At 46.1% G+C, this 1,142,262-nt stretch overlaps 29 protein-coding genes, 6 long non-coding RNA genes and 1 pseudogene across 68 annotated transcripts in view; 16 read left to right on the forward strand and 20 right to left on the reverse strand.

The window, feature by feature from the left end:
- LOC309701494 overlaps window positions 1-7,840 on the reverse strand; it is an 8,549-nt gene extending 709 nt beyond the window's left edge. The window contains exons 1-4 of one of the 3 annotated variants that reach the window (XR_014275010.1): window positions 7,553-7,840; window positions 2,997-3,028; window positions 2,674-2,750; window positions 1-1,483 (exon numbers count right to left, since the gene is read on the reverse strand). The exon at window positions 1-1,483 is cut by the window's left edge and continues 709 nt beyond it. This is a non-coding gene — a long non-coding RNA (uncharacterized lncRNA). Of the gene's footprint in view, window positions 1,484-2,454; window positions 2,751-2,996; window positions 3,029-7,552 lie in introns of those variants that run through there. The other 2 variants (XR_014275012.1, XR_014275011.1) reach the window with 2 other exon arrangements.
- A 21,269-nt stretch (window positions 7,841-29,109) lies between these two features.
- On the reverse strand, window positions 29,110-33,052 carry LOC309703025 (proline-, glutamic acid- and leucine-rich protein 1-like; the record flags this gene model as incomplete). The annotated part of the gene is made up of 5 exons (XM_082527732.1): window positions 32,878-33,052; window positions 32,729-32,784; window positions 31,605-31,738; window positions 31,241-31,333; window positions 29,110-29,158 (listed from the first exon to the last, which is right to left on the reverse strand). Exons 1-5 carry the CDS (start codon window positions 32,957-32,959, stop codon window positions 29,110-29,112), a joined length of 414 nt encoding a protein of 137 aa, XP_082383858.1. The 5' UTR covers window positions 32,960-33,052.
- Window positions 33,053-40,728: 7,676 nt separating this feature from the next.
- On the reverse strand, window positions 40,729-46,795 carry LOC309700739 (P2Y purinoceptor 3-like). Its single transcript, XM_082524519.1, has 2 exons — window positions 46,524-46,795; window positions 40,729-42,964 (listed from the first exon to the last, which is right to left on the reverse strand). Exon 2 carries the CDS (start codon window positions 42,849-42,851, stop codon window positions 41,442-41,444), a length of 1,410 nt encoding a protein of 469 aa, XP_082380645.1. The 5' UTR covers window positions 42,852-42,964; window positions 46,524-46,795; the 3' UTR covers window positions 40,729-41,441.
- Window positions 46,796-54,004: 7,209 nt separating this feature from the next.
- LOC309700870 (schwannomin-interacting protein 1) lies at window positions 54,005-61,484 on the reverse strand. The gene is made up of 7 exons (XM_082524761.1): window positions 60,931-61,484; window positions 59,288-59,545; window positions 58,913-59,037; window positions 57,704-57,815; window positions 57,426-57,551; window positions 55,156-55,273; window positions 54,005-55,055 (listed from the first exon to the last, which is right to left on the reverse strand). The coding sequence occupies exons 2-7, from the start codon at window positions 59,543-59,545 to the stop codon at window positions 54,955-54,957; spliced, it is 840 nt and encodes a 279-aa protein (XP_082380887.1). The 5' UTR covers window positions 60,931-61,484; the 3' UTR covers window positions 54,005-54,954.
- A 2,812-nt stretch (window positions 61,485-64,296) lies between these two features.
- On the forward strand, window positions 64,297-66,719 carry LOC309701655. The gene is made up of 2 exons (XR_014275206.1): window positions 64,297-64,942; window positions 66,459-66,719. It is a non-coding gene; the product is annotated as an uncharacterized lncRNA (long non-coding RNA).
- Window positions 66,716-96,292, reverse strand: ache (acetylcholinesterase (Yt blood group)). The gene is made up of 9 exons (XM_082524397.1): window positions 96,087-96,292; window positions 79,925-80,451; window positions 79,461-79,684; window positions 79,101-79,361; window positions 76,942-77,164; window positions 76,538-76,780; window positions 75,917-76,109; window positions 74,846-75,015; window positions 66,716-69,791 (listed from the first exon to the last, which is right to left on the reverse strand). Exons 2-9 carry the CDS (start codon window positions 80,409-80,411, stop codon window positions 69,670-69,672), a joined length of 1,923 nt encoding a protein of 640 aa, XP_082380523.1. The 5' UTR covers window positions 80,412-80,451; window positions 96,087-96,292; the 3' UTR covers window positions 66,716-69,669.
- Window positions 96,293-129,470: 33,178 nt separating this feature from the next.
- Window positions 129,471-172,487, reverse strand: ehbp1l1a (EH domain binding protein 1-like 1a). The gene is made up of 25 exons (XM_082524059.1): window positions 172,181-172,487; window positions 164,426-164,483; window positions 164,022-164,117; window positions 163,887-163,940; window positions 162,626-162,804; window positions 162,152-162,297; window positions 158,735-158,803; window positions 157,590-157,835; window positions 157,000-157,062; window positions 153,565-153,780; window positions 153,304-153,447; window positions 153,013-153,186; window positions 152,835-152,894; window positions 152,648-152,753; window positions 141,684-141,834; window positions 137,398-137,564; window positions 135,685-135,733; window positions 135,074-135,586; window positions 134,947-134,974; window positions 134,799-134,842; window positions 134,576-134,687; window positions 134,375-134,474; window positions 132,083-132,156; window positions 131,021-131,135; window positions 129,471-130,462 (listed from the first exon to the last, which is right to left on the reverse strand). Exons 1-25 carry the CDS (start codon window positions 172,282-172,284, stop codon window positions 130,369-130,371), a joined length of 3,162 nt encoding a protein of 1,053 aa, XP_082380185.1. The 5' UTR covers window positions 172,285-172,487; the 3' UTR covers window positions 129,471-130,368.
- An 11,199-nt stretch (window positions 172,488-183,686) lies between these two features.
- On the reverse strand, window positions 183,687-190,021 carry taf6l (TAF6-like RNA polymerase II, p300/CBP-associated factor (PCAF)-associated factor). Of its 3 annotated transcripts, none has more exons than XM_082524415.1 (12): window positions 189,709-190,021; window positions 189,063-189,229; window positions 188,886-188,972; window positions 188,652-188,802; window positions 188,487-188,537; window positions 188,226-188,320; window positions 188,083-188,157; window positions 187,589-187,809; window positions 187,178-187,310; window positions 186,806-186,934; window positions 185,568-186,055; window positions 183,687-185,475 (listed from the first exon to the last, which is right to left on the reverse strand). In XM_082524415.1, exons 2-12 carry the CDS (start codon window positions 189,207-189,209, stop codon window positions 185,142-185,144), a joined length of 1,911 nt encoding a protein of 636 aa, XP_082380541.1. In that variant the 5' UTR covers window positions 189,210-189,229; window positions 189,709-190,021; the 3' UTR covers window positions 183,687-185,141. The 3 variants fall into 3 exon arrangements, with proteins under 3 accessions (XP_082380541.1, XP_082380540.1, XP_082380542.1); XM_082524414.1 differs by having other exon boundaries at window positions 185,559-186,055; XM_082524416.1 differs by lacking the exon at window positions 188,083-188,157 and having other exon boundaries at window positions 185,559-186,055.
- Window positions 190,022-190,427: 406 nt separating this feature from the next.
- On the reverse strand, window positions 190,428-264,801 carry cth1 (cysteine three histidine 1). 2 transcript variants are annotated; one of them, XM_082524660.1, is made up of 3 exons: window positions 264,798-264,801; window positions 192,705-192,800; window positions 190,428-191,589 (listed from the first exon to the last, which is right to left on the reverse strand). In XM_082524660.1, the coding sequence occupies exons 2-3, from the start codon at window positions 192,711-192,713 to the stop codon at window positions 190,711-190,713; spliced, it is 888 nt and encodes a 295-aa protein (XP_082380786.1). In that variant the 5' UTR covers window positions 192,714-192,800; window positions 264,798-264,801; the 3' UTR covers window positions 190,428-190,710. The 2 variants fall into 2 exon arrangements, with proteins under 2 accessions (XP_082380786.1, XP_082380785.1); XM_082524659.1 differs by lacking the exon at window positions 264,798-264,801 and having other exon boundaries at window positions 192,705-192,900.
- Window positions 195,946-228,320, reverse strand: mta2 (metastasis associated 1 family, member 2). The gene is made up of 18 exons (XM_082524335.1): window positions 227,905-228,320; window positions 217,426-217,493; window positions 214,912-215,005; window positions 209,052-209,169; window positions 208,210-208,273; window positions 207,970-208,087; window positions 207,766-207,868; window positions 206,682-206,781; window positions 204,679-204,867; window positions 204,462-204,536; window positions 204,305-204,363; window positions 203,241-203,341; window positions 202,856-202,995; window positions 201,616-201,844; window positions 201,384-201,473; window positions 199,069-199,187; window positions 198,627-198,769; window positions 195,946-198,380 (listed from the first exon to the last, which is right to left on the reverse strand). The coding sequence occupies exons 1-18, from the start codon at window positions 227,930-227,932 to the stop codon at window positions 198,227-198,229; spliced, it is 1,992 nt and encodes a 663-aa protein (XP_082380461.1). The 5' UTR covers window positions 227,933-228,320; the 3' UTR covers window positions 195,946-198,226.
- On the reverse strand, window positions 228,807-262,569 carry eml3 (EMAP like 3). Of its 2 annotated transcripts, XM_082524144.1 has the most exons (24): window positions 262,429-262,569; window positions 252,432-252,608; window positions 252,189-252,303; window positions 251,511-252,020; window positions 249,690-249,800; window positions 249,473-249,501; window positions 246,035-246,070; window positions 245,504-245,624; window positions 245,143-245,292; window positions 243,729-243,798; window positions 243,434-243,544; window positions 242,990-243,085; window positions 241,640-241,774; window positions 241,251-241,389; window positions 237,991-238,142; window positions 237,762-237,887; window positions 236,140-236,271; window positions 235,957-236,024; window positions 232,320-232,408; window positions 232,021-232,118; window positions 230,423-230,510; window positions 230,234-230,332; window positions 230,001-230,131; window positions 228,807-229,780 (listed from the first exon to the last, which is right to left on the reverse strand). In XM_082524144.1, exons 1-24 carry the CDS (start codon window positions 262,451-262,453, stop codon window positions 229,574-229,576), a joined length of 3,015 nt encoding a protein of 1,004 aa, XP_082380270.1. In that variant the 5' UTR covers window positions 262,454-262,569; the 3' UTR covers window positions 228,807-229,573. The 2 variants fall into 2 exon arrangements, with proteins under 2 accessions (XP_082380270.1, XP_082380271.1); XM_082524145.1 differs by lacking the exon at window positions 251,511-252,020 and having other exon boundaries at window positions 262,429-262,566.
- Window positions 264,008-267,284, forward strand: ecsit (ECSIT signaling integrator). The gene is made up of 8 exons (XM_082524542.1): window positions 264,008-264,112; window positions 264,248-264,493; window positions 264,658-265,057; window positions 265,135-265,358; window positions 265,749-265,806; window positions 265,927-266,075; window positions 266,542-266,647; window positions 266,733-267,284. The coding sequence occupies exons 2-8, from the start codon at window positions 264,335-264,337 to the stop codon at window positions 267,017-267,019; spliced, it is 1,383 nt and encodes a 460-aa protein (XP_082380668.1). The 5' UTR covers window positions 264,008-264,112; window positions 264,248-264,334; the 3' UTR covers window positions 267,020-267,284.
- A 682-nt stretch (window positions 267,285-267,966) lies between these two features.
- LOC309700505 (uncharacterized protein) lies at window positions 267,967-278,275 on the reverse strand. 3 transcript variants are annotated; one of them, XM_082524074.1, is made up of 8 exons: window positions 278,150-278,275; window positions 273,572-276,900; window positions 272,617-272,787; window positions 272,140-272,370; window positions 270,635-270,684; window positions 270,498-270,553; window positions 270,117-270,419; window positions 267,967-269,823 (listed from the first exon to the last, which is right to left on the reverse strand). In XM_082524074.1, exons 2-8 carry the CDS (start codon window positions 276,743-276,745, stop codon window positions 269,807-269,809), a joined length of 4,002 nt encoding a protein of 1,333 aa, XP_082380200.1. In that variant the 5' UTR covers window positions 276,746-276,900; window positions 278,150-278,275; the 3' UTR covers window positions 267,967-269,806. The 3 variants fall into 3 exon arrangements, with proteins under 3 accessions (XP_082380200.1, XP_082380198.1, XP_082380199.1); XM_082524072.1 differs by having other exon boundaries at window positions 272,140-272,787; XM_082524073.1 differs by lacking the exon at window positions 278,150-278,275 and adding an exon at window positions 277,531-278,131 and having other exon boundaries at window positions 272,140-272,787.
- Window positions 278,276-279,100: 825 nt separating this feature from the next.
- Window positions 279,101-294,045, forward strand: zfta (zinc finger translocation associated). 3 transcript variants are annotated; one of them, XM_082524366.1, is made up of 5 exons: window positions 279,101-279,711; window positions 283,374-283,883; window positions 284,691-285,050; window positions 289,043-289,501; window positions 291,276-294,045. In XM_082524366.1, the coding sequence occupies exons 1-5, from the start codon at window positions 279,588-279,590 to the stop codon at window positions 291,761-291,763; spliced, it is 1,941 nt and encodes a 646-aa protein (XP_082380492.1). In that variant the 5' UTR covers window positions 279,101-279,587; the 3' UTR covers window positions 291,764-294,045. The 3 variants fall into 3 exon arrangements, with proteins under 3 accessions (XP_082380492.1, XP_082380490.1, XP_082380491.1); XM_082524364.1 differs by having other exon boundaries at window positions 279,106-279,711; window positions 283,371-283,883; XM_082524365.1 differs by having other exon boundaries at window positions 279,116-279,711; window positions 283,371-283,883; window positions 284,694-285,050.
- Window positions 294,046-299,932: 5,887 nt separating this feature from the next.
- Window positions 299,933-326,755, reverse strand: rtn3 (reticulon 3). Of its 2 annotated transcripts, XM_082525102.1 has the most exons (8): window positions 326,429-326,755; window positions 319,355-319,402; window positions 306,130-306,337; window positions 305,305-305,443; window positions 304,036-304,105; window positions 303,835-303,881; window positions 302,476-302,534; window positions 299,933-302,390 (listed from the first exon to the last, which is right to left on the reverse strand). In XM_082525102.1, the coding sequence occupies exons 1-8, from the start codon at window positions 326,517-326,519 to the stop codon at window positions 302,342-302,344; spliced, it is 711 nt and encodes a 236-aa protein (XP_082381228.1). In that variant the 5' UTR covers window positions 326,520-326,755; the 3' UTR covers window positions 299,933-302,341. The 2 variants fall into 2 exon arrangements, with proteins under 2 accessions (XP_082381228.1, XP_082381229.1); XM_082525103.1 differs by lacking the exon at window positions 319,355-319,402 and having other exon boundaries at window positions 326,429-326,753.
- A 671-nt stretch (window positions 326,756-327,426) lies between these two features.
- On the forward strand, window positions 327,427-338,682 carry men1 (multiple endocrine neoplasia I). 3 transcript variants are annotated; one of them, XM_082524444.1, is made up of 10 exons: window positions 327,427-327,665; window positions 328,974-329,455; window positions 329,528-329,736; window positions 332,770-332,898; window positions 333,511-333,551; window positions 334,209-334,296; window positions 335,854-335,990; window positions 336,713-336,857; window positions 337,201-337,374; window positions 337,457-338,682. In XM_082524444.1, exons 2-10 carry the CDS (start codon window positions 329,020-329,022, stop codon window positions 337,982-337,984), a joined length of 1,887 nt encoding a protein of 628 aa, XP_082380570.1. In that variant the 5' UTR covers window positions 327,427-327,665; window positions 328,974-329,019; the 3' UTR covers window positions 337,985-338,682. The 3 variants fall into 3 exon arrangements, with proteins under 3 accessions (XP_082380570.1, XP_082380569.1, XP_082380568.1); XM_082524443.1 differs by having other exon boundaries at window positions 327,428-327,613; window positions 328,966-329,455; XM_082524442.1 differs by having other exon boundaries at window positions 327,429-327,665; window positions 328,966-329,455.
- A 560-nt stretch (window positions 338,683-339,242) lies between these two features.
- map4k2 (mitogen-activated protein kinase kinase kinase kinase 2) lies at window positions 339,243-386,116 on the forward strand. 2 transcript variants are annotated; one of them, XM_082524245.1, is made up of 32 exons: window positions 339,243-339,818; window positions 354,517-354,574; window positions 355,348-355,438; window positions 355,755-355,819; window positions 356,506-356,561; window positions 357,462-357,509; window positions 357,599-357,641; window positions 357,735-357,807; window positions 358,611-358,742; window positions 358,865-358,927; window positions 359,035-359,116; window positions 360,381-360,497; window positions 361,587-361,665; window positions 364,492-364,550; window positions 364,646-364,692; window positions 367,172-367,210; window positions 367,861-367,894; window positions 369,580-369,730; window positions 373,614-373,783; window positions 373,956-373,997; window positions 374,459-374,543; window positions 375,012-375,091; window positions 378,762-378,822; window positions 378,902-379,025; window positions 379,185-379,243; window positions 379,328-379,431; window positions 380,975-381,152; window positions 381,241-381,312; window positions 381,388-381,474; window positions 381,557-381,627; window positions 381,731-381,786; window positions 384,592-386,116. In XM_082524245.1, the coding sequence occupies exons 1-32, from the start codon at window positions 339,726-339,728 to the stop codon at window positions 384,677-384,679; spliced, it is 2,607 nt and encodes an 868-aa protein (XP_082380371.1). In that variant the 5' UTR covers window positions 339,243-339,725; the 3' UTR covers window positions 384,680-386,116. The 2 variants fall into 2 exon arrangements, with proteins under 2 accessions (XP_082380371.1, XP_082380372.1); XM_082524246.1 differs by lacking the exon at window positions 367,172-367,210.
- A 3,522-nt stretch (window positions 386,117-389,638) lies between these two features.
- Window positions 389,639-523,070, reverse strand: LOC309700575 (NACHT, LRR and PYD domains-containing protein 3-like). 2 transcript variants are annotated; one of them, XM_082524195.1, is made up of 10 exons: window positions 522,964-523,070; window positions 406,071-406,206; window positions 403,214-403,292; window positions 402,589-402,817; window positions 400,647-402,447; window positions 398,043-398,219; window positions 395,714-395,890; window positions 393,381-393,557; window positions 390,837-391,010; window positions 389,639-390,161 (listed from the first exon to the last, which is right to left on the reverse strand). In XM_082524195.1, the coding sequence occupies exons 2-10, from the start codon at window positions 406,178-406,180 to the stop codon at window positions 390,149-390,151; spliced, it is 2,937 nt and encodes a 978-aa protein (XP_082380321.1). In that variant the 5' UTR covers window positions 406,181-406,206; window positions 522,964-523,070; the 3' UTR covers window positions 389,639-390,148. The 2 variants fall into 2 exon arrangements, with proteins under 2 accessions (XP_082380321.1, XP_082380322.1); XM_082524196.1 differs by lacking the exon at window positions 522,964-523,070 and adding an exon at window positions 409,840-409,935.
- On the forward strand, window positions 416,994-419,895 carry LOC309701565. The gene is made up of 3 exons (XR_014275119.1): window positions 416,994-418,004; window positions 418,692-419,151; window positions 419,835-419,895. It is a non-coding gene; the product is annotated as an uncharacterized lncRNA (long non-coding RNA).
- On the forward strand, window positions 421,182-474,236 carry LOC309701573. Its single transcript, XR_014275130.1, has 2 exons — window positions 421,182-425,491; window positions 472,710-474,236. It is a non-coding gene; the product is annotated as an uncharacterized lncRNA (long non-coding RNA).
- Window positions 430,295-435,922, reverse strand: LOC309701248 (uncharacterized protein). Of its 6 annotated transcripts, none has more exons than XR_014274929.1 (6): window positions 435,605-435,922; window positions 433,386-433,466; window positions 433,095-433,225; window positions 432,963-433,012; window positions 431,037-432,733; window positions 430,295-430,945 (listed from the first exon to the last, which is right to left on the reverse strand). XR_014274929.1 is itself a non-coding variant. In XM_082525342.1 (4 exons), exons 1-3 carry the CDS (start codon window positions 435,812-435,814, stop codon window positions 433,115-433,117), a joined length of 402 nt encoding a protein of 133 aa, XP_082381468.1. In that variant the 5' UTR covers window positions 435,815-435,922; the 3' UTR covers window positions 432,746-433,002; window positions 433,095-433,114. The 6 variants fall into 6 exon arrangements, 1 of the variants encoding a protein (XP_082381468.1); XR_014274930.1 differs by having other exon boundaries at window positions 431,037-432,770; XR_014274931.1 differs by having other exon boundaries at window positions 431,037-431,737; window positions 432,679-432,733; window positions 432,963-433,225.
- Window positions 477,950-492,782, reverse strand: LOC309700588 (NACHT, LRR and PYD domains-containing protein 3-like; annotated as a pseudogene). Its single transcript, XR_014280779.1, has 8 exons — window positions 491,319-492,782; window positions 490,691-490,919; window positions 488,749-490,549; window positions 486,147-486,320; window positions 483,807-483,983; window positions 481,474-481,650; window positions 479,144-479,317; window positions 477,950-478,468 (listed from the first exon to the last, which is right to left on the reverse strand). The product of XR_014280779.1 is annotated as an NACHT, LRR and PYD domains-containing protein 3-like (transcript).
- A 512-nt stretch (window positions 523,071-523,582) lies between the features above and the next one.
- On the reverse strand, window positions 523,583-744,572 carry LOC309700619 (protein NLRC3-like). 3 transcript variants are annotated; one of them, XM_082524284.1, is made up of 6 exons: window positions 744,148-744,572; window positions 742,240-744,031; window positions 740,561-740,737; window positions 738,640-738,816; window positions 524,804-524,974; window positions 523,583-524,128 (listed from the first exon to the last, which is right to left on the reverse strand). In XM_082524284.1, exons 2-6 carry the CDS (start codon window positions 743,829-743,831, stop codon window positions 524,116-524,118), a joined length of 2,130 nt encoding a protein of 709 aa, XP_082380410.1. In that variant the 5' UTR covers window positions 743,832-744,031; window positions 744,148-744,572; the 3' UTR covers window positions 523,583-524,115. The 3 variants fall into 3 exon arrangements, with proteins under 3 accessions (XP_082380410.1, XP_082380412.1, XP_082380411.1); XM_082524286.1 differs by lacking the exon at window positions 738,640-738,816 and having other exon boundaries at window positions 744,148-744,571; XM_082524285.1 differs by lacking the exons at window positions 523,583-524,128; window positions 524,804-524,974 and adding an exon at window positions 737,397-738,495.
- On the forward strand, window positions 609,145-611,517 carry LOC309698105 (uncharacterized protein; the record flags this gene model as incomplete). The annotated part of the gene is made up of 2 exons (XM_082520399.1): window positions 609,145-609,324; window positions 609,406-611,517. The coding sequence occupies exon 2, from the start codon at window positions 610,384-610,386 to the stop codon at window positions 611,515-611,517; it is 1,134 nt and encodes a 377-aa protein (XP_082376525.1). The 5' UTR covers window positions 609,145-609,324; window positions 609,406-610,383.
- LOC309701410 lies at window positions 613,551-616,764 on the forward strand. Its single transcript, XR_014274975.1, has 2 exons — window positions 613,551-616,150; window positions 616,234-616,764. It is a non-coding gene; the product is annotated as an uncharacterized lncRNA (long non-coding RNA).
- LOC309701393 lies at window positions 695,181-698,039 on the forward strand. Of its 3 annotated transcripts, none has more exons than XR_014274968.1 (5): window positions 695,181-695,227; window positions 695,664-695,699; window positions 696,076-696,223; window positions 696,585-696,672; window positions 697,255-698,039. It is a non-coding gene; the product is annotated as an uncharacterized lncRNA (long non-coding RNA). The 3 variants fall into 3 exon arrangements; XR_014274969.1 differs by having other exon boundaries at window positions 695,183-695,227; window positions 695,636-695,699; XR_014274970.1 differs by lacking the exon at window positions 695,181-695,227 and having other exon boundaries at window positions 695,240-695,699.
- A 7,663-nt stretch (window positions 744,573-752,235) lies between the features above and the next one.
- Window positions 752,236-756,262, forward strand: LOC309703284 (RNA-binding protein 4.1-like). The gene is made up of 4 exons (XM_082528044.1): window positions 752,236-752,347; window positions 753,359-753,787; window positions 754,139-754,875; window positions 755,040-756,262. Exons 2-3 carry the CDS (start codon window positions 753,376-753,378, stop codon window positions 754,867-754,869), a joined length of 1,143 nt encoding a protein of 380 aa, XP_082384170.1. The 5' UTR covers window positions 752,236-752,347; window positions 753,359-753,375; the 3' UTR covers window positions 754,870-754,875; window positions 755,040-756,262.
- A 502-nt stretch (window positions 756,263-756,764) lies between these two features.
- sf1 (splicing factor 1) lies at window positions 756,765-775,793 on the forward strand. Of its 7 annotated transcripts, XM_082528043.1 has the most exons (13): window positions 756,787-757,364; window positions 758,359-758,782; window positions 763,965-764,096; window positions 765,587-765,662; window positions 768,986-769,138; window positions 771,488-771,577; window positions 771,676-771,859; window positions 771,979-772,094; window positions 772,262-772,369; window positions 772,456-772,648; window positions 772,723-772,954; window positions 774,173-774,337; window positions 774,736-775,793. In XM_082528043.1, exons 2-13 carry the CDS (start codon window positions 758,377-758,379, stop codon window positions 775,065-775,067), a joined length of 2,187 nt encoding a protein of 728 aa, XP_082384169.1. In that variant the 5' UTR covers window positions 756,787-757,364; window positions 758,359-758,376; the 3' UTR covers window positions 775,068-775,793. The 7 variants fall into 7 exon arrangements, with proteins under 7 accessions (XP_082384166.1, XP_082384168.1, XP_082384169.1 ...); XM_082528038.1 differs by lacking the exons at window positions 756,787-757,364; window positions 758,359-758,782 and adding an exon at window positions 762,740-762,829; XM_082528037.1 differs by lacking the exons at window positions 756,787-757,364; window positions 758,359-758,782 and adding an exon at window positions 763,054-763,463.
- Window positions 775,794-776,797: 1,004 nt separating this feature from the next.
- Window positions 776,798-789,342, forward strand: LOC309703290 (glycogen phosphorylase, muscle form-like). The gene is made up of 20 exons (XM_082528060.1): window positions 776,798-777,186; window positions 779,135-779,236; window positions 779,768-779,846; window positions 779,922-780,025; window positions 780,477-780,608; window positions 781,889-782,000; window positions 782,084-782,166; window positions 783,191-783,334; window positions 783,447-783,539; window positions 783,948-784,094; window positions 784,253-784,416; window positions 784,499-784,613; window positions 784,685-784,786; window positions 784,864-785,011; window positions 785,102-785,160; window positions 785,650-785,791; window positions 785,955-786,162; window positions 787,669-787,803; window positions 787,983-788,049; window positions 788,136-789,342. The coding sequence occupies exons 1-20, from the start codon at window positions 776,944-776,946 to the stop codon at window positions 788,283-788,285; spliced, it is 2,529 nt and encodes an 842-aa protein (XP_082384186.1). The 5' UTR covers window positions 776,798-776,943; the 3' UTR covers window positions 788,286-789,342.
- Window positions 789,343-792,521: 3,179 nt separating this feature from the next.
- Window positions 792,522-796,097, forward strand: LOC309703026 (protein C-ets-2-like; the record flags this gene model as incomplete). Its single annotated transcript, XM_082527733.1, has 7 exons — window positions 792,522-792,585; window positions 793,216-793,335; window positions 793,408-793,611; window positions 794,072-794,266; window positions 795,179-795,403; window positions 795,487-795,605; window positions 795,885-796,097. 7 exons carry the CDS (start codon window positions 792,522-792,524, stop codon window positions 796,095-796,097), a joined length of 1,140 nt encoding a protein of 379 aa, XP_082383859.1.
- A 6,520-nt stretch (window positions 796,098-802,617) lies between these two features.
- LOC309703408 (bolA-like protein 2) lies at window positions 802,618-806,286 on the reverse strand. The gene is made up of 4 exons (XM_082528193.1): window positions 806,191-806,286; window positions 805,927-805,991; window positions 803,809-803,906; window positions 802,618-802,827 (listed from the first exon to the last, which is right to left on the reverse strand). Exons 2-4 carry the CDS (start codon window positions 805,987-805,989, stop codon window positions 802,728-802,730), a joined length of 261 nt encoding a protein of 86 aa, XP_082384319.1. The 5' UTR covers window positions 805,990-805,991; window positions 806,191-806,286; the 3' UTR covers window positions 802,618-802,727.
- A 76-nt stretch (window positions 806,287-806,362) lies between these two features.
- slx1b (SLX1 homolog B, structure-specific endonuclease subunit) lies at window positions 806,363-812,448 on the forward strand. Of its 3 annotated transcripts, none has more exons than XM_082528189.1 (7): window positions 806,363-806,477; window positions 806,624-806,687; window positions 806,846-807,011; window positions 807,093-807,144; window positions 808,370-808,690; window positions 809,530-809,745; window positions 811,666-812,448. In XM_082528189.1, the coding sequence occupies exons 1-7, from the start codon at window positions 806,430-806,432 to the stop codon at window positions 811,693-811,695; spliced, it is 897 nt and encodes a 298-aa protein (XP_082384315.1). In that variant the 5' UTR covers window positions 806,363-806,429; the 3' UTR covers window positions 811,696-812,448. The 3 variants fall into 3 exon arrangements, with proteins under 3 accessions (XP_082384315.1, XP_082384317.1, XP_082384316.1); XM_082528191.1 differs by having other exon boundaries at window positions 806,939-807,011; XM_082528190.1 differs by having other exon boundaries at window positions 806,397-806,687; window positions 806,821-807,011.
- A 173-nt stretch (window positions 812,449-812,621) lies between these two features.
- LOC309703407 (membrane-spanning 4-domains subfamily A member 4A-like) lies at window positions 812,622-818,300 on the reverse strand. Its single transcript, XM_082528192.1, has 7 exons — window positions 818,169-818,300; window positions 817,194-817,315; window positions 816,877-816,984; window positions 816,088-816,141; window positions 815,480-815,623; window positions 814,012-814,134; window positions 812,622-813,214 (listed from the first exon to the last, which is right to left on the reverse strand). Exons 1-7 carry the CDS (start codon window positions 818,173-818,175, stop codon window positions 813,176-813,178), a joined length of 597 nt encoding a protein of 198 aa, XP_082384318.1. The 5' UTR covers window positions 818,176-818,300; the 3' UTR covers window positions 812,622-813,175.
- A 1,224-nt stretch (window positions 818,301-819,524) lies between these two features.
- On the reverse strand, window positions 819,525-826,787 carry LOC309702888 (lysosome-associated membrane glycoprotein 1-like). Its single transcript, XM_082527523.1, has 6 exons — window positions 826,653-826,787; window positions 825,171-825,712; window positions 824,579-824,692; window positions 822,850-822,919; window positions 822,393-822,560; window positions 819,525-821,304 (listed from the first exon to the last, which is right to left on the reverse strand). Exons 1-6 carry the CDS (start codon window positions 826,699-826,701, stop codon window positions 821,165-821,167), a joined length of 1,083 nt encoding a protein of 360 aa, XP_082383649.1. The 5' UTR covers window positions 826,702-826,787; the 3' UTR covers window positions 819,525-821,164.
- Window positions 826,788-832,273: 5,486 nt separating this feature from the next.
- Window positions 832,274-838,106, forward strand: ing2 (inhibitor of growth family, member 2). The gene is made up of 2 exons (XM_082524748.1): window positions 832,274-832,581; window positions 836,922-838,106. The coding sequence occupies exons 1-2, from the start codon at window positions 832,437-832,439 to the stop codon at window positions 837,617-837,619; spliced, it is 843 nt and encodes a 280-aa protein (XP_082380874.1). The 5' UTR covers window positions 832,274-832,436; the 3' UTR covers window positions 837,620-838,106.
- A 542-nt stretch (window positions 838,107-838,648) lies between these two features.
- On the reverse strand, window positions 838,649-850,712 carry rwdd (RWD domain containing 4). The gene is made up of 7 exons (XM_082525236.1): window positions 850,531-850,712; window positions 849,922-850,002; window positions 849,607-849,716; window positions 848,458-848,608; window positions 844,140-844,248; window positions 839,433-839,610; window positions 838,649-839,346 (listed from the first exon to the last, which is right to left on the reverse strand). The coding sequence occupies exons 1-6, from the start codon at window positions 850,552-850,554 to the stop codon at window positions 839,546-839,548; spliced, it is 540 nt and encodes a 179-aa protein (XP_082381362.1). The 5' UTR covers window positions 850,555-850,712; the 3' UTR covers window positions 838,649-839,346; window positions 839,433-839,545.
- Between the last annotated feature and the right edge of the window lie 291,550 nt (window positions 850,713-1,142,262).

Genomic DNA, 1,142,262 nt, shown 5'->3' on the forward strand with positions numbered 1-1,142,262 from the left:
ATTTTCATCAGTATCATTTTGCATGAAAGTGCTTGAGCTTTGAAGTGCAGCGAAGCATAGCTGCGTAAATGGTAAATGGCCTGTATTTATATAGCGCTTTACTAGTCCCTAAGGACCCCAAAGCGCTTTACATATCCAGTCATCCACCCATTCACGCACACATTCACACACTGGTGATGGCAAGCTACATTGTAGCCACAGCCACCCTGGGGCGCACTGACAGAGGCGAGGCTGCCGGACACTGGCGCCACCGGGCCCTCTGACCACCACCAGTAGGCAACGGGTGAAGTGTCTTGCCCAAGGACACAACAACCGAGACTGTCCAAGCCGGGGCTCGAACCGGCAACCTTCCGATTACAAGGCGAACTCCCAACTCTTGAGCCACGATCGCCCGTAAACACGTTGGCTTAAAAGAAACAGATGTTTGGGGGATGATGCAATAGCTGCGAATTTGAATGTGCTTGTGCATCTTTTCCATTCTGTTTAGTTCCCAAAGAAATGTTTTTGTCTAAATAGAAGAAAACATTATTTTAGTTTTCATCTGCCAGCCTCCAAGTGCACCCCAACACATTAAGACACTAAGAAAAGTGATGCTAATTCTCTCCTGAAGAGGGAAAAGTAAATTGCAAAAGGATGATTTAAAGAAATATCCCTTGAGCTAAAAGCTGTGAAGGTGCTGACGGTGGATGTGATTGACGGCATCAAGGACATTTATAGGAACACAGTGACCAGCAGTGTGATATCCTTCATACACCATCTCTGTGTGCTCACATAAGTGGAAATCATGACACATTCATTTGCGTTTTGTAAAGATTCATCAGCGCTGTAGACACTCAAACCTGGCTCAGATTTTATTATTGTGCTTGGAACAAAGCCATCGCGACCTTAAAGAACTTTAGCATGCATGTAGTTTAAGGTGAGACAAGATTTGAACCTTTTCTTTCGGTCTAAAATAAGTTTCAGTAGACATTTTAGTTTTCAAATGCTGACCTTTTATTAATGTGTAACAGTCATAATCGACCCACAGACCGTTATGTTCGTCCACTGGGAAGTTTTAGACACATTAAACTGCAGTGCTGCTTATTTCTAACAAAATAAATGATAATCACAGCAATGTAGTGATGTGTGTCTGACAGAAGCAGCACATAACATACTGGTAATGCAGTGAAAAATACCAGTAATGATGTGCTGCTACGGCCAGATGCACTGAATGTGACCAACACTCACACGTACTCACAAACATGCATTTCTGGAAAAACAAGTAAAGAATAAATCCAAGCACTACAGGTAACGCAGCATATTTTCAGCATGCAGTGATCTGCCTCCCACATACTGATCTGAAATATAAAGACCAGAGATTTCAATGCAAACACCTCTCAGGTTGTTTGTGACAGCAGCTTTGGATGGATCAGTGATCTCTGGAGGGACGAGCACATATTTGAAATGAGTGATTCCACAGACTGGCAGGCTTTGACACGAGTACCTATCGAAAACAAGAAAATCAGCAACAAAATATAAACAAATGCAACATGCAGGCACTCCTGGTCAGCTGTGCGTTTGTTCCTAAGTTTCTTAAATAATTATTCATAAACAGAAATTTGTTTTATATGATGTGGATAAAACACATTGTTCTCTTATTTTAATAAAAACCTTTAGAAAGAGAACTGTGGCTGGAGTCTAATCGCTGATTGTTCCACACAAACACTAACATAAAATCAACATCGTTATGAGTGAAAAACCTAAAAAAAGTTTGTTTTAAATAGAACGTGTCTAAGCTGTCGACCCTAAATAAGGAAATTATCTAAATCATTCGTCCTCATTTTCTAACCTCATTATGTTCTCTATAAGTAGGAAATGCTGTTTTCAACTCACTGGTGCAATTAGTTTGTTGTCAGGAGACAAAAGGATTTCAGCTTGAAACAGAATTAAATGTGAGTTTGTGCTCACTACTGCTGCTCACTATTCATGTCAGTGCAATTCTTTTCACAGATCTCGACAGAAAAATAAACCAGTGATACTCAGATAATGACATGCATCCAGCTGCTATCAGACAACAGGAAAGCGACTCATGCATTCATTCACCCACATGTGGTTCATAGCTTTAAGACAAGTAACAGAAATTATTGCAATCAAAGTCTAAGCTGGAGGAAAATGGACTAGGAGCAGTGTGATGCTGAGGATCCCAGGGCTCACGGTGGCAGCACATGATGATTTGAAGCGATTCAGCACATCTGCAAAACATGATGTGCTGCTAGAGCGCACCCTGGACACACCGAGTCCATGACTCAGGCTGGTGCATGTCCACGGGGGCGGGAGGGCAAAGACAAAACTGAAATGTATGTGACCTTTCTCTGAAGAAGACGGCCACGTACAATAATGTTGAATTTTTGATTCCGTTCATCTGTACGGTTTTCTTTTAAAAACAGAGAAAATGGAGGAAGTGGAGAAAAAGAGGAAGCAGATGGGGGAGGGGAGGGGGACGACGACATATAGCTCAGATATTTTTGAAGAAAGATAACATTAAAGAATGTTTCACCACAAGTATTTAATGATAAAATAATCCACACATTTTATTTTCTGATGATTTCCACCTGAAACATACTACAAAAAATAAAATAAAATCAAAGATTATTTAAGCAACTGAAATAAAATAAAAAGTATGACTGTACTTACCCCGACTATATCCTTAAAGGCAAACCACAAACAGCACACAGCAGTGGGGAACGTTGAGTCGTAACAAGCTACCTACTCTAATGTAAACAAAGATAGAAAATGAAAAACGACATTTACATGCAGCTTTTAGAAGAAGTCTTTCACCAAAAAGAAACACAATATAAACATCCGCCAGATGTCTGAGTTTTCAAGATACATCAAGTTCAAAAAGCTGAAAGTAAAAAAAGAAAGTGATTTATTAAAATACTTGCATCCCAATTTTAATGAATCTCCACTGAACCAAATGTGTATTTTTATACCAAAAGTGTAAAACAGCATCTTACCTGCAGCCCTGCAGAGGGTCACGCTTTAAACACTGCAATCAGAGCAGATCAGTTAGTGCAATTGTCTAAGAAGTCATGTCTTGTTGATGCAGCCCCTAGGAACTAATCCAGACTCATGCCACACAGTATTATTGAAGGTACAGCAGCTCTGGTCCAGCCCAGAGGTTCTCTTACAATTTTCCCGTCATCTAATTCGTGAATGTTGGCTGCAGTTCAGTATTTCATGTGTCAGAGGAAAGAAGAAAACAAGGCAGGGTTGCTTTTTAAGGATAAGTGAGACTGAAGTAGTCATCTTAACCTGCTTGGATTTTATTTATTTAAATGCATTTCCAACTACAGATATATCGACAGAATATCAGTGATGAAAAATCAGTTTTTGTTTATGGTTTGGTTTATAAAATACCTGCAAATATCCTTCACATGTGATCAACAGTTACTTAAAGGATTTTCTGTTGATTGATATATTTCACTTTACATGTGGATCCTTACATTGGAGCCAGTATTCTGTCATTTTAATGTGAAACTGAGAGTTAGTTGACTGATTCGTCAGTATAAAGAAAAAACAGACTTGAACTGGACAGGGCGGGGCCAGCACTGAACCTGATGCACCACACTTGACAGGATACACTTAAGATTTATACTTCCATAAAACTCGGCTGTAAACAGGAAACATACGCATGCATATCTGTCTGCAAAAAAATCCTCTTAAAGGGCCAAGAAGTTTTTATTTAAAACAAACAGTTTTAAATGTAAAATGTTTGGTGCTGATGCTTAACCTCCAAGGCTGCTCAAATGAAGCCTTATAAAGGCATGTGGTCACAAAGGGTCAGAAAAGGTAACTACAGATAACTACGTCCCAAACATCCACTCTCACTCACAGAAGAATCAAAGTGTGATGGAGGGAATAAAAGGCAAAGTGTTGGAAAGCTCCTGTCTATGGCCTGCTGCTCCTGCAGTCACAGCACCACAGGCCATTTTACATTCTTCAGAGGAAAAAAAAGATTCACTTACCATTTGCTGCTGAGATGTTAACCTGATGATGGAGGAGCTAACTAGCTTAACTACTGACTAAGAACACTGAAAGTAAACTCACACCTTCTTCTGCCTGTTTGTGTGGATACATTGTCACAATCCACAGACCAACAATCAGAACTAGTCCTCAAAAATAACATAAAACAGGAACAACAGAGGCACACACAGACACACAGGATGACTAGATTTGTCAAATAAAAGTAAAAACCAAGGAGAGTCCCAACAGCAGCTCTACACAAACACCCATCAGAGGGATAGAGCTAGCCTACTACAGTGACAGAGAGAGCTGAAAAAAGGCCTGTTTGGGGTTTCTGGTTGCTCCTGCTTCTGTTCGTAGTAAAAGGGGGTGTCCGGGGAGGAAGGGGGTTGGTCAGGTTTTGGTCCCAGTCCCAAAAATACCCCCTCCCCCCCAAAAAAACAGACAAACAAACAAACACAAACAAACAAACAACCAACAACTTCGTGTCCCCTCATCCTTCCTTGCTGGCCTTTCACCTTTTAGCTATGTGTATGTGCATGTCCCAGTCCTTCTCAGTGCTGCCTCGCTGAGCCCTAGCTACGCACACTGAGACAGTGAGAAGACTCAGTAGGCATAAAAACCTACAGGGCTGCAGCCTTTTTCCCTAGCAGTCACTTTCTACAATACAAATCGACATTTTCGGGGGCGGCGAAAAATCTAAAGAAAATATGTGGACGCTCCCCAGTGTGTGTGTGAGACAGGTGTAAAGCGCGGGGTCTGTCGGAGCTCCCGTTTGCACGTAAAAAATTTATTTGTGCGAGGCAAAGGGGCTGCTGCGCAGCGCGGCGCATTGAGCCTGTACGCCTGGCAAGCTGCTCCACTGTCAGACTGAAAGAAAGCCTGAGAAGACAGGGAGGGAGGAGAGGGAGGAATATAAAATGAAGAATAGTGTGGCTCTGAGAGGAAGCTCTTTATGCATTCACACACAGTTTGAGGAGCCTACTTTATAGGCTAATGTTGCGAAATAAAAAACAGAAACCACAGCAAACACACGAGTGGGGTAAGTACAGTGAGCCACCAGCTTCTCTGTGCTGCGACACACAAAGGAAGCCGAGTACAGAAACACACACATGGACTAGTATTAATGCACAAATGTAATCGCACTGAGAGCTACACTCGGTGTTTGCCTGACTCTATTTTCTCATGTTCTCATATGGCCGTGACATGGCAGTCGACAGGAAGGAGGAAGACTCACACTGCTGAAAGTGCTGCTCTCAAACTACACTGTTTTACAAGGAGGTGGCCCTGCCTACCTCTCTTTCTGTTCTACGCACTTTTACACACACAGAAAAATAAAACATGGGCACATTAAGAAAAAGGCCCGGCGCTAACTTGAAATAAATCCTAGACCAGGCTCTAATGGAGCAGCTCCTCCAGCATTACTCGGTGTAACAGTGGGTGTCACAGTTAAGCTCCAGGGATGCCCCAAATTACAAAGTATGCTCGTTTTCCATTCACATGAAGCAGTCTTACTCTAATCACTTACAGGTGATGATAATGGCTAACACCACACCATCAGTCCAGGAGAAGAATTCAAATTGGCTAAGCCACACGAGGTTTCTTCACGTCTATGTCAGTCGAATTTTAATAGAATAATCCCGAAATGATCTTAATCCATTTCCTAACATTTCTGCAGGCTGAGGCCCTCGATGTGTTTGTGGTAAAGACAAAAAAGAAGAGTTTAAAGATTTGTTTACTCGGTTCTGCTGTGCAAGTCTGGATATGACACATTGGAAAATATTTCCACATCAATTCACATCTTGAAGTTTAAAGTTCTGTTGTTCCTGGAATTATGTTTTTTTTTCTTTTACAATTTTTATATTGCATGTGTGAATATTTGACCTGCTGCACAACAGCTGAAGATCTTTATGGATCAGATAAAATATCTGATGCTATAAGGAATGGTGAAAAATATCCACAGCTGCAGTATTAAACTTTATTTAAATTTACCTTATGGATTTAAATCAGTGTAAATATAAAATAATACAGTAAAGAAATTTTAGCTTTTCAATTTGGGCCACTTCACTTTGTGATGGTTCGGACTGAACATATTCAGTGAACACAGCTCTAATGAATATAATAAAAGAATTATAATTATTTCCAGAATTTCTCTAAATGTTGCTGATACATTTTTGAATGTGATGCATTGAATTAATTGTTTCAGTCGACAGGAAACAAAATTCTGTCATTACAGTCTTCTTAAACAAAAAAGATTCAACTTCGGTTTTAAAGGTGTCACTTGTTGCTACTTTAATTTAATACTTTGTATTTTTGATGTTTTATGGATTAAAAGTACTGAGTTGTTGAAACAAAGTAATATTTAGAACAAAGTGATGCCAACTATTCTGCAAAAATATTCTCCTTTTTGTGAGCAGCAGTTTCTGTCAGAATAAGCAAACACTATCTCCTTGGTGAGGCACAGCCATCGTGACCTTTTCTTTATAAGTCACCAAACAAGATTTAATCTAAAAAAAGTGAAGACATTAGAAATGTTACTTCACTCTCAGATGATGGTGTGCAGCACATACACAACCAGGGTCTTACCTAAAAACGTTGAACAGTAAGAGGGAGACTTTTTAATGTCAGGGTCCGTTTCTCGGTCATTCTGGGGGAGAGTCCAGCGGTCTGTGTGGGAGCTCCGCTTTTTACCTCGTTTTTCTATCAGTTTGTAAACGACACGCTTAAAAAGAAAAAAACTTTCCCTATAGTTTGCCTAGAAATCATCTATTTGTCATGTTGCCTAAAGCTTTGTATTAACACATTTATGAAAATTAGTTTCATTGTTCTAAAAACCGACTAATACATAATCAGAGCTGACTGATCTTTGAGTAAAGTCGAAGTCAAAGGCAGCCGCACATATTTCGATAACTGCCCGTATTAAAGTGCGCAGTCCTCGCTGTGATGAGAGGATGACAGGCTGCGCAGGTGAGAAACTGCTGAGTCACTGCGTTTTCCGAGCCTGGACTTTCTCACTGTTTCCTCTGTTTAACGGGGCGTTTTGACTTAAGTATAGTTTATTTATTTGTTTGTTTATTGTGCTTGAAGGCGAGATTAGCGTCGTATTTAGACACAGTGTGCAGCCGAGTGGGCTGGCGTGGTTGCTGGGGAGGAGGCTGTGACTAGGGGAGTGTCCCCTTCCTCTACTTTTCCACTTATCACTTAAACTCTTTTGTAAAGAAATATAAGTTCTGCACTGTTAACAATAAGCTATATTTGAACATTTGCTAAGATACTATATTATGATTGCTTTGTCTCCGTGCAGAAATGGACGCGCACAGTGTCTGACACAGTGCAGTCACGCAGCCTTTTGTTTCAAGCCGCACTTTACTTTGTCTGCTAAGCGTCCCTCGCACAAAGCCTTTACTTACAGCACATCCACGCTTACAAAGCAGCTACCGGCCATAACACGTAAACACTTTTAAGTTACTTACCTACAAATGAAAATAAAAAGATAAAGACTAAATACTTTATTAGTCAAAATTGGGGCGGAAAAAGAAACTCTTACCTTCGGAAGAAAAAGAATATCCAAAGGAGAAATAATGTTAAGATAATCCTGGTTTTACGCTAAAAAGCGAAATAGTGCGTAAATGTATTTGAAGACGGGCTCTCATTCTGTCTCAGTGGAGGATTTGAAAGTGGCGCCAACGGCAGTTGTTCCTCTGCTACCCACGCAGCCGTCACACACACAAAAAATAAATAGAAATTTAAACGTGCAAGTAGCAATATTTCATTCATACCAAAATGTGCCTGCCGACCACCGCAACCCACTCGTGTCCACAGTTTTGAATAATATACATTCTGCGATTTTTATTTATTTTTTATGTTAAATTAAAATAACCGTCAGAGGCTTTTTGAGCCGCGGTGCAAGACGGGAGATTTCTGTTGTGTTTTGAATTTCGAACTGACCGGAGCAGCTGACGTGCTGGCTCAGTGGCTCCCCCTACAGCCACTGTGCGTGCACTCATTCGTCACGACTTGATGATATGAAATTTATTCAGTTGCTCCGAGATTTTGCGGTGTCTTTTCTGTTTTGTTTTTTGATCTTTAACGATCAAAATGACTTTGATTTTGTTGTGGTATTTTCTAAACATGTATGAATAGGGGAGACCGGGGATAGTTGTAACATTTTTGACATTTCTGTCTGTAAATTGGAGCTCTTTTAAGGTAGTGGATTCGAAATGTAATGCAAAGTATTTACATGTCTCTGCTATTAAATAGTGCAGCTATTTTCTCTGCAGCACAATTACCCATTGCATGGTATGGTCTCAAACACAAAGAGTGAAATGTTACAATTAACCCCATAGTCTGGGTTAGTTGTAACATATCCTGGGGTAAAATGTAACACAATGAAATAAGGGTACTAACAAAATATTAACATGTAATCTTTGTTTATTCAACACATGCCTGTACTTAGAGCCATTTATGTAGCTGTGTGTGTGTGACAGAATGCAGAAATCTAACTTTTGAACATATTCCAACCCCCCAAAAAAGACAAATTATGGAATTTTCTGCAAATGAATATTTCATTAATTTTGGTTGGTCTTCCTTGAGTTTGGCCTCATTGGCTCAGTGGGCATTATAACCTACAACTCTTGCACCAATTTTGAACATAACAATGAAGCTGAAAAAATGTAGTTGTTCACCAGCATCGCAATTCCATTACTTTTTATCATGGCTTACCTTGGTGTGGTTTGCAAAGTGCTTCAGAAAGATGAGGAAATCTGTTTCTTGCACCCATCCTGACTTATTTCCACTACCAGTGCTTCCTACTGGTCCATCTCTGACACAGAGGTCTGCATAATGTATGTGTGGGAACACAAACAGTGGAGGAATTGTGTTGCCAATGGCATTAACCACATATACAAATGTGACCAGTGAACCTCTCTCTGCTGATGTCGTTGCCCCAACTTGTTTAATATAAGTTAAAGTAATAGTGTGGTAAGTTGTAACATCTGCATTATTGTTACAACTAACCCAGACTGTTGCTGTTACAACTGACCCAGACTCCTATAGCCATGAACTAGCTTACATTACAGCCAACGGCTAAAACATTAGCACTAAAGACCTATCAGAATCAGAATCAGAATCAGAATACTTTATTGATCCCTGGGGGAAATTATTTACACAGAATATATCCCCATAGACATACAAATAACATAATTCAAGTTTGATGAGTTTAACTGCAAAGCAGATAATGCTATTAGAAATTGAAATAAAGTAGAAAAACTTACTTTTTGGCATACAAATGACTTTTTTTCGTGTTAAATTGTCTGTGTTTGACGAAATGTGCTGATTTTTCACATGTGATAGCAGAACTGAGTTGGGCATGCACAGGATGAGTCACATCATTTGAAACTTAGCCCTGATTGGAGAAATTGGAAGTGTTACAACTGACCCACGTTACAACTATCCCCGGTCTCCCCTACTTGTGTGGAGCCCCCCCCTCCTGTATCAATGAGGTAGATGGCTTAGAAATGAAGTTTATTATATATTTTTATATATTTATATGGACATAAACTCTACAGTATAACATTCTTCAAAATTCTTTTGAAATGGCACTTCAAAAAAGAAAGAAAACCTTCATTAGGCACCATAAAAGTAAAGCCATTGACTTATGTTTTCATCAGTTTGGGATTCAGTTCAGCTCATATTGCTTCTGCACCTCTTTCCACAACACATTTCAAATAACAGTGGTCCTTCTTAATCAATCTCAGTAGAAAAATGAAAGAAATCATCTGCATTTGTTTACAGTGCATCTGAACAGAAACTCAACATTTCAGTGTGTAGTTAAAACAGCAAACATACCTTCAAATAATAAGGTTACTAAAAATCTATGTGCTTTCACATTTCAGTTTCGTCAAGTGCACTGAAGCGACTTTCAAGTCGGCGATTATGGTCCAGGAAAACCAGAGCCGTCAAGTTCCTGCTTGATGTGCTGCTCATAAAAGCTGCTCAGCATAAGCAGAATTAGGATCTGCCTCCTTGCAGCACAAAGCTAGTTTGCTCATCACAGCAACCCACTCCTGTACACCATGCCCAAAGGCATCAAGGTCCACAGTCCCACTCACAGATGCTTGGAGTGCTGCTGGTCCTAGGCTGCTGAAGTAGCTGCTCATCTCCTGAAGGTACTGAAGAGAAGCCAGGGGTGGTGTTGGTGAAGCTGTCAACCATTTATTATGTATCTGGTCAGCTTGACTTTAGATTTCTGCTCCTACTCAACACACTTCTTCACAAAGCTGTTTGTTGGCAGCCAGGTTTATCTGCAAGTCATCAAGGTAATCAAGGACATTTGTTGCCACAGGATATCTGCTCTGGAAAACATCCAACATTTGCAACATCACTTTGAATTTGTCTGCAAATTCACCTAGGGAGTTTTTTCACTTTATGAGTCATTCCACGACAAAAATTGGACTTGGATATTTTTACATTTTTACCAAAATGTACTATTTATATGTATATCCCACATCATTAAGGACATATTTAACTATCAGAAAAATGCATTTTCCCATCTCAGGCATTAGTTTTCTTTTATTATTGATCATATTTTCAAGATGTGGTGACTGTAATTCTTCAACCCCGTTATAGACACTTTGGAGGCTCTCTGAATATTATCATAAAATGTATTTCTAAAGAAATCAATATGTTTACATTAATCAGATGTCCCCCATACTAATTCAATAATTTTAAATAGAAAAATGACATAAAATCACACATTTTTACTCTCTTAAATCCTGAAATGTAACTAATGAGTGAAAGCAATCTTGTCATTTTTCATCAAAAACAGAAATCAGCAAACATTAAATTATTTCCTCAACATTTTAAGAAAATAATATATGAAAATGTAGGTGTGACGGGGTTGAGACTAGCATAACAGGGTTGAAGAGACAAATACAGCTTTACACATAAACAGTTGTTTACTCTCAAATTCAATGTACAGGACTTTCCATTAGCATTATATCTCACTTTGTAACCACGGGAAGGACACCAGATACAACCTGCAGTAGAATTACGTTTTATTACAGTTTTTTCTGAATGCTTAAACCCTAACTGTGATTCTTATAGCACAACCACTCACTGAGTTTGCAAAACTAAAAGCACAAACACTGCTTTGCACTCAGTTTGCCATTTTGTAACACACACTTTGCAAACCTGTAGCTACAATCCACTGCACAGCACTCTTTTTGCAGAACTGTAAACACAACTCACTGCTTTACACTCAATTTCCAAATGATCAACGCACTCCTAGCAAAACTATACACATTTACGGCCATTATTTACACTATTTTGCCAACTGTCTGGCACACTGTCACATGTGAAAACTTTTTTAGATAATTAGTTCACTTTGCAATCAGCCTAAGCACTATAATACAGGTAAGCTCTGTGTGTGGAGTACAATTAGGGTTGCCAACTCCCTGAAAAATAAATAAGGGACACCTCGTGGCCAGGGCCGGGCGACCCAATTGTCTTCACCCTTCCCAGTGTGGTGAATTTTCTAGCTCTTTTTTTGTGTGTGAAATTATTTTTTTAACCATTTGACTTGAATTTGATTTAAGTAGATGTGTATTCTTTGTGATATGAACACATGTGAAACAAATGATCATTTAGCCATTTATTTTTAGCTCAAAATGACAACATTAACACAATAAAACAGGTCTCTTTCTTAAACAGAAGCCTGTCATGCTTAACTTTTGAGAATATAAGTAAATCTTTCTTTAAAAGAACTCTGTCCTGCTTAACTTAAAATAATAGAAAACAATAGAAAGAAAAACATTCTTGTAACAGTGCACATTTAGTGCATTTAGTACAATTGGCTTCAGCTGAGGTATTATTTCAGCTTTTCTAATGCTAATCAGCTGCTCCTGTTTGTAAACCCGCTTGTTCCCATGATTACGCATCTTAACTCATCATCATTATTCATCTATGTATTACTTTTATGTATTAGTCATCTATTTGTTGTAATCATCCATCCTTGCAGTTGTTTATTACACAAAATAAATTATATTATCACACTTCTGGCCACATAGCGCTGATATTCACTGCACATGCCCATATTAACTTTTTCCAGCCAGGTGTTTTCCTTTTCCCATTCTTCCCTTTCTCTGAGGGGAACAAACATTGCTGCTCTAATGCTGGGCTTACACTGTGCAGTTTTAGGCCCATTTTGAGCCGATTTTTTGAGTGATCGGACCGATTTTGGCCTTCATTGTGCGTCGTGTAGTATACGTGGGGTAACGAGAAGTGATTAACACCTCACGACCAGCTCCCGATCATCAATCGCTCGTGAGGGTCTCACCACAGCCGCTCACACTGCTCGCGCGCAAACACGTAAACGTTGGTGAAAAAGACGGCGCAGCACGGCTGTGCAGCGTGTGATCTGGACACAAGCGATGGAGGCACAACTTGTAGAACTTTGGAAAGCTCATCCGAGCCTTTTCGATGTGGCATCACAAAATTATCACGACCACAACAACCGTGAAAATAGTTGGATTTACATTGCTGCTCAGTCACAGCTGCCCGATCAATGTTTTTCATTAGCAATTTAGCAAAGTTGATGGTGGTGGTGTGTCTGTGTGAGTGAAAGACAGAGAGAGAGAGCGACAGATTTTCTGTTATAACCTTCGTGTTATGGAGGCACAGTGTGAGCACTCAGGTCGCATCAGAGCATCGGGCGGTATAGTGTGAGACCTGCATCGTGACCTACCAACTGCGAGTCAATCGTGCAGTTTGAGCAGGAGCTGAATAACGTGACTGAAAAAAATTGCACAGTGTCTGCTCAGCTTTAGGTGTACTGTCGTCCGAGACTTGCACCGCAGTGTCTGCGTTTGTTTCCCTGTTGGCCATGCTTCTTGTTGTGGTCATTTGTTGTCTTCCGGTATTTTCTCTGTAAGCGACCTTTCCTCGACCAATGAGATGAGTGGTAATCTGAATTGTCATACTCGTAAGTGTGCTGTCAGCTCATTGGTCACAAAGCAGGAGAGGGGCTGGGAATTATGTTTTCAAACAAAGCGTTAATTCCATTAAAAGTTATAGACCACTTTTGATTCTCACTGTATTACGGGACAAAGTGCGTCCCTTATTAGCTCAATACGGGACGTGTACTTTTGTTTCGAAATACGGGACGATTCCGTATTTTAAGGGACGGTTGGCAACCCTAAGTACAATGGAGGGAGCAGGAAGAGTGAGAACAGATGGGTTTGGCTGTCGAGGGGCGCTTTTTTGAACTGCAGGTCCTTGAAGGGTAATACAGTTTGAAGCTGGAGGATCTCTATCCCCTAACTTTCAGCAGATGTTGAAAGAATAAAGTTGTGGTATATCAGTGGTTAGAAATACCATTATTACTTTAGGATTAGTTTAACACAACGTCAGGGCTGTGAGTCACAGTCCGCAGCATAAAGGTCCTTTCACATCAGATGCAGCATGTGCTGCTAATGCTAACTGCTAACTAAAAGCCAAGGATCCAGAATTTGTTGCTGGCTGCTGAGCTCTGTGGGTTTTTGCAGCAGCTCTACCTGATGCACCTGCTCCTTGTCGTTTCTATCTCCGACTTTGTCCTCTACAAGAGTTTCTGGGTTTTTTGCTGGTTCTTCAAATGTTCAATAAAAACATGTATGCTAATTCATAACGAAGGAAAGCTTTGTAAGTATCCCCACTAGTGAAGACTGTCCTTTCCACAACACTGCCCCCCCGCCGGAGGTTCGCAGCGCTGTTGAAAAGGTTCAGGAGGTCCCTGTATTAAGCATGTAAACCTGTGACACAAAAATCACAAAACTCAGACCACCACAGACTGTTTTCCTTCGTGGAGATGAAGGAAAACGCTGGGCTGGCATGTAAAAGGGCATTTATTCCCTTCAAGGACCTGCAGTTCAAAAAAGCACCCCTCCGACAGCCAAACCCACCTGTTCTCTGATTGGATAGTTAAATTTGTGATTGACATGACATTGGCCAATCAGATGAAAGGAAGAAAAATGGGGTCAAAATTCGTACTTGTAACTTGAAACTTGAGTGCAGACTTTCTCACAGATTTTTTGGCTAAGTCCACACACGAATCTTTTTTACGCACACACAAATTCTTTTTACACATACAAAAAAACTGATTTACAAGTACAAAATATTTATGACCACAGTTTGAGCCCATAACCTTGTGCCCAGAGAAAGCAAAAGCCAGATGTGTTTTTTATTCATACCATCAGTGACTACAAACACGCACATTACCAACTCCGGAAGACGATCAAAGCAGCCAAACGTGAGTACAGGGACAGGGTGGAGCAACAGTTTGACAACCCTCGGAGTATGTGGCAGGGACTAAACATGATCGCAGACTTTAGAGGGAAAACCAGCACACCGCAGACCACGGCCTCTCTGTGTGAGGATCTAAACGTATTCTACGCTAGATTCGACACAGCGAACACCATGAGACCGGACAGTGTGCGCACCGCGGATGACGTCAGTGCGCACACTGTGTCTGAGGAGGATGCTTCAGGAAGGTGAACGCACGCAAAGCTACTGGTCCGGACGGGATTCCCGGCCGCATCCTCAAGTCATGCGCGGCTCAGCTGGCTGGAGTATTCACGCACATCTTCAACCTTTCCCTCTCTCTGTCTGTAGTCCCAGCCTGCTTCAAAATGGCCACCATCGTCCCTGTACCCAAATCCTCCACCATCTCCTCATTGAACGACTGGCGACCTGTAGCCCTGACCCCCATCGTGAGCAAATGCTTCGAGAAGCTGGTCAGGGACTTCATCTGCTCTGCACTACCCGACTCACTGGACCCTCTACAGTTTGCATACCGCCACAACAGGTCCACTGATGATGCCATAGCCCTGACACTACACACTGCCCTGTCACACCTGGAGAAGAGAGACACGTATGTGAGGATGCTGTTTGTAGATTACAGCTCAGCATTCAATACCATCGTTCCCTCGAAGCTGGACAGGAAACTGCAGGATCTAGGACTGAGCAGCTCCCTCTGCAGCTGGATCCTTAGCTTCCTGTCTGACAGACGCCAGGTGGTCAGACTGGGCAGCATCACCTCATCCCCCATCACACTGAACACTGGTGCTCCACAGGGGTGTGTGCTGAGCCCTCTCCTGTACTCACTCTACACCTACGACTGCACAGCCACTAACAGCTCCAACATCATTGTGAAGTTTGCGGACGACACTACAGTGGTGGGTCTTATCACCAACAGTGATGAGACAGCTTACAGGGAGGAGGTCAGCGCCCTGACCCACTGGTGTCAAGACAACCATCTCACACTCAACGTCGCAAAGACAAAGGAGTTGATAGTGGACTTCCGGAGGTGCAGAGAAGTACACACCCCCATCACCATCAGCGGCGCTGCTGTGGAGAGAGTGAGCAGCTTCCGGTTCCTTGGTGTACATCTGGCTGAGGATCTCACGTGGTCAGTACACACAAACAAAACAGTGAAGAAGGCGCAGCAGCGCCTCTTCTTTCTCAGGAGACTGAAAAGATTCGGCATGAGCCCCCGCATCCTCAGGACCTTCTATCACTGTGCCATTGAGAGCATCCTCACTGGATGCATCACCACCTGGTATGGCAACAGCACCGCCTACAACTGCAAAGCTCTCCAGCGAGTAGTGCGGTGCTCTGAACGGATAATTGGAGGTGAGCTTCCCTCCCTCCAAGACATCTACAGGAAGCGGTGCCTGAGGAAAGCGGGGAGGATCATCAAGGACTCCAGTCACCCCAGCCATAAACTGTTCAGACTGCTTCCATCAGGAAGGAGGTTCTGCAGCATCCGGTCCCGTACCAGCAGACTGAGAGACAGCTTCTTCCACCAGGCCATCAGACTGCTGAACACGTCATAGACACCTCAGCTTCACTACTGGAACTTTAACATTATGCACTCCATACTGTACAGTAATGCCACTGTTTTGCACATGTCTCAACTCTGTATATTTTTATATATTTTATTTATTGTTTACTCTATTTAATTTGTAAAATATGTGTACACACACACACACACACACACACACACACACACACACACACGTAGAAAAATATTTAGTATACACATCCAGAAATGCATATACTATTATATATTGTACATATATTTATTAGTTTCAGATGTAGCCATTCTTGTATTTTGCTTGTTTACATTATTGTATTTTGCACAACTCTGTTGCTTGTGAAGCTCGCACACAAGAATTTCACTCACATGTACTGTAAGTACCTGCACATGTGATGTGACAATAAAAGTGATTTGATTTGTTTAGTTGGTGCATTGTGTGCTTATTAATATGATGGCTTGTGTTAACTGTTGGATACGAAAATACCATTTTTACAAAGGTGTGGAGAGTTAAGCAAGGGTTATTCGCTTTTACAGGGAAACTACAATGTTTTGCTGATTGGGTGAAGAGTTTTCTTATTTGTGTGTAGAGTTTTGCAAAAATAGCCAATAGTTACAAAAAATGTGCTCAAGCCATCAGAAAAAACTATAATCTAAAGTAAAAACAACCACAACAGCATATTTACAACTAACAAACATTGCAAAGTGAATTGCTCAAATGTAACATAATGTGTGTGTGCGCGCGCGTGCGTGTGAGTGTGGGTGTGTGTGTCTAGGCATAAGTGCTGATGAGGTGCTAAAAGTCACCTCATCCTTGCTCCGGTAACAATTAAACTTGTTGAACTGGTTGAACTAATAACAATAATAATCAGTTAACGATTTCAGTGTGTCTGTCTGTATCAGCGCCTGTGTCTGTGTCAGAGTGTTTTTGCATGTGTGTGCCTGCATCAGTGTGTGTGTCTGTATATATGCATGAATGTGCCGTTTGTTTCATGAATTCATCTTGTGAGTCAGTTCCACACCTCTTTCAAGACTTCCACATGGCGCCTTGTCACAGCCTGTGTGGGTGGAATGAGTTCAAACAAATCATCAAACAGGTACCAGAGGATATGATCCTGATGCAGCCAGAAGAATCGGTTTGACCCAACACGATGCATGCATTTGACCTGGACTTGTGTTGTTTGTATGTTTAGAATGATGCCTGGATACAAATCATCGTCATATCTGAGAATACACCATTTACCAATCAGCTCTGGACTTTCCCACTGGATTTCTTTTCCTGGATCCCCCCCACTGCCTGTCTGTGACACAGCCGGTTCTATCTTCTGGCCAAAAATGAAACACTGGGTGTTGAAGCACTTGCCGTTAAACTGCTTCTGTGTTGTGCACATGCAGCTTACATCACAAACCATCAGTTCTCCTGGAGCTACAGTAACGACCTGGTGAATTCTCACGGTTCCAGGAACAGCTGATATCTGCTTCGGCATTTTCTCCATAGCTTCCTCAACATCTTCACTTTTCACAAAGAACAGTTTCACACTTGTGTTTGTTTCAGACAAGGCCCTGAATAACTCTTCTGCATCTGGGATGTCATGGCCCTTTGCTACCATCATGTCAGCTGCTCTTTTTAAGGCTCCCCCGACACCATCTGGTGCTCCTTTTACATGACTAGCCTCGAAAAAATTCCAAGAACCAGCCTTGAATCCTCTTATGTCCAGTTCTGTAGTGAAAAGGTAGAAGTTTCCTCGTTGTTTGTATTGCGTACAGGGTCCGCCGCTTAAAAAGTGCAGCACAGACACTTGTGGATGTTGCCCTTGAAGGTAATCTAGCACAGGATTTAGGTGCTGCCATATTGCTGGAGGGCCTTTATGTCTACTGGGGGAGATGGTGCTAAAGCACACAGGCTCTGAGAGCCCACCAACATACAACACACCAGTATGAACGGTGGCCTGCTGATGTGAAGCCCCAAAGTGGACCACCTGAGCTTGAGAACTGTATTTACAGCTGTAGTTTTCTGAGAAGTCAACATGTATCAAAGCCTCCTCCCCTGACATGTTGTTCTTCAGCTCACGGCAGAAGGCATACTGCTGGACTGTGCGCGCTAAGCATTTATCAGAGCCGTGGTTGAATGAACATACGCGCTCCCTCAGACGTGACTACAGACGCGCTGAAAGGAGATGGAAAAAGGACAGATTGTATGTTTCTCTACAGATTTTAAGGACTTTCTGTCCTTCTGCTCACCAAGAAGCTGTAAAAACTGCAAAGACACAGTTTGTCTCAAACTTAGTGTCAATAAACAGTCACAGGCCTCAGGTACTTTTTAACGTTCTTAATCACTTTCTTAGTTTATGTGATAATTCTGGAGTCACTTCTTCACCAAGTATGTGTGATGATTTTTTAGCATTTTTTAATGACAAGATCCTATCAATTAGGATTGATAGGATCTTGTCTCGTTGTCTGCTGCCTCAGATCAGAGTCCTTCTCCTGTGTGCTCAGTTGTCTTAGAGCAGTTTGATCCTGTCTCCCTTAAGGACTTGACCGCGGTAGTTAGTAACCTAAGATCATCACACTGCCCCTCTGATTGTCTCCCCCCGAGCTTGCTTAAAAGCACTTTTAATACTGTTGGGCCTTTTATCCTGAGATTAATTGATACGTCCCTTGCTACAGGCTGCGTCCCATCATGCTTTAAACAAGCTGTAGTTCAGCCTCTTCTTAAAAAACAAAACCTGGACCCAACTGTTCTGTCCAACTACAGGCCTATCTCAAAGCTTCCTTTTCTATCTAAAGTCTTGGAGAAAGTGGTCTACCTACAGTTGCAGGCACACCTTAATTTTAATATGATCTCTGAAAAATTTCAATCTGGTTTTAAATCACTACATAGCACTGAGACGGCACTTTTAAGGATTTTTAACGATATTCTTTTCACTCTGGACTCTGGCAGCCCTGCTGCCCTTTTATTGTTGGACTTGTCAGCAGCTTTTGACACGGTCGACCATGACATCCTGTTATCACGGCTAGAATTTCATGCTGGCCTAAAAGGATCTGCACTACAGTGGTTTCGTTCCTATTTGTCAGAAAGGTTTTTTTATGTCAATATGGCCACCCACAACTCCAAAATAGCCCCTCTTAAATACGGTGTACCTCAAGGCTCTATTTTGGGTCCTGCCCTGTTCGCACTCTATTTGTTGCCATTGGGCTCCATCTTCTCGCGGTACAGCATTTCATTTCATTGTTTTGCTGATGATTTGCAGATTTATCTACCTTTAAAAGCAGGGTCAGACCATCCGCAGCTCTTATTACGCTGCCTGGATGATGTCAAACAGTGGTTGTCATTAAATTTTTTAAAGCTAAATGAAAATAAAACTGAGGTTGTCATTTTTGGCAACTTTAATCATATCGACAGCACTCTGGGCACCGTTTCCTCGTATTGTAAAACACATGTAAAAAACCTCGGTGTCTACATTGATGGTTCTTTTAAATTGAATAAGCAGGTGAGTGCAGTAGTTCAGTCCTGTTTTTTTCAGTTAAGACAGCTAGCCAAGGTAAAGCCATACCTTCCGGCTAACGTCTTTGAGCGTGTTATTCACCTTTTTCTTACTTGCAGATTGGACTACTGCAATTCATTGTATTATGGTCTAGATCAGGCCTCCATCCATCGTCTTCAGATGGTTCAAAATGCTGCTGCTCGCCTGCTAACTGGTACCAAACAGAGAGAGCATATAACCCCAGTTTTAGCTTCTTTACACTGGCTTCCTGTCTCCTACAGGATCCAATTTAAACTTTTACTTTTTGTTTTTAAGTCACTTAATGCCCGAGCCCCTCCTTACCTGTCTGAGCTCCTCTCTGCCTATATGCTCCAGGAAAAACCACGAGGTCTAGCTTAAAACTAATGCTGTCCATCCCACGGACTAACCTCAAATCCCGTGGTGATAGATCCTTCTCTGTGGCAGGTCCCAGACTTTGGAATAGTCTCCCCTTAAATATTAGATCTGCACAAACACTTGAGCAATTTAAATCTTTACTAAAGACACATTTCTATGCCCTGGCTTTTAACACACTATGACCCAAGCATTTTGGTCTTATTTGAATTAGTTTAGTTATTGTTTTAATTCTTTTACTGTCCTTTTATTGTTTTTTATTGTTATTATTGTATTACATTGTTGCTTTTTAATACCATTTTTATATTGTTAAGCACTTTCTGCAGCATCGGCTGTTTGAAATGTGCTATATAAATAAATTTGACCTTGACCTTGCTGCGTGATAATAAAGTGATGCATTTAAATTTCCTTACAAAGCTGCGGAGGAGCTCAGTGAGGTCCTTTTGTGTGCCCTCCACAGACTTCCTGACTGTCACCTTGACAGTTGCCTTTTCTCCCTTTTTGTGTATCTCCTTCTCCTCTATTACCCACTGGGTCAGTGGTGTGTTTGCGGTGCTGTTGTATGCGGTTGTCGTGTGGACAGTTTTGTCCTTGCAATGGACACACTCTCCATACATGCAACTCTTGCTGGATGAGTTGCAGCAAACCTTCTCTATCAGTTCTTCAATGTTGGCAGTCTCAAGCTTCACTGCCAGGAAGCTGAGATTTTCATGCAACTTACACATGCATGTGTCACGTTCAGAGAGTGTTGGATTCACAACCCAAAAGGGGCGAAGATGACAGAAAAGGGAATAGGATATCATCTGGTCTGGGTTTTCCGCCAAAAACCTTCTGTGGATATTTTCCATCGTGTCCATCAGGAACCTCTTCTGCATTTTTAATTTGTCCTTTGTGAGTGTTTGTTTGGTTCCTGTGGTCATTCTACTCGCGTCATTCTTGAGATTGAACGCCTTGATTCTTCTTTTTAAGTCTTCAGTGAACCTGCTGGTCCTGTTTCTTTCAAAATGAAGACTGTCATGATGTCTGAAACTCTTGTTTGAAAATCCGAGGGAGTCACTTGCACAAACTTTTGCAACCTGTAATTTTTTTATAATTCTCCCTGTCGTGACTTCGGCAGTCAGCTGCCTTTCTCTGTTCTTAGTGGCTTTTTTGTATTTATTCCTAATATCTTCAATCAGTGATTCATGGAAAAGTAAGGTTTTTTTTTAATTTGTGGGTTAACGGGGCAATTTGAAGTGAATCGTGTTATTTTCGACTGTGGTGAATCCAAAGATTTCTTTGAACGTTGGCACCTTTTTTGTATTTTTCTTTGCTTTTCCTTTCTTTTTCAAGTTTCTCCTGGAGTTCCACTATTTGCCTCTTGAGCTTATTTTTTTCAGCTCTGTACTTTTTCCGAGCCACCAGACGTTGCCCACAAAGCAAAGCAATTAAAGTTGATTTGTGTGTGGAAAGTTAAAGCCTTTTTCCTCCTGCCCTCCCTGTTTCTAAAAGGACATTTTCACTGTAACACTGTTAACTACCCATTGCCTTAACCTAAGCTGCTCTCCACATTTGTCTTTTCTTACGCTGTTCTCTTTTACTCAGTTCATTAATTGCTTTCTTCTTCCCTGCCTCTTCATTCTTTCTCCATCTCTCAGCTCACTCTGCAGGTTTCTCTCCCTTCTTTCAGGATCAGCTTTAAGGCGTTCCCGATACTTCCTTTGCCTTTCTGCTGCTGTTGTTGGTGCCATCTTACTCGCATTCTTAACATGGAACATAAATCACATTCAGCATGCATGCAGTATAAGAATGTTGATTGAATATAATAATAATTAATTTAAATAATTGGATAACTTAACAACCAAGGTATTAAAATCTCAACCCCGTTACAATCAAAAACATAACAGGGTTGAGATTTTTGCACAAACTGGCCACTGCTCAATGTAGTGAGCACCAGACAGAGAGCACATGGCATGCATGAAATTCAAAATCACCATATATTCATGAACTAAAAAAACCATTTTCATTTTTTCATGTGACGGTGTTGAGTCACTGAGTTTGACGACCACAATATCACAAGATAAATGACTAAAAGAAAAGAAAAGATGGGAGCAACTTGCCTGTCTCTGTGGTGCTGTTGTCCAAAAGACTTCAGTGATGTCACTTCCTGATGTATTTGGAGTTCTGGATCACACCATTGTAAGTGTGGCTCAATTTTAAATACCATCTCTCTTTACTCTTAAATTTAACAAATATGTTTTTTATATTTATCAAACTAAAAAAATTAACATGTTGTCATGGTCCTGGGTGGTTAGACCCAACGTTTTGTGTTTCATTTTGGTGTCCCCTTGTGTTTTGTGTTAATTCCTATGTAACCTGGTGTAATTTCTGTGTCGCTCTGCCCAACAGCGTCTTTCTGCCCTTCATCCCGTGTTTGTATGGTTCCAGGTTTGTTCTTTAGTTGTTCACAGTTTATGTTTTAGTTTTGTTCATTGTCGTTCACTGTAAATAAACTCACTCGCATCACTGCCACTGACTGCAACTTGGGTCCTCCTTTCTTTCTTTTCGTTTTTGCCTGTCCCGTCTTTTGCCATCAGAATTGTTGTCTGAAGGCCAAGAAAGATGCCAAGCAGATTTACTTTACCAAGTGGATCATCATGGCGTCGCCATATTGGTCCATTTGATTGACCTTTATTATAATTATGTATTTATTTTATTTTCAGTTGTTACAGGCGGAACAGACAGAGGGGAGAAGAGATAGTGAGAAAAGGGGGAAGAAAAAACAACAAAAAACAAAACAAACCCAAAGCCCCGCATCTGGCAAGTTGATCATATTATTGCTTTGTAATATGTCCGGATTGTTCCAGGTGAACGTTTGCATGGGATTAATGAAGACTGTTAATTTTAGAAACTCCCACCATGCTGTCAGAGAAGAGCTGATGTTGACGCTTTTGAAGCATTCATATCATTTGATGTTTGAGCTGATAAGTGTATATATGACATTTCTAGATTATTACATAGTGCTGTTCTACATGTATCCAGGGTTCATCTAAGAAGGTGTGTTTTAACCATCTAGAGATGAACTGAAGCCTGTTGGCTAAAAAGTAGTGATTAAAGTTTGCCTTGGTCCTTTGTAATGTTTTTAAGCTGATACGCGGGGGTTTATCTTTCCAAAGGAATTTAGAAATATATCAGTTTAGAGATCTGCACCAATCTTGTGATGGCTTACTTGGGATCACTGAAAATAAATAGTTTATTTTGGCAAGACCATCATTTTTATAACAGCAACCCTTCCCATGAGTGATATGGGAGAGATTTCTAGCCAGATCGCCTTCTACTGTCTTTAAAAGTGGGATGTGGTTTCATTTAGTTAGATCTGCAAGCAAACCATCTGGACCTGGAGTAAAACCATCTGGACCTGGAGTAAAAACATCTGGACCTGGAGTAAAACCATCTGGCCCCTCCTTCACCACAGGACTGCTGCCCCAGCCGTGACACATGACACAGTCTGATTTAATGTTTTACAATTTTTAAAGTGTTTGTTTTTTTATCTGAAGAGTATGTAAACATCTGGTTTCAACTGTATATTTGATGATGTTGGTGTTTGGCTTGATTGTTAGCACAAAGAGGGAGAGAGAGGGAGAGAGAGGAGCAGTGAGGGAGAGAGAGGAGAGCCATCCATTGGATTCGATGCTGGCGTGATCACAGTGTACACGTGGTCCAAGGACTGCTTGGGCGTGTGGGTTTTCTCAGTCACATAAACAAGTAGTGGGAACATTGCAGTTTAGATAACTGTGCCCGGAAATGCCAGGGATTTGGAGCTGTAGGAGCAAAACACATCTGGACATTATTGTAGCACTTTTCATCTTAACACACGGATACACACCTACACACACAGACAGGGAACATTAAGGCCTTTGGAATGCAAAAAATTTCAACACAATTTAATTTTATTTATACCTCATATAATCCCAACAACAGTCACTTCAGTCTGTTGCTGCATACAGACTCTACAATAATAAAAAGACGTTACTGGTAAAGAGCCTCCTGTGAGATGAGTGATTTATGTTGGCCTTTACATAGGAAGTAAGGAAAAGTATGAACATCTCATCTCATTATTTATTTTTGTATTCTTCTTACTTTATTATTATAGCAGTAGGAATAATAATAAGGGAAGGATTCTGGATCAGTACCATGATGGAAACGTCTGCTCACAGTATATACAGTATTCTGAAGAAGGTCTAAAATGTCACTGTTGTACGTGTGTGTGTTTTATGTATATAGATTTTTAAAAATTACTACTCATGATATAACACAGTCCAGACATGCCTCGTAAAGATGCTTCTATAACATTTTCTGTCATCACTTTATTGTGGATTAGGTGCAAGAGTTTTTAAGTGTGGACAATTAAATATTAGATTAATGCAACAGCAAATTGCGCCTTGTTCTCAGATGGACAGCAAGTGGAGAGCTGTAGCTCAGATGAGGAGATGGAAGGAGGAAGAGAAGCAAAGACTGATTCACAGGCAGAGTCAAGTTTATTTCTCACACTTTTTTGTTGCCTTATGCTGTCATCAATCTTTGCATTTTTTTATTATCTCGTAGCACTTGTTTAATCAGCTACCATCTCTCCGCTTTAATGTCTGCAGTCTCAGATCAACATAGCCTGGCTCTCCTGCACTATCTGCAGCCTGCAGAGCTCCTTTTATTTGCTCTCTCTCTCTACACTCATTTATTCTCTCAGTCTTTCTGCATGAGACGAGCACTTTTCTGCTTCTGTGGTCAGTATATTTAAAAATAGTGAGACTCACTCCCTCATACCACAGGAAGGATGTTCAACATCATCACACTCTAGATCTTGTTTTAACATATGACATAGAAACTGAACATTTAACAGTGTTTCCTGAAAACCCTCTGCTGTCTGATCATTTCCTGATAACTTTTACATTTACAATAATTGATTACACAGCAGTGGAGAGTAGACCTTTTCACAGTAGATGTCTTTCTGAGAATATAATCCACCCACTGGTATCATCTTCAATGCCCTGTACCAACACAGAGCAGCAAAAATCATAGAAATATGGTATCTAACCAGATTCTTACTCTGGATGGCATTACCTTGGCCTCCAGTAACGCTGTGAGGAACCATAGAGTCATTTTTGACCAGGACATGTCCTTCAACACACATATTAAACAAATATGTAAGACTACTTTCTTCCATTTGTGCAACATCTCTAAAGTTAGAAATATCCTGTCTCAGAGTGACGCTGAAAAGCTAGTTCATGCATTTATTACTTCCAGGCTGGACGACTGTAATTCATTATTATCAGGATGTCCAAAAAACTCACTGAAAAGCCTTCAGTTAATCCAAAATGCTGCAGCAATTCATGTATATATTGCATATAAGGCCACTGCAGCATTCATTGGCTTCCTGTTAAATCCAGAATTCAAAATCCTGCTCCTCACATACAAGGTCTTAAATAATCAGGCCCCATCTTATCTTAATGACCTTGTAGTACCATATCACCCTATTAGAGCACTTCGCTCTCACACTGCAGGCCTACTTGTTGTATAGAGTCCTGATGTACACTGATCCTTCAGGGAACAACTGGACACAAACACTGACAGCAAAATGTGCAATGAAGCAATCAAAGTAACTGATAACTATTTTTTTCACCACTTGTACACAGTTGCTGAAATGAACACAATATGGTAACTTTCCATTAAATCTTCCAGTTTTAGTAACAGTGTAAGCTGTCGACAAAGCTTTCACAGCTGTTTCCAGTTGCTGAAGGCGATTCTTGGGTATTGAGGGTGTAGTATCTACTGCAGACAATCTAAATAGTTGATATCATGCTGCTAAATATTTGAAGCTGTTGGCAGACGCTGAAAAAGGAGCTGCTGCAGAATATTTTAATCATCTCCAAACAGCTGCGAGGAAAACATCCATCTGTCTTGTTCTGGGGTTTTTCCTCACACTTTGCTAAGTTCAGCATTGTGAAGTTGCAGTTGTGTCAGTTTGTGATTTCCAAAGAAGACAACAGTTCACTGAGGTAACAGCAGCAGCCTGATCACACATCAGGGACGTCGTTAGGATCTTGAAGCATCAGCCCAGCCCCGAAGTCTTTCACACTTTCAGTTACAGCAATTTTTAGAAATTATTTATTAGAATGTTTTAGTGAAATTAAAATAAAACATCAGACACTGTGTGCTTCCTAAAGGTTGAAGGCAGATGTGTTGGAATAATAAGAATAAGAAACATACTGAAAATGAAAAAAGACAAAGAAATCAGTGAAAACTGGAGTTTTTCAACTTTGTTACTTTTTTTTAAAACAGCAGAAGAACAAAGTTGATGTGAACTTTTACGTCTTGCATGTTGATTTTGACCCAGGTGTTATCCACATATCTGTGCCTGTGACTTAGTGCTCTCACTATGAAGGAGCCAAGAGCCCTACTTCCACTCCGTCCATGGCCCTCGTTGTATTTAAAACATGTTGAGGCAGCGGCCTATCAGTGTGCAAGTATCACTGGAGCTGGTTCAGTTTCCTGACAGTCTCCACTGCTGCAGCTGTACACAAGTGAGACCGCATCAAAGGAGGCTGCGGTTTCAATAACTGATTCATCCCTGGAGTATGGAGCTTTTTGAGGCTTGAATGAATTCTTAGTCAATGTTATGTGGCCAAGTAAATAAACCAGATTCCTCAGGAAATTATCGGGTGAAAGGTCTAAACTGAAGAGTGAGAGAAAAAGCAGCCAAAGGAAAAAGATTAAAAAAGAAAAGAAAAGTTTGACTCCTTGGAAAATGGAAAGAAACGAGGCGAGGCTCACTACTTTTACACTGTATTTGAACTTTTCATCAAACTGCATTAAACAAAGAAACTAATTATTATTGAAATAACAATATCTAAGCAGTCATCAAGGGTCACTACTGGTTTGCCTTCTACAGGCTAATATTTACATCAAGCTTTCTCTTTATTCCTATTGGACGTCTGTCACGTCCTCTTTAGTTTTGTTCTTTATTTTTTCTGTTGCGTTTTCAGAGTCTGCCACTGCTGTCGAGTCTCCTGCTTGAACAGCTTCGAGCGGTTCGTCCTCACAGCTGGGCAGCTGGTTATCGCTCGCGCTGGCGTCCTCTGCAGGCTCAGCTGCTGATTCCTGCTGATACAGACAGAAAGCTTCAGTTTCCTTGTAATACTCTCTTTATTTATCATATATAGGAGAAAAACACATTTCTAACAGAGACTGTGTAGTAATACTTCATGTGCATTTGTACAAATATATGACTGAGCTGCTGAGATAATCTGGAGCTCAGACTGTGACGATCACATTAGAAAATCAGGCTTTTTGTGAGAAATTCATGTATATTTTGCATATAAGGCCACTGCAGCATAATCAGGGTCACCTGATCCAGCCCCAGCTGTTTACTTTATGAAGGGAAAGTTTGATCTTACCAGTAGAGGGCGTCTGTCTTTCTACTCTGACCTACTTTCTCAACAGGACACTGCTGAAAGCAACAACTTTGTTTCCATGAAGCGTGTCATGGATATCAGTGGCCTTGATTACACTGATAAACCTTTTTATTCTTCATGCTGCACCACCTGCTGTTGCTCTTCATGACATCATTTCCTGTCTCCATTTTTTCCCTCTTTCCTTAAATCTGCTGGTCCTGTGAAAGGCAAAAACACTGCTCAGCAGACCATTTAACACTTTATTTCACATTTATATAGCCCGACTATTTCACATTATTTCTAGAAGGGAGATGCGTCCTGCATGACACACTGCCGCGGATCTCAAAATGGTGGTGTAACAGTTTTATTACAGAAGCTCTCTCATTCTAGTCTAAACAACAGTGTCTCAGTAACTTTCCACTAGAGATGGTCCCCTCTTATCTACTTTTTCTCAGGCAAGTGTGATCAAAATTGTTAAACACACAAATAAAGTCACAAAAATGATCCCAGGAAAAACTGTGTCATGTTAAACATGAAATTCCCCCTTTTTTGACACACTTCCATGTGTCAATTCATCGGAACTAGTAAATTAAAAGAAAACATTCGTAACATCATCTTTCACAAAACATCAGAAATTCTCCTCTCGAGTGTCGTTGCTCCAGCTCTGCTACCCTGTGTTAAATCAATTTAGTTATCATCCTAAACCTGTTGAACTCCTGGCTCCGCCCAGAGCCTGCATCCGCAGAACTGCCTGCAAACAAAACCCGTGTGTTAACATGAACTTCACATTTGCAACTCTGTTTTTCCCCCACTGTCCTTCCCTCACTGATCACAGCAGGGGATTTATGTCCTGATTCAGCCATGAGTCCAGCTCAGCTGATTCATCACTGAGCCCCAACGTCACTGGCATCTGATAGTGCAGCACTGCATCTTCTTCCCTTAGTGTCACTGTTTTTCAATCTGTTAATTAGAGTCCTTTAACATGAAATAGACCTTGTCCACAACAAGTCAATACAGCTGTGATTGTGGCCAATTATGAATCAGTTACCAGTCAATGATAAAATAATAGTTTTATTTTCTGCATGCTTCAGTCAACCACTCACCCAGAGGAAAATTCCTTCTCCTCATTTGTCTGTCATCCTTCCATGCCCTGGTAACTGGCCCATCCAGAGCTGTATCATTTTGAAATGTACATACAACAAGCCAGACCACACCTTGGTCACACCAACCCTTTTTCCACCCTGAGGATGTCCAACTGACGATAGCGCCATTTTTGCCGAAGATGACACCGAGGCGACTCACTTCCACATCGTATGGCCTCAAGATTAACGCCGAGAAGACCAAAGTCCTGACCACCAACAGCTCACCAGCGATCGTCCACCTCGACGGTGTGCAGATCAAACAAGTCCAACAATTTAAATATCTGGGGTCCCTCGTCGAGGAGAAGAAAGTGGCATCATCAGTGGAGATACGCTCCAGAAGTGGGCAGGCGGCGGCAGCGTTCACTTCCCTGCGCTGGTGCATTTGGAAGAAGAACAACATCTCATTGGCGACAAAGATCCGCCTTTACCGAACCCTGATCATTCTACTTTAAATGCGTTGCCTTAGATGCGTTCTCTGCGTTTCCCTTCGCGACCGTCATTCGAATGACACCATCCTCACCAGCTGCGGCAGCCAACCGACGATCGGCGACCTAATCCAGCGCCGCCAACTCCGTTGGTTTGGCCACATTTGTCGAATGGACCAGAGCCGCTACCCCATGGCCTACTCTGGTTGACCCGCCCCACCGATTGGAGGGTGCATCGAAATGCACCAAAAAAGACATGGATGAAACAAATCCAGGATGATTTGAAGGCCCTTCGACTTGACCTCGAGCAGGCAAGAACCATCGCCTTAGATCGAAAAGCATGGAAGATAATCGTTGGTCAAGCAAGAGAACCTGCGGCACCTACAGCAGCGTACTGGTTGCGTGGCCGACCACCGCCGCTGGTCGCCCACTAAAGGACAAGAAGAAGAAGAGAAGTGGATGTCCAACGCCATCCTAGTCTGAACTGTCAAATGTGCCATTTCATGACTGGGTTTGCGTCTTTTCTCTGCAGGGTGTCACAGGTGTTGCATTCCCTCACAGTTTTCCGCATCTCTTCCATGTGTGGGTGCAACGTACAGGCCTTCCATGTTCTTCTGAGTCTGTTTCTGCTCTCATGTGAAGGACCATGTGGTTGTTTTAACGATAGTTGACCAGGTTTTGTTAGGGCAACTTGATCTCTCACCACGTACTTTCCAGCGTCCACTATTCTGTGTTGTTTATTTCTCCATCTCACTGATCTTGTAGGCTCCTGCCTTTTGTTTTAATGTCATCTTCTGTCAAATGATGGTAATGACTCCCCTGTTAGAGCATTCATTTGTCAGGTCTGATGAGTCTGTATAGATGTGTTACTCCTTCCTCCTCCTGAAAGTTGTATTGCCTTTGGTGAGAGTCAGAATTTAATCTAAGGCAGATTGTGTGCTCTAATTCACCATCTGGATGTTTGTAGGCTCAGTTTGTAGATCTGATGTCCGTCACTGCCCTGCACAGTGTTAATGCAGAGTTATCAAGGTCAGCATTCTTTTGCTCGGCCTCACTTTTCATCCGGGTTTAATGGGCGTCACGTCACTGGGAATTTCCCCCGTGTTGTGAAACTGGCCTTTGGTTTAGCACCCTCCGTCTCCGTCTGTGTGAGATCGCTTTCCTGCAGCACCGTTGACATTTTCAGGTTATTGTTGTGGGTCCAGCTGCCGGGCCCTGTGTCAGCCTTCTCTCCTCCCTTGTTATTTTTTAAAAAAAAGAATATAACCAACTCATACCTCACCAAGTTCACAGGACAACGGAAATGCATAATTTAAATATTACCAAAATAGAATTTTCTTCATACAGTAATCACTTGTGTTGCTCAATCAGCAGAAAACATCTCATAATCCTAACCACTAAATTTATTGTTTCATCACTGGTTGGTCATTCCAGTCTCTTGCTTTGTGAAAGTTAAGCTGTTGTCCTGCAGCCCGGAGAGGTTGTTTGTCAGCAGTGGATAAACTCAGCATTTAGTGTGTGTTAAGTTTCCCTGCTTTAATATTGCTGAAAAGAATTGACGTGTTCATAAGCGCAAGCTGATTTTATTGCATGTGTGGGTTAGTAGGCAGTTCAATGTCTGCGTATGCCGTGGAGCTGTGGATTCAAATTTCTCTACAAAAAGCATTTGATGTCTCTCTGTTTGAGTGTGTGTGTATGTCCTGTCTTTTTATTGCGATAGTCTGGACACTTTCTCAACCTCCACAAGTCCATCAGCCGTACCTTTCAACTCAATTTTAATGCACTTTAGTCTTCAGGGAGAGATTGACCGTCCTCGAAGCTTCTACGTGAAGGTGGAGATGTGAAATTTTCAGCCAAACGTGGCCTCTTTGTGGTTCCAATTATGTTAATCTATCATTTTACTCTGGCCGATGTGCTTGTGGAGGACCAGGTCCGTGGTCACCTGTATTAAAAGATTTATTTAATATCATTTCATCCCTAATTATTTGACACTCTGCTTCTCTAATTTTAAACACATTTCCCCTTGTTGCTAATTTAAATAATCCTGTGCCTTCTTTCCCAATTCCTCCTGTTCTGCTGTAGTTTTTTACCCCTGTTGTTTTGCTCTCTGTTTTAGACACTTTCCCCTGCGGTCACACAGACTGCCTCTCCCAGCTCCTCCACCTCACTCAGCTCCTCCCCTCTGAGTCGGGCTGCCTGCCCCTCCTTCTTCTGTCAGTCTGCTTCACTCTGCTCTGGGAGACACTTCTCCCTCACACTCAACACACCATACAGAGCACGTGTCTCGCTCTGCAAAACCCAAACACACGGTTTTAGATGCAAATTCAGCTTTGTCAACCCCAAATTTAAACCCAAACAGTCTAGAGGGACTATAGCCTGCGAACATAACCCAGGATCTAGATTATCAACCGAACGAACGCGGCCCCATTGCCATAAAGACTATCGAACGAATTATACACACAAGCTAAAAACACTGTATACTCGGGAATCCCACTTGGGCCCACACGCATACCTGTCGGTGCGCCCGTTACTGAGGATTGACACAGCACAGGTCAGAGGTGGGGGCCAACAGGGTGAGGGGACCAGGACCAGGGCCAGCAATAACCTTCAAATTCATACAAGTGAAACAGCTCCTTCAGTCCAACACGAAGCTAAAGTGAACTTTTGCATCTACAGAACATAGACCAGTTCGGGGCCCACAGTGGTGCTGGTGCTAGGGTGGTGTCAGACTGGGTCCAGTCTGAATAAAGCACTGTGTGGACATTCCTTCAGTCAACAGTGGAACATTTAAACTCAACCTGAACAAAAAGCAGGAGGAGCACCGTAACACTATTGAAACACTAATGTGTGGCTCATCGCTAACATGAAGATCGTACCTGTACAGTTCTCGTCGAGTCAGAGCACTGCTGTACTGCCCACTCGCGCTCCCTGCAGATTCACATGCATTGCTGCTGCAAGACTGCTGCTGCTGCAGGCGCACACACAGTGGCAGAACCACCTCATGGAGCCGCTTGAAGGAATCGACAGGACACAACAGTGTAATCGTTCGTTATTAAAAACAATAAAATGAAGAGTCTCTCCTGCAATACACCAAAAATGCTAAATGATGGAAAAAACAAACAAAAGCATTTTACTTTACAGCTGCAGATCATCACAAGATGGGAAACGTGTCTTACTACATCATAACTTGTAATCAGTATCCCATTTTAACCCTACGCCACAACCTGACGTGGACCTGCTGAGACATGTAACTACACGTCGACGCTAACCACACCACTTACAGTTACAGCCGAGTAATATTACACTGAAACTGATGCAATTGGATAATAATGGTCCACAAACTGAAGCTAATGATGTGGGAACTGCAGGGTAACAAGAATGCAATAATGTGCTAATTCCTATGTTATTACTACTCTATTACCTGCGCTAGGTTCTGTGTAATAAGCAGGAAAACGGCCTGTTTCTATTTAATAACACATTAATAACCATGTTAATCTTTTAAAACAAACTGCTAGTCAAGTAAAATGATCATGCATAATGTTAATAATTAGTTTAAAACAATAACACACATGAATCCATTAAACTGTACACTGAAAAATTCAGTTTTAAAAGAAGAACAAGGTTTAAACAGATGATGTTCGGCAGCACTTTGAGCAACAATTTCACAGATATGGGCGTTCTCTATTTAAAAAAGTAAACATGCATCACTATAATTTGTGTATAAAGTTACATAATTTCTTTTCTGGCTACAAGAACATATTAGAACATGTTGGGATATTTCATGTGGATCATTAGAAATGCACTGTGGGTGGAGGAAATCGTTGCTTAAAGAACTGCAAACATCACGTCTGCTTAAACACGGATCTTCTTCCAAAGCGGGCGGCTCGGTGCCACTCGCTGCAGCAGAGGCTGATCTGTGGATGGTTGGAGACGCCTGTAGAAAGTGTCTCCCTCTGCTGGGCACTCTTTTGTTACTTATGTTACTTTAAATCACATTTACCTTGTGAATGTCGTCCTTCAGTAGCGTCCCACTGGTCTGTATGATCTGTCTCAGTGCTACAAGGATGACAAAGGTCAGTCTGGTATCAGAATATCATACGTAGTATACCAGTAAACTCCCAATAACATTAAACTTGGTTTGCATCTCACCCCTGACAGCTGCAAGGCAGGTATCTTGATTGGCTAGATGGTCTCCTTTCCTCTGCAGCGATGGCCCGACTGTATCTGCCATCACCAAATGCTTCGTCCTACGAGGGCCGGGCTTTCCTCCAGGAACAACATCAGCCGATAGTCCTGCTCGGAGCTGGAAACAGGACACCCCATGCACAGGAGCAGGAACAGAAGAAAGCTCAGCACATCCCAACAAACCACTGGTTCCCTTTAGCTTCATAAAGTCAGAGCTTAAAGTAAATTTTTTAGATTTAGTGCTCATGACTAATCTCTTAGTTGAAAAAAAGAATTGACTTATACACGAGTCTCAGATATCAAGTTAGATTTGATATAATCCAGAAGTGAATTCAAAATCCTGCTCCTCACATGCAAGGTCTTAAATAATCAGGCCCCATCTTATCTTAATGACCTTGTAGTACCATATCACCCTATTAGAGCACTTCACTCTCGCTCTGCAGGCCTACTTGTTGTTCCTAGAGTATTTAAAAGTAGAATGGGAGGCAGAGCCTTCAGTTTTCAGGCCAAAATAAAGTGAAGAAAGCTCCTTCCCACATGGATCCAACCTTTTATTCGGTCATTACAAAATATTTGTGAGTCCAAGTTACAGTTCAGTCTCAGAACTTCACTGGTTTCATCCATTTCTGCAGAAAATATCAACATAATATCCTTATTTTATTGACATAAAAACCTTTATGATTGTTGGAGATAGACTGAGGTTCATGTCTGACCCACTTAATCAAAATACTTTTCTTGCCAGCATTTGTGTGAATGACTTCTTTGTGTTGTATTAAAGAGTCAGGAACATTTCAAAGCAAACAAAGTAGTGGATCTGCTGGCACTGTTTACTCATTATCAGAATCAGAAAGACTTTATTTATACCCAAGGGGCAATTAAGATGCAACAGAGCAGCAGGACATTGAAGATAAGGACAGGGCATAAACAGGCAATGAGAGTGATTGTTTTACTGATGTTTGCACAAACTGTTCTTCAGAAAGTCAGAATGATTCCCACAAACAATGGAGCCTTCTTCCAACTGTAGTCTAACATTTAGGACAGTTTGGTTTTATCCTTACTGTAAATATATGGTGAAATATAAAGATTATGCAGTATGTTATATTGTAACTCTTTATATCTATTACATATTGAGATTCTGAAGGGCAGCAGCAACATTTTGTCCCAAACATCATTCAAGTTTATCCAAGTTCAAACTACATATGTCAGAATAAAACTTTGTCACAAAGTGTTTGTGCTTTCTGTGGTTCAGAGAAAAACCTTTCCAGCAGACTGTTTCTGGTGGAAATGTCCTCATGAGCCAGCTTTCAGAAGAACATTATTTGTAGGTATTTATAGAAATCATTACTTGAAAGGTGATGTTGAGACTTCAGGGTGTTTTAAAGCTTCCGTTATCAAAAAGATTATATATTCTTTTTATGCCTGCTCTTTGCCAACTTGTAAAGTTTGATCCTACACTTTGCAATGACAGTTCTGGGTCATCTAATGTTACAAGAATATTAACTGAGCTACTTTCAGACATTGTCCTTAGTTTGCCCCATGCTCATAACACATTTTTATTCAGGAAACTGCCTTTAACAGGAGGTGGTGTTTCCCTATGAAATTTATTGAGGGAAAGGGTTTTCACAGCACTGCATCCACCTCTCACCCAGGAGGAGAGAGTTCAGGCCTGAATAACCAACATGTCTAAATTTGGTAGGCCCCACCCACTCTTAACCTTTGGCAGTTGTAGAGTCACTAGACTAAAAGGTTCATTGACTAAAAGGAAGAGCAGTGTTCTTATTTTCATGGCTATTAGTGTAATGTTTGCACCAGCAGTTTTAATTCTTCCATGACTTGCAAGTCATTACATTGTGCTTTGGAAGCAACTTGGAAACAAGTTGAGGAAGTAAAGATTTCCCTGACTGAAGTGCTGAAACAATCTCGTCCACTTATATGGGAGATTCTAAAATAGTAACTTGATTCTCTGGTATCTGTGGAAAAGTTTTTTTATTTCTTAAATAAATTAACTTTTCCATAGATATCATAGTGGATGACTATTCTCATCCACTATGGCTGGAATAAAGGATTTTACCAGAGCATTCCTTGATAGCTGTGCTAATAGGCAGTTGGGTTTATTTGTCAGATATATACAAATATATAATCAGTCTGGAACACTGACAGATGTGGCGGACAATGTAATGTGTGCTGCTGTTCAAGGGGATTATGTTGCCTACATACAGCCAAGAGATCAAACTCCTTTGTTGTATTTAAAAGCGCATTAACATGTTTGGACTGAGCTACCTGTGATGGATACCTATCCAATATAGGGCATAATAAACAGTTGAAATCACCCCTGAGAATTGTATTGGTACAGTCCACATCAGCAAGTTGACAAAATAAGGATGCATAAAATTCTACCGGTTTTAGAACAATTCAATTATTCCAGTTATTTATTACAATTCCAGTCGTTCAAGTCCAATGAATAGTTGAAATGGTACAAAGGTAAGTGGTGAACTGACAGAGGCTAAAAAAAGGTAAGGTTATCCAAAACTGAAAAATAATGTACATTTCAGAATTATATAAAAAGGCCGTTTTCAAGGATGTTACGGCCCCCTCTGCTAGGGGACAGGGTGTCACGATCCTGGAGGGTCTGAGGAGTCTGTTCAGCCCACACCTGCTCCACCACCAGCAGCTTCCACATATCCTCCCTGGTGAATTTCATGTGTCGGTCCACTGAGTTAATGTGATCCGTGAATTGAGATTTCCTGAGATTTGATTTTCACCCAGGTGCCATCCACATACCTGAACCAATGACTTGCTGTTGTTCCAGGGTAGGATAGCAAGTAAGTAAGTAAAATTTATTTATTTCGCACTTTTCATAGACAAAAATCACAAAGTCCTTCACAATAAAACCAGAAATATAACTAAAATAATATACAATATTATAAACCAAAGGAAAAAGTTAATTAAAAGCTCATATGTAGAGAAATGTCTTTCTGCTTTTTAAAGGAGTCAATGGAGTTGACACAGCGTAAAGACAACAGAAGAGAGTTCCACAGCCTTGGTGCCTGAAAAGTCCGATCCCCACCAACTGTAACTTCTGTCCTAAAGACCTAAGTGCTGGGGAAGCAGCATGAGGTTTCAACTGGTCAAAGATATACTGGGGACTTTCGCCATGTAGACATCCAAAAGTTTAAACTCACATTTTAAAATTAAACTTAAAGTTTACTGGCAACCAATGAAGAGAAGCCAAAACTATTTTTACGCCCTCTTTTCCACTTCTTCCATGTACAAATTGGCCACGATGGGTGAAACTGGGGAGCCCATGTTTCTGCCTGTAGTACTGACCCTTGTATGTGAAGTAGGTGGAATTAAGACACAATTCAAGCACACTTCAGTTACACACTCCTGTCAGAGCACTTAGATCTGCTACCCAATTTCTTCTGGAGCAACCTCGTTCTCGGCTGACGCGACCGTGCGTTTGTGTAGCTGCTCCAGTCTTATGGAACAATCCTTCTGTTGCTATCCAGGCATCTGACTCTATGCCATTGTGTAAATCACGGTTAAAGACTTATTTATTTGATCTTGCTTTTCCACCTAGATAATATCTGCTGTGTGCTGATACATTTTTATCCTTTATGCTTTGTTAACTACTTTTATGTATTATGATTGTCATGGTTTTATAATTGATAAATGCCAGGTCCTTTCTCTTTCCCTTTTCCCTCCCATCTCCATCTCCTTATTTTGTCAAGCACCTTGGTATACCCTTGGTTTGTTAGTGTGCTTTATAAATAAAGTTCATTATTACTATTACCACCTGGAGACTCTGTTGTCCTGCTGGGAGACTTCAATGCTCACGTGGGTAACGACAGCGAGACCTGGAGGGGCATGATTGGGAGGAACGGCCTCCCTGATCTGAACCCGAGCGGTGCTTTGTTATTGGACTTCTGTGCTAACCGCCATAACGAACACCCTGTTCGAACATAAGAGTGTCCATAAGTGCACGTGGCACCAGGACGCTCTAGGCCGTAGGTCGATGATCGATTTTGTAATCGTATCAGCAGACCTGTGACCATATGTTCTGGACACTCGGGTAAAGAGAGGGACTGAGCTGTCAACTGATCACCACCTGGTGGTGAGTTGGATCAGGTGGCGGGGGAGGACGCTGGACAGACCTGGTGCACCTAAACGCGTAGTGAGGGTGTGCTGGGAACGTCTAGCAGAGGCTCCAGTCCGCGAGATCTTCAACGCACACCTCCGGCAGAGCTTCAACAGCATTCCGAGGGAGACTGGGGACATTGAGTCCGAATGGACCATGTTCAGCGTCTCCATTGCCGAAGCTGCTGCATTGAGCTGCGGCCGCAAGGTGGTTGGTGCCTGCCGTGGTGGTAATCCCCGAACCAAATGGTGGACACCAGAGGTGAAGGGAGCCACCAGGCTGAAGAAGGAGTCCTATCGGGCTTGGTTAGCCTGTGGGACTCCGGAGGCAGCCGACAGGTATCGACAGGCCAAGCGGAATGCGGCTCGGGCAGTGGCTGAAGCAAAAACTCGGGTGTGGGAGGAGTTCGGAGAGGCCATGGAAAAAGACTTTCGGACTGCCTCGAAGAGATTCTGGCAAACCGTCAGACGTCTCAGGAGGGGAAAGCGGTGCTCTACCTGCACTGTGTATAGTGCTGGCGGAGCGCTGCTGACGTCGACTGAGAAAATTGTCAGGCGGTGGAAGGAATACTTCGAGGACCTCCTTAATCCCACTGACACGTCTTCCGAGGAGGAAGCAGAGTCTGGGGATGAGGGGAATGACCCGCCAATTTCCGGGGGCGAGGTCACTGAGGCAGTTAAACAACTCCTTGGTGGCAGAGCCCCTGGTGTTGATGAGGTCCGCCCCGAGTTCCTGAAGGCTATGGACGTTGTAGGGCTGTCCTGGTTGACACGCCTCTGCAATGTTGCGTGGAGATCAGGGGCAGTACCTGTGGACTGGCAGACCGGGGTGGTGGTCCCCATCTTTAAGAAGGGGGACCGGAGGGTGTGTTCCAACTACAGGGGGATCACACTCCTCAGCCTCCCTGGGAAAGTCTATGCCAGGGTGCTGGAAAGGAGAGTTCGTCCATTAGTCGAACCTCGGATAAAGGAGGAACAATGCGGTTTTCGTCCTGGTCGCGGAACACTGGACCAGCTCTTTATCCTCTCCAGGATACTTGAGGGTGCATGGGAGTTTGCCCAACCAGTCTACATGTGTTTTGTGGACTTGGAGAAGGCATTCGACCGTGTCCCTCGGGGTGTCCTGTGGGAGGTGTTGCGGGAATATGGGGTGTCTGGCCCATTGCTACGGGCCATTCGATCCCTATACAACCGTTGCAAGAGCTTGGTTCGCATTGCCGGCAATAAGTCGGACTCGTTCCCGGTGGGTGATGGGCTCCGCCAGGGCTGCCCTTTGTCTCCGGTTCTGTTCATAATTTTTATGGACAGAATTTCTAGGCGCAGCCAAGTGGCGGAGGGCTTTCGCTTTGGTGGCCTCAGAATCTCATCTCTGATTTTTGCAGATGATGTGGTTCTGTTGGCTTCATCGGGTGAGGGCCTCCAGCTCGCACTGGAACGGTTCGCAGCCGAGTGTGAAGCAGCGGGAATGAGGATCAGCACCTCCAAATCTGAGGCCATGGTTCTCAGCCGGAAAAGGGTGGAGTGCCCACTCCGGGTCGGGGATGAATTCCTGCCCCAAGTGGAGGAGTTCAAGTATCTCGGGGTCTTGTTCGCGAGTGATGGGAGAAGGGAGCCGGAGATCGACAGACGGATTGGGGCTGCAGCTGCAGTAATGCGGACGCTGCACCGGTCCGTCGTGGTGAAGAGGGAGCTCAGTGTAAAAGCGAAGCTCTCAATTTACCGGTCGATCTACGTCCCTACGCTCACCTATGGCCACGAGCTGTGGGTAGTGACCGAAAGAACGTGATCGCTGATACAAGCGGCAGAAATGAGCTTCCTCCGAAGGGTGGCTGGCCTCTCCCTTAGAGATAGGGTGAGAAGTTCGGCCATCCGGGAGGGGCTCAGAGTAGAGCAGCTGCTGCTCCACATCGAAAGGAGCCAGCTGAGGTGGTTCGGGCATCTGACAAGGATGCCCCCTGGGCGCCTCCTGGGTGAGGTGTTCCAGGCATGTCCCACCGGGAGGAGGCCCCGGGGCAGACCCAGGACACGCTGGAGAGATTATATCTCTCGGCTGGCCTGGGAACGCCTTGGTATTCCCCTGGATAAGCTGGAGGAGGTGGCTGGGGAGAGAGAGGTCTGGGCCTCTTTGCTTAGGCTGCTGCCCCCGCGACCCGGCCCCGGATAAAGCGGATGAAGATGGATGGATGGATATTACTATTATTATTATTTGGTCGATGCTGAGAGTGGTCCTGTTGCTGAGGTTGGACTATCTCCAACACTTCAATGGATGCAAGTGAAGAGAGATGTAACATCGTACGAGACCATGGTTTCATCTGCCTCCATAATGACATCTCTCACCTTCTCGACAAAATCCAGGGTGTTCAGGATGTGGTGTTCAGAGCTGCCCACCAGCAGGTTGAGGATCGAAGCCAAAAACTTTGACTTACAATGCTGTGATTGCAGCCATTCCCCAACTCTCTGTGATTGGTACTCATGGCCATTGATCAGTGGTTGTTAATCAATGGTCGTGACAATTTGCATATTGATGATGAAGGAAAGGACCTCACAGCCCATCGTTCATTCAGTTGTGCTAGTTTCAGTCATTGTGCAAATGTACTGTTGATAAGATTGGGGAAACCTGCTGAGACTGAAGAAGTCACCTGGATGAGTGACGAAACGTTTCTCCCACTGAAAACGTCCAGATGAACTGAATCAGCTTTTGGGATTTACTTACTTGGATGAGTGAGCATGCGTCAAGACAGACAAATCATTGGTTGTGATGGAAATTATATTAAAGTGTTTAAGTAAAATACTTTTGCTAAATGTCTTAATTTTGTGAATGAAAAAAATTTATAATAAAAAACATCAAGTAGTTACAAAGGCTTCTTTTCACACTTAAAACAAACAAACTGAACTTTCAGCCAATCACCTTACTTGAGACTGGCTGTCTTCAGAATTGGCTTCCCTTTACTGTGATTCTGTGCTGGCTAGCATGTGTTGTGCAGACAACAATAAACAAATATTTACTGGGAACCTATGCTATATGCAGGCTGCAATAAACTTTGCCAAAGGCCACATTTGTTATGGAAGCCTTGAGAATGAAACATGCGACCTTAGACAGATATCAAAGGAGTAGCTTCTCAGGCATCACCCATTAATTCTATCCACAGGCCACCAAATTTAAGTCAAATTTAATTTTTCAATTTTCAGTGGGATCATTTCCTTTGTAGACTTACATATACAAACACGTTTACAGACTGGTACAAATATTTCAACAGCTAATTTCCCCTTAGTGACAATTGTGCATGAGGAAACATTTTTAAAGAACTCACCTGTATATATCATATTAGTATTACACATACTGGATCATTTATTTCATTCTCCATAAATTTAAAACACGCAGCTTCTTATTTCAGCTTGTTGGAATCGTGGACTGAAGCCTTAAACTGTGACATCCTGTTGCAAAATCATTACGTGTAGGGATGCAAGTGGTTTGCTGGTTTTGTAACTAAAGGTGTAGCTTCATTCCCTGTACAGAGCAGCAACCTTATGTAATACTGATGTGACACACCATGGTTTAACAAACATTTAATGCTTGATTGTATCATGTATCTGCAAGAAGAAACCATGAGACTAAGAATATCGTACATTATTTTATTTTACATGAAGAGATTAAAATATTATAAATGCAATGGCTATACATTTACATTTTTAACGTGCAGAATTAAAGTTTATAACTATTGTGTAAACGTTACATCGACAGTAGCAATAAATAAGCATTCTGACAGGATTCAGCCAACAGTAGTTGATGAAGTATTCCCTTGGGGGAAGTTACAAAACATCCTCTGCTTGCTTTCACAAATCTTGCCGTTGGTACTTCGATCTTTTATGTACAGTCTGTGATATTGGCTTTCGATTTCACTGAGTCTAAAAATGGTGACATTTGTTTGTTTCCCTTGTATATATGCGTGGATATTTATAGTTGTTAATTTCAGTCTTCTGTGTTCTCTGATTCCAATTGTCAGGATATGGTGGACATCTGGTGTTTACTGGTGTCTGGTAGGAGGATGTTGCCAGTAGGTCTTCTGGAGTTGAAGGTTTGGCCCAGGGAATCAAGACTTCTCCCGGTATGTATTGCAGATGTTGAATTTGATTGGGATCCAGGGAGCTTAGCAGCTGGTGACAGTGTCTTTACTGGTTTGGCATGTTCCTTGAGTAAATTTCGTAGTATTGCAATGCATATTGTCCAGCTAGGTAAAACCAATGTCAGTGAGTCCCTATACCAAGATGTGGATAGTGGATCCCAAAATGAGATTTACATAAATGATTAACATGAAGCAGGACTGATTCACTTGTTACTAATGTGTTGCTTATTGGTGTCTATAAATAACATCCAGCAGTGCATCTGAAGTTCATTCAGCTACATATTTAACTTTTGCTCTGTTCATATATAATGGACTTTGACATGCTTTATTCTCTTTTTTGTCAATACGGTCTTCTGTTTCTCTGTCCACTTCACCCTCTCCTTTTCCCATCACTCTTAGTGGCAACTGTAGCATAGCATGCTGCTGGGTAGGGGTGTTTACTGCTTGGCAGCAGTGAGCTCCTCCTTTATCTTTAGTCAGAAAGTAAAGAAGGGCATTGAGCCATGCATTGAACGATGCTAAAGGTCTGGTAATCTTATAGCACATAGAGACTGCTGTCATGGTGTGACAGGGAACTCCCTTGGTCACTTTCAGCAAAAGAAAGATGGTTCTGGTAACATGAAAGGGGAAGAAACACAGAGCAAATAGCAGGGTGATAGTGATAATAGTTTTGATAGATTTACGCCTTCGACTGGCATATGGGGAGTGCGCACCAAGTGAAATGGAAATCCCTTCATCTCGTCCCGCCATCTTCTGCAATCCATTGCTTCGTCTTCTTCCCGTTCTAACAACTGCTGAGGCTTTCCCATCTCTTTTCTCCATGCATTCATCCATTGGATTTCTGCACAGTGAGGGCTGAGAATGCAGTGTCCTAAATATGGTCAGAACTACGTGAGAGTAACAGTAAGCGATTATGGAAAATGGCACAAAAAAGCCCAGCAAATGGAGCGTAATGCCATAGGGTACATAATCAGGAAACTCCTTATCGATGGCATCATCCCAGCAGTTCTGGTACTCTTCAATTATCCCTTCCAATTTACCATAGCCCACATTACCATTTTCTGGTGATATGCTATTACTCGGGTTGTCAGTACTTACATTGCTTCCAAACCCTGTTAATCTTGTCACATGACCAGTCTGAGCAAAACGGAAGATGGGGCAAGTCAAAGCAAATACTATTATCCAAACAAGGACACAAGTGCACTTGACGGCCTTCTTGGTCTCCAGCGTTATCACTTTCATTGGATGGCAAATACCAAGGTATCTGTGCACAGAGATACAAGTGAGGAAGAAGATAGAGCAATAGAGGTTAAAGTAGAAGAGAAAACGAACCACACGGCACATGAAGTCCCCAAAAACCCAGCGGTCACGCATTATGTAACTTCCTACAAGAAATGGCAGCGACAGGCCGTACATAAAGTCTGTAGAGGCCAGGTTAACCATGTATATTAAAGAAGCATTCCAGCGTTTGGTCCGACGGAAAGAACGGTAGAGGATGACAGAGTTAAGAGAGATGCTAAAGATGAATGTGAAGGAATAACAAATGGGAAGGAAGATGTACTTGTACGACTCGTCTATGCTGCAAGACTGAGTTGGTGAGGATGGGGAGGAAGAGTTGAGGATATCGTGGAACGTATCCACATTGATATCTGAAGGAACCTCATGTCTTGATGACATCGTGAGAGCAAAAGTTATTTTGATATGAGAGAGAAGGATTCAGCATGTATGTTTGGACTTCTGGCAGGTTTCTCCTCTATCATCCTTGGTCCTGTCCATGTATGAGTGTTTACCTAGAAATAAACAAAGACAGCAGTCATTTATCGGAATTTTATTTCATCAGATTTTCTCTTATCTTAGTATTGAAAGTTTTGATCAAGTAGTGTTCCTGGTTCTGTGGGCATCTGCTATGATTTCAAAGGTACATTAAAACTTTTTCACAGTATTTTATGGAGTTCTGTTAAAAAACAAAGGACATTCCATTATTCAGTAGCTTGTAAACCATGCCTTTGTCAGTTCTTCAGATGGTTTCACACAGTCTTCTTAACATTTGTGCTTCAGTTCATTGAGATTCATGGACAGCTTCTTGTCATACTTACATGTTTCAGATCATTAAATTTTAATATTACTGTATTTTCTGCACTATAAGGCGCACTTAAAATCCTTTAATTTTCTCAAAAATCAACAGTGCCTCTTATAATCCGGTGTGCCTTAAGTATGAATTCTGGTTGTGCTTACTGACCTCGAACTGATTTTTATTTGGTAGGCTCAAAAATCTGTCAAAAAATGTTGGTTAGGGACAAATGCAATCGCATGGCAGGATGCTGTAAACCAAACTTCAGTCAGGACAACAACTGAGATAATCCATCCACAATACGAGGTTTGTCATTAATGTACTGCAACAACATGGGAATAGAGCAGCTGCCAGAGAATTCAGCATTAATGAATCAATGATACGGAAGCAAGAAGAATGAGTTGAGTAAAGTCTGACTGTTTTGTTTCGCTTAGTCCACCTTATAATCCTGTGCACCTTATGGTCTGAAAAATATAGTAAATGCAACCTGTCTGACGAAATTTGGACTGGTACCTGTGACACCGTAAACGCAGGTCCATGAAAATATTGTCTGACATTAAACTGGTCTGTGGTGCAAAAAAGGTTGGGGACCGCTGTCTTACAAGGTGATCAGCAACACCAGAGCACCATAAGAGACCACTCTCTCCCCTTTCCTGTTCACCCTTAACACCGTAGACTCCGTCCACTGCAGGGATCTGCCACCTTCCAAGGCTTTTTCTCTGCGGTGGTTGGATGTATTGCTAGGGGTAATGCGATGGAGTACCAGGTTGTGGTGGACTCCTTTGTCGTGTGGTGCAAGAAGAATCATCCGTAGATCAATGTGACAAAGACCAAGGAAACAATTGCAGACTTTAAGGGGACCAGGAAAACAATGACCACTGTGTCAATTCAGGGAGTCAATGTGGACATAGAATATGAAGCTAGAGACACTAGCAACTACAGTCAATTGTTACTAATCAATGTTACTGTCAATTGTCTTTCAGGGGCCAGAGTTAGCAACATTAAGGGAAATTTAAAACTGCTGGCTAAGGGTAAACATAGAATTAATAATAAACTGGTGTGTAACTTTGCCAAAACACTGTCGTTTTTGCTGGTTTGCTTGCCAATTGGACCAGGAGTGACATGTTTAGCTGCATGTTCTCCTTAAATTTCTGGCTGTCAGAGTGGTGTCCAAAAAATGATGTGGGCTTCAAGATTCAATCGTCCTGTTATTCCCCCAGAACCACATCCCCTTAGAGACTGTCTCAGCTCCCAGACAAAAAACAAACCAAAAATCACAAAAAAACTAATTTAACACAAAAAAACTACAAAGAAAGAACAATATAGCACCCACATCTCCACATAGAATAAAGCAGTGAAATTAACTGAACATTAATTCATAATTGATCAACAAATCGATCTACTCTGCCTGACAGAAACCTGGTAACAGCAGGATGTCAGTTTAAATGAATGAACACCCCCGAGTTATACTAACTGTCAGAATCCATGAAGGGGGTGCACCAGTCTTTCACACCAGCTTATTAATCAACCAAAGACAGAGTTTTGAATCTTTTGAAAGCCTGATGCTTAGCCTCGTCCACTCTAACTGGAAAACTCAAAAACCAGTTTTATTTCTTGTTATCACTGGTTAGCACAGATTAGAGAGAAATGATACAAATCCACACAATTTTTAATCTATAACATAGATTTGTTTTTTTCTGCTAATTAAACTTTTAGTAACTTTCGTCCCCTAAGGATGGAGACACTGTGTTTGTAAAAGGATCTGCTCCCATCAGAAACAGAAACGTTTTCTCATACGCTGTTTGCTCAGAACAACTTTGCATCAGCTTACAATGAAACCATGCCTGCAATCTAAATCTGTCACCTGTCTATAGCTAAAAGCATAAAACTCCTTTAAAAAATGTTTTCTTATCTTATCTTATTATTATATTGAGGGCAATATAATAAAGAGCTACTGCTTTCCAACCCCACCCCTCCCATTAACTGTTCACTGGGGCCTCTGCACAATCTGTTTGTCCCCCTGTTGTATGCTGCTCATTCGCAGTGCTTGTTTGCCTTCCTGTGTACAAGGGTATGTTGCTGATTCAGATCCTTCTCACTCCATTAACTCAGCAATAAGTAACCACACTTTCCCTACGTGTCTTTATGCATCCCTCTGTACATTGGTCTCTCTCACTCCACTGATTACATATTACCCATTCCTGTCATCACAATCCCTGAGTAATTTCATGTCATGCAGTCAGCAACAGCATCAGCAAAGTCAACAGTTTCTAACTAAACAGGGTTCACTCAGGCAACATTGTAGTTTCTTCACTGAAAGAGTCACATCAGGTGTACCTCTGCATATTAGTTTGTTATAGAGTTCCAGTAAACTAAAGGAATATGTTTGTTTCGAGTTAAAATGACCATCTGCATCTAAACTAATGTTCAGTAAGAAAACGTTTTTGTATCAAACACCGAAAAGGGGAATAAATATATCTTGAAAGTGTGACGATAGGTTCAATATTTGAAGCATTAGTTTCAAGGCCATAAATGTGTCGTGGTGTTTCTGGTGGCGCCTTACTTTTAATGTGTCTCAGATCTGTAGCTTTCTCAGATATATGACATTTTCAAAAATATAAAAGTGCACAAAGCCAGCCTAACACAAGAAAATGTGTATCCACTGACAAATGAAAAACATTTTCATGAGTCTTTCACAATTATACAATACAAAGATATGTGCCAGAAATACATGTTTCCTGCAAATCACAAAGATTGTATATTGCAGCTATTCCTTTTGCAAAGCATGTTGCAACACCCCATAAACTTTTGGTGCTTCTTTATTTACTTTTATGTTAGCTCCCTTACGTTTTTCAGAACTATGAAGAACAGTTTGCAGACACCTGAACTGTTCTGTCTAATCATAGTAGCATGATAGAACACGATATGCTAACACATTTTCATGCTGTATGGGTGTTGATTGAATCCAATCTTTACATTGAGTATCAGGAAAAAATTAGATATAAAAAGTAGCTTCTGGAAAAGCCTAAAACTCTCAAACCGTTTGCCTCTGAACTCATATTGAGTTCCAGAGTGAGGCATGCAGTTACATAAGGCTAACTAAGAAAATGTGTTTTTGAATGGATGTTTAAAAAGATATTACTGCTTTGGAAAATGTTCTGGAACAAAAATAACAATTCTCCCGTGTCTGGAGGTTCATTAGTTGTTGTGTAAATGCAACAGCATCGAACTCATAAATACCTGCATCACTACAATCTGCTGTAAGACAAAGAGCTTACCCCTGCCAGCGATGACTCTTACTCCATATGGCTTCTATTCTGTTGCCCATCAGAATAGCTGAGAAACTGCAGAAACATCCAAAAGGCTATGACTGCAGTGCAGCTGTGATTGACACCACGACTGCAACCTTTCCCTGTATTTCAACAACAAGTGAACATTAGCTGCAATCAGTCATCAGCAGAGCGGCTTGGTTGATCTGTGACCCTGACGATTGGCCCTGAGCAGTCAGAGCAGTTTCTATGGTAATCCAGTCCCTCCCTCTGTCCCTCATTGTGTGTCATCCAATTCTTCTCCCCACTTCACCTGTGTGTGTGTGTGTGTGTGTGTGTGTGTGTGTGTGCGTGTGTGTGTGTGTCTGTGTGTGTTCCTCACTACTTTTTAAACAACTACCCTGAAAACAAATCAAGTTACGACACGTCCATTTAAGTTTAAAGCTTTTTATGAATAACCTCTGTACACTTAAAGATTCCTGGGTTTGATTCCCAAACTCCCTTTTGTTTTACAGAAAACTCACCAATCATCTTAAGTTCATGAGTTGTCTTTTTATAAAGACAACTCATGAACACTCTACGCTCAACCCCAAAACAAAAATGCCTCATTGAAAGAAAGGCAACAGTAACTCAACAAAGTTCTACAGTGTAAAGGTTTACACATTCTCCTGACAGGAATCCCTATTTGATCCCTGGAAAAGAGGCAAATCCCTTTGGGCCCAGAAAAGTATCTGCACTACTTGATGTGTGAATACAAAACACGTTCTCACTCCCAAAGCGTAATATTTTACAATAGGTGACAAATCGTCAACATATTATGCTTCCGGGCACCCAACACGTCCCTGACGAGATCGAAAAAATAAGGAAACACGAGAACCGTTTAGAATCAATCTACACATGTTCGTTCATTTTCCTCAAAGTTACTTTGGAAAAGACTATTTAACGTCATTAAAGTGCTGGTTAAGGTTAGACAGTGACTCCTGAGATTAGGGACAAAACAGGTTTTAATTTTCTAAAATATATTTTTTGATTTTTCAAAAACATATTTACTTATAATTGTTACACAAAGTTTTGGCTGTCTCACCATGTTTTGGTCTCCCAGGTGTAACATTTTTTAATAATTTATGTTTTTGCTGGAGCAGTGCAAGGTTTTTGTCAACACCGTCAGACACAAAGAAATGCAGAAATATATATTTTAAATTAAGTTGTTTCAGCTATTCTGACTATTAGCAGCTTCTCTATTCTTCTCTGGTCTATTGTTTATGCACATTTATGCACATGAATTAGTTATATACATATATGTGTGCAGTGTTGGGGAGTAACGGAATACATGTACCGCCTCTACGTATTTAAAATACAAAATATGAGTAACTGTATTCCGTTACAGTTACAGTTTAAAAAGGTGGTATTCAGAATACAGTTACTTTGTTGAAATAAATGGATTACACGGCGGTACTTTCCTGTTTCATTTTGTCGCGGGTCAGGACTGTTTGGGTTTTGTTTGACAGCTACGTTCTGTTGTTCCAGGCAGCAGCGTTACGGTTGCCATGGTTACAGGGCGACGCTCTCGCTCTCTCTCTCTGCGACTGTGTGTTTCCTGGGTGAGAGAGCGCCTTTTCGTTGTTGTTGTGCTAAGCTAACAGGCAGAATGCTACAAGCATAGCTCTAAAGAATGTAGCATCATGGGTAGTGTAGTCCGTGTTGCAGGGAGAATGGACTGCCATACACGTTATGTGTCTGTGAGCGCGAGGAGGGAGAAAAAGGGGAGTGGAAAGGTACGAGTTGTCATCGAGGAAAAACGGGAGCTGGAAGCATGTAAATATAATAATAACCACTGCAGCCAAGAAGAGTGCCTGACAAGCCCAGTTGTGAGTAAGCTATTAAGACTCGACTGTACACCGTGTTCCTGTTTTCCTCTGAAAACAATAAGTTCCGTTGGAGCAGTCTTTCAACGCCTCTCTCTGTCTCTGGCAAGAAAAGTTGACCCACACAACAAAGTAAAGCTATTTTTCGGCTACGAGCCGACAGGGACCCCGCCGTATCAGTCAGAGGTCCCTTTACTACAGTTCGGAGTCGCGGACCTTCAGTAATAGTAATAAATCACACAGCAATAGTACATTCACGTTGTTGTAAAAAGCATGATAATATATTAAGTATTCCAAAGTATTCAGAATACGTTACTCTCATTGAGTAACGTAACGGAATACGTTACAGAATACATTTTAGGGCATGTATTCTGTATTCTGTAATGGAATACATTTTAAAAGTAACCTTCCCAACACTGTATGTGTGTGTGTGTGTGTGTGTGTGTGTGTGTGTGTGTGTGTGTGTGTGTGTGTGTGTTATACACTGGTTCACCAAAATCATCACCAAAGTAACCACCAATGAGTCGTCTCCTTATGTCACTGCTTCAGGACCTGATTATAAAGCACTGAATCAGGTCCTGAAGCAGTGACATACAGGATGACGCTTTGGACGTCATTAGTCACGTGACTCTGGCCAGCCGACCTCAGCCTCGACACAGTGTTTCTGAAGCACTGTCTTTATGACACTTTAGCTCCACAGACCATCACTACAGTTAACATCAGATGTCCCACCAGTGGGCTGCATTGATTGTGTTACATTTTAGTGGCCGTCAGTGTTGGTGAATAAGCACGCGGCTGGTCTGCACCTCATCTCTGCCTCAATTCTCCTATTTTCAACACAATTGTACTGTATAAAGTGTTGTCAGGAGTAGGACCTTCATTACACTACATCCCCAAATTATCATAACTGGCCAGTAAAACCAGTTTTGATCATCATATGATGAACAGAAATCAGTAACTGTTTTAAAACAAGGTTTTAGAACAGTTTTAGTTTGTTTTACGTTGCTTTTCTTGAGTATTTGTAATTGACAAGCAAAGAAGAACATTGTCTTCCACACCTACACCTATGTGAGACTTGGTTGTTGGCTGGTTATCCTCCGTCAGTGCAGGCACAAGCATGGGTAAAGGCATAATCAACACTTACATTCTAGGTTGGTCAATAGAGAAAGTGAGAGAAATAAACATCAAAATGGGTATAACTTTATTTTGTAGTTGTAAAGTTAATTCTGACCTTCTGCATAAATGTTTAGATGGAGCACCTCTCCATCTAAACAGCCTGATTCATCTCTGCTATCACCAAGACACATATAGGAAATCTTTTGTCCCATAATGTTTAATGCAAAAACACACTTATTCATACACAAATCTAGACGGTTCTACCACGGGGTAGGACTCTTCCTTTCTACACCGTGGTAGAAGAATGGATTATGTGAAGAGTTGTGTTGGTGTTTTTAGAGCATGTGCTCCACAAATTGGAGGTGAGGAGAGCAACCTGGTTACAGGGAGATGAACGTGTTAGCTTAAACGAATCAACACTGCCAGTCACTGACAGTTAGTCACAATAACTGTCAGAGGTCTGAAAGCACAAACTGAGGAACAGGAGCAGTAATCTTTCACTCCAGCTTATTAACCAACCATCCTTTGAGTCATTTTAGTCCATGACTCAACCAAAGACCTACACAGAGCTTTTTTTGCAGTTCATTTCCTGAGGACAAAGCTGTCAGTGTGTACACACATAAAATATTTGCACCTCGAAAATGTTTTATCTACTTGGTGTGTAAAGGGCTTTACTCTTGTCTTGTCCATTTGAAGCAAAGGTCCGGCACAGACAGGGTTTTGAAAGAGAAAATGGCCAGATTTGTGAAGCTGAACGTAATAACTGGTGTGGAATCATCAGTATTTATTTAGGTTTGGATAGTTGCATTTGTAAAGTAGTTATACATGTGGTCAGCACATTCCTGCAAGCCCTCAAAGGTTATACACAAATCATTGTGCACATTTGTAAGTCTTTGTTTATGCTTGTGGATCATATTATATGCATTTGCAACACTTTTGAGGCAGATTTCTCTCCATATTCAACTCCCCCGGTTTTTCTGCTCAGTCAGTGAATTCAGCTCTAGTTTGTCAAAAACCCACTAACTGTGACAAACTCTAAACATTGATTATGAAAGATTCTACAGTCATTGGTCGCATCAGTCAGGATTTGGCCCAGAAGTTGATTGACAGCACACAAGGGGGAATTGCAGAGGTCTTGAAAAAGACGGCCAACAGTGCTGACCCCCTGTTTCAATCCAGGGGGTCAGTGTTGACATTGTGGAGGACTATAAATACCTTGGAGTACACATTGACAATAAACTGGACTGGGCTAAAAACACCACAGCACTTTACAGAAAGGGCCAGAGTCGTCTCTATTTTTTGAGGCGACTGAGGTCCTTCAACATCTGCCAGAAAATTCTCAGGATTTTCTACGAGTCTGTTGTGGCCAGTGCGATCCTCTATGCTGTTGCATGCTGGGGGAGCAGGCTGAGGGTCGCAGACGCCAACAGACTCGATAAACTGATTCGCAAGGCCAGCAATGTTGTGGGGATGGAGCTGGACTCCCTCAAGGTGGTGTCGGAGAGGTGGATGCTGTCCAAGACAAAGACAATGTTGGATAACACCTCCCACCCACTCCATGACATGCTGGTCAGTCACAGGAGCACGTTCAGTGAGAGACTGAGATTACCGAAAAGCACCACTGAACCTGTGGCCATCTCCATCTCCCTGTACAACTCATCCATGTTTACTGCTACACCCTTCTTGCACATGTTCTTTTTCAGCTATTTATTAATAAGTGACTTTTATGTACATATATGCCTGTATATATTGTGCTATTCTTAGTGTATTATCTGTCTCTGTTAATGTTTGTTTATAATGGAGCACTGTAACGACAAATAATTTCCCCCAGGGATCAATAAAGTATTCTGACTCTGATTAGATGTGCCTTCTCGAAGAGAGGGACCTTGTAGGCACGGCAACATTTCAATCCATGACAGCTTAGTGTGTTGCCAGTTCTTGGTGACTATGGCGCCAACTGCTTTAGATCATTAAACTCCTCCCATGTTGCTTTGGGCTGATCCACCACCTTTCTCATGATCATGCTCACCCCATGAGGCAACGTCTTGCACTGAGCAGCAGACCCAGGGCGGCTGATGGTCCTTTCGTATTCTTTCAGGCCTCATCAGAGGAAGAGAGACAGTTTCCTTGTGCTGCTTTGCCCACCAGAGAGAAGTTGATCTTTGGGAGCTTCATTTCTGGGCTCCTTTCGGTCAGACTTGTCGGGGTTGGATTGATCTCCGTGCCCACTTGTGTTTACCACCTAGGCGGTCATCTGAAAGCGTGGAAACCCGTGCAGCTTACACCATCGTCCGTACTCTGTTCCAGGCTCCTCTACACCTGTGCTGGTGGGACGCAACGTTTAAATGATGATAATGATAAAAAGCAGTGCTCCACTGAGACCGCTCTCTTGAAGGTCTAATGATCTAATGATCTAATTTTTTGGCTAGTGCATCTGGCTCTGCCTTGGTTTTCTTCCTGTTTATAGGGCCTCTCCTAGAACAGACAGGTTTTCCTCCAACATTGCCTTCATAAGTGGGAACGGGGTTCCACACGGTTCAGTTTTAGGTCCACCACTATTTTCTTTCTACATGGCTGCTTTATCTGGCATTATTCAATCTTTCAGTGACATTTCTTATCATCTCTATGATAATGTCGTTTAAGCCTCATCAGCTGGATAGGTTGTCCACCCTAGTCCACTGCTTAACTGGTGCTACTGATTGGCTCTCTGGCATTTACCTTGTTTTAAACACCAAAAAGACTGAGGCCGTGATCATAGCTCCTCCTGAACTCGATTCTAAAATCAGTCAGGTTTTTGCGTCTTTCTGTCCTGCTGCCAAGTCAAACATTTGAAATCTTGGTGTAATATCTGATTCTTCTCTGGGCCTCGACTTGCGTGTAAAATCTTTGTCTTGTTCCTGTTTCTTTTATTTAAGGAACATTTTCTGAACTGCGACATATGGTCTCCTTAGCTGAACTGGAAAAAAATGTTCATACGTTTGTGTCATTGCGTTTAGGTTGTAATGCCCTGTTTACCAGCTTGGGCAAATAGTCTTTTTCTCGCCAAGCTATACAAAACGCTGTGGCCAGACTATTAACAAGGTCTAGCAATCGAGCTCACATTACTCCTATTTTATATTCATTATATTGGCTCCCAATAGAGTTTGAAAGTTCTTGTCTTAGCATACAGAGCGCTAAATGGCCAGGCCCCAGATTATTTATCCAAGCTTCTTACAAAATATTCTGTTCACAGGCTCAGTTTGTCGGTTGTTCCCTGAACACGACTAAATCCTAAAATCCACAGAGCCTTCCAGTCTGTGGGACAGCCCACCACCACAACTACATTTGGTTGGCTCTGTGGATTCTTTTAAAAAGCGGTTAAAAACTTTTCTATTCAAACAGGCTTTGTGTTAAGAATTTGTTTCATTTTAAAACTAAAACTTTTTAAACTGTTAATTTTTGTGTTTTATTTAATCATTCGTATTGTCTGTTTTGGCACCTAATGTTCTCGATTATTTTAGCCTTTTGTGTAGAGCTCTTTGTGACTGCCTGTGAAAAGTGCTTTATAAACAACCTACAGTTGTCACCATTCCAGCTGTTGAGCCTTCGTCTTGTCCACAGCAGAGAGGTTGGAATGGAAGAAATGGATTCTGTGCACAGGTTTGGAAACTAAGGAGACCAACTGCAATAAACTTTATTTTATAATTACTAATTTTATTTCTTGGCCATTATAAATGCCCACACTGATGGTACATAGCTATATAAAAATAGCTAATATTGGTCGATAACATCAACCAGAAGATTGAAACCAGATTCTGTGACTTCAAAAAAAGCTTCCCAAGTGTTAACGTCTTCAACACTACACTATCTGTCCTGCTGAGGAAACGACAGGCTTTAATCCACAGCTCATAATTTGCAAAACTCAGTACAAATCAGCAGAATGGATACTGACTGTGAAAAGCATCACAGTGGACTGGAGGAGCTTTGGACCTCCTTTTCCACTTAAAGCAATCTCAAAAACTCAGAATGAAACAAACGCTCGTGTTGCTGACCGTGGTAACAATTATTCTAGTTAGTTTTAATTTTTCCAGGTTTTGATGTGCTTTGTTTAAACTTTAAAAAATCATTTATTTATTTAAAGATGGCATTGCACTCCAAGAGAACATTTCAATAACAGTGGTCTCCATTCAACACCTGGTATATTGTAAGACACTGATGGTTTACAAATAAAATGTGTACTGTTCATATTTACATTCAACTTTTAAAAAGTTTGCTGTTTTTAAACTTGATATCAACAGCTCATCAGGAATGAGATGAAATACTTTCACTGTGACCAAAAACACGAACAAAAAATAGTAAATTACAATTTACAGGTTAGTCAAGTCAACAAGTTAACTCATTCACTGCCAGCCATTGGCAGTGAATGAGTTAAACCCATTGACTCATTCACTGCAATTGACGGCTATAGACGTCAATGGCAGTGAATGAGTTAAAAGTGTCAAAATTTAGATTAATACTAAAGATATCGTTTTGTTGTACAAAAGAGCACATTTCATTTATTAACCAACATCAATTAAAAAGTGTAGACAGAAAAGCATGAATAAGACTTTATGCCAGGATCAAAAGACTATATCGAAACAGAGCAAAGAACAGATGTTAATGAGCTTTTCCATATTGGTCCCTTTTGCACTGCAGAGTTAAGAGTTTTGAAGTTTCACTCGCCAGGTGGATATTTTACACAGGACTGCTGGAAGGCTTCTTACTACTGTGTTAAGGACCGTCTCACTATTATGCAGAAATGACTGTCTCTACTGTATCTGTGGGAGAAATGATGTGAAGTACAAGTAGGATTCTCAAGTTAATAAATGAAGATAATGGAAACAATCTGGTGCTAAAACTATTGTTTTTAATAAAAACAGCCCCTCTTTTGAAATGTGCATGACCCTGCTCATCATTTAGCCTGTACAGACACTGACCTGGGTTCAGTGCTTGCAGCTTGAAGGCGGATGATCTAAGAGCGCTTTCCAGAGAGACGGGAATTCCAGTAACACTCGTGAAACCTTTCACCTTTCCACGTGGATCACAATCATTTCCACAAACAGACAAAGCCAAACCTGGATGTCATATTTCCCTCTCATGCTTCTACCTTTGAGGTTTTGACCTTACACCCGTCCTGTAATGTAGCGGGTGTAAGGCACAGGTTTTTACTGACATGCAGTTCTCTGCTGGTTTTCGCTTCATATGTAAATCATCAGCTGATGGACGTCTTTAGCAGGTCAAAGTTTCCCTTACACACCTAAAAACACAGAACATTAAAAAAGTCCCAGTATTTATAGAGACCAACACTTCACAGTGAGTGACCAGTCCGGCCAACAGCAGCAGGGAATGTCTCAGATGTCGTGGAGAACTTTGTGGCGTTACCCTAATAATGTTTAAGTCTCATAACCACTCCTCCCAGCTGCTCACATGTGGACGTGATGTCACAGTGACGTTAGATCCTGTACCTCCAGCAGCATGGCGTCCTGCTCCGTCCTCAGCTGGTCTCGGACCTGGAGGCGACCCACCAGCTCTGAGCTCAGATCTAACACGGATGAAAAGTTAACCATTAAAATTCACTCTTCAATGCATCAGAGAAAACGGCGCTTTTATTTTTAAACGACGGGGCTAAGGTTATATAGTACCTTGTATAGCCTGGCTGAGAGACGCACAGAGAGCATTCAGCTCCTTGATAGTGAAGCCCTGCAGATCGCTGTGCTCCAAATGTCTCCTCTGGTTTACAGGATCACTCCGCGCTGTGCTCTGAGGAGAGTTTACACATCTTTTAATGAAACAAATCATGATTAACAGCCAAACAAAGAAACACAAAAATATTACTGCACATATTCACGACCTCGTCCCCCCCACAGACAGACAACATTTCAAAATCTGACAAGAAAATCAGTGTCGACTTCCCTAAACAGAGATGAAATGCCACACATCTGCCACAGTGTTATAACAGGTACAAGCAGACACGCGACCCTTGAACATAAGTTTAACATCTGTATTTAATTATATTTTATTTATATGGTGCCAAATCACAATAAAAGTTGCCTTAATGCACTTTACATTGTAAGGTGAAGACCCTAAATCAGCACAGAGAAAACAGAAGTCCTCCTGTGAGCAAGCGCTTTGGTGACAGTGGGAGGGAAACACCTCCGTCACACCCAGGCTCAGGGAGGGCGCCATCTGCTGGGAGGAGGAAGAAGACGGGGCCGTTCCTTTCATTTTGTTCCCAACAAATGGGAAAATTGACCGGGCAAATCCGATTGAAGTGCTGCACTGTACTTAGGGCCATAAAATGAAAACTGTCATCCAAAAACCCACAAATGTTGGAAGGTTTCCTTAGCAAAACACAGAGTGACCCTCTACTCTTTAGTCCATATGTGCCACATGTCTGTATGTGGCCATGGGCCCGCCCTCCGCTGGAGCCTCCACTGAAGATCCACACTGCATTTCTCTGTGGGATGTTTGCACAAGAACCTGGTGCAAGAGCACCAGACCACCTCACCTCTCGAAAAACAGAGTCTCTTGGTTTTGTTGAGAACTTTCATGCTTACAGGATGTAAGGATTTGTTATCGCTGATGTTTTAAAAGACAGAATTATTTCTTCCTCCTCCTCCTGTGGAAAATCAGCGCAAACTACTGGCTGAGACCCTCCAGCTGATGCTCACTAACAGAAACCAGGAAGAGCAGCCCCCACGTGCTCCACCAGAATGACACCCATCGACCTGAGGATGGCAGCAGATTTCTACTGCCCTCCCAGTCACAACCCTGTCAGCTTTGGCAGCCCAGATGTTGCTAATACTGCTCAAGCTGGTAGAACCAAGCAGTTTTAGTCCATAACTGTGGATTGTGTATGTGGAGCTCAACATCATCAGAAGAAAACTTAGCATTGATACAGTCATCAATAAAGCTCCTGCTCCTGATACAGACTTGGGGAAAAGACGCTGAGCTGCAACATACATTCAAAGAGACCAACTTATGGTCAATGAAAACAACTTCGATTGTGTCCAGATGGTGAAGGGAAACTCCATAAGTGACGGCCAATTTAATAGCACAAGTTATGAAGTTAAGATCCGAGGTGCACAGAGAAATGAGCAGACTGTGGGACTGTGGGACTGACGCTGCCATGTCTCAGAGATGAACATAATATCAGGCTTCTCTGCTCAGAACAATCATGTAAGATTTAAGACTTGTTGGCAGTTTGGTGAGGCCCACGGGGACAGGTGCAGAGGGGCCTGGAGTCCCGACTTTGGGCTACGCTGCACAGCAAATCCTACCATGATGAGCCGTGGCTTTCCACGCTTTCACATGACTGCCCAAGGTGGCAAACACAAGTGGGCATGGAGATCAATCCAGCCCCACAAGTCTCAGGCGAACCTGACCGGCGGCACACCAGGAGTGAAGCTCCCAAAGATCCTCTTCCTCTCTCAGAGGCTGACGAAGCAGCGCAAGAAAACCAGCGCTCTTCCCGCACTTCCACCGATGAGGCCTCCGAATCAAAAACGAGATGACCGGCAAGAGGGGAAGTAGCACCCGGAAGTATACCGGGAGCTGCGCTCCAGCGCCGTTGGAAAAACAACCTCAATACGTTGACTGAAAATTATCCATAGCAGATTTAATCACCAATAATGCACAAAACAGCCGAAGGGAGATGATGCCGGACAAAACTGTAGCAAAAACACTTGCACAACACGGAAACACACAAACACACAAACACAGGTGAGAGATAAAAGCGTCCCAACCACAACCTCCATGCACTCACTCCTTAAAGCAGCTGTTGCTGTAATCTGGCATCATATCAATGTTTACACTCCCAGCATGCAGTGCAGGGAGCAGAGGACAGATTCCTATAACTCGAACTCGGTTATATGATAACATAGTTTGTTCCACCTTTGAATATTTGTCTCACCAAAGACTTGTGGTCCGTCCTTAGTCGGTCTCGCAGGTTCTTCAGAGTGTTCCTGAAGCCTCTCGACTTTTGTTTCTCTGGTTTGCTTGAAGGCTGAGGATCCTTGTGAATCTGAACACTTCCTCTCTTCAGCAGAAAACAGACGGCAAATCTGAGCACACTTATGAAATGAGGCCATGTGACAGCGCTGCTACTTCAGCTCTGCATCACATTTTGCAACTACATATTAACTGTAAGTAATTTGGAACAATCTGCTGTGTTGTACATGAAGTGGTTACCCATGAGCTGCTTTCTTTCTTTCTAACATCTCCTTTCTTCTCCTCTTCCTCCTCCTCTTCACTTTCACTGTTGTTGATGAAGCAGAGCTGGAGATTCATCCGTGTCTGCAGGCTGAGGGTTAGACACCAGTCAGTGGACCATCATGACCACATATCCAATCTCACATCACAGCTGGTTGCTTAGCATCTAGCTAGCAGCACAAAAGAGGAGCGAACATAAAAGGAGTAATATTTTTAAAGTGTGGGGTGATTGCATATGCAACATTTCTATCAGCTCAACAAAAGTCATCAACACACAACCTGTGTGTGCAGTTTGTGTGTTGATGAGCTGAGACAGAAGAAAAAGCCGACTTCACTCAGAGATGAGAAAGATAAAGACGGGACAGGAACAGCTGACTGCTCAGTGGGATTTGATAAACTGCACATTTAACGCTTGTTCTCATGTTTTCAAATAATAATTTCATTGTACATGTACAGTGACAATAGAAGCTATTCTATTCTGTTTTATTCTAAACCACATGTTGTGTTTGTGACATTATTTGTTTCATGCTGCAAATCAAACTGAAGCAGACTAACTGTGTCATTTAAAAACTGCATGAAATCCTCTGCAGGCTAGTTTGCTGTAGTGTGATGGACGTGTGTGATTGGTGCACAGTGGCCCTCGAGTATAAAGGCAGCATGAACAGTGCGCTGTCAGTGTGGAGGATGGAAGAGCAACTCATGAAACATCTGCTCACATCTGGCTGAATTCACATGCATAAATCTGCAAAGAGCAGCAGGTCAGCTGATCAGAACCTGTACATTAAGAAAATCTGTTGGAGCTCACGTTAGAAATTACTGTGAGCGGTGCTTCGTTTCCCCACATGAGCCATCAAAGCTCATTTTAGGGAGTTCCCCACTTGCCGAATCCCACTTTAACCTGCCCTGTACTCACGTTCCTGCTTAGAGGTAAAGTCTCCCTCTCCAACGTGACCAAACGAAAACAAAGCTTAACTTTTGTTGTTAATAAATTCCTTCATTTTGTCAGATCATGCAGTATGAGGAAAGCATGGTTGCAGCTCATACTGCACCAGAATCTCCACCCAAAAGACTTTGACTGTGTGCAAACTGGAACTTGCAACAGATGCGAGCAGACTGCAGCGACCGCACACTGAGAGACAAACACGGTGTTAACAGACATCCAGTAAGAAATAAGAGGCGCGCCTGTACCGAGAGGTCAGTGCCAGCACGTGACTATTGCAGGCGTCGTCGCCGTCCTCCCAGCTCTCCGTTCTCCTCCCTCGCTCCTCTTTCCAGCTGACTGGGGCTCCTCCTTGCTCCAGAGAAAGGCCAGTCTGACAAGCACAGCAGCCACATGTTAAAACCATTTCAACAAACCGCGTTACATCGGTAAATATCACTGAACAGTTCTGATCAGCCTACAGGTGAAACTCTTGAGATAAGTGCTTTCTATCTTACATTCACGCTCACGTGGATTCAGAGATGGGCGTCTCTATGTATCCCATCATCGCTCACACCTCTGCAATTGTCAAAGTCAACGTGTACACAAACACCATCTTTCAGCAAGACAACAACATCTCTGACCTTTAACCTCTTCTCCTTCTTCTCTTCTTCCTGCTTCTCAAGCTCGGCAATGCGCAGGCTCAGGGCCTCCCAGTGCATGATGGGAAGGCCCAGATTGTCCTCGCCGTAGCGTTCCTGCCAGACCAGTGCTGCCCCCACCAAGTCTTCCCCATCTTCCTCGACCTTGTCTTTGTCGTCGTCACACTTGCCGTAATCATCTGCTTCGTTGCTCTCCTTCTCATCCCGATGTTGTCTCAGTCGTTCCTTCTCTCCCTCCATCTGGACAGCAGGGAAGCACTGGGTTAAAATGCTCGCAGCTTTACATCAGACCGCCTGCTTCAATCACATCCTGATGAATGAAATATTCATGTTGACAATCTTCACTGGGATAAAACAAATCTTTACTGGGATAGAGATCGTTTTATCCCAGTGAACATTGCATGTAGTCACAATTATAAAACTCGGCCTCTACCATAGTTTGCCTTTTGTGGTGTCTCTTTCTGACCCAACCAGCCAATCACATGGCCAACCACAACCAGATGGCCCCTCCCCTTCCTGAGCCTCGTCCTGCCAGAAGTGTCTTCCTGTTAAAAGGCAGTTTTTCCTTCTTACTGTCACCAAGTGCTTGTTCATAGATCATCTGATTGTTAGATCATAGGCTGTACAATGAGGCACTTAGGAAGGCCTGTCATTAACAGTCTGCAATCAACAGACAACTTCATGAAAGGAAGTACAGAAGCTTCATAACAAGGTGGAACCCACTGGTTACGCTGAAGGATGGGAAGCCTGAGGAACGCCACAACGTGCCCAGTTCTGGAAAAGATTATTGTAAGTGGACAGAGGAGGCGAAAATGAACGTGCACCAGAATGTTGGGAGCACATTGGTGTAGCTCAGACTGAGCAGGCAAACAGCTACAAGGCTCAGTGCAGCAGCCTGAGGCCCTTTGCTGGCGTCTTCTTCTCGCTCTCTCCTTCCGGTCACCTCTTCTCTGTATTAGCTAATAAACAACAGGAAGATGCAGTGTTTGGTTCCATCTACGAGCTCTCTTCTTAAGCAGTATCTGACTGCAGAGGACTAAAGAAAAACTAACATTAAAATCATCTTCATTTGTCCGGGATTACAAAACAGCTATAATTCCTACATTATTAGTGAAATACTTTTTAAACCCTTTGAATTCAATCACACATCGATCGTTTGATTTCAGATCTACGGTGTTGTGAACAGAAACAAGTTTAAAATAAACGTATCATTGCCAAATATGAATCGAGCTAATTGTATAACCGGTATGAGCAGTTAAATATTCAAAGATCGGGACTTTTTAAAAAAAGGAAAACGTGAGCAACAGAAACAGGACGTTTTGTGATGAGCACCGAAACACTCAGGGTGCAGCCACGGTTTCATCCGGAAAACAAGACAACATGTCACATGTGGAAGAAGTTTGTTTAAATAGATTAAATAAACAGCAGTAATGTGAGGTACTGTACTGCTGAATTACAGCAGCAGGGCCTGACTCTGTCCTCATGTTTAACTCGCTGGAGGAACTTCCACAGCCTAGCTTGAAGCTTCGGCCCTTCCTCTGAAACTTTTCCCCCGCGTGGATTCAAAGTTTGGAGGAAACATCAGACCAGTTCACCGTGTCAGGCCCACTGCGATTCCAACTCACCACTTTTTCGAAATAAAGGCGGCTCTGCTGCTTTCACGGACGGAGAAGTTCTTCAGAGATTTGCCACATAGCTCAGCTCCGTCCTCGGCTCCTCCTAGTCATCTTCCCTCTCTTTCCATTAGGAGCTTCGTCCCTCTGCCTTTTCACCGAGAACTCCTCGTTGTGTCCACAGACGCTTCCTCCTCCTCACTCAGCTGATGTTATTAACTTCTGGTTTATTTCATGCCATATACCCACTTTCTCCCGGTCCAAACCCACGAACAAAGGAATCCCTTGAGAAACTTTCCTGCAGAGGTCCACTTTGGAATTAGGGGTTTACTTCCTGTCGATGCCTTCAAAATAAGTGTGCACACAGCCAAAGGTGGGAGGAGGAGACAAGCTGAGGATTCCAACAAAGCTACAGCTGGCGCTGTGAGCGGGCGATAAAACCACGGTTTCTTATTTTTCCTTCTAAAATATCTTTGTAGAATCAAAGGAGCTTGCAAAGAAAAGCGTCTGGACTTCTTTAAGTTGCTTGAAGACGTTTCACCTCTCATCCCAGAAGCTTCTTCAGTTCTAAGGTCACGTGGTGGAGAGTCCCAGATTTTAAGCTCTATGGGAGTGTCCCTAAGAGGGTCATGGGTGTGGGTCCCAATCAGCCAGGGTTTCGGGTGAGCTCATTGTGAAACCTGGCCCCACCTTATCATGCGATTTCTGCGATTTTTAACTGCTGTAAACCCTGGCTGCCACATTCTGTCTGGCAACTCCCAGGGCTCATCACAGGTGAAGGAAACGAAGATTAGACAAAATCAAGAATAAGAAATGAATTGGTGTAAATACATAGATAAACTAAATGTGCGTGCTTACAAATAGAACAAATGTATCCAAACCAATCAATAAACTTACTGCAAACTAAAGTGTGTTATTTAAATCAAAAATAACGAATACATAAGAGTTACTGACTTTTAGAGTGTGGCCATGGCTTTGGCCATCACAGTAACACAGAGACACACAAGTATTCACATCCACACCTAGGGCCAATTTAGAACTGCCAGGTAACCTAATCTCCATTCATGTCTTTGGACTGTAGGAGGAAGCCAGAGTGCTCAAGAGAAAACCCTCGCAAGATGGGGGAGAACATGCAAGCTCCATAGAAGGCCCCAGTCAGCTAATGGATTTGTACTCGGGACCCTCTTGATGCATGTTCAATCATCCAGGTAAGCAAATCCACAAAAGCTGATTCTGTTCATCTGGATGTTTTCAGTGGGAGAAACGTCTCAGGACCTTCTTGCTGTGGTGCTTGGGACAGTGCCAAGCACCACAATCAGTTACTGCTAACATTTCGGTAGCCCTTGATTAATTCCATTGAATCGTAAGAATAGCTTCTTCTGTGTGAAAACTAAACGTGGATCCTGTGTTTTGCAGGAAGGTGAATAATAGGCCATTTTATTATGGGCTCTGACAGTGGACTCATCTGTGCTAGTCCTCAGCACTGTTGACTTAGTATTTTATTACAGAGATTAGGCCATACCTATGAATTAAAGGTTGGTTGCTGCAGTGGTTTAAATCATATCTACCTGATGGAGACCAATTTGTTAATGGAAACACACTCAGGTTAATTATGGTGTTCCACAGCATAATGAACAGGCAATGTGAAGGCATAGCATACATGTTCATTAATGTGAAAGCTCCATACCACATAGCAGTTATTTAAACTGCATTAAGGTCTTAAAGACATGAAAACCTGGATGAGCTCTAATTTTGTGCTTCTAAATTCAGATCAAACTGAGGTTATTGTACTGGGCCCTAAAAATCTTGCAAATATAATATCTAACCACACGTGTGTTTCCAGCCATCCAGGTCATGGTGGTCTAAGGAGCTTGGAAATAAAAGCGTCTGGACTTCTTTAAGGTCTGTGAAGACATTTCACCTCTCATCCAAGAAGCTTCTTCAGTTCTTCGAGCAATTGGTGGAGAGTCCCAGATTTAAGCCCTATGGGAGTGTCCCTAAGAGGGTCATGGACCCCCTGTTGATCCTCTGTTTGTTTTTTGTTTTGTTCCCCTCCCTTAGCCTGGTTCTGCCACATGATTCTTCATGTTACAATCGAGTTTTGCTTTTCTCCAAGTGCTTGCTCATCAGGGGTTGTTAGGTTGTTGGTGTTGTCTCTGGATCATTGTTGGCCTCACAATATGAAGCACATTGGATGGACTGCTGTTGTGATTTGGTGCTGTAAAAATTAGATGGCCATTAGAGAACACCAAGGCCTTCCCAGGCCAGCCGAGATATAATCTCTCCAGCGTGTCCTGACAATGGGTGAGAGTAGGGATAAACATCGACTGGTAAATATAGAGTTTCGCTTTTACGCTCAGCTCTTTGTTCACCACGATAGACCGGTAGAGCATCCATATCGCTGCATCCGCATCACCAATCCGTCTGTCAATCTCCTGGTCCCTCCTCCCATTACTCGTGAATATGACCCTGAGATACTTGAACTGATCACTCCTCTCAGAGTCTTTGTCTCTAAGGTGTAGCTCATTGTTCCTCACTTGTTGCCTCAATAAGTTACAGGAAACATCGATAAAATGGTTACTGATACTTAATTCTTACGTAGCAGTGTGAGCAATGCATCACCTGCTGCCTCTGTGCCAGAACTTGTGTGGAGCGCACTTTATGATATCAGCAGCGAACAGATAAGGAGCAATAACAACATATTTTTGTCCTCCTTTTGCTCCTCCTCCAGATGGTGGCTCCCAAGGCAGCTATTAATCAGATAGATTAACAGTAGTTTTAGTGGCTTATTGACAACTAAAACTACTGTTAATCTATCTGAATATGACCTAAATTTACCATTTAGGTCATATTTGTAAATATTGTTTTTCTTATTCAGTCTTTTTTTTCCCCTCCGTTACATATGAGCTGCTATTATACTATCCTGCTATACTACAGCGTAGTATTTGATCACATGGAACCTTTAAAAACAGCAGAAGGTAAGTTTCCTCATATTTGAGGCTGATTTATGTGAATTATTTTGGTTTAAGAAAGTAAGACACCGGGTTTGCTGCCCTCTGCTGGTGCTGCCGACATCAAAGAACCGAAAGAAAATTACTGGATTATTTTCAGTGCTCTCTAAGATTTTGGCATCAGATTTCCCTGAACATTCCTGCTCGCTTTAAATGCGTGAGTGAATGAATAATTCAGGATGCATAGAAACATTCTGCTGTTCATCACAAACTCAATCAAACAACACATTTGTTATTTCGGTCTTATTTGGATGAATCTACTTTATTATTTAGAAAAGTCGACTCCTGTGTTTTTGTCACAATTTCACAGCATCTCATGTTTACAAACTGTCATTTTGACATTAATATTAATCCAGCAGACCCACCGAGGCAGTTAATCCACGTCCTGATTGGACACAGTGGAACTCCATCTTCCATATTTCCACTCCAGAAAGCTTTGACGTTTTTGTTAGTCATTATTGTCTGTGTGCCAGTTTTACCAAACTTTATTAGTTCTCATTTGGTTCAGTCCCACACGGTTTAAAGTGATAATTCAAAACTAATTTCTTGTTCAAAGGATTAAACAGCATCACAGAAATGTTTGCCTTATCCTGTGCTGCTCGATGATAAACCAGGAGGCTCAACTACTCACAAGGTTCAGAGTGAGTCAGTATTAAACTATTAGGGGTGCAACGATATTCGTATCGATATTGAACCGTTCGATACAGTGCTTTCGGTTCGGTACGCATATGTATCGAACAATACAACATTTGTAATTTATTTTATCAATTTTCCTTCTGACGATGCTGTCTGTGTTGAGCGCTCAGTGAATCTGTGTTCGACTACTCCGCCTAGGCTGCACTGTCGAGCGCAGATCCACTGAGCGCTCAACACAGACAGCATAGTCAGAAGGAAGAGCGCAGGGCAAGCTAGCGAGACAGAAGTTAAGCTCTCCTTGCAACAGGCAAATTGAACCTCATTCAGATCTGGCGTTTGGAATTATTTTGGTTTTCATGTGACGTATGACCCTGAAGGTAAGCGAGTCATGGACTAAAGTAAAACAGTATGTTGGATGTGCCATGCAATGCTCAATTACATTGGTGTGAACTAGTGTGTTAGCGCAGTTAGCTCGTTAACGTGTTGGCCGTCTAGCCCCATGCACGGAGCGATCGGCGGTAGCTCGTTAACGGAGATTTGCCGTGTTGTGGCGTTAAGGTCATTTCAACGAGATTAACCTGAAAGCACTAGTGGGAACACAACGAATATGACTGCACATTTACGCCGACATCATCCTAGTGCAAAGACAAGTGGAAGCAGACAAAAAAAAGCAAGCATGCTACTAACTTTAGCCGAGTCATTTAGACAGCTGTTAGCACATGATTCTCCTTATGCTGCTGAGAATATAGCCCAGAAGAAGCGGATAGTATAGCTTTTATTTTGGAAAGAGACATTTCTCTGTAATAAACTCTCTTTTCCAAAGATGAGTGATTCCTCAATCAGCTACAGGGCTCGCAATATCGCTAGCCCGACGTCCTGGAGCTAGCGATTTTTTTCAGTCGGGCTACCAAAATCTTTCTCTTCCCTGCCCGTCAGGCTATTGTAGGAAGGAAAAATATATGTCAATGCTTTTGCATTCTTTCAGAAATGTAGCTGGGTAATTATGTCATTGGCATCGGTGAGCCACTGTCAATATGTGACATATTGAAGTCGCGTTTGAATTTGCGCTTGTTTTTTTGCTTTCACTTTGCAATCGTGCGAACTGTGTATAGAGAGCGACAGCACTGATCTGTGAGTGATGATAATTTGTGCACCAATTCCTCTGACATCGTCTTATTAATCGTTAGCTCACTATGCAAACATGACAAGTGAAATCTCCCGCAGCAAGCTTAAACATGTGAGAGGTTGATCGCGCAGAGAATCGCTGAGCTTATGTGAGTGAGCGTGTAAAAGCATTTCAGTTCTGCTGAGCCAAATAAGACAGGTCAGGGTGAAGAAGTGACAGCCAAAGAAAAGCTTACCGCAAAACGGAGAAGTTATGACAAATCAGACTATAAGGCAAAAAGAAAGTGCAGCTTTATGGTTTCATGGACAAAAGAATTTCTGTGGCTGCAATATGACGAGCTAAATAACCAGGGCGGCACATAAGTGGTCCGCAGGTGCGCATTCGCTGTCAAAATAAAAAACACGCACAAGGGTTAGGGTTAAATTTAAAAACTGTACTTTTGAGTTAAAATATATATTTATAATTTTAATAAATGACAAATTAAAAATGCATGAACATTTTTTTGTATCGAAAAAATATCGAACCGTGACACCAAAGTATCGAACCGAACCGAACCGTGAATTTTGTGTATCGTTGCACCCCTATAAACTATATGTTCATATATTTCAGCAGATGACAGAGTAGCTGTGAAACGTTTGCACACATCGTCAATCATTTGCAACAATGTATTTGCATTCACACATTCATTATTAACTTTGTGTGAATGACTTCAAGACTGTGATGTCTTTATTGTCACAACAACTGATGGATTTTATTCTCATTTCTAGGCGACAGTACTATTCAAATACTGTTGGAGCAGCAAGGCTGGCTCAGTGTTTTGCATCACCTAAACTATTAAAAGTTGAGAGATAATCAAACGACTGAAATGTTTAGTAGTTGTGTTCTGCACGGTCTTATTCTGAAGTGTGTCTGTTTCAGTGCTGCAGACTAAAAATCTTCACACGGGACACTTTTTATAGTCCAGACGGAGACTAAAACTTGTGTGTCTGTCGGTACATGCTGAGATTCAATAAAAAACTTGAGATCGACAGCAGGCTCCCTTTATTTCTGTTGCTATAGCTTAATAAAGTCAGCGTTCGTCATACACAGAGACATACTGGGAAGCTACAGAAGCCTTCAACACTTACAGTACCAGTGACTGAAACAAACAACGATGAGGCAGAGGACTGAAAAGGAGTCAAACAAACAGTTTATACAAGAAAATAGTCATCGGCACTCATATTAAGTTCATACTTTGAATAAATATTGCTTTTAAAATGACTCTGCCCCTCATCGTTGCTGTTTTATCACGTTTTATTTTCACTGCGTTAAATATCAAATATATTCCTTTACTGATGCATTTCTGTTATTGCTAACATCAAACGTACCTTACATGAGATACTGGATAATAGGCTTGTTGAAAGTACAAATTTCACAGAATATAACAGTCAGAGTTTGGTAGGATACACTGCAGATGATGGGCTTCTGGACATGCACAAGGACTCGATAGAAGTGGCTTAAGCAGGATCTCTCTGTCCGAGAGGAGCTGGAGGGAGGAGGTGTCAGTCACATGGCCTTTCAAACATGCACTCTTTACTGGTATTTTACACATGTACAATACTTTTTTTTGTCATATTTAGTTCTTTTTAAAGCTAGACTACACGACTGAGCCACAAATAGGAGCTTTACATGCCAACGGGGACACTGTGCTGGGGCAGCCAACAGCTAATCAGAGCGTCGCTTCAGCTCCCTCACAATACTCAAATGGAAATGTAAGAAAGGCTGACAGAAGTACAGTGATAACACACATACATACACAGTGATATGGGTGGTAGTGACTCATAACTCAGGCAGAGTTGCCCCAAAGTCTTGTACGATTATACTTTTAATGTAGAATATAATAGATTTGAATGCAAATATTACTTTAATAAATATTCACAAGTTATTTAGTGTGCAGAAAATATGGATGAATAACAACCTGCCAGGTGACCGAGCTCGTATCACAGGTCTTGTGTAAACAAGACAACTGGATGTAAAGTGAATCATTTACTGCTAAACTAATAATAACTCATGAGGCAACATATCTTAACAAAGATAAGGGGAACAAACGGTATCTGGATCCTACGCAAACAAGGTTGTAATCTGACTAAACTGTCTTGATTCTTCAGTATAACATGCTCACAACACGGGGAACGATGCAGGCTCCGACTTCTTTCATAAGATATGCAAATATAAGATTATCGTCATTAAGTAAGAGTAAGAGGCGGCTTGGGTCACCGAAGCACCCAGAAATGGGAAAATTGTGAGCATCAAGTTAAAGGTTAAAAGTCTTTTTCTTGATTTTCTTTCAAATGCAGGTGAATGCTGCCACACATGAGTGTTTGCAACCAAATCACAGGATCGAACATGCAAACGTCTTTTTATGGCCCTGGATGTAACAAAATGCACATCTGAGTTTTCAAATGATCAGTGCATATCTGTATTACTTTTGTGACATAGGAGTGCATTTCTCTGTCTTGTCATTTTCCCATCACTTCTCCACCTCTGCATTCAGCAGGTCCTGTTGGCTAGCAGGCCAGAGGCTGAGCCAGTACTCTGCCACATTATCCTGCAGCTGAGTGAATTACTCTACCTCCATTAGACTAACAACAAAGCAGGAGCACCAAGGAAGGGGGAAGGGAGAGGGAGCAGTGATGTAACAGAGCCGACAAGGAAGGAGGGACAGATACGGCAGATGATGAATAAGGAATAACTAAAAGGAGGGAGTGAAAGGAAACAAACGAGGAATGGAAAAGGCCTAACATAAAAGTGAGAAACAGGAAGGGAGAGGCGGGAATAATGGATAAAGGAAAAGAGTAAGAAAGAAATGAGGGTGGGTGGAGGTTTATTAGAGATGAAGATGACAACTAGAGTGGAGAGGACAATAAAAGGGAAGGAAGATGGAGAGGCAGAAAGCAGAGAGAGGGACTGGATGAAGGGTTGTTGTGGTGGAAGACAAACAGGAGTGACAGAAAAAAGGAGGAAAAGAAAGATCGAGCTTACTGTCTCACACATGAGTGGCACACGGGACCCCTGTGAAGGACACTGGGTGGCCACGCACACATGCACAATTCAGTGCAGTTGTGCAGAAGAATCGACCCTCACAGGAAGGCTGAACATTTAGAAGAATTGAGCACCGACGCGCTTCAACAGACAGGCGATGCTCAAGAGGACCCATAAACATCAACGGGACTCGTTTCTGTTTCCATTCAACTGTGAAACTGAGTGAACTTGTAATATAATGCGAGTTAGGCACCAGTCAGTTGGTCTGGATGTAATATACTATCTACATCTCACATCAAACTAGAATACAGCAGTTTTAACATTGAGTAAAATGTGAGGAATCAGATATTTTCACACACAGCAACAGTTAGATAAATGCAAAATAGTATATGGCTTACCACAGGAGAAACACACAAACAAAGCAAGACCAGTACAGGTAATGGGAGTAGTGGTTGTAACAGTATTAATAAAAATAACTAAATAAATAAAAGAGAAACAAAACAGTGATGAGACCAAAAATACAACTGATATGTTGGAAAGAAGAAATCCCCAGAAAGCAAAAAAAGTGACGAGATGACCACAGAGATGAGTGAGGTTACAGTAAATCCATAGTGGAGCAGTGTGACGGGTCAGTTAAGTTATCTGAGTCAAACTGGGCGGTTTCTGAGACGCACACATAGTTACGCACACACATTCGAGGTAATGACGCATCTTTACTTCTCCAATGACAAGTTTTACTCCACAGCCCTTAAGTTCCACAGACACACATACACAAATAAAAAAACAAAACAATAAATATTATAAATAATATAAATAAATGACAACAGTGCCTCTGCTTGTGTATGCTGTGAACCAAAAGAACCACAAAAAGATGTCAGCCTTCACTCAGGAACTATGGAGGAAAACAGCCACGGCTCGCTCGCCGCTCTTCTCTCCGTCGTCTCCTCGCTGAGGCGCTCAGAGGTCAGTGCAGCGCTCCTGCTTGCTGTAGTGGTCAAACTGACTCTTCCAGTGCATCATGTAGGAAGACCAGCGGTGAAACTCCACCTTCCACTGACGTTCTGCCTCATCTATGTTGTCTGAGAGAAGAAACAGAGACAGAACAGCAAAAACGGTTAGCAGTTGAGCTTGAAGTAGGGCTGCCACGATTTGTCGACTAGTCACGATTCGTTGATAGTTTTAATAGTCGATCCGTCGTTTGAAGCTTTGTAAGATCCCAAAAGACGCAGGAATAAGTAGAAGGATTTAAGAGTGTAATAACGGACTGAAACAGAAGATGGCAGCACTGCATGTACAAGGATGCCAGCTGCCGTTAAACCCCGAAGAAGAAGAAGCAGCAGTGACCGGTATCGGAGCTGTGTCCAAATTCAGGAACCGCATTTGTAGCCCAATTACGTTTCAGTGACACGAGAAAGGCTGTGCAAATTCAAAAACTCCTCCAAATGGGTCTGACGAATGCGTCCTTCATTTCCCCAGATTTGAAGGATGGGTCGGGTGAATCCTTCGTGGCCAACCTATCCCATCTTCCAAACCTAATGCGCACCTTGTTCTTTGCCTTTTTTTTTTAATTAGCTAAAGCCAATTGCAGTTTCCAACAATGGTGGCAGCTAGTTAGTTTTAATATTACTCTTATTACTCTTTCTGGGTCACAAAATAAACTTTTAAGATATTTTCAGGCGAGAATGTAGCTGTGTAAACTTCAAATATCTGCTCAGTTTATCAAGACACCACATATTTGGAAAAGTTCGGCGATGTTTTCGGAGACGTTACCCACCAGCTCGATAACTAGAGGGTTCAAGGCTCACTAGAGCCGGTGAGAACACCGGACTCCCGGCACATCGTTTTCAGACCCCCGCGGTCTTTCGCCACTCAGGTTAAACATGATATACAAGTCACTTAGATAACTTATGATCAGTGTTGGGACTAACGCGTTATTAAGTAACGCGTTACAGTAACTACGTTATTATTGTGGTAACGAGCACAGTAACTAGTTATTATGCCAAAACCGGGAATGCGTTACTCGTTACTGGGATTTAGATAGGCTCGTTATTCGTTACTTCGTGTGGTGGCTATCGCGGAGCGTCCACAGATTCAATAACATTAGCAAGTGGTGGAAGCCAGCAGGTGGATGAAGGAAAAGGGAGGCAAGAGGAGAGACCCGAAGCGGCCGCCGGTCCGAGTATCAGGTGAACTGAACTTCAGGTAAGAAGTTATGACCTGCAGTCTCTCTGGGTCAGATATAAACCAAGTTTAGGTGGAGTTTATTTTCGTTATGCTGACTTTTTCGTTCGTTAGCTAGCATGACGGAGTTTCTATACAGCTGGGTGGTGCTATGAAGTTAATGATGTTGAACTTTATTTTGTTCATAAGGTTAATTACTGCCAACCGTCCTGTAAAAAAACGGAATCGTCTGGTATTCAGAGAAAATATTACGCGTTTCTTATTGAGGTGAAAAGAAACACAGTTTGTCCCGGACTTCAGCTACAATGAAAAAGGCACAAAGCTGGAGTTACTCTGTGTCTTTGCTGCACAGTTGCCTCTTCTTCTCTCATCCTCTCACCCTCCCTCTCCTGTTTGTACTTCAGTCATGAAACTGATCAGTGATCAGCTGATCGGCTCTCTTGTTTGTTTATCGCCCACTTTGCGCCAGAAAGAGGAAACCAGCGGATGTCGCGCTAAACAACAGCAGCATGTTTGATCAGCTGTTGTTAGAATTTATTTAATATTACTTTCTAGTATCAGCTGATGTTTGCTGGAGCCACAGCTGTAAAGCTGCTGGTCATGATGTCGGTTTGGATATGTGGTGAGAGGGAAACATGAAGATGAAACCAGGAGATGTCCTTACTGGATCATCAGAGCTGAACAGGTGATGGAGAAACAGGTTTACCTTTTAGGTGACATGAATGAGTTGAAGGGAAGTTATGAACTGTTTCTGAGAGACAAATAACACCAGGATCCTTTTCTAAGCAGCTGACAGCTGGTAACTGTGCAGGGGCGGGTCTAGCAAAGTGTTGCCAGGGGTCCATGTAGGGCATTAAAAGGGAGAGGTGGGCACAAGGAAATACTTTTCTTTCTTATTCTCATTTAAAATGTCTCACTTTTAAAAAAATAATTATCTGAGTCTTACAACAAACGATTGATAGATTAATGCATATATACCATCAGAACAGTGTACATCACTGTCACAACAGTGTTTGTTTTCATTCAAAGGCTTTAAGATTTTTCCTATAATGGTGGGCCGGTCTCTAGTCAAAATGCCCGGGACAATTTTTTTGTCCCAGTCCAGCTCTGTATGCAGCTCATCTGCAGTCTGGTGTTACCTACATCTTCCTATTCAGAAGGCAGAATTTCCAAGTTCTGAGTACAATCAAAGCACCACGACTGCAGTTTTTGTGTTGGATGTAAAAAGCGAGGATAGAATGGCTAGGATACAATCAGGCATGGGATTTCTCTCGTGGAAATGTGCACATTATTTTTTCCTTTCTATTGGTAGGTGGCACAGTGCACTGTGGCAAGTAAGCAAGCTAGAAGACTGGCAGAAAACATATCAAATGCTTAAAATGAGAACATGAGTAACATTTTAGAAAGAAAAAATACAGTCATTTTAAATTTGATGACAGCAATGCATCTTGAAGTTGGGACAGGACCAAGTTTAAAGAGTTTATTTGCTCTAAATGCTGTACATACCTTTTAGCATTGATAAAAAGGTCTGTGTAACATACCAAATCCATGCTAAACAAACCAGATACCTCCTTAGGTCAAGAGATGCAGGATCCATGTTTTCCTAAACGAATTTGAAATTTTGATTCATCTGACCACAGTTCTCCATGTTCCCCCAGACCATATTGGATTAGTTTTTCTATGGCAGAGGTTTAACCTGCATATGTGGATGGTATGGTAAACTCCTTTTACATACTGTGATTTCTGGATAAATATCAGAATCATGTCTGTTTTTTTTAATGCAGTGCTGCCTGATCAGTATCCAAGATTGATTTTCACGTTGTCCCTCGTGCACAGAGATTTCTCCCATGATCTTTTAAGGACATACAGTAATATACTGTAAGTAATAAGACATCCAAATCTTTGCAATTTTACATTGAGGACTATTAAGTAGACACTCTTCCACAATCTGTAGATGCAGCTTTCTGCAGACTGGCGAAGCTCCATTTCACTGTCACGTGACAGAAAAAGCTTGGAGAACACTGCCCGTCTTTACTTCTGAGAAATTCCGCCTGCCTTTTAATATCCAGTCATGTTACTGTGCTGGTGCCAGTTAACCTAATTAGTTGCAAAATGATCTTCAAGCTGTTCTATTTTTAGAAGCTCTTGCTTTCTAAGCCTTTAGAGTTAGTGTTTCCAACTTTTGATATGTATTGCTGCAATCAACTTCAAACAGAGCTAATGTTTTTCACAAAATAGAAAGTGTCTCTTTTTACTGTTTAGCAGCTTGAATCCTGTACCAGACATCAATGGGAGAGCTTTCCCCTCCCAAAAGTCCAGCAACTGCTCTCCTCAGAGTGTCGTTCAATACAGAGGGAATGAACTGGTCCGTAAATAGCACTTTTTACTCTACTTGAGCCGTCAAAGTGCTTTAAACCACCAACTTTACTACCTTCTCAGCCACAGCCACCCCAATAGTTGATGCTACACAATGGTAAATGTGGTCCTCTCCCACTTTGTTATGATGTGTTGTATTATCATCAATTTGAAAACTGCTTTATTGTCTACTCTTCAGTTTGATAGAGTTTCTGTTTTCTATTGTGAATGACTAGGGGTTATGAGATTTTCATGTCGCTCCATTCTTCTCTTAAATTTACATTTTACACAATGTCCCAAATTTTCAAAACTTGGGGTTACATATAAAGATATGATGAAATAATTTCATGGTCTGAAATCAACACCACGAACAGTTTTCAAGGGGGGAGTCAACCATCTGACACCAATCAGGAGGAGCTGCATTTATTTAAGAAAAACAAAACAACGAACTGACACAAGCTGCTACATCCCACATAGCAAAATTGGTATTTCACGGATCTCGCCCACATACTGCAAAGAATGATACAGGTACACATTAGGCTGACCACCAGTGTGTCTGCAACTGGCCCATGGCTGCACACAACTTACACATGACCCACATACTGCAAAGAATGACGGCCCTTTGGTGGCCCAGATCTGGTTTGCCAGAGGTGGCCCCCACATGGGCCAGTTGCAGACACACTGGTGGTCCTGTGCTGGCCCAGAACAGTTTCAGCTCTGGCCCCAGATGTCAGCCTAATGTGTACCTTAATCAAGCCATGTAATAACAACATGTGCCGGAACATAATAGTGCAAAAGTAACATGACGAAACTCTGTTGAGACAGTGAATGGCCTGATTCTTATATAGCACTTTTCTACTCTCCCGGATTACTCAAAGTGCTCTATACAACATGCCACATTCACCCAATCACACACTTTCTCTGAACCGAGCGCTTCCTAACTGCATTCATTCACACTCTTGACATGCCGACTGGAGGAGCCAGGGGTCGAACCACTAACCTTCCAATCAGTAGGTGACCTGCTCTACTTCCTGAGCTACAGCCACCCGGTGGTGACCATGAGTAAACCATCACTAGGTTTTGGATAAAGTGTAAACTCACAAACCTGTCAAACCTGCAATTGAAACGTTGGCTACCATAGCAGTATAGTATTGCAACAAGGCATTTGGGTCCTCTAACTAAAATAGGAAAATAGGAACATGAATAGTGCCATCACTGCCAGACCTGGCCTACATCTGGTTGACATACACCCTGCTATGACACCAGTCAGTCAGAAGTGCCAGCTTGATGCCGGATCCGGGCCAGACCTGTTTTTTATGAGCATGCCATCACATAAACAGTGCCATCTACGCCAGGCCTGGCCCATATCTGGATGACATACCACTTACCGTGCCAGAAGTCAGCCAGCAGTGCCGGCTTGACACCAGATCCGGGCCAGACCTGCCTGCTATGTGGGAAAGCTCCACTTTAGTTTAAAATAATTCTTGTATCATGCATCCAGTGAGAAGTGTCATAATTTTAAGTGGAACATAAGTGAAGACCTGCATTCAGTACAGATTTCAAGTGTAGAGATGAAGTAATATTTAATAGTATTTACCAGTAATATTGAGAAGGCGTGGCAGGAAGCGATTCCAGAATGCGCACATCTGGTTTCGCAAACCTTTGTGAATCTTGAGTGATTCGGTGTTGAGGCCAACGTGTTTTTGCTCGCTGACGGTAAACACAGGCCAGCGTTTCCCTCTATCTCCCTGCACGTCATTGGGATTTCTGATACAGACAGAACAAGAAAGGATATTACAATTACAACTAAATCAAACGAAAAAGCAGTAAAATGATCTCCAAACTAACTGTTAGATTCACAACAATTCTGCTTGCAGTCGATGTCGGTACTCGTAGTACATCACTACTTCATGTTCCATTGCAGCATGGCGCAGAACAAAGCCATTTTGCTCAATGAGAAACATATTCAGATAATCATATCTGAGTTGTTTCAAGCTCAAACATGTAGGTGCTCACTAAGGATCACTAAATTTTATTTCATTTCATTTCATTTTTGTCTGTATTATTGTAGGGTCTACCTTACAATATAAAGCGCCTTGAGGCGACTGTTGTTGTGATTTGGCGCTGTATAAATAAAACTGAATTGAATTGAATACAGGAAATGTCTGACAGTGTTTCTTGCTGCAGTCATTCCACCAAGTACTGAATTGTCTTCCAAGCTGATTAAATACTGATCACTCACTAAAATGCACATGAATTTGTAACTGTTACAGAATGTTTTGTTTTTGCTGACAGTTTATGCTACTATTAAAATAAATTGTAGCTTTCTCAATTCTTTGTAACTGGATACAATTTCAAAAGGAGATCAAATAATTTAATTTCCCCCACTGTGTACCTCACAGTGTTAACATTTACTTATTAAAGCCTTTCCTTTAAGCCAAGTAGCATGAGGGTTAACTGTCAGGAGAAGCTCTCTGTGCCTCCAAATTCATGTCAAGACTCATTAACCTGCAGTCTCACAGGAATTAAAGGGCTGCTTACTCATACAGCTTTTCCTGCATTATTTATTTTGACTGAAAAACATGGCTGCTGAGGTGCATTTGCATAAAAAAGACTGGACGTGGACATAGACCCTGATTCCATAGGTAGTTTTTTTTTGTGGCCTCACCCAGTCCGAGCAAAGTTGGCCCAATATTTCATCATACGTCGGCTTAGCTTCTCCTCATCTCGGGTGTAGTTGAGTCTCTTCACCAGTGGCAGCCCGAAAACAAATTCAATCTCATAGCCATGGATCACCCCCATCCATTCTGGCCAGGCCAGATTGGATGCCCGGTGATCGAAAAGGTAAAGATACATCCCTCCTTAAGAAATAAATGGTGGAAGAAAATGCATGAAAATTACAATTATAAATAATTAATCATCATTATTATTTCATTTTTACTCAGAAACTACAGATATGTTTTAATCTTTTACAAGGACAGTTAAAAAATAAATCATTTTTCCAACTAGAATATTTTACTGATCTATCATCAGAGTATCAACAGTTTCGCTTACATGACAAATGCAGATTAAATTGTTGTAAAGTTGTCCTGCACATTATAGCATATTTTAAACAGCTATCATCTGCATTAAAAAGTGAAAACATGAAATTTAACGCACAGTTTAATTTAAGTATCGTACCAAATTGTTCTATCAACAGAAAGCAGGTCATTCAAACAGTAGCGTGTCTGGGTATGGGATATATATACTTCTAGATCTGTCAGACCACACTGGTACTCGGGTATCCTACCTTGTGAGTTTCCACTGTTCACCCCACCAAAGTTGATGCCACCCACATTAGCCTTGAGGGCATTGTGTTGTGCATAAGAGCGAGCGAAGTGGGCCAGCGGACAGATGACGTTGTGGTCACCGACAATGTCATCCATGGCATCACGGTTTTTTATCTCATTATTCTCATCCATCCAGTCGGTGTACTGCAGCACCACTGCTTCCAGGCCGATATCATTAGCATGAGGTACGCTCAGCCTAACACCTGGAAGAGTGACACTGAAGTTTTTAACAAGATAGAAGTAAAACTGTGCCGTAATAACCTGAAGCAGAATTAACTTGAATGTTTTGGATGGATTTATACAATTCTCTCTGCTCAGTTACATATATCCATCCAAAAAACAAACATGATTTTGGAGAACTTACTTTCCAGGAAGTCCTCTCTGGAGATCAGACTGTCGTTGTCCTTGCTGAAGCCTGGTGCTCCATACAGCAGGAAGTAGGAGCCTTCATTCTGATTAACGCCGAGGAGAATCTGCGTGTCTTTAAAGTTCCCTGAGTTGAGCATGGCCTCAGGAGTGTCGGGCAGAAACTCGCCATCCACAACAGGCACAAATGAAAATCGGAACAGAGCGGACCATGGCAGAACCTGCATGGATTACAAACCCACATGGGACTGTGAAATAACGCAACATTGAACACCAAGAAGTGCTACTTTCTACTCCAGAACCAAGCTACTCCTTTTGTGACTTTTACATACTGGTACTGGGGCTGCAACGATTCGTCAACATGACGTCGTCGATTATAAAGATTTGGCAACGGGGAGATTTAAAAAAATGTGGAAGCATGTAACAGCAAACAAAGTTAAATGCAGACTGTGCAAAGCAGAGCTTTCCTTCCATGACAGCACTGATGCAGTGCACGAGCATTTAAAACGCTGGCACGCTGGAGCTGCGATGTCCAAATGGGTCAGTTTTATGAAGTTAGTGGGTTGTCTGTGAAGGTTCTCAGTCATCCAGGTCATCGTAGTCAAAGGAGCTTGCAAAGAAAAGCGTCTGGACTTCTTTAAGTTGCTTGAAGACGTTTCACCTCTCATCCGAGAAGCTTCTTCAGTTCTGAGGTCAAATGGTGGAGAGTCCCAGATATAAACCTAGTGGGAGAATCCCCCCACAGAGGGACAAGCAACTTAAAGAAGTCCAGACGCTTTTCTTTGCAAGCTCCTTTGACAAGTTAGTGGGTTGCATTGACATGTTGTTTATATGAATGTTTTTACAGTAATGTTTACATTAGCTGTCGGAAACTTCTCAGGATGAAACGTGATAGTAAATCTTTAAATCTCACACTTTAATATTGCAGTAAACCTCTTCCACCTAATGAGAAACTATGATCTATAACCAAATATGTGATGAGCAACGGTCTTTTCTAAATCTGTTTTGTTGGTAAATGATCGTGATGAACGTGTTCAGAGTAATTGTGGATTCATGAACTGAATCATCTGTAAACTTTGTTAACCCTGTCAGACCCAACCCGTCAAAAAATAGCCAGAAAATTCAGATTTTTTTGAACTGAGATGTTTATTAACCCTTAAAACAAAATCCACAATATTTTTTTTTGCTATATCGTGTTGTGTATGACATATTTTTATTATATATTTTTTGTATCGCATTCGATACATTGGGCATTTTTGGCAACAATGTTAATTTTAGACAAAAAATAGTTTTGTCCACAACATTTTGAAATTATGGGAAGTACTGATCATGTTGATGTGACAGAGGTCTCAGAAACTTATAGCATTACAGGGTTAACCTGTTATTTTGGACTAGAAAGCAAATTAGTTTCCTATTTGCACATTATTTTGTATTTAAATACTAATAGCACTTTAATTTGTGCAACCAATATTTTTATTTATATGATTTTTATTTTGACAGTCCTATTGAGTCCTTTTAAAAATACATTTGATTATTTTCAAATTCATGTGTTTCATTATTTTAATTTTCTGTGGAACGAGACAGCAGAGTGGGCAGATTTGAGCAGGTGAGGACTGAAGACTAGAACAGGTTTGCCCACAGCACTGTGAGAGTTGTTGAAATAATCGCTGGCTAACTGACTAATGGAAGGAAAATTGGCAGATTGTTCAACTACCAACATAATCTTCAGTTGCAGCCCTGACTGATACAGGTACATACTGGCATGGTCCCTCTGTCCTCGTTAGTCTGACCTCCCATTTCGGTCTTCAGTTACTGAAACACGGCTCCTTATATCCGTGTTTGTGCAACTTGGCTTTGAATGAGAAAAACTTACTAACTACATGCCCTTGGTTGGAGAAGCCCGTGCTGGAGAGCAGTGGGCTGTTTTGTGTTCTTAGGAGCACTCTCCTGAACTGTTTGAGAGAGTCTTGCGTTTGAGTCCGGTCTGATTTTGATCCTTAACAACATATTGTGCACTTAGTAGGAACCACAGGTAATAAACCATGTCATTGCATCACAGAGCCAGTGGTTTGAATTTAAAGAACATCAAACTGAAAATAAGTCTCTCGTCCACGTTGCAAACAACACGATAAGTCAAGCAGAATTTGTGTAAATTACCTGCCACTCATGATCGATAAGTTGCTGTGGACTTTTACTGCGCAGACAGTCTATTATCTCGGTGTCATTGCCTCCGTTGCAACCGACGAACTTTGCCAGCTGTGTAGCACGTCTGCGGGCTTCAGCGGGACTCACTGAGGCCCAGGGGCAGTTGGGGACCCCGCTCTGGAGGATGGCTCTAGTGAAAGTGGGTCGGCTGTCTGGAGACAACAGGTGGAATCCTACTGAAGCTCCGCCAGCACTCTCGCCAAAGATCGTAACCTGTTTCACAGAGAGAACAAACAGAAAACTAAATCAAAACAGGCTCATAATTATTCTAGCATAACAGAGGCTAGGCAAATAAAGCAATAAGAAACACACCTGTTTAGGGTTTCCACCAAAGAAATGGATGTTGTCTTGTACCCACTGCAGCGCCATCCTCTGGTCAAGGAGGCCGACATTGCCAGGAGCCTCGGAGGAGCCATGCAGAGCCAGGAAGCCGAAAGCACCGATCCGGTAGTTCATCGAAACCACAATGACTGTCTCGCTGTGAGCTAGGTAACGACCATCATACACATCCAGAGAAGAAGATCCACTGTAGAAGCCTGGAAACGTGGAATATCACAGCATTAACCTACAATATTAGAGCGTACTACAACAATTCATCACTGTTATTCAAGACGTTTAATGATTAGAATTCCAGCGTAATATCCTCAGTCCTTCTACATAAAAAATAATCTGACAGACGAGGAATTTTCTAATGTAATATATCAGGAACGGCTAACCCAGTGCTCCAATGACAATTGGAGTGATATTCCCAGTATGGTTTGTGAATTCTTAAGTACCTCCACCATAGATCCACACCATGACAGTGAGGTTGTGAGGTCTGGGCGAGGAGGGCACCCAGACATTGAGGTAGAGGCAGTCCTCATTCATGTCTCTGTTAGGATTCCACATCTCACTGCCCTGGAAGCCTGGGAATGCTGTGTCCACATACTGATAGCACGCGTTGGGGTATTCCTTGGCCTCGATCACTCCAGTCCACGGACGTTTGGGTTCTGGAGGACGGAAACGGCGGTTCCCCAGTGGGGGCTCAGCAAAGGGGATGCCCAGAAAAGCAGTTATGTAGCTCTGATCCGGCACCAGCTGGCGGATGCCTCGAACTCGACCGGTACGTGTCTGAACAACCAGGTCTCCCTCGTTCTGGGAGAAGCAGAATGGGATGATGAAAGCCAGGAGGAAGATCGAGGAGAAGAGAAGAACCACAGTGGGCTGCATCTTTGTATGCGAATATGGTCTGTGTATCTGAAGCAGATGTCGTGACTCTTTCATCAGACAAGGATGGCAGGGTATGCTCTGTGTACGCTCAGATCTACAGAGAAGACAGAGAGAGAGTAATGTGATTACAGTACAGGCGAGGACGGAGAACAGGCAGAATCAGGGAGGGAGAGATGAGACGAGAAAAGACAGAAGTATGAAAGTTTCACCAGTGTGGATTTAAGATTGGATAGGACAGACAACCCCGAACAGCCAATAGAATCATATGCAATAAAATAAATAATCATCTCAAGGGTGGATTGAATGCTCTATCTTTAGCAACTAGTGAATCTATGTGAGACTTTCTCAGTGCGTGTGCACGTCCTGGTGTAGTTTATCAGTGTGCAGCATGGCCAGCGTCGACGTGACCTGCTGCGGTTTCTGAGAAAAGACTTATTAAATATTCAACACCGAGACAACAGCAGTCTGACAGAGTCCGAGCTTCACCAGCATAAACAGCTTTTTGTTCTGTTACTGCAGATTAAAAAGCTAATCATTCAAATCTGCTTATGTTTAATAGAGACTAACATTTGCAGGATAAATATGTCTAGGTGGTGAATATCAATTTACTAAGAAGAGTATATCATGTTTTTGGTGAAGGACTGAATGTAATTACACTTAGTTGGTAGCAAACATTAAAATATTTCACAGCTCTAGGATAAGAAGACCTGTAACTGTAATGATGCTGCTTGGGTTTGGTGGGTTTCTGTGCTAATAGGTCGACTAACAGACACAGTTTATTTCAATAAAGAGTAGTCCACATTAGTATGTGAAAAACAAGATGCAGTCATTCAAATCAAGTGTCAGGGAAGTGAGGAGTGACTCGCTTTTGACATGAGGGGGAACTCTTTCACCTCCCCGGATACAGCTGACACACAACAGAATCATAATAAGAATGCAATAAAATAAGATATTTAGGCTACGTCCACACGTGCATTTCAAATGTTAATAACTAAAGACAGAAGCTTGGCTGTTGTGTAGACTCGCAACTTAATAATGAACAAAATGCATACAGCATACATACATTTAATTTTTTACAAATTCAATTTATTCAAAATCGACATTGGGATTTGAGTTGTGAGAGCGTCTGTGTTGAATGTAGAAGCCACGTGCGCCTCTGCCTTTCTAAATGGAGGGACAGTAACTGTGTGTGTGTCAGTGTTTAAAAACTGCAGACAGATTAACAGCAACAGTATTTTGTCTCTGTCCACCATTGTAGAAATTAATCTCATGTAAACAATAACGTGAGCACAGCGTGAGGTCAAAAACGGTGCACGCCTTTGACATTGCGCGACTAAATCTCAGTTTTCCTCGTCCACACGTAAACGCAAAAACTAAGTTTTAAAAATCTCCATTTTCAGTGACCCAAGACGCCGTTTACGTGTGGACGAAAAGATCAAACATAGAAAAATCTGTGTTTTCAAAAATACCCGTGTGCGTGTGGACGTAGCCTTAGAAACAGCTGTTTTATTACAAACTAGTCCACCACCTCTCACTATATGATCTCAGCATATATGTGAATATATGTTGGAACAAAACTTCATTTTCATGTGTCACATTCAACATGTGTCACTTGTACGTGACTTAATGGTCACCAAAATCTGGATTACCAGTAAATGCTGAATGAAAATTTTGAAAAAGCACTACAGGTCTGGCAGAATCCAGAGATTTCAACCATATGAACTTATTTTCTTTTTAACAAGTTTTTATTTATATAGCACTAAATCACAACAAAGGTTTACTCAAGGTGCTAAATGGAACAAAATAAAATATTTAATAATGATAAGTTTATTTGTACACTTAATAAAACCTGCAAACCCTGGACCTGCAAGGAGTGTCATAATAAAGTTAAACATTCACACTCCAATGGGTGTGTCAGAGAGCAACATGAGGTTACGATCATCTCCCAGGATATTCGGCACGCAGACTGGATTGAAACACCAACCTTTCGGGTAGTCGGTGGCCTGCTCTACCACCTGAGGTACAGCCGCTTAATAGCTGGATTAAGCACAGGCATATAAGTGAGTCTCTCCTGAAAGGAGGCTCATGCACCTCAAATTGCTCAAGTCATGACAGAGAGAATCTTTAGCACTGTTATCAGGAACTGGGAACATCATCTCAAAGATAAGAGCAAGCCTCACTCCAGAGCATGTCCAGTGCAATCGTGAGTTCATGACCTGCGAACTCCAGGAAGCTCTGATAAGTCTGCCCAATAATAAGGTCCAGATGGATTTCCAACATAATTCTACAAAGAATTCTGGACGATTCTGGCACCAGTACTCCACAGACCATTGCAGGAAATCAAGGAAAACAGCAGACTACCATCAAATATGAATTCTGCCAACATTAGTCTCCTGCTAAAACCAGCAAACACCCTGTGTTTCCCACGAATGTTGACCATAAAATAATCTGCAAAGCTCTCTCAGAGAGATTAGAGAAGATAACCCCCCTCTTAACTCATCCTGACCAACTGGTTTCATTAAAGGTAGGCCCTCATCAACAAATACACGTAGATTAATTTAATAGACTACTCATCCAGTAAAAAACACAATATTGTCTCTAAATGCAGAAAAAACTCTTTGATAAACTGGTTAAAAATATTAAATAATCCCCCAACAGCTTGTTTCAGAACAAATGACCAAACATCCTCCAGCTTCAGTCTCCAGAGGGCACCAGGCAGCGATGCCCGCTCGCCCCTCACTGTCTGCAGCTTTCATCAAACCAGTAGCAGATGGTCTTGCCAAGAATCAATTATTTATTTTCAATGATGTAAACCATCACCAGACCGGTTAGATCTCTGGAAAGATCTAAACATTCCAGGGTCCACTCGTCTTCTATGTTCAAGACACTCCTAAATACAATTCAAAGTGTTACACAGGTTACTCAAAAGCTAAACTAGCGACAATATTTCCAAACATTGACCCATCGTGTGTTAGATGTAAACAGACTCCAGCTACGTCCCTTCATATGTTTTGGTCCTGTCTGAAAATTGCTCTTTTCTGGTCATCATGTTTTGAAGTCATCTCTAAAGCCTGTGCCTATAACATCTCGCCTTGGTGGCAATTTTTGGTTGTTTCTCTGGTATAGCGACTTCTGTTTCTGGTCATTGCCTTTTTGTCATTATTAGCGAGACGCCTGATTTTATTTAAAAGCCTACTACTGCTCCATCACATCACCACTGGATAAGGGATGTTATGCAAAATGTCAAGCTGAAAAATCAGATGTACTCTCCACGGATCCATCAGCAAATTCCACACAACATGGGAGCCTCTGTTAACATACGACAACAATCCACCTGGTCTGGAACGGGAACCTTGAATGTTTCTGTCTGTCCTTGAACAGGCCTGTAAAAACTGAGAGGTGCACCCCTGTTTTCTTTTCTCTCTTCTTGTCTTGGTGTTATCTGTCTTTATGATTTGTGGGGATGTGGCTATCTGTAAAATAATACGAATGTTCTGTATGATAATTGGAAAAATACAAGTAAAGTGTTTAAAAGATGTTAAAATTTATCGCTATATGCTGTATTAATAAATCACAGAAAAACTGAAGAGATTATTTGCTGTGAAACCCAAAGATACATTTAATCAGTTTCATCATTTGAAATGCAAATACAAATTGGAAATTTCAAGCAATTAAATACAAATTTAGCAAACAATGACTACATGACACAATAACTATGCACTCTAAACACACTAATCTAAAGACTCACTATTAAAATCACCGTTATTGATTTTGAAGCCACTCCCACAACGTCCCCTTTTTTTCCAGAGCCACCAAATGTTCCCATATAATCTTGTGATTGGCTACTGAGGTGCTTTTTTCCACTGATACGAGAGTGAAGTCATAGTTTCTTCTACTCTGTCCTTAAAAAATATTTTTATGGTTTCTTCCTGCATTGAATGTGACTTCAACACAAATTAGAAAATGGTAGTTTGACTTAAATGAGTAAGTGATATGTGTATCCATCAACTCTAGAGGGTCAACAATGTTATTTTTACTGTAGATTATACAATCTTTTTTTACATTTTTATTCTTTATTGTAGGACAGTAAGTCCTCCTGCAGGATCACGGCTAAAGTCTGTGTTTTCAAACTTACACGTGTTCCTCGTGTCTTTCCAGCTCAGTCACACCAAGTTTCCACTGTGATGGAGGGAAAGTTATTTTCTGTCTCCACACAGACATTTGAAGACCCTCATAGCTAAGCCACAAAGGCTGAGACAGGTGTTTGGTCACACGGCCACTATAAAAAGGCATCAAAGTAAAACCCTAGTAAATGCCACACCGTCTCATGGATTAGTGGGGCTCTGGGTTTATACTAGAAATGCATCTCCTCACAGCTAGAAACTTTAAACATTTGTGAAAATAACATACAGGAGATTGTGGAATTAGAAAGAGGATTTGGGTTTCTAAAGGTCAGAGAACATTAAGTTTAATAAACTCAAAGACTTTTTATTTTGCTTCATATTGCAAAAATGGAAACCTGGCAACCTCTACCGTTCACCCGGGTCAGTTCACCTGGTGCCAAATGACTTGAGCTAACCTAGAGCTTGACATTAAATTTAGCTAGTTTGTCGTATTAATGTTTAATTATTATAAAATTGTGTCAACAGATCGTGTACGGTAACAGTTTCAACAAATGCTTTCATTTAAAGTGCTAACAGTGATACAATGGTAGCATTTTGAGCCCAGGCCTCATTTTTTGGTGGTTTCTGTGTAACTGATGCAGTCCTGCACCTTTTACTGCAGGTGACAAGTGAACGGTGACAATGCAAAAATACATTCTTTATACTGAGGAAGAGTGCTCAGAAATAGTATTCATGCACTCAATTACCGCCCCACTACTCCTCCTGTGTGACAGTTATCCTCTATTCCTTACAGTCTAAGTTTCTGTCTCCAGCCTGACTGGTGTGTCAACTGTGTCCAGCCACTGCAGCACAATTATTCATTTCAATTTTATACATAAAACACCAAAATCACAACAACAGTCACCTCAGGGCACTTTATACTGCAAGGTAAAGGCCCAATAATAATGCAGAGAGAACCCCAACAATCAGTCGATCCCCTCTGAGCAAGAACTTAGTGAGGAGGAAGAAAAGCTCTGAGAAACCAGACCAGACTGCCGTGACCGGTCTGGGGTGAAGGGAGGAAGACAGAACGAAAGACGCAGCGTGGAAGACAGAAAGAGATCAATAATAACTAATGAATAAATGCAGAATGGTGTATAAACACATAGTGAGTGAATAAGAAACACTAGTGCACAGTCCTCTGCAGCCTGGACCTATTGCAGCATCACTAAGGGAGGATTCAGGGTCACCTGATCCAACCCAACTATAGCTTTAGCAAAAAGGGAAGTGTTAAGTATGAAAGTAGAGAGGATGGATGTCTCTCGAATCCCGACTGGCAGCTGGTTTCTGCAGAAGAGACTCTGAAAGCTCTGCCTCCCGTTTTACTTTTTAAAACCCAGGAGCCACAAGTAAGACAAGTCTGACAGCAAAGTGCTCTAATGGGGTTATGCGATACTGTGAGTTTTACTAAAGTAAACATAAAACGTGTCAGGGTCACAAGGTTGCGTGTGTTAAGTCAAATTTATTCATATAGCACATTGACCAAGGTGCTGTACATTTAAGATAATCAACAGAGACAAAAACATAGGAAGACATGGCAAAAGTTAGGAAACAAGAATCATAAAATTAGAAGATTTGAGTGAGAAATAAGACCAATACAAGCAGTACCAACTGATTGTGATTTAAAAGCCAAAGAATAAAAGTGGGTTTGTAGACGGGTTTGAAAGTGTTGGGGAGGTCCTGATGTGAAGGAGCAGTCACAGCAAAGGCTCGGTCTCCTCTGAGCTTTGGTCCGCAGACCTCAGTGATCTTGCAGGAGCGTACCAATTCAACAGATCAGAAAGGTACGAGGGTGCTAACCCGTGCAACGCCTCAAAAACAAATAATAAAATCTTAAAATTAATTCAAAAACTAACTGGCAGCCAGTGTAAGGATGCCAGTATGGGAGATATGTGGTCTCACCTCCCAGTTAGTAACTGTGCTGCAGCGTTTTGGACCAGCTACAGTCGGCTAACTGATGACAGGCTAACACCAGAGTAAAGACTATTACAGAGAGTCGAGGAGAGATGAAATGAAGGCATGAACAGCTCTGTCAAAGTCTCTGAAACAGAGAAATGGCTTCACTTTAGCAAGAAGATGAAAGAAACTGGACTTGATTACAGCATTGATCTGTTTATCAAACATTAGAGTCAAAAATCCCTCCTGGGTTCCTCTTAACATCCTCCAAACAATCTAGCAAACCCTTCAGACGACTCACAGATCTACAAATATTTCAGGTGTAAAAAAATCACCTAACATGAGAGGCTGAATGTTGTGTTTAAAGATAGCAGAAAACTGCAAGAAATCACATTTAAACAGTGTTGGGCAAGTTACTTTGAATTCTAGTTACTAGTTACTTCTTCAAAAAAAGTAACTGAGTTAGTAACTGAGTTACAAGAGTCTAAAAGTAATTAATTACTTGAAAAGTAATTAATTACTTAAAAAGTAACTATTGCGTTACTTTAAAAAAACGTTTAACCCTCTGGGGTCCAGGTTGTAACTGGCCATTTTTAACTACTTTTGATGTTTCCTCCACATTTCGCCGTTAAAAATGATTTACTTTGTCTTGTTTGGTATCATCCTTTTCAGCACAACCTCACGTGTCTGAATTTACAGTCATGTTTTCATTTTGACAAACTGTATTAACACAATTGATCTAAAATCAGACAGAAAACATAAAATCCAAGTAGAAAAAGTTCTATTTTTACTGTAACAACCACAAACATGTTTATTGAATCATATTTCATAACTTTAAATGCAAATATAAATTGTCAATTTTAAAACCACATGCACAAGTTTTGCAAACAACAAAGTTATTTGCATCCATTTACCTTTTACCTTGATTTTTTTAAATAACCATTTCAAACTATTTATAGAACAATCATCTGTTCTTCAATGAGATGCCACAAATTATTTGTGCCACTGCAAAAAAATAATTTCTGTCCACTATAAAGGAAACATCACAGCCTGAGACCTGCAGGTCTGACAGCAGCAGGTGTATCACTGCTGTTTCTACCTGGAGACAGCAGTCGCCTCATTGTTCTGACACACAACACAAAACTGTTTGTTGAAAATCTGTAACGCGACCGGACCGCATTTTATTGTTAGTAACTGTAACGCCGTTGTAACAATAGAAATAGTAATTAGTTAGATTACTCGTCACTGAAAAAGGTAACGCCGTTACCTGTAACGCCGTTATTCCCATCACTGCGTTTAAATTGTATTTTAGGCACCACGCTACAAGCAGACGGTTACAAAAAGAATGTCATTTGTTTCCATTTCTTTAATTGTATCTATGAAAATGATTGATGATAACAGTTCAACAGGCATACAATATTAAAATTAACACAAAATTTGTGGTTTTCAGAGAACTATTAGCTGGAAACATCTCAGCATGCTGTGCAGTATAGAAATGTCCTGACTCCAGCTCTATACCCAGTATGTCGGCTTCAGTGTTCATTGCTTCCTGTAGTTTAACACAGACACAATAGTTTCCTCTAGAATTTGGATGCTAACTAGTAATCGCTGTTTTGTGTCGCTCCTATCACGTACAGAACTTTGGAGTTGTAAGTTTCTTCATCCATTTTCTTAATTATTCGTTCTACTCAGGTTTGTGCAGCTGTCACTGGACAAAACATGGGGCACACCTTGGACTGGTTGCCAGTCCACCACAGGGTAACACATACAGAATGACCAGTTTAGAATCAGAAGATCAAATTAAGGTCTTTGAATTGTGGTGGGACGATGGAGTACTAACCCAATCAAGTAACAACTGCGACACAGTGCACACCGTGGACCATCTACCTCCACAACCACATCTGGTTTGTCCACAGATCACAAGGTCTGTAGTACAATTCCTAGCTCCTCCTTTCTACATCCTGAAGCCCAGGTTTTGTCCTACACATCCATCCCACTGTGAGTGTGCATGTGTCAATATTAGATACAAAAAATGAATATGTGCGTGGTCATGTGACTATGATGTGTAGTGCAAAGTGCTTTGAGCGCAGCTCAGTTACTTCCTTTTGTTCCACTGTGGAATTTCAGGAGGACTGAACAATACAGTGAGCTGGGATGATTTTACACCGAAACAGATCAAATATCAATTCTGCAATTATACTCGCTGAAATATCGCTCCACCACATCAGCACCTTGAAATTATTTGTGAAGACCAGGGACGGAAAAAACAAAGATAAAAAAGTGATGGTGGAAAGATTGGTTCCAGTGGGGTGAAGAAGGGTAGAGAAACACAGTGAGAGTGGGGCCAGGCCATGGGCGGGGAGAACGTGTGTCACCTCTCAAATTAGACCGAGGAATTTGTGCATAAGGTTGACAGAAGGATTGGTTTCACTGGGGGTGGGTTCAAGTTATGGCTCATGACTCTCAGGATAAAACACTGGAGGAGGAACCTAATATCAATTAAAATCAATAAATAAATCAGCCCTGATATGATTGAGGAATGCTGAAAATAATTAAATCAATTTATGAAAAAAATATAATCAGACTGAAGAGTCTCCAGTGCACAGATGGAGGACGAGGAGAAAAGATGATAAAAATGAGAAAACAAGCGATTACTCAACCAGTACACTTAGTTATACAGCTCGTGGTGATTGTGCATGTTCATCCTTAGTGTGGTCAGACCAGCGACCAGTCCAGGGTGCAACATCTGTGCTCGACTTATTTTATTTAAAAAGTGATACAAGTATGTCACCAGGTCAGCTCAGAGGAGTTGCAGGGCACTGATTTTTAATCAAATGCCTGTTCCTCGTGTGTACGTCCATCATTTGGTGTTATTTAAGCCACACTTACATGATTGTTGTCCCCACATTTCTACCACCACAGAAACAGGTGCACTGACTTTCCACTTACAATGGTGCATGTATAGAAATGCTCCTATGTGCAACTGTTAGTCATGGCTGTGGCTATTCATAGTGAGTGCACCACTGTTTAAACGCGTAAACACAATCTCATAAGTGTCTTTGCTGTATGAAATCTGACACTTTACTAGTTAGTCAAAGATAATATTCATTTTGCTCTATCGAAGCATATTAGCAACTGTAAACAGGATCTAGATGTTCTGTGGTACATGTGTGGCACTGCAGGGGTGTCACAATACCAGAAATCCAAACTCAGTGCAAACACCCAGTGGCGGTCCTAGCCTGTTTGGCGCCCCGGGCAAACACTCCCTCTGGCACCCCCCCCCCCCCCACACACACACACACACACACACACAAAACACATCAAGGATTATACATTAACATAAAACTGTTGTCGGAACCATACTGAATTTCGCCAGAGACACACACACACACACACACATATGAAAAGAGAGAGAGTATGCATTGTATGCAAAGAGCTACCAAACAGCCATCATAATTCGTCATACAATGAGAACAGGACAAATCAACAACTGACAATGACTAATTAATATTAAAATCTGTAACATAATATTTGGAGTTTAGTCTGTTACTGTTACTATTTTTACCATTTATTTTTGGAGCAACTGTAACCCACATAATTTCCTTAGGGATTAATAAAGTATTCTGATTCTGATAGTTTCAGGATGACCTGCCATTATCCAATGACACATCTGCTTACCTGCATCTTTTGCTCGTTTCTCCTCCTCTTCTTTTCTCTTTTTTCTAAACTGAGGACCTGATGGCTTTGAACTTTTCTTGTCCATCTTCCATTGGTTTTAATTTTGCACTCCAGTATGAACACCCATCCCCCAACTCAGGGATCACCACAACATAACCTAATAGACCAACACCTTAGTTCACAGATTCACTTAGTCTAAGGTGTATTTCTGGTAGGGCTGCTCGATTATGGCAAAAATGATAATCACGATTATTTTTCACTGAAATTGAGATCACGATTATTTGACGATATTTATTTAACCCTTTAAGACCTACTATAGAACCAAGTCCACCAGAGCTTATATTATTTTATTTATTTTTTTACATGTTGTAGTGCCATTTGTGGGAGCATTTCAAGTTGCTATACATCAATACAACTGTTATAGCCCATATTTTAATAATATGTATGCATTAAGTCCATAGTAATTACATAAATTGCAAAAAAGTGCAATAAACTACAAAAAAAATAGAAAATCGCTTTTGTTTTGTTTACATATATTTCTACTTGGAGAAATTTAAGAGGTTTATCCCTCAAAACTTTAAATACAATAAAGTTGCAAAAAATAGTTTACAACAACAGGAAATTTATTTTGAGTGTCTTCATAGTTTTATTTTGGAGATACAGCAATTTTTATATACTGCAGGAAAAACAAAAAACAATCCTATGCTGCAAATTTGCAAAGAAAACAGCAGGTGCATCATTTCACTGTGGGAAGTGTTACGAACAGCTGATAGGAACGGCAAAGCGTGTTTCTGGAATATTATGTTTTTGTTCCTGCAAGCGCTTTTTATGCAATTTTTGCAAAGCTATATGTGGAAGGAAACCGTGACCGAGGACAAGCTGATGGCATAAGATGTAAGTACAACTCCTCCGGTTTCATATGCAAAACAAATTATTGCGCTAGCTTACACGGTTCAGGTTCTACAGGGATTTAAAAATAGTTACGCAAAACGGAGCGTGCTGCTCTGACCGGCTTTAAAGGGTTAACAATGACTTTAAAAAATAATATAAAATAGTGTGCAACACCACTGAAGTTTTTTTTTTTTTTTTTAAACTCTCTTTTCAACCAACGGCAGTCACTCTCCAAATAACTTCTGCTTAGCTTTCCGAGCTTCCCTCGGGTCCTCTTAATCAGCGGTCTCCAACCTTTTTTGCCCCACGGACGGTTTATGCCCGACAATATTTTCACGGACCGGCCTTTAAGGTGTCGCGGATAAATGAGGGAGGGGCTAATAATCGGCTCAGTCATTTTTAATGATCGTTGAAAGCCCAGATCGTAATCGTGATTAAAATTCGATTAATTGAGCAGCCCTAATTTCTGGGATTTCACACAACCCAGGATTCAAATCATGAATACATAATTTACAACATTATGAATGAAATGTGCTCTACTTGGAAGCAGCCGGCCCCTCCCCTTTCGACGGGTTGTGTGTGAGACTTTAAATCATCAAACTGTAAATTATACATTTTAAATTGTTATTGATCCTTTACCACGAGTCCTAAAGTGTATATTTATCTTCTTACTCTTCTTATATTTATTGTTTGTTTACTTGCACTGCTGTAACTGGAGCCTCGTCGTCTCTCTATATACTGGACTGTAGCGGAGATGACAATAAAGTTTACTTTGACTTCGGCAGCGAGCAGTCGCACCGAGGGCTCTCGCGCTCACTTTTCTCGTATAGAATTTCGAAAAAACATAGGTGCAAATTATAAGTCTGTATCACGTCTGGTGTTTTCGTGTTTGTTGTTTTGTTTTTATTTTGTTTTATTTGGCGAGTTGGTTATTAGACGCTGCTCCAGCCGGTCAGAGAATCCCCCGCCGCCCCGCCCTCTCCTCCCTGTGCCGCAAGCAGCAGGCGCACCTCGCAAACGGAGGGCGCCCTTACTCCCAGCAAATGGGCGATAGAAAACCGATCGGTGCCTCTGCCATTCCCAATATGCGCTGCCTGATGTCGGGGCAGCATGAGTATGAGCAATTTTTTTTTGCTGATGCCTGTGATGCTGCCCCGCACCACGATGCCACCCCAGGCAACCGCCCATGTCGCCCGTATCAAAAACCGCTACTGCAAATCCCCAGGAAAACACTCAATGGTTGATACCATTTTCTGTAGCACAGGGGGGAAATTTGACCCCATCCCACAACAACAGAAGTAACGGCAAAGAAGTGACACCTCGGAAAATATCAGTGCGTTATTGTAAAAACAGAAAAGTTCAAGTTGCCTCAACCTGCCCCCCCGTTCACTCTGCTCCACCTCAAGCTGCAGCTCTTCAGCCTACAACTGTCGCCTGCTCCAGATTTCACTCTGTATTTGCTCTGATTAGCTCTCCACACTCTGTTCAGCTCAGCTGCAGCCTCCCCTCTGCTCTGCACAGCTAATGCTCATATGCATGGCAGCTAGGTTAACATTTTTGATAATAGTTTAATATTTCAGTTGAAATGAGAGTTTTACTGAGCTCTGAGTTTAAGTGTTAAGCATGTTAACTACATCAGCTGTCAGGGGGGAGGAGCTCTCTGTCTGCAGCAGTTGTGTGTGAAGTTGTGTGTCAGCTGCAGGAGGCAATGATGAGGCTGTTGGCACTGACACTGTCGCAGGGCTGAACTGAGAGAAGCATCCAAAAATGAAATGACTGTGCAACATCTGTAGGGTCCATGTATCACATGATGCTACCAGTAGTGACACCAACCCTAGCCAACCCCCTCTGCTGCTTAACAGACCAGATCAATAACCCAGCAGTCTGATTGGCCTGATGCTACAGTATGATAACAAATAGTTGTTTTTTCACACATAGAGCAGTTATTAAGATCTATATTACGAATCTTTATACTTTTGCATATATCATAACCATTTAATCGTTTGTGTTTCTCTTCCGTGTCATCTTAAACGTTCACTGCCTGCATGTAACGTAAGGGTCGCCAAAATCTGCATCGTGACACAATTTTGTTCACATGACCACAAAATACAGAGAGAAGGTTCTGAAAAAGCCCTGCAGGCCTGGCAGAAATCGCCTGCTAGTTACATACAAAAATATGACTCTTTATGTCCTAATGTTGTGGTTTTTATGATTAAAAGACATCCCTGCTCCCGAAGATGGCTGCACAGTATCTATCACAGCGTCGTCCCCTCCCACAGGAAGCTGCATTTTCCTGTCTCCACACTCGGCACACACACGCAGGCTGTACGGGTTACTGGCAAACCCGGTTTTTAATATGTTAACAATAAACAGTAGCGCTTCAAGATAAATGCTACAATGAGAACATAACCCTTCTGCTTAAAAAATAAATATGATATCAAAATACTTCACCAGATGAATATTTATTAAGTGACAGCTATAGGCCTTTTTTGTTCCACAGATAAATGACTTCAAAGAGATTTACGAAAACAAAGCAAGTCACAATGTACAAAAAATACACAGTATTAGCTCTGATAATAAGTCTAAAAAGGGGTAAAATCATAAAAGTATTATTTTTATTAAATTAAATTACACAAAAGACAAGAATTAGTATTTAACATAGTGCACAAGCATCGTCTGTTGAATACAAAAACTGGAACAACTGGAAATAACGTACTAATAATTATATATTAATAGTTTTATAATAATTCATACATTCAAAATTTAATGATGAGCAAACAAAAGGAAACTAGCAACACGGCTGCACAGCCTGATGCTCCACGAACAAAAGCATGCTCTAAAGTTCAGCTTTGTTTCTACCCCAAAAGTGGGGATAGTGACACTCCACTCAAGTCACCCACTCAAATGAAATATAAATCCACTTGCATTAAATAACTGTCTTTCACAGCAGTGTTTATCTTTCTCACAGCTACCAGAGATAAAGAAATCTTCAGTTTGGTTTAAGCAAGAGTGCAGCCTGAGTACAGTGTAGGTGCTGGGACACGAGCTAGAAACTCACCTTATTATTACCTGTAAAGATTTCTAACTTGAGTGCAAAATAACAGGCTGGAATAATAGGAACAAATTAAAGTGAAAATAATCGTCTTGAATCCTCTATGCTCGCCAAAGCAGCAAAGCAGCAGAGCAACCAGAGTTTGGATCCAGAAATGTGCAGAGCCAGAATCACTTACAGATATTAACTTGTGTGATAAAACTGCACGCACATGCAAGTTTTATTAAATGAACACATTCAGTAAAACCTGCAGCGCTGATTAAACTTTGGCAATCATCCCACTGACATTGTATAAGGACTGAGTGCTGTCTGCTGCCAAAATAGCTTTTACTGTTATGACTTGGAAAAGAAATACATTCAAGCTACCGAGACCTGCAGATACAGAGAGGCAGGAGAAAATGGTTGCTTTGTTTTTAACTGCAGATATCATTCATTAAGGCAGGACTGGCTTGGTTTCAGGCTTTAGTGCTCTCGCTTCTCTTCCACTTTCAATGTGCTGCCGGCACATGTTACCAATCTGAATTATGGATCTATAGATTTTTGCTTAAAGCTGAAAGAAATTCAACTTGTGGAAGCTTCAGTGCATTAGTGCAGGATCAGCCTATCACATCATGTTTATCCAAATCCTCCAGCACGGCCGTTAGCCAAGCAAATCACATTATGCAGAGATCCTGAAAAAGTCATGTAGCCTCTTATAATTTAGCATCACATTGTAAGGAGAAAATGATAACAGGGGGAGTAAATAATCAGCTTCTTATATGAACACAATTTCTAGCAGGCAGCTAGCTTGACTAATTTTACCTCCTAATCGAAACTTCTCATGACTGATTATGGCAATAATATGACGGTCAGTCTGGGCCTCTGTTGGTCACAAGATCAACATATGTCCCTGTTTAGTTTCTGCCATCATACCACAACCAGTTTTGAATGGGGAGAAACAGCCTTGAAATCTGAAGAAAAACACGAATTTGTTACTGTCAGCATGACTTATAAACTCTTTGGATGTGCATGAAACACCCTGGAAAGAAACTTTAAAACAGTGCATGATTTTTAAACTTAGCCAAGTATTTTAATGCTTAAACCTAAATGAGAACTTACTGTACTTAAATCTAAACAAGTTCTTTTTAGTGTGTATTAATAATAATCCATTTAAAAACGTACTAATAGTGTATTACAGAATAATATATGTGAAATGTAAACATCTGTCACATGTATGACCGGAACTGTGGTCTCTGTAGTTGTTCATCAGATAACGGATTAATCTGTGCCCATAAATGCAAATCAACAGATCAGAAGTCGTGACTATTTTCTGAAGCGCACGGAGCCTGTGTTTGACCAGTGCTGCTGTTTCAGCCACTGCTTTGACCACATACGAATCTAATGCTGTCAAATACATTTGCTAAAAGGGAATAAAATTATCAAGCAACAACACTGCCACTGGTTCAAATGTTGTACTGTTAGAAAGGTGTACATTTAATGCAAAGAAAAAGAAGCATTTTGTATCAGCAATTTTCTAAAAACACCATCATACCTGCACAGACGCACCTTTACAGACACGGTTCTGCAAACCAAACAAAGTTACAGTAGAATTTTACTAAAATCTCTTACATATTTGCCACAATATGAGCCCGGATGGTATCCTGCCATGTTTCCCGAGCTCTGTAGTTCTGCTTACAGACACGGGAGCCTTAAAGTGCCAGTATGTAACACTGAGTTTGGCCTGGCGCTCTGCCCGTGCCGGAGAACCGCATCTACAGCGCACAGTCTAACCCGGTACCGGTGTTGTGGAGCAAAAAGAAAAAAGGAAAGGCCTGTAACCATGACCACCTTTGATGTAGCAACGATTAAACGGAATAACGTCAGTCGTGCAACACAAATACTGGTGACTTATTGCTCGAGTTTGAGAGCAGCTTCCTCGGTGTCAGAAATCAAAGACGCACACAGAGCGCAGAAATGCTTCATTGTTATGGTTTTAATATAGCGCTGCCTCTTCGTGTCAGCTGTCAAGTGGCTCGCTGAATAATAATAGCTTCAGTTTTTCGGTCTTACCCGCCTATTCCTTCGAAGAGAACCCGAGGCGACGACTTGGTGCCTGCTTTCTTTCGTTCCTTGCTCTGCCTGGGCAGCGATAATTACCCCGAAGAAAAGCAGAGGCTGTGAAAATGTCGATAGTAGCGCATTAAAGCAGCGGCGAGTTTACGGACACACTCGGTCGGTTAGACCGTAAAGCACTGACAGTAGGGGGAGACTGCTCCTAATAAATACCGCTTGTAAACATGGAGCTGACAGTTACTCTCGCGAGAGCACCTGTAGTGCTTTAAACTACTCCCCGATGAAAAAAACCACATATGGTGCCAAATTAGACACGTCTAAAATAAAGTGTCTGTGCAGAGACCAAAGAACTCGTGGCTACATATCGTACACCATGCATCAAGCTGCAGATTCATGTAAATACTATTTCCTTTTATTTTCGTTAGGTTTTGTTACTCTTTCTGCCTTCACATCACTAAAAACTCAGCAAGGTTGGTTGGCTGCTTGTTTTAGGAAGGACCACCCAGCTTCTGTTTACATGGCGAATGATAAAAGCAGAAAATGATATATACCGTGAACTGAATTTTGTAAATATACACTCAGTTATGCATACCTGTGAAATCTAATGAAATGCAGTGTGAGAGCTCTACCACATATTCTACTGTCACCCACCACATGTTTTTGCCACGTTATAGAAGAAAGATTGAGGCACCTACTGTGGCAGACACGAGGCAACTGAAAAAGCCAGTCATAGTTTGTGTTTTGTCTTTGTCTGTCTATCTACATTCCTGCTTACTGTCCCCAAATGCTTCTTCATATTGATGATCCTTGGCAGTCTGATTGTCTAACATCCGTCAACTATCGATCGATTACATTGATCCCTTTTCTGCCACTGATCCATATTGTGAGGGCAGCGGTCTACGTCGAGACCCAGAGGCCTTCCTTTCTGGGGACGCCACCCTAAAGCTGGTTCTATGGTCGAGCACAGAGAGCACGGTCGTCTGCCTGCAGCGAGCGCTGTTCTCAGAGGGAGGCAGTGTTACAACCGGTCTGTGGCCACTCTTGCTTGTGCTGTTGTCGCTCTGTCAGCCGGCCACAAAGGAGAGCAAAACTATAACACTTGAATTTGAATTTAACCTTATTGTGATCATAAATACATGAAATGTAACGAGAGTAGGTGCCTTCCTTATGGTGATAGTCATTCACACAATACACCATTGCATGTGGCATATAACACTATTGCATGAAAACACACATGTGTGGCATTATTGTACATAATATCAACTATTATATATGGTGCTAGGTGGTGAGTAATGCCCTGATGGCTCTCAGATAGAAACTGTTCTCCAGCCTGGAACAAACTATGATGGGATGTGAGGAATCTTTTAAAATGTGGAGTTCACCAGCTGATGGTCTCCTGGGTATCTTTATTGTAGATGCTCCGCAGTCCTCTTCTTGTAGTCCCTCTTAGCCTTTTAGTGCCTCTCTTTAGGTTGGTCCATGCCATGCTGTAGAGGGCCTTGACACCAGACTTGATGTTCCTCTCTTGAAGCAGCTGCTGGACCTTCCTAGTCTTGGTTGGGAAAGACTGGGATGTGTTTCATCACAGTAACAGTCGGTGCAGGTCTTGAAATAGCATGCAAAGCGTTCAAGTGAAACCAGTGGTAAAAAGTGAAAAAGTGACCGTGCAACCACTCTTTGTGATTTTCATACTGTAGTTTTTTTATCATTGAAGTTTTTTTGTTCCCAGTGAACATTATATTGGAGGACTGCATGGAAGAACATCTTGGATGGGTGAAAACCTCTCTCCGCCTCGGTCCAACCAAAAAGTCTACACAGACGGACACATTTGTGGGACCATAAATTTAACCTCATTCCCAACAGCCAGTCTTGGCAGGATGGGACTGGACTGTTTGCCAGTCTACACGACGCTACACTCTCTCTACCCTGGAGATGCTAGAGAAACACTACACGAGGGCCTATATCTTACAATAGCAGCTTGAAGCAACCGTTGTTGTGAAGTGGTGCACTATAATTAACATGTGAGGAGTTTATACTGTCAGACTATGTCTGTCCCCAAAACTTAAAAGCATGTAGTAGAGTAAAATGTAACAAAAGTGGTATAAATAGTATATAATAGTAATGTCATTTTAAATTCTATGTTTATTAATGAGGTCAGAGTAGGTGGTTCACATTTCACAAACAGAGAGGCCGTCTGTCTCGTTGTAAGTTCATGTTTACATTTGAGCCTATAATACTTAAAAGAATGTTTTACAACCAGACACTCGTCTCAGACGGCATTAACTCTGACTTTAGCTCTCCTGTCACAGATGTTCTGTAACTTGCACACAAAGTTGAGGAATATATTGTCTGGTATGTGTTTCCGTGTGTGTTTGTTCAACTCGGCATCAGACACATTTCCACTTTTCCACAAATTTGCAAAAAAATTAACAAACACATAATAATTGAGCAGTAGGATACTCGTAGGTTTTCCTTTATTTTACATAGAAAATATTTAAACACAGTAGTAATTACATCTATTCAATTCAATTCAATTTTATTTATATAGCGCCAAATCACAACAAAAGTCGCCTCAAGGCGTTCCATAGATACAGAGAAAAACCCAACAATCATATGACCCCCTATGAGCAAGCACTTTTAACAGGAAGAAACCTCTGGCAGAACCAGGCTCAGGGAGGGGCGGGGCCATCTGCTGCGACCGGTTGGGGTGAGAGAAGGAAGACAGGACAAAAGACATGCTGTGGAAGAGAGACAGAGATTAATAACAGATATGATTCAATGCAGAGAGGTCTGTTAACACATAGTGAATGAGAAAGGTGACTGGAAAGGAAAAACTCAATGCATCAGACATCTGAATGGTCTTTGTACATTAATCATTAGTTGCATTGTTTATGATAAAATGAAAAACAGACCTCCAGCCAACATACAAAGAAGCCCACTGTGTGCTTTGCCTCCCACAGTCCCCAGACATGCATCTTAGGTTTAATTATTCTGGTAGGTTGTGGTCTAAAGCGCTTTGAGTGAGACTAGAAAAAAGTTATACAAATGCAAGTACATTGTATTGTTCACAACTTGCCAGTTTAACTTAGTTCTAATGAAGTGGTTGGATAGTTTTTTAAAACACAACCAGCTGTTCTATTTTTACATTAAGTACATATTCACATCACAGTGAAGATCCTTTGCAAAGCCAGCCATCCAGTGCATGCACACTGTTATAATAATAACATTGTTAACTCCATAAAACTACCGTGTCTTCTAAATATGTATCAATACTTCAAAAGGTAGCTCACAGAACCACAATGTCAGTCCATGTTCATTGTTTGCACACAGTCAAGGACAGACCAACATTCCTCTAATTCTAAGCGTGACTTCTGCTGCAGCTGTGGGATGTTTGTCAGGAAAGTTGTCTTCTATAAAAGTCAGCTGTTGCCTCTTTACAGTTTTTCTATTCGTGCAACAAACCCCCTGATAAAATCAGGAGGTTGAAAGTTTCTGCGTACGTATATTTACCATGAAAAAAATGGTTGTTTGCTCTGTCAAACAGATCTAAGCAGCCCTGTGGCTTTGCATTAACATCAAGGAGTCTAATACTAATATCTGCAGCTGTATTAACGTAATTCAATACTAAACAGTTTACGGATGCAGTGGCTTGTTCGCAGGCAGAGTATAAAACTAATAACAGTTGGCTGTTAGAGGCCCTGCTGCTCTGGGTTGGATCTTATTTATGGTTTTGTTGCTATACTGTCAACAAACACCTTCACATGAGCCCCTCAGCTGCCATCTTTCAAACCTTCACTATGTAATGTTTAAAATAATTCGACACTTGAACAAAGCTGTGCGGCTGCATGGCAGGGTTGGAATGAGTGACCTATAATGAAGATATAACAAGCCTAATCTAAATTAAGCAAATTTATTATTTTATAAATGCTAAATGGAGGTTCTTATATCGCACGTGACAAAACTTGCCTGATTCACACAAGCGCCTTCTATCTAACTTAGACGAGGAGCAGACGAGGACTGAACCATCGACCTTCTAATTACTAAGTGACCTGCTCTACCGCCTGAGCTTTAGCCAAACCGTGTCAGGTGTGTTCATTTATTTCTTACAATCAATTCCCTACATGCGGCGGGTGTGGTTTGTGGCTCAGTTGCAGGGGAGGGGAGGGGTGGAGCAATCATCTCACCATGGCGCCCCTATAAAAGATGTGCTGGGACCTCAAGTGTGTGTGTGCTACAAAGAGGGCAGCTGTGTGCAACTGTAAACGCTGTTGGTGTGTCATTTCCACACTACACTTTTTAATGTTGGGTTTAATTTATGAATAATTTAAAACAAATAGAAGTTACATAGCTGAAAATCCATCCATGCATTTTCTTACATTTACCTGGGGCCTGACCTGGGGCCTGGTCACAGCGGCAGCAGCCTAGGCAGAGAATCCCAGACCTCCCTCTCCCCAGCCACCTCCATCAGGCTGTTCCATGAGTTCATCTGAGCGGGTCAGTACCCTCGAGTTTTGGACAACCTGGAGATGAGCCAGCCCTTTCTTGTTTTAAACAAGTAAACAGACAAATGAAAAAAGAAGGTTCTTACTCCATTTTAAGTCAAGGAAGCTTCGTCAAAAGTAACATCTAAATTTCTAAGGCTACGCTTCTGCAAGAGACCCGAATCACCCAGGTGGTGTTTAATGTCAGACATTGCTCTGCCCGGTGCAATAATCAAAGTTTCAGTTTTGTCTCGGTTTAGCTGTAAATAGCTGTTGTTCAACCATTGCCTAATATTTGTTAAGCAGTCAAAATGCAGAGTTTGTGAACTTCAGAAGCCTTAAATGAGCAGTATAGCTAAATATCTTTAGCAAAAAGAAGAAATATCAATAAACTGCTGTATTATCTGGCCTAAAGGAAGAATGTATATTAAAAACAGAATAGGTCCCAGCACGGAGCCTCGAGGAACTCCATATAGCAGCTCTGTACATTCAGACATGATCTGCTTTGCATACACACTAAAACTCCTGACATTATGTAGGATGGAAACCACAGAAGAACAGAGCCAGACGTGCCAACCAGATCGCTCGGTTTGTTTATCAGGACGACGATTAACTGTGTCAAAGGCTGAGGAGAGGTCTAACCTAAGACCAGTACGTATTCTCCAGAATCTGCTGACTTCATAATATCACTGGTAACTTTAAGTAGTGATGTTTCAGTGGAATGCATTTCAAGAAAACCAGATTGGAAATAGTCATAGATGTTATGTTTATAAGTTGGCTGCAACGTGAGCAGCAACTGGCTTCTCGAAGTCTTTTCATAAAAGGGAGTTTATAAGTATATAATTTGGTAGTAATGTTGGATCCAAGCAGTGTTGGGCAAGTTACTTTGAAAAAGTAATTAATTATAGTTACTAGTTACTAAAGTAACTGAGTTAGTAACTGAGTTACACGATTCTAAATTACTTGAAAAGTAACTATTGCGTTACTTTAACCCTCTGGGGTCCAGGGTAGAATTGGCCATTTTTAACCACTTTTGATGTTTCCTCCACATTTCACCGTTAAAAGCTATTTCCTTTGCCTTGTTTGGTATCATCCTTTTCAGCACAGCCTCACATGTCTGAATTTACAGTCATGTTTTCATTTTGACATACTGTATTAACACAATTGATCTAAAATCAGACAAAAAACATAAAATCCAAGTAGAAAAAGTTATATTTTTTACTGTAACAACCACAAACATGTTTAATGATCATATTTCATAACTTTAAATGCAAATATAAATGTCAATTTTAAAATCCTATGCACAAGTTTTACAAACAACAAAGTTATTTGCATCCATTTACCTTTTACCTTGTTTTTTTAAATAACCATTTCAAACTATTTACAGAACAATCAGCTGTTCTTCAATAAGATGCCACAAATTATTTGTGCCACTGCAAAAAAATAATTTCTGTCCACTATAAAGGAAACATCACAGCCTGATACCTGCAGGTCTGACAGCAGCAGGTGTATCACTGCTGTTTCTACCTGGAGACAGCAGTCGCCTCATTGTTCTGACACACAACACAAAACTATCCACAACACTACACACTAACTACACAAGACGACACATTAACTACACACTCCAAACACAATCTCTCACATCTCAAAATTCACTCTCTTTCTTTTTCTGCTGTCTCTCTCTCTCGCCCAGATTACTTACAACTTATATATAAGCTGCGGTGAGCTGAACACAGCTTCAACCCTCTGTTGAAAAATAGTAACGGACCGCATTTTCTTGTTAGTTACGGTAACAGCGTTTCAACAATAGTAGTAGTAATTAGTTAGATAACTCGTTACTGAAAAAGGTAAAGCCGTTACCTGTAACCCATGGTTGGGTTTTTTTTGAGCCTTGGTTTCACAATGGCATGTTTTAAAAAGCTGGGGAACCCCGCAGTCTGAAGAGAAACAGTAAAAAGGTTCACAACCCAAGGACCAACAGTATCAAAACGCTGGTAAAAAGCTTGGTGGGGAGGATATATGAGGGGCATGAAGACGACTTCATTTTATCTATGAGGGTTGTCATATTATCAAATTTCACAGGTGTAAAAGTAGACCAGGAGTGCTACACTGGGAGAACATGAAAGCTTTGGGGGAGATCGACAAAATTGATCGACCTGTTCCCAAATCAATCTTGGGTGTCGTGGCACCACAGGCACTTATGGATACCCATTCAGGTTCAGATCCGGCAGGCGGTTCCTCCCGATCATGCGCTTCCAGGTCTCGCTGTTGTTGCCCACATGAGCATTAAAGTCTCGCAGTAGGCCACAGAGTCTCCAGTTGAAGCACCCTCGAGCACTCCATCCAAGGAATCTAGGAAGGCCAGGTACTCTGCACTCAGGACCATTCCCCAAACCTAAGGCGCAAGGAACAAAAATCTCTAGTCCACAAGGAAAAACTACGAGGTACAGGCCACAAGCCAAGGGGATGCCAAGATATTCAGCCCAGTTCACTACCTCTCACGGAGGGCAACTCCAGACTGGAACAGAGTCCAAGCCATGCATTGAGGTGATCCTGACTATATTTAGCCTCCTTCCCCACCAGAGAGGTGACATTAAATTTCCCAGAATTTGTAGCTGGGAATCGATCTGCCAGGGTCTACACCCTTTGCTGCTATCCAGAACACACTGCAACCTCCTCTGATGCACTTCTTGTGGGTGGTGGGCCTACAAGAAGGAAGGCCCATGGCTCCTTTTTTGGGCTGTGCCCAGCCAGACCGCATGGGTAAGGCTCACACACTATGCACTCTCCCTCCAGCACCCTCCCAGGCCTGGTTCAGTAACCCTGTCCCAGCCATTTTGAACTGTTCTCTTCTTTTTATAGTGATAAGGTTCTTCTAAATCACTCTTTGTGCCGTTCAACAACAGATCTTCTGGGATCCCTGGCACACACAAACCCCTTCACCATGATAAGGTAGCCCCTTTGGATCTTGCCCAACATACAAAGGGGCTTCAATTCACAGAGAGGCCTGTATTTTCATAACTGAAAATAATCAACTTACTGTATTTTGCGCACTATAATGCACACTTAAAATCCTTTAACTTTCTCGAAAATCGACAGAGTGCCTTCTGTATGAATTCTGGTTGTGCTTACTGACCTCGAATCGATTTTATGTGGTACACGGCGCTCAAAAATCTGTCAAAAAATGTTTTAGTACGACTTTGGTAAGCTATGAAGCCGCACCGCCTGATGGATTGTTGGAGCATTATGGCTACTGTAGTCAGGAGCCTCGCAGAGTCATCTGGGTCCTAAACTCCGTCAACTTAAGGGTCCCAAAGTCAAACTAACACTGCAACATCACTGAGAGTTACAAACTGTCTTTCATCTTTAAATAAATGATCTGCATTGCTGCTTTACCAGGTGTAACAATTAAGTTTAACATCCAGGCATCCATGAAAACAGAATTTATTAAATTTAACGGAGTTAGCAGTTAGCAGGAAGTTAGCTCGCTAGTTTCCACCTTGTGGTAAGACTTGACTTAAGTGGCTAAAGAAGTGCAGGAGACAGATGCTGTCCAGTGTAGCGAGTGGTTTATTCACTATTTTGTGACCAAACAATATTTACAAAAAAAAGAAACTCAACTCCATAGTTAACTCAGTACAAATAAACATAACATAAGGTCACACTGTACCCAGCCACACCAACCTGGCCCTTTCTTCCCTGAACACCTGCATTCATCTGTTTAAATAGTCCATTCACCCCTGGACTACTCCATTCAGTAGGTAAGATGAACATTATCATACTCAAACCTATACTGCTACTCTTCACTAGCAATAAAATCTCTACAGTGTAATCAATACATATTTCACCAATAAATCCATTTCTGTATAAACACAGTCTAAAATCAGCTTTATTAAATTACAAAGATTCTCCCCGTTCTTCACCTGGTCTATCCTGTGACCTCAGATTAACCAGGAAGCTATAAATACAGGAAGTGAAACTATATTTCCTCCTTTTGTTCCTGGAACACAGGTAAGTAAGGTGAGTTCAAACTAAACCAGTTAACAGTTGAATTAAATAACGTGTTAACTTAACAAACTTGTCAGAATTGATTTAAACAAAGATGTTATGTTACATAATCTGTAAAAGTGCAAAACATAAACACGATATAGTAGATGTTTGCCTATTGCAGACTACATATGAGATATGGCTAAATCAAAACAAGCATGTTAACTAAGCGTTACATCCCCACGACGTATGTGTTCTCACCCATTTTGCCACACACCTAAACATGATGTAGCATGTTCTGACTGAGAGGTTTCTGCAAAATTCAAACGTACAGCTCTGCTGTCACTTCCAACATAAACGAAGACAGGAAACTAAACAGCAGTGACTTCTGTAGGGTTACTGAAGTTGGACTAGCTGGTATATAATGATGTGCTATGATCACTAGCTACACGCTATGTTAGCATAGCATAAACACAGTGAAGCTGGAGGATGAACTCCCAATGGTTAGGGACAATACAGGCTTTAAACCTCACTAAATCCTAGCCACTGATGAAATATTGCAATATTTTCACATGTTTATAATAATGTAAAAAAAAACTAACATTTTGTTCTTTCTTCTTCTATTTATCTTTATATTTATAAAACAAAATTATTCTGGGGATATTAATGATGGGTTCTTTATTGAGTTTGAGGTTCAGCAAGCAGAAAACAGTTATTTGGATAGTTTTGAAGGCGACTGACTGCAAAGAGCACTAGAATGTCTGTCTTTAGCTTAAACTACATGAAAAACAATACATTATTTACATCAGGCCTTCTATCTGAGCTTCAACAGTCATAATTCTGATGCTTTTGGTCAGAAATGTTTGTGTATCGCTGCAGTCGCTTGCAGAAAGGAGAGCAGCGAGAAGGAAATGAGAAGAGTGAGAAAGCAATAGAGGAGAGAAGGCACGGTGGCAAAGACATTTTAATCAACTTGAGTGCCTCGAATTTGACCTGCCTCACCTTTTTCCTCCCCACATGATGCATCTCTCTCTCACACGCATACACACATGCACACAGACATTAACGAACATCTACTCATATACACACAAACATACCCCTCATGTGGACATGTAAGGCATGTCCTTTAAAAGTCTCTGTCCTGGATGTAACTGCTTCTCTGAACACAAGGCAGCTCAAAAATTATTGACCTCCACCTTCTAATTTCTCGTTATTACGTTACAAATAATCGTGTCCCTGAGTTGAGCCGTCACTGTCAAATCTTTGGACCCATTTGCATCATAGCCTTGTTTTTTCTCCTTTTGTCTACAGATGATGTCATATGCAGCCAGAGACTCATAAATATCTGCACCCTGTCTGATCGCCCATAGCTGCTTTTTTAAATATCAATATGTCTGACTCCAAATAAAATTACTCATCAGATTTGTGCCATATGTGTTTTTCCTGTGTGAGTATAATTGATTTGCTGAAAAAAATACAATACAACGTATAGATATGCACCATCGACCACACAGATGGATCCGCGACTCACACAACACGCTAGAATTTGATGGATTGATCTAATTCTGTGCTTCTGTTCCTCTTCATCTCCATCCTCTCCCTCACTCTCTCAATTACAGTGTCTGCCTCAGCACAGTGGCTCTCAGAGAATTAAGGAGACACTGCAGCACAACTGGTTGTAAATTACATAATCAATATGGTTTGATCTAAAGTGCAGACAGTGTTCACTACCATCCTACTACTGCATGCAAGAGTTTATCCGCTTGCTAAACAACCTAAGCATACATTTATTATTTGAGTGTATTTGTCTGCCTCTAACCTATCAGAGTGACTGGTTATGAAAAACATGAAGAGTCAGAGCTACAGTTTCTGTGTAGCAGGTGTTATGCTGTGCTGTTTACCTTGAAAAAGCTGTATTGACAAAGATGCTGTAGCAGCCACTTCCCAGCTGCTGACAGCTGGAGTTCATAAATCAAATCCTTATAATCCTTTTCATCTTTACGGACCTTATGCCCAAAGATTTGTAGTTTTGGTCTTGTCTTCACAGAGCATATTGTTCCAGACATCTTGTGTTTGCACAGATAAAATTTTGCAAACCTAAGCCTTTTATAGAGAATTTGTTTTCTCCTGAAAACCTTTTCAAACCTGGCATAACTGTTCAAATTGTTTAGAAATAGCAAAATATCCTCCACAGATTGATGGACAACAATAGTTTATTCTCTAAGATCACTGCTGATCTCCATTGTGTGGCATTGTGTCACCACACAAATATGCACAAAAACTTGGACTGACATTTAAATAGTTGCTCACACCAGTACTGCATTTCATTATCAGCAGCTGAATGCCACTTCTGCTTTTAATTACTATGGAAGGAGTAAGGGTGTAGTTGGTTCTTCAGCTTTTGTGATTATGCTGTTGACATGTAGTATTGTATGGGGAAGAAACAGACATGGGAACATAGCCAACTGGGGAGACAGACAGGAAACACAGAAAACAGACATATAAATAATAAACGAAGATGAAGACGAGGGAGACTAGAAATTAAATGAGGAATGTAAGAGAGGAACAGTAACAAACCTAAATACAAGAACTTAGAAGCTTAGCAGGAAATAACTAAAAGATCTGGAAAAAAAAATGAAACTAGAAACCTAAACAATGCCAGAAAAAGCCTAAGAAACTGAAACACTGGGTCATAATTGTGCACTGCTGGCACGTCTCTGCCCACAAAAAAAAATCTAACCTGAATTGAAATTAAAATGAAAACTTTAACAATTCTGTTTGGCAGTGTTAGTCAGTCAGTGACTGGCTGCTCCTGTATGGGATCAGAACGATGCCACCTTATCCCGTACTCCAGCCAATAATGCGATTCACATTCGTATATACGCAGCTAATCAACGTGGTTGACAGGCTATGACAGCGTCCTTATGTGCTGACACCGGTGTTTTAGCGAGCAAAGCGGCGTGGCTGCTGTGGAGTGAAGCCACGTTAAATCCAGTGTATTATGGATCATGCCACCAAAACAAAACAAATTATTCTTTACACTATATGCTTATAGAGGTTTTACACTGAACGAGACACAAAAGCATAGAATCATCACTTTGTTGTGATAGAGGGTTTGTGTGTGCCAGTTATCCCAAGAGCTTTGTTGTCAGGGGTCTTTGGGCCCTTGGTAGGGTCTCAAGGCAAATCGATGCTGGGTGGGGGCGGGCTAACGTACAGCGATTCAGATGGTCTGTCACCTCTCAGGTAGAGACGGACCCTGAGGTTAGATATACACTGTGTGCACAATTATTAGGCAAGTGAGTATTTTGGCCATACCAAAATTGCAAAATTATGCTTATTTTGCAACTTCAAGCTGTATAAACTTTGGGTGCCTTTTGGATTTAAGCATGTTGGATGAAGTGTATTTGCGTAATGGTGTGCATAATTTTTAGACAGCTTCTCTTTCTTGGGCAAAATGGGCCAAAAAGGAGATTTAAAGGACTCTGAAAATTGTAAAAGGTCTTTCAGAGGGATGCAGCACCCTTGAAATTGATATTAGGGCGTGACCACAGAACCATCAAACCTTTTCTTGGAAATAGCAAACAGAGTCGCAAGAAACATATTGAGAGAAAAAGATGCAAATTAACTGCCAAAGATTTGAGAAGAATCAAACATGAAGCTGCCAGGAACCCATTATCCTACACTGCTGCCATATTTCAGAACTGCAACCTACCCGGAGTGTCCAGAAGTACAAGGTGTTCAGTGCTTAGAGACATGGCCAAGGTAAGGAAGGCTGACATGGAAAGAGACTGCGGTCTGCCTTGAAGGGATTCTGGCCAACCTTCAGCTGACTCAGGAAGGGGAAACTGGTGCTCTGCTCACGCGATGCAGTTGCAGTTGATGACTTCAGCTGAGGATATAGTTTGGTAGATGAGATCCACCATAAGTTTATTAAGACTCTGAATGTTGTAGGGCTGTCCCGGTCTTCATCCTCATTATACTGAATGTGAAGAAGAAACATTCAGTGCATCATGAGAGTCTCTCTCTGTGCACATATTTGTGTATTCCAAAGATGGCGGTGTCTTCTGGCTGTGGTTAGCGTTCTTGACACACCTGCAGGCCAACCCCTACCAACCACCTGACCTAACTATCCATATTTCCTTGGACGGTGTCACCTCCACACTCCCAAGGTAACTCCACCATACTCTCCATTATCTGTTAAAAAATTTTTGGCCTTTTTTTCAACTTCATTAGACACAGTGTGGAGAGGGCAGAAAGCGGCAGCAGAGAGAGAGGGGAAGACATGCGGCAAAGGGTTCGAACCCCGGCTGGCCGCTTTCAGCCGTATGGGATGTGGTCGCCCACTCAACGCACTGAGCTAAGCCCACCATGCTCCCCATTATTGATTGAATTTCTAAAGCTGTGCATTTTGTACCCCTCCCTAAGTTGCCCTCAGTTCTATAGTGTTTCTTCTGGTTTCGACTAACAGAGTAATGGACAGACTGAGCGAGGCAGTCACAGGCACTAACCACTCTGCCTGATATCCTAGGGATACTTTGAAAAGCGAGAGACTAGTAGCAGATGAGGTGAGTGAATTGTGTTTGCACTCTTCCCATGGGAGCTGCGAGGACGAGGTACAACTAGAGCACAAGGAAAAACAGGGTAAGTATTAACAAGATTAGACCAGGCCCCCTCATCCCGTAACCAGTCCATGTTCGCCGCATTCCCTTGCCAAGTTGTTAACACGTTGTACACGTTGTTACGATTAATGATTCCTCTGTGTCTCGGCTCAAGCCAAATAAAGTTTGTTAAAAGCTCCGCACTGGATTTCTGCACTTGGGTTCAGTTTTGGTGCCTTCAGCCCCTCTTTGACACTTTGTTTTTATATTTTCACTCTACTTCAGGATATCAGCCACTCCTGTTTCTAGCCCCAAAGTGTGAAGATGTTAAACAGCATCTGCAACTCTTGCTGACAACCATTTACTAGTTATAGACCGGACCAATTGTTTCCACGTTTCAGTGGCTATTTTGAGGGTGACTGTCACTAAAACTTCCACTGTCCATCTCAAACATCACTCTATCCTTTGCATCATCTTTTCTCACGCCAACCTTCTGTATATCCTCCTACATCAAAGAATCTTTGTTATCCTGCATGGCAGCTCCATTTTCTGCATCTTTTGCCTAATATCCAATGGGTATTCATATTCTGCCAAGCTTCCCCAGAATATAAACACCCATCTATCTTCCATTCTCCCAGTTGAACATTGTTCACTCTCGTCGTCTGTCTTTCAGTCTCAGTGCTGTGACAAAGTCAAAGTCCCAAATATTGTTTAGTGCCAGTTTTGTGATCCATCAGTGATGTCTCTAGTTTCTTTATTTTAAAAAGTGGATTGAAAACAGAAGAGTCCAGGCCTAAAGAACCTAGAATGATGGTACAGATGGTGCTGATTGATTGTTTTTTGCAGGTCTGATTTCATGTGGCCAGTTTCCACAGCATGTAGGAACAGGCAGCAGCATCTCTGGTACTGTGGGATTCTCAGGGTTGGACTGCTGCAGATGTGAACACCGCTCTGTGGAAAATCCTGCTTCCAGTATTACTAAAACCAGTGAGATAATCTATGTCACTGAAACAATTTGTAATGGTACCGGGCAATGTTCCCTCTAATTTTTCATGTGTCTGAGCGAACACACAAACTCCCTGAGCGGTCCCTTGGACCACTGTGAGCAACAGCAGACGTGTGCACTGTGGTCACAGCAGCATCGAATGCATCCAAGTTACATGGTTTATTAAAATAATCAAATTACAGCGTTTACATTTATGTTAGACTACTTTTTTCCCTCTTTATTTATAGAGCTTTTACATGTAATTTGACATATCAGGCCCAATAAAGCAAGTACCAACCGATACAAAGACATATCTCAATAAAGATTAGGCCATCACACATCTGTGAGAACTTGTTAACATTTCCTCTGAGTCTGAATTTTATTTTCTCCATTTTTAAAAAGAACATAACATGTTCCAGCCAACGTGATCGGGCTGGAGGGTGAGGAGCTTTCCAAGACAGCAAAATTCGACGCCGTGCCAGCAGTGAAGTGAAAGCGATAACATCCAGCTGCTTACGACTAAGGTTTAGGGTGGCGTCTTCAGAAACACCAAAAATGGCAACTAGTGGGCATGGTTTGAGTGTAACGCTCAGAACATGAGAGAGCATTTCAAAATAAAATGTTCATCATCATTGAAGTGTCGGGCAGGCAAAAAACATGTGAGTTAAATCACAGAGGGAGGTGTTGCATCTGTTGCACCGCTCAGGAATGCTGGGATATATTTTAGATAGTCTGGGTCTTGAGAAGTGTAATCTGTATACCGTCTTAAACTGAATAAGGGAGAGTCTTGCACATGAGGCTGAGGTATGAATTTTGTCAATTACTTCCCAGTAACCTTCCCCAAACTTAAGACCCAGTTCCTGTTCCCAACTTGAAGCAATTTTTTTGGTTGAGTAATTGCCAAATGCCATAATTAAAATTTGTGATATTAGAGCCTTACTGTGAGGCTTCAGCTGGAATAAGTCTTCTCACCAAGGCTTGAGAGGCTGACTTGGAAACTCTGGCAAGATAGAAGATGCACAGTGTCTTATTTGAAAGTAGCAGAACAAATGATACGAGGGCAAATCATACAGAGAACATAGGTCACTAAAGCTGGAAAAATGTTATCTTTGAAAAAGTCATAAAAACATTTGATACCTTTTCTTACCCATATACAGAAGGAGGAGTCCACCAGGGACGGGGGGAAGAGGTGGTTTTTGCAGACTGGGGTCAGAGCAGAAGCAGAGACTGAATTGAAGTGACGCTGGAATTGATACCATATTTTTAGAGAGCCAATTAAAACAGGGAAACAGGAAGGGATGAAAATAATAGTGCTGGGAGTGAGGAAGAGAAACATGATTGAGCCTCAAGGCAACACCAAGAAGCCTGAGGATCATTCAGCCAATAGGTATACTTCTGAATGTTGGCTGCCCAATAATAAAACATCAAGTTGGGCAGAGCAAGACCCCCACTGAGCTTACCCTGTTGTAGTGAGGTCATACTAATCCTGGGGGTCTTATTTGCCCATATAAATGATGAAATCATTCGATTCACAGATTTGAAAAAGGACTTAGGGTTAAACAATGGGATACACTGAAAAAGGTAGAGGAATTTAGGTAGAATATTCATTTTTATAATATTAATCCTGCCAAGCAGTGATACAGGAAGGTTTGCCCACCTTTGAAAAGCCAACCTTACACAGGTCAGCAAAGGGTTAAAATTTGCTGTTCGCAAAGCTTTATATGAACTGGTAATATGCACTCCTAGATATCTAAAACCTGAAGAAGCTAAATGGAAATTAAAATCTGTCTGTCTAAGCTCTTGTGCAGCTGGGTTTATAGGAAAACATTCACTTTTTGTATATTAATCTTGTACCCAGAGAAAGAGCCAAAATTTAGAAGTATTTTCAGCATAGAGGATAAATGAATTGTTGGATTTGTAACATATAGTAATAAGTCATCTGCATACAGAGCAACCCTATGATCCGTACCACCACGAATAACCCCTTGAAACAGAGGCGAGGTTCTGAGAGTCACAGAGAGAGGCTCTATTGCTAAAGTGAAAAGTAAAGCTGAGAGTGGGCAACCTTGAAATGTACCACGTCATAGAGTAAAATACTCAGAATTCACAGTATTAGTACAAACAGATGCCAGTGGTGTAGTATATAAAAGATGAATCCAAGATATAAAACTGTCACCAAAACCAAATTTCCTCAAGACCGCAAAAAGATACTCCCATTCCACTCGATCGAATGCTTTTTCAGCATCCAATGAGATCACCACCTCAGGAACGGTGCTATGATTTTTGGAGTATATTATATTAAGAAGGGACCGTATATTAAAAAAGGAATGTCTTCCTTTAATAAAGCCTGTCTGTTCGTCGGATATAATAGAAGAGAGAACTCTTTCCAAACGGGTTGCTAGCAGTTTGGATAAGTTTTAAAGTCTACATTAAGAAGGCTTATTGGTCGATAGGAGCCACAACAGGTAGGATCCTTTCCTTCTTTATGCAGTAATGAGACAGAAGCCTGTCTTAGTGTCTGAGGGAGAGAGCCTTGTTTCAATGACTCCTCAAAAACCGACATATGTTAGACTACTTTTAATTAACTGCTTCGGCCCACTTACAATGAAAATTAAAAAACAATCTTGTTCGTGACCTGTGTAGTATGTTAACACTATTGGAAGTAAAAATAACTTGAACTTCAGTAAAGCTCTGACTTGTATTATGAGTCTGAGTCTGTGGTCTGCGAGAGAGTCTGTAACTCTGTCTGCAAAATACAGTAAATAATGACCAATGTTGGGCAATTAATTACATAGTTACTTCTTCAAAAAAGTTACTGAGTTATGCAAATAACAAAGTTTTTTGCAGCTGTTTACCTAAAAATGCAGCCAAGGCGTTTTTAAATAAACATTTCAAACTATTTACAGAACAATCAGCTGTTCTGCATCAAATCTGATGCCACACAAATTATTTGTGTCACTCCAAAAAATAATTTCTGTCCACTATGAGATAAAGGAGAACAACAGCCTGATACCTGCAGGCCTGACAACAGGAGATGTATCACTGCTGTAACACCTGTAACATTCAGCAGTCGCCTCATTGTTCTGACACACACAACAACACTATTGACTACACTACACACTAACTACACAAGATTTGCGCTAAACGTCGCAAATCTCTCACATCTCAAAACACCGCCGTCACTCCTAAAACTTCCCCCGTTTCTTAACAACTAGATGCCACGTTGCCATATCATTTTTTGATTGGTCGACATGGTACATTTTTCCACCAATAGAAAAGGGTGGTGGGGGGGGGGGGGGGGGGGTGTTTTTGCTCACAGGCTTTCGAGAGTTTTTCTTATAAAACGCCGTTTTTACCGTTTCTTCCCGCAGTAAATATAAACAACCAGTATTCAGGAAGAAAACCAAACATTGCAGATATTTTTATCATAACTGTGGTTTCACGTGGCCGATCAACACAATTTAAAAACTGGTATAAAGTCCACACTTTTTCCGTCAATTGTTCCGTCTGTCCTGCTCACATCTCCAATGGTTGTACACGTTGTCATTAAGGGGAAGTTCCAGCATCCTGCAGCGCGATGCAAAACCCTCTGGTATGCACCTGGTTGGTCAGGGCGTCATCCTACAGCAGGATAATGACCCAAAACATCAGGCCAAGCTGTGCCAAACTACCTCAGGAAACAAGGACAAGACGTGGAGTGTCCAGCACAGTCTCCAGTCTCCATCGAGCTGGTTTGGGATGAACTGGTGAAAGCAAAGCAACCTGGTCCACATTTATGGGAACTTCTGCAGCAGATATGGGAGAATATTTGATTTCTATTGTAGAAAGAAGCCACGACTGTGTTCAGTTTCTTGCACTTGTGTCAGTGTTGATGGTGTACTTGCACATAAACCACTACACTGGACACTGATGTGTCCCTCCATACCTGCCCCCCACTAGTCAGCCAGTGTTGTCCACCTAAGTGGACATGTAAAAAACTCTTTCAAAAGTATGTTTAGAAAATGAAGTTTAAAAATCGTTCTTTCATGCCTAAAGATCAGTGTTGGGGAGTAACGGAATACATGTACCGCCGTTACGTATTTAAAATACAAAATATAAGTAACTGTATTCCGTTACAGTTACAGTTTAAAAAGGTGGTATTCAGAATACAGTTACTTTGTTGAAATAAATGGATTACACTGCGGTACTTTCCTGTTTCATTTTGTCGCGGGTCAGGACTGTTTGGGTTTTGTTTGACAGCTACGTTCTGTTGTTCCAGGCAGCAGCGTTACGGTTGCCATGGTTACAGGGCGACGCTCTCTCTCTCTCTCTCTGCGACTGTGTGTTTCCTGGGTGAGAGAGCGCATTTTCGTTGTTGTTGTGCTAAGCTAACAGGCAGAATGCTACAAGCATAGCTCTAAAGAATGTAGCATCATGGGCAGAATGGACTGCCATACACGTTATGGGTCTGTGAGCGCGAGGAGGGAGAAAAAGGGGAGTGGAAAGGTACGAGTTGTCATCGAGCAGAAACGGGAGCAGGAAGCATGTAAATATAATAATAACCACTTCAGCCAAGAAGAGAGCCTGACGAGCCCAGTTGTAAGTAAGCTATTAAGACTCGACTGTACACCGTGTTCCTGTTTTCCTCCGAAAACAATAAGTTCCGTTGGAGCAGTCTTTCAACGCCTCTCTCTGTCTCTGGCAAGAAAAGTTGACCCACACAACAAAGTAAAGCTATTTTTCGGCTACGAGCCAACAGGGACCCCGCCGTATTAGTCAGAGGTCCCTTTACTACAGTTCGGAGCCGCGGACCTTCAGTAATAGTAATAAATCACACAGCAATAGTACATTCACGTTGTTGTAAAAAGCATGATAATATATTAAGTAATCCAAAGTATTCAGAATACGTTACTGTCATTGAGTAACGTAACGGAATACGTTACAGAATACATTTTGGGGCATGTATTCTGTATTCTGGCTGTGGTTAGCGTTCTTGACACACCTGCAGGCCAACCCCTACCAACCACCTGACCTAACTATCCATATTTCCTTGGACGGTGTCACCTCCACACTCCCAAGGTAACTCCACCATACTCTCCATTATCTGTTAAAAAATTTTTGGCCTTTTTTTCAACTTCATTAGACACAGTGTGGAGAGGGCAGAAAGCGGCAGCAGAGAGAGAGGGGAAGACATGCGGCAAAGGGTTCGAACCCCGGCTGGCCGCTTTCAGCCGTATGGGATGTGGTCGCCCACTCAACGCACTGAGCTAAGCCCACCATGCTCCCCATTATTGATTGAATTTCTAAAGCTGTGCATTTTGTACCCCTCCCTAAGTTGCCCTCAGTTCTATAGTGTTTCTTCTGGTTTCGACTAACAGAGTAATGGACAGACTGAGCGAGGCAGTCACAGGCACTAACCACTCTGCCTGATATCCTAGGGATACTTTGAAAAGCGAGAGACTAGTAGCAGATGAGGTGAGTGAATTGTGTTTGCACTCTTCCCATGGGAGCTGCGAGGACGAGGTACAACTAGAGCACAAGGAAAAACAGGGTAAGTATTAACAAGATTAGACCAGGCCCCCTCATCCCGTAACCAGTCCATGTTCGCCGCATTCCCTTGCCAAGTTGTTAACACGTTGTACACGTTGTTACGATTAATGATTCCTCTGTGTCTCGGCTCAAGCCAAATAAAGTTTGTTAAAAGCTCCGCACTGGATTTCTGCACTTGGGTTCAGTTTTGGTGCCTTGAGCCCCTCTTTGACACTTTGTTTTTATATTTTCACTCTACTTCAGGATATCAGCCACTCCTGTTTCTAGCCCCAAAGTGTGAAGATGTTAAACAGCATCTGCAACTCTTGCTGACAACCATTTACTAGTTATAGACCGGACCAATTGTTTCCACGTTTCAGTGGCTATTTTGAGGGTGACTGTCACTAAAACTTCCACTGTCCATCTCAAACATCACTCTATCCTTTGCATCATCTTTTCTCACACCAACCTTCTGTATATCCTCCTACATCAAAGAATCTTTGTTATCTTGCATGGCAGCTCCATTTTCTGCACCTTTTGCCTAATATCCAATGGGTATTCATATTCTGCCAAGCTTCCCCAGAATATAAACACCCATCTATCTTCCATTCTCCCAGTTGAACATTGTTCACTCTCGTCGTCTGTCTTTCAGTCTCAGTGCTGTGACAAAGTCAAAGTCCCAAATATTGTTTAGTGCCAGTTTTGTGATCCATCAGTGATGTCTCTAGTTTCTTTATTTTAAAAAGTGGATTGAAAACAGAAGAGTCCAGGCCTAAAGAACCTAGAATGATGGTACAGATGGTGCTGATTGATTGTTTTTTGCAGGTCTGATTTCATGTGGCCAGTTTCCACAGCATGTAGGAACAGGCAGCAGCATCTCTGGTACTGTGGGATTCTCAGGGTTGGACTGCTGCAGATGTGAACACCGCTCTGTGGAAAATCCTGCTTCCAGTATTACTAAAACCAGTGAGATAATCTATGTCACTGAAACAATTTGTAATGGTACCGGGCAATGTTCCCTCTAATTTTTCATGTGTCTGAGCGAACACACAAACTCCCTGAGCGGTCCCTTGGACCACTGTGAGCAACAGCAGACGTGTGCACTGTGGTCACAGCAGCATCGAATGCATCCAAGTTACATGGTTTATTAAAATAATCAAATTACAGCGTTTACATTTATGTTAGACTACTTTTTTCCCTCTTTATTTATAGAGCTTTTACATGTAATTTGACATATCAGGCCCAATAAAGCAAGTACCAACCGATACAAAGACATATCTCAATAAAGATTAGGCCATCACACATCTGTGAGAACTTGTTAACATTTCCTCTGAGTCTGAATTTTATTTTCTCCATTTTTAAAAAGAACATAACATGTTCCAGCCAACGTGATCGGGCTGGAGGGTGAGGAGCTTTCCAAGACAGCAAAATTCGACGCCGTGCCAGCAGTGAAGTGAAAGCGATAACATCCAGCTGCTTACGACTAAGGTTTAGGGTGGCGTCTTCAGAAACACCAAAAATGGCAACTAGTGGGCATGGTTTGAGTGTAACGCTCAGAACATGAGAGAGCATTTCAAAATAAAATGTTCATCATCATTGAAGTGTCGGGCAGGCAAAAAACATGTGAGTTAAATCACAGAGGGAGGTGTTGCATCTGTTGCACCGCTCAGGAATGCTGGGATATATTTTAGATAGTCTGGGTCTTGAGAAGTGTAATCTGTATACCGTCTTAAACTGAATAAGGGAGAGTCTTGCACATGAGGCTGAGGTATGAATTTTGTCAATTACTTCCCAGTAACCTTCCCCAAACTTAAGACCCAGTTCCTGTTCCCAACTTGAAGCAATTTTTTTGGTTGAGTAATTGCCAAATGCCATAATTAAAATTTGTGATATTAGAGCCTTACTGTGAGGCTTCAGCTGGAATAAGTCTTCTCACCAAGGCTTGAGAGGCTGACTTGGAAACTCTGGCAAGATAGAAGATGCACAGTGTCTTATTTGAAAGTAGCAGAACAAATGATACGAGGGCAAATCATACAGAGAACATAGGTCACTAAAGCTGGAAAAATGTTATCTTTGAAAAAGTCATAAAAACATTTGATACCTTTTCTTACCCATATACAGAAGGAGGAGTCCACCAGGGACGGGGGGAAGAGGTGGTTTTTGCAGACTGGGGTCAGAGCAGAAGCAGAGACTGAATTGAAGTGACGCTGGAATTGATACCATATTTTTAGAGAGCCAATTAAAACAGGGAAACAGGAAGGGATGAAAATAATAGTGCTGGGAGTGAGGAAGAGAAACATGATTGAGCCTCAAGGCAACACCAAGAAGCCTGAGGATCATTCAGCCAATAGGTATACTTCTGAATGTTGGCTGCCCAATAATAAAACATCAAGTTGGGCAGAGCAAGACCCCCACTGAGCTTACCCTGTTGTAGTGAGGTCATACTAATCCTGGGGGTCTTATTTGCCCATATAAATGATGAAATCATTCGATTCACAGATTTGAAAAAGGACTTAGGGTTAAACAATGGGATACACTGAAAAAGGTAGAGGAATTTAGGTAGAATATTCATTTTTATAATATTAATCCTGCCAAGCAGTGATACAGGAAGGTTTGCCCACCTTTGAAAAGCCAACCTTACACAGGTCAGCAAAGGGTTAAAATTTGCTGTTCGCAAAGCTTTATATGAACTGGTAATATGCACTCCTAGATATCTAAAACCTGAAGAAGCTAAATGGAAATTAAAATCTGTCTGTCTAAGCTCTTGTGCAGCTGGGTTTATAGGAAAACATTCACTTTTTGTATATTAATCTTGTACCCAGAGAAAGAGCCAAAATTTAGAAGTATTTTCAGCATAGAGGATAAATGAATTGTTGGATTTGTAACATATAGTAATAAGTCATCTGCATACAGAGCAACCCTATGATCCGTACCACCACGAATAACCCCTTGAAACAGAGGCGAGGTTCTGAGAGTCACAGAGAGAGGCTCTATTGCTAAAGTGAAAAGTAAAGCTGAGAGTGGGCAACCTTGAAATGTACCACGTCATAGAGTAAAATACTCAGAATTCACAGTATTAGTACAAACAGATGCCAGTGGTGTAGTATATAAAAGATGAATCCAAGATATAAAACTGTCACCAAAACCAAATTTCCTCAAGACCGCAAAAAGATACTCCCATTCCACTCGATCGAATGCTTTTTCAGCATCCAATGAGATCACCACCTCAGGAACGGTGCTATGATTTTTGGAGTATATTATATTAAGAAGGGACCGTATATTAAAAAAGGAATGTCTTCCTTTAATAAAGCCTGTCTGTTCGTCGGATATAATAGAAGAGAGAACTCTTTCCAAACGGGTTGCTAGCAGTTTGGATAAGTTTTAAAGTCTACATTAAGAAGGCTTATTGGTTGATAGGAGCCACAACAGGTAGGATCCTTTCCTTCTTTATGCAGTAATGAGACAGAAGCCTGTCTTAGTGTCTGAGGGAGAGAGCCTTGTTTCAATGACTCCTCAAAAACCGACATATGTTAGACTACTTTTAATTAACTGCTTCGGCCCACTTACAATGAAAATTAAAAAACAATCTTGTTCGTGACCTGTGTAGTATGTTAACACTATTGGAAGTAAAAATAACTTGAACTTCAGTAAAGCTCTGACTTGTATTATGAGTCTGAGTCTGTGGTCTGCGAGAGAGTCTGTAACTCTGTCTGCAAAATACAGTAAATAATGACCAATGTTGGGCAATTAATTACATAGTTACTTCTTCAAAAAAGTTACTGAGTTATGCAAATAACAAAGTTTTTTGCAGCTGTTTACCTAAAAATGCAGCCAAGGCGTTTTTAAATAAACATTTCAAACTATTTACAGAACAATCAGCTGTTCTGCATCAAATCTGATGCCACACAAATTATTTGTGTCACTCCAAAAAATAATTTCTGTCCACTATGAGATAAAGGAGAACAACAGCCTGATACCTGCAGGCCTGACAACAGGAGATGTATCACTGCTGTAACACCTGTAACATTCAGCAGTCGCCTCATTGTTCTGACACACACAACAACACTATTGACTACACTACACACTAACTACACAAGATTTGAGCTAAACGTCGCAAATCTCTCACATCTCAAAACACCGCCGTCACTCCTAAAACTTCCCCCGTTTCTTAACAACTAGATGCCACGTTGCCATATCATTTTTTGATTGGTCGACATGGTACATTTTTCCACCAATAGAAAAGGGTGGTGGGGGGGTGTTTTTGCTCACAGGCTTTCGAGAGTTTTTCTTATAAAACGCCGTTTTTACCGTTTCTTCCCGCAGTAAATATAAACAACCAGTATTCAGGAAGAAAACCAAACATTGCAGATATTTTTATCATAACTGTGGTTTCACGTGGCCGATCAACACAATTTAAAAACTGGTATAAAGTCCACACTTTTTCCGTCAATTGTTCCGTCTGTCCTGCGCACATCTCCAATGGTTGTACACGTTGTCATTAAGGGGAAGTTCCAGCATCCTGCAGCGTGATGCAAAACCCTCTGGTATGCACCTGGTTGGTCAGGGCGTCATCCTACAGCAGGATAATGACCCAAAACATCAGGCCAAGCTGTGCCAAACTACCTCAGGAAACAAGGACAAGACGTGGAGTGTCCAGCACAGTCTCCAGTCTCCATCGAGCTGGTTTGGGATGAACTGGTGAAAGCAAAGCAACCTGGTCCACATTTATGGGAACTTCTGCAGCAGATATGGGAGAATATTTGATTTCTATTGTAGAAAGAAGCCACGACTGTGTTCAGTTTCTTGCACTTGTGTCAGTGTTGATGGTGTACTTGCACATAAACCACTACACTGGACACTGATGTGTCCCTCCATACCTGCCCCCCACTAGTCAGCCAGTGTTGTCCACCTAAGTGGACATGTAAAAAACTCTTTCAAAAGTATGTTTAGAAAATGAAGTTTAAAAATCGTTCTTTCATGCCTAAAGATCAGTGTTGGGGAGTAACGGAATACATGTACCGCCGTTACGTATTTAAAATACAAAATATAAGTAACTGTATTCCGTTACAGTTACAGTTTAAAAAGGTGGTATTCAGAATACAGTTACTTTGTTGAAATAAATGGATTACACTGCGGTACTTTCCTGTTTCATTTTGTCGCGGGTCAGGACTGTTTGGGTTTTGTTTGACAGCTACGTTCTGTTGCTCCAGGCGGCAGCGTTACGGTTGCCATGGTTACAGGGCGACGCTCTCTCTCTCTCTCTCTGCGACTGTGTGTTTCCTGGGTGAGAGAGCGCCTTTTCGTTGTTGTTGTGCTAAGCTAACAGGCAGAATGCTACAAGCATAGCTCTAAAGAATGTAGCATCATGGGCAGAATGGACTGCCATACACGTTATGGGTCTGTGAGCGCGAGGAGGGAGAAAAAGGGGAGTGGAAAGGTACGAGTTGTCATCGAGCAGAAACGGGAGCAGGAAGCATGTAAATATAATAATAACCACTTCAGCCAAGAAGAGAGCCTGACGAGCCCAGTTGTAAGTAAGCTATTAAGACTCGACTGTACACCGTGTTCCTGTTTTCCTCCGAAAACAATAAGTTCCGTTGGAGCAGCCTTTCAACGCCTCTCTCTGTCTCTGGCAAGAAAAGTTGACCCACACAACAAAGTAAAGCTATTTTTCGGCTACGAGCCAACAGGGACCCCGCCGTATTAGTCAGAGGTCCCTTTACTACAGTTCGGAGTCGCGGACCTTCAGTAATAGTAATAAATCACACAGCAATAGTACATTCACGTTGTTGTAAAAAGCACGATAATATATTAAGTATTCCAAAGTATTCAGAATACGTTACTGTCATTGAGTAACGTAACGGAATACGTTACAGAATACATTTTGGGGCATGTATTCTGTATTCTGTAATGGAATACATTTTAAAAGTAACCTTCCCAACACTGCTAAAGATGAATAAAAATACTTAAGGAAAAATCCTGATTGAGGTTGTCATAATTCATGCATGAAAAGGTTAATGTATACAAGGTAACAGGTTTACAGATGAGATACAGAAAGCCAAGTGGCCATGGAAAGGTCTGCAATAAGCAGGCAGTGAAACAGCTTTCTCAGGCTAATCTTTAATGGTGTTGAGCCGGCCATGTGCTGCTGATCCAGACCTATTATCTAATTGCAACTGCAGCAACACTGACTGGGCATAACGCATCAATCTTCCCGTTCCCGCTCTCCCCTCTCTCCTTTCCTCTCATATCTGCTGTGTAAGAACAAAACTGTGCACATAACCTTTGTGCACATCATATTTGTTATTTCCTTCTTTCTCTGTTCTGTTCTCTTTATTTTTCTGCAAAATCTTTTTATCTGTGCCTGTCACAGTTTATTACATCTGAAAATAAACCTCGGCAGGCACAAGGATATGTATGTATGCATGATCTAAAATGGCATTTCTGCTTTTTAATCACAAGATATTTGATCTATCTATATTAACTGCTATTTTTAAGTTAAATAATAAGTCCTTTAACTGACATTGCTGTGTGAAGTGCTGCATATTTACCTGAAAGGTACGATACAATATAAAATAGAGCAAAATATGATGTAATGTCTTATTTAGCCACGGTTTAAGCAGTAAAACTGAAATCATCATTCTGGAGGTCAAAGTATAGTCCAGAATTTTTTAGTCTTTAGTCTATAACAAGACAACAGCGACCCCCAGAGACTCCACACAGTATACACTGTAGATTTGTTCAACTAAGTGCATTCACACAAGGGTGTGGACCCATGTTAGAAAACTGTCCGTAGGATTCTTATGGTCAGATTTTTTTAACATGTTGCACCAGCACAAACAGGGTTGTGCCATAAAAACGTTAAAAATAAAAACATAAAATAAAATAGTATGTGTATTTACAAAGTGCTGATTAAACGTAAGGTATGACTTGAAACTGTGACCGGGAATAAACGGACATGGAGACGTGACTGACTGTGGAGACAAAAAAGAGGAAACACAGAGAGATGAACATGGAAACAGGTAGCAAGAAAACAGAGAGACAAACGCATTAACTCGACAAGACAGAGAAAGCACACGGACTGGGAAGATCGGAGCTAAACAACCATGGGGACAAGACACAGAGGTGGGACTAGCAACATACCGGACATGAAAGGGAATTATGTAATCAGGAACCAAGAACTGGAAATAACTGGACTATAAATGATGAAAAGACATTATTAAGAAGTACAAACTAATCCAGTTAGTATTAGTTTAGGGAGGCCTTACATTCCTTAATTCCAAAAGAAAGAATCACAAAAGCAAAACGAAACTCAAAATACTGGAACAAAGATGAGTGCTTCCAAAGACAACACATAATCAGACATTCATTCCAACACACACACACACACATGCAAATAGTTGCAAACTATGTCCAAAAGTGAAGGAAAAGGATTAAATTCAGGAAACACTAATGTTTAAAAATAACTACAATCTTGTTGTTAACATCCTTTGACTGTCGTGGCGTTTATGTTTTGGACTGTTCTGTGTTTGGGTGTAGTACGCTAAGCTGAGTTATACTCTTTGATTGATGCATGGTTGGTTTTGTTAGTGTTTTCTTTTCATCATTTAGTTTCTGTTTCAGTTCTTAGTTTTTCTGTCGACATGTTTAGAGAGTGTTTCTGTTGCCTTCAGTTCTTTGTGATTATATTGTCCCTCCCTCGTTGTCTTGTCTCTGTGTCCTCATTCCCCCAGTCATCGTATCAAATCACGTGTCCTATCACGTCTCTTGTTTCCTGTTTTATTTTGATAGTCCTGTGTTAGTGTATTAAGTTTTGCTTAATGACTGCTAAACAAAGTGGATGACTAATGAGTTTGGTTTGATGAACTTGACTTGCATTCAACACAACCTGTCAATCTCAACATGAATAATCACTTACACACACAATAAAAACAATAGCATTACATGAAAGGAAAAATGGGTCCAAATAATGGAAAATAATAAACAAAACACCCCCACAGGGGATTCGACTCTCTGGTGTCATCTCACACCTGTAAGTGTGAGTCCAGCAATAAAGTCTCTCCTTTATTGTGCAAGGGAGCAATGAAGTGCAAAGTCCTACCACTTAAGCAGATTTTGTAAAGACCTAAGCTCAAAACCAATCATCTCAACAAATCCAGAATTCCAGTGGAACAAGTAATCAGATTGCATGGTGTCCGAGTGGAAATAGTGTTTGTCCCCGATTTACTTCTCAGGTGTGGAAGGCTTTCTGCACCGCTCTTGCAGCTAAGCCCTGCCTCAGCTCAGGTTATCAACCAACGGTCAGACAGAACACCTTCATCAGGAACTGGAGGCCACCCTCCGCTGCATCACCGCGCACAACCCGGCAACTTGGTCCACCTATCCTATGAGTATGCTTATAACTCACTCACCTCCTCTGCTACAGACCTGAAGCCTCCTCAGTATCAACTCTCATTGTTTTCAGAACATGAGGTTGAGCTCACAGTACCATCTGTCAAGCACCACCTCCAAGTCTGGAGATGCTGCTTCAGTCCGTCACATCTCTACGCCAATCATCAAAGGGCTCCAGCGCCCACCTACTCTCCTAGACACAAGGCTGGGCTCACTGCTGAGGACATTCCACTCAGGGCAACTTCTCGCAAGCTGTTGCCACACTACATTGGACATTTCGAAGTGGACAGAATCATCAGCCCTTCAGCGGTTAAGCCAGTGCTTCTGTTTTTCCACAGGGTCGGGGACTCGACCTCTGGGTGGAGTCCAAATCATCACACCTGTCATCCTCACCTGTTTGTGATCCAGTTGGCAGTTTTAAGACCAGCGTACACAACTATTCTTCGCCAGTTCGTCCGCTATCCCACATCTGTGATACTGTAGGCCATTCATGCTTTCATGATTCATCCTAATCTTGTTAATACTTACCCTGTTTTTCCTTGTGCTCTAGTCATACCTCGTCCTCGCAGCTCCCGTGGGAAGAGTACAAACACAATTCACTCACCTCATCTGCTACTAGTCTCTCGTCTTATATCCCTAGGATATCAGCCGCCTCTTTTCCCTGAGGTAGAAGCTGACGTCACAGTTCCATCTGTCCAACATCACCTTTGATGTAGTTGATGCATTTGGGCCCAGACTCAGGAAGCTCTACTCAGAACCGTTCATTGGCAGCGCCACTATTTGGATCGCCTCCAAATGGCCGCTCCCAGATATGAACCTGGACAAAAGGAATGGCTAACAGCTAAGGACATCCCTCTGAAGGCCCTCTCCTCTAAGTTCAGTCTCCATTTTACTGACCCTTCAGTAGTCAGACTCAATCTTCCAGCATCCATGCACATTCACCACATGTTCCATGTCTCCCAGGTCAAGTTAGTCCACAACAATCCATTCCTCGAGGGCAAGCTTGATTGGCAGCTTAATGTCTGACATCATGCTTGTGCTGGGGAGAGACAACAAGAAAAACCACACAGGAATGGTTCCAAACATCCAACATGTACAGTCCTCACTCTCTCGCAGTCAGGCTCAGGCTCACCACACCAGGCATAGAAGTAGAGGAACCTGTTCACAGGGCACAGAGGGCCACAAATCCACAGCAGCAGAGCAAAAACACCCAGCATAACAGGAGCCAAGATTACAACCATTCAGTTCCAGCAAACACTGATCCTTCAGCCACTACCTTAAGTAGTGACCTCCACTAACCCGCGATGAGCACTGCCCATGAACACACACAAAGGAGGAGAGAGAAAAACTAGCATGCGACAAAGCCAGAGATGACTGAGGGACCATGACAGGGCTGAACTTAAACATGCTTACTTAACTCTACATTATAATTATCTAGATCTTTATCGTGTATTATTTTTCCTTATGCTTTGTGCAATTGCAGTCATATACATTGTGCTACAGTGCTGTGTAGGTGTTCGGGGATTTCTACTCCATAAATTAAGACAAGATCGACTGTGGGATTAAAACAATGAGGCAGCTTATTTGCATTCTGACACTTTAAAGTAGCCCAATAATGAACTAAATGCACTGTTTCATCATCTACATTGATCAGAATGTTTTATTCATTCCAGAGGAAATTATTCAAATTTGAAAGTTATATAAGTGAATGTAAAAGTCACCCAGTGGAATTGAACTGGACACTAAATCTGATGAAAAATCTGAGTAATAACATGAAGCTCTTAATAAGATATTTGAAGTTTATACATCTACATTCTCACTTGAAAATATCTCAAAAGTTTATTTTGTGTCACAGAAAGATTATTAAATAAATGCATTTGAGCATATTTTAGAAGTAATCGCTTCACTTTTGGACGTGGGACAGAGTCATTGTGTCTGACGACTCTGTTTGAAACAGGTTGGTTCACATTCTGATGGCTTCAGTTTCAGGCTGCACTTCCTCTTCACAGTCATCTCGTTAGCCAGGGTTCCCAACTGCCTTGGAGGACCTGCTGAGTGACAGCTTACTGGGTTAAGCTGCTGTCCCTGCAGCAGTTACAGGGTCCTGGCTACTGGCCATACTGGTTTATTTTCAAGAGTTCACAGTCTAACTCCAGTTCACTGAGCCTGGCCTCCAAAGCTACAAAAAGGCCACATTTATTACAAGTAACATTAGATTTAAAGAGCATTGTTTTTATCGTTTTGTGTTTTACAATCAGTGAGTTTACAGAGCAGGATTCTTTGTTTTGAGGTTTTAGTGTTTGAAAATGTTTCATTTTAGTTGAGTTTTTATTAGTTTCGGGGGGGGGGGGGCATCCTAACATGTATGTTTGCCTCTTCAAAGCGTGAAATGCATACTCATGCAGAAGTTGCAGTAACAGCAGGGGGAGATATTGTTTAAGTCAACATGAAAATAATCAGAGGAAAGAGTTTAAACACACATTATTTACGCTTTTAGGGAAAAAAAATCTTTGAATGAATCCTTAAACAAACAGAAAGCCAGGGAAGGGAGCCGAGGACGGGACAAATGTACTCGTGTTTGCGAGTTAAAAGACAAGCTGCAGCATCTTGGACAAACAGTAAGGGGATCTTTTCAAAGGTCAAAACAGAGCACATTGCAGTAGTCCAGAGGTACTGTGACAGAAGCATAAATGAAATGTTCAAAGTTTGAAGGTGGATTTGTGCTTGGATAAAAGTCTCAAATGATAAAAAGTAGCTTTGATGATGGATTTTATCTGCGTATCAAGAATAAATCACAGTTTGACACCAAGATTAGTCAGTGTTGGTTTAGCACATGGCTGCAGGGGATCCAGGTCGCAGCACACACACCACTGAACACGATGACTTCAGTATAACTTTCACTGAAATTTTAAAAATATAAAATGCCATTCAGGCTTTGATATCAAACAATTATAAAAAGTTCATGGTGAACTGGACTTTATGCCGAAGCAGAGCGTAAAGTGATTCACGAGCCAGCTGTCCCATGCAGAGTGCATGAGTTTCACATGCGGGTCATATCACACATAAGTGTAACAAACTAATGAGGGCTGGAGCATATCCCAGTTGCCACAGGGCAAGAGATGGAGTTCACCCTGGACAGGTCACCAATCTATCGCAGGGCTAACACATCGAAACAGACAACCATTCACATTCACACCTGGGCAAATCAGAATCCCCAGTTAACTTAACCCCGCTAACTGCAGCCTTTCGACTGTGGAGCGAACCCACACAGAGCGAACATGTAAAGTCCACACAGACTGGAACCCAGGACATCGCTGCTGTGCGGCAGCAGTGAGAACCACTGCGTTTCCCCTGTGTTGTATTTATGTCTCCTTATTCATTTCAGTTTTATTCAAATCACAACAGCAGTCACCTCGAGGTGGGGTTGGACGATATGAGGAAAATCTAATATAACAATATTTTTTTGACTATATCACACGATATGTGATATGTTTAAATAACCTCCTAAAACTAATGTTGTTTTCAGCCATATAGTGCTTAACTGGTACACTCATTCAAATAGACCACTCAGTGTTTATTTTCTACTTTAAATACCAAAAATCTGAATTGAAATGTTTTATTTTAACCATTTTTAACCATCAGTTGCAGACAGAGGTTTATTGCAAATGCCTGTACTGTCACACTAAGTCTCTTTCTGTAGTCAACACTGGACCTTTACCAAACAAAAATGGACATTAAGCAATAATTCACAACACAAAATAAAACCATTTTAAATAAAAAGGTGCTCTTTTGTGCTAATAACATATCAAATTTGTAAAATAAAAAATGTGATGAACAAAAATTATAGAAACAAAGCAGGGCTCTGGCATTTGTAGTCGGTGAGGGCCACTTCAGGACAAATGGTAAAAGGCTCCCATAAATACACTTGTGGAAAGAAGATTGGAGGATGTTATAGAAGTAAAGGGCGAGCTGACATTATATTAAACCCTATGGATTAAGAATGGGATGCTACTATGTGCCAAGGTTTTTGAGAGTGTGTCGAGTCATTTGAAGTCGTGCTGGTTCAGGAAGTGTTTCCAGTGCTGTTGGATTTAACTTCCTCTCACATTTCTGTCAAATCTGACCGATTTACAACTTAAAACACTCATAAATATTGTGTTTTACATCTGATTACCTCAAGGCCTTACAACATCCTCCACACTATGCACTTGAACATATAAAAGTGATGAGCACCACCTTTGAACTGAATTTTGAGTGTTTTAATCAACCTTGTTCCATCTGTGTCGTTCCCAGTCAAAAGTGAAATGAATGAGTGACGTCTTTCTTGATTTATTATGTTCACAAGATTATCAAGTTATCAGATTCCCAAACTTTGGGGTCCACACCACTTTCCCGGTGGGGTGACCCTTCAGCCTTCAGCTCCTGAAGCAGCTGAGGGGTAAAAAGGGAAAGTCACCACCATCATCATCATCATCATCTTTATTTATAAAGCACTTTAAAACAACCACAGCTGAGGTAAAGTCCTGTACATTCTCCCTCGCCCTTCATGTTTCATGTCTGCGTGCCTTGTTTCCTGTTTTATTTTGAAGAGGTCTGGTGTCCTGTTCAGTGTGTTTAGTTTCACTTCCCCTGTGGTGTTATAATCAGCTGTTTCCCCATGTGTTTCCACTTCCGCTGATCACTTCCTGTGTGTTTCCATTCATTCCTCGCCCGTCTGTTTTCCTGCCTTGTGTCCATGCCATGTTTCCAGGGTTTTGAATTCATGCCAGGCCTTCATGTCAGGTTTCTATGTTCTTGTTTCTTTTCCATGATTTTTTATGTTTAGCCTCAGTTCACCCAGTTTAGGTTTAGTTTTGCCAGCCTTAATAAACGGCTCGTTTTCTGTTACGTCAGGTTTTGTCTCTCTGCACTTGGGTCCACCTCCTCACTCCACACAGTCAGCGTCTCAGCCAAACTGTGACAGTGAGTGTCTGATGAAATTAAAAATAACTTTCATAAACACTTTGATAATGACATGTACACAAAGGTATGTCATTTAGGATTGATATATCTCATTATTACATATGAATTTCTATTATTATCATATTAAAACTTGGGTTGTCTTTGTAGTCGGTGCAAACAGTGTATCTACAGCTTTGGGTTCCTCAGGTTATCTGTAAAATGGCCCCAAAACAGTCCTAATGTTTGTATGTGAAACAGCAGGTCACTCTATGGTGATGAAGATGACTCATGCTGCATGTTATTGTTCAGTGAGGTTTTACACTGTAATCATACAACTATACATGTATCCACGTACAATTATTTGATATTCTGAAAACCACCCTTGTTGTTTTGAACAAACAAGTCTTTATAAAATCCTCAGCAGTGTTTTACTTCTTGTTGCTAAAGCAACAAGAAGAAGAAGAAAGTGACAACAAAGTAACAAAAGCAGTTTTGTGTCAGGAAGGTTTATTGACGTTGAATTTCTATGGAAGAATGGCAAATATAATCCCACAGTTTAAAACACATTCAAAATTGCATAAAATGTGTATTTAAGCTTTTAGTATTTTCCCGTCTTTACAAATATTTTAAATGTAACAGGTGTTAATAAAACTTTATAAAAGGCACTGCTTTTGGCGAGATGTAAGCTGTAGTACACACGAATGATGAACAGAGAACTGCAAACACAAGATAAAACCTCTGAGACACTTAAATACAAACTTTGATTTGACACGCTGAGCAGCGGGAGAGTGACATCATTCACATTTCAACAGGGCGACTCGCTGTTTCAGTTACATTTGTGTGAAGGCTACTCAGCTCCAATCAGTAGCACCTACATTTGTGAAATTCTCACCTTGACTTTTCTTGTGTTTTTTTTTGTTCAAAGCTGTTGAAAATCACACGTTACACCAAATTCAGCTTGAAACCATTAACTTTAAACAAAACGGACCCACACGGATGCTTTTTGTAATGTTGCAAGGCTGTTGGCTTTGTGCTGCTGGAGCTTCTAGGATCTATAGATCATCCATAGTCTAAGCCAGCTATTCTAGGCTTTCCAACCATTTCCACACTCAAACCCACTTTGCATCATTACAAACAGTTCATGAGGTTTAACTAGTGCATATATCAGGTAACAAAAGGGTTCCTAGTGGCACATGTTGAGACATTAAAAATGCAAAGCAGACCAAAACTTCCACTCAAGCCAAACTTTAATGTGAATTCTGAATCTTCTCAGATTCAGTGTGAATGTGCACTTACTGCTGACCTAAAACCACATCATTCATTCTGATAGCAGGTGACAGAGGAGAGAAAACTGCCTTGGCCCAACATTTGGAAGTTTGCGGTGGTCACTGCATCACACACTTCTCTTTCTGTTGTTTAGCATACTTCCTCCTGCGCTGCTCCAGGCCACGCTCCAGACGCTCATCCTCCTCCACAGCTCTGAGGACCAGAGGAGAGATGGTTACAAGCTGCCTGCACATGCTTTTGTGTTGGGAAAACTGTGGATGTCCATTTTTCTTTAAAAGTGTCTTTCAGTTATTTAGGGTAGTGACTGTGAAGGGAAGGCTGCTGCTGGACAGACCGACAGAGAAGGGGATGAGTGAGGTGACGGCAGCTCGAGAGGAAGAGCAGGTCATCTTCTAACTGGAAGGTTGTGCTTGTATGAACGTATATGAATGGCTGAGACCTTATAAGGCACTCTGACCCAGGTCATTTACCATTTACAACCAGAAGGTGAGGTCAGGTAAACAGGAGTAAATTCCTCATCAGAAACTAGTAAATCTGTTCAAAAACTACTGATGTTATCACCGACTTATTGCTGAGTCAAGAGGTTCAATAAAAATGCAAAAAAGATGGACGTAGAGTTTGAAAGCTGAATATGAAACCGTGATTTGCCTCCAGGCTCGTTGTGTTGTTTCATACAGGCTAATGAAATCCCTTTTTAGTTGAATCTGAAAGTCTAGGAATAGTTTATCATGTGTGTATCGTGAGTCTCACCCTCTCTCCTTGGCATCTATACTGTGGACCAGTTCATCCCTCTGGTTCACCAGTGACACCAGCTCCTGAAGCAGCAGCTGCTCTCTGTGTTTATGGGCCTGAGTCTTCTGCCACTCTGCAGCACACAGACACAGAGGTGGGACAGAGAACAGTTTAGGGAGGAAACGAGCTGTAACGAGCTGCTTCTTACTTTTTTTCTGTATAGATGTGGAACTTACTGTTACAAAGTAAGTTCCACATATCAGGATATCAAGTGGCAACGTTCATACAAAGTCAAGTCAAAAAGGAAATCTGACGTCGAGTTTCACGCTGAATTTAGTGGCTGTCAACTGTGCTTGATAAGACCTGCCAAATGAAAGGCTGACGCTCTGTGCAGGGACGTCACTACACAGGTAATATTTCTAGTGACACAGACACTGAGTGACTCCTGGCTTGGTGTGGAGTGAGAGGTTGAGTGATTAGAGGGTTGTGGCCACTCTGCTGTTGTCGACTCTGCAGCTCTGTTTTGAAAACATGTGCAGTGGAAAACACGTGACGAGTACTGAACTCTCTGAATGCTTCTTCTTTTTTACCAACTGGATTTTCTTGTTGTGCAAATTCTATTTAATTTGTCTCTATTTGTCGAAAAAGTGAGGGAGCTAGTGTCAAAGGTCACAGGAAGCTGTTTGAAGTGAAACATCTTCTGTTTGCACAGCCAAAGTTACTGAGGAAATTCATGTGAATGAGTTTGATGTGATTTAAAATGAAAGCTTTTGTGTCACGGTTTTGTTGAGGTGGGCTGTGAAACATTTCCTCCTGCCAAGTGAGGATGGAAAGGAAAAGTTTACTGACAGGCTAAGTCGGTGGTTCAGCCTGTATGTAGTTATACTGCATGTATTTTGTATTTCGGCTGCCACTACATGTACGCAGTGCACCAAATAGCAGCTGATCTCTCAGTAGAGATTTGCTTTCAAACAGAGGGTGTCAGTTCCCATTTCTTAGCTCTGCTGACACATCTCAGGAGCTAAACTAACCCTAATCAAGGTTTTAACTCCACTATGGGAACATGAAACAGTTTAATACCGTCAATTGCCATCATGTCCCTCAGCTCCTTGTTTAACAGCTCAAATCTTCGTTCCAAGTCTTGTTCTTCAAGCCTGTTAATCAGAACAGATGGAAATGATTTATGACACACAACATTTGTGTTTCATTTAACTTTGTCTTAGGTGGGAACCCCCAGCCAACATGTGAACCAAGATCCTTGCTATAAAGTGTTATGACAGAGTTGACAACTCCACCATCTGCTAATAGAGGTAAAATACCAAAATCCAAGGTGTGTGTGTGTGTGTGTGTGTGTGTGTGTGTGTGTGTGTGTGTGTGTGTGTGTGTGTGTGTGTGTGTGTGTGTGTGTGTGCGTGCGTGTGAATGGGTGAAGGTAGCATGTAGTAAAAAGCACTTTGAGTACTCAGAGTAGAAACGTGCTATAAGAGTATCACTCAATTTACCAAATACACCAATACGACCACCTGCCTAATAATGACGTTCCCGTCGAGACGTGGACTCCACTGCAGCCCTGCAGATGTCCTGTGGTCTCTGCCACCAAGATGTTAGCAACAGATCCTTAAAGTCCTGCTGGGCCTCTGTGGATCTGACTTATTTACTTTCTAATATTTTACACACCAACAGGAGTCATGATGAAGAGATAATCACCTCACCTATCAGTGGTCATAATGTTATGTCTGATTGGTGTACATGAAGCAAGTCAGCAACTTTGTGCTGAGATATACAGTACTATGCAAAAGTCTTGAACCACCCCTTACTCCTTTAAGACTGTCCTGTCATGTCAAAGTGGTTCTTGGGACACTGGCTGCTTTTTCACTTATGTTCAGTTCTGAGCTTGGACCTGACCATTTTCACAGGACTCTTCATTGTAAGGTAAAAACAGACCTACAAAAAATATATTCCTCATATACAATATATCTTAAAGTCACGTCCTTGAGAAAAAGGAAAGATCCCCGTCCGCTGACCCATCAACTGGTTACCAAAGCCTCGTGATAAATGGTGTCAGTGGAAGGCCATGGAGAAACCATTCTTAAGGAAGGAAAACAGGAAGAAAAGGCTGGCATGTGCCAAAATTACACAAGAACTCTCTGACATAGTTTAGGGCTGCATTCAGTAAGTGCTGTCTTAGAGCTCGTCAGAGTGAATGGAATTATTAACACAGATCCACCCTCTGGTAAATGGACTGATTCTTATACAGCACTCTTCTACTCTGCCAGAGTACTCAAAGCACTTCATATAACACGCCACATTCATCTTCTTCTATGATTTTAAGTGCTCACTAACTAACATTCACACACATTCATCAGAGAGCAACTTAGGGTTAACTCATTCACTGCCATTGACGTCTATAGCCGTCAATTGCAGTGAATGAGTCAATGGGTTTAACTCATTCACTGCCAATGGCTGGCAGTGAATGAGTTAATATCTTGCCCAATGACATTTGGCCTGCAGACTGGGATTGATCCACCATCTACCTCGTGAGCTACAGCTGCCTATCTGGAAAGCATCTGTCTGACAGCAGCTTCATTAAACAGTAACCCCAAACACACTGCGAGTGCATTAAAAGCATACCTGATAGAAAAACCACACTATCAGGTATGGTTTGGCCTACGCAGAGCTTGGACCTTACTATTATAGAAGCAGTGTGGGATAAGAGAAGAGAACAGATACAACCGAAGAAGAATGTCCTACGTACTAATCCTGAAGATTACATGAAACATTGTGTAGGAGAGTTCAAGCTGTGTTGTAGAATGAAGGTGGTTATACTAAATATTGACTTTCAAGCTTGTTCAATTTGTACAAACTCAGGTTTTTTTGCCTTAAACGCCGTAATTTCATGTATTGTCTGTGAAGGTTCTCAGTCATCCAGGTCATCGTAGTCAAAGGAGCTTGCAAAGAAAACTGGAAAACACTAACATCATGTGGTCTGTTTAGTTGCTATTCTGGAGTTTTCTCAACAACATGGCTACGGTGTGGTGAATGATTATGAATGAACTTTAAAGTTCTCACAGATTAGTACTATTGACTCCTGGTTGTCTGCACCGTCCTGTTATTTTAGGGGAAGTTACAGAGCAGGTCACCTACTAATCAGATAAGTTGGTCGTTTGAACCCTGGCTGCTTCGGCCAGGCACGTCAAATATCCTTGGGCAATATACTAACACATCAAGTATATACATATTTGTAACCTGTCTCTGTGCTGCTAAATGAGCCAAGAGGAGAGATTTTTGTCTTAATGTCAGTGATATACTGGTATTCTACAGTTTCCTCTGCACAATGTGTGCAGTGTGTGTGTGTGTGTGTGTGTGTCTTACAGTAGCTGTAGATGGTCCTGCCTCCGGATTAAAGCATTTTTCTTGTTAACCAATGTGAACCATTCCTGAATCAACCGCTCCTCCTCCTCCTTGTCACTGCCTGTGGGGTAAAACCATCATTAATGTCCCGTCTTGGTTATCGTCTTCTTTGTTCTCTTTCTTAGATTAGAACATGGTGGGCAGGTAGAGCGGGTATTTTACCTGTTTCCAGCAACTGTCTGAGTTTCCTCTCCACCACACCTGCTCTGTTATCAACGTGATTTTGTTCTGCTTCCAAGGCTTCCATTTGATTCAGCACGTACTCGCTCGGGTCCTAGATACAACAATAATTACTCACTCTGCAGACGATGAGAGGAGAACAAAAGATTCTCCACAGACTTCCTGACGCACTTTACAAATTACAGTTAAACAGCTGCTTGCTCACCTGGCCCTCTGGTCTTCTGTCCTTTAACGCAGCATCCATTCTCTCTGCATGAAAAAAATGTAAAAATGAGCCACCAATCATTCATCATTATGTCCAAGTTCTGTTGTTGTTGTGTTTTTGCTTTTAGTTTAAGTCAAAGAGAACTAACCAGTTTCTGACTTCCTTTGGGCTTCAGCCTGCAGAGACAAACAACATCCACACACAATGTAGATAAGACAAAGAATGACATTTCAAAGGAATAAACAACTCAGGGGAGGCAACATGAGGTAACATACCGCTGATATGTCTCCTTCTTCGACTGACCCGCTCCTGCGCTGTGACCTACGCTTCTTAACCAGGTCAGCATCTCTGACATGAGAGAAACTAGACTTGAACAGAAAATGAGTCCGTGGTGGCGCCACCGGAGACTGAGCTGCACTCACCCCAGCAACCTGCGAGCGTTTGGTTCTGGGAGGCGGCACCACGTCCCTGCTGGCTTTACTGTCCTTCTCTGCAGTGCTTACACTCCTATTAGTCTCAAGACTTATACCCTCCTCCTGGAGCCTCTGGGCGCAGTAGCGAACAGTTGCCTCGGGGTCGTCTTGGGCTTCCCGGTCCCCTGCCACAGCATAACTGGACTCACTGGTGTCTTTGTCTATGTGAAGCACACTGAGCTCCTGGCCAGTGAAATATGTGCGGATCTGGTTAAGGTAGGTCATGACAATGAGGCGGTCAGGCACTGCAAGCATGACCATGTCTGAAGGCTCCATCAACCTTGAAATTCCAAGTTCAGCAAAGCCATTAAAAGCCTGCAACATGTTCAAATACAAGGACATTATAAGGACTTCCCAAATATTAAGTAATCAGTACTTGTAATTTCATGAGAATATAGGAAACTGTTAACCACCTTTTTGTTGTTTTGCTTGATGTCATATGGATCCAACATTTCAAAATTACTAGAAAAAGACAAAACAGGGCAACATACCACATTTATATCTTTTAAGTTTTCATTGAACCTTTAATTAACCAGTATATGCACTGACAAAGATTATTTTTCAAGGAAACCTCGCCAAGAAAGCAAACCAAAAACTATAAAATCCTGTGCAATGTGTAAAACTAATTTAAAATCAAGCATAAAACGACACGTTAAGACTGAGCAAGCAGTAAGTACAACTAAACAGATAATAAAAAGCTACTCTGTATTGTGTTGGCACATGGGATCCTTAAATTTAGTTAAATCTGTTTCATATAGACTACTAGTATTTTTTTTTCACAGTGTTGTGCAAATAGAAGGCGTGAGTGGACAAGGGATGTGGAATGCTAACATGCAAATAATCCCAGAGGAAGAGGTTGCATGAACGTCACAACGGACCTATGGAATCTTGGACACCCAACATCTAGACCAACATCAAAACAACTATTAGTTCAATGTACCAACATTCGAAAGAAGATCACGGGGAGATATCATCATCCCCGCCATCTGAGATTGGGTACCAAGCTCAACAGGTGCGTGAGTGCGAGAGCAGCTGATCTGAGAGATAAGATCGTGGCTAAACTGGAAACCCTCCGTGCCAGATTACCAAGACTATGTAAAGTACCCTCTGATGGACTAGCAGAAGGTGTGAATGCAGCTTTATGGACAATCCCTACTGCGGCCATCACTGAAACCAGCCAGCTGATCTACACCACGGCAGCAGTGATAATTGAGATGCTTGGGTATAAGACACACAGCAACAAGGAGCAGTACCCTCCATGGAGAAGGAAACTAGAGGTCAAGATCAAGGCAGCATGGAGGGAAGTTGGGCAACTATCGGAGATGGGGTGTCTAAGAAGTACAGCAAGCTATTCACACCTGAGGCCTTAGAAACTACCAAGCAAAAACTAATAGCCTTGGCCAGCTGTTTGAAGAGATATACCAGAGAGACAGAATCCAGGAGAATAAACCAGATGTTCTCAGTGAAACCATCCAAGGTGTTCTCTCAGTGGCAGGAGAACAATTTGAGAACAGCTCCACCAAGCCTGGAGACAAATACTCGAAGAGCATATGGGAGAAGGATGCAACCCATAACAACAATGCTCAGTGACTAGATGAGCTAAGAGCAGACCATAGCAACCTCCACGAAAAGAGTCCAGTAACTATCACAGTGGCAGGCATTCAAGAAAGAGTAAAGGAAAAGCAAAGATGCCCCTGACACAATCCAGCACATAACAGCAGGGAGCAAGATGCTAGCAGGCAGGGAATACATGGAACGCCATAACCAAGTGGTCGGAATAGGATACAGGAACATCAGAGCCTGAGGTCCTGAGGTCAAAATGGGACATGCCCATCAGGGCGGTTGAGAATGACCAAGCTTAGATCCAGTAGGACTTCAACATACAGACGGACAAACTGGTGATGGCTAACCAACCAATATAGAATTGGCTGACTACATAACAATCAAAGCACTACATTTTTACATATACAATTAGCATTAAAAGACACAGAGAGGTAGCTAAACATTTGGCCAGTGAGCACCTGGAAAGCTGCACACAATAGCTGTCATTGCTTATAGTCAAGCTAAAAATTAAACTAGCAGTCCACAGTCTATCCAGTAAGGGTGATAGGGCAACTGTTTCTTACATCTTTTCTGGGTGGAAGTGGTGTAAGATGGCACAAAACGCGAGGCCGTTCCTCCAGGAAGTGCTGAAATTGGTAATCTTCACTCCCTTGTGATTCTTTGTGATCTCCTGACACCATTCCAGTAAGGACTGACTTGACGTAACTAAGGTCGGACTTCCCGGTGGATTCTAGAAAACACATTAAGATTATTTTGAAATTATAGTGACACAACTTTTGACATAAAGTGGAGAATTACACATTTTTAATTGAATAGGTTTAATGTGCATTAAACGTTAAGGAGTTTAAAGCTTTTTCAGACACATCCCCCGTTTTTAGGGGTCACATTTATTTAACAACAGTCAGAACCTGTTTTATAGACATGCCGAGGCTACTGTGTCATTAATTAATTAAGTAATTAATTTATTTGGGATTTTCTCCAGTATACAAATTGCCAAAAGTATTTGCTCATCTGTCTCCACATGCATATCACCATAACACCCCATTCTTAATTCATAGGTTCTAATAAGATGTCAGCCCACCCCTTGCAGTTATGACAGCTTCACTTCTTTTGGGCAACCTGGCAACCAACAAACCCAGAGCACATCTCCACTTCACTCTAGAGTCCAGTGGTGCCATGTTTTACACCACAGCATCAAATGGTTTGCATTGCACCTGGTGAGGTAAGGCAAGGATGCAGCGCTCACCCATTGAAACCTATCTCATGACGCTCCCTACGCACTGTTCTTAAGCTAATCTGGAGGCCGCATGAAGTTTGGACGTCTGCTGTGATTGACCTCTGTGCAGTATGCACGTCATTCTCAATCACTTTCACTATGTTATAATATCACCAACAGTCGACTGTGGAATGTTTAGTTGTGAGGAAATGTCATGACTGGACTTGCTGCATGGGTGGCATCCTGTCACACAGCCATGCTGTGATTCACTGAGCTCCTCAGAGTGGCCCATTCTTTCACATATGTCGGTCGAAGCTGTCTGCATGCCTAGGTGCTTGATTACCTGTGGCCAAGGAACACCTGAATTCAATGATTTTAATAGATGAGTCAATATTTGTAGCAATATAAATCACTCTTTTGTTTCTTTAATAGTCTATATCAGGGCAATTGGATTACAAAGATCGTTAGGCCAGATTTTCAAAACAAGGAATTTGTACCAGCCAGTAAGCAGCAAGTTATTATAAATTTCAAACAAACACAATGTTTTGACAAACAAGTAATGTTCTCTCAATGTTTCTCTTTTAAATCTGGTCATAACTCACACGGAAATAAGCATTTTGATCATACCTGACTCAAGTGGAAGTAATACAAACTATTAGTGGTATTTTCCTTTCAAAATAAAATAAATGTTTTGATGACATCAGACCCAGCACATCTTAAAGAGTACTTAACAGAAGTAAAAAAGAGCTATCAATTCTATCAAAGCTATCAGTGCACAAACCCATAGCAGTAACACATAAATACAACATCTACAGCTACACACTGAGGGAACAGGTTTTTTTCTAAATCTACACCTGTGACTGGGCGTGGCTTGTTAGACAAGCCACATTATGTTGATATATAGGATACAGTTACTTTGAAATTCCTAATGGGAGACGTGACAGAAAGCAAATTTTGACTCATAAGCTGAGTCAGTGCAAACCAAAGGAAATGATGAAGAGCACCGTCAGTCAGAGAGCAACGAGAGCTGATTTTTACAGAGTTCATGTGTGAAAAACTCGAGTCACAGCTGGAACTTTCTTAACATCAGGGAACTGGTTTGTGTCAACATCAATCCAAAACTTTATTGGTCCGTTAGCGTGACGCTCTTGTGGAATGGCTCGTCTAGGTAGGGTTAAACTGACGGTTCTCATTCTCAATCTTCTGCTTTTGGGTTGACAAACAAATGTTGCATCACAGACTACTTGTGTCACTTGTAGAAATACGTTTAAAACAACACACTGCATTGTGGGTAGAATATTGCACTAAGCTGCAGCAAGTTCTGTTGGAATTACTGAAGGCTTTGAAAACATGTTTTTCTCTGTTTTACTCTGTTTCTGGCAGGACCATGGGCACTTGGAGGTTGCTACTAAGCCACCATTTGAATAGGTTGGGTGTACATACAGCCCAACTCATAGTTGGCTAAAGGTCTTTTAGCTTGGTTGATGGTTTATAACCATCAACAAGCTTCTGGCATAATTCTAACTGAATATTTGGCCACTCTTCTTGTCAGTTAATTTGGTCAGCTTCCTGGCACAGACAGAGCTTTTAAAGTCAACAACTTTTCAGTAGGGTTGAAGTCAGGGGCCAGGGATAACTCAGTAGGTAGCGTGTTCACCCCCATGATCAGAAGATCAGGGGGTCAAATCCTTTGAATGGCTATCCTGAGGTACTCTTGAGCAAGGCAGCGTCCCTACACACTGCTCCCTGATTGGTAGATTCACCCTGTCCACTGCTTCACTGAGTGAATGGGTTAAATGCAGATGACTAAACAATTTCCTACGGGACAACATCTTAAAATTAGTTTGCTTTTTCTATCCCAAAACTGGTTTTGACACATGATTGAGATCACTATTGGAACACCCAGTTGTGTGCAAGTGCTACCTATGTACGTGCTGAATTGAGGTAAAGTTGAAGAATTTGAAGGTAGTCCTCCTCCTTAATGTTTACATCCATTTTGTGGAGTGTACCAGTCCCACTGGCAGCAAAACAGTGCTCTTCGGTTAAAAAGCCTCACCTTTAAGCCTCCAAATATATTTCTTATCATTTTGTCCAAGAAGCTCATTCATAACCTCGTCTCACTGTTAAAAAGGGCCTGAAGTTTAGTGGTTCCTTGGTTATTACTGAGCATCTTAACAAGTTTCCTCCCATCTAAGGGTGACAGTTTAGGTCTTCTTCCAGACCTTGACAAAGTGGTATAACTTGTACTAATGTACAGTTATTTGAACTAATAATCTTGGAATCTGCCGTAATTTGGAAAAGGCTCCAAGAGACTCTCCCACATTGAATCTGCAGTTCCTCCTCCTTAGATTCACTAAGTTCCTTCGACTTGGTGAACTGAGTACTGAATATTTTTGTCCATCTGTTTCCTGCACAGGGCAGCACAGTGGTGCAGTGGTTAGCACTATTGCCTCACAGCAAGAAGGTTCAATTTCATGACTTTCTGTGTGGACTCTCTATGTTCTCACTGTGTCTGTGTAGGTTCTCTCCAGCTTCCTCCCACAGTCCAAAGTCACCCAGTTAGTGGGGTTAGGTTAATTGCTGATCAACCACAGGTGTGAGCGGTTCTTTGTCTCAATGTGTTACCCCTGTGACAGACTGGCAGCCTGTCGCATCGGGACCCCGGGACAATATATTGGATAAGCAGAAGAGAATAGGCCTCTGTATTACCTGAGCCAATGCCAGTGACACAATGTGCATTGACCACTGCAGAACCGGAGTACCAAAGGTATCCTCAGTTATCAACCTTGCCCTTGATAGCCTGTGGTAGACCCCTTTATTTTATCCATAACGAGCTGCTTAATCCTCTGGTAAATCTAGTCGTTTAACCTTTAGAGTTTAGAGTCATAATATTTTCACCTCCATGCTTAACTGTGGGATGATGTTCTTTGGGTTATACACAGCATTTCTCTTCTGTCAAACACAGCTGGTCAAGTTGATCCCATGGAGCTCCAGACCAAGACAAATTGATGGTCATTTTATATTTCTTCCATTTTTGAATAACCACACAAACAGTTGTCACCTCATCGCTAAGCTGCAGCACTACAATCTTGTCCTTGACATTTTTTGGCAGCTCTTTGGACTTGTCTATCGTTGTGGCGAGGTTGGAGTGGAAGAAAGTGATTCTGTGGACAGGTGTCCTTTATACACGCGATAAGCTGGGATGTGTCTGTAATAGATGTATTGACTGATTGCAATCTTGATTGTGACCTGCCAGCCAACTGTGGGAGTCACAATTCTAGCTGGGGGTCAAATACTTATTTATTTCAATGGCATAAATAAGGATTTATGCTTTGGTTGGTGTTCTGTCTCTCTCCATTAGAAACAAATCATAAAAATTTGAGAATGATTATTTCAAATGAGCAACATTTAAAATTCAGCACAGGACCAAATAATTATTTCCACTACCTCATGACTGGCTCGACTACTGGTTGTAGTTTAGTCAAAGGTGCACACCTTCAAACCCAGCAAGAGGCCTTTTGTAAATTTCAAAAGAATTCAGCTAAAATTTCTTTACTCCAAGAAATATATTACACCCAGTTATTTGATCAACTGTTCATATACAAATATACAGGTGAATAAGCTTAAACGTACCTCCTGAGATGGAGATGTTGTTGGTTTCCTGTCCTGCTTAAGGGCAACAACTTGTGACTTGCTGTCATCTAAGGAAGAACAACTCAAACGCTTCTTATTCCGAGGCATCGGTACAGGCTGACCTGATAATTCTTCTCTTGTTTCCCTTTGCCTGGAAATACACACAAATACAAAGCAAATTATAAAAATGTAAGCATCTTTATTCTAAAAGAAATGATCTATTAGTTGCTGATACGTTTCCAGACCATGTTGCTAATTTAAAATCATTTTTGAGTTTAGTTTCATTTTTTTAAGGGATGCAAACTTTAATGTAAAAAGAGAAAGAAAAATATATACACATCCAAGTTAAAATTTTCCCCCTCACACATCGTAATGCGTATTGACTAATCTTACCTGAACTCTGAACAACCTGCAGTGACAGACACAAAGCCAAAGTCCAACTCTTCATCTTTCTTTTCCTTTTTTAGTTCAATTTCCATTTGTTCACTATCTTTATTATCGTCTAGATGCAGCCAGTCATCCTGAGAAGCAACAGTACTTGCAAGGTGCCTATCGGTCTTTGCTTCCTGGACTGTCTCCATTACATACTGTTCAGTTACTGCCTCTACAGCCTTCTCACAGGGATCTGTAAAAACGTGTTTGTCTGTAAAAGTCCAGCCTTCAGTGGTCTCACCGAAAGCGTGCTCTGTATCCTCTCCACCTGACTGACTAAACTCTTCTTGCATTGCTGCTAGAACTTCCTTTTCCAATTGTAATGTATTGTCATATTCTTGATGAATTGTGACAAAACTTAATTCAGATATCGTACTTGAATCCAGTGATGGTGGGCCTTCCTTTGATTCCTTGTTACTGACAGCTGAACTATCTGAGATTTCAGTGTCGTCTGGGAAAAAATCACTAAGACGTTTCTTTACTCTTGGTTTCGGCACTGGCAAACGTGAGAGTTTTACTGGAGATTCTGAAGAATTATTATCCTCTGCTTGAACATTTTCCTCATTGGTTAATCTGCTTTTCCTTAAGTGTACACCAGCCACTACTTCTGGTTGGTAAACTGGGGAAAGAAGAGGAAGGTCTTTATTATGTTCCACCTCTGACAGTTCTTTAGCTGTTGAAGAAATTTGGGAAGGGCTACCATGCCTTGCTGACTGTGCCTGTTCTCCATTATCAGCTTTAGAGGCTCTTTCTGTAGCTGAAAGGTCACCAGAGAAGGTGCCACTGGAATGGATATTCGTACAAGGCTTTGGGATAGAATAAGCTGTTTCTGTTAGGCTTTCAGTTTCTGCAGTGACTGGTGCATCCTCTGACTTTTGAGGAGTTTTAATATTAAGTGCATCAATAGATGCGTCACAAGTTATTGCTGGTTGACTTAGTTCTTGCCTATCACCAACTGCTGCTTTATCAAAGTGGACTGGTTTATCAGAATTCGTAACTGTGACATTTAAATTCTGTGGTGTAATTCCCTTGTCACTCTCAATTGAAGGAAGATGTATCTCCTTAATGAGTGAAATAGTGCCAGTTTTCTCACAAAGCTCTGGTTTTGGGATGATATCGTGAGTTCTTTTGAGTGGGCTTGGGTAGGTAGCAGGTTGTGTAGATATTACTTCCGCATTAGCATCCTTGTTTAATGACTCCACTGGGACAACTTCAGGAAGGCACTTGACAGATACACCATTAAATTTGGGTTTGTGGTCTCGGGTTAAACTATCTTTCTTTCTAAGAGGACGTTTAGGAACTGTGTTTTCACTGTCACACTCGTTCTGTGGCGGGTCTTGAACTTTTCTTCTTTTTGGCTTCTTCCCTCGCTGCGGTACTGAACTGTCACCTTGTGGTCCATCTGAACTAACGTTATGATCACGTGAGGCTTCTTCCAAGGCAACATCCAACATTACTTCTCTATCTTTAGTGGCATCTGTCAGTGTCTCGTTTGATGTGGGCTTCTGGGAGGTAGCATTATTTTCTTCCATGCTTATTTGTTCAGGGCTTAAGAAAAACAAAGGACAAACTTCAGAATCATCTGTTCTTAACTTTGTCACATATTTCTACTGTGCATGCAACCGCCTATTAAGACAAAACCAAATCCTGATACACAACAAGTCATTAGAACAAAGCGGCACATCCAGGAAACAAAGGTTAACCTTAACAAAGCGACCAATATTGCAGTTCCATACTCCAGTGTCAGTACTGGCTGACTTTACCATCACAAGCATCCTGAGCAGTAAGCACTCATAAGCCAAATAATAGAGATGTTATCATCAAAAATGTACACACCATGCAACCAGCACTCACCCTTTTTCCAGCTGACAAGAAGACAACACCACTCTAACCTCATCCTGTTCTACCTCAGTCTGCTGCCTTGGAAGTAAACCTTCAGTGCACATTGGTGTTTGAACAGCGACCTTCCCTGTGAGTAATCTTTCCTCTGTATCCTCCGTAGCATGGCCGATAGAAGCCTCACACCTGTCCTCGATGGGAATGGTGCAATTTGTAAAGACTTGAAAAAACTCATCCGAAGGGGTCATTGTTGCATCCAAAGAAGAGAGAGGCTTGGGTTGGTGATCAGCTTCAGCTAACCCAGAGTTCGATGGCCCCAAGATTGATGCTACAGTTTTGTAACTGAGAAATGAATTCATATATGAGTGAATGAAAACTAGAACTATGTATAATTTGTCTCCTCTATCAGCATGTAGCTCATTACAGAAGCCAGTAAATATTGGCGATGTGTTCCCATGCAAATGCAGCCTAGTAAAGTTTTCACTTCACTTAAAACTACACATTTGAAAATTAAGGGAGTTTAATATTGTGGTGGGATGTTTTCTGTGGCTTGAGTTCAGGAGAGGGGTGGTGGAGTGGGTTCAGGGGTCAGTGCCAGGGGAGGCTGGTTAACCTGGACCTGGAGCGGAGGTGGAGTCAGAGTCACAACGTCACCTGTGCATGTTGGCACAGTGTCAAATAAAGTGAAAACTGCATCAGAAGCACAAGCAGTGTGCGGCATGTCGGGACTACGACAAAACGGAGTATGTTACGGTGGCGCCCAAGTTCCCGACATGCTGTGTACCCATGACCCGTGCAGCCATGGAGATGCTGGCTCAAATGGTAGCTGAGCGAGCAGGACAGGTGCTCTACACCATCGGCCCTCCGACGCCCTCCCCCAGTCCAAGAGCGACGTACAAGGCTGCAGTAAGGTGCTAACGGAGTACACAATGGGCTATGGTGGATTCGAGCTGCAAGCAGACCCTGGTTCACCAAACCTTGTGTTGACCGGGGGCATTGTTGGAAGCAGAGTGGGTGGAATTTAAGAGTGTGGATATCCCTTAATATCCCATAGTGCTGGTGAATTAAATGCACCGACTTAAGGCTGTGGTTAGCTCCCGACTTTCACACCCTGGGACCAGATTTGACTGGATTTAGAAAGCTAATGGGTGTCTGTAGGGGTGACATGTCAGTTTAATTCCATGGAATTGTATTTATATAGTGCCAAATCACAACAACAGTTGCCTCAAGGCACAACATGCGGACTCTAGCGACATGGAAACAACAGGGCCTTCAGTGGAGAACCCGCCGGTTCCAGTGATTCGCTCCATGGAATATTTTCCACTAGAGCATTCTCATAAAGATACTACACTCAGCTTTGACCGAGTGATGAATGGTTTTCTCTGGGTGCCACTTTAGCTCACTGGGATAAGCATGCGGCCATATGCCGTACAGCTGAAAGCAGCTGGCCCTGATTCTGACCCGTGGCCTTTTGCTACATATCTTCCCCTCTCTCTGCTTTCAATTGATACATTAACTGTATCTATTGAATAAAGCCAAAAAAGTGGTCTGCCTAGTGCATCCTCCACAGAATGTCTTCTGGTGAACCAGCCTGATTAATCTGTTAAGGCCAGCGTCTACCACCCTGAGAATGACAAGCTGGTGGAGTCGCTGAACAAGACAAGTCAACGAAGTCAAGACAAGGATGAGAGTAACTGGTATCACTGGCTAGACTCCACCGAGTTTTCTCCCTTTTAGTTGCTGTTTGGCAGAAACCCACAGGGAGTGTTGGACCTGATTAAAGAAAAATGGGATGAAGGTCTCACCCAGGGAAAAATAAAATTCAATACATCCTGGACCTGAGAGCAAGGCTTTAGTCCAGTTTCCACAGGAGAATCGCCCCCCTGCCCAGTAACATCAGCAGTGGCTGTACAATAGAGGGACTAGGCTAAGACATTTTGTATTGCTCCCTTCATCAAGCTCACAATTACTCACCAAGTGGCAAGGACCCTCGGTGGTCACACGGGGAGTGGTTGATATTGACTATGAAGTGGTGCGGTCAGACAGGGGTGAAGCCACACAAATATACCACCTCAACCTCCTAAAAGAATGGAGAGAGGCTGATACTGCTTCTCTGGTGAGCTCGGTTAAGGATCGAGATGAGTTGGAGCCCAGCGTACCAAATTCAACCATTGCCCCAGCTTACCCCATGTCCCAGGTCGACAAACTCCTAGACCAGTTGGGCACTGCTTGCTTTTTCACAATGCTGGATTTAGCCAAAGGCTACTGGCACATTCGCTTGTCTCCAGAGTCTACAGAAAGAAACTGCCTTCTTCTCTTCATATAGATTGTACCAATTTATTACAAGGGCTGGGGGCTTTTAGTCCCAGCAGGTGAGCGGGGTTGACCAACGTGGACGAGGCTGACTAAAAGAGCCAGCCTGTGGATGTTGGCACATAAAGATAAAGTGAAAACTGCACCGTGAGCACAAACAGTGTCACAAGTCTAGAATGACCTGGACACTGAAATATCAGACTCTGTCTAGGATTATTAATAAGCAACCCATGCTTTATGCAGTTGGTTTCAGTTTGAACACTTACCCTTTGTGGAAAACACCCACAATAGCACCCACTAATCCAGAGATATCTTTTTCCTTTTCTGATAGAGAGGATTCTCCTTTTTTTTCTGTTATTGTTCCTTCAGCTTCCAATAGTTCCCAACCTAAGATTCCCACCAGCTCAGATCTTTCCAATGGTTTCTTCACTCTTAGGTCTTCCTCTGCTGTCCTCTCTATTTCAGATTTTCTGAGGACCCGAATATAAAGGATTTTAAAGCCTGGCTGTTAAAACTTAATTAGCACTAAAATTATAATATCATGAAATTCAACGTCATATTTGTTGTCAGTTTACCATGCAATCTAAATTTGCTGGCCGAAGCAGTGCATGTTAGGCAAACACTAAATGCAAAAAACGCAAGAGCATCAGGCACGTCCACTTACCTATTATCTACATTAAGTTCTATGTTTTGCTTGGCACCAATTTTAAGTTTCTCTTCTGTTTAAAAGAAAAATCAAATGGATTAAAATGTATGGCAAAGAAAGATAACTCCGAGCTTTATATTAACATTACAAATGTCTCACCATATGAAAGTTCTGTGCTTGGACTGCTACCAGGTACAAAAGAAACACCAGGATTTCCTGTGTCTTTGAGATATGACTCTGCATGAGGTAATTCTTGCAAGGTTTGCTTCTTAGTTGCAGGTGGCACAGGCATTGTTTTTGCAGTTGGATTCAATTGCAAAATACTGGGGAACCCAGGAGTTTGAGTGAGTTTTGGACACGATGGAGCCATTGCTACCATGTTCTTAACTTCATCTTGCTTATGGTCTTGTTTTGCAGGAAACTCTCCAATGCTAATTCTTTTATTGCGTAGGTTTTTAAACAAGATCTTGTTGAATGTTGCCACGGTTTGTATGTTCATAGATTCAGCACTATGCCTTCTGGCTGATGGAAAACCTGGGATGCATGAAACACATGGAGCAGAAGAGTTTAGGCTGACCATATTTGGTGATTTGTTTGTAATTTGAGCAGACGGAAAACCGGATGCTCTGGCTTTTTTGGGGCAAGACCCCACTTGTGCTATCATGTTTACGTTGAAGCAATCCGACTTGACCTGTTGAGTAAGTACCACAAACATTTCTGCCATTTTCTTCTGAGGTCTTGACAAAATAGATTTTGTTTCACTTAGCCAACCTGTGCTTGGTACTGGAGTCATGGATGCAAATCCCTTGATACATGAAGCACTGGCACAGTAAGGTACAAAACTTATTCTGGATTTATTCTTGGAATTGTAATGGGGCGCAGACTGGAATCCAGGGATTCTGGAGTTTTCTGGGCAAGCTGGCGCCATTAAATGCATAATCTCTGCATTTTGATTTGGAACATCTTTAAGAAAAACTGTCTCCTTTGGATTTTTATGCATAGATCCATAAGTATATGGATCTAAAAGCCACTGGGATTTTAAGCCCACTTTGAGTGAGGCAAACCCTGGCAAACTTGATACTTGCGGGCAAGCGGGTAGGAGAGTTAGGATATTGTATTTAGTGACAGTAGGAAAGCCTGGAATCAATGATGATCTTGTACACGATGGAACTAAAGGAAGCATGTGGCTTGGTTTGTCTATGATCACTGGTGAGCAGATTATGCTAAGATGAGTATTCCTTTGTGGTCTGTGCATCAGTAAATCCGTTTCAGATGGCCATCCCACGTTCAGATGTGATTCAATCGATGAAAATCCAGGTACAGCAGAAATTACTGGACACAAAGGAAGGAGGTTGACCATATTCAGGCCATGAATTTTGGGACATGGAACAGATGGGAAACCAGGAATACTTGAAACTTTGGGACAAGTTGGTAGAAGGAAAACCATTAATTTCATTACTCTCTCATTACTTGTCATTTTGCTCTCTCTGTCCATCTGCTTGTCTTTCATTCTTGGTTCAAACAGTGGTTCCTTGCTTATTATCCAGTCTTTTGAATCATAATATGATGGAAATCCGGCTATTTGTGACAGTTTGGGGCATGAGCATGAAAGACTGACCATATCTGTCATATCTGCAACATTATACAATCTGGGATTTGGCACAGAGGGAAACCCAAAGATGCACGAATTCCTTGAGCAACTTTGTGCAAGAGAAACGATTCCATTCATGTTTTTAGGTATTTTATCGAGCTCCATTACTAACACGAGCTCCCTTTCAGACGGCTTCTTCCACAATGGTTGATGAATGGTGTTCCAGTTTTTGCTGTCAGCTTGTAATGATGGAAAACCAGCTATACTGGAGACAGTGGGGGAAGATGGAAGGAGACTGAGCATTCTAGACTTATTACAGATTACTGTCGGTGCAAAAACAGATGGAAATCCTGGGACAGAAGCTTCTTTTGGACAAATCGAGGCAAAGGTTGACATTACCTTCATTTCACCATGGTCAAGGCTATATTCAGTCATTATGAGGTTGAGTTTCGCTTGTTTTACTGCTAAAGGTCTAAAATCTGTTATCCAGTTTTTGCTGAAAGGATTCTCCAATAATGAGGGAATGCCTTCAATTAGAGAGATTTTTGGACAAGAACCTAAAATGCTGTTTTTAGCCAATCCACACTTTACTATAGTAGATTGTGGAATCACGGTCATGTCTGTTATTGAGGAATGCTCTGGACATGTTGGCGTCAAAACTCCCGGTTCTTGAATTCCATCCTTCTCTCTTAGTAACACTTCTCTTTCAGTCATGGCACTAAATTCTTCTTGCGACATCTTTGATCTGCTATCAATAACAGATTCTGAGCCAGGTATGCTGCATACATCTGGACCAAAGTGATTTGTATAACTGTATTGAGACACAGATGGGAATCCTGGATTTCTAGCCTTCCTGGGGCAAGAGCGTGCCAGTGAAACCATTTCCTTCTTTTCACTTTCATTCTTCTCTAATGAAGATGGTGGTAATATTCGCTGTATTTGAGATTGTTTCTTCCAGATTAGCTTTCGATCAACACGCCACTGTTTTTCATAATCTGGTGGCATTTTGGATGGCATGCCAGCAATGTTTGTCAACCTGGAACAGGTCCCCAAAAAATTAACCTGTTTATAGCCCGTTTCAGGCGCCACACAACTTTGCACACATTGTGCACTAGGCTGGCAAACATTTTTATCTACTTCTAGATATACGTCTCCTTCTGGGTGAAGAGCAAGTTCTGTGGTTGCAACTTCAAAATCTTTTGATGACTTTTTCCAAGTAGATTCATTGTGCACAAGGGATTCAGATGTTTGTTCAGAAGTAGTAGGAAATCCAAATGTGCTGCTGATGGTTGGGCCAGGCAACAGTATCCCAGCTTTTCTATTTGTCTCCATCTGCGTGTCAGCCATTTCTTTCATCATCTCACTGTCTTTCTGTGGTGCTTTTCTAATTTCCTCTGTAGTCACCTTTGGTAGCTCTTCCCACAGAATGATCCTGTCTGCAGGATAACTTTCTGTAGTCATTTTTGGTAGCTCTTCCCATTGAATGGTGCTACTATTTGGAGGTTTTTGTAGTTGCTGTTCAGCGTTATTTACTTGGGTTTGGGATAGTGGTTTTGCAGCACCAATCGAACATGTTGACTGCAGTAAAACCACGTTTTCATCACTAAAGAAAAGGTAAATACAAAGTCACAGTCAATACTCTACAGTCAAGGAGGAGGATGCCACAATAATATAATAAATATATTAAATCATTTTATTAAAGATCAATGCAATTCAAGTTCATAATCTTCATAATAATACAGTGAAACTCTGGTACAGGGTTACGGTCACTGTGAAGTAGATATAAATCTTTTAAAATCATTTTAAAATCATTTTTTTTAAATAACACGCTCAAATAAAGCACTGTTACTACTCTTTGTTCCTTTAATAACTTCATAATGTCATGCATGGTATTCGACAAATGCATTTCACAACAAACAGTCCAGTACTAAGACACCACACTCAAGAACTGCACCCCACAAACAAAGCACCAAGTCACAACATTTTGCTGATGATGATTCCACAGCGACTGTGCAACTTTTTTTTTTCCATTTCTTCTGACTTTGTTGCAATGCATAGTCTTTGATTACTTTTTTATTTGCTTTATATTCAGTGCTTTTAGCTGCAACCAGTGTTGCTCAGTAACATCACTATTGCTGGAATAGTGACAATAACAACAACTGAAGCTCATCTCATAAAAAGAGCATAATTAATGGCATCCAGAGCAGAGGTCAGGTATCACGCTCACATACACTTACCTGCTCTCACTGTTTCACTGTTCCTAGCATACCAGTAATACCATAATCTGACGTAATGGCAACCAGTGACTCTGAAAGTGACTTCAGTGATCTCAGCTCCTTTGGCAACACTCTCTCTCCTTTGTAACTTTAACTTACTTTATATTTTTAGCAACCACAAAAAAGTTCAAAACTACACAACTGATGCAAACTACAAATAAGAATTCTGCCAGCTGGTGTTTAGCTGTAACAATGTATCACATCACTGCATCACAATGCAAAGCAAGGGACTAGCAATCACAAATAGTGGCCTGTCAGGAATTGAGTGGCACATTTTACAAATCACATTTCTAAAAGCAGAATCAAAAAGCAGAAGTTTCAAAAATTTCACCCAGAAACATCAAACAGGGAACTCAAACACTGTTTTTAAAGCAACCGCTTCATCTTCTTAACATGGAGTCTAAAATCAGATCTAAAATCTGATTGGTCTGGCCTTTTCTCATAACTTTCCAACCCTGTTCAGTTGAGATGATGATTGGTTGACTTGAATTTCAGCAGCCTTGATGGGAAAGGTTCATGACTTCTTATGCAGCTTGATTAGAGACAATATATCAGGCGTAACTCGACTTGACAGAAGCCTTACTAAAGAAATGTTCTTTCAGTGGATGTTGTTGACTGTTTCCTTGAGGTGGATGTAGCTGCTCTGAGGTAGAGCAGGTCATCTACTAAGGTTAAGGAAGGTTAGTGGTTTGATCCCAGGCTGCTCCAGTCTGCACGCCAAACATCTTTGGGCAAGATACAAACTCCAAGTTGCTCTCCGATGCGTCCATCTTTCCAAAGCATGCCACGCATTCTGTGAATTTTTTCGGGACTGAAATAGCATGGGGTGGTTTTATATATTGTAATAAAAAATTGCATTTTTGCAATTAGTGCAAACTCAAAAAAAATTTATTGCACTAATTTTTGCAATTAGTGCAATTTATTTTCTTGATCTCGAGGCTGTTTTGTTCATTCTTTCTTGTAGACCGCGTTGTTGCTCAGTAAATACATGTTCTTCTTACAATTATGACACTATTATCATTTATTAAAAGCAACACTTCCTGAGTCACATTAAACATTATGTAATAATAAATAAATACTTTTTTTCTATTCCCCACCAGAATCATCTTCCTGTGTAACTCTTTACAGTTCAGGTGCTATTTTTAAATCACTTAAAGTGAGTCCTGTTTTACCTCCTCTTGTAAAGTTGAATACTTGCAGAAAATAAACTAAATGTGTGTTTTTTTGGTGCAAGATTTCCCGTTGACGATCGCTGCTCATGTGAGTCTCTGAGCTTTCAGCAGGTTATTTGATGAATACATCGTTCCCAGGCCAAAAAAGGAAAATCTCAGTTGCACGGTGAGACCACGAGCATGATCGTTGTTTATTTCAAAATTCACTGGTTTGTTTCCTAAATTTGTCTCACGTGGACAACAGTGAAACTGTTGCATAGCATGCCAGCATGTAATTTTGTTACACTGAAAAATTGGGGATTTGTTGGTCACACAAACACAATCTTTGCACACCTCACTACTCAGATTTGTTTCACTGTGACTTTGTTAAAAAATGAAAATCCAATCAAAAGTTCTGACAAAGCACAAATGGAGAGAACATAACTTCCAGACAATGTCGTTACACAGCAGCTTCAAATAAAGTGGCTCAGAATTACATGAGAATATAACCTTAAAGAGGAAAAACAGTGTTTTTCATTTTTATAGGCCAATTAAACAAGGATAACTACACCTCATGAAGTACTCTCGAAACTAGTTTGATAGAACCATAAGCAAAAATGTTGTGATATGGGAACGTGGATTATTGTTAGACGATCGTGAAAACACAGCAAATGTTCAGAAGTGCCAAACTCAAGCAGCCTGCAGGAACAACTTACCCTGCTGATGCTTTGGCAGCGTCGAGTCCACACGCTGTATCTCTTTTCCTCTCTGAAGCTCTGACCTTCTCTGACCTTTGGCTGGCTGGGCCTCCAGGGTTAGAGGCTAATAACATACAGTTCAGAGAGTTAGCCATGCAGTCCGTACTGTAGGCCTTACCCCACTGAATGCTGACTTGATGCTTACCTGTGGGTGCTGTGCACTGGTTATCCTCTTCATTCAGGGTGCTCAGCTGTCTTTTGAACTCTAATAAGAAGGAAAAGCAAAGATACGATTTTACAAATCAAGCTAAAAAACGAGGTTCGTGTGCCATCACGCTAGCATAGCAGCTACACTCTTTTCTGTGCTGAACCTAACCATGTACCTGCATCATGTTCACAGACTGAAAGAGAAGGAAACACATGAGCAGAGGAAAGATGTAGAGAAGGTGAGGCGGTCTCTAATGCAGATGTGACCTGAGGTTTCCAAAAAGAAACATATCCAGACCCTCCGCTGGGTTTCTCATCTAAAGGCTGAGCAGTGGGCAGAGAAGATGAAGCTGACAGGAAAGAAAACAAGAAGGGAAAAACAGAGACGAATGAAAGAGAAGTACAGCAAGCAGCCTCTGATCAACATGGCAGAGTACTGGTCTGGGTTTAAAGTAGAGCAGAATTACATGGCATCTCTAGTCTCTGCTTTTTCTGCAGAAGTGCAGCTTGTCCAGGATCACTGACAAAGGGATGCAGAGACGTAGGAGAGTGGGCCAGCTGTGCTAGAGGGACCTGAGATTTAGGAGGCCTCCATTCAGTCTGCCAGGAAGCTGGAAAACAAAGGGGAAAACATGGGAGGACAGAGTAAGGAAAAACCAAAGGTAAAGGTCAAGTAAAGGGTGTGGAAAATATCTGCTTGGTCTACACTTTAATCTCTGTCCCTTTACCTGACTCTGGGGAAAACGGTAGACTTGTAGGTTTGATATGGGCAGACCCCATATCAGACTCTAGCAGAGGTGGGGCAAGCTTTTCAGAGGTGGAGCAGGCTTTGAGAGCAGGACGTGGCGGAGGTATAGGGAAAGAGCTGAGTAGAGCTGAGGATGATGATGAGGAAACAGAGGAAAAAGAAGGACCACTCTGCTCTCTACGTGCACTAGTACAGGCTGAGAAAAGACAAGAAAAGAAAAGAAAAGAAAAGAAGAGAAGAGAAAAGAAAAGAAAAGTTATCGCTGCATTATTGTGATAATCAAGACAGCAAACTTTTCACATGTGAAAATATACAAGGGAAGCTTACCTGTGCATGCAGAGTACTACATATAACATCGGCTGCATGACACACTACTTTGTGTAAAACACTACATTTGGCAGCAGTTTGACAACTTTCCAAGGATACATTTAGTTTTAGTATTTAACATATGAAAGTATTTATTCTGCAGTTATTTTCAAAGCTATGACATCAGAGCTCTGTCAGTGCTTAATGTAATGGTCTGTTCTCAAAATAGATTCAGATCAGTAAGTCTCATTCTCAATATGAAAACTATACTTCTAATGATGGGTCCACACAGGAAGTGACCAGCAGTGACGTGGGGCCAGAGGCCACTGAGACAGGAACAGCCTGTGAAGCAGTGGGTCAACTTTAACACTTTAACCACCTACCAACATGCTCGGCTTCCCTCTATCACATCTCAAGGCCAAACTGGTTTCATCATAGGAAGACATGGATTCTTTGTTTGGAATATTGTGCAAAGAGAAACTGCTGAGATCTATCCTGATTTAAATCCCATGTGTAGGCTGGACGGAGATATTTAAAACACTTTTCAGGTTTTTGGGACTCCTGCCCGTCCCGTCTGCCCAACAGATTGATTTTCCCAAGTGGACCACCACAGCTTTTGCTATAATGGTCCACTTGACTGGCATAGTTTGTTCAATTTTTATTATTTAGATTTTATTACAAACAGAACGTACAGGACTGGGGGGCCAGGAAAGAGAAAGACGAGGGGGAAAGAAAAGAAACTGAAAATCTGCTCGATCACCTGCTGAGAAAAAGAAACAGCACAGCAGGGAAACCACAGCACCAACCAACATGAGCATCAGTTACAGTGAGCAATAAATATCCAGTGTTACTGAGCAGCATACAGAGCTAATAATGCATGATATGTTTAGACCACGATAGTGTGTGTGTGTGTGTGTGTGTGTGTGTGTGTGTGTATGTGTGTGTGTGTGTGTGTGTGTGTGAGCTTGTATTCTGCTTGTATTACCACTTGTCCCTTAACCGAATTGATAACTTATTTCCTTGTTAATTTACAGTTAGCCATAATGCTTTAATTTATACATTGCTGGTGTAACTTTGTTTGACACACTATCCTGGGTTTGTTTGTGGTAGCAGCAGTTACATCTATTACATCCATGCATATGTTTTAAAGCAAACACTACTAGCCATCAGGTCATTTGAATTTTCTTCTGTTCACAGGCAAATGTCCGGTAAATTATGTTTCTTCATATTGCTTTGGTTATAATTACCATGTTTGTACATGTATTCAGGTCCTATATTTAAGACGGGTATATGGGAAGGGCCGCCAAGTATTTCCTGTTTATACCCACATAGCAAAGTTGGTATGGCCCTGATCTGGCCCACACAATGTGCTTACACATGGCCCACATGCCGCAAAGAATGACGGCCCTTTGGTGGCCCAGATCTGGTTTGCCAGAGGTGGCCCACACATGGGCCAGCACAAGGCCAGTTGCAGACACACTGCTGGCTCAGATGTCAGCCTAATGTGTACCTTAATCAAGCCATGTAATAACAACATGTGCCGGAACATAATAGTGCAAAAGTAACATAACTCTGTTCTTTTATAGCGCTTTTTTGCTCTCCCAGATTACTCAAAGTGCTCTATGCCACATTCACCCACTTTCTCTAAACTGAGTGCTTCCTAACTGCATTCATTCACATTCACACTCTTGACATGCCGACTGGAGGAGCCAGGGATTGAACCACCAACCTTCCGATCAGTAGCTGACCTGCTCTTCCTCCTGAGCTACAGCCACCCGGTGGTGACCATGAGTAAACCGTCACTAGGTTTTGGATAAAGTGTAAACTAACAAACCTGTCAAACCTGCATTTGAAACGTTGGCTACCATAGCAGTATAGTATTGCAACAAGGCATTTGGGTCCTCTAACTAAAATAGGAAAACAGGAACATGAATAGTGCCATCATTGCCAGACCTGGCCTACATCTGGTTGACATACACCCTGCCATGACACCAGTCAGTCAGAAGTGCCAGCTTGATGCCGGATCCGGGCCAGACCTGTTTTCTATGAGCATGCAATCACATAGACAGTGCCATCTATGCCAGGCCTGGCCCATATCTGGATGACATACGTCTTATCATGCCAGAGGTCAGCCAGCAGTGCCGGCTTGATACCAGCTCCGGGCCAGACCTGCTTGCTATGTGGGTATAGGGTCATGAGGTCATTAATTGCATCACTGGGTGTAACCAAATGAAGTTTTTTTTCATTTTGTATTGATTATTTTCTTTAAAGTAGCCTTTTGAGTTGTACTTCATGCAGTGTTTTACTTTTCAAACCATTTAGCTGAGTAAATGAGTTTGTCAATTTCATGCATAATCTTATTCCTGTTCTTTGTTTAGAATTGTATTGTTTGGTCCGACCTATTTGTTTCGATGGTAGAGACTAACGAGGTTCAGGTGTGGATAAAATCCTGTATAAAGCAAGTGGGATTTTTTCCTACCAGGTTGATTGTTTTATGGAGATGCCAGAAATAAAGTATATTTAAAAGAAGCTTAAATAGTCTGCTGATGCTGTTTACTTATCACCTTCCTTGCTGCTTACGTTATGCTACTTCACAGTGTCTAATAATGGGCGTGGGGAGCTAGAGGGCACGGGAACTCAGTCCTGAGTTAAACCTTTCTCAATTCCAAGACAAGAAGCAACTGCCAAGATAGCCAGGATAGCATTGGCTGGCTAGGACAGCACATCCATGAAATGGTTACCCAGGCAACCTAAGACAGGAACATCAGCTGAACACCAACTAAGCAACAAAGCAAAGTATCACTTCCTGTGTGGACCCACCTTTAGTTTACCTGTTGCTATCAGATTTTATTTCCTTCATACATTTTATGGTATGTTTGCTTAAATGGATGTTTTACCCTGAAGTGCAGCATTACCCTAAATAAATAAATACCAGTTTACATGATGCATCTACTCTAATGTCAATACGAACAGAGCAGAACGGGATTCCTTGCAAACAGCTTTGTTTTTTCCAAAACAAAGCTGTTTGCAAGGAATTTGAGGATTGAGGGAGATAGAAAGATGGATCAGAGGGTAAAGGGGAATTTTGAAGAAATTAAAGAGAGGAAACCTTGGGCCTTCAAGGCTTCAGTTGAAGAGGAGCCAAAATGGAAGCTTTGGGGCCTTTGAGGAGCTGAAATGTCCACGAGACGCCAGCAGAACATGTCCAGGAAGCGCCAGAATCAGAAGAGAAAGGGAGCAGTGTGAAGATAAAAGACAAATAACGAGAGCAAGTGAAAATATGCAGACTGTTAACTACGCTACAACCAGAAGACAGGATTCACAGCATTTATGAAAATGCACATGAGAGGTGAAGGAGAGAGTGCAGGCAGTGGAGATGAGTTTGATGGCAGGAGTAACCTACAGCCTCACCTCAGTTGTTGCAGCATTAGCTATAATAATGACTTCTAGCATTATAATAGGATATAATGAGAAAGAAATATCAACAGTGAGCTGCAGTTTTATCCTAACTTTACTAAGAATAGGTGTAAATCCATGAACATACACTCCTTTAACAGAAAGTGCTTCAGCTCTGCAACTGGTGCAACAGATGCATTGATGCATTAAATCAAATGCAGATAATCCCTTTAAAAATGGGCTCTCAGGGTCAAAGAGAAGAAAGGGAAGCACACAAAACTAGTAACATCTGTTGACGAGTACCTGATCCAACAGTGTGCTGGAAGATTTTGGGGAGTACAGGAAGGTGAGAGTGTGCAAAGGCTGGCAACGAGTAGGCATCGGGAGAGGGCCGAGCTTGCTGGGTAGTGCTCGGTGGTTGTGCGTGGGTTTGCAATGAGAAAGATGGAACAGATGGATCAGGGACTGGCAGTGACCGTAGAGGATAAGATGGTGCTGAAAAGGTGGAAGAAATGCCAGAAGACCTTTTCCTATCAGTCTCTGAGGTCACTGAGTGAAAGATATGACATGCACAGGGATAAGGGAGAAGATGGAAAATAAAGAAATGAAATAAAGGTCAGCAGGAAACAGGAAACAAGCAGAAATGTAAAAACATAATGACATGTGTACTCCCAAACTCCCAAACTGGCTCTAATAAATAAAAAGGTCAGGTTGGACACTGATTTTAACCCATTAAATCAGTTTTAGGCCAAACCTTTAGGTCAAATTAATGTAACTCTTGTTCCAGGGGCACAATCGAAAAATTGCAATGGTTTATAAAAGCACCAACTCTGTGCTTTTCAGTGATATTAGGGTCAGTATGGTCCTCCCAGGCAAGGCGCCACATCCAGATCTTGTCAAATAACACAGAAAACAACAAAAACAAAACAAATTTTTAAAAAAACACAATAAAAAGAACCAAAATGCCTTTAAAATGTCTGTTTTCTGCAGAGCTCCATCACACTGACTCTCTCTTCTTTCAACCAAACTTTAATGCAACACCATGCCTGGCATTACCGTAATTACTCTAATAAAACTGAAAAGCACAAATCGCTGCTTTTAGGAAGCTTTGGAATTTTTTCATTTGAGCAAATGTTTCAGGAGTTACAGATGTTTAAAAAAAAACATTGGAAAATGCACGGCAACAGGTTAGGCTTTAGATCAGGGTGTCAAACTCCAGTCCTCGAGGGATGTTGCAGCAGTGACACATGAAAAGGTTTCAGGACACCGGCCCTCGAGGCCTGGAGTTTGACACCCTGGTTTAGAGGGTTAAAGTAAAGTCGCAGATGCATATATGAAAGTGGGTTTTTGTGTTATTTTTAAGAAAACATATGTGAGTGTGGAAAGTGGAAGAGAGGAACTGAAAGGAGGAAGAGAAATGATAATAAATTCACAGAAGTGAGAATTACCTGTGGGGCCTAATTCAACTACAGGCCTCCAGGCCAGATCATGAACTCTTTCAGTGGGGGAAGCAGAGGCTTTTGTATGAAGAAAGAAAACAGCAGGCAGAGTGATTAAAAGAATGGAAAGCACATTTTATATAGGAAACCAAAAAGGAAGCAGCAACAGTTAAGGAATATAAGTTCAAAGAGAAACAGAATAGAGAGAAGGGGCATAATTTCCTCCCTCCAACATGAGTCTAAGCTAAAAACAGTTTCTAAAATGCTTCGTTCATGTGGCATTGATTCCATATCTACCAGAAACAGAACAAATCTGTTTGGAAGTGCCATGAAAAACATATGAGCCCTTTTCAAGATTTCTTAGTTTTTTCATATTTGTTGTTACAAATCAAGAAAATTTTAATATCAGACAAAGATAAGGAGAATAAATACAAAATACAGTGCAACACAATAAAGTTACGATTTCATTATTGGAACAAAGCCATCCAAACCTACCTGGCCTTCTGTTAAAAAGTAATTGCTGCCTTTATTAAATCATGAATTAACTGACTCCAAACCTAATAACTGCTCGTGCCACCCTTGGCAGCAAGAACTACAATCAAGTGTTTGCAATAACTGGCAACAAGTCTTTCACATCGCTGTGGAGGAATTCTGGCTCTCTTCCTTGCAGAGTTCAGACTTTTAGCAGATTGTTTTTTTAGTCATTCAGAGGTGGACTTGCTGGTGTGTTTTTCAGATCATAGTCCTGCTGCATTATTCGAGTATGCTTGACTTTCCTGCCCTGAACTGGAGATTATTTGATTTTCTGGATTCATGGTTCCATCAATCATAGTAGTCTCTGCTGGTACAGAAGCTTGAAAGCAGCTCCAGACCATCCCAGTACCACCTCCATTTCTGACTGTTGGTATCATGTTCTTTTTATTAAATATAACACTATATTTAGAGTTTTAGTAGTCAAACCTTCCAAAAAGTTAATCTTTTGTCTCATCAGGTCAGAGAATATTTTCTTAAAAGTCTTGGAGGTCATTCAAGTAGTTTTTTGGCTAATGTGAGACGAGTCGTTGAGGTCTTTGGGGTCAGAAGTGGTTTTTGCCTTGGAACTCTCTCATGGGCTGAGGCAGGTGAGGCCTGCAGTTTTTTAGATGCTGTTCTGGATTCTGTTAAGGCCACCTGAATGAGTCATGATGGTGCACTTAGATCAATGTTGTTGTTATAGGCCGGCCACTCCAAAGAAGGATCGCCTCTGTTGGTTGGCTAGATTCCCAAACCCTTAGAAATGGCTTTGAAACCCTTTCCAGACTGATAGAAGTCAATGACTACGTTGCTCAGCTGTTCTCCAGTTTCTTTCAGTCATGGCATGAAGTCCATTTTTTTCTGGTCAGCATCACTTTGTCACGCAGGTTCTAGTCAAGTGATTTCTTGATTCCTAGGTCTGGCAGTAATAAGGCCTGAGTGTCACGATATCTTACAGCATCCTGCCATGACACTGCGGGGCGACCGTGGCTCAGGGGGTTGGGACGCGTATCTGTAACCGGAAGGTCGCCGATTCGATCCCCGGGCTCTCTGTCCTGGTCGTTGCGTCCTTGGACAAGACACTTTTCCCTACCGCCTACTGGTGTTGGCCAGAGGGGCCGATGGCGCAATATGGCAGCCTCGCTTCTGTCAGTCTGCCCCAGGGCAGCTGTGGCTACAACCGTAGTTTGCCTCCACCAGCGTGTGAATGTGAGAGTGAATGAATAGTGGCATTGTAAACCGCTTTGGGTGCCTTGAAAAGCGCTATATAAATCCAATCCATTATTATTATTTGTCTCTAACCATCGGGAACCCTCATGTTAACTTTTATCGAGTGGAAAAAAGTTAGCATTCATTCTCCAGCTTCGCTGTGTTTATGTTATGGTAGCATAGCTGTGTCGCTAGCGATCACGTAGCACATCATTATATACCAGCTAGCCCAACTTCAGTAACCCTGCAAACGTCACTGCTGTTTAGTTTTCTGTCTTCATTCATGTTGGAAGTGATAGCAGAGCTGTACGTTTGAATTTTGTCAAAAATCTCTCAGTCAGAACATGCTATATCATGTTTAGGTGAAAGCTAGCGAGCTAACTTCCTGCTAGCTTCTAACTCTGTTAAATGTAACTAATCCTGTTTTTATGGATGCCTGGGTGTTAAAATTAATTGTTACACCTGGTAAAGCAGCAATGCTGATCATTTTATTAAAGATGAAAGATTTTAGACAGTTTTTAACTCTCAGTGATGTGGCTGTGTTCGTTTGACTTTGGGACCTGAAGCGGACAGAGTTTAGGACCCAGATTACTCCACGAGGCTCCTGACTACGGTGGCCGTAATGCTCCGACAATCCATCAAGCGGTGCGGCTTCATAGCTTACCAAAGTCGTACTAAAACATTTTTTGACAGATTTTTGAGCGCCGTGTACCACATAAAATCGATTTGAGGTCAGTAAGCACAACCAGAATTCATACATAAGGCGCACTGTTGATTTTTGAGAAAATTAAAGGATTTTAAGTGTGCATTATAGTGCGGAAAATGTGGTATACAGAAGAAAAGAATATATCGCGATATATATCGTTACCGCACGTGCTTCAAATTATACCACGATATGGATTTTAGGCCATATCGCCCAGCCTCAAATGGGAGTAACTACTTGTTCACACCAGGCAGGTAGATCTCCTTAGTTTTTAATAAATGATTCATCATTTAAAAGCTGAATTTTATATTTATTCAGGTCATCTTTGTCTAATCCCAAAAAGTTCATTCTGGTTATCTGGACGTCGCGTTTTCAGTGGGAGAAACATTTCGTCACTCAAACATGCAAAGCACCCAGAAGAAATCAGGAAGGGGACAAATACTTGTTCATGGCACTGTATGTATTAATTCTGGTATTGTCTTTTTAGGTACATATTTGCACTTTAAATCCAATATTTCTAGCTGCAAATTTTAAAACCTAAAAAGCGCAGGCATGCATTGACTCTTGTAGCAGAAAATATTACACAAACAAAAATCACTTGTAGAACTATCTAAGACTACCTCAGGTATTTATCCTGATTCATCAGACCAGACCACCCTATTTCATTGTCTCATCATCTAGTTCTGATGCTGTCAGGCCTTTTAGGTACTTCTGCTGGTGAACATGTACCAGCACTCTGACCAGTACATATCCATGCAGTCCCATATGCAGCAAACACAGAACCTGAACTTTTGGAGATGATATAACTGTTATCTAGCCATCATATCTGGGCCTCATCATTACATTTACTATCTGTAGGCACCTACTAAATGTGTGACACAGGTAAACCACAAGACATCGTTTATCTTCCAGGCTTTGCTTTTACCTAAAAGTTGAGTATTTTGTCTTCTGTCATTTTTAGCCTGGTTGAATCAGTGCACAGGTATCCTCACAAATCTTACCTGTAACATAAGTAACTTGTCCTGTTCCAAAGTTTGACCTTCTCTCTTCGCTGACTTCATCGTCGCTGTCATTAAAGTCATCCAGATTACCAATATCATTCTGTTTTATGCTCATAAGACTGGCCAAACTCTGCATGTCCTCATCTCTGTGATAAAACAAAGAAATCAGCAGACATCACTACCTTTATCCAGCTCCACTAATATTTTCACATACCTAACAGAAAGTTTTAGATTCAATGCAAAGCTGCTGATGTCACACTGGATGTTACACAAACTGCTGATCTGAGCGTGCTGTGCTCAAATGTCCAGATACAAATTTAACCCAACAGATTTTTATAGACCACATACGGCCATAATCCACCCAGTAAAACCTCAACAACTTGGACATTACGTTGGAAATCTGCAGAGAAAAGTAATCCTCACTGCTCCTGGAACGTCATAAAAAATAATAAATAAAAATGCTTCTTGACTTACGTGGCCTTGCCTTCCCTGAGAAAGATGCACGACAGGTTGAGCTTCAGTGTGGCTTCCACCACTTTCACAGAGAGTGGTTTGAGCGTCAGTGTTAAATCGTACTGAGCTGGTGTGGCGCTTGCATACTTCTTCATATTGACATCAGCTGATGCCAGCACTTTTTTACATCCTTTTGTCTCCTGATTTAAAAAAATAGAGTTCAAGTTTGAATGCACACACATTCATTAATCCCAAAGATAATTAGTCACCACTCAACAACAACACAACTCAAGGTCTAACCACAGTATGGCATAACATAACATTGCCCCCGCCATCTTTTTACTCAAAATATTTTTATTGAGTGATCAATACTAACAAACCCTTTCCTTACAAACCCCACAGAAGTTAGCTGCAACACCACTGAGCTTCACGTTCCCATTAACACAGACACACATCAGACCTCGATGGAATAAGCAAGTCAGTTAGTCAGCAGGAACATCCTGAAGGTTAGGATAAGGTTAGAGAAGTTTGTCAGAAAAAGACCCCAGATTTGATCAAATGTGCCCTTTTGGTTCTGGATGGAGCAGTGGATCTTTTCAAGACTGAGACACAACATGAGATCAGCCAATGATCGTGGGAGGGCGGGGCAGCAGCCTTCCACCTCAACAACATGGCACGCCTAGCCAGGAGGGAACCAAAAGACCGCAGCCGACGTTTTGCCCAGTAATATACTGATCATCCTCACAAAAATTTGCCAAGGCAGGGTAAGTCCAAAACGTGGGTTAGTTTGGCATCATCAGACCTGCACCTGTTACAGCGAGGGTCTAAGATAGGATAGATTGTAGCTAATTTGGATTTAGATAAGTGGGCCCTGTGGTACTTTGAATTGCAGTAGGGAGTAGCACAGAGCAACGTGGAGTTTACCAAAGGAATGAATCCCAGACGACATCTGACATAGATATGTCCAACTCCCTCTGCCCCACCATCTTTGATAAGGGATTCGATGTGCTTTGGATCCTAAGCTGTTCTGGTTCTACTTCGTACTTTTCTTGTCCCATCAGTTCGGTACTAGTTAGTCACATAATCATCTTGCTATTGCTACTCAGTATGGCTGGATATGGTGAGAAAATCTTCTAATTTAGTTTGTTGTTCTTCCATTTTGGTCCCGTGTCGTTACCACAGAACACCTCTATGTCCTATTAGCCAGGTAGCCAAGTTTCAGGCCCCAAGTGTTTATGATCATACCACAATATGAAAGCTAGCACAAACAGATCAGACTTACATTCTCAATAACAAAAGTCCATTCTTTGTCTTCAAACTCCTCTGCAGTCGGTTCCTGTCAGAGCATAAATAATTAGCTGAATGACTAAATGACATATTCCCCATCTATAATCCATATAATTAATCAGCTCCATACCTTGAAGAGTGTGACCGTGATATCTAAACTCTCTGGAACCTGCCAAACCACCAAGCCTCTGTAGGGGTTCTGGATTCCTGGCTGCCAGCTGTGCAGCTGACAGAACAGAAACAGGAAGCATCAAGAAAAGGCTGCAAATCACTAAAGAGGATTATATCAGTCCAAAATGGAAAATGTGGTACGTTTTAATTGCTATGCAAATTGGATGTGCAGCCTTCATGTATTAGGTCAAAATATTTAGTAATGACTAATCCCAGTGTAAAAACTACTCCATCTGTCAGATGCTCACGTAGAAACACTGGTTTTATATTATGACAAGTCAAATTTTGTTCTTAAGTAGCGCTGGCACAACTAGCTCCTTTCGGTGCTTTGTAAAGACGCTCGTTTGTTTCTCCTTTTATTACCTTTGTGCTGTGACGTCTGCTCCTTCTGATCCACACCACTCTCAGTTTGTCCGGTTGCCTGAATAACAGCAAAGCGTATATTGTATTTTACTGTATTTTACTGTATTTTACTGTGTCTGGCAGCATACAATGAGTATATTACAGCAACAACTAAAATCCTTTTTCAACACAGACACTGTCTTACACACAGATAAACAAGTTAACCAGTTTCTGAATGAAAGTTTGACTTTCACTTCAGCCAGGCTGTAGATTTTCTTCTCCAGCTTCATGTTGGTAACAAGTCCCAGGCTGTATGTGAAATCTATTTTTTACAATAGACACTGACTCTGTTGTGAGCAGAAACACTGACATGTTTTGCCTGTTTCATTGCAATCTGTGTGGCAATGATGATGGCACCCACGATTTGGTCAGACCTTGTGTAAAACACACAAGGACACACACACACACACACATACATGCCAAACACACAGAGGACAAAGACAAAAGGGTAACCTAAATGGACAAGAAACTGAAACATACAAGCGCAATCCCAAAAGTAAGGACTCCCGCATCGACCGAAATGGGGATAGAAAGATAAACAGGTCGTGCCCGTGTCATAGCTGCTCACCAGCGCCGCCGCACAATCTTTCAAATGTTCTTTCAACTTTGGGAACAGGTGAAGTCCAGACTGTAGGGTGGATGGGTGATGACGTTTCAACCAAAGTTTTGCAACAGAGCGACAGTTTAACGGGCGACGTGTGGATGCGCGGTGTTGTGGAGAATGCTTACGCTCTTGCTCAGCATTTGTCTTCTCCAGTTCAGAAATGCCCTTCTGAGTTTTTCCAGTGTTTCACAGTGCCAGCCATCAAAGTCAACCAACAAAACCCCCTTTCAGTCCCAAAACACAGCTGAGCACTGTGCGTAAGCATCGTCCACGACACCACACGTCCACACGTCCACACGTCGCCTGTCAAACTGTCACTCTGTTGCAAAGCTTTGGTTGAAACTTCATCATCCACCCTACAGTCCAGACTTCATCTGTTCCCAAAGTTGAAAGAACATTTGTTCAGAAGGCGATTCTACAGCATCGGCGATGAGCAGCTATAACATGGGCATTGTAAAACTACCAGGCTGATGCTCAGTGGACTGAGGCATAGTTGCATTATCACAAACAGGCATGGTGCAGGAGAGAGTGTCTCCTTTGAGTGGACTGGTTCTTATACAGCACTTTAACACAACCTGTAGACTCGATCATTCGCAAAAGCACTTTTTTCTACGCTGTTTCCAATCTAACATTCAGTGGATGCATCGAAGAGTAACATGGAGTTAGTATCTTTCCTGAGGATTTGGCATGCAGACTGGAGCACCATCCAACCATCAACCTAGTTAGTAAGTGACCACCTGAGCTACATCCCTCAACCCTCAGTGAGCGACTAAGCCCGTAAACTCATCAGAAAAGAGTTTACAAGGTCAAGGTTCAGGGCAGCTTTCCCATAGACATCTATGGGTTACGGTCAGGTAGGTTTGGTATACTTAAACAGGATGTTTTCAGGTTTAAGGCACCTTCATGTTCCTTTCAGTTTTCAGGCTGAAGCTGAGCCCATTGTTTCTACAGCCTGGGGTAAGACACATGCATGGGTGTGGGCGAATCATTTAAGCTTGCCATAAATGACATTTCTGTGGCATCACAATCATTGTACAAGTCTATCAGAAGAATGTTTTAAATATGGATCAGCTAGGCTGTATGCTCCTCAAACTGTGAAGCCTCCTCTAATATGGTTACACTGTAACACTGTGCATTTTAAAATGAGGTCGTTATACATCATTCCTGGTACCTGTGAATGTTTTCTTTCAGGCGCTTTTGTCTCTACAAACCACTGAGTTACTCACCACCACAGGCCTGTACATTTATAGGTCAGCACAGAAACATGTCTGTTATAAATAGTGCAGCAGGTGTTGCGCTAAGCTCTGTGAAGCGTGTTGTCCATGTCTGTTCTCTGTCCGTTGCTTTCATTCTCACTCATCGCTCACAGTCTCTTACCAAAAGCAGCTGGTTAGTTGATCATTTGGGCAAGTGTTCAACAGTTTTCTGCTTTACTCACTGTATTTGTTTTTGATTTAGAGCAATTTGGTTAAGCTTTATGACAACTTGACAACTTGTAGTTCTGGGAATCTTTTCTATTAGTTATGATCAAAATAGTTTTCATCAAAGCCAAATCAGTCCAGTTTTGGGTGTTTACATGATGAATCTGCCTATAAAAAACATTTATTGAGATCATTTTAGTCGGAGGTCAAACTGAAGCATGTTGTTAACTCTTGTTGCAAATTAGACAGTGTGACTGGGTGGTAGACGACCTCGGGGTCACATCTGGCCCTTTAGTTGTCTGCGTGCATATCTGCATGTTCAATGTCCTACTGTCGTTGTCTGGTTCTCACTGTACATGTCACTTCCTGTCTTACTTTGAAGGTGCCTCGTCTCATGCGTCTGATTGGCCCCAGCTGTGTTTCCCCCCGTTTCTCGTTCCCTCATTATCCTTGTATACTTCAGCCCTTCGTTTCACTCTGTCCGTTGTCGCGACCTCCTTCATTTCCCTGCTGTGTGTTCTGCCTGCCTGATTAGTTCAGGCGTCGTCCCAGTTTACTTAGTTTTATATTTCACAGCTGTGTCTTCTAAAATAAAGGCCTGTCTGTGAGTCTGCAGTGGGATCCTGTCCTGCCTGCTTCACACAGCAATTCATGACCCTGACATCAACAAATACACAGATTCTCCTTCAGCCCCCTTTCACTGGTCTGAATTGGCCCGATGTTTTCAGAAAGAAATACAGACGTATGTAAACCGTCTGCTTACTACATTACTCACTCCTTCACTGAGTGTCCTCGATCTGAGCTGCTAATCTGCATTAATCCTGGTATAAAACTGGTTACTATTGACATGAACTGGCTGCATCTTTGTCCTACAGACATGACCAAACATTTTAGCAGTGACACAAAGTTTGTTTCTTATGCACTTTGCTGCTTCAGTTTTTGTTTCAAATAACAAGAAGAAGAAGAAGAAGAAGAAGAAGAAGAAGAAGAAGAAGAAGAAGAAGAAGAAGAAGAAGAAGAAGAAGAAATGTACAATTATAGATCATAAGTTTCAAAAACTTTTTGCTGGGAAAGAAATAAAAGTTTAGTTTTAGTCGTGGTGTCAAAATCTTTGTCACCGTTTTAGCTTTGACATTTAACTTATTTCAGTGTTAAACTTTTGTGTGTGGTTTTATTGTTCCGGTGAATATCGGCTTTGATCTAATTGTCTTGGGATGAAATCCAGAAAAGAAAATCCTATGGGACAAAATAAGGGATGCTTAAAACCACCTCGGGCACTCTGACCTCAGAGATTCCTTCAGAGCCCAAAAAGAAAGGACGTGATTACATGATAATTACCTTTTACAGTGTGCTGTCATTAGATTTCCAGTAACACTGCCTTAACAGACACCACTGACCCCAGTACAGAGCATGCAAAATGTGACAAATCTCTCTAAACTACCACAAAGCACAAACAGTGTGAAAGGAAGGCCGGCCAAAATACAAGCCAGGGCCAGAAGACTGAAAACACATGTTGACTGAACAATGACTAACGCCAGTGGAATTAAAGGAACTCCTACATGCCGAACCTAAAACAGCAGCTCTAAAGCTAAGCACAATATCCTCTGTATACATAAACTGGAAATGGCCAAGAGGAACATGTTTCAAGCTTGTCCTGAACACTGAAAACCAGACTAATCATCCAATCTGTTCACGAGAAGAGAAATGCCGAGCAAATACCAAGATTTTAGATGTTTTCTGGAAGAGGCCAATGGGGACTGATGGTTCATCCATGAAGATGTCTCTGGCTCGTAGAGTCAGTTATAGATCTACCTCCTAAAGAATTTTCTTCACTTTGCAAAATATTGTAGTTTTTCTTAAAGAATTTGGCAATCATCATCCTAATCATGTACTCCTTTATACTCCTTTATTCTCATACTCAAGTTCAACATCTGGGATCAGGTCCAAATATCTGATCTGATTAATCTGTCGTGGAATAATGAGAGAAAAAAAGGTCCTTATCTTGCCAAAACAAAACTTTTAGTGACTGGGCCAGTCGGCTTTTTGGGTTCATTTAAGGCCCCGTCTCTCACTGGTAGACTCATTTAATAATTCTGTTATTTAGATTTGTGCACCATTACATGCTGATGTTTCACAATCACAACAACAGTGGTCAGTTATATTGTAAGGTAAAGACCCTCCACCCTATAAGAATAGTCAGATGACACTAAATAGTAACAGTGGGAAGGAAACAAACTCCCTTTTAACAGGAAGAACCCTTCAGCAGCATCAGGCTCAGGGAGGGACAGCTACCAGCTAACAGCCAGGACTCGCTGGAGGTGAAAGGAGGGAGACAGGACAAAAGCAAGCCAGCCCTTGCAGCCTGCGTCTATTGCAGTGTAACTAAGGGAGGATCCAGGGTCACCTGGTCCAGCCCTAACTATATGCTTTAGCAAAAAGGAAAGTTTGAAGCCTAATCTTGAAAGTAGAGATAGTGTCTGTCTCCCGAATCCAAACTGGAAGCTGGTTCCACAGAAAAGGGGCCTGAAAACTGAAGGCTCTCCCTCCCATTCTACTTTTAAATACTCTAGGAACAACAAGTAAGCCTGCAGAGCGAGAGCGAAGTGCTCTAATAGGGTGATATGGTACTACAAGGTCATTAAGATAAGATGGGGCCTGATTATTTAAGACCTTGTGTGTGAGGAGCAGGATTTTGAATTCTGGATTTAACAGGAAGCCAATGAAGGGAAGCCAAAACAGGAGAAATATGCTCTCTCTTTCTAGTCCCTGTCAGGACTCTTGCTGCAGCATTTTGGATTAACTGAAGGCTTTTCAGTGAGTTTTAAGCCTTTAAAAAAAAAATTAAGGACAAACGGCCATAATTCATATTTGTTTTTGCTTAATTCTTAATTGCCAATATATATAATCAGTGTGTGGGTGTGACACCAAGGAGCCACTAATCTGAGAGAATGTCTGACTTTATAAATGTATGATTAAATAAAAGAAAATGTATTGAGTATTCAGTTTTAAAGAAAAACAGCAAAAGAAAGTATTCCTGTAACTGGATTAAAAGGGATTATGCTAAAAGATGTTCATGTAAGAATAAGATCATGACAGAGAGGTTGTATAAACTAATGGAACATAAGGAGAAATATGCGACTGAATGTTCATATACAATGAAACTTTCTATGGTAAGAATAACATGGAAAAAAAGAAACTGTAATGAAGTGATTTTAACTTTTAAAGTTAGTTTTAAATCATGTATGATGACAACTCAGACAGACAGGGAGAGGATGATGAGGTACGGGTGGACAGTGATTCCACAGGTGAGACCAGACGTTATCTTAGACGATGTGACGTAAAAAGGGGGAGAAAGGAGGAGCAGGTATAAAAGCTTTGTGCAGAATAGATAAGAAGAGCAGTTCAGAGGATTGGACCTAAGATGTTCACAGCTGGAAGCTCCTCCTCATGCCTGGGTGTGCCCATCTCTCCAACCTCCTTCTTCACAAGGATCCGAACAAGCTCAGCATTAGCTTACAATGGGTTCATTAGACACATGTAACCGAGGTGATTTGATTAATATTTTCTGATTAGTATTATTTGGTTCTGCTTTTGTTTTGCTCCTATTATATTGCTTTAATAAAATATCCTTTGTTAAATGGTTTTAATTGTGGGCCTTTACAAAGGGACTGGTAAAGTATTCCTCTACATCACCATGAATGACTCTTACAGGTTAATCCAGCCCTCCTCAGTCTTCCAGGACGCTAAATTTAACCCAGTTAGTTACCAAGTGCACCAATCTAGAGGGGAGCTGCAGTAACAAACGGGGCTGCTGGCAGCTGGGCCTGTACTGGCTCTGTCACAGGAAGAAGGGTAGGCATTCAGGGCTTTTCAGGCAGTTAGTACTGGGCTAATCCCCACACCCAGTAGCTCCATCTAAGCACTGCTTACTGGGTAAGACTCACAGCACCAGAGATTGGGGTTGGTTTTTCCCTCTACAAATAAAACAAGCTTTTTTACACTGACTCTTTGGAGATGTTTTGAGCTAAAGGATGATTGGAGATCGACCTGCAATTAGTTAAGACAGCTGAGGCTGAGGCTGTTTGAGTAACGCTGCCATCATAGGCCTGTGGTTCGTAGGTGATGATTGAGACAGATTAATCATATTTTAAAATTGAAGCACTAATTTATGGTAGGACATATTATAGCAGTCTTGAAGTAATTGGTTTTAATAGACACATGATGATTGCTGAGGTTAATGCAGTAGGATCAGTCAGATAAAGACTAAATAAATATAAATAGTATTGAAAGTAGCTGAACATATTATATATCTGTGGTCAGTTATTTTTTCTCTAATTGTTAAAATGTTATTAGTAAAGAAATTAGTGAATTCAATACTTTCTTCAATTAATGATGAGGAGTGAGATGTCACAGCTTTACTGAGGGCTTTTAAATAGAGCAACAAACTATCTTTCCTGGGAAAATGAAGGTATTCTAAATTAGTGAGATACCACTTCATCTCAAGGTGCATGTTTGAGAGTTATACCATGGAGTCCACTTCTGATTTGAGGCTTTCTTTCACAGAGGGGCCACAGTACCCAACAATCACATGACCCCCTATGAGCAAGCACAACAATGGGAAGGAAAAACTCCCTTTTAACAGGAAGAAACCTCCAGCAGAACCAGGCTCAGGGAGCACAGTACTCTCTGCAATGAGGAATTATGTTACAGCACCTTCCAAAAGATACTGTAATGAAATCTATTCCCCAGCTGTCTTTATTGTAAATGTAAATTTTGTTAAGTAATAAATAGACAAAACTCTTAAATGTGCACTTTCTGTGCCACATGTCAGAGCTCCAGAGTGTGATTAAAGTGGTGGCTGATTTCTTATACAGCCCAGCCTCACAAAATGTGACCAGTTAGTGTAAAGTCAGCTGGTGGTGGCCCAGCACTCACCCAGAATCACATTATGAGCCACAAAAACACAAGTGTTTGAATCTGGTTGAAGCGCTACTTTACCGGAACAACTGTTTGCCTTCATAAAAAGGTTTCCTCGTGTTTTTAACTCCTCCCAACAGTTATTGCAGACCTGGGCCTGCCACAGATTTCTTATAAGAGGGGAAGTTTTTATCCATGACCTCAGTGTCCAGAAGTCTACTTTCAGCCAATGATGACGGCGTAGATGCTTCATCCTTCCACCAGCACACGTGACACCAGCAGTGACACTAAACTGCACCACCACTCACTCCCACAGCCACGACAGTTTTTTGGCTTGACCCGTTGCCATGGTTATTAGGATGCCGCATGGTAACAATTACAGTTCTCTTATCAAGAAAACAAACACGGAAGTAATGGGGCGGGCTCTCTCTGCAGCAAAACAAAGCATTTAGCATTATTTTTTCTGAACATTAAAACCTGAGGTATTGTGCCGACGACCTGTAATTACACGGAGTAATTGTATTAAGTCTGTCAATAAGACGTTAATGCGCAGTGATAAATACGCCGGCTCGTGTAAACTGAGTGTGGATGATACACTTAGTTTCACAGGCTTTACTCGCCGAAATGAGAAGTTCACACGCCTGACCGGAGTTTGGCATCACTCTCTCTGTCAGCCTCTTTAACGCTCAGAGAGCACACCACGGAGCAGTGCCGGGGTGCGCAACAAATCCACAGTTATCAAATACTGACAAATATAAGAATTATATCACTCACCATTTATTTGTACATTCTATGATCAGCTCTTGAAACGAAGCCGCAAACTGGAATTTCGACGCCTTCTTTCCTACCCGCTGGAGCCGTTTCCAAACCGAAGTCATGCTCGACCCTGTCACACACGCTGAAGTTAAATTACACGGAGGGCAGGCGTGTCCCCTCTTCCGTGTTCCTTCACCGGGGAGTGGATGGGAGACTCCACCTGCCTCGATGACAGATCCTCACCAGTGCTCGATCCGTAGACACGGTACAAAACAAATACTCCGGTCACATATCGTGAAGTTAACGCGGACAAACCGGAACCCATCGTCACTGGGACTTTCAAAATAAAATCAGATGTCTCTTCCAACTTCCACCCATCAACAAAGGAGGAAGTTTACAGTTTAAATCTCATCGTGAGCATTTAAAACAAAGGTTTTAACAAAAATAATGATACATTTTCCACTAGAATGCTTATATTTTGGCACAAATACATAAATAAATAAGAGGAAGTCAAAGGAGAGCGTCACAGGGCGAGCAGCCAAAGCACACAGAAGAGCCCCACCCAGTGTTTACACTGTGGTTTCACTGCTAATCACACTGCCAGTAAAAGTTTGGACACACCTTTTTATTTAATGTTTTTTCTTTATTTTCATGAATGTTTACGCTGTAGATTCTCACTGAAGGCATCAAAACTATGAATAAACACATGAAATTCTGTAGTAAACAAGAAAAGTGTGAAATAACTCAGGACATGTTTGATATTTCAGATTCTTCCAAACAGCCTTTGCTTTGAGTCCTGCTTTGCTCACTCTTGGCGTTCTCTCCATGAGCTTCATGAGGTCGTCTCCTGAAACGGTTTCCAACAGTCTTGAAGGAGTTCCCAGAGATGCTGAGCACTTGTTGGTCCTTTGCCTTCACTCTGAGCTCCATCTCAACCCAAACCATCTCCACTGGGTTTAGGTCAGGTGACTGTGGAGGCCAGACCATCTGGTCAGCACTCCATCACTCTCCTTCTTGGTCAAACAGCCCTGACACAGCCTGGAGGTGTGTTTGGAAAACAAATGATGGTCCAACTAAACACAAACTGGATGGGATGCATGTGTTATTTAATGAAAGCTGTTCTCTAACCTATTAAACTTCCTGTTTCACTACAGTTATAACTATGGGTGCCTTGACATAGCTCAGATTAATTTAACACGTCACACATGCAGTGGCTTCATATCCTGGAGGATAATCTGATAATAATAACATTGTTGCTGTTGTTCAGATGTTTTAGCAAGGAGTAAATGTGAAGCACAAACTAACTGGCAGGAAACCTTTCCCTCTGTCATGAGCCCCCCTCAGCTGGGGGGACTTTTCCACTTTAGGTGTCAGTCTATTTATAATCTGTTGCTAGCACATGAAGGATGTAATGCAGCTTCTGAGGCACACACAGGCATTAGCCTTTTATATTTGTTACATGCAGAGTCTAAAGAATGATGACATTGGGAAATTATTTTTTTTAAAAACATTTGAGAGCTAAAAGTAACCTATTTTATCATTTGTAAAAACATTTAAAGAAGAACTTCGACTAGGGGATTTTCACCTTTTATTACGTTTATGCCAATGTATGTATCATGACTTCCTTTTTTCCAAATCCAGCAGACCCAAATCACTATACTGGCAGAGTAATGCCCAACTTTAGTGGCAATCAGGGATTGGACCAGTAAGGCCTCCAGCGACCTCAGATAGGATGAGGAGCTTGGTCATTTAGGAGAGTCTCAGACTAGAGCCACTGCTCTTCCATCCATCCATCCATCCATCCATCCTTTTCCACTTATCCTTATGTTCCACAACAAAAAAAAATATCTGGTCAGGTTAGATGTTTTGGGCATGTGTAACTGGGAGGAGACACTAGACCCAGGACCCGTTGGGCAGATATTTTGCCCACCTTATAAATGTCTCAGGGTCCCACCAGAAGAGCTGGAAAACATGGCTGCAGAGAGGGATGTCTGAGAATCTCTGCCTAGACCACTGTTCCCACAATCTGGACAAGGGTAAGCGAAAGAAAATAGATTACTGTGTGGATATCAAATGCTCCAGTGGTCTGTAGAGTGGCTTTTTACTGCTTTTTACTGTAAACAGAACAATTATAACCCCAAAGCTTTAAGATCAGGGAAAAGCTGACTGCACAGTTTGAGTTGACACAGTTGACCGTGGTATCCATTTAACCCATCTTGATAATAGGTTGGTTTCTAAATGTGCTCTTATCTAGATCCAAACATGTAACACGTTACAGAGAGGAACGTGTTACATGTGAATAGTCTTAGTTTGGACTTTTGTTTTGGAGTTGCATGAGGAAACTGGCTGGGAGCCCTGCTTTTCTCACTACATGTAGATATTATCAGACAGTACAATGATCATTCTTTTCCACACCCACAGTACACAGCTGTACCACAGGAGTTTTAAAACACGTCACCCTCCATGTCCCAGGTCAAACAGAGCAGTATGTTTTCTTAATCTGATGAACTGAACACAAACGTCTACACCATAAAGCTTTGTAGAGGTAAATTATAGAAACACTATACAAATATATGCGGATAATATTTAAAAATGCTCTTCTGCCTAAAGTGTGTTACAGTAATGAATACGAAATGAACAGTGAGTCACTATAATCCATCTGCATGTGTTGTTTTACAGAGGCTTGGTGCTCTGCTGCTTACCAGCAGGAAAGCAGGAGAATAATAAGTCTGTCATTGCTGTTTACAGTGAATTTATATTTGCATTTACAGTTTTGAGGAATGTATCTTTGACATTTCTGTAACTAGAAAAATGAGTAAAAAAACAAAAAACAAAAACGATTTTCAATTTCTTTGTCTTTTTTTGCACATTTTAGCAATGTATGTAGTTACTATGGACTTAATACATACATATTATTAAAATGTGGGATATAATGTTTGTATTTTTTTGCATAGCAAATTGAAATGCTCCCAAAATATGGCACTACAGCATGTAAAAATGTAAAGAGGGTTGTTTTTGTATTTCGTGTAAGGTACCGATCAATGTTAAAAAATAATAATAACGATAATAATAATTTTTTAAAAATGCAAAATTCTATAAGAAATAGATTGATTCATTTTTTAAAGAATGTTATATTTTTAGGGTTGGCAAGATTAGTAAAATTAAAGTAGAGGGCACTGCAGGCGGTCTTTCTCCTCAAGCTCGAGTCCCCTACCAGAGACGAGGAGCTTGAGGGTCCTGCGCAGTATCTTTGCTGTTCCTAGGACTGAGCTCTTCTGGACAGAGGTGTTGCTCCTGGGATCTCCTGGAGCCCTGTGCCCAGCTTGAAGGTCACTGCACCAACTGTTCTGATTGCCACTAGTACCACTGTTGCCTTCACCATCCAAAGAAAGAAAGAAAATTTATTTTTTCTCTTTTTTTTTTAATGGAAATGTCCCTCACCTGATCTCAGAGCATGTTTTTCATTTTCTGAAAACATAACTGAACGCAGGGAGACCCAAGAGCAAGCACCAACTGATGAAGGCTGAAGCAAACATCTGGCAAAACATCAGAGGGGAGGAATTACAGCATTTGCTGATGTCCATGATATTTACAGTCTTTGACAGCGAGGAATTTTCATGCAAGTATTACATGAATAGTTTGCCCATTTACCTTTGATCCCCTGATGTGGCCTGCTTCAGAGGAACATTGCTGTAATTCCTGAACACTTAATGTAACAATGATGTAACAATTTAAATCTTTGTCATCAGAGCTAAACATTCTCTTCGAACACATCTTGATTGTTTAAAGTTAAAATAAAGGAAGTGTGTCATTGTGAACCTAACTGTAGCTGCTATTTTTCCAATGCTTTGGTGAACCTACAGAAACTGTCAGTGCTCTGGTACAACCACATACAGAATCATTCACCACAGCCTGGTGATTGTGATGGTTTCCATAAACCATTTCAGTATTATTTGTATTGTTTTGAAATTCTACTGTTCAATAAGAGCTCACTAAAAAACATCCAAGAATTCAAGCTCAAAATGATCATAACATATACTTGGAAACTTGTAGTAAGGTCAAAGCAATCAGATCCCTGCTGCACTCCTGCCTGTGACCTTTGTAACTGTAGCCTGGCTAAGCCAGACACCTGTGAGCTGTCTGTCAGAAGCACGCACTGAAATATTACCGTTACAAAACATCGAACTGTCCTCGCTGCCATGATGCAGTAGTTTACATTTCAGTCTCAGTTACATAGACTCTAGACAGCACAATATGTTACAGAAAGATAAAACTGAAAATCCTGCTCTTTAGCTCCTACATTCTCTACTGAGTACATCCTGGAAATGTGGGACAAGCAGAGGAAGGAATCCAAGCATTCAAGTTGGAAGCAGGAAACCAAAAAATATTAAAGATTTTAAAAACTATTAAGACTCTAAAGTGAATGGGAGCTGCAGGATTGTCTGTACTTGACATGCTGTCTCTGAGGATCCTAAATCGGGAACAACAGTTGGCTGTGGTATTTAATCCTGTGCTTGACCATCAGTCATCTGTGCGTCTCACAGCCGCAGCACAGCTCAACACTGATCTCATGACTGCAGGGAAATGACAAAGGAGGCTCTCAGCAGCGAGTCAGCTGAACTCAGTTTCACCTTCAAATGTTTCCATGAGTCTTTTTGTCTAGTAACAAAAACAACTCTAAGTGTATCATGTTAACATATTTATTCTACACTGTCTCATGCTGACAGATCCAGATTTTATATTTAGTTTTCCAGTGACTGAGTGAGTGGCCTCTTCTTTATGTGGGCAGCAAAAAACACCTATTGTGTTTCAATGTTAGGGTAAAGAGATGTGTTGAGGTTCAGGATGTGTTAGGTATGGAAACGGTAAGCTGCAGTGCTGTTTAAGATGACAGTCTCCAGCAAATTAATGTAGAGTCATGGATGCACAGCTGGGTATGAGCGTGTGTTCCTGAGGGGAGGTGAGAGCAGACCAGCTTGGTACCAGCTCAATTTCAAGTCTACAAATACGTCCATAGCAGGAGGACACAACAGCCCTCTGTTCCAACTCCAAGAAAACCAGCCTGCACCTTTCAGCTGCTTCATTAAAGGCACATTCATCCAAAATGTAAACAAGTCTTCAAACTAAACAGTTATATGTTCTTTCACCAACAAAATGTATACACAACCAAACACTGGGGTTTGTGTCCTCTGTTTATGTTGAAGCTACCAATATGTTAACCTCCTCCTGAACAAACGGGGACAACGCCAGCATTCCCCTTACTGGTTATAGAAACTACCAGTGGGGTTATCAACATTCTGTTTCCCAAATGTTCCAAAGAAGAAAATCCACTGGATCACCATGTTGTTCCTCATTACAGTCATTTATGATAACATACTTGTCATAAAGATGTGGTAACACTACAAATTATCATGTATGAAAAGAATTTAGAAGGAAATGTCTATTTTAGAATAAAACACAAAACCCATGTGTCAGAGTGTGGTTTGTGGCACGAGTGCAGAGGAGGGATGGGACAGCGGGTTGAGGGGGCAGGGCAAGGCTGGTAACCCTCATCCAATCATGTCTGTGAAGATTCTCAGTCATCCAGGTCATGGTAATCTAAGCAGCTTGGAAAGAAAAGTGTCTGGACTTTTCTTGAAGACGTTTCACCTGAGAACCTTCTTCAGTTCTCAGAGCAACTGGTGGACAGTCCCAGATTTTTAAGCCCTACTGGGAGTGTCCCTAAAGAGTTGACCCACTATTGATCATCTGCCTAATCACATGAGCCAAAGTGTGAAAACAGGTGTGGGTCACCATCAGCTGAGGTAAACCGTTGTAAGAACTTGCCCCAGCCTATCATGTGACTTACTGAGATCAAATGACCCAGGATGTGAGAGGGCGTTAAGGCGTCTGAGGATGGATCTCAAAACTGGGTTATAGCTGGCAGACAGTTGGTATTGTAGGAAACCCCCTCTGTGGCTTACAACCATATTAGAACCGGGGGCTGATAGTGACACACACTATCAGCAAAGGGTCAGGGTTTAAAAGTCTGCCAAAGGGGTACAGGTGTGATTATGGGGACGGTGGAAATGAAATACGTGGATAAAGCATTTACACTGAAGGCTGCGTTAGCTCCGGCGCATCCCTGAGTCTGGGAGCTGATTGGCCCGGGTTCAGTAGGTTAATGGGGCTGTGTGTGCGGGTGTGTTCACAACTGGCAGGGACATGTAATGTTTGTGTTGCGCTCAGCTTGACACCCACATACGGGAAGACCACACCCAGCTGTTGATGCCAGAAGCTGCAAAAAAAAAAAGAAGCTGAGATGATTATCCAGGTGGCTCATTTGAACCCCGTGCCAGGTCATATAGGATATGACAAAACTCTGGAGTGAAGGGGGGAAGGGTGCAGTCCACGAGGACTGTGGGGTCAACGGCTGCTAGACCGTCCCACCATATCAATGTACTGCACGCCGTCTTCCTGGCGCTTTGGCACTTTCTGCCTCGACTGCAGGGGTTCCACGTGATTCGTCTCCTCGGTCAGATTATCAGGACGGACAGCATGGTTGCGGCGGTCTATGTGGTCGAACAAATCTGCCACGGCTTCAGGTGGGCAGAGGTCAACCTCTTTGCCTCCATGGAGTCAACACACTGCCTCCTGTTTTTCTCCTTAAAGGACACGACCCTCCCCTAGGGTGGGATGCCCCAGGTATGCCTTCCCTCCTTTCTCCCTCCTCCCCTCGGTCGTCCACCAGGTCCAGACCGAGGAGGCAAGGCTGGTCCTGGTGGCCCCTCATGCCCTCAGTGATCCCGCACCCCCTGTTTGAGGGATCTTCTGTCCCGGGGGAGCAGGTCACTGCTTCATCCCTTTCCTGGGGACGTGCGGCTGACAGCCTGGCCCCTGAGAGGGAGAGGCTATATTCTCCCCCTTCTACTTAAAATGGCATCTTATATCCATAAGATATAGTCCACCTGCTTGCATTTTCCCCCACTGCAGACAGGTTATGCTGATTCAATGATCCTCCCTCTTCTTAAGAGCTTGAAAAGAAAGCATTTTTAAGTTTTTGAAGACATTTCACCATCCAAGCTTTTTCAGTTCCAAAACCAAATAATGAAGAGTCCTAAGCATCTACACTCTGTAGGCTGTCTCTTATGAGGTGGTTGTCACATAGTGCTTCAAATGTGCTCCCCAATCATGTTGATAGAAATTAGCCAGGATTATTACTTGATTCCTCATGGCCTGTTGACTTTTGCGAATTCCCATCTCATGGCCCATACTCACTAACTTTCAAATATTAATTGATTATGAATTACATCATAATCAAAGTGGTGAGGTGATATAATGTGTGTCACCTCACCACAATGTGTGTATGGTGCATTTCATTACTGCTGGGTGCAGGAAATTACAGGCTTCACCTTCCACCCATCTATCCGTCCATCATCTTCCACTTGTCCCCTTCACTATCACGGGGGAGCCTATCCTAGCTGCTATGGGTCGACCTCTGACAGCCGTCCATTGTCACCAGTCTATGACGGGGCTATCACAGAGAGACAGACAACCATTGACGCTATAGCCATTAGTAGTAGTACAAGACGTGGTTTACACATTTGCCTAAGAAGTGAAAGATCACTGCCTTGCTCTGAAGAGGAGCCAAATCCCTTTGGGGTTGTGTCGGGAAGAGCCTCTGATGTAAACAACAGTCAAATCAAACATGTATGACTAAGTGAGAAGCTAAAAGTAGCTTCTTTATCGTTACTCATCATGTTGTTAGAAAGGAATTTCCCAAATAAGTGTATTTCTCTTCTTTCCTTGTAGTACTACAATTAATTAATGCTTCAATCTTAAATATGACAAGGTTGATAATAGGGTCATAGTAATCAAACCATTACTTAAAAAGCCATCCTTGAAAGAGTTAAACAGCTAACAGATCATCTGCAGAGGAATGGTTTATTTGAAGAGTTTCAGTCAGGTTTCAGAGCTCATCACAGCACAGAAACAGCTTTAGTGAAGGTTACAAATGATCTTCTTATGGCCTCTGACAGTGGACTCATCTCTGTGCTTGTCCTGCTAGACCTCAGTGTTCGATACTGTCGACTGTAATAGGTGTTAATGTAAGTGGACTAGTTCTTCTATAACATTTTTCTACTGTATTTGAGCACTGTCAGAAGGTGGGAAACTCAGAAAAGTCCCACTTCTGTACCAAAAGCAGACTACTCCCACACACACTAAAGAGAGGAGAGATGGAGCGACAAGAGGAGAGAGAGAAAGCAGCAAATCAACCTGAGAGGGCCGAGGCACCGTGACAAACTCGAGGATATTTTGGCATGCAGACCGCACATCAGAGATAAAACCACCAACCGCCCAGTTAACAGACAAGTTCAACAATTGTGCTGCAGTGATTTCAATGGACTCCAGTTTGTTCATGGAAATGGGAGTTTTCTAATTATGGAGTTACAAATCTGTAGTTTTATTAAATAATACTGCTTCAACAAAGTATTCAGCTAACTCTGTAAATACATATGCACGTTATATTTTTGTTTTTTATTTTTTATTTGTTCATCAAGAGATTATGCAAACTTACATACATTGTATTGTATGCATCTTACATGACATATTTTCTCAAACATTTCTTCCCCAATCATTTTAACTTTTTCTTGTTAAACAAAAGACAAATTAAAATACAAAAAAAACATCATACCAACACAAGAACAGAAAACTGAGAAAAGAAAGAAAAAAAGAAGAAAAAGTGAGTAAAAAAAATAAAGTAAAACTCAAATAATAATAGTAATAAATTAAAAATTAAACACTATATAAATAAAATAAATTAAAAAAAGAAAAAAAAGGGGGGGTGCTTAAATCCTATGCCTACCTTTAAAAAAAGTAAATTTCAAATTCTTTTCAGTCCAGTCGGTGGGTAAATTGCATTGTTCTAAGGAAAAGATTTGAGATATTCCACTTGCAGATAATTTTTACAGAACTACCTTTCACTTTGAGTGAGATCTTCTCCACCCTCAGAAATGTCCGGACAGTATTAAGCCATTGCGATGCAGATGGAGGCGTGGGAGATTTCCAAAGGAGTAAAATACAGCGTCTAGCAAGAAGGGAACAAAAAGCCAAGATCTGTTTGCAGCGGAGTCATATTTGGAACTCCAAATATGGCAATTAGAGGATCTTCAAGGATCTGAATTCCAAAAAACCCTGAAAGTACAGAAAATAATTCACTTCAAAATTTGTTCAGACTTGGACAGAAGAACAACACATGGCTTAGATTGCAAGGAGAGGTCACATTTATAACTAAAGGAAAAAGTTTAGATAAACGGACTCTGTCTATTACTTTAAAGTACAAGCTGTAGCACACGGTGTACTTGAGCGCATGATGACATTCACCTTATCCCAGCATGATTCAAACAGTTCAACACCTAATTCACGCTCCCAGGCGGTTCTGATTTTACCTGAAGTCAGATTCGGTCACCATAAGCGTTTGATGTATATTTGATATAGCTGATTTTTGATTGGGCCTAACAAGCAGAAGGTCAACCCATGGAGGATCAGCAGGGAGAACTGGGAAATTTGGAAACAGTGATGAGACACAGTGTCTAATTTGCAAATAGAGAAACCAGTGAGAAGGAGGTAGGTCACATTTTGAGCTCTGAGAAACTCAGAAGGACATCATCTTTGTAAAGGGCTCTCATGGTCTTTGTGCCTCTTTTGTGCCAAATCAAATAGGCAGCGTTAGTAGTGCCAGGGGAAAATAGAGGATTCCTTAACAATGGTAACCTGGTAGACGGCGATATGAATTTAAAATGCGACCTGAACTGAAACCAGATCTAAAGTGTAGAGAGCACCGCAGGATTTGAAGCAACAGAAGATGTTTTAATGATGAAGAGATAAGGGAGGCAGGAGAAAAGTATGGAGAAATTGATTGAATCTCAAGTTTACACCAAATCAGGTTGGGTGAATTTAGCCAGTAGGCCAGCTTATGAATATGTGAAGACCAGTAGTACATTAAAACATTTGGTAGGGAAAGACCCCCATCAGAGGTAAACTGTTGCAATAAAGAGAGCCTCAGTCTAGGGGCCCTTACAGTCCACAAAAAAGGTTTTTATTTTTAATCACTCTACAAGAGCTTTAAACTGTCTTCACTTTGTCACTGTGGGATATTGTTTGTGGAATTTTGAGGTGAAAAATTAATTTATTCCATTTTGGAACAAGGATGTAACATGTGGAACAAGTGACACGAACAAGTTCACTGTAATAACTATTTGATCCCTGCTGAATTTGCAATTTTCCTCAAACAGGAGCTCTAAAAAAGAAATAAATAGTATTTAGTTATTGTGGTAGTTTCATTTTAATGGTAAGAAAATTAATTTTAACCAAAAATCTGGAAAATAAAAAACACATTGTATAAAGGTTGATTTGTATGTGTGGCGGGGTGTAGGGGAGTGGAGCAGGGAGCTCGGGGGCAATGCTAAGGAAGGTCAGCTGACACAGCTGATACTGACTGCAGGGTGAAGATGATGATGGTGCTGGATCAGCCCAAAACTACACAGCAGGGGTTTGTTAGTGATTCTGTTAAAGGCAGTCAGAACCATAGTCACCACCACTGCTAACACACTATGTCCTGTACATGCAGGCGCTGCTTCAGTTTGCCAGGAAACATCTAAATAATCCAGAGAAGCGAGAAAGCAAAGTTTAGCGCTTTGGCATCAACTCAACAGAAATGCTGCACGTGACCCAAAGAACAGCATCCCAACAGTCAAGCATTCAGGGGGGAAGCATTGGTGCTGTTTTCAAGGATACAAGATAAGTTCACCGAGAGACCAGTGGGTGGCGCTATTTATCGTGAAACCTTGGATGAGGATCAGAAACTTTATTATTCCCTAAGGAAATGATGTGGTTGCAGTTGCTCCAAGACAACAAGAACAGCAACAGACTGAAATAAAAGAAATAGTCAAATATATTACAAAGTTAAAATATAACAGAAACTCAAATATATGCTAATAGCTCAATTATAAATATCCAGAATATTACAGAGATTAAATGTGTATGATTGACATTTCCCTCTGAATGTGTAAAGCGTGTAACTCTTGCACTGCGTACCGTTGATTAGATGGAGGATTGATGTGAACTCCAACCTCCTTGCCTCAGCCACAACACTGAAGATGCGTCTCTCTTTTTTTTGCACAGTGGAGCGTATCAGGTCACATTTCACTGCATGTTATATCTGTATAACCATGCACGTGACAAATAAAGAATCCTGAGTCCAGCATGACCACCAAGCACATGAAGGTCAGTCAAGTGGCAGCCAGGAACCTACAGGACAGAGTCTCTGTGAAGAGGAGTGGGCCAGAAGCTCTCCTGAGACGTGTGCAGGCCTGCTGACCAACTAAGGAGAAGTTTGTATTCATTTATGTTTATTTGAAGATCAAAACCACATTTAACACTAGGACATGAAACTCAATACTTTCTTGTAATGTGTTTTTCTGGATGTGTGGTTCATATTCTGTCACTCAGAGGCTGTTCATTCATGAGTGAGCAGACTCACAAATTCAGCAGGGGGGTCATTTATATACTTTCTATATAAACAGTAGAGTTACATCAGTTCTGGTGCATCACAGCTATAAAAACGGTGCTTGGTTATCCTTGGTTGGAATAATGACACAATGGTCAGCACTGTTGCTTCGTAGCTTAAGCCTTGCATGTTCTTCCTGCGTCTGCACGGCTTCTCTCCGGGTACTTCGGCTTCTCCAAAAGTACAAAGCAAAATAAAATATAACCTAAATAATAATAAACAAACATTTAAAGTTAAATTCAAACAGATTGCACTTAATGAATGATTAAATAACAAAATGCCTTCTATATCGTTCTGATGTTGTGCCAAAGTCGGCCAAACGAGTCTGTTTGAAAATGTGAGTACAAAGTACAGATATTACAGATTTTTAACTCCTCCTACCCCGAGCGGGCGCCCACGGGGAAAACAACATATCAGACACACCTGCTCTCCTTCATTCTACTTGATGCTGTTTCTTCATAGAAAAGCAAAAAGAAAAAGTAGTATCTGTTCAGAGGGTAGCATGTAGCATCATAGCTAATACACCAGTAGTGATCTACTGTGGGAGGCAGCACAGATGTGACCTCTGACCTGTCTCCTAACATCAGCAACAAGTAAATATTTATTCAGTCTATGAAAAACAGTCATTAACAACATATCCCATCTTGCTCCAACATTGTCCTCAGCAGGTATTCACTGATATTATGAGTTTAATCGACACTAGCACAAGCTAAACAAGAGTTTCAGGAAAACATCAAACAGTGGAAAAAACTAAATGATGGAAAAACGTGTCAACTTGAAAGATTTATTTAGGGAAGATCACAGCTCCCTCTCTGCTCCACACACATCGCAGGATTTTGTCCATTCTCCAATGAAAGTGCAGCAGACACGTCGGCGCTGTGATCCAAACGTGCTGGTCCTGACATGCATGCAGCACATCCAGCTGTTGCTTTTTACAGGGACCAAAACTGACTTTGAGTAAACAAATAGATTTGTTACAAGAATAACAGATTAATTAAAAAATGAAGCAGTAATGAAATATTGGCAGAATGATCATTTGGCGACTGCAGTAAAGATTTCCCACCAGCATGAGTGAGCTGAGGCTAAACAGGCCCGGCAGTAACTGTGGAGACGTGCAAGGCAGCAGAGGCCCAACAAGCTGTCACGTGTTACATTTCATGCTCTTATTCCCAGATGCTGACAGTCAGATATTGACTAGCTGTTTAATTAGCATGTTTAGAATCTCTTTGGGCCTCATCTGTATGTTCATACATGTGAGTGGCAGCTTAGCCCTGTGTTGCCTCTTTACTGGCAACATCCCCTAAAAACTCCAGCAGCTTAATCAGAGCAACGTGTGCCTGGAAGAGTCTGCAGCAGTCAGACTAATGTTAGCTCATACAGTCTGTGACACACACACACACGCACACGCACACACACACACACACACACACACTATAGAGGCAGGTGAAGGGAGTAATGTGAACATGTCCAGCGACGTACAGGTTTGCCCACCCTGCCGATGACGGGCAGTTTGTGTGCATAGGTACGTGGTGGAACAGCAGAAACAGGCGGAGTTGTTGCAAACATTGTCTGGAAAGGGCGGCGGCCTTGACAACGCTGGCCCATTTGCCGCCCACCAATAAGAAAGGAAAATGCAGGAGGTGTGGTCTGAGGTGAGGTGAAGCGAGCTTTGGGGAACACTTCACGAGACAGACCAGCTGAACGTTGGCGTGAACATGATGAGGAGGATTTGGAGCGCTGCATAGACGAGGCACGAGGCACAGCCCTGGGTAGACACACAAAAATAAATCAGCACAAACACACACACAGACACACAAAGGTAGATAGGTGCTCCTCTGGTTGCTTTACCTAACTGACCCTGTGCCTGAAAGACTCGGCGGAGGTGGATCGGTGCGCGGACTCCCGTCCTGCCTGGGGCTGATGTTGAGGTTGGCGGTGAGCTGTGGCATCTTCCGGGTGGTGTCGAGGTTGGAGGCGGGGCCGGGAGGTTCCTTCCTGGAGTTACTAAGCTGGGATGGAGTGCAGGGCGAGTGGGTGCCAAATCCTGGTCCTGTGCTAAAGCGGACAGCCAGGCTGTCGCCGAAGAAGGAGTAAAGCTCACAGTACATGGCGGGGAGAGGGACGGGGGTCCACTCCTCCCAGTGACAGCCGGCCCCACCCACCTGGAGGTGGCTGGCAATTCCAAGGGCAGCTTCTGACAGAGGCTCTGGAGGTGGGCTGAGTCCCGGAGAGTTCACCCTGTAGCTCGCAGCTCCCACCACAGAACCCGGATGAGCACCGGACTGTCCCTCTGCTGACTGCGACAGAGACAGCGCCTTCATCTTTAGCAGGCGCTCCACTGCCACCTGCAGGACAAAGAGAGGAAGTGGCGACGTAGGTGGGACAAGATGAACTCAAATTATGATTTAATTCGTTTTTAATCACAAGCATCATTAGGCATAATGTCAAGATTGAGCTCATCTGTTAGTTATCCTCAGCACAAATTTGGGGCTCAACATCTTCATTAAATCAGCATTAACCACACACTGCTTTGAAGTTCTTGAAGCATATAGAACAATCCCTGATCCAGGGCCAGTTAACCTGACCTGCATGTGTGTGGACTGTGGGAGGAAGCTGCAGAGAAGACTCAGCTACAGAGGAAACTGCACGCACAACGAGCCAAGCTGAGGTTTAAACCAGGAAGCTTCCTGCTGTGAGGCAACATTGCTAACCACTCAATTTATATTTGACAATAATTCGTTATTTTATGGCTCCCAGAACTAAGTTAGTATATTGTCACAAGCCGTTTTATTAGGTACACCTTGCTAGCACCAGGTTGGCCCCACTTTTGCCTTAATTCTCCATAACAGAGATTCAAAAGGGTGCTGGAGATGTGGCACATGTGGCAACTGCAGCTCACAGCAACATCAGAACGAGCACAAAGAGGAACAGCTGGAGCAGATGTGGAAGTTGACTCCAGTGGACCTTCAGACCAACCAATCAAGCTTAACCTCATTCTGTTTTTAAAGTAATTTTCTACACTTAAATACTTCATTAAGTTGACTAATGACAGTCTATCAGTGTCTGAAATCACCCAAAGCAGCAGCAGTACTGACCAGGATGGCTCCGTAGACCTTGTGTCCGTCAGCTTTCACCTGGGCGTTGGACACAGAGTAATCATCTAACACAGCCTGGAGGTTGGCCCAGTACGCAGGAAGGTGTGGAAAGAGGACGCGCTCGACAGCCTGCCAGCAGAAACCGGTGAACACAGAGAGAGGAGCATTCAGGACACAGGAGGGTAGCAGTGGAGCACTCAACAGCAATAAAAACAGTAATGACATGCAGGTTTGCAAATATTTCACAGCTAAATAATCAAGATGTGAGACTTTTCATTTAGGGAATGATTTGTTTGAAAATATCGACTGAATATGGGCCCAATCTAATCTATAACTGTCAAATATTTACTAATGTAGAAGCTGTGGCCATACCTTCCATCCCAAAGCATGAAGGCCCACAACAGCTCCATAGTGGGAGCACAGTGGTCTCACTGGGTCAGACAGAACCTTCTGGAGCGACAGCACGATCTGGTGGTAGAGACCACTTACCAGATCACCATGAGTCCTGCAGAAGAAACACCAGAAAGAAGAGCGACTGTTGGATTTCCATTTTTAACGCAAACGCCGAGTGAATGTTAATGTTGCCCTTAGCAACAGCCTGCTAACATTAGTCAGACTGGTAACATTGTAGCAACACAGGTTCTTTGTGAAATGATGCTGCATATTTACTGTAAAACAGGCTAACACTACAGTAGTTTTGTATTCTCAACACTGATGTTAAATCCTGACTGGCTAACAATTTTAGTCCAAGCTTGCCTAAGCATCCACGGAAAATCTGCTCACCAAAAGATGTGGCTGAGGAGCAGGGCAGCGTAGTCCCTGAGAGTCCAGTGGTCGTTGAGTGGGTTGATGGAGGCTGCCAGTGGCTCTAGGATGCAGTACATGACACTGGAGACCAGGCTGCGTACATACGAGCCCAGGTACAGGTAGGGATTCTGGACCAGGCTCTTCACCATGTGCATTAGTCTGTTAAGCTGCTCCAGGTCGTGGCTTACCGACTTTACCTGGACGACAAACCGAATCCATGATCAGCTGAAACACCGGTCAACAGGTTCAGGAAATCTACATCCTAACTGACGACATAATCAGAACCTTCGACGCCGTTCAAGCCGAGGACACGTAGGTTACCGTGTAGAGTTAAAAGCGCTTCCAGTTATGAGATAGGTCTGATTCATGTGTCATGCTACGATATTTTCTCTTACTAAACACACCAAGCATTCCTAACAAAACTGGTGATGAGAATCATAAATGCTGATTTGTGTAACCCTAAAACTTACTCCACTGATGACATAAACAAAGTACGGAAGCAGGGCTGCAATCTTGGAGTTAGACTGGAGGTCCAGCAGAGCCACCTGAAACACACACGAGCGTCGTTTAGCCTGTTCACAACAAAAAGTCTGCTCTGTCTGTAGCAGCTCACCTTCATGAGATGCGGGTCCTCTCCTAAGATGGCCCTTGTGATCTGCTGGTAGTACTTCAGTAAGTCATCTGACAGAGACTGTACTGCTGTAGGAACTGGGACAGTTTAACACAGACAAACACTGAGATTTTCTAACAGGATAACAATGATGCTCTCAGTGAAAGGTGGAGCTCAGTTTTTAGAGTATTAGCTACTTTATTCTATCTACAGGTCCAAGTACAACAACTGTGGGTTAGGTTATGCCTGCTGTGTGCGTCTCACCTGTACCCTGAGGCTCCAGGTTACCTTTACCATCCAGGTATGACACATTGACTGCAGGCAAACATGAAACATCATTAGTAAACTCATCACGTGAATATGGATATGACAGAGCATAGAGAACACTACAGGATGAGCCTGCGTGTGGAACGTAGCAGCGTAGCGTACCTCGCACCATGGTCTCAGCACAGCCTTTGGGGATGTTGGTAGCCAGCGCCAGCTCGACCAGATTGACGTCCCGATCCTCAACAAAGAAGAGCTCGCCTTCTTTCACTGAACGGAAAGGCAGCGCATCCTGGGCTCCATAGCCGCAGATGGCCTGGTAAAGAACAGAGACAGAAACATGAAGGAGTTCCCTCACATCAGACCTGAGGCAGATCGGATATGGAAATTACACGCTACCTCCACGTTGCTCCAGCGCAGAGCTCTGTTGAAGTCCTCCACCGTCAGCTTCCTCCTCTTGGCGTGTCTCATAAACTGAGAGCTGCTCTGTTGGGGACAGCAAAACATTACCACGTACACCTAACACGAACTTCTCCCAAAGTCAGAACATTATCTATGCATCCAGGCATCACTGACCTGCGTGGCCTCCCTGAGTCGGTAACACACGTCCTCGGCCAGCAGAGCCGCCACATCATCACCGAGCTCCACACCTGCGCCCTCCGCCATCAGTCTGACAGACTCCCGGGAAACCTCGGCGAACCGGCGCTCCTCCCGGTCCGCCATGTTCACCGAAATCACTCAAACTAGCAAGAAAGATCACGTTACGCTCATGCCTTCTCTGCATCTCACAGCAAAACATCGCGTTTGGCGGTAAAGCTTAACGGAACTTCATGCGTCCTCGGGTACACACTACAGGGTTAGCTAAAACATACGTGTGTCTATAAACGTCTTCACTGTGGACCGTCACGTATTGGGGACCTTTTTCAGCTGTGGCCCGTGGTTTCTCCGAACCACCGCACTCATTCAGCATGCTAACAAAGTCAACTCTGGTTTTATTCAGTTAGCTGGAAGAAACCACCGCACTTTGAAAGAAACCACGATAACAAACCTATTACAATACAGTAACGAATGAAATGACCGTTGTGTCTTTATAAAACTGTCGCATCAAATACAGCTAAATACAGCTACAGTTAGCTAAAATACATGATGCTAAAAGCTAGCATCAGAAGGACAGAAAATACAACACCAGGCCTTCCCAGTATCATGCAACGTTAGACTTTACCTTCTAAACTGGAACAAAGGGGGACTGGAGGTCTTTAGCGCCTGAAATAAAGTTCACACCAGGGTAGCTGTCCGATACACTAGCAGCTCCATAACATCAAGCTAGCAATCATGACCAAGACATCCGCTGTACCCTTCAAAATAAGACAGCGAGGTCCAGTTTATTTTCTCACAATATCGTCCTGACGAAACACCTCAGAGGTGCAATTTAACTAAAGCCTAAAAAGATTTAGCTCTATGCTTACAGCCTCGAGCTACCTTTACCCTCCCAGGTCTACCTGTGGACGCTCTGTAGCAGGAGGTTAAGGCCAGTGATTGGCTGCCGAGTATCAGTAGACGGGATTGGTTGGTTGAAGGTCGTGTCTCTTTAAAATACTTTTTAGACGTCCTATACGGAGGTCTAGTATAAACATTTCACCATCGCCTCCACATTAACTAACCCGGACGTACACCAGCCAGAGCTGATCATAGGCCAACTTTCAGTTTGAGCCCAAGACTCTTGTCTTTGGTCCCATGAGCATGGTCCCAGCCAGCCATCCCATTCTTTATTGGAAGGAAGCTTCAGAGTTTTAAGACAGTTTCAGGAGCCTCTTGTTTCAGCAGCAGCTGATTAAGACTGACAAATGCCAGCCTCGCTTGTGCTTGAAAAGGCAGCTACTGGACTTCTGTCAGTCACCCCACAACTTTAATCCAGCCCAGCCAAACACACAAACACAGCAGTTAGTAAAAAAAGCAACATGGTTTATTTACAGTGCTTTGGGCAGACATATAGCCATGTACAATTAAAAATATTACACATATAGCTGCACCTGTAAGATTCTCTTTCCAGAGCTACTCCAGACTGATCCATGACTGAATAGTCATGTTTGCCAAGGCCTGCTTGGGCCTTCTGAAACAAGCTCAAGTCAACTGGGACATATATACAAAAAAAAAAAAACCCTTGGGGTAAAGTGGGGGGAATTACATATTAAAAAAAGAAAAAAAGAAAGTGTTCAGCAGCAGTTTAGAGCCTCCTGTTGGCCCAGATATCCTGGGCCTTCGTGCTCTCCAGCTTCTGCAGGTGGAGGGCCAGTGGCAGGAGCAGATCATTTAAGTGCTGACTGGAGAAGGTGAAAGCATTGTGCGCTGGTGCTTCTGGGGTGGTGGGTGGAGGAGATGACGAGGCTGAAGAGTCTGATGCAGAAGGCAAACGTGACGCGCATGTGGACAGCAACCCATTGTGTTGACTGGAGGTTTTTATCCTGTTAGGGAGGCCGTGCTGGAAGTGACAGCGGGTTCCGTACAGGCAGAAGCCAAAGGTGCTGAAGGTGTGGCACAGAGCTCCCCGAGGTTTCCACCCCTTGGGCTTTTGCACAAATGCGGTCTTTTCACCAACACTGGCCAAATCGTGACGGCCGTCTTCATCTTTACCCTCCACATGCAGGAAGTTACAGCGGGTTCCAAAGGGACAAATCCCAAAGGCACGGAAGGTGCGGCACGGGACGTTCCTGCGACGACGGAGGGTGGGGCGTTGCTCTGTGGGACTGTGGACAAACAGGCAACGGTTGCCATAGTAGCAGTAGCCATCTGTGTGGTAGCTGCGACACAACTCGGTCTTGTACTTTGGATGGTGTGAGGGAACGTGGAGTTCGTGGAGGCCGTGGGCAAACTGGCAGCGCTCAGCATACTTGCAGAAACCATCATCTGAGTAAGTGGTGCAGAGCTCCGTCTTGTAGCGGGTTGAGCAGACCCAGGGGATTGGAGGTGGTGAGGACTCCGTCACAGGGAGCAGGGCTTCGGCCAACGATACGGCGCTTCCACCACAGTCACCGTCAGATTCCTCCACAGACTGCATGCTGTCCAGTAGCTCAGGTGAAGGCAGAAACAAGTCTTTGCTACTGGTCTGTAAAGAAAGAAGTCAGCGTTTTAAACATGTATCGAGTTCTGCCTGGTCTTTCTGATATTTTTCAATGTATAGCACCAAATCACAAGAGTCACCTCAAGGTGCTTGATATTGGAAAGCAATTTCAACGTCTGCTTAAAATGATGGCATTTAATGTCTAAAAACAGATTGTATAGATATAAATATAGACTATACACAATGTACCGGGTTCTCCACTGAAATGACAGCAGTTTAAGTACAAATGACAAATCTCATCAGGACATGGTCAGCATACATGAAGTCTTTCAAAAGTGACCGCAGGACACAGACCAGAGGAACTGAATAACTAGCTTTGATAGGGAGCCAGTCAGCTCTTCAACTTTGCTATTCCACTTTAAAAAAGAAAAACACACTTCCACTCACATAATTACAACCAGATGGACAGTAAACTCAAACGTAGCAGATACAAACCAGAGAACTTTTCTTTAGGACAGCCAACTGAGCGTAACTCACATTTGTTTTGCAATCTAAGCAGAGTCATGCTTTAAAACTGGCTGCACACGCTGGACCCCATGTGTCAAAGAGACGAGGGGTACTTCCTAAAGTCTGACCTGCATAGACTGATCCTCACCGTCCTCAGCCAGGCTGGTTACCACGATTGCTGCAAAAGCACACTGAGCTAAATAAGCTCACAGTAACTTTGTGGCAGTGTGGAATTGTCTGAATTCATGTAACTTACAGTTTAAGTCTATCAGCAGGATTCAGCTAAGGAGGCACAATTGTTGTTACTTTTATATATTAAAAAAAACAAACTCAGATCTGTGGCTAAGTTAGTCCTACCAGCAGGACCCCAGTACAAGAAAAGCAACCAGGGTCATGGACCAGCACGCACTGCAACCACTTGTTTGAAAAATCAAACTAGTTTCACAGAACCAACTATTCTCACCATGGGATAAAAAGCGCACTCTGATATAAAAGCTCTGCTGGTTCACAGGCCTTCAGGAATAACCGTAGACCCCCGATCCTGATAACTACACACATGCTACAATTACCCACTTCTTGAAGTGGGTAATTGAAGCATGTGTGTAGGACAAGGAGCAGCTACATGTGGAGGCGCCAAAAGGTGCTGCGGTTACCTTAAACATGGCTGCAAATGCAGAGCTGCGTGTAAGGCTGTGGGGGGTGAGAAACTGCGTCTGACGAACAGAAACCAATGAAACCTGCACCGTCAAGGCCACGAGCCTCCACGCGCCTGCTATCCCTGGGTCACGAGCACCGGAGCACGCGCTGCGCGGCTGTCATTTAAACCTCCGCTCAGCGTCCCGCCTCTCAGCACAAACGCTGCTCAGGTGCGCTCGGCTCTACGTCACAATGACGTCTGCAGGGAGCGCTTTGCTGTGGGCCGGTTGGTAACCGTGGATTAAGTAGGGGTGACACCCCTGATTTACATCATACAACATTTTGCGTTCATGCAGCAACAACGAAACAGGAAGTAGTTTTTATTCCACCAGTGTGATGTTCAGACTTCAGCTGTGCATTTGATGCTAAAAACTTTAATTACATCAGCAGGTTATTGCAGGAAATGAAAATGCAGTTACAGTTAAGCTTTCTGCTCCACTTTGTTATGTTGCTGTTTTCAGCTATGGTCCATTACTGTGGATTAATGATGGTCCTCTGTATCTTTGCTAAAGGAGCAATAAAGGAAGCATTAAAGCGCCTTTCCTTAATATTTGGAGTATTGGAACACTCTTATTATAGACGCCACACAAGTCCTTCTGGGTCACGTCTCTCAGTTAGGAACCTTTCTACAGGTTATTGGAACACAGCCCTGCTCCTAAAGACCAGAGCCTGATCTCTGCTACAGGTCTGAACATTAAAGCCATCTGAAGGTCAGTGTACAAAGTCTTTCCACTCAGAGTCTAAGCACCTTTGGACATTTCCTTGGGCACTGACACATTCTCTCATGTTTCTGGTGAAACTAGTGAAATATTTCATGCGGCTGAGCTGATCTGAGTGAAAACACTGCAGAAAATCTAAAACTCTGGTTTATGTGATGGTTCTGGTGTCTGCTGCAGGTTTTCCTGCTCCGTGCCCTCCAACCAAGGCTCTCATTATTTCCCTGTGATGCTGAAATCCAATACTTGAAAACAGTCAAAGTTGTGCAGGCTTCTAGTACGTCACAGAAACCTGTCTCCTCCAGGAATCCTCTGATGACACGCCCATTACTGGAAGTATGGAGATGGGAAGAGAAAAGGAGTACAGAGGACTGATTGATCACTGAGGTGGTGTGAGGTGAACCACCTGCAGCTGACTGTGGCCAAAACAAAGGAGCTGGTGGTGGACTTTGGCAGAAACAGATCCCTGTCTGCATTGGTGGGATTGATGTCGAAATAGTCACGTCCAGAAGTATCTGGGAGTTCATCTGGATCACAAGCTGGAGTGGTCTGCCAACAAAAAGGGCCTGAGCCAGCTTTACTCTCGATGAAGGCTCAGATCCTTCAGTGTCTGCAGCAGGCTGCTTCTAGCAAGTTGTTGCAAGCAACATCGTCTTTACTGTGGCGTTCTGGGGTGCAGGCATCAAAAATATTTCCACACGTCCATTCAGATATACTATTTGTAGTTTAATGTCGAAATTTCGACTTTAATCTCAAAATTGACACAATTCTTTTTCTTAATTTGGCCCTAAGTGCTCTCCCAAAAGCCACCAGTTTTTTGGGAAAAGCTGGAACGTGTGGAAAGTAAATGATCAGAGTGATTTAGTGGTCATTAAAATGTCCATAATATGCAAATTGATGATGATTCATCTCATAAATCATGACATACTGCTTCATATCACCAGTTTCCCGCCCTCTCAGATCCTCATCTGCTATTCATCTTACTGTTCCTGACGTCTTCTCCCTGTGGGGAACAGAGCCTTCAGTGCCTCTGCTCCTGGGCTCTGGAACTCTTCCTCCAGCCATAAGAAAGCTGATTTTATCTGTTGTCAAGTTCTGTTCTGCAATTTTAACTTATTTTATGACTATTGCTCATTTTATTAATTTTGTTCTTTGTAAGGTGACCTTGGGTTCTTGAAAAGCACCCTCAAAAAATGTATTATAATTATTTATAGGTTAAATGAATGTGTTTTGCAGTATTGCATTGTTTAGCAGAAATAACCCATCTCTGCTATCAGTGCTGAATCTTTGCTTCAGCTCACATGTACAGAACTCTGTCTTCTACTCTGCATTGGCCTGTTTAAAGGTCCCACTGAAGTTCAGCTTTCGCGCTTTCTTATATCAACTTCAGGCTTGTTTGTAACAATGGTGCGGAAATCATAGCAGAACAGAAGAGACTGCAACCTTCCCAGCCCCCGAGGCAGTGAGAACACCTGAGTCGCGTCGTTTCTACCATCAGGTTCCAGGCAATCTGCTTTTTCCTTAACCAAAGAAAAAAATTCTGTGATCACCACTTCAGTTTTCTTTCAGGGTGTTTGGGATGTTGCTAAGCTGGCCCGTGGCTTCGTTCTCTGTAAGAGCAAAAAGACTTTAACTACCAAAGCTGTCGGCCTTTCTCGGAGAGGTTGGCGCTGGCTATCGCATTAACATCTCTTTAATCTGTTGCATTTATTACTAAAGAGCAAAGGAACATGCCTCACCTGGCCATGAAGCTGCTTGTCAGTGAGCGAATTACTTTTGAGCCAGTGCTGCCGATCAAGGGGTCACTGTGGAAACCCTCGTTCTCAACTGATCACATTCACAAGGTTTCGAGAAAACCTACTGAGCGAGCTCAGAACCCCATCAGCGATTAAAGCTGAAAGTCTGCACTTCAGTCACAAGCTGTTTCATTTAAACCCGTCTGTGGTGATATACAGAAGGGAAATTACAAAAATGTGCAATGATCAGAAATCTATGGTCCTGATGAAGAAATGACTGAAGTCATTGCTAAAACTGACACTTTATATTCAAATGGCACCTTTGAGGTTTTTATTTACAGTGGTGTGAAAATGTGTTTGCCCTGATTTCCTATTTTTCGTATGTTTGTCACATTTTTGCTTGGACCAGTTTGCAGTCAGTCATGACCTCCAGGACGTCACAGAGAAGCAGAAGCAAGAACACACAGCGGGGTCCTGTCAGACTAAACTGGATAAAAAGAAACGTGACAACAGTGTAGGTCAGAATGTGGTCGGCCGCTGTGTCTGTAAGCTCCCAATGTGGCGTGTGGGACAGGACTCGATGCTCTTTACATGTCGATGTATAAAAATGGAGAAATGCTTGAAACATTTCCAAGAGGAGGCCTTTGCTGTGTACCAAGAGGATGAAACCATAATCAGGCCGACAGTGTGAAAAGCTCCAGCTGTTTGATGTGAGGCAGCAGATGTGAAAGATGTCTGACCACGAAGAAAAAAAAAATCTTTATTTTTTTTCTTATCAAGATACATTAAAGGATACAGAGACATCGGAATAAAAAACACTTGAGAAAAAGTTTCACTTGTGGCATGTTTGTCTCTCCATCATTAAAAAAATCCACACCCTGTCCCTTTTGAAGGTCAGTCCTGGTTAAAAGAAGCAGTCCACCCACCCGATGAAGAAGAGATGCTTCACACGTACAGTAGCCTGTTAGCGCAGTCTCCTCATTAACAGAGTTACACACCTCAGATGTACAAAATTAAAAACAAACAAACCAAAACTAAAAGTTTTCAATATTCCACTTCTGCAGTTTTCTTTACACACATTAGCATTTGCTACAAACTTGACAATTCAATTTCTTTTTTGAGAGGAAATATTACAAAGCTCACATCGGGACCAAATCTGCTTAAAAAAGTCATCACTGCCGCGGACGCAGAGGAATCGTAAGGATCCAACAGCTCGGTTTCAGCACTCTCCCTCCGATAAAGGTACAAAGAGAGGGAGGAAAAGAAAAACCACAAACAGCAGAAGAGTCCTCCGCACAGTCCTCACATCCCGTCAGAACCAAAACATCAGCACATGTACAGAACAGGATGAAGGCTGCATGAAGACAAAAGGGTCAAAGGTCAAGGTGTGTTTCCCATTTGACTCCACTCCTAGAGCCCCGTGTTTTTGCATACATTTTCTGCTTGATTCGACCCACATTTATGAACTGACCACTAACATCAGGAACACTGTCCTGTTCCTTCAGACTGTCTCGCTGCCTGTTCTCCTGCACATTATGGCTTCGTTTTGGACTTCTGCAGAAATCCCACACATGATCTCAAAGCCAAATTCATGATAACTGAGTTGTGAGTAAGCAGCCTCTGTTGTCGGCTGCACCTCTCCTACTGTATGTACTAACAATTTACAGTAAGCAAAGCACAGAGTGGCTGTTGGAATAAAAACCTATTTCAAAGAAACCTGATTGGCTGCTGCCCAGAGTAGTGATTTACCATTTCCTCTGTACAGACGCACTGAGTGAGGGGAAGAAACTAAACCAAAAACAACTGCAGACAAAGTCTTCAGTGTTTTCAGTTAGTGCTTTCAATCAGCTCAAACTCTTATTTTGATACAGAGGGTTCAATAATGGATGGAGCTCCAGAAGAAGGAAACAGGTTTGTATGAGGCTCCGATTCTGCGTCTTTGTAAAGTCTAGGTCAGACCCTGTGACATTTACACACCGTTCCAGTGGGTGGACAGGTGTGCACACCTGCATCTCTGAGGTTTGTTCCTAAAATGAGAGAACTGAACGTAAAGTCAAGTGTGTTGAACGTTTCCAGGCCTGAATGACAGACTGCAGCCATGGAAAGAGTTACAACACGCAGCAGACTAACACCACATTTCCCTCCATCACCACAGCCCACCCGATGATTCTGCTCTGCTAGGATGGAGGAAAGGAGGCTCGAGAGGAATCCTGAAACCGAGGCAAACTCTGGGCCTGCTCAAGCTGTCCTACAGTCCTGTAAGGGTGTCGCCCCTTCAGTGATGCATATATTTACACAAAGATAAGAGACGGGAAAGTCAAACAATGTCTGCTTTATCACCATTGCTTCAGGAAGAAAAATATATGAATTTAAATGACACATTTAAAAGCAGGGCAAGTGTGAGTGTGAGGGCTCCATCACGCTGGCTGCTGCTCTACAACAAACTGATGTGACATCTGCTGGTACGAGATGCTGCTCTGCTGTCACTTCAGCCAGTCGTGCCTCTCAGCATTTGTGCCATTGCTGCTGTGTGTTGGATTTTAACACTATTTTAATGACCAGAGCACAGCAGCTCAGAGCCTCCGAGTGCACAGAACAGACTGGAAACTTTAAAAAAGGATCTGCTTCTGGTTTTGAGTTCTCCTCCGATAGTGGCGACGCCTACCACTCAGGACAACACTGCACTCTAAGTTCTGGTATAAATGGTACGGAGCCGAGGCAGGGTTACCATTGGCGACCAATTCAGCATGTATACTGGAGCCCTGAGGGTTTAATGTGTGCTTACTGAATAGGTGTGTGTGTGTGTGTGTGTGTGTGAGAGAGAGACAGAGAGAGAAACACATTAACTTATGGGAAGTAAAAGAGGACTAAAAGGAACATGACACTGAAAATGGGGGAGGAAAAAAAAAATAAAAAGACTACTGTATGCTGTACTGTGCTGCCTATAAGTGATGGCTTAAACACAGCCCCTCCCACTGCCCACCCCACCCCCATGTCCTGTTAAAAGACCACCCTCAGCCCTCATTTTCAGTCCTCCAGGACGATGGGCTCGCTGGTGTTGGAGGGGACGAGGGGCATGGCTAGGGAGCGTGGCGGCGGCGGCAGTTTGATCCGGACCAGGAGGTGAGGTTTCCTTGCTGCCCGGCGCATCTCAGACTGGGTGAGATGTTTCCTCAGAGCCCTGGTTCACAGAGACCAGTGATAAGAACACACATCCACTCTGACACAATAATGCTTCAATTAGCAAAAAGGTTGCTAACACTGTGTGTAGCAAGGTGTGTGTGTACCCAAGTCACTCTGATGACACCCGTCTGTGTGTGATCCTGCTGACTGTGCATGTCTGTGTGCTAAAGACTGCTGGCTTTAGTTAAGTTGGGGCATTGATGATCTACTGTGGTAAATCAGGAAGTGCTGTGCTGCCATGTACCTGGTGTCCTTTGTGGCAACAAACACCACAGGGTTGGGAGCTTCTCCCTGGCTCACTTTCTGCCGCTTGATGACAGACTGAGAGGTGGTTCTCATACCTGAAGTATATGGCCTCCCATTGGCTGGGTATGGCACTCCTGCAGCCTGTGAACCAATGAAGAAAACAACAATTGATCAGACTGCAGTGCAAAAAGGAAACACGAGAGTAAAACATGCTGGCTTTCCACCACTTTTTGGATTTAATGATGCACTACTATACTACAAGCTGCCCAGCAGGCCCCAACATAACATGCAAGAAATTAGCAGCCATTAGTTCTGTGAGGAGTGAAATTACATGCACACTCTGAGGAAAAGAATGAAAACAGGCAGCAGATGAGTGTGTTGTAGCAGTTACAAAAGGAGCATATTTTCTTAAATATAAGCTATGTGAGAAGAACACTGACGCTTTCAAAGCTTCTCTTCCCCAGCAGGCTCTGGCCCACTCGAGGCTGGTTGGCCTGGTTCCTGTTGATGGGTGTCGGGGGTCCTCTGGTTGCCTTCAGTTTCAGAGGAGCAGAGATGGCTGCGAAGACAATTCAGAGAAGACAAAAGCAGCAGGGCAAGTTTATCTCTTTAGCATCTTTCAAAAACAAGGCCAACAAACAGTGTTTCTAAGACACTCAAGGCTTGACGAGAGAAAAAAGGCTGATAAGATTTAGTGACTTACTCTGTCAATAAATATCCTGAAACACATCGTCTCATAATCACCATTTAACAATATAAACCTCAGGCTACAGTCCCACACAGCAACACAAATCCATATCCTTAAGAAGACACACGTGATGCTTGTCTTAGCAGTAAGGTATGGACAACGCCGACAACGCACAAATGAAGACACTTTAAAGCGATCGTCACGGTGATTCTACTGCTGCAGCCAGACGGCTCATCAGTTTGGTACCTGCTGAAGTTCAGGGTCTGACTGCTGATCTGGGGTCTGCATTCACTCAGCTTTAGCGTTACTCTGGGTTGTTGGCTAGCCTAGTGTTAGCATGGTGTCGGTGCAGGTGCTTGCAAAGAGCTGAAGGTGTTAGCAGCATAATAGAGCTGTTTCTACTAGAGCAGGGCGATATGGCCAAAAATATTTATCACGATATATATTTGAAAATTTGCGATAACGATATAACCGACGATATAATTGATGTGAGACAAAATACAACTCCACAACATTACTAGCGCAAAAAGACAACCTTCCATTTATTTTCACTTAAACAAGAAGCTGGTTTTTATGTACATTAAAGCTTTATAAAAATGTAACAGTGCAAATGCAAATTCCTTGCTGAAAGTTTAACCAAAAGGCATTTCCAGTAGAAATGGGCTGACATATCCTGAGCATAACCATGTATAATATCCACTGAAGTTAAAAAGAGGTGCTTTGCAACATTAAACTGCAGTGTGCAGTACGCATTTTTCGCACCATAAGGTGCACGGGATTATAAGGCACATTAAGCGAAACAAAGCAGTCAGATAAATCAAACTTTATTAAACTCATTCTTCTTGCTTCCTCCACTTCTGTACCATTGATTCATTAATGTTGAATTCTCTGGCAGCTGCTCTATTCCCATGTTGTTGCAGTATATTAATGACTAACCTCGTATTGTGGATGGATTATCTCAGTTGTTCTCCTGACTGAAGTTTGGTCCGTTTACAGCATCCTGCCATGCGATTGCATTTGTCTCTAACCATGAAGAACCTTCACGTTAACTTTTATAAGTGGAAAAGTGTTAGTGTTCGTCCTCCAGCTTCACTGTTTATGTTATGCTAACATAGCTGTGTTGCTAGCGATCACGTAGCACATCATTATATACCAGCTAGCCCAACTTCAGTAACCCTACAAACGTCACTGCTGTTTAGTTTCCTGTCTTCATTTATGTTGGAAGTGATAGCAGAGCTGTACGTTTGATTTTTTTCAGAAATCTCTCAGTCAGAACATGCTATATCATGCTTAGGTAACTAGCGAAACTAGCGAGCTAACTTCCGCTAGCTTCCTGCTAACTTCTAACTCAGTTAAATGTAATAACTTTTGTTTTCATGGATGCCTGGAAGTTAAACTTTATAGTTACACCTGGTAAAGCAGCAATGCTGATCGTTTTATTAAAGATGAAAGAATTTAGACAGTTTTTAACGCTCAGTGATGCTGCAGTGTTGTTTGACCTGATGTATACGGAGTTTAGGACCCAGATTACTCCCAGATTTAAGAGCATCTTAGTCCGACAAATATGACAATAACGACGGCCGCTTGCATGTTCTGCAAAAAAATGTGCTTTGTTGTGTATCTGACGGACAAACACCAAACCAGTTCCACATCACTGAAGTTGCACCATTTTTACAAACCAATTCTGGTTCATCTGTTTCACTCAACAATCGGCCATGTGCGTATGAAAACAAAGGCACTGCGCATGCGCGTTTTACTCCCATTCTATCGCGATATTTCATTTTCCTATCGTTGCCTAACATTATACCGGTATTACCGTGAACGGTATAATATGGCCCAGCCCTAGTTTCTACTTTACTACTGTGCTCTCGTCCTTTTGTGCTATAAAAATTAAAGTAGTCCAAATCACACAAACTGAACTCAGCTGATTGGCTGAAGGCACACTAACCTACATGTGGCATCACAGGCAGTAGAGGACTTTAATAATTACATGTGGTATAATCTAAAGGAAGCATTAACTTGGAACAGCTTCATATTCAGTGCGCTGGTCACATTCTGCGTTCTTACCCAAATCCTTCACTATGGTGGCCAGTGACTGTCGAGGCACCAGCTTGCTCTTCACTGGAGTTTTTGTGGCTTTGGGCAGCCTGATCATACCTGAGGAAATAAAAAAATAAACTCTGTTGAACTCATTTAAGGAGGTTTGAAAACATCACTGAAGGACAAAGCTGTCAAACTTGCTGCTTTGTTAGTAGGTTCAAATGAGCTTAGAAGAAAGAGGGGGTGAGTGTGCACATACACTCAGCCTTGACAGCGTTGGCGTTGATGGAGGCGTAGGGGCGTCGAGCAGCACGTCGAGGCTGCAGAATGTCTTCGCACACCCGCCGAGCAATGCGGGTGAGCTTGGTGGTCTGCAGGATGAATGTCTGGCGGTTCTTGGCCAGCAGCTTGGCTCGACCCTCGTTGCGGGTGAACGGTGACATTCCCTGTACCTCCTGGCGTGTCATGTGACCACGAGGGCCTGACTCCTGGACGGACAGAAAGAACAGATTTAGTCTTAAGGAGGTGCAAGACAGCCCGAAACATTCCAAGTCTGCTGATTAGCTCATGTGGATTTCTTTACTGCTTTTCATTCAAACTAGGGCTGCCACAAACGATTATTTTGATAGTCGACTAGTCACCGATTATTTTTGCGATTAGTCGACTAATCAGATCATCATCCATTGGACGTAAAAGTACAGCTTATTGCACCAGCAGCATCTGCTCTTATATAACTATCATTAGCTTACAGCTTTAAGCTTTTAAGGTGCTAACTAAAAATAAAGACAAGATGATAGTTTATTAAATTTTAATGAAATTTGCAGATTGTTTCGGTGGAGTTTAATAAACTCAGCCAATTTACTCAGGAACAAATAAAATACTGAAAAAAGCCAAACAATAACATTTTTAAGTTATCTAAGTGACTTGTATATGTTTAACCTGAGTAGGGCGGTGGGTTTGAAAACGATCTGCCGGGAGTCCGGTGCTCTCATGGCCCCCGGCTAGCTATCGAGCTAGTGGGTAACAGACGCCTCCAAAAACGTCGGAGCGCTTTTGAAAATATGTGGTGTCCTGATAAACTGAGCAGATATTTGAGGTTTGCACAGCTACATTCTCGCCTGAAAATATGTTAAACGTTTATTTTGTGACCCAGAAAGAATAATAAGAGTAATATTAAAACTAACTAGCTGCCGCCATTGTTGACAACTGCGCTGGGCCGTGCTATGAATTCTGGGACAGTTTCTTCTTCTTCGGGGTTTAACGGCAGCTGGCATCCTTGTACATGCAGTGCTGCCATCTTCTGTTTCAGTCCGTTATTACACTCTTAAATCCTGCTACTTATTCCTGCTTTTGGGATCTTACAAAGCTTCAAATGACGCGTCGACTATTAAATCAGTCGTCGACGATTTTGATAGTCGACGTAATCGTGACTAGTCGACTAATCGTGGCAGCCCTAATTCAAACACATTTCTAAAGAAAGAGCCGATGGGGAGACTTACAGAGCCAGCTCTAGCAGCACCCTCAAGCTGTGTGGGAGTCTTCAGACCTCCGTACTTCTTCCAGTAAATCCAACAGGAGGCGCACAGTCTGCACTGCATATTTGGGGGACCCCAGGCGTACCACTGAGGAGACTGAGCCGCTGGGTTGGAGACAAACGATTTAGTGAGTTAGCACCTGTATCTGTCAGGTCCAGGTGCCTCGATGAACACCTGCCAGTAATACATGGGTCTTCTGTGATCGCCGGTAATCAGAACAAGTTGGTGGCATAAGAAAGAAAGACTGTATTTACATCTATTTTAATGTGTCCGTGTGGACAGTCAACACTCCCACTGCAAACGAGTGTGGTTCAGACTTTATCTAAACCCAGCCTGTGTGCACACTTACTGTGGCAGCTCTCACAGCTGAGTCCCTTCTGAAAGCCTGCCGCTCCGTTCATCCCAGGCTTGCTGCTGGGCACCATGATCTGGTTGGGGTTGGGTTTGGTACTGGTGAAGGAGGACAGAGTTATTCAACAATTAGTGAAGCATGTTCCATCATGTGGTTCAGTTCTCCTACATACAGAAAGGTGCTGGTTTACTGCCTCACATCATAATACCTCATGGCTTATTTGTTAGAATGCTTCTGCGTTAAACACAGTTTTTAGTTGTTTGGCTTTTGTTACATTTGTAACTTGTATTTATTTTAAGCTGTGCTACTATAATATCTTTATTCATTAATCCAAAAGTGACATTTTAATCTAATTAAATCTATGGTAAGACTTTAATGACTGTGGCTTAAATAGCTAATGACAATCACAAATCCAGCATCATATTTCCCAACATCTACCAGAAAGGACAATGATAAAGTCTTTACTGTTTGAACAGTGTTTTCATTCCTTTATTCAATCAACACTTTGCTGGGGCTCCTTAAACATCTGCCCAACTGATTGTAGCATAAATGGACCGATTAGCGTGATCCGTGGCCAGCAGACTGACGGACCACTGTTCTCTACACGAGCTCTCTATTCCCACGCCTAGCTGCAGCCACTTTGCTGAGCATGTCTGTGGTAGCTCTTGATACTCTGACAACAGTCCCAGTCCTCCCCTTGTGAAGCTTGCAGACTCAGCCGGGGTTCAAAGCGATCCAAGGCGGTCTGAAGGTGTAACGCCAACAGACTGCATGCCATTGGCTGCTGAGTGGCATCAATGACTCCTGAGAGCATCTTTTTCACAAAAATAAATCAACGCCATGGTTGAAACCCGGCGACACAAAAACAGAACGCTGCGGTCACAGAGTCTGACAACAATCACCTCGACGTCCTCCTTTGTTGTGACGCTGGTGTTGTATACAAATGGTGTCATGTGACCTCTGGCTGCGTTGCGATAACAACCCAAAGCACATTAGGTGGTCCCCAATAGTAATGGTAAACTTGTAAACTAGTAAACTTGATAGCTGTCATCAATACTCACTAGGTAGGGATGTACACCTGCTTCAGCTTGCTGTCTGCTTCTGCTGCTTTCAGTCGTTTCTGAGAGAAGACGTGGAGAGAGCGGGAGATTTTTGTTGAAAACAAAACGTCTGAAAGTGTTTGCTGATGCCGTTAAACACAACATGCTGTCGACAAACCTGCTGGATGTAACGGTCAGTAGTCTTCCACATGTAGTAGAACTGGACCACACTAGCTAGGGATTTCCAGGGCAGCTGAGGGAGAGAAGGGAAACATCTGCTGATCCCAGGACTCAGAGTGCAGCTTAAACTTCCTCTTCAGCACTGAATATCTGTATCACTACTGTTCAAATGCCCACGTGAATAATGTGAGAGAAAAACACTGAGGAGAGCTTACAAAGTCCTGGCGGATGTCATTGAAGTCTTTGCCGTATTTCTCCAGCGCCTCCTCAAACAGCATGGCCTCAGAGGCGCTCCACTCCTCCATCTCATCGCGGCAGAGCACCGGACCTCCCTGAGGAACCAAGGTGGACATGGCTTTGGCCAGGTCATAGTTGTTCTTCTGCAGTGTGTCCATAGCATGGAACTAAAGGCAGAGACAGGGAGTAAGACGACTGACCAAAGTTTTCCATCGCACACAAACAATACAGAACCCTGCAAGTCAGCTGTTGTGCACTAGGGCTGCCACAAACGATTATTTTGATAGTCGACTAGTCACCGATTATTTTTGCGATTAGTCGACTAATCAGATCATCATCCATTGGACGTAAAACTACAGCTTATTGCACCAGCAGCATCTGCTCATATAACTATCATTAGCTTACAGCTTTAAGTGTTTAAGGTCTGTGCTAACTAAAAATAAAGACAAGATGATAGTTTATTAAATTTTAATGAAATTTGCAGATTGTTTCGGTGAAGTTTAATAAACTCCTTGCTATCTAAAATATAACAGGACACTGGAGTATATTCTCCAGCATCTCACACTTCTGATAATCAGCTGTCTGCTTGACGTTTATTCAGCTGTGTAAAAACTATAACTTTAATCTTAGCCAAACTGATTTACTCAGGAACAAATAAAATACTAAAAAAAAAAAAAGTCAAACAACAACATTTTAAGTTATCTAAGTGACTCATATATATTTAACCTGAGTAGCGAAAGACGGCGGTGGGTTTGAAAACGATTTGCGGGGAGTCCGGTGTTCTCACGGCGCTAGTGAGCCTAGCCCCCGGCTAGCTATCGAGCTAGTGGGTAACAGACGTCTCCGAAAACGTCGGAGCGCTTTTGAAATATGTGGTGTCCTGATAAACTGAGCAGATATTTGAGGTTTACACAGCTACATTCTCGGCTGAAAATATGTTAAACGTTTATTTTGTGACCCAGAAAGAATAATAAGAGTAATATTAAAACTAACTAGCTACCGCCATTGTTGGAAACTGAGCTGGGCCGCGCTATGAATTCTGGGACACAGCTGCTTCTTCTTCTTCTTCTTCTTCTTCAGGGTTTAACGGTAGCTGACATCCTTGTACATGCAATGCTGCCATCTTCTGTTTCAGTCCGTTATTACACTCTTAAATCCTGCTACTTATTCCTGCGTCTTTTGTGATCTTACAAAGCTTCAAACGACGCGTCGACTATTAAATCAGTCGTCGACGATTTTGATAGTCGACGTAATCGTGACTAGTCGACAAATCGTGGCAGCCCTATTGTGCACAAATCCCCTTTGTGACACACAAAGCAGGGCTGGGCGTCATAAAACCATTATCACCCAAAGTATGACCCAATGCAGACTAAAAAGCTCGTTACACGAGTCTCAACAGATAATCGTGGAAACAACACGTACACAGAGTGTCATATTTAAACGTCTCAAATCAAGAAAATGGATTTTTAAAAGCGATATCCGCTGTCCGCTTGTCAGTTTTTCCACGTAACACTTCACAATCAAGCTCAAGGTCCTGTTGAGACTTTTCAAAATAAACTGAATCACATGAAAGAGTTTATTGAGCAGAAGCAAAACAAGAGACGTCAGGTGCTAAAAAACAAACCTTAGACTCAAACTTTGAAAGATGGTGTCCGTTACAACTTATGTCTAAAATGTCTCGTTTCATGCATCGGTTAAAACACTCGACTCCAGCTACGTGACGCCCAGGTGGAAACACTTCACGCAAGTTGAGCTGCCTGAGATTCACAGAATTTACAGAAAATGTTACATTTTTGTGATTTATATCGTTGTCAGGACGACAGATGTCTTATATATGAGATTTTGGTCATATCGCACAGCCCTGCTATGAACTAAAAATTCACCCATAGCACTGCCCCGTCATTGCTCATTATTTCCTGTGTTAGTGCAGGTGGAGTATGATAGCAACCTTTAAAGGCTTTGGTTAGTGTTCATGTCTCACCAGTGTGATGTCTCTGGATGCTGCAGCTGCACTCATGTGGAGGCTGGGCTGGCGGATGGAGCTGCTGCAGTCCAGGGCCCGAGCAAACGTACCCACAGCCCTGAAACAAACACACCACTGACTGCTCAGTAAAAACCAGGAAACATTCAGTGTTAACCATTTGAGGCCCTGTGTGACCTGACTGGTAGCTTCAGTTAGATTTGCCTTTAAAGGCAAGCTTTACATACTCCACTGTAGCATGACACTATGTACCGTGACAACACGCATCATATTTACACTGTTTGATAAAAACTAATGTGATGTCAAAGTGGGCATGAAATACTGCATGTATAAAGGCTAATTTACAGCACTGAGCGTAACTCTGTCTGTGCAGCTGGATTTAAGAAATCAGTGCTTAAAGTTTAATGTTTTAGTACAGTTTAGAGCGTGACATCACCAGGTTGGTTATTTGTTGCTCACAGACTTGGACTATGTTAGCTAACTAATAACAGAACCACTAACTCGGTGACTAACATAACTGTTTCTTACCCAAGCACGATTGGAAATCCTAGCATCCTAATATAAAAGAGATTATTTTATTATATAAAATACCGCTGATCGTATCAGCTGATCGTATCAGCTGATCGCACCACTCGGTACATCCAGCCACACGAGGAAAAATCTCTTTCTGACTCCACCTGTCACCTGACTCACAGCCTCGCCTCCACACTGTTCTCATTTACAACGTGCAGCTAGCCAAACAACAAAGAATCACTCAGACAGTGAAAGTGGACAGTATCTGCTCTGTTTCTTAACATAAAACTCACTGTTACATCCAGCGACAGCACAAACGTGAAGTCCCCTCGTTTCCCTGAGTTTGGCGGTCGGTTCTGTCACTGGCGAGCTAATATAAACTAATTCAGTCTAATAATAATGATAAAGTCTATTGGCCACAACCAGCCAACCAACCTGAAGATGCCACGTTCTGTACTGACACAAGATGGTGCTAAACATGATCTAAAAACTGGCGAATTTAGAAGTTGCCATGGAAACAAGCTGTAGCAACGACGATGTAGTCGGGTGGCAGATGGCAGGCGAGCGTTACCTCGCTACCACCAGGAACTGGTCGATCTGAGGATCTTTGAGCTGGTTGTTGGGATCCCACACCTTGGTCTCCAGCTTCTCTTGGACCCGGGTGTCTGATTCACCTGAGACGGGGACAAATGGCTTGAACTACTAATACACCAACACCTCCTCAAAATAAATAATGTAAATGTATTAAAACAACTTGAACACGCTTGCTGCTCACCCTCAGCTAGCTTATCAGGGATCTCTGCCTGGTATTTGGAGCCCACCCGAATCTCGCCTTGATCTGCTAGCAGGGTCTTCTGGACAGGGTCGAATACGAGTGAGTAGAAGAAACAGTCCTGGACAGAACAGAGCAAAGGTTAGAGCCACTTCACAGTGCCACTCTCTTTGCAATATGAAATATCGAAGCGAACAATTAAGTATCAAAGTAATGTGACAAATAAACAGATGGCATGTTTACCTCTTTCTCCAGGTACCCGGCTAAGACATCTGTTTCGTTGAGAAGGGTCACGTTACATTTTCCCCTGAGGAGAGCACAGAGAGGATGTCAAAGACACAAATGCATCTTCTCAGTAAGTAAAACAAGAAGGAAAAATCTGGTTTGATGACATCCCTGCCGCATTCAGTCCCCAAAAAAGGGGATTAAAAAAAAAAAAAGTAGTGTCAAGCCTTTTTTGTGCTCATTTTTTTTGCTGCTTGAAATCATTTTTGACTTTAACAAGGTGCAACATATGAATAACACGCATCCATTCATCGCCTGTCTGGATCAAGGTTTCAGGGCAGAAGTCTAAGCAGAGACACAGAGGTGTTCCCAAACCAGCCAAGAGGTGTGATCCTGGTGTCCTGGGCCCAGTCCAGGGCCTCCTCTCAGTAGCACATGGCTGAAACACCTCAGGGGTCACAGTAAGCGGATAGCTCAACTGTCTGTTTTGATGTAAGAGAGTACAGCATTGCTCTGGAGTCCTTGACACCAATAACCACGCTCAAACTGTCTTTCTCTACGATCACTGTAATCTTTAGCAAACTAGGTAACAATACAAACTAGAACTGATGGGCAAATGTTTAGAAGCAAATTCAGTCGTCAAGTTTAGGACTTCATTGACTACAGAGGAAAGAATAAGTGATGGCAGGAGCGGTGATGTATGGTGCTGTGCAGGGACAGATTTGATCACCCCTTCAATGGGTGAGAATGGTTACAGCCAGGACCATTTCTCAACAGATCAGTCCCAAATGCACATGGCTGTTGTCAGAGCTGTAACTAAACTGCAGGTGTGTGATAAGGCTCTGCTGGTAGTCACTTACCGTATGTGAGTGGCAGGTAGAGATTCAAACTGTCGAGACAGGAAGAGTTCTCTGTGTTTGAGCTGGTGTTTCTGCTGTTCAGACAGTTGTGGCTGCTTTGACTCCTCCTCAAACTCTCCTAGACACAGAAAGAACTCAGAATTAGCAAGAGTCACTGTTAGGAACTGAAGACGCGAACCTCTGAGTTTACAGCTATAACATAACTTGTAACGTTTGAATGTGGACACAGCAGGCAGAGAAAAATGGGTGAAACTTCATGCAGTGACTGAGATCACAAGACAAATCAAGTAAACCCTCCAGCAGAGACTGGTTTTACTGCAGCAAACACTGGAGATGCTTTGCTACACAATCCTGTGACTGAAGACACCTTTGGTATATCCAAAAATGACCTCCCATCTCCTTTGCTACTCACTCGTCCTGACCTTGATGGAAAACATCATGAGGTGAAGGAAAGCTGTGTAGGAGGATTGATAAGGACGCAGGGAAAGCGAAGCACTAACCTGGGAATCTGACCACAGTCACACTTGCAGATTCACTCCTCTCAGAGCTCCTCCACAAAGCTGCCATTTTCTCATCTATCCCCATGTGGCTTCAAGTGTACGTGTGTCATGTATTCATGCTGAAAATAAGTCGATTATATAGCTTAGAGTTGATAACTCAGATGAGTTTCTGTGAGATTTGTACTCATGTTCAAACCTTAAGGTTCATTAAAACCTGGCAAATAACATCTCCAAACTCCAAAAGCTGTATTGTTGTGTTCAGAAAAAGTTAGCGTTTAAAAAAAGAAAAGAAACACTTTTAGTGTTTTGAAATCAGTGAAGGTGGGTAATAGCCAAGGATTTATTCCTGCACCCATTTAAGTGGAAGAAGAAGAAAGAAATGAAACTAAGCCTTGTAGGAAAAAATCTAATAGTTTTGAAAAGTGAGTCCTCAAGTTAACTTTAATGGTCCAAATGGCAGAAAAATGTTACTACTATTAACATGTGAGTAACTGCAGTACCATTAAGAGCAGTTAGCAGGCCCACAGCTGTTAGAAAATAGGCAAAGCAGTCCAAAGATGGTTGCAGTGACATAAAAGCAAACAGATAACAGCAGCTATTTATTTCAGTCTGTGTACATTGAACTGCTGCACAGAGGGAGAGAAACTGCACATGCAACCACTGGACTGGTTCTTGTGTTTTTACTACATGCCTCATTCACTCATTCATACAAACACTCCCGAGGTATCGAGGCCTGTAGTGTGAGCGAAGCCAAGTCTGAATGAAGTGCAGAGCAACAGTCCAACCACAGTAACTGAATAACAAAGACTGCGAGATGCTGCTTTAGATATTCAAAGAAAAAAAATTGCACACTAATTTTTTAATGACAAAAAAATCAAGAATTAAAAAAGTAGATTTTCCAGTGATTAAAACTAAAGCAGCAGTCAGCACAGAGCAGTGCAGGTTGACACTGGTTAGTATTGTTGTAAATATTATTAGTGGACTTGCTGTAAAGCAATCTGATTATCTGACACTAGCAGAGCCATGAGACACTTTTCAGACACAGAGAGATGTGAAAAAACGAAGCCACACGTGTGAGTGTGTTTCGCCACTAGATTGCGCATTCTGAATTTCAGGCGGTCAAGTGATTTGCTGTAAGAAGGAGGGGAGGGACTACTTCACTCCCATCTCTGTGGACCCCGCCCCTGCACTGAACCACAGGAAACCCTGCCAGTGAGGGCACAGGAGAGAAAGAGAGGGATGGTACCTTAAGCCACACCCCTTTTCTGTTAACCTCTCAACCCCCCCCCCTTCACCGGTCCGGCTAGTCCCTGCCAGACAAAGTAGGAAACCCTGTGTGCCAAACCGAAAGCGCCCATCCCCCTCCACAACATGTATCCCCAACTCCACACACACACACAAAAGAAGACACAGCACACACAGAAGGAGCGACGGGCACATTTCTAGAGAAAAACACATACTTTGTTAGAAACGCACTGTCCCCGATCTGACAAAGACTCCAGATGCATCACAATTAACTCACTGGTTGCTGTGGCCCTGTGGACAGATCAAGGGCCTTTTGTTCTGCATAAAGAACTTGAGTATAAAGAAGGAGGAAGAGGAGGGAGCAGCAATGAAACAAGCGAGTCCAATAAACAAGGTTTGGTCCTAACGAGCAGCAGTACAGAACGTGCACTTCTTCAGCACTAAGAGGCCTAGAAGCGACCAACCCAGACCTAAACAGAGTAGAACAGGACTACTTATACCCACAAAGGTCAACGATGGATCACTGTGTGCCTCCGTCATACTTCAGTGCACCAACAATCTTGATAAGTCAGTTAAGCAGTGACATTAGGAACACTGTAACTACCCTGTAACGAGACGTATTTGAACTCCAAATGCTAGTTAGTTTCACCTGCCGAGCAAAACTGGATACATTTGGAAATTAAGCTATTTTATGACATGAGTAAAAAAAACCAAAAAAAAAAAACCAAACAAAGACTGGCCTGAAAACATTTTCCCTATTAGACGCACTGTTTTATGTTCAATGACAAAACAACAACGTGTTTGTTAGAATCCTGCAGTAGCCACTTTATCCTTTTGCACGAGGCAGTCAAAGCAAGTAAGAATACAGCGCTTTATAATTTTACACGATCCACAGCTGGTGTGGAGCACCCACAATATGGTTGCATACGTACAGCGACAATAAAAGGCTATTATATTCTATTTAAAGACTGTGCAGCTTATCATGGCCCAGGCTGAGAGTTCGAGGGCTGGGGACAGTCTGGATTTGACTTGGCCAAACTTGTGTGTAATGGGTCTATTGTGCTCTTGCATTACTTTACTGATCCATGTAGCTATTTGCATTGAAGCATTACAAATACACACGATTTGATCCACAAGTGTGATACACCACAGTCAATTCATGTTCTAATTTTTTTCCAACTAAAAGCATTCACTTTTTTGTGGCACACTGGGAAAAATTCCCTTCTCACAGCAAACCTGCCAGACACACTCATTCATTATCACTGAAGAAGTCAGGCTGTTGTTACAGTGTGAAGCTCTGAGTGCTCCAGAATTCATTCTTAATTTTATTATTATCGTCTTCTCTTGCAAATATTTTCCCCCCTTCTGCCAATTATACATGAGCAATGACCTGATCCATCCAGCATCAGCTCATTGCTTCTTTACTACCTCACACATCATGGCTGCAGTGTACTGGTGGCTAACTAGAGAGCTAACATAGCACAGTGGAAGCTAACAGCCATTAAAAAGCTCAACAATGACTCATTTTCTCTGTAATTATGTTCAGTGCAAGACTTGTTGGGAAGTCTTTATTATATTACAGTAACATAATATGTTGTGGTCAAATCTTTGTGTGTGTGTGTGACACTTACATGCTTTGCTGACGAAGACTAATGCAATTAGGTGAAAACATCGTGGTTCTTATCATGTACTACTTACTAATGAACAAAGTTTAACATTAGCAGCGACTTGGAATCTATAGAATCTGCAAATTATCCTATAAAAAGCTCTCTCTTAATTCATGCAAAAATCAGTCTGGATTTAAACCGCATTCTCTGAACGTCATGAATGTGTCCTTAGAACCGTTACCACAGCAGGCCGTCGTTTAGTCAGTCACCTTCAACTGTTTTCTGGCACACTAGAAATTAAATTCATCACATTTCAGATGCCAAACATGAGCTTTTAGTACTACATAATTCAAATCAAAAGAGCATGTTTCGGGAGCCGTTTTAGCTCAGCGGTTTCAACCTTTTTTGCGCCACGGATCGGTTTATGTCCGACAGTATTTTCACGGACTGGCCTTTAAGTTGTCACGGATAAATACAACAAAATAAAACCGGTATCAAGATTTATTTATAACACATGGGAAAAGACCCAGAGAAACAGAGTTAGCGATAAAAAAAACCAACCAACCAAACAAAAAAAAACAAAAAACGCTAAAAACCCTACACACACACATATATACATGTAGTTTTGGCATCTAGCACAATAATACATAAATGCAAATATTAAATATTATAGATAGATGTAGACCGGCATGGCTATTTAATAATGATCAGCTGGGGATGTTCAGCTCGTGTGCTACATCTCCTAAATCCACCACGTATGGGAAACAGACTGCTCAGCCTCCTTTAAAGAGCAGCCATACCTTTAAAGAGGACACATGAATGCTGCCAGCAGACACACTGATGGCACACATTATGGACAAATGTTACAAGTGCCAACATATGACCATTAAAAAGAAAAACCAAACAAACAAAAACAACCAAACAGCATGTGTGTGTGTGTGTGTGTGTGTGTGTGTGTGTGTGTGTGTGTGTGCGCGCGCTGATGGACAGAGAGGGGGAGAACTATCAATGCATCCGTGTGGGCGTGTCTTTGTCTGCAGAACTGCAGCCTGAGGAGTAAGGAGGTAGAGCTGGTGTTGGGGAGGGGCTAATGACTGAGTGATCAGTCTCCAGCAGTGTGCATGCCATTACCAACAACTCACTGCTTCAACCCTCTAATAACACACAGAACAGACACTGGGCTCATAGGGTGGAACCGGCTGGTTATGGCACTCCATGTATGCCCTGCCTGCTCGCATCTTAGACCGTGCTGTTATGTGCTGGATTGTTTCAGTCTTTGCACAGCCTGCACCCGGGGTCTTGCCTGGTGTGACAGACCCCAGCCTCTATGGATCTTGTGCTCAGAGCTTGTTCCTGTGCTGCCATGACTAGCGCCTCTGTGCTGTCTTTCAGTCCAGCCACTGGTAGGATTTCTCAATGTCAGCCACTAATAGCTTATCAGGTGTTATAGTGAATGATTGCAGTAACTGAATCAGTTACAGTGTCTGCAGTGTCTGCAAGCTCCTAGCTTGTGGAGTTAGAAGCATGTGATGGTGTGGAGCGGTATCTCCCTCACTGGAAAAAAAAACAAGGCTTGTTATCATTGGAGGCAATCAAGATATCAAGACTGTGGTAATCCCATTACACCACAGTCTGGGACTGAACTCCAAGATGATAACTTGCCATCAACGAAAGGAGTTTATCAGAGACCACATTCAGAATTTGGGAATAGAGTGGATGGAATTGGCAGCCTGCAGTTCTGACCCTCAATCCCACTGAACACTGTGGGAGCTGCTTGGGCCAAACTGACTCAAGAGAACGTGCACAGTGTGTTTGTGTGAGTCCCACCAGTTAGTTAAGTCCAGCGTGTAGCTGCCAGCAGTTTTTGGGCTAATTTCAGTACAAATGTAAGTGCATTTCATACATTTATTTTATAATAGTAATAATTATTATTTATATTTACATGTATATATATGTACACATTTACATTTATATAGAACTTTTTGAGACCCTCAAAGCACTTTACAGTTCCACTATTCATTCACTCTCACATTCACACACTGGTGGAGGCAGCTACGGTTGTAGCCACAGCTGTCCTGGGGCAGACTGACAGAAGCCAGGCTGCCATATCGCACCATCGGCCCCTCTGGCCATCACCAGTAGGCGGTAGGTGAAGTGTCTTGCCCAAGGACACACCGACCAAGACAGACAGAGCTGGGAATTGAACCGGCGACCTTCCGGCAACCATGGCCGACCGTGGTTCAGGGGGTTGGGAATCAAAGCCTTTACTGGTTCATTTTAAACTGTGTAAACATTTAATAAATAAATAATTAATTAGAGTAAAAATTCTGAAACACCATTTTTCATTCATGAAAACTTGCCCCCTTTCATTTTTCAATGTCAGAGCTGAAGTAGTGCTTTGGGGTTGCAGTGTGAAGTTTATTAAAAGAGTGGAGCCACATCATAGCTGCTCTCAGACTGGAGAAGATGAGCACTGGGAGGAGCTCTGGCTCACTGGTTGCTACTCACTTGCGTTGCTGTCAGCTAGAGTGTTGAGGTTGCCCGAGATGTCTCGCCTCCTGAACAGACACACCACTTTTGCCTCCACATTTCCATTGGCTGTCTGCAAGTGAAGAATCAGTAATTACAAATTAGAACCAGAATGATGCACTAGAGTAATTCCCTCCTACTCATCAAAATCATCTAAAAACTGAAACTTTGTACCTTCCTCCTCCTTTGATTAAAGCCACTGGTGGCTTATTTAGCCTTGATAACGACCAGATTCTAAGTTATTATCTATAAATCATGACAAGTCTGTCGTGATTACACTGTACTCAAAGTAAATACTCGAAAAAAGGAAAACAACAACAACAACAACAAAAGCTGGTTCTGAAAGTCAGGAGATGAGTTGGACACAAGCATACAGTTCATCACCAGTAGACAAATCACTGGCTTGTTTTCTTTGGACTTACAAACCAAAGTGTGTGTGTGGCCTCTGTTGTGTCATGTAGCTGTGTGCGCTTTTCCTCTGGTGGGTATGCTGGATTTCGTTATTGGTGCTACATATAAGGAAAGGACACCTATGGAACATCTCATTGCTAACTGCTGTGCAGCATGGTGGTGCTCCGTTCTCAAACATCTTTCACACAGCTCAGGTTTTTACTTTTTGGAACATCTTTGCAAAGCCAGTACTGGAGCTACATTGGCTTTCACAGATCCTTCTGATGCAAGAACATAATAAGTCTACAGATTACTGATTACTGTGTACTCAAGTTTTTTTGTGGTTTTGTGCGTCAAAGCAATGAGGTGACTACTGAATGTCAGATACTGGCCAAAAAGCCAAAGGCAGACTGCAAATGTGAAGCCGTCTCTAGGTAGAAAACAGGAGAAGGTATACAGCTCCTGCGTGATTCGCTCCTCTGGCTTGTGTGAGACAGGAAGCATTTTTGGGAGAGGCACAAATACACCGTGTTGCATCTTGTTGTTACTGCTGATTTTTAAATAGTTTGCATTGTTTATGTAAGTAGTGATAAAAAGTTGTGTATAAAACTTTGCTTTCAAAATTTGTACACAAGTTGTTGAAAGTCACAGTTTATGTTTGCATTTTAAGTTATGAAATGGATTCGTTAAATACGATTGTGGTCTTCACAGTACAAAAATGAAGGTTTCCAATCAGGTTTTATGTTTTTTAAGACAAAATGTAAAAATTTCAGTCATTTAATAGGAGCCAGAGTAGAGTCGCTACTCCTCCACATCAAAAGGTGCCAGTTGAGGTGTTCAGGCATCTAATTAGGATGCATCCTGGCATCCTTGGGATTGTCATGCTGAAAAATGTGTCCGTTGCCAATCAGATGCTTTACAGATGGTAATGTATGATGGCTCAAAATCTGATGCTTGGTGTGGTTTTGGGGACCAGGCCGGGGTCATTTTGCTTACAAACCTTATGTTGCGTTCCAGTACCCCAAGACCGGGCCGTAACAGACATCTAGCAACATTAATCAACTCGAGATATTCTCCATGGATTAATCAATCACAGTGCTGCCCTCCACTTTGCAGCCTGTGCGTGGGCAAACCTGCCAGTGTTGCGAGCAGATTTTCACGTGACATCACATGTCACACGTTTGTAGCCTGTCAACCAGCCGTGCACTGCTCAGTTGGGATGAAACTGAGTGAACCATCGTGTCAGTTTTTACCACCATTGTAATGATACTGCAGTAAGTTTGTGGGGGAAAAAACACAAACAAACACTAAAGTCTTGGTTTCCAGTTAACTTTTTCTACTCCCACAGTTAGGTCCATAAATATATGGACAGAGACAACTTTGCTTAATTTTGCTTCTGTACATCACCACAATGAATTTTGAATGAAACGACAGTTGAAGTGCAGACTGTCAGCTGTAATTCGATGGGTTGAACAAAAACACTAAAAACCTTTTTAGTCCCTTCATTTCAGTGGCTCAAAACTAACTGGACATATTAAATAAGTGAAAATAAAATGTTCATTTAAACACTTGGTTGAAAACCGTTTGCCGGCACCGACAGCCTGAAGTCTTGATCTCATGGACATCACCACATGCTGGGTTCTCCTCCTTTTTAATGCGCTGCCAGGCCTTTACAGCTGCTGTTTGTTTGTGGGCCTTTCTGTCTGCATTTTAGTCTTCAATAACAATACTCCAGCAGCTTCCTGTGCCTTAATGGCGGCTATAAATAAAACTACCGGTAAGTACAAGACGAGGTTATGGCACTGAGCAAAGCGACCATTGTGGTGGGTTACTGGGGGCTTAACCCGTCAGTCACTCTGTTCAACAATCAGCACTCGGGCTGATGCAGTCCTCCTGGTGCTCAGCACAACACTAACAATGCAATCAACTAGTCTCATTTTTCCCCCTCATTTAAATGAAATTAGTCACCAGAACATCCTGGTAACCACTTTGAATAGGAAGAATATTCTATAGTTTTGGTGCATTACAGAAGGTAAACAGGTTACAGTACACACAGCTGTTTGAGAGAAATATAAAACTGAAAAAAACAAAAAGCCAACCTACCTTATTGAGCTCTTCTATTCTCCGGATCAGGTAAGGGTTGCTGGAGGAGTTCTCAAAGTACACATAATCTGAAACAAAGAGTAGAGAATCAGCTTACAATGGATTACATGTCAGCCCACGTCCCTGTACTCATCAAGTAAAGAACTATAACAATATACTTTACAGCAGCGTAAACTTTTAAAAGTACTGACTGATTTTTATGTCACATGTTTATGCAGCAATACAAATGTTTTAATATTGAAGAACATTAAAACATTACTGTTGGCCACATGTCGGCAAAGTTATCTGACATTAGTGATGTTTGTACTTCATGTGCTTCAGGTTCTACTTGATGGCAAAGCCTTTACTTTAAAATATACGCCGTTCAACAGTTGACTTTAATCTTACAGATAATGTGACAATATTCTGAATAATTAAAGTCAGGAATATATCCACAAACACAACAAGCTGTGAAGGCAGCCTGCTTTGCAGTCCTGAACATCACGGCACAAGCACGATCCACTGCACTGTTAATGTTAGCTATGTTGTATTGCTGCCTCTGTTCGGTGGTGTCGAGCCGAGCTGACGGTTCACTCGTCAAGCTGAAAGAAAGATGCTTTAAGCAAACGAGTCAAACATGTGTCCACTGTACCATCTGGAACTCTTCTTGTTTAGCACTCGTAATAACACAAACACTAAATCCTCCTTCTCTTGTGCTGTTTTGTAGCAGTGTGTACACCTGAGACTGTCACCTGTCTGTCCGTCTTGCACACCAGCACCAGCTGGCTGGCATTGCTATATTAATACTGCAAATGTCACTTTTATATCACATAAAAACACAGATATCACTGTGGGCCAAAGGGCAACTCTAGTGTAATTCCAAAACCTTCGACTTCACTTCACCCAAACTGTCCACCTATGATTTCTAGCTGCCCACCCCTAACACAGCAGGGCAACTCCTGCCAGTAAGTCACAACTGAATAAACTTGTGAGTTCATGCAACTAACAGTTGTGTGGATGTATTGAAATAGATTTAGTGGTAATGAATGGTGTCATCGGTAGACGTACGCAGGCCTTTAAGTACATATAACACTTCATGTAAACATATGTAGCTTGTGAAATAGAATAAAGAACTTCTAAGAATACATGTTGGTTATGACTTGCCCCACTGAAGAGTACACACAGGACATGGAGGTAGTTTCCTAAAGGGCGAAGCAGCGGCAAAAACACGTGTGGCTCAAGCTCCAGGAAATATGTGCAGCTTTGTTTGTGAACCATCTCATGAACAATCACCACTTTCTTTATTCAATGCAAAATTGTTGGGTTCCAGTATTGTTCTGCCATTAAAGATAAAATAATGACCTTTTTCCATTATAAATGCTCTCAGTGCTAATCTTGATTATTAGCTTGAGTGAATTTTAGGAGTGCCAATAAAACTCGCTTGGTTGAGCAGGGGGCCGTTATACTGAGCAGCAAATGCTCACAGCTTTTTGAGAAACAAGCTACAAACTGACATTTTACCCAACAACATTTTGTAATTGAGAAGCAATTTTACGTCCTGATAGTATAATGTTGTTTCCAATTAGAAGCAAATAATATTAATACTCCTCAAAATCTTAAGTTTCATTGGAGGGACCAAAACTACTTTGGTCTAACACAGCTCAAATATTTCACAAGCATGCTGCACACAGAAATGTGTGACAGTGTCAAGCCTCTGTGTTTCTAGTTCAGTCATAAGCTCTTCATAGTCTATTATGCAAACCACAAGTAACCCTTCTTACAGTGAGCGCTTCATTTTAGACTTCAGCTGGGTGGCTACAGCACTGAAATCAATGAGGCTCTGGCAGGAACAGATCAACTGAAATACAGTTTTGTAAAGCAGGATTGTAGCTGCTGGTTTTATAATACTAGGTCAGACTCTGGCTCTGATGTTGGTCATGTCTATGTTTAAGAGGCATCTGGAAACCCCATCTAAAAAGGTCAAGTGGTCAGCCAGGACTAGCCAGCAGTCTGCAGTGTAACCAACATTCAAACCATATATCCTATTAACATTGCTTAAATCACTGACACCAATTCAGACAAGAAGGAAACCGAACAAAGTCAGGAGAAAGCAGCTCTGTCAGCAGCTCTTCAGTCCCTGCAGTTCAAACCAGCAGAGTCACAGACGAGTCTTCACTATACGACCAGGCTGATAACAACTACATTAACTTCTGCAGCAGAAAATAAAACCAGCATCAACACTTAAAACACCAAGTGAAGCCTGTGCCAGTGAAGTGGCACGACTGCACTACAGATAACGTATTACACAACTTCCACAAGTCGACTGAGGAGTAACTGAAAGTAGGATGTCACCGTAACTGATACAATACAATACAGTTTAATGTCAAAATTCTCAGAATGCGAGATAACGATCCTGGCTTCTTTTTTTTACCACAGTGACTATAGGCAGTGGATGTACTGAGCACGCAAATGTTCTGGAACTGACAGTGGCAGCATACGTGTGCTACTCTATCCTTAAATGCTAAAGAAGGGCTGCTGCAGTAGGTCTGCACTGACTTAAATAAAGACAGTAATCCTGAAATACACGCTACATTTTCATGAGACAGCCGTCTTTGCTGCTGTTGTGACTGTAGCCTATGCTCCACAGGCTACAGTGTTTGGTGAAAGGTAGGTGAATGCTTACGTTAACATCATGTAATTAACATTATGGTATGGTAGTTAGTAGGGTACTTGGCAACCAGGCTGTCCTGTCAACAAAACATCCACATTTTAAATACTGCCATACCTCAGGGATTTAAAATGACTTTTTGATTAAAATGTCTTACGTTAGGGATGTTGCTACCAACTGATTCCCTAATTGACTAAACAAGTGGGAAAAAGAAGACGAACCAACTATTATAGCACTCAGAAATCAAGTTAAATTTGAGAACTGTTTAATAATCACATTCTTCAGTAATGAATCACACCGCTTAAATGTGCATCACTTCGCATCGTGCATTATGAACATTACACATTATCCTCCGAACAACCAAACAGAAAAACATTAAAAAAAAACATGTTATATATGATATGAAAACATGTTACTACAAAAGATCTTAACATACTAATAAAATATCATAAACAGCATCTGAAAAACTAATAAACTGTTACTGAAAAGTGTGTGAACCACAGCTCACTCCTTTCGATGTGGAGAAGCAGCAACTGAACTCCTAGCCCCGACTGAATGACTGAACTCCTCACCCTAGCGCTAAGAAGAAGCCCAGTGAGATGATGTTCCCAGCTGCTGAGAACAATGCTAAATATTCTCTCTGTCATGACTCTGCCATCACGGAAAGAACTTACAACAATAATGGGCAGAGAAATGTATTTATGCCATCTCTGTCATAAATTTTCATATTAATTTACTGAGGTCAGAAGAGTCCCAGATGGAGCTCTTTGATTTTTGCAGGGTTTCTCTGAACACTGGCGGTCTGACCCTGGGGTCATTGCACGAGTTTATTCACTAAATGTATGAGTCCCACAGTGTTAGATCCACTTCAGAGACAGTTTCAAGAGTTGTTTTACGGCCTTGACCAGAGTAAATGGACGTGGACAAATATTGACAGCTTAGGTAAACAGCAGACTGAGAGTCTACACTCACTACAGATGAACGATGGTGAGAGTTGTTAGTCCTACAGCGGCCAACGTTTCTAGGACTTTGCACTGGAGTTGAGAAGGCTAAGAAAACAGAATTTACAGACGTTGAGCGGTGACATTTTGTTTAACATAACACTGTTGCAAGGTTGAGTTTATGCACCAATTTACAAAAACAGGGGAATAAACTGACTACATATTAAGCAATATTGACTATGGGCTCAGAATAGCAGCACAACCTGAGCAACACGAGCTTTACAAATAACAGATTTTTAATCATTTAGCATTCATCATACCACTAACGACAGGCACAGTGTTTCACTGTATCTTTTGATGTGATTATTAACAGCAGTGTTGCTTTTCATCAAACTCCATCTGGTCCTCCCACAAGCAGGGACAGAGACCCCCGGGACGATATCAGTGGGTTTCTGATGAAACGTCAAAAGCAGAGATGGGGAAGAAAGGACTGCGACAGGGAGAGGATTTCTTGCTCTACTTAGCTCAATGGTGGGAAGCTCGAAAAGAGAGACATCATCTCCTTGTTCACAGCGAGAAAAAAAAAATACCACCAAATTACATAACACTGGGTCAGACAGCAAAAGGGGATAAGCGCTCATGTGCTCAACATGACGGATTCTAGATCTAGAGACAAAATGTCAGCAGGGGTTATTTTTTCATACTAAAGCCGTCCATCACTTCCTACTGCCCAGTTTGAGGGGAGACGATGCTCTTACACTGAGGCAGTGATCACCCAGGTAAGATATGCTCAAATTTAAAGTTCATTTCAGTCTCAGCTCAATGTACCATTTTACCTCAAACGCACTGCAGTCAAAGGAGAGCTGGTTCTGTGTTCGGGTAATATGTAAACGCGTGGGCAGAGGATCTAAATTAAAGTGATGTGTGTTGAGGCAGCCATGAGCGTATACTGTGGACATTTGCAGCTGGAGTGGTGCTGATTGTCAGGTGCTTGAGGGTGAATAAGGAGGAGGAAGCCCTTTGACTAATCTCTGGGGAAGATAATGATCTTATGCAGGCTGAACACTGTGTGCTTCAGGAGGACTGGTGATGTAGGAACCAGCACCGGCCTGCTCTTACCAAAAAATGATTCAGAAATATGAACTTGATGGAAACAAAATTGTAACTGATGTACATATCATAAAATGCATTTGTTTCTGCGTTACATACCAAAGAGTTTAAAGTATGTCACAGTGCAGGATACTTGAAAAGGCCCCAGAATGAGTTTAAGCCAACTGTGAAGTCAGCATTATCCTGTTGCCTCAGCAAAATTTCTACTGATTACTGCAGAAAATAAGCTTCGTGCAAAACGACCTTTTTAGCAAGAAAAAAGAGATAATGCAACTTTTAGTGATGTGCTTCATTAAGCATTAAAGTAAATGCTGAAAGAGGCATACACAAAACACTTTAAAATTTACATAAAGAGGCTGATGTTTGCTGCACAGCAGCAGTGGCGCTAATGTTTGGGCTACTGCAGCTATACCAGTGTGAACGAGCTCAAAGACCAAATGACAACAGAAAATGTTGATGAAAACTTCTGCTGAAGAAACTGTGTGGATAGTTTGTCTGTTTCCAGTCTGACAGAGCAGCAGAAGAGCATATGCTGCAAACTGCAGCCCACCCCCTGGCTACAAGGATTTTCTCTGAGCAAGCTCTTTCCCAGCTACAGAGTGTGCCGACACAGAACAGGTGTTTAACACTTCACTGCCACATCAGCTCCATATATGAACCTCACTGCCCTGTGTGCATGTGCCGTACAGCTTTTGAGAATGTACTATTTGTATTAATGTCTACATTATTCATTTAAAGCTGACCAAATTATTTAATTTTCCATTTGGTTTGTTTTCTATTGTAACACTTGAACACACTTTATAATAACCTTAGTAAGATACTTCCATATTTGCTACCCTTTCCTGGTTTCCTGGTATGCCTAATAATTCCCTGACAACCTCCCTCTGTAGAAGCCACCGTTCTAATACCAATGAACTACTTTCCATTTAAGATAAACAATTTGGACTTCTTCTTTTTTTTTAATAAAAATTGCTGAATTTTAGCATTTACGTTCAAATACGGGGAAGAGACGCACGGTGAGGCAGGAGCAAGCTGAGCCTCACCTTGGATTTCCCAATCCCTCACAACCTGTTCCCTGTAACGCAATGAGAGCGAATCAATGTCTCTCTGTCGCCAATCAGATGCTTCAAACACTTTCAATATATGCAGGCTAAAATGAAAGAGAAGCTGCCCGAGGCCATGTTTACCCACAGGTACGCACACAAGCTGAACCTGGTGCTGTTGCAGAGTGCGTGCCCGTGTCACATGCACTTTATTAAACCAGCAGAGGGACGTTTCAGTAGCGGATGGTGGATGATCAAGTGCCGTTTACCCAGACCATAAATCTGCACCAAAACTGACCTGCACGCATCATTGCATTTTATTATGGAAAATCCTGACCGCTGGAATAATGACACGCTGATGATGGCAGCAGGATACGATCAGTTTCTCCTCCTGGGATGTGAGTGCGTTTTCAATGGAACTGACGCGTTTTTCAGAGTGATGCAAAACGAGGTGCTCTCACGCACGTGCACGACACCGCTGCTGCTCTCGAGCGCAGGAGGCTGGCGTCTGATAGTTTCTATGACTGATTTGAGTAGAAATGTGGTGCACTTGGCCTGACAGGAAGTGGAAACAGAGTCAGACAGGTGATCAGAGATGAACAGAGACAAGCGCTCCGTTTAATTTTGGACAACAGTGATCAAATGAAGGCCAGGTTTGATCATTTCCTTGGTTTGGTCGATTGCGCAAAATTGGGTGAAATATCATATCTTGATAAGGTGAACCTACAGAGCCTGTCAAAATGCGCCAAGCTGTTGGACTTTGTGAGACTTGAGGCGGATCTCATCGGACTGTATAGCTCACAAACAATGAGAAATGAATGTAAATCTCCTAGACGGCTTCTCAACTTTTTAGCCCACAAGGATCTCATTCAGCTGTTCCTGAGGCAACACAGTTGCTTCAGCTGGTCATTCTCAGCACTGAAAAGAAATAAGACGTACAGTTGGGGCAGGACTGTTCCTCCCTGGCAGTGATCTCCACTGAGGTGGACTTTTAAAGTTGAAACAAGACGAGGAGGACTTCTACAAAAGGAACGAACATTTTTGTCAGGAAGGATCAGCGCAGGGACTCCATTTATAAAAATATGACCACAATAACTTTGTTTTTTAATATTTGTCACATGGGGTACAGTTAGTATGTGTAAAGAATGCTGATATGAGATATGAAACATAACCCATTAACTGCTGCCGATGAAATGGGAGAGAGGACTGGCTCAATTCAAGGCAGCAGCAGCAGCTGGTGGTGGTGGAAGAAAACTAAATGAATGTTAAAAAAAAAAAGAAATTCATGTTACGAAATGCTACTGCCAACAAGTCTGAAGCAACACTGACAACCGTTTCATAAAATAAAAATAACATCAAATGGCCATAAGAGCAGCAGTTGCGTGGCAGGACAGTGGTAACTGCCTCAGACAACTGGAGTGGAAGCAGGAAGTTGCCCATACGAGCTGCCGGTGCCACGAATTGAGCCAGCCCTTGCTGTCAAATGATGAATAATCTATTCTGTTGGGTTCATATATTTCTAAATCTGATTCTGATGAAGGCAGTGCCTCACCAGCCCTGAACCTCACTGCACATCATCTCTCCTTCAAGCTCGGGTCCTCTTACAGAGCCCTGGGAGTTTGAGGGTCCTGCGCAGTGTCTACGCTGTTCCTAGGACTGCACTCTTCTGGACAGAGATCTCAGATGTTGTTCCTGGGATCTGCTGGAGCCACTCGCCTAGCTGCGGGGTCACTGCACTGAGTGCTACAATTACCACTGGGACCACTGTTTTCTTGTCTCATCCTGGACTGTGGTACTGACACTCATTAGTCCCCGACCTCCTTCCTTTCGCTTGGCAGTCTCAGAGTGCTGGACTTGGAGTGAAACCCTCCATGCATGGTCAGGAGATTCCTCATCTTGACGTCAGTGGCTTCTATCTCCTCCTTTAGCCAGCTTATTATCCCAGCAGGGTACCTGATCACAGGCAGGGTGTAGGAGTTGATAGCACAGATCTTGTTTTTACCGTTTAGCTGACTCCTCAGGACTTTCCTGACCCTCTGCAGGTATTTGGTGGTTACAGCTTTCCTAGCGACCTCTTCATGGTTCCAATTTGCCAGTGGGATCTCCAGGTACTTGTAGCTGTCCTCTATGTCTGCAATGTTGCCTTCTTATAGTTTGATTCCCTCAGGTCTGACTACCTTCCCTCTCTTTGCTATCATCCCACCTCACTTCTCCAGTCTGAATGACTGGAGACGCAACGACCTTATTCACTGTTCATGAATCCATGTCCTTCAGCCACATGCTGAGGAAAGCAAAGTTCTGACATACAAAAAGCTGAAGTGAAACAAAAACAATGAAAAGTGTCACTGCAACCACCGTTAGTGCTTTTATTACTCCATTCTCCCGTTTCCTGTAAACTTTGCTCCCTTCTCTATTCCACTTGTCACCATTCAGTAATTCCAATCCAGATTGTGTATGTGAACAGATACACGTGGGACCATAAAACCAGCGTAATACAGAGACAGACAACCATTCACAGCTACGGCCAGTTTAGAATCACCGAGTGGGTAACTCATGCCTGAAGAGAACCCACACACAAAGGCCCCAGCTGGCTCGATCAATTCACCAGATGCAAAATATTATAAAGCCTCAGTGACATGAAAAACTGAACTTTGTAGTTTTTAAATACAACTGTACAGGTGTTTATTTTTACCCTATAATTGATTTAAAATACACATAATGATGCATTTAATAGTCTTTGCTAATGAAAAATCCTGTTCCTGGGTTTATGGCTCATTGATGCAGCACTATGTGGCATCACACTATGGCCTTTATTTCCCTGCACAAACTTGATCTAGCAAGGTGGCTGGGACAGGTCCAGCAGCTCTTCCAACCCCTCTACAGTCCAACCACAAAGTGATGGAAGCACATTTCTCAATGTGTAAGATACTTAACTTAATCTTAATCTTGAACTTAAACTTAATCTTTGTTCACAATATTTACCACTGAATTTTCTGACAATTTTCCATATAACCCTTTATCAATAATTCTCTTTAGCTAATGCATGACTAGTGCCAAGCTTTGTCTTCTGATGCTTTATCTCTTCTATAAATTCCAATAATTAGCTCCAAACAATAGGTTTCTCTAGGAACCCACCTTACAAAATGACTACAATTTCCTAGCTGATGTTTCTAAATTGACTGTCCTTCCACATAGCGCTATGTTGCTCTCAACAAAAATGAAACCCTGCACACCTCTGCACAAATAGTAGCTACAATAGCAGGGATCCTAAAGCCGAAACGTCAAGTGTTTTAGCAGCAACATACGTGGATCCATGAAACTGCACTGCTGAGGTCAGTCATACACACAGAGCACGGAGTGCGGGTTAGTGATAAGAAGTTAATGGGGGGGAAAACAAAAAACACTTTAACTGTTCAAGCATTAAGCGCAGAAATATGCAGCATGTTTTGCAGAGCATAGTTTAATCGCTATGACCTAAATACCCCACACACTCGTGAGACTGCGATTAGCCTTCCCCCCCACTCAAGATTTTCAGGGAACCCGTAGCTAGCACCGTCTCCGAGGCTTAGCACTGAAAAGGTTGCACAATCAATACTGAAGCCCAGAATCAACTGTCCTGATGATCCGACTGGAAAACTAACAGTAGAGAACAGCAGCTTGCTTTGTATGAACCATAGTTTAGTTTCTTTTCTGACGCCTGCAAAGCAACCTCCAATGAACTGCATCTTATAAATGCCTGCCTGCCACTGGTGTCGCGGGGGGCTGCGAAAGATGATATTAATGACTAATTACCTGATTAATACCACCGACATACCAGTTTCCTTTGCAGCCATGTAGCACTGATGAAACATTTTTAACAAACGAGAACTTAACGAGTTATTACCACTCAACTTGGTACAAATTCAGTCGTTCACTTGCAGGTGTTCCAATATAACTGTTCACAGTCTGTAAACTAAATTCTTAACACAATTTTAACTGAGCTCGGATAGCACCGCTACTACGCCAAGCTAACAGGACTTAGCAGCCAGAATTAGCACATCTAGTGATATGGCGGAGGCGATAATGAAATTAACCTACCAGCCTGACACAGCTAGCAGAGCGGTGTTAGCAAGCCATCACAGACGTCACCAAATTTAGCTAGATGCTTACTTCTCAACCGCCAGCAGCTAATGCTAACTAGCATTGTGTTCATTTTGAGGACGTTATCAAATCTATAGACTACACGTCAGAGAATTGGACAATTTACTGTTATTTCGCTTATCCATAACCAACACATATGTTTGGATCTCCTGGATCCAGCTGGCTGGATGGATTTGTATAAATACAAACTTTCAGAACCGGTTCATGCTGTGCGACGGCCGCCCTGTGGTACGGTACTATGATGGCGTGAACTAACTGGGATATAACACAGATCTGTTCTAAAAGTTGAACTTTAAAACAAATATACACTGATCAATGTATGGTATTATTACAGTCCGAACACAGAAGCAGCTATACTTGGCTACAGCTGTGTGGAAACCAAATCAATGTGAAGTTATTTACGTCTGTCTGTAAGCTAAGTCATACTACATTGTTTCGGCAGATCTGACTGTCTTGATGAAAGCCCGGAGTCGCGCAGCGTACGCTAGCGTTAGCTAGCTGCTAACAGCAGAGACAGCTAGCGGCTAGTTAGCCAGCTCCCAGTAGAAGCGAACAATCACGTTGAAGGGGTGTCTTAAAAATGTAAACCATTCCTTACCTCCCACTCGGTACATGTTGGCCGCCATTCTCTCGTAACCTTTATCAGAAGCAGTCCCAGGGTATTCCCCGCTTGGGTAGAAACAGGTCGATGGGAGTCTATTTTATTCCTTCATTTATCGTCAACACCCCCGCCGCGAAACAAAGCCGGCTCTGGGTACAACAAGAGAGCAGTGGCGGGTAAAAAGTTGAAAGTTTCCGTTGGCGACGCTCCGGCAATTATCTCCAAAAATAGAAGTTTTTATTTTCTCTCTCTGGCGACCTTCCTCTCCTCTTCTTCACTCACTTATTCACATACAGCTAGCCTGTCTCTTACTCCACTCTTCCTCCCATCCTCCGCTCCCAGCTTCATCCTCCTCTTCTTCACCTCCGCTCAGTTCAGCGCGCGCGCGCACACACACACACACACACACACACACACACACACAGCCCCCCCTCCCTCCCTCGTGTACAAATCGTCAACTTCGGATTTTGTCGACAATCACCGACGTCTCACAGTCAACTTGTTCACCGGCGCTGGTTTAGTGACACGGACGGCCTGTTTATGAAAAGTACGACATGCTAAACTTACTTTACTGCTTGTAGCTTACAAAGTGTCTCAAGATGCTTACCGGAAACAAACGCTTATTTACAAGATGTACACACAAACACAGGCTTTAATATCGCAAATTCAGAGAATATACAGACGAGTCAGTGTAATGATGGCAGCAAATATGCCCCAAATAGGTCAAATTCTGAACGGACGGAAGCTGTTAAAAATGAGATACAAGTATAAAAAACAGTTTAAAAATAGAGTGAAAAAGCACTAATGTATGTGTTTTTCTTGTACGGGCTGCTGGTAGTGCAATAGATGGCAGTGTTGGAGAGCATATCAGTTTACTGAAGTATCACACCTAAAGGCAGTTAATGATTCAATTCATTTTATTCAATTAATTTTATATTTTCCACCTTAAACCATGTACCTTTAACTGCCTCCCAACAGGAGGGCACCGCAGACTTTACTGCCGTCTTCAGTGAAAACACATTTGCTGAGACTTCAGTCCTAGGTGTTCTCACCTGAGACCTGTTATTTAGGAAAGCACTCACAGGTTCTGGAGTGGCACTGCCCACTAGTGACACTTCACACACAACACACCTCAGAGTCTTCTCTCATTTATTTGGAGCTGAGCTGATACGACATCACAGTATTGCCGACGTACATTTAAATACATAAAAAACTGCACTAAAGTAATCATTTTCAAGTGTACTGATCTACTGTTAGACAAATGAATGAATACGAGATGCTGAGTTGATTTTAATGGGACAGGCCTGTCACAGTCTAAGCATATAAAAAGTTGAGATGTTAACCAAACCTTGTTTAAAACATGTATAAAATCACGTGCACGGGCAGTGCAGCACTGTTCTGCACCAGCAAACAAGAACGGTTCTCACCACATACACAACAGAATGACAAGGATTCTGTCTTATGGGAAACATCACACACACTGTCCAGTTTCACAAGGATTTAAAGCATAACATTAACATGGATGTTCCTCCCGAAGAGGATGTTCTGCCTGAAACTAGCAGCAGTGTCAGTCCAGAGGACAGAACGAGCCCATAACTCACTTCGATGCCTCTGCGGCTGTAAGAAAACAGCCCGCTTTCCCTCACTCTTACAAGCAGCCGTCTCCTTAGCTGGTTGCAGGTTCTGGAGAGCTGGTAGAGGTGGATGAGGCCGAGGCCAGTCTTTCACGGCTGTTACCCACCCCCCCTCCAATCACCTTCCACTGAAGGATGCAAGTGTCCTTCCCGCCAATGGAGAGCAGGTGAGAGTCACTGTGAGTGAAGCAGACGTTGGTGACGTGGCTGCCGTGGCCCTCGTACATGTGGCTCGGTGCCTGAAGAGAAAAGAAGCAGGTCCACTTCGGATCAGAGCAGAGGAAGGCCCATCATATCCCACTTACTCCTCCCCCCTCATTGTCTTTCCAGAGTAGGATAAACACCTTTCTACAAGATTCCTACTGTTAATGCTGAATCTGAATGTCCCACAACTCTAGTGACTCTTAAAGCTGGCTGACTTTTACCATTTGATTCTTATTTAAATAAGAAAATAGTTACCTTGAGTTTAGGACAGGGGTACTGGAACAGATGAACCTTACAGAAATCATCAGCCACAGCCACCATCTTCTCGTTGTGAGAGCGACACAGCGCGTTGATGTCTGTGCCGTCAGAGCCTTCCAGCCACACACCTGAACACCACAGTACCACACTCATCAGTCTGATTGCATAAAAGAACCCCATGAAGTTAATGCAATACTAAAGGAGGATAACAGCATTTTGGAGTTTCTCACCCATCACATGGAAGCCTAGCACACAGGTATAAGAGGCCCATTCTCTGTCTTTGCTCTCAAAGCGGTTCCTAAGCAGCTTACATCCTGCTGCTATGTCCCCTGTTAAAACACAGAGTCACTAAGCTGAAGAATGTACTGCATGGCATTCCTATAACAGCACTGAAAGCACAGTGCTGGATGTTCACTTACAGTAAAGGATCTCATAGTCGCCTGAATTTGACATGATGTACTTCCCATCTTTGGACCAGTCCAGGTGAGTGATGAAGCTGGAGTGGCCCTGATCCAACAGATAAGCAGACAGAGTGTCACTCACATTAGCTAAAGAAAGCAAGCTTTTATTGTGCATTTCCTTCACCATCAGAAAACTCCATAATAATTAATCTCCGTGTTTGCAAGCTCCATACCACACATTGCATATGAAAGATTTCCAGGTCATTAAAAGTGAAGTTAATGTTCAAGTGCATTTAAACGGCATTCTTTCTAATAGCTAGCATGAGTATAATAATAACAAATTACAATAGTCCAGCCTAAAAGTAACAAATACATGAACTATTCTTAACAGATGTCAGATAGCATACTGCTAAGATTTTCAGGGCCGAGTACAATAACCTCAGTTTGATCTGAATTTACAAGCAGAAAGTTAAAGACAAAGACCTGCATAGCCTCTAAGACATTCCTGCAGTTTAATCATTGGTGTGTGTTATCTGGCTTCATGGACAGATAGAGCTGGGTGTCATCTGCATAGCAGTGAAAATGTATGCTATGTCTTCTAATGATGCTGCCTAAGGGAAGCATGTATAATGTAAACAGAATTGGTCCTAGCACTGAACCCTGTGGAACTCCATAATTAACCTCAGTGTGTGAAGAGGACTCTCCATTTACATGCACAAACTGGAGTCTATTAGATAGATATGATACAAACAATTACAAGAGGCGTGTAAGACTGCGACTCTGCTTCCTGGTCCCATCTCTGCATAGTCACATTTTGGGGGGTTTAAAAAATTTGTCCAGATTTCTAGAAATGAGAGCTGCTCCATCCAAAGTGGACGTCGTCTCTCCTAACAAGACCAGGTTTTCCTGGAAAGCTTCCCAATTATCTATAAAGCCCACGTCGTTTTTTGGACAGCCACTAATTTAAGCATGGGGCTAAACACGTCACTCCTGGTCCGATTGGGGAGGGGACCAGAGAAAACTACAGCGTCCGACATTGCTTTGGCAAAGTTACACACCCATTTAATATTAATGTTAGTGACCTCTGACTGATGTAACCGGGGACCTTTACTGCCAACATGAACTATAATTTTATGGGATTTGCCCTTTCAGCCAGCAGTTTCACTACAGGGGCCGGTGCCTTTAGTTTCACATGTCTTATAAATGAATCGCTGATAACCAGACTCTGTTTCTCGGTGGGTGTATGGCCGAGTGGGGAAAAACCATTAGAGACATGGACAGGTTTGTAGTGTCATCAATAAAAGAACCTGAACAGGATCACATTCAGGGGTAGGTTAGCTAACAGGAAGTTAGCTGTTCTGACTGGAGAAGTACATCACTGCACCAACCCTCAGCAGCAAGATTAATGCTTGAGAGTTAACAAAGGTAACGGTCATTCTACGGACCAGTGTGATGTGTAATAATATGTGGACGACAATGAAACTCTGTACACAAAATTTATTGACAAGAAGGAAACTACAGCACCAGAGCAGGCTCATATTGGATGGAGATGTGCTGCGCTGTTAACCAAGAAGAAAAAACCCAAGTGAAATAAAATAATTTAAAGTTTAACTCACGTTACATTTTCCAAAGCGGGTGTAACGCCTGCCACTCTCTGTCACACTGTAGATGTAAATGAAGTTGTCATGTGATCCTACAGCTAGGAAGCTGCCATCTGAAAAACAGACTCACAGAGTCAAAGAGGATCCCCACTGTGAAACTTTGCTACATCCCACCCTGTGAACAACAGTTTTAAGCTTTAACTCAAAGTTTGCTGCATGTTTTTTGTGTGAAGAAGGTCCACATGGTTGGATGTGAGCACCACCCTAATCTGTCACATCTACAGTTAATATAGGAGGAGGAGTTACTGACTGACCTGGTGAATATCTCATGACAGACAGCTGCTCATTCCCATCAGTGGATTCAGAAACGACCTCCCTGGTCAGCAGGTCAAGGACCATCCACCTGTCGGTGTTACAGGGGGTGGAGGAGGAGACAGGTGGAGAGTCAGAGAAAAGAACAGACTGGAATGCTCATGGCTAAATTCTCCATCTTTTCTTCTTCTTTTGCTGTACAGGAAGCCACAGATCAATTCTTTCTTTTAGTTTGTAGCAAAAGTTTCGTTATGTGTTGTTTGTGCCTTTATATTTCTGCGGGTTTGTCGTATGATTAATAAAGAAGTGTATCCATACTGATGCAGTCCCGATCAAAGGTTTAAGATCACTTGAAAAATGGTTAAAAAAAACAAACATATTTTGCACAGTTGGATCTTAACAAGTTCCCATGTCGAGCTTCAACATGCAACAAGAAGAAATGGGAGTGAGACAACACACTTTGGTGAGCATGTAGTTTATTAAAAACAACATTAAATTGAAACAGGCTGTTTTACAGTTTAGTTTAAGACCACACCTACAAAAATACCTGTAAAGCCCCCAAAACACAAATCAGAGTTCCAAACGTGAACTCAGGAACGTTTCTCTGAGTGGTGAAGACGGCCGCACGAAGCGATCTACTGTCTGGGACTGTCGTTCATTTTTGGAAACTTCCCTTACTATCCATCCCCAAAGGTTCTCAACTGGACTTAGATCAGAGCACATGCAGGACGGTCCAAAAGAGTGATGTTATTCTCCTGGAAGAGGTCCCTTGTCCTTCATGGCGTTGTGTACTGTAGCGCTGTCCTGTTCAAACACCCAGTTGTTACCACCCGTTACCACCCCACTCAGTAATGAGGACGCTCTCTGCAACATCTGGACAGAGCCAGGAGCTGTTTGACGCCCCTGCACCTCCTGAAGCTCCGTTGTTCCACTGAAGGAAAAAGCACCTTAGACCATTATGGCGCCCCCTCCACTGTGGCGCGTAGATAGCATCTCAGTCGGGATCTGCTTGTCATGCTGGTAACGTTGGAAACCATCAGGACCATCAAGGTTACATTTTTGTTCTCATCAGAGAATTCTTCCACCTTTCAATGTCCCATGCTTGGTGCTCTCCTGCAAAGTCCAAACAGTCGCTGTGGCGTCTGATGGTTACGGGCTGCAGTCGGCACCAGTAACGCCCTTAATTTGGGTCGAGGATCGTCCAGTGTTTTGGTGAACAGCCAACTGGATCCTCTGGCTCAGTGCTGGTGACGTTTCTTGGGGTCTTCCATTTGACTTTTTTCTTCCATTACCCTCAGGATCATTTAAGAAATTCCACCTATCTGTGTCCGGCCTCAGCAGTGATGGCGCTCTGCTTATGCAGTTCAACAACCCGACTACGTTCAAAACACGAACGTCTTTTTGCCTTTGCCATCAGAACATCCTGACAGTGTGACAGAAAATGAGAATGAATCCACACTTCTGCACAGATTTGGCCTTTTAAAGGCACGTGGTCCTAAACCTTTGATCAGCTGTAAAACAACCTGTCTCACTTTAAGCGCTGTTTTCAGTAAACTGCACGCTCAGCAAAATGATTACCTATTAATCCATATCCTCAATAACTTACTAACCATTTTCAACATTGCTGTACAATCACTCCACACACTGGGCACCACAACATTAAAGAGCCACAGAGTGTTGATGGGTCACAGTCCAGCTGTCCGGCTGTAGAGTCGATGAAGACCGGGCTTCTTTGACGGTGCTTTGAGGGGAGTCGTTGGATTGTCATGAAGCATAACGAGGAAATCAAGTTTATGGTTTATGAAATGTTGTTTCAAACTGATTTTCTCTGTCGAAGATGTGTTTTAGATCGACTGCAGTATTGGTGATAAACAAATGCTTTCAAGTCCAGTTTGGTATCCAGAATTGGAAAAATGTATTCCATCTCTTTTTTTAAATGTTTTTCTTGATAACAAAGACAGATCCAGTCAACTAAAATGATCTGATGCTGATTTGTTTCCAGCAACTGGGTTCAGCCATGTGCAGCCTCCCCTCACTGCCATGTGTCATGATCAACAGTATGCAAAACAGCAATCACCCAGCTTTATACCAGCTGCTTTGGTAGTGACAATCAACAACTGTGCAGCTTCACGAAACTTTTAGCATGCTTTATGGTCATCATTCGCCAGTATACGCCTTGCTTTCACAGTCATAATCAATACAGGTGGTGGAACTCTTTATGTTAATAGAGGCTACCAACGACTTCTGCCCTGTACCAAACACAAAGACACCAAGCTTCTCTCCTTACTTTTGTTTTTTGGTCATTTTGCCTCTGTAGACCAATCATTGGATATTACATGAAACAATCAAGATGTGACTGAATTGCAAACTGCCAGGTGAGCTTGTTCCCATTATTTCAAATTAAATGGATAAAGATGTGGAGTTGGATCCAAGACTTAAACTGTGATAGAGGCACTCTCAGTGTCAGGCCCCAAAACACAAATGGTAAATGGCCTGTATTTGTATAGCGCTTTTACTAGTCCCCCCTAGGGACCCCCAAGTGCTTTACACACCCAGTCATCCACCCATTCACACACACATTCACACACTAGTGGAGGCAAGCTACAGTAGCCACAGCTGCCCTGAGGCAGACTGACAGAAACGAGGCTGCCATATCGCACCATCGGCCAGGTGAAGTGTCTCGCCCAAGGACACAACGACCGAGACTGTCCGAGCCGGGGCTCAAACCGGCAACCTTCCGATTACAAGACGAACACCCAACTCTTGAGCCACGATCGCCCCACACACAAGTTGATCAAAGAAAACCCCTTTATAACACTGAAGAATGCAGGTGTATTACTGTCAAAATCTACAATCAAGAGATGCTTTTATGATCTGAAATACAGAGTTTACAACAAGGTGCAACCCACTGGTTGAACCTAAGAACACCAAGACCAGAGTAGATTTTCCCAGACAACATCTAAAAGAGTCGACGCAGCTCTGGAACAAAACTGTTTGGACAGATGAATCCAAAATAAAGTTGTGACAGAATAAAAAATCATCCAGGCGAGTAAATCCCAAACGGTTGATTCTGTTCATCTGGATGTTTTCACTGGGAGAAACGTTTCATCATCATCCAGGTGACTTCTTCAGTCTCAGCTGACTGCAGGTTTCCAATCTTATAAACAGGACATTTGCACAATGACTGAAACCAGCACCACTGAAGGAACAATGGGCTGGGAGGTCAATTGTCATGACCGTTGATCAGTGGCCGTGAGTCCCATTCACAGAGAGTTGGGGAATGGCTGCAATCACAGCATGTAAGATGGTGACAGACGTACCCTTAGAGTTAAAGACAAAGAAACTTGTTTCTTCAACAGTCAATCACCTGATGTAACCCAACAAAACAGGCTTTTTATTTAATGAAGAGCAACAAACGGCAGTAATACTTCTGTTAATAAACCCCCTAAATTAAAGCTGGAAGTCTGCATTTCAATCACATCTTCACTGTTTTGATTTTAAATCCATTGTGGTGAAAATTCTCCAAAAAGTTTCAATATCTAAAGCTTGTGGGTGTAAGAGTACACTGAAATGTTTGCTGAGTTTATTTGATTTTTCAGCGTTTAGCTCAGATATACAACTGCTGCTGCTTTGACTTACCGTCCTGTACTGAGGCCGACTGACACCACCGATCCATTGGGGCAAAAACCAGCACACAGGCCGTACTCCTGCCAGAGACACAGGAAAGAATTCAGAATTATGGAGTAAACTTCCCTGTAAAAGATCTCGAATAGAAATGAACAAAGCACTCAAAGAATGAAGGTTGGAACTCAGGAATCTCACCTCGAGGGTGATGCACCAGTCCAGCTTGTGTTCCTCGGTGTTCCACAAACACACCTGCCTGTCATGGCCACAGGTGAGGAAGATGTTCTGGGAGGGGTGAGTGGCCAGCCCCCACATCTCATCTACATGGCCCTGTGAAACACACACAGACACACAAAGGAATACAAATGAAAGCAATAAGTGGTGTTGCAGTTTAACAGCATATTTGAGAGTAATTTTAAAATTCCATTATTTATCTAATAATGAATTTTAATCCATTATTAGAGGCCAGAAGAGGACTCGAATAATGGATTAGAGGCCTACTAGGTACAATACTACTAACACAGTAAAACTGTTTCTCAGCATTATTGACGGGTCTTTGCCCTACCTTACAATATAAAGTGCCTTGAGGTAACTGTTGTTGTGATTTGGCGCACTATATTAAAAATACATAAATATAAATGCCCTAAAACATTTAAATGTCTGACCTCTGAGAGCAGTTTCTAGGTACAGACCTGATATCTGATGCACAGCTTCTCATATACACGACAATAGCTGAACGTGCACACACATTAATGCTTGAACATGGTTTCACATATATACACATATATCTTCTGAAAGGACACAGACATGTCTTTAATTTTTTCAGTGTGTTTAAAATTGTGAAACTTCCGTCATCTGAATGCTCGACACGTGTGAGGTGAAGCAGAAGCAGTAACAGATGTTGGGTTAGCTTCAACATTGATCAGCTGTCATACATGCCCTGGCTATGGGGAGAGGTGAGGGCTGGTTAAATGCAGGGAGAAGTAGATGAACCACGATGTCCCAGGAGCCTGACATCAAGAGCCAGAGAGGTAGAAGAGCACCAGCTGCTAGCGTTATGGGCAATTGTGGCCAATGCCCCAAAATAAGCCAATTCAATAACCCAGAAGGCGCTCGTCTCTCCACTTCACCCTTCACATGGAAAGCAGCAGCAAAGGCCTGGGCCAACAGCCACTTCAGCTCAGGGACTGTCATAAAACTGCATTTGCTGCAGTGAAGTGGTGTCTGTGACACCATTACAGAGCTGCAGCAGTTTTCAGTTAACCAGCTTTTCACAACAATTCAGCCCAGGCAGTCAGTAACTGATGCTCATCAGCACTGCTGAGAATACAAACAAAGAAGAAGAAGAGTTATCTGCGCTTCCATCCAAGCAAAGCTGAAGTAAAAAGACATCAAACAATATCAGTTTGATATTAGACACCGCAGCTCCTTGGTTAAAACTAACCAACTAGTAACCAAGGTCGCTTTTCAGAATAAAACGATACTAAAGTGAGATTACATGTGACCCAACACCTGACCAATCTATGTGTCGTATGTCTGCTGCTGTGTTACAGTGCTGCAGACAGGCTGCTCTGCAGGACAAACCTCTAATGACGTCATTTTCCTAACTATTCCGATTGCTTAACTGTGCATCAGGTGATAGTAGCAAATACATCCAGTCTGTGAAAGACTTGGAAGATGCTTATATTAAATGTTTAAGCTGTCTATAAATCATATATCAGACAAAAGTATAAAATGCACGTTTTATCTTTTGGTACTAAAATTCTCAGCAAGCATCTACAGACCTGACAGCACTGATGCCTGTGAGGTCGTTAGCTTACCTGCACTATGGCCACAAAGCCGTCTGAGAAGGTTCCTCTGAGGATGGCATTTCGAGTCGTACCAACTAACAGTTCCTCTTCGTCCATGGCTGCGATAGTGCGGACCGCCCCGAACTTTTCTGGAATCTGAACAAATGCCTTAATGAGTCTCTCCACCAGCTGTGACACACACACACACACACACACACACACACACACACACACACACACACACACAGCTGTAGTTCACCTCACACTCTCTTTCAGGTGCCAAATCAGCGCTCCAGCGGATTATTTTACGGTCCTTCCCTCCTCCACTGAGCAGGCCTCCGCCCTGTAGAGTGCACAGGGTGAACACGCTGCCTTCGTGTGCTTTGGTCTGTCGCATGATCTGGTAGGTTTCTGTGGGAAGTCACGACACCAAAAATTCATTTAACCTGTAAAATCTGGTGTGAAAAGTGTTTGCCCCCTTCCTGATCTCCCATTTTTTGTATGTTTGTCACACTTAAAAGTTTCAGATCATCAAACACACTTAAATATTAGACAAACGTAACAGAAGTTTCATTGTCGTGATGTTTGGGAGCCATCGTATGAAAAAAATGAGGTTCTTCATAGAGCATGGCAGAGGGAGGTGGTGTTTTATGAAGAGTTTCGTGGACCACGACTGTCCTTCTGTGGTCCTCAGGAGACGCAACGAATACAGGGAGGCAAAGATACTTTGAGAAACCGCATCAAGTTTCAAACCCCCGATCCTGCGGGTTTTTTTCTGACTACGGCACTCGCCTATACAAGGCGAAGCAACAAGAGATGTGGTGACTGCCTGTCACTGTGCTCAAACCTACAGCACCCCAGAACATGAAGTGATCCAGTTGCTGTCCGCTTGGCGCACGGCACGCAGACACCGAGAGAGGGGCTCGTCACGCCGGAGCGGCATCCGCTTCAGGTGTTCAGGAGAGACAGTGACGCCTGAAGATCTGGGATTGTTTTACAAATCTGATATTTGGGTAAGAGTGGCTATATTCTTCTCATGGTTATGGAGAGTAATTAACGTGGTTTCTTCCTTTTCTCTTCATAATAATCATTTTTTACAACTCTGAGTTGAGACGTCAGACAGAAACATGTTAGTGTGGGGACATTTATTGAGGCTCTCCCTCAGCAAGGAGGGGGGATGTGCCCCTGTTGGGACCTGGTCAACACAAGGTCATGCTTCAGAGGTATCGCCACAGATTAACCTGTGACCTGTCCGATCACACTCCTGTTTTTGTACAATACATATAAGAGACGATCCCTGAAACCGTCTCCACTCTGGAGACTTAATACGGCGCCTTAAACAACCCTCAGTTTATGGTTCTGATGAAAAACATTATGAAGCTAGCCCAAAGCAGAGAAAGCAGAAGAGCAGATAGAGTATACAAAATTAAAAAGGACCCAGATGTGGAACTGTTGTGTATAAAGAAGGAATTACAAAAATCATTCCAGAAGTTTTATAAAAACTTGTACACACTCCCAAAAGCCCATTCATGATCAACTGAAGGCTTTTCAGGGAGTTTTTTGGACTTCCTGATAATAATGAATTACAGTCGTCCAGCCTGGAAGTAATAAATGCATGAACTAGTTTTTCAGCGTCACTCTGAGACAGGATATTTCTAACTTTAGAGATGTTGGACAAATGGAAGAAAGCAGTCTTACATATTTGTTTAATATGTGCGTTGAAGGACATGTCCTGGTCAAAAATTACTCCAAGGTTCCTCACAGCGTTACTGGAGGCCACGGTAATGCCATCCAGAGTAAGAATCTGCTTAGATACCATATTTCTAGGCTTTTCAGGGCCGAGTACAATAACCTCAGTTTGATCTGAATTAAGAAGCAGAAAGTTAGCGGCCATCCAGGTCTTTATGTCTTTAAGACATTCCTGCAGTTTAACTAATTGGTGTGTGTTATCTGGCTTCATGGACAGATAGAGCTGGGTGTCATCTGCATAGCAGTGAAAATTTATGCTGTCTTCTAATGATGCTGCCTAAGGGAAGCATGTATAATGTAAACAGAATTGGTCCTAGCACTGAACCCTGTGGAACTCCATAATTAACCTCAGTGTGTGAAGAGGACTCTCCATTTACATGCACAAACTGGAGTCTATTAGATAGGTATGATACAAACCACTGCAGCACAGTACCTGTAATACCTACAGCATGTTCTAATCGCTCTAATAGGATATTATGGTCGACAGTATTTATAACTTTTTCCAGACAGATCTCAATTCCTTTGTTTTTCATTTGTTCCTGAATGTGGATCGCAGCGTGATGTCTGGATTTTGTTTGGCAGGTCCTATTTAACTGATTTCTTGGTTGTGAACAGCTGGAATCAGGCTGATGTGTGGCTAGAGAGACTGAACTTTGCTTTCCAAACATTAAGTTATAAAAGGAGGGGTGCAATCTCTGTTCACACAGGGTCAATTAGGTTTTTTTCTACCTGATAAAAACAGCTTCATTTATAAACTCCACTTTGTGTTGACTTGTGTTATCTTTGCCTAATATTTACATTCGTTTGATTATCTGAAACATTTAAGTGGCACAATCATACAAAAATATAGGAAATCAGGAAGGAGGCACTTTTCACACCACTATACTTTATCATTTAAATCTCTGAGTTCTTAAAGCTTCTGATTAGCTAACAAATCATTTCAGTCACACGATTCCAGATGTAAGCCAACATCTCAACTTGTCACCCCTTACTCGCCAAAACTAGGAACAATTTCCAAACACCACATTTACATGTTCAAACAAAACTCCAACTATCGCCTAATCTTTAAACCCTTTTTATTTCAGAGATTTAGTATAAGGGGTTTTTCTTCAGCACCAAGTGTTCCAGTCTGGTTTCAAAGCATTTCACAGAACAGAATCTTTAGGGAGTTTTAAATAATATTTTATTATCTACTGACTCTGGGGATTCTATTATTTTAATGCTTTTTGATCTTACAGCAGCCTTTGACACAGTCGACCAAAGTATTCTTATTTGTCACCCCGAGCACTGTGTGGGGATGAGAGGCGCGGCGCTTCAGATCACACGTGTCCGAGGATCTTTTCAGTTTTCAGGCCCCTCTTCTGTGGAACCAGCTTCCAGTTTGGATTCAGCAGACAGACACTATCTCTACTTTCAAGATTAGGCTTCAAACTTTCCTTTTCGCTGAAGCATATAGACCCTACGTTTGATGTGCAGCACTTTGGTGAACTTTGTAGTTTTAAATGTGCAGTATAAATAAAAGCTTCACCTGTGACTAATTTGGCTTGGGAGACCAAACCAATTATCCCTGACAATACAGCTCATGGAGTCACTCAGGTGTGTAAAACCGCCCACTGGATCATCACTTCTTCATCTTTCTGCCAAGTTTCTATTTATTTTATTTGAAATCTCGTTTGTTGCCAGAACATGTGAGAGCGACGTGTCTCCACAGAGATGATATTTATACTGACATTTTATTCTCTAGGCTTTGAACTGACACACAGCACCAACCTTTGGCTCCTTTCCCGAGAGTTTTGATATCTGCAGCAGATTTTCCCCAAGTCATGATGTTCCCCTCAGAGTCTCCGGTGAGAACATCTCCAGTCAGGCTGAACACAAAGCACTGGATGAACTTGGGCTTCTTGTATTTCTGAAAATAATAAACAATTATTTGATCTTTTATATTAACTGTGCTAATAACTGATCGTTTACATGTTTCCATCCATTTTTTTGAGATGTTGAATTTTCAGTTCTCTTTGCTGAGCTTCTTCCTCTTTTGGCCTCTACAGAAAGATGCTGCTAACTCCATTTTCCACTGCTTCCTTGCACTAGCGCACGTTAAGTGAGTTTAAAAAGACAGAAATGTCAGTCAGGTCGAACACGACTGAAGTTAATCTTACTCCAAAGATGCCTTGCTTTTTCGTGAGCTGTCCTCCACTCAGCGTCCAAAAGTAGACGTGGGATTTTCCACAGGTGATGATGTTGGTGCTGTCCCGAGGGTTAAACTCTACAGCAAACACGGCCTCGTTGGTAGTCTGAACACACAACAGCATCAGAAGGGTTAGTGCTGTTACATCAGTCGTACTTCAGCTCCACTCAAAGTAATTTAAGGCTCTTGAATCAGATACATAAACAACAACTTTGGGCTGTGAAAGAAAAGAAAGATTTATTTTGCTTGAATCTTTTTTCTCTTAATCTTGAAAGTGAGCAGGTGACCAGCGCGACACACTTGAAGTCCCATTAACAAATGCTCATGAGCTGCTACTGGAGCCCTGCTGTCAGACTGATGGACGTGGAACAACAAGCTGGCAGTCCTCTACTTTCCCAAGATGCTTTGTTGCCCAGTCCGTGAACAGCAGATAAGTGAGAAGTTCTGAATCAACTCAGGATCCAGCTCAGAGCTATACTGTAGCACTGTAAACACTGGTAATGTCGCCAGCAAAATGTTGCACGTTGTTGTGAAACTGTCACACGGTTGTGTGGTACTGCCTTCACTTGTGTTTCATGCATAGAGCAAACTACCACATTAAGTATTTTAAAGAATATAAACAGAGTTTTGCATTTTGGGCCACATAAACCGACTTTCTGACCACTTGTGAATCCTATGTTGACACGGTGTTTTCAGCCCATGCATGCAGCCTGCTACGTGCCACAGAAGATCCTGGGAGCTCTTAAACGAGCCCATTCAATTCTTCTCCTGAGGTGACAAACAAGTTCAAACACCATCCTATGCAGTATTTGCATGTATGAAACATTTACACTGCTGCCATGACAGACGTGCTGAAACTGGTCCCGGGGAAGATGAGGCATTTTGGGATTAAAGCCCGTAACAGCAGAGGGGAGACGTGGCTGCCAACGCCCCGCCCCCCACAATCTCCAGAGAAAAAGGACCTACAGTACCCGAGTACCTGTCACTGCGTTACAGGATGAAGCGCTGATGATTTCAAGAGACACTTTCATACCATCAAACACATATTTATAAATATTACACAAAGATAACAAAATCTGTCTACACCTACATAAATAATTGCCCCCTTCACTTAATAACTACAATCAAGTGTTTGCAACAACTGCCAGTGAGTCTTTTCATCAATTTGTCTTTAATGTACGACACTCAAACGAAATAACCTGCTGTTATTCTAACATCTGAGTGCCGTCAAAGATTAACATCAGTATGTCTACTGAATAGATTCGGTGGTTAAAGCAATAACAAACTCATTAGGACCTGACGTTGACCGTCTTCCCGTTACCTTGATCTCTGCATGCTTGGTGCCCTTCGTGCAATCCCACAGTGACAGCATGTGGTCATTAGAGTCATCAATGACACACAGAAATGATCCAGCGTCCTAAAACACACCACCAGAAAAAAGAAAGCAGAATTACATAATGTCTTTACGTCAGTTTTATTTACACAGCAACAAATAACAACAGTCGCCTCAAGGTGCTTTATACTGTAAAGTAGAACCTACAAAAATGCATACAGAGAAAAACCCAACAATCATATGACCCCCTGTGAGCAGCACTTTGGCGACAGTGGGAAGGAAACACTCCCTTTTAACAGGAAGAAACCTCCGACAGACCCAGGCTCAGGGAGGGGCGGGGCCAAAATCATGCTGAATCTAAGGCAAATAAATCTACTTGCTCTTGTTAAAGTGAATGGAAACACATGAAGTTCCAGGATGCAATCAACTCACAGCAAATGAAAATGCCACTGATCCCACTCCCCTCTGGAAGGTCCCCGGTCCGATCTGCTGCAGGGTGACCAGCGTGGTGGAGTCCCAAATATAAACACACAGCTGCAGAGGCTGCCGCAGACACAGAAACATCACTTACTCGTTTGTTGCCACTCGCTGCAAAGTTAACCAAGCTGTACTGAATGTTTCCGCACATCTCAATTCCTGATATCATTTAAAAGTTCGATCATCTTTTAACTTGTGACGCTCAAACTATGGATGCAAGCTGTGTTATTTTAAGGGCAGCAATAGTCACCTTGCCATCTTTATCCACCCCTGCTGTCTGGCCAGATGCCACTCGCACTTTGTCAGGATGGAGTGTGAGACTGCAGAGAAAGACATTTTCTGTGTAAAGCTTTTGCAAGTTTGCTGCACAGAAACATGAGGGTGGTGGGTTGCATCCATCATGGCAAAATGACAAACATGTGCTTACGGTCAAATAAACAGTGCCGTCTGTGTTTGGTCACAGAGGTTTATTTGGCTGCAGCACGATGAGAATGACTCAAAGGTTAAATGCTGTCTTTTTGGCACAAATAGCATCCAGTGAACAACTTTAGCCTGTCTATACTCTGTTTTTGAAGAGAAGCTCTCCTGATATTTAGACTGTAATATTGATATTTTAACCTTGTCAAGAAACAGACATTTGCAGCTGTGTAGAGTTGTAATGGTAAATAGCTGATACAATCTTCAAATATGATGCATGGATGCACAATTTGAACATGGACTTTGTGGCAAAAGACAAATGAAACATTTTTGTCACATGGACCTACATGATACTCGCAGACCCTTCAGCTACTGTTTCTGCCAGCTGGTCTCTGCTTCACATGCTACCATACTTGTTTCCCATTTTAACTTGGCTCTTAAAAGAAATCTCAAAATCACATATTTTGGTGCAGTGGTGCAGTGCCATGCAGTAGCACGCCAGCACGCTTATCCCCTCCAAAATCTGCAGTGCAAATACTTTGACTCAAGTGATAATCCAAGGAATGGAGTTGAGTTCAGAAGCAGGTTAAAGCAGACAGTAGCTTCCCTCTTGTTCCCGATACACACGAGTGTTTTTCTGTTACCAGGTCACACAGACCTCTGTCCACAAATATCTGCAATCAGTCTAGTCTCACACTAATCAAAACAGTTCCTTCCTTGCACCGCTTTCAATAGATACTGACCACCGTAGACCAGGAGTACTTCATAAAAGCTGAGCTCAGTTTCACTAGTTGCACCCAGGCTGATAACAACAGACCTGCTGAATTAAGAAACCATCTGTCTAACAGAGTGAAACAGGTCTTAAAAATCTATTTTTGTTAACACTGTTTATTTTACTTCTTTTAAAGGTGAAAGAATGAGATCACGGATGCAAACAGCTGGATTTAGCTTCCTCCGGGCCTCTCCGTTACCACAGGGCAAAGAATTCAGTCATTAGAGAGAAGCTCAGACTAGAGCTGCTGAATAGGTTTTTAATTAGTTAAATACTCATTTAAAAACTACATTTTGGACTTACTTTGACTAATAGTAAAATTTCTTTCCCATTTTAAGATATTTAAGCGTGACAAATATACAAAACACAGAAATCAGGAAGGGGGCAAATACTTTATGTAGCTAATCAGTCAGCTGAACTGCCAAGTTCGATTTCAACATGTGGATGATTTATTCATTAGCTTCATTCCACTAACCAGCGGACGCAGTCTGTGTGTTTACGATAGTGCCGTTGTGTGCGGTTGTTGATGTGATAAAGCACAATCACACAGGCAATGAAGTACACTGCCTCGCCCGTCGGGAGGAAATACAGATTAGCTCGACCGTCCCGTCCACGGTAACCATAGCTAGCAGAACAGCGTTAAGGTAACAACAAGATACAAGAAAGAAACAAATCACACACAAAACTGTGTTGCTGAACCTTGCTTTAGTTCGAGCAGGCCAGCTATAACCATTGCACCCAGACCAGTATAGACCATACGAGGCATTAGTCCTGGTAAAACCAGCAGCGTCTGAATGTAACAACCCTCGCAAATACGTGGCATTGTGGAAGGATACACCCAGTCCAGCTCCAGTCTCTCAGAGGGAGGTTCCATCTTCAGCTCGTCGTAGTTCTGGATGTTGGAGGGGATGTACATGGTAATGGGTCGGCCTCGGATAAACATTTTGATTGACTGTCCTGAAAAACAAACAATGGGTTTGTGTCACAGATTCATCACCAAACTGTTCTTAATCACAGAAAACTCACGTGGGACCCGTAGTGGGCTCGCCCATAAAGAAATGTGATGTTTGCACAACCAAGTGGGGCCTGTGTGAGATATCTGTGGGCTTCCTCTGTCTACACAGCCCTGCAGAGAAAATTCACCCAAAAGTCGTCAACGGTCTGCTTCCTCAAGTGAGCGAGAGTGAGTCACAGTTCCAAACTTCTTGGGTTACTTTTTTAGAATAATTTGATTTTTAAAAATCTAGCTCTCAGTTGCCAACTGGCAGCAGCAGCAAGAATGGGAGTGAGACACTCCTGGAAAAGCAGCCTGTCCACCTCCCCATGAAAGACGATGAAGACATAAAGCTGCATAAGAGCAGGTTTACCTTGGCTGTAGGTTCCTCTTCTGGAGCCAGGGGATCCTGTGTGTAAATGAGAAAAAATAAAGGTTAGCCAGACGAACAAATAGATCCCCTGTGCATTAAATCACAGCTGACCTACAGCTTTATAGCCTACTATAGCTTTAGACATTTCAGAGGGTTAAATCTTCCGTTAACATCAGTTACACCCACAAACTTTAGAATCCACGCCGAATCATGTTTTCTTGGCCGGTTTCTATGGGACTCAAAGTAAAGTAAAACATTAAGGATGAGCTTAACGACATGTGAATGTTGAGACCGACTAACTTTCCGTCTGACTGACCAGAAAACGCTAGAACAGTTTGGAGTGCCGGCAGCTATACAACAGTTCCTGTGTAAGTGCATGACGGTGGAGCCACAGTTTTGTTTGGTAACATCACACTGTAGCAAGGTTTTTATTGAAAATATCTACAGCTTTCATCTTCTCTAAAATAAATCCAGTTTCCTTGGCTGTGTGGGGCTTGGTCTTGCTGAAATGACCACCCTGGTCTCATCTTCATCATCCTGGTAGCTGGCAGCAGCTTGGTTTTCTTTTTAAATCAAGAATGTCTCTGTACATTTTTCCATTGTTCCTTCCTTCAATGAAGCGTGCCAGTGTTGTATGCTGAAAAACAGACCCACACCATGATGTTCCCGCCTCCAAACTTTACTGTTGGTATGGTGATTCTGGAGTCATCTCACTGCAGTAGTCTTCCTCTGCTTGCCCAAAACTACTATGTCCAGTTCCACATAATCTTAGCTCAGTAATTCTCGGATCCCATTTTGACCTCGGGAATTCCAGGCCATACTCGGCATGAAATACATTCCTGTATTCTTGTATAATACTATGGCGTTCCAGTATGCGCTGCCTGCTCGCATCTTACACCCTGCTGTTAGGTGCTGGATTGTCTCATCTTTGCACAGCCTGCACCCGGGGTCTTACCTGCTGTGACAGACCCCAGCCTCTATGGATCCTGTGCTCGGAGCTTGTTCCTGTGCTGCCATGATTAGTGCCTCTGTGCTGTCTTTCAGTCCAGCTTTGTCCAGCCACTGGCAGGCTTCTCAGTAACAGACACTTTTTCTATCTGCAATGTAATTTCTGATTTTCTTTCTCAGATTTCTGCTGCCAGTTGTATTCACCAAACACAGCATCCGTTGTGTTCCTGATGTGCGGATCTTTCCATCAGTTTCATCCTGGATAATGGTTTTCACATTCAGTAGTCCTCGACCTCCAACCTTGTGCTTAGTGTACAGTCTCATGATGCTGGACTGAAACTCTACATGCACGGTAAGGAATTTCCTCATCTTTATTATCCAATCAGAGTATCCGATGACAGGCAGGGCGTAGGCATTTATTGCCTAAATCTTGTTCTTCCAATTCAGTTGAGGACTTGGGTTACTCTGTATGTATTTGGTGGATGCGGCTTTCCTAGCGGCCTCTTCATGGTTCCCACTTGCCCGTGGGATTCACAGGTACTTGAGGCTGTCCTTGATGTTTACACCGTTTCCTTCTGGTAGTGTAATCGCCTCAGTTCTCACTACCTTCCCTCGCTTTCTTACCATCCAGCTACACTTCTCCAGTTTGCATGAGATTCCACTGCTGTAGAATAAAGTGGTGTGGATCAGTGAGCCGATGTCTTGCTCACTCATGGCATTCATGTAGAGGAAGTGGATAATGTCATAGTCGGTATCTGAAACCAGTCTTGTTAATGACCTCACTGAGGCGGTTCAGACCTGTGCAGAACAACAGTGGGACACAGCATCTCCTTGACGATTCCTTCCCTTGATGGGGACTCAGGCTTAAAGTTGGCCTCTAGTATTTTTCGCCATATTCCCATCAAATTTTAGATGAAAGCACGTGTTGATCTTGTGGAGTTCTAGTTATTCCAGGATCCATGTGTAAGGTATAGTATGCACAACTAGCCGTCGCTGTTGTCAGTAATATAAGTTCTAGTCATTTAACCTGTTAAAATTTTAATTGTTGCCCAGTGCCGGTAAATTATCGTGTCATAGATGTTATGCACCCATCTGCCACCAGATGGAGCATTGTTGGTGAGAAATGGCATCAATTTGTTAATGTAAACCTTTTCGTTAAAAAAGGGTCGATGTGCGCGATAGAAAAAAAACAAAAATAAAAAACACCAATGAGGCAGAGGCTCTGAGGAAGCGATGCCACACTATTTGGAGACAGTTTTTTATGTCATCTCACTGATTGGATTACTTTATCTTGATTTCTTAACATAAAAGTCATTGTTTTATGTTTTATGTTGGACGGCACAAAAGTGACCCGCTTTGAATTTTAGTTTAGGTCCCCTTGTTTACTCCTGAGTTATTGGTTCTAGTTAGCTAACGTAACCTTGACTGCAACCAACCAACCAAACAAGCCGATGACATCATATCCTGTACTGGCACAAGAAGACACCTGGCATGTATTGAAAAAAATTGAAATTGTAATATAAAAGCCATAAAGGGTAATAGAACTATAAAATGATAAACCCAAAAACAAACAAACTCTGACGGATATAGTGCTGTGGAAACGATCCTGAGAGTTTGAGAAAGCCCTACTCGAGACAGAACAAAGCACAACGTTTTTCATATCATCTAAAGCAGGAGTGTCCAACTCCAGGCCTGGAGGGCCGGTGTCCTGCAGGTTTTAGATGTGTCCTTGATCCAGCACAGTTGATTTAAACGGTAAATGACCTCCTCAACATGTCTTGAAGTTCTCCAGAGGCCTGGTAATGAACTAATCATGTGATTCAGATGTGTTGACTCAGGGTGAGGTCTAAAACCTGCAGGACAGCGGCCCTCGAGGCCTGGAGTTGGACGTCCTGATCTAAAGTCTCAAATTTATGAAATGCATTCTTGCATTTGACTACGTCAAGAACTGTCAGAGTTTTATATTAACAAGTATGTGATGTGGTCCAAGTAAATTACACAGGTTTAAAAGTGGTCCATCCTTCAAAAGCCCCCCCTCCCCCAACGCAGCTATTCATGTAAGGGGCTATAATAGATATAAACTAGTGGCTGAGCCTGATTGGTGAAGGGAATGAAGCCTAAACCACCAGAACCAGACTGAAGGCCAATGCTCATAAAAGCTATGCAAAACAAGAGTGTGGTTGGTTGGGAAATCCACTCATTTTTACACAAATGACTACATGTGTGAACCAACGGGGTTTCTGTGTCACAAGTACAGAAGCACAGCACAGCTCAGGCCTGCCAACACTGGAGCCAGGCCAGACCATCATGTTGGAAAAGTACCTAAATTAAACACAACAACATGCAACGATGATCGTAGAAGCTGTTTTTGAATTCAGCAAAGTGCGTTTCAGTGAAACGGTGGTGGGCTGACTCCTGATTGAACCCTGGGGCCTGTATGGAGTTTGGCTCAGAGGCCTCTGTTGATGAAGATGCTGTCAATGACCTCACCTGCACTGGCGATAAGCTCTTTAGCTCGGCTGCGGAGAGAAAAATCAAGACATTAGAAGCCATTTCACAGACTGTTGCTTCACAATCGCATTATGTGTATTTATGAGTGTTTCACAGGGTGACTTCCAACAAGTGTCCCTTTAATGCGAGGCTGCTGCAGCCGTGGGACAAAGCGAGCGGTGTGGTGACATCTGTGAGTGATGGCAGGATGGCTCACTTCTCCAGGCTTGGGGAGCGGGCGAGGAGGTTTGCTGAAGATGCTGCCTTCTTGTCTAGACGTTTCCTCTGCCTTTCAGGGTTCCCTAGTTTCTCGCTGTTTCTACGAACCCTAAAGCGTCACAGAAACACCGAGTCAGCTTTAACAGACTCAAGACAGTTTAATGCACCTATCCCTCTGCATGCGAAGCACCCACAAATCCCCGCTGCACCTACATTCTCCATCAAAGGATAAATAACTTTTGCCAAGCCCCGCCTACTACACCTGTCACTGTGCCAATTGTGTGAAAGACCTCCTTATAGGTGTAAAAACAGTGCTACTGAAAATTTATGCTAACTTCAGAGACAAACGTGCTTTTTGCCATTGATCTGCAAATTATTTGAACTCTGATTCTGGACATTCTGGAAACAATCAGTCAGAACTAGTAGAAGCTCTGTAGCTTCACAAAAACAATATTTGTGTGTGGATTTAAAATTTTTTAAACCTACAAGGAACAATTTGTTGCCTAAACAGACACTTTGAAAACAGGTCGGCTTGTGTTTGCTTTGAGCTCTACAACACAAACACATCATAAAATACAAACTGAAAGTATCCAGTGTTACGTTTAAATAGTTTTGTAAGCACAATAGTAACATTTAATATTGAGATTAAAACACACACACACACACACACACAATGTTAAGGCCATGCAAACAATCACACAAGAGGAAGAAGCTGACCTGATGAAACAGTTTGACTAATTTATTCGATTAGATGAAATTTATTTGTAGTAATGTCATCTGAGTTTGAAATCTCAGCAACATACCAAATTTCTCAAAATGTAACCAGAAACAAAATCATTTAAAATTTGAAATTTGAAAATATAATTACTCTTTATACTGTATTCTAAAGGTTTAATGCCGTTTGGACAGCTTGCAGGGGATTGCAATGGTGAAAATAGCTTCTGAGTTCATATTGAAAGTCTTAATGTGTCTAAAGCAGTGAATACTAATTTGTGCTAGTTTGATCCTGGAGGCCCACATGAGCTTTTGTCAGAGGCAAAAGTCAAACTGATGTTCTGGGAAACCCTTTCAAAGGAATAACAAGGAGGGAGGGCAAAACACAGAGCACATGCACAAGTAAACAAAGTAAACCAAAGCAGTAAACAAAAGCAGAGCCCTGCCCTGTGGTCCCCACCTATTAGTAAGGTAGTCCTTTATGGAAGACATGCTTTGCTGTAAGAGAATATGTTTTAATCACAAAGATATTAGGAGCGATTACAAGCTTAATTATAGTGAAACATTGTTGAAACAGTTTGGGCAAATCTGCAAAACCCAGTTGAAAAAAAACAGATCCTTACTGGCGCCGTGTCACATACAGAATCATGACACTGAGTCATTTTGAGGCGCTCTGCAGCTACGCAGCAGGAGTATACACCGTGCAGCTTGCAGACATGCCTTTTGTTTACTTCTCATTCTATTTTCCAGTGGATTCAAATCTCTGGGTGCTTTGAAGCTTAATATGGATATATGAGTTAGACTTTAGCTTTGTGTTTCTCCAGTTCAAACACACTGAAAAGAAAGCACGTGTGGACTTTAGTGACCGAGACAGCAGAACAGGACACCCGGGTGGTGACATATTCTAACGCAGCATGACACACCCTGCAAACCTGAGGATGTCTGGTTCATAAAGCGGGCTGCAGCACAACTGGGGTTTGCAGAGCCAGAATCTGGAAAGTCAGTGTTAGTGTTGATTCGTTCTTAAAAGTCATGCAATCAATCAACGATTAAGGAAAGATGATTGAGGTTGTAAAGAACGCGGCAATGAGGCAGGACCACGCACAGAGCCTTCTCTCTTTCGTGGATGGGAGACAGCGGTCCAGAGCGGCAGCTGAGGTTCTGGTCTGAAGATTTGAATGAGGCCGAGGCTGAGCCTGGATCCTCCGGAGAGCAGCTGCCATCCAGGAGGTCCTCCCTCTGGAGGCCTCTGATGGTGGTGGGCTGAATGGGCTCTTCAACTGATGATGCCCATGTTAGGTCCTTTTCCTGCTCCCCTCTTCCTCCTCCTTCATCTTCTTCTGGCTCCTCATCCTCCTCTTCCATACCAGGGACACGGTGGAGTTTGGCCCGGTTTCCCTCAGATACAGAAGGACCTTCCACGAGTGCATCTTCCAATTGCAGGCTCTGGACTCGTCCGTGGAGAGGGACCCTGTCCTGGGCCGAGTCCTGGCCTGACGGGGTCGACTCTGTCTGGGTCGACTTGTCCACTGTTGCTGGAACGGTTTGGATGTCCGTGGATGCCGAGCTTCCTCTTTGGCTGTTTGCATTGGTCACAGTGGTGTCTGACAGTTGGCTGGAGAGTTCAAAGGTTGAGAACAACACAAAGCAGTCATACAGGCAGTTCACACAGACATATGAGCACAACGACAGTTTGAATAGACAAGCGTGTTGTCTAATACAACACAACGACCCCTCGTCGTTCGTCCTGAGCGTTTAAGCCCTTGGCTGGAAGGTGTAGTACCTCGTAGCAGGGTGCCGGATCCCATCGCTGGCTGAGCTGGAGGACAACTTTCTGCTGCTGCTGGAACAATCTGAGCAGCATGCTTGGCTTAGCAGCCGTGCAGCACTCGGGTTCACTGAGTAGATCAAAGTGGATTATTAGTTTCTTCTGCGTGTGCAGCTGCACTCTGCAAGTCTAATCACTTTTATATGAACGGAGACGGACGAGCCACACTAGTTTCAGTTTTCAGTTAACATCACCCACCTGCTATGACCTGCTGCTTCAGTAACTGTAGGACCTGATCGTGGATGCGGAGCCTGCGCAGGGCGTCAGCCAGAGAGGATTTCAGGAGTGTGATCTCGTCCTCCTGTGCCTGCAGACGCACCTCCATCATGGATGCCCGGTCTGGAAATTCAGCACTGCTGTCAGCAGACACATCATCTACAAAGGAAGCAGCAGGACGAGGGTTAGAGAAGAGCTGCACTACCAAATAATCTCAGCCTGTCGCTTGTTCTTCCATGGCTTCAACATCAGGTAACACTTAGCGCTACAATGTAGTTATTTTCTTTACAACAGGTTTATCTCATCAGAGGTAGGGCTTTGCACCAATCTGGACCCACGTCTGAATCCAGGAATCTTTGGAAAAATTCGTTATGATTGTGAGACAGAGCAGAATGTAACATTTAGTATCACATGTTCCTGAATGTCAAAAGAAATAAAAGCTCTTTGCCTGCAGAGCCTGTTGCTGCGATGCTGGGATTGAGCCCATGTGACACTCAAGTTTAGCATATTCTTCAGAAATGCTTTTCTCAGTTTATGCTCTCAGCCGATAGTCTGCCTTTACTTTTAGGTGAGAGACTCCGGTGACAGGCTTTCTACATACTTTCCACCGTTAACATCTTTCACTCTCAGATGAACACACCGGGAGTAATTCAGGGTTCAGGATACTGCTCGAGGATAATCTGGCATACAAACTGGAGCTGTCAGGGATCCAACCACCTGCCTTCCTTTTGGCAACTTATCTTTGTGAAGATTACAACATCGCTGTGAGGACATTTTTCTGGTACTGCTGTCTGAAGGTAAAGATGTGGTTTTAAGGTTTCGGTGGTTGGGTTTAAAGGCCTGTGAATGTGCAATGGCAAGCATAGCTTGTCCAGTGAAATTAAAAAATAGACATCAGTTAAACCTCTCATAAAACATCTCTCATCACAGGAAGCATCCTGTCATAAATAGGAGGTCCTCCCTCTCTAATAAGAGGCAAACTCTTTCTGGACAATGTTTTTAAAGTATTGTGAAGCGATTTTAGCAGAGGGTAGCAGTCAAGCTCTAAACCATGAACGTGGCTACGAAGAGTAGAAGAGTCACAGCTGACATAGAAAAATGCTCGCTCTCAGTAGGCTGCACAGCACTGAGGCTTTTCTCTTTTCACTGTATGAGAAAGCTGAGATGTAAAAATATAGCCTGATCGCTCCAGAGGTTTCAGTAAGTAACATGTGTTTATACAGCACTTTTCACAGACAACAAATCACAATGCAGTTCTAAATAAATCAACCCTGGTCTAAATACAAGCTTTTTGAAATAAAAAGGTCTTTAGCTGCTTTTTGAAGGGCTTCACTGAGTCCAGACACCGTAAAATAGTAAGTGGACTGGTTCTTATATAACGCTTTTCTACTCTTCTGACTAGGGCTGGGCCATATTATACCGTTCACGGTAATACCGGTATAATGTTAGGCAACGATAGGAAAATGAAATATCGCGATAGAATGGGAGTAAAACGCGCATGCGCAGTGCCTTTGTTTTCATACGCACATGGCCGATTGTTGAGTGAAACAGATGAACCAGAATTGGTTTGTAAAAATGGTGCAACTTCAGTGATGTGGAACTGGTTTGGTGTTTGTCCGTCAGATACACAACAAAGCACATTTCTTTGCAGAACATGCAAGCGGCCGTCGTTATTGTCATATTTGTCGGACTAAGATGCTCTTAAATCTGGGAGTAATCTGGGTCCTAAACTCTGTATGCTTCAGGTCAAACAACACTGCAGCATCACTGAGAGTTAAAAACTGTCTAAATTCTTTCATCTTTAATAAAACGATCAGCATTGCTGCTTTACCAGGTGTAACTATAAAGTTTAACTTCCAGGCATCCATGAAAACAAAAGTTATTACATTTAACGGAGTTAGAAGTTAGCAGGAAGCTAGCGGAAGTTAGCTCGCTAGTTTCGCTAGTTACCTAAGCATGATATTGCATGTTCTGACGGAGAGATTTCTGAAAAAAATCAAACGTACAGCTCTGCTATCACTTCCAACATAAATGAAGACAGGAAACTAAACAGCAGTGACGTTTGTAGGGTTACTGAAGTTGGGCTAGCTGGTATATAATGATGTGCTACGTGATCGCTAGCGACACAGCTATGTTAGCATAACATAAACAGTGAAGCTGGAGGACGAACACTAACACTTTTCCACTTATAAAAGTTAACGTGAAGGTTCTTCATGGTTAGAGACAAATGCAATCGCATGGCAGGATGCTGTAAACGGACCAAACTTCAGTCAGGAGAACAACTGAGATAATCCATCCACAATACGAGGTTAGTCATTAATATACTGCAGCAACATGGGAATAGAGCAGCTGCCAGAGAATTCAACATTAATGAATCAATGGTACAGAAGTGGAGGAAGCAAGAAGAATGAGTTTAATAAAGTTTGATTTATCTGACTGCTTTGTTTCGCTTAATGTGCCTTATAATCCTGTGGACCTTATGGTCCGAAAAATGCGTACTGCACATTGCAGTTTAATGTTGCAAAGCACCTCTTTTTAACTTCAGTGGATATTATACATGGTTATGCTCAGGATATGTCAGCCCATTTCTACTGGAAATGCCTTTTGGTTAAACTTTCAGCAAGGAGTTTGCATTTGCACTGTTACATTTTTATAAAGCTTTAATGTACATAAAAACCAGCTTCTTGTTTAAGTGAAAATAAATGGAAGGTTGTCTTTTTGCGCTAGTAATGTTGTGGAGTTGTATTTTGTCTCGCATCAATTATATCGTCGGTTATATCGTTATCGCAAATTTTCAAATATATATCGTGATAAATATTTTTGGCCATATCGCCCTGCTCTACTTCTGACCACTCAAAGCGCTTCACCCATTTCGTTTGCTGTCACTCTTACTCAGTCTCGACCACGCTCGGGGGCGTCTACCATTTTGACCTCAGGACTTCCAGGCCATACTCGGCACAGAGGATTCTGTACACCATGCCGGCCCCTTGGTTATAGCGGTCCATGCATGCCCTGCCTGCTAGCATCTGCAGGTCTAGATTAAACTAACTAGTCTAGTTTTTAGATTCAGCGGATGTAGATTAAAAGCAAGCGCTTGGTCACAGCAGAGCGCCGGTGCCACTCTGAATGATGAATTTCAGCTCTGCGTGACCGCCGGTCTGATGAAATGTTGTATTTCAAAACAAGAAGGTGCTGGGTTCAAATCAATGAGCCCGATGGGTCCTTTCTTTTCTTTCTGTGTGGCTCCCACCGTCCAAAGACAAGCATGAAACCAACCTTAAACCAGTCTGTACAAACAAATTCTTCACCGCTGAAAAATCGAAAGCACACACGGTGTTTTTATACCAGTGCTTCCTTAAAGCGATTGCAAATGAGACACTAGTGCTGCCTATAATGCTAGACATGTCGATCCTATCTGGGGGGAAATTGCTAGTTGGATTTCTGGTGAGACCATGACTTGCAGTTTGGTGGTGCCACACCCACTGTGGCTTCTTCCCAGGATCTGTTTTTGGCAGTGGGATCCTGTACTCAGTAGGCTGGTTTTATAGATGGGGTGTTTTATTGAGTGGTTTTACTGGTTGCGGAAGTAAAGTGTGGAGGTTAAAAGAATTTCTGAAAAGCTAAACTAAACAAAACTAAAAGTGAAAACATTCTAAACTCTTTAAACTTTGTGCTATTTCTGTGCATGTTTGGACGGCCACAGAGTGTGACAGCCATTAATATACAGTCTCTATATATGACTCACCATCCACAGTCGTTTCACTGTCTGCCATCTTTTTTTTGTTATAAATGTAAGAAGTTATAGGCAGATTTTTGATGTCATTACTACAGATTTAAATTATTGGTGAGAGCACATGAGACCACACGTCCTTGTGAGAGGCAAACATCAGCACTGCTTTACTCAAAGCAAAGCCCCCAAAACAAAACACGACAATCGAAGGGACAATCGTGATCTGAACCAGTCAGGAGGCTGGACTGACAGGATAAAACAGAATAATCAGTGCTCCTATTGGTCATCACAGAAAATCTCACAACGTACAACTGCATCAGAAAACAGATACAAGCCTTGCTACTGTAGAGGTCTCACCACAACATAATTACACATCTGCATAAATGATCGTACTCCACTTCCACTCTGGTTTTCTTCTTTTCATTTTTCCCATGGAAGCCAAGACGGGATGACTCATAGCTGTTTGGCAGCAGCACAGGGGAAGCTGGAATTTGATCCACATTAGATTCGTGTAGCTATACTGGAATTCTGGTTACTATTCACAGTCCGTCTGTCGTAGCGTGGAAGTGCAAAAGCAGGTTATGTCACCACTTTTGGAATTTCTTTTATCTCTGCGTGGACTTCTCAGTTTCTGAGTTATGGCTGGAGATGTCCACTGAGTAATCTGAATGTGCGTTATGTGAACAAAAACTTTTTTCCACATGCCACACATTTCAGGGCTGAATATCATTATTATATCAAGGTGAGGATATTTGCTGACATCTCGTTACTGCTCAACATGTGCCAGCAGACAGAACGACTGACAGGAAATGACACGGCAATGCTGGACAAAAGCCTTTTTCACGTGTCTCTTCATACACGTCACAGGGTTTCTCAACATGGGAACGTTTGGGAACAGAGCCCAGTGACACAGTAGTTACTGGACGTGATAGCAGCTCTAGTCCAGCAGCAGCGTTCAGTAGGAGCAAAAGAGGAGGATGTGAACCCTGCTTGGCAGGTTCTAATTAACCTATGATTCAGGTTTCGAGAGAAAAAGAAGGGAATCAATTTAAGAAAAGAAAAATAGTTGGTGAAACACACCACGAGCCTCTTTCAGCCGTATCCACCACTGTTAGAAAAGAGAGAATTTGCTCCACTGATGACGTCTTTCGTAAAAGGCTCAGGGTCATTTAAGGACCCAGCAACTATAATTAGCCACTAAAGCTCTGGTTTTACTTTTATCTACATGAAACATGTTACTATAAATCTAGATTACTGCTCTTCTCCAGACGTTGCTTTAGTCCTTAATAAGCCCATAAACATCTTAGCTGCTTATCTGCATGCATGTGCTTAAAGTTAAAAAGAGTACGTGCGTCCTGCATCCGTTTGACTAACACATATTCTCACAGCGCCCGCCCACTCTTTCTACCTGTCACCCAAGGATGCTGCATCATGACCTCAGCCACCTACAGACACACAGCGCTCAGTCTGTAGTTCTCTACTTTGATTTAGATGCTTTGCCGCTGCTCAACATCCTGTACGCCCCTGCACAAGTGCCGAGGTCCCATCTGAGAAGTGAAACAGAGAGCTGCACCATCTGTGAGAAACACTCCCCCCACCCCACCACCACCACGCTGCACACATGTGACTGACTGCACAGCTCGTGTGGCTGCAAACGGCTCACCAGGACTGCACATGAGACGAGCTGACCTCCTTTACAGTCCTTCACTTTGACTCTCACTCCTGTGTTTATCTCCAGGGAGCATCTCAAAAACACACCCGATGACGCCGTGATGCAGTGGTTAGCGCTGTCACGTCACAGAAACAAGGTTGTGGGTTTGATTCTGTAGGCTGGTGCCTTTGTGTGGCATTTGCATGTTCGCCCTGCACCTGAATGAGTACTCTCTACTCTGCTGCGGTTGTAGTAAGAGAATTTATGAAAGGACTAGAATTAAAACTAACCGATTGTAGCCTTCACACAAAACTGTGCCTCGTGCACACAATGCACCGAAACGACAGGCGCTTCTACACTGCAGCTGGAAGCCAACAAGCTGGTGGAAAAAAAGGTGGCATACAAGGGGAAGTTGATGCTGCAGGCAGATACGTTCACAGGTGGGGGTGTGAGAACACGTTTTCAAGGAATAGTTTCCAGCACTGAGTGCACAGAAGACAAAGGAGGGCAAAAATATTTATATTTCACCTAAATATTTCTCCGAGCCTCCCGTCACTGAGACGGCGACACTCCGTTTGGTTCAGGGACATGAAACAAGCGGTTGAGACGGCATTTAGATGATCCTGGAGCATGACGTGTAGACGACTCTCAGTTCCCCATGTGGTCCTTAGTGAAACTGAGCCTGACACCCCCGTTTCATTTCATTTCATTTTTACTTTTTATTTGTCATGAACCACAAACGAGAGCGCGGATCTCAGCAGATACGAGACACCTCGTACCAAATTTAGCTCCTAGTAAAAGAAACTAATACAAACAATATCCAAGTTAAAAGTACAAAGCTCATATAAAATCGGGAAAGTCTCCCAGCACATACACATTATACAGTCTTTATGCACGCCTGCACATCCAGTTCAGTAACACTGTGCCACCATTAAACGGTATAAGCACAGCATAAAGATCCAAAGGACGATGATTTAACAGGAGACAACTCATGGTGGTTTGATTACTGTTGCATGGGTGGATTCATTGGTTTACACTGTGCAGGGGCCCCAAAACCAGTTAAGCCAGCCTTGCTATCTTAAAGGATAAAACCATGGAAAAAGTAATTGTCAAAAAGCCAGAGGAGATGATGCAGCTCACAACACGCTGCCACAATCTTAACCGTCAGGCCTCAGACGCAAATACAGTGCAAGTCCGTGCTCGCTCTACATACAGATAACAACACTGTAAGCCACTGACGGCCATGGAGCATAAATCTCTGCCACATGATGATCTCACTGAGTGAGACTGACTGATTTATTATCAGCACTGCTTTAACTGCACAGACTGAAGTTTGAGCCGCTTTGGTTTCCTTCTGATTTACAGGTGCGATCAAAACAAGGCGCCAGTGAAAACACTCTGATTCCCCCGACTTCAATCTTTAAACTGACCAGACAGGATTCAGCATTCACTCAATGCTACAGACACATTTCAGTGTCTGTTAGAAAGCAGTGAGCTTTAACTTCCAGCCCTGAGACAGAAGAAAGAGTGTTTACCTCCAGGCTCCAGCAGAACAGCACGTGCGTTCTTCTGAAAAGAAGCACTATTACGACATTCTGGGAAAAACACTGAAAAAGCTGCCATTTGCTGATGCAACTTCCTGCTGATCTCTGCACAACTGCAACACGTCCCAAATCCTCACAGTACTCCTAGACAGCTGTTCGAGCCAAAACCACAACACGCTGAAATGATGAATCCACTCTGGTTCCACTAATTGAGCCCTTACCGTATATACACCAAATATAACTCCTGTTCTCAGGGTGTTTACAGCAGCAAGCTGACTAAGTGCTAAGTGCTGTATGAATAGACTCGATTCTGCGGCTCTAATTCTAAACCTCTCTATTAAAGCACGTGTCTAAGTGCTGCAGTATAAACAGTATTTGGGTTTAACAGTAACTGGTGTTAGTCCTCTGACGGCTCTTATAATGCTTGTTTGAGTGTGAAGGTGTGTATTTCTTGTCTTATGCACTACAGCAATGTGACCACATTCACATCTTCCAGCTGTTTAACTTCCAGCTGTGTAAGTGGGGTATGCACACATTTTTACAGTAATCCGTAAGCAGTAATTCAATTTCTCTTCTCAAGTTATACAAATACAAATCAGACAGAAGAAGGCATGCCTCTTCAGACGCTTGAAACACTGAGTGATGTCACTTCCTGTAGGAAAAGTTGCTATTCCAGCATTAGCAGCAGCTGCTTTTACACCAAAGCAAACCATGACAAAGAAACACAGCTCATCACAGATGGAGTCTGTAAAAGAGAGGCTGACAATTACCACAACAGAGCACGAAGCGTTTCACTGATACTGTCCTCATCTATAGTGAAGAGCTTAGCACTTTATGCACTTTAGCTCCTTTAAGTGTGCGACTGTACATGGTCTGTGTGGGTCAGAAAGAAGTGTTAGTCAGTCGGGGTTAATGGTACGACGCCGCACCTTTACTAGGATAACTGCAAATGTAAGCAAGGTAACGCTGCGTTACGTCCGGACATAAATCCCACATTCACTGAATTTCTATACAGTTCTTCTGATCTGGTCTATTTGACCCTGTTAGCATAAGCTGTGACCTTTTATGGAAGTTCAGACTAGTCAGGAGAATGTGAAAACTAGTAAACTTTACCTCCTGAGCCGTAAACTACAGACTTCAGCACATCTGTCCTTTGAAACAAAGGTCTTCCATTCCTTACTCTGAGCTGGGGAGTTTCTTGTAACGTCTAAAGTTATGCAGTTACTTAAGAGAGCGTGATACTTCACTGGTTGCATTGTGCTCACACACACAGCATGCATGTGTCTAAGTTCATTCAGTGATTCAGTAAACGCAGTTTGAAAATCTGAGGAGTTTTTCATGCTTTTCCACATTTCTGCACAGATTGAACTTGTGCAGTTATCATTACTGATACAAGTCATGGACACAACAATTACAAAACACAAGACTGGTGTTATGAACCAGCAGAAAGGCAGTAAGATAGCAGGCTTACTTTGTATTTTCAATATGGATATATTATCTTACTTTATTTTTAACATCTAACAAATGGTATCAGTATTAAAACTGAGGGCAGTATCTTTAAAGTCTTGTTTTGCTAAGTCTCAAATAGCCATTAACAGAAGTAAACTGTTGGAAAAGCAGTAAAGCCTCTTTGTGTGGCACTGGAATCTGCACACACTGCACATTTGCTCGCTCTTCCCTAAAACATTACTATGACTAGTTTGCAAAGATATCAGCCAGTCCTTTAACCCGATGTCAGATGTGCTTCAACTTTAAGGCTGGCATACAGTCCACCACACTGGGCTGTATTCAGTGGAGGAAATATTGTGTATCAGTATCTGCATGTTACTGCTAAACACAGCAGTTATTTGATCCCTACAAACTCATATTACGTAAGCCGGCCAGCTGACACCGAGGCACAAGCAACTCTCCAGAGCTCCAGCACACCTCATGCAGCTTTCCGAGGCAGGTAACGTGTCACCATCTTCGTTTATGAAACATAATTACCAACGTAACGCAGGTCTTCATTAAGAGAAATGGCTGTGTGTTGAAGCTTCCTGCAGCACTGAGTCACAGCTGCCTTGCTCAAGCTTCCCCATGTGATATTAATATATTTGCTGTTCCCCAGCGCTTTGGCGGCCCACCAGCTTTCAAGAAGCCAGAGTATGTAAGATAGGCTTGGGTGTGGATGTTTGTATACACATGTGAATCAAAAGCAGTACTGGGCAGCTATCAAAGTTCCAGTTTCAGCATAATAGTAAGTATTGTGGGGACAGACAGGGTGGAGCTTTTTCACCCAACCCACAGTGACTTGGAGAGAAGGATGTTCAGCTGGTGCTTCGTCTAATATATGGATGAACTGTTGTGCATGGACACAGGCTGCTGCGGTCTTCGCTCTGCCGGTGGTCTCAATGTTGATGCTCAAACTACCCACGCGTGACAACATGGAATCAGCAGCACACAACTCAGTTTGCGACACAAAGTGGTTGCAGGCACGCCTCCAGGGTGTCCTGATCACTCGGGCCAGACTTGAGGAAACTATTTGAATGCCACAGAAATAATGTAAACGACGTGCAGCCGTCCCACGCACCTACACAGTCACAGCGCTGCTGTAACGTCCTGTTTCTCCATCGACGTTTGAGACTACTGTCTGTCTGCGCTAACGTGTGACTGAACAAAACATGGAGAAATGTTGAAAAGCCCAGAATTAAGCAGCAAAAATCCTTTGAAAGTCAGAGCGGATGTTCCGCCGACCATCCGCTTGCAATAAAAGACAGCAAAGAATGCGGCGACGAGCGCTGCCAAGAAAAACTGCATCTAAGTGCTCAGTTACGAAGTTTTGGTGTGACTGAAAGCCTCCGAACAAAGCTCGAGGTTTAACGCGTTTGTTAAACTGTGTAAAGCGTGTGTGGTGCGGTGTATGCTAGTTTTGTCCAAAGATTGCCATCTTTGAAGCTGTTTGACAGCGTTCCTTTGAGAGCGATGCGATTATCTGATCCGAGCACGGACAGTGAAGTTTCCACGGCTAATGCTGTCAGTAAAAACACAAAGGACCACTGTCGCTGCTGCACTCACCCAGACTGTTGGTAGAGGAATCCATAATCCCAGGTTTAGACGGCGGCTCCTGTTTTTAGAGGAGCAGCGTGCACTAAGGTGTGTTTTCCATGCTGACAGAGGAGAATCACAGCCCACACTCTGGAGACTTGAGTCGATGACAGGTCTAAGAATACCGGAAACGCGGAATTTTCCGCAACATAAAGCGCAATAGTTTATTAAACGCACGGGTGCGTGGGTGAGTGTGTGTGTGTGTGTGAGGGGGGAGTAATTATAAGGAAATCAAGCTTAAATATAAAATATAGTTCGAAATTACTTTATATAAAATGAAAAACTAAAAACAATCACACCACAGACTGAAAACCGCTTCCGGAAGTGTAGCCCCTCGTTATAGCTAGCTTGACACTATTGGCGGGAAGGCACCGGGTACGGGTAAAAGTGCTGCCAGATATTCGCCTCAGTCAGACTGCGTCAGGAAGGAGGATTTCAGTGTCCGTAAACCAGAACATCTCACGGAACTCTTAAAGCAGCTTCTTACGGCTGCACCTCTGCAGCCTGGCAGCTACAGGACGAGCATTTGTTTCCATCTCGTGGCGGCGGTGCGCACTACAAGCCCTGAAACCTGTGCCAGAAAGTGACTGCCTGCATTCAAACTGCTATAAATAACTTGTTGGCCTATAAGAAATGAAACGTATATCAAATGCATCCCTCACGAACGATATCCAGTCATCCTGACCACGCACAATATTCCTGTCACAAGGTAGAAGCTGCAATTAGTTTTTGGTAAAGTGACTTTTATATATCCTTTATTGACCCAGTATGAAAGTCTAATTGACGTTAAAAAATGTCATTTTTAGAGTGATCTGACGTCATAAAGATACCTGCAAGACAGGTAATTTATTTATTTTATATAGAACACCTTAAAGGTAAAGACATCACACATTAAAACACGCACACACACACACGGAAACACTGGAAGTGGCAACAGAAAGGATGGTGCCAGAAACGTCACCGGGGATCTTTTTAAATCTTATTTTAAGGGTAAGACCTTTTAGTTTTGATTTTGTTTGTTTGTTGTTGTTGTTTTGCTTATATTGCATTTGACCAGCGATTCTATAAATGCAACGTTATGTCACTGTGACTGTATTTGAATTTTAGTGTTGCATTATTGTCAGCCAACATAAGCTCGACGATGGCTGCAAAGTGGCGACCCTTGCCTTAAGAAGTGTCTCTTGTTGACTTGTAAAAGCCTCTACAACTTTTTTTATTTCACCATTCATTAACCGCACAGAGAAGGCATCGTTTAAATATGTTAAAGTTTACAGTTAAGAGAACAGTATTATTAAAGTTCTTCATGGCTGGCACAAGTGTCCTCTTTGTTGGAAATCAAAATATGGTCACCGTAAATTATACTGCACGACAAAGGAAAAAAAATAGTTAGCTTTCTCTTTTCTCAACTTTTGTTTAATAGTTTGAAGAATCATAGCTACAGCGCGAAGAATGGCATTGATTTAGAAATCATTTTCCTGCATTTTAATGGAGAATATTTACTGCGCTTATTTGCGGTTTTACGGAACTATCATTTCTGTCACTGTTTCTATTGTTTGGGGGAAGCAAACGCGTGTCGGACCGGAATGCTGTACTGGCCTTTGAACATGGTAGCGTCCATTGACAGCGCCTTCTTGTCCGATTGTCGGCATTAAAGGTCAGTATTAACATGGTTATACATGTTGGGGTGATAATAATAACTATCATTACTACAACGTTTGAGCAGTTGACGAACTAAACTTCACAAAAATGTGAAATGTAAAGTTTGATCGTTCTGTACAAATATTCACAGCTGGATGAGGTACACCGAAGAGTGAACGTGTGAGCTTCACGTCCGTGTGCACTTCTGTTCTCTGACACTCGCCGTGATGGCTCGACTATGAAGGGCAGCCGCTGCCTGCATCAGCTCAAGTCTCTGCGGCTGCTCAGCCACGCAGGGAGGCGGCTGCCTGCTGCTGCTGCTGCTGGAGACAACGGCGCTCTATTCCGGTTACACTCCTCGAGTCTGCTCGGCGGCTCGCAGTGCCCACAGCGCGAGGTGAGCTTTAGCAGCGACCAGACTTAAGCTCATATACAGCACTGATATAATCGCAGCGAAAGGCAGCTGGCAGTCGACTCTTTGTTTGGTGTTAATCAATAACTAATCAGATCATATGAATGAATCTTTTATATGCGTTCATAACAAAAACATGTTGCTTTTAGGTGTTGAGGCATTTCCACAGCAGCCCAGCGCGCACCAAGAGTCAGCCTGCACGGTTCGTTCAGGAAGAGGACAAGACGAGGGACAAGTCTCTGGTCGCCCACGATGATCTGTTTGAGCAGGTCGCCAAAGAAACCAAAACCAAGGCCACGTTTAACAAAGTGATAGACGTCTACACCAAGAGAGACATAAGGCGTCGAGGTCATGTGGAGTTCATCTATGCTGCTCTGAAGAAGATGCCAGAATTCGGGGTGGAGAAAGACCTCACTGTCTACAACAAGCTGCTGGATGTTTTTCCTAAAGAGGTATTCGTGCCGCAAAACTTTATCCAGAGAATGTTCAACCACTATCCCCGTCAGCAGGAGTGTGGAGTGCAGCTCCTGGAGCAGATGGAGAATTATGGTGGGTGGTAGTTGTTGAGAATCTTGAGGTGTTCTGTACACTGTTTTTGTGTCTAAGTGTCAGTGTCTGTGCTTCAGGTATCATGCCCAACACTGAGACCAAAGTGCTGCTGGTCCAGATCTTTGGAGAAAAGACCCACCCTATGAGAAAGTACCAGCGTATCATGTACTGGTTCCCCAAGTTCATGCACGCAAACCCCTTTCCTATTCCCAAGCAACTCCCTGAAGACCCAGTAGACCTGGCACGCTTCAGCCTCACACGCATGGCAAACGACTGGGATGCAAAAGTGACCGTCTACCAGGTATATGCATGGATTAGCCTAGCTTAGCATGAAGACTGGAAACAAGGGGAACAGCTAGCCTGGCTTTGTTCTTTAAAAGAATAACAAAAGTAACTCTAAAATCTTTAAAGCTAATACGCTGAATGTTTCAGACCCGAGTCTGGAAACCCCTTTTCCACAGCTGTCAACCACAGACTCGTGTTCCACATTTCTTAAGCTTTTAAACTGAGCTTATAGAAAGTGGAGAAAAAACTCCACATGATTGCGAGTACAAGTTTTTGTGTTACAGTCATTTAGTTTCTCAGGTCTAACTAAGACAAACTTGTGTGTAAAAATCGTTTGATTGACTTTGTGTTTTGTCATCAGATGTAAATCTTGTATTTACCAAACTGTGTGTGCTCTCCTCACAAGCTGCCCTGCACAGACATCACAGACAGCGGTGCTGAAGTCACACTTCCACATATAGTAGGTATGGATGACTTGAAACTACATTCTGTGTCTTAGTCAGAAATATATTGTTAAAAATACTAATAATGGCATCATTTCCATATTTGTTGTTTGTTTTCTTTCTTTCCTGTGTTTGCACCAGGCATCCAGAGCCCCAGCCAGATGGAAGCGCTCGCTAAGCACAACCCGTGCAGGCCCGTGTTCGTGGAGGGCCCGTTCCCTCTGTGGATGAGGAAGACGTGTGTTTACTACTACGTCCTCAGAGCCGACCCTGCCCCACCTGAAGAGAAGGTGGGCAAACATTACTGTTAACCATTACAAATAATAAGTGCTGTGTGATGATCATATAACAGAGTGTTTGAATTCTAATGATTGTGGCTTATAGCTCAGGAAAGTCACAAAACCAGAATCTCAGATTATAGAATATTTCCTAAGATCCATTAAAAACAGGATTTCTAGTACAGAAATGTCCAGCTTGGTGTGTTCATTAATACACTCAGATGTTAGGAATGCAGCCGTTGCAGCTGCTTTCCTGTAGACATCTGTGCATGCTGGTGTTGGGGGAACTGACACCACCCTCACTCCACTCCCTGTGAAGCTCTCCCAGCTTCTTCAGCTGGCTGTCATTTGCAAACAGCCGGCATTTTCTGCAGTGACCGTCTGTGTGTTCCCCTCGTTGTAGACTCTGTATAATGAATGTAGAATATGTGAAACTTTGTGAATTAAATTACAAACAAATCCTCCTCCCTCCCCTCAGATAGAAGAGCCGTATGACCCAGAGAGGTGTTTCATGTATCCTCTGCAGCTAGACCTGGATTTGGACCGCGACCTGGGGGACGATGAGAGCTTCGATGTGGAAGACTGTAAGATATGGCATCACTGCTGTTGACCACAACCCCTCACTTCCAGGGTGTAACATAGATGATGTGTGTCTGTGTGTCTATCCAGTGGATGACGGTCCAGTCTTTGCCATGTGCATGACCAGTCAGGGGGACCAGGCTACCCTCAATCAGTGGATCTCTGGCCTCCAACAGAGTAACCCCATCCTAGGTCAGATCCCCACGCTGTTCCGACTGGGCGCTGGACCCCGGGAGCTGCAAGGGGTGGGCGACACCGACTCGGTCAGTGGAACCTGGTTTTCTTCACACGCCCATAAAGAAGAAGCAGACCCTGGGGAAGACGCCGAGGCTGTAGTGGAAGAGGAGCCCAGGAGAAGTCAGGGTGTGAAGCAGTGAACAGGAAAAAAGTTTCCTCCTGACTCCCTCCGAACCAGCCGGGAGGCTTTTGTAAATTCTTTTTAGCATATTTAATAAAGCCGTACAAAATAATTACAAACGTATTTATTCAGTCACAAATGTCTCACACCTTTAAAATACAGCAGACTATCTACGGAAGTACTAAGTCTGTATGTGTTCAAATGAAGTCATTGTAGCTGTGGAAATAAACAACGATGAAGTCGAGTTGTTAAAGTAACACAATAAATGTTGACTTCCATTTACAGTTGGACTCTGTTTAACTGTTTTTCACTGCCATTGAAGCTCGACTTGATTTTGGTGAACTTGGTTTTTGCTCCAATGACAACAGCTCGCCGCGCAGACTTCAGTGAGCTCACGCTGTCAGGAGTGTTTGGCTTTACAGTTGTTGTGAAGTTGGAGTTGAGGTCAGACTGTGGAGAAAACAGACTGGCCTCATCGTCTGTGGTCTTTCAGCTGTGGAGTGTCTGGTAGAGTTTCACTAAAACAGTTTTTGGTTGTAGTTTTGTTAATTAGCAAAATGTGTTTGTGAAACTGTTATTGCATCTCTTAGTAAAACAAGCTCCTGATGAGGTGCATCATCATGCTCTACATCCAACTGACACTGTTTCTACTTTGTTTTAGAGCTCCATTGCCTTACTGCAGTGCATTGGCAAGCTTGAGTTTGCACTGCACACACAAAATTCACCCACAGCTGCCCATCACAGACCCAGGCTGGAGCCACAGTGCACACTTCGGGTGTAAGCTGCCCTACTGGTGCAAGTGCAGCTTCAGTGGATTCAATAAAAACGATACGGTCAATGTGCAAAGCAGGAATTTCTGTGCTTATTAATGTGAAATTCTTAATATTTCTGATCATAATACCACACAAGTGACACAACTGCACTGGAGAAAACCGAGTTTAACAAAAAAGACAAAGGATTCGAATGAACAGTAGAAAAAGTTTATTACTGAAAAGGCATTTAAACATTCCCTTTTTAAACTGGCAGACAATCGCGTCTGATTTTCATGAGTGATCTGATCACCACAAGCTCTTTCCACTGCGTTGTGGCTGCACAGACAGTATTCACCTCAGCTTTGTGCTCAAATACAAGAATATTTCAGTGTTGTAGTCTTCATGAAAACCATAGAAAAATCATTGAAAAGCATTCCAGAGCACTTCATCCATTTACTACTTAAGTAGGAAAGCCTTGGATTGATAACATTCACAAATGAAATTCTTTTCTAACACGGAGCTTTCTACAGATATGAATAATGCATGATCAACGATCACTTGCGTAAGAGGAGATTCAATAAATAACAAGGCTGCTCCAAATATTGTGGAACGGCACAGAAAAAGTCACATTTGGCATGTCATATATTAGTCTATTTACAGTGCTGCAGGAGATTTTCGCAGAGGTGACAAACTGTCCCTAAGAAAGTTGTCTCGGTACAAAAAGTTGCCCCCGGAGGAACACGTAAGGATGTGATGCAGTAGCAAATTGCAGCTCAGTTCCAGATGCCCCATTCAGTGCTTGAGAAACTATCAAGGCTCTAGAGCAGACTAACCTGAATACAAGCCTGCAGGAAAATCTGCACACTAGCAGATTGTCAGCTTCCAAATAGTAGAAAATGTTGTGCTGATGCTGTTTTTCTACAGCTGACTGATCCCAGGGTTAAATATTAACGTATTGTATAATTAACTATAAATGTCACATTGACAAAAGCCATGGATTGTATCCCACGGCTGCTATCAGTGAACAGGTAGTGTGTCTCTGCACAACTGCAGTGACCCAGTCCTCCAATACAAACGTATTCAGCAAGTGTTCCTCAGTCCGGTGCATTCAGCCCCAGTTTGTGCTCTCAGCAGCTCAGCCAGCAGGTTGCGCCTTTTACTTTCCAGGAGTTTTCAGGAACTTTAAACAATCAATAATATTCTTTAGATTTGGTGCTAAAACACTTCCCACTGTGGAATTCACAGCCTGGACACTGGTGCTAATTTCATGACTGAGCTGAGCTTCTTCTGAGCTACTCATTCTTTTACCCCCATACCACCTATTATCCCGTTTTTCCTTGGAATACCTAAAGTGTTTTCCCAGAATGCTGAAATGTTCACCCCTGCAGAAAATCCACCAAGGCAGAGCAGAGAGGAATGTACAAACTGGCCATGAGTATGCTCCAGCTGGAAAACACAGGTTATATTTTATTATGGCGCCCACAGAGGTCATGTGATCAAAGAAGATATTTGTGCAAGTCTGTGATTGGATCAATAAATTAAGACCAAAAAGCTCAGTGGCCTAATAAACTGATATATCCAGAATGCCATTAGCTTAGCCTTCCCGGAGTGAAGATTTCCCAAATGTAGTAATGTTTCACTCCAACACATTATAGAGAAGTGCAATGATTCCCTCTGAGCAGCAAGAGTGGGGAGGAAGAGCTCCTTTTGAACAGGAGGAAACTTCTGGGAGAAGAAGGAGCAACCGTTTGCTGCAGCTGATTGGTGGATGAGAGAAAAAAGGAGCACAAAAAACAAACACAACAGGAGAAGGACTGACAGCAAATCTCGGATGAAGCAGCTTCAGTATAAAAATGTCCTCACTGCCTTTGATAAACATACACAACCCTGGTAGGAAATGAGGTAAAGCTGCTTTAGGGCCTTCTTTTCCAAGGTGTCTTCCTGCAGAGGTAAACACACTGATAAGAAATAAAATACACGAGAGAAAGGGGGTGGGGTTTGTTTCTCCTGGTCCATGGTCTTCAGCTGCCTCCTGCAGCCGTCTCTTCAGCTCTTCAGTTCTTGTGTGGTTCTGCAAAAGAAGTCAGACAGCGTTGTTATCTGCAGAGAAATGGCTTAGCCTTTGATTGAATTGTTTCACACTGATCGGTGCAGTCAGGCGAGTTTGCACCATCATTGTATATAACTGCTGAGCCAGTGTTGCTACCATTACATTATATGAATATATGAGCCGATTAAAGGATAAACCTCATTGGGGATCAGTCGTACAGATGAGGCTAACAGATGCTCTTCTGCAGCTACTTTTAACTCTGCTGTGTTGCAAAGTCAGGTGACTTAACTACGTGATCCGAGCTCATACTGTACCTGCCACAGGTCTGCTGTGCTGCTGCAGCTGGCTGCTGAAGAAGCGTTCCCGCCGCGACACCTGCTCATCCCAGGCCTCCCGTATTTGCTCTTTCTCGCCGGGCTCCAAGGTTAGGGTGTGCGGGTGGGCCTCGTCAATGTGGGCCTTCACTCCCTCTAGGCTGTGGGAATATTGCAGTTCCCCACACACCATGCACACCAGCAGCTGGTTGAGTGGGTCATAGTCCATGAGGTAGCGGCTCCTCCAGACAGCATCGGAAACAGAATCGTCCTCACTTTCAGCGAACAGCAGCTCTGACTCATCTGAGAAGGCAGAGTTTGTTTTTGGCTACTTTCACCATTTTATGTGCATTCGTTCAAGTTCACAGTGACATACTTTACCTTCGATTGGGGCTGTGTAATCCGAGTATGTGAAGGATGCCGAGTCCACTGAAGAGCTGTGAAGGGAGATTTTTGTGTGTTATCCTGAATGCTGATGATGCTCGCTTTCTTTTGATATCAGCAAAGAAATCTCTCACCTCATTAGATGTTCTGACTCCTCAGAAGAGTTCACCCACTGACCAGGTTCCTAAAGATATTAGACAAAGAGTGAAAAACTAAAGCACAGGCCACGTGCAGTGTTTTTACGTGCTTTCATGAGCTCCCTGAAACAAGGTGAACCTAGACACAAGTCAGACTGGAGAGATGCTTAAACAGAGGTCCTGTAGTTTTGTCACTTTGACATTATTTTGTGTATTTTGTAGTTTCTTTCTGGTGCTTTTGTGTCTTTTAGGTCACCTGATTTACTTACAAACAAAGGCTTTGGCAAAGAACAGGGGCACGAGTGCACCATTTAGTAATCTGTTCCTTTTCTACTGGAGTACTAAAGTACTCCTCTGTTTCTGTATCACTGAGAGATCAGTCCTGGGAATGAGGGTATCAGCCTTGTGACAGAAAACCTGCGTTAGTGTCTGACCGATTTTTTTAAGCCTTATTTATGTGGGGAACATACTTGTTGTTGCTGAAAGGACCCGCTTCAATTTTTAAATTAATTAATTATAAGTGTGAGAATTTTAAAATCTACTGGGAACCAACGTAAAGAGAAAGATACTGGTGGTGGACAGTGGTACCCCTCACTCTCCTGGTAGATACAACTATGATACGAATTTCAAAATCCAATGTGACTTCAGAAGATTTTCAGAAAACTTGACCTCTGATGTCTGACGGTGAGGTTGAGGTCATGAGATTTGAACTCATTGAAGGGTTTTAGCAGACACACCTATCAAATCAATTTGAAAGTTCTATGTCGTTTTGTTCTCGAGGCTGTGAGCTTGCTTGCTAGAGCCTGCTACGAGTCTGACTGCAGCATTTTGTAATTGTTTGGAGGCATGACAAAGATGATTTGTCTAAACTGGTAAAAGGGCATCACAACATGTGCAACGACACTAACACAAGAACAATTTGCTCTAGTTCAAAGAACGAGGCTCGCATTTTAGAAATGTTCCTTAAAAGAAAGTAAAAGGAACGTGAGGTACACTTTATATGTGAGTCAAAGTTCAGCGAGGAATCAAATACTTCACCGAGATTACGAACGCTGGTCTTTGAAGACGAACAAAAGAAATCAATCACGTGACTGAATGTTAAATGTATTTCAAGTGGAGCTGTAATCATGGCCTCAGTCACTAATCCGGGATAAACAGCCAACCAGGGTGGGCAGCCTATTTGGCTGGTGAGGCTTAAAAGATGGCATAAAAAGGATAAGAAATGCCAAAAAAAGACAGAATGATAAAAGGGAAACATCAGTGGACCCAGGATTGAACCTTGTGGAACCCCTCGAGTTAATCAAGCAGTGTAAGAGGAGAACTAGCACACGCTAACCAAGAAAGTCCTTCCAGATAAATAAGAAGAAAACCAGAAATGCCAGCTAAACCTTGAGCCTATTAAGTATAATATAAATGTCAGTAGTATGTAATATGAATACAATAATCATTACATGCCAGTAAGCTAAAAAAACAAGCTGTTTATGTAACTGTGCAACTCTCACCTCTGTCTGTAGACCCAGGGGAGGCAGCCTAGTCTTCCAGCTGTTGAAGCTTTGGGTGATTCCCTTCTCCCGAACTGCCTTCCTGGCTCTCTGCTCCTTCTTTTTTATCCTCCAGTACTCCCGCTTCCTCCTCAGAAAGTCCTGCTCACTTTCCCCTGGGATGGGCTTTGGAGGAACCATGGTGCTCACTGGTGCCAGCTGGATGGAGGATTGTTTCTTGTGTGGGGGACTCTGAAGGTGAGCAGAGGGGATTTTTAACGGACTTTGACCAAGGGGTTCAATGAGGTGCATGTCAGTACTGGACAGTGGTTTGTCTGGTGGCTTCGCAGCGGTGAGGGCGGGAGCTGAGTCTACATCAGTGCTTCTAGATGCTTGTGAAAGCTGTAGAGATTCAGAAACTCCTGCACAGCTGGATACAGCATGTGAAGGCCCAAGTTTGACGCTGCTGTACTCATTGCTGGTGATAGGCAGTCTGACCTGGAGCGTGCACGCTGACTGTTGAGCATTAGATGTTGTTTGGCTAACAACCAGAACGGTGGGGATGCTGGTCACTGAGTCCAGAGGAGAGACAGGTGGTTTGGGCTGCAGGGCTCGTTTTGCTGGAGGACTCGCCCCTTTAAGACTGTTGATAATAACGAGCCCCGGGGTCTGAAAGAAGAAAATATGACATGAACAAACGGCTTTTCAGAAACTGAGGCAGAGTTTGCTCCTAGCTTTAATGGGCCCCCTTCAGATGAACTCCACTTTGTTTTTCCTGTTCAAATACCATATGCCTGAGAATTGCAGCGATTCAAGCTTCAGCTGGACTGAGTCAAGTCTGAACTGAGTCGACTGCAGAAACCACTTTTATATACATAGAGAAATTTAGGTATGTGAAAAATGCACTCTTTACATGGAGGGCCCCTCTTTTACATAGACACTATGTGCACATGCTGCTAAATACTCAATAGCTTTCATTCATTTAAGTGATGCTTGGGTTTTCTGCCCATTGCACGAGCTAAATACAAAGTTAGGCTGCACTAGTCGGAAATGGTTCATCTGGTAGCACGCGGCAGATTTCAGTGGCCTTAGTCAAGCTTGTCACCTTTGCAATCATCAAATGGAACTCTGTATGCAGATAAAAGGAGGAAGAAAATCAAATGCAGTCTTCTTTACTTTGAGTGTTGAATTTCTGCCACGCTCAGGTCCTGAACACAACACGAAAATCTAGGCTTCAAAAGGTAGAAATGCTACATGGGTCAGAGCTAGCACTCATTTTTCAAAAACAGTCACATGTGAAGATGAATCTGATGATGATGCACAGCTGACATCAGGGGCAACCAGCGGGACACAACATACTATCAAATATGATCAATATTAGCTATTAGCTACACACCAAAGCACTGAAACTTCACCTCTTGCAGAAAAAGAGCTCGAGTGCTGCTCGTGTTACCTGAATGCTTCTGGGGAAGAGCCCGCTGCTGCACTCCCCCTCGCCGTCTTTCTGCCTGGCCTTTAACTTGGCCCTCTGCTGCCTCTTCATCAGCTTCCAGTACTCCCTCTTCCTCTGCAAGCTGGTCAAGCCGCTCTGCTCCGTCACCACGCTGTTGTACCTCCACTTTGATTCGGGGCAGATGTTCTGCTCTTGTGCCTGATGCTGTTCCTGCTGTGGTTGCAGGTTATCCAGCGTCACGGCTGTGATGTGATGCAGCTTTGGTGGCTCTGGAGAGCAGCAGGTTTTATAGCCGGCTTTTTTAGCGCAAAGTCTCTGGGTTCTGCGTGGTGCTTCCATGGAGGTGTTTACTATGTAGTTCAAAGGGGTCTGGGATGAGTGCTCACTGGTATGATGCACACCTAGCTCACTGGAAGCAGGAAGAGGTGGAACTGTCTCACTCACCTGCGATGGGTTCTTGAGTTGAGGGCTTTGTAAACTGGCCTTTGCAGAGACCTTGCTGTCTAGCTCCCAGCTTTTTATCTGCAGAGTGAGGTCAGCAGCAATAGGAGCCGTGTCATCCCTTTCAAAGGACAGCTGAGATAAATTTGGCTTCATGTCTTGCTGTGAAACCTCTTCTATCGTCTCCATTTTAATAGAGTTCTGCTCACTTTTACATTCTGTCACTGTGCTAAGAGATTCTTCCAGGAGCTTCTTCATGGAGGCCACAGCTAGCAGAGTGGCAGTTTGGCTGTCTGCGCTCAGACATGGGTCAGACTCCAGCTGGGGTGCTGGAGGTGGGGAAATAGGGGGTTTGATATCTGGACAGATGGCTTGTTCTGGTGGAGAATTGAGGTCAGCTGCTGGCATGGAGTCACTCTCCTGTTTCATTTCATTTGCACGAGGCAGAAAAAGCACGCTGTTGTTGGAAAGAGGAGGTGCAGTTGCTGTAGTGTCGGTGAGATTTCTAATCTGAGGCACAGTGATCAGCGTCCCCTGCTTCTGAGGCTTCCTCCTTTGTGAGGCTGCACCGGCCCTAGCATGTAAAACACCCTGTCTCAGTCGGACAGCTCGAGCTGCTCTCTGCTCACGCTTCTTTATCCTCCAGTACTCCCTCTTCTTTGCCATCCTCTCCTCCTCCGTCAGCCCCGCATCCAGAGACAGGGCTGACAGCGACGGCGCTCTGCTCGAGATGGTCATTTTCATAACACAACTGCTAACGTTTGAACCTGCTGAATTTTGAGGGCTCTGTGGATGAGTAAGTGTGAGCTGACCCACAGTTTGGATAGCTGATGAGTGCAAATTAGGAACGGTTGTGCTTTTGAGGTGAGTCTGGGGTCTAACTGCGAGCAGTCGCGGCAGTTTGTTGGCTAGCTGTCCAGGAGCAGAGACTTTCACCTGAGCTGAGCAAAGAGGAGGGGGAGCCGGGTTTATCCTGATGGGAGCAACACTTCTCAGTTTAGCGTCAGGCTGACGCTGTTGTTGTGCCAAAGGAGTGTTTGTAGAAACTACACAAAGCTCTACTTGGCTTTTGTCTTCTGCTATGCTGTGACATGCAGAACTGTGAGGGATGTTAGCAGTCAGCGTCCCGTCCTCTTTGATGAATCCTCCGATGGTCTCTGGGCTGTGAGTGAGGGCACTTCCGGTTGACTGCGCCAGCACTCTAGTCTTCCTCATCTCCTCGAGGATCTTCTGGTAACGTTTCACCCTCCTCATCAAAGAATCTCTCTCTTTCAACCGAACCTTTACCTCCATGGACAGCTTAGCTCGCTGTTCGCGCTTTTTGATCCGCCAGTACTCTCTCCGTTTAGCTATTATCTGCTCGGGCGTGTCGTCGGGGTTGATTTTGGGCATATTTCTGGTACCAAAAGCTGAGGGCAGCATTGGGGATTTACACCGTAGACTTCTGTGGTTCATTAAGTTTCTCTGTGCTTCGATGAACCTTTGTCTAGGTGTTTTATATCTCGCGATACCCCGGGTAACACCGCCAAGATGACCATAACTTGGAACCTTTCCCTGAGAGTCTACTGGTTTTTTCACAGATGGAACATCAGATGTTTGCAGAGCAGTTACAACTACAGTTGCTGTCCCACTTTGCAGTTTATTGTTTTCACTTTTGGCTGATGTAAGTGATGTTTTGACCCGTGTATGACACTGCTTCTGGCTTGCTCCTCTCAAAAGTGACTCTGATGGAAGAACTATGCTTCCCACGTGTCTGGTTTTTGGCGCCGTTAGCCTCTGAAACGTCATCTCTGCACCCTGTGTCCTCTCTCTGGCTTTAGCTAACCTAGCTGCAAGCTTTGCTCGCTGCTCTCGCTTTTTGATCCGCCACTGTTCCCGACGCTTGGCTGCTCTTTCCTCGTCGGACTCCAGAGAAGCTCGTGCATTGCCAACACCTTTAGCCCTCTGTGTGGTGACCAAGGCACGCTTTGTTCCACTCTGAGGTGTTGAGATGGCTCTTTTGCTCTCTGCTTTAGTGGAAGTGGGGCCGCATGGAGAGGACACCAGAACGAGACCTGTGGGTAAGACTTTGGGCTGAGTGGGTAATACAACCGGTGCCTTATGTTGGTTTCTGGGGACTGATGCACCCTGCATAGACACACGTGGCTGAGGTGCTGTTTTACTGGAGCTGCCATTGGTTATTCTGGTCACTCTGACTGGAGGCACTGAGGATACGGTGTTCAGCTGAGTTCCACTGGACACGGGTGAGGACACGGGTGAGGACACGGTTGCGTCCCTTGCTGTCTGACGTTTACCTGCGGCTGCGTTGCCGCTGGCTGATTTGGCAGAGATAGAACACGACGCTGGCAACTGAGGCAGACGCTTGTTGAGCTTTACTGTCTGGAGCCACTTCTCCTTTTGGCTGTCAGTGGTTTCACGTGACCCCTCCCCCAGAGCATTTCCGTGCTTTGACACAGAATTGTATAAATTATCATTACTCTGCAGAGGAGGTGACGAAGCACCTGATGACTGGGCCAGAGTGGAAGCCTCTTCTGCTGGGGCATTTAGCTGCTTCCCTCCCTGGCTGCTGCTGCTGTGTTTGTGCCTTTCCCTCTCCTCTGACACACGGGCCCGCTGCTCTCGCTTCTTGTTTCTCCAGTACTCTCGCTTTAGGGCGAGCGTGGCATCATCATACTCCGAGGCCGGCCGGTAACGGTGGGACGTTGAGCCACCTTTACCTTTTGCAGTTGGCATCCTGTTGCCAGGCTAGACAGCCCATCGGTTCTCATCCAACAGCAGTGATTGGCCTTGGTAGCCCCTCAGTCCAGGATCCTAACTGTCATTATCAGCATCATCGTGTTTCTGAGCACCTCTTATGCTCTCCGACATCACATTGGTGTGCAGATATCCTGAGGAACAGAAAACAGTCTTTGCATTAAAATGTGATGAAAATAAGCTAAAGACTAGTTAATACTTTGTAATAAACATTAAGCAACAGCAAAACGAACACAAGTTGAAGTCACTTGGATGAGTGACGAAACGTTTCCGATGAACAGAATGAAGACCTTTATGGGATTTCCTTACCTGGATGATCGAGCATGCATCAAGACAATATTTTTCCACTTTTTAAAACACAATGTGTAGCACCTACTGTTGCTCTACATTTCAAACTGAGGTTTGCAATTGCCGTTTTAAAGAGTATATAAGCAGGCAGGTGCGGTGGCCATAGTTAGGTTTGGAAATAACTCCCGGAAACAGCAGTGCTGCACACTGAGGTCCTGCTTCAGGATCTCTGCTCGTAGCAGTGATTGGAGCCATGGGAATTACAACATGCTCACTGATCAGTAATGCAACAACAAGCACAACAACATTAACAAGTGCTGTATATAAAACACAATAATCCCCTTCAATTGCACAAAGTAATGATAATATTAGCGAGGATTGAAGAGTCAAATAGTTATTTACAAAAATGTAACAATTTATACGTTTTATTTCCACCAAATAAGTTCAACCAAAGTCATTTTATCTGTTTAACTCACATGTGTGTGCCTCATGATGAAATGAAAGTACACGGAGTAAGGTGGTCTCAGTGGAGCACTGACGTACTCTAAGATCTGTAGCACTCACTCCAGCAGGATTTCGTGCACCAGTCAGGAGACAATAAATACGTGCACGACGCCCACCTCATCTGTCACAACATCTGTGCAGAATCCCGCGTGAAACGCGAGTTTCAGTGTAAGATTGAGAGATAACTATGAAATAAATGAAATTGTCGTCGTGTGTGGGAGTGCTTCGGCTCCAGAAAGCAGGAAGAAAACAGCGAGTCGCTGTCCCTTTAAAGCTGTCTCTCTCTATCACAAAGTCTATCTGCCATTTTTCTTTATTCTCAGTGTGTTTCAGTCAAACGCCACCAGGCCACTCAGCCGAACAACCTACAGCAAAACACGCAGGGCGGCCGTGGAAAAGCGGTCGCACTAGAGCGGAAATGGTGCCTGGATCGTTGTGTCTCTCAGCGGCACAATGGACAACATTTTCCTGCTCTGGTCCTCGCGGACTGGCGCCTGTCTGCGCGTGAAAGCCGCGAGGACAGGCGCAGATTCGAGCCGCAAAGCCGCGCGCCCGGAAGCACGAGCGACAGAAAACATGCACGTCCGTTACCTTTTAGCGGCACTTAACTTTCCGGGACACTTTGGGGGCGGTTTTGCACAGATATTCTGCCAGGACACTGCAGCTACTTTCCGCCAGTCGTGCTCAGGCTGCCTTGACAACGCTGAAAAGTACCAGGATGTGGGATGCTCGCTGTGTGTGTGTGTGTGTGTGTCTGTGTACATAGAGACAGTAGTGTGCAACGCCCCCTCCTTTCCACGCCACATCCATTCACTGGGTCGCATTAAAAGGATTTTACAAACCTGTCACGAGTCCCCCTGTCTGTCTGTCTGTCTGTTCCAAAGAGAGCCGAGTGGTGCCGGGACACGGAGGCCCCGCACAGCTGTTCCCTACTGGAATAGCTGCACAAAGGTCCATTGATTTATTGTCTTTTTCTACACATGACCCGAATTCATGTGCACACGCTTCAAGCAGGGATCCACTTTTCTACACAACGACCAAATGAGCATGAGGGAGGGGCTGACGGACAAACAACGTTAGGGCGCTGGGGGCCACGGCCCGGTTCCTTTAACGTGGATCCGGTTTGAAAAAACTACATTGACGTCACAGCAAGACTATAGCTAGGGACTGGATACATGAATTAAACGTGTGTAAATCTTTGCGATCCAAAGGTGTGAGTTCAGTAGCTGAAACATTCTTCATTTTAATAGCATTAACATGAGTTTAAGACTGTTTACGACTGAGGCCATCAAAGTTAGTGTATCAGAGGTTTCAGTCCGACTATGTCAACTCAGACAAGTTTACTAATCGAGAAGGAAGTCATGAACACATGTGCGTTTCGGTCTCTGCGCCGCTGAACATCTGCACAGATGTGTGTGACACATGAAAACAGCGCGTGCTGCCCCGGTACAAAGCAGGAGCTGCTGAGGGGCCCCGACTCACCGCCTCGTGGTTAACCGGCGCTCTGCCTTCATGTCGCGGCTGTGGGACAGCAGCAGCAGCAGCAGCAGCAGCTTACCGGTATTAGCGCCTGCTGCTCCCTCTGCCCCCCCGGGGTGGGTGTGCATCGTCGTAGCTGCTACTGTCTCTTTAAATTTACCCAGGAGCCCCTTAAGGAGCCCCAGGGGCCCCTAGTCCGGCTCCCCACCCTGAAGACAAGCAAGAGCCTAAAAATTCATGAGTAGAGGCCTGAGCCGAGGCGCCTCCACCGACCACCGCGGAGCAGCGGCCCTTTTCGCCGGTGGATTTATGATTGTGTGCTTGCATGAAAAGTTAACTTGGCTCCCGTGCGGGGCGCGTGGGGGGACCGCGGAGAGCACGGGCTCCTCGGCGGTGGGCTCGTTATAGAGCGCCTGGCAGATGCGTGTCGAACGCTGCGGAGCGGCGAGAACGTGTTGTTGTTGTCAGAGTGACATGCCCCACGACGGCGACACGACCCACTGAACGAAGCACCGCCAACCACGACTAAAGCGAGAGCAGCGATCCAGTGATGGAAGAGAAAGGAGCGGGGCAGGGGCAGCCCGTGAAGCTCCGCTGTGCCTATCAGCCGGAGCTGCTCTCATTAATGACAAGCGGGCAGGAGGAAACCACGCAGGAGGAGAGCGAGTTAGTAGGTAAAGAGCAAAAAAACACATCTAGTGTTAATTTTCTTGTTTTTGTTCCAACGCTAAGTGGGTCTGCGTGGCTGTCAGATATACAGCCATTATCAGGCAGCCAGTTAATCCGTGTCAGGGACAAAGCCATGGAGCAGCATGGCCCCTCCGTCTCTGTGGCTCCTATAAACAAAGGCTCAACTGCACGCAGGCAGCCAGGCGAAGCGCACACTGCTGACACCTAGTGGACAGCGGAGGTACATGCCGTCTCAGACCTGTCATCGAGCGGAATAAACGCTGATCAGATAAAAAGGCAGGGTTATCCTTTCACGTGAGGTGCGAGCTGACCGCAGGAATGTCCGTAAGCGAGTTGTGCTTGATTACCAAATGACAGCAGCGTGACTTTCTCTGGAAGTTTAAAGCTCAAGCTGTGAGGAACTGAAAGGCTAGCCTGAAAGACATGCCTACCAATGTTAGACCTAACAGTTCAGTCACATGATATCTCTGCTGCTTTCTCTCATGTACTCGTTTGGGTTTTTGTAAAAATTGGATAATTTAAACACACTATTTAAATGTTACCCATCCTCAGTGAGATAGAAATAGACCTGTGTGGACAGCCTTTACCTTCATAACTTCATATAATTGGGAACTAGAGTGTTTTGCTCCAAGCCTGCTGATGTTCAGGTGTATATAGTTTTTATTGGTCTCTGTCAGCTACAGGGATTTGTTTTTGAGTGAGCCAGTGCAACGCATGGAGTCAGACTACTGATTATTTGTTGGACGTGTGTAGAGCTGGGCGATATGAGATTTTTTCATATCACGATATGTTTTTTTCATTTCAGGCGATAACGATATCTATCATGATATAAGCCAAATAACTATATTTGTAAGATTTAAATGTGCCGTTGCTCACAAGTAAAATGTGAAATAATCAGCAGCTTGTTTTTATTTAAATATTTATTTCCCATAATAAGTTCAACAGGGTAGATGTACTTAAGGAACATGAGACCTTTTCAGATAAATAAAGGCAAATATTGCAAACTACACAAAAGGCAGCCGCTAAAGCGTTTAAGTTTCAAAATAGAACAAACGAAACAGACTAAATTGTCAATTCCACTTAGAAACAAAATATTAATTCTAAAAATAAATCTTAGTTTGTTTTACAGAAGAACAGACAAAACTGACTAACTTTTGTCAATATCAAATAAACTGAGAACTAAAAGGAAATTCTCAATCTCTCCTTGTTGTATAGCTGAGCTTTTCAAACAGTTTTAACAGTTACTTTAGTCTGACAAAAGCGAATGACGAATTAGCGCTTCCAGTCAGAGACTGAGGCTACGTCCACACGTACACGGGTATTTTTGAAGACGGAGATTTTCTGTTTCCGTTTTAAAAAATAATCCCGTCCACACATAAAAGCAGAAATGAAGGAAAACGCTGCTATGAACATGCCAAAGCAGCAGGTGGCGCTAGATTCCTAACCGTGCAGAAATGTTGGCCAATCAGAAGTCTAGAAGCCTCGGTGGGAAAAAGTAAACAAAGCTGGGGCATAGAAGCAGAACCGAGTCGTGTGTATGTGTAAGCATTTAAACACTGCAGAGAGTAGAATTAACAGTAACAGTATTGTAGAAATTCATTTCACCGAAACAATAACGTGGCGCACAGTGTGACGCATGCACCGGTTTATTGTATTTCCAGACTTGCTTTCGGCACATTTACAGTGCACGCTACTCTGTTTTTTGTCAGACTTGAAATAGCCGAAATATCTTCACACTACAGAACTTCTTTGGCTCTTCCGTTCGACAATCTCTCCGGCGTTGCAACCATCATCTGTTTTCTCTTCGGTCACGCTCGGTTGATTTTTCTAGTCGGCACACTCATTTCCTCCATTACGCGCTGGCTGCTTCCCAAACAAACACACGTGCGGCTTGGCACTTGTGCTGTACGTAACAAGTCACGCGACGTGACGCTGCGGCTGTGATTGGTTCGGCTCTGCGCTACTTAATTTGGATTGGCTGACCTTTTTTTTTTTTTTTTTTTTTTGAGGACAAGAGCGGCGAGGTCTATCGCGATAGCTTAATTTCTCTATCGAGTAAAAGTTATATCGCGATACATATCGTTATCGTTCTATCGCCCAGCTCTAGACGTGTGATTATTATTGAGTGTGCAGTCTGAAAGAGAGACTGCAAAGTCGTGCTATGGGAGAACGTAACTAGGCAGCATCATATGCTAGTCTATAGGGTGACTTTAAGGTTTATTTATTTATATAGCACATTTTAAAACAACAGGGTTGATCAAAGTGCTTAACAATCGGCAAAAATCCAGTGAGACACTAAAAGGCAATGCAAGGGAAAAAATGAAGAGGAGGAAGCCAGTGAACGTAGAGCCAAGGATTGAATGGTGGGAGGTGAAGAAGTCTAAAAGAAGATTTTTGACCAGATGATTTAACACAATCTTGGAGAATGAGAGGATGATGCCTGAGGACTGAGACGGCTGGTGTTGTGAGTTGGTGCTATATTAGTTGACTTGAGGAATAGAGAAGTGTGCTCCTCAATTTAATTTTGAATATAAATGAAAATTGAAATTAAATTTAGCAGCAGCTTCAACAATTTGATGGGGTATTCACTCTGACGGGCAGGCGGGCCATGTAGACACCCAAGTTTGTGCGTGCAGTAACTCAAGAACAAAGTGGTGTGGGAGCTTCAAATTGATGCCATGGGTATCAGATAGGTGGCCTCACGATGCTTTGGTACACAGGAGCTGTACACACTGTAAGATGCTCAGGTAGCTGCAGAACAAGCACAAGTGATCAGCCCCCCCCCCCCCCCCCCCCCCCCCCGCACTGACAGCTGGTGTGAAGTCTTTTTGCTGCGCTGCTGTGTTTGGTTTGTTCTTCACATTATGGGGAAACATCTCCACTTTGATCTTATCTGACTAATCAACATTATTTCAGAAGTCTTGGTTTGTTCAGATGCAGCTTTACAAACCCAATGGCACCATGTTCTTTATGCAAGAAGAGCCTCTCTCCTGCTAACTGAGGCCCGAAGGGCTGCATGATCTGAACCTGAGCTGAATTTACTGGGACATCCTGCAAAGATTGTAGCATTGTGTTAACACACACCTGAATCAGCAGCCTGCCAAACACTTCTGCTTTTACAGATGATGCTCATCTGTAAACTGAACTGTATTTTTCATGCGTTAGCCACTTGCGGCCCACATCACCCCTACTTCTACATGGACGTGAAGAAATCGAAGGCAATTTGGCCCTCGAAGTGACTTTTTTGTTAGGGAGGATTTGTTTGTTGCTAAGTGCAATGTTCAAATACGTTCTTTAAAAAGCAAAAACTGATTTAATATGAAGGCCACATGAGCAGAGAGCATGTCGGATTGGCTGATGTGTCACTTTGATTTTGTTAAATACGAACAAAATTGCGTTTATGTCAAGTTTTGTCTTGTTATACAATATTTTAAATTTCAAAAAACAAACAAAACACGACATTTTTTGAAATATTTGTGGGTGTTTTCTTGTTTTGTGCTTGTTTTGTGGCCTCACATGAGATGACAGTGGCAGCAGTGGCCCACAGCTTAAGTCTGAGATCTCTGCTTTAGCAACATGAAGACACTGCTTCAGTTTGAAACCTGCTGCTCTGATCTGTACTCTGTCTTGTTCTTGTCTGAAGAAGACGGTCTTGCCAATGGCCATGGAGAGGTGGAATCAGAGAGCGGTGTGGTCACGCCTGTCAGGTCACCAAGCACCAGCTACTGGAGCATCACAGAGAGCCCAGATCACCCCCTCCTCCTCTCCCTGGCCCCGGGGCCCTCTGGAGCCAAACCCAGGGTGCAGAGAGCCTCGCGTCCAGGCCTGAGCCGGATTCCAGGCCGTGACCACCGCCGGTACTACCACGAGTACTGGCGCAGCGAGTACCTGATGGACTTTGACCCCCAGAGGCACGGCATGATCTGCATGGTGTGCGGTAGTTCATTGGCCACTCTGAAGCTCAGCACTATCAAGAGGCACATCAGACAGAAGCACCCAGACTCCCTGCTGTGGAGCGCTGCTGACAAAGAGGTGATCCGCTCGGGGTGGGAGAGCCACCTGAGTTTGGGGGGAGGGCAGAAGTTATACAGCCCTGCTTCGGCACCCTCACTCCAGGGCGAAGAGGACACTAGGCACTCAGGTCACCAGACTGGAGGTGGGTTGGTTTAAGTAGACGATTTTCTCACACTCAGTATGAACTCATACTGTGAGGAGGAACCGATGATGTAATGTTTGATTGGATTGGACTGTTTGAAGGTAGTCCATGTTGCTTATTTAATATTACAGAGAGGTAGCACTCTTTCTTGCCTGACAAAAATAACATGAATAATCACTCACACACACCAGTGAAAATGGAGCTGCTATCCCATAATGCTTGGAAAAGCAAACAGGAGAAGCTGAAGCACTGAGCCTGTGACGTGCATGGTGGACAAAGTGAAAGCTGGGATCAAGCACTTCATACAGCATGCAGTTTTCACCCACTCGCTCAAGCACTTTTTCTACATTAGTGCCTTTTATCTCACACTCACACACATTCACACACAACTCTGGGTTAGTGCCAAAGCATATTTGGCATGGAGACCAGGGATGGAACGACCGACCTTCTGATTAGCAGATGACCTCCTCCACCTCCTGAGCTGCAGCCGCCCCGTGTGCTCACAGTAGGTGGCAGAAAAGTGCAGATTGTGGCAGATATTACTTTATGTAAAAACAATGGATTTAACATTGTGATGATAGGGAAGTTTCCCAAATGTAAAACTCTCCCAGATTCAGAAAAAGAGTTTAAAAAACAAACAAACAAAAAGGCAATTTGAAGACATCTATAATAACCATGGTGTAATCACATAAATTGGAATGAAGATGTAAACACCTGACGTTACCTGTCTGCTGGAAGCAAAGCTAGTACAGAGCCATAAAGCTAAAAAGTTGATTTGTCGTCATGCTGTTTTGTCTCTACTATAAGCAGAAACTGCAGACCCTGTGACAGCCCAGGAGCAAACGCAGCAGCCCATCAGCCTGACTCCCTGCTCTGTGGAGGGTGAAGCCCCGCAGCCTAAAGAAGAGGAGCAGTACCTGCCCGAGCCGTCAGCGCAGATCTTGGAACGCTATCTGAACGACTCGCTGCATGCCTGGTTCCGTCAGGAGTTCTTGATGGAGTACGAGTCTCATGCCGGTCGGCTGCTGTGCATGGTGTGTGGAGCGGTGCTGCCCTCGCTTCACCTGGACCACATAAAGAGCCACCTGCTGGACACCCACCCTAACTCACTGGTGTACAGCTCTGAGGAGAAACACTGCATCCTTCAGGCCTGGACTCAGACTCACGGTAAGAAGTGCGACACCTCACACGCCCACCAGCAAAACGCAGTGTTGGTATTAAGGAAATGGTTTGTGCAAGTGAAACCAGTAGGAGGTACTGTAGCCACAGATTAACATAAGATCGTAATGTCACCCTGTGGTCCTTTTACACGTTCATCATCTTCTCTTTTCCGTCTCTGTGCTGTGATGTGTTCATGGTTCACATCCATAAAGCTGTGGTCACAGTTTGGATCCAGTGTGTCTGTTAGCTAAGTGTACAGTGTTCACTGTATTTAGCAGTGGATAAACCCTGTAATGTGTTTGGCTCTCAGAGCGTGTGAATCAGCAATACCCCAGCTCAGTTCATCTTCAGACTCCACAGCACTGACATTAGAAAGACAGGTCGGGAGGGTAAGATGACTCATTCTTTAGTGTTGGTGGAGAGAGATGGACACAAACTGGAAATTTGAAATTTTATATGTAATTTTCAGATTCAAGCCTAACTTGTTTGAGTCAGATGGTTGCGCTGGTGCAGAGCAGGCTGGGATCGTCATGGTCAGTAAAAGGTTACCAGAGATTATCATGGTGGTTGGATTCAAACACCAGGTTCCACCTTTCATAAGGTCCTATACTGTCTAAGACAGGGGTGTCCAACTCCTGGCCTCGGGGGCCGGTGTCCTGCAGGTTTTATGTGTGTCCTTGATTAAACACAGATGATTTAAATGGCTAAATGACCTCCTCAACATGTCTTGAAGTTCTCCAGAGGCCTGATAATGAACCAATCATGTGATTCGGGTGTGTTTGACCCAGGGTGAGATCTAAAAGCTGCAGGACACTCGAGGCCTGGAGTTGGACACCCCTGATCTAGGAGCTCAAAATCAGTCATGATAGCTTTGCTGACATCCACAGAGACCACGAATGTCCGAGTCAGCCTGAACACAACTGGGATCAGCAACAGAAACGATTGTTTGATGAATATTCTCAAACCAGATCTTCCTTCCAAATTCACCTTTGACCCCTGTCAGTAGTCTGCGGTGATCATTGAACAGAAGTTCGATGAGACAGTGACAAAGACAAAAGGCCAACATGTTAGACATGATTTAGTCTGGCACCATCTACACTTTTATGTAGACATTTATGTAACTTAACCTGACACACCTGTTACCTGCTGAACTCTTTACTGTGATGGAGGCTGTGCCAGGTCAGATTAACAACAGCTGCTGTCAGAGTTTTGATGAGAGGTTAACAGGAACCGGAGTCTGTTTGTTGCTTCAGTCGTTCTCACAGAGCAGCTGGATGTGTGAGAGTGAATGGATGTTTCTCTACAGTGAGAGAGATGCATTTAAATGTGCAGGAGGAAGAGCAGCAGTGACTTCATCAGTTACTTCTCACAGCAGCATCAGTATGGACACTTTAACCTGTCACATGTCACACTACTATCAAGAAACTAAACAATTTAAACTGAAACAGGAATAACTCCCATCAAAACTAATGATAAAAGTGCAGCGATGGTGCTGATGGAGGCCAGAGTCAGAGACCCAGCTCTCCACCTTTTCTGGCCTTATATCTATCTCATGCACAACAACGACACATCGGACGTGACCTCTCTAAAGATGATGGCACGATATGTCACTTGATTTCTCACAGACCGTGACACTGTGTGGCTCTCTGTCCTTCCTCTCTGAATGAAGCTGTGGGGATGTGACCTACACTAATTTTTCCAGTTATTGCAATTCAAGTCATTCAGGTCCAGTGAACAGCTTGAAATGGTACAAAGTGTTGAACTGCCAGAGGTTAAAAAAGGTAACGTTACCAAAACCAGTAAAATAATGTACATTTCAGACTGGTACAAAAAGGCCTTTTTCAGGGACAACATGGGCTAACAGTTTAAAGCTGCTCTGCAGCAGTGCAGAAGCTGCTTTCAAGCATAACAGTGGTTATAGTGAGCAAGTCTCAGCTTGAACTGTGAAGAGAAGACTTCGAGCTGCAGGTAGAACGCCAGACGTCAGAATAAGACAAAGAGGTATTATGGACTAAATAATCAAAGCTTGAAATCTTCGGTTCGTCACGCAGGAGCTTTGTACACTGTCGAGTGGGTGAAAGCTCCACAGTGTGTGGCATCAACTGTCAAACATGCCAGAACTACCTTAGGAACAAAGAACAAGAAAAAAAAAAAAGAAAGAGTAGTTGTCAAACAGCTAACAGATCATCTGCAGAGGAATGGTTTATTTGAAGAGTTTCAGTCAGCTTTCAGAGCTCATCACAGCACAGAAACAGCTTTAGTGAAAGTTACAAATGATCTTCTTATGGCCTCTGACAGTGGACTCATCTCTGTGCTTGTCCTGCTAGACCTCAGTGCAGCGTTCGATACTGTTGACCATAATATCCTATTAGAGCGATTAGAACATGCTGTAGGTATTACAGGTACTGCACTGCAGTGGTTTGTATCATATCTATCTAAATATATCTATCTGTGCATGTAAATGGAGAGTCCTCTTCACACACTGAGGTTAATTATGGAGTTCCACAGGGTTCAGTGCTAGGACCAATTCTGTTTACATTATACATGCTTCCCTTAGGCAGCATCATTAGAAGACATAGCATACATTTTCACTGCTATGCAGATGACACCCAGCTCTATCTGTCCATGAAGCCAGATAACACACACCAATTAGTTAAACTGCAGGAATGTCTTAAAGACATAAAGACCTGGATGGCCGCTAACTTTCTGCTTCTTAATTCAGATCAAACTGAGGTTATTGTACTCGGCCCTGAAAATCTTAGAAATATGGTATCTAACCAGATTCTTACTCTGGATGGCATTACCTTGGCCTCCAGTAACGCTGTGAGGAACCTTGGAGTCATTTTTGACCAGGACATGTCCTTCAACGCACATATTAAACAAATATGTAAGACTGCTTTCTTCCATTTGCGCAACATCTCTAAAATTAGAAATATCCTGTCTCAGAGTGACGCTGAAAAACTAGTTCATGCATTTATTACTTCCAGGCTGGACGACTGTAATTCATTATTATCAGGATGTCCAAAAAACTCACTGAAAAGCCTTCAGCTGATCCAAAATGCTGCAGCAAGAGTGCTGACAGGGACTAGAAAGAGAGAGCAGATTTCTCCTGTTTTGGCTTCCCTTCATTGGCTTCCTGTTAAATCCAGAATTCAAAATCCTGCTCCTCACATACAAGGTCTTAAATAATCAGGCCCCATCTTATCTTAATGACCTTGTAGTACCATATCACCCTATTAGAGCGCTCCGCTCTCGCTCTGCAGGCTTACTTGTTGTTCCTAGAGTATTTAAAAGTAGAATGGGAGGCAGAGCCTTCAGTTTTCAGGCCCCTCTTCTGTGGAACCAGCTTCCAGTTTGGATTCAGGAGACAGACACTATCTCTACTTTTAAGATTAGGCTTCAAACTTTCCTTTTTGCTAAAGCATATAGTTAGGGCTGGACCAGGTGACCCTGAATCCTCCCTTAGTTATGCTGCAATAGACGTAGGCTAGTAAAAAAAAAAAAAAGGAACAAAGAACAAGATGGTGAGCTTGAAAACACAGCACAGCCTCCAGACTTAAACCCCATCGAGCTGGTTTGGGATGAACTGGACAGAAGAGTGAAAGCAAAGCAGCCTACATGGTCCACATTTATGGGAACTTCTGCTACAGATATGGGAGAAGATTTGATTTCTGTTGTAGACAGAAGCCACGACTGTGTTCAGCTGTTTTACCGGCAAAAGGAGGGAACTTTGATGAGTCAAAGGTTTAGAAAACATTTTGGTCTGTAAGATGATTCAATGATTTCTTTTTTAACTCCAATTACTTATTTGTGCTATGCTTTGATTTCAGTGCAATGAGACATTAAACTGCACAATTTGCTATTAAAAAAACTGGAAAATTGGGTTGTTCTGAATGTCTGAATGACTCACAGCTATCATTTGAACACTGATGTAGCCACAGTGGGACTGAAACAAACGGATTAATATTAGAAATGTTGTATGTTTCTGTGCCCTGTAGCAGAAGAAGTGGAGCACTCAAACAAATCAGAGACCAACACCAAAGATGGCGCTGTGGGACTCTTCTCTGAGGACGTGGAAACCATCCAGATCAACACTGACGTGTACACGGAGGGCGACGGCACTTTCACTCAGGACACTTGTCTTATTGGTGAGGACGGCGGTGTCGGAGTTCCCCAGCAGGGTCTGCAGCCCTTCCGGCAGCCTAAGAAGAGGAGGCTACACGGGGGCGACCCGTGGCGGCTGCGTCTGGACTATCTGGTGGCCTACGGGCCTCAAGGCCACGGCATGTTCTGTATGGTGTGTTCTCAGGTCCTGCATGAAACCAAGGTTAGCAGCTTCCGCCGCCACATCCAGGAATGTCACCCGGAGACCACAACCCTGAGCCGACAGGAAAGGGAAGCCATGGCTGCAGCCTGGACCAAAGATTACCCCAGTGAAGGCATGCAGATCCAAGATGGTGAGAAGCTTTCAGCACTGATACACATCTCTGTAAAGCTGTAAACTTGTTAGTAGTAGTTTTCAACAATATTAGGCCTTTTTAGAAAGTTTGGTGGTTTTGTACTTTTCATGTTTTATAAGTCAGCTTTGTCAGCTGCTGCTGACATCCACAGTCAGTGGAACACAACACATTCCCACTCACAGAGGCTCTAAAGCACCTGACTGCTGTGTTAAGAGTTGTTTGTGTTTGGCTGGTCTTTTTAGCATCCTCACTTAGCCTGAGAAAACAGACATTTGTACATATACCGTATTTTCCGCACTATAAGGCGCACTTTAAGCGCACTCCTTTAATTTTCTCAAATATCGACAGTGCGCCTTACGTATGAATTCTGGGTGTGCTTACTGACCTCGAACCGATTTTATGTGGTACACGGTGCTCAAAAATCTGTCAAAAATGTTTTAGTGCGACTTTGCTAGTCAGGAGCCTCTTGGAGTAATCTGGGTCCTAAACTCCGTCCGCTTCAGGTCCCAAAGTCAAACGAACACTGCAGCATCACTGAGAGTTAAAAACTGTCTAAATTTTTTCATCTTTAATAAAATGATCAGCGTTGCTGCTTTACCAGGTGTATCAATTAAGTTTAACATCCAGGCATCCATGAAAACACAATTTATTAAATGTAACGGAGTTCATTTAATAAATTCAGAAATCTCTCAGTTCTGACTGAGAGATTTCTGAAAGAATTAAAACGTACAGCTCTGCTATCACCTCCAACATAAATGAAGACAGAAAACTAAACAGCAGTGATGTTTGCAGGGTTACTGAAGTTGGGCTAGCTGGTATATAATGATGTGCTACGTGATCACCAGCGACACAGCTATGCTACCATAAGATAAACACAGTGAAGCTGGAGGATGAACGCTAACACTTTTCCACTCGATAAAAGTTAACGTGAGGTTAGGGACAAATGCAATCGCATGGCAGGATGCTGTAAACGCACCAAACTTCAGCAGGAGAACAACTGAGATAATCCATCCACAATACGAGGTTAGTCATTATTATACTGCAACAACATGGGAATAGAGCAGCTGCCAGAGAATTCAGCATTAATGAATCAATGATATGAAAGCAAGAAGAATGAGTTGAGTAAAGTTTGACTTATCTAACTGTTTTGTTTCGCTTAGTGTGCCTTATAATCTGGTGCGCTTTATAATCCGAAAAATACGTAAATCTCAGCATTTGCAATTCTCTATAGAGTCCAGCCGAAACTGACATTTCACAGCTGATACAGTCAGTAAAAGATTCCACAAGAATGGTAGTGTAGCGAGTAAGTTAGCTAATGTAGCAGATAAATCTGTTAAACAACGGAAGCTTTGTCAGGAACATTGTTCTGTTTGGGTTTTATTGAAAAATGAAGATGATAGTTTGCTTGCTTATTAACTATTTCTAACCTTACTGACCACTCAAAGCACTTTAGACTACAAGTCACAGTTTAACCATACATTCATTCAGTTTAAAGTGTACAAATTAATCTGATTCACATGCAGGCACAGGGAGAACTTATGGGGTCCTGGCTCGGTCAAATCAGGTGGGAGTGCTAATCGCATAGCGTGTATTAACATAGCTTGTTTGCAACTTACCGTGAAGACGCCACTTGAGTCAGCACTGTGGGTGGTTAGAAAGGCTGGAAAAGTGCTATCAGGTGCAACAAGCAAAGACACTAGCGTGTGACTTGATTTTGTGGTGGAACTAGGCAAGAATCTGGCATCCCCTCCCCCTTATTTTTTTCCCACAGAAATCAACCCCAGTGAAGTTGATGTCCTCAGTACCGCAGGAGAGACAAATGAAGACGCCTCCCCTGATGTCAAAATACCCAGCAAACTGGTGATAAAGGAGGAAGCTGTGGGCGAAGCCAAGGGCAAATCAAAGGATAGCAGCGCTGCAAACACACCCCGTCATGGTCATTACCCCGGCAAGGACCAGAGGAGGAACTACCAGGTGCGCTGGCGGACGGATTACTTGATGGATTACGACTGTAGGAGGCACGGGCTGATCTGCATGGTGTGTGGAGCCACTCTGGCCACACTGAAGGTCAGCACTATTAAAAGGCATGTTCAGCAGGTCCACCCTCACTCGCTGTATTTCAGCGCAGTGGAAAAGCAGCAGGCCCTGCAGAGCTACAACCAGACTGCCCTGCATTTCATCCATTCTGATGACTGCTTTTCACCCCGGGACCACGGACATACTGAGCTGGCCCCCACTTCAGCACACTTGGACACTTAAGAAGGGCTTCTGTCTGTTGCTCCTTACATGACTTCAGAAACAGCCCTCCTTGTTCTCTTGAAGGGAAATTCAGGTATTTGTAATTTGTAAAAGACTGCAATTTCCCTTTAAGTCGGCATCTGGGAGTACTGCTGTGGCTAAAGGACAATAACGGGTGCCACATGGGAATTGACAACAATACAAATATCGCGCAGCCTAAAACAAAATCAAAGTGCAGCCTCTCATTTGAAACTAAAGCTTTTTTGCACATCGCCTGTTTTACCTGAGGACCTCACAAGATTTGGGGAAATTATTGCTTTAGATGTACAAAATGTATGTTTTGCTTATGTATTTATTTCCTAGCTTTGTATCTGTTGGTACTTTAAATATAAATCAACATGAACCCAAGTGGGTGGTCCTCTGGCGCAATCGGATAATATCTCTGAATCTGCGGACACAAACTGTAGAGTAACGCTAAGATACTTTTAAAAAGTAATTTATAGAAAAATGAGATGGGGCTCATGCTATCGGTCCAGTAGGGTTGCCAACCGTCCCTTAAAATACGGAATCGTCCCGTATTTCGAAACAAAAGTACACGTCCCGTATTGAGCTAATAAGGGACGCACTTTGTCCCGTAATACAGTGAGAATCAAAAGTAGTCTATAACTTTTAATGGAATTAACGCTTTGTTTGAAAACATAATTCCCAGCCCCTCTCCTGCTTTGTGACCAATGAGCTGACACCACACTTATGACAATTCGAGTATGACAATTCAGATTACCGCTCATCTCATTGGTCGAGGAAAGGTCGCTTACGGAGAAAATACCGGAAGACAACAGATGACCACAACAAGAAGCATGGCCAACAGGGAAACAAACGCCGACACGGCGGTGCAAGTCTCGGACGACAGTACACCTAAAGCTGGGCAGACACTGTGCGATTTTTTTCAGTCACGTTATTCAGCTCCTGCTCAAACTGCACGATTGACTCGCAGGGTTAGAAGTTGGTAGGTCACGATGCAGGGTCTCACACTATACCGCCCGATGCTCTGATGCGACCTGAGTGCTCACACTGTGCCTCCATAACACGAAGGTTATAACAGAAAATCTGTCGCGCTCTCTCTCTCTCCGTCTTTCACTCACACAGACACACCACTACCATCAACTTTGCTAAATTGCTAATGAAAAACATGATCAGGCAGCTGTGATTGAGCAGCAGTGTAAATCCAACTATTTTCACGGTTGTTGTGGTCGTGATAATTTTGTGAGGCCACATCGAAAAGGCTCGGATGAGCTTTCCAAAGTTCTACAAGTTGTGCCTCCATCGCTTGTGTCCAGATCACACGCTGCACAGCCGTGCTGCTCCATCTTTTACACCAACGTTTACGTGTTTGCGCGCGAGCAGTGTGAGCGGCTGTGATGAGACCCTCACGAGCGATTGATGATCGGGAGCTGGTCGTGAGGTGTTAATCACTTCTCGTTACCCCACGTATACTACACGACGCAGGCCAAAATCGGTCAAAAATCGGCTCAAAATGGGCCTAAAACCGCACAGTGTGAGCCAAGCATTAGAGCAGCAATGTTTGTTCCCCTCAGAGAAAGGGAAGAATGGGAAAAGGAAAACACCTGGCTGGAAAAAGTTAATATGGGCATGTGCAATGAATATCAGCGCTATGTGGCCAGAAGTGTGATAATATAATTTATTTTGTGTAATAAACAACTGCAAGGATAGATGATTACAACAAATAGATGACTAATACATAAAAGTAATACATAGATGAATAATGATGATGAGTTAAGATGCGTAATCATGGGAACAAGCGGGTTTACAAACAGGAGCAGCTGATTAGCATTAGAAAAGCTGAAATAATATTTCAACTGAAGCCAATTGTACTAAATGCACTAAATGTGCACTGTTACAAGAATATTTTTCTTTCTATTGTTTTCTATTATTTTAAGTTAAGCAGGACAGAGTTCTTTTAAAGAAAGATTTACTTATATTCTCAAAAGTTAAGCATGACAGGCTTCTGTTTAAGAAGGAGACCTGTTTTATTGTGTTAATGTTGTCATTTTGAGCTAAAAATAAATGGCTAAATGATCATTTGTTTCACATGTGTTCATATCACAAAGAATACACATCTACTTAAATCAAATTCAAGTCAAAGGGTTAAAAAAATAATTTCACACACAAAAAAAGAGCTAGAAAATTCACCACACTGGGAAGGGTGAAGACAACTGGGTCGCCCGGCCCTGGCCACGAGGTGTCCCTTATTTATTTTTCAGGGAGTTGGCAACCCTACGGTCCAGTCACATTCACTGCTAATGTGGCTAACATTGAACATAGATGGATCTTCTTTTTGTTGGGGGGGACATTCGCTTTTCACATCCCAAGAATTGATGCAGTGTTCTCTTTGGCAGCCAACAACAAAACATTTCTGCTTTGCTTCTAGCTAGCTGCTAGCAGCTAGCTGCATGTGAATTTATTCTGCTCCTTAGCCTTTTTGGGCGTACCAAACTAGCTGCTAATGTGCTAATAAGCCTGTTTTGTTCAAAGTAGATGGGGTCCCCAGGTACAGGCGCATACAGAGCAGCATTTATGATGGCGACATTTAACAGCCAAGCCTACTAGTTATGTTTATGTCAGAATCATATCAATGCATGGACTTAATATTTTGTGAAGTTTGACCAAGGCAAGATATTAGCCGTGTTGCACCTGCAGCTTTCAGCTGCAACTGCTCCTCTGGAGAATAAAGTGCCCCACAAAAGAACTGAAAGTAATGGGACAGTTATGTCTTTGATAACCTTTTGCCTAATTATTTAGCTTGCTAACTGGCAGGTAGCAGTTTCCTACCAGCTAACGTAGCGGCACTGTTACGTTTGATGTTCTGATTCCTGTCCTCCAAAAAGGAAAGCTTTACTGAACGCTGAATGCTTTGATCTTAGTGTAAACACAACAAAGATTTCCAGTGTAAACATCCCAAAATGGCAACAAACTCCTCAAATTCCACTTTGAGGTCACCAGGGCCACCCTCTTCCTGGGCTAGCTAGCACGCAGACAGAATTAGCAGTTCATGTTGTGCGTCTCATGCGGGCTGGTTCAGGAAAAACAGAAGTAACTTTCTGGTCTGAATCAATGTAAATGTGGAAGATTTAAACACGGATACTCGTTCACAGCAGACATGTTTGGTTTGTCAGAGGAGGAAAAGGTCAGGCAAGCTCGGAGAGGACTTCTAGTACCGATGCCCTATTTTGCATTTCTAAAGAAAGGCATTCAGTTATGCAATAAAATATAATAACTTATCGATCCTACGCTTGATCTCGCCACAAAGTTTCATGATGCTCGGAAGTGCTCGCTAACAGACAAAAGGGGTGAGCAAGTTGCTGACTGAGTGAGTGGAAATGAGCCATTGGTTTCCCTGCTGCAAGTCAAAATGTTTGTTCCTTTGATACCCAACGAGTATCTGGACTTTAGCACTTATGGCACAGTGAACTCCTGGAAATGTGGCATTGTGGGGGCCTGAGTCTTCTCTCGGGAAGTAAGAAACAGAGTGCTCAGTGAGGCGAACAAGAAAACGGAGTCAAATTTAAGACAACTCAGCACTTTGTCCCCTAAAATGTACTAAACCCCAAATGTCCTTGTGTGCATCCAATAGAATTAAACTATGTTTGGTGTTATTGCTGAAGACAATGAATGGCAGCGTGCAGTCACTGGGTTCACATCACTCCAGTCTATTTAATCTCTTGTTTACAGAGGAGGAAGAGGAGGCCCTCTTCTCACTTATCCTCAGCATTTGGCATCAACATCAGCCTGAATCGTTTTGTTAGCTAAAAGCTGTACAAAAATATGTAAATATGAATGATTATTTCTTTATATGAGCACTTTGATGCAGCCTGGTTTCTACAGTCTCTGTTTGTAATTATATCCAGTTTTTCTACCTTATTCCAAACAGCGTCATTTTTCAACACTTGGAGCGAAGCTCGTTGAACTTCTGCCTTCACTTTGAATCCCTCGCTTCAGCTCTGGTACCGCTTCATATTTTTCGTTCACTGTACAAAGTTTATGCAACGAAGAAAACTGAAGATTAATTATTTGGAAAAGAAAAGTCTGCCATAACCAGTTCTTCACCTGGAAATTGTACCTCAGGGATTTTGTTTTCATCGACAGCCCTTTCACATAATCGTTCTCACCTTGTAGGCTGTCGATGTACTGATGGAAGAGTCAGGATTGGTTGTACAGGTGGGAGAAATATGAGAACCTGGGCCACTGAAAACAGAAGTCTAAAAATGTTACTTTTTTATTGTATTTTTAAGAAGTTGTGCTTTCACAAAAAGTTGGATTTTAAGGGGGAAAAGTCATGTTTTAAGAAAAAGTCACATTAGAATGTCATAGAATTTTACAATTGTGAGCAAAGAGCATATATGATCAGTTTATTAGGTACACTCTGCTAGTGCTGGGTTGCACTCTTACATCATCCAGCCGCTGCAAACAGTCTTCAGAGATTTGCACGGTTTGCAGATTCGACTGCTGCCCCACAGTGGACGCTGTGGAGTGAACTCAAGAAAGCAGTCTGAGGTGATTTGAGCTTTGTGGCACGGTGTGATAACCTGCACCATCAGAAGACGATTAAACCAGGTCAGCAGCAGTACCCAGGAAGGCTGTGGTGTGTAAACGATGCTCAGTTGGTACTTAGGGAAGAGAACACCCACACTTTAACACCGGCACACAGAGCCTGGACCACTGCTGCAGGCCACGGCGGGTCCATGTGTTGAAATTCGGACACTATCATCTGAATATTGTAGTAGAAATGACTCATCAGGGTGTTTTGGCAAACTTCTGTCGTCCGGTTTTGGTGAGTCCGAGTGAACTGTAGCCTGCTGTACTTGCTGAGCAGCCCCTGGTCTAGTCTGCTGCTGCTGCTGCTAACGTGTCCTGTGTTTTCTCCTTTTTCAGACCGTTCTCTGTAAACGTAGACACGGTCGTGGAGGAAAAAGTCTTATGATTGGCTGTAAATGAGCAGTCAAACAGGTGTACCAAATGAAGTGGTCAGCGAGTGTATGTTTATTCTGACATATTCTACACCTAAAGCAGAGAATATGACTTCATTCTCAAAAACAACTTGTGAAACCATGACGATATTCTGCGTTTCCCCTTTACACGCTGCAGCGTCTGTGGTCAGCGGCTCCATTCCTGACTCACTTTCTACAAATGATTTCATTCGTTTGCATTAGAGCAGGTCTAACCATGGCTCTAATAACGTTTTGACACAGCACTTATATTTTAAAATGAGGTGAGTTGCAGTGAAACTCATTTAAGTGAGACATGATGCACTTGATTGGATGTGTGTTTACTGTGTTTGTGGGGGGAGGAGCTCCTCCTCCTTTATGTTCTCATCACCTTTCATCTGTAAATGATCAACATATGCATTCTCTCCTCTGTGGTCTTTGAATAAATACTCATTACCACGAGTCTGTCTGTGGGGTGTCTGTACTACTCTATATCTGTGCACAGTTAAGCTCAAATAACGGACACTTGAAATGTGGTTTGAAACACCAGAAGCATCAAAAATGAGCTGAAAGAGTCCAGCTTTGGACCAGCACACAAGTTCCCTCACAATCAGCTCATTGTTTGTATAATAGTTTTAGATTTAATGAAGGCGTGAAGCATTTCACCATCATATTATTATTAATACTGTCCAACGTACAAGCATGCACGACATCTGGTGTTTTTTAATCAGATTACATTTTCCTCTGGGATGAATAAAGTATTCTGATTCTCAAATCATTGTTTCCAGTTTTTCTCGTAACCTTGGCCGTTCAACAGCTCAATTCAGGGCTGAAAAACACATTTAATCTCAACCAAATCAAATTTACACCTTGTACCTCTGTTTCTTTTCTTTATTAGGATGTGTTATGATTGAAACCTCTCCCACTAATTATAGTTTTGAATATTGAATCATACAAACAGGAGACACGGTCAGTCATTTGAAAGTTATCAGAGTTGTGAATATTAACGTTTAGTAAATAATCTCCTGTGTGGTCATGAAGAGTTCAATGAATGTATAAAGTAAAACATATTCAGTATAAGTACCGTGTTGTTCTTTTGGTCGCTGCTCAAAACCCGTGAGCACAGGTCAGGGTCGGGACGTCGCTCGAGAGCTTCCACTCAACTGCCCATCTCCAGTTCCGCTTTGTCATAAACCAAACCCAGATGTTTATGTCCTACAATAAATATAAATATACTGATATTTTAATGATTTTAATCATTTCAAACACAGTGGGAAGTAAGTATATCATTAGGATTGTCTAAATCAGGGCTCTCAAACTCGTGGCCCGGGGTCCACTTGTGGCCCACGTCACCCCCTGCTTGCACATTGACCTGAAGAAATCGAATGCAATTTGTCTCTGAAGTAGAGCTGGGCGATAGAACGATAACGATATGTATCGCGATATAACTTTTACTCGATAGAGAAATTAAGCTATCGCGATAGACCTCGCCGCTCTTGTCCTCAAAAAAAAAAAAAAAAAAAAAAGGTCAGCCAATCCAAATTAAGTAGCGCAGAGCCGAACCAATCACAGCCGCAGCGTCACGTCGCGTGACTTGTTACGTACAGCACAAGTGCCAAGCTGCACGTGTGTTTGTTTGGGAAGCAGCCAGCGGGTAATGGAGCCAGCGCGTAATGGAGGAAATGAGTGTGCCGACTAGAAAAATCAACCGAGCGTGACCGAAGAGAAAACAGATGATGGTTCCAACGCCGGAGAGATTGTCGAACGGAAGAGCCAAAGAAGTTCCGTAGTGTGAAGGTATTTCGGCTATTTCAAGTCTGACAAAAAACAGAGTAGCGTGCACTGTAAATTGTGCTGAAAGCAAGTCTGGAAATACAATAAACTGGTGCATGCGTCACACTGTGCGCCACGTTATTGTTTCGGTGAAATGAATTTCTACAATACTGTTAATTCTACTCTCTGCAGTGTTTAAATGCTTACATATACACAGTTACTGTTCGTCCACACATACGACTCACTCCAACGACCTGTTGTTGTGATTTGACTCTATGTAAATGCAAATCAGTCAAACGTGTCTGTGAACTCTGACAAAGCATTTCTGTCCTACAGGGGGAGTCTTTTTTTCCTGTATACTGATCTGGATCATAAGCTGTAGATTCAGATTGAACCCACCTGTACACCTGTGCTGTTCACTGAGTTTAAGGCACTGAAGCATGACACTAGAGCCAGACTGATGCCAGGATTGAATTTTACAGTAGTGGGTCTCGGACAAGTTCAAATCTCAGGTTGAGGTCAGAGTTCAAATTTTCTAAAAATCTTGCGAACACGATAACTTCAGAAGGAAATCAGAGTATTTTCAAATTCATCCCACAGATGCATCTACCAGCTGCCAGTATTGTATTATATGCAAACGCAGCACATCGTTTCCTTTACGAAAAGCTGCTGACTTGCATTTCTTTGGGTCGTACGGTTACATTGTAACCTTGGTTCTCTGAGTGAGAACCATATGACAGAGAACGTCACTTTCCTTCGGAGAATATTTGTCTTCAATAAACTCCACTTGTTCCAACTGTTTGCCTCCACACAGGAGCTGATTTTCAAACGTTTCATTCAAGTTTTACAACTATGTGGCTGTTATTCGGTTATGCAATAGCTGGAAGGGGGATGTTCAATATGTGTGTAACTATCAACACTTCATGGTTGTAGCGTGGGGCCCGGTCTAAAATTAGAAACTATAATCCTCTCCTCACCCAAACACCATGCAGGCTCTCATGTCCAGTCTTATTACTTTAGGGCCTCACATTAAATGAGCTGTGGCCTCCTTTAGTGTTCAAGTCGTACAAAACAAACTCAAAATGCGACATAAGTGTCACTGAACTAACACAGCCGATCCCTCAGCATGTTTGTGCTCATGTTGCCTTCATATTAAATCAGTTTTTGTTTTTTAAAGAACTTATTTGAACATTGCATTCAAACAAATCCTCCGTAACAAAAAAGTCACTTCGAGGGTCAAACTGCATTAGATGATGCAAGTGGGGGTGACGTGGGCCGCGAGTTTGAGACCCCTGATTTAGACATTTTATCAGGTTACATTTGAGTCCTCCTCACTCCCACAGTGGGGGCTGCTGGGAAAATGGTTAGTTTCTTTAAAGCCAGACAAAAGTGAAGAGACCTCCAAAAAGCCACAGACCTTTCAGGTGTTTTTATTCATTTCACTTTGACATCAGTACAGAGACACATATGCTTTTTGTCCTTCCCTCCACACCAGCCTTCCCAAAGCTTCACAAACTGGAACCAAAGTCAGCCAATACAGAACAGCTGATGTTAGTGAACAACACCTACATATCAGTAAAGCAGAAAGCCATTGACAAAAAACCAAAAAAATCAAAGTCAGACACACTCTGGTCAGATCGTGAGTCGAACGTAACACTCAAAAGGTGTTGTGCATCTGGAAGCTAGTTCTCTTTGTTTCATAGCAATACTGGTGGGACGACTGACAGCCTGAGGTCAGCTGGGTGAATATTAAAGGGTCAGGATGAGCTTTCCAGAGAAGTTAAATAAAAACGGGGGAATCAAAGATGCTGACAAAATAAAAGTTACAAATGTTTCCTTAAAAAGTAGCAACGGCTTCATTTTCATTAATAAGCAGATGTGAAATAGAACTAAAACATTTCGTTTTAATGTAGAAATCTAACATCTAATAAATCTAATCTGAATGACAAGACAACTTTAAAATAAGTTTCAATATGCAACGTCTTCACATTCAAATGTAGAAAGAGGGTGCATAACAACAGTATCTATGTGAGATCTAAAGTGTGATTAGCTCAAACACATGCCGTGCCCTCTGCACCCGGAGCAGCTGGACACAGGCCGGCCGGCCCGGGTCAGCAGCACGAGGGCAGCTGACCCGGGCCGGCCGGCAGGCTAACAGGGAGTTACACTTGTGGATGTCTCGCTCGCCCACAGTGCGAACAAGACACCGGCACATGCAGAAGGAGTCAACACACAGAGGACATGCATGGGGAGCGGTGAGCACACGAGGCAGGGGCGGCCTCTCGCCGCCGGCCGTTGGGTACGTTCAGGAGATGAGCAGACTTGCACGACGAAGCAACACTAACACACACTATGTCTCATTTCCATCCACATATTCATCCCTTAAATTAATACGGAGATTAAGCAGTAGTGCCGACACAGGAGATCAAAAACACCATAACAACAATCACGAGTATTCATATTAAACCAAAGTCAGGATCAAGAATATGATACAGCCTATAGAAAGACTCCAGCTTACACCTGCGCTTCACGGCAGTCAAAGAAAAACAAGATGACACACAGAGCTCTGTAGTAACCCGCCCCATCTCCTCCAGCAACACTACATTCAAAACGCACTCGCCTGTTTGTACAAACCCACACCTATGCTCTAAACTCGGAGAAGATGCATCGCACGAGTGAGATTTCCCAAACAATATTAATAAGACCTTTTTAAAATGCACCAAAGCTAAAGCAACTCTGTTTAATAGACATTTAATAAAGTCGAGTTACAAACTAAAACACATGACAATGCTGGAAGATTCAAACATTTGACACTTTGTCATTTTGAAACTCAACAAAACAATCGTCTGCAAAGTTAGCCGGGACGTTAGAGTTAAGGGTTGTGGCACAGCTCCGAGTGTGTGCTGCTTAACCTAGTTCATAATCAGGGATTCATGTCTCGGGAGGCTTCTGACAGACCTCCACGTTAAACTTATGAAGCTCAAAAACACTTAACATAACTCTTACATTGCTACTGTCAAGCTAGTAGGGAGATCAAGCAGCTAATGTATAATTAATACCAATAGCAGTAATAAGTGAGAAGAAGAATCAAAATTTACAAGTGAACGTGAGAACTCAACACTCTGGAGTACGGGACTTTCCTTTAGAACGCGAGGCTAACGTGCTCGAACACAGAAACCTACATCTGATCAGAAGGTGAACTAGACCAAATTATCACAGCTGGCTCAGAGTTCCCATCCTTTTTATTTCAACCTGCTCATGAAAAAATAAAGTTCAGTGCATTTCAGAAACTACTTACATAGACAAGTGTCTGTACGGTGAATGGAAACTTGTTACCACCCAAAAGGATGCCGACTTTTTACTTGGAGACAACGTTGCCATCTACCTTCAGGCAAACATGCGGCTCAAGTACAGACATTTGCTATTTTGTGACATCAGCTGCCATCGTACACCCTCTGCTCGCTGCACGAGACAAAACCAGGTCATAGATTCAGTCTAGTTCACTCGATCCCGTCTCCGTCCCCCCGCGGCACGTCCACAGCCAGGCGGGGTACGTCGTGCCGTTACGCCACTTCCTCGCTTGCTATGTGCTTCCTGTCTGCACAGGCACAGTTCTCCTCTAATGCTTGCAAGTTAAGCTGCACAGTAGTTGATTATTGAGTAGCTCAGAGATTTTCTATCTAGGAAGTTTCAGTGTAGTAGGGTGCTGATGGTGGACGGTGTGGGGAGGAGGAGTTAGACCGGGGAGTCGGATAAGGGAGGGAAGATATGGTGATGGACATGAAGATGATGGGGACGTGGTGCTTGGTTTGGGGCTGGGGGATCATTCAGTTTTGCTGCGCTTCACAGCTCCTGGGAGTTTCTCTTGTAGCCTGCGGGAGAGAAAGCACCACAGGAGTGAAATCCAACAACCTGGACACTGAACGAAGACGAAAGACACGTTTCTGCAACACTTACTTGGCAATAGTAGTGTTGACTTGAGTACGTGCCAGGTCGATATACTGATCAATCTGAGTCTGGAACAACAAATGAGAGCAGATGTTACCACCTCAGAGGAAGACAAAGTAAGGAAAACCCTTTGGAGCGCATCGAGCTTCTCTGTGTGCAGTCGTCGTCCACGTTTTCAAAAACTCTTTACTAAAAACAAAACGGAATCAAATTCATTGCATCAAATAACCTGCTGCAGTCACCCAGTGTAAAGTGCAGTCAGTCTCCTGTTAGTGGGGTAACTGGTCAATCTAAATGGGTCTGTCTCTGTGTGTTAGCCCTGCGTCTCGTGGGACAGGCTCCAGCCCCCCTGCAACCCTCAAAAAACGGATAGAGAATGGCTGGAGTCTGGGGTCGGGCGACTGGACGAATGTATCGACTATCGCCGACAGGCTGAGCCCATCGCCGATCGTTTTTACAAGGGTGATTTATTTATTTCCTTATTTGCTCATGAGTAAGTTTGCTAATAATGGAGCTAATAGAAGCAGTCAGCAGAAAAAATAAAAAAATCTCTCATCTGCGAGCACATGCCCCTCCTCAGAGTGCGCCCAAATGCTCGTCGATGGAGCTGCAGAAGCTGCTGGTAGCCTAGCATGCTCAGGTTTACCTCTATGATCTGGTTTAAAGCCAAAGAAATCCCAAATTGGTGACTTTTTATTTCTTTTAGTGCCGTCAGCGTTAACGCGCCGTCATCACGACTAACGCGATTAAAGATTAACCATCTGGAGCGCAGACTGAGTCTAAATCCCTGAAATTTCGGCAGTTTGTCCAAAGTTTGTTCGTTCTGCGCTCCAGATGTGTCGAACGCGTGAACATTTTAATCGGGTTAATCGTTAACGCTGACAGCCCGAATGTTTCGGGAAATTAGTTCGTCCGTGTTTGGACTTTTTCTGTGTTGTAAACGCCCAAATCAGTCCATGCACGATTACATGGCTCCGCCCATCACAAAGTCTGCGCATGCGTGGATATGTCACCTGTTGGACTGACGAGTGTCGGTTGGAAAATTGTTACCTATCGCCCGACCCTAATGGGCTCTCCTTTTACACATAACAGTCATTTCAGGAAAGAACAGTGGATGACAAAGACATTCAGGGACCGTGTCACTGACAGCAACCACACTGGTTAATTTTAAACTATTGTGAGCCATAAACTGGGACCAGTACAGATGATGGTGCCTGCCATTCCTGGCAGTCCGTGACTACAATCCCCTCAGTGAGCCAATGACTTCATGTTGTCAGGGCCTCAAAGCCTTCAGTGTGTGATGAGACTGCACTCACTGCTGACGGCCATGTTTACACCGCTGAGCTGATCAGGAAGCCTGAGACTCACCTTGTTCTTCTCGTAGACGGGAGGCACCGTGAAGAGCAGGACGTCGGCTGGAGAACAGAGAGAAACACGTTAGCCGACAGCAGATCCTGCAGAGCAAGTGCAAAGCTTGGAGTCGCTCTTTGACCCCAGAGCAACACAACCACCTGACCGACATGAGAACGCAGCACGGCGTGCATGAACAGTGAGCGGTTCAAAGCTTACCCAGGATGAGGATGGTGATTCCATTAAAGACGGCGCCTACGTAGGTCAGCAGCCACATGACCACAGCCAGCTGCGAGAAAAACAAAGAGCAACTCAGAGAGCTCAAGATCAACAACAAGCAGCGCTTACACACGAATGACATCTGCTCAGTGTGACGCCACTCATCCTCCTTAAATCCTTAGTCGTGTAGGGAGCGCTTGATTTGCGTTCTCCTGGCTGAGTGTTCGTTTTCAAACTGTTTAATTGTGTTTATTTAACAGTGGAAAAACCAAAGTCATGGCCGAGATTAAAAGCTGATTAATTGTGCAGTCCTGACACAAACGAGCAGATGCTGTTTCCTCCCTAAAGAACAGCGTCGCTGTCGTTGGGGATGGGTTTTGATTAAAATCGATTTTAGCTTGAATCACGTGATATCGATTCATTGAAATCCTGAATCGATTTTTTAATTTACATTTATTTTGCCCCAAATGCCAGAATCTCAGGTAAAGCTCACGAAATTTCAACAACCACCAAACAGCTGAAACAGGAAATGAGAGCAGGTACACGGACTCTGACGTAAACACAAAGAGCCGACCCGTCAGACACAATATGTACTGATAGTGGCAAAATGTCCCCGATTCAAATCGAAATCGATTCTAGAAATCAGTGACGATACGCAGCCCAAGTCCAAACAAGCACTCTTACTCTGACAGCTGCTCTCTGTGGAGGCATTCTAGCTTGATATTGAATTTCCAACATTTAAAGAGCTCGGAAAAAAGGCGACTGGACTTCTTTGAGCTTCTTGAAGACGTCTCACGTCTCATCCTGGAGTTCAGAATCGCCACCACGTTACCTCCAAGTCAGAGTCTTCTCCAAACTAATCAACGTGCCTTTGTGCAGATTTAAAATACGATCTGCCCCACACATAATTCAGGTTCATCTGGTGACCGAGCTCTGATCAATAAAACAATCAAATCACAGCCGTTAGTAAATCATTTTTAGGAATTCCCAGTCAGGAAATCAGAGGACCGGATGGATCTAGAGGCAGATCTGTCTGCGCTTCCCTGCAGCTGGATAAGGACTACTGATGTGGGACACAGTCATAACACGGTCATAAATCCTGGGGTTATTCTGAGGATGGAGATGCGATCCAACCGTGACCTGGTTTGAAGTTAACATTGCACCAACAAAGCAAAGGCTGCAGCAGGCGAGCAGGGAGAGATCGGGGCTGGTGCTGCGCGACAGGAAGAGGAAACCGCCACCGACTGACACAAGCTCAGAGCTGCTCACCTTTAGGGAGTCCACAAGGTCTTCAACCAAGAAAAGGTGGCTCATCTGCTTCAGAGCTCGGTTGATGTAGGTCAGACTTGCATCCACGTGTTTGCGGAAAGACTCTGGAGCGATGCTGACATCCTTATCTATCAGTGCTCTGTGGAGGGACGGAGGAAAAGAGGCTGAGCACAAAGGATAAAACCAGTCGCACTAAAACACTCACATAAAATAAAACAAAGACAAATAAAAAAAACAAAAACACGCCTTTCTAATATTTAAATGCAACATATTCCAGAGTTTGGGAGCCACAACTGAAAAAGCTTGTTCTCTAAGTTTCAGGCTAGTTTGTGGGACAACCAAAAGCAGCTGGTCGGCTGATCCAAGGACCTGCGAGGAACGTAAGGACGAAATTCCTCAGAAAGGTGTGGAGGAGAACGACCGACTTCTAACATGAACAAAATATAAATCAGCACAATTGATTTGATTTCACCAAACGAAACATTTTCAGCAGCCCGCACTTACACCAGCCAATCAGAAAGCACCTACAGCTTCACCGACTTTCTATCCAAGATAAAGGTGGGAATCAGATTCCACATGACAGCAGATCATCACAATAATCCCCTTTGATAGGACTGGGTTAGGTAGGGCAGTATTACATCATCATATATTGAAATGTATCACTTCTTTTAAACTGTGATTTATGTCTTCAAGGTTCAACTTTATTCAGTAAAACAGATAAAACAACGTTTTTGCTGTCCAGCACACCAACCCTGCCTGACTGGGTCATGGTGGCAGCAGTTAACTGTGACAAGCAGAGAAATCTCCCATCTGCGGCCGTCTTACTTGAACGGGTGCCCCTCATTGGACTTCTGCACAGCCTGGACCACAGACTTGTAGATGCGGAAGGTGATGGTGACGCAGAGCAGAGCCAGCAGCAGGTAGGAGACCACGCTGATGATGCTGAAGGCTGCGAGCGACAGCAGCATCAGCAAGGACAGGCCGAACGCCACGCCCGACTTCTTGGGGTCTCGCCAGTGAATCAGATCCTTAGCTGCAGAGAGAAGACGGGACTAATGTGAACATTTCCAAACATACATTTGACTCCAGCCCTAAACTCCTGCAAACTCCTGCAGCTTTAATCCACCTTTAACCCTTCTAAGCCTACAGGCGTCTCCGCAGTCCCATTCACATATCTATTTTTAAATCCCGGTAGATTTGCAACCAAATAAGCGAGAGCAATATTTTTGTTCTTTGCATGAGAAAACGGACGAGTTACACTTATATTTCCTGAATTCAACCAGGTGGTGGCTTCCTTCCACTAATGCCTTTGCAAAACTTGTGTAAAAAAACAAACAACAAAAACATAATCCAGAAACACGTTTGCTGATCTGTCAGCTATTCATAGCGCTTCCATGTTGGAATAAACGCCATCGCATCGTCAGCAGGAGCTATCGCATGTCCGCCATTATCTGCAAAAACCGTTTTTCCCTCCTGCAGGGCCTTTCACTGGTGCTACTGGTGCTACTGGAAGTCGTTCCTGGGACACTTGGATCTTAAGCTGCACTGTTGGAAATGGTTGATTTTCATGCATAAGCTGTTTTTTTGCAAATTGTGCTCAATAAGATCCATTTTCATTTTTGCTGGAGTTTATAAAAATGAGTCTGATACCAAAAAATCTGCAGAGGTTTGAGCCTGAAACTGTTTCACACTGTAAAACTGATTTTTGCTGAAGGCGTAATAACAAATAAAAGTACTGATACGGGAGCCATAGGATCAATTTGAAACTCCCACGCGGCCTCATTTTCGAGTTATCGCATTCACAAACGTGGGCGTCAACACCGCCCGACCGCTGCAGTTTTCACAACTGTATTGTATTGGTCCATTTATAGCAGTAGGAGTGTTGTTTCAGGGACCAAAGGTAACACGGCCTCTGTTACAGGACATAAACATAAAAACATGCCAGCTGCCACAGAGAGACAACAGGAGGGTGGTCTGGTAAACACAGGTCAGATGATTCAGGCATGAAGTCAGAGCTGCTCTGGTTCTCTTTGTAGACGAGTCAGTTATCTACAAAGAGACGGTCGTTTTCAGGCACTCGCAGCACATCAGCTGTGACTGGCTGATTTCAGGGGAAATGAAGCCATTTTCCTTCAAGAACACATTCTGTGAGTGGGATCAGATAAAACCTGAGTGTTCACCATCAGTCTCCTCGGGCATCTGCAGCCCACAGTAACTGAATAACTTCGGACACACGTTTCATGTTTGTATGCACGTGCAGACGTAACAGCCGCAGTTACATAACGGCGGGATGGGTTGGCACACTGGAAACTGACTTCCTTACAGTGTATTGGGAAAAAAGGGGGCAGTTAAAAAAGCCTTCTGCGGTGCAGAAACCACATGGGCTTATGCCACGGGGACAGTTCAAGCCTCAGTGCTCCAGCAGCTTTAATTGGAGCAACTGTTATATAGGCCTCTCTCACTCGCTCACACAAGCAGTGAAAAGCAGCTACACATCGTTTTGTTTTAAACAGGACACCAACTAGACACTTGCAACAGCGGCGTTACCCTCAGCCAACTAGCAGACTCGCCCAGGGTATCACGTTCAACATCCTACGTCACCGCTCTTGAGTTCATGAGATTTTCAGAAAGCTTGACCTCTGACGTTCAAGTCGAGGACAATGAGACCCAAAGATGTCAGACTTTTAGTAGATGCACCTATCTGAAGCCGAGTCGCTATAACCTGTGGCAGCTGACATGCAGAGCTGCAGCCATCACCTCACATTATATGGACAATAGACTGGAGTGGGGATGGAGCAGCACGCTGGAGATGCTGGGACGCTTGTTGGAGCAACAAGCAGCGATCTCTGCAGCTCTGCTCTCACCTGAAGTGAGGAGAAGTGATCTCTATACTCTTACAGAGGCTGATGGAGAACATACAACAAAAGCTCTGAAGCCACTGCAGGCAGCCAGCTGCTTTGCACTACAGCATTTGAATATGAATGCCGAACATTTCCTTCCAGTAGCAACAGAAATATGTCAACTTCTCTGGTTTGAGTTTGATATTATTTTGTAAATAAATGCATTCTTAAATAGGATTTTTCATCTTTCAACAGCAAGAGACTGATGGTGACAGAGCTGAGGAAACTGCCTGTCCCTTGGTCCCGATGAAATGCATGATGCATCTCCAATTAAGAGGTCAAATGACTGCATTAATGGTTCTCCTTGGGCCAGCCTTCTCACCACAACATCACAGCATCACAGGAAACGCCAACTCAGCAGGCAAAGGAAGAAGTCAACAGTTGCAACCGAGTTAAGGCTGTTTCATTGATCTGGAGGAGCGACCATGCAGGGAGTGTCCTCCTTTGGCTCGCCGAGCAAAGCAGCATCTCTGCATCCCTGGTGAGGCTGTTCGATATAACGATATATGGATATGAAAACTTCTATCGTTTCATTTTACGCTATCATTTGTTTCATGGTGTTGCAAAATAAACTGTTTACTGCAATATTTTTCATGGTTCTGATGGTCACTGTAGTGTACTTTAATTTCTTAAAGTTCTTTCTCTTATACTTAAGATATCAGGACAGACAAGCGCCTGTTTATTTTCCACATAAACCTTTCACAATAGAGCTGAAGATCCTGTTGAGATTTTTCAAAATAAGAGATTCACAGGATTTACAGAAAATGTAAATGTTTGTGATATATATCGTTGTCATGACGATAAATGTCTTCTATCAGGATATGAGATTTTGGTCATATCGCAGAGCCCTAATCTCTGGGACCAGTTTAATTCTGAACCATTTTTTCCCAGCTACTGGTGACATTGTTACTGGGAACTGCCTGAATCCACAACATGTAGACCAGCTTCTCTTCTCGCAGAGAAATCCCCCGTCTCTTCACCCCTGCCCTCACTCACAGGAGTTTGTTGCACCAACAAAGATACAACGGGCAAAAAAAGACACGTAGATATATATAAATAGATAAGTTTCTTCAAATGCAGTCAGATTATCTTCCATTAGCCCCTGAACTGCCCACTCGTCTATGTTGCAGTTAGGTTGTTTTTGGTATATGCAGAGGTGTGACATGACACTATAGATTCAATATGAATCTTGTGATATTCATTCAATACTTCAATGGGAACATGAGCATATAAACCTGCCTCAGCTAACAAACAATCACCAGTCTCATCGCCCATCGACAACTTTATTGTCGTGCACGACAGAAAACACCAGCACAATTGTGAACAACTGCTCAGAGTGTCGAACGCAGTAAACCAACGCTCACACAAGGCGTCCCATCATAACAAAGACACTGTATAATTCATGGAGTGCCTTCACCTTCAGTAAGACTAAACAGCACGTCAGGACAATGAGGATGCTGGGCGTCAGCGATTATATTACTCTTACTGATTTAAGCAACTCTGCCTCAAATGCATCTTTAATAACATCCACATGAGTTCAAACACACACGTTGCTTTTGGCATTTAACACTTAATTTTCATTCTAAATAAGTTGAGTAAGAAAAAAAGCGAGGAACACCTTTGCTCTACTTCTCAGCAACATTCAGACACAAGCTTCAAATTTCGTTGGAAAGTTTGCTGGAACAGATGAATCCATTTAAAGAGGAAACAAAGTGAAATGGGTTCATTTCCATCTAAGATAAGATAAAACTTTATTAATCCCTCGGGTGGGTTCCTCTGGGAAATTCGGTAATCAGCTTGTAACTAAACGGTTTATGCTCATCTTTTTTATGTACATTAGTGTTAGGCACGTTAAAAAGGATCTATATCCATGTACAGAAGATATTTTGGGTTTGCATGAGGATCAGGGCAGCAGCTATCGATTATTTTAGTGATGGATTAATCTATTAATTATTCCATTGATTGACGTAATCTGATAAGAAATACTCTTGCCTTATTAATGAGCAATAATAAATATTTAAAAGAGAAAAAATAAAGGTCTGCGAATTGGTTTCCAAAATTCCCATCAGCATGACATCAGATACACACACTGACACAAACCCAGCCAAGAATATCCCACTTAATAACCTCGCAGAGCAGCACTAAAATAGCACAAGCTCGTGGGGGGAGGGGGCGGCAAAACAGAGCTTCATTTCAAAGCTCATTAATAATACAGTTAGCAAACATTTACAAAAATGTCCACTGAGAGCAGAGAGCGAGGCTCATAGCAGCTTTAAAGTCACACTAAAGTTTCTTTACGTGTGTGGCTGCACACTCTACTGGGTTTCTAATTTCAAGAACACCAGCACAGACACAGCAGTGTGTGTGTGTGTGTGTGCGCACATATAATATCTTCCCATCTGGTGACCACCTCATGAACAGTACAGACTGTCTGTCAAAATCAGGCCAAAGCTTATTTTAAGTAGCTCAAACTCCAGTGACTCTGTAAACAAACTGAATTCTACAACAGAGCTCGAGCCTGTAAGTGGTTTGGAACGACAACGACAACACAACCCCCCCAAAAACAAAAAATCCAGCTAAAAACGTAAAAATATAAAAAAATGATTTTTCCCCTTCAAAGTTTGTTAGGACAAAAAGAAGATAACAGACGAACATGCTTGTACTCAGTATGGATTGATGAGTGTCGAGTGTTAACGAGTGCCTGGACACTGTGCTAACAATCAGATATGCAGCTAGCCATTTTAAGTGGAGGCAGTTTTTAGCAGCGTTGATTGTTGATATGATTGTTGGGTTTTTCTCTGTATGTATTATTGTAGGGTCTACCTTACGATATAAAGCACCTTCAGACGACTGCTGCTGTGATTTGCTGCTGTATAAATAAAACTGACTTGATTACACTTCTCAGTAATTCTTAGATGCCACTGAACTCTGACAACCAACTCAGCTCAAGTAAAGGATGGCTTGGCTCTAAACACCAACTACTCCTTTCACTCCAAGCACAATCATGTAGACAGAAATTTCATTCAGCTGCAAAATCCACTGTTATGTTGAACATGATATCAGTGGCTTGCTAAGTTTAAACCCCCCCAACACTGTCTGTATTGCTTTTGAGGTTTTTCACTTACAAAAAAGAAAAAAACAAACAAATCTCAGCCTTTTTATCTTAGACTGTGCAGTGTGTCACGTCCTGTGACATGTAGCTGTCACTTATCACCCAGAATCAAGCATAAATAACTTAGATCATGCTTACTCTTTTTCTCCTCGCTGTAAGTGAGAAGTAAGAAGCTAAGCATGATCTGTTTTTTTTTTTTAGTTATTTATGTTCTCTTAATATAAATCTTTGCTTCTTGGTGATAAGTTTCAGCTACGTGTCACAGGACATGACACACTGCACAGTCCAAGATAAGAAGGCTGAGAGGGCCAAAAAGCTGACGATAAACAACAACAGGAATCCTTTTGCTACACAGGCAGTTATAAGTTGCTCCAGCTAAGGAGCGTGCGTGAGGTTAGCAGGCTTGCTGCCCAGAAGAAAGAGATGTTACCTGATAAGTGGGTTAGTATTGCTGTCAAGACATGCTCAGCAAGATGATAGGCCTCGGCCACCAATTCATCGATAGCTTCTACCTCTTTGGAATATTTGCTGTCATAAGCACGGACGTGCTGGGAACATGGAGGATTAGTTACTGATGCTAAGGAAGACTGCTGTACAGATGCAGCGCTGAGGTCAGTTTGGTCTCGGGCTGAAGCCTTGGTATGGGTTTTCACCGCCTCCTCCTCCTGACTGCTGCAAAGCTCTTTGAGAGCACTGATAGTTAGTTGTTCTTGTTCAAGATCCAGCACCACGGTTGGCGGTAACTGGGAAGGATGCAAACTGGTTTTGTTGAGCTCGCTCTTTCCGTGAACACCTTGATGCACGCTGTCGGGATATTCTTCATCTTGCCTCGATTTGAGACATTCCCGCATGAATTCCACAAAACTGTCTGTACGTTCGGAGATGGAGCTCTCATTCTGTGCACCATCTGCAACAACGTCATTGCTCATTTTCTGATTGGACTCTTGCTCGCTGAAGCTCCTTTGTGCCTCGCTTTGGAAAGAGGAGTAAGGATTTGGGGGGTATTCTTGTAGAGATGGCTGATCAGCTTGCTCTGGGGAAGCTTCATCTTTCAGTGAAGCGATATCACCCAAACTTCGCCTGTCCTCGGTAACATCGGTTTGTGCAGAGCATGCATTCGGCGTATCAGGGTCAGTTGGGGAAGGATCAGAAAGAAACCGCTCCTTAGCATTGCTCAGCTCTTTATGGTCAATGTCGTACAAGGGAGAAGATGCATCATAATCATAATCAAATGATTGTCTGTCATATATATCATCCTGCATAAAGGTGGTTTTAGAAAGAGGAACAGTCTCTATGAAAGTCTCTTTTGTGGGCATATTACCCTTCTCATACAATTTGGGCAGTGTGTGCTCCTGAGCTTCGTCTGACCACTCATCATCATTGTCTGGAAAGTCCACTTCTGCATTTGTGAGTGTGAACTGGGAAGGTTCTTCATTCATTTTACTTGGAGGAATCTGTGATTCATCAGCTTGTGCTTGGGAGATGCCCGATGCAGTGTCCCTTGGAGCAGGGGGTTTGGGTAGGGTCTCCGACTTGGCTGCAGATTCCCGATTGTCTATTTCTGGAGAAGTTGCAACGATGTTGCGTTTGGGCGAGTACTCGGCATCAGAATCCACAGGTGAGGATGGAGGCGAGTAGCCTTCCATGAACTCAGTTTCCAGGGGACGCGTTTTGGGTAGTTCGGTTTTAGTGTCTTCAGGTTGTGAATGTGAGGTTTCTGGGCTCTCGCTGGCTGGGGGATTTTCAATTTCATAATCCACATCTTCCGCTTCAGGTTCCATTTCCATCTCCTCCTCACTGTAATTTGGTTCATCCGTCTCAATAACATTGATTGTTGGAACCTGCATTAATTTCCTCTCCGACCTTGGTGGAGGAGTCTCCTTTTCTGCAGGGGGAACATTCGAAGATGCAGGTGTAGCGGTGGGATCTTTCGAAAGTTGTGGCTCAAAAGATGGATGGGGGGCAGAAGCAGGAGCACCCGCCTCGTCTTCAATAACAGTGTCATCCGACTCTCCTGAGCTGTCTGCTTCACTTGGCTCTGGGGGCTCTGGATCGCGGGTCAGGGAGGCCTTCTCTTCATCTGAAGCATTCTGCTTTGCCTCTGGACATGGAGTGCCAAAGCCTGCAGGAGGTGATGCAATCACTGAGTCAAGATTTGAAGGAGGCTGGTCATCCGATTTGTCCTGCTGATCCCACATGTACGCTGTTGGCAAAAAGTTAAAATCAAACTCTTCCTCAACGTTTGGTTGCTTCTTTGCATTATCAAAGTCATCTTTCACTGAGGGAGCTTCCACGGGAGAATCCATAAAAGCATCAGGGACACTCGTAAAGGAAGTAGGTATAACAACCCGAGTCCCCTTGTCCTTGGATTCAACACTGTTGGTGCCTTCAGTTAAATCTACAGAAGTTAAGTCTGGTACAGGTGGCAAATGAGCCTTCATCCACTCTTCTGTTTCTTCAAACTCGTTTACTTGTCTCAAATCTCCAAGAACTTCAAAGGGGGATCCTGGTGATTCCTGCTCAGAAGAACCTCCCATTTTCTGAATAGTTGGTGTAATTTTTTCATTTGGAGACATCCGATTCTCAATAGGGGATTTTGAGCTGTCAGTAGGAGACTTCTCATGGTGGCGGTCCCTGAAAAGAGAGAAACCTCCATCGCTTCTAAAATCAGATTGCTGCTTCTTGGCAGCGAGAGCCTCCAGGGCCTTTATTCGCTCAGAAACAGGGGATGTCTTTATTGGTGAATCCGGCGGTGCGTCCGGTGGTCCTGCTTCACCTCCATAATTACCAAGGGAAAATGAACCAGGTTTGGAAGGAAAGCGAAGAGATGTCGCTACACCTTCGCAGGACTTGTCAGATCCCAAAACCACTCTTTTGTCTGGAATGTCGTGTATGGGGAATGACAGCCAAGAGAGGAAAAAGGAGGTGAGGTCATAAACGTCACACACTAAACACACGTGCAGTTTAATATCGTTCAGCAAGGCCTTAATGCGACAGCTTAAGCATTCATGCACTGCATCATGGAAATGAATGGCATATTGATACTATGGATGATATCCAAGCTTTTCCATGCTGCTCATAAGTTTAACGAGTACTTAGTATGGAAATGGAATTATCAGCATGATCAAAAAAGGCAACAGAAGAAAATAAAAATGTTACCAGTACATCATGTGTGGACAGGGTGATGATGCATGTTCACTGCAGTGTGTATAACAAATGTGACTTGTTTCACACTTGCAGACTTTAGCACAATTTCTTTTTGAACAATATACATTTGCTTGTGCACCTTGAAAACGCTGATTTGGTAGCAGTTCCACTGAGATATAATCTGCTAAAGATATTCATTGTTGCCATTTCCAAACCCCTGATTTCATCTCAATTAATCTGTGGTTGTGTCCAAGGGTATACAAGAGATTTCTCCCGCCATTTACAACTGAAACCCCCCTCTGATTTCTCTCAGACACACACACACACACACACACACACACACACACACACACACACACACACACACACACACACACACACACACACACAATATAATTTTTTTTGCTAATACTAGCCACTCCATACGACGCAACAGTGACTAACGTTACCTTTACTTAGAGCGCAGAATTAAAAAGCTAAAGTAACAGGGGATGAACACAACCATTTCCAAAACCAGGCATAACAATACGCCTAGCTAACAAGCTATATAGCACTTACCTTTCAAAAAAACAAAACAAAACTGCATTCTTTCAAAAACAACAAGTGAGTTCACCTCAAACAGTCAAGCACTGGAACTAAGAAGAAGCAATCAAACCACTACTCAAAGCTGTTTGTCCCTACTATGGAAACTCAGGAAACTAGGAACATGGCAGCATTAATATTTGTGTAGGAATTTGGGGCAAAAAAACCAAAAAAACTTAAATGAGGCAAAGCTGGTTTAAAATTCAGATTTGTTCAGCTTCTTTACCTCTTATGTGGATGAACACTGTTAAACAATGGGCTAACCTCTCTCAAGGTGGTGTCGGAGAGGCGGATGCTGTCCAAGATAAAGACAATGTTGGATAACACCTCCCACCCACTCCATGACATGTTGGTCAGTCACAGGAGCTCGTTCAGTGAGAGACTGAGATTACCGAAAAGCACCACTGAACGACACAGGAAATCATTCCTGCCTGTGGCCATCTCCCTGTACAACGCATCCACTTAACACACTGTTTGCTGCTACAACTACACATGTTTCTTTTCCAAATATTTATTTATAAGTGACTTATGTATGTATGTATGTATGTATGTATGTATGTATGTATATATATGTATATATTGTACTATTCTTAGTTAGCGTATTGTCTGTCTTGTCTTAATGTTGGTTTAAAATGGAGCACTGTAACAAAAAATAATTTCCCCCAGGGATCAATAAAGTATTCTGATTCTGATTCTGAAATATTAATTGTTTGACAGAGGTACAGGTGGCGCAAGTCAATAGAAGAAGAAGAACCCCAAACAAACTAGGGCTGTTCGATATAACGACATATATCGGATGACGATATGAAAACATTTATCGTTTATTTCGTGGTGTCGCAAAATAAACTGTTTACGACAATATTTTTTCATCGTTTTGATGGTCACTGTAGGATTTTTTTAAAGTTCTCGCTTTCTCTTATATTTAATATAACCACACTGCGGACGGACAAGCCCCTGTTTTTACGTGTTGTCGTTAGCAATAATGACGGTAAAACCATCACGTGACTCTGCCGTCCGCTTGTTTATTTTCCACATAAACCTTTCACAATAAAGCTGAAGATCCTGTTGAGATTTTTCAAAATAAACCGAATCACGTGAAATAGTATGCAGAGTGTTTACGGAGAAGCTAAAAAGAGCCGCCAGGTGCAAAAAAATAAACCTTAGAGTCAAACGTTAGAACAGGCTTTTCCTCGCAGCACGTCGTGTATAAATACTCAAAGACAATTGCGGCCATTTCAACTTGTGTAACACTCGACTCCAGGCACACGACGCTCAGCTGGAAACACTTTACCCAAGTTAAGTTGCCCAAGATTCACCGAATTTACAGAAAATGTAAATTTTTTGTGATATATATCGTTGTCGGGACGATTAATGTCTTATATTGGGATTTTGGTCATATCGCACAGCCCTAACACAAACAAAAACACACTACCAGTAAACACTGGTTACATCCCTTAACCCAGGCTCTGAGTACAGAACCAACTCTGAACCAGGAAAGACGTCCTGTGTCTGACTCATATCCAAGACGTGCAGGCCAGCAACAGAAACACTTTACACTGGCAGCCCAATTACTAATACTCATCACTAAAGGTGAATAAAGTTAAACAGTGAACTTATAGGAAAAGTTCAGAACAGACTTTTATAATGAATTCAAGCCTTCATTACAACTTTTAATACAAATTTCATTAAAAAAAGCAAGAAGATAAAAACAGTCATAATTGCCTTTTAGTTGTCGAGTTATTTTCTACATAATTAACACTGGCTCGTCGTTAGCTCGCGATTATGTAACGTGCTTATACAAATATGTGAAGAGTTAGATAATACTGTTGCCCTTGAGCAGTAAATTGGGCCACTGAAGCACTTTCTATTCTCTTGGAGTGTTGAAGGCTCTCTCACTGCGGCTGCAGTAACCCTGTGCCCTCGGCAATCCTCCAGGCTACAAAGATGAGTCAATTTCAGTCCCCATGGTGACAAGTACCTGGCACATATTTTAAGAAATGAACATCAGCCCAGTATAACCAGTGCACAGCAACATCCAAATTCTCATGACCAAGGCTTTACTTTGTAATTTGACATTGATCAGTCTTTTCAATTTACTCCAAACTTACATTTTCTTCTACTTTTTGGGGAGCTGTCAGCACCCCTCCCTCCCTGCTCTCTGTATAAGAGTTTTCCAGCCATACTCAGCTGACTGCTCCACTGTGTCTTTGGTAGAGCTGCCACCTCCCCTGCACCACAATACAATGCTTTGTTCAAACCAGGCCACATGAATGCACTTTCCATCTTTCCAACAACGTTACGGAAGCTTTGGACTTGTAAACAAATCCCAAAACACATATTAGTGCTCGGGTTCCTTGTTAGGACGTTCGTGCTTCGATTCAAAGGTAGCTTTAAGAACTTGTTTAGTTACAACTGTCACCATATTTGCATATTAATAATCCCCATGTGCCATCGTGTGGCATCTTACAAATGGGGAATGAGTAGCCTTCTGCTTCGTGCAATCTGCTGTTACACTAATGGAGAGTTGAGTGGAGCTGTTGTGTAGCCACAGAATGGAAAATCATGGAGACTATGAACTGGCCCAGAGTGACTCCATATTTTCATTTGGTTGCAGCGCTGTGTCTGAATATCTGTGAGCTCCAGTGGGTGACCCCACACCTGTCTGCTGGTGGACCTTGCCACTGTGCTAGTGCACCTGAGCTTTCACTCACAGGTGTTTCTTTTAGGTTGGCAGTCTGATGGTCTATGTTAGCATCATTATAGTCTGTGTATGAGCTCACTACAGTATAAATTATTTACATTTTCACTCATTTTTCATTACATTTGCCTTATTAGAGACGATATAAAAAACCTGGTTTTCTAAATGTCTTTCATCTACTTAACACGCTCTTATTCAACTATATTCTCACTGATCCCTCAAATACTTGTTGCCATTTACAACAACAGAGGTGCCACATAAATAGTCTTCCAGGACTCAGCTGTTATTTGTGGCAGCTGATAAAACAGCAAAAAGACCCAAGACTGAGTTTTACTCCTGTTTATGCTTACTGAACTTGTACTTGGATTTGGGTCCAAAATTGATTAAAATTCTGCAAAAACAGCTAAAAAGTGTGAAGTTTGTATCTTTGCTGAGAAGCCAGTGAGTCCGAGTGCAGATTCCACAGGGTGTGGTCATAGTCGGTCAAACCTCAGGGCGGCTGCTTGTGTGTTGTATTGGTGCAGCTCATGTTATCACTCACGCTACCCCTTATCTAGGCTTGTCTAACAAACAAGTAAAGAATGCTGGCGGTGATAGAAACAACAGTTCAAAAAGAATCAGAAAGCGAAGAAGCTAAATTGGGGGGTTAAGGAAAAATGTACCTACTTGTTTTGCATAAGCAATGATGTGAGACATGCACAAAGCCTATAGAGCCGTAAGTAGGTAGTGGGATGGAGGGTGAATGAGCTACAGGCAATGGCAGACCCAGGCCACTGGGCGGTCGATGATATCTCCAGTGCCACTCATCCTCCAGTACACAATAGCTTCTAGGACTGAAACTGGGAAGGGGAATTCAGATACTAGGGCAGCAGGAAGGTAGAATCATTCCCCTGAGACACCAACCTCATCCTTTTTTAGATTTCTGGTCCTTTATGCACAATGTGAACTTGAACTTCTCTGCCTTCCTAAAATAAGGTGGCAATCTCGGGATTATCTTGAACCTACAGTGAGCGATGCTGACCTAAATAATGCCTGCTAGCAGGCAGCAAAGACTGAGATGGATCACACTGCTAGCAGCTGCAGACAGAGGCTTTTATGAGCAACACTCTTAGTGTACAATTCTGGGCAAGAAGAAGCAGCAGTGAGTTCTCACATGGCCCAAGGAAGGCTTTGAGAGTGCCAGTGACTCGTGGCAAGAGACGTTATTTTAACTCTACAGTATGACTATGTGAACAAGAGCTGTTGCGGCTCAGATTATGGCAATGGATAGGTGTGTCTAAGGAGCCTGAAAAGAAAATCAATCAATCAGTCAATAGTCCTTGAAAACAAGGGGAGCTTTGCTGACTGGTCAGCTTAGAATAACTGCAGCAGCCTAAAGGAATGCTGAAAACAGACTGAGGTCTGCAGGAGGGGCGGGGTAAGAGCAGGTTAGGGCCACAGCCACCTATGCTGTTTCTTTGCAGGCGAGCTGTTTTTACTGGGCTCTTATTTGGCAGGAGAGGGGCACTAGAAAGAGGCATGAGGCAGAACTGCACAGCAGCAGGGCAGCAAGAAAGTACAGGGCAGAGGGAGAGAGAGCAGGCGAGCAATCGAAGAGAACCATACACTTGCCTTGAGGAGACTGAATGAGAGATACAGGCGAAGAGGAAAGAAAGGAATCTGAAAAAATAAAGAGGACAGAAGAATAATCATCGTAGAAGAAGACAAACATCTCCATCCACCGTCCTCACTCAAAAGAAAAGTTAACTTATCCAGCCTTAACAACTCTACACATGTACTACTTCACATAAGGACCAGAACAAACCAGTGCTTACAGGTGGCCATCGTTTCATTCAAACTTACAAAAACTTTAACACATGCACTTATATTTGCTACGCAGGAAAAAAATCAAGACAATGTACTCAACAAGCAGACAAAAGCACTCGAAGAGACAGAAGCTTCACACACAAACATTTAATTTACACAGTCATTGCTCCACAGCTCTGTCCAGTACCCATCTCCACATACTTTGGACTGCAGCTTGGTTTGGGCTACAACCTAAACAGCACACGTTCCATTTCTACTTCACCGATACAAACAAAGGTAACATAACCAACGCTGTGGGAGTGTTAGCCATTCTTCTGAACTGTAGATGGTCCATCGGTCAGAAACTGGTCTTTATGGTGTGAATTCAGTTTTTGTTGCATTTACGCCACAACATTTACTTTGTGGTTGGACGATTCTATCAGTCATTGGTACGATAGAACGATTGGATTATTCGTACCCCTGGTACACAAAGGGAGCTCCACATAAGATTTCCAATCAAGTGTGTAAAAACTAGACTAGCTTGGACAGCGCTCCATCTGCAACAACCTCCAACAAGACCAGAATGTAAAGCGGGCCTGCACTAAGCTTTGCATGTGACTAAATGCCACCAACCAGCTTACAGAATCTACCTAAAGTAAAAATGCTGTGGTCCACTCGCTCTTAGTCAACCCCAACTTCATATCTTCCACTGTGAACTAGGGGTGGGGGAAAAAATCGATACTGTGTAGTATCGTGATATTTTGTTTGCTAATAATGTATTGATACAGGGACAGCAGAAATCGATATTTTGTTACAAAAAAGGTTTTTGTGCTCTGACTTCAGAGCACGTTGATCCTTTTTCTGAGCAAGAATCCTGACATTCCTTCACTGTCCAAATGTGTTTAACTTTTTTATGGCAGCAATAAACATGACAGTTTACTTATTTTAATTTAAGACATGTTTTATTTTAATTCAGTTTAAAACTTTTTTATTTAATGTAAATTTATATTTTGTTTTAATTTACTTTCAAATTCTTCAGTTGCTGAAGGGGCTGCATATTTTTCATAAATTGCATAGTTCAGAATAGCTATAATTGTACCAGATGGTTGCATTCAGTTAAGTTGGACTAGACTGTAATACAAACCGTTCAGTTTGTCAACAATAAAACTGACTGAAATCAGAGAAAGACTGAGTGCGAGACTTTGATATTAGATTAAATGAATATTGATAAAGTTTACCTTTATGTACAGAATCTGAATATTGCAAAATATTTTAAGAAATTGCAATAATATCGTATCGTGCGTTAAGTATCGTGATAATATCGTATCGTGGGATATATGGTGATTCCCACCTCTACTGTGAACGCTGCCTTTCACGGTAAAGTGGAAGCCAATAGGAGCTCATGCTTCACTCTTCCTTGTCATCAATCAAAATTGGACGACTACTTGAATTGTGGGAAAGGAACTTTCGCTGCGTAAAGATGAGGTGTGGCGTTTGCTTTTGTTTCAGCTCAACTGAAGGTGGTACAGGTGGGGCAGGTTAGGGTTGGTGTGGTGCAACATTCCTTCTCTCAGATTCATATTACTGTTACCCTTTCAAAACACCACACCTCTGGTCTTTAACGAGACTGCAAGAACTAAATGGTAAGTGGACTGGTTCTTACATAGTGCTTTTCTACTCTACCTGAGCACTCAGTGCCTTTTCTAATACTCAAACATTCATACCAATGGTTGCATTGACAGGAGAGGAGCCTGGGGTTAGTATGTTGCCCGAGGATATTTGGCATGCAGACTGGGAACAGCCAGGGATCGAACCGCCAACCTTAAAAGTGCTGCAGGCACTCCAAGCCAAGCTAAATCCATATGAACCACTGATGCAAGTTTATGTTTTTCAATAGCTTCATTCATATCTGCTTGCATACAACAAATCAACACCTACAAATCTGCACATACATCAGGTCACAAATTGTGAGATGCGTAAAAATGAGGGGTTTTCTTTGAAAAAGTGTGGAAATACAACAAGAACAACACTTTACATATGAAAGAGGATGGCAGGAACAAGAGACCGTGTTGCCTTTTACCTGAAACAGCTGCTTGTTTACCGTTTTTGTCCCCCTGCATAAACGTTAGCTGAGAAATCCAGTTAAAAGGTGAAAAACAAACTACGAGCTAAAGGAGGCCATACAGCTCAGAGCTAAGGTGAACTCCAGAGTTAGAGATAATTCTCTGTGGATCTGTAGCCACAAATGACTCCTTAAAATAGAAAGTAGTCATTAGTGCAGCTTTAACCAATGTCTTATTGCAGAAATCATGGATCTGGAACAGAGTGCCTATACGACGAGGCTCCATGCAATCACAATAAGCATCCAGATACCACAGACCGGCATGGGAAAAAATGGACTCTAGCTTCTTAGTTTAGGGCCTGAATGGAAGTGAAGGGAGGCTCTACTGCCATGCCTGCAATTCCTGCTCGAGCTATCTTGTACTGTCCACCCCTGAGGGCTATCTGATTGCCTCTGTGACCCTCAGCAGGGACTGGAGAGAGGAGGGTCAGCTTGGCAAAGAAGGAAGAGAGCCAGCGAGGGGGATGGGGGCTGAAAGAACTCACTGTTCTTTCAAGCTTCGATTGTGTGCTTCACTTTTAACTGCTCAGTGGTGAACCGTTCTCACAAGAAATCATAAACAAAGTCATATAGAAGGTTCTGGCTGTAGGTAGCGCATCACTAACTGCTGGATACTGTCAACTGCAGTAGCTGCAGTCTGCATTAGAGCAAAGCAGAGAAGGGAAAACAGACTGATGGGGGTTAAACATTCACTACTAACGAATGTTTGTTTGTGCACATGATGCAATATGAAGAATGCACACAGTAGAGGATTTTAACCATCAAATTATGAGCTGATGATTATGAGCGCTGCATAAATTCACCACAAACTGCAGCGATACTCTGATGGATTCCAAAGCCAACTCGTCCTGTAAATATGATGCAACATAGTTTGAGAAATGAGGTCCCCATTTCAAAGTGTGCCACTTCCTTTGTGACTACAGCCAATCACCACTGTGGAACTCAAGTGTAATGGGCTGAGCAACAGATAGAAGCTGGGCAGGCCAGGACATCTGCTCGCGCTGACATCCACAGACTCAAAATCCTGAGACAATTACCAGGAAAAATGCTGCCAACAATTCTCTAAAAAGCAAAAAAAGAGAGATCCTGAAAAGAAAAAAATCCCCAAAAACTACAATAATAATTTTCTCTTGTCAATACAACTCTAGCATAACGCATGTAATAACTGGGCCTTAAGCACAGGGAAAGATGCAGTGTGCTGATGCTGTTTTGAAGCAGAATCATGGGAGAATTTTCCAACATTATTCAGGAATAAGTCATGTTCATGGACTCGTCTCAAAATCTAATCTTTGACACCAAAAGCACCACATCATCTGCAAAAAGCAGGCACGTGATCCTGACGCCACTAAAGTAGAGGCCTCAGACACTTGCCTACACTTACAAATTCTGTGAATTATGAACAGAATCAATAACGACTTTGACTTATTGCTGACAAGGTGGACCGAGCTCTTGCTGCGGTTATACAGGAACTGAATGGCTCATAGCAACAGGCCAGATACTCGAGTAGCACCTCCCACAGGATCCCCCAAAAGGATGCTGTCGAATCTCTCCTCCAAGTTTTAAAACACATTTGTCTGGGCGAACTCCCCCACGCAGCGATGGGAACTGATGAGAAGTTAGCAATTCAGATTCAATTATCGACTCTCATTGGCTCCACTTTGAACGTCACCACCATCTCTAAGCAACATATCAAAGACATTACATTCATGCAAATTAATTACATGCCGAGTGGACTTTTTTGCATGCTGTGGGTATTTCCCATCTTTGTTGTGATCATTGCTGAGGTCGTTACTCAAAAAATTGATTGCACGTATTACACAGAACACTTTTCTTAAATGTAATGAGGTCCGTTACTTAATTACTCCCAGGAGAAAGACATTCGTTACACTACTTGTTAAGTTACTTTCATGTTACTCTGTAAAATGATCTGAAACGCGCAGTCTCATAATTACCAATTAACAGCATAAACTTGAGGCTACAGTCCCACACACCAACATAAATCCCTATCCTAATGAGGACACACATATCTTCCTCTTAGTATTTAGCAGAAACATGAGCAGGTAGAAACGGAGGCTGCAGCCTGGCTGCTCGTCGGTTTGTTACCTGTTGAAGTTCAGGTGCTTGCAAAGAGCCAACGTTGTGTTAACAAGTATACTGCAGTTGTTTGCAGTCTTCACTTTACCGCCGCGCTCTCATCCTTTTGTGCAATAAAAATAAAAGTAATGTCCATGCTGTAGACTGCCCCACTATTATTCTCCTCCGACACACGACCTGAAATCAGCTGATTGTAGCAGGAGTGCAAGTATAGATAAGCGGGATCGATCGAAGGAATTGGACTACTGGGATTCCCATCCCTAGTTAACATTAAGGTAGTGGCTAAGGTCAATAATAAAAAAATTAATGTAGGAACTAGGCAGCAAACATCAGTTCTGCCTGCCTGTAATGTCAACGTGGTGTTAATTTAAGACAAAGACACAATTATGTTATTGTTAGGTTTCGAGATTAAAGCTAAGAAAAGTCTACGAGCAACTAGACAAACAGTGGCAGCCTTCCTCACCAGCTCTATTTGACAGCAAAAGCACAGCACAGCCTCTGACAGCCTAAAAATACTGGCCTCATTTACTAATGTGGAAATGAGGCCAGTATTGGTAAAGGTCTTAAGTTCTGTGCACACAAATTTAACCTCTTCTTACCACCTTGCATATTGGACATGCAATAAAAATATATTTAAAAAAAAAGATTCTGCAGGATTCGTGGGATAGTGCCCAGAAATTAATCCGTTAGTGATGACAAACGACACACGTAGTTTAATTAGATAAGACACAAGGAGCAGTCAAATATGTTTAAATTAAGAGATTAAAACCTTTATATTTTCAATAACACCTACTCGGCTCAACTCGAGTCTACTCAGTTTCGGTCGTCTTCCATTAGAGTACCACCTCAGTGTGGGTGGCTTATCCCTGACACAAACACAACAAACTGTTGAGCTGATGGTATACCTGCTGCTCCGTCTTGTTTTCTCTCCATAGACTCAAACAAGAGAGAGTTAAACCTCGCTGTCGGGTTAAATTCTTGTGCAGGAGTCACTCTAATGACTCATCTAGTGAAGTCATTTCCTGGCCAATCAGTGGCAAGAAGTCTGTCACATTTTTGGCTTGACTCTGCTTGGTTGGAACCCGAGTAGGTACTAAAAGGAAAGGGACTACCAGCTAATGGAAAACCATAAAAACTGAGTCGAGTCAGGCCGAGTAGGTACTAGTGCTTTTTTATTCTGCTAGTGTTGATACTGTTGCAAACTTATTGATATGAATATCAATTAAGAAGTTATAGTACTGTGATAACCCTAAACACATATTACACACTAACAACATGCATTTGAAAAAAGTTGTAAAGGATGACAAAGTTATTTCCTTGTAGAGGAGCATCTCTGCAGACAGGCTGCTGATCAGAGTCTAAACACCAGGCGAGTTAGTTCAGTGCTTCATTCATAAAAAACAAACCAGTTACACCTCACACTAACTTGACAATGTTTTTCCAGGATTCATACAAGCACAGACAACTCAACTTACTTGCACCATCTGTAACTGTTGAATAATCCGATTATACGAATACTGAATTTTAACATTTATTGTTAAATATATTGTCCTTAATTATTTATCATGTTACGCATTACATGGAAATTTCTGCAAACTTGCCAAACCACAGTTATCTACTTCAGCAGGAAGAATGTGCCACGCCCTGTAGGATCCAGCTGCTGGCATCACCACACCTGCTGCATTTCTTGAAAGTCTACAATCTTATGATTCACGGCTTCAGCTTTGTAGGATTCAGGTGGCGCAACCATGGAGTTTAAATCATGTCAGCCTCATACGCGGATATAGAGAGGGCGTGATGGTGAAACTGTAGATCCAGGTTGTGAGTTTTTGTTTGAAAACGGGCTCCATGTGGAAGTGGAGCTGACGACAGCTATAAACTAAGTAGTAAATGAGCGTGCCGCAGCTCGTCGGGTATGCTGATGTTCATCTGGCTCCCATAATCCAGGCAGTGCCAGGAAAAGGCCGATGTGCCTTTAAGAGGTGCCTCTGTGGTAACTGCACAGTGACAACGCCTCTGCACTGCAGGCAAACGCAACATTTCGACAACGTTCAGCAGAAAAACCCGTCATGTAATGTTTCTGCACTTATGAATAAGAATGTAGCTCTAATCGGACAGCAGGATTTACATTTAAATCTAGCTGACATCAAACGTCCCACGCACACGTACTTTAATCAGACGTGTTCCCTTTGTTTTAAACGAGGCCTTTTCAACAGTATTACGCCGTTCAGTAGCAGGCTGGTTACCGTCTGTCAAATATATGATCCCCGATTCTGCAGGGCCGCCTACTTGCTGTGCTCCTGTTTGTCAGTAAGGCCAAATAAAAAGAGGGATTCAAACACCGTGTTAGCTTGTTGTTTCGCCTAAAACGAGCCCAGACAGCAGGCAGGCCACAGCTGCACGGAGCGTGACTGGGCAGCCGTGTGTCAGGAAATATCCACGACCACAGGTGTCTCCCATCACAGCTGAAATCAGCTCCTCATCCAGGCAGCGGGAGACACAGTGAGGGCGTTCAGCATTACAATGGCTGTAGTCATTACGTTACTGCGTTATAAACTGGACGTTAACCGATATTCATGCGTGTAAATAAAAGCCCAACACATACAGCTTAACGTAAGGTACGAATAAAACACGCATCAAGCTCTACGTTTAGCTAGCTACCGTATCCTTTGGTTACTTCTTACCAGACAGCTTTGATTCTTTGGTAGCAGAATTTTGTCCATCGGCAAAGCCTTGCGACGACGATATCTGGGCGGACTGAGTCACTGGATCCATTTTATATAAGTTACAACACAACTGCACAGAAGCGGCGAAACGTCTGTCGTCTCGGATGGGTTCCTCTTGTAATGGTCTATCAGGGTGTCTGTGACGTCTGACTTTCCTCGAATTTCCCTCAAAAGCGGGACTCGGCTCTGCACCTTCAGCCTATGTCCGAGCACTGGGAGCGGAGCGGAGACGGAGGGAAACGAGGCAGAATGTGGAGGAGGGGCAAAAAAATGTCTGCGTGTGAGACGTTCAAGGCTTACGCTTCCAGTAGGACGTGTCAGCGTTCAACAACACCAGCAAAAAAAGCCTTTATCATTTATCACCATTGGCTGATCTGTCCGTCTCGCTTCTACTATTTAAAAAAATTATATCAACTACAACAGTGCAGTGTCACTGAATTCCCGAGCAGCACATAAAAAACAGACCACAGCATCACAACAACGACTCCTTAGCACAGGGCACCATGGACAATACCTTGTGTACTTCGGAAATTAGCTATTAATTTACTGGTAGACTGAATTTGAAATACGTTTAATCGAAATATTAGATCATGAGTGCAAATCCACGATTTCGATCAACGTGTACAATGACAATAACAGGTTATTCTGTTCTATTCTGTAGACACACATATGTCTGAGCTTGTGTCATAGCCAACGACATACTGTTTAGCCAACGACATATTAAAGATAAATATGCCGTGAGTTCAACTCTGCGGTACATTCTTATGTTATCCTAAATGTTTTATGCTCCATACGTGCCCCGTTTTCCGTTATGTAACATTTACTGTTGTTCCATTTTAAAGCACGTATCTCTTAAAGGCGTCGTGGTGACCTCTACTGGGGGTGTAGGGGAATACCCTAAAATGAACTGCATTTCCCAGCATACACGAGGAAAACCCCACTGCGCAGGACTTACGATCTCGAAGCATAGGGATGGGCCTAAAGGCGCACATTTGCGCTCGAGAGAAGCGTGCTTGTTGCTGTGAGATCTGCTTCGAGACGCAAACGTCGACATATGCCAACTGACTTTCGGGCAGATTGAGCTGCGCGGCAAAAGAAAGGGGACACAAACAAAAACATGTGGCGCGAGCTGTGAGAAAACGGGTATGCGATCACTTAAACATTGGTCAGATTGTTGGCTGATGTAGAGCTGAGGGTGAGTTGGTGTTGTTGTATAGCTGGTGCGATATATTTTCCAAAAGCTCCAATAGTAGTGACTTTAGCTGATAGCCGCTCGTTAGCTTGTTAGCTTAATAGCTGCTCATTCAGGCAGATAACGTATTCCCCTCAGCGTGTGACTCATTTTCGGGTTTGGTTTGTGTCTGCATGTCGTCCGACTTATTTAAACAAAGCAGGACTAATTCAGCAAATTAGCGCGGCTTGAAAGGCGAAATGAGTAGCTAACTTAATTTAGTAAAGTTAGCTAGTTAGCTTACGTCACACATTATTCTACCATATAAATGGACCTAACGGAGTATTTCGTTTTAGGATGACAGAGTGTTCGCCCCAGTGGTGTTCCGGATGCGTTTCGGCACAGTGATCGTTGTCATGAAACTCTAAAAGAGCGGCTGTTTGCAGCTCTGCATTGAATGTACGCAGGTAACAGTGAACCTGCCCCGCCCACCGAAGCGCCATATAACCGGCGTTAGCGGCATATATGTAACCGGCATTACGCAACAAGTCCAGCCACTCAGCCCCGGTCCAGTGCTATGTCAGTGTTTATGTCTTAGTCTGTTCAGCACTTAACAGTTACTGCTGGCATTATTAACCTTCATTAATAACCAATAAATGTTTCGTATACTCCTTCATACCCGAGACTGTAAACCAAACGTGACACATGTTATGCTGCGTTGTGTGCGGTGTAACTTCTGTTAGCTTTCTGTGTAGAAATCAGTGTTACAGTATCGCTATCTTACGTTCGGATATGAAATATTAAAAATAAACCAGTTTTTATTAGTGTCGTATTCGTCTGTGCTGACGTGGTTTGTCACACGCATTCAGCAGACCAGAGAACCGCGGCCACAGCAAATGTTTCCTTGTGAATGGTAAATGGTCTGTATTTGTATAGCGCTTTACACTATACACAATCATCCACCCATTCACACACTGGTGATAGCAAGCTACAGTGTAGCCACAGCCGCCCTGGAGCGCACTGACAGAGGCGAGTGAATGAATTAAGTAATTTAAAACTTACAGTAACAATAATGTATGAACTTACTGACTTTTATTTAAAGATTAATGAAATAAGTCGGCTTTTATAGTTGTGAACTGTTTTGTTTTTAATGTTTTCATCTTCATTGAGAAACCAGAGTTCTTGGCGATGAGCCAGTACGTAGGAAACACGTGGTTTTCTATAAGGAATTATTTTTAATGGGTCAGCTTTGGAATTTGCCTGTTTCCCACAGTTTAGCGTGTGATTTGGAGTTACAGATGAACTGACTGCTCTCCCCGTTCAGTACTGCAGGTGAGGAGGCACGCATACATCAAAGTTGTGACTGACAGCAGGCATCATGGGTTTGCACTCGGCCCAGAAGAAGCACTTTCCTCTGCGGGGAATCGATGGAGTCGTTCAGTTGTTTGATGCAGAGCTCCGGAAACCAGAGCCGGACTTGGCTCTTCTTTCACTGGTCTTGGGTTTTGTTGAGCACTTCCTGGCTGTGAACCGAGTCATCCCCATAAATGTTCCAGGGGTCCGTTTTGAGCCGCTGGAGCCGGATTGTCCCATGTCTTGCTTCCCCACAGTGGAGCTGGGCATGATTTCTGCTCTGTATGAGCGGTTCACAGCACAGATCCGTGGGGCTGTGGATCTGTCCCAGTATCGGAGAACTGCTGCGGGATCCAGCCGAGAGCTGGTGAAGAAGGTATCGGATGTGATCTGGAACAGTCTCAGTCGTTCTTACTTCAAGGATCGAGCCCACATCCAGTCCCTATTCAGCCTCATCACAGGTAACATGGTTTTTCTCATGATGCTTGTTAGGTGAGTCCAACATTTATTGATTAATTGTTGAATTGAACCAGGTACCAAACTGGATAGTTCTGGAGTGGCCTTTGCAGTAGTGGCTGCCTGTCAGGTCTTGGGTCTAAATGATGTACACCTGGCACTATCTGAGGACCACGCCTGGGTGATATTTGGTAAAAATGGTGAGGAGACAGCAGAAGTCACCTGGCACGGGAAGGGTAACGAGGACCGGCGAGGACAAACCGTCACAGCTGGAGTCAATGAGAGGGTGAGGCCCGTCTGTCAGCAGAATGAACCAGCTGCCTCTAGCTCTATCAGTATGCTCAGTGTAGACACGTTTTAGACACCACAGTCAAGCCTATTTCTTTCATGTATTTTAACTTCTACAGATCATTAAGCTCTTTAAAATGTCGCGATTAAAAATGTGAGAGATGGTCAATGTACAGTCGTTGATACTAATTCCACGAGAAGAGTGTGGTGCTAAACCACTCATGTGGTTGGAATTAGAGTTAGAGCGACATCACGTTGGGTTGATATTCTGACACTATAGTGAGCAGTGTAAGTAAAAGAAGGACATTTTCCACCAGCGACAGCAGCAGCGTGCTCTAGTAGGAGTGAGACTGCATGGGTCATATGTTAGCACCAAAGAGGCCTACTCCATGTCTTTGCTTTTACCTCAAGTGGGAAAACCAGTGTGCTGTTCAAGCAGACAGAAAGAAATTTCTATGCACACATGAATAGATTAATCCTTTAATTGTCCCACAAGGGGAAATTTGGGTGTAACAGCAGCAAGGAAGACACATATACAAACAAACGGTACACAAGACACAGAACAGAAACATACACAATTTTACATATTTCCATCAAGGACAAGATCATGACCCCGATGTAAAGGAGTTTTGTACAAAGAGGGTACCAATGTACGATATTTTTGCTCAGAAAATGATCAATAAATGTTGGATTGGTTACATTTGCAGGGATTTAGAAGATGAAGTCAAGCTGTATGTAGTGCTTAAAAAATAATCTTAAGCTGTGTACACACTGGGAGTGATTTGGTCGTCACACGTCGCTCTGAGGCTGCCAGCTGGTTACTTTTGCACATTTCAGGACTCAAATATATCTGACACACATCAAAGCTCTTGAGGAAGTCAGTCACGTCATCTGTTCATTCAACTGCAGTTAAATGAATTCTGTTTTCTTACTTCTCACAATCCAAGTGTGCAATCCGATCCGCTGTAGGACAAACAGCGGCACTCTTCATCTGCAGCGAGGAGGCTGTAAAACTTTGTGTAAGGAGTCAAATAAGAGTTTACAGGTCAGCAAAGCTCATTCTGTGTGATGAGAGCGATGCTGAGGCGAGTTGTTGTGGATATTCCAACCTTTCCTGTTGGTAAGCACTGCTGGTGTCGTCGCTGTTAGCAGCCGGTAGTTAGCGTTAGTGAAGCGGATCCTAACATTGACACTGATAATAAACTCTCGTAAGATTTGAGAATGTAATCAAACTGTTTATCAGAAGGAAAGTGTGATTTTTAGGGCAGACCAACATTAGCTGCTATAGTATTAGCTTTCTGAAAATGCACTTACACACTAATCAGTATATTTATGAGGTTTTTTTCTATTAAACCTCAAAAGTTACTTTCTGTACTTCAGATTTATTGCATCACCAGCTGTTTTTTGACTCATAATCACTTGAAATATCCAAAAAGCATTTACTTTCTATAATCCCTGATCACCATGTTGCTGTGAAGTGCTTCCAGTGTGTACACAGCTTTAGGCAAATCTTGGGACTCGGGGTGGCTGTAGCTCAGGAGCTCGAGCAGATTGGTCCCTGGCTGGCTGGTCCAGTCAAATCAAAGTATCCATGGGCAATCCCATAAAGTTGATTCTGTCACCACTCAGCTGACTGCAGGTTTCCGCAGCCTTATAAACATTATCTTTGCACAATGACTGAAACTAGCCCACTGAGTGAACAATGGGCTGTGACGCTGAGACTAATCCTGCTAGTGGAGCTGATCACAGCCACAGAAACAGCAATTTGAAACAGCAACATTGCAGCTGTGGAAGCAGAGCAACTGGTTTCAGCCTGTCTCAACAATACAAAGCCCCAGCATCCAAAATCAGCATGGAGGAGAGGAGGGCACTCACATCACTTAGTAATGACAACAACATTATCATCCTCGCAGCAGACAACGGTAGGTGGATGGTTTTGCTAAACCAGAAAGGCTATCATGAAATGAGACCCAGGAAGTGGTTACTGTAGGGTGATAGATTCTCTGAAGCAATTAGAATGAGACGGTGCTATTGGCCGGACGTCATACCACAGGCATTACGGAGGGGAATTTACACCAAGTCTGTATAGTTTACCGAAGACATAAACAGGATGCACCTTTACAACAAACTGTCCTTATGATCGACTCGGTCACCGTTAACATTTCAACGTTTTTGGCTTCAATCCTCAACCCGTTGGTAGGCAGCTTTGAATCAGGTCCCCCGACACAAACAGAGTAACATAGTGTAGCTGTTAGTGCAGGAGGATTGTCAGGATTTATACATCGGGGAAACCAAACAACCTCTGGCTACAACACAGAAGAGCCACCTCGTCAGGCCAGGACTCTGCAGTCTATTCACACCTACAGTGGACACTCTCTCAATCATGAGGATGTAACATCCAGGACAGGGAGGAACGCTGGTTTGAGGGCGGAGTCAAGGAGCCCATTTATGTGAAAAGGGAAAGACCATCTCTGAGTGGAGGAGGGGGGCCTAAGGGTACATCTGTCACCATCTTACATGCTGTGATTGCAGCCATTCCCCAGCTCTCTGTGACTGGTACTCATGGCCACTGATCAGTAGTCATGAGAATTAGCATATTTATGATCAAGGACCTGACCTCCCAGCATTCAGTGGGCTGGCTTCAGTCATTGTGCAAATGTACTGTTGATAAGATTGGGGAAACCTGCAGTGAGCTGAGACTGAAGATGATGATGAAACGTTTCTCCCACTGAAAACATCCAGATGAACAGAATCCACTCTTTGGGATTTCCTTACCTGGATGAGTGAGCATGCATCAAGATATCTTTGGGCAAGATACCGACTCCAAGTTTCTCTCTGATGCGTCCATCGCAGTGTGGATGTTGGATAGAAAGCACTCAGGCATAGATAAGTGCTTGTATGAATGGGTGAATTAGGCATGTTGTGTAAAGCACTTTGAGTGCTCCAGTAGAATAGAAAAGCACTATATAAGAGCAAGTCCATTTACCATTTATTCACAAAGTGTAGCTGTGATCCTTCGTCTGTCCCTCAGAGCTGGCTGTATCTGAAGGGTTCCTACATGAAGTGTGACAGAAACATGGAGGTGGCCTTCATGGTTTGTGCCATCAACCCATCACTGGACCTGCACACAGACAGCTCCGAGCTTCTGCTGCTGCAACAGGTGAGGCCTGCACCTACAGGGTAACGATGAATGTTTGTTTTACACAGCAAAAAATCTGCATCAAGCCTCCAGAGGTTGTTTTAAAATATGCAGATGAACTGTTGACTTAGTCCGCTGCCACATTTAATATATACAGCTCACTGAAGGCTGACGGCAGCCGTCTTATTTCACACGGAAGCAAACAGGGTGAGTCTAAAGGGGGCGCGGTGTGTACTAGACGATCTTCATTTAAAGGTTTTCATAACATTTTTATGATTAAAAGTGAAATAATAGAAAATACTGGCTCAATTAATTTGTGTTAATATTTAAAAATATAGAAGTAAAAGCTTTTCTGGACATGGACAGTAAAACTCTGACCTGAGGGATTTTAGGTTGGGCAGTGAATTAGTGTTGATATTGATTAACGTCCACACCATCATCAGCTCTCGTTTTCAGCAGCACAGAAACCTTCAGTCGTACAGTTTGTGATTACATTGTAATTTTATAATCTACACCTGGAACAACTGGAAACATTGTACTGCCTGTGAAAGTCCATCCAGGCACACATGAAGGAAATACGCTACAGTCTTGCACTTGGTTTCCTCACCTTTCTTTTTCCCGTTGCTTTACCAGAAACTCCTCTGGCTATTGTATGAACGAGGCGACCTGGACAGGTGAGTGTGTACCAGTGCACTGCTGAGGATTCATTAAAGACTCTTTCAGATTTGCCCTGACACCAGCTGAGCAGCAAGCGTGCTCACTTTGCCGTAACATTTAATGGTACATCGATGTACGTCTGTCAGCACGACACAACTCAGGCTGACCCAAGATTAGGACAGTGCGTCATCATGTTGCTTCTCTTCCTGCCATCTTTGGTTTCCACCCAGTGCTTTTAGAGAGTGACTGAACCCACAGTAATCGGAGGGGGCAGAGACCAAAGCGTTGAAGTCTGAACATATTTCATAAACCCACAATACAGAGTTAAAAAGACAGTTTATGTAGTTTTAGTTGGCTAAGGTGAACACTAGTGCTCCCTCATTCACTTTGCTGTAATATTTACATATCTTATTACAGTTTATAAAATATGCTTTTACAGTGAACTCGTTACTGTGATGAAGGTCAGATTTCATCACATAGCTGTGAGCTGTCATTTAGAAGGTCCAGCTTTGATGAATAATGTGTGTCACGGTGTTCTATATTATGCAGGGTCAGGGCCATTAAGGCGTCCATAATTGGAGAAAACAGAAATGTTACATGTGCTGTATTTAAAAAAAATGCTTACGTAACTCCTCGAAGTTGACATTGTGCTTCTGTCTCGGCTTACGCACCAGATATCCCATGGCCATGGGCACTCTGGCAGACCTTGAAGACCAGGAACCAATTCCAGGAAAAGAGAACCCCCTGAAAATCCACCTGAAGGTAAGACATCAACCAGTTTCCCAGGTCACATAGCGGCGAGCAGGGAAGACTTTTACAGGCTTCATATTTACAGAACATGTCAAACTTTTCGTGTAGATCTTCTGCATTAGTGGGGCTGAAGATCAGACAGCAGTTTTTCATCTTTGTCTGTACAATACAAGCTACTGGAAATCAGCTGCTGGTCTCTATCAAAACAAAGTGTGGAAAGAGACCTGGAGTAAGCATTACTGCTCGGTTGAGTCCAAAACCAAGGAGGGGGTGCTAACAACACTGAAAGTGACTGGCTGTTTGTTTACACGTGTCCAACTGACTGCTGCATAGATAAATAACAGCCTCACTCTGCCATTGGCTGTGTGAGAGGACTGTCAAACTTAGATGCTGAGCGCTCTGCTGGCCCAGGGGGGCTAGGCCTTTTATGACGTCATGTGTAGTTAGACTATACCGTAATGATCCAGCACCCTCTAGTGGACAGACTGTGCAGAGCACTTTAGTATTTAAAGGCAGAGTGGTGTATAAAACAATAATAATAACTTTACTTCACTCTTCACAGGATAAGAACCACAGAGTCCTTCACAATAACATTAACAACACAATGGATCATACAGCACAACTCTAATTGTGCCAGTCTAAATAAATAAGTCATAAATACAATCAAGGCAACATTACGATGGAGGTAAAGCTTCCCATAACCCGGGGGCCTCCGCTCTAACTGATCCACCTCCTCTGGTCTTAAAACGTGTTGGTGGGGCTGATCTCAGGCTGTGAGAGGGAGCGTGGGGTTGTAAAAGATCAGAGATGTAGGCAGGAGCGTCACCACTCAGAGCTTTAAAGTCAGTACTAAGAATTTGAAATGAATTCTAAAACGTACTGGGAGCCAGTGTAATGAGAGTAAAACCAGTGCTGTCTTCGTGTCTTTGTTAAGAGGCTCGCAGCAGCCTTCTGGACCGACTGGAGACGGTTACGATTCTTTTTGCTCAAACAAAGAAAAAGACTTTAACAACAATCTAAGAGAGATGAAATAAAAGCATTTCTAACTCAGATTTAGACAACAAGGTTCACAGTTTGGAGATGTTTCTTAGCTGAAGAAGGCTGTTCCTAATTAACTGTCCAGAGTGTTGCTCTAGGGACATGGCAGAATCCAAAATAACACCGATGTACTCGAGGCTCGGCTGGAGCCAAGAGGACCAAGATATAAACACAAAGAGAGTGAAAAAGGTGACTGAGTGCATCATGGGAATCCCCCAGCAGCCTAGAGTCAGTCTCCCGAATCCAAACTGGAAGCTGGTTCCACAGAAAAGCGGTACTGTGATGGTACTGGTGGTGACAGCATGCAGGAAGTTGCACACCTGCTGGATCTCTCTGGTTAACACCCTTCTTCCTGTTTGATGCTCAGGTCCAAGTGCTTGTTGGGATCACTGGAGTTCTGGTTTGCTGCTCGTTGTCAAACTGAATAAACGTCTCCACCATGACCTGTTGCTGAATGCTGATACTGAACCCTCTTAATTCTGAGTTCAGCATCATTTTGTTAACTTTCTTTGATCTGTCTGTGTCTCTCAGGCCGTCACTTCTGCTCAGAAGCACTATAACAACGAGCACATCTACCCCTACATGTACCTGGCTGGCTTCCACTACAGGCACAGGAGTGTGCGGGAGGCCCTGAGGTCCTGGGCTGAGGCCGCCCAGGTCATGCAGGAGTAAGTTCACACTAATGAGACTCCTGATCCAGGAAGCGTCCAGTATCTCTGCATCCTCACAGCTCCTCCCCCGGCGTGCTGATGATTCTGAATGAAGTGTTTGGATAAAGTGACAAATAGAAGAAAACAAAATTATATTGATCTCACTTTTAAGTAGTGTTATTCAGACACTAGACACCTTTTTCTTCTTTTAGCTGGTCCCAGATGACATTTGTACGTGAATGCTATTTCAGCAGATGAACACAAGATGGCACTAAACCAGCAGCTGTGTTTCCTGCCCTTGTGGTTCTTTGTTGCTTCGTTATGAACCCAGCCACCACTAAGGGCTCAGTCACACTTGGCCTGGAAAGGTGTGGTGCTCAGTCCAGGAAGTATCCAGCTCTGCATCCTCATGTGCTCTCCTCCCTCTAAACACTGTTCATGATCTGCAGTTATAAATAGCAGCTCTGACCCACCACACACATTCTCTCCACATCCATCAGCTTCCGTTTCCTGCTCCCCATTGTTCTTCAGGTTCAGCCCACGCTCTGCTGCCTCACAGAGAAATACGTGCCCGTGCTTTGTTTTGTTTTCTGAACCTGTCCACTTGTTCCTCACTTGTTGTCATGTCTGCCACATGTCACAGCATCCTGTTTTTACTCTTATATTTTTTTCTGGACTTCATGCTGTGACAGGAGAAAAGCGCATGTATGTATTAAAGCTCCTTCTCCACCTTCCTGCAGCTATAACTATTTCCGCGAGGATGAGGAGATCTACAAGGAGTTCTTTGACATTGCAAATGATGTCATCCCTACCTTGCTGAAGGAAACGGCGACAGCAGCAGAGAGTCCTGGGGAGGGAGGAGAGGAGACAGAAGGAGGGGACGAGGTGAATGTTTCTCCAGAGCACATACACCCACAGACAGTAGGTGGAGCAGGGCTCCACTAGCAGCTGTTCTGTAATAATGCAAAGCTCTAATTCTCTCTTCAGTAACAATCACACTACCACCTCAACCCAACAGAACATGTTCTTTCTCTTGCTCCTTATCAGATGACTTCCAAATCCAGCTTCTCTCTGATTAAGCATGTGGAACATGTAGAAACTCGTGAACATTAACAGACACCAACAGAGCGCACCTCCACCTGAGTTTAGATCATGTTGTTAGATGCACATCATGAATATTACTCACTGACAGATGTGGCCTCAGTCTTGCACCTCTGCTCTCTTGCAGGATCAGCCCAAGCAGGCAGCGGCTGTCTCTGCACTGCAGGACCCCGAGTGCTTTGCCCATCTGCTGCGTTTTTATGACGGCATCTGCAAGTGGGAGGAGGGGAGTCCCACGCCGGTCCTTCATGTGGGCTGGGCCACATACCTTGTCCAGTCTCTGAGTCGCTTTGATGCCCAGGTGAGTTGCCCGTGACTGCAGGAGAGCCACAGACGTGTTAGCGCTTTCTAGCTAAACACACATTTGTGCTCCGATTCCAAAGGTGCGTCAGAAAGTAACAATCATCACCAAAGAGCCAGATCCCCAGGACGACGACGACCAGTCGAGCGAGGACTTCAGGGAAGGGCGCAGGCGTGGCCCCAGGAGGGAGTCCAAGCTGGAGGACCAGAGCTCTCCTCCTTCTGCCGCTCCTACCTCCCCGTGCAGCCAGCCGGCTGCAGTGGCAGCTCAGCCCAAGAAGGTGGGAGAAGGAGGGCTCCGCCGGCGCTCCTCCCAGGGACTACGTGCTGGAGACATTGAAGGAAAACCCAAGTCCCCCAGTCTCCCAGACTCCGCATCTTCTCCTTTCTCCCCGGAGCAGGCCCCCCTCTCGCCAGCTGGCACTGTAATCGCCTTTCAGAGTGAGAAGATGAAGGGGATGAAGGAGCTCCTGTGCGCTGCCAAGGTGAACTCCAGCGCCATCAAGCTGCAGCTCACCGCACAGTCACAGGTCCAGATGAAGAGGCAGAAGAGCACTCCGGCGGGAGATTACTCCATGTCATTCCTGAAGCGCCAGCGTAAGTCACTGTAGACATCCTGATTGTTGCAGGAAGAGACTGTAGGACATACTGTGAACAGAGACGGGGACACCGATTAACCTCGATCCTGCTTGTCAACGTTTTTACCAGTGTTTTCACCCAGAGGGCCCTCTCAGTCAATATCCTAGTTCGAGCAATATGTCTGACATGCACAGATTATCTTCAGTTAAGCGTCACTTATCAGGTTGGAACATTTAATTGAGTTTTTATTTAAGAAATGGTTTCTGGAGACGTGCCTGGTTTGATCGTCAGTTTGCGTTTTGATTGGCAGCCTGTTAGGTATCCGTTACATGCTGTCTGGATGTTTAAAGCCAAAGGGATGAGGACCAGAACATGATTTTCAGACGTGTAAAATACCAACATGAACTAACCTGTTCATGACTGAAGCCTCAGAAGTGTTTAAATTTAGGATAGTTACTGTGTAACATTGTCCACTCTGCTCTACTGACAGCTTCTTTCTTATCAGCTCTATGTTGCCTTACTTTGCCTGTCTTCTTTTTTAAAGTAGGTGGCCTTTAGTTTTGAGAATAGCTGAGTTAGACGGATTTCTAACAATGAGAAGAGAGCAGTAAGACCATGCACTGTTGAGACAGAGCCACATTAGATGGCACTGCTCCATCCAATTTGATTGACTCGTGGTTTGTGTTCTTGTTTTTCTATCTGCAATAATAAAGCTCTGATGAAAATGGAACGACATGTGGTCCAATGATGTGTATTACATATATATGAAGGCGCCTTCACATGCTGTGAGTGGCCGTCAGTAATATCAACTTTAAACAGCCTCTGTCATCATCTGGTACATCATGCAGGACGTTAGTGGCTCGCCTTCCTCACGATCATCTTCCAGAGACGACACGAGCTCTGCTTGAGCAAAAGTGTGCGCTAAAGTTCCACGTCATATCCACTCAAAACAGAAGAGGCACAGACTGCATGGCCTCACTACTATGAAGTAGTGTCACTAAATATTTTTCAAAAAGTTCATAACATGCTAAGCTAATAGCTGCAAAAGGCCAAAGTCAGACCTTGTAAAATGCTGAGTTAAGTGATGATGTACAGTTATGTGTTTTCATACTTCAGAAGGAGTAAAAATATTCTTCATGTTTGAAAGTCTGCTGAAAGCCTCCTGCTTCAGCATGTGATGGAGGATGTTCATGTAAGAAAGCCACACATGCATGAAGTCCGTTACAGTAAACACTGAGACAGAAATGTTCACCTCATCAGTGAGCATGCGCGACTTTTGAACTTGCCATCTGAACAGTTAGGTCGTCAGTATTTTCAGGTCCAGATTGCGATGAGAGAAAGTCACACGTATGAAGAACTCTAAGCGGAAACTAACTGAGGTCAAACTTTAAAACAAGCCTGACGGGCTTTTCTCGTAGAGCTCGCAAATCACGCCTTTAAGCGTGTTCGTGCCAAGGGTTTATTTCAGACGTGATTTTGCCACGTTTGAAAAGGATGTTCATCTGAGGGCACAGGAGCGCGCAGAGGTGGGAGGCTTACTGAGGGGACCGTGCTCGCTCACGCGTGCTCTGACTCGAGCGGCTCTCGGCTGTGTCACCGCGCTGCCTCTGCCTGCCTAAACGGTATAATTAGCCGGTTCCGATCAGTCGTCCCTGGGCCATTTCACAGAGTTCGTCTGCCCGTGCTTCCGTTCTCTCCGCCGATATCAGCAGCGGCTATGTGTGAGTAAAAAGCCAGCCAGGCTCCCCGCAGCAGCAAGAGGTGTCTCCAGACATGGACCGGATAGGAGTGTCATTCCTGGACCCGCTGGATGACTACGAGCTCATCCACAGGATTGGGTGCGGCACCTACGGAGATGTTTTCAAGGTGAGTGAGAACCTGTCCCCGTGTTTGCACCGCGCTGACAGAGAGAAAGCCTCCATCAGGGCGCTGGGGATGTCACTTCCTGTCATCAAGGTGAAACTTCGTCTTTTTGGACATGTACAGAGCCTGATGTGACACAGCAGTCCCTACCGAGCCACAGAATCAGAAAAAGTCCGAGTTGCATTTTGTTTACTGACACATGATCAGTGTGTCAGACTGTGCACCTCCAACAAAGCTGTAGTGCAGGTTTCCTGCAGAGCGCTGCGGTACTAGCGTGCTGCGTGCGCGGGGCCACAGGTTCGTAATGTTTTCATGGAGGTGTGCGGAGAAATCTCCTGTTTTCACTGCTGTCACTGAAGAAGTGGCAGAATCAACACATTATCGACGAAACAAGCGAGTAAGAAAGACTGATGTTGTCAGATGTGCAACAAATGCGTTCCTCGTAGTGTCATATCTGCCGTTTCACATAGGTGGCAGGATTCTGAAGTGAACCGTGTCATCTAATCGAAATATTAACCCCTGACTGGAACCGTGCAGTTAACACACCCTGGTGGCTTGTGCATCCAGTTTGTATTTGACAGCACGGACAGCAACCCTGTTGCCTTTATGGAAAAACAAACACGTTTATTTTAGCAGCTTGCGGCCGTGAGTCTAATGTTCAACGAATAAAAGACTAACGTGTGTCTTAAACTGCCAGGCATCCACCCTCAGCTCTAAGTCAGGTTATCTTAAATATAGCAGGGGTGTGTCAAACTGCATATGTAGCACTTTCTTGTTCTTCCAAGTTAAACTTTTAAGGATCACAGCAACCAAATAAGCAATAATTAACCTTTTACTTCTATGACAGTGTTGTGGTGAACTGTATGAAACAAAAACGTTTCAAAGAAACATCTCGGTTTTTAGGTGAGATTAAAATTTTTAGATACATAGTATCCAATAATGCTTTTATATAATTTATATATATTGTTTTAATAACTTTCAGCAATGCCTTTCACAAACTAGCTGGTCTGCTTGGTCAGAATGCATGAGCCGGACAAAGAGGACTAAACAGCAATGACAGAGCAGAGTTTCAGTACTAGCGCTGATGTCCTAGTAAAACTTCACTGTTGTTTAACACAAAACACAATCAAGCGAGATGCCCCCCCCCCCCCTCCAAAAAATCAATAGAAAAGGCCATTAACTGACAGAAACAGGATGTTGACTCTTTTTGTTCTTTAAAAATGGGTCACAGTGAACAACTTTCCACAGTGAAACCTCAGAAATCTCATCAAAGACTAAATCACTGTAACTCTTTATGAAACCGTCCTCAAATAAGAGAAAATGCAGTTTGCTGAAGACTCTCTCAATCCACAATTTATCGTTTACAGCTGTCTTTCCCACGACATCTGAAATATGGCAACAGCCGTGCTGTGTTTTTGCTTTGTTTTCAGTGGTTTACACACGGCAGGCCTGACAGCCTGTGTACACGACACTGTGGGCTGAATGTTGAACGAGTACAGCAGCAGTGTTGTGTCCTGCCTGCCAACAGCACCAGCATGGCTGAAATGTTCACACTGGGAGTGTTATGTTATCTTCAGGTGCAGCTGAGGAAGTTCTGAAGTTTAATTCTGTGTAACGTCTTTGTTTTTCCCTAATGAGCATTTATAAAAACTGTTTTACAGCAGTTTCATTGTTCTGTAAGCATTAAGACTGAAGGAATGGGTTTTATATGTGCAGCTTGTTCAGCTGTACCTTTACTAACACCACTGAAGGAAGAACAAACTGTGCGTCACCTTGTCACGGGAATGTCCGAGTATTAACTTGATGATTTAAAACATTGACAAATGTTTTACACTCCTGGAAACACAGACCAGGGATACCTGTTCAGTCACTATTATTTGAAGTTGAAGTAGTTTCCATGCCTCCCTCAGCAGGCTGTGGGACAGTGGATCCAGTTTAAAGTTTCAGAGCTCTAATGTGCAGCCATCACCTCAGAAGCAATCAGCAGCAGAGAGAGTGCATACAGTGATGAATTGAATGTTTGTGTGCAAACCAGCAAATTAACAGAAGGATTTTCTCTCATCCTTTTTTACCCCTCAGATTTAAAAGGCTGATGGTTAGGTAGAACAGCTTAGACACCCAAGTTTGTGAATGTGATAACTCAAGAACAAGGTGACGTTAGATTTTGAAATTGATGCCATAGGTGTGTCTACTTGGAGGCTGAGGGGAACCACTTGTGGTTAATGACAATTGAATACGTTGTTTGGAGTAGGTGGCTCTCAAAGGGACAGTTTTCCATTAAAAAAGAGACATAGGATCTGTGAATCCACCCCCTCTGTGACTGTCAGACGCCGACTTTAATGTGAACGCGTAGAGGAAATCCTGGGTTAACTGGAGTTGATGACCAGCTTCGTGTTTGCTAATGCTAGGATAAGTGAATCCAGATGATGAAACGAAACTCTGCATATGTTAAACAAGCTTTGTAGTAAAGGGCCCTGGTTACTGAAGAGGCTGCCTTTCTGTTTGCCATTTATTTTAGAGAATCATAATTAACTTTAAAGAGAAAAGATTCAACTCGGGATGTTAAGTAAAACAACCAAAGCCTAATTTCTACAGATACTAAAAGCAGAGATGAATCAGCTTGTAGTAGGAGTGAAGAACTTTGCTTCCTACTCTTGTAACAACCGTGTAGACCCAAAAGCAGAGCCAACAGAGACACGTATCAAAGTATTACAGTCTTTATTTACTGTACATATGAAAACATTGAGGTAAGTACTGAGGGGCCATGGGAATAGCACAGGGGCTTCCTCCGGGTCTGGGGGAAGAAGGAGGCTTTCCAAAAAGGAAGGGACAGTGTGCTGGTTGAGTTCAGGTAAGCGTTGCCGTAGGTGGGTGAGCAGGCAGATGGAAGAGTAGTGCAGAGTGATCCAGGTGGGTACTGTGAACGAACCAACTTTCTCATCTGATGGAAGATAACGGAAACGAAAAGCTATTCAGCTGATGGGAGGAACATGGGAACAGACAGAGGCACGTGAGAATAGGAATGCTAGGAAACTGCTAAGGAACAAGGTGTTTGCCACTTGTTGGAGGCAGACTATCTGGCAGAGTATGGATGGCAAAGCTGGTCCTTTTATACTGAAGTTGAGGAAAGGTAGGTGTGTGCAGCTGAAGAGCGGGAAACCCAAACTCCACCCAAAGAAAAGGAGCGTGCCTTCGGGATGATTGCTTGGAGGAATAAGAGGAAGTCCAAACAACCAGAGCCCGACTATGACACTACAGCAGCATGAATCTCCCAGATGTTTCTGTTTGTTATGAAGAATGGTTGAATAGTCCCCCATTCATATTTAGAAGTATTGTTTGCTTGAAATTGCCATCCCCAAGTGTGTGTGTGTCTTCCTTATTGGGATAGGCATAGGTGCCGATTGTGAGATAGCACAGCCTCAGTGTTAGTGATACAGCGATGTTCACTAGTGTGCACAACAAGCTCACAAGTGTCTGAGAGCATGGCATTTTGTCAGCCACCTATGGCAATAACTGCTAATTAAATGCAGAGGTGTGTATAAACACATTGTGAGTGAAAAGTGATGAATATAATAGCAACACTATGCAGTGCATCATGGGAAGCCCCCAGCAGGCTAGACCCATGGCAGTGTAACTAAGACCAGGCCCCCCTGCTATGAGCAAGCAGCTGTTTGCTCATAGAGGGGACATCTGATTGTTGGAGTTTCTTAAGTACCTTGAAGCAACTGTTGTTGTGTTTTGCTGCTATTATTACTATACAAAGGAAAAATGGGTGATTGGGTATTTTTGGATTAACTGAAGGCTTTTCAGGGAGTTTTTAGGAGAGCCTGACAATAACAGTAGTCTAGCCTGGAAGTAAGGGATGCATCAACTAGTTTTTCAGCATCAATCTGAGACAGGATATTTCTAATTTTAGAGATACTGTGCAAATGGCAGGAAGCAGTCCTACATATTTGTTTTATATGCACATTGAAAGACGTGTTGTGTTCAAAAATGTCTCCTAGAATGTCCTGAGGTAGTGCCATCCACACTAAGCATCTGAATTACCATATTTCTAAGACTTTTAGGGCCAAGTCCAATAACTTCAGCTTTATCTGAATTAAGAAGCAGGAAGTTAGAGCTGATCCAGGTCTTTGTGTCTATAAGATATTTATGCAGTTTAACTAATTGGTGTTTGTTACCTAGCTTGATAGATTGATAGAAGGTAGGTATCCTCTGCATAGCAGTGAAAATGTATGCTATGTCTTCTAATGATGCTGCCTAAGAGAAGCATGTATAGTGTAAACAGAATTGGTCCTAGCACTGAACCCTGTGGAACTCCATAATTAACCTCTAGTTGTTTATGGACTTTCCATTTATATAAACAATTAGATAGATATGATACAAACCAGCTACGGCATGCAGTAAGTTAAATATTATGGTCGCATGCACTGAGGTGTAGCAGGACAAGCACAGAGACGAGTCCACTGTCAGAGGCCATAAGAAGATCAGTTGTAACTTTCACTATTCTGAATCCCGACTGAAACTGAAATTTAAATAAACTTCTGCAAATGATTAGTTAACCTTTTGGCAGCTACTCTTTCAAGAAGTTTTGGTGTAATGTCTTTCAGCAGTCTTGTAGGAATAGGGTCTAAAGGACCCGTTGATGGTTCAGGGGAATAAATAATTGAAGTAAACAGAAGATTGATAGGAAATGTCACCAGGTGTTAAAGCTGTTATACTGAATGTTTCATCTATGGCATGGCTTTGAATAATTTTTTCTCTAATGATTAAAATTTTATTTGTGAAGACGTTCATGAAGTCATTACAGAGCTCTGACTGTCAGCCTGGCTACAGTGCTGAAGAGAAACCTGGGGTTGTTCTTATTGTCTTTAATCAGCGATGAGCAGTAAGACGTAGGGTTTTTTCTTAAAGCAGCAAACTATTCTTCCATGCTCACTGATAATGATGCCAGCTTATGAGTTACCTGCTTTAAGGTGCACGTGTGAGAGTTATAACAGGGTGTCAAGTGCTTCTGATTTGGATTTGTGGGAGCAGACTTCAGGTAGCTCCTCTGGCATTAAAAAAGATAACAGTAGAGGAATTATGTGCTTAAATTGAGTTACAGCACTTTCAGATCACTGCAGAATTAAAGGGCAGAACAAGATATTTTTTTCTCAGTACCTCTTTAGTGGAGCAGAAGTTTACGTGGATGCAATACTTTTATATTTCTTATATCTGCTAGTCCCACTTTCTTTTAAAGCAGCAGTACAAACAAAAGGGAGCTAACAGTGTCAGTGACAGCTGATCTCATCTGAAAGCAAAGCTACATGCTGACATTCTGCAGCATATTTGTAGGACAGTAACATTTGGACATTTTGCAGCCTTTGTGAGCAACACACCAGACAATAGCCCGTTTTCATCTCCCACAACGATTACAGGATTGGTGGAGCTGTGAGTCAAGAGCGAGGGCTGCACATGTGACTGTCAGAACATTACTGTTATTCAAAGTGTACATCTCTAACAGAGCATAGCCAATCAGATGCAGACTGCTTCTGACTTTGTAGCATAAATGCTTTTTTTATACATTTAGAATGTTTCAACTTTTGACTTGATTCATAAAAACGGATTTGTCGTGATAAAGTGAAGCTTCCCAAATATTACTTTTATAAAAAGGTTTGATTTTTTAAAATATCAATGTTCTTCATCGTCCTCATTATAATTGAACATGTCGTAGTGCCATGTGTTAGTTCAAAAATAAAATCGTTCAGATTAAAATACGCAACTGTAACAACACTGGTTGGAGTTAGAGTGCACAGACACAAAATGGTGATTTTGTTACAATTTGGCATTTTTCTGTCAGACTGCTGAAAAGCCTTGTGTGGTTTATATGAACCAGAATGATCTCATTTTTATTAAAGTGCTCGTCTTACAGTTTGGTGTTGAGCTGTTGTGATGCTGTCAGTTAGCTTTTAGCATTTCTCTCTCCAGTTCTGTACGTGACAAATACAAGGTTCAAGTTGAATGTCTTAAACCCGATTGGCTGTCTCGCTGTTAGCATGTGATCAGATCAGTGCGTGTGGGTTTTCACTGCTGCTTTTTTCCTCTTTTTGCTCGTTCGTGCTAGACCAGGATCAGAAATGCAAAAATGCAAAGCTGAGATGGCGCATGTCAACCTGAAAATTGTAGGCTGAAACTGTAAGAAGTTATTTCCACAGTTTCAGAGCCTTTTGCAGCTTTTTAAGTCCCAGTTCAAACGTGTTAGAATGTGATGCCAACAATCTGACTTTAATATCTCACTTTTTAGTAAATGTAACTGTATAAGCTCAAATTCACCTGGTTTCTTGACTCAAAGGTTTCCAGTTTCATTGTTTGGTGAAACCTGTTGTTAGTGTGAAAGGCCACGCACGCTCCACTTTAACATTTGCATTCAGTGGGAAACGGCACACTGCAGTTTAGCAAAACACAGCATCGTCACAGGTCATGTGGAAGCCTGATCAAAGTGCCGTGACGCTTCCTCTTCCACCACCGTTTGTACGTAACCCAGGCTGGGTGTTATTTCATGCCTGGCTGCATGAAAAGCCTGCCAGAGATGTTACTATGAGTGCAGTCACAGGAAGCTCTGCGGTGGAACAGGAAAGAAAACAGGAAGTGAATAGAGGCGGGCCACAGGTTGTGTTGAGCCAAAGTGCTTATCCCATTTATCGCTGCCTTGTTTGTTGTGGATGGCCAGAATGAAATTGTGTCCATGTGACATCATCGGAGTGAGTGGCTAGTGATGACTGTTGTACTCAGGCAGACATGAGGAAGCTGAAAATATATACACCCCTTAAAACATCTACTTTAGCTCTAATCTACTTTAACTAGCAGCTGTCTGTGAGACTGTCTAACCTGTGGACAGCGAGACGGCAGGGTAAACTCAGTGTCGAGTGTAGTTTACAATCATTAGAAACATTCAACTTCAAGATAGCTTATTGAGCTGTTGGATATTTGCCCAGGTATGTATGTCAGTCAGTGGAGCAGGCAGGAGGCAGAGCTCCAACCAGGAGGGCAAATCAGAGAAAATGGACTGAATGAGCTTTTATGTAACAGTTTTCTTGTCTACCTGACCAGTCAACGCACTTTAGACTACAATTTAAATACATTTATTTATTTATACACATTTAATGTACTTTTATACAGTGCAGAGTTCTGTACCCTTTAAGTAATTTATCTACTTGTCAACCATGAGTGAGTTAGAATAACCTAAAATGTGTGGATGTCTTTGGACTGTGAGAGACGGCCAACGCACTTGAATATTTCGAGAGCTGATGTTTATTTAACCCTGTCAGTCGACTGCGGGTTTGATTGTCCATATACAATATTTTAAAGAACTGCTCCATTCTTATAATGAGGCAGTGAACGAGCCCAGATCCCTGTTTAGCAGTTGCAGTCTGCATTGGATCTGTTGGGTCCATTTTCCGGCCAGTTCATACTAAAACGGACCCAGGGCCAAATCAAATTCAAATTCAAATTTTATTTGTCACGTACACAGTCATACACAGTACGATATGCAGTGAAATGCTTGGACAACTGCTCGTGACCTAAAGAAAACAAAAAAGGAAAAGGCTATGAATAAGATAAGATAGGCCAGTACGTGTGTGTGGGTCCAACTGGTTCTTAAAACAGTTTGCTGTGTATACCTGCAAACACAATATTCGCAGGCGTGACCAGCGTCCAGTAGATTTGAAAAAGTGGCGGGGAACTAGAGGCATGAGGAACATGAAGGCCTAGTTACCACCAGAAGGTAGCTGAAAAACTGGAGGAGAGCAGTTTGAAGATTCCCTCTGCTGATTAGCCGCCAACAGATTTCAGGTGAGACCTTGAGACAGGAAAACGCAGGCTCCAGATGGAAAATTCCCAGACACTCAATCGGACCATGACAGACAGAGCTAGGCACCAAGGGTCTGGAACAGTTTACCACTCCGGCTAAGTTTAAGCGACTCTGTGGAGTCTTTTAAAAGACACTTTTCTGTTTAATCAGATCTGCTGACATTCATGTGTTGTTGATGAGCTTGGAAAGAAAAGCGTCTGGACTTCTTTAAGTTTCCTGAAGAGTTCACCTCTCATCCAAGAAGCGTCTTCAGTTCTAAGAGCGACTGGTGGAGAGTCCCAGATTTAGGCCCTTTGGGAGTGTCCCCAAGAGGGTCGTGGACCCCCTATTGATCCTCTACCTAATCACATGAGCCAAGGTGTGTAAGCGGGTGTGGCTTGTGTGACCTACGAACTATGATGACCTGGATGACTGAGAACCTTCACAGACGTTTTGTTATTGATGTTTTTTAATTTTATTTTCATGTATTTTAGTTTATTCTGCTTTAACGTGGTTCTCTGTTGATATTGTATGTCAGACAGACACAGGCTGACCAGCTGGCACTAAATCCCGTCATAAATGCTACATGCACCTGACAAACCGAACTGTTTTCACTCCCATCCAACTGAAAACAAACGTATGTTGACTACTTTGGCATTTTGGGTGTGAGATAGCCATCACCAGTCCTCTGGGAGACAATGAGCTCTTACTGTGATACATGAGTCCACAGCCTGTGTTGTCCATACGTTGCAGTTTAATGTAACCCTTTCTGATGTAATCAAACTATCCTGAGTTTTAGACGTCTCCTCTCTGTAGAGTGTGGGTGCAGTTTAAATAAAGGTCTCTGGGTGTATATTTGTGGATAGTCCGTGTTTCCTTCTAGATCGTAGCTCTGACGCTCACCAATCCTCACCTGTTGCTTGAACAGCGTCAGGACTGTGGGTGGACTGTGAGGAGATTTCATGTCTTGACTTCAGTGGCATCTTTCCATCCTGTGGCCAGCTTGTTATTGAGTAGCTCATTACTGGTAATGATAGCCTGGATTCTATCCCTACAGTTCAGATGGGTTTTCAGCACCTTCTGGAGGTTTTGGCTTCACCTTCCTGAATCCTCATGGTTTCCGTTAGTCTGTGGAATACCCAGGTACTTGTAGCTGTCCTGGATGTATGCTATCATGCCTTCTAGCCGCTCCACCTCACTTTCCCACCATTTGGCCACACTTATACAGTCTGAATATGTCAGATCCAGTGGGGGCAGTGCATCAGCTTGGTATACTCTGCACTTGATGGTGACATGTGGAATTGCCCTGCAGTTCACGCCTCCAGTGTTTCCTTCCACAGTCTCACTGAGTTCCTAATGTATGTTATTAGTGTTGTACAGTGCCAAGCACATCCATGTGTGGGGCATTGATCTGCATTAACTGACAACTGTTGTTGTGATTTGTCGATGTATAAATAAATTGAAAGTTGAGGCTTTGTTGTAGTCCAGGTGCTGCTCAGGTTAGTCAGTCTGCTCTTGGTGTACTGCTCTCTCAACCCAGAGTGGATGCTTTGGTGCTCTGGTGTTATTTTTAATGCCTTTCTGAGCTGTGCTTATGTGTTGACTCATGTGCTAACTCAAAGTACACTTTTTCCATTTCTCTGTGTGTGTGTGTGTGTGTCTTCACTAAGGTTGTGATACTTTGTGCCTGCAAACATCACAAAGTGGGACCTTTGCATAGTCACGGAGCAGAAGAAGAACAGTATTGAAGGTTTTGCACCAAGTAATCCAAAATACAGAGTAATGCATCACATAAATAATAACATTGACATATTTTTTTGCAATAGATGTGTAAAAATAAAATAAAATAAAAAAGTTAATATGTGACTACCACCACCTGGGACCTCAGTAGTTTCCTAACCATGACCGCTTTTGATAGTTTGGCTTCTGTTGGCCCCGTGTTAAATAACGCGGGACCATTGATCTTTGTTGTGCACAACACAATATGTCTGGTCTGGTGTACAGAGCAGCTTTATGCCAGCTGAATGCATCTCACCCAGGCTGTCAAAACCACAAAACTGCTTTCTGCCACAGCGTTGGTACGCATGTGACGCATATGACGCTACTGTATTTCTGGTGCTCTGTGGGTTGACACTACATGTACATCTCCTTCTCAAGTTAATCTCTCATTGACACTTTTTTCACTTGAGAACGAGGTGCATCTGTTGAAGAGTGCCCATAGTTTGGCACATCATGTAGGACAGTAAGGGTCACAAGAGCAGAGGTGTGAGTCTTCTGTGAAATACTGCCCGACTTTGACAAATGGGCAGAGAGAGGAGAAAAGTGGACTTGTGGTCCTGCAGAGATATTTGTAGTCTGCAGGCAGATGAGGGACTGCCCGTCTGGTGCAGAGAGCTATGTGGTCAAAGGGAGGCAGTGCAAAATATATGTGGTACAGCTTGTCTGTGGGCCACTTATGCTTGTGCTGTTGTTGGTTTTAGAAAAACAAAGTTCTAACATACAAGTTCCCTTCCTTATTCTCACCTATTCTAGTTCATGCATTTATTACTTCCAGGCTGGACGACTGTAATTCATTATTATCAGGATGTCCAAAAAACTCCCTGAAAAGCCTTCAGCTGATCCAAAATGCTGCAGCAAGAGTCCTGACAGGGACTAGAAAGAGAGCATATTTCTCCTGTTTTGGCTTCCCTTCATTGGCTTCCTGTTAAATCCAGAATTCAAAATCCTGCTCCTCACATACAAGGTCTTAAATAATCAGGCCCCATCTTATCTTAATGACCTTGTAGTACCATATCACCCTATTAGAGCGCTCCGCTCTCGCTCTGCAGGCCTACTTGTTGTTCCTAGAGTATTTAAAAGTAGAATGGGAGGGAGAGCCTTCAGTTTTCAGGCCCCTCTTCTGTGGAACCAGCTTCCAGTTTGGATTCAGGAGACAGACACTATCTCTACTTTTAAGATTAGGCTTAAAACTTTCCTTTTTTCTAAAGCATATAGTTAGGGCTGGACCAGGTGACCCTGAATCCTCCCTTAGTTATGCTGCAATAGACGTAGGCTGCCGGGGGATTCCCATGATGCACTGGGTGTTTCTTCTTCACTCACTATGTATTAATAGACCTCTCTGCATTGAATCATACTTGTTATTAATCTCTGTCTCTCTTCCACAGCATGTCTTTATCCTGTCTTCCTTCTCTCACCCCAACCGGTCGCAGCAGATGGCCCCGCCCCTCCCTGAGCCTGGTTCTGCCGGAGGTTTCTTCCTGTTAAAAGGGAGTTTTTCCTTCCCACTGTCGCCAAAGTGCTTGCTCATAGGGGGTCATATGATTGTTGGGTTTTTCTCTGTATCTATTATTGTACGATCTACCTTACAATATATATCTCGTAGTACCATATCACTCCAATAGACCTGTTATTTAAAAGTAGAATGGGAGGGAGAGCCTTCAGTTTTCAGGCCCCTCTTCTGTGGAACCAGCTTCCAGTTTGGATTTCCCAAACAGACACCTCGCCTGGTGTTTGGAGCAGCTTGACACCGGCTGTGAGAATCCACCTCAGGCTTTCAAAACCACAACATGTTCAATATTGGGCTTAAAATGTTTGTTTTTTATAAAGCATATAGTGAGAGCTGGATCAGGTAACCCTGAATCCTCCCTTAGATTCACTGTAATAGATGTAGGCTCCTGTGTTTTGTCCTCACCCACCTTTTTACTAATTATGTGTTTATACCCCACGGTGCATTTAATCATTAGTTATTATTAATCTCTTGCTTGGTTGTGCTGAAAGTTTCTTTCTGTTAAAATCTGTTAAATTGTTATGTTGGTTAAGTGTAATTATAACATAGTAGGAGCATCAGCGTCGGCTGCACTTCCTCTGCTAGAGGACCGAGAGCTTGAGGGTCCTGAGGACTGTGTGGACAGAGATCTGGGATGATGTTTCTGGGATCGGCTGGAGGCACTCGCTCAGCTTGGGGGTCTTTGCCCCGAGTGCTCTGATTACCACAGGGACCATTGTTGTCTTCACCCTCCACATCTTCTTGAATTTCTCTCTCAGGCCTTGATATTTCTCGAGGTTCTCGTGTTCTTTCTTCATCACTCAGTAAAGCTACATCTATCACTACAGCCATCCTCTTTCAGTCAGCTTATTCCAGCTATTGGGAGGATTTCTTGATATCTGCTGGATGGTGGATAGATGGCGCCGGTGTGTGTGGCTTACCTGCTCTGTTTGTGATTGCTTTATTGACATCTGTTTTCTTAAAAAATGTCTCCATTGTCCTGGTTTATGACTTCATCAGCATCAGAGCCACTGTTGAAGAGCGACTGGTCCCAGGATGTCAGGAGTATTGTATCCCACCTGTCTGTAGAGCGCACCAATCCTCCTTCACCAAGGCCCACCTTGCCTTCCTCCCAGGAAGAAATGCCACAGGAGACGGGGAAACGGAGCAGTGTGTTTAAAAACTGCATGGCTGCGTCTCCGATAACTGATCCCCACGTTCTTCTGAACAAACTTTCCCTGGACCTCGGGTTGTCTCTTGGCGATCCCTGGAACTGACTCACCAATGGACCACACCTGTGCTTCTGCATCTTACTGTCCAGCTCTCATGGCATCTATCGCCCCATCTTCACAGAGGTGGAGTCTTTGGTGCACATATCTCAACTGCCATGCAGCACGTTCAGTTGCTTCAGCTTTTTTCTCCTTATTCACGGAGTGTTTGTTTGAATAGTTTTCTCTCAAACGTGGATTGAGAGAAGTTTTGTTCTCCAATGAACAAAAGTGAAACTTTTCCTGAGGAGCAGCAACTACACACAGCGCGCTTTGTTTAATAAAGCAATTTGATTCTGATCACCAGATTCTTTATCCCATCAATCGTGCGTCCCAGCCAGACATCAACCCTGTTTTTGACAGGCTGGGTCTGGTTAATGCTAGGTCACTAGCAAATAAAACCTTTATTCTAAACGACTTCTTCACCTCTCCACACCTGGATTTTCTTCTGGTGACTGAAACTTGGGCCTGTTCTCTGAACTTGTCCTTCCAGACTGTAACTAGCTCAACTCTCAAAACACATCAAAACACATAAAGAACATTTATTAAAATCCATCCAAAAACATTCATATATTTAAAACATTTATACTGTGTTAAACCTTCGTTATTCCCAAAGGTTGATTCTGTTCATCTCAGTGGGAGAAACGTTTCGTCATCCAGGTGACTTCAGTCTCAGCTGACTGCAGGTTTCCCCGAAATCTTATCAACAGTACATTTGCATAATGACTGAAACTGGAGAACAATGGCTGGCTGTGATGTCAGTTCCTTCCTTGTCATGACCATTAATCAACAACCACAGATTAATGGCCATGAGTACCATTCACAGAGAGTTGGGGAATGGCTGCCATCACAGCATGTAAGATGGTGACAGATGTACCCTTAGGCCCCCTCCTCGATTCAGAGATGGTCTTTCCCTTTTCACGTAAATGGGCTCCTTGACTCCGCCCTCAAACCAGCGTTCCTCCCTGTCCAGGATGTGTACATCCTCATGATTGAGAGAGTGTCACTGGCCTGTAGGTGTAAATAGACTGCAGAGTCCTGGCCTGACGAGGTGGCTCTGCTGTGTGTGGATGTAAATGTTTCTCCCACTGAAAACTTTCAGATGACCAGAATCAACCTTTTGGGATGAGTGAGCATGACATTACAACCCCCATTATTGTTTTCATTAATTATACTATAAATTTGCTTTGTGCATACATGATTCTTGTTTATGTTAGGTGTGTTAGGGACACCAGACCGACCTCTCCTTTCAACTTGGACCAAACGGCCTCATTGTCCCTAACCCAAAGTGTTTCCCAACACATTTAATAAAAAGGATTTTAAGTGATACTAAGGTCAGCCACATCCAAGCTGCCATTCACTTTGCTTTTGGACACCTTTTTGTTACGTCACGGTTTGTCCCACAAATCAGTTCAACACATAATTCATTAAGAATCATCATGACTTTGTGCTGTAGTGGAAACAAAGTAGCAAGAAATAATCATCTTGGTATAATATGGGTACTGACAATTGTTACTCATGCTTTGTCATTTGGATTTAAAATGTTCCCATTTCAGAACTACTGCTTTGTTTTCACATTCCTTGTTGAACCAGTTTAAAAGGCAACAGCTTTCCCACTAAACTGAACCATTCTAATAACACTATCAGGCATCCCATATTCCTTCATCACTGCCCACATTTAGGAATGTGAAACAGTCTTCTTGCTGCTGAATGAAGCAGTTAACCACTTGACAAGATGTACTCTGGATATTTTTCCATCTCTGCCGAAGCCACTGAAGGATGTGTTTGACTCTGTGTGTATGAGTGTGCTGTCTGTTATTGCAGCGTCCAGATTGGTCCAAGTTTGTGTTACAAACATACACACTCACTCTGTAAAACGTATAAAGTCTTGTCTTACTTCAGTTTTCTGTAAGCTACTTTCTGCTTTTTGGCCAAATAGGCCGGGCAGGCGATCGTGGCTCACGAGTTGGGAGTTCACCTTGTAATCGGAAGGTTGCTGGTTCAAGCCCCGTCTCCGACAGTCTCGGTCGTTGTGTCCTTGGGCAAGACACTTCACCTGCTCCCTACTGGTGGTGGTCAGAGGGCCCGGTGGCGTTAGTGTCCGGCAGCCTCGCCTCTTGTCAGTGCGCCCCAGGGTGGCTGTGGCTACAATGTAGCTTACCGTCACTAGTGTGTGAATGTGTGGATGACTGGATGTGTAAAGTGCTTTGGGGTCCTTAGGGACTAGTAAAGCGCTATACAAACACAGGCCACTGTGCTTCTTTTGGGTGCAGTTACCTGCGTATCCTTTTATCTTATATGTTATTTATTATAAAGACTATTTTGCTTTCCTTTCAGGCTCGAAACATCAGGACGTCTGAACTGGCAGCTATCAAGATTGTCAAGCTCGACTCAGGTGTGTTAAAAGCCCAAACACAGCACAGGAAGTGCACAGTAAGGTGTCCATTCAACGTCCATAGTTCCCAGTATTGGTCAGTTTCAGTGAAACTTGCAAATAATATTACTCAGGGTCACATCAGCTGTTTTACAGTTTACAGCACAGCAACAACAGGATTAAGCAATCAAGCAATGGCTTATTATATTGCTTTGTCACACATGTTGCTAACTGTGATGTTATTGCTCTGATCACAGAGGCCTGATAACTACGATTATTAGAAGTCTGCTGTGTTCATATAGAAAGTACTAAAGAGTCAAAGTGGTAATGCTGTATGGAGCTTTGTGTAAGTCTTTGTTACTGCCATCTTTGCTTTCATGGACTTCTTTTTAAAGGAAGGTGTTTTGCACTACAAAGATTTTCTTCTGGATTTGTCCTGTATTTAATGTCCAGTATATGGGTTATACTGGAATGATATAAGGAACGGATTGAGTCCTTTTCTAGCTTAGAAATGAAAAAAAGTGAACCTATCCTTGAATAACTAATAGTGCCATTTGAGTAGTTGTAAAAAACAGACCTGATTTCACTGTATCCAACACAGCTGATAACACTGAGCACCACGTGGGTGTGCAGTATTTTTTTCCACTAAAAGAATTTCCCAGATTCACTACATCCCTTGCTCCATGGAGAAGCTACCAGTCCTCCCAGTTGTCTAGCTATGTTTTGCTGTTCTGTAACTGTGTGAAGTTAGCTGTCATGAGTCAGTAAACCCTCGCTGTGCTGTCTGTGCTCAGGTGATGACATCACCCCCATCCAGCAGGAGATTACCATGATGAAGGAGTGCAAGCACAAAAACATCGTGGCCTACTTTGGGAGCTACCACAGGTGCTGGGTGTTTTCTGATGTGTGGAATTCCTCAGATTGTTGGTGGACTGAAATATGTGGAATTTGACTTTTATCTTGCACGCGCTGAATTCCTCTCCCACTCCTTCAACTGCTTAGTTACATTGTTGGCCCACCAGCTCATGCATGATACTGTGTGCTTGTGGGAGTAAATGCATTGACTTCATTATATTAAGGCCTGTCTGCTTCCTTCTTAAACGCAGTACTTGTTTTTAACCAATGCCTGCACAGCTGTTCAGCCACAGAGAGCAGCACGCATGTCAGACATGTCAAATAAAAGCTGAGTGTCTCTCTTTAGAAACACCAAGCTGTGGATCTGCATGGAGTACTGCGGTGGAGGCTCCCTGCAGGATATCTACCATGGTAAAAACACACACATCTAAAATTCATGTCAGAACACGACGCATCTACTGTCCTCGATCGGCTGAATTCACAGCACGTGATTAAATTAGTGTCGTCCGCTCTTAGTAATGAGGGCCTGTGATTGACTGGGTGAATCTCTGAATGTACCTCACGTGGATTGGATACGGGAAAGGATTGTCATTAAGGGAAATGTAATTAAATAATTATCAGTCATAGATTCTAGTTTGTCCTTCTGTGAACCAACTAATATGTATTAAAATAAAAACAAAGACTGCTAGCCTAACATATAAGTGGTGAACTACTCAAAGAGAGAGGAATAAGAGGAAATGTTTCCTTCTCAGGACCAGGAATTATTTTTAGGCACTGCAAAGCAAGAAACAACTAAAAAGCTAAAATCACAAACTAAAGCTATATGTTGCATTTCTTTCTGTCGTTACACTTTCCAAATGAGCCAATAAGGATGAATACGACCATAGTGGAGCTGTTTAAACATAACTATATGAGTACTGTTTCCACCCGATGAGTCTGAGTGAGGCAGCTGAAGCATTTCCCAGCATGTCCAACTGTAACTACCACTTTAACGCTCAGTCATTTGAATAGTTGGTATAAAGCAGATGTGGAAGTAGGCACAATGATCCACTCTTACTCTCATGTCTCACAGCTGTTAATCAGACTCTTTTCCACAGTGACGGGTCCACTGAAGGAGAAGCAGATAGCATTTGTGTGCAGGGAAACTCTCCAGGTAAGGCTTTTCAGTCCAGGAAGCTTGTTACTGTTGCACTGCAAAGTCTTTACAGACACCCTGCTGACACAATGAGTCATGTGTTTTTTCCCAACTTCAGAGCAGCTCCAGTCGTGCCAGACCACTAAGTGCATTGTAGATGTTCTGAAACTGCCTCTGCAGTAGAACATGATAAATGGTCTGGTCCTGATATAGCTCTTTTCTTTCTAACGAAGTGCTACAAGTCCCTTTCACCTATATACAGTTGTACTCACACTGCAGTTCATTTTATTCCTTTAATTCCTTTTAAACAATCACACACACATGCTCACCGCAATAAATGCGTAGGATGCGGTTCAGTGTCTTTACCAGGGGCGGGTGGATACGCAGGTGGGAGGAGCTGCCAACATTCTGGTGGTGCTGGAAAACCCACCTGACCTCTTGAGCCACAGCAGCCATACGGCACACTGTGTTTTCATAGACCGTGACCTTCTGCCCACTCAAAGCTTTGTTGGATGATCAGCTTTGCAGACTGACAGCAAAAAACACCAGAAAAAGTGCTTCCAAAACTTTCACCAGTGCTGTACACGATCAGTGAGTCTGCATTCAAAGCACGTAAAGGTTACAAAAATCAAACTAAGGAAACATAGAGATATTGTTCCTGATTCATGCAAGACTAGATGAAGATGGGGATCACTCCTCAGTGGAGAGCATGCTCTCCTACTGCCTGGGTGGAGTGCTGTGCAGTGGGTCATTAACACCGCCCAAATCATTGGCTGCCCTCTGCCACCCCTGGAGACTGTTAGTCAGTCAGTTCAGCTGTATGTTTTCTCTCTCTTCCCAGTTCAGTGTTGTAAACCATGACTTAAGCAGTAATTAAATACATTCTCACAGTAATCGGCTGATTTCCATCTTTTCCAGGGCCTGTATCACTTGCACGAAACTGGCAAAATGCACAGGGACATAAAGGTACAGCTGTTTAGTTGTTACTGTTTAATAGTGACGCTCAGACTGTGGATCATCCTGTGAACAAGCTTGGATCTTTATTGTCTTTGCAGGGAGCCAATATCCTTTTGACCGAGCGTGGAGATGTGAAACTGGGTCAGTGTGATTTGCAGTACTTATGCAGGCTTAGGTAAGCACGATGTTGGATTTAAGCTGCACTGTGACCCTGCGTCTCTCCTCTGTGTCCAGCTGATTTTGGAATCGCAGCAGAGATCAGTGCCTCTGTGGCCAAGAGGAAGTCATTTATTGGAACTCCTTACTGGTAAGATGAATACATCACCACTAAACCTAACCTTACCAAACCCTGAGCAAACAGTGTCTGTCTGTCGATGGTGACACAGACCTCTCTGTTTTTCTACAGTGCTGCTATCACTGTGAGCTTGGTATGCTGCCAGCGCTCTTTGTCTTTATGCTCAGCTGTAGGTTCATCTATTGTGCTTTTGTGTCACAGTATCAGTTAAGTGTTCTGCTTTCACTTTAGCTGAATTCGTGTCTGTTTTATAGCCTCGGTTCAATATATCAGCCTGTTTAAGGTTAGGGTTTTTAACCTCATACGTTATCAGAATTAACCAGACAAATCGATCCGCCTCATAAGAGCGGGCTTGCATCAGCAGCCGCAGAATGGAGGAGGAGTATCAGTCCCGTGTGTGTGCTGGGATGAGCTTTCCTGTGCTCGTACTTTCATGGCATGTCTATGTCTGTCAGTCTATGAGTTGCCGACTAACCCTCAGAAAGCATCTACTAAACCAAAGTCTATGAAAGAAAATGTGCAAAGGACAGATTTGTTTTAGTTCGATTTACAATAAAGTGATAAAAAACACACGACCTGTCTTTCTCCATATAGGTAAACATATTTATCTTTAGGTGAAGCACTGCTACAGTTATTGCAACGATACCTGATCACTTCAAGGATCAAGTTTCTAACAAAGCCACAGACCGCTCGCAGTCAGCTGCCATCTTCAAATATTGATGTTTCACAGATTTGTCATTGAAAGTTAATGAGTGGTTGACTCCTGGACACACCTGTTTGCGAATCAGGCCCACTAACTCTTCCTCTCTGAGCAGGATGGCTCCAGAGGTGGCTGCGGTGGAGAAGAAGGGTGGCTATAACCACCTGTGTGATATCTGGGCCGTCGGCATCACTGCCATCGAGCTGGCAGAGCTGCAGCCGCCCATGTTTGACCTGCACCCAATGAGGTGAGTCAGCACAAACAATGGGGACTGGACAAACAGTTGGAGACAGACAGACTTGGCAGACTCTGGGTGATTGCTGCTTGGACATTTTCCAGTCCAGTGACGTCTCTCACACTGTTTTTCAGAGCGCTGATGCTGATGTCCAAGAGCAGCTTCCAGCCTCCAAAACTTAAGGACAAAGCCAAGTGGTAAATGTGCTGCTGATGGTCTGAAATTCAAGTGCATAAGCACCTGTGATCTGATCAGTATCTTCCTCACTGCTGATACATGTATCTTTGTCTTCCTCTGTCTGCAGGTCTGCTGGCTTCCATAGCTTTGTGAAGATGTCTCTCATTAAAAGCACTCGTAAGCGGCCCTCAGCTGAGACACTGCTGCAGGTTAGTTTGTCACTAAACAAGGAAAAACGAACCAACCGTCCGTCTTCACACTGGCACTGTTGTGTGTACAGTAGCTGTAAGCACATCTTTCTCTTCTGTTTGTAACATTAGCACAAAGGGAGGTGGTTGGCCGAGGCTGGCTGTTACGAGAGCGACTGGAAATGATTGCATTGCATTTGTACAGTTTATACTGGGAGCTATTCAGTAAAATTTCACATGCTGATGAACATGTGATATTACACAAAATCTAAATGTCACATTTTGCTACAAATATTACAGAGCTGTCAAATCAGCAGATATCAAATGATGTACGATCAAAAACATCCGAGCCCTCAGTGCGTGGGTCGCTTGCTCTGCTGGTGGAGATATAGTTCTGTCCATCTCCATCCAGTTAAGGGCTGTGGGGAATGGGAGGTGGGGTGCACCCAGGACAGGAAGGAAGCTGGAGTACCCAGACACAGAAAGGCCACCAGCTGATCTGAGCCCAGGACCTTCTTGCTGTATGGCCACAGTACCCCAAAATTACATTTATAGCTAATTGGGTTTGGGTTTTTTTTTTTCTATGTGGCATGTTTTGCAATGAGACTGGCTGCTATCAGCTGTTATCAAAGTACTTTTTACAACATTCACCTGCAAACATGCTCATACCGTTTGTGTTATGCCTTTAATTTCTTTCATACACAGTCGCATACGTCCTGCTTTTTGATTGGACCTCATAGTCAGTTTAGAAATAATACAGAAGTCGACAGATTTATGAAAATGTCATTTTTGAAATGTATCTCCCAAGTGCTGTTAAACAGAGTAAGAGCTTTAATACCGCATTTCTAAAAATCTAGTTACATTGTTACATTATTTGCATGTTTGCATTTGTTACATTGTTACATTATTTGCACACAGAAACATAATGTCTTAGTCTTTTATTTTCCATGTCCTCCATGTGTTTCTCAGCGAGCTGAGCAATCTTAAGTATTTGTAACAATTAACAGTGTCAATGTCACAGCCATGAAGGGTTCGAATATGGACTCTAGAGCTTCAGGCTTCTTCAGGCAAGAGATTTCTGAAATGTCGAAAGTCGACCGCAGGTTTGCAGTGGTCAAAGAGCAGAGCCAGTGTTATGTAAAATGTTGCTCTCTTTCACTTGTTGCTGCACATCAGACATAAGAAACTTTATTTTCTTTGTACTGTAAGACAAAAACAAAGCGAAAGAGAGACCTGAGATTAGCGCCATCATTTCCCGTTTAAGGTGTGTGCCTTCTTTCTTTAGCATCCGTTTGTGACACAGCTGTTGACCCGTAACTTGATCATTGAGCTGCTGGACATGGCCAACAACCCCGAGCTCCACACTCCCCACACAAACACCATGGATGACATTGAGCTGGAGGTCAGTTCTCACAGCGTAGCTAAACTCACTGGATAAGGACATTTGATTTTGTACACTGTGGATTTGAAACCAAACAATTAAGATGTTATCAACGTGCAGCTTCATTCGAGTAGTGTGTTACCTGTTTAGGGTTAGTGTCTTTTCTAAACATGGTGTTCCATTTCAGATGCTTAAAAGTGACTGAACACTCGTGTTTCCGCTCTATTTCACAAGGAGTTAAACGGACTAAATATCTGGAGCTTTCAACATGGATCATTTGGGTTCTTTTTCTCTGGAAATCAACAATCTGGTACTTTGGTAAAAGGAAACCTACACTCTGCAAGAACACTATCGATTGAGGTCGTCTTAATATTGTTTTCAAGAGAAGCCTTCACAAATGGAAATACAGAGTTTACAACAAGGTGCAATCCACTGGTTACACTCGGGAACATGAAGGCCATATTAGACTTTGACTGAAAACACCTTTGGAGCATGTCCAGTCTGGAAAGATGAACTTGTACCAGAACAACGAGAAGACAAAAGTATAGAGAAGGAGATCGGTTGCATGCATGGCTGCCAGTGAAGCCAGGTCAGTAGAGTTTATTGATGATGTGACTGCTGGATGAATTCAGGAGTGCACAGGGCGATAACCTCACGCTGCAAAACTAACCAGACAGAGCTTCACTGTGCACATAACAGCGAGCAAACTGCTGAACCCAAGAATTCTCAATTTCCAATGGTCAAGTCAGTCACCTGATATCAGCCCCACAGAGCGTGCTTGTCAGTGACTGAAAACAAAACTGCACGTAGAGAGTGACCAGCAAACCAGCTGCAGTGGGACGTGGCTGCAGTAAAGGCCTGACAGAGCACTGAAGGGAGGAAACCTGCATTTAGTCTAAAGTTCATCCAAGAACATCCAAACAGTCACTGTGAGCCTCTGAAGATGGGGACTGAAAATCTGCACTTTAATCACATCTTGATTGTTTGATTCCAAATCCACTGTGATGATGTACAGAGGTGAACTTACAGAAATGCTCTTCCTTCGGAAAAGCTGGGATTGACTTGTTTCCGCAGTGATTTGTGTCTGTACGGTTTTTGCTGTCTTGACAGGTTGGGGTAATGGCTCCTGACAAGATTCAGTCAGCAGGGAAACACCTGCCTGTGGAAAGGACACCGTCTGAACAACAATGTGAGTCCCGCCCCTTCCACACACACGGCACACAGTGGGTGGTTCCTTAAACATAGCAGGATGAGATTCCTGGCGTCTCGTCGTCACAGTGAGGTCACCGGCTTTGTGCTAGAATTGAACAAAGGGAATAAAAACCCTGCAGCTTGTCTCTGATGCACTACACCGTGCAGTGCACTTGATGGCTGAATGTGTGCCTGTGTGTACATATGTGTACATATAATATATGTCGGTTGTACTGGGAGAGTGGTTTCATTGTCCCATTGTATTCAGCGAAGCAGCTTGTAGAATATGAATAGAAACAAAAGCCCCTCAGTGAGCGTGCTGACGGCTGCTCTCGCTCTGTAACCATCCACACGTGTGGGACGGAGGCCTCGTCAGAGGATGGCGCTGGGAACATGCCTGCTGTCTGACTTCATACTGCTCAGATGCCAATGGGCTGCTTGTGTTCCTGGTGTGACAGACTGTATTCACACACCAAATCATAAATCAGTCTGGTGTTGACCTCAACTTCCCTTACTAGTGTAGTCTAGTGTGCTAGACACAGCCCCGTAAGCCACAAACACCTGCACTGCCCTTTGACCAGTATGGTTTTAGAGGCTTACACAGGTGCTACAATGTATCATATACTGTATCTGTCATTGTCAACACTGATACAATGTATATTGTTAGTGCCATGGTCTGTGTGTTACACCTCTATGCTTTTAGTATTGATTAAATAGTATCAGAAACAAGATTACTGTTTTATTTAGCACAGCCAGTTCATGTACATGAGTCTGGGGAAGTATAGGAAGGTCATTCAGTCTTACTGCTACACTGTGTCCCTCCAGCTTTTGCATATTTGGATGGAAGTTGTCTCGATAAATGTGCAGTTTCTAACCTTTTTACAACTGACGAGCCTGAAAACCAGTTTTCTCACCTTTGTCCATCATCTTCTTGTTGCTGTCGTCCTTTGCTGAGCTTCTGCTGCATTACTCAATACAAATAATTACTTGAAAATACAGTAATGCAGTAATTAGCCTTCACCAAGCCCTGCTCTGCAACAGTAAGGTGTTGGTGTTCTGCTGCATGTTTCTGCACGATGATCTTCATGCAGTAACATGACTAACCATAACTGTGACATGAGCAACCGATGACTGCTGGGCAAAATAGTTTCCAAAGTATTCACTTTGTTGAGGTGATTGAATCAGAAGATTAACTTTTGAAATGTTGAGAGCATTTTTGTAGACCGCTCCTTTGATCCCATTTCAAACAGAAAAACTTTGGACTTCTTATTCAAATTCACTTGCAGGCGTTCAGCAACACCTTGCAAAGTAACTGAGCCGAAACGCAGCAGCAGCTTCTGCTTTCTGGTTTAGTCATTTCCTCATCTCCTGCTTCAAAGCGAAATGATCATGTGATCGCTGTGCTTCCTCCTTTCACATCACAGTGAAGTCATTAGAGAAACTGAGGCAAGATGCTAATAAAAGCTGTTCTGCAGATCTTAGTCGAAGACCTTGCATGCTGCCACATGTGTGCAATTTCTAATTTCTTTACAAACAAACTAATGACTAGTTTAAACGATCTTAAAAGAAAGGGCTGCTAACTAACTATCCGTTTACTATGGAAACCAGTGTTTTAACCTTGTTTCATCCTGTACAGTAATGACATCACAGTACTGTGTACTACATGTACAGCAGTAGTAGCTGAGATTCTCCACTTGAATTGGGAGATGTAAAAAGACAGAATCCAGTTAACTGCAGTCTAATGACATCTAGTGGTGAGATTTGATGCATATCGAGCCATTACTTGATGTTTTGACTTGTTGCCTCAAGAAAGCAGTGCAAGGAATTGCCTAAACTGATGTTATAAACACTCCTTGGTCGCATTTTGTGCCCTGTTCTTATTTGTCTTATTACCTGGCTGTTGGTATTCCTATCATCTTGGACTTTTAGTTTAAATTGCTAACACCCTAAAACTGACTGAATACCAACAGTGAAACCTTTTCTTTTTACCTCACATTTCTATTTCTTATCATAATTTCAGTGTGATTTTTTTTTTTCTTTTTAATTTTTAAATTTCTTTGACTGGTGATGCTGTTTTGTGCACCCAGCTCCATCCCTGTTTGGGCCCTGACTCAATATCAGTGTACATTTGATACATCCCAGTTATAATACTCTGTAGTAACAGAGCAATGTTCATTCGATTTGTTACTTTGCCTGACCTGCAATCAAAAGTGTCACTTTGACTGAGCATTAAGACACACACACATACTTAGGAATAAAAATACTTCTATTGAATTGAAGGAGGCGTGTCTTCTTCCAGCGGTACTGTGATGCATGTCAGCTGTCACTCCCCACACACAGGCGTGTTCCAGGCTTTAACATTAATGACAAATGTCATACTCTGATATACTACAGGTAGAATAAGCCATCTAATGTCATTTTTAAAAGCTTTACTGTGGGAGCTTCTAAACCAGCTGTCATCTTGTCTCTCATTTGAAACCAGTAGCTACGATTTATCGATTTCCCTAAATGCTTATAAACCTTTTGATTCTTCCAGATGATTTTGATGGTACCTTGTTTATTGTGTTCAGACGTCTCTTCTCAATGACACTTTGTCATCGAGTAAAAATGTTATTCTCTGATATCTGTGCTCACCTGATGTGTGGGGTCAGGTCTGCAGACTTCACTCGGCCCTTGTTCACTGCTGATGTCACAGGTTATCTCTGGAGTGCACACCGATGGGAATCGGTGCACCGTAAACACTGTGAAAGTACCGGGATTGTGTGTGAATGTGGTGGTCTGCCTTTGTTAGCGTGCTAAGCCCAGTGTTGTGTTCTTTTTGCAGTTGACCAGGTGAAGTTTGGGCCTCCGCTGAGGAAAGTGACAGAGCCTTATCCTGACTTGGTAATGCATGTTTCCTGCAGGTATACTGATGGCATTCAGTCCATGACAACACGCGGATTTGACCAAAGGTTGTGTTTGGCTTTTCCTTTCTGCAGGCCTGTTATGATGACTGGAGTCTGTCTGGAGATGAAGGAGGCTCACCGTAAGACCTTTGTTTCATCTTTCTTCAGTTGCTTATTAAATATCGTTGTTTTTGGCTGTTGAGATGTCACATTGGCACACTGCACACTATAATATAACAAGGTGCATTTAAAAAGTTGCTAGATTGGATCAGCTGGAGGGAAGTTGTGTTCTGCTGTGGTTGATTGTTACTCTGTCAGGTAGCAGGTAGCTGCATCAGTCATTTGTAGACTGGGCTAGGCTAACTTATCTGGATTTTTATATTGTTGTTTGTTTTGTTTTTATTTACAAAATCCAGCTGATGGGTAGCATGTATAAGTTTAGAAAAAACTTTGCATGAATTATTTTAGCAGGTGTTTGCTTTGTTCAGCCAACATGGAGTGATTTCGGTATTTTTTTCCAGGATGTAGCACCATAAATCATAACTCATAAAAGTATACATGTGGTTCCTATGTGGCCAGAATGCCAGCTTATCCATACAGTATGAGAACAGTATTACTGCAGGTACCAACAGAACAGAGTGTCCTCCCAGAGCAATGAGGAGTAACCTGTAGTAAAAACAAATAAACAAAAAGAAATTTAGTATGATTTATTCTAACTGCATACGTTAACTGTTTGCAGTAAGAGTGGATGAATAAACAAACAATAAACAAAACACGAATCAACTGCAGACTCTGTTTAGTTAGTTTGTGCCTCTGCCCTCCAGCTGATCCAATCTAACTGCGTTATTCACAGATTGTGATAATGAAGTAATGCTCCGTATGTCTGGATACTTCCAGGTGCCAGTTAAAATAATGGAGACTATACTATTGGCCCCTTTATCACGTACACGTTGGTAGTGCTGTGTTGGACCCTTTTGCCTTCATGCCAAAGATTCAACAAGGTGCTGAAAACATTCCTTAGAGACTTCGGTTCAAACTGACATGATGGCATTGCATACACTGCTGCTGCACACCCAGGATTGCACTGAGACCTTTGACCGCGGAGCACAGTGAACTCGCTGTCATTTTTAAGACCGTTATCCTGCTGAAGCAGCTGTCAGAAAATGGGTACACTCGTCTCACACGTCACTTCTCTTCCTGATGCTCAGTTTGAACTTCAAGTCCAACAGATGTTTGCATTAATGAGCAACGACCGGCAAAAATCGAGTGTACCCACAAGTGTACCTAATAAAGTGGCCAATAAGTGTATATTTATGAAAAAAAGATGGTTGCATATTCTATTTAATTTCTTTTATTTTGTTTTTAAAATGATGACATGTGCACAAAGGAATCGTTTACAGTTGTGATCAGATGTTTACGTCCACTCTGGGCTTTAATCAACACAACAACATCTTTAATGACTTAAAAAAACACCAAACTTTAAATAAAGTTTTGATTTTCACTAATCCACATAGAGTCAAAGTATATATGCTGGCTGCATATGCAGTTTTGTTTAAATATTTCTTAACAAGTTGTGACTGGACACTGTTGGTAGTCATCAACAAGCTTCTGGTGTAGTTCTATCGAACCACTGTTTTTGGAAAACCTGGTAAATTGGTTGGTTTCCTGGTACAGACCCGACCTCAGTTGAGGTCAGAGCTTTGGAAAGGTGATTTCATAAGCGTCATGTTTGTTTTATCCATTCTAGAACCAGTGATGTATGTTGATGTGTGTTTGGGATCATTGTCCTGCAGTGTCCCACTTTGTGTAGCCTACCATTACCACCGGCAGCAAAACAGCCCCAAAGCATGATGCTATCACCACTATGCTTGACAGTGTTCTCAGGTTTGAAAGACTCACCTTTACTCCTCCACACATACCAAACTACCTTTCTCTAGAAGGCGTTTGGCTTGTTCATGTGGGCAGCTGCAAATTTCCCTCAAGCTTGTGTCGATTTTGAATTTTCCTTAGCTGGATGATTGAGCGTGCATCAACATGATGTTTCAGGCATCTACATCATGAAGCTCATTGAGAGAAGGCCAAGCGTTTGCAGCATTGTCAACAAAGCAAAGTCTACTTTGAAAATATAAGATGTATTTAGAATTATTTATCAGTTTTTTCTTCGCGACATAATTCCATATATCTTGCTTCGTATATTTGTAGTTACAAACTGAAAACATCAGTGTAGAAAGTCGTAAAAATGAAGGAAAAACATCAAATGAGAAGATGTGTCCAAACTTTTGACTCTGTGTGGATCTGCAAAAATTCAAATTAAATTCAAACTTGTACACCCAGATCTTGTTTTTTTTTAAGTCATTAAAGAAAATAAATCATTAAAAGTCCATTAAAAGGCTTTGTAAACGTTTAACCACAACTGTATATAATCCCTGCTGCAACTCTTCAAGCATATAACTGGGTGAGTTGTGTTTGATGGTAGGTCAACTGGAAATAACCCTTGGCACAAAAACGAGTGCTCTAAGCCTGAGTTTGAAATGATAGACAGTGATCAAACCTTGGGTTAATTCCTTCTTGGGCCATTCAGGCCTGTAGTCAGATAAACATCAGGTCTTCGTGTTGCAGGAGCCTGTTGGAATGTGTGGAGCAAGCTCTCGAGCTGAGGTAGGCCATGTCCATCAACTCTAGCCTTTCCTAACACCAATGTCTCCCCATCCCACCTGAATTCACCTGAAATAAGCTGCTTGTCATGGAATTATTCTTGATGTGAAAATCAACCATTGTCTGTGTGTTGGGTATAATCAGCAGGTTTGTGTTCAATCTGATCTAATCCCAACCTCCATGAACTGGAGTTTGGGAGCACGTTTGATTTAGCACAAATGTACGTGTTTTGTTTTGTTAACTTCTTTGGGTTTGTGTTACTTGTCACTGATGTGGTGCTTGTGCTGATTCCCTCACATTATGTGGAAAACTGACTAGTGCTAGACTTCGGACTGTGCAGGGTTTTTTTTTCTTCTATTTCTTCTTTTTATCCATGATGTCGTTGGATATAGGAGGGGAGCTGTTACCTCCTGCATAGTGTTTCATTCTAAAAGGTTTCCACACCAGCACCGCCTCAGTGAACGTCTGGTGTTTGCTTGCTTTGTTGTAATGTTTCCTTCAGATTTTTGTTCATGTCCTGCTCTTAGCCAACCCTCAGCATCTCCAGCACCTGCCTTTATGTCCGGCTTGTTTCTATTATGCTTGATGTGGATTTCATTATAAGACGTCTTCACCTTCTAGAGCATGACCATTGTTGCTCCTTTGTCTTTCAGGAGTTTAACCATCAAGAGAGTGCCATGTGCTGATGTGAGTGTGAATCATTCTGCCATAAACAAAATCTCTGTCGCAATTCAGTCACTCTAGAGTTGTTCATATATACTGTGTCTGTGTGTATCTTCAACTTTTATATACTAGTTTATATGTTGCTAAAGGTATTCACTCACCTGTCCAGATCATCAAATTCAGCTGTTCCAACTTGTATAGAATCAATTGGCTTCAAGTCGATATGCGTGTGAAGGCAGATGAGCAAATACTTTTGTAGTATGTGCAGTTTCTACTCTTCCATACTAGTTTAATATGTGTACACCTAAAGATGACAAAAAATGCTTAAAAATGCAAAGTAGCATAAGTGTTTTAATGGAAGGTGAAAATTGTGCAGAAAGCTTTAATTATGACTTTCCATCAGTTTCCTGCCTGTTCGTTCTACTAACTTTAAAATTAAATTAGCCTTCCTCAAATTCTACGTTTGCCTCAGTACAGTACAGGTCATTTGTTCCAACCAGCCTCTAGGTGGCGTGGTTTTACAGTGGGTAACTCTTGTTCAGACCCCACCTGGGGCCTTTCTGTGTGGCACTGGTGCGCTCTCCTCCTGCCTCTTGGGGTTTCGCTGGGTAACTGGCTTCGTCCCAGTGTAAATACATGCACGTTAGATTAACTGGCAGTTCTAAATTTGCCATAGATGTAAAGGAGATAAAGAGCAAAGAAGGCTTACTTAGCCAGCTACTTAACCCCCTCAACCAGCTAAACCTACTCCCGTGTACTGACTCTGTAAATGCTCAGGAATGTCTCTGAGTGATCAAACCATGTGTGAGTCCAAATTTATTGTTGCTTGTCTAGCAACAGTTCAGTTCCAGTCCAGCAGGATCTAGTGTGTCAAAGGCAAAGTGGCTTCTTCATTATTTTCATTCCAATCTGATAATTATCAACACTATAATAGGACACTTCAAGGGAGGCCTTGAATGCCTAATTTAAGTCCAAAAACACGTGTTGAGTTTTTGGGGAAACTTGAATGTCCCCAGGAGAATAAGGATTTGGTGCAGCCTTCCATGACCAGGGTAAAAATTGCTTTATTCTTTCTGGATCCAAGATTGCATTAACTGCTGGGCTCTTCTTTCCTGTACCCTAGCACAGACCTTCACAGGGATGCTGGGGGCCAAGAGGCTCCTAGGGTGCCCTAATCTCCCAATCCAGAGGCACCTTCTCAGTTGTATCAACTAGGATGGCTCCTTAAGCCATCCTAAACCTTAAGAAACTTTCCCCCAAGGAGTTGACCACTGCCCAATCCATTTGCCACTGAATCCCTCTGGCCGCCTCCTGCAGGTGGTGGATCCAAAGGAGTGCAGGCTTCCTTTGGGGTGCTGCTGGCCAGGCACCATTGGCTGGGGCCCAGCCACCAGGCACTCACCCTTGACTACCCCCCTCCTCCCTAGCATTGGCTGCACCTCTCGTGGGGTTTTTAATCGCTTATCGTCTGGTCCAGTTGTAGCAGGGGTAAAATGCCCTCGACAGCTGAGGTCCTGGGAACACCCTCTAATGCCAGTGGAGAAGGGAGGAAACACCATGACTCACCACAGAGGCATTATTCCATCTGATGAACATGCAGAAATGTGTTCAGTATGAAACCATGGGAGCAACATTCCCATGCACATCAGCCTTGTCACATGCAGTAATGTGTATTTGTATTTAGTAACATGTTTGATGGTGTTTCTCAGGGAGGCAGAAAGAGCAGTGTGTTCAGTCCGTCTACGGCCTCACTGCCAGCCTTCAGCTCTTTGACTCCCAGCACAGAGGACAAAGATCTTACACCGAGACCGACCTGTACACTGGGCCCCGACAGCGCTGTCACAGCCGACTCCACCACAGGTACTCATCACAACATTAGACCTCAGCTTTGTCTGCCTTTAAACAGACGCTTTTTCTTTTAACTTCTGTTCTGTCCCATATAACGTTGCAGTTTCAGATGTTTGTATTAGACTATTTCAGACAGTGAGGAAAACATATGTGATCCCAGCGATGAAATCAGAGTAGCATCCGTTAACTGTGACCTTTGACCCCCCCTACGATCTTTATATAGAGAGTGTTGATCCATGTAGCAAATGTTTCTCCAAATCCCATTGTTATCAGTGTTTGTTCCGGGAATACCCAACCCACTCAGTCGAATGTTTCTCAGCATCCAAGCTAAGAAACATTAAAGGCGATTTGTAAATTTAGAGCTTTCCTTATATTGTTGGCAACTTGACGGCTTGTGTGGAGGGTTATATGTGGGCAGGCAAAAAGCCATCCTACAATCGGTTCAACATATATGCTATCAGAGATAGAAAATGGATACTATGCCACTATCTCTCAGTTAGTTAAGATGTCTGTGAAGGTTCTCAGTCATCCAGGTCATCGTAGTCAAAGGAGCTTGCAAAGAAAAGCGTCTGGACTTCTTTAAGTTGCTTGAAGACGTTTCACCTCTCATCCGAGAAGCTTCTTCAGTTCTAAGGTCAAATGGTCAAATGGTGACCATTGGTGGGGAGTCCCTTAACACCCACTCACATCCTGGGCCATCTGACCTCAGGAATTCGCATGATAAGGTGGGGCCAGGTTTCACAATGAACTCACCCGAAACTCTGGCTGATTGGGACCCACACCCAGTTTCACACCTTGGCTCAGGCGATTAGAGGATCATCAGGGGTCCTTTTGTCCCTCTGTGGGGGGAAACTCCCACTGGGTTTAAATCTGGCACTCTGCACCATTTGACCTTAGAACTGAAGAAGCTTCTCGGATGAGAGGTGAAACGTCTTCAAGCAACTTAAAGAAGTCCAGACGCTTTTCTTTGCAAGCTCCTCAGTTAGTTAAGATGAATAACTCTCCTGCCGTCATAGGTGGCGACTGATGAAAGCTTAGTGGCTCCTACACCTTTAGAGGCCTTAAAGGTCCAGTTTTTGGCTTTTGTACAAGAGACTTAGTTTAGAGCTCCCCAGTTCATCAACACTAATCCCTCTCTCACCTCTCGAGCCTCTGTCTGGTATAACAAGAAAGTATTTATTGGTAAGAAAGGGTTCAAGTGGGATGCGTGTGCTAGGGCAGGAATTCATCAGCTGGGGGATCTGGACCTTGATCTAATCTGAAGACTAACCCAGACCCTCCATCTAGTATCCAGGAGTTATTCCAGAACCTGCTGGAAATGTCAGAAAGAAGCCAGGATGTCAGTTCATATGCTGTATGCATGTGGAAAATACATGTTAACCTTATGAATGATCTTTTTCATCTTAATCTCTCTAAGACTCCAGCTTTGTGTGTCCTGGGTCTGTTACCTGACAGCATGAATCTGTCTGGAAGACAGAGGCTCTGGGTGCATCTGGCTGTTATGACAGGTTGCAGGATAATACTGCATCATCTAACTCTTGTTGCATATGAACAGGTCATGCACACAGTTAAGGGGAGAGATATCTTTAATCAGGTCTGGGGTCCCTTTTTGCCTTACATGATGTTCTGTCTCAGGTCGGTTTCTAGAATCAAAGCTGCAGAGCACTGCAGTCTCTGTGACTGTCCCAGAAAATGTTTCTCTTAATCAGGTTATTAATTCCTTTTATGTTATTACTAACAAAGTGCATATGTGTCATTTTCTCTATATGATTGCATATTCCCCTTTGCTTTGTACGCGAGAATGGGATATTTTTAGGGTGCTGAATCCAAAAATGGCAGCACGGTGGCACGGTGGTTAGCACTGTTGCCGCACAGCAAGAAGGTCCTGAGTTCAATTCCACCATCAGGCCGGGGTCTTTCTGCGTGGAGTTTGCATGTTCTCCCCGTGTTTGCGTGGGTTCTCTCCGGGTACTCTGGCTTCCTCCCACCGTCCAAAGACATGCAGCTTGTGGGGATAGGTTAAGTGGTTAATCCAAATTGCCCATAGGTGTGAATGTGCGAGTGAATGTGAGTGCAAATGGTTGTCTGTCTCTGTGTGTTGGCCCTGCGACAGACTGGCGACGTGTCCAGGGTGTACCCCGCCTCTCGCCCTATGACAGCTGGGATAGGCTCCAGCGCCCCCCGCGACCCTGAAAAGGATAAGCGGATGCGACTGGATGGATGGATGGATGAATCCAAAAATGTTTTTTTCTTTTGCAAAAAATCAGGGTGTTTTGTCTCGATCCCAAAGTTTCATCTTAAAGTAAGCAAAGTAAACTTTATTCGCAAAATCCCTTATGTTCCTTTGTTGACTTTTAACAGTGTATTCAGCACAAATCAAACCAAAGTTGTCTGGAGAAATGACACAACCTCTCGGAGCCATAAAACAGAACTAAAACACGAGTGTGGCTGATACAGCAAACAAAATCCTGAATGTTGAAGCATGACCAAAATCTGATAGCAGAGTGTTTATACTCATTCCTACTGCCACAGAAAACACGTCAAAACATGCTTATAGCAGCCAGTGAGAGTCCTTACCTTTCACTATGAACAAAATAAACCTGTTGGGACGTGACCGTCTGAGCTCCTCCCACTGCCAAACCCCCTACTGATACCCCTCAATTCCTCGCATTTTCTATTTGTATTTTTCTTGAGTCTCACGCTTAGAAATATTAAATAAATGTACGAAATCATTATTGGATATGGTTTTTTTAATCAAGTATAAAATCCAACATGATGGAATTTTAAAATATTCTTCCTGGTTTCAGGGAGTAAAAATCGATAAGAAACAGTCAACAAATCCTGTGCAGTTTTTTGGGTACAGACCCATATAACCAATATCACACTGCTGTGTTAAAGAGAAGAGGTCTAGGTGAGTGTAATCCACTTATATTAAACCTTGGGATGGGATATTTTACTATCTGAAATGTATCTGCATCGATATTTTGGCAGAAACAAACATCCACTGTATGTTGTGTGCATCTACTTCTTTTCTCTCCGGTGTCCAGTTTTATTCTCAGCTTTGCTGGATATAAACAATTTGCCTGCACATTATCCTTATAAGTTGCTTGATGGGTCTTTATCCTGTCTTCCTTCTCTCACCCCAACCGGTCGCAGCAGATGGCCCCGCCCCTCCCTGAGCCTGAGCCGGAGGTTTCTTCCTGTTAAAAGGGAGTTTTTCCTTCCCGCTGTTGCCAAAGTGCTTGCTCATAGGGGGTCATATGATTGTTGGGTTTTCTGTTTTATTTGTATTATTGTAGGTTTTTTTACCTTACACTATTCAGCACCTTGAGGCAAATGTTGTGATTATTTGTTGATATATACATTAAATTGAATTGTTCCAATGCGCCTGCATCAGCAGAGTTAGAGTGCAGAGCAGTTACACAGAATTAGACAAATGTAAGGACGAAAGTATCGTAGAAAACTCAAAACATAACATATAACACTTTAACAGAAAAGTAAATCACCTTCTAACTCCACAATATCATCACATAAAATAAAAAGTTATCTTCTACCTGGGATGTTGTATCTTGGCTCAGGCTTTTTGAACAACTGCTTAACGTTGTTAGTGTCTCCTCCTTGTGTGCCATCGTGATCTGGGTGTACTCGATGGAGTGTTTTTGCCTCAAGTGGTGAAACACGTTTGTTGTTTATTGTTTCCACCTTCAGCAGGAGCAGTTTTCTTGCATATTTTAGTCATCTTTGTACTTTGGTAGAGGTTGTTGTAATAATGCATATTGCAGTTACTGCAGACATGACTTCATGCATGCATTAACTTCAGCTATGACCGTAATAGTTCCACTTTAAGCTGACCAAGCTCACAATGAGTCCCACAAAAATCTCTTTCTCTTTTTAGCCTTGGCCAGGTGTTCAGCCACTCCGGACATCACAAAGGGCTGCAGTGAAACGTGTCGGCCAGCGGAGGGCGCTGTGCCAGCAGAGTTGGTTACTACTGCTTCCTCACCCAAGCGAGAGACCCCACTATCACCAGAATGGAGCACACTGAGGAGGAAGACGAAGGATGATGTAAGTGGAAGCCTCAGCATATCAGCCTGTGTGACTTGCTAACCTTATAACTTCCTAATGATTGGATCCTTTAAAGGTGTCGGACTACACACCGTGTAACAGTCAAAATGCTGATTTGTGACATTTACAAAAAATAATAACATTTGTTATGTGTAACCTTTGACATTTTTAGAGCGCTGATTGTCATGGCCTTCCTCCCACCCCTCAAGTCCATGTAAGTGTGAAGTTTAACATTTTACGGCCAAAGCTCTCATGACTAACATGATATGCTTCCTCACGTACAACCGTGTGTTTTAATGGCTGCGTCCTGCCAACGGATTCCACAAACCTCTGCACCTTCTCACTACTTCCTCACTTTTAGAGTAACTCTTGTGCAAACAGGTTTGTGATCTAAGGAGCTTTGAAAGACAAAGGGACGTTTCATCTCTTATCTGAGAAGCTCCTTCAGTTCTAAGAGCAGTAGGTGGAGAGTCCCAGATTTTAAGCCCTATTGGGAGACAAAGCTCCTCAGATTACCGTGACCTGGATGACTGAACAGAAAAAATTACTTGTGCAACTTTGAATAAAAGTATAACAGCCAGTTTGGTTTTGTTGGAAAGATAACATACCTAAACTGAAGAGTCAATCTAAACATGCCAGACCATACGTGATTCAGTTGCTCTGCTGCTTCTGTAGATGGGAGCCTGCTTCTCTAAAGTCTTCAATGGCTGCCCTCTAAAAATCAACTGCGCCGTCACCTGGATTTTTCCCAAAACAAGAGGTCAGTGGTTTGGTCTGTGGTTCTGTTTTTACTTCATAGTGGAGTAATGAGAGCCTTTTCTCAGAAATCTCACAGCAGCAGGTTTATAACAGGTTTATATTAATGTGAGCAGACAGTTCATTTATGCAAGGTACGATGAAAAGGAGACTTCTTGTTTGAAAGGAAAGCTGTAACTGACTTAAATGTGGCTGTGTTCTCTTTAAGATGGTCTTGTTGTGCAGAGATGCTCTTTGTTACGTGTGCACGTCCTTCAATGTGTCACAATGAATGTGATGTGGCACTGTAGTGGCCAGGTGCCTGCACACAGCATGGGTCATGAGCGTGCTGTTGCCTGACATTGTAGCACAAAGAGGCACTCTTAATGGGGATAGCAGCCAAAGTGAAAGCAGGTCTGGTGTCTGAACCTTGTGATGCGATGGTGTTTGGTGCTGATGGAAACTTCTTTATATAAACACTTTCCCTACTTAGATCAGTATCTTATTCTTGGGGCAGAAGAAGGCATCTACACACTGAACCTTAATGAACTTCATGAAGATACATTAGAGAAGGTAAGATCGTAATTCTCTCACATTTATAATGCTTTAACAGCCATGCTGTCCACTCCACTTAACTGGCCTGAATCCTTTATTACATGTCCTGTGTTTAATGAGCATAATTGGTAACATTTTAATGCTTTTCATTGCCCTCCATTCTGGTGAAGTTATTGGAAAGACGACTTATTTGCAAAGCACCAAGGGAAAGTCAGCAAAGCAAACTTTAGCTGTGCACAAAATTAGCCAACAACAAAACAGAATCCCAAAATGAGCACAGAGGCAGGAGCTATGTGTGGAAGACATGCTACATGCTACAAAACAGGGATTAGAACAAAGATGAACAGATGGGGATCAAGGTACAGGCTAAAATGATTGGACACAGATGACGGCGATGAGAGGAAAAGGAGGGAAGACGGACAAAAACACGACACACCAGAAAACTGAGCAACACATAGACGAGACAGAGGTCAGACAGGGGAAACATCAGGGCTACTAGTAACACAAGAACATTAGAAACTAGAGATGGACCGATCCGATATTACGTATCGGTATCGGTCCGATACTGACCTAAATTACTGGATCGGATATCGGAGAAAAATAAAAAATGTAATCCGATCCATTAAATGTCACGAAAGCACCTCACAAAACTTGCAACACGCCGTAACTCACCTCAGAACGTTAGCATGTCGAGCAGTATGCATCACGTGATAGAGCGGCTGTGGCATGCGGGACCTGTCGGTGGTCTGGATAGCACACACCCAGGACACCGGGTGTTTAAGCTGCTGCCGTCTGGCAGGAGGTTCAGGCTGCTGAGGTCCCGAACAAATAGACTCAAGGACAGCTTTTACAACAGGGCAATAGCCCTGATCAATGTAAATAGCTGACCTGACTGGATACCTCCCTGGACTTTTTAGGGGGAGGTAACAATGTTTAAAACAATAACAATAATATTTATATTTATAACAAGGTGCAATAATAATTAATGTGCAATAATAACAGTGTGCAATACACATACACTTCTTCTTCTTTTTTATACTAAGTTAATATACTGTGTTGTGTTGTTTGTTACGTTGTGATGTGTCATATCGTGTCGTGTTGTGTTATATGTAGTGCCGACGTAGGACAGTTTTTCCAATTTCATTGTACTACTGTACTATGTATGACTGTGCAATGACAATAAAGAGTTATCTTATCTTATTTGGAGCTTCGCTAGCAACCTGGCATTTCATCTCCGACAAAGTTATCCCGAGAGAAGTAAAGCAAGTGTGTAAGTCCATCTCTGAATGTTTGTAAAGCATTCCTGCGTTAAGCTTAACGAGCGACTGCCTCTCCTGCTGCTACTTCAATCATGAAACTGCTTAATGATCAGCTGATCGGCTTTTCTGTCGCGAGTCCGTCTCTCTTCTTTGTTTTTGGCCCACTTTGCACCAGAAAGAGGAAACCAGCGGCTGAACAACAGCAGCACGTTTAAGCTTGATAAGCTGTTGTTAGAATTTATTTAATATTACTTTCTACACCAGGATCTTTTTCTACGCAGCTGACGGCTGTAACTGTGCAGGGGCGGATCTAGCAAAGTTTAGCCAGGGGGGCCGATACGGCATGAACAGGGAAAAGGGGGCACAAAGACATACTTTTCTTTCTTATTCTCATTTAAAATGTCTGGCTGTTATTAAATAATTATCTGAATCTTACACCCAAAGTTTTAATCTGATGTAAAATGTATAGAAGTCCATTACTGTATATAGTAACTGTTAAGTCTAATATATATACCCTAGTAAGCTATAGTACATTTTCCTTTGGGAAGGTACCATCTGTGCAGTCTGCAATTTTGTTGAAGAAAGATGTTGAATCTATTTAATATTTCTTGAAAAATAATTGATTTCTGTGCATTTTTTTTCACACTGCATCAAATTAAGGTTGATTACGTCGATTAAGCATCATGAGGTGGAGCGTGAGGGGTGGTTCCCTATTTTTTATTTATTTATTTTTGTTGTTGCTGGGAGTTGGAACCCTATTAGTTAGGTTGCTTAATATTTACGCTAAGTACTCTTTAAAATACCAGAATAGGGAGGATGGTGTAGGTCTAAGTTTATTAGATTGATCAGTATTGCTAAGATAAGATAAGATAAGATAAGATGGAACTTTATTAATCCCTCGGGTGGGTTCCTCTGGGAAATTCGATTTCCAAAAAAGCACAGCACCGACAGAAGTTACAGAGTTATACACACACACATATATATAAATACAGAGACAATATAAATAAAATATACGAAGGGGATAAATATAATAAATAGGAATAAAAATAAAAATACAAGTGAATTGCACATTTCAAGTATTGAGTCTATTGCACCGTTGACTATTTACAAAAGTATTGCACAAAAGGTATTGTACAGTGAGGTGAAGAGGCACTACAGCTTAGTTGTTCCCTCCTTTGTCCACCTGTTTCCCCTCCCTCTCCCCTCCAGAGAGGAGTTAAACAGTCTGATGGCGTGTGGGACAAAGGAGTTTTTAAGTCTGTTAGTTCTTGTCTTTGGGAGAAGCAACCTGTCACTGAACAGACTCTTCTGGTTGTTAATGGCCGTGTGCAGAGGATGCCTGGCATTGTCCATAATGTCCATCAGTTTCTTTAATGTCCTTTTCTCTGCCACTGTCACCAGAGTGTCCAGCTTCATGCCGACCACAGAGCTAGCCCTCCTGATCAGTTTCTCCAGCCTGGATGAGTCCTTCTTTGCTGTGCTGCTCCCCCAGCACACCACAGCATGGTGTGCTGAACTATGAAAGATTTTTTTTGTATACAGTTATAACAGAATAGCTTTAGTGTAGTTGTTGTTTTAAACTTGAGTATGAACTTATACAAAATGCAGCAAGATATTTAAAAAAAACCAGTTTTGTTGATTAAAAAACACTATATCGGATTCATATCGGTATCGGCAGATATCCAAATTTATGATATCGGTATCGGACATAAAAAAGTGGTATCGTGCCATCTCTATTAGAAACACGAAGGAAAGTCAGCTAAGACTAATACTTTCACAATATCTTATACTGAAATGGGTCAAAGGTCAAGTGGCTATATTCATAAGATGCTCGACTATCCGTGCACAGACGTGCAGGAGGAATAACTCGGTCCAGCGCAGGTTAGGTCTGCAGCATAAGATACTATGACAATATAACCCCAGTAAGGAGCGACCTCCTTAAAACCAGTCTATGCTTAACACTGCAATAACACTGCAAACCCTAAATCTGGCAAACTTCTCCCGATGTTTCCACTGAAGGGGTTGGAAGTTAAAAAGCGCCGAAGGTTAGGTTTGGAGTAAATCATGGATGTGTGCATGTGAGTGTGTGCATGTGTGTGCACGTGTTTGTGTGCAGCTTGTAGTGCAAACGTGCGTGCAGAATTCATGCAGACATGTGTAACTGGTCGTTTTGAGGTAGAAAAGAGTGATGCGCGGTCAAGCTGGTAGTTGAAAGTGTCAGTCAGAGTAGAAGAGCATTGTGTAAAAATGCAAGTAATAACAGCAAAGTGCAAGTCATTAATCGCATCACCCTGAAAAACCTGAGTAAGGAGTGCAGCTCCTGATGAAAGGAGGAGCACTGAAAACCAGGAAATGATGTTTCTGGAACAGTCTGATGACTGAAGCTGGATGTTTGAAGTCTCAGTGAACTGCTTGTCTTTTCCCCACAGCTCCTCCCTCAGCGATGTATATGGCTATATGTTATGAACAATGTGCTGATGTCCGTATCAGGTAACAAACAGCGTGACACAAACGGAGAACATTGTGTCCACTCGATAATATGCTGCTCTAAAAAGGCTCCATCCTGCAGGCAAGTCGGCCCAGCTTTACTCGCACAGCCTGCCAGCTCTGTTTGAACAGAAAGGACATCTGCACAAGAAACACAGCAGCCTGTCGCTCAGCACCAACCGCCTCACTGAGCGGATCAGTCTCAGGTACGACACGCCATCACAGATGCAGGGAAACAGGAGCTGTAGGTGCAGCAGTGTTAATAATGTCATGTATGATGCTACCACCTGATTTTGAGGAAGGAGGATACTGTAAACCCAATTTTGTCTGCTTGTTCTGACCTGGATATTCTCTGTTGGCCACAGAAAGTTTGCCATATCTGTAAAGATTCCTGACACTAAAGGTTGTAGGAGGTGCAGTGTAGGTAAGCAATGCAGAGTTACTCTGGTCAGTCTGTTTGTTCACAGAGAACAACTGCAGACACTTAGTCCTGCTCTCTCTGTTTCAGCAAGAAACCCATACACAGATAGCACATTTCTGTGCGGGGCTGTCCCATCTGGCCTGGTTTTACTCTTGTGGTATGAGCCTCTTCAGAAGTTCATGCATCTAAAGGTTTGTACAGATATGTCGAACTTGCCACCTGAATAAATGTCTTCCTTTCTAACTCTACCCCGATTTCCACAATGCAAACCAGCCATTAGACCTGAATTACATAAAAGTAGACAGACAGCATATCAAAATCTGAAGCATGTCATTGTTTTTTTTAATAACATATGCATACTTTTTATTCAAGCCCAACAAGATTTTAGAGACTAAATAAAAGAAACGTTGTATAAACGCCGTCCAAAAACACCAACAGCACCTTCTCTGGGTCCAAGCTCGTGTAACTGAATGGTTACCATGTGTTTTCTGTGCTACAGGAACAGTGTTATCAGCACACAGTTCAATGCCAGCATGCACCATTAGATCACATAGCACAGATAATTGACAGTTTTTTGTGAATGTCTCGCACATTTCATGAAGATAATGTATGTACTGTGAGAACAGAGCTCTGTGTTAAGCCTGTCTGCAGTCCTAACACAGTGCTGCTTGGAGAAACACGCCTGTGCCACAACATTATGGAAAAGTGGCATCAGTCCAAAGACGTGCAGTTAGGGGACAGGTTCATTGGAAACGCTAAATTGCCCATAGGTGTGAATGTGTGCGAATGGTTGTCTGTGTCTATGTGTTAGCCCTGCCACAGACTGGGACCTGTCCAGGGTGCACCCCGCCTCTCGCCCTAAGACAGCTGGGACAGGCTCCAGCCCCCCGCCACCCTGAAAAAGGATAACCGGAAGCAGACGGATGGACGGATGATTGGATGGATGGATGGATGGGTGGATGGATGGATGGATGGACGGACGGATGGATGGATGGACGGACGGACGGACGCATGGATGGATGGATGGACAGCTGGATGGATGGGTGGATGGATGGATGGATGGATGGATGGATGGACGGACGGCTGGATGGATGGATGGATGGATGGATGGATGGATGGATGGATGGATGGATGGACGGACGGATGGATGGACGGACGGATGGATGGATGGACGGACGCATGGATGGATGGATGGACAGCTGGATGGATGGATGGATGGATGGATGGATGGATGGATGGATGGATGGACGGACGGATGGATGGACGGACGGATGGATGGATGGACGGACGGACGGACGCATGGATGGATGGATGGATGGGTGGATGGATGGGTGGATGGATGGATGGATGGACGGCTGGATGGATGGATGGATGGACGGACGGACGGACGCATGGATGGATGGATGGATGGATGGATGGATGGACGGCTGGATGGATGGACGGATGGATGGATGGATGGACGGATGGATGGATGGATGGATGGATGGACGGACGGATGGATGAGTGGATGGACGGCTGGATGGACGGCAGGATGGACGGACGGACGGGTGGATGGATGGATGGGTGGATGGCATCAGTTTATCTTTAATCTCAAGATTTACTAATCATACAAGAATTCTGTTGTGCTGTTTTGGACGGTTGTATGAACAGGTTCAGCTCCGGTTTAACAAGCATCACTTAACCATCATGAGAATTTATTTAGTTTTTCTTGTTTCCTTGGTGACTGTTTCACAGCAACTCGCCATCAGACTCCCAGATTCTCTTCCGATATTTGAACTGCTGGTGTTGGCAACAGATGAGTTTCCTCAGCTGTGTGTTGGAGTGAGAGACTGTAGTAATGATAAACCACCAACCGGCCAACAGCTCAGGTTTGATATTATAGAGCTGAACGGCGCTCCTGTTCCAGTGCCAGGTAGGACCGTTTCTGAATTTCTCTGCTGACTTCCTGAAGCTTCAAGCTTCAACTTGTTTCAACAAGCTTCCTTGTTTCCGTGCGTCAGGAGATAGTGGAGCACTCAGAGCCGTGCAGGTAACCCAGCTGGACCGAGACACTGTTCTCATCACCTTGGAAAGTAAGTCCCCTCGCATATTGTGAATCCTTCAAATGTCTTTCATGCTCATTCTCAATCTGTGTACCGTTTGGACAGGAACTGTAAAGATCGTGAACCTGCAAGGACTTCCATCCAGACAGCTGGCTGCAGAAATAGTCTTTGACTTCCCCATTGAAACACTAGGTAGAAATGATGATGTGACAAACAAAGTGAATGAGAGCTGATGTGTGTCCTGAAAGCTGAGTGACACCTCCTGTTCTGTCAGTCTGCTTGCAGGATAGTGTGCTGGCGTTCTGGAAGCATGGCCTCAAAGGGAGGAGTTTCCATTCAGATGAGGTGATGAACTAGTAAATTCATCCAACGTTGGCTGAGCTCGTATCATGTGCTTATCATATTTGTTCTAAGTCATTACACATGTGAATTTTCACTTTATGTGCAGGTAACACAAGAAATTACAGATGAGAGTCGTGTGTTCAGAGTTCTGGGAACAAACAGGTATGTTAACTGTATGCTGACAAGAACTATCAATCACTGTGAGAAACTAGTAATCCTAGTACATCAGAAGTAATCAGGATAGTATTTTTCTTGATACTATTGTTAATAGACCTGGAAGTGATTTTCAGAGTAGCATGTGGAAGTAGCATGAATACTGCTAGCATTAATGGTAGCATTAAAGCAGGAGTCACACTAGAGTGTTTGTTCTGTTGGTTACTCAGATCCAAGGATTTAGGAAATGCAGCCTATGTGTTTGCATGCAGCCCTCCAAAGAAAAACAGCCATTAAAGTTACCAACTACCGTCTACCTGACACTTTGTACAGAAAACTACTTTCCTTAGTGCTAATTTTCTTTATGCTAGTGCCAAATCACAACAATAGTCACTTCAAGACACTGTATATTGTAAGGTAAAGGCCCTGCAATTATGGTGCACAAAGGTGAAAAACTCCCTTTTAGCAGGTGAAAACCTGAACCAGGCTGGGGGAGGGGCGGGCATCTGCTGCGATTGGTTGGGGGGGTGAGAGGAGGAAGACGGGACAAAGACAATCTGGGGAAGAGAGCCAGAGAATATTCTCAACTAATGATTGAATGCAGAGAGGTGTATAAACAGATAGTGAGTGAAAAGGGTGACTGAAGAAGAAACACATCAGGGGAACCCGCCAGCAGCCTAGACTTAGGCTAACTAAGGGAGGATTCAGGGAAGAAAGGAAAGTTTGAAGCCTAATGTTAAAAGTAGAGAGGGTGTCCGTCTCCCAAACCCAAACTGGAAGCTGGTTCCACAGAAGTGGTGGCTGTAGCTCAGGTGGGGGAGCAGGTCACCTACTCCCCGTCTACATGCCAGATATCCTGCATGAAAGTTGCTCTCCAGTGCATCCGTCAGAGTATGAATGGGTGTGAACGGGTGAATGAGGCAAGCTTTGAGTGCTCAGAGTAGAAAAGCACTATATAAGAACCGGTCCATTTACCATTTACCAAGAGGGGCCTGGAAATCGAAGGGTCTGGCTCCCATTTTACTTTTAAATACTTGGAGCGAAGTGCTCTAATGGGGTGATATGGTACTATAAGGTCATTAAGATAAGACAGGGGCTGATTATTCAAAACCTTTTATGTGAGGATTTTGAATCTTTTATTCTGGAGCCAATAAATGTTCTGTTTCTAGTCCCTGTCAGGACTCTCGCTGCAGCATGTTGGATTAACTGAGAGCTTTTAGGACATCCTGATAATAACCTCAGCACTTCCTTTTGATCATTTTTTTGGGAGGAGGGGACATTAACACCAGGTTTTCTCAAACAATTGACACACAACCTGTGAAAATGAATAATTTCAGTAACTACAAGTGTGTGTTTACATTTGGATCGTATAGATATCTGGCATTAAAGCTCAGTCTTCAGAAAATGTCCTTTTCTTTTTGATTTCTTTCAGAGCAGTCTGGAATTGATTTTTGACTAAATAATTAAAACTAATAATAATATATTACTATATTATATTACTAACAAATCCAGGACACCCCTGTTGATCCAGTAGCTCTTAATGAAGTTTGTAATAAGAATCGTGGTGAGTTCATTAGAAATATTTCACAATTTCTTTTTTAAATCAGTCATTACTGGAATCATCTGAAGTGCAAAAACAGTGGGATTATATATGAGAAGGACGGACTCAAAGACTGTCGTGTATCACATATATATTACATCGATGTCCAAAATCAATGCATCATTAATGAAACTGAAACAAAAGTACTGAATTTCATGTGGAAGACCAAACCTCAGCATTCAGGAAAGTCTTATACAGGAGCAAAGATAATGGACGTTACCCGGAGTTTTCCACTGTGAAACCAGGAATAACATCTTAAAAATGTTGTTGGATTTCTGTGATCTAAATCAGCGGTCTCCAACCTTTTTTTGCGCCACGGACCGGTTTATGCCCGACAATTTTCACGGACCAGCCTTTAAGGTGTTGCGGATAAATACAACAAAATAAAAGTAGTATTGGTACCGAAAAAAAGAAGATTTATTCATAACACACGTGAAAAGACCCGGAAAACCGAGTTAACAATCAAAACGATAACGAAATAACGCTGAAAACCGATAAAAACCCTGAATACCACACATTTCACACCTGAGCCTCAACTCTCGCGGCCCGGTACCAAGCGACTCACGGACCGGTACCGGTCCAAGGCCCGGGGGTTGGGGACCGCTGATCTAAATCATTGTCAGCCTGGCAGGCAAATAGCGTGGACACCAAGTTTGTGAACGTGATAACCTGAGAACAAAGACATGTAGGATTTTAAATCGGTACCATAGGTGTGTCTACTGGGAGGCTGAGGCTTGGCGCTGGTGGCTGCCAGTACTAAGTATTATTATACAACCCTTATTTTAGTTGATCTTATCTTCTTTCCTTGTGTTTCAGTTAGTTTTTACTCAAACTGGGTGTAGAAGGAATCCCTGCAAAGGTTTCTTTTTCTTCTGTGTTATGTTTTATGTATTTCTCAGCTCTTTGCTTCCTTTTTTCTACTTTAAACTTGTTTGTATGCTGTTGTGTAAATGTTCACACTTATCATAAAGTTTAAAAAAGTAGTAGGCGTGGTGATGAGCAGGAACAGGAGTAAAACTCCAGTAAGTGTACCAGTACTGTACCAGTGTGTAGCATTAAAGTCAAACTACAGTGGTTGTAGTATCAGTAGAGTAGTGTTAGTACTAGAGGTGGGAGGAGTAGAAGCAGGTGGAGGCACTGGCTTTAGGTTAGTACTGCCTTTCTCTGGCTCTCCTTTACAACTCATCTCCTTCTCATTTGCTGACAATGTGCAGAGACATCATCCTTCAGAGCACACCGACTGATGACCCGTCAGCACTGAGCAGCCTGTACATCCTGACAGGACACGAAAGCAGCTACTGAGAGAGGACACGGGGCTCATTCGACGGTGTTCCCAAAGAAAAGCACAGCCTGTCTGTAACTGTGGGGTGGAAACGATGCTCTGTTTCACTGAGGCTGTGCCAGGAAACGGTTCAATGCTGGGAATGACAAATGTTAGGAAGGTATCCTGCTGACTGTCCAGCCTTCACCTGTACACAAGACACCTGTCAAGGTCCTCGCTGGGGTTATAGTTGATAAAGCTTTCTAGCTTTTCTTGTCTATTCAGCTTACCTGCTTAAATCAGACCTTTCTGTTAAAGCTAATGCAGACTCCACTGATCCGCCCGCTCAGTGTGGACGGGAGAATAACCTGAACATGGCCTCTGGGACATCATCGTACTGATGTTATGAAGCGCTCAGTCAGGTTTTCTTCTTGATCAGACTGAGGGGCAGACTGAGTGTGTTTTGGTGCCTCAACATTCAGTCATATTCTGTAAAGCCATTTTCTGTCTGCATGCTGCACATAACCTCTTTGGACCAGAGTGCTGTGACACCTACACCTTACACCTGCAGGAGCTGCTCGGCCATAGAAAGCTGCTCTGTGAAGTGCACGGCTTTTTTGCCAGTGTTGATTTTATGGGTTTAATGTAATAACTAATTTTTCACATCATCGTCTGAGTCGTAATCCCAACGAGGAAACCTGGAATGTAAAACTTGATGGACGCTCCAGCTGAAGAGTGAAGTGTCAGACTTTTAATGGATCTTTCAAGCATTAGCGTACTTACAATGGCAGAAACAGTGCCACGTCTAAAGCATAGGAGCCATCTTCATCTCATGCTTCCCATTTCATGCAAGTTTCTTCTCATCCTCAGATGGACAGAATTTGGTTTGCTGACTTCATTCAGTCACACCATACTAGAGCATAAAAAGTGGAAATAAACTGGCCAGTAAGAAAGTGTGATGCTTGAAAGTATAGCGTAAGGACAGCAGCAGCACTGCATTTACAGCTGATATGATGACTTCAGCATCTTTAAAGAACTGTGAAGGAATTATCAGTGCTAACACAACCTTAAGCACGTGATGTGACCGTATACACTGCTTACACTTTCAGTATCCTTACTTAAAGAGAACATCTCAGAAAAAAGTACAGTTAGCAAGAAGCTTTGAGAACAAGGCAGTGTTATTGTATGCTAACCACCGTGGTGGTGTAGCTTGTCCTGATAAAAAGTGAATGTGGTCACATTATACTTGTTAACTAAAATGAAAAAATAAAATAATTCCACTACATGGGTAAAGATATTTATGATATTTATGGAAAGGATACTATAAAAGTAACACTGGCCTTTCCATGAGAGAAACTTGAAGTACAGTATGCATGTTGAGATTAATGTTTGTTTAATATGTTTTTGCTACTATGTGAAGATGTGATGTTATTAACAACACAGAATAGACAGAAATAAAGATTTTCATATCTCTTGGAGTTTTATGAAGAGTTTGTTGGGTTGTTCTTCTTTGAATGTGTGGATCGATGCTTCTGCGATTTATATCTTAATCCTTCAATTTGTAAAAAACATTTTGAATTCCGTTTGAGAAGATAAATGAAGGTTCTTGCGTTCAAGTGGAGGCTCTAGCAGACTGAGAAAGTAACTGCATAACTGGTCAAAGGAGCTTGTAAAGAAAAGCGTCTGGACTTCTTTAAGTTACTTGAAGACGTTTCACCTCTCATCCGAGAAGCTTCTTCAGTTCTAAGGTCAAATGGTGGAGAGTCCCAGATAACTGCATAACTATGTTATTCCTGCACCCATAGCAGCAAGTAAGTGAAGGCAGTGAGGAGCGCTGATGAGTTCTCAGATCACTCAGTCAGTCTCTGAACGTCACCTTTATTGTGATCGCGCACTTTAAGCTTTCATGCCTGTATTTTTGCACAATTGTGATAATACTGTATTGAAAGAAATCTGTGCACAGACGAACATGGGGTGGCTTTGCTCAGGTAGTAGAGGAAGGTGCTTCAATCCCCGTCTGCATGCCAAATATCCCTGGGCAAGATACCAACGCAGAGTTGCTCTCCGAATGTGTGTGAACATTACACAGAAAGTGCTTACAGAGAAAAGTGCTTGCGTACACCTGAATGAGGCAAGTTCTTTAAAGTGCTTTGAGTACTATATAAGAACCAGTCCATTTACATCGCCAAAGCACTCAATACTCTCTTTACAAAGTTCTCTGTAGTTTGTTTCTCCAGCACCATATTTGACCGCGGTCAAGTGAGCCCTCACTTACGACCACACAGTCAAGCCAGCCGCACCTAAAATGTTGTTGCACTATTCTTATGCATATTACGGTACGGGTGCCGACTGGCTTAGAAACGCAGTCTTTTGTGTCCTGACCAGAGATGGGCAGTAATGCGTTACTTGTAATCCGATTACTTTTTTCAAGCAACGAGTAAAGTAAGGGATTACTATAGCAAAAAAGGTAAATAGATTACCGTTACTTTCCCGTAGGAACGCTGCGTTACTAAAACCGTGATTTTTTTTGCGAGAATGTCTCATGACAGTGACGTAAGCAAGTGCAACGTCTGTGACAACAGCTGTGTGCAGATCAACAATGGATAATATATCGAGTGCGGGAGAGAATATGAGCGTGCAGCGTTTAAAGCGTGGAAGTACTGACCTTACTTTGAGTTTGATTCCATAAAAAGTGACAAAAACATTAGTGTCCGTTGTGCGTGGGAAGAAAACTTCTTTTTACGGCGAAAAAACCCCCTAAACTTCCAAGCAAGCACCGAGTGCGCTACGACGTCACAGAGAAACTCGCGGATTCTTCCACTGACCGCTGCGGCACACCTGCACCAGGGTAAACCTCCGCCTACCCTACTCCTGTTTTACAGGTGAAAATAGAGCAAAAGGACCGCTAGTCTTTGACTTTGTTCTTCATGGCCCAAATTTTGAATCCTTCTGAGGGGGATGCATTATCCATGAAGGTGGGCAATTTGTTCATTGATCTCTGACCCTCGCTGACTCTGACGCCTCCTAATTCTGCTTCCAGCCTCGCTGATTAATTTGTTGTCACTGATGCTGTCACCAGTTGTACACAACATCTCTGTTTGTCCACCAGTCTAATCTGTAATTCAGGTGAACCCAGAATTACCTGCATCTTTGTAATGTTTCAGAAAATATACACTATATGTTGATGGGCTTTGTCCCACTTTTCTTTCCTTTATAAGTAAGAATCTCTGTGGTTTTAATGACAATTCATATACAGATTGTGGAGGACATTTTATTAAACCCATCCAATGCAGCGTTATCAGAGAAATTATGCAAGTGTTATGTTTGTATGTACTGGTAATCTATTTATCATTTATCATGATTCCTGCTCTGATGATTACTTTCTTCTCCTTCTGTAATTTTAACAGATAAAGGATGTTGAACATTAAGCTCCAAACAGGATGAATGAGGAAGACCACAGAGGAGAATCGTGGATGTAGTGAAAGAATACATGCAGATGGTTTTTTTCATGGTGGAGGAGCAACTTCTGATACCATCTTAAAGAAAAAACACATAAAATTGAAGAGTAAAAATAATGACAACAATATGTCTAAATTTTTTATTAAGTTTTTAGAGCAAATGCAGTCTTGTCATGGTCAGAGTTGCCCACTCATATTTAACTAATTCAAATACAATTACTGCATTTAAATGCTTATGTTCTAATAAAAGGCATCGTTTAATACTTCTGCCATGACAACCCAAATAAATCAATGAGAGGGAAACGGGAAGATTAGTCATCAGGCAAGGTTTACTGTTCATTTACCATGCCTTGATAACAGTAAGCTTAACAAAAGAAAAATGTTGGGGACGAGAAAAGGTGTTCTGTCAAAACATCCTACCGTAGCGTAAATTTATAGTCTTGTCTATCAATCCGTGCTAACTTATCAGAATATGCTACCTTACGTGGTTAATGGCTCTGTCGTATAGGTAGCGTGTTCAGATGACCCAATCACACTATTAAAACATGTTTCCTGCTGGGATTTATTTAGGTAGGATGTTCAGCATGTTCAGTGTGCGGCTTCGACCTTCCCCGTGGTGCTTACAATTACCCATGGCTGTAATGCAGGTTCATTCAATCTTTGGGAGTGCAGTACATGGAACATACAAGGACAAGGTTGATGTAAAGACAATAAATAAATGAGACAGGGAGGACACAAATTGGCGTTAAGTAATAATTTGCCCGATTATCAATGTGTTAGTTTGCATCTACTTTACAATTATGGGCACATGATATGATAACGATATTTTAGCAGTTCAATGATAAATGTATAACATTAATTAAGGTGGGGGGTGGACAATGGCTCTTACACTCGATGTCCTCCAGCTGACTTACCTTGGTATGAATGACGACGTACTCACAGTTTGGCGGCTTGAAAATAGCCAAATTTTGCACTTGTAAATTGGATGTGCGCCTCCAGTGACTTGTAGTTATGAAACTGGTTCCCAGTGTAAGCGCTTACTCCACAAACAAGATACGTGAAGATATCAGGGTAGGACAGTGGCGGTAAGTCGTCTGGGTCTTTACTCCACTGCCGTATTTCATATGGGTCCAGATTTGCGATGCACTCTAATTTTTTCAAGTGCTGCTGCTTCGCCTCTGGACGCAATCGGTCTCTATACCGTCCGTTTTCTTTTGAGCTGCTTTTAAACATGTTTCTTGTCGTCGTCGTTCCAACACAGTGCGTTTGTTTTGATTTGTGGACCCGGAAAATGGCGCAATACATTGCGGCGTGAACCAGGTGTAGGACTGAACTCTCCCACACACATCACATCACTATAAGACTGGACTCTCACACACATCACATCACTATAAGACTGAACTCTCACACACATCACATCACCACACACTCTGGTTTTTCTTCATGTGCACTTCCTTATAATCTCTTTCTGCTATTTGCACATTTTTACTGTAAATTTCTAAGTTAAATCTGTACATTTTGTAATAACCTGTAAATTGTAAATAGTGTAAAACCACTGTCATTTAATGGTCGGGCATTGCACAGCTACAAGCATTTCACCTCATGTCATACTGGGTATGGTTGTGTGTGACAAATAAAATTTGAATTTGAATTTGAAAGTTTTTCCAGGTGAGTTTGATCCAGGAGGGTCTGAAGCCAGAGTCAGACAGAGACTGTGCAGAGACTGTAGAAGGACAGCGCAGCAGCAGAGCAGTCCAGATACACTGATGATCCTCTGTCAGATCCAGAGGGACACACAGGGATGATGCTGGACTCTACATTGTGTCTGACAGTGGAGCTGTTCTCAGAGCAGTTCACTCTGCAGCACTGACAGTCATCTGCACTTCTTCTCATTCCTCTGTCAGTCACTGCTGGATGAAGCTCTCCTCTCCACCTCCCAGTAACATGGCCCAGTCAGAGCGTCTCTACACACAAGCTGCTGCTGCTTCAACCTCTCTGGATCATCAGGACACAGCTCCTCCTCTCTCAGCACACACACCGTCCTGTTTACCATCATGTCCTCCACCTGCAGAGAGAAGAAGGAAGAGCAGAGGAGATAAACGAGTGTTTCCAGAGACTCTTCATCAGCTGTCAGTCAGTGATGCAGCACATCCAGTATAAAGAGCAGCAGGGACTTCAGTGCTGGGACTGTACTAGGACTCATTGTTGCTTCACTTTTTCTAATCTTTGGATTTTTATTGAAGTTGATGAAAATGTTTTTCCCTCCTAGTTTGAGTTTGGACTTTCATTCATTAGAAGAACCTTGGTGTGTCCACTCTGAGCTCTGTAGGAACCCCAACAACAAGCCCAACAATCCAGATGGACGGTTCCAGCTGTTAACTGGAGGAATTCCATCCAAACATCTGCTCTCACTAAATTCTTCCTCACCTACAGACTGTGTTCTTCACTGCTTTAAACTTGGAAATGAATGCAGTCATTGGTCTGCGTGCTGCTTTGTTCAGAGAGCTGATTGGCTGTTGACAGCGTTTGATCAGAGCGTGTCAGCCGTTACCATGGTGACCATAAAGGTCAGAAACAGGAAGTGTTTGTGTCCAATCCTGAAGCCTGTCACCATTCTCCTCTCACAGCTTCACTGAGAAGCTGCAGCTTTACAGGAAACACTGGATCTTTGCTTCATACTGACTGTGTTTAGTACAATACTGCTGACAGCACCACCCACTCACTCCATCACTCTACTTACACCAGAGTCTCCAGTCTGTAGTCTGGACTCTTCTTAAGATCAAACAGCTGCTTCACATCTGGATGCTTCAGGTTGTTTCTCCACAGCTCCAGCTCTTTCAGATGGGAGGGGTTGGACTTCAGAGCTGCTGCCAGATAATCACAGCTGATCTTTGACAAACCACAGCCCCCCAATCTGTATAAAGAATGAAAGATGTAAGTTTATTAGACAAAGTGTGAGCTTGAAATCATTCAGTGTTTCATCATCTGTTCAGAGCTGAAGAAGGTTCAGAATGTAGAAGTTTAGAAAATGGAAACTCCAAACAGCTGAAGCCAACAGGAAGCAGCTTCAAACAGGAAACTGTGCAGAGTTTCAGACTATATGTCCTGATGCAGCCAGTTGGATTTTGGAGATTTGAATCTCTGTTCTGTGACTAAGTCCTTGAATCATTTCTTCCAGTTGGTCCAACAAGACAGACTAAGTATTGGACATGTGTTGTGGCTCCATTAGGGGAGCTTCTAAATGTGATGTGATGGCCCCTCTGGGTCTGTCAGGTCACAGCACTGAAGAGAGTTCAAACAGGGCACACAGTTGTTCCAGTCTGGACCAAAGACTCTATACTGGGACTGAGGGACTGCTTTGACTGCACCCACTGGGACTTTATAAAGGCTCATGTTCTCACTTAGATCATCGATTTCTACTTACATTTCTTTCTGGGAAAAATGGGGATTACTTTGGAAACAGGAAGTATTTTCCCCAATAAGCAGCCCTGGATTAGTAAATCACTCCAACATGTTCTCAGGCAGAAGAAGCTGTCTTGTTATGAGGGAGAGAAGAAAAAGATTGAGGCACAGAAACTTGTTGAAAGAGAGATAAAGCAGCTAAAATCAGGTGTAAAAATAAAGCAGAGGATGAGCTGAATAAAGGACACTCAAGGCTGGCTTGGAAAGGAATGAAGTCCATGGTGGGGATGCAGAACAAGGAGCAAAGATGAATGTGATGCTGAATCAGCAGAAGACTTGGACTCATTTGATTCCAGCTTTGATATCATTGATTTCAATGAAGAGCTTTGTGATTGTAGCAAAGGGCTGGTAGCTCTGAGAGTCCCACTGATGAGGTGATTGTGTGGAAATCTCTTAGTGGGACCAAAGAGAGAAAAAGCCCTGGTCCTGATGCTGTGGGAGGGAAATGATTGAAGTGTGCTGTGAGGAACTGACTGGGAGGTTTTCACACATTTTCCAGTCCTCCTTGGAACAACAGGAAGTTCCCAGCATATGGAAACAAAGGTTAAGTGTCCTATGGCACTCAGTGATGATGGTGCTGTGGCCCCACCACCTCCACCTCTTTGTAAAGGAACTAACTGTAATCTGAAGCTTCAAATGGAACTAAGACTTCCTCCACTAGGTGGCAGTGTCTGATGAGAAAGTGTTAGTGGAGCTGGCCTGGAGTCAGAAACAGGAAGATGCAGGATTTGGGCTGAAATGGGGAAATGTGGTTCGCACTAGTGCCTTAAAGCAAGAAGGTTGTAGGTTGAAGCTTGTTGGCCTTTCTGTGGAGGTTGGATGTTCTCCCACAGTCCAATGAAATGCTGCTTAGGTTCATTGGTGCTTCTAAATTGGCTGTAGGTGTGGATGTGAGAGAGTGCTTCTCTGTCTCTCTCTGTTGGCCCTGTGATGGACTGCTCACCTGTGCAGGTGGACCACGCCTCTTGCCCTATGACAGCTAGGGCACAGGCTGCAGCCCTGTGAGCCTAAGCTGAATAAACAGTTAGCAAAAATGATCCATAGATGGCCTGAAATCCCCCAGTTAGCAGTTTGGTAGATAGCTATGACATGCTAATCCCATCCAGCAGCTGTATTCTACCTGTAAGCTGATCCCTGCTGAGCCAAAGCACTTTTTCATATACAAATTACAACCTTTAATAGAAACCTATTGGTCAGCATCTTATTAGCCTGCTGTTAGCTTCATTCCACAGAAAACTGAGAGAAACTAACAGAGTTGATAAAGAATAAAGAGAAATGTGCTGATTTAAAGCCTTTGAAGTGCTTCAGATGATCTCTGTCCACTTCTGTCCACTCATTCATTCATGTAAGCTTTCTAATGCAGCTTTGATCTTCACAGTCTGCTTCATGAAACTCATTCTAACCCTGAATGTCAGAGTGTTCCTCCTTCTCTTTCCCATCATTCATGCTGGCAGTGGAGGAGATTTGGATGTTGGACTGTGTTTTGGATGATGTGTGTATGTTTGTGTTGGACTGCTGTCTGTAAAGCAAACGCACATTTTGCTTTGGATTTCAGTGTCAGACAGACTTTAAGGTGGAATGAAGAGTTGGAGAGTTTCACAGTGAATTATCCAGTGGAGGATTTTTCTTCTTCTTTGAAGGTTTGAAATGTGAACATTGTTCTGCTGCAGTCAATGGACTAAACCAGAGAAGAAGAAAACAGACTTTACCATGAAGATCCTCAGTGTGGATCAGTATAATATCAGCCTGATGTCTGCAGTTTAGTGTCAGCACAACTTTCACATCATATTCATCTCAGCACAACTAAAACATGCTGACTGACCCCAGAGTTTCAAGTCCACATCCTGGACTCTCCAGGAAACCACACAGATGCTTCACTCCTGAATCCTGCAGCTTGTAGTTGGAGCTCAGGTCCAGCTGTCTCAGATGGGAGGGGTTGGACTTCAGTGCTGCTTCCAGATAATCACAGCTGATCTCTGACAAACCACAGTTCATCAATCTGTATAAAGAATGAAAGATGTAAGTTTATTAGACAAAGTGTGAGCTTGAAATCATTCAGTGTTTCATCATCTGTTCAGAGCTGAAGAAGGTTCAGAATGTAGAAGTTTAGAAAATGGAAACTCCAAACAGCTGAAGCCAACAGGAAGCAGCTTCAAACAAACACAACAAGAGAAAAAACTCTGAATGTTTCACATTAAAGTCGTACATTTATCATAAAAACAGGACAAAGACTTGAAAAAGTCGTGTTTTTCCTTCCAGGAACCACAAGGCTTCACTTTTAAAGGTGAAGTGTGAAAGAAATGGACATATTTGAAGTCCAACACCTTTTTCCAGTCACATTATTAAAGCAGACAAACTACAAGCTCATTTTCATTCCAACAAGTCATCTTCTGACCTGGACTAACAACACTGGTCTCTATGTGCAGCTGGCTGTGAGACCAGTGCTCAGGGAGCGTCTACAAAGTGCAACACTGAAAGAACATCACACACTCATTTGCTTCCAGCACTTTCACACAAACATCTACTGTCATTATTGTCACCAAACTCTGTGGATCCTTTATTGCAAATTCAAATGGGATCAAATGGTCAGACAAAAGAGGGTTATGAGGAAATATGATGAAATGTTGTGTATTAGCAGCAAGTTATTGAATCATTTTCCTCAGAAACCAAACAAAATGATTGACAAACATGTTTTTACAAACTCAGTGTTGGACTTGGATCAGCAGGATAAGCTGATGTTTAAAGGCATTTGAGTCTCGCTGTATGAGAGTCCAGTTATTACTCAATATTTATGGATGATGTTCTTTCAGTGTTGCACTTTGTAGACGCTCCCTGAGCCTCACAGCCAGCTGCACATGGACCAGCTGACATTACCCAGCATTAGAGGCGGCTGTAAAAAAATGGATTTTCCTATTTAAATGGTTTTAATTTGAATAAAGTGATGTTGATTCATTCAATCCTGAATCGATTTTTAATATAAATGTATTTTGCCAGAATCTCAGGTTAAAGCTCCCAAAAGTATTTCAACAACAAGCAAACAGATAAAACAGTAAATGAGAGCAGCTAAACACACAAAGATGGAAACACAGAGCGTGGATCGTTCACTCGACAGCACGTACACGGACACGCCGTCGGGGCTGAAAGTGGACAGCTCACAGATCCTGAAGCTGCAGGTTTCATCTGTCTCCAACCAAAACTGAGTGAACCAGCAGCAGAAGAAGATCCAAACTACGCTTTACGTTTGATGAACATCGTCATGAATTCTCTCTGACTTTGACGTTTACTTCCTGCACAGCTCTCTCTCTCTCAGTGTACTTCAAGAACAGTTTACCTTCAAAAATCTGTTTCCTGCATTATTCACTGCTTATTACGCACCAGTCTGCTGTTGTGTTCACTGCTGTCGGCCTCCCAAAACAAAGCCTCATTTCTGCTGTTCAATACTGAAGAAATGTAAACCTTTTAAAATGATGACAGATTACAAACTCTCAGCTGTGTCTGTAATCAAACCTCTGTAACTTTGCTTCACTTCAGCAGCATCAGCTCATGTTCACATGTTGATTCATGGTTTGCTTCAGTTTTTGATGGACTGCAGAATATTTTGAAGGTTATCTGCTATAAAAAGCCAGAAAAGGAAAATCTGCTTCATGTGTTTCTGTTTGATCCTCAGTGACTTTGACACAAAGGCCTCTGCTGTGATGATCACACCTCTGATCAAGTCTCACAGTGTCAGCTTTGTTTTTATACATATGGATATGTGCTGATAAATTATCAGAATTATAATATTTCCCACTGTCTGCTGTGTGCCGTGACCTTTGACCTGCTAAAGACAGTCAGCTGTGGATTATTCATTGTTGTGTCTGATACTTAGAACTGTGAGGAAGAACACTACACAGTTAATCAGGGTCCCCTCTCTCTGAATCAGGAAAGGTGGGCAGGCCGCGTGTGGGCCACGGGCCATACGTTGAGTCTCACTGTTTGAAATGTGAACATTGTTCTGCTGCAGTCAATGGACTAAACCAGAGAAGAAGAAAACAGACTTTACCATGAAGATCCTCAGTGTGGATCAGTATAATATCAGCCTGATGTCTGCAGTTTAGTGTCAGCACAACTTTCACATCATATTCATCTCAGCACAACTAAAACATGCTGACTGACCCCAGAGTTTCAAGTCCACATCCTGGACTCTCCAGGAAACCACACAGATGCTTCACTCCTGAATCCTGCAGCTTGTTGTTGGAGCTCAGCTCCAGCGCTCTCAGATGGGAGGGGTTGGACTTCAGTGCTGCTGCCAGATAATCACAGCTGATCTCTGACAAACCACAGCCCCACAATCTGTATAAAGAATGAAAGATGTAAGTTTATTAGACAAAGTGCTTGAAATCATTCAGTGTTTCATCATCTGTTCAGAGCTGAAGAAGGTTCAGAATGTAGAAGTTTAGAAAATGGAAACTCCAAACAGCTGAAGCCAACAGGAAGCAGCTTCAAACAAACATAACAAGAGAAAAAACTCTGAATGTTTCACATTAAAGTCGTACATTTCTCATAAAAACAGGACAAAGACTTGAAAAAGTCGTGTTTTTCCTTCCAGGAACCACAAGGCTTCACTTTTAAAGGTGAAGTGTGAAAGAAATGGACATATTTGAAGTCCAACACCTTTTTCCAGTCACATTATTAAAGCAGACAAACTACAAGCTCATTTTCATTCCAACAAGTCATCTTCTGACCTGGACTAACAACACTGGTCTCTATGTGCAGCTGGCTGTGAGACCAGTGCTGAGGGAGCGTCTACAAAGTGCAACACTGAAAGAACATCACACACTAATTTGCTTCCAGCACTTCCACACAAACATCTACTGTCATTATTGTCACCAAACTCTGTGGATCCTTTATTGCAAATTCAAATGGGATCAAATGGTCAGACAAAAGAGGGTTATGAGGAAATATGATGAAATGTTGTGTATTAGCAGCAAGTTATTGAATCATTTTCCTCAGAAACCAAACAAAATGATTGACAAACATGTTTTTACAAACTCAGTGTTGGACTTGGATCAGCAGGATAAGCTGATGTTTAAAGGCATTTGAGTCTCGCTGTATGAGAGTCCAGTTATTACTCAATATTTATGGATGATGTTCTTTCTGTGTTGCACTTTGTAGACGCTCCCTGAGCCTCACAGCCAGCTGCACATGGACCAGCTGACATTACCCAGCATTAGAGGCGGCTGTAAAAAAATGGATTTTCCTATTTAAATGGTTTTAATTTGAATAAAGCGATGTTGATTCATTCAATCCTGAATCGATTTTTAATATAAATGTATTTTGCCAGAATCTCAGGTTAAAGCTCCCAAAAGTATTTCAACAACAAGCAAACAGATAAAACAGTAAATGAGAGCAGCTAAACACACAAAGATGGAAACACAGAGCGTGGATCGTTCACTCGACGGCACGTACACGGACACGCCGTCGGGGCTGAAAGTGGACAGCTCACAGATCCTGAAGCTGCAGGTTTCATCTGTCTCCAACCAAAACTGAGTGAACCAGCAGCAGAAGAAGATCCAAACTACGCTTTACGTTTGATGAACATCGTCATGAATTCTCTCTGACTTTGACGTTTACTTCCTGCACAGCTCTCTCTCTCTCAGTGTACTTCAAGAACAGTTTACCTTCAAAAATCTGTTTCCTGCATTATTCACTGCTTATTACGCACCAGTCTGCTGTTGTGTTCACTGCTGTCGGCCTCCCAAAACAAAGCCTCATTTCTGCTGTTCGATACTGAAGAAATGTAAACCTTTTAAAATGATGACAGATTACAAACTCTCAGCTGTGTCTGTAATCAAACCTCTGTAACTTTGCTTCACTTCAGCAGCATCAGCTCATGTTCACATGTTGATTCATGGTTTGCTTCAGTTTTTGATGGACTGCAGAATATTTTGAAGGTTATCTGCTATAAAAAGCCAGAAAAGGAAAATCTGCTTCATGTGTTTCTGTTTGATCCTCAGTGACTTTGACACAAAGGCCTCTGCTGTGATGATCACACCTCTGATCAAGTCTCACAGTGTCAGCTTTGTTTTTATACATATGGATATGTGCTGATAAATGATCAGAGTTATAATATTTCCCACTGTCTGCTGTGTGCCGTGACCTTTGACCTGCTAAAGACAGTCAGCTGTGGATTATTCATTGTTGTGTCTGATACTTAGAACTGTGAGGAAGAACACTACACAGTTAATCAGGGTCCCCTCTCTCTGAATCAGGGAAGGTGGGCAGGCCGCGTGTGGGCCGCGGGCCATACGTTGAGTCTCACTGTTTGAAATGTGAACATTGTTCTGCTGCAGTCAATGGACTAAACCAGAGAAGAAGAAAACAGACTTTACCATGAAGATCCTCAGTGTGGATCAGTATAATATCAGCCTGATGTCTGCAGTTTAGTGTCAGCACAACTTTCACATCATATTCATCTCAGCACAACTAAAACATGCTGACTGACCTCAGAGTTTCAAGTCCACATCCTGGACTCTCCAGGAAACCACACAGATGCTTCACTCCTGAATCCTGCAGCTTGTTGTTGTAGCTCAGGTCCAGCTCTCTCAGATGGGAGGGGTTGGACTTCAGTGCTGCTGCCAGATAATCACAGCTGATCTCTGACAAACCACAGCCCCACAATCTGTATAAAGAATGAAAGATGTAAGTTTATTAGACAAAGTGTGAGCTTGAAATCATTCAGTGTTTCATCATCTGTTCAGAGCTGAAGAAGGTTCAGAATGTAGAAGTTTAGAAAATGGAAACTCCAAACAGCTGAAGCCAACAGGAAGCAGCTTCAAACAAACACAACAAGAGAAAAAACTCTGAATGTTTCACATTAAAGTCGTACATTTCTCATAAAAACAGGACAAAGACTTGAAAAAGTCGTGTTTTTCCTTCCAGGAACCACAAGGCTTCACTTTTAAAGGTGAAGTGTGAAAGAAATGGACATATTTGAAGTCCAACACCTTTTTCCAGTCACATTATTAAAGCAGACAAACTACAAGCTCATTTTCACTCCAACAAGTCATCTTCTGACCTGGACTAACAACACTGGTCTCTATGTGCAGCTGGCTGTGAGACCAGTGCTCAGGGAGCGTCTACAAAGTGCAACACTGAAAGAACATCACACACTAATTTGCTTCCATCATCCAACCTGAAGAGGAAACAGAGACAGCTCCCCTTCAAAGTAAAAGCTGCTCCTTTTGGACACAGTATCAAAGAAAGTCTACAGTATAACACAGAAAAGACAGAACAAAGTTTTGGTTGTTTTTAAATTGTGCAGAAGTGAAACTACACTAAGCTCAATTATGTGACAGACATTTCATCCCATGTCAGTTTGGCCTCATCCTGGGCCGGATTATCCAGCACACACTCTGACCACAGGCCCAGGGGCCACGCACAGCTGGGCTCCATCCAAGAGACAGGAAACAAACCAACACAATAATAAAAAGCACCATGTGATCTTCTTACATCTTCAAGACAAACATAGTAAAAACATGAGCATATTTGTTTCCTGATAAAATGATGTGACAGGTAGAACAGAGTAAAGTGGTGGTGTTACAGCCTTTCTCCCCTCTGCTGCCGAGGCTGTTAGTCTCTCCCAAACTCAGCTACAGGACTTCCAAATGAATGAAAGCAGCAGAAGTGGCTTTACAAATGAAAGAGGAAGAGGAGAAGAAGAGGAGAGGGAGGCCACCCTGACCATCACTCCAGCTGAAAACATCACACTTCCATTAAAGTTGGTGAGGAAATGTTGAGCAGGATGAGCTGCTGGCTAATCTGGAGGCTGTAGCAGCAGCTCACAGTCACAGTGGATTTCCACTCATGAAAAAGCTCTGGCTGCTTCATTTCTCATCTCATATCAGAGACTTTAATGCTTCACTGAAGCTGTACTGTGATGCTTCCATATCCCAGTGAGGCCTCCATAATGATTTCAGCTGTTCTGTACACACACTGTGTGCCCTGTATGGCTCAAAGTCTCTGCAGCCTGTTTTTATCTGCTATCATCAGATCTTCATCATCCTCATTCACATCCCTCACACACTCTACAGCCTCATCAGCACTGACTTCATCTTCACTGACTGATGGAGCACAACATGAACCTGTGGAGGCTGAAACACTGTCCTGTCAAACATCTCCCCGTCACCACTCCACTTCTGTCAGCCTTTAAATGAACCCTGCTCAAGTCTGTCACTTCTGTTTGGAGCCAAACGACGTTAAAGATTACGCCACTACATTCTTGTCTAGAAAATATTAAAGTGTATTTGGTGACACACAAAAAAGGGTAAAAGTATAGTTTGGGTCCACACATGTCCAAACCCTGGTGTGTAGGCCTACTTAGTATTGAGAAAAGCCCACTAAAAGAACGCCCACCAGACCAAAGCAATGGTTTTGACTTGATCAGCATTAACCCCGCCCCCTGACTTTGATGGGTGAAGCTGACAAATAAAATGTATTTATGAACAGCGATGCAGGGCCAGGAGTAGCAACGTGAATTAAATAAATACATCATTAAATAATTCATTAAATGTGTCAGTAAAATAATTAAAATAGAAAACAAACCAATAATTGATTAAATATGTAATTAACTAATTTGAATTGTACATAAATAAATAATGAATTATTTTAAATGAAATTAACTGATAATTCATTATCAATATATTTTTTTAATTAATTACTGAAATAAATAATTCATTAGTGATGTATTTATTTAATAAACCATAAAATTATTGCTACTTTACTCAAAATAAATTTAAGACATCAATATTAAAGGTTAAATTATGATAATGAATACATGCAACTATAACTGATGACATAAGAATTTGGATTTTTAAGCTAAAGCGAAGCTGCTGACTCACTTGGCATGTTACTCTCAAATCCTCCCTCATAACAATAACATAATTACACTTTAGCCACAAGAGGGCAGCAGCATTAATACAAGTCACGTGTATATAAAGGTACAGTGATTATATTACAGTGATTTTGACAATAACAAAACAGAAGTTGATGGCAGTGTGTTTTTCATAACATACCAACCAAATTAAATAATAAAAACTTTATAACTTACAGAGCTTTTTTAGAGGCTTTGACCACTGGCAGCAGCCTCAGAAGAGCCTTCTCTGAAGCAAAGTATTTCTTCAGGTCAAAAACATCCAGATCTTTTTCTGATGACAGTAAGATGAAGACCAGAGCTGACCACTGAGCAGGAGACAGTTTATCTGTGGAGAGACGTCCTGATCTCAGGGACTGTTGGATCTCCTCCAGTAGAGAACGATCATTCAGTTCATTCAGACAGTGAAACAGATTGATGCTTTTCTCTGCAGACAGATTCTCACTGAGCTTCTCCTTGATGTACTGAACTGCTTCCTGATTGGTCTGTGAGCTACTTCCTGTCTGTGTCAGCAGACCTCGTAGGAGAGTCTGATTGGTCTGCATTGAAAGACCCAGGAGGAAGCGGAGGAACAAGTCCAGGTGTCCATTTGGACTCTGTAAGGCCTTGTTCACAGCACTCTGGTGGAGAGATTGGAGTTTTGGTTTATCAAATAGTTTAGACCACATGGACGTTGTTTGTTGCTCTTCCAGCAGATTGAGTCCAGAGTTGATGAAGGTCAGGTGGACATGAAGAGCAGCCAGAAACTCCTGAACACTGAGATGAACAAAGCAGAACACCTTGTTCTGGTACAGTTGTTTCTCCTCTTTAAAGATCTGTGTGAACACTCCTGAGTACACTGAGGCTGCTCTGATATCGATGCCACACTCTGTCAGGTCTGGTTCATAGAAGATCAGGTTTCCTTTCTGCAGCTGATCAAAAGCCAGTTTTCCCAGAGACTCAATTATCTTCCTGCTCTCTGGACTCCAGTGTGGATCTGTCTCAGCTCCTCCATCATAGTTGATCCTCTTGACTTTGGCCTGAACCACCAGGAAGTGGATGTACATCTCAGTCAGGGTGTTGGGCAGCTCTCCTCCCTCTCTGGTTTCCAGCACATCCTCCAGAACTGTAGCAGTGATCCAGCAGAAGACTGGGATGTGACACATGATGTGGAGGCTTCGAGCTTTCTTGATGTGGGAGATGATCCTGCTGGCCTGCTCCTCATCTCTGAATCTCTTCCTGAAGTACTCCTCCTTCTGTGGGTCAGTGAACCCTCTGACCTCTGTCACCATGTCGACACACTGAGGAGGGATCTGATTGGCTGCTGCAGGTCGTGTTGTTATCCAAAGGCGAGCAGAAGGGAGCAGGTTCCCTCTGATGAGGTTTGTCAGCAGCTCATCCAATGAGGTGGACTTTCTTGTTTCAGTCAGGATTTTAGTTTTGTTGAAGTCCAAATTAAGTCGACACTCATCCAGACCATCAAGTATGAACACAACCTGGAAGTCTTCAAGCCTGCAGATTCCTGATTCGTTAGTTTGATTAAAGAAGTGATGAACAAGTTCCACCAAGCTGAACTTTTCCTCTTTCAGCACATTCAGCTCTCTGAAAGTGAATGGAAATATGAACTGGATGTCCTGGTTGGCTTTGTCTTCAGCCCAGTCCAGGCTGTATTTCTGTGTTAAGACTGTTTTCCCAATGCCAGCCACTCCCTTTGTCAGCACTGTTCTGATTGGTTCGTCTCTTCCTGGTGAGGCTTTAAAGATGTCTTCTTGTCTGATTGTTGTTTCTGGTCTGTCTGGTTTCCTGGATGCTGTTTCAATCTGTCTGACCTCATGTTCCTCATTGACCTCTGCAGTCCCTCCCTCTGTGATGTAGAGCTCTGTGTAGATCTGATTCAGGAGGGTTGGGCTTCCTGCTTTAGCGATGCCCTCAAACACACACTGGAACTTCTTCTTCAGTTGGGCTTTAAGTTCATGTTTACAGAGTGGAGCAAATATTTCTGAAGGTAAGAAATTCAGAAACAAATATTATATAATAAATATCATAGCCTTTCAGTACCCTGAAAGGATGAATGTCTATTGGTCCATTTCTTGAGCTATTAGGAAAGATCAATATTCAGTCTTTAGAGAAATTCTCTTACTGCTCTGCAGATGGTCAGCCATCTCATGCTGCTTAAGTCTCCTCAAGAAGTGGAGTGTGATCTTCAGAAATGCTTCTCTGCAGCTCTTTCTTTCATCTTCATCCTCACCTTCAAACATCTCCTCATCCTCCATCTGGCTCTTTAAAGTTTCTGGGTGATCTGGACTCAGAAGCTTCTGGATCTTCTTCAGCTCGTTCTTCACAAACATGGTGATGTTGTCCTCCAGCCGCTGGAAAAGAAGACTATATGAATTACCCAGTGGTAAATGGACTGGTTCTTATATAGCTCTCTTTGATACTCTGTGCACACAAAGCATTTATACAACATGCCTCATTCAACCAAGCACATTGTTCTATGCTTAAATACTTTCTTTCACACTCTGATGGATGCATCAGAGGGCAGCTTGGGTTTAGTACATTACCCAGTACATTTGCCAGCCAGGGTTTGATTCACAAACCTAACTAGTAGCTGACCTGCTCACCTCCTGAGCTACAGTCACCCGAATCTGACTGAAATCATGGAGCCCAAACTCTGACTTATGTTGGACACACTGACAATCCTCTGGTCCACAAAGTGCAGCATAGAGGTGACTGAAAAGAACAAATGTAAACGTAGTACTACAAACCATAACCACAGAGTCCAGGTGTGTTTGATGTTGCTGTGCAGACTGACCAGTGGAAACCTCTGCTCTCTGCTGGTCCACTCTGTGGAGGAGTAATGTATAATTAGCTCATGTTATGTCTGTCCACACACAGACACAAGCTAAAGGTCCATGAAGTGATGTTTGGATGGGTTCAGTCAATCAGATGACTGTCATGGTGAAGCTTTGCTAGTCCTGCTGATCCCACTGAGAATTAACAACTCAGTTTCCAGATGTCTGTAGTTTTCTGCTCAGTTTCTTTAGTCCCAACAGCTCTTACCATCTCCTGCATAAAGCTTTCCCTCCATGCTCAGATGCCCTGGAACAAGGTGCTCTCTTTATATCAGTGACTGGTTTAAAGGGACAACTTGCAGTGCTCGCCAAACTTTGTGTCAGCAAAAGTAGTTCTAATGTTTCTTACATTTATTACATTTATTACATTTTTACACACACAAATCAATGAACGCAAAAACATGAACTTTCCAGATATTTTGTTTTACAGTGTTACAAATCTCAGTTCACAACTACACAGTCTGATTTACAAGTACAAAATATTTATGACCACAGTTTGAGCCGATGTATGTCCCGAGTCTGTGGACTCAGTAGTTTTGTTTTGATTGTTATTGTCTTTTGTTACAATTTCATTCTGATTAAGGTTTTCTAGTTCTGAGGTTTTGGTTTCTGTGTTCCCTCTGTACTGTGTTAGTATTGTGTCTCTGTTCACTTCCTGTTTTATTTTGACAGTGCCATGTCCTATGTTAGTGTGTCTACTTTTGCTTCCCCTTGTCTGGTTATGTCCAATGAATCCTGCTGTGTCTCCCTTTTCTCATTCCCTGATTGCTCTTTTGTGTATATGAGCCCTTTGTTTTCTCCTGCTTGTTGCTGGTTCGTCTGTGTTGTCTCCCCGTGTCTCCGTTTAAGGTTTCAGGTTAGTTTTTTGGTTTTTTCAGTAGAGGTTATCTTAGCTTCTGCACAGGCCATCTCCACTGCACTTCACCGTTGCAATACAGCTCACTCACTTCACAGCAGTGTCGGCATCTTGGGTCCTTTATTAAATTCAACATGGCTCGCCCCGCTAGCCGTGACATAAGATGTGAAAACAATATTTAAGGTGCAGGGCCAACAAACTGAGTCTAGAAATAAACTCAGAGTTGATTGAATTAGCATTTTGAATTGGCTGATCTGAGTTACTTCAATCAAGTCTATGTTCACTTTGAGTTAAGTTTATACGTGATTGATGTAAAAGAAAAAAGCCATCATCAGCAACTGATTCTGATTTAGCAGGTTTTCAAATCTAAACGGTACCCATCCCTAGCTGGCTGTAGTTAAACCTTTACTTAAAAAGCATCCCTAGACCCAGCTGTCTTAGCTAATTATAGGCCAATCTCCAACCTGACAATCCTTGAAAGAGTAGTTGGGGGGAGACAATCAGAGGGGCAGTGTGATGATCTTTGGTTACAAACTACCGCAGTCAAGTCCAGAGGTGGGTAGTAACGAGTTACATTTACTCCGTTACGTTTACTTGAGTACGTTTTTGAAAAAAAACTGTGCCATTAAAGTACCTTTTGTTACTTTAATGGCACACATGTTAATGTTAGCCATTTAAATATTAGCAGTTAGCTGAGGCCACAAGAAGAAGAGGCCCTAGAAGAACAATGGATGATAAGATTAGATTTTCAAGACTAGGCAGAGACGTGTTTTCCTTTACTGTCTCTTACAGAGGAGGGAGCAGATACCAGACGAGGTCACGGAGGTACGGGGAGGATTCGCAGCAGACAGCAAGACTGCCACGTCCATGCGAGAGAGCGATGGCTACGATAAGCTCTGTTTTTGTCTCCCTATTGTAAAATTATGATATTATTTTATGCCATGTTATACCCCTAATTAAAGATTGTGAATTATTATGTAGTTTTAGTTTGCATTATTCTCCTGAATTAGAAGAAGCTGATAACTATTGCATTAGTTAAACTGATTTGCATTACATTAAATTGCTGACTTGTTGTGAATGAATGATATTGTTTTATGATGCATTATACTGCTGAGTTATAAGAAATACTGTTCGCAGAAGGTTATTGTCTAATTTGTCTGAGTAGAAGAGAACAGAACATGCTGGAGTTTTCTGCCCCATTTCAGCAGGAGCAGATAAACAGGGAGCCAAGGTCGTAGCTTAGGCGCTGTGTGAGAGAAAGCATGTGAATGTTTAGGCTTTTTATGATAAGGTGGAGGCACCAGAGGTTATAAAAGTTTGAGCAATGCTCCACCATTTTGAGATTTTGAGGCTGTCTGCATCAGTGTCCATCTCCCACGTGTGTGATCATTAAATCATCGTTTGACTCAACCCGGCCGGACCAGTGTTGTTATTGTGGTTTTTTCTCTTGTCTCCATCCCCAATATTTTGAACCTTAACACTATATAATGTTGTACAGCCCATGTGAGGGTTATCCTCTCTGTGAACCAGATGCTTGATTTCACACAGAGGTCCACCAACTGAATTTGATCAGTTATGGAACGATTTACCTCGACAGGCTCCTTCACTCGCTGCTTTTAAACCTCCTTTAAAACACACTTTTACTCCCTGACCTTTGACCCAGTGTGACATGTTGACTCACTACCTCAGACAGCTTAAAATAGTCTTTTTGTTTTTTGGTGCTGCCTAAAAGAACCGTAAATATCTGTCCTATATACAGTTATGTTCATATATTTTTGTGCTACATCAGGAAACTCAAAAACATAGTTTTTAATATTTTAATCCTTATTTTTAAAACTGTTTTTGTCATTTTTCTTCTCCCATTGCATCAAAATCATTATTTACACTGAATAAATGAGTCAGCAGCTCTCTTACATTGTTGCTGCAGGTTCATTACTGAACCATGGAGGTTCTCCTTTGGACCAGTCACTCCTTACAGACACACAGCTGGATGCTGCAGATCCTGCTCCATCCTTTTCCTCCATCTTCTTGATGTCAGGGTGGAGTTAGTCTGAGAGGCAAACACACACACTCAGAGGTGCTGTTGTACTGGAAGCATCACACTGACGGGTTTCTAAAGTTCTCATTGATCATTTCATGGAGTTTCTGTGGTAAACAGTGTCCTGTGACGTATGTGTTATGGTGAGGGTCATGAGGGCTAACCAGCCCCACTCCTTACTCCTCATATTTCAGCCTGAAGCACAATAACAGCCTAAACCTAACCAGGAGGCTGTAACCTCAAAGGGACTTCATGGTTAGAAATAAAGGTTCAATGAAATGAAGCAGATCATAAAGACATGAGTTCCAACTTTAAAAGAAGCATCCACACGATGACGGCACAGCAGAGGAGCACTTTCTCTAACACACTGATTCAGTTCCACTGACACAAGGACACACACAGGAAGGCACACACACACAAGCCTTTATAAGAAACAACACAATCATCTGCGCTTGACTTGTCAATCCAAGTCCTTAGCCCATGAGCCCGCGGTATCAGACCACAGATATTCTCTTACTTTGAAAAAATAAAGACAGTTTTCAGAACAGACCTGATGTTTATGCTACAGCCTGTTTACCAATATAATCAATATCAGATATCAAAGCAAAAGAAACCTCGGTGATCAGGACGCTGGGACTGAGAACAGGAAGTGGCTCAAACGTCACAGTTTCATAATGTCACATTGAACTCCACTCACCAAGGGCGTAGATTTGGCATGGACGGAAGGGACGTGTCCCCACCAATAATTTGATCTCTTCGAGTAAAGAAAAACAAACCTGATAGTAAGAAAAAAACGATCTGTCAGCGTCTCATTCAGCGAGCGGAGCAGAAAAAGTTAAATTACGTTCTCTACTGGAGTCCTACATCATGTGACAAATATGGCCAATGTGATTGGCTGAGCCTTTCAGGGAGCTCTGTTTAGTTCCAGCAGCGGCAAACCTGCGCTGCGAGGAGGAGAGGAGGATGGAAGCGCAAAGGAAGAACCTGCATATAAGAAATTGTTTTTCAAAGAAACCTGTAAGTCACTTAAAGTCAAGTTCACTCATATAATGTGTCCGTCACAATAACGTTACAGGCTATGCCGGGGTTCTCACACAGCTGAATAAACTGCTGTGTGAAAACAGCAGTTTATTCGACCATCTACGCCAGCGTCCGGTTATATTTTAGACAGCAAGGAACAGACGGCAGGTGACGTAATTCTGAAGGCTAGACCGTCCAATTTCACAGTCGCTCATTTCCGGTCTACCCAGCTTTCGGAGGACCCGGCCCACTTAGACCACTAAGGCCGCGTCCTCAGGTGGACGCAGCCTCTGAAGTTGGACTCCGCCGGCCTGTTTCCGGCTGGACAATGATAACAGTGACATTTAACTTATTTTATCCGATAAATAAACACTGTAAGTTTCAAGTTTTTTGTATATATATATATATGTACATGTATCCCCCCCTCAGCCCCTTTGAATGGTCATGTCCAAATTCATGGGCTGCATCCTCCTGAGGCCGCATTTGTAGATCGATTACGTCACAGCGACGCGCCAAAGGCTGTCCAAATTTGTAGACTCCTCCGAATGCAGCCGACAAATGCGTCCTCCTTTTCCCCGAATTTGAAGGATGGGTCGGGTGTGTCCTTCGTGGCCTACCATATCCCAGAATTCATAGCGCGGCCCAGCCAAACTCCAGTTTCCAACAATGGCGGCCGCTACTAAGTTTTAAAATTACTCATACTAATCTTTCTGGGTCGCAAAATAAACTTTTAACATATTTTCAGGTGAGAAAGTAGCTGTGTAAACATCAAATATCTGCTCGGTTTATCAAGATATCGCATATTTGCAAAAGTGCTTCGACGTTTTCAGAGACGTCTGCTACCCACCAGCTCGATAGCTAGCCGAGAGCTCGAGGACTACTGATGTGGCCGAGAACGGCACAACTCCCGGCACATCATTTTCAGATCACCACGGACTTTCGCTACTCGGGTTAAACGTAATATATAAGTCACTTAGACAACCTAAAAATGTTATTGTTGGGCTTTTTTCAGTGTTTTGTTTGTTCGTGAGTAAATCGGTTTGGCTGAGATTAAAGTTATTAGATTAGATAAAATAAAACTTTATTAATCCCCCGGGTGGGTTCCTCCTTGGTTTTTCACACAGCTGAATAAACGTTAAACAGAAAACTGATTAAACAGAAGTCTGAGACGGTCGAGAATTTACGCCAGTGTCCTGTTATATTTTAGATAGCAAGGAGCAGACGGCCGAGTTTATTAAACTCCACCGAGACAGCGGGGACACTAATCAGAAGGCTCGACCGTCCAATTTCCCCAGCCGTTTACTTCTGGCCTACCCGACCTTCTGAGGACCCGGCCCACGTAGACCGCGAAGGCCGGGTCCTCAGGAGGATGCAGCCCATGAATTTGGACACAACCAATGTCTCCCTAATTCTGAGGTCTCAAGGTTGGCAAGTAGGTGCTAGGCTTGGTCCACATCAGTCTAAAATTGTATGTAACCACGAATAATGTGATTCCATGTCCACCAGGAGAGACTGGACAGTATAGATGTAAAACAAATATGCCAGCAGTTCATTTCAGCTAACGACAGGAGCAGGCATGTGTTTGTTGTGTGGGCATGTAGTCCATATCTGTTGCTGTAACAGTAGTTCATGTTTAGAATTAAACATCCCAGCTCACTGATTTGATAGAGGGCAGTAGTGCCTAAAATGTTGCATAATGTTGCTGAGAGATCATTTACTTTGTGGTAATCCTAGATGAGTAGTTTTATGGACAAAACCCACCAGATCATTCAGTGTTCCCTTAGTGCTAATGTATCAGAGATGTTGGCATACTATAACTGAAGTAATGTTGTTAAGTCCTTAAAGTCATATTCTTTTATTGTCATGAATGTATTTGAAGCTATTTTTACTTTTGTATGATACCTGATTTATATGGAATATGGCTGAAGTAAACTAAAGCCTGAAATACTTAGTCAGTCATTTGCTTAATAGTAATTTAACATTATATAATTCACATATAAAACTATGAATTGTAATTTTAAACGGTTTAAAAGCATGTAGAATAGCACATGTAGGCAAGAATATTTCTCCTCTTTTTATCAAGAAGCAAAAACAAAAAGGAAAAAATAAGAAACGGGGCAGGGGTCGATGGTTGAATCATCCGTCCCCACCAATGCCACAACCAAATCTACACCCTTGCCACTCACGGAGTTTCTGTCGCCATTGTAGTTTTTAAAAAGTCCCGTGATAAAGGCGGGTCTTTCTGTGAATGCGCACGCTCATTGGCCAATAACTTGAGATTGACACATCGTTATCCAATGAGCGTGCGGGAACTTCCGACATAAAGTTGTTTCCTTTGAAAAACCAAAGTCTGATTATTTTTGCCTCCACTGACGGAGCCTGTTGTTCCCGCCACAGAGACACAGTAATGTCAGAGCGGTGTTAACACTCACCCTGCCTCAGCACAGCTCTCACTCTCCTCCTGCTCTCTCACACTAAACGGAGGCTCAGCTAAACTCACTTCCTCTCTACTTACAGGAAACCAGCGCTCAGAGGAGCCGACCGGCCTCACATTTCACCCACAGACACGAACAGCGTGGAATTATTTTATGTCATAAGAAGAAACATATTCATGTTAACACTCACCTGCCTCAGCTCCACCTTCCTCCTCCTGCTGCTCTGAACGGAGGCTCAATACTTTCACTTTCACTGCTGCTCCCTAAACACAGAGGATGCTGGGACTTGTAGTTGTTTCCTTCCGGTGCGGTCTTCCTCTTTGTTTGTTTGTGTTTGTGTTCATGTTATTTCGATCATGTAAACATCAACAGAACACGTGAAGCCACACAGAGTTTGTATGTCGAGGTGGGTAGGAGGGTTTGAGGGTTTGGGGAGGGGTCAGAGGGAAGAGGTCTCTCAGTCTTGACAATCCACATTGATGGCATTGCATCTTTCAGCGTGTTTGTGGGTCGATTTGGATGCTCCAGGTGTGAGAGCAGCCACTCAGCCTCTACTGCAGATGTGTGTCACAAGTTCATCTAGTAGTAGGCTATGGCACTTGGCCACAGGTGGCAGCAGTGGACTGGCCTCCATGTGAGACTGCTCCAGCTGCTATGTGATAGTCCAGCTGCAAACTGAAGATCATATGCAAGTTTTGGAAATTAAACTGTACAATATAAAGCGCCTTGAGGCGACTGTTGTGATTTGGTGCTATATAAATAAAATTGAATTGAAACTCAGAATATTCTTAACTTAGCTTTAAAACCAACCCAATCTCTCCTCCACACTCACAAACAAAGACAAACCAACTGACACATCTGAGTCCCTCACTTTCTTCAATCCACTCACTCTCACAAGCTCCACTTAGTCACACTGGCTCTGTTTATTACTGATTACTATTGTCTCCCCAGAAACACTTCCGTTGTCTTTTTTCCTATTTGTGTTTTCTTTTTTCCTATTTCAGTTGTGTTTTTTGTGCATTTGCAGCGTTTTTCTTAATGCTGGTGTTTTCTTAAGTTGCAGTCCGTTTGGCCTCTCAGGGCCACTGTAGATATAGGCCAAAAATAAATACATAACATCATTTCAATCAGTTTAAAGGTTTATTTGCAAGACACAAAACAGAAAAAATGAAAAGTTACAAATGTATTGTGCATGAAACAGGGATTCAAACGTGGCTCAGATGTGTGTCACAAGTTCATCTGGCTGTAGGCTATGGCACTTGACCACAGGTGGCGCTAATTGACTTGACTCCATTTGAGTGCGCACAAAGTAAACTGCACACTTTAGTTGTGAAGCGAAAACGCTGAAATCGCAGTAATAACATGTACGAGGGGAACGATAACGAAGACCAGATGCTCCTGATCGTTACTCTTGCTGTCCTGTGAACAGCATCGGCGTGGTGTTAATGGTTTGCTTTTGTTTTGGCGATCGCCCCGTGAATGAGAATATGACCAGGTAAACCCGCGACATTTTTAAATAGTTTGTCGTTCAACAGCAACAAGACTGACGGAGTGTGTTTGAGGAAACCTCACAAATGTCACAGATGAAATATTTGGTGTTTATTTGCTGGTTTGTCGGTGGCAGCTCCTTCAGAGTAAGTCTACCACACATCTGTTTGACCAACGCCAGTTGATTTGGATCACCGGTCCAAACAATTTGAACCATTGTTGTGTTACCTTTTGTGTTGAGTTTGACTGATATTTGCTGGATAGCAAATGTTTTAAAGCTATGCAACCTTTATCTGCACATAGCAGTTAAACTGTTTAGATCAATATTTATTGATAATATACATTATTTATTTATGAATTACTGTGTACACAAGAATAAGTTAATGTATTAAGATAAACTGGCTGAAAGTTTTGTATTATTCTTGTGATTTTTTTTTTATTGGCCCTGTTTATTTACAGGCCAGGTGACCCTTTAGGGGTTTAAAATGCCGAGCCAATGAACGGCTGGGAGCAGGAATCTTTCTTCACTGAAGCTTCCACTTCCACGGGTCTGGTAGGAAGTTGTCCAAGCCAACAAAACAAACAGACAAAAAATCCATCTATCAATCACCTGGATCACCTGTTGAGAAAGAAAAAAGAGAAAACAAGCAAACAAAAGAGAGCAATATAATAAACAACATCATCACGATGATCTATGTGAATATAATTGTAAATACTAAATATTGAATATTATTGTGCAGCACGTAAGATCGACAGCGCACAGTGTGCTTTGAGGTAGCAGCCAAAATGCAAGGCAAGTTTCTTTATATCGCACAATTCAACAACAAGGTGATCCCAAGTTCTTTACAGAACATTAAAAAACAAAAACAGATAAAAAGCATGATTTAAACGTGACGTGCCCGTGAGCTCCGCCGGCAGCCAGCTGTGCCAGAGTGACCGAGCCCCAGGCTGAGAGGCCAAAGGCACCCCACCCTGAAGGAGCCCGAGCGAGCCCCAGGCTCCAGGCCCCGACAAGCAGTACCTGGACGCCCATCCCCAGACACAAAGAACCACCAATGCACCGATGTCTGAAGGCGTCTGCCACTGGCAGGGGGAGTGCTGGGGGGAGATAGGCCTCCATACCTTGGAGGGCCTGAGATGTCCCCAGAGAGGTGGCGTCTGATACCCGACCTGACATATGGACACAGACAAACAGGCACACACAGATACAAACATCCATTCCCACCCTCATGCTCTCATATGCAATTACTCAGCAGCAGGTAAGCGCATAGCCCCTCCTGATAGCCCTCAATGTCTACGTGTATTTAAAATTGAGAGGTGGGCAACGGCGCCAGGGGTGAGGTTGTACACCCTGATGTGATTCTGATCTTGGAAACATTAAAGACATTCATAGCCAGACTGCTGACTTTGTGTTTTTATTCAGTCGCCTAACAGAAGTGCAGTGAGAAACGATTTACCCCATCCTGATTTCTTAGCTATTTGCATATTTGCCACACTTACGTGTTTCAGATCGTGAAGCAAATTTTTATGATAGATAAAGATGACCAGAGTCAGTATAAAATAAAGCTTTTACATGTATTGCTGGGAGGTCGGCAGCTCCCTCCACTGCTTGGCCCTCTGTGAAAAACAACTGGGATCCAGCTTCCCTGTGATGCTGAATTATATAAGTGGACAAAAATAAATAGATAGAAGGATGGATGATTGTATTTTGTGTACAATCGTTGAAGTGTAAAAAGGATTGGCCCTCCGTGGTGCCCTAAGCAAAGTTTGATTTTTGGGGCCCTTTAATAGTGCCAATAATAGTGATTAATGATCACCTACTATAAATGTATTTCATTTTCTAATGTTGATGTTGTTGTAATCCACAGTGAAAAATGTCATAAAAACAGATAACAAATTTGCAACTTTCATGAAAAATGTTTTCATTAATATTTTCTTTAAAAACTAAGCAAAACACCTCCCCCTGCTGGCCACACAGAGAAACAATAGATAAAACCTGAGAGCTGCACAGTTGCAGCAGTGTGGTTTACGTCATTCTGTTGTCAGCCTGTTTTACACATCGGTGGTTTCTTATTGACGTGTAAAAAGATCTGAAATCGTAGTAAATTCAGCTGCTATTGTGGGCTGGGGATGATTTACACTTAACATTTTAATAACTGGGTATTGAATGTCAGAGGCCCAATGTTCCCTCTAATTTTTCAGGTGTCTGAGCGAACACACAAACTCCCTGAGCGGTTCCTTGGACCACTGTGAGCGACATCAGACGTGTGCACTGTGGTCACTGAAAGAAACTCCGTCCCGGGTCTGGTCCGTGGATCGGGTTTCCCCGAGGCGTGGGCGTCTATAAGCAGAGTTTTGTCTTTACCCTATAAGATTCAAAAGTATTCTTAAGTAACACTCAGCAATATATTCTCAAGTAGCACTCAGATATGCCGTCAGCGGGTTAGTTACGACGTCGGGAGCAGTTAGGAGAACAAAATGATACAGAGACTGTTCAGGTTGCTTTCCCAAAATCAACTCAAAGTTTTATTCTTTTGTGCAGCAGTATTTATAGGCAGAAAGTTCGTGTGTCAACAAGTTTCAAGTTAAAACCATATAAGGAAGGTCCCCCAGCTCTGAAAGAGGCCTTCTACTATCGTATCTCAACATACCTTTGACAGGTCCGTTAAACACTAGACAGTTAGAATCCTTTGTTCTACAATTGCAGTAAGATGCACTCTCAAGGCCTATAAATCTTATACAGAGGTCTCCTACATCCGTGAGTTCTGACACAACCCAGATGGTCTTCACATAAACATCCTCTGCAAGGGAGTGATAAGTAAAAGAGTGATTTGTTGGTGTTTTCCCTCCAACCTTAGTATCTACTTTCACACCATAAAATCTTGAGTTGACAAAGCAAGAGAAAATGACGGTTAACATAAAGAGCCTTGTTGAGTCACAGAATCTTCTGTCTAATATCATCAAAAAAAGTACCCAATAAATGCTCCCATAATACTAAAATATCTAACAGTTGCTGTTAGAGGTCAATCTGTTACATCAAAGTCTTTGCATGATTCTCCAGTGTTTAGCAAGGAGATGTGAAGTGGGTCACCAGCCAAGTCGTTGTACAGTTTATTTCTGTTAAATGCCTCACATAATAATATGAGGGTAAAATGAGGCACTGTGAAAGTCATCTGTGCAATAATGACAATAATAATAATAATAATAACAACAACAACAACAACAACAACAATATATACACTTAAAAACTACCCCGCACACAATAGTTTTGCACCTGAGCATTTAAAGTTAGAGCACTTTATTCATCACTTAAATCACTTTTAACTGGATTGTCAACGTCTGACAGTTTATGGTCTGTTTACAAGTTTTACTGTTTATGTTTGTTTGTCTTTACTTTTGTGAATAGCTGCTATAGGATAGGGCTGCACGATTTTGCATAAAATGAGAATCACGATTTTTTGGCTTAGAATTGAGATCATGATTCTCTCACGATTTTCTTTTCCAGTATAAATATTTATTGCACTTATTAACTGCTCATCAACTTCGTAACAGTTGAGACTGAACATAAAAACAATAAATAAACATAAAAACAACAAATGTCTCACGTTTTGTGGTTGCCGCAAAATGTTGTACTGCTTGAAATTCCGTCTCCACCGTTGCTCGACACTGCGTGTATAGAGCAGGTAGTGCAACAACAGAAAAATAGTTGCGGGACGGCACTGTGTAGCGTTTGTCTAGGGTGTTGATCATTTTTCTAAATCGCTCGTTTTGCACAGTGTTGATGGGAGCCATATCTTTGGTCAGGTGATAAGTGATAGCCTCCGTAATTTCTTTGTGCCTGCGGGAGTTCGACGGGTATAGGGAAGCGCTGTACAAGGTTCCCGTTATTGATGTTTGGGTGGTTGACCGGGACGGATTTTCTCCTGTCACTTTCTCGTCATCCCTGACGTGCTCTCCGTTGTTTTTTCCCTGCTAATATTAGCATCACACGGCACAGCTTCTGTATCACGTGGTGTAAGGCTCCGCCCTTGTCATTTGTTGAGCAGGAAGAGTGAGGGCTTGTTTTCATGCAGAGTACGTCCCGGATCAAAATGCGGTACAGTCGTCGTTGTCCTCTTTTTTTTTTTTTTTTTTAATCGTTGTCATTTGGAAATGAGATCGCACATAAGTATGAATCGAGATCGCGATTTTCTAACGATTAATCGTGCAGCCCTACTATAGGATGTATATATAATTATATTTAAACATTGCACTTTCTATTGTGCTTGGAGCATGTTACCTGACTGTTGTACACTAATATTGTATATAACAGCAGCTTACTATCTCACCTGATTCCTCCTTCCATGACTCGATTGAGCCTTGGTCTGGTGGTGACCATTTTAATAGCTGGCCCTGGTTCCAACCCCTGAAAAAAAGCAATAACAATTTTTTTTTTTAAATACTTATCAAACAAGCATATAACATATTATTTATTGCAGGTTAGAAAAGAACATTAAAGGGTCAGGCCTGAATATGAATCTCAGTGCTGTTTGGGTTTGTCCCACTGTTGCTCTGTCTCGGTGTAGGTGTGAAGAGACAACCTGCAGCTTCATTTCTGATTGAAAGAGCAAGGCTCACACTGTGCGATTTTGTCAGTCGCGCGATTCAGCTCCTGCTCAAACTGCACGATTGACTCGCAGGGGTTAGAAGTTCGTAGGTCACGATGCAGGGTCTCACACTATACGACCCGATGCTCTGATGCGACCCGAGTGCTCACACTGTGCGTCCATAAAATGAAGGTTATAACAGAAATTCTGTCGCTCGCTCTCCCTCTTTGTCTTTCACTCACACAGACACGCACACCACCGCCATCAACTTTGCTAAATTGCTAATGAAAAACATTGATCAGGCAGCTGTGGTTGAGCAGCAATGTCTATCCAACTATTTTCACGGTTGTTGTGGTCGTGATAATTTTGTGAGGCCACATCGAAAAGGCTCGGATGAGCTTTCCAAAGTTCTACAAGTGCCTCCATCGCTTGTGTCCAGATCACACGCTGCACTGCCGTGCTGCGCCATCTTTTTCGCTGACATATGTGCTTGCGCGTGCGCAGTGTGAGAAGCTGCGATGACACCCTCACGACGGTCGCGGATTTCAAACAGGTTTGAAATCCTCAGGACCAAGCGATTGATGATCGGGAGCTGGTCGTGAGGTGTTAATCGCTTCTCGTTACCCCACGTATACTACACGATGCACGATGAAGGCAAAAATCGGGCCGATCACTCAGAAATCGGCTCAAAATGGGCCAAAAATCACAGAGTGTCTGCCCAGCATAAGCCCAGACAACACTGCCAGCTACACACCAACACCGATCAGAAATAAGGACAACAGGGTCCCGAACCTCTGCTCTGTCTGCACTAAAGCACATAGAGAGGCAGTCTTACACACAATGGCTATACAATAATTGAAAGGCAGAGGCCTGTGACATCCACCAGGTACAAAGAGGGCTAGATGATGGCACTCAAAATGAAGCTGAGTTAGTCAGAGTCATTTATAATTCTGTGAATTCATCTTTTTACAAGTAGACGAACAGCAACACTGGACTGAATTGAACAACCATGCATGCATTGTTTACCAAGTCTCTCAGAGTATAATTTCTCTGACCTTTCTCAGTGTCCAACAGAGTACCCAAATAGCATACCTTTATTAAAATGTAATTTTAATAAATAGCACTAGAATACAGGTAACTGATATTCAATTACCCTACGTTTTAAAAGTTATTTCTGGAAATAAATTTAATTCAAGTGTCAAAATGATAATAAAACCTTTTTTCAATGTGCCATTTTGTGTATGATTTATAAGACAACACATAAAGTTCAACTTAAGTGACGATCAAAGACTGCAGGTCATTAATCAATGTATAAAACTAAAATAAATGTATTTTAGTTACACAGCACACAAACACGGAAGCAAGACGTGTAATTAGAATTACATATAATAAATATGAATTCATTAGTGCAATTTCTTTAACCATAGAGAATGACTAAATCCTTCAGGACAATGGTCATATCAGTGCACTGAACTCACTATGTTATCCATCTAACAGAGCCTCAACATGTTCTCACTGTAATTTCCCCTCATGAATGAATTTATGCTGCACTAATCTGAATGTTCGGAGGGAAATCAAACGCATTTTACTGGCAGTACTCAAGCTGTCTAAAAATAGCCAAACCTTGTAACCAACCATTGGTTAATCGGATGTGCGCCTCCAGACATTATAATTGCGAAACTGGTTCGCTGTGTATGCGCTGACTCCACAGGTACGGAAATATATCAGGCTTCGGGGTTTCTGCTCCACTGCCGTTTTTTCATACGGGTCCACATTTCCAATGTATGCTATTTTAGTACTGTCTCTTCGCATCTGACACAATCTGAGTCTATAAAGTTCTTTTTGTTTTGAGCTGCTTTTAAGTACGGTTTGTATCTTCCTTCCAAATGAGTGTGTTTGTTTTGATTCGTGGCCTGATAAAATGGTGGCATGCTCCCACAATGCATTGCGGCGTGACGTCAACTCCAAAGCCCTATAACAGATTTTATAAATCTCAAATTTTACGTTTGAGACTTATAAAATAGTAATGATAATTCCATAATTAAAATTAGACGAGTTAACGAACAAAAAAACCCAAAAAACAGTGATAACATAAAATCAACACAAGGCGGTCCAATCACGAAACACAATCGTAGTTAGCCAATCAGGGCGGGTGACAACAGATTACATCACAAGTTGTAACTTAAAGACCGGCGGGAACCTTATTTGATCTTTCTGCATCTTTCTAAGATACTTCGAGGGACACAGACGACTCTTACTGTTCTCAAAAACTTCATAAAACGTAAGTATTGAATTTTGAGGGTGTTTTTTTTTACTACCCTTATAATATGTATAATACAATATAGGGCAAGACACAAGATCTAGCCATTTAACTTGCTGTCAATATAAAGAGTGTCAAAGTACCAAAATTTGACACATTTTAGGCATTTCAATAAAGTTAAATCATCTCTGCTCTTTAGAAATTCAAAGCCACAGACCAAATTGTGAAATATGAATAGAACTGTAATTTCACTGTTTCACTTCAGCAGCATCAATCTTTGCACAGACAATCTTCATATGATGATTTCTTGTTTATTGTCAGTATTTTCAAAGGAGATTATATGCTAGAAAATACAAAAAATAAATGAATAACAATTTGGTGAGAAAAAACATTGAGTTTGAGTTCAGTCCTAAGTTACTTTCACCAACTTGTCTCTGCTGTAATATTTAGATTAATTCATAGAAGTCTTAGAACTGTCAGCTTTATTTTAAAACCAACATTGTATATCAATACAATACTTTTAGACAAGCCTGTGTTTTTGGCCTGTCATTTTTAAGCAGGAACCTCAGAAAGGTATTTATGAGTTTTGTTTGACATCAGAAAGTAAAAAGACTGCACAAAAGCTACACGTGTTACCATATTATATGACCCTTGCTATAACAGAAATGTATTAACCCCTTAATATTTTTTGTGTTGCTTTTTTTTCAGAATGGCTTTGACAAAGCTTTTGAACAACCGCCCTGACACGCCATATTTCCGGCCACCCCCACTGCACATACAAATTTTAAAGTCCTGTGACCAGCTAAAAGTCATTAGCTGGGACTTCAAAGATGCAACACCAACACCCCTGATAACAAAGAAGAACACCATTGCGGCAATCACCGATGGCCAGACTGTGACAAAGATCACAATATTTGAAGAATATGCCTCTAAAGTCCAGCAGGGGGGGTAATTTATTATGAGAGGCCATGAACTCAGGGGCACAGGCCCCCCTTACAACATCAGTGTCACACCCAGAACACAATTTTTTAGGGCACCGACCCTAAGTGTGAGGGAAGGTCTTGTAAAAGAAGCAGAGGATCTTCTGCATCCTCTTGCTCCTCTCACCCCACTCAAGATGAGCTCCACAAATGAGGGACTCATGACAGTTCAAGGGGAGGTGGTGGAGGTAAGTATTTGTGGTTCCATCAGAATTTACATGGATTTAGGTTTCCAAATAACCCATTATTGCCGGTATTTTTTACAGTGAAAATAATTTGGGTTTTTGCTGTCAAGCAGAGACTAAATTCTGTTAAGATTTTTAAGCACAATTTTTAAAAAATATTTTCCTCAGACCATTTCTGGTATTTTTGCAGCCAATTTGCATTGTGCCTACGTACATTTGTGTTGTAAGGGCTAGATTTTAATGAACAGTCTCTACTTGATAATAAAAACAAACAGAATAATTATTTTATACACTTCTGTATATAAATTCGCACAAAAGTCTTAATCTAAATATATCCTTTATAATAAAAATAAAAGCAGACACAACAGAAATGGTCAAAAAGTACCCTGAATTGGACATAATGGAAAACAAATAGATTTTGTATACCTGAAACTGGCAAACTTTTCACTTATGTTGCTGTCACTTAAACTAAGTTGCAAAATGTATTGTTTACAGAAGGATTTCCTACAACCTGTTTCATAATCACAGTATATGAAAAACATCCTAATGACCGATACAGATAAAACTGCTTCTGATAAGATAAATGGCATGTGCAGAATACTTAACAACAACCATAACATAATCTAAACAGATTACTGAAGAAATAAAAACCTATCACAGATAACTACACTCAATTTACTTTTCAGGTTTCTGCTGTAAAGAAGGTGCTGTCGGGAAAACAACATGTTCCCCTTAAAAATCTACAGCACACAAACACTAGATAGATAGATAGATAGAGAGATAGATAGATAGATAGATAGATAGATAGATAGATAGATTCACCACTCGCCCCTGCGGGCTGTCAATCCTTCAAGCTCGGGTCCTCTACCAGAGGCCTGGGAGCTTGTGGGTCCTGCGCAGTATCTTAGCTGTTCCTAGAACTGCACTTTTCTGGACAGAGATCCCGCACCACTATGTCCGGTTGGTTAGCCAACCGGATATAGTGGTGCGCAGTCCTGGGAAGAGCTAAGATATTGCGCAGAACCCTCAAGCTCCCAGGCCTCTGGTAGAGGACCCGAGCTTGAAGAATTGACCGCCCGCAGGGGCGAGCGGGGTATTTTTTTTCCAGGTGAACATAATTAACCATTTTGGAATTTACTTACCTGGATGATTGAGCATGCATCAAGACATAATGTGTGTATGTATGTGTCTTGGTGACTTCGTGAAACCACGTGATGACCATAGGTTTTCTTTTTTTCTTGTGGGATAAAGAAGCCCAACGTTTTCTGGGCTAAATGTGTGCCTATGCTGTGTCAACAGACAAAAGTCGAGGAGAGAGCTGACATTCTCATCATTGGTGTGGCCACGGCAGAAATGCCAAACCAGCTGGAGGTGTTACTGGAGGATGGAAAGAGCCTTTACATTCAAAGTGAGCTGTGGAGTCCCTTTGACAAGGAACTGGAGGAGGCAGCAATCAAAGTTACTGTTAAAATAAAGGGAAACCATATTGTACATATTCAAAAATATCAATACGAATAGTTTAAACAAAATGTACAGTTCCTTTGTTCACTTTGTTCAAAAATGGGATTGTATTTTATAACTTCAAAAGTATGAATTTTTTTCCTATTAGTATTTATAATTTTTAATGATATTTTGTTAAGTTCTCTACTATAGTTAACAGTTTTAGTATTTTCCAGTGTTAAGTATTTATATATTAAAAATTCTACATAATAATCTTATATTTGTGTTTGTTTGTAATTTTTGGAACACTGGAAGGCTATAAAATGTTTTTTAAAAAAGAAGAATAACAGAACTGATCAAAGCTTAATGTTGAATTTTGTAGATAATAAAGGGGGCAGGTCTATAAACAATATTTGATTTGTACCTTTTGAAAAAGCCAACAAATTCCTTTCATTATTGATTTTAACATTCCTGCTCTTTTAATTTTTAATTCAAATAATTGTGGTAGGGCAAAATGATGAACTCGAGCTTTCTGGGTGGATATGATATCAATTAGAATAGAATAGATTAGAATAATCATTTAATTGTCCCACAAGGGGAAATGTGCTTGTATCAGCAGCACAAAAAAACCCATATATACAAACAGAACAGGACACAGAACAGAAACACAATTGTTACATATTTACATCATGGACAATAGTTACCAAAGCAGAGTACAGTACAGTTGTTAAAATTTGAGTACAGATCGGGTGCAAACAGAGCAGGATACTGAAAAATGTTTAAATAGTTAGGAATATTTAGAATAATTACAAAACTGCAGATTGTGTATCGTACTTGTGCATTAAAAAGTAGACATGTAACTCCCAATAAGTGGGTGTATATATAAACTGAGAAAAGTAATGTACATAGGTGTAGATCAGCAGGTGGTTCTCCTGAAACCAGTGGACTCAGTACAGACCTGTGGTGATGACAACTATGGCAGAGTTGTCAGAGAACTTCTGTTGGTGGCAGCGTGGGGAGGTGATGGAGAAGTCTGCAGTCTAGGAGGTGAAGAGGAACAGATCCAGCACAGTTCCCTGTGAGGCCGCCGTACTGTAGACAGTGTATCAGAGACACAGCCCTGTGTCATCACATACTGTGGGCGTTCTGTGAGGTAGTCCAGTATCTTGTGGGGGATGTTGGCTTGCTCAGTGGTAGGCAGAACAGCAGAAGCGCCGAGGGCTAACAGCTTCTGGCTAACAACAGATCCCTGCTGTAAAGAATGCGAGGTTGGATCTCCACGCGCTCTCCGGACACAGATGCCGTGACAAATGCAATAACAAAAATGATTGTCCATAAAATTCCGAGCTCCATTGTGGGAGATCAGTCCACAAAAGAAAAGCTCAGTCCACAGTCCACAATAGAAAAACAAAAACAAGGTTCACAAGAACAACAAAGAAACAAATATTAAAGGGAAAAAAGGACTCTGTCAGGCTGGAGCTGCTGATACTGGCTGCCAGCTCGGAGCGGCGCCTGAAGCTTTTTTCACAGGCAGTGAATTAAAACAGACATTCACATGTGCATATTCAAAGAAACGGGAAAAAAATAAAGAACGTTAAAGTTGTGGAAAAAATAACATTGAAAATTAATTGAATATCAATTAATAAATACTTGAAAAACTGCCCCGTGTTAGAGAGTGACTTATGATAAGTTATTGCTTGGTTTAACTTTACTACTAACAGCTTTATGGTTCTTGTCTGATCAAAACTCAAGTCAGCTGTGTCACTCAAAAGTCATGATAAACAGAAACACATATCACTGAATGTGACCGTCATGAACTTTTCAAGGCATTCTTATCAACACTCTGATAACCACAGGTTCAAACAGATGTTTGACCAAATTAATCTAAAATCTATACAAACAATTGAAGCATCCGTTGGAATTGTGAACATATCCTTGTTTGCCATGTTTATGTTCACAGGCTATTTTATAAATTTATACATATACATATATATATTTATACATGGGAAGTGAGAAACAAAATATGTTCTCTGATTTGTTGGAGTTTTTTGCACATACCGTGTGGCAAGGATAAACAACATATTCAAATGCCACATTGAAATTTTCAAAAGCTTCTTTTTTCAATTAGTTTACAGTTTCCTAATTTGATGATGAATATGGTACCAAACTAAGGAATACTGTTGAAATGAAGTTCACATTGTGATATACTTTAGGTATGGAGAGTCACACAGCTGAACAATAGATGTGCATATTTAAAGAAACAGGGATAAAATAAAGAACATTGTTGTGGAATAAATTATATTGAAAAATAATCAATGTTAGAGAGTGACTTATGATCAGATAATATTTGGGTTAACTTTACCTCTTACAGCTTTTCACATAGTACTGTGACCAGGATGAAAGTCATCATGAAGTAGCTGTAAACAGTAGAATCATTAACATGAATATTATGGTTCTACTCTGACTCATGTCAGCTGTGTGACCTCATAAAATGATAAACAGAAACACATAGCACTGGATGAGACCTTCATGAACTTTTCAAACAGACTTAATGGGTCAAACTATATGTCTGACCCATTATCTATATATATTAGAGCAGCGGTCCCCAACCTTTTTTGCGCCACGGACCGGTTTATGCCCGACAATATTTTCACGGACCGGCCTTTAAGGTGTCGCGAATAAATACAACAAAATAAAACTAGTACCGGTACCGAAAAAAAAGAAGATTTATTCATAACACACGTGAAAAGATCAAGGAAAACCGAGTTAACGATAAAACGATAACAAAATAACGCTGAAAACCAATAAAAATCCTGAAAACTATACATTTCACACCTGAGCCTCAACTCTCGCAGCCCGGTACCAAACGACTCACGGACCGGTACCAGTCCAAGGCCCGGGGGTTGGGGACCGCTGTATTAGAGCAGTCTAAGCACAGATGTGGAAAACCACTGTTACACCTATTCTATACTCATGTACTTACTGACACCCCATACTAAGACAATATTCATACAAACACACTTTGAGCTTTCTTTACTTATCCTCTTAAACACTTTCTTTTTTTGAGATTGTGTAATCTCTATAAAGAATATGTGTAATGGTTCAATAGATTCTGATTTAAATGTCCATAGTAATCAAATGATCATTATTGTGCAGCCTATAATTCAAGATTTAGAGCTGTGTGTTTGTATGAATTCAGGTTGCTATACTTATAGACTAAAATTACAGTAATCCACTATTTACCCAAACAAGTTACGTTGTTTGGGTAAATAGTAGGGGTGCAACGATACACAAAATTCACGGTTCGGTTCGATACTTTGGTGTCACGGTTCGATATTTTTTCGATACAAAAAAAAATGTTCATGCCTTTTTAATTTGTCATTTATTAAATTTTCACGGCACATTCCGCACCACATCTCTGTGCGTTCATCATTTGTTTGAAGCCAGCTCACCTCCTGCAACTACTTTTCCGAGAATACGTGCTTCTTTTGTGGTTCGGACTCCTGACATTTCTTTGGAGGTGGAGGAACATCACAGTAATTGCTTAAAGGAGCTTCTTTGACATCTTTAAGAGTTCTAAACAAATGTCTGTCCTCCTGAAAATCTTATGTACGCAAACACGCGTTGCAATTTCTTATCTTGTGCGCGTTTTTTATTTTGACAGCGAATGCGCACCTGCGGACCACTTATGTGCAGCCCTGGTTATATAGCTTGTCATATTGCAGCCACAGAAATTCTTTTGTCCATGAAACCATAAAGCTGCACTTTCTTTTTGCCTTATAGTCTGATTTGTCATAACTTTTGTTTTGCGGTAAGCTTTTCTTTGGCTGTCCCTTCTTCACCCTGACCTGTCTTATTTGGCTCAGCAGAACTGAAATATATATCCTGCTGCTTTTACACACGCACTCACATAACGCTCAGCGATGCTCTGCGCGATCAACCTCTCACATGTTTAAGCTTGCTGCGGGAGATTTCACTTGTCATGTTTGCATAGTAAGCTAACGATTGATAAGACGATGTCAGAGGAATTGGTGCACAAATTATCATCACTCACCAATCAGTACGGTCGCTCTCTATACACAGTTCGCGCGATTGCAAAGTGAAAGCAAAAAACAAGCGCAAATTCAAACGCGATTTCAATATGTCACATATTGACAGTGGCTCACCGATGCCAATGACATAATTACCCAGCTACATTTCCGAAAAAATGCAAAAGCATTGACATATATTTTTCCTTCCTACGATAGCCCGACGGGCAGGGCAGAGATAGATTTTGGTAGCCCGACTGGAAAAATCGCTAGCCCCGGGACATCGGGCTAGCGATATTGCGAGCCCTGTATCTGATTGAGGAATCACTCATCTTTGGAAAAGAGAGTTTATTACAGAGAAATGGCTCTTTCCAAAATAAAAGCTATACTATACGCTTCTTCTGGGCTTTATTCTCAGCAGCATATTAAACATATCAGGTCCCCATAAGGAGAATCATGTGCTAACGGCTGTCTAAATGACTCGGGTAAAGTTTGTAGCATGCGTGCTTGTTGTTTTTGTCTGCTTCCACTTGTCTTTGCACTAGGATGATGTCGGCATAAATGTGCAGTAGTGATGGGTCGTTCGCGAATGAAATGGCTCTAAGAGACGGCTCTTTGACGTGAACAATGCGAGCCGGCTCCTTATCGCGAGCCGTCACGTGGGTTTTTGTTTTTTCTTTCTCTCACCCTTTCTCTCTCTCTCTCTCACCCTCTCTCTCTCTCTCTCGCAGTTTTTTCCGCTTCACTCTGCACGCAGCCTTGTGCTTTACGCTGGGCAGAGGGGGGAGGGGCGGTAGTTACACTCAGTAGCACAGGAACAGAGCCAGAGGGAGAGAGAGAAAGAGAGCCAGGGACAACAACGTCACATTAGAAAGGTATAGTAATCATCCACAACTATTTTCGGTTGCAGATGATAAAGGATTCAGAAAGTTTATTCATGCGGGCCCATATGACAGAGAATATGCATGTTCTTTTTGTTTTCATATTATAATTTATATTTAATTGTGTTGTGGATTGCAGCGTTTTGTGTTGTTTTCACTTTAAATTTGTAAAAGGAAAAAGCTGAAAATTTAAATAGTTAAGAGTTGAAATGTGAATACTTGATTTTTGTATTATATGATTTATTTATTACATTTTATGTGGAGTGAATAAATAAAAGTATATTTACGGTGGCCCCTAGAGACAAATCACATACAAACTTCAAATCACGTACGAACTCTGAGGCATGTACAAACTCCAAAACACGTAAAAACACGTACAAACTCCAAAACACGTAAAAACATGTACAAACTCCGAAGCACGTAAAAACTCCGAAGCACGTAAAAACTCAAAACACGTACAAAAGACAACAGAAGTGCTCCAGGATGCTGGGCGCAGTGTTGAGCTTTTGTTATCTTGTGGCTACACAAGCCAGCAAGTACCAACGACCGGATTTGGTGTGTGGTAGTAACAGGTAAATGAACATTTTTTTAAATTATTTGAATATATATGAGTGCCTGTGTATAAATACACAAACAATACACATATGCTTTCAATTGTGTAATTTAAGTGATCTAGTAGCTCTGCTTTGGAAGTTCAGTTCATGCTAGAAATGTGTTTTGGAGTTTGTACGTGATTTGTCTCTAGGGGCCACCGCATATATTTATATATAAACATATATAAATAAAACCACTTTTTTTTACGTTAGTAATTCCTTTTGTGCATAATTTTTTCTTATTGTTAATAATAAATTAATTAAAGCAACAAAACAACCTGAAGAGCCGGTTCGGAGCCGAAAGAGCCGGCTCTTTTTAGTGAGCCGAACCGAAAGAGCCGGATCTCTAAAAAGAGCTGGAAATGCCATCACTAATGTGCAGTCATATTCAATGTGTTCCCACTGGTGCTGTCAGCGTAAATCTGTCGAGCGCAGATCCACTGAGCGCTCAACACAGACAGCATCGTCAGAAGGAAAGTTGATAAAATAAATTAAAAATTTTGTATTGTTCGATACATATGCGTACCGAACCGAAAGCACTGTATCGAACGGTTCAATATCGATACGAGTATCGTTGCACCCCTAGTAAATAGATTGGGGTTTTTCTACAACATAATTATTCAACAATCAAAAATACAAAACAATATATGTGCACATTAATCCAAAGTTCAGTTTTATATGTCCGATATTGTTTGTAAAATCTGGTGACACAAACAGAGTCAAAAATTCATTGTTGGTCTGACATGTGGCTCTGTTTACTTTTGAACAATGATGTGCTGCTAAAAAAATAATATGTTAATTAAAAATGTTTTTGTTTAGTAAAAGGACTGAAATCACAAGGAAACTATCACCTTAAAGCCTCATTTTTAATACCATCACAAACAGATCTTTTCCACGCAGTTAACAAAGCTCCAGCACATCCGATCACTGCATCTAAATCTAAAAGAAGACAAAAACATATCAAATATAATTTACACAATGGAAGACTTTTGATTTAATAAATAAGCTCAAAATAAGTTGAATTTTGAATATTGAATATTTGAATATTTGTGGGAAAAATCTGATGCTACCACAAGAATGCAAAGTCACACTGGAAACGATGACAGGCTTGCAGCCCTCTGTCTTCCTGGAGTGAGGTGCCTAATCAGTAGCAGTGAGGTGACAGAAGTTGGTGTCTGTAAGAGTGGCCAAACACTGATACTCTGTCCACTTGTGTAGAGTCTAACGGTGTGTTCACACCGAACGCGATAGAGGCGGGCAGAGCGTCAGGCTTACATGTAAAGTCAATGGAAAGGCGCGATGACCCGCGATGAGCAGATTTGCGTCGCCAAAACGCCTGAAACGCGCGTGAGTGTAGCGCGTTTCAGGCGTTTGACTCGCGTTTGACTCGCGAAAAAAACCACGCGCGTGAGTTTATGTGTTGCATTTTGTGCATACACGCGTTTCGCGTCCCCCGCTCGAGTTGGAAAAATCTGAACTCCAGCGTCAAATCGCGCCGCGACAACCAATCAGGAGCCTGGTGACGTGGCTGTTACCTAGTTCAAAGGGGCAGATCCAGCCAAAGCCCTTTATTCTTCAATAGAAGGAAGGCTAATCAATGCCGTAGCAAACAACCCGGAGCCGTACGACACCAGCTGCTTTCTGGACCGAGACAGGAATATAAAGGACCGAGCTTGGAGGAAGATATGTGAAGGGCAACCTGGTAAGTTCATTCATTTCTCTTAAGTTTTCTCTAAAGTTTTCACTGACCCGGGGAAGCCGCACAAAAGCTAGCAAGCCACCGCTATTTTCCCACTGACGTACAAATACCGTTCTGCTTTTAGGCATGTTGTCATTTAAGAATATATTTTATTGTTTATTAATAAACAGCTCACAGTGGTCCCGCTGTTCATCTGTCACTGCCTCTTTTTTCTTTTTTTTTTCTTTTTTTGCACCGGACAGCATTGCATTCTGCAGCCTGATTGACAAATCTCCTGCGCTTGCCAAATTTATCATGTTTGGTTTTGATAACCATCACGTCCAATAGAAAAAACAGCACAAAAACACCCATAACTATGAGCCTCATTCGGAAATAGACACCTGCACCGCGAGGGAAAAAGGCGCACGAAAGTGGCGCGCAGATGAAGACAAACCGCGGCATATTAATACTTTTACGTTTTGCAATCTACAAAGGTTTGCACTTTGAGAATCAATTGTGAGAACTGTGACCAATGTTCATGTGTGTGGGGAAAACGGTGTATAAAGTGCGTGGCCAGGGGCTAGTTATTCTGAGAACCCCTGCTGCAATAAATGAGGGACCACTGTCTACTCTATGATTATTATATTCAACCTGTTAACATGTAATACTGTATTGATAGAACCAACTGATTCTGCAGCAGAGCATCCCCAGTCTCTGAGCTCCTGCTGCTGCACCCACAGGTATGTACAGCAAGCACTGATACCTTTTTAGTCGGTGGGATTGCCTTGTGATCACCTTTACTAAATATCTACAACCAATCTGATTATATCCTGTTTTTGGTTTGTTTGTTTTTTCAATGTTGAAATTAAAATCTAGTAGCAGCCTTCTCATTTCTTTGTGTTTTGTGCTGTTTTACAGGCCCACAGGGGAGGACGGCTCCGAGGCAGATGAGGGACGTGTCCCAGGACGGTCCATCGGTGGTGGAGCTGGAGCCACACCAGTCTCCAATGGAGCATTTCCTCCTCAGCCTGGTTCCTGCTCTGGAGAGCAGCTGGTCCTTTTTATTCCTGTCTCTCTGTAAATACTTATATTTTATATATTCATGTTTAATGTTTTTCTGTTTGAGAATTTTAATATTATTTCAAATAAATTTTTATAATGACTAATGTCTCAGTTCTACTACACAGCAAATGTTGGCACACGACTTGACACATGTAGAATTTATTTCATATTATACTAATGACAAAATATACTGATACAGTGGGATGCAAAGGTTTGGGCAACCTTGTTAATAGACATCATTTTCCTGTATAAATCGTTGGTTGTTACAATAAAAAATGTCAGTTAAATATTATACAGGAGACACACACAGTGATATTTGAGAAGTGAAAAGAAGTTTACTGGATTTACAAAAAGTGTGCAATAATTATTTAAACAAAATCAAGCAGGTGCATCAATTTGGGCACCACAAAAAAGAAATGAAATAAATATTTAGTGTATATCAATGTGTGTGTCTCCTATATGATATATGGGGTGCCTTTGTCTGGACGTGCTTCCCATCCAGAGCTGCACAGCACAGAGGGAAGTTCCAGCGCTCCTGGAGTCCCTCTGTGATGGACCGCCAGTCTCCAGGTGAAGGCACAGCCATGAAGTCGTCCACTAGACAGTCCCAGATGGACGTCGCTGCCTGGGGGGTGATCTGGCTCACCATGGACACACCGACTCTGTAACTGAATGCTTGGTGCTGAAGGAGTCCCCGGTGACAAGGAACATGGACAAAATTGTTCAAAATCAGTATTATGTGTACTGCAGTTACAAAATACATTATTCAAATTCCAAAACACTTTTGTGATGTCAGATTTAAATCACAAAACTTAAATCTTACATAAAACATTTTGTAATTATAAGGATAATTACAAAATGTATATTAGATAATATCTAAAACAGTTGTGTTTTGTTTTAACTTTAACATATCATAATTTGATTGGTAGCAACTTTCACAACTACAGTGAGCCAATCACTCATAATTCCTAAACATGTCAATCAGGTAGGAATGAAGTGAGACATTAATAGAAATAAAGAGTTGTATGTTGACATGTAGCCCTTTCCTTGCTTAAATCATTAATATTTTTGAAAAATTAATCTGTGATAAGACAGCTTATCAAGATAGAACTATGTAACTAAAGATGAACCAAACTGTTCACAGTTTTATCTAACTCTGTTTTAATAAAGGCTGGTGACCCCTGTTATAGAGTCTGACAGCTGCAGGGATTATATACAAATATTCAACTATTCCAGAATTAAACCAGGTCTAAATAAAAAGGAGTGAGTATCACTACAAAGGTTAACTCAGTGGTCCTAATGCTACAGTTTGATATCAGCAAACACCGAGCGCATACATTGATGTGACACCACAGCCATGCTATCATTCAAACACTGATAACAGCATAAATCGAATTAAATCGGGACTTGATGAGAACTTCTCTGTACCACAGTTTGCTTTCAGTAAACACCGACAGCATTCACTGTTAGCATAGCACATCCATGTTAGCAGTGTATAGATGGACGGTTTAGCATATATTAGCACAGGTATCAATAAAGGACTACCGTATTAAACACTTTTACTAACCTCAGGCAGACGGACAGGCGCTCTGCAGGTGGGATTGAGCGCCTGTAATTGGTGTCTAGGCGGGCGATTCTGGGACCGACGCGGGACAGCAGGTCCTCAAACTGGCCGAGTGAATGACGGTGATAGCGCTGGAATCGGCCGTCATCCAGGCGCAGCTCCTGGAGTAAGTGGTGAAACTCACCAAACTGCTCACGCCTCTGGAGGACCTGATGGACCCAGGTACGGCAAGGATGTCCTTTACGCCGCTACTCTGCTCTCCACAGTAAATAGAGAAGGGAGACTCTCTCTTCAAGCGCTAGCTCGACACCTGCCATCTTGCAAAGATACCGGTCTTGCAAAACTTCCTCCCACATCCCTCCCACATTTCCGGTTCACGCGCGTTAAAATATGATATTTTGGGGCGCGATGGATTTTTCTTGGACACGCGTAGAGGTGCGAATGTGCACGCGTCAAGTTAGGGGCGTTTGGGGCTTTTTTCACGTGCCCATCGCGTTCGGTGTGAACACACCGTAAGAAGCTGGAATGCAGGCACACCGGACGAGCTTGTTCTAAAAAATACAGAAAAAAAACCCAACATTTCATTAGTATTAAGGCATAAAAACTACAAACAAGTTATACAATGAGAAAAATTTAAAATACCTCATACATGCTGCAGGCCAATAACCAGAATCAAGAGCAATCTCACACCACGTGAGTGTGAGATTGGTGAAGATAGACACAAGCTCAAGTGATGAGGTTTGAATGTCTCAGTTTGGAAACTGAAAAACTCAGAAGACAGCAATACCTGCACAGAGAGACAGAGTAGAAAAAAAAACATAGATTTTTCATCCATAACGTGAATTAAAAGTCATAAAGTGCCAACTAGTTTAATCATTTGAGTGTGGAATTATTTATGAAATAAACAGGATTTAAATTAATCAATTAATTAAATTAAAAGCTCTGACTTGTATTTTGTTTTTATCAAAGATAAAGAATCATACCTTTCTCTGCTCTGTAGATCACTGGACTCTGACAGGAAGTACAGTTTCCTCAGTATGAGTCATCATTGATGGTTTCAGAGGTGTCGACTGTGGCAGCATAGTGATGGTCTCTAGATAAGGCAGGAGGTCAGGTGATGTGATCTTCTCCATTGAAGACACACTGGTATGGCAGTTCATAAAACAGTAGTGTCTGTGTGACATGTAGTTATCTGTGCAGTCCAGCACTGATGGATCAGGTTCAGATCGGCAGTTCATGAAGATGATGTTACGATGTTGTTGTTTCAGCTGAGGATGGTGATGTTTGAAGGTTTTCCCACAAAGGAAACAGGACTGTGTGTGCCCTGTCGGAAGAAAATAAACCTACAAAACATAAAATGCTTTTAACACCACCCACCCACCCACCCTCCCCACCCACCCATCTCAGCCCCCAAGAGTCAATATAATGCTGGTATGGGGTGTCAGTTAGTAAATCTACTTAGTGCATCAGAAAGCATGGCCTACACCTAAAGCCCATGGTTTCTGACGTCTTTGCAGCTATTTCCAGCTGCTCAGAGAATTCTGACTTGGCCTTTATCCACCCAAACTCAAACCCACCCGGATAAAGGCCAAGTCAGAAAATTGATGCAGAAACTTTCCATTTACATCTAAATCAGTTTTTATAAAAATTCTGTTTCCTGTAAAAAATATTTTTCTCCACTAAATGTATTAATACAGAAATCTCTGGTAGCCTAAGGATAGTTTAAAACTTTTTACATTTTTTTGTACCTGTAAAACATGATCAACAAAAACTCATTTACCGAAAAAACCTTTGATTCTACAAAATCTATTATAATCAAGCAAATATAATTGGCGGTATTTATTCATGTGACCCATAATATATACCTGCATTTATCTGGGATTTATTTGTTTGCTATTTAATATTTTGAAAGCCCTTTGACAGGAAGCTCTCATTTGTTGAGATATATACATCACAGTGAAATAAAGTATCAACAAAAAGAGAGGACAATTTACATCAATGAAAGAATGCATTTAAAAAAAGTAGATTTAGTAATTTAAAACATGAGTATAAAAAATAAATGTTGCTGCACATTTCAGATCAGAGGCATGATAACAGAAAGCAGATCTCCCGGCTCTGCATGAAGTACAGCCATGATTTGGTGAAATGATTAATAACATTGCAATAAGAAAGGGTCTTCTTACAGACAGAGTAGGGAAGACAATTTTTTCAATGAAAAATCTTTTTCATGCTCTACAATCAGCAAACTCTAACAAACATGATCTGTAATTGTTTCAAAACTCACCACACGACTTCATGATTGGCTCGAGGACAGGACACAAAACACAGGGTTGTGGTAACTGTAATATGGACACCTTAATGGAGACATTGCTGTGCCTGAGAAATAAAAATGAGGTCAAGCAGGGTGTTCTTGTCTGTAGTGGCAGAAGTGATCAGCTGTGAATACCCTCTAGACTGAAACTGCTCCAGAATCTGTTTTCTTCCACTCTGTAACTGGTTTTCATTAAAATCTCCACACACAATTATTGGGTGACAGTCCATTATTTCAAGTGAATCTAAAAGACTTACCAGGTTTTGCATGAACGGTGTCAAACTGTAGTCAGGGGGTCTGTACACAACTGCAATGAGCGCAGGGAATGGAGCCTGAACCTTCAACACTAAAAACTCAAGATCAGTGACATTATGCAGATACTGTTTTACCTGAACCTGAAAATGATTCCTCAAATACACAACAACTCCACCACCACTTCTGCTGGCCATGTGAGGAAAGTTTGTGTAGGACACATGTCTGTTGCGTTTGAACATGGTGTAGCCGTCCAAATGAAGACTATCTGCAACAAAAGAGCCTTGGAGGTGAGACTCTGTGAGACACAAAACATCTGCTAAACACATTTCATGATGACTCTTGATGTCACTGATGTGAGATGGCAAACCCTCCGTATTGTGATGGATCAGTGTAAGAGTGTCAAGTCTGCTGGCTGTTTCTCTGACCTGAAGAAGAGGCAGCATTTCCTCAATGCTTGCTTGTCTCATGGTTTGGAGGGCTGCAGTTACCTCAGGATTGGCGATAGTCTTAAAGAACACGGGGATTATGACAATTTAACACAATGATCTGAGAAAAATATCTGTTTCTCTCACTTTCACTGTATTCTGATTAAATTTCCAACATTCTTTTAACATTTCAAAAGAAACCTGCAATTTGTCTTTCTTCCACTCTGCTCTCCTACACTGACGCCTGACTGCTCGGGTGGATTCATTTAACCAGGGCTGTGGAACACGTTTTGGGCGCCTGGTTTTTAATGGGTTCACAGTGTTCAGGGTCTGAGTACAGGTTTCCTGGAACTGCAAAAGCAGCTCATCTGGGGTGGGCCCAATAAGTAATCTCAGGGTCGGTAAAGATTTTCTTTATAAAAGTGGAGCAGAAGAGAGCAGCGGTGGGGTGGAGCGCGAGCTTTGAACTCATGCGCAAGAGAAACAGGTTTGTGATGAGAGAACACTGAATCCCCAATTTCCAAATTAAAAACAGATAAACCATATGATAACACCAGGTCAAGAGTGACTGATGAACACTGAGAAAACCTCCAACCATCAAACCAATTTGAGCTTAAACAGAAACACATGAAAGGTAATCTTGTTTCTTACATTAATCACCAGAGGTTGTTGCATCAAAAGAGACGACGTCTGTCAAAGTCAGGGGTTAAAAGTGGGACGGTGTTTTTGTTTTGCTAACTCTCCACGACACTCTAAACTTCAGGCTGCTCACCTACAGTCAGCCTCCATTGCCCCTTGATGCCCACTCACACTAGTCAGCTTCTACGACAGTGGGTGGGGGTAACTGCAGAGCTACTCTAGTTTTGCATTTTCATTTTCTTCGTTTGTTTTAATTTAGTTTAGTTTCACTTACGTTCTATTGTGAGTTTATGTATTTCAGTTTAGTTTAGAGAGCAAGAGAGTAATAATAACTAACTGAGGAAATAAAAGTAAAACCCTTCAAAGTGCTGCAGAGAAAGAAAAGATTTCACTCTTGTCAGTCACCTTAAATGATAAAAACTGGACTTCACCACTGCTCTAACTTGGCTGTCCAATTTAAAATCACTGTCCAACTTAAAACCAAGGTCAGTAATAAAAGGTTTAAGATAAACTTCCAGGGGTCCCAAACCAACAGAGGAGGACTCACAAGGACCACTAGTTCAAAACGCCAACATCTCTGTTTTCTTATCATTAGAATTTAAGAAGTTTAACCCTTTAAAGCCGATCGGACCGGGCACGCTCTGTTTTGCGTAACTATTTTTAAATCCCGGTAGCACTGCAACCACGTAAGCTAGCGCAAAAATTTTTTTTGCATATGAAACCGGAGGAGTTGTACTTACATCTTATGCCATCAGCTTGTCCTAGGTCACGGTTTCCTTCCACATATAGCTTTGCAAAAACTGCATAAAAACCACTTGCAGCAACACAAACATAATATTCCAGAAACAGGCTTTAAAAAACGATTTAAAAAATTTTTTGTAGTTTATTGCACTTTTTTTGCAATTTATATTACTATGCACTTAATGCATACATATTATTAAAATCTGGGTTATAATGGTTGTATTGATGTAAAGCAACTTGAAATGCTCCCAAAAATGGCTCCACAGCATGTAAAAATATAATATAAGCTCTGGCGGACTTGGTTCTATGGTAGGTCTTAAAGCAGGGGTGTCAAACTCAAATATACAGTGGGCCAAAATTCTAAACTGGAACAAAGTCGCGGGCTAACATTAATATTTATTGAAAAAAATCTTCCTCCAGATATAACAAGGAACCTTTTCTTACAGACTCAAATAAGTTTTGCTGAAAAAATGAATATGGAATAAGCAACGCTTAATACTGAACGATATAGAACTTATATAAACATACATAACTTAATATTGCACACATGCAAAATTGAAATTCCAATTAAATAACATATCACTGGAATGCATTTCTTAAATAAAAATTGTATTTGCAGCCTCCTGATTTAAATTTTAGCAGTAAACTTTTTCCCTAGGCTAATAATAAATGTAAAATAAAATAACAATAATAAACCACTTAACTAATAAAAATATTATTAAACGTGAAACCATTCAAGCCCATGTCTGGGAGTAGCAAGACAAATTGCACAAAGAAAATGGTAATTATAGCTCAGTTTGCTACACACTGATCTACTCTGATGCGTCCAAGCCAGATACCTGGCATCTCTTCTTGGATGCTAGTTCCTCAATGTCTGGGCTCAGGCTCTGAGCTGAGGAAATCCTCAGGATCGAGTGAAGGTGTTCATCGGTCAGACGTCTCCTGTGAGATGTTTTGGCCATCTTCATTGAGGAGAATAGTTGCTCACATAGGTAAGTGCTGCCGAACATGGAGAGCATCTGAGCAGCGTGGGTGCGGAGCCCAGGCATTGTGTCAGGGATGAAATGTGGAAATTGTCAAGCGCCCACAGCATCATACTTTGATTTCAGTGTGTCACTACACTGGAGTTCAATCAGCTCCATTTGGAGGTTTGTTGGAGGTTTGTTGGAGCTTTTGCCACGTCAACTGCAAAAGGATTACTGAGCAATTCAAATTGACATTTCTGGGCGTCAAAGTCGGCAAACCGCCGGGTAAACTCAGTACTGAGTACACAGAGTGTTTCAGCAAACTGTACGCATGGAAACACAGCAGTAGAGATTTGCATGTTCATCGTTTGGCAGCAGGGAAAATGGCCCAGGTTTCCTTGTAGCATCTGATTCTGCCACAGGCACAATTTCGTTTTAAAAGCCCTCACTGCAGCGTACATATCTGTGATGATACGCCCCCGTCCCTGAAGCTGCACTCTTCAGCGCATCGAGATGGCTCGTGATATCACACATAAAGGCCAGCTCACACAGAAACTCTTGCTCCCTGAGCTCAGCTGTGTCTTGCCCTTTGCTTTCCAGAAACTGAAATATTTCCTCGCGTAGCTCGAAACATCTGTTCAGTACTTTCCCTCGGCTTAACCACCTCACCTCCGTGTGATACGGCACGTCTCCGTATTCCAAACCACACTCCTCAAGAAAAGATTTGAATTGGCGGTGATTCAGACCTTTGGCTCTTATAAAGTTAACTACTCGTGTTACTGCGGTCATAACATGTTCCATCTTTAGGGCTTTGCCACAAAGTGATTCTTGATGTATGATGCAGTGATAAACAGTCAGCTCACCTGCACAGTTCTCCGCTCGCATCTTCTCCCGTACCCTGCCCACCAGTCCGCTCCTTTGACCACACATCGCTGGTGCACCATCTGTCGTTAACCCCACAAGTTTTTCCCATGGCAACTTCATTTCAGTTAGACATTTGGAAACCTCTTCAAGTATTTCCTTCTCTGTGCTTGTTCCATGCATTGATTTTAATCCTAAAAGTTCTTCCGTAACACAGAGAGTTGAGTCCACACCACGGATGAAGACTGAAAGCTGGGCAGTATCAGAGGCGTCGCTGCTCTCATCCACAGCAAGGGAGAATGCAACGAAACTGTTTCCCTTCTCCATCAGCTGGTTATTTAGATTGTTGGCAAGTTCACGTGTGCGATCAGCTACTGTGTTTCTGCTCAGGCTAACATTTGCCGGGCTGATTTTGCGATCTCTGCTGCCACAACAAAACTAGCCTTTACAGCAGCCTCACTTTGTGATATGGCTTTTTTGAACATAGTCTGTTGTGAAACAAAACTTCTTTTCATCTCTTCTGCTTTCCGGCGCCTTTGAGTCATGTCCAGGTCCTTGTACTTCTCTTGGTGTTTCGTTTCATAGTGTCGTCTAATGTTGTACTCCTTGGTTAAAGCCACATGAGCTCCACATACAAGACAAACAGGTCTGTCTTTTACAAAAGTAAACAGATATTCTGTCTCCCACCTGTCCAGAAAGCTCCTGTTTTCGTTCTTTCTTTTTGCCATTTTGGGAGAGGTAGCGCGGCAGTATTCGCGCGGTTGCTATGACTACAGTCAACAGAGGAGAGGGCGTTAATGGTGTAAGAAACTACATTCCGGGTTTCTCTGAGGCGTGGGCTTTCATCATCAGAGTTCATCCTTTAACCTATAACAATTAAAATATTCTCAAGTATGATCAACGGTTAATTACGGCACCGGCCGGAGTACCGGGAGCAGTTTGGAAGAACAAAAAGACGCGGAGACTGTTCTAAATTGTCATCCCAAACTAACTCAAAGTTTATTCTTTGTGCAGCAGTTTTTATAGGCAGACAACAAGTTTCAGTTCAGACCCTGCCCACTGGGTGGGGTGGTGTCCTTCGACAGTTGGAATCCTTTCTTCAGCAAGGGCAATAAAGATGCACTCACAAGGCCTATAAATCTTATACAGAGGTCTCCTACATCCGTGAGTTCTGACACCACCCAGATGGTCTTCACATAAACATCTTCTGCAAGGGAGTGATAAGTAAAAGAGTGATTTGTTGGTGTTTTCCCTCCAACCTTAGTATCTACTTTCACACCATAGAATCTTCAGTTGACACAGCAAGAGGAGATGACGTTCAAACAAAGGGCATTGCAGAAACAGGGTCCTTTGTATAATATCATCAAAAACAATACTCAGCAAATGCTACCATGGTATCAAAATATCACAACAAATGGGTCCTGTCCTGGCTGACGCGCCAACAGAGCATTCTGGGAGTTGTAGTATTAGCAGTACATGCGCTGTATAAGACCGGCGGGCCAGCTCTAATAGTAATTTGGTATGGCCTCGCGGGCCAAATGTAATTAGGCTGCGGGCCAAATTTGGCCCGCGGGCCAGAGTTTGACACCTATGTCTTAAAGGGTTAAAGCCAACCAAGCTTTAATGTTATTTAGACATGTCAAGAGAGGTTTTATGGAGATGCCATCCTTCTGCTTTAGTGGCAAATACATTTAACAGTCATCAGTGGAACAATGAAAAGAGATCCCATGCCTTTTAAGGATGAAACCCAAAGGCAATATATACAGTAAAAAGAGCCCTAAACTTGACCCCTGTGGGACGCCACATGACAGAGAAGCAGAAGATGATTTGGATCCGAGAAGCTGACAGAGAAAGTTCTGTTTGCCAAATAAGACTAAACCAATTAAGTTCAGGGCCACCAATAACCACTACATCCTTTAATCAAGATAATAGGATGTTGTTGTCTACTGTGTCAAAAGCAGCAGTCAGGTCAAGCAAGACCAGAACAACGTGGGTACCAGAATAAAGACCTTTAAGAATGCAGATTCTGTGCTATAAAGGGTTTTAAATCCTGATTGAAAAACCTCAAGGATGCCATTACATCTATAAAATATTTCAGTTGACACAAAACATTTTTCTCTAACACTTGGAAAGAAAATGCAGCTTGGAAATCGGTCTATAATTAGCTAAAACTGTGTGATCAAGGCCAGGTTTCTTAAGCAGTGGCTGCCCTACTGCATGTTTGAAAATTGCAGGAACCACACCAGAGGACAGACTGCTGTTAATAATGTCAAGGACAGACTGCCCTATACTAGGAAAGATTTCTTTTAAAAATCGTGGAGGGAAAGGATCCTGGAGGAACCTGCGGGGTTAATATGACACCCCCCAGGGCAGCTGTGGCTACAACCGTAGCTTGCCTCCACCAGTGTGTGAATGCGAGAGTGAATGAATAGTGGCATTGTAAAGTGCTTTGGGTGCCTTGAAAAGCGCTATATAAATCCAATCCATTATTATTATTAAAATCAGCAGTGCAAGGGACAGAGACAGAGGGGTCAGAGTCAGGAGCTGTGATAAGAGGCCTGGTGGTGCCGACCTTTTCAATAAAAGATGATCATCATGTCTGGCGATTATACCTCAGCAGAGACTTTGTTTGGCGAATGACACAGGTCAGAAATAATAGAAACAAACTTCAGAGTGACAGACAAGCAACCACGCACACCAGCGCCATCTTGTTACCAGTCAGGTGTGAAGAACAGTTGGACCAAAGGTTCATTCAAGACTTTTTATGTGAAGGGAAGGAGTTTAAACTGGATTCTGGATTTATCAGAAAATCAGTTCAGTTCGGTCTGTTTCAGGATGGCTGAGTGGTCTAAGGTGCTGTGTTTAGTGCTCACTCTCCCCTGGAGGTGTGGGTTTGAATCCCACTTTTAGCAGTTTCTGCTTCATTGTCTTTCTCGGTGTTCACATCTCCTCATTCCTGAAATGGTCTGCTCACATTCACGTCCAGTCCAAAAAGGCTAGGCAAGCGCCTGTACTGTCTCCGACAACTCAGGAAGTTAGCAGGTTTTTCCAGTGGTCCTCAGAACTTTCTATTCAGGCGCTGTGGAGAGCATCCTCACACAGAACATCACTTCCTGGTGTGGGAATAACTGTGTCCAGGATTGAAAAGCAGAGTGAGTTTGAATTGAATTCTCTTATTTAATCTAAAATAAAACTCTGTGTTATCTTGTTAACATGAATAACAAATAATTACCTTAGAAAAACTTTTTGGAGAATTCAAATGGTAAACAATAAGAACAAGGCCAATGACATCCTTCATATCAGCTCTGTTAGCTGTCCCTGTATGAGGGACTATGGGAACATGTGTGCAGCTGCAGAGATTCTTTCAAATGGAGCCTAAACAACATGTGGCAGCTGAGAGGCTCTATAGACAACACGTGGGCTCGTCCAGGATTTGAACCCGGGACCTCTCACAGCCAAAGCGAGAATCTGATGCCACACAAATTATTTGTGCCGCTCCAAAAATAATTTCTGTCCACTATGAGATGAAGGAGAACAACAGCCTGATACCTGCAGGCCTGACAGCAGCAGATGTATCACTGCTGTAACACCTGTAACATTCAGCAGTCGTCTCATTGTTCTGACACACACAACAAACGTATTGACTACACTACACACTAACTACACAAGATTTGTGCTAAACGTGGCAAATCTCTCACATCTCAAACACGCCGTCACTCCTAAAACTTCCCCCTCCCTAAACAACTGTTGCAATATCATTTTTACCTATGAAGCGCCTTGAGGCGACTTTTGTTGTGATTTGGCGCTATATAAATAAAGTTGACTTGAATTGAATTTTTTGATTGGTTGACATGGTACATCTTTCGACCAATAGGAAAGGGTGGGGTTTTTGTTTTTTTTGCTCACAGGCTTTCGAGCGTTTTCCTTATAAAACGCAGTTTTTACCGTTTCTCCCCGCAGTAAATATAAACAACGATAGTATTCAGGAAGAAAACCAATTCAGGTTGGATTTTTTTGTGCGCAACACAGATGTACTGTGCGCAGAGACCGTGCCTGCAGTGCGCAATTGCTCACGCCTGCAGCTTAGAGGGAACATTGGTCAGGCGTCAGTGTAGGAGAGCAGAGTGGAAGTGGAAGAAAGACAAATTGCAGGTTTCTTTTGAAATGTTAAAAGAATGTTGGAAATTTGATCAGAATACAGTGAAAGTGAGAGAAACAGATATTTTTCTCAGATCATTGTGTTAAATTGTCATAATCCCCGTGTTCTCTTTAACATTATCAGCTCTACTCTAAACAACCCTGAAAGCCTCTGCTGACACATGTAATCAGTTCCTTTCTTTCTTTGTAAACAAGGTCGAGTCTGTCAGGTCAGCAATAGTTCTTCCTACAGATGACCCATCAGTGTTTATTCCATGACTGTAAACATGTTTCCATTTGTCACTTCAGTCTTTACTCTGAAATACAGGAAATGACATCATGGCTCCAAATCTTTGTCGTTCAAACAATTCTTTATTTAACTTTTTTTTAACTTTATTTAAGAACTTTAATAAAATACATTCAATAAAAACTTGAACAACAGGAAACTGATTTTTCATCCAACCACTGAAAAAAAAGGTAACCACTGAACACAAACACTACAGAAGAACAATTTATAAAGATTAAAATGGAACTACAGGAACATTTTGATTCATAGCCTCATTAGATCTTTAAGGAGAGCCGATCTGAACTCTGTGGAGCCTGATCTCCAGGATTTTAAGTTGGACTCTGAAACCAGAAGAGGATGTTTCTCTCTCTTCAGATTCGCTGTCGTCCTGTGATGGGAACGATTTCAGCCCTGCGTGATCGCGCTGATGTTTGCACAGAGCAGATAATGAAGTGAATGTTTTGGCACATTGGTAACAGTGAAACAGTTTATTAGTAACGTGGGATTGTTTGTGTGCAGAGTATGAACTGAGATTACTGAAGCTCTTGTCACACTGCTCACAGCTGTAGTTTCCTTCCATGTGTGTACGTTCATGCTCGTTACAATTACTTGAATGTGAGAAGCTTTTGTCACAGTGTCTGCACTTGTATGGTTTCTCTCCTGTGTGGACTCGTTTGTGTGTTTTAAGGTCACCTGCAGTGGTGAAGGATGACCTACACTGATCACAGAGATGCTTTTTGACCCCACTGTGAAAGAGTTCATGTCGTTTTAAGTCACCTGACGTGGGGAAGCTTCTCCCACATTCTTTGCCGTATTTCAGTTTGTCGGCAGTGTGTTTACGTTGATGTATTTTTAGGCCGGCTTGCTGACTGAAAGTCTAAAATACTTAGTCATTTGTTTAATTGTAATTTAGCATTATATAACTCACATATAAAACTATCAATTGTAATTTTAAATGGTTTAAAAGCATGTAGAAGAGCATATTTAGGCAAGTACATTTCTCCTTTTGTTATCAAGAAGCACAGACAAAAAGGAAAAAAAACTGAATCATTGGTCATTGGTCCCCACCAATGCCAAAACGAAATCTACGCCCACTGTCTCTTCCATTGCCGTTTCACTCCAAACGTAACAAATGTCCAACTCAGACACTGTTCTCAATTTGCATTCACACACAGTGAAGTTGCAGCTTGTTGGAAACGCATCTCCATCCATCCAGTCATGATGATGGTGTTTTCTCCTTGCTGATGCCTTTTGCACATACTGCTGTTGCTGCTGGACCCCTCGCTGCTCAGGATACTGCTGTTGTCTCTTGACCTGCCATGTTGTTGCTTTTGGATCTGCATTTCGCGACAGTCAAGTGGAGGGTGCGTCTGTCCTCTCAGTAAGTGAGTGAGACAGTAGACAGTGGTGAGGAGGGCTGTGCGAAAGCAAAAACACATAAATATGCCTGACACCCGTAAACGAAGCAGCATCTGGCTGCAGTTTAAAGACTTTTTTGTCTGTCTTGGTCTTGGTCTCGTCTCGACTTCGTCTCATCTTGGTCTTGGTCTCGTCTCGACTTGTTCTTAGTCTTGTCTTGGTCTCGATACCCTCTGGTCCTGATCTTGGTTTAGGCGGTCTTGACTGCAAGTCTAGTTGCACCAGTGGTGCCATGAGCAGTATCTATCTGCTGCTCATCAGCTGCTATGCCGTGGTTATTGTCACAATGTGGTGTATTTGGATCACTCAATCCTAAGTGGATATGATCCAGGATTGGATGTTTTGTATAAAATGTGAAAGGAACAATTGTTCCTTTCCCCTTTGCTGTGTACTCTGCTGATGCTGTTTTCAAAACCTACCACACTCATGTACAGTATCAGTGTCACACTGAGATATTTCAAAGATAATAATAATACATTTTATTTGAAAGCGCCTTTCAAAACACTCAAGGTCACTGTACACATTAGAATAAAAAGCAAGATGAAAGCAAGCAGTTCACACAATCGTAAAAGCATAAGACATAAACTAATAAAAGAGCAGAGTGGGAGGTTATGCTATTTTGAACAAGTGAGTTTTGAGTTGGGACTTAAAGAGAGAGAAGGAAGAGATGTTTCTTAAATCAGGAGGTCGGGAATTCCAGAGTCGTGGAGCAGAGCAGCTGAAAGCCCTGCTCCCCATGGTGGCAAGACGGGGGGAGGGGACGGAGAGTGAAAGGGAAGAAGTAGATCTGAGACAACGAGATGGGGCGGTGATCTTAACCAGATCAGAGAGATATGGAGGGGAGAGATGATGAATAGCCTTAAATGTGTGCAAGAGTATTTTGAAATTGATGCCATATTTGACCGGGAGCCAGTGAAGCTGCTGCAGGACAGGAGTGATGTGGTGGATAGAAGGGGTCCTGGTGATGATACGGGCAGCAGAGTTCTGGACGCGTTGGAGCTTGTGGATGGATTTTTGAGTATAAAAATAAGCTGAATAAATACAAATAAAGGGAAAGAGCTGTCCAAACCTCTGTCTCTGACCATCTGTGTTAACACTTGAAATCGGAAACATGTAAATGTAACAAACATGTTCAAACATAAGAAATCAGGAAGGGGCAAAAAAAGCATTTTGCTAAAAAAAGATTTAGAGCAGAAGTTTTTTGCACTGCATTTTAAAATGAAGATATATTGCATTTATTTACAATTAAAAACACACAGAGCAGAAAGTGTGTTACTGTTTTTCATCCACAGACACACAAGAAAAGACGCAGGCAACATGAGGTCAAGTTATGGCAATTTTATTTTTGTATGTCAGTACATGTATTCAGAATAGAGTTTTTAAAAAACAAACAAACGTCCCAAGTAAAGTTTGGGGGGATTTTTGTGAAAGAAAGGTTGAGAGAGGGGGAAGGAGGAAGATGCTGCTGGGTCAGTTCTTTCTCAGCAGTCTGCTCCAGAATCCCCTCCTGTCCTCGGCTTGCTTTTCTTTTGCCTTCAGCTCTTTTAAGGTTTTGTTGAGCTGCTCCTCGGCATCTTTAAATGTTTCTTTCAGCTGCTGTTTGGCCATTTTCTCTTTGTGTTTGAGGAGCTCTTTAGCTTCCTTTTTGTGCTTTTGTATTTCTTTAAGTTCATCTTTGCAGTCTTTCTTGGTCACCGTCGTTTCTTTCTTCAATACTGTTAGATTTGTATTGTTGATTGTCATTTATGCTTAGAAATATTTACTTATATATGCTTAGAGTTTTGTAATTAGTTGTAGATTGGTAGAGGTTTTGATCCTTGATAGTCTGCAAACTTTGTGTGTATTAGACAGCACTTTGGGAGCATGAGAGGTCATACCGTGTCTTATTGTTTTATGGTAGGATTAACGTAGTTGCGTCTGTTCTAGTCTAAGTGCTCTTTGTTTAGATGAACTGCAGGACTTCCTCACCGTGTTATCTAGGATGAACCATCTAGGGTGAGGGGGAGGCTACCCTCTTCCTGACCAAGGATGTTTGACCCTTTGATCAGCAGTACACACACACACACACACACACACACACACACACACACACACACAGGCAAGGTACTCTTTGTGTATGTAGACGTCATATGTTAATGAACCTATGCATATTCATGTAACCTCAATAAAAGGACAGTGTTACGGGAGGACGGACGAGAGCTACTGGGGTCAAGCGAAGGAACGGTGCCTGTCCGGTTCTCTCCCGTGCACGAGTACCATGAAGAAGTTTGCCTACTTGTGTCTTGCTTGCAGTGTAATTATATTGTCTTAACGTTCCAGCGAATAGGTTTATGCTACAAACCTATCAAATACCTTCAACTCAATTTTCTCTTCTGCAAGTTCCTCTTGCACTTTCATCAGTTCCTTCTTCATGTTTTGAGTGTAACTCTTTGTATCTTCCATTTCTTTCTTTGCTTCCTGTATTTTAATTTTCTCTTCCTCCAACACTTTTTGAGCTTCCAACAATTCTTTCTTCATATTTTCAATCTCATTTTCTGCCTCGTCTTTACATTTTTTCTCCTCTTCAAGTTGTTGCTTCACATGCAGTAATTCCTTCCTTAGTGTTTCAGCTTCAGCCATTACATTTGCAGCTTCTTGTGTTTCCAACTGCATTTTCCTTTTTTCCTCTTCAAAAGCTTCCTGCACCTCCTGTAATTCCTGCATCACATTTCCTGCCTCCTTCTTTGCAGTTTGATATTTATTTTTGGCTTCTTGTGCTGTGCTTTTCTCTTCCTCCAATGCTTTTTGAGCTTCCAACAGTTCTTTCTTTATGTTTTCATTCTCGTTTTCTGCCTGTTGTTTTCTCATCTTCTCTCCTTTAAGTTTGAGACCCACATCCAGTAATTCCTGCAATACTACTTCAGTTTCAAACTTTGAATTTTTAGCTTCTCCTGTTGATTTTTCTGCCTCTTCTTTTAATTTGACATTTTCAGCCTGTATCATTTGAAATTTAAAATGAATCAGCTGTACTGTATTGTGAGGTGAAGCACTCGCCGATCCTCTTCTCGATCTCCCTTGATTCATTTTGGCCTTTTAAACAAAGGAACCAACGTTTTGTAGAGGAGTGAAGTGAAGTTTTCGATGTTTCTTCGTCAGCTGTCGTTTGTCCTGCACAGAGATGCTGCTGTAGATGTGTCTCTAGCTGTGTCTGGATACAATGAAACATGCTGTAACTAAGTGCTAAGTCAAGTGCTTGACTTTGAGAGAAGCAACCTGTCGCTGAATAGGCTCCTCTGATTATTTACGAGCACGTGCAGAGGATGCCCAGCATTTTCCATAATGTCCATCAGTTTCTTTAATGTCCTTTTCTCTGCCACTGTCACCAAAGTGTCCAGCTTCATGCCGACCACAGAGCCAGCCTTCCTGATTCGTTTTTCCAGCCTGGATGAGTCCTTTGCTGTGCTGCTCCCCCAGCACACCACAGCATAGAACAGTACTCCTGCAACCACCGACTGATAAAACATCCTCAGGAGCTTCCTGCAGATGTTGAAGGACCTCAGCCTTCTGAGGAAGTACAGTCTGCTTTGGCCTTTTATGTACAGGTGCTGCGTGTTGCATGACCAAACAAAACTTTCAGTGCACTGTGAAAGTAAAAAAACAAACAGACAGGAAGGCCTAGTTAGGACATATCTAAGCATGCTCTTCATCTTGGAAGGGTAATTCAAACCAAAACTAATTGGCAGGTTCAACTTGGTAACAAAAGAAAATGCCTCAGCCAGATAAATGCCCAAAACATTCATCCATCAGCCACACACACCACATAACACTGCTGTTCTATTAGATAATGAGTTTCTTCCCATGTAACCAGGTGTGTGTCATGGTAAAACCTCCCCCACACATCAGAACCCAGAATCTATTAGTGCCACCCATTTTAAACCCTCTCTACAGCATTCTGTTTACACCTGCTATCATTCAATCATCTTTCCTAACATAATACTAGTCCACTAGTTTACATATCACCTCTCATCCCACTAAGTGAACTGGACAAGATGATAAAACAGAAACGCATGCTTAAGATGTTATCTGGTCTTCATTGCATGTGTATATGTCTTAATAGGATTAATGCATTTTCTGTTTGTGTGTGTGATTTTTGTGTGCCTCTCCTCCTTGCAGTGTTTCAGACACTTTTCAATTCTCCACTCAAAGGCAGTCGGTTTTCCTCCCCAGGTTCCTTAGCCCAATTTGATCTCCCACACTAAACAACAGCGTTCTTCCATGTCTCCTCCCCCTCCTTCCACTGTAGTCTCGTCTCCCCCCCTTGCAGCAGTCCATTGCATCTCCATCCATCCAGTCATGATGATGGTGTTTTCTCCTTGCTGATGCCTTTTGCACATACTGCTGTTGCTGCTGGACCCCTCGCTGCTCAGGATACTGCTGTTGTCTCTTGACCTGCCATGTTGTTGCTTTTGGATCTGCATTTCTTGTTTTCAGGGAGACGTTAACATCCTTGGAGCTTGCTTTTCGGGATGAGGAACACATGGAAGTGAAGCTGTAAAACAATTCAGCCAAAACTCGTCCTGGGTGTTTCTAATGATGTTAAGCTATTATTTTACTCCGACCGCCGCCTGTGGAGATTGATCCAGGTCTGCTTCCCACCTGCAACTGACACACTGAGACATTTTGATCATTCTCATCACTACTTAAATCACACATCTCCCCTCACTTTTGTTTTTGAGCCAACAGAACCACGTCATCTGCGAAAAGCAGAGATACGATTCGGAGATTCGGAGGCCCTGGGGCAGACCCAGGACACACTGGAGAGATTATATCTCTTAGCTGGCCTGGGAACGCCTTGGTGTTCCCCCAGACAAGCTGGAGGAGGTGGCAGGGGAGAGGGAAGTCTGGGCTTCTCTGCTTGGGCTGCTGCCCCCATGGTCCTGGATAAGCGGGAGAAGTTGGATGGATGTATGTATGGATGTATGTTATATTTGAAGTGCTTACAACTCATAAACAATGATGTCTGGAGACCAGAGCTCCCTCACAGGTAGAGAAGTCTTAGTGACACCATCACACTCCTTGGGGTCCCAGACCAGGAACTAATTGTGCCAGTACTGCCACAGAAGTAATTGTAATTGTTTTTAAATCTCCAGTGTAACATTTAAATATGTGAGCAGCTTTTTACAGTGTCCATGGTTATTCCTGTTATAAATGTTACATTTAGTGAGTACTTACCAGTCTCAGCCACAAGAAAGTAGTGAGTATCTGTGTTTTGTCATTCTGAAATACAGTGAATATTAGTAATCCTGTTACAGATTGAATTGAGCCTGGTTTGATGGAGATAAATGAGTAGGAAGCAGCCTCTCTGTTGCCAGAGAGCTCTAGCTTTAGTATTATATTAGAATTTCTTTAATTTCATCCATCTCTTTGAGGGGACTCCTGCAGATGGGTGAGCTGTAGCTAACCTGTATACAGTCATGGGGAGTTTTTTGTCTGGCCGAGGAGGGGAACGCCTGCCGACACCGGAGGCAAAATCCTGGGTGTTTGATTCCCCAGGCCTGTATTCCAGTCCACTGTCTGGAACCATTTCTGCGTACCACAATGTTCGTGGAGTGGCGGTGTTCAAGCAAGGAACCTCACGGGGGACGCCTCGTGTAGCAAAATGGGATCTAGAGCCAGTAAAGCGGCGGACGTTCCACTGGGCAGCCGGATGACAAACTCCTGTGTGACTGTATGGCAAGAACTGTGGGTAAAAGTATGTTGTGTTAGATGGCAGAGAATGGTTGTGTGGGAAAGGGTTCACTCAGCATGAGTCAGTTGAAAGTTAGAAGAGCAGCTGGAGAGAAAGGAAAAGAGATGTTGAAGAAGTGAGTTAATAGGTTGACGTGTGGTAGAGTTGGATGTCTCGAGACCACTTTTATGTGGTCTTGGTCTCGACAGACTTTGGTCTCGGTCTTTCTTTCTCAGATCGACATAGTGTTCGGGAAATTTGGAGTCAACCATCGGCGGAGCGGATTTGATGTTACAATTTGATGTTACACTGTTAGCCTTTGCAGTAATTTCCATAGCTTAGTACTGCAAAATCAACAGTAAAAAACTCTAAAGGATGTTTGCAGTTTGGTACTGTAATTTGCATGTAATTGTGGGAAAGTTCCATGAGATTACATTATTTTTACGGTAACTCACCGTACTCATGGAAACAACTGTAAAATACAGCAAATGTAACAATTGGTGATGTTACTGAGATTATACTATTACACCATCCGGATTTCTGTTGTTTTCTACTGTAGATCTAAGAGTAATTACTTAAATCCTCATTCAGAGTGTATTACCATAAAATGCAATTCATTGTGAGAGTAGTATCACATGTAAACTACAATATGCAGCATCATTTTTAACTTAAGGAGTAAGTTGCAGCTACACTATTTGAAGTATTTGAAGTTTACCTGAAGTATACTTTTTATAAAGGAATCTCTCAACTTCTTGTGTTTAACTGAGACGTGGCAACAAAACATGGATTATATACATCTGAAGGAAATTTGTTCGACTGGCTGCTCCGTCATCGGAACTCCACGTCTTTCGGGACGTGGTGGAGGTCTCGCTGTTGTGCACCAGTACAGATTCACATGCAGACTGATGAAATCGGATTCTTTTACTTCATTTGAACTTCAGATGATCAAGGTCGGCTCTTTGCACACCTTTTATTGTATTTTAATCTACCGACCTCCTGGCCCTGCCGGAGTCTTTTTAACTGAATTTAACGACCTCCTGTCATCCATTATTAAATTAGAGAAGGTGGTAATGTTGGGAGATTTTAACCTTCATATTGATGATGCATCCTGTAATATGGCTGCTGACTTCATGACCATCACAGAGTCTTTTAATTTTATGCAGCATGTTTCTGGCCCTACACATGTAAAGGGTCACACATTGGACCTTGTTTTCTCCTTGGGTTTAAATATAAATGACATTCGTGTGGAAGATGTCCATGTGAGTGACCATAGCTGCATATATTTTAACTTGTCGTTTTATTTGGATCCCCCGGCTCCCAAAATAACGATTGAAAGGCGAATCATAAACCAGAACGCCGGCAAAAGGTTCTCTGCCATGTTTGACGCTGAAATGACTTACAATGATTTGGACTCTCTTGTCTCATCCTTTAATAACCAGTGTAATTCTATTTTAGACATAGTGGCACCTCTGAAAAAAAGTACTGTCCTACGTTTGAAATCTCATCCTTGGTTAAATGAAAACATTCGTAATTTCAGGAGATACTGTCGCAAGCTAGAACGCTTGTGGAAGGCTTCCAAGCTTGAGGTTTATAAGTTACACCTTAAAGAATCTATCCTCTTGCTAAATGACATGTGGAAAAATGCCAGAACAGAGTATTTTTCACACCTCATAGCTTCAAAAAAGAAAGATCCTAAATTCTTGTTTAAAACAATTAGGAGTATTGTTTCTCCTGATGCTCCTTGTGCACCTGTTCACTCAACGTCCGAATGCAATGAGTTTATGAACTATTTCAGAAATAAGGTCATTGCCATCAGGTCTAATATCTCTCCATCATCTTCTTAATATCAAACTTTTAACTTGCTCTCCTCTGATACTTGGTCGTCTTTTACTCCTGTTACATTACAAGACATCAGAGGCCTGCTTTGTCATATAAAACAGACTTCAAGCCCCCTTGATGTCCTACCATCTTCATTTTTCACTAGTGTGTTTGATTCAATTGGCCCCTGTATTGTGGAAATGATAAATACTTCTCTTCATACTGGCTCAGTCCCCAGCTTCTTTAAACAAGCTAATGTTGAGCCAATATTAAAGAAACCCCAGCTGGATCCATCTCTTCCCAACAGTTATAGGCCAATATCCAAACTGCCTTTTATATCGAAAATTTTAGAAAAAGTAGTACTAGAACAACTTAACTATTTCCTGGATAAAAATGCTGTTATGGACACTTTCCAGTCTGGTTTTCGTAAATTGCATTCCACTGAAACGGCCTTACTTAGAGTATCTAGTGATATCTTGATGGCAGCAGACTCTGGAGAATACACAGTGCTGGTCCTGCTGGATCTCAGCTCTGCTTTTGACACTGTAGATCACAGTATCATGATAAACAGACTCGAGAACTTGTTTGGGATTACTGGTGTTGTTTTAAAATGGTTTATATCATATCTGTCTGAGAGATCTTTTACTGTTTGCATGAATCATGTCACATCAGAATCAACAGTTTTGACGTGTGGGGTACCTCAGGGATCTGTCCTGGGTCCAATTCTCTTTTTACTTTATGTATTTCCCCTAGGCCAAATTATTAAGCGCTATAAATATATCTCCTATCATCTCTATGCTGACGACATCCAACTATACTGTTCCTTCAAAATGTCTGTTTTATAAATTGTCTAATTTAAGTAATTGCCTGACAGAAATCAACAAATGGTTATATGACAATTTTCTCCAACTAAACTCTGATAAAACAGAAACTCTAATTATTGCTCCAGACCACATGGTCCCAGAAATTAGACAGCATATCAGCTTCTTAGACCCTTATGTAAAATCAAGCCTTAGAAATCTCGGTGTCATATTTGACAGCTCGATGTCTCTCGAGCAGCATTCTAAGCAGCTGGTCCGAAACTGTTTTTATCATTTACGGAATATTTCTAAACTCAGGCTAATGGTATCAAAGCTTGAACTTGAGATGATTATTCATGCTTTTATCTCTTCTCGTTTAGACAATTGTAATGGCCTTTTTTACTTGTTTTAACAAATCAGCCTTAAATCGTCTTCAGACTGTGCAGAATGCTGCAGCACGTCTCTTAACAGGCACCAAGAGAAGATCGCATATCACTCCAGTCTTGGCCTCCCTTCACTGGTTGCCTGTAAATTTTAGGTTTCATTTTAAAATTTTAGTTCTAACCTTTAGGGCCCTACATGGTCAGGCTCCTCAATATTTATCTGACCTGCTGAAACCACATACATCTTCTCGGGCTTTAAGGTCATTAGATCAGAGACTGCTGGTGGTACCGCGCACTCGTTTTAAAACTCGTGGTGATCGGGCCTTTCAGACTGTGGCACCACGGTTGTGGAATTCTCTCCCACTGTCTCTTCACTGCACGGACTCCATTGATTCTTTTAAGAAACAGCTGAAGACATTTTTATTTAGAAAAGCATTTGATTAATTTCTTCTTATGTTGTTTTTATAGTTTTATTGTTTTATATTGTTTTATTTACTGTTATATTGTTTTTATATTCTCATTTCCTGTGTTGTAAAGCACTTTGTGATTTTTATCTGTGAAAAGCGCTATATAAATAAATTTTACTTACTTTACTTACTTACTTATACTAAGAAGTACAACGAAATACCCAGCAAGCATTGCAGTGCTTTAACTGTAAAATTAAAACAACTATGACAAATAATTGATGTTTTAAAGAAGAATTTGTCACAAATTCTTGTGTAATGTCTTTTACCTTTTGAACAGAGTAACAGAGTGGCAAAAAATGTTTAAACTGTGAGTGAAAAGGGTTAATAGTTAATACACCTCAACTCTCAAATCATTTTCTCACCTGTTTGCAATATAATTCTGGTACGTGAACTATGAGTGTAGTTCTCTGCAAAGGAAGCCTTCTTGACAGGGACTAGAAAGAGAGAGCAGATTTCTCCTGTTTTGGCTTCCCTCCATTGGCTTCCTGTTAAATCCAGAATTCAAAATCCTGCTCCTCACATACAAGGTCTTAAATAATCAGGCCCCATCTTATCTTAATGACCTTGTAGTACCATATCACCCTATTAGAGCACTTCGCTCTCGCTCTGCAGGCCTACTTGTTGTTCCTAGATTATTTAAAAGTAGAATGGGAGGCAGAGCCTTCAGTTTTCAGGCCCCTCTTCTGTGGAACCAGCTTCCAGTTTGGATTCAGGAGACAGACACTATCTCTACTTTTAAGATTAGGCTTTGTAAGAAGATTTTTATAAAAATACAATATAATCAAATGTGCCTTATATTCAAGTGTTCATATATTTTCACATAACCGAGCCTATTGTTAAAGAGAACATGATGCATTCTTTACTTCAGTGTCTGTGATGTCAGATAAAGCATGATATACTTCTGTATTCTTTACTCCAGTGTGTGTAAGGTCAGATAAGCTGAGCTAATGCCTAACCTCTCCCCGACTGCTTACAGAAAGAGGAAGTACTATGTAACCTGCTTTGCCCTATAAATAAAGCAAGCAAGCCTGCAATTGGTGTGTGTGTCTTCTCAGGGACATTCACCCGTGCGCACGTTTTTAAAACTCTCTGAGTTGGTCTGCAGTGTCTTATTTCTCTTACTTGTGATAGAACAAATGTCAACCCCTGACAGGCTTCAAACTTTCCTTTTTGCTAAAGCATATAGTTAGGGCTGGACCAGGTGACCCTGAATCCTCCCTTAGTTATGCTGCAATAGACGTAGGCTGCCGGGGATTCCCATGATGCATTGAGTTTTTCCTTTCCAGTCACCTTTCTCACTCACTATGTATTAATAGACCTCTCTGCATTGAATCATATCTGTTATTAACCTCTGTCTCTCTTCCACAGCATGTCTTTTGTCCTGTCTTCCTTCTCTCACCCCAACCGGTCGCAGCAGATGGCCCCGCCCCTCCCTGAGCCTGGTTCTGCCGGAGGTTTCTTCCTGTTAAAAGGGAGTTTTTCCTTCCCACTGTCGCCAAAGTGCTTGCTCATAGGGGTCATATGATTGTTGGGTTTTTCTCTGTATCTATGGAGCGCCTTGAGGCGACTTTTGTTGTGATTTGGCGCTATATAAATACAATTGAATTGAATTGAAATTGAATTGATAGTTGGAACTATTATCTGACTGTCTGGGGAATGGAGTGATTTGAAAAATATGTTTCAACTGGATGTTAATTACTATGTGTTAATCGGAAGTAAGCCAAATATAAACTAAAAAGTAAATCAATAGTATACTTGTAAGTTTAGTATTGTGTTAGAGTAGAGTATATTTTAAGTATACTCTTATAGACTGGAAAGGACATTATGCTAGTACAGTTATAGTGAACAAAAAGTACATCTAAAAGTTAATTTCAAGTATACTTCTATCTACTAAAACGGGGGCCAATGTAGTCCCAAGAAGCATTTGTAGTATACTTACTAGGTAAAGTATACTTAGACTGATTTCCTTTCTATATGTTACATTTAGAGTAATGTTTAAAAGTTACTGCATTTAGCAGGGTGTAGCTTTTTCTCTTCTTATTCTTTTTTATACTGGAACTTCATTTTATTTTTTATAAGGTGGTACTTTTAAGACACCTCTGCTTAACTCCAGTGAACTAACCAGAAATCCCGGAATATGCTCTGGTGGTCATTTTACACAAGTTCAGGTGTCACATCCATGAAACCTACACCACTAACCAGCATCAGTCCTACAACTTCACTCTCAAATTTAATAAATTCTGGGACAAGCAGAAACTGTATTTTTAGCGGTGCATTTTGTGGCAGGACAGACTGCTATTAAATGCAGTCTCCTATAGAAATAATTCCCTTGAGAGTCTGACAGAGGTCAAGTGGTGGAACGACACTTGGCTCCAGGCAGGTCTCCCTCATGCATGAGTAACACGAAGAACTTTGGTGCCTTGTGTCTTGCTTTTTGCTGTGTAGCAAGTTGTCCTTAACGTTCCAGCGAATAGGTTTATGCTACAAACCTATCATTAATTGGTCCTTCGAGAGCCGGATCCCTGGAGTCGACATTCACCGAGGGGAAAAGAGACACGCTGACAGACTGACGTCAGCCAGGACTTATAGAGGTCCTGCAGCAAAGTCCTGAGGCGTGAGAATTCGTCATCAGGCCGGTGGATTAGCCGTCTGTGTTTTTTCTCCTCGATGGATGGCGATTGACAGGATTCGGGACTGATGCTACACGCAATAAGCAACTCCAAGTAAGTTTAAAAAAAAAAAAAGTTTACTTCTATAATCGTACGTCTTCGCCGCTCAGTGGGGCGTTGTCCGTGGCCGCTCAGTGGGGCTAAAATTCGCCGTCTTAGTGGGGCGATGTACAAAGCCGCTCAGTGGGGTTTTAGTACAGAAGCATTAAGTCGCAGAGTTGCGCAGTTCGAACTTTATTTTGGTTCACCGTCTTAGTGGGGTGAAATACAGACCGCTTTGTGGGGTACTGTAGTGAGTTCTCCACCGCTCAGTGGGGTGTTGAGAAGTTCCGCGGAGTCCATTTGTGCTGGACAATAGGCCTATTTTGTGTTGTTGTTGTTGTTGTGTGAGCGTGTTTGTGTGAGTGGGTGCGGAGCAGAACACGTGGTCTGTGACGCCAGCTGTTGTTGTTATTATGGGTTCCCAAGCAACCAAGAGTGTGTCGGAGGGTGACGAGAAGTTTATGATAAAATTCGCTCCCGGTAGCGCAAAGTATTTAGGACATTGGCGCAAGAAATATGATTTTGAAGGTAAATTGGTTGTAGAATAATGTTAAGAAATATATTCTAAAACACTTCTTCAGTAAAGACTCAGAGAAGAGAAACACACAGAACTTCTTGCTAGCAAGGGCAGTCTCCAGAACTGAGACTCGCGCTGAGAAACTGCCCCGGTCTTTATTTATACTTCAGTGAGCGTTTGTTCTTTACATTGCAATGTGGAGGTGTACGTGTGTGTGTGTGTGTGTATGTGTGTGTGTGAGGTCAAGATGTGACCCTGTGAAGACTCCCCAAAGCTGGTGCCAGGAGTCTAGCGGGTCCATCTAAACAAAAGGCTCTTATACTTAAAGAGATATACGTGTGTTTGCTATACCATATATCAACAAAGAGAAGATACGACCTCTCTCATGCTCCTAGGATGTGGGGTTGAACACCCTAGAATGTTACAGACCTCCTAGGATGAGACATTCTTTCAATATGCCACCAACTAAACACTAATGATTACATGCAGTATTCTACCATATACAAACTTATATAATTAAAAGATTATACTGACTACTAAGTACAATTTCCTATTGACAGACAATGTCAAATGTTAGTAGTCCAGTTGACAGTAAAGGCAGCTTGTGCAAAAGGGAAATTGAAACAGGAGAGAGAGTTACAACTGGCGTCCGCTAAACTGTGGTTAGAGCAGGCGCAGAAAAGACAGGAGGCAGTGAATGCGAAGAGAGCAGCTTTGCAGGCATTAGCTGTGAAACCTGAAGATGAGACAGTGCGGTCTACTTCAGTGGTGCTGACGTTAAGGGACCAACAGCATAGGGCAGCATTAGAGAGAGAGAGAGAGGCCAGAGAGGAGGAGGAAAAGCAGGAGCAGGAGAAGAGAGAGAGAGAGGAGGAGGATAGAGTACGACAGGAGTTTGGGGATGCCGCAGCACAATATTTAAGCCCTTATAACACTAGATCCAAAACTAAAAGGGATGAGACGAGTGCAGCTGGTATGCCTGCCTACCCTTTCCATGATACCTTTCCCATGGTGGAGGTCGCGAATCCCCATTTTGGTGTTGAAAGTGACCAAAGCCGTGTTATTTGTGTTTACAGGCCATGGACTGAATCTGAATGTGCAGAGGCATGTAAAGGTTTAGGAAACCGGTTGACTAATGTTGATGAATTTATCGCCCGACACAAGCAACTCTGCTCCTCCTACCGCTTAAACGGTCAGGAAACAGAAGCCACTTTTAGGAAGTGTCTCACATATAACTGGGCTCGGGTGCGAGGCACCTACACAGGGAGGGATGGTAATACCGTCCTACCCTATGGCCATGCAAATTTAGGGAGGCCAAGTTGATGGGGTTTATGAGCGTCTTAGAAATACTTTTAAAGCTTCTGTAGATTACAACAAAATCGCCCAATGCATGCAGAAAGAAGGAGAGGATGTTCATGAGTTCAGGGCAAGATTAGAGGAAGTTTTCAAAGAACATAGCGGCCTTGAAGAGAGTGCAGAGAAGGCCAGCCCATATCAGCAGCAGTTAAAACATGCTCTGATGAATGGCTTCCATCCATGCATTGCTGCTCTTATCAGAAAACAAAATGTCAATCAGAACACTGACGGGTCCGTTGAATGCATGAACTGGGCCCGCCATGCACAGGAAGTTATTAAAAATTAAAAAAAGAAGCCACAAAGCTCTGAGGCCGCTGCCTTTTTAGTAGATGAAATTTTGTGTCAGGGACAGGCTGGAAGAGGGCAAAAAAGAAGGCAGGAGTAGGAGCGGTAGGGGCCCATGGCGACCCCAGGATAACCGTGGTAAAAGAGATGATAAGTGCTATGCATGTGGGGAAATGGGCCATCACGCAAGGGAGTGTCCCGATCGCATGCCTGAAGAGTATAAACGCCCTGATCCAAGAAACCCTTATTATAATAAATGACTAGCACCTGTTGACACTGCTAATACATATACATGTACAAATGATCCCTTACTTTGCCAGAATTTACAACAGCCTGTGTTTCAGACTTTAGATTTGACTCAAGTATTGTTAAATCTGTCAGGGAAAGAAGTAAAACCAGTTCGCACGTTAACTGTGCAAGGCAAAACTGTTCAATTTCTGTGTGATTCAGGTGTAGATAAAACTGTTTTAAAAGATCATGTGTCAGGAGTTGATCCTTCAAATGGCACAATTTATGTGAAGTCTGCAAATGGTCAGTTAAATCGGCATAGAATCTCTAAACCAGTGTGGATTAGAGATCCTACCACAGGAGAGGCAGCTCAGGGTTCAGTTGCAATGTGCCCAACCTGTCCGGTGAACCTCTTGGGAAGAGATATGATGATGAAACTTGGAATTTCAATAATTCCAACATCCATTGGGATGATAGCTGCAGGAAAAGGTGAAACTGCTGAGACAATGGTTCATCAGGACAGTGGGGATTTGCATTATTACTGGACACTTGACCTGTCGGCCTCCAGACCTGATCAAATAAACTGTAAACTGTTAGCTGCAGCTGAGGAAATGTTGACAACTAACCATGACATACAGCCACCAGAAGACTTGCATGTCACACTGAGATTTAAGACCATACCTGGGCCTGATGAGGCCTACACAGATAAAGTGCTGAAATTAGGGCCACAGAGAATCACCATAAAGGCAATATATACTGATGGTGAAACTATGGCTGGATGTAGTGTGATCCTTTCTGAAGCTGCACAACAACTTTTTACAGGGCAAACACCACATATTTCACTGACAAAGAGTGGCACAGCTGAGTGGACAGACTTAGCATCTTTGGTGAGACAGGGGGAGAGTCTTGGAATGTGGCAGCAAGCTGGAGGGGGTTGGGAGACAGACGTGCAGCACAGCATCTTTCGTAAAAAGCTGGGATGGGTGACACATACCTCACCACAAACACATTTAAAGGGGAGTGAGAATGACACAGCAGAATGATATGTTGTAGATGTCAAAGATCACCCGGAGCTTAAACAGGTCCCAGAGAAGCTCTGGTCTACTGGGAGGACTGATGTGGGGTTAATAACAACAGCGAGTCCAGTAGTAATAAAGCCCAAAACGTTTTTTAGGCCAAGAGTGAAACAATATCCCTTGAAGCCTGATGCAGTGGAAGGCATTAAACCAGTAATAGAGGATATGATTAAAGCAGGGATACTGGTTGAAGCTCCACAAGCAGTATGTAACACACCCATCTTCCCAGTTAGAAAGGCTGATTCACAGTCGTGGCGCATGATTCAAGATTTAAGAGCTGTAAATCAGGCAGTGGAGAGTATAGCTCCATGCGTCCCCGACCCCCACACCTTGTTAAATCAGCTTAAGCCAGACAAGACACACTTCACAGTGGTAGATTTAAGTAATGCTTTCTTTTCCATACCAGTACATGAGAATTCACAAGGCTGGTTTGGTTTCACATATCAAGGCAAAAAATACACATACACCAGATTGCCGCAAGGTTTTTGTGACAGTCCTACAATTTTCACACAGAATATTACAAATTGTCTGTCTGATTTTGTGATTCCATCACATTCACAGATGTTGGTATATGTCGATGACATTTTAATTGCATCCAATTCAGAGAAGAACTGTAAAGACATATCATTGGCATTGCTGACTCACTTAGCTGAGACAGGTAACAAGGCCTCACTTTCCAAACTACAGTGGGTTAAGACAGAACTACAGTGGGTTAGGACATCTGCTTAGTGCAGCAGGGAAAAGCATACATCCAGAGAGGAAAACAGCTATCTTGGCAGCACCTAGGCCAGTGACAAAGAAACACATGATGCAATTCCTAGGGTTGCTAAATTTCTGTCGATCGTGGATGCCCCATTACTCTGAAATTGCGCAGCCATTATTAGATATGATGTACAGTAAACCTTTGGCTATGTCAGAAAGTTTAAGTTGGACCCCTGAGGGGGAGCAAGCTCTGTGCATGCTGAAACAGATGCTGACAGGAGCATCGGTTTTAGGGCTTCCAGACTATAACAAGCTTTTTGTTCAAACTATTGACTGTAAAGGACATTTTATGACATCCATGTTAGCACAACAATGTGGAGGTGGCATGAAGCCAGTAGCTTATTATTCTAAGAGGCTGGATCCAGTGGCTTGTGCCTTACCTCACTGTGTGCGATCTGTGTGTGCAGCCGCTGAAGCCGTAAAGTGTTCTGGTGAAATTGTTTTGTTTCACCCTTTGACCCTGCTAGTTCCACATGAGGTTGATGGTTTATTGCTGCAGACTAAAATGACATTTTTGTCACCTGCCAGACACTTGTCTTTAATGTCACTGTTGCTCTCCCAGCCACACATAACTATTAAGCGGTGTACAACTTTGAATCCCTCTACATTGTTGCCTACAGAGGAGGAGGGTACACCACATGTGTGTAGTGAGCATGTGGAAACACAGTGTAAACCTAGAAGTGACTTAACGGACATACCACTCACTGAGGGCAAGGTTTGGTTTGTTGATGGTTCCAGTTTTAAAACAGCAGAGGGAAAGACTAAAACAGGCTTTGCTGTTGTGGATGATGTGCAGGTCATCCGTGCTGGGCAGTTATCACATTCCATGTCTGCCCAAGCAGCTGAGATAGTGGCTCTAACAGAAGCCTGCAAAGCAGCTGAAGGGCAGGCAGTGACTATATATACAGACAGTCAGTATGCATATGCTACACTTCATTTCTTTGCCGCTCAGTGGTCAAGACGAGGCATGGCAACATCGACAGGAAAACCTGTGGAGCATGCAACACTTTTACAGGACCTGTTGAAAGCAGTCTTACTGCCTAGTAAAGTTGCGGTTTGTAAATGTGCAGCACACACACGTGGCACTGACCCCATTGTACTAGGCAACGCCTTTGCAGATAAAATTGCAAAGGAAGCAGCCCTTGGAACACATGGGGTTCATATTCTGGCGTCTCAGGAGCAAACTACGCCCATCACACATGATGTGTTAGCAGACATGCAGTCACACTCACCTCCAGCTGAGAAGCAGCTGTGGCTCACTAAAGGAGCAAGCCTGCGAGGTGATGTCTACTATCTTTGTGATAAACCTATATTGCCTAAAAACTTATATAGGACTGCTGCAATTTTGAGCCATGGGCTCTGCCATGTCTCAACAGCTGGGATGGTAGCAGCAGTCGAACGGCAGTTTCTCACACTGGGATTCAATGCTTATTCAAAACATTTTTGTAAAGCATGTTTAATATGTTGTAAACATAATGCTCAGGGAAACCTCAGACCAAAAAGAGGAAGGTTTCCCAGACCCAGCTACCCATTTGAAGTAATCCATATGGATTTCATTGAGTTGTCTAACTGTAACACCTACGGGTACTGCCTGGTAATTGTGTGCCCGTTATCAAAGTGGGTAGAAGTTGTCCCCACTAAGAAAGCAGATGCTATTTCAGTGGCTAAAGTGATATGCAAAACTGTGATCCCCCAGACTATTTACAGTGACAATGGTCCTCATTTTGTGAACGAAGTAATTAAGAAAATGTCACAACATCTGGGGATAACGCTGAAAAACCACTGCTCATACCACCCACAAAGTGCAGGGCTGGTTGAAATGACTAATGGCACAGTAAAGCTGAGACTCAGGAAAACAATGGAGGAAAGCAGCAGAACATGGGTAGACTGCATTGAGCTAGTGAAAATGTATATGAGAATCACGCCAACTGATAATGGCCTAACGCCTTTTGAAATAATATATGGCAGGCCATTTAGAGTTCCAGTGTTCTGTATTGATAATGATAAAGCAGAAGAAGAAAACACACTAGCAGACTGGATGATTAAAATGCTGAAAAGCAAAGAAGTCATGAGTGCAAGTAATCTGCCAGATGATTCTGTTTCTGTACAGGAAGAACGTCTGAAGCCAGGGGACTGGGTGCTGATAAAGGTCATAAAGAGGAAGTGCTGGTCGAAGCCACGGTGGGACGGACCATATCAGGCTCTGCTGACAACACCAACTGCTGTGAAGATTGCAGAACGACCCACCTGGATACACCAAAGCCACTGCAAAAAGGTGACACACATCCAGGCCAGCTCGGAGTAAGTGGCAGGAAGACCGGGTACAAAGGGGGGGGAAAGCCTCTAGGGCCCCTCGTCTCAATCCGGTGAAGAAACCAACTGAGCCACAGGTACTCATCAGAATGGCTGGTAAAGTGTTGTCTACCCTGCTGGGTGTAATGGCTTTGATGTCATCATGGTCAGCCGTGGAGACCCTGTATGTCCAAGGAAACCACACCCAATACCCTCATGGCTATTCTACAAACTTTTGGTGGCAGTTTATGAATACAACTGCTCACTTGAACAACAGGACGGACTGCTATGTGTGTGCCCATATGCCGTTATCCGCATATACATCTGGACTGTGGCCGTACAGCATACCAGAGGACAGGAGTTGGTGTCTGTTGGGCTTAGCAACTCATCCTGGCAACAGAGTCCTCTGGTCCCAGGCCAATTACAGTACACCTCTGAACATCACCTGGAGTAAGTCGCCACTTCTACACGTGAATTGTTCTGGGCAAACTGACTTATTGGCCTGGCCTCAAGTGTCAGACCCACTGCCAGACATAATATTGCTGAACAAGCTGAACACAGCTCAATTGCCGTTTTGTGTGATGAACAATGGATCACTGTCAGTGGGGCAGCTGCCGCTTCGCTTATGTGGATACATATACACCTACTACCCTCCAGAGAATGAGAGCAGGTGCAGGAAATGCTTGACCAGTGCGAAGTGCACTGAGAACTTGACAGCAAGGAGGACTGAATGCAAGTTCAACCTGGCTTACAGAATACCAGTAAAGGCAAAGAGTCAGAAGTGGACAGGATGTTCAAGGACGGTGCCGAGCATTAAAGGAACAAGAGTTTTGGCTGATTGGTATTTCCTGTGTGGACATAAAGCCTATCTATCACTCCCTGAGGGATGGGGAGGATTGTGTGCCTTGGTGAAGTTATCGGATCATGTCTTCTTCATGGACAGAGTTGAACATCACCCTAGCAACCGACGGAAGCGTGAGGTGAATTTAGCCTCACCTAACTCTTTTGGAGTGACAGTAGACACTGGAGTGCCGCGAGAATTCCGCATTTGGAGTGGAGGAGCTAAATTCTTCCAAAGTTTGATCCCAAACATCGGAGTTGCAGAGGTGCGGGATCATGTGGAGATCAACCGATATGCCTTACTGCGACACATTAATCTCACTAAGACGCTGGGAACAGCCTTAGCGGAGGAGCAACAGGCCATCAGAACGATGGTACTGCAGAACAGGCTGACCCTAGACTTAATAACAGTGTCGCAAGGAGGAGTGTGTAAGCTGATTGGAGAGACGTGTTGTACGTTTATTCCGGATGGATATACGACTGGAGGAGACATTTATGAGGCACTGCAGAACTTAACTGCTCTGCAGAAATATGTGGCGAACCACACATCAGGAGGAGACGCGTCACAAGGCTGGATAGCCTGGTTGACATCTGGACCATGGTGGAATATGTTCTTAAAGTTTTTGACTCCCATTCTTACATTATTGGCGTTGCTTTGTTTGTTTACAGGTTGCATCTTGCCATGTGTAAGATCGATGGTGAATAAAATGATTGCTAACATCTTTACCAATTTCATACTGTTGCAGCAGAGTGACATGGATGCTAAGGCTAATATGTGTGTATGAAATGACGCCTGCACTGAAAATGTTGACAAGTGGTGTAGAGCTGAAGATATATATACGCTGTATAGCCTTAAAAAATGACAATACAGGGTGGTGATGTTGGGTTTAGATTTTATTATTGTCATTTGTATTAGGAAACATTTAACCATATATGCTTAGAGGTGTATAATCAATTGTGTAGTGATAGGTTGTGTGATCTTTAACAGGCTACAGAGGCTTGGTGTGTATTCCACACTAGAATGCACACCTACATCCTGGGAGCATGGGAAGAGGTCGCATCTTGTCTTAATTGTTTTATGGTAGGATTAACGTAGCTACGTCTGTTCTAGTCTAAGTGCTTTTCTGTTTAGATGAACTGCTGGACTTCCTCACCGGGGGGGTCTACCCTATTCCTGACCAAGGATGTTTGCCTTCATGTTATATGACCCTTTGATCAGCAGTAACACACACACACACACACACACACACACACACACACACACAGTATTCTTTGTTTACATGTATACCTATGTAAGATGCTATATGTTAATGACCCTATGCATATTCATGTAACCACAATAAAAGGAGTGCTATGGGGAGCCTGGCTGAGAGTCTGACAGAGGTCAAGTGGTGGAACGACACTTGGCTCCAGCCAGGTCTCCCTCATGCATGAGTAAACCAGAGAACTTTGGTGCCTTGAGTCTTGCTTTTTGCTGCGTGGCAGATTGTCCTTAACGTTCCAGCGAATAGGTTTATGCTACAAACCTACCGCCACCTGAGCTTCGCTGGAGAGCAGCAGGAGCAGCCTCAGCACCTCACTCCTCCTCGGCCTGCAAGCACACCTCTGCTGTGACCTGGAAAATGCCTAAGGAAGCTTTTCAAATTCAAATTCAAATTCAAATTTTATTTGTCACGTACACAGTCATACACAGTACGATATGTAGTGAAATGCTTGGACAACTGCTCGTGACCTAAAGAGAACAAAAAAGGAAAAGGCTATGAATAAGATAGGAAATAAATATGAAAAATTAAAAAGGGTAAATTTAACTAGGAAGGAATAAAATATAAATTAAGGTTAAAAATGAAATAACTGTACAACACAAATTAGAATGAAGGGTAAATTTAACTGGGAAGAATAAGAAAAAGATAAATATATAAATTAAAGTTGAAAATAAAATAACTGTACAACAAAATACACAATACACAATATAGAACTATATAAGAATGTATGAAGAAATCTAAATATAAATAAATATATACACAATAACAGCAGCTGTACAAGTATTAACCGGAAATGAAGAATATAGTGACCAGTGTTGTGCAAAACCAAAGTCCAGAAAGTCCAGTGTGTGTGTAAGAACCATATGTGTGGGTCAGTACTGTGTGGTGGTGTGATTGAGAGACCGTATCGCCTGCGGGAAGAAGCTCCTCCTCAGTCTCTCTGTGTTGGTCTTCAGGGAGCGGAATCGCTTTCCTGACCTCAACAGAAAGAACAGTCTGTTGTTGGGATGGCTGAGGTCCTTCACGATCTTCCTGGCCTTGGTCCGGCACCCTTTTCACCCTTTTCACTTTGGGTGTAAACGGTCCTGGGTTCAAATCCCTGATGAGCCTGTTTGGTATTTGGGGCTTTGCTGTTGAACTGTTCATGCAAGTCCTGGGCAACTGCAATTTGCTATTTTCAGATGTCATAAAAACTCCCTCAAAAGCCTTCAGCTGATCCAAAATGCTGGAGCGAGAGTACTGGCAGGGCCTAGAAAGAGAGAGCATAACGTTCAAGACTCGAGATTTTTTATTTGTCATATGCATAGTCATTAAATTACAAAAAAAACAGTGAACTGCTCCTTTGACTGTACAAAAAAAGACATTATATACAATAAGTAAATAAATTTTGAAAGTCTGGAAATTTTAAATCAAAAATCTGAAAATGTACATTGTGCAAATGGAGTGTTAACGTGTCTTGTGCCATATTAGCACAGCAACGTATTGACAGAGCAGTGCAAGTAAACAAGTGACCAGAGTAATATAAACAGAGTAATTCAACTGAGTGACCAGAGAAGTGTGAACAGATTGATATAAGGTCCTGTTTCAGTCACTTATTGATGCTATGAGGGGAGTGGGGGCATGTTCTGATTTAGGACTCGTATGGCCTGAGGAGAGAAGCTCCTCCTTGAGTCTCTGTTTTGGCCCCGATGGTGTGGAAACTTCTGCCTGATTGCAGAAGTCGAAGCATTTTGTTACTGGGATGGGACCAGTCCTTTAATATCTGAGATGCTCTGGACCAACATCTCCTGGTGTAAATGTCCTGTAGGGAAGTTTTATTTGTGGATCATACTGTATTTGCATTTGTAACGCGTTCTGACGCACGGATCACTCTGCTTTTCAATCCTGGACACAGTTAGTGTCCTGGACACACCAGGAAGTGATGTTCTGTGTGAGGATGCTCTCCACAGCGCCTGAATAGAAAGTTCTGAGGACCACTGGAAAAACCTGCTAATTTCCTGAGTTGTCGGAGACAGTACAGGCGCTTGCCTAGCCTTTTTGGACTGGACGTGAATGTGAGCAGACCATTTCAGGAATGAGGAGATGTGAACACCGAGAAAGACAATGAAGCAGAAACTGCTAAAAGTGGGCTTCAAACCCACACCTCCAGGGGAGAGTGAGCACTAAACACAGCACCTTAGACCACTCAGCCATCCTGAAACAGACCGAACTGAACTGATTTTCTGATAAATCCAGAATCCAGTTTAAACTCCTTCCCTTCACATAAAAAGTCTTGAATGAACCTTTGGTCCAACTGTTCTTCACACCTGACTGGTAACAAGATGGCGCTTGCACTGCTGATTTTAATAATAATAATGGATTGGATTTATATAGCGCTTTTCAAGGCACCCAAAGCACTTTACAATGCCACTATTCATTCACTCTCGCATTCACACACTGGTGGAGGCAAGCTACGGTTGTAGCCACAGCTGCCCTGGGGGGTGTCATATTAACCCCGCAGGTTCCCCCCAGGATCCTTTCCCTCCACGATTTTTAAAAGAAATCTTTCCTAGTATAGGGCAGTCTGTCCTTGACATTATTAACAGCAGTCTGTCCTCTGGTGTGGTTCCTGCAATTTTCAAACATGCAGTAGGGCAGCCACTGCTTAAGAAACCTGGCCTTGATCACACAGTTTTAGCTAATTATTGTCATGGTCCTGGGCCATGTTGGCCCAGTGTTCTTAGTTTCCTTGTATGTTTGCATTTTATTCCATGCTTCCCCTGCCCATTATGTCTAAGTTCTCCCCGTGCTCTCTCTTCCCCCTGTGTGCCCTCTATGTATTTATGAGCCCTCGTCCCCTTTCGTGTTTATTCCATGTCTCCCCTGCCTGTTACGTTGGTGTTCTACTCGTGCTCTCTCTCCTCCTGTACTTCCTGTTTCACCTCTCCCGTCAGTGTTCAGTTCACCCCGCCCTGTCTCGTTATGATTATCAGTGTCACCTGTGTTCCCCGTGTGTTCCCACTTCCCTCGTTAACCCTCTGTGTATTTCTGTCTGCGTCTCCCTCTGTTCAGTGTGACGTCGTCCCTCTTGCTGTGTGGATCTCCCTGTGTGTCTCTCTGTGAGTTCTTAGGTTGTGGTTTCCCAGTTTAGTTTAGTTTATATGTTTGTTCTGCCAGCAAATAAAGCTGAGTTTTGAGTTCATTCCCTCGTGCCTGTGAGTCCTGCATTTTGGGTCCTACTCCTGCCTGCCGCACAGCGATTCATGACAGTACGACGTCACCAGATATGGACCCAGCAGCACTCAACCCACCTGAAGGACTGCGTCTGGACATTATCTACTCCGTGGAAAGACTCCTGCACCTGTGGCTCGAACATGAGGGAAAGGAATTTCGCCGTGCTGTGGAAACCAAACTACAGCGTTTAATCTCTGGTCTTCCCTGGCTACTCAGTGCGCTCCACCCACTCGAACAGGATTTAATCCGCAACGAGCTCCACCTTCATCCCCCAGCTGCTACTACCCACCTGCCTGAAGGGCCGGATGTGGAGCCGCTCGGCCCGTCAGAGCCATCATCAGAAAAGAAACGGCATTCACGCCGCCGACGCGCCACCCCACAGCCGGACATTCGGCCTTCTAATTCACCTGCTGTGCTACCAGAAGCTCCGTCGGCTCCCTCGCTGCTACTTCCAGCTCGGTCAGTTCCCTCGCAGCCCTTCACAGCTCAGTCAGCCCCCTCGCAGCCCTTCACAGCTCCGTTAGCTCCCTCGCAGCCCTTCACAGCTCCGTTAGCTCCCTCGCAGCCCTTCACAGCTCCGTTAGCTCCCTCGCAGCCCTTCACAGCTCCGTTAGCTCCCTCGCAGCCCTTCACAGCTCCGCTAGCTCCCTCGCCGCCACCCTCAGTTCAGTCTCCTGTGTCCCCGCTAGCTCAGCCATTAACTCCACCACAAGCTCCATTTTCACCTCTACCATCGCTTCAGTCATCAGTTCGGTCTGCCACTCAGTCGCCCTTAGCTCCATCATCCACACTACCACCTGTTTCTCTTCCACCACAACCGTCACTACACCCAGCCACTCAGGCTGCTACTCAGTCAGTCATTCAACCCATAGCCCTGCCGTTAATATGCTCTGTAGCTGAGCCACTAGCCGCCCGACCCGCAGCCACTTCAGCCACTCCTTCACCCGTCACACCTCCACTACAACCATCACTGCAGTCTCTAGCGCAGTCACCTGCAGCTCTGCTTTCCCCAGTGCAGTCTCCAGTGTCCCCAGTGCAGCCTCCCTTAGCACAGTCATCCACTCAATCACCACCTCCACTTTCCCCTCAACTATCACTACCACCTTTAGCTCAGTCTCCTGTGCACTCACCTCTGGTTCATTCTCCTGTGAAGTCATCAACTCCCCTGCCTTCTCCACTCTCACCACCTCCGTTACAACAGACATCAGTTCAGTCCCCTGTGCCAGTGCAGACGCCCTCAGTTCAGTCTCCCGTGCAGTTATCTACTTCACCGCCGTCAGTAGCTCAGCTCCCACTCTCACCCGTGTCTCCAGCAGCTCAGCTCCCGCTCTCACCCGTGTCTCCAGTAACTCAGTTAGCTGCCCAGCAGCCACTCTCCGCTCAGTCTCCTGTGTCGCCAGTTTTGCTCATTCACTCCATGCAGAGAGGTAACTGGATTTCTACTCAGGGTACTTTCCATGGTTTAGCCGCCGTTGGCACAGTTTGCCACTCCAGGGCTTCCCCAGAGGCTAGGTCTCAGTCACCAGCTGATTCTGGACCCCTGAAGTTTAAGCAGCCCCCAAGAACTGCACCATGTTCGCATTGCCTGGGCAGAGTCAGTGCTCAGTGCAGCGCCAGTTGTCCTCAGGTCGGCCGAAGGACTTCATGCCTGTTGGCGTGGTTTTGGCCTCCGCTGGAGGGTCCGAGGGGCCCGTTCAGCCTCCCGTCTCCGCTGGAGGGTCCGAGGGGCCCGTTCAGCCTCCCGTCTCCGCTGGAGGGTCCGAGGGGCCCGTTCAGCCTCCCGTCTCCGCTGGAGGGTCCGAGGGGCCCGTTCAGCCTCCCGTCTCCGCTGGAGGGTCCGAGGAGCCCGTCCAGCCTCACGCCGCATCAGCTGGAGGGCCCGAGGAGCCTGTCCAGCCGCCATCTGCGACCGCCTCGTCATCGCCTGGCCCGGCTACATCCGCCTGTGCTGCAGCTCCGCCTGGCCCGGCCTCAGCCTCTGACACCTCGCCTGGCCCGGCCTCAGCCTCTGACACCTCGCCTGGCCCGGCCTCAGCCTCTGACACCTCGCCTGGCCCGGCCTCAGCCTCTGACACCTCGCCTGGCCCGGCCTCAGCCTCTGACACCTCGCCTGGCCCGGCCTCAGCCTCTGACACCTCGCCTGGCCCGGCCTCCTCAGAGCCTTCGTCCTCGTCTGGCCCGGCCTCCTCAGAGCCTTCGTCCTCGTCTGGCCCGGCCTCCTCAGAGCCTTCGTCCGCTGCAGCCTCCTCAGAGCCTTCGTCCGCTGCAGCCTCAGCCTGTGCTTCGCCTGGTCCCGCCTTGACTGGTCCTGTGCCCACCGGGCCTCGGCCAGTACGCCTGACACTGGAGAGCCGCCGCCGCTGCCTTCCGCGCGGCCGGCCCCCTGAACTGCACCGTCATCGCCTGAGTGGCCGCCGTCGCCTTCCGCACGGCCGGCCCCCGGACCCTCTTCTCCTGGGTGGCCGCCGTCGCCTTCCGCGCGGTCGGCCCCCGGACCAGCGCTGTCATCGTCGCCGCCGCCTCCCGCGTGGTCGGCCTCCTGAACTGCTCCGTCGTCTCCTTCACCGCCGCCGTTGCCTTGCGCACGGCCGGCCTCCTGAACTGTTTCCACGTCGCCGCCGTTGCCTTGCGCACGGCCGGCCTCCTGAACTGTTTCCACGTCTCCGCCGTTGCCTTGCGCACGGCCGGCCCCCTGAACTGCTCTGTGTTTGGGTTGTTTTCTTGGGCTCCGGTGTTTGCTGTACTCTTCTTTTGTTTTCTGTTCCGGGCCCTCCGTCCTGGGCCCCCGCCGCCCGCCCTGGGTTGTTTTCTGTTTGGTTTTGTTGTTCTGTGTTTGGGCTGTCTGGAGCCAGCCCTTGAGGGGGGGGTACTGTCATGGTCCTGGGCCATGTTGGCCCAGTGTTCTTAGTTTCCTTGTATGTTTGTATTTTATTCCATGCTTCCCCTGCCCATTATGTCTAAGTTCTCCCCGTGCTCTCTCTTCCCCCTGTGTGCCCTCTATGTATTTATGAGCCCTCGTCCCCTTTCGTGTTTATTCCATGTCTCCCCTGCCTGTTACGTTGGTGTTCTACTCGTGCTCTCTCTCCTCCTGTACTTCCTGTTTCACCTCTCCCGTCAGTGTTCAGTTCACCCCGCCCTGTCTCGTTATGATTATCAGTGTCACCTGTGTTCCCCGTGTGTTCCCACTTCCCTCGTTAACCCTCTGTGTATTTCTGTCTGCGTCTCCCTCTGTTCAGTGTGACGTCGTCCCTCTTGCTGTGTGGATCTCCCTGTGTGTCTCTCTGTGAGTTCTTAGGTTGTGGTTTCCCAGTTTAGTTTAGTTTATATGTTTGTTCTGCCAGCAAATAAAGCTGAGTTTTGAGTTCATTCCCTCGTGCCTGTGAGTCCTGCATTTTGGGTCCTACTCCTGCCTGCCGCACAGCGATTCATGACAATTATAGACCGATTTCCAAGCTGCATTTTCTTTCCAAGTGTTAGAGAAAAATGTTTTGTGTCAACTGAAATATTTTATAGATGTAATGGCATCCTTGAGGTTTTTCAATCAGGATTTAAAACCCTTTATAGCACAGAATCTGCATTCTTAAAGGTCTTTATTCTGGTACCCACGTTGTTCTGGTCTTGCTTGACCTGACTGCTGCTTTTGACACAGTAGACGACAACATCCTATTATCTTGATTAAAGGATGTAGTGGTTATTGGTGGCACTGAACTTAATTGGTTTAGTCTTATTTGGCAAACAGAACTTTCTCTGTCAGCTTCTCGGTTCCAAATCATCTTCTGCTTCTCTGTCATGTGGCGTCCCACAGGGGTCAAGTTTAGGGCTCTTTTTACTGTATATATTGCCTTTGGGTTTCACCCTTAAAAGGCATGGGATCTCTTTTCATTGTTCCACTGATGACTGTTAAATGTATTTGCCACTAAAGCAGAAGAATGGCATCTCCATAAAACCTCTCTTGACATGTCTAAATAACATTAAAGCTTGGTTGGCTTTAACCCTTTAAGACCTACCATAGAACCAAGTCCGCCAGAGCTTATATTATATTTTTACATGCTGTGGAGCCATTTTTGGGAGCATTTCAAGTTGCTTTACATCAATACAACCATTATAGCCCAAACTTTAATAATATGTATGCATTAAGTGCATAGTAATTACATAAATTGCAAAAAAGTGCAATAATCTACAAAAAAAATTGAAAATCGTTTTTGTTTTTTTAACATATATTTCTAGTTAGAGAAATTTAAGAGGCTTATCCCTCAAAACTGTAAATACAAAAAAGTTGCACAAACTAGTTTCCCACCACAGGAAATTTATTTTGAGTGTCTTCATACTTTTATTTTTGAAATACACCAATTTTTATATACTGCAGGAAAAACGAAAATAAATATCATAATGCAAATTTGCAAAAAAGCAGCATGTGCATCAAAATAAACTATTTCCAGCAGTGCAATATGAGTCCTAAGCATCCCACAAACGACACAGAAAGTCATAAAGTCAAAGATAACTTTTAAAAACACAATTATAGGCTCATGAGGCCCTGATGGTAAAAAAAACAAAACACTACATTTCTGCGAAAACGACGTCACTTCCGGTTTCGGGCAGGTATGGCGGACATGTGAAAGTTCGCGCTGACGTCTATTCCAACATAGGAAGTGTTATGAACAGCTGATCAGATCGGCAAAGCATGTTTCTGGAATATTATGTTTGTGGTGCTGCAAGTAGTTTTTATGCAGTTTTTGCAAAGCTATATGTGGAAGGAAACCGTGACCTAGGACAAGCTGATGGCATAAGATGTAAGTACAACTCCTCCGGTTTCATATGCAAAAAAAATTTTTGCGCTAGCTTACGTGGTTGCAGTGCTACCGGGATTTAAAAATAGTTACGCAAAACAGAGCGTGCCCGCTCCGATCGGCTTTAAAGGGTTAAACTTCTTAAATTCTAATGATAAGAAAACAGAGATGTTGGCGTTTTGAACTAGTGGTCCTTGTGAGTCCTCCTCTGTTGGTTTGGGTCCCCTGGAAGTTTATCTTAAACCTTTTATTACTGAACTTGGTTTTAAGTTGGACAGTGATTTTAAATTGGACAGCCAAGTTAGAGCAGTGGTGAAGTCCAGTTTTTATCATTTAAGGTGACTGACAAGAGTGAAATCTTTTCTTTCTCTGCAGCACTTTGAAGGGTTTTACTTTTATTTCCTCAGTTAGTTATTATTACTCTCTTGCTCTCTAAACTAAACTGAAATACATAAACTCACAATAGAACGTAAGTGAAACTAAACTAAATTAAAAGCAAACGAAGAAAATGAAAATGCAAAACTAGAGTAACTCTGCAGTTACCCCCACCCACTGTCGTAGAAGCTGACTAGTGTGAGTGGGCATCAAGGGGCAATGGAGGCTGACTGTAGGTGAGCAGCCTGAAGTTTAGAGTGTCGTGGAGAGTTAGCAAAACAAAAACACCGTCCCACTTTTAACCCCTGACTTTGACAGACGTCGTCTCTTTTGATGCAACAACCTCTGGTGATTAATGTAAGAAACAAGATTACCTTTCATGTGTTTCTGTTTAAGCTCAAATTGGTTTGATGGTTGGAGGTTTTCTCAGTGTTCATCAGTCACTCTTGACCTGGTGTTATCATATGGTTTATCTGTTTTTAATTTGGAAATTGGGGATTCAGTGTTCTCTCATCACAAACCTGTTTCTCTTGCGCATGAGTTTAAAGCTCGCGCTCCACCCCACCGCTGCTCTCTTCTGCTCCACTTTTATAAAGAAAATCTTTACCGACCCTGAGATTACTTATTGGGCCCACCCCAGATGAGCTGCTTTTGCAGTTCCAGGAAACCTGTACTCAGACCCTGAACAGTTCAGTTCAGCGGTCTCCAACCTTTACCTGTACCAAACGACTTTACCTGTACCAAACGACTCACGGACCGGTACCGGTCCGAGGCCCGGGGGTTGGGGACCACTGATCTAAATCATTGTCAGCCTGGTAGGCAAATAGCGTGGACACCAAAGTTTGTGAACGTGATAACCTGAGAACAAAGACATGTAGGATTTTAAATCGGTACCATAGGTGTGTCTACTGGGAGGCTGAGGCTTAGCGCTGCTGGCTGCCAGTACTAAGTATTATTATACAACCCTTATTTAGTGGATCTTATCTTCTTTCCTTGTGTTTCAGTTAGTTTTTACTCAAACTGGGTGTAGAAGGAATCCTCGCAAAGGTTTCTTTTTCTTCTGTGTTATGTTTTATGTATTTCTCAGCTCTTTGCTTCCTTTACTTTAAACTTGTTTGTATGCTGTTGTGTAAATGTTCACACTTATCATAAAGTTTAAAAAAGTAGTAGGCGTGGTGATGAGCAGGAACAGGAGTAAAACTCCAGTAAGTGTACCAGTACTGTACCAGTGTGTAGCATTAAAGTCAAACTACAGTGGTTGTAGTATCAGTAGAGTAGTGTTAGTACTAGAGGTGGGAGGAGTAGAAGCAGGTGGAGGCACTGGCTTTAGGTTAGTACTGCCTTTCTCTGGTTCTCCTTTACAACTCATCTCCTTCTCATTTGCTGACAATGTGCAGAGACATCATCCTTCAGAGCACACCGACTGATGACCCGTCAGCACTGAGCAGCCTGTACATCTGACAGGACACGAAAGCAGCTACTGAGAGAGGACACGGGGCTTCTCTTTCGACGGTGTTACCAAAGAAAAGCACAGCCTGTCTGTAACTGTGGGGTGGAAACGATGCTCTGTTTCACTGAGGCTGTGCCAGGAAACGGTTCAATGCTGGGAATGACAAATGTTAGGAAAGTATCCTGCTGACTGTCCAGCCTTCACCTGTACACAAGACACCTGTCAAGGTCCTCGCTGGGGTTATAGTTGATAAAGCTTTCTAGCTTTTCTTGTCTATTCAGCTTACCTGCTTAAATCAGACCTTTCTGTTAAAGCTAATGCAGACTCCACTGATCCGCCCGCTCAGTGTGGACGGGAGAATAACCTGAACATGGCCTCTGGGACATCATCGTACTGATGTTATGAAGCGCTCAGTCAGGTTTTCTTCTTGATCAGACTGAGGGGCAGACTGAGTGTGTTTTGGTGCCTCAACATTCAGTCATATTCTGTAAAGCCATTTTCTGTCTGCATGCTGCACATAACCTCTTTGGACCAGAGTGCTGTGACACCTACACCTTACACCTGCAGGAGCTGCTCGGCCATAGAAAGCTGCTCTGTGAAGTGCACGGCTTTTTTGCCAGTGTTGATTTTATGGGTTTAATGTAATAACTAATTTTTCACATCATCGTCTGAGTCGTAATCCCAACGAGGAAACCTGGAATGTAAAACTTGATGGACGCTCCAGCTGAAGAGTGAAGTGTCAGACTTTTAATGGATCTTTCAAGCATTAGCGTACTTACAATGGCAGAAACAGTGCCACGTCTAAAGCATAGGAGCCATCTTCATCTCATTCTTCCCATTTCATGCAAGTTTCTTCTCATCCTCAGATGGACAGAATTTGGTTTGCTGACTTCATTCAGTCACACCATACTAGAGCATAAAAAGTGGAAATAAACTGGTCAGTAAGAAAGTGTGATGCTTGAAAGTATAGCGTAAGGACAGCAGCAGCACTGCATTTACAGCTGATATGATGACTTCAGCATCTTTAAAGAACTGTGAAGGAATTATCAGTGCTAACACAACCTTAAGCACGTGATGTGACCGTATACACTGCTTACACTTTCAGTATCCTTACTTAAAGAGAACATCTCAGAAAAAAGTACAGTTAGCAAGAAGCTTTGAGAACAAGGCAGTGTTATTGTATGCTAACCACCGTGGTGGTGTAGCTTGTCCTGATAAAAAGTGAATGTGGTCACATTATACTTGTTAACTAAAATGAAAAAATAAAATAATTCCACTACATGGGTAAAGATATTTATGATATTTATGGAAAGGATACTATAAAAGTAACACTGGCCTTTCCATGAGAGAAACTTGAAGTACAGTATGCATGTTGAGATTAATGTTTGTTTAATATGTTTTTGCTACTATGTGAAGATGTGATGTTATTAACAACACAGAATAGACAGAAATAAAGATTTTCATATCTCTTGGAGTTTTATGAAGAGTTTGTTGGGTTGTTCTTCTTTGAATGTGTGGATCGATGCTTCTACGATTTATATCTTAATCCTTCAATTTGTAAAAAACATTTTGAATTCCGTTTGAGAAGATAAATGAAGGTTCTTGCGTTCAAGTGGAGGCTCTAGCAGACTGAGAAAGTAACTGCATAACTGTGTTATTCCTGCACCCATAGCAGCAAGTAAGTGAAGGCAGTGATGAGCGCTGATGAGTTCTCAGATCACTCAGTCAGTCTCTGAGCGTCACCTTTATTGTGATCGCGCACTTTAAGCTTTCATGCCTGTATTTTTGCACAATTGTGATAATACTGTATTGAAAGAAATCTGTGCACAGACGAACATGGGGTGGCTTTGCTCAGGTAGTAGAGGAAGGTGCTTCAATCCCCGTCTGCATGCCAAATATCCCTGGGCAAGATACCAACCCAGAGTTGCTCTCCGAATGTGTGTGAACATTACACAGAAAGTGCTTACAGAGAAAAGTGCTTGCGTACACCTGAATGAGGCAAGTTCTTTAAAGTGCTTTGAGTACTATATAAGAACCAGTCCATTTACATCGCCAAAGCACTCAATACTCTCTTTACGAAGTTCTCTGTAGTTTGTTTCTCCAGCACCATATTTGACCGCGGTCAAGTGAGCCCTCACTTAGGACGACACAGTCAAGCCAGCCGCACCTAAAATGTTGTTGCACTATTCTTATGCATATTACGGTACGGGTGCCGACTGGCTTAGAAACGCAGTCTTTTGTGTCCTGACACTATTGTACTTCACAATCCACTCCCAGTTTTGGTTCATCTCCACTTTTCACCCTGTGATCCACAGCAAAAATTACTGTACGATTCAGAGAAAATTTACAGTAAAATTTACCCTATATACAGTACTGTACTTTTAATATCCTCATCTTTGAGCTCAGATTACACAAAAACTGTAAGAGGTGACACTGATATTTCACTGCATTCTGACTCTAGGCCATCTCCACTTTTTACCCAGTGAGCCACACCCAAAATTACTGTACTGTTTCTGAGATTGCTGTGTTAACCCTCTCAAGGCAGGCGTTGCAGATTTGCAACAGTTAAAAGCTAACAACCTGATCACCCCACATACATATTTCATGAGTTTTTTACTCAGAAGTACCACTGCAGGTATTCTTTTGTGCATTAGCAACAAAAACTTAATTTGAGCCTGAGAGGGTTAAGTATGAGTATGACAAAGGCTAAGAAAATATACTGCCTACAATAATATCAAATTTAAACAACAAATTACAAAATTGCCACACCTGCTGTTATTGCCAGGTGTTCGATAGAGCATTATTTAGTCATAAAAATACATATCATTGAAATATCATCAGTAAAAGAAACACTCTCACTATGTAAGACATGTTAGCAAATTCAGTTAATAGTCAAGTCAAGTCAAGTTTATTTATAGAGCACATTTAAAAACAACCAAGGCTGACCAAAGTGCTGTACAGTAAATACAGATAAAAATACAATAGAACACAATTTCGTAATAACACCTCGCTGATAAAAATAAAATAAAAATATATAAAACAAATAAATTAAACCTTTCTAAAAGCCAATGAAAAGAGGTGAGTTTTAAGAGCGGTTTTAAAAGTTTCTAGGCTTTTGGAGAGTCTGACGTGAGGAGGTAAACTGTTCCACAGTCTGGGTGCAGCCACAGCAAACGCCCTCTCTCCCTTTGTCTTTAATTTATACCTGGGAACATCTAAAAGCATCAGGTCGGCTGACCTCAAAGATCTCCTGGGGCGATAAGTACTAAGGAGTTCTGACAGGTAAGAAGGTGCAGTGCCATTTAAAACCTTAAAAGCCAGCAATAAGATTTTAAAATCAATCCTAAAGGCAACTGGGAGCCAGTGGAGAGAGCAGAGAACCGGAGTGATGTGGTCTCTTTTTTTTGAACCGGTCAACAGGCGAGCGGCAGCGTTCTGCACCAGTTGAAGGCGATGTAGACAGGAACGATCTAGGCCAGCATAGAGGGAATTGCAGTAGTCCAGCCGTGAAGTAATAAAAGCATGGACCACTCTTTCTAGATCGTTCCTGCAAAGGTAAGACTTGACTTTGGCTAAAATCCGCAAATGATAAAAAGATCCCTTAACTACAGAGCTAATTTGTTTATCAAGTTTAAAAGCATTGTCAAAAATATCACCATTAATAAATAATGTATCAAATCTATACAGATGTTTGAAGGTATAATGCAAAGCATGTTTGTTTCTTATGGCTTACAAATGTGTTTGCCTTTAACATAATTTACATTTCATTTATACAGTTTCACAGACGAAACAAAATAGGTTTCCTGAACTGTTCTTCGTGGCCTAATTTTGAATCCTTCTGAGGGGGATGCATTATCCATGAAGGTGGGCAATTTGTTCGTCGATCTCTGACCCTCGCTGACTCTGACGCCTCCTAATTCTGCTTCCAGCCTCGCTGATTAATTTGTTGTCACTGATGCTGTCACCAGTTGTACACAACATCTCTGTTTGTCCACCAGTCTAATCTGTAATTCAGGTGAACCCAGAATTACCTGCATCTTTGTAATGTTTCAGAAAATATACACTATATGTTGATGGGCATTGTCCCACTTTTCTTTCCTTTATAAGTAAGAATCTCTATGGTTTTAATGACAATTCATATACAGATTGTGGAGGACATTTTATTCAACACTCAAAAAAGTTCCTCACCAGCAGACTGTAGTACAATTTCAGCCCACAGTTAATAAACCCATCCAATGCAGCGTTATCAGAGAAATTATGCAAGTGTTATGTTTGTATGTACTGGTAATCTATTTATCATTTATCATGATTCCTGCTCTGATGATTACTTTCTTCTCCTTCTGTAATTTTAATAGATAAAGGATGTGCACAGACGAACGCTGGAAGTCCAGCAGTTCATCTAAACAAAAGGCACTTAGACTAAAACAGATATTGTCAATGGAAAATTGTATTTAGTAGTCAGTATAATCTTTTAGTGATATAAGTTTGCTTATGGTAGGATGCTGTTTGTAGTTATTTGGTAGTGACAGGATGTGTGATTTTTAGCAGGCTTGGTTCACCCCCACATCCTGGGAGCATGGGAGAGGTCGTACCTTGTTTTATTGTTTTAACGTAGCTATGTCTGTTTTAGTCTAAGTGCTTTAACTGCTGGACTTCCTCACCGTGCCATCTAGGGTGGGGGAGACTACCCTCTTTATGACCAAGGATGTACCTTTTGTGCTTTCATGTTATATGACCCTTTGATCAACACACACACACACACACACACACACACACACACACACACACACACACACACCACACACAATGGAGTATAAATAAAGACCGGGGCAGTTCTCTCACTGGAGTCTCTTAGAGTGGAGGCTGCCCTTGCTAGCAAGAAGTTCTGTGTGTTTTCTCTTCTCTGAGTCTTTACTGAAGAAGTGTTTTAGAACATTTTCCCTAACATTTACAGATACGTTTATCCTACCATAAAACAGTAAGACAAGGTACGACCTCTCCCATGCTCCCAGGATGTAGGTGTGAAAGCCAGAACACTCTGGAATGCACACCAAGCCTTTGCAGACTATTAAGGATCAAACCTCTACCAATCTAAAACTAATTATAAAACTAAGCATATATAAGTAGATATTTCTAAGCATAAATGATAATCAACAATACAAAACCTGACAACCTGTAAATTGTAAATAGTGTAAAACCACTGTCATTTAATGGTCGGGCATTGCACAGCTTCAAGCATTTCACCTCATGTCATACTGGGTATGGTTGTGTGTGTGACAAATAAAATTTGAATTTGAAAGTCTTTCCAGGCGAGTTTGATCCAGGAGGGTCTGAAGCCAGAGTCAGACAGAGACTGTGCAGAGACTGTAGAAGGACAGAGCAGCAGCAGAGCAGTCCAGATACACTGATGATCCTCTGTCAGATCCAGAGGGACACACAGGGATGATGCTGGACTCTACATTGTGTCTGACAGTGGAGCTGTTCTCAGAGCAGTTCACTCTGCAGCACTGACAGTCATCTGCACTTCTTCTCATTCCTCTGTCAGTCACTGCTGGATGAAGCTCTCCTCTCCACCTCCCAGTAACATGGCCCAGTCAGAGCGTCTCTACACACAAGCTGCTGCTGCTTCAACCTCTCTGGATCATCAGGACACAGCTCCTCCTCTCTCAGCACACACACCGTCCTGTTTACCATCATGTCCTCCACCTGCAGAGAGAAGAAGGAAGAGCAGAGGAGATAAACGAGTGTTTCCAGAGACTCTTCATCAGCTGTCAGTCAGTGATGCAGCACATCCAGTATAAAGAGCAGCAGGGACTTCAGTGCTGGGACTGTACTAGGACTCATTGTTGCTTCACTTTTTCTAATCTTTGGATTTTTATTGAAGTTGATGAAAATGTTTTTCCCTCCTAGTTTGAGTTTGGACTTTCATTCATTAGAAGAACCTTGGTGTGTCCACTCTGAGCTCTGTAGGAACCCCAACAACAAGCCCAACAATCCAGATGGACGGTTCCAGCTGTTAACTGGAGGAATTCCATCCAAACATCTGCTCTCACTAAATTCTTCCTCACCTACAGACTGTGTTCTTCACTGCTTTAAACTTGGAAATGAATGCAGTCATTGGTCTGCGTGCTGCTTTGTTCAGAGAGCTGATTGGCTGTTGACAGTGTTTGATCAGAGCGTGTCAGCCGTTACCATGGTGACCATAAAGGTCAGAAACAGGAAGTGTTTGTGTCCAATCCTGAAGCCTGTCACCATTCTCCTCTCACAGCTTCACTGAGAAGCTGCAGCTTTACAGGAAACACTGGATCTTTGTTTCATACTGACTGTGTTTAGTACAATACTGCTGACAGCACCACCCACTCACTCCATCACTCTACTGACCTCAGAGTCTCCAGTCTGTAGTCTGGACTCTGATGAAGATCAGACAGCTGCTTCACATCTGAATCCTTCAGGTAGTTTCCTCTCAGCTCCAGCTCTCTCAGATGGGAGGGGTTGGACTTCAGTGCTGCTGCCAGATAATCACAGCTGATCTCTGACAAACCACAGCCCCACAATCTGTATAAAGAATGAAAGATGTAAGTTTATTAGACAAAGTGTGAGCTTGAAATCATTCAGTGTTTCATCATCTGTTCAGAGCTGAAGAAGGTTCAGAATGTAGAAGTTTAGAAAATGGAAACTCCAAACAGCTGAAGCCAACAGGAAGCAGCTTCAAACAAACACAACAAGAGAAAAAACTCTGAATGTTTCACATTAAAGTCGTACATTTCTCATAAAAACAGGACAAAGACTTGAAAAAGTCGTGTTTTTCCTTCCAGGAACCACAAGGCTTCACTTTTAAAGGTGAAGTGTGAAAGAAATGGACATATTTGAAGTCCAACACCTTTTTCCAGTCACATTATTAAAGCAGACAAACTACAAGCTCATTTTCATTCCAACAAGTCATCTTCTGACCTGGACTAACAACACTGGTCTCTATGTGCAGCTGGCTGTGAGACCAGTGCTCAGGGAGCGTCTACAAAGTGCAACACTGAAAGAACATCACACACTCATTTGCTTCCAGCACTTCCACAGAAACATCTACTGTCATTATTGTCACCAAACTCTGTGGATCCTTTATTGCAAATTCAAATGGGATCAAATGGTCAGACAAAAGAGGGTTATGAGGAAATATGATGAAATGTTGTGTATTAGCAGCAAGTTATTGAATCATTTTCCTCAGAAACCAAACAAAATGATTGACAAACATGTTTTTACAAACTCAGTGTTGGACTTGGATCAGCAGGATAAGCTGATGTTTAAAGGCATTTGAGTCTCGCTGTATGAGAGTCCAGTTATTACTCAATATTTATGGATGATGTTCTTTCAGTGTTGCACTTTGTAGACGCTCCCTGAGCCTCACAGCCAGCTGCACATGGACCAGCTGACATTACCCAGCATTAGAGGCGGCTGTAAAAAAATGGATTTTCCTATTTAAATGGTTTTAATTTGAATAAAGCGATGTTGATTCATTCAATCCTGAATCGATTTTTAATATAAATGTATTTTGCCAGAATCTCAGGTTAAAGCTCCCAAAAGTATTTCAACAACAAGCAAACAGATAAAACAGTAAATGAGAGCAGCTAAACACACAAAGATGGAAACACAGAGCGTGGATCGTTCACTCGACGGCACGTACACGGACACGCCGTCGGGGCTGAAAGTGGACAGCTCACAGATCCTGAAGCTGCAGGTTTCATCTGTCTCCAAGCAAAACTGAGTGAACCAGCAGCAGAAGAAGATCCAAACTACGCTTTACGTTTGATGAACATCGTCATGAATTCTCTCTGACTTTGACGTTTACTTCCTGCACAGCTCTCTCTCTCTCAGTGTACTTCAAGAACAGTTTACCTTCAAAAATCTGTTTCCTGCATTATTCACTGCTTATTACGCACCAGTCTGCTGTTGTGTTCACTGCTGTCGGCCTCCCAAAACAAAGCCTCATTTCTGCTGTTCAATACTGAAGAAATGTAAACCTTTTAAAATGATGACAGATTACAAACTCTCAGCTGTGTCTGTAATCAAACCTCTGTAACTTTGCTTCACTTCAGCAGCATCAGCTCATGTTCACATGTTGATTCATGGTTTGCTTCAGTTTTTGATGGACTGCAGAATATTTTGAAGGTTGTCTGCTATAAAAAGCCAGAACAGGAAAATCTGCTTCATGTGTTTCTGTTTGATCCTCAGTGACTTTGACACAAAGGCCTCTGCTGTGATGATCACACCTCTGATCAAGTCTCACAGTGTCAGCTTTGTTTTTATACATATGGATATGTGCTGATAAATGATCAGAGTTATAATATTTCCCACTGTCTGCTGTGTGCCGTGACCTTTGACCTGCTAAAGACAGTCAGCTGTGGATTATTCATTGTTGTGTCTGATACTTAGAACTGTGAGGAAGAACACTACACAGTTAATCAGGGTCCCCTCTCTCTGAATCAGGAAAGGTGGGCAGGCCGCGTGTGGGCCGCGGGCCATACGTTGAGTCTCACTGTTTGAAATGTGAACATCGTTCTGCTGCAGTCAATGGACTAAACCAGAGAAGAAGAAAACAGACTTTACCATGAAGATCCTCAGTGTGGATCAGTATAATATCAGCCTGATGTCTGCAGTTTAGTGTCAGCACAACTTTCACATCATATTCATCTCAGCACAACTAAAACATGCTGACTGACCTCAGAGTTTCAAGTCCACATCCTGGACTCTCCAGGAAACCACACAGATGCTTCACTCCTGAATCCTGCAGCTTGTAGTTGTTACCCAGCTCCAGCTCTGTCAGATGGGAGGGGTTGGACTTCAGTGCTGCTGCCAGATAATCACAGCTGATCTCTGACAAACCACAGTCCCACAATCTGTATAAAGAATGAAAGATGTAAGTTTATTAGACAAAGTGTGAGCTTGAAATCATTCAGTGTTTCATCATCTGTTCAGAGCTGAAGAAGGTTCAGAATGTAGAAGTTTAGAAAATGGAAACTCCAAACAGCTGAAGCCAACAGGAAGCAGCTTCAAACAAACACAACAAGAGAAAAAACTCTGAATGTTTCACATTAAAGTCGTACATTTATCATAAAAACAGGACAAAGACTTGAAAAAGTCGTGTTTTTCCTTCCAGGAACCACAAGGCTTCACTTTTAAAGGTGACGTGTGAAAGAAATGGACATATTTGAAGTCCAACACCTTTTTCCAGTCACATTATTAAAGCAGACAAACTACAAGCTCATTTTCATTCCAACAAGTCATCTTCTGACCTGGACTAACAACACTGGTCTCTATGTGCAGCTGGCTGTGAGACCAGTGCTCAGGGAGCGTCTACAAAGTGCAACACTGAAAGAACATCACACACTCATTTGCTTCCAGCACTTTCACACAAACATCTACTGTCATTATTGTCACCAAACTCTGTGGATCCTTTATTGCAAATTCAAATGGGATCAAATGGTCAGACAAAAGAGGGTTATGAGGAAATATGATGAAATGTTGTGTATTAGCAGCAAGTTATTGAATCATTCTCCTCAGAAACCAAACAAAATGATTGACAAACATGTTTTTACAAACTCAGTGTTGGACTTGGATCAGCAGGATAAGCTGATGTTTAAAGGCATTTGAGTCTCGCTGTATGAGAGTCCAGTTATTACTCAATATTTATGGATGATGTTCTTTCTGTGTTGCACTTTGTAGACGCTCCCTGAGCCTCACAGCCAGCTGCACATGGACCAGCTGACATTACCCAGCATTAGAGGTGGGTGTAAAAAAATGGATTTTCCTATTTAAATGGTTTTAATTTGAATAAAGCGATGTTGATTCATTCAATCCTGAATCGATTTTTAATATAAATGTATTTTGCCAGAATCTCAGGTTAAAGCTCCCAAAAGTATTTCAACAACAAGCAAACAGATAAAACAGTAAATGAGAGCAGCTAAACACACAAAGATGGAAACACAGAGCGTGGATCGTTCACTCGACGGCACGTACACGGACACGCCGTCGGGGCTGAAAGTGGACAGCTCACAGATCCTGAAGCTGCAGGTTTCATCTGTCTCCAAGCAAAACTGAGTGAACCAGCAGCAGAAGAAGATCCAAACTACGCTTTACGTTTGATGAACATCGTCATGAATTCTCTCTGACTTTGACGTTTACTTCCTGCACAGCTCTCTCTCTCTCAGTGTACTTCAAGAACAGTTTACCTTCAAAAATCTGTTTCCTGCATTATTCACTGCTTATTACGCACCAGTCTGCTGTTGTGTTCACTGCTGTCGGCCTCTGAAAACAAAGCCTCATTTCTGCTGTTCAATACTGAAGAAATTTAAACCTTTTAAAATGATGACAGATTACAAACTCTCAGCTGTGTCTGTAATCAAACCTCTGTAACTTTGCTTCACTTCAGCAGCATCAGCTCATGTTCACATGTTGATTCATGGTTTGCTTCAGTTTTTGATGGACTGCAGAATATTTTGAAGGTTATCTGCTATAAAAAGCCAGAACAGGAAAATCTGCTTCATGTGTTTCTGTTTGATCCTCAGTGACTTTGACACAAAGGCCTCTGCTGTGATGATCACACCTCTGATCAAGTCTCACAGTGTCAGCTTTGTTTTTATACATATGGATATGTGCTGATAAATGATCAGAGTTATAATATTTCCCACTGTCTGCTGTGTGCCGTGACCTTTGACCTGCTAAAGACAGTCAGCTGTGGATTATTCATTGTTGTGTCTGATACTTAGAACTGTGAGGAAGAACACTACACAGTTAATCAGGGTCCCCTCTCTCTGAATCAGGAAAGGTGGGCAGGCCGCGTGTGGGCCGCGGGCCATACGTTGAGTCTCACTGTTTGAAATGTGAACATTGTTCTGCTGCAGTCAATGGACTAAACCAGAGAAGAAGAAAACAGACTTTACCATGAAGATCCTCAGTGTGGATCAGTATAATATCAGCCTGATGTCTGCAGTTTAGTGTCAGCACAACTTTCACATCATATTCATCTCAGCACAACTAAAACATGCTGACTGACCTCAGAGTTTCAAGTCCACATCCTGGACTCTCCAGGAAACCACACAGATGCTTCACTCCTGAATCCTGCAGCTTGTTGTTGGAGCTCAGGTCCAGCTGTCTCAGATGGGAGGGGTTGGACTTCAGTGCTGCTGCCAGATAATCACAGCTGATCTCTGACAAACCACAGCCCCTCAATCTGTATAAAGAATGAAAGATGTAAGTTTATTAGACAAAGTGTGAGCTTGAAATCATTCAGTGTTTCATCATCTGTTCAGAGCTGAAGAAGGTTCAGAATGTAGAAGTTTAGAAAATGGAAACTCCAAACAGCTGAAGCCAACAGGAAGCAGCTTCAAACAAACACAACAAGAGAAAAAACTCTGAATGTTTCACATTAAAGTCGTACATTTCTCATAAAAACAGGACAAAGACTTGAAAAAGTCGTGTTTTTCCTTCCAGGAACCACAAGGCTTCACTTTTAAAGGTGAAGTGTGAAAGAAATGGACATATTTGAAGTCCAACACCTTTTTCCAGTCACATTATTAAAGCAGACAAACTACAAGCTCATTTTCATTCCAACAAGTCATCTTCTGACCTGGACTAACAACACTGGTCTCTATGTGCAGCTGGCTGTGAGACCAGTGCTCAGGGAGCGTCTACAAAGTGCAACACTGAAAGAACATCACACACTCATTTGCTTCCAGCACTTTCACACAAACATCTACTGTCATTATTGTCACCAAACTCTGTGGATCCTTTATTGCAAATTCAAATGGGATCAAATGGTCAGACAAAAGAGGGTTATGAGGAAATATGATGAAATGTTGTGTATTACCATTAGCAGCAAGTTATTGAATCATTTTCCTCAGAAACCAAACAAAATGATTGACAAACATGTTTTTACAAACTCAGTGTTGGACTTGGATCAGCAGGATAAGCTGATGTTTAAAGGCATTTGAGTCTCGCTGTATGAGAGTCCAGTTATTACTCAATATTTATGGATGATGTTCTTTCTGTGTTGCACTTTGTAGACGCTCCCTGAGCCTCACAGCCAGCTGCACATGGACCAGCTGACATTACCCAGCATTAGAGGCGGCTGTAAAAAAAATGGATTTTCCTATTTAAATGGTTTTAATTTGAATAAAGCGATGTTGATTCATTCAACCCTGAATCCATTTTTAATATAAATGTATTTTGCCAGAATCTCAGGTTAAAGCTCCCAAAAGTATTTCAACAACAAGCAAACAGATAAAACAGTAAATGAGAGCAGCTAAACACACAAAGATGGAAACACAGAGCGTGGATCGTTCACTCGACGGCACGTACACGGACACGCCGTCGGGGCTGAAAGTGGACAGCTCACAGATCCTGAAGCTGCAGGTTTCATCTGTCTCCAACCAAAACTGAGTGAACCAGCAGCAGAAGAAGATCCAAACTACGCTTTACGTTTGATGAACATCGTCATGAATTCTCTCTGACTTTGACGTTTACTTCCTGCACAGCTCTCTCTCTCTCAGTGTACTTCAAGAACAGTTTACCTTCAAAAATCTGTTTCCTGCATTATTCACTGCTTATTACGCACCAGTCTGCTGTTGTGTTCACTGCTGTCGGCCTCCCAAAACAAAGCCTCATTTCTGCTGTTCAATACTGAAGAAATGTAAACCTTTTAAAATGATGACAGATTACAAACTCTCAGCTGTGTCTGTAATCAAACCTCTGTAACTTTGCTTCCCTTCAGCAGCATCAGCTCATGTTCACATGTTGATTCATGGTTTGCTTCAGTTTTTGATGGACTGCAGAATATTTTGAAGGTTATCTGCTATAAAAAGCCAGAAAAGGAAAATCTGCTTCATGTGTTTCTGTTTGATCCTCAGTGACTTTGACACAAAGGCCTCTGCTGTGATGATCACACCTCTGATCAAGTCTCACAGTGTCAGCTTTGTTTTTATACATATGGATATGTGCTGATAAATGATCAGAGTTATAATATTTCCCACTGTCTGCTGTGTGCCGTGACCTTTGACCTGCTAAAGACAGTCAGCTGTGGATTATTCATTGTTGTGTCTGATACTTAGAACTGTGAGGAAGAACACTACACAGTTAATCAGGGTCCCCTCTCTCTGAATCAGGAAAGGTGGGCAGGCCGCGTGTGGGCCGCGGGCCATACGTTGAGTCTCACTGTTTGAAATGTGAACATTGTTCTGCTGCAGTCAATGGACTAAACCAGAGAAGAAGAAAACAGACTTTACCATGAAGATCCTCAGTGTGGATCAGTATAATATCAGCCTGATGTCTGCAGTTTAGTGTCAGCACAACTTTCACATCATATTCATCTCAGCACAACTAAAACATGCTGACTGACCTCAGAGTTTCAAGTCCACATCCTGGACTCTCCAGGAAAACACACAGATGCTTCACTCCTGAATCCTGCAGCTCGTTCCAGCTCAGGTCCAGCTGTCTCAGATGGGAGGGGTTGGACTTCAGTGCTGCTGCCAGATAATCACAGCTGATCTCTGACAAACCACAGCTCCTCAATCTGTATAAAGAATGAAAGATGTAAGTTTATTAGACAAAGTGTGAGCTTGAAATCATTCAGTGTTTCATCATCTGTTCAGAGCTGAAGAAGGTTCAGAATGTAGAAGTTTAGAAAATGGAAACTCCAAACAGCTGAAGCCAACAGGAAGCAGCTTCAAACAAACACAACAAGAGAAAAAACTCTGAATGTTTCACATTAAAGTCGTACATTTCTCATAAAAACAGGACAAAGACTTGAAAAAGTCGTGTTTTTCCTTCCAGGAACCACAAGGCTTCACTTTTAAAGGTGAAGTGTGAAAGAAATGGACATATTTGAAGTCCAACACCTTTTTCCAGTCACATTATTAAAGCAGACAAACTACAAGCTCATTTTCATTCCAACAAGTCATCTTCTGACCTGGACTAACAACACTGGTCTCTATGTGCAGCTGGCTGTGAGACCAGTGCTCAGGGAGCGTCTACAAAGTGCAACACTGAAAGAACATCACACACTAATTTGCTTCCATCATCCAACCTGAAGAGGAAACAGAGACGGCTCCCCTTCAAAGTAAAAGCTGCTCCTTTTGGACACAGTATCAAAGAAAGTCTACAGTATAACACAGAAAAGACAGAAAAAAGTTTTGGTTGTTTTTAAATTGTGCAGAAGTGAAACTACACTAAGCTCAATTATGTGACAGACATTTCATCCCATGTCAGTTTGGCCTCATCCTGGGCCGGATTATCCAGCACACACTCTGACCACAGGCCCAGGGGCCACGCACAGCTGGGCTCCATCCAAGAGACAGCAAACAAACCAACACAATAATAAAAAGCACCATGTGATCTTCTTACATCTTCAAGACAAACATAGTAAAAACATGAGCATATTTGTTTCCTGATAAAACGATGTGACAGGTAGAACAGAGTAAAGTGGTGGTGTTACAGCCTTTCTCCCCTCTGCTGCCGAGGCTGTTAGTCTCTCCCAAACTCAGCTACAGGACTTCCAAATGAATGAAAGCAGCAGAAGTGGCTTTACAAATGAAAGAGGAAGAGGAGAAGAAGAGGAGAGGGAGGCCACCCTGACCATCACTCCAGCTGAAAACATCACACTTCCATTAAAGTTGGTGAGAAAATGTTGAGCAGGATGAGCTGCTGGCTAATCTGGAGGCTGTAGCAGCAGCTCACAGTCACAGTGGGTTTCCACTCATGAAAAAGCTCTGGCTGCTTCATTTCTCATCTCATATCAGAGACTTTAATGCTTCACTGAAGCTGTACTGTGATGCTTCCATATCCCAGTGAGGCCTCCATAATGATTTCAGCTGTTCTGTACACACACTGTGTGCCCTGTATGGCTCAAAGTCTCTGCAGCCTGTTTTTATCTGCTATCATCAGATCTTCATCATCCTCATTCACATCCCTCACACACTCTACAGCCTCATCAGCACTGACTTCATCTTCACTGACTGATGGAGCACAACATGAACCTGTGGAGGCTGAAACACTGTCCTGTCAAACATCTCCCCGTCACCACTCCACTTCTGTCAGCCTTTAAATGAACCCTGCTCAAGTCTGTCACTTCTGTTTGGAGCCAAACGACGTTAAAGATTACGCCACTACATTCTTGTCTAGAAAATATTAAAGTGTATTTGGTGACACACAAAAAAGGGTAAAAGTATAGTTTGGGTCCACACATGTCCAAACCCTGGTGTGTAGGCCTACTTAGTATTGAGAAAAGCCCACTAAAAGAACGCCCACCAGACCAAAGCAATGGTGTTGACTTGATCAGCATTAACCCCGCCCCCTGACTTTGATGGGTGAAGCTGACAAATAAAATGTATTTATGAACAGCGATGCAGGGCCAGGAGTAGCAACGTGAATTAAATAAATACATCATTAAATAATTCATTAAATGTGTCAGTAAAATAATTAAAATAGAAAACAAACCAATAATTGATTAAATATGTAATTAACTAATTTGAATTGTACATAAATAAATAATGAATTATTTTAAATGAAATTAACCGATAATTCATTATCAATATATTTTTTTAATTAATTACTGAAATAAATAATTCATTAGTGATGTATTTATTTAATAAACCATAAAATTATTGCTACTTTACTCAAAATAAATTTAAGACATCAATATTAGAGGTTAAGTTATGATAATGAATACATGCAACTATAACTGATGACATAAGAATTTGGATTTTTAAGCTAAAGCGAAGCTGCTGACTCACTTGGCATGTTACTCTCAAATCCTCCCTAATAACAAGAACATAATTACACTTTAGCCACAAGAGGGCAGCAGCATTAATACAAGTCACGTGTATATAAAGGTACAGTGATTATATTACAGTGATTTTGACAAAAACAAAACAGAGGTTCATGGCAGTGTGTTTTTCCATAACATACCAACCAAATTAAATAATAAAAACTTCATAACTTACAGAGCTTTTTTAGAGGCTTTGACCACTGGCAGCAGCCTCAGAAGAGCCTTCTCTGAAGCAGAGTATTTCTTCAGGTTAAACACATCCAGATCTTTTTCTGATGACAGTAAGATGAAGACCAGAGCTGACCACTGAGCAGGAGACAGTTTATCTGTGGAGAGACGTCCTGAACTCAGGGACTGTTGGATCTCCTCCACTAGAGAACGATCATTCAGTTCATTCAGACAGTGAAACAGATTGATGCTTTTCTCTGCAGACAGATTCTCACTGAGCTTCTCCTTGATGTACTGAACTGCTTCCTGATTGGTCTGTGAGCTACTTCCTGTCTGTGTCAGCAGACCTCGTAGGAGAGTCTGATTGGTCTGCATTGAAAGACCCAGGAGGAAGCGGAGGAACAAGTCCAGGTGTCCATTTGGACTCTGTAAGGCCTTGTTCACAGCACTCTGGTGGAGAGATTGGAGTTTTGGTTTATCAAATAGTTTAGACCACATGGACGTTGTTTGTTGCTCTTCCAGCAGATTGAGTCCAGAGTTGATGAAGGTCAGGTGGACATGAAGAGCAGCCAGAAACTCCTGAACACTGAGATGAACAAAGCAGAACACCTTGTTCTGGTACAGTTGTTTCTCCTCTTTAAAGATCTGTGTGAACACTCCTGAGTACACTGAGGCTGCTCTGATATTGATGCCACACTCTGTCAGGTCTGGTTCATAGAAGATCAGGTTTCCTTTCTGCAGCTGATCAAAAGCCAGTTTTCCCAGAGACTCAATTATCTTCCTGCTCTCTGGACTCCAGTGTGGATCTGTCTCAGCTCCTCCATCATATTTGATCCTCTTCACTTTGGCCTGAACCACCAGGAAGTGGATGTGCATCTCAGTCAGGGTCTTGGGCAGCTCTCCTCCCTCTCTGGTTTCCAGCACATCCTCCAGAACTGTAGCAGTGATCCAGCAGAAGACTGGGATGTGACACATGATGTGGAGGCTTCGAGCTTTCTTGATGTGGGAGATGATCCTGCTGGCCTGCTCCTCATCTCCTCATCTCTTCCTGAAGTACTCCTCCTTCTGTGGGTCAGTGAACCCTCTCACCTCTGTCACCATGTCGACACACCAAGGAGGGATCTGATTGGCTGCTGCAGGTCGTGTTGTTATCCAAAGGCGAGCAGAAGGGAGCAGGTTCCCTCTGATGAGGTTTGTCAGCAGCTCATCCAATGAGGTGGACTTTCTTGTTTCAGTCAGGATTTTAGTTTTGTTGAAGTCCAAATTAAGTCGACACTCATCCAGACCATCAAGTATGAACACAACCTGGAAGTCTTCAAGCCTGCAGATTCCTGATTCGTTAGTTTGATTAAAGAAGTGATGAACAAGTTCCACCAAGCTGAACTTTTCCTCTTTCAGCACATTCAGCTCTCTGAAAGTGAATGGAAATATGAACTGGATGTCCTGGTTGGCTTTGTCTTCAGCCCAGTCCAGGCTGTATTTCTGTGTTAAGACTGTTTTCCCAATGCCAGCCACTCCCTTTGTCAGCACTGTTCTGATTGGTTCGTCTCTTCCAGGTGAGGCTTTAAAGATGTCTTCTTGTCTGATTGTTGTTTCTGGTCTGTCTGGTTTCCTGGATGCTGTTTCAATCTGTCTGACCTCATGTTCATCATTGACCTCTGCAGTCCCTCCCTCTGTGATGTAGAGCTCTGTGTAGATCTGATTCAGGAGGGTTGGGCTTCCTGCTTTAGCGATGCCCTCAAACACACACTGGAACTTCTTCTTCAGTTGGGCTTTAAGTTCACGTTTACGGAGTGAAGCAAATATTTCTGAAAATAAGAAATTCAGAAAAAAATATTATACAATAAATATCATAGCCTTTCAGTACCCTGAAAGGATGAATGTCTATTGGTCCATTTCTTGAGCTATTAGGAAAGATCAATATTCAGTCTTTAGAGAAATTCTCTTACTGCTCTGCAGATGGTCAGCCATCTCATGCTGCTTAAGTCTCCTCAAGAAGTGGAGTGTGATCTTCAGAAATGCTTCTCTGCAGCTCTTTCTTTCATCTTCATCCTCTCCTTCAAACATCTCCTCATCCTCCATCTGGCTCTTTAAAGTTTCTGGGTGATCTGGACTCAGAAGCTTCTGGATCTTCTTCAGCTCGTTCTTCACAAACATGGTGATGTTGTCCTCCAGCCGCTGGAAAAGAAGACTATATGAATTACCCAGTGGTAAATGGACTGGTTCTTATATAGCTCTCTTTGATACTCTGTGCACACAAAGCATTTATACAACATGCCTCATTCAACCAAGCACATTGTTCTATGCTTAAATACTTTCTTTCACACTCTGATGGATGCATCAGAGGGCAGCTTGGGTTTAGTACGTTACCCAGTACATTTGCCAGCCAGGGTTTGATTCACAAACCTTCTGACTAGTAGCTGACCTGCTCCCCTCCTGAGCTACAGTCACCCCAATCTGACTGAAATCATGGAGCCCAAACTCTGATTTATGTTGGACACACTGACAATCCTCTGGTCCACAAAGTGCAGCATAGAGGTGACTGAAAAGAACAAATGTAAACGTAGTACTACAAACCATAACCACAGAGTCCAGGTGTGTTTGATGTTGCTGTGCAGACTGACCAGTGGAAACCTCTGCTCTCTGCTGGTCCACTCTGTGGAGGAGTAATGTATAATTAGCTCGTGTTATGTCTGTCCACACACAGACACAAGCTAAAGGTCCATGAAGTGATGTTTGGATGGGTTCAGTCAATCAGATGACTGTCATGGTGAAGCTTTGCTAGTCCTGGTGATCCCACTGAGAATTAACAACTCAGTTTCCAGATGTCTGTAGTTTTCTGCTCAGTTTCTTTAGTCCCAACAGCTCTTACCATCTCCTGCATAAAGCTTTCCCTCCATGCTCAGATGCCCTGGAACAAGGTGCTCTCTTTATATCAGTGACTGGTTTAAAGGGACAACTTGCAGTGCTCGCCAAACTTTGTGTCAGCAAAAGTAGTTCTAATGTTTCTTACATTTATTACATTTTTACATTTTTACACACACAAATCAATGAACGCAAAAACATAAACTTTCCAGATATTTTGTTTCACAATGTTACAAAACTCAGTTCAAAACTCCACAGTCTGATTTACAAGTACAAAATATTTATGACCACAGTTTGAGCCGATGTATGTCCCGAGTCTGTGGACTCAGTGGTTTTGTTTTGATTGTTATTGTCTTTTGTTACAATTTCATTCTGATTAAGATTTTCTAGTTCTGAGGTTTTGGTTTCTGTGTTCCCTCTGTACTGTGTTAGTATTGTGTCTCTGTGTTCACTTCCTGTTTTATTTTGACAGTGCCATGTCCTACGTTAGTGTGTCTACTTTTGCTTCAATAATTGATCAATGATCAATACTTTTTTCAGTAGAGGTTATCTTAGCTTCTGCACAGGCCATCTCCACTGCACTTCACCGTTTCAATAAAGCTCACTCACTTCACAGCAGTGTCGGCATCTTGGGTCCTTTATTAAATTCAACATGGCTCGCCCCGCTAGCCGTGACATAAGATGTGAAAACAATATCCAAAAAACATGAGAGACAAACAGGAAATAGTTTTAAGGTGCAGGGCCAACAAACTGAGTCTAGCCATAAACGCAGAGTTGATTGAATTAGCATTTTGAATTGGCTGATCTGAGTTACTTCAATCAAGTCTATGTTCACTTTGAGTTAAGATTATACGTGATTGATGTAAAAGAAAAAAGCCATCATCAGCAACTGATTCTGATTTAGCAGGTTTTCAAATCTAAACGGTACCCATCCCTAGCTGGCTGTAGTTAAACCTTTACTTAAAAAGCATCCCTAGACCCAGCTGTCTTAGCTAATTATAGGCCAATCTCCAACCTGACAATCCTTGAAAGAGTAGTTGGGAGGAGACAATCAGAGGGGCAGTGTGATGATCTTAGGTTACAAACTACCGCAGTCAAGTCATTAAGGGAGACGGGATCAAACTGCTCTAAGACAGCTGAGCACACAGGAGAAAGACTCGGATCTGAGGCAGCAGTCGGCGAGACAAGAGCCCTAATAGATAGAAGCTTGTTAAAAATGCTAAAAAATCATCACAAATACTTGGTGAAGAAATGACTCTGACATTGTCACGTGAACGAAGAAAACGATTGAGGACATTAAAAAGTACCTGAGGCCTGTGACTGTTTACTGACACTAAGTTTAAGACTAACTGTGTCTGCAGTTTTTACAGCTTCTTGGTGAGCAGAAAGACAGAAAGTCTTTAAAATCTGTAGAGAAACATACAATCTGTCCTTTTTCCATCTCCTTTTGGCGCGTCTACAGTCACGTCTAAGGGAGCGCGTATGTTCATTCAGCTTGAACATTTTGTGCTACAAAATGTCTGCAACAAGACCAACTCACATCTTCACAACACCAAGAATTTTTCCCCTTTTCTTTGGAGAAACTGAGAAGCCAATAGGATTGTAGCTCAAACTTGCCCACAGTCCTGCTTCATCACTGCTCACTCCTACCTGTGTTGGTGCTGAGTGGACAGTCATAGCCTGCTGCTAGCATGAATGCTAAATGTACTGCTGTGGATGATCAGCAGAAAGACATGTTGTCAGTTTGACTGTTTGCTGTATTTAAAGTGTTTTTCTCAGTTCGTCTGTATTCAAAGTGCATTCGGGGCTTTAGCTGACAGCTCTTTGTGCTAACAAACTAAACTCTCTTAGTTTAAGCCAACAGACTTTACCAAACACAAAGCCTGCTGCTGCCTCCATGGGTTAGCTTGTGTGACTGGTGCTTACACCAATGAAATCTAAATCACACTAATGTGTCCTCCAAGGTGTTTGGTGGGAGCACTGAGTGAAACATAAGAGCTCTGGTAAAATAACAAACAGGGCTGTGAGAGCAACTGAAGTGATAAAAATACTGTTTAAAGATAAAAAACACTTTGATGTTCTCTCGTCACCTAACAAAGTCCAAACCCTGTGAACTATTTGAGCTTTAATAATTGTGGATTCAGGTATCCTGAACCCATCTTTGGACATTTGTAATTAAATATTTTAAAACTCCATCAGAGACTCCTGATGTGGCTGTTTGGAGAAGGAAAAGAGGGACAAAGTGGAGCGTCGAGCTGAGGCTTCATTCACTGCAAACCTACAGTTATGTTTTCTTATTTCTGCTGTTTGCATGTTCACAGCCGAAATAAAGCTGCCTCTTTGACTTCATCCTGTTGTGTTTGGGTCCAATCCTGCCTGCCACACAGCGCTACAGGACAAAGTCTAAGATTTTTTACCTTTTTAATGAATCTTTGGTCATATTTATCCAGGAAAACACAAACATGTAAAGGAGTCAAAACAGTTCTCTGACCTCGTTGGTTCAGCACTGAAGTCTGGAGGGTGACCTTTGGACCAGTCACTCCTCACAGACGGACAGCTGGATCCTGCAGACTGTGACCTCTGACCTCTGCAGACACAAACATGTTTTATTCAATGATCAATTCTCTGATAAAGTGATTGAAGCAGCTGTGATCACACAGACTGCAGATAATGCAGCTGTTTCCTGTCAGTAACAGTCCTCTTAGATTAGAGTTCAGCTTTTTACAGGAAAACAAACGTCCCTGAATGCAACAGTGAGACACAGTCTGCCTGTGTGGCTGTGATAGCTGCCGTTAGGAGCGCTCATGTGTTTGCAGTTAGACGAGGAGATGTTACCATCATGGACACGTTAACAAATCCTGCAGCATCACGTGGCACAAACACTTGGTGTTCCTGTCATCTGCAAGCAACAGGAAGTTCATTAATAAAGGCGGGATGGAGACGCGACTGTGATGGTTCTCCTTCATCCAGCTGTTACACACATCTGGGCTCACACGACGAGCCTTTGTCTAATACAGCAGCTGCTCTCTGAACACTTTTCTGAAGAGGAGCTGCACAAACCTTTGTTTGCTTTCTAGAGCAGCGTATCAAAGTCAAACTACCCACTGCTAGCAGCTGTTTCTATCATAGTTTAGGATCCAGATGTGTGAGGTCTAGATTTACACCTCTGATTAAAATACATAGTTAAAAACAGCCAATGGAGTCCAAATGTGTCTTAAACCAGATAAACTGACAGTTACAGCTGAGCCTGTGTGTCCTTGGAGACACTGCTCTGCTACAGAGATGCATTTTAGAAACCAGGAAACATCAAAATCATTTAAATCAGAGAGTTCATGTTACCTGGTCGAGGCGCCTGTGTCCGGCAGCCTCGCCTCTGTCAGTGCGCCCCAGGGCAGCTGTGGCTACAATGTAGCTTGCTATCGCCAGTGTGTGAATGTGTGTGTGAATGGGTGAATGACTGAATGTAGTGTGAAGCGCTTTGGGGTCCTATGGACTAGAAAAGCGCTATACAAATGCAGGCCATTACTAACAGCTCACCTCTCTTTAGACGCGTCACTCTTACAGGACACAGAGCTGGGTGGAGGTCCAGGCTGGTTCCTGTGAATAATGATGGAGCAGTGATGTGAGTGCTGAGCTGTGACATGGAGAAGAGTCATGGACAGTTAGAGATGGTCATCTCACCTCTGAGCTTTGGTCTGGCTCTCATGTTCCCCACACAGAGTGCTTTTAGAGGGAGGGACTCCCTCCTCTCTGTCCTCACACTGATCCATGCTGCTCAGTTCACATCAGCTCACACACACTTTCTACCTTCACCTGCAGAGGAAACACAAATCAGCCCAGCGACACACTGACTGACCCACTCATGATGATTAATTCAGACACGTTTTAATCCCCAAAAGTTGATTCTGTTCATCTGGATGTTTTCAGTGGGAGAAACGTTTCATGACTCATCCAGGTGACTCCTTCAGTCTCAGCTGACTGCAGGTTTCCAACCTTATAAACAGGACATTTGCACAATGGCTGGGAGGTCATGACCATTGATCAACAACCACTGATCAATGGCCATGAGTCCCATTCACAGAGAGTTGGGGAATGTCTGCAATCACAGCATTACTAACCTAACCCTTACCTGGATGATTGAGCATCCAGACACTTTTTAATATTTTACTAATTTCTGAAGCTTTTTACCAACTTTGTTCAAATTGGTCTGCTGTCATTTTATTGTTGACAAAAAGAGATTTTGAGTTTGAGTGTTGACGTTTCCATGTGGGACTGTTGCTGCAACACCAAGATGTTACTACAGAATACACTTTATATTGTGAGCACTTGGATGTTAGTCCAGTGGTCCTAAACTGACACACCTGCACCTGGATTCATTCTGACCAGATTTTAGCCCAACAGTGTTTCATACTTAATACATCAGACACAAACTCTGCAGCTGTCATTGTGTGCAGTGTGTGTGCAGTGTGTGTGCAGTGTGTGTGCAGCGGGACACCGTGTCCTATGAGTGTTATACTACAATAAACAGAGCCTGACCGCGGGCATAAAGAGGGCAAAAACCCACTTATGCTCTAAAGATGAAGTTCTGTTTCTCTTCAAATGAGCCTCAGAGCATGTGGAGGGTCATTAAACGCATCACAGATTACCTCAAGAACAACAGGCTGAAGAACATAAAAACAAACGCAGAGTTTCTGTCTGACGGTTTGAACATGAAACAGGAATTATTGAGCAAAAACGGCCAGTTTACAAACTCTGTGGAATTTATGAACTAACATCAGCGCATTCACCTACAATACACGAATAAATATCACCAGTTAAACTGAAAAAGGAAAAAACCTGCATACAAATACGACAGCAGACTATAGCGAACGAGCAGAGAAATACATTTTATAGATGAAGTGTTGGCAGCGACTTCTGAAAAGCAACTCTTTCGTAATTTCGATTTATTAACTTGGAATTTTGAGAAAACTAACTGTCAATCAGTAATTTACGTGAATGACGTAATTTCCTTGTTACCCGGAAGCTGAAGCCCTCAGCTACAAATGCTACAGCTAAGATACCAGAATAACAGCCAGTCATAAATGCACAAGTCGCTGATTATTGTCTGTGTGGCTTCACAAATGATGAAATCCTTCTGTTATTAGCTGAATCACATGGCGTTAATATCAGCTAACGTACTCTCGAAAGCGCCGGTTTGTTGCGATGCGGGTTTGAGTGCGCATTGTAGCTGGATTACTGATTGGCAGAACTAACTCCACATTTCGAGCTACTTTTCTCAAAATTTCGAGTTAATAAGTCGAAATTTCGAGAATGGATCCTTTTTTTGTGGCGGAAACGGGCTTCCGTAACAGACTGATGGAGGCAGGAGAAGCTGCCTACAGACATCAGTCAGTGGATCCACAGTAACATCGAGTTCAGCTGCTGATCATCAACTGTTTCTGTCTCGTTCCCAGACTCTGATCTCACATAAAACGAAGCAGATTTATGCTGAAACTAAGCTGCACACAGCTGATGTCAGCCAGGAAAACAGTACAGACTGCTAACGTTACCTTAACATGGAGACGATCAACTGCGCCACAACATTCACGAAAGCGAAAGTAAAAGCGACGGAAGGAAACGATCAGAGAGGCGTTTGAGGGACGGTCAGAGTCAGGAACCTCAGAAACGGATCAGGCTGGAGTTTAATTCTGTTTTCATCTTTAGAAACATCTGGAAATAGTTATAAAAACGCTGCGTAATAAAGAAAAATAGTGTAGATTAGTTTGAGTTGTGTTTAGCTGAGCTGTGTCTTTAATCTGAAGTTCATTTTGTGGAGGAGCAGCAAGACTTTCAGTGTTACTCTCAGAGAAAGCCTCCCAAATGTCTGTTGTCTTAATAGTGGAATTATCTGGAAAATGAACCAGTTCTTATGAGCTGCTTTTCAATATGAGCAGTCAAAGCATTTTATACAGCGTGCTTCATTCACACAAGCACTTCTTTTTCTAACAATGACACTATGATGGATGCATCGGAGAGGAAGTCGGGGTTCCACATCTTGCCCAAGGATACCGTGGCGTGCAGACTGGAGCAGCCAGGGATCAAACCTCCAACCTTCCAGTTAGTAATTCTACCTGCTGAGCTACAGTCTGTACTTCCTGAACAACACACCCTCCTTTTGTTTCTTTATTTCCAGTAGCAACCAGGACCATAATGAACCCTGACTCCCACAGACACTCAGGATCCACCTGCCCAGTAAGTCACCCGCTAACTGCAACTATCAGAGCCCTGACCTTCTGCAGAGACGAGTCACACTGAACACAGCAAGTGTCCCTGCTCTCAGATACAAAACCTGCCTTTAAAAGTTCAGAATAATGAAATCAGCAGTTCTGATTCTAGAATTTGTAGTCTCACACACATGTGCAGAGCACTTTTGTTGTTTTGGTTCACATCAGGTGATATTCTGCTGCAAACAACTAATGAGAACATTTTATAAACCTTTGAGTGTCCATCAGGATCCTGTAGAAACAGCTTCCATCTCAAATACTAAACATCATTATTTACATTCTGTTTACTTATTTTTAAAGTCACTCTAGCACAGATTTCTTTAGCCGAATGTCTTTCTGTGTCTTCCATACAAACATTAAACATGAAACAATCTAAATAGTAATACACAACAACCACTGCAGAAATAAATAAAATAAAACCAAACACAATCCAGACATGAATACACAAATATATTTAAATCTATGTATTTATACATTTTAATATGATGTAAAAGAACACAAATACAAAACCTATCAAACTACCAATATATAAAAAAACAAGATCAGAATCAGAATCAGAGAGACTTGATTTATCCCCAAGGGGCAATTAACCAACACCAGGGCAGCATGACGTTGAAGATAAGCACAATAAGAGTGAGATAATAAATACACAGTATATACAGTTATAAAATTACATAGTTTTAAAATTAAAGTGACTGAAAGGTGAATAAATAACTGTAAGTGACTAAAAGTGAGTAAAGTGTTGGTAGTATAAGAGCGTAGTTTATGTTTCTGGTGTGGGAAATGTTCTTATCAGCTGGAGTTAAAAAGCAGAGTGGCTTTGGGGACAAAGGTGGGGCTCCTCCTCCTCTCAGTCCTGCAGGAAATGCAGCGGAGGTGTCGCCCAGAGGGGATCCATTGAAATGCAGGGTGAAGAATGTGAGAGGAGTCGTTGATGATTTTGGCTGCCTGTCTAAGGGCCTGTTGATGAAAACCTGAGCCAGAGTTCTGACAGGCAGCCCAATGATTTTAGAGCACACTGATGCTGCAGTCTGTTCCTGTATGAAGGCTGAGGGAGTGGGACCAGCAGGTGATGGAGAAGGTCATGATGCTTTCCAGGAAGGCGTAGTAAAAAGTCATCATGATGGGTGTGCTGACTCCAATTTAAAAAAAAACCCATTTTAATGTGAAAATTTAAAAAAAAAATAAATCTAGTCATGACCTGTGTAGTATGTTAACAATATTGGAAGTAAAAATAATTTGAACTCCAATTTCGAAAACACAACTTACTTTTTTCTTCTTTTTTTTATAAAGCTCTGACTTGTATTATGAGCATGAGTCTGTGGTCTGGGAGAGAGTCCTGTCTGCAAAATATAGTATATAACGACCAATGCTGGGCAATTAATTATATAGTTACTTCTTCAAAAAAGTTACTCAGTTTGGCAAACAACAAAGTTTTTTGCAGCTATTTTTTTAAATGCAGCCAAGGCGTTTTTAAATAAACATTTCAAACTATTTACAGAACAATCAGCTGTTCTGCATCAAATCTGATGCCACACAAATTATTTGCGTCACTCCAAAAATAATTTCTGTCCACTATGAGATAAAGGAGAACAACAGCCTGATACCTGCAGGCCTGACAACAGGAGATGTATCACTGCTGTAACACCTGTAACATTCAGCAGTCGCCTCATTGTTCTGACACACACAACAAAACTACACTACACACTAACTACACAAGATTTGCGCTAAACGTCTCAAATCTCTCACATCTCAAAACACCGCCGTCACTCCTAAAACTTCCCCCGTTTCTTAACAACTAGATGCTACGTTGCCATATAATTTTTTGATTGGTCGACATGGTACTTTTTTGGACGAATAGGAAAGACAGAGGGGGGTGGGGTTTGTTTTTGCTCACAGGTGGAGAGCGCTTTCGAGCCTTTTTTCTTATAAAATGCCGTTTTTACCGTTTCTTCCTGCAGTAAATATAAACAACCAGTATTCAGGAAGAAAACCAAACATTGCATATTTTTTTTATCACACCTCTGGTTTTACGTGGCCGATCAACACAATTTAAAAACTGGTATAAAGTCCCCAATTTTTCCGTCAATTGTTCCGTATGTCCTGCGCACATCTCCAATGGTTGTACACGTTGTCATTAACGTGGCTTCACTCCACATCAGCCACGCCGCTTTGCCAGCTAAAACACCGGTGTCGCACATAAGGACGCTGTCATAGCCTGTCAACAAGGTTGATTGGCTGCGCATATACGCATCATTGGCTGGACTATGGGATAAGGTGGCATCGTTCCCATATGGGAGCAGCCAGTCACTTACTGACCAACACTGCAAAACAGAATTGTTAAAGTATTAATTTTAATTTCAATTCAGGTTAGATTTTTTTTGTGTGCAACGCAGAATTTCTGTGCGCAGAGACCGTGCCAGCAGTGCGCAATTGCGCACGTGCGCAGCTTAGGGGGAACATTGCATAGGCCCACTAAAAGTAACAAAATAAGCTAACATCAAATACATTTACTGTAAACACATCAGAAGGTTATTCATGTGGCAAAAAGTTAGATCTATACAAAATGTTGCAGGGAAACAGAGAAGGAGCTCATATAGGTTTGAGTTTTATTCACATCTATTGTGCAGGTACAAATAACAGAGTGGAAAACTTCATATTTTGTGTTTGCAAACATTAATTTATGAAGATTCATTAACATGAGTGTAGCACAAAGTAAAGGTGAAAGCAGTATTCTGACACGACAGTGCAATCAAAATACATTTTGCCACAAATCTGTGAATAATTGTGACAATCAACTGTCATTTTAATATTGGACAAAATAGTTATGCAGCCCTAACCTGAAATATGCTGTTTGTTCTGAATGAAAAACGTTAGTCTTTGGTAAACATTTTAATCACATTTATAGATGCAATATGTTATTTCAGTTAAGACTAAATGTTACCACACGTTCCCATCATTAGAGCGCATTTAAAGTGTGGAGAAGTCTGTGAAGGTTCTCAGTCATCCAGGTCATCGTAGTCTAAGGAGCTTGGAAAGAAAAGCGTCTGGACTTCTTTGAGTTACTTGAAGACGTTTCACCTCTCATCCGAGAAGCTTCTTCAGTTCTAAGGGTCAAATGGTGGAGAGTCCAAGCTGTACTGAAGAATTTCTAACTTCATGTAGGCTAAACAGCGGCCTAGAATTAGACTCAAAACCCTGCAGTTGCCCAAAATAAAAGGGGCATTAATGTACCAGATTCTACAGAACACCAGAAATAACTGCTAAGATGGGTCCAACACATCTGAGTTCATGCTGGAGGAACTGTGGGACACACTCTGCCAACCATACTTATATATTGTGGCTCTGCCCTAAACTCTGTGTATTCTGGAGGCAGATATTTGATGCTGACAAAGAAATTTGGACAGCAGGAGGTGTAGTTTCCCTGAATTTGTTTTCCTGAATTTCTCTGTATTTTTTGTCACTAAGAAGTCAGGAGGCAGCATGAAACATGAAGTAGATTCACAACTTTTTAAAAATTTGATTAATTATCCTTTACATTTGAGAGTAACAGATAGTTAAGTAAACTAGTTATCATACACTCTTTTAAAAAATGGAAATATAAATATTTAAGATCAGATTTCTCACAGAAACACAGAATTTATATCAATAACCCTAAAACATAAAAAGCAACTTGTCCACCCAAGTTGTGAATGCAATAACATGAGAACGAAGGGACGTAGGAGTTTCAAACTGATACCACAGGTGTATCTATAATTGGTTTAAAATCAGTAACCTTGACCTTGAGGTCAAATTTTTATGAAAATCTTGTAAATTGATAACTTGAGAACATGGCGACATAGGATAAAGAAATTCATTACATAGGTACATCTGCTGGGAGGCTGAGGGGCACTACTGGCTGTTGCTAGTAGTTTTTCTTTGAAATTTTCTGTTTAATTAAAACAATGCAGACTGAGTCATCTACAACAAAGATATGATTACCTGACAAAAGGAATCTCATATACATGTCTATTCAGTAAAAGAAATGAATTGTGTTTAAAGCAAACAGATAAAGGGATCAGTAATGGCAATTATTTGTCATTGTCTTACTTGTCTTAGCCCAGTTAGGTAAACATTAACAATTGTGGTGGCAGATTTCTTTTGTCAAGTATTAACTGAGAGCCATGCTAGGCTCAGGGAGACTCTGCTGACCGTCTGTCCCGCGGTCATGCAGGGACTTCATCAAGCTTGCTTGTCTGTTCTTTGTGTGTTTGATTAAAGAATGTTAGCTACCGCTCACCGCTCGTCTGCAGGCTTTATTTAAATGGAAAACTTCCACAACAGGCAAAAAAAAAAGCTTTTTGCTAAAAAAAAAAAAAGATTTAGAGCAGAAGTTTTTTGCACTGCATTTTAAAATGAAAACATATTGCATTTATTTACAATTAAAGACACAGAGCAGAAAGTGTGTTACTGTTTTACATCCACAGACACACAAGAAAAGAAGCAGGCAACATGAGGTCAAGTTATGGCAATTTTATTTGTGTATTTCAGTACATGTATTTAGATTAGAGTTTTTAAAAAACAAACAAACGTCCCAAGAAGAAGGATGGGGTGAAAGAAAGGTGGAGAGAGGAGGAAGAAACTATTGATGTCCTCAAACTTGATGCTGCTGGGTCAGTTCTTTCTCAGCAGTCTGCTCCAGAATCCCCTCCTGTCCTCGGCTTGCTTTTCTTTTGCTTCCTTTTTGTGCTTTTGTATTTCTTTAAGTTCATCTTTGCAGCCTTTCTTGGTCACCGTCATTTCTTTCTTGAATGCCTTCAACTCAATTCTCTCTTCTGCAAGTTCTTCTTGCACTTTCATCAGTTCCTTCTTCATGTTTTGAGTGTAACTCTTTGTATCTTCCATTTCTTTCTTTGCTTCCTGTATTTTAATTTTCTCTTCCTCCAACACTTTTTGAGCTTCCAACAATTCTTTCTTCATATTTTCAATCTCATTTTCTGCCTCGTCTTTACATTTTTTCTCCTCTTCAAGTTGTTGCTTCACATGCAGTAATTCCTTCCTTAGTGTTTCAGCTTCAGCCATTACATTTGCAGCTTCTTGTGTTTCCAACTGCATTTTCCTTTTTTCCTCTCCAAAAGCTTCCTGCACCTCCTGTAATTCCTGCATCACATTTCCTGCCTCCTTCTTTGCAGTTTGATATTTATTTTTGGCTTCTTGTGCTGTGCTTTTCTCTTCCTCCAATGCTTTTTGAGCTTCCAACAGTTCTTTCTTCATGTTTTCATTCTCGTTTTCTGCCTGTTGTTTTCTCATCTTCTCTCCTTTAAGTTTGAGACCCACATCCAGTAATTCCTGCAATACTACTTCAGTTTCAAACAAAATTTTTAGCTTCTCCTCTTGATTTTTCTGCCTCTTCTTTTAATTTGACATTTTCAGCCTGTATCATTTGAAATTTAAAATGAATCAGCTGTACTGTATTGTGAGGTGAAGCACTCGCCGATCCTCTTCTCGATCTCCCTTGATTCATTTTGGCCTTTTAAACAAAGGAACCAACGTTTTGTAGAGGAGTGAAGTGAAGTTTTCGATGTTTCTTCGTCAGCTGTCGTTTGTCCTGCACAGAGATGCTGCTGTAGATGTGTCTCTAGCTGTGTCTGGATACAATGAAACATGCTGGAACTAAGTGCTTGTGTTGCACAGTTCTACTAAACATTCCATTTCATGCATGCTCCGCCCACATGGTCAGGAATGTCAGGTGCTGCATCTCCAAATGCTGCTCCCGTTGCCTAGCAATAACAAGCTGTTTACTTTTTGGGGTCTGGTTCATTATTTAATAAAGAAAACATGTCCAAGTATTGGGTGCTGAGGCTCAGCGCATATTCTAGCCTGCTGTGTGGGTGGGCAGCTAGAAATCACTGGTGGGCAACATGAGTGAGGAGAAAACTGGAGCAGCCAAGCAGGGAGCTGCAGGTTGCTGGTTTGAGTCTCTGTTCAGATGCTGGTGTCTCCTCTCTCTGAGATGTCTGCAAACAGTCCCAGATAAAACAATAAGGATAATAAACAAACACGTGACTAAAATAACAATTATGACTCTGATGTGTTTCATGTGTAGCAGGATGGCCTCTATACAGCAGTCGCTGCAAGCATCCACATCGCCACACTTACGTTTCTTTAAGCAGGCGTGCTGGGCTCCTCCTAAGGAAAGTTTGAAACTTCATTTCCTTCATGCTGGTGAACTTTTTACCAAATATTTTCATCAAAGCTTCTCCATCACTGACAGGGATTGTTTGGATCTTCACACTCATCTCCACCAACCCTAAAAAATGAGTCTCACTTTGCTCATATAATGCCAGGAGTGTCTCCATATTCCACAAAAGTCTATGCAAACATGTAACAGTATCCCATATTCATAGAAATATTATTGATATTATAACAAAAGCTGTCACCAACACAATTGTCCCAAGTGCTTTTTTTAAACAGGATTTTACACCAGAGGATTTCCCTATAGCTTAATTTTTTTAAATATTTTGTACACAACAACAGAATCATTTCAGAAAAACACAAAATGACTGGTGTCAATATTATTTGCCCCACAAAAAAGGTCAAATATAAAAAAATATTGCAAACATTGCACAGTGAAAAGGCACTACAGCTCAGTTGTTCCCACTCGCCTTTGTCCTCCTGTCTCCCCTCCCTCTCCCCTCCAATGAGGAGTTAAACAGTTTGATGGCGTGTGGGACAAAGGAGTTTTTAAGCCTGTTGGTTCTTGACTTTGAGAGAAGCAACCTGTCGCTGAATAGGCTCCTCTGATTATTTCCGAGCACGTGCAGAGGATGCCCAGCATTTTCCATAATGTCCATCAGTTTCTTTAATGTCCTTTTCTCTGCCACTGTCACCAAAGTGTCCAGCTTCATGCCGACCACAGAGCCAGCCTTCCTGATTCGTTTTTCCAGCCTGGATGAGTCCTTTGCTGTGCTGCTCCCCCAGCACACCACAGCATAGAACAGTACTCCTGCAACCACCGACTGATAAAACATCCTCAGGAGCTTCCTGCAGATGTTGAAGGACCTCAGCCTTCTGAGGAAGTACAGTCTGCTTTGGCCTTTTATGTACAGGTGCTGCGTGTTGCATGACCAAACAAAACTTTCAGTGCACTGTGAAAGTAAAAAAACAAACAGACAGGAAGGCCTAGTTAGGACATATCTAAGCATGCTCTTCATCTTGGAAGGGTAATTCAAACCAAAACTAATTGGCAGGTTCAACTTGGTAACAAAAGAAAATGCCTCAGCCAGATAAATCCCCAAAACATTCATCCATCAGCCACACACACCACACACACCACATAACACTGCTGTTCTATTAGATAATGAGTTTCTTCCCATGTAACCAGGTGTGTGTCATGGTAAAACCTCCCCCACACATCAGAACCCAGAATCTATTAGTGCCACCCATTTTAAACCCTCTCTACAGCATTCTGTTTACACCTGCTATCATTCAATCATCTTTCCTAACATAATACTAGTCCACTAGTTTACATATCACCTCTCATCCCACTAAGTGAACTGGACAAGATGATAAAACAGAAACGCATGCTTAAGATGTTATCTGGTCTTCATTGCATGTGTATATGTCTTAATAGGATTAATGCATTTTCTGTTTGTGTGTGTGATTTTTGTGTGCCTCTCCTCCTTGCAGTGTTTCAGACACTTTTCAATTCTCCACTCAAAGGCAGTCGGTTTTCCTCCCCAGGTTCCTTAGCCCAATTTGATCTCCCACACTAAACAACAGCGTTCTTCCATGTCTCCTCCCCCTCCTTCCACTGTAGTCTCGTCTCCCCCCTTGCAGCAGTCCATTGCATCTCCATCCATCCAGTCATGATGATGGTGTTTTCTCCTTGCTGATGCCTTTTGCACATACTGCTGTTGCTGCTGGACCCCTCGCTGCTCAGGATACTGCTGTTGTCTCTTGACCTGCCATGTTGTTGCTTTTGGATCTGCATTTCTTGTTTTCAGGGAGACGTTAACATCCTTGGAGCTTGCTTTTCGGGATGAGGAACACATGGAAGTGAAGCTGTAAAACAATTCAGCCAAAACTCGTCCTGGGTGTTTCTAATGATGTTAAGCTATTATTTTACTCCGACCGCCGCCTGTGGAGATTGATCCAGGTCTGCTTCCCACCTGCAACTGACACACTGAGACATTTTGATCATTCTCATCACTACTTAAATCACACATCTCCCCTCACTTTTGTTTTTGAGCCAACAGAACCACGTCATCTGCGAAAAGCAGAGATACGATTCGGAGATTCGGAGGCCCTGGGGCAGACCCAGGACACACTGGAGAGATTATATCTCTTAGCTGGCCTGGGAACGCCTTGGTGTTCCCCCAGACAAGCTGGAGGAGGTGGCAGGGGAGAGGGAAGTCTGGGCTTCTCTGCTTGGGCTGCTGCCCCCATGGTCCTGGATAAGCGGGAGAAGTTGGATGGATGTATGTATGGATGTATGTTATATTTGAAGTGCTTACAACTCATAAACAATGATGTCTGGAGACCAGAGCTCCCTCACAGGTAGAGAAGTCTTAGTGACACCATCACGCTCCTTGGGGTCCCAGACCAGGAACTAATTGTGCCAGTACTGCCACAGAAGTAATTGTAATTGTTTTTAAATCTCCAGTGTAACATTTAAATATGTGAGCAGCTTTTTACAGTGTCCATGGTTATTCCTGTTATAAATGTTACATTTAGTGAGTACTTACCAGTCTCAGCCACAAGAAAGTAGTGAGTATCTGTGTTTTGTCATTCTGAAATACAGTGAATATTAGTAATCCTGTTACAGATTGAATTGAGCCTGGTTTGATGGAGATAAATGAGTAGGAAGCAGCCTCTCTGTTGCCAGAGAGCTCTAGCTTTAGTATTATATTAGAATTTCTTTAATTTCATCCATCTCTTTGAGGGGACTCCTGCAGATGGGTGAGCTGTAGCTAACCTGTATACAGTCATGGGGAGTTTTTTGTCTGGCCGAGGAGGGGAACGCCTGCCGACACCGGAGGCAAAATCCTGGGTGTTTGATTCCCCAGGCCTGTGTTCCAGTCCACTGTCTGGAACCATTTCTGCGTACCACAATGTTCGTGGAGTGGCGGTGTTCAAGCAAGGAACCTCACGGGGGACGCCTCGTGTAGCAAAATGGGATCTAGAGCCAGTAAAGCGGCGGACGTTCCACTGGGCAGCCGGATGACAAACTCCTGTGTGACTGTATGGCAAGAACTGTGGGTAAAAGTATGTTGTGTTAGATGGCAGAGAATGGTTGTGTGGGAAAGGGTTCACTCAGCATGAGTCAGTTGAAAGTTAGAAGAGCAGTTGGAGAGAAAGGAAAAGAGATGTTGAAGAAGTGAGTTAATAGGTTGACGTGTGGTAGAGTTGGATGTCTCGAGACCACTTTTACGTGGTCTTGGTCTCGACAGACTTTGGTCTCGGTCTTGCTTTCTCAGATCGACATAGTGTTCGGGAGATTTGGAGTCAACCATCGGCGGAGCGGATTTGATGTTACAATTTGATGTTACACTGTTAGCCTTTGCAGTAATTTCCATAGCTTAGTACTGCAAAATCAACAGTAAAAAACTCTAAAGGATGTTTGCAGTTTGGTACTGTAATTTGCATGTAATTGTGGGAAAATTCCATGAGATTACATTATTTTTACGGTAACTCACCGTACTCATGGAAACAACTGTAAAATACAGCAAACGTAACAATTGGTGATGTTACTGAGATTATACTATTACACCATCCGGATTTCTGTTGTTTTCTACTGTAGATCTAAGAGTAATTACTTAAATCCTCATTCAGAGTGTATTACCATAAAATGCAATTCATTGTGAGAGTAGTATCACATGTAAACTACAATATGCAGCATCATTTTTAACTTAAGGAGTAAGTTGCAGCTACACTATTTGAAGTATTTGAAGTATACCTGAAGTATACTAAGAAGTACAACGAAATACCCAGCAAGGATTGCAGTGCTTTAACTGTAAAATTAAAACAACTATGAAACAAATAATTGATGTTTTAAACAAGAATTTGTCACAAATTCTTGTGTAATGTCTTTTACCTTTTGAACAGAGTAACAGAGTGGCAAAAAATGTTTAAACCGTGAGTGAAAAGGGTTAATAGTTAATACACCTCAACTCTCAAATCATTTTCTCACCTGTTTGCAATATAATTCTGGTACGTGAACTATGAGTGTAGTTCTCTGCAAAGGAAGCCTTCTTGACAGGGACTAGAAAGAGAGAGCAGATTTCTCCTGTTTTGGCTTCCCTTCATTGGCTTCCTGTTAAATCCAGAATTCAAAATCCTGCTCCTCACATACAAGGTCTTAAATAATCAGGCCTATCCTACGGCACCCACGGTGTGGGACGGAGAGATTTCGCAGGTCTTTCCTCCCCACTGCTGTCAGACTCCATAATAAAAACTTTAACTGATCAAACACACACATCCATACATATGCAATAATACTAAGTGCAATAATCCTTTCTGTCATCGTTGTATTTTTACTCAGTTGTATATAGCATTTGTATTTGTATTCTATGTTTATCTTATTGTATATTTATTTTATTTTATTCTACTGTATATAGTATTTTATTTATTCTATTCTATACAGTTGTGTACTGTATTTATTCTTATTGTATCCTAATTTTTGCCTCATAACTTTTGCACTGTCCACTTCCTGCTGTGACAAAACAAATTTCCCACGTGTGGGACTAATAAAGGTTATCTTATCTTATCTTAATGACCTTGTAGTACCATATCACCCTATTAGAGCACTTCGCTCTCGCTCTGCAGGCCTACTTGTTGTTCCTAGAGTATTTAAAAGTAGAATGGGAGGCAGAGCCTTCAGTTTTCAGGCCCCTCTTCTGTGGAACCAGCTTCCAGTTTGGATTCAGGAGACAGACACTATCTCTACTTTCAAGATTAGGCTTCAAACTTTCCTTTTTGCTAAAGCATATAGTTAGGGCTGGACCAGGTGACCCTGAATCCTCCCTTAGTTATGCTGCAATAGACGTAGGCTGCCGGGGATTCCCATGATGCATTGAGTTTTTCCTTTCCAGTCACCTTTCTCACTCACTATGTGTTAACAGACCTCTCTGCATTGAATCATACTTGTTATTAACCTCTGTCTCTCTTCCACAGCATGTCTTTTGTCCTGTCTTCCTTCTCTCACCCCAACCGGTCGCAGCAGATGGCCCCGCCCCTCCCTGAGCCTAGTTCTGCCGGAGGTTTCTTCCTGTTAAAAGGGAGTTTTTCCTTCCCACTGTCGCCAAAGTGCTTGCTCATAGGGGGTCATATGATTGTTGGGTTTTTCTCTGTATCTATGGAGCGCCTTGAGGCCACTTTTGTTGTGATTTGGCGCTATATAAATACAATTGAATTGAATTGAAATTGAATTGATAGTTGGAACTATTATCTGACTGTCTGGGGAATGGAGTGATTTGTTACATGTGAAAAATATGTTTCAACTGGATTTTAATTACTATGTGTTAATCGGAAGTAAGCCAAATATAAAGTAAAAAGTAAATCAATAGTATACTTGTAAGTTTAGTATTGTGTTAGAGTAGAGTATATTTTAAGTATACTCTTATAGACTGGAAAGGACATTATGCTAGTACAGTTATAGTGAACAAAAAGTACATCTAAAAGTTAATTTCAAGTATACTTCTATCTACTAAAACGGGGGCCAATGTAGTCCCAAGAAGCATTTGTAGTATACTTACTAGGTAAAGTATACTTAGACTGATTTCCTTTCTATATGTTACATTTAGAGTAATGTTTAAAAGTTACTGCATTTAGCAGGGTGTAGCTTTTTCTCTTCTTATTCTTTTTTATACTGGAACTTCATTTTATTTTTTATAAGGTGGTACTTTTAAGACACCTCTGCTTAACTCCAGTGAACTAACCAGAAATCCCGGAATATGCTCTGGTGGTCATTTTACACAAGTTCAGGTGTCACATCCATGAAACTTACACCACTAACCAGCATCAGTCCTACAACTTCACTCTCAAATTTAATAAATCCTGGGACAAGCAGAAACTGTATTTTTAGCGGTGCATTTTGTGGCAGGACAGACTGCTATTAAATGCACTCTCCTATAGAAATAATTCCCTTGTAGCACCACTTCGTCTCGGTTCAGAAGAGATGTCCTGGATATACATGATAATGTAACACGGGTGTTTTTGTTTGTTCATGTTTAGCGCGTTGGGTTGTGTTTTTAAAGCGAATGTTACATTTTTAAAGCGTTTTATGCGACAGGTGTGTGTAGCACTTGTTACACATCTCAATGGGAGAGCCATAGTCGACACCACACCTTTACCTGTCGTACAACGTGACGTATGGCGCACACTTTCAAAACAACAATGGCGGATAGAAGATATTGATCGAGGCGGTTAATGCTCCTTTCGCTGGTTGCCAACCACCATTAAATAACAACAAGAAGAAAATATTGATCTGCTTTTCTTAGTTGTGCGTGTTTAAGACGCGATTCAGACTCAAACAAAGCTGCAAAGCAGGAGAACAACATGACCATCAACTATTCTGTGCCACAGTCCCAGTTTGCTGCAGCACATAGAGATGATGAGATGGTGGAAGAACAACAGAGACAATTTACGGACCGTTAAGATGTGCAACTTAGAAGCAGTCAGAGGTAACTGGATGGAGTTCAATCAGGTCAAATGCACAGTTGGTTGGATTATATCTGAAGATCGTATGCTATTCGTTCTAACTCTGCTAGACTCCAAATTTCTCATCCAATTAATGCGGGAGTATCTCAAAGTAAATGAAACATCTAAACTTAACACTTTTTCCCTAAGACTGACTGACATGGGAAACATTGAAGTTGAATTGGAATCAGCGAATCGGTCTGAAGGTAAGTGTTTTTTCACTTATTCGAGAGAAGTCAGAAATGTGTTCTCATTACTGTTTGGTTTGATTTTTCAGCTACCGTGCCAGGTTATTTTCCAATCAAATGCTAAGACAAAATGTCAATAGATGATAGAAACATGGATGCTTGCAACAGGTAAATGGGCGAACTAACGAGGTTACGCCCATTTACCATGCTTAAAGGTGGTAAATGGTCGGTGTTTTCAGGTGTACTTGTACTACCTGTACAGTGCGGGGTGCTGACTAAGTCAGGCTAAACTCATTCAAGCGTCGAGCTCAAATATTTTTTCATTTTTGTGGACTGCTCACTTGTCTTTACTGTGCTTTTTGTCGGCACACATTTTGTGTTCATTGAAGCCTTTTGTGAATCATTTTGATCATGTCAAAACTGGGAATTGGTCCCTATTGACAATACTCTTATTTTGTTTTGGGTTGTTTTTTTTTTGCATTGCATATGTTTTTTGGATAGGTAATTTGTCATTGAAGTTTTTGCAACTATGTTTATTTGTAAATTTTGTGGCTTCCGTGCACGGAAATTTATATTGTTCAGTTTGCATGTTAAAAGCCACAAACATGTAGCTAACTATAGGTTTTCCTGTGGAACTGAGAACTGCCCTGCCACTTTCCGAACATCATTTTCCAGCCATATTTCTCGAAAACATAAGCAGACAGTTCAGCAGTCAAGGCAACAAGAAATTGGTGAAATTGCCATAATACAAGGACAGGACACAGTTAATCTATTAGAAGACAGGGATTCACAACACAATACTACTGATGAAGATTTATTTCTAGATCGATTGGCTTTATTTTATTTCAAAATGCAGGCTAAAATGCTCTTGCCAACCAGCACTATACAGTGCATCATAGAGGAATTTCAGGATCTTCACAGCTGTGCAATGCACGATGTCGTGGCAAAACTGTCTGACAAACTGTCTGCATTTAATATTCCACAGGCAGAAGTGGATAACATCATTCAAGAACTTTCACAGAATGATCTCTTAACACTGTACAATAAAGGTGTGTTGAGATCTGACAAAACAAGGAAGACATTTTTCAAAGAAAATTTCAGTTATGTGGAACCCACTCAATTTTTTTTAGGATCTGACAGTACAGGCAAACAGCGTTATTTTCAGTATGTGCCAATTAAAGAAACACTGAAGTCTCTCTTGAGACAACCCACAATACGGGAACAGTACAAACAGTCAAAACTACGCCGATCACCAGACATGGTTTTAGAGGATGTCTCAGATGGTCAAAATGTCAAGGATAATGCACTTTTACAGCACTATCCATCATCTCTTTCACTCATTCTCTACCAAGATGCATTTGAAGTGGTTAATCCATTAGGGTCTGGCAAAAAGAAACATAAAATCCTGGCAGTGTACATGACTCTAGGTGAGATCTTGCCACACAACCGGCCTCTGTTGATGCAATGCAACTTGTTCTGCTTTGCAGGAACACTGACTTCAAACCTTTTGGCCATAACAAAGTTTTTTCCAGTCTTATTGCAGATCTTAAAGATATGGAAGAGACAGGTGTTCTGGTAGAGGATGGAACCATAATGAAGGCAGCTTTGATAGCCATCTTAGGAGACAATCTGGGCTCCCACTGCATAGGTGGTTTCACTGAGAATTTCAGCTGCAGCAAACATTTTTGCAGATACTGCTTAATTGACAGGGAAAGCTTTATCAATGATCCACTATCACTTGGACAAAAAAGAACAGCTGATAACTATAAAGACAGTGTTGAGGTCCTCTCTACAAGTGACCACTCGGTTGTGAATGGCATTAAATTTGACTCTGTGTTTAATTCACTGAAGTATTTCCATGTGTGCTCTGGGTTACCTCCATGTTTGGGCCATGATTTATTTGAAGGAGTGGTTTCCAGTGACTTGTCGCTATATATTGATACCCTTGTGCAAGTGGAAGGGCATTTCACATACAACCAGTTAAACAGAGCAATTGTACAGTTCAAACACGTAGGAAGTGATGCTTTAAGTAAGCCATGTGAGGTGAAAACAGGGCAGAGCCGGGGGGGGGTTCAGCAGCACAGAACTGGTGTCTTCTACGACTTCTGCCTCTGTACATTGGTGAAAAGATAAAACATCCTGTGGATAGTGAGGTTTGGCAGTTATGCCTTAAACTTAGAGACATTGTTGATATTGTATGTGCCCCCAAAATAAGTCACAATGACATTGCCTACCTAAAGATACTGATAGAGGACTATATACATCTGAGACACAGTAGGTTTCCTGACAAAGCTTTAAAAGCTAAACATCACTATTTGTTACATTATGCAGAGCTTATCCTTCACTTTGGACCACTCATTCGTTTGTGGACCCTTAGGTTGGAGAGCAACCACTCGTATTTCAAAGCATGTACAAGAACAGTGCACAACTTCGTCAACTTATGCAAGACTCTGACAGAACGGCATCAGTTACTGCAGTCCTACCTCTCAGTGGGCCAATTGTTTCCACCTACAGTTCAAATCATTGGAGAAGCAAGTGATTACAATCATCATCTTTACAACGCTGTCATTCAAGAAGCTGTGGCAAAAGCCGGCTGCACTAATCAGACCACTTTGGATGTGTCAGCAGTTGTCCACAAAGGTACCAAGTATGTGAAAGGCTATGTTTCCATTGTAGATGACACTGACGATGGCTTGGTTTTTTGGGAAGATAGCTGTTATACTTGTTAATGATTCTGGATTGTACTTTGTGCTCGAGTTGCATCACTCAGTACTTCTCATTGACCTTGGACTTCACTGCTTGCGTTGCCCTACAGAAAGAAGTGTGTGTGTAAATGCTGACAGTCTGATGGATTATTACCCACTACCACTTTATAACATGGCAGGCCTTTTTGTTGTCGCCCTACACCATTCAGTTTCCTCTTAATTCTTTTCAGGGATGGAAATTGAAGAGGAACTCACAAGGCTCCTGCCGGCACTAGACAGAGAGAAAATAATCTGCATTGTAGAACATCTGACGGACGTTATTGGTGTACAACAAAAAAGTGATCTTTTGTTTGTGGAGGCAGAAGATCTCAAACCCTTTCTCACACCAATTCAAATACGTAAACTACTTCTTGCATTTAAAGGAGGTTTGTGTAGGTTCTGTATAAATCATAGACTTGAGTCTATGATTTGAAGGTCACTCATAGACTCATATGTCACTGATTAGCTTGATTAGCTTTTTTTTTTCCTCTTCACCATACTACACATGTACTTTGACAGTATAATATTGAAGAGCGTTTTTGGGGCTCACATTGTCCGGTAGATAATTAACACGGAAAACATAAACAAAAGTAGACACTAAATCTAACACCATTAACCTTTCATTGGTAGTGGTACAACTAAGGGTTTGAAATTGTGACATGCTGTAAAACATATTGACTCAAGGTCTTTTCAATGCAAGACCTTGAGTTTGTAGTTCTTTTGCAGTCCTGGGATTGCTTCTTTTCATCTTCAGACAAGGTCCCCAAAACTGCCTTGCCGTTACTACTCAATCCTAATTGAAGGGTTCATCTTTTAGTGAGGACATATTTGTTGACATAGTAGCTTTTTAAGGTAGCTTTTCCAATGATCTTTATTTATTTATTTTTTTAGATGGCAACAGACCAGAGAACCTGAATGACACCATTACTCTGGAGCCTTGCCCTGCTGCATCAGCTGAAACATCAAGCCATCCACCTCACCCCTCCTCCTCCACGTCCACCACTATGTACAACCATTACTCCAGCTCTTGGGTCTCACACTTACAGATTCCTTGGGAAAGATTTCCACTCCGACTGTCGCATGCAATCACAAGAGGAGACAGAGCTCATCCAGAGGACAGGAGAAGTATGGTCAGAATTGTTGTGGCGGCCATGCAAGTTCACTGCAGAAACCCTAAACGTGCATCATGTGAAGAAGTTGCTAAAATCATTGTAAACAGATACCCTCAAACATCTGCAGATCTTACTGAAAAGGGAGAAAGACTGGGTTGTGGACATTATTCACTACTAAGAAGCATCAAATCGTCTTCGTCAAACAAAGAGAACCAGGAATGAGGAAGACTGCAGTCCCAACAGTAGTGCAACCCCACCTAAAAAAGTTAGATGCCTTGTTGATAGCTATGGTTGTATAAATTGGCAGCCAGTTGAACTTCCTGAGGGGGAAACGCCAACTTCTTTAGAGGAAAAGAAACACATCTTGTTAACAATTTTCAATTCACAAGGACCTGGAGCTGTGGAGAGACCTGATGTGGATGACTTCATGTGCCTCACATATATTTCTCAGCGGCAGCTTATCAACAGTTGTCCCTCACCTTCAGTAGCTGAAATTCAGGAGCAGTGGCCATTCTTGTTTACTCGGAAAGGTCTTTCGAACCACTTTTACAAACTCACAGGCATCGATATCAGTGAGCGCTTAGGTCAGGCCCTCGTAACCAAAGGCAGAAGGATTATTAACTATTTCTCCAGCCAGAAGCTCAAATGGAACCTTGGTATAAGGACACTCATCCAGCAGATAGAAAGTGAGGGAGTTTTGACCAACAACAAGGTTGGCACAGCAGCCATACTTCTCATGATGAAGTATGTCAATGGAAAATTTTACTTAGTAGTCAGTATAGTCTTTTAATGATATAAGTTTGCATATGGTAGAATACTGCATGTAATCATTTGTGTGTAGAAGTATATAGTTGGTGGCATATTGAAAGAATGTCTCATCCTAGGAGGTCTGTAACATTCCAGGGTGTTCTGGCGTTCACCCCCACATCCTAGGAGCATGAGAGAGGTCGTACCTCGTCTTATTGTTTTACGGTAGGATTAACGTAGCTATGTCAGTTTTAGTTTAAGTGCTTCTTTATATATAGATGAACTGTTGGATTTTTCCTTCACCATTTATGAGGTTTCAAGAAGAAGATAAACGACAGATATGAATGTTTGAAAAAGGTATAGATGAAAAATACTCAAAGGATAAATTCAATTGTTTATTGTTTTATAAATAAGTTGAAAAAGAAAGAGTTAACAAGTAAATAATGAAACAAGGTAAAATGAAGTAAGAACAAAAAGTTAAGTAAATAATGAAACAAGGTAGAGGAGAGAAATCCCCAACAATCCCCTCTGAGCACGCACTAGGCGACAGTTGGGAGGAAAAACTGCCTTTAAACGGGCAGAAACCTCCGGCAGAACCAGGCTCAGGAGGGGACAGTCAACTGCCGGGACTGGTTGGGGAGGTGAACAGAGGTGGAGCAAGACGAGGCTACACCAGGTGAGGAAGCAGTAGAGTTCCTCCTCCAGGGCCAGCGGAAGCGTTTGTTCTTCTTTTTCATGCAGTTTTCTACAAGAGCTTTTTTTTCCAGGATGAGGGTTCTCAACTCATCGATGGTTTCTACGTTTTGTTTCTCAAGCTTCTTGCATGTTTTCTCCACCTCTTCCAATGTTGCTTGTTTTTCTTCAAGCTTTTCCTTGAGCTCTTTGGATGTTTCCTCCTGCATTATCTTGTCCTTGTGCATGTCTGTGTTTCTCTGTTGTACTTCTTTGTACATGTCTTGTAGCTCCTCATTTCTTCTGTGGATATCTTGGAGCGTACGCTGCAGGTCGCCATGTATGTTGTCTTGTTCTTGCTTTTGCGCCTGCATTTCAGTGTGTTTGCGCTTCAAGTTGTTGTATTCCAACAATATCCCCTTAGTGAGCTCGGAGTTGTTTCTCGCCATTTGATCCATCCTTTTCTGCATGTGTGAGCATTGTTTGTCCAGTTTTTCTTTTTCCCCTTCTAGTTGCTTTTTCTCTTGAAGAAGGTCTTTATTTTGGCGCAGAGTATCATCCACCTTTTCTTTCAGCATTGTGTATTTTTCCTCCGTGACTTTGAGTTTGTGCTCCATGTCTCTTTGCTTTTTCTCCTGTTCTTCCTTCTGTTGGAGGATTTCTTTATTTTTTTTCACAGCTTCATCGAAGTTTGTTTGGAGCAGCCGATTCTTTTGGTCCATATATTGGAGATCCCATTCTGTCTTCTCAACCGTAGCTTTGCTGTCTTTAAGCTGGTTGGACATCTCCTTTAGTTCCGCGCTCTTTTGCTTGTCTTCCTTAATTAGGAAGACAATCTGGTCTCGGGCTTGTCCAAACTTGATTCCCCAACCGTCATTAATAATATTTATGTCGGGCTGGCGTTGTTGTCTTTCTTCCAGGTTTTTATATTTCACTTCCATCTGTCTACACTTCTCCTCCAGTTGAAGTTTCTCATCTTCAATCTGTTGAATTTTATTCTGGAGATGGTAGTTTTCCTTCTTACTGTCATGTAATGCCCTTTGGATGGCTAAGAGGTCATTTGGCCGGCCACGACAGGAAGGAGAAGCGGCGTAATCTTTTTGCCAAAGGGTTGAAAACAGACCCCACTGAGTAGATATAAATATAAAAAGTACGAAATAAAGATAAACAAAGGGAAAATTACAGTAGAAATTATCTTTAGAGTATTTGAAATTAATAATAGCAAGGATAACAACCTGTAAAGTGATATTATCAATGAAACACAGTTGGCATGATGACCATGCCCACAATGTATAAAATGGATATAAAGCAAATAATTCACACGAAAATATTTTAATAAAATAAATAAGGTATATTAAGGCTGTGTCACTGTTCAGCCAAGGACAGTGTGTGAAAAGGTAACTGTCTCCACCTTGGGAAAAGGATGATACTGCAGGTCATCTGAAGCCCTTGATGGATACAAAATAAAATATAAATAATATATTATAATAGAACTGCCTGGTCCGCCATGCAACAGAGAGAACAAATGTGACCGCAGATTGGATGAATTCTAAATTATCTGTTTGCTAAATAAGATGATCCTAACTATCAAATTGGCTCAGTAGTAGTATAGTGGTACACACTAATAAAATATTATAATATGCTATTGCTGTTATATAAGACAAAGAGGATAATATTAACAATGACATAATGTTAATATGAAGAGGCACCTTAGTCGGTTATGATGTGAGGTGGATAATTGTTAAGCAGTAGTCTGCATCAAGCTTAAGGTTTGCTGAAACTCAGTGTAATGACATGTGAGATGAAGACAATACAGAGAATAACTAACTAATGAAGTGCATAGAGGCACTTGACCAGCTTCACAGCTATCATTCTAGCATGACACATTGCTGAGATATAGAGCACACCTATAATAACAACCAATAAGCAAAACCCTGTAGACAACAGCTAAAACTACAGGATTGAGAAGCTGAATTAAATATGTAGACACTGCTAAGCTGATGAGCATGTTACACATTTTCTTTTATTTTTATTTATTTGTTTCTTTTAGAGCAGAAGCTGCATGCTATTAAAAGCCAACATATGCAGACTTCTGCCTTGTTCGGGTGGCAGCATTTTTCTTTTTTCTTTTGTGTCCTGACACGTTTATGTTTTTGTTTGATTATTTTGTTGGTTTTGGAAACGAATTTAAACGAACTTGTGACAATACTTGAGAATCACAGTGACACATGGTGATTAGGCATATGATTGAAAAATGCCTAGGTTTAGAGCTATGAGCTATGAGCAATGCAAAGTTAAATATATATATATATATATATATATATATATATATATATATATATATATATATATATATATGTATAAATGGGAAACAACTTGAAAGTTTGAAATGTGTGAGATCCATGATTTGTTTGAAAACTAGAAATTATTTCAAACTGCCTTAAGTGAAAATGTAGTGTTGCATCTATTCTCCCAAACCAAGACAAAAAAAAGAAGAAGCATTCTGTAACTTAAAAATAAGGCTGACGTGTTGACAATAGACTAAAACACTAATCCGCAGGTGGCTATCAGGAACAGAGAGGCGAGCAAAGTCACAAACACCAAGGCTGCAGACAGTCACGCAGAAACAGCAGATAACATAGAGACAACGCCTGCTAGAACCGTGGAGAGGAAGGTCACTTCACACGAGATTGTAGGAGTAGGCCACAGAGAAATAATGCAAAACAGTTTTGAGGCAGCAACTTAAGAACTTATTTGACCTTACAGCACAGGCCGAAATTGTGTAGGTTACGCAGTAACCACAGATAGTAGGATAATAGAAGCAAAACCACTTTCTTCTTCATATTCTGCACAGAGCGCTGAGCTGATAGCTGTGATTCGCGCATGTGAAATACACAAAGATAAACAAATAAACATTTATACAGACAGCCAGTATGTTTTCTCTGCTGTGCATCATTTTGCAGAATATTTGGCAAAATATTCCTGTTTAAGGAAAAACTTCAAAAGATCAAAGTGTAGTGACATCATAACTCCGTGAGCCAATGAGATTGTCATGTGACATTTTGGAATGGGGATGTTTTTTTTTAAACCGTTTTCAAATTTAACTTAATATTTGACTGTTTCTTAACTGACTTGTTTAGCTGATTAAGAAATGAATTGAAACGAGCATCACTAACGTTATATAACAGACAACAGAAAAAAAACAGCGTTTTTTTCTAAGTGATAGAGGTATAATACGTTTTTTTTTTTTTTAATTTAATTATCCTACTTCTTATAAGAGGGAACATTATTTAAAGAATATGTATTTAATTGGAAAACTCTCTATTCAGCTAAAGGCTATAACAAAAAAGGTGAGCTTCCTGCTCAAAAATGAAATGACCAAAATAAATGGAGCATTTCTCTGCAATTACAAACTCTGTGTAAACAATCTTGGTTTCAAAATAAGGCTAATGCTTGTGAGATGTCATCACAGGTGTAAATATTACTGCACATGTTACTATGTCAAAGTCTCACAACTGTCTTATGTTTATTTATGTAGGCAAGACCTACTTTTCACTTTTTTGCTTTGCTATATGCTCTTGAGTTTATTAGTTTGCCAGCAGCACGAACATGTACTAGTGTCAATAATAATAGTACGGTGGATTAGAAAACCTGCTCACAAGTTGAATAAACACCCAGGATTGTTGCATAATTTTCATTCAAAACCAATATTTGAGTCAAAATGAGAAAGTTGTTTGTGCTGTCTGATAAAGAAGAAGCAAAATAAAGTGCAGTTTTGATGTAGATGATGTTGTATACAAACTAGAAGAGGAAGATAGTAGGATCTCTGTATCATGTTTTGTCACTTTGTACCATGTAATTCTTTCTATTTCCACCAGGGGGTGTTTTCAGAGATGGTAGGTGGTAAAAGAAGAGGTCAGCAGGAAGATGGCGAAGAGCGACCAAAGACCAAGAAAAAGAGGCAGTCAGGCAAAGATGAAGAGTATTATATCCCTTACAGACCTAAAGACTTTGACTCTGACAGAGGGTGCAGCCCTCACCTCCTTCCTCAATATTCTCATAGTGGGAACGTCTCCCTCGTTAAAAGCAAGTTTCCTTTTAAGTATCAGATCCTTAATATCTTTAGAGAGCCACGGTTTGTTATTAGGGAAAGTCTTAAATTCTCTGACTGGAATCACAGAGTCTTTGCTACACACCACATCAGTGAGTTCATCCAAATCAGAAGTGCTCTCTTGAAACAAGGACCAATCAGTGCAATCAAAACACCCCTGAAGGGCAACACAACTGTCTTTTGTCCAGACATTAGTCCGCTTCACACAGGCCTTCTCCCTCCTAATCACAGATCTGTAAGCAGGGAGGAGATGAATAACATTGTGATCCGAAGAACCTAGCGCAGGTCCGTCCACAGACTTATATGCCCCCTGCTCCCCTTCGGGGCAGCCCCAGACCCCGGGGGTCCCAAAGTACCCCACCCTCAGTAGAGACAGGTGAATGAGAATGAAAAAAACAGAACGATCATTTGGGGTCGAAGAGTGCCCCAGAGCGATTCTAATGGGTTCGTCAGGGGATCGGGAAAGAAAACGTAGCACTTGGGGGCCACGCACAGGCGCTGCTGCGGCAGCGTGGGGGTCATTGATACCCCAGTACATAAAAATGAAGCATAATCACAACAATCTGACTTTATTGGAGGATATTTACACCAGCAACACTGTTTAGTTTGATATGACGGATTAACAGCATGCGCTGTGATATCCAGTTCATCTGTAATAGATACTGGATCTAATCAGTCAGCAGATATTTGATCACCTTAAATATAACTATAGTAGAAAAAATACAACTGTGTTGGTGATTCATGCAAACTTGCATATCAGCCTTTTAAGGTTTTGTAGTATTGAGAACAAAGAGGTTGTGTTAGGGCTGAAAAGCCCGACTTGTTCTCCTCTGCAGGTCATCAAATGCACCACAGGCATTTGTATTTGCACAAACCTGTATATGTTTGATGGCTTTATTATTCTCTGTTCAAAGACAATAAATGTGGAAAATGTCTCATGTAGTATCAGCTTCATTTAAAAATTACTGCAAACATTTAGAGAACATGTGCTGCTGTTTGTCCTACATTTCCAACACTGAATGAACCCTGAAAACGTGATGGCAGGTGGCATATTGGAGTTCACATGAAATATCGGCTGTATGAAGACTGGAAAATATAGATGATAAAAATATGCAGCCAAACATTTGCGGACATGGATAAACTATCTGATCCAAAAAGCAGGAAGTGACACAGCTAGAAAATGAAAGTGTGTAACAGCTGAAGTCAAATGTAATGCAGAGTTGAATCTGCACTTGGATCCATCTGTGAAAGGTCCACATGTAGAGATTACATGAGTCATGATGTTTGTCAGTGCAGCTTGATAACTCCATCTACTGTGGGCTACATATACTGGGCTGGTAGCTCCATAGTGTTGGAAAGAAACTATTAAATGTGCATATTTTAAAATCAGAGGCTCTTCTAACACAGGAGCCATGTTGAGTTTGGATTCCAGCCGACCACCGGCAGTCTGAAATGGAATGAACAGTGTTGGGAAGGTTACTTTTAAAATGTATTCCACTAGAGATTACAGAATACATGCCCCAAAATGTATTTTGTAACGTATTCCGTTACGTTACTCAATGAGAGTAACGTATTCTGAATACTTTGGATTACTTAATATATTATCATGCTGTTTACAACTACATGAATGTGATTTATTACTATTACTGAAGCTCCGCAGCTCCGAACCGTAGTAAAGGGACCTCTGGCTAATACGTCGGGGTCCGTGTCGGGCTCGGAGCCGAAAAATTACTTTGTTGACTGGGTCAAGTTTGCTAGCGAGAGACAGAGAGAGGCGTTGAAAGGCTGCTCCAACGGAGCTTATTGTTTCGGAGGAAAACACGAACACAGCGTACAGTCGAGTCTTAATAGCTCATTACAACTGGGCTCGTCAGGCACTCTTCTTGGCTGCAGTGGTTATTATTATATTTACATGCTTCCAGCTCCCGTTTCTGCTCGATGACAACTCGTAGTTTTCCACTCTCCTTTTTCTCCCTCCTCGCGCTCACAGACGGGTATGGCAGTCCATTCTCCCTGCAGCACGGACTACACTGCCCATGAGGCTACATTCGTTAGGGCGATGCCTGTAGCATCCTGCCTGTTAGCTTAGCACAACAACAACAACAACAAAAATATTTGTATTTTAAATATGTAACGGCGGTACATGTACTCCGTTACTCCCCAACACTGGGAATGAAGCCCATTGACAGCGAGCAGGTCTGAACAGGAATGGAACGCATCCATGGATAATACACCACTTTATTTGAAGACATCTGTAGCACTGCCTCAGTTCTGGATGTTTCCACAGACTCCTCTGGCCTCTGTGCACCTAAAGAAAAGGTCAAAGGTCAGCAGCACATGTAGTTGGGACAATTCTTAATTTACAAACAACAGTTGCACAAACGATACAATTATTTTCCTCCAATCACGACTTTTCACTTGCAGAAATGGTCCTGTGTGATTTCTAGGCTGTGATATGAAAAACTAGTTCCTAATGGCAGCGATTCACTCAGTAAACATGTGTTTCCTCCTCAGAGGTCAGACTGGGCCACTGGATTCAACAATGAGCCAATGATCATCAAGTAGTGACTAAAGCAGAGCCCTGACGTTCTGACATTCATCACACAGTTAGAACAAATGTCTGCTGATGACTTCATCTCATGAAACGACTGATAGATGTCAACTCATTGATCAGCTGAGCTGCTGCTGCTGATCTTCTTCATCGTGCACAGAAACATTCAGCTCGTTTCAATCAGTAAATAACTTTGAACTGTTCCCACTCAAAATGCTGTCAGAACAATGATCATTGTTACTCCCCTCGAGTCTTAATAAAGCTCAACTTGTTCTTTGTGTTTAAACTGACATTTATTTCGGACAGGAGGATTCTTCCACATGTCTTAACATGTAATGATGTCCAACCACAGCCGATACAATGCCGTCAGAACTAAAAGGAAATACAAACTTAAATGAATATTCTTACTAAAGTCCTTAAGCATTATATACAACGAAACATTCCAACAAAATGATCAATAAAGTACACATTACACTTCACACTGCGGCTATTGCACTTGAATACCATGCAAAACTCGTGCATTTACATACAACGATAATAAACAAAACATTTACCTCATTGGCCTCACTCAAAGGGAATAAACTTTCATTTTTACTCGGTGGGGATGTCCAGAAAAGGCACTCTTTATTTATCTTTCTGCAGACGTGCAAACCTCGTGGCTCGTCTCTTAATTAGCTTGCTGAGTGTGACAGCCAAAAAATGCCCTCTTAGCCACAACACAACTTTAGAAAAGGTTCCTCTATAATTGCACAATTAGCACAAATAACACATTTAAACATATAAATCTAATCAACAAACATGGATTACTATTTATTTCTTATGTATTATTTCTTAATATTTCAACTACTTATTGTTTCAAACTTAACTATCTAATAAAATGAACTGAAAAAGCAACAGAAGAGTGAAAACATTTCGTGTTTCTAGAAAGATCTTTCAGCTCATAGCTGCTCACAGACTGTATTTACAAGTGACAAACTGCAACTCTACAGTACATCTACAGTATATATCAAATATATTCTGTATTCAAATCTATTGAGTGATGTTTGAAAGTCTTTCCAGGTGAGTTTGATCCAGGAGGGTCTGAAGCCAGAGTCAGACAGAGACTGTGCAGAGACTGTAGAAGGACAGAGCAGCAGCAGAGCAGTCCAGATACACTGATGATCCTCTGTCAGATCCAGAGGGACACACAGGGATGATGCTGGACTCTACATTGTGTCTGACAGTGGAGCTGTTCTCAGAGCAGTTCACTCTGCAGCACTGACAGTCATCTGCACTTCTTCTCATTCCTCTGTCAGTCACTGCTGGATGAAGCTCTCCTCTCCACCTCCCAGTAACATGGCCCAGTCAGAGCGTCTCTACACACAAGCTGCTGCTGCTTCAACCTCTCTGGATCATCAGGACACAGCTCCTCCTCTCTCAGCACACACACCGTCCTGTTTACCATCATATCCTCCACCTGCAGAGAGAAGAAGGAAGAGCAGAGGAGATAAACGAGTGTTTCCAGAGACTCTTCATCAGCTGTCAGTCAGTGATGCAGCACATCCAGTATAAAGAGCAGCAGGGACTTCAGTGCTGGGACTGTACTAGGACTCATTGTTGCTTCACTTTTTCTAATCTTTGGATTTTTATTGAAGTTGATGAAAATGTTTTTCCCTCCTAGTTTGAGTTTGGACTTTCATTCATTAGAAGAACCTTGGTGTGTCCACTCTGAGCTCTGTAGGAACCCCAACAACAAGCCCAACAATCCAGATGGACAGTTCCAGCTGTTAACTGGAGGAATTCCATCCAAACATCTGCTCTCACTAAATTCTTCCTCACCTACAGACTGTGTTCTTCACTGCTTTAAACTTGGAAACGAATGCAGTCATTGGTCTGCGTGCTGCTTTGTTCAGAGAGCTGATTGGCTGTTGACAGTGTTTGATCAGAGCGTGTCAGCCATTACTATGGTGACCATAAAGGTCAGAAACAGGAAGTGTTTGTGTCCAATCCTGAAGCCTGTCACCATTCTCCTCTCACAGCTTCACTGAGAAGCGGCAGCTTTACAGGAAACACTGGATCTTTGTTTCATACTGACTGTGTTTAGTACAATACTGTTGACAGCACCACCCACTCACTCCATCACTCTACTGACCTCAGAGTCTCCAGTCTGTAGTCTGGACTCTGAAGATCAGACAGCTGCTTCACATCTGGATCCTTCAGGTTGTTGTCCCACAGGTCCAGTTGTCTCAGATGGGAGGGGTTGGACTTCAGTGCTGCTGCCAGATAATCACAGCTGATCTCTGACAAACCACAGCGACTAAATCTGTATAAAGAATGAAAGATGTAAGTTTATTAGACAAAGTGTGAGCTTGAAATCATTCAGTGTTTCATCATCTGTTCAGAGCTGAAGAAGGTTCAGAATGTAGAAGTTTAGAAAATGGAAACTCCAAACAGCTGAAGCCAACAGGAAGCAGCTTCAAACAGGAAACTGTGCAGAGTTTCAGACTATATGTCCTGATGCAGCCAGTTGGATTTTGGAGATTTGAATCTCTGTTCTGTGACTAAGTCCTTGAATCATTTCTTCCAGTTGGTCCAACAAGACAGACTAAGTGTTGGACATGTGTTGTGGCTCCATTAGGGGAGCTTCTAAATGTGATGTGATGGCCCCTCTGGGTCTGTCAGGTCACAGCACTGGAGAGAGCTCAAACTGGGCACACAGTTGTTCCAGTCTGGACCAAAGACTCTATACTGGGACTGAGGGACTGCTTTGACTGCACCCACTGGGACTTTATAAAGGCTCATGTTCTCACTTAGATCATCGATTTCTACTTACATTTCTTTCTGGGAAAAATGGGGATTACTTTGAAAACAGGAAGTATTTTCCCCAATAAGCAGCCCTGGATTAGTAAATCACTCCAACATGTTCTCAGGCAGAAGAAGCTGTCTTGTTATGAGGGAGAAAAGAAAAAGATTGAGGCACAGAAACTTGTTGAAAGAGAGATAAAGCAGCTAAAATCAGGTGTAAAAGTAAAGCAGAGGATGAGCTGAATAAAGGACACTCAAGGCTGGCTTGGAAAGGAATGAAGTCCATGGTGGGGATGCAGAACAAGGAGCAAAGATGAATGTGATGCTGAATCAGCAGAAGACTTGGACTCATTTGATTCCAGCTTTGATATCATTGATTTCAATGAAGAGCTTTGTGATTGCAGCAAAGGGCTGGTAGCTCTGAGAGTCCCACTGATGAGGTGTTTGTGTGGAAATCTCTTAGTGGGACCAAAGAGAGAAAAAGCCCTGGTCCTGATGCTGTGGGAGGGAAATGATTGAAGTGTGCTGTGAGGAACTGACTGGGAGATTTTCACACATTTTCCAGTCCTCCTTGGAACAACAGGAAGTTCCCAGCATATGGAAACAAAGGTTAAGTGTCCTATGGCACTCAGTGATGATGGTGCTGTGGCCCCACCACCTCCACCTCTTTGTAAAGGAACTAACTGTAATCTGAAGCTTCAAATGGAACTAAGACTTCCTCCACTAGGTGGCAGTGTCTGATGAGAAAGTGTTAGTGGAGCTGGCCTGGAGTCAGAAACAGGAAGATGCAGGATTTGGGCTGAAATGGGGAAAAGTGGTTAGCACTAGTGCCTTAAAGCAAGAAGGTTGTAGGTTGAAGCTTGTTGGCCTTTCTGTGGAGGTTGGATGTTCTCCCACAGTCCAATGAAATGCTGCTTAGGTTCATTGGTGCTTCTAAATTGGCTGTAGGTGTGGATGTGAGAGAGTGCTTCTCTGTCTCTCTCTGTTGGCCCTGTGATGGACTGCTCACCTGTGCAGGTGGACCACGCCTCTTGCCCTATGACAGCTAGGGCACAGGCTGCAGCTCTTTGAGCCTAAGCTGAATAAACAGTTAGCAAAAATGATCCATAGATGGCCTGAAATCCCCCAATTAGCAGTTTGGTAGATAGCTATGACATGCTAATCCCATCCAGCAGCTGTAGAATAGAATAGAATAGAATAGAATAGAATAGAATAGAATAGAATAGCCTTTATTGTCATTGTACAGAGTACAATGAAATTGGAGTGCCACTCCCTTGGTGCAAGTTTCAATAATAAATATAAATGTAAGATATAAAAAGTACAAAAAAAAAACAATCATAAGTACTCAAACAATAGTATGTACAATATATACAGGATAGCAGCATTAATATAATGACAGTATGAATAGCAGCATAATATAATGACAGTATGAATAGCAGCATAATATAATGACAGTATGAATAGCAGCATAATATAATGACAGTGACGGTATGGAATAGGTTCAATTGTTTTTCTGCTTATTTACTACGGTGATAGCTCTGGGAAAGAAGTCAACCCCGAATCTGTTTGTCCTGGTTTTATGTGACCTGTACTGTCGGCCTGACGGTAATAGTTCAAACAGTTGGTTGCTGGGGTGAGAGTGGTCCTTGATGATATTACCAGCTCTGCTGAGGTACCGAGAGTTTGCAGTGACCTCCAGGCTGGGCAGAGAGCAGCCAGTGATCTTCTGGGCTGTGTTGATGACCCTCTGCAGTACTTTCCTGTCCACAGCTGAGCACCCTGCATACCATGTTGTTACGCCGTACGTTAGGATGCTCTCTATGGTGGCTCTGTAAAATGTCACCAGCAGCCTCTCCTCCAGGTTGTTCCTCCTGAGCACTCTCAGAAAGTGGAGACGCTGCTGGGCCTTTTTAACCACCGCTGTAGTATTTGCAGTCCAGGAGAGGTCATCAGATATCTGCACACCCAGAAACCTCATGGAGTGTACCCTCTCCACACAGCTCCCGTGAATGTAAAGTGGGGCCGGGTCTGCTCTGCCCTTCCTGAAGTCCAAGATAAGTTCTTTAGTTTTCGTGGTGTTCAGTTGGAGGTTGTTAACTGAACACCACTCAGTCAGTCTGTTGACCTCATCTCTGTAGTCCGACTCATCCCCCCTTGAGATGAGTCCAACCACTGTGGTGTCATCCGCGAACTTTATGATGGTGTTTGAGAGATGGGTAGGGGAGCAGTCGGATGTGTAGAGCGTAAACAGGAGGGGACTCAAAACACATCCTTGTGGAGACCCGATGCTGAGTGTGATGGTGCTGGACCGGTGGGGGGCGGGTCTGACAGACTGTGGTCTATTTGTCAGGAAGTCACTGTCACTGTTCATAGACATAAACTACACCTTTATTGGTGCTATTTCCAAGCACATTGTGCGCTGTCGGTCCTGCTTGCTACACAAGAACATTCAATATTTAGTATTTACTGCTGTTTACACTTAGCTAGATTAACGTGATGGTCAGTGGCGGTCCTAGCCTGTTTGGCGCCCTGGGCAAACACTATCTATGGTGCCCCCCCCTCCCCCCCCTCCCCCACACACAAACACACACACACATAAAACATATTAAGGATTGTATGTTAACATAAAACTGTTGTCGAAATTCACCAGAGAAACACACACACATGAAGAGAGAGAGAGAGTATGCATTGTATGCAGACGGCTACCAAACAGCCATCATAATTCGTCACACAATGAGAACAGGACAAATCACAAATTGACAATGACTAATTAATGTTTTAAACTGTATTTGTTAACAATTTGAAAAATAAAATTTGCTGAATGAATGATCAACAGTTGTTGTTGCTGTGCAGCAGTGGGAATACTGACAACTGTCACTGGATCATTTAATGTTGAAGAAATATATTAAACCAGAGGACGACTTTTTTTTTCTTTAATTCTCCGCTTTTCCAGTCTCTTCAATTTGTCTTTTAGAACACTCTACTCACCATATCAGGAAATGCTAAGATTTGACTAATGACTGCTTGAGAATCACTGGGCATAAAATAGTATTTTTTCCTGCCAAACTGTGTTACATTTTGAATTTTTGTAGATTAATTTAAAGAATTAAGAACAAATGATCTGTTTTGTGACAGGCTATTAATAACAAGCACCTAAAGATAATTTAAAATTAATTATTTGCAACATTGTCTGTTTTTTGTACACACAACATGGTTGATTCTTTTGAGTTAAGCACTTTTTTGTAACGGTGACAGTGTAGAAGTGAAAAAACACTGCCATCATCAGGTCAAACTTGAAATTTCAAAATTACTCTACAAATTTTATCCTGCAAATTGTCACTGAGGTTCTGTAATGACAGGAAAAAAATTTATGGAATGTTTATTTCCTTGAAAGTGGATCAAAGCCAAAGTAAAATGTATTTCTGTAGCTGTTGACCAAAGTGACCTGCTCTCCCTCTTGAGCTACAGCAACTCCTAATGTAACATTAAGTAAGATAAATACCACCTAGAACCTCTTGTACTATACAGTGTTTGTGTAGATAAAGAACTCTATGAATGTTTCTTAATCACTTTAAATAAATAATCATAAACAACCTCCAAAAATTCTGCTTGATCTGCTTGCAAACTGTCAGGGGTTAGTACTTAAAAAATTTATATATGAATGTACTACACAAAGGGAGTTCATTTGGATTTTTATGAACCCCAATTTTACAGGGAGTGCAGAATTATTAGGCAAATGAGTATTTTGTCCACATCATCCTCTTCATGCATGTTGTCTTACTCCAAGCTGTATAGGCTTGAAAGCCTACTACCAATTAAACATATTAGGTGATGTGCATCTCTGTAATGAGAAGGGGTGTGGTCTAATGACATCAACACCCTATATCAGGTGTGCATAATTATTAGGCAACGTCCTTTCCTTTGGCAAAATGGGTCAAAAGAAGGACTTGACAGGCTCAGAAAAGTCAAAAATAGTGGGATATCTTGCAGAGGGATGCAGCAGTCTCAAAATTGCAAAGCTTCTGAAGCGTGATCATCGAACAATCAAGCGTTTCATTCAAAATAGTCAACAGGGTCGCAACAAGCGTGTGGAAAAACCAAGGCGCAAAATAACTGCCAATGAACTGAGAAAAGTCAAGCATGCAGCTGCCAAGATGCCACTTGCCACCAGTTTGGCCATATTTCAGAGCTGCAACATCACTGGAGTGCCCAAAAGCACAAGGTGTGCTATTGCACACCTTGTGATGTCAGAGACATGGCCAAGGTAAGAAAGGCTGAAAGACGACCACCACTGAACAAGACACACAAGCTGAAACGTCAAGACTGGGCCAAGAAATATCTCAAGACTGATTTTTCTAAGGTTTTATGGACTGATGAAATGAGAGTGAGTCTTGATGGGCCAGATGGATGGGCCCGTGGCTGGATTGGTAAAGGGCAGAGAGCTCCAGTCCGACTCAGACGCCAGCAAGGTGGAGGTGGAGTACTGGTTTGGGCTGGTATCATCAAAGATGAGCTTGTGGGGCCTTTTCGGGTTGAGGATGGAGTCAAGCTCAACTCCCAGTCCTACTGCCAGTTTCTGGAAGACACCTTCTTCAAGCAGTGGTACAGGAAGAAGTCTGCATCCTTCAAGAAAAACATGATTTTCATGCAGGACAATGCTCCATCACACGCGTCCAAGTACTCCACAGCGTGGCTGGCAAGAAAGGGTATAAAAGAAGAAAAACTAATGACATGGCCTCCTTGTTCACCTGATCTGAACCCCATTGAGAACCTGTGGTCCATCATCAAATGTGAGATTTACAAGGAGGGAAAACAGTACACCTCTCTGAACAGTGTCTGGGAGGCTGTGGTTGCTGCTGCACGCAATGTTGATGGTGAACAGATCAAAACACTGACAGAATCCATGGATGGCAGGCTTTTGAGTGTCCTTGCAAAGAAAGGTGGCTATATTGGTCGCTGATTTGTTTTTGTTTTGTTTTTGAATGTCAGAAATGTATATTTGTGAATGTGGAGATGTTATATTGGTTTCACTGGTAAAAATAAATAATTGAAATGGGTATATATTTGTTTTTTGTTAAGTTGCCTAATAATTATGCACAGTAATAGTCACCTGCACACACAGATATCCCCCTAAAATAGCTAAAACTAAAAACAAACTAAAAACTACTTCCACAAACATTCAGCTTTGATATTAATGAGTTTTTTGGGTTCATTGAGAACATGGATGTTGTTCAATAATAAAATTATTCCTCAAAAATACAACTTGCCTAGTAATTCTGCACTCCCTGTAGACTGGTCAAGTTCTTCTATACCAAACTCGCTCATACATGTCTTTCTAGACCCTTCTTTGTGCGCTGCTGCACAGTCATGTTGGAACAGGAAGGGGTCATCTCCAAACTGTTTCCACAAAATTGGGAGCATGAAACTGTCAAAAATGTCTTGGTATGTCTGCGTGTATTTCAAAACATGTAGCTCTCCGACTTTATATCCTGTACGAGAGTTTGTCTTGTATTATGTTCAAATGTTTAATAAAAACGTGTATCACTCATTGATAAAGAAGAAAACTTTGAAGAAAACTCTGAAATTATCCCGATTAGTGAAGAGTGTGTCGTTTCCGCAGCACTATTCTTTGTTTCTATTTAATGTATTTAAATCTAGTATTGTGTAGATTCACAATGGTCAGAGGGCCTGGTGGCGCCAGTGTCCGGCAGCCTCGCCTCTGTCAGTGCGCCCCAGGGTGGCTGTGGCTACAATGTAGCTTGCCATCACCAGTGTGTGAATGTGTGTGTGAATGGGTGGATGACTGGATATGTAAAGCGCTTTGGGGTCCTTAGGGACTAGTAAAGCGCTGTATAAATACAGGCCATTTACCACTCAATGAGAATGATCATCACGTGTTCTTACATGATATTGTAAGAACTGTATTTAAATAATGTAATGGAGAGCAGAGGATCATCACACTTTTTTCATATAAATGGTAAATGGCCTGTATTTGTATAGTGCTTTACTAGTCCCTAAAGACCCCAAAGCGCTTTACACATCCAGTCATCTACACACACATTCACACACTGGTGATGGCAGCTACATTGCAGCCACAGCCACTCTGGGGCGCACTGACAGAGGCGAGGCTGCCAGACACTGGTGCCACTGGTTTCACCCAAAACCTCTGGTGATAATGACCCACACTTTTTTTCACACCTTGGCTCATGTTATGAAGCACATGATTAATAGTGGTCAGCAATGCACTCAAATACACTAATAGTATTTTAGTGTGATTTAAAATGGGGTAGCACAGTTACCTGCAAGAAGGTCCTGAGTTCAATTCCACTATCAAGCCGGGATCTTTCTGTGTGGAGTTTGCATGTTCTCCCCATGTTTGTGTGGGTTCTCTCCGGGTACTCCGGCTTCCTCCCACCGTCCAAAGACATGCAGTTAGAGGGGATAGGTCAATTGAAAAAACTAAATTGCCCATAAGTGTGAATCCATGAGTGAATGTGAGTACGGATGGTTGTTTGTCTCTGTGTGGTAGCCCTGCGACAGACTGGCAACCTGTCCAGGGTGTACCCTGCCTCTTGCCCTAAGATAGCTGGGATAGGCTCCAGTGCCCCCCGCAACCCTGAAAAGGATAAGCTGAAGCAAATGGATGAATTTAAAATGGTCTAAAATAATTTTTAGACCATTTCACTCATTGGATTTATTTCATTTTTCTGACAAATAATATTTTGATGAGACAAAATGTTCTGATGAACAGAAAATACTTCTTTCTGTAATATTTATTCTGTATAAACAGATTATACAGGAAACACTTGGGCTGATGGATTGTAGGTTTCCAGGTTTGGCAACTAGATCAAAACGTGGCACAGCTGGCAACCTAACAAACTTTTATCCACACTCCTAAAAGGTTGATTCTGTTCATCTGGCTGAGATTTTCATCAGTAATCTGGGACATTTAAAAGTTGATGTGTACCGTAAACCTACGCATACAGATCAGAATTTAATGTTTGACTCTCTTCATCCACTGAAGCATATACTGGGTGTCACCAGGACGCTGCAACATAGAGTGAACACCATCCCTACAGACACAGTGGCCAGGGAAGCAGAAGAACATCACATCAAGAAGGCCCAGAGTAAATGTGATTCAAGATTCTTTATTTGTCACGTGCATGGCTATACAGGTATAACACACAGTGAAATGTGACCTGATACACTCCTCGACCGTGCAACGAAAAAAAGAGAAAGACAGAACTTTATATACAGTGAATGAGTATATACAAAGAGGACATTATGTGTTGCAAGTGGGTGAGTTATGTACATTATATAAATAGAAATAAAATAAAATAAAACAATATGGAAAATTACATCTTGTGCACATTGTGTGGGAAGGGTGTTAAAATGTCATGTGCTATAGCGAGGCCAGAAGAATCAGGATGATATGAGAATATATGCACTGCACTACACACTGTATATAAATGCCACTTGTTTTGCACATATTCAACTCTGTATATTTTATATATTTTATTATTTTTATTATTTATTTATTTATTTTTACTATTTAATTTGTAAAAATGTGTATACACACACACACACACACACACACACACACACACACACACACACACACACACTCGTAGGAAAATATTTAGTATACACATCCAGAAATGCATACACTATTATATATTGTACATATATTTATTAGTTTCAGGTTGGCCATTCTTGTATTTTGCTCGTTTGTGTTGTTGTGTTTGCACATCTCTGTTGCTTGTGGGGCTCGCACACAAGAATTTCACTCGCATGTGCTGTGCCAGTGTGCCTGCACATGTGATGTGACAATAAAAGTGATTTGATTTGATTTGATTTGAATATGATAATGAGTCCTGTCTCAGTCACTTAAGGATAATAGGGGGGTGGGGGGCACCCGTCCCATCCCAGCAACAGATGGGATGGGTCCTTCAAAATCTCTCACATCTCTCCACAGCACCTGTATAGAAAGTCCTGAGGATCACTGGAGAGACCCTGAACTTCCTCAGTTGTCGTAGGTTGTACAGGCACTGCCTAGCCTTTTTGGTCTGGACCTGAATGTGGGCAGACCATGTCAGGTCTGAGGAGATGTTGACACCGAGATACTTGAAGGACTGCACGCTCTCCACTGGAGCTCCATTAATGATAATGGAGGCTATCCCAGCTGGACATGTGTCAAAGCTGGAAAGGCACCTAAAGAAAACTCCAGCCCATGCAAGAAAGAAGGACAACTGCTGCCTAAGTGAAAACACTCAGTGATGCTTATGTGTCAGGAGTATTGGAACAGCTAAGGCACATTTTCTCTAAACACCGTGTCTCTGTACCTTTCACAAGGATGAGGTCCCCCGGCACAAACAGTCACAGTACTATATTACTCTGTACCTGTAATATAGTGTACGCTGTTAAGTGCCAGGAGGATAGCCATGATATATTCATCACTACACTACAGCATGTGTATGATGTGTATACATTTTTTCAAAACTAAAAGACATTGGTTGTTATAAGCTGCCATTCACACAACAACTGATGTCTCTATGCAGTTGTCTATAGGGTGTGTTATTTAAGCTGCTTTAGCCTGCCCACAGTTGCCGTGCACCTGCATGACACCTAGCAATCCACTTCCACTCCAGGTCCTCGGTTTATACTGTGTCTGATTTAATCATTGTCTTATCTGTGAAGCCTACTCTTTTCTGCACTGGGTCTTGGTGCAGTTTTCCATGTTTCAGATTCTCAATGTATGCAGAAAGGGTGGAGATATGTGCTGATGGTTTTTACATGTATATGGAATTAAATAAATGTGGTCGTCACTGAAATGTATTTTGTGTTAGGTTACAGTTTTAAGGTTTGCCCTATAGAGATGTGCATTCACTAGGATGATTCTGTCTTAAAAAAAGACTGAACCAAAGAATATTCTGTGCCTGAAGTAAAAAAAAACAGTCACCTCAGTGTCCTATCAGCATCATGTAACTCTCTTGCTGTGACGCTAGCTCTTTTACATTAAGTGTAAACTTGCAGTGTTAGAGACTGATTTATAAATACCTTGGGAACCATGAAGAGGCCGCTGGAAAGGCTGCAACCACCAAGTACCTGCAGAGGGTCAGGCAAGTCCTGAGGAGTCAGCTGAATGGTAAGAACAAGATCCGGGCCATCAACACGTACGCCCTGCCCGTGATCAGGTACCCTGCTGGGGTAATAGGCTGGCCAAAGGAGGAGATAGAAGTCACTGACATAAAGACAAGAAAGCTCCTTACCATGCATGGAGGGTTTCACCCCAAGTCCAGCACCCTGAGGCTGTACGCTAAGCGGAAGGAAGGGGGCCGGGGACTGGTGAGTGTCAGCACCACAGTTCAGGATGAGACAACAAACATCCAAGAATACATTGGGAAGATGGCCCCAACTGACCGAGTGCTCAGTGAATACCTCAGGCAGCAGAAACCCAAGAAAGAGGAGGGAGACGAGGAACCATCATGGAAGGACAGGCCCCTGCACGGTATGTACCACCGGCAGATAGAGGAGGTGGCTGATATCCAGAAATCCTACCAGTGGCTGGACAAAGCTGGACTGAAAGACAGCACAGAGGCACTAATCATGGCAGCACAAGAACAAGCTCTGAGTACAAGATCCATAGAGGCTGGGGTCTATCACACCAAGCAAGACCCCAGGTGCAGGCTGTGTAAAGATGCCCCAGAGACAATCCAGCACATAACAGCAGGGTGCAAGATGCTAGCAGGCAAGGCATACATGGAACGCCATAACCAAGTGACCGGCATAGTGTACAGGAACATCTGTGCCGAGTATAACCTGGAAGTCCCAAGGTCAAAATGGGAGATGCCCCCAAGGGTGGTGGAGAATGACCAAGCAAAGATCCTGTGAGACTTCCAGATACAGACAGACAAAACGATGGTGGCTAACCAACCGGACATAATGGTGGTAGACAAACAGAAGAAGACGGCTGTAGTGATCGATGTAGCGGTTCCGAATGACAGCAATATCAGGAAGAAGGAACACGAGAAGCTGGAGAAATACCAAGGGCTCAGAGAAGAGCTCGAGAGGATGTGGAGGGTGAAGGTAACAGTGGTCCCCATGGTAATCGGAGCACTAGGTGCGGTGACTCCCAAGCTAGGCGAGTGGCAGATCCCGGGAACAACATCAGAGATCTCTGTCCAGAAGAGCGCAGTCCTAGGAACAGCTAAGATACTGCGCAGGACCCTCAAGCTCCCAGGCCTCTGTTAGAGGACCCGAGCTTGAAGGATAAACCGCCCACAGGGGCGTGCTGGGTGTTATATACACACACACACACACACACACACACACATACATATACATATATATATATATATATATTGTCATGATTCGAGTTTTTGAGGAGGAGACAAAACGACTGCATGGTCTCTCAGTAGATGTCAAAATAGTGATTTTTATTATACATATGTACATATGGGGAAGATGAGCATCACAAGCCTTTTGGAGCCGATCTCCCCCGAACAGTCTCTTCACTAGGTTTTTATTGCAATGATGACGTCAAGTCACATGATAAGTATCAGTCAGTTCTCACTTCTATGTCCTTCTATGGCTAAGAACAACAACATGTTCCAGATGTTTCCACTCCGGGTTTCTGGGAACTTAACCAATAGTGTGTAGAATGTGTAGTTGTGTGAGAGTGTCCATTTCCGGCCAACAAAAGTTCACCGTGTCCTCATATGACTTTACTGGGGCCTGACTGGACCCACAGCTTCTGCTGGTGTTTTCGCCACATCATAGAGTATTACTTCTAGAATAGGTTTTATCCTGCGTGCTCTGAAATAAATGATAAATGATACATGATAAACTGATGATACGTGATGCAGACTAATGAAGTAATGATGAAATAATGACGGTGCTTTATGCATGATATATAGTGACAGTAAAATAAGATGTTTTTCTCGACAATATTTATATATATATATATAACAACATCGGAGATCTCTGTCCAGAAGAGCGCAGTCCTAGGAACAGCTAAGATACTGTGCAGGACCCTCAAGCTCCCAGGCCTCTGGTAGAGGACTCGAGCTTGAAAGATTGACCGCCCACAGGGGCGAGCGGGGAAAGAAAAAAAAAAAATAAATAAATAAATAAAATAATATATATATATATATATCTACAGGCCTTTGGAGCCGAGGATCGCAAGTTTCATTCCCGCCTGGGATGTCTGTATCCAGTAAGGGTCCTGAGGCTAGACCCCCTATGCTAAGTGAGCCTACTGCAGACATGAGCGAGACAGATTTTTTTTTATAGATATATATAACATATCAGAGGGGCTTTTAATAAGATATATATATAAAAAAACCCTCTTTACATCTGCTAATGAAAGTGAAAATGAATGAAAATAAAATGCTAGAGAAAGGGCTGTGTGGAGAGCTGTTATAAATGCATGATCTGTTGATCTGTTAGAGTTTAAGTTGAGTTTAAACTACATACATCTTATGTAATACTCAATACAAATACACTATGAACACCTTCATCTTGTTGAATTTAATATGCTGTGTGTATTATATTCTGACAAGATGAAATGTAAATGTAACTGATTTTGTTCAATAATGAGTTTGAGTGGGTTTTATTTCTTTTATGTCATTTTTGATTTCGTTGTTAGTTATTATTTTGTTTTGTTTATGACTTTGAATAAATAAAGTTTGGAGGAAAAAACACCAGTGGTTGTTATCCTGCTGGGATTTGTGGTTCATTAAATACTTGGTGTTGATTTTTAAATTCACTTCTGGAACCTTATGAAGTGGAGTCAGCTTTGGATACCATGGGAACCATTGGTGCATCTCTCAGAGTTCAGTGAAGGCAAGCATTAAGCAGGACCAAAACAAATGTCCCTCACATGCCAAGGGTAAGAAAAAAACTGGTGGTCAGTGGTAGTTTTAGTAAATCAAAGGACATTCAGTGTTTTTTTTTCCTTTTAATTGTGTTATTTTCAATTGAATTCATGTTTCAGGTCCAGTTTATCTTTAAAACTAGGCACAAACACGAGACGAAATGTCTGTAAATTTGTAGTATCTAACTTGATTATCTTTCTTATTGCTACTTTAAAGTATTTAATCATATTTTCAAGCTAAATTTTAAAGGTACATATGTTGTTTTTCATTTATGTGCTTGGATGAGAAGTCTTAACATCATTGTTGTTTTTAAGGCAGTATTTGGATAATTTTTCTCTAAACTTATTATCTTTATGTTTGTCAGAGCTGATTCACTGAGTAACACCAGCAGCCAAATGCTCACAGTGGCAGAGGTAAGTCACTTTAACGTGACACATTAGATAAGGAAGAGACATGGCATTCCAAGTGTAACCCACCTAAAATTGCCTCATGAAAATTAACTGCTGATCCCGAGGAATGCCAGGTAGGTGGCACTATGAGATTATGTAGTGCTTGTGAATTTAAATAGCGAAGGAAAACGACGTTAAGGCTGTATCCCAATTCGGGGTCTGCAGCTTTAAAGTACGCAGCCTTAACGGTCCTCAAGGTCCGCGTACTCAAAGACCGTTAAGGCCGGAAGTGCGAGGCTTGGAAACGTTTCATACAGCTTTGTTTGACAGAAATGAAGGAGAACATATTTTGTACATTTGTTTCTACATGAGCTCTGTGTGATTTGATAAGAATCTGAGGCTGAGACCACAGGACTGTACAAACATGATTGTTGGGCTTCATTTCTGTACTGAACAGTCATTTTAAGATTAGCTAGTAAATAACAATTAGATAGTGTTGTTCATGAGACTAAAATCATCTCACTTTGGTAATGTAACTATAATATGGCCAATATTATAGTTATTATATTAATCATTATTAGTTATTACAGCAGTGAGTTTGAACTCTGTGTCAAATACTGAGCTTCAGTAAAGATTCAAGTTGCAGTTATTTATTTATATCACCTTAAATCTTCACTCAAAGACAAGTATCTGTTACAGTGTATATATAGATGTATCATACATAAGAGACAAATGTTGTTCTTTTAATGTGTTGGCATTACTAAATTTGGCTCAGTGCTTACATATATGTGTAAAAAGAAAATGTACGAGCTGTGATAACTGTTTCTGATAGAATGAAGAGTAGACTTTGCTGCTCTTAACTTTTTACTGTCCACTTTCTGCTGTGAACAAACAAATTTCCTATGTGTGGGACTAATAAAGGTTTATCTTATCTTATCTTATGTGAAGGTGAAAGGTAAACTTCACAGTGACATAAAAATGTTCCCAAAGGGGCCAGGGGAACAGTTAATTTAGCATTTTTGGCATTACAGGTACAGCCAGGATATATTTTTACTTACCTTTCACTAAAATTGCAGTTTCCCTGCTGACTCCAATTATGGAATCAGATGGGGAAGCACAGAGTTTCCGTTGTTGAATAGTGGGTTTGTGTATGCATTTGGTGACGTGTGAACAGGATTACTTTGCTTACTTGTAAATAGCCTGTTTAAGTTACATATAAATGGGTAAAAAACATGTATAATTAATATGCAAAATATTGTTGGGGTAATGAGCATGCTGACTGCATCAAAACATCTTCTGACTACAAACACGTTTTTCATCCCTCACCTGGCGGGAGGAGTTTATGAAAGAAGGACACAACAACTCTTCAGTAATTTCCCATTTCCACTTTTTCACAACACCTCAGTCTTTGTAAGGAGGAAGTCTATCAGATCAAATGGTTGTAGATTGTTGTTACTCTGTCCATCTCTTCTTTCTCTTTATATACAGACCGGGAAAATGCAAAGAAGACCTCACCATAAGAAGGGGGTAGATTCAACTGAAGAACAGCTGGATCTGCGCACAAAAGTTCACACCAAACGATACCTCTGTGAGCAGTGTGGGAAAATGTTCAAAACACTATTAAGTTTGAAGGTCCATCAGCGTCTGCACACTGGACAAAAACCCTATTCTTGTGATCAGTGTGGCCAGAGCTTTGCCCAGTTAGTTCATCTTCAGGTGCATCAGTTTGGGCACAGTGGAAAAAAACCATTCCTCTGTGAAGAGTGTGGAAAGACCTTCACTCACCGAAGTCCTTTGAAAAGACACCAATACACCCACACAGGAGAAAAACCATTCCCCTGTGATGAGTGTGGAAAAAGGTTCTCTCACTTAGGGAACTTGAAAATGCACCAGCGTATTCACACAGGAGAAAAACCATTCCCCTGTAATAACTGTGGAAAACGCTTCGTCCAAGCAATTCATTTACAGAAACACAAGTGCATGCCACAGGTGTAGGAAGCATCCTGCCCTACATCGGCACTTCCACAAATGTTTATCAACCCATTAAAATAATTTGCAAGCATATTAACATGTTGTCATTCTAATTTCATTTTCAAATGAAAGCCAATGACAGGGAGATATTTTCTTTCTTTTCTAAGTGCATGTCTCATGTGTCTTAGTTATTGCTTCTTTTGATAGAGTTTTCAGATGCACTGATCAAAGCTTCACTCTCTGCAACTTGGCAGAATTGTGAGGATTTTGTTTGACTAGAGGATTTTGTGCTGCAATTCTGGATGAGGTGCTGACAAATTAATTATCAGACAACTAACTGAACCAAATGTTTACATTTTCCCCTTGCACTGTCTCTGCTCTGCTCCAAATGAAGATGCTCTAATTCTTTTTTTTTTTTCATTAAACCTGACTCGAGTCAACACTCACAGCCTGATAACTGGCTTTTCAAGCTCTGAAGTTTGGTGTTGCAGATCTCTCGGCACACCTCAGCCTGGGAGAAAAGATTTGCATTCCTCAGGTGAAACCATGCGTGTTTATTGTAGTAACACCTAATTTTCTGCTGAAGGATGGCCTCAAGAAGTGCAAAGGTCTTAAAACTGTACCAGTGGAATTAGTGTGTTACAGGTGCCAGATATCCTTACAGCTGTTTCTGTTCAGACGTTTACTGTAAGCCACGAACGTCCCAAACCACAAACATGGATGCCTAAATATGATTGAAGATTGTGCTCGTACATGAAAGCATACTCTCTGAATATTACAACATCAATCTCATAACTGCCATGGAAACAACACAGGGGCTATTATTCGTATGATTACCGAGCTGGAGCAGATCGGTGGATGCTTAGATGAATGGGCAAGTAGAAGGATGCATGGTGTATTATATGTCTAGTGGGTATGTGTTAACAGATGGGATTGCAAAGCTTAGATGAGTCCCTTGAATTGGTTTGTCATAATATCGATAGCTGAGGATAGGCACAGTGATGCTGTTTATTGATTGGTTTTGGCTAGATCAGGGGTCGGCAACCTTTCTATCTGTTAAGAAATATACTCTAAAACACTTCTTCAGTAAAGACTCAGAGAAGAGAAACACACAGAACTTCTTGCTAGCAAGGGCAGTCTCCAGAACAGACTCGCACTGAGAAACTGCCCCGGTCTTTATTTATATGCTTCAGTGGGCGTTTGTTCCATACATTGAAATGTGGAGCTGTACGTGTGTGTGGTGTGTGTAGTGTGTGTGGTGGGTCAGAGTGTGACCCCATAAATGACTTCCCTACACCTGCTGGTCTCGAAGTCCAGCAGTTCATCAAACCAAAAGGCACTTAGACTAAGACAGATATAGCTACGTTAATTCTACCGTAAAACAATAAGACAAGGTACGACCTCTCCCATACTCCTAGGATGTGGGTGTGAACACCCTGGAATGTTACAGACATTCTTTCAATATGCCACCAACTATATACTTCTAAACACATATGATTACATGCAGTATTCTACCATATGCAAACTTATATCATTAAAAGATTATACTGACTACTAAGTACAATTTTCCTATTGACACTATCTAAAAGCCATCTAAAATTTTCTCAGAAGTCAATGTGCCATATGATGTATTAGCAATAAATTTAATAATGCTTTATATTAACAGTCACACACTATATAAAACAACTTTATAGAACTATATTTGTTCGTAGATGTTGGTGTTACACCCCTGAAAACAGGGGGGAAAGAATTACGAGAGTGATTATGACTTGCGTCTCTCATGCAGTAGTTTATTGCAGTGAGGAGAACGCGCGAAAGCCCTCTAGTGGAGAATAGAGATACTACTAATCGATCCCAGAAAAGGCTTACTAGCCAATCACTGATGTATAGATTGTAGTTCTCTTAAGTAACATGAAAGCAATTAATATAACATGAAAAATAATAAACTCTTAACCATTTTCTTACCATATTTACATTATTTTCGTCCTCATATCAACTGATATGAATTTGTATTAACTGAACAGCATATGCAGTAGTCCTTCAACCTGTCACACTTGCAGCTATCAGCGAATAGTTATCAGCTATTTTGAAACAAAAAAATACACTTTTTATCCATAACAAGAAATCTATAACAGCAAATGAACTGTACAGCAGAAAATGCAAATGCTATTTATGGTCTCCTCACAATAATGATAAGAAAAATAAACTGGGCCAATATGGCATGTTGGTTAATACAGAGATACACATGTTAATGTGATCTCTGGTCTCCCACTCAGAGACACAGGTCTCCGAGTGTCCAGCATTCAGACGGCTGCCTAAGGACACTCTTCATGTGAGAGAAAATCTGCTCACACAGATATGTAGAGCCAAATACTGTCAATGAGGCCTCTGCAATGTTCTAAAGACAGTTAAGCTTGTCAGGTAGTGATGTCCAGCAGGTGAAAATGCAGCTCCATGAACACACACAGCTGTGGATTCCAGCTGCGTTCGTAGTTCTGCAAACTTCGACCCCCACAGAGTCGAGTTCTTTAGTTCAATCAGCTGCATTTGGATGTCCTCTGTGTCCAGCCAGTTAATGCGGGACAAATCCAGCTGCTCATTAAAGCTTTCTGATGAGAGCATGAGGGTGGGAATGGATGTTTGTGTCTGTGTGTGCCTGTATGTCTGTGTCTATATGTCAGGTTGGGTATCAGACGCCACCTCTCTGGGGACACCTCAGGCCCTCCAAGGTTTGGAGGCCTATCTCCACCCACCACCACTTCCCCTGCCGGTGGCGGACTCCCTCAGGTGTCGGTGTGTTGGTGGTTCTTTGTGTCTGGGGGTGGGCGTCCGGGTACACACCGGCTCACTCCTTGGCGGCCGCTTGTCGGGGCCTGGGGCCTGGGGCTCGCTCGGGCCCCTTTGGAGGTGGGGTGCCCCCGGCCTCTCGGCCTGGGGCTCGGTCACTCAGGCGCAGCTGGGGGCCGGCGGAGCTCACGGGCGCGTCACTGCAACTCCCCCTGACTTCTGCTCCGCGGCTGCTGGGCGAGCCCTCATCTGGGACTCTCCTCAGCTCTTACTGGAACAGTGGCGCGGCTGCCCCTCTGTTGGTCTTCCATGGTCTCTTGTGTTCTGGGGGCCTCTGGATGTCTGGAGTTTTGATCTCCTCCATACCCGCTTCACACCCTGGAGGACGGGGCTGTGGCCCCCCCACACTCCCTAGCAGATCATTACATGGAGAAACCTTTGGAATGCAAGCATGCTGATCCACACAGGTATGCACACATGGGTATTCACAGACGCGGACTAAAGCTTTCTTGGCTGCTACCTCAAAGCACACTGTGCGCTGTCTATCTTGCGTGCTGCACAATATCGTTTATTATTTAGTAAATATTGATATCTATGGCTAGCTAGTTTATTGTGATGGTGCTTTGTTTTCTCTATTATTATGTTGCTCTTTGTTGTTTGCTGTCTCCTCTGTTTGTTTTTTTTGTTTGTTTTTTTTTTTCTCCATACAGGTGACCCAGGAGTTCTTTTTTTTTTTTTTTTTTTTTCCTGTGCCAGCGATCTGTGTCAGCTGATCCCTGCAACCGTGCACTGAAGTTTTAGATAAACTAAGCTGAAACCATTAAATAACTAGCCAGCCTGTGCCAGCGATCTGTGTCAGCTGATTCCTGCAACCATGCACTGAAGTTTTAGATAAAATAAACCAAACCGAAACCATTAAATAACTAACCAGCCTGTGCCAGCGATCTGTGTCAGCTGAATCCTGCAACCGTGCACTGAAGTTTTAGATAAACTAAGCTGAAACCATTAAATAACTAACCAGCCTGTGCCAGCGATCTGTTTCAGCTGATTCCTGCAACCGTGCACTGAAGTTTTTTATGATAAACTAAGTTGAAACCATTTAAATAACTAACCAGCCTGTGCAAGGGATCTGTGTCAGCTGATCCCTGCAACCGTGCACTGAAGTTTTAGATCAAATAAACAAAGCTGAAACCATTAAATAACTAACCAGCCTGTGCCAGGAATCTTTGTCAACTGATCCCTGCAACCGTGCACTGAAGTTTTAGATAAACTAAGCTGAAACCATTAAATAACTAACCAGCCTGTGCCAGCGATCTGTGTCAGCGGATCCCTGCGACCGTGCACTGAAGTTTTAGATAAAATAAACTAAGTTGAAACCATTAAATAACTAACCAGCGATCTGTGTCAGCGGATCCCTGCGACCGTGCACTGAAGTTTTAGAGAAAATAAACTAAGTTGAAACCATTAAATAACTAACCAGCGATCTGTGTCAGCTGATCCCTGCGACCGTGCACTGAAGTTTTAGATAAAATAAACTAAGCTGAAACCATTAAATAACTAACCAGCGATCTGTTTCAGCTGATCTTTGCGACCGTGCACTGAAGTTTAAGATAAAATAAACTAAGCTGAAACCATTAAATAACCAACCAGCCTGTGCGAGCGATCTGTGTCAGCTGATCCCTGCAACCGTGCACTGAAGTTTTAGATCAAATAAACTAAGCTGAAATCATTAAATAACTAACCAGCCTGTGCCAGAGATCTGTGTCAGCTGATCCCTGCGAACGTGGACTGAAGTTTTAGATGAAATAAACTAAGCTGAAACCACTAAATAACTAACCAGCCTGTGCCAGCGATCTGTGCCAGCGATCTGTTTCAGCTGATCTTTGCGAACGTGCACTGAAGTCTTAGATCAAATAAACTAACCTGAATCCGTTAAATAACCAACCAGCCTGTGCGAGCGATCTGTGTCAGCTGATCCCTGCAACCGTGCACTGAAGTTTTAGATCAAATAAACTAAGTTGAAACCATTAAATAACTAACCAGCCTGTGCCAGCGATCTGTGTCAGCTGATCCCTGCAACCGTGCACTGAAGTTTTAGATCAAATAAACTAAGTTGAAACCATTAAATAACTAACCAGCCTGTGCCAGCGATCTGTGTCAGCTGATCCCTGCAACCGTGCACTGAAGTTTTAGATAAACTAAGTTGAAACCATTAAATAACTGACCAGCCTGTGCCAGCGATCTGTGTCAGCTGATCCCTGCGAACGTGGACTGAAGTCTTAGATCAAAATAAACTAAGCTGAAACCACAAAATAACTAACCAGCCTGTGCCAGCGATCTGTGTCAGCTGATCCCTGCAACCGTGCACTGAAGTTTTAGATCAAAGAAACTAAGTTGAAACCATTAAATAACTAACCAGCCTGTGCCAGAGATCTGTGTCAGCTGATCCCTGCGAACGTGGACTGAAGTCTTAGATCAAATAAACTAAGCTGAAACCACAAAATAACTAACCAGCCTGTGCCAGCGATCTGTGTCAGCTGATCCCTGCAACCGTGCACTGAAGTTTTAGATCAAATAAACTAAGCTGAAACCACTAAATAACTAACCAGCCTGTGCCAGCGATCTGTGCCAGCGATCTGTTTCAGCTGATCTTTGCGAACGTGCACTGAAGTCTTAGATCAAATAAACTAACCTGAAACCATTAAATAACTAACCAGCCTGTGCGAGCGATCTGTGTCAGCTGATCCCTGCAACCGTGCACTGAAGTTTTAGATCAAATAAACTAAGTTGAAACCATTAAATAACTAACCAGCCTGTGCCAGCGATCTGTGTCAGCTGATCCCTGCAACCGCGCACTGAAGTTTTAGATAAACTAAGCTGAAACCATTAAATAACTAACCAGCCTGTACCAGCGATCTGTTTCAGCTGATCCCTGCAATCGTGCACTGAAGTTTTAGATCAAATAAACTAAGTTAAAACCATTAAATAACTAACCAGCCTGTGCCAGGGATCTGTGTCAGCTGATCCCTGCAACCGTGCACTGAAGTTTTAGATCAAATAAACTAAGTTAAAACCATTAAATAACTAACCAGCCTGTGCCAGGGATCTGTGTCAGCTGATCCCTGCAACCGTGCACTGAAGTCTTAGATAAAATAAACTAAGCTGAAACCATTAAATAACTAGCCAGCCTGTGCCAGCGATCTGTGTCAGCTGATCCCTGCAACCGTGCACTGAAGTTTTAGATAAAATAAACCAAACCGAAACCATTAAATAACTAACCAGCCTGTGCCAGCGATCTGTGTCAGCTGAATCCTGCAACCGTGCACTGAAGTTTTAGATAAACTTGGCTGAAACCATTAAATAACTAACCAGCCTGTGCCAGCGATCTGTGTCAGCTGATCCCTGCAACCGTGCACTGAAGTTTTAGATAAAATAAACTAAGTTGAAACCATTAAATAACTAACCAGCCTGTGCAAGGGATCTGTGTCAGCTGATCCCTGCAACCGCGCACTGAAGTTTTAGATAAACTAAGCTGAAACCATTAAATAACTAACCAGCGATCTGTGTCAGCTGATCCCTGCAATCGTGCACTGAAGTTTTAGATCAAATAAACTACGTTAAAACCATTAAATAACTAACCAGCCTGTGCCAGGGATCTGTGTCAGCTGATCCCTGCAACCGTGCACTGAAGTTTTAGATCAAATAAACTAAGTTAAAACCATTAAATAACTAACCAGCCTGTGCCAGGGATCTGTGTCAGCTGATCCCTGCAACCGTGCACTGAAGTTTTAGATAAAATAATCTAAGCTGAAACCATTAAATAACTAACCAGCGATCTCTGTCAGCGGATCTCTGCGACCGTGCACTGAAGTTTTAGATAAAATAAACTAAGGTGAAACCATTAAATAACTAACCAGCGATCTGTTTCAGCTGATCTTTGCGACCGTGCAAAGAAGTTTAAGATAAAATAAACTAACCTGAAACCATTAAATAACCAACCAGCCTGTGCGAGCGATCTGTGTCAGCTGATCCCTGCAACCGTGCACTGAAGTTTTAGATCAAATAAACTAAGTTGAAACCATTAAATAACCAACCAGGCTGTGCCAGGAATCTTTGTCAACTGATCCCTGCAACCGTGCACTGAATTTTTAGAGAAAATAAACTAAGTTGAAACCATTAAATAACTAACCAGCGTGTGTCAGGGATCTGTGTTAGCTGATCCCTGCAACCGTGCACTGAATTTTTAGAGAAAATAAACTAAGTTGAAACCATTAAATAACTAACCAGCGTGTGCCAGCGATCTGTGTCAGCTGATCTTTGCGATCATGCCCTGAAGTCTTAGATCAAATAAACTAACCTGAAATCATTAAATAACTAACCAGCCTGTGCCAGCGATCTGTGTCAGCTGATCCCTGCGACCGTGCACTGAATTTTTAGAGAAAATAAACTAAGTTGAAACCATTAAATAACTAACCAGCCTGTACCAGCGATCTGTGTCAGCTGATCCCTGCAACCGTGCACTGAATTTTTAGAGAAAATAAACTAAGTTGAAATCATTAAATAACTAACCAGCCTGTGCCAGCGATCTGTGTCAGCTGATCCCTGCAACCGTGCACTGAAGTTTTAGATAAAATAAACTAAGTTGAAACCATTAAATAACTAACCAGCCTGTGCCAGCGATCTGTGTCAGCTGATCCCTGCAACCGTGCACTGAAGTCTTAGATCAAATAAACTAAGTTGAAACCATTAAATAACTAACCAGCCTGTGCCAGCGATCTGTGTCAGCTGATCCCTGCGACCGTGCACTGAAGTTTTAGATAAAATAAACTAAGTTGAAACCATTAAATAACTAACCAGCCTGTGCCAGCGATCTGTGTCAGCTGATCCCTGCGAACGTGGACTGAAGTTTTAGATCAAATAAACTAAGCTGAAACCATTAAATAACTAACCAGCTATCTGTGTCAGCTGATCCCTGCGACCGTGCACTGAAGTTTTAGATAAAATAAACTAAGCTGAAACCATTAAATAACTAACCAGCGATCTGTGTCAGCTGATCCCTGCGAACGTGGACTGAAGTTTTAGATCAAATAAACTAAGCTGAAACCATTAAATAACTAACCAGCTATCTGTGTCAGCTGATCCCTGCGACCGTGCACTGAAGTTTAAGATAAAATAAACTAAGCTGAAACCATTAAATAACTAACCAGCGATCTGTGTCAGCGGATCCCTGCGACCGTGCACTGAAGTTTAAGATAAAATAAACTAAGTTGAAACCATTAAATAACTAACCAGCCTGTGCAAGGGATCTGTGCCAGCGATCTGTTTCAGCTGATCTGTGCGAACCGTGCACTGAAGTCTTAGATCAAATAAACTAACCTGAAACCATTAAATAACTAACCAGCCGGTGCCAGCGATCTGTGTCAGCTGATCCCTGCAACCGTGCACTGAAGTTTTAGATAAAATAAACTAAGCTGAAACCATTAAATAACTAACCAGCGATCTGTGTCAGCGGATCCCTGCGACCGTGCACTGAAGTTTAAGATAAAATAAACTAAGTTGAAACCATTAAATAACTAACCAGCCTGTGCAAGGGATCTGTGCCAGCGATCTGTTTCAGCTGATCTGTGCGAACGTGCACTGAAGTCTTAGATCAAATAAACTAACCTGAAACCATTAAATAACCAACCAGCCTGTGCGAGCGATCTGTGTCAGCTGATCCCTGCGAACGTGGACTGAAGTTTTAGATCAAATAAACTAAGCTGAAACCACTAAATAACTAACCAGCCTGTGCCAGCGATCTGTGCCAGCGATCTGTTTCAGCTGATCTGTGCGAACGTGCACTGAAGTCTTAGATCAAATAAACTAACCTGAAAACATTAAATAACCAACCAGCCTGTGCGAGCGATCTGTGTCAGCTGATCCCTGCGACCGTGCACTGAAGGTTTAGATAAAATTAACTAAGTTGAAACCATTAAATAACTAACCAGCGTGTGCCAGCGATGTGTGTCAGCTGATCTTTGCGATCATGCCCTGAAGTCTTAGATCAAATAAACTAACCTGAAATCATTAAATAACTAACCAGCCTGTGCCAGCGATCTGTGTCAGCTGATCCCTGCGACCGTGCACTGAAGTTTTAGATAAAATAAACTAAGTTGAAACCATTAAATAACTAACCAGCCTGTGCCAGCGATCTGTGTCAGCTGATCCCTGCAACCGTGCACTGAAGTCTTAGATCAAATAAACTAAGCTGAAACCATTAAATAACTAACCAGGCTGTGCCAGCGATCTGTGTCAGCTGATCCCTGCGAACGTGGACTGAAGTTTTAGATCAAATAAACTAAGCTGAAACCATTAAATAACTAACCAGCGATCTGTGTCAGCTGATCCCTGCAATCGTGCACTGAAGTTTTAGATCAAATAAACTAAGCTGAAACCATTAAATAACTAACCAGCGTGTGTCAGGAATCTGTGTTAGCTGATCTCTGCGACCGTGCACTGAAGTTTTAGATTAAATAAACTAAGCTGAAACCATTAAATAACTAACCAGCGTGTGTCAGGAATCTGTGTTAGCTGATCCCTGCGACCGTGCACTGAAGTTTTAGATAAACTAAGCTGAAACCATTAAATAACTAACCAGCCTGTGCCAGCGATCTGTGTCAGCTGATCCCTGCAACCGTGCACTGAAGTTTTAGATCAAATAAACAAAGTTGAAACCATTAAATAACTAACCAGCCTGTGCCAGCGATCTGTGTCAGCTGATCCCTGCAACCGTGCACTGAAGTTTTAGATAAAATTAACTAAGTTGAAACCATTAAATAACTAACCAGCGTGTGTCAGGAATCTGTGTTAGCTGATCCCTGCGACCGTGCACTGAAGGTTTAGATAAAATTAACTAAGTTGAAACCATTAAATAACTAACCAGCGTGTGCCAGCGATCTGTGTCAGCTGATCCCTGCGAACGTGGACTGAAGTTTTAGATCAAATAAACTAAGCTGAAACCATTAAATAACTAACCAGCCTGTGCCAACGATCTGTGTCAGCTGATCCCTGCGAACGTGGACTGAAGTTTTAGATCAAATAAACTAAGCTGAAACCATTAAATAACTAACCAGCCTGTGTCAGGAATCTGTGTCAGCTGATCCCTGCAACCGTGCACTGAAGTTTTAGATAAAATTAACTAAGTTGAAACCATTAAATAACTAACCAGCGTGTGCCAGCGATGTGTGTCAGCTGATCTTTGCGATCATGCCCTGAAGTCTTAGATCAAATAAACTAACCTGAAATCATTAAATAACTAACCAGCCTGTGCCAGCGATCTGTGTCAGCTGATTCCTGCGACCGTGCACTGAAGTTTTAGATAAAATAAACTAAGTTGAAACCATTAAATAACTAACCAGCCTGTGCGAGCGATCTGTGTCAGCTGATCCCTGCAACTGTGCACTGAAGTCTTAGATCAAATAAACTAAGCTGAAACCATTAAATAACTAACCAGGCTGTGCCAGCGATCTGTGTCAGCTGATCCCTGCGAACGTGGACTGAAGTTTTAGATCAAATAAACTAAGCTGAAACCATTAAATAACTAACCAGCGATCTGTGTCAGCTGATTCCTGCAATCGTGCACTGAAGTTTTAGATCAAATAAACTAAGCTGAAACCATTAAATAACTAACCAGCGTGTGTCAGGAATCTGTGTCAGCTGATCTCTGCGACCGTGCACTGAAGTTTTAGATTAAATAAACTAAGCTGAAACCATTAAATAACTAACCAGCGTGTGTCAGGAATCTGTGTTAGCTGATCCCTGCGACCGTGCACTGAAGTTTTAGATAAACTAAGCTGAAACCATTAAATAACTAACCAGCCTGTGCCAGCGATCTTTGTCAGCTGATCCCTGCGAACGTGGACTGAAGTTTTAGATCAAATAAACAAAGTTGAAACCATTAAATAACTAACCAGCCTGTGCCAGCGATCTGTGTCAGCTGATCCCTGCAACCGTGCACTGAAGTTTTAGATAAAATTAACTAAGTTGAAACCATTAAATAACTAACCAGCGTGTGTCAGGAATCTGTGTTTGCTGATCCCTGCGACCGTGCACTGAAGGTTTAGATAAAATTAACTAAGTTGAAACCATTAAATAACTAACCAGCGTGTGCCAGCGATCTGTGTCAGCTGATCCCTGCAACCGTGCACTGAAGTTTTAGATCAAATAAACTAAGCTGAAACCATTAAATAACTAACCAGCGTGTGTCAGGAATCTGTGTTAGCTGATCCCTGCGACCGTGCACTGAAGTTTTAGATAAACTAAGCTGAAACCATTAAATAACTAACCAGCCTGTGCCAGCAATCTTTGTCAGCTGATCCCTGCGAACGTGGACTGAAGTTTTAGATCAAATAAACTAAGCTGAAACCATTAAATAACTAACCAGCCTGTGTCAGGAATCTGTGTCAGCTGATCCCTGCAACCGTGCACTGAAGTTTTAGATAAAATAAACTAAGTTAAAACCATTAAATAACTAACCAGCCTGTGCCAGGGATCTGTGTCAGCTGATCCCTGCGAACGTGGACTGAAGTTTTAGAGAAAATAAACTAAGCTGAAACCATTAAATAACTAACCAGCGTGTGTCAGGAATCTGTGTTAGCTGATCTCTGCGACCGTGCACTGAAGTTTTAGATAAACTAAGCTGAAACAATTAAATAACTAACCAGCGGGTGTCAGGAATCTGTGTTAGCTGATCCCTGCGAACGTGCACTGAAGTTTTAGATTAAATAAACCGAACCTAAACCATTAAATAACTAACCAGCCTGTGCCAGCGATCTGTGTCAGCTGATCCCTGCAACCGTGCACTGAAGTTTTAGATAAAATTAACTAAGTTGAAACCATTAAATAACTAACCAGCGTGTGTCAGGAATCTGTGTTAGCTGATCTCTGCGACCGTGCACTGAAGTTTTAGATTAAATAAACCGAACCTAAACCATTAAATAACTAACCAGCCTGTGCCAGCGATCTGTGTCAGCTGATCCCTGCAACCGTGCACTGAAGTTTTAGATCAAATAAACTAAGCTGAAACCATTAAATAACTAACCAGCCTGTGCCAGCGATCTTTGTCAGCTGATCCCTGCGAACGTGGACTGAAGTTTTAGATCAAATAAACTAAGCTGAAACCATTAAATAACTAACCAGCGTGTGTCAGGAATCTGTGTTAGCTGATCCCTGCGACCGTGCACTGAAGTTTTAGATAAACTAAGTTGAAACCATTAAATAACTAACCAGCGTGTGTCAGGAATCTGTGTCAGCTGATCCCTGCAACCGTGCACTGAAGTTTTAGATAAAATTAACTAAGTTGAAACCATTAAATAACTAACCAGCGTGTGTCAGGAATCTGTGTTAGCTGATCTCTGCGACCGTGCACTGAAGTTTTAGATTAAATAAACTAAGCTGAAACCATTAAATAACTAACCAGCGATCTGTGTCAGCGGATCCCTGCAACCGTGCACTGAAGTTTTAGATCAAATAAACTAAGCTGAAACCATTAAATAACTAACCAGTCTGTACCAGCGATCTGTGTCAGCTGATCCCTGCAACCGTGCACTGAAGTTTTAGATTAAATAAACCAAACCTAAACCATTAAATAACTAACCAGCCTGTGCCAGCGATCTGTGTCAGCTTATCCCTGCAACCGTGCACTGAAGTTTTAGATAAACTAAGCTGAAACCATTAAATAACTAACCAGCCTGTGCCAGCGATCTGTGTCAGCTGATCCCTGCGACCGTGCACTGAAGTTTTAGATCAAATAAACTAAGCTGAAACCATTAAATAACTAACCAGCGATCTGTGTCAGCGGATCCCTGCAACCGTGCACTGAAGTTTTAGATCAAATAAACTAAGCTGAAACCATTAAATAACTAACCAGTCTGTACCAGCGATCTGTGTCAGCTGATCCCTGCAACCGTGCACTGAAGTTTTAGATTAAATAAACCAAACCTAAACCATTAAATAACTAACCAGCCTGTGCCAGCGATCTGTGTCAGCTGATCCCTGCAACCGTGCACTGAAGTTTTAGATAAACTAAGCTGAAACCATTAAATAACTAACCAGCCTGTACCAGCTATCTTTGTCAGCTGATCCCTGCAACCGTGCACTGAAGTTTTAGATTAAATAAACCAAACCTAAACCATTAAATAACTAACCAGCCTGTGCCAGCGATCTGTGTCAGCTGATCCCTGCAACCGTGCACTGAAGTTTTAGATAAAATAAACCAAACCGAAACCATTAAATAACCAACCAGCCTGTGCCAGCGATCTGTGTCAGCTAATCCCTGCGACCGTGCACTGAAGTTTTAGATAAAATAAACTAAGCTGAAACCATTAAATAACTAACCAGCCTGTGCCAGCGATCTGTGTCAGAGGATCCCTGCAACCGTGCACTGAAGTTTTAGATAAAATAAACTAAGCTGAAACCATTAAATAACTAACCAGCCTGTGCCAGCGATCTGTGTCAGCTGATCCCTGCGACCGTGCACTGAAGTTTTAGATAAAATTAACTAAGTTGAAACCATTAAATAACTAACCAGCGTGTGTCAGGAATCTGTGTTAGCTGATCTCTGCGACCGTGCACTGAAGTTTTAGATTAAATAAACCAAACCTAAACCATTAAATAACTAACCAGCCTGTGCCAGCGATCTTTGTCAGCTGATCCCTGCGACCGTGCACTGAAGTTTTAGATCAAGTAAACTAAGTTGAAACCATTAAATAACTAACCAGCCTGTGCCAGCGATCTGTGTCAGCTGATCCCTGCGACCGTGCACTGAAGTTTTAGATAAAATAAACTAAGCTGAAACCATTAAATAACTAACCAGCGATCTGTGTCAGCGGATCCCTGCAACCGTGCACTGAAGTTTTAGATCAAGTAAACTAAGTTGAAACCATTAAATAACTAACCAGCCTGTGCCAGCGATCTGTGTCAGCTGATCCCTGCAACCGTGCACTGAAGTTTTAGATCAAGTAAACTAAGTTGAAACCATTAAATAACTAACCAGCCTGTGCCAGAGATCTGTGTCAGCTGATCCCTGCGAACGTGGACTGAAGTCTTAGATCAAATAAACTAAGCTGAAACCATTAAATAACTAACCAGCGTGTGTCAGGAATCGGTGTTAGCTGATCTCTGTGACCGTGCACTGAAGTTTTAGATTAAATAAACCAAACCTAAACCATTAAATAACTAACCAGCCTGTGCCAGCGATCTGTGTCAGCTAATCCCTGCAACCGTGCACTGAAGTTTTAGATAAAATTAACTAAGTTGAAACCATTAAATAACTAACCAGCGTGTGTCAGCGATCTGTGTCAGCTAATCCCTGCAACCGTGCACTGAAGTTTTAGATAAAATTAACTAAGTTGAAACCATTAAATAACTAACCAGCGTGTGTCAGCGATCTGTGTCAGCTTATCCCTGCAACCGTGCACTGAAGTTTTAGATTAAATAAACCAAACCTAAACCATTAAATAACTAACCAGCCTGTGCCAGCGATCTGTGTCAGCTAATCCCTGCAACCGTGCACTGAAGTTTTAGATAAAATTAACTAAGTTGAAACCATTAAATAACTAACCAGCCTGTGCCAGCGATCTGTGTCAGCTTATCCCTGCAACCGTGCACTGAAGTTTTAGATAAACTAAGCTGAAACCATTAAATAACTAACCAGCGATCTGTGTCAGCGGATCCCTGCAACCGTGCACTGAAGTTTTAGATTAAATAAACTAAGCTGAAACCATTAAATAACTAACCAGCGATCTGTGTCAGCGGATCCCTGCAACCGTGCACTGAAGTTTTAGATTAAATAAACCAAACCTAAACCATTAAATAACTAACCAGCCTGTGCCAGCGATCTGTGTCAGCTGATCCCTGCAACCGTGCACTGAAGTTTTAGATAAACTAAGCTGAAACCATTAAATAACTAACCAGCCTGTGCCAGCGATCTGTGTCAGCTGATCCCTGCAACCGTGCACTGAAGTTTTAGATAAAATAAACCAAACCGAAACCATTAAATAACTAACCAGCATGTGCCAGCGATCTGTGTCAGCTGATCCCTGCAACCGTGCACTGAAGTTTTAGATAAAATAAACCAAAGCGAAACCATTAAATAACTAACCAGCCTGTGCCAGCGATCTGTGTCAGCTGATCCCTGCAACCGTGCACTGAAGTTTTAGATCAAATAAACTAAGCTGAAACCATTAAATAACTAACCAGCCTGTGCCAGCGATCTGTGTCAGCTGATCCCTGCGAACGTGGACTGAAGTTTTAGATCAAATAAACTAAGCTGAAACCATTAAATAACTAACCAGCGTGTGTCAGGAATCTGTGTTAGCTGATCCCTGCGACCGTGCACTGAAGTTTTAGATAAACTAAGTTGAAACCATTAAATAACTAACCAGCGTGTGTCAGGAATCTGTGTCAGCTAATCCCTGCAACCGTGCACTGAAGTTTTAGATAAAATTAACTAAGTTGAAACCATTAAATAACTAACCAGCGTGTGTCAGGAATCTGTGTTAGCTGATCTCTGCGACCGTGCACTGAAGTTTTAGATTAAATAAACCAAACCTAAACCATTAAATAACTAACCAGCCTGTGCCAGCGATCTGTGTCAGCTTATCCCTGCAACCGTGCACTGAAGTTTTAGATAAACTAAGCTGAAACCATTAAATAACTAACCAGCCTGTGCCAGCGATCTGTGTCAGCTGATCCCTGCGACCGTGCACTGAAGTTTTAGATCAAATAAACTAAGCTGAAACCATTAAATAACTAACCAGTCTGTACCAGCGATCTGTGTCAGCTGATCCCTGCAACCGTGCACTGAAGTTTTAGATTAAATAAACCAAACCTAAACCATTAAATAACTAACCAGCCTGTGCCAGCGATCTGTGTCAGCTGATCCCTGCAACCGTGCACTGAAGTTTTAGATAAACTAAGCTGAAACAATTAAATAACTAACCAGCCTGTACCAGCGATTCTGTGTCAGCTGATCCCTGCAACCGTGCACTGAAGTTTTAGATAAAATAAACCAAACCGAAACCATTAAATAACTAACCAGCCTGTGCCAGCGATCTGTGTCAGAGGATCCCTGCGAACGTGGACTGAAGTTTTAGATCAAATAAACTAAGTTGACACTATTAAATAACTAACCAGCCTGTGCCAGCGATCTGTGTCAGCTGATCCCTGCAACCGTGCACTGAAGTTTTAGATAAACTAAGCTGAAACAATTAAATAACTAACCAGCCTGTACCAGCGATTCTGTGTCAGCTGATCCCTGCAACCGTGCACTGAAGTTTTAGATTAAATAAACCAAACCGAAACCATTAAATAACTAACCAGCCTGTGCCAGCGATCTGTGTCAGAGGATCCCTGCGAACGTGGACTGAAGTTTTAGATCAAATAAACTAAGTTGACACTATTAAATAACTAACCAGCCTGTGCCAGCGATCTGTGTCAGAGGATCCCTGCGAACGTGGACTGAAGTTTTAGATCAAATAAACTAAGTTGACACTATTAAATAACTAACCAGCCTGTGCCAGCGATCTGTGTCAGCTGATCCCTGCGAACGTGGACTGAAGTCTTAGATCAAAATAAACTAAGCTGAAACCACAAAATAACTAAGCAGCCTGTGCCAGCGATCTGTGTCAGCTGATCCCTGCAACCGTGCACTGAAGTTTTAGATCAAATAAACTAAGCTGAAACCATTAAATAAACAACCAGGCTGTGCCAGAGATCTGTGTCAGCTGATCCCTGCAGCCGTGCACTGAAGTTTTAGATCAAATAAACAAAGTTGAAACCATTAAATAACTAACCAGCCTGTGCCAGAGATCTGTGTCAGCTGATCCCTGCGAACGTGGACTGAAGTCTTAGATCAAATAAACTAAGCTGAAACCATTAAATAACTGACCAGCCTGTGCCAGCGATCTGTTTCAGCTGATCCCTGCGAACGTGGACTGAAGTCTTAGATCAAAATAAACTAAGCTGAAACCACAAAATAACTAAGCAGCCTGTGCCAGCGATCTGTGTCAGCTGATCCCTGCAACCGTGCACTGAAGTTTTAGATCAAATAAACTAAGCTGAAACCATTAAATAAACAACCAGGCTGTGCCAGAGATCTGTGTCAGCTGATCCCTGCAGCCGTGCACTGAAGTTTTAGATCAAATAAACAAAGTTGAAACCATTAAATAAACAACCAGCCTGTGCCAGAGATCTGTGTCAGCTGATCCCTGCGAACGTGGACTGAAGTCTTAGATCAAATAAACTAAGCTGAAACCATTAAATAACTAACCAGCCTGTGCAAGGGATCTGTGTCAGCTGATCCCTGCAACCGTGCACTGAAGTTTTAGATCAAATAAACTAAGCTGAAACCATTAAATAACTAACCAGCCTGTGCCAGCGATCTGTGTCAGCTGATCCCTGCAACCGTGCACTGAAGTTTTAGATCAAATAAACTAAGCTGAAACCATTAAATAAACAACCAGGCTGTGCCAGAGATCTGTGTCAGCTGATCCCTGCGAACGTGGACTGAAGTTTTAGATAAAATTAACTAAGTTGAAACCATTAAATAACTAACCAGCGTGTGTCAGGAATCTGTGTTAGCTGATCTCTGCGACCGTGCACTGAAGTTTTAGATTAAATAAACCAAACCTAAACCATTAAATAACTAACCAGCCTGTGCCAGCGATCTGTGTCAGCTTATCCCTGCAACCGTGCACTGAAGTTTTAGATAAACTAAGCTGAAACCATTAAATAACTAACCAGCCTGTGCCAGCGATCTTTGTCAGCTGATCCCTGCGACCGTGCACTGAAGTTTTAGATAAAATAAACTAAGCTGAAACCATTAAATAACTAACCAGCCTGTGCCAGCGATCTGTGTCAGAGGATCCCTGCGAACGTGGACTGAAGTTTTAGATCAAATAAACTAAGTTGAAACCATTAAATAACTAACCAGCCTGTGCCAGCGATCTGTGTCAGCTGATCCCTGCAACCGTGCACTGAAGTTTTAGATAAAATAAACCAAACCGAAACCATTAAATAACTAACCAGCCTGTGCCAGCGATCTGTGTCAGAGGATCCCTGCGAACGTGGACTGAAGTTTTAGATCAAATAAACTAAGTTGAAACCATTAAATAACTAACCAGCCTGTGCCAGCGATCTGTGTCAGCTGATCCCTGCAACCGTGCACTGAAGTTTTAGATAAACTAAGCTGAAACCATTAAATAACTAACCAGCCTGTGCCAGCGATCTGTGTCAGCTGATCCCTGCAACCGTGCACTGAAGTTTTAGATTAAATAAAACCAAACCTAAACCATTAAATAACTAACCAGCCTGTGCCAGCGATCTGTGTCAGCTGATCCCTGAAACCGTGCACTGAAGTTTTAGATAAACTAAGCTGAAACCATTAAATAACTAACCAGCCTGTGCCAGCGATCTGTGTCAGCTGATCCCTGCAACCGTGCACTGAAGTTTTAGATAAACTAAGCTGAAACCATTAAATAACTAACCAGCCTGTACCAGCGATCTGTGTCAGCTGATCCCTGAAACCGTGCACTGAAGTTTTAGATAAACTAAGCTGAAACCATTAAATAACTAAGCAGCATGTGCCAGCGATCTGTGTCAGCTGATTCCTGCAACCGTGCACTGAAGTTTTAGATCAAATAAACTAAGTTAAAACCATTAAATAACTAACCAGCCTGTGCCAGGGATCTGTGTCAGCTGATCCCTGCAACCGTGCACTGAAGTTTTAGATAAACTTGGCTGAAACCATTAAATAACTAACCAGCCTGTGCCAGCGATCTGTGTTAGTTGATCCCTGCGACCGTGCACTGAAGTTTTAGATAAAATAAACTAAGTTGAAAACATTAAATAACTAACCAGCCTGTGCCAGCGATCTGTGTCAGCTGATCCCTGAAACCGTGCACTGAAGTTTTAGATAAACTAAGCTGAAACCATTAAATAACTAACCAGCCTGTGCCAGCGATCTGTGTCAGCTGATCCCTGCAACCGTGCACTGAAGTTTTAGATAAAATAAACCAAACCGAAACCATTAAATAACTAAGCAGCATGTGCCAGCGATCTGTGTCAGCTGATTCCTGCAACCGTGCACTGAAGTTTTAGATCAAATAAACTAAGTTGAAACTATTAAATAACTAACCAGCGATCTGTGTCAGCTGATCCCTGCAACCGTGCACTGAAGTTTTAGATAAACTAAGCTGAAACCATTAAATAACTAACCAGCCTGTGCCAGCGATCTGTGTCAGCTGATCCCTGCAACCGTGCACTGAAGTTTTAGATCAAATAAACCAAACCGAAACCATTAAATAACTAACCAGCATGTGCCAGCGATCTGTGTCAGCTGATTCCTGCAACCGTGCACTGAAGTTTTAGATAAAATAAGCTGAAACCATTAAATAACTAACCAGCCTGTGCGAGCGATCTGTGTTAGTTGATCCCTGCGACCGTGCACTGAAGTTTTAGATAAAATAAACTAAGTTGAAAACATTAAATAACTAACCAGCCTGTGCCAGCGCTCTGTGTCAACTGATCCCTGCAACCGTGCACTGAATTTTTAGAGAAAATAAACTAAGTTGAAACCATTAAATAACTAACCAGCCTGTGCAAGGGATCTGTGTCAGCTGATCCCTGCAACCGTGCACTGAAGTTTTAGATAAACTAAGCTGAAACCATTAAATAACTAACCAGCCTGTGCCAGCGATCTGTTTAAGCTGATCCCTGCAACCGTGCACTGAAGTTTTAGATCAAAAAAACTAAGCTGAAACCACAAAATAACTAACCAGCCTGTGCCAGCGATCTGTGTCAGCTGATCCCTGCAACCGTGCACTGAAGTTTTAGATAAAATAAACTAAGTTGAAACCATTAAATAACTAACCAGCCTGTGCCAGCGCTCTGTGTCAACTGATCCCTGCAACCGTGCACTGAATTTTTAGAGAAAATAAACTAAGTTGAAACCATTAAATAACTAACCAGCCTGTGCCAGCGATCTGTGTCAGCTGATTCCTGCAACTGTGCACTGAAGTTTTAGATCAAATAAACTAAGCTGAAACAATTAAATAACCAACCAGGCTGTGCCAGAGATCTGTGTCAGCTGATCTTTGCGACCATGCACTGAAGTTTTAGATCAAATAAACTAAGCTGAAACCATTAAATAACCAACCAGGCTGTGCCAGAGATCTGTGTCAGCTGATCCCTGCGAACGTGGACTGAAGTTGTAGATCAAATAAAGAAAGCTGAAACCATTAAATAACTAACCAGCGATCTGTGTCAGCTGATCACTGCGACCGTGCACTGAAGTTTTAGATCAAATAAACTAACCTGAAACCATTTAAATAACTAACCAGCCTGTGACAGCGATCTGTGTCAGCTGATCCCTGCAAGCGTGCACTGAAGTTTTAGATCAAATAAACTAAGTTGAAACCATTAAATAACTAACCAGCCTGTGCCAGCGATCTGTGTCAGCGGATCCCTGCGACCGTGCACTGAAGTTTTAGATAAAATAAACTAAGTTGAAACCATTAAATAACTAACCAGCCTGTGCCAGCGATCTGTGTCAGCTGATCCCTGCGAACGTGGACTGAAGTTTTAGATCAAATAAACCAAACCGAAACCATTAAATAACTAACCAGCATGTGCCAGCGATCTGTTTCAGCTGATCCCTGCGAACGTGGACTGAAGTTTTAGATCAAATAAACCAAACCGAAACCATTAAATAACTAAGCAGCCTGTGCCAGCGATCTGTGTCAGCTGATCCCTGCAACCGTGCACTGAAGTTTTAGATCAAATAAACTAAGCTGAAACCATTAAATAAACAACCAGGCTGTGCCAGAGATCTGTGTCAGCTGATCCCTGCAGCCGTGCACTGAAGTTTTAGATCAAATAAACAAAGTTGAAACCATTAAATAACTAACCAGCGTGTGTCAGGAATCTGTGTTAGCTGATCTCTGCGACCGTGCACTGAAGTTTTAGATTAAATAAACCAAACCTAAACCATTAAATAACTAACCAGCCTGTGCCAGCGATCTGTGTCAGCTTATCCCTGCAACCGTGCACTGAAGTTTTAGATAAACTAAGCTGAAACCATTAAATAACTAACCAGCCTGTGCCAGCGATCTTTGTCAGCTGATCCCTGCAACCGTGCACTGAAGTTTTAGATAAAATAAACTAAGCTGAAACCATTAAATAACTAACCAGCGATCTGTGTCAGCGGATCCCTGCAACCGTGCACTGAAGTTTTAGATCAAATAAACTAAGCTGAAACCATTAAATAACTAACCAGTCTGTACCAGCGATCTGTGTCAGCTGATCCCTGCAACCGTGCACTGAAGTTTTAGATTAAATAAACCAAACCTAAACCATTAAATAACTAACCAGCCTGTGCCAGCGATCTGTGTCAGCTGATCCCTGCAACCGTGCACTGAAGTTTTAGATAAACTAAGCTGAAACCATTAAATAACTAACCAGCCTGTGCAAGCCATCTGTGTCAGCTGATCCCTGCAACCGTGCACTGAAGTTTTAGATGAAATAAACCAAACCGAAACCATTAAATAACTAACCAGCCTGTGACAGCGATCTGTGTCAGCTGATCCCTGCAACCGTGCACTGAAGTTTTAGATAAACTAAGCTGAAACCATTAAATAACTAACCAGTCTGTACCAGCGATTCTGTGTCAGCTGATCCCTGCAACCGTGCACTGAAGTTTTAGATTAAATAAAACCAAACCTAAACCATTAAATAACTAACCAGCCTGTGCCAGCGATCTGTGTCAGCTGATCCCTGAAACCGTGCACTGAAGTTTTAGATAAACTAAGCTGAAACCATTAAATAACTAACCAGCCTGTGCCAGCGATCTGTGTCAGCTGATCCCTGCAACCGTGCACTGAAGTTTTAGATAAACTAAGCTGAAACCATTAAATAACTAACCAGCCTGTACCAGCGATCTGTGTCAGCTGATCCCTGAAACCGTGCACTGAAGTTTTAGATAAACTAAGCTGAAACCATTAAATAACTAACCAGCCTGTGCCAGCGATCTGTGTCAGCTGATCCCTGCAACCGTGCACTGAAGTTTTAGATAAAATAAACCAAACCGAAACCATTAAATAACTAAGCAGCATGTGCCAGCGATCTGTGTCAGCTGATTCCTGCAACCGTGCACTGAAGTTTTAGATCAAATAAACTAAGTTGAAACTATTAAATAACTAACCAGCGATCTGTGTCAGCTGATCCCTGCAACCGTGCACTGAAGTTTTAGATAAACTAAGCTGAAACCATTAAATAACTAACCAGCCTGTACCAGCGATCTGTGTCAGCTGATCCCTGCAACCGTGCACTGAAGTTTTAGATAAACTTGGCTGAAACCATTAAATAACTAACCAGCCTGTACCAGCGATCTGTTTCAGCTGATCCCTGCAATCGTGCACTGAAGTTTTAGATCAAATAAACTAAGTTAAAACCATTAAATAACTAACCAGCCTGTGCCAGCGATCTGTGTCAGCTGATCTTTGCGACCATGCACTGAAGTCTTAGATCAAATAAACTAACCTGAAACCATTTAAATAACTAACCAGCCTGTGCAAGGGATCTGTGTCAGCTGATCCCTGCAACCGTGCACTGAAGTTTTAGATAAACTAAGCTGAAACCATTAAATAACTAACCAGCCTGTACCAGCGATCTGTGTCAGCTGATCCCTGCAATCGTGCACTGAAGTTTTAGATCAAATAAACTAAGTTGAAACCATTAAATAACTAACCAGCCTGTGCCAGGGATCTGTGTCAGCTGATCCCTGCAATCGTGCACTGAAGTTTTAGATCAAATAAACTAAGTTGAAACCATTAAATAACCAACCAGCCTGTGCCAGCGATCTGTGTCAGCTGATCCCTGCGAACGTGGACTGAAGTTTTAGATAAACTAAGCTGAAACCATTAAATAACTAACCAGCCTGTGCCAGCGATCTGTGTCAGCTGATCCCTGCAACCGTGCACTGAAGTTTTAGATAAACTAAGCTGAAACCATTAAATAACTAACCAGCCTGTGCCAGCGATCTGTGTCAGCTGATCCCTGCAACCGTGCACTGAAGTTTTAGATAAAATAAACCAAACCGAAACCATTAAATAACTAACCAGCCTGTGCCAGCGATCTGTTTCATCTGATCCCTGTAACCGCGCACTGAAGTTTTAGATAAACTAAGCTGAAACCATTAAATAACTAACCAGCCTGTGCCAGCGATCTGTGTCAGCTGATCCCTGCAACCGTGCACTGAAGTTTTAGATAAAATAAACCAAACCGAAACCATTAAATAACTAACCAGCCTGTGCCAGCGATCTGTGTCAGCTGATTCCTGCAACCGTGCACTGAAGTTTTAGATAAACTAAGTTGAAACCATTAAATAACTAACCAGCCTGTGCCAACGATCTGTGTCAGCTGATCCCTGCAACCGTGCACTGAAGTTTTAGATAAACTAAGCTGAAACCATTAAATAACTAACCAGCCTGTGCCAGCTATCTTTGTCATCTGATCCCTGCAACCGTGCACTGAAGTTTTAGATAAACTTGGCTGAAACCATTAAATAACTAACCAGTCTGTACCAGCGATTCTGTGTCAGCTGATCCCTGCAACCGTGCACTGAAGTTTTAGATTAAATAAACCAAACCTAAACCATTAAATAACTAACCAGCCTGTGCCAGCGATCTGTGTCAGCTGATCCCTGCAACCGTGCACTGAAGTTTTAGATAAACTAAGCTGAAACCATTAAATAACTAACCAGCCTGTGCCAGCGATCTGTGTCAGCTGATCCCTGCAACCGTGCACTGAAGTTTTAGATAAACTAAGCTGAAACCATTAAATAACTAACCAGCCTGTGCCAGTGATCTGTGTCAGCTGATCCGTGCAACCGTGCACTGAAGTTTTAGATAAAATAAACCAAACCGAAACCATTAAATAACTAACCAGCATGTGCCAGCGATCTGTGTCAGCTGATTCCTGCAACCGTGCACTGAAGTTTTAGATTAAATAAACCAAACCTAAACCATTAAATAACTAACCAGCCTGTGCCAGCGATCTGTGTCAGCTGATCCCTGCAACCGTGCACTGAAGTTTTAGATAAACTTGGCTGAAACCATTAAATAACTAACCAGCCTGTACCAGCGATCTGTGTCAGCTGATCCCTGAAACCGTGCACTGAAGTTTTAGATAAACTAAGCTGAAACCATTAAATAACTAACCAGCCTGTGCCAGCGATCTGTGTCAGCTGATCCCTGCAACCGTGCACTGAAGTTTTAGATAAAATAAACCAAACCGAAACCATTAAATAACTAACCAGCATGTGCCAGCGATCTGTGTCAGCTGATTCTTGCAACCGTGCACTGAAGTTTTAGATCAAATAAACTAAGTTGAAACTATTAAATAACTAACCAGCCTGTACCAGCGATCTGTGTCAGCTGATCCCTGCAACCGTGCACTGAAGTTTTAGATAAAATAAACCAAACCGAAACCAATAAGTAACTAACCAGCATGTGCCAGCGATCTGTGTCAGCTGATCCCTGCAACCGTGCACTGAAGTTTTAGATAAAATAAACCAAACCGAAACCAATAAATAACTAACCAGCCTGTGCCAGCGATCTGTGTCAGCTGATTCCTGCAACCGTGCACTGAAGTTTTAGATAAACTAAGCTGAAACCATTAAATAACTAACCAGCCTGTGCCAGCGATCTGTGTCAGCTGATCCCTGCAACCGTGCATTGAAGTTTTAGATAAACTAAGCTGAAACCATTAAATAACTAACCAGCCTGTGCCAGCGATCTGTTTCAGCTGATCCCTGCGAACGTGGACTGAAGTCTTAGATCAAAATAAACTAAGTTGAAAGCATTAAATAACTAACCAGCCTGTGTCAGGGATCAGTGTTAGTTGATCCCTGCGACCGTGCACTGAAGTTTTAGATAAAATAAACTAAGTTGAAACCATTAAATAACTAACCAGCCTGTGCCAGCGATCTGTTTCAGCTGATCTTTGAGAACGTGCACTGAAGTCTTAGATCAAATAAACTAAGCTGAAACCATTAAATAACTAACCAGCCTGTGCAAGGGATCTGTGTCAGCTGATCCCTGCAACCGTGCACTGAAGTTTTAGATAAACTAAGCTGAAACCATTAAATAACTAACCAGCCTGTGCCAGAGATCTTTGTCAGCTGATCCCTGCAACCGTGCACTGAATTTTTAGAGAAAATAAACTAAGTTGAAACCATTAAATAACTAACCAGTGTGTGTCAGGGATCTGTGTTAGCTGATCCCTGCAACCGTGCACTGAAGTTTTAGATAAAATAAACTAAGTTGAAACCATTAAATAACTAACCAGCGATCTGTGTCAGCTGATCCCTGCAACCGTGCACTGAAGTTTTAGATCAAATAAACTAAGCTGAAACCATTAAATAACTAACCAGCCTGTGCCAGCGATCTGTGTCAGCTGATCTTTGCGACCATGCACTGAAGTTTTAGATAAAATAAACTAAGCTGAAACCATTAAATAACTAACCAGCCTGTGCGAGCGATCTGTGTCAGCTGATCCCTGCAACCGTGCACTGAAGTTTTAGATCAAACAAACTAAGCTGAAACCATTAAATAACTAACCAGCGATCTGTGTCTGCTGATCACTGCGACCGTGCACTGAAGTTTTAGATCAAATAAACTAAGCTGAAACCATTAAATAACTAACCAGTGTGTGTCAGGGATCTGTGTTAGCTGATCCCTGCAACCGTGCACTGAAGTTTTAGATAAAATAAACTAAGTTGAAACCATTAAATAACTAACCAGCGATCTGTGTCAGCTGATCCCTGCAACCGTGCACTGAAGTTTTAGATCAAATAAACTAAGCTGAAACCATTAAATAACCAACCAGGCTATGCCAGAGATCTGTGTCAGCTGATCCCTGCAACCGTGCACTGAAGTTTTAGATCAAATAAACTAAGCTGAAACCATTAAATAACCAACCAGCCTGTGCCAGAGATCTGTGTCAGCTGATCCCTGCGAACGTGGACTGAAGTTGTAGATCAAATAAACAAAGCTGAAACCATTAAATAACTAACCAGCGATCTGTGTCAGCTGATCCCTGCAACCGTGCACTGAAGTTTTAGATCAAATAAACTAAGCTGAAACCATTTAAATAACTAACCAGCCTGTGCCAGCGATCTGTTTCAGCTGATTCCTGCAACCGTGCACTGAAGTTTTTTATGATAAACTAAGTTGAAACCATTTAAATAACTAACCAGCCTGTGCCAGCGATCTGTGTCAGCTGATCCCTGCATCCGTGCACTTACGTCTTAGATCAAATAAACTAAGCTGAAACCATTAAATAACTAACCAGCCTGTGCCAGCGATCTGTTTCAGCTGATTCCTGCAACCGTGCACTGAAGTTTTTTATGATAAACTAAGTTGAAACCATTTAAATAACTAACCAGCCTGTGACAGCGATCTGTGTCAGCTGATCCCTGCAACCGTGTACTGAAGTTTTAGATCAAATAAACTAAGCTGAAACCATTAAATAACTAACCAGCCTGTGCCAGCGATCTGTGTCAGCTGATCCCTGCAACCGTGCACTGAAGTTTTAGATCAAATAAACTAAGCTGAAACCATTAAATAACTAACCAGCCTGTGCCAGCGATCTCTGTCAGCTGATCCCTGCAATCGTGCACTGAAGTTTTAGATCAAATAAACTAAGTTAAAACCATTAAATAACTAACCAGCCTGTGCCAGCGATCTGTGTCAGCTGATCCCTGCAACCGTGCACTGAAGTTTTAGATAAAATAAACCAAACCGAAACCATTAAATAACTAACCAGCCTGTGCCAGCGATCTGTGTCAGCTGATCCCTGCAACCGTGCACTGAAGTTTTAGATAAAATAAACCATCCGAAACCATTAAATAACTAACCAGCCTGTGCCAGCGATCTGTGTCAGCTGATTCCTGCAACCGTGCACTGAAGTTTTAGATAAACTAAGCTGAAACCATTAAATAACTAACCAGCCTGTGCCAGCGATCTGTGTCAGCTGATCCCTGCAACCGTGTACTGAAGTTTTAGATAAAATAAACCAAACCGAAACCATTAAATAACTAATCAGCCTGTGCCAGCGATCTGTGTCAGCTGATCCCTGCAACCGTGCACTGAAGTTTTAGATAAACTAAGTTGAAACCATTAAATAACTAACCAGCCTGTGCCAACGATCTGTGTCAGCTGATCCCTGCAACCGTGCCCTGAAGTTTTAGATAAACTAAGCTGAAACCATTAAATAACTAACCGGCCTGTGCCAGCGATCTGTTTCAGCTGATTCCTGCAACCGTGCACTGAAGTTTTTTATGATAAACTAAGTTGAAACCATTTAAATAACTAACCAGCCTGTGACAGCGATCTGTGTCAGCTGATCCCTGCAACCGTGCACTTACGTCTTAGATCAAATAAACTAAGCTGAAACCATTAAATAACCAACCAGCCTGTGCCAGGGATCTGTGTCAGCTGATCCCTGCGAACGTGCACTGAAGTTTTAGATCAAATAAACTAAGCTGAAACCATTAAATAACTAACCAGCGATCTGTGTCAGCTGATCCCTGCGACCGTGCACTGAAGTTTTAGATAAAATAAACTAAGCTGAAACCATTAAATAACTAACCAGCGATCTGTGTCAGCGGATCCCTGCGACCGTGCACTGAAGTTTAAGATAAAATAAACTAAGTTGAAACCATTAAATAACTAACCAGCCTGTGCAAGGGATCTGTGCCAGCGATCTGTTTCAGCTGATCTTTGCGAACGTGCACTGAAGTCTTAGATCAAATAAACTAACCTGAAACCATTAAATAACTAACCAGCCTGTGCGAGCGATCTGTGTCAGCTGATCCCTGCAACCGTGCACTGAAGTTTTAGATCAAATAAACTAAGCTGAAACCACTAAACAACTAACCAGCCTGTGCCAGCGATCTGTGTCAGCTGATCCCTGCAACCGTGCACTGAAGTTTTAGAGAAAATAAACTAAGTTGAAACCATTAAATAACTAACCAGCGTGTGTCAGGGATCTGTGTCAGCTGATCTTTGCGACCATGCACTGAAGTCTTAGATCAAATAAACTAACCTGAAACCATTAAATAACTAACCAGCCTGTGCCAGGGATCTGTGTCAGCTGATCTTTGCGACCATGCACTGAAGTCTTAGATCAAATAAACTAACCTGAAACCATTAAATAACTAACCAGCCTGTGCGAGCGATCTGTGTCAGCTGATCCCTGCAACCGTGCACTGAAGTTTTAGATCAAATAAACTAAGCTGAAACCATTAAATAACTAACCAGCCTGTGCCAGAGATCTGTGTCAGCTGATCCCTGCGAACGTGGACTGAAGTTGTAGATCAAATAAACAAAGCTGAAACCATTAAATAACTAACCAGCGATCTGTGTCAGCTGATCCCTGCAATCGTGCACTGAAGTTTTAGATCAAATAAACTAAGTTAAAACCATTAAATAACTAGCCAGCCTGTGCCAGTGATCTGTTTCATCTGATCCCTGCAACCGTGCACTGAAGTTTTAGATAAAATAAACCAAACCGAAACCATTAAATAACTAGCCAGCCTGTGCCAGCGATCTGTGTCAGCTGATTCCTGCAACCGTGCACTGAAGTTTTAGATAAACTAAGTTGAAACCATTAAATAACTAACCAGCCTGTGCCAGCGATCTGTTTCAGCTGATTCCTGCAACTGTGCACTGAAGTTTTTTATGATAAACTAAGTTGAAACCATTTAAATAACTAACCAGCTTGTGACAGCGATCTGTGTCAGCTGATCCCTGCAACCGTGCACTGAAGTTTTAGATCAAATAAACTAAGCTGAAACCATTAAATAACTAACCAGCCTGTGCCAACGATCTGTGTCAGCTGATCCCTGCAACCGTGCCCTGAAGTTTTAGATAAACTAAGCTGAAACCATTAAATAACTAACCGGCCTGTGCCAGCGATCTGTTTCAGCGGATCCCTGCAACCGTGCACTGAAGTTTTAGATTAAATAAACCAAACCTAAACCATTAAATAACTAACCAGCCTGTGCCAGCGATGTGTTTCAGCTGATCCCTGCAATCGTGCACTGAAGTTTTAGATCAAATAAACTAAGTTAAAACCATTAAATAACTAGCCAGCCTGTGCCAGCGATCTGTGACAGCTGATCCCTGCAACCGTGCACTGAAGTTTTAGATAAACTAAGTTGAAACCATTAAATAACTAACCAGCCTGTGCCAGCGATCTGTGTCAGCTGATCCCTGCAACCGTGCACTGAAGTTTTAGATAAACTAAGCTGAAACCATTAAATAACTAACCAGTCTGTACCAGCGATTCTGTGTCAGCTGATCCCTGCAACCGTGCACTGAAGTTTTAGATTAAATAAACCAAACCTAAACCATTAAATAACTAACCAGCCTGTGCCAGCGATCTGTGTCAGCTGATCCCTGCAACCGTGCACTGAAGTTTTAGATAAACTAAGCTGAAACCATTAAATAACTAACCAGCCTGTGCCAGCGATCTGTGTCAGCTGATCCCTGCAACCGTGCACTGAAGTTTTAGATAAACTAAGCTGAAACCATTAAATAACTAACCAGCCTGTACCAGCGATCTGTGTCAGCTGATTCCTGCAACCGTGCACTGAAGTTTTAGATAAACTAAGCTGAAACCATTAAATAACTAACCAGCCTGTGCCAGCGATCTGTGTCAGCTGATCCCTGCAACCGTGCACTGAAGTTTTAGATCAAATAAACTAAGTTGAAACTATTAAATAACTAACCAGCCTGTGCCAGCGATCTGTGTCAGCTGATCCCTGCAACCGTGCACTGAAGTTTTACATCAAATAAACTAAGTTGAAACCATTAAATAACTAACCAGCCTGTGCCAGCGATCTGTGTCAGCTGATCCCTGCAACCGTGCATTGAAGTTTTAGATAAACTAAGCTGAAACCATTAAATAACTAACCAGCCTGTGCCAGCGATCTGTTTCAGCTTATCCCTGCGAACGTGGACTGAAGTCTTAGATCAAAATAAACTAAGTTGAAAGCATTAAATAACTAACCAGCCTGTGCCAGCGATCTGTTTCAGCTTATCCCTGCGAACGTGGACTGAAGTCTTAGATCAAATAAACTAAGCTGAAACCATTAAATAACTAACCAGGCTGTGCCAGAGATCTGTGTCAGTGGATCCCTGCGACCGTGCACTGAATTTTTAGAGAAAATAAACTAAGTTGAAACCATTAAATAACTAACCAGCCTGTGCCAGCGATCTGTGTCAGTGGATCCCTGCGACCGTGCACTGAAGTTTTACATCAAATAAACTAAGTTGAAACCATTAAATAACTAACCAGCCTGTGCAAGGGATCTGTGTCAGTGGATCCCTGCAACCGTGCACTGAAGTTTTAGATAAACTTGGCTGAAACCATTAAATAACTAACCAGCCTGTACCAGCGATCTCTTTCAGCTGATCCCTGCAATCGTGCACTGAAGTTTTAGATCAAATAAACTAAGTTAAAACCATTAAATAACTAACCAGCCTGTGCCAGGGATCTGTGTCAGCTGATCCCTGCAACCGTGCACTGAAGTTTTAGATAAACTTGGCTGAAACCATTAAATAACTAACCAGCCTGTACCAGCGATCTCTTTCAGCTGATCCCTGCAACCGTGCACTGAATTTTTAGAGAAAATAAACTAAGTTGAAACCATTAAATAACTAACCAGCCTGTGCAAGGGATCTGTGTCAGCTGATCTTTGCGACCGTGCACTGAAGTTTTAGATAAAATAAACTAAGCTGAAACCATTAAATAACCAACCAGGCTGTGCCAGAGATCTGTGTCAGCTGATCCCTGCGAACGTGGACTGAAGTTGTAGATCAAATTAACTAAGCTGAAACCATTAAATAACTAACCAGCCTGTGCGAGCGATCTGTGTCAGCTGATCCCTGCAACCATGCACTGAAGTTTTAGATCAAATAAACTAAGCTGAAACCATTAAATAACTAACCAGCCTGTGCCAGCGATCTGTGTCAGCTGATCCCTGCAACCGTGCACTGAAGTTTTAGATCAAATAAACTAAGCTGAAACCATTAAATAACCAACCAGGCTGTGCCAGAGATCTGTGTCAGCTGATCCCTGCGAACGTGGACTGAAGTTGTAGATCAAATTAACTAAGCTGAAACCATTAAATAACTAACCAGCCTGTGCGAGCGATCTGTGTCAGCGGATCCCTGCGACCGTGCACTGAAGTTTAAGATATAATAAACTAAGCTGAAACCATTAAATAACTAACCAGCCTGTGCCAGCGATCTGTGTCAGCGGATCCCTGCGACCGTGCACTGAAGTTTAAGATAAAATAAACTAAGCTGAAACCATTAAATAACTAACCAGCGATCTGTGTCAGCTGATCACTGCGACCGTGCACTGAAGTTTTAGATCAAATAAACTAAGCTGAAACCACTAAATAACTAACCAGCCTGTGCCAGCGATCTGTGTCAGCGGATCCCTGCGACCGTGCACTGAAGTTTTAGATAAACTAAGCTGAAACCATTAAATAACTAACCAGCCTGTGCCAGCGATCTGTGTCAGCTGATCCCTGCAACCGTGCACTGAAGTTTTAGATAAACTAAGCTGAAACCATTAAATAACTAACCAGCCTGTGCCAGCGATCTGTGTCAGCTGATCCCTGCAACCGTGCACTGAAGTTTTAGATAAAATAAACCAAACCGAAACCATTAAATAACTAACCAGCATGTGCCAGCGATCTGTGTCAGCTGATCCCTGCAACCGTGCACTGAAGTTTTAGATAAAATAAACCAAACCGAAACCAATAAGTAACTAACCAGCATGTGCCAGCGATCTGTGTCAGCTGATCCCTGCAACCGTGCACTGAAGTTTTAGATAAAATAAACCAAACCGAAACCAATAAATAACTAACCAGCATGTGCCAGCGATCTGTGTCAGCTGATTCCTGCAACCGTGCACTGAAGTTTTAGATAAACTAAGCTGAAACCATTAAATAACTAACCAGCCTGTGCCAGCGATCTGTGTCAGCTGATCCCTGCAACCGTGCATTGAAGTTTTAGATAAACTAAGCTGAAACCATTAAATAACTAACCAGCCTGTGCCAGCGATCTGTTTCAGCTGATCCCTGCGACCGTGCACTGAAGTTTTAGATAAAATAAACTAAGTTGAAAGCATTAAATAACTAACCAGCCTGTGTCAGGGATCAGTGTTAGTTGATCCCTGCGACCGTGCACTGAAGTTTTAGATAAAATAAACTAAGTTGAAACCATTAAATAACTAACCAGCCTGTGCCAGCGATCTGTTTCAGCTGATCTTTGAGAACGTGCACTGAAGTCTTAGATCAAATAAACTAAGCTGAAACCATTAAATAACTAACCAGCCTGTGCAAGGGATCTGTGTCAGCTGATCCCTGCAACCGTGCACTGAAGTTTTAGATAAACTAAGCTGAAACCATTAAATAACTAACCAGCCTGTGCCAGAGATCTTTGTCAGCTGATCCCTGCAACCGTGCACTGAAGTTTAAGATAAAATAAACTAAGTTGAAACCATTAAATAACTAACCAGCCTGTGCCAGGGATCTGTGTCAGCTGATCTTTGCGACCATGCACTGAAGTTTTAGATAAAATAAACTAAGCTGAAACCATTAAATAACTAACCAGCCTGTGCGAGCGATCTGTGTCAGCTGATCCCTGCAACCGTGCACTGAAGTTTTAGATCAAACAAACTAAGCTGAAACCATTAAATAACTAACCAGCGATCTGTGTCTGCTGATCACTGCGACCGTGCACTGAAGTTTTAGATCAAATAAACTAAGCTGAAACCACTAAATAACCAACCAGCCTGTGCGAGCGATCTGTGTCAGCTGATCCCTGCGAACGTGGACTGAAGTTTTAGATCAAATAAACTAACCTGAAACCATTAAATAACCAACCAGCCTGTGCGAGCGATCTGTGTCAGCTGATCCCTGCAACCGTGCACTGAAGTTTTAGATCAAATAAACTAAGGTGAAACTATTAAATAACTAACCAGCGATCTGTGTTAGCTGATCTTTGCGACCATGCACTGAAGTCTTAGATCAAATAAACTAACCTGAAACCATTTAAATAACTAACCAGCCTGTGCGAGCGATCTGTGTCAGCTGATCCCTGCAACCGTGCACTGAATTTTTAGAGAAAATAAACTAAGTTGAAACCATTAAATAACTAACCAGCCTGTGCCAGTAATCTTTGTCAACTGATCCCTGCAACCGTGCACTGAAGTTTTACAGAAAATAAAGTAAGCTGAAACAATTAAATAACTAACCAGCCTGTGCCAGCGATCTGTGTCAGCTGATCCCTGCAACCGTGCACTGAAGTTTTAGATCAAATAAACTAAGCTGAAACCATTAAATAACCAACCAGGCTATGCCAGAGATCTGTGTCAGCTGATCCCTGCAACCGTGCACTGAAGTTTTAGATCAAATAAACTAAGCTGAAACCATTAAATAACCAACCAGCCTGTGCCAGAGATCTGTGTCAGCTGATCCCTGCGAACGTGGACTGAAATTGTAGATCAAATAAACAAAGCTGAAACCATTAAATAACTAACCAGCGATCTGTGTCAGCTGATCCCTGCAACCGTGCACTGAAGTTTTAGAGAAAATAAACTAAGTTGAAACCATTAAATAACTAACCAGCGTGTGTCAGGGATCTGTGTCAGCTGATCTTTGCGACCATGCACTGAAGTCTTAGATCAAATAAACTAACCTGAAACCATTTAAATAACTAACCAGCCTGTGCCAGCGATCTGTGTCAGCGGATCCCTGCAACCGTGCACTGAAGTTTTAGATAAAATAAACTAAGTTGAAACCATTAAATAACTAACCAGCCTGTGCAAGGGATCTGTGTCAGCTGATCCCTGCAACCGCGCACTGAAGTTTTAGATAAACTTGGCTGAAACCATTAAATAACTAACCAGCCTGTGCCAGCGATCTGTTTCAGCTGATCCCTGCAATCGTGCACTGAAGTTTTAGATCAAATAAACTAAGTTAAAACCATTAAATAACTAACCAGCCTGTGCCAGGGATCTGTGTCAGCTGATCCCTGCAACCGTGCACTGAAGTTTTAGATAAACTAAGCTGAAACCATTAAATAACTAACCAGCCTGTGCCAGCGATCTGTGTCAGCTGATCCCTGCAACCGTGCACTGAAGTTTTAGATCAAATAAACTAAGCTGAAACCATTAAATAACTAACCAGCCTGTGACAGCGATCTGTTTCAGCTGATTCCTGCAACCGTGCACTGAAGTTTTTTATGATAAACTAAGTTGAAACCATTTAAATAACTAACCAGCCTGTGACAGCGATCTGTGTCAGCTGATCCCTGCAACCGTGTACTGAAGTTTTAGATCAAATAAACTAAGCTGAAACCATTAAATAACTAACCAGCCTGTGCCAGCGATCTCTGTCAGCTGATCCCTGCAATCGTGCACTGAAGTTTTAGATCAAATAAACTAAGTTAAAACCATTAAATAACTAACCAGCCTGTGCCAGCGATCTGTGTCAGCTGATCCCTGCAACCGTGCACTGAAGTTTTAGATAAAATAAACCAAACCGAAACCATTAAATAACTAACCAGCCTGTGCCAGCGATCTGTGTCAGCTGATTCCTGCAACCGTGCACTGAAGTTTTAGATAAACTAAGCTGAAACCATTAAATAACTAACCAGCCTGTGCCAGCGATCTGTGTCAGCTGATCCCTGCAACCGTGTACTGAAGTTTTAGATAAAATAAACCAAACCGAAACCATTAAATAACTAACCAGCCTGTGCCAGCGATCTGTGTCAGCTGATCCCTGCAACCGTGCACTGAAGTTTTAGATAAACTAAGTTGAAACCATTAAATAACTAACCAGCCTGTGCCAACGATCTGTGTCAGCTGATCCCTGCAACCGTGCCCTGAAGTTTTAGATAAACTAAGCTGAAACCATTAAATAACTAACCGGCCTGTGCCAGCGATCTGTTTCAGCTGATTCCTGCAACCGTGCACTGAAGTTTTTTATGATAAACTAAGTTGAAACCATTTAAATAACTAACCAGCCTGTGACAGCGATCTGTGTCAGCTGATCCCTGCAACCGTGCACTTACGTCTTAGATCAAATAAACTAAGCTGAAACCATTAAATAACCAACCAGCCTGTGCCAGGGATCTGTGTCAGCTGATCCCTGCGAACGTGGACTGAAGTTTTAGATCAAATAAACTAAGCTGAAACCATTAAATAACTAACCAGCGATCTGTGTCAGCTGATCCCTGCGACCGTGCACTGAAGTTTAAGATAAAATAAACTAAGTTGAAACCATTAAATAACTAACCAGCGTGTGCAAGGGATCTGTGCCAGCGATCTGTTTCAGCTGATCTTTGCGAACGTGCACTGAAGTCTTAGATCAAATAAACTAACCTGAAACCATTAAATAACTAACCAGCCTGTGCGAGCGATCTGTGTCAGCTGATCCCTGCAACCGTGCACTGAAGTTTTAGATCAAATAAACTAAGCTGAAACCACTAAACAACTAACCAGCCTGTGCCAGCGATCTGTGTCAGCTGATCCCTGCAACCGTGCACTGAAGTTTTAGAGAAAATAAACTAAGTTGAAACCATTAAATAACTAACCAGCGTGTGTCAGGGATCTGTGTCAGCTGATCTTTGCGACCATGCACTGAAGTCTTAGATCAAATAAACTAACCTGAAACCATTAAATAACTAACCAGCCTGTGCGAGCGATCTGTGTCAGCTGATCCCTGCAACCGTGCACTGAAGTTTTAGATCAAATAAACTAAGCTGAAACCATTAAATAACCAACCAGCCTGTGCCAGAGATCTGTGTCAGCTGATCCCTGCGAACGTGGACTGAAGTTGTAGATCAAATAAACAAAGCTGAAACCATTAAATAACTAACCAGCGATCTGTGTCAGCTGATCCCTGCAATCGTGCACTGAAGTTTTAGATCAAATAAACTAAGTTAAAACCATTAAATAACTAGCCAGCCTGTGCCAGTGATCTGTTTCATCTGATCCCTGCAACCGTGCACTGAAGTTTTAGATAAAATAAACCAAACCGAAACCATTAAATAACTAACCAGCCTGTGCCAGCGATCTGTGTCAGCTGATTCCTGCAACCGTGCACTGAAGTTTTAGATAAACTAAGTTGAAACCATTAAATAACTAACCAGCCTGTGCCAGCGATCTGTTTCAGCTGATTCCTGCAACTGTGCACTGAAGTTTTTTATGATAAACTAAGTTGAAACCATTTAAATAACTAACCAGCTTCTGACAGCGATCTGTGTCAGCTGATCCCTGCAACCGTGCACTGAAGTTTTAGATCAAATAAACTAAGCTGAAACCATTAAATAACTAACCAGCCTGTGCCAACGATCTCTGTCAGCTGATCCCTGCAACCGTGCACTTACGTCTTAGATCAAATAAACTAAGCTGAAACCATTAAATAACTAACCAGCCTGTGCCAGCGATCTGTGTCAGCTGATCCCTGCAACCGTGCACTGAAGTTTTAGATCAAATAAACTAAGCTGAAACCATTAAATAACCAACCAGGCTGTGCCAGAGATCTGTGTCAGCTGATCCCTGCGAACGTGGACTGAAGTTGTAGATCAAATAAACTAAGCTGAAACCATTAAATAACTAACCAGCGATCTGTGTCAGCTGATCACTGCAACCGTGCACTGAAGTTTTAGATAAAATAAACGAAGTTGAAACCATTAAATAACTAACCAGCCTGTGCCAGCGATCTGTGTCAGCTGATCCCTGCGACCGCGCACTGAAGTTTTAGATCAAATAAACTAAGCTGAAACCATTAAATAACTAACCAGCCTGTGCCAGCGATCTGTGTCAGCGGATCCCTGCGACCGCGCACTGAAGTTTTAGATAAAATAAACTAAGCTGAAACCATTAAATAACTAACCAGCCTGTACCAGCGATGTGTTTCAGCTGATCCCTGCAATCGTGCACTGAAGTTTTAGATCAAATAAACTAAGTTAAAACCATTAAATAACTAGCCAGCCTGTGCCAGCGATCTGTGACAGCTGATCCCTGCAACCGTGCACTGAAGTTTTAGATAAACTAAGTTGAAACCATTAAATAACCAACCAGCCTGTGCCAGCGATCTGTGTCAGCTGATCCCTGCAACCGTGCACTGAAGTTTTAGATTAAATAAACCAAACCTAAACCATTAAATAACTAACCAGCCTGTGCCAGCGATCTGTGTCAGCTGATCCCTGCAACCGTGCACTGAAGTTTTAGATAAACTAAGCTGAAACCATTAAATAACTAACCAGTCTGTACCAGCGATTCTGTGTCAGCTGATCCCTGCAACCGTGCACTGAAGTTTTAGATTAAATAAACCAAACCTAAACCATTAAATAACTAACCAGCCTGTGCCAGCGATCTGTGTCAGCTGATCCCTGCAACCGTGCACTGAAGTTTTAGATAAACTAAGCTGAAACCATTAAATAACTAACCAGCCTGTGCCAGCGATCTGTGTCAGCTGATCCCTGCAACCGTGCACTGAAGTTTTAGATAAACTAAGCTGAAACCATTAAATAACTAACCAGCCTGTGCCAGCGATCTGTGTCAGCTGATCCCTGCAACCGTGCACTGAAGTTTTAGATCAAATAAACTAAGTTGAAACTATTAAATAACTAACCAGCCTGTGCCAGCGATCTGTGTCAGCTGATCCCTGCAACCGTGCACTGAAGTTTTACATCAAATAAACTAAGTTGAAACCATTAAATAACTAACCAGCCTGTGCCAGCGATCTGTGTCAGCTGATCCCTGCAACCGTGCATTGAAGTTTTAGATAAACTAAGCTGAAACCATTAAATAACTAACCAGCCTGTGCCAGCGATCTGTTTCAGCTTATCCCTGCGAACGTGGACTGAAGTCTTAGATCAAAATAAACTAAGTTGAAAGCATTAAATAACTAACCAGCCTGTGCCAGCGATCTGTGTCAGCTGATCCCTGCAACCGTGCACTGAAGTTTTAGATAAACTAAGCTGAAACCATTAAATAACTAACCAGGCTGTGCCAGAGATCTGTGTCAGTGGATCCCTGCGACCGTGCACTGAATTTTTAGAGAAAATAAACTAAGTTGAAACCATTAAATAACTAACCAGCCTGTGCCAGCGATCTGTGTCAGTGGATCCCTGCGACCGTGCACTGAAGTTTTAGATAAAAAAAAACTAAGTTGAAACCATTAAATAACTAACCAGCCTGTGCAAGGGATCTCTTTCAGCTGATCCCTGCAATCGTGCACTGAAGTTTTAGATAAACTTGGCTGAGACCATTAAATAACTAACCAGCCTGTGCCAGCGATCTGTGTCAGTGGATCCCTGCGACCGTGCACCGAAGTTTTACATCAAATAAACTAAGTTGAAACCATTAAATAACTAACCAGCCTGTGCAAGGGATCTGTGTCAGTGGATCCCTGCAACCGTGCACTGAAGTTTTAGATAAACTTGGCTGAAACCATTAAATAACTAACCAGCCTGTACCAGCGATCTCTTTCAGCTGATCCCTGCAATCGTGCACTGAAGTTTTAGATCAAATAAACTAAGTTAAAACCATTAAATAACTAACCAGCCTGTGCCAGGGATCTGTGTCAGCTGATCCCTGCAACCGTGCACTGAAGTTTTAGATAAACTTGGCTGAAACCATTAAATAACTAACCAGCCTGTACCAGCGATCTCTTTCAGCTGATCCCTGCAACCGTGCACTGAAGTTTTAGATAAAATAAACTAAGCTGAAACCATTAAATAACTAACCAGCCTGTGCGAGCGATCTGTGTCAGCTGATCCCTGCAACCATGCACTGAAGTTTTAGATCAAATAAACTAAGCTGAAACCATTAAATAACTAACCAGCCTGTGCCAGCGATCTGTGTCAGCTGATCCCTGCAACCGTGCACTGAAGTTTTAGATCAAATAAACTAAGCTGAAACCATTAAATAACTAACCAGGCTGTGCCAGAGATCTGTGTCAGCTGATCCCTGCGAACGTGGACTGAAGTTGTAGATCAAATTAACTAAGCTGAAACCATTAAATAACTAACCAGGCTGTGCCAGAGATCTGTGTCAGCTGATCCCTGCGAACGTGCACTGAAGTTTTAGATCAAATAAACTAAGTTAAAACCATTAAATAACTAACCAGCGATCTGTGTCAGCTGATCCCTGCAATCGTGCACTGAAGTTTTAGATCAAATAAACTAAGTTAAAACCATTAAATAACTAACCAGCCTGTACCAGCGATCTGTTTCATCTGATCCCTGCAACCGTGCACTGAAGTTTTAGATAAACTAAACCAAACCGAAACCATTAAATAACTAACCAGCCTGTGCCAACGATCTGTGTCAGCTGATCCCTGCAACCGTGCACTGAAGTTTTAGATAAAATAAACCAAACCGAAACCATTAAATAACTAACCAGCCTGTGCCAGCGATCTGTGTCAGCTGATTCCTGCAACCGTGCACTGAAGTTTTAGATAAACTAAGTTGAAACCATTAAATAACTAACCAGCCTGTGCCAACGATCTGTGTCAGCTGATCCCTGCAACCGTGCACTGAAGTTTTAGATAAACTAAGCTGAAACCATTAAATAACTAACCAGCCTGTGCCAGCGATCTGTTTCAGCTGATTCCTGCAACCGTGCACTGAAGTTTTTTATGATAAACTAAGTTGAAACCATTTAAATAACTAACCAGCCTGTGCCAGCGATCTGTGTCAGCTGATCCCTGCGAACGTGGACTGAAGTTGTAGATCAAATAAAAAAAGCTGAAACCATTAAATAACTAACCAGCGATCTGTGTCAGTTGATCACTGCGACCGTGCACTGAAGTTTTAGATCAAATAAACTAAGCTGAAACCACTAAATAACTAACCAGCCTGTGCCAGCGATCTGTGTCAGCTGATCCCTGCAACCGTGCACTGAATTTTTAGATAAAATAAACTAAGCTGAAACCATTAAATAACCAACCAGGCTGTGCCAGAGATCTGTGTCAGCTGATCCCTGCGAACGTGGACTGAAGTTGTAGATCAAATTAACTAAGCTGAAACCATTAAATAACTAACCAGCCTGTGCGAGCGATCTGTGTCAGCGGATCCCTGCGACCGTGCACTGAAGTTTTAGATTAAATAAACCAAACCTAAACCATTAAATAACTAACCAGCCTGTGCCAGCGATCTGTGTCAGCGGATCCCTGCAACCGTGCACTGAAGTTTTAGATTAAATAAACCAAACCTAAACCATTAAATAACTAACCAGCCTGTGCCAGCGATCTGTGTCAGCTGATCCCTGCAACCGTGCACTGAAGTTTTAGATAAACTAAGCTGAAACCATTAAATAACTAACCAGCCTGTGCCAGCGATCTGTGTCAGCTGATCCCTGCAACCGTGCACTGAAGTTTTAGATAAACTAAGCTGAAACCATTAAATAACCAACCAGCCTGTGCCAGAGATCTGTGTCAGCTGATCCCTGCGAACGTGGACTGAAGTTGTAGATCAAATAAACAAAGCTGAAACCATTAAATAACTAACCAGCGATCTGTGTCAGCTGATCCCTGCAATCGTGCACTGAAGTTTTAGATCAAATAAACTAAGTTAAAACCATTAAATAACTAGCCAGCCTGTGCCAGTGATCTGTTTCATCTGATCCCTGCAACCGTGCACTGAAGTTTTAGATAAAATAAACCAAACCGAAACCATTAAATAACTAACCAGCCTGTGCCAGCGATCTGTTTCAGCTGATTCCTGCAACTGTGCACTGAAGTTTTTTATGATAAACTAAGTTGAAACCATTTAAATAACTAACCAGCTTCTGACAGCGATCTGTGTCAGCTGATCCCTGCAACCGTGCACTGAAGTTTTAGATCAAATAAACTAAGCTGAAACCATTAAATAACTAACCAGCCTGTGCCAACGATCTCTGTCAGCTGATCCCTGCAACCGTGCACTTACGTCTTAGATCAAATAAACTAAGCTGAAACCATTAAATAACTAACCAGCCTGTGCCAGCGATCTGTGTCAGCTGATCCCTGCAACCGTGCACTGAAGTTTTAGATCAAATAAACTAAGCTGAAACCATTAAATAACCAACCAGGCTGTGCCAGAGATCTGTGTCAGCTGATCCCTGCGAACGTGGACTGAAGTTGTAGATCAAATAAACTAAGCTGAAACCATTAAATAACTAACCAGCGATCTGTGTCAGCTGATCACTGCAACCGTGCACTGAAGTTTTAGATCAAATAAACTAAGCTGAAACCATTAAATAACTAACCAGCCTGTGCCAGCGATCTGTGTCAGCGGATCCCTGCGACCGCGCACTGAAGTTTTAGATAAAATAAACGAAGTTGAAACCATTAAATAACTAACCAGCCTGTGCCAGCGATCTGTGTCAGCTGATCCCTGCGACCGCGCACTGAAGTTTTAGATCAAATAAACTAAGCTGAAACCATTAAATAACTAACCAGCCTGTGCCAGCGATCTGTGTCAGCGGATCCCTGCGACCGCGCACTGAAGTTTTAGATAAAATAAACTAAGCTGAAACCATTAAATAACTAACCAGCCTGTACCAGCGATGTGTTTCAGCTGATCCCTGCAATCGTGCACTGAAGTTTTAGATCAAATAAACTAAGTTAAAACCATTAAATAACTAGCCAGCCTGTGCCAGCGATCTGTGACAGCTGATCCCTGCAACCGTGCACTGAAGTTTTAGATAAACTAAGTTGAAACCATTAAATAACCAACCAGCCTGTGCCAGCGATCTGTGTCAGCTGATCCCTGCAACCGTGCACTGAAGTTTTAGATTAAATAAACCAAACCTAAACCATTAAATAACTAACCAGCCTGTGCCAGCGATCTGTGTCAGCTGATCCCTGCAACCGTGCACTGAAGTTTTAGATAAACTAAGCTGAAACCATTAAATAACTAACCAGTCTGTACCAGCGATTCTGTGTCAGCTGATCCCTGCAACCGTGCACTGAAGTTTTAGATTAAATAAACCAAACCTAAACCATTAAATAACTAACCAGCCTGTGCCAGCGATCTGTGTCAGCTGATCCCTGCAACCGTGCACTGAAGTTTTAGATAAACTAAGCTGAAACCATTAAATAACTAACCAGCCTGTGCCAGCGATCTGTGTCAGCTGATCCCTGCAACCGTGCACTGAAGTTTTAGATAAACTAAGCTGAAACCATTAAATAACTAACCAGCCTGTGCCAGCGATCTGTGTCAGCTGATCCCTGCAACCGTGCACTGAAGTTTTAGATCAAATAAACTAAGTTGAAACTATTAAATAACTAACCAGCCTGTGCCAGCGATCTGTGTCAGCTGATCCCTGCAACCGTGCACTGAAGTTTTACATCAAATAAACTAAGTTGAAACCATTAAATAACTAACCAGCCTGTGCCAGCGATCTGTGTCAGCTGATCCCTGCAACCGTGCATTGAAGTTTTAGATAAACTAAGCTGAAACCATTAAATAACTAACCAGCCTGTGCCAGCGATCTGTTTCAGCTTATCCCTGCGAACGTGGACTGAAGTCTTAGATCAAAATAAACTAAGTTGAAAGCATTAAATAACTAACCAGCCTGTGCCAGCGATCTGTGTCAGCTGATCCCTGCAACCGTGCACTGAAGTTTTAGATAAACTAAGCTGAAACCATTAAATAACTAACCAGGCTGTGCCAGAGATCTGTGTCAGTGGATCCCTGCGACCGTGCACTGAATTTTTAGAGAAAATAAACTAAGTTGAAACCATTAAATAACTAACCAGCCTGTGCCAGCGATCTGTGTCAGTGGATCCCTGCGACCGTGCACTGAAGTTTTAGATAAAAAAAAACTAAGTTGAAACCATTAAATAACTAACCAGCCTGTGCAAGGGATCTCTTTCAGCTGATCCCTGCAATCGTGCACTGAAGTTTTAGATAAACTTGGCTGAGACCATTAAATAACTAACCAGCCTGTGCCAGCGATCTGTGTCAGTGGATCCCTGCGACCGTGCACTGAAGTTTTACATCAAATAAACTAAGTTGAAACCATTAAATAACTAACCAGCCTGTGCAAGGGATCTGTGTCAGTGGATCCCTGCAACCGTGCACTGAAGTTTTAGATAAACTTGGCTGAAACCATTAAATAACTAACCAGCCTGTACCAGCGATCTCTTTCAGCTGATCCCTGCAATCGTGCACTGAAGTTTTAGATCAAATAAACTAAGTTAAAACCATTAAATAACTAACCAGCCTGTGCCAGGGATCTGTGTCAGCTGATCCCTGCAACCGTGCACTGAAGTTTTAGATAAACTTGGCTGAAACCATTAAATAACTAACCAGCCTGTACCAGCGATCTCTTTCAGCTGATCCCTGCAACCGTGCACTGAAGTTTTAGATAAAATAAACTAAGCTGAAACCATTAAATAACTAACCAGCCTGTGCGAGCGATCTGTGTCAGCTGATCCCTGCAACCATGCACTGAAGTTTTAGATCAAATAAACTAAGCTGAAACCATTAAATAACTAACCAGCCTGTGCCAGCGATCTGTGTCAGCTGATCCCTGCAACCGTGCACTGAAGTTTTAGATCAAATAAACTAAGCTGAAACCATTAAATAACTAACCAGGCTGTGCCAGAGATCTGTGTCAGCTGATCCCTGCGAACGTGGACTGAAGTTGTAGATCAAATTAACTAAGCTGAAACCATTAAATAACTAACCAGGCTGTGCCAGAGATCTGTGTCAGCTGATCCCTGCGAACGTGCACTGAAGTTTTAGATCAAATAAACTAAGTTAAAACCATTAAATAACTAACCAGCGATCTGTGTCAGCTGATCCCTGCAATCGTGCACTGAAGTTTTAGATCAAATAAACTAAGTTAAAACCATTAAATAACTAACCAGCCTGTACCAGCGATCTGTTTCATCTGATCCCTGCAACCGTGCACTGAAGTTTTAGATAAACTAAACCAAACCGAAACCATTAAATAACTAACCAGCCTGTGCCAACGATCTGTGTCAGCTGATCCCTGCAACCGTGCACTGAAGTTTTAGATAAAATAAACCAAACCGAAACCATTAAATAACTAACCAGCCTGTGCCAGCGATCTGTGTCAGCTGATTCCTGCAACCGTGCACTGAAGTTTTAGATAAACTAAGTTGAAACCATTAAATAACTAACCAGCCTGTGCCAACGATCTGTGTCAGCTGATCCCTGCAACCGTGCACTGAAGTTTTAGATAAACTAAGCTGAAACCATTAAATAACTAACCAGCCTGTGCCAGCGATCTGTTTCAGCTGATTCCTGCAACCGTGCACTGAAGTTTTTTATGATAAACTAAGTTGAAACCATTTAAATAACTAACCAGCCTGTGCCAGCGATCTGTGTCAGCTGATCCCTGCGAACGTGGACTGAAGTTGTAGATCAAATAAAAAAAGCTGAAACCATTAAATAACTAACCAGCGATCTGTGTCAGTTGATCACTGCGACCGTGCACTGAAGTTTTAGATCAAATAAACTAAGCTGAAACCACTAAATAACTAACCAGCCTGTGCCAGCGATCTGTGTCAGCTGATCCCTGCAACCGTGCACTGAATTTTTAGATAAAATAAACTAAGCTGAAACCATTAAATAACCAACCAGGCTGTGCCAGAGATCTGTGTCAGCTGATCCCTGCGAACGTGGACTGAAGTTGTAGATCAAATTAACTAAGCTGAAACCATTAAATAACTAACCAGCCTGTGCGAGCGATCTGTGTCAGCGGATCCCTGCGACCGTGCACTGAAGTTTTAGATTAAATAAACCAAACCTAAACCATTAAATAACTAACCAGCCTGTGCCAGCGATCTGTGTCAGCGGATCCCTGCAACCGTGCACTGAAGTTTTAGATTAAATAAACCAAACCTAAACCATTAAATAACTAACCAGCCTGTGCCAGCGATCTGTGTCAGCTGATCCCTGCAACCGTGCACTGAAGTTTTAGATAAACTAAGCTGAAACCATTAAATAACTAACCAGCCTGTGCCAGCGATCTGTGTCAGCTGATCCCTGCAACCGTGCACTGAAGTTTTAGATAAACTAAGCTGAAACCATTAAATAACTAACCAGCCTGTACCAGCGATCTGTGTCAGCTGATTCCTGCAACCGTGCACTGAAGTTTTAGATAAACTAAGCTGAAACCATTAAATAACTAACCAGCCTGTGCCAGCGATCTGTGTCAGCTGATCCCTGCGACCGTGCACTGAAGTTTAAGATAAAATAAACTAAGCTGAAACCATTAAATAACTAACCAGCGATCTGTGTCAGCTGATCACTGCGACCGTGCACTGAAGTTTTAGATAAACTTGGCTGAAACCATTAAATAACTAACCAGCCTGTACCAGCGATCTCTTTCAGCTGATCCCTGCAACCGTGCACTGAAGTTTTAGATAAAATAAACTAAGCTGAAACCATTAAATAACTAACCAGCCTGTGCGAGCGATCTGTGTCAGCTGATCCCTGCAACCATGCACTGAAGTTTTAGATCAAATAAACTAAGCTGAAACCATTAAATAACTAACCAGCCTGTGCCAGCGATCTGTGTCAGCTGATCCCTGCAACCGTGCACTGAAGTTTTAGATCAAATAAACTAAGCTGAAACCATTAAATAACTAACCAGGCTGTGCCAGAGATCTGTGTCAGCTGATCCCTGCGAACGTGGACTGAAGTTGTAGATCAAATTAACTAAGCTGAAACCATTAAATAACTAACCAGGCTGTGCCAGAGATCTGTGTCAGCTGATCCCTGCGAACGTGCACTGAAGTTTTAGATCAAATAAACTAAGTTAAAACCATTAAATAACTAACCAGCGATCTGTGTCAGCTGATCCCTGCAATCGTGCACTGAAGTTTTAGATCAAATAAACTAAGTTAAAACCATTAAATAACTAACCAGCCTGTACCAGCGATCTGTTTCATCTGATCCCTGCAACCGTGCACTGAAGTTTTAGATAAACTAAACCAAACCGAAACCATTAAATAACTAACCAGCCTGTGCCAACGATCTGTGTCAGCTGATCCCTGCAACCGTGCACTGAAGTTTTAGATAAAATAAACCAAACCGAAACCATTAAATAACTAACCAGCCTGTGCCAGCGATCTGTGTCAGCTGATTCCTGCAACCGTGCACTGAAGTTTTAGATAAACTAAGTTGAAACCATTAAATAACTAACCAGCCTGTGCCAACGATCTGTGTCAGCTGATCCCTGCAACCGTGCACTGAAGTTTTAGATAAACTAAGCTGAAACCATTAAATAACTAACCAGCCTGTGCCAGCGATCTGTTTCAGCTGATTCCTGCAACCGTGCACTGAAGTTTTTTATGATAAACTAAGTTGAAACCATTTAAATAACTAACCAGCCTGTGCCAGCGATCTGTGTCAGCTGATCCCTGCGAACGTGGACTGAAGTTGTAGATCAAATAAAAAAAGCTGAAACCATTAAATAACTAACCAGCCTGTGCCAGCGATCTGTGTCAGTTGATCACTGCGACCGTGCACTGAAGTTTTAGATCAAATAAACTAAGCTGAAACCACTAAATAACTAACCAGCCTGTGCCAGCGATCTGTGTCAGCTGATCCCTGCAACCGTGCACTGAATTTTTAGATAAAATAAACTAAGCTGAAACCATTAAATAACCAACCAGGCTGTGCCAGAGATCTGTGTCAGCTGATCCCTGCGAACGTGGACTGAAGTTGTAGATCAAATTAACTAAGCTGAAACCATTAAATAACTAACCAGCCTGTGCGAGCGATCTGTGTCAGCGGATCCCTGCGACCGTGCACTGAAGTTTTAGATTAAATAAACCAAACCTAAACCATTAAATAACTAACCAGCCTGTGCCAGCGATCTGTGTCAGCGGATCCCTGCAACCGTGCACTGAAGTTTTAGATTAAATAAACCAAACCTAAACCATTAAATAACTAACCAGCCTGTGCCAGCGATCTGTGTCAGCTGATCCCTGCAACCGTGCACTGAAGTTTTAGATAAACTAAGCTGAAACCATTAAATAACTAACCAGCCTGTGCCAGCGATCTGTGTCAGCTGATCCCTGCAACCGTGCACTGAAGTTTTAGATAAACTAAGCTGAAACCATTAAATAACTAACCAGCCTGTACCAGCGATCTGTGTCAGCTGATTCCTGCAACCGTGCACTGAAGTTTTAGATAAACTAAGCTGAAACCATTAAATAACTAACCAGCCTGTGCCAGCGATCTGTGTCAGCTGATCCCTGCGACCGTGCACTGAAGTTTAAGATAAAATAAACTAAGCTGAAACCATTAAATAACTAACCAGCGATCTGTGTCAGCTGATCACTGCGACCGTGCACTGAAGTTTTAGATCAAATAAACTAAGCTGAAACCACTAAATAACTAACCAGCGATCTGTGTCAGCTGATCCCTGCAACCGTGCACTGAAGTTTTAGATAAACTAAGCTGAAACCATTAAATAACTAACCAGCCTGTGCCAGCGATTCTGTGTCAGCTGATCCCTGCAACCGTGCACTGAAGTTTTAGATTAAATAAACCAAACCTAAACCATTAAATAACTAACCAGCCTGTGCCAGCGATCTGTGTCAGCTGATACCTGCAACCGTGCACTGAAGTTTTAGATAAAATAAACCAAGCTGAAACCATTAAATAACTAACCAGCCTGTACCAGCGATCTGTGTCAGCTGATTCCTGCAACCGTGCACTGAAGTTTTAGATAAACTAAGCTGAAACCATTAAATAACTAACCAGCCTGTGCCAGCGATCTGTGTCAGCTGATCCCTGCAACCGTGCACTGAAGTTTTAGATCAAATAAACTAAGTTGAAACTATTAAATAACTAACCAGCCTGTGCCAGCGATCTGTGTCAGCTGATCCCTGCAACCGTGCACTGAAGTTTTACATCAAATAAACTAAGTTGAAACCATTAAATAACTAACCAGCCTGTGCCAGCGATCTGTGTCAGCTGATCCCTGCAACCGTGCACTGAAGTTTTACATCAAATAAACTAAGCTGAAACCATTAAATAACTAACCAGCCTGTGCCAGCGATCTGTTTCAGCTTATCCCTGCGAACGTGGACTGAAGTCTTAGATCAAAATAAACTAAGTTGAAAGCATTAAATAACTAACCAGCCTGTGCCAGCGATCTGTTTCAGCTTATCCCTGCGAACGTGGACTGAAGTCTTAGATCAAATAAACTAAGCTGAAACCATTAAATAACTAACCAGCCTGTGCCAGCGCTCTGTGTCAACTGATCCCTGCGACCGTGCACTGAAGTTTTAGATCAAATAAACTAAGCTGAAACCATTAAATAACTAACCAGCCTGTGCCAGCGCTCTGTGTCAACTGATCCCTGCAACCGTGCAATGAAGTTTTAGATCAAATAAACTAAGCTGAAACCATTAAATAACCAACCAGCCTGTGCCAGCGATCTGTGTCAGCTGATCCCTGCGACCGTGCACTGAAGTTTTAGATTAAAAAAAACTAAGTTGAAACCATTAAATAACTAACCAGCCTGTGCCAGGGATCTGTGTCAGCTGATCCCTGCAACCGTGCAATGAAGTTTTAGATCAAATAAACTAAGCTGAAACCATTAAATAACCAACCAGCCTGTGCCAGCGATCTGTGTCAGCTGATCCCTGCAACCGTGCACTGAAGTTTTAGATAAACTTGGCTGAAACCATTAAATAACTAACCAGCCTGTACCAGCGATCTCTTTCAGCTGATCCCTGCAATCGTGCACTGAAGTTTTAGATAAACTAAGCTGAAACCATTAAATAACTAACCAGCATGTGCCAGGGATCTGTGTCAGCTGATCCCTGCAACCGTGCACTGAAGTTTTAGATAAACTAAGCTGAAACCATTAAATAACTAACCAGCATGTGCCAGAGATCTTTGTCAGCTGATCCCTGCAACCGTGCACTGACGTTTTAGATCAAATAAACTAAGTTAAAACCATTAAATAACTAACCAGCCTGTGCCAGGGATCTGTGTCAGCTGATCCCTGCAACCGTGCACTGAAGTTTTAGATAAACTAAGCTGAAACCATTAAATAACTAACCAGCATGTGCCAGAGATCTTTGTCAGCTGATCCCTGCAACCGTGCACTGAATTTTTAGAGAAAATAAACTAAGTTGAAACCATTAAATAACTAACCAGCATGTGCCAGAGATCTTTGTCAGCTGATCCCTGCAACCGTGCACTGAATTTTTAGAGAAAATAAACTAAGTTGAAACCATTAAATAACGAACCAGCCTGTGCCAGCGATCTGTGTCAGCTGATCCCTGCAACCGTGCACTGAAGTTTTAGATCAAATAAACTAAGCTGAAACCATTAAATAACTAACCAGCCTGTGCCAGCGATCTGTGTCAGCTGATCCCTGCGAACGTGGACTGAAGTTTTAGATCAAATAAACTAACCTGAAACCATTAAATAACCAACCAGCCTGTGCCAGAGATCTGTGTCAGCTGATCCCTGCGAACGTGGACTGAAGTTTTAGATCAAATAAACTAAGCTGAAACCACTAAATAACCAACCAGCCTGTACCAGCGATCTGTGTCAGCTGATCCCTGCAACCGTGCACTGAATTTTTAGAGAAAATAAACTAAGTTGAAACCATTAAATAACTAACCAGCGTGTGTCAGGGATCTGTGTTAGCTGATCCCTGCAAATGTGCACTGAAGTTTTAGATCAAATAAACTAACCTGAAACCATTAAATAACCAACCAGGCTGTGCCAGCGATCTGTGTCAGCTGATCCCTGCAACCGTGCACTGAAGTTTTAGATAAAATAAACAAAGCTGAAACCATTAAATAACTAACCAGCGATCTGTGTCAGCTGATCACTGCGACCGTGCACTGAAGTTTTAGATCAAATAAACTAAGTTGAAACCATTAAATAACTAACCAGCCTGTGCCAGCGATCTGTGTCAGCTGATCCCTGCAACCGTGCACTGAAGTTTTAGAGAAAATAAACTAAGTTGAAACCATTAAATAACTAACCAGCCTGTGCCAGGGATCTGTGTCAGCTGATTTTTGCGACCATGCACTGAAGTCTTAGATCAAATAAACTAACCTGAAACCATTTAAATAACTAACCAGCCTGTGCCAGCGATCTGTGTCAGCGGATCCCTGCGACCGCGCACTGAAGTTTTAGATAAAATAAACTAAGTTGAAACCATTAAATAACTAACCAGCCTGTACCAGCGATGTGTTTCAGCTGATCCCTGCAATCGTGCACTGAAGTTTTAGATCAAATAAACTAAGTTAAAACCATTAAAAAACTAACCAGCCTGTGCCAGTGATCTGTTTCATCTGATCCCTGCAACCGTGCACTGAAGTTTTAGATAAAATAAACCAAACCAAAACCATTAAATAACTAACCAGCCTGTGCCAGCGATCTGTGTCAGCTGATCCCTGCAACCGTGCACTGAAGTTTTAGATAAACTAAGTTGAAACCATTAAATAACCAACCAGCCTGTACCAGCGATCTGTGTCAGCTGATCCCTGCGAACGTGGACTGAAGTTTTAGATCAAATAAACCAAACCAAAACCATTAAATAACTAACCAGCCTGTGCCAGCGATCTGTGTCAGCTGATCCCTGCAACCGTGCACTGAAGTTTTAGATAAACTAAGTTGAAACCATTAAATAACCAACCAGCCTGTGCCAGCGATCTGTGTCAGCTGATCCCTGCAACCGTGCACTGAAGTTTTAGATAAACTAAGTTGAAACCATTAAATAACCAACCAGCCTGTGCCAGCGATCTGTGTCAGCTGATCCCTGCAACCGTGCACTGAAGTTTTAGATCAAATAAACTAAGCTGAAACCATTAAATAACTAACCAGTCTGTACCAGCGATTCTGTGTCAGCTGATCCCTGCAACCGTGCACTGAAGTTTTAGATTAAATAAACAAAACCTAAACCATTAAATAACTAACCAGCCTGTGCCAGCGATCTGTGTCAGCTGATCCCTGCAACCGTGCACTGAAGTTTTAGATAAACTAAGCTGAAACCATTAAATAACTAACCAGCCTGTGCCAGCGATCTGTGTCAGCTGATCCCTGCAACCGTGCACTGAAGTTTTAGATAAAATAAACCAAGCTGAAACCATTAAATAACTAACCAGTCTGTACCAGCGATTCTGTGTCAGCTGATCCCTGCAACCGTGCACTGAAGTTTTAGATTAAATAAACAAAACCTAAACCATTAAATAACTAACCAGCCTGTGCCAGCGATCTGTGTCAGCTGATCCCTGCAACCGTGCACTGAAGTTTTAGATAAACTAAGCTGAAACCATTAAATAACTAACCAGCCTGTGCCAGCGATCTGTGTCAGCTGATCCCTGCAACCGTGCACTGAAGTTTTAGATCAAATAAACTAAGTTGAAACTATTAAATAACTAACCAGCCTGTGCCAGCGATCTGTGTCAGCTGATCCCTGCAACCGTGCACTGAAGTTTTACATCAAATAAACTAAGTTGAAACCATTAAATAACTAACCAGCCTGTGCCAGCGATCTGTGTCAGCTGATCCCTGCAACCGTGCATTGAAGTTTTAGATAAACTAAGCTGAAACCATTAAATAACTAACCAGCCTGTGCCAGCGATCTGTTTCAGCTTATCCCTGCGAACGTGGACTGAAGTCTTAGATCAAAATAAACTAAGTTGAAAGGATTAAATAACTAACCAGCCTGTGCCAGCGCTCTGTGTCAACTGATCCCTGCAACCGTGCACTGAATTTTTAGAGAAAATAAACTAAGTTGAAACCATTAAATAACTAACCAGCCTGTGCCAGGGATCTGTGTCAACTGATCCCTGCAACCGTGCACTGAATTTTTAGAGAAAATAAACTAAGCTGAAACCATTAAATAACCAACCAGCCTGTGCCAGCGATCTGTGTCAGTGGATCCCTGCGACCGTGCACTGAAGTTTTAGATAAAAAAAAACTAAGTTGAAACCATTAAATAACTAACCAGCCTGTGCAAGGGATCTGTGTCAGCTGATCCCTGCAACCGTGCACTGAAGTTTTAGATAAACTTGGCTGAAACCATTAAATAACTAACCAGCCTGTACCAGCGATCTCTTTCAGCTGATCCCTGCAATCGTGCACTGAAGTTTTAGATCAAATAAACTAAGTTAAAACCATTAAATAACTAACCAGCATGTGCCAGAGATCTTTGTCAGCTGATCCCTGCAACCGTGCACTGAATTTTTAGAGAAAATAAACTAAGTTGAAACCATTAAATAACGAACCAGGCTGTGCCAGCGATCTGTGTCAGCTGATCTTTGCGACCGTGCACTGAAGTTTTAGATAAAATAAACTAAGCTGAAACCATTAAATAACGAACCAGGCTGTGCCAGCGATCTGTGTCAGCTGATCCCTGCAACCGTGCACTGAAGTTTTAGATCAAATAAACTAAGCTGAAACCATTAAATAACCAACCAGGCTATGCCAGAGATCTGTGTCAGCTGATCCCTGCGACCGTGCACTGAAGTTTAAGATAAAATAAACTAAGCTGAAACCATTAAATAACTAACCAGCCTGTGCCAGCGATCTGTGTCAGCGGATCCCTGCGACCGTGCACTGAAGTTTAAGATAAAATAAACTAAGCTGAAACCATTAAATAACTAACCAGCGATCTGTGTCAGCTGATCACTGCGACCGTGCACTGAAGTTTTAGATCAAATAAACTAAGTTGAAACCATTAAATAACTAACCAGCCTGTGCCAGCGATCTGTGTCAGCGGATCCCTGCGACCGTGCACTGAAGTTTAAGATAAAATAAACTAAGTTGAAACCATTAAATAACTAACCAGCCTGTGCAAGGGATCTGTGCCAGCGATCTGTTTCAGCTGATCTTTGCGAACGTGCACTGAAGTCTTAGATCAAATAAACTAACCTGAAACCATTAAATAACTAACCAGCCTGTGCGAGCGATCTGTGTCAGCTGATCTTTGCGACCGTGCACTGAAGTTTTAGATCAAATAAACTAAGTTGAAACCATTTAAATAACTAACCAGCCTGTGCCAGCGATCTGTGTCAGCTGATCCCTGCGAACGTGGACTGAAGTTTTAGATCAAATAAACTAACCTGAAACCATTAAATAACCAACCAGCCTGTGCGAGCGATCTGTGTCAGCTGATCCCTGCGAACGTGGACTGAAGTTTTAGATCAAATAAACTAAGCTGAAACCACTAAATAACTAACCAGCCTGTGCCAGCGATCTGTGTCAGCTGATCCCTGCAACCGTGCACTGAATTTTTAGAGAAAATAAACTAAGTTGAAACCATTAAATAACTAACCAGCCTGTGCCAGAGATCTGTGTCAGCTTATCCCTGCAACCGTGCACTGAATTTTTAGAGAAAATAAACTAAGTTGAAACCATTAAATAACTAACCAGCGTGTGTCAGGGATCTGTGTTAGCTGATCCCTGCAAATGTGCACTGAAGTTTTACAGAAAATAAAGTAAGCTGAAACAATTAAATAACTAACCAGCCTGTGCGAGCGATCTGTGTCAGCTGATCCCTGCAACCGTGCACTGAAGTTTTAGAGAAAATAAACTAAGTTGAAACCATTAAATAACTAACCAGCGTGTGTCAGGGATCTGTGTTAGCTGATCCCTGCAAATGTGCACTGAAGTTTTACAGAAAATAAAGTAAGCTGAAACAATTAAATAACTAACCAGCCTGTGCCAGCGATCTGTGTCAGCTGATCTTTGCGACCATGCGCTGAAGTCTTAGATCAAATAAACTAACCTGAAACCATTAAATAACTAACCAGCCTGTGCGAGCGATCTGTGTCAGCTGATTCCTGCAACCGTGCACTGAAGTTTTAGATCAAATAAACTAAGCTGAAACCATTAAATAACCAACCAGCCTGTGCCAGAGATCTGTGTCAGCTGATCCCTGCGAATGTGGACTGAAGTTTTAGAGAAAATAAACTAAGTTGAAACCATTAAATAACCAACCAGCCTGTGCCAGAGATCTGTGTCAGCTGATCCCTGCGAACGTGGAGTGCAGTTTTAGAGAAAATAAACTAAGTTGAAACCATTAAATAACTAACCAGCGATCTGTGTCAGCTGATCCCTGCAACCGTGCACTGAAGTCTTAGATCAAATAAACTAACCTGAAACCATTTAAATAACTAACCAGCCTGTGCAAGCGATCTGTGTCAGCGGATCCCTGCAACCGTGCACTGAAGTTTTAGATCAAATACACTAAGCTGAAACCATTCAATAACTAACCAGCCTGTACCAGCGATCTGTTTCAGCTGATCCCTGCAATCGTGCACTGAAGTTTTAGATCAAATAAACTAAGTTAAAACCATTAAATAACTAACCAGCCTGTGCCAGGGATCTGTGTCAGCTGATCCCTGCAACCGTGCACTGAAGTTTTAGATAAACTAAGCTGAAACCATTAAATAACTAACCAGCCTGTGCCAACGATCTGTGTCAGCTGATCCCTGCAACCGTGCACTGAAGTTTTAGATAAACTAAGCTGAAACCATTAAATAACTAACCAGCCTGTGCCAGCGATCTGTGTCAGCTGATTCCTGCAACCGTGCACTGAAGTTTTAGATAAACTAAGCTGAAACCATTAAATAACTAACCAGCCTGTGCCAGCGATCTGTTTCAGCTGATTCCTGCAACCGTGCACTGAAGTTTTAGATAAACTAAGCTGAAACCATTAAATAACTAACCAGCCTGTGCCAGCGATCTGTGTCAGCTGATCCCTGCAACCGTGCACTGAAGTTTTAGATAAACTAAGCTGAAACCACTAAATAACTAGCCAGCCTGTGCCAGCGATCTGTTTCATCTGATCCCTGCAACCGTGCACTGAAGTTTTAGATAAACTAAGCTGAAACCATTAAATAACTAACCAGCCTGTGCCAGCGATCTGTGTCAGCTGATCCCTGCGACCGTGCACTGAAGTTTTAGATAAAATAAACCAAACCGAAACCATTAAATAACTAACCAGCCTGTGCCAGCGATCTGTGTCAGCTGATTCCTGCAACCGTGCACTGAAGTTTTAGATAAACTAAGCTGAAACCATTAAATAACTAACCAGCCTGTGCCAGCGATCTGTGTCAGCTGATCCCTGCGACCGTGCACTGAAGTTTTAGATAAAATAAACCAAACCTAAACCATTAAATAACTAACCAGCCTGTGCCAGCGATCTGTGTCAGCTGATTCCTGCAACCGTGCACTGAAGTTTTAGATAAACTAAGCTGAAACCATTAAATAACTAACCAGCCTGTGCCAACGATCTGTGTCAGCTGATCCCTGCAACCGTGCACTGAAGTTTTAGATAAACTAAGCTGAAACCATTAAATAACTAACCAGCCTGTGCCAGGGATCTGTTTCAGCTGATTCCTGCAACCGTGGACTGAAGTTTTTTATGATAAACTAAGTTGAAACCATTTAAATAACTAACCAGCCTGTGACAGCGATCTGTGTCAGCTGATCCCTGCAACCGTGCACTGAAGTTTTAGATCAAATAAACTAAGTTGAAACCATTAAATAACTAACCAGCCTGTGCCAGGGATCTGTGTCAGCTGATCCCTGCAACCGTGCACTGAAGTTTTAGATAAACTAAGCTGAAACCATTAAATAACTAACCAGCCTGTGCCAGCGATCTGTTTCAGCTGATTCCTGCAACCGTGCACTGAAGTTTTAGATAAACTAAGCTGAAACCATTAAATAACTAACCAGCCTGTGCCAGCGATCTGTGTCAGCTGATCCCTGCAACCGTGCACTGAAGTTTTAGATAAAATAAACCAAACCGAAACCATTAAATAACTAACCAGCCTGTGCCAGCGATCTGTGTCAGCTGATCCCTGCAACCGTGCACTGAAGTTTTAGATAAACTAAGCTGAAACCATTAAATAACTAACCAGCCTGTGCCAGGGATCTGTTTCAGCTGATTCCTGCAACCGTGGACTGAAGTTTTTTATGATAAACTAAGTTGAAACCATTTAAATAACTAACCAGCCTGTGACAGCGATCTGTGTCAGCTGATCCCTGCAACCGTGCACTGAAGTTTTAGATCAAATAAACTAAGTTGAAACCATTAAATAACTAACCAGCCTGTGCCAGGGATCTGTGTCAGCTGATCCCTGCAACCGTGCACTGAAGTTTTAGATAAACTAAGCTGAAACCATTAAATAACTAACCAGCCTGTGCCAGCGATCTGTGTCAGCTGATCCCTGCAACCGTGCACTGAAGTTTTAGATAAACTAAGCTGAAACCATTAAATAACTAACCAGCCTGTGCCAGCGATCTGTTTCAGCTGATTCCTGCAACCGTGCACTGAAGTTTTAGATAAACTAAGCTGAAACCATTAAATAACTAACCAGCCTGTGCCAGCGATCTGTGTCAGCTGATCCCTGCAACCGTGCACTGAAGTTTTAGATAAAATAAACCAAACCGAAACCATTAAATAACTAACCAGCCTGTGCCAGCGATCTGTGTCAGCTGATCCCTGCAACCGTGCACTGAAGTTTTAGATAAACTAAGCTGAAACCATTAAATAACTAACCAGCCTGTGCCAGCGATCTGTGTCAGCTGATCCCTGCAACCGTGCACTGAAGTTTTAGATAAACTAAGCTGAAACCATTAAATAACTAACCAGCCTGTGCCAGCGATCTGTGTCAGCTGATCCCTGCAACCGTGCACTGAAGTTTTAGATAAAATAAACCAAACCGAAACCATTAAATAACTAACCAGCCTGTGCCAGCGATCTATGTCAGCTGATTCCTGCAACCGTGCACTGAAGTTTTAGATAAACTAAGTTGAAACCATTAAATAACTAACCAGCCTGTGCCAACGATCTGTGTCAGCTGATCCCTGCAACCGTGCACTGAAGTTTTAGATAAACTAAGCTGAAACCATTAAATAACTAACCAGCCTGTGCCAGCGATCTGTTTCAGCTGATTCCTGCAACCGTGCACTGAAGTTTTTTATGATAAACTAAGTTGAAACCATTTAAATAACTAACCAGCCTGTGCCAGCGATCTCTGTCAGCTGATCCCTGCAACCGTGCACTTACGTCTTAGATCAAATAAACTAAGCTGAAACCATTAAATAACTAACCAGCCTGTGCCAGCGATCTCTGTCAGCTGATCCCTGCAACCGTGCACTTACGTCTTAGATCAAATAAACTAAGCTGAAACCATTAAATAACTAACCAGCCTGTGCCAGCAATCTGTGTCAGCTGATCCCTGCAACCGTGCACTGAAGTTTTAGATCAAATAAACTAAGCTGAAACCATTAAATAACCAACCAGGCTGTGCCAGAGATCTGTGTCAGCTGATCCCTGCAGCCGTGCACTGAAGTTTTAGATCAAATAAACAAAGCTGAAACCATTAAATAACTAACCAGCGATCTGTGTCAGCTGATCACTGCGACCGTGCACTGAAGTTTTAGATAAAATAAACTAAGTTGAAACCATTAAATAACTAACCAGCCTGTGCCAGCGATCTGTGTCAGCTGATCCCTGCAACCGTGCACTGAAGTCTTAGATCAAATAAACTAAGCTGAAACCATTAAATAACTAACCAGCCTGTGCAAGGGATCTGTGTCAGCTGATCTTTGCGAACGTGCACTGAAGTCTTAGATCAAATAAACTAACCTGAAACCATTAAATAACCAACCAGCCTGTGCGAGCGATCTGTGTCAGCTGATCCCTGCAACCGTGCACTGAAGTTTTAGATCAAATAAACTAAGCTGAAACCATTAAATAACCAACCAGGCTGTGCCAGAGATCTGTGTCAGCTGATCCCTGCGAACGTGGACTGAAGTTTTAGATCAAATAAACCAAGCTGAAACCACTAAACAACTAACCAGCCTGTGCCAGCGATCTGTGTCAGCTGATCCCTGCAACCGTGCACTGAAGTTTTACAGAAAATAAACTAAGCTGAAACCATTAAATAACTAACCAGCCTGTGCCAGCGATCTGTGTCAGCTGATCCCTGCGAACGTGGACTGAAGTTGTAGATCAAATAAACAAAGCTGAAACAATTAAATAACTAACCAGCGATCTGTGTCAGCTGATCCCTGCAACCGTGCACTGAAGTTTTAGATAAATTAAGCTGAAACCATTAAATAACTAACCAGCCTGTGCCAGCGATCTGTGTCAGCTGATTCCTGCAACCGTGCACTGAAGTTTTAGATAAACTAAGCTGAAACCATTAAATAACTAACCAGCCTGTGCCAGCGATCTGTGTCAGCTGATCCCTGCAACCGTGCACTGAAGTTTTAGATTAAATAAACCAAACCTAAACCATTAAATAACTAACCAGCCTGTGCCAGCGATCTGTGTCAGCTGATCCCTGCAACCGTGCACTGAAGTTTTAGATAAACTAAGCTGAAACCATTAAATAACTAACCAGCCTGTGCCAGCGATCTGTGTCAGCTGATCCCTGCAACCGTGCACTGAAGTTTTAGATAAAATAAACCAAACCGAAACCATTAAATAACTAACCAGCCTGTGCCAGCGATCTGTTTCATCTGATCCCTGCAACCGTGCACTGAAGTTTAAGATAAACTAAGCTGAAACCATTAAATAACTAACCAGCCTGTGCCAGCGATCTGTGTCAGCTGATCCCTGCAACCGTGCACTGAAGTTTTAGATAAAATAAACCAAACCGAAACCATTAAATAACTAACCAGCCTGTGCCAGCGATCTGTGTCAGCTGATTCCTGCAACCGTGCACTGAAGTTTTAGATAAAATAAACTAAGCTGAAACCATTAAATAACTAACCAGCCTGTGCCAACGATCTGTGTCAGCTGATCCCTGCAACCGTGCACTGAAGTTTTAGATAAACTAAGCTGAAACAATTAAATAACTAACCAGCCTGTGCCAGCGATCTGTGTCAGCTGATCCCTGCGAACGTGGACTGAAGTTTTAGATCAAATAAACCAAACCTAAACCATTAAATAACTAACCAGCCTGTGCCAGCGATCTGTGTCAGCTGATCCCTGCAACCGTGCACTGAAGTTTTAGATTAAATAAACCAAACCTAAACCATTAAATAACTAACCAGCCTGTGCCAGCGATCTGTGTCAGCTGATCCCTGCAACCGTGCACTGAAGTTTTAGATAAACTAAGCTGAAACCATTAAATAACTAACCAGCCTGTGCCAGCTATCTTTGTCATCTGATCCCTGCAACCGTGCACTGAAGTTTTAGATAAACTTGGCTGAAACCATTAAATAACTAACCAGCCTGTGCCAGCGATCTGTGTCAGCTGATCCCTGCAACCGTGCACTGAAGTTTTAGATAAAATAAACCAAACCGAAACCATTAAATAACTAACCAGCCTGTGCCAGCGATCTGTGTCAGCTGATTCCTGCAACCGTGCACTGAAGTTTTAGATAAAATAAACTAAGCTGAAACCATTAAATAACTAACCAGCCTGTGCCAACGATCTGTGTCAGCTGATCCCTGCAACCGTGCACTGAAGTTTTAGATAAACTAAGCTGAAACAATTAAATAACTAACCAGCCTGTGCCAGCGATCTGTGTCAGCTGATCCCTGCGAACGTGGACTGAAGTTTTAGATCAAATAAACCAAACCTAAACCATTAAATAACTAACCAGCCTGTGCCAGCGATCTGTGTCAGCTGATCCCTGCAACCGTGCACTGAAGTTTTAGATTAAATAAACCAAACCTAAACCATTAAATAACTAACCAGCCTGTGCCAGCGATCTGTGTCAGCTGATCCCTGCAACCGTGCACTGAAGTTTTAGATAAACTAAGCTGAAACCATTAAATAACTAACCAGCCTGTGCCAGCGATCTGTGTCAGCTGATCCCTGCAACCGTGCACTGAAGTTTTAGATAAAATAAACCAAACCGAAACCATTAAATAACTAACCAGCCTGTGCCAGCGATCTGTGTCAGCTGATTCCTGCAACCGTGCACTGAAGTTTTAGATCAAATAAACTAAGCTGAAACCATTAAATAACTAACCAGCCTGTGCCAACAATCTGTGTCAGCTGATCCCTGCAACCGTGCACTGAAGTTTTAGATAAACTAAGCTGAAACAATTAAATAACTAACCAGCCTGTGCCAGCGATCTGTGTCAGCTGATCCCTGCGAACGTGGACTGAAGTTTTAGATCAAATAAACCAAACCTAAACCATTAAATAACTAACCAGCCTGTGCCAGCGATCTGTGTCAGCTGATCCCTGCAACCGTGCACTGAAGTTTTAGATTAAATAAACCAAACCTAAACCATTAAATAACTAACCAGCCTGTGCCAGCGATCTGTGTCAGCTGATCCCTGCAACCGTGCACTGAAGTTTTAGATAAACTAAGCTGAAACCATTAAATAACTAACCAGCCTGTGCCAGCTATCTTTGTCATCTGATCCCTGCAACCGTGCACTGAAGTTTTAGATAAACTTGGCTGAAACCATTAAATAACTAACCAGCCTGTACCAGCGATCTGTGTCAGCTGATCCCTGCAACCGTGCACTGAAGTTTTAGATAAACTAAGCTGAAACCATTAAATAACTAACCAGCCTGTGCCAGCGATCTGTGTCAGCTGATCCCTGCAACCGTGCACTGAAGTTTTAGATAAACTAAGTTGAAACCATTAAATAACTAACCAGCCTGTGCCAACGATCTGTGTCAGCTGATCCCTGCAACCGTGCACTGAAGTTTTAGATAAACTAAGCTGAAACCATTAAATAACTAACCAGCCTGTACCAGCGATCTGTGTCAGCTGATCCCTGCAACCGTGCACTGAAGTTTTAGATAAACTAAGCTGAAACCATTAAATAACTAACCAGCCTGTGCCAGCGATCTGTGTCAGCTGATCCCTGCAACCGTGCACTGAAGTTTTAGATAAACTAAGTTGAAACCATTAAATAACTAACCAGCCTGTGCCAACGATCTGTGTCAGCTGATCCCTGCAACCGTGCACTGAAGTTTTAGATAAACTAAGCTGAAACCATTAAATAACTAACCAGCCTGTGCCAGCGATCTGTGTCAGCTGATCCCTGCAACCGTGCACTGAAGTTTTAGATAAAATAAACCAAACCGAAACCATTAAATAACTAACCAGCCTGTGCCAGCGATCTATGTCAGCTGATTCCTGCAACCGTGCACTGAAGTTTTAGATAAACTAAGTTGAAACCATTAAATAACTAACCAGCCTGTGCCAACGATCTGTGTCAGCTGATCCCTGCAACCGTGCACTGAAGTTTTAGATAAACTAAGCTGAAACCATTAAATAACTAACCAGCCTGTGCCAGCGATCTGTTTCAGCTGATTCCTGCAACCGTGCACTGAAGTTTTTTATGATAAACTAAGTTGAAACCATTTAAATAACTAACCAGCCTGTGCCAGCGATCTCTGTCAGCTGATCCCTGCAACCGTGCACTTACGTCTTAGATCAAATAAACTAAGCTGAAACCATTAAATAACTAACCAGCCTGTGCCAGCGATCTCTGTCAGCTGATCCCTGCAACCGTGCACTTACGTCTTAGATCAAATAAACTAAGCTGAAACCATTAAATAACTAACCAGCCTGTGCCAGCGATCTGTGTCAGCTGATCCCTGCAACCGTGCACTGAAGTTTTAGATCAAATAAACTAAGCTGAAACCATTAAATAACCAACCAGGATGTGCCAGAGATCTGTGTCAGCTGATCCCTGCAGCCGTGCACTGAAGTTTTAGATCAAATAAACAAAGCTGAAACCATTAAATAACTAACCAGCGATCTGTGTCAGCTGATCACTGCGACCGTGCACTGAAGTTTTAGATAAAATAAACTAAGTTGAAACCATTAAATAACTAACCAGCCTGTGCCAGCGATCTGTGTCAGCTGATCCCTGCAACCGTGCACTGAAGTCTTAGATCAAATAAACTAACCTGAAACCATTAAATAACTAACCAGCCTGTGCAAGGGATCTGTGTCAGCTGATCTTTGCGAACGTGCACTGAAGTCTTAGATCAAATAAACTAACCTGAAACCATTAAATAACCAACCAGCCTGTGCGAGCGATCTGTGTCAGCTGATCCCTGCAACCGTGCACTGAAGTTTTAGATCAAATAAACTAAGCTGAAACCATTAAATAACCAACCAGGCTGTGCCAGAGATCTGTGTCAGCTGATCCCTGCGAACGTGGACTGAAGTTTTAGATCAAATAAACCAAGCTGAAACCACTAAACAACTAACCAGCCTGTGCCAGCGATCTGTGTCAGCTGATCCCTGCAACCGTGCACTGAAGTTTTACAGAAAATAAACTAAGCTGAAACCATTAAATAACTAACCAGCCTGTGCCAGCGATCTGTGTCAGCTGATCCCTGCGAACGTGGACTGAAGTTGTAGATCAAATAAACAAAGCTGAAACAATTAAATAACTAACCAGCGATCTGTGTCAGCTGATCACTGCGACCGTGCACTGAAGTCTTAGATCAAATAAACTAAGTTAAAACCATTAAATAACTAGCCAGCCTGTGCCAGTGATCTGTTTCATCTGATCCCTGCAACCGTGCACTGAAGTTTTAGATAAAATAAACCAAACCGAAACCATTAAATAACTAACCAGCCTGTGCCAGCGATCTGTGTCAGCTGATTCCTGCAACCGTGCACTGAAGTTTTAGATAAAATAAACTAAGCTGAAACCATTAAATAACTAACCAGCCTGTGCCAACGATCTGTGTCAGCTGATCCCTGCAACCGTGCACTGAAGTTTTAGATAAACTAAGCTGAAACAATTAAATAACTAACCAGCCTGTGCCAGCGATCTGTGTCAGCTGATCCCTGCGAACGTGGACTGAAGTTTTAGATCAAATAAACCAAACCTAAACCATTAAATAACTAACCAGCCTGTGCCAGCGATCTGTGTCAGCTGATCCCTGCAACCGTGCACTGAAGTTTTAGATTAAATAAACCAAACCTAAACCATTAAATAACTAACCAGCCTGTGCCAGCGATCTGTGTCAGCTGATCCCTGCAACCGTGCACTGAAGTTTTAGATAAACTAAGCTGAAACCATTAAATAACTAACCAGCCTGTGCCAGCTATCTTTGTCATCTGATCCCTGCAACCGTGCACTGAAGTTTTAGATAAACTTGGCTGAAACCATTAAATAACTAACCAGCCTGTACCAGCGATCTGTGTCAGCTGATCCCTGCAACCGTGCACTGAAGTTTTAGATAAACTAAGCTGAAACCATTAAATAACTAACCAGCCTGTGCCAGCGATCTGTGTCAGCTGATCCCTGCAACCGTGCACTGAAGTTTTAGATAAACTAAGTTGAAACCATTAAATAACTAACCAGCCTGTGCCAGCGATCTGTGTCAGCTGATCCCTGCAACCGTGCACTGAAGTTTTAGATAAACTAAGCTGAAACCATTAAATAACTAACCAGCCTGTACCAGCGATCTGTGTCAGCTGATCCCTGCAACCGTGCACTGAAGTTTTAGATAAACTAAGTTGAAACCATTAAATAACTAACCAGCCTGTGCCAACGATCTGTGTCAGCTGATCCCTGCAACCGTGCACTGAAGTTTTAGATAAACTAAGCTGAAACCATTAAATAACTAACCAGCCTGTGCCAACGATCTGTGTCAGCTGATCCCTGCAACCGTGCACTGAAGTTTTAGATAAACTAAGCTGAAACCATTAAATAACTAACCAGCCTGTACCAGCGATCTGTGTCAGCTGATCCCTGCAACCGTGCACTGAAGTTTTAGATAAACTAAGCTGAAACCATTAAATAACTAACCAGCCTGTACCAGCGATCTGTGTCAGCTGATCCCTGCAACCGTGCACTGAAGTTTTAGATAAACTAAGCTGAAACCATTAAATAACTAACCAGCCTGTACCAGCGATCTGTGTCAGCTGATCCCTGCAACCGTGCACTGAAGTTTTAGATAAACTAAGTTGAAACCATTAAATAACTAACCAGCCTGTGCCAACGATCTGTGTCAGCTGATCCCTGCAACCGTGCACTGAAGTTTTAGATAAACTAAGCTGAAACCATTAAATAACTAACCAGCCTGTACCAGCGATCTGTGTCAGCTGATCCCTGCAACCGTGCACTGAAGTTTTAGATAAACTAAGTTGAAACCATTAAATAACTAACCAGCCTGTGCCAACGATCTGTGTCAGCTGATCCCTGCAACCGTGCACTGAAGTTTTAGATAAACTAAGCTGAAACCATTAAATAACTAACCAGCCTGTGCCAGCGATCTGTGTCAGCTGATCCCTGCAACAGTGCACTGAAGTTTTAGATCAAATAAACTAAGCTGAAACCATTAAATAACTAACCAGCCTGTGCCAGCGATCTGTGTCAGCTGATCCCTGCAACAGTGCACTGAAGTTTTAGATCAAATAAACTAAGCTGAAACCATTAAATAACTAACCAGCCTGTGCCAGCGATCTGTGTCAGCTGATCCCTGCAACCGTGCACTGAAGTTTTAGAGAAAATAAACTAAGTTGAAACCATTAAATAACTAACCAGCCTGTGCCAGCGATCTGTGTCAGCTGATCTTTGCGACCATGCACTGAAGTCTTAGATCAAATAAACTAACCTGAAACCATTTAAATAACTAACCAGCCTGTGACAGCGATCTGTGTCAGTGATCTGTTTCATCTGATCCCTGCAACCGTGCACTGAAGTTTTAGATAAACTAAGCTGAAACCATTAAATAACTAACCAGCCTGTGCCAGCGATCTGTGTCAGCTGATCCCTGCAACCGTGCACTGAAGTTTTAGATAAACTAAGCTGAAACCATTAAATAACTAACCAGCCTGTGCCAGCGATCTGTGTCAGCTGATCCCTGCAACCGTGCACTGAAGTTTTAGATAAACTAAGCTGAAACAATTAAATAACTAACCAGCCTGTGCCAGCGATCTGTGTCAGCTGATCCCTGCGAACGTGGACTGAAGTTTTAGATCAAATAAACCAAACCTAAACCATTAAATAACTAACCAGCCTGTGCCAGCGATCTGTGTCAGCTGATCCCTGCAACCGTGCACTGAAGTTTTAGATAAACTAAGCTGAAACCATTAAATAACTAACCAGCCTGTGCCAGCGATCTGTGTCAGCTGATCCCTGCAACCGTGCACTGAAGTTTTAGATAAAATAAACCAAACCGAAACCATTAAATAACTAACCAGCCTGTGCCAGCGATCTATGTCAGCTGATTCCTGCAACCGTGCACTGAAGTTTTAGATAAACTAAGTTGAAACCATTAAATAACTAACCAGCCTGTGCCAACGATCTGTGTCAGCTGATCCCTGCAACCGTGCACTGAAGTTTTAGATAAACTAAGCTGAAACCATTAAATAACTAACCAGCCTGTGCCAGCGATCTGTTTCAGCTGATTCCTGCAACCGTGCACTGAAGTTTTTTATGATAAACTAAGTTGAAACCATTTAAATAACTAACCAGCCTGTGCCAGCGATCTCTGTCAGCTGATCCCTGCAACCGTGCACTTACGTCTTAGATCAAATAAACTAAGCTGAAACCATTAAATAACTAACCAGCCTGTGCCAGCGATCTCTGTCAGCTGATCCCTGCAACCGTGCACTTACGTCTTAGATCAAATAAACTAAGCTGAAACCATTAAATAACTAACCAGCCTGTGCCAGCGATCTGTGTCAGCTGATCCCTGCAACCGTGCACTGAAGTTTTAGATCAAATAAACTAAGCTGAAACCATTAAATAACCAACCAGGATGTGCCAGAGATCTGTGTCAGCTGATCCCTGCAGCCGTGCACTGAAGTTTTAGATCAAATAAACAAAGCTGAAACCATTAAATAACTAACCAGCGATCTGTGTCAGCTGATCACTGCGACCGTGCACTGAAGTTTTAGATAAAATAAACTAAGTTGAAACCATTAAATAACTAACCAGCCTGTGCCAGCGATCTGTGTCAGCTGATCCCTGCAACCGTGCACTGAAGTCTTAGATCAAATAAACTAAGCTGAAACCATTAAATAACTAACCAGCCTGTGCAAGGGATCTGTGTCAGCTGATCTTTGCGAACGTGCACTGAAGTCTTAGATCAAATAAACTAACCTGAAACCATTAAATAACCAACCAGCCTGTGCGAGCGATCTGTGTCAGCTGATCCCTGCAACCGTGCACTGAAGTTTTAGATCAAATAAACTAAGCTGAAACCATTAAATAACCAACCAGGCTGTGCCAGAGATCTGTGTCAGCTGATCCCTGCGAACGTGGACTGAAGTTTTAGATCAAATAAACCAAGCTGAAACCACTAAACAACTAACCAGCCTGTGCCAGCGATCTGTGTCAGCTGATCCCTGCAACCGTGCACTGAAGTTTTACAGAAAATAAACTAAGCTGAAACCATTAAATAACTAACCAGCCTGTGCCAGCGATCTGTGTCAGCTGATCCCTGCGAACGTGGACTGAAGTTGTAGATCAAATAAACAAAGCTGAAACAATTAAATAACTAACCAGCGATCTGTGTCAGCTGATCACTGCGACCGTGCACTGAAGTCTTAGATCAAATAAACTAAGTTAAAACCATTAAATAACTAGCCAGCCTGTGCCAGTGATCTGTTTCATCTGATCCCTGCAACCGTGCACTGAAGTTTTAGATAAAATAAACCAAACCGAAACCATTAAATAACTAACCAGCCTGTGCCAGCGATCTGTGTCAGCTGATTCCTGCAACCGTGCACTGAAGTTTTAGATAAAATAAACTAAGCTGAAACCATTAAATAACTAACCAGCCTGTGCCAACGATCTGTGTCAGCTGATCCCTGCAACCGTGCACTGAAGTTTTAGATAAACTAAGCTGAAACAATTAAATAACTAACCAGCCTGTGCCAGCGATCTGTGTCAGCTGATCCCTGCGAACGTGGACTGAAGTTTTAGATCAAATAAACCAAACCTAAACCATTAAATAACTAACCAGCCTGTGCCAGCGATCTGTGTCAGCTGATCCCTGCAACCGTGCACTGAAGTTTTAGATTAAATAAACCAAACCTAAACCATTAAATAACTAACCAGCCTGTGCCAGCGATCTGTGTCAGCTGATCCCTGCAACCGTGCACTGAAGTTTTAGATAAACTAAGCTGAAACCATTAAATAACTAACCAGCCTGTGCCAGCTATCTTTGTCATCTGATCCCTGCAACCGTGCACTGAAGTTTTAGATAAACTTGGCTGAAACCATTAAATAACTAACCAGCCTGTACCAGCGATCTGTGTCAGCTGATCCCTGCAACCGTGCACTGAAGTTTTAGATAAACTAAGCTGAAACCATTAAATAACTAACCAGCCTGTGCCAGCGATCTGTGTCAGCTGATCCCTGCAACCGTGCACTGAAGTTTTAGATAAACTAAGTTGAAACCATTAAATAACTAACCAGCCTGTGCCAGCGATCTGTGTCAGCTGATCCCTGCAACCGTGCACTGAAGTTTTAGATAAACTAAGCTGAAACCATTAAATAACTAACCAGCCTGTACCAGCGATCTGTGTCAGCTGATCCCTGCAACCGTGCACTGAAGTTTTAGATAAACTAAGTTGAAACCATTAAATAACTAACCAGCCTGTGCCAACGATCTGTGTCAGCTGATCCCTGCAACCGTGCACTGAAGTTTTAGATAAACTAAGCTGAAACCATTAAATAACTAACCAGCCTGTGCCAACGATCTGTGTCAGCTGATCCCTGCAACCGTGCACTGAAGTTTTAGATAAACTAAGCTGAAACCATTAAATAACTAACCAGCCTGTACCAGCGATCTGTGTCAGCTGATCCCTGCAACCGTGCACTGAAGTTTTAGATAAACTAAGCTGAAACCATTAAATAACTAACCAGCCTGTACCAGCGATCTGTGTCAGCTGATCCCTGCAACCGTGCACTGAAGTTTTAGATAAACTAAGCTGAAACCATTAAATAACTAACCAGCCTGTACCAGCGATCTGTGTCAGCTGATCCCTGCAACCGTGCACTGAAGTTTTAGATAAACTAAGTTGAAACCATTAAATAACTAACCAGCCTGTGCCAACGATCTGTGTCAGCTGATCCCTGCAACCGTGCACTGAAGTTTTAGATAAACTAAGCTGAGACCATTAAATAACTAACCAGCCTGTACCAGCGATCTGTGTCAGCTGATCCCTGCAACCGTGCACTGAAGTTTTAGATAAACTAAGTTGAAACCATTAAATAACTAACCAGCCTGTGCCAACGATCTGTGTCAGCTGATCCCTGCAACCGTGCACTGAAGTTTTAGATAAACTAAGCTGAAACCATTAAATAACTAACCAGCCTGTGCCAGCGATCTGTGTCAGCTGATCCCTGCAACAGTGCACTGAAGTTTTAGATCAAATAAACTAAGCTGAAACCATTAAATAACTAACCAGCCTGTGCCAGCGATCTGTGTCAGCTGATCCCTGCAACAGTGCACTGAAGTTTTAGATCAAATAAACTAAGCTGAAACCATTAAATAACTAACCAGCCTGTGCCAGCGATCTGTGTCAGCTGATCCCTGCAACCGTGCACTGAAGTTTTAGATCAAATAAACTAAGTTGAAACCATTAAATAACTAACCAGCCTGTGCCAGCGATCTGTGTCAGCTGATCTTTGCGACCATGCACTGAAGTCTTAGATCAAATAAACTAACCTGAAACCATTTAAATAACTAACCAGCCTGTGACAGCGATCTGTGTCAGTGATCTGTTTCATCTGATCCCTGCAACCGTGCACTGAAGTTTTAGATAAACTAAGCTGAAACCATTAAATAACTAACCAGCCTGTGCCAGCGATCTGTGTCAGCTGATCCCTGCAACCGTGCACTGAAGTTTTAGATAAACTAAGCTGAAACCATTAAATAACTAACCAGCCTGTGCCAGCGATCTGTGTCAGCTGATCCCTGCAACCGTGCACTGAAGTTTTAGATAAACTAAGCTGAAACAATTAAATAACTAACCAGCCTGTGCCAGCGATCTGTGTCAGCTGATCCCTGCGAACGTGGACTGAAGTTTTAGATCAAATAAACCAAACCTAAACCATTAAATAACTAACCAGCCTGTGCCAGCGATCTGTGTCAGCTGATCCCTGCAACCGTGCACTGAAGTTTTAGATTAAATAAACCAAACCTAAACCATTAAATAACTAACCAGCCTGTGCCAGCGATCTGTGTCAGCTGATCACTGCAACCGTGCACTGAAGTTTTAGATAAACTAAGCTGAAACCATTAAATAACTAACCAGCCTGTGCCAGCTATCTTTGTCATCTGATCCCTGCAACCGTGCACTGAAGTTTTAGATAAACTTGGCTGAAACCATTAAATAACTAACCAGCCTGTACCAGCGATCTGTGTCAGCTGATCCCTGCAACCGTGCACTGAAGTTTTAGATAAACTAAGCTGAAACCATTAAATAACTAACCAGCCTGTGCCAGCGATCTGTGTCAGCTGATCCCTGCAACCGTGCACTGAAGTTTTAGATAAAATAAACCAAACCGAAACCATTAAATAACTAACCAGCCTGTGCCAGCGATCTGTGTCAGCTGATTCCTGCAACCGTGCACTGAAGTTTTAGATAAACTAATGTAATGGGGAAGTCTTTAGGACCCAGGGGACCCAATGGAGGGTATAAAAGAGGAAGTAGCAGCAGGTGCTCTTCATTTTCCACTGACGAGCGGCTGTGAACAATGGTTGTGTGAGTAGGTGAAGAGCCTGAGAAGTTTTAATTGTCTGCTACACAAACAGTTGTTTTAAACCTCTACAGCAGAGGTTCGAGGTACAGGCTGTTTTTCTTTTAGTGTTTTTTTTAAATTTGTTGAAATGTATTTGATGTTTATTGTATTTTATGTTTTAGTAGTGATTTTTACAAGATAAGCCAAGATAAGCCAGGTGTGCAGCAAACACAGTTGTCTGCTGGAGGTATGTTAACTTAATATATTTGACATTAAAAAAAAGTATATTGATGCACTATAATCTAATTTATATTGTATTGCCTCCTGCAGGGCAGGCTGCACATGTGAATTTGTCACTGTTTTTTTTCCTCCTTCTCCTTGTTGTTGTGTTTTTGGTTTTGGTAGGGTCACCTTTTAAAACTGTTTTTTTATGCCGGGTTTGTTTTTATTTCTACTGGGCTGGTGCAATATTAGTCGGGCATTGTGCAATCCCTGAGTGGGGCTCTTACCTTAGGGGAATTAGGATCTTTAGAGGTGCTCTGTGTGGATTTGCAGTGAAGAGGTTTTTCTTAAGAGTGATTTTTAGTGCCACCGATTATTGCCTGAACTAGCACTTAGTGCATGCGATAAGTGTTCTGTTGGGCTCGTATTTATTTGGGGTGGATTTGTTTCTTTTAAAGCAACGAGCATCTGGGACCGCCAAGGGAGAGCAAGCCCTCAGGTGATAGTTGCATTGCTGGCAGGTTGCACCAATAACTCTATCTTGTGGTCGTTAGTGACCTTTTACCATTTTGATGTTTTAGGCCTTTTGCAAACCCTTTGTGTTCTTTTAAAATAATAAATTTTAACATATCTGACTGATATTGACCCTCTTGTCCTGTTTATTCTGGGCTCGTTCCTGTGAGAGCTTTGGGCCGGAAAGTTTGCACAAGTAGTATAGAGGCCCTTAGCGGTTACTCGGTGGCTTTCGCTCGCTACATTATTTGGCGTTGTCGACAGGATCCAGGTCATATCAGTTACGGTGTTTGGTTTTTATTTTAGTGTGGCCCTGTTTATTTTAGTAAGAGTGTTAGAGGAGAGGAGGAAAAACAGTGACATCTTCTACGGAGGGGAAGCCAACGCTTGGGCTGCTGCGGGGATAATAAACCTCCTTCGCCGACCCTATGGACGACGTACAGGCCCTCTTGGAGCAGCTGCAACAGCTAAAAGCAGCAAATGAACAGTTGAGAGACCAATTACAGGAACGTTCTCCTGGGACTGGTCCAGTGCCAGATCCAGTGCCAGGTCCATCTACTGTGCCATCAAATATCAACCCAATAAATGAAGCTACAAATGTGTGTTACGTTTATGCACCTCGGGAGCGTAAATGCCCAAGGTTTACTGGTAAATTGTCAGTGGACTTGTTAACTGTTGACCAGTGGGTTGAAGAAGTACGTAGATGCCTGGAGATTCGTCCTATGTCAAGAGCAGCACAAGTGATGTTTGTGATGGACCATCTTGATGGCAGTGCTAAATCTGAGGTCTGTTTTCATTCGAGTATCAGCAGAGACACTCCTGACAAGATCTTTGATATTTTGGTCGAGCACTATAGCTGCACTCAGTCATATGTAGCTGCCCAGCTACAGTTCTTCCAGCGCACCCAGCGAGAAGGGGAATCTCTGCGAGATTACTCTCATGCCCTTAAATCTTTAATGGACACTGTAATCTGTAAGACACCAGGTGGTATTCCAAATTCTGATATATTGCTAAGGGACCAGTTTACTGAACATGTCCATGATGATATGCTGCGCAGAGAGCTGAAACAGCGGGTCCTTCAAACACCAGACATGTCCTTTCTTGCCCTACGCAGTATCGCCCTTAAGTGGGCTGATGTAGGTAGGCAGGGAGGGAAAACTAGGTCCCGAGCCTATTCTTGTGATACGAACTGTCAGGTAGTAGAGGGAGTTAATGCAGAGATGCATGCAGTCACCCTTGGGCCTAATGATGACATTCTACAGATAAAAGAGTGCCTTCGTAAACAACAGGTTCAATTGGATACGCTCATGAAGCAAATGTCTGTCCAATTTTCACAGCCGTCTCAGACTGAACTACCCCTGACCCCTCCCACAACTAGGCCTTTTCGTTTCCAGGCAGATGGAAAGCCAATTTGCCATCGGTGTGGTAGGGCTGGTCATATTGCCAGGTTTTGTAGGGTAAAACATCCAGCTATAAAGAATAGTGGTGGGTCTCATGCTGATGCACATGTACAAAGTCAGGTTGTGGAACAAGGCCCTGAGTCTCAGCCATCGGGAAACTAGGTCCCTCTGGTGCAGAGAGCCAGGCATCAGGAACAGGGTTTATAGGCTCAGCTGAAGTTGTTATGGAAGATCCCTCTCGACTAATTGGGAATTGTCCAGTGGTGGAAATAGAAATGGGGGGTGTTATAGTCCCCTGTCTTTTGGATACTGGGTCCATGGTCACCACTATTCGAGAGAGTTTCTTTGAGAAGCACTTCAGGTCGCAGGGGGTGGGGCACTTAAAGAAATGCCAATGGTTACGCCTCAGGGCAGCTAATGGGTTGAAAATCCCCTATATAGGCTACATGGAGCTTGATGTGACTGTTTTTGGTGGCACCCTGACAAAAATGGGCGTGTTGGTGGTGGAGGACCCTCTAGATGGGAGCGTTCAGCAGCCACAGAGTGTGCCTGGCCTCTTGGGGATGAATATCATTAGCCGTTGTTACCACCTACTCTTTGAGCAGTTTGGCCCTCGTCTGTTTGAATCTCCTGCCCTTGAAAATGCCAGTAAGACGTGGAGAGAGACACTTCACAAGTGTCAGCGCATTGAGGCTTTGAATACATCCGGGTATTTAGGTAAAGCAAAAGTCCACGGTCGAGCTGTTTGTGTCCCTGCTGGTTCGTTGAAATGGATACGTACTAGCTGCCCCTCTGCTGCTAACATTAACCTTCCATCAGTGCTCCTGGAGCCCATAGCGACAGGTAATCCCCTGCCAGGGGGCATCTTGGTTTCTCCGGCCCTCCTTTCTGTTGAACAGGGTGTTGTTGACATTCCGGTGGTTAATGTGGGAATTGAGGATGTTTGGTTACCGCCCTGTACACAACTAGGTGAATTGCATCTGGTTGACCCTCCATCATCTGGGGACTCTGTCATTACTGCAGAGTCTGATGATCCCACGTTGCAGATAACGATGCACGAAGTGACTGTACAGGCGCATCCGCACCTTGATTTTTCCGAGCTCTCATGGCCTAACTTGTCCAATGAACAGTCACAACAAGGAGTGTCACTTTTGCAGAAGTATTGTTCAGTTTTCAGCTATGGGGAGGGAGATTTAGGATGTACCACATTGGTGGAACATGAGATCCCTTTAATGGATGATGCCCCAGTGCGACAGCGGTATCGCAGGCTCCCACCCTCTCAGTATGAACAAGTGAAAGCCCATATTAAAGATTTGTTGGATCGGGGGGTAGTGCGTCTAAGCAGTAGCCCTTATTCTTCCCCAATTGTGGTGGTTTTCAAGAAAAATGGAGAGATTAGGCTGTGTGTTGATTACCGTTTGCTTAATGCCAAGACACGGAAAGATGCTTATCCATTACCCCGTATTGAGGAGTCATTAGATGCCCTGACGGGAGCACAGTGGTTCTCTACATTGGACCTTGCAAGTGGGTATAATCAAGTACCAGTGGCCGAGAAGGACAAAGCCAAGACTGCTTTCTGTACCCCTTTTGGTCTGTTCGAATTCAATCGAATGCCATTTGGGCTTTGTAATGCCCCTAGCACCTTTCAGAGGCTAATGGAGCGGATTTTTGGGGATCAAAGTTTCCAGTCCCTTTTATTGTACCTGGATGATATTGTTGTGTTTTCATCCTCCTTTGAGCAGCATCTGGAGCGTCTTGACTTGGTCTTAACGCGGCTCAAAGAACACAATCTAAAGTTGAAGCTGGAGAAGTGTCACTTTTTCCAGCCAGAGGTTCAATACCTCGGGCATGTGATATCGGCTTCTGGGGTGGCGACCGACCCTTCTAAGATTAGTGCAGTGGCTGAGTGGGCACGACCGACTACTTGTACAGAGCTACAGTCATTTTTGGGATTTGCCTCATATTATCGGCGTTTTGTTGAAGGTTTTGCCAAGTATGCTGCCCCGCTCCACCGGCTGGTGGGCGAGCTGGGAGGTACCAAGAAGAAACGTAGAAGTGGTGCCAGTGGGGCAATGTGTCACCTTTGGAGTGAGGAATGTGAGAATGCATTCCAAACACTAAAAAGGCTGCTGGTTAGTGCCCCAGTATTGGCATATGCAGATTTTGCTAAACCTTTTGTCCTCGAGATAGATGCTAGTCAGGCAGGGTTAGGGGCAGTTTTATCTCAGGAGCAAGAAGGAAAGAGGCGGCCAGTTGCTTTTGCTAGCCGGGGCCTGCGACCTAGTGAAAGGAATATGTCCAATTATAGCTCTAGAAAGTTGGAATTCTTGGCACTAAAATGGGCTGTCACTCAAAAATTCCGTGAATATTTGTTGGGAAATAAGTTTGTCGTGTTCACAGATAACAATCCCCTTAGCTATTTGCAAACTGCTAAATTGGGAGCCGTAGAGCAGCGATGGGCCTCAGAACTAGCTGTGTTCAACTTTGAGATTAAATATAGGCCAGGTCCCAGCAATCGCAACGCTGATGCATTGTCACGGCAACTGCATCCACAGAGTCCATCTGGCCTGCTTCCAGGGTTGAAGGTTCCACAGGAAGTGCAAGATCAGACAGATGTAGGTCAACTGGGAAATGCTGTTGCCGCTACGTGTAGAGCCATAGGTGCATTTCCATCCCGACCTAAAGCTGATCTAATATCCCTTCAAGCTGCTGACCCGGTAATTGGCCCTTTTTCACAGTATTGGGAAAGAGGGAGGCTGCCTACCAAGCAGGAAATGGGTAATGTAAGTAAGGGAGTGAAAAAGTTGGTGCAACAGTGGCCCAGAATCAAGTTGAAGGAAGGTGTCTTGTATCGTCAAGTTCAGACACCTGGTAATGGCCAAGTTTTGTTTCAACTGTTGCTACCCCAGTGCTTGCAAACAGAGGTCCTGAGAAGTTTACATGATGATCATGGGCATCAAGGCATTGGACGCACTACCAGCCTGGTGAGAGAAAGGTGTTTTTGGCCCTTTATGGCACGTGACATTGAGAAATATTGTCAGGAGTGCGATCGTTGTGTCTTGGCAAAGGCTGTAAAACCAAAAGTTCGCACATTCAGGGGGGGTTTGGTGGCTTCTAAACCCCTGGAAGTCATTGCCATTGATTTCAGTGTTTTGGACAAGTCTAGTGATGGGCGTGAGAATGTACTTGTGGTCACTGACGTGTTTTCAAAGTTCTCTCAAGCATACCCTACAGTAGATCAACGGGCAAGTACAGTGGCACGGGTATTAACTGAAAAATGGTTTTATATCTATGGGGTCCCTAAGCGTATCCATAGTGATCAGGGAAAGAGCTTTGAGGGAGACTTGCTGAAACGTCTGTGTCACCTGTACGGCATAGACAAAAGCAGGACCACACCATATCATCCTGAGGGCAATGGACAATGCGAGAGATTTAACAGAACACTCCATGATCTGTTGCGTACGCTCCCTCCTGATAAGAAAAGAAAGTGGCCGCAATACTTGCCACAGGTATTGTATGCTTACAATACCACAGAACATCAGTCCACCGGTTTTTCACCTTATGAGCTTATGTTTGGTCAGAAGCCCCAGTTGCCCGTTGACTTCTTACTGGGGGCTTCCCAGTCGGAACCAATGTCTAGATCTGCGCAGGAGTGGGTAGAGGAGCATAAACAACGTCTAAGTTCAGTTTATGTGCATGCGAAAGAACAACTCCAACAAGCTGCAGAGAGGAGAAATAAACATTTTCAGCCCACAGTTACTTCCCTTCTCTCCCCAGGTACTCTGGTTTATCGGAAAAGTCATCCTTTAGGCCGCCATAAGATCCACGATGCCTGGGATCCTATGGTGTATGTTGTTGTGCAGAGTATGGACAAAGAAGGCAGGGTTTACAAAATACGCCCTAGAGATCGTTCAGGTCCAGACAAGAACTTAAATCGGGCCGAGTTGAGAGTAATACCTTCAGGTATTGTAGCACCTGCTCCAGACGAATATCCTCTCTCTGACCCAGGGCTGGTAGTTGAGTCACCCCGGCAGTCAACATCAGATACACCAGATGATGACAGTGAGGCTGGTGGAGTTGTACTCGCCCTTGTTCCAAACCCACCCAAAGATCAGCCACCCTCGGTATGTGTTCCCGAGCTTGTTAGTGAAACTAGTAGCATAGGCTCGAGCAACTTGAACCCTGTATCCATAGTTCCAGAACAGCCAGAGGAAAGTGGGATTGATAATAGGGAGAATGTTTTAGAGCAGGACTCGGGAAGAGTTCAGGGGCGGCCTAAAAGAAGTACAGCAGGAAAGCATTCTAACCCCTTTAATCTCCCACGGTCAGTAAATCAGACTACTGCTGTTCTCACTAGCGATTCACAGAGCTCTCTTGTCCATAATGATTTGCCCCAAAATTTATTTAGGCCCTGGCAGTAAGTGGTCACCGGGACGGTGACCTTTTAAAACGGGGGCAATTGTAATGGGGAAGTCTTTAGGACCCAGGGGACCCAATGGAGGGTATAAAAGAGGAAGTAGCAGCAGGTGCTCTTCATTTTCCACTGACGAGCGGCTGTGAACAATGGTTGTGTGAGTAGGTGAAGAGCCTGAGAAGTTTTAATTGTCTGCTACACAAACAGTTGTTTTAAACCTCTACAGCAGAGGTTCGAGGTACAGGCTGTTTTTCTTTTAGTGTTTTTTTTAAATTTGTTGAAATGTATTTGATGTTTATTGTATTTTATGTTTTAGTAGTGATTTTTACAAGATAAGCCAAGATAAGCCAGGTGTGCAGCAAACACAGTTGTCTGCTGGAGGTATGTTAACTTAATATATTTGACATTAAAAAAAAGTATATTGATGCACTATAATCTAATTTATATTGTATTGCCTCCTGCAGGGCAGGCTGCACATGTGAATTTGTCACTGTTTTTTTTCCTCCTTCTCCTTGTTGTTGTGTTTTTGGTTTTGGTAGGGTCACCTTTTAAAACTGTTTTTTTATGCCGGGTTTGTTTTTATTTCTACTGGGCTGGTGCAATATTAGTCGGGCATTGTGCAATCCCTGAGTGGGGCTCTTACCTTAGGGGAATTAGGATCTTTAGAGGTGCTCTGTGTGGATTTGCAGTGAAGAGGTTTTTCTTAAGAGTGATTTTTAGTGCCACCGATTATTGCCTGAACTAGCACTTAGTGCATGCGATAAGTGTTCTGTTGGGCTCGTATTTATTTGGGGTGGATTTGTTTCTTTTAAAGCAACGAGCATCTGGGACCGCCAAGGGAGAGCAAGCCCTCAGGTGATAGTTGCATTGCTGGCAGGTTGCACCAATAACTCTATCTTGTGGTCGTTAGTGACCTTTTACCATTTTGATGTTTTAGGCCTTTTGCAAACCCTTTGTGTTCTTTTAAAATAATAAATTTTAACATATCTGACTGATATTGACCCTCTTGTCCTGTTTATTCTGGGCTCGTTCCTGTGAGAGCTTTGGGCCGGAAAGTTTGCACAAGTAGTATAGAGGCCCTTAGCGGTTACTCGGTGGCTTTCGCTCGCTACACTAAGTTGAAACCATTAAATAACTAACCAGCCTGTGCCAACGATCTGTGTCAGCTGATCCCTGCAACCGTGCACTGAAGTTTTAGATAAACTAAGCTGAAACCATTACATAACTAACCAGCCTGTGCCAGCGATCTGTTTCAGCTGATTCCTGCAACCGTGCACTGAAGTTTTTTATGATAAACTAAGCTGAAACCATTAAATAACTAACCAGCCTGTGCCAGCGATCTGTGTCAGCTGATCCCTGCAACCGTGCACTTACGTCTTAGATCAAATAAACTAACCTGAAACCATTAAATAACTAACCAGCCTGTGCCAGCGATCTGTGTCAGCTGATCCCTGCAACCGTGCACTGAAGTTTTAGAGAAAATAAACTAAGTTGAAACCATTAAATAACTAACCAGCCTGTGCCAGCGATCTGTGTCAGCTGATCTTTGCGACCATGCACTGAAGTCTTAGATCAAATAAACTAACCTGAAACCATTTAAATAACTAACCAGCCTGTGACAGCGATCTGTGTCAGTGATCTGTTTCATCTGATCCCTGCAACCGTGCACTGAAGTTTTAGATAAACTAAGCTGAAACCATTAAATAACTAACCAGCCTGTGCCAGCGATCTGTGTCAGCTGATCCCTGCAACCGTGCACTGAAGTTTTAGATAAACTAAGCTGAAACCATTAAATAACTAGACAGCCTGTGCCAGGGATCTGTGTCAGCAGATCCCTGCGACCGCGCACTGAAGTTTTAGATAAAATAAACTAAGTTGAAACCATTAAATAACTAACCAGCCTGTACCAGCGATCTGTTTCAGCTGATCCCTGCAATCGTGCACTGAAGTTTTAGATCAAATAAACTAAGTTAAAACCATTAAATAACTAGCCAGCCTGTGCCAGTGATCTGTTTCATCTGATCCCTGCAACCGTGCACTGAAGTTTTAGATAAAATAAACCAAACCGAAACCATTAAATAACTAACCAGCCTGTGCCAGCGATCTGTGTCAGCTGATTCCTGCAACCGTGCACTGAAGTTTTAGATAAACTAACCTGAAACCATTAAATAACTAACCAGCCTGTGCCAGCGATCTGTGTCAGCTGATTCCTGCAACCGTGCACTGAAGTTTTAGATAAACTAAGCTGAAACAATTAAATAACTAACCAGCCTGTGCCAGCGATCTGTGTCAGCTGATCCCTGCAACCGTGCACTGAAGTTTTAGATAAACTAAGCTGAAACAATTAAATAACTAACCAGCCTGTGCCAGCGATCTGTGTCAGCTGATCCCTGCAACCGTGCACTGAAGTTTTAGATAAACTAAGCTGAAACAATTAAATAACTAACCAGCCTGTGCCAGCGATCTGTGTCAGCTGATCCCTGCGAACGTGGACTGAAGTTTTAGATCAAATAAACCAAACCTAAACCATTAAATAACTAACCAGCCTGTGCCAGCGATCTGTGTCAGCTGATCCCTGCAACCGTGCACTGAAGTTTTAGATTAAATAAACCAAACCTAAACCATTAAATAACTAACCAGCCTGTGCCAGCGATCTGTGTCAGCTGATCCCTGCAACCGTGCACTGAAGTTTTAGATTAAATAAACCAAACCTAAACCATTAAATAACTAACCAGCCTGTGCGAGCGATCTGTGTCAGCTGATCCCTGCAACCGTGCACTGAAGTTTTAGATAAACTAAGCTGAAACCATTAAATAACTAACCAGCCTGTGCCAGCGATCTGTGTCAGCTGATCCCTGCAACCGTGCACTGAAGTTTTAGATAAACTAAGCTGAAACCATTAAATAACTAACCAGCCTGTGCCAGCGATCTGTGTCAGCTGATCCCTGCAACCGTGCACTGAAGTTTTAGATAAAATAAACCAAACCGAAACCATTAAATAACTAACCAGCCTGTGCCAGCGATCTGTGTCAGCTGATTCCTGCAACCGTGCACTGAAGTTTTAGATAAACTAAGTTGAAACCATTAAATAACTAACCAGCCTGTGCCAACGATCTGTGTCAGCTGATCCCTGCAACCGTGCACTGAAGTTTTAGATAAACTAAGCTGAAACCATTAAATAACTAACCAGCCTGTGCCAGCGATCTGTTTCAGCTGATTCCTGCAACCGTGCACTGAAGTTTTTTATGATAAACTAAGTTGAAACCATTTAAATAACTAACCAGCCTGTGCCAGCGATCTGTGTCAGCTGATCCCTGCAACAGTGCACTGAAGTTTTAGATCAAATAAACTAAGCTGAAACCATTAAATAACTAACCAGCCTGTGCCAGCGATCTGTGTCAGCTGATCCCTGCAACCGTGCACTTACGTCTTAGATCAAATAAACTAAGCTGAAACCATTAAATAACTAACCAGCCTGTGCCAGCGATCTGTGTCAGCTGATCCCTGCAACCGTGCACTGAAGTTTTAGATAAACTAAGCTGAAACCATTAAATAACTAACCAGCCTGTGCCAGCGATCTGTGTCAGCTGATCCCTGCAACCGTGCACTGAAGTTTTAGATAAACTAAGCTGAAACCATTAAATAACTAACCAGCCTGTGCCAGCGATCTGTGTCAGCGGATCTCTGCGACCGTGCACTGAAATTTAAGATAAAATAAACTAAGTTGAAACCATTAAATAACTAACCAGCCTGTGCAAGGGATCTGTGCCAGCGATCTGTTTCAGCTGATCTTTGCGAACGTGCACTGAAGTCTTAGATCAAATAAACTAAGCTGAAACCACTAAATAACTAACCAGCCTGTGCCAGCGATCTGTGTCAGCTGATCCCTGCAACCGTGCACTGAAGTTTTAGATCAAATAAACTAAGTTAAAACCATTAAATAACTAACCAGCCTGTGCCAGCGATCTGTGTCAGCTGATCCCTGCGAACGTGGACTGAAGTTTTAGATAAAATAAACTAAGTTGAAACCATTAAATAACTAACCAGCCTGTGCAAGGGATCTGTGTCAGCTGATCCCTGCAACCGTGCACTGAAGTTTTAGATAAAATAAACTAAGCTGAAACCACTAAATAACTAACCAGCCTGTGCCAGCGATCTGTGTCAGCTGATCCCTGCAACCGTGCACTGAAGTTTTAGATAAAATAAACTAAGCTGAAACCATTAAATAACTAACCAGCCTGTGCCAGCGATCTGTGTCAGCTGATCCCTGCGAACGTGGACTGAAGTTTTAGATCAAATAAACAAAGCTGAAACCATTAAATAACTAACCAGCGATCTGTGTCAGCGGATCCCTGCGACCGTGCACTGAAGTTTAAGATAAAATAAACTAAGTTGAAACCATTAAATAACTAACCAGCCTGTGCAAGGGATCTGTGCCAGCGATCTGTTTCAGCTGATCTTTGCGAACGTGCACTGAAGTCTTAGATCAAATAAACTAACCTGAAACCATTAAATAACCAACCAGCCTGTGCGAGCGATCTGTGTCAGCTGATCCCTGCAACCGTGCACTGAAGTTTTAGATCAAATAAACTAAGCTGAAACCATTAAATAACTAACCAGCCTGTGCCAGCGATCTGTGTCAGCTGATCCCTGCAACCGTGCACTGAAGTTTTAGATAAACTTGGCTGAAACCATTAAATAACTAACCAGCCTGTACCAGCGATCTGTTTCAGCTGATCCCTGCAATCGTGCACTGAAGTTTTAGATAAAATAAACTAAGTTAAAACCATTAAATAACTAACCAGCCTGTGCCAGGGATCTGTGTCAGCTGATCCCTGCAACCGTGCACTGAAGTTTTAGATAAACTAAGCTGAAACCATTAAATAACTAACCAGCGATCTGTGTCAGCGGATCCCTGCGACCGTGCACTGAAGTTTAAGATAAAATAAACTAAGTTGAAACCATTAAATAACTAACCAGCCTGTGCAAGGGATCTGTGCCAGCGATCTGTTTCAGCTGATCTTTGCGAACGTGCACTGAAGTCTTAGATCAAATAAACTAACCTGAAACCATTAAATAACCAACCAGCCTGTGCGAGCGATCTGTGTCAGCTGATCCCTGCAACCGTGCACTGAAGTTTTAGAGAAAATAAACTAAGTTGAAACCATTAAATAACTAACCAGTGTGTGTCAGGGATCTGTGTTAGCTGATCCCTGCAACTGTGCACTGAAGTTTTACAGAAAATAAACTAAGTTGAAACAATTAAATAACTAACCAGCCTGTGCCAGGGATCTGTGTCAGCTGATCTTTGCGACCATGCACTGAAGTTTTAGATAAAATAAACTAAGCTGAAACCATTAAATAACTAACCAGCGATCTGTGTCAGCGGATCCCTGCGACCGTGCACTGAAGTTTTAGAGAAAATAAACTAAGTTGAAACCATTAAATAACTAACCAGTGTGTGTCAGGGATCTGTGTTAGCTGATCCCTGCAACTGTGCACTGAAGTTTTACAGAAAATAAACTAAGTTGAAACAATTAAATAACTAACCAGCCTGTGCCAGGGATCTGTGTCAGCTGATCTTTGCGACCATGCACTGAAGTTTTAGATAAAATAAACTAAGCTGAAACCATTAAATAACTAACCAGCGTGTATCAGGGATCTGTGTCAGCTGATCTAACTAACCAGCTAACTAAACCAACTAAACCATCCTACTTTTTATAAAAGGGAACATTATTTAAAGAATATGTATTTAATTTAAAAACTCTGTATTCATCTAAAGGGTATAACAAGAAGGGTGAGCTTCCTGCTCCAAAATGAAATGACCAAAATAAATGTATTTCTCTGCAATTACAAACTCTGTGTAAACAGTCTTGGTGTCAAAATAAAGCTAACGCTGGTGAGATGTCATCAGAGCTGTAAATATTACTGCAGATGTTACTATGTCAAAGTTACTGTGACTCAAACATAGAAAAATGTCTTTTTCATTTCCCTCACCTAATTTTTCAAAGTATTTTATAGCATATAACACCTTTGAAAATATGCTTTGGTTCCCATTTAACTCCAGAACATCATAAATCAAAATATGGATATTACCTGTCCACAGATTCATGGTGACGTAACTGCTCTTTTAACTGTTTGGTGTCTTTGCTTTGTTTGGTGTTTGTAGAAATGGTTTACATGAGCTTTTAGCTGAGACTCAGAGGTTTCTGTGGACACTACTCATGTCAGCACTTATATTTCTGACCTCGTGTTATAATCGATTAAACGCGATCTCCTCCCTTTTGCCCCCATTTTTCATGGTGTGGGTACAAATGATCAGGCATGACATTCTCATAATAAATCAGATAAGATACTGCAAATAGTTAATCCTGCATTTGTGTGATTGAAAAGTGTGTGCAATGACACTGTTTTAAAGATTTAGCCTAAATCATTTTGGCGTGAATGAGCCTAAACATGATGACCGGACTAGTGACACCATATCACCTGTGACACACACACACGCACGTATGACTTTGCCAGTTTCAGCTGAAACAATTTCAGTGTTTCAAACCATGTTCCAGAGTTTTTAGGTCACCGTTCATGAGGTTTCAAGAAGAAAATGAAAGACAGATCTGAATGTTTGAAAGTGTTTTGGAAAAACTCTGTAAAGATTAGATGAACAATACTCAAAGGATAAATTCAACTGTTTTATTTTGTTAGATAAGTTGAAAAAAAAGTTAAACAAGCAAGTAAATAACGAAACAAGGTTAAATGAGGTAAGAACAAAAAGTTAACAAGCAAATAAAGAAACAAGGTTAAATGAAGTAAGAGCAAAAAGTTAACAAGTAAATAAAGAAACAAGGTTAAATGAGGTAAGAACAAAAAGTTAACAAGCAAATAAAGAAACAAGGTTAAATGAGGTAAGAACAAAAAGTTAACAAGCAAATAAAGAAACAAGGTTAAATGAAGTAAGAGCAAAAAGTTAACAAGTAAATAAAGAAACAAGGTTAAATGAAGTAAGAACAAAAAGTTAACAAGCAAATAAAGAAACAAGGTCAAATGAAGTAAGAGCAAAAAGTTAACAAGTAAATAAAGAAACAAGGCAGAGGAGAGAAACCCCAACAATCCCCTCTGAGCAAGCACTAGGCGACAGTGGGGAGGAAAAACTGCCTTTAAACGGGCAGAAACCTCCGGCAGAACCAGGCTCAGGAGGGGGCAGTCAACTGCCGGGACTGGTTGGGGGGGTGAACAGAGGTGGAGCAAGACGAGGCTACATCAGTTGAAGAAGCAGTATTGTCCCTCTTCCGGAAAAAGCTGAAGAATCTTTTCTTCTTTTTCATGGACTTTTCCACGAGCCCCTTTTTCTCCAGGATGAGGGTTCTCAACTCATGGATGGTTTCGGTGTTTTGCTCCTCAAGTTTCTTGCATGTTTGTTCCACCTGTTCTAATGTTGCTCGTGTTTCTTCAAGCTGTTCTTTGAGCTCTTTGGATGTTGCCTCCTGTGTCAGCTTTGCCTTCTGCAGGTCTGCATTTCTCACTTGATCTTCTTTGTGCAGGCCTTCTAGCTGCTCATTTCTTTTCTGGGTGTCGCGGAGCGTACACTGCAGGTCTTCATGCATTTTGTCTTGCTTTTGCTTTTGCGCCTACATTTCTGTGTTTTCCCGCTTCAAGTTGTTGAATTCCAACAATATCCCCTTAATGAGCTCTGAGTTGTTTTTGGCCATTTGATCGATCCTTTTTTGCATCTGTGAGCATCGTTTTTCCAGAGTTTCCTTTTCTCCCTGCAGCTCACTTGTTTTGACCTTCAGTTCATTACAGAATCCTTGCAACTTTTGATTTTTACTCTCAAAGTCCTTGATAGTGCACTTTTCTTCTGACAGTCTTTCTTGCTGTTGCTCCTTCTCTTGAAGAAGGTCTTTATTTTTTTCTTCAGCTTCATCAAGCTTTCTTTGGAGCAGGTGATTCTGTTGGTCCATGTATTGGAGATCCCACTCTAGCTTATCAATCGTGGCTTTCCTGCCTTGAAGCTGCTCGGACATTTCTTTCACTTCAGCGCTCTTTTGCTTGTTTTCTTTGATGAGGAATACAATCTGCTCTCTGGCTTGAGCAAACTTGATCCCCCAGCCCTCATTAATAATGTTGATGTCGGGCTGGCGCTGTAGTGTTTCTTCCAGGTGTTTGTTTTGTGCTTCCATTTGTAAGCACTTCTTCTCCAGGTGAACTTTTTCTTTTTCAAGTTGTTGAATTTTGTTCTGGAGATGGTTGTTTTCACTCCTACTCTCCTGTAATGCCCTTTGGGTGGATAAGAGGCCATTTGGAGAAGTTGGCCGGCCACGCAAGGAAGGAGAGGTGGCGTAATCGTTTTGTCTCGGTTGCCGTAATCTTGGATACATGCTGGCGTTTGTATCCGATGACTCTGAGAGGTTTCCGAATGTTGCTGTAGTGAACGTTTGAAAGCTGCGAACACGAAGGCTGCGAAGTAACGAACTAAAAATTGCTGTTTGTCACCCCTATTTAAGGAAAAACTTCCTTGTGACATCATCACTCCTAAGCCAATCAGGTTGTCACATGACATTCTGGAATGTGGAATGGGGATATATATATATTTTTAAACAGTTTTCAAATTTAACTTAATATTTAAGTGTTTCTTACTTGACCTGCTTAGTCGATTAAAAAGTTAATTGCCACGAACACCCCTAATGTTATATAACAGACCACAGAAAAAAGACAGCTTTTTTCTGCGTGACAGAGCTATAATAAATGTTTTGTTTTTTTAATGATCCTACTTTTTATAAAAGGGAACATTATTTAAAGAATATGTATTTAATTAAAAAACTCTGTATTCATCTAAAGGGTATAACAAGAAGGGTGAGCTTCCTGCTCCAAAATGAAATGACCAAAATAAATGTATTTCTCTGCAATTACAAACTCTGTGTAAACAGTCTTGGTGTCAAAATAAAGCTAACGCTGGTGAGATGTCATCAGAGCTGTAAATATTACTGCAGATGTTACTATGTCAAAGTTACTGTGACTCAAACATAGAAAAATGTCTTTTTCATTTCCCTCACCTAATTTTTCAAAGTATTTTATAGCATATAACACCTTTGAAAATATGCTTTGGTTCCCATTTAACTCCAGAACATCATAAATCAAAATATGGATATTACCTGTCCACAGATTCATGGTGACGTAACTGCTCTTTTAACTGTTTGGTGTCTTTGCTTTGTTTGGTGTTTGTAGAAATGGTTTACATGAGCTTTTAGCTGAGACTCAGAGGTTTCTGTGGACACTACTCATGTCAGCACTTATATTTCTGACCTCGTGTTATAATCGATTAAACGCGATCTCCTCCCTTTTGCCCCCATTTTTGATGGTGTGGGTACAAATGATCAGGCATGACATTCTCATAATAAATCAGATAAGATACTGCAAATAGTTAATCCTGCATTTGTGTGATTGAAAAGTGTGTGCAATGACACTGTTTTAAAGATTTAGCCTAAATCATTTTGGCGTGAATGAGCCTAAACATGATGACCGGACTAGTGACACCATATCACCTGTGACACACACACACGCACGTATGACTTTGCCAGTTTCAGCTGAAACAATTTCAGTGTTTCAAACCATGTTCCAGAGTTTTTAGGTCACCGTTCATGAGGTTTCAAGAAGAAAATGAAAGACAGATCTGAATGTTTGAAAGTGTTTTGGAAAAACTCTGTAAAGATTAGATGAACAATACTCAAAGGATAAATTCAACTGTTTTATTTTGTTAGATAAGTTGAAAAAAAAGTTAAACAAGCAAGTAAATAACGAAACAAGGTTAAATGAGGTAAGAACAAAAAGTTAACAAGCAAATAAAGAAACAAGGTTAAATGAGGTAAGAACAAAAAGTTAACAAGCAAATAAAGAAACAAGGTTAAATGAAGTAAGAGCAAAAAGTTAACAAGTAAATAAAGAAACAAGGTTAAATGAGGTAAGAACAAAAAGTTAACAAGGAAATAAAGAAACAAGGTCAAATGAAGTAAGAGCAAAAAGTTAACAAGTAAATAAAGAAACAAGGCAGAGGAGAGAAACCCCAACAATCCCCTCTGAGCAAGCACTAGGCGACAGTGGGGAGGAAAAACTGCCTTTAAACGGGCAGAAACCTCCGGCAGAACCAGGCTCAGGAGGGGGCAGTCAACTGCCGGGACTGGTTGGGGGGGTGAACAGAGGTGGAGCAAGACGAGGCTACATCAGTTGAAGAAGCAGTATTGTCCCTCTTCCGGAAAAAGCTGAAGAATCTTTTCTTCTTTTTCATGGACTTTTCCACGAGCCCCTTTTTCTCCAGGATGAGGGTTCTCAACTCATGGATGGTTTCGGTGTTTTGCTCCTCAAGTTTCTTGCATGTTTGTTCCACCTGTTCTAATGTTGCTCGTGTTTCTTCAAGCTGTTCTTTGAGCTCTTTGGATGTTGCCTCCTGTGTCAGCTTTGCCTTCTGCAGGTCTGCATTTCTCACTTGATCTTCTTTGTGCAGGCCTTCTAGCTGCTCATTTCTTTTCTGGGTGTCGCGGAGCGTACACTGCAGGTCTTCATGCATTTTGTCTTGCTTTTGCTTTTGCGCCTGCATTTCTGTGTTTTCCCGCTTCAAGTTGTTGAATTCCAACAATATCCCCTTAATGAGCTCTGAGTTGTTTTTGGCCATTTGATCGATCCTTTTTTGCATCTGTGAGCATCGTTTTTCCAGAGTTTCCTTTTCTCCCTGCAGCTCACTTGTTTTGACCTTCAGTTCATTACAGAATCCTTGCAACTTTTGATTTTTACTCTCAAAGTCCTTGATAGTGCACTTTTCTTCTGACAGTCTTTCTTGCTGTTGCTCCTTCTCTTGAAGAAGGTCTTTATTTTTTTCTTCAGCTTCATCAAGCTTTCTTTGGAGCAGGTGATTCTGTTGGTCCATGTATTGGAGATCCCACTCTAGCTTATCAATCGTGGCTTTCCTGCCTTGAAGCTGCTCGGACATTTCTTTCACTTCAGCGCTCTTTTGCTTGTTTTCTTTGATGAGGAATACAATCTGCTCTCTGGCTTGAGCAAACTTGATCCCCCAGCCCTCATTAATAATGTTGATGTCGGGCTGGCGCTGTAGTGTTTCTTCCAGGTGTTTGTTTTGTGCTTCCATTTGTAAGCACTTCTTCTCCAGGTGAACTTTTTCTTTTTCAAGTTGTTGAATTTTGTTCTGGAGATGGTTGTTTTCACTCCTACTCTCCTGTAATGCCCTTTGGGTGGATAAGAGGCCATTTGGAGAAGTTGGCCGGCCACGCAAGGAAGGAGAGGCGGCGTAATCGTTTTGTCTCGGTTGCCGTAATCTTGGATACATGCTGGCGTTTGTATCCGATGACTCTGAGAGGTTTCCGAATGTTTCTGTAGTGAACGTTTGAAAGCTGCGAACACGAAGGCTGCGAAGTAACGAACTAAAAATTGCTGTTTGTCACCCCTATTTAAGGAAAAACTTCCTTGTGACATCATCACTCCTAAGCCAATCAGGTTGTCACATGACATTCTGGAATGTGGAATGGGGATATATATTTTTTTTTAAACAGTTTTCAAATTTAACTTAATATTTAAGTGTTTCTTACTTGACCTGCTTAGTCGATTAAAAAGTTAATTGCCACGAACACCCCTAATGTTATATAACAGACCACAGAAAAAAGACAGCTTTTTTCTGCGTGACAGAGCTATAATAAATGTTTTGTTTTTTTAATGATCCTACTTTTTATAAAAGGGAACATTATTTAAAGAATATGTATTTAATTAAAAAACTCTGTATTCATCTAAAGGGTATAACAAGAAGGGTGAGCTTCCTGCTCCAAAATGAAATGACCAAAATAAATGTATTTCTCTGCAATTACAAACTCTGTGTAAACAGTCTTGGTGTCAAAATAAAGCTAACGCTGGTGAGATGTCATCAGAGCTGTAAATATTACTGCAGATGTTACTATGTCAAAGTTACTGTGACTCAAACATAGAAAAATGTCTTTTTCATTTCCCTCACCTAATTTTTCAAAGTATTTTATAGCATATAACACCTTTGAAAATATGCTTTGGTTCCCATTTAACTCCAGAACATCATAAATCAAAATATGGATATTACCTGTCCACAGATTCATGGTGACGTAACTGCTCTTTTAACTGTTTGGTGTCTTTGCTTTGTTTGGTGTTTGTAGAAATGGTTTACATGAGCTTTTAGCTGAGACTCAGAGGTTTCTGTGGACACTACTCATGTCAGCACTTATATTTCTGACCTCGTGTTATAATCGATTAAACGCGATCTCCTCCCTTTTGCCCCCATTTTTGATGGTGTGGGTACAAATGATCAGGCATGACATTCTCATAATAAATCAGATAAGATACTGCAAATAGTTAATCCTGCATTTGTGTGATTGAAAAGTGTGTGCAATGACACTGTTTTAAAGATTTAGCCTAAATCATTTTGGCGTGAATGAGCCTAAACATGATGACCGGACTAGTGACACCATATCACCTGTGACACACACACACGCACGTATGACTTTGCCAGTTTCAGCTGAAACAATTTCAGTGTTTCAAACCATGTTCCAGAGTTTTTAGGTCACCGTTCATGAGGTTTCAAGAAGAAAATGAAAGACAGATCTGAATGTTTGAAAGTGTTTTGGAAAAACTCTGTAAAGATTAGATGAACAATACTCAAAGGATAAATTCAACTGTTTTATTTTGTTAGATAAGTTGAAAAAAAAGTTAAACAAGCAAGTAAATAACGAAACAAGGTTAAATGAGGTAAGAACAAAAAGTTAACAAGTAAATAAAGAAACAAGGTTAAATGAAGTAAGAGCAAAAAGTTAACAAGTAAATAACGAAACAAGGTTAAATGAAGTAAGAGCAAAAAGTTAACAAGTAAATAAAGAAACAAGGCAGAGGAGAGAAACCCCAACAATCCCATCTGAGCAAGCACTAGGCGACAGTGGGGAGGAAAAACTGCCTTTAAACGGGCAGAAACCTCCGGCAGAACCAGGCTCAGGAGGGGGCAGTCAACTGCCGGGACTGGTTGGGGGGGTGAACAGAGGTGGAGCAAGACGAGGCTACATCAGTTGAAGAAGCAGTATTGTCCCTCTTCCGGAAAAAGCTGAAGAATCTTTTCTTCTTTTTCATGGACTTTTCCACGAGCCCCTTTTTCTCCAGGATGAGGGTTCTCAACTCATGGATGGTTTCGGTGTTTTGCTCCTCAAGTTTCTTGCATGTTTGTTCCACCTGTTCTAATGTTGCTCGTGTTTCTTCAAGCTGTTCTTTGAGCTCTTTGGATGTTGCCTCCTGTGTCAGCTTTGCCTTCTGCAGGTCTGCATTTCTCACTTGATCTTCTTTGTGCAGGCCTTCTAGCTGCTCATTTCTTTTCTGGGTGTCGCGGAGCGTACACTGCAGGTCTTCATGCATTTTGTCTTGCTTTTGCTTTTGCGCCTGCATTTCTGTGTTTTCCCGCTTCAAGTTGTTGAATTCCAACAATATCCCCTTAATGAGCTCTGAGTTGTTTTTGGCCATTTGATCGATCCTTTTCTGCATCTGTGAGCATCGTTTTTCCAGAGTTTCCTTTTCTCCCTGCAGCTCACTTGTTTTGACCTTCAGTTCATTACAGAATCCTTGCAACTTTTGATTTTTACTCTCAAAGTCCTTGATAGTGCACTTTTCTTCTGACAGTCTTTCTTGCTGTTGCTCCTTCTCTTGAAGAAGGTCTTTATTTTTTTCTTCAGCTTCATCAAGCTTTCTTTGGAGCAGGTGATTCTGTTGGTCCATGTATTGGAGATCCCACTCTAGCTTATCAATCGTGGCTTTCCTGCCTTGAAGCTGCTCGGACATTTCTTTCACTTCAGCGCTCTTTTGCTTGTTTTCTTTGATGAGGAATACAATCTGCTCTCTGGCTTGAGCAAACTTGATCCCCCAGCCCTCATTAATAATGTTGATGTCGGGCTGGCGCTGTAGTGTTTCTTCCAGGTGTTTGTTTTGTGCTTCCATTTGTAAGCACTTCTTCTCCAGGTGAACTTTTTCTTTTTCAAGTTGTTGAATTTTGTTCTGGAGATGGTTGTTTTCACTCCTACTCTCCTGTAATGCCCTTTGGGTGGATAAGAGGCCATTTGGAGAAGTTGGCCGGCCACGCAAGGAAGGAGAGGTGGCGTAATCGTTTTGTCTCGGTTGCCGTAATCTTGGATACATGCTGGCGTTTGTATCCGATGACTCTGAGAGGTTTCCGAATGTTTCTGTAGTGAACGTTTGAAAGCTGCGAACACGAAGGCTGCGAAGTAACGAACTAAAAATTGCTGTTTGTCACCCCTATTTAAGGAAAAACTTCCTTGTGACATCATCACTCCTAAGCCAATCAGGTTGTCACATGACATTCTGGAATGTGGAATGGGGATATATATTTTTTTTTAAACAGTTTTCAAATTTAACTTAATATTTAAGTGTTTCTTACTTGACCTGCTTAGTCGATTAAAAAGTTAATTGCCACGAACACCCCTAATGTTATATAACAGACCACAGAAAAAAGACAGCTTTTTTCTGCGTGACAGAGCTATAATAAATGTTTTGTTTTTTTAATGATCCTACTTTTTATAAAAGGGAACATTATTTAAAGAATATGTATTTAATTAAAAAACTCTGTATTCATCTAAAGGGTATAACAAGAAGGGTGAGCTTCCTGCTCCAAAATGAAATGACCAAAATAAATGTATTTCTCTGCAATTACAAACTCTGTGTAAACAGTCTTGGTGTCAAAATAAAGCTAACGCTGGTGAGATGTCATCAGAGCTGTAAATATTACTGCAGATGTTACTATGTCAAAGTTACTGTGACTCAAACATAGAAAAATGTCTTTTTCATTTCCCTCACCTAATTTTTCAAAGTATTTTATAGCATATAACACCTTTGAAAATATGCTTTGGTTCCCATTTAACTCCAGAACATCATAAATCAAAATATGGATATTACCTGTCCACAGATTCATGGTGACGTAACTGCTCTTTTAACTGTTTGGTGTCTTTGCTTTGTTTGGTGTTTGTAGAAATGGTTTACATGAGCTTTTAGCTGAGACTCAGAGGTTTCTGTGGACACTACTCATGTCAGCACTTATATTTCTGACCTCGTGTTATAATCGATTAAACGCGATCTCCTCCCTTTTGCCCCCATTTTTGATGGTGTGGGTACAAATGATCAGGCATGACATTCTCATAATAAATCAGATAAGATACTGCAAATAGTTAATCCTGCATTTGTGTGATTGAAAAGTGTGTGCAATGACACTGTTTTAAAGATTTAGCCTAAATCATTTTGGCGTGAATGAGCCTAAACATGATGACCGGACTAGTGACACCATATCACCTGTGACACACACACACGCACGTATGACTTTGCCAGTTTCAGCTGAAACAATTTCAGTGTTTCAAACCATGTTCCAGAGTTTTTAGGTCACCGTTCATGAGGTTTCAAGAAGAAAATGAAAGACAGATCTGAATGTTTGAAAGTGTTTTGGAAAAACTCTGTAAAGATTAGATGAACAATACTCAAAGGATAAATTCAACTGTTTTATTTTGTTAGATAAGTTGAAAAAAAAGTTAAACAAGCAAGTAAATAACGAAACAAGGTTAAATGAGGTAAGAACAAAAAGTTAACAAGCAAATAAAGAAACAAGGTTAAATGAGGTAAGAACAAAAAGTTAACAAGCAAATAAAGAAACAAGGTTAAATGAAGTAAGAGCAAAAAGTTAACAAGTAAATAAAGAAACAAGGTTAAATGAGGTAAGAACAAAAAGTTAACAAGGAAATAAAGAAACAAGGTCAAATGAAGTAAGAGCAAAAAGTTAACAAGTAAATAAAGAAACAAGGCAGAGGAGAGAAACCCCAACAATCCCCTCTGAGCAAGCACTAGGCGACAGTGGGGAGGAAAAACTGCCTTTAAACGGGCAGAAACCTCCGGCAGAACCAGGCTCAGGAGGGGGCAGTCAACTGCCGGGACTGGTTGGGGGGGTGAACAGAGGTGGAGCAAGACGAGGCTACATCAGTTGAAGAAGCAGTATTGTCCCTCTTCCGGAAAAAGCTGAAGAATCTTTTCTTCTTTTTCATGGACTTTTCCACGAGCCCCTTTTTCTCCAGGATGAGGGTTCTCAACTCATGGATGGTTTCGGTGTTTTGCTCCTCAAGTTTCTTGCATGTTTGTTCCACCTGTTCTAATGTTGCTCGTGTTTCTTCAAGCTGTTCTTTGAGCTCTTTGGATGTTGCCTCCTGTGTCAGCTTTGCCTTCTGCAGGTCTGCATTTCTCACTTGATCTTCTTTGTGCAGGCCTTCTAGCTGCTCATTTCTTTTCTGGGTGTCGCGGAGCGTACACTGCAGGTCTTCATGCATTTTGTCTTGCTTTTGCTTTTGCGCCTGCATTTCTGTGTTTTCCCGCTTCAAGTTGTTGAATTCCAACAATATCCCCTTAATGAGCTCTGAGTTGTTTTTGGCCATTTGATCGATCCTTTTTTGCATCTGTGAGCATCGTTTTTCCAGAGTTTCCTTTTCTCCCTGCAGCTCACTTGTTTTGACCTTCAGTTCATTACAGAATCCTTGCAACTTTTGATTTTTACTCTCAAAGTCCTTGATAGTGCACTTTTCTTCTGACAGTCTTTCTTGCTGTTGCTCCTTCTCTTGAAGAAGGTCTTTATTTTTTTCTTCAGCTTCATCAAGCTTTCTTTGGAGCAGGTGATTCTGTTGGTCCATGTATTGGAGATCCCACTCTAGCTTATCAATCGTGGCTTTCCTGCCTTGAAGCTGCTCGGACATTTCTTTCACTTCAGCGCTCTTTTGCTTGTTTTCTTTGATGAGGAATACAATCTGCTCTCTGGCTTGAGCAAACTTGATCCCCCAGCCCTCATTAATAATGTTGATGTCGGGCTGGCGCTGTAGTGTTTCTTCCAGGTGTTTGTTTTGTGCTTCCATTTGTAAGCACTTCTTCTCCAGGTGAACTTTTTCTTTTTCAAGTTGTTGAATTTTGTTCTGGAGATGGTTGTTTTCACTCCTACTCTCCTGTAATGCCCTTTGGGTGGATAAGAGGCCATTTGGAGAAGTTGGCCGGCCACGCAAGGAAGGAGAGGTGGCGTAATCGTTTTGTCTCGGTTGCCGTAATCTTGGATACATGCTGGCGTTTGTATCCGATGACTCTGAGAGGTTTCCGAATGTTTCTGTAGTGAACGTTTGAAAGCTGCGAACACGAAGGCTGCGAAGTAACGAACTAAAAATTGCTGTTTGTCACCCCTATTTAAGGAAAAACTTCCTTGTGACATCATCACTCCTAAGCCAATCAGGTTGTCACATGACATTCTGGAATGTGGAATGGGGATATATATATTTTTTTAAACAGTTTTCAAATTTAACTTAATATTTAAGTGTTTCTTACTTGACCTGCTTAGTCGATTAAAAAGTTAATTGCCACGAACACCCCTAATGTTATATAACAGACCACAGAAAAAAGACAGCTTTTTTCTGCGTGACAGAGCTATAATAAATGTTTTGTTTTTTTAATGATCCTACTTTTTATAAAAGGGAACATTATTTAAAGAATATGTATTTAATTAAAAAACTCTGTATTCATCTAAAGGGTATAACAAGAAGGGTGAGCTTCCTGCTCCAAAATGAAATGACCAAAATAAATGTATTTCTCTGCAATTACAAACTCTGTGTAAACAGTCTTGGTGTCAAAATAAAGCTAACGCTGGTGAGATGTCATCAGAGCTGTAAATATTACTGCAGATGTTACTATGTCAAAGTTACTGTGACTCAAACATAGAAAAATGTCTTTTTCATTTCCCTCACCTAATTTTTCAAAGTATTTTATAGCATATAACACCTTTGAAAATATGCTTTGGTTCCCATTTAACTCCAGAACATCATAAATCAAAATATGGATATTACCTGTCCACAGATTCATGGTGACGTAACTGCTCTTTTAACTGTTTGGTGTCTTTGCTTTGTTTGGTGTTTGTAGAAATGGTTTACATGAGCTTTTAGCTGAGACTCAGAGGTTTCTGTGGACACTACTCATGTCAGCACTTATATTTCTGACCTCGTGTTATAATCGATTAAATGCGATCTCCTCCCTTTTGCCCCCATTTTTGATGGTGTGGGTACAAATGATCAGGCATGACATTCTCATAATAAATCAGATAAGATACTGCAAATAGTTAATCCTGCTGTGGCGTGGGTGTGGTCCTTGGCCAGCTGCAGAGGAGGCGTGACGCAGTGAGCTCCCGGGGCGGCGCAGGGGCGGGGTGAACAGGTGTGCTGGGATCTGACAGTGATTGTGTCTCTTTATGTGTTGGCAGTGACAGATGGAGACGGACGTGACAGCAGAGAAAGAGAGCGCGGAGTATATGTGTACACTACAACCCCGAGCTTAATAAAAAGTTCTGCACTGTCAAAAGTCGCTCCGGCTGGTATTTCTTGGGTCCACCGTTACACTGGTGCCGAAACCCACGCGTGATGTCCGGTCCCCTGCCGGCTCCCCCTGCTCCCCCGGCGGCGCCGCCGCCCGCCCCACCGCCCGCCCAGCCGCTGCAGATCTTGGGCCAGATGATGGTGGACATGGCGGCGATGGCGGCTCGTCAGGCGGCCACGCAGGACCAACAGTTGGCGTTGCTTCGCTTGCAATCGGAGCAGCAGACCGCGGCTCTGGGGCAGCTGCTGGGGAATGCGGCCGCGCCGGCTCCCGCCCCTCCGCTGTCGGTGACGTTGCACCGGATGCGGGATGGGGAGGACCCGCTGGTTTTCATCGAGGCTTTCCAGGCCACGGCGATGGCCTGTCGGTGGCCGGAGGAGGAGTGGGCCGCCCGGCTGCTGCCGCTTCTGTCGGGTGAGGCCCAGACGGCGGCGCTGAGCCTGCCCCCCGGCTCGCGGGGGGTGTTCGAGGACGTGTGCCGGGCGGTGCTGGATCGTTTGGGGCTCTCCCCGGAGGATTACCGCCGTCAGTTCCGGGCCAGCAGGATGTCGGGGGGGGAGCGGCCGTTTGCCTGGGCTCGGCAGCTGGAGGATGCGGCAGCGAGGTGGCTGCGACCGGGCCCCTCGGCTGGGGAGACGCGGATGCTGACCATGGTCGTCCTCGAGCAGTTCGTGGGAGGCCTGCCCGAGGCGACGGCTCGTTGGGTTCGCTGCCACCGCCCGGCGGATTTGACGGCGGCGGTGACGCTGGCAGAGGACCATCTGGCGGCCGACCCGGTACCGGGCCGTGAGGAGCCGCGGCGGGGCGCCCGTGTTCCGCCGCCCAGGCCACCGGCGGCGGCGTCGCAGAGGAGAGGCGGCGGCCCTGCGGGAACGGAGCAGGCAGCAGGGTGGAGCCCCAGGAACCCGTTCCGGCCGCTGCTTCCCGCCGGAACCCCGGCGGCCGCCGAGGTTGCCCCGGAGCCACGGGGAGCCGCACAGACGCCGGGGCCGGACTGTTGGAAGTGTGGGCGGCCGGGGCACCTGCGCCGAGACTGTCCGCTCATGGAGGTGGGGCAGGTGTTCCGCGTTGCCGGCGCTCCAGCGCCCGCCCCCGGTCCAGGAGTGACGTACCGCGTGCCGGTAAGGTGTCAAGGGGGTATTCGCCATGCTTTGGTGGACACGGGCTGCACGCAGACTCTGGTCCACCAAAGTTTGGTTCGCCCCGGGGCATTGTTGGAGGCTGACTGGGTGGAGGTTAAATGTGTGCACGGGGATATTCACAAGTACCCAGTAGTGTCACTGTTGCTGAAATTCAGGGGCAAAACGCATAGAGTGAAGGCGGCGGTTAGCCCGCGCCTGTCGCATCCCCTTATTTTGGGTACGAATTGGCCGGGGTTCCACAGCTTACTGGGGCAGTACGCGGGGATGCGATCGCGGTCTGTAAATTCGTGTGACGTTTGCGCGGCGCTCGGCGGTGACGCGGGGTCGACCGACGCTGACTCTGGGGGGGAGGAGGAGGCGGGGACTTCCACGGAAGCCCCGCCGCCTCCCGTTGTGTACCCCACGGAAGATTTTCCACTAGAGCAGTCTCGGGACGACACCCTACGCTCAGCCTATGACCAAGTGATGGATATTGATGGTCGCTCGGTGCGCCCCGACGCTGCGCGAACGTACCCTCATTTCCAATTGCGGAACGATCGGCTTTATAGAGTGAGCCGTGACACTCACACTAATGAAATCCGCACACAGTTGTTGGTGCCGCAAAGCCGCCGGGAAATGATTTTCCAGGCGGCTCATTCGAACCCCATGGCAGGGCACTTGGGTGGCGAGAAAACTCTGGAGCGCATAATGGCCCGATTCTATTGGCCGGGCATTTGGGCCGACGTGCGCCGTTGGTGTGCGTCGTGCCCCGAATGCCAGCTGGTTAACCAGCCGGCCGTACCAAAGGCGCCGTTGCGCCCATTACCGCTGATGGAGATCCCGTTTGAGCGTATTGGCATGGATCTCATCGGGCCATTGCACCGGAGTGCACGCGGCTATCGCTTTGTGCTGGTCCTGGTGGACTACGCAACGCGGTACCCGGAAGCAGTGCCGCTACGCACCATTTCAGCGAAGAGCGTGGCGCAGGCACTGTTTCAGGTCATCTCACGAGTCGGTATTCCGAAAGAAATACTGACTGACCAGGGCACGTCGTTCATGTCGCGCACATTGCGGGAACTGTATGAATTACTGGGTATTACATCTATTCGGACCAGCGTCTACCACCCTCAGACTGATGGGTTGGTGGAGAGGCTGAATAAGACTTTAAAATCCATGATTCGTAAGTTCATTCGCGAGGATGAACGCAATTGGGATCGCTGGTTAGACCCTCTGTTGTTTGCAGTGCGGGAGGTGCCCCAGGCCTCCACGGGATTTTCTCCCTTCGAGCTGTTATACGGCAGGAAGCCGCGGGGGGTGCTCGACCTGATTAAGGAAAACTGGGAGGAAGGTCCGAGCCCTGCGAAAAGTGAAATTCAGTACGTGCTGGACCTGCGAGCAAAGCTGCACACACTGGGGAGGCTCTCGCGGGAGAATTTGCTCCAGGCCCAGCAGCGGCAGCGACGCCTGTATGACAGAGGGGCTAGACTCAGGCAATTTTCACCGGGAGATAAGGTGCTTGTGTTACTTCCTTCTTCCAGCTCTAAATTACTCGCCAAGTGGCAAGGACCCTTCGTGGTCACACAGCGAGTGGGGGACGTTGATTATGAAGTGGTACGGTCGGACAGGGGCGGGGCCACGCAGATTTACCACCTCAACCTCCTCAAAGCCTGGAGGGAGGCGGAGACCGCTTCTCTAGTGAGCTTGGTAAGAGGGAGAGATGAGTTGGGGCCGGAGGCGCCAAAGTCTAGCATCCCCGCCTCCCTCCATTGCAGTGACCATCTCACACAGGCCCAGAGGGCGGATGTTGCTGCATTGCAACAGCGCTTTGCCGACGTGTTCTCCCCCTTGCCCGGCCGTACTTCTCTCATAGAGCACCATTTTGAGACGCGGCCTGGCGTGACGGTGCGTTCACGGCCCTACAGGCTGCCGGAACATAGAAGGCAAATTGTTTTCCGGGAATTGAAGGAAATGCTGAGGCTGGGAGTAATAGAAGAATCACACAGTGCTTGGTGTAGCCCCATCGTCCTTGTAGCAAAGAAGGATGGGTCTATACGGTTCTGTGTCGATTATCGCAGAGTGAATGAGGTGTCACGTTTTGATGCTTATCCCATGCCCCGGGTCGACGAGCTCCTGGACCGGTTGGGCACCGCTCGCTTTTTTACGACTCTGGATTTAACCAAGGGCTACTGGCAGATTCCCTTGTCTACAGAGTCCCGGGAAAAGACGGCCTTCTCCACTCCGTATGGGTTGTACCAATTCGTGACGCTTCCGTTCGGCTTGTTCGGCGCCCCTGCCACTTTTCAGCGCCTCATGGACCGGGTGCTGCGGCCCCACGCTGCCTATGCTGCCGCCTACCTAGACGACGTCATCATTTACAGTGACACGTGGGCGGGGCATGTGCGGTGTGTGGCCGCGGTGCTGGAGTCCCTGAGGCAGGCGGGGCTCACGGCCAACCCGAAGAAGTGTGCGGTTGGACGGAGGGAGGTACAGTATTTGGGGTACCACTTGGGGAGCGGGCAGGTGCGACCTCAAGTGGAGAAGACGGCGGCGATTGCATCCTGCCCGCGTCCCAAGACGAAAAAAGAGGTGAGACGGTTTCTGGGGCTGGCCGGCTATTACCGGCGGTTCGTCCCAGGGTTCGCGGACCTGACCAGCCCCCTGACTGATCTCACCCGCAAGGGTGCCCCAGATCTGGTCCAGTGGACGGAGCGGTGCCAGGCGGCGTTTGTGCAGGTGAAACGGGCTCTCTGTGGAGAGCCGCTGCTGTTCACACCTAACTTCTCCCTCCCTTTCTGTCTGCAGACTGACGCCTCGAGCAGAGGGCTGGGGGCCGTTTTGTCCCAGCAGGTGGGGGGAGTTGACCGGCCGGTCGCTTACATCAGCCGGAAGCTCACGGACCGCGAGTCACGGTACAGCACCGTAGAGAAGGAGTGCCTGGCGATCCGGTGGGCGGTCGACTCCCTTCGCTACTACCTCCTGGGCCGCCCGTTCACCCTCTGCTCGGACCACGCCCCGCTGCAGTGGCTCCACCGCATGAAGGATGCCAACGCCCGGATCACTCGGTGGTATCTGGCCATGCAGCCCTTTAAGTTCAAGGTGATCCATAGGCCGGGCGCGCAGATGGTCGTGGCCGATTTCCTCTCTCGCTCGCGGGGGGGGGAGTAGGTTCGGCCGGATGGGCCCCGGCCTCAGTCGGGCGGTGGGGATGTGTGGCGTGGGTGTGGTCCTTGGCCAGCTGCAGAGGAGGCGTGACGCAGTGAGCTCCCGGGGCGGCGCAGGGGCGGGGTGAACAGGTGTGCTGGGATCTGACAGTGATTGTGTCTCTTTATGTGTTGGCAGTGACAGACGGAGACGGACGTGACAGCAGAGAAAGAGAGCGCGGAGTATATGTGTACACTACAACCCCGAGCTTAATAAAAAGTTCTGCACTGTCAAAAGTCGCTCCGGCTGGTATTTCTTGGGTCCACCGTTACACCTGCATTTGTGTGATTGAAAAGTGTGTGCAATGACACTGTTTTAAAGATTTAGCCTAAATCATTTTGGCGTGAATGAGCCTAAACATGATGACCGGACTAGTGACACCATATCACCTGTGACACACACACACGCACGTATGACTTTGCCAGTTTCAGCTGAAACAATTTCAGTGTTTCAAACCATGTTCCAGAGTTTTTAGGTCACCGTTCATGAGGTTTCAAGAAGAAAATGAAAGACAGATCTGAATGTTTGAAAGTGTTTTGGAAAAACTCTGTAAAGATTAGATGAACAATACTCAAAGGATAAATTCAACTGTTTTATTTTGTTAGATAAGTTGAAAAAAAAGTTAAACAAGCAAGTAAATAACGAAACAAGGTTAAATGAGGTAAGAACAAAAAGTTAACAAGTAAATAAAGAAACAAGGTTAAATGAAGTAAGAGCAAAAAGTTAACAAGCAAATAAAGAAACAAGGTTAAATGAAGTAAGAGCAAAAAGTTAACAAGTAAATAAAGAAACAAGGTTAAATGAGGTAAGAACAAAAAGTTAACAAGGAAATAAAGAAACAAGGTCAAATGAAGTAAGAGCAAAAAGTTAACAAGTAAATAAAGAAACAAGGCAGAGGAGAGAAACCCCAACAATCCCCTCTGAGCAAGCACTAGGCGACAGTGGGGAGGAAAAACTGCCTTTAAACGGGCAGAAACCTCCGGCAGAACCAGGCTCAGGAGGGGGCAGTCAACTGCCGGGACTGGTTGGGGGGGTGAACAGAGGTGGAGCAAGACGAGGCTACATCAGTTGAAGAAGCAGTATTGTCCCTCTTCCGGAAAAAGCTGAAGAATCTTTTCTTCTTTTTCATGGACTTTTCCACGAGCCCCTTTTTCTCCAGGATGAGGGTTCTCAACTCATGGATGGTTTCGGTGTTTTGCTCCTCAAGTTTCTTGCATGTTTGTTCCACCTGTTCTAATGTTGCTCGTGTTTCTTCAAGCTGTTCTTTGAGCTCTTTGGATGTTGCCTCCTGTGTCAGCTTTGCCTTCTGCAGGTCTGCATTTCTCACTTGATCTTCTTTGTGCAGGCCTTCTAGCTGCTCATTTCTTTTCTGGGTGTCGCGGAGCGTACACTGCAGGTCTTCATGCATTTTGTCTTGCTTTTGCTTTTGCGCCTGCATTTCTGTGTTTTCCCGCTTCAAGTTGTTGAATTCCAACAATATCCCCTTAATGAGCTCTGAGTTGTTTTTGGCCATTTGATCGATCCTTTTCTGCATCTGTGAGCATCGTTTTTCCAGAGTTTCCTTTTCTCCCTGCAGCTCACTTGTTTTGACCTTCAGTTCATTACAGAATCCTTGCAACTTTTGATTTTTACTCTCAAAGTCCTTGATAGTGCACTTTTCTTCTGACAGTCTTTCTTGCTGTTGCTCCTTCTCTTGAAGAAGGTCTTTATTTTTTTCTTCAGCTTCATCAAGCTTTCTTTGGAGCAGGTGATTCTGTTGGTCCATGTATTGGAGATCCCACTCTAGCTTATCAATCGTGGCTTTCCTGCCTTGAAGCTGCTCGGACATTTCTTTCACTTCAGCGCTCTTTTGCTTGTTTTCTTTGATGAGGAATACAATCTGCTCTCTGGCTTGAGCAAACTTGATCCCCCAGCCCTCATTAATAATGTTGATGTCGGGCTGGCGCTGTAGTGTTTCTTCCAGGTGTTTGTTTTGTGCTTCCATTTGTAAGCACTTCTTCTCCAGGTGAACTTTTTCTTTTTCAAGTTGTTGAATTTTGTTCTGGAGATGGTTGTTTTCACTCCTACTCTCCTGTAATGCCCTTTGGGTGGATAAGAGGCCATTTGGAGAAGTTGGCCGGCCACGCAAGGAAGGAGAGGTGGCGTAATCGTTTTGTCTCGGTTGCCGTAATCTTGGATACATGCTGGCGTTTGTATCCGATGACTCTGAGAGGTTTCCGAATGTTTCTGTAGTGAACGTTTGAAAGCTGCGAACACGAAGGCTGCGAAGTAACGAACTAAAAATTGCTGTTTGTCACCCCTATTTAAGGAAAAACTTCCTTGTGACATCATCACTCCTAAGCCAATCAGGTTGTCACATGACATTCTGGAATGTGGAATGGGGATATATATTTTTTTTTAAACAGTTTTCAAATTTAACTTAATATTTAAGTGTTTCTTACTTGACCTGCTTAGTCGATTAAAAAGTTAATTGCCACGAACACCCCTAATGTTATATAACAGACCACAGAAAAAAGACAGCTTTTTTCTGCGTGACAGAGCTATAATAAATGTTTTGTTTTTTTAATGATCCTACTTTTTATAAAAGGGAACATTATTTAAAGAATATGTATTTAATTAAAAAACTCTGTATTCATCTAAAGGGTATAACAAGAAGGGTGAGCTTCCTGCTCCAAAATGAAATGACCAAAATAAATGTATTTCTCTGCAATTACAAACTCTGTGTAAACAGTCTTGGTGTCAAAATAAAGCTAACGCTGGTGAGATGTCATCAGAGCTGTAAATATTACTGCAGATGTTACTATGTCAAAGTTACTGTGACTCAAACATAGAAAAATGTCTTTTTCATTTCCCTCACCTAATTTTTCAAAGTATTTTATAGCATATAACACCTTTGAAAATATGCTTTGGTTCCCATTTAACTCCAGAACATCATAAATCAAAATATGGATATTACCTGTCCACAGATTCATGGTGACGTAACTGCTCTTTTAACTGTTTGGTGTCTTTGCTTTGTTTGGTGTTTGTAGAAATGGTTTACATGAGCTTTTAGCTGAGACTCAGAGGTTTCTGTGGACACTACTCATGTCAGCACTTATATTTCTGACCTCGTGTTATAATCGATTAAACGCGATCTCCTCCCTTTTGCCCCCATTTTTGATGGTGTGGGTACAAATGATCAGGCATGACATTCTCATAATAAATCAGATAAGATACTGCAAATAGTTAATCCTGCATTTGTGTGATTGAAAAGTGTGTGCAATGACACTGTTTTAAAGATTTAGCCTAAATCATTTTGGCGTGAATGAGCCTAAACATGATGACCGGACTAGTGACACCATATCACCTGTGACACACACACACGCACGTATGACTTTGCCAGTTTCAGCTGAAACAATTTCAGTGTTTCAAACCATGTTCCAGAGTTTTTAGGTCACCGTTCATGAGGTTTCAAGAAGAAAATGAAAGACAGATCTGAATGTTTGAAAGTGTTTTGGAAAAACTCTGTAAAGATTAGATGAACAATACTCAAAGGATAAATTCAACTGTTTTATTTTGTTAGATAAGTTGAAAAAAAAGTTAAACAAGCAAGTAAATAACGAAACAAGGTTAAATGAGGTAAGAGCAAAAAGTTAACAAGCAAATAAAGAAACAAGGTTAAATGAGGTAAGAACAAAAAGTTAACAAGTAAATAAAGAAACAAGGTTAAATGAGGTAAGAACAAAAAGTTAACAAGTAAATAAAGAAACAAGGTTAAATGAGGTAAGAACAAAAAGTTAACAAGTAAATAAAGAAACAAGGTTAAATGAGGTAAGAACAAAAAGTTAACAAGCAAATAAAGAAACAAGGTTAAATGAAGTAAGAGCAAAAAGTTAACAAGTAAATAAAGAAACAAGGCAGAGGAGAGAAACCCCAACAATCCCCTCTGAGCAAGCACTAGGCGACAGTGGGGAGGAAAAACTGCCTTTAAACGGGCAGAAACCTCCGGCAGAACCAGGCTCAGGAGGGGGCAGTCAACTGCCGGGACTGGTTGGGGGGGTGAACAGAGGTGGAGCAAGACGAGGCTACATCAGTTGAAGAAGCAGTATTGTCCCTCTTCCGGAAAAAGCTGAAGAATCTTTTCTTCTTTTTCATGGACTTTTCCACGAGCCCCTTTTGCTCCAGGATGAGGGTTCTCAACTCATGGATGGTTTCGGTGTTTTGCTCCTCAAGTTTCTTGCATGTTTGTTCCACCTGTTCTAATGTTGCTCGTGTTTCTTCAAGCTGTTCTTTGAGCTCTTTGGATGTTGCCTCCTGTGTCAGCTTTGCCTTCTGCAGGTCTGCATTTCTCACTTGATCTTCTTTGTGCAGGCCTTCTAGCTGCTCATTTCTTTTCTGGGTGTCGCGGAGCGTACACTGCAGGTCTTCATGCATTTTGTCTTGCTTTTGCTTTTGCGCCTGCATTTCTGTGTTTTCCCGCTTCAAGTTGTTGAATTCCAACAATATCCCCTTAATGAGCTCTGAGTTGTTTTTGGCCATTTGATCGATCCTTTTTTGCATCTGTGAGCATCGTTTTTCCAGAGTTTCCTTTTCTCCCTGCAGCTCACTTGTTTTGACCTTCAGTTCATTACAGAATCCTTGCAACTTTTGATTTTTACTCTCAAAGTCCTTGATAGTGCACTTTTCTTCTGACAGTCTTTCTTGCTGTTGCTCCTTCTCTTGAAGAAGGTCTTTATTTTTTTCTTCAGCTTCATCAAGCTTTCTTTGGAGCAGGTGATTCTGTTGGTCCATGTATTGGAGATCCCACTCTAGCTTATCAATCGTGGCTTTCCTGCCTTGAAGCTGCTCGGACATTTCTTTCACTTCAGCGCTCTTTTGCTTGTTTTCTTTGATGAGGAATACAATCTGCTCTCTGGCTTGAGCAAACTTGATCCCCCAGCCCTCATTAATAATGTTGATGTCGGGCTGGCGCTGTAGTGTTTCTTCCAGGTGTTTGTTTTGTGCTTCCATTTGTAAGCACTTCTTCTCCAGGTGAACTTTTTCTTTTTCAAGTTGTTGAATTTTGTTCTGGAGATGGTTGTTTTCACTCCTACTCTCCTGTAATGCCCTTTGGGTGGATAAGAGGCCATTTGGAGAAGTTGGCCGGCCACGCAAGGAAGGAGAGGCGGCGTAATCGTTTTGTCTCGGTTGCCGTAATCTTGGATACATGCTGGCGTTTGTATCCGATGACTCTGAGAGGTTTCCGAATGTTTCTGTAGTGAACGTTTGAAAGCTGCGAACACGAAGGCTGCGAAGTAACGAACTAAAAATTGCTGTTTGTCACCCCTATTTAAGGAAAAACTTCCTTGTGACATCATCACTCCTAAGCCAATCAGGTTGTCACATGACATTCTGGAATGTGGAATGGGGATATATATATTTTTTTAAACAGTTTTCAAATTTAACTTAATATTTAAGTGTTTCTTACTTGACCTGCTTAGTCGATTAAAAAGTTAATTGCCACGAACACCCCTAATGTTATATAACAGACCACAGAAAAAAGACAGCTTTTTTCTGCGTGACAGAGCTATAATAAATGTTTTGTTTTTTTAATGATCCTACTTTTTATAAAAGGGAACATTATTTAAAGAATATGTATTTAATTTAAAAACTCTGTATTCATCTAAAGGGTATAACAAGAAGGGTGAGCTTCCTGCTCCAAAATGAAATGACCAAAATAAATGTATTTCTCTGCAATTACAAACTCTGTGTAAACAGTCTTGGTGTCAAAATAAAGCTAACGCTGGTGAGATGTCATCAGAGCTGTAAATATTACTGCAGATGTTACTATGTCAAAGTTACTGTGACTCAAACATAGAAAAATGTCTTTTTCATTTCCCTCACCTAATTTTTCAAAGTATTTTATAGCATATAACACCTTTGAAAATATGCTTTGGTTCCCATTTAACTCCAGAACATCATAAATCAAAATATGGATATTACCTGTCCACAGATTCATGGTGACGTAACTGCTCTTTTAACTGTTTGGTGTCTTTGCTTTGTTTGGTGTTTGTAGAAATGGTTTACATGAGCTTTTAGCTGAGACTCAGAGGTTTCTGTGGACACTACTCATGTCAGCACTTATATTTCTGACCTCGTGTTATAATCGATTAAACGCGATCTCCTCCCTTTTGCCCCCATTTTTGATGGTGTGGGTACAAATGATCAGGCATGACATTCTCATAATAAATCAGATAAGATACTGCAAATAGTTAATCCTGCATTTGTGTGATTGAAAAGTGTGTGCAATGACACTGTTTTAAAGATTTAGCCTAAATCATTTTGGCGTGAATGAGCCTAAACATGATGACCGGACTAGTGACACCATATCACCTGTGACACACACACACGCACGTATGACTTTGCCAGTTTCAGCTGAAACAATTTCAGTGTTTCAAACCATGTTCCAGAGTTTTTAGGTCACCGTTCATGAGGTTTCAAGAAGAAAATGAAAGACAGATCTGAATGTTTGAAAGTGTTTTGGAAAAACTCTGTAAAGATTAGATGAACAATACTCAAAGGATAAATTCAACTGTTTTATTTTGTTAGATAAGTTGAAAAAAAAGTTAAACAAGCAAGTAAATAACGAAACAAGGTTAAATGAGGTAAGAACAAAAAGTTAACAAGCAAATAAAGAAACAAGGTTAAATGAGGTAAGAACAAAAAGTTAACAAGCAAATAAAGAAACAAGGTTAAATGAAGTAAGAGCAAAAAGTTAACAAGTAAATAAAGAAACAAGGTTAAATGAGGTAAGAACAAAAAGTTAACAAGTAAATAAAGAAACAAGGTTAAATGAGGTAAGAACAAAAAGTTAACGAGCAAATAAAGAAACAAGGTTAAATGAAGTAAGAGCAAAAAGTTAACAAGTAAATAAAGAAACAAGGTTAAATGAGGTAAGAACAAAAAGTTAACAAGTAAATAACGAAACAAGGTTAAATGAAGTAAGAGCAAAAAGTTAACAAGTAAATAAAGAAACAAGGTTAAATGAAGTAAGAGCAAAAAGTTAACAAGTAAATAACGAAACAAGGTTAAATGAGGTAAGAACAAAAAGTTAACAAGTAAATAACGAAACAAGGTTAAATGAGGTAAGAACAAAAAGTTAACAAGTAAATAAAGAAACAAGGTTAAATGAAGTAAGAGCAAAAAGTTAACAAGTAAATAACGAAACAAGGTTAAATGAAGTAAGAGCAAAAAGTTAACAAGTAAATAAAGAAACAAGGCAGAGGAGAGAAACCCCAACAATCCCATCTGAGCAAGCACTAGGCGACAGTGGGGAGGAAAAACTGCCTTTAAACGGGCAGAAACCTCCGGCAGAACCAGGCTCAGGAGGGGGCAGTCAACTGCCGGGACTGGTTGGGGGGGTGAACAGAGGTGGAGCAAGACGAGGCTACATCAGTTGAAGAAGCAGTATTGTCCCTCTTCCGGAAAAAGCTGAAGAATCTTTTCTTCTTTTTCATGGACTTTTCCACGAGCCCCTTTTTCTCCAGGATGAGGGTTCTCAACTCATGGATGGTTTCGGTGTTTTGCTCCTCAAGTTTCTTGCATGTTTGTTCCACCTGTTCTAATGTTGCTCGTGTTTCTTCAAGCTGTTCTTTGAGCTCTTTGGATGTTGCCTCCTGTGTCAGCTTTGCCTTCTGCAGGTCTGCATTTCTCACTTGATCTTCTTTGTGCAGGCCTTCTAGCTGCTCATTTCTTTTCTGGGTGTCGCGGAGCGTACACTGCAGGTCTTCATGCATTTTGTCTTGCTTTTGCTTTTGCGCCTGCATTTCTGTGTTTTCCCGCTTCAAGTTGTTGAATTCCAACAATATCCCCTTAATGAGCTCTGAGTTGTTTTTGGCCATTTGATCGATCCTTTTCTGCATCTGTGAGCATCGTTTTTCCAGAGTTTCCTTTTCTCCCTGCAGCTCACTTGTTTTGACCTTCAGTTCATTACAGAATCCTTGCAACTTTTGATTTTTACTCTCAAAGTCCTTGATAGTGCACTTTTCTTCTGACAGTCTTTCTTGCTGTTGCTCCTTCTCTTGAAGAAGGTCTTTATTTTTTTCTTCAGCTTCATCAAGCTTTCTTTGGAGCAGGTGATTCTGTTGGTCCATGTATTGGAGATCCCACTCTAGCTTATCAATCGTGGCTTTCCTGCCTTGAAGCTGCTCGGACATTTCTTTCACTTCAGCGCTCTTTTGCTTGTTTTCTTTGATGAGGAATACAATCTGCTCTCTGGCTTGAGCAAACTTGATCCCCCAGCCCTCATTAATAATGTTGATGTCGGGCTGGCGCTGTAGTGTTTCTTCCAGGTGTTTGTTTTGTGCTTCCATTTGTAAGCACTTCTTCTCCAGGTGAACTTTTTCTTTTTCAAGTTGTTGAATTTTGTTCTGGAGATGGTTGTTTTCACTCCTACTCTCCTGTAATGCCCTTTGGGTGGATAAGAGGCCATTTGGAGAAGTTGGCCGGCCACGCAAGGAAGGAGAGGTGGCGTAATCGTTTTGTCTCGGTTGCCGTAATCTTGGATACATGCTGGCGTTTGTATCCGATGACTCTGAGAGGTTTCCGAATGTTTCTGTAGTGAACGTTTGAAAGCTGCGAACACGAAGGCTGCGAAGTAACGAACTAAAAATTGCTGTTTGTCACCCCTATTTAAGGAAAAACTTCCTTGTGACATCATCACTCCTAAGCCAATCAGGTTGTCACATGACATTCTGGAATGTGGAATGGGGATATATATATTTTTTTAAACAGTTTTCAAATTTAACTTAATATTTAAGTGTTTCTTACTTGACCTGCTTAGTCGATTAAAAAGTTAATTGCCACGAACACCCCTAATGTTATATAACAGACCACAGAAAAAAGACAGCTTTTTTCTGCGTGACAGAGCTATAATAAATGTTTTGTTTTTTTAATGATCCTACTTTTTATAAAAGGGAACATTATTTAAAGAATATGTATTTAATTAAAAAACTCTGTATTCATCTAAAGGGTATAACAAGAAGGGTGAGCTTCCTGCTCCAAAATGAAATGACCAAAATAAATGTATTTCTCTGCAATTACAAACTCTGTGTAAACAGTCTTGGTGTCAAAATAAAGCTAACGCTGGTGAGATGTCATCAGAGCTGTAAATATTACTGCAGATGTTACTATGTCAAAGTTACTGTGACTCAAACATAGAAAAATGTCTTTTTCATTTCCCTCACCTAATTTTTCAAAGTATTTTATAGCATATAACACCTTTGAAAATATGCTTTGGTTCCCATTTAACTCCAGAACATCATAAATCAAAATATGGATATTACCTGTCCACAGATTCATGGTGACGTAACTGCTCTTTTAACTGTTTGGTGTCTTTGCTTTGTTTGGTGTTTGTAGAAATGGTTTACATGAGCTTTTAGCTGAGACTCAGAGGTTTCTGTGGACACTACTCATGTCAGCACTTATATTTCTGACCTCGTGTTATAATCGATTAAACGCGATCTCCTCCCTTTTGCCCCCATTTTTGATGGTGTGGGTACAAATGATCAGGCATGACATTCTCATAATAAATCAGATAAGATACTGCAAATAGTTAATCCTGCTGTGGCGTGGGTGTGGTCCTTGGCCAGCTGCAGAGGAGGCGTGACGCAGTGAGCTCCCGGGGCGGCGCAGGGGCGGGGTGAACAGGTGTGCTGGGATCTGACAGTGATTGTGTCTCTTTATGTGTTGGCAGTGACAGACGGAGACGGACGTGACAGCAGAGAAAGAGAGCGCGGAGTATATGTGTACACTACAACCCCGAGCTTAATAAAAAGTTCTGCACTGTCAAAAGTCGCTCCGGCTGGTATTTCTTGGGTCCACCGTTACACTGGTGCCGAAACCCACGCGTGATGTCCGGTCCCCTGCCGGCTCCCCCTGCTCCCCCGGCGGCGCCGCCGCCCGCCCCACCGCCCGCCCAGCCGCTGCAGATCTTGGGCCAGATGATGGTGGACATGGCGGCGATGGCGGCTCGTCAGGCGGCCACGCAGGACCAACAGTTGGCGTTGCTTCGCTTGCAATCGGAGCAGCAGACCGCGGCTCTGGGGCAGCTGCTGGGGAATGCGGCCGCGCCGGCTCCCGCCCCTCCGCTGTCGGTGACGTTGCACCGGATGCGGGATGGGGAGGACCCGCTGGTTTTCATCGAGGCTTTCCAGGCCACGGCGATGGCCTGTCGGTGGCCGGAGGAGGAGTGGGCCGCCCGGCTGCTGCCGCTTCTGTCGGGTGAGGCCCAGACGGCGGCGCTGAGCCTGCCCCCCGGCTCGCGGGGGGTGTTCGAGGACGTGTGCCGGGCGGTGCTGGATCGTTTGGGGCTCTCCCCGGAGGATTACCGCCGTCAGTTCCGGGCCAGCAGGATGTCGGGGGGGGAGCGGCCGTTTGCCTGGGCTCGGCAGCTGGAGGATGCGGCAGCGAGGTGGCTGCGACCGGGCCCCTCGGCTGGGGAGACGCGGATGCTGACCATGGTCGTCCTCGAGCAGTTCGTGGGAGGCCTGCCCGAGGCGACGGCTCGTTGGGTTCGCTGCCACCGCCCGGCGGATTTGACGGCGGCGGTGACGCTGGCAGAGGACCATCTGGCGGCCGACCCGGTACCGGGCCGTGAGGAGCCGCGGCGGGGCGCCCGTGTTCCGCCGCCCAGGCCACCGGCGGCGGCGGCGCAGAGGAGAGGCGGCGGCCCTGCGGGAACGGAGCAGGCAGCAGGGTGGAGCCCCAGGAACCCGTTCCGGCCGCTGCTTCCCGCCGGAACCCCGGCGGCCGCCGAGGTTGCCCCGGAGCCACGGGGAGCCGCACAGACGCCGGGGCCGGACTGTTGGAAGTGTGGGCGGCCGGGGCACCTGCGCCGAGACTGTCCGCTCATGGAGGTGGGGCAGGTGTTCCGCGTTGCCGGCGCTCCAGCGCCCGCCCCCGGTCCAGGAGTGACGTACCGCGTGCCGGTAAGGTGTCAAGGGGGTATTCGCCATGCTTTGGTGGACACGGGCTGCACGCAGACTCTGGTCCACCAAAGTTTGGTTCGCCCCAGGGCATTGTTGGAGGCTGACTGGGTGGAGGTTAAATGTGTGCACGGGGATATTCACAAGTACCCAGTAGTGTCACTGTTGCTGAAATTCAGGGGCAAAACGCATAGAGTGAAGGCGGCGGTTAGCCCGCGCCTGTCGCATCCCCTTATTTTGGGTACGAATTGGCCGGGGTTCCACAGCTTACTGGGGCAGTACGCGGGGATGCGATCGCGGTCTGTAAATTCGTGTGACGTTTGCGCGGCGCTCGGCGGTGACGCGGGGTCGACCGACGCTGACTCTGGGGGGGAGGAGGAGGCGGGGACTTCCACGGAAGCCCCGCCGCCTCCCGTTGTGTACCCCACGGAAGATTTTCCACTAGAGCAGTCTCGGGACGACACCCTACGCTCAGCCTATGACCAAGTGATGGATATTGATGGTCGCTCGGTGCGCCCCGACGCTGCGCGAACGTACCCTCATTTCCAATTGCGGAACGATCGGCTTTATAGAGTGAGCCGTGACACTCACACTAATGAAATCCGCACACAGTTGTTGGTGCCGCAAAGCCGCCGGGAAATGATTTTCCAGGCGGCTCATTCGAACCCCATGGCAGGGCACTTGGGTGGCGAGAAAACTCTGGAGCGCATAATGGCCCGATTCTATTGGCCGGGCATTTGGGCCGACGTGCGCCGTTGGTGTGCGTCGTGCCCCGAATGCCAGCTGGTTAACCAGCCGGCCGTACCAAAGGCGCCGTTGCGCCCATTACCGCTGATGGAGATCCCGTTTGAGCGTATTGGCATGGATCTCATCGGGCCATTGCACCGGAGTGCACGCGGCTATCGCTTTGTGCTGGTCCTGGTGGACTACGCAACGCGGTACCCGGAAGCAGTGCCGCTACGCACCATTTCAGCGAAGAGCGTGGCGCAGGCACTGTTTCAGGTCATCTCCCGAGTCGGTATTCCGAAAGAAATACTGACTGACCAGGGCACGTCGTTCATGTCGCGCACATTGCGGGAACTGTATGAATTACTGGGTATTACATCTATTCGGACCAGCGTCTACCACCCTCAGACTGATGGGTTGGTGGAGAGGCTGAATAAGACTTTAAAATCCATGATTCGTAAGTTCATTCGCGAGGATGAACGCAATTGGGATCGCTGGTTAGACCCTCTGTTGTTTGCAGTGCGGGAGGTGCCCCAGGCCTCCACGGGATTTTCTCCCTTCGAGCTGTTATACGGCAGGAAGCCGCGGGGGGTGCTCGACCTGATTAAGGAAAACTGGGAGGAAGGTCCGAGCCCTGCGAAAAGTGAAATTCAGTACGTGCTGGACCTGCGAGCAAAGCTGCACACACTGGGGAGGCTCTCGCGGGAGAATTTGCTCCAGGCCCAGCAGCGGCAGCGACGCCTGTATGACAGAGGGGCTAGACTCAGGCAATTTTCACCGGGAGATAAGGTGCTTGTGTTACTTCCTTCTTCCAGCTCTAAATTACTCGCCAAGTGGCAAGGACCCTTCGTGGTCACACAGCGAGTGGGGGACGTTGATTATGAAGTGGTACGGTCGGACAGGGGCGGGGCCACGCAGATTTACCACCTCAACCTCCTCAAAGCCTGGAGGGAGGCGGAGACCGCTTCTCTAGTGAGCTTGGTAAGAGGGAGAGATGAGTTGGGGCCGGAGGCGCCAAAGTCTAGCATCCCCGCCTCCCTCCATTGCAGTGACCATCTCACACAGGCCCAGAGGGCGGATGTTGCTGCATTGCAACAGCGCTTTGCCGACGTGTTCTCCCCCTTGCCCGGCTGTACTTCTCTCATAGAGCACCATTTTGAGACGCGGCCTGGCGTGACGGTGCGTTCACGGCCCTACAGGCTGCCGGAACATAGAAGGCAAATTGTTTTCCGGGAATTGAAGGAAATGCTGAGGCTGGGAGTAATAGAAGAATCACACAGTGCTTGGTGTAGCCCCATCGTCCTTGTAGCAAAGAAGGATGGGTCTATACGGTTCTGTGTCGATTATCGCAGAGTGAATGAGGTGTCACGTTTTGATGCTTATCCCATGCCCCGGGTCGACGAGCTCCTGGACCGGTTGGGCACCGCTCGCTTTTTTACGACTCTGGATTTAACCAAGGGCTACTGGCAGATTCCCTTGTCTACAGAGTCCCGGGAAAAGACGGCCTTCTCCACTCCGTATGGGTTGTACCAATTCGTGACGCTTCCGTTCGGCTTGTTCGGCGCCCCTGCCACTTTTCAGCGCCTCATGGACCGGGTGCTGCGGCCCCACGCTGCCTATGCTGCCGCCTACCTAGACGACGTCATCATTTACAGTGACACGTGGGCGGGGCATGTGCGGTGTGTGGCCGCGGTGCTGGAGTCCCTGAGGCAGGCGGGGCTCACGGCCAACCCGAAGAAGTGTGCGGTTGGACGGAGGGAGGTACAGTATTTGGGGTACCACTTGGGGAGCGGGCAGGTGCGACCTCAAGTGGAGAAGACGGCGGCGATTGCATCCTGCCCGCGTCCCAAGACGAAAAAAGAGGTGAGACGGTTTCTGGGGCTGGCCGGCTATTACCGGCGGTTCGTCCCAGGGTTCGCGGACCTGACCAGCCCCCTGACTGATCTCACCCGCAAGGGTGCCCCAGATCTGGTCCAGTGGACGGAGCGGTGCCAGGCGGCGTTTGTGCAGGTGAAACGGGCTCTCTGTGGAGAGCCGCTGCTGTTCACACCTAACTTCTCCCTCCCTTTCTGTCTGCAGACTGACGCCTCGAGCAGAGGGCTGGGGGCCGTTTTGTCCCAGCAGGTGGGGGGAGTTGACCGGCCGGTCGCTTACATCAGCCGGAAGCTCACGGACCGCGAGTCACGGTACAGCACCGTAGAGAAGGAGTGCCTGGCGATCCGGTGGGCGGTCGACTCCCTTCGCTACTACCTCCTGGGCCGCCCGTTCACCCTCTGCTCGGACCACGCCCCGCTGCAGTGGCTCCACCGCATGAAGGATGCCAACGCCCGGATCACTCGGTGGTATCTGGCCATGCAGCCCTTTAAGTTCAAGGTGATCCATAGGCCGGGCGCGCAGATGGTCGTGGCCGATTTCCTCTCTCGCTCGCGGGGGGGGGAGTAGGTTCGGCCGGATGGGCCCCGGCCTCAGTCGGGCGGTGGGGATGTGTGGCGTGGGTGTGGTCCTTGGCCAGCTGCAGAGGAGGCGTGACGCAGTGAGCTCCCGGGGCGGCGCAGGGGCGGGGTGAACAGGTGTGCTGGGATCTGACAGTGATTGTGTCTCTTTATGTGTTGGCAGTGACAGACGGAGACGGACGTGACAGCAGAGAAAGAGAGCGCGGAGTATATGTGTACACTACAACCCCGAGCTTAATAAAAAGTTCTGCACTGTCAAAAGTCGCTCCGGCTGGTATTTCTTGGGTCCACCGTTACACCTGCATTTGTGTGATTGAAAAGTGTGTGCAATGACACTGTTTTAAAGATTTAGCCTAAATCATTTTGGCGTGAATGAGCCTAAACATGATGACCGGACTAGTGACACCATATCACCTGTGACACACACACACGCACGTATGACTTTGCCAGTTTCAGCTGAAACAATTTCAGTGTTTCAAACCATGTTCCAGAGTTTTTAGGTCACCGTTCATGAGGTTTCAAGAAGAAAATGAAAGACAGATCTGAATGTTTGAAAGTGTTTTGGAAAAACTCTGTAAAGATTAGATGAACAATACTCAAAGGATAAATTCAACTGTTTTATTTTGTTAGATAAGTTGAAAAAAAAGTTAAACAAGCAAGTAAATAACGAAACAAGGTTAAATGAGGTAAGAACAAAAAGTTAACAAGTAAATAAAGAAACAAGGTTAAATGAAGTAAGAGCAAAAAGTTAACAAGCAAATAAAGAAACAAGGTTAAATGAAGTAAGAGCAAAAAGTTAACAAGTAAATAAAGAAACAAGGTTAAATGAGGTAAGAACAAAAAGTTAACAAGGAAATAAAGAAACAAGGTCAAATGAAGTAAGAGCAAAAAGTTAACAAGTAAATAAAGAAACAAGGCAGAGGAGAGAAACCCCAACAATCCCCTCTGAGCAAGCACTAGGCGACAGTGGGGAGGAAAAACTGCCTTTAAACGGGCAGAAACCTCCGGCAGAACCAGGCTCAGGAGGGGGCAGTCAACTGCCGGGACTGGTTGGGGGGGTGAACAGAGGTGGAGCAAGACGAGGCTACATCAGTTGAAGAAGCAGTATTGTCCCTCTTCCGGAAAAAGCTGAAGAATCTTTTCTTCTTTTTCATGGACTTTTCCACGAGCCCCTTTTTCTCCAGGATGAGGGTTCTCAACTCATGGATGGTTTCGGTGTTTTGCTCCTCAAGTTTCTTGCATGTTTGTTCCACCTGTTCTAATGTTGCTCGTGTTTCTTCAAGCTGTTCTTTGAGCTCTTTGGATGTTGCCTCCTGTGTCAGCTTTGCCTTCTGCAGGTCTGCATTTCTCACTTGATCTTCTTTGTGCAGGCCTTCTAGCTGCTCATTTCTTTTCTGGGTGTCGCGGAGCGTACACTGCAGGTCTTCATGCATTTTGTCTTGCTTTTGCTTTTGCGCCTGCATTTCTGTGTTTTCCCGCTTCAAGTTGTTGAATTCCAACAATATCCCCTTAATGAGCTCTGAGTTGTTTTTGGCCATTTGATCGATCCTTTTTTGCATCTGTGAGCATCGTTTTTCCAGAGTTTCCTTTTCTCCCTGCAGCTCACTTGTTTTGACCTTCAGTTCATTACAGAATCCTTGCAACTTTTGATTTTTACTCTCAAAGTCCTTGATAGTGCACTTTTCTTCTGACAGTCTTTCTTGCTGTTGCTCCTTCTCTTGAAGAAGGTCTTTATTTTTTTCTTCAGCTTCATCAAGCTTTCTTTGGAGCAGGTGATTCTGTTGGTCCATGTATTGGAGATCCCACTCTAGCTTATCAATCGTGGCTTTCCTGCCTTGAAGCTGCTCGGACATTTCTTTCACTTCAGCGCTCTTTTGCTTGTTTTCTTTGATGAGGAATACAATCTGCTCTCTGGCTTGAGCAAACTTGATCCCCCAGCCCTCATTAATAATGTTGATGTCGGGCTGGCGCTGTAGTGTTTCTTCCAGGTGTTTGTTTTGTGCTTCCATTTGTAAGCACTTCTTCTCCAGGTGAACTTTTTCTTTTTCAAGTTGTTGAATTTTGTTCTGGAGATGGTTGTTTTCACTCCTACTCTCCTGTAATGCCCTTTGGGTGGATAAGAGGCCATTTGGAGAAGTTGGCCGGCCACGCAAGGAAGGAGAGGTGGCGTAATCGTTTTGTCTCGGTTGCCGTAATCTTGGATACATGCTGGCGTTTGTATCCGATGACTCTGAGAGGTTTCCGAATGTTTCTGTAGTGAACGTTTGAAAGCTGCGAACACGAAGGCTGCGAAGTAACGAACTAAAAATTGCTGTTTGTCACCCCTATTTAAGGAAAAACTTCCTTGTGACATCATCACTCCTAAGCCAATCAGGTTGTCACATGACATTCTGGAATGTGGAATGGGGATATATATATTTTTTTAAACAGTTTTCAAATTTAACTTAATATTTAAGTGTTTCTTACTTGACCTGCTTAGTCGATTAAAAAGTTAATTGCCACGAACACCCCTAATGTTATATAACAGACCACAGAAAAAAGACAGCTTTTTTCTGCGTGACAGAGCTATAATAAATGTTTTGTTTTTTTAATGATCCTACTTTTTATAAAAGGGAACATTATTTAAAGAATATGTATTTAATTAAAAAACTCTGTATTCATCTAAAGGGTATAACAAGAAGGGTGAGCTTCCTGCTCCAAAATGAAATGACCAAAATAAATGTATTTCTCTGCAATTACAAACTCTGTGTAAACAGTCTTGGTGTCAAAATAAAGCTAACGCTGGTGAGATGTCATCAGAGCTGTAAATATTACTGCAGATGTTACTATGTCAAAGTTACTGTGACTCAAACATAGAAAAATGTCTTTTTCATTTCCCTCACCTAATTTTTCAAAGTATTTTATAGCATATAACACCTTTGAAAATATGCTTTGGTTCCCATTTAACTCCAGAACATCATAAATCAAAATATGGATATTACCTGTCCACAGATTCATGGTGACGTAACTGCTCTTTTAACTGTTTGGTGTCTTTGCTTTGTTTGGTGTTTGTAGAAATGGTTTACATGAGCTTTTAGCTGAGACTCAGAGGTTTCTGTGGACACTACTCATGTCAGCACTTATATTTCTGACCTCGTGTTATAATCGATTAAACGCGATCTCCTCCCTTTTGCCCCCATTTTTGATGGTGTGGGTACAAATGATCAGGCATGACATTCTCATAATAAATCAGATAAGATACTGCAAATAGTTAATCCTGCATTTGTGTGATTGAAAAGTGTGTGCAATGACACTGTTTTAAAGATTTAGCCTAAATCATTTTGGCGTGAATGAGCCTAAACATGATGACCGGACTAGTGACACCATATCACCTGTGACACACACACACGCACGTATGACTTTGCCAGTTTCAGCTGAAACAATTTCAGTGTTTCAAACCATGTTCCAGAGTTTTTAGGTCACCGTTCATGAGGTTTCAAGAAGAAAATGAAAGACAGATCTGAATGTTTGAAAGTGTTTTGGAAAAACTCTGTAAAGATTAGATGAACAATACTCAAAGGATAAATTCAACTGTTTTATTTTGTTAGATAAGTTGAAAAAAAAGTTAAACAAGCAAGTAAATAACGAAACAAGGTTAAATGAGGTAAGAACAAAAAGTTAACAAGCAAATAAAGAAACAAGGTTAAATGAGGTAAGAACAAAAAGTTAACAAGCAAATAAAGAAACAAGGTTAAATGAAGTAAGAGCAAAAAGTTAACAAGTAAATAAAGAAACAAGGTTAAATGAGGTAAGAACAAAAAGTTAACAAGGAAATAAAGAAACAAGGTCAAATGAAGTAAGAGCAAAAAGTTAACAAGTAAATAAAGAAACAAGGCAGAGGAGAGAAACCCCAACAATCCCCTCTGAGCAAGCACTAGGCGACAGTGGGGAGGAAAAACTGCCTTTAAACGGGCAGAAACCTCCGGCAGAACCAGGCTCAGGAGGGGGCAGTCAACTGCCGGGACTGGTTGGGGGGGTGAACAGAGGTGGAGCAAGACGAGGCTACATCAGTTGAAGAAGCAGTATTGTCCCTCTTCCGGAAAAAGCTGAAGAATCTTTTCTTCTTTTTCATGGACTTTTCCACGAGCCCCTTTTTCTCCAGGATGAGGGTTCTCAACTCATGGATGGTTTCGGTGTTTTGCTCCTCAAGTTTCTTGCATGTTTGTTCCACCTGTTCTAATGTTGCTCGTGTTTCTTCAAGCTGTTCTTTGAGCTCTTTGGATGTTGCCTCCTGTGTCAGCTTTGCCTTCTGCAGGTCTGCATTTCTCACTTGATCTTCTTTGTGCAGGCCTTCTAGCTGCTCATTTCTTTTCTGGGTGTCGCGGAGCGTACACTGCAGGTCTTCATGCATTTTGTCTTGCTTTTGCTTTTGCGCCTGCATTTCTGTGTTTTCCCGCTTCAAGTTGTTGAATTCCAACAATATCCCCTTAATGAGCTCTGAGTTGTTTTTGGCCATTTGATCGATCCTTTTTTGCATCTGTGAGCATCGTTTTTCCAGAGTTTCCTTTTCTCCCTGCAGCTCACTTGTTTTGACCTTCAGTTCATTACAGAATCCTTGCAACTTTTGATTTTTACTCTCAAAGTCCTTGATAGTGCACTTTTCTTCTGACAGTCTTTCTTGCTGTTGCTCCTTCTCTTGAAGAAGGTCTTTATTTTTTTCTTCAGCTTCATCAAGCTTTCTTTGGAGCAGGTGATTCTGTTGGTCCATGTATTGGAGATCCCACTCTAGCTTATCAATCGTGGCTTTCCTGCCTTGAAGCTGCTCGGACATTTCTTTCACTTCAGCGCTCTTTTGCTTGTTTTCTTTGATGAGGAATACAATCTGCTCTCTGGCTTGAGCAAACTTGATCCCCCAGCCCTCATTAATAATGTTGATGTCGGGCTGGCGCTGTAGTGTTTCTTCCAGGTGTTTGTTTTGTGCTTCCATTTGTAAGCACTTCTTCTCCAGGTGAACTTTTTCTTTTTCAAGTTGTTGAATTTTGTTCTGGAGATGGTTGTTTTCACTCCTACTCTCCTGTAATGCCCTTTGGGTGGATAAGAGGCCATTTGGAGAAGTTGGCCGGCCACGCAAGGAAGGAGAGGTGGCGTAATCGTTTTGTCTCGGTTGCCGTAATCTTGGATACATGCTGGCGTTTGTATCCGATGACTCTGAGAGGTTTCCGAATGTTTCTGTAGTGAACGTTTGAAAGCTGCGAACACGAAGGCTGCGAAGTAACGAACTAAAAATTGCTGTTTGTCACCCCTATTTAAGGAAAAACTTCCTTGTGACATCATCACTCCTAAGCCAATCAGGTTGTCACATGACATTCTGGAATGTGGAATGGGGATATATATATTTTTTTAAACAGTTTTCAAATTTAACTTAATATTTAAGTGTTTCTTACTTGACCTGCTTAGTCGATTAAAAAGTTAATTGCCACGAACACCCCTAATGTTATATAACAGACCACAGAAAAAAGACAGCTTTTTTCTGCGTGACAGAGCTATAATAAATGTTTTGTTTTTTTAATGATCCTACTTTTTATAAAAGGGAACATTATTTAAAGAATATGTATTTAATTAAAAAACTCTGTATTCATCTAAAGGGTATAACAAGAAGGGTGAGCTTCCTGCTCCAAAATGAAATGACCAAAATAAATGTATTTCTCTGCAATTACAAACTCTGTGTAAACAGTCTTGGTGTCAAAATAAAGCTAACGCTGGTGAGATGTCATCAGAGCTGTAAATATTACTGCAGATGTTACTATGTCAAAGTTACTGTGACTCAAACATAGAAAAATGTCTTTTTCATTTCCCTCACCTAATTTTTCAAAGTATTTTATAGCATATAACACCTTTGAAAATATGCTTTGGTTCCCATTTAACTCCAGAACATCATAAATCAAAATATGGATATTACCTGTCCACAGATTCATGGTGACGTAACTGCTCTTTTAACTGTTTGGTGTCTTTGCTTTGTTTGGTGTTTGTAGAAATGGTTTACATGAGCTTTTAGCTGAGACTCAGAGGTTTCTGTGGACACTACTCATGTCAGCACTTATATTTCTGACCTCGTGTTATAATCGATTAAACGCGATCTCCTCCCTTTTGCCCCCATTTTTGATGGTGTGGGTACAAATGATCAGGCATGACATTCTCATAATAAATCAGATAAGATACTGCAAATAGTTAATCCTGCTGTGGCGTGGGTGTGGTCCTTGGCCAGCTGCAGAGGAGGCGTGACGCAGTGAGCTCCCGGGGCGGCGCAGGGGCGGGGTGAACAGGTGTGCTGGGATCTGACAGTGATTGTGTCTCTTTATGTGTTGGCAGTGACAGATGGAGACGGACGTGACAGCAGAGAAAGAGAGCGCGGAGTATATGTGTACACTACAACCCCGAGCTTAATAAAAAGTTCTGCACTGTCAAAAGTCGCTCCGGCTGGTATTTCTTGGGTCCACCGTTACACTGGTGCCGAAACCCACGCGTGATGTCCGGTCCCCTGCCGGCTCCCCCTGCTCCCCCGGCGGCGCCGCCGCCCGCCCCACCGCCCGCCCAGCCGCTGCAGATCTTGGGCCAGATGATGGTGGACATGGCGGCGATGGCGGCTCGTCAGGCGGCCACGCAGGACCAACAGTTGGCGTTGCTTCGCTTGCAATCGGAGCAGCAGACCGCGGCTCTGGGGCAGCTGCTGGGGAATGCGGCCGCGCCGGCTCCCGCCCCTCCGCTGTCGGTGACGTTGCACCGGATGCGGGATGGGGAGGACCCGCTGGTTTTCATCGAGGCTTTCCAGGCCACGGCGATGGCCTGTCGGTGGCCGGAGGAGGAGTGGGCCGCCCGGCTGCTGCCGCTTCTGTCGGGTGAGGCCCAGACGGCGGCGCTGAGCCTGCCCCCCGGCTCGCGGGGGGTGTTCGAGGACGTGTGCCGGGCGGTGCTGGATCGTTTGGGGCTCTCCCCGGAGGATTACCGCCGTCAGTTCCGGGCCAGCAGGATGTCGGGGGGGGAGCGGCCGTTTGCCTGGGCTCGGCAGCTGGAGGATGCGGCAGCGAGGTGGCTGCGACCGGGCCCCTCGGCTGGGGAGACGCGGATGCTGACCATGGTCGTCCTCGAGCAGTTCGTGGGAGGCCTGCCCGAGGCGACGGCTCGTTGGGTTCGCTGCCACCGCCCGGCGGATTTGACGGCGGCGGTGACGCTGGCAGAGGACCATCTGGCGGCCGACCCGGTACCGGGCCGTGAGGAGCCGCGGCGGGGCGCCCGTGTTCCGCCGCCCAGGCCACCGGCGGCGGCGTCGCAGAGGAGAGGCGGCGGCCCTGCGGGAACGGAGCAGGCAGCAGGGTGGAGCCCCAGGAACCCGTTCCGGCCGCTGCTTCCCGCCGGAACCCCGGCGGCCGCCGAGGTTGCCCCGGAGCCACGGGGAGCCGCACAGACGCCGGGGCCGGACTGTTGGAAGTGTGGGCGGCCGGGGCACCTGCGCCGAGACTGTCCGCTCATGGAGGTGGGGCAGGTGTTCCGCGTTGCCGGCGCTCCAGCGCCCGCCCCCGGTCCAGGAGTGACGTACCGCGTGCCGGTAAGGTGTCAAGGGGGTATTCGCCATGCTTTGGTGGACACGGGCTGCACGCAGACTCTGGTCCACCAAAGTTTGGTTCGCCCCGGGGCATTGTTGGAGGCTGACTGGGTGGAGGTTAAATGTGTGCACGGGGATATTCACAAGTACCCAGTAGTGTCACTGTTGCTGAAATTCAGGGGCAAAACGCATAGAGTGAAGGCGGCGGTTAGCCCGCGCCTGTCGCATCCCCTTATTTTGGGTACGAATTGGCCGGGGTTCCACAGCTTACTGGGGCAGTACGCGGGGATGCGATCGCGGTCTGTAAATTCGTGTGACGTTTGCGCGGCGCTCGGCGGTGACGCGGGGTCGACCGACGCTGACTCTGGGGGGGAGGAGGAGGCGGGGACTTCCACGGAAGCCCCGCCGCCTCCCGTTGTGTACCCCACGGAAGATTTTCCACTAGAGCAGTCTCGGGACGACACCCTACGCTCAGCCTATGACCAAGTGATGGATATTGATGGTCGCTCGGTGCGCCCCGACGCTGCGCGAACGTACCCTCATTTCCAATTGCGGAACGATCGGCTTTATAGAGTGAGCCGTGACACTCACACTAATGAAATCCGCACACAGTTGTTGGTGCCGCAAAGCCGCCGGGAAATGATTTTCCAGGCGGCTCATTCGAACCCCATGGCAGGGCACTTGGGTGGCGAGAAAACTCTGGAGCGCATAATGGCCCGATTCTATTGGCCGGACATTTGGGCCGACGTGCGCCGTTGGTGTGCGTCGTGCCCCGAATGCCAGCTGGTTAACCAGCCGGCCGTACCAAAGGCGCCGTTGCGCCCATTACCGCTGATGGAGATCCCGTTTGAGCGTATTGGCATGGATCTCATCGGGCCATTGCACCGGAGTGCACGCGGCTATCGCTTTGTGCTGGTCCTGGTGGACTACGCAACGCGGTACCCGGAAGCAGTGCCGCTACGCACCATTTCAGCGAAGAGCGTGGCGCAGGCACTGTTTCAGGTCATCTCACGAGTCGGTATTCCGAAAGAAATACTGACTGACCAGGGCACGTCGTTCATGTCGCGCACATTGCGGGAACTGTATGAATTACTGGGTATTACATCTATTCGGACCAGCGTCTACCACCCTCAGACTGATGGGTTGGTGGAGAGGCTGAATAAGACTTTAAAATCCATGATTCGTAAGTTCATTCGCGAGGATGAACGCAATTGGGATCGCTGGTTAGACCCTCTGTTGTTTGCAGTGCGGGAGGTGCCCCAGGCCTCCACGGGATTTTCTCCCTTCGAGCTGTTATACGGCAGGAAGCCGCGGGGGGTGCTCGACCTGATTAAGGAAAACTGGGAGGAAGGTCCGAGCCCTGCGAAAAGTGAAATTCAGTACGTGCTGGACCTGCGAGCAAAGCTGCACACACTGGGGAGGCTCTCGCGGGAGAATTTGCTCCAGGCCCAGCAGCGGCAGCGACGCCTGTATGACAGAGGGGCTAGACTCAGGCAATTTTCACCGGGAGATAAGGTGCTTGTGTTACTTCCTTCTTCCAGCTCTAAATTACTCGCCAAGTGGCAAGGACCCTTCGTGGTCACACAGCGAGTGGGGGACGTTGATTATGAAGTGGTACGGTCGGACAGGGGCGGGGCCACGCAGATTTACCACCTCAACCTCCTCAAAGCCTGGAGGGAGGCGGAGACCGCTTCTCTAGTGAGCTTGGTAAGAGGGAGAGATGAGTTGGGGCCGGAGGCGCCAAAGTCTAGCATCCCCGCCTCCCTCCATTGCAGTGACCATCTCACACAGGCCCAGAGGGCGGATGTTGCTGCATTGCAACAGCGCTTTGCCGACGTGTTCTCCCCCTTGCCCGGCCGTACTTCTCTCATAGAGCACCATTTTGAGACGCGGCCTGGCGTGACGGTGCGTTCACGGCCCTACAGGCTGCCGGAACATAGAAGGCAAATTGTTTTCCGGGAATTGAAGGAAATGCTGAGGCTGGGAGTAATAGAAGAATCACACAGTGCTTGGTGTAGCCCCATCGTCCTTGTAGCAAAGAAGGATGGGTCTATACGGTTCTGTGTCGATTATCGCAGAGTGAATGAGGTGTCACGTTTTGATGCTTATCCCATGCCCCGGGTCGACGAGCTCCTGGACCGGTTGGGCACCGCTCGCTTTTTTACGACTCTGGATTTAACCAAGGGCTACTGGCAGATTCCCTTGTCTACAGAGTCCCGGGAAAAGACGGCCTTCTCCACTCCGTATGGGTTGTACCAATTCGTGACGCTTCCGTTCGGCTTGTTCGGCGCCCCTGCCACTTTTCAGCGCCTCATGGACCGGGTGCTGCGGCCCCACGCTGCCTATGCTGCCGCCTACCTAGACGACGTCATCATTTACAGTGACACGTGGGCGGGGCATGTGCGGTGTGTGGCCGCGGTGCTGGAGTCCCTGAGGCAGGCGGGGCTCACGGCCAACCCGAAGAAGTGTGCGGTTGGACGGAGGGAGGTACAGTATTTGGGGTACCACTTGGGGAGCGGGCAGGTGCGACCTCAAGTGGAGAAGACGGCGGCGATTGCATCCTGCCCGCGTCCCAAGACGAAAAAAGAGGTGAGACGGTTTCTGGGGCTGGCCGGCTATTACCGGCGGTTCGTCCCAGGGTTCGCGGACCTGACCAGCCCCCTGACTGATCTCACCCGCAAGGGTGCCCCAGATCTGGTCCAGTGGACGGAGCGGTGCCAGGCGGCGTTTGTGCAGGTGAAACGGGCTCTCTGTGGAGAGCCGCTGCTGTTCACACCTAACTTCTCCCTCCCTTTCTGTCTGCAGACTGACGCCTCGAGCAGAGGGCTGGGGGCCGTTTTGTCCCAGCAGGTGGGGGGAGTTGACCGGCCGGTCGCTTACATCAGCCGGAAGCTCACGGACCGCGAGTCACGGTACAGCACCGTAGAGAAGGAGTGCCTGGCGATCCGGTGGGCGGTCGACTCCCTTCGCTACTACCTCCTGGGCCGCCCGTTCACCCTCTGCTCGGACCACGCCCCGCTGCAGTGGCTCCACCGCATGAAGGATGCCAACGCCCGGATCACTCGGTGGTATCTGGCCATGCAGCCCTTTAAGTTCAAGGTGATCCATAGGCCGGGCGCGCAGATGGTCGTGGCCGATTTCCTCTCTCGCTCGCGGGGGGGGGGGAGTAGGTTCGGCCGGATGGGCCCCGGCCTCAGTCGGGCGGTGGGGATGTGTGGCGTGGGTGTGGTCCTTGGCCAGCTGCAGAGGAGGCGTGACGCAGTGAGCTCCCGGGGCGGCGCAGGGGCGGGGTGAACAGGTGTGCTGGGATCTGACAGTGATTGTGTCTCTTTATGTGTTGGCAGTGACAGACGGAGACGGACGTGACAGCAGAGAAAGAGAGCGCGGAGTATATGTGTACACTACAACCCCGAGCTTAATAAAAAGTTCTGCACTGTCAAAAGTCGCTCCGGCTGGTATTTCTTGGGTCCACCGTTACACCTGCATTTGTGTGATTGAAAAGTGTGTGCAATGACACTGTTTTAAAGATTTAGCCTAAATCATTTTGGCGTGAATGAGCCTAAACATGATGACCGGACTAGTGACACCATATCACCTGTGACACACACACACGCACGTATGACTTTGCCAGTTTCAGCTGAAACAATTTCAGTGTTTCAAACCATGTTCCAGAGTTTTTAGGTCACCGTTCATGAGGTTTCAAGAAGAAAATGAAAGACAGATCTGAATGTTTGAAAGTGTTTTGGAAAAACTCTGTAAAGATTAGATGAACAATACTCAAAGGATAAATTCAACTGTTTTATTTTGTTAGATAAGTTGAAAAAAAAGTTAAACAAGCAAGTAAATAACGAAACAAGGTTAAATGAGGTAAGAACAAAAAGTTAACAAGTAAATAAAGAAACAAGGTTAAATGAAGTAAGAGCAAAAAGTTAACAAGCAAATAAAGAAACAAGGTTAAATGAAGTAAGAGCAAAAAGTTAACAAGTAAATAAAGAAACAAGGTTAAATGAGGTAAGAACAAAAAGTTAACAAGGAAATAAAGAAACAAGGTCAAATGAAGTAAGAGCAAAAAGTTAACAAGTAAATAAAGAAACAAGGCAGAGGAGAGAAACCCCAACAATCCCCTCTGAGCAAGCACTAGGCGACAGTGGGGAGGAAAAACTGCCTTTAAACGGGCAGAAACCTCCGGCAGAACCAGGCTCAGGAGGGGGCAGTCAACTGCCGGGACTGGTTGGGGGGGTGAACAGAGGTGGAGCAAGACGAGGCTACATCAGTTGAAGAAGCAGTATTGTCCCTCTTCCGGAAAAAGCTGAAGAATCTTTTCTTCTTTTTCATGGACTTTTCCACGAGCCCCTTTTTCTCCAGGATGAGGGTTCTCAACTCATGGATGGTTTCGGTGTTTTGCTCCTCAAGTTTCTTGCATGTTTGTTCCACCTGTTCTAATGTTGCTCGTGTTTCTTCAAGCTGTTCTTTGAGCTCTTTGGATGTTGCCTCCTGTGTCAGCTTTGCCTTCTGCAGGTCTGCATTTCTCACTTGATCTTCTTTGTGCAGGCCTTCTAGCTGCTCATTTCTTTTCTGGGTGTCGCGGAGCGTACACTGCAGGTCTTCATGCATTTTGTCTTGCTTTTGCTTTTGCGCCTGCATTTCTGTGTTTTCCCGCTTCAAGTTGTTGAATTCCAACAATATCCCCTTAATGAGCTCTGAGTTGTTTTTGGCCATTTGATCGATCCTTTTCTGCATCTGTGAGCATCGTTTTTCCAGAGTTTCCTTTTCTCCCTGCAGCTCACTTGTTTTGACCTTCAGTTCATTACAGAATCCTTGCAACTTTTGATTTTTACTCTCAAAGTCCTTGATAGTGCACTTTTCTTCTGACAGTCTTTCTTGCTGTTGCTCCTTCTCTTGAAGAAGGTCTTTATTTTTTTCTTCAGCTTCATCAAGCTTTCTTTGGAGCAGGTGATTCTGTTGGTCCATGTATTGGAGATCCCACTCTAGCTTATCAATCGTGGCTTTCCTGCCTTGAAGCTGCTCGGACATTTCTTTCACTTCAGCGCTCTTTTGCTTGTTTTCTTTGATGAGGAATACAATCTGCTCTCTGGCTTGAGCAAACTTGATCCCCCAGCCCTCATTAATAATGTTGATGTCGGGCTGGCGCTGTAGTGTTTCTTCCAGGTGTTTGTTTTGTGCTTCCATTTGTAAGCACTTCTTCTCCAGGTGAACTTTTTCTTTTTCAAGTTGTTGAATTTTGTTCTGGAGATGGTTGTTTTCACTCCTACTCTCCTGTAATGCCCTTTGGGTGGATAAGAGGCCATTTGGAGAAGTTGGCCGGCCACGCAAGGAAGGAGAGGTGGCGTAATCGTTTTGTCTCGGTTGCCGTAATCTTGGATACATGCTGGCGTTTGTATCCGATGACTCTGAGAGGTTTCCGAATGTTTCTGTAGTGAACGTTTGAAAGCTGCGAACACGAAGGCTGCGAAGTAACGAACTAAAAATTGCTGTTTGTCACCCCTATTTAAGGAAAAACTTCCTTGTGACATCATCACTCCTAAGCCAATCAGGTTGTCACATGACATTCTGGAATGTGGAATGGGGATATATATATTTTTTTAAACAGTTTTCAAATTTAACTTAATATTTAAGTGTTTCTTACTTGACCTGCTTAGTCGATTAAAAAGTTAATTGCCACGAACACCCCTAATGTTATATAACAGACCACAGAAAAAAGACAGCTTTTTTCTGCGTGACAGAGCTATAATAAATGTTTTGTTTTTTTAATGATCCTACTTTTTATAAAAGGGAACATTATTTAAAGAATATGTATTTAATTTAAAAACTCTGTATTCATCTAAAGGGTATAACAAGAAGGGTGAGCTTCCTGCTCCAAAATGAAATGACCAAAATAAATGTATTTCTCTGCAATTACAAACTCTGTGTAAACAGTCTTGGTGTCAAAATAAAGCTAACGCTGGTGAGATGTCATCAGAGCTGTAAATATTACTGCAGATGTTACTATGTCAAAGTTACTGTGACTCAAACATAGAAAAATGTCTTTTTCATTTCCCTCACCTAATTTTTCAAAGTATTTTATAGCATATAACACCTTTGAAAATATGCTTTGGTTCCCATTTAACTCCAGAACATCATAAATCAAAATATGGATATTACCTGTCCACAGATTCATGGTGACGTAACTGCTCTTTTAACTGTTTGGTGTCTTTGCTTTGTTTGGTGTTTGTAGAAATGGTTTACATGAGCTTTTAGCTGAGACTCAGAGGTTTCTGTGGACACTACTCATGTCAGCACTTATATTTCTGACCTCGTGTTATAATCGATTAAACGCGATCTCCTCCCTTTTGCCCCCATTTTTGATGGTGTGGGTACAAATGATCAGGCATGACATTCTCATAATAAATCAGATAAGATACTGCAAATAGTTAATCCTGCATTTGTGTGATTGAAAAGTGTGTGCAATGACACTGTTTTAAAGATTTAGCCTAAATCATTTTGGCGTGAATGAGCCTAAACATGATGACCGGACTAGTGACACCATATCACCTGTGACACACACACACGCACGTATGACTTTGCCAGTTTCAGCTGAAACAATTTCAGTGTTTCAAACCATGTTCCAGAGTTTTTAGGTCACCGTTCATGAGGTTTCAAGAAGAAAATGAAAGACAGATCTGAATGTTTGAAAGTGTTTTGGAAAAACTCTGTAAAGATTAGATGAACAATACTCAAAGGATAAATTCAACTGTTTTATTTTGTTAGATAAGTTGAAAAAAAAGTTAAACAAGCAAGTAAATAACGAAACAAGGTTAAATGAGGTAAGAGCAAAAAGTTAACAAGCAAATAAAGAAACAAGGTTAAATGAGGTAAGAACAAAAAGTTAACAAGTAAATAAAGAAACAAGGTTAAATGAGGTAAGAACAAAAAGTTAACAAGTAAATAAAGAAACAAGGTTAAATGAGGTAAGAACAAAAAGTTAACAAGTAAATAAAGAAACAAGGTTAAATGAGGTAAGAACAAAAAGTTAACAAGCAAATAAAGAAACAAGGTTAAATGAAGTAAGAGCAAAAAGTTAACAAGTAAATAAAGAAACAAGGCAGAGGAGAGAAACCCCAACAATCCCCTCTGAGCAAGCACTAGGCGACAGTGGGGAGGAAAAACTGCCTTTAAACGGGCAGAAACCTCCGGCAGAACCAGGCTCAGGAGGGGGCAGTCAACTGCCGGGACTGGTTGGGGGGGTGAACAGAGGTGGAGCAAGACGAGGCTACATCAGTTGAAGAAGCAGTATTGTCCCTCTTCCGGAAAAAGCTGAAGAATCTTTTCTTCTTTTTCATGGACTTTTCCACGAGCCCCTTTTGCTCCAGGATGAGGGTTCTCAACTCATGGATGGTTTCGGTGTTTTGCTCCTCAAGTTTCTTGCATGTTTGTTCCACCTGTTCTAATGTTGCTCGTGTTTCTTCAAGCTGTTCTTTGAGCTCTTTGGATGTTGCCTCCTGTGTCAGCTTTGCCTTCTGCAGGTCTGCATTTCTCACTTGATCTTCTTTGTGCAGGCCTTCTAGCTGCTCATTTCTTTTCTGGGTGTCGCGGAGCGTACACTGCAGGTCTTCATGCATTTTGTCTTGCTTTTGCTTTTGCGCCTGCATTTCTGTGTTTTCCCGCTTCAAGTTGTTGAATTCCAACAATATCCCCTTAATGAGCTCTGAGTTGTTTTTGGCCATTTGATCGATCCTTTTTTGCATCTGTGAGCATCGTTTTTCCAGAGTTTCCTTTTCTCCCTGCAGCTCACTTGTTTTGACCTTCAGTTCATTACAGAATCCTTGCAACTTTTGATTTTTACTCTCAAAGTCCTTGATAGTGCACTTTTCTTCTGACAGTCTTTCTTGCTGTTGCTCCTTCTCTTGAAGAAGGTCTTTATTTTTTTCTTCAGCTTCATCAAGCTTTCTTTGGAGCAGGTGATTCTGTTGGTCCATGTATTGGAGATCCCACTCTAGCTTATCAATCGTGGCTTTCCTGCCTTGAAGCTGCTCGGACATTTCTTTCACTTCAGCGCTCTTTTGCTTGTTTTCTTTGATGAGGAATACAATCTGCTCTCTGGCTTGAGCAAACTTGATCCCCCAGCCCTCATTAATAATGTTGATGTCGGGCTGGCGCTGTAGTGTTTCTTCCAGGTGTTTGTTTTGTGCTTCCATTTGTAAGCACTTCTTCTCCAGGTGAACTTTTTCTTTTTCAAGTTGTTGAATTTTGTTCTGGAGATGGTTGTTTTCACTCCTACTCTCCTGTAATGCCCTTTGGGTGGATAAGAGGCCATTTGGAGAAGTTGGCCGGCCACGCAAGGAAGGAGAGGTGGCGTAATCGTTTTGTCTCGGTTGCCGTAATCTTGGATACATGCTGGCGTTTGTATCCGATGACTCTGAGAGGTTTCCGAATGTTTCTGTAGTGAACGTTTGAAAGCTGCGAACACGAAGGCTGCGAAGTAACGAACTAAAAATTGCTGTTTGTCACCCCTATTTAAGGAAAAACTTCCTTGTGACATCATCACTCCTAAGCCAATCAGGTTGTCACATGACATTCTGGAATGTGGAATGGGGATATATATATTTTTTTAAACAGTTTTCAAATTTAACTTAATATTTAAGTGTTTCTTACTTGACCTGCTTAGTCGATTAAAAAGTTAATTGCCACGAACACCCCTAATGTTATATAACAGACCACAGAAAAAAGACAGCTTTTTTCTGCGTGACAGAGCTATAATAAATGTTTTGTTTTTTTAATGATCCTACTTTTTATAAAAGGGAACATTATTTAAAGAATATGTATTTAATTTAAAAACTCTGTATTCATCTAAAGGGTATAACAAGAAGGGTGAGCTTCCTGCTCCAAAATGAAATGACCAAAATAAATGTATTTCTCTGCAATTACAAACTCTGTGTAAACAGTCTTGGTGTCAAAATAAAGCTAACGCTGGTGAGATGTCATCAGAGCTGTAAATATTACTGCAGATGTTACTATGTCAAAGTTACTGTGACTCAAACATAGAAAAATGTCTTTTTCATTTCCCTCACCTAATTTTTCAAAGTATTTTATAGCATATAACACCTTTGAAAATATGCTTTGGTTCCCATTTAACTCCAGAACATCATAAATCAAAATATGGATATTACCTGTCCACAGATTCATGGTGACGTAACTGCTCTTTTAACTGTTTGGTGTCTTTGCTTTGTTTGGTGTTTGTAGAAATGGTTTACATGAGCTTTTAGCTGAGACTCAGAGGTTTCTGTGGACACTACTCATGTCAGCACTTATATTTCTGACCTCGTGTTATAATCGATTAAACGCGATCTCCTCCCTTTTGCCCCCATTTTTGATGGTGTGGGTACAAATGATCAGGCATGACATTCTCATAATAAATCAGATAAGATACTGCAAATAGTTAATCCTGCATTTGTGTGATTGAAAAGTGTGTGCAATGACACTGTTTTAAAGATTTAGCCTAAATCATTTTGGCGTGAATGAGCCTAAACATGATGACCGGACTAGTGACACCATATCACCTGTGACACACACACACGCACGTATGACTTTGCCAGTTTCAGCTGAAACAATTTCAGTGTTTCAAACCATGTTCCAGAGTTTTTAGGTCACCGTTCATGAGGTTTCAAGAAGAAAATGAAAGACAGATCTGAATGTTTGAAAGTGTTTTGGAAAAACTCTGTAAAGATTAGATGAACAATACTCAAAGGATAAATTCAACTGTTTTATTTTGTTAGATAAGTTGAAAAAAAAGTTAAACAAGCAAGTAAATAACGAAACAAGGTTAAATGAGGTAAGAGCAAAAAGTTAACAAGCAAATAAAGAAACAAGGTTAAATGAGGTAAGAACAAAAAGTTAACAAGTAAATAAAGAAACAAGGTTAAATGAGGTAAGAACAAAAAGTTAACAAGTAAATAAAGAAACAAGGTTAAATGAGGTAAGAACAAAAAGTTAACAAGTAAATAAAGAAACAAGGTTAAATGAGGTAAGAACAAAAAGTTAACAAGCAAATAAAGAAACAAGGTTAAATGAAGTAAGAGCAAAAAGTTAACAAGTAAATAAAGAAACAAGGCAGAGGAGAGAAACCCCAACAATCCCCTCTGAGCAAGCACTAGGCGACAGTGGGGAGGAAAAACTGCCTTTAAACGGGCAGAAACCTCCGGCAGAACCAGGCTCAGGAGGGGGCAGTCAACTGCCGGGACTGGTTGGGGGGGTGAACAGAGGTGGAGCAAGACGAGGCTACATCAGTTGAAGAAGCAGTATTGTCCCTCTTCCGGAAAAAGCTGAAGAATCTTTTCTTCTTTTTCATGGACTTTTCCACGAGCCCCTTTTGCTCCAGGATGAGGGTTCTCAACTCATGGATGGTTTCGGTGTTTTGCTCCTCAAGTTTCTTGCATGTTTGTTCCACCTGTTCTAATGTTGCTCGTGTTTCTTCAAGCTGTTCTTTGAGCTCTTTGGATGTTGCCTCCTGTGTCAGCTTTGCCTTCTGCAGGTCTGCATTTCTCACTTGATCTTCTTTGTGCAGGCCTTCTAGCTGCTCATTTCTTTTCTGGGTGTCGCGGAGCGTACACTGCAGGTCTTCATGCATTTTGTCTTGCTTTTGCTTTTGCGCCTGCATTTCTGTGTTTTCCCGCTTCAAGTTGTTGAATTCCAACAATATCCCCTTAATGAGCTCTGAGTTGTTTTTGGCCATTTGATCGATCCTTTTTTGCATCTGTGAGCATCGTTTTTCCAGAGTTTCCTTTTCTCCCTGCAGCTCACTTGTTTTGACCTTCAGTTCATTACAGAATCCTTGCAACTTTTGATTTTTACTCTCAAAGTCCTTGATAGTGCACTTTTCTTCTGACAGTCTTTCTTGCTGTTGCTCCTTCTCTTGAAGAAGGTCTTTATTTTTTTCTTCAGCTTCATCAAGCTTTCTTTGGAGCAGGTGATTCTGTTGGTCCATGTATTGGAGATCCCACTCTAGCTTATCAATCGTGGCTTTCCTGCCTTGAAGCTGCTCGGACATTTCTTTCACTTCAGCGCTCTTTTGCTTGTTTTCTTTGATGAGGAATACAATCTGCTCTCTGGCTTGAGCAAACTTGATCCCCCAGCCCTCATTAATAATGTTGATGTCGGGCTGGCGCTGTAGTGTTTCTTCCAGGTGTTTGTTTTGTGCTTCCATTTGTAAGCACTTCTTCTCCAGGTGAACTTTTTCTTTTTCAAGTTGTTGAATTTTGTTCTGGAGATGGTTGTTTTCACTCCTACTCTCCTGTAATGCCCTTTGGGTGGATAAGAGGCCATTTGGAGAAGTTGGCCGGCCACGCAAGGAAGGAGAGGCGGCGTAATCGTTTTGTCTCGGTTGCCGTAATCTTGGATACATGCTGGCGTTTGTATCCGATGACTCTGAGAGGTTTCCGAATGTTTCTGTAGTGAACGTTTGAAAGCTGCGAACACGAAGGCTGCGAAGTAACGAACTAAAAATTGCTGTTTGTCACCCCTATTTAAGGAAAAACTTCCTTGTGACATCATCACTCCTAAGCCAATCAGGTTGTCACATGACATTCTGGAATGTGGAATGGGGATATATATTTTTTTTTAAACAGTTTTCAAATTTAACTTAATATTTAAGTGTTTCTTACTTGACCTGCTTAGTCGATTAAAAAGTTAATTGCCACGAACACCCCTAATGTTATATAACAGACCACAGAAAAAAGACAGCTTTTTTCTGCGTGACAGAGCTATAATAAATGTTTTGTTTTTTTAATGATCCTACTTTTTATAAAAGGGAACATTATTTAAAGAATATGTATTTAATTTAAAAACTCTGTATTCATCTAAAGGGTATAACAAGAAGGGTGAGCTTCCTGCTCCAAAATGAAATGACCAAAATAAATGTATTTCTCTGCAATTACAAACTCTGTGTAAACAGTCTTGGTGTCAAAATAAAGCTAACGCTGGTGAGATGTCATCAGAGCTGTAAATATTACTGCAGATGTTACTATGTCAAAGTTACTGTGACTCAAACATAGAAAAATGTCTTTTTCATTTCCCTCACCTAATTTTTCAAAGTATTTTATAGCATATAACACCTTTGAAAATATGCTTTGGTTCCCATTTAACTCCAGAACATCATAAATCAAAATATGGATATTACCTGTCCACAGATTCATGGTGACGTAACTGCTCTTTTAACTGTTTGGTGTCTTTGCTTTGTTTGGTGTTTGTAGAAATGGTTTACATGAGCTTTTAGCTGAGACTCAGAGGTTTCTGTGGACACTACTCATGTCAGCACTTATATTTCTGACCTCGTGTTATAATCGATTAAACGCGATCTCCTCCCTTTTGCCCCCATTTTTGATGGTGTGGGTACAAATGATCAGGCATGACATTCTCATAATAAATCAGATAAGATACTGCAAATAGTTAATCCTGCATTTGTGTGATTGAAAAGTGTGTGCAATGACACTGTTTTAAAGATTTAGCCTAAATCATTTTGGCGTGAATGAGCCTAAACATGATGACCGGACTAGTGACACCATATCACCTGTGACACACACACACGCACGTATGACTTTGCCAGTTTCAGCTGAAACAATTTCAGTGTTTCAAACCATGTTCCAGAGTTTTTAGGTCACCGTTCATGAGGTTTCAAGAAGAAAATGAAAGACAGATCTGAATGTTTGAAAGTGTTTTGGAAAAACTCTGTAAAGATTAGATGAACAATACTCAAAGGATAAATTCAACTGTTTTATTTTGTTAGATAAGTTGAAAAAAAAGTTAAACAAGCAAGTAAATAACGAAACAAGGTTAAATGAGGTAAGAACAAAAAGTTAACAAGCAAATAAAGAAACAAGGTTAAATGAGGTAAGAACAAAAAGTTAACAAGCAAATAAAGAAACAAGGTTAAATGAAGTAAGAGCAAAAAGTTAACAAGTAAATAAAGAAACAAGGTTAAATGAGGTAAGAACAAAAAGTTAACAAGCAAATAAAGAAACAAGGTTAAATGAGGTAAGAACAAAAAGTTAACGAGCAAATAAAGAAACAAGGTTAAATGAAGTAAGAGCAAAAAGTTAACAAGTAAATAAAGAAACAAGGTTAAATGAGGTAAGAACAAAAAGTTAACAAGTAAATAACGAAACAAGGTTAAATGAAGTAAGAGCAAAAAGTTAACAAGTAAATAAAGAAACAAGGTTAAATGAAGTAAGAGCAAAAAGTTAACAAGTAAATAACGAAACAAGGTTAAATGAGGTAAGAACAAAAAGTTAACAAGTAAATAACGAAACAAGGTTAAATGAGGTAAGAACAAAAAGTTAACAAGTAAATAAAGAAACAAGGTTAAATGAAGTAAGAGCAAAAAGTTAACAAGCAAATAAAGAAACAAGGTTAAATGAAGTAAGAGCAAAAAGTTAACAAGTAAATAAAGAAACAAGGCAGAGGAGAGAAACCCCAACAATCCCCTCTGAGCAAGCACTAGGCGACAGTGGGGAGGAAAAACTGCCTTTAAACGGGCAGAAACCTCCGGCAGAACCAGGCTCAGGAGGGGGCAGTCAACTGCCGGGACTGGTTGGGGGGGTGAACAGAGGTGGAGCAAGACGAGGCTACATCAGTTGAAGAAGCAGTATTGTCCCTCTTCCGGAAAAAGCTGAAGAATCTTTTCTTCTTTTTCATGGACTTTTCCACGAGCCCCTTTTTCTCCAGGATGAGGGTTCTCAACTCATGGATGGTTTCGGTGTTTTGCTCCTCAAGTTTCTTGCATGTTTGTTCCACCTGTTCTAATGTTGCTCGTGTTTCTTCAAGCTGTTCTTTGAGCTCTTTGGATGTTGCCTCCTGTGTCAGCTTTGCCTTCTGCAGGTCTGCATTTCTCACTTGATCTTCTTTGTGCAGGCCTTCTAGCTGCTCATTTCTTTTCTGGGTGTCGCGGAGCGTACACTGCAGGTCTTCATGCATTTTGTCTTGCTTTTGCTTTTGCGCCTGCATTTCTGTGTTTTCCCGCTTCAAGTTGTTGAATTCCAACAATATCCCCTTAATGAGCTCTGAGTTGTTTTTGGCCATTTGATCGATCCTTTTCTGCATCTGTGAGCATCGTTTTTCCAGAGTTTCCTTTTCTCCCTGCAGCTCACTTGTTTTGACCTTCAGTTCATTACAGAATCCTTGCAACTTTTGATTTTTACTCTCAAAGTCCTTGATAGTGCACTTTTCTTCTGACAGTCTTTCTTGCTGTTGCTCCTTCTCTTGAAGAAGGTCTTTATTTTTTTCTTCAGCTTCATCAAGCTTTCTTTGGAGCAGGTGATTCTGTTGGTCCATGTATTGGAGATCCCACTCTAGCTTATCAATCGTGGCTTTCCTGCCTTGAAGCTGCTCGGACATTTCTTTCACTTCAGCGCTCTTTTGCTTGTTTTCTTTGATGAGGAATACAATCTGCTCTCTGGCTTGAGCAAACTTGATCCCCCAGCCCTCATTAATAATGTTGATGTCGGGCTGGCGCTGTAGTGTTTCTTCCAGGTGTTTGTTTTGTGCTTCCATTTGTAAGCACTTCTTCTCCAGGTGAACTTTTTCTTTTTCAAGTTGTTGAATTTTGTTCTGGAGATGGTTGTTTTCACTCCTACTCTCCTGTAATGCCCTTTGGGTGGATAAGAGGCCATTTGGAGAAGTTGGCCGGCCACGCAAGGAAGGAGAGGTGGCGTAATCGTTTTGTCTCGGTTGCCGTAATCTTGGATACATGCTGGCGTTTGTATCCGATGACTCTGAGAGGTTTCCGAATGTTTCTGTAGTGAACGTTTGAAAGCTGCGAACACGAAGGCTGCGAAGTAACGAACTAAAAATTGCTGTTTGTCACCCCTATTTAAGGAAAAACTTCCTTGTGACATCATCACTCCTAAGCCAATCAGGTTGTCACATGACATTCTGGAATGTGGAATGGGGATATATATATTTTTTTAAACAGTTTTCAAATTTAACTTAATATTTAAGTGTTTCTTACTTGACCTGCTTAGTCGATTAAAAAGTTAATTGCCACGAACACCCCTAATGTTATATAACAGACCACAGAAAAAAGACAGCTTTTTTCTGCGTGACAGAGCTATAATAAATGTTTTGTTTTTTTAATGATCCTACTTTTTATAAAAGGGAACATTATTTAAAGAATATGTATTTAATTAAAAAACTCTGTATTCATCTAAAGGGTATAACAAGAAGGGTGAGCTTCCTGCTCCAAAATGAAATGACCAAAATAAATGTATTTCTCTGCAATTACAAACTCTGTGTAAACAGTCTTGGTGTCAAAATAAAGCTAACGCTGGTGAGATGTCATCAGAGCTGTAAATATTACTGCAGATGTTACTATGTCAAAGTTACTGTGACTCAAACATAGAAAAATGTCTTTTTCATTTCCCTCACCTAATTTTTCAAAGTATTTTATAGCATATAACACCTTTGAAAATATGCTTTGGTTCCCATTTAACTCCAGAACATCATAAATCAAAATATGGATATTACCTGTCCACAGATTCATGGTGACGTAACTGCTCTTTTAACTGTTTGGTGTCTTTGCTTTGTTTGGTGTTTGTAGAAATGGTTTACATGAGCTTTTAGCTGAGACTCAGAGGTTTCTGTGGACACTACTCATGTCAGCACTTATATTTCTGACCTCGTGTTATAATCGATTAAACGCGATCTCCTCCCTTTTGCCCCCATTTTTGATGGTGTGGGTACAAATGATCAGGCATGACATTCTCATAATAAATCAGATAAGATACTGCAAATAGTTAATCCTGCATTTGTGTGATTGAAAAGTGTGTGCAATGACACTGTTTTAAAGATTTAGCCTAAATCATTTTGGCGTGAATGAGCCTAAACATGATGACCGGACTAGTGACACCATATCACCTGTGACACACACACACGCACGTATGACTTTGCCAGTTTCAGCTGAAACAATTTCAGTGTTTCAAACCATGTTCCAGAGTTTTTAGGTCACCGTTCATGAGGTTTCAAGAAGAAAATGAAAGACAGATCTGAATGTTTGAAAGTGTTTTGGAAAAACTCTGTAAAGATTAGATGAACAATACTCAAAGGATAAATTCAACTGTTTTATTTTGTTAGATAAGTTGAAAAAAAAGTTAAACAAGCAAGTAAATAACGAAACAAGGTTAAATGAGGTAAGAGCAAAAAGTTAACAAGCAAATAAAGAAACAAGGTTAAATGAGGTAAGAACAAAAAGTTAACAAGTAAATAAAGAAACAAGGTTAAATGAGGTAAGAACAAAAAGTTAACAAGTAAATAAAGAAACAAGGTTAAATGAGGTAAGAACAAAAAGTTAACAAGTAAATAAAGAAACAAGGTTAAATGAGGTAAGAACAAAAAGTTAACAAGCAAATAAAGAAACAAGGTTAAATGAAGTAAGAGCAAAAAGTTAACAAGTAAATAAAGAAACAAGGCAGAGGAGAGAAACCCCAACAATCCCCTCTGAGCAAGCACTAGGCGACAGTGGGGAGGAAAAACTGCCTTTAAACGGGCAGAAACCTCCGGCAGAACCAGGCTCAGGAGGGGGCAGTCAACTGCCGGGACTGGTTGGGGGGGTGAACAGAGGTGGAGCAAGACGAGGCTACATCAGTTGAAGAAGCAGTATTGTCCCTCTTCCGGAAAAAGCTGAAGAATCTTTTCTTCTTTTTCATGGACTTTTCCACGAGCCCCTTTTGCTCCAGGATGAGGGTTCTCAACTCATGGATGGTTTCGGTGTTTTGCTCCTCAAGTTTCTTGCATGTTTGTTCCACCTGTTCTAATGTTGCTCGTGTTTCTTCAAGCTGTTCTTTGAGCTCTTTGGATGTTGCCTCCTGTGTCAGCTTTGCCTTCTGCAGGTCTGCATTTCTCACTTGATCTTCTTTGTGCAGGCCTTCTAGCTGCTCATTTCTTTTCTGGGTGTCGCGGAGCGTACACTGCAGGTCTTCATGCATTTTGTCTTGCTTTTGCTTTTGCGCCTGCATTTCTGTGTTTTCCCGCTTCAAGTTGTTGAATTCCAACAATATCCCCTTAATGAGCTCTGAGTTGTTTTTGGCCATTTGATCGATCCTTTTTTGCATCTGTGAGCATCGTTTTTCCAGAGTTTCCTTTTCTCCCTGCAGCTCACTTGTTTTGACCTTCAGTTCATTACAGAATCCTTGCAACTTTTGATTTTTACTCTCAAAGTCCTTGATAGTGCACTTTTCTTCTGACAGTCTTTCTTGCTGTTGCTCCTTCTCTTGAAGAAGGTCTTTATTTTTTTCTTCAGCTTCATCAAGCTTTCTTTGGAGCAGGTGATTCTGTTGGTCCATGTATTGGAGATCCCACTCTAGCTTATCAATCGTGGCTTTCCTGCCTTGAAGCTGCTCGGACATTTCTTTCACTTCAGCGCTCTTTTGCTTGTTTTCTTTGATGAGGAATACAATCTGCTCTCTGGCTTGAGCAAACTTGATCCCCCAGCCCTCATTAATAATGTTGATGTCGGGCTGGCGCTGTAGTGTTTCTTCCAGGTGTTTGTTTTGTGCTTCCATTTGTAAGCACTTCTTCTCCAGGTGAACTTTTTCTTTTTCAAGTTGTTGAATTTTGTTCTGGAGATGGTTGTTTTCACTCCTACTCTCCTGTAATGCCCTTTGGGTGGATAAGAGGCCATTTGGAGAAGTTGGCCGGCCACGCAAGGAAGGAGAGGCGGCGTAATCGTTTTGTCTCGGTTGCCGTAATCTTGGATACATGCTGGCGTTTGTATCCGATGACTCTGAGAGGTTTCCGAATGTTTCTGTAGTGAACGTTTGAAAGCTGCGAACACGAAGGCTGCGAAGTAACGAACTAAAAATTGCTGTTTGTCACCCCTATTTAAGGAAAAACTTCCTTGTGACATCATCACTCCTAAGCCAATCAGGTTGTCACATGACATTCTGGAATGTGGAATGGGGATATATATATTTTTTTAAACAGTTTTCAAATTTAACTTAATATTTAAGTGTTTCTTACTTGACCTGCTTAGTCGATTAAAAAGTTAATTGCCACGAACACCCCTAATGTTATATAACAGACCACAGAAAAAAGACAGCTTTTTTCTGCGTGACAGAGCTATAATAAATGTTTTGTTTTTTTAATGATCCTACTTTTTATAAAAGGGAACATTATTTAAAGAATATGTATTTAATTTAAAAACTCTGTATTCATCTAAAGGGTATAACAAGAAGGGTGAGCTTCCTGCTCCAAAATGAAATGACCAAAATAAATGTATTTCTCTGCAATTACAAACTCTGTGTAAACAGTCTTGGTGTCAAAATAAAGCTAACGCTGGTGAGATGTCATCAGAGCTGTAAATATTACTGCAGATGTTACTATGTCAAAGTTACTGTGACTCAAACATAGAAAAATGTCTTTTTCATTTCCCTCACCTAATTTTTCAAAGTATTTTATAGCATATAACACCTTTGAAAATATGCTTTGGTTCCCATTTAACTCCAGAACATCATAAATCAAAATATGGATATTACCTGTCCACAGATTCATGGTGCAGTAACTGCTCTTTTAACTGTTTGGTGTCTTTGCTTTGTTTGGTGTTTGTAGAAATGGTTTACATGAGCTTTTAGCTGAGACTCAGAGGTTTCTGTGGACACTACTCATGTCAGCACTTATATTTCTGACCTCGTGTTATAATCGATTAAACGCGATCTCCTCCCTTTTGCCCCCATTTTTGATGGTGTGGGTACAAATGATCAGGCATGACATTCTCATAATAAATCAGATAAGATACTGCAAATAGTTAATCCTGCATTTGTGTGATTGAAAAGTGTGTGCAATGACACTGTTTTAAAGATTTAGCCTAAATCATTTTGGCGTGAATGAGCCTAAACATGATGACCGGACTAGTGACACCATATCACCTGTGACACACACACACGCACGTATGACTTTGCCAGTTTCAGCTGAAACAATTTCAGTGTTTCAAACCATGTTCCAGAGTTTTTAGGTCACCGTTCATGAGGTTTCAAGAAGAAAATGAAAGACAGATCTGAATGTTTGAAAGTGTTTTGGAAAAACTCTGTAAAGATTAGATGAACAATACTCAAAGGATAAATTCAACTGTTTTATTTTGTTAGATAAGTTGAAAAAAAAGTTAAACAAGCAAGTAAATAACGAAACAAGGTTAAATGAGGTAAGAACAAAAAGTTAACAAGCAAATAAAGAAACAAGGTTAAATGAGGTAAGAACAAAAAGTTAACAAGCAAATAAAGAAACAAGGTTAAATGAAGTAAGAGCAAAAAGTTAACAAGTAAATAAAGAAACAAGGTTAAATGAGGTAAGAACAAAAAGTTAACAAGTAAATAAAGAAACAAGGTTAAATGAGGTAAGAACAAAAAGTTAACGAGCAAATAAAGAAACAAGGTTAAATGAAGTAAGAGCAAAAAGTTAACAAGTAAATAAAGAAACAAGGTTAAATGAGGTAAGAACAAAAAGTTAACAAGTAAATAACGAAACAAGGTTAAATGAAGTAAGAGCAAAAAGTTAACAAGTAAATAAAGAAACAAGGTTAAATGAAGTAAGAGCAAAAAGTTAACAAGTAAATAACGAAACAAGGTTAAATGAGGTAAGAACAAAAAGTTAACAAGTAAATAACGAAACAAGGTTAAATGAGGTAAGAACAAAAAGTTAACAAGTAAATAAAGAAACAAGGTTAAATGAAGTAAGAGCAAAAAGTTAACAAGCAAATAAAGAAACAAGGTTAAATGAAGTAAGAGCAAAAAGTTAACAAGTAAATAAAGAAACAAGGCAGAGGAGAGAAACCCCAACAATCCCCTCTGAGCAAGCACTAGGCGACAGTGGGGAGGAAAAACTGCCTTTAAACGGGCAGAAACCTCCGGCAGAACCAGGCTCAGGAGGGGGCAGTCAACTGCCGGGACTGGTTGGGGGGGTGAACAGAGGTGGAGCAAGACGAGGCTACATCAGTTGAAGAAGCAGTATTGTCCCTCTTCCGGAAAAAGCTGAAGAATCTTTTCTTCTTTTTCATGGACTTTTCCACGAGCCCCTTTTTCTCCAGGATGAGGGTTCTCAACTCATGGATGGTTTCGGTGTTTTGCTCCTCAAGTTTCTTGCATGTTTGTTCCACCTGTTCTAATGTTGCTCGTGTTTCTTCAAGCTGTTCTTTGAGCTCTTTGGATGTTGCCTCCTGTGTCAGCTTTGCCTTCTGCAGGTCTGCATTTCTCACTTGATCTTCTTTGTGCAGGCCTTCTAGCTGCTCATTTCTTTTCTGGGTGTCGCGGAGCGTACACTGCAGGTCTTCATGCATTTTGTCTTGCTTTTGCTTTTGCTTTTGCGCCTGCATTTCTGTGTTTTCCCGCTTCAAGTTGTTGAATTCCAACAATATCCCCTTAATGAGCTCTGAGTTGTTTTTGGCCATTTGATCGATCCTTTTCTGCATCTGTGAGCATCGTTTTTCCAGAGTTTCCTTTTCTCCCTGCAGCTCACTTGTTTTGACCTTCAGTTCATTACAGAATCCTTGCAACTTTTGATTTTTACTCTCAAAGTCCTTGATAGTGCACTTTTCTTCTGACAGTCTTTCTTGCTGTTGCTCCTTCTCTTGAAGAAGGTCTTTATTTTTTTCTTCAGCTTCATCAAGCTTTCTTTGGAGCAGGTGATTCTGTTGGTCCATGTATTGGAGATCCCACTCTAGCTTATCAATCGTGGCTTTCCTGCCTTGAAGCTGCTCGGACATTTCTTTCACTTCAGCGCTCTTTTGCTTGTTTTCTTTGATGAGGAATACAATCTGCTCTCTGGCTTGAGCAAACTTGATCCCCCAGCCCTCATTAATAATGTTGATGTCGGGCTGGCGCTGTAGTGTTTCTTCCAGGTGTTTGTTTTGTGCTTCCATTTGTAAGCACTTCTTCTCCAGGTGAACTTTTTCTTTTTCAAGTTGTTGAATTTTGTTCTGGAGATGGTTGTTTTCACTCCTACTCTCCTGTAATGCCCTTTGGGTGGATAAGAGGCCATTTGGAGAAGTTGGCCGGCCACGCAAGGAAGGAGAGGCGGCGTAATCGTTTTGTCTCGGTTGCCGTAATCTTGGATACATGCTGGCGTTTGTATCCGATGACTCTGAGAGGTTTCCGAATGTTTCTGTAGTGAACGTTTGAAAGCTGCGAACACGAAGGCTGCGAAGTAACGAACTAAAAATTGCTGTTTGTCACCCCTATTTAAGGAAAAACTTCCTTGTGACATCATCACTCCTAAGCCAATCAGGTTGTCACATGACATTCTGGAATGTGGAATGGGGATATATATATTTTTTTAAACAGTTTTCAAATTTAACTTAATATTTAAGTGTTTCTTACTTGACCTGCTTAGTCGATTAAAAAGTTAATTGCCACGAACACCCCTAATGTTATATAACAGACCACAGAAAAAAGACAGCTTTTTTCTGCGTGACAGAGCTATAATAAATGTTTTGTTTTTTTAATGATCCTACTTTTTATAAAAGGGAACATTATTTAAAGAATATGTATTTAATTTAAAAACTCTGTATTCATCTAAAGGGTATAACAAGAAGGGTGAGCTTCCTGCTCCAAAATGAAATGACCAAAATAAATGTATTTCTCTGCAATTACAAACTCTGTGTAAACAGTCTTGGTGTCAAAATAAAGCTAACGCTGGTGAGATGTCATCAGAGCTGTAAATATTACTGCAGATGTTACTATGTCAAAGTTACTGTGACTCAAACATAGAAAAATGTCTTTTTCATTTCCCTCACCTAATTTTTCAAAGTATTTTATAGCATATAACACCTTTGAAAATATGCTTTGGTTCCCATTTAACTCCAGAACATCATAAATCAAAATATGGATATTACCTGTCCACAGATTCATGGTGACGTAACTGCTCTTTTAACTGTTTGGTGTCTTTGCTTTGTTTGGTGTTTGTAGAAATGGTTTACATGAGCTTTTAGCTGAGACTCAGAGGTTTCTGTGGACACTACTCATGTCAGCACTTATATTTCTGACCTCGTGTTATAATCGATTAAACGCGATCTCCTCCCTTTTGCCCCCATTTTTGATGGTGTGGGTACAAATGATCAGGCATGACATTCTCATAATAAATCAGATAAGATACTGCAAATAGTTAATCCTGCATTTGTGTGATTGAAAAGTGTGTGCAATGACACTGTTTTAAAGATTTAGCCTAAATCATTTTGGCGTGAATGAGCCTAAACATGATGACCGGACTAGTGACACCATATCACCTGTGACACACACACACGCACGTATGACTTTGCCAGTTTCAGCTGAAACAATTTCAGTGTTTCAAACCATGTTCCAGAGTTTTTAGGTCACCGTTCATGAGGTTTCAAGAAGAAAATGAAAGACAGATCTGAATGTTTGAAAGTGTTTTGGAAAAACTCTGTAAAGATTAGATGAACAATACTCAAAGGATAAATTCAACTGTTTTATTTTGTTAGATAAGTTGAAAAAAAAGTTAAACAAGCAAGTAAATAACGAAACAAGGTTAAATGAGGTAAGAGCAAAAAGTTAACAAGCAAATAAAGAAACAAGGTTAAATGAGGTAAGAACAAAAAGTTAACAAGTAAATAAAGAAACAAGGTTAAATGAGGTAAGAACAAAAAGTTAACAAGTAAATAAAGAAACAAGGTTAAATGAGGTAAGAACAAAAAGTTAACAAGTAAATAAAGAAACAAGGTTAAATGAGGTAAGAACAAAAAGTTAACAAGCAAATAAAGAAACAAGGTTAAATGAAGTAAGAGCAAAAAGTTAACAAGTAAATAAAGAAACAAGGCAGAGGAGAGAAACCCCAACAATCCCCTCTGAGCAAGCACTAGGCGACAGTGGGGAGGAAAAACTGCCTTTAAACGGGCAGAAACCTCCGGCAGAACCAGGCTCAGGAGGGGGCAGTCAACTGCCGGGACTGGTTGGGGGGGTGAACAGAGGTGGAGCAAGACGAGGCTACATCAGTTGAAGAAGCAGTATTGTCCCTCTTCCGGAAAAAGCTGAAGAATCTTTTCTTCTTTTTCATGGACTTTTCCACGAGCCCCTTTTGCTCCAGGATGAGGGTTCTCAACTCATGGATGGTTTCGGTGTTTTGCTCCTCAAGTTTCTTGCATGTTTGTTCCACCTGTTCTAATGTTGCTCGTGTTTCTTCAAGCTGTTCTTTGAGCTCTTTGGATGTTGCCTCCTGTGTCAGCTTTGCCTTCTGCAGGTCTGCATTTCTCACTTGATCTTCTTTGTGCAGGCCTTCTAGCTGCTCATTTCTTTTCTGGGTGTCGCGGAGCGTACACTGCAGGTCTTCATGCATTTTGTCTTGCTTTTGCTTTTGCGCCTGCATTTCTGTGTTTTCCCGCTTCAAGTTGTTGAATTCCAACAATATCCCCTTAATGAGCTCTGAGTTGTTTTTGGCCATTTGATCGATCCTTTTTTGCATCTGTGAGCATCGTTTTTCCAGAGTTTCCTTTTCTCCCTGCAGCTCACTTGTTTTGACCTTCAGTTCATTACAGAATCCTTGCAACTTTTGATTTTTACTCTCAAAGTCCTTGATAGTGCACTTTTCTTCTGACAGTCTTTCTTGCTGTTGCTCCTTCTCTTGAAGAAGGTCTTTATTTTTTTCTTCAGCTTCATCAAGCTTTCTTTGGAGCAGGTGATTCTGTTGGTCCATGTATTGGAGATCCCACTCTAGCTTATCAATCGTGGCTTTCCTGCCTTGAAGCTGCTCGGACATTTCTTTCACTTCAGCGCTCTTTTGCTTGTTTTCTTTGATGAGGAATACAATCTGCTCTCTGGCTTGAGCAAACTTGATCCCCCAGCCCTCATTAATAATGTTGATGTCGGGCTGGCGCTGTAGTGTTTCTTCCAGGTGTTTGTTTTGTGCTTCCATTTGTAAGCACTTCTTCTCCAGGTGAACTTTTTCTTTTTCAAGTTGTTGAATTTTGTTCTGGAGATGGTTGTTTTCACTCCTACTCTCCTGTAATGCCCTTTGGGTGGATAAGAGGCCATTTGGAGAAGTTGGCCGGCCACGCAAGGAAGGAGAGGCGGCGTAATCGTTTTGTCTCGGTTGCCGTAATCTTGGATACATGCTGGCGTTTGTATCCGATGACTCTGAGAGGTTTCCGAATGTTTCTGTAGTGAACGTTTGAAAGCTGCGAACACGAAGGCTGCGAAGTAACGAACTAAAAATTGCTGTTTGTCACCCCTATTTAAGGAAAAACTTCCTTGTGACATCATCACTCCTAAGCCAATCAGGTTGTCACATGACATTCTGGAATGTGGAATGGGGATATATATATTTTTTTAAACAGTTTTCAAATTTAACTTAATATTTAAGTGTTTCTTACTTGACCTGCTTAGTCGATTAAAAAGTTAATTGCCACGAACACCCCTAATGTTATATAACAGACCACAGAAAAAAGACAGCTTTTTTCTGCGTGACAGAGCTATAATAAATGTTTTGTTTTTTTAATGATCCTACTTTTTATAAAAGGGAACATTATTTAAAGAATATGTATTTAATTTAAAAACTCTGTATTCATCTAAAGGGTATAACAAGAAGGGTGAGCTTCCTGCTCCAAAATGAAATGACCAAAATAAATGTATTTCTCTGCAATTACAAACTCTGTGTAAACAGTCTTGGTGTCAAAATAAAGCTAACGCTGGTGAGATGTCATCAGAGCTGTAAATATTACTGCAGATGTTACTATGTCAAAGTTACTGTGACTCAAACATAGAAAAATGTCTTTTTCATTTCCCTCACCTAATTTTTCAAAGTATTTTATAGCATATAACACCTTTGAAAATATGCTTTGGTTCCCATTTAACTCCAGAACATCATAAATCAAAATATGGATATTACCTGTCCACAGATTCATGGTGACGTAACTGCTCTTTTAACTGTTTGGTGTCTTTGCTTTGTTTGGTGTTTGTAGAAATGGTTTACATGAGCTTTTAGCTGAGACTCAGAGGTTTCTGTGGACACTACTCATGTCAGCACTTATATTTCTGACCTCGTGTTATAATCGATTAAACGCGATCTCCTCCCTTTTGCCCCCATTTTTGATGGTGTGGGTACAAATGATCAGGCATGACATTCTCATAATAAATCAGATAAGATACTGCAAATAGTTAATCCTGCATTTGTGTGATTGAAAAGTGTGTGCAATGACACTGTTTTAAAGATTTAGCCTAAATCATTTTGGCGTGAATGAGCCTAAACATGATGACCGGACTAGTGACACCATATCACCTGTGACACACACACACGCACGTATGACTTTGCCAGTTTCAGCTGAAACAATTTCAGTGTTTCAAACCATGTTCCAGAGTTTTTAGGTCACCGTTCATGAGGTTTCAAGAAGAAAATGAAAGACAGATCTGAATGTTTGAAAGTGTTTTGGAAAAACTCTGTAAAGATTAGATGAACAATACTCAAAGGATAAATTCAACTGTTTTATTTTGTTAGATAAGTTGAAAAAAAAGTTAAACAAGCAAGTAAATAACGAAACAAGGTTAAATGAGGTAAGAACAAAAAGTTAACAAGCAAATAAAGAAACAAGGTTAAATGAGGTAAGAACAAAAAGTTAACAAGCAAATAAAGAAACAAGGTTAAATGAAGTAAGAGCAAAAAGTTAACAAGTAAATAAAGAAACAAGGTTAAATGAGGTAAGAACAAAAAGTTAACAAGTAAATAAAGAAACAAGGTTAAATGAGGTAAGAACAAAAAGTTAACGAGCAAATAAAGAAACAAGGTTAAATGAAGTAAGAGCAAAAAGTTAACAAGTAAATAAAGAAACAAGGTTAAATGAGGTAAGAACAAAAAGTTAACAAGTAAATAACGAAACAAGGTTAAATGAAGTAAGAGCAAAAAGTTAACAAGTAAATAAAGAAACAAGGTTAAATGAAGTAAGAGCAAAAAGTTAACAAGTAAATAACGAAACAAGGTTAAATGAGGTAAGAACAAAAAGTTAACAAGTAAATAACGAAACAAGGTTAAATGAGGTAAGAACAAAAAGTTAACAAGTAAATAAAGAAACAAGGTTAAATGAAGTAAGAGCAAAAAGTTAACAAGCAAATAAAGAAACAAGGTTAAATGAAGTAAGAGCAAAAAGTTAACAAGTAAATAAAGAAACAAGGCAGAGGAGAGAAACCCCAACAATCCCCTCTGAGCAAGCACTAGGCGACAGTGGGGAGGAAAAACTGCCTTTAAACGGGCAGAAACCTCCGGCAGAACCAGGCTCAGGAGGGGGCAGTCAACTGCCGGGACTGGTTGGGGGGGTGAACAGAGGTGGAGCAAGACGAGGCTACATCAGTTGAAGAAGCAGTATTGTCCCTCTTCCGGAAAAAGCTGAAGAATCTTTTCTTCTTTTTCATGGACTTTTCCACGAGCCCCTTTTTCTCCAGGATGAGGGTTCTCAACTCATGGATGGTTTCGGTGTTTTGCTCCTCAAGTTTCTTGCATGTTTGTTCCACCTGTTCTAATGTTGCTCGTGTTTCTTCAAGCTGTTCTTTGAGCTCTTTGGATGTTGCCTCCTGTGTCAGCTTTGCCTTCTGCAGGTCTGCATTTCTCACTTGATCTTCTTTGTGCAGGCCTTCTAGCTGCTCATTTCTTTTCTGGGTGTCGCGGAGCGTACACTGCAGGTCTTCATGCATTTTGTCTTGCTTTTGCTTTTGCTTTTGCGCCTGCATTTCTGTGTTTTCCCGCTTCAAGTTGTTGAATTCCAACAATATCCCCTTAATGAGCTCTGAGTTGTTTTTGGCCATTTGATCGATCCTTTTCTGCATCTGTGAGCATCGTTTTTCCAGAGTTTCCTTTTCTCCCTGCAGCTCACTTGTTTTGACCTTCAGTTCATTACAGAATCCTTGCAACTTTTGATTTTTACTCTCAAAGTCCTTGATAGTGCACTTTTCTTCTGACAGTCTTTCTTGCTGTTGCTCCTTCTCTTGAAGAAGGTCTTTATTTTTTTCTTCAGCTTCATCAAGCTTTCTTTGGAGCAGGTGATTCTGTTGGTCCATGTATTGGAGATCCCACTCTAGCTTATCAATCGTGGCTTTCCTGCCTTGAAGCTGCTCGGACATTTCTTTCACTTCAGCGCTCTTTTGCTTGTTTTCTTTGATGAGGAATACAATCTGCTCTCTGGCTTGAGCAAACTTGATCCCCCAGCCCTCATTAATAATGTTGATGTCGGGCTGGCGCTGTAGTGTTTCTTCCAGGTGTTTGTTTTGTGCTTCCATTTGTAAGCACTTCTTCTCCAGGTGAACTTTTTCTTTTTCAAGTTGTTGAATTTTGTTCTGGAGATGGTTGTTTTCACTCCTACTCTCCTGTAATGCCCTTTGGGTGGATAAGAGGCCATTTGGAGAAGTTGGCCGGCCACGCAAGGAAGGAGAGGCGGCGTAATCGTTTTGTCTCGGTTGCCGTAATCTTGGATACATGCTGGCGTTTGTATCCGATGACTCTGAGAGGTTTCCGAATGTTTCTGTAGTGAACGTTTGAAAGCTGCGAACACGAAGGCTGCGAAGTAACGAACTAAAAATTGCTGTTTGTCACCCCTATTTAAGGAAAAAACTTCCTTGTGACATCATCACTCCTAAGCCAATCAGGTTGTCACATGACATTCTGGAATGTGGAATGGGGATATATATATTTTTTTAAACAGTTTTCAAATTTAACTTAATATTTAAGTGTTTCTTACTTGACCTGCTTAGTCGATTAAAAAGTTAATTGCCACGAACACCCCTAATGTTATATAACAGACCACAGAAAAAAGACAGCTTTTTTCTGCGTGACAGAGCTATAATAAATGTTTTGTTTTTTTAATGATCCTACTTTTTATAAAAGGGAACATTATTTAAAGAATATGTATTTAATTTAAAAACTCTGTATTCATCTAAAGGGTATAACAAGAAGGGTGAGCTTCCTGCTCCAAAATGAAATGACCAAAATAAATGTATTTCTCTGCAATTACAAACTCTGTGTAAACAGTCTTGGTGTCAAAATAAAGCTAACGCTGGTGAGATGTCATCAGAGCTGTAAATATTACTGCAGATGTTACTATGTCAAAGTTACTGTGACTCAAACATAGAAAAATGTCTTTTTCATTTCCCTCACCTAATTTTTCAAAGTATTTTATAGCATATAACACCTTTGAAAATATGCTTTGGTTCCCATTTAACTCCAGAACATCATAAATCAAAATATGGATATTACCTGTCCACAGATTCATGGTGACGTAACTGCTCTTTTAACTGTTTGGTGTCTTTGCTTTGTTTGGTGTTTGTAGAAATGGTTTACATGAGCTTTTAGCTGAGACTCAGAGGTTTCTGTGGACACTACTCATGTCAGCACTTATATTTCTGACCTCGTGTTATAATCGATTAAACGCGATCTCCTCCCTTTTGCCCCCATTTTTGATGGTGTGGGTACAAATGATCAGGCATGACATTCTCATAATAAATCAGATAAGATACTGCAAATAGTTAATCCTGCATTTGTGTGATTGAAAAGTGTGTGCAATGACACTGTTTTAAAGATTTAGCCTAAATCATTTTGGCGTGAATGAGCCTAAACATGATGACCGGACTAGTGACACCATATCACCTGTGACACTCACACACGCACGTATGACTTTGCCAGTTTCAGCTGAAACAATTTCAGTGTTTCAAACCATGTTCCAGAGTTTTTAGGTCACCGTTCATGAGGTTTCAAGAAGAAAATGAAAGACAGATCTGAATGTTTGAAAGTGTTTTGGAAAAACTCTGTAAAGATTAGATGAACAATACTCAAAGGATAAATTCAACTGTTTTATTTTGTTAGATAAGTTGAAAAAAAAGTTAAACAAGCAAGTAAATAACGAAACAAGGTTAAATGAGGTAAGAACAAAAAGTTAACAAGTAAATAAAGAAACAAGGTTAAATGAAGTAAGAACAAAAAGTTAACAAGTAAATAAAGAAACAAGGCAGAGGAGAGAAACCCCAACAATCCCCTCTGAGCAAGCACTAGGCGACAGTGGGGAGGAAAAACTGCCTTTAAACGGGCAGAAACCTCCGGCAGAACCAGGCTCAGGAGGGGGCAGTCAACTGCCGGGACTGGTTGGGGGGGTGAACAGAGGTGGAGCAAGACGAGGCTACATCAGTTGAAGAAGCAGTATTGTCCCTCTTCCGGAAAAAGCTGAAGAATCTTTTCTTCTTTTTCATGGACTTTTCCACGAGCCCCTTTTTCTCCAGGATGAGGGTTCTCAACTCATGGATGGTTTCGGTGTTTTGCTCCTCAAGTTTCTTGCATGTTTGTTCCACCTGTTCTAATGTTGCTCGTGTTTCTTCAAGCTGTTCTTTGAGCTCTTTGGATGTTGCCTCCTGTGTCAGCTTTGCCTTCTGCAGGTCTGCATTTCTCACTTGATCTTCTTTGTGCAGGCCTTCTAGCTGCTCATTTCTTTTCTGGGTGTCGCGGAGCGTACACTGCAGGTCTTCATGCATTTTGTCTTGCTTTTGCTTTTGCTTTTGCGCCTGCATTTCTGTGTTTTCCCGCTTCAAGTTGTTGAATTCCAACAATATCCCCTTAATGAGCTCTGAGTTGTTTTTGGCCATTTGATCGATCCTTTTCTGCATCTGTGAGCATCGTTTTTCCAGAGTTTCCTTTTCTCCCTGCAGCTCACTTGTTTTGACCTTCAGTTCATTACAGAATCCTTGCAACTTTTGATTTTTACTCTCAAAGTCCTTGATAGTGCACTTTTCTTCTGACAGTCTTTCTTGCTGTTGCTCCTTCTCTTGAAGAAGGTCTTTATTTTTTTCTTCAGCTTCATCAAGCTTTCTTTGGAGCAGGTGATTCTGTTGGTCCATGTATTGGAGATCCCACTCTAGCTTATCAATCGTGGCTTTCCTGCCTTGAAGCTGCTCGGACATTTCTTTCACTTCAGCGCTCTTTTGCTTGTTTTCTTTGATGAGGAATACAATCTGCTCTCTGGCTTGAGCAAACTTGATCCCCCAGCCCTCATTAATAATGTTGATGTCGGGCTGGCGCTGTAGTGTTTCTTCCAGGTGTTTGTTTTGTGCTTCCATTTGTAAGCACTTCTTCTCCAGGTGAACTTTTTCTTTTTCAAGTTGTTGAATTTTGTTCTGGAGATGGTTGTTTTCACTCCTACTCTCCTGTAATGCCCTTTGGGTGGATAAGAGGCCATTTGGAGAAGTTGGCCGGCCACGCAAGGAAGGAGAGGCGGCGTAATCGTTTTGTCTCGGTTGCCGTAATCTTGGATACATGCTGGCGTTTGTATCCGATGACTCTGAGAGGTTTCCGAATGTTTCTGTAGTGAACGTTTGAAAGCTGCGAACACGAAGGCTGCGAAGTAACGAACTAAAAATTGCTGTTTGTCACCCCTATTTAAGGAAAAACTTCCTTGTGACATCATCACTCCTAAGCCAATCAGGTTGTCACATGACATTCTGGAATGTGGAATGGGGATATATATTTTTTTTTAAACAGTTTTCAAATTTAACTTAATATTTAAGTGTTTCTTACTTGACCTGCTTAGTCGATTAAAAAGTTAATTGCCACGAACACCCCTAATGTTATATAACAGACCACAGAAAAAAGACAGCTTTTTTCTGCGTGACAGAGCTATAATAAATGTTTTGTTTTTTTAATGATCCTACTTTTTATAAAAGGGAACATTATTTAAAGAATATGTATTTAATTAAAAAACTCTGTATTCATCTAAAGGGTATAACAAGAAGGGTGAGCTTCCTGCTCCAAAATGAAATGACCAAAATAAATGTATTTCTCTGCAATTACAAACTCTGTGTAAACAGTCTTGGTGTCAAAATAAAGCTAACGCTGGTGAGATGTCATCAGAGCTGTAAATATTACTGCAGATGTTACTATGTCAAAGTTACTGTGACTCAAACATAGAAAAATGTCTTTTTCATTTCCCTCACCTAATTTTTCAAAGTATTTTATAGCATATAACACCTTTGAAAATATGCTTTGGTTCCCATTTAACTCCAGAACATCATAAATCAAAATATGGATATTACCTGTCCACAGATTCATGGTGACGTAACTGCTCTTTTAACTGTTTGGTGTCTTTGCTTTGTTTGGTGTTTGTAGAAATGGTTTACATGAGCTTTTAGCTGAGACTCAGAGGTTTCTGTGGACACTACTCATGTCAGCACTTATATTTCTGACCTCGTGTTATAATCGATTAAACGCGATCTCCTCCCTTTTGCCCCCATTTTTGATGGTGTGGGTACAAATGATCAGGCATGACATTCTCATAATAAATCAGATAAGATACTGCAAATAGTTAATCCTGCATTTGTGTGATTGAAAAGTGTGTGCAATGACACTGTTTTAAAGATTTAGCCTAAATCATTTTGGCGTGAATGAGCCTAAACATGATGACCGGACTAGTGACACCATATCACCTGTGACACACACACACGCACGTATGACTTTGCCAGTTTCAGCTGAAACAATTTCAGTGTTTCAAACCATGTTCCAGAGTTTTTAGGTCACCGTTCATGAGGTTTCAAGAAGAAAATGAAAGACAGATCTGAATGTTTGAAAGTGTTTTGGAAAAACTCTGTAAAGATTAGATGAACAATACTCAAAGGATAAATTCAACTGTTTTATTTTGTTAGATAAGTTGAAAAAAAAGTTAAACAAGCAAGTAAATAACGAAACAAGGTTAAATGAGGTAAGAACAAAAGTTAACAAGCAAATAAAGAAACAAGGTTAAATGAGGTAAGAACAAAAAGTTAACAAGTAAATAACGAAACAAGGTTAAATGAGGTAAGAGCAAAAAGTTAACAAGCAAATAAAGAAACAAGGTTAAATGAAGTAAGAGCAAAAAGTTAACAAGTAAATAACGAAACAAGGTTAAATGAGGTAAGAACAAAAAGTTAACAAGCAAATAAAGAAACAAGGTTAAATGAAGTAAGAGCAAAAAGTTAACAAGTAAATAACGAAACAAGGTTAAATGAGGTAAGAACAAAAAGTTAACAAGCAAATAAAGAAACAAGGTTAAATGAAGTAAGAGCAAAAAGTTAACAAGCAAATAAAGAAACAAGGCAGAGGAGAGAAACCCCAACAATCCCCTCTGAGCAAGCACTAGGCGACAGTGGGGAGGAAAAACTGCCTTTAAACGGGCAGAAACCTCCGGCAGAACCAGGCTCAGGAGGGGGCAGTCAACTGCTGGGACTGGTTGGGGGTGTGAACAGAGGTGGAGCAAGACGAGGCTACATCAGTTGAAGAAGCAGTATTGTCCCTCTTCCGGAAAAAGCTGAAGAATCTTTTCTTCTTTTTCATGGACTTTTCCACGAGCCCCTTTTTCTCCAGGATGAGGGTTCTCAACTCATGGATGGTTTCGGTGTTTTGCTCCTCAAGTTTCTTGCATGTTTGTTCCACCTGTTCTAATGTTGCTCGTGTTTCTTCAAGCTGTTCTTTGAGCTCTTTGGATGTTGCCTCCTGTGTCAGCTTTGCCTTCTGCAGGTCTGCATTTCTCACTTGATCTTCTTTGTGCAGGCCTTCTAGCTGCTCATTTCTTTTCTGGGTGTCGCGGAGCGTACACTGCAGGTCTTCATGCATTTTGTCTTGCTTTTGCTTTTGCGCCTGCATTTCTGTGTTTTCCCGCTTCAAGTTGTTGAATTCCAACAATATCCCCTTAATGAGCTCTGAGTTGTTTTTGGCCATTTGATCGATCCTTTTCTGCATCTGTGAGCATCGTTTTTCCAGAGTTTCCTTTTCTCCCTGCAGCTCACTTGTTTTGACCTTCAGTTCATTACAGAATCCTTGCAACTTTTGATTTTTACTCTCAAAGTCCTTGATAGTGCACTTTTCTTCTGACAGTCTTTCTTGCTGTTGCTCCTTCTCTTGAAGAAGGTCTTTTTTTTTTTCTTCAGCTTCATCAAGCTTTCTTTGGAGCAGGTGATTCTGTTGGTCCATGTATTGGAGATCCCACTCTAGCTTATCAATCGTGGCTTTCCTGCCTTGAAGCTGCTCGGACATTTCTTTCACTTCAGCGCTCTTTTGCTTGTTTTCTTTGATGAGGAATACAATCTGCTCTCTGGCTTGAGCAAACTTGATCCCCCAGCCCTCATTAATAATGTTGATGTCGGGCTGGCGCTGTAGTGTTTCTTCCAGGTGTTTGTTTTGTGCTTCCATTTGTAAGCACTTCTTCTCCAGGTGAACTTTTTCTTTTTCAAGTTGTTGAATTTTGTTCTGGAGATGGTTGTTTTCACTCCTACTCTCCTGTAATGCCCTTTGGGTGGATAAGAGGCCATTTGGAGAAGTTGGCCGGCCACGCAAGGAAGGAGAGGCGGCGTAATCGTTTTGTCTCGGTTGCCGTAATCTTGGATACATGCTGGCGTTTGTATCCGATGACTCTGAGAGGTTTCCGAATGTTTCTGTAGTGAACGTTTGAAAGCTGCGAACACGAAGGCTGCGAAGTAACGAACTAAAAATTGCTGTTTGTCACCCCTATTTAAGGAAAAACTTCCTTGTGACATCATCACTCCTAAGCCAATCAGGTTGTCACATGACATTCTGGAATGTGGAATGGGGATATATATTTTTTTTTAAACAGTTTTCAAATTTAACTTAATATTTAAGTGTTTCTTACTTGACCTGCTTAGTCGATTAAAAAGTTAATTGCCACGAACACCCCTAATGTTATATAACAGACCACAGACAAAAGACAGCTTTTTTCTGCGTGACAGAGCTATAATAAATGTTTTGTTTTTTTAATGATCCTACTTTTTATAAAAGGGAACATTATTTAAAGAATATGTATTTAATTAAAAAACTCTGTATTCATCTAAAGGGTATAACAAGAAGGGTGAGCTTCCTGCTCCAAAATGAAATGACCAAAATAAATGTATTTCTCTGCAATTACAAACTCTGTGTAAACAGTCTTGGTGTCAAAATAAAGCTAACGCTGGTGAGATGTCATCAGAGCTGTAAATATTACTGCAGATGTTACTATGTCAAAGTTACTGTGACTCAAACATAGAAAAATGTCTTTTTCATTTCCCTCACCTAATTTTTCAAAGTATTTTATAGCATATAACACCTTTGAAAATATGCTTTGGTTCCCATTTAACTCCAGAACATCATAAATCAAAATATGGATATTACCTGTCCACAGATTCATGGTGACGTAACTGCTCTTTTAACTGTCTGGTGTCTTTGCTTTGTTTGGTGTTTGTAGAAATGGTTTACATGAGCTTTTAGCTGAGACTCAGAGGTTTCTGTGGACACTACTCATGTCAGCACTTATATTTCTGACCTCGTGTTATAATCGATTAAACGCGATCTCCTCCCTTTTGCCCCCATTTTTGATGGTGTGGGTACAAATGATCAGGCATGACATTCTCATAATAAATCAGATAAGATACTGCAAATAGTTAATCCTGCATTTGTGTGATTGAAAAGTGTGTGCAATGACACTGTTTTAAAGATTTAGCCTAAATCATTTTGGCGTGAATGAGCCTAAACATGATGACCGGACTAGTGACACCATATCACCTGTGACACACACACACGCACGTATGACTTTGCCAGTTTCAGCTGAAACAATTTCAGTGTTTCAAACCATGTTCCAGAGTTTTTAGGTCACCGTTCATGAGGTTTCAAGAAGAAAATGAAAGACAGATCTGAATGTTTGAAAGTGTTTTGGAAAAACTCTGTAAAGATTACACTGAAAAAAAGGGACTGGCCATCTCTTGGATTTATGTAAGCATCTTGCATGTATTTAACACAATTGCCTCATGTTTTAAAGATAAATGTAACTATATAGTGTAAAAACTACATGATATGCAGAAAGGGTGTATTAAATTGTTTATATCATGTTCAGGTGAAGTAAGTCAATAAGATAGCAACGTTAAATCTCGTGAAACCACGCGTGATTTCATCTCGCGGGCTTTGGATCGTGGTTTAAAGAATGCATCCATCTCAGTCAAGTCGAGCAGCCAACTCTACGTTTTTTGGTATGTCTTGATTTTTTGAATTAATGTTTACCATATTTCAGCCAAATGTAGTTAAACGTCTAAAGTGCCGCCATGTAACATGCTAAAAAAGAGCCGTTAGCTTATTTGCTGTTTTATCTGTTATCAAAGAATTGGCGCTTTTTCATTTGAATTTGTCTTTGGCACAAGAGCCGTAATATCACATTAAACCTAATTACGAGGCACTCATAACATAATTTGGTTTTCTGTGTGAATAGATTTGTCAACTGACTCTTCAGTTACATTGTGTATTTACTGCACCGTGGTGTTAGTGAGATTTTGGACATTGAACAGCTTTAGCTAATATCATCAGCGGTATTATGCTAGCTTACATCCCTACCCCTCCTGCCCTCACCTGCTGTCCTTTTGTTTTTGTTGATGCACATTGAGAGACCACATCTATTCTGCATTTCACCAGGAGTCAGCTGATGGATTGTGGGTTCAAGGTGTTATGGTAAGAAAGTATATTCTATTTTCGCTTAAGGTTTCTGTAACTTAATTATAATAGGTTTTTTATAATTATTAGGTGCATGCATACTCAAATAGACCACCCTATTAATACGACTGAGAAATCCAAAATCTGCCATAGGTTTGACTTATACCTGTATGTATTGTCAGAAAGGTGATTACTGGACTCACATTAATGCACACTTGAACTAAAATGAGGTTGTAACTTGTGGGTTCTTGGGTTGCAAATCAGAAATAAACATCTTTGGATTTTTTTAATCCCATAAGATCTGGAAACACAGTTTTTATTCAACAAAACATTACTGATTATTAACCAAGCACAGTGCCTGCTGTTATTTCAAAATAATTTTATGTCATTTCAGATGAAATGCAGCATTCCAGTGCATCCCAACCATGCCTTTACAGGTTTCTGACGGAGCTGAGTTTCTCTCTGACAGTCTGCTGAAAGTGTTTGCAAAGTGATCAGGGGAACAGGGCACAAAGCTAAAGGATGTAGCTGCCATGATGACAGTAAGAACTTTAAAATTCTTTAACTACAAAGTGTATATGTATTGCATTAGGTCAGTAAAAGATTTTTATGCTGCATCCATTGAAACAGTCAACTATTACCTGTGAGTACTGATTCCACCGAAAGGATGCCATAATTTTCGTCATGCATTTACTGGCCCACTGAGAAAAATTGATCTTTTTAAAAAAATAAATGTTCTGGAAACTATATATCCATAAAGTTGATGTCAAACAGGAACTTTTGATATTGCTTTGTAGATGCTGGTGTTGCATGTTGACTGGTTTAAGTTTTGGTCTGGGATCATTTTCTTCTGTGCTACTGAAAAGTTCACAAATCTCTGTTTTCTTTGTTATAATACTTTAGGATGACATTAATGCTCAAAGGGAGTCTCATCAAAGTGCTCCGCATCTGTGTGAAAGACAATTGCAACATCTTGGTGCAGGAGTTCATGGTGAGTGTTTTATGAGTAGATTGTGGCTTTGCAACATTTTAAAATGCATTTAGTTATCCACTTGATCCTCATTGGACCAGTTAGGACCAGTAGTCCTCTTTAATAATTTGAAGTTCACATGAGGCCTGGTAGTGAACTCAGCCGCCGGCCCTTGAGGCCCCACCCCTGTATTAGGGGTCACATCAGTGTGAAAAAACTTTAAATTTGTCATTCTAGTGAACAAAGGAAAATCCCACCAATATTTACATTAGCTTTTGTTTGAAAAAAAAAAAAGACCAACAGCTAACCAAATTGTGGGGCTGAAAGTCTAAATTCTAACATCTTCTGAGTGACAAAACCTGGATTTCTGATGGGCCGGTGTCTTTCTAAGAAAAACTAATGTAAAGCATTTGAAATTATGTTTTTCACCCTCTCTTAGAAACTCTGTTAAACCATGAATGGCAGCATGGCAGGCCACTCTTTGGCTATAGCTATTTACTATGTTGCTTGCATTGGTTTAAATTACTCTAACATTAGAACTGGTAGATTCAAAAGAGATGAGTTTAAAAAGGAATCTTAAAGAAATGTTTTGTGTTTAACCAGGACTTGACTGAGGCCACTGCACAGATTGAGAAAACCACAATGAACATCTGTCTCCAGAGGATGCACCAGGCAATGACTTTTCTGACGTTGGCATCATCATCGAGCGTATAGTAGTTCTTCAAGATCTGGATAACGTGACCTTTGCAGTAGCCATGCTGTTTGGACCTTTTTTATTCCTTCAATATGAGTTACCCATCACAACTCTGCTACACTTTTGAGGTGATTCAATGGGTGGTAATGGAGTTGGAAGCAACTCAGCTCTCAAGAAAAGCTCACAACTAAGACAAAACTGCTCCTGCAACGAAGCTCACTGTTATGCATGTGAGGTGACCAGCTCTAGGTGAGAGGACATTTAAATCTCACACTTGTTCTGCTGCATTTTTGAAGCTCAATTCCAGGAACAGATCGCAGGGTTCATTTTTATATACACTGCAACTGCCATGAGGACGAGCCGTTTTTTTGTTGTTGTTGTTGTTTGTTTTTCCTTTTGCTCTGTACAAGTTCTCTGTCTGTTTGGCAGCATTTTTAAATTTCTCTTTGTATTTTTTCTTTCTTTTACTAGTGAAGAGATGTAGCATGAACAGTTATGCAGTCTAAATATCCCATATGGGCCGTGTGAAATGGTATTTTCAGTTTCATTCAGTTGAAGTAAGGAACGTTGAATATTTCTAAGCTTGCTGTTTTGAACCAAGATGTCACAGTATGATCAGTGCCGTAATTTTTGACAGTCACTCACCGTATCAATGTTATTTTTGCATCTCTTGAATAAAGGTTTTGACCTGCAAGTGCTAATTTCTTTAGTTATTGGGGTAAAATGGGTAATGTTAATAGGAAGGTGTTTGGCAATTCAGTAACCTAATTTAATGTTAATGGAAACTAACATTACCTCAAATTGTTTAGTTATAATTGTTGTTTAACTGAATCTTGACGTCAGAGGCCTTAAATAGAATGTTTTGTATTGTTCTTTCCCAACATTTTTCAAAAGAAAGAGTCTAATTTCTTTGCTGTGATTGATTCCAGAGAACACGGAAGAACTGACATTATTTAACTGTTGGTTTATATAGATTCAGTAGTGGAGTAATGTCAGTTTAATTCTTTACCTACTGTCAATGCAGTGAAATTAGACATTTTGTTTTGAAAGGTTACTGGTGGATGCCAGCAACCATCTTGGAAGAGAACAATATAATCTGTTATAAGGCCTCCATTTGAAAATTGTGTATTTGATACTAGAATATAATAGCAAAATGTAATTTGAAGATAACATGTAGTATTTAAGTGACCAAGTAGTATTGGGTAAAAGTTATTGAATGGTGTTGGGATAAAGTGAGAAAATTGTGAAGGATTAAAATATTTCAAGAGCTCAAATTACTTCATCAAAACATGTTTAAGTCACATTTTATCAACACAAATTGCACAGGTTTATTGAACATGAATAAATTGTGTTAATTTAACTCAATTGTTTAAGTTGCTGCCAAAGCAAAACATCTGTGTGCAACAAATGTCCACCATTGAATTAAGTAAATCCAACAACATATTTTTTTCAGTGTAGATGAACAATACTCAAAGGATAAATTCAACTGTTTTATTTTGTTAGATAAGTTGAAAAAAAAGTTAAACAAGCAAGTAAATAACGAAACAAGGTTAAATGAGGTAAGAACAAAAAGTTAACAAGCAAATAAAGAAACAAGGTTAAATGAAGTAAGAGCAAAAAGTTAACAAGTAAATAAAGAAACAAGGTTAAATGAGGTAAGAACAAAAAGTTAACAAGCAAATAAAGAAACAAGGTTAAATGAGGTAAGAACAAAAAGTTAACAAGTAAATAAAGAAACAAGGTTAAATGAAGTAAGAGCAAAAAGTTAACAAGCAAATAAAGAAACAAGGTTAAATGAAGTAAGAGCAAAAAGTTAACAAGCAAATAAAGAAACAAGGCAGAGGAGAGAAACCCCAACAATCCCCTCTGAGCAAGCACTAGGCGACAGTGGGGAGGAAAAACTGCCTTTAAACGGGCAGAAACCTCCGGCAGAACCAGGCTCAGGAGGGGGCAGTCAACTGCCGGGACTGGTTGGACTAGCTGCTCATTTCTTTTCTGGGTGTCGCGGAGCGTACACTGCAGGTCCTCATGCATTTTGTCTTGCTTTTGCTTTTGCGCCTGCATTTCTGTGTTTTCCCGCTTCAAGTTGTTGAATTCCAACAATATCCCCTTAATGAGCTCTGAGTTGTTTTTGGCCATTTGATCGATCCTTTTCTGCATCTGTGAGCATCGTTTTTCCAGAGTTTCCTTTTCTCCCTGCAGCTCACTTGTTTTGACCTTCAGTTCATTACAGAATCCTTGCAACTTTTGATTTTTACTCTCAAAGTCCTTGATAGTGCACTTTTCTTCTGACAGTCTTTCTTGCTGTTGCTCCTTCTCTTGAAGAAGGTCTTTATTTTTTTCTTCAGCTTCATCAAGCTTTCTTTGGAGCAGGTGATTCTGTTGGTCCATGTATTGGAGATCCCACTCTAGCTTATCAATCGTGGCTTTCCTGCCTTGAAGCTGCTCGGACATTTCTTTCACTTCAGCGCTCTTTTGCTTGTTTTCTTTGATGAGGAATACAATCTGCTCTCTGGCTTGAGCAAACTTGATCCCCCAGCCCTCATTAATAATGTTGATGTCGGGCTGGCGCTGTAGTGTTTCTTCCAGGTGTTTGTTTTGTGCTTCCATTTGTAAGCACTTCTTCTCCAGGTGAACTTTTTCTTTTTCAAGTTGTTGAATTTTGTTCTGGAGATGGTTGTTTTCACTCCTACTCTCCTGTAATGCCCTTTGGGTGGATAAGAGGCCATTTGGAGAAGTTGGCCGGCCACGCAAGGAAGGAGAGGCGGCGTAATCGTTTTGTCTCGGTTGCCGTAATCTTGGATACATGCTGGCGTTTGTATCCGATGACTCTGAGAGGTTTCCGAATGTTTCTGTAGTGAACGTTTGAAAGCTGCGAACACGAAGGCTGCGAAGTAACGAACTAAAAATTGCTGTTTGTCACCCCTATTTAAGGAAAAACTTCCTTGTGACATCATCACTCCTAAGCCAATCAGGTTGTCACATGACATTCTGGAATGTGGAATGGGGATATATATTTTTTTTTAAACAGTTTTCAAATTTAACTTAATATTTAAGTGTTTCTTACTTGACCTGCTTAGTCGATTAAAAAGTTAATTGCCACGAACACCCCTAATGTTATATAACAGACCACAGAAAAAAGACAGCTTTTTTCTGCGTGACAGAGCTATAATAAATGTTTTGTTTTTTTAATGATCCTACTTTTTATAAAAGGGAACATTATTTAAAGAATATGTATTTAATTTAAAAACTCTGTATTCATCTAAAGGGTATAACAAGAAGGGTGAGCTTCCTGCTCCAAAATGAAATGACCAAAATAAATGTATTTCTCTGCAATTACAAACTCTGTGTAAACAGTCTTGGTGTCAAAATAAAGCTAACGCTGGTGAGATGTCATCAGAGCTGTAAATATTACTGCAGATGTTACTATGTCAAAGTTACTGTGACTCAAACATAGAAAAATGTCTTTTTCATTTCCCTCACCTAATTTTTCAAAGTATTTTATAGCATATAACACCTTTGAAAATATGCTTTGGTTCCCATTTAACTCCAGAACATCATAAATCAAAATATGGATATTACCTGTCCACAGATTCATGGTGACGTAACTGCTCTTTTAACTGTTTGGTGTCTTTGCTTTGTTTGGTGTTTGTAGAAATGGTTTACATGAGCTTTTAGCTGAGACTCAGAGGTTTCTGTGGACACTACTCATGTCAGCACTTATATTTCTGACCTCGTGTTATAATCGATTAAACGCGATCTCCTCCCTTTTGCCCCCATTTTTGATGGTGTGGGTACAAATGATCAGGCATGACATTCTCATAATAAATCAGATAAGATACTGCAAATAGTTAATCCTGCATTTGTGTGATTGAAAAGTGTGTGCAATGACACTGTTTTAAAGATTTAGCCTAAATCATTTTGGCGTGAATGAGCCTAAACATGATGACCGGACTAGTGACACCATATCACCTGTGACACACACACACGCACGTATGACTTTGCCAGTTTCAGCTGAAACAATTTCAGTGTTTCAAACCATGTTCCAGAGTTTTTAGGTCACCGTTCATGAGGTTTCAAGAAGAAAATGAAAGACAGATCTGAATGTTTGAAAGTGTTTTGGAAAAACTCTGTAAAGATTAGATGAACAATACTCAAAGGATAAATTCAACTGTTTTATTTTGTTAGATAAGTTGAAAAAAAAGTTAAACAAGCAAGTAAATAACGAAACAAGGTTAAATGAGGTAAGAACAAAAAGTTAACAAGCAAATAAAGAAACAAGGTTAAATGAGGTAAGAACAAAAAGTTAACAAGTAAATAAAGAAACAAGGTTAAATGAAGTAAGAGCAAAAAGTTAACAAGCAAATAAAGAAACAAGGTTAAATGAAGTAAGAACAAAAAGTTAAGTAAATAAAGAAACAAGGTTAAATGAGGTAAGAACAAAAAGTTAACAAGTAAATAAAGAAACAAGGTTAAATGAGGTAAGAACAAAAAGTTAACAAGCAAATAAAGAAACAAGGTAGAGGAGAGAAACCCCAACAATCCCCTCTGAGCAAGCACTAGGCGACAGTGGGGAGGAAAAACTGCCTTTAAACGGGCAGAAACCTCCGGCAGAACCAGGCTCAGGAGGGGGCAGTCAACTGCCGGGACTGGTTGGGGGGGTGAACAGAGGTGGAGCAAGACGAGGCTACATCAGTTGAAGAAGCAGTATTGTCCCTCTTCCGGAAAAAGCTGAAGAATCTTTTCTTCTTTTTCATGGACTTTTCCACGAGCCCCTTTTTCTCCAGGATGAGGGTTCTCAACTCATGGATGGTTTCGGTGTTTTGCTCCTCAAGTTTCTTGCATGTTTGTTCCACCTGTTCTAATGTTGCTCGTGTTTCTTCAAGCTGTTCTTTGAGCTCTTTGGATGTTGCCTCCTGTGTCAGCTTTGCCTTCTGCAGGTCTGCATTTCTCACTTGATCTTCTTTGTGCAGGCCTTCTAGCTGCTCATTTCTTTTCTGGGTGTCGCGGAGCGTACACTGCAGGTCTTCATGCATTTTGTCTTGCTTTTGCTTTTGCGCCTGCATTTCTGTGTTTTCCCGCTTCAAGTTGTTGAATTCCAACAATATCCCCTTAATGAGCTCTGAGTTGTTTTTGGCCATTTGATCGATCCTTTTCTGCATCTGTGAGCATCGTTTTTCCAGAGTTTCCTTTTCTCCCTGCAGCTCACTTGTTTTGACCTTCAGTTCATTACAGAATCCTTGCAACTTTTGATTTTTACTCTCAAAGTCCTTGATAGTGCACTTTTCTTCTGACAGTCTTTCTTGCTGTTGCTCCTTCTCTTGAAGAAGGTCTTTATTTTTTTCTTCAGCTTCATCAAGCTTTCTTTGGAGCAGGTGATTCTGTTGGTCCATGTATTGGAGATCCCACTCTAGCTTATCAATCGTGGCTTTCCTGCCTTGAAGCTGCTCGGACATTTCTTTCACTTCAGCGCTCTTTTGCTTGTTTTCTTTGATGAGGAATACAATCTGCTCTCTGGCTTGAGCAAACTTGATCCCCCAGCCCTCATTAATAATGTTGATGTCGGGCTGGCGCTGTAGTGTTTCTTCCAGGTGTTTGTTTTGTGCTTCCATTTGTAAGCACTTCTTCTCCAGGTGAACTTTTTCTTTTTCAAGTTGTTGAATTTTGTTCTGGAGATGGTTGTTTTCACTCCTACTCTCCTGTAATGCCCTTTGGGTGGATAAGAGGCCATTTGGAGAAGTTGGCCGGCCACGCAAGGAAGGAGAGGCGGCGTAATCGTTTTGTCTCGGTTGCCGTAATCTTGGATACATGCTGGCGTTTGTATCCGATGACTCTGAGAGGTTTCCGAATGTTTCTGTAGTGAACGTTTGAAAGCTGCGAACACGAAGGCTGCGAAGTAACGAACTAAAAATTGCTGTTTGTCACCCCTATTTAAGGAAAAACTTCCTTGTGACATCATCACTCCTAAGCCAATCAGGTTGTCACATGACATTCTGGAATGTGGAATGGGGATATATATATATTTTTAAACAGTTTTCAAATTTAACTTAATATTTAAGTGTTTCTTACTTGACCTGCTTAGTCGATTAAAAAGTTAATTGCCACGAACACCCCTAATGTTATATAACAGACCACAGAAAAAAGACAGCTTTTTTCTGCGTGACAGAGCTATAATAAATGTTTTGTTTTTTTAATGATCCTACTTTTTATAAAAGGGAACATTATTTAAAGAATATGTATTTAATTTAAAAACTCTGTATTCATCTAAAGGGTATAACAAGAAGGGTGAGCTTCCTGCTCCAAAATGAAATGACCAAAATAAATGTATTTCTCTGCAATTACAAACTCTGTGTAAACAGTCTTGGTGTCAAAATAAAGCTAACGCTGGTGAGATGTCATCAGAGCTGTAAATATTACTGCAGATGTTACTATGTCAAAGTTACTGTGACTCAAACATAGAAAAATGTCTTTTTCATTTCCCTCACCTAATTTTTCAAAGTATTTTATAGCATATAACACCTTTGAAAATATGCTTTGGTTCCCATTTAACTCCAGAACATCATAAATCAAAATATGGATATTACCTGTCCACAGATTCATGGTGACGTAACTGCTCTTTTAACTGTTTGGTGTCTTTGCTTTGTTTGGTGTTTGTAGAAATGGTTTACATGAGCTTTTAGCTGAGACTCAGAGGTTTCTGTGGACACTACTCATGTCAGCACTTATATTTCTGACCTCGTGTTATAATCGATTAAACGCGATCTCCTCCCTTTTGCCCCCATTTTTGATGGTGTGGGTACAAATGATCAGGCATGACATTCTCATAATAAATCAGATAAGATACTGCAAATAGTTAATCCTGCATTTGTGTGATTGAAAAGTGTGTGCAATGACACTGTTTTAAAGATTTAGCCTAAATCATTTTGGCGTGAATGAGCCTAAACATGATGACCGGACTAGTGACACCATATCACCTGTGACACTCACACACGCACGTATGACTTTGCCAGTTTCAGCTGAAACAATTTCAGTGTTTCAAACCATGTTCCAGAGTTTTTAGGTCACCGTTCATGAGGTTTCAAGAAGAAAATGAAAGACAGATCTGAATGTTTGAAAGTGTTTTGGAAAAACTCTGTAAAGATTAGATGAACAATACTCAAAGGATAAATTCAACTGTTTTATTTTGTTAGATAAGTTGAAAAAAAAGTTAAACAAGCAAGTAAATAACGAAACAAGGTTAAATGAGGTAAGAACAAAAAGTCAACAAGCAAATAAAGAAACAAGGTTAAATGAGGTAAGAACAAAAAGTTAACAAGCAAATAAAGAAACAAGGTTAAATGAGGTAAGAACAAAAAGTTAACAAGCAAATAAAGAAACAAGGTTAAATGAGGTAAGAACAAAAAGTTAACAAGTAAATAAAGAAACAAGGTTAAATGAGGTAAGAACAAAAAGTTAACAAGTAAATAAAGAAACAAGGTAGAGGAGAGAAACCCCAACAATCCCCTCTGAGCAAGCACTAGGCGACAGTGGGGAGGAAAAACTGCCTTTAAACGGGCAGAAACCTCCGGCAGAACCAGGCTCAGGAGGGGGCAGTCAACTGCCGGGACTGGTTGGGGGGGTGAACAGAGGTGGAGCAAGACGAGGCTACATCAGTTGAAGAAGCAGTATTGTCCCTCTTCCGGAAAAAGCTGAAGAATCTTTTCTTCTTTTTCATGGACTTTTCCACGAGCCCCTTTTTCTCCAGGATGAGGGTTCTCAACTCATGGATGGTTTCGGTGTTTTGCTCCTCAAGTTTCTTGCATGTTTGTTCCACCTGTTCTAATGTTGCTCGTGTTTCTTCAAGCTGTTCTTTGAGCTCTTTGGATGTTGCCTCCTGTGTCAGCTTTGCCTTCTGCAGGTCTGCATTTCTCACTTGATCTTCTTTGTGCAGGCCTTCTAGCTGCTCATTTCTTTTCTGGGTGTCGCGGAGCGTACACTGCAGGTCTTCATGCATTTTGTCTTGCTTTTGCTTTTGCGCCTGCATTTCTGTGTTTTCCCGCTTCAAGTTGTTGAATTCCAACAATATCCCCTTAATGAGCTCTGAGTTGTTTTTGGCCATTTGATCGATCCTTTTCTGCATCTGTGAGCATCGTTTTTCCAGAGTTTCCTTTTCTCCCTGCAGCTCACTTGTTTTGACCTTCAGTTCATTACAGAATCCTTGCAACTTTTGATTTTTACTCTCAAAGTCCTTGATAGTGCACTTTTCTTCTGACAGTCTTTCTTGCTGTTGCTCCTTCTCTTGAAGAAGGTCTTTATTTTTTTCTTCAGCTTCATCAAGCTTTCTTTGGAGCAGGTGATTCTGTTGGTCCATGTATTGGAGATCCCACTCTAGCTTATCAATCGTGGCTTTCCTGCCTTGAAGCTGCTCGGACATTTCTTTCACTTCAGCGCTCTTTTGCTTGTTTTCTTTGATGAGGAATACAATCTGCTCTCTGGCTTGAGCAAACTTGATCCCCCAGCCCTCATTAATAATGTTGATGTCGGGCTGGCGCTGTAGTGTTTCTTCCAGGTGTTTGTTTTGTGCTTCCATTTGTAAGCACTTCTTCTCCAGGTGAACTTTTTCTTTTTCAAGTTGTTGAATTTTGTTCTGGAGATGGTTGTTTTCACTCCTACTCTCCTGTAATGCCCTTTGGGTGGATAAGAGGCCATTTGGAGAAGTTGGCCGGCCACGCAAGGAAGGAGAGGCGGCGTAATCGTTTTGTCTCGGTTGCCGTAATCTTGGATACATGCTGGCGTTTGTATCCGATGACTCTGAGAGGTTTCCGAATGTTTCTGTAGTGAACGTTTGAAAGCTGCGAACACGAAGGCTGCGAAGTAACGAACTAAAAATTGCTGTTTGTCACCCCTATTTAAGGAAAAACTTCCTTGTGACATCATCACTCCTAAGCCAATCAGGTTGTCACATGACATTCTGGAATGTGGAATGGGGATATATATATATTTTTAAACAGTTTTCAAATTTAACTTAATATTTAAGTGTTTCTTACTTGACCTGCTTAGTCGATTAAAAAGTTAATTGCCACGAACACCCCTAATGTTATATAACAGACCACAGAAAAAAGACAGCTTTTTTCTGCGTGACAGAGCTATAATAAATGTTTTGTTTTTTTAATGATCCTACTTTTTATAAAAGGGAACATTATTTAAAGAATATGTATTTAATTTAAAAACTCTGTATTCATCTAAAGGGTATAACAAGAAGGGTGAGCTTCCTGCTCCAAAATGAAATGACCAAAATAAATGTATTTCTCTGCAATTACAAACTCTGTGTAAACAGTCTTGGTGTCAAAATAAAGCTAACGCTGGTGAGATGTCATCAGAGCTGTAAATATTACTGCAGATGTTACTATGTCAAAGTTACTGTGACTCAAACATAGAAAAATGTCTTTTTCATTTCCCTCACCTAATTTTTCAAAGTATTTTATAGCATATAACACCTTTGAAAATATGCTTTGGTTCCCATTTAACTCCAGAACATCATAAATCAAAATATGGATATTACCTGTCCACAGATTCATGGTGACGTAACTGCTCTTTTAACTGTTTGGTGTCTTTGCTTTGTTTGGTGTTTGTAGAAATGGTTTACATGAGCTTTTAGCTGAGACTCAGAGGTTTCTGTGGACACTACTCATGTCAGCACTTATATTTCTGACCTCGTGTTATAATCGATTAAACGCGATCTCCTCCCTTTTGCCCCCATTTTTGATGGTGTGGGTACAAATGATCAGGCATGACATTCTCATAATAAATCAGATAAGATACTGCAAATAGTTAATCCTGCATTTGTGTGATTGAAAAGTGTGTGCAATGACACTGTTTTAAAGATTTAGCCTAAATCATTTTGGCGTGAATGAGCCTAAACATGATGACCGGACTAGTGACACCATATCACCTGTGACACTCACACACGCACGTATGACTTTGCCAGTTTCAGCTGAAACAATTTCAGTGTTTCAAACCATGTTCCAGAGTTTTTAGGTCACCGTTCATGAGGTTTCAAGAAGAAAATGAAAGACAGATCTGAATGTTTGAAAGTGTTTTGGAAAAACTCTGTAAAGATTAGATGAACAATACTCAAAGGATAAATTCAACTGTTTTATTTTGTTAGATAAGTTGAAAAAAAAGTTAAACAAGCAAGTAAATAACGAAACAAGGTTAAATGAGGTAAGAACAAAAAGTCAACAAGCAAATAAAGAAACAAGGTTAAATGAGGTAAGAACAAAAAGTTAACAAGCAAATAAAGAAACAAGGTTAAATGAGGTAAGAACAAAAAGTTAACAAGCAAATAAAGAAACAAGGTTAAATGAGGTAAGAACAAAAAGTTAACAAGTAAATAAAGAAACAAGGTTAAATGAGGTAAGAACAAAAAGTTAACAAGTAAATAAAGAAACAAGGTAGAGGAGAGAAACCCCAACAATCCCCTCTGAGCAAGCACTAGGCGACAGTGGGGAGGAAAAACTGCCTTTAAACGGGCAGAAACCTCCGGCAGAACCAGGCTCAGGAGGGGGCAGTCAACTGCCGGGACTGGTTGGGGGGGTGAACAGAGGTGGAGCAAGACGAGGCTACATCAGTTGAAGAAGCAGTATTGTCCCTCTTCCGGAAAAAGCTGAAGAATCTTTTCTTCTTTTTCATGGACTTTTCCACGAGCCCCTTTTTCTCCAGGATGAGGGTTCTCAACTCATGGATGGTTTCGGTGTTTTGCTCCTCAAGTTTCTTGCATGTTTGTTCCACCTGTTCTAATGTTGCTCGTGTTTCTTCAAGCTGTTCTTTGAGCTCTTTGGATGTTGCCTCCTGTGTCAGCTTTGCCTTCTGCAGGTCTGCATTTCTCACTTGATCTTCTTTGTGCAGGCCTTCTAGCTGCTCATTTCTTTTCTGGGTGTCGCGGAGCGTACACTGCAGGTCTTCATGCATTTTGTCTTGCTTTTGCTTTTGCGCCTGCATTTCTGTGTTTTCCCGCTTCAAGTTGTTGAATTCCAACAATATCCCCTTAATGAGCTCTGAGTTGTTTTTGGCCATTTGATCGATCCTTTTCTGCATCTGTGAGCATCGTTTTTCCAGAGTTTCCTTTTCTCCCTGCAGCTCACTTGTTTTGACCTTCAGTTCATTACAGAATCCTTGCAACTTTTGATTTTTACTCTCAAAGTCCTTGATAGTGCACTTTTCTTCTGACAGTCTTTCTTGCTGTTGCTCCTTCTCTTGAAGAAGGTCTTTATTTTTTTCTTCAGCTTCATCAAGCTTTCTTTGGAGCAGGTGATTCTGTTGGTCCATGTATTGGAGATCCCACTCTAGCTTATCAATCGTGGCTTTCCTGCCTTGAAGCTGCTCGGACATTTCTTTCACTTCAGCGCTCTTTTGCTTGTTTTCTTTGATGAGGAATACAATCTGCTCTCTGGCTTGAGCAAACTTGATCCCCCAGCCCTCATTAATAATGTTGATGTCGGGCTGGCGCTGTAGTGTTTCTTCCAGGTGTTTGTTTTGTGCTTCCATTTGTAAGCACTTCTTCTCCAGGTGAACTTTTTCTTTTTCAAGTTGTTGAATTTTGTTCTGGAGATGGTTGTTTTCACTCCTACTCTCCTGTAATGCCCTTTGGGTGGATAAGAGGCCATTTGGAGAAGTTGGCCGGCCACGCAAGGAAGGAGAGGCGGCGTAATCGTTTTGTCTCGGTTGCCGTAATCTTGGATACATGCTGGCGTTTGTATCCGATGACTCTGAGAGGTTTCCGAATGTTTCTGTAGTGAACGTTTGAAAGCTGCGAACACGAAGGCTGCGAAGTAACGAACTAAAAATTGCTGTTTGTCACCCCTATTTAAGGAAAAACTTCCTTGTGACATCATCACTCCTAAGCCAATCAGGTTGTCACATGACATTCTGGAATGTGGAATGGGGATATATATTTTTTTTTAAACAGTTTTCAAATTTAACTTAATATTTAAGTGTTTCTTACTTGACCTGCTTAGTCGATTAAAAAGTTAATTGCCACGAACACCCCTAATGTTATATAACAGACCACAGAAAAAAGACAGCTTTTTTCTGCGTGACAGAGCTATAATAAATGTTTTGTTTTTTTAATGATCCTACTTTTTATAAAAGGGAACATTATTTAAAGAATATGTATTTAATTTAAAAACTCTGTATTCATCTAAATGGTATAACAAGAAGGGTGAGCTTCCTGCTCCAAAATGAAATGACCAAAATAAATGTATTTCTCTGCAATTACAAACTCTGTGTAAACAGTCTTGGTGTCAAAATAAAGCTAACGCTGGTGAGATGTCATCAGAGCTGTAAATATTACTGCAGATGTTACTATGTCAAAGTTACTGTGACTCAAACATAGAAAAATGTCTTTTTCATTTCCCTCACCTAATTTTTCAAAGTATTTTATAGCATATAACACCTTTGAAAATATGCTTTGGTTCCCATTTAACTCCAGAACATCATAAATCAAAATATGGATATTACCTGTCCACAGATTCATGGTGACGTAACTGCTCTTTTAACTGTTTGGTGTCTTTGCTTTGTTTGGTGTTTGTAGAAATGGTTTACATGAGCTTTTAGCTGAGACTCAGAGGTTTCTGTGGACACTACTCATGTCAGCACTTATATTTCTGACCTCGTGTTATAATCGATTAAACGCGATCTCCTCCCTTTTGCCCCCATTTTTGATGGTGTGGGTACAAATGATCAGGCATGACATTCTCATAATAAATCAGATAAGATACTGCAAATAGTTAATCCTGCATTTGTGTGATTGAAAAGTGTGTGCAATGACACTGTTTTAAAGATTTAGCCTAAATCATTTTGGCGTGAATGAGCCTAAACATGATGACCGGACTAGTGACACCATATCACCTGTGACACTCACACACGCACGTATGACTTTGCCAGTTTCAGCTGAAACAATTTCAGTGTTTCAAACCATGTTCCAGAGTTTTTAGGTCACCGTTCATGAGGTTTCAAGAAGAAAATGAAAGACAGATCTGAATGTTTGAAAGTGTTTTGGAAAAACTCTGTAAAGATTAGATGAACAATACTCAAAGGATAAATTCAACTGTTTTATTTTGTTAGATAAGTTGAAAAAAAAGTTAAACAAGCAAGTAAATAACGAAACAAGGTTAAATGAGGTAAGAACAAAAAGTTAACAAGCAAATAAAGAAACAAGGTTAAATGAGGTAAGAACAAAAAGTTAACAAGTAAATAAAGAAACAAGGTTAAATGAAGTAAGAGCAAAAAGTTAACAAGCAAATAAAGAAACAAGGTTAAATGAAGTAAGAACAAAAAGTTAAGTAAATAAAGAAACAAGGTTAAATGAGGTAAGAACAAAAAGTTAACAAGTAAATAAAGAAACAAGGTTAAATGAGGTAAGAACAAAAAGTTAACAAGTAAATAAAGAAACAAGGTTAAATGAGGTAAGAACAAAAAGTTAACAAGTAAATAAAGAAACAAGGTTAAATGAAGTAAGAGCAAAAAGTTAACAAGTAAATAAAGAAACAAGGTTAAATGAGGTAAGAACAAAAAGTTAACAAGTAAATAAAGAAACAAGGTTAAATGAGGTAAGAACAAAAAGTTAACAAGCAAATAAAGAAACAAGGTTAAATGAAGTAAGAGCAAAAAGTTAAGTAAATAAAGAAACAAGGTAGAGGAGAGAAACCCCAACAATCCCCTCTGAGCAAGCACTAGGCGACAGTGGGGAGGAAAAACTGCCTTTAAACGGGCAGAAACCTCCGGCAGAACCAGGCTCAGGAGGGGGCAGTCAACTGCCGGGACTGGTTGGGGGGGTGAACAGAGGTGGAGCAAGACGAGGCTACATCAGTTGAAGAAGCAGTATTGTCCCTCTTCCGGAAAAAGCTGAAGAATCTTTTCTTCTTTTTCATGGACTTTTCCACGAGCCCCTTTTTCTCCAGGATGAGGGTTCTCAACTCATGGATGGTTTCGGTGTTTTGCTCCTCAAGTTTCTTGCATGTTTGTTCCACCTGTTCTAATGTTGCTCGTGTTTCTTCAAGCTGTTCTTTGAGCTCTTTGGATGTTGCCTCCTGTGTCAGCTTTGCCTTCTGCAGGTCTGCATTTCTCACTTGATCTTCTTTGTGCAGGCCTTCTAGCTGCTCATTTCTTTTCTGGGTGTCGCGGAGCGTACACTGCAGGTCTTCATGCATTTTGTCTTGCTTTTGCTTTTGCGCCTGCATTTCTGTGTTTTCCCGCTTCAAGTTGTTGAATTCCAACAATATCCCCTTAATGAGCTCTGAGTTGTTTTTGGCCATTTGATCGATCCTTTTCTGCATCTGTGAGCATCGTTTTTCCAGAGTTTCCTTTTCTCCCTGCAGCTCACTTGTTTTGACCTTCAGTTCATTACAGAATCCTTGCAACTTTTGATTTTTACTCTCAAAGTCCTTGATAGTGCACTTTTCTTCTGACAGTCTTTCTTGCTGTTGCTCCTTCTCTTGAAGAAGGTCTTTATTTTTTTCTTCAGCTTCATCAAGCTTTCTTTGGAGCAGGTGATTCTGTTGGTCCATGTATTGGAGATCCCACTCTAGCTTATCAATCGTGGCTTTCCTGCCTTGAAGCTGCTCGGACATTTCTTTCACTTCAGCGCTCTTTTGCTTGTTTTCTTTGATGAGGAATACAATCTGCTCTCTGGCTTGAGCAAACTTGATCCCCCAGCCCTCATTAATAATGTTGATGTCGGGCTGGCGCTGTAGTGTTTCTTCCAGGTGTTTGTTTTGTGCTTCCATTTGTAAGCACTTCTTCTCCAGGTGAACTTTTTCTTTTTCAAGTTGTTGAATTTTGTTCTGGAGATGGTTGTTTTCACTCCTACTCTCCTGTAATGCCCTTTGGGTGGATAAGAGGCCATTTGGAGAAGTTGGCCGGCCACGCAAGGAAGGAGAGGCAGCGTAATCGTTTTGTCTCGGTTGCCGTAATCTTGGATACATGCTGGCGTTTGTATCCGATGACTCTGAGAGGTTTCCGAATGTTTCTGTAGTGAACGTTTGAAAGCTGCGAACACGAAGGCTGCGAAGTAACGAACTAAAAATTGCTGTTTGTCACCCCTATTTAAGGAAAAACTTCCTTGTGACATCATCACTCCTAAGCCAATCAGGTTGTCACATGACATTCTGGAATGTGGAATGGGGATATATATTTTTTTTTAAACAGTTTTCAAATTTAACTTAATATTTAAGTGTTTCTTACTTGACCTGCTTAGTCGATTAAAAGTTAATTGCCACGAACACCCCTAATGTTATATAACAGACCACAGAAAAAAGACAGCTTTTTTCTGCGTGACAGAGCTATAATAAATGTTTTGTTTTTTTAATGATCCTACTTTTTATAAAAGGGAACATTATTTAAAGAATATGTATTTAATTTAAAAACTCTGTATTCATCTAAAGGGTATAACAAGAAGGGTGAGCTTCCTGCTCCAAAATGAAATGACCAAAATAAATGTATTTCTCTGCAATTACAAACTCTGTGTAAACAGTCTTGGTGTCAAAATAAAGCTAACGCTGGTGAGATGTCATCAGAGCTGTAAATATTACTGCAGATGTTACTATGTCAAAGTTACTGTGACTCAAACATAGAAAAATGTCTTTTTCATTTCCCTCACCTAATTTTTCAAAGTATTTTATAGCATATAACACCTTTGAAAATATGCTTTGGTTCCCATTTAACTCCAGAACATCATAAATCAAAATATGGATATTACCTGTCCACAGATTCATGGTGACGTAACTGCTCTTTTAACTGTTTGGTGTCTTTGCTTTGTTTGGTGTTTGTAGAAATGGTTTACATGAGCTTTTAGCTGAGACTCAGAGGTTTCTGTGGACACTACTCATGTCAGCACTTATATTTCTGACCTCGTGTTATAATCGATTAAACGCGATCTCCTCCCTTTTGCCCCCATTTTTGATGGTGTGGGTACAAATGATCAGGCATGACATTCTCATAATAAATCAGATAAGATACTGCAAATAGTTAATCCTGCATTTGTGTGATTGAAAAGTGTGTGCAATGACACTGTTTTAAAGATTTAGCCTAAATCATTTTGGCGTGAATGAGCCTAAACATGATGACCGGACTAGTGACACCATATCACCTGTGACACACACACACGCACGTATGACTTTGCCAGTTTCAGCTGAAACAATTTCAGTGTTTCAAACCATGTTCCAGAGTTTTTAGGTCACCGTTCATGAGGTTTCAAGAAGAAAATGAAAGACAGATCTGAATGTTTGAAAGTGTTTTGGAAAAACTCTGTAAAGATTAGATGAACAATACTCAAAGGATAAATTCAACTGTTTTATTTTGTTAGATAAGTTGAAAAAAAAGTTAAACAAGCAAGTAAATAACGAAACAAGGTTAAATGAGGTAAGAACAAAAAGTTAACAAGTAAATAACGAAACAAGGTTAAATGAGGTAAGAACAAAAAGTTAACAAGCAAATAAAGAAACAAGGTTAAATGAGGTAAGAACAAAAAGTTAACAAGCAAATAAAGAAACAAGGTTAAATGAGGTAAGAACAAAAAGTTAACAAGCAAATAAAGAAACAAGGTTAAATGAGGTAAGAACAAAAAGTTAACAAGTAAATAAAGAAACAAGGTAGAGGAGAGAAACCCCAACAATCCCCTCTGAGCAAGCACTAGGCGACAGTGGGGAGGAAAAACTGCCTTTAAACGGGCAGAAACCTCCGGCAGAACCAGGCTCAGGAGGGGGCAGTCAACTGCCGGGACTGGTTGGGGGGGTGAACAGAGGTGGAGCAAGACGAGGCTACATCAGTTGAAGAAGCAGTATTGTCCCTCTTCCGGAAAAAGCTGAAGAATCTTTTCTTCTTTTTCATGGACTTTTCCACGAGCCCCTTTTTCTCCAGGATGAGGGTTCTCAACTCATGGATGGTTTCGGTGTTTTGCTCCTCAAGTTTCTTGCATGTTTGTTCCACCTGTTCTAATGTTGCTCGTGTTTCTTCAAGCTGTTCTTTGAGCTCTTTGGATGTTGCCTCCTGTGTCAGCTTTGCCTTCTGCAGGTCTGCATTTCTCACTTGATCTTCTTTGTGCAGGCCTTCTAGCTGCTCATTTCTTTTCTGGGTGTCGCGGAGCGTACACTGCAGGTCTTCATGCATTTTGTCTTGCTTTTGCTTTTGCGCCTGCATTTCTGTGTTTTCCCGCTTCAAGTTGTTGAATTCCAACAATATCCCCTTAATGAGCTCTGAGTTGTTTTTGGCCATTTGATCGATCCTTTTCTGCATCTGTGAGCATCGTTTTTCCAGAGTTTCCTTTTCTCCCTGCAGCTCACTTGTTTTGACCTTCAGTTCATTACAGAATCCTTGCAACTTTTGATTTTTACTCTCAAAGTCCTTGATAGTGCACTTTTCTTCTGACAGTCTTTCTTGCTGTTGCTCCTTCTCTTGAAGAAGGTCTTTATTTTTTTCTTCAGCTTCATCAAGCTTTCTTTGGAGCAGGTGATTCTGTTGGTCCATGTATTGGAGATCCCACTCTAGCTTATCAATCGTGGCTTTCCTGCCTTGAAGCTGCTCGGACATTTCTTTCACTTCAGCGCTCTTTTGCTTGTTTTCTTTGATGAGGAATACAATCTGCTCTCTGGCTTGAGCAAACTTGATCCCCCAGCCCTCATTAATAATGTTGATGTCGGGCTGGCGCTGTAGTGTTTCTTCCAGGTGTTTGTTTTGTGCTTCCATTTGTAAGCACTTCTTCTCCAGGTGAACTTTTTCTTTTTCAAGTTGTTGAATTTTGTTCTGGAGATGGTTGTTTTCACTCCTACTCTCCTGTAATGCCCTTTGGGTGGATAAGAGGCCATTTGGAGAAGTTGGCCGGCCACGCAAGGAAGGAGAGGCGGCGTAATCGTTTTGTCTCGGTTGCCGTAATCTTGGATACATGCTGGCGTTTGTATCCGATGACTCTGAGAGGTTTCCGAATGTTTCTGTAGTGAACGTTTGAAAGCTGCGAACACGAAGGCTGCGAAGTAACGAACTAAAAATTGCTGTTTGTCACCCCTATTTAAGGAAAAACTTCCTTGTGACATCATCACTCCTAAGCCAATCAGGTTGTCACATGACATTCTGGAATGTGGAATGGGGATATATATTTTTTTTTAAACAGTTTTCAAATTTAACTTAATATTTAAGTGTTTCTTACTTGACCTGCTTAGTCGATTAAAAAGTTAATTGCCACGAACACCCCTAATGTTATATAACAGACCACAGAAAAAAGACAGCTTTTTTCTGCGTGACAGAGCTATAATAAATGTTTTGTTTTTTTAATGATCCTACTTTTTATAAAAGGGAACATTATTTAAAGAATATGTATTTAATTTAAAAACTCTGTATTCATCTAAATGGTATAACAAGAAGGGTGAGCTTCCTGCTCCAAAATGAAATGACCAAAATAAATGTATTTCTCTGCAATTACAAACTCTGTGTAAACAGTCTTGGTGTCAAAATAAAGCTAACGCTGGTGAGATGTCATCAGAGCTGTAAATATTACTGCAGATGTTACTATGTCAAAGTTACTGTGACTCAAACATAGAAAAATGTCTTTTTCATTTCCCTCACCTAATTTTTCAAAGTATTTTATAGCATATAACACCTTTGAAAATATGCTTTGGTTCCCATTTAACTCCAGAACATCATAAATCAAAATATGGATATTACCTGTCCACAGATTCATGGTGACGTAACTGCTCTTTTAACTGTTTGGTGTCTTTGCTTTGTTTGGTGTTTGTAGAAATGGTTTACATGAGCTTTTAGCTGAGACTCAGAGGTTTCTGTGGACACTACTCATGTCAGCACTTATATTTCTGACCTCGTGTTATAATCGATTAAACGCGATCTCCTCCCTTTTGCCCCCATTTTTGATGGTGTGGGTACAAATGATCAGGCATGACATTCTCATAATAAATCAGATAAGATACTGCAAATAGTTAATCCTGCATTTGTGTGATTGAAAAGTGTGTGCAATGACACTGTTTTAAAGATTTAGCCTAAATCATTTTGGCGTGAATGAGCCTAAACATGATGACCGGACTAGTGACACCATATCACCTGTGACACTCACACACGCACGTATGACTTTGCCAGTTTCAGCTGAAACAATTTCAGTGTTTCAAACCATGTTCCAGAGTTTTTAGGTCACCGTTCATGAGGTTTCAAGAAGAAAATGAAAGACAGATCTGAATGTTTGAAAGTGTTTTGGAAAAACTCTGTAAAGATTAGATGAACAATACTCAAAGGATAAATTCAACTGTTTTATTTTGTTAGATAAGTTGAAAAAAAAGTTAAACAAGCAAGTAAATAACGAAACAAGGTTAAATGAGGTAAGAACAAAAAGTTAACAAGCAAATAAAGAAACAAGGTTAAATGAGGTAAGAACAAAAAGTTAACAAGTAAATAAAGAAACAAGGTTAAATGAGGTAAGAACAAAAAGTTAACAAGCAAATAAAGAAACAAGGTTAAATGAGGTAAGAACAAAAAGTTAACAAGTAAATAAAGAAACAAGGTAGAGGAGAGAAACCCCAACAATCCCCTCTGAGCAAGCACTAGGCGACAGTGGGGAGGAAAAACTGCCTTTAAACGGGCAGAAACCTCCGGCAGAACCAGGCTCAGGAGGGGGCAGTCAACTGCCGGGACTGGTTGGGGGGGTGAACAGAGGTGGAGCAAGACGAGGCTACATCAGTTGAAGAAGCAGTATTGTCCCTCTTCCGGAAAAAGCTGAAGAATCTTTTCTTCTTTTTCATGGACTTTTCCACGAGCCCCTTTTTCTCCAGGATGAGGGTTCTCAACTCATGGATGGTTTCGGTGTTTTGCTCCTCAAGTTTCTTGCATGTTTGTTCCACCTGTTCTAATGTTGCTCGTGTTTCTTCAAGCTGTTCTTTGAGCTCTTTGGATGTTGCCTCCTGTGTCAGCTTTGCCTTCTGCAGGTCTGCATTTCTCACTTGATCTTCTTTGTGCAGGCCTTCTAGCTGCTCATTTCTTTTCTGGGTGTCGCGGAGCGTACACTGCAGGTCTTCATGCATTTTGTCTTGCTTTTGCTTTTGCGCCTGCATTTCTGTGTTTTCCCGCTTCAAGTTGTTGAATTCCAACAATATCCCCTTAATGAGCTCTGAGTTGTTTTTGGCCATTTGATCGATCCTTTTCTGCATCTGTGAGCATCGTTTTTCCAGAGTTTCCTTTTCTCCCTGCAGCTCACTTGTTTTGACCTTCAGTTCATTACAGAATCCTTGCAACTTTTGATTTTTACTCTCAAAGTCCTTGATAGTGCACTTTTCTTCTGACAGTCTTTCTTGCTGTTGCTCCTTCTCTTGAAGAAGGTCTTTATTTTTTTCTTCAGCTTCATCAAGCTTTCTTTGGAGCAGGTGATTCTGTTGGTCCATGTATTGGAGATCCCACTCTAGCTTATCAATCGTGGCTTTCCTGCCTTGAAGCTGCTCGGACATTTCTTTCACTTCAGCGCTCTTTTGCTTGTTTTCTTTGATGAGGAATACAATCTGCTCTCTGGCTTGAGCAAACTTGATCCCCCAGCCCTCATTAATAATGTTGATGTCGGGCTGGCGCTGTAGTGTTTCTTCCAGGTGTTTGTTTTGTGCTTCCATTTGTAAGCACTTCTTCTCCAGGTGAACTTTTTCTTTTTCAAGTTGTTGAATTTTGTTCTGGAGATGGTTGTTTTCACTCCTACTCTCCTGTAATGCCCTTTGGGTGGATAAGAGGCCATTTGGAGAAGTTGGCCGGCCACGCAAGGAAGGAGAGGCGGCGTAATCGTTTTGTCTCGGTTGCCGTAATCTTGGATACATGCTGGCGTTTGTATCCGATGACTCTGAGAGGTTTCCGAATGTTTCTGTAGTGAACGTTTGAAAGCTGCGAACACGAAGGCTGCGAAGTAACGAACTAAAAATTGCTGTTTGTCACCCCTATTTAAGGAAAAACTTCCTTGTGACATCATCACTCCTAAGCCAATCAGGTTGTCACATGACATTCTGGAATGTGGAATGGGGATATATATTTTTTTTTAAACAGTTTTCAAATTTAACTTAATATTTAAGTGTTTCTTACTTGACCTGCTTAGTCGATTAAAAGTTAATTGCCACGAACACCCCTAATGTTATATAACAGACCACAGAAAAAAGACAGCTTTTTTCTGCGTGACAGAGCTATAATAAATGTTTTGTTTTTTTAATGATCCTACTTTTTATAAAAGGGAACATTATTTAAAGAATATGTATTTAATTTAAAAACTCTGTATTCATCTAAAGGGTATAACAAGAAGGGTGAGCTTCCTGCTCCAAAATGAAATGACCAAAATAAATGTATTTCTCTGCAATTACAAACTCTGTGTAAACAGTCTTGGTGTCAAAATAAAGCTAACGCTGGTGAGATGTCATCAGAGCTGTAAATATTACTGCAGATGTTACTATGTCAAAGTTACTGTGACTCAAACATAGAAAAATGTCTTTTTCATTTCCCTCACCTAATTTTTCAAAGTATTTTATAGCATATAACACCTTTGAAAATATGCTTTGGTTCCCATTTAACTCCAGAACATCATAAATAAAAATATGGATATTACCTGTCCACAGATTCATGGTGACGTAACTGCTCTTTTAACTGTTTGGTGTCTTTGCTTTGTTTGGTGTTTGTAGAAATGGTTTACATGAGCTTTTAGCTGAGACTCAGAGGTTTCTGTGGACACTACTCATGTCAGCACTTATATTTCTGACCTCGTGTTATAATCGATTAAACGCGATCTCCTCCCTTTTGCCCCCATTTTTGATGGTGTGGGTACAAATGATCAGGCATGACATTCTCATAATAAATCAGATAAGATACTGCAAATAGTTAATCCTGCATTTGTGTGATTGAAAAGTGTGTGCAATGACACTGTTTTAAAGATTTAGCCTAAATCATTTTGGCGTGAATGAGCCTAAACATGATGACCGGACTAGTGACACCATATCACCTGTGACACTCACACACGCACGTATGACTTTGCCAGTTTCAGCTGAAACAATTTCAGTGTTTCAAACCATGTTCCAGAGTTTTTAGGTCACCGTTCATGAGGTTTCAAGAAGAAAATGAAAGACAGATCTGAATGTTTGAAAGTGTTTTGGAAAAACTCTGTAAAGATTAGATGAACAATACTCAAAGGATAAATTCAACTGTTTTATTTTGTTAGATAAGTTGAAAAAAAAGTTAAACAAGCAAGTAAATAACGAAACAAGGTTAAATGAGGTAAGAACAAAAAGTTAACAAGCAAATAAAGAAACAAGGTTAAATGAGGTAAGAACAAAAAGTTAACAAGCAAATAAAGAAACAAGGTTAAATGAGGTAAGAACAAAAAGTTAACAAGCAAATAAAGAAACAAGGTTAAATGAGGTAAGAACAAAAAGTTAACAAGTAAATAAAGAAACAAGGTAGAGGAGAGAAACCCCAACAATCCCCTCTGAGCAAGCACTAGGCGACAGTGGGGAGGAAAAACTGCCTTTAAACGGGCAGAAACCTCCGGCAGAACCAGGCTCAGGAGGGGGCAGTCAACTGCCGGGACTGGTTGGGGGGGTGAACAGAGGTGGAGCAAGACGAGGCTACATCAGTTGAAGAAGCAGTATTGTCCCTCTTCCGGAAAAAGCTGAAGAATCTTTTCTTCTTTTTCATGGACTTTTCCACGAGCCCCTTTTTCTCCAGGATGAGGGTTCTCAACTCATGGATGGTTTCGGTGTTTTGCTCCTCAAGTTTCTTGCATGTTTGTTCCACCTGTTCTAATGTTGCTCGTGTTTCTTCAAGCTGTTCTTTGAGCTCTTTGGATGTTGCCTCCTGTGTCAGCTTTGCCTTCTGCAGGTCTGCATTTCTCACTTGATCTTCTTTGTGCAGGCCTTCTAGCTGCTCATTTCTTTTCTGGGTGTCGCGGAGCGTACACTGCAGGTCTTCATGCATTTTGTCTTGCTTTTGCTTTTGCGCCTGCATTTCTGTGTTTTCCCGCTTCAAGTTGTTGAATTCCAACAATATCCCCTTAATGAGCTCTGAGTTGTTTTTGGCCATTTGATCGATCCTTTTCTGCATCTGTGAGCATCGTTTTTCCAGAGTTTCCTTTTCTCCCTGCAGCTCACTTGTTTTGACCTTCAGTTCATTACAGAATCCTTGCAACTTTTGATTTTTACTCTCAAAGTCCTTGATAGTGCACTTTTCTTCTGACAGTCTTTCTTGCTGTTGCTCCTTCTCTTGAAGAAGGTCTTTATTTTTTTCTTCAGCTTCATCAAGCTTTCTTTGGAGCAGGTGATTCTGTTGGTCCATGTATTGGAGATCCCACTCTAGCTTATCAATCGTGGCTTTCCTGCCTTGAAGCTGCTCGGACATTTCTTTCACTTCAGCGCTCTTTTGCTTGTTTTCTTTGATGAGGAATACAATCTGCTCTCTGGCTTGAGCAAACTTGATCCCCCAGCCCTCATTAATAATGTTGATGTCGGGCTGGCGCTGTAGTGTTTCTTCCAGGTGTTTGTTTTGTGCTTCCATTTGTAAGCACTTCTTCTCCAGGTGAACTTTTTCTTTTTCAAGTTGTTGAATTTTGTTCTGGAGATGGTTGTTTTCACTCCTACTCTCCTGTAATGCCCTTTGGGTGGATAAGAGGCCATTTGGAGAAGTTGGCCGGCCACGCAAGGAAGGAGAGGCGGCGTAATCGTTTTGTCTCGGTTGCCGTAATCTTGGATACATGCTGGCGTTTGTATCCGATGACTCTGAGAGGTTTCCGAATGTTTCTGTAGTGAACGTTTGAAAGCTGCGAACACGAAGGCTGCGAAGTAACGAACTAAAAATTGCTGTTTGTCACCCCTATTTAAGGAAAAACTTCCTTGTGACATCATCACTCCTAAGCCAATCAGGTTGTCACATGACATTCTGGAATGTGGAATGGGGATATATATTTTTTTTTAAACAGTTTTCAAATTTAACTTAATATTTAAGTGTTTCTTACTTGACCTGCTTAGTCGATTAAAAAGTTAATTGCCACGAACACCCCTAATGTTATATAACAGACCACAGAAAAAAGACAGCTTTTTTCTGCGTGACAGAGCTATAATAAATGTTTTGTTTTTTTAATGATCCTACTTTTTATAAAAGGGAACATTATTTAAAGAATATGTATTTAATTTAAAAACTCTGTATTCATCTAAAGGGTATAACAAGAAGGGTGAGCTTCCTGCTCCAAAATGAAATGACCAAAATAAATGTATTTCTCTGCAATTACAAACTCTGTGTAAACAGTCTTGGTGTCAAAATAAAGCTAACGCTGGTGAGATGTCATCAGAGCTGTAAATATTACTGCAGATGTTACTATGTCAAAGTTACTGTGACTCAAACATAGAAAAATGTCTTTTTCATTTCCCTCACCTAATTTTTCAAAGTATTTTATAGCATATAACACCTTTGAAAATATGCTTTGGTTCCCATTTAACTCCAGAACATCATAAATCAAAATATGGATATTACCTGTCCACAGATTCATGGTGACGTAACTGCTCTTTTAACTGTTTGGTGTCTTTGCTTTGTTTGGTGTTTGTAGAAATGGTTTACATGAGCTTTTAGCTGAGACTCAGAGGTTTCTGTGGACACTACTCATGTCAGCACTTATATTTCTGACCTCGTGTTATAATCGATTAAACGCGATCTCCTCCCTTTTGCCCCCATTTTTGATGGTGTGGGTACAAATGATCAGGCATGACATTCTCATAATAAATCAGATAAGATACTGCAAATAGTTAATCCTGCATTTGTGTGATTGAAAAGTGTGTGCAATGACACTGTTTTAAAGATTTAGCCTAAATCATTTTGGCGTGAATGAGCCTAAACATGATGACCGGACTAGTGACACCATATCACCTGTGACACACACACACGCACGTATGACTTTGCCAGTTTCAGCTGAAACAATTTCAGTGTTTCAAACCATGTTCCAGAGTTTTTAGGTCACCGTTCATGAGGTTTCAAGAAGAAAATGAAAGACAGATCTGAATGTTTGAAAGTCAAGACAATCTTTAGAAATTCAATAAAAGACCAAGAGAAGACTCACATGCCTAACATGCAGCCGCTGCTGGTCCAGCAGCGGCTGGTCCAGCAGCGGCTGGTCCAGCAGCGGCTGGTCCAGCAGCGGCTGGTCCAGCACTGTTAGCAGACTGATGTTTAATAGGTTTTATTTTCAAATCATGTACACGTATGTCAAACCATATCATCAGAGTGGAGATGCCAGAAGATGTTGAAAAATGTGACTATTTTCTAAAGAAATGCTACATGTAAATGACCCCAATCGCAGAGAAGAAACACGCGTGAAGCTGCTAAATCTGAAATGTATCATAACAGAAACATGTATTGATTATTCTGTGTTGTGCTTCCATCTTCTCACATTTTACAGGCATGATGGAGCTGTTGAACCGAACGATATATTTTGCAGAATTGTCACATGCATAGTAATAAACCACGAGTTAGCTACACAGTGGCAAAGATGATAACTGTAATATAATTAATTCAGTCGCAGTCAGGCCATGAAGATCATATCTGACATAACAAACACTGTAACGCTGTCTCCTGCTCATTTAGTAAATGGTGTTTTTCTAGGTAAACACGTTACTGCTGGCTGTTCTCGTCGGGGGAGAATTATTATTTTTGGATGATTTCAGTGTAGCGGTTTGTCACTCAGTTAACCTGTGAAGGGCATTTGTTGCCATGGTCGGCACTTTACATCCATTTGCATTAAAGTGTGGGACTTTGGGATTGGTTACTGCTCACCTGCTCAGAAATTTAATAAATATTTTTGTATTTTTAGTAATATTTTTTCTTGAACTTTCGACCAATAAGGTTGAGCAGTTGTCATTTGTCATCTGTGAGTCTTTTGCATTGGCTTCCATCATACATTATTTTTGCATGACTTCATTTAGACGTCTGCTTTCTTTAAACGTCGTTTCAGAAATAATAATCTTGGTAATCACAATTGCTGAGTAGGTGGCGCCTTTTTACCCACTCAGCCGGTGGGGTGTTGTCGTCCCACTGTCAGGGAGGCTAGATCAACGTGACGTGGGAATTTCAAATTCATTTTATGGGTTCTTCAACTTAAAATCTAGGACGGGGTTGGATTTCAGTGAGCTCGGCCTCAAGGTCAAAGTCAGAGATCAGGTTTTCTGAAAATTTTGTGAATGTGACAACTCGCGAAGGCAGGTACTTAAATTGATACAAGGTCAGAGGTCAAGTTTTCTGAAGATCTTGCGTATGTGATAAGTTATGAACAAGGTGATGTAGAATTTTCATCTTGACACCACAGGTGTGTCTACTACAAATCTCGAGTGAGTTTGACTCTCAGTGGCCACGGCCTGGAAGTGCAGGCTCAGAAGTCAGGTTTCCTAAGATCTTGTAAAGGAAGTGACCCAGGACATGAGACTTATACCATAGCTGAACTAGGTGTGAAAGTCTCCATTTCCCAGAAATAAAATAACAAGCAGGAAGGTTGACCAGCTTTTACTAGTTTGTGTATCTGGTCATTTATTAACTTATCCTCCACGAAAGGGGAAAAATCTTTCAGTCTGACTTTTTGGGGATGTGTGTCCACTACAGAGGACATACATGAACAGGCTGGGTCTCAGGAGGATATGGTAACAGCTGTTTATCCATTTAGATGCTGTGGTGTGTCTTACATCACGTGGATCCACTGTTGTTAGACTAACAGTGGCTGGTTGGAAAATCTAAATGTACTGCGCAGCCATATTGTGAGTGTCAGCAAAAAAAAAAGTTTTTGTTTGCTTTCTCAAATGCTTCCTGTTGTTATGTAGGTTTGTGGTTTTACTTATTTATTGCTATACAGTAATTGTTTTCCATTTACAGTCTCTTTGTTTATTGTGTTTTAAAAAGTGGTCTGTCAATATTGAATTATTATTATGATCAGGAAAAAACAGGCATGCTGGCCAAAGTCCTAATTCTGTATTCGCAAACAAAAATTAGTTGTGGAGCCAAAACTTGTCAGGGTGATGGTAAATGTGAAAATCAAAACAGCAGGGATTTATAAAAACAAACAAACACCAGAACGACTGCAGGTGTGCAGGGTAAGTTGCGTTATTTCAGGGTCTAGTTAGCCCTACTGCAGAGGAGCCCACGTAAAGTGGCAGATCATTTCAAATGTCAGCTCAACAAACATCAGCAAACACACAAACTGTGTGTTGCTAGCTAAAGGTCCAGCTGCTGTAGTTCACAGCGAGAGAAAAGAAAGAGAGCTAACTTCACTCTGAGATGGAGAAAGATAAGAAAGATAGGAGAGGAAGAAGAGAGGAAGAAGGTAAAGACTGCTCAGTGGTGTTTGATGAACTGGAAATGTAGAACTTGCATGCAAGTCCTCATGTTTTAAAATCAGATATTGGTTCTGTGCATGTCACAGTGTGTGCAAATCAAACTGAGGTAGACTAATTGTGTTATTTAAGGCTTGCTTAAGGCTTGCATTGAACTCCTCTGCAGTTTAGTGCAGGATAAACAGGTTAGTTTGCTGCACTGTGATGGAAAGAGTAAAGACCAGTCTGTGACTGGTGCACAGTGGCCGTGGTTTCATGCTCACAGTCAGCTTACATCAAGAGTAGGAGGGATTCATATGATTTTTGCTGATGATGCTGAGATTCATTGACTGAATTTTCCCTTCATACCAACTTTAAAGTGTCTAATGTGTTTACTGAACCATGGAAATGAAACATCTGCTCACATCTGGTTGAATTCAGGTGTACATCCACAGAGAGCAGCAGGTCAGCTGATCACAGCTGGCACACTAAGAAAATCTACTGGAGCTCTCAATAGAAATTATTGTGAGTTGTGATTCTTTTCCACTACGACCAATTTTAGGGTCCCCCCACCTGCTGAACCCCACTTTAACCCTCGACTGCACAAATATTCTTGTTTAGAGGCAAAGTCAAGCTGTACAACGTAGACAACAGAAAATAGAAATGTATGTTTTATTTTTCCTTCTTATTCTTATAATTAGAAAAAAAGTTAGAGTAAAGTTTGTGTTCCCATCTACTAATATTATTGTATCCTTGTGTTAATACAGCACACGGCTCCTCCAAAGAGCTCCTTTTACGTTCTTAGCTTCAGTGCATTTCAGAGCTGGTACTTTCTACTTTTACTTGAGTAAAGAGGTTGAAACAGTACTTCAACTGTTTACTTGAGTATTTTTCAACAGTAGTATTTGTATTTCTACTTAAGTACAGAATGACTGTACTATTGCCAACTCTGCCTCTTAGCAAGCATCTGCACAGCCAGTATCCTCACACAAACCCAGAGTGAACATATTCCAACCTCAGCAAAGCAGGAAGAGCCTGATCTTGATTCAAAAGACACCTTGTGTAACTAAGTGGTTCTGACAAAAGTGCATTATTGTGTAGATCCGGGGTCTCAAACTCGTGGCCCGTGGGCCATTTGCGGCCCACGTCACTTCTACTTGCGGCATATTGATGTGAAGAAATTTTTTTTTTTTAATTATTATACGAAAAATGATTTAATACGACGGCAGAGTGTTACAGGCATGGCCCTTTAAGACTGTGGCCTCATGGGTGGTGTAGTCCGTGCAGCAGGGAGAACGTGTGGGACCGCCCCTCCCGCTGTGTGAGTGTGAGGGAGGGAGAAAAAGGAAAGTCGAAAAGTACGAGCTGTCACCGAGCAGAAACGGGAGCTGGAAGCATGTAAATATAATAATAACCACTGCAGCCAAACAGAGAGCCTGACGAGCCCAGCTGTAAGTAAGCTGTTAAGACTCGACTGTACACTGTGTTCCTGTTTTCCTCCGAAACAATAAAGTTCTGCTGGAGCAGCCTTTCAACGCCTCGCTCTGTCTCTCGCTAGCAAAGTTGACCCAGACAGTGAAGCTAGTTCGCGGCTACGAGCCCCACACGGACCCCACGTATTAGCCAGAGTTTACTTACCGTGGTTCAGAGCTGCCGACCTGACCGAGGTAACGAGAGTGCAAACGTGTTGAGGGCTGTGTTAGTTCAGCGACAGATTTATTTGGAAAGAAAACTATTTTCACTTGCAGTCAAAAACTAATGTTACGTCTGCGTTTCTATTTTGTTAAATACAAACAAAATTGTAGCAAAAGTGCTTCATGTGTTTGACCAGAAAGAGCTGTTTATTTGGTGGTTCAATGAAACTACTGTACTACACTGTACTGCTGAGTGACTGTCTGCTGCTGTCAAATGCATTTCATCGCAATGTTGACCCTGTGCTAACTTTTGTACTGAAACTGGCTGTATCTATGATTTTGAATGTGCAATGATTGTGTCACTGTGTTTGCTTATGTAGTTATAGCTTTGCTTTAAGCTACTTCTGTCTATGATCATTTCTAACAGGTTTAATTATGACTACACACACAATTATGACTTTTTTGTTTTACTGACATAATTGTGCTTTGCTGAGTACTGTATTTAAAATGCAAAATATATGCAAAATGAAAAACAACAACAACACATCAACACTGATTCAAATTATTGGGCACTACAAACCCACTCGGGGAAACCATTTATTTATGCACCCTATGATTTCCTCTCGTTTTCCATATTGTATGGGCTCAAGTGTCAACATGTACAATCAGATCATGTCCTCCTAAAGTCAGGCTGTGAAAATAACAGAAAGTTTGTCCAGTGGCATCGCTGTCACACCCGCAGAGATGTTGACAGCTTTGTTCATCTTTGTTTTCTTCAATGACTTTCCAAGAATACCAAATACTTCACAGCTACTTCCAAGAGACACCATTTGTTCAGCCTGTGATTATGATGTCAGTTTACATTTCAAAGTTTCAATCTCTAATTCTAATAATCTTAACTTGCATCAAAACTTTTAAAAAAATAGTTTTTTGTGCTTGAGGTTAGGATCACGTCAAAAGGACCAAATACAAACACACAGGGTTTAATTCCAACCCCGATCGTTTCCTTAAAACAATTCAGTTTGTCTTTGTTTTAATTAAGTCTCCTGAACACTGCGTCTGTTCCATTGACGGCGGTCTCTAAGAGAATCTAAGAGCGACATTGTTCAGCTGTTTGACTGAACAATACATTCTGTCAGTAGTCAAATTTAAGAGCTTTTAGTGGGCTACATAAATCTGAGTTAATGGTATCAATGTGCTTCAGAAGGCTGCATATCCATCTCAATATTTCACAACTGCTCATGACTGTCCTCTCAAAGCGGAAGAATACATCATAATGAGACCTACTTTCATTCCAGGCTCCATTTTTTTGTTTTCAAACACTGGGTTTGTCTTTTCTGGAAAAAAAAAGTGACGCTGCTCTCAGCATCTCAGTCTGTGTGTGAGTGTCAGTCTCTGAGAGAGTGACAGCTGAAGAAAGAATGGAAATACAAAACAGCAAAAGCAATAACTGAGAACGCTAGCAATGAGCGAGGGAGAGGATGAAGACGTGGGCGAGTCGACAGCAGGACTCTGGGTAATGAGAGTGCAGCATTAGTCATGAAGCGAACCGATAGAGAGCTTAAGGGGATGAAGGGAGGGAGACGGTGAAGACAGCAGGAGCTGAAGCCAGTACAATGCAGACGGAGAGGAAGAGGTGCTTCTCACACGTGGGAGTTGTATTCCTTCCCGCACAAAACATCATATACTTTTCTCTTTTGCTTGATTGTGACACTCAGGAGGAGCAAATGCACATCACTCCAAACAGGCTTCCTGCACTTGTTATGGCCCCGAGTGGAACTGCTGGTTGCACTGATAGGCACTGAATCAACATCAGTGTCTTTTAAAGTGCTAGATTTCCTGTCTTACTGTTTTCCTGTCTTCTGCTGCTCGCTCTCCGTCTGTAATAACCAATCTCTGTGAAGTGTTTTTCCCCTCTGAGATGCCCTGCCTAAGGGCACTTTGACAGTAAAGGTGGGTTGTGTAGATATAACAGTGCTAGAGTTCTCTTTGTGCTCTGGCAGAATTTATATTTATGTGTCTCGCTATAAATGGCCATGTGCAGAACTTTTAGAAATTTTCTGAAATGCTGAAACTCTAATTCGTATTCTCTGAACCAAATGCTCAGTGGCCTGGAGACATTCATTTACTCAATCACTCCCTTGGCAAAACCTTAAACAGGTTCCACACACGCAATTTGCAAATCTCATTTATTCTTTTTCCAAAATTCTAAACACATTCCCACTGAAGCACATTTTTGCACCATGATGCGTAATGCTAACCAGAGATTAGAGATGGCACGATACCACTTTTTTATGTCCGATACCGATACCGATATCATAAATTTGGATATCTGCCGATACCGATATGAATCCGATATAGTGTTTTTTAATCAACAAAACTGTTTTTTAAATATCTTGCTGCATTTTGTATAAGTTCATACTCAAGTTTAAAACAACAACTACACTAAAGCTATTCTGTTATACCTGTATGCAAAAAAAAATATTTCATAGTACAGCAATACTGATCAATCTAATAAACTTAAACCTACACCATCCTCCCTATTCTGGTATTTTAAAGAGTACTTAGCATAAATATTAAGCAACCTAACTAATAGGGTTCCAACTCCCAGCAACAACAAAAATAAATAACTAAAAAATAGGGAACCACCCCTCACGCTCCACCTCATGATGCTTAATCGACGTAATCAACCTTAATTTGATGCAGTGTGAAAAAAAATGCACAGAAATCAATTATTTTTCAAGAAATATTAAATAGATTCAACATCTTTCTTCAACAAAATTGCAGACTGCACAGATGGTACCTTCCCAAAGGAAAAAGTACTATAGCTTACTAGGGTATATATATTAGACTTAATAGTTACTATATACAGTAATGGACTTCTATACATTTTGCATCAAATTAAAACTTTGGCTGTCAGATAATTATTTATTAAAAGCTAGACATTTTAAATGAGAATAAGAAAGAAAAGTATGTCTTTGTGCCCCCTTTTCCCTGTTAATGCCCTATCGGCCCCCCTGGCTAAACTTTGCTAGATCCGCCCCTGCACAGTTACCAGCGTCAGCTACGTAGAAAAAGATCCTGGTGTAGAAAGTAATAATAAATAAATTCTAACAACAGCTGATCAAGCTTAAACGTTCTGCTGTTGTTCAGCCGCTGGTTTCCTCTTTCTGGTGCAACGTGGGCCAAAAGCAAACTAGAGACACGGACTTGCGACAGAAAAGCCGATCAGCTGATCGTTAAGCAGTTTCATGATTGAAGTAGCAGCAAGAAGAGGCAGTCGCTTGTTAAGCTTAACGCAGGAATGCTTTACAAACATTCAGAGATGGACTTACACACTTGCTTTACTTCTCTCGGGATAACTTTGTCGGAGATGAAATGCCGGGTTGCTAGCGAAGCTCCACATGCTATCCAGACCACAGGTCCCGCATGCCACAGCCGCTCTATCACGTGATGCATACTGCTCCGACTGCTAACGTTCTGAGGTGAGTTACGGCGTGTTGCAAGTTTTGTGAGGTGCTTTCATGATATTTAATGGATCGGATTACATTTTTTATTTTTCTCCGATATCCGATCCAGTAATTTAGGTCAGTATCGGACCGATACCGATACGTAATATCGGATCGGTCCATCTCTACCAGAGATGGCATAAGTTGAGCGCAGATGTCACTGGTTACAATGAATACAACATTCGGTCACACTGGTTACTAATAATAAGGAGCCGTGGCTCTATTCCTCCCCCTGTCAAATGACAGAGCTCTCCACCAACGTGTCAGGAAACTATAGAGAGAGTTTCAGACATCACACTCGGATGCTTCTGGGTGGAAGCAGCTCTGACATGTCCTGCTGCGAGGAAATCCTCAGCTGGCCTCCGTGTCCCCTCAGAAGACCGAGGACGAGGTCTGGGAAACTCCACATGGACTGCTTCACCCAGTAGAGAGCATTTTTGACAATGTAAGGAGCAAAAAGTACACATACTTTAAAAATATATGTAGGATCAACAACAACAACAACAACAACAACTGTATTCAATAATCAAGTAACTCTAATAAAGTAAGCAAAGACGTATTTGTACTTTGTCAAAGATTTGGGACTTTGTGAGAAAACTTTCAGGGCTTAACCCCAATAAGACGTGATGCTGGGAAAGGTAGATGTTAGTTTGCTGTTCCTACTGTTTACCCTGACAATTAAATATTTTCTCTCACCTGTTATAAATAAGACAATTGCCAGACTGGATCCTAAAGCTAGTTTATTGACGAGGCAGCATTAAAACTGTAATTTAGTCATATGAGTGGACAGTAAAAGTTTTTTTTTTTTAAAAAGGGGGAAAAAATAGGTAGAAAGTGTGGTTGACGCTTGTCTTGAATGGACAGCTAGAAGATAACATTGTCACATTGTCAAGTCTAATTCTCATTTGGTTTCAGTCTGCAAACACACACATGTGTAGTACTTAACTGACAAATAAGCCCTGGACAGCTAAGCTTGCCATGCCATGCATGGTGAGAACATTTACATGTAGACTAAAAAATGCATATACAAGCACCTACCAGCATTTCACTTTCAACTCAGACTTGGTGATGATTCAATTTACAAATCCATAGTGAAACTTTGTGATTCCTTTACAGGAATAAAAATGCTTCACCAAACTGTGCATGTTTACCATTTCTTAATGTGAAAGCTTTGAGGTATTTTTGAAACCTAATCATCTTTGGGGCGATATACATATGCTTAGGGCTAAGTTATTGTCTTTGGATATAGTGCAGGTGAAGGATTTTATCATGTAAAGCCGACACTAAAGCATTCCTTAACCTGAGGGACTTTTATTTTGAAAAGCTAGCATCTAAGGATTCCAGTCATTTAGTGTTTAGGGAACTTTTCCTATTTTAACCTGATATTAATTGATTTATTTTAATCTGATATTGTTCTGTGGGCTTTTATTTTGAAACTCACCCCTGGGGGAGTGAGGCTCTGTTTTGAGCTTCCTGTAAAGGGTTAAACTCTGACCTGGGTCATGCTGCTGCTCCAGACTTCCTGCTGATCCCTCAGAACAGGCGGAGTCTGGACTCAGCTGAGTCCGCACCACAGGCTCCTCCCCTTGACCTCTGACCTCCAGCTGGCTCAGTGACTGCTGTGGAACGGGAACACCCTCCACCTCAAACTCGCTGAAGACAAACATCAGAGCGTTTCAAAAACAGACTTCATGAAAACAGCAGCATCATCATCGTCATGTGTAACCCTCACCTTTCAAGGGTGACCGTGGTGTTGCTAGGATACAGGATGAAGGTGTTCTGCTCTCCACCTGCTGTCTGCAGCACCTGAACATCACAGTCAGTCAGACTCTGCCCACATTTCAGCCACCACAACCTCATTAACCAATTACTCAAACTTCAAGCTTTGGCCATCTCGACATGAAGAAGCCACACCCACCACCATCACAGATTGTAATGGTTGAGATTTACAGTAAACAAAAAAAAAAAAAAAAAAAAAAAAAAAATACTCAATATTGATATTCATTGATCCGGCAGCCTGGTCCTTACCTCTTCCTCCTCCAGCACACACTCCAGACTCTGAGGGTGGAAACCCTCCTCTTCTTCCTCCTCCTCCTCCCCCCCCCCTGGCTGTTGTTGGGACTCGGAGAGAAGTTGCAGCAGAAGGTCAAAGGGTTAATCGGCTTCGCCCACCGACTGCCCACTTGACAAGGCTCGCTCTCCGATTGGATGGTGGAGGAGGCTCCGCCCTGTCCTTGCTGAACACACACACACACACACACACACACACTCTATAGCGTGGTCGATCATTATCTGCGAGCAGATTGATGAGCTGAGGGTTAGAGGCCGGAGACTGACCAGCTTCTTGAACCACAGGGGGAGCTTCCCGTTGGTCTGAAGCAGCGGAGCGTCTGAAACAAACAAGTTCGATCAGGACAGAAAAGACTCATCGTTTTGGTTCTGGCTGATTCACAGAGACACTGGAACTTTAGCACAGATGCTTCCTCCGGGCTGGCAGGGCTCAGTCTAACGTCTGAAGCCGTGAATCACCACAGTGAAGCTGTGAACTCCTGTGTGAGCCTGAGGGAGCACTTTCAGCTCCCGAAACAGACCTGCAGCTTTCAGCGAGTAAAAGAAGACGCTCACAGATATGACTCACAGCAGGAAGTAGCGAGCCCGCGTCATCAGGAATCCCCTGACCGATGTGGGATCTGCACCAATCTTTGGACCGTCTCAGGTTTTACGCTTTCACTTTCAGACTTGACCTGACGACAGGCAGCAGAGATGCTGAGGATAAGGGGAGGACTGAGGCCCACTACAATGACAACCATACACAGCAGGTGTGGAAGGGTCTGCACCCACTTTAAGGCCAGCAACACCACGACGTCAGAGGCTGTGCTTGTGGAGTAAATGGCCTGGTAAATGGCCTGCATTTGTATAGCGCTTTTCTAGTCCCTAAGGACCCCAAAGCGCTTCACACTACATTCAGTCATTCACCCATTCACACACACATTCACACACTGGTGATGGCAGCTACATTATAGCCACAGCTGCCCTGGGGCGCACTGACAGAGGCGAGGCTGCCGGACACTGGTGCCACCGGGCCCTCTGACCACCACCAGTAGGCAAATACGGGGTTAGTATCTTGCCCAAGGATATTTGGCATGCAGCCAGGAGGCAGCCAGGGATCGAACCACCGACCTTCTGATTAGTGGCTGACCTGCTCTGCCACCTGAGCTACAGCCACCCAGAGTAGCAGGACAGTTTGTCCACCTCAAAGCGTGTGAAGAGAGAAGCTGCAGCTGGAACACCGGAGTGCAGCAGCTCTGCTCACCTGGTGCAGGAGCGCGAGGCGAGCATCATCGTGTCCCGCCTCCATTGTTACAGCGCTCCACACGAACCTCGCCCAACAAAAAGAACAGGGGCGCAGTGCTAGGCTCAGAGGCGGAGCCAGACATTTGAAACACGCGGGGCTTAGCCCTAAAGGGTCGTATGCATGTGGGATTTTTTTTGGGGGGGGTAGAAATGACTGAAAGATTAATAGGCTCTGTTTTGAGTTTTGTTCAAAAAAAAAGAATGACTTCATATAGGGAAAAATATATATCACATGTGCAGGACACCTTAAACTAGTTATTTAATTAAGCAGCAAGGCAGAACAAGGTCAGGGCTGTATCAAGACACGAGGACTAAACCCCAATTCAACCAGACCCAGAACCAAAACAGGACTACAACAGTTCAAAATCACAAAATCAGGACTACTTGGGACTTAACCAAGACAGAATCAGAACTAGATGATAGTAGCACTAAAAATCATCATAGACCTGCACTACACTTATTTTTTAATTCTACCAAAGTACAATATTTAGACTGAGAAAAGTTTATATAATCATTTAGCCTTGTTGTGCAAACAAGCCTGCAGAACTTAATAAATGTAGAATTTGAAAAGTAACAAACCTAAAAAGAAACACTGGGTACGAGATACATGAGGACCTGTGATACGGTGATACTTTTGGTAAACAACCATTTGACTAACATGTCTGTCTCACCTGCTCTTGTTCATCTCTGCTCCTCTCTCTCCCTCTTTGTGCTGACAATCATCAAATATACAGATATTTACAAACTCTTCAGATAAAGACACTTTTTTAATTGTAACATCAAATCAGACTAAATGTTTACTTTTTTAGATTGATAAATATAAAAAACGTATTTGTTAACTTTAAGAGTGAAGAGAGAAACTGTCTGTATTTCCTAATTGTAAATGGCACCAAATTGTATTCAAACTGAGCCACACTTATGGAGCTCCACAGTTCTTTTCCTGGTGTTTTGGTTGACATCTCTTGATTTTCACATGTCACAGAAACAGGCTCTGTGTTTTGCCTTATATGCATCCACAGCTGTGCCACCAACTTACTCACATGGACTCTACTAACCTATCAGAAGCTTCTTCAGCTCAGAATGGAATCGTCTGGAGTTTCTTATTAATTAACAATAAACTTAGTGTACATGTACTCCTAAATTTGATCAAAGTGATTAAAATAGACAGCTCCCTCTTTTAATTCTGACATTTAACTAATTCCAAAGATATTTCAACATTTATCTAAAACAAAAGTTTACTCTAAATTGATGTTTTGAATTGATCGTCTGGCTGAGTGGTGCGACACAAACAACCTGCTGCTTAACACCGAGAAGACCAAGGAGCTCATCGTGGACTACAGGAGGAATGCTGACCCACATCCACCCATCCACATTAAGGGGACGGCTGTGGAGCGTGTGAGCAGCTTCAAGTTCCTGGGAGTCCACATCTCCGAGGATCTCACCTAGACGACCAACTGCTCCAAGCTGGTCAAGAAGGCTCACCAGCGCCTCTTCTTCTTGAGGACTCTGAGGAAGAACCACCTGTCCTCAGACATCCTGGTGAACTTCTATCGCTGCACCATCGAGAGCATCCTGACCAACTGCTCTGCCTCGGACCGGAAGGCGTTGCAGAGGGTCGTGAAAACTGCCCAGCGCATCGCCGGAGCACCACTTCCTGCCATAAAAGACATCTACAGGAAGCGGTGTCTGAAAAGGGCTGGGAAAATCATCAAAGACCCCAGTCACCCATCACATGGACTCTTCACCCTCCTGCCCTCTGGGAGGCGCCACAGGAGCCTCCGGACTAAGACCACCAGGTACCGGAACAGCTTCTTCCCCACAGCTGTCAGACTCCTGAACTCTGCCTCCTGACATCTGACCCACGTTAACACATGGACTGAACATACACACACCCACCCACACACACACACAACAGACAACTGTACCCTCATACACACAATAACATGGACTGAACCACCACTCACAACCACCAGCACTTTATATAGCCTCTGTAGAATTATCCACATATCTCACTTATCTTAACTGCACTACTGTATAGCTCTGTGTAAATAATCATTCTGTAAAATACGATAATTTTTAATCCTACAACTGTTTACAACTTGCATAGTTCCCATTTCTGTATAGCTGTGTATCTCAGGTTTCTGTAAAGTTATTTATTTCATATTCTGTATAGTTTTTCAGATTTATATCCTGTTCATAGCTTGTACTCACTACAGCCTGTACATACTTATAGTTATGAATATTCACAACATACTTCATACCGTGTACATTATAACATAATAGACCCATTTCTGTAATATACTCACATATCTATATTATTGCTAATATATATTGTAATATATCTATATCACTAAAGCACTTCTGGATGGATGCAAACTGCATTTCGTTGCCCTGTACCTGTGCATGTGCAATGACAATAAAGTTGAATTCTATTCTATTCTATGTTTAACAGTAAAAAAAGTTTTTATGTTTTCTCCATAAAATGTAAATATCTGTTATCTGTCTGATAACTGAGCGGATCTCCTGCTGAATTGTCTTAATGGACTTCTCTCTGGGTGCACTGGGTGGCACATGAGAACTCAGTTAACATGCATTATTTATTAGTCAAACAATAGTCAGTTGAGTGTAATGACAGATGCTCATTTAACCAAATTACATAATCTGTTGTAAAGACTCTTCTAAAGTACAAATTTCATGTCATTTTATTGCAAAAAACCAAAACAAAAAACTAATCCACTGCAAACATACAAATTCAGATCTGTGTTGACAAATCAGCCAACCAACCCAAAGTCTGCACCATTCAACTCCTGTCAATAAGTGTAAGTAAACAGATCTGTCCAGATGCCTTAGAGCAGGGGTAGGCAACCTTTCTGATGATGAGTGCATCTAAAATGTCCTCAGAAGTCAGTGTGCCATATGATTGTATTAGCAATACAGGGAGTGTAGAATTATTAGGCAAATGAGTATTTTGTCCACATCATCCTCTTCATGCATGTTGTCTTACTCCAAGCTGTATAGGCTCAAAAGCCTACTACCAATTAAGCATATTAGGTGATGTGCATCTCTGTAATGAGAAGGGGTGTGGTCTAATGACATCAACACCCTATATCAGGTGTGCATAATTATTAGGCAACTTCCTTTCCTTTGGCAAAATGGGTCAAAAGAAGGACTTGACAGGCTCAGAAAAGTCAAAAATAGTGAGATATCTTGCAGAGGGATGCAGCAGTCTCAAAATTGCAAAGCTTCTGAAGCGTGATCATCGAACAATCAAGCGTTTCATTCAAAATAGTCAACAGGGTCGCAAGAAGCGTGTGGAAAAACCAAGACACAAAATAACTGCCCATGAACTGAGAAAAGTCAAGCGTGCAGCTGCCAAGATGCCACTTGCCACCAGTTTGGCCATATTTCAGAGCTGCAACATCACTGGAGTGCCCAAAAGCACAAGGTGTGTAATACTCTGAGACATGGCCTGCAGGGTGTTTGACAAACAAAAATACATAGTTTATCAAAATAATTCATATAGACCCAATCTGAGTAATTTTCAGTTTGCCAGAGAGGGGAAGACATGAGGCAAAGGGCTGCGGGTCAGATTCAAACCCGGGGTGGCTGCTTTACGCCATATGGTCGGCTGATCAGATGGCGAACTAAACCGGCTCCCACCAATAAAGTGCCTTACTTTTAAATATTACCCCTCTTCTTCCCTTCCTGCCCTGTGTTTCTTACATCTTTCACCAGTAAAGTTATTTCTCACTCTTTCCTCTCCCAGACACACTGTGTGAAAGTGCACAGAAACCGTTTGAGTGATTTTTGATATTTGTTGAGCTGTTAGATATGTTGAAATTACATGCTACAGTGTTTTACTCCCTTTATGCATGCTGCTTTTCTGCAGCGCTTGCTGAAGTACCACAGCAACAATTTTGGGACATCTGCACTTTTTCTAGCTCGCTTAAAACCCCTCAGTATAGCCCTATAAATGATATGTAAATATACTGTATGGTTGTGCCTGTGATAATCTTTTATGTGTTATTGTTCTCTCCATTTAGCTTAATGTTTGATGGCACACAGTGATGTGCAACAACAACAACAACTCAAATTAAACTAAAGTAGAGAGCATTTTTGACAATGTAAGGAGCAAAAAGTACACATACTATAAAAATAAACAACAACAACAACAACAACCACCACAACCACAACCACAACATTCAATAATCAAGTAACTCTAATAAAGTAAGCAAAGACGTATTTGTACTTTGTCAAAGATTTGGGACTTTGTGGGAAAACTTTCAGGGCTTAACCCCAATAAGACGTGATGCTGGGAAAGGCAGATGTTAGTTTGCTGTTCCTACTGTTTACCCTGACAATTAAATATTTTCTCTCACCTGTTATAAATAAGACAATTGCCAGACTGGATCCTAAAGCTAGTTTATTGACGAGGCAGCATTAAAACTGTAATTTAGTCATATGAGTGGACAGTAAAAGTTTTTTTTTTTAAAAAGGGGGAAAAAATAGGTAGAAAGTGTGGTTGACGCTTGTCTTGAATGGACAGCTAGAAGATAACATTGTCAAGTCTAATTCTCATTTGGTTTCAGTCTGCAAACACACACATGTGTAGTACTTAACTGACAAATAAGCCCTGGACAACTAAGCTTGCCATGCCATGCATGGTGAGAACATTTACATGTAGACTAAAAAATGCATATACAAGCACCTACCAGCATTTCACTTTCAACTCAGACTTGGTGATGATTCAATTTACAAATCCAGAGTGAAACTTTGTGATTCCTTTACAGGAATAAAAATGCTTCACCAAACTGTGCATGTTTACCATTTCTTAATGTCAAAGCTTTGAGGTATTTTTGAAACCTAATCATCTTTGGGGCGATATACATATATACACAGCTCTCTCTCTCTCAGTGTACTTCAAGAACAGTTTACCTTCAAAAATCTGTTTCCTGCATTATTCACTGCTTATTACGCACCAGTCTGCTGTTGTGTTCACTGCTGTCGGCCTCCCAAAACAAAGCCTCATTTCTGCTGTTCAATACTGAAGAAATTTAAACCTTTTAAAATGATGACAGATTACAAACTCTCAGCTGTGTCTGTAATCAAACCTCTGTAACTTTGCTTCAATTCAGCAGCATCAGGTCATGTTCACATGTTGATTCATGGTTTGCTTCAGTTTTTGATAGACTGCAGAAGATTTTGAAGGTTAATCAGGGTCCCCTCTCTCTGAATCAGGAAAGGTGGGCAGGCCGCGTGTGGGCCGCGGGCCATACGTTGAGTCTCACTGTTTGAAATGTGAATATTGTTCTGCTGCAGTCAATGGACTAAACCAGAGAAGAAGAAAACAGACTTTACCATGAAGATCCTCAGTGTGGATCAGTATAATATCAGCCTGATGTCTGCAGTTTAGTGTCAGCACAACTTTCACATCATATTCATCTCAGCACAACTAAAACATGCTGACTGACCCCAGAGTTTCAAGTCCACATCCTGGACTCTCCAGGAAACCACACAGATGCTTCACTCCTGAATCCTGCAGGTTGTCGCTGTAGGTCAAGTCAAGCTCTCTCAGATGGGAGGGGTTGGACTTCAGTGCTGCTGCCAGATAATCACAGCTGATCTCTGACAAACCACAGCTCCTCAATCTATATAAAGAATGAAAGATGTAAGTTTATTAGACAAAGTGTGAGCTTGAAATCATTCAGTGTTTCATCATCTGTTCAGAGCTGAAGAAGGTTCAGAATGTAGAAGTTTAGAAAATGGAAACTCCAAACAGCTGAAGCCAACAGGAAGCAGCTTCAAACAAACACAACAAGAGAAAAAACTCTGAATGTTTCACATTAAAGTCGTACATTTCTCATAAAAACAGGACAAAGACTTGAAAAAGTCGTGTTTTTCCTTCCAGGAACCACAAGGCTTCACTTTTAAAGGTGAAGTGTGAAAGAAATGGACATATTTGAAGTCCAACACCTTTTTCCAGTCACATTATTAAAGCAGACAAACTACAAGCTCATTTTCATTCCAACAAGTCATCTTCTGACCTGGACTAACAACACTGGTCTCTATGTGCAGCTGGCTGTGAGACCAGTGCTCAGGGAGCGTCTACAAAGTGCAACACTGAAAGAACATCACACACTCATTTGCTTCCATCATCCAACCTGAAGAGGAAACAGAGACGCTTCCCTTTCAAAGTAAAAGCTGCTCCTTTTGGACACAGTATCAAAGAAAGTCTACAGTATAACACAGAAAAGACAGAACAAAGTTTTGGTTGTTTTTAAATTGTGCAGAAGTGAAACTACACTAAGCTCAATTATGTGACAGACATTTCATCCCATGTCAGTTTGGCCTCATCCTGGGCTGGATTATCCAGCACACACTCTGACCACAGGCCCAGGGGCCACGCACAGCTGGGCTCCATCCAAGAGACAGGAAACAAACCAACACAATAATAAAAAGCACCATGTGATCTTCTTACATCTTCAAGACAAACATAGTAAAAACATGAGCATATTTGTTTCCTGATAAAACGATGTGACAGGTAGAACAGAGTAAAGTGGTGGTGTTACAGCCTTTCTCCCCTCTGCTGCCGAGGCTGTTAGTCTCTCCCAAACTCAGCTACAGGACTTCCAAATGAATGAAAGCAGCAGAAGTGGCTTTACAAATGAAAGAGGAAGAGGAGAAGAAGAGGAGAGGGAGGCCACCCTGACCATCACTCCAGCTGAAAACATCACACTTCCATTAAAGTTGGTGAGGAAATGTTGAGCAGGATGAGCTGCTGGCTAATCTGGAGGCTGTAGCAGCAGCTCACAGTCACAGTGGGTTTCCACTCATGAAAAAGCTCTGGCTGCTTCATTTCTCATCTCATATCAGAGACTTTAAAGCTTCACTGAAGCTGTACTGTGATGCTTCCATATCCCAGTGAGGCCTCCATAATGATTTCAGCTGTTCTGTACACACACTGTGTGCCCTGTATGGCTCAAAGTCTCTGCAGCCTGTTTTTATCTGCTATCATCAGATCTTCATCATCCTCATTCACATCCCTCACACACTCTACAGCCTCATCAGCACTGACTTCATCTTCACTGACTGATGGAGCACAACATGAACCTGTGGAGGCTGAAACACTGTCCTGTCAAACATCTCCCCGTCACCACTCCACTTCTGTCAGCCTTTAAATGAACCCTGCTCAAGTCTGTCACTTCTGTTTGGAGCCAAAAGGAAAAACTGTTGTTCAGTCGTTTGGAAAGACAACATTTCTGAAAGCACTCAAACTTCTTCACATTTGTCTTCAGACACATCCTGAACATTTAGGAACTAAAGAAAGTTTCAAACATCAATCAAAGACCTGAAATATAGAAAAACAACAACAGCCGCAGTCAGTGAACTCACCTCAGAGTCTCCAGTCGACAGTTTGGACTCTCCAGTCCAGCACACAGAAGCTTCACTGCTGAATCCTGGAGGTTGTAGTTGTCACTCATGTCCAGCTCTGTCAGATGGGAGGGGTTGGACTTCAGAGCTGAGGCCACAACTTCAAAGTGAGACTCTGAGAGTCCACACTGAGTCAGTCTGTGATGATAGAAAATATAAAATGTGTTATTATAAAAGCAGAAAATCTGCATTATAAACACAGACTGAATGTATATGAAGACAAAACAGAGTGAGGTCATAATCTGATGAATCTGCTCTTCACATCTGTGCTTCAGCTCCTCTTACTGTGTTTGACATGACACAACGATTGAGTCTCTCTCAGACCTGCAGACTTTTAATGAACATCTTTGTTTGGCTTTAATCTGCAGATGAAGGAGGAAGATGGTGTCACATTTAGGCTTCCATAATGTCCACAGTCTGTCACTGAGATCTGATCCAGAGTCAGAGTGAAGACACACATTTGGACTGTTTCCTATTTTGACTCCAGAACATTTTGAATGAGTTCAGCTCAGTGAAGAGTTCCAGCTGGAAAGATGATCTCTGTTTGCTACCTGCTGTCAGGTACGACTGTTCACGTCCACACGCAGGAAAAACCTGCTGACTGTTACCAAACGGAGCAGAAATCTCATCACTGGACAATAATGATGAATGAACTCAGAGCTGCTGATATCAGATCTGATTTCAGGGGAACTAAACACAGAAATGATTGGCTCATTTGAGCTTTCTGAGCCATTATCTGCTGGTGTGTCGCTAGTTGGCAGAAAATGATTTGTATTCCTGTTCAGGGCTTCAGTGTTTATGAGTCCAGATCCAGGTGACAGCAAGTCACAATGATGTTACCTGTCTGTGTCCAGCAGCAGCCTGTATTCACTTTGAATATTGTTATAACCTGACATGGATCAGTTTGTCTTTGATTGGTTTGTAAATGTCACTGTTTCCATTGGACCTGAGTGACGTACAAAGACAGAGAGGGAGAGAAAGGAGAGAGAGGATGGAGACAGCAAAGAGAGAGCAAACACAAACAGGTGAGAGTGGACAGGTGACCAAGGTCAGCAACCAATCAGAGAGCTTCTGTTTGACCCACAGTCACTGATGATGACTGCACATAACCAAGCAGTGTGTTACTCTGATATCAAATATGGATCCTGCTCTTATAATAATGATCATCAGATGATATTATTGTGTTATTTTGTAGCTGAATACGATGTTTGTGTGATTATCAGTGAAAGAAGCAGTGAGGAGGATGGAGAGAGAGAGAGGACAGAGGCTGAAGTTAGAAACACTAAAAGGATTTTTCATGGATTTCATGGATGATTTGAGTGATTTCCAGCAGGACACTTAAACATGTCAGTGGACGTCCATATTCACTGATATGAAACGTGTCATTGAACAGGATTAATATCAGTGGAAACATGGTGGAAACAGCTGTGACTGCATGAATGTGACACACTTCAAATCTGTTCTCCACTCTTGGATTTGGGATCCATGGAGCTCCTGCTGAGTCTGTACAATAAAGGAATGGTGTGGAAGGTTGCAGCGTACGGACACAAACACTTTCTGCTTACAATCTGATTTTATTTTCAAAATTAAACTACTAACCTACACTGATCAATGATGTTAATGATCACATCTGGACTCACCCAGCCTTTCTGCAGTTCCTCACAGCTGGAATCAGTCTCTGTCGTCCCGACACTGATGTTTTGTACTTCTGCAGGTCCAACTCATCCAGAACCTCCTCTGACATCTGCAGCATGAAGGCCAGAGCTGAGCACTGGATGTCAGAGAGTTCCTTCTCTGATCTGTTCTCTGACTTCAGGAACTCTTGGATCTCCTGAAATAATGAGAGGTCGTTCATCTCCATCAGACAGTGGAAGATGTTGATGGTTCTGTCAGGAGAGATTCCATAACTGTTCATCTTCTTCAGGTTGTTGATGACTCTCTGGATGGTTCCTGGACTGTTCTCTGTCTGGCCCAGCAGACCTCCTAAGAGTCTCTGGTTGGACTCCAGACAGAGGCCATGAAGGAAGCGAACAAACAGGTCCAGGTGGCCATTTTCACTCTGGAGGGATTTCTCCATGACTCGTTTAAGGAAATCATCCAGAGAGGACTCGTTGTATTCTTTTCCCAAAAAGTCCCTCTGCACCTCTGTCTTCCTGTTGGTGTGACAGTGGAACATGTAGACAGCAGCCAGAAACTCCTGAATGCTCAGATGAACAAAGCAGTAGACTGGTTTCTGGAAGATCACACACTCTCTTTTGAAGATCTCTGTACAAACTCCTGAGTACACCGAGGCCTCTGTCACATCCAGACCACACTGCTCCAGGTCTTCTTGGTAGAACATGATGTTTCCTTTCTCCAGGTGTTCAAACGCCAGCCTCCCCAGCTTCAGAAGAACTTCCCTGTCAGCCTCCGTCAGCTCCTGTGGACTCGTCTCACGTCCCTCATGGTACTTGTTCTTCTTCCTCTTTGTCTGAACCAGCAGGAAGTGTGAGTACATGTCAGTCAGGGTCTTGGGCAGCTCTCCTCTCTGCTCTGTAGTCAACATGTGCTCCAGAACTGTAGCAGTGATCCAGCAGAAGACTGGGATACTACACATGATGTGGAGGCTCCTGGATGTCTTCATGTGGGAGATGATTCTGCTGGACAGCTCTTCATCACTGAATCTCCTCCTGAAGTACTCCTCCTTCTGGGCGTCAGTGAAGCCTCGTACTTCTGTTAGCCTGTCAACACATGTAGGAGGGATCTGATTGGCTGCTGCGGGTCGGGAAGTTATCCAGACGAGAGCCAAGGGAAGCAGATTCCCCTGGATGAGGTTTGTCAGCAGCTGGCTGACTGATGACTTCTGTGTGACATCAGACAGCAGCTTCCTGTTGGTGAAATCCAATGAAAGTCTGCTTTCATCCAGGCCGTCAAAGATGAACAAAAGCTGAGAGACAGCCAGCTTCTCTGCTGTGACCTTCTGTAATGTTGGATGGAAAACATGGAGCAGCTCCAGAAGACTGTACTGCTCATCTCTGATCAGGTTCAGCTCCCTGAATGAAAGCAGAACCACCACACTGACATGTTGGTTCTCCAAGCCCTCTGCCCAGTCCAGAGTGAACTTCTGCACTGAGAAGGTTTTTCCAACACCAGCCACGCCGTTGGTCAGAACCACTCTGATGGGTCTCTGTTGGTCAGGTAAGGCTTTAAAGATGTCCTGGCACCTGATTGGAGCGTCATGGAGGGCGTCCATCTTGGAAGCTGTCTCCAGCTGCCTCACCTCATGTTGGGTATGAACCTCTTCACTCTGTCCCTCTGTGATGTAGAGCTCAGTGTAGATCCTGTTGAGGAGGGTTCTACTTCCTGTTTCATCACTTCCTTCAGTCACACGTTCACATCTCCTTCTCAGACTGATCTTATGTTCATCTAAAACCTCCTGCAGACCAACATCTGCTGAAAGAAAGAAAAACAATGAGACTAAAGAGAAAGAAAACTCTTCAATGTCTGAACAACACAAGAAGTCCAGTTTTCAGAAATGAGTCTATCAGCAGACAGATGTTCAGTCTTACTTTGTACACAGCTGCTCTGACTGGCTGGCTGCAGTCCAGCTCTGCTTCTGGATCTTTCTCCACACTGTGCAGAAGCTCTGATGGTGACACAGAAAAGTCAAAGTGGAGATACTTCTGTCCACCTTTGATTAGACTCATTATAAAAATTGAACAAAAGTTTGAACACAGTCATGTTTCCAGTTCACTGACTTACATTTATTCCATGGACACTCACTCTAACCTGAACCACAGCTACAACCCAACATTGTTGAGGCCTCATCTCCTCCTTTCCTGACTGTAGAGGTTAAATATGCAACAACCAACAAATAAAAGAATTTGGTTCATTTCAAAGAAATTCACACGGTGACCAAGTAAAGTAACCGTAGTAAAGGAGACAACATCCCGTTGATGGTGGGATTATTTGAAAGATTTGCTTTAGTCACGTCACCAAATGCAGTTGAACCACCCGTCCGTGTTTGACCATTCTACCACTCTGAGCTCTGCTTTTTAATCATTTTATTAATCCATCCATCCATCCATCCATCTTCATCCGCTTTATCCAGGGCCGGGTCGCGGGGGCAGCAGCCTAAGCAAAGAGGCCCAGACCTCCCTCTCCCCAGCCACCTCCTCCAGCTTATCCGGGGGAATACCAAGGCGTTCCCAGGCCAGCCGAGAGATATAATCTCTCCAGCGTGTCCTGGGTCTGCCCCGGGGCCTCCTCCCGGTGGGACATGCCTGGAACACCTCACCCAGGAGGCGCCCAGGGGGCATCCTTGTCAGATGCCCGAACCACCTCAGCTGGCTCCTTTCGATGTGGAGCAGCAGCTGCTCTACTCTGAGCCCCTCCCGGATGGCCGAACTTCTCACCCTATCTCTAAGGAAGAGGCCAGCCACCCTTCGGAGGAAGCTCATTTCTGCCGCTTGTATCCGCGATCTCGTTCTTTCGGTCACTACCCACAGCTCGTGGCCATAGGTGAGGGTAGGGACGTAGACCGACCGGTAAAGTGAGAGCTTCGCTTTTACACTCAGCTCCCTCTTCACCACGACGGACCGGTGCAGCGTCCGCATTACTGCAGCTGCAGCCCCAATCCGTCTGTCGATCTCCGGCTCCCTTCTCCCATCACTCGCGAACAAGACCCCGAGATACTTGAACTCCTCCACTTGGGGCAGGAACTCATCCCCGACCCGGAGTGGGCACTCCACCCTTTTCCGGCTGAGAACCATGGCCTCAGATTTGGAGGTGCTGATCCTCATTCCCGCTGCTTCGCACTCGGCTGCGAACCGTTCCAGTGCGAGCTGGAGGCCCTCACCCGATGAAGCCAACAGAACCACATCATCTGCAAAAATCAGAGATGAGATTCTGAGGCCACCAAAGCGAAAGCCCTCCGCCACTTGGCTGCGCCTAGAAATTCTGTCCATAAAAATTATGAACAGAACCGGAGACAAAGGGCAGCCCTGGCGGAGCCCATCACCCACCGGGAACGAGTCCGACTTATTGCCGGCAATGCGAACCAAGCTCTTGCAACGGTTGTATAGGGATCGAATGGCCCGTAGCAATGGGCCAGACACCCCATATTCCCGCAACACCTCCCACAGGACACCCGAGGGACACGGTCGAATGCCTTCTCCAAGTCCACAAAACACATGTAGACTGGTTGGGCAAACTCCCATGCACCCTCAAGTATCCTCGAGAGGATAAAGAGCTGGTCCGGTGTTCCGCGACCAGGACGAAAACCGCATTGTTCCTCCTGTATCCGAAGTTCGACTAACGGACGAACTCTCCTTTCCAGCACCCTGGCATAGACTTTCCCAGGGAGGCTGAGGAGTGTGATCCCCCTGTAGTTGGAACACACCCTCCGGTCCCCCTTCTTAAAGATGGGGACCACCACCCCGGTCTGCCAGTCCACAGGTACTACCCCTGATCTCCACGCAACATTGCAGAGGCGTCTCCACCAGGACAGCCCTACAACGTCCAGAGCCTTCAGGAACTCGGGGCGGACCTCATCAACACCAGGGGCTCTGCCACCAAGGAGTTGTTTAACTGCCTCAGTGACCTCGCCCCCGGAAATTGGCGGGTCATTCCCCTCATCCCCAGACTCTGCTTCCTCCTCGGAAGACGTGTCAGTGGGATAAGGGAGGTCCTCGAAGTATTCCTTCTACCGCCTGACAATTTTCTCAGTCGACGTCAGCAGCGCTCCGCCAGCACTATACACAGTGCAGGTAGAGCACCGCTTTCCCCTCCTGAGACGTCTGACGGTTTGCCAGAATCTCTTCGAGGCAGTCCGAAAGTCTTTTTCCATGGCCTCTCCGAACTCCTCCCACACCCGAGTTTTTGCTTCAGCCACTGCCCGAGCCGCATTCCGCTTGGCCTGTCGATACCTGTCGGCTGCCTCCGGAGTCCCACAGGCTAACCAAGCCCGATAGGACTCCTTCTTCAGCCTGGTGGCTCCCTTCACCTCTGGTGTCCACCATTTGGTTCGGGGATTACCACCACGGCAGGCACCAACCACCTTGCGGCCGCAGCTCAATGCAGCAGCTTCGGCAATGGAGACGCTGAACATGGTCCATTCGGACTCAATGTCCCCAGTCTCCCTCGGAATGAGGGAGGAGGTCAGCGCCCTGACCCACTGGTGTCAAGACAACCATCTCACCCTCAACGTCGCAAAGACAAAGGAGTTGATAGTGGACTTCCGGAGGTGCAGAGAAGTACACACCCCCATCACCATCAACGGCGCTGCTGTGGAGAGAGTGAGCAGCTTCCGGTTCCTTGGCGTACACCTGGCTGAGGATCTTACGTGGTCAGTACACACAAACAAAACAGTGAAGAAGGCGCAGCAGCGCCTCTTCTTTCTCAGGAGACTGAAAAGATTCGGCATGAGCCCCCGCATCCTCAGGACCTTCTATCGCTGTGCCATTGAGAGCATCCTCACTGGATGCATCACCACCTGGTATGGCAACAGCACCGCCTACAACTGCAAAGCTCTCCAGCGAGTAGTGCGGTGCTCTGAACGGATAATTGGAGGTGAGCTTCCCTCCCTCCAAGACATCTACAGGAAGCGGTGCCTGAGGAAAGCGGGGAGGATCATCAAGGACTCCAGTCACCCCAGCCATAAACTGTTCAGACTGCTTCCATCAGGAAGGAGGTTCTGCAGCATCCGGTCCCGTACCAGCAGACTGAGAGACAGCTTTTTCCATCAGGCCATCAGACTGCTGAACACGTCATAGACACCTCAGCTTCACTACTGGAACTTCAACATTATGCACTCCACACTGTATATAAATGCCACTTGTTTTGCACATATTCAACTCTGTATATTTTATATATTTTATTTATTTATTTATTTATTTATTTTTTTTTTTTTTTTACTATTTAATTTGTAAAAATGTGTATACACACACACACACACACACACACACACACACACACACACGTAGGAAAATATTTAGTATACACATCCAGAAATGCATACACTATTATATATTGTACATATATTTATTAGTTTCAGGTTGGCCATTCTTGTATTTTGCTCGTTTGTGTTGTTGTGTTTGCACATCTCTGTTGCTTGTGGGGCTCGCACACAAGAATTTCACTCGCATGTGCTGTGCCAGTGTGCCTGCACATGTGATGTGACAATAAAAAGTGATTTGATTTGATTTGAATGCTGTTGAAGCTCTGCCGGAGGTGTGCGTTGAAGATCTCGCAGACTGGGGCCTCTGCTAGACGTTCCCAGCACACCCTCACTACGCGTTTAGGTGCACCAGGTCTGTCCAGCGTCCTCCCCCGCCACCTGATCCAACTCACCACCAGGTGGTGATCAGTTGACAGCTCAGCCCCTCTCTTTACCCGAGTGTCCAGAACATATGGTCGCAGGTCTGCTGATACGATTACAAAATCGATCATCGACCTACGGCCTAGAGCGTCCTGGTGCCACGTGCACTTATGGACACTCTTATGTTCGAACAGGGTGTTCGTTATGGCCAAACTGTGATTAGCACAGAAGTCCAATAACAAAGCACCGCTCGGGTTCAGATCAGGGAGGCCGTTCCTCCCAATCACGCCCCTCCAGGTCTCGCTGTCGTTACCCACGTGAGCATTGAAGTCTCCCAGCAGGACAACAGAGTCTCCAGGTGGAGCACCCTCCAGCACCCCCCCCCCTCCCAGGGACTCTAAGAAGGCTGGGTACTCTGAACTGCCACTCGGCGCATAAGCGCAGATGACAGTCAGGACCCGTTCCCCGACCCTAAGGCGCAGGGAACAAACCCTCTCGTCCACCGGGAAAAACCCCAACGTACCGGCAGCAAGCCGAGGGGATATTAGAATACCCACCCCAGCCCGCCGCCTCTCACCAGGGGCAACTCCAGACTGAGACAGAGTCCAGCCCCTCTCCAGGAGACTGGTTCCAGAGCCCAAGCCATGCGTAGAGGTGAGCCCGACTATATCTAGCCGGTACCTCTCAACCTCACGCACTAACTCAGGCTCCTTCCCCACCAGAGAGGTGACATTCCATGTCTTCACGTCCTTCTCAGCTCACAGACACTCATCCTGATATTTTCCTTTAACATTTGATGGTATAATTCATCTGAGTTTACACTTTATCTTCATAAATACAGAAAAACAGACCCAAACACCATAAACCATCAGTTTCACCATGTAGAATATATTGTTGTTTCCTTGCTTTTAATTCAGAGAAAAACTCTGATTTGGATTTTCTCTGTTCTCTTTGCCACAGCCCATCCCAGCAGCAGCTGAAGCAGCTGACTGTCACAACACTGAATAACACTTTAGGAGGAATTTCAGAGGTCAGTAAAGCTCCAGTTTCAACATCAGTTAATTAATCATAGTTCATCATAAATGTTAACCTGGCTGGCACACATGTTAATGTTAGCCATTTAAATATTAGCAGTTAGCTGAGACCACAAGAAGAAGAGGCCCTAGAAGAACAATGGATGATAAGATTAGATTTTCAAGACTAGGCAGAGACGTGTTTTCCTTTACTGTCTCTTACAGAGGAGGGAGCAGATACCAGACGAGGTCACGGAGGTACGGGGAGGATTCGCAGCAGACAGCAAGACTGCCACGTCCATGCGAGAGAGCGATGGCTACGATAATCTCTGTTTTTGTCTCCCTATATAATGTTGTACTGTGTGAGGGTTATCCTCTCTGTGAACCAGATGCTTGATTTCACACAGAGGTCCACCAACTGAATTTGATCAGTTATGGGACGATTTACCTCGACAGGCTCCTTCACTCGCTGCTTTTAAACCTCCTTTAAAACACACTTTTACTCCCTGACCTTTGACCCAGTGTGACATGTTGACTCACTACCTCAGACACCTTAAAAATAGTCTTTTTGTTTTTTGGTGCTGCCTAAAAGAACCGTAAAATATCTGTCCTATATACAGTTATGTTCATATATTTTTGTACTACATCAGGAAACTTAAAAACATAGTTTTTAATATTTTAATCCTTATTTTTAAAAATGTTTTTGTCATTTTTCTTCTCCCACTGCATCAAAAATCATTATTTACACTGAATAAATGAGTCAGCAGCTCTCTTACATTGTTGCTGCAGGTTCATTACTGAAGTCTGGAGGGTTATCATTGGACCGGTCACTCCTCACAGACACACAGTGGGGAAGAGGGACGGCGATAAAGGGCAAAAAACAAAAACCCACAAAACAAACAGACAAAAAATCCATCAGAACACAAGAGACCAAGGAAGACCAACAGAGGGGCAACCGTGCCACTGTCCCGGAAAGAGCTGAGGAGAGTCCCAGATGAGGGGTCAGCCGCAGAGCAGAAGCCAGGGGGGGTTGCAGCGACGTGCCCGTGAGCTCCATCAGCTGTGCCTGAGTGACCGAGCCCCAGGCCAAGAGGCCGAGGGCACCCCACCCCCAGGCTCCAGGCCCCGACAAGCAGCCACCAGGAGTGAACTGGTGTGTACCTGGACGCCCATCCCCGGACACAAAGAACCATTTCTGAAGGCGTCTGCCACTGGCAGGGGGAGTGGTGGGGGGAGATAGGCCTCCATGCCTTAGAGGGCCTGAGATGTCCCCAGAGAGGTGGCATCTGATACCCGACCTGACATATACAGGGAGTGCAGAATTATTAGGCAAGTTGTATTTTTGAGGAATAATTTTATTATTGAACAACAACCATGTTCTCAATGAACCCAAAAAACTCATTAATATCAAAGCTGAATGTTTGTGGAAGTAGTTTTTAGTTTGTTTTTAGTTTTAGCTATTTTAGGGGGATATCTGTGTGTGCAGGTGACTATTACTGTGCATAATTATTAGGCAACTTAACAAAAAACAAATATATACCCATTTCAATTTTTTATTTTTACCAGTGAAACCAATATAACATCTCCACATTCACAAATATACATTTCTGACATTCAAAAACAAATCAGCGACCAATATAGCCACCTTTCTTTGCAAGGACACTCAAAAGCCTGCCATCCATGGATTCTGTCAGTGTTTTGATCTGTTCACCATCAACATTGCGTGCAGCAGCAACCACAGCCTCCCAGACACTGTTCAGAGAGGTGTACTGTTTTCCATCCTTGTAAATCTCACATTTGATGATGGACCACAGGTTCTCAATGGGGTTCAGATCAGGTGAACAAGGTGGCCATGTCATTAGTTTTTCTTCTTTTATACCCTTTCTTGCCAGCCACGCTGTGGAGTACTTGGACGCGTGTGATGGAGCATTGTCCTGCATGAAAATCATGTTTTTCTTGAAGGATGCAGACTTCTTCCTGTACCACTGCTTGAAGAAGGTGTCTTCCAGAAACTGGCAGTAGGACTGGGAGTTGAGCTTGACTCCATCCTCAACCCGAAAAGGCTCCACAAGCTCATCTTTGATGATACCAGCCCAAACCAGTACTCCACCTCCACCTTGCTGGCGTCTGAGTCGGACTGGAGCTCTCTGCCCTTTACCAATCCAGCCACGGGCCCATCCATCTGGCCCATCAAGACTCACTCTCATTTCATCAGTCCATAAAACCTTAGAAAAATCAGTCTTGAGATATTTCTTGGCCCAGTCTTGACGTTTCAGCTTGTGTGTCTTGTTCAGTGGTGGTCGTCTTTCAGCCTTTCTTACCTTGGCCATGTCTCTGAGTATTGCACACCTTGTGCTTTTGGGCACTCCAGTGATGTTGCAGCTCTGAAATATGGCCAAACTGGTGGCAAGTGGCATCTTGCCAGCTGCACGCTTGACTTTTCTCAGTTCATGGGCAGTTATTTTGCGCCTTGGTTTTTCCACACGCTTCTTGCGACCCTGTTGACTATTTTGAATGAAACGCTTGATTGTTCGATGATCACGCTTCAGAAGCTTTGCAATTTTGAGACTGCTGCATCCCTCTGCAAGATATCTCACTATTTTTGACTTTTCTGAGCCTGTCAAGTCCTTCTTTTGACCCATTTTGCCAAAGGAAAGGAAGTTGCCTAATAATTATGCACACCTGATATAGGGTGTTGATGTCATTAGACCACACCCCTTCTCATTACAGAGATGCGCATCACCTAATATGCTTAATTGGTAGTAGGCTTTCGAGCCTATACAGCTTGGGGTAAGACAACATGTATGAAGAGGATGATGTGGACAAAATACTCATTTGCCTAATAATTCTGCACTCCCTGTAGACACAGTTTTCTACAGTCAATGGTTCAAACCTTTACTGGAGCCTCCCAGTGTACAAGCCACAAAAGTGCAGCTCATTTCTGTTTTTTTTTTTCTTTTTTTGCACACAGAAACCCTTTGTATAAGAACATCTTATTAAATAACAATAGTACAGAAATGTTAAATAAGGTGAAATACTCAAGGGCCTTCCTGCTCCCATCTTTCCTTTATCTCCATGTTTGATTTTCATGTCGCAGCTTCCTTTTGCTCTGCTGGCTGCCCTGCCTTTGTAAAAAACAAAAACAACAACAACATGGCAGGTTGAACTGATTGCTTATGCTTTAGGGTTTTTTTTCAGTAAATTTTATATCTAATGTCCTTTTTTATAATGGTTAAAAAAAATATGCTGTGGTCAACGAGCTCGATCACTTTTGGCGCCGATTGACTTGTTCGCACTCCAGGCCAGTAGAGGGCGAACGGCTCCAAGCTGGTTTGCTAACTACCAATCAAAACAACAGGAGAAGAAGAGAACGCGGACGGTACAGTGGCGTCATTTCATTGTTCATTCATTGGTATCGAGGCCTACGTCTCTTTATAGGTGAGCTGGGGGTTTTGGTGTGAAGACGTGACACGACTCTTTATGTGTGCGATGTAAAACTTACGTTGTGGTGTTTAATAAAGAAGAAAATTAATTAACAGGCCAAAGTGAGTGAGTCTGCGGCTAGCGAGCATTAGCTTCCTGGACGTATTACAGTCAAAAATTATAAATAGCAGTGGATGAATGGTGAAGAGTTGCGAACTAAACGCAGTTTACATAGTTTAGAAATTGGGAGCAACACGTACCTGGGGCGTTAGGGTTCGTTATCGTGTGATTAATGTAACATACGGATTAGTGCTAACAAGCTAGCTACTTTACGAGTGCAAAACTGATGTTGACATGTCTCCGCTGACAAATGAAGGCAGTGTAATATGAAGGTGGTACTTTTCCAAATACAGCATACACACACAAAAGTTAGCACATCTGCTCAGCAAAAGTCTGTTTATGTCACTCAGCCCCAAAGCAGCTCCTGTCACAGCCCCGAATTCAGCTCTTCTCATCTGCCGATCATTTTGCAGCAGCAACATGTAGTTACAGTTTAAATGAATTGTGTAGTCTCTGTGTGTACACTTGACCACTCAAGTAGTCACACATGTCAGATCGCCTGTGATGAGTACAAATAAGAAGCTATCCTGCCAGTGTCTGACATGGACATCATTCTGACCACCACAGACAGTCCACACGTTGAATCTTCTGCGGTCTAATAAAAGAAGCTGGTGAAAGCTGAGTGAATGATTCTCTCCTTTTATGTGACTTGATTTTGGCCTGTCCTCATTGATGTTTGGTGTGAACACATTCAACAGTTTAAGCAAACATGCCCTGCCTTGTTAATGTTTGCGAAGGCCTTTGTATTAGCTGAACAATTGCTTTTAGATTTAGTTTGTATTTATTTGTATAAGGCAGCAATTTCATGACATTGTTAACCAACAGAAATGGGCAATGGCCCTCACATCCTTTTAGATCAATAAGTATGGAATGTGTTCCTAACAGACATATTTCTTGATCTTCTAGGATACACAGAATTCATCATGGTGAAAATTTTTATTGGCAACCTTGCCTGCAATGCCACAGCAGAGGAGCTACGGGAACTCTTCGAGAAGTACGGCAAAGTCACAGAATGTGACACTGTCAAAAACTACGGCTTTGTACACATGAGCAACATGAGCGAGGCAGAGGAGGCCATCAAAAACCTCCACCAGCACCAGCTGCACGGCTGGCGCATGAATGTGGAAATGAGCAAAGGGAGGCCTAAGTCCACCACCAAACTGCATGTCAGCAACCTCGGGGAAGAGGTCACTAGTGACGTTTTGAGGGCCAAGTTTGAAGAGTTTGGCCCAGTGGTGGAGTGTGACATTGTTAAGGACTATGCCTTTGTTCACATGGAGCGAGTCGAAGATGCAATGGAAGCCATCAGTAAGCTGGACAACACAGCCTACAAAGGTGAACGCTCGGGCAGGGGAGTGCAAGTTGTCTTCTCTGTACATGCGATTTTGGATTCTATTTTGCCGCCGTAGGGATAAGTAAAGTCCTCTTGCTGATGTATTTCCACAGAGTATAGATAACCGTTGCTTTAACTGACGAGTTAACTAAAAATAATCACAAGTTTGGAAGGTCTTTTTGTAAAACCAGTGGCAGTGTACTTGATGAATGGGCACTGCACTGTCATTCAGTCACCTGCACGTTTTTTCGCTTTTCTCAGTCATTGTCGCTTTAACGTGTTTAATGGTCGTTAAGAAGCTTTCCGTGTCAGAGTCCCCACGGTCTCATGCGTGTCTTCTCTTTCCTTACAAGGCAAGCTGATGAGCGTACAGCTATCCACCAGTCGGCTTCGCACTGCCCCGGGAATGGGAAATCATACGGGCTGCTTTGTCTGCGGGAAACACGGCCACTGGTCGAAAGACTGTCCAGTCGCTCGGAACGGTAGCCACAGTGACGGCATGAGAGGCCGCGGCGCCCAGGCCCCGCCACACGGTCTCCCAAGTTATGGCAGCTACGGGATGGCCTCACCTGCAGCAGCTGATTACATGAGTGGCTCTGCATATAGTCCGGCTAGTTACGTAGGTGGGTTGCCTCCACCTCTTCCCCACAGGCTTAGCGGCTACGCCTCTGAGCCAGGGGATCGGTACAGCAGCAGAGCACCAGGCTCCTATGCTGATAGGTCACCAGCCTTTGATCGTGACCATTTCTATAGCAGCGTCAACTATTATGAGAAGTACAGAGCTCATCCTTTTGGCTCAAGCTATTTTGAGGATCGGCGCATGTCCTACCTTCCCCCTCCCCCACCTTCCTCCATCTCAAAGCTCTCATCCAGTGTAGATCCCTTTGAGCGTCAGGCCCTGCCTCCGCCTCAAGCGCCTGCCGCATGCTACACAGGTGAGCACACCCCGACCAGACGAGCAGCTGTCCCATCGGCCAGCTTTGCCTATGAGCGAACACAACTGTCGCCTGCCTCTGCCTCCAGGAGCTCATACACAGCTGCACGACCCAAGGGTCATTATGCATCACGTTATGCGCCTTACTAAAGCCAGGTGAGCACCACAGTCCATAACGTTACTTTAAGACATTAGCAGTCAGCGGGCACTGACGCGGTTCTGTGTTTGTCTGAACTTGGACTGTTTTTAACGTTCTGAATCTTTTAAAGTTGTGGTAAGTGTCAGCACTGTTTCTCAGGAATGCTGTGCTCTCTTTCTAGATCTGTCTGTGAACTGCAAGACTTTTCCTTTGCCGTCACTTCAAGTGTGATTCCTTCAGTCTGCGTTGATGTACGGCAAAGAGACTCTGTTTGGAAAATGGTGTCCGTATCTTCTAGGCATCTGAGATGCCAGTGGCCTGCAGACGACTCGTCCTTTTCAGCCATGTTCCCCTAGCTTGTTTTCTGAAGGGGCGATTAGCAAATGTCACACTTTGACATTTTTCTTACTCTGCAGGTTTTCAGCTCGGGTTTTAGCCAAGTCTTTCTTTCTTTACATGTCTCTCATCATTTGTTGCAAATTGTTCAAATCGGCAAATAATAATTTTTGGTCTTTCTTTGTCATTTAGACATATTCTTGTTCAGTTAATACATGTTTTGTTTTTTAAGATTGCATGAAGCATACCTCATTCCACATAATGGCATAGGTTACCTGTTGCACAGAAGAATTGGATTTTGCGCTTTCACACATTTGACATGTGTGTCAGTAAAACGAATTTGGATAAAGAGAAAAAAGTGTTACAAATGATCATCATTGCTGCAGCATCATTGCTGCAGCATCATTGCTGCAGCGGGCGGTAACTCTCAATGTGTATTTTATAACAGGTAAAGCCAGACGTGTGTAATCGAATGGTGCAGCGTTTCCCTCTGTAGTGGATTAAAAGGCTAAAGGCAGCAGCAGGGAAATGGATGTGTGTGCAGTCTAGCGTTCAGTTAGCATTTACAGAGGGATACTTTGAGTTTAAACCAAAGTTAAGCCTGGAGATCATAAACATTCCAGCTTTTTTCTCATTTAAATGTGTCTGTGGGTTCTGCTATTTGTTCATTTTCTAATAATTGAGGTGTCTGCTGGGCTAAAATTCTTCAACTAAGTGACACCAAAGTGAGACTGCTACCTGATATGGATTGTGCAACTGACAAACGGTTTTCTTCCCGATGATAGTGGTGCTGACTGCCTGTAGCCAACAACAGAAACGAGCCACGGTGTGTGAGATCTCTATTGTATCCATGTAACACTGAGTAGGAACAAGTCTGTGGGGGGACGGAGCAGAGCTGTAGAAGTTGTGAGGCACGTCCTGTGTACTGTTGAAGGTGCCTTTCCTTGTTTTGCTTATGAGTGGATTTGAAGTTTGTATTTTTCATACTAGCTGAAAAAATATTAATATACCTTTTAAAAAAAAATCTGAAGTTAATGATTTTTAATAAAGCCAAAATTATTTTGGTCATGCTCGTTTCAGTTTTTTACTTGAGTATGATGAATGCAGTGGTGTGGCTTTTGGTATTTTGTTCTAAAAATGCTCCAAGTATGAATATCAGAAAATAAAATCCAGTTATTTGTCCAAATAGGGGCTCAAGGTTAATGTTCAAGACAATGTCTTGTAAAAAAGAAAGTCTCCATGAAAGTCCATTCTTCACCTATTTAAAATCTATATTTCTTTGAAATTCTGTTTTTTGTTTGTTTGTTTGTTTAAAGCTCTTCATTGATGTAGAGCCACAGTTGAATTAAACTTTTCAGTGCAGATTTTAGGGAGAAAAAACACTAACCCCTGTCTCTTCATTGTGTTAAGATTCCATTTAGATCTTAACAATTCCATTCCATTTAAAAGAGAGAGAAGTCACCGGGACAAGCCAGGAGAAATAAAAATTATTTTTGACAAACCAAAACAGCCTTATGTGCTGAGCCACAGTTTGGGTCATGTGTGTTTTATTCTGCTGCGGATGGTAGAGTATACAGGACGATCCACTGTGCCCAAACTGGGATGGATCAGAACGAAATTGCCCCCCCTTTCGCTACGTTGTTATCAATAAGGTTTTCATATCAGAACATATTGGACGAAACGCATTGACACTAATCTGTATGTGGTAGTCCAGTTAACTTGAAAACTTTGCTCCGCGAACCGAGATGGGACCTCCAAACTACAGATCCAGCTTTGAGTGGGCTGTGTGTCTCCGCATGAACGCTTTCAAAGACCCAATGATGTGATCCAGCGACTGTATGAAAGAACCTTTTTCACTTTTGATCAGCGTGATTAGGTGCTAATCTTCCAAAGCAAGTCGGATTTCTTAAATGTCACTGTTCAAGTACTGATAATAATGTTTAGAAAAAAACTATTTTACACGTAGTCACGAAGTATATCCTCCATCTTGCCTATTCTCCTGCCTTGGTTTCCTTTGCTCTGCATGTGGAGGCGCCATGGCTTAGCTTTCGGTGCTAGCTAGTCCCTCCCAAAAAGCGCTAGCGGGGTTAGCTGTATGTATTTGCCTGCCAACGCGCTAGCCGCCATTTCATTCTCCGAGGGAGGAGACGAGGAGTGCGACTTTTAACAGGTATGAATTGTATTACCCCGTAATTGCGAGGAACAAAAATCGGTTGCGAAAGTGACCCAGTGCACCACAGTTCCAGCTGCTCCAGAAGTGTTTGCTGTAAAAGAGATCTGCTAATCCAATATCCAAGCTACAGCCTCGCGACTCGTGTAGTGAAGGCCGCAGCCTGAATGTTGTGACGTTACGTAAGAGTAACCAAAGCAGGCATAGTATAGTGCGGTAAGTTTAAGTGTGTAAGTGTTTTGTCAGGTTTTGATGCACATTGTAATCAGATAAGCTGCGGTGATGTTATTTAGCGGTGCCGCTAACGACTTTTTTCGGCTGCGTGCTCAGTGTCTGGTTAAGCACCGCGCGGGCACTGCTGTGCTTGCTAATGGCTCGTTCGCGCGTTTCCTTTGGACTCCGCACACCACGCTGGTTCTTTGTAAACTAAACAGCCGATAGAAATGGCTCCGCTGAATCCAGTCCACTGCAGCTTTGTCTGTTGGTCAGCTCCTTCGTCAAACTTTAATTGTTGCGCTTAAACTTTTGCCCAAAGAGCGCGTCCATTACGTTATTCTCCAGTTGACGTTCAAGGCCCATATGGTGACTCGTTAAAGCTGAGTGGGTTATCTTTAATGAAATACTGTCAGAGTGCTGGCTTTGTTAGTATTGCTGCCACTCTATTCTGTGCGGACTGTACCAGTGTTGTTCGTGTTGTCCCCATGAGATTACGTGGAGACTTTCTATACAGTTAACTAGTAGGGGTCCTCACTCCTACATGCCCAGGAAGCCTTGTCAATGGAGAAAAGTCCATAAAGTTTGAGTAGTGATTGCTCAACAACACTGCTGGAAACTCATTATTGCAGAAGTTCACCTTATAACCTTGGAGTTGTGATTTGGCGCTATATTAATAAAATTGAACTGAATAGCATTTTGTTAAATGAACTGGTAAAAGTTTCAATTCAGTCATCGGAGTCATGATGCTACTAATGCTGAAGTTCCTCTCTTCCTTTAGTGACGTGGACCCTGCACAATGGTGAAAATATTCATAGGGAACTTGTCCCCAGACACCACATCAGATGAACTTCGCTCTCTCTTCTCTCAGTATGGCAAGATTGCAGAATGCTCAATTGTCAAGAACTTTGGCTTTGTGCACATGGATGACAAAACAGAGGCAGAGGAAGCCATCCGCAATCTCCACCAGTATGAGCTGAATGGCCAGCCTATGAACGTGGAATTAAGTCGTGGCAAGTCAAGGGGATCCACCAAACTGCACGTTGGCAACATTGCCTGTACCAACCAGGAGCTGAGGGCCAAGTTTGAAGAGTTTGGCGCTGTGTTGGAGTGTGACATAGTAAAAAACTATGCTTTTGTTCACATGGAGAGAATGGAGGATGCCATGGAAGCCATTAATCAGTTAGACAACACAGCTTTTAAAGGTGAACTCTTGGGCTGGGCTTGATGATTTAATTAAAGTCAGATTAAAGATGTAGTATCAATATTGTTGTTATGTTGATGGGTAAATTATTGCTCAAATGCAGGTGAGTAAAAAGAACTAAGGTAAGTTTTAATAGACAATTCCAACATCATTTTAAAGCTGGTATCCGTAATGTCTTTGGTAATATCCGCCTGTGTTGTGGACTTAAAGGGACACAGACTGGAATTTATGACTCACTCGTCAGGTAAACACCTGTTGTGTGGTTATTCCAAGTATTTGATTTGAAGTACATAGAGTGTACAAATCGGACCAAATGCATAGTCCCATTAAGGGCAGGATTAAAACGGACATGACGTAGTCCTGTTCGTAGAACGTGGTGTTTGACACGCATTTATTCGCAGGATCATAAATCTCGGGTTGCGCCGGTGAGATCCACGTCCGCACCACGGGTACAAGTTGAAATTGACGCTCACTGATCACATCGTATTAGTTACCTGTTGTGTTTTCGGTGGTTTAAGAAGCGTTTCAAGTTACGGATTTCAGCTTTAATAACCATATTTTTAGTGCTCAAATCATTAGGTATGTCTTCTTGCTACTGTTGGAATACAATGCAGCCTTTTAGCTGATTGATACAGGCAGGAAATATGAATGCAGGTATAAATCCTTATTGAGTCTTTTCTTTTTAAGGCAAACTGATGAGCGTGAAGCTTTCGACTAGCCGCCTGCGTACTGCGCCGGGAATGGGAGACAGATCGGGTTGTTATCGTTGCGGGCAGGAAGGCCACTGGTCCAAAGAATGCCCTCTTGACCAAAATGGCTACCACGGTTCAGAGCCAAAGTCTGATGGATACGATGCCTTGAGATTTGGCGGGCGGGGTCGCAGCAGGGGTTATCATCCGGACTTCAGTGGCGAACCAGATTACGGTGGCAGCTATGCTCCTGTGCACGGTTTTTCCCGAGGTTCCGGTCACAGCAGCAACATGGCAGGGTACAGAAGAGGTGCAGGCTATGAGGGTGCAATGAGGTATGGGCCACACCCGGGGTATGGTGTAAATGCTGCTGCAGAACATAGCATGGCTCAGATGTATGGCGGCGAGGCAGCATACAGGGGCAACGGCTCACTCTATGGCGCGTTCCCAGCCTACCCGGTGCGACGGTCGCCTTATGAGGAAAGAGATCCGTACGGGGTTGTGGACTACTACGAGAAGTACAGGGCCAATACTTACGGAGGCAGTTATTTCGAGGAACGCCGCGCTGTCCCCTTGCCTGCTCCAGCAGCGTCCTCCTCCACGGCTATAATGAGAGAGCGTCTGCCTCCCTCTAATGTCAACCCATACGAGCGCCCTCCCCTCCCTCCTCCACCAGCCCCAGTCTCTTCATACTACGCACGTGACCGGAGTCCGATTCGGAGAGTTGCTGCCGAAGCAGATGGATATACATATGAGCGTTCGCGCCTTTCTCCGGTGACCGCCCTCCCAAGAAGTTCTACCTATGAAAATCCGCGGGATCCCGGCGCGGAGCGGGCACGGTATACATACTAGTGCTTGTCCCATGCAGTCAGGGCAGAGCTGATTTACAGTAAGCAGGTAGGCTAGCCGAAGTGCCATGTAAACGTCACACAGTGAATCTCATTGCTGTTGTTTGAAGCTAAAGTCAGCGCTCTGTATGTGGGTGGGTGGGCACAGTAAGCAGAACATTTAAGTCTAAATGGTTGGATACATTCACAATATGCTTTGATCTTCTTCCAGGTCCTAATTCACACTCCAGTCCAAACAGTGGCTCAGTTTCCCATCTCTCATTGTCTTGTAACACGCTGTGGTATAGCTGCAGTTAGCAAGTATGTAAAAGCAGGTCCAGCCTGGTTCCTTATGTGACACTGCCACAACTGAATTTTTGCCCTTCTGAAAAAAACATACATAGCCTGAACACATTACATTAGTGCATGGTGCTTATTGTAAAGGTGAGTCTTCTGTTAATAGAACTTAAAGTGTATTCAGCAGCTTCTAATGTATTATGTGCGTTTAGTGTATTTGTGTTAGTGGAAGTATGCCTCATAACTGCAGCGACGGCTAAACAAATGTGAGTGCTTGAAGCCTGAAAACGAGGACCTTCTCTTCCTTCTCATGGTTCCACTTTTCTGTTCGGGATCAGATGAAAACATTTGTGAAATTAAGATGGGAGAACTTTTTTTTTTTTTCTTAAGCTACATTGTGTTTGATTTTTTTTTCTTTTTTTTTCTTTTATTGACAGTAGGAACATTACTTAAATTCCATTGATTTCCATTGCTATGATAAATATGAGATTCACATGTTCAACCTGTAGTAGTAAAGCATTGACCTCGGAACCTTTTTGTCTGTATTGATTTCTCACTATTAGGTTATAATAAAAAATCTGTCTAAAGTTTGAGGATTGTGACCTCTCTCATATGTGTGTGTGTGTGTGTGTGTGTGTGTGCGCGCGCGCGCGCGCGCACTTACTATAAGATGTGAAATCGACTGCAGAGTCCATCAGCCCGTGAACACACAAGCGAAGACTGGTGGAAGATCACTTTGTCATACAGAGAATGATAAATGCAACTTGTGACATGAAATATGTCATGACATGATAAACATTGACTTGGACATGTTTATATATCAGAATCTGTTCGGCCAAGTTTGTTTGACTCCAGTTCAAGTTTTTTTTTTTATGCAAAAAACCTGTTTTGTTTTAAAAAAAAAAACCCTCTTGCTCTTTTACAAGTTACATAGCTATAAATGGGGTGAACATAGTGCAACCCTGGATGAATCTTAGACACTCATTTTAATAGTGTAATACTAAGCCACTGTTACCTTGAATGATATAACAGTGGGCTATTTCTCAGTGTTCATCAGCATGACAGCCTGGGGGAAGAAACTGTCTTTGGCAGCTGGTTTTAGTAAACAGCGCTCTGTAGTGCCTCCTGAAGGAAGCAGTTGCAATGTGAAGGGTCTGCAGAGATGTTTTCTGGCCCTTTCCTAAAACTGGGCCTGTACAGGTCCTTGATGGAGGGGATATATCGGTGCTGATAAGCCTCCCTGCAGAGCTGATTGTCCGTTGGAGTCTGAACTTGTCCTGCTTCATGGCTGACCAGAACTAGTGAGTACTATTATTATTGTTGTTATGATTATGTATAATGTACAGTAACTTTAGTAATGACACTTGGCTGTGTATCTGAAGTTTTACACTGCCAACTTTCACACAGTACGTGGTCTGTCCCACCAAGGGGGAGAGAATTTTAGACCTACTGTTAGCATACAGACACACACGCATGTGCGAATGGTTAAAGGAGGTCTTAGTGAAACTACAGGGCTGTTTTGAGGTGACAGACTGGGAGACACTGTAAACTTGTCAGTGAGGACATCAGTGGGCTTACTGAGTGTATCACTGACTCCATCGTCCCTGCTCAGACTGTCCATTGTTACCTAAATAAGCTGTGCATAACTAAGGACATAAAACCCCTCCTCAATGACAAGAAAAGGGGCCTTCTGAGCGGGCAGTATTGAGAAGGTTCATCTTCAGAAGTTTTCTGATGACTCTGCGGTGGTTGGATGCATCAGTGAGGGTGTTGAGACAGAGTACTGAGTTATGATGGACTCTTTTGTCATCTTGATGCATGCTCAATCATCCACGTAGGTAAAACTCCAGAAGTTGATTCTGTTCATCTGGATGTAGCGTTTTCTTTTGTTGTGTGGTACGAGCAGAGTCACCTGCAGCTCAACAAGACAAAGACCAAAGAATTGTTTGTGGACTTTAGGGGGACCAGGAAACCTGTGACCCGTGTTTCAATCCAAGGGGTCGATGTGGACATTGTGGAGGACTATAAATACCTCAGAGTACACATAATAAACTAGACTAGGTTAAAAACACCACTGCACTCTACAGGAAGTAGAAAGTAGAAGTTTTTCCGGAATATCCTGTGTAAGCCTCAGAGAGAGAGGCTGTACAGGAAAATCTCAGCAGTTTGTGAAACCGCAGCTCCCATTCAAAGTCTCTTAATCTTAATCACCTTTCTTCCCTACGCTGATGCTAGGTATGAATTTCAGGAGGTCGTCTACATGCATTAATGTACAGACTTGGAGCCGGTGAGCGTATAGACACGTTATATTTGCGATTTGTTGCCTGTTAACGAGGTATCAAAAATAGGAGATTGACATTTTTCAGCCAATCAATTTTTAGAATGAGAGGCGCAGGGAGCATTGGTCTGACCAATAGGAATCTTTCTTACTGCGACGGCCCGTCCCACGTCCGAAGGATTAACCTTTGTGATTTTCTGTTGGGCGCCATTTTGATTGAAGTATTGTGTGAGAGCTAAAGCAGGAAGCACTTTGTCAGCTATTTGCACACATTTAAACTTGAGCTGACTGATCGCTCATACTGATTGAGCCATTTAAGTAATTCGAAAATGGCGACGGGAGCAAATGCAACTCCATTAGGGAAGTTGCACCCTAGTATTGGCGCTAAACGAGCCTTTGATGCCGGGCCTGGTGCGGGGAACGGGCTGATGCCAACACCGGGGCCGCCCGGGTCCTTTCCTTCTCTACAAGGCTTCCAGCCTTCGATGCCAAGCGCATCTTTTCCCCAGTCTCATCAGTTCAACCCGGGGACAAGTTTTTCGAGTCAAGCTCAACAGCAATCTGCTGCGGGGAGCGGAATGGCTAAACCTGGTAAGTTAAGCGAGCTTAAGCTAACTCCTGTAGCCCTCAACGCGGCGTTAGCGAGCTGAAGCTAACGACGTTAACCAACATGGGTGACGAGCCCTGGCCTGAACGGCATGGATAAGGAGCCGCTAAAGTTGGTTAGTAAACGATAGTGGTTGGTGTTTTTTGGTCTAGGTTGTCCTCTTCTGACCTGACGGTTTAGTTAACGAGGGTTAATAGTGAAGTCTGGCGAAACGACAGCTCTCTGCCTGACGGTATGTTTTATTGGTAACAGTGCATTGCCTCGCTTTCATACGTAAACCTCATCAAGGCCATCCATAACTGTCTTTTTCTAAATCGAAGCACATGAGAGAGGAGTAGCTGATAGAGCCCAAACGAGGAGTCACCACGTTGCCGTTCTCCTGCATTTAATCTCGAAATACACCGGCTCCATCAATGCCGTGAAGGGCGGTAGAGCTGGCGTGCATCATGTAATGTTTCACCGGCATGCTGTGTTTCTCGCGGTAGATTTCGGCCAGAAGAAGTCAAGAAAGAAGAGTCGTTGGAGCAGCGAGACGCCTGATCAGAAGACCGTCATACCGGGCATGCCCACCGTTATCCCACCCGGACTGACCCGGGATCAGGAGAGAGCATATATAGGTAAATATTGAGTTGGTGATAATGAAACATGTAGTTTCTTGTATTATGTGTCTAGGAAATTACTTGTTTGGGGTTTAAGTTTCCCTGCCAGTAATAATTTTATCCTGTTTGCTGAACTGCCAACAGTTAGAGCTTCTAAAGACACCCATTACACATTCTGGTTCCAGTATGTTTACTCTAACACGTGGGACATTTTGCTCCAGCTGTTGTCTTTTCTGAAGAGCAATGATTACTTTATGATTGAAAATGTTAAGTTGACTTCTTTGTAATGGAGGCTTAGTGGTGGTGCTGCATAGTGTTATAGTTTGCATACCATTGGGCACCCATTAGCAAGAGGAGTAGATTGTTAAACACCACTGCTTGCAGATATCTGTCCTCAGCTGCAGGTCACTGCTCACTGTCTTGCCTGATTCCCTACACATCATCAGTTTTGTTCCTGTGCATGGAGGAGTTAGTTTATAATGTCCTAACATTGCTAAAGAATGCTGTTTATTTTGGTTTGAAGTGTGAGCAATGCTGCTTCAATGGCAAACGAATCCAGTGAGTTTAAAGAAGACAAATTGTTGTTTTTGTGGGCACTGCAAATTTGGAAATGCTTAAGGACTGTGTGCGCGCTCTGATTTTGGCCTGTCCCAAAAACATTGATCATAAAAAGTCCTTTTGAACCACACATGCCTTCCAGCAGCAGTGTAACACCAACATACTGCCTTCACAGGCCCTCAGCGGGTGTTCTGAAGCAGACCAATCCTTTTTTTGTCAAAAACTAACATCATTATTGATGTTGTGCACTCATTGGTAATGGTTGATCTTGGTATGTAAACATTCATTTGTGCCCACCCTCCGTCGTCACACTTGTTATTTTTCCTCATTCAGTAAAGCCCCAAAAACATTGTGAGGGAAGATTTAAAGATGAAGCACAAGTCACTGGCCCTTTATTCTTCTTCTCAATAACCCAGACTAATAGTTTCAGTGCCAGTGAACGTGTGTTTGGTGTATTTCATCACAGCTTTCATAATGTGCATTAGATGACTGACTGATTTCATTGCCTTTGGAATGATCCCCTCAGTGTTAGATCTGTGGAGTGACTGCGACTGACTTTATAAAACCAAATAGCCAGCGTATCTTCAAATGTTTAAGATTTAAGCACTTTTCATGGAATTAATTAAAGAGTCTTTTATGCGGTAGGTATTATTAGGAGTCGTGGAGTTAACGGACACATTGACGTTCAGAAGACGTTAGACTTTTTCATGCTAAAGTAAACGACCTCTAGGACTTGCTGGTAATGTGTGCTTCTGATGATGTAATACTTTAGAGTCTTGCCAGATGTTTATTTGATCTTCCTTTTGTATTTAACAGACTCACCGTTTGTCTTTACCTCAGTAATGAATGAGATAGTGCTCCAATGTGCAGAGCATTGTCTCTCTGTTGTTATTGTGGTAATCAAATTTCTCTCCATCCTTGTTTTTCTTTCCTAACCTGAATTCTTCCAGTCCAACTGCAGATTGAAGACCTGACTCGTAAACTGCGTACAGGAGACCTGGGAATCCCTGTTAACCCTGAGGACAGGTCGGAAAAAGATTAAATCCACGAACAGTAACACTTTCTCTACCTTCTTGACTTTTTGGAAGACATGTTCAGAGTATATGTGGTTGTTAGCCTAAAACTTTAGTATTAGCTGAAGGATGTAGTTTAGTGAAGAACAGTGTTGTTTAGACAGTTTGAGTTCTTCACATTTCCATTTCCTGTTGCTAGAGGAGAATTGATATATATGAACGTTTTTCTAAAGACTGCTCCTCGTCCATCACCACTTAGTACACGTGACTACTAGTTTCAGCACTTCTCTATACATGCAGTGATTGTCTAGAATTGGTAATGATGCATTTTTAAAAGTAAATTAACATTTTCTTTGAGTAAACTGGAGAGTGATTAACGGAACTCCACTGTTACACTGTTTCCTGTAAAACAACACAAGTTTGAATGTTTTTACTCAAGATGGAGAAGCAGTGTTTGTAATTACACTGAAATGAAAGAATTGTAATAGAACGGACAGCCAAAAGCCAACCTTAGTAACATTTGAATAGTTGTTGGCGCAAACAGAAAGTTCCTTCTTGACAGGTGAAATATTTGTTTAACAAAAACACGAAATCAAAGTGCACATTGTGGCTGCTGCTGCTTTTTTGGAAACCAAGCTTTGACAAAGGTGTTTGCTCTGAGCTCAACAGCTGCCATCAGCACAGGAACACTGTAAGATGTGCTTCACAGTACCGGAGAAGTGATCGAATGGTCCCTTTGATTTGTTTCTCTCACAGAAATCTGTACAAGCTTATGCGAATTGTTTCATTTGAATGAAATTACAACCACTGTTTTGATCTTGAGTTAAAAAAAAAAGGCCAACACATTCTCACTCCTCTCTCACCTTTCTATACATTTATAGATGGCTGTGCTTGTTTGCGACCTTTGGTTTCACATGTTACCAGGCTGACAAACTTTAGTGTTTTCCATCCTGATACAGATTGAAGCTAGCGTCCTCATAATGCTATTGCTAACGCTGGGTAGCTCATATATAAACTCGGTGATCCTCTCCTTCACGTTTTCAGGTAAAGGCAGTATTCCACATTAACTCGCTATAACTCAATAGCTCGTCAAAGTCTTCACTCTGTATATTTTCAACCTAATTGACAGCTGTAACTGTATTGTTAACAAAACAAACAAAAACAGTGGCTGCTCACTTTCTTGCAGCGCTCACCACAGGAGAGGAGCCACTGAATAATGCCCAACACCCTTTCTAATGCCGCCCTCCCACTTTTGAACTTTGTGCATTAGATGAGCGTATAAACCTCTACACTGTGGAGCTGCATATGTATTTAATTTCTATATTTTATACCCGAATACGAGTCAATACCATCACAGAGACTTTAGTGGTAGGTGTGTGTCCCTGTTACGCACACACCTGAAGGCCACATTAAAGAACACGAGGGTGAGGAGTGGTCACGTATTAAAAGCTATGAACCATTCAGAAGGGTTACTAGTTTGCTACTTATTAAGTTAATGTAAGTTTAGTAATGTAGCTAAGGTTTACATGACTGACACCAATCCCAAATATCTCTGATATTATTTTGAACTCAAACATCCGCACAAATGTTTGGAAAATGAGCTTTTCCTAGGTATTGTGTTTCATTCCTCAGTACACTGCAGCGAACATGTGCTGCAGGGCCAAAAAGCACATTAAATTATGACCTGCCTGAGGTGGGAGTGAGAATAAGTTGAAGGATTTTAAGGCTTTGAAAGCCAGCTTTCCATAGTCGACTATAAGCTCAGTCTTTAGAGCTGTCCTAACAAGGGTATCTAACTAGTCACTGCCAGACTCCTTCTATTGGATGCTTGGCAGTTTACTTAACACAGTCGTTGCCTCAAATTTAAAACTGTAGTATTTCTGCACACTGCTTATTCTGTGTCTGCAGTAGGGGCCTGTCTGGATATGTGAGTGCTATAATTCATGTGTAAAGATTTTCCTCTGACACAGGTTGGACTAGTGTACAAATAAGTTTGCATATTGATTTATTTCACATCTTAGGTTTGACTTGAATTGGCTTATTTTGAAAAGATGGGTACTAAATGCACACAAGCACCAAACTACTGCTTTGTCTTACTTTATTTCACATACTTATTTTGGTCCATTGTTGCCAGTGACTCAGCCCATGGCATGAAGCCTACTTGATTACATCCCAGTAATCCAACTGGGCTTTGTGTTGGAGTGAACGAGTGATCTATTGCTAGTCCTCTCTGGTTTTCCCCTAATGAGGCTGTGAACACTTCTGCCCAGGGAGGAGGAGGATATGCTCAGTTTTCCCTCTGGATTTTGAGGTCTGGAGGAAAACTGACACAAATGTATGTGTTCTTGGAAAGCCAATGGCTGCCTTAGAGTGTGAAGTTGACCTTTGCTAGGTAGCGTCCCGGTCACCTGTACACTGTATATAGTTTTTTTTAATCATAATCAGACATTTCCACAGCTGTCCAAAACTTGAATGCAGAGCTGCAGAAGCTTTAGAAATCACTTCCCAATCTAATGTGACCAACTTGGGAGGTGTTTCAGGTTGTCAGCGTTGGAAGTTTGAAGCGTAAAATGAAAATTTTTTTTCTCACTCGTCACGTGGACACATGTGGCTCTCTGATGGGAGAGCGTAGGAAAAGGTGGATATCTAATCTTAATTCCTTTTCTCTAACCCAAATTACCCCACATCAACCTAACCCTTTTTCAAGCACAGAGCCTCCTTAACGCAGTACCACAGGTTTTCAGCATCCAAGGGGAGGCACGGACCTCTTCCACCACGTCAGCACCAAGCAACTCTCACAGCCAGCGTTTCTGCTTAGGATTGCAAATTTTGCTTTGATTTGTTTTCTTGCCTCCAACTTTGCTTTCTTGTAGGCCAACAATCCTGTATGCAGGTTGAAGTTATGGCCGTGTATTTTATTTTTTCTTCTTGGTTGATGCCCCTCCAGATTATTTGTTTACTGCCACTATACAGCTTTGGTTGCTACGTTTTTCTTTTGTTTTCTTCTGGTTTTGTTTAAAAAAAATATTAATTTTTTGATGTCAGAATGGACTTCAGTCTTTGAAATGGCAGTGCAGAGTTCCTATATACTTTTCTTTTGTTTAAGTTTGCTGCTACTGCTGCACTGGCCATGAGTCAGAGTCCATCTGAGATTCTCTCAGTAGAAACAATTACAGTCTCAAAGTTTATTGTTGTTTTAAAGATTCACTGATTGAGATTCTTTTATTGTTAAAGTCTTAGTCAGCTGTAGGGAGCCTGTGTGATTGTTATTGGCAGAGCTTTGCTTGTAGGAGGGTGCTGATGATGTCTGTCTTGTCTTTTGTCTGCCGCTCTCAGGTCTCCTTCTCCTGAGCCCATCTACAACAGCGAGGGCAAGAGGTTAAACACCCGCGAGTATCGCACACGAAAGAAGCTCGAGGAGGAGCGACATGCACTTATCACTGAAATGGTTGGACTCAACCCTGACTTCAAGCCTCCTGCAGACTACAAGTATGATTATCTTTTTTTTTTCTTTCACTCCATTAACTGTATTTTAAATTTTTGTTTCATTTTGTGTTCGTTTATCTGATAAAATAAAAGGCTGGCGTTTTATCTGGGACGCCAGTTTGATGAGGGACAGAAAAACAACATGAAGCACGCGGTCTTTTAATGGGGGGCACTGGTGTGATTTTGGTAGAAAAAGTAAATAACAAATGACCAATTGACCGGATGGTTAAGCGTTGCTGTTAGTGTGAGTGTGTATCCCAAATAAGGTAACTGTTACTAACTGTTAACTGTTGGATTGAAGATGTTATAATGCCACCCTTGGTGTCTGTGATGGGAAATTGCAAACAGGGAAAGTTGATAAGTAGATGGATGAAGCTTTGCAAAAGCAGTGTTCTGCAGTCAGTTGGTGCAGAATTAGTGGTTGCATATAGACTGTGTCACAGGAAAGTTGCCTGAAACAATGTCTAGCCACACTCTCCACAGGTGTGTTGATGCTACCTGCAAAGGAACAAATGCGCTGATGTCGGCAAATTAATCTAACATTGCATGCATGTTGAATATTGCCTGTGGTGCAAATTGTTGCACATTTCAGCAGCAATTTGTGACAATTGGTCCTTAACAAATGTGAGGAAAAGTTTGGGTTAGCTCTTAAAAACACAAGCAGTACTTGGGTCGTATTTAACCCAAAATTACTTTTAGAGTAGTCCACTAGTCTCCCTCTCTGTAATCTACTAGCTTTTTATTCTCTGGGAACAATATGACATAATTAACAACTGAAGGAAAAAGGTTAGAGGGGGCACTGAGAGAAACAAAATATTAAATTTTCATCCATCCATCCATCCATCCAAATGGTTAACTGGGTAATGTGTCCTCTGGGCCATGGGGCCATTGGTAATGTCAGACCCTGATGGTTAGCTGAGCTAATCAGTCAGCCTTGTGTTTAGATGTTAAACTGCCTGGATCGCAGTTTGCAGCTTGTGACACATTTTCCATGAGGATCTGTTTCTGCAGGTACAGCATTTTGTTCAAGCTGGGGAAATGATGTTCAGAGCAAGGATGTGTGAGTCTAGTGGACTAGATGACTAATTGTCACTAGGCTGCTGCAATTTGAGTATTTTTTACACAAATTCTTTGCTTCGATGCGTCGTATAAGACGGCTCTATAGCACGCCATTGTCTCCATGGATACACAAACAATTCACCACCAAATCACAAGAAGTGTCGCCTCACTGCGAGCGTTTCACCAACATTTGCAACTAAAAAAGGACCTGCGATACCAATGTATTTGGGAGCAGCATATGAATAAATAACGTGACAACATAAAGCCCACACAGTGTTCAGGCTGGCACAGTTTCGTGTGGAGCTGGAGTCTGTTTACACACTGAAAAGCATAGAGGCGTCCTGTTACCGAGACGATGAGCTCAGGTAGCATGAAAGAAAACATGTTTCTAGTCTGAAACAGTGCTGCTGTTCCCATAATCACCATTAAACCTTTAGTGGGGAAAAGCTAGTGGGAGTCCTTCAGACTGTCAGAGCAGACGGTGGATGGAAGTCACTGCTGTGATAAAGCAGGACTTGAGCAGAACCGTAGTGTTCTAGCAGCAGCTCATTGTAAAGAAAGATAGCAGATACCTTTGGGTTTGTTCGTATTAGTAAACGCTGAAGCCTGGAAGCTCACTGATAAAACATTGTTTGTTTTTACTGGTCTACATCGTTATTAGTGCCATTAGCACAAATTTGAATCTATCGCCCACTACTACCTCACAAACCATCTGAGTTCAGTGAACTCCTGTTAGGGTCAAGAATCTGATCTGGGATGTGGAGTGTTGTCCATTAGATGATGGGTACACTGTGGCCAGAGACATGCTGCCATTATTTTCCTTGTCTCTTATAGAACAGGACATCAACAGAAAGAAGAGTGGAGGTCTCTGTTAGTGCCAACAGTCTGATTGACTTAAGTAGTAATGTGTTCATTCGACATTACTACTGTGTTCTTTTCATCATTGTCATACGTTGTCATGTGCAGTCACGCGTGCAAACGAATGATGTGTCATCAGAAAGTGATTTTTATGCATTAATTGTCAGAATGAGAGCGTTTGACTGGTCAGTAACAGAATCATTTCAGTTTAGTTTTCTTCTTCAGTGGTCTCGGTCTAATCAGTGATTGGAGTCCATCTGCTTTGTGCTTTCATTTGTATCTTAATGATTCTGTGAAGAGTACAAACTTTCTTCCTGTAGAGCAGCCCTACTGCACATTGTGGGACTCTCCATGCTAATTGCTGATGATCTAAATACTGGATTGGCTCTTAGGACATTTAGAAAGCTAAATTCTTTACTTGTTTGTGTTCTCCAGGCCTCCAGCCACCAGAGTCAACGACAAAGTTATGATCCCTCAAGATGAATACCCTGAAATCAACTTTGTTGGTCTGCTCATTGGACCCCGGTAAGTTCGATGCCATCTTAAAGTCATGCAGTTTGACGTGCTTTCATACTGCAACTGAGGGGGAAGAAAGAGTTTCTCACGTTTGTTTTTCCTCCTAGTGGTAATACATTGAAGAACATTGAGAAGGAGTGCTGTGCCAAGATTATGATCCGGGGGAAAGGGTCTGTGAAGGAGGGGAAGGTTGGTCGAAAAGATGGCCAGATGCTGCCAGGGGAGGACGAGCCTCTGCATGCCCTGGTCACTGCCAACACGATGGAGAACGTCAAGAAAGCTGTGGAGCAGGTTGGAGCACCTCCTGTTCATTATGTGAAGATGTTTAGCATCAGTTTGTTAAATGTAATGCATGTATACTTTGGGGAATATATACCGTGATATTAATGGTGTGAAATGTGTGTCCACAGATTCGTAACATTTTGAAACAAGGCATTGAGACGCCTGAGGATCAGAACGACCTAAGAAAAATGCAGCTCAGGGAGCTGGCCAGACTCAATGGCACACTGAGGGAAGACGACAACAGGTCTGTGACACTGCCCGGGCTTTGTGCACAATCACTCCTTATTTGTTATAACACGAGGAGCCACCTGGTCATTAAAGTACAGAATGAGCAAGAATAGAAATCAAGGATGGATTTGTTCCATTTCTGAAGTCTCCGGACACCATGCTTATTGTCTCTTGTATCCACAGGATTCTTCGTCCTTGGCAGAACTCTGAGCCACGCAGCATTACTAACACCACCCTCTGCACTAAATGTGGTGGAGCCGGCCATATCTCCTCAGACTGCAAGTACAGCAGGTGACGATGCGCTGAGTGTCCAAACTTGAGCTGAACTCCTGACTCCACTCGCCTGAATTGTGTAACGACGTGTGCTTCTTTCACAGCTCGTTCGCTGCACACAGAGCAACTGGTGGAGAGCCCCCTCAGTCAGCTCAAGACAAGGCTCGTATGGACAAGGAGTATCTGTCTCTCATGGCTGAGCTGGGGGAGGCCCCTGTCCCAACGTCAGCCGGAGGACACACCAGCACCCAGGGCGCACCTCGGGCTGCAGGCCCCAACAGCACCCAACCTCCACCGGTTAGTGGGGACGCACGTGGTTCTCTGTACTCGTCGTGTAGAGCTCTGTCTGAAATTCTCTGTGTGTTCAACAGAACCGGCCTCCGTGGATGAGTTCTGGTCCAGCCGAGAACAGGAACTTTCACGGCATGCCTGGGGGGCCCGGAGGGCCCGGTGGTCCTGGAGGACCTCACAGTTTTCCTCCTCCGATGCCCAGCATGGGAGGACCGCCTATGCCTCCCAACCCCAATGGCTTGCCTCCACCCTGGATGCAGCCCCCTCCTCCTCCCATGGGCCAGGGACCTGGACCGCATGGACACCCGATGGGTAAGAGCAGATCCAGACGACACAACAGTGTGTTTAGTGATGACATATGAACCCTGCTTCAGGTCCAAACTACTCTGCGTTCATTAGGGCTGTTGTGTATTTGACATGTTTTAATGCTTTGTATCTTGTTCTATTTAATTATTTTAAAAGTCAGTTTCTAAACCCTTTAAGCCCATGCAGCAGTCTATTAATGACTAACCTGGTATTGTGGATGGATTGTCTCAGTTGTTCTCCTGACTGAAGTTTGGTCCGTTTATCCTGCCATGTGATTGCATTTGTCCCTAACCATCAGGAACCCTCCTGTTTTATTGAGTGGAAAAAAGTTAGCGTTCATCCTCCAGCTTCACCGTGTTTATATTATGCTAACAAAGCTGTGTCGCTAGCCACCACATCATTATATACCAGCTAGCCCAACTTCAGTAACCCTACAAATGTCACTGCTGTTTAGTTTTCTGTCTTTATTTATGTTGGAAGTGATAGCAGAGCTGTACGTTTGAGAGATTTATGAAAAACTTCTATCAGAACATGCTATATCATGTTTAGGTGGAAACTAGCGAGCTAACTTCCTGCTAACTTCTAACTCCGTTGAATTTAATAAATTCTGTTTTCGTGGATGCCTGGATGTTAAACTTAATAGTTACACCTGGTAAAGCAGCAACACTGATCATTTTATTAAAGATGAAAGAATTTAGACAGTTTGTAACTCTCAGTGATGCTGCAGTGTTAGTTTGTTTTTGGGACCTGAAGCGGAGTTTGGGCCCAGACACAGCTAATGATGTCAGACTTAAGGTCCGGATACTGCCAACAAAAATCAGAGTGTATGGAGGATTAAATTCTGCATGGTGGTGATAACAGTACAGTTTGGGTAAAAGGCTAAGACCTGGTGATCCATACAGTGCCAGTGATGTCCCACAGATGGCAGGGAGCTGGCACAGGCTGGACTCTCATGAAGGCTTTTAGATTTTTCAAGTCGAGTTACTGAGACGTCTCATGAAAGCTAATGAACTCTGTGTAAGATTCAGTTCACCTCCTGAGTTCTTTGTGTCGTACTTAAGTTGCTTTGAAGTGTGTTTTATTGTAAAGACTTTCCAATATTGAAGAGGTCAAACGCAAAAGAAGCGTCTGAGCGTCTGCTGTATTAGAAAAGGACCCAAAACTTTACTGTAGAAAATCTGCAAAATAGAAAAGAACCCCCAATCTTATGTGCTTTTGTTGTAGGTCTGCTGCCACCTCCAATGGGTATGATGCCACCTCCACCTCCTCCCCCAAGCAGCCAGCCACCTCCTCCCCCTTCAGGACCTCTGCCACCTTGGCAACAGCAGGCTCCACCTCCCCCTCCAACCAGCAGCATGGCAACTAGCACACCACTGCCCTGGCAACAGAGTAAGAGCGCACAAAAGCTTTATTGAGAAAACTTTCAGTGGTTCAGCACACACACAGCTCTTTTATACGTCAGTGGTTTCAAAACTGGTTCCTGTGTACACTGGTACAGAGGTAGTGTGTTCACTGTGTAATCTATAACAAAACGGCTTCATTTTTTTGGTTTCTGGGGGGGGGCTGTCACCCAAAGACGAGTGTTGGCCTCGGTGTGTTGATTTGACTGAGAGTTTATCACCGAATCAAACAGATAGGCGGTGCATATTTACAATATGTCTTTGTCCTTACACACACACAAAGACGTACTCACCGCACCTTATTCACAGATCTGTGGAGACTCTATGCATAAGGAGCCTTTATGTTTGCCTACAGTTCATTTCCATGTGTCCCCTGCTCTCTTACAGACACCACCACCACATCTAGCCCCGCCACCGGCACTCTGCCTCCATGGCAACAGCCCCAACAGCCTGCAGCCTCTGGAGCCCAGCCCCCACCACCCATGGGTACTCCGTCCATGGTGCCTCCTCCACCTGGGGTCCAGCCCCCACTGCCCCCGGGCGCTCCACCACCACCACCTCCACCTCCTCCAGGCTCCACGGGCGTGATGTATGCCCCACCACCACCTCCACCACCCATGGACCCCTCTAACTTTGTCACAATGATGGGGATGGGGGTACCGGGCATGCCCCCTTTTGGCATGCCTCCTGCCCCCCCTCCCCCTCCCCCCCAGAATTAAGTGTGGGTCAGAGGAATGGTCACCATGTACCCATAGACTGACGTCTGTGCTCACAGAAATGTAACCAGTGCTTTATTTTTTATGGATCCATGATGTTGTGAACAGTGACAGGCTGTGATTGTTCACTCTGTAACTTAATTCCACTTCTTGTCGCTGTTTTTAACGTTTGTGTGGACACGGCGCTCGGCCCATGTGTACAGTGTCCCTCTCTGACTGCCATAGTTTGTTACATAAGACTCAGCCAGCCAGCACCAGGTTTAATGTATGTGAAGACTTGCCTGTCATTGGCTTTAATATATCAGAGTTCAGCTTGCATGATCCATTCAGACAGCTCATTCTGTTTAAAGTGACACATTTCTACTCTGACCTGCTCCCCATCTTCGCTTTGAGCTGGACAAGATGAATATTTTTGTATGCAACATAGGAAGTGTACCTTAGTTGCGTAAAACCTTTGTAGTACTAAGATTGTTTTCCAGGGATTCCTGTGGTTTTCATTTTCTTCTTTGGCCTGGGTCTTGGCGGTGACACCGAGTTTTGTGCCCCCTGCACTAATCGACTGCTCAGAAGATCCTCGTTCATGTATCTCTGCTGTGATTAGACGCTGTGTGCAGTGTTAGTGTTGCTTCTGTTTGACTTATCTGAGTAGAAAATTGTTCATTTCTGGAGTCCACCGTGTAATGTTAGCCTGAATTAATGTTGGTTTCATATTAAACTGATCCATGTCAACTTGTTGTTTCTCCTTTTATGGATGTCAGCCCTTTGTGTCAGAAAGAAAGCTAGCTTTTCTTTCCCCCGAGAGGAGACCCTGTTGGCCACTTCATTAAAGTGTTACATAATGTGGTCTGCTTAAAAGAACATGGCCTTAAAAATGCAGTGCAGCTCGTGTCCCCATCCTAAAGCAACTTTCTTTAAACAGCCTAAATCTATGTTCAGAAAAATTAGCTTCAGAGTTACTTGATTGCCAACATGTACCAGTTGATAGTACATGTTGGCTTGTAAAATCCTGACTATGACCGTGCTGTGCAATAGTCTCCCCACACATATCCTAAGTGTTACTGTCAGTCTATGAAGTCTAGGTTGGGTCAGCTCTGAATAAATATCAGAAATGTTGACAGGATTACAGATGAGTACAAAGGATTGGACTGTGGTGTTTTACTCAAAGAGAGATCTGTCATCTGAACTATTCAAAGTTTAAACCATGTAATCTAAATTTAATCGTTTTTCATTTGTAATCTGTGCCATTTGGGTAATTTATAATTGATTATTTCATATTACATGTAAACCGTTTTACTGTGGGTCACGTGATGAGATTAGCCTGAAGATTTGAAGGTGATGTTTCCCACTACCTGACCTTGGGCCGAGTTTTCTCTGTGGATTCGTCAGTACTTGTTCAGTTCAGACACTGAATTTAGACTCAAATTTCTTCTTGGTTTGAATGCTTTAAACCAGGGGCAGAAAGATCAATGTGCTCAAAGACGCACCAAATATTTTATTCTCATTGTGCGACTGAAGTCAGGGTCTGTGGAGTTTGCATAGAACTGCTACATATTCTATCCATGTGCGTCTCAGTGAGGCACGGTTAAGTCAAAGTAGCCACATTTACACTGGAAGTTAGAACAAGTATTGTTTACAGAGTTTCGTGGAGTACCCGAACAGTAAGACGAAAGTCTTCCAAGTCGCTGATTGGCCACCTGATGATACTGAGTTTTATTTTGAAACTGTCGACCGGAAAAGCTGTTTGGCTGTTCCGTCCTGACGCTCTCAGCTGTACGTGACATATTAAAGAGGCTGGAGCATCGCTAGGCTCCGGCTGTGTGTTCAACGCAGAGCCGAAGAAGAGCAACGACGCGTCGGGTCACACTCCGGGAGCACAGAGATGGCCAAGCCGCTGACAGACCAAGACAGGAGGAAGCAGATCTCGGTGCGGGGCCTGGCCGGGGTGGAGAACGTTGCGGACCTAAAAACTAACTTCAACCGGCACCTCCATTTCACCCTGGTCAAGGATCGGAATGTGGCCACCAAACGGGACTACTACTTCGCCTTGGCAAACACGGTCCGAGATCACCTGGTGGGCCGCTGGATCCGAACGCAGCAGCATTACTACGAGAAGGACCCCAAAGTAAGCAACCGGGTGCACTGCAGTCGAGCACAGCTGATCGGAGGCCTGGGGGAAGGGAGGGGATGCGGGTTCGTGATGCGGATGTCAGCAGTGATGGCTGCGGCTTGTAACAGCGTTGCTCTTCGTATCCATTTATAGTCACGTTCGCTCTGACCGTGAGTCGTGTGTGTGTGTGTGTGTGTCCCGGCAGCTCCGCTCTTATGAGATGTTACGCAACGTCATCCGCAGCTGTCTCACCTTCACCTGACCTCTGCTGTACCTCGCTCACTCATGTGCGTCCACACGGGCGGGCTTGGGGCCAACCAGACATAGCTCACGTAAACGCATGTCCGCCATCCATCTCTCCACCCCCTCTCCTCTCACCAAAGCGCAAAATGACCTAAAGGCCTTGAGCAGGCAGCGAGAACTGAGCCCTCAGAGCTGCTGCATAGCCCCTTTTGCATTAGTACCCACTCTGATCAGCTCGCCACTGTTTTATTACCTACTGGGCTGGGGTTCCTTGAGGAGGGGGCTGCCCTCACGGGCTCACAGCTCTGATAACTGCGTCACTAAGACTGCATACCACTGCCACGGCCCGAGACCCCGCTGTGCTCCAGCCTGGCTGTTCAGACGGCTATGTCTTGTCCTCCTCCAGCTTATTGACTGGTGTTGTGCCAAAAAGTGATTGTCTGCCAAAAACTGATTTCCGGTATTTGCCAAAAACTGATTGCTCGTATTTAAACTGCTATAAGTAACTTGTTGGCCTATAATATGTGAAACATATGTCAAATTCATCCCTCATGGATGACACAAAGTCATATTGAGCCACAAACAACATTCGTGTAACAAGGTAGAAGCCGCAATCAGTTTTTGGCAGCGACTTTTATAGAACCTTTATTTATGCAGTTAAAAAAATCTCATTAACATTAAAAATGTCTTTTGTAAGAGTAAGACAGCAGAAATGGCAGCAAATATTACAATAGTTCTGTAAAAATATTTTAAGTGGGGATAAAGGACCGGATTGGTTATAATGTGAGTACAATAACACAGAGTTATAAAGATACTTAAAAAAACAGATAATCTTTTAATTCTATATATAACCCCTTTGTAAACGCTGTTCACCGAAGTCTATTTACCAACATACGTAAAGATATTACACATAAAAAATACACAGAAACATTGGAAATCACTTTTTGGCACAACACCGGCTTTCAGGGAGGCCTTCATAGTCAAAAGATGCTGATCTGCTGTGCATAAAAGTATGAAGTGATTCTTTTCAAAGCATGTAAAATGTTAGATGATGATGATTCGTTGAATTTTCAGTAAAGAAGTTCTGGTTCTCTGGAACTGGAGGTTCAGGGTGAGCATTGCATTCAGCTGCTGCACTCTGGTGACTTTTCCTGTGACCGTGTGGCGTGGTGCACTTGGAACAGCTGTCACATTTCTATACACTGAGTCAATGTGCTGCTGACTCTCAGCACTCTTAAAGTGGTGCTCAGTTAGACGTCAGACATGGAGGTCAGTGTTAGACGATACATATGCTGTGACAAAGAACGAAGGAGCCATGCCAGTGTGACCTACCCTGCTGACCTCTGCATGTCTCAGTCACTTCGGTCTACACATGCTTCTCATGCTGGAGCCGTATCAGAATGTCAGAAGCTTTGTTCTCTGTACCAGACTTGTAATGCTGCTTCTCTGAAGTGAAACGGTGTCATTGCCTGCAGTTGCTCTGCTGCTGTCTTGTCCTAGAGATCACGTGGCCGGGCCATGGGGCGCATACTGTGTGCTTTATTGTCAATAACCTGACTCTGTTTCAGAGTTTCATCCAGTCATATTTGTGTTGTTGCCTTTGGAAATATTTTTGCATACAGATGTAAAAGTGCAATAACTGAAAGGAAATTCAAACTACCAGCAGCTCAGGATCAGGTGGAAGTGGAATAAAAAGCCATTTTGCTCTGTTTTCTTGCAGCGCGTCTACTACCTCTCCTTGGAGTTTTACATGGGCCGTACTCTGCAGAACACCATGGTGAACCTGGCCTTGGAGAATGCCTGCGATGAAGCCACATACCAGGTGAGGGTAATACAGCACGCTTCCAACAGAAACAAAATCAAATCAACCCACACTGATGCAGAGAGGCTTCCACATCCTCAAGCAATGGCTGAATAAAGTGAGAGGGATGACCAGAGATATTATAGATTTGTAATTAGTTTTTACTTTTATTTTGACTTCCTGTTTTTAATTCAGTTTAGTTTCAGTGAGTTCATGAATGAATCTTTAGTGTTAATGAATTTTTTATTAATTTAAATTTGAAGGAAAAAAAAATTGAAGATGTCGTTTTACAAGATCCCGCAAAAGTTTTTAAGTCCATGCACTTCCAGGTCAGTCTGAGACCTTGGAAACAACCATAGCAATGAGAGACGCACTTGCGGGAGACACTCACAGATTTTTAGTTGGAGCTTGGCTTTACTGTCAATAACACTCAGCCAGACAGTGAAGCTCTAATGTTCATTGCCGTTAACGTGGGAGGAGTGATTAACAGCTCTGTCCTGCAGTACTCACAGCTGATCCACACCTTACTGTGCGTGTGCTCATGTTCTTTAGCTGGGTTTGGACATGGAGGAGCTGCAGGACATTGAAGAAGATGCTGGCCTAGGCAATGGAGGCCTTGGACGCCTGGCTGGTGAGCTCCTGATTGGCTGCTGACAAATGGTGATGTGAAGCACAGCCGTGTCTAACAGCGCTCCCGTTTCCACAGCTTGTTTCCTGGACTCCATGGCCTCTCTGGGTCTGGCTGCTTATGGATATGGCATCCGGTATGAGTTCGGCATTTTCAACCAGAAAATTGTCAGTGGCTGGCAGGTATGTTCACCTGGTGCTGTGTATGCACTTAAAGCACCTTTGCACTACAGTCATACTGAATAAGATTAGCCAGACAAAAGCGCCCTCTGTGATGGTAGCAGAGGGTGTTGCATGATGGACCCGTCACAGTTTGTTTACACAAGATATCGGTGATGCTGATTAAAAGGAGCATTAATAGGATTATTAGGAGGATTATTCGGAGCACAGAACGTGGCAAAGTGAGAGAATTTGATGGACCGTCTGTTCACTCTGTAGTCTTAGTGGAAATGGAGTTATAGTCAGAGTACCGTCTTGAAACTCCAGTGTTTGTTGTGTTTGGACAGGACGGTCTGCTGATGTAGTTTTTGTCATATAAGCAGCATATAAGTGCTGAAATATGAGACTTTTAAGGACTTTTTTTTCATATTTTAACTAGTTTTAAACAGGAAGATGCCATCTGGTATTTCCACAGGTGGAAGAAGCCGATGACTGGCTGCGTTATGGGAATCCCTGGGAGAAGGCTCGGCCCGAGTACATGCGCCCTGTCCACTTCTATGGCCGCGTGGAGCACACAGCTGATGGAGTGAAGTGGGTTGACACGCAGGTTGGTACCAGGTCGTTACTGTATACTCTTAATAGAAAGTACTGAGACTGTCACATTTTCTTTGACACCTCTAATTGTGCATGCTACTACTACTATTATTATTGGGTAACAAAGACTACAGTTTAACGAGGATACGGGGTAAAGACAAACCCCTCAACTTGCTGTAATTATCTAATACACGCGTTTTTTGGTTATAGTAGTTTAAAAAATTGAGTTAAACAGTGGCTGGATCAGGTTAAATGCACTGGGACTGTATGCATTAGTAACATTTGCATGCAGCAGGTCAGTCCTGTGTCTCTAGTGTCTGTCTGTAGTCTCTCTCAGGGGTCGAGGGGGAGGGAGAGCAGATCCTCTGTTAATCGTAAGGTTGGTGCTTCAGTCAGCATGCCAAAGATCCTTGGGCAAGATACTAACCCCAAGTTTCTCTCCGATGTATCCATCACAGTGTGAAGTAGCACTTTTGTAGAAACACATAGAAAAAAAGTGCTGGTTTGAATGAGGTGAGTAATAAAGTACCTGGAGTGCTCGGGTAGAGTAGAAACATGCTACATAAGAACCAGTGCAGGTGCCATTTAGTTGCACAGCTGATATACAGTTGAAAGGTTGGTAATGTTGTGTGAAGCAGGACTTTTTCCCACAGTGCCAAATCACACATTTGTGCATTTGTATTGTAAGATGAAGACCTTATGATAATACAGAGAGAACGGCAACAGTCAGAAAACTCGCTGTGAGCAAGCTCTTGGTGACGATGAGAAGGAAAAACATCTTTTTAAAGTAAGAACCCTGCGTCTGAACCAGGCTCAGTGAGGGGCGTCAGTCTGCCCAGTGATTTGGGGAAAGTGGGACAAAGATGCACCGTAATCTTCAGATGTGGTTACACTCATGGCAGTAGAAGAATGCAGGGTGGAGAGAGTCCCGTCACTTGTTCTCTGCATCAGAGAAGGTTGAATGCAAACAACAGTAACAGATATGAATGCTTTCTGGTAGCTTCCAGCTCAGTATCTGTGCCTCGGGAATATGTGAAGGATTAGAGAGTTCAGCTCTTCATGTCTCCCCGATGAACACCTCAGTTTGCCTGAAGATGTCTGAACCCAGGAACCTTGCACTGTGGTATTCCCTCACATTCCCTGTAATGGTACCTGGGACGGATGATTTGTATTTGCCCTGCAGCCACATCTCAGTCTAGTTGGCTTGTCCTGTGGTCTGTGACATCATCCCTAACAGTAAATCAGCAGACTGTAGTTTAAACACTGAGAAATGATGAAGTGTGTGTGTTCCAGGTGGTTCTGGCTCTTCCCTATGACACTCCAGTCCCCGGCTACAGAAACAACATAGTTAATACGATGAGGCTGTGGTCTGCAAAGGCGCCCTGTGACTTTAACCTGAAAGACTGTGAGTACTGCCCTCTGCTCACATCACTCTGTGAAAAGTAGAACCAGCAGACATGGACTGCTCTTCTTGCTGTTGTCCCACAGTTAATGTTGGAGGCTACATTCAAGCTGTGCTCGATAGAAACCTCGCTGAGAACATCTCCAGAGTGCTCTACCCCAACGACAATGTGAGTGGATTTACAGCTGCACTTCTTATTTATTTGAACCTTTACTTCGTTCACATGAACTAGTGGATGGTGCTGTGCGTGACATTGAGAGTATTTGCTCATCTGCTTTCACACACGTATGAACTTCAGCGACATCCCATTCTTAATCCCTAAAGTTTAATATGATGTCAGCCCACCCTCTGCCGCTATAACAGCTCCAACTCTTCTAGCTTTCCTCAAGGTTCAGGAGTGTGTTTATCCCTGTGCCAGGTGACATTTTTCCTTATCTGTCCAGTGTTTTTAAAAGTTAAGATTGACCAAACTCCTGCGATGATTGCATTTGGGACTTGGAAATAAGCACAGGGTCTGCAAAGGGCACAAAAACGTCTCTTAGTGCAGAGGTTCCCGAAGTGTGGGGCCGACCTCTTAGGGGGGGGGGGCGCTAAGCCATTGCAGGGGGGAGGGGCGCGGTATGAAAGAAAAAAAAAAAAAAAGGAACGCTTGGACGCTGTTAGCATAATGGACAGGTTTTTGACGGGGCTCCCACACAAACGCAAAGCAGGAAATGAAGCATCGCTGAATATGTTTCCAAACCAACTTCATTCTAAGCCAAAGACTAGAAAATATGGTGAAGCATATCTTCCCTTTGGTTTCACCTGCACAAGTGCCGAGGTAGGTCTCCCCTGCAGAATTGGTTTTCCCTGCGTCAGGAGCAGCGCTAGGCTCTCCAAATCACGGACAAACAGCATCCCACATTCTTGATTTTTAGTTCACGAACACTTGTTGTAATGACCAACTACTCCTGACATTTTGGAGATGTTAGCTCTTTATACAGTAAAGTTGCAGTGAGATACAAATAATATCAGGCCGTTCCTGCCACGATTTGTTCCCTTGGTTCAAATCACGGACTAACCTGATGATTTCCTCCTCCTGAGCTGCTCTCTTTTTCTGTGCTTCTTCCATAATAATGTCAGCGGGTGTACCGGCAGCAGATTGATTGTAAGCATTGAACTCTGGTGTAACAGCTCTTCATACTCTCCTTCAGTTCTTTGAAGGGAAGGAGCTGCGTCTGAAGCAGGAATACTTTGTCGTAGCTGCAACTCTTCAGGACATCATCCGTCGATTCAAAGCCTCAAAGTTTGGCTCCACAGAGTTTGTGCGGTTAGATCTTTCCACACTGCCAGACAAGGTGAGCTTGCTGTCATTCTGTGTTATTTGCTTCTCTTTTGTTTTTTACTTTCTCTTATTGATTTCTCCTAAAACTGATGATCATGAGTTTTCTGTTTTCTCTCCATGTGCAGGTGGCCATCCAGCTGAATGACACCCACCCTGCTCTGGCCATTCCTGAACTGATGAGGCTGCTGGTGGACATTGAGAAAGTGTCCTGGGAGAAGGTATCACATCGCAAACTCTTAACTTTTCCATCCAGTGTGCATCTGTAGTGAGTCTGTGGGACCCTAATGGTGTATTCAAGACTTCAAACTGAGCTGGAGACCATAAAGTCACTGGGAAAACGTTTAATGAGCTCTGCAAATAAGAAGTAGGTGCATTAGGAGTCGCTACCTGCCATTAAAACAGATGCAGTTTTCAGACTCTGGCTACGCTGATCAGCCCATATTTTATAGACGTTCTAGGATTCTTCGACCGGGATTCAGTCTCATTGTTTGTTTGTGTCCTTAGCGCTAACCTCAAACCAAGTCACTGATCAGCTAAAAAAGTGCTTTCACATTGGTTCACATTTTCTTTAGCACAGTTTCTTAAATGCTAACCTAGCTGCCTGTGGCTCTGGCCCCTGTGTCTAGGCCTGGGACATTGTGATCCGAACCTGTGCCTACACCAACCACACCGTGCTGCCTGAGGCACTGGAGCGCTGGCCCGTGGACCTCTTCCAAAACCTGCTGCCTCGACACCTTGACATCATTTACGAGATCAACAGGAGGCACCTGGAGGTATGAGGGGAGGATGTAATATTGGAGCTTTTCAGGCAATAAGGTGCCTGAAAAGCTTTGTGAGCAGAGAAAATGTGGTTCGTTCTTGAAGAATGAAACATTTTGTTTTATACGCACAGCGGTGAGTAATCTCAGAGTGTTTATCTTCACTCCTTCAGCGCATCTCGAAGCTTTACCCAGGGGACACTGACCGCATATGTAGAATGTCCCTGATTGAGGAAGGAGATGTGAAGAAAATCAACATGGCTCATCTTTGTATTGTGGGCTCTCACGCAGTCAACGGAGTGGCCCGTATCCACTCAGATATCATCAAAAACACTGTGTAAGGAAACCTGTAGGAATCTAGCTGCATAACATGTTACAAAGATGTTTGGAAGTTTCTCTGACTGGTGTTCCACGTCCAGGTTCAAGGATTTTTACGAGGTTGACCCTCAGAAGTTTCAGAACAAGACCAACGGTATCACCCCCAGGCGCTGGCTGGTCATGTGCAACCCCGGTCTGGCTGAGGTCATCGCTGAGGTGGGTTAGTTATTTGTGAACGTTGTAAGTCTTTGTAGAGATCTTGCCTAACTCACCTGCTTAACCTCCAGAAAATTGGAGAGGATTACATCCGTGACCTGGACCAGCTGAAGAAGCTTCTGGACTTTGTGAATGATGACGCTTTCATCCGGGACGTAGCCAAAATCAAACAAGTGAGAGCTTAAAATGCCAAAAGTAAAATGCACTCTGTTTGCGTGCTTCTTTTTACACCCTCTGTCTGAACTTTCAGGAGAACAAGATGAAGTTTGCAGCGCATCTTGAAGCGCACTACAAGGTGAAGATCAACCCCAGCTCCATGTTTGATGTGCAGGTGAAGAGGATCCACGAGTATAAAAGGCAGCTACTCAACTGCCTGCATATCATCACACTGTACAACCGTGGGTGCTGCTGAGCTTTAACTCTGAATCCAGACTTGTCTTCTGTTTAACAAACAAACAAGCAAACAAACAGTCTTTCTCTCTGATCAGGCATTAAGAACGAGGCCAACAAGCAGTGGACACCCAGAACGATCATGATTGGAGGAAAGGTGAGCAGCAATATTCCTAAAAGTTTAATGTGGTCAGAAGAAAGCCTGTCATGGAAGCAGTTTATTCCCACACCCACTGCACTTCACACTACATCAAATCCAGCCTTATCTAGTATGTGTCTGGGCCACTTTGACACAGCCAGTCATAAACATGGCTGTCCATCTGTCTGCACATGGATGTTGTTGCATCAGAGAAGCTGCTTGTAGACATCTGTCTCACCAAGCAGGACCTTTCTTCTTCTTCTACACTAACCTCATTCAGTAGTGTTTATTCACCTGTAGTTTATATACTGCTGTGACAGGACAGGCTATGAAACTGTGATGATTTAGAAGCACCTCTGGAGGAAAATTGAGCATGATTGAGTTGAGCTGCACGTCTTGGACGAGTTGAAGCTAGCTGTTAGCCACTACGAATTTAACACCTGTTTTTGAACTTTGAGGGTGTGGTGAGCCTCTTGGTTTCCCAGCATGTGCCTTCTGCGTTTCTAGGCTGCTCCAGGATACCACACTGCCAAGATGATCATCAAGCTGATCACGTCCATCGGAGATATCGTTAATAATGACCCCGAGGTGGGAGATCGCCTTAAAGTCATCTTCCTGGAGAACTACCGCGTCACACTGGCTGAGAAGAGTAATAAGTTTTTGACTGTGTCTTACTGTAAATAAGTGATGTATAATATCACTTATTTACACTACAGCTGGATAAACCTGATCTTTTATGTTGGGTCATTCTCTGTTGGGACAGTAGCACATAAAGCTGACTCCACTGTATTCCGTGTGTCTCCTCTGTGCAGTCATCCCTGCGGCTGACCTGTCTGAGCAGATTTCCACAGCAGGTACTGAGGCCTCGGGCACAGGGAACATGAAGTTCATGCTGAATGGCGCCCTCACCATTGGCACCATGGATGGTGCCAACGTGGAAATGGCAGAGGAGGCTGGAGAGGAGAATCTGTTCATCTTTGGTATGAGGGTGCACGATGTGGAGGCTCTGGACAAGAAGGGGTGAGTTTTAAAATGGTCTTGGTTCAGAGGTGTGCGTGCGTGCGTGCGTGCGTGCGTGCGTGCGTGTGTGTGTACACATCCACAACATCAGGGATAAGTGAGATGCTTGGCTACAACAACCAAAAGGAGACTAGAGGCCAAGATCTAGGTAGCATAGAGGGATGTTAGCCAACTTCAGTTGCAGAAAGGTAACTAAGAAGTACAGCAAAGTGTCCATACCTGAGGCCTTGGAAACAGCTGCTAAAGATTCACAGCCTTGGCCAGCCGCTTGAAGAAGTATACCTGACAAACAATATGAGAACAGCACCACCGAGGCTGGGGGCTTTTTTCCATAGGCGAGCGGAGCAATACTGGAAGAGCATATGGGAGAAAGATGCAATGCTCAGCAGCCAGTGGATCTAAGAGCAAGTAGTTACTTTATTGCTTAGTTACTTTTTTTTAATAACATGATACACAACCCGAGTATAAGGCAACAGACCTTTCAGCCCATTTCTATTTTTTCTGCATAATCCATCATATTAAACTGAATCAAATGAAAAAGTCTCTTTAAAACTTGTTTTATTAGTTTATTAGTTATCTTTTAACTTTATGCATCAAGTAAAAATGTAATTATATGTAACAATCTTTGACTGGAAGAAATGTGTTTAACATTTAAACCTATTTCCTGCATAATCCAGCAGATAAAATAATGTTTTGGGTTTCTACTCTTTCAAATAGATGTGAGTAAAAACAGCAGAAAATAAATAAAATCAAAGACTCAGCAGCTCTTAAATCTATTGTCACCTGTTTAGCTGGAGTGGGGTGGGTGGAGGTTTGCCCACAGCTGTCCTGTCAGTGGGAGGATCCGGGGGTTTCTGTGTGAATGTCACATTCCCGTGGCAGCGTGCTCGCTGCTCGCTCAGAGTTGAAGTTAAATTTTTCGCTGTAGAAAGAAGTTTTCTTCCCACACAGCGTGAACAGCAGACGCTGATGTTTTTGTCACTTTTTACAGAATCAAACTCAAAGTAATGTGATTACTTCCACGCTTTAATCGTTGCTTGGTCGTGCTCTCTCTGCACTCCATATTATCCATTGTTGATCTCCACACGTCTGTTGCTGCCACGGACGTCTTACGCTCGAAGATGTGGAGGGTGGAGGAAACGGTGGTCTCAGTGGTAATCGGAGCACTCGGTGCGGTGACTCCCAAGTTAGGCGAGTAGCTCCAGCAGATCCCGGGAACAACATCGGAGATCTCTGTCCAGAAGAGCGCAGTCCTGGGAACAGCTAAGATACTGTGCAGGAGCCTCGAGCTCCCAGGCCTCTGCTCAACTAGTTAGCTAAAGTAACTTAACCATGTAACGGCAGCTGAACAGTATCATCACATAATAATAAAACTGAAAAGTATTTTCCACCTGGGATGTTGTGCTTTTTAAAGCCCTGCCATGGAAACCACAGGAGTAACTTCCATCCACCGTCTGCTCTGTCCTGTGGAGCACAGCTAGCATCTCTGTGTTTTTCTGTCCTCAGCTACGACGCCGTGTCCTACTATAACCGTGTCCCCGAGCTGAAGCAGGCAGTGGACCAGATAGCAGGAGGCTTCTTCAGCCCCAGCCAGCCTGGCCTCTTCAAAGACCTCGTGAACATGCTGATGCACCATGACAGGTGAGCGCACGGTGGTCCCTAAACTCACGAGTGAGTACTTTGCATTCTAACTCACACTGTAGGCTCCAGTGATGTCGTGTCATTGCTGAGCAAACATGTGACTGACTTTCCCAGGCGTTAGACACGAGCTGAAGAGTGAACAATGCAGCTCACTGTTGAAACATTTTTATGTCCTGCAGGTTCAAGGTGTTTGCTGACTACGAAGACTACATCAGATGTCAGGAGAGAGTCAGCGCGCTCTACAAGGTATGCTCTGCTGCTAGTGAGGTCATGTACACAAGTATTGTCCAATAAATGACACCTGGCCTGTGACGCCTTCTCTATGTTAACAGAACCCTAAAGAGTGGACCAAGATGGTGATTCACAACATTGCTGGCTGTGGAAAATTCTCCAGTGACCGCACCATTTCTGAGTATGCCCGGGAAATCTGGGGAATGGAGCCCAGTCTGGAGAAGATCGCTGCTCCGGATGCCCCTCGCTAAACCAAACTACCTTCGTCCGTAGCTCAGCACGTGGTACGGCAGCCAGAGACGAACCCTGTAGCTTCTCACTGTGCACTGTGGCATTATTTCTTTACAGTAACGATCCCTGTACAACCTCAACCACTTCCAGTTCACCCTGTGCTAACTGGAGCTGAAATGGTCCACTGTGGATGTGTGACAAATTAAAGGAAAAAGCAGAACCTGCGACTCCCCAACTGAGGGCTGTGGAGGTATTTTACCTCCATGGGTTTGATCCACTTTTCTCTTTTTAAGGGGAAAGATTGTTGATCCTGAAAAGAGAGGGAATGTGTTTTAGAAGTATGGTCTGCCATTAGTCCATTTCCAGAGAGTGGGAATCAGTGCCAAGGATTAAGGCTGTTGGCGTCCCCTTAATAAATTATTTCATCACTTGTTTTTCCTTTAACTTGTTACATGTCTTTATTTTTCTTTCTTCACCAGTAGCATCTGTATCACTTGTACAAGTACTACTAGGCACTGAGCTGTTTTATGTAAAGTGTAAACTGTAGGACACATAACAAGTACTGTTCATTTTATTATTTTTACTAGTAGTACTTGTACTCCACTAACCGCAGATTATGAGAAAACTGGGAATGTGTTTGGTCACTACAGGATAATTGAGGCCTGTCTTTAACAAGAGCTAGACTACATTCCCTCCTTCCAAAAGCCAGCATAACTGCAGATAAGCCCGAGTCCTGTCACTGTTCCTGACCAGTCACGTCTTCCATGGAAGAGTGTAGCCTCCCAGCAGTACTGTAACTAAAAAGCATGTACCCGTGTTTCAGCACATGACTATTTCACGTTCACTGTCCAACTGCTTGTCCAGTGTTGTACGATGTTAGCTGAATGTATTTGTGTGTTTTATTATAGTTGAAGTTTGGTAGCTGTGACATCCTGTCAGCATGTGTTGTCTTTGTGCTGTAGTCTGTTAGACATTGATGGTGCCTACTCTTTGCATACCTCTCTGGAATATGTGTGTACTCTCAGCTGTATTTGTGTGTAACATAGAAGAGTGATATTAAAAAGCATTTATAATCAACTTTTTGACTCCTGGAGTTAATGTGTAATTCTGTTTGAAGAACGATTGGAGCAAAAATGAGGAGAAAAGAAAACGATGCATTCAAGGAAAATGTTCCAACATCTGTGAAGGGACCAGCATTTAAAAGTGAAAACACACACACACACACACACACACACACTTTATCCTTTCATGCAATTCACACAATTTTCTGACTAAATCAACGACCAACTCCAATACTCTATTAGTTTATTTTGGTTTTCTCTTTTTCATTCCAAAGTGAGGAAGTTTGTCTTTTACAGCACAGTCAGCTTTTCCCTATTTTCTGAAATTCTGATATATGTTGGTCTTCCATGGTCTCTTGTGCTCTGGGGGCCTCTGGATGTCTGGAGTTTTGATCTCCTCCATACCCGCTTCACACCCTGGAGGACGGGGCTGTGGCCCCCCCACACTCCCTAGCAGATCATTACATGGAGAAACCTTTGGAATGCAAGCATGCTGATCCACACAGGTATGCACACATGGGTATTCACAGACGCGGACTAAAGCTTTCTTGGCTGCTACCTCAAAGCACACTGTGCGCTGTCTATCTTGCGTGCTGCACAATATCGTTTATTATTTAGTAAATATTGATATCTATGACTAGCTAGTTTATTGTGATGGTGCTTTGTTTTCTCTATTATTATGTTGCTCTTTGTTGTTTGCTGTCTCCTCTGTTTGTTTTTTTTGTTTGTTTTTTTTTTTTCTCCATACAGGTGACCCAGGAGTTCTTTTTTTTTTTTCTCTCTCTTCCCCCCCCTTCTCACCGTCTCTTCTCCCCTTTGGTTTTCTTTCTTTCTCTCCCCCTCTTTCTCTCATTCATTCCCCCTGTCCTATTTGTTATAAAAAAAAAAGAAATTAAAAAAAAAGAAATTCTGATATATTTTTTTCTTCCTATTTTTCATTAGCACTAACCTTTAAAGTCAGTTTCTAAAACTGACTCAACAGCAGTTGGACTGCCGATTAAACTTAGGACGTCACTTTAGTCTCGTGACTTGTTTGATACACAATTAGCTGCAGTTTTGCATATTTTTTTTTTATTTTTTATTTTTTTTTATTCTCCAGTCTTTCTCCTGAAATAGTCCACCCATACCTCCTCCAAGATAGTTCAGAGTTTACTACTCTCTACAAATTTCCAACAAACAGGAAGTGGGAAGCTGTATGTGTGTTTTAACAAATTCTTAATATATACCACAAAAACAATAAATGTACTTATTCTAGCATATTCTTATGTTATTATACTTATATTGTGGATTTCAGGAAGCACACAGCCCCACTCCCCCCCATCATCCTGAATGACACCCCCATCACCTCTGTGGACTCATTCCGCTTCCTGGGTACCACCATCACCCAGGACCTGAAGTGGGAGCCCACCATCACCTCCGTCATCAAGAAAGCCCAGCAGAGGATGTACTTCCTGAGGCAGCTGAAGAAATTCAACCTGCCAACACGGACGATGATGCAATTCTACACTGCAATCATTGAGTCCATCCTCACCTCCTCCATCACCGTGTGGTACGCTGGAGCCACTATCAGGGACAAACAGAGACTGCAGCGTGTTGTGCGCTCTGCTGAGAAGGTGATTGGCTGCAGACTCCCATCTCTGCAGGACCTGTACACCTCCAGGACACTGGGGCGTGCAGCTCAGTCACAGCTGACCCTTCTCACCCTGGACACAGTCTGTTTGACCTGCTCCCCTCAGGCAGGAGGCTCCGGTCCATTCGCACCAGAACCTCTCGCCATAAGAACAGTTTCTTCCCCTCTGCTGTTGGACACATGAACAATAACCGTATGACTGTTCCAACCAGAAACACATGACCCTACGCTGTGTTCACTGCATCATTCAATGTTTGGCACTGATCACCACCTGCACTCACGTATATATCTATCTACTTAGCACTTTTAATTCTTATTTTTATTTTTATGTCTATTTAAGCGTTATTTATGACAGTATGTTTGCACTAAGTACCGCAGCAACTTCCTAATGTTGTAAACCTGCTCAACATTTGGCAATAAAATCCTTTCTGATTCTGATTCTTATACACACTGATTTATTATGTGGCGGGCTTACACTGGACCTTATATCTCTTCCTGCTGACCCTCCCACATCTCCGTGGCTGACAGTTGTCAATCACGGCCTGCCTCCTCCTTCCCTCACAGCTATTATATTAAAGGCTCATTCCCCGTGTGATCCCTATTTACTCCACCTGATCCTCAGTCTCACACACACTGAGATGGATGGCAACACTTACGGTAAGACACCAACATCTCTCTGTTCTGTGTTTTATCAGAATGAATGATTTTTACTTTGAATCTTTTTATTGTCTGTCAATATGTCTAATACATTATGTTAGACATGGCTGATATTATAACACAAAACTTTATTCGCCTTTGCATTTATAAGCAGCATAGAACCAATAGCATATTAGAAAAAAGTGTATTTGTTCATAATTTGTTTACTCTCAAACTAAGAAGATCATTCGGACTGACAGCAAAGTGGAACAGTCCCCCATCATACAAACACAAACCAGCGTCTCTCACTGTGCATCCTGTAGCTGACTCGCATCACTTTTGGTTGACGATCTAATAATTTAGTTCATGCTGATTAATGTGATGACAATGTCTGGGAGGTTTTAAACAGCTAATACAGTGCTGTGCAAAAGACTTGAGTCCCCCCTCCATGTGTTGCTAGAAAAATGGGGATATCGATGCAGTGATTTATTGAATAGTTCTCCAGAGCTCTTCTTTGGATGTTTCTGTTCTCTGTCGGGATGATCCCACACTGTTTTAATAGTAATAATAATAATAGTAATAATATAATGTTGAGCTCTGGGGAGGCCGGTCCATGAACGATGGTGCTCCACTGTGTTCTCTCTGCAGCTCTGCTTTCACTGCACTGATGGTGTGTTTGACGTTATTTTCATAATGATACTTTTCTGAATTCATCATTTCATTAATTTTGACAAAAACCTCCACACCACTGTCTGAAAACCAACAACAAAACATGACAGAGCCTTGTTGCATTTTAAAGATGACTGCAGGCATACATACGTATTGATGGTGATTTAAATCAATGTTCACAGTTGGCTTCATTCCCCCATCAAACCGGCTGCCACTGATTTTCAGTCCAATTTCTGTGAAATTAGGTGAACTTCATCAGCATGCGAGACAGCCGTCCTTCTGGCTCCAGAACAGCAGATGGGTCAGATGAAGGTCCTGGGTCAGGTGCTATTTCTTAAGGACACGAGTTTCAGACATTGTTCATTTGCTGTCCTTTCTTTTTAGGCCACCTACTTCGGGGCTCTACTTTAATTTGTCTGACACGCTGCACACCATGCTGAGATAAACCAAGTTACCAAGAAAAGAAAGAAAATGATGTTTTCATCAGGTTGCTGGTAACAAAGTGCCTGAAAATACTATTTAAAATTTCTTGTGGAAAAAAAAAAGTTCATCTGAAAATGGTGAGGTTCAGGTTTATTGTGTATTTTTGTGTCTTTTCCTTACAATTTAAAGTGGCTTGAGGTGACTGTTGTTTTGATCTGGTGCTATATAAATCAAATAAATTTAATTGAATAAAATAAGGGGGAAAAAAGAAAAGAAAGAGCATCACCTAAAAGAAAGTCTGGGTCCTTAGAAATAAAAAAGAGAGGGATGGCTCAAGACTTTTGCACATAACTAACTTATATTCTAATTGTGTAGCTCATACATACATAAACGTGTCATCATAATAAACTTAATCTCTGTAGATTAGCTTTATTGCACCATGTATGAAATAACTGAATCAAAAGTTGTGAAATATTTAATGATAGGTCGTCTTTAATGTGTTGTAAAGAGTAAACATAACTTTTGTTCCAGAGTTTGATGTCCTAGAGGTCCCCCCCCTCACCCCAACCAGTAAGGAGGTCTTCACTCAGGCTGTGAAAGCCAGCTTTGCAGGCTTCACTCAGGAGAGAATCAGCTGTCACTTTCCACAGGGTACAGTGGGAGCTTTGATTAGTTGTCACGTGTTGCCGACTCTATTATTAATGCATGTGCATGTATATTTAGATCCTAGGTTGTGGTCGAAGTGGGAGGTGAACCACTGGCTGGACTGGTGCCAGGCTGAGTTTGGGCTCTGCTGCCTGGGCTCAGACCTCAGAGGTCTGGATGGCAGCGAGCTGTGTGGTCTTGACCAAGAGGCTTTCCTGGGCCTGCTGTCTGACTCCACTGCAGGAGAAATCCTGTGGGAGCACCTGGAGACCATGAGGAGAGGTGATAGCACTTTTATTGAAAAGCACAGAGTTAGCTTTCTAGCCACATTGTTTTCTATCATTGCACAAGAATGGTGAAGAATTCAAAACTCTGAAATTTTAAATGGTCAGTTCTCTTTGCTCAGTCCTTTCTCTCAGCAGGTCATTATGTGGCATTTCAGACAGTGTTGAATAGATGTGCTGAGCCACATACTACCACCTGTATATGTTTGGACTATGAAAAAAAATAGAACTGCTTCAAACTTGATACTATTGCTATCGTCAGTGAAAAAAATTATATATTGATATATGGAACAGAGTGAACTGTATGCATAGTTCATTCACAGATGCGTGCATACTGATTGTGAATAAAGCCCATTGTCACTGAGAGAACGTGACTGCTCTTCTTCATTAGCCGTCTGCACGCACCACCCAACTGCAAGCTTGAGACTTTTGTTGTTTTGTTGTCGTGTTTCCTTCAGAAAATTACTCAGAGATTGAGGGATGCTCAGACAGAGATAATTACCACCTTCAGTACCATCCCAGTGAGAGCTCAGACCTCCACGATCTGGAACCAATGAGTGTGCAGCATGGAGGCCACTATCCAGCCTATTCACAACGTGGCAGCAGCAACATTAGCTCTGCAGCCCCGCTGCAGGAAATACGAGGGAATGGAGGTGAGACAGATCACATGATACTGAGTCATCAGTTGAATAAAAAGCATTACAGTCAGAATTGCTCCACAAAGGGAAAAAGACCCAATATGGACAAAAGTAAGTGAGCCACATACAGTTTTAGAGCTGATGTTAATGCCAGAGGAGCTTACTGAGTGAGCAGAGCATTTATGTGGGCTGACAGGTGCTGTGGCTCGTAACACATCCACTTTGCAGTTAGAGGACTTACAGCTGACGTGGAATATAATAATCGTTTCATGGTCGATGGGTCTTGGAGCCAGGGTTGTGAGTTTTTGAGGATCACTGTTTTAGCATTGCTCTTTAGGAAAATGGTTGCTATTTCCCTTTATCCTTTCATTATCCTCCAGCAGTGTGTTTGGATCTTTAGTTATGTTCTTGTTGAGCCCACGTGTCTCTGTTATGTAATATTTCCCTTCTTGTGTGCCCAGTTGTGTGTGGATATCTCTGTGTCTTGTCTCCGTGGTTTTCTGGTTTCCCCATTACTTGTGTCGTGTTTGTATGTCTTTGTCCTGGACTCAGTGATCGTTACTTCCTGTCTTATTTTATTTGTTACTTATGTCGTGTGCACTGTCTTTAGTTTTGCTTCCTTTGCCTTGTTTCCCAGTGAGTTTCAGCTGTGTTCCTCGGTGTTTCCATCTCCCTGTGTACATATGGTCTGAGTCTCCCTCTGTTCTTTGCCGTGTCCTCCCTGCAGCTGTGTATTCTGTGTTTCATCCTTGTAGAAGGAGGCTCTGGACTGTGCTCCGACTAAAGCTCTCTTCTTCAGTTAGTTAATTTTAGTTACTTTATTACATCAGCTCATTTTTGGAAGACTGTAGACTAATCTACAGTTTGATATGACCACTCAGTTGAGCTGGCAGACATCACTTGATTCTGTTTCCAATGTGTGTCCAGGGACAGGCTCAGAAGTGGAGAGTGTTCTTGGGGATGAGTCTGCCGCTGTGGGCACTCAATCATGGGCTGCTCCGCAACATGACGTCCAGCCAGTAATGGAAGAGAGCATGTCTGAAAATGCCTTCATGTTACCTCAGCAACAGAGGAACTTCAGGGAATGTGCAGGCAGCAAAACTGATCTGGAGACAGCTGTAATACCTGTAGCAGTTCTTGCTGGCTACACTGGTGAGTAGAGTGGCTGAAGGAGGTAAACGATAAGGTGTAGCCATGAGGTAAGCATACTCATTTGTTCTGTCATGTCTCAATAGGCAGTGGGCCCATTCAGCTCTGGCAGTTTCTGCTGGAGCTTCTGACAGACCGCAGCTGTCATTCGTGCATAAGCTGGACAGGAAATGGCTGGGAGTTCAAACTGACGGATCCTGACGAGGTCATTAATGCTGAGTTCACAACATATCAGGATATATACCTGCATGAGTAGAGCATGAAGGGCCACATTTCAATTAGGGTATTTTTCACTTTGTAATGGCATATTTGTAACCTCCACATGTTCCACTCTGCAATGAAAGCACCAAAGAACCTTCTTCTATGAGCTGACGTTGCTAACTACTGCTTCAATATTGGTCATTTAGAAATCATCATGTTGCTGTTATAAAAAGGAAACACGAGGCTTATTCTGCTGGTGTTTACATGTGGATTATTTCTTCAGGTGGCAGTGCTGTGGGGTCGCAGGAAGAACAAACCTAAGATGAATTATGAGAAGCTGAGCCGTGGTTTGCGCTACTACTATGACAAGAACATTATTCGCAAAACCGCTGGCAAGCGCTACGTCTATCGCTTCGTATGCAACCTGCAAGGCCTTCTTGGATATGAGCCTGGGGAGCTGCATGCCACACTGAATATCAGCAGTAAGAGTCTATAGTGAGGCAAGAAAAAGGAACAGTACTTGTTAAGCGTCTTATAGTTTTCACTTTACATGACACAGCTCAGCGCATATGTTTGTTTGACGACATGGAAGTGGTGTACCACTTTATCTCTGTCACTGTCAAATAATAGAAATCAATTCATGTCAGTTCATTTTAAAAGTTATTTATTCCTCTGTGAATAGTTAAGGCACATGGACTCGTTTAGCAATCCTTTGTATATTTAACTTATACTATAAACATCAGTTAAAAGAAATAAAATCAATGAAACCGTAAATGAATTACAGCTGATTTCTATCTGCTTCATCTCAGAGAAACATTCTCATTCATTCCTCTTCTTTTGCTTATCCAGTTCAGGGTCACCAACGGGCGGCAGTCAATTCCAGCTGCCATAGGTTGAGAGGAAGGACAGAGCCAGGACAGGTCATCAGGCAGGGCTAACACAGAGTGCTATATTGCAACAACAGTTGCCTCAAGGTGCTTTATATTGGTAAATGGATGGGTTCTTATATGACATCTTTCTATCATACTCCATACAACAAACCTTAACCATTCAGACAAGCACGTTTCTCGACACCTAAGTGCTTTCTAGCTAACATTCAAATCTAGTGGACGCCTCGGAAAGCAACTTGGGGTTAGTATACTTAGAAATCGAATGCAATTTGACCCTCAAAGTGACTTTTTTGTTAGGGAGGATTTATTTGTTGTTGAGTTCAGTGTTAAAATAAGTTCTTTAAAAAGCCAAAATATGCCAGATTGAATATGAAGGGGACATGAGCAGAGAGCACAAACATGCTGAGGGATCGGCTCTGTTAGTTCAGTGAGAGAGTCACAAACTCATGTGTAACCTTATGTCTGCATTTTTAATTTGTTAAATACAAACACAATGATAGCAGAAGTGCTGCCACATGTCTAACCAGAATGCGAGGACCAACGTGTTTATTTGGTAGTTCAATGAAAGGCTTCAGTTAAGAGGGAGGAAAAACATTTGCGTTCACGTTTGCAGTTTTCTCTTGTTACACAATATTTTACATTTTAAAAAACAAACAACCCTCACATGAGATGACAGTGCTAGCAGTGGCCCACAGCTCATTTAAGTTTGAGACGCCTTCCCTCTTGGTGACAGTGGGAAGGAAAAACTCCCTTTTAACAGGAAGAAACCTCCAGCAGAGTCAGGCTCAGGGAGGGGTGACCATCTCCCACGATCAGTTGGGGGTGAGGTGAGGAAGACAGAACAAAGACACACTGTGGAAGAGAGCCGGAAGTGAATAATAACTATCGAGAACACAGGGACAACCCACACAGAGAGACTGTGATTGGCTGTGAGTGGACAGTGCTCCCTAATGTGCAGCCTGGAGGAGCCCGTCTCTGCCTACCACCCACTTTTATTCCGTCACAATGAAACGAGTATCCTTTTAATCACGTTAAAAGGAGAAATAAATAAGAAGATGGCATTAAAACAAGGAGAGAGAAACAGTTATGTAAGAAAAAGAAATGAATCTAGTGAATTTAAAAAGAAAGCAGTGCTGTTCTGATTCTCAGTATGAGATGGACACAAAGCTTTAAATGACTGAAAACAAATTTCAGCTGACTGAAACTTAACAAAAAGGAAAAATCAGACTTTAAAATACTCACTGAATGGCACCATATCAATGAATTTCCTTCTCAGGAAATATTTTTAGACTGACTGTGAGTCAGTGACCTTACATGTATTTTCATTTTCCTGAATATATTATGACTTATCTGCCACCCCAGAAGCTAGACTAAAATGCAAACAAGTGGAACATAGTAAGTATAATGCCTCTGAATGTAGCAGATCATTCACCACACACCCCTGACAGCATCAAGCATCAGGTTTAGATCAGAAATGGCTGAATGCTGATTTAATTTCATCCCTCAGAGAACAGGAAACAGAAACAGAGCGAGAGTGTCAAGTGTGTGAGGATTAATTCCACCACTTACCCTCCTGAGGTGTGCTAATGGAAGAGCCATCAAGGGGAAAAGTGTGTGTCTTTGTCTGAGCCTGAGTGTATGAGGATGGATAATTTATTCAGGACAGAGCAAGTGTATGTTCATGTGACATAAAACCTGGCGTTTTCTACCAGATACATTTCTCTTTAAGAGCTAATTATGACTTTATGCTTTCCTTTCAACCCTGAGAGTTTCTGAATATGTTTGCCCTAGAAGGAGTGTTTGAATAGAGTTTAGTTACATGAAGCTGCTTGGCCAAAAGGTTATTACAAATTAAGTCAATAAATATGCAAAGGCAAAAACAGGTTGGCCAAGTTGGTCCTGCTCAGCAGAAAGACCAAAGGAATACACCACCTGAAATTAACACTAAGTAGAAATCTCTGAGTTGAAGATGAAAAGCTTTTTATGTTAACACACGTTACAAACTGGCCTTGCAAACAAAGCTCCTCACAATGACTCAAACCACTCTGAAATAAATCTGCTCAAGTAGGAGTGAAAAGGCAAGAAATCAATAACCTAGCCCTGAAATGTATAACAGAGGTTAAATTAGAAGGCCTGATTTCTCTGCAGGAGCTGACGAGTCTAGCTAACCACACACAAATGCACTGCACTTCACCTGTGCACTGACGTGAAAAGCAAAGAGAGTTGGCTGAGCAAGAGTGAATACATCAATTAGGCTCCATCCATTTAGTCCACCCACCACCAGCTGATCCTTGGTAAAAACAAACAAAAACACAAAAAAACACCTCCTGACAGCGATTCTGAGATCCCACCATACCCGAGTCCATGAGAGGAATCATGTGGTGAGCTGCTGGAACCACTATGGAGCTTGTGCAGCTTGCACATATTCACAGTGAGAACTTCACATCACTGGGAATTTGGACTACAAGATGCCCTTTTATTATTTAGGGAGGGTTCAGATTGACTCTCTACCAATATTATGTATTATAGTTTGTAATACCACCAACTGCTGGTCAGATCTCAAAGTAGCTTGGCTGCTATGCTTGGTTTTAGCTACTGGATTGTATGTACGGAGGCTGCATGTTGGCCCTAACCTTTGATGCAACACATGTTGTGTACCAGCATACCTACTGTATGCCTCATACTATATAAAGACTTCAAAACTGTGGATAAAAAATATTAAACCTCTGAAATATGTCAGCATCTGTCTGTTTTTGTATTTTGTCCTTTTTGTCTCCCCAGTCTGTCATGTCTCTCCGTATCCCTGATCCCAGTGTCACGTTCACGTTTCTTAGTCTGAGTCTCACTGTGTGTGTGTGTGTTACTTCCTGTTTTATTTTGTCCTTTGTGTGTGATGTTCAGCTTTGCTCCGCCTGTCTCATTAGCTGTGATTCAATTCAGTTGTGTTCCCATTTGTATAGTCTGCATCTCCCTCTGTTCCTCATTGTGTTCTCCCTCATGATGCGTACCACCTCTGCTTGAGTGTAGCTTTGTATTTCTCATTGATTACTGTACTGTTGATTCTGACTGACCACTGTAACTCTCTCTATTTAGGCATGTGTCACTCAAGCCTGTCCCGCCCGCAACCAGAACGAGAGAGAGTATTACTCTGATACTTGCATCTCTACATTGGCTGACAGTTAAATATAGAATTGATTTTAAGGGTTTATTATTTGTTTTTAAACCTCTCCATGGTTTGGCTCCAGGTTACATTTCAGATCTCCTTAGCCTACACCTACCCACTCGAACTCTGCGCTCCTCCAGTCAGACGCTTTTATTATTTCCATACTCCCAGTTCAAATCTAGAGGTGACAGGCTTTCTCCATTGCCGCCTCGAGACTCTGGAACAGTCTTCCCTCTTCCTCCTCCTTCAAATCAAATCTGAAGACCTACCTATTTTCCAAGGCTTTCAGATCTCTCTGACACCTATTTTATTCTGTTTTATTATTCTGGTCTTTTATCTCATTGGATGATGTTTGCATGTGTATACTTATACATGTATTTTATGTTCATGTATGTGTGCTTGTGTGTGAATGTGTACACTTTTGTATATGTATGTGCATATTTGCATGTACACATATATTTTTACAAACATATATGGATGTCTCACAATCTTTTCTATAATGTTTTGATCTTATCTATTTTAATTATTTTTATTTGATTATATTATCCCTCTGTTCAGCACTTTGGCCGACACTTGATGTCCTTTAAATGTGCTATATAAATAAAGATCACTTGACTTGATGTTCTCTGCTTTTTGATAGCAATAAAGCTGTGATTTTGACTGTTTGCAGAGTCCTGCATTCTGCCTGCCACATGACATGCTTGTGTCACGACAGTATCATTAGCTAAAAAATGGAGAGAGGTGGAGGAATCTTTTCAGAACTGTTCCTTTAATGCAATGGCACACTATAAAAACACCTCTACACATACAAAAATATACTAGCATATTTAAAATGTCATAAGCCTAAAAAGTCTTCACGTAAGACCCTTTTTACCTTTAAGAAGCTGTTTTATACAGCATCACTCGTTTAAAAAATGCTCAATATCGTATGCTAACTTTACCCACTGACTTCACCAAGTACTTTATACTTAAACACCAAAAAATGTATAAAACAAACAGAAACAGAAAAATTCAGATGCAAAGATTTTATTATTTTTTTGAATCTATTTTTATTTGGGAGCACATGATCATTAATAGCTTAGTCACAAGTTCAGGTCAAAAGCATATCAGCCAGTAAATATGCACAAAACACAACAAATAGTGTCATGCTCAGGTGAGCACCTAATGCTGTGTGAAAAGTGCGTGAAACCATGAAAATATGATTAGAAACTATTGACTTATTGTTTCTCTCTCACAGTCTTTAAGGCAGATTTGAGACCTATGTACGAGTTTCAAATCACTGTAACAATACTCCACTTAAACCACACATACTCCAAGTGATTTTAATCATTTATAACCTATTGTTAGAAAAAGTCTCTTATGAAGTGAGACACAGTGAGACACAGTAGCGAGCTCCAACGCATTTATTTACTTGAAAGGAAGTAAAAGCATACACAGTGAACGTCTCTGCAAGTTCCATTTATACACTCCTTCCAACGTTATCATGGGAACATACGTGTGTGACGCTCTTACAGGGTTTAGAGTGCATCATTTTGTGATAGCTGTTGATGCACTTTTCACAAAAAAAGCGTGATATAGACAACACTTTATAATGAATCATAATCAAATACTTTATTGACTTAAAGAAATTATGTGGTTACAGATTCTCTAACGGTATAATCTTATTATTTTCACTGTGGAGGATGTGCAAAAGGGTGTGACTACTGCACTGTGTACTGTGCATTACACTGAGGAGTCGTACAGACAAATATCCACAGGCAGGAATGATTTCCTGTGTCATCCAGTGGTGCATTTGTGTAATCTCAGTCTCTCACTGAATGTGCTGGCATGTCACGGAGTGGGTGGAAGGTACTGTCCAACGTTGTCCTTATCTTGGACAACATCCACCTCTCCAACACCACCCCAGCTCCATCCCCCACAATATTACTGGCCTTGCAGAACCAGTTTCTTGATCCGCACTTGATCTTGGCATTTATCACCCCTTAACTTGCAACATCAGAGGATGGCACTGACCACAGCAGGCTCGTAGAAAATCATGAGCACTTTCTCACAGATGTTAAAAGACCTCAGCTTCTCTGACCCTTCCTATGCCCTATGTGTACTCTAGGGTATTTACAGTCCTCCACAATGTCCAAGGGGAGAGGTCCCTTGTCCCTTGTGGCGCCCCTGTCTTGCTGATCACCTTGTCAGACCTTGTGGTCTTCCTGTCAGGTAATCAACAATTTTGTTGTATATGTACAGTCAAGGACAAGCCTTTCTAGGATCTTCATGACGTGCGAAGTCAGTGCCACTGATCTGTAATCCTGGGGGTCACTGGGACATGTAGTGTGCCAGCAGCATCCCCATATGACATATAACAGCACTGCTCCTTAAAATACTTGAATCACTATAAGTTTAGGATTTAATCACATCCTTAAAATGACACGCTCACCATTACATAAATCACATAGTTGGAGTTGGGGAATGGCTGCAATCGCAGTATTGTGAGATGGTGAACGATGTACCTTTATGATCAATGATATTCTTTAATAAACTGTTCACCATCACCTCACCTTATCTAATGATATGCACTGATGAGATAAACTACATACTGACTTGAGGTGAGGGTTTACTTGATTTTGTGCCATATAAATAAAATAAACAGAATAAATTATATATAAATTATGAGCCTCGCCTCTGTCAGTGCGCCCCAGGGTGGCTGTGGCTACATGCAGCTTGCCATCACCAGTGTGTGAATGTGTGTGTGAATTGGTGGATGACTGAATGTGTAAAGCGCTTTGGGGTCCTTAGGGAGTAGTAAAGCGCTATACAAATACAGGCCATTTACCATTTACCATGTTCTGCAGTGGGCATTTGTAACTTCATTAAATGTATTTATCATGATTTATTAGCAATAAAAAACATGATGTTGTGCTGTCAAAACAGCAGAGAGTCCAATAAAAATGATTCAACAGAGACAGGAGGAAGCATCTAAGAGTTTTATTGCCAGTCGATTAAAGAGAATTTAAGAAGTGTATCCGTTCTACATATCCAGTGAGTGTTTATGGCAACAACGTGATACAGTGTTTGTGTGTCATTGTGAATTCTGTTTCTTCCACTGTTCTGGTGTGAGGGTCTTCTGTTCAAAAGCATGGATCTCTTTCAGCTCCTCGGCTAGACAAGTATTCACCATCCTGCCAACACACAGTACACACAGCACAGTGACATGACGAGCTTTAAGGCTGCAGAAACGGCTAGAAAGGAGTTTCACTGAAACCCGCACAGACGTATAATCTGAGCAAAAGTCCTGCGTTACACTTCATTTCTTTATATTTTGCTAGGAAAATAGAAAATATTTGCTGTGGTTTATGGAAATCTGCAGACATATGTTGCACAATTCTAACCAGCTTGAAAGGCAACGCTGAACACTCTGAGGCTGCTTCAGGTCATTTTCAGGAATAGTTGCCCTTCATGAAGGAAATTCAAAGTTCTTCTTCGGAGGTTTCTGCCTTTGTTCTGTTCTGTGTCTGGATAATCCCACACAGCTTCAATAATGTCGAGCTCTGGGGAGGCTAGTCCATGACTGACAGTGCTCCACTGTGTGTTCTTCTATCCAGGTATGATTTAACTGCACTGGTGGGATCATTGCCATGCTCCACACCACTGGCTAGAGCCTCCACTGTGTTTTAAAGATGACTCTACACACTCACAATGTTGAACCTCTCTCTCCCCACCTCCTCTGTACATACCGATGATGATTTGAAGCAAAAATATACAATTTTGTTTCTCTTTTTGTTTCATTTCCTGTTAAAATTGCTAATTTTTTAAAGGACTCAAGCCATACAAAGTCTTGCACTAATAGCCATTAAGGAATCACTTGGTATTTGCAAAAATACTTGTTTTTTTTATTGTTTACATTTTTCATATATTCAATTAAAGTAATTGGAACAAAATATATGTTTTTGCAGTACGCTACTATTAAAGTGTCTAAAGACACAATATAAAATTCTTTGCCTAGTTTTCTGTTACATGTAGCCATAACACAGGTTCATCCCTTGAGCCTTTTTTACTTCTTAACCCAAGAAGGTTAAGGTTACAGAGAAACAAATAAACCATCCACAGCTTTGTTTTGTCATCAGCACCTCATGCGTACACACTGGCACATGTGTTATTACCTGTGTCTCTGCAGCAGTGGTTTGTTCTCAAACTGGGGCGAAACCACCAGCACTTTGAAGCTGGCAGCACATCTGTTGGCTGATATATCCTCCACCTCCTGGTTAAGCACAAGATCAAGTATGTGAGTACCTTTACTTAAGACAAATAATCTAAATACTTCTATAAAAATACATTTCAAGGTCATTATTACTCATCCTTTATTATAAAAAGGTAGATTTGCAGTAGTTGTGTGAAGTGAAACTATTGAGTATCAAGCTGCAACTAACATTTTCATAACCAAATGATGTGCTCATATTATTTGCTGCATTAATCAATTCATTGTTTGCATTGTTTAAAAACAGTGAGATAGCATCACCATTAGCCAGAAGCCAAACTGACACCTTACTGTACTTCTGTACTTCCTCTGAAATATACTGGTTTATGTGCCATTAGAAAAAGAACTCATGTAAAGTATGAAAAGTACACTGATGTAAGCGTACCTTCTTTCATTCCAGCAATGCACATTATTACAACATAGTGTCAATAATTACAGCTCTGATTTTTTCATGGTAGTTTCATTTTAACAGAGGCAAAAATACATTACATAAAAGTTATAAATTGATTTGTGTGTCATGTGTAAAACATGAGTGAGTGGTGGTGAAACCCTTGTTGCCTAAAAAAAAAGCTTGTAGTTGGTCACCAGGCTTGCACACATCTCATGAGACATTCTGACCCAGTCTTCACAGAAACTCTCAGCTGTTTAGGTTTGTTGGCTGCTGTTTCAGCTCCATCCACAAATTTTCTATTGGAGTCCTGGAGACTGGCTATGCCACTCTATGACCTTAATGTTCTTCTTATTTAGCCACTCCTTTGTTGCCTTGGCGGTATGGTTTGGGTTAGTGTTGTGATGGAAGACCCATCTTCAATGTTTTATGATACATGGTCCTGCCCAGAGGTGGAAAGTAATGAAGTACAAATGCATAGGTTAAAAGTATATTTAAGTACAGTACCAATCTGTACTTCAGTATTTATTTTTCTGACAACTGTACTTTTACTCCCTACATTTTTAAACAAATATCTGTACTTTCTCTACACATTTTCAAAACAGACCAGTTATTTCAGGTTCGACAGGATCATCTCTTATACTCGGGATTTTAAGTGGGCTGGAAAGTGTGCAGGTGTTTGTATGTTGAAGCCTTAACACAAAACACCTTCAAAGTATAGTGTTTCACCCTCCATGCTTGGTGTTCTTTGGGTCATACTGAGCATTTCTCTTTCTCCAAACATGGTGAGTCGAGTCGAGGCCAAAAAGCTAAATTTTGGTTTCACCCTATTACTGCGCTTTCTCTCAAGCCTTCTCTGAATTATTTAGATGTTTCCTTCCTTCTTCAACCCAGATTTCAGTCTGTTACAGCGTAGTGTGTTTTCCAAGTGGTGTTCCAGGTGGCCTTGGTCCTACCTACCCTTGAAATCATCAACTCCTTCTGTCTAGTTTTGGGCTGATTCAACCGTTATCATCCTCACCCATCATCTTTCATGTTGGTAAGATCTTGCATATGGCATACAACCTGGGATAATAGGGGGTCGTTTAATATTTCTTCCATTTCTGAATTATAACAGTTGTCACCTTCTCACCAGCTTTCTTTCTTTTGGTCTTGTAGCCCATTTCAGTCTTGTGCAAGTCTACAATCTTGTCCCTGATGTGCTTTGACAGCTCTTTTGTCTTGTATGTGATGGTGGAGAGGTTGGAATTGAAGAAACTGATTATGTAGATAGGTGTGCTTCTACCTCACATCCATGTCCAACTTAGAATTACAAATTAAACTAACAGACATGTCTTTGAAATGCGGGAGGAATCACACAGACACATGGGCATTATGCAAATAGCACACATAAAGGACCCAGCTGGGGTTCAAACCTTTTTTCTGTGAGGCAACAGACCTAACCCACTGTGCTACAAATGGGCCCTGTAAAATGTTACTTCAAAGTTAAGGTTTTGTTGTTAATGACTGAAAGCACTTTGAATGTGTGCACGCACACACACACACACACACACACACACACACACACACACACACACACACACACACACACACACACTCTCTCTCTCTCTCTCTTAGGAACAGTCTTGAACCTACCACGTGCACTGCCGCCAGCTCTTTGATAAGTCTGTCCCGGATGTGATCAGCTGTTACTGACATGTCTACATGATATAAAAACGGAAACAAACCGATTGCAGGGTTAGTGGTTAGCCGGACCGGCAGCTGCTTTGTCACACTGGATCTGATGACTGATGTAAACTGCCACTTAAAATAAGGGCGTTATATTCACTCGTGCATTCTCGGTATATTTAAAAGAAAAATACTCTTCGACTGTTAAATCGTTGAAGATGAGAGTATTACCAAAAGCTGTGATGCTGTCGCTCCTTAGTGACTCTGTGCGGACGTCCTACTGGCGTCAGTCTTCGGCGCTAAGATCACAACAGACCGAAAGAAACACCAATTGCATTGTGACAAATTACACAGTGCCCAATCATTTGAGAGCCGTACATACAGTAGGCGGGACCAATTATTTAAAATAGCAAATCATAACACTAGAGGTCTATGCAGAAAGCCAAACTAAAGTTTTGCAGTTTCGATTAATGAATCAGAAAAGACTGCACGTATCCGACATCTTTAGTCATAGATGTGTTAGTATAGCCTGACTGGTATAAGATGTTACGCTTTTGTTAGCTACTCTGCGTCGTTACGTTTTTTTGAATTTTGAATTTTATCAGGCAGATTTTTCGACTACTAATACAGAGGCTGTTTATGTGTATGTACTTTTTTTTTAAAGCGACCAAGCAGTCGGAGGTGGCTAACTGTGGATGAAAAACGTAAAGATTTTGTGCAAAAGTCACGTAAGTGTTGAACAATACTTGGAGTTATTTGGTGTGTATTATACCTGTATAATACTTTAGCATGTAGCCAATGTTAGCCACTGTGACCGATATCTGGTAAAGTCGTGATTCAGTCTTGGGCTTATGAGAGTAGTCTGCTTATGCTGTTACTATGGTAGTGGAGGTGGAAAGTTTCTTCGGGGTGTATATGCTGTACTGCATCAATCCAAAATTTAAAGGCCGTATCTACATCGGCTTCACTGTGAACCCAGAGCGAAGGATAGGACAGCACAATGCTGGGAGGCACAGAGGAGGGGCCAAGAGGACCAGCGGGAGAGGACCGTGGTAGGGCCTCGCAACTTTATACTGTACGGTATACCGCACCTTGGACATTAGTTACTATTTACTGTGTCCGTCTGTCTACAGGGAGATGGTCCTCATTATCCACGGCTTCCCATCTGATATTGCTGCTCTCAGGGTAAGTATCAAGACACTGTCCAATCTATAAGTGATGGAAATGAATCAAAAACTCTCAGAGCGCCATTGTGACTATAATAAAGTGTCACCCAAGCCCATAGCAATAAGAGCGCAGTTTCATGCGTGCACAGTTTTCAGAGTTTGGACGACCACATGTAAAGAAACAATCTTCTACAGTTTGTCAGTTGGAATTTCATGCAAATGTTAGTATATAATAAATGTGATGATTAATTTTCTTTGCTTTGCTTTAAATCATTGGATTTCAGCAGAAATCTGCCAATCTGGGCTTTAGGTGATGAAATTTCCATTTGTCATTTTTTTCACCTAATGATAGTGAGTGGGTGGGTGGGGGGAGGGTATGTTTACTGAGTGATAAAAATAAATAGAGGCCCATTTTTCAGCACAGAAATTGAGCATGATTTTCAACCATTCATCTCAGACAATGATCCTTAAAGCTAACAGAAAGAAAAACATGAAACATGACCATGACTGCATGTGCACGCTAGACAGGTCAGATTCATGATCAAACATTAACAGCTGAAGTTTAGTTGAATGTTTCCAGAGTTCAGTTTAAATGAACTCTGGAATCTGAACTCTAGTCTTGTTTGATTTATTGTGGTCAGAAGACTGTCGCAGTGGAGACAAAATCATCCGTGGCTAGTCTTAGCACCAAATAACCACAGAGTAGAAGAGATAGTGACCATAGTGTTTGTGTTCTGAGACACTATGTTTTTTATGTCACAGCCTAATTGCATTTCCAATAAATCTGAAACACACACACAACAGACAACATCTCTCCTCTTCTCAGGTGTAGTTCTGATGCCTTGAAAGGCCCTGAAATGTTTAAAGACTACTTTGAACATTATATTTTATTAATGGAATTGCAGATTCCCGTCCCTACCTGAGAATGGTTCTACCAGAGGTTTCTTCCTGTTAAAAGGGAGTTTTTCCTTCCCACTGTTGCAAAGTGCTTGCTCATAGGGGTCTTCTCATTGTTGGGTTTTAGTGTTTACTTGGTGGGGAGTCTTTACCGTACAGTATAAAGCACCTTGTGGCACTGTCGTCTATATAAATAGAATTGAACCAGACTGAAAACAGACAAGGTTTTAGGCACCAAGTGAAATGAGGAAAATACTTCACACAAATCAGATTAATATTTTGCAAGCTCCATCCAAGCTGGACACTGTCCTGAGTGGCTGTGTGACTGTCATGTTTCTGTGTGCCAGTTTGAGTGGGCGTGGCAGCACCCTCATTCCTCCAGGAGGCTTGTGCATGTATCTCGGCGCTCCAGAAAAGAATCGAGCCTGGAATTCCACTGGCGAGTCGTCTCCAACATGCTGAGGGTGGCGCCATGGAACAGACTGCCGCTAACAGCGCGCTGGCTCAAACAGGAGTACAGGATGGACTTTGAGCCTGGCCTGCAGCCTCCCCTCCATATCCCCATCGCTTTTGGCACCGTAAGAGCCAAAAAGACACCCTCGCTACAATGTCAGGACGAGGAAGAGGAGGAGGCGTCCATGTGTTTTCTCTGTGAGAAGCACATCAAGGTAGAGTCATCTAACAGATCAGTATCAGTGCTTTTACACATTTCTGTTCAGTTTAAACAGCAGGATGTCTTTAATGGTCAGCAGGATTAACTCATCAAAATACTCAATGGCTCAGATATCGTTTGGTTGTTTAGATACTTGTTTTTCAAATCATATCCATCTGAGTACATTGTTGATATATATTTTTTAATCTAGGAACATTTTAAACTACTTCAATGACCTTTCTTCAAATAAACAGGCAGTGGAGAGAATGTGTGGAGCTTCCTGCTCTGCAGCAAAGCTCCTGACCTGTTCCTCTGTTTTATTTTACTTTAGTCTCAGCCAAGCCGATTTGCTCAGGAACAAATAAAATACTGAAATGAACATTAAGTTATCTAAGTGAATTTTATTCAACTCAACTTTAACTTCCACTGAGTATCCAAACGACGCAGGGTTGAAAATAATGTGCAAAGTCGGGCTCCCGACGCAGGGGAAACAACTTCTGTCGGGGATAACTACCTTGACACAAGACTGGCTCTAGTGAGCCTTGACATCCCAGTCGACTATCTACTGCTAGCTGGTGGGATGTCAGGCATTTCCGAAAATGTGGGAGCACTTTTACAAACAGGTGATGTCTTCATAAATCGAGGTCTCGCCTGAAAATATCTTGAAAGTTTATTTTGTGTCCCAGAACCAGTAATAGTTCAAACTTTACTTGAAATTTTAGCTGAATTTAATGTAATGTAATGTAAGCATTTCACTACATATCGTACTGTGTATGACTGTGTACGTGACAAATAAAATTTGAATTTGAAATTTGAATTTAATGTAAACAATGTAATGCTTTTGTGCTCTTTGAGGTGTCAGAGAAGCTGAGCTGTGTCCACCCTTCCTGTGGGATGAGAGGTCATGTAATCTGCCTTGCCAGATATTTCCTGAGGTCTGAGCCATCCCACCTTCTGCCAGTTGAGGGCGAGTGTCCTTCCTGCGACAGCTCGATGCTGTGGGGAAGTCTCATCCGACATAAACACGGCTGCTTCGGAGACCTGGAGGAGGTCACGCTGTCTGCAGCCCAAGTTAGTTACAGCATCTCATGCTCAGTATGTTTAGATAGAATACATTCAGCTCTCTGTTCATTACTCACTTTTATTATTTGCATGTCTCCTGTTGGTTCTTTTCTAAAGCCTCTCACAAAAAGCTTTGCTCACATTGATTATGCCGGAGGCGGTTACTGGAGTCTCACTGTATTTCTGTTTTTTATTTTATTTTTTTCATGTGCAAAATTAAGACAAAATGCCAAAGCAGTGTGTGAAAACCAAGTACACCCTATGATTCAGTAGCTTGTAGAACAACGTCTACCAGCCACAACTCGGAGTAATCATTTTCTTATGACGTTATCAGTCTCTCCCATGGCAGTGGAAGAATTTTGGCCTCTGGTGTGTTTGATTCTTGGGGTCACTGTGCTGACTAGGGTTGTTCTGATTTCACAACTTGGACACTCTCATTCCTTACACTTTAATGACACATACATATAGGGCCTTTTGAGGTGGGCACACTGAACAGGGTCCTCACCTCTGGTGCCAGTGCTGGTGCTGGTTGGCGCCCCCACCCACTGGCTGGTGCATTGGTGTTTCTCGGTGTCTGCGGCTGGGTGCTCGGTTGGGTTGTGGCTCACTCTCAAAGGCTGCTTTGCATGACCTGGCCCTCCTGGCTCTGATGGGCCCCTGCTTGGGTGGTGGGCGTGGTGCTCTTGGGTCTCAGGTCCTGGGCCTGGAGCTCAGTCTGCTCTGGCACAGCTGGCTGCCGGCAGCACCTGCGGGCTCATTTCTGTGGCCCTGGGCCTTCTGAACTGTGGCTGCTGGCTGCTTACCTCTGCTCTTCTCCAGGTAGGGGCTGCCATTGTCCTTGAAGTGGTCTGGGGGGGCCTCTGGATGTCTGTTGCCCCGGTCACCTCCTTGCCTGCTTCATATCCTGTATTAGTAGTACTGTGTGCTGTTCAGTCAAATTTATAATTTATTCCATTTTTATTATTTATCTTTAATTGCCAGGATTAGCTCTCCACTCTCTGGCCCCTCCGTTCTGTTCAGTTCAGCTACAGTCTCCCCTCTGCTCTGCACAGCCAGCAAACTGCCTGCTTATCCATGTGTCCGTAATCTGCTCTGCAATAATTATTCGTCTTTTATCTAATTGCAGTTCGCTGGCTGCAATGTTAATGATAACAGATGGCTAATGTGGCTATCGGGTAATTGCTAATGCTAAACACCTAATGTTATTGTGTGTGCCAGCCAGGCTAACGTTTATGATAACTGTTTAATATTTCAGTGTTGCTGAAATGAGAGTTTTACTGAGCTCTGAAATTCCTCTGAAAGTGTTGCTCAGTGTAATGCATGTTAACTACTTCAGCTGTCAGTGGGGGGAGGAGCTGTGAGCCTAAAGTTGCCTGTCAGCTGGAGGCAAAGATGATTGACACTGTTGCACACGAGTATCTTAATTCAATGTTAATTTTAGATTCGATTAATATCGGAATAAAGTTGTTGTTGTTTTTTTGTTGTTTTGTTGGCACGAGGCTGATGCTGTATGGTATTCTGAGTGGTAATCTATATAACAATTTTCTACTCTGACCTGCAAACTGCCAAAACCTCTGTTTTCATAGAAGTGCTCAGACTTGATGATCAGTTAATTATGTGCATTTGAGCTTAGCAGTACTGGCTTCTACTTGCCTATTTACATATGTACTTAGTTTTTCACACTTTGTTTCTGCATTTTATCATTTGAATCAGATGATCTTTCTGATTCAATCTCTAATTGATAAAGACTGTATGCATTCTAATTTACGTAACTGGACATATAGGTACAGTTGGGCCTTAAAATGTCACATCCCTTTCAGAAATCTTGTGTGTGTACACCACACCAGTAGATCTGGAATAAAATGAAGAGTAAATATAGAAGATTTAAGGTGCTTAATTACTTTGCTAATTTGTACTGATCTTCCGCAGAGTCACTGGGCAGACAAACTGCAGATATGAAGAAGGGGAAGCTGTAAAAAAATGTGTTTACTTCTCACTGGACATCACATCACTGTCAGAAGAACTGGAGCATTGCGTGGAAAGGACCGTGCTTCCAACATGATCTGCAGTTTGTGGCGACTGTGTCAGTGGACTGGCATTAATATGGTGCTTTTCTAGCCTTACTGACTACTCTGAGCACTAGAAGCCACGTTTCACCATAAGTTATACAGCAAATTCTCATTCACAATCTATTTGAACCTCTAACTCATGCAATCATAGGGCAAGAGGCAGGATACACTCTTTTTTTGTTGTCATTATTAGTGTTGAATTAGGTGCGAGTGATGTAGTGTTAGTGCTGTCTTCTCTTCGTTCCAGTCTGCTGGAGTCTGTTTGGGAGGAAAACCACACAGGGAGAATATGCAGAGTACACACATGTATTAATTAATAGTTACGTGGTAATTCTAAGTGTGGATATGGGCGTGTGAATGGTTGAATCTCTGTGTTAGCCCTGTGATGACAACATATCCATGATGTTCCTGCCTTTCCCTTACCCAGTGATAGCAGGAACTCCAGCCTAACTTTTGTCTTGTTTCTGTCACTTTCTCTTAATTATTTAAAAAGCAGAATAAAATCTTCAGTTTTTATACATGACTGATAACTAATTCTTCCATTCTGTATGTATTATTGTAGGGTCTGCCTTATAATATAAAGCGCCTTGAGGCGACTGTTGTTGTGATTTGGCGCTGTATAAATAAAACTGAATTGAATAACTGTTTTGGGGGTATAATCTTGGTTATGGTTCCCTGAGCTATAAGTCTGGCCCATATTTTTTCTGTACACTACCACAGAGGATTTTAAATCAGCCGTGATGTGACTGAAGTGCGAACTATTTGTATACGTATGAATATGTATATGTACACTACAGGTGAAAACGTTTAGACCACTCCAATTTTTCCAGTTATTTATTGCAAGGTCTGTCCTACAGAGAAATTGCAAAGAAAGTCAAGGTGTCAGTGAGTACAGTTTCCTTCACCATGAAAAGGCTCAGTAACAAACTCTGACAGGAAGAGGTCTGACAAACCCAAAGACACAACTGAATCAGAGGACAAGTTTCTGAGAGTTAACAGCTTGCGTAATAGGCGGCTCACAGGACATCAAGCACAAATTAATAGTCGTATTAACCAAGTCTCAGTTTCTTGCTTCTTCTTTTCCTGGTCAACCTCCATGAACTGATTTGGCTAATGTGCCTTGTTCCTTGGCCTGGAAGTCCCCCTGTTTTCTGTTTGATGTGTGTGTATGTTTGTGTGTGTATATATATATATATGTGTGTGTGTATATATATATGTGTGTATATATATGTGTATATATAATGGAGGGTAAAGTGCCACTTTGATATTACGCATGATTGTTATTCTCAAAATACTAATTTGGTTTTAACTCAAGACTGTACTGGAGCATTTTTGTGGCTGTACGTCAGTCTTTTGCGCCTGTCCCATCTTCACTCCTGGGCGGGAGGGGCTTGTACGGTGATCACTGGCTGAAAGGCACAGAAAATAAGGTTGAATATCATTACCTCTATGAGCCCTGTCTAAAGTTAGTAACAATGATTGTGTGGCCTATTCTTAATGGGATAACAAAAAAATATTAATTTACTGTGGAGGGCCTCAAGTGCCATGGTTAAATAATTATAATTGAAAATAAATCATTAATTAGATATATAAATAATTAATCAATCATATCATGTCAATTAATTTCATGTAAAAGATTTAATAATTTTTTATTTAGTTGTTTTCAATTGTAATTAATTAATTACACAATTCAATGGCTTATTTAATTAAGTCATATTGGCACTCCTGACCCTTCTGCTGTGTTCATGAATTAATTTTATCGTTCAACCTCACCCATCAAAGTCATGGCAAGATAATCGATTGCCATGAAGTGGATTTGGGGCAGGTATGCCAGAATGCATTGAAAACCACAAATGGCACAAGTGTAAGTAAAGTTTTGAAATACCTTGTTTGTGTATTTTGAAAGATTGTTAGCACAAATCTAACAGTTAACGGTTAACAAAGTTAACTGGCAGCAGGAACAACTGTCTTTGAAAACGTCAGAGCACTTTTGCAAAGAGGCTCTATCTCAACAAACTGACCAAATATTTGAAGATTGTGCCACTACATTCTCAGCAAAAAACTGTAGTTGGAGACACACAAACAGGGTATTTCAAAACTGTAAGTATAGTTTGGCTCCACACATGTCCAAATGCCTGTGTGTAGGCATTAATGAATATGACAATGTGACAGTGCACTGCGATTGCGATCATGAGCATCTACTCACTAGTTTAGCCGGTGGTCCACAACAGTTGACCACCTTACAGCAATAGGCAGCCAAAGTAACAGAGATGGCAAACAGAGTCGCCTGGATGAGCATACCTCCAGCACAAAAGTGGGCATTGATTTTCTGTAAATAGAACACAATACACACACATGACATATGGACATCTTTCATGTCATTCTTCAGCTCAACTTCCTTCATTAAATTGTGCATTTAGCATACTGTGAAGTGCCGTCACATTACTATTCCACCTATTTCAATTCATTTTCATTTATATTGTTTACATTTATTATAATTGTAGTTTTTCCATATTTATATAAATAAATAAAACTATATTGAATTATATAGCACCATATCACAAGCCCGCTGCCCCAAGGTGCTTTATATTGTGAGATAGCCTCTGTCAGTGCGCCCCAGGGTGGCTGTGGCTACAATGTAGCTTGGCATCACCAGTGTGTGAATGTGTGTGTATGAATGTGCGTGTGTGTGTGTGAATGGGTGGATGACTGGATATGTAAAGCACTTTGGGGTCCTTAGGGACTAGTAAAGCGCTATACAAATACAGGCCATTTACCATTTTTACCATAGAGACCTTACAATAATACAGAGAAAATACTGGTGGCTGCCAGTTATCTCATTAGATGCACCAAGCCATCTTTTTGAAAAATCCTACACTATCGCATTCACGGGATTTTCAGAAAACTTCTGAAAATCTGTGATCATGATCACTTTGGGATCAAAGTTGTCCGAGATTCGTAGTAGACGCACCCATAGTGTTAATTTTAAACTTCTGCTCTGTCTCATTCTCGAGTTATTGCATGCCCACACTTGGTTGTCCATGCCATTTATGTCATCTGGCTTGATTGACAGATAAATCTGGGCATTATCTGCAGTGAAAATGTAAGCGATACCCAGAACAATATTGCCTAAAGGGAAGCATGTATAATGTAAACAGAACTGATCCTAGTACAGAACCCTGTGGAACTCCATAATTAACCTTAGTGTGTGAAGAGGACTCTCCATTTACACTAACAAATTAGAGTATATTTGATAGATATGATTTAAATCACTGCAATGCAGTACCTCTAATTCCTATGTACTGCTCTAATCTCTGTAATTAAATATTATGGTCGACAGTATTGAACGCTGCACTGAGGTCTAGCAGGACAAGCACAGACACGAGTCCACTGTCAGAGGCCATAAGAAGATCATTTGTAACCTTCACCAGCGTCTTTACTGATGAGTTCTCAAACCTGACTGAAACTCTTCAAATAAATCATTATGCTGCAGATGATCTGTTAGCTGTTTGAAAACTACTCTTTCAAGAATTTTCCCACATTAGAATAATGGAAGACAATAGATAGTTCTTAGTTTGACACTTCCCTTTCTTCCACTAATTTGAAAATAAAATGAATGTAGTTCAACTAAATATAATAACAATATTCTTATAAAGAAGGCATTTGTTACTCACCTCAATTTTATGGCAGATTTCACCGTAGTCCCTCGTGTCAAAGTGCCAGCAGTAATAGGGTGCGCTATCCTTAATCAGAGTGCAGGCTAGATTGACGATGGAAGCGACACACGCCACAATCTGCATCACCAAGCAGGCCCTTAGCTGAGAAAAACAGCTGATACAATTATTTGCTTGGAGACATGGATACATTGTGTAAGAAGATATAAAAAAAAACCACTTTAAATTTCAATCCTGATATAAAAAGTCAGTTTCACTCCTCCCACTTGTTTCCAGCTAGTTGCTAACAAGGTGACTGCTGGTGTCTGTCTGCTGTATTATGAGAAGTACTGCTTCTACATCCTGGCCATATGTGCTGTTGCATGTACTGGTCACTGCCAGTCCTGGCAGTAAAATGTCAGGGACAAGGTCACTTGACATGTGTAACAACCAGCTGCATTCAGCCTTACTCAGTGATTCTTAAAGGAAGTGAGACTGAGAGCTGTTCTGTTTCTGTGGCAGGGGACTTCAACAGTGGCATTAACTGATACGGTAAATATCTTCCCGTACTCTGTGGTTGCTGTTTTTAAGCTGTTATGTTGTATGTGCATGCTTGTGTGCACACTCACTGTCGGCAGATGAAGATTCTTTGCTGCTACAGCTAAGCTCCCAGCTATTATCACCTGTACAGAGAACAAAACCACACACAAGAAGGCTGACATTAGGCCCAAGTCTGGAATTAACCAACTAACAGAATTAACAGGTAGTGCAACTTTTCTATGAACTGGTAGTTCGATCCCTGGCTACTCCAGTCTGTGTTCCAAAGCATCCTTGGGCATGATACTATGTACAGGTTGCCCTCAGTGGATTCAGTGCAGTGTGATTGTTAGCTAGAAAGCGCTCAGGCATGAAAGGAAGTGCTTGTATGAATGGGAAATGTTGTATAAAATGCTTTAAGTGCTCCAGTAGAGTAGAATTTGCACTCAATATTTTCATTCAGCATACTTTCTTGTATTTAGCTATCTAGCTTGCTAGTAGTAGTTGGATGACTGCAATTAAACAGACTGGCGAAGGTAATTAAATAATTAATCTAATTTATAACACAGACAACTTGCCAACATGTTGCAGTCACTCTGAGTCTACACTGATGGGTACTACACTTATTTACTACATCCCTTTGAAACAGAGAACTCTATATTTTGAGTTATCTTCTTATATAAAAAGCAAGGTTGTTAAGTGCCGGTGTCATTTTGCAGATCAGTGATTGTCCTGCAGCAAAGATGTCACTATTTGAAAACATTTCATCTTTTATTCTAGCTGGACTTGGGATGCAAGTAGTTATGAAGAATGCAAGTTTTCTTGTCTTATATAGTTTCTCTGCTCATCTAATGCTGTGTGTGAAGTGTCTGCAAACTTACCAGGAGAGATGAGATGAAGAAAGGTATAACAGCGTACGTATTACCCCAGTTACTCAGAAACACAATGGTGCTGAGCATCGTGAAAACACTGAGGCTGATCTGAGTGATCTGAAGTAAAGTCAGGAAAAGGTGTCAGAAAATAAACCTAGAACAGTTGAATTTAATGATCTGGACAGATGAGTGAGTACTTTTGGCAATATAGTGTGTATATATAAACTAGTTGAAGTTGAAGACACACGCACGCACGCACGCACGCACGCACTCACACACGCACACACACACACACACACACACACACACACACACACACACAATACCCCCAGAGCTTTGGGTTCAGCTTCCAGGTATTTCTCTTTCCTGTGGATGTGTTTCTGGAAGGTGAGTGTGACCAGAGGACTTTGAGCTGGGCTGATGGCTTCTTCCACAGCTGGTACTTCTTCTGAAAGCAGCAGTGAAAAGATCTCTGTTACTGCTGCACAGTTTTGACTCAGCTCAGTATCCAAACTGTGCTGCTAAACTTCACTGCAAATCATAGCGGTATTCATGTAAGTTTGGGTTTATATTAACATTATAACTGTGTTTACTCAGAGTCCAGAATCTCTGAGGGTGACAATAAAAGGCAGATTCCATCGTGGGGTTGTGCTGTACCGTAATAACAGTGCTGAGGGTATTTGTTGTTTCTCTGCTCACTAACAGCAGGCGTGTGTCGGCGCGCAGTCTATGTGCAGATTTAGCAGAAACAGCTGGATTGCAAACATGCCTCAGTATCAACACCGACATCTGGATTTTATCAGACGCACTGCTGCTCTCTCATTTCCCCTTAAACCAAAGCGGGGACATCGTAAATTTAGCACCGAGAAATAAGGTTGTTAAGTATTAAATAAAATCGCTCCTCTTGAGAATAAAGTCGAAATTCGCGATTAAAGCCAAAAATCTGCTTTGAGAAAAAAGTCGAAATGTGGAGATTACAGTTGTTTGGTTGTTTAGCTCATTGACATGATCAGCAGAAGGGTGCTGAAAAGATAGCGCGGAAAACTGCATCTGGTTAGAAGCAAAAATCCACAAAAACCTAGAAAAGCGGATTTGTACAAATGATGGTTACACCCGTGTTTGCACACGATGGGTGTTGTATCACAAGACGGCTGATCAGTTAGTTTCACGATGTTTTTTGTGTAGAGGCTACAGTTACAACAACTAAGCTACAAATGTCGATAATAATGTCAATAATATTTTTTCTAGTGTACCGCTTGTACACCATCGTTTAGATTTGAATTATTATATCGATATTTTACCTGCCATGATCACAAGATCCGCTGTAACTTCGTCCAGACAGCTCGCCAGTTTCCCTCGTTTATATGCTGACCTCGGGATTTTGTAGGGAAGTTCGACCCACCCAATCCTCTATCGGGGTGTAGTGGCAAAAAGGGATTTCCTGTTTTTAAACTGTTGTAATTTTTTTTTTTTATGTGAAATATATGTCAAATGTATCCATCGTGAATGATATCAAGTCACCTTGAGCCACAAACAACATTCCTGTTACAAGTTAGAAGCCGCAGTCAGTTTTTTGGGGTTTTTTTTGGCAGAGTTTAAATATCCTCTATGAATACGGTAAAAAAAAAATCAAAAAAATCTTGTTGACATTAAAAAATGTCATTTTTTAAGGACAGCAGACATTACAACAAATATGACAATAATTCTGTAAACATATTTTAAATTGCTAAAAAGTACTCGATTGCTTATAATGTAGGTATAATAACACAGAGTCATGAAGATACTTGAAAAAGAGGTAATTTTCACATTTTACACAGTATAGAATAGAATAAACCTTTATTTTCCCACGGATGAGAAATTTGGGTGTTACACAGCTCTTATAGCAAGGAGAATATAGAATATAAAAGGGAGACACAAAGTGTTCCTATATACATAAGCAACTGAAGTTCGTATATACATGTAACAATGTACAGAAATATGTATGGAAAAATTGCACAGAGCTATGTATAAAATGTACAGTGAGCAAACAAGCTGATAAGATGACCATATAACCTCTTTGTAAACCCTGTTCACTTTAGTCTATTTACCAATATAAGTAAAGACATTACATATAATAAAAACACATGTAAACACTGGAAATCACTTTTTGGCAGACAATCGGTTTTTGGCACGAGCTGCTGTATCCTCTTGGGGGCGGACCATGACGATGTCCTCCGAGTACAAGTGCAGTTTTCCCACAGTGTTTTGATCATGACACGTATTTAGCGCTGCTATGTTTGCTTTTTTTTTTTTTAGTTATACCTGACTACCTGACCGAAAATAATACAAAGACAACATAAGAAAGCTAAAGTTTGTCATTCTCGCTTATTATGATCTCAGCTACTCTGTTTTTGGTTTTCCGATGCTCTTTCTCTCTGCTGTTTCCAACACTAATCTCTAAGTTGTTGTTTTTTTTTTTTTGTCTTTTTGTTGTTGGTTTTTTTTTTTTGGGGGGGGGGGGGGGGGGGGGCTTTTGTAGATATGATTTTTCTACAAAGAGTATTAGGAAAATATTTTTTTGAGGGGAAAAAGAAGTATGTGGAGAATGCAGTTCTTCCACGACTGCCACGGCTCCTATGCCCTCTACAGTTTTGTGATACCATCAGCACAGACACATATTTAGAAATAATATAATCATTTTTATTGGAAAAGGGCGTAAAAACAAGGTACAAAGTGCTCACATGCTGTGCACAACAGTAAAGTCTAACTTTTCTGCTGATGTCTTCATTTCACAGCCTCTGCCTGCCCTGACAGTAAGAGTGGAGCTGCCAGTCACTGACACAGTTATAACATCACAACATCCCTTTTTTATTACATCAACAAAAGCACACGAATAATCATTTAAAGTATTACTGAAGAGTTGGTTCACACGAATACATTTGACACCAGGAGAGAAACTCCTTTGTTGGTACAGTATGGTGTTACGGTGGCACGCAGAAGGTTTTGGTTGCATTTGTTCAATTCTTGAGACATCTCTCTGAGCTTTTTACTTCCCCGCTTCAAACCTACAGAGAAATTTAGCTTGTGCATTTCAAAAGTTAAATGTAATAGCACTGACATTCCTATTGCTTTCTTCCTTTTTAAAAAACTTCAAACATACATAGATTGAGTGGGTTCAGATGTCCTCTCACTTCTCTGTGTTACAGGAATTTTAAACAAAACAATCTGCTGTTCAACATTTATACGCTCTAAAATTTAAATGGAGTGTCATTTACATATTTCTCTACTCTTACTGGCCACTTCAGAATAAGCTGCAATAAACCATACATTTGTTCTTTATCTGACATCCAAATTAGAAACACAAATGAACCCAAAATGCAAATGAACAGCTTACTTTAAGTTACTGTTGTTTAAACTGCATAGTTCCCTACTGCCAATTAGTGGTTCCCTTGTGTCATTGTTGTTTATTCGGCATAAACACCAAATAAAACGTGCATGAGCCATTAAAAATCTTATCAGGATTAGACTAAAGTCATTAATGACCAACATGGAGGCTCCATTCCACTACAGTTTGACAAAGGCAAAGAAAGTAGGCTGAGACAATGATCAGTGCAATAACTGATGATCCCTTCAGCTGATGATAGCTAATGATCCAAACACAGTATACCATCACCTCCCTTTTTATGAAAAAAAATTAAGAGCATACAAGATGCGATTAAAAAAAACAAACATTTAATACAACATCCTGTAACAGTTAAAAAAAAAATCAGTAATGCTTTTAAAAATAGGCTGCTTCTAATTTTAAAAGAAAAGATGATTAAAAATGACTTTTACCTCACAACTCTTGAGTTAAGTGATAGCAACAGTTGGATTATGACTCATAACGGGGGGCCGCTGTTGTCAATAATGAACAATACAACTCTGTGATCCAAACACTGCTTATGTACCATAGTGACACAAATAAACATCCTAGCAACTGGCATTAAATGACAAAGTAAGTGCTCGACTTGTCATACTGGCGTTTCAAAACCTGACTGTATGGAGTGTAGAGTGTGTGGCTGTGACAATAAAATGAAAACCAGTATGCTTTTGTTATTCAAACTGATCTACATTTAACTCGTTTAAAACTAAATTTAAAAAACTTTATATTCTCAAATTGTACAATCAAGCTGTTTAAAGTAGCACATACCTCTGAATGAAAACTGTAACTAACCATCAACCAGTTAAATTAGGAGACAAAGACAGAAATGACAGGTTTCAGTAATCATCCACTTAAGAAGGTCTTAGTGACTGCTTATCCCTTTCTGGCCAATCCCCCTCACAGGGATTGGTAGCCATCGGTCCTCCTCTTGCGGCTCACCAGATAGGCCACTACCACCACCACGATGAGCACCAGCAGTGCCACTCCCACTCCAATGGCAATCTTGTAACTACGCTGGTCCGCAGGACAGTAGTCACCTGGAAAACACACACACACACACACACACACACACTCCCATTTAAACAACATATCACTTTTTTAAGTGACCAGTTTTCTAAGAACTGATAAAATGTCAAATGTCACTTTTGGAAGATTGTGGATGTGTGTAACAGAGTTCAGTCAAACTGTCTGTTCAGGCTAAATTTTATTCTTCAATCCAACAACTGACAAAGATAATGGAGCATGAATGCGTTCCATGAAACGTAACTATTCTATGAAATCTGCTTAGGACTGTAGTTAAACCTGTTCTTCCTGAGCTGCATTCCAGAGCAGTCGACTGTCAAGCTGTCACGCAGCTGCTTTAGTTTCCACTGTTGGAAACTCTAATGATGAAAAGCCACTCACGAGGAAGTATCCGATTTTTTAAATTTCAACCGCGTGTGTTGTGCATTACATGTTTTTAAGGACTATTACTGATGCAGCAATGAATAATCACTGCTTCCTTGCTTTGGCTTCAGGACCTTGGTTTTTAACTTTATACACATTTTTGTATGCTGATCATATTACATCATTTGCTAAAATATTGTTTGGAGAATATTATTCAAATAGGATGTGTAAAGTTTAAATCCCCATGAAAGATAAAGTGTTTTAAGTCTGAAAGTTACGCATTGCTGTAAGAAATAAAGTCATTCCAAACCTGAGAATAAGAGACTACAACTTTTTGACTTGGAATGGAAAACATTTAGACTAGAGTACTTCCAAACCTAGCTCGATGGACATTTCCTGCTTCCATTATTGTAAATGTACTGGTTCTTATATAGCGCTTTTCTACTCTATCAGAGAACTTTATACAACTTGCTTCATTCACACTAGCACTTTCTATGCTTTTTATACATAAGTGCTTACTATCTAACATACACACATTCCAATGTATAGAAAGCAACTTGGGGTTAGCATCTTGCCCAAGGATGCAGACTGGAGCAGCCAGGGATCAAACCACCAACCTCCTGTTTAGTAGCTAAGCAGCTGTACCTCCTGAGCTACAGCAATCCCAATACTGGCTCTAACAATGTTTTTAAGACTGAGGATGGTTTAATGATTAGTTGTTCTTCACAGGGACACTTACGATCGCCAAAGTTGTTCTTGGTCAGATTGAAGGCTTGCGTTCTGTCAGAATTTACATCCAGGGACAGGTCGTTGCCCATGTAAATAGAATCAGCGCTGCAGGAGTAGGAGTGTCCAATCTGTGCAGGGAACAGATGGACTGACTTGTTGTTGGCATTGTAAGTTGTACCTGCAAGTGTGAAATAGAAAGACAATTTTTACAGACCGATAATCAAGTATCGCGACAATCGAGTTAAACAATATTACACTGAAAGTAGTAGCATGACATGCTTAACAGTAACTCCACAGGTCTTGTCTGTATATTGTTGAGCAGGCACACAAACAAGGAAACAGCAGCTTGTGTTTTTTCTGTGTTTACCATCCATGTGCAACACTTACCTGTAGCTAAAGTATCAGGGGACATCCAGTGAGTCCAAACTCTCATCAGTGAAAATGTTACGAAATAAACATTGACTTACCGTTTGTGGTTAAAGGGTAGTTCAAGCTGAAAGACACGGCATCAACGTAGACGGTGTTATTAGGAACACTCTGAGGAATTATAACAAACAGGGAACCTTTTACAATGTAACACTGTGTCCAAATGTGACATTTTGGTTTTCGTTTTACTGAATCCACTGAACATTTTTCTGGGTCAGAGAGTTTCTGTGCTCATTTACAACAGATAAACAGGTTTCAGCAAGTACACATGCTGCTAGCATTTGAATTTGAAGTGTGAAACAGGAAACAGCTCATCCGACCAGTTTGACAACGTATTACTGTTTTCCTCTTAACCCTGGACACATGCTTGAGACCAGCTACATAACAAAGCAATCTACTATTCCTGGCTGTCGTGTCTGAGCTTTTCTATTTAAAATCTGGTTAGCCAGGCTAACCACTACAATCTAATATTTAATATGATAGCACTATATTAAAGTATATTATATTACTACCGCAGTAGATACTCCATTACAGAACAGACTACAGAATTAAAAAAAAAAACCCTCACTTTAAAAAAAAGAAAGAAAATGAAAGTAACCCAGAGTCCCAGAAGCTTTGGTCAGCTTTGACTCTGAAAACTGAAAGCTGATTTTCAGCAGTGTGTCTTTCTTTATTGTGATATTATTGAGACCAGTTCACAAGTGGGGCTTTTATTAAAAGCTGTTGGATCTTTTTATGCTTACAGTAAAGTTGCCACCAGGAGCAGCATGCACTTCTACTAAGCTAACATTTATATTGGAGGCAAACTAATTACAAATGTTTCCTTCTATCTTTATTTTTTTCTGGCTATGAATCCATATTGCATCTTTGAAAATGATAACTGATGCACGCTCAATCCTCCAACAAAGGAAATCCCAGACAGTTCATTCTTTCGTGTGCCCACACTGTATGGGAATTGTGGAAGCACAATCAAAGAGACAGGGGAAGTCACTTGGATGAGTGCGAAATATCTTGAAACATTTCTCTCGCTGGAAACACAATGTTCAAGTGAACAGAACCAACTCTCTGGGATAATAAATTCAAATCGATTAATTTTTGTGCATAATAAATATGACATAAGGACAACCAGGCTGCAGTTGGTGGTATAATTACACCTCAGCTGTATATTTTATTTGACATAAACACTTTAAGTGTTCAGATAGACTATCACTTACAAAACCACAGAATGAATCACATGGATGCAGTAGGGCGAAGCCGCCTGATGTAGTTTCCCTATGGGCTACTTCTCTTTTAACACTTCTGCAATTTATTTCGCTTGACTAGTATTTCCAGCTTACATAGATTTACTCGTCAAGGAAACTGTTAACACTCTGAAGTGCTAACCCTAATCCTACATCTTGGAAAAATGTGGAACAGACTTTTTTTTGGAAATGTGATTGTTTGACGTTAGAGTGATTATTTACTTTGTTTCCTGAAACTTAGAGCTCAGTTTAATAAAAACAGAAATTACACATTCTGATTGCCCATGGTTGAGACCAATAAGGTGTCTATCTGTTTATCTTATCCTAAGATTGCAAAGTTAGGGTTGTCATGACTTGGACGTCAGAGGTTGAATTGACGTTCTTGTCATAAATGTGCAGGATAGGGTAACTGTGGTCATTTCAGGTTAAGATGAATGATTGGCTGACCTCAGCACCTCTTTAACCACCTCATTTTGATCTTATAATGCTGTATATGTCACAGGCTTTGGGAAAAGAGTTCACCAAGTACCTTGGTGAAGCTGAAGTTAATGAAGCCCTCTTTAAAGGAAATCTTAAGGTTGGCGCTGTTTTCATTGCAACTTCCACTAGTACTGGTTAGATGTGGCTGAACAATGAAGATTGCCTGGGAATAAACAGAGAAGAACAAATGGTAAATGGCCTGTATTTATATAGCGCTTTACTAGTCCCTAAGGACCCCAAAGCGCTTTACACAACCAGTCATCCACCCATTCACACACACATTCACACACAAGACAATTCGTTTAAGATAACAAGGCAGCAGCAGACTTTCTTTAAAGAAACTCTAGTTCATGGGTCATGTAAGTTACCCGATTGTCTTGTTACACAAACACTGGCAATATTTAACCATTTACAGTAACAAAATGAGGAAATTAAACTTGCATGATAGCAAATTCTCTCTTCCTGAAGACTGCTGACAACTGAATCACTGAAAGCTGAGTCACATCCTCGTGCTGGACTCATTAGGATGTATTGCTAATAGAATATCTATATGCTATGTTAAGACTAATTTACATGCCACAAAACAAAAAACAAACAAAAAGAAAACAAAAAAGCTAGACAGTTGATATTAAGAAACCTACATTTGTTGATACTTTTCGGATCTGCAGCGCCATCTGAGCCCTCAGGCAGGTCTCACTTTTATTTTTTGTGATATTGTAGTATCCTACGGTCAAGCCAGCGGAGGGTCTAGGTGTGGGCGTTGGTGAAGCCGTGGTAGTGGTGGTTGGAGCCTTGGTGGTGGTGGTTGGAGCCTTGGTGGTGGTGGTGGTTGGAGCCTTGGTGGTGGTGGTGGTTGGAGCCTTGGTGGTGGTGGTGGTTGGATGCTTGGTGGTGGTGGTTGGATGCTTGGTGGTGGTGTTTGGATGCTTGGTGGTGGGTTTTGGATGCTTGGTGGTGGTGGTTGGATGCTTGGTGGTGGTGGTTGGATGCTTGGTGGTGGTGTTTGGATGCTTGGTGGTGGGTTTTGGATGCTTGGTGGTGGTGGTTGGATGCTTGGTGGTGGTGGTTGGATGCTTGGTGGTGGGTTTTGGATGCTTGGTGGTGTTTGAACTGTCAAATTGACTTGCAGGGGCGACAGTTGCTGAAGGTTTGGATTTGTTTGTGTCTCCAGCCAATGACAGCGCTTGTGGGACAAAGAAACAAAGAATCCTTTTCAGCATTCATACTAATTCCAGACTAAATGAACTCTTACTTTACTGTTGCTGTATTAGCTGACTTTTAGTTACTTTGGGCTTCGCTAAGAAAACACAAACTTTCTTATTGCTTACATTTTTGCTTAAATAAGTTCTGGCTATGTATTTATTCACACGGTAGTTTTATCATTACATTTAATGATATTAAATGAAATGAAGGTCCAATGTGCTTTCATTACCAGCTGCTCAAACTACTGTTTGATGGGATCAAACAGTAGTTTGAGTAGAGTACAGCGGGATTACTCAAAGCTTCTATGATGGAAATGTGTGTGTATGTCTTTTCCCTTTCTGCTCTCTATTATTAGTCTGTATATCACTTTGGTCAACCTGAGTTGTTTTTAAATGTGCTTATAAATAAATTGACAAGATATCAGTATAAACGGTCTCTGCACATTAAACAAAATAATTTTATTACAAATCAAGCAATCGATTTTCTTGACTGATCAATTAATCAACAAAATACGAATAGTGAAGTTATAAACATTAAGGTAGGTTTAAGGTTTGTATTCGGTTGCGGAAATCATGTTCTAAAAACAACAGCTGTCATCTGTCAGCAGACATGTGACTCGGTCTTGCAACAATATCGAAAGACAAATTTCTGTCTCGCCCACAATCTAGGAAGTCCCTGTGAAGTAGAGTTTCACATACATTGTATTTCGTGACAACGTCCGTGGGTAAGCACACACAGACAAAGCCCCATTTCGAGCCTTTTTGTTTATATATTATATAACACAGTATCTTTGTAGACTCTAAACACTTACTGTGGCACTTAAGCACAAAACTAACAGCGAGATCTGACGTGAGTTACGCCTTTCTTTTTCATATATGGATCTCGTTTATTTTAATATTAGTATTGTTTAGGGGTCTTACCTGAAAGCGCACAGCACGCGATAAAGACGAAAACAGCAGTCCTCAGCATGATGGCAAGCGCAGAGCAGTGGGGAACCAGGAGCTTTGGAGCGATGCCGTCGCGCCTCCACCTATAAATACCTCACTTTTCAAGCAGCAGGAAGTCCATGCTTAAAAAAATAAAAGCATCCGTATCCGCAGTCAGCGCTGAAAATGTACTATTCTGAGTAACAGCTTCTCATTCAGTAATTTTTTTTTTCGAAATAGGGCAAGCTGCCCTTGCAGTACTATAGTGCAAACCCCAACAATTAGACAGTCCTTGAGCGACGGTGGTGAGGAAGGACTTTCTTCTTATTTTTTTTTTTTAGGACGAGACCACCAACAGAACCAGCCTCGTAAACAACGTGAAATTAAGGAATTACAAAATCCATTCTAGTAGTATACAAATAATAATAGTTTTTTTCTACAGGCACTTTACTTTAAAGTTACGTTTAAAATGTGCAAAGTATCACTATGCTTCCCACTTCAAATTGATGTTTTGATAAATTATTAAATAGTATTCCGTTCTATATAATGAAATGTGTTTTGTTTAAAATGTAAGTTTTAGAGTGTGATCATGCGTGGAATTAATATTGTAGATGAATTTAAGTTTAAGAAGAGGTAGACAGAGAAATTAGTTAATTTTTTTGGCCTCTCCTGAAGGCCAAGAACAAATTTAATTTCCCAAGTGGACCGTTACGGCTTTTAGCTATACTGGTCCACTTGATAGTTATAGTCTACTGGATTTTTATTAGGATTTTTTTTTTTATTGTCGGTTATTACAGTCAGAACTGACAGAAATTTTGTGAAGAAGAGAGAGAGAGAGAGAGAGAGAGAGAGAGAGAGAGAGAGAGAGAAAGCGAGAAGACACTGAAAATCTGCTTCATCGCCTGCTAACACCCCCCCCCCCCCCAAAAAAAAAAAAAAAAAAAAAACACAGGGAAACCACAGCAACAACCACCATATGCAAAAGTAACAGTAACTCATGAATATAAAATTTTTATGAGCAACACACAGTATTAATAATGATATGTTTAGAGGCAGCAGCCAACCAATATAGCTGCATTTTACCACAGCCAGGAACGGGGATTTGACTTGTTCTGCAAGGAAACGTGAAGTATGAATTTTATTTTGAAAGCATCAACAGACAGAATAATTACGAAGATTTAAAACTTCAGAAATGAGCAACAGCAAGGAAACGAAACCAACAAGACTGCTAGCAGGAGGGAACCCACAGTCTCAGCGCTAACAGAAAGGTCGATGAGTAAAACAAAACTCCAGATTTCTGTCTGACACTCACAAACACTCTCTTAAACGGCTGCTAGCAGTTCGCTTTGATCTGATCGGAGCGTCATTATCAGTAGTTACAACGGGCACGTTAGTAGGAGGGTAATGCTGCAAGTCAACATGCAGGTTGTAGGCTAGTACAATTATTATTACTGCTAGTAGAAACTAATACTATAAACAGCATAACTGCAAGTATTTTAGCCTTAGTAATAGCAGTAGCTATAGCGATAGGACTTTATATTAGTGGTAAAAAAAAAAAAGTGTTGTTATGATACTGACGGATTATTAATACAAAGCAGTAAGAATTAAGGTTGCCATAATTAAGCTAACATAACTTAAATCTAATGACAGTGCAGTAGTTATGAGCAGTGATGGTACAGAAGGTTCTAGTATTAACTATATAATCAAAGTTCAATACACACTCCAGGTCAAAAACAGAGAGAACAAACACAAATAATGACATGCTACGGCACATATACTTAACACAAACATGGCTTTAAAAGAATATAAGTATAAATACTGTGTCCTACAGAGTGAAAGGTGCACTTAGTGTAAATATAAATGGTTAACTTTCTGACTGTTAGCATAAATAGACAGAACATGTCATGTGACACGAAAACAGGAAATAAGGTGGTTCCCAGAAACACACAAGCAGGTGACACTGCCAGTCATCCTCGTGACGCTTCAGGATTGCATTGAATGCACCCAAACATGTTAGTTTTTCTTTTTACATTTACAATCAGTGAAGTTACAGGTAACTGCACAAAAACCTCACTGAGGTTAAGATAGTGAAATAACTCAAGTATAAGCTGGCATGGCTTAACTATAAGTTCTGCATGTTCTGTGCATCATCAAACATACATTTTCTAGACAATAAAAATCCAACAAAAAATCAAACAAACCAGCTGCATTGTAGGAAGTAGAGGCGTGTTAATCCCCAAGGCAGGACACACACGCATGAATGTCAGACTGCAATACTCTTGCTAGTGCAGAAGATTAGGGAAAAGTCATTGAAATGATAAAAGTAGGAACATTTGCATACTGATAGATTTTTCTTTTCTCTTTAATTTAAAAACTGGACAAACATAATCTGCCCAAAACTGTGCCTGCCGTGTTGTTATTAAAAATGACTGCCATACAAAATAAAAGATTATATTTGCAATATTTTGAAAGACACAGACATTCAAGTAACCTTTGACAAAACGTATATGTGTTCACCAGTGCCACCTTATGATGAGTTGGTGCTCCTCCCTCAGCAGAGAAGGCTGCAATTAACAAGGGGTACCCTGTTGTGTTTTCTGATTTTTAAAGAAATCCTGATTTTCTCCAGATTTAATTCATGTATGTTAGTAATCACAGCTACTACATCATTGGTACCTTTTTAACGGATCAAGACTTTCTTGTGGCCATTTTTTAAACAATAGATGTGAGATAGGCCTCATGTTAGTTTCTTTATGACCCGCAGTTGTTTGCACTTTTAGACCTGTGGTGAGCGTACAATGTTCACTACAAAGATAGCCTCGATGGGTGATGGCCAGACGGTTTTAAAGACAACTGTTTTCAACGCTCAGTGTTTCATATACAACCCTTATTATTGCAGGGTCTTTACCCAAAAGCCTCTGTTGTGGTGTTTTGATGCTATATTAATAAAACTGAATAAACAAAAATTGAAATTGAACCCAATTGCAAAAAACTTGGGATGCTGTGAAAATTGTGAATTCAATTTAATTTTATTTATATAAAACAAAAGTTGCTTAAATGCACTTTATATTTTAAGATAAAGGCCCTAAAATAATGCAGTGAAAACCCAACAATTAGATGACCCTTGGTGACAATGGGAAGAAAAATCTCCCTTTTAACAGGAAGTAACCGCAGCAGAACCAGGCTGAGAGACAATTCAAAATATTAACTCCTTTTGAATTTGAGCAACACGTCTAAAAAAACAGGAGGAACATTTTAACTAGATTCACTGGCAACAGGTAGTAATATGATGAGATGCCAAAGAACATGTTAGAGAAGAAAACCCTTTAAACAAAAAACATACTTCACATTTTTAGTACATCTGGGTATTTAACTTTAAAACAGTACCACAGTACCTAACGATGGAATATAAACTCCTTCCTCTTTGAGGCTAACAAAATCTTTTATCAGTTATTCTAATGCAGCACTCTTCCCCCTTTTTGTTATATCATCAGCCTTGAAGAGAATGGCATGATAGATTTCCACAATATATTTTAGTAATCTTTTTTTTTAAGACTTTTAATGGTTTTAGTCTTGGCAATTTATCAGAACAGATTTTCTATTTTATGAGCTGGTTAGAACGCTTCCTGAAGATCCAAGGACACAATTTAAAGATTTGTCTTGATGCATGCTCAATCATCCACGTAAGGAAATCCCAAAAAGGTGATTCTGTTTATCTGGAAAAAGTGTTTTCAGTGGGAGAAACATTTTATAACTCATTCAGTCTCAGCTGACTGCAGGTTTCCCCAACTTTATAAAGAGTATATTTGCATAATGACTGAAACTACAAGCACTAGCAAAGCAAAAGGCTGTGAGGGCAGTTTCTTGATCATTAATATGTAAATTGTCATGATCAGTGGTGAAACACTAATCACCAATGATCATTGATTGACCATTGATCGGTGGCCATGAGTCCCATTCACAGAGAGTTGGGGAATGGCTGCAATCACAGCATTATAAGATGGTAAGATGATAACCCTTAGGCCCCCTCCTTGATTCAGAGATGGTCTTTCCCTTTTCACGTAAATGTAAAAGTTTTTGTCAGGGTGAGATGAAGTAGGACCCAAAATTGCACATGCAGAGGGAAAAGGAGGTTTAACTAAAGGCGAGCACTTTAATGAGCTGAGAAGTAAACTTGACATAAGAAGAAATACAAAACAAAACAGGAAACTAAATAAAAGCTGATTATAGCAACTCAGGTATGGATGCAGAGACAGACAGAGCTTGACATAGACAGACATGATTGGGGATGCTGGGAAGGAGGAGCGGGATTTTGAATTCAATTCTGAATTTCACAGAGAGCCAATGAAGCCAATACAGGAGAAATCTGCTCTCTTTTCTCGTCCCTGTCAGTACATTTTGGATTAACTGAAGGCTTTTCAGGGAGTTTTTAGGACTTTCTGATAATAATGAATTACAGTAGTCCAGCCTGGAAGGAATAAATGCATGAACTTGTTTTTCAGCGTCACTCTGAGACAGGATATTTGTATGCTGCGCTACATATTTGTTTAATATGTGCATTGAAGGACATGCCCTGGTCAAAAATGACTCGAAGATTCCTCACAGCACTACTGGAGGCCAAGGTAATGCCATCCGGAGGAAGTATCTGGTTAGATACCATATTTCTAAGAATTTTAGCAACAAGTAGTTTTATTTGAATTTAGAAGCAGAAAGTTAGCGGCCATCCAGGTCTTTATGTCTCTAAGACATTCCTGCAGTTTAACTAATTGCTGTGTTATCTGGCTTCACGGATAGATAGTGTGTCATCTGCATAGCAGTAAAAATGTATGCTATGCCTTCTGATGATACTGCTTAAGGGAAGCATGTAAAATGTAAACAGAACTGATTCATCTGAACCCTGTGAAACACCATAATTGACCTTAGTGTGTGAAGAGGACTCTCCATTTACATGAACAAATTGGAGTCTATTAGATAGATATGATACATGATGGTTTAACTACTGCTAGACTGAAAGCCTGTGGTGCATAGCCGATTAATTGAGATAGGTTGGTCATATTTAAGATTGACACATTAATTAATGGTACGACTTTTTTGAGGTGTTCTTGTAGAAATGGGGTCGAAAAAATGGTTTGGATGAAGTAGAAAGATCACTTGGAGAAAAAGACTATGGGAAGTCCTCTCAAACATACATTATTTTGTGGCTTTATGGCAAACATTCCAACTCAAAATGTAATCTAATATTTTGAGATTTTTCACATTTGAATGAACTAAAAGCCATGGTAATGAAAATAAAACAAAATAGCCTTGAAACCTATATTTAAAATAAGAAAATTAACCTTTTTAAATTATGAAAAAAAAGCTTTCATGATATTGTTTTTTTTTTTAACACTAGTGTATTTGAAATTCCGTCAAAACACACTTGTCTGTATTAGCGTCACATTCGGACACAGATGGTGAACTAAACCTTTAACTGAAACATTAGGTCAAATTTGGGCTCTGCCTGAACTACTGCTACATTTCCCGGGAAAATATTATGATAATGAGGTCACTCTAAACCAATCCCAATACTGCAACCCCAAACGGACACGCCTTCAGCGGCGATAAACGAGAGAAGCGTTACAAAACCATAAAGGGAAAATACTCCCGCATGCGCAGTGGCTTTAGTGTTGTTTGAAGTGAACTGCCTTAGAAGCTGTAAAGTCGCCAAGCATTTGGTTTTAGCAATATATTTCCCTGTTTTTTTCACAGCACTTTTTGCCTCTATGCATCTTAGAGACGATGTTAGGCCACCATTTCCCAAATGCCGACAAGTCGCAACAACTGGTCAACTATGTGGAGGATTATCTGGAATGTGTGGAGTCGCTGCCCCTGGACATACAAAGAAATGTTTCTCTGCTTCGAGAAATTGATGCAAAGTATCAAGGTACTGTGCTTTCCTATTTCCTTGTCCCACGCGCGAATCGCTTTGTAAGGCTTTAAGGGCAGTGTCGCGTGCTGTGCTGAAATGGTGGAGAACGCACGAGCCCCGGGTTCCCATTTTGCAGAAAGCTTCATGTCCGTGATCGTTCTTACTTCCCGGAACTGAGATGTGGATACTCGTACTGACGCGCAAAGTGTTTTAAAAAATGAGGTGGACATCCGTCAGCTAGCATAGCTCTGACATACTCCCTCTGCACCAAACTGCAGGGCAGAATGATTACACTTGATATCGGAAAACATGTACAGTATGACGTGATACACGAGCATTGTTTTAATAAAAGGAGTGTGGTGTCCCGCGGCAAAATCGGCCTAACATATTCCAAAAACTAGGACCTTATCTGTATAAAATCAACTTTTGAACAAGAGCAGTGTGTGTCCCCGCACGGTGTTTTCGCTGAGTACTCTTTGCGTGTGGAAACTACGCCTAAACTTGAGGATTTCTCCGCTTTTAACGAAGTCTGTTTGTGTCACTAGATGCTGAAGTGAAATCTTAGAATAAAGACGTGCAGGAGATCAATAAGTGCGGTCATCTATTTGTGAAGCCTGTTTGACGGCCGAGGTTAACGTCGCAAGCAGCTTGCATCGCTTTAATAGATATGAGCTGATCAGGTTCTCCCCAACAAAGAGTCGCTTTAGCTCATTTTCGCCTTGTCAGTGAGGTGTGTTTGGTTATGAAGTCCTTGATGGAGGCCTGGAGCAGGCGTTAACAAAAGCCTTCGGTACCGGAAAGCCTTTGCTTTGTTGCCTCGTGTTGACACAGAATAAGCAGCAAGTCCCTGACACTTCGGGCTGAGCGCGAATGATTATTTCATTTTTATATTCAGCAATATTCAGTGTTTATGGGCTGCTAATGCACATTCTCCGCGCGCCGCTCCGCTCTATTAAGTGTGAACTGCAGAGCTGCAGGACAGCTGCTACTCGAGCTATCCCTCTCGCAGCAACTGACTGTCGTCATTTCCTGTAGGCGGGACCACACTGGGATTCAGCCCTCGCCCATGCTCCTGCTGTTTAGGTCCAACTCCAGTTTCACTTTAAGTAAAGAAGAGCCTGGTGCTGGAAGGTGATTTTGCAGTAATTTTATGCTGGGTGTCCTTAAAGTGCGGTCTGCGTATAAAGCCAGCTAGCTGGCAGTTAGTCACCTGTGTGCATTTCCAAAATCCCGATGTCCTGGTAACCTATTTGTAGGTTTCCCATCCCTGTGTGTCAGTTACCAACATCACGTGCTTCTGCTGTATTGCCAAACAGGTAATATTAGTTTACTTGGACGCCGTTCACTTGGTTGCCTGTCATTACTGAAGCTGTCCCTGAGACAAGTCAAATGTTGTTGCTCGCTTTGCATACGTTCCTTAAAGTTGGAGCCGATATAGTTTAAACCACAAACCCACTTCAGCTACTTGGATTACTTTTGTCATGTAATGTTTAAGTGCCAGATGGAATTTTGTAAAACTATTTTGTTTTTAGGGTTACTCAAACAGTGACCACTGACATTATTTCAGTGTCATTGTCTAATATACGTCCACTTCTTTGGATGCTGTGATATCGAGCCATGTTAGCTTTGATGTTGAGGGAGCCTTGTTGTTTTTGTCTTTGGGCAAGTGATTTTATTTACTGAATTCCCAATAATGACGTACATTGACCACTAAAAACTCATAAATACATTGTCCATTGTTCAAAGAGCATTTGATCCACTTGACCTTTAAAAACATATTTAACCATTACCACAAACCTTCCCCTTAGGGGTGGGCGATATAAACGATATAAATTTGGCCAACGATAGAGATTTTGACGCTCTACCGCGATAGCGCATGATGATGATGTCATCAAGCTGTGCCTGTTTGAAAGCATCGACCAAATGCTTTCAACTGGTGATTAGGGTGGTTTGTCCCTAACCACCAGAATCCCTCACGTTAACTTTTATTGAGTGGAAAAAAAGTTGGCGTTCATCCTCCAGCTTCACTGTGCTAATGTTATGCTAACATAGCTGTGTCGCTAGCAATCACGTAGCACAGCATAATATACCAGGTAGTCCAACTTCAGTAACCCTGCAAACGCCACTGCTGTTTAGTTTTCTGTCTTCATTTATATTGGAAGTGGTAGCAGAGCTGTACGTTTGAATTAGTTTCAAAAATCTCAGTCAGAACATGGTATGTCATGTTTAGGTGGAAACCAGCGAGCTATCTTCCTGTTAATTTCTAACTCCGTTAAATTTAATAAATAGTGTTTTTCATGGATGTTAAACTTAATTGTTACACCTGGTAAAGCAGCAACACTGATGATTTTATTAAAGATGAAGTGTTCGTTTGACTTTGGGACCTGAAGCAGAAAGAGTTTTGGACCCAGATTACTCCGCGAAGCTCCTCACTACGGCAGCCGTAATGCTCTGACAATCAATCAAGCAGTGCAGCTTACCAAAGTTGTGCTAAAACATTTTAACAGATTTCTGCACGCCAAAATAGATTCGAGGTCAGTAAGCATAACCAGAATTCATACATAAGGCACACTCTCGACTTTTGAGAAAATTAAAGGATTTTAAGTGTGCCTTATAGTGTGGAAAATATGTTATACAGAAGAAAAGAATATATCACGATATACAGGGAGTGCAGAATTATTAGGCAAGTTGTATTTTTGAGGAATAATGTTATTATTGAACAACAACCATGTTCTCAATGAACCCAAAAAACTCATTAATATCAAAGCTGAATGTTTTTGGAAGTAGTTTTTAGTTTGTTTTTAGTTTTAGCTATTTTAGGGGGATATCTGTGTGTGCAGGTGACAATTACTGTGCATAATTATTAGGCAACTTAACAAAAAACAAATATATACCCATTTCAATTATTTATTTTTACCAGTGAAAGCAATATAAATCTGTTCAGAGAGGTGTATTGTTTTCCCGCCTTGTAAATCTCACATTTGATGATGGACCACAGGTTCTCAATGGGGTTCAGATCAGGTGAACAAGGTGGCCATGTCATTAGTTTTTCTTCTTTTATACCCTTTCTTGCCAGCCACGCTGTGGAGTACTTGGACGCGTGTGATGGAGCATTGTCCTGCATGAAAATCATGTTTTTCTTGAAGGATGCAGACTTCTTCCTGTACCACTGCTTGAAGAAGGTGTCTTCCAGGAACTGGCAGTAGGACTGGGAGTTGAGCTTGACTCCATCCTCAACCCGAAAAGGCCCCACAAGCTCATCTTTGATGATACCAGCCCAAACCAGTACTCCACCTCCACCTTGCTGGCGTCTGAGTCGGACTGGAGCTCTCTGCCCTTTACCAATCCAGCCACGGGCCCATCCATCTGGCCCATCAAGACTCACTCTCATTTCATCAGTCCATAAAACCTTAGAAAAACCAGTCTTGAGATATTTCTTGGCCCAGTCTTGACGTTTCAGCTTGTGTGTCTTGTTCAGTGGTGGTCGTCTTTCAGCCTTTCTTACCTTGGCCATGTCTCTGAGTATTGCACACCTTGTGCTTTTGGGCACTCCAGTGGTGGCAAGTGGCATCTTGGCAGCTGCACGCTTGACTTTTCTCAGTTCATGGGCAGTTATTTTGCGCCTTGGTTTTTCCACAAGCTTCTTGCGACTCTGTTGACTATTTTGAATGAAACGCTTGATTGTTCGCTGATCACACTTCAGAAGCTTTGCAATTTTGAGACTGCTGCATCCCTCTGCAAGATATCTCACTATTTTTGACTTTTCTGAGCCCGTCAAGTCCTTCTTTTGACCCATTTTGCCAAAGGAAAGGACGTTGCCTAATAATTATGCACACCTGATATAGGGTGTTGATGTCATTAGACCACACCCCTTCTCATTACAGAGATGCGCATCACCTAATATGCTTGATTGGTAGTAGGCTTTCGAGCCTATACAGCTTGGAGTAAGACAACATGCATGAAGAGGATGATGTGGACAAAATACTCATTTGCCTAATAATTCTGCACTCCCTGTATATCGTTACCACACATGCTTCAAATTATAACGTGATATGGATTTTAGGCCATATCGCCCGACCCTATTTCCTGTCTATATTCAAAATACAGCTGCAATTAAGGAATTGAAACACGGAAAAAAAAACCTATCCTTCCTGAGTCTTATTCTGCTGAAGATTGTGTTGTTTTTAAAGGGAGCTTTTCCTTCCCACTGTTGCCAAGTGCTTGCTCATAGGGGGATTCCTCTCTTATTGTTTGAGGTGATTGTTGTTGTGTAAATAAAACTGAATTAAAAGTTGTTTTATTAATATTTTTTACATTTAAAACACCCATTAATTATTATGTCCTGTACTTTACAGATGTGCTGAATGAAGTGGATGATGTGTTTGAGAAATACAAAGGTGAGCAAGATGGAGCTCAGAGAAAACGTCTGCAGATCCAGCTACAGAGAGCGCTCATCATTAGCCAGGAGCTTGGTGATGAGAAGATCCATGTAGTGACCCAGATGACAGAACTGGTAGAGAACCGTTCCCGCCAAATGGACTCTCACTCCCTGTCCCTCCAGGAGCCCAGTGAGGCAGAGCGGCTCACTACAGAGAGGCGTTCCAGCATCCAAGAGTCCCCAGCCCCCGAACGCACCTCAACCCGCCGCCCACGACGTCAACGCAACAGCGAGAGCCGTGACTCCAGCCACCAGTCTGCCAATGGCTCTCTGGATGACCCTGTGGAAGAGCTGTCCCTCCCTCCACCCCGAGAGAAGAAGTCCAAGTCTGCAAAGAAAAAGAAACGTAAGGCTAAACAAGAGCGAGATGCCTCACCGGTCGACTTTGCCATTGATCCTAATGAGCCCACCTACTGTCTCTGTGAACAAGTGTCCTACGGTGAAATGATCGGCTGTGACAATGATCAGTGCCCCATTGAGTGGTTCCACTTCTCTTGTGTGGGGCTTACCTACAAGCCCAAAGGAAAGTGGTACTGCCCTAAATGCAGAGGGGACAACGAAAAGACCATGGATAAAAGCCTAGATAAGAACAGAAAAGACCGCAGGTCCAGGTAGTGACCTGTATCTGGAAAGCAGCCTGGCATCAATCCTGTCAGTCATATTTACAAGCACTTGTGATGCTATAAGAGGACAATCGAACACCATTGGCAACCAAATTTAATATTAATCAAGGACAAATTGGGATTTAACTTGGGCTGACACTTGTGCTCCAAGTCTGTAGGGTCACCAGCTACTTCAACAATCATCAGCTTGAACCAGTTTTCTTTTCTTTTCATGTACAACAATAAGCAACTGCATTTTTAACTCCTTTTTAACTCTGGACAAGGTCCACGTGTACATGGCAATTTTCTTTATTGTACTCAGTGACTGAAATCAGTGTCTACAGGAATGGCTTCTAGAGTATAACCTACATGTGTTTATAAGAGACTGATATTTAATGTAGGAGATGGCTGTTGACAGGACACTGGATGTCATTTGTTTTCACCAATTCACTAATGTGTACATTCCTTTTATAATCATTAAAACAACGTATAGTAATTCATTTAACATACTCTTGTCGTTTGTGAACAAATCAACAAAAATCTGACCAGAGTTAGTTTTGATTTAATTTGTTTTGTGCTGCTCTCAGGGACCACTGAGACCACTGGCTTAAAATTTGGGACTCTTCCACATTTGGTCTTAGAACTGAAAAAACTTCAAGTCCTGTCTCTCTTCTTTCCAAGCTCCTTTGATATCTTTAATAGATATGCATCATAGCACCTTCCTTCAAAAAGGCTGAATTACCTGCTTTTGTTTGAGAAAGATGAGAAACCACATCATTCTTCAAGGCACATATTCTACTCAGCATTGTTATATATATATATATATATATATATATATATATATATATATATATCAGTTTTTATTCAATGGGAGAGCCCTGATATAATTGACCTCAGACGAAGGTATTGGCGGACTTGCACCCATGAGTAATTCTTGATTCAAGATGACCATTTGCAGCTCCAAGAAATGGACACCGACTGCAGCACAAAACAGTGTTATCACAAGACAAGCCAATGAATAATGATGTTCTGAGACCTGCAGTAGATAAAATCGATTTTATTTCTATATAAAAACTTCTGGCTTTACAATTCAAAGGGCAGAGGAACATTTATCAAAATAGGAAAATATTGAGAAATGTAACACGCAGCTCTGCTTTTAACACATCACATGGTACCTCACAGTAACAGCAGCATAACGCTTCAGCTGAGAACCCCAACAGCTCAGTGCTGGGCAGCAGATCAGTTAAACTCCAGCACACTTCACCCTGACGGACCACAGAGCAGGAGACTCACTCTTCAACAAAAGCCTAATGTGCTCTCCGTCTCATGTACAGTTATGGCCAAAGGTTAATTTCATACACTTTGCTGTCTTTAAACATGTTTCTATGATATTTCATGAATTTCAAAAATGTTTTCAAATAAAAAAAAAAATAAAAAAAATTTGATTTTGCAGTGACGTGACTGCTAAAAGCTTTGGCCGTAGCTGTACTAGCAGTGAGGAAGGAAAAAAAAAAAAAAAAGTAGTAAACCACCACAAGCACAGCAAAGCCTTCAGGTCATTTTCAGCTTACAGTCAAGAGTCTAACTGGGATTGTGAGCAGATCCAGTTTTACACACTGTCCTCATTGTGGAAGCAGTCATGTTGAGTGGAGCATGTAGCTGGAGTATTACAGACACCATCGGCCTCACGTAGCTTGTCTGTGCAACCTAGTCTTCATCTTTCCCTCCAGTTTTACTGAGCTGCAGCAGGGATGCAAAATGAAACAGTAAGTCACTCTGTATGTTGACAATGTGCAAACAATGTTCATTTAACCATTGCCACTTACATGCTGGAGGGTGGTCAAGCAGCAGGGACCAAGGAAAGAGGACAAAGATTAAAAAAAAAAAGTTGTAACAACAGTGCTTAAAGGAACAAAGTGCACCATCTGGTGGTAAAACACTAAAAGACACCTACCTTAATTACATCAACCCAGTTCCAGCCTCTGGGCAGCTCACCTTTGTGATCTGAAAGCAGGAATTCGAATATTATGAAGCTAACCTATAAACCTCTTACTGCTGTCTAATGACAGTTATATTAATGAATAGCCTAGACCTATTGCAGCATAACTAGAGGAAAATTCAGGGCCATCTAATCCAATTGTAATTATTTTGTCAAAAATGGAAGGTTTTATGCTTAGTCTTAAAAGTCGAGAGGGTGTCTGTGTCCCGAATCCAACGTGCAAGCTGGTTGGACAGAACAGGGTCCTGAAGCTAAAAGCGCTACCTCCCATACTACTTTTAAATACTCTAGGAACCACTAGTCCTAGCAGTCTGAGAGTTAAGTGCTCTGTAGGCTCATTATTCAAGAGCTTGTATGTGATGAGAAGGATGTTTTTAATTCGATTCTGGATTTAACAGGAAGCCAGTGAAGAGAAGCCAATATTGTAATTCTATCCAGAGTAAGCATCTGGTTTGATAGTATACTTCTAAAATTGTTAGGGCCGAGAACAATAACCTCAATTTATCTGAATTTAGAAGCAGAAAGTTAGCGGCCATCCAGGTCTTTAAGTCATTCCTGCAGTTTAACTAATTGGTGTGTGTTATCTGGCTTCATGGACAGATAGAGCTGGGTGTCATCTGCACAGCAGTGAAAACTTATGCTATGTCTTCTAATGATGCTGCCTAAGGGAAGCATGTATAATGTAAACAGAATTGGTCCTAGCACTGAACCCTGTGGAACATCATAATTGACCTCAGTGTGTGAAGAGGACTCTCCATTTACATGTACAAATTGGAGTCTATTAGATAGATATGATACAAACCACTGCAGTTAAATACTTCTAAAATATTATGGTCAACAGTATTGAATGCTGCAGTGAGGCTTTCAGGGTTTTACTGTCAGAGGCCATAAGTTCATTTGTAACCTTCACTAAAGCTGTTTCTGTGCTGTGATGAGCTCTGAAACCTGACTGAAACTCTTCAAATAAGCCATTCCTCTGCATCTGTTAGCTGTATGACAACTACTCTTTCAGGAACTTTTGAGATAAAGGAAGGTTGGACCACGTTTTTGTGGTCAGCACCCTCTCAGTCCATGGTGAATGGACTGTGCACAGTGATGCTGGTGTTTCAGCAGCTTCCAGGCAGGCTTGAGCCTTAGTACTTCCTGAGTTGTTCCAACTCATTTCCTCTCAGCTAAAGGGGACGGTTTGGGTTGTCTTCCATTTTTTGGCAAAAGCGTATAACATGTATTAATGAACAATGGTTTAAACTGATGATCCTGAAATCTGCACTTGTTTAGAAATGGCTCCAATAGGCCTTCTACAACTACAGTTTTCCTTCTTAGCTTTTGAATGAGTTCCTTGGACTTTCCCATTGTTCTGACTACTGGTGAGTCCAGTGAGTGCTGCCAAACATAGTCATTAATGATCGTTGACAAGAAGTTGAAGGCATTCACCTATTAAAACGTTTAAGTGAGTGCAAGTATATATTTGAGCCTGTATTCATACTTTAGAGGAAATCCAAAATGAATTAAAACTTGTGCTTTTTATTTTTTAGTCATTAACGATATATATTGAAAGAAATAATTATTTGATACCCTGCTGAATACAGTGGGGCAAAAAAGTATTTAGTCAGCCACCGATTGTGCAAGTTCCCCCACCTAAAATGATGACAGAGGTCAGTAATTTGCACCAGAGGTACACTTCAACTGTGAGAGACAGAATGTGAAAAAAAAAAAAATCCATGAATCCACATGGTAGGATTTGTAAAGAATTTATTCGTAAATCAGGGTGGAAAATAAGTATGGTCAATAACAAAAATACAACTCAATACTTTGTAACATAACCTTTGTTGGCAATAACAGAGGTCAAACGTTTACTATAGGTCTTTACCAGGTTTGCACACACAGTAGCTGGTATTTTGGCCCATTCCTCCATGCAGATCTTCTCGAGAGCAGTGATGTTTTGGGGCTGTCGCCGAGCAACACGGACTTTCAACTCCTGCCACAGATTTTCTATGGGGTTGAGGTCTGGAGACTGGCTAGGCCACTCCAGGACTTTCAAATGCTTCTTACGGAGCCACTCCTTTGTTGCCCGGGCGGTGTGTTTTGGATCATTGTCATGTTGGAAGACCCAGCCTCGTTTCATCTTCAAAGTTCTCACTGATGGAAGGAGGTTTTGGCTCAAAATCTCACGATACATGGCCCCATTCATTCTGTCCTTAACACGGATCAGTCGTCCTGTCCCCTTGGCAGAAAAACAGCCCCATAGCATGAAGTTTCCACCCCCATGCTTCACAGTAGGTATGGTGTTCTTGGGATGCAACTCAGTATTCTTCTTCCTCCAAACACGACGAGTTGAGTTTATACCAAGAAGTTCTACTTTGGTTTCATCTGACCACATGACATTCTCCCAATCCTCTGCTGTATCATCCATGTGCTCTCTGGCAAACTTCAGACGGGCCTGGACATGCACTGGCTTCAGCAGCGGAACACGTCTGGCACTGCGGGATTTGATTCCCTGCCGTTGTAGTGTGTTACTGATGGTGACCTTTGTTACTTTGGTCCCAGCTCTCTGCAGGTCATTCACCAGGTCCCCCCGTGTGGTTCTGGGATCTTTGCTCACCGTTCTCATGATCATTTTGACCCCACGGGATGAGATCTTGCGTGGAGCCCCAGATCGAGGGAGGTTATCAGTGGTCTTGTATGTCTTCCATTTTCTGATGATTGCTCCCACAGTTGATTTTTTCACACCAAGCTGCTTGCCTATTGTAGATTCACTCTTCCCAGTCTGGTGCAGGTCTACAATACTTTTCCTGGTGTCCTTCGAAAGCTCTTTGGTCTTGGCCATGGCGGAGTTTGGAGTCTGACTGTTTGAGGCTGTGGACAGGTGTCTTTTATACAGATGATGAGTTCAAACAGGTGCCATTCATACAGGTAACGAGTGGGGGACAGAAAAGCTTCTTACAGAAGACGTTACAGGTCTGTGAGAGCCAGAGATTTTCCTTGTTTGAGGTGACCAAATACTTATTTTCCACCCTAATTTACGAATAAATTCTTTACAAATCCTACCATGTGAATTCATGGATTTTTTTTTCCACATTCTGTCTCTCACAGTTGAAGTGTACCTCTGGTGCAAATTACTGACCTCTGTCATCATTTTAAGTGGGGGAACTTGCACAATCGGTGGCTGACTAAATACTTTTTTGCCCCACTGTATGTATGTTTGATAACTGATGAAATGAACAGCCTCCAGTTTTTAAATGGCAGTTTAAATAGAACAGACAGAACATCAGATGTGGCAAACCTGGTGACCAACTACAAGAAACACCTTACCGCTGTGTTTCTCACCAAGTACTCACTCGGGGGATCATGTTTTGCTTGGGGATCAAATACTCATTTCACTCAATGGCACACAAATCAATGTATAATATTAATGAGGCGTGTTTATCTGGATTTTTGGGTGATATGCTGTTACTTGAAATTCAAACTATCATAAACATTTATAAACAGCTTTTCATTTAATTGTAACTGAGCAAACTCACAAATTCAGCAGGGGATTAAACCGTTACTTCCACTACTTAATACAGTATAGTCATTCCACCCAGAAAAAAGAACTGTTTAAACAAATCACACCCAAAATTACCACAGCATAAATACCCAAGTTAAGTGTGTGTAAACATCTGATCACAACTGTATATAAATACAATTATTACACTTGTAGATGCATTATGAAACACTAACCAACGAGGGACATCATGACAGCTACGTTCATCTTTATATGCAGTCTAACGATTTTCCATCAAAATGTTTCCAACAGCCTTGCTGGTGGTGCTTTTACTTTATTGTGTTAATCTCAGAGCCATAATTGACTTGACTCTTTTAGCCTTGGAAAAAGTACAAAATGAGTCATCAATAGGAATAGTTTGTGTCATAATAATCAGCCTCAATTTCAATCAGTTACTAGAGGAATATGGCAATGCAGATGGAATCTCAATAATTTAGATAATCTTCACCTGAAAAAAAAAAAAAAGTTGCTCTATAAAAAAAAAAAAAAGTAAATAAAAAACACCTGCTGTAAAGCCAGGACATCTTACTGTTCATGATTGACTGAAGAAAATAAGAACAACCCTACGTTTCTCTTCAGCACTGTAGCCAGGCTGACAAAGAGTCAGAGATCCACTCAGCAATGAATTCCTTTAACCACAATTAGTAATGATCTCATAAATGTTTTCAAACAAAATTTTAACCATTAAAGAAAAAATAATACATAAACTTCTCAGAGAAAAGTATGTATGTACATTAAATACCATTGATATTTATTTAGACCTTTTCTCCAGTTTCTCCAGATCACTCAAAGAAATTCCAGAAGGTTAATTACCGAGTTCCACAGGCGTCTGTGCTAGGACCAACTCTGACCAATTCAGAGTCAGAGCACAAAAGTTTACCATTATCCCCAAATTAAAACCAGCTCTATTTTAAAGAGCTTTTAGAAGAATATGGCAGAATTTTTATAACGTATCCAACAATACGAGCTACTGGACACAGTTTCATGTACCTGTTTTGTTTATCATCCTTCTTTTCTGGGCTTTAGTCAGCTGCTCTTTCTTTTCCTTCTTCTTTGCTGCTGTGGCAGGTTCACTCACCTCACTGTTTGATGTCAGCGTCTGCACAACAACAACAACATTATCATTTTGGGTTTATTCCCCTCAAACTTTGATGACTCAAGCCAATCAGTCAAACACTAAATTCTGAGCAAAAGCGTGCATCTTCCTGATGCACGTGCAATCATCCAGGTAAGTAAATCTCCAAAAGTTGATTATGTTCATCTGTTCGTAGCGTTTTGTGGGAGAAACGTTTCATCACTCATCCAAGTGACTTCTTCAGTCTCAGCTGACTGCAGCTTTCAATCTTATAAACAGGACATTTGCATAATGACTGAAACCAGCCCACTGAAGGAAGAATGGGCTGGGAGGTCAGTTCCTTAATCTTAATTATGCAGATACTCATGACCACTGATCAACAACCACTGACCAAAACCCACTGATCAATAACCGTGAGTACCATTCACAGAGAGTTGGGGAATGGCTGCAATCACAGCATTGTAAGATGGTGACAGATGTACCCTTAGGCCCCCTTATAGACTGTGATAGACTGTCTGAAGCAGTTAGAAGAAGAGATGGCTATTGAGTGGACCTCATACCACAGGCTGTACCCAGGGGAGTCTACACAAAGTCTGTATGGTTTACCAAAGATACATAAACAGGATGCACCTTTAAGACCGATTGTCTGCATGATCAACTCTGTTACCTATAACATCTCCAAGTTTCTGGCTTCGATCCTCAAGCTGGTGGGCAGCTCTGAACACCACATCCAGAACACCCTGCATTTTGTTGAGAAGGTGAGAGATGTCATTATGGAGGCAGATGAAACCATGATCTCGTACGATGTTACATTTCTGTTCACTTGCATCCCAGTCATGGAAGTGTTGGAGGAGATTACAGGATGACCCCAACCTCAGCAACAGGACCAGCATCGAGAGCAGCATCGACCAAGTGTGTTTGAACTGTGTCTTCATTCCACCTATTTCACATACAAGGGTCAGTTCTACAGGCAGAAACATGGGCTCCCCAGTTTCACCCATCGTGGCCAATTTGTACATGGAAGAAGTGGAAAAGAGGGCTTTGCCATCCTACCCTGGAACACCACCAAGCCATTGGTTCAGATATGTGGATGACACCTGGATGAAAATCAAATCTCAGGATGTACCACAATTCACATATCACATTAACTCAGTGGACCGACACATCAAATTCAGCAGGGAGGATATGAAAAGTGGCAGGTTAGCCTTCTTAGACTGTGAGATTTCCATCAGTAATGGAGGACATCTAAAAGCTGACGTGTACCATAAACCTACATATACGGATCAGTATCTAAGGTTTGACTCTCATCATCCACTGAAGCATAAACTGGGTGTCGTCAGGACGCTACAACACAGAGCGAACACCATCCCCACTGACACAGCAGCCAGGGAGGCAGAAGAACAGCAAGAAGGCCCTGAGTAAATGTGGTTATCCCAGCTGGACTTTTGTCAAAGCTGGAAAGGCACCTAAAGAAAGCTCCAGCTGATCCAGGAGAGAAGGACAACCGCTGACTAAGTGACCTGTAGTGATTCGTACGTGTCAGGAGTATCGGAGCAGTTGAGATGCATTTTTTCTAAACACCGGGTCTCTGTGGCTTTTAAACCCCAAAACACACTGCGCCAAAAACTGGTCCACCCCAAGGATCGGGTCCCCCGACACAAACAGAGTAACATAGTGTACGCTGTTAAGTGCAGGAGGATTGCCAGGATTTATACATCGGGGAAACCAAACAACCTCTGCAGTCTATTTACACCTACAGGCCAGTGGACACTCTTTCAATCATGAGGATGTAACATCCTGGGCCCTATTTCAGGAAGCCGGTTTAGTGCAAACTCTGAGTAAGTATACCCTGAGTTAACGAAAACTCTGGGTTTTCAGTTTCACAAAGCGAGTTTAGATTAATTCTGAGTGAGTTACTATGACGACACACTCCGTGAAGCTAACCTGCCCCCTAGCAGGTTTACTTCAACTAACCCTGACCTTCTCCGCCTCTTTGTCGGAAACCTGACAAAGTGTCAGACATGGCGTGCCCCTTCCTTGAAGAGCCAGTAGATGTTGAAGCCCAAATTCTCCGCAGAGCTCTCCGCCGGGAGAGAGTGATTAGAGCGCGTTTGGACATTTTATCATTTCCTGATGATTTCCTGTGTGAACGTTACCGTCTTTCAGCACAATCTATAATTTATTTGAATAACATCCTCAGGCCTAATATTGCTCATGTGACACACCGCGAACATTCTCTCAGTTCTGTACATATTATTTGTATTGCACTTCGGTTTTTTGCAAACGGGAGCTTTCTGTATAATATTGGTGACCCTTCTTTCCCCCAGTCAAGTCTGTCCCGTATTCAGCAAGTGAAAATAAAATAAACAATAAAAGGTGAATCAAATGAACCATTACGGCAAGGCTAGGATGGTCAATTTGGTAAAGTAAATCCGTTGGGCATCTTTCTTTGCCTTTAGACAACAATTCTGATGGCAAAAGAGCCAAACGGGACAGGCAAAAAAAAGAAAAGAAAAAAAAAAAAACGTGTTAAATGGGTGGAAATCCCTAGATCAATGTTTAAATTAACACTCACGCATTGACTCTGTCGGCTATGTTTTGCCATGCATGCTCCCTTTCTTTTGCAGCTGAGGCCGTGTTACTTTTTTCCCGCAAAATTTGCATGTTATCGGCATATGCTGCCATCAGAATTTCGGCTTCAAGCGCTGTAAAATACATTGACCGCGCCTTCTTTCCCTCCGTCTCCATGGTGACTCGCTTAATCTGTGCTCCACTAATCAGGGCTTTATGTATCCTCGTGCGCGCGCGCTTAACTTGGGGTTAAAGCAACTCTGCGTTGACTGAACTAATTGTTATCAGCCTTTGTGAAACCGAATATTCCGAGTTGGACAGTTCGGGGTTACTCAACCCTGAGTATCGTTTTTCACTCAGTTTTCTAAACCGGCTTCCTGAAATAGGGCCCTGGAGGCCATTTACGTGAAAAGGGAAAGACCATCTCTGAATCGAGGAGGGGGCCCAAGGGTACATCTGTCACCATCTTACAATGCTGTGATTGCAGCCATTCCCCAACTCTCTGTAAATGGTACTCATGGTTATTGATCAGTGGGCTTTGATCAGTGGTCATGAGTATTTGCATAATTAAGATTAAGGAACTGACCTCCCAGCCCATTCTTCCTTCAGTGGGCTGGTTTCAGTCATTATGCAAATGTCCTGTTTATAAGATTGAAAGCTACAGTCAGCTGAGACTGAAGAAGTCACTTGGATGAGTGATGAAACTTTTCTCCCACAAAACGCTACGAACAGATGAACAGAATCAACTTTTGGAGATCTAAGCAAAAAACTACATGCAGTGCTAACAAAACCATAACAGGAGCTGGGATATTTTCCACCTTTTACCAGCTAATAATAATAATAATAATAATAATAATAATAATAATATTATTATTATTATTAACACTCAAGGTCACTGTACACATTAGAATAAAAAGCAAGATAAAAGCAAGCAGTTCACACAATCGTAAAAGCATAAGACATAAACTAATAAAAGAGCAGAGTGGGAGGTTATGTGGGATAAGCTATTTTGAACAAGTGAGTTTTGAGTTGGGACTTAAAGAGAGAGAAGGAAGAGATGTTTCTTAAATCAGGAGGTCGGGAATTCCAGAGTCGTGGAGCAGAGCAGCTGAAAGCCCTGCTCCCCATGGTGGCAAGACGAGGGGAGGGGACGGAGAGTGAAAGGGAAGAAGTAGATCTGAGACAACGAGATGGGGCGGTGATCTTAACCAGATCAGAGAGATATGGAGGGGAGAGATGATGAATAGCCTTAAATGTGTGCAAGAGTATTTTGAAATTGATGCCATATTTGACCGGGAGCCAGTGAAGCTGCTGCAAGACAGGAGTGATGTGGTGGATAGAAGGGGTCCTGGTGATGATACAGGCAGCAGAGTTCTGGACGCGTTGGAGCTTGTGGATGGATTTTTGAGTAAGACCAAAAAGAAGTGAATTACAATAATCAATCCAGGAAGTAACAAGGCTATGGACAAGAATGGCAGTGACATGTGGGGGTGAGAAAAGGACGGAGACGATTAATGTTGCGCAATTGAAAATAATCAGACAGAGTAACATTATTAGTGTGTGAATTGAAAGAGTACTGTCGAGGATGACACCAAAACTTTTCACAGAGGAAGAAACGCTGTTCTTTATTATGGTAATATTGGGAAATAATAATGTACTGACCACAGCCGTTACTATAGACTTGTGGTTCTCCATGAGCGTCTCCTGGTTCTCCTTTGCCCACTCAAACAGAGTGTACATCATTGCAGCACCCAGGTTAGCCTCCACCTGCTCCTCCAACTTTGCCAGGATCAGCTGCTTCGTCTCTGCTGAGCTGTTTTCAAAGCAAGATGATGGAAAGAAAAGAAAATCCTCAAGTACTGTCCATCAGCCACAGTCTCACCCTGCACTCTTCAATACTGTAAATACAGTACTGTGCAAAAGTCTTGGTTTGTTGTTATAAACAGCCATTTTTGATATTCTTTTAAGCAAAAGTTCTGTGTTTTGTGAGTCTTTCAAAGTTTCTCTTTGGCCATCGGCTTCTTTTTAAATTACTTTTAGGTCAGGTCCTCATACCGGACCTTTTTCCAGAGGAAAGAGCTTTTTTAAGCCTTTTAACCCTGACCTATGAACCATTCAAGCAGTTAAAGTCAAGCAATGAAACTAGTGTTGTGACCACACATGACAAATAGCAAAGAAACCAACTTTAAATAGTATCTTCCGACACGTTGTTACCAGCAGCCTGTTGCAAAAAACATTAGATCTGTATGTTCAGTTTCAAATGACATATCATTATTGTAAATAGTTTCATAGATTCAGCTAATTTCTTTAGCCGAATCTCTGAAAAATGCCAAAGATAGCAGTTTGACAGCAAACAAAAGTAGTTTTTCCATCAACAGCTAATTCTAAAAGAGCTGTTAGTCCAAAATCTTGGTTTAACAAATTCAAACTGAGGACAAAGAAATAAAACTGAAAACACAGAGAAATGACAAAAATCCCCCTCAGAATTCAGGGTGCGTTGAAGAACAAAGTGCTCACACCAAGCTGGTTAGAAAGAACTACATGAAAATAGTTTTCTCTTTCAAAAGAGTGAAAAAGGCCAATTTTGGAGGCTTGATGCAGGAGTGAATCATTTGAATCAAATATCCTTGGTCAAGATACTAACTCCAAGTTAGATGAGTATGTGTGTGTAAATATTAGAAAGCACTCAACCATAGGAAAAAAAGTGCATGAATGAGGACTATAGGTTCTACATAAGAAACAGTCCATTTACCATTTCTTCAAAGACTTGAATTTAACACAAACTAAGGGATCAGTATACTTGGAACTTACATCCTGTTGTTGAAAAAAGCTTCAAGTGAGATCTGTGGAGCAGTTTCAGGGTACGTCTCAGGCCATGTGATGTCCAGAATGAATGCTTTGCTGTCCTCGAGTTCTCCTACCTTTTGTGTAATATTCAAAAAGACGAGAAGGTTACTGACACTGAATTCAGCCTTTAAGTTTGTTAACGTTTTAAAGTAGCTACGAGCATGATGGCTCAAATTTCTTGTTTTAATTCTATGACCATAGTTCTGAAACTGGATGCTAGAGGACTGCAGAAGACAATCTTTTTTGCACAGCCTTGGACAGTACGGTGGACATACTCACCCTAAATTGGAAAGAAACTGGACTGATTTCCTTGAAACATTCATCCCCCTCATAGATGGAGCGAAGAGCTTCGAGCTCCATCTGGGATCACATAAACAAGTGAAGTAACAGGAATATCATCAGGACTGAAGTACATCAAGAACACATCAGACAGCACGCTACCAGACAACCCTGAGAAATACAGTCATTAGCTTAGCAAAGGACAGAGGTCTGTCACAAGGCCTTATACACTCGTATGTGCTAAATTCATTGCTTTTACGATCTTTGTATCTAAGCCGAAACAAGTCACCATCACAAGGAGCCGGAGAAGCAACAACACAGTAGCGGTGGAAAACTGCTGTGTGCCGGCTAACACACGGGCTGAATCCCTGTTTGTCGCTGCAGGTACAAGATTAACCTTGTAGACTTCTGAATGGAAGGTGTCGTGAGCGACATCTGAACCGGGATGAGCTGGGAAAGTGTCGCTGAGCTTTTGTACCCGAAATAATAACAGTCTGTTAACTTGGCTGCTGTCTGGAAGCGAAGACCACCCTGATCAATGCTAACAGTCACGCTACCGTCAACTAGCTAGCAGTTAGACGCTAACAGCATTCTTGCGTTCTTTCATACCTCTTGATCCTCGTTGGCTGTCATACTTTTCTTTTCCTGCACTGCACACTCTGTACTGAGCTTCAGACGTGGACACGGCACACTCCTAAAAGCCCATTCCTGCCATTCAAACTTTATCACTTCTCTAGCTCACACTAAAACACCAAGATCTGAACACGCGCATGCGTAGTAGACGTACCCCTGACCTTTAAATTAATTGTCAAACATCGTTTTTGTCATTTAAAGACAAAATGCCGCAAAAAATGTTGCTGGAAAGGCCCACGTGACTTTTTAGATCGATCGATTGTTTTTAGATTGTCAATAAATAAATAAAAAACTTTAAGCAGAAACAAGAGCAGGAGCTCTAAACACACGGGGGCAGTAGTCATTAACCAGAGTAAAATGTATTTTGATCTGAAAAAGAAATAATAAAGTTTAAAAAAAGAGTTAAATGTTTTTTTTGATGTTGTGATAAATTACATATACAAATATCTGATTACAGTAAACACGTCAACAAAAGTTATCATGACAGACTTTTAGCCACTACGTTGATTACTAATATGCTCACTTTATAGTTTTATTACTAAATGGTATAGTTTTTCAAAACAAGCTATAGCCAGCGCTTTTGCATAGTATTTTATTATAAGTAGCTGACATTAGACAAAAAAAAGTATGAAATGATTTACAAAGACAAATGGTTTACATATTCAGATTACAGAGGAATCTGAATGGGCTTTGTTAATATTTTGATTGGTTTTAAGACCACATTTATTCAATTCAGTTTTATTTATGTAGTACCAAATCACAACAACAGTCGCCTTAAGGTACTTAACACTGTAAGTTAAAGACCCTACAATTATAACAGAAACCCCAAGATTCAGACGACCACCTGTGAGCAAGCACTTTGGTGACAATGAGAAGGAAAAACAGCTATCTACTGTGACTGGTTTGAGGTGAGGGGGGCGAGCGAAAACAAAGACATAGTGTGGAAGTGCTTTGTCAAAAAGGAAAGTTTTAAACCTAATCTTAAAATTAGTGTCTATCTCCCGAATCCGATCTAAGAGCTGGTTCCACAGAAGAGAGGCCTGAAAGCTAAAGGCTCTGCCTCCCATACTACTTTTAAATATCCTAGGAACCACAGGTAAGCCAGAAGTCTAAGAGCAAAGTGCTTTATTGGAGTCATACGGCACTATAAGGTCTTTAAAATACGTTTGCAGTCCCCTCAGAAGCATTTCAGAACATTAGGTCAAATGAGAGAAAGAAGCCATTATTGGTTGAATATAGTTAACACAAGAGCCAGCACCTCCAGGTCTGCTGAGCAGAGAGAACGTTCTTGGAAGAATTCACAGAGGAAGACTGTTTTCTCTTATTGTAACCATCTACACTGACCAAGGATTCCCATTTTTCTATAAGTATTTAAACATACAAAAGCAGTGTTTTTTTTGTTTGTCAGTGTTTTTAATTTATGGTTTTATTATTCTTCGTGCAGTTGCAATTAGCCTTGTGTGATCCGTTTACTTTTCTTTTTTTGTTTTGTTTTAACAAATGTATAAAAATAAAGTTCATAAATATAAGAAAAACAAAGTGTCCAAATTATCCATAGTGGATCAAGGCATTAAATTATTAAAAAGTATCATGTACATGGATGTTTTTTGTTCAGAAAACTGCAGGCTCTAAAACAGTTAGCTGCAGTCAGTCTTCCCAAAACAGTATCCTAGCCTAGTGGTATACAAAATTTTATATGAGAATGTGCATCTATCTTATTGGTTAAAACTGATAGGGAGAAATTATAGTTTACACTTAATTTTCCCTTCGCTGGTGCCCCAAGCTGGTCCCAAGCTCCCCACTGGGGAGCTGTACCTACAGTGGCTTGCAAAAGTATTCGGCCTCCTTGAACTTTCCCACATTTTGTCACATTACAGCCACAAACATGAATCAATTTTATTGGAATTCCACGTGAAAGACCAATACAAAGTGGTGTACACGTGAGAAGTGGAACGAAAATCATACATGATTCCAAACATTTTTTACAAATAAATAACTGAAAAGTTGGGTGTGCGTAATTATTCAGCCCCCTGAATCAATACTTTGTAGAACCACCTTTTGCTGCAATTACAGCTGCCAGTCTTTTAGGGTATGTCTCTACCAGCTCTGCACATCTAGAGACTGAAATCCTTGCCCATTCTTCTTTGCAAAACAGCTCCAGCTCAGTCAGATAAGATGGACAGTGTTCGTGAACAGCAGTTTTCAGATCTTGCCACAGATTCTCGAATGGATTTAGATCTGGACTTTGACTGGGCCATTCTAACACATGGACTTTAATAGTGCCAACCTCAAACGCGCAGCGCCGAACTTTTATCAACACATCACCTGCCCCACCAGAGGTGAAAGGACACTGGACCACTGCTACACTACGGTCAAGGATGGCTACAAGGCACAATCTCGCCCTCCGTTTGGCAAATCTGATCACGCCGCCATCTTCCTCATGCCAAAATACAAACAAAGGCTGAAACAGGAAGTTCCGGTTCAGAGGAAGGTGGCGCGCTGGACGGATCAATCGGTGGCCGCGTTACAGGACGCACTCGACGACGCAGACTGGGGCATGTTCAGAAACAGCTCCGATGATGATGTCAACGTGTTTACGGAAGCGGTTGTGGGATTCATCGGGAAACTAGCGGATGATACTGTGGAGACAAAGACTATCACAACGTTTCCCAACCAGAAGCCGTGGGTGGATAAAACCATCCGCGATGCTCTGAGATCCCGCACCGTTGCCTACAACACGGGACTCACGACGGGGGACATGGACCCGTACAAAGCCGCGTCATATAACGTGCGGAGGGCGGTGAAAGAGGCGAAGCAGCTCTACGGGAGGAAACTAGAGTCACAACTCCAACAGAGTGACTCTAGGAGCCTGTGGCGGGGACTAAGGACAATAACGGACTATAAAGCACCAAACAACCGGTATGACGAACGCGGCCGTGACTCTGGCAGACGAGCTGAACACTTTCTATGCTCGCTTCGAGGCTGCAGCTAAGGACTCCGACAATGCTAGTGCTAGCGGCGCTAACGGCTGCAGACAGGAAGATACTGCCAGCACCAGAAACGTGCTCGTCATCTCCGAGCATGAAGTAAGGAGAGAGAGAGTGAACACCAGGAAAGGAGCAGGACCAGACGGCATCCCAGGTCGTATCCTCAGAGACTGCGCATACCAGCTAGCTCCTGTGTTCACTGAGATATTCAACATCTCTTTATCTCAGTCGGTGATCCCCACATGCTTCAAAGAGTCCATCATTGTTCCTGTCCCGAAGAAACCCCACCCTGCTTCTCTCAATGACTACCGCCCTGTAGCCCTCACCTCAGTAGTGATGAAGTGTTTTGAACGCCTGGTCAGAGACTTCATCATTTCTTCACTACCAGACACACTGGACCCACTACAGTTCGCTTACCGTCCAAATTGTTCCACAGACGATGCCATCTCTCATCTCCTCCACACATCACTCACTCACTTGGACACTAGAAGGGGGAATTATGTTAAAATGCTCTTCATAGACTACAGCTCTGCATTTAACATCACTCACTCACTTGGACACTAGAGTCCAGTGGTTGGACTCATCTCAAGGGGGGATGAGTCGGACTACAGAGAGGAGGTCAACAGACTGACTGAGAGGTGTTCAGTTAACAACCTCCAACTGAACACCACGAAAACTAAAGAACTTATCTTGGACTTCAGGAAGGGCAGAGCACTTTACATTCACGGGAACTGTGTGGAGAGGGTACACTCCATGAGGTTTCTGGGCGTGCAGATCTCTGATGACCTCTCCTGGACTGCAAATACCACGGCGGTGGTTAAAAAGGCCCAGCAGCGTCTCCACTTTCTGACAGTGCTCAGGAGGAACAACCTGGAGGAGAGGCTGCTGGTGACATTTTACAGAGCCACCATAGAGAGCATCCTAACGTACGGCATAACATCATGGTATGCAGGGTGCTCAGCTGCGGACAGGAAAGTACTGCAGAGGGTCATCAACACAGCCCAGAAGATCACTGGCTGCTCTCTGCCCAGCCTGGAGGTCACTGCAAACTCTCGGTACCTCAGCAGAGCTGGCAATATCATTGTAGTGGCAACCTTCGGTCCTTCTTTGCCGCTTCTGCAGAACGTAAAGTTTCTGACTCGTGCTCTTGTTAAGTCTCTTGGATGCCTTCCGGTAGCAAAAAATGAGGCGAAGGAAAAAAGGGGCAAAACATTTATTTTCCTTACAAATCGAAAGGTACAAAACAAATGCCTCTGGTGGGAGCTCCGTTTATATTCCCTTTGTGTGGCTACAAAAAATAACATTAAAACGGCGACGGTCAGAAAACTGTTGCTCCACGTCCTGCTTGCTTACCTAACCTTTTTCCCCTACCCCTCCGCATGCGGGCCAAATACACACCCCCTTTACGACATCTACCAACACTTTACAACAACAACAGACTAACAAAGCAGGATTAATTTATGGAGCACAGCATATTACATTATAACCTAAAATGATCAAGATTATAATAAAAACTTAAAGATCATGACAAATACTTAAATATGGCATGATGTAACTGAGTAAAATATTGGCCTGGACTTGGCTCCAACATCCTGGCCCCTAATTGTTCTTGTGAGCCACAAAACAGTTACTCTTATACATACACTTATATATTGTTCAGAACAACAAATCAAACCTTCCAGATAACGAACAGGCAAATATACAAAGTACTTGAACTGCTCATATGGCACATTAATGTCCTTATTCCAACAGAAACTTTGTTTTTTCTTGTTACAGCAGGAACTCTTCTTAAGCTGGAACATGTCTTCGCGGATGCGTGTATGTTGAGGAGATTAGGGAATGGAGTCAGAGGTTCAAGCACATGACTCGCCGTAGGAGACCAGCCTTTACCGCTGTCTCTTGAGTAATATGTAGAAGGGGCACTACATATCACACTCTAGCAGCACACAAAGCTTCGCCACAGGTCGTAGGAGAATGTTTTTGCTGGTTTTCACCTTGGCTTGACGAACCCGACCCTTGGCATCCTCAAACGTCTGAATCACTCGACCCATTAGCCATGAATTTCTTGGAGCGGAATCATCCACGATGAGAACAATATCACCTTGACTGATATTTCTTTGTGGCTGGGCCCACTTTTGTCGCCTTTGCAAGTCTGGCAGATACTCCTTGATCCACCGTGTCCAAAACAAATCCGCCAAGTACTGGACTTGACGCCATCTACGCCTCGAGTACAAGTCGCTCCTGCTAAATACTCCAGGAGGTAGCGGAGTTTTGGCTTTTATCAAAAGCAAATGGTTTGGCGTCAAGGCCTCCAGGTTGTTCGGATCGGTAGAGACTCTTGAGATAGGGCGGCTATTGATAATCGCCTCTACCTCACACAGCAGTGTGTGCAGACCCTCCTCATCAAGGATCTGCTGCTCCACAACGGAGCTGAGCACTTTGCGTATGGACCGTATCTGCCGCTCCCAAACTCCTCCAAAATGCGAGGCAGCTGGGGGGTTGAATATCCATGTGATGCCTTTAACCAACAAGGCTTCTTGAATCTTTGCATTATCCAAAGCACGCACTGCTTCCCGCAGCTCCCTCTCTGCACTTACAAAGTTTGTTCCATTGTCAGAACGCATCAACTGAACCTGTCCCCTCCTAGCAATGAACCTCCGCAAGGCATGAATACAAGAGTCCGTGTCCAACGAATTTGCCAACTCAATATGCACAGCCCTCACTGTCAAGCAGGTAAAAACCACGCCATACCTTTTGATCATGGTCCTACCCCTTTTGATTTCGAAGGGACCAAAGTAGTCCACACCGACACTTGTGAACGGTGGCTCATCGGGCGTGAGCCTTTCAGTAGGAAGATCTGCCATGATCTGACTTACCGCTTTCCCATGATGCCGTCTGCAGGCGACGCACCGGGACAAAATCTTCCGGACAGCAGCATGAGATCTTAGTATCCAGTACTTCTGCCGTACCTTTGATAGGACATGATTCCTGCCACAATGCCCAAGATCCTCGTGAGTAGATCTGAGAATGAGAGTGGCTATATGCTGATGGCAAGATGGGAAGGTTAGCCTTGAAGTGTGTCATTTGCTTCTCCTGCTCCAACCTTCCATCATAGAGATTCTCTTTTAAATCCTTCCTCTTTTGAGCAAGAAGCTTCAGCACACCTTTTAATCTCAAGACCCATGCAACGGCTCTTTTAACCCGACGCCAGCTTGAGTAATGATGAATGAGCTGAGAGGTGGCGTCTGCAGCTTCTTCAACCACAAGAGCATATACTGATGCTTCTTTGACTTCTGAGTCATTACAGATTGGCTGGCATACACTGTCTGGCATTACTGGCCACTCCATTTCTGGTTTCAAAATGAAATCTGGACCCGTGATCCATGTCTTCGCCTTGAGAAAGGCACCAACACTGAGCCCTCTGGAAGCAAAGTCTGCAGGATTGGCCGAAGTGTTCACATATCTCCACTGAGAGACAACTGATCTATCCTTGATGGCAGCAACTCGATTGGCAACAAACGTACGAAACCTCGCTGTTTCATTCTTGAGGTACTTAATCACCGATGTGCTGTCCGTCCAAAAGACAGACTCCTCCAACTCCAACTCCAGTTCGGCTGTTACCATCCTGTCCATCTTTGCTGCCACCACTGCAGCAGTAAGCTCGAGTCGTGGTATGGTCACTGCCTTCAATGGTGTAACCCTGGCTTTACCAATAATGAAAGCACTATGTGGCTGGTTCAGATTGTTTTTTGAAACCAGATATGTGGCTATGCCATACCCCCTTTCACTAGCATCGGCAAAGTGATGAAGTCGAGCTGAAGAGATCTTGCCAAGGTTGACTGGTCTCACACATCTGTCTACCTCAAACCTAGCTAAGTGGTGCAAACTGCCGACCCACTGTTGCCACTGCAGAGACAGAGCTTCTGGCATGAAATCATCCCATGCATGCTTTGTTCTGCTTAGCTCTTGCAGGATGTGCTTCACTGGCAAGATCAGAGGGGATAAAATCCCAAGTGGGTCATATATGGTGCTTACCATCGAAAGCAGTCCTCTCCTTGTGAGTGGTTTGCTCTCAACCAGAACTCTAAATTTCAGCGTGTCAGACTCCACGCACCACTGAACCCCTAAAGCTCTTTCAATAGGGAGGCAGTCCCTTTCAAGATCGAGCTCCTTGACTTCTTTGGCCCTGTCATCCTCAGGTATAGACGCAAGCACCGCTCTGCTGTTGGAAATCCACTTAGTGAGCTTGAAACCTCCTGCAGCGCACAAAGCCCTGAGGTCCCGAATCAGTGAGATTGCCTGCTCTTCAGTGCTGACAGACTTCAGGCAATCATCCACATAAAAGTTCCTTAGAACAGTGTTCGTTGCAATATGGTTGAACCTCGCCTGATTGTCCTCAGCACACCTTTGCAGCGCGTAGCATGCACAGCTTGGTGAAGAAGTTGCACCGAACAAGTGAACTACCATCCTGTATTCCTTGAGGCCTTTACCAAGATCTCCCTGTGGCCACCACAAGAATCTCAACAGATCAGCATCTTCATCGGGAACCCTGACTTGATGAAACATGCCTTCAATATCAGACATGAAGGCAACTGGTTCCTGCCTGAACCTCATCAAAACACCTATGAGGGAATTGGTTAAGTCTGGCCCCTGCAACAGCTGTGAGTTCAGTGACATGCCTTGATACGTGGATGCACAGTCAAATACCACTCTCAACTTGTGCTTGGTTGGGTGGTAGACCCCATGATGCGGGAGATACCATATTCTGCTACCACTTTTACAAGTTTCTGCCACAGGAACTTCTTCGGCATAGCCCCTTTCCAGTGTCTCTGTCATAAACTTTGTGTACTCCTGATGAAACTCACTGTCTCTTAACAGCCTCCGTTTCAGGCCTTCTGCTCTTTGTACCGCCACAACATGGTTGTTTGGAAATGCAGCCCCCTTGTTCTTTAAAGGAAGGCCAATGGTGTAGTGACCATGAATCTGCTTCACTGACAGTGACACAGACTCCATAAATTGTCTTTCTCTGGCTGACATTTCCATTTTCTCAGATAACTCATGCTCAGGGAAGTCATACTTCATTTGCTGCTGCGAGAGCTCCTCTAGCTTTGTCACCGATATCCTGTTCACCATCACCGGTGGCCACTCAACAGCTCCTTGAGCAATACCCTCTTCTCTTAGCAGAGGTCCATTAATCGTCCAGCCTAGTGCAGTTTTTACAGCATATGGGCCGTTGCCCTCACTGTTGATAACCTTCCAGGGCTCAAGCGCCTTTGGTACATTCGTGCCTATTAACATACCAATTTTTCCATCAATCTGCTTGAGCTGAACCTCCTTCAAATAAGGCCATCTGTCCACATCGCTTTGTTGTGGAATGTTCTCCTTTGTTACTGGAATCTCTGCCTGTGTGAAAACCTGGGGAATCTTCAAAAAGTTGTCCTCATCCAAACCACTGACCTCGAGACCCTTAACGACATGAGTACTGATTGTCGCTTCCTTTCCCATAGTGCGGAGCAGAATGTTGGACTTTTTTCCTGTGACCTGTAAATCCTTCATCAGCTCATCTGTACAAAAGGTTCCAGTGCTTCCTGGGTCTAAGAACGCGTATGATTCATGCGTACAACCGCATGTTTCACTGCCTGCTGCTGGAGAAAAACTTGCTGCTGGTTCTCTGATACTTTTACTGTCACTATCAGGAGAAGAGTACTGCTCCTTATGCAGAATGGTGGGATGTTTCTGAGAACAAGTCTCACACATGTGTCTTTGCTGGCAGCCTTTGCTCAGATGCCCCTGTGACAGGCAACCAAAACACAAGCTCTTTGATTTGAGGAAATCAAGCCTTTCTCTGTGAGGCTTTTGCTTGAGGAGTCTGCAGGTACTGAGGTTATGCCCTCCCTTATGACAGAAAAGATACTGTCTTCCACCTGTAGAGCCTACATTTTCCCTTTCCCTCTTTGTCTGCTCTGCACTGTTTAATACAGGTGCTGTATTAGTAGCAAAGATGCTTTCCCTTTCCTTGAATTTCAGAGCATTCTCTCTGCACACCTTTGCTTTGCCCTTGTCTCTAGACAAAGTGGTGTCCTGAATGTTACCAAACAATGGGTGAGAAGCGATCTTTGCCTGCTTCTCTACAAAACTGACCAGATCAGCAAATCTAGCTCTCATTGCTGTATGTTCTTGAATGTCACAGGCGAAACCCCTCCACCTTTCCCTTAATTTAAAAGGAAGCTTGGAGATGACTGTTCTCATATTAGTAGGGCTATCCATCTCCTCAATGTACTCCATGCTATCTACTGTGTTACAGCAAGTAGTGAGGAACATAGCAAACTCCATCAGTGCATCACCATCCTCTGGCTTGATTACAGGCCATTTTAGAGCTCTTTCAATGTAGGCTGAGGGAATAGTATATTCATCCCCAAAATGCTTGCGCAGAAGCCTCTTAGCTTCAGCGTAGCCCCTGTCAGGATACATGTGCGAACAGCTACGAACAAGAACCTTGGGTCTCCCTTGGGTGAACTGCTCCAGGAAGCGCAACCTATCTCTATTGCTGTCTGTCCTTTCCTCAATCCCATGCTCGAACGCTTTCATAAAAAACCCAAACTCCAGTGGATCCCCACTGAATACTGGAACATCCAAAGGGGGGAGAGTGGATGCTTTCTGTTGTTTTACTAGGAGCTCTGTAATCTCGTTTTGTCGCTTTATGACATCCAACAAGTCTTTAACATCAGCCATCCTGCCTTGACTAGTAATAGACTGGCTATTATCCTTCTTATTCAATGGATGAGGAAGCCTGCTACTCCTTTCTGAGCCCTGCATTACCTCCGACTCACATTCTCGACCGACATCTCCATGTTCTGGCTGAACCAAACCAAAACTGGCCCCAATACTTTGGCCCGGAGCTCTTTGGCAGGTAGCCATTTTGTTGACCAAGTCAGCAGAAGTGTTATGGGCTGGCTCCTTCACAGTCAGCACCTCAAGCTTTGCGTTAGCTGCAGCAATAGCTGTTTGCAACTCCCATTCCTCCCTTTTTGCCTTAAGAACAGCTTCTTGTCTGTCAATCTCCATCTTTTGCTTTAATGCCTCAGCACGTGTTATCAGAGCAGCCCTCTCTGCCTCAATCTTTAGCTTGGCAGAATATGTGTTCGAAGACACAACAGAAGAGGTTCGACTGCTTCGATGTGCTTTACTGCGTCTGGACGAAATTGCTGAAGCACTGTCTGCAGGCTCAACTTCAGCATCAACCATTCTTGCTTCATCTGCTTGCATTTCCACTCCTTTTAACCATCTCTCAACTTTCTCCACAAAACTTCTCAAATAGCTAGCCTTTGGCTCATACCACTGTGTCTGATCATGAAGAAGTTCCGACTCAGTCAAGTGATTTTTGACTGCATCGTTGTTTTCACAAAACTCAATATATATTTTTGAGAAGTCAGTGGCTAATTTAACAGACACTTCCTCAAAATTGCCGTCATCTTCCATAAGCTCCTCAATCTCTTTTATCTTTCTAGTAAGATAACCCAACTTGGTTTTCCTTGTCACTTTAAAATGCTGAAGCTTTTCCTCTTGTGCTTTAAAGGTTGGCTTGGAAACTCTTTTTTCCTGCTGCTCCATAGTAATTGCGCTGCCATAAACCTTTCAATGCAATTAATCCTTTACACAGGCCATGTACCACTTAACCATACAGGAATTTTCACAAACCGTAAAGCAGGCACAGCCTCTTACTTTTCAGATGTGGGGTTTTCTTACTGCCGAAAGGATCCGGAAAACACGGGAAGGCTTAAGCGCATCCTCTTTCACGTCCCGTTTTCCGTTTTCCCTTGCCGCGCCGCGGGCCGATTAACTCTGTGCGCCGGTGACGCGTGCGTAATCCTCTCACTTTCGGAGCAGTTTTCTGACTATTGTAGTGGCAACCTTCGGTCCTTCTTTGCCGCTTCTGCAGGACGTAAAGTTTCTGACTCGTGCTCTTGTTAAGTCTCTTGGATGCCTTCCGGTAGCAAAAAACGAGGCGAAGGAAAAAAGGGGCAAAACATTTATTTTCCTTACAAATCGAAAGGTACAAAACAAATGCCTCTGGTGGGAGCTCCGTTTATATTCCCTTTGTGTGGCTACAAAAAATAACATTAAAACGGCGACGGTCAGAAAACTGTTGCTCCACGTCCTGCTTGCTTACCTAACCTTTTTCCCCTACCCCTCCGCATGCGGGCCAAATACACACCCCCTTTACGACATCTACCAACACTTTACAACAACAACAGACTAACAAAGCAGGATTAATTTATGGAGCACAGCATATTACATTATAACCTAAAATGATCAAGATTATAATAAAAACTTAAAGATCATGACAAATACTTAAATATGGCATGATGTAACTGAGTAAAATATTGGCCTGGACTTGGCTCCAACAATCATCAAGGACAACTCTCACCCCAGCAATCAACTGTTTGAACTATTACCGTCAGGCCGACGGTACAGGTCACATAAAACCAGGACAAACAGATTCAGGGATAGCTTCTTTCCCAGAGCTATCACCGTAGTAAATAAGCACAAAAATAATTGAACCTATTCCATACCGTCACTGTCACTATATTATGCTGCTATTCATACTGTGATTATATTAATGCTGCTATCCTGTATATATTGTACATACTATTGTTTGAGTACTTACGATTGTTTTTTTGTACTTTTTATATTTTACATTTATATTTATTATTGAAACTTGCACCAAGGGAGTGGCACTCCAATTTCGTTGTACTCTGTACAATGACAATAAAGGCTATTCTTCAGAAGGGGGAATTATGTTAAAATGCTCTTCATAGACTACAGCTCTGCATTTAATACCATAATTCCCTCCACACTCACCACCAAGCTGGAGCATCTGGGACTCAGCTCATCTATGTGTCAGTGGATCTCCAACTTCCTAACTGGCAGACCACAGGCAGTAAGGATGGGCGGACATGTCTCAGCCTCCACCACTCTCAGCACTGGAGCCCCCCAGGGGTGTGTTCTGAGCCCCCTGCTGTACTCTCTGTACACATATGACTGCGTGGCCACTACCAGCTCCACCACCATCATCAAGTTTGCTGACGACACCGTCGTGGTGGGCCTGATCTCTGATAACAACAAGACGGCCTACCTGAAGGAGATTAGGAATCTGGAGAACTGGTGCCAGAGGAACAACCTCCTTCTAAACGTCAGTAAGACAAAGGAGCTGATAGTGGACTTCAGCACTAAGCAGGAGAGGAACTACCAGACCCCTGTCATCAACGAGTGCCCAGTGGAGAGAGTGGACAGCTTCAAATACCTCGGAGTTCACATCACGCAGGACCTGTCATGGTCCTGTCACATCAACACCGTGGTGAAAAAGGCCCGTCAGCGTCTCTACCACCTCAGACGCTTGAGAGACTTCCAACTGCCCTCCAAGGTGCTCAGGAACTTTTACTCGTGCACCATAGAGAGCATCCTGACGGCAAACATCTTAACCTGGTTCAGGAACAGCACCATGCAGGACAGACGAGCTCTACAGAGGGTTGTGCGGTCAGCTGAGTGCACCATCTGCTCCGAGCTCCCTGACCTGCACTCAATCTACAGCAGGCGGTGCTGGACCAAGGCCAGGAAGATTGTGAAGGACCTCAGCCATCCCAACAACAGACTGTTCTCTCTGTTGAGGAAAGCGATTCCGCTCCCTGAAGACCAACACAGAGAGACTGAGGAGGAGCTTCTTCCCGCAGGCGATACGGTCTCTCAATCACACCACCACACAGTACTGACCCACACATATAGTTCTTACACACACACTGGACATTCTGGACATGCTGATGAAGACGCTGAAGCGGAGGCTGGACCAGGCGCAGTGGGTGAAGATGAGGATGCTGTGGCCGAGGATGCGGGCACGAAGGCTGGACCAGACGAGGATGAAGCCGGACGAGGCAGGGACGAAGCCGGACCAGGACCGGGCGAGGCTGAAGCTGGACCAGACGAGGGTGCAGACACGAAGGCTGGACCAGACGAGGATGAAGCCGGACCAGGCGAGGATGAAGCCGGGCCAGGCGAAGATGAAGCCGGGCCAGGCGAGGCTGAAGCCGGGCCAGGCGAGGCTGAAGCTGGGCCAGGACCAGGCGAGGCTGAAGCTGGACCAGACGAGGATGAAGCCGGGCCAGGCGAGGATGAAGCTGAAGCTGGGCCAGGTGAGGATGAAGCTGGACCAGAATCAGGCGAGGCTGAAGCTGGACCAGAATCAGGCGAGGCTGAAGCCGGGCCAGGCGATGACGAAGCTGTAGCTGAAGCCGGGCCGGGCGAGGACGAAGCTGTAGCTGAAGCCGGGCCGGGCGAGGACGAAGCTGTAGCTGCAGCTGGGCCGGGCGAGGACGAAGCTGTAGCTGCAGCTGGGCCGGGCGAAGCTGACGCTGAAGCTGAAGCTGGGCCAGGTGAGGATGAAGCTGGACCAGAATCAAGCGAGGCTGAAGCCGGGCCAGGCGATGACGAAGCTGTAGCTGAAGCCGGGCTGGGCGAGGACGAAGCTGTAGCTGCAGCTGGGCCGGGCGAAGCTGAAGCTGAAGCTGAAGCTGAAGCTGGGCCAGGTGAGGATGAAGCTGGACCAGAACCAGGCGAGGCTGAAGCCGGGCCAGGTGAGGATGAAGCGTCAGGCTGAGGCGTGGCAGTAGCAGGTGGTAGCGCTGCTGGTGATGGTACTGCAGGAGGCGGCGCTGCAGCCACAAGTGGAGAAGCAGCCACAGGTGGAGAAGCAGCCACAGGTGGCTGGACGGGATCCTCGGGCCCCCCAGCTGACGTGGCAGCCGGTGTGGCATGAGGCTGGACGGGCTCCTCGGGCCCCCCAGCCGAAGAAGCATGAGGCTGGACGGGCTCCTCGGGCCCCCCAGCAGGCGAAACAGGAGGCTGGACGGGCTCCTCGGGCCCCCCAGCAGGCGAAACAGGAGGCTGGACGGGCTCCTCGGGCCCCCCAGCGAAAACAGCCGCAGAACCAGTGGGCACCGGGGCCCCCGGCACACATGAAACAAAACCAGTAGGCACGTGGGCCTCTGGCACACATGAAACAAAACCAGTAGGCACGTGGGCCTCTGGCACACATGAAACAAAACCAGTAGGCACGTGGGCCTCTGGCACATATGAAACAAAACCAGTAGGCACGTGGGCCTCCGGCACACATAAGGAGGGCTGCAGCTGCGCAGAGCACTGACCCTGCTCAGGCAGTGACAGCCTGGTGCAGTTCACAGCTGGCATCTTGGCCTCCAAGGGGTCCAGAGTAAGCTGAGGGCAGTAACCCAGCCTCTGGGGAAGCCCCGGAGTGAGCAATAGTCTCTAATGTAGCCAGCTTTTGAGGAACAGGTCCGTAGTGAAACAGTTTGTCTCCCTGCTCAGAAACAGCGGTGGAAAAACAGTGTGAAAATTGTGGCTTAAGGGAGGCTAACGGTTGAGCTACAGACTGGGAAGCTTGTGGCTGGACACAGAACTGAGCCGGAGAATGGTGATAAAGTCCTGGCTCAGAAGGGGCGGCAGAGAAACAGTCTCTCAGTTTTACAGAGGGTTTGTACACGCCCACTTGGGAAGGATCCGTTACCACGAAGGTAGGCAAGCGACCCGTACAGTCTCCCATCCCGCTCTGAATAGCCCCAGAAAACAAAGTCCCGGAAACTGGGGAAAGCAATGCATCCCGCTCACCAGTGTATGAATGTGAGAGTGAATGAATAGTGGCATTGTAAAGCGCTTTGGGTGCCTTGAAAAGCGCTATATAAATCCAATCCATTATTATTATTATTATTATTACTCACCGCATCGGGCTGCTCGAAAGTGAATGCAGACGGGGGGTGTAGTCCAAGGTCCAAAAGGAGAAACTCCCGCTCCCACGAACAGAGCGAGTCCAGAAGCCATGGGAGACCGGTCACCAGACGCTGTAGCCGCCTCTCTATAGCGCGCTGGGACGTGCCACCCGGGCTTTCCAGCCACAGGTCGATCAGCTCCTGTGTGGCATCGATGAGCGTCTCCCGTAGCTCCCTGGACGGATTAAGCGCTGCTGGGTCCATCTTGTGTTCGCGTCGTACTGTCACGGTCCGGGGCAGCGGCCGTGTGAAGAGTGGAAGGAGGACTCAAACGCAGCGCTTCCTTAGATGTGAAGGTGATTTATTGACAATACTGAACATAAAGTGGAGATAAACATAAACATAAAGTCACTGAGTCATGGTCGCAGGACCATGACAGCTTCAGGTCCCAAAGTCAAACGAACACAGAGTTAAAAACGGTCTAATTCTTTCATCTTTAATAAAATCATCAGCGTTGCTGCTTTACCAGGTGTAACAATTAAGTTAGCATCCAGGCATCCATGAAAACAGAATTTATTAAAATTAACGGAGTTAAAGTTAACAGGAAGTTAGCTCACTAGTTTCCACCTAAACATGACATACCATGTTCTGATTGAGAGATTTTTGAAACTAATTAAAACGTACAGCTCTGCTACCACTTCCAACATAAATGAAGACAGAAAACTAAACAGCAGTAGCGTTTGCAGGGTTACTGAAGTTGGACTACCTTTTTTAAAATTTTTTTTTATTTTTTATTAGTAATATAAACATACAAACAAAATGCACCATATATTACAGATTCAGAGAATAGACATTTCTTACATATTAGCAACTTTCATACATAGTGAAAATAAAATATAAAGGGGTCACATAATTTAACAAATTATTAACTCACTAAATCAAAATCTTCCATAAAGGAAACAAAAAAAGCAGCCTTTTTCTTTTTAACTAAAGTCAAAGATTTAACCAACAGGTAGAAGTCGTTTTTCCAGTAAGCTAGTGTTGGTTTAGTCTTAAAATTAATTACACTCCTTTAATGCCAATAATTCACATTTATTTAAATTTAACTTTAAGCCTGAAGCTTTTGAGAATGTAGTGATTATTTGTTTTACCAGGGGAATCTGATGTTCATTTTTTAAGAAAAGAGTAGTGTCATCCGCAAGTTGACTAATTATTAAAAAATTATCCATAATCTCAATTCTGGCAACGCTGCTGTTTTTAATTAGAATTGCGAGCATCTCCACAACCATTATGAACAACAACGGAGAGCTTCCACACCCTTGCCTAATTCCTTATTTGACGCTAAATCTTTTACCAGTGCCATAGCCTAATGACACAGAGCTATTTATATCATTATACAGTATATCTATTATCTTCCTAAATTTATCCCCAAATCCAAATCGAGTTAGTGTTTCTAAAATAAAAGGATGTTCTACTGAATCGAAAGCTTTATAAAAGTCCAAGAAAAGAATAAAACTGTCATCACTAATTAGATCATTGTAGTCCAGTAAGTCTAAAACCAATCTGATATTATTATGAATGTTCCTGTCTTTCAAAAACCCTGATTGTGTCTCACTTGTAGCTCTCTTCACGACAACACAGACACAGGTCGGTTCTTTGAAACGGGCGTTTATTACTTGGGCCTTCTCTCCTCAGCTTCACCATCACCAGTACGCCGATACGCCATTACGCCAATACGCCGTGAGAACTGGTCACGAGCGAATAGTACAAACCAATTAGCAACTTTACAGTACACATATTAAGTCCAAACACAAATAAAAAACATTTCTCAAATGACAAATACCTCGTTGGCTGCTTGTCCTGAAAAGAGGTCCTTAAGTCCTTGTATTGCCCTTTCTTTTAGTAAACTTTTAGCTTAAAATCGCTTCATGAGAGACATCTGCTCCCTCACAGTCCATGAAAAGTCTCGTGTACTCTCGTTAAGGGTATTCTCACGAGACACTAGCTCTTACACCTTACACATGTACATTTCAAATAAAGACATTTCAACACAAACTATATACATTCATGAAATTATGTAACTTATTATAAATCAGTCATCTACATCATGAAATCCACACAGAACATTTTAACAGCATTTACATCACTAATTATACTTGAAACCCCTTGTTTGAGCCTTGTTGCAACTGAGCTAGAGAAAATTTTATAATCTGTATTTAATAAAGTTATGGGCCTTAAGTTATCCAATTGTCGTTTATCTTTGTTTGGTTTAGGAATCAATGTAATTAATCCTTGTTTCATGCTAGATATCAATTCTCCCTTTTCAATACTGGCCAGTATAGCTTTGAATAAAATTTCCCGTAAGTCTTCCCAAAAAAATTGGAAGAAATTAACTGTAAGCCCATCTGGACCAGGGGATTTATTAAGTGCCATTTTCTTAACAGATGCATCTAACTCTTCAATTCTGAAGTCAGATTCACATAATTCCTTAAATGATTCATCAATTTTAGGGATCAGATTATCTATTTGATCAAAAAAGACATCACAATCTGCTTGGGAGAACTGTGAGGAGTATAAATTGGAATAGAATGTATAAGTTTCATTCTCCAAAATTTTAGGGTCGTCACATTCAATGCCATCAATTAACAGAGAAGATATAAAATTTCTTTTCTGTCTGCTCTTTTCTAAATTAAAAAAATATGAAGAATTTCTTTCCCCCTCCTCAATCCACTTGGCCCGTGAACGCACAAAAGCTCCTTCTGCTTTATTTAGGTAGAGCTGATCTAATTTAGTTTGCAACTCCATAAGTTTACTCCTTTCTTGGGTATTTAGATCATCTTTACTACAGCAATAAGTAATTTCTTGGAATAATTTACATTCATATTCTCTTTGCTTTTGACTTATGTTTTTACTGAATTGAATACTAAATTCTCTAATTTTGAATTTAATGAATTCCCATTTACTGATATATCCTACAATTAGATGATCAGCCATAATATCTTTTATAATTTTTTTGACTATGTTGCAGTAGTCTTCATTTTGTAAAAGTTTGGCATTGAACTTCCAATAAGTTCTTTTATTTGATTGTCTAATTTCCGATTCTAAGCACAGTTCAATAAAGCAATGATCAGATAGAGGTGCATTTGACATTACAACTTTTACAGTGTGGCTAATAATGATGTCACTTCCTAGCCAATAGTCTATTCTAGATTTACAAGCTCCATTTGGTTTAAACCAGGAAAAGCTCTTAATTCCTGGATTTCTTACTCTCCAAATATCTGTCAAGTTGTTACTTATCAAAAAATCTATAACTAGGTTATTTTTTTGTGGTCTACCTGTCCTTGAGGGCCATCTATCAGTCCATTCATCAGGAGTCATATTCCAATCACCACCCATTAAAATGTATTGTTGAAATCTCCCAATTCTTTGAATCTTTGGGCTGAAGGAAGGACAATACTCGGTGTATTTATGCTCAATCAACAATCATTTATTTCCATACAATTCAACACTTAAGAGCATAAGGACCATCATGATGGGGAGACATGCCTGAAGAGGGTCACAGCAGTCTCGAAATGGTGACGTGTTACTCAGCTTCTTATAGCCGCTAGTGGCCCCCACCTAGCTGTAAAAGCCCAAACATTCACATTCTTTCTCTGTTACGGCGTCCAAGTTACGACCTCGGCTCCCTGTCTTTCTCTGCTCTCTGTAAAGGTGGGGGTATGGAATGTGGTCTATCTCCCCTGTCTTAGACACAGAGTCTCCTGCTTACAACCTTCTTTTTATGATTCAACAATAAAGCATGTCAAGAAAACAGTGTAATACATTCATAGCAGATCAAGGATATAGAGTGATGCACACTTATCTAATAAACTAATAAGTGAATATGTTCTTTAAACTCAAAAGTATAATGAGAACTAAACTACATACAGATCACACACTCTATATTAAAGGGCATAATATGATCTACAGCAGTATTCTAATTCAACTACTTTGATTACATATATAAGGTAACCTATAATAACAGAATAATCTAATAGTATTCTGTAGGGTATTGATCTTTAAGTTCAAAAATATTTGAAGTTATATCTTCTAACATAATTTTATTCTGACTTTCATTGTTATATCCATAAATGTTGACTAAAATGAAAAACAAACTTTCAACTCTCATTACAGCAATCAACCAATGACCATTCAAATCAGTCCGTTGTAGTACAAGATCCCCAGGAAAGTTATTGAATAAAATTGCTACACCCCCCGACCTAGTTGAGCCATGGCTAAACAGGATTTTGCTACCCCATTGGTTTGACCAAAAAGATACATCACTATCAGATGAATGAGTCTCTTGTAGAAAAATACAGTTTGATTTTTTACCTTTGCAGTACAAAAATAAGGCTTTTCTTTGAAAAGATTCTCTTAAACCCCTAACATTTAAAGAACCAAAACAAATGTTAACATTCAACATGAACTATAGACAGAATATCACTCACCACGTGAGAAAAAAAGTTGGACTACCTAGTATATAATGTTGTGCTATGTGATTGCTAGCAACACAGCTATGTTAGCACAACATTAGCACAGTGAAGCTGGAGGATGAACGCCAACTTTTTTTCCACTCGATAAAAGTTAACGTGACGGATTCTGGTGGTCAGGAACAAATGCAATCACATAGCAGGTTGCTATACACAGGCCAAACTTCAGACAGGAGAACAACTGAGATCATTCATCGACAATACCAGGTTAGTTATTAATATACTGCAACAACATGGGAATAGAGCAGCTGCGAGAGAATTCAACATTAATGAATCAATGGTACGGAATCATCTCTTTGCTATGACTGTTGCCCAGTGCTCTGACAAAACGTCCCAGGCCCTGTTGTGGTGTAAGTGGCCCCATCCGGCAACTCAGTTCCGGGTGTGGTGTAGATTGCCTTAGCCAGTGCCACAGGCCCTGGTGTGGTGTAGGTGGCCTCAGCCAGCAGCCACAGGCCCTGGTGTGGTGTAAGTGGCCTGAGCAAGAGCCACAGGCCCTGGTGTGGTGTAAGTGGCCTCAGCCAGCAGCCACAGGCCCTGGTGTGGTGTAAGTGGCCTCAATAGCAAATAAGGTCCTGGTGTGGTGTAAGTGGCCTCAGCCAGCAGCCACAGGCCCTGGTGTGGTCTAAGTGGCCTCAGCCAGTGCCACAGGCCCTGGTGTGGTGTAAGTGGCCTGAGCAAGAGCCAAAGACCCTGGTGTGGTGTAATTGACCTCAATAGCAACTAAGGCCCTGGTGTGGTGTAAGTGGCCTGAGCAAGAGCCACAGACCCTGGTGTGGTGTAATTACCCTCAATAGCAACTAAGGCCCTGGTGTGGTGTATGTGGCCTCAGGCAGCAGCCACAGGCCCTGGTGTGGTGTAAGTGGCCTCAGCCAGCAGCAACAGGCCCTGGTGTGGTGTAAGTCGCCTCACCAAGAAGCCACAGGCCCTGGTGTGGTGTAAGTGGCCTCAGCCAGCAGCAAAAGGCCCTGGTGTGGTGTAAGTGGCCTCAGCCAGCAGCCACAGGCCCTGGTGTGGTGTAGGTGGCCTCAGCCAGCAGCCACAGGCCCTGGTGTGGTCTAATTGGCCTCAATAGCAACTAAGGCCCTGGTGTGGTGTATGTGGCCTCAGGCAGCAGCCACAGGCCCTGGTGTGGTGTAACTGGCCTCAGCCAGAGCCACAGGCCCTGATGTGGTGTAAGTGGCCCCAGCCGGTCACTCAGGCCCTGGTGTGATGTGAGTGGCCTGAGCAAGAGCCACAGGCCCTGGTGTGGTGTAAGTGGCCTGAGCAAGAGCCACAGGCCCTGGTGTGGTGTAAGTGGCCTCAGCCAGCAGCCACAGGCCCTTGTGTGGTGTAAGTCACCTCAGCCAGAAGCCACAGTCCCTGGTGTGGTGTAAGTGGCCTCAGCCAGCAGCAACAGGCCCTGGTGTGGTGTAAGTGGCCTCAGCCAGCAGCCACAGGCCCTGGTGTGGTGTAGGTGGCCTCAGCCAGCAGCCACAGGCCCTGGTGTGGTCTAAGTGGCCTCAGCCAGTGCCACAGGCCCTGGTGTGGTGTAAGTGGCCTGAGCAAGAGCCACAGACCCTGGTGTGGTGTAAATGGCCTCAATAGCAACTAAGGCCCTGATGTGGTGTAAGTGGCCCCAGCCGGTCACTCAGGCCCTGGTGTGGTGTAGGTGGCATCAGCTAGCAGCACAAGACATTGGAAAAGAGCCAAAAGCAGTGTCGTTAATGTGCCCTCATTAATGGGCAGCTACTTTTGGTCTTTTAATACACCCCTTCTCTGGATCAAAAGCGGTTCAATGACATGAAAATGAAAGACTTAAAGCACCAGGTATTCACAGGCAGTCTCCCATCCAAGTACTAACCAAGCCCAGCCCTGCTTAGCTTCTGAGATCAGACGAGGTCGGGCGTGCTCAGGGTGGTATGGCCGTAAGCTGCTTGCTCCAGCACAATGTCTCAATTTATGGATTCAAGTGATTAGGTGGCAAGTACCTGAAGTTACGAAGACAATCCTATAACCCTACCTGCATGTTTGCATAATACCCTAACCCAAAGGCTCAGTTTGGCATTTATCCAACAGCACAGGCCCTGGATTGTTGAAGATGGCCTCAGGAACCAGCACAGGGCCTGGTGTGTTGTACATGGCCACAGCAAGCAGCACAGGGCCTGGTTTGGTGAAGATGGCCTCGGCCAGAAGCACAGGGCCTGGTGTGATATGAGTGGCCTGAGCAAGAGCCACAGGCCCTGGTGTGGTGTAAGTGGCCTGAGCAAGAGCCACAGGCCCTGGTGTGGTGTAAGTGGCCTCAGCCAGCAGCCACAGGCCCTGGTGTGGTGTAGGTGGCCTCAGCCAGCAGCCACAGGCCCTGGTGTGGTGTAAGTGGCCTCAGCCAGCAGCCACAGGCCCTGGTGTGGTGTAAGTGGCCTCAGCCAGCAGCCACAGGCCCTGGTGTGGTGTATGTGGCCTCAGGCAGCAGCCACAGGACCTGTTGTTGTGTAACTGGCCTCATCCAGCAGCCACAGGCCCTGTTGTGGTGTAACTGGCCTCAGCCAGAGCAACAGGCCCTGATGTGGTGTAAGTGGCCCCAGCCGGTCACTCAGGCCCTGGTGTGGTGTAGGTGGCATCAGCTAGCAGCACAAGACATTGGAAAAGAGCCAAAAGCAGTGTCGTTAATGTGCCCTCATTAATGGGTAGCTGCTTTTGGTCTTTTAATACACCCCTTCTCTGGATCAAAAGCGGTTCAATGACATGAAAATGAAAGACTTACAGCACTAGGTTTTCCCAGGAAGTCTCCCATCCAAGTACTAACCAAGCCCAGCCCTGCTTAGCTTCCGAGATCAGACGAGGTCGGGCGTGCTCAGGGTGGTATGGCCGTAAGCTGCTGGCTCCAGCACAATGTCTCAATTTATGGATTCAAGTGATTAGGTGGCAAGTACCTGAAGTTACGAAGACAATCCTATAGCCATACCTGCATGTTTGCATAATACCCTAACCCAAAGGCTCAGTTTGGCATTTATCAAACAGCACAGGCCCTGGATTGTTGAAGATGGCCTCAAGAACCAGCACAGGACCTAGTGTGTTTTACATGGCCACAGCAAGCAGCACAGGGCCTGGTTTGGTGAAGATGGCCTCAGCAAGCAGCCACAGGCCCTGGTTTGGTGTAAGTGGCCTCAGCCAGCAGCCACAGGCCCTGGTGTGGTGTAAGTGGCCTCAGCCAGCAGCCACAGGCCCTGGTGTGGTGTAAGTCGCCTCAGCCAGAAGCCACAGGCACTGGTGTGGTGTAAGTGGCCTCAGCCAGCAGCAAAAGGGCCCTGGTGTGGTGTAAGTGGCCTCAGCCAGCAGCCACAGGCCCTGGTGTGGTGTAGGTGGCCTCAGCCAGCAGCCACAGGCCCTGGTGTGGTGTAAGTGGCCTCAGCCAGCAGCCACAGGCCCTGGTGTGGTCTAAGTGGCCTCAGCCAGTGCCACAGGCCCTGGTGTGGTGTAAGTGGCCTGAGCAAGAGCCACAGACCCTGGTGTGGTGTAATTGGCCTCAATAGCAACTAATGCCCTGGTGTGGTGTAGGTGGCCTCAGCCAGCAGCCACAGGCCCTGGTGTGGTGTAAGTGGCCTCAGCCAGCAGCCACAGGCCCTGGTGTGGTGTAAGTGGCCTCAGCCAGAGCCACAGGCCCTGATGTGGTGTAAGTGGCCCCAGCCGTTCACTCAGGCCCTGGTGTGGTGTAGGTGGCATCAGCTAGCAGCACAAGACATTGGAAAACAGCCAAAGGCAATGTCGTTAATGTGCCCTCATTAATGGGGAGCTGCTTTTGGTCTTTTAATACACCCCTTCTCTGGATCAAAAGCGGTTCAATGACATGAAAATCTTAAAGCACCAGGTATTCCAAGGTAGTCTCCCATCCAAGTACTAACCAAGCCCAGTCCTGCTTAGCTTCCGAGATCAGACGAGGTCGGGCGTGGTCAGGGTGGTATGGCCGTAAGCTGCTGGCCCCAGCACAATGTCTCAATTTATGGATTCAAGTGATTAGGTGGCAAGTACCTGAAGTTACGAAGACAATCCTATAACCATACCTGCATGTTTGCATAATACCCTAACCCAAAGGCTCAGTTTAGCATTTATCTAACAGCACAGGCCCTGGATTGTTGAAGATGGCCTCAGGAACCAGCACAGGGCCTGGTGTGTTGTACATGGCCACAGCTAGCAGCACAGGGCCTGGTTTGCTGAAGATGGCCTCGGCCAGAAGCACAGGGCCTGGTGTGATATGAGTGGCCTGAGCAAGAGCCAAAGGCCCTGGTGTGGAGTAAGTGGCCTGAGCAAGAGCCACAGGCCCTGGTGTGGTGTAAGTGGCCTGAGCAAGAGCCACAGACCATGGTGTGGTGTAATCGGCCTCAATAGCAACTAAGGCCCTGGTGTGGTGTAGGTGGCCTCAGCCAGCAGCCACAGGCCCTGGTGTGGTGTAAGTGGCCTCAGCCAGCAGCCACAGGCCCTGGTGTGGTGTAAGTGGCCTCAGCCAGAGCCACAGGCCCTGATGTGGTGTAAGTGGCCCCAGCCGGTCACTCAGGCCCTGGTGTGGTGTAGGTGGCCTCAGCCAGCAGCCACAGGCCCTGGTGTGGTGTAAGTGGCCTCAGCCAGCAGCCACAGGCCCTGGTGTGGTGTAAGTGGCCTCAGCCAGAGCCACAGGCCCTGATGTGGTGTAAGTGGCCCCAGCCGGTCACTCAGGCCCTGGTGTGGTGTAGGTGGCATCAGCTAGCAGCACAAGACATTGGAAAAGAGCCAAAAGCAATGTCGTTAATGTGCCCTCATTAATGGGCAGCTGCTTTTGGTCTTTTAATACACCCCTTCTCTGGATCAAAAGCGGTTCAATGACATGAAAATGAAAGGCTTACAGCACCAGGTATTCCCAGGCAGTCTCCCATCCAAGTACTAACCAAGCCCAGCCCTGCTTAGCTTCCGAGATCAGACGAGGTCGGGCGTGCTCAGGGTGGTATGGCCGTAAGCTGCTGGCCCCAGCACAATGTCTCAATTTATGGATTCAAGTGATTAGGTGGCAAGTACCTGAAGTTACGAAGACAATCCTATAACTAGTGATGGGACGTTCTGTATCGAGGCTTCGGAGCGTGTGTCGAGTAATGGAGGGGGCGTTTCCGCGAAGCGCGTATCGAGGCTTGCTTCATTTATGGGAGGAGCTGAAAATGATGACGTCCGAAGCCTCGCTGCCCGGCTGTACCACGTGACTGGTTCATGAAGCGGTTCGAATTTTTTCCGCGAGCTATGACAGCGTTATAAACCCCTCAGACTTCATTCAAAATGTGGGTTTTTGATGGAGAGTTGCGGTTAGTGAGAGTTTGGAGACAGTTTGGAGGTTTATGAGAGTGAAGAGAGAAAGTCAGGAGAGAATGGAGCCAGCTAAGAAGAGGAGGATGTCCTCCCCTGTGTGGGAACATTTTGAGCTTATATCTCCCAACAAGGTATGTGAATTTCCACAGAAGATGTATTTTCATAATACTGATGGTGGAATAAAACCTATGTTAGGCTTTCTGTACTTTTGTACAAGGTGAGGTGTTTGCTATGTGCCAGGGAGCTGGGATATAACAACAACACCTCATCCATGCTTAGGCACTACAGAGCTTTGCATGAGAATAAGGGGAACACCGATTGTGGAGCAAGACCAGGTGAGCCATCAAATGCAATGATAATATAGCATGCTGTAATGTTACTAAATGATATAACAATATCATACAATGCAATAAGTGATGTGTGTGATATTTATATTTGTGCTTTGTTTTTATTGTCTTTCCATACTGCCAGCATAAATATACACAGTATACTGCCATCACTACAATATAGATATTTTACACACTCCTTTTGTTGTTGACATTTACAGGCTGTGTGCAAAATGCCAAGCTCTTCAAATTCATGCCAGCTATTATTTTTACGTCCAGTAGGTGTCCTACTAGAGCAAATGAAGCTTCATGAAGCTTCGCGTTGGGGTGAACCAATTGGATGAAAAGCTTCAGTGCTTCATGGGGCTTCATCTGCCCATCACTACCTATAACCATACCTGCATGTTTGCATAATACCCTAACCCAAAGGCTCAGTTTGGCATTTATCCAACAGCACAGGCCCTGGATTGTTGAAGATGGCCTCTGGAACCAGCACAGGGCCTGGTGTGTTGTACATGGCCACAGCAAGCAGCACAGGGCCTGGTTTGGTGAAGATGGCCTCGGCCAGAAGCACAGGGCCTGGCGTGATATGAGTGGCCTGAGCAAGAGCCACAGGCCCTGGTGTGGTGTAAGTGGCCTGAGCAAGAGCCACAGGCCCTGGTGTGGTGTAAGTGGCCTGAGCAAGAGCCACAGGCCCTGGTGTGGTGTAATTGGCCTCAATAGCAACTAAGGCCCTGGTTTGGTGTAAGTGGCCTCAGCCAGCAGCCACAGGCCCTGGTGTGGTGTAAGTGGCCTCAGCCAGCAGCCACAGGCCCTGGTGTGGTCTAAGTGGCCTCAGCCAGTGCCACAGGCCCTGGTGTGGTGTAAGTGGCCTGAGCAAGAGCCACAGGCCCTGGTGTGGTGTAAGTGGCCTCAGCCAGCAGCCACAGGCCCTGGTGTGGTGTAACTGGCCTGAGCAAGAGCCACAGGGCCTGGTTTGGTGAAGATGGCCTCGGCCAGAAGCGCAGGGCCTGGTGTGATGTGAGTGGCCTGAGCAAGAGCCACAGGCCCTGGTGTGGTGTAAGTGGCCTCAGCCAGCAGCCACAGGCCCTGGTGTGGTGTAAGTGGCCTCAGCCAGAGCCACAGGCCCTGGTGTGGTGTAAGTGGCCTCAATAGCAAATAAGGCCCTGGTGTGGTGTAAGTGGCCTGAGCAAGAGCCACAGGGCCTGGTTTGGTGAAGATGGCCTCGGCCAGAAGCGCAGGGCCTGGTGTGATGTGAGTGGCCTGAGCAAGAGCCACAGGCCCTGGTGTGGTGTAAGTGGCCTCAGCCAGCAGCCACAGGCCCTGGTGTGGTGTAAGTCGCCTCAGCCAGAAGCCACAGGCACTGGTGTGGTGTAAGTGGCCTCAGCCAGCAGCAAAAGGGCCCTGGTGTGGTGTAAGTCGCCTCAGCCAGCAGCCACAGGCCCTGGTGTGGTGTAGGTGGCCTCAGCCAGCAGCCACAGGCCCTGATGTGGTGTAAGTGGCCCCAACCGGTCAATCAGGCCCTGGTGTGGTGTAGGTGGCATCAGCTAGCAGCACAAGACATTGGAAAAGAGCCAAAAGCAGTGTCGTTAATGTGCCCTCATTAATGGGCAGCTGCTTTTGGTCTTTTAATACACCCCTTCTCTGGATCAAAAGCGGTTCAATGACATGAAAATGAAAGGCTTACAGCACCAGGTATTCCCAGGCAGTCTCCCATCCAAGTACTAACCAAGCCCAGCCCTGCTTAGCTTCCGAGATCAGACGAGGTCTGGCGTGCTCAGGGTGGTATGGCCGTAAGCTGCTGGCTCCAGCACAATGTCTCAATTTATGGATTCAAGTGATTAGGTGGCAAGTACCTGAAGTTACGAAGACAATCCTATAACCATACCTGCATGTTTGCATAATACCCTAACCCAAAGGCTCAGTTTGGCATTTATCCAACAGCACAGGCCCTGGATTGTTGAAGATGGCCTCAGGAACCAGCACAGGGCCTGGTGTGTTGTACATGGCCACAGCAAGCAGCACAGGGCCTGGTTTGGTGAAGATGGCCTCGGCCAGAAGCGCAGGGCCTGGTGTGATGTGAGTGGCCTCAGCCAGCAGCCACAGGCCCTGGTGTGGTGTAAGTCGCCTCAGCCAGAAGCCACAGGCACTGGTGTGGTGTAAGTGGCCTCAGCCAGCAGCAAAAGGGCCCTGGTGTGGTGTAAGTCGCCTCAGCCAGCAGCCACAGGCCCTGGTGTGGTGTAGGTGGCCTCAGCCAGCAGCCACAGGCCCTGGTGTGGTGTAAGTGGCCTCAGCCAGCAGCCACAGGCTCTGGTGTGGTGTAAGTGGCCTCAGCCAGCAGCCACAGGCCCTGGTGTGGTGTAATTGGCCTCAGCCAGTGCCACAGGCCCTGGTGTGGTGTAAGTGGCCTGAGCAAGAACCACAGACCCTGGTGTGGTGTATTTGGCCTCAATAGCAACTAATGCCCTGGTGTGGTGTAGGTGGCCTCAGCCAGCAGCCACAGGCCCTGGTGTGGTGTAAGTGGCCTCAGCCAGCAGCCACAGGCCCTGGTGTGGTGTAAGTGGCCTGAGCAAGAGCCACAGGCCCTGGTGTGGTGTAAGTCGCCTCAGCCAGAAGCCACAGGCACTGGTGTGGTGTAAGTGGCCTTAGCCAGCAGCAAAAGCGCCCTGGTGTGGTGTAAGTCGCCTCAGCCAGCAGCCACAGGCCCTGGTGTGGTGTAGGTGGCCTCAGCCAGCAGCCACAGGCCCTGGTGTGGTGTAAGTGGCCTCAGCCAGCAGCCACAGGCTCTGGTGTGGTGTAAGTGGCCTCAGCCAGCAGCCACAGGCCCTGGTGTGGTGTAATTGGCCTCAGCCAGTGCCACAGGCCCTGGTGTGGTGTAAGTGGCCTGAGCAAGAGCCACAGGCCCTGGTGTGGTGTAAGTGGCCTCAGCCAGCAGCCACAGGCCCTGGTGTGGTGTAAGTCGCCTCAGCCAGAAGCCACAGGCACTGGTGTGGTGTAAGTGGCCTCAGCCAGCAGCAAAAGGGCCCTGGTGTGGTGTAAGTCGCCTCAGCCAGCAGCCACAGGCCCTGGTGTGGTGTAGGTGGCCTCAGCCAGCAGCCACAGGCCCTGATGTGGTGTAAGTGGCCCCAACCGGTCAATCAGGCCCTGGTGTGGTGTAGGTGGCATCAGCTAGCAGCACAAGACATTGGAAAAGAGCCAAAAGCAGTGTCGTTAATGTGCCCTCATTAATGGGCAGCTGCTTTTGGTCTTTTAATACACCCCTTCTCTGGATCAAAAGCGGTTCAATGACATGAAAATGAAAGGCTTACAGCACCAGATATTCCCAGGCAGTCTCCCATCCAAGTACTAACCAAGCCCAGCCCTGCTTAGCTTCCGAGATCAGACGAGGTCTGGCGTGCTCAGGGTGGTATGGCCGTAAGCTGCTGGCTCCAGCACAATGTCTCAATTTATGGATTCAAGTGATTAGGTGGCAAGTACCTGAAGTTACGAAGACAATCCTATAACCATACCTGCATGTTTGCATAATACCCTAACCCAAAGGCTCAGTTTGGCATTTATCCAACAGCACAGGCCCTGGATTGTTGAAGATGGCCTCAGGAACCAGCACAGGGCCTGGTGTGTTGTACATGGCCACAGCAAGCAGCACAGGGCCTGGTTTGGTGAAGATGGCCTCGGCCAGAAGCACAGGGCCTGGTGTGATATGAGTGGCCTGAGCAAGAGCCACAGGCCCTGGTGTGGTGTAAGTGGCCTGAGCAAGAGCCACAGGCCCTGGTGTGGTGTAAGTGGCCTCAGCCAGCAGCCACAGGCCCTGGTGTGGTGTAGGTGGCCTCAGCCAGCAGCCACAGGCCCTGGTGTGGTGTAAGTGGCCTCAGCCAGCAGCCACAGGCCCTGGTGTGGTGTAAGTGGCCTCAGCCAGCAGCCACAGGCCCTGGTGTGGTGTATGTGGCCTCAGGCAGCAGCCACAGGACCTGTTGTTGTGTAACTGGCCTCATCCAGCAGCCACAGGCCCTGTTGTGGTGTAACTGGCCTCAGCCAGAGCAACAGGCCCTGATGTGGTGTAAGTGGCCCCAGCCGGTCACTCAGGCCCTGGTGTGGTGTAGGTGGCATCAGCTAGCAGCACAAGACATTGGAAAAGAGCCAAAAGCAGTGTCGTTAATGTGCCCTCATTAATGGGCAGCTGCTTTTGGTCTTTTAATACACCCCTTCTCTGGATCAAAAGCGGTTCAATGACATGAAAATGAAAGACTTACAGCACTAGGTTTTCCCAGGAAGTCTCCCATCCAAGTACTAACCAAGCCCAGCCCTGCTTAGCTTCCGAGATCAGACGAGGTCGGGCGTGCTCAGGGTGGTATGGCCGTAAGCTGCTGGCTCCAGCACAATGTCTCAATTTATGGATTCAAGTGATTAGGTGGCAAGTACCTGAAGTTACGAAGACAATCCTATAGCCATACCTGCATGTTTGCATAATACCCTAACCCAAAGGCTCAGTTTGGCATTTATCAAACAGCACAGGCCCTGGATTGTTGAAGATGGCCTCAAGAACCAGCACAGGACCTAGTGTGTTTTACATGGCCACAGCAAGCAGCACAGGGCCTGGTTTGGTGAAGATGGCCTCAGCAAGCAGCCACAGGCCCTGGTTTGGTGTAAGTGGCCTCAGCCAGCAGCCACAGGCCCTGGTGTGGTGTAAGTGGCCTCAGCCAGCAGCCACAGGCCCTGGTGTGGTGTAAGTCGCCTCAGCCAGAAGCCACAGGCACTGGTGTGGTGTAAGTGGCCTCAGCCAGCAGCAAAAGGGCCCTGGTGTGGTGTAAGTGGCCTCAGCCAGCAGCCACAGGCCCTGGTGTGGTGTAGGTGGCCTCAGCCAGCAGCCACAGGCCCTGGTGTGGTGTAAGTGGCCTCAGCCAGCAGCCACAGGCCCTGGTGTGGTCTAAGTGGCCTCAGCCAGTGCCACAGGCCCTGGTGTGGTGTAAGTGGCCTGAGCAAGAGCCACAGACCCTGGTGTGGTGTAATTGGCCTCAATAGCAACTAATGCCCTGGTGTGGTGTAGGTGGCCTCAGCCAGCAGCCACAGGCCCTGGTGTGGTGTAAGTGGCCTCAGCCAGCAGCCACAGGCCCTGGTGTGGTGTAAGTGGCCTCAGCCAGAGCCACAGGCCCTGATGTGGTGTAAGTGGCCCCAGCCGTTCACTCAGGCCCTGGTGTGGTGTAGGTGGCATCAGCTAGCAGCACAAGACATTGGAAAACAGCCAAAGGCAATGTCGTTAATGTGCCCTCATTAATGGGGAGCTGCTTTTGGTCTTTTAATACACCCCTTCTCTGGATCAAAAGCGGTTCAATGACATGAAAATCTTAAAGCACCAGGTATTCCAAGGTAGTCTCCCATCCAAGTACTAACCAAGCCCAGTCCTGCTTAGCTTCCGAGATCAGACGAGGTCGGGCGTGGTCAGGGTGGTATGGCCGTAAGCTGCTGGCCCCAGCACAATGTCTCAATTTATGGATTCAAGTGATTAGGTGGCAAGTACCTGAAGTTACGAAGACAATCCTATAACCATACCTGCATGTTTGCATAATACCCTAACCCAAAGGCTCAGTTTAGCATTTATCTAACAGCACAGGCCCTGGATTGTTGAAGATGGCCTCAGGAACCAGCACAGGGCCTGGTGTGTTGTACATGGCCACAGCAAGCAGCACAGGGCCTGGTTTGCTGAAGATGGCCTCGGCCAGAAGCACAGGGCCTGGTGTGATATGAGTGGCCTGAGCAAGAGCCAAAGGCCCTGGTGTGGAGTAAGTGGCCTGAGCAAGAGCCACAGGCCCTGGTGTGGTGTAAGTGGCCTGAGCAAGAGCCACAGACCATGGTGTGGTGTAATCGGCCTCAATAGCAACTAAGGCCCTGGTGTGGTGTAGGTGGCCTCAGCCAGCAGCCACAGGCCCTGGTGTGGTGTAAGTGGCCTCAGCCAGCAGCCACAGGCCCTGGTGTGGTGTAAGTGGCCTCAGCCAGAGCCACAGGCCCTGATGTGGTGTAAGTGGCCCCAGCCGGTCACTCAGGCCCTGGTGTGGTGTAGGTGGCCTCAGCCAGCAGCCACAGGCCCTGGTGTGGTGTAAGTGGCCTCAGCCAGCAGCCACAGGCCCTGGTGTGGTGTAAGTGGCCTCAGCCAGAGCCACAGGCCCTGATGTGGTGTAAGTGGCCCCAGCCGGTCACTCAGGCCCTGGTGTGGTGTAGGTGGCATCAGCTAGCAGCACAAGACATTGGAAAAGAGCCAAAAGCAATGTCGTTAATGTGCCCTCATTAATGGGCAGCTGCTTTTGGTCTTTTAATACACCCCTTCTCTGGATCAAAAGCGGTTCAATGACATGAAAATGAAAGGCTTACAGCACCAGGTATTCCCAGGCAGTCTCCCATCCAAGTACTAACCAAGCCCAGCCCTGCTTAGCTTCCGAGATCAGACGAGGTCGGGCGTGCTCAGGGTGGTATGGCCGTAAGCTGCTGGCCCCAGCACAATGTCTCAATTTATGGATTCAAGTGATTAGGTGGCAAGTACCTGAAGTTACGAAGACAATCCTATAACTAGTGATGGGACGTTCTGTATCGAGGCTTCGGAGCGTGTGTCGAGTAATGGAGGGGGCGTTTCCGCGAAGCGCGTATCGAGGCTTGCTTCATTTATGGGAGGAGCTGAAAATGATGACGTCCGAAGCCTCGCTGCCCGGCTGTACCACGTGACTGGTTCATGAAGCGGTTCGAATTTTTTCCGCGAGCTATGACAGCGTTATAAACCCCTCAGACTTCATTCAAAATGTGGGTTTTTGATGGAGAGTTGCGGTTAGTGAGAGTTTGGAGACAGTTTGGAGGTTTATGAGAGTGAAGAGAGAAAGTCAGGAGAGAATGGAGCCAGCTAAGAAGAGGAGGATGTCCTCCCCTGTGTGGGAACATTTTGAGCTTATATCTCCCAACAAGGTATGTGAATTTCCACAGAAGATGTATTTTCATAATACTGATGGTGGAATAAAACCTATGTTAGGCTTTCTGTACTTTTGTACAAGGTGAGGTGTTTGCTATGTGCCAGGGAGCTGGGATATAACAACAACACCTCATCCATGCTTAGGCACTACAGAGCTTTGCATGAGAATAAGGGGAACACCGATTGTGGAGCAAGACCAGGTGAGCCATCAAATGCAATGATAATATAGCATGCTGTAATGTTACTAAATGATATAACAATATCATACAATGCAATAAGTGATGTGTGTGATATTTATATTTGTGCTTTGTTTTTATTGTCTTTCCATACTGCCAGCATAAATATACACAGTATACTGCCATCACTACAATATAGATATTTTACACACTCCTTTTGTTGTTGACATTTACAGGCTGTGTGCAAAATGCCAAGCTCTTCAAATTCATGCCAGCTATTATTTTTACGTCCAGTAGGTGTCCTACTAGAGCAAATGAAGCTTCATGAAGCTTCGCGTTGGGGTGAACCAATTGGATGAAAAGCTTCAGTGCTTCATGGGGCTTCATCTGCCCATCACTACCTATAACCATACCTGCATGTTTGCATAATACCCTAACCCAAAGGCTCAGTTTGGCATTTATCCAACAGCACAGGCCCTGGATTGTTGAAGATGGCCTCTGGAACCAGCACAGGGCCTGGTGTGTTGTACATGGCCACAGCAAGCAGCACAGGGCCTGGTTTGGTGAAGATGGCCTCGGCCAGAAGCACAGGGCCTGGCGTGATATGAGTGGCCTGAGCAAGAGCCACAGGCCCTGGTGTGGTGTAAGTGGCCTGAGCAAGAGCCACAGGCCCTGGTGTGGTGTAAGTGGCCTGAGCAAGAGCCACAGGCCCTGGTGTGGTGTAATTGGCCTCAATAGCAACTAAGGCCCTGGTTTGGTGTAAGTGGCCTCAGCCAGCAGCCACAGGCCCTGGTGTGGTGTAAGTGGCCTCAGCCAGCAGCCACAGGCCCTGGTGTGGTCTAAGTGGCCTCAGCCAGTGCCACAGGCCCTGGTGTGGTGTAAGTGGCCTGAGCAAGAGCCACAGGCCCTGGTGTGGTGTAAGTGGCCTCAGCCAGCAGCCACAGGCCCTGGTGTGGTGTAACTGGCCTGAGCAAGAGCCACAGGGCCTGGTTTGGTGAAGATGGCCTCGGCCAAAAGCGCAGGGCCTGGTGTGATGTGAGTGGCCTGAGCAAGAGCCACAGGCCCTGGTGTGGTGTAAGTGGCCTCAGCCAGCAGCCACAGGCCCTGGTGTGGTGTAAGTGGCCTCAGCCAGAGCCACAGGCCCTGGTGTGGTGTAAGTGGCCTCAATAGCAAATAAGGCCCTGGTGTGGTGTAAGTGGCCTGAGCAAGAGCCACAGGGCCTGGTTTGGTGAAGATGGCCTCGGCCAGAAGCGCAGGGCCTGGTGTGATGTGAGTGGCCTGAGCAAGAGCCACAGGCCCTGGTGTGGTGTAAGTGGCCTCAGCCAGCAGCCACAGGCCCTGGTGTGGTGTAAGTCGCCTCAGCCAGAAGCCACAGGCACTGGTGTGGTGTAAGTGGCCTCAGCCAGCAGCAAAAGGGCCCTGGTGTGGTGTAAGTCGCCTCAGCCAGCAGCCACAGGCCCTGGTGTGGTGTAGGTGGCCTCAGCCAGCAGCCACAGGCCCTGATGTGGTGTAAGTGGCCCCAACCGGTCAATCAGGCCCTGGTGTGGTGTAGGTGGCATCAGCTAGCAGCACAAGACATTGGAAAAGAGCCAAAAGCAGTGTCGTTAATGTGCCCTCATTAATGGGCAGCTGCTTTTGGTCTTTTAATACACCCCTTCTCTGGATCAAAAGCGGTTCAATGACATGAAAATGAAAGGCTTACAGCACCAGGTATTCCCAGGCAGTCTCCCATCCAAGTACTAACCAAGCCCAGCCCTGCTTAGCTTCCGAGATCAGACGAGGTCTGGCGTGCTCAGGGTGGTATGGCCGTAAGCTGCTGGCTCCAGCACAATGTCTCAATTTATGGATTCAAGTGATTAGGTGGCAAGTACCTGAAGTTACGAAGACAATCCTATAACCATACCTGCATGTTTGCATAATACCCTAACCCAAAGGCTCAGTTTGGCATTTATCCAACAGCACAGGCCCTGGATTGTTGAAGATGGCCTCAGGAACCAGCACAGGGCCTGGTGTGTTGTACATGGCCACAGCAAGCAGCACAGGGCCTGGTTTGGTGAAGATGGCCTCGGCCAGAAGCGCAGGGCCTGGTGTGATGTGAGTGGCCTCAGCCAGCAGCCACAGGCCCTGGTGTGGTGTAAGTCGCCTCAGCCAGAAGCCACAGGCACTGGTGTGGTGTAAGTGGCCTCAGCCAGCAGCAAAAGGGCCCTGGTGTGGTGTAAGTCGCCTCAGCCAGCAGCCACAGGCCCTGGTGTGGTGTAGGTGGCCTCAGCCAGCAGCCACAGGCCCTGGTGTGGTGTAAGTGGCCTCAGCCAGCAGCCACAGGCTCTGGTGTGGTGTAAGTGGCCTCAGCCAGCAGCCACAGGCCCTGGTGTGGTGTAATTGGCCTCAGCCAGTGCCACAGGCCCTGGTGTGGTGTAAGTGGCCTGAGCAAGAGCCACAGACCCTGGTGTGGTGTATTTGGCCTCAATAGCAACTAATGCCCTGGTGTGGTGTAGGTGGCCTCAGCCAGCAGCCACAGGCCCTGGTGTGGTGTAAGTGGCCTCAGCCAGCAGCCACAGGCCCTGGTGTGGTGTAAGTGGCCTGAGCAAGAGCCACAGGCCCTGGTGTGGTGTAAGTGGCCTGAGCAAGAGCCACAGGCCCTGGTGTGGTGTAAGTGGTCTCAGCCAGCAGCCACAGGCTCTGGTGTGGTGTAGGTGGCCTCAGCCAGCAGCCACAGGCCCTTGTGTGGTGTAAGTGGCCTCAGCCAGCAGCCACAGGCCCTGGTGTGGTGTAAGTGGCCTGAGCAAGAGCCACAGACCCTGGTGTGGTGTAATTGGCCTCAATAGCAACTAAGGCCCTGGTGTGGTGTAGGTGGCCTCAGCCAGCAGCCACAGGCCCTGGTGTGGTGTAAGTGGCCTCAGCCAGAGCCACAGGCCCTGATGTGGTGTAAGTGGCCCCAGCCGGTCACTCAGGCCCTGGTGTGGTGTAGGTGGCCTCAGCCAGCAGCCACAGGCCCTTGTGTGGTGTAAGTGGCCTCAGCCAGCAGCCACAGGCCCTGGTGTGGTGTAAGTGGCCTGAGCAAGAGCCACAGACCCTGGTGTGGTGTAATTGGCCTCAATAGCAACTAAGGCCCTGGTGTGGTGTAGGTGGCCTCAGCCAGCAGCCACAGGCCCTGGTGTGGTCTAAGTGGCCTCAGCCAGTGCCACAGGCCCTGGTGTGGTGTAAGTGGCCTGAGCAAGAGCCACAGGCCCTGGTGTGGTGTAAGTGGCCTCAGCCAGCAGCCACAGGCCCTGGTGTGGTGTAAGTGGCCTGAGCAAGTGCCACAGTCCCTGGTGTGGTGTAAGTGGCCTAAGCCAGAGCCACAGGCCCTGGTGTGGTGTAAGTGGCCTCAATAGCAAATAAGGCCCTGGTGTGGTGTAAGTGGCCTGAGCAAGAGCCACAGGGCCTGGTTTGGTGAAGATGGCCTCGGCCAGAAGCGCAGGGCCTGGTGTGATGTGAGTGGCCTGAGCAAGAGCCACAGGCCCTGGTGTGGTGTAAGTGGCCTCAGCCAGCAGCCACAGGCCCTGGTGTGGTGTAAGTCGCCTCAGCCAGAAGCCACAGGCACTGGTGTGGTGTAAGTGGCCTCAGCCAGCAGCAAAAGGGCCCTGGTGTGGTGTAAGTCGCCTCAGCCAGCAGCCACAGGCCCTGGTGTGGTGTAGGTGGCCTCAGCCAGCAGCCACAGGCCCTGATGTGGTGTAAGTGGCCCCAACCGGTCAATCAGGCCCTGGTGTGGTGTAGGTGGCATCAGCTAGCAGCACAAGACATTGGAAAAGAGCCAAAAGCAGTGTCGTTAATGTGCCCTCATTAATGGGCAGCTGCTTTTGGTCTTTTAATACACCCCTTCTCTGGATCAAAAGCGGTTCAATGACATGAAAATGAAAGGCTTACAGCACCAGATATTCCCAGGCAGTCTCCCATCCAAGTACTAACCAAGCCCAGCCCTGCTTAGCTTCCGAGATCAGACGAGGTCTGGCGTGCTCAGGGTGGTATGGCCGTAAGCTGCTGGCTCCAGCACAATGTCTCAATTTATGGATTCAAGTGATTAGGTGGCAAGTACCTGAAGTTACGAAGACAATCCTATAACCATACCTGCATGTTTGCATAATACCCTAACCCAAAGGCTCAGTTTGGCATTTATCCAACAGCACAGGCCCTGGATTGTTGAAGATGGCCTCAGGAACCAGCACAGGGCCTGGTGTGTTGTACATGGCCACAGCAAGCAGCACAGGGCCTGGTTTGGTGAAGATGGCCTCGGCCAGAAGCACAGGGCCTGGTGTGATGTGAGTGGCCTCAGCCAGCAGCCACAGGCCCTGGTGTGGTGTAAGTCGCCTCAGCCAGAAGCCACAGGCACTGGTGTGGTGTAAGTGGCCTCAGCCAGCAGCAAAAGGGCCCTGGTGTGGTGTAAGTCGCCTCAGCCAGCAGCCACAGGCCCTGGTGTGGTGTAGGTGGCCTCAGCCAGCAGCCACAGGCCCTGGTGTGGTGTAAGTGGCCTCAGCCAGCAGCCACAGGCTCTGGTGTGGTGTAAGTGGCCTCAGCCAGCAGCCACAGGCCCTGGTGTGGTGTAATTGGCCTCAGCCAGTGCCACAGGCCCTGGTGTGGTGTAAGTGGCCTGAGCAAGAGCCACAGACCCTGGTGTGGTGTATTTGGCCTCAATAGCAACTAATGCCCTGGTGTGGTGTAGGTGGCCTCAGCCAGCAGCCACAGGCCCTGGTGTGGTGTAAGTGGCCTCAGCCAGCAGCCACAGGCCCTGGTGTGGTGTAAGTGGCCTGAGCAAGAGCCACAGGCCCTGGTGTGGTGTAAGTGGCCTGAGCAAGAGCCACAGGCCCTGGTGTGGTGTAAGTGGTCTCAGCCAGCAGCCACAGGCTCTGGTGTGGTGTAGGTGGCCTCAGCCAGCAGCCACAGGCCCTTGTGTGGTGTAAGTGGCCTCAGCCAGCAGCCACAGGCCCTGGTGTGGTGTAAGTGGCCTGAGCAAGAGCCACAGACCCTGGTGTGGTGTAATTGGCCTCAATAGCAACTAAGGCCCTGGTGTGGTGTAGGTGGCCTCAGCCAGCAGCCACAGGCCCTGGTGTGGTGTAAGTGGCCTCAGCCAGAGCCACAGGCCCTGATGTGGTGTAAGTGGCCCCAGCCGGTCACTCAGGCCCTGGTGTGGTGTAGGTGGCATCAGCTAGCAGCACAAGACATTGGAAAACAGCCAAAAGCAATGTCGTTCATGTGCCCTCATTAATGGGCAGCTGCTTTTGGTCTTTTAATACACCCCTTCTCTGGATCAAAAGCGGTTCAATGACATGAAAATGAAAGGCTTACAGCACCAGGTATTCCAAGGCAGTCTCCCATCCAAGTACTAACCAAGCCCAGCCCTGCTTAGCTTCCAAGATCAGACGAGGTCGGGCGTGCTCAGGGTGGTATGGCCGTAAGCTGCTGGCCCCAGCACAATGTCTCAATTTATGGATTCAAGTGATTAGGTGGCAAGTACCTGAAGTTACGAAGACAATCCTATAACCATACCTGCATGTTTGCATAATACCCTAACCCAAAGGCTCAGTTTAGCATTTATCCAACAGCACAGGCCCTGGATTGTTGAAGATGGCCTCAGGAACCAGCACAGGGCCTGGTGTGTTGTACATGGCCACAGCTAGCAGCACAGGGCCTGGTTTGGTGAAGATGGCCTCAGCAAGCAGCCACAAGCACAGGGCCTGGTGTGATATGAGTGGCCTGAGCAAGAGCCACAGGCCCTGGTGTGGAGTAAGTGGCCTGAGCAAGAGCCACAGGCCCTGGTGTGGTGTAAGTGGCCTGAGCAAGAGCCACAGGCCCTGGTGTGGTGTAATTGGCCTCAATAGCAACTAAGGCCCTGATGTGGTGTATGTGGCCTCAGCCAGCAGCCACAGGCCCTGGTGTGGTGTATGTGGCCTCAGCCAGCAGCCACAGGCCCTGGTTTGGTGTAAGTGGCCTCAGCCAGCAGCCACAGGCCCTGGTGTGGTGTAAGTGGCCTCAGCCAGCAGCCACAGGCCCTGGTGTGGTCTAAGTGGCCTCAGCCAGTGCCACAGGCCCTGGTGTGGTGTAAGTGGCCTGAGCAAGAGCCACAGGCCCTGGTGTGGTGTAAGTGGCCTCAGCCAGCAGCCACAGGCCCTGGTGTGGTGTAAGTGGCCTGAGCAAGTGCCACAGTCCCTGGTGTGGTGTAAGTGGCCTAAGCCAGAGCCACAGGCCCTGGTGTGGTGTAAGTGGCCTCAATAGCAAATAAGGCCCTGGTGTGGTGTAAGTGGCCTGAGCAAGAGCCACAGGGCCTGGTTTGGTGAAGATGGCCTCGGCCAGAAGCGCAGGGCCTGGTGTGATGTGAGTGGCCTGAGCAAGAGCCACAGGCCCTGGTGTGGTGTAAGTGGCCTCAGCCAGCAGCCACAGGCCCTGGTGTGGTGTAAGTCGCCTCAGCCAGAAGCCACAGGCACTGGTGTGGTGTAAGTGGCCTCAGCCAGCAGCAAAAGGGCCCTGGTGTGGTGTAAGTCGCCTCAGCCAGCAGCCACAGGCCCTGGTGTGGTGTAGGTGGCCTCAGCCAGCAGCCACAGGCCCTGATGTGGTGTAAGTGGCCCCAACCGGTCAATCAGGCCCTGGTGTGGTGTAGGTGGCATCAGCTAGCAGCACAAGACATTGGAAAAGAGCCAAAAGCAGTGTCGTTAATGTGCCCTCATTAATGGGCAGCTGCTTTTGGTCTTTTAATACACCCCTTCTCTGGATCAAAAGCGGTTCAATGACATGAAAATGAAAGGCTTACAGCACCAGGTATTCCCAGGCAGTCTCCCATCCAAGTACTAACCAAGCCCAGCCCTGCTTAGCTTCCGAGATCAGACGAGGTCTGGCGTGCTCAGGGTGGTATGGCCGTAAGCTGCTGGCTCCAGCACAATGTCTCAATTTATGGATTCAAGTGATTAGGTGGCAAGTACCTGAAGTTACGAAGACAATCCTATAACCATACCTGCATGTTTGCATAATACCCTAACCCAAAGGCTCAGTTTGGCATTTATCCAACAGCACAGGCCCTGGATTGTTGAAGATGGCCTCAGGAACCAGCACAGGGCCTGGTGTGTTGTACATGGCCACAGCAAGCAGCACAGGGCCTGGTTTGGTGAAGATGGCCTCGGCCAGAAGCACAGGGCCTGGTGTGATGTGAGTGGCCTCAGCCAGCAGCCACAGGCCCTGGTGTGGTGTAAGTCGCCTCAGCCAGAAGCCACAGGCACTGGTGTGGTGTAAGTGGCCTCAGCCAGCAGCAAAAGGGCCCTGGTGTGGTGTAAGTCGCCTCAGCCAGCAGCCACAGGCCCTGGTGTGGTGTAGGTGGCCTCAGCCAGCAGCCACAGGCCCTGGTGTGGTGTAAGTGGCCTCAGCCAGCAGCCACAGGCTCTGGTGTGGTGTAAGTGGCCTCAGCCAGCAGCCACAGGCCCTGGTGTGGTGTAATTGGCCTCAGCCAGTGCCACAGGCCCTGGTGTGGTGTAAGTGGCCTGAGCAAGAGCCACAGACCCTGGTGTGGTGTATTTGGCCTCAATAGCAACTAATGCCCTGGTGTGGTGTAGGTGGCCTCAGCCAGCAGCCACAGGCCCTGGTGTGGTGTAAGTGGCCTCAGCCAGCAGCCACAGGCCCTGGTGTGGTGTAAGTGGCCTGAGCAAGAGCCACAGGCCCTGGTGTGGTGTAAGTGGCCTGAGCAAGAGCCACAGGCCCTGGTGTGGTGTAAGTGGTCTCAGCCAGCAGCCACAGGCTCTGGTGTGGTGTAGGTGGCCTCAGCCAGCAGCCACAGGCCCTTGTGTGGTGTAAGTGGCCTCAGCCAGCAGCCACAGGCCCTGGTGTGGTGTAAGTGGCCTGAGCAAGAGCCACAGACCCTGGTGTGGTGTAATTGGCCTCAATAGCAACTAAGGCCCTGGTGTGGTGTAGGTGGCCTCAGCCAGCAGCCACAGGCCCTGGTGTGGTGTAAGTGGCCTCAGCCAGAGCCACAGGCCCTGATGTGGTGTAAGTGGCCCCAGCCGGTCACTCAGGCCCTGGTGTGGTGTAGGTGGCATCAGCTAGCAGCACAAGACATTGGAAAACAGCCAAAAGCAATGTCGTTCATGTGCCCTCATTAATGGGCAGCTGCTTTTGGTCTTTTAATACACCCCTTCTCTGGATCAAAAGCGGTTCAATGACATGAAAATGAAAGGCTTACAGCACCAGGTATTCCAAGGCAGTCTCCCATCCAAGTACTAACCAAGCCCAGCCCTGCTTAGCTTCCAAGATCAGACGAGGTCGGGCGTGCTCAGGGTGGTATGGCCGTAAGCTGCTGGCCCCAGCACAATGTCTCAATTTATGGATTCAAGTGATTAGGTGGCAAGTACCTGAAGTTACGAAGACAATCCTATAACCATACCTGCATGTTTGCATAATACCCTAACCCAAAGGCTCAGTTTAGCATTTATCCAACAGCACAGGCCCTGGATTGTTGAAGATGGCCTCAGGAACCAGCACAGGGCCTGGTGTGTTGTACATGGCCACAGCTAGCAGCACAGGGCCTGGTTTGGTGAAGATGGCCTCAGCAGGCAGCCACAAGCACAGGGCCTGGTGTGATATGAGTGGCCTGAGCAAGAGCCACAGGCCCTGGTGTGGAGTAAGTGGCCTGAGCAAGAGCCACAGGCCCTGGTGTGGTGTAAGTGGCCTGAGCAAGAGCCACAGGCCCTGGTGTGGTGTAATTGGCCTCAATAGCAACTAAGGCCCTGATGTGGTGTATGTGGCCTCAGCCAGCAGCCACAGGCCCTGGTGTGGTGTATGTGGCCTCAGCCAGCAGCCACAGGCCCTGGTTTGGTGTAAGTGGCCTCAGCCAGCAGCCACAGGCCCTGGTGTGGTGTAAGTGGCCTCAGCCAGCAGCCACAGGCCCTGGTGTGGTCTAAGTGGCCTCAGCCAGTGCCACAGGCCCTGGTGTGGTGTAAGTGGCCTGAGCAAGAGCCACAGGCCCTGGTGTGGTGTAAGTGGCCTCAGCCAGCAGCCACAGGCCCTGGTGTGGTGTAAGTGGCCTGAGCAAGTGCCACAGTCCCTGGTGTGGTGTAAGTGGCCTAAGCCAGAGCCACAGGCCCTGGTGTGGTGTAAGTGGCCTCAATAGCAAATAAGGCCCTGGTGTGGTGTAAGTGGCCTGAGCAAGAGCCACAGGGCCTGGTTTGGTGAAGATGGCCTCGGCCAGAAGCGCAGGGCCTGGTGTGATGTGAGTGGCCTGAGCAAGAGCCACAGGCCCTGGTGTGGTGTAAGTGGCCTCAGCCAGCAGCCACAGGCACTGGTGTCGTGTAAGTCGCCTCAGCCAGAAGCCACAGGCACTGGTGTGGTGTAAGTGGCCTCAATAGCAACTAAAGCCCTGGTGTGGTGTAAGTGGCTTCAGCCAGCAGCCACAGGCTCTGGTGTGGTGTAACTGGCCTCAGCCAGCAGCCACAGGCCCTGGTGTGGTGTAAGTGGCCTCAGCCAGAGCCACAGGCCCTGATGTGGTGTAAGTGGCCCCAGCCGGTCACTCAGGCCCTGGTGTGGTGTAAGTGGCCTCAGCCAGCAGCCACAGGCTCTGGTGTGGTGTAACTGGCCTCAGCCAGAACAACAGGCCCTGGTGTGGTGTAATTGGCCTCAATAGCAACTAAGGCCCTGGTGTGGTGTATGTGGCCTCAGCCAGCAAATAAGGCCGTGGTGTGGTGTAGGTGGCATCAGCTAGCAGCACAAGACATTGGAAAACAGCCAAAAGCAATGTCGTTAATGTGCCCTCATTAATGGGCAGCTGCTTTTGGTCTTTTAATACACCCCTTCTCTGGATCAAAAGCGGTTCAATGACATGAAAATGAAAGGCTTACAGCACCAGGTATTCCCAGGCAGTCTCCCATCCAAGTACTAACCAAGCCCAGCCCTGCTCAGCTTCCGAGATCAGACGAGGTCGGGCGTGCTCAGGGTGGTATGGCCATAAGATGCTGGCCCCAGCACAATGTCTCAATTTATGGATTCAAGTGATTAGGTGGCAAGTACCTGAAGTTACGAAGAGAATCCTATAACCATACCTGCATGTTTGCATAATACCCTAACCCAAAGGCTCAGTTTAGCATTTATCCAACAGCACAGGCCCTGGATTGTTGAAGATGGCCTCAGGAACCAGCAGAGGGCCTGGTGTGTTGTACATGGCCACAGCTAGCAGCACAGGGCCTGGTTTGGTGAAGATGGCCTCAGCAAGCAGCCACAGGCCCTGGTTTGGTGTAAGTGGCCTCAGCCAGCAGCCACAGGCCCTGGTGTGGTGTAAGTGGCCTGAGCCAGAGCCACAGGCCCTGGTGTGGTGTAACTGGCCTGAATAGCAAATAAGGCCCTGGTGTGGTGTAAGTGGCCTCAGCCAGAGCCACAGGCCCTGGTGTGGTGTAAGTGGCCTCAATAGCAACTAAGGCCCTGGTGTGGTGTAGGTGGCCTCAGCCAGCAGCCACAGGCTCTGGTGTGGTGTAAGTCGCCTCAGCCAACAGCCACAGGCCCTGGTATGGTGTAAGTGGCCTCAGCCAGCAGCCACAGGCCCTGGTGTGGTGTAAGTGGCCAGAAGCGCAGGGCCTGGTGTGATGTGAGTGGCCTGAGCAAGAGCCACAGACCCTGGTGTGGTGTAATTGGCCTCAATAGCAACTAAGGCCCTGGTGTGGTGTTTGTGGCCTCAGCCACCAGCCACAGGCCCTGGTGTGGTGTAACTGGCCTCAGCCAGCAGCCACAGGCCCTGGTGTGGTGTAAGTGGCCTCAGCCAGAGCCACAGGCCCTGATGTGGTGTAAGTCGCCTCAGCTAGCAGCATAGGGCCTGGTTTGGTGAAGATGGCCTCGGCCAGAAGCACAGGACCTGGTTTGATATGAGTGGCCTGAGCCAGCAGCCACAGGCCCTGGTGTGGTGTAAGTGGCCTCAGCCAGCAGCCATAGGCCCTGGTGTGTTGTAAGTGGCCTCAGCCAGCAGCAACAGGCCCTGGTGTGGTGTAAGTCGCCTCAGCCAGAAGCCACAGGCACTGGTGTGGTGTAAGTGGCCTCAGCCAGCAGCAACAGGCCCTGGTGTGGTGTAAGTCGCCTCAGCAAGCAGCCACAGGCCCTGGTGTGGTTTAGGTGGTCTCAGCCAGCAGCCACAGGCCCTGGTGTGGTGTAAGTGGCCTCAGCCAGCAGCCACAGGCCCTGGTGTGGTCTAAGTGGCCTCAGCAAGAGCCACAGACCCTGGTGTGGTGTAATTGGCCTCAATAGCAACTAAGGCCCTGGTGTGGTGTATGTGGCCTCAGGCAGCAGCCACAGGCCCTGTTGTGGTGTAACTGGCCTCAGCCAGAGCCACAGGCCCTGATGTGGTGTAAGTGGCCCCAGCCGGTCACTCAGGCCCTGGTGTGGTGTAGGTGGCCTCAGCCAGCCGCCACAGGCCCTGGTGTGGTGTAAGTGGCCTCAGCCAGCAGCCACAGGCCCTGGTGTGGTGTAAGTGGCCTCAGCCAGCAGCCACAGGCCCTGGTGTGGTGTAAGTGGCCTGAGCAAGAGCCACAGGCCCTGGTGTGGTGTAAGTGGCCTGAGCAAAAGCCACAGGCCCTGGTGTGGTGTAAGTGGTCTCAGCCAGCAGCCACAGGCCCTGGTGTGGTGTAGGTGGCCTCAGCCAGCAGCCAAAGGCCCTTGTGTGGTGTAAGTGGCCTCAGCCAGCAGCCACAGGCCCTGGTGTGGTGTAAGTGGCCTCAGCCAGTGCCACAGGCCCTGGTGTGGTGTAAGTGGCCTGAGCAAGAGCCACAGACCCTGGTGTGGTGTAATTGGCCTCAATAGCAACTAAGGCCCTGGTTTGGTGTAGGTGGCCTCAGCCAGCAGCCACAGGCCCTTGTGTGGTGTAAGTGGCCTCAGCCAGCAGCCACAGGCCCTGATGTGGTGTAACTGGCCTGAGCAAGAGCCACAGGCCCTGTTGTGGTGTAGATGGCCTCAGCCAGCAGCCACAGGCCCTGGTGTGGTGTAAGTGGCCTCAATAGCAACTAAGGCCCTGGTGTGGTGTAAGTGGCTTCAGCCAGCAGCCACAGGCTCTGGTGTGGTGTAACTGGCCTCAGCCAGAACAACAGGCCCTGGTGTGGTGTAATTGGCCTCAATAGCAAATAAGGCCGTGGTGTGGTGTAGGTGGCATCAGCTAGCAGCACAAGACATTGGAAAAGAGCCAAAAGCAATGTCGTTAATGTGCCCTCATTAATGGGCAGCTGCTTTTGGTCTTTTAATACACCCCTTCTCTGGATCAAAAGCGGTTCAATGACATGAAAATGAAAGGATTACAGCACCAGGTATTCCCAGGCAGTCTCCCATCCAAGTACTAACCAAGCCCAGCCCTGCTCAGCTTCCGAGATCAGACGAGGTCGGGCGTGCTCAGGGTGGTATGGCCGTAAGATGCTGGCCCCAGCACAATGTCTCAATTTATGGATTCAAGTGATTAGGTGGCAAGTACCTGAAGTTACGAAGAGAATCCTATAACCATACCTGCATGTTTGCATAATACCCTAACCCAAAGGCTCAGTTTAGCATTTATCCAACAGCACAGGCCCTGGATTGTTGAAGATGGCCTCAGGAACCAGCAGAGGGCCTGGTGTGTTGTACATGGCCACAGCTAGCAGCACAGGGCCTGGTTTGGTGAAGATGGCCTCGGCCAGAAGAGCAGGGCCTGGTGTGATATGAGTGGCCTGAGCAAGAGCCACAGGCCCTGGTGTGGTGTAAGTGGCCTCAGCCAGCAGCCACAGGCCCTGGTGTGGTGTAAGTCACCTCAGCCAGCAGCCACAGGCCCTGGTGTGGTCTAAGTGGCCTCAGCCAGTGCCACAGGCCCTGGTGTGGTGTAAGTGGCCTGAGCAAGAGCCACAGACCCTGGTGTGGTGTAAATGGCCTCAATAGCAACTAAGGCCCTGGTGTGGTGTATGTGGCCTCAGCCAGCAGCCACAGGCCCTGGTGTGGTGTAAGTGGCCTCAATAGCAACTAAGGCCCTGGTGTGGTGTAAGTGGCCTCAGCCAGCAGTCACAGGCCCTGGTGCGGTGTAGGTGGCCTCAGTCAGCAGCCACAGGCTCTGGTGTGGTGTAAGTCGCCTCAGCCAGCAGCCACAGGCCCTGGTATGGTGTAAGTGGCCTCAGCCAGCAGCCACAGGCCCTGGTGTGGTGTAAGTGGCCAGAAGCGCAGGGCCTGGTGTGATGTGAGTGGCCTGAGCAAGAGCCACAGACCCTGGTGTGGTGTAATTGGCCTCAATAGCAACTAAGGCCCTGGTGTGGTGTATGTGGCCTCAGCCAGCAGCCACAGGCCCTGGTGTGGTGTAACTGGTCTCAGCCAGCAGCCACAGGCCCTGGTGTGGTGTAAGGGGCCTCAGCCAGAGCCACAGGCCCTGATGTGGTGTAAGTCGCCTCAGCCAGAAGCCACAGGCCCTTGTGTGGTGTAATTGGCCTCAATAGCAACTAAGGCCCTGGTGTGGTGTAGGTGGCCTCAGCCAGCAGCCACAGGCCCTGGTGTGGTGTAAGTGGCCTCAGCCAGTGCCACAGGCCCTGGTGTGGTGTAATTGGCCTCAATAGCAACTAAGGCCCTGGTGTGGTGTAGGTGGCCTCAGCCAGCAGCCACAGGCCCTGGTGTGGTGTAAGTGGCCTGAGCAAGAGCCACAGACCCTGGTGTGGTGTAATTGGCCTCAATAGCAACTAAGGCCCTGGTGTGGTGTAGGTGGCCTGAGCAAGTGCCACAGGCCCTGGATTGTTGAAGATGGCCTCAAGAACCAGCACAGGACCTGGTGTGTTTTACATGGCCACAGCAAGCAGCACAGGGCCTGGTTTGGTGAAGATGGCCTCAGCAAGCAGCCACAGGCCCTGGTTTGGTGTAAGTGGCCTCAGCCAGCAGCCACAGGCCCTGGTGTGGTGGAAGTGGCCTCAGCCAGCAGCCACAGGCCCTGGTGTGGTCTAAGTGGCCTCAGCCAGTGCCACAGGCCCTGGTGTGGTGTAAGTGGCCTGAGTAAGAGCCACAGGCCCTGGTGTGGTGTAAGTGGCCTCAGCCAGCAGCCACAGGCCCTGGTGTGGTGTAAGTGGCCTGAGCAAGTGCCACAGGGCCTGGTTTGGTGAAGATGGCCTCGGCCAGAAGCGCAGGGCCTGGTGTGATGTGAGTGGCCTGAGCAAGAGCCACAGGCCCTGGTGTGGTGTAAGTGGCCTCAGCCAGCAGCCACAGGCCCTGGTGTGGTGTAAGTCGCCTCAGCCAGAAGCCACAGGCACTGGTGTGGTGTAAGTGGCCTCAGCCAGCAGCAAAAGGGCCCTGGTGTGGTGTAAGTGGCCTCAGCCAGCAGCCACAGGCCCTGGTGTGGTGTAGATGGCCTCAGCCAGCAGCCACAGGCCCTGGTGTGGTGTAAGTGGCCTCAGCCAGCAGCCACAGGCCCTGGTGTGGTCTAAGTGGCCTCAGCCAGCAGCCACAGACCCTGGTGTGGTGTAATTGGCCTCAATAGCAACTAAGGCCCTGGTGTGGTGTATGTGGCCTCAGGCAGCAGCCACAGGCCCTGTTGTGGTGTAACTGGCCTCAGCCAGAGCCACAGGCCCTGATGTGGTGTAAGTGGCCCCAGCCGGTCACTCAGGCCCTTGTGTGGTGTAGGTTGCATCAGCTAGCAGCACAAGACATTGGAAAAGAGCCAAAAGCAGTGTCGTTAATGTGCCCTCATTAATGGGCAGCTGCTTTTGGTCTTTTAATACACCCCTTCTCTGGATCAAAAGCGGTTCAATGACATGAAAATGAAAGGCTTACAGCACCAGGTATTCCCAGGCAGTCTCCCATCCAAGTACTAACCAAGCCCAGCCCTGCTTAGCTTCCGAGATCAGACGAGGTCGGGCGTGCTCAGGGTGGTATGGCCGTAAGCTGCTGGCTCCAGCACAATGTCTCAATTTATGGATTCAAGTGATTAGGTGGCAAGTACCTGAAGTTACGAAGACAATCGTATAACCATACCTGCATGTTTGCATAATACCCTAACCCAAAGGCTCAGTTTGGCATTTATCCAACAGCACAGGCCCTGGATTGTTGAAGATGGCCTCAGGAACCAGCACAGGGCCTGGTGTGTTGTACATGGCCACAGCAAGGAGCACAGGGCCTGGTTTGGTGAAGATGGCCTCGGCCAGAAGCGCAGGGCCTGGTGTGATGTGAGTGGCCTGAGCAAGAGCCACAGGCCTTGGTGTGGTGTAAGTGGCCTCAGCCAGCAGCCACAGGCCCTGGTGTGGTGTAAGTCGCCTCAGCCAGAAGCCACAGGCACTGGTGTGGTGTAAGTGGCCTCAGCCAGCAGCAAAAGGGCCCTGGTGTGGTGTAGGTGGCCTCAGCCAGCAGCCACAGGCCCTGGTGTGGTGTAGGTGGCCTCAGCCAGCAGCCACAGGCCCTGGTGTGGTGTAAGTGGCCTCAGCCAGCAGCCACAGGCCCTGGTGTGGTGTAAGTGGCCTCAGCCAGCAGCCACAGGCCCTGGTGTGGTGTAAGTGGCCTCAGCCAGTGCCACAGGCCCTGGTGTGGTGTAAGTGGCCTCAGCCAGTGCCACAGGCCCTGGTGTAGTGTAAGTGGCCTGAGCAAGAGCCACACACCCTGGTGTGGTGTAATTGGCCTCAGCCAGCAGCCACAGGCCCTGGTGTGGTGTAAGTCGCCTCAGCCAGAAGCCACAGGCACTGGTGTGGTGTAAGTGGCCTCAGCCAGCAGCAAAAGGGCCCTGGTGTGGTGTAAGTGGCCTCAGCCAGCAGCCACAGGCCCTGGTGTGGTGTAGGTGGCCTCAGCCAGCAGCCACAGGCCCTGGTGTGGTGTAAGTGGCCTCAGCCAGCAGCCACAGGCCCTGGTGTGGTGTAAGTGGCCTCAGCCAGCAGCCACAGGCCCTGGTGTGGTGTAAGTGGCCTCAGCCAGTGCCACAGGCCCTGGTGTGGTGTAAGTGGCCTGAGCAAGAGCCACAGGCCCTGGTGTGGTGTAATTGGCCTCAATAGCAACTAATGCCCTGGTGTGGTGTAGGTGGCCTCAGCCAGCAGCCACAGGCCCTGGTGTGGTGTAAGTGGCCTCAGCCAGCAGCCACAGGCCCTGGTGTGGTGTAAGTGGCCTCAGCCAGCAGCCACAGGCCCTTGTGTGGTGTAAGTGGCCTCAGCCAGCAGCCAGCAGCCACAGGCCTTGTGTGGTGTAAGTGGCCTGAGCAAGAGCCACAGACCCTGGTGTGGGGTAATTGGCCTCAATAGCAACTAAGGCCCTGGTGTGGTGTAGGTGGCCTCAGCCAGCAGCCACAGGCCCTGGTGTGGTGTAAGTGGCCTCAGCCAGTGCCACAGGCCCTGGTGTGGTGTAATTGGCCTCAATAGCAACTAAGGCCCTGGTGTGGTGTAGGTGGCCTCAGCCAGCAGCCACAGGCCCTGATGTGGTGTAAGTGGCCCCAGCCGGTCACTCAGGCCCTGGTGTGGTGTAAGTGGCATCAGCTAGCAGCACAAGACATTGGAAAAAAGCCAAAAGCAATGTCGTTAATGTGCCCTCATTAATGGGCAGCTGCTTTTGGTCTTTTAATACACCCCTTCTCTGGATCAAAAGCGGTTCAATGACATGAAAATGAAAGGCTTACAGCACCAGGTATTCCCAGGCAGTCTCCCATCCAAGTACTAACCAAGCCCAGCCCTGCTTAGCTTCCGAGATCAGACGAGGTCGGGCGTGCTCAGGGTGGTATGGCCGTAAGCTGCTGGCCCCAGCACAATGTCTCAATTTATGGATTCAAGTGATTAGATGCCAAGTACCTGAAGTTACGAAGACAATCCTATAACCATACCTGCATGTTTGCATAATACCCTAACCCAAAGGCTCAGTTTGGCATTTATCCAACAGCACAGGCCCTGGATTGTTGAAGATGGCCTCAAGAACCAGCACAGGACCTGGTGTGTTTTACATGGCCACAGCAAGCAGCACAGGGCCTGGTTTGGTGAAGATGGCCTCAGCAAGCAGCCACAGGCCCTGGTGTGGTGGAAGTGGCCTCAGCCAGCAGCCACAGGCCCTGGTGTGGTCTAAGTGGCCTCAGCCAGTGCCACAGGCCCTGGTGTGCTGTAAGTGGCCTGAGTAAGAGCCACAGGCCCTGGTGTGGTGTAAGTGGCCTCAGCCAGCAGCCACAGGCCCTGGTGTGGTGTAAGTGGCCTGAGCAAGTGCCACAGGGCCTGGTTTGGTGAAGATGGCCTCGGCCAGAAGCGCAGGGCCTGGTGTGATGTGAGTGGCCTGAGCAAGAGCCACAGGCCCTGGTGTGGTGTAAGTGGCCTCAGCCAGCAGCCACAGGCCCTGGTGTGGTGTAAGTCGCCTCAGCCAGAAGCCACAGGCACTGGTGTGGTGTAAGTGGCCTCAGCCAGCAGCAAAAGGGCCCTGGTGTGGTGTAAGTGGCCTCAGCCAGCAGCCACAGGCCCTGGTGTGGTGTAGATGGCCTCAGCCAGCAGCCACAGGCCCTGGTGTGGTGTAAGTGGCCTCAGCCAGCAGCCACAGGCCCTGGTGTGGTCTAAGTGGCCTCAGCCAGCAGCCACAGGCCCTGGTGTGGTGTAATTGGCCTCAATAGCAAGTAAGGCCCTGGTGTGGTGTATGTGGCCTCAGGCAGCAGCCACAGGCCCTGTTGTGGTGTAACTGGCCTCAGCCAGAGCCACAGGCCCTGATGTGGTGTAAGTCGCCTCAGCCAGAAGCCACAGGCACTGGTGTGGTGTAAGTGGCCTCAGCCAGCAGCCACAGGCCCTGGTGTGGTGTAAGTGGCCTCAGCCAGCAGCCACAGGCCCTGGTGTGGTGTAGGTGGCCTCAGCCAGCAGCCACAGGCCCTGGTGTGGTGTAAGTGGCCTCAGCCAGCAGCCACAGGCCCTGGTGTGGTGTAGGTGGCCTCAGCCAGCAGCCACAGGCCCTGGTGTGGTGTAAGTGGCCTCAGCCAGCAGCCACAGGCCCTGGTGTGGTGTAAGTGGCCTCAGCCAGTGCCACAGGCCCTGGTGTGGTGTAAGTGGCCTGAGCAAGAGCCACAGGCCCTGGTGTGGTGTAAGTGGCCTGAGCAAGAGCCACAGACCCTGGTGTGGTGTAATTGGCCTCAATAGCAACTAATGCCCTGGTGTGGTGTAGGTGGCCTCAGCCAGCAGCCACAGGCCCTGGTGTGGTGTAAGTGGCCTCAGCCAGCAGCCACAGGCCCTTGTGTGGTGTAAGTGGCCTCAGCCAGCAGCCAGCAGCCACAGGCCTTGTGTGGTGTAAGTGGCCTGAGCAAGAGCCACAGACCCTGGTGTGGTGTAATTGGCCTCAATAGCAACTAAGGCCCTGGTGTGGTGTAGGTGGCCTCAGCCAGCAGCCACAGGCCCTGGTGTGGTGTAAGTGGCCTGAGCCAGAGCCACAGGCCCTGATGTGGTGTAAGTGGCCTGAGTAAGAGCCACAGGCCCTGGTGTGGTGTAAGTGGCCTCAGCCAGCAGCCACAGGCCCTGGTGTGGTGTAAGTGGCCTGAGCAAGTGCCACAGGGCCTGGTTTGGTGAAGATGGCCTCGGCCAGAAGCGCAGGGCCTGGTGTGATGTGAGTGGCCTGAGCAAGAGCCACAGGCCCTGGTGTGGTGTAAGTGGCCTCAGCCAGCAGCCACAGGCCCTGGTGTGGTGTAAGTCGCCTCAGCCAGAAGCCACAGGCACTGGTGTGGTGTAAGTGGCCTCAGCCAGCAGCAAAAGGGCCCTGGTGTGGTGTAAGTGGCCTCAGCCAGCAGCCACAGGCCCTGGTGTGGTGTAGATGGCCTCAGCCAGCAGCAACAGGCCCTGGTGTGGTGTAAGTGGCCTCAGCCAGCAGCCACAGGCCCTGGTGTGGTCTAAGTGGCCTCAGCCAGCAGCCACAGACCCTGGTGTGGTGTAATTGGCCTCAATAGCAACTAAGGCCCTGGTGTGGTGTATGTGGCCTCAGGCAGCAGCCACAGGCCCTGTTGTGGTGTAACTGGCCTCAGCCAGAGCCACAGGCCCTGATGTGGTGTAAGTGGCCCCAGCCGGTCCCTCAGGCCCTTGTGTGGTGTAGGTTGCATCAGCTAGCAGCACAAGACATTGGAAAAGAGCCAAAAGCAATGTCGTTAATGTGCCCTCATTAATGGGCAGATGCTTTTGGTCTTTTAATACACCCCTTCTCTGGATCAAAAGCGGTTCAATGACATGAAAATGAAAGGCTTACAGCACCAGGTATTCCCAGGCAGTCTCCCATCCAAGTTCTAACCAAGCCCAGCCCTGCTTAGCTTCCGAGATCAGACGAGGTCAGGCGTGCTCAGGGTGGTATGGCCGTAAGCTGATGGCCCCAGCACAATGTCTCAATTTATGGATTCAAGTGATTAGGTGGCAAGTACCTGAAGTTACGAAGACAATCCTATAACCATACCTGCATGTTTGCATAATACCCTAACCCAAAGGCTCAGTTTGGCATTTATCCAACAGCACAGGCCCTGGATTGTTGAAGATGGCCTCTGGAACCAGCACAGGGCCTGGTGTGTTGTACATGGCCACAGCAAGCAGCACAGGGCCTGGTTTGGTGAAGATGGCCTCGGCCAGAAGCACAGGGCCTGGCGTGATATGAGTGGCCTGAGCAAGAGCCACAGGCCCTGGTGTGGTGTAAGTGGCCTGAGCAAGAGCCACAGGCCCTGGTGTGGTGTAAGTGGTCTCAGCCAGCAGCCACAGGCCCTGGTGTGGTGTAAGTGGCCTCAGCCAGTGCCACAGGCCCTGGTGTGGTGTAAGTGGCCTGAGCAAGAGCCACAGACCCTGGTGTGGTGTAATTGGCCTCAATAGCAACTAAGGCCCTGGTGTGGTGTAGGTGGCCTCAGCCAGCAGCCACAGGCCCTGGTGTGGTGTAAGTGGCCCCAGCCGGTCACTCAGGCCCTGGTGTGGTGTAGGTGGCATCAGCTAGCAGCACAAGACATTGGAAAAGAGCCAAAAGCAATGTCGTTAATGTGCCCTCATTAATGGGCAGCTGCTTTTGGTCTTTTAATACACCCCTTCTCTGGATCAAAAGCGGTTCAATGACATGAAAAAGAAAGGCTTACAGCACCAGGTATTCCCAGGCAGTCTCCCATCCAAGTACTAACCAAGCCCAGCCCTGCTTAGCTTCCGAGATCAGACGAGGTCGGGCGTGCTCAGGGTGGTATGGCCGTAAGCTGCTGACCCCAGCACAATGTCTCAATTTATGGATTCAAGTGATTAGGTGGCAAGTACCTGAAGTTACGAAGACAATCCTATAACCATACCTGCGTGTTTGCATAATACCCTAACCCAAAGGCTCAGTTTAGCATTTATCCAACAGCACAGGCCGTGGATTGTTGAAGATGGCCTCAGGAACCAGCACAGGGCCTGGTGTGTTGTACATGGCCACAGCTAGCAGCACAAGCCCTGGTCTGGTGAAGATGGCCTCGGCCAGAAGAGCAGGGCCTGGTGTGATGTGAGTGGCCTGAGCAAGAGCCACAGGCCCTGGTGTGGTGTAAGTGGAATCAGCCAGCAGCCAGAGGCCCTGGTGTGGTGTAAGTGGCCTCAGCCAGCAGCCACAGGCCCTGGTGTGGTGTAACTGGCCTCAATAGCAAATAAGGCCCTGATGTGGTGTAAGTGGCCTCAGCCAGAGCCACAGGCCCTGGTGTGGTGTAAGTGGCCTCAATAGCAACTAAGGCCCTGGTGTGGTGTAAGTGGCCTCAGCCAACAGTCACAGGCCCTGGTGTGGTGTAGGTGGCCTCAGCCAGCAGCCACAGGCTCTGGTGTGGTGTAAGTCGCCTCAGCCAGCAGCCACAGGCCCTGGTATGGTGTAAGTGGCCTCAGCCAGCAGCCAAAGGCCCTAGTGTGGTGTAAGTGGCCAGAAGCGCAGGGCCTGGTGTGATGTGAGTGGCCTGAGCAAGAGCCACAGACCCTGGTGTGGTGTAATTGGCCTCAATAGCAACTAAGGCCCTGGTGTGGTGTATGTGGCCTCAGCCAGCAGCCACAGGCCCTGGTGTGGTGTAACTGGCCTCAGCCAGCAGCCACAGGCCGTGGTGTGGTGTAAGTGGCCTCAGCCAGAGCCACAGGCCCTGATGTGGTGTAAGTCGCCTCAGCCAGAAGCCACAGGCACTGGTGTGGTGTAAGTGGCCTCAGCCAGCAGCAACAGGCCCTGGTGTGGTGTAAGTGGCCTCAGCCAGCAGCCACAGGCCCTGGTGTGGTCTAAGTGGCCTGAGCAAGAGCCACAGACCCTGGTGTGGTGTAATTGGCCTCAATAGCAACTAAGGCCCTGGTGTGGTGTATGTGGCCTCAGGCAGCAGCCACAGGCCCTGTTGTGGTGTAACTGGCCTCAGCCAGAGCCACAGGCCCTGATGTGGTGTAAGTGGCCCCAGCCAGTCACTCAGGCCCTGGTGTGGTGTAGGTGGCCTGAGCCAGCCGCCACAGGCCCTGGTGTGGTGTAAGTGGCCTCAGCCAGCAGCCACAGGCCCTGGTGTGGTGTAAGTGGCCTCAGCCAGCAGCCACAGGCCCTGGTGTGGTGTAGGTGGCCTCAGCCAGTGCCACAGGCCCTGGTGTGGTGTAAGTGGCCTGAGCAAGAGCCACAGACCCTGGTGTGGTGTAATTGGCCTCAATAGCAACTAAGGCCCTGGTGTGGTGTAGGTGGCCTCAGCCAGCAGCCACAGGCCCTGGTGTTGTGTAAGTGGCCTCAGCCAGAGCCACAGGCCCTGATGTGGTGTAAGTGGCCCCAGCCGGTCACTCAGGCCCTGGTGTGGTGTAGGTGGCATCAGCTAGCAGCACAAGACATTGGAAAACAGCCAAAAGCAATGTCGTTAATGTGCCCTCATTAATGGGCAGCTGCTTTTGGTCTTTTAATACACCCCTTCTCTGGATCAAAAGCGGTTCAATGACATGAAAATGAAAGGCTTACAGCACCAGGTATTCCCAGGCAGTCTCCCATCCAAGTACTAACCAAGCCCAGCCCTGCTTAGCTTCCGAGATCAGACGAGGTCGGGCGTGCTCAGGGTGGTATGGCCGTAAGCTGCTGGCTCCAGCACAATGTCTCAATTTATGGATTCAAGTGATTAGGTGGCAAGTACCTGAAGTTACGAAGACAATCCTATAACCATACCTGCATGTTTGCATAATACCCTAACCCAAAGGCTCAGTTTGGCATTTATCCAACAGCACAGGCCCTGGATTGTTGAAGATGGCCTCAGGAACCAGCACAGGGCCTGGTGTGTTGTACATGGCCACAGCAAGCAGCACAGGGCCTGGTTTGGTGAAGATGGCCTCGGCCAGAAGCGCAGGGCCTGGTGTGATGTGAGTGGCCTGCGCAAGAGCCACAGGCCTTAGTGTGGTGTAAGTGGCCTCAGCCAGCAGCCACAGGCCCTGGTGTGGTGTAAGTCGCCTCAGCCAGCAGCCACAGGCACTGGTGTGGTGTAAGTGGCCTCAGCCAGCAGCAAAAGGGCCCTGGTGTGGTGTAAGTGGCCTCAGCCAGCAGCCACAGGCCCTGGTGTGGTGTAGGTGGCCTCAGCCAGCAGCCACAGGCCCTTGTGTGGTGTAAGTCGCCTCAGCCAGCAGCCACAGGCCCTGGTGTGGTGTAGGTGGCCTCAGCCAGCAGCCACAGGCCCTGGTGTGGTGTAAGTGGCCTCAGCCAGCAGCCACAGGCCCTGGTGTGGTGTAAGTGGCCTCAGCCAGCAGCCACAGGCCCTGGTGTGGTGTAAGTGGCCTCAGCCAGTGCCACAGGCCCTGGTGTGGTGTAAGTGGCCTGAGCAAGAGCCACAGACCCTGGTGTGGTGTAATTGGCCTCAGCCAGCAGCCACAGGCCCTGGTGTGGTGTAAGTGGCCTCAGCCAGCAGCCACAGGCCCTGGTGTGGTGTAAGTGGCCTCAGCCAGCAGCCACAGGCCCTGGTGTGGTGTAAGTGGCCTCAGCCAGTGCCACAGGCCCTGGTGTGGTGTAAGTGGCCTGAGCAAGAGCCACAGGCCCTGGTGTGGTGTAAGTGGCCTGAGCAAGAGCCACAGACCCTGGTGTGGTGTAATTGGCCTCAATAGCAACTAATGCCCTGGTGTGGTGTAGGTGGCCTCAGCCAGCAGCCACAGGCCCTGGTGTGGTGTAAGTGGCCTCAGCCAGAGCCACAGGCCCTGATGTGGTGTAAGTGGCCCCAGCCGGTCACTCAGGCCCTTGTGTGGTGTAGGTTGCATCAGCTAGCAGCACAAGACATTGGAAAAGAGCCAAAAGCAGTGTCGTTAATGTGCCCTCATTAATGGGCAGCTGCTTTTGGTCTTTTAATACACCCCTTCTCTGGATCAAAAGCGGTTCAATGACATGAAAATCAAAGGCTTACAGCACCAGGGATTCCCAGGCAGTCTCCCATCCAAGTACTAACCAAGCCCAGCCCTGCTTAGCTTCCGAGATCAGACGAGGTCAGGCGTGCTCAGGGTGGTATGGCCGTAAGCTGCTGGCTCCAGCACAATGTCTCAATTTATGGATTCAAGTGATTAGGTGGCAAGTACCTGAAGTTACGAAGACAATGCTATAACCATACCTGCATGTTTGCATAATACCCTAACCCAAAGGCTCAGTTTGGCATTTATCCAACAGCACAGGCCCTGGATTGTTGAAGATGGCCTCAGGAACCAGCACAGGGCCTGGTGTGTTGTACATGGCCACAGCAAGGAGCACAGGTCCTGGTTTGGTGAAGATGGCCTCGGCCAGAAGCGCAGGGCCTGGTGTGATGTGAGTGGCCTGAGCAAGAGCCACAGGCCTTGGTGTGGTGTAAGTGGCCTCAGCCAGCAGCCACAGGCCCTGGTGTGGTGTAAGTCGCCTCAGCCAGAAGCCACAGGCACTGGTGTGGTGTAAGTGGCCTCAGCCAGCAGCAAAAGGGCCCTGGTGTGGTGTAAGTGGCCTCAGCCAGCAGCCACAGGCCCTGGTGTGGTGTAAGTGGCCTCAGCCAGCAGCCACAGGCCCTGGTGTGGTGTAAGTGGCCTCAGCCAGCAGCCACAGGCCCTGGTGTGGTGTAAGTGGCCTCAGCCAGTGCCACAGGCCCTGGTGTAGTGTAAGTGGCCTGAGCAAGAGCCACACACCCTGGTGTGGTGTAATTGGCCTCAGCCAGCAGCCACAGGCCCTGGTGTGGTGTAAGTGGCCTGAGCAAGAGCCACAGGCCCTGGTGTGGTGTAAGTGGAATCAGCCAGCAGCCACAGGCCCTGGTGTGGTGTAAGTGGCCTGAGCCAGAGCCACAGGCCCTGGTGTGGTGTAACTGGCCGGAATAGCAAATAAGGCCCTGGTGTGGTGTAAGTGGCCTCAGCCAGAGCCACAGGCCCTGGTGTGGTGTAAGTGGCCTCAATAGCAACTAAGGCCCTGGTGTGGTGTAAGTGGCCTCAGCCAGCAGCCACAGGCCCTGGTGTGGTGTAAGTGGCCTGAGCAAGAGTCACAGACCCTGGTGTGGTGTAATTGGCCTCAATAGCAACTAAGGCCCTGGTGTGGTGTAGGTGGCCTCAGCCAGCAGCCACAGGCCCTGGTGTTGTGTAAGTGGCCTCAGCCAGAGCCACAGGCCCTGATGTGGTGTAAGTGGCCCCAGCCGGTCACTCAGGCCCTGGTGTGGTGTAGGTGGCATCAGCTAGCAGCACAAGACATTGGAAAACAGCCAAAAGCAATGTCGTTTATGTGCCCTCATTAATGGGGAGCTGCTTTTGGTCTTTTAATACACCCCTTCTCTGGATCAAAAGCGGTTCAATGACATGAAAATGAAAGGCTTACAGCACCAGGTATTCCCAGGTAGTCTCCCATCCAAGTACTAACCAAGCCCAGCCCTGCTTAGCTTCCGAGATCAGACGAGGTCGGGCGTGCTCAGGGTGGTATGGCCGTAAGCTGCTGGCCCCAGCACAATGTCTCAATTTATGGATTCAAGTGATTAGGTGGCAAGTACCTGAAGTTACGAAGACAATCGTATAACCATACCTGCATGTTTGCATAATACCCTAACCCAAAGGCTCAGTTTGGCATTTATCCAACAGCACAGGCCCTGGATTGTTGAAGATGGCCTCAAGAACCAGCACAGGACCTGGTGTGTTTTACATGGCCACAGCAAGCAGCACAGGGCCTGGTTTGGTGAAGATGGCCTCAGCAAGCAGCCACAGGCCCTGGTTTGGTGTAAGTGGCCTCAGCCAGCAGCCACAGGCCCTGGTGTGGTGTAAGTGGCCTCAGCCAGCAGCCACAGGCCCTGGTGTGGTCTAAGTGGCCTTAGCTAGTGCCACAGGCCCTGGTGTGGTGTAAGTGGCCTGAGCAAGAGCCACAGGCCCTGGTGTGGTGTAAGTGGCCTCAGCCAGCAGCCACAGGCCCTGGTGTGGTGTAAGTGGCCTGAGCAAGTGCCACAGGCCCTGGTGTGGTGTAAGTGGCCTAAGCCAGAGCCACAGGCCCTGGTGTGGTGTAAGTGGCCTCAGCCAGCAGCCACAGGCCCTGGTGTAGTGTAAGTGGCCTGAGCAAGAGCCAAAGACCCTGGTGTGGTGTAATTGGCCTCAATAGCAACTAAGGCCCTGGTGTTGTGTAGGTGGCATCAGCTAGCAGCACAAGACATTGGAAAACAGCCAAAAGCAATGTCGTTAATGTGCCCTCATTAATGGGCAGCTGCTTTTGGTCTTTTAATACACCCCTTCTCTGGATCAAAAGCGGTTCAATGACATGAAAATGAAAGGCTTACAGCACCAGGTATTCCCAGGCAGTCTCCCATCCAAGTACTAACCAAGCCCAGCCCTGCTTAGCTTCCGAGATCAGACGAGGTCAGGCGTGCTCAGGGTGGTATGGCCGTAAGCTGCTCGCCCCAGCACAATGTCTCAATTTATGGATTCAAGTGATTAGGTGGCAAGTACCTGAAGTTACGAAGACAATCGTATAACCATACCTGCATGTTTGCATAATACCCTAACCCAAAGGCTCAGTTTGGCATTTATCCAACAGCACAGGCCCTGGATTGTTGAAGATGGCCTCAAGAACCAGCACAGGACCTGGTGTGTTTTACATGGCCACAGCAAGCAGCACAGGGCCTGGTTTGGTGAAGATGGCCTCAGCAAGCAGCCACAGGCCCTGGTTTGGTGTAAGTGGCCTCAGCCAGCAGCCACAGGCCCTGGTGTGGTGTAAGTGGCCTCAGCCAGCAGCCACAGGCCCTGGTGTGGTCTAAGTGGCCTCAGCCAGTGCCACAGGCCCTGGTGTGGTGTAAGTGGCCTGAGCAAGAGGCACAGGCCCTGGTGTGGTGTAAGTGGCCTCAGCCAGCAGCCACAGGCCCTGGTGTGGTGTAAGTGGCCTCAGCCAGCAGCCACAGGCCCTGGTTTGGTGTAAGTGGCCTCACCCAGAGCCACAGGCCCTGATGTGGTGTAAGTGGCCCCAGCCGGTCACTCAGGCCCTGGTGTGGTGTAGGTGGCATCAGCTAGCAGCACAGGACATTGGAAAAGAGCCAAAAGCAATGTCGTTAATGTGCCCTCATTAATGGGCAGCTGCTTTTGGTCTTTTAATACACCCCTTCTCTGGATCAAAAGCGGTTCAATGACATGAAAATGAAAGGCTTACAGCACCAGGTATTCCCAGGCAGTCTCCCATCCAAGTACTAACCAAGCCCAGCCCTGCTCAGCTTCCGAGATCAGACGAGGTCGGGCGTGCTCAGGGTGGTATGGCCGTAAGCTGCTGACCCCAGCACAATGTCTCAATTTATGGATTCAGGTGATTAGGTGGCAAGTACCTGAAGTTACGAAGACAATCCTATAACCCTACCTTCATGTTTGCATAATACCCTAACCCAAAGGCTCAGTTTAGCATTTATCCAACAGCACAGGCCCTGGATTGTTGAAGATGGCCTCAGGAACCAGCACAGGGCCTGGTGTGTTGTACATGGCCACAGCTAGCAGCACAGGGCCTGGTTTGGTGAAGATGGCCTCGGCCAGAAGAGCAGGGCCTGGTGTGATGTGAGTGGCCTCAGCCAACAGCCACAGGCCCTGGTGTGGTGTAAGTGGCCTGAGCAAGAGCCACAGGCCCTGGTGTGGTGTAAGTGGCCTCAGCCAGCAGCCACAGGCCCTGGTGTGGTGTAAGTCAGCTCAGCCAGAAGCCACAGTCCCTGGTGTGGTGTAAGTGGCCTCAGCCAGCAGCAACAGGCCCTGGTGTGGTGTAAGTCGCCTCAGCCAGCAGCCACAGGCCCTGGTGTGGTCTAAGCGGCCTGAGCCAGTGCCACAGGCCCTGGTGTGGTGTAAGTGGCCTCAGCCAGCAGCAACAGGCCCTGGTGTGGTGTAAGTGGCCTCAGCCAGCAGCCACAGGCCCTGGTGTGGTCTAAGCGGCCTGAGCCAGTGCCACAGGCCCTGGTGTGGTGTAAGTGGCCTGAGCAAGAGCCACAGACCCTGGTGTGGTGTAAATGGCCTCAATAGCAACTAAGGCCCTGGTGTGGTGTATGTGGCCTCAGGCAGCAGTCACAGGCCCTGTTGTGGTGTAGCTGGCCTCAGCCAGAGCAACAGGCCCTGATGTGGTGTAAGTGGCCCCAGCCGGTCACTCAGGCCCTGGTGTGGTGTAGGTGGCATCAGCTAGCAGCACAAGACATTGGAAAACAGCCAAAAGCAATGTCGTTTATGTGCCCTCATTAATGGGGAGCTGCTTTTGGTCTTTTAATACACCCCTTCTCTGGATCAAAAGCGGTTCAATGACATGAAAATGAAAGGCTTACAGCACCAGGTATTCCCAGGCAGTCTCCCATCCAAGTACTAACCAAGCCCAGCCCTGCTTAGCTTCCGAGAGCAGACGAGGTCGGGCGTGCTCAGGGTGGTATGGCCGTAAGCTGCTGGCCGCAGCACAATGTCTCAATTTATGGATTCAAGTGATTAGGTGGCAAGTACCTGAAGTTACGAAGACAATCGTATAACCATACCTGCATGTTTGCATAATACCCTAACCCAAAGGCTCAGTTTGGCATTTATCCAACAGCACAGGCCCTGGATTGTTGAAGATGGCCTCAAGAACCAGCACAGGACCTGGTGTGTTTTACATGGCCACAGCAAGCAGCACAGGGCCTGGTTTGGTGAAGATGGCCTCAGCAAGCAGCCACAGGCCCTGGTTTGGTGTAAGTGGCCTCAGCCAGCAGCCACAGGCCCTGGTGTGGTGTAAGTGGCCTCAGCCAGCAGCCACAGGCCCTGGTGTGGTCTAAGTGGCCTTAGCTAGTGCCACAGGCCCTGGTGTGGTGTAAGTGGCCTGAGCAAGAGCCACACACCCTGGTGTGGTGTAATTGGCCTCAGCCAGCAGCCACAGGCCCTGGTGTGGTGTAAGTGGCCTGAGCAAGAGCCACAGGCCCTGGTGTGGTGTAAGTGGAATCAGCCAGCAGCCACAGGCCCTGGTGTGGTGTAAGTGGCCTCAGCCAGAGCCACAGGCCCTGGTGTGGTGTAAGTGGCCTCAATAGCAACTAAGGCCCTGGTGTGGTGTAAGTGGCCTCAGCCAGCAGCCACAGGCCCTGGTGTGGTGTAAGTGGCCTGAAAAGAGTCACAGACCCTGGTGTGGTGTAATTGGCCTCAATAGCAACTAAGGCCCTGGTGTGGTGTAGGTGGCCTCAGCCAGCAGCCACAGGCCCTGGTGTTGTGTAAGTGGCCTCAGCCAGAGCCACAGGCCCTGGTGTGGTGTAGGTGGCATCAGCTAGCAGCACAAGACATTGGAAAACAGCCAAAAGCAATGTCGTTAATGTGCCCTCATTAATGGGCAGCTGCTTTTGGTCTTTTAATACACCCCTTCTCTGGATCAAAAGCGGTTCAATGACATGAAAATGAAAGGCTTACAGCACCAGGTATTCCCAGGCAGTCTCCCATCCAAGTACTAACCAAGCCAAGCCCTGCTTAGCTTCCGAGATCAGACGAGGTCGGGCGTGCTCAGGGTGGTATGGCCGTAAGCTGCTGGGCCCAGCACAATGTCTCAATTTATGGATTCAAGTGATTAGGTGGCAAGTACCTGAAGTTACGAAGACAATCCTATAACCATACCTGCATGTTTGCATAATACCCTAACCCAAAGGCTCAGTTTGGCATTTATCCAACAGCACAGGCCCTGGATTGTTGAAGATGGCCTCAAGAAACAGCACAGGGCCTGGTGTGTTGTACATGGCCACAGCAAGCAGCACAGGGCCTGGTTTGGTGAAGATGGCCTCAGCCAGAAGCACAGGGCCTGGTGTGATATGAGTGGCCTGAGCAAGAGCCACAGGCCCTGGTGTGGTGTAAGTGGCCTGAGCAAGAGCCACAGGCCCTGGTGTGGTGTAAGTGGCCTGAGCAAGAGCCACAGGCCCTGGTGTGGTGTAGTTGGCCTCAGCCAGCAGTCACAGGCCCTGGTGTGGTGTAGGTGGCCTCAGCCAGCAGCCACAAGCCCTTGTGTGGTGTAAGTGGCCTCAGCCAGCAGCCACAGGCCCTGGTGTGGTGTAAGTGGCCTCAGCCAGTGCCACAGGCCCTGGTGTGGTGTAAGTGGCCTGAGCAAGAGCCACAGACCATGGTGTGGTGTAATTGGCCTCAATAGCAACTAAGGCCCTGGTGTGGTGTAAGTGGCCTCAGCCAGCAGCCACAGGCCCTGGTGTGGTGTAAGTGGCCTCAGCCAGCAGCCACAGGCCCTGGTGTGGTGTAAGTGGCCTCACCCAGAGCCACAGGCCCTGATGTGGTGTAAGTGGCCCCAGCCGGTCACTCAGGCCCTGGTGTGGTGTAGGTGGCATCAGCTAGCAGCACAGGACATTGGAAAAGAGCCAAAAGCAATGTCGTTAATGTGCCCTCATTAATGGGCAGCTGCTTTTGGTCTTTTAATACACCCCTTCTCTGGATCAAAAGCGGTTCAATGACATGAAAATGAAAGGCTTACAGCACCAGGCATTCCCAGGCAGTCTCCCATCCAAGTACTAACCAAGCCGAGCCCTGCTCAGCTTCCGAGATCAGACGAGGTCGGGCGTGCTCAGGGTGGTATGGCCGTAAGCTGCTGGCCCCAGCACAATGTCTCAATTTATGGATTCAGGTGATTAGGTGGCAAGTACCTGAAGTTACGAAGACAATCCTATAACCCTACCTTCATGTTTGCATAATACCCTAACCCAAAGGCTCAGTTTAGCATTTATCCAACAGCACAGGCCCTGGATTGTTGAAGATGGCCTCAGGAACCAGCACAGGGCCTGGTGTGTTGTACATGGCCACAGCTAGCAGCACAGGGCCTGGTTTGGTGAAGATGGCCTCGGCCAGAAGAGCAGGGCCTGGTGTGATGTGAGTGGCCTCAGCCAACAGCCACAGGCCCTGGTGTGGTGTAAGTGGCCTGAGCAAGAGCCACAGGCCCTGGTGTGGTGTAAGTGGCCTCAGCCAGCAGCCACAGGCCCTGGTGTGGTGTAAGTCAGCTCAGCCAGAAGCCACAGTCCCTGGTGTGGTGTAAGTGGCCTCAGCCAGCAGCAACAGGCCCTGGTGTGGTGTAAGTCGCCTCAGCCAGCAGCCACAGGCCCTGGTGTGGTCTAAGCGGCCTGAGCCAGTGCCACAGGCCCTGGTGTGGTGTAAGTGGCCTCAGCCAGCAGCAACAGGCCCTGGTGTGGTGTAAGTGGCCTCAGCCAGGAGCCACAGGCCCTGGTGTGGTCTAAGCGGCCTGAGCCAGTGCCACAGGCCCTGGTGTGGTGTAAGTGGCCTGAGCAAGAGCCACAGACCCTGGTGTGGTGTAAATGGCCTCAATAGCAACTAAGGCCCTGGTGTGGTGTATGTGGCCTCAGCCAGCAGCCACAGGCCCTGGTGTGGTGTAAGTGGCCTCACCCAGAGCCACAGGCCCTGATGTGGTGTAAGTGGCCCCAGCCGGTCACTCAGGCCCTGGTGTGGTGTAGGTGGCATCAGCTAGCAGCACAGGACATTGGAAAAGAGCCAAAAGCAATGTCGTTAATGTGCCCTCATTAATGGGCAGCTGCTTTTGGTCTTTTAATACACCCCTTCTCTGGATCAAAAGCGGTTCAATGACATGAAAATGAAAGGCTTACAGCACCAGGTATTCCCAGGCAGTCTCCCATCCAAGTACTAACCAAGCCCAGCCCTGCTCAGCTTCCGAGATCAGACGAGGTCGGGCGTGCTCAGGGTGGTATGGCCGTAAGCTGCTGGCTCCAGCACAATGTCTCAATTTATGGATTCAGGTGATTAGGTGGCAAGTACCTGAAGTTACGAAGACAATCCTATAACCCTACCTTCATGTTTGCATAATACCCTAACCCAAAGGCTCAGTTTAGCATTTATCCAACAGCACAGGCCCTGGATTGTTGAAGATGGCCTCAGGAACCAGCACAGGGCCTGGTGTGTTGTACATGGCCACAGCTAGCAGCACAGGGCCTGGTTTGGTGAAGATGGCCTCGGCCAGAAGAGCAGGGCCTGGTGTGATGTGAGTGGCCTCAGCCAACAGCCACAGGCCCTGGTGTGGTGTAAGTGGCCTGAGCAAGAGCCACAGGCCCTGGTGTGGTGTAAGTGGCCTCAGCCAGCAGCCACAGGCCCTGGTGTGGTGTAAGTCAGCTCAGCCAGAAGCCACAGTCCCTGGTGTGGTGTAAGTGGCCTCAGCCAGCAGCAACAGGCCCTGGTGTGGTGTAAGTGGCCTCAGCCAGCAGCCACAGGCCCTGGTGTGGTCTAAGCGGCCTGAGCCAGTGCCACAGGCCCTGGTGTGGTGTAAGTGGCCTCAGCCAGCAGCAACAGGCCCTGGTGTGGTGTAAGTGGCCTCAGCCAGCAGCCACAGGCCCTGGTGTGGTCTAAGCGGCCTGAGCCAGTGCCACAGGCCCTGGTGTGGTGTAAGTGGCCTGAGCAAGAGCCACAGACCCTGGTGTGGTGTAAATGGCCTCAATAGCAACTAAGGCCCTGGTGTGGTGTATGTGGCCTCAGGCAGCAGTCACAGGCCCTGTTGTGGTGTAGCTGGCCTCAGCCAGAGCAACAGGCCCTGATGTGGTGTAAGTGGCCCCAGCCGGTCACTCAGGCCCTGGTGTGGTGTAGGTGGCATCAGCTAGCAGCACAAGACATTGGAAAACAGCCAAAAGCAATGTCGTTTATGTGCCCTCATTAATGAGGAGCTGCTTTTGGTCTTTTAATACACCCCTTCTCTGGATCAAAAGCGGTTCAATGACATGAAAATGAAAGGCTTACAGCACCAGGTATTCCCAGGCAGTCTCCCATCCAAGTACTAACCAAGCCCAGCCCTGCTTAGCTTCCGAGAGCAGACGAGGTCGGGCGTGCTCAGGGTGGTATGGCCGTAAGCTGCTGGCCGCAGCACAATGTCTCAATTTATGGATTCAAGTGATTAGGTGGCAAGTACCTGAAGTTACGAAGACAATCGTATAACCATACCTGCATGTTTGCATAATACCCTAACCCAAAGGCTCAGTTTGGCATTTATCCAACAGCACAGGCCCTGGATTGTTGAAGATGGCCTCAAGAACCAGCACAGGACCTGGTGTGTTTTACATGGCCACAGCAAGCAGCACAGGGCCTGGTTTGGTGAAGATGGCCTCAGCAAGCAGCCACAGGCCCTGGTTTGGTGTAAGTGGCCTCAGCCAGCAGCCACAGGCCCTGGTGTGGTGTAAGTGGCCTCAGCCAGCAGCCACAGGCCCTGGTGTGGTCTAAGTGGCCTTAGCTAGTGCCACAGGCCCTGGTGTGGTGTAAGTGGCCTGAGCAAGAGCCACACACCCTGGTGTGGTGTAATTGGCCTCAGCCAGCAGCCACAGGCCCTGGTGTGGTGTAAGTGGCCTGAGCAAGAGCCACAGGCCCTGGTGTGGTGTAAGTGGAATCAGCCAGCAGCCACAGGCCCTGGTGTGGTGTAAGTGGCCTGAGCAAGAGCCACAGACCCTGGTGTGGTGTAATTGGCCTCAATAGCAACTAATGCCCTGGTGTGGTGTAGGTGGCCTCAGCCAGCAGCCACAGGCCCTGGTGTGGTGTAAGTGGCCTCAGCCAGCAGCCACAGGCCCTTGTGTGGTGTAAGTGGCCTCAGCCAGCAGCCAGCAGCCACAGGCCTTGTGTGGTGTAAGTGGCCTGAGCAAGAGCCACAGACCCTGGTGTGGTGTAATTGGCCTCAATAGCAACTAAGGCCCTGGTGTGGTGTAGGTGGCCTCAGCCAGCAGCCACAGGCCCTGGTGTGGTGTAAGTGGCCTGAGCCAGAGCCACAGGCCCTGATGTGGTGTAAGTGGCCTGAGTAAGAGCCACAGGCCCTGGTGTGGTGTAAGTGGCCTCAGCCAGCAGCCACAGGCCCTGGTGTGGTGTAAGTGGCCTGAGCAAGTGCCACAGGGCCTGGTTTGGTGAAGATGGCCTCGGCCAGAAGCGCAGGGCCTGGTGTGATGTGAGTGGCCTGAGCAAGAGCCACAGGCCCTGGTGTGGTGTAAGTGGCCTCAGCCAGCAGCCACAGGCCCTGGTGTGGTGTAAGTCGCCTCAGCCAGAAGCCACAGGCACTGGTGTGGTGTAAGTGGCCTCAGCCAGCAGCAACAGGCCCTGGTGTGGTGTAAGTGGCCTCAGCCAGCAGCCACAGGCCCTGGTGTGGTGTAGATGGCCTCAGCCAGCAGCAACAGGCCCTGGTGTGGTGTAAGTGGCCTCAGCCAGCAGCCACAGGCCCTGGTGTGGTCTAAGTGGCCTCAGCCAGCAGCCACAGACCCTGGTGTGGTGTAATTGGCCTCAATAGCAACTAAGGCCCTGGTGTGGTGTATGTGGCCTCAGGCAGCAGCCACAGGCCCTGATGTGGTGTAAGTGGCCCCAGCCGGTCCCTCAGGCCCTTGTGTGGTGTAGGTTGCATCAGCTAGCAGCACAAGACATTGGAAAAGAGCCAAAAGCAATGTCGTTAATGTGCCCTCATTAATGGGCAGATGCTTTTGGTCTTTTAATACACCCCTTCTCTGGATCAAAAGCGGTTCAATGACATGAAAATGAAAGGCTTACAGCACCAGGTATTCCCAGGCAGTCTCCCATCCAAGTACTAACCAAGCCCAGCCCTGGTTAGCTTCCGAGATCAGACGAGGTCAGGCGTGCTCAGGGTGGTATGGCCGTAAGCTGATGGCCCCAGCACAATGTCTCAATTTATGGATTCAAGTGATTAGGTGGCAAGTACCTGAAGTTACGAAGACAATCCTATAACCATACCTGCATGTTTGCATAATACCCTAACCCAAAGGCTCAGTTTGGCATTTATCCAACAGCACAGGCCCTGGATTGTTGAAGATGGCCTCTGGAACCAGCACAGGGCCTGGTGTGTTGTACATGGCCACAGCAAGCAGCACAGGGCCTGGTTTGGTGTAAGTGGCCTCAGCCAGTGCCACAGGCCCTGGTGTGGTGTAAGTGGCCTGAGCAAGAGCCACAGACCCTGGTGTGGTGTAATTGGCCTCAATAGCAACTAAGGCCCTGGTGTGGTGTAGGTGGCCTCAGCCAGCAGCCACAGGCCCTGGTGTGGTGTAAGTGGCCCCAGCCGGTCACTCAGGCCCTGGTGTGGTGTAGGTGGCATCAGCTAGCAGCACAAGACATTGGAAAAGAGCCAAAAGCAATGTCGTTAATGTGCCCTCATTAATGGGCAGCTGCTTTTGGTCTTTTAATACACCCCTTCTCTGGATCAAAAGCGGTTCAATGACATGAAAATGAAAGGCTTACAGCACCAGGTATTCCCAGGCAGTCTCCCATCCAAGTACTAACCAAGCCCAGCCCTGCTTAGCTTCCGAGATCAGACGAGGTCGGGCGTGCTCAGGGTGGTATGGCCGTAAGCTGCTGACCCCAGCACAATGTCTCAATTTATGGATTCAAGTGATTAGGTGGCAAGTACCTGAAGTTACGAAGACAATCCTATAACCATACCTGCGTGTTTGCATAATACCCTAACCCAAAGGCTCAGTTTAGCATTTATCCAACAGCACAGGCCGTGGATTGTTGAAGATGGCCTCAGGAACCAGCACAGGGCCTGGTGTGTTGTACATGGCCACAGCTAGCAGCACAGGCCCTGGTTTGGTGAAGATGGCCTCGGCCAGAAGAGCAGGGCCTGGTGTGATGTGAGTGGCCTGAGCAAGAGCCACAGGCCCTGGTGTGGTGTAAGTGGAATCAGCCAGCAGCCACAGGCCCTGGTGTGGTGTAAGTGGCCTCAGCCAGCAGCCACAGGCCCTGGTGTGGTGTAACTGGCCTCAATAGCAAATAAGGCCCTGATGTGGTGTAAGTGGCCTCAGCCAGAGCCACAGGCCCTGGTGTGGTGTAAGTGGCCTCAATAGCAACTAAGGCCCTGGTGTGGTGTAAGTGGCCTCAGCCAACAGTCACAGGCCCTGGTGTGGTGTAGGTGGCCTCAGCCAGCAGCCACAGGCTCTGGTGTGGTGTAAGTCGCCTCAGCCAGCAGCCACAGGCCCTGGTATGGTGTAAGTGGCCTCAGCCAGCAGCCAAAGGCCCTAGTGTGGTGTAAGTGGCCAGAAGCGCAGGGCCTGGTGTGATGTGAGTGGCCTGAGCAAGAGCCACAGACCCTGGTGTGGTGTAATTGGCCTCAATAGCAACTAAGGCCCTGGTGTGGTGTATGTGGCCTCAGCCAGCAGCCACAGGCCCTGGTGTGGTGTAACTGGCCTCAGCCAGCAGCCACAGGCCGTGGTGTGGTGTAAGTGGCCTCAGCCAGAGCCACAGGCCCTGATGTGGTGTAAGTCGCCTCAGCCAGAAGCCACAGGCACTGGTGTGGTGTAAGTGGCCTCAGCCAGCAGCAACAGGCCCTGGTGTGGTGTAAGTGGCCTCAGCCAGCAGCCACAGGCCCTGGTGTGGTCTAAGTGGCCTGAGCAAGAGCCACAGACCCTGGTGTGGTGTAATTGGCCTCAATAGCAACTAAGGCCCTGGTGTGGTGTAGGTGGCCTCAGCCAGCAGCCACAGGCCCTGGTGTTGTGTAAGTGGCCTCAGCCAGAGCCACAGGCCCTGATGTGGTGTAAGTGGCCCCAGCCGGTCACTCAGGCCCTGGTGTGGTGTAGGTGGCATCAGCTAGCAGCACAAGACATTGGAAAACAGCCAAAAGCAATGTCGTTAATGTGCCCTCATTAATGGGCAGCTGCTTTTGGTCTTTTAATACACCCCTTCTCTGGATCAAAAGCGGTTCAATGACATGAAAATGAAAGGCTTAAAGCACCAGGTATTCCCAGGCAGTCTCCCATCCAAGTACTAACCAAGCCCAGCCCTGCTTAGCTTCCGAGATCAGACGAGGTCGGGCGTGCTCAGGGTGGTATGGCCGTAAGCTGCTGGCTCCAGCACAATGTCTCAATTTATGGATTCAAGTGATTAGGTGGCAAGTACCTGAAGTTACGAAGACAATCCTATAACCATACCTGCATGTTTGCATAATACCCTAACCCAAAGGCTCAGTTTGGCATTTATCCAACAGCACAGGCCCTGGATTGTTGAAGATGGCCTCAGGAACCAGCACAGGGCCTGGTGTGTTGTACATGGCCACAGCAAGCAGCACAGGGCCTGGTTTGGTGAAGATGGCCTCGGCCAGAAGCGCAGGGCCTGGTGTGATGTGAGTGGCCTGCGCAAGAGCCACAGGCCTTGGTGTGGTGTAAGTGGCCTCAGCCAGCAGCCACAGGCCCTGGTGTGGTGTAAGTCGCCTCAGCCAGAAGCCACAGGCACTGGTGTGGTGTAAGTGGCCTCAGCCAGCAGCAAAAGGGCCCTGGTGTGGTGTAAGTGGCCTCAGCCAGCAGCCACAGGCCCTGGTGTGGTGTAGGTGGCCTCAGCCAGCAGCCACAGGCCCTTGTGTGGTGTAATTGGCCTCAATAGCAACTAAGGCCCTGGTGTGGTGTAGGTGGCCTCAGCCAGCAGCCACAGGCCCTGGTGTGGTGTAAGTGGCCTCAGCCAGAGCCACAGGCCCTGATGTGGTGTAAGTGGCCCCAGCCGGTCACTCAGGCCCTTGTGTGGTGTAGGTTGCATCAGCTAGCAGCACAAGACATTGGAAAAGAGCCAAAAGCAGTGTCGTTAATGTGCCCTCATTAATGGGCAGCTGCTTTTGGTCTTTTAATACACCCCTTCTCTGGATCAAAAGCGGTTCAATGACATGAAAATCAAAGGCTTACAGCACCAGGGATTCCCAGGCAGTCTCCCATCCAAGTACTAACCAAGCCCAGCCCTGCTTAGCTTCCGAGATCAGACGAGGTCAGGCGTGCTCAGGGTGGTATGGCCGTAAGCTGCTGGCTCCAGCACAATGTCTCAATTTATGGATTCAAGTGATTAGGTGGCAAGTACCTGAAGTTACGAAGACAATGCTATAACCATACCTGCATGTTTGCATAATACCCTAACTCAAAGGCTCAGTTTGGCATTTATCCAACAGCACAGGCCCTGGATTGTTAAAGATGGCCTCAGGAACCAGCACAGGGCCTGGTGTGTTGTACATGGCCACAGCAAGGAGCACAGGTCCTGGTTTGGTGAAGATGGCCTCGGCCAGAAGCGCAGGGCCTGGTGTGATGTGAGTGGCCTGAGCAAGAGCCACAGGCCTTGGTGTGGTGTAAGTGGCCTCAGCCAGCAGCCACAGGCCCTGGTGTGGTGTAAGTCGCCTCAGCCAGAAGCCACAGGCACTGGTGTGGTGTAAGTGGCCTCAGCCAGCAGCAAAAGGGCCCTGGTGTGGTGTAAGTGGCCTCAGCCAGCAGCCACAGGCCCTGGTGTGGTGTAGGTGGCCTCAGCCAGCAGCCACAGGCCCTGGTGTGGTGTAAGTGGCCTCAGCCAGCAGCCACAGGCCCTGGTGTGGTGTAAGTGGCCTCAGCCAGCAGCCACAGGCCCTGGTGTGGTGTAAGTGGCCTCAGCCAGTGCCACAGGCCCTGGTGTAGTGTAAGTGGCCTGAGCAAGAGCCACACACCCTGGTGTGGTGTAATTGGCCTCAGCCAGCAGCCACAGGCCCTGGTGTGGTGTAAGTGGCCTGAGCCAGAGCCACAGGCCCTGGTGTGGTGTAACTGGCCGGAATAGCAAATAAGGCCCTGGTGTGGTGTAAGTGGCCTCAGCCAGAGCCACAGGCCCTGGTGTGGTGTAAGTGGCCTCAATAGCAACTAAGGCCCTGGTGTGGTGTAAGTGGCCTCAGCCAGCAGCCACAGGCCCTGGTGTGGTGTAAGTGGCCTGAGCAAGAGTCACAGACCCTGGTGTGGTGTAATTGGCCTCAATAGCAACTAAGGCCCTGGTGTGGTGTAGGTGGCCTCAGCCAGCAGCCACAGGCCCTGGTGTTGTGTAAGTGGCCTCAGCCAGAGCCACAGGCCCTGATGTGGTGTAAGTGGCCCCAGTCGGTCACTCAGGCCCTGGTGTGGTGTAGGTGGCATCAGCTAGCAGCACAAGACATTGGAAAACAGCCAAAAGCAATGTCGTTAATGTGCCCTCATTAATGGGCAGCTGCTTTTGGTCTTTTAATACACCCCTTCTCTGGATCAAAAGCGGTTCAATGACATGAAAATGAAAGGCTTACAGCACCAGGTATTCCCAGGCAGTCTCCCATCCAAGTACTAACCAAGCCAAGCCCTGCTTAGCTTCCGAGATCAGACGAGGTCGGGCGTGCTCAGGGTGGTATGGCCGTAAGCTGCTGGACCCAGCACAATGTCTCAATTTATGGATTCAAGTGATTAGGTGGCAAGTACCTGAAGTTACGAAGACAATCCTATAACCATACCTGCATGTTTGCATAATACCCTAACCCAAAGGCTCAGTTTGGCATTTATCCAACAGCACAGGCCCTGGATTGTTGAAGATGGCCTCAAGAAACAGCACAGGGCCTGGTGTGTTGTACATGGCCACAGCAAGCAGCACAGGGCCTGGTTTGGTGAAGATGGCCTCAGCCAGAAGCACAGGGCCTGGTGTGATATGAGTGGCCTGAGCAAGAGCCACAGGCCCTGGTGTGGTGTAAGTGGCCTGAGCAAGAGCCACAGGCCCTGGTGTGGTGTAAGTGGCCTGAGCAAGAGCCACAGGCCCTGGTGTGGTGTAGGTGGCCTCAGCCAGCAGCCACAGGCCCTGGTGTGGTGTAGGTGGCCTCAGCCAGCAGCCACAAGCCCTTGTGTGGTGTAAGTGGCCTCAGCCAGCAGCCACAGGCCCTGGTGTGGTGTAAGTGGCCTCAGCCAGTGCCACAGGCCCTGGTGTGGTGTAAGTGGCCTGAGCAAGAGCCACAGACCATGGTGTGGTGTAATTGGCCTCAATAGCAACTAAGGCCCTGGTGTGGTGTAAGTGGCCTCAGCCAGCAGCCACAGGCCCTGGTGTGGTGTAAGTGGCCTCAGCCAGCAGCCACAGGCCCTGGTGTGGTGTAAGTGGCCTCACCCAGAGCCACAGGCCCTGATGTGGTGTAAGTGGCCCCAGCCGGTCACTCAGGCCCTGGTGTGGTGTAGGTGGCATCAGCTAGCAGCACAGGACATTGGAAAAGAGCCAAAAGCAATGTCGTTAATGTGCCCTCATTAATGGGCAGCTGCTTTTGGTCTTTTAATACACCCCTTCTCTGGATCAAAAGCGGTTCAATGACATGAAAATGAAAGGCTTACAGCACCAGGCATTCCCAGGCAGTCTCCCATCCAAGTACTAACCAAGCCGAGCCCTGCTCAGCTTCCGAGATCAGACGAGGTCAGGCGTGCTCAGGGTGGTATGGCCGTAAGCTGCTGGCCCCAGCACAATGTCTCAATTTATGGATTCAGGTGATTAGGTGGCAAGTACCTGAAGTTACGAAGACAATCCTATAACCCTACCTTCATGTTTGCATAATACCCTAACCCAAAGGCTCAGTTTAGCATTTATCCAACAGCACAGGCCCTGGATTGTTGAAGATGGCCTCAGGAACCAGCACAGGGCCTGGTGTGTTGTACATGGCCACAGCTAGCAGCACAGGGCCTGGTTTGGTGAAGATGGCCTCGGCCAGAAGAGCAGGGCCTGGTGTGATGTGAGTGGCCTCAGCCAACAGCCACAGGCCCTGGTGTGGTGTAAGTGGCCTGAGCAAGAGCCACAGGCCCTGGTGTGGTGTAAGTGGCCTCAGCCAGCAGCCACAGGCCCTGGTGTGGTCTAAGCGGCCTGAGCCAGTGCCACAGGCCCTGGTGTGGTGTAAGTGGCCTCAGCCAGCAGCAACAGGCCCTGGTGTGGTGTAAGTCGCCTCAGCCAGCAGCCACAGGCCCTGGTGTGGTCTAAGCGGCCTGAGCCAGTGCCACAGGCCCTGGTGTGGTGTAAGTGGCCTCAGCCAGCAGCAACAGGCCCTGGTGTGGTGTAAGTGGCCTCAGCCAGGAGCCACAGGCCCTGGTGTGGTCTAAGCGGCCTGAGCCAGTGCCACAGGCCCTGGTGTGGTGTAAGTGGCCTGAGCAAGAGCCACAGACCCTGGTGTGGTGTAAATGGCCTCAATAGCAACTAAGGCCCTGGTGTGGTGTATGTGGCCTCAGGCAGCAGCCACAGGCCCTGTTGTGGTGTAGCTGGCCTCAGCCAGAGCAACAGGCCCTGATGTGGTGTAAGTGGCCCCAGCCGGTCACTCAGGCCCTGGTGTGGTGTAGGTGGCATCAGCTAGCAGCACAAGACATTGGAAAACAGCCAAAAGCAATGTCGTTTATGTGCCCTCATTAATGGGGAGCTGCTTTTGGTCTTTTAATACACCCCTTCTCTGGATCAAAAGCGGTTCAATGACATGAAAATGAAAGGCTTACAGCACCAGGTATTCCCAGGTAGTCTCCCATCCAAGTACTAACCAAGCCCAGCCCTGCTTAGCTTCCGAGATCAGACGAGGTCGGGCGTGCTCAGGGTGGTATGGCCGTAAGCTGCTGGCCCCAGCACAATGTCTCAATTTATGGATTCAAGTGATTAGGTGGCAAGTACCTGAAGTTACGAAGACAATCGTATAACCATACCTGCATGTTTGCATAATACCCTAACCCAAAGGCTCAGTTTGGCATTTATCCAACAGCACAGGCCCTGGATTGTTGAAGATGGCCTCAAGAACCAGCACAGGACCTGGTGTGTTTTACATGGCCACAGCAAGCAGCACAGGGCCTGGTTTGGTGAAGATGGCCTCAGCAAGCAGCCACAGGCCCTGGTTTGGTGTAAGTGGCCTCAGCCAGCAGCCACAGGCCCTGGTGTGGTGTAAGTGGCCTCAGCCAGCAGCCACAGGCCCTGGTGTGGTCTAAGTGGCCTTAGCTAGTGCCACAGGCCCTGGTGTGGTGTAAGTGGCCTGAGCAAGAGCCACAGGCCCTGGTGTGGTGTAAGTGGCCTCAGCCAGCAGCCACAGGCCCTGGTGTGGTGTAAGTGGCCTGAGCAAGTGCCACAGGCCCTGGTGTGGTGTAAGTGGCCTAAGCCAGAGCCACAGGCCCTGGTGTGGTGTAAGTGGCCTCAGCCAGCAGCCACAGGCCCTGGTGTAGTGTAAGTGGCCTGAGCAAGAGCCAAAGACCCTGGTGTGGTGTAATTGGCCTCAATAGCAACTAAGGCCCTGGTGTTGTGTAGGTGGCATCAGCTAGCAGCACAAGACATTGGAAAACAGCCAAAAGCAATGTCGTTAATGTGCCCTCATTAATGGGCAGCTGCTTTTGGTCTTTTAATACACCCCTTCTCTGGATCAAAAGCGGTTCAATGACATGAAAATGAAAGGCTTACAGCACCAGGTATTCCCAGGCAGTCTCCCATCCAAGTACTAACCAAGCCCAGCCCTGCTTAGCTTCCGAGATCAGACGAGGTCAGGCGTGCTCAGGGTGGTATGGCCGTAAGCTGCTCGCCCCAGCACAATGTCTCAATTTATGGATTCAAGTGATTAGGTGGCAAGTACCTGAAGTTACGAAGACAATCCTATAACCATACCTGCATGTTTGCATAATACCCTAACCCAAAGGCTCAGTTTGGCATTTATCCAACAGCACAGGCCCTGGATTGTTGAAGATGGCCTCAAGAACCAGCACAGGACCTGGTGTGTTTTACATGGCCACAGCAAGCAGCACAGGGCCTGGTTTGGTGAAGATGGCCTCAGCAAGCAGCCACAGGCCCTGGTTTGGTGTAAGTGGCCTCAGCCAGCAGCCACAGGCCCTGGTGTGGTGTAAGTGGCCTCAGCCAGCAGCCACAGGCCCTGGTGTGGTCTAAGTGGCCTCAGCCAGTGCCACAGGCCCTGGTGTGGTGTAAGTGGCCTGAGCAAGAGGCACAGGCCCTGGTGTGGTGTAAGTGGCCTCAGCCAGCAGCCACAGGCCCTGGTGTGGTGTAAGTGGCCTCAGCCAGCAGCCACAGGCCCTGGTGTGGTGTAAGTGGCCTCACCCAGAGCCACAGGCCCTGATGTGGTGTAAGTGGCCCCAGCCGGTCACTCAGGCCCTGGTGTGGTGTAGGTGGCATCAGCTAGCAGCACAGGACATTGGAAAAGAGCCAAAAGCATTGTCGTTAATGTGCCCTCATTAATGGGCAGCTGCTTTTGGTCTTTTAATACACCCCTTCTCTGGATCAAAAGCGGTTCAATGACATGAAAATGGAAGGCTTACAGCACCAGGCATTCCCAGGCAGTCTCCCATCCAAGTACTAACCAAGCCGAGCCCTGCTCAGCTTCCGAGATCAGACGAGGTCAGGCGTGCTCAGGGTGGTATGGCCGTAAGCTGCTGGCCCCAGCACAATGTCTCAATTTATGGATTCAGGTGATTAGGTGGCAAGTACCTGAAGTTACGAAGACAATCCTATAACCCTACCTTCATGTTTGCATAATACCCTAACCCAAAGGCTCAGTTTAGCATTTATCCAACAGCACAGGCCCTGGATTGTTGAAGATGGCCTCAGGAACCAGCACAGGGCCTGGTGTGTTGTACATGGCCACAGCTAGCAGCACAGGGCCTGGTTTGGTGAAGATGGCCTCGGCCAGAAGAGCAGGGCCTGGTGTGATGTGAGTGGCCTCAGCCAACAGCCACAGGCCCTGGTGTGGTGTAAGTGGCCTGAGCAAGAGCCACAGGCCCTGGTGTGGTGTAAGTGGCCTCAGCCAGCAGCCACAGGCCCTGGTGTGGTGTAAGTCAGCTCAGCCAGAAGCCACAGTCCCTGGTGTGGTGTAAGTGGCCTCAGCCAGCAGCAACAGGCCCTGGTGTGGTGTAAGTCGCCTCAGCCAGCAGCCACAGGCCCTGGTGTGGTCTAAGCGGCCTGAGCCAGTGCCACAGGCCCTGGTGTGGTGTAAGTGGCCTCAGCCAGCAGCAACAGGCCCTGGTGTGGTGTAAGTGGCCTCAGCCAGGAGCCACAGGCCCTGGTGTGGTCTAAGCGGCCTGAGCCAGTGCCACAGGCCCTGGTGTGGTGTAAGTGGCCTGAGCAAGAGCCACAGACCCTGGTGTGGTGTAAATGGCCTCAATAGCAACTAAGGCCCTGGTGTGGTGTATGTGGCCTCAGGCAGCAGCCACAGGCCCTGTTGTGGTGTAGCTGGCCTCAGCCAGAGCAACAGGCCCTGATGTGGTGTAAGTGGCCCCAGCCGGTCACTCAGGCCCTGGTGTGGTGTAGGTGGCATCAGCTAGCAGCACAAGACATTGGAAAACAGCCAAAAGCAATGTCGTTTATGTGCCCTCATTAATGGGGAGCTGCTTTTGGTCTTTTAATACACCCCTTCTCTGGATCAAAAGCGGTTCAATGACATGAAAATGAAAGGCTTACAGCACCAGGTATTCCCAGGTAGTCTCCCATCCAAGTACTAACCAAGCCCAGCCCTGCTTAGCTTCCGAGATCAGACGAGGTCGGGCGTGCTCAGGGTGGTATGGCCGTAAGCTGCTGGCCCCAGCACAATGTCTCAATTTATGGATTCAAGTGATTAGGTGGCAAGTACCTGAAGTTACGAAGACAATCGTATAACCATACCTGCATGTTTGCATAATACCCTAACCCAAAGGCTCAGTTTGGCATTTATCCAACAGCACAGGCCCTGGATTGTTGAAGATGGCCTCAAGAACCAGCACAGGACCTGGTGTGTTTTACATGGCCACAGCAAGCAGCACAGGGCCTGGTTTGGTGAAGATGGCCTCAGCAAGCAGCCACAGGCCCTGGTTTGGTGTAAGTGGCCTCAGCCAGCAGCCACAGGCCCTGGTGTGGTGTAAGTGGCCTCAGCCAGCAGCCACAGGCCCTGGTGTGGTCTAAGTGGCCTTAGCTAGTGCCACAGGCCCTGGTGTGGTGTAAGTGGCCTGAGCAAGAGCCACAGGCCCTGGTGTGGTGTAAGTGGCCTCAGCCAGCAGCCACAGGCCCTGGTGTGGTGTAAGTGGCCTGAGCAAGTGCCACAGGCCCTGGTGTGGTGTAAGTGGCCTAAGCCAGAGCCACAGGCCCTGGTGTGGTGTAAGTGGCCTCAGCCAGCAGCCACAGGCCCTGGTGTAGTGTAAGTGGCCTGAGCAAGAGCCAAAGACCCTGGTGTGGTGTAATTGGCCTCAATAGCAACTAAGGCCCTGGTGTTGTGTAGGTGGCATCAGCTAGCAGCACAAGACATTGGAAAACAGCCAAAAGCAATGTCGTTAATGTGCCCTCATTAATGGGCAGCTGCTTTTGGTCTTTTAATACACCCCTTCTCTGGATCAAAAGCGGTTCAATGACATGAAAATGAAAGGCTTACAGCAACAGGTATTCCCAGGCAGTCTCCCATCCAAGTACTAACCAAGCCCACCCCTGCTTAGCTTCCGAGATCAGACGAGGTCAGGCGTGCTCAGGGTGGTATGGCCGTAAGCTGCTCGCCCCAGCACAATGTCTCAATTTATGGATTCAAGTGATTAGGTGGCAAGTACCTGAAGTTACGAAGACAATCCTATAACCATACCTGCATGTTTGCATAATACCCTAACCCAAAGGCTCAGTTTGGCATTTATCCAACAGCACAGGTCCTGGATTGTTGAAGATGGCCTCAAGAACCAGCACAGGACCTGGTGTGTTTTACATGGCCACAGCAAGCAGCACAGGGCCTGGTTTGGTGAAGATGGCCTCAGCAAGCAGCCACAGGCCCTGGTTTGGTGTAAGTGGCCTCAGCCAGCAGCCACAGGCCCTGGTGTGGTGTAAGTGGCCTCAGCCAGCAGCCACAGGCCCTGGTGTGGTCTAAGTGGCCTCAGCCAGTGCCACAGGCCCTGGTGTGGTGTAAGTGGCCTGAGCAAGAGGCACAGGCCCTGGTGTGGTGTAAGTGGCCTCAGCCAGCAGCCACAGGCCCTGGTGTGGTGTAAGTGGCCTCAGCCAGCAGCCACAGGCCCTGGTGTGGTGTAAGTGGCCTCACCCAGAGCCACAGGCCCTGATGTGGTGTAAGTGGCCCCAGCCGGTCACTCAGGCCCTGGTGTGGTGTAGGTGGCATCAGCTAGCAGCACAGGACATTGGAAAAGAGCCAAAAGCAATGTCGTTAATGTGCCCTCATTAATGGGCAGCTGCTTTTGGTCTTTTAATACACCCCTTCTCTGGATCAAAAGCGGTTCAATGACATGAAAATGAAAGGCTTACAGCACCAGGTATTCCCAGGCAGTCTCCCATCCAAGTACTAACCAAGCCCAGCCCTGCTCAGCTTCCGAGATCAGACGAGGTCGGGCGTGCTCAGGGTGGTATGGCCGTAAGCTGCTGGCCCCAGCACAATGTCTCAATTTATGGATTCAGGTGATTAGGTGGCAAGTACCTGAAGTTACGAAGACAATCCTATAACCCTACCTTCATGTTTGCATAATACCCTAACCCAAAGGCTCAGTTTAGCATTTATCCAACAGCACAGGCCCTGGATTGTTGAAGATGGCCTCAGGAACCAGCACAGGGCCTGGTGTGTTGTACATGGCCACAGCTAGCAGCACAGGGCCTGGTTTGGTGAAGATGGCCTCGGCCAGAAGAGCAGGGCCTGGTGTGATGTGAGTGGCCTCAGCCAACAGCCACAGGCCCTGGTGTGGTGTAAGTGGCCTGAGCAAGAGCCACAGGCCCTGGTGTGGTGTAAGTGGCCTCAGCCAGCAGCCACAGGCCCTGGTGTGGTGTAAGTCAGCTCAGCCAGAAGCCACAGTCCCTGGTGTGGTGTAAGTGGCCTCAGCCAGCAGCAACAGGCCCTGGTGTGGTGTAAGTCGCCTCAGCCAGCAGCCACAGGCCCTGGTGTGGTGTAAGTGGCCTCAGCCAGCAGCAACAGGCCCTGGTGTGGTGTAAGTGGCCTCAGCCAGCAGCCACAGGCCCTGGTGTGGTCTAAGCGGCCTGAGCCAGTGCCACAGGCCCTGGTGTGGTGTAAGTGGCCTGAGCAAGAGCCACAGACCCTGGTGTGGTGTAAATGGCCTCAATAGCAACTAAGGCCCTGGTGTGGTGTATGTGGCCTCAGGCAGCAGTCACAGGCCCTGTTGTGGTGTAGCTGGCCTCAGCCAGAGCAACAGGCCCTGATGTGGTGTAAGTGGCCCCAGCCGGTCACTCAGGCCCTGGTGTGGTGTAGGTGGCATCAGCTAGCAGCACAAGACATTGGAAAACAGCCAAAAGCAATGTCGTTTATGTGCCCTCATTAATGGGGAGCTGCTTTTGGTCTTTTAATACACCCCTTCTCTGGATCAAAAGCGGTTCAATGACATGAAAATGAAAGGCTTACAGCACCAGGTATTCCCAGGCAGTCTCCCATCCAAGTACTAACCAAGCCCAGCCCTGCTTAGCTTCCGAGATCAGACGAGGTCGGGCGTGCTCAGGGTGGTATGGCCGTAAGCTGCTGGCCGCAGCACAATGTCTCAATTTATGGATTCAAGTGATTAGGTGGCAAGTACCTGAAGTTACGAAGACAATCGTATAACCATACCTGCATGTTTGCATAATACCCTAACCCAAAGGCTCAGTTTGGCATTTATCCAACAGCACAGGCCCTGGATTGTTGAAGATGGCCTCAAGAACCAGCACAGGACCTGGTGTGTTTTACATGGCCACAGCAAGCAGCACAGGGCCTGGTTTGGTGAAGATGGCCTCAGCAAGCAGCCACAGGCCCTGGTTTGGTGTAAGTGGCCTCAGCCAGCAGCCACAGGCCCTGGTGTGGTGTAAGTGGCCTCAGCCAGCAGCCACAGGCCCTGGTGTGGTCTAAGTGGCCTTAGCTAGTGCCACAGGCCCTGGTGTGGTGTAAGTGGCCTGAGCAAGAGCCACAGGCCCTGGTGTGGTGTAAGTGGCCTCAGCCAGCAGCCACAGGCCCTGGTGTGGTGTAAGTGGCCTGAGCAAGTGCCACAGGCCCTGGTGTGGTGTAAGTGGCCTAAGCCAGAGCCACAGGCCCTGGTGTGGTGTAAGTGGCCTGAGCAGGAACCACAGGGCCTGGTTTGGTGAAGATGGCCTCGGCCAGAAGCGCAGGGCCTGGTGTGATGTGAGTGGCCTGAGCAAGAGCCACAGGCCCTGGTGTGGTGTAATTGGCCTCAGCCAGCAGCCACAGGCCCTGGTGTGGTGTAAGTCGCCTCAGCCAGAAGCCACAGGCACTGGTGTGGTGTAAGTGGCCTCAGCCAGCAGCAAAAGGGCCCTGGTGTGGTGTAAGTCGCCTCAGCCAGCAGCCACAGGCCCTGGTGTGGTGTAGGTGGCCTCAGCCAGCAGCCACAGGCCCTGGTGTGGTGTAAGTGGCCTCAATAGCAACTAAGGCCCTGGTGTGGTGTAAGTGGCTTCAGCCAGCAGCCACAGGCTCTGATGTGGTGTAACTGGCCTCAGCCAGCAGCCACAGGCCCTGGTGTGGTGTAAGTGGCCTCAGCCAGAGCCACAGGCCCTGATGTGGTGTAAGTGGCCCCAGCCGGTCACTCAGGCCCTGGTGTGGTGTAGGTGGCATCAGCTAAAAGCACAAGACATTGGAAAAGAGCCAAAAGCAGTGTCGTTAATGTGCCCTCATTAATGGGCAGCTGCTTTTGGTCTTTTAATACACCCCTTCTCTGGATCAAAAGCGGTTCAATGACATGAAAATGAAAGGCTTACAGCACCAGGTATTCCCAGGCAGTCTCCCATCCAAGTACTAACCAAGCCCAGCCCTGCTTAGCTTCCGAGATCAGACGAGGTCGGGCGTGCTCAGGGTGGTATGGCCGTAAGCTGCTGGCTCCAGCACAATGTCTCAATTTATGGATTCAAGTGATTAGGTGGCAAGTACCTGAAGTTACGAAGACAATCCTATAACCATACCTGCATGTTTGCATAATACCCTAACCCAAAGGCTCAGTTTGGCATTTATCCAACAGCACAGGCCCTGGATTGTTGAAGATGGCCTCAGGAACCAGCACAGGGCCTGGTGTGTTGTACATGGCCACAGCAAGCAGCACAGGGCCTGGTTTGGTGAAGATGGCCTCGGCCAGAAGCGCAGGGCCTGGTGTGATGTGAGTGGCCTGCGCAAGAGCCACAGGCCTTGGTGTGGTGTAAGTGGCCTCAGCCAGCAGCCACAGGCCCTGGTGTGGTGTAAGTCGCCTCAGCCAGAAGCCACAGGCACTGGTGTGGTGTAAGTGGCCTCAGCCAGCAGCAAAAGGGCCCTGGTGTGGTGTAAGTGGCCTCAGCCAGCAGCCACAGGCCCTGGTGTGGTGTAGGTGGCCTCAGCCAGCAGCCACAGGCCCTTGTGTGGTGTAATTGGCCTCAATAGCAACTAAGGCCCTGGTGTGGTGTAGGTGGCCTCAGCCAGCAGCCACAGGCCCTGGTGTGGTGTAAGTGGCCTCAGCCAGTGCCACAGGCCCTGGTGTGGTGTAAGTGGCCTGAGCAAGAGCCACAGACCCTGGTGTGGTGTAATTGGCCTCAATAGCAACTAAGGCCCTGGTGTGGTGTAGGTGGCCTCAGCCAGCAGCCACAGGCCCTGGTGTGGTGTAAGTGGCCTCAGCCAGCAGCCACAGGCCCTGATGTGGTGTAAGTGGCCCCAGCCGGTCCCTCAGGCCCTTGTGTGGTGTAGGTTGCATCAGCTAGCAGCACAAGACATTGGAAAAGAGCCAAAAGCAATGTCGTTAATGTGCCCTCATTAATGGGCAGATGCTTTTGGTCTTTTAATACACCCCTTCTCTGGATCAAAAGCGGTTCAATGACATGAAAGGCTTACAGCACCAGGTATTCCCAGGCAGTCTCCCATCAAAGTACTAACCAAGCCCAGTCCTGCTTAGCTTCCGAGATAAGACGAGGTCAGGCGTGCTCAGGGTGGTATGGCCGTAAGCTGATGGCCCCAGCACAATGTCTCAATTTATGGATTCAAGTGATTAGGTGGCAAGTACCTGAAGTTACGAAGACAATCCTATAACCATACCTGCATGTTTGCATAATACCCTAACCCAAAGGCTCAGTTTGGCATTTATCCAACAGCACAGGCCCTGGATTGTTGAAGATGGCCTCAGGAACCAGCACAGGGCCTGGTGTGTTGTACATGGCCACAGCAAGCAGCCCAGGGCCTGGTGTGATGTGAGTGGCCTGAGCAAGAGCCACAGGCCTTGGTGTGGTGTAAGTGGCCTCAGCCAGCAGCCACAGGCCCTTGTGTGGTGTAAGTCGCCTCAGCCAGCAGCCACAGGCCCTGGTGTGGTGTAGGTGGCCTCAGCCAGCAGCCACAGGCCCTGGTGTGGTGTAAGTGGCCTCAGCCAGCAGCCACAGGCCCTGGTGTGGTGTAAGTGGCCTCAGCCAGTGCCACAGGCCCTGGTGTGGTGTAAGTGGCCTGAGCAAGAGCCACAGACCCTGGTGTGGTGTAATTGGCCTCAGCCAGCAGCCACAGGCCCTGGTGTGGTGTAAGTGGCCTCAGCCAGCAGCCACAGGCACTGGTGTGGTGTAAATGGCCTCAGCCAGCAGCAAAAGGGCCCTGGTGTGGTGTAAGTCGCCTCAGCCAGCAGCCACAGGCCCTGGTGTGGTGTAGGTGGCCTCAGCCAGCAGCCACAGGCCCTGGTGTGGTGTAAGTGGCCTCAGCCAGCAGCCACAGGCCCTGGTGTGGTGTAAGTGGCCTCAGCCAGCAGCCACAGGCCCTGGTGTGGTGTAAGTGGCCTCAGCCAGTGCCACAGGCCCTGGTGTGGTGTAAGTGGCCTGAGCAAGAGCCACAGACCCTGGTGTGGTGTAATTGGCCTCAGCCAGCAGCCACAGGCCCTGGTGTGGTGTAAGTGGCCTCAGCCAGCAGCCACAGGCACTGGTGTGGTGTAAATGGCCTCAGCCAGCAGCAAAAGGGCCCTGGTGTGGTGTAAGTCGCCTCAGCCAGCAGCCACAGGCCCTGGTGTGGTGTAGGTGGCCTCAGCCAGCAGCCACAGGCCCTGGTGTGGTGTAAGTGGCCTCAGCCAGCAGCCACAGGCCCTGGTGTGGTGTAAGTGGCCTCAGCCAGCAGCCACAGGCCCTGGTGTGGTGTAAGTGGCCTCAGCCAGTGCCACAGGCCCTGGTGTGGTGTAAGTGGCCTGAGCAAGAGCCACAGGCCCTGGTGTGGTGTAAGTGGCCTGAGCAAGTGCCACAGGGCCTGGTTTGGTGAAGATGGCCTCGGCCAGAAGCGCAGGGCCTGGTGTGATGTGAGTGGCCTGAGCAAGAGCCACAGGCCCTGGTGTGGTGTAAGTGGCCTCAGCCAGCAGCCACAGGCCCTGGTGTGGTGTAAGTCGCCTCAGCCAGAAGCCACAGGCACTGGTGTGGTGTAAGTGGCCTCAGCCAGCAGCAAAAGGGCCCTGGTGTGGTGTAAGTGGCCTCAGCCAGCAGCCACAGGCCCTGGTGTGGTGTAGGTGGCCTCAGCCAGCAGCCACAGGCCCTTGTGTGGTGTAATTGGCCTCAATAGCAACTAAGGCCCTGGTGTGGTGTAGGTGGCCTCAGCCAGCAGCCACAGGCCCTGGTGTGGTGTAAGTGGCCTCAGCCAGTGCCACAGGCCCTGGTGTGGTGTAAGTGGCCTGAGCAAGAGCCACAGACCCTGGTGTGGTGTAATTGGCCTCAATAGCAACTAAGGCCCTGGTGTGGTGTAGGTGGCCTCAGCCAGCAGCCACAGGCCCTGGTGTGGTGTAAGTGGCCTCAGCCAGCAGCCACAGGCCCTGATGTGGTGTAAGTGGCCCCAGCCGGTCCCTCAGGCCCTTGTGTGGTGTAGGTGGCATCAGCTAGCAGCACAAGACATTGGAAAAGAGCCAAAAGCAATGTCGTTAATGTGCCCTCATTAATGGGCAGATGCTTTTGGTCTTTTAATACACCCCTTCTCTGGATCAAAAGCGGTTCAATGACATGAAAATGAAAGGCTTACAGCACCAGGTATTCCCAGGCAGTCTCCCATCCAAGTACTAACCAAGCCCAGCCCTGCTTAGCTTCCGAGATCAGACGAGGTCGGGCGTGCTCAGGGTGGTATGGCCGTAAGCTGCTGGCTCCAGCACAATGTCTCAATTTATGGATTCAAGTGATTAGGTGGCAAGTACCTGAAGTTACGAAGACAATCCTATAACCATACCTGCATGTTTGCATAATACCCTAACCCAAAGGCTCAGTTTGGCATTTATCCAACAGCACAGGCCCTGGATTGTTGAAGATGGCCTCAGGAACCAGCACAGGGCCTGGTGTGTTGTACATGGCCACAGCAAGCAGCACAGGGCCTGGTTTGGTGAAGATGGCCTCGGCCAGAAGCGCAGGCCCTGGTGTGATGTGAGTGGCCTGCGCAAGAGCCACAGGCCTTGGTGTGGTGTAAGTGGCCTCAGCCAGCAGCCACAGGCCCTGGTGTGGTGTAAGTGGCCTCAGCCAGCAGCAAAAGGGCCCTGGTGTGGTGTAAGTGGCCTCAGCCAGCAGCCACAGGCCCTTGTGTGGTGTAATTGGCCTCAATAGCAACTAAGGCCCTGGTGTGGTGTAGGTGGCCTCAGCCAGCAGCCACAGGCCCTTGTGTGGTGTAATTGGCCTCAATAGCAACTAAGGCCCTGGTGTGGTGTAGGTGGCCTCAGCCAGCAGCCACAGGCCCTGGTGTGGTGTAAGTGGCCTCAGCCAGTGCCACAGGCCCTGGTGTGGTGTAAGTGGCCTGAGCAAGAGCCACAGACCCTGGTGTGGTGTAATTGGCCTCAATAGCAACTCAGGCCCTGGTGTGGTGTAGGTGGCCTCAGCCAGCAGCCACAGGCCCTGGTGTGGTGTAAGTGGCCTCAGCCAGCAGCCACAGGCCCTGATGTGGTGTAAGTGGCCCCAGCCGGTCCCTCAGGCCCTTGTGTGGTGTAGGTTGCATCAGCTAGCAGCACAAGACATTGGAAAAGAGCCAAAAGCAATGTCGTTAATGTGCCCTCATTAATGGGGAGCTGCTTTTGGTCTTTTAATACACCCCTTCTCTGGATCAAAAGCGGTTCAATGACATGAAAATGAAAGGCTTACAGCACCAGGTATTCCCAGGCAGTCTCCCATCCAAGTACTAACCAAGCCCAGCCCTGCTTACCTTCCGAGATCAGACGAGGTCGGGCGTGCTCAGGGTGGTATGGCCGTAAGCTGCTGGCCCCAGCACAATGTCTCAATTTATGGATTCAAGTGATTAGGTGGCAAGTACCTGAAGTTACGAAGACAATCCTATAACCATACCTGCATGTTTGCATAATACCCTAACCCAAAGGCTCAGTTTGGCATTTATCCAACAGCACAGGCCCTGGATTGTTGAAGATGGCCTCAAGAACCAGCACAGGACCTGGTGTGTTTTACATGGCCACAGCAAGCAGCACAGGGCCTGGTTTGGTGAAGATGGCCTCAGCAAGCAGCCACAGGCCCTGGTTTGGTGTAAGTGGCCTCAGCCAGCAGCCACAGGCCCTGGTGTGGTGTAAGTGGCCTGAGCAAGTGCCACAGGCCCTGGTGTGGTGTAAGTGGCCTAAGCCAGAGCCACAGGCCCTGGTGTGGTGTAAGTGGCCTGAGCAAGAGCCACAGGGCCTGGTTTGGTGAAGATGGCCTCGGCCAGAAGCGCAGGGCCTGGTGTGATGTGAGTGGCCTGAGCAAGAGCCACAGGCCCTGGTGTGGTGTAAGTGGCCTCAGCCAGCAGCCACAGGCCCTGGTGTGGTGTAAGTCGCCTCAGCCAGAAGCCACAGGCCCTGGTGTGGTGTAAGTCGCCTCAGCCAGCAGCCACAGGCCCTGGTGTGGTGTAGATGGCCTCAGCCAGCAGCCACAGGCCCTGGTGTGGTGTAAGTGGCCTCAGCCAGCAGCCACAGGCCCTGGTGTGGTCTAAGTGGCCTCAGCCAGAAGCACAGGGCCTGGTGTGATATGAGTGGCCTGAGCAAGAGCCACAGGCCCTGGTGTGGTGTAAGTGGCCTGAGCAAGAGCCACAGGCCCTGGTGTGGTGTAGGTGGCCTCAGCCAGCAGCCACAGGCCCTGGTGTGGTGTAGGTGGCCTCAGCCAGCAGCCACAAGCCCTTGTGTGGTGTAAGTGGCCTCAGCCAGCAGCCACAGGCCCTGGTGTGGTGTAAGTGGCCTCAGCCAGTGCCACAGGCCCTGGTGTGGTGTAAGTGGCCTCAGCCAGCAGCCACAGGCCCTGGTGTGGTGTAAGTGGCCTCAGCCAGCAGCCACAGGCCCTGGTGTGGTGTAAGTGGCCTCAGCCAGAGCCACAGGCCCTGATGTGGTGTAAGTGGCCCCAGCCGGTCACTCAGGCCCTGGTGTGGTGTAAGTGGCCTCAGCCAGCAGCCACAGGCCCTGGTGTGGTGTAAGTGGCCTCAGCCAGTGCCACAGGCCCTGGTGTGGTGTAAGTGGCCTGAGCAAGAGCCAAAGACCCTGGTGTGGTGTAATTGGCCTCAATAGCAACTAAGGCCCTGGTGTGGTGTAGGTGGCATCAGCTAGCAGCACAAGACATTGGAAAACAGCCAAAAGCAATGTCGTTAATGTGCCCTCATTAATGGGCAGCTGCTTTTGGTCTTTTAATACACCCCTTCTCTGGATCAAAAGCGGTTCAATGACATGAAAATGAAAGGCTTACAGTACCAGGTATTCCCAGGCAGTCTCCCATCCAAGTACTAACCAAGCCCAGCCCTGCTTAGCTTCCGAGATCAGACGAGGTCGGGCGTGCTCAGGGTGGTATGGCCGTAAGCTGCTGGAGCCAGCACAATGTCTCAATTTATGGATTCAAGTGATTAGGTGGCAAGTACCTGAAGTTACGAAGATAATCCTATAACCATACCTGCATGTTTGCATAATACCCTAACCCAAAGGCTCAGTTTGGCATTTATCCAACAGCACAGGCCCTGGATTGTTGAAGATGGCCTCAGGAACCAGCACAGGGCCTGGTGTGTTGTACATGGCCACAGCAAGCAGCACAGGGCCTGGTTTGGTGAAGATGGCCTCGGCCAGAAGCACAGGGCCTGGTGTGATATGAGTGGCCTGAGCAAGAGCCACAGGCCCTGGTGTGTTGTAAGTGGCCTCAGCCAGCAGCCACAGGCCCTGGTGTGGTGTAGGTGGCCTCAGCCAGCAGCCACAGGCCCTTGTGTGGTGTAAGTGGCCTCAGCCAGCAGCCACAGGCCCTGGTGTGGTGTAAGTGGCCTCAGCCAGTGCCACAGGCCCTGGTGTGGTTTAATTGGCCTCAATAGCAACTAAGGCCCTGGTGTGGAGTAGGTGGCCTCAGCCAGAGCCACAGTTCCTGATGTGGTGTAAGTGGCCCCAGCCGGTCACTCAGGCCCTGGTGTGGTGTAGGTGGCATCAGCTAGCAGCACAAGACATTGGAAAAGAGCCAAAAGCAGTGTCGTTAATGTGCCCTCATTAATGGGCAGCTGCTTTTGGTCTTTTAATACACCCCTTCTCTGGATCAAAAGCGGTTCAATGACATGAAAATGAAAGGCTTACAGCACCAGGTATTCCCAGGCAGTCTCCCATCCAAGTACTAACCAAGCGCAGCCCTGCTTAGCTTCCGAGATCAGACGAGATCGGGCGTGCTCAGGGTGGTATGGCCGTAAGCTGCTGGCCCCAGCACAATGTCTCAATTTATGGATTCAAGTGATTAGGTGGCAAGTACCTGAAGTTACGAAGACAATCCTATAACCATACCTGCATGTTTGCATAATACCCTAACCCAAAGGCTCAGTTTGGCATTTATCCAACAGCACAGGCCCTGGATTGTTGAAGATGGCCTCAGGAACCAGCACAGGGCCTGGTGTGTTGTACATGGCCACAGCAAGCAGCCCAGGGCCTGGTTTGGTGAAGATGGCCTCGGCCAGAAGAGCAGGGCCTGGTGTGATGTGAGTGGCCTGAGCAAGAGCCACAGGCCTTGGTGTGGTGTAAGTGGCCTCAGCCAGCAGCCACAGGCCCTGGTGTGGTGTAGGTGGCTTCAGCCAGCAGCCACAGGCCCTGGTGTGGTGTAAGTGGCCTCAGCCAGCAGCCACAGGCCCTGGTGTGGTGTAAGTGGCCTCAGCCAGCAGCCACAGGCCCTGGTGTGGTGTAAGTGGCCTCAGCCAGCAGCCACAGGCCCTGATGTGGTGTAAGTCGCCTCAGCTAGCAGCACAGGGCCTGGTTTGGTGAAGATGGCCTCGGCCAGAAGCGCAGGGCCTGGTGTGGTGTAAGTGGCCTGAGCAAGAGCCACAGACCCTGATGTGGTGTAATTGGCCTCAGCCAGCAGCCACAGGCCCTGGTGTGGTGTAAGTGGCCTCAGCCAGCAGCCACAGGCACTGGTGTGGTGTAAATGGCCTCAGCCAGCAGCCACAGGCCCTGGTGTGGTGTAGGTGGCCTCAGCCAGCAGCCACAGGCCCTGGTGTGGTGTAAGTGGCCTCAGCCAGCAGCCACAGGCCCTGGTGTGGTGTAAGTGGCCTCAGCCAGCAGCCACAGGCCCTGGTGTGGTGTAAGTGGCCTCAGCCAGTGCCACAGGCCCTGGTGTGGTGTAAGTGGCCTGAGCAAGAGCCACAGGCCCTGGTGTGGTGTAAGTGGCCTGAGCAAGAGCCACAGACCCTGGTGTGGTGTAATTGGCCTCAATAGCAACTAATGCCCTGGTGTGGTGTAGGTGGCCTCAGCCAGCAGCCACAGGCCCTGGTGTGGTGAAAGTGGCCTCAGCCAGCAGCCACAGGCCCTGGTGTGGTGTAAGTGGCCTCAGCCAGAGCCACAGGCCCTGATGTGGTGTAAGTGGCCCCAGCCGGTCACTCAGGCCCTTGTGTGGTGTAGGTTGCATCAGCTAGCAGCACAAGACATTGGAAAAGAGCCAAAAGCAGTGTCGTTAATGTGCCCTCATTAATGGGCAGCTGCTTTTGGTCTTTTAATACACCCCTTCTCTGGATCAAAAGCGGTTCAATGACATGAAAATCAAAGGCTTACAGCACCAGGGATTCCCAGGCAGTCTCCCATCCAAGTACTAACCAAGCCCAGCCCTGCTTAGCTTCCGAGATCAGACGAGGTCGGGCGTGCTCAGGGTGGTATGGCCGTAAGCTGCTGGCTCCAGCACAATGTCTCAATTTATGGATTCAAGTGATTAGGTGGCAAGTACCTGAAGTTACGAAGACAATGCTATAACCATACCTGCATGTTTGCATAATACCCTAACCCAAAGGCTCAGTTTGGCATTTATCCAACAGCACAGGCCCTGGATTGTTGAAGATGGCCTCAGGAACCAGCACAGGGCCTGGTGTGTTGTACATGGCCACAGCAAGGAGCACAGGGCCTGGTTTGGTGAAGATGGCCTCGGCCAGAAGCGCAGGGCCTGGTGTGATGTGAGTGGCCTGAGCAAGAGCCACAGGCCTTGGTGTGGTGTAAGTGGCCTCAGCCAGCAGCCACAGGCCCTTGTGTGGTGTAAGTCGCCTCAGCCAGCAGCCACAGGCCCTGGTGTGGTGTAGGTGGCCTCAGCCAGCAGCCACAGGCCCTGGTGTGGTGTAAGTGGCCTCAGCCAGCAGCCACAGGCCCTGGTGTGGTGTAAGTGGCCTCAGCCAGCAGCCACAGGCCCTGGTGTGGTGTAAGTGGCCTCAGCCAGTGCCACAGGCCCTGGTGTAGTGTAAGTGGCCTGAGCAAGAGCCACACACCCTGGTGTGGTGTAATTGGCCTCAGCCAGCAGCCACAGGCCCTGGTGTGGTGTAAGTGGCCTGAGCAAGAGCCACAGGCCCTGGTGTGGTGTAAGTGGAATCAGCCAGCAGCCACAGGCCCTGGTGTGGTGTAAGTGGCCTGAGCCAGAGCCACAGGCCCTGGTGTGGTGTAACTGGCCGGAATAGCAAATAAGGCCCTGGTGTGGTGTAAGTGGCCTCAGCCAGAGCCACAGGCCCTGGTGTGGTGTAAGTGGCCTCAATAGCAACTAAGGCCCTGGTGTGGTGTATGTGGCCTCAGCCAGCAGCCACAGGCCCTGGTGTGGTGTAAGTGGCCTGAGCAAGAGCCACAGGCCCTGGTGTGGTGTAACTGGCCGGAATAGCAAATAAGGCCCTGGTGTGGTGTAAGTGGCCTCAGCCAGCAGCCACAGGCCCTGGTGTGGTGTAACTGGCCTCAGCCAGAGCCACAGGCCCTGATGTGGTGTAAGTGGCCCCAGCCGGTCACTCAGGCCCTGGTGTGATGTGAGTGGCCTGAGCAAGAGCCACAGGCACTGGTGTGGTGTAAGTGGCCTCAGCCAGCAGCCACAGGCCCTGGTGTGGTGTAAGTCACCTCAGCCAGAAGCCACAGTCCCTGGTGTGGTGTAAGTGGCCCCAGCCGGTCATTCAGGCCCTGGTGTGATGTAAGTGGCCTGAGCAAGAGCCACAGGCCCTGGTGTGGTGTAAGTGGCCTCAGCCAGCAGCAACAGGCCCTGGTGTGGTGTAAGTGGCCTCAGCCAGCAGCCACAGGCCCTGGTGTGGTGTAGGTGGCCTCAGCCAGCAGCCACAGGCCCTGGTGTGGTCTAAGTGGCCTCAGCCAGTGCCACAGGCCCTGGTGTGGTGTAAGTGGCCTGATCAAGAGCCACAGACCCTGGTGTGGTGTAAATGGCCTCAATAGCAACTAAGGCCCTGATGTGGTGTAAGTGGCCCCAGCCGGTCACTCAGGCCCTGGTGTGGTGTAGGTGGCATCAGCTAGCAGCACAAGACATTGGAAAAGAGCCAAAAGCAGTGTCGTTAATGTGCCCTCATTAATGGGCAGCTGCTTTTGGTCTTTTAATACACCCCTTCTCTGGATCAAAAGCGGTTCAATGACATGAAAATCAAAGGCTTAAAGCACCAGGTATTCCCAGGCAGTCTCCCATCCAAGTACTAACCAAGCCCAGCCCTGCTTAGCTTCTGAGATCAGACGAGGTCGGGCGTGCTCAGGGTGGTATGGCCGTAAGCTTCTGGCTCCAGCACAATGTCTCAATTTATGGATTCAAGTGATTAGGTGGCAAGTACCTGAAGTTACGAAGACAATCCTATAACCATACCTGCATGTTTGCATAATACCCTAACCCAAAGGCTCAGTTTGGCATTTATCCAACAGCACAGGCCCTGGATTGTTGAAGATGGCCTCAGGAACCAGCACAGGGCCTGGTGTGTTGTACATGGCCACAGCAAGCAGCACAGGGCCTGGTTTGGTGAAGATGGCCTCGGCCAGAAGCACAAGGCCTGGTGTGATATGAGTGGCCTGAGCAAGAGCCACAGGCCCTGGTGTGGTGTAAGTGGCCTGAGCAAGAGCCACAGGCTCTGGTATGGTGTAAGTGGACTCAATAGCAAATAAGGCCCTGGTGTGGTGTAAGTGGCCTCAGCCAGCAGCCACAGGCCGTGGTGTGGTGTAAGTGGCCTCAGCCAGAGCCACAGGCTCTGGTATGGTGTAAGTGGCCTCAGCCAGAAGCCACAGGCCCTGGTGTGGTGTAAGTGGCCAGAAGCGCAGGGCCTGGTGTGATGTGAGTGGCCTGAGCAAGAGCCACAGACCCTGGTGTGGTGTAATTGGCCTCAATAGCAACTAAGGCCCTGGTGTGGTGTATGTGGCCTCAGCCAGCAGCCACAGGCCCTGGTGTGGTGTAAGTCGCCTCAACCAGTAGCCACAGGCCCTGGTGTGGTGTAAGTGGCCTCAGCCAGTAGCCACAGGCCCTTGTGTGGTGTAAGTGGCCTCAGCCAGAAGCCACAGGCACTGGTGTGGTGTAAGTGGCCTCAGCCAGCAGCCACAGGCCCTGGTGTGGTGTAACTGGCCTCAGCCAGTAGCCACAGGCACTGGTGTGGTGTAAGTGGCCTCAGCCAGCAGCAACAGGCCCTGGTGTGGTGTAAGTCGCCTCAGCAAGCAGCCACAGGCCCTGGTGTGGTGTAAGTGGAATCAGCCAGCAGCCACAGGCCCTGGTGTGGTGTAAGTGGCCTCAGCCAGAGCCACAGGCCCTGGTGTGGTGTAAGTGGCCTCAATAGCAACTAAGGCCCTGGTGTGGTGTAAGTGGCCTCAGCCAGCAGTCACAGGCTCTGGTGTGGTGTAAGTCGCCTCAGCCAGCAGCCACAGGCCCTGGTATGGTGTAAGTGGCCTCAGCCAGCAGCCACAGGCCCTGGTGTGGTGTAAGTGGCCAGAAGCGCAGGGCCTGGTGTGATGTGAGTGGCCTGAGCAAGAGCCACAGACCCTGGTGTGGTGTAATTGGCCTCAATAGCAACTAATGCCCTGGTGTGGTGTAGGTGGCCTCAGCCAGCAGCCACAGGCCCTGGTGTGGTGTAACTGGCCTCAGCCAGCAGCCACAGGCCCTGGTGTGGTGTAAGTGGCCTCAGCCAGAAGCCACAGGCCCTGGTGTGGTGTAAGTGGCCTCAGCCAGCAGCCACAGGCCCTGGTGTGGTGTAAGTGGCCTGAGCAAGAGCCACAGGCCCTGGTGTGGTGTAAGTGGCGTGAGCAAGAGCCACAGGCCCTGGTGTGGTGTAAGTGGTCTCAGCCAGCAGCCACATTCCCTGGTGTGGTGTAGGTGGCCTCAGCCAGCAGCCACAGGCCCTTGTGTGGTGTAAGTGGCCTCAGCCAGCAGCCACAGGCCCTGGTGTGGTGTAAGTGGCCTCAGCCAGTGCCACAGGACCTGGTGTGGTGTAAGTGGCCTGAGCAAGAGCCACAGACCCTGGTGTGGTGTAATTGGCCTCAATAGCAACTAAGGCCCTGGTGTGGTGTAGGTGGCCTCAGCCAGCAGCCACAGGCCCTGGTGTGGTGTAAGTGGCCTCAGCCAGAGCCACAGGCCCTGGTGTGGTGTAAGTGGCCCCAGCCGGTCACTCAGGCCCTGGTGTGGTGTAGGTGGCATCAGCTAGCAGCACAAGACATTGGAAAAGAGCCAAAAGCAATGTCGTTAATGTGCCCTCATTAATGGGCAGCTGCTTTTGGTCTTTTAATACACCCCTTTTCTGGATCAAAAGCGGTTCAATGACATGAAAATGAAAGGCTTACAGCACCAGGTATTCCCAGGCAGTCTCCCATCCAAGTACTAACCAAGCCCAGCCCTGCTTAGCTTCCGAGATCAGACGAGGTCCGGCGTGCTCAGGGTGGTATGGCCGTAAGCTGCTGGCCCCAGCACAATGTCTCAATTTATGGATTCAAGTGATTAGGTGGCAAGTACCTGAAGTTACGAAGACAATCCTATAACCATACCTGCATGTTTGCATAATACCCTAACCCAAAGGCTCAGTTTGGCATTTATCCAACAGCACAGGCCCTGGATTGTTGAAGATGGCCTCAGGAACCAGCACAGGGCCTGGTGTGTTGTACATGGCCACAGCAAGCAGCACAGGGCCTGGTTTGGTGAAGATGGCCTCAGCCATCAGCCACAGGCCCTGGTGTGGTGTAGGTGGCCTCAGCCAGCAGCCACAGGCCCTTGTGTGGTGTAAGTGGCCTCAGCCAGCAGCCACAGGCCCTGGTGTGGTGTAACTGGCCTGAGCAAGAGCCACAGGCCCTGATGTGGTGTAAGTGGCCTGAGCAAGAGCCACAGGCCCTGGTGTGGTGTAAGTGGCCTGAGCAAGAGCCACAGGCCCTGGTGTGGTGTAGGTGGCCTCAGCCAGCAGCCACAGGCCCTGGTGTGGTGTAGGTGGCCTCAGCCAGCAGCCACAAGCCCTTGTGTGGTGTAAGTGGCCTCAGCCAGCAGCCACAGGCCCTGGTGTGGTGTAAGTGGCCTCAGCCAGAGCCACAGACCCTGATGTGGTGTAAGTGGCCCCAGCCGGTCACTCAGGCCCTGGTGTGGTGTAGGTGGCATCAGCTAGCAGCACAAGACATTGGAAAAGAGCCAAAAGCAATGTCGTTAATGTGCCCTCATTAATGGGGAGCTGCTTTTGGTCTTTTAATACACCCCTTTTCTGGATCAAAAGCGGTTCAATGACAGGAAAATTAAAGGCTTACAGCACCAGGTATTCCCAGGTAGTCTCCCATCCAAGTACTAACCAAGCCCAGCCCTGCTTAGCTTCCGAGATCAGACGAGGTCGGGCGTGCTCAGGGTGGTATGGCCGTAAGCTGCTGGCCCCAGCACAATGTCTCAATTTATGGATTCAAGTGATTAGGTGGCAAGTACCTGAAGTTACGAAGACAATCCTATAACCCTACCTGCATGTTTGCATAATACCCTAACCCAAAGGCTCAGTTTAGCATTTATCCAACAGCACAGGTCCTGGATTGTTGAAGATGGCCTCAGGAACCAGCACAGGGCCTGGTGTGTTGTACATGGCCACAGCAAGCAGCACAGGGCCTGGTTTGGTGAAGATGGCCTCGGCCAGAAGCACAGGGCCTGGTGTGATATGAGTGGCCTGAGCAAGAGCCACAGGCCCTGGTGTGGTGTAAGTGGAATCAGCCAGCAGCCACAGGCCCTGGTGTGGTGTAAGTGGCCTCAGCCAGAGCCACAGGCCCTGGTGTGGTGTAACTGGCCTCAATAGGAAATAAGGCCCTGATGTGGTGTAAGTGGCCTCAGCCAGAGCCACAGGCCCTGGTGTGGTGTAAGTGGCCTCAATAGCAACTAAGGCCCTGGTGTGGTGTAAGTGGCCTCAGCCAGCAGTCACAGGCCCTGGTGTGGTGTAGGTGGCCTCAGCCAGCAGCCACAGGCTCTGGTGTGGTGTAAGTCGCCTCAGCCAGCAGCCACAGGCCCTGGTATGGTGTAAGTGGCCTCAGCCAGCACCCACAGGCCCTGGTGTGGTGTAAGTGGCCAGAAGCGCAGGGCCTGGTGTGATGTGAGTGGCCTGAGCAAGAGCCACAGACCCTGGTGTGGTGTAATTGGCCTCAATAGCAACTAAGGCCCTGGTGTGGTGTATGTGGCCTCAGCCAGCAGCCACAGGCCCTGGTGTGATGTAACTGGCCTCAGCCAGCAGCCACAGGCTCTGGTGTGGTGTAAGTCGCCTCAGCCAGCAGCCACAGGCCCTGGTGTGGTGTAAGTGGCCAGAAGCGCAGGGCCTGGTGTGATGTGAGTGGCCTGAGCAAGAGCCACAGACCCTGGTGTGGTGTAATTGGCCTCAATAGCAACTAAGGCCCTGGTGTGGTGTAAGTGGCCTCAGCCAGAGCCACAGGCCCTGATGTGGTGTAAGTCGCCTCAGCCAGAAGCCACAGGCACTGGTGTGGTGTAAGTGGCCTCAGCCAGCAGCAACAGGCCCTGGTGTGGTGTAAGTGGCCTCAGCCAGCAGCCACAGGCCCTGGTGTGGTCTAAGTGGCCTCAGCAAGAGCCACAGACCCTGGTGTGGTGTAATTGGCCTCAATAGCAACTAAGGCCCTGGTGTGGTGTATGTGGCCTCAGGCAGCAGCCACAGGCCCTGTTGTGGTGTAACTGGCCTCAGCCAGAGCCACAGGCCCTGATGTGGTGTAAGTGGCCCCAGCCGGTCACTCAGGCCCTGGTGTGGTGTAGGTGGCCTCAGCCAGCCGCCACAGGCCCTGGTGTGGTGTAAGTGGCCTCAGCCAGCAGCCACAGGCCCTGGTGTGGTGTAAGTGGCCTCAGCCAGCAGCCACAGGCCCTGGTGTGGTGTAAGTGGCCTGAGCAAGAGCCACAGGCCCTGGTGTGGTGTAAGTGGCCTGAGCAAGAGCCACAGGCCCTGGTGTGGTGTAAGTGGTCTCAGCCAGCAGCCACAGGCCCTGGTGTGGTGTACGTGGCCTCAGCCAGCAGCCACAGGCCCTTGTGTGGTGTAAGTGGCCTCAGCCAGCAGCCACAGGCCCTGGTGTGGTGTAAGAGGTCTCAGCCAGCAGCCACAGCCCCTTATGTTGTGTAAGTGGCCCCAGCCGGTCCCTCAGGCCCTGGTGTGGTGTAAGTGGCCTCAGCCAGCAGCCACAGGCCCTGGTGTGGTGTAAGTGGCCTCAGCCAGCAGCCACAGGCCCTGGTGTGGTGTAAGTGGCCTCAGCCAGCAGCCACAGGCCCTGATGTGGTGTAAGTCGCCTCAGCTAGCAGCACAGGGCCTGGTTTGGTGAAGATGGCCTCGGCCAGAAGCGCAGGGCCTGGTGTGGTGTAAGTGGCCTGAGCAAGAGCCACAGACCCTGATGTGGTGTAATTGGCCTCAGCCAGCAGCCACAGGCCCTGGTGTGGTGTAAGTGGCCTCAGCCAGCAGCCACAGGCACTGGTGTGGTGTAAATGGCCTCAGCCAGCAGCCACAGGCCCTGGTGTGGTGTAGGTGGCCTCAGCCAGCAGCCACAGGCCCTGGTGTGGTGTAAGTGGCCTCAGCCAGCAGCCACAGGCCCTGGTGTGGTGTAAGTGGCCTCAGCCAGCAGCCACAGGCCCTGGTGTGGTGTAAGTGGCCTCAGCCAGTGCCACAGGCCCTGGTGTGGTGTAAGTGGCCTGAGCAAGAGCCACAGGCCCTGGTGTGGTGTAAGTGGCCTGAGCAAGAGCCACAGACCCTGGTGTGGTGTAATTGGCCTCAATAGCAACTAATGCCCTGGTGTGGTGTAGGTGGCCTCAGCCAGCAGCCACAGGCCCTGGTGTGGTGTAAGTGGCCTGAGCAAGAGCCACAGGCCCTGGTGTGGTGTAAGTGGAATCAGCCAGCAGCCACAGGCCCTGGTGTGGTGTAAGTGGCCTGAGCCAGAGCCACAGGCCCTGGTGTGGTGTAACTGGCCGGAATAGCAAATAAGGCCCTGGTGTGGTGTAAGTGGCCTCAGCCAGAGCCACAGGCCCTGGTGTGGTGTAAGTGGCCTCAATAGCAACTAAGGCCCTGGTGTGGTGTATGTGGCCTCAGCCAGCAGCCACAGGCCCTGGTGTGGTGTAAGTGGCCTGAGCAAGAGCCACAGGCCCTGGTGTGGTGTAACTGGCCGGAATAGCAAATAAGGCCCTGGTGTGGTGTAAGTGGCCTCAGCCAGCAGCCACAGGCCCTGGTGTGGTGTAACTGGCCTCAGCCAGAGCCACAGGCCCTGATGTGGTGTAAGTGGCCCCAGCCGGTCACTCAGGCCCTGGTGTGATGTGAGTGGCCTGAGCAAGAGCCACAGGCCCTGGTGTGGTGTAAGTGGCCTCAGCCAGCAGCCACAGGCCCTGGTGTGGTGTAAGTCACCTCAGCCAGAAGCCACAGTCCCTGGTGTGGTGTAAGTGGCCCCAGCCGGTCACTCAGGCCCTGGTGTGATGTAAGTGGCCTGAGCAAGAGCCACAGGCCCTGGTGTGGTGTAAGTGGCCTCAGCCAGCAGCAACAGGCCCTGGTGTGGTGTAAGTGGCCTCAGCCAGCAGCCACAGGCCCTGGTGTGGTGTAGGTGGCCTCAGCCAGCAGCCACAGGCCCTGGTGTGGTCTAAGTGGCCTCAGCCAGTGCCACAGGTCCTGGTGTGGTGTAAGTGGCCTGATCAAGAGCCACAGACCCTGGTGTGGTGTAAATGGCCTCAATAGCAACTAAGGCCCTGATGTGGTGTAAGTGGCCCCAGCCGGTCACTCAGGCCCTGGTGTGGTGTAGGTGGCATCAGCTAGCAGCACAAGACATTGGAAAAGAGCCAAAAGCAGTGTCGTTAATGTGCCCTCATTAATGGGCAGCTGCTTTTGGTCTTTTAATACACCCCTTCTCTGGATCAAAAGCGGTTCAATGACATGAAAATCAAAGGCTTAAAGCACCAGGTATTCCCAGGCAGTCTCCCATCCAAGTACTAACCAAGCCCAGCCCTGCTTAGCTTCTGAGATCAGACGAGGTCGGGCGTGCTCAGGGTGGTATGGCCGTAAGCTTCTGGCTCCAGCACAATGTCTCAATTTATGGATTCAAGTGATTAGGTGGCAAGTACCTGAAGTTACGAAGACAATCCTATAACCATACCTGCATGTTTGCATAATACCCTAACCCAAAGGCTCAGTTTGGTATTTATCCAACAGCACAGGCCCTGGATTGTTGAAGATGGCCTCAGGAACCAGCACAGGGCCTGGTGTGTTGTACATGGCCACAGCAAGCAGCACAGGGCCTGGTTTGGTGAAGATGGCCTCGGCCAGAAGCACAAGGCCTGGTGTGATATGAGTGGCCTGAGCAAGAGCCACAGACCCTGGTGTGGTGTAAGTGGCCTGAGCAAGAGCCAGAGGCCCTGGTGTGGTGTAAGTGGACTCAATAGCAAATAAGGCCCTGGTGTGGTGTAAGTGGCCTCAGCCAGCAGCCACAGGCCGTGGTGTGGTGTAAGTGGCCTCAGCCAGAGCCACAGGCTCTGGTATGGTGTAAGTGGCCTCAGCCAGAAGCCACAGGCCCTGGTGTGGTGTAAGTGGCCAGAAGCGCAGGGCCTGGTGTGATGTGAGTGGCCTGAGCAAGAGCCACAGACCCTGGTGTGGTGTAATTGGCCTCAATAGCAACTAAGGCCCTGGTGTGGTGTATGTGGCCTCAGCCAGCAGCCACAGGCCCTGGTGTGGTGTAAGTCGCCTCAACCAGTAGCCACAGGCCCTGGTGTGGTGTAAGTGGCCTCAGCCAGTAGCCACAGGCCCTGGTGTGGTGTAAGTGGCCTCAGCCAGAAGCCACAGGCACTGGTGTGGTGTAAGTGGCCTCAGCCAGCAGCCACAGGCCCTGGTGTGGTGTAACTGGCCTCAGCCAGTAGCCACAGGCACTGGTGTGGTGTAAGTGGCCTCAGCCAGCAGCAACAGGCCCTGGTGTGGTGTAAGTCGCCTCAGCAAGCAGCCACAGGCCCTGGTGTGGTGTAAGTGGAATCAGCCAGCAGCCACAGGCCCTGGTGTGGTGTAAGTGGCCTCAGCCAGAGCCACAGGCCCTGGTGTGGTGTAAGTGGCCTCAATAGCAACTAAGGCCCTGGTGTGGTGTAAGTGGCCTCAGCCAGCAGTCACAGGCTCTGGTGTGGTGTAAGTCGCCTCAGCCAGCAGCCACAGGCCCTGGTATGGTGTAAGTGGCCTCAGCCAGCAGCCACAGGCCCTGGTGTGGTGTAAGTGGCCAGAAGCGCAGGGCCTGGTGTGATGTGAGTGGCCTGAGCAAGAGCCACAGACCCTGGTGTGGTGTAATTGGCCTCAATAGCAACTAATGCCCTGGTGTGGTGTAGGTGGCCTCAGCCAGCAGCCACAGGCCCTGGTGTGGTGTAACTGGCCTCAGCCAGCAGCCACAGGCCCTGGTGTGGTGTAAGTGGCCTCAGCCAGAAGCCACAGGCCCTGGTGTGGTGTAAGTGGCCTCAGCCAGCAGCCACAGGCCCTGGTGTGGTGTAAGTGGCCTGAGCAAGAGCCACAGGCCCTGGTGTGGTGTAAGTGGCGTGAGCAAGAGCCACAGGCCCTGGTGTGGTGTAAGTGGTCTCAGCCAGCAGCCACATTCCCTGGTGTGGTGTAGGTGGCCTCAGCCAGCAGCCACAGGCCCTTGTGTGGTGTAAGTGGCCTCAGCCAGCAGCCACAGGCCCTGGTGTGGTGTAAGTGGCCTCAGCCAGTGCCACAGGACCTGGTGTGGTGTAAGTGGCCTGAGCAAGAGCCACAGACCCTGGTGTGGTGTAATTGGCCTCAATAGCAACTAAGGCCCTGGTGTGGTGTAGGTGGCCTCAGCCAGCAGCCACAGGCCCTGGTGTGGTGTAAGTGGCCTCAGCCAGAGCCACAGGCCCTGATGTGGTGTAAGTGGCCCCAGCCGGTCACTCAGGCCCTGGTGTGGTGTAGGTGGCATCAGCTAGCAGCACAAGACATTGGAAAAGAGCCAAAAGCAATGTCGTTAATGTGCCCTCATTAATGGGCAGCTGCTTTTGGTCTTTTAATACACCCCTTTTCTGGATCAAAAGCAGTTCAATGACATGAAAATGAAAGGCTTACAGCACCAGGTATTCCCAGGCAGTCTCCCATCCAAGTACTAACCAAGCCCAGCCCTGCTTAGCTTCCGAGATCAGACGAGGTCCGGCGTGCTCAGGGTGGTATGGCCGTAAGCTGATGGCCCCAGCACAATGTCTCAATTTATGGATTCAAGTGATTAGGTGGCAAGTACCTGAAATTACGAAGACAATCCTATAACCATACCTGCATGTTTGCATAATACCCTAACCCAAAGGCTCAGTTTGGCATTTATCCAACAGCACAGGCCCTGGATTGTTGAAGATGGCCTCTGGAACCAGCACAGGGCCTGGTGTGTTGTACATGGCCACAGCAAGCAGCACAGGGCCTGGTTTGGTGAAGATGGCCTCGGCCAGAAGCACAGGGCCTGGCGTGATATGAGTGGCCTGAGCAAGAGCCACAGGCCCTGGTGTGGTGTAAGTGGCCTGAGCAAGAGCCACAGGCCCTGGTGTGGTGTAAGTGGCCTGAGCAAGAGCCACAGGCCCTGGTGTGGTGTAATTGGCCTCAATAGCAACTAAGGCCCTGGTTTGGTGTATGTGGCCTCAGCCAGCAAATAAGGCCGTGGTGTGGTGTAGGTGGCATCAGCTAGCAGCACAAGACATTGGAAAACAGCCAAAAGCAATGTCGTTAATGTGCCCTCATTAATGGGCAGCTGCTTTTGGTCTTTTAATACACCCCTTCTCTGGATCAAAAGCGGTTCAATGACATGAAAATGAAAGGCTTACAGCACCAGGTATTCCCAGGCAGTCTCCCATCCAAGTACTAACCAAGCCCAGCCCTGCATAGCTTCCAAGATCAGACGAGGTCGGGCGTGCTCAGGGTGGTATGGCCGTAAGCTGCTAGCCCCAGCACAATGTCTCAATTTATGGATTCAAGTGATTAGGTGGCAAGTACCTGAAGTTACGAAGACAATCCTATAACCATACCTGCATGTTTGCATAATACCCTAACCCAAAGGCTCAGTTTGGCATTTATCCAACAGCACAGGCCCTGGATTGTTGAAGATGGCCTCAGGAACCAGCACAGGGCCTGGTGTGTTGTACATGGCCACAGCAAGCAGCACAGGGCCTGGTTTGGTGAAGATGGCCTCGGCCAGAAGCACAGGGCCTGGTGTGATATGAGTGGCCTGAGCAAGAGCCACAGGCCTTGGTGTGGTGTAATTGGCCTCAATAGCAACTAAGGCCCTGGTGTGTTGTAGGTGGCCTCAGCCAGCAGCCACAGGCCCTTGTGTGGTGTAATTGGCCTCAATAGCAACTAAGGCCCTGGTGTGGTGTAGGTGGCCTCAGCCAGCAGCCACAGGCCCTGGTGTGGTGTAAGTGGCCTCAGCCAGTGCCACAGGCCCTGGTGTGGTGTAAGTGGCCTGAGCAAGAGCCACAGACCCTGGTGTGGTGTAATTGGCCTCAATAGCAACTAAGGCCCTGGTGTGGTGTAGGTGGCCTCAGCCAGCAGCCACAGGCCCTGGTGTGGTGTAAGTGGCCTCAGCCAGCAGCCACAGGCCCTGGTGTGGTGTAAGTGGCATCAGCTAGCAGCACAAGACATTGGAAATCAGCCAAAAGCAATGTCGTTAATGTGCCCTCATTAATGGGGAGCTGCTTTTGGTCTTTTAATACACCCCTTCTCTGGATCAAAAGCGGTTCAATGACATGAAAATGAAAGGCTTACAGCACCAGGTATTCCCAGGCAGTCTCCCATCCAAGTACTAACCAAGCCCAGCCCTGCTTAGCTTCCGAGATCAGACGAGGTCGGGCGTGCTCAGGGTGGTATGGCCGTAAGCTGCTGGGCCCAGCACAATGTCTCAATTTATGGATTCAAGTGATTAGGTGGCAAGTACCTGAAGTTACGAAGACAATCCTATAACCATACCTGCATGTTTGCATAATACCCTAACCCAAAGGCTCAGTTTGGCATTTATCCAACAGCACAGGCCCTGGATTGTTGAAGATGGCCTCAAGAACCAGCACAGGACCTGGTGTGTTTTACATGGCCACAGCAAGCAGCACAGGGCCTGGTTTGGTGAAGATGGCCTCAGCAAGCAGCCACAGGCCCTGGTGTGTTCTAAGTGGCCTCAGCCAGTGCCACAGGCCCTGGTGTGGTGTAAGTGGCCTGAGTAAGAGCCACAGGCCCTGGTGTGGTGTAAGTGGCCTCAGCCAGCAGCCACAGGCCCTGGTGTGGTGTAAGTGGCCTGAGCAAGTGCCACAGGCCCTGGTGTGGTGTAAGTGGCCTAAGCCAGAGCCACAGGCCCTGGTGTGGTGTAAGTGGCCTCAATAGCAAATAAGGCCCTGGTGTGGTGTAAGTGGCCTGAGCAAGAGCCACAGGGCCTGGTTTGGTGAAGATGGCCTCGGCCAGAAGCGCAGGGCCTGGTGTGATGTGAGTGGCCTGAGCAAGAGCCACAGGCCCTGGTGTGGTGTAAGTGGCCTCAGCCAGCAGCCACAGGCGCTGGTGTGGTGTAAGTCGCCTCAGCCAGAAGCCACAGGCACTGGTGTGGGGTAAGTGGCCTCAGCCAGCAGCAAAAGGGCCCTGGTGTGGTGTAAGTCGCCTCAGCCAGCAGCCACAGGCCCTAGTGTGGTGTAGATGGCCTCAGCCAGCAGCCACAGGCCCTGGTGTGGTCTAAGTGGCCTCAGCCAGAAGCACAGGGCCTGGTGTGATATGAGTGGCCTGAGCAAGAGCCACAGGCCCTGGTGTGGTGTAAGTGGCCTGAGCAAGAGCCACAGGCCCTGGTGTGGTGTAAGTGGCCTGAGCAAGAGCCACAGGCCCTGGTGTGGTGTAGGTGGCCTCAGCCAGCAGCCACAGGCCCTGGTGTGGTGTAGGTGGCCTCAGCCAGCAGCCACAGGCCCTGGTGTGGTGTAAGTGGCCTCAGCCAGTGCCACAGGCCCTGGTGTGGTGTAAGTGGCCTCAGCCAGCAGCCACAAGCCCTTGTGTGGTGTAAGTGGCCTCAGCCAGCAGCCACAGGCCCTGGTGTGGTGTAAGTCGCCTCAGCAAGCAGCCACAGGCCCTGGTGTGGTGTAAGTGGAATCAGCCAGCAGCCACAGGCCCTGGTGTGGTGTAAGTGGCCTCAGCCAGAGCCACAGGCCCTGGTGTGGTGTAAGTGGCCTCAATAGCAACTAAGGCCCTGGTGTGGTGTAAGTGGCCTCAGCCAGCAGTCACAGGCTCTGGTGTGGTGTAAGTCGCCTCAGCCAGCAGCCACAGGCCCTGGTATGGTGTAAGTGGCCTCAGCCAGCAGCCACAGGCCCTGGTGTGGTGTAAGTGGCCAGAAGCGCAGGGCCTGGTGTGATGTGAGTGGCCTGAGCAAGAGCCACAGACCCTGGTGTGGTGTAATTGGCCTCAATAGCAACTAATGCCCTGGTGTGGTGTAGGTGGCCTCAGCCAGCAGCCACAGGCCCTGGTGTGGTGTAACTGGCCTCAGCCAGCAGCCACAGGCCCTGGTGTGGTGTAAGTGGCCTCAGCCAGAAGCCACAGGCCCTGGTGTGGTGTAAGTGGCCTCAGCCAGCAGCCACAGGCCCTGGTGTGGTGTAAGTGGCCTGAGCAAGAGCCACAGGCCCTGGTGTGGTGTAAGTGGCGTGAGCAAGAGCCACAGGCCCTGGTGTGGTGTAAGTGGTCTCAGCCAGCAGCCACATTCCCTGGTGTGGTGTAGGTGGCCTCAGCCAGCAGCCACAGGCCCTTGTGTGGTGTAAGTGGCCTCAGCCAGCAGCCACAGGCCCTGGTGTGGTGTAAGTGGCCTCAGCCAGTGCCACAGGACCTGGTGTGGTGTAAGTGGCCTGAGCAAGAGCCACAGACCCTGGTGTGGTGTAATTGGCCTCAATAGCAACTAAGGCCCTGGTGTGGTGTAGGTGGCCTCAGCCAGCAGCCACAGGCCCTGGTGTGGTGTAAGTGGCCTCAGCCAGAGCCACAGGCCCTGATGTGGTGTAAGTGGCCCCAGCCGGTCACTCAGGCCCTGGTGTGGTGTAGGTGGCATCAGCTAGCAGCACAAGACATTGGAAAAGAGCCAAAAGCAATGTCGTTAATGTGCCCTCATTAATGGGCAGCTGCTTTTGGTCTTTTAATACACCCCTTTTCTGGATCAAAAGCAGTTCAATGACATGAAAATGAAAGGCTTACAGCACCAGGTATTCCCAGGCAGTCTCCCATCCAAGTACTAACCAAGCCCAGCCCTGCTTAGCTTCCGAGATCAGACGAGGTCCGGCGTGCTCAGGGTGGTATGGCCGTAAGCTGATGGCCCCAGCACAATGTCTCAATTTATGGATTCAAGTGATTAGGTGGCAAGTACCTGAAATTACGAAGACAATCCTATAACCATACCTGCATGTTTGCATAATACCCTAACCCAAAGGCTCAGTTTGGCATTTATCCAACAGCACAGGCCCTGGATTGTTGAAGATGGCCTCTGGAACCAGCACAGGGCCTGGTGTGTTGTACATGGCCACAGCAAGCAGCACAGGGCCTGGTTTGGTGAAGATGGCCTCGGCCAGAAGCACAGGGCCTGGCGTGATATGAGTGGCCTGAGCAAGAGCCACAGGCCCTGGTGTGGTGTAAGTGGCCTGAGCAAGAGCCACAGGCCCTGGTGTGGTGTAAGTGGCCTGAGCAAGAGCCACAGGCCCTGGTGTGGTGTAATTGGCCTCAATAGCAACTAAGGCCCTGGTTTGGTGTATGTGGCCTCAGCCAGCAAATAAGGCCGTGGTGTGGTGTAGGTGGCCTCAGCCAGCAGCCACAGGCCCTTGTGTGGTGTAATTGGCCTCAATAGCAACTAAGGCCCTGGTGTGGTGTAGGTGGCCTCAGCCAGCAGCCACAGGCCCTGGTGTGGTGTAAGTGGCCTCAGCCAGTGCCACAGGCCCTGGTGTGGTGTAAGTGGCCTGAGCAAGAGCCACAGACCCTGGTGTGGTGTAATTGGCCTCAATAGCAACTAAGGCCCTGGTGTGGTGTAGGTGGCCTCAGCCAGCAGCCACAGGCCCTGGTGTGGTGTAAGTGGCCTCAGCCAGCAGCCACAGGCCCTGGTGTGGTGTAAGTGGCATCAGCTAGCAGCACAAGACATTGGAAATCAGCCAAAAGCAATGTCGTTAATGTGCCCTCATTAATGGGGAGCTGCTTTTGGTCTTTTAATACACCCCTTCTCTGGATCAAAAGCGGTTCAATGACATGAAAATGAAAGGCTTACAGCACCAGGTATTCCCAGGCAGTCTCCCATCCAAGTACTAACCAAGCCCAGCCCTGCTTAGCTTCCGAGATCAGACGAGGTCGGGCGTGCTCAGGGTGGTATGGCCGTAAGCTGCTGGGCCCAGCACAATGTCTCAATTTATGGATTCAAGTGATTAGGTGGCAAGTACCTGAAGTTACGAAGACAATCCTATAACCATACCTGCATGTTTGCATAATACCCTAACCCAAAGGCTCAGTTTGGCATTTATCCAACAGCACAGGCCCTGGATTGTTGAAGATGGCCTCAAGAACCAGCACAGGACCTGGTGTGTTTTACATGGCCACAGCAAGCAGCACAGGGCCTGGTTTGGTGAAGATGGCCTCAGCAAGCAGCCACAGGCCCTGGTGTGTTCTAAGTGGCCTCAGCCAGTGCCACAGGCCCTGGTGTGGTGTAAGTGGCCTGAGTAAGAGCCACAGGCCCTGGTGTGGTGTAAGTGGCCTCAGCCAGCAGCCACAGGCCCTGGTGTGGTGTAAGTGGCCTGAGCAAGTGCCACAGGCCCTGGTGTGGTGTAAGTGGCCTAAGCCAGAGCCACAGGCCCTGGTGTGGTGTAAGTGGCCTCAATAGCAAATAAGGCCCTGGTGTGGTGTAAGTGGCCTGAGCAAGAGCCACAGGGCCTGGTTTGGTGAAGATGGCCTCGGCCAGAAGCGCAGGGCCTGGTGTGATGTGAGTGGCCTGAGCAAGAGCCACAGGCCCTGGTGTGGTGTAAGTGGCCTCAGCCAGCAGCCACAGGCGCTGGTGTGGTGTAAGTCGCCTCAGCCAGAAGCCACAGGCACTGGTGTGGGGTAAGTGGCCTCAGCCAGCAGCAAAAGGGCCCTGGTGTGGTGTAAGTCGCCTCAGCCAGCAGCCACAGGCCCTAGTGTGGTGTAGATGGCCTCAGCCAGCAGCCACAGGCCCTGGTGTGGTCTAAGTGGCCTCAGCCAGAAGCACAGGGCCTGGTGTGATATGAGTGGCCTGAGCAAGAGCCACAGGCCCTGGTGTGGTGTAAGTGGCCTGAGCAAGAGCCACAGGCCCTGGTGTGGTGTAAGTGGCCTGAGCAAGAGCCACAGGCCCTGGTGTGGTGTAGGTGGCCTCAGCCAGCAGCCACAGGCCCTGGTGTGGTGTAGGTGGCCTCAGCCAGCAGCCACAGGCCCTGGTGTGGTGTAAGTGGCCTCAGCCAGTGCCACAGGCCCTGGTGTGGTGTAAGTGGCCTCAGCCAGCAGCCACAAGCCCTTGTGTGGTGTAAGTGGCCTCAGCCAGCAGCCACAGGCCCTGGTGTGGTGTAAGTCGCCTCAGCAAGCAGCCACAGGCCCTGGTGTGGTGTAAGTGGAATCAGCCAGCAGCCACAGGCCCTGGTGTGGTGTAAGTGGCCTCAGCCAGAGCCACAGGCCCTGGTGTGGTGTAAGTGGCCTCAATAGCAACTAAGGCCCTGGTGTGGTGTAAGTGGCCTCAGCGAGCAGTCACAGGCTCTGGTGTGGTGTAAGTCGCCTCAGCCAGCAGCCACAGGCCCTGGTATGGTGTAAGTGGCCTCAGCCAGCAGCCACAGGCCCTGGTGTGGTGTAAGTGGCCAGAAGCGCAGGGCCTGGTGTGATGTGAGTGGCCTGAGCAAGAGCCACAGACCCTGGTGTGGTGTAATTGGCCTCAATAGCAACTAATGCCCTGGTGTGGTGTAGGTGGCCTCAGCCAGCAGCCACAGGCCCTGGTGTGGTGTAACTGGCCTCAGCCAGCAGCCACAGGCCCTGGTGTGGTGTAAGTGGCCTCAGCCAGAAGCCACAGGCCCTGGTGTGGTGTAAGTGGCCTCAGCCAGCAGCCACAGGCCCTGGTGTGGTGTAAGTGGCCTGAGCAAGAGCCACAGGCCCTGGTGTGGTGTAAGTGGCGTGAGCAAGAGCCACAGGCCCTGGTGTGGTGTAAGTGGTCTCAGCCAGCAGCCACATTCCCTGGTGTGGTGTAGGTGGCCTCAGCCAGCAGCCACAGGCCCTTGTGTGGTGTAAGTGGCCTCAGCCAGCAGCCACAGGCCCTGGTGTGGTGTAAGTGGCCTCAGCCAGTGCCACAGGACCTGGTGTGGTGTAAGTGGCCTGAGCAAGAGCCACAGACCCTGGTGTGGTGTAATTGGCCTCAATAGCAACTAAGGCCCTGGTGTGGTGTAGGTGGCCTCAGCCAGCAGCCACAGGCCCTGGTGTGGTGTAAGTGGCCTCAGCCAGAGCCACAGGCCCTGATGTGGTGTAAGTGGCCCCAGCCGGTCACTCAGGCCCTGGTGTGGTGTAGGTGGCATCAGCTAGCAGCACAAGACATTGGAAAAGAGCCAAAAGCAATGTCGTTAATGTGCCCTCATTAATGGGCAGCTGCTTTTGGTCTTTTAATACACCCCTTTTCTGGATCAAAAGCAGTTCAATGACATGAAAATGAAAGGCTTACAGCACCAGGTATTCCCAGGCAGTCTCCCATCCAAGTACTAACCAAGCCCAGCCCTGCTTAGCTTCCGAGATCAGACGAGGTCCGGCGTGCTCAGGGTGGTATGGCCGTAAGCTGATGGCCCCAGCACAATGTCTCAATTTATGGATTCAAGTGATTAGGTGGCAAGTACCTGAAATTACGAAGACAATCCTATAACCATACCTGCATGTTTGCATAATACCCTAACCCAAAGGCTCAGTTTGGCATTTATCCAACAGCACAGGCCCTGGATTGTTGAAGATGGCCTCTGGAACCAGCACAGGGCCTGGTGTGTTGTACATGGCCACAGCAAGCAGCACAGGGCCTGGTTTGGTGAAGATGGCCTCGGCCAGAAGCACAGGGCCTGGCGTGATATGAGTGGCCTGAGCAAGAGCCACAGGCCCTGGTGTGGTGTAAGTGGCCTGAGCAAGAGCCACAGGCCCTGGTGTGGTGTAAGTGGCCTGAGCAAGAGCCACAGGCCCTGGTGTGGTGTAATTGGCCTCAATAGCAACTAAGGCCCTGGTTTGGTGTATGTGGCCTCAGCCAGCAAATAAGGCCGTGGTGTGGTGTAGGTGGCCTCAGCCAGCAGCCACAGGCCCTTGTGTGGTGTAATTGGCCTCAATAGCAACTAAGGCCCTGGTGTGGTGTAGGTGGCCTCAGCCAGCAGCCACAGGCCCTGGTGTGGTGTAAGTGGCCTCAGCCAGTGCCACAGGCCCTGGTGTGGTGTAAGTGGCCTGAGCAAGAGCCACAGACCCTGGTGTGGTGTAATTGGCCTCAATAGCAACTAAGGCCCTGGTGTGGTGTAGGTGGCCTCAGCCAGCAGCCACAGGCCCTGGTGTGGTGTAAGTGGCCTCAGCCAGCAGCCACAGGCCCTGGTGTGGTGTAAGTGGCATCAGCTAGCAGCACAAGACATTGGAAATCAGCCAAAAGCAATGTCGTTAATGTGCCCTCATTAATGGGGAGCTGCTTTTGGTCTTTTAATACACCCCTTCTCTGGATCAAAAGCGGTTCAATGACATGAAAATGAAAGGCTTACAGCACCAGGTATTCCCAGGCAGTCTCCCATCCAAGTACTAACCAAGCCCAGCCCTGCTTAGCTTCCGAGATCAGACGAGGTCGGGCGTGCTCAGGGTGGTATGGCCGTAAGCTGCTGGGCCCAGCACAATGTCTCAATTTATGGATTCAAGTGATTAGGTGGCAAGTACCTGAAGTTACGAAGACAATCCTATAACCATACCTGCATGTTTGCATAATACCCTAACCCAAAGGCTCAGTTTGGCATTTATCCAACAGCACAGGCCCTGGATTGTTGAAGATGGCCTCAAGAACCAGCACAGGACCTGGTGTGTTTTACATGGCCACAGCAAGCAGCACAGGGCCTGGTTTGGTGAAGATGGCCTCAGCAAGCAGCCACAGGCCCTGGTGTGTTCTAAGTGGCCTCAGCCAGTGCCACAGGCCCTGGTGTGGTGTAAGTGGCCTGAGTAAGAGCCACAGGCCCTGGTGTGGTGTAAGTGGCCTCAGCCAGCAGCCACAGGCCCTGGTGTGGTGTAAGTGGCCTGAGCAAGTGCCACAGGCCCTGGTGTGGTGTAAGTGGCCTAAGCCAGAGCCACAGGCCCTGGTGTGGTGTAAGTGGCCTCAATAGCAAATAAGGCCCTGGTGTGGTGTAAGTGGCCTGAGCAAGAGCCACAGGGCCTGGTTTGGTGAAGATGGCCTCGGCCAGAAGCGCAGGGCCTGGTGTGATGTGAGTGGCCTGAGCAAGAGCCACAGGCCCTGGTGTGGTGTAAGTGGCCTCAGCCAGCAGCCACAGGCGCTGGTGTGGTGTAAGTCGCCTCAGCCAGAAGCCACAGGCACTGGTGTGGGGTAAGTGGCCTCAGCCAGCAGCAAAAGGGCCCTGGTGTGGTGTAAGTCGCCTCAGCCAGCAGCCACAGGCCCTAGTGTGGTGTAGATGGCCTCAGCCAGCAGCCACAGGCCCTGGTGTGGTCTAAGTGGCCTCAGCCAGAAGCACAGGGCCTGGTGTGATATGAGTGGCCTGAGCAAGAGCCACAGGCCCTGGTGTGGTGTAAGTGGCCTGAGCAAGAGCCACAGGCCCTGGTGTGGTGTAAGTGGCCTGAGCAAGAGCCACAGGCCCTGGTGTGGTGTAGGTGGCCTCAGCCAGCAGCCACAGGCCCTGGTGTGGTGTAGGTGGCCTCAGCCAGCAGCCACAGGCCCTGGTGTGGTGTAAGTGGCCTCAGCCAGTGCCACAGGCCCTGGTGTGGTGTAAGTGGCCTCAGCCAGCAGCCACAAGCCCTTGTGTGGTGTAAGTGGCCTCAGCCAGCAGCCACAGGCCCTGGTGTGGTGTAAGTCGCCTCAGCAAGCAGCCACAGGCCCTGGTGTGGTGTAAGTGGAATCAGCCAGCAGCCACAGGCCCTGGTGTGGTGTAAGTGGCCTCAGCCAGAGCCACAGGCCCTGGTGTGGTGTAAGTGGCCTCAATAGCAACTAAGGCCCTGGTGTGGTGTAAGTGGCCTCAGCCAGCAGTCACAGGCTCTGGTGTGGTGTAAGTCGCCTCAGCCAGCAGCCACAGGCCCTGGTATGGTGTAAGTGGCCTCAGCCAGCAGCCACAGGCCCTGGTGTGGTGTAAGTGGCCAGAAGCGCAGGGCCTGGTGTGATGTGAGTGGCCTGAGCAAGAGCCACAGACCCTGGTGTGGTGTAATTGGCCTCAATAGCAACTAATGCCCTGGTGTGGTGTAGGTGGCCTCAGCCAGCAGCCACAGGCCCTGGTGTGGTGTAACTGGCCTCAGCCAGCAGCCACAGGCCCTGGTGTGGTGTAAGTGGCCTCAGCCAGAAGCCACAGGCCCTGGTGTGGTGTAAGTGGCCTCAGCCAGCAGCCACAGGCCCTGGTGTGGTGTAAGTGGCCTGAGCAAGAGCCACAGGCCCTGGTGTGGTGTAAGTGGCGTGAGCAAGAGCCACAGGCCCTGGTGTGGTGTAAGTGGTCTCAGCCAGCAGCCACATTCCCTGGTGTGGTGTAGGTGGCCTCAGCCAGCAGCCACAGGCCCTTGTGTGGTGTAAGTGGCCTCAGCCAGCAGCCACAGGCCCTGGTGTGGTGTAAGTGGCCTCAGCCAGTGCCACAGGACCTGGTGTGGTGTAAGTGGCCTGAGCAAGAGCCACAGACCCTGGTGTGGTGTAATTGGCCTCAATAGCAACTAAGGCCCTGGTGTGGTGTAGGTGGCCTCAGCCAGCAGCCACAGGCCCTGGTGTGGTGTAAGTGGCCTCAGCCAGAGCCACAGGCCCTGATGTGGTGTAAGTGGCCCCAGCCGGTCACTCAGGCCCTGGTGTGGTGTAGGTGGCATCAGCTAGCAGCACAAGACATTGGAAAAGAGCCAAAAGCAATGTCGTTAATGTGCCCTCATTAATGGGCAGCTGCTTTTGGTCTTTTAATACACCCCTTTTCTGGATCAAAAGCAGTTCAATGACATGAAAATGAAAGGCTTACAGCACCAGGTATTCCCAGGCAGTCTCCCATCCAAGTACTAACCAAGCCCAGCCCTGCTTAGCTTCCGAGATCAGACGAGGTCCGGCGTGCTCAGGGTGGTATGGCCGTAAGCTGATGGCCCCAGCACAATGTCTCAATTTATGGATTCAAGTGATTAGGTGGCAAGTACCTGAAATTACGAAGACAATCCTATAACCATACCTGCATGTTTGCATAATACCCTAACCCAAAGGCTCAGTTTGGCATTTATCCAACAGCACAGGCCCTGGATTGTTGAAGATGGCCTCTGGAACCAGCACAGGGCCTGGTGTGTTGTACATGGCCACAGCAAGCAGCACAGGGCCTGGTTTGGTGAAGATGGCCTCGGCCAGAAGCACAGGGCCTGGCGTGATATGAGTGGCCTGAGCAAGAGCCACAGGCCCTGGTGTGGTGTAAGTGGCCTGAGCAAGAGCCACAGGCCCTGGTGTGGTGTAAGTGGCCTGAGCAAGAGCCACAGGCCCTGGTGTGGTGTAATTGGCCTCAATAGCAACTAAGGCCCTGGTTTGGTGTATGTGGCCTCAGCCAGCAAATAAGGCCGTGGTGTGGTGTAGGTGGCCTCAGCCAGCAGCCACAGGCCCTTGTGTGGTGTAATTGGCCTCAATAGCAACTAAGGCCCTGGTGTGGTGTAGGTGGCCTCAGCCAGCAGCCACAGGCCCTGGTGTGGTGTAAGTGGCCTCAGCCAGTGCCACAGGCCCTGGTGTGGTGTAAGTGGCCTGAGCAAGAGCCACAGACCCTGGTGTGGTGTAATTGGCCTCAATAGCAACTAAGGCCCTGGTGTGGTGTAGGTGGCCTCAGCCAGCAGCCACAGGCCCTGGTGTGGTGTAAGTGGCCTCAGCCAGCAGCCACAGGCCCTGGTGTGGTGTAAGTGGCATCAGCTAGCAGCACAAGACATTGGAAATCAGCCAAAAGCAATGTCGTTAATGTGCCCTCATTAATGGGGAGCTGCTTTTGGTCTTTTAATACACCCCTTCTCTGGATCAAAAGCGGTTCAATGACATGAAAATGAAAGGCTTACAGCACCAGGTATTCCCAGGCAGTCTCCCATCCAAGTACTAACCAAGCCCAGCCCTGCTTAGCTTCCGAGATCAGACGAGGTCGGGCGTGCTCAGGGTGGTATGGCCGTAAGCTGCTGGGCCCAGCACAATGTCTCAATTTATGGATTCAAGTGATTAGGTGGCAAGTACCTGAAGTTACGAAGACAATCCTATAACCATACCTGCATGTTTGCATAATACCCTAACCCAAAGGCTCAGTTTGGCATTTATCCAACAGCACAGGCCCTGGATTGTTGAAGATGGCCTCAAGAACCAGCACAGGACCTGGTGTGTTTTACATGGCCACAGCAAGCAGCACAGGGCCTGGTTTGGTGAAGATGGCCTCAGCAAGCAGCCACAGGCCCTGGTGTGTTCTAAGTGGCCTCAGCCAGTGCCACAGGCCCTGGTGTGGTGTAAGTGGCCTGAGTAAGAGCCACAGGCCCTGGTGTGGTGTAAGTGGCCTCAGCCAGCAGCCACAGGCCCTGGTGTGGTGTAAGTGGCCTGAGCAAGTGCCACAGGCCCTGGTGTGGTGTAAGTGGCCTAAGCCAGAGCCACAGGCCCTGGTGTGGTGTAAGTGGCCTCAATAGCAAATAAGGCCCTGGTGTGGTGTAAGTGGCCTGAGCAAGAGCCACAGGGCCTGGTTTGGTGAAGATGGCCTCGGCCAGAAGCGCAGGGCCTGGTGTGATGTGAGTGGCCTGAGCAAGAGCCACAGGCCCTGGTGTGGTGTAAGTGGCCTCAGCCAGCAGCCACAGGCGCTGGTGTGGTGTAAGTCGCCTCAGCCAGAAGCCACAGGCACTGGTGTGGGGTAAGTGGCCTCAGCCAGCAGCAAAAGGGCCCTGGTGTGGTGTAAGTCGCCTCAGCCAGCAGCCACAGGCCCTAGTGTGGTGTAGATGGCCTCAGCCAGCAGCCACAGGCCCTGGTGTGGTCTAAGTGGCCTCAGCCAGAAGCACAGGGCCTGGTGTGATATGAGTGGCCTGAGCAAGAGCCACAGGCCCTGGTGTGGTGTAAGTGGCCTGAGCAAGAGCCACAGGCCCTGGTGTGGTGTAAGTGGCCTGAGCAAGAGCCACAGGCCCTGGTGTGGTGTAGGTGGCCTCAGCCAGCAGCCACAGGCCCTGGTGTGGTGTAGGTGGCCTCAGCCAGCAGCCACAGGCCCTGGTGTGGTGTAAGTGGCCTCAGCCAGTGCCACAGGCCCTGGTGTGGTGTAAGTGGCCTCAGCCAGCAGCCACAAGCCCTTGTGTGGTGTAAGTGGCCTCAGCCAGCAGCCACAGGCCCTGGTGTGGTGTAAGTCGCCTCAGCAAGCAGCCACAGGCCCTGGTGTGGTGTAAGTGGAATCAGCCAGCAGCCACAGGCCCTGGTGTGGTGTAAGTGGCCTCAGCCAGAGCCACAGGCCCTGGTGTGGTGTAAGTGGCCTCAATAGCAACTAAGGCCCTGGTGTGGTGTAAGTGGCCTCAGCGAGCAGTCACAGGCTCTGGTGTGGTGTAAGTCGCCTCAGCCAGCAGCCACAGGCCCTGGTATGGTGTAAGTGGCCTCAGCCAGCAGCCACAGGCCCTGGTGTGGTGTAAGTGGCCAGAAGCGCAGGGCCTGGTGTGATGTGAGTGGCCTGAGCAAGAGCCACAGACCCTGGTGTGGTGTAATTGGCCTCAATAGCAACTAATGCCCTGGTGTGGTGTAGGTGGCCTCAGCCAGCAGCCACAGGCCCTGGTGTGGTGTAACTGGCCTCAGCCAGCAGCCACAGGCCCTGGTGTGGTGTAAGTGGCCTCAGCCAGAAGCCACAGGCCCTGGTGTGGTGTAAGTGGCCTCAGCCAGCAGCCACAGGCCCTGGTGTGGTGTAAGTGGCCTGAGCAAGAGCCACAGGCCCTGGTGTGGTGTAAGTGGCGTGAGCAAGAGCCACAGGCCCTGGTGTGGTGTAAGTGGTCTCAGCCAGCAGCCACATTCCCTGGTGTGGTGTAGGTGGCCTCAGCCAGCAGCCACAGGCCCTTGTGTGGTGTAAGTGGCCTCAGCCAGCAGCCACAGGCCCTGGTGTGGTGTAAGTGGCCTCAGCCAGTGCCACAGGACCTGGTGTGGTGTAAGTGGCCTGAGCAAGAGCCACAGACCCTGGTGTGGTGTAATTGGCCTCAATAGCAACTAAGGCCCTGGTGTGGTGTAGGTGGCCTCAGCCAGCAGCCACAGGCCCTGGTGTGGTGTAAGTGGCCTCAGCCAGAGCCACAGGCCCTGATGTGGTGTAAGTGGCCCCAGCCGGTCACTCAGGCCCTGGTGTGGTGTAGGTGGCATCAGCTAGCAGCACAAGACATTGGAAAAGAGCCAAAAGCAATGTCGTTAATGTGCCCTCATTAATGGGCAGCTGCTTTTGGTCTTTTAATACACCCCTTTTCTGGATCAAAAGCAGTTCAATGACATGAAAATGAAAGGCTTACAGCACCAGGTATTCCCAGGCAGTCTCCCATCCAAGTACTAACCAAGCCCAGCCCTGCTTAGCTTCCGAGATCAGACGAGGTCCGGCGTGCTCAGGGTGGTATGGCCGTAAGCTGATGGCCCCAGCACAATGTCTCAATTTATGGATTCAAGTGATTAGGTGGCAAGTACCTGAAATTACGAAGACAATCCTATAACCATACCTGCATGTTTGCATAATACCCTAACCCAAAGGCTCAGTTTGGCATTTATCCAACAGCACAGGCCCTGGATTGTTGAAGATGGCCTCTGGAACCAGCACAGGGCCTGGTGTGTTGTACATGGCCACAGCAAGCAGCACAGGGCCTGGTTTGGTGAAGATGGCCTCGGCCAGAAGCACAGGGCCTGGCGTGATATGAGTGGCCTGAGCAAGAGCCACAGGCCCTGGTGTGGTGTAAGTGGCCTGAGCAAGAGCCACAGGCCCTGGTGTGGTGTAAGTGGCCTGAGCAAGAGCCACAGGCCCTGGTGTGGTGTAATTGGCCTCAATAGCAACTAAGGCCCTGGTTTGGTGTATGTGGCCTCAGCCAGCAAATAAGGCCGTGGTGTGGTGTAGGTGGCCTCAGCCAGCAGCCACAGGCCCTTGTGTGGTGTAATTGGCCTCAATAGCAACTAAGGCCCTGGTGTGGTGTAGGTGGCCTCAGCCAGCAGCCACAGGCCCTGGTGTGGTGTAAGTGGCCTCAGCCAGTGCCACAGGCCCTGGTGTGGTGTAAGTGGCCTGAGCAAGAGCCACAGACCCTGGTGTGGTGTAATTGGCCTCAATAGCAACTAAGGCCCTGGTGTGGTGTAGGTGGCCTCAGCCAGCAGCCACAGGCCCTGGTGTGGTGTAAGTGGCCTCAGCCAGCAGCCACAGGCCCTGGTGTGGTGTAAGTGGCATCAGCTAGCAGCACAAGACATTGGAAAACAGCCAAAAGCAATGTCGTTAATGTGCCCTCATTAATGGGGAGCTGCTTTTGGTCTTTTAATACACCCCTTCTCTGGATCAAAAGCGGTTCAATGACATGAAAATGAAAGGCTTACAGCACCAGGTATTCCCAGGCAGTCTCCCATCCAAGTACTAACCAAGCCCAGCCCTGCTTAGCTTCCGAGATCAGACGAGGTCGGGCGTGCTCAGGGTGGTATGGCCGTAAGCTGCTGGGCCCAGCACAATGTCTCAATTTATGGATTCAAGTGATTAGGTGGCAAGTACCTGAAGTTACGAAGACAATCCTATAACCATACCTGCATGTTTGCATAATACCCTAACCCAAAGGCTCAGTTTGGCATTTATCCAACAGCACAGGCCCTGGATTGTTGAAGATGGCCTCAAGAACCAGCACAGGACCTGGTGTGTTTTACATGGCCACAGCAAGCAGCACAGGGCCTGGTTTGGTGAAGATGGCCTCAGCAAGCAGCCACAGGCCCTGGTGTGTTCTAAGTGGCCTCAGCCAGTGCCACAGGCCCTGGTGTGGTGTAAGTGGCCTGAGTAAGAGCCACAGGCCCTGGTGTGGTGTAAGTGGCCTCAGCCAGCAGCCACAGGCCCTGGTGTGGTGTAAGTGGCCTGAGCAAGTGCCACAGGCCCTGGTGTGGTGTAAGTGGCCTAAGCCAGAGCCACAGGCCCTGGTGTGGTGTAAGTGGCCTCAATAGCAAATAAGGCCCTGGTGTGGTGTAAGTGGCCTGAGCAAGAGCCACAGGGCCTGGTTTGGTGAAGATGGCCTCGGCCAGAAGCGCAGGGCCTGGTGTGATGTGAGTGGCCTGAGCAAGAGCCACAGGCCCTGGTGTGGTGTAAGTGGCCTCAGCCAGCAGCCACAGGCGCTGGTGTGGTGTAAGTCGCCTCAGCCAGAAGCCACAGGCACTGGTGTGGGGTAAGTGGCCTCAGCCAGCAGCAAAAGGGCCCTGGTGTGGTGTAAGTCGCCTCAGCCAGCAGCCACAGGCCCTAGTGTGGTGTAGATGGCCTCAGCCAGCAGCCACAGGCCCTGGTGTGGTCTAAGTGGCCTCAGCCAGAAGCACAGGGCCTGGTGTGATATGAGTGGCCTGAGCAAGAGCCACAGGCCCTGGTGTGGTGTAAGTGGCCTGAGCAAGAGCCACAGGCCCTGGTGTGGTGTAAGTGGCCTGAGCAAGAGCCACAGGCCCTGGTGTGGTGTAGGTGGCCTCAGCCAGCAGCCACAGGCCCTGGTGTGGTGTAGGTGGCCTCAGCCAGCAGCCACAGGCCCTGGTGTGGTGTAAGTGGCCTCAGCCAGTGCCACAGGCCCTGGTGTGGTGTAAGTGGCCTCAGCCAGCAGCCACAAGCCCTTGTGTGGTGTAAGTGGCCTCAGCCAGCAGCCACAGGCCCTGGTGTGGTGTAAGTGGCCTCAGCCAGTGCCACAGGCCCTGGTGTGGTGTAAGTGGCCTGAGCAAGAGCCACAGACCATGGTGTGGTGTAATTGGCCTCAATAGCAACTAAGGCCCTGGTGTGGTGTAGGTGGCCTCAGCCAGCAGCCACAGGCCCTGGTGTGGTGTAAGTGGCCTCAGCCAGCAGCCACAGGCCCTGGTGTGGTGTAAGTGGCCTCAGCCAGAGCCACAGGCCCTGATGTGGTGTAAGTGGCCCCAGCCGGTCACTCAGGCCCTGGTGTGGTGTAGGTGGCATCAGCTAGCAGCACAAGACATTGGAAAAGAGCCAAAAGCAATGTCGTTAATGTGCCCTCATTAATGGGCAGTTGCTTTTGGTCTTTTAATACACCCCTTCTCTGGATCAAAAGCGGTTCAATGACATGAAAATGAAAGGCTTACAGCACCAGGTATTCCCAGGCAGTCTCCCATCCAAGTACTAACCAAGCACAGCCCTGCTCAGCTTCCGAGATCAGACGTGCTCAGGGTGGTATGGCCGTAAGCTGCTGGCCCCAGCACAATGTCTCAATTTATGGATTCAAGTGATTAGGTGACAAGTACCTGAAGTTACGAAGACAATCCTATAACCATACCTGCATGTTTGCATAATACCCTAACCCAAAGGCTCAGTTTAGCATTTATCCAACAGCACAGGCCCTGGATTGTTGAAGATGGCCTCAGGAACCAGCACAGGGCCTGGTGTGTTGTACATGGCCACAGCTAGCAGCACAGGGCCTGGTTTGGTGAAGATGGCCTCGGCCAGAAGCGCAGGGCCTGGTGTGATGTGAGTGGCCTGAGCAAGAGCCACAGGCCCTGGTGTGGTGTAAGTGGCCTCAGCCAGCAGCCACAGGCCCTGGTGTGGTGTAAGTCGCCTCAGCCAGAAGCCACAGGCACTGGTGTGGTGTAAGTGGCCTCAGCCAGCAGCAAAAGGGCCCTGGTGTGGTGTAAGTCGCCTCAGCCAGCAGCCACAGGCCCTGGTGTGGTTTAGGTGGCCTCAGCCAGCAGCCACAGGCCCTGGTGTGGTGTAAGTGGCCTCAATAGCAACTAAGGCCCTGGTGTGGTGTAAGTGGCTTCAGCCAGCAGCCACAGGCTCTGGTGTGGTGTAACTGGCCTCAGCCAGCAGCCACAGGCCCTGGTGTGGTGTAACTGGCCTCAGCCAGAGCCACAGACCCTGATGTGGTGTAAGTGGCCCCAGCCGGTCACTCAGGCCCTGGTGTGGTGTAGGTGGCATCAGCTAGCAGCACAAGACATTGGAAAAGAGCCAAAAGCAATGTCGTTAATATGCCCTCATTAATGGGCAGCTGCTTTTGGTCTTTTAATACACCCCTTCTCTGGATCAAAAGCGGTTCAATGACATGAAAATGAAAGGCTTACAGCACCAGGTATTCCCAGGCAGTCTCCCATCCAAGTACTAACCAAGCCCAGCCCTGCTTAGCTTCCGAGATCAGACGAGGTCGGGAGTGCTCAGGGTGGTATGGCCGTAAGCTGCTGGCCCCAGCACAATGTCTCAATTTATGGATTCAAGTGATTAGGTGGCAAGTACCTGAAGTTACGAAGACAATCCTATAACCATACCTGCATGTTTGCATAATACCCTAACCCAAAGGCTCAGTTTGGTATTTATCCAACAGCACAGGCCCTGGATTGTTGAAGATGGCCTCGGCCAGAAGAGCAGGGCCTGGTGTGATATGAGTGGCCTGAGCAAGAGCCACAGGCCCTGGTGTGGTGTAAGTGGCCTGAGCAAGAGCCACAGGCCCTGGTGTGGTGTACATGGCCACAGCTAGCAGCACAGGGCCTGGTTTGGTGAAGATGGCCTCGGCCAGAAGAGCAGGGCCTGGTGTGATATGAGTGGCCTGAGCAAGAGCCACAGGCCCTGGTGTGGTGTAAGTGGCCTGAGCAAGAGCCACAGGCCCTGGTGTGGTGTAAGTGGCCTCAGCCAGCAGCCACAGGCCCTGGTGTGGTGTAAGTCACCTCAGCCAGAAGCCACAGTCCCTGGTGTGGTGTAAGTGGCCTCAGCCAGCAGCAACAGGCCCTGGTGTGGTGTAAGTCGCCTCAGCCAGCAGCCACAGGCCCTGGTGTGGTCTAAGTGGCCTCAGCCAGTGCCACAGGCCCTGGTGTGGTGTAAGTGGCCTGAGCAAGAGCCACAGACCCTGGTGTGGTGTAAATGGCCTCAATAGCAACTAAGGCCCTGGTGTGGTGTAAGTGGCCTCAGCCAGCAGTCACAGGCCCTGGTGTGGTGTAGGTGGCCTCAGCCAGCAGCCACAGGCTCTGGTGTGGTGTAAGTCGCCTCAGCCAGCAGCCACAGGCCCTGGTATGGTGTAAGTGGCCTCAGCCAGCAGCCACAGGCCCTGGTGTGGTGTAAGTGGCCAGAAGCGCAGGGCCTGGTGTGATGTTAGTGGCCTGAGCAAGAGCCACAGACCCTGGTGTGGTGTAATTGGCCTCAATAGCAACTAAGGCCCTTGCGTGGTGTATGTGGCCTCAGCCAGCAGACACAGGCCCTGGTGTGGTGTAACTGGCCTCAGCCAGCAGCCACAGGCCCTGGTGTGGTGTAAGTGGCCTCAGCCAGAGCCACAGGCCCTGATGTGGTGTAAGTGGCCCCAGCCGGTCACTCAGGCCCTTGTGTGGTGTAGGTTGCATCAACTAGCAGCACAAGACATTGGAAAAGAGCCAAAAGCAGTGTCGTTAATGTGCCCTCATTAATGGGCAGCTGCTTTTGGTCTTTTAATACACCCCTTCTCTGGATCAAAAGCGGTTCAATGACATGAAAATCAAAGGCTTACAGCACCAGGGATTCCCAGGCAGTCTCCCATCCAAGTACTAACCAAGCCCAGCCCTGCTTAGCTTCCGAGATCAGACGAGGTCGGGCGTGCTCAGGGTGGTATGGCCGTAAGCTGCTGGCTCCAGCACAATGTCTCAATTTATGGATTCAAGTGATTAGGTGGCAAGTACCTGAAGTTACGAAGACAATGCTATAACCATACCTGCATGTTTGCATAATACCCTAACCCAAAGGCTCAGTTTGGCATTTATCCAACAGCACAGGCCCTGGATTGTTGAAGATGGCCTCAGGAACCAGCACAGGGCCTGGTGTGTTGTACATGGCCACAGCAAGGAGCACAGGGCCTGGTTTGGTGAAGATGGCCTCGGCCAGAAGCGCAGGGCCTGGTGTGATGTGAGTGGCCTGAGCAAGAGCCACAGGCCTTGGTGTGGTGTAAGTGGCCTCAGCCAGCAGCCACAGGCCCTTGTGTGGTGTAAGTCGCCTCAGCCAGAAGCCACAGGCACTGGTGTGGTGTAAGTGGCCTCAGCCAGCAGCCACAGGCCCTGGTGTGGTGTAGGTGGCCTCAGCCAGCAGCCACAGGCCCTGGTGTGGTGTAAGTGGCCTCAGCCAGCAGCCACAGGCCCTGGTGTGGTGTAAGTGGCCTTAGCCAGCAGCCACAGGCCCTGGTGTGGTGTAAGTGGCCTCAGCCAGTGCCACAGGCCCTGGTGTAGTGTAAGTGGCCTGAGCAAGAGCCACACACCCTGGTGTGGTGTAATTGGCCTCAGCCAGCAGCCACAGGCCCTGGTGTGGTGTAAGTGGCCTGAGCAAGAGCCACAGGCCCTGGTGTGGTGTAAGTGGAATCAGCCAGCAGCCACAGGCCCTGGTGTGGTGTAAGTGGCCTGAGCCAGAGCCACAGGCCCTGGTGTGGTGTAACTGGCCGGAATAGCAAATAAGGCCCTGGTGTGGTGTAAGTGGCCTCAGCCAGAGCCACAGGCCCTGGTGTGGTGTAAGTGGCCTCAATAGCAACTAAGGCCCTGGTGTGGTGTATGTGGCCTCAGCCAGCAGCCACAGGCCCTGGTGTGGTGTAAGTGGCCTGAGCAAGAGCCACAGGCCCTGGTGTGGTGTAACTGGCCGGAATAGCAAATAAGGCCCTGGTGTGGTGTAAGTGGCCTCAGCCAGCAGCCACAGGCCCTGGTGTGGTCTAATTGGCCTCAATAGCAACTAAGGCCCTGGTGTGGTGTATGTGGCCTCAGGCAGCAGCCACAGGCCCTGGTGTGGTGTAACTGGCCTCAGCCAGAGCCACAGGCCCTGATGTGGTGTAAGTGGCCCCAGCCGGTCACTCAGGCCCTGGTGTGATGTGAGTGGCCTGAGCAAGAGCCACAGGCCCTGGTGTGGTGTAAGTGGCCTCAGCCAGCAGCCACAGGCCCTGGTGTGGTGTAAGTCACCTCAGCCAGAAGCCACAGTCCCTGGTGTGGTGTAAGTGGCCCCAGCCGGTCACTCAGGTCCTGGTGTGATGTAAGTGGCCTGAGCAAGAGCCACAGGCCCTGGTGTGGTGTAAGTGGCCTCAGCCAGCAGCAACAGGCCCTGGTGTGGTGTAAGTGGCCTCAGCCAGCAGCCACAGGCCCTGGTGTGGTGTAGGTGGCCTCAGCCAGCAGCCACAGGCCCTGGTGTGGTCTAAGTGGCCTCAGCCAGTGCCACAGGCCCTGGTGTGGTGTAAGTGGCCTGATCAAGAGCCACAGACCCTGGTGTGGTGTAAATGGCCTCAATAGCAACTAAGGCCCTGATGTGGTGTAAGTGGCCCCAGCCGGTCACTCAGGCCCTGGTGTGGTGTAGGTGGCATCAGCTAGCAGCACAAGACATTGGAAAAGAGCCAAAAGCAGTGTCGTTAATGTGCCCTCATTAATGGGCAGCTGCTTTTGGTCTTTTAATACACCCCTTCTCTGGATCAAAAGCGGTTCAATGACATGAAAATGAAAGGCTTAAAGCACCAGGTATTCCCAGGCAGTCTCCCATCCAAGTACTAACCAAGCCCAGCCCTGCTTAGCTTCTGAGATCAGACGAGGTCGGGCGTGCTCAGGGTGGTATGGCCGTAAGCTTCTGGCTCCAGCACAATGTCTCAATTTATGGATTCAAGTGATTAGGTGGCAAGTACCTGAAGTTACGAAGACAATCCTATAACCATACCTGCATGTTTGCATAATACCCTAACCCAAAGGCTCAGTTTGGCATTTATCCAACAGCACAGGCCCTGGATTGTTGAAGATGGCCTCAGGAACCAGCACAGGGCCTGGTGTGTTGTACATGGCCACAGCAAGCAGCACAGGGCCTGGTTTGGTGAAGATGGCCTCGGCCAGAAGCACAAGGCCTTGTGTGATATGAGTGGCCTGAGCAAGAGCCACAGGCCCTGGTGTGGTGTAAGTGGCCTGAGCAAGAGCCAGAGGCCCTGGTGTGGTGTAAGTGGACTCAATAGCAAATAAGGCCCTGGTGTGGTGTAAGTGGCCTCAGCCAGCAGCCACAGGCCGTGGTGTGGTGTAAGTGGCCTCAGCCAGAGCCACAGGCCCTGGTATGGTGTAAGTGGCCTCAGCCAGAAGCCACAGGCCCTGGTGTGGTGTAAGTGGCCAGAAGCGCAGGGCCTGGTGTGATGTGAGTGGCCTGAGCAAGAGCCACAGACCCTGGTGTGGTGTAATTGGCCTCAATAGCAACTAAGGCCCTGGTGTGGTGTATGTGGCCTCAGCCAGCAGCCACAGGCCCTGGTGTGGTGTAACTGGCCTCAACCAGTAGCCACAGGCCCTGGTGTGGTGTAAGTGGCCTCAGCCAGTAGCCACAGGCCCTGGTGTGGTGTAAGTGGCCTCAGCCAGAAGCCACAGGCACTGGTGTGGTGTAAGTGGCCTCAGCCAGCAGCCACAGGCCCTGGTGTGGTGTAACTGGCCTCAGCCAGTAGCCACAGGCACTGGTGTGGTGTAAGTGGCCTCAGCCAGCAGCCACAGGCCCTGGTGTGGTGTAAGTCGCCTCAGCAAGCAGCCACAGGCCCTGGTGTGGTGTAAGTGGCCAGAAGCGCAGGGCCTGGTGTGATGTGAGTGGCCTGAGCAAGAGCCACAGGCCCTGGTGTGGTGTAAGTGGCGTGAGCAAGAGCCACAGGCCCTGGTGTGGTGTAAGTGGTCTCAGCCAGCAGCCACATTCCCTGGTGTGGTGTAGGTGGCCTCAGCCAGCAGCCACAGGCCCTTGTGTGGTGTAAGTGACCTCAGCCAGCAGCCACAGGCCCTGGTGTGGTGTAAGTGGCCTCAGCCAGTGCCACAGGACCTGGTGTGGTGTAAGTGGCCTGAGCAAGAGCCACAGACCCTGGTGTGGTGTAATTGGCCTCAATAGCAACTAAGGCCCTGGTGTGGTGTAGGTGGCCTCAGCCAGCAGCCACAGGCCCTGGTGTGGTGTAAGTGGCCTCAGCCAGAGCCACAGGCCCTGATGTGGTGTAAGTGGCCCCAGCCGGTCACTCAGGCCCTGGTGTGGTGTAGGTGGCATCAGCTAGCAGCACAAGACATTGGAAAAGAGCCAAAAGCAATGTCGTTAATGTGCCCTCATTAATGGGCAGCACCAGGTATTCCCAGGCAGTCTCCCATCCAAGTACTAACCAAGCCCAGCCCTGCTTAGCTTCCGAGATCAGACGAGGTCCGGCGTGCTCAGGGTGGTATGGCCGTAAGCTGCTGGCCCCAGCACAATGTCTCAATTTATGGATTCAAGTGATTAGGTGGCAAGTACCTGAAGTTACGAAGACAATCCTATAACCCTACCTGCATGTTTGCATAATACCCTAACCCAAAGGCTCAGTTTAGCATTTATCCAACAGCACAGGTCCTGGATTGTTGAAGATGGCCTCAGGAACCAGCACAGGGCCTGGTGTGTTGTACATGGCCACAGCAAGCAGCACAGGGCCTGGTTTGGTGAAGATGGCCTCGGCCAGAAGCACAGGGCCTGGTGTGATATGAGTGGCCTGAGCAAGAGCCACAGGCCCTGGTGTGGTGTAAGTGGAATCAGCCAGCAGCCACAGGCCCTGGTGTGGTGTAAGTGGCCTCAGCCAGAGCCACAGGCCCTGGTGTGGTGTAACTGGCCTCAATAGCAAATAAGGCCCTGATGTGGTGTAAGTGGCCTCAGCCAGAGCCACAGGCCCTGGTGTGGTGTAAGTGGCCTCAATAGCAACTAAGGCCCTGGTGTGGTGTAAGTGGCCTCAGCCAGCAGTCACAGGCCCTGGTGTGGTGTAGGTGGCCTCAGCCAGCAGCCACAGGCTCTGGTGTGGTGTAAGTCGCCTCAGCCAGCAGCCACAGGCCCTGGTATGGTGTAAGTGGCCTCAGCCAGCACCCACAGGCCCTGGTGTGGTGTAAGTGGCCAGAAGCGCAGGGCCTGGTGTGATGTGAGTGGCCTGAGCAAGAGCCACAGACCCTGGTGTGGTGTAATTGGCCTCAATAGCAACTAAGGCCCTGGTGTGGTGTATGTGGCCTCAGCCAGCAGCCACAGGCCCTGGTGTGATGTAACTGGCCTCAGCCAGCAGCCACAGGCTCTGGTGTGGTGTAAGTCGCCTCAGCCAGCAGCCACAGGCCCTGGTGTGGTGTAAGTGGCCAGAAGCGCAGGGCCTGGTGTGATGTGAGTGGCCTGAGCAAGAGCCACAGACCCTGGTGTGGTGTAATTGGCCTCAATAGCAACTAAGGCCCTGGTGTGGTGTAAGTGGCCTCAGCCAGAGCCACAGGCCCTGATGTGGTGTAAGTCGCCTCAGCCAGAAGCCACAGGCACTGGTGTGGTGTAAGTGGCCTCAGCCAGCAGCAACAGGCCCTGGTGTGGTGTAAGTGGCCTCAGCAAGAGCCACAGACCCTGGTGTGGTGTAATTGGCCTCAATAGCAACTAAGGCCCTGGTGTGGTGTATGTGGCCTCAGGCAGCAGCCACAGGCCCTGTTGTGGTGTAACTGGCCTCAGCCAGAGCCACAGGCCCTGATGTGGTGTAAGTGGCCCCAGCCGGTCACTCAGGCCCTGGTGTGGTGTAGGTGGCCTCAGCCAGCCGCCACAGGCCCTGGTGTGGTGTAAGTGGCCTCAGCCAGCAGCCACAGGCCCTGGTGTGGTGTAAGTGGCCTCAGCCAGCAGCCACAGGCCCTGGTGTGGTGTAAGTGGCCTGAGCAAGAGCCACAGGCCCTGGTGTGGTGTAAGTGGTCTCAGCCAGCAGCCACAGGCCCTGGTGTGGTGTACGTGGCCTCAGCCAGCAGCCACAGGCCCTTGTGTGGTGTAAGTGGCCCCAGCCGGTCCCTCAGGCCCTTGTGTGGTGTAGGTTGCATCAGCTAGCAGCACAAGACATTGGAAAAGAGCCAAAAGCAATGTCGTTAATGTGCCCTCATTAATGGGGAGCTGCTTTTGGTCTTTTAATACACCCCTTCTCTGGATCAAAAGCGGTTCAATGATATGAAAATGAAAGGCTTACAGCAACAGGTATTCCCAGGCAGTCTCCCATCCAAGTACTAACCAAGCCCAGACCTGCTTAGCTTCCGAGATCAGACGAGGTCAGGCGTGCTCAGGGTGGTATGGCCGTAAGCTGATGGCCCCAGCACAATGTCTCAATTTATGGATTCAAGTGATTAGGTGGCAAGTACCTGAAATTACGAAGACAATCCTATAACCATACCTGCATGTTTGCATAATACCCTAACCCAAAGGCTCAGTTTGGCATTTATCCAACAGCACAGGCCCTGGATTGTTGAAGATGGCCTCTGGAACCAGCACAGGGCCTGGTGTGTTGTACATGGCCACAGCAAGCAGCACAGGGCCTGGTTTGGTGAAGATGGCCTCGGCCAGAAGCACAGGGCCTGGCGTGATATGAGTGGCCTGAGCAAGAGCCACAGGCCCTGGTGTGGTGTAAGTGGCCTGAGCAAGAGCCACAGGCCCTGGTGTGGTGTAAGTGGCCTGAGCAAGAGCCACAGGCCCTGGTGTGGTGTAATTGGCCTCAATAGCAACTAAGGCCCTGGTTTGGTGTATGTGGCCTCAGCCAGCAAATAAGGCCGTGGTGTGGTGTAGGTGGCATCAGCTAGCAGCACAAGACATTGGAAAACAGCCAAAAGCAATGTCGTTAATGTGCCCTCATTAATGGGGAGCTGCTTTTGGTCTTTTAATACACCCCTTCTCTGGATCAAAAGCGGTTCAATGACATGAAAATGAAAGGCTTACAGCACCAGGTATTCCCAGGCAGTCTCCCATCCAAGTACTAACCAAGCCCAGCCCTGCATAGCTTCCAAGATCAGACGAGGTCGGGCGTGCTCAGGGTGGTATGGCCGTAAGCTGCTAGCCCCAGCACAATGTCTCAATTTATGGATTCAAGTGATTAGGTGGCAAGTACCTGAAGTTACGAAGACAATCCTATAACCATACCTGCATGTTTGCATAATACCCTAACCCAAAGGCTCAGTTTGGCATTTATCCAACAGCACAGGCCCTGGATTGTTGAAGATGGCCTCAGGAACCAGCACAGGGCCTGGTGTGTTGTACATGGCCACAGCAAGCAGCACAGGGCCTGGTTTGGTGAAGATGGCCTCGGCCAGAAGCACAGGGCCTGGTGTGATATGAGTGGCCTGAGCAAGAGCCACAGGCCTTGGTGTGGTGTAATTGGCCTCAATAGCAACTAAGGCCCTGGTGTGTTGTAGGTGGCCTCAGCCAGCAGCCACAGGCCCTTGTGTGGTGTAATTGGCCTCAATAGCAACTAAGGCCCTGGTGTGGTGTAGGTGGCCTCAGCCAGCAGCCACAGGCCCTGGTGTGGTGTAAGTGGCCTCAGCCAGTGCCACAGGCCCTGGTGTGGTGTAAGTGGCCTGAGCAAGAGCCACAGACCCTGGTGTGGTGTAATTGGCCTCAATAGCAACTAAGGCCCTGATGTGGTGTAAGTGGCCCCAGCCGGTCACTCAGGCCCTGGTGTGGTGTAGGTGGCCTCAGCCAGCCGCCACAGGCCCTGGTGTGGTGTAAGTGGCCTCAGCCAGCAGCCACAGGCCCTGGTGTGGTGTAAGTGGCCTCAGCCAGCAGCCACAGGCCCTGGTGTGGTGTAAGTGGCCTGAGCAAGAGCCACAGACCCTGGTGTGGTGTAATTGGCCTCAGCCAGCAGCCACAGGCCCTGGTGTGGTGTAGGTGGCCTCAGCCAGCAGCCACAGGCCCTGGTGTGGTGTAAGTCGCCTCAGCCAGCAGCCACAGGCCCTGGTGTGGTGTAAGTGGCATCAGCTAGCAGCACAAGACATTGGAAAACAGCCAAAAGCAATGTCGTTAATGTGCCCTCATTAATGGGGAGCTGCTTTTGGTCTTTTAATACACCCCTTCTCTGGATCAAAAGCGGTTCAATGACATGAAAGGCTTACAGCACCAGGTATTCCCAGGCAGTCTCCCATCCAAGTACTAACCAAGCCCAGCCCTGCTTAGCTTCCGAGATCAGACGAGGTCGGGCGTGCTCAGGGTGGTATGGCCGTAAGCTGCTGGGCCCAGCACAATGTCTCAATTTATGGATTCAAGTGATTAGGTGGCAAGTACCTGAAGTTACGAAGACAATCCTATAACCATACCTGCATGTTTGCATAATACCCTAACCCAAAGGCTCAGTTTGGCATTTATCCAACAGCACAGGCCCTGGATTGTTGAAGATGGCCTCAAGAACCAGCACAGGACCTGGTGTGTTTTACATGGCCACAGCAAGCAGCACAGGGCCTGGTTTGGTGAAGATGGCCTCAGCAAGCAGCCACAGGCCCTGGTGTGTTCTAAGTGGCCTCAGCCAGTGCCACAGGCCCTGGTGTGGTGTAAGTGGCCTGAGTAAGAGCCACAGGCCCTGGTGTGGTGTAAGTGGCCTCAGCCAGCAGCCACAGGCCCTGGTGTGGTGTAAGTGGCCTGAGCAAGTGCCACAGGCCCTGGTGTGGTGTAAGTGGCCTCAATAGCAAATAAGGCCCTGGTGTGGTGTAAGTGGCCTGAGCAAGAGCCACAGGGCCTGGTTTGGTGAAGATGGCCTCGGCCAGAAGCGCAGGGCCTGGTGTGATGTGAGTGGCCTGAGCAAGAGCCACAGGCCCTGGTGTGGTGTAAGTGGCCTCAGCCAGCAGCCACAGGCCCTGGTGTGGTGTAAGTCGCCTGAGCAAGAGCCACAGGGCCTGGTTTGGTGAAGATGGCCTCGGCCAGAAGCGCAGGGCCTGGTGTGATGTGAGTGGCCTGAGCAAGAGCCACAGGCCCTGGTGTGGTGTAAGTGGCCTCAGCCAGCAGCTACAGGCCCTGGTGTGGTGTAAGTCGCCTCAGCCAGAAGCCACAGGCACTGGTGTGGGGTAAGTGGCCTCAGCCAGCAGCAAAAGGGCCCTGGTGTGGTGTAAGTCGCCTCAGCCAGCAGCCACAGGCCCTAGTGTGGTGTAGATGGCCTCAGCCAGCAGCCACAGGCCCTGGTGTGGTCTAAGTGGCCTCAGCCCGAAGCACAGGGCCTGGTGTGATATGAGTGGCCTGAGCAAGAGCCACAGGCCCTGGTGTGGTGTAAGTGGCCTGAGCAAGAGCCACAGGCCCTGGTGTGGTGTAAGTGGCCTGAGCAAGAGCCACAGGCCCTGGTGTGGTGTAGGTGGCCTCAGCCAGCAGCCACAGGCCCTGGTGTGGTGTAGGTGGCCTCAGCCAGCAGCCACAGGCCCTGGTGTGGTGTAAGTGGCCTCAGCCAGTGCCACAGGCCCTGGTGTGGTGTAAGTGGCCTCAGCCAGCAGCCACAAGCCCTTGTGTGGTGTAAGTGGCCTCAGCCAGCAGCCACAGGCCCTGGTGTGGTGTAAGTGGCCTCAGCCAGTGCCACAGGCCCTGGTGTGGTGTAAGTGGCCTGAGCAAGAGCCACAGACCATGGTGTGGTGTAATTGGCCTCAATAGCAACTAAGGCCCTGGTGTGGTGTAGGTGGCCTCAGCCAGCAGCCACAGGCCCTGGTGTGGTGTAAGTGGCCTCAGCCAGCAGCCACAGGCCCTGGTGTGGTGTAAGTGGCCTCAGCCAGAGCCACAGGCCCTGATGTGGTGTAAGTGGCCCCAGCCGGTCACTCAGGCCCTGGTGTGGTGTAGGTGGCATCAGCTAGCAGCACAAGACATTGGAAAAGAGCCAAAAGCAATGTCGTTAATGTGCCCTCATTAATGGGCAGTTGCTTTTGGTCTTTTAATACACCCCTTCTCTGGATCAAAAGCGGTTCAATGACATGAAAATGAAAGGCTTACAGCACCAGGTATTCCCAGGCAGTCTCCCATCCAAGTACTAACCAAGCACAGCCCTGCTCAGCTTCCGAGATCAGACGTGCTCAGGGTGGTATGGCCGTAAGCTGCTGGCCCCAGCACAATGTCTCAATTTATGGATTCAAGTGATTAGGTGACAAGTACCTGAAGTTACGAAGACAATCCTATAACCATACCTGCATGTTTGCATAATACCCTAACCCAAAGGCTCAGTTTAGCATTTATCCAACAGCACAGGCCCTGGATTGTTGAAGATGGCCTCAGGAACCAGCACAGGGCCTGGTGTGTTGTACATGGCCACAGCTAGCAGCACAGGGCCTGGTTTGGTGAAGATGGCCTCGGCCAGAAGCGCAGGGCCTGGTGTGATGTGAGTGGCCTGAGCAAGAGCCACAGGCCCTGGTGTGGTGTAAGTGGCCTCAGCCAGCAGCCACAGGCCCTGGTGTGGTGTAAGTCGCCTCAGCCAGAAGCCACAGGCACTGGTGTGGTGTAAGTGGCCTCAGCCAGCAGCAAAAGTGCCCTGGTGTGGTGTAAGTCGCCTCAGCCAGCAGCCACAGGCCCTGGTGTGGTTTAGGTGGCCTCAGCCAGCAGCCACAGGCCCTGGTGTGGTGTAAGTGGCCTCAATAGCAACTAAGGCCCTGGTGTGGTGTAAGTGGCTTCAGCCAGCAGCCACAGGCTCTGGTGTGGTGTAACTGGCCTCAGCCAGCAGCCACAGGCCCTGGTGTGGTGTAACTGGCCTCAGCCAGAGCCACAGACCCTGATGTGGTGTAAGTGGCCCCAGCCGGTCACTCAGGCCCTGGTGTGGTGTAGGTGGCATCAGCTAGCAGCACAAGACATTGGAAAAGAGCCAAAAGCAATGTCGTTAATATGCCCTCATTAATGGGCAGCTGCTTTTGGTCTTTTAATACACCCCTTCTCTGGATCAAAAGCGGTTCAATGACATGAAAATGAAAGGCTTACAGCACCAGGTATTCCCAGGCAGTCTCCCATCCAAGTACTAACCAAGCCCAGCCCTGCTTAGCTTCCGAGATCAGACGAGGTCGGGCGTGCTCAGGGTGGTATGGCCGTAAGCTGCTGGCCCCAGCACAATGTCTCAATTTATGGATTCAAGTGATTAGGTGGCAAGTACCTGAAGTTACGAAGACAATCCTATAACCATACCTGCATGTTTGCATAATACCCTAACCCAAAGGCTCAGTTTGGTATTTATCCAACAGCACAGGCCCTGGATTGTTGAAGATGGCCTCGGCCAGAAGAGCAGGGCCTGGTGTGATATGAGTGGCCTGAGCAAGAGCCACAGGCCCTGGTGTGGTGTAAGTGGCCTGAGCAAGAGCCACAGGCCCTGGTGTGGTGTACATGGCCACAGCTAGCAGCACAGGGCCTGGTTTGGTGAAGATGGCCTCGGCCAGAAGAGCAGGGCCTGGTGTGATATGAGTGGCCTGAGCAAGAGCCACAGGCCCTGGTGTGGTGTAAGTGGCCTGAGCAAGAGCCACAGGCCCTGGTGTGGTGTAAGTGGCCTCAGCCAGCAGCCACAGGCCCTGGTGTGGTGTAAGTCACCTCAGCCAGAAGCCACAGTCCCTGGTGTGGTGTAAGTGGCCTCAGCCAGCAGCAACAGGCCCTGGTGTGGTGTAAGTCGCCTCAGCCAGCAGCCACAGGCCCTGGTGTGGTGTAGGTGGCCTCAGCCTGCAGCCACAGGCCCTGGTGTGGTCTAAGTGGCCTCAGCCAGTGCCACAGGCCCTGGTGTGGTGTAAGTGGCCTGAGCAAGAGCCACAGACCCTGGTGTGGTGTAAATGGCCTCAATAGCAACTAAGGCCCTGGTGTGGTGTAAGTGGCCTCAGCCAGCAGTCACAGGCCCTGGTGTGGTGTAGGTGGCCTCAGCCAGCAGCCACAGGCTCTGGTGTGGTGTAAGTCGCCTCAGCCAGCAGCCACAGGCCCTGGTATGGTGTAAGTGGCCTCAGCCAGCAGCCACAGGCCCTGGTGTGGTGTAAGTGGCCAGAAGCGCAGGGCCTGGTGTGATGTTAGTGGCCTGAGCAAGAGCCACAGACCCTGGTGTGGTGTAAGTGGCCTCAATAGCAACTAAGGCCCTGGTTTGGTGTAAGTGGCTTCAGCCAGCAGCCACAGGCTCTGGTGTGGTGTAACTGGCCTCAGCCAGAGCCACAGGCCCTGGTGTGGTGTAATTGGCCTCAATAGCAACTAAGGCCCTGGTGTGGTGTAGGTGGCATCAGCTAGCAGCACAAGACATTGGAAAACAGCCAAAAGCAATGTCGTTAATGTGCCCTCATTAATGGGGAGCTGCTTTTGGTCTTTTAATACACCCCTTCTCTGGATCAAAAGCGGTTCAATGACATGAAAATGAAAGGCTTACAGCACCAGGTATTCCCAGGAAGTCTCCCATCCAAGTACTAACCAAGCCCAGCCCTGCTTAGCTTCCGAGATCAGACGAGGTCGGGCGTGCTCAGGGTGGTATGGCCGTAAGCTGCTGGGCCCAGCACAATGTCTCAATTTATGGATTCAAGTGATTAGGTGGCAAGTACCTGAAGTTACGAAGACAATCCTATAACCATACCTGCATGTTTGCATAATACCCTAACCCAAAGGCTCAGTTTGGCATTTATCCAACAGCACAGGCCCTGGATTGTTGAAGATGGCCTCAAGAACCAGCACAGGACCTGGTGTGTTTTACATGGCCACAGCAAGCAGCACAGGGCCTGGTTTGGTGAAGATGGCCTCAGCAAGCAGCCACAGGCCCTGGTTTGGTGTAAGTGGCCTCAGCCAGCAGCCACAGGCCCTGGTGTGGTGTAAGTGGCCTCAGCCAGCAGCCACAGGCCCTGGTGTGGTCTAAGTGGCCTCAGCCAGTGCCACAGGCCCTGGTGTGGTGTAAGTGGCCTGAGTAAGAGCCACAGGCCCTGGTGTGGTGTAAGTGGCCTCAGCCAGCAGCCACAGGCCCTGGTGTGGTGTAAGTGGCCTGAGCAAGTGCCACAGGCCCTGGTGTGGTGTAAGTGGCCTGAGTAAGAGCCACAGGCCCTGGTGTGGTGTAAGTGGCCTAAGCCAGAGCCACAGGCCCTGGTGTGGTGTAAGTGGCCTCAATAGCAAATAAGGCCCTGGTGTGGTGTAAGTGGCCTGAGCAAGAGCCACAGGGCCTGGTTTGGTGAAGATGGCCTCGGCCAGAAGCGCAGGGCCTGGTGTGATGTGAGTGGCCTGAGCAAGAGCCACAGGCCCTGGTGTGGTGTAAGTGGCCTCAGCCAGCAGCCACAGGCCCTGGTGTGGTGTAAGTCGCCTCAGCCAGAAGCCACAGGCACTGGTGTGGGGTAAGTGGCCTCAGCCAGCAGCAAAAGGGCCCTGGTGTGGTGTAAGTCGCCTCAGCCAGCAGCCACAGGCCCTGGTGTGGTGTAGATGGCCTCAGCCAGCAGCCACAGGCCCTGGTGTGGTGTAAGTGGCCTCAGCCAGCAGCCACAGGCCCTGGTGTGGTCTAAGTGGCCTCAGCCAGAAGCACAGGGCCTGGTGTGATATGAGTGGCCTGAGCAAGAGCCACAGGCCCTGGTGTGGTGTAAGTGGCCTGAGCAAGAGCCACAGGCCCTGGTGTGGTGTATGTGGCCTCAGCCAGCAGCCACAGGCCCTGATGTGGTGTAGGTGGCCTCAGCCAGCAGCCACAAGCCCTTGTGTGGTGTAAGTGGCCTCAGCCAGCAGCCACAGGCCCTGGTGTGGTGTAAGTGGCCTCAGCCAGTGCCACAGGCCCTGGTGTGGTGTAAGTGGCCTGAGCAAGAGCCACAGACCATGGTGTGGTGTAATTGGCCTCAATAGCAACTAAGGCCCTGGTGTGGTGTAAGTGGCCTCAGCCAGCAGCCACAGGCCCTGGTGTGGTGTAAGTGGCCTCAGCCAGCAGCCACAGGCCCTGGTGTGGTGTAAGTGGCCTCAGCCAGAGCCACAGGCCCTGATGTGGTGTAAGTGGCCCCAGCCGGTCACTCAGGCCCTGGTGTGGTGTAAGTGGCCTCAGCCAGCAGCCACAGGCCCTGGTGTGGTGTAAGTGGCCTGAGCAAGAGCCACAGGCCCTGGTGTGGTGTAAGTGGAATCAGCCAGCAGCCACAGGCCCTGGTGTGGTGTAACTCGCCTCAGCCAGAAGCCACAGGCCCTGGTGTGGTGTAAGTGGCCTCAGCCAGCAGCAACAGGCCCTGGTGTGGTGTAAGTCGCCTCACCAAGAAGCCACAGGCCCTGGTGTGGTGTAAGTGGCCTCAGCCAGCAGCAACAGGCCCTGGTGTGGTGTAAGTGGCCTCAGCCAGCAGCCACAGGCCCTGGTGTGGTGTAGGTGGCCTCAGCCAGCAGCCACAGGCCCTGGTGTGGTCTAATTGGCCTCAATAGCAACTAAGGCCCTGGTGTGGTGTATGTGGCCTCAGGCAGCAGCCACAGGCCCTGGTGTGGTGTAACTGGCCTCAGCCAGAGCCACAGGCCCTGATGTGGTGTAAGTGGCCCCAGCCGGTCACTCAGGCCCTGGTGTGATGTGAGTGGCCTGAGCAAGAGCCACAGGCCCTGGTGTGGTGTAAGTGGCCTCAGCCAGCAGCCACAGGCCCTGGTGTGGTGTAAGTCACCTCAGCCAGAAGCCACAGTCCCTGGTGTGGTGTAAGTGGCCCCAGCCGGTCACTCAGGCCCTGGTGTGATGTAAGTGGCCTGAGCAAGAGCCACAGGCCCTGGTGTGGTGTAAGTGGCCTCAGCCAGCAGCCACAGGCCCTGGTGTGGTGTAAGTCACCTCAGCCAGAAGCCACAGTCCCTGGTGTGGTGTAAGTGGCCTCAGCCAGCAGCAACAGGCCCTGGTGTGGTGTAAGTGGCCTCAGCCAGCAGCCACAGGCCCTGGTGTGGTGTAGGTGGCCTCAGCCAGCAGCCACAGGCCCTGGTGTGGTCTAAGTGGCCTCAGCCAGTGCCACAGGCCCTGGTGTGGTGTAAGTGGCCTGATCAAGAGCCACAGACCCTGGTGTGGTGTAAATGGCCTCAATAGCAACTAAGGCCCTGATGTGGTGTAAGTGGCCCCAGCCGGTCACTCAGGCCCTGGTGTGGTGTAGGTGGCATCAGCTAGCAGCCACAGGCCCTGGTGTGGTGTAAGTGGCCTCAGCCAGTGCCACAGGACCTGGTGTGGTGTAAGTGGCCTGAGCAAGAGCCACAGACCCTGGTGTGGTGTAATTGGCCTCAATAGCAACTAAGGCCCTGGTGTGGTGTAGGTGGCCTCAGCCAGCAGCCACAGGCCCTGGTGTGGTGTAAGTGGCCTCAGCCAGAGCCACAGGCCCTGATGTGGTGTAAGTGGCCCCAGCCGGTCACTCAGGCCCTGGTGTGGTGTAGGTGGCATCAGCTAGCAGCACAAGACATTGGAAAAGAGCCAAAAGCAATGTCGTTAATGTGCCCTCATTAATGGGCAGCTGCTTTTGGTCTTTTAATACACCCCTTTTCTGGATCAAAAGCGGTTCAATGACATGAAAATCAAAGGCTTACAGCACCAGGTATTCCCAGGCAGTCTCCCATCCAAGTACTAACCAAGCCCAGCCCTGCTTAGCTTCCGAGATCAGACGAGGTCGGGCGTGCTCAGGGTGGTATGGCCGTAAGCTGCTGGCCCCAGCACAATGTCTCAATTTATGGATTCAAGTGATTAGGTGGCAAGTACCTGAAGTTACGAAGACAATCCTATAAACATACCTGCATGTTTGCATAATACCCTAACCCAAAGGCTCAGTTTGGCATTTATCCAACAGCACAGGCCCTGGATTGTTGAAGATGGCCTCAGGAAACAGCACAGGGCCTGGTGTGTTGTACATGGCCACAGCAAGCAGCACAGGGCCTGGTTTGGTGAAGATGGCCTCGGCCAGAAGCACAGGGCCTGGTGTGATATGAGTGGCCTGAGCAAGAGCCACAGGCCCTGGTGTGGTGTAAGTGGAATCAGCCAGCAGCCACAGGCCCTGGTGTGGTGTAAGTGGCCTCAGCCAGAGCCACAGGCCCTGGTGTGGTGTAACTGGCCTCAATAGCAAATAAGGCCCTGATGTGGTGTAAGTGGCCTCAGCCAGAGCCACAGGCCCTGGTGTGGTGTAAGTGGCCTCAATAGCAACTAAGGCCCTGGTGTGGTGTAAGTGGCCTCAGCCAGCAGTCACAGGCCCTGGTGTGGTGTAGGTGGCCTCAGCCAGCAGCCACAGGCTCTGGTGTGGTGTAAGTCGCCTCAGCCAGCAGCCACAGGCCCTGGTATGGTGTAAGTGGCCTCAGCCAGCACCCACAGGCCCTGGTGTGGTGTAAGTGGCCAGAAGCGCAGGGCCTGGTGTGATGTGAGTGGCCTGAGCAAGAGCCACAGACCCTGGTGTGGTGTAATTGGCCTCAATAGCAACTAAGGCCCTGGTGTGGTGTATGTGGCCTCAGCCAGCAGCCACAGGCTCTGGTGTGGTGTAAGTCGCCTCAGCCAGCAGCCACAGGCCCTGGTATGGTGTAAATGGCCTCAGCCAGCAGCCACAGGCCCTGGTATGGTGTAAGTGGCCTCAGCCAGCAGCCACAGGCCCTGGTGTGGTGTAAGTGGCCAGAAGCGCAGGGCCTGGTGTGATGTGAGTGGCCTGAGCAAGAGCCACAGACCCTGGTGTGGTGTAATTGGCCTCAATAGCAACTAATGCCCTGGTGTGGTGTAGGTGGCCTCAGCCAGCAGCCACAGGCCCTGGTGTGGTGTAACTGGCCTCAGCCAGCAGCCACAGGCCCTGGTGTGGTGTAAGTGGCCTCAGCCAGAAGCCACAGGCCCTGGTGTGGTGTAAGTGGCCTCAGCCAGCAGCCACAGGCCCTGGTGTGGTGTAAGTGGCCTGAGCAAGAGCCACAGGCCCTGGTGTGGTGTAAGTGGCCTGAGCAAGAGCCACAGGCCCTGGTGTGGTGTAAGTGGTCTCAGCCAGCAGCCACATTCCCTGGTGTGGTGTAGGTGGCCTCAGCCAGCAGCCACAGGCCCTTGTGTGGTGTAAGTGGCCTCAGCCAGCAGCCACAGGCCCTGGTGTGGTGTAAGTGGCCTCAGCCAGTGCCACAGGACCTGGTGTGGTGTAAGTGGCCTGAGCAAGAGCCACAGACCCTGGTGTGGTGTAATTGGCCTCAATAGCAACTAAGGCCCTGGTGTGGTGTAGGTGGCCTCAGCCAGCAGCCACAGGCCCTGGTGTGGTGTAAGTGGCCTCAGCCAGAGCCACAGGCCCTGATGTGGTGTAAGTGGCCCCAGCCGGTCACTCAGGCCCTGGTGTGGTGTAGGTGGCATCAGCTAGCAGCACCAGACATTGGAAAAGAGCCAAAAGCAATGTCGTTAATGTGCCCTCATTAATGGGCAGCTGCTTTTGGTCTTTTAATACACCCCTTTTCTGGATCAAAAGCGGTTCAATGACATGAAAATGAAAGGCTTACAGCACCAGGTATTCCCAGGCAGTCTCCCATCCAAGTACTAACCAAGCCCAGCCCTGCTTAGCTTCCGAGATCAGACGAGGTCCGGCGTGCTCAGGGTGGTATGGCCGTAAGCTGCTGGCCCCAGCACAATGTCTCAATTTATGGATTCAAGTGATTAGGTGGCAAGTACCTGAAGTTACGAAGACAATCCTATAACCATACCTGCATGTTTGCATAATACCCTAACCCAAAGGCTCAGTTTGGCATTTATCCAACAGCACAGGCCCTGGATTGTTGAAGATGGCCTCAGGAAACAGCACAGGGCCTGGTGTGTTGTACATGGCCACAGCAAGCAGCACAGGGCCTGGTTTGGTGAAGATGGCCTCAGCCATCAGCCACAGGCCCTGGTGTGGTGTAGGTGGCCTCAGCCAGCAGCCACAGGCCCTTGTGTGGTGTAAGTGGCCTCAGCCAGCAGCCACAGGCCCTGGTGTGGTGTAACTGGCCTGAGCAAGAGCCACAGGCCCTGATGTGGTGTAAGTGGCCTGAGCAAGAGCCACAGGCCCTGGTGTGGTGTAAGTGGCCTGAGCAAGAGCCACAGGCCCTGGTGTGGTGTAAGTGGCCTCAGCCAGCAGCCACAAGCCCTTGTGTGGTGTAAGTGGCCTCAGCCAGCAGCCACAGGCCCTGGTGTGGTCTAATTGGCCTCAATAGCAACTAAGGCCCTGGTGTGGTGTATGTGGCCTCAGGCAGCAGCCACAGGCCCTGGTGTGGTGTAACTGGCCTCAGCCAGAGCCACAGGCCCTGATGTGGTGTAAGTGGCCCCAGCCGGTCACTCAGGCCCTGGTGTGATGTGAGTGGCCTGAGCAAGAGCCACAGGCCCTGGTGTGGTGTAAGTGGCCTCAGCCAGCAGCCACAGGCCCTGGTGTGGTGTAAGTCACCTCAGCCAGAAGCCACAGTCCCTGGTGTGGTGTAAGTGGCCCCAGCCGGTCACTCAGGCCCTGGTGTGATGTAAGTGGCCTGAGCAAGAGCCACAGGCCCTGGTGTGGTGTAAGTGGCCTCAGCCAGCAGCAACAGGCCCTGGTGTGGTGTAAGTGGCCTCAGCCAGCAGCCACAGGCCCTGGTGTGGTGTAGGTGGCCTCAGCCAGCAGCCACAGGCCCTGGTGTGGTCTAAGTGGCCTCAGCCAGTGCCACAGGCCCTGGTGTGGTGTAAGTGGCCTGATCAAGAGCCACAGACCCTGGTGTGGTGTAAATGGCCTCAATAGCAACTAAGGCCCTGATGTGGTGTAAGTGGCCCCAGCCGGTCACTCAGGCCCTGGTGTGGTGTAGGTGGCATCAGCTAGCAGCACAAGACATTGGAAAAGAGCCAAAAGCAGTGTCGTTAATGTGCCCTCATTAATGGGCAGCTGCTTTTGGTCTTTTAATACACCCCTTCTCTGGATCAAAAGCGGTTCAATGACATGAAAATGAAAGGCTTAAAGCACCAGGTATTCCCAGGCAGTCTCCCATCCAAGTACTAACCAAGCCCAGCCCTGCTTAGCTTCTGAGATCAGACGAGGTCGGGCGTGCTCAGGGTGGTATGGCCGTAAGCTGCTGGCGCCAGCACAATGTCTCAATTTATGGATTCAAGTGATTAGGTGGCAAGTACCTGAAGTTACGAAGACAATCCTATAACCATACCTGCATGTTTGCATAATACCCTAACCCAAAGGCTCAGTTTGGCATTTATCCAACAGCACAGGCCCTGGATTGTTGAAGATGGCCTCAGGAACCAGCACAGGGCCTGGTGTGTTGTACATGGCCACAGCAAGCAGCACAGGGCCTGGTTTGGTGAAGATGGCCTCGGCCAGAAGCACAAGGCCTGGTGTGATATGAGTGGCCTGAGCAAGAGCCACAGGCCCTGGTGTGGTGTAAGTGGCCTGAGCAAGAGCCAGAGGCCCTGGTGTGGTGTAAGTGGACTCAATAGCAAATAAGGCCCTGGTGTGGTGTAAGTGGCCTCAGCCAGCAGCCACAGGCCGTGGTGTGGTGTAAGTGGCCTCAGCCAGAGCCACAGGCCCTGGTATGGTGTAAGTGGCCTCAGCCAGAAGCCACAGGCCCTGGTGTGGTGTAAGTGGCCAGAAGCGCAGGGCCTGGTGTGATGTGAGTGGCCTGAGCAAGAGCCACAGACCCTGGTGTGGTGTAATTGGCCTCAATAGCAACTAAGGCCCTGGTGTGGTGTATGTGGCCTCAGCCAGCAGCCACAGGCCCTGGTGTGGTGTAACTGGCCTCAACCAGTAGCCACAGGCCCTGGTGTGGTGTAAGTGGCCTCAGCCAGTAGCCACAGGCCCTGGTGTGGTGTAAGTGGCCTCAGCCAGAAGCCACAGGCACTGGTGTGGTGTAAGTGGCCTCAGCCAGCAGCCACAGGCCCTGGTGTGGTGTAACTGGCCTCAGCCAGTAGCCACAGGCACTGGTGTGGTGTAAGTGGCCTCAGCCAGCAGCAACAGGCCCTGATGTGGTGTAAGTCGCCTCAGCAAGCAGCCACAGGCCCTGGTGTGGTGTAAGTGGAATCAGCCAGCAGCCACAGGCCCTGGTGTGGGGTAAGTGGCCTCAGCCAGAGCCACAGGCCCTGGTGTGGTGTAAGTGGCCTCAATAGCAACTAAGGCCCTGGTGTGGTGTAAGTGGCCTCAGCCAGCAGTCACAGGCCCTGGTGTGGTGTAGGTGGCCTCAGCCAGCAGCCACAGGCTCTGGTGTGGTGTAAGTCGCCTCAGCCAGCAGCCACAGGCCCTGGTATGGTGTAAGTGGCCTCAGCCAGCAGCCACAGGCCCTTGTGTGGTGTAAGTGGCCTCAGCCAGCAGCCACAGGCCCTGGTGTGGTGTAAGTGGCCTCAGCCAGTGCCACAGGACCTGGTGTGGTGTAAGTGGCCTGAGCAAGAGCCACAGACCCTGGTGTGGTGTAATTGGCCTCAATAGCAACTAAGGCCCTGGTGTGGTGTAGGTGGCCTCAGCCAGCAGCCACAGGCCCTGGTGTGGTGTAAGTGGCCTCAGCCAGAGCCACAGGCCCTGATGTGGTGTAAGTGGCCCCAGCCGGTCACTCAGGCCCTGGTGTGGTGTAGGTGGCATCAGCTAGCAGCACAAGACATTGGAAAAGAGCCAAAAGCAATGTCGTTAATGTGCCCTCATTAATGGGCAGCTGCTTTTGGTCTTTTAATACACCCCTTTTCTGGATCAAAAGCGGTTCAATGACATGAAAATCAAAGGCTTACAGCACCAGGTATTCCCAGACAGTCTCCCATCCAAGTACTAACCAAGCCCAGCCCTGCTTAGCTTCCGAGATCAGACGAGGTCCGGCGTGCTCAGGGTGGTATGGCCGTAAGCTGCTGGCCCCAGCACAATGTCTCAATTTATGGATTCAAGTGATTAGGTGGCAAGTACCTGAAGTTACGAAGACAATCCTATAACCATACCTGCATGTTTGCATAATACCCTAACCCAAAGGCTCAGTTTGGCATTTATCCAACAGCACAGGCCCTGGATTGTTGAAGATGGCCTCAGGAAACAGCACAGGGCCTGGTGTGTTGTACATGGCCACAGCAAGCAGCACAGGGCCTGGTTTGGTGAAGATGGCCTCAGCCATCAGCCACAGGCCCTGGTGTGGTGTAGGTGGCCTCAGCCAGCAGCCACAGGCCCTTGTGTGGTGTAAGTGGCCTCAGCCAGCAGCCACAGGCCCTGGTGTGGTGTAACTGGCCTGAGCAAGAGCCACAGGCCCTGATGTGGTGTAAGTGGCCTGAGCAAGAGCCACAGGCCCTGGTGTGGTGTAAGTGGCCTGAGCAAGAGCCACAGGCCCTGGTGTGGTGTAGGTGGCCTCAGCCAGCAGCCACAGGCCCTGGTGTGGTGTAGGTGGCCTCAGCCAGCAGCCACAAGCCCTTGTGTGGTGTAAGTGGCCTCAGCCAGCAGCCACAGGCCCTGGTGTGGTGTAAGTGGCCTCAGCCAGAGCCACAGACCCTGATGTGGTGTAAGTGGCCCCAGCCGGTCACTCAGGCCCTGGTGTGGTGTAGGTGGCATCAGCTAGCAGCACAAGACATTGGAAAAGAGCCAAAAGCAATGTCGTTAATGTGCCCTCATTAATGGGCAGCTGCTTTTGGTCTTTTAATACACCCCTTTTCTGGATCAAAAGCGGTTCAATGACAGGAAAATGAAAGGCTTACAGCACCAGGTAGTCCCAGGTAGTCTCCCATCCAAGTACTAACCAAGCCCAGCCCTGCTTAGCTTCCGAGATCAGACGAGGTCGGGCGTGCTCAGGGTGGTATGGCCGTAAGCTGCTGGCCCCAGCACAATGTCTCAATTTATGGATTCAAGTGATTAGGTGGCAAGTACCTGAAGTTACGAAGACAATCCTATAACCCTACCTGCATGTTTGCATAATACCCTAACCCAAAGGCTCAGTTTAGCATTTATCCAACAGCACAGGTCCTGGATTGTTGAAGATGGCCTCAGGAACCAGCACAGGGCCTGGTGTGTTGTACATGGCCACAGCAAGCAGCACAGGGCCTGGTTTGGTGAAGATGGCCTCGGCCAGAAGCACAGGGCCTGGTGTGATATGAGTGGCCTGAGCAAGAGCCACAGGCCCTGGTGTGGTGTAAGTGGAATCAGCCAGCAGCCACAGGCCCTGGTGTGGTGTAAGTGGCCTCAGCCAGAGCCACAGGCCCTGGTGTGGTGTAACTGGCCTCAATAGCAAATAAGGCCCTGATGTGGTGTAAGTGGCCTCAGCCAGAGCCACAGGCCCTGGTGTGGTGTAAGTGGCCTCAATAGCAACTAAGGCCCTGGTGTGGTGTAAGTGGCCTCAGCCAGCAGTCACAGGCCCTGGTGTGGTGTAGGTGGCCTCAGCCAGCAGCCACAGGCTCTGGTGTGGTGTAAGTCGCCTCAGCCAGCAGCCACAGGCCCTGGTATGGTGTAAGTGGCCTCAGCCAGCACCCACAGGCCCTGGTGTGGTGTAAGTGGCCAGAAGCGCAGGGCCTGGTGTGATGTGAGTGGCCTGAGCAAGAGCCACAGACCCTGGTGTGGTGTAATTGGCCTCAATAGCAACTAAGGCCCTGGTGTGGTGTATGTGGCCTCAGCCAGCAGCCACAGGCCCTGGTGTGATGTAACTGGCCTCAGCCAGCAGCCACAGGCTCTGGTGTGGTGTAAGTCGCCTCAGCCAGCAGCCACAGGCCCTGATGTGGTGTAAGTGGCCCCAGCCGGTCACTCAGGCCCTGGTGTGGTGTAGGTGGCCTCAGCCAGCCGCCACAGGCCCTGGTGTGGTGTAAGTGGCCTCAGCCAGCAGCCACAGGCCCTGGTGTGATGTAAGTGGCCTCAGCCAGCAGCCACAGGCCCTGGTGTGGTGTAAGTGGCCTGAGCAAGAGCCACAGGCCCTGGTGTGGTGTAAGTGGCCTGAGCAAGAGCCACAGGCCCTGGTGTGGTGTAAGTGGTCTCAGCCAGCAGCCACAGGCCCTGGTGTGGTGTAGGTGGCCTCAGCCAGCAGCCACAGGCCCTTGTGTGGTGTAAGTGGCCTCAGCCAGCAGCCACAGGCCCTTGTGTGGTGTAAGTGGCCTCAGCCAGCAGCCACAGGCCCTGGTGTGGTGTAAGTGGTCTCAGCCAGTGCCAGAGGCCCTGGTGTGGTCTAAGTGGCCTCAGCCAGCAGCCACAGCCCCTTATGTTGTGTAAGTGGCCCCAGCCGGTCCCTCAGGCCCTTGTGTGGTGTAAGTGGCTTCAGCCAGCAGCCACAGGCTCTGGTGTGGTGTAACTGGCCTCAGCCAGAGCCACAGGCCCTGGTGTGGTGTAATTGGCCTCAATAGCAACTAAGGCCCTGGTGTGGTGTAGGTGGCATCAGCTAGCAGCACAAGACATTGGAAAACAGCCAAAAGCAATGTCGTTAATGTGCCCTCATTAATGGGGAGCTGCTTTTGGTCTTTTAATACACCCCTTCTCTGGATCAAAAGCGGTTCAATGACATGAAAATGAAAGGCTTACAGCACCAGGTATTCCCAGGCAGTCTCCCATCCAAGTACTAACCAAGCCCAGCCCTGCTTAGCTTCCGAGATCAGACGAGGTCGGGCGTGCTCAGGGTGGTATGGCCGTAAGCTGCTGGCCCCAGCACAATGTCTCAATTTATGGATTCAAGTGATTAGGTGGCAAGTACCTGAAGTTACGAAGACAATCCTATAACCATACCTGCATGTTTGCATAATACCCTAACCCAAAGGCTCAGTTTGGCATTTATCCAACAGCACAGGCCCTGGATTGTTGAAGATGGCCTCAAGAACCAGCACAGGACCTGGTGTGTTTTACATGGCCACAGCAAGCAGCACAGGGCCTGGTTTGGTGAAGATGGCCTCAGCAAGCAGCCACAGGCCCTGGTTTGGTGTAAGTGGCCTCAGCCAGCAGCCACAGGCCCTGGTGTGGTGTAAGTGGCCTCAGCCAGCAGCCACAGGCCCTGGTGTGGTCTAAGTGGCCTCAGCCAGTGCCACAGGCCCTGGTGTGGTGTAAGTGGCCTGAGTAAGAGCCACAGGCCCTGGTGTGGTGTAAGTGGCCTCAGCCAGCAGCCACAGGCCCTGGTGTGGTGTAAGTGGCCTGAGCAAGTGCCACAGGCCCTGGTGTGGTGTAAGTGGCCTGAGTAAGAGCCACAGGCCCTGGTGTGGTGTAAGTGGCCTAAGCCAGAGCCACAGGCCCTGGTGTGGTGTAAGTGGCCTCAATAGCAAATAAGGCCCTGGTGTGGTGTAAGTGGCCTGAGCAAGAGCCACAGGGCCTGGTTTGGTGAAGATGGCCTCGGCCAGAAGCGCAGGGCCTGGTGTGATGTGAGTGGCCTGAGCAAGAGCCACAGGCCCTGGTGTGGTGTAAGTGGCCTCAGCCAGCAGCCACAGGCCCTGGTGTGGTGTAAGTCGCCTCAGCCAGAAGCCACAGGCACTGGTGTGGGGTAAGTGGCCTCAGCCAGCAGCAAAAGGGCCCTGGTGTGGTGTAAGTCGCCTCAGCCAGCAGCCACAGGCCCTGGTGTGGTGTAGATGGCCTCAGCCAGCAGCCACAGGCCCTGGTGTGGTGTAAGTGGCCTCAGCCAGCAGCCACAGGCCCTGGTGTGGTCTAAGTGGCCTCAGCCAGAAGCACAGGGCCTGGTGTGATATGAGTGGCCTGAGCAAGAGCCACAGGCCCTGGTGTGGTGTAAGTGGCCTGAGCAAGAGCCACAGGCCCTGGTGTGGTGTATGTGGCCTCAGCCAGCAGCCACAGGCCCTGGTGTGGTGTAGGTGGCCTCAGCCAGCAGCCACAAGCCCTTGTGTGGTGTAAGTGGCCTCAGCCAGCAGCCACAGGCCCTGGTGTGGTGTAAGTGGCCTCAGCCAGTGCCACAGGCCCTGGTGTGGTGTAAGTGGCCTGAGCAAGAGCCACAGACCATGGTGTGGTGTAATTGGCCTCAATAGCAACTAAGGCCCTGGTGTGGTGTAAGTGGCCTCAGCCAGCAGCCACAGGCCCTGGTGTGGTGTAAGTGGCCTCAGCCAGCAGCCACAGGCCCTGGTGTGGTGTAAGTGGCCTCAGCCAGAGCCACAGGCCCTGATGTGGTGTAAGTGGCCCCAGCCGGTCACTCAGGCCCTGGTGTGGTGTAAGTGGCCTCAGCCAGCAGCCACGGGCCCTGGTGTGGTGTAAGTGGCCTGAGCAAGAGCCACAGGCCCTGGTGTGGTGTAAGTGGAATCAGCCAGCAGCCACAGGCCCTGGTGTGGTGTAACTCGCCTCAGCCAGAAGCCACAGGCCCTGGTGTGGTGTAAGTGGCCTCAGCCAGCAGCAACAGGCCCTGGTGTGGTGTAAGTCGCCTCACCAAGAAGCCACAGGCCCTGGTGTGGTGTAAGTGGCCTCAGCCAGCAGCAACAGGCCCTGGTGTGGTGTAAGTGGCCTCAGCCAGCAGCCACAGGCCCTGGTGTGGTGTAGGTGGCCTCAGCCAGCAGCCACAGGCCCTGGTGTGGTCTAATTGGCCTCAATAGCAACTAAGGCCCTGGTGTGGTGTATGTGGCCTCAGGCAGCAGCCACAGGCCCTGGTGTGGTGTAACTGGCCTCAGCCAGAGCCACAGGCCCTGATGTGGTGTAAGTGGCCCCAGCCGGTCACTCAGGCCCTGGTGTGATGTGAGTGGCCTGAGCAAGAGCCACAGGCCCTGGTGTGGTGTAAGTGGCCTCAGCCAGCAGCCACAGGCCCTGGTGTGGTGTAAGTCACCTCAGCCAGAAGCCACAGTCCCTGGTGTGGTGTAAGTGGCCCCAGCCGGTCACTCAGGCCCTGGTGTGATGTAAGTGGCCTGAGCAAGAGCCACAGGCCCTGGTGTGGTGTAAGTGGCCTCAGCCAGCAGCCACAGGCCCTGGTGTGGTGTAAGTCACCTCAGCCAGAAGCCACAGTCCCTGGTGTGGTGTAAGTGGCCTCAGCCAGCAGCAACAGGCCCTGGTGTGGTGTAAGTGGCCTCAGCCAGCAGCCACAGGCCCTGGTGTGGTCTAAGTGGCCTCAGCCAGTGCCACAGGCCCTGGTGTGGTGTAAGTGGCCTGATCAAGAGCCACAGACCCTGGTGTGGTGTAAATGGCCTCAATAGCAACTAAGGCCCTGATGTGGTGTAAGTGGCCCCAGCTGGTCACTCAGGCCCTGGTGTGGTGTAGGTGGCATCAGCTAGCAGCCACAGGCCCTGGTGTGGTGTAAGTGGCCTCAGCCAGTGCCACAGGACCTGGTGTGGTGTAAGTGGCCTGAGCAAGAGCCACAGACCCTGGTGTGGTGTAATTGGCCTCAATAGCAACTAAGGCCCTGGTGTGGTGTAGGTGGCCTCAGCCAGCAGCCACAGGCCCTGGTGTGGTGTAAGTGGCCTCAGCCAGAGCCACAGGCCCTGATGTGGTGTAAGTGGCCCCAGCCGGTCACTCAGGCCCTGGTGTGGTGTAGGTGGCATCAGCTAGCAGCACAAGACATTGGAAAAGAGCCAAAAGCAATGTCGTTAATGTGCCCTCATTAATGGGCAGCTGCTTTTGGTCTTTTAATACACCCCTTTTCTGGATCAAAAGCGGTTCAATGACATGAAAATCAAAGGCTTACAGCACCAGGTATTCCCAGGCAGTCTCCCATCCAAGTACTAACCAAGCCCAGCCCTGCTTAGCTTCCGAGATCAGACGAGGTCGGGCGTGCTCAGGGTGGTATGGCCGTAAGCTGCTGGCCCCAGCACAATGTCTCAATTTATGGATTCAAGTGATTAGGTGGCAAGTACCTGAAGTTACGAAGACAATCCTATAACCATACCTGCATGTTTGCATAATACCCTAACCCAAAGGCTCAGTTTGGCATTTATCCAACAGCACAGGCCCTGGATTGTTGAAGATGGCCTCAGGAAACAGCACAGGGCCTGGTGTGTTGTACATGGCCACAGCAAGCAGCACAGGGCCTGGTTTGGTGAAGATGGCCTCAGCCATCAGCCACAGGCCCTGGTGTGGTGTAGGTGGCCTCAGCCAGCAGCCACAGGCCCTTGTGTGGTGTAAGTGGCCTCAGCCAGCAGCCACAGGCCCTGGTGTGGTGTAACTGGCCTGAGCAAGAGCCACAGGCCCTGATATGGTGTAAGTGGCCTGAGCAAGAGCCACAGGCCCTGGTGTGGTGTAAGTGGCCTGAGCAAGAGCCACAGGCCCTGGTGTGGTGTAAGTGGCCTCAGCCAGCAGCCACAAGCCCTTGTGTGGTGTAAGTGGCCTCAGCCAGCAGCCACAGGCCCTGGTGTGGTGTAAGTGGCCTCAGCCAGAGCCACAGACCCTGATGTGGTGTAAGTGGCCCCAGCCGGTCACTCAGGCCCTGGTGTGGTGTAGGTGGCATCAGCTAGCAGCACAAGACATTGGAAAAGAGCCAAAAGCAATGTCGTTAATGTGCCCTCATTAATGGGCAGCTGCTTTTGGTCTTTTAATACACCCCTTTTCTGGATCAAAAGCGGTTCAATGACAGGAAAATGAAAGGCTTACAGCACCAGGTATTCCCAGGTAGTCTCCCATCCAAGTACTAACCAAGCCCAGCCCTGCTTAGCTTCCGAGATCAGACGAGGTCGGGCGTGCTCAGGGTGGTATGGCCGTAAGCTGCTGGCCCCAGCACAATGTCTCAATTTATGGATTCAAGTGATTAGGTGGCAAGTACCTGAAGTTACGAAGACAATCCTATAACCCTACCTGCATGTTTGCATAATACCCTAACCCAAAGGCTCAGTTTAGCATTTATCCAACAGCACAGGTCCTGGATTGTTGAAGATGGCCTCAGGAACCAGCACAGGGCCTGGTGTGTTGTACATGGCCACAGCAAGCAGCACAGGGCCTGGCTTGGTGAAGATGGCCTCGGCCAGAAGCACAGGGCCTGGTGTGATATGAGTGGCCTGAGCAAGAGCCACAGGCCCTGGTGTGGTGTAAGTGGAATCAGCCAGCAGCCACAGGCCCTGGTGTGGTGTAAGTGGCCTCAGCCAGAGCCACAGGCCCTGGTGTGGTGTAACTGGCCTCAATAGCAAATAAGGCCCTGATGTGGTGTAAGTGGCCTCAGCCAGAGCCACAGGCCCTGGTGTGGTGTAAGTGGCCTCAATAGCAACTAAGGCCCTGGTGTGGTGTAAGTGGCCTCAGCCAGCAGTCACAGGCCCTGGTGTGGTGTAGGTGGCCTCAGCCAGCAGCCACAGGCTCTGGTGTGGTGTAAGTCGCCTCAGCCAGCAGCCACAGGCCCTGGTATGGTGTAAGTGGCCTCAGCCAGCACCCACAGGCCCTGGTGTGGTGTAAGTGGCCAGAAGCGCAGGGCCTGGTGTGATGTGAGTGGCCTGAGCAAGAGCCACAGACCCTGGTGTGGTGTAATTGGCCTCAATAGCAACTAAGGCCCTGGTGTGGTGTATGTGGCCTCAGCCAGCAGCCACAGGCTCTGGTGTGGTGTAAGTCGCCTCAGCCAGCAGCCACAGGCCCTGGTATGGTGTAAGTGGCCTCAGCCAGCAGCCACAGGCCCTGGTATGGTGTAAGTGGCCTCAGCCAGCAGCCACAGGCCCTGGTGTGGTGTAAGTGGCCAGAAGCGCAGGGCCTGGTGTGATGTGAGTGGCCTGAGCAAGAGCCACAGACCCTGGTGTGGTGTAATTGGCCTCAATAGCAACTAAGGCCCTGGTGTGGTGTAAGTGGCCTCAGCCAGAGCCACAGGCCCTGATGTGGTGTAAGTCGCCTCAGCCAGAAGCCACAGGCACTGGTGTGGTGTAAGTGGCCTCAGCCAGCAGCAACAGGCCCTGGTGTGGTGTAAGTGGCCTCAGCCAGCAGCCACAGGCCCTGGTGTGGTCTAAGTGGCCTCAGAAAGAGCCACAGACCCTGGTGTGTTCTAAGTGGCCTCAGCCAGTGCCACAGGCCCTGGTGTGGTGTAAGTGGCCTGAGTAAGAGCCACAGGCCCTGGTGTGGTGTAAGTGGCCTCAGCCAGCAGCCACAGGCCCTGGTGTGGTGTAAGTGGCCTGAGCAAGTGCCACAGGCCCTGGTGTGGTGTAAGTGGCCTAAGCCAGAGCCACAGGCCCTGGTGTGGTGTAAGTGGCCTCAATAGCAAATAAGGCCCTGGTGTGGTGTAAGTGGCCTGAGCAAGAGCCACAGGGCCTGGTTTGGTGAAGATGGCCTCGGCCAGAAGCGCAGGGCCTGGTGTGATGTGAGTGGCCTGAGCAAGAGCCACAGGCCCTGGTGTGGTGTAAGTGGCCTCAGCCAGCAGCCACAGGCCCTGGTGTGGTGTAAGTCGCCTCAGCCAGCAGCCACAGGCCCTGGTGTGGTGTAAGTGGCCTCAGCCAGCAGCCAAAGGCCCTGGTGTGGTGTAAGTGGCCTGAGCAAGTGCCACAGGCCTGGTGTGGTGTAAGTGGCCTGAGCAAGAGCCACAGACCCTGGTGTGGTGTAATTGGCCTCAATAGCAACTAAGGCCCTGGTGTGGTGTAGGTGGCCTCAGCCAGCAGCCACAGGCCCTGGTGTGGTGTAAGTGGCCTCAGCCAGAGCCACAGGCCCTGATGTGGTGTAAGTGGCCCCAGCCGGTCACTCAGGCCCTGGTGTGGTGTAGGTGGCATCAGCTAGCAGCACAAGACATTGGAAAAGAGCCAAAAGCAATGTCGTTAATGTGCCCTCATTAATGGGCAGCTGCTTTTGGTCTTTTAATACACCCCTTCTCTGGATCAAAAGCGGTTCAATGACATGAAAATGAAAGGCTTACAGCACCAGGTATTCCCAGGAAGTCTCCCATCCAAGTACTAACCAAGCCCAGCCCTGCTTAGCTTCCGAGATCAGACGAGGTCGGGCGTGCTTAGGGTGGTATGGCCGTAAGCTGCTGGCCCCAGCACAATGTCTCAATTTATGGATTCAAGTGATTAGGTGGCAAGTACCTGAAGTTACGAAGACAATCCTATAACCATACCTGCATGTTTGCATAATACCCTAACCCAAAGGCTCAGTTTGGCATTTATCCAACAGCACAGGCCCTGGATTGTTGAAGATGGCCTCAGGAACCAGCACAGGGCCTGGTGTGTTGTACATGGCCACAGCAAGCAGCACAGGGCCTGGTTTGGTGAAGATGGCCTCAGCCAGAAGCACAGGGCCTGGTGTGATATGAGTGGCCTGAGCAAGAGCCACAGGCCCTGGTGTGGTGTAAGTGGAATCAGCCAGCAGCCACAGGCCCTGGTGTGGTGTAAGTGGCCTGAGCCAGAGCCACAGGCCCTGGTGTGGTGTAACTGGCCTGAATAGCAAATAAGGCCCTGGTGTGGTGTAAGTGGCCTCAGCCAGAGCCACAGGCCCTGGTGTGGTGTAAGTGGCCTCAATAGCAACTAAGGCCCTGGTGTGGTGTAAGTGGCCTCAGCCAACAGCCACAGGCCCTGGTATGGTGTAAGTGGCCTCAGCCAGCAGCCACAGGCCCTGGTGTGGTGTAAGTGGCCAGAAGCGCAGGGCCTGGTGTGATGTGAGTGGCCTGAGCAAGAGCCACAGACCCTGGTGTGGTGTAATTGGCCTCAATAGCAACTAAGGCCCTGGTGTGGTGTATGTGGCCTCAGCCAGCAGCCACAGGCCCTGGTGTGGTGTAACTGGCCTCAGCCAGCAGCCACAGGCCCTGGTGTGGTGTAAGTGGCCTCAGCCAGAGCCACAGGCCCTGATGTGGTGTAAGTCGCCTCAGCTAGCAGCACAGGGCCTGGTTTGGTGAAGATGGCCTCGGCCAGAAGCACAGGACCTGGTTTGATATGAGTGGCCTGAGCCAGCAGCCACAGGCCCTGGTGTGGTGTAAGTGGCCTCAGCCAGCAGCAACAGGCCCTGGTGTGGTGTAAGTCGCCTCAGCCAGAAGCCACAGGCACTGGTGTGGTGTAAGTGGCCTCAGCCAGCAGAAACAGGCCCTGGTGTGGTGTAAGTCGCCTCAGCAAGCAGCCACAGGCCCTGGTGTGGTGTAGGTGGTCTCAGCCAGCAGCCACAGGCCCTGGTGTGGTGTAAGTGGCCTCAGCCAGCAGCCACAGGCCCTGGTGTGGTGTAAGTGGCCTCAGCAAGAGCCACAGACCCTGGTGTGGTGTAATTGGCCTAAGCCAGAGCCACAGCCCCTTGTGTGGTGTAAGTGGCCTGAGCAAGAACCACAGGGCCTGGTTTGGTGAAGATGGCCTCGGCCAGAAGCGCAGGGCCTGGTGTGATGTGAGTGGCCTGAGCAAGAGCCACAGGCCCTGGTGTGGTGTAAGTGGCCTCAGCCAGCAGCCACAGGCCCTGGTGTGGTGTAAGTCGCCTCAGCCAGAAGCCACAGGCACTGGTGTGGTGTAAGTGGCCTCAGCCAGCAGCAAAAGGGCCCTGGTGTGGTGTAAGTCGCCTCAGCCAGCAGCCACAGGCCCTGGTGTGGTGTAAGTGGCCTCAGGCAGCAGCCACAGGCTCTTGTGTGGTGTAACTGGCCTCAGCCAGCAGCCACAGGCCCTGGTGTGGTGTAAGTGGCCTCAGCCAGAGCCACAGGCCCTGATGTGGTGTAAGTGGCCCCAGCCGGTCACTCAGGCCCTGGTGTGGTGTAGGTGGCATCAGCTAGCAGCACAAGACATTGGAAAAGAGCCAAAAGCAGTGTCGTTAATGTGCCCTCATTAATGGGCAGCTGCTTTTGGTCTTTTAATACACCCCTTCTCTGGATCAAAAGCGGTTCAATGACATGAAAATGAAAGGCTTACAGCACCAGGTATTCCCAGGCAGTCTCCCATCCAAGTACTAACCAAGCCCAGCCCTGCTTAGCTTCCGAGATCAGACGAGGTCGGGCGTGCTCAGGGAGGTATGGCCGTAAGCTGCTGGCCCCAGCACAATGTCTCAATTTATGGATTCAAGTGATTAGGTGGCAAGTACCTGAAGTTACGAAAACAATCCTATAACCATACCTGCATGTTTGCATAATACCCTAACCCAAAGGCTCAGTTTGGCATTTATCCAACAGCACAGGCCCTGGATTGTTGAAGATGGCCTCAGGAAACAGCACAGGGCCTGGTGTGTTGTACATGGCCACAGCAAGCAGCACAGGGCCTGGTTTGGTGAAGATGGCCTCGGCCAGAAGCGCAGGGCCTGGTGTGATGTGAGTGGCCTGAGCAAGAGCCACAGGCCTTGGTGTGGTGTAAGTGGCCTCAGCCAGCAGCCACAGGCCCTGGTGTGGTGTAAGTCGCCTCAGCCAGAAGCCACAGGCACTGGTGTGGTGTAAGTGGCCTCAGCCAGCAGCAAAAGGGCCCTGGTGTGGTGTAAGTCGCCTCAGCCAGCAGCCACAGGCCCTGGTGTGGTGTAGGTGGCCTCAGCCAGCAGCCACAGGCCCTGGTGTGGTGTAAGTGGCCTCAGCCAGCAGCCACAGGCCCTGGTGTGGTGTAAGTGGCCTCAGCCAGCAGCCACAGGCCCTGGTGTGGTGTAAGTGGCCTCAGCCAGTGCCACAGGCCCTGGTGTGGTGTAAGTGGCCTGAGCAAGAGCCACAGGCCCTGGTGTGGTGTAAGTGGCCTGAGCAAGAGCCACAGACCCTGGTGTGGTGTAATTGGCCTCAATAGCAACTAATGCCCTGGTGTGGTGTAGGTGGCCTCAGCCAGCAGCCACAGGCCCTGGTGTGGTGTAAGTGGCCTGAGCAAGAGCCACAGGCCCTGGTGTGGTGTAAGTGGCCTGAGCAAGAGCCACAGACCCTGGTGTGGTGTAATTGGCCTCAATAGCAACTAATGCCCTGGTGTGGTGTAGGTGGCCTCAGCCAGCAGCCACAGGCCCTGGTGTGGTGAAAGTGGCCTCAGCCAGAGCCACAGGCCCTGATGTGGTGTAAGTGGCCCCAGCCGGTCACTCAGGCCCTTGTGTGGTGTAGGTTGCATCAGCTAGCAGCACAAGACATTGGAAAAGAGCCAAAAGCAGTGTCGTTAATGTGCCCTCATTAATGGGCAGCTGCTTTTGGTCTTTTAATACACCCCTTCTCTGGATCAAAAGCGGTTCAATGACATGAAAATGAAAGGCTTACAGCACCAGGTATTCCCAGGCAGTCTCCCATCCAAGTACTAACCAAGCCCAGCCCTGCTTAGCTTCCGAGATCAGACGAGGTCGGGCCTGCTCAGGGTGGTATGGCCGTAAGCTGCTGGCTCCAGCACAATGTCTCAATTTATGGATTCAAGTGATTAGGTGGCAAGTACCTGAAGTTACGAAGACAATGCTATAACCATACCTGCATGTTTGCATAATACCCTAACCCAAAGGCTCAGTTTGGCATTTATCCAACAGCACAGGCCCTGGATTGTTGAAGATGGCCTCAGGAACCAGCACAGGGCCTGGTGTGTTGTACATGGCCACAGCAAGGAGCACAGGGCCTGGTTTGGTGAAGATGGCCTCGGCCAGAAGCGCAGGGCCTGGTGTGATGTGAGTGGCCTGAGCAAGAGCCACAGGCCTTGGTGTGGTGTAAGTGGCCTCAGCCAGCAGCCACAGGCCCTGGTGTGGTGTAAGTCGCCTCAGCCAGAAGCCACAGGCACTGGTGTGGTGTAAGTGGCCTCAGCCAGCAGCCACAGGCCCTGGTGTGGTGTAGGTGGCCTCAGCCAGCAGCCACAGGCACTGGTGTGGTGTAGGTGGCCTCAGCCAGCAGCCACAGGCCCTGGTGTGGTGTAAGTGGCCTCAGCCAGCAGCCACAGGCCCTGGTGTGGTGTAAGTGGCCTGAGCAAGAGCCACAGGCCCTGGTGTGGTGTAAGTGGCCTGAGCAAGAGCCACAGACCCTGGTGTGGTGTAATTGGCCTCAATAGCAACTAATGCCCTGGTGTGGTGTAGGTGGCCTCAGCCAGCAGCCACAGGCCCTGGTGTGGTGTAAGTGGCCTCAGCCAGCAGCCACAGGCCCTGGTGTGGTGTAAGTGGCCTCAGCCAGAAGCCACAGGCACTGGTGTGGTGTAAGTGGCCTCAGCCAGCAGCAAAAGGGCCCTGGTGTGGTGTAAGTGGCCTCAGCCAGCAGCCACAGGCCCTGGTGTGGTGTAGGTGGCCTCAGCCAGCAGCCACAGGCCCTTGTGTGGTGTAATTGGCCTCAATAGCAACTAAGGCCCTGGTGTGGTGTAGGTGGCCTAAGCCAGCAGCCACAGGCCCTGGTGTGGTGTAAGTGGCCTCAGCCAGTGCCACAGGCCCTGGTGTGGTGTAAGTGGCCTGAGCAAGAGCCACAGACCCTGGTGTGGTGTAATTGGCCTCAATAGCAACTAAGGCCCTGGTGTGGTGTAGGTGGCCTCAGCCAGCAGCCACAGGCCCTGGTGTGGTGTAAGTGGCCTCAGCCAGCAGCCACAGGCCCTGATGTGGTGTAAGTGGCCCCAGCCGGTCCCTCAGGCCCTTGTGTGGTGTAGGTTGCATCAGCTAGCAGCACAAGACATTGGAAAAGAGCCAAAAGCAATGTCGTTAATGTGCCCTCATTAATGGGCAGATGCTTTTGGTCTTTTAATACACCCCTTCTCTGGATCAAAAGCGGTTCAATGACATGAAAATCAAAGGCTTACAGCACCAGGTATTCCCAGGCAGTCTCCCATCCAAGTACTAACCAAGCCCAGTCCTGCTTAGCTTCCGAGATCAGACGAGGTCAGGCGTGCTCAGGGTGGTATGGCCGTAAGCTGATGGCCCCAGCACAATGTCTCAATTTATGGATTCAAGTGATTAGGTGGCAAGTACCTGAAGTTACGAAGACAATCCTATAACCATACCTGCATGTTTGCATAATACCCTAACCCAAAGGCTCAGTTTGGCATTTATCCAACAGCACAGGCCCTGGATTGTTGAAGATGGCCTCTGAAACCAGCACAGGGCCTGGTGTGTTGTACATGGCCACAGCAAGCAGCACAGGGCGTGGTTTGGTGAAGATGGCCTCGGCCAGAAGCACAGGGCCTGGCGTGATATGAGTGGCCTGAGCAAGAGCCACAGGCCCTGGTGTGGTGTAAGTGGCCTGAGCAAGAGCCACAGGCCCTGGTGTGGTGTAAGTGGCCTGAGCAAGAGCCACAGGCCCTGGTGTGGTGTAATTGGCCTCAATACCAACTAAGGCCCTGGTTTGGTGTATGTGGCCTCAGCCAGCAAATAAGGCCGTGGTGTGGTGTAGGTGGCATCAGCTAGCAGCACAAGACATTGGAAAACAGCCAAAAGCAATGTCGTTAATGTGCCCTCATTAATGGGCAGCTGCTTTTGGTCTTTTAATACACCCCTTCTCTGGATCAAAAGCGGTTCAATGACATGAAAATGAAAGGCTTACAGCACCAGGTATTCCCAGGCAGTCTCCCATCCAAGTACTAACCAAGCCTAGCCCTGCTTAGCTTCCGAGATCAGACGAGGTCGGGCGTGCTCAGGGTGGTATGGCCGTAAGCTGCTGGCCCCAGCACAATGTCTCAATTTATGGATTCAAGTGATTAGGTGGCAAGTACCTGAAGTTACGAAGACAATCCTATAACCATACCTGCATGTTTGCATAATACCCTAACCCAAAGGCTCAGTTTAGCATTTATCCAACAGCACAGGCCCTGGATTGTTGAAGATGGCCTCAGGAACCAGCACAGGGCCTGGTGTGTTGTACATGGCCACAGCTAGCAGCACAGGGCCTGGTTTGGTGAAGATGGCCTCGGCCAGAAGAGCAGGGCCTGGTGTGATGTGAGTGGCCTGAGCAAGAGCCACAGGCCCTGGTGTGGTGTAAGTGGCCTGAGCAAGAGCCACAGGCCCTGGTGTGGTGTAAGTGGCCTCAGCCAACAGCCACAGGCCCTGGTGTGGTGTAAGTCACCTCAGCCAGAAGCCACAGTCCCTGGTGTGGTGTAAGTGGCCTCAGCCAGCAGCAACAGGCCCTGGTGTGGTGTAAGTCGCCTCAGCCAGCAGCCACAGGCCCTGGTGTGGTCTAAGCGGCCTGAGCCAGTGCCACAGGCCCTGGTGTGGTGTAAGTGGCCTGAGCAAGAGCCACAGACCCTGGTGTGGTGTAAATGGCCTCAATAGCAACTAAGGCCCTGGTGTGGTGTATGTGGCCTCAGCCAGCAGCCACAGGCCCTGTTGTGGTGTAACTGGCCTCAGCCAGAGCAACAGGCCCTGATGTGGTGTAAGTGGCCCCAGCCGGTCACTCAGGCCCTGGTGTGGTGTAGGTGGCATCAGCTAGCAGCACAAGACATTGGAAAAGAGCCAAAAGCAATGTCGTTAATGTGCCCTCATTAATGGGGCAGCTGCTTTTGGTCTTTTAATACACTCCTTCTCTGGATCAAAAGCGGTTCAATGACATGAAAATGAAAGGCTTACAGCACCAGGTATTCCCAGGAAGTCTCCCATCCAAGTACTAACCAAGCCCAGCCCTGCTTAGCTTCCGAGATCAGACGAGGTCGGGCGTGCTTAGGGTGGTATGGCCGTAAGCTGCTGGCCCCAGCACAATGTCTCAATTTATGGATTCAAGTGATTAGGTGGCAAGTACCTGAAGTTACGAAGACAATCCTATAACCATACCTGCATGTTTGCATAATACCCTAACCCAAAGGCTCAGTTTGGCATTTATCCAACAGCACAGGCCCTGGATTGTTGAAGATGGCCTCAGGAACCAGCACAGGGCCTGGTGTGTTGTACATGGCCACAGCAAGCAGCACAGGGCCTGGTTTGGTGAAGATGGCCTCAGCCAGAAGCACAGGGCCTGGTGTGATATGAGTGGCCTGAGCAAGAGCCACAGGCCCTGGTGTGGTGTAAGTGGAATCAGCCAGCAGCCACAGGCCCTGGTGTGGTGTAAGTGGCCTGAGCCAGAGCCACAGGCCCTGGTGTGGTGTAACTGGCCTGAATAGCAAATAAGGCCCTGGTGTGGTGTAAGTGGCCTCAGCCAGAGCCACAGGCCCTGGTGTGGTGTAAGTGGCCTCAATAGCAACTAAGGCCCTGGTGTGGTGTAAGTGGCCTCAGCCAACAGCCACAGGCCCTGGTATGGTGTAAGTGGCCTCAGCCAGCAGCCACAGGCCCTGGTGTGGTGTAAGTGGCCAGAAGCGCAGGGCCTGGTGTGATGTGAGTGGCCTGAGCAAGAGCCACAGACCCTGGTGTGGTGTAATTGGCCTCAATAGCAACTAAGGCCCTGGTGTGGTGTATGTGGCCTCAGCCAGCAGCCACAGGCCCTGGTGTGGTGTAACTGGCCTCAGCCAGCAGCCACAGGCCCTGGTGTGGTGTAAGTGGCCTCAGCCAGAGCCACAGGCCCTGATGTGGTGTAAGTCGCCTCAGCTAGCAGCACAGGGCCTGGTTTGGTGAAGATGGCCTCGGCCAGAAGCACAGGACCTGGTTTGATATGAGTGGCCTGAGCCAGCAGCCACAGGCCCTGGTGTGGTGTAAGTGGCCTCAGCCAGCAGCAACAGGCCCTGGTGTGGTGTAAGTCGCCTCAGCCAGAAGCCACAGGCACTGGTGTGGTGTAAGTGGCCTCAGCCAGCAGCAACAGGCCCTGGTATGGTGTAAGTCGCCTCAGCAAGCAGCCACAGGCCCTGGTGTGGTGTAGGTGGTCTCAGCCAGCAGCCACAGGCCCTGGTGTGGTGTAAGTGGCCTCAGCCAGCAGCCACAGGCCCTGGTGTGGTGTAAGTGGCCTCAGCAAGAGCCACAGACCCTGGTGTGGTGTAATTGGCCTAAGCCAGAGCCACAGCCCCTTGTGTGGTGTAAGTGGCCTGAGCAAGAACCACAGGGCCTGGTTTGGTGAAGATGGCCTCGGCCAGAAGCGCAGGGCCTGGTGTGATGTGAGTGGCCTGAGCAAGAGCCACAGGCCCTGGTGTGGTGTAAGTGGCCTCAGCCAGCAGCCACAGGCCCTGGTGTGGTGTAAGTCGCCTCAGCCAGAAGCCACAGGCACTGGTGTGGTGTAAGTGGCCTCAGCCAGCAGCAAAAGGGCCCTGGTGTGGTGTAAGTCGCCTCAGCCAGCAGCCACAGGCCCTGGTGTGGTGTAAGTGGCCTCAGGCAGCAGCCACAGGCTCTTGTGTGGTGTAACTGGCCTCAGCCAGCAGCCACAGGCCCTGGTGTGGTGTAAGTGGCCTCAGCCAGAGCCACAGGCCCTGATGTGGTGTAAGTGGCCCCAGCCGGTCACTCAGGCCCTGGTGTGGTGTAAGTGGCCTCAGCCAGAAGCCACAGGCCCTTGTGTGGTGTAATTGGCCTCAATAGCAACTAAGGCCCTGGTGTGGTGTAGGTGGCCTCAGCCAGCAGCCACAGGCCCTGGTGTGGTGTAAGTGGCCTCAGCCAGTGCCACAGGCCCTGGTGTGGTGTAATTGGCCTCAATAGCAACTAAGGCCCTGGTGTGGTGTAGGTGGCCTCAGCCAGCAGCCACAGGCCCTGGTGTGGTGTAAGTGGCCTCAGCCAGCAGCCACAGGCCCTTGTGTGGTGTAATTGGCCTCAATAGCAACTAAGGCCCTGGTGTGGTGTAGGTGGCCTCAGCCAGCAGCCACAGGCCCTGGTGTGGTGTAAGTGGCCTCAGCCAGTGCCACAGGCCCTGGTGTGGTGTAATTGGCCTCAATAGCAACTAAGGACCTGGTGTGGTGTAGGTGGCCTCAGCCAGCAGCCACAGGCCCTGGTGTGGTGTAAGTGGCCTCAGCCAGTGCCACAGGCCCTGGTGTTGTGTAATTGGCCTCAATAGCAACTAAGGCCCTGGTGTGGTGTAGGTGGCCTCAGCCAGCAACCACAGGCCCTGGTGTGGTGTAAGTGGCCTCAGCCAGCAGCCACAGGGCCTTGTGTGGTGTAATTGGCCTCAGCCAGAGCAACAGGCCCTGATGTGGTGTAAGTGGCCCCAGCCGGTCACTCAGGCCCTGGTGTGGTGTAAGTGGCCTCAGCTAGCAGCCACAGGGCCTTGTGTGGTGTAATTGGCCTCAATAGCAACTAAGGCCCTGGTGTGGTGTAGGTGGCATCAGCTAGCAGCACAAGACATTGGAAAACAGCCAAAAGCAATGTCGTTAATGTACCCTCATTAATGGGCAGCTGCTTTTGGTCTTTTAATACACCCCTTCTCTGGATCAAAAGCGGTTCAATGACATGAAAATGAAAGGCTTACAGCACCAGGTATTCCCAGGCAGTCTCCCATCCAAGTACTAACCAAGCCCAGCCCTGCTTAGCTTCCGAGATCAGACGAGGTCGGGCGTGCTCAGGGTGGTATGGCCGTAGGGTGGTATGGCCGTAAGCTGCTGGCCCCAGCACAATGTCTCAATTTATGGATTCAAGTGATTAGGTGGCAAGTACCTGAAGTTACGAAGACAATCCTATAACCATACCTGCATGTTTGCATAATACCCTAACCCAAAGGCTCAGTTTGGCATTTATCCAACAGCACAGGCCCTGGATTGTTGAAGATGGCCTCAAGAACCAGCACAGGGCCTGATGTGTTGTACATGGCCACAGCAAGCAGCACAGGGCCTGGTTTGGTGAAGATGGCCTCAGCAAGCAGCCACAGGCCCTGGTTTGGTGTAAGTGGCCTCAGCCAGCAGCCACAGGCCCTGGTGTGGTCTAAGTGGCCTCAGCCAGTGCCACAGGCCCTGGTGTGGTGTAAGTGGCCTGAGTAAGAGCCACAGGCCCTGGTGTGGTGTAAGTGGCCTCAGCCAGCAGCCACAGGCCCTGGTGTGGTGTAAGTGGCCTGAGCAAGTGCCACAGGCCCTGGTGTGGTGTAAGTGGCCTAAGCCAGAGCCACAGGCCCTGGTGTGGTGTAAGTGGCCTGAGCAAGAGCCACAGGCCCTGGTTTGGTGAAGATGGCCTCGGCCAGAAGCGCAGGGCCTGGTGTGGTGTAAGTCGCCTCAGCCAGCAGCCACAGGCCCTGGTGTGGTGTAAGTCGCCTCAGCCAGAAGCCACAGGCACTGGTGTGGTGTAAGTGGCCTCAGCCAGCAGCAAAAGGGCCCTGGTGTGGTGTAAGTCGCCTCAGCCAGCAGCCACAGGCCCTGGTGTGGTGTAGATGGCCTCAGCCAGCAGCCACAGGCCCTGGTGTGGTGTAAGTGGCCTCAGCCAGCAGCCACAGGCCCTGGTGTGGTCTAAGTGGCCTCAGCCAGAAGCACAGGGCCTGGTGTGATGTGAGTGGCCTGAGCAAGAGCCACAGGCCCTGGTGTGGTGTAAGTGGCCTGAGCAAGAGCCACAGGCCCTGGTGTGGTGTAAGTGGCCTGAGCAAGAGCCACAGGCCCTGGTGTGGTGTAGGTGGCCTCAGCCAGCAGCCACAGGCCCTGGTGTGGTGTAGGTGGCCTCAGCCAGCAGCCACAAGCCCTTGTGTGGTGTAAGTGGCCTCAGCCAGCAGCCACAGGCCCTGGTGTGGTGTAAGTGGCCTCAGCCAGTGCCACAGGCCCTGGTGTGGTGTAAGTGGCCTGAGCAAGAGCCACAGACCATGGTGTGGTGTAATTGGCCTCAATAGCAACTAAGGCCCTGGTGTGGTGTAGGTGGCCTAAGCCAGCAGCCACAGGCCCTGGTGTGGTTTAAGTGGCCTCAGCCAGCAGCCACAGGCCCTGGTGTGGTGTAAGTCGCCTCAGCCAGCAGCCACAGGCCCTGGTGTGGTGTAGATGGCCTCAGCCAGCAGCCACAGGCCCTGGTGTGGTGTAAGTGGCCTCAGCCAGCAGCCACAGGCCCTGGTGTGGTCTAAGTGGCCTCAGCCAGAAGCACAGGGCCTGGTGTGATATGAGTGGCCTGAGCAAGAGCCACAGGCCCTGGTGTGGTGTAAGTGGCCTGAGCAAGAGCCACAGGCCCTGGTGTGGTGTAAGTGGCCTGAGCAAGAGCCACAGACCCTGGTGTGGTGTAATTGGCCTCAATAGCAACTAAGGCCCTGGTGTGGTGTAAGTGGCCTCAGCCAGCAGCCACAGGCCCTGGTGTGGTGTAAGTGGCCTCAGCCAGAGCCACAGGCCCTGATGTGGTGTAAGTGGCCCCAGCCGGTCACTCAGGCCCTGGTGTGGTGTAGGTGGCATCAGCTAGCAGCACAAGACATTGGAAAACAGCCAAAAGCAATGTCGTTAATGTGCCCTCATTAATGGGCAGCTGCTTTTGGTCTTTTAATACACCCCTTCTCTGGATCAAAAGCGGTTCAATGACATGAAAATGAAAGGCTTACAGCACCAGGTATTCCCAGGCAGTCTCCCATCCAAGTACTAACCAAGCCCAGCCCTGCTCAGCTTCCGAGATCAGACGAGGTCGGGCGTGCTCAGGGTGGTATGGCCGTAAGCTGCTGGCCCCAGCACAATGTCTCAATTTATGGATTCAGGTGATTAGGTGGCAAGTACCTGAAGTTACGAAGACAATCCTATAACCCTACCTTCATGTTTGCATAATACCCTAACCCAAAGGCTCAGTTTAGCATTTATCCAACAGCACAGGCCCTGGATTGTTGAAGATGGCCTCAGGAACCAGCACAGGGCCTGGTGTGTTGTACATGGCCACAGCTAGCAGCACAGGGCCTGGTTTGGTGAAGATGGCCTCGGCCAGAAGCGCAGGGCCTGGTGTGATGTGAGTGGCCTGAGCAAGAGCCACAGGCCCTGGTGTGGTGTAAGTGGCCTCAATAGCAAATAAGGCCCTGGTGTGGTGTAAGTGGCCTCAGCCAGCAGCCACAGGCCCTGGTGTGGTGTAAGTGGCCTGAGCAAGAGCCACAGGCCCTGGTGTGGTGTAAGTGGCCTGAGCAAGAGCCACAGACCCTGGTGTGGTGTAATTGGCCTCAATAGCAACTAATGCCCTGGTGTGGTGTAGGTGGCCTCAGCCAGCAGCCACAGGCCCTGGTGTGGTGTAAGTGGCCTCAGCCAGCAGCCACAGGCCCTGGTGTGGTGTAAGTCGCCTCAGCCAGAAGCCACAGGCACTGGTGTGGTGTAAGTGGCCTCAGCCAGCAGCCACAGGCCCTGGATTGTTGAAGATGGCCTCAAGAACCAGCACAGGACCTGGTGTGTTTTACATGGCCACAGCAAGCAGCACAGGGCCTGGTTTGGTGTAAGTGGCCTCAGCCAACAGCCACAGGCCCTGGTATGGTGTAAGTGGCCTCAGCCAGCAGCCACAGGCCCTGGTGTGGTGTAAGTGGCCTGAGCAAGAGCCACAGACCCTGGTGTGGTGTAAATGGCCTCAATAGCAACTAAGGCCCTGGTGTGGTGTATGTGGCCTCAGCCAGCAGCCACAGGCCCTGTTGTGGTGTAACTGGCCTCAGCCAGAGCAACAGGCCCTGATGTGGTGTAAGTGGCCCCAGCCGGTCACTCAGGCCCTGGTGTGGTGTAAGTGGCCTGAGCAAGAGCCACAGACCCTGGTGTGGTGTAATTGGCCTCAATAGCAACTAAGGCCCTGGTGTGGTGTATGTGGCCTCAGCCAGCAGCCACAGGCCCTGGTGTGGTGTAACTGGCCTCAGCCAGCAGCCACAGGCCCTGGTGTGGTGTAAGTGGCCTCAGCCAGAGCCACAGGCCCTGATGTGGTGTAAGTCGCCTCAGCTAGCAGCACAGGGCCTGGTTTGGTGAAGATGGCCTCGGCCAGAAGCACAGGACCTGGTTTAATATGAGTGGCCTGAGCCAGCAGCCACAGGCCCTGGTGTGGTGTAAGTGGCCTCAGCCAGCAGCAACAGGCCCTGGTGTGGTGTAAGTCACCTCAGCCAGAAGCCACAGGCACTGGTGTGGTGTAAGTGGCCTCAGCCAGCAGCAACAGGCCCTGGTGTGGTGTAAGTCGCCTCAGCAAGCAGCCACAGGCCCTGGTGTGGTGTAGGTGGTCTCAGCCAGCAGCCACAGGCCCTGGTGTGGTGTAAGTGGCCTCAGCCAGCAGCCACAGGCCCTGGTGTGGTGTAAGTGGCCTGAGCAAGAGCCACAGACCATGGTGTGGTGTAATTGGCCTCAATAGCAACTAAGGCCCTGGTGTGGTGTAAGTGGCCTCAGCCAGCAGCCACAGGCCCTGGTGTGGTGTAGGTGGCCTCAGCCAGCAGCCACAGGCCCTGGTGTGGTGTAGGTGGCCTCAGCCAGCAGCCACAAACCCTTGTGTGGTGTAAGTGGCCTCAGCCAGCAGCCACAGGCCCTGGTGTGGTGTAAGTGGCCTCAGCCAGTGCCACAGGCCCTGGTGTGGTGTAAGTGGCCTGAGCAAGAGCCACAGACCATGGTGTGGTGTAATTGGCCTCAATAGCAACTAAGGCCCTGGTGTGGTGTAAGTGGTCTCAGCCAGCAGCAAAAGGGCCCTGGTGTGGTGTAGGTGGCCTCAGCCAGCAGCCACAGGCCCTGGTGTGGTGTAACTGGCCTCAATAGCAACTAAGGCCCTGGTGTGGTGTAAGTGGCTTCAGCCAGCAGCCACAGGCCCTGGTGTGGTGTAAGTGGCCTCAGCCAGCAGCCACAGGCCCTGGTGTGGTGTAGGTGGCCTCAGCCAGCAGCCACAGGCCCTGGTGTGGTGTAAGTGGCCTCAGCCAGTGCCACAGGCCCTGGTGTGGTGTAAGTGGCCTGAGTAAGAGCCACAGGCCCTGGTGTGGTGTAAGTGGCCTCAGCCAGCAGCCACAGGCCCTGGTGTGGTGTAAGTGGCCTGAGCAAGTGCCACAGGCCCTGGTGTGGTGTAAGTGGCCTAAGCCAGAGCCACAGGCCCTGGTGTGGTGTAAGTGGCCTGAGCAAGAGCCACAGGGCCTGGTTTGGTGAAGATGGCCTCGGCCAGAAGCGCAGGGCCTGGTGTGATCTGAGTGGCCTGAGCAAGAGCCACAGGCCCTGGTGTGGTGTAAGTGGCCTCAGCCAGCAGCCACAGGCCCTGGTGTGGTGTAAGTCGCCTCAGCCAGAAGCCACAGGCACTGGTGTGGTGTAAGTGGCCTCAGCCAGCAGCAAAAGGGCCCTGGTGTGGTGTAAGTCGCCTCAGCCAGCAGCCACAGGCCCTGGTGTGGTGTAGATGGCCTCAGCCAGCAGCCACAGGCCCTGGTGTGGTGTAAGTGGCCTCAGCCAGCAGCCACAGGCCCTGGTGTGGTCTAAGTGGCCTCAGCCAGAAGCACAGGGCCTGGTGTGATATGAGTGGCCTGAGCAAGAGCCACAGGCCCTGGTGTGGTGTAAGTGGCCTGAGCAAGAGCCACAGGCCCTGGTGTGGTGTAAGTGGCCTGAGCAAGAGCCACAGGCCCTGGTGTGGTGTAAGTCGCCTCAGCCAGAAGCCACAGGCACTGGTGTGGTGTAAGTGGCCTCAGCCAGCAGCCACAGGCCCTGGTGTGGTGTAAGTGGCCTCAGCCAGCAGCCACAGGCCCTGGTGTGGTGTAAGTGGCCTCAGCCAGTGCCACAGGCCCTGGTGTGGTGTAAGTGGCCTGAGCAAGAGCCACAGGCCCTGGTGTGGTGTAAGTGGCCTGAGCAAGAGCCACAGACCCTGGTGTGGTGTAATTGGCCTCAATAGCAACTAATGCCCTGGTGTGGTGTAGGTGGCCTCAGCCAGCAGCCACAGGCCCTGGTGTGGTGTAAGTGGCCTGAGCAAGAGCCACAGGCCCTGGTGTGGTGTAAGTGGCCTGAGCAAGAGCCACAGACCCTGGTGTGGTGTAATTGGCCTCAATAGCAACTAATGCCCTGGTGTGGTGTAGGTGGCCTCAGCCAGCAGCCACAGGCCCTGGTGTGGTGAAAGTGGCCTCAGCCAGAGCCACAGGCCCTGATGTGGTGTAAGTGTCCCCAGCCGGTCACTCAGGCCCTTGTGTGGTGTAGGTTGCATCAGCTAGCAGCACAAGACATTGGAAAAGAGCCAAAAGCAATGTCGTTAATGTGCCCTCATTAATGGGCAGCTGCTTTTGGTCTTTTAATACACCCCTTCTCTGGATCAAAAGCGGTTCAATGACATGAAAATCAAAGGCTTACAGCACCAGGTATTCCCAGGCAGTCTCCCATCCAAGTACTAACCAAGCCCAGCCCTGCTTAGCTTCCGAGATCAGACGAGGTCGGGCGTGCTCAGGGTGGTATGGCCGTAAGCTGCTGGCTCCAGCACAATGTCTCAATTTATGGATTCAAGTGATTAGGTGGCAAGTACCTGAAGTTACGAAGACAATGCTATAACCATACCTGCATGTTTGCATAATACCCTAACCCAAAGGCTCAGTTTGGCATTTATCCAACAGCACAGGCCCTGGATTGTTGAAGATGGCCTCAGGAACCAGCACAGGGCCTGGTGTGTTGTACATGGCCACAGCAAGGAGCACAGGGCCTGGTTTGGTGAAGATGGCCTCGGCCAGAAGCGCAGGGCCTGGTGTGATGTGAGTGGCCTGAGCAAGAGCCACAGGCCTTGGTGTGGTGTAAGTGGCCTCAGCCAGCAGCCACAGGCCCTGGTGTGGTGTAAGTGGCCTCAGCCAGCAGCCACAGGCCCTGGTGTGGTGTAAGTGGCCTGAGCAAGAGCCACAGGCCCTGGTGTGGTGTAAGTGGCCTCAGCCAGCAGCCACAGGCCCTGGTGTGGTCTAAGTGGCCTCAGCCAGAAGCACAGGGCCTGGTGTGATATGAGTGGCCTGAGCAAGAGCCACAGGCCCTGGTGTGGTGTAAGTGGCCTCAATAGCAAATAAGGCCCTGGTGTGGTGTAAGTGGCCTCAGCCAGCAGCCACAGGCCCTGGTGTGGTGTAAGTGGCCTGAGCAAGAGCCACAGGCCCTGGTGTGGTGTAAGTGGCCTCAGCCAGCAGCCACAGGCCCTGGTGTGGTCTAAGTGGCCTCAGCCAGAAGCACAGGGCCTGGTGTGATATGAGTGGCCTGAGCAAGAGCCACAGGCCCTGGTGTGGTGTAAGTGGCCTGAGCAAGAGCCACAGGCCCTGGTGTGGTGTAAGTGGCCTGAGCAAGAGCCACAGGCCCTGGTGTGGTGTAGGTGGCCTCAGCCAGCAGCCACAGGCCCTGGTGTGGTGTAGGTGGCCTCAGCCAGCAGCCACAAGCCCTTGTGTGGTGTAAGTGGCCTCAGCCAGCAGCCACAGGCCCTGGTGTGGTGTAAGTGGCCTCAGCCAGTGCCACAGGCCCTGGTGTGGTGTAAGTGGCCTGAGCAAGAGCCACAGACCATGGTGTGGTGTAATTGGCCTCAATAGCAACTAAGGCCCTGGTGTGGTGTAAGTGGCCTCAGCCAGCAGCCACAGGCCCTGGTGTGGTGTAAGTGGCCTCAGCCAGCAGCCACAGGCCCTGGTGTGGTGTAAGTGGCCTCAGCCAGAGCCACAGGCCCTGATGTGGTGTAAGTGGCCCCAGCCGGTCACTCAGGCCCTGGTGTGGTGTAGGTGGCATCAGCTAGCAGCACAAGACATTGGAAAACAGCCAAAAGCAATGTCGTTAATGTGCCCTCATTAATGGGCAGCTGCTTTTGGTCTTTTAATACACCCCTTCTCTGGATCAAAAGCGGTTCAATGACATGAAAATGAAAGGCTTACAGCACCAGGTATTCCCAGTATGCCCTGCTTAGCTTCCGAGATCAGACGAGGTCGGGCGTGCTCAGGGTGGTATGGCCGTAAGCTGCTGGCCCCAGCACAATGTCTCAATTTATGGATTCAGGTGATTAGGTGGCAAGTACCTGAAGTTACGAAGACAATCCTATAACCCTACCTTCATGTTTGCATAATACCCTAACCCAAAGGCTCAGTTTAGCATTTATCCAACAGCACAGGCCCTGGATTGTTGAAGATGGCCTCAGGAACCAGCACAGGGCCTGGTGTGTTGTACATGGCCACAGCTAGCAGCACAGGGCCTGGTTTGGTGAAGATGGCCTCGGCCAGAAGCGCAGGGCCTGGTGTGATGTGAGTGGCCTGAGCAAGAGCCACAGGCCCTGGTGTGGTGTAAGTGGCCTCAATAGCAAATAAGGCCCTGGTGTGGTGTAAGTGGCCTCAGCCAGCAGCCACAGGCCCTGGTGTGGTGTAAGTGGCCTGAGCAAGAGCCACAGGCCCTGGTGTGGTGTAAGTGGCCTGAGCAAGAGCCACAGACCCTGGTGTGGTGTAAGTGGCCTCAGCCAGCAGCCACAGGCCCTGGTGTGGTGTAAGTCGCCTCAGCCAGAAGCCACAGGCACTGGTGTGGTGTAAGTGGCCTCAGCCAGCAGCAAAAGGGCCCTGGTGTGGTGTAAGTGGCCTCAGCCAGCAGCCACAGGCCCTGGTGTGGTGTAGGTGGCCTCAGCCAGCAGCCACAGGCCCTTGTGTGGTGTAAGTGGCCTCAGCCAGTGACACAGGCCCTGGTGTGGTGTAATTGGCCTCAATAGCAACTAAGGCCCTGGTGTGGTGTAAGTGGCCTCAGCCAGCAGCCACAGGCCCTGGTGTGGTGTAAGTGGCCTCAGCCAGCAGCCACAGGCCCTGATGTGGTGTAAGTGGCCCCAGCCGGTCCCTCAGGCCCTTGTGTGGTGTAGGTTGCATCAGCTAGCAGCACAAGACATTGGAAAAGAGCCAAAAGCAATGTCGTTAATGTGCCCTCATTAATGGGCAGATGCTTTTGGTCTTTTAATACACCCCTTCTCTGGATCAAAAGCGGTTCAATGACATGAAAATGAAAGGCTTACAGCACCAGGTATTCCCAGGCAGTCTCCCATCCAAGTACTAACCAAGCCCAGCCCTGCTTAGCTTCCGAGATCAGACGTGCTCAGGGTGGTATGGCCGTAAGCTGATGGCCCCAGCACAATGTCTCAATTTATGGATTCAAGTGATTAGGTGGCAAGTACCTGAAGTTACGAAGACAATCCTATAACCATACCTGCATGTTTGCATAATACCCTAACCAAAAGGCTCAGTTTGGCATTTATCCAACAGCACAGGCCCTGGATTGTTGAAGATGGCCTCAAGAACCAGCACAGGACCTGGTGTGTTTTACATGGCCACAGCAAGCAGCACAGGGCCTGGTTTGGTGTAAGTGGCCTCAGCCAACAGCCACAGGCCCTGGTATGGTGTAAGTGGCCTCAGCCAGCAGCCACAGGCCCTGGTGTGGTGTAAGTGGCCAGAAGCGCAGGGCCTGGTGTGATGTGAGTGGCCTGAGCAAGAGCCACAGGCCCTGGTGTGGTGTATGTGGCCTCAGCCAGCAGCCACAGGCCCTGGTGTGGTGTAACTGGCCTCAGCCAGCAGCCACAGGCCCTGGTGTGGTGTAAGTGGCCTCAGCCAGAGCCACAGGCCCTGATGTGGTGTAAGTCGCCTCAGCTAGCAGCACAGGGCCTGGTTTGGTGAAGATGGCCTCGGCCAGAAGCACAGGACCTGGTTTGATATGAGTGGCCTGAGCCAGCAGCCACAGGCCCTGGTGTGGTGTAAGTGGCCTCAGCCAGCAGCAACAGGCCCTGGTGTGGTGTAAGTCACCTCAGCCAGAAGCCACAGGCACTGGTGTGGTGTAAGTGGCCTCAGCCAGCAGCAACAGGCCCTGGTGTGGTGTAAGTCGCCTCAGCAAGCAGCCACAGGCCCTGGTGTGGTGTAGGTGGTCTCAGCCAGCAGCCACAGGCCCTGGTGTGGTGTAAGTGGCCTCAGCCAGCAGCCACAGGCCCTGGTGTGGTGTAAGTGGCCTGAGCAAGAGCCACAGACCATGGTGTGGTGTAATTGGCCTCAATAGCAACTAAGGCCCTGGTGTGGTGTAAGTGGCCTCAGCCAGCAGCCACAGGCCCTGGTGTGGTGTAGGTGGCCTCAGCCAGCAGCCACAGGCCCTGGTGTGGTGTAGGTGGCCTCAGCCAGCAGCCACAAACCCTTGTGTGGTGTAAGTGGCCTCAGCCAGCAGCCACAGGCCCTGGTGTGGTGTAAGTGGCCTCAGCCAGTGCCACAGGCCCTGGTGTGGTGTAAGTGGTCTGAGCAAGAGCCACAGACCATGGTGTGGTGTAATTGGCCTCAATAGCAACTAAGGCCCTGGTGTGGTGTAAGTGGCCTCAGCCAGCAGCAAAAGGGCCCTGGTGTGGTGTAGGTGGCCTCAGCCAGCAGCCACAGGCCCTGGTGTGGTGTAAGTGGCCTCAATAGCAACTAAGGCCCTGGTGTGGTGTAAGTGGCTTCAGCCAGCAGCCACAGGCCCTGGTGTGGTGTAAGTGGCCTCAGCCAGCAGCCACAGGCCCTGGTGTGGTGTAAGTCGCCTCAGCCAGAAGCCACAGGCACTGGTGTGGTGTAAGTGGCCTCAGCCAGCAGCAAAAGGGCCCTGGTGTGGTGTAAGTCGCCTCAGCCAGCAGCCACAGGCCCTGGTGTGGTGTAGATGGCCTCAGCCAGCAGCCACAGGCCCTGGTGTGGTGTAAGTGGCCTCAGCCAGCAGCCACAGGCCCTGGTGTGGTCTAAGTGGCCTCAGCCAGAAGCACAGGGCCTGGTGTGATATGAGTGGCCTGAGCAAGAGCCACAGGCCCTGGTGTGGTGTAAGTGGCCTGAGCAAGAGCCACAGGCCCTGGTGTGGTGTAAGTGGCCTGAGCAAGAGCCACAGGCCCTGGTGTGGTGTAAGTCGCCTCAGCCAGAAGCCACAGGCACTGGTGTGGTGTAAGTGGCCTCAGCCAGCAGCCACAGGCCCTGGTGTGGTGTAGGTGGCCTCAGCCAGCAGCCACAGGCCCTGGTGTGGTGTAAGTGGCCTGAGCAAGAGCCACAGGCCCTGGTGTGGTGTAAGTGGCCTGAGCAAGAGCCACAGACCCTGGTGTGGTGTAATTGGCCTCAATAGCAACTAATGCCCTGGTGTGGTGTAGGTGGCCTCAGCCAGCAGCCACAGGCCCTGGTGTGGTGTAAGTGGCCTCAGCCAGCAGCCACAGGCCCTGGTGTGGTGTAAGTGGCCTGAGCAAGTGCCACAGGCCTGGTGTGGTGTAAGTGGCCTGAGCAAGAGCCACAGACCCTGGTGTGGTGTAATTGGCCTCAATAGCAACTAAGGCCCTGGTGTGGTGTAGGTGGCCTCAGCCAGCAGCCACAGGCCCTGGTGTGGTGTAAGTGGCCTCAGCCAGAGCCACAGGCCCTGATGTGGTGTAAGTGGCCCCAGCCGGTCACTCAGGCCCTGGTGTGGTGTAGGTGGCATCAGCTAGCAGCACAAGACATTGGAAAAGAGCCAAAAGCAATGTCGTTAATGTGCCCTCATTAATGGGCTTTTGGTCTTTTAATACACCCCTTCTCTGGATCAAAAGCGGTTCAATGACATGAAAATGAAAGGCTTACAGCACCAGGTATTCCCAGGCAGTCTCCCATCCAAGTACTAACCAAGCCCAGCCCTGCTTAGCTTCCGAGATCAGACGAGGTCGGGCGTGCTCAGGGTGGTATGGCCGTAAGCTGCTGGCCCCAGCACAATGACTCAATTTATGGATTCAAGTGATTAGGTGGCAAGTACCTGAAGTTACGAAGACAATCCTATAACCATACCTGCATGTTTGCATAATACCCTAACCCAAAGGCTCAGTTTGGCATTTATCCAACAGCACAGGCCCTGGATTGTTGAAGATGGCCTCAGGAACCAGCACAGGGCCTGGTGTGTTGTACATGGCCACAGCTAGCAGCACAGGGCCTGGTTTGGTGAAGATGGCCTCGGCCAGAAGCACAGGGCCTGGTGTGATATGAGTGGCCTGAGCAAGAGCCACAGGCCCTGGTGTGGTGTAAGTGGCCCCAGCCGGTCACTCAGGCCCTGGTTTGGTGAAGATGGCCTGAGCAAGAGCCACAGGCCTTGGTGTGGTGTAAGTGGCCTCAGCCAGCAGCCACAGGCCCTGGTGTGGTGTAAGTCGCCTCAGCCAGAAGCCACAGGCACTGGTGTGGTGTAAGTGGCCTCAGCCAGCAGCAAAAGGGCCCTGGTGTGGTGTAAGTCGCCTCAGCCAGCAGCCACAGGCCCTGGTGTGGTGTAGGTGGCCTCAGCCAGCAGCCACAGGCCCTGGTGTGGTGTAAGTGGCCTCAGCCAGCAGCCACAGGCCCTGGTGTGGTGTAAGTGGCCTCAGCCAGCAGCCACAGGCCCTGGTGTGGTGTAAGTTGCCTCAGCCAGTGCCATAGGCCCTGGTGTGGTGTAAGTGGCCTGAGCAAGAGCCACAGACCCTGGTGTGGTGTAATTGGCCTCAGCCAGCAGCCACAGGCCCTGGTGTGGTGTAAGTGGCCTCAGCCAGTGCCACAGGCACTGGTGTGGTGTAAGTGGCCTCAGCCAGCAGCAAAAGGGCCCTGGTGTGGTGTAAGTCGCCTCAGCCAGCAGCCACAGGCCCTGGTGTGGTGTAGATGGCCTCAGCCAGCAGCCACAGGCCCTGGTGTGGTGTAAGTGGCCTCAGCCAGCAGCCACAGGCCCTGGTGTGGTGTAAGTGGCCTCAGCCAGCAGCCACAGGCCCTGGTGTGGTGTAAGTGGCCTCAGCCAGTGCCACAGGCCCTGGTGTGGTGTAAGTGGCCTGAGCAAGAGCCACAGACCCTGGTGTGGTGTAATTGGCCTCAGCCAGCAGCCACAGGCCCTGGTGTGGTGTAAGTCGCCTCAGACAGAAGCCACAGGCACTGGTGTGGTGTAAGTGGCCTCAGCCAGCAGCAAAAGGGCCCTGGTGTGGTGTAAGTCGCCTCAGCCAGCAGCCACAGGCCCTGGTGTGGTGTAGGTGGCCTCAGCCAGAAGCCACAGGCCCTGGTGTGGTGTAAGTGGCCTCAGCCAGCAGCCACAGGCCCTGGTGTGGTGTAAGTGGCCTCAGCCAGCAGCCACAGGCCCTGGTGTGGTGTAAGTGGCCTCAGCCAGTGCCACAGGCCCTGGTGTGGTGTAAGTGGCCTGAGCAAGAGCCACAGGCCCTGGTGTGGTGTAAGTGGCCTGAGCAAGAGCCACAGACCCTGGTGTGGTGTAATTGGCCTCAATAGCAACTAATGCCCTGGTGTGGTGTAGGTGGCCTCAGCCAGCAGCCACAGGCCCTGGTGTGGTGTAAGTGGCCTGAGCAAGAGCCACAGGCCCTGGTGTGGTGTAAGTGGCCTGAGCAAGAGCCACAGACCCTGGTGTGGTGTAATTGGCCTCAATAGCAACTAATGCCCTGGTGTGGTGTAGGTGGCCTCAGCCAGCAGCCACAGGCCCTGGTGTGGTGAAAGTGGCCTCAGCCAGAGCCACAGGCCCTGATGTGGTGTAAGTGGCCCCAGCCGGTCACTCAGGCCCTTGTGTGGTGTAGGTTGCATCAGCTAGCAGCACAAGACATTGGAAAAGAGCCAAAAGCAGTGTCGTTAATGTGCCCTCATTAATGGGCAGCTGCTTTTGGTCTTTTAATACACCCCTTCTCTGGATCAAAAGCGGTTCAATGACATGAAAGGCTTACAGCACCAGGTATTCCCAGGCAGTCTCCCATCCAAGTACTAACCAAGCCCAGCCCTGCTTAGCTTCCGAGATCAGACGAGGTCAGGCGTGCTCAGGGTGGTATGGCCGTAAGCTGCTGGCTCCAGCACAATGTCTCAATTTATGGATTCAAGTGATTAGGTGGCAAGTACCTGAAGTTTCGAAGACAATCCTATAACCATACCTGCATGTTTGCATAATACCCTAACCCAAAGGCTCAGTTTAGCATTTATCCAACAGCACAGGCCCTGGATTGTTGAAGATGGCCTCAGGAACCAGCACAGGGCCTGGTGTGTTGTACATGGCCACAGCTAGCAGCACAGGGCCTGGTTTGGTGAAGATGGCCTCGGCCAGAAGAGCAGGGCCTGGTGTGATGTGAGTGGCCTGAGCAAGAGCCACAGGCCCTGGTGTGGTGTAAGTGGCCTGAGCAAGAGCCACAGGCCCTGGTGTGGTGTAAGTGGCCTCAGCCAGCAGCCACAGGCCCTGGTGTGGTGTAAGTCACCTCAGCCAGAAGCCACAGTCCCTGGTGTGGTGTAAGTGGCCTCAGCCAGCAGCAACAGGCCCTGGTGTGGTGTAAGTCGCCTCAGCCAGCAGCCACAGGCCCTGGTGTGGTCTAAGCGGCCTGAGCCAGTGCCACAGGCCCTGGTGTGGTGTAAGTGGCCTGAGCAAGAGCCACAGACCCTGGTGTGGTGTAAATGGCCTCAATAGCAACTAAGGCCCTGGTGTGGTGTATGTGGCCTCAGCCAGCAGCCACAGGCCCTGTTGTGGTGTAACTGGCCTCAGCCAGAGCAACAGGCCCTGATGTGGTGTAAGTGGCCCCAGCCGGTCACTCAGGCCCTGGTGTGGTGTAGGTGGCATCAGCTAGCAGCACAAGACATTGGAAAAGAGCCAAAAGCAATGTCGTTAATGTGCCCTCATTAATGGGGAGCTGCTTTTGGTCTTTTAATACACCCCTTCTCTGGATCAAAAGCGGTTCAATGACATGAAAATGAAAGGCTTACAGCACCAGGTATTCCCAGGCAGTCTCCCATCCAAGTACTAAGCAAGCCCAGCCCTGCTTAGCTTCCGAGATCAGAGGAGGTCGGGCGTGCTTAGGGTGGTATGGCCGTAAGCTGCTGGCCCCAGCACAATGTCTCAATTTATGGATTCAAGTGATTAGGTGGCAAGTACCTGAAGTTACGAAGACAATCCTATAACCATACCTGCATGTTTGCATAATACCCTAACCCAAAGGCTCAGTTTGGCATTTATCCAACAGCACAGGCCCTGGATTGTTGAAGATGGCCTCAGGAACCAGCACAGGGCCTGGTGTGTTGTACATGGCCACAGCAAGCAGCACAGGGCCTGGTTTGGTGAAGATGGCCTCAGCCAGAAGCACAGGGCCTGGTGTGATATGAGTGGCCTGAGCAAGAGCCACAGGCCCTGGTGTGGTGTAAGTGGAATCAGCCAGCAGCCACAGGCCCTGGTGTGGTGTAAGTGGCCTGAGCCAGAGCCACAGGCCCTGGTGTGGTGTAACTGGCCTGAATAGCAAATAAGGCCCTGGTGTGGTGTAAGTGGACTCAGCCAGAGCCACAGGCCCTGGTGTGGTGTAAGTGGCCTCAATAGCAACTAAGGCCCTGGTGTGGTGTAAGTGGCCTCAGCCAACAGCCACAGGCCCTGGTATGGTGTAAGTGGCCTCAGCCAGCAGCCACAGGCCCTGGTGTGGTGTAAGTGGCCAGAAGCGCAGGGCCTGGTGTGATGTGAGTGGCCTGAGCAAGAGCCACAGACCCTGGTGTGGTGTAATTGGCCTCAATAGCAACTAAGGCCCTGGTGTGGTGTATGTGGCCTCAGCCAGCAGCCACAGGCCCTGGTGTGGTGTAACTGGCCTCAGCCAGCAGCCACAGGCCCTGGTGTGGTGTAAGTGGCCTCAGCCAGAGCCACAGGCCCTGATGTGGTGTAAGTCGCCTCAGCTAGCAGCACAGGGCCTGGTTTGGTGAAGATGGCCTCGGCCAGAAGCACAGGACCTGGTTTGATATGAGTGGCCTGAGCCAGCAGCCACAGGCCCTGGTGTGGTGTAAGTGGCCTCAGCCAGCAGCAACAGGCCCTGGTGTGGTGTAAGTCGCCTCAGCCAGAAGCCACAGGCACTGGGGTGGTGTAAGTGGTCTCAGCCAGCAGCAACAGGCCCTGGTGTGGTGTAAGTCGCCTCAGCAAGCAGCCACAGGCCCTGGTGTGGTGTAGGTGGTCTCAGCCAGCAGCCACAGGCCCTGGTGTGGTGTAAGTGGCCTCAGCAAGAGCCACAGACCCTGGTGTGGTGTAATTGGCCTAAGCCAGAGCCACAGGCCCTGGTGTGGTGTAAGTGGCCTGAGCAAGAACCACAGGGCCTGGTTTGGTGAAGATGGCCTCGGCCAGAAGCGCAGGGCCTGGTGTGATGTGAGTGGCCTGAGCAAGAGCCACAGGCCCTGGTGTGGTGTAAGTGGCCTCAGCCAGCAGCCACAGGCCCTGATGTGGTGTAAGTCGCCTCAGCCAGAAGCCACAGGCACTGGTGTGGTGTAAGTGGCCTCAGCCAGCAGCCACAGGCCCTGGTGTGGTGTAAGTGGCCTCAATAGCAACTAAGGCCCTGGTGTGGTGTAAGTGGCTTCAGCCAGCAGCCACAGGCTCTGGTGTGGTGTAACTGGCCTCAGCCAGCAGCCACAGGCCCTGGTGTGGTGTAAGTGGCCTCAGCCAGAGCCACAGGCCCTGATGTGGTGTAAGTGGCCCCAGCCGGTCACTCAGGCCCTAGTGTGGTGTAGGTGGCATCAGCTAGCAGCACAAGACATTGGAAAAGAGCCAAAAGCAGTGTCGTTAATGTGCCCTCATCAATGGGCAGCTGCTTTTGGTCTTTTAATACACCCCTTCTCTGGATCAAAAGCGGTTCAATGACATGAAAATGAAAGGCTTACAGCACCAGGTATTCCCAGGAAGTCTCCCATCCAAGTACTAACCAAGCCCAGCCCTGCTTAGCTTCCGAGATCAGACGAGGTCGGGCGTGCTCAGGGTGGTATGGCCGTAAGCTGCTGGCTCCAGCACAATGTCTCAATTTATGGATTCAAGTGATTAGGTGGCAAGTACCTGAAGTTACGAAGACAATCCTATAACCATACCTGCATGTTTGCATAATACCCTAACCCAAAGGCTCAGTTTGGCATTTATCCAACAGCACAGGCCCTGGATTGTTGAAGATGGCCTCAGGAACCAGCACAGGGCCTGGTGTGTTGTACATGGCCACAGCAAGCAGCACAGGGCCTGGTTTGGTGAAGATGGCCTCGGCCAGAAGCGCAGGGCCTGGTGTGATGTGAGTGGCCTGCGCAAGAGCCACAGGCCTTGGTGTGGTGTAAGTGGCCTCAGCCAGCAGCCACAGGCCCTGGTGTGGTGTAAGTCGCCTCAGCCAGAAGCCACAGGCACTGGTGTGGTGTAAGTGGCCTCAGCCAGCAGCAAAAGGGCCCTGGTGTGGTGTAAGTGGCCTCAGCCAGCAGCCACAGGCCCTGGTGTGGTGTAGGTGGCCTCAGCCAGCAGCCACAGGCCCTTGTGTGGTGTAATTGGCCTCAATAGCAACTAAGGCCCTGGTGTGGTGTAGGTGGCCTCAGCCAGTGCCACCGGCCCTGGTGTGGTGTAAGTGGCCTGAGCAAGAGCCACAGACCCTGGTGTGGTGTAGGTGGCCTCAGCCAGCAGCCACAGGCCCTGGTGTGGTGTAAGTGGCCTCAGCCAGCAGCAAAAGGGCCCTGGTGTGGTGTAGGTGGCCTCAGCCAGCAGCCACAGGCCCTGGTGTGGTGTAAGTGGCCTGAGCAAGAGCCACAGACCCTGGTGTGGTGTAATTGGCCTCAATAGCAACTAAGGCCCTGGTGTGGTGTAAGTGGCCTCAATAGCAACTAAGGCCCTGGTTTGGTGTATGTGGCCTCAGCCAGCAAATAAGGCCGTGGTGTGGTGTAGGTGGCATCAGCTAGCAGCACAAGACATTGGAAAACAGCCAAAAGCAATGTCGTTAATGTGCCCTCATTAATGGGGAGCTGCTTTTGGTCTTTTAATACACCCCTTCTCTGGATCAAAAGCAGTTCAATGACATGAAAATGAAAGGCTTACAGCACCAGGTATTCCCAGGCAGTCTCCCATCCAAGTACTAACCAAGCCCAGCCCTGCTTAGCTTCCGAGATCAGACGAGGTCGGGCGTGCTCAGGGTGGTATGGCCGTAAGCTGCTGGCCCCAGCACAATGTCTCAATTTATGGATTCAAGTGATTAGGTGGCAAGTACCTGAAGTTACGAAGACAATCCTATAACCATACCTGCATGTTTGCATAATACCCTAACCCAAAGGCTCAGTTTGGCATTTATCCAACAGCACAGGCCCTGGATTGTTGAAGATGGCCTCAAGAACCAGCACAGGACCTGGTGTGTTTTACATGGCCACAGCAAGCAGCACAGGGCCTGGTTTGGTGAAGATGGCCTCAGCAAGCAGCCACAGGCCCTGGTTTGGTGTAAGTGGCCTCAGCCAGCAGCCACAGGCCCTGGTGTGGTGTAAGTGGCCTCAGCCAGCAGCCACAGGCCCTGGTGTGGTCTAAGTGGCCTCAGCCAGTGCCACAGGCCCTGGTGTGGTGTAAGTGGCCTGAGTAAGAGCCACAGGCCCTGGTGTGGTGTAAGTGGCCTCAGCCAGCAGCCACAGGCCCTGGTGTGGTGTAAGTGGCCTGAGCAAGTGCCACAGGCCCTGGTGTGGTGTAAGTGGCCTAAGCCAGAGCCACAGGCCCTGGTGTGGTGTAAGTGGCCTGAGCAAGAGCCACAGGGCCTGGTTTGGTGAAGATGGCCTCGGCCAGAAGCGCAGGGCCTGGTGTGATGTGAGTGGCCTGAGCAAGAGCCACAGGCCCTGGTGTGGTGTAAGTGGCCTCAGCCAGCAGCCACAGGCCCTGGTGTGGTGTAAGTCGCCTCAGCCAGAAGCCACAGGCACTGGTGTGGTGTAAGTGGCCTCAGCCAGCAGCAAAAGGGCCCTGGTGTGGTGTAAGTCGCCTCAGCCAGCAGCCACAGGCCCTGGTGTGGTGTAGATGGCCTCAGCCAGCAGCCACAGGCCCTGGTGTGGTGTAAGTGGCCTCAGCCAGCAGCCACAGGCCCTGGTGTGGTCTAAGTGGCCTCAGCCAGAAGCACAGAGCCTGGTGTGATATGAGTGGCCTGAGCAAGAGCCACAGGCCCTGGTGTGGTGTAAGTGGCCTGAGCAAGAGCCACAGGCCCTGGTGTGGTGTAGGTGGCCTCAGCCAGCAGCCACAGGCCCTGGTGTGGTGTAAGTGGCCTCAGCCAGCAGCCACAGGCCCTGGTGTGGTCTAAGTGGCCTCAGCCAGTGCCACAGGCCCTGGTGTGGTGTAAGTGGCCTCAATAGCAAATAAGGCCCTGGTGTGGTGTAAGTGGCCTCAGCCAGTGCCACAGGCCCTGGTGTGGTGTAAGTGGCCTGAGCAAGAGCCACAGACCATGGTGTGGTGTAATTGGCCTCAATAGCAACTAAGGCCCTGGTGTGGTGTAAGTGGCCTCAGCCAGCAGCCACAGGCCCTGGTGTGGTGTAAGTGGCCTCAGCCAGCAGCCACAGGCCCTGGTGTGGTGTAAGTGGCCTCAGCCAGAGCCACAGGCCCTGATGTGGTGTAAGTGGCCCCAGCCGGTCACTCAGGCCCTGGTGTGGTGTAGGTGGCATCAGCTAGCAGCACAAGACATTGGAAAAGAGCCAAAAGCAATGTGATTAATGTGCCCTTATTAATGGGCAGCTGCTTTTGGTCTTTTAATACACCCCTTCTCTGGATCAAAAGCGGTTCAATGACATGAAAATGAAAGGCTTACAGCACCAGGTATTCCCAGGCAGTCTCCCATCCAAGTACTAACCAAGCCCAGCCCTGCTTAGCTTCCGAGATCAGACGAGGTCGGGCGTGCTCAGGGTGGTATGGCCGTAAGCTGCTGGGCCCAGCACAATGTCTCAATTTATGGATTCAAGTGATTAGGTGGCAAGTACCTGAAGTTACGAAGACAATCCTATAACCATACCTGCATGTTTGCATAATACCCTAACCCAAAGGCTCAGTTTGGCATTTATCCAACAGCACAGGCCCTGGATTGTTGAAGATGGCCTCAGGAAACAGCACAGGGCCTGGTGTGTTGTACATGGCCACAGCAAGCAGCACAGGGCCTGGTTTGGTGAAGATGGCCTCAGCCAGAAGCACAGGGCCTGGTGTGATATGAGTGGCCTGAGCAAGAGCCACAGGCCCTGGTGTGGTGTAAGTGGCCTGAGCAAGAGCCACAGGCCCTGGTGTGGTGTAAGTGGCCTGAGCAAGAGCCACAGGCCCTGGTGTGGTGTAGGTGGCCTCAGCCAGCAGCCACAGGCCCTGGTGTGGTGTAGGTGGCCTCAGCCAGCAGCCACAAGCCCTTGTGTGATGTAAGTGGCCTCAGCCAGCAGCCACAGGCCCTGGTGTGGTGTAAGTGGCCTCAGCCAGTGCCACAGGCCCTGGTGTGGTGTAAGTGGCCTGAGCAAGAGCCACAGACCATGGTGTGGTGTAATTGGCCTCAATAGCAACTAAGGCCCTGGTGTGGTGTAGGTGGCCTAAGCCAGCAGCCACAGGCCCTGGTGTGGTGTAAGTGGCCTCAGCCAGCAGCCACAGGCCCTGGTGTGGTGTAAGTCGCCTCAGCCAGAAGCCACAGGCACTGGTGTGGTGTAAGTGGCCTCAGCCAGCAGCAAAAGGGCCCTGGTGTGGTGTAAGTCGCCTCAGCCAGCAGCCACAGGCCCTGGTGTGGTGTAGATGGCCTCAGCCAGCAGCCACAGGCCCTGGTGTGGTGTAAGTGGCCTCAGCCAGCAGCCACAGGCCCTGGTGTGATATGAGTGGCCTGAGCAAGAGCCACAGGCCCTGGTGTGGTGTAAGTGGCCTGAGCAAGAGCCACAGGCCCTGGTGTGGTGTAAGTGGCCTGAGCAAGAGCCACAGGCCCTGGTGTGGTGTAGGTGGCCTCAGCCAGCAGCCACAGGCCCTGGTGTGGTGTAGGTGGCCTCAGCCAGCAGCCACAAGCCCTTGTGTGGTGTAAGTGGCCTCAGCCAGCAGCCAAAGGCCCTGGTGTGGTGTAAGTGGCTTCAGCCAGTGCCACAGGCCCTGGTGTGGTGTAAGTGGCCTGAGCAAGAGCCACAGACCATGGTGTGGTGTAATTGGCCTCAATAGCAACTAAGGCCCTGGTGTGGTGTAAGTGGCCTCAGCCAGCAGCCACAGGCCCTGGTGTGGTGTAAGTGGCCTCAGCCAGCAGCCACAGGCCCTGGTGTGGTGTAAGTGGCCTCAGCCAGCAGCCACAGGCCCTGATGTGGTGTAAGTGGCCCCAGCCGGTCACTCAGGCCCTGGTGTGGTGTAGGTGGCATCAGCTAGCAGCACAAGACATTGGAAAACAGCCAAAAGCAATGTCGTTAATGTGCCCTCATTAATGGGCAGCTGCTTTTGGTCTTTTAATACACCCCTTCTCTGGATCAAAAGCGGTTCAATGACATGAAAATGAAAGGCTTACAGCACTAGGTATTCCCAGGCAGGCTCCCATCCAAGTACTAACCAAGCCCAGCCCTGCTCAGCTTCCGAGATCAGACGAGGTTGGGCGTGCTCAGGGTGGTATGGCCGTAAGCTGCTGGCCCCAGCACAATGTCTCAATTTATGGATTCAGGTGATTAGGTGGCAAGTACCTGAAGTTACGAAGACAATCCTATAACCCTACCTTCATGTTTGCATAATACCCTAACCCAAAGGCTCAGTTTAGCATTTATCCAACAGCACAGGCCCTGGATTGTTGAAGATGGCCTCAGGAACCAGCACAGGGCCTGGTGTGTTGTACATGGCCACAGCAAGCAGCACAGGGCCTGGTTTGGTGAAGATGGCCTCGGCCAGAAGCGCAGGGCCTGGTGTGATGTGAGTGGCCTGAGCAAGAGCCACAGGCCCTGGTGTGTTGTAAGTGGTCTCAGCCAGCAGCCACAGGCCCTTGTGTGGTGTAAGTGGCCTCAGCCAGCAGCCACAGGCCCTGGTGTGGTGTAAGTGGCCTCAGCCAGTGCCACAGGCCCTGGTGTGGTGTAATTGGCCTCAATAGCAACTAAGGCCCTGGTGTGGTGTAAGTCGCCTGAGCAAGAGCCACATACCCTGGTGTGGTGTAATTGGCCTCAATAGCAACTAAGGCCCTGGTGTGGTGTAGGTGGCCTCAGCCAGCAGCCACAGGCCCTGGTGTGGTGTAAGTGGCCTCAGCCAGAGCAACAGGCCCTGATGTGGTGTAAGTGGCCCCAGCCGGTCACTCAGGCCCTGGTGTGGTGTAGGTGGCATCAGCTAGCAGCACAAGACATTGGAAAACAGCCAAAAGCAATGTCGTTAATGTGCCCTCATTAATGGGGAGCTGCTTCTGGTCTTTTAATACACCCCTTCTCTGGATCAAAAGCGGTTCAATGACATGAAAATGAAAGGCTTACAGCACCAGGTATTCCCAGGCAGTCTCCCATCCAAGTACTAAGCAAGCCCAGCCCTGCTTAGCTTCCGAGATCAGACGAGGTCGGGCGTGCTCAGGGTGGTATGGCCGTAAGCTGCTGGCCCCAGCACAATGTCTCAATTTATGGATTCAAGTGATTAGGTGGCAAGTACCTGAAGTTACGAAGACAATCCTATAACCATACCTGCATGTTTGCATAATACCCTAACCAAAAGGCTCAGTTTGGCATTTATCCAACAGCACAGGCCCTGGATTGTTGAAGATGGCCTCAAGAACCAGCACAGGACCTGGTGTGTTTTACATGGCCACAGCAAGCAGCACAGAGCCTGGTTTGGTGAAGATGGCCTCAGCAAGCAGCCACAGGCCCTGGTTTGGTGTAAGTGGCCTCAGCTAGCAGCCACAGGCCCTGGTGTGGTGTGAGTGGCCTCAGCCAGCAGCCACAGGCCCTGGTGTGGTCTAAGTGGCCTCAGCCAGTGCCACAGGCCCTGGTGTGGTGTAAGTGGCCTGAGCAAGAGCCACAGGCCCTGGTGTGGTGTAAGTGGCCTCAGCCAGCAGCCACAGGCCCTGGTGTGGTGTAAGTGGCCTGAGCAAGTGCCACAGGCCCTGGTGTGGTGTAAGTGGCCTAAGCCAGAGCCACAGGCCCTGGTGTGGTGTAAGTGGCCTCAATAGCAAATAAGGCCCTGGTGTGGTGTAAGTGGCCTGAGCAAGAACCACAGGGCCTGGTTTGGTGAAGATGGCCTCGGCCAGAAGCGCAGGGCCTGGTGTGATGTGAGTGGCCTGAGCAAGAGCCACAGGCCCTGGTGTGGTGTAAGTGGCCTCAGCCAGCAGCCACAGGCCCTGGTGTGGTGTAAGTGGCCTCAGCCAGAAGCCACAGGCACTGGTGTGGTGTAAGTGGCCTCAGCCAGCAGCAAAAGGGCCCTGGTGTGGTGTAAGTGGCCTCAGCCAGAAGCCACAGGCACTGGTGTGGTGTAAGTGGCCTCAGCCAGCAGCCACAGGCCCTGGTGTGGTGTAAGTGGCCTCAATAGCAACTAAGGCCCTGTTGTGGTGTAAGTGGCTTCAGCCAGCAGCCACAGGCCCTGGTGTGGTGTAAGTGGCCTCAGCCAGCAGCCACAGGCCCTGGTGTGGTGTAGGTGGCCTCAGCCAGCAGCCACAGGCCCTGGTGTGGTGTAAGTGGCCTCAATAGCAACTAAGGCCCTGGTGTGGTGTAAGTGGCTTCAGTCAGCAGCCACAGGCTCTGGTGTGGTGTAACTGGCCTCAGCCAGCAGCCACAGGCCCTGGTGTGGTGTAAGTGGCCTCAGCCAGAGCCACAGGCCCTGATGTGGTGTAAGTGGCCCCAGCCGGTCACTCAGGCCCTGGTGTGGTGTAGGTGGCATCAGCTAGCAGCACAAGACATTGGAAAACAGCCAAAAGCAGTGTCGTTAATGTGCCCTCATTAATGGGCAGCTGCTTTTGGTCTTTTAATACACCCCTTCTCTGGATCAAAAGCGGTTCAATGACATGAAAATGAAAGGCTTACAGCACCAGGTATTCCCAGGCAGTCTCCCATCCAAGTACTAACCAAGCCCAGCCCTGCTTAGCTTCCGAGATCAGACGAGGTCAGGCGTGCTCAGGGTGGTATGGCCGTAAGCTGCTGGCCCCAGCACAATGTCTCAATTTATGGATTCAAGTGATTAGGTGGCAAGTACCTGAAGTTACGAAGACAATCCTATAACCATACCTGCATGTTTGCATAATACCCTAACCCAAAGGCTCAGTTTGGCATTTATCCAACAGCACAGGCCCTGGATTGTTGAAGATGGCCACAGCAAGCAGCACAGGGCCTGGTTTGGTGAAGATGGCCTCGGCCAGAAGCGCAGGGCCTGGTGTGATGTGAGTGGCCTGAGCAAGAGCCACAGGCCTTGGTGTGGTGTAAGTGGCCTCAGCCAGCAGCCACAGGCCCTGGTGTGGTGTAAGTCGCCTCAGCCAGAAGCCACAGGCACTGGTGTGGTGTAAGTGGCCTCAGCCAGCAGCAAAAGGGCCCTGGTGTGGTGTAAGTCGCCTCAGCCAGCAGCCACAGGCCCTGGTGTGGTGTAGGTGGCCTCAGCCAGCAGCCACAGGCCCTGGTGTGGTGTAAGTGGCCTCAGCCAGCAGCCACAGGCCCTGGTGTGGTGTAAGTGGCCTCAGCCAGTGCCACAGGCCCTGGTGTGGTGTAGATGGCCTGAGCAAGAGCCACAGACCCTGGTGTGGTGTAATTGGCCTCAGCCAGCAGCCACAGGCCCTGGTGTGGTGTAAGTCGCCTCAGACAGAAGCCACAGGCACTGGTGTGGTGTAAGTGGCCTCAGCCAGCAGCAAAAGGGCCCTGGTGTGGTGTAAGTGGCCTCAGCCAGCAGCCACAGGCCCTGGTGTGGTGTAGGTGGCCTCAGCCAGCAGCCACAGGCCCTGGTGTGGTGTAAGTGGCCTCAGCCAGTGTCACAGGCCCTGGTGTGGTGTAATTGGCCTCAATAGCAACTAAGGCCCTGGTGTGGTGTAAGTGGCCTGAGCAAGAGCCACATACCCTGGTGTGGTGTAATTGGCCTCAATAGCAACTAAGGCCCTGGTGTGGTGTAGGTGGCCTCAGCCAGCAGCCACAGGCCCTGGTGTGGTGAAGATGGCCTCGGCCAGAAGCGCAGGGCCTGGTGTGATGTGAGTGGCCTGCGCAAGAGCCACAGGCCTTGGTGTGGTGTAAGTGGCCCCAGCCAGCAGCCACAGGCCCTGGTGTGGTGTAAGTCGCCTCAGCCAGAAGCCACAGGCACTGGCGTGGTGTAAGTGGCCTCAGCCAGCAGCAAAAGGGCCCTGGTGTGGTGTAAGTGGCCTCAGCCAGCAGCCACAGGCCCTGGTGTGGTGTAGGTGGCCTCAGCCAGCAGCCACAGGCCCTTGTGTGGTGTAATTGGCCTCAATAGCAACTAAGGCCCTGGTGTGGTGTAGGTGGCCTCAGCCAGCAGCCACAGGCCCTGGTGTGGTGTAAGTGGCCTCAGCCAGTGCCACAGGCCCTGGTGTGGTGTAAGTGGCCTGAGCAAGAGCCACAGACCCTGGTGTGGTGTAATTGGCCTCAATAGCAACTAAGGCCCTGGTGTGGTGTAGGTGGCCTCAGCCAGCAGCCACAGGCCCTGGTGTGGTGTGATTGGCCTCAGCCAGCAGCCACAGGCCCTGATGTGGTGTAAGTGGCCCCAGCCGGTCCCTCAGGCCCTTGTGTGGTGTACGTTGCATCAGCTAGCAGCACAAGACATTGGAAAACAGCCAAAAGCAATGTCGTTAATGTGCCCTCATTAATGGGCAGCTGCTTTTGGTCTTTTAATACACCCCTTCTCTGGATCAAAAGCGGTTCAATGACATGAAAATGAAAGGCTTACAGCACCAGGTATTCCCAGGCAGTCTCCCATCCAAGTACTAACCAAGCCCAGCCCTGCTTAGCTTCCGAGATCAGACGAGGTCGGGCGTGCTCAGGGTGGTATGGCCGTAAGCTGCTGGCCCCAGCACAATGTCTCAATTTATGGATTCAAGTGATTAGGTGGCAAGTACCTGAAGTTACGAAGACAATCCTATAACCATACCTGCATGTTTGCATAATACCCTAACCCAAAGGCTCAGTTTGGCATTTATCCAACAGCACAGGCCCTGGATTGTTGAAGATGGCGTCAGGAACCAGCACAGGGCCTGGTGTGTTGTACATCGCCACAGCAAGCAGCACAGGGCCTGGTTTGGTGAAGATGGCCTCGGCCAGAAGCACAGGGCCTGGTGTGATATGAGTGGCCTGAGCAAGAGCCACAGGCCCTGGTGTGTTGTAAGTGGCCTCAGCCAGCAGCCACAGGCCCTGGTGTGGTGTAGGTGGCCTCAGCCAGCAGCCACAGGCCCTTGTGTGGTGTAATTGGCCTCAATAGCAACTAAGGCCCTGGTGTGGTGTAGGTGGCCTCAGCCAGCAGCCACAGGCCCTGGTGTGGTGTAAGTGGCCTCAGCCAGTGCCACAGGCCCTGGTGTGGTGTAAGTGGCCTCAGCCAGTGCCACAGGCCCTGGTGTGGTGTAAGTGGCCTGAGCAAGAGCCACAGACCCTGGTGTGGTGTAATTGGCCTCAATAGCAACTAAGGCCCTGGTGTGGTGTAGGTGGCCTCAGCCAGCAGCCACAGGCCCTGGTGTGGTGTAAGTGGCCTCAGCCAGCAGCCACAGGCCCTGGTGTGGTGTAAGTGGCATCAGCTAGCAGCACAAGACATTGGAAAACAGCCAAAAGCAATGTCGTTAATGTGCCCTCATTAATGGGCAGCTGCTTTTGGTCTTTTAATACACCCCTTCTCTGGATCAAAAGCGGTTCAATGACATGAAAATGAAAGGCTTACAGCACCAGGTATTCCCAGGCAGTCTCCCATCCAAGTACTAACCAATCCCAGCCCTGCTTAGTTTCCGAGATCAGACGAGGTCGGGCGTGCTCAGGGTGGTATGGCCGTAAGCTGCTGGCCCCAGCACAATGTCTCAATTTATGGATTCAAGTGATTAGGTGGCAAGTACCTGAAGTTACGAAGACAATCCTATAACCATACCTGCATGTTTGCATAATACCCTAACCCAAAGGCTCAGTTTGGCATTTATCCAACAGCACAGGCCCTGGATTGTTGAAGATGGCCTCAAGAACCAGCACAGGACCTGGTGTGTTTTACATGGCCACAGCAAGCAGCACAGGGCCTGGTTTGGTGAAGATGGCCTCAGCAAGCAGCGACAGGCCCTGGTTTGGTGTAAGTGGCCTCAGCCAGCAGCCACAGGCCCTGGTGTGGTGTAAGTGGCCTCAGCCAGCAGCCACAGGCCCTGGTGTGGTCTAAGTGGCCTCAGCCAGTGCCACAGGCCCTGGTGTGGTGTAAGTGGCCTGAGTAAGAGCCACAGGCCCTGGTGTGGTGTAAGTGGCCTCAGCCAGCAGCCACAGGCCCTGGTGTGGTGTAAGTGGCCTGAGCAAGTGCCACAGGCCCTGGTGTGGTGTAAGTGGCCTAAGCCAGAGCCACAGGCCCTGGTGTGGTGTAAGTGGCCTGAGCAAGAGCCACAGGGCCTGGTTTGGTGAAGATGGCCTCGGCCAGAAGCGCAGGGCCTGGTGTGATGTGAGTGGCCTGAGCAAGAGCCACAGGCCCTGGTGTGGTGTAAGTGGCCTCAGCCAGCAGCCACAGGCCCTGGTGTTGTGTAAGTCGCCTCAGCCAGAAGCCACAGGCACTGGTGTGGTGTAAGTGGCCTCAGCCAACAGCAAAAGGGCCCTGGTGTGGTGTAAGTCGCCTCAGCCAGCAGCCACAGGCCCTGGTGTGGTGTAGATGGCCTCAGCCAGCAGCCACAGGCCCTGGTGTGGTGTAAGTGGCCTCAGCCAGCAGCCACAGGCCCTGGTGTGGTCTAAGTGGCCTCAGCCAGAAGCACAGGGCCTGGTGTGATATGAGTGGCCTGAGCAAGAGCCACAGGCCCTGGTGTGGTGTAGGTGGCCTCAGCCAGCAGCCACAGGCCCTGGTGTGGTGTAGGTGGCCTCAGCCAGCAGCCACAAGCCCTTGTGTGGTGTAAGTGGCCTCAGCCAGCAGCCACAGGCCCTGGTGTGGTGTAAGTCGCCTCAGCCAGAAGCCACAGGCACTGGTGTGGTGTAAGTGGCCTCAGCCAGCAGCAAAAGGGCCCTGGTGTGGTGTAAGTCGCCTCAGCCAGCAGCCACAGGCCCTGGTGTGGTGTAGGTGGCCTCAGCCAGCAGCCACAGGCCCTGGTGTGGTGTAAGTGGCCTCAGCCAGCAGCCACAGGCCCTGGTGTGGTGTAAGTGGCCTCAGCCAGTGCCACAGGCCCTGGTGTGGTGTAGATGGCCTGAGCAAGAGCCACAGACCCTGGTGTGGTGTAATTGGCCTCAGCCAGCAGCCACAGGCCCTGGTGTGGTGTAAGTCGCCTCAGACAGAAGCCACAGGCACTGGTGTGGTGTAAGTGGCCTCAGCCAGCAGCAAAAGGGCCCTGGTGTGGTGTAAGTGGCCTCAGCCAGCAGCCACAGGCCCTGGTGTGGTGTAGGTGGCCTCAGCCAGCAGCCACAGGCCCTGGTGTGGTGTAAGTGGCCTCAGCCAGTGTCACAGGCCCTGGTGTGGTGTAATTGGCCTCAATAGCAACTAAGGCCCTGGTGTGGTGTAAGTGGCCTGAGCAAGAGCCACATACCCTGGTGTGGTGTAATTGGCCTCAATAGCAACTAAGGCCCTGGTGTGGTGTAGGTGGCCTCAGCCAGCAGCCACAGGCCCTGGTGTGGTGAAGATGGCCTCGGCCAGAAGCGCAGGGCCTGGTGTGATGTGAGTGGCCTGCGCAAGAGCCACAGGCCTTGGTGTGGTGTAAGTGGCCCCAGCCAGCAGCCACAGGCCCTGGTGTGGTGTAAGTCGCCTCAGCCAGAAGCCACAGGCACTGGCGTGGTGTAAGTGGCCTCAGCCAGCAGCAAAAGGGCCCTGGTGTGGTGTAAGTGGCCTCAGCCAGCAGCCACAGGCCCTGGTGTGGTGTAGGTGGCCTCAGCCAGCAGCCACAGGCCCTTGTGTGGTGTAATTGGCCTCAATAGCAACTAAGGCCCTGGTGTGGTGTAGGTGGCCTCAGCCAGCAGCCACAGGCCCTGGTGTGGTGTAAGTGGCCTCAGCCAGTGCCACAGGCCCTGGTGTGGTGTAAGTGGCCTGAGCAAGAGCCACAGACCCTGGTGTGGTGTAATTGGCCTCAATAGCAACTAAGGCCCTGGTGTGGTGTAGGTGGCCTCAGCCAGCAGCCACAGGCCCTGGTGTGGTGTGATTGGCCTCAGCCAGCAGCCACAGGCCCTGATGTGGTGTAAGTGGCCCCAGCCGGTCCCTCAGGCCCTTGTGTGGTGTACGTTGCATCAGCTAGCAGCACAAGACATTGGAAAACAGCCAAAAGCAATGTCGTTAATGTGCCCTCATTAATGGGCAGCTGCTTTTGGTCTTTTAATACACCCCTTCTCTGGATCAAAAGCGGTTCAATGACATGAAAATGAAAGGCTTACAGCACCAGGTATTCCCAGGCAGTCTCCCATCCAAGTACTAACCAAGCCCAGCCCTGCTTAGCTTCCGAGATCAGACGAGGTCGGGCGTGCTCAGGGTGGTATGGCCGTAAGCTGCTGGCCCCAGCACAATGTCTCAATTTATGGATTCAAGTGATTAGGTGGCAAGTACCTGAAGTTACGAAGACAATCCTATAACCATACCTGCATGTTTGCATAATACCCTAACCCAAAGGCTCAGTTTGGCATTTATCCAACAGCACAGGCCCTGGATTGTTGAAGATGGCGTCAGGAACCAGCACAGGGCCTGGTGTGTTGTACATCGCCACAGCAAGCAGCACAGGGCCTGGTTTGGTGAAGATGGCCTCGGCCAGAAGCACAGGGCCTGGTGTGATATGAGTGGCCTGAGCAAGAGCCACAGGCCCTGGTGTGTTGTAAGTGGCCTCAGCCAGCAGCCACAGGCCCTGGTGTGGTGTAGGTGGCCTCAGCCAGCAGCCACAGGCCCTTGTGTGGTGTAATTGGCCTCAATAGCAACTAAGGCCCTGGTGTGGTGTAGGTGGCCTCAGCCAGCAGCCACAGGCCCTGGTGTGGTGTAAGTGGCCTCAGCCAGTGCCACAGGCCCTGGTGTGGTGTAAGTGGCCTCAGCCAGTGCCACAGGCCCTGGTGTGGTGTAAGTGGCCTGAGCAAGAGCCACAGACCCTGGTGTGGTGTAATTGGCCTCAATAGCAACTAAGGCCCTGGTGTGGTGTAGGTGGCCTCAGCCAGCAGCCACAGGCCCTGGTGTGGTGTAAGTGGCCTCAGCCAGCAGCCACAGGCCCTGGTGTGGTGTAAGTGGCATCAGCTAGCAGCACAAGACATTGGAAAACAGCCAAAAGCAATGTCGTTAATGTGCCCTCATTAATGGGCAGCTGCTTTTGGTCTTTTAATACACCCCTTCTCTGGATCAAAAGCGGTTCAATGACATGAAAATGAAAGGCTTACAGCACCAGGTATTCCCAGGCAGTCTCCCATCCAAGTACTAACCAATCCCAGCCCTGCTTAGTTTCCGAGATCAGACGAGGTCGGGCGTGCTCAGGGTGGTATGGCCGTAAGCTGCTGGCCCCAGCACAATGTCTCAATTTATGGATTCAAGTGATTAGGTGGCAAGTACCTGAAGTTACGAAGACAATCCTATAACCATACCTGCATGTTTGCATAATACCCTAACCCAAAGGCTCAGTTTGGCATTTATCCAACAGCACAGGCCCTGGATTGTTGAAGATGGCCTCAAGAACCAGCACAGGACCTGGTGTGTTTTACATGGCCACAGCAAGCAGCACAGGGCCTGGTTTGGTGAAGATGGCCTCAGCAAGCAGCGACAGGCCCTGGTTTGGTGTAAGTGGCCTCAGCCAGCAGCCACAGGCCCTGGTGTGGTGTAAGTGGCCTCAGCCAGCAGCCACAGGCCCTGGTGTGGTCTAAGTGGCCTCAGCCAGTGCCACAGGCCCTGGTGTGGTGTAAGTGGCCTGAGTAAGAGCCACAGGCCCTGGTGTGGTGTAAGTGGCCTCAGCCAGCAGCCACAGGCCCTGGTGTGGTGTAAGTGGCCTGAGCAAGTGCCACAGGCCCTGGTGTGGTGTAAGTGGCCTAAGCCAGAGCCACAGGCCCTGGTGTGGTGTAAGTGGCCTGAGCAAGAGCCACAGGGCCTGGTTTGGTGAAGATGGCCTCGGCCAGAAGCGCAGGGCCTGGTGTGATGTGAGTGGCCTGAGCAAGAGCCACAGGCCCTGGTGTGGTGTAAGTGGCCTCAGCCAGCAGCCACAGGCCCTGGTGTTGTGTAAGTCGCCTCAGCCAGAAGCCACAGGCACTGGTGTGGTGTAAGTGGCCTCAGCCAACAGCAAAAGGGCCCTGGTGTGGTGTAAGTCGCCTCAGCCAGCAGCCACAGGCCCTGGTGTGGTGTAGATGGCCTCAGCCAGCAGCCACAGGCCCTGGTGTGGTGTAAGTGGCCTCAGCCAGCAGCCACAGGCCCTGGTGTGGTCTAAGTGGCCTCAGCCAGAAGCACAGGGCCTGGTGTGATATGAGTGGCCTGAGCAAGAGCCACAGGCCCTGGTGTGGTGTAGGTGGCCTCAGCCAGCAGCCACAGGCCCTGGTGTGGTGTAGGTGGCCTCAGCCAGCAGCCACAAGCCCTTGTGTGGTGTAAGTGGCCTCAGCCAGAAGCCACAGGCCCTGGTGTGGTGTAAGTGGCCTCAGCCAGTGCCACAGGCCCTGGTGTGGTGTAAGTGGCCTGAGCAAGAGCCACAGACCATGGTGTGGTGTAATTGGCCTCAATAGCAACTAAGGCCCTGGTGTGGTGTAAGTGGCCTGAGCCAGTGCCACAGGCCCTGGTGTGGTGTAAGTGGCCTAAGCCAGAGCCACAGGCCCTGGTGTGGTGTAAGTGGCCTGAGCAAGAGCCACAGGGCCTGGTTTGGTGAAGATGGCCTCGGCCAGAAGCGCAGGGCCTGGTGTGATGTGAGTGGCCTGAGCAAGAGCCACAGGCCCTGGTGTGGTGTAAGTGGCCTCAGCCAGCAGCAAAAGGGCCCTGGTGTGGTGTAAGTCGCCTCAGCCAGCAGCCACAGGCCCTGGTGTGGTGTAGATGGCCTCAGCCAGCAGCCACAGGCCCTGGTGTGGTGTAAGTGGCCTCAGCCAGCAGCCACAGGCCCTGGTGTGGTCTAAGTGGCCTCAGCCAGAAGCACAGGGCCTGGTGTGATATGAGTGGCCTGAGCAAGAGCCACAGGCCCTGGTGTGGTGTAAGTGGCCTGAGCAAGAGCCACAGGCCCTGGTGTGGTGTAAGTGGCCTGAGCAAGAGCCACAGGCCCTGGTGTGGTGTAGGTGGCCTCAGCCAGCAGCCACAGGCCCTGGTGTGGTGTAGGTGGCCTCAGCCAGCAGCCACAAGCCCTTGTGTGGTGTAAGTGGCCTCAGCCAGCAGCCACAGGCCCTGGTGTGGTGTAAGTGGCCTCAGCCAGTGCCACAGGCCCTGGTGTGGTGTAAGTGGCCTGAGCAAGAGCCACAGACCATGGTGTGGTGTAATTGGCCTCAATAGCAACTAAGGCCCTGGTGTGGTGTAAGTGGCCTCAGCCAGCAGCCACAGGCCCTGGTGTGGTGTAAGTGGCCTCAGCCAGCAGCCACAGGCCCTGGTGTGGTGTAAGTGGCCTCAGCCAGAGCCACAGGCCCTGATGTGGTGTAAGTGGCCCCAGCCGGTCACTCAGGCCCTGGTGTGGTGTAGGTGGCATCAGCTAGCAGCACAAGACATTGGAAAACAGCCAAAAGCAATGTCGTTAATGTGCCCTCATTAATGGGCAGCTGCTTTTGGTCTTTTAATACACCCCTTCTCTGGATCAAAAGCGGTTCAATGACATGAAAATGAAAGGCTTACAGCACCAGGTATTCCCAGGCAGTCTCCCATCCAAGTACTAACCAAGCCCAGCCCTGCTCAGCTTCCGAGATCAGACGAGGTCGGGCGTGCTCAGGGTGGTATGGCCGTAAGCTGCTGGCCCCAGCACAATGTCTCAATTTATGGATTCAGGTGATTAGGTGGCAAGTACCTGAAGTTACGAAGACAATCCTATAACCCTACCTTCATGTTTGCATAATACCCTAACCCAAAGGCTCAGTTTAGCATTTATCCAACAGCACAGGCCCTGGATTGTTGAAGATGGCCTCAGGAACCAGCACAGGGCCTGGTGTGTTGTACATGGCCACAGCTAGCAGCACAGGGCCTGGTTTGGTGAAGATGGCCTCGGCCAGAAGCGCAGGGCCTGGTGTGATGTGAGTGGCCTGAGCAAGAGCCACAGGCCCTGGTGTGGTGTAAGTGGCCTCAATAGCAAATAAGGCCCTGGTGTGGTGTAAGTGGCCTCAGCCAGCAGCCACAGGCCCTGGTGTGGTGTAAGTGGCCTGAGCAAGAGCCACAGGCCCTGGTGTGGTGTAAGTGGCCTGAGCAAGAGCCACAGACCCTGGTGTGGTGTAATTGGCCTCAATAGCAACTAATGCCCTGGTGTGGTGTAGGTGGCCTCAGCCAGCAGCCACAGGCCCTGGTGTGGTGTAAGTGGCCTCAGCCAGCAGCCACAGGCCCTGGTGTGGTGTAAGTCGCCTCAGCCAGAAGCCACAGGCACTGGTGTGGTGTAAGTGGCCTCAGCCAGCAGCAAAAGGGCCCTGGTGTGGTGTAAGTGGCCTCAGCCAGCAGCCACAGGCCCTGGTGTGGTGTAGGTGGCCTCAGCCAGCAGCCACAGGCCCTTGTGTGGTGTAAGTGGCCTCAGCCAGTGACACAGGCCCTGGTGTGGTGTAATTGGCCTCAATAGCAACTAAGGCCCTGGTGTGGTGTAAGTGGCCTCAGCCAGCAGCCACAGGCCCTGGTGTGGTGTAAGTGGCCTCAGCCAGCAGCCACAGGCCCTGATGTGGTGTAAGTGGCCCCAGCCGGTCCCTCAGGCCCTTGTGTGGTGTAGGTTGCATCAGCTAGCAGCACAAGACATTGGAAAAGAGCCAAAAGCAATGTCGTTAATGTGCCCTCATTAATGGGCAGATGCTTTTGGTCTTTTAATACACCCCTTCTCTGGATCAAAAGCGGTTCAATGACATGAAAATGAAAGGCTTACAGCACCAGGTATTCCCAGGCAGTCTCCCATCCAAGTACTAACCAAGCCCAGCCCTGCTTAGCTTCCGAGATCAGACGAGGTCAGGCGTGCTCAGGGTGGTATGGCCGTAAGCTGATGGCCCCAGCACAATGTCTCAATTTATGGATTCAAGTGATTAGGTGGCAAGTACCTGAAGTTACGAAGACAATCCTATAACCATACCTGCATGTTTGCATAATACCCTAACCAAAAGGCTCAGTTTGGCATTTATCCAACAGCACAGGCCCTGGATTGTTGAAGATGGCCTCAAGAACCAGCACAGGACCTGGTGTGTTTTACATGGCCACAGCAAGCAGCACAGAGCCTGGTTTGGTGAAGATGGCCTCAGCAAGCAGCCACAGGCCCTGGTTTGGTGTAAGTGGCCTCAGCTAGCAGCCACAGGCCCTGGTGTGGTGTGAGTGGCCTCAGCCAGCAGCCACAGGCCCTGGTGTGGTCTAAGTGGCCTCAGCCAGCAGCCACAGGCCCTGGTGTGGTGTAAGTGGCCAGAAGCGCAGGGCCTGGTGTGATGTGAGTGGCCTGAGCAAGAGCCACAGACCCTGGTGTGGTGTAATTGGCCTCAATAGCAACTAAGGCCCTGGTGTGGTGTATGTGGCCTCAGCCAGCAGCCACAGGCCCTGGTGTGGTGTAACTGGCCTCAGCCAGCAGCCACAGGCCCTGGTGTGGTGTAAGTGGCCTCAGCCAGAGCCACAGGCCCTGATGTGGTGTAAGTCGCCTCAGCTAGCAGCACAGGGCCTGGTTTGGTGAAGATGGCCTCGGCCAGAAGCACAGGACCTGGTTTGATATGAGTGGCCTGAGCCAGCAGCCACAGGCCCTGGTGTGGTGTAAGTGGCCTCAGCCAGCAGCAACAGGCCCTGGTGTGGTGTAAGTCACCTCAGCCAGAAGCCACAGGCACTGGTGTGGTGTAAGTGGCCTCAGCCAGCAGCAACAGGCCCTGGTGTGGTGTAAGTCGCCTCAGCAAGCAGCCACAGGCCCTGGTGTGGTGTAGGTGGTCTCAGCCAGCAGCCACAGGCCCTGGTGTGGTGTAAGTGGCCTCAGCCAGCAGCCACAGGCCCTGGTGTGGTGTAAGTGGCCTGAGCAAGAGCCACAGACCATGGTGTGGTGTAATTGGCCTCAATAGCAACTAAGGCCCTGGTGTGGTGTAGGTGGCCTCAGCCAGCAGCCACAGGCCCTGGTGTGGTGTAAGTGGCCTCAGCCAGTGCCACAGGCCCTGGTGTGGTATAAGTGGCCTGAGCAAGAGCCACAGACCCTGGTGTGGTGTAATTGGCCTCAATAGCAACTAAGGCCCTGGTGTGGTGTAGGTGGCCTCAGCCAGCAGCCACAGGCCCTGGTGTGGTGTAAGTGGCCTCAGCCAGCAGCAAAAGGGCCCTGGTGTGGTTTAAGTGGCCTAAGCCAGAGCCACAGGCCCTGGTGTGGTGTAAGTGGCCTGAGCAAGAGCCACAGGCCCTGGTGTGGTGTAAGTGGCCTAAGCCAGAGCCACAGGCCCTGGTGTGGTGTAAGTGGCCTGAGCAAGAGCCACAGGGCCTGGTTTGGTGAAGATGGCCTCGGCCAGAAGCGCAGGGCCTGGTGTGATGTGAGTGGCCTGAGCAAGAGCCACAGGCCCTGGTGTGGTGTAAGTGGCCTCAGCCAGCAGCAAAAGGGCCCTGGTGTGGTGTAAGTCGCCTCAGCCAGCAGCCACAGGCCCTGGTGTGGTGTAGATGGCCTCAGCCAGCAGCCACAGGCCCTGGTGTGGTGTAAGTGGCCTCAGCCAGCAGCCACAGGCCCTGGTGTGGTCTAAGTGGCCTCAGCCAGAAGCACAGGGCCTGGTGTGATATGAGTGGCCTGAGCAAGAGCCACAGGCCCTGGTGTGGTGTAAGTGGCCTGAGCAAGAGCCACAGGCCCTGGTGTGGTGTAAGTGGCCTGAGCAAGAGCCACAGGCCCTGGTGTGGTGTAGGTGGCCTCAGCCAGCAGCCACAGGCCCTGGTGTGGTGTAGGTGGCCTCAGCCAGCAGCCACAAGCCCTTGTGTGGTGTAAGTGGCCTCAGCCAGCAGCCACAGGCCCTGGTGTGGTGTAAGTGGCCTCAGCCAGTGCCACAGGCCCTGGTGTGGTGTAAGTGGCCTGAGCAAGAGCCACAGACCATGGTGTGGTGTAATTGGCCTCAATAGCAACTAAGGCCCTGGTGTGGTGTAAGTGGCCTCAGCCAGCAGCCACAGGCCCTGGTGTGGTGTAAGTGGCCTCAGCCAGCAGCCACAGGCCCTGGTGTGGTCTAAGTGGCCTCAGCCAGAAGCACAGGGCCTGGTGTGATATGAGTGGCCTGAGCAAGAGCCACAGGCCCTGGTGTGGTGTAAGTGGCCTGAGCAAGAGCCACAGGCCCTGGTGTGGTGTAAGTGGCCTGAGCAAGAGCCACAGGCCCTGGTGTGGTGTAGGTGGCCTCAGCCAGCAGCCACAGGCCCTGGTGTGGTGTAGGTGGCCTCAGCCAGCAGCCACAAGCCCTTGTGTGGTGTAAGTGGCCTCAGCCAGCAGCCACAGGCCCTGGTGTGGTGTAAGTGGCCTCAGCCAGTGCCACAGGCCCTGGTGTGGTGTAAGTGGCCTGAGCAAGAGCCACAGACCATGGTGTGGTGTAATTGGCCTCAATAGCAACTAAGGCCCTGGTGTGGTGTAAGTGGCCTCAGCCAGCAGCCACAGGCCCTGGTGTGGTGTAAGTGGCCTCAGCCAGCAGCCACAGGCCCTGGTGTGGTGTAAGTGGCCTCAGCCAGAGCCACAGGCCCTGATGTGGTGTAAGTGGCCCCAGCCGGTCACTCAGGCCCTGGTGTGGTGTAGGTGGCATCAGCTAGCAGCACAAGACATTGGAAAACAGCCAAAAGCAATGTCGTTAATGTGCCCTCATTAATGGGCAGCTGCTTTTGGTCTTTTAATACACCCCTTCTCTGGATCAAAAGCGGTTCAATGACATGAAAATGAAAGGCTTACAGCACCAGGTATTCCCAGGCAGTCTCCCATCCAAGTACTAACCAAGCCCAGCCCTGCTCAGCTTCCGAGATCAGACGAGGTCGGGCGTGCTCAGGGTGGTATGGCCGTAAGCTGCTGGCCCCAGCACAATGTCTCAATTTATGGATTCAGGTGATTAGGTGGCAAGTACCTGAAGTTACGAAGACAATCCTATAACCCTACCTTCATGTTTGCATAATACCCTAACCCAAAGGCTCAGTTTAGCATTTATCCAACAGCACAGGCCCTGGATTGTTGAAGATGGCCTCAGGAACCAGCACAGGGCCTGGTGTGTTGTACATGGCCACAGCTAGCAGCACAGGGCCTGGTTTGGTGAAGATGGCCTCGGCCAGAAGCGCAGGGCCTGGTGTGATGTGAGTGGCCTGAGCAAGAGCCACAGGCCCTGGTGTGGTGTAAGTGGCCTCAATAGCAAATAAGGCCCTGGTGTGGTGTAAGTGGCCTCAGCCAGCAGCCACAGGCCCTGGTGTGGTGTAAGTGGCCTGAGCAAGAGCCACAGGCCCTGGTGTGGTGTAAGTGGCCTGAGCAAGAGCCACAGACCCTGGTGTGGTGTAATTGGCCTCAATAGCAACTAATGCCCTGGTGTGGTGTAGGTGGCCTCAGCCAGCAGCCACAGGCCCTGGTGTGGTGTAAGTGGCCTCAGCCAGCAGCCACAGGCCCTGGTGTGGTGTAAGTCGCCTCAGCCAGAAGCCACAGGCACTGGTGTGGTGTAAGTGGCCTCAGCCAGCAGCAAAAGGGCCCTGGTGTGGTGTAAGTGGCCTCAGCCAGCAGCCACAGGCCCTGGTGTGGTGTAGGTGGCCTCAGCCAGCAGCCACAGGCCCTTGTGTGGTGTAAGTGGCCTCAGCCAGTGACACAGGCCCTGGTGTGGTGTAATTGGCCTCAATAGCAACTAAGGCCCTGGTGTGGTGTAAGTGGCCTCAGCCAGCAGCCACAGGCCCTGGTGTGGTGTAAGTGGCCTCAGCCAGCAGCCACAGGCCCTGATGTGGTGTAAGTGGCCCCAGCCGGTCCCTCAGGCCCTTGTGTGGTGTAGGTTGCATCAGCTAGCAGCACAAGACATTGGAAAAGAGCCAAAAGCAATGTCGTTAATGTGCCCTCATTAATGGGCAGATGCTTTTGGTCTTTTAATACACCCCTTCTCTGGATCAAAAGCGGTTCAATGACATGAAAATGAAAGGCTTACAGCACCAGGTATTCCCAGGCAGTCTCCCATCCAAGTACTAACCAAGCCCAGCCCTGCTTAGCTTCCGAGATCAGACGAGGTCAGGCGTGCTCAGGGTGGTATGGCCGTAAGCTGATGGCCCCAGCACAATGTCTCAATTTATGGATTCAAGTGATTAGGTGGCAAGTACCTGAAGTTACGAAGACAATCCTATAACCATACCTGCATGTTTGCATAATACCCTAACCAAAAGGCTCAGTTTGGCATTTATCCAACAGCACAGGCCCTGGATTGTTGAAGATGGCCTCAAGAACCAGCACAGGACCTGGTGTGTTTTACATGGCCACAGCAAGCAGCACAGAGCCTGGTTTGGTGAAGATGGCCTCAGCAAGCAGCCACAGGCCCTGGTTTGGTGTAAGTGGCCTCAGCTAGCAGCCACAGGCCCTGGTGTGGTGTGAGTGGCCTCAGCCAGCAGCCACAGGCCCTGGTGTGGTCTAAGTGGCCTCAGCCAGCAGCCACAGGCCCTGGTGTGGTGTAAGTGGCCAGAAGCGCAGGGCCTGGTGTGATGTGAGTGGCCTGAGCAAGAGCCACAGACCCTGGTGTGGTGTAATTGGCCTCAATAGCAACTAAGGCCCTGGTGTGGTGTATGTGGCCTCAGCCAGCAGCCACAGGCCCTGGTGTGGTGTAACTGGCCTCAGCCAGCAGCCACAGGCCCTGGTGTGGTGTAAGTGGCCTCAGCCAGAGCCACAGGCCCTGATGTGGTGTAAGTCGCCTCAGCTAGCAGCACAGGGCCTGGTTTGGTGAAGATGGCCTCGGCCAGAAGCACAGGACCTGGTGTGGTGTAAGTGGCCTCAGCCAGCAGCAACAGGCCCTGGTGTGGTGTAAGTCACCTCAGCCAGAAGCCACAGGCACTGGTGTGGTGTAAGTGGCCTCAGCCAGCAGCAACAGGCCCTGGTGTGGTGTAAGTCGCCTCAGCAAGCAGCCACAGGCCCTGGTGTGGTGTAGGTGGTCTCAGCCAGCAGCCACAGGCCCTGGTGTGGTGTAAGTGGCCTCAGCCAGCAGCCACAGGCCCTGGTGTGGTGTAAGTGGCCTGAGCAAGAGCCACAGACCATGGTGTGGTGTAATTGGCCTCAATAGCAACTAAGGCCCTGGTGTGGTGTAAGTGGCCTCAGCCAGCAGCCACAGGCCCTGGTGTGGTGTAGGTGGCCTCAGCCAGCAGCCACAGGCCCTGGTGTGGTGTAAGTGGCCTCAGCCAGTGCCACAGGCCCTGGTGTGGTATAAGTGGCCTGAGCAAGAGCCACAGACCCTGGTGTGGTGTAATTGGCCTCAATAGCAACTAAGGCCCTGGTGTGGTGTAGGTGGCCTCAGCCAGCAGCCACAGGCCCTGGTGTGGTGTAAGTGGCCTCAGCCAGCAGCAAAAGGGCCCTGGTGTGGTTTAAGTGGCCTAAGCCAGAGCCACAGGCCCTGGTGTGGTGTAAGTGGCCTGAGCAAGAGCCACAGGCCCTGGTGTGGTGTAAGTGGCCTAAGCCAGAGCCACAGGCCCTGGTGTGGTGTAAGTGGCCTGAGCAAGAGCCACAGGGCCTGGTTTGGTGAAGATGGCCTCGGCCAGAAGCGCAGGGCCTGGTGTGATGTGAGTGGCCTGAGCAAGAGCCACAGGCCCTGGTGTGGTGTAAGTGGCCTCAGCCAGCAGCAAAAGGGCCCTGGTGTGGTGTAAGTCGCCTCAGCCAGCAGCCACAGGCCCTGGTGTGGTGTAGATGGCCTCAGCCAGCAGCCACAGGCCCTGGTGTGGTGTAAGTGGCCTCAGCCAGCAGCCACAGGCCCTGGTGTGGTCTAAGTGGCCTCAGCCAGAAGCACAGGGCCTGGTGTGATATGAGTGGCCTGAGCAAGAGCCACAGGCCCTGGTGTGGTGTAAGTGGCCTGAGCAAGAGCCACAGGCCCTGGTGTGGTGTAAGTGGCCTGAGCAAGAGCCACAGGCCCTGGTGTGGTGTAGGTGGCCTCAGCCAGCAGCCACAGGCCCTGGTGTGGTGTAGGTGGCCTCAGCCAGCAGCCACAAGCCCTTGTGTGGTGTAAGTGGCCTCAGCCAGCAGCCACAGGCCCTGGTGTGGTGTAAGTGGCCTCAGCCAGTGCCACAGGCCCTGGTGTGGTGTAAGTGGCCTGAGCAAGAGCCACAGACCATGGTGTGGTGTAATTGGCCTCAATAGCAACTAAGGCCCTGGTGTGGTGTAAGTGGCCTCAGCCAGCAGCCACAGGCCCTGGTGTGGTGTAAGTGGCCTCAGCCAGCAGCCACAGGCCCTGGTGTGGTGTAAGTGGCCCCAGCCGGTCCCTCAGGCCCTTGTGTGGTGTAGGTTGCATCAGCTAGCAGCACAAGACATTGGAAAAGAGCCAAAAGCAATGTCGTTAATGTGCCCTCATTAATGGGCAGATGCTTTTGGTCTTTTAATACACCCCTTCTCTGGATCAAAAGCGGTTCAATGACATGAAAATGAAAGGCTTACAGCACCAGGTATTCCCAGGCAGTCTCCCATCCAAGTACTAACCAAGCCCAGCCCTGCTTAGCTTCCGAGATCAGACGAGGTCGGGCGTGCTCAGGGTGGTATGGCCGTAAGCTGCTGGCCCCAGCACAATGACTCAATTTATGGATTCAAGTGATTAGGTGGCAAGTACCTGAAGTTACGAAGACAATCCTATAACCATACCTGCATGTTTGCATAATACCCTAACCCAAAGGCTCAGTTTGGCATTTATCCAACAGCACAGGCCCTGGATTGTTGAAGATGGCCTCAGGAACCAGCACAGGGCCTGGTGTGTTGTACATGGCCACAGCTAGCAGCACAGGGCCTGGTTTGGTGAAGATGGCCTCGGCCAGAAGCACAGGGCCTGGTGTGATATGAGTGGCCTGAGCAAGAGCCACAGGCCCTGGTGTGGTGTAAGTGGCCCCAGCCGGTCACTCAGGCCCTGGTTTGGTGAAGATGGCCTGAGCAAGAGCCACAGGCCTTGGTGTGGTGTAAGTGGCCTCAGCCAGCAGCCACAGGCCCTGGTGTGGTGTAAGTCGCCTCAGCCAGAAGCCACAGGCACTGGTGTGGTGTAAGTGGCCTCAGCCAGCAGCCACAGGCCCTGGTGTGGTGTAAGTCGCCTCAGCCAGCAGCCACAGGCCCTGGTGTGGTGTAGGTGGCCTCAGCCAGCAGCCACAGGCCCTGGTGTGGTGTAAGTGGCCTCAGCCAGCAGCCACAGGCCCTGGTGTGGTGTAAGTGGCCTCAGCCAGCAGCCACAGGCCCTGGTGTGGTGTAAGTTGCCTCAGCCAGTGCCATAGGCCCTGGTGTGGTGTAAGTGGCCTGAGCAAGAGCCACAGACCCTGGTGTGGTGTAATTGGCCTCAGCCAGCAGCCACAGGCCCTGGTGTGGTGTAAGTGGCCTCAGCCAGTGCCACAGGCACTGGTGTGGTGTAAGTGGCCTCAGCCAGCAGCAAAAGGGCCCTGGTGTGGTGTAAGTCGCCTCAGCCAGCAGCCACAGGCCCTGGTGTGGTGTAGATGGCCTCAGCCAGCAGCCACAGGCCCTGGTGTGGTGTAAGTGGCCTCAGCCAGCAGCCACAGGCCCTGGTGTGGTGTAAGTGGCCTCAGCCAGTGCCACAGGCCCTGGTGTGGTGTAAGTGGCCTGAGCAAGAGCCACAGACCCTGGTGTGGTGTAATTGGCCTCAGCCAGCAGCCACAGGCCCTGGTGTGGTGTAAGTCGCCTCAGACAGAAGCCACAGGCACTGGTGTGGTGTAAGTGGCCTCAGCCAGCAGCAAAAGGGCCCTGGTGTGGTGTAAGTCGCCTCAGCCAGCAGCCACAGGCCCTGGTGTGGTGTAGGTGGCCTCAGCCACCAGCCACAGGCCCTGGTGTGTTGTAAGTGGCCTCAGCCAGCAGCCACAGGCCCTGGTGTGGTGTAAGTGGCCTCAGCCAGCAGCCACAGGCCCTGGTGTGGTGTAAGTGGCCTCAGCCAGTGCCACAGGCCCTGGTGTGGTGTAAGTGGCCTGAGCAAGAGCCACAGGCCCTGGTGTGGTGTAAGTGGCCTGAGCAAGAGCCACAGACCCTGGTGTGGTGTAATTGGCCTCAATAGCAACTAATGCCCTGGTGTGGTGTAGGTGGCCTCAGCCAGCAGCCACAGGCCCTGGTGTGGTGTAAGTGGCCTGAGCAAGAGCCACAGGCCCTGGTGTGGTGTAAGTGGCCTGAGCAAGAGCCACAGACCCTGGTGTGGTGTAATTGGCCTCAATAGCAACTAATGCCCTGGTGTGGTGTAGGTGGCCTCAGCCAGCAGCCACAGGCCCTGGTGTGGTGAAAGTGGCCTCAGCCAGAGCCACAGGCCCTGATGTGGTGTAAGTGGCCCCAGCCGGTCACTCAGGCCCTTGTGTGGTGTAGGTTGCATCAGCTAGCAGCACAAGACATTGGAAAAGAGCCAAAAGCAGTGTCGTTAATGTGCCCTCATTAATGGGCAGCTGCTTTTGGTCTTTTAATACACCCCTTCTCTGGATCAAAAGCGGTTCAATGACATGAAAGGCTTACAGCACCAGGTATTCCCAGGCAGTCTCCCATCCAAGTACTAACCAAGCCCAGCCCTGCTTAGCTTCCGAGATCAGACGAGGTCAGGCGTGCTCAGGGTGGTATGGCCGTAAGCTGCTGGCTCCAGCACAATGTCTCAATTTATGGATTCAAGTGATTAGGTGGCAAGTACCTGAAGTTTCGAAGACAATCCTATAACCATACCTGCATGTTTGCATAATACCCTAACCCAAAGGCTCAGTTTAGCATTTATCCAACAGCACAGGCCCTGGATTGTTGAAGATGGCCTCAGGAACCAGCACAGGGCCTGGTGTGTTGTACATGGCCACAGCTAGCAGCACAGGGCCTGGTTTGGTGAAGATGGCCTCGGCCAGAAGAGCAGGGCCTGGTGTGATGTGAGTGGCCTGAGCAAGAGCCACAGGCCCTGGTGTGGTGTAAGTGGCCTGAGCAAGAGCCACAGGCCCTGGTGTGGTGTAAGTGGCCTCAGCCAGCAGCCACAGGCCCTGGTGTGGTGTAAGTCACCTCAGCCAGAAGCCACAGTCCCTGGTGTGGTGTAAGTGGCCTCAGCCAGCAGCAACAGGCCCTGGTGTGGTGTAAGTCGCCTCAGCCAGCAGCCACAGGCCCTGGTGTGGTCTAAGCGGCCTGAGCCAGTGCCACAGGCCCTGGTGTGGTGTAAGTGGCCTGAGCAAGAGCCACAGACCCTGGTGTGGTGTAAATGGCCTCAATAGCAACTAAGGCCCTGGTGTGGTGTATGTGGCCTCAGCCAGCAGCCACAGGCCCTGTTGTGGTGTAACTGGCCTCAGCCAGAGCAACAGGCCCTGATGTGGTGTAAGTGGCCCCAGCCGGTCACTCAGGCCCTGGTGTGGTGTAGGTGGCATCAGCTAGCAGCACAAGACATTGGAAAAGAGCCAAAAGCAATGTCGTTAATGTGCCCTCATTAATGGGGAGCTGCTTTTGGTCTTTTAATACACCCCTTCTCTGGATCAAAAGCGGTTCAATGACATGAAAATGAAAGGCTTACAGCACCAGGTATTCCCAGGCAGTCTCCCATCCAAGTACTAACCAAGCCCAGCCCTGCTTAGCTTCCGAGATCAGATGAGGTCGGGCGTGCTTAGGGTGGTATGGCCGTAAGCTGCTGGCCCCAGCACAATGTCTCAATTTATGGATTCAAGTGATTAGGTGGCAAGTACCTGAAGTTACGAAGACAATCCTATAACCATACCTGCATGTTTGCATAATACCCTAACCCAAAGGCTCAGTTTGGCATTTATCCAACAGCACAGGCCCTGGATTGTTGAAGATGGCCTCAAGAACCAGCACAGGGCCTGATGTGTTGTACATGGCCACAGCAAGCAGCACAGGGCCTGGTTTGGTGAAGATGGCCTCAGCAAGCAGCCACAGGCCCTGGTTTGGTGTAAGTGGCCTCAGCCAGCAGCCACAGGCCCTGGTGTGGTGTAAGTGGCCTCAGCCAGCAGCCACAGGCCCTGGTGTGGTCTAAGTGGCCTCAGCCAGTGCCACAGGCCCTGGTGTGGTGTAAGTGGCCTGAGTAAGAGCCACAGGCCCTGGTGTGGTGTAAGTGGCCTCAGCCAGCAGCCACAGGCCCTGGTGTGGTGTAAGTGGCCTGAGCAAGTGCCACAGGCCCTGGTGTGGTGTAAGTGGCCTAAGCCAGAGCCACAGGCCCTGGTGTGGTGTAAGTGGCCTGAGCAAGAGCCACAGGGCCTGGTTTGGTGAAGATGGCCTCGGCCAGAAGCGCAGGGCCTGGTGTGGTGTAAGTCGCCTCAGCCAGCAGCCACAGGCCCTGGTGTGGTGTAAGTCGCCTCAGCCAGAAGCCACAGGCACTGGTGTGGTGTAAGTGGCCTCAGCCAGCAGCAAAAGGGCCCTGGTGTGGTGTAAGTCGCCTCAGCCAGCAGCCACAGGCCCTGGTGTGGTGTAGATGGCCTCAGCCAGCAGCCACAGGCCCTGGTGTGGTGTAAGTGGCCTCAGCCAGCAGCCACAGGCCCTGGTGTGGTCTAAGTGGCCTCAGCCAGAAGCACAGGGCCTGGTGTGATGTGAGTGGCCTGAGCAAGAGCCACAGGCCCTGGTGTGGTGTAAGTGGCCTGAGCAAGAGCCACAGGCACTGGTGTGGTGTAAGTGGCCTGAGCAAGAGCCACAGGCCCTGGTGTGGTGTAGGTGGCCTCAGCCAGCAGCCACAGGCCCTGGTGTGGTGTAGGTGGCCTCAGCCAGCAGCCACAAGCCCTTGTGTGGTGTAAGTGGCCTCAGCCAGCAGCCACAGGCCCTGGTGTGGTGTAAGTGGCCTCAGCCAGTGCCACAGGCCCTGGTGTGGTGTAAGTGGCCTGAGCAAGAGCCACAGACCATGGTGTGGTGTAATTGGCCTCAATAGCAACTAAGGCCCTGGTGTGGTGTAGGTGGCCTAAGCCAGCAGCCACAGGCCCTGGTGTGGTTTAAGTGGCCTCAGCCAGCAGCCACAGGCCCTGGTGTGGTGTAAGTCGCCTCAGCCAGAAGCCACAGGCACTGGTGTGGTGTAAGTGGCCTCAGCCAGCAGCAAAAGGGCCCTGGTGTGGTGTAAGTCGCCTCAGCCAGCAGCCACAGGCCCTGGTGTGGTGTAGATGGCCTCAGCCAGCAGCCACAGGCCCTGGTGTGGTGTAAGTGGCCTCAGCCAGCAGCCACAGGCCCTGGTGTGGTCTAAGTGGCCTCAGCCAGAAGCACAGGGCCTGGTGTGATATGAGTGGCCTGAGCAAGAGCCACAGGCCCTGGTGTGGTGTAAGTGGCCTGAGCAAGAGCCACAGGCCCTGGTGTGGTGTAAGTGGCCTGAGCAAGAGCCACAGGCCCTTGTGTGGTGTAATTGGCCTCAATAGCAACTAAGGCCCTGGTGTGGTGTAGGTGGCCTCAGCCAGCAGCCACAGGCCCTGGTGTGGTGTAAGTGGCCTCAGCCAGTGCCACAGGCCCTGGTGTGGTGTAAGTGGCCTGAGCAAGAGCCACAGACCCTGGTGTGGTGTAATTGGCCTCAATAGCAACTAAGGCCCTGGTGTGGTGTAGGTGGCCTCAGCCAGCAGCCACAGGCCCTGGTGTGGTGTGATTGGCCTCAGCCAGCAGCCACAGGCCCTGATGTGGTGTAAGTGGCCCCAGCCGGTCCCTCAGGCCCTTGTGTGGTGTACGTTGCATCAGCTAGCAGCACAAGACATTGGAAAACAGCCAAAAGCAATGTCGTTAATGTGCCCTCATTAATGGGCAGCTGCTTTTGGTCTTTTAATACACCCCTTCTCTGGATCAAAAGCGGTTCAATGACATGAAAATGAAAGGCTTACAGCACCAGGTATTCCCAGGCAGTCTCCCATCCAAGTACTAACCAAGCCCAGCCCTGCTTAGCTTCCGAGATCAGACGAGGTCGGGCGTGCTCAGGGTGGTATGGCCGTAAGCTGCTGGCCCCAGCACAATGTCTCAATTTATGGATTCAAGTGATTAGGTGGCAAGTACCTGAAGTTACGAAGACAATCCTATAACCATACCTGCATGTTTGCATAATACCCTAACCCAAAGGCTCAGTTTGGCATTTATCCAACAGCACAGGCCCTGGATTGTTGAAGATGGCGTCAGGAACCAGCACAGGGCCTGGTGTGTTGTACATCGCCACAGCAAGCAGCACAGGGCCTGGTTTGGTGAAGATGGCCTCGGCCAGAAGCACAGGGCCTGGTGTGATATGAGTGGCCTGAGCAAGAGCCACAGGCCCTGGTGTGTTGTAAGTCGCCTCAGCCAGCAGCCACAGGCCCTGGTGTGGTGTAGGTGGCCTCAGCCAGCAGCCACAGGCCCTTGTGTGGTGTAATTGGCCTCAATAGCAACTAAGGCCCTGGTGTGGTGTAGGTGGCCTCAGCCAGCAGCCACAGGCCCTGGTGTGGTGTAAGTGGCCTCAGCCAGTGCCACAGGCCCTGGTGTGGTGTAAGTGGCCTCAGCCAGTGCCACAGGCCCTGGTGTGGTGTAAGTGGCCTGAGCAAGAGCCACAGACCCTGGTGTGGTGTAATTGGCCTCAATAGCAACTAAGGCCCTGGTGTGGTGTAGGTGGCCTCAGCCAGCAGCCACAGGCCCTGGTGTGGTGTAAGTGGCCTCAGCCAGCAGCCACAGGCCCTGGTGTGGTGTAAGTGGCATCAGCTAGCAGCACAAGACATTGGAAAACAGCCAAAAGCAATGTCGTTAATGTGCCCTCATTAATGGGCAGCTGCTTTTGGTCTTTTAATACACCCCTTCTCTGGATCAAAAGCGGTTCAATGACATGAAAATGAAAGGCTTACAGCACCAGGTATTCCCAGGCAGTCTCCCATCCAAGTACTAACCAATCCCAGCCCTGCTTAGTTTCCGAGATCAGACGAGGTCGGGCGTGCTCAGGGTGGTATGGCCGTAAGCTGCTGGCCCCAGCACAATGTCTCAATTTATGGATTCAAGTGATTAGGTGGCAAGTACCTGAAGTTACGAAGACAATCCTATAACCATACCTGCATGTTTGCATAATACCCTAACCCAAAGGCTCAGTTTGGCATTTATCCAACAGCACAGGCCCTGGATTGTTGAAGATGGCCTCAAGAACCAGCACAGGACCTGGTGTGTTTTACATGGCCACAGCAAGCAGCACAGGGCCTGGTTTGGTGAAGATGGCCTCAGCAAGCAGCGACAGGCCCTGGTTTGGTGTAAGTGGCCTCAGCCAGCAGCCACAGGCCCTGGTGTGGTGTAAGTGGCCTCAGCCAGCAGCCACAGGCCCTGGTGTGGTCTAAGTGGCCTCAGCCAGTGCCACAGGCCCTGGTGTGGTGTAAGTGGCCTGAGTACGAGCCACAGGCCCTGGTGTGGTGTAAGTGGCCTCAGCCAGCAGCCACAGGCCCTGGTGTGGTGTAAGTGGCCTGAGCAAGTGCCACAGGCCCTGGTGTGGTGTAAGTGGCCTAAGCCAGAGCCACAGGCCCTGGTGTGGTGTAAGTGGCCTGAGCAAGAGCCACAGGGCCTGGTTTGGTGAAGATGGCCTCGGCCAGAAGCGCAGGGCCTGGTGTGATGTGAGTGGCCTGAGCAAGAGCCACAGGCCCTGGTGTGGTGTAAGTGGCCTCAGCCAGCAGCCACAGGCCCTGGTGTTGTGTAAGTCGCCTCAGCCAGAAGCCACAGGCACTGGTGTGGTGTAAGTGGCCTCAGCCAACAGCAAAAGGGCCCTGGTGTGGTGTAAGTCGCCTCAGCCAGCAGCCACAGGCCCTGGTGTGGTGTAGATGGCCTCAGCCAGCAGCCACAGGCCCTGGTGTGGTGTAAGTGGCCTCAGCCAGCAGCCACAGGCCCTGGTGTGGTCTAAGTGGCCTCAGCCAGAAGCACAGGGCCTGGTGTGATATGAGTGGCCTGAGCAAGAGCCACAGGCCCTGGTGTGGTGTAGGTGGCCTCAGCCAGCAGCCACAGGCCCTGGTGTGGTGTAGGTGGCCTCAGCCAGCAGCCACAAGCCCTTGTGTGGTGTAAGTGGCCTCAGCCAGAAGCCACAGGCCCTGGTGTGGTGTAAGTGGCCTCAGCCAGTGCCACAGGCCCTGGTGTGGTGTAAGTGGCCTGAGCAAGAGCCACAGACCATGGTGTGGTGTAATTGGCCTCAATAGCAACTAAGGCCCTGGTGTGGTGTAAGTGGCCTCAGCCAGCAGCCACAGGCCCTGGTGTGGTGTAAGTGGCCTCAGCCAGAGCCACAGGCCCTGATGTGGTGTAAGTGGCCCCAGCCGGTCACTCAGGCCCTGGTGTGGTGTAGGTGGCATCAGCTAGCAGCACAAGACATTGGAAAACAGCCAAAAGCAATGTCGTTAATGTGCCCTCATTAATGGGCAGCTGCTTTTGGTCTTTTAATACACCCCTTCTCTGGATCAAAAGCGGTTCAATGACATGAAAATGAAAGGCTTACAGCACCAGGTATTCCCAGGCAGGCTCCCATCCAAGTACTAACCAAGCCCAGCCCTGCTTAGCTTCCGAGATCAGACGAGGTCGGGCGTGCTCAGGGTGGTATGGCCGTAAGCTGCTGGCCCCAGCACAATGTCTCAATTTATGGATTCAGGTGATTAGGTGGCAAGTACCTGAAGTTACGAAGACAATCCTATAACCCTACCTTCATGTTTGCATAATACCCTAACCCAAAGGCTCAGTTTAGCATTTATCCAACAGCACAGGCCCTGGATTGTTGAAGATGGCCTCAGGAACCAGCACAGGGCCTGGTGTGTTGTACATGGCCACAGCTAGCAGCACAGGGCCTGGTTTGGTGAAGATGGCCTCGGCCAGAAGCGCAGGGCCTGGTGTGATGTGAGTGGCCTGAGCAAGAGCCACAGGCCCTGATGTGGTGTAAGTGGCCTCAGCCAGCAGCCACAGGCCCTGGTGTGGTGTAAGTCGCCTCAGCCAGAACCCACAGGCCCTGGTGTGGTGTAACTGGCCTCAGCCAGAGCCACAGCCCCTGGTGTGGTGTAGGTGGCCTCAGCCAGCAGCCACAGGCCCTGGTGTGGTGTAGGTGGCCTGAGCCAGTGCCACAGGCCCTGGTGTGGTGTAAGTGGCCTGAGCAAGAGCCACAGACCCTGGTGTGGTGTAAATGGCCTCAATAGCAACTAAGGCCCTGGTGTGGTGTATGTGGCCTCAGCCAGCAGCCACAGGCCCTGTTGTGGTGTAACTGGCCTCAGCCAGAGCAACAGGCCCTGATGTGGTGTAAGTGGCCCCAGCCGGTCACTCAGGCCCTGGTGTGGTGTAGGTGGCATCAGCTAGCAGCACAAGACATTGGAAAAGAGCCAAAAGCAATGTCGTTAATGTGCCCTCATTAATGGGCTTTTGGTCTTTTAATACACCCCTTCTCTGGATCAAAAGCGGTTCAATGACATGAAAATGAAAGGCTTACAGCACCAGGTATTCCCAGGCAGTCTCCCATCCAAGTACTAACCAAGCCCAGCCCTGCTTTGCTTCCGAGATCAGACGAGGTCGGGAGTGCTCAGGGTGGTATGGCCTTAAGCTGCTGGCCCCAGCACAATGACTCAATTTATGGATTCAAGTGATTAGGTGGCAAGTACCTGAAGTTACGAAGACAATCCTATAACCATACCTGCATGTTTGCATAATACCCTAACCCAAAGGCTCAGTTTGGCATTTATCCAACAGCACAGGCCCTGGATTGTTGAAGATGGCCTCAGGAACCAGCACAGGGCCTGGTGTGTTGTACATGGCCACAGCTAGCAGCACAGGGCCTGGTTTGGTGAAGATGGCCTCGGCCAGAAGAGCAGGGCCTGGTGTGATGTGATTGGCCTGAGCAAGAGCCACAGGCCCTGGTGTGGTGTAAGTGGCCCCAGCCGGTCACAGGCCCTGGTTTGGTGAAGATGGCCTCAGCAAGCAGCCACAGGCCCTGGTTTGGTGTAAGTGGCCTCAGCTAGCAGCCACAGGCCCTGGTGTGGTGTGAGTGGCCTCAGCCAGCAGCCACAGGCCCTGGTGTGGTGTAAGTGGCCTCAGCCAGTGCCACAGGCTCTGGTGTGGTGTAAGTGGCCTGAGCAAGAGCCACAGGCCCTGGTGTGGTGTAAGTGGCCTCAGCCAGCAGCCACAGGCCCTGGTGTGGTGTAAGTGGCCTGAGCAAGTGCCACAGGCCCTGGTGTGGTGTAAGTGGCCTAAGCCAGAGCCACAGGCCCTGGTGTGGTGTAAGTGGCCTCAATAGCAAATAAGGCCCTGGTGTGGTGTAAGTGGCCTGAGCAAGAACCACAGGGCCTGGTTTGGTGAAGATGGCCTCGGCCAGAAGCGCAGGGCCTGGTGTGATGTGAGTGGCCTGAGCAAGAGCCACAGGCACTGGTGTGGTGTAAGTGGCCTGAGCAAGAGCCACAGGCCCTGGTGTGGTGTAAGTGGCCTCAGCCAGCAGCCACAGGCCCTGGTGTGGTGTAAGTGGCCTGAGCAAGTGCCACAGGCCCTGGTGTGGTGTAAGTGGCCTAAGCCAGAGCCACAGGCCCTGGTGTGGTGTAAGTGGCCTCAATAGCAAATAAGGCCCTGGTGTGGTGTAAGTGGCCTGAGCAAGAACCACAGGGCCTGGTTTGGTGAAGATGGCCTCGGTCAGAAGCGCAGGGCCTGGTGTGATGTGAGTGGCCTGAGCAAGAGCCACAGGCCCTGGTGTGGTGTAAGTGGCCTCAGCCAGCAGCCACAGGCCCTGGTGTGGTGTAAGTCGCCTCAGCCAGAAGCCACAGGCACTGGTGTGGTGTAAGTGGCCTCAGCCAGCAGCAAAAGGGCCCTGGTGTGGTGTAAGTCGCCTCAGCCAGCAGCCACAGGCCCTGGTGTGGTGTAGATGGCCTCAGCCAGCAGCCACAGGCCCTGGTGTGGTGTAAGTGGCCTCAGCCAGCAGCCACAGGCCCTGGTGTGGTCTAAGTGGCCTCAGCCAGAAGCACAGGGCCTGGTGTGATATGAGTGGCCTGAGCAAGAGCCACAGGCCTTGGTGTGGTGTAAGTGGCCTCAGCCAGCAGCCACAGGCCCTGGTGTGGTGTAAGTCGCCTCAGCCAGAAGCCACAGGCACTGGTGTGGTGTAAGTGGCCTCAGCCAGCAGCCACAGGCCCTGGTGTGGTGTAGGTGGCCTCAGCCAGCAGCCACAGGCCCTGGTGTGGTGTAAGTGGCCTCAGCCAGCAGCCACAGGCCCTGGTGTGGTGTAAGTGGCCTGAGCAAGAGCCACAGGCCCTGGTGTGGTGTAAGTGGCCTGAGCAAGAGCCACAGACCCTGGTGTGGTGTAATTGGCCTCAATAGCAACTAATGCCCTGGTGTGGTGTAGGTGGCCTCAGCCAGCAGCCACAGGCCCTGGTGTGGTGTAAGTGGCCTCAGCCAGCAGCCACAGGCCCTGGTGTGGTGTAAGTGGCCTCAGCCAGTGCCACAGGCCCTGGTGTGGTATAAGTGGCCTGAGCAAGAGCCACAGACCCTGGTGTGGTGTAATTGGCCTCAATAGCAACTAAGGCCCTGGTGTGGTGTAGGTGGCCTCAGCCAGCAGCCACAGGCCCTGGTGTGGTGTAAGTGGCCTCAGCCAGCAGCAAAAGGGCCCTGGTGTGGTGTAAGTGGCCTAAGCCAGAGCCACAGGCCCTGGTGTGGTGTAAGTGGCCTGAGCAAGAGCCACAGGCCCTGGTGTGGTGTAAGTGGCCTAAGCCAGAGCCACAGGCCCTGGTGTGGTGTAAGTGGCCTGAGCAAGAGCCACAGGGCCTGGTTTGGTGAAGATGGCCTCGGCCAGAAGCGCAGGGCCTGGTGTGATGTGAGTGGCCTGAGCAAGAGCCACAGGCCCTGGTGTGGTGTAAGTGGCCTCAGCCAGCAGCAAAAGGGCCCTGGTGTGGTGTAAGTCGCCTCAGCCAGCAGCCACAGGCCCTGGTGTGGTGTAGATGGCCTCAGCCAGCAGCCACAGGCCCTGGTGTGGTGTAAGTGGCCTCAGCCAGCAGCCACAGGCCCTGGTGTGGTCTAAGTGGCCTCAGCCAGAAGCACAGGGCCTGGTGTGATATGAGTGGCCTGAGCAAGAGCCACAGGCCCTGGTGTGGTGTAAGTGGCCTGAGCAAGAGCCACAGGCCCTGGTGTGGTGTAAGTGGCCTGAGCAAGAGCCACAGGCCCTGGTGTGGTGTAGGTGGCCTCAGCCAGCAGCCACAGGCCCTGGTGTGGTGTAGGTGGCCTCAGCCAGCAGCCACAAGCCCTTGTGTGGTGTAAGTGGCCTCAGCCAGCAGCCACAGGCCCTGGTGTGGTGTAAGTGGCCTCAGCCAGTGCCACAGGCCCTGGTGTGGTGTAAGTGGCCTGAGCAAGAGCCACAGACCATGGTGTGGTGTAATTGGCCTCAATAGCAACTAAGGCCCTGGTGTGGTGTAAGTGGCCTCAGCCAGCAGCCACAGGCCCTGGTGTGGTGTAAGTGGCCTCAGCCAGCAGCCACAGGCCCTGGTGTGGTGTAAGTGGCCTCAGCCAGAGCCACAGGCCCTGATGTGGTGTAAGTGGCCCCAGCCGGTCACTCAGGCCCTGGTGTGGTGTAGGTGGCATCAGCTAGCAGCACAAGACATTGGAAAACAGCCAAAAGCAATGTCGTTAATGTGCCCTCATTAATGGGCAGCTGCTTTTGGTCTTTTAATACACCCCTTCTCTGGATCAAAAGCGGTTCAATGACATGAAAATGAAAGGCTTACAGCACCAGGTATTCCCAGGCAGTCTCCCATCCAAGTACTAACCAAGCCCAGCCCTGCTCAGCTTCCGAGATCAGACGAGGTCGGGCGTGCTCAGGGTGGTATGGCCGTAAGCTGCTGGCCCCAGCACAATGTCTCAATTTATGGATTCTGGTGATTAGGTGGCAAGTACCTGAAGTTACGAAGACAATCCTATAACCCTACCTTCATGTTTGCATAATACCCTAACCCAAAGGCTCAGTTTAGCATTTATCCAACAGCACAGGCCCTGGATTGTTGAAGATGGCCTCAGGAACCAGCACAGGGCCTGGTGTGTTGTACATGGCCACAGCTAGCAGCACAGGGCCTGGTTTGGTGAAGATGGCCTCGGCCAGAAGCGCAGGGCCTGGTGTGATGTGAGTGGCCTGAGCAAGAGCCACAGGCCCTGGTGTGGTGTAAGTGGCCTCAATAGCAAATAAGGCCCTGGTGTGGTGTAAGTGGCCTCAGCCAGCAGCCACAGGCCCTGGTGTGGTGTAAGTGGCCTGAGCAAGAGCCACAGGCCCTGGTGTGGTGTAAGTGGCCTGAGCAAGAGCCACAGACCCTGGTGTGGTGTAATTGGCCTCAATAGCAACTAATGCCCTGGTGTGGTGTAGGTGGCCTCAGCCAGCAGCCACAGGCCCTGGTGTGGTGTAAGTGGCCTCAGCCAGCAGCCACAGGCCCTGGTGTGGTGTAAGTCGCCTCAGCCAGAAGCCACAGGCACTGGTGTGGTGTAAGTGGCCTCAGCCAGCAGCAAAAGGGCCCTGGTGTGGTGTAAGTGGCCTCAGCCAGCAGCCACAGGCCCTGGTGTGGTGTAGGTGGCCTCAGCCAGCAGCCACAGGCCCTTGTGTGGTGTAAGTGGCCTCAGCCAGTGACACAGGCCCTGGTGTGGTGTAATTGGCCTCAATAGCAACTAAGGCCCTGGTGTGGTGTAAGTGGCCTCAGCCAGCAGCCACAGGCCCTGGTGTGGTGTAAGTGGCCTCAGCCAGCAGCCACAGGCCCTGATGTGGTGTAAGTGGCCCCAGCCGGTCCCTCAGGCCCTTGTGTGGTGTAGGTTGCATCAGCTAGCAGCACAAGACATTGGAAAAGAGCCAAAAGCAATGTCGTTAATGTGCCCTCATTAATGGGCAGATGCTTTTGGTCTTTTAATACACCCCTTCTCTGGATCAAAAGCGGTTCAATGACATGAAAATGAAAGGCTTACAGCACCAGGTATTCCCAGGCAGTCTCCCATCCAAGTACTAACCAAGCCCAGCCCTGCTTAGCTTCCGAGATCAGACGAGGTCAGGCGTGCTCAGGGTGGTATGGCCGTAAGCTGATGGCCCCAGCACAATGTCTCAATTTATGGATTCAAGTGATTAGGTGGCAAGTACCTGAAGTTACGAAGACAATCCTATAACCATACCTGCATGTTTGCATAATACCCTAACCAAAAGGCTCAGTTTGGCATTTATCCAACAGCACAGGCCCTGGATTGTTGAAGATGGCCTCAAGAACCAGCACAGGACCTGGTGTGTTTTACATGGCCACAGCAAGCAGCACAGAGCCTGGTTTGGTGAAGATGGCCTCAGCAAGCAGCCACAGGCCCTGGTTTGGTGTAAGTGGCCTCAGCTAGCAGCCACAGGCCCTGGTGTGGTGTGAGTGGCCTCAGCCAGCAGCCACAGGCCCTGGTGTGGTCTAAGTGGCCTCAGCCAGCAGCCACAGGCCCTGGTGTGGTGTAAGTGGCCAGAAGCGCAGGGCCTGGTGTGATGTGAGTGGCCTGAGCAAGAGCCACAGACCCTGGTGTGGTGTAATTGGCCTCAATAGCAACTAAGGCCCTGGTGTGGTGTATGTGGCCTCAGCCAGCAGCCACAGGCCCTGGTGTGGTGTAACTGGCCTCAGCCAGCAGCCACAGGCCCTGGTGTGGTGTAAGTGGCCTCAGCCAGAGCCACAGGCCCTGATGTGGTGTAAGTCGCCTCAGCTAGCAGCACAGGGCCTGGTTTGGTGAAGATGGCCTCGGCCAGAAGCACAGGACCTGGTTTGATATGAGTGGCCTGAGCCAGCAGCCACAGGCCCTGGTGTGGTGTAAGTGGCCTCAGCCAGCAGCAACAGGCCCTGGTGTGGTGTAAGTCACCTCAGCCAGAAGCCACAGGCACTGGTGTGGTGTAAGTGGCCTCAGCCAGCAGCAACAGGCCCTGGTGTGGTGTAAGTCGCCTCAGCAAGCAGCCACAGGCCCTGGTGTGGTGTAGGTGGTCTCAGCCAGCAGCCACAGGCCCTGGTGTGGTGTAAGTGGCCTCAGCCAGCAGCCACAGGCCCTGGTGTGGTGTAAGTGGCCTGAGCAAGAGCCACAGACCATGGTGTGGTGTAATTGGCCTCAATAGCAACTAAGGCCCTGGTGTGGTGTAAGTGGCCTCAGCCAGCAGCCACAGGCCCTGGTGTGGTGTAGGTGGCCTCAGCCAGCAGCCACAGGCCCTGGTGTGGTGTAAGTGGCCTCAGCCAGTGCCACAGGCCCTGGTGTGGTATAAGTGGCCTGAGCAAGAGCCACAGACCCTGGTGTGGTGTAATTGGCCTCAATAGCAACTAAGGCCCTGGTGTGGTGTAGGTGGCCTCAGCCAGCAGCCACAGGCCCTGGTGTGGTGTAAGTGGCCTCAGCCAGCAGCAAAAGGGCCCTGGTGTGGTTTAAGTGGCCTAAGCCAGAGCCACAGGCCCTGGTGTGGTGTAAGTGGCCTGAGCAAGAGCCACAGGCCCTGGTGTGGTGTAAGTGGCCTAAGCCAGAGCCACAGGCCCTGGTGTGGTGTAAGTGGCCTGAGCAAGAGCCACAGGGCCTGGTTTGGTGAAGATGGCCTCGGCCAGAAGCGCAGGGCCTGGTGTGATGTGAGTGGCCTGAGCAAGAGCCACAGGCCCTGGTGTGGTGTAAGTGGCCTCAGCCAGCAGCAAAAGGGCCCTGGTGTGGTGTAAGTGGCCTCAGCCAGCAGCCACAGGCCCTGGTGTGGTGTAGATGGCCTCAGCCAGCAGCCACAGGCCCTGGTGTGGTGTAAGTGGCCTCAGCCAGCAGCCACAGGCCCTGGTGTGGTCTAAGTGGCCTCAGCCAGAAGCACAGGGCCTGGTGTGATATGAGTGGCCTGAGCAAGAGCCACAGGCCCTGGTGTGGTGTAAGTGGCCTGAGCAAGAGCCACAGGCCCTGGTGTGGTGTAAGTGGCCTGAGCAAGAGCCACAGGCCCTGGTGTGGTGTAGGTGGCCTCAGCCAGCAGCCACAGGCCCTGGTGTGGTGTAGGTGGCCTCAGCCAGCAGCCACAAGCCCTTGTGTGGTGTAAGTGGCCTCAGCCAGCAGCCACAGGCCCTGGTGTGGTGTAAGTGGCCTCAGCCAGTGCCACAGGCCCTGGTGTGGTGTAAGTGGCCTGAGCAAGAGCCACAGACCATGGTGTGGTGTAATTGGCCTCAATAGCAACTAAGGCCCTGGTGTGGTGTAAGTGGCCTCAGCCAGCAGCCACAGGCCCTGGTGTGGTGTAAGTGGCCTCAGCCAGCAGCCACAGGCCCTGGTGTGGTGTAAGTGGCCCCAGCCGGTCCCTCAGGCCCTTGTGTGGTGTAGGTTGCATCAGCTAGCAGCACAAGACATTGGAAAAGAGCCAAAAGCAATGTCGTTAATGTGCCCTCATTAATGGGCAGATGCTTTTGGTCTTTTAATACACCCCTTCTCTGGATCAAAAGCGGTTCAATGACATGAAAATGAAAGGCTTACAGCACCAGGTATTCCCAGGCAGTCTCCCATCCAAGTACTAACCAAGCCCAGCCCTGCTTAGCTTCCGAGATCAGACGAGGTCAGGCGTGCTCAGGGTGGTATGGCCGTAAGCTGATGGCCCCAGCACAATGTCTCAATTTATGGATTCAAGTGATTAGGTGGCAAGTACCTGAAGTTACGAAGACAATCCTATAACCATACCTGCATGTTTGCATAATACCCTAACCAAAAGGCTCAGTTTGGCATTTATCCAACAGCACAGGCCCTGGATTGTTGAAGATGGCCTCAAGAACCAGCACAGGACCTGGTGTGTTTTACATGGCCACAGCAAGCAGCACAGGGCCTGGTTTGGTGTAAGTGGCCTCAGCCAACAGCCACAGGCCCTGGTATGGTGTAAGTGGCCTCAGCCAGCAGCCACAGGCCCTGGTGTGGTGTAAGTGGCCAGAAGCGCAGGGCCTGGTGTGATGTGAGTGGCCTGAGCAAGAGCCACAGACCCTGGTGTGGTGTAATTGGCCTCAATAGCAACTAAGGCCCTGGTGTGGTGTATGTGGCCTCAGCCAGCAGCCACAGGCCCTGGTGTGGTGTAACTGGCCTCAGCCAGCAGCCACAGGCCCTGGTGTGGTGTAAGTGGCCTCAGCCAGAGCCACAGGCCCTGATGTGGTGTAAGTCGCCTCAGCTAGCAGCACAGGGCCTGGTTTGGTGAAGATGGCCTCGGCCAGAAGCACAGGACCTGGTTTGATATGAGTGGCCTGAGCCAGCAGCCACAGGCCCTGGTGTGGTGTAAGTGGCCTCAGCCAGCAGCAACAGGCCCTGGTGTGGTGTAAGTCACCTCAGCCAGAAGCCACAGGCACTGGTGTGGTGTAAGTGGCCTCAGCCAGCAGCAACAGGCCCTGGTGTGGTGTAAGTCGCCTCAGCAAGCAGCCACAGGCCCTGGTGTGGTGTAGGTGGTCTCAGCCAGCAGCCACAGGCCCTGGTGTGGTGTAAGTGGCCTCAGCCAGCAGCCACAGGCCCTGGTGTGGTGTAAGTGGCCTGAGCAAGAGCCACAGACCATGGTGTGGTGTAATTGGCCTCAATAGCAACTAAGGCCCTGGTGTGGTGTAAGTGGCCTCAGCCAGCAGCCACAGGCCCTGGTGTGGTGTAGGTGGCCTCAGCCAGCAGCCACAGGCCCTGGTGTGGTGTAGGTGGCCTCAGCCAGCAGCCACAAACCCTTGTGTGGTGTAAGTGGCCTCAGCCAGCAGCCACAGGCCCTGGTGTGGTGTAAGTGGCCTCAGCCAGTGCCACAGGCCCTGGTGTGGTGTAAGTGGCCTGAGCAAGAGCCACAGACCATGGTGTGGTGTAATTGGCCTCAATAGCAACTAAGGCCCTGGTGTGGTGTAAGTGGCCTCAGCCAGCAGCAAAAGGGCCCTGGTGTGGTGTAGGTGGCCTCAGCCAGCAGCCACAGGCCCTGGTGTGGTGTAAGTGGCCTCAATAGCAACTAAGGCCCTGGTGTGGTGTAAGTGGCTTCAGCCAGCAGCCACAGGCCCTGGTGTGGTGTAAGTGGCCTCAGCCAGCAGCCACAGGCCCTGGTGTGGTGTAGGTGGCCTCAGCCAGCAGCCACAGGCCCTGGTGTGGTGTAAGTGGCCTCAGCCAGCAGCCACAGGCCCTGGTGTGGTGTAAGTGGCCTCAGCCAGTGCCACAGGCCCTGGTGTGGTGTAAGTGGCCTGAGTAAGAGCCACAGGCCCTGGTGTGGTGTAAGTGGCCTCAGCCAGCAGCCACAGGCCCTGGTGTGGTGTAAGTGGCCTGAGCAAGTGCCACAGGCCCTGGTGTGGTGTAAGTGGCCTAAGCCAGAGCCACAGGCCCTGGTGTGGTGTAAGTGGCCTGAGCAAGAGCCACAGGGCCTGGTTTGGTGAAGATGGCCTCGGCCAGAAGCGCAGGGCCTGGTGTGATCTGAGTGGCCTGAGCAAGAGCCACAGGCCCTGGTGTGGTGTAAGTGGCCTCAGCCAGCAGCCACAGGCCCTGGTGTGGTGTAAGTCGCCTCAGCCAGAAGCCACAGGCACTGGTGTGGTGTAAGTGGCCTCAGCCAGCAGCAAAAGGGCCCTGGTGTGGTGTAAGTCGCCTCAGCCAGCAGCCACAGGCCCTGGTGTGGTGTAGATGGCCTCAGCCAGCAGCCACAGGCCCTGGTGTGGTGTAAGTGGCCTCAGCCAGCAGCCACAGGCCCTGGTGTGGTCTAAGTGGCCTCAGCCAGAAGCACAGGGCCTGGTGTGATATGAGTGGCCTGAGCAAGAGCCACAGGCCCTGGTGTGGTGTAAGTGGCCTGAGCAAGAGCCACAGGCCCTGGTGTGGTGTAAGTGGCCTGAGCAAGAGCCACAGGCCCTGGTGTGGTGTAAGTCGCCTCAGCCAGAAGCCACAGGCACTGGTGTGGTGTAAGTGGCCTCAGCCAGCAGCCACAGGCCCTGGTGTGGTGTAGGTGGCCTCAGCCAGCAGCCACAGGCCCTGGTGTGGTGTAAGTGGCCTGAGCAAGAGCCACAGGCCCTGGTGTGGTGTAAGTGGCCTGAGCAAGAGCCACAGACCCTGGTGTGGTGTAATTGGCCTCAATAGCAACTAATGCCCTGGTGTGGTGTAGGTGGCCTCAGCCAGCAGCCACAGGCCCTGGTGTGGTGTAAGTGGCCTCAGCCAGCAGCCACAGGCCCTGGTGTGGTGTAAGTGGCCTGAGCAAGTGCCACAGGCCTGGTGTGGTGTAAGTGGCCTGAGCAAGAGCCACAGACCCTGGTGTGGTGTAATTGGCCTCAATAGCAACTAAGGCCCTGGTGTGGTGTAGGTGGCCTCAGCCAGCAGCCACAGGCCCTGGTGTGGTGTAAGTGGCCTCAGCCAGAGCCACAGGCCCTGATGTGGTGTAAGTGGCCCCAGCCGGTCACTCAGGCCCTGGTGTGGTGTAGGTGGCATCAGCTAGCAGCACAAGACATTGGAAAAGAGCCAAAAGCAATGTCGTTAATGTGCCCTCATTAATGGGCTTTTGGTCTTTTAATACACCCCTTCTCTGGATCAAAAGCGGTTCAATGACATGAAAATGAAAGGCTTACAGCACCAGGTATTCCCAGGCAGTCTCCCATCCAAGTACTAACCAAGCCCAGCCCTGCTTAGCTTCCGAGATCAGACGAGGTCGGGCGTGCTCAGGGTGGTATGGCCGTAAGCTGCTGGCCCCAGCACAATGACTCAATTTATGGATTCAAGTGATTAGGTGGCAAGTACCTGAAGTTACGAAGACAATCCTATAACCATACCTGCATGTTTGCATAATACCCTAACCCAAAGGCTCAGTTTGGCATTTATCCAACAGCACAGGCCCTGGATTGTTGAAGATGGCCTCAGGAACCAGCACAGGGCCTGGTGTGTTGTACATGGCCACAGCTAGCAGCACAGGGCCTGGTTTGGTGAAGATGGCCTCGGCCAGAAGCACAGGGCCTGGTGTGATATGAGTGGCCTGAGCAAGAGCCACAGGCCCTGGTGTGGTGTAAGTGGCCCCAGCCGGTCACTCAGGCCCTGGTTTGGTGAAGATGGCCTGAGCAAGAGCCACAGGCCTTGGTGTGGTGTAAGTGGCCTCAGCCAGCAGCCACAGGCCCTGGTGTGGTGTAAGTCGCCTCAGCCAGAAGCCACAGGCACTGGTGTGGTGTAAGTGGCCTCAGCCAGCAGCAAAAGGGCCCTGGTGTGGTGTAAGTCGCCTCAGCCAGCAGCCACAGGCCCTGGTGTGGTGTAGGTGGCCTCAGCCAGCAGCCACAGGCCCTGGTGTGGTGTAAGTGGCCTCAGCCAGCAGCCACAGGCCCTGGTGTGGTGTAAGTGGCCTCAGCCAGCAGCCACAGGCCCTGGTGTGGTGTAAGTTGCCTCAGCCAGTGCCATAGGCCCTGGTGTGGTGTAAGTGGCCTGAGCAAGAGCCACAGACCCTGGTGTGGTGTAATTGGCCTCAGCCAGCAGCCACAGGCCCTGGTGTGGTGTAAGTGGCCTCAGCCAGTGCCACAGGCACTGGTGTGGTGTAAGTGGCCTCAGCCAGCAGCAAAAGGGCCCTGGTGTGGTGTAAGTCGCCTCAGCCAGCAGCCACAGGCCCTGGTGTGGTGTAGATGGCCTCAGCCAGCAGCCACAGGCCCTGGTGTGGTGTAAGTGGCCTCAGCCAGCAGCCACAGGCCCTGGTGTGGTGTAAGTGGCCTCAGCCAGCAGCCACAGGCCCTGGTGTGGTGTAAGTGGCCTCAGCCAGTGCCACAGGCCCTGGTGTGGTGTAAGTGGCCTGAGCAAGAGCCACAGACCCTGGTGTGGTGTAATTGGCCTCAGCCAGCAGCCACAGGCCCTGGTGTGGTGTAAGTCGCCTCAGACAGAAGCCACAGGCACTGGTGTGGTGTAAGTGGCCTCAGCCAGCAGCAAAAGGGCCCTGGTGTGGTGTAAGTCGCCTCAGCCAGCAGCCACAGGCCCTGGTGTGGTGTAGGTGGCCTCAGCCACCAGCCACAGGCCCTGGTGTGTTGTAAGTGGCCTCAGCCAGCAGCCACAGGCCCTGGTGTGGTGTAAGTGGCCTCAGCCAGCAGCCACAGGCCCTGGTGTGGTGTAAGTGGCCTCAGCCAGTGCCACAGGCCCTGGTGTGGTGTAAGTGGCCTGAGCAAGAGCCACAGGCCCTGGTGTGGTGTAAGTGGCCTGAGCAAGAGCCACAGACCCTGGTGTGGTGTAATTGGCCTCAATAGCAACTAATGCCCTGGTGTGGTGTAGGTGGCCTCAGCCAGCAGCCACAGGCCCTGGTGTGGTGAAAGTGGCCTCAGCCAGAGCCACAGGCCCTGATGTGGTGTAAGTGGCCCCAGCCGGTCACTCAGGCCCTTGTGTGGTGTAGGTTGCATCAGCTAGCAGCACAAGACATTGGAAAAGAGCCAAAAGCAGTGTCGTTAATGTGCCCTCATTAATGGGCAGCTGCTTTTGGTCTTTTAATACACCCCTTCTCTGGATCAAAAGCGGTTCAATGACATGAAAGGCTTACAGCACCAGGTATTCCCAGGCAGTCTCCCATCCAAGTACTAACCAAGCCCAGCCCTGCTTAGCTTCCGAGATCAGACGAGGTCAGGCGTGCTCAGGGTGGTATGGCCGTAAGCTGCTGGCTCCAGCACAATGTCTCAATTTATGGATTCAAGTGATTAGGTGGCAAGTACCTGAAGTTTCGAAGACAATCCTATAACCATACCTGCATGTTTGCATAATACCCTAACCCAAAGGCTCAGTTTAGCATTTATCCAACAGCACAGGCCCTGGATTGTTGAAGATGGCCTCAGGAACCAGCACAGGGCCTGGTGTGTTGTACATGGCCACAGCTAGCAGCACAGGGCCTGGTTTGGTGAAGATGGCCTCGGCCAGAAGAGCAGGGCCTGGTGTGATGTGAGTGGCCTGAGCAAGAGCCACAGGCCCTGGTGTGGTGTAAGTGGCCTGAGCAAGAGCCACAGGCCCTGGTGTGGTGTAAGTGGCCTCAGCCAGCAGCCACAGGCCCTGGTGTGGTGTAAGTCACCTCAGCCAGAAGCCACAGTCCCTGGTGTGGTGTAAGTGGCCTCAGCCAGCAGCAACAGGCCCTGGTGTGGTGTAAGTCGCCTCAGCCAGCAGCCACAGGCCCTGGTGTGGTCTAAGCGGCCTGAGCCAGTGCCACAGGCCCTGGTGTGGTGTAAGTGGCCTGAGCAAGAGCCACAGACCCTGGTGTGGTGTAAATGGCCTCAATAGCAACTAAGGCCCTGGTGTGGTGTATGTGGCCTCAGCCAGCAGCCACAGGCCCTGTTGTGGTGTAACTGGCCTCAGCCAGAGCAACAGGCCCTGATGTGGTGTAAGTGGCCCCAGCCGGTCACTCAGGCCCTTGTGTGGTGTAGGTTGCATCAGCTAGCAGCACAAGACATTGGAAAAGAGCCAAAAGCAGTGTCGTTAATGTGCCCTCATTAATGGGCAGCTGCTTTTGGTCTTTTAATACACCCCTTCTCTGGATCAAAAGCGGTTCAATGACATGAAAGGCTTACAGCACCAGGTATTCCCAGGCAGTCTCCCATCCAAGTACTAACCAAGCCCAGCCCTGCTTAGCTTCCGAGATCAGACGAGGTCAGGCGTGCTCAGGGTGGTATGGCCGTAAGCTGCTGGCTCCAGCACAATGTCTCAATTTATGGATTCAAGTGATTAGGTGGCAAGTACCTGAAGTTTCGAAGACAATCCTATAACCATACCTGCATGTTTGCATAATACCCTAACCCAAAGGCTCAGTTTAGCATTTATCCAACAGCACAGGCCCTGGATTGTTGAAGATGGCCTCAGGAACCAGCACAGGGCCTGGTGTGTTGTACATGGCCACAGCTAGCAGCACAGGGCCTGGTTTGGTGAAGATGGCCTCGGCCAGAAGAGCAGGGCCTGGTGTGATGTGAGTGGCCTGAGCAAGAGCCACAGGCCCTGGTGTGGTGTAAGTGGCCTGAGCAAGAGCCACAGGCCCTGGTGTGGTGTAAGTGGCCTCAGCCAGCAGCCACAGGCCCTGGTGTGGTGTAAGTCACCTCAGCCACCAGCCACAGGCCCTGGTGTGTTGTAAGTGGCCTCAGCCAGCAGCCACAGGCCCTGGTGTGGTGTAAGTGGCCTCAGCCAGCAGCCACAGGCCCTGGTGTGGTGTAAGTGGCCTCAGCCAGTGCCACAGGCCCTGGTGTGGTGTAAGTGGCCTGAGCAAGAGCCACAGGCCCTGGTGTGGTGTAAGTGGCCTGAGCAAGAGCCACAGACCCTGGTGTGGTGTAATTGGCCTCAATAGCAACTAATGCCCTGGTGTGGTGTAGGTGGCCTCAGCCAGCAGCCACAGGCCCTGGTGTGGTGAAAGTGGCCTCAGCCAGAGCCACAGGCCCTGATGTGGTGTAAGTGGCCCCAGCCGGTCACTCAGGCCCTTGTGTGGTGTAGGTTGCATCAGCTAGCAGCACAAGACATTGGAAAAGAGCCAAAAGCAGTGTCGTTAATGTGCCCTCATTAATGGGCAGCTGCTTTTGGTCTTTTAATACACCCCTTCTCTGGATCAAAAGCGGTTCAATGACATGAAAGGCTTACAGCACCAGGTATTCCCAGGCAGTCTCCCATCCAAGTACTAACCAAGCCCAGCCCTGCTTAGCTTCCGAGATCAGACGAGGTCAGGCGTGCTCAGGGTGGTATGGCCGTAAGCTGCTGGCTCCAGCACAATGTCTCAATTTATGGATTCAAGTGATTAGGTGGCAAGTACCTGAAGTTTCGAAGACAATCCTATAACCATACCTGCATGTTTGCATAATACCCTAACCCAAAGGCTCAGTTTAGCATTTATCCAACAGCACAGGCCCTGGATTGTTGAAGATGGCCTCAGGAACCAGCACAGGGCCTGGTGTGTTGTACATGGCCACAGCTAGCAGCACAGGGCCTGGTTTGGTGAAGATGGCCTCGGCCAGAAGAGCAGGGCCTGGTGTGATGTGAGTGGCCTGAGCAAGAGCCACAGGCCCTGGTGTGGTGTAAGTGGCCTGAGCAAGAGCCACAGGCCCTGGTGTGGTGTAAGTGGCCTCAGCCAGCAGCCACAGGCCCTGGTGTGGTGTAAGTCACCTCAGCCAGAAGCCACAGTCCCTGGTGTGGTGTAAGTGGCCTCAGCCAGCAGCAACAGGCCCTGGTGTGGTGTAAGTCGCCTCAGCCAGCAGCCACAGGCCCTGGTGTGGTCTAAGCGGCCTGAGCCAGTGCCACAGGCCCTGGTGTGGTGTAAGTGGCCTGAGCAAGAGCCACAGACCCTGGTGTGGTGTAAATGGCCTCAATAGCAACTAAGGCCCTGGTGTGGTGTATGTGGCCTCAGCCAGCAGCCACAGGCCCTGTTGTGGTGTAACTGGCCTCAGCCAGAGCAACAGGCCCTGATGTGGTGTAAGTGGCCCCAGCCGGTCACTCAGGCCCTGGTGTGGTGTAGGTGGCATCAGCTAGCAGCACAAGACATTGGAAAAGAGCCAAAAGCAATGTCGTTAATGTGCCCTCATTAATGGGGAGCTGCTTTTGGTCTTTTAATACACCCCTTCTCTGGATCAAAAGCGGTTCAATGACATGAAAATGAAAGGCTTACAGCACCAGGTATTCCCAGGCAGTCTCCCATCCAAGTACTAACCAAGCCCAGCCCTGCTTAGCTTCCGAGATCAGATGAGGTCGGGCGTGCTTAGGGTGGTATGGCCGTAAGCTGCTGGCCCCAGCACAATGTCTCAATTTATGGATTCAAGTGATTAGGTGGCAAGTACCTGAAGTTACGAAGACAATCCTATAACCATACCTGCATGTTTGCATAATACCCTAACCCAAAGGCTCAGTTTGGCATTTATCCAACAGCACAGGCCCTGGATTGTTGAAGATGGCCTCAAGAACCAGCACAGGGCCTGATGTGTTGTACATGGCCACAGCAAGCAGCACAGGGCCTGGTTTGGTGAAGATGGCCTCAGCAAGCAGCCACAGGCCCTGGTTTGGTGTAAGTGGCCTCAGCCAGCAGCCACAGGCCCTGGTGTGGTGTAAGTGGCCTCAGCCAGCAGCCACAGGCCCTGGTGTGGTCTAAGTGGCCTCAGCCAGTGCCACAGGCCCTGGTGTGGTGTAAGTGGCCTGAGTAAGAGCCACAGGCCCTGGTGTGGTGTAAGTGGCCTCAGCCAGCAGCCACAGGCCCTGGTGTGGTGTAAGTGGCCTGAGCAAGTGCCACAGGCCCTGGTGTGGTGTAAGTGGCCTAAGCCAGAGCCACAGGCCCTGGTGTGGTGTAAGTGGCCTGAGCAAGAGCCACAGGGCCTGGTTTGGTGAAGATGGCCTCGGCCAGAAGCGCAGGGCCTGGTGTGGTGTAAGTCGCCTCAGCCAGCAGCCACAGGCCCTGGTGTGGTGTAAGTCGCCTCAGCCAGAAGCCACAGGCACTGGTGTGGTGTAAGTGGCCTCAGCCAGCAGCAAAAGGGCCCTGGTGTGGTGTAAGTCGCCTCAGCCAGCAGCCACAGGCCCTGGTGTGGTGTAGATGGCCTCAGCCAGCAGCCACAGGCCCTGGTGTGGTGTAAGTGGCCTCAGCCAGCAGCCACAGGCCCTGGTGTGGTCTAAGTGGCCTCAGCCAGAAGCACAGGGCCTGGTGTGATGTGAGTGGCCTGAGCAAGAGCCACAGGCCCTGGTGTGGTGTAAGTGGCCTGAGCAAGAGCCACAGGCACTGGTGTGGTGTAAGTGGCCTGAGCAAGAGCCACAGGCCCTGGTGTGGTGTAGGTGGCCTCAGCCAGCAGCCACAGGCCCTGGTGTGGTGTAGGTGGCCTCAGCCAGCAGCCACAAGCCCTTGTGTGGTGTAAGTGGCCTCAGCCAGCAGCCACAGGCCCTGGTGTGGTGTAAGTGGCCTCAGCCAGTGCCACAGGCCCTGGTGTGGTGTAAGTGGCCTGAGCAAGAGCCACAGACCATGGTGTGGTGTAATTGGCCTCAATAGCAACTAAGGCCCTGGTGTGGTGTAGGTGGCCTAAGCCAGCAGCCACAGGCCCTGGTGTGGTTTAAGTGGCCTCAGCCAGCAGCCACAGGCCCTGGTGTGGTGTAAGTCGCCTCAGCCAGAAGCCACAGGCACTGGTGTGGTGTAAGTGGCCTCAGCCAGCAGCAAAAGGGCCCTGGTGTGGTGTAAGTCGCCTCAGCCAGCAGCCACAGGCCCTGGTGTGGTGTAGATGGCCTCAGCCAGCAGCCACAGGCCCTGGTGTGGTGTAAGTGGCCTCAGCCAGCAGCCACAGGCCCTGGTGTGGTCTAAGTGGCCTCAGCCAGAAGCACAGGGCCTGGTGTGATGTGAGTGGCCTGAGCAAGAGCCACAGGCCCTGGTGTGGTGTAAGTGGCCTGAGCAAGAGCCACAGGCACTGGTGTGGTGTAAGTGGCCTGAGCAAGAGCCACAGGCCCTGGTGTGGTGTAGGTGGCCTCAGCCAGCAGCCACAGGCCCTGGTGTGGTGTAGGTGGCCTCAGCCAGCAGCCACAAGCCCTTGTGTGGTGTAAGTGGCCTCAGCCAGCAGCCACAGGCCCTGGTGTGGTGTAAGTGGCCTCAGCCAGTGCCACAGGCCCTGGTGTGGTGTAAGTGGCCTGAGCAAGAGCCACAGACCATGGTGTGGTGTAATTGGCCTCAATAGCAACTAAGGCCCTGGTGTGGTGTAGGTGGCCTAAGCCAGCAGCCACAGGCCCTGGTGTGGTTTAAGTGGCCTCAGCCAGCAGCCACAGGCCCTGGTGTGGTGTAAGTCGCCTCAGCCAGAAGCCACAGGCACTGGTGTGGTGTAAGTGGCCTCAGCCAGCAGCAAAAGGGCCCTGGTGTGGTGTAAGTCGCCTCAGCCAGCAGCCACAGGCCCTGGTGTGGTGTAGATGGCCTCAGCCAGCAGCCACAGGCCCTGGTGTGGTGTAAGTGGCCTCAGCCAGCAGCCACAGGCCCTGGTGTGGTCTAAGTGGCCTCAGCCAGAAGCACAGGGCCTGGTGTGATATGAGTGGCCTGAGCAAGAGCCACAGGCCCTGGTGTGGTGTAAGTGGCCTGAGCAAGAGCCACAGGCCCTGGTGTGGTGTAAGTGGCCTGAGCAAGAGCCACAGACCCTGGTGTGGTGTAATTGGCCTCAATAGCAACTAATGCCCTGGTGTGGTGTAAGTGGCCTCAGCCAGCAGCCACAGGCCCTGGTGTGGTGTAAGTGGCCTCAGCCAGTGCCACAGGCCCTGGTGTGGTGTAAGTGGCCTGAGCAAGAGCCACAGACCATGGTGTGGTGTAATTGGCCTCAATAGCAACTAAGGCCCTGGTGTGGTGTAAGTGGCCTCAGCCAGCAGCCACAGGCCCTGGTGTGGTGTAGGTGGCCTCAGCCAGCAGCCACAGGCCCTGGTGTGGTGTAAGTGGCCTCAGCCAGTGCCACAGGCCCTGGTGTGGTATAAGTGGCCTGAGCAAGAGCCACAGACCCTGGTGTGGTGTAATTGGCCTCAATAGCAACTAAGGCCCTGGTGTGGTGTAGGTGGCCTCAGCCAGCAGCCACAGGCCCTGGTGTGGTGTAAGTGGCCTCAGCCAGCAGCAAAAGGGCCCTGGTGTGGTTTAAGTGGCCTAAGCCAGAGCCACAGGCCCTGGTGTGGTGTAAGTGGCCTGAGCAAGAGCCACAGGCCCTGGTGTGGTGTAAGTGGCCTAAGCCAGAGCCACAGGCCCTGGTGTGGTGTAAGTGGCCTGAGCAAGAGCCACAGGGCCTGGTTTGGTGAAGATGGCCTCGGCCAGAAGCGCAGGGCCTGGTGTGATGTGAGTGGCCTGAGCAAGAGCCACAGGCCCTGGTGTGGTGTAAGTGGCCTCAGCCAGCAGCAAAAGGGCCCTGGTGTGGTGTAAGTCGCCTCAGCCAGCAGCCACAGGCCCTGGTGTGGTGTAGATGGCCTCAGCCAGCAGCCACAGGCCCTGGTGTGGTGTAAGTGGCCTCAGCCAGCAGCCACAGGCCCTGGTGTGGTCTAAGTGGCCTCAGCCAGAAGCACAGGGCCTGGTGTGATATGAGTGGCCTGAGCAAGAGCCACAGGCCCTGGTGTGGTGTAAGTGGCCTGAGCAAGAGCCACAGGCCCTGGTGTGGTGTAAGTGGCCTGAGCAAGAGCCACAGGCCCTGGTGTGGTGTAGGTGGCCTCAGCCAGCAGCCACAGGCCCTGGTGTGGTGTAGGTGGCCTCAGCCAGCAGCCACAAGCCCTTGTGTGGTGTAAGTGGCCTCAGCCAGCAGCCACAGGCCCTGGTGTGGTGTAAGTGGCCTCAGCCAGTGCCACAGGCCCTGGTGTGGTGTAAGTGGCCTGAGCAAGAGCCACAGACCATGGTGTGGTGTAATTGGCCTCAATAGCAACTAAGGCCCTGGTGTGGTGTAAGTGGCCTCAGCCAGCAGCCACAGGCCCTGGTGTGGTGTAAGTGGCCTCAGCCAGCAGCCACAGGCCCTGGTGTGGTCTAAGTGGCCTCAGCCAGAAGCACAGGGCCTGGTGTGATATGAGTGGCCTGAGCAAGAGCCACAGGCCCTGGTGTGGTGTAAGTGGCCTGAGCAAGAGCCACAGGCCCTGGTGTGGTGTAAGTGGCCTGAGCAAGAGCCACAGGCCCTGGTGTGGTGTAGGTGGCCTCAGCCAGCAGCCACAGGCCCTGGTGTGGTGTAGGTGGCCTCAGCCAGCAGCCACAAGCCCTTGTGTGGTGTAAGTGGCCTCAGCCAGCAGCCACAGGCCCTGGTGTGGTGTAAGTGGCCTCAGCCAGTGCCACAGGCCCTGGTGTGGTGTAAGTGGCCTGAGCAAGAGCCACAGACCATGGTGTGGTGTAATTGGCCTCAATAGCAACTAAGGCCCTGGTGTGGTGTAAGTGGCCTCAGCCAGCAGCCACAGGCCCTGGTGTGGTGTAAGTGGCCTCAGCCAGCAGCCACAGGCCCTGGTGTGGTGTAAGTGGCCTCAGCCAGAGCCACAGGCCCTGATGTGGTGTAAGTGGCCCCAGCCGGTCACTCAGGCCCTGGTGTGGTGTAGGTGGCATCAGCTAGCAGCACAAGACATTGGAAAACAGCCAAAAGCAATGTCGTTAATGTGCCCTCATTAATGGGCAGCTGCTTTTGGTCTTTTAATACACCCCTTCTCTGGATCAAAAGCGGTTCAATGACATGAAAATGAAAGGCTTACAGCACCAGGTATTCCCAGGCAGTCTCCCATCCAAGTACTAACCAAGCCCAGCCCTGCTCAGCTTCCGAGATCAGACGAGGTCGGGCGTGCTCAGGGTGGTATGGCCGTAAGCTGCTGGCCCCAGCACAATGTCTCAATTTATGGATTCAGGTGATTAGGTGGCAAGTACCTGAAGTTACGAAGACAATCCTATAACCCTACCTTCATGTTTGCATAATACCCTAACCCAAAGGCTCAGTTTAGCATTTATCCAACAGCACAGGCCCTGGATTGTTGAAGATGGCCTCAGGAACCAGCACAGGGCCTGGTGTGTTGTACATGGCCACAGCTAGCAGCACAGGGCCTGGTTTGGTGAAGATGGCCTCGGCCAGAAGCGCAGGGCCTGGTGTGATGTGAGTGGCCTGAGCAAGAGCCACAGGCCCTGGTGTGGTGTAAGTGGCCTCAATAGCAAATAAGGCCCTGGTGTGGTGTAAGTGGCCTCAGCCAGCAGCCACAGGCCCTGGTGTGGTGTAAGTGGCCTGAGCAAGAGCCACAGGCCCTGGTGTGGTGTAAGTGGCCTGAGCAAGAGCCACAGACCCTGGTGTGGTGTAATTGGCCTCAATAGCAACTAATGCCCTGGTGTGGTGTAGGTGGCCTCAGCCAGCAGCCACAGGCCCTGGTGTGGTGTAAGTGGCCTCAGCCAGCAGCCACAGGCCCTGGTGTGGTGTAAGTCGCCTCAGCCAGAAGCCACAGGCACTGGTGTGGTGTAAGTGGCCTCAGCCAGCAGCAAAAGGGCCCTGGTGTGGTGTAAGTGGCCTCAGCCAGCAGCCACAGGCCCTGGTGTGGTGTAGGTGGCCTCAGCCAGCAGCCACAGGCCCTTGTGTGGTGTAAGTGGCCTCAGCCAGTGACACAGGCCCTGGTGTGGTGTAATTGGCCTCAATAGCAACTAAGGCCCTGGTGTGGTGTAAGTGGCCTCAGCCAGCAGCCACAGGCCCTGGTGTGGTGTAAGTGGCCTCAGCCAGCAGCCACAGGCCCTGATGTGGTGTAAGTGGCCCCAGCCGGTCCCTCAGGCCCTTGTGTGGTGTAGGTTGCATCAGCTAGCAGCACAAGACATTGGAAAACAGCCAAAAGCAATGTCGTTAATGTGCCCTCATTAATGGGCAGATGCTTTTGGTCTTTTAATACACCCCTTCTCTGGATCAAAAGCGGTTCAATGACATGAAAATGAAAGGCTTACAGCACCAGGTATTCCCAGGCAGTCTCCCATCCAAGTACTAACCAAGCCCAGCCCTGCTTAGCTTCCGAGATCAGACGAGGTCAGGCGTGCTCAGGGTGGTATGGCCGTAAGCTGATGGCCCCAGCACAATGTCTCAATTTATGGATTCAAGTGATTAGGTGGCAAGTACCTGAAGTTACGAAGACAATCCTATAACCATACCTGCATGTTTGCATAATACCCTAACCAAAAGGCTCAGTTTGGCATTTATCCAACAGCACAGGCCCTGGATTGTTGAAGATGGCCTCAAGAACCAGCACAGGACCTGGTGTGTTTTACATGGCCACAGCAAGCAGCACAGAGCCTGGTTTGGTGAAGATGGCCTCAGCAAGCAGCCACAGGCCCTGGTTTGGTGTAAGTGGCCTCAGCTAGCAGCCACAGGCCCTGGTGTGGTGTGAGTGGCCTCAGCCAGCAGCCACAGGCCCTGGTGTGGTCTAAGTGGCCTCAGCCAGCAGCCACAGGCCCTGGTGTGGTGTAAGTGGCCAGAAGCGCAGGGCCTGGTGTGATGTGAGTGGCCTGAGCAAGAGCCACAGACCCTGGTGTGGTGTAATTGGCCTCAATAGCAACTAAGGCCCTGGTGTGGTGTATGTGGCCTCAGCCAGCAGCCACAGGCCCTGGTGTGGTGTAACTGGCCTCAGCCAGCAGCCACAGGCCCTGGTGTGGTGTAAGTGGCCTCAGCCAGAGCCACAGGCCCTGATGTGGTGTAAGTCGCCTCAGCTAGCAGCACAGGGCCTGGTTTGGTGAAGATGGCCTCGGCCAGAAGCACAGGACCTGGTTTGATATGAGTGGCCTGAGCCAGCAGCCACAGGCCCTGGTGTGGTGTAAGTGGCCTCAGCCAGCAGCAACAGGCCCTGGTGTGGTGTAAGTCACCTCAGCCAGAAGCCACAGGCACTGGTGTGGTGTAAGTGGCCTCAGCCAGCAGCAACAGGCCCTGGTGTGGTGTAAGTCGCCTCAGCAAGCAGCCACAGGCCCTGGTGTGGTGTAGGTGGTCTCAGCCAGCAGCCACAGGCCCTGGTGTGGTGTAAGTGGCCTCAGCCAGCAGCCACAGGCCCTGGTGTGGTGTAAGTGGCCTGAGCAAGAGCCACAGACCATGGTGTGGTGTAATTGGCCTCAATAGCAACTAAGGCCCTGGTGTGGTGTAAGTGGCCTCAGCCAGCAGCCACAGGCCCTGGTGTGGTGTAGGTGGCCTCAGCCAGCAGCCACAGGCCCTGGTGTGGTGTAAGTGGCCTCAGCCAGTGCCACAGGCCCTGGTGTGGTATAAGTGGCCTGAGCGAGAGCCAAAGACCCTGGTGTGGTGTAATTGGCCTCAATAGCAACTAAGGCCCTGGTGTGGTGTAGGTGGCCTCAGCCAGCAGCCACAGGCCCTGGTGTGGTGTAAGTGGCCTCAGCCAGCAGCAAAAGGGCCCTGGTGTGGTTTAAGTGGCCTAAGCCAGAGCCACAGGCCCTGGTGTGGTGTAAGTGGCCTGAGCAAGAGCCACAGGCCCTGGTGTGGTGTAAGTGGCCTAAGCCAGAGCCACAGGCCCTGGTGTGGTGTAAGTGGCCTGAGCAAGAGCCACAGGGCCTGGTTTGGTGAAGATGGCCTCGGCCAGAAGCGCAGGGCCTGGTGTGATGTGAGTGGCCTGAGCAAGAGCCACAGGCCCTGGTGTGGTGTAAGTGGCCTCAGCCAGCAGCAAAAGGGCCCTGGTGTGGTGTAAGTGGCCTCAGCCAGCAGCCACAGGCCCTGGTGTGGTGTAGATGGCCTCAGCCAGCAGCCACAGGCCCTGGTGTGGTGTAAGTGGCCTCAGCCAGCAGCCACAGGCCCTGGTGTGGTCTAAGTGGCCTCAGCCAGAAGCACAGGGCCTGGTGTGATATGAGTGGCCTGAGCAAGAGCCACAGGCCCTGGTGTGGTGTAAGTGGCCTGAGCAAGAGCCACAGGCCCTGGTGTGGTGTAAGTGGCCTGAGCAAGAGCCACAGGCCCTGGTGTGGTGTAGGTGGCCTCAGCCAGCAGCCACAGGCCCTGGTGTGGTGTAGGTGGCCTCAGCCAGCAGCCACAAGCCCTTGTGTGGTGTAAGTGGCCTCAGCCAGCAGCCACAGGCCCTGGTGTGGTGTAAGTGGCCTCAGCCAGTGCCACAGGCCCTGGTGTGGTGTAAGTGGCCTGAGCAAGAGCCACAGACCATGGTGTGGTGTAATTGGCCTCAATAGCAACTAAGGCCCTGGTGTGGTGTAAGTGGCCTCAGCCAGCAGCCACAGGCCCTGGTGTGGTGTAAGTGGCCTCAGCCAGCAGCCACAGGCCCTGGTGTGGTGTAAGTGGCCCCAGCCGGTCCCTCAGGCCCTTGTGTGGTGTAGGTTGCATCAGCTAGCAGCACAAGACATTGGAAAAGAGCCAAAAGCAATGTCGTTAATGTGCCCTCATTAATGGGCAGATGCTTTTGGTCTTTTAATACACCCCTTCTCTGGATCAAAAGCGGTTCAATGACATGAAAATGAAAGGCTTACAGCACCAGGTATTCCCAGGCAGTCTCCCATCCAAGTACTAACCAAGCCCAGCCCTGCTTAGCTTCCGAGATCAGACGAGGTCAGGCGTGCTCAGGGTGGTATGGCCGTAAGCTGATGGCCCCAGCACAATGTCTCAATTTATGGATTCAAGTGATTAGGTGGCAAGTACCTGAAGTTACGAAGACAATCCTATAACCATACCTGCATGTTTGCATAATACCCTAACCAAAAGGCTCAGTTTGGCATTTATCCAACAGCACAGGCCCTGGATTGTTGAAGATGGCCTCAAGAACCAGCACAGGACCTGGTGTGTTTTACATGGCCACAGCAAGCAGCACAGGGCCTGGTTTGGTGTAAGTGGCCTCAGCCAACAGCCACAGGCCCTGGTATGGTGTAAGTGGCCTCAGCCAGCAGCCACAGGCCCTGGTGTGGTGTAAGTGGCCAGAAGCGCAGGGCCTGGTGTGATGTGAGTGGCCTGAGCAAGAGCCACAGACCCTGGTGTGGTGTAATTGGCCTCAATAGCAACTAAGGCCCTGGTGTGGTGTATGTGGCCTCAGCCAGCAGCCACAGGCCCTGGTGTGGTGTAACTGGCCTCAGCCAGCAGCCACAGGCCCTGGTGTGGTGTAAGTGGCCTCAGCCAGAGCCACAGGCCCTGATGTGGTGTAAGTCGCCTCAGCTAGCAGCACAGGGCCTGGTTTGGTGAAGATGGCCTCGGCCAGAAGCACAGGACCTGGTTTGATATGAGTGGCCTGAGCCAGCAGCCACAGGCCCTGGTGTGGTGTAAGTGGCCTCAGCCAGCAGCAACAGGCCCTGGTGTGGTGTAAGTCACCTCAGCCAGAAGCCACAGGCACTGGTGTGGTGTAAGTGGCCTCAGCCAGCAGCAACAGGCCCTGGTGTGGTGTAAGTCGCCTCAGCAAGCAGCCACAGGCCCTGGTGTGGTGTAGGTGGTCTCAGCCAGCAGCCACAGGCCCTGGTGTGGTGTAAGTGGCCTCAGCCAGCAGCCACAGGCCCTGGTGTGGTGTAAGTGGCCTGAGCAAGAGCCACAGACCATGGTGTGGTGTAATTGGCCTCAATAGCAACTAAGGCCCTGGTGTGGTGTAAGTGGCCTCAGCCAGCAGCCACAGGCCCTGGTGTGGTGTAGGTGGCCTCAGCCAGCAGCCACAGGCCCTGGTGTGGTGTAGGTGGCCTCAGCCAGCAGCCACAAACCCTTGTGTGGTGTAAGTGGCCTCAGCCAGCAGCCACAGGCCCTGGTGTGGTGTAAGTGGCCTCAGCCAGTGCCACAGGCCCTGGTGTGGTGTAAGTGGCCTGAGCAAGAGCCACAGACCATGGTGTGGTGTAATTGGCCTCAATAGCAACTAAGGCCCTGGTGTGGTGTAAGTGGCCTCAGCCAGCAGCAAAAGGGCCCTGGTGTGGTGTAGGTGGCCTCAGCCAGCAGCCACAGGCCCTGGTGTGGTGTAAGTGGCCTCAATAGCAACTAAGGCCCTGGTGTGGTGTAAGTGGCTTCAGCCAGCAGCCACAGGCCCTGGTGTGGTGTAAGTGGCCTCAGCCAGCAGCCACAGGCCCTGGTGTGGTGTAGGTGGCCTCAGCCAGCAGCCACAGGCCCTGGTGTGGTGTAAGTGGCCTCAGCCAGCAGCCACAGGCCCTGGTGTGGTGTAAGTGGCCTCAGCCAGTGCCACAGGCCCTGGTGTGGTGTAAGTGGCCTGAGTAAGAGCCACAGGCCCTGGTGTGGTGTAAGTGGCCTCAGCCAGCAGCCACAGGCCCTGGTGTGGTGTAAGTGGCCTGAGCAAGTGCCACAGGCCCTGGTGTGGTGTAAGTGGCCTAAGCCAGAGCCACAGGCCCTGGTGTGGTGTAAGTGGCCTGAGCAAGAGCCACAGGGCCTGGTTTGGTGAAGATGGCCTCGGCCAGAAGCGCAGGGCCTGGTGTGATCTGAGTGGCCTGAGCAAGAGCCACAGGCCCTGGTGTGGTGTAAGTGGCCTCAGCCAGCAGCCACAGGCCCTGGTGTGGTGTAAGTCGCCTCAGCCAGAAGCCACAGGCACTGGTGTGGTGTAAGTGGCCTCAGCCAGCAGCAAAAGGGCCCTGGTGTGGTGTAAGTCGCCTCAGCCAGCAGCCACAGGCCCTGGTGTGGTGTAGATGGCCTCAGCCAGCAGCCACAGGCCCTGGTGTGGTGTAAGTGGCCTCAGCCAGCAGCCACAGGCCCTGGTGTGGTCTAAGTGGCCTCAGCCAGAAGCACAGGGCCTGGTGTGATATGAGTGGCCTGAGCAAGAGCCACAGGCCCTGGTGTGGTGTAAGTGGCCTGAGCAAGAGCCACAGGCCCTGGTGTGGTGTAAGTGGCCTGAGCAAGAGCCACAGGCCCTGGTGTGGTGTAAGTCGCCTCAGCCAGAAGCCACAGGCACTGGTGTGGTGTAAGTGGCCTCAGCCAGCAGCCACAGGCCCTGGTGTGGTGTAGGTGGCCTCAGCCAGCAGCCACAGGCCCTGGTGTGGTGTAAGTGGCCTGAGCAAGAGCCACAGGCCCTGGTGTGGTGTAAGTGGCCTGAGCAAGAGCCACAGACCCTGGTGTGGTGTAATTGGCCTCAATAGCAACTAATGCCCTGGTGTGGTGTAGGTGGCCTCAGCCAGCAGCCACAGGCCCTGGTGTGGTGTAAGTGGCCTCAGCCAGCAGCCACAGGCCCTGGTGTGGTGTAAGTGGCCTGAGCAAGTGCCACAGGCCTGGTGTGGTGTAAGTGGCCTGAGCAAGAGCCACAGACCCTGGTGTGGTGTAATTGGCCTCAATAGCAACTAAGGCCCTGGTGTGGTGTAGGTGGCCTCAGCCAGCAGCCACAGGCCCTGGTGTGGTGTAAGTGGCCTCAGCCAGAGCCACAGGCCCTGATGTGGTGTAAGTGGCCCCAGCCGGTCACTCAGGCCCTGGTGTGGTGTAGGTGGCATCAGCTAGCAGCACAAGACATTGGAAAAGAGCCAAAAGCAATGTCGTTAATGTGCCCTCATTAATGGGCTTTTGGTCTTTTAATACACCCCTTCTCTGGATCAAAAGCGGTTCAATGACATGAAAATGAAAGGCTTACAGCACCAGGTATTCCCAGGCAGTCTCCCATCCAAGTACTAACCAAGCCCAGCCCTGCTTAGCTTCCTAGATCAGACGAGGTCGGGCGTGCTCAGGGTGGTATGGCCGTAAGCTGCTGGCCCCAGCACAATGACTCAATTTATGGATTCAAGTGATTAGGTGGCAAGTACCTGAAGTTACGAAGACAATCCTATAACCATACCTGCATGTTTGCATAATACCCTAACCCAAAGGCTCAGTTTGGCATTTATCCAACAGCACAGGCCCTGGATTGTTGAAGATGGCCTCAGGAACCAGCACAGGGCCTGGTGTGTTGTACATGGCCACAGCTAGCAGCACAGGGCCTGGTTTGGTGAAGATGGCCTCGGCCAGAAGCACAGGGCCTGGTGTGATATGAGTGGCCTGAGCAAGAGCCACAGGCCCTGGTGTGGTGTAAGTGGCCCCAGCCGGTCACTCAGGCCCTGGTTTGGTGAAGATGGCCTGAGCAAGAGCCACAGGCCTTGGTGTGGTGTAAGTGGCCTCAGCCAGCAGCCACAGGCCCTGGTGTGGTGTAAGTCGCCTCAGCCAGAAGCCACAGGCACTGGTGTGGTGTAAGTGGCCTCAGCCAGCAGCAAAAGGGCCCTGGTGTGGTGTAAGTCGCCTCAGCCAGCAGCCACAGGCCCTGGTGTGGTGTAGGTGGCCTCAGCCAGCAGCCACAGGCCCTGGTGTGGTGTAAGTGGCCTCAGCCAGCAGCCACAGGCCCTGGTGTGGTGTAAGTGGCCTCAGCCAGCAGCCACAGGCCCTGGTGTGGTGTAAGTTGCCTCAGCCAGTGCCATAGGCCCTGGTGTGGTGTAAGTGGCCTGAGCAAGAGCCACAGACCCTGGTGTGGTGTAATTGGCCTCAGCCAGCAGCCACAGGCCCTGGTGTGGTGTAAGTGGCCTCAGCCAGTGCCACAGGCACTGGTGTGGTGTAAGTGGCCTCAGCCAGCAGCAAAAGGGCCCTGGTGTGGTGTAAGTCGCCTCAGCCAGCAGCCACAGGCCCTGGTGTGGTGTAGATGGCCTCAGCCAGCAGCCACAGGCCCTGGTGTGGTGTAAGTGGCCTCAGCCAGCAGCCACAGGCCCTGGTGTGGTGTAAGTGGCCTCAGCCAGCAGCCACAGGCCCTGGTGTGGTGTAAGTGGCCTCAGCCAGTGCCACAGGCCCTGGTGTGGTGTAAGTGGCCTGAGCAAGAGCCACAGACCCTGGTGTGGTGTAATTGGCCTCAGCCAGCAGCCACAGGCCCTGGTGTGGTGTAAGTCGCCTCAGACAGAAGCCACAGGCACTGGTGTGGTGTAAGTGGCCTCAGCCAGCAGCAAAAGGGCCCTGGTGTGGTGTAAGTCGCCTCAGCCAGCAGCCACAGGCCCTGGTGTGGTGTAGGTGGCCTCAGCCACCAGCCACAGGCCCTGGTGTGTTGTAAGTGGCCTCAGCCAGCAGCCACAGGCCCTGGTGTGGTGTAAGTGGCCTCAGCCAGCAGCCACAGGCCCTGGTGTGGTGTAAGTGGCCTCAGCCAGTGCCACAGGCCCTGGTGTGGTGTAAGTGGCCTGAGCAAGAGCCACAGGCCCTGGTGTGGTGTAAGTGGCCTGAGCAAGAGCCACAGACCCTGGTGTGGTGTAATTGGCCTCAATAGCAACTAATGCCCTGGTGTGGTGTAGGTGGCCTCAGCCAGCAGCCACAGGCCCTGGTGTGGTGTAAGTGGCCTGAGCAAGAGCCACAGGCCCTGGTGTGGTGTAAGTGGCCTGAGCAAGAGCCACAGACCCTGGTGTGGTGTAATTGGCCTCAATAGCAACTAATGCCCTGGTGTGGTGTAGGTGGCCTCAGCCAGCAGCCACAGGCCCTGGTGTGGTGAAAGTGGCCTCAGCCAGAGCCACAGGCCCTGATGTGGTGTAAGTGGCCCCAGCCGGTCACTCAGGCCCTTGTGTGGTGTAGGTTGCATCAGCTAGCAGCACAAGACATTGGAAAAGAGCCAAAAGCAGTGTCGTTAATGTGCCCTCATTAATGGGCAGCTGCTTTTGGTCTTTTAATACACCCCTTCTCTGGATCAAAAGCGGTTCAATGACATGAAAGGCTTACAGCACCAGGTATTCCCAGGCAGTCTCCCATCCAAGTACTAACCAAGCCCAGCCCTGCTTAGCTTCCGAGATCAGACGAGGTCAGGCGTGCTCAGGGTGGTATGGCCGTAAGCTGCTGGCTCCAGCACAATGTCTCAATTTATGGATTCAAGTGATTAGGTGGCAAGTACCTGAAGTTTCGAAGACAATCCTATAACCATACCTGCATGTTTGCATAATACCCTAACCCAAAGGCTCAGTTTAGCATTTATCCAACAGCACAGGCCCTGGATTGTTGAAGATGGCCTCAGGAACCAGCACAGGGCCTGGTGTGTTGTACATGGCCACAGCTAGCAGCACAGGGCCTGGTTTGGTGAAGATGGCCTCGGCCAGAAGAGCAGGGCCTGGTGTGATGTGAGTGGCCTGAGCAAGAGCCACAGGCCCTGGTGTGGTGTAAGTGGCCTGAGCAAGAGCCACAGGCCCTGGTGTGGTGTAAGTGGCCTCAGCCAGCAGCCACAGGCCCTGGTGTGGTGTAAGTCACCTCAGCCAGAAGCCACAGTCCCTGGTGTGGTGTAAGTGGCCTCAGCCAGCAGCAACAGGCCCTGGTGTGGTGTAAGTCGCCTCAGCCAGCAGCCACAGGCCCTGGTGTGGTCTAAGCGGCCTGAGCCAGTGCCACAGGCCCTGGTGTGGTGTAAGTGGCCTGAGCAAGAGCCACAGACCCTGGTGTGGTGTAAATGGCCTCAATAGCAACTAAGGCCCTGGTGTGGTGTATGTGGCCTCAGCCAGCAGCCACAGGCCCTGTTGTGGTGTAACTGGCCTCAGCCAGAGCAACAGGCCCTGATGTGGTGTAAGTGGCCCCAGCCGGTCACTCAGGCCCTGGTGTGGTGTAGGTGGCATCAGCTAGCAGCACAAGACATTGGAAAAGAGCCAAAAGCAATGTCGTTAATGTGCCCTCATTAATGGGGAGCTGCTTTTGGTCTTTTAATACACCCCTTCTCTGGATCAAAAGCGGTTCAATGACATGAAAATGAAAGGCTTACAGCACCAGGTATTCCCAGGCAGTCTCCCATCCAAGTACTAACCAAGCCCAGCCCTGCTTAGCTTCCGAGATCAGATGAGGTCGGGCGTGCTTAGGGTGGTATGGCCGTAAGCTGCTGGCCCCAGCACAATGTCTCAATTTATGGATTCAAGTGATTAGGTGGCAAGTACCTGAAGTTACGAAGACAATCCTATAACCATACCTGCATGTTTGCATAATACCCTAACCCAAAGGCTCAGTTTGGCATTTATCCAACAGCACAGGCCCTGGATTGTTGAAGATGGCCTCAAGAACCAGCACAGGGCCTGATGTGTTGTACATGGCCACAGCAAGCAGCACAGGGCCTGGTTTGGTGAAGATGGCCTCAGCAAGCAGCCACAGGCCCTGGTTTGGTGTAAGTGGCCTCAGCCAGCAGCCACAGGCCCTGGTGTGGTGTAAGTGGCCTCAGCCAGCAGCCACAGGCCCTGGTGTGGTCTAAGTGGCCTCAGCCAGTGCCACAGGCCCTGGTGTGGTGTAAGTGGCCTGAGTAAGAGCCACAGGCCCTGGTGTGGTGTAAGTGGCCTCAGCCAGCAGCCACAGGCCCTGGTGTGGTGTAAGTGGCCTGAGCAAGTGCCACAGGCCCTGGTGTGGTGTAAGTGGCCTAAGCCAGAGCCACAGGCCCTGGTGTGGTGTAAGTGGCCTGAGCAAGAGCCACAGGGCCTGGTTTGGTGAAGATGGCCTCGGCCAGAAGCGCAGGGCCTGGTGTGGTGTAAGTCGCCTCAGCCAGCAGCCACAGGCCCTGGTGTGGTGTAAGTCGCCTCAGCCAGAAGCCACAGGCACTGGTGTGGTGTAAGTGGCCTCAGCCAGCAGCAAAAGGGCCCTGGTGTGGTGTAAGTCGCCTCAGCCAGCAGCCACAGGCCCTGGTGTGGTGTAGATGGCCTCAGCCAGCAGCCACAGGCCCTGGTGTGGTGTAAGTGGCCTCAGCCAGCAGCCACAGGCCCTGGTGTGGTCTAAGTGGCCTCAGCCAGAAGCACAGGGCCTGGTGTGATGTGAGTGGCCTGAGCAAGAGCCACAGGCCCTGGTGTGGTGTAAGTGGCCTGAGCAAGAGCCACAGGCACTGGTGTGGTGTAAGTGGCCTGAGCAAGAGCCACAGGCCCTGGTGTGGTGTAGGTGGCCTCAGCCAGCAGCCACAGGCCCTGGTGTGGTGTAGGTGGCCTCAGCCAGCAGCCACAAGCCCTTGTGTGGTGTAAGTGGCCTCAGCCAGCAGCCACAGGCCCTGGTGTGGTGTAAGTGGCCTCAGCCAGTGCCACAGGCCCTGGTGTGGTGTAAGTGGCCTGAGCAAGAGCCACAGACCATGGTGTGGTGTAATTGGCCTCAATAGCAACTAAGGCCCTGGTGTGGTGTAGGTGGCCTAAGCCAGCAGCCACAGGCCCTGGTGTGGTTTAAGTGGCCTCAGCCAGCAGCCACAGGCCCTGGTGTGGTGTAAGTCGCCTCAGCCAGAAGCCACAGGCACTGGTGTGGTGTAAGTGGCCTCAGCCAGCAGCAAAAGGGCCCTGGTGTGGTGTAAGTCGCCTCAGCCAGCAGCCACAGGCCCTGGTGTGGTGTAGATGGCCTCAGCCAGCAGCCACAGGCCCTGGTGTGGTGTAAGTGGCCTCAGCCAGCAGCCACAGGCCCTGGTGTGGTCTAAGTGGCCTCAGCCAGAAGCACAGGGCCTGGTGTGATGTGAGTGGCCTGAGCAAGAGCCACAGGCCCTGGTGTGGTGTAAGTGGCCTGAGCAAGAGCCACAGGCACTGGTGTGGTGTAAGTGGCCTGAGCAAGAGCCACAGGCCCTGGTGTGGTGTAGGTGGCCTCAGCCAGCAGCCACAGGCCCTGGTGTGGTGTAGGTGGCCTCAGCCAGCAGCCACAAGCCCTTGTGTGGTGTAAGTGGCCTCAGCCAGCAGCCACAGGCCCTGGTGTGGTGTAAGTGGCCTCAGCCAGTGCCACAGGCCCTGGTGTGGTGTAAGTGGCCTGAGCAAGAGCCACAGACCATGGTGTGGTGTAATTGGCCTCAATAGCAACTAAGGCCCTGGTGTGGTGTAGGTGGCCTAAGCCAGCAGCCACAGGCCCTGGTGTGGTTTAAGTGGCCTCAGCCAGCAGCCACAGGCCCTGGTGTGGTGTAAGTCGCCTCAGCCAGAAGCCACAGGCACTGGTGTGGTGTAAGTGGCCTCAGCCAGCAGCAAAAGGGCCCTGGTGTGGTGTAAGTCGCCTCAGCCAGCAGCCACAGGCCCTGGTGTGGTGTAGATGGCCTCAGCCAGCAGCCACAGGCCCTGGTGTGGTGTAAGTGGCCTCAGCCAGCAGCCACAGGCCCTGGTGTGGTCTAAGTGGCCTCAGCCAGAAGCACAGGGCCTGGTGTGATATGAGTGGCCTGAGCAAGAGCCACAGGCCCTGGTGTGGTGTAAGTGGCCTGAGCAAGAGCCACAGGCCCTGGTGTGGTGTAAGTGGCCTGAGCAAGAGCCACAGACCCTGGTGTGGTGTAATTGGCCTGAATAGCAACTAATGCCCTGGTGTGGTGTAGGTGGCCTCAGCCAGCAGCCACAGGCCCTGGTGTGGTGAAAGTGGCCTCAGCCAGAGCCACAGGCCCTGATGTGGTGTAAGTGTCCCCAGCCGGTCACTCAGGCCCTTGTGTGGTGTAGGTTGCATCAGCTAGCAGCACAAGACATTGGAAAAGAGCCAAAAGCAATGTCGTTAATGTGCCCTCATTAATGGGCAGCTGCTTTTGGTCTTTTAATACACCCCTTCTCTGGATCAAAAGCGGTTCAATGACATGAAAATCAAAGGCTTACAGCACCAGGTATTCCCAGGCAGTCTCCCATCCAAGTACTAACCAAGCCCAGCCCTGCTTAGCTTCCGAGATCAGACGAGGTCGGGCGTGCTCAGGGTGGTATGGCCGTAAGCTGCTGGCTCCAGCACAATGTCTCAATTTATGGATTCAAGTGATTAGGTGGCAAGTACCTGAAGTTACGAAGACAATGCTATAACCATACCTGCATGTTTGCATAATACCCTAACCCAAAGGCTCAGTTTGGCATTTATCCAACAGCACAGGCCCTGGATTGTTGAAGATGGCCTCAGGAACCAGCACAGGGCCTGGTGTGTTGTACATGGCCACAGCAAGGAGCACAGGGCCTGGTTTGGTGAAGATGGCCTCGGCCAGAAGCGCAGGGCCTGGTGTGATGTGAGTGGCCTGAGCAAGAGCCACAGGCCTTGGTGTGGTGTAAGTGGCCTCAGCCAGCAGCCACAGGCCCTGGTGTGGTGTAAGTCGCCTCAGCCAGAAGCCACAGGCACTGGTGTGGTGTAAGTGGCCTCAGCCAGCAGCCACAGGCCCTGGTGTGGTGTAGGTGGCCTCAGCCAGCAGCCACAGGCCCTGGTGTGGTGTAAGTGGCCTCAGCCAGCAGCCACAGGCCCTGGTGTGGTGTAAGTGGCCTGAGCAAGAGCCACAGGCCCTGGTGTGGTGTAAGTGGCCTGAGCAAGAGCCACAGACCCTGGTGTGGTGTAATTGGCCTCAATAGCAACTAATGCCCTGGTGTGGTGTAGGTGGCCTCAGCCAGCAGCCACAGGCCCTGGTGTGGTGTAAGTGGCCTCAGCCAGCAGCCACAGGCCCTGGTGTGGTGTAAGTGGCCTCAGCCAGTGCCACAGGCCCTGGTGTGGTATAAGTGGCCTGAGCAAGAGCCACAGACCCTGGTGTGGTGTAATTGGCCTCAATAGCAACTAAGGCCCTGGTGTGGTGTAGGTGGCCTCAGCCAGCAGCCACAGGCCCTGGTGTGGTGTAAGTGGCCTGAGCAAGAGCCACAGGGCCTGGTGTGGTGTAAGTGGCCTAAGCCAGAGCCACAGGCCCTGGTGTGGTGTAAGTGGCCTGAGCAAGAGCCACAGGCCCTGGTGTGGTGTAAGTGGCCTAAGCCAGAGCCACAGGCCCTGGTGTGGTGTAAGTGGCCTGAGCAAGAGCCACAGGGCCTGGTTTGGTGAAGATGGCCTCGGCCAGAAGCGCAGGGCCTGGTGTGATGTGAGTGGCCTGAGCAAGAGCCACAGGCCCTGGTGTGGTGTAAGTGGCCTCAGCCAGCAGCAAAAGGGCCCTGGTGTGGTGTAAGTCGCCTCAGCCAGCAGCCACAGGCCCTGGTGTGGTGTAAGTGGCCTGAGTAAGAGCCACAGGCCCTGGTGTGGTGTAAGTGGCCTCAGCCAGCAGCCACAGGCCCTGGTGTGGTGTAAGTGGCCTGAGCAAGTGCCACAGGCCCTGGTGTGGTGTAAGTGGCCTAAGCCAGAGCCACAGGCCCTGGTGTGGTGTAAGTGGCCTCAGCCAGCAGCAAAAGGGCCCTGGTGTGGTGTAAGTCGCCTCAGCCAGCAGCAAAAGGGCCCTGGTGTGGTGTAAGTCGCCTCAGCCAGCAGCCACAGGCCCTGGTGTGGTGTAGATGGCCTCAGCCAGCAGCCACAGGCCCTGGTGTGGTGTAAGTGGCCTCAGCCAGCAGCCACAGGCCCTGGTGTGGTGTAAGTCGCCTCAGCCAGAAGCCACAGGCACTGGTGTGGTGTAAGTGGCCTCAGCCAGCAGCAAAAGGGCCCTGGTGTGGTGTAAGTCGCCTCAGCCAGCAGCCACAGGCCCTGGTGTGGTGTAGATGGCCTCAGCCAGCAGCCACAGGCCCTGGTGTGGTGTAAGTGGCCTCAGCCAGCAGCCACAGGCCCTGGTGTGGTCTAAGTGGCCTCAGCCAGAAGCACAGGGCCTGGTGTGATATGAGTGGCCTGAGCAAGAGCCACAGGCCCTGGTGTGGTGTAAGTGGCCTGAGCAAGAGCCACAGGCCCTGGTGTGGTGTAAGTGGCCTGAGCAAGAGCCACAGGCCCTGGTGTGGTGTAAGTCGCCTCAGCCAGAAGCCACAGGCACTGGTGTGGTGTAAGTGGCCTCAGCCAGCAGCCACAGGCCCTGGTGTGGTGTAGGTGGCCTCAGCCAGCAGCCACAGGCCCTGGTGTGGTGTAAGTGGCCTGTGCAAGAGCCACAGGCCCTGGTGTGGTGTAAGTGGCCTGAGCAAGAGCCACAGACCCTGGTGTGGTGTAATTGGCCTCAATAGCAACTAATGCCCTGGTGTGGTGTAGGTGGCCTCAGCCAGCAGCCACAGGCCCTGGTGTGGTGTAAGTGGCCTCAGCCAGCAGCCACAGGCCCTGGTGTGGTGTAAGTGGCCTGAGCAAGTGCCACAGGCCTGGTGTGGTGTAAGTGGCCTGAGCAAGAGCCACAGACCCTGGTGTGGTGTAATTGGCCTCAATAGCAACTAAGGCCCTGGTGTGGTGTAGGTGGCCTCAGCCAGCAGCCACAGGCCCTGGTGTGGTGTAAGTGGCCTCAGCCAGAGCCACAGGCCCTGATGTGGTGTAAGTGGCCCCAGCCGGTCACTCAGGCCCTGGTGTGGTGTAGGTGGCATCAGCTAGCAGCACAAGACATTGGAAAAGAGCCAAAAGCAATGTCGTTAATGTGCCCTCATTAATGGGCTTTTGGTCTTTTAATACACCCCTTCTCTGGATCAAAAGCGGTTCAATGACATGAAAATGAAAGGCTTACAGCACCAGGTATTCCCAGGCAGTCTCCCATCCAAGTACTAACCAAGCCCAGCCCTGCTTAGCTTCCGAGATCAGACGAGGTCAGGCGTGCTCAGGGTGGTATGGCCGTAAGCTGATGGCCCCAGCACAATGTCTCAATTTATGGATTCAAGTGATTAGGTGGCAAGTACCTGAAGTTACGAAGACAATCCTATAACCATACCTGCATGTTTGCATAATACCCTAACCAAAAGGCTCAGTTTGGCATTTATCCAACAGCACAGGCCCTGGATTGTTGAAGATGGCCTCAAGAACCAGCACAGGACCTGGTGTGTTTTACATGGCCACAGCAAGCAGCACAGGGCCTGGTTTGGTGTAAGTGGCCTCAGCCAACAGCCACAGGCCCTGGTATGGTGTAAGTGGCCTCAGCCAGCAGCCACAGGCCCTGGTGTGGTGTAAGTGGCCAGAAGCGCAGGGCCTGGTGTGATGTGAGTGGCCTGAGCAAGAGCCACAGACCCTGGTGTGGTGTAATTGGCCTCAATAGCAACTAAGGCCCTGGTGTGGTGTATGTGGCCTCAGCCAGCAGCCACAGGCCCTGGTGTGGTGTAACTGGCCTCAGCCAGCAGCCACAGGCCCTGGTGTGGTGTAAGTGGCCTCAGCCAGAGCCACAGGCCCTGATGTGGTGTAAGTCGCCTCAGCTAGCAGCACAGGGCCTGGTTTGGTGAAGATGGCCTCGGCCAGAAGCACAGGACCTGGTTTGATATGAGTGGCCTGAGCCAGCAGCCACAGGCCCTGGTGTGGTGTAAGTGGCCTCAGCCAGCAGCAACAGGCCCTGGTGTGGTGTAAGTCGCCTCAGCCAGAAGCCACAGGCACTGGGGTGGTGTAAGTGGCCTCAGCCAGCAGCAACAGGCCCTGGTGTGGTGTAAGTCGCCTCAGCAAGCAGCCACAGGCCCTGGTGTGGTGTAGGTGGTCTCAGCCAGCAGCCACAGGCCCTGGTGTGGTGTAAGTGGCCTCAGCAAGAGCCACAGACCCTGGTGTGGTGTAATTGGCCTAAGCCAGAGCCACAGGCCCTGGTGTGGTGTAAGTGGCCTGAGCAAGAACCACAGGGCCTGGTTTGGTGAAGATGGCCTCGGCCAGAAGCGCAGGGCCTGGTGTGATGTGAGTGGCCTGAGCAAGAGCCACAGGCCCTGGTGTGGTGTAAGTGGCCTCAGCCAGCAGCCACAGGCCCTGGTGTGGTGTAAGTCGCCTCAGCCAGAAGCCACAGGCACTGGTGTGGTGTAAGTGGCCTCAGCCAGCAGCCACAGGCCCTGGTGTGGTGTAAGTGGCCTCAATAGCAACTAAGGCCCTGGTGTGGTGTAAGTGGCTTCAGCCAGCAGCCACAGGCTCTGGTGTGGTGTAACTGGCCTCAGCCAGCAGCCACAGGCCCTGGTGTGGTGTAAGTGGCCTCAGCCAGAGCCACAGGCCCTGATGTGGTGTAAGTGGCCCCAGCCGGTCACTCAGGCCCTAGTGTGGTGTAGGTGGCATCAGCTAGCAGCACAAGACATTGGAAAAGAGCCAAAAGCAGTGTCGTTAATGTGCCCTCATTAATGGGCAGCTGCTTTTGGTCTTTTAATACACCCCTTCTCTGGATCAAAAGCGGTTCAATGACATGAAAATGAAAGGCTTACAGCACCAGGTATTCCCAGGAAGTCTCCCATCCAAGTACTAACCAAGCCCAGCCCTGCTTAGCTTCCGAGATCAGACGAGGTCGGGTGTGCTCAGGGTGGTATGGCCGTAAGCTGCTGGCTCCAGCACAATGTCTCAATTTATGGATTCAAGTGATTAGGTGGCAAGTACCTGAAGTTATGAAGACAATCCTATAACCATACTTGCATGTTTGCATAATACCCTAACCCAAAGGCTCAGTTTGGCATTTATCCAACAGCACAGGCCCTGGATTGTTGAAGATGGCCTCAGGAACCAGCACAGGGCCTGGTGTGTTTTACATGGCCACAGCAAGCAGCACAGGGCCTGGTTTGGTGAAGATGGCCTCGGCCAGAAGCGCAGGGCCTGGTGTGATGTGAGTGGCCTGCGCAAGAGCCACAGGCCTTGGTGTGGTGTAAGTGGCCTCAGCCAGCAGCCACAGGCCCTGGTGTGGTGTAAGTCGCCTCAGCCAGAAGCCACAGGCACTGGTGTGGTGTAAGTGGCCTCAGCCAGCAGCAAAAGGGCCCTGGTGTGGTGTAAGTGGCCTCAGCCAGCAGCCACAGGCCCTGGTGTGGTGTAGGTGGCCTCAGCCAGCAGCCACAGGCCCTTGTGTGGTGTAATTGGCCTCAATAGCAACTAAGGCCCTGGTGTGGTGTAGGTGGCCTCAGCCAGTGCCACCGGCCCTGGTGTGGTGTAAGTGGTCTGAGCAAGAGCCACAGACCCTGGTGTGGTGTAGGTGGCCTCAGCCAGCAGCCACAGGCCCTGGTGTGGTGTAAGTGGCCTCAGCCAGCAGCAAAAGGGCCCTGGTGTGGTGTAGGTGGCCTCAGCCAGCAGCCACAGGCCCTGGTGTGGTGTAAGTGGCCTGAGCAAGAGCCACAGACCCTGGTGTGGTGTAATTGGCCTCAATAGCAACTAAGGCCCTGGTGTGGTGTAAGTGGCCTCAATAGCAACTAAGGCCCTGGTTTGGTGTATGTGGCCTCGGCCAGCAAATAAGGCCGTGGTGTGGTGTAGGTGGCATCAGCTAGCAGCACAAGACATTGGAAAACAGCCAAAAGCAATGTCGTTAATGTGCCCTCATTAATGGGGAGCTGCTTTTGGTCTTTTAATACACCCCTTCTCTGGATCAAAAGCGGTTCAATGACATGAAAATGAAAGGCTTACAGCACCAGGTATTCCCAGGCAGTCTCCCATCCAAGTACTAACCAAGCCCAGCCCTGCTTAGCTTCCGAGATCAGACGAGGTCGGGCGTGCTCAGGGTGGTATGGCCGTAAGCTGCTGGCCCCAGCACAATGTCTCAATTTATGGATTCAAGTGATTAGGTGGCAAGTACCTGAAGTTACGAAGACAATCCTATAACCATACCTGCATGTTTGCATAATACCCTAACCCAAAGGCTCAGTTTGGCATTTATCCAACAGCACAGGCCCTGGATTGTTGAAGATGGCCTCAAGAACCAGCACAGGACCTGGTGTGTTTTACATGGCCACAGCAAGCAGCACAGGGCCTGGTTTGGTGAAGATGGCCTCAGCAAGCAGCCACAGGCCCTGGTTTGGTGTAAGTGGCCTCAGCCAGCAGCCACAGGCCCTGGTGTGGTGTAAGTGGCCTCAGCCAGCAGCCACAGGCCCTGGTGTGGTCTAAGTGGCCTCAGCCAGTGCCACAGGCCCTGGTGTGGTGTAAGTGGCCTGAGTAAGAGCCACAGGCCCTGGTGTGGTGTAAGTGGCCTCAGCCAGCAGCCACAGGCCCTGGTGTGGTGTAAGTGGCCTGAGCAAGTGCCACAGGCCCTGGTGTGGTGTAAGTGGCCTAAGCCAGAGCCACAGGCCCTGGTGTGGTGTAAGTGGCCTGAGCAAGAGCCACAGGGCCTGGTTTGGTGAAGATGGCCTCGGCCAGAAGCGCAGGGCCTGGTGTGATGTGAGTGGCCTGAGCAAGAGCCACAGGCCCTGGTGTGGTGTAAGTGGCCTCAGCCAGCAGCCACAGGCCCTGGTGTGGTGTAAGTCGCCTCAGCCAGAAGCCACAGGCACTGGTGTGGTGTAAGTGGCCTCAGCCAGCAGCCACAGGCCCTGGTGTGGTGTAAGTGGCCTCAATAGCAACTAAGGCCCTGGTGTGGTGTAAGTGGCTTCAGCCAGCAGCCACAGGCTCTGGTGTGGTGTAACTGGCCTCAGCCAGCAGCCACAGGCCCTGGTGTGGTGTAAGTGGCCTCAGCCAGAGCCACAGGCCCTGATGTGGTGTAAGTGGCCCCAGCCGGTCACTCAGGCCCTAGTGTGGTGTAGGTGGCATCAGCTAGCAGCACAAGACATTGGAAAAGAGCCAAAAGCAGTGTCGTTAATGTGCCCTCATTAATGGGCAGCTGCTTTTGGTCTTTTAATACACCCCTTCTCTGGATCAAAAGCGGTTCAATGACATGAAAATGAAAGGCTTACAGCACCAGGTATTCCCAGGAAGTCTCCCATCCAAGTACTAACCAAGCCCAGCCCTGCTTAGCTTCCGAGATCAGACGAGGTCGGGTGTGCTCAGGGTGGTATGGCCGTAAGCTGCTGGCTCCAGCACAATGTCTCAATTTATGGATTCAAGTGATTAGGTGGCAAGTACCTGAAGTTATGAAGACAATCCTATAACCATACTTGCATGTTTGCATAATACCCTAACCCAAAGGCTCAGTTTGGCATTTATCCAACAGCACAGGCCCTGGATTGTTGAAGATGGCCTCAGGAACCAGCACAGGGCCTGGTGTGTTGTACATGGCCACAGCAAGCAGCACAGGGCCTGGTTTGGTGAAGATGGCCTCGGCCAGAAGCGCAGGGCCTGGTGTGATGTGAGTGGCCTGCGCAAGAGCCACAGGCCTTGGTGTGGTGTAAGTGGCCTCAGCCAGCAGCCACAGGCCCTGGTGTGGTGTAAGTCGCCTCAGCCAGAAGCCACAGGCACTGGTGTGGTGTAAGTGGCCTCAGCCAGCAGCAAAAGGGCCCTGGTGTGGTGTAAGTGGCCTCAGCCAGCAGCCACAGGCCCTGGTGTGGTGTAGGTGGCCTCAGCCAGCAGCCACAGGCCCTTGTGTGGTGTAATTGGCCTCAATAGCAACTAAGGCCCTGGTGTGGTGTAGGTGGCCTCAGCCAGTGCCACCGGCCCTGGTGTGGTGTAAGTGGCCTGAGCAAGAGCCACAGACCCTGGTGTGGTGTAGGTGGCCTCAGCCAGCAGCCACAGGCCCTGGTGTGGTGTAAGTGGCCTCAGCCAGCAGCAAAAGGGCCCTGGTGTGGTGTAGGTGGCCTCAGCCAGCAGCCACAGGCCCTGGTGTGGTGTAAGTGGCCTGAGCAAGAGCCACAGACCCTGGTGTGGTGTAATTGGCCTCAATAGCAACTAAGGCCCTGGTGTGGTGTAAGTGGCCTCAATAGCAACTAAGGCCCTGGTTTGGTGTATGTGGCCTCGGCCAGCAAATAAGGCCGTGGTGTGGTGTAGGTGGCATCAGCTAGCAGCACAAGACATTGGAAAACAGCCAAAAGCAATGTCGTTAATGTGCCCTCATTAATGGGGAGCTGCTTTTGGTCTTTTAATACACCCCTTCTCTGGATCAAAAGCGGTTCAATGACATGAAAATGAAAGGCTTACAGCACCAGGTATTCCCAGGCAGTCTCCCATCCAAGTACTAACCAAGCCCAGCCCTGCTTAGCTTCCGAGATCAGACGAGGTCGGGCGTGCTCAGGGTGGTATGGCCGTAAGCTGCTGGCCCCAGCACAATGTCTCAATTTATGGATTCAAGTGATTAGGTGGCAAGTACCTGAAGTTACGAAGACAATCCTATAACCATACCTGCATGTTTGCATAATACCCTAACCCAAAGGCTCAGTTTGGCATTTATCCAACAGCACAGGCCCTGGATTGTTGAAGATGGCCTCAAGAACCAGCACAGGACCTGGTGTGTTTTACATGGCCACAGCAAGCAGCACAGGGCCTGGTTTGGTGAAGATGGCCTCAGCAAGAAGCACAGGGCCTGGTGTGATATGAGTGGCCTGAGCAAGAGCCACAGGCCCTGGTGTGGTGTAAGTGGCCTGAGCAAGAGCCACAGGCCCTGGTGTGGTGTAAGTGGCCTGAGCAAGAGCCACAGGCCCTGGTGTGGTGTAGGTGGCCTCAGCCAGCAGCCACAGGCCCTGGTGTGGTGTAGGTGGCCTCAGCCAGCAGCCACAAGCCCTTGTGTGGTGTAAGTGGCCTCAGCCAGCAGCCACAGGCCCTGGTGTGGTGTAAGTGGCCTCAGCCAGTGCCACAGGCCCTGGTGTGGTGTAAGTGGCCTGAGTAAGAGCCACAGACCATGGTGTGGTGTAATTGGCCTCAATAGCAACTAAGGCCCTGGTGTGGTGTAGGTGGCCTAAGCCAGCAGCCACAGGCCCTGGTGTGGTGTAAGTGGCCTCAGCCAGCAGCCACAGGCCCTGGTGTGGTGTAAGTCGCCTCAGCCAGAAGCCACAGGCACTGGTGTGGTGTAAGTGGCCTCAGCCAGCAGCAAAAGGGCCCTGGTGTGGTGTAAGTCGCCTAAGCCAGCAGCCACAGGCCCTGGTGTGGTGTAGATGGCCTCAGCCAGCAGCCACAGGCCCTGGTGTGGTGTAAGTGGCCTCAGCCAGCAGCCACAGGCCCTGGTGTGATATGAGTGGCCTGAGCAAGAGCCACAGGCCCTGGTGTGGTGTAAGTGGCCTGAGCAAGAGCCACAGGCCCTGGTGTGGTGTAAGTGGCCTGAGCAAGAGCCACAGGCCCTGGTGTGGTGTAGGTGGCCTCAGCCAGCAGCCACAGGCCCTGGTGTGGTGTAGGTGGCCTCAGCCAGCAGCCACAAGCCCTTGTGTGGTGTAAGTGGCCTCAGCCAGCAGCCAAAGGCCCTGGTGTGGTGTAAGTGGCTTCAGCCAGTGCCACAGGCCCTGGTGTGGTGTAAGTGGCCTGAGCAAGTGGCACAGACCATGGTGTGGTGTAATTGGCCTCAATAGCAACTAAGGCCCTGGTGTGGTGTAAGTGGCCTCAGCCAGCAGCCACAGGCCCTGGTGTGGTGTAAGTGGCCTCAGCCAGCAGCCACAGTCCCTGGTGTGGTGTAAGTGGCCTCAGCCAGCAGCCACAGGCCCTGGTGTGGTGTAAGTGGCCTCAGCCAGCAGCCACAGGCCCTGATGTGGTGTAAGTGGCCCCAGCCGGTCACTCAGGCCCTGGTGTGGTGTAGGTGGCATCAGCTAGCAGCACAAGACATTGGAAAACAGCCAAAAGCAATGTGGTTAATGTGCCCTCATTAATGGGCAGCTGCTTTTGGTCTTTTAATACACCCCTTCTCTGGATCAAAAGCGGTTCAATGACATGAAAATGAAAGGCTTACAGCACTAGGTATTCCCAGGCAGGCTCCCATCCAAGTACTAACCAAGCCCAGCCCTGCTCAGCTTCCGAGATCAGACGAGGTTGGGCGTGCTCAGGGTGGTATGGCCGTAAGCTGCTGGCCCCAGCACAATGTCTCAATTTATGGATTCAGGTGATTAGGTGGCAAGTACCTGAAGTTACGAAGACAATCCTATAACCCTACCTTCATGTTTGCATAATACCCTAACCCAAAGGCTCAGTTTAGCATTTATCCAACAGCACAGGCCCTGGATTGTTGAAGATGGCCTCAGGAACCAGCACAGGGCCTGGTGTGTTGTACATGGCCACAGCTAGCAGCACAGGGCCTGGTTTGGTGAAGATGGCCTCGGCCAGAAGCGCAGGGCCTGGTGTGATGTGAGTGGCCTGAGCAAGAGCCACAGGCCCTGGTGTGGTGTAAGTGGCCTGAGCAAGAGCCACAGGCCCTGGTGTGGTGTAAGTGGCCTCAATAGCAAATAAGGCCCTGGTGTGGTGTAAGTGGCCTCAGCCAGCAGCCACAGGCCCTGGTGTGGTGTAAGTGGCCTCAGCCAGTGCCACAGGCCCTGGTGTGGTGTAAGTGGCCTGAGCAAGAGCCAAAGACCCTGGTGTGGTGTAATTGGCCTCAATAGCAACTAAGGCCCTGGTGTGGTGTAGGTGGCATCAGCTAGCAGCACAAGACATTGGAAAAGAGCCAAAAGCAATGTCGTTAATGTGCCCTCATTAATGGGCAGCTGCTTTTGGTCTTTTAATACACCCCTTCTCTGGATCAAAAGCGGTTCAATGACATGAAAATGAAAGGCTTACAGCACCAGGTATTCCCAGGCAGTCTCCCATCCAAGTACTAACCAAGCCCAGCCCTGCTTAGCTTCCGAGATCAGACGAGGTCGGGCGTGCTCAGGGTGGTATGGCCGTAAGCTGCTGGCTCCAGCACAATGTCTCAATTTATGGATTCAAGTGATTAGGTGGCAAGTACCTGAAGTTACGAAAATAATCCTATAACCATACCTGCATGTTTGCATAATACCCTAACCCAAAGGCTCAGTTTGGCATTTATCCAACAGCACAGGCCCTGGATTGTTGAAGATGGCCTCAGGAACCAGCACAGGGCCTGACGTGTTGTACATGGCCACAGCAAGCAGCACAGGGCCTGGTTTGGTGAAGATGGCCTCGGCCAGAAGCACAGGGCCTGGTGTGATATGAGTGGCCTGAGCAAGAGCCACAGGCCCTGGTGTGTTGTAAGTGGTCTCAGCCAGCAGCCACAGGCCCTTGTGTGGTGTAAGTGGCCTCAGCCAGCAGCCACAGGCCCTGGTGTGGTGTAAGTGGCCTCAGCCAGTGCCACAGGCCCTGGTGTGGTGTAATTGGCCTCAATAGCAACTAAGGCCCTGGTGTGGTGTAAGTCGCCTGAGCAAGAGCCACATACCCTGGTGTGGTGTAATTGGCCTCAATAGCAACTAAGGCCCTGGTGTGGTGTAGGTGGCCTCAGCCAACAGCCACAGGCCCTGGTGTGGTGTAAGTGGCCTCAGCCAGAGCAACAGGCCCTGATGTGGTGTAAGTGGCCCCAGCCGGTCACTCAGGCCCTGGTGTGGTGTAGGTGGCATCAGCTAGCAGCCACAGGCCCTGGTGTGGTGTAAGTGGCCTCAGCCAGCAGCCACAGGCCCTGGTGTGGTGTAGGTGGCCTCAGTCAGCAGCCACAGGCCCTGGTGTGGTGTAAGTGGCCTCAATAGCAACTAAGGCCCTGGTGTGGTGTAAGTGGCTTCAGTCAGCAGCCACAGGCTCTGGTGTGGTGTAACTGGCCTCAGCCAGCAGCCACAGGCCCTGGTGTGGTGTAAGTGGCCTCAGCCAGAGCCACAGGCCCTGATGTGGTGTAAGTGGCCCCAGCCGGTCACTCAGGCCCTGGTGTGGTGTAGGTGGCATCAGCTAGCAGCACAAGACATTGGAAAACAGCCAAAAGCAGTGTCGTTAATGTGCCCTCATTAATGGGCAGCTGCTTTTGGTCTTTTAATACACCCCTTCTCTGGATCAAAAGCGGTTCAATGACATGAAAATGAAAGGCTTACAGCACCAGGTATTCCCAGGCAGTCTCCCATCCAAGTACTAACCAAGCCCAGCCCTGCTTAGCTTCCGAGATCAGACGAGGTCGGGCGTGCTCAGGGTGGTATGGCCGTAAGCTGCTGGCCCCAGCACAATGTCTCAATTTATGGATTCAAGTGATTAGGTGGCAAGTACCTGAAGTTACGAAGACAATCCTATAACCATACCTGCATGTTTGCATAATACCCTAACCCAAAGGCTCAGTTTGGCATTTCTCCAACAGCACAGGCCCTGGATTGTTGAAGATGGCCACAGCAAGCAGCACAGGGCCTGGTTTGGTGAAGATGGCCTCGGCCAGAAGCGCAGGGCCTGGTGTGATGTGAGTGGCCTGAGCAAGAGCCACAGGCCTTGGTGTGGTGTAAGTGGCCTCAGCCAGCAGCCACAGGCCCTGGTGTGGTGTAAGTCGCCTCAGCCAGAAGCCACAGGCACTGGTGTGGTGTAAGTGGCCTCAATAGCAAATAAGGCCCTGATGTGGTGTAAGTGGCCTCAGCCAGAGCCACAGGCCCTGGTGTGGTGTAGGTGGCCTCAGCCAGCAGCCACAGGCCCTGGTGTGGTGTAAGTGGCCTCAGCCAGCAGCCACAGGCCCTGGTGTGGTGTAAGTGGCCTCAGCCAGTGCCACAGGCCCTGGTGTGGTGTAAGTGGCCTGAGCAAGAGCCACAGACCCTGGTGTGGTGTAATTGGCCTCAGCCAGCAGCCACAGGCCCTGGTGTGGTGTAAGTCGCCTCAGACAGAAGCCACAGGCACTGGTGTGGTGTAAGTGGCCTCAGCCAGCAGCAAAAGGGCCCTGGTGTGGTGTAAGTCGCCTCAGCCAGCAGCCACAGGCCCTGGTGTGGTGTAGGTGGCCTCAGCCACCAGCCACAGGCCCTGGTGTGGTGTAAGTGGCCTCAGCCAGCAGCCACAGGCCCTGGTGTGGTGTAAGTGGCCTGAGCCAGCAGCCACAGGCCCTGGTGTGGTGTAAGTGGCCTCAGCCAGTGCCACAGGCCCTGGTGTGGTGTAAGTGGCCTGAGCAAGAGCCACAGGCCCTGGTGTGGTGTAAGTGGCCTGAGCAAGAGCCACAGACCCTGGTGTGGTGTAATTGGCCTCAATAGCAACTAATGCCCTGGTGTGGTGTAGGTGGCCTCAGCCAGCAGCCACAGGCCCTGGTGTGGTGTAAGTGGCCTGAGCAAGAGCCACAGGCCCTGGTGTGGTGTAAGTGGCCTGAGCAAGAGCCACAGACCCTGGTGTGGTGTAATTGGCCTCAATAGCAACTAATGCCCTGGTGTGGTGTAGGTGGCCTCAGCCAGCAGCCACAGGCCCTGGTGTGGTGTAAGTGGCCTCAGCCAGAGCCACAGGCCCTGATGTGGTGTAGGTGGCCTCAGCCAGCAGCCACAGGCCCTGGTGTGGTGTAAGTCGCCTCAGCCAGAAGCCACAGGCACTGGTGTGGTGTAAGTGGCCTCAGCCAGCAGCCACAGGCCCTGGTGTGGTGTAGGTGGCCTCAGCCAGCAGCCACAGGCCCTGGTGTGGTGTAGGTGGCCTCAGCCAGCAGCCACAGGCCCTGGTGTGGTGTAAGTGGCCTGAGCAAGAGCCACAGGCCCTGGTGTGGTGTAAGTGGCCTGAGCAAGAGCCACAGACCCTGGTGTGGTGTAATTGGCCTCAATAGCAACTAATACCCTGGTGTGGTGTAGGTGGCCTCAGCCAGCAGCCACAGGCCCTGGTGTGGTGTAAGTGGCCTCAGCCAGCAGCCACAGGCCCTGGTGTGGTGTAAGTGGCCTGAGCCAGCAGCAAAAGGGCCCTGGTGTGGTGTAAGTGGCCTCAGCCAGCAGCCACAGGCCCTGGTGTGGTGTAGGTGGCCTCAGCCAGCAGCCACAGGCCCTTGTGTGGTGTAATTGGCCTCAATAGCAACTAAGGCCCTGGTGTGGTGTAGGTGGCCTCAGCCAGCAGCCACAGGCCCTGGTGTGGTGTAAGTGGCCTCAGCCAGTGCCACAGGCCCTGGTGTGGTGTAATTGGCCTCAATAGCAACTAAGGCCCTGGTTTGGTGTATGTGGCCTCGGCCAGCAAATAAGGCCGTGGTGTGGTGTAGGTGGCATCAGCTAGCAGCACAAGACATTGGAAAACAGCCAAAAGCAATGTCGTTAATGTACCCTCATTAATGGGCAGCTGCTTTTGGTCTTTTAATACACCCCTTCTCTGGATCAAAAGCGGTTCAATGACATGAAAATGAAAGGCTTACAGCACCAGGTATTCCCAGGCAGTCTCCCATCCAAGTACTAACCAAGCCCAGCCCTGCTTAGCTTCCGAGATCAGACGAGGTCGGGCGTGCTCAGGGTGGTATGGCCGTAAGCTGCTGGCCCCAGCACAATGTCTCAATTTATGGATTCAAGTGATTAGGTGGCAAGTACCTGAAGTTACGAAGACAATCCTATAACCATACCTGCATGTTTGCATAATACCCTAACCCAAAGGCTCAGTTTGGCATTTATCCAACAGCACAGGCCCTGGATTGTTGAAGATGGCCTCAGGAACCAGCACAGGACCTGGTGTGTTTTACATGGCCACAGCAAGCAGCACAGGGCCTGGTTTGGTGAAGATGGCCTCGGCCAGAAGCGCAGGGCCTGGTGTGATGTGAGTGGCCTGAGCAAGAGCCACAGGCCTTGGTGTGGTGTAAGTGGCCTCAGCCAGCAGCCACAGGCCCTGGTGTGGTGTAAGTCGCCTCAGCCAGAAGCCACAGGCACTGGTGTGGTGTAAGTGGCCTCAGCCAGCAGCAAAAGGGCCCTGGTGTGGTGTAAGTGGCCTCAGCCAGCAGCCACAGGCCCTGGTGTGGTGTAGGTGGCCTCAGCCAGCAGCCACAGGCCCTGGTGTGGTGTAAGTGGCCTCAGCCAGCAGCCACAGGCCCTGGTGTGGTGTAAGTGGCCTCAGCCAGCAGCCACAGGCCCTGGTGTGGTGTAAGTGGCCTCAGCCAGTGCCACAGGCCCTGGTGTAGTGTAAGTGGCCTGAGCAAGAGCCACACACCCTGGTGTGGTGTAATTGGCCTCAGCCAGCAGCCACAGGCCCTGGTGTGGTGTAAGTGGCCTGAGCAAGAGCCACAGGCCCTGGTGTGGTGTAAGTGGAATCAGCCAGCAGCCACAGGCCCTGGTGTGGTGTAAGTGGCCTGAGCCAGAGCCACAGGCCCTGGTGTGGTGTAACTGGCCGGAATAGCAAATAAGGCCCTGGTGTGGTGTAAGTGGCCTCAGCCAGAGCCACAGGCCCTGGTGTGGTGTAAGTGGCCTCAATAGCAACTAAGGCCCTGGTGTGGTGTAAGTGGCCTCAGCCAGCAGCCACAGGCCCTGGTGTGGTGTAAGTGGCCTCAGCCAGAAGCCACAGGCCCTGGTGTGGTGTAGGTGGCCTCAGCCAGCAGCCACAGGCCCTGGTGTGGTGTAAGTGGCCTCAGCCAGTGCCACAGGCCCTGGTGTGGTGTAAGTGGCCTGAGCAAGAGCCACAGACCCTGGTGTGGTGTAATTGGCCTCAGCCAGCAGCCACAGGCCCTGGTGTGGTGTAAGTGGCCTCAGCCAGCAGCCACAGGCACTGGTGTGGTGTAAATGGCCTCAGCCAGCAGCAAAAGGGCCCTGGTGTGGTGTAAGTGGCCTCAGCCAGCAGCCACAGGCCCTGGTGTGGTGTAGGTGGCCTCAGCCAGCAGCCACAGGCCCTGGTGTGGTGTAAGTGGCCTCAGCCAGCAGCCACAGGCCCTGGTGTGGTGTAAGTGGCCTCAGCCAGCAGCCACAGGCCCTGGTGTGGTGTAAGTGGCCTCAGCCAGTGCCACAGGCCCTGGTGTGGTGTAAGTGGCCTGAGCAAGAGCCACAGGCCCTGGTGTGGTGTAAGTGGCCTGAGCAAGAGCCACAGACCCTGGTGTGGTGTAATTGGCCTCAATAGCAACTAATGCCCTGGTGTGGTGTAGGTGGCCTCAGCCAGCAGCCACAGGCCCTGGTGTGGTGAAAGTGGCCTCAGCCAGCAGCCACAGGCCCTGGTGTGGTGTAAGTGGCCTCAGCCAGAGCCACAGGCCCTGATGTGGTGTAAGTGGCCCCAGCCGGTCACTCAGGCCCTTGTGTGGTGTAGGTTGCATCAGCTAGCAGCACAAGACATTGGAAAAGAGCCAAAAGCAGTGTCGTTAATGTGCCCTCATTAATGGGCAGCTGCTTTTGGTCTTTTAATACACCCCTTCTCTGGATCAAAAGCGGTTCAATGACATGAAAATCAGAGGCTTACAGCACCAGGGATTCCCAGGCAGTCTCCCATCCAAGTACTAACCAAGCCCAGCCCTGCTTAGCTTCCGAGATCAGACGAGGTCAGGCGTGCTCAGGGTGGTATGGCCGTAAGCTGCTGGCTCCAGCACAATGTCTCAATTTATGGATTCAAGTGATTAGGTGGCAAGTACCTGAAGTTACGAAGACAATGCTATAACCATACCTGCATGTTTGCATAATACCCTAACCCAGAGGCTCAGTTTGGCATTTATCCAACAGCACAGGCCCTGGATTGTTGAAGATGGCCTCAGGAACCAGCACAGGGCCTGGTGTGTTGTACATGGCCACAGCAAGGAGCACAGGGCCTGGTTTGGTGAAGATGGCCTCGGCCAGAAGCGCAGGGCCTGGTGTGATGTGAGTGGCCTGAGCAAGAGCCACAGGCCTTGGTGTGGTGTAAGTGGCCTCAGCCAGCAGCCACAGGCCCTGGTGTGGTGTAAGTGGCCTCAGCCAGCAGCCACAGGCCCTGGTGTGGTGTAAGTCGCCTCAGCCAGAAGCCACAGGCACTGGTGTGGTGTAAGTGGCCTCAGCCAGCAGCAAAAGGGCCCTGGTGTGGTGTAAGTGGCCTCAGCCAGCAGCCACAGGCCCTGGTGTGGTGTAGATGGCCTCAGCCAGCAGCCACAGGCCCTGGTGTGGTGTAAGTGGCCTGAGCAAGAGCCACAGACCCTGGTGTGGTGTAATTGGCCTCAATAGCAACTAATGCCCTGGTGTGGTGTAGGTGGCCTCAGCCAGCAGCCACAGGCCCTGGTGTGGTGTAAGTGGCCTCAGCCAGCAGCCACAGGCCCTGGTGTGGTGTAAGTGGCCTCAGCCAGTGCCACAGGCCCTGGTGTGGTATAAGTGGCCTGAGCAAGAGCCACAGACCCTGGTGTGGTGTAATTGGCCTCAATAGCAACTAAGGCCCTGGTGTGGTGTAGGTGGCCTCAGCCAGCAGCCACAGGCCCTGGTGTGGTGTAAGTGGCCTGAGCAAGAGCCACAGGGCCTGGTGTGGTGTAAGTGGCCTAAGCCAGAGCCACAGGCCCTGGTGTGGTGTAAGTGGCCTGAGCAAGAGCCACAGGCCCTGGTGTGGTGTAAGTGGCCTAAGCCAGAGCCACAGGCCCTGGTGTGGTGTAAGTGGCCTGAGCAAGAGCCACAGGGCCTGGTTTGGTGAAGATGGCCTCGGCCAGAAGCGCAGGGCCTGGTGTGATGTGAGTGGCCTGAGCAAGAGCCACAGGCCCTGGTGTGGTGTAAGTGGCCTCAGCCAGCAGCCACAGGCCCTGGTGTGGTGTAAGTCGCCTCAGCCAGAAGCCACAGGCACTGGTGTGGTGTAAGTGGCCTCAGCCAGCAGCAAAAGGGCACTGGTGTGGTGTAAGTCGCCTCAGCCAGCAGCCACAGGCCCTGGTGTGGTGTAGATGGCCTCAGCCAGCAGCCACAGGCCCTGGTGTGGTGTAAGTGGCCTCAGCCAGCAGCCACAGGCCCTGGTGTGGTCTAAGTGGCCTCAGCCAGAAGCACAGGGCCTGGTGTGATATGAGTGGCCTGAGCAAGAGCCACAGGCCCTGGTGTGGTGTAAGTGGCCTGAGCAAGAGCCACAGGCCCTGGTGTGGTGTAAGTGGCCTGAGCAAGAGCCACAGGCCCTGGTGTGGTGTAGGTGGCCTCAGCCAGCAGCCACAGGCCCTGGTGTGGTGTAGGTGGCCTCAGCCAGCAGCCACAAGCCCTTGTGTGGTGTAAGTGGCCTCAGCCAGCAGCCACAGGCCCTGGTGTGGTGTAAGTGGCCTCAGCCAGTGCCACAGGCCCTGGTGTGGTGTAAGTGGCCTGAGCAAGAGCCACAGACCATGGTGTGGTGTAATTGGCCTCAATAGCAACTAAGGCCCTGGTGTGGTGTAAGTGGCCTCAGCCAGCAGCCACAGGCCCTGGTGTGGTGTAAGTGGCCTCAGCCAGCAGCCACAGGCCCTGGTGTGGTGTAAGTGGCCTCAGCCAGAGCCACAGGCCCTGATGTGGTGTAAGTGGCCCCAGCCGGTCACTCAGGCCCTGGTGTGGTGTAGGTGGCATCAGCTAGCAGCACAAGACATTGGAAAACAGCCAAAAGCAATGTCGTTAATGTGCCCTCATTAATGGGCAGCTGCTTTTGGTCTTTTAATACACCCCTTCTCTGGATCAAAAGCGGTTCAATGACATGAAAATGAAAGGCTTACAGCACCAGGTATTCCCAGGCAGTCTCCCATCCAAGTACTAACCAAGCCCAGCCCTGCTCAGCTTCCGAGATCAGACGAGGTCGGGCGTGCTCAGGGTGGTATGGCCGTAAGCTGCTGGCCCCAGCACAATGTCTCAATTTATGGATTCAGGTGATTAGGTGGCAAGTACCTGAAGTTACGAAGACAATCCTATAACCCTACCTTCATGTTTGCATAATACCCTAACCCAAAGGCTCAGTTTAGCATTTATCCAACAGCACAGGCCCTGGATTGTTGAAGATGGCCTCAGGAACCAGCACAGGGCCTGGTGTGTTGTACATGGCCACAGCTAGCAGCACAGGGCCTGGTTTGGTGAAGATGGCCTCGGCCAGAAGCGCAGGGCCTGGTCTGATGTGAGTGGCCTGAGCAAGAGCCACAGGCCCTGGTGTGGTGTAAGTGGCCTCAATAGCAAATAAGGCCCTGGTGTGGTGTAAGTGGCCTCAGCCAGCAGCCACAGGCCCTGGTGTGGTGTAAGTGGCCTGAGCAAGAGCCACAGGCCCTGGTGTGGTGTAAGTGGCCTGAGCAAGAGCCACAGACCCTGGTGTGGTGTAATTGGCCTCAATAGCAACTAATGCCCTGGTGTGGTGTAGGTGGCCTCAGCCAGCAGCCACAGGCCCTGGTGTGGTGTAAGTGGCCTCAGCCAGCAGCCACAGGCCCTGGTGTGGTGTAAGTCGCCTCAGCCAGAAGCCACAGGCACTGGTGTGGTGTAAGTGGCCTCAGCCAGCAGCAAAAGGGCCCTGGTGTGGTGTAAGTGGCCTCAGCCAGCAGCCACAGGCCCTGGTGTGGTGTAGGTGGCCTCAGCCAGCAGCCACAGGCCCTTGTGTGGTGTAAGTGGCCTCAGCCAGTGACACAGGCCCTGGTGTGGTGTAATTGGCCTCAATAGCAACTAAGGCCCTGGTGTGGTGTAAGTGGCCTCAGCCAGCAGCCACAGGCCCTGGTGTGGTGTAAGTGGCCTCAGCCAGCAGCCACAGGCCCTGATGTGGTGTAAGTGGCCCCAGCCGGTCCCTCAGGCCCTTGTGTGGTGTAGGTTGCATCAGCTAGCAGCACAAGACATTGGAAAAGAGCCAAAAGCAATGTCGTTAATGTGCCCTCATTAATGGGCAGATGCTTTTGGTCTTTTAATACACCCCTTCTCTGGATCAAAAGCGATTCAATGACATGAAAATGAAAGGCTTACAGCACCAGGTATTCCCAGGCAGTCTCCCATCCAAGTACTAACCAAGCCCAGCCTTGCTTAGCTTCCGAGATCAGACGAGGTCAGGCGTGCTCAGGGTGGTATGGCCGTAAGCTGATGGCCCCAGCACAATGTCTCAATTTATGGATTCAAGTGATTAGGTGGCAAGTACCTGAAGTTACGAAGACAATCCTATAACCATACCTGCATGTTTGCATAATACCCTAACCAAAAGGCTCAGTTTGGCATTTATCCAACAGCACAGGCCCTGGATTGTTGAAGATGGCCTCAAGAACCAGCACAGGACCTGGTGTGTTTTACATGGCCACAGCAAGCAGCACAGGGCCTGGTTTGGTGTAAGTGGCCTCAGCCAACAGCCACAGGCCCTGGTATGGTGTAAGTGGCCTCAGCCAGCAGCCACAGGCCCTGGTGTGGTGTAAGTGGCCAGAAGCGCAGGGCCTGGTGTGATGTGAGTGGCCTGAGCAAGAGCCACAGACCCTGGTGTGGTGTAATTGGCCTCAATAGCAACTAAGGCCCTGGTGTGGTGTATGTGGCCTCAGCCAGCAGCCACAGGCCCTGGTGTGGTGTAACTGGCCTCAGCCAGCAGCCACAGGCCCTGGTGTGGTGTAAGTGGCCTCAGCCAGAGCCACAGGCCCTGATGTGGTGTAAGTCGCCTCAGCTAGCAGCACAGGGCCTGGTTTGGTGAAGATGGCCTCGGCCAGAAGCACAGGACCTGGTTTGATATGAGTGGCCTGAGCCAGCAGCCACAGGCCCTGGTGTGGTGTAAGTGGCCTCAGCCAGCAGCAACAGGCCCTGGTGTGGTGTAAGTCACCTCAGCCAGAAGCCACAGGCACTGGTGTGGTGTAAGTGGCCTCAGCCAGCAGCAACAGGCCCTGGTGTGGTGTAAGTCGCCTCAGCAAGCAGCCACAGGCCCTGGTGTGGTGTAGGTGGTCTCAGCCAGCAGCCACAGGCCCTGGTGTGGTGTAAGTGGCCTCAGCCAGCAGCCACAGGCCCTGGTGTGGTGTAAGTGGCCTGAGCAAGAGCCACAGACCATGGTGTGGTGTAATTGGCCTCAATAGCAACTAAGGCCCTGGTGTGGTGTAAGTGGCCTCAGCCAGCAGCCACAGGCCCTGGTGTGGTGTAGGTGGCCTCAGCCAGCAGCCACAGGCCCTGGTGTGGTGTAGGTGGCCTCAGCCAGCAGCCACAAACCCTTGTGTGGTGTAAGTGGCCTCAGCCAGCAGCCACAGGCCCTGGTGTGGTGTAAGTGGCCTGAGCAAGAGCCACAGGCCCTGGTGTGGTGTAATTGGCCTCAATAGCAACTAAGGCCCTGGTGTGGTGTAAGTGGCCTCAGCCAGCAGCAAAAGGGCCCTGGTGTGGTGTAGGTGGCCTCAGCCAGCAGCCACAGGCCCTGGTGTGGTGTAAGTGGCCTCAATAGCAACTAAGGCTCTGGTGTGGTGTAAGTGGCTTCAGCCAGCAGCCACAGGCCCTGGTGTGGTGTAAGTGGCCTCAGCCAGCAGCCACAGGCCCTGGTGTGGTGTAGGTGGCCTCAGCCAGCAGCCACAGGCCCTGGTGTGGTGTAAGTGGCCTCAGCCAGCAGCCACAGGCCCTGGTGTGGTGTAAGTGGCCTCAGCCAGTGCCACAGGCCCTGGTGTGGTGTAAGTGGCCTGAGTAAGAGCCACAGGCCCTGGTGTGGTGTAAGTGGCCTCAGCCAGAAGCGCAGGGCCTGGTGTGATCTGAGTGGCCTGAGCAAGAGCCACAGGCCCTGGTGTGGTGTAAGTGGCCTCAGCCAGCAGCCACAGGCCCTGGTGTGGTGTAAGTGGCCTGAGCAAGTGCCACAGGCCCTGGTGTGGTGTAAGTGGCCTAAGCCAGAGCCACAGGCCCTGGTGTGGTGTAAGTGGCCTGAGCAAGAGCCACAGGGCCTGGTTTGGTGAAGATGGCCTCGGCCAGAAGCGCAGGGCCTGGTGTGATCTGAGTGGCCTGAGCAAGAGCCACAGGCCCTGGTGTGGTGTAAGTGGCCTCAGCCAGCAGCCACAGGCCCTGGTGTGGTGTAAGTCGCCTCAGCCAGAAGCCACAGGCACTGGTGTGGTGTAAGTGGCCTCAGCCAGCAGCAAAAGGGCCCTGGTGTGGTGTAAGTCGCCTCAGCCAGCAGCCACAGGCCCTGGTGTGGTGTAGATGGCCTCAGCCAGCAGCCACAGGCCCTGGTGTGGTGTAAGTGGCCTCAGCCAGCAGCCACAGGCCCTGGTGTGGTCTAAGTGGCCTCAGCCAGAAGCACAGGGCCTGGTGTGATATGAGTGGCCTGAGCAAGAGCCACAGGCCCTGGTGTGGTGTAAGTGGCCTGAGCAAGAGCCACAGGCCCTGGTGTGGTGTAAGTGGCCTGAGCAAGAGCCACAGGCCCTGGTGTGGTGTAAGTCGCCTCAGCCAGAAGCCACAGGCACTGGTGTGGTGTAAGTGGCCTCAGCCAGCAGCCACAGGCCCTGGTGTGGTGTAAGTCGCCTCAGACAGAAGCCACAGGCACTGGTGTGGTGTAAGTGGCCTCAGCCAGCAGCAAAAGGGCCCTGGTGTGGTGTAAGTCGCCTCAGCCAGCAGCCACAGGCCCTGGTGTGGTGTAGGTGGCCTCAGCCACCAGCCACAGGCCCTGGTGTGGTGTAAGTGGCCTCAGCCAGCAGCCACAGGCCCTGGTGTGGTGTAAGTGGCCTGAGCCAGCAGCCACAGGCCCTGGTGTGGTGTAAGTGGCCTCAGCCAGTGCCACAGGCCCTGGTGTGGTGTAAGTGGCCTGAGCAAGAGCCACAGGCCCTGGTGTGGTGTAAGTGGCCTGAGCAAGAGCCACAGACCCTGGTGTGGTGTAATTGGCCTCAATAGCAACTAATGCCCTGGTGTGGTGTAGGTGGCCTCAGCCAGCAGCCACAGGCCCTGGTGTGGTGTAAGTGGCCTGAGCAAGAGCCACAGGCCCTGGTGTGGTGTAAGTGGCCTGAGCAAGAGCCACAGACCCTGGTGTGGTGTAATTGGCCTCAATAGCAACTAATGCCCTGGTGTGGTGTAGGTGGCCTCAGCCAGCAGCCACAGGCCCTGGTGTGGTGTAAGTGGCCTCAGCCAGAGCCACAGGCCCTGATGTGGTGTAGGTGGCCTCAGCCAGCAGCCACAGGCCCTGGTGTGGTGTAAGTCGCCTCAGCCAGAAGCCACAGGCACTGGTGTGGTGTAAGTGGCCTCAGCCAGCAGCCACAGGCCCTGGTGTGGTGTAGGTGGCCTCAGCCAGCAGCCACAGGCCCTGGTGTGGTGTAGGTGGCCTCAGCCAGCAGCCACAGGCCCTGGTGTGGTGTAAGTGGCCTGAGCAAGAGCCACAGACCCTGGTGTGGTGTAATTGGCCTCAATAGCAACTAATACCCTGGTGTGGTGTAGGTGGCCTCAGCCAGCAGCCACAGGCCCTGGTGTGGTGTAAGTGGCCTCAGCCAGCAGCCACAGGCCCTGGTGTGGTGTAAGTGGCCTGAGCCAGCAGCAAAAGGGCCCTGGTGTGGTGTAAGTGGCCTCAGCCAGCAGCCACAGGCCCTGGTGTGGTGTAGGTGGCCTCAGCCAGCAGCCACAGGCCCTTGTGTGGTGTAATTGGCCTCAATAGCAACTAAGGCCCTGGTGTGGTGTAGGTGGCCTCAGCCAGCAGCCACAGGCCCTGGTGTGGTGTAAGTGGCCTCAGCCAGTGCCACAGGCCCTGGTGTGGTGTAATTGGCCTCAATAGCAACTAAGGCCCTGGTTTGGTGTATGTGGCCTCGGCCAGCAAATAAGGCCGTGGTGTGGTGTAGGTGGCATCAGCTAGCAGCACAAGACATTGGAAAACAGCCAAAAGCAATGTCGTTAATGTACCCTCATTAATGGGCAGCTGCTTTTGGTCTTTTAATACACCCCTTCTCTGGATCAAAAGCGGTTCAATGACATGAAAATGAAAGGCTTACAGCACCAGGTATTCCCAGGCAGTCTCCCATCCAAGTACTAACCAAGCCCAGCCCTGCTTAGCTTCCGAGATCAGACGAGGTCGGGCGTGCTCAGGGTGGTATGGCCGTAAGCTGCTGGCCCCAGCACAATGTCTCAATTTATGGATTCAAGTGATTAGGTGGCAAGTACCTGAAGTTACGAAGACAATCCTATAACCATACCTGCATGTTTGCATAATACCCTAACCCAAAGGCTCAGTTTGGCATTTATCCAACAGCACAGGCCCTGGATTGTTGAAGATGGCCTCAGGAACCAGCACAGGACCTGGTGTGTTTTACATGGCCACAGCAAGCAGCACAGGGCCTGGTTTGGTGAAGATGGCCTCGGCCAGAAGCGCAGGGCCTGGTGTGATGTGAGTGGCCTGAGCAAGAGCCACAGGCCTTGGTGTGGTGTAAGTGGCCTCAGCCAGCAGCCACAGGCCCTGGTGTGGTGTAAGTCGCCTCAGCCAGAAGCCACAGGCACTGGTGTGGTGTAAGTGGCCTCAGCCAGCAGCAAAAGGGCCCTGGTGTGGTGTAAGTGGCCTCAGCCAGCAGCCACAGGCCCTGGTGTGGTGTAGGTGGCCTCAGCCAGCAGCCACAGGCCCTGGTGTGGTGTAAGTGGCCTCAGCCAGCAGCCACAGGCCCTGGTGTGGTGTAAGTGGCCTCAGCCAGCAGCCACAGGCCCTGGTGTGGTGTAAGTGGCCTCAGCCAGTGCCACAGGCCCTGGTGTAGTGTAAGTGGCCTGAGCAAGAGCCACACACCCTGGTGTGGTGTAATTGGCCTCAGCCAGCAGCCACAGGCCCTGGTGTGGTGTAAGTGGCCTGAGCAAGAGCCACAGGCCCTGGTGTGGTGTAAGTGGAATCAGCCAGCAGCCACAGGCCCTGGTGTGGTGTAAGTGGCCTGAGCCAGAGCCACAGGCCCTGGTGTGGTGTAACTGGCCGGAATAGCAAATAAGGCCCTGGTGTGGTGTAAGTGGCCTCAGCCAGAGCCACAGGCCCTGGTGTGGTGTAAGTGGCCTCAATAGCAACTAAGGCCCTGGTGTGGTGTAAGTGGCCTCAGCCAGCAGCCACAGGCCCTGGTGTGGTGTAAGTGGCCTCAGCCAGAAGCCACAGGCCCTGGTGTGGTGTAGGTGGCCTCAGCCAGCAGCCACAGGCCCTGGTGTGGTGTAAGTGGCCTCAGCCAGTGCCACAGGCCCTGGTGTGGTGTAAGTGGCCTGAGCAAGAGCCACAGACCCTGGTGTGGTGTAATTGGCCTCAGCCAGCAGCCACAGGCCCTGGTGTGGTGTAAGTGGCCTCAGCCAGCAGCAACAGGCACTGGTGTGGTGTAAATGGCCTCAGCCAGCAGCAAAAGGGCCCTGGTGTGGTGTAAGTGGCCTCAGCCAGCAGCCACAGGCCCTGGTGTGGTGTAGGTGGCCTCAGCCAGCAGCCACAGGCCCTGGTGTGGTGTAAGTGGCCTCAGCCAGCAGCCACAGGCCCTGGTGTGGTGTAAGTGGCCTCAGCCAGCAGCCACAGGCCCTGGTGTGGTGTAAGTGGCCTCAGCCAGTGCCACAGGCCCTGGTGTGGTGTAAGTGGCCTGAGCAAGAGCCACAGGCCCTGGTGTGGTGTAAGTGGCCTGAGCAAGAGCCACAGACCCTGGTGTGGTGTAATTGGCCTCAATAGCAACTAATGCCCTGGTGTGGTGTAGGTGGCCTCAGCCAGCAGCCACAGGCCCTGGTGTGGTGAAAGTGGCCTCAGCCAGCAGCCACAGGCCCTGGTGTGGTGTAAGTGGCCTCAGCCAGAGCCACAGGCCCTGATGTGGTGTAAGTGGCCCCAGCCGGTCACTCAGGCCCTTGTGTGGTGTAGGTTGCATCAGCTAGCAGCACAAGACATTGGAAAAGAGCCAAAAGCAGTGTCGTTAATGTGCCCTCATTAATGGGCAGCTGCTTTTGGTCTTTTAATACACCCCTTCTCTGGATCAAAAGCGGTTCAATGACATGAAAATCAGAGGCTTACAGCACCAGGGATTCCCAGGCAGTCTCCCATCCAAGTACTAACCAAGCCCAGCCCTGCTTAGCTTCCGAGATCAGACGAGGTCAGGCGTGCTCAGGGTGGTATGGCCGTAAGCTGCTGGCTCCAGCACAATGTCTCAATTTATGGATTCAAGTGATTAGGTGGCAAGTACCTGAAGTTACGAAGACAATGCTATAACCATACCTGCATGTTTGCATAATACCCTAACCCAAAGGCTCAGTTTGGCATTTATCCAACAGCACAGGCCCTGGATTGTTGAAGATGGCCTCAGGAACCAGCACAGGGCCTGGTGTGTTGTACATGGCCACAGCAAGGAGCACAGGGCCTGGTTTGGTGAAGATGGCCTCGGCCAGAAGCGCAGGGCCTGGTGTGATGTGAGTGGCCTGAGCAAGAGCCACAGGCCTTGGTGTGGTGTAAGTGGCCTCAGCCAGCAGCCACAGGCCCTGGTGTGGTGTAAGTGGCCTCAGCCAGCAGCCACAGGCCCTGGTGTGGTGTAAGTCGCCTCAGCCAGAAGCCACAGGCACTGGTGTGGTGTAAGTGGCCTCAGCCAGCAGCAAAAGGGCCCTGGTGTGGTGTAAGTGGCCTCAGCCAGCAGCCACAGGCCCTGGTGTGGTGTAGATGGCCTCAGCCAGCAGCCACAGGCCCTGGTGTGGTGTAAGTGGCCTGAGCAAGAGCCACAGACCCTGGTGTGGTGTAATTGGCCTCAATAGCAACTAATGCCCTGGTGTGGTGTAGGTGGCCTCAGCCAGCAGCCACAGGCCCTGGTGTGGTGTAAGTGGCCTCAGCCAGCAGCCACAGGCCCTGGTGTGGTGTAAGTGGCCTCAGCCAGTGCCACAGGCCCTGGTGTGGTATAAGTGGCCTGAGCAAGAGCCACAGACCCTGGTGTGGTGTAATTGGCCTCAATAGCAACTAAGGCCCTGGTGTGGTGTAGGTGGCCTCAGCCAGCAGCCACAGGCCCTGGTGTGGTGTAAGTGGCCTGAGCAAGAGCCACAGGGCCTGGTGTGGTGTAAGTGGCCTAAGCCAGAGCCACAGGCCCTGGTGTGGTGTAAGTGGCCTGAGCAAGAGCCACAGGCCCTGGTGTGGTGTAAGTGGCCTAAGCCAGAGCCACAGGCCCTGGTGTGGTGTAAGTGGCCTGAGCAAGAGCCACAGGGCCTGGTTTGGTGAAGATGGCCTCGGCCAGAAGCGCAGGGCCTGGTGTGATGTGAGTGGCCTGAGCAAGAGCCACAGGCCCTGGTGTGGTGTAAGTGGCCTCAGCCAGCAGCCACAGGCCCTGGTGTGGTGTAAGTCGCCTCAGCCAGAAGCCACAGGCACTGGTGTGGTGTAAGTGGCCTCAGCCAGCAGCAAAAGGGCACTGGTGTGGTGTAAGTCGCCTCAGCCAGCAGCCACAGGCCCTGGTGTGGTGTAGATGGCCTCAGCCAGCAGCCACAGGCCCTGGTGTGGTGTAAGTGGCCTCAGCCAGCAGCCACAGGCCCTGGTGTGGTCTAAGTGGCCTCAGCCAGAAGCACAGGGCCTGGTGTGATATGAGTGGCCTGAGCAAGAGCCACAGGCCCTGGTGTGGTGTAAGTGGCCTGAGCAAGAGCCACAGGCCCTGGTGTGGTGTAAGTGGCCTGAGCAAGAGCCACAGGCCCTGGTGTGGTGTAGGTGGCCTCAGCCAGCAGCCACAGGCCCTGGTGTGGTGTAGGTGGCCTCAGCCAGCAGCCACAAGCCCTTGTGTGGTGTAAGTGGCCTCAGCCAGCAGCCACAGGCCCTGGTGTGGTGTAAGTGGCCTCAGCCAGTGCCACAGGCCCTGGTGTGGTGTAAGTGGCCTGAGCAAGAGCCACAGACCATGGTGTGGTGTAATTGGCCTCAATAGCAACTAAGGCCCTGGTGTGGTGTAAGTGGCCTCAGCCAGCAGCCACAGGCCCTGGTGTGGTGTAAGTGGCCTCAGCCAGCAGCCACAGGCCCTGGTGTGGTGTAAGTGGCCTCAGCCAGAGCCACAGGCCCTGATGTGGTGTAAGTGGCCCCAGCCGGTCACTCAGGCCCTGGTGTGGTGTAGGTGGCATCAGCTAGCAGCACAAGACATTGGAAAACAGCCAAAAGCAATGTCGTTAATGTGCCCTCATTAATGGGCAGCTGCTTTTGGTCTTTTAATACACCCCTTCTCTGGATCAAAAGCGGTTCAATGACATGAAAATGAAAGGCTTACAGCACCAGGTATTCCCAGGCAGTCTCCCATCCAAGTACTAACCAAGCCCAGCCCTGCTCAGCTTCCGAGATCAGACGAGGTCGGGCGTGCTCAGGGTGGTATGGCCGTAAGCTGCTGGCCCCAGCACAATGTCTCAATTTATGGATTCAGGTGATTAGGTGGCAAGTACCTGAAGTTACGAAGACAATCCTATAACCCTACCTTCATGTTTGCATAATACCCTAACCCAAAGGCTCAGTTTAGCATTTATCCAACAGCACAGGCCCTGGATTGTTGAAGATGGCCTCAGGAACCAGCACAGGGCCTGGTGTGTTGTACATGGCCACAGCTAGCAGCACAGGGCCTGGTTTGGTGAAGATGGCCTCGGCCAGAAGCGCAGGGCCTGGTCTGATGTGAGTGGCCTGAGCAAGAGCCACAGGCCCTGGTGTGGTGTAAGTGGCCTCAATAGCAAATAAGGCCCTGGTGTGGTGTAAGTGGCCTCAGCCAGCAGCCACAGGCCCTGGTGTGGTGTAAGTGGCCTGAGCAAGAGCCACAGGCCCTGGTGTGGTGTAAGTGGCCTGAGCAAGAGCCACAGACCCTGGTGTGGTGTAATTGGCCTCAATAGCAACTAATGCCCTGGTGTGGTGTAGGTGGCCTCAGCCAGCAGCCACAGGCCCTGGTGTGGTGTAAGTGGCCTCAGCCAGCAGCCACAGGCCCTGGTGTGGTGTAAGTCGCCTCAGCCAGAAGCCACAGGCACTGGTGTGGTGTAAGTGGCCTCAGCCAGCAGCAAAAGGGCCCTGGTGTGGTGTAAGTGGCCTCAGCCAGCAGCCACAGGCCCTGGTGTGGTGTAGGTGGCCTCAGCCAGCAGCCACAGGCCCTTGTGTGGTGTAAGTGGCCTCAGCCAGTGACACAGGCCCTGGTGTGGTGTAATTGGCCTCAATAGCAACTAAGGCCCTGGTGTGGTGTAAGTGGCCTCAGCCAGCAGCCACAGGCCCTGGTGTGGTGTAAGTGGCCTCAGCCAGCAGCCACAGGCCCTGATGTGGTGTAAGTGGCCCCAGCCGGTCCCTCAGGCCCTTGTGTGGTGTAGGTTGCATCAGCTAGCAGCACAAGACATTGGAAAAGAGCCAAAAGCAATGTCGTTAATGTGCCCTCATTAATGGGCAGATGCTTTTGGTCTTTTAATACACCCCTTCTCTGGATCAAAAGCGATTCAATGACATGAAAATGAAAGGCTTACAGCACCAGGTATTCCCAGGCAGTCTCCCATCCAAGTACTAACCAAGCCCAGCCTTGCTTAGCTTCCGAGATCAGACGAGGTCAGGCGTGCTCAGGGTGGTATGGCCGTAAGCTGATGGCCCCAGCACAATGTCTCAATTTATGGATTCAAGTGATTAGGTGGCAAGTACCTGAAGTTACGAAGACAATCCTATAACCATACCTGCATGTTTGCATAATACCCTAACCAAAAGGCTCAGTTTGGCATTTATCCAACAGCACAGGCCCTGGATTGTTGAAGATGGCCTCAAGAACCAGCACAGGACCTGGTGTGTTTTACATGGCCACAGCAAGCAGCACAGGGCCTGGTTTGGTGTAAGTGGCCTCAGCCAACAGCCACAGGCCCTGGTATGGTGTAAGTGGCCTCAGCCAGCAGCCACAGGCCCTGGTGTGGTGTAAGTGGCCAGAAGCGCAGGGCCTGGTGTGATGTGAGTGGCCTGAGCAAGAGCCACAGACCCTGGTGTGGTGTAATTGGCCTCAATAGCAACTAAGGCCCTGGTGTGGTGTATGTGGCCTCAGCCAGCAGCCACAGGCCCTGGTGTGGTGTAACTGGCCTCAGCCAGCAGCCACAGGCCCTGGTGTGGTGTAAGTGGCCTCAGCCAGAGCCACAGGCCCTGATGTGGTGTAAGTCGCCTCAGCTAGCAGCACAGGGCCTGGTTTGGTGAAGATGGCCTCGGCCAGAAGCACAGGACCTGGTTTGATATGAGTGGCCTGAGCCAGCAGCCACAGGCCCTGGTGTGGTGTAAGTGGCCTCAGCCAGCAGCAACAGGCCCTGGTGTGGTGTAAGTCACCTCAGCCAGAAGCCACAGGCACTGGTGTGGTGTAAGTGGCCTCAGCCAGCAGCAACAGGCCCTGGTGTGGTGTAAGTCGCCTCAGCAAGCAGCCACAGGCCCTGGTGTGGTGTAGGTGGTCTCAGCCAGCAGCCACAGGCCCTGGTGTGGTGTAAGTGGCCTCAGCCAGCAGCCACAGGCCCTGGTGTGGTGTAAGTGGCCTGAGCAAGAGCCACAGACCATGGTGTGGTGTAATTGGCCTCAATAGCAACTAAGGCCCTGGTGTGGTGTAAGTGGCCTCAGCCAGCAGCCACAGGCCCTGGTGTGGTGTAGGTGGCCTCAGCCAGCAGCCACAGGCCCTGGTGTGGTGTAGGTGGCCTCAGCCAGCAGCCACAAACCCTTGTGTGGTGTAAGTGGCCTCAGCCAGCAGCCACAGGCCCTGGTGTGGTGTAAGTGGCCTCAGCCAGTGCCACAGGCCCTGGTGTGGTGTAAGTGGCCTGAGCAAGAGCCACAGACCATGGTGTGGTGTAATTGGCCTCAATAGCAACTAAGGCCCTGGTGTGGTGTAAGTGGCCTCAGCCAGCAGCAAAAGGGCCCTGGTGTGGTGTAGGTGGCCTCAGCCAGCAGCCACAGGCCCTGGTGTGGTGTAAGTGGCCTCAATAGCAACTAAGGCTCTGGTGTGGTGTAAGTGGCTTCAGCCAGCAGCCACAGGCCCTGGTGTGGTGTAAGTGGCCTCAGCCAGCAGCCACAGGCCCTGGTGTGGTGTAGGTGGCCTCAGCCAGCAGCCACAGGCCCTGGTGTGGTGTAAGTGGCCTCAGCCAGCAGCCACAGGCCCTGGTGTGGTGTAAGTGGCCTCAGCCAGTGCCACAGGCCCTGGTGTGGTGTAAGTGGCCTGAGTAAGAGCCACAGGCCCTGGTGTGGTGTAAGTGGCCTCAGCCAGAAGCGCAGGGCCTGGTGTGATCTGAGTGGCCTGAGCAAGAGCCACAGGCCCTGGTGTGGTGTAAGTGGCCTCAGCCAGCAGCCACAGGCCCTGGTGTGGTGTAAGTGGCCTGAGCAAGTGCCACAGGCCCTGGTGTGGTGTAAGTGGCCTAAGCAAGAGCCACAGGCCCTGGTGTGGTGTAAGTGGCCTGAGCAAGAGCCACAGGGCCTGGTTTGGTGAAGATGGCCTCGGCCAGAAGCGCAGGGCCTGGTGTGATCTGAGTGGCCTGAGCAAGAGCCACAGGCCCTGGTGTGGTGTAAGTGGCCTCAGCCAGCAGCCACAGGCCCTGGTGTGGTGTAAGTCGCCTCAGCCAGAAGCCACAGGCACTGGTGTGGTGTAAGTGGCCTCAGCCAGCAGCAAAAGGGCCCTGGTGTGGTGTAAGTCGCCTCAGCCAGCAGCCACAGGCCCTGGTGTGGTGTAGATGGCCTCAGCCAGCAGCCACAGGCCCTGGTGTGGTGTAAGTGGCCTCAGCCAGCAGCCACAGGCCCTGGTGTGGTCTAAGTGGCCTCAGCCAGAAGCACAGGGCCTGGTGTGATATGAGTGGCCTGAGCAAGAGCCACAGGCCCTGGTGTGGTGTAAGTGGCCTGAGCAAGAGCCACAGGCCCTGGTGTGGTGTAAGTGGCCTGAGCAAGAGCCACAGGCCCTGGTGTGGTGTAAGTCGCCTCAGCCAGAAGCCACAGGCACTGGTGTGGTGTAAGTGGCCTCAGCCAGCAGCCACAGGCCCTGGTGTGGTGTAAGTCGCCTCAGACAGAAGCCACAGGCACTGGTGTGGTGTAAGTGGCCTCAGCCAGCAGCAAAAGGGCCCTGGTGTGGTGTAAGTCGCCTCAGCCAGCAGCCACAGGCCCTGGTGTGGTGTAGGTGGCCTCAGCCACCAGCCACAGGCCCTGGTGTGGTGTAAGTGGCCTCAGCCAGCAGCCACAGGCCCTGGTGTGGTGTAAGTGGCCTGAGCCAGCAGCCACAGGCCCTGGTGTGGTGTAAGTGGCCTCAGCCAGTGCCACAGGCCCTGGTGTGGTGTAAGTGGCCTGAGCAAGAGCCACAGGCCCTGGTGTGGTGTAAGTGGCCTGAGCAAGAGCCACAGACCCTGGTGTGGTGTAATTGGCCTCAATAGCAACTAATGCCCTGGTGTGGTGTAGGTGGCCTCAGCCAGCAGCCACAGGCCCTGGTGTGGTGTAAGTGGCCTGAGCAAGAGCCACAGGCCCTGGTGTGGTGTAAGTGGCCTGAGCAAGAGCCACAGACCCTGGTGTGGTGTAATTGGCCTCAATAGCAACTAATGCCCTGGTGTGGTGTAGGTGGCCTCAGCCAGCAGCCACAGGCCCTGGTGTGGTGTAAGTGGCCTCAGCCAGAGCCACAGGCCCTGATGTGGTGTAGGTGGCCTCAGCCAGCAGCCACAGGCCCTGGTGTGGTGTAAGTCGCCTCAGCCAGAAGCCACAGGCACTGGTGTGGTGTAAGTGGCCTCAGCCAGCAGCCACAGGCCCTGGTGTGGTGTAGGTGGCCTCAGCCAGCAGCCACAGGCCCTGGTGTGGTGTAGGTGGCCTCAGCCAGCAGCCACAGGCCCTGGTGTGGTGTAAGTGGCCTGAGCAAGAGCCACAGACCCTGGTGTGGTGTAATTGGCCTCAATAGCAACTAATACCCTGGTGTGGTGTAGGTGGCCTCAGCCAGCAGCCACAGGCCCTGGTGTGGTGTAAGTGGCCTCAGCCAGCAGCCACAGGCCCTGGTGTGGTGTAAGTGGCCTGAGCCAGCAGCAAAAGGGCCCTGGTGTGGTGTAAGTGGCCTCAGCCAGCAGCCACAGGCCCTGGTGTGGTGTAGGTGGCCTCAGCCAGCAGCCACAGGCCCTTGTGTGGTGTAATTGGCCTCAATAGCAACTAAGGCCCTGGTGTGGTGTAGGTGGCCTCAGCCAGCAGCCACAGGCCCTGGTGTGGTGTAAGTGGCCTCAGCCAGTGCCACAGGCCCTGGTGTGGTGTAATTGGCCTCAATAGCAACTAAGGCCCTGGTTTGGTGTATGTGGCCTCGGCCAGCAAATAAGGCCGTGGTGTGGTGTAGGTGGCATCAGCTAGCAGCACAAGACATTGGAAAACAGCCAAAAGCAATGTCGTTAATGTACCCTCATTAATGGGCAGCTGCTTTTGGTCTTTTAATACACCCCTTCTCTGGATCAAAAGCGGTTCAATGACATGAAAATGAAAGGCTTACAGCACCAGGTATTCCCAGGCAGTCTCCCATCCAAGTACTAACCAAGCCCAGCCCTGCTTAGCTTCCGAGATCAGACGAGGTCGGGCGTGCTCAGGGTGGTATGGCCGTAAGCTGCTGGCCCCAGCACAATGTCTCAATTTATGGATTCAAGTGATTAGGTGGCAAGTACCTGAAGTTACGAAGACAATCCTATAACCATACCTGCATGTTTGCATAATACCCTAACCCAAAGGCTCAGTTTGGCATTTATCCAACAGCACAGGCCCTGGATTGTTGAAGATGGCCTCAGGAACCAGCACAGGACCTGGTGTGTTTTACATGGCCACAGCAAGCAGCACAGGGCCTGGTTTGGTGAAGATGGCCTCGGCCAGAAGCGCAGGGCCTGGTGTGATGTGAGTGGCCTGAGCAAGAGCCACAGGCCTTGGTGTGGTGTAAGTGGCCTCAGCCAGCAGCCACAGGCCCTGGTGTGGTGTAAGTCGCCTCAGCCAGAAGCCACAGGCACTGGTGTGGTGTAAGTGGCCTCAGCCAGCAGCAAAAGGGCCCTGGTGTGGTGTAAGTGGCCTCAGCCAGCAGCCACAGGCCCTGGTGTGGTGTAGGTGGCCTCAGCCAGCAGCCACAGGCCCTGGTGTGGTGTAAGTGGCCTCAGCCAGCAGCCACAGGCCCTGGTGTGGTGTAAGTGGCCTCAGCCAGCAGCCACAGGCCCTGGTGTGGTGTAAGTGGCCTCAGCCAGTGCCACAGGCCCTGGTGTAGTGTAAGTGGCCTGAGCAAGAGCCACACACCCTGGTGTGGTGTAATTGGCCTCAGCCAGCAGCCACAGGCCCTGGTGTGGTGTAAGTGGCCTGAGCAAGAGCCACAGGCCCTGGTGTGGTGTAAGTGGAATCAGCCAGCAGCCACAGGCCCTGGTGTGGTGTAAGTGGCCTGAGCCAGAGCCACAGGCCCTGGTGTGGTGTAACTGGCCGGAATAGCAAATAAGGCCCTGGTGTGGTGTAAGTGGCCTCAGCCAGAGCCACAGGCCCTGGTGTGGTGTAAGTGGCCTCAATAGCAACTAAGGCCCTGGTGTGGTGTAAGTGGCCTCAGCCAGCAGCCACAGGCCCTGGTGTGGTGTAAGTGGCCTCAGCCAGAAGCCACAGGCCCTGGTGTGGTGTAGGTGGCCTCAGCCAGCAGCCACAGGCCCTGGTGTGGTGTAAGTGGCCTCAGCCAGTGCCACAGGCCCTGGTGTGGTGTAAGTGGCCTGAGCAAGAGCCACAGACCCTGGTGTGGTGTAATTGGCCTCAGCCAGCAGCCACAGGCCCTGGTGTGGTGTAAGTGGCCTCAGCCAGCAGCAACAGGCACTGGTGTGGTGTAAATGGCCTCAGCCAGCAGCAAAAGGGCCCTGGTGTGGTGTAAGTGGCCTCAGCCAGCAGCCACAGGCCCTGGTGTGGTGTAGGTGGCCTCAGCCAGCAGCCACAGGCCCTGGTGTGGTGTAAGTGGCCTCAGCCAGCAGCCACAGGCCCTGGTGTGGTGTAAGTGGCCTCAGCCAGCAGCCACAGGCCCTGGTGTGGTGTAAGTGGCCTCAGCCAGTGCCACAGGCCCTGGTGTGGTGTAAGTGGCCTGAGCAAGAGCCACAGGCCCTGGTGTGGTGTAAGTGGCCTGAGCAAGAGCCACAGACCCTGGTGTGGTGTAATTGGCCTCAATAGCAACTAATGCCCTGGTGTGGTGTAGGTGGCCTCAGCCAGCAGCCACAGGCCCTGGTGTGGTGAAAGTGGCCTCAGCCAGCAGCCACAGGCCCTGGTGTGGTGTAAGTGGCCTCAGCCAGAGCCACAGGCCCTGATGTGGTGTAAGTGGCCCCAGCCGGTCACTCAGGCCCTTGTGTGGTGTAGGTTGCATCAGCTAGCAGCACAAGACATTGGAAAAGAGCCAAAAGCAGTGTCGTTAATGTGCCCTCATTAATGGGCAGCTGCTTTTGGTCTTTTAATACACCCCTTCTCTGGATCAAAAGCGGTTCAATGACATGAAAATCAGAGGCTTACAGCACCAGGGATTCCCAGGCAGTCTCCCATCCAAGTACTAACCAAGCCCAGCCCTGCTTAGCTTCCGAGATCAGACGAGGTCAGGCGTGCTCAGGGTGGTATGGCCGTAAGCTGCTGGCTCCAGCACAATGTCTCAATTTATGGATTCAAGTGATTAGGTGGCAAGTACCTGAAGTTACGAAGACAATGCTATAACCATACCTGCATGTTTGCATAATACCCTAACCCAAAGGCTCAGTTTGGCATTTATCCAACAGCACAGGCCCTGGATTGTTGAAGATGGCCTCAGGAACCAGCACAGGGCCTGGTGTGTTGTACATGGCCACAGCAAGGAGCACAGGGCCTGGTTTGGTGAAGATGGCCTCGGCCAGAAGCGCAGGGCCTGGTGTGATGTGAGTGGCCTGAGCAAGAGCCACAGGCCTTGGTGTGGTGTAAGTGGCCTCAGCCAGCAGCCACAGGCCCTGGTGTGGTGTAAGTCGCCTCAGCCAGAAGCCACAGGCACTGGTGTGGTGTAAGTGGCCTCAGCCAGCAGCCACAGGCCCTGGTGTGGTGTAAGTGGCCTCAGCCAGTGCCACAGGCCCTGGTGTAGTGTAAGTGGCCTGAGCAAGAGCCACACACCCTGGTGTGGTGTAATTGGCCTCAGCCAGCAGCCACAGGCCCTGGTGTGGTGTAAGTGGCCTGAGCAAGAGCCACAGGCCCTGGTGTGGTGTAAGTGGAATCAGCCAGCAGCCACAGGCCCTGGTGTGGTGTAAGTGGCCTGAGCCAGAGCCACAGGCCCTGGTGTGGTGTAACTGGCCGGAATAGCAAATAAGGCCCTGGTGTGGTGTAAGTGGCATCAGCCAGAGCCACAGGCCCTGGTGTGGTGTAAGTGGCCTCAATAGCAACTAAGGCCCTGGTGTGGTGTAAGTGGCCTCAGCCAGCAGCCACAGGCCCTGGTGTGGTGTAAGTGGCCTGAGCAAGAGCCACAGACCCTGGTGTGGTGTAATTGGCCTCAATAGCAACTAAGGCCCTGGTGTGGTGTAGGTGGCCTCAGCCAGCAGCCACAGGCCCTGGTGTTGTGTAAGTGGCCTCAGCCAGAGCCACAGGCCCTGATGTGGTGTAAGTGGCCCCAGCCGGTCACTCAGGCCCTGGTGTGGTGTAGGTGGCATCAGCTAGCAGCACAAGACATTGGAAAAGAGCCAAAAGCAATGTCGTTAATGTGCCCTCATTAATGGGCAGCTGCTTTTGGTCTTTTAATACACCCCTTCTCTGGATCAAAAGCGGTTCAATGACATGAAAATGAAAGGCTTACAGCACCAGGGATTCCCTGGCAGTCTCCCATCCAAGTACTAACCAAGCCCAGCCCTGCTTAGCTTCCGAGATCAGACGAGGTCGGGCGTGCTCAGGGTGGTATGGCCGTAAGCTGCTGGCTCCAGCACAATGTCTCAATTTATGGATTCAAGTGATTAGGTGGCAAGTACCTGAAGTTACGAAGACAATCCTATAACCATACCTGCATGTTTGCATAATACCCTAACCCAAAGGCTCAGTTTGGCATTTATCCAACAGCACAGGCCCTGGATTGTTGAAGATGGCCTCAGGAACCAGCACAGGGCCTGGTGTGTTGTACATGGCCACAGCAAGCAGCACAGGGCCTGGTTTGGTGAAGATGGCCTCGGCCAGAAGCGCAGGGCCTGGTGTGATGTGAGTGGCCTGCGCAAGAGCCACAGGCCTTGGTGTGGTGTAAGTGGCCTCAGCCAGCAGCCACAGGCCCTGGTGTGGTGTAAGTCGCCTCAGCCAGAAGCCACAGGCACTGGTGTGGTGTAAGTGGCCTCAGCCAGCAGCAAAAGGGCCCTGGTGTGGTGTAGGTGGCCTCAGCCAGCAGCCACAGGCCCTGGTGTGGTGTAAGTGGCCTCAGCCAGCAGCCACAGGCCCTGGTGTGGTGTAGGTGGCCTCAGCCAGCAGCCACAGGCCCTGGTGTGGTGTAAGTGGCCTCAGCCAGCAGCCACAGGCCCTGGTGTGGTGTAAGTGGCCTCAGCCAGCAGCCACAGGCCCTGGTGTGGTGTAAGTGGCCTCAGCCAGTGCCACAGGCCCTGGTGTAGTGTAAGTGGCCTGAGCAAGAGCCACACACCCTGGTGTGGTGTAATTGGCCTCAGCCAGCAGCCACAGGCCCTGGTGTGGTGTAAGTCGCCTCAGCCAGAAGCCACAGGCACTGGTGTGGTGTAAGTGGCCTCAGCCAGCAGCAAAAGGGCCCTGGTGTGGTGTAAGTGGCCTCAGCCAGCAGCCACAGGCCCTGGTGTGGTGTAAGTGGCCTCAGCCAGCAGCCACAGGCCCTGGTGTGGTGTAAGTGGCCTCAGCCAGTGCCACAGGCCCTGGTGTGGTGTAAGTGGCCTGAGCAAGAGCCACAGGCCCTGGTGTGGTGTAAGTGGCCTGAGCAAGAGCCACAGACCCTGGTGTGGTGTAATTGGCCTCAATAGCAACTAATGCCCTGGTGTGGTGTAGGTGGCCTCAGCCAGCAGCCACAGGCCCTGGTGTGGTGTAAGTGGCCTCAGCCAGCAGCCACAGGCCCTGGTGTGGTGTAAGTGGCCTCAGCCAGCAGCCACAGGCCCTTGTGTGGTGTAAGTGGCCTCAGCCAGCAGCCAGCAGCCACAGGCCTTGTGTGGTGTAAGTGGCCTGAGCAAGAGCCACAGACCCTGGTGTGGTGTAATTGGCCTCAATAGCAACTAAGGCCCTGGTGTGGTGTAGGTGGCCTCAGCCAGCAGCCACAGGCCCTGGTGTGGTGTAAGTGGCCTCAGCCAGTGCCACAGGCCCTGGTGTGGTGTAATTGGCCTCAATAGCAACTAAGGCCCTGGTGTGGTGTAAGTGGCCTCAGCCAGCAGCCACAGGCCCTGATGTGGTGTAAGTGGCCCCAGCCGGTCACTCAGGCCCTGGTGTGGTGTAAGTGGCATCAGCTAGCAGCACAAGACATTGGAAAACAGCCAAAAGCAATGTCGTTAATGTGCCCTCATTAATGGGGAGCTGCTTTTGGTCTTTTAATACACCCCTTCTCTGGATCAAAAGCGGTTCAATGACATGAAAATGAAAGGCTTTCAGCACCAGGTATTCCCAGGCAGTCTCCCATCCAAGTACTAACCAAGCCCAGCCCTGTTTAGCTTCCGAGATCAGACGAGGTCGGGCGTGCTCAGGGTGGTATGGCCGTAAGCTGCTGGCTCCAGCACAATGTCTCAATTTATGGATTCAAGTGATTAGGTGGCAAGTACCTGAAGTTACGAAGACAATCCTATAACTATACCTGCATGTTTGCATAATACCCTAACCCAAAGGCTCAGTTTGGCATTTATCCAACAGCACAGGCCCTGGATTGTTGAAGATGGCCTCAAGAACCAGCACAGGACCTGGTGTGTTTTACATGGCCACAGCAAGCAGCACAGGGCCTGGTTTGGTGAAGATGGCCTCAGCAAGCAGCCACAGGCCCTGGTTTGGTGTAAGTGGCCTCAGCCAGCAGCCACAGGCCCTGGTGTGGTGGAAGTGGCCTCAGCCAGCAGCCACAGGCCCTGGTGTGGTCTAAGTGGCCTCAGCCAGTGCCACAGGCCCTGGTGTGGTGTAAGTGGCCTGAGTAAGAGCCACAGGGCCTGGTGTGGTGTAAGTGGCCTCAGCCAGCAGCCACAGGCCCTGGTTTGGTGAAGATGGCCTCGGCCAGAAGCGCAGGGCCTGGTGTGATGTGAGTGGCCTGAGCAAGAGCCACAGGCCCTGGTGTGGTGTAAGTGGCCTCAGCCAGCAGCCACAGGCCCTGGTGTGGTGTAAGTCGCCTCAGCCAGAAGCCACAGGCACTGGTGTGGTGTAAGTGGCCTCAGCCAGCAGCAAAAGGGCCCTGGTGTGGTGTAAGTGGCCTCAGCCAGCAGCCACAGGCCCTGGTGTGGTGTAGATGGCCTCAGCCAGCAGCCACAGGCCCTGGTGTGGTGTAAGTGGCCTCAGCCAGCAGCCACAGGCCCTGGTGTGGTCTAAGTGGCCTCAGCCAGCAGCCACAGACCCTGGTGTGGTGTAATTGGCCTCAATAGCAACTAAGGCCCTGGTGTGGTGTATGTGGCCTCAGGCAGCAGCCACAGGCCCTGGTGTGGTGTAAGTGGCCTGAGCAAGAGCCACAGGCCCTGGTGTGGTGTAAGTGGAATCAGCCAGCAGCCACAGGCCCTGGTGTGGTGTAAGTGGCCTGAGCCAGAGCCACAGGCCCTGGTGTGGTGTAACTGGCCGGAATAGCAAATAAGGCCCTGGTGTGGTGTAAGTGGCCTCAGCCAGAGCCACAGGCCCTGGTGTGGTGTAAGTGGCCTCAATAGCAACTAAGGCCCTGGTGTGGTGTAAGTGGCCTCAGCCAGCAGCCACAGGCCCTGGTGTGGTGTAAGTGGCCTCAGCCAGAAGCCACAGGCCCTGGTGTGGTGTAGGTGGCCTCAGCCAGCAGCCACAGGCCCTGGTGTGGTGTAAGTGGCCTCAGCCAGTGCCACAGGCCCTGGTGTGGTGTAAGTGGCCTGAGCAAGAGCCACAGACCCTGGTGTGGTGTAATTGGCCTCAGCCAGCAGCCACAGGCCCTGGTGTGGTGTAAGTGGCCTCAGCCAGCAGCCACAGGCACTGGTGTGGTGTAAATGGCCTCAGCCAGCAGCAAAAGGGCCCTGGTGTGGTGTAAGTGGCCTCAGCCAGCAGCCACAGGCCCTGGTGTGGTGTAGGTGGCCTCAGCCAGCAGCCACAGGCCCTGGTGTGGTGTAAGTGGCCTCAGCCAGCAGCCACAGGCCCTGGTGTGGTGTAAGTGGCCTCAGCCAGCAGCCACAGGCCCTGGTGTGGTGTAAGTGGCCTCAGCCAGTGCCACAGGCCCTGGTGTGGTGTAAGTGGCCTGAGCAAGAGCCACAGGCCCTGGTGTGGTGTAAGTGGCCTGAGCAAGAGCCACAGACCCTGGTGTGGTGTAATTGGCCTCAATAGCAACTAATGCCCTGGTGTGGTGTAGGTGGCCTCAGCCAGCAGCCACAGGCCCTGGTGTGGTGAAAGTGGCCTCAGCCAGCAGCCACAGGCCCTGGTGTGGTGTAAGTGGCCTCAGCCAGAGCCACAGGCCCTGATGTGGTGTAAGTGGCCCCAGCCGGTCACTCAGGCCCTTGTGTGGTGTAGGTTGCATCAGCTAGCAGCACAAGACATTGGAAAAGAGCCAAAAGCAGTGTCGTTAATGTGCCCTCATTAATGGGCAGCTGCTTTTGGTCTTTTAATACACCCCTTCTCTGGATCAAAAGCGGTTCAATGACATGAAAATCAGAGGCTTACAGCACCAGGGATTCCCAGGCAGTCTCCCATCCAAGTACTAACCAAGCCCAGCCCTGCTTAGCTTCCGAGATCAGACGAGGTCAGGCGTGCTCAGGGTGGTATGGCCGTAAGCTGCTGGCTCCAGCACAATGTCTCAATTTATGGATTCAAGTGATTAGGTGGCAAGTACCTGAAGTTACGAAGACAATGCTATAACCATACCTGCATGTTTGCATAATACCCTAACCCAAAGGCTCAGTTTGGCATTTATCCAACAGCACAGGCCCTGGATTGTTGAAGATGGCCTCAGGAACCAGCACAGGGCCTGGTGTGTTGTACATGGCCACAGCAAGGAGCACAGGGCCTGGTTTGGTGAAGATGGCCTCGGCCAGAAGCGCAGGGCCTGGTGTGATGTGAGTGGCCTGAGCAAGAGCCACAGGCCTTGGTGTGGTGTAAGTGGCCTCAGCCAGCAGCCACAGGCCCTGGTGTGGTGTAAGTCGCCTCAGCCAGAAGCCACAGGCACTGGTGTGGTGTAAGTGGCCTCAGCCAGCAGCCACAGGCCCTGGTGTGGTGTAAGTGGCCTCAGCCAGTGCCACAGGCCCTGGTGTAGTGTAAGTGGCCTGAGCAAGAGCCACACACCCTGGTGTGGTGTAATTGGCCTCAGCCAGCAGCCACAGGCCCTGGTGTGGTGTAAGTGGCCTGAGCAAGAGCCACAGGCCCTGGTGTGGTGTAAGTGGAATCAGCCAGCAGCCACAGGCCCTGGTGTGGTGTAAGTGGCCTGAGCCAGAGCCACAGGCCCTGGTGTGGTGTAACTGGCCGGAATAGCAAATAAGGCCCTGGTGTGGTGTAAGTGGCCTCAGCCAGAGCCACAGGCCCTGGTGTGGTGTAAGTGGCCTCAATAGCAACTAAGGCCCTGGTGTGGTGTAAGTGGCCTCAGCCAGCAGCCACAGGCCCTGGTGTGGTGTAAGTGGCCTGAGCAAGAGCCACAGACCCTGGTGTGGTGTAATTGGCCTCAATAGCAACTAAGGCCCTGGTGTGGTGTAGGTGGCCTCAGCCAGCAGCCACAGGCCCTGGTGTTGTGTAAGTGGCCTCAGCCAGAGCCACAGGCCCTGATGTGGTGTAAGTGGCCCCAGCCGGTCACTCAGGCCCTGGTGTGGTGTAGGTGGCATCAGCTAGCAGCACAAGACATTGGAAAAGAGCCAAAAGCAATGTCGTTAATGTGCCCTCATTAATGGGCAGCTGCTTTTGGTCTTTTAATACACCCCTTCTCTGGATCAAAAGCGGTTCAATGACATGAAAATGAAAGGCTTACAGCACCAGGGATTCCCTGGCAGTCTCCCATCCAAGTACTAACCAAGCCCAGCCCTGCTTAGCTTCCGAGATCAGACGAGGTCGGGCGTGCTCAGGGTGGTATGGCCGTAAGCTGCTGGCTCCAGCACAATGTCTCAATTTATGGATTCAAGTGATTAGGTGGCAAGTACCTGAAGTTACGAAGACAATCCTATAACCATACCTGCATGTTTGCATAATACCCTAACCCAAAGGCTCAGTTTGGCATTTATCCAACAGCACAGGCCCTGGATTGTTGAAGATGGCCTCAGGAACCAGCACAGGGCCTGGTGTGTTGTACATGGCCACAGCAAGCAGCACAGGGCCTGGTTTGGTGAAGATGGCCTCGGCCAGAAGCGCAGGGCCTGGTGTGATGTGAGTGGCCTGCGCAAGAGCCACAGGCCTTGGTGTGGTGTAAGTGGCCTCAGCCAGCAGCCACAGGCCCTGGTGTGGTGTAAGTCGCCTCAGCCAGAAGCCACAGGCACTGGTGTGGTGTAAGTGGCCTCAGCCAGCAGCAAAAGGGCCCTGGTGTGGTGTAGGTGGCCTCAGCCAGCAGCCACAGGCCCTGGTGTGGTGTAAGTGGCCTCAGCCAGCAGCCACAGGCCCTGGTGTGGTGTAGGTGGCCTCAGCCAGCAGCCACAGGCCCTGGTGTGGTGTAAGTGGCCTCAGCCAGCAGCCACAGGCCCTGGTGTGGTGTAAGTGGCCTCAGCCAGCAGCCACAGGCCCTGGTGTGGTGTAAGTGGCCTCAGCCAGTGCCACAGGCCCTGGTGTAGTGTAAGTGGCCTGAGCAAGAGCCACACACCCTGGTGTGGTGTAATTGGCCTCAGCCAGCAGCCACAGGCCCTGGTGTGGTGTAAGTCGCCTCAGCCAGAAGCCACAGGCACTGGTGTGGTGTAAGTGGCCTCAGCCAGCAGCAAAAGGGCCCTGGTGTGGTGTAAGTGGCCTCAGCCAGCAGCCACAGGCCCTGGTGTGGTGTAAGTGGCCTCAGCCAGCAGCCACAGGCCCTGGTGTGGTGTAAGTGGCCTCAGCCAGTGCCACAGGCCCTGGTGTGGTGTAAGTGGCCTGAGCAAGAGCCACAGGCCCTGGTGTGGTGTAAGTGGCCTGAGCAAGAGCCACAGACCCTGGTGTGGTGTAATTGGCCTCAATAGCAACTAATGCCCTGGTGTGGTGTAGGTGGCCTCAGCCAGCAGCCACAGGCCCTGGTGTGGTGTAAGTGGCCTCAGCCAGCAGCCACAGGCCCTGGTGTGGTGTAAGTGGCCTCAGCCAGCAGCCACAGGCCCTTGTGTGGTGTAAGTGGCCTCAGCCAGCAGCCAGCAGCCACAGGCCTTGTGTGGTGTAAGTGGCCTGAGCCAGTGCCACAGGCCCTGGTGTGGTGTAATTGGCCTCAATAGCAACTAAGGCCCTGGTGTGGTGTAAGTGGCCTCAGCCAGCAGCCACAGGCCCTGATGTGGTGTAAGTGGCCCCAGCCGGTCACTCAGGCCCTGGTGTGGTGTAAGTGGCATCAGCTAGCAGCACAAGACATTGGAAAACAGCCAAAAGCAATGTCGTTAATGTGCCCTCATTAATGGGGAGCTGCTTTTGGTCTTTTAATACACCCCTTCTCTGGATCAAAAGCGGTTCAATGACATGAAAATGAAAGGCTTTCAGCACCAGGTATTCCCAGGCAGTCTCCCATCCAAGTACTAACCAAGCCCAGCCCTGTTTAGCTTCCGAGATCAGACGAGGTCGGGCGTGCTCAGGGTGGTATGGCCGTAAGCTGCTGGCTCCAGCACAATGTCTCAATTTATGGATTCAAGTGATTAGGTGGCAAGTACCTGAAGTTACGAAGACAATCCTATAACTATACCTGCATGTTTGCATAATACCCTAACCCAAAGGCTCAGTTTGGCATTTATCCAACAGCACAGGCCCTGGATTGTTGAAGATGGCCTCAAGAACCAGCACAGGACCTGGTGTGTTTTACATGGCCACAGCAAGCAGCACAGGGCCTGGTTTGGTGAAGATGGCCTCAGCAAGCAGCCACAGGCCCTGGTTTGGTGTAAGTGGCCTCAGCCAGCAGCCACAGGCCCTGGTGTGGTGGAAGTGGCCTCAGCCAGCAGCCACAGGCCCTGGTGTGGTCTAAGTGGCCTCAGCCAGTGCCACAGGCCCTGGTGTGGTGTAAGTGGCCTGAGTAAGAGCCACAGGGCCTGGTGTGGTGTAAGTGGCCTCAGCCAGCAGCCACAGGCCCTGGTTTGGTGAAGATGGCCTCGGCCAGAAGCGCAGGGCCTGGTGTGATGTGAGTGGCCTGAGCAAGAGCCACAGGCCCTGGTGTGGTGTAAGTGGCCTCAGCCAGCAGCCACAGGCCCTGGTGTGGTGTAAGTCGCCTCAGCCAGAAGCCACAGGCACTGGTGTGGTGTAAGTGGCCTCAGCCAGCAGCAAAAGGGCCCTGGTGTGGTGTAAGTGGCCTCAGCCAGCAGCCACAGGCCCTGGTGTGGTGTAGATGGCCTCAGCCAGCAGCCACAGGCCCTGGTGTGGTGTAAGTGGCCTCAGCCAGCAGCCACAGGCCCTGGTGTGGTCTAAGTGGCCTCAGCCAGCAGCCACAGACCCTGGTGTGGTGTAATTGGCCTCAATAGCAACTAAGGCCCTGGTGTGGTGTATGTGGCCTCAGGCAGCAGCCACAGGCCCTGGTGTGGTGTAAGTGGCCTGAGCAAGAGCCACAGGCCCTGGTGTGGTGTAAGTGGAATCAGCCAGCAGCCACAGGCCCTGGTGTGGTGTAAGTGGCCTGAGCCAGAGCCACAGGCCCTGGTGTGGTGTAACTGGCCGGAATAGCAAATAAGGCCCTGGTGTGGTGTAAGTGGCCTCAGCCAGAGCCACAGGCCCTGGTGTGGTGTAAGTGGCCTCAATAGCAACTAAGGCCCTGGTGTGGTGTAAGTGGCCTCAGCCAGCAGCCACAGGCCCTGGTGTGGTGTAAGTGGCCTCAGCCAGAAGCCACAGGCCCTGGTGTGGTGTAGGTGGCCTCAGCCAGCAGCCACAGGCCCTGGTGTGGTGTAAGTGGCCTCAGCCAGTGCCACAGGCCCTGGTGTGGTGTAAGTGGCCTGAGCAAGAGCCACAGACCCTGGTGTGGTGTAATTGGCCTCAGCCAGCAGCCACAGGCCCTGGTGTGGTGTAAGTGGCCTCAGCCAGCAGCCACAGGCACTGGTGTGGTGTAAATGGCCTCAGCCAGCAGCAAAAGGGCCCTGGTGTGGTGTAAGTGGCCTCAGCCAGCAGCCACAGGCCCTGGTGTGGTGTAGGTGGCCTCAGCCAGCAGCCACAGGCCCTGGTGTGGTGTAAGTGGCCTCAGCCAGCAGCCACAGGCCCTGGTGTGGTGTAAGTGGCCTCAGCCAGCAGCCACAGGCCCTGGTGTGGTGTAAGTGGCCTCAGCCAGTGCCACAGGCCCTGGTGTGGTGTAAGTGGCCTGAGCAAGAGCCACAGGCCCTGGTGTGGTGTAAGTGGCCTGAGCAAGAGCCACAGACCCTGGTGTGGTGTAATTGGCCTCAATAGCAACTAATGCCCTGGTGTGGTGTAGGTGGCCTCAGCCAGCAGCCACAGGCCCTGGTGTGGTGAAAGTGGCCTCAGCCAGCAGCCACAGGCCCTGGTGTGGTGTAAGTGGCCTCAGCCAGAGCCACAGGCCCTGATGTGGTGTAAGTGGCCCCAGCCGGTCACTCAGGCCCTTGTGTGGTGTAGGTTGCATCAGCTAGCAGCACAAGACATTGGAAAAGAGCCAAAAGCAGTGTCGTTAATGTGCCCTCATTAATGGGCAGCTGCTTTTGGTCTTTTAATACACCCCTTCTCTGGATCAAAAGCGGTTCAATGACATGAAAATCAGAGGCTTACAGCACCAGGGATTCCCAGGCAGTCTCCCATCCAAGTACTAACCAAGCCCAGCCCTGCTTAGCTTCCGAGATCAGACGAGGTCAGGCGTGCTCAGGGTGGTATGGCCGTAAGCTGCTGGCTCCAGCACAATGTCTCAATTTATGGATTCAAGTGATTAGGTGGCAAGTACCTGAAGTTACGAAGACAATGCTATAACCATACCTGCATGTTTGCATAATACCCTAACCCAAAGGCTCAGTTTGGCATTTATCCAACAGCACAGGCCCTGGATTGTTGAAGATGGCCTCAGGAACCAGCACAGGGCCTGGTGTGTTGTACATGGCCACAGCAAGGAGCACAGGGCCTGGTTTGGTGAAGATGGCCTCGGCCAGAAGCGCAGGGCCTGGTGTGATGTGAGTGGCCTGAGCAAGAGCCACAGGCCTTGGTGTGGTGTAAGTGGCCTCAGCCAGCAGCCACAGGCCCTGGTGTGGTGTAAGTCGCCTCAGCCAGAAGCCACAGGCACTGGTGTGGTGTAAGTGGCCTCAGCCAGCAGCCACAGGCCCTGGTGTGGTGTAAGTGGCCTCAGCCAGTGCCACAGGCCCTGGTGTAGTGTAAGTGGCCTGAGCAAGAGCCACACACCCTGGTGTGGTGTAATTGGCCTCAGCCAGCAGCCACAGGCCCTGGTGTGGTGTAAGTGGCCTGAGCAAGAGCCACAGGCCCTGGTGTGGTGTAAGTGGAATCAGCCAGCAGCCACAGGCCCTGGTGTGGTGTAAGTGGCCTGAGCCAGAGCCACAGGCCCTGGTGTGGTGTAACTGGCCGGAATAGCAAATAAGGCCCTGGTGTGGTGTAAGTGGCCTCAGCCAGAGCCACAGGCCCTGGTGTGGTGTAAGTGGCCTCAATAGCAACTAAGGCCCTGGTGTGGTGTAAGTGGCCTCAGCCAGCAGCCACAGGCCCTGGTGTGGTGTAAGTGGCCTGAGCAAGAGCCACAGACCCTGGTGTGGTGTAATTGGCCTCAATAGCAACTAAGGCCCTGGTGTGGTGTAGGTGGCCTCAGCCAGCAGCCACAGGCCCTGGTGTTGTGTAAGTGGCCTCAGCCAGAGCCACAGGCCCTGATGTGGTGTAAGTGGCCCCAGCCGGTCACTCAGGCCCTGGTGTGGTGTAGGTGGCATCAGCTAGCAGCACAAGACATTGGAAAAGAGCCAAAAGCAATGTCGTTAATGTGCCCTCATTAATGGGCAGCTGCTTTTGGTCTTTTAATACACCCCTTCTCTGGATCAAAAGCGGTTCAATGACATGAAAATGAAAGGCTTACAGCACCAGGGATTCCCTGGCAGTCTCCCATCCAAGTACTAACCAAGCCCAGCCCTGCTTAGCTTCCGAGATCAGACGAGGTCGGGCGTGCTCAGGGTGGTATGGCCGTAAGCTGCTGGCTCCAGCACAATGTCTCAATTTATGGATTCAAGTGATTAGGTGGCAAGTACCTGAAGTTACGAAGACAATCCTATAACCATACCTGCATGTTTGCATAATACCCTAACCCAAAGGCTCAGTTTGGCATTTATCCAACAGCACAGGCCCTGGATTGTTGAAGATGGCCTCAGGAACCAGCACAGGGCCTGGTGTGTTGTACATGGCCACAGCAAGCAGCACAGGGCCTGGTTTGGTGAAGATGGCCTCGGCCAGAAGCGCAGGGCCTGGTGTGATGTGAGTGGCCTGCGCAAGAGCCACAGGCCTTGGTGTGGTGTAAGTGGCCTCAGCCAGCAGCCACAGGCCCTGGTGTGGTGTAAGTCGCCTCAGCCAGAAGCCACAGGCACTGGTGTGGTGTAAGTGGCCTCAGCCAGCAGCAAAAGGGCCCTGGTGTGGTGTAGGTGGCCTCAGCCAGCAGCCACAGGCCCTGGTGTGGTGTAAGTGGCCTCAGCCAGCAGCCACAGGCCCTGGTGTGGTGTAGGTGGCCTCAGCCAGCAGCCACAGGCCCTGGTGTGGTGTAAGTGGCCTCAGCCAGCAGCCACAGGCCCTGGTGTGGTGTAAGTGGCCTCAGCCAGCAGCCACAGGCCCTGGTGTGGTGTAAGTGGCCTGAGCAAGAGCCACAGACCCTGGTGTGGTGTAATTGGCCTCAATAGCAACTAATGCCCTGGTGTGGTGTAGGTGGCCTCAGCCAGCAGCCACAGGCCCTGGTGTGGTGTAAGTGGCCTCAGCCAGCAGCCACAGGCCCTGGTGTGGTGTAAGTGGCCTCAGCCAGCAGCCACAGGCCCTTGTGTGGTGTAAGTGGCCTCAGCCAGCAGCCAGCAGCCACAGGCCTTGTGTGGTGTAAGTGGCCTGAGCAAGAGCCACAGACCCTGGTGTGGTGTAATTGGCCTCAATAGCAACTAAGGCCCTGGTGTGGTGTAGGTGGCCTCAGCCAGCAGCCACAGGCCCTGGTGTGGTGTAAGTGGCCTCAGCCAGTGCCACAGGCCCTGGTGTGGTGTAATTGGCCTCAATAGCAACTAAGGCCCTGGTGTGGTGTAAGTGGCCTCAGCCAGCAGCCACAGGCCCTGATGTGGTGTAAGTGGCCCCAGCCGGTCACTCAGGCCCTGGTGTGGTGTAAGTGGCATCAGCTAGCAGCACAAGACATTGGAAAACAGCCAAAAGCAATGTCGTTAATGTGCCCTCATTAATGGGGAGCTGCTTTTGGTCTTTTAATACACCCCTTCTCTGGATCAAAAGCGGTTCAATGACATGAAAATGAAAGGCTTTCAGCACCAGGTATTCCCAGGCAGTCTCCCATCCAAGTACTAACCAAGCCCAGCCCTGTTTAGCTTCCGAGATCAGACGAGGTCGGGCGTGCTCAGGGTGGTATGGCCGTAAGCTGCTGGCTCCAGCACAATGTCTCAATTTATGGATTCAAGTGATTAGGTGGCAAGTACCTGAAGTTACGAAGACAATCCTATAACTATACCTGCATGTTTGCATAATACCCTAACCCAAAGGCTCAGTTTGGCATTTATCCAACAGCACAGGCCCTGGATTGTTGAAGATGGCCTCAAGAACCAGCACAGGACCTGGTGTGTTTTACATGGCCACAGCAAGCAGCACAGGGCCTGGTTTGGTGAAGATGGCCTCAGCAAGCAGCCACAGGCCCTGGTTTGGTGTAAGTGGCCTCAGCCAGCAGCCACAGGCCCTGGTGTGGTGGAAGTGGCCTCAGCCAGCAGCCACAGGCCCTGGTGTGGTCTAAGTGGCCTCAGCCAGTGCCACAGGCCCTGGTGTGGTGTAAGTGGCCTGAGTAAGAGCCACAGGGCCTGGTGTGGTGTAAGTGGCCTCAGCCAGCAGCCACAGGCCCTGGTTTGGTGAAGATGGCCTCGGCCAGAAGCGCAGGGCCTGGTGTGATGTGAGTGGCCTGAGCAAGAGCCACAGGCCCTGGTGTGGTGTAAGTGGCCTCAGCCAGCAGCCACAGGCCCTGGTGTGGTGTAAGTCGCCTCAGCCAGAAGCCACAGGCACTGGTGTGGTGTAAGTGGCCTCAGCCAGCAGCAAAAGGGCCCTGGTGTGGTGTAAGTGGCCTCAGCCAGCAGCCACAGGCCCTGGTGTGGTGTAGATGGCCTCAGCCAGCAGCCACAGGCCCTGGTGTGGTGTAAGTGGCCTCAGCCAGCAGCCACAGGCCCTGGTGTGGTCTAAGTGGCCTCAGCCAGCAGCCACAGACCCTGGTGTGGTGTAATTGGCCTCAATAGCAACTAAGGCCCTGGTGTGGTGTATGTGGCCTCAGGCAGCAGCCACAGGCCCTGATGTGGTGTAAGTGGCCCCAGCCGGTCACTCAGGCCCTTGTGTGGTGTAGGTTGCATCAGCTAGCAGCACAAGACATTGGAAAAGAGCCAAAAGCAGTGTCGTTAATGTGCCCTCATTAATGGGCAGCTGCTTTTGGTCTTTTAATACACCCCTTCTCTGGATCAAAAGCGGTTCAATGACATGAAAATGAAAGGCTTACAGCACCAGGTATTCCCAGGCAGTCTCCCATCCAAGTACTAACCAAGCCCAGCCCTGCTTAGCTTCCGAGATCAGACGAGGTCGGGAGTGCTCAGGGTGGTATGGCCGTAAGCTGCTGGCTCCAGCACAATGTCTCAATTTATGGATTCAAGTGATTAGGTGGCAAGTACCTGAAGTTACGAAGACAATGCTATAACCATACCTGCATGTTTGCATAATACCCTAACCCAAAGGCTCAGTTTGGCATTTATCCAACAGCACAGGCCCTGGATTGTTGAAGATGGCCTCAGGAACCAGCACAGGGCCTGGTGTGTTGTACATGGCCACAGCAAGGAGCACAGGGCCTGGTTTGGTGAAGATGGCCTCGGCCAGAAGCGCAGGGCCTGGTGTGATGTGAGTGGCCTGAGCAAGAGCCACAGGCCTTGGTGTGGTGTAAGTGGCCTCAGCCAGCAGCCACAGGCCCTGGTGTGGTGTAAGTCGCCTCAGCCAGAAGCCACAGGCCCTGGTGTGGTGTAAGTGGCCTCAGCCAGCAGCCACAGGCCCTGGTGTGGTGTAAGTGGCCTCAGCCAGCAGCCACAGGCCCTGGTGTGGTGTAAGTGGCCTCAGCCAGTGCCACAGGCCCTGGTGTAGTGTAAGTGGCCTGAGCAAGAGCCACACACCCTGGTGTGGTGTAATTGGCCTCAGCCAGCAGCCACAGGCCCTGGTGTGGTGTAAGTCGCCTCAGCCAGAAGCCACAGGCACTGGTGTGGTGTAAGTGGCCTCAGCCAGCAGCAAAAGGGCCCTGGTGTGGTGTAAGTGGCCTCAGCCAGCAGCCACAGGCCCTGGTGTGGTGTAGGTGGCCTCAGCCAGCAGCCACAGGCCCTGGTGTGGTGTAAGTGGCCTCAGCCAGCAGCCACAGGCCCTGGTGTGGTGTAAGTGGCCTCAGCCAGCAGCCACAGGCCCTGGTGTGGTGTAAGTGGCCTCAGCCAGTGCCACAGGCCCTGGTGTGGTGTAAGTGGCCTGAGCAAGAGCCACAGGCCCTGGTGTGGTGTAATTGGCCTCAATAGCAACTAATGCCCTGGTGTGGTGTAGGTGGCCTCAGCCAGCAGCCACAGGCCCTGGTGTGGTGTAAGTGGCCTCAGCCAGCAGCCACAGGCCCTGGTGTGGTGTAAGTGGCCTCAGCCAGCAGCCACAGGCCCTTGTGTGGTGTAAGTGGCCTCAGCCAGCAGCCAGCAGCCACAGGCCTTGTGTGGTGTAAGTGGCCTGAGCAAGAGCCACAGACCCTGGTGTGGGGTAATTGGCCTCAATAGCAACTAAGGCCCTGGTGTGGTGTAGGTGGCCTCAGTCAGCAGCCACAGGCCCTGGTGTGGTGTAAGTGGCCTCAGCCAGTGCCACAGGCCCTGGTGTGGTGTAATTGGCCTCAATAGCAACTAAGGCCCTGGTGTGGTGTAGGTGGCCTCAGCCAGCAGCCACAGGCCCTGGTGTGGTGTAACTGGCCTGAATAGCAAATAAGGCCCTGGTGTGGTGTAAGTGGCCTCAGCCAGAGCCACAGGCTCTGGTGTGGTGTAAGTGGCCAGAAGCGCAGGGCCTGGTGTGATGTGAGTGGCCTGAGCAAGAGCCACAGACCCTGGTGTGGTGTAATTGGCCTCAATAGCAACTAAGGCCCTGGTGTGGTGTATGTGGCCTCAGCCAGCAGCCACAGGCCCTGGTGTGGTGTAACTGGCCTCAGCCAGCAGCCACAGGCCCTGGTGTGGTGTAAGTCGCCTCAGCCAGAAGCCACAGGCACTGGTGTGGTGTAAGTGGCCTCAGCCAGCAGCAACAGGCCCTGGTGTGGTGTAAGTCGCCTCAGTAGGCAGCCACAGGCCCTGGTGTGGTGTAGGTGGTCTCAGCCAGCAGCCACAGGCCCTGGTGTGGTGTAAGTGGCCTCAGCCAGCAGCCACAGGCCCTGGTGTGGTGTAAGTGGCCTCAGCCAGAGCCACAGGCCCTGGTGTGGTGTAGGTGGCATCAGCTAGCAGCACAAGACATTGGAAAAGAGCCAAAAGCAATGTCGTTAATGTGCCCTCATTAATGGGCAGCTGCTTTTGGTCTTTTAATACACCCCTTCTCTGGATCAAAAGCGGTTCAATGACATGAAAATGAAAGGCTTACAGCACCAGGTATTCCCAGGCAGTCTCCCATCCAAGTACTAACCAAGCCCAGCCCTGCTTAGCTTCCGAGATCAGACGAGGTCGGGCGTGCTCAGGGTGGTATGGCCGTAAGCTGCTGGCTCCAGCACAATGTCTCAATTTATGGATTCAAGTGATTAGGTGGCAAGTACCTGAAGTTACGAAGACAATCCTATAACCATACCTGCATGTTTGCATAATACCCTAACCCAAAGGCTCAGTTTGGCATTTATCCAACAGCACAGGCCCTGGATTGTTGAAGATGGCCTCAGGAACCAGCACAGGGCCTGGTGTGTTGTACATGGCCACAGCAAGCAGCACAGGGCCTGGTTTGGTGAAGATGGCCTCGGCCAGAAGCGCAGGGCCTGGTGTGATGTGAGTGGCCTGCGCAAGAGCCACAGGCCTTGGTGTGGTGTAAGTGGCCTCAGCCAGCAGCCACAGGCCCTGGTGTGGTGTAAGTCGCCTCAGCCAGAAGCCACAGGCACTGGTGTGGTGTAAGTGGCCTCAGCCAGCAGCAAAAGGGCCCTGGTGTGGTGTAGGTGGCCTCAGCCAGCAGCCACAGGCCCTGGTGTGGTGTAAGTGGCCTCAGCCAGCAGCCACAGGCCCTGGTGTGGTGTAGGTGGCCTCAGCCAGCAGCCACAGGCCCTGGTGTGGTGTAAGTGGCCTCAGCCAGCAGCCACAGGCCCTGGTGTGGTGTAAGTGGCCTCAGCCAGCAGCCACAGGCCCTGGTGTGGTGTAAGTGGCCTCAGCCAGTGCCACAGGCCCTGGTGTAGTGTAAGTGGCCTGAGCAAGAGCCACACACCCTGGTGTGGTGTAATTGGCCTCAGCCAGCAGCCACAGGCCCTGGTGTGGTGTAAGTCGCCTCAGCCAGAAGCCACAGGCACTGGTGTGGTGTAAGTGGCCTCAGCCAGCAGCAAAAGGGCCCTGGTGTGGTGTAAGTGGCCTCAGCCAGCAGCCACAGGCCCTGGTGTGGTGTAAGTGGCCTCAGCCAGCAGCCACAGGCCCTGGTGTGGTGTAAGTGGCCTCAGCCAGTGCCACAGGCCCTGGTGTGGTGTAAGTGGCCTGAGCAAGAGCCACAGGCCCTGGTGTGGTGTAAGTGGCCTGAGCAAGAGCCACAGACCCTGGTGTGGTGTAATTGGCCTCAATAGCAACTAATGCCCTGGTGTGGTGTAGGTGGCCTCAGCCAGCAGCCACAGGCCCTGGTGTGGTGTAAGTGGCCTCAGCCAGCAGCCACAGGCCCTGGTGTGGTGTAAGTGGCCTCAGCCAGCAGCCACAGGCCCTTGTGTGGTGTAAGTGGCCTCAGCCAGCAGCCAGCAGCCACAGGCCTTGTGTGGTGTAAGTGGCCTGAGCAAGAGCCACAGACCCTGGTGTGGTGTAATTGGCCTCAATAGCAACTAAGGCCCTGGTGTGGTGTAGGTGGCCTCAGCCAGCAGCCACAGGCCCTGGTGTGGTGTAAGTGGCCTCAGCCAGTGCCACAGGCCCTGGTGTGGTGTAATTGGCCTCAATAGCAACTAAGGCCCTGGTGTGGTGTAAGTGGCCTCAGCCAGCAGCCACAGGCCCTGATGTGGTGTAAGTGGCCCCAGCCGGTCACTCAGGCCCTGGTGTGGTGTAAGTGGCATCAGCTAGCAGCACAAGACATTGGAAAACAGCCAAAAGCAATGTCGTTAATGTGCCCTCATTAATGGGGAGCTGCTTTTGGTCTTTTAATACACCCCTTCTCTGGATCAAAAGCGGTTCAATGACATGAAAATGAAAGGCTTTCAGCACCAGGTATTCCCAGGCAGTCTCCCATCCAAGTACTAACCAAGCCCAGCCCTGTTTAGCTTCCGAGATCAGACGAGGTCGGGCGTGCTCAGGGTGGTATGGCCGTAAGCTGCTGGCTCCAGCACAATGTCTCAATTTATGGATTCAAGTGATTAGGTGGCAAGTACCTGAAGTTACGAAGACAATCCTATAACTATACCTGCATGTTTGCATAATACCCTAACCCAAAGGCTCAGTTTGGCATTTATCCAACAGCACAGGCCCTGGATTGTTGAAGATGGCCTCAAGAACCAGCACAGGACCTGGTGTGTTTTACATGGCCACAGCAAGCAGCACAGGGCCTGGTTTGGTGAAGATGGCCTCAGCAAGCAGCCACAGGCCCTGGTTTGGTGTAAGTGGCCTCAGCCAGCAGCCACAGGCCCTGGTGTGGTGGAAGTGGCCTCAGCCAGCAGCCACAGGCCCTGGTGTGGTCTAAGTGGCCTCAGCCAGTGCCACAGGCCCTGGTGTGGTGTAAGTGGCCTGAGTAAGAGCCACAGGGCCTGGTGTGGTGTAAGTGGCCTCAGCCAGCAGCCACAGGCCCTGGTTTGGTGAAGATGGCCTCGGCCAGAAGCGCAGGGCCTGGTGTGATGTGAGTGGCCTGAGCAAGAGCCACAGGCCCTGGTGTGGTGTAAGTGGCCTCAGCCAGCAGCCACAGGCCCTGGTGTGGTGTAAGTCGCCTCAGCCAGAAGCCACAGGCACTGGTGTGGTGTAAGTGGCCTCAGCCAGCAGCAAAAGGGCCCTGGTGTGGTGTAAGTGGCCTCAGCCAGCAGCCACAGGCCCTGGTGTGGTGTAGATGGCCTCAGCCAGCAGCCACAGGCCCTGGTGTGGTGTAAGTGGCCTCAGCCAGCAGCCACAGGCCCTGGTGTGGTCTAAGTGGCCTCAGCCAGCAGCCACAGACCCTGGTGTGGTGTAATTGGCCTCAATAGCAACTAAGGCCCTGGTGTGGTGTATGTGGCCTCAGGCAGCAGCCACAGGCCCTGATGTGGTGTAAGTGGCCCCAGCCGGTCACTCAGGCCCTTGTGTGGTGTAGGTTGCATCAGCTAGCAGCACAAGACATTGGAAAAGAGCCAAAAGCAGTGTCGTTAATGTGCCCTCATTAATGGGCAGCTGCTTTTGGTCTTTTAATACACCCCTTCTCTGGATCAAAAGCGGTTCAATGACATGAAAATGAAAGGCTTACAGCACCAGGTATTCCCAGGCAGTCTCCCATC

Source organism: Aulonocara stuartgranti, assembly GCF_965226115.1.
Source record: "Aulonocara stuartgranti genome assembly, chromosome: 3".
Taxonomy (NCBI): Eukaryota; Metazoa; Chordata; class Actinopteri; order Cichliformes; family Cichlidae; genus Aulonocara; species Aulonocara stuartgranti.

What these genes read in the sequence shown, in the direction of transcription:
- LOC309700739 (XM_082524519.1), bottom strand. Translation starts at nt 42,851, where the DNA reads ATGTCATCAAGACATGAGGTTCCTTCAGATATCAATGTGGATACGTTC.
- LOC309700870 (XM_082524761.1), bottom strand. Translation starts at nt 59,545, where the DNA reads ATGGAGGGAGAGAAGGAACGACTGAGACAACATCGGGATGAGAAGGAG. An exon ending in AGAAGGAGAAGAGGTTAAAG is followed by an intron (nt 59,038 to 59,287) that starts GTCAGAGATGTT and finishes TGTGCTTGTCAG; the next exon opens with ACTGGCCTTTCTCTGGAGCA. An exon ending in AGAAAGAAAGCAGCTCATGG is followed by an intron (nt 57,552 to 57,703) that starts GTAACCACTTCA and finishes TTTCTGCTGAAG; the next exon opens with AGAGGAAGTGTTCAGATTCA.
- ache (XM_082524397.1), bottom strand. Translation starts at nt 80,411, where the DNA reads ATGAAAGAGTCACGACATCTGCTTCAGATACACAGACCATATTCGCAT. An exon ending in TTATCGATCATGAGTGGCAG is followed by an intron (nt 77,165 to 79,100) that starts GTAATTTACACA and finishes TAATCCATGCAG; the next exon opens with GTTCTGCCATGGTCCGCTCT. An exon ending in CAGAGAGGACTTCCTGGAAA is followed by an intron (nt 76,781 to 76,941) that starts GTAAGTTCTCCA and finishes TCACTCTTCCAG; the next exon opens with GTGTTAGGCTGAGCGTACCT.
- ehbp1l1a (XM_082524059.1), bottom strand. Translation starts at nt 172,284, where the DNA reads ATGACTTCGGTTTGGAAACGGCTCCAGCGGGTAGGAAAGAAGGCGTCG. An exon ending in GCTGCCAAAGCATCAGCAGG is followed by an intron (nt 141,835 to 152,647) that starts GTAAGTTGTTCC and finishes GTGTATTTCCAG; the next exon opens with GCAAAGGGAAACAAGAGAAG. An exon ending in TCAAGCAAAACAACAAAAAG is followed by an intron (nt 135,587 to 135,684) that starts GTGGTTAACAGT and finishes AACATGTTGCAG; the next exon opens with GCTTTTAATGGCTTTGCTGA.
- taf6l (XM_082524414.1), bottom strand. Translation starts at nt 189,209, where the DNA reads ATGGCGGACCGGGAGGAGCGCCGGTTCGCCGAGGTTTCCCGGGAGTCT. An exon ending in TGCGCTGGAGCAACGTGGAG is followed by an intron (nt 188,803 to 188,885) that starts GTAGCGTGTAAT and finishes GTTCTTTACCAG; the next exon opens with GCCATCTGCGGCTATGGAGC. An exon ending in AGGACCCGCATCTCATGAAG is followed by an intron (nt 188,158 to 188,225) that starts GTGAGCTGCTAC and finishes TGTGTGTTTCAG; the next exon opens with GTGGCTCTGCTGGACCTCCA.
- mta2 (XM_082524335.1), bottom strand. Translation starts at nt 227,932, where the DNA reads ATGGCGGCCAACATGTACCGAGTGGGAG. An exon ending in CCGGGTACCTGGAGAAAGAG is followed by an intron (nt 208,088 to 208,209) that starts GTAAACATGCCA and finishes TGTTCTGTCCAG; the next exon opens with GACTGTTTCTTCTACTCACT. An exon ending in GTGCTGCTAGAGCTGGCTCT is followed by an intron (nt 201,845 to 202,855) that starts GTAAGTCTCCCC and finishes CTGTCCGTCCAG; the next exon opens with GAGTCAGGCCCTCGTGGTCA.
- eml3 (XM_082524144.1), bottom strand. Translation starts at nt 262,453, where the DNA reads ATGGATTCCTCTACCAACAGTCTGG. An exon ending in AAGAGGAACCTACAGCCAAG is followed by an intron (nt 245,625 to 246,034) that starts GTAAACCTGCTC and finishes TTTGTTTTTCAG; the next exon opens with GACAGTCAATCAAAATGTTT. An exon ending in AGACTGGAGCTGGACTGGGT is followed by an intron (nt 245,293 to 245,503) that starts GTATCCTTCCAC and finishes CTGTTCTGCTAG; the next exon opens with CTATGGTTACCGTGGACGGG.
- ecsit (XM_082524542.1), top strand. Translation starts at nt 264,335, where the DNA reads ATGAAGGGCAGCCGCTGCCTGCATCAGCTCAAGTCTCTGCGGCTGCTC. An exon ending in GGAGCAGATGGAGAATTATG is followed by an intron (nt 265,058 to 265,134) that starts GTGGGTGGTAGT and finishes TCTGTGCTTCAG; the next exon opens with GTATCATGCCCAACACTGAG. An exon ending in GAGCTTCGATGTGGAAGACT is followed by an intron (nt 266,648 to 266,732) that starts GTAAGATATGGC and finishes GTGTCTATCCAG; the next exon opens with TGGATGACGGTCCAGTCTTT.
- LOC309700505 (XM_082524072.1), bottom strand. Translation starts at nt 276,745, where the DNA reads ATGCCAACTGCAAAAGGTAAAGGTGGCTCAACGTCCCACCGTTACCGG. An exon ending in CCCTGGGTCTACAGACAGAG is followed by an intron (nt 270,685 to 272,139) that starts GTGAGAGTTGCA and finishes TAATATCTTTAG; the next exon opens with GAACCTGGTCAGTGGGTGAA. An exon ending in TTACACAGCCCCAATCGAAG is followed by an intron (nt 270,420 to 270,497) that starts GTAAAGTATGTC and finishes CTGCCTTCTCAG; the next exon opens with ATGAGTCAGAGCTGCTGTTC.
- zfta (XM_082524364.1), top strand. Translation starts at nt 279,588, where the DNA reads ATGGAAGAGAAAGGAGCGGGGCAGGGGCAGCCCGTGAAGCTCCGCTGT. An exon ending in GGAGGAGAGCGAGTTAGTAG is followed by an intron (nt 279,712 to 283,370) that starts GTAAAGAGCAAA and finishes TCTTGTCTGAAG; the next exon opens with AAGACGGTCTTGCCAATGGC. An exon ending in AGGCATGCAGATCCAAGATG is followed by an intron (nt 289,502 to 291,275) that starts GTGAGAAGCTTT and finishes TTTTTCCCACAG; the next exon opens with AAATCAACCCCAGTGAAGTT.
- rtn3 (XM_082525102.1), bottom strand. Translation starts at nt 326,519, where the DNA reads ATGGATCCAGTGACTCAGTCCGCCCAGATATCGTCGTCGCAAGGCTTT. An exon ending in CAAAGAATCAAAGCTGTCTG is followed by an intron (nt 319,403 to 326,428) that starts GTAAGAAGTAAC and finishes TTATTTTTTCAG; the next exon opens with ATTCCTTTCTTTCCTCTTCG. An exon ending in AATGAGGGGCACCCGTTCAA is followed by an intron (nt 305,444 to 306,129) that starts GTAAGACGGCCG and finishes GTCCCTCCACAG; the next exon opens with AGCACTGATAGATAAGGATG.
- men1 (XM_082524444.1), top strand. Translation starts at nt 329,020, where the DNA reads ATGGGTTTGCACTCGGCCCAGAAGAAGCACTTTCCTCTGCGGGGAATC. An exon ending in AGCTTCTGCTGCTGCAACAG is followed by an intron (nt 332,899 to 333,510) that starts GTGAGGCCTGCA and finishes TTGCTTTACCAG; the next exon opens with AAACTCCTCTGGCTATTGTA. An exon ending in GCCGCCCAGGTCATGCAGGA is followed by an intron (nt 335,991 to 336,712) that starts GTAAGTTCACAC and finishes ACCTTCCTGCAG; the next exon opens with CTATAACTATTTCCGCGAGG.
- map4k2 (XM_082524245.1), top strand. Translation starts at nt 339,726, where the DNA reads ATGGACCGGATAGGAGTGTCATTCCTGGACCCGCTGGATGACTACGAG. An exon ending in GACACCGTCTGAACAACAAT is followed by an intron (nt 361,666 to 364,491) that starts GTGAGTCCCGCC and finishes TTCTTTTTGCAG; the next exon opens with TTGACCAGGTGAAGTTTGGG. An exon ending in GGAGGAAGACGAAGGATGAT is followed by an intron (nt 373,784 to 373,955) that starts GTAAGTGGAAGC and finishes TGACATTTTTAG; the next exon opens with AGCGCTGATTGTCATGGCCT.
- LOC309700575 (XM_082524195.1), bottom strand. Translation starts at nt 406,180, where the DNA reads ATGGAGGAAAAGGATGGAGCAGGATCTGCAGCATCCAGCTGTGTGTCT. An exon ending in GGCTGACCATCTGCAGAGCA is followed by an intron (nt 402,448 to 402,588) that starts GTAAGAGAATTT and finishes TCTTACCTTCAG; the next exon opens with AAATATTTGCTCCACTCTGT. An exon ending in TGTGGACTTGAAACTCTGGG is followed by an intron (nt 393,558 to 395,713) that starts GTCAGTCAGCAT and finishes TTCTTTATACAG; the next exon opens with ATTGATGAACTGTGGTTTGT.
- LOC309701248 (XM_082525342.1), bottom strand. Translation starts at nt 435,814, where the DNA reads ATGCCTGGGCTCCGCACCCACGCTGCTCAGATGCTCTCCATGTTCGGC. An exon ending in CATCCAAGAAGAGATGCCAG is followed by an intron (nt 433,467 to 435,604) that starts GTATCTGGCTTG and finishes GTGTTCTTTAAG; the next exon opens with ACTATCGCCAATCCTGAGGT. An exon ending in AAATGCTGCCTCTTCTTCAG is followed by an intron (nt 433,226 to 433,385) that starts GTCAGAGAAACA and finishes CTTTTGTTGCAG; the next exon opens with ATAGTCTTCATTTGGACGGC.
- LOC309700619 (XM_082524284.1), bottom strand. Translation starts at nt 743,831, where the DNA reads ATGGACGCCCTCCATGACGCTCCAATCAGGTGCCAGGACATCTTTAAA. An exon ending in AGGAACTGCAGAAAGGCTGG is followed by an intron (nt 740,738 to 742,239) that starts GTGAGTCCAGAT and finishes CTATCATCACAG; the next exon opens with ACTGACTCAGTGTGGACTCT. An exon ending in TGTCGACTGGAGACTCTGAG is followed by an intron (nt 738,817 to 740,560) that starts GTGAGTTCACTG and finishes TTCTTTATATAG; the next exon opens with ATTGAGGAGCTGTGGTTTGT.
- LOC309703284 (XM_082528044.1), top strand. Translation starts at nt 753,376, where the DNA reads ATGGTGAAAATTTTTATTGGCAACCTTGCCTGCAATGCCACAGCAGAG. An exon ending in GGACAACACAGCCTACAAAG is followed by an intron (nt 753,788 to 754,138) that starts GTGAACGCTCGG and finishes TTTCCTTACAAG; the next exon opens with GCAAGCTGATGAGCGTACAG.
- sf1 (XM_082528043.1), top strand. Translation starts at nt 758,377, where the DNA reads ATGGTGAAAATATTCATAGGGAACTTGTCCCCAGACACCACATCAGAT. An exon ending in TCAGGAGAGAGCATATATAG is followed by an intron (nt 764,097 to 765,586) that starts GTAAATATTGAG and finishes GAATTCTTCCAG; the next exon opens with TCCAACTGCAGATTGAAGAC. An exon ending in CTGAGGGAAGACGACAACAG is followed by an intron (nt 772,095 to 772,261) that starts GTCTGTGACACT and finishes TTGTATCCACAG; the next exon opens with GATTCTTCGTCCTTGGCAGA.
- LOC309703290 (XM_082528060.1), top strand. Translation starts at nt 776,944, where the DNA reads ATGGCCAAGCCGCTGACAGACCAAGACAGGAGGAAGCAGATCTCGGTG. An exon ending in AGGCCTTGGACGCCTGGCTG is followed by an intron (nt 779,847 to 779,921) that starts GTGAGCTCCTGA and finishes CCGTTTCCACAG; the next exon opens with CTTGTTTCCTGGACTCCATG. An exon ending in TTTCCACACTGCCAGACAAG is followed by an intron (nt 783,335 to 783,446) that starts GTGAGCTTGCTG and finishes CTCCATGTGCAG; the next exon opens with GTGGCCATCCAGCTGAATGA.
- LOC309703408 (XM_082528193.1), bottom strand. Translation starts at nt 805,989, where the DNA reads ATGTCAGTAACAGCTGATCACATCCGGGACAGACTTATCAAAGAGCTG. An exon ending in AGCTGGCGGCAGTGCACGTG is followed by an intron (nt 803,907 to 805,926) that starts GTAGGTTCAAGA and finishes GTGCTTAACCAG; the next exon opens with GAGGTGGAGGATATATCAGC. An exon ending in CCACTGCTGCAGAGACACAG is followed by an intron (nt 802,828 to 803,808) that starts GTAATAACACAT and finishes GTGTGTTGGCAG; the next exon opens with GATGGTGAATACTTGTCTAG.
- slx1b (XM_082528189.1), top strand. Translation starts at nt 806,430, where the DNA reads ATGAATCAGAAAAGACTGCACGTATCCGACATCTTTAGTCATAGATGT. An exon ending in ACATCTTTAGTCATAGATGT is followed by an intron (nt 806,478 to 806,623) that starts GTTAGTATAGCC and finishes TTTTTTTTAAAG; the next exon opens with CGACCAAGCAGTCGGAGGTG. An exon ending in CTGATATTGCTGCTCTCAGG is followed by an intron (nt 807,145 to 808,369) that starts GTAAGTATCAAG and finishes TCTGTGTGCCAG; the next exon opens with TTTGAGTGGGCGTGGCAGCA.
- LOC309703407 (XM_082528192.1), bottom strand. An exon ending in CTGAACCCAAAGCTCTGGGG is followed by an intron (nt 816,985 to 817,193) that starts GTATTGTGTGTG and finishes ACTTTACTTCAG; the next exon opens with ATCACTCAGATCAGCCTCAG. An exon ending in GTGGACCACCGGCTAAACTA is followed by an intron (nt 813,215 to 814,011) that starts GTGAGTAGATGC and finishes TGTGCCTTTCAG; the next exon opens with CCAGTGATCACCGTACAAGC.
- LOC309702888 (XM_082527523.1), bottom strand. Translation starts at nt 826,701, where the DNA reads ATGCTGAGGACTGCTGTTTTCGTCTTTATCGCGTGCTGTGCGCTTTCA. An exon ending in TTAACTTCAGCTTCACCAAG is followed by an intron (nt 822,920 to 824,578) that starts GTACTTGGTGAA and finishes ATAATTCCTCAG; the next exon opens with AGTGTTCCTAATAACACCGT. An exon ending in CTACCCTTTAACCACAAACG is followed by an intron (nt 822,561 to 822,849) that starts GTAAGTCAATGT and finishes TCACACTTGCAG; the next exon opens with GTACAACTTACAATGCCAAC.
- ing2 (XM_082524748.1), top strand. Translation starts at nt 832,437, where the DNA reads ATGTTAGGCCACCATTTCCCAAATGCCGACAAGTCGCAACAACTGGTC. An exon ending in AATTGATGCAAAGTATCAAG is followed by an intron (nt 832,582 to 836,921) that starts GTACTGTGCTTT and finishes TGTACTTTACAG; the next exon opens with ATGTGCTGAATGAAGTGGAT.
- rwdd (XM_082525236.1), bottom strand. Translation starts at nt 850,554, where the DNA reads ATGACAGCCAACGAGGATCAAGAG. An exon ending in AGTCTATAGTAACGGCTGTG is followed by an intron (nt 844,249 to 848,457) that starts GTCAGTACATTA and finishes GTTGTTGTGCAG; the next exon opens with ACGCTGACATCAAACAGTGA. An exon ending in AAGGATGATAAACAAAACAG is followed by an intron (nt 839,611 to 844,139) that starts GTACATGAAACT and finishes TCCTGCTTTCAG; the next exon opens with ATCACAAAGGTGAGCTGCCC.